The 1,112,904-nt window shown below is 44.4% G+C and overlaps 11 protein-coding genes across 22 annotated transcripts; 2 read left to right on the top strand and 9 right to left on the bottom strand.

The window, feature by feature from the left end:
• Positions 1–374,996: 374,996 nt before the first annotated feature.
• On the bottom strand, positions 374,997–418,921 carry PLPP3 (phospholipid phosphatase 3). The gene is made up of 6 exons (XM_040072969.2): positions 418,215–418,921; positions 394,421–394,578; positions 389,541–389,824; positions 388,473–388,530; positions 381,126–381,302; positions 374,997–376,857 (listed from the first exon to the last, which is right to left on the bottom strand). The coding sequence occupies exons 1-6, from the start codon at positions 418,351–418,353 to the stop codon at positions 376,732–376,734; spliced, it is 942 nt and encodes a 313-aa protein (XP_039928903.1). The 5' UTR covers positions 418,354–418,921; the 3' UTR covers positions 374,997–376,731.
• A 25,276-nt stretch (positions 418,922–444,197) lies between these two features.
• Positions 444,198–463,363, top strand: PRKAA2 (protein kinase AMP-activated catalytic subunit alpha 2). Its single transcript, XM_040073083.2, has 9 exons — positions 444,198–444,361; positions 449,944–450,085; positions 452,080–452,173; positions 453,507–453,651; positions 454,485–454,572; positions 457,003–457,227; positions 458,267–458,771; positions 460,823–460,949; positions 461,221–463,363. The coding sequence occupies exons 1-9, from the start codon at positions 444,268–444,270 to the stop codon at positions 461,457–461,459; spliced, it is 1,659 nt and encodes a 552-aa protein (XP_039929017.1). The 5' UTR covers positions 444,198–444,267; the 3' UTR covers positions 461,460–463,363.
• A 6,187-nt stretch (positions 463,364–469,550) lies between these two features.
• FYB2 (FYN binding protein 2) lies at positions 469,551–493,902 on the bottom strand. Of its 2 annotated transcripts, none has more exons than XM_040073147.1 (20): positions 493,782–493,902; positions 489,332–490,040; positions 488,230–488,424; positions 487,111–487,144; positions 484,429–484,517; positions 483,680–483,708; positions 482,501–482,532; positions 481,581–481,665; positions 481,067–481,220; positions 479,098–479,218; positions 478,970–479,013; positions 478,607–478,676; positions 476,692–476,775; positions 475,439–475,467; positions 474,074–474,134; positions 473,468–473,560; positions 471,712–471,796; positions 470,274–470,430; positions 470,122–470,155; positions 469,551–469,680 (listed from the first exon to the last, which is right to left on the bottom strand). In XM_040073147.1, the coding sequence occupies exons 1-20, from the start codon at positions 493,803–493,805 to the stop codon at positions 469,671–469,673; spliced, it is 2,139 nt and encodes a 712-aa protein (XP_039929081.1). In that variant the 5' UTR covers positions 493,806–493,902; the 3' UTR covers positions 469,551–469,670. The 2 variants fall into 2 exon arrangements, with proteins under 2 accessions (XP_039929081.1, XP_039929082.1); XM_040073148.1 differs by having other exon boundaries at positions 478,970–479,010.
• Positions 493,903–501,418: 7,516 nt separating this feature from the next.
• C8A (complement C8 alpha chain) lies at positions 501,419–520,270 on the top strand. 2 transcript variants are annotated; one of them, XM_040073204.1, is made up of 11 exons: positions 501,419–501,531; positions 503,641–503,737; positions 504,678–504,822; positions 505,925–506,069; positions 507,621–507,810; positions 509,053–509,253; positions 510,558–510,798; positions 515,152–515,280; positions 515,904–516,061; positions 518,002–518,224; positions 520,119–520,270. In XM_040073204.1, the coding sequence occupies exons 1-11, from the start codon at positions 501,419–501,421 to the stop codon at positions 520,268–520,270; spliced, it is 1,794 nt and encodes a 597-aa protein (XP_039929138.1). The 2 variants fall into 2 exon arrangements, with proteins under 2 accessions (XP_039929138.1, XP_039929137.1); XM_040073203.1 differs by having other exon boundaries at positions 515,892–516,061.
• Positions 520,271–526,172: 5,902 nt separating this feature from the next.
• C8B (complement C8 beta chain) lies at positions 526,173–542,150 on the bottom strand. The gene is made up of 12 exons (XM_040073082.2): positions 542,074–542,150; positions 540,580–540,706; positions 539,396–539,537; positions 538,568–538,709; positions 536,397–536,529; positions 535,565–535,762; positions 533,972–534,212; positions 532,520–532,648; positions 531,677–531,840; positions 529,393–529,546; positions 527,735–527,803; positions 526,173–526,324 (listed from the first exon to the last, which is right to left on the bottom strand). The coding sequence occupies exons 1-12, from the start codon at positions 542,148–542,150 to the stop codon at positions 526,173–526,175; spliced, it is 1,728 nt and encodes a 575-aa protein (XP_039929016.1).
• Positions 542,151–547,708: 5,558 nt separating this feature from the next.
• Positions 547,709–957,286, bottom strand: DAB1 (DAB adaptor protein 1). Of its 10 annotated transcripts, XM_058421723.1 has the most exons (19): positions 957,179–957,286; positions 758,009–758,073; positions 755,813–756,329; positions 671,175–671,287; positions 651,088–651,287; positions 605,358–605,497; positions 603,030–603,128; positions 584,802–584,933; positions 584,088–584,207; positions 583,413–583,451; positions 582,002–582,067; positions 577,388–577,447; positions 567,596–567,652; positions 564,720–564,782; positions 563,478–563,586; positions 561,227–561,775; positions 560,302–560,429; positions 559,290–559,388; positions 547,709–551,397 (listed from the first exon to the last, which is right to left on the bottom strand). In XM_058421723.1, exons 5-18 carry the CDS (start codon positions 651,152–651,154, stop codon positions 559,305–559,307), a joined length of 1,713 nt encoding a protein of 570 aa, XP_058277706.1. In that variant the 5' UTR covers positions 651,155–651,287; positions 671,175–671,287; positions 755,813–756,329; positions 758,009–758,073; positions 957,179–957,286; the 3' UTR covers positions 547,709–551,397; positions 559,290–559,304. The 10 variants fall into 10 exon arrangements, with proteins under 10 accessions (XP_058277706.1, XP_058277707.1, XP_039928666.1 ...); XM_058421724.1 differs by lacking the exons at positions 671,175–671,287; positions 755,813–756,329; XM_040072732.2 differs by lacking the exons at positions 671,175–671,287; positions 755,813–756,329; positions 957,179–957,286 and adding an exon at positions 956,829–956,948.
• Positions 957,287–1,038,452: 81,166 nt separating this feature from the next.
• OMA1 (OMA1 zinc metallopeptidase) lies at positions 1,038,453–1,055,650 on the bottom strand. Its single transcript, XM_040073489.2, has 9 exons — positions 1,055,515–1,055,650; positions 1,054,058–1,054,580; positions 1,053,453–1,053,681; positions 1,052,805–1,052,978; positions 1,052,613–1,052,720; positions 1,051,275–1,051,403; positions 1,047,769–1,047,843; positions 1,045,983–1,046,132; positions 1,038,453–1,039,868 (listed from the first exon to the last, which is right to left on the bottom strand). The coding sequence occupies exons 2-9, from the start codon at positions 1,054,558–1,054,560 to the stop codon at positions 1,039,650–1,039,652; spliced, it is 1,587 nt and encodes a 528-aa protein (XP_039929423.1). The 5' UTR covers positions 1,054,561–1,054,580; positions 1,055,515–1,055,650; the 3' UTR covers positions 1,038,453–1,039,649.
• Positions 1,055,651–1,063,674: 8,024 nt separating this feature from the next.
• TACSTD2 (tumor associated calcium signal transducer 2) lies at positions 1,063,675–1,064,604 on the bottom strand. Its single transcript, XM_040073498.1, has one exon. The coding sequence runs from the start codon at positions 1,064,602–1,064,604 to the stop codon at positions 1,063,675–1,063,677; it is 930 nt and encodes a 309-aa protein (XP_039929432.1).
• Positions 1,064,605–1,067,289: 2,685 nt separating this feature from the next.
• Positions 1,067,290–1,084,735, bottom strand: MYSM1 (Myb like, SWIRM and MPN domains 1). Its single transcript, XM_040073119.2, has 20 exons — positions 1,084,608–1,084,735; positions 1,082,626–1,082,701; positions 1,082,362–1,082,432; positions 1,082,017–1,082,094; positions 1,081,860–1,081,886; positions 1,081,291–1,081,369; positions 1,080,669–1,080,767; positions 1,079,325–1,080,079; positions 1,078,365–1,078,495; positions 1,077,455–1,077,558; positions 1,076,501–1,076,578; positions 1,075,758–1,075,846; positions 1,075,384–1,075,438; positions 1,075,256–1,075,306; positions 1,074,358–1,074,432; positions 1,073,290–1,073,478; positions 1,072,972–1,073,104; positions 1,071,341–1,071,446; positions 1,071,164–1,071,221; positions 1,067,290–1,070,378 (listed from the first exon to the last, which is right to left on the bottom strand). Exons 1-20 carry the CDS (start codon positions 1,084,664–1,084,666, stop codon positions 1,070,220–1,070,222), a joined length of 2,472 nt encoding a protein of 823 aa, XP_039929053.1. The 5' UTR covers positions 1,084,667–1,084,735; the 3' UTR covers positions 1,067,290–1,070,219.
• A 1,694-nt stretch (positions 1,084,736–1,086,429) lies between these two features.
• LOC120756536 (CARD- and ANK-domain containing inflammasome adapter protein-like) lies at positions 1,086,430–1,088,685 on the bottom strand. The gene has a single exon (XM_058421850.1). The coding sequence runs from the start codon at positions 1,088,683–1,088,685 to the stop codon at positions 1,086,430–1,086,432; it is 2,256 nt and encodes a 751-aa protein (XP_058277833.1).
• Positions 1,088,686–1,106,335: 17,650 nt separating this feature from the next.
• On the bottom strand, positions 1,106,336–1,108,289 carry LOC120756742 (transcription factor Jun). Its single transcript, XM_040073361.2, has one exon. The coding sequence runs from the start codon at positions 1,107,958–1,107,960 to the stop codon at positions 1,107,016–1,107,018; it is 945 nt and encodes a 314-aa protein (XP_039929295.1). The 5' UTR covers positions 1,107,961–1,108,289; the 3' UTR covers positions 1,106,336–1,107,015.
• Positions 1,108,290–1,112,904: the final 4,615 nt, after the last annotated feature.

The raw sequence follows: 1,112,904 nt of genomic DNA, 5'->3' as shown, positions 1-1,112,904 counted from the left end.
TGTGGTTGCAGAGCAATGATCCAACTCGTTTTGTCCCTGCACTCAGGGGTGGGCCTTGGCTGTGCTGTGGAGGACAGACAGACAGACAGAAATGTTTGCTGCACCAGGACATGCACAGGGAGGGCTGCGGCTCTGTGTTTTTCTGCTCCTGGGGTCCGGCCAAGTGGCACAGCCCTGATCTGCAGCACGTCCCAAACGCTGGGAGTCCTGAGCACGGCGTGATTTAACAGCGGTGAATCTCTCTGCTTCCACTGGCCAGGCTGGGCTCGTTCTGTTTATGCCTTGAAACCTCTCCTCTCCCCCACGCTGTGAGCTGTGCCGAACTGTTTGGCAAGTTACAAGCTCTGCCTGCTGCGTGGGCAGGAGAAGGGCCGCAGCGTGGTGCAGAAAATGTGTGAGACGCGGTCCAGGCCTGTGAGGAGGGTGAGGCGAGGGCCTGAGGTGTCATTTGTGCGCTCGGCTCACGACTCGCCCAGCCTGTTTCACGGACTTGTAACCACTGATCCTTGACCACGTTTCAGGCCTGGCCTACAGTCACTAATTGTCGGTGTCCTGGGGCTCCTCCCAGGTTTTAATTGTCCCCATTAGGATGATGGATGTGGGAAGAAAGGACAGGCTGGGGAAAGGTGGCGGTGTTTTCGCTGCTGCCGTTGTCATTGTCGGGCTGCCATTAAAGCTGCTTATTGGCATTTGCCCTCCTGTGAAATGTGTAGGTGAGCTATTTATAAGTATGCAGAGAGATTCTACATCTTTAGCTTATGCTCTGATTTAAGAGTAATCCTCTCCCCTACCAGGAGGGGAGAATCTGTCCAGTACTGCAAAGGAGGTTAGTGGCAGAGCTGGAAATAATCCACCGCTTGTGAGCCTCAGCGCTGCCTGCAGGATGGGGTGGATTTCCGGGGGCAGATGAGGAAAAAGAGAGCAGCCTGCTGTTCCCCCACTAGCTGTGTCTGTTCCAGCGCGATCTCCCATCTTCAGAGCAGAGAGAAGCACTTTTCCTGCTGCACAGCCCCCTCTCCTGTTCTCTGCTCATTCTGCACAGCAGATCCACTCCGCTCTCTCCTGGGCTGCATCCAAACCTAGTCTTCAGTTCCTTTTACTTTTCCTTTCTGGAGCAGATTCAGCCTGGTGTGCAGGAGGGAATGGCCCTTTTCCTGGAGCAGTCCAGTCACAGGCACGCAGGATTTGGTGTCTGTACTTCTCAAAAATTCTTCTGAAAGTAGATACAGCCGTTTGCTTCCATTATTCCTCTCCTGCAAGCCGCAAATGACCTCACCTTTAATAGCACAATTGTTAGGGCATCTGATTGTCTTTTACCTTTCTATACGAAGATTTGTTGATAATAACAGAGAGGCTTCTCAGCCAGTCCTGAGTGGGAATATGATCCTTCTTCCTGACTCACAGGGTTTGTTTGTGATGATGTCTTTTCTTGCCTTTATAAACTTGTTTGGAAATATCTTGCATTCAGCTTAAGGATGCTGATTAATGTTATATCCAGAAAAAAACTGCTCTCATACCTGTTATGAAATTTCCCTGTTAACATCAGTTTGATGTAAAACTTCAGTAAACCCAGGAGCTGGAGTTTGATGATCCTGTGGGTCCCTTCCAACTCAGAATATTCTGTGATTCTGTGATTTTATGTAGCTGAGGGAAATCATCTGCATTTGAGGGCTGCACCTCGATACCCAAAAGGCTCAGGCAGGATCACAGAGACACGGATGGATCCCAACAGCTTCACTGCTGTTAGAAGGTGAATGTGGTGTGGCTGCAGTCAGGAAATGGGATTCTCTCCTTGGGAACTCCTGGCCTGGTGGCTGGATCTGCAGGACACACTGCCGTCCCTTGGCTGTGGATCTGGGCTGATCTGAACCTGCCTTTCCTGAGCATCCCTTGGCCAAGGGAAGGTTACTGGAACCTGCTGTGTGCTGCGATTTATAAACACAGTCAGAGGTGCAGATTTTGTAGGTGATTCCAACATTCCCTCCAGGACTTTGCAACAAGATTTATGTGAAGCTTCAGCACTGCGTGAAATCAACTGTGAGAAAAATGGCTCAGGAGTGATTTTATCGTTGTATGCAAGAAAGTGATGTAAGATACCATGGAAATCTGCTAGACTGATTTTTGAGCGTGCAGTGGAAGACTTTCATCTGGTTTTGCTTGTAAATGAGAGTTTTATGTAAATGTTGGAAAATCATAATTATGTTGTAGACTTTTCAGAGGATTTGTGCTTCCAGATGTCACGGACATGTAGGGACAATCTGGAAACAGAGACTTGTTTGAAGGAGACATCTCTGAGTTTACCCCTTTTGAGGTTATGCTCACTCAGAGCCTGTCCCTGCTGCTGTGATTCAGACCTCTGCACTGGTCCATACAGGTATTCTAACAACTAGGTTGTAATGGTCTCACATTTTTCCATTTCTGCTACATGTTTTCCTTCTTCCTGCCCTTGTGTGGGTTATGTTGTCCTGGCGGAGTCTGACATTGTACTCAACCTTTTCCATGGCCTGGAGAGCCTCATTAGCATTCTCTAGCTCTTTTTCAGATTACTGAAATTTCATGTTACAGCAAGATGGAGGTGAGGGGGAGGAAAAGCTAGCTGGTTTTCAGTATGATTGTGTTCTTATGTTTTGCCTTTTATCAAAATAATTACTGTCAGCAAGAAAACTCTCTGTGACTTGGAAGTGCATGTACTCACAGCACTCACATACCCTTGGAGGAGTAGGAGCTGGAAACAGGCAGTGCTTGGGTCAGGGTGTCTCAGAACAGCCACAGTCCTGAGACTGCACAGATGGATGGATATATTCACATGGAGTCACAGGGCTCATTCTGAAAAAAAAGAAAAAAAAGAAGAAGAAGAAAAAGAAACTGCGATCCCAAACACCTCATCTCTCTTACCTGCCTTGCTCATGGGGTCAGGTCCCCTCACTGTGCACACAAACTTGGGCTGCAAGTCACCCTGTGTGCCTGTAGCTCTGGGGAAACCCACAAGGATTATGCACACAGTGTGTCAAACTCTAGGCAAAGCCAAAATCTTAACAGCTACACACGCAATGGGAGATTGGGTTTTTGGTGCTGCTGGGGAGTGCAATCTCCCAGAAACTGCCTGGATCCATGAGCTGCTGGAGGAGGCCTGGGCAGGCTGAGGGAGGGCTCAGGGAGCTCTCCCTTGGAAGCAGAGGGGAAGAGCAGGGCAGAGTTACCCACATGGGAAAGCTTTGTGTGCTCACACGGGGGGAGCAGCCTCGCTCTCAGTGTGCTTTTGAAAAAATCCTGGCACGTCTCTGTTTAGAAACCCACTGTCCTGGGGCACAGAACACCTGCCCAGCACTCTGCCAGGCTGGAACTCTTTCTTTTAAAGGAAAAAAAAACCCCAAACCCCCACATCTAATATACAGCAGCACACAGTAGAGAGTGCCTGTACTTGAAGAGCATTCCCAGCCTGACTGCACACAGTGTTCAGAACAAGGGGCATTCAGATGATGTCTCAGTTTGCTTGCCTTTGGCAATTTCTTCTCAAAAATTTCTATTTTTTGTGCCTAATTCTTACGGATGGGCCTGAGGTGCCTAATTTTGTTTTCTGGCAACCTTGGGGGGACTAGCAGGTGCAGAGAGACATGGAAGCGGTTACCTGACCTACTCTTGTTGTCCTGTGACAGCTAAAACACAGAGTTAGGTGTGGAAACCTATGCTGGCTAACAGGGCTCATCTGGCACTTGCCTCCACGATGCTGGGGGACACGGGGCAGTCAGACTGGCAACACCCTTGGCACGGGGGTTTGGTGAGCAGGAGAGACACCCCATGCCCTTTTCTGGAGTCTGCCTTTTCCTCTATCAACCTACAGGTTTTCTCAAGCCAGGACCTACACCTGGCATTCTCAGCCTGTGGACCACCAAAAATCAGATTATGATGGGAGGAACTGAAATGCCAGGAAGGGGAAGTGCCGTGAAAAAAAATTCGGCACAGATTTGCCATCTTGGGAAGAAATTCCTTCTCTCTCACTAGACCTCCCTGACTGCTTTTTTTCTGCTACCTCCCATCCCTCCTTTTTGGGCAATGTCTGTGTGACCTCTCTGTTCTGTAAGTTATGTGATGTCTTCTTTGGGAGTCTGCCATGCAGAGAATGCTCACCTCTACTAGTGATGATGTCCTGGCTCCCATTCTGGTGAAAATTCAGCTGTGTGAAAATGGGAATTTCCTGCCTCTACATCCAGCCTTGGAGCTTCTCCCTGTGGCCTTGCACTCTCACTGCTGGCAACGCTGCTCCGTGTTGGTGCTGCCTGGCTGTGCCAGCCTGAGGGAAAGGCACTCTCCAAGCCTGGGATCATTCTGAATCTCCACTTGGTATCTTTCTAGCGATTTACAATTTCTGAGGTCGGGCCTTTGGACCAGAACTTTCCTTAAAACTGTAACTAAAAGGGAAAGCAGAAAAACTAAACTATCCTAACAGTCCTTTTTTTTTTAAATTTATTTTTTATTTTTTTTTTTGTTTTGTTTTTGTTTTTGTTTTCCCCCCCCCCCCCCAGCATCCATGCAGGATTTGAGGACAGCCTGGGATCGCTGCTGGCAGCGGGCACTGTGGCAGCCTCCCTGCGTTGGGGTGGGCTTGTGCAGCTCCGGCTGTGTGTGCCAGCCTGGACGAGCCCCCAGGTAACCTCGGGGAAATTCCAGACAATTTGATTCGCAGTTCTTACGCCTCAGCTTGACCAAACCCATACCCTGACCTTATAGCTGCGGGCAAGATCAAAATGTCTAAGCAAACTCGGTCGTTTATGCGCTCCCATTAGTCACTCGGGTAATTAGGAGATAAAGAAAAGCGCGTTCCCCGGGCCACCGCGGCTGCTGGAGCTGCTGCCACCAGAGGACACTCTTGGATAGCCTATGCATCCTTCCCAGCACGGCGCCTTCCCTCTGGGGCTGGTCCCAGCTTCATCATCCCGCGCTCCCAACCCCGGTCTCCCTCCCTCCCTGCGCCTGCCGAGCGCTGTCCTTGGCGCTCCTCGCTCTGGCTCTGGCTCCTCTGGAGCTGCTCCCTGCAAGCCCGACCATCCATTTTCCTGGGGCAGTTTTTTCGCCGTGCTGCAGTGTCTGGAGCTTTGCTCTGTCTCTGTCCCCAGGGGCAGGAAGCCAAGGCACCGATTTGCTGGGAGCGCGTCAAGGACCTGCTGCGAGCTGCAGCGCTTGGCACGCCCGGGACCAAGAGGCATAACCCAGACACAACCTGCCCCGAAGTTTGGAAGCACTCGGAGGAGAGATTTGGGTACGGGCCTGTTTAGGAGATTAGGTTCAGTCTGGGTTCAGATCACTCCAGTTCTCCGCGTTAAAAAAACAAAACAAACCAAAAAACTCCTATAATTCTGTTCCCTCTAAAAAGCATGAAGTGTAAGGTTCATTGCTTTTGAAGTTAGTGCCTTGATGGTTTGTGCAATGAGACTGACATGTCCTCGCTTGCTTGAAATAAATAATTAAAAAAAAAAGTGTCAGATTGCTTTTTCAGATGGAAAAGAGGTATTCCTTAAAGAGCCTGAGCAGGTGGCTGTGTGAGTGTTGTGGTTCTCTTCCTTTTGAGGAAAGCAAGTTGGGTAATTGCTGTGCCAAAGTGCCTCATCTCAGGGAAGGTCTCTTAGGGAGGGCAGCATCCATTGCTGCTGGGAAGAGGTTTCTCTCAGCATCCCACCCCAGGAAGAGCAGTTTGTCTGTGCTGGCTCTCATACAGGCAGCCCTGGAGAGAGGGGAATGGAGGAGAGACCGTGAGCCTTGTGTGGGGTGGTCACGCACGGCGGCAAAAATGGATTTTGCCCCTTACAAAGGCAGGGCTTCCTTAGGTGCAAATTCAAATGGACAAAACCACTCTTGAGCCTCTACAGTTAAACCCGTGGTTGGCACTTTGCTTGGGACCTGCCTCAGTGCTGGCTGCCCCTGGCTGCAGCTACTCTTGGCCTTTGGAGCCACCAGCAAAGTGATGGAGAATTGTGATTTTGTGACAATTTTGCAGGGCCTTGTTCTGAGTGTAAAACTGCTTGGTCTGTGAGAAGTTTTGGGATCATTATCATTTTGGAAAGGATGTTCCTTTGTTTCTAGGATCCCCAAGGCATGAGGTATCTTCTGATTTGCAGCCTTGCCTGAAGATCAGGAGAGTGTTGTTACCATCCACTGTTCTGTCTTCCACTGCTAACACGGGTTTAGAGGAAACAGAATTCTGTATCTCTGCTCGTGTCACTTGGCCTACCTGCCTTGAACTCAGACTCTAGTCCATCTGAGAATCTGGTCCATCTTGTACACACAGTACTTTGTCTTATGTAGTGGTATTTCTCTAAGCACCTCTGCCAGGTGCTAATATTGCACCAGAGAGAAAGTACACGCTTGTGCCTTGGTGAGAACCACGGTGCTGAAGAACACCATGCCTTGTGCTTGGACCAACAGGGCTTCAAATACCTCTGGGAAGTGTTTTTAGGTGGCAGTTTCCTTTCTGTTTGGGAGATGTTCTCTTCCGAAAGTGCCCACAACTCTAGGAGAATTTCAGCTCACGAGTGCTTTTATACTTGAAGTGTTTAAAAAAAGGGATGGTGGTTTTAGAAATGAAGAGTAAAAATGGTCTGGCAGTCAAGGTTAAGGATGAATGTGGTGTAGGCAGTGTTCCCTATTCCCCAGTAATATGTCAGGAGGCTGGAGGCAGCAGTCTGTGTTAATTATGCTTATGGTGAGCAGCCAGTGCTTCAGCTGGGACTGACTGTGCTGATCATGATTGATTGGAATTCCAGAGAAGGCTCAAACTCAGTGTGTCTTCTCAAAGTATGCTGAGATGATGATAAAAATTAATTAAAATTTTATGTTCTTTATGGTGCTTTGTCCCTTGTGACGGTAGAAGCATTTCTGCAATCCAGAGCACGTTGGATTATTCCTAGAACATTTCTTTCCTAAAGAGTGCTTTTACTCAGAAAACTGTTTCAAGTCACTGGAAGCAAAACCATCCTGCAGAGCCCCAGGTTTCATGTGCATGTGGCCACCTGGAAATTGACGGGAAGAAAAGGAAGGTGCTGAAACTCGTAAGAGAAACTCTCCTGCCTCCCCCCATCCCACATTTCTTCCTGAAGTGGCCAAGGGGTTTGGCAGGGCCTCCTGGCTCTCACAGAGACACTGGAGGGTCTCCGTGTCACTGAGGTTTGGGCCATATGCTGGAAAGGTAGTTTCCTCCTGTAGTTAAAGAAGAAATATATATTCTGATGTGAGAGCATCTGGTCTGAGGATAAACTTCTCTGGAGAGTTTCCTTGGAGTTAGAAACCATGCTGTGGAGGACAGGCTGCTTTTTAAAGTACTGCTTTTTGTCTGAGTTTACCTTTTTCAAATATCTCTGTATCATGTGCAATATACAGAGAAGGAGAGACCAGGGCCTCATGGCTGGGATCAGGGACAGAGGAGCAGGAGGACACCAGGGATCTGCTTTCATGGAGCCAGCAGATGGAAGCCCCTCACTCTCAGCCTCAGTTTCTCCCTCTGCAAAGAGGGAGACTTGGTAACAGATCCTGCCTTGCAGGATGATTCCCACAGTGTGGCATCAGCATCTCTGTAACACGGCCCCAGCAGAGCAGCTCTTGCAGTAAGACGTGATTTAAATTATTTAGGGTGTTGTCATGTGATCACAACTGATTGAGTTCCTGTGGCTTCACAAGTTGCCATCTGTTATCATCCCCATTATGAATTATGCATTAGCTTAAATCAAGGCTTAAACCAGAGGAGTTCAAACAGAGTCCTCACGCAGTGATACCATAAAACTGTCTTTGGGGTGCTAGTACTGGATCCAAAACACTGCAGCCACACCAGAGATCATGCTGGTTTGGTATAAGTTCTCTCTGCTGGTTCAGACCATCCTGGAAGACTCGCCTGTTAGTGGTAGGGTTAATGCTGGGCCAGGTGTCACCTGCCCCCTTTGTGATGCAGGCTCATAAAACTGGTCAAAATTCCATTGCCTGTGTCCCAGCTAAGTGGAGAGAAATGAGACCACAGTCCTGCACCAGAGCCCCAAAGATCTCAGAACTGTGTGTTCGGGGAGCTGCTGCTAAAGGCACAGTGGCCACATCCCAAATTGTTGGCTGGCTGGATGTGAGGCTTTGGGAAGCCGTTGGCTTTGGAAGAGCCACGAGCCCTCCTGCAAAACCCCTTGGTTTATGCGTGTGCCGTGGTGTCAAAGTGGCCATTTGCTGCAAAACCCTTCAATACCAACTCAGACATTCATCAGAGATTCAAACTCAGACATTCATCAGAGTCCTCTGGCCTGGAAGTGTCTTGGCCAGAAAGTGGGTTCCTCCAGAGTATTCCCATTTCTCAAGCTGGTCTGCAGTGCCCCACGTAGTCAGTGCCCTTTTGAAGGAGAGGTGCCTCCAGCCACTCCAGCTTGTGTGTGGGTATTTCCCTCTTAGGCCAACATGCTGTCGCTCCCCCAGAACTTTGGAAGCTGCTGCTGGCCAAGCTGGAAAATCTTCCCCTTTTGGTTGTGTAGCTTATATTGGATCTGCATTTAGGGCCTGCTGTCCTTCCAGGGGTGCAATTCCCTGATGTCCCATCCTCTCTCAAGCCACATTTAGAGGCCAGGCTTTCTCTGCCCGTGCTGCACCAGCACCAGGCAGCCAGCTTGGCAGCCCAGGGTGATGGGGCAGGCTGGGCTCTCACTGCAGGCCTGGGGCATGCTGAATTAATGCACATTTTCTGGGCAGCAGATTGGGTCTGTGACCTCGTTCTGATGCAGAGGCAGGCAGGTTATTACCATCCATTTGAGATACTATAAAATAAACAGCTCTCTCTGTGGGAACAGCCATCAGAGATTACTGTAGCTAAATCAAGGCTTACTTGGCGAGTGTGTGCAGTAGGGAACGCAGAAAATTCGTGGCATCCCCAGAAGCCCAGTGCTTTCACATGGATTGTGTGGCTGTCCCAGGGTGGACCACTGGGATCTGTGAGCCAAGCAGGATGGATAGGCAGGGAATGAATGGCTCCTGGCATTAGCAGTGTTTGCAATGATAATTTCTGTTTGAATTTTTGGATCATAAATCTGTTTGTGTCTGCAAGGACGCTTCCAGTGGCTCCAGCTTTATCCTAGTGTTGGGAGCTATTTTTCTACAGCTGGAGGGTGCTTGTTCCATCAGCTGGCACCGGAGCTGACTCTGGCTCCTGGTTTCTGCCCTTGGATATCTGAGGGCAAAAATCCTTTGACTTCAGAGGGAGTTGCTCACACAGTGTCCCTGCTAGAAATAGAACTGTGTCCCTCCTCTCTAAAGCAGGGCCAGATTCTCTGTCTGCATCTTGATGTGCAAAGCCCTCCCCTGGGAAAGAGCCAGCCTTCTTTTTCTCTCCCAAATTCACGAGTGTCCATACCTCTTGCAGTTTTAGGGAGGGCTGAACAGTCTCTTCAGCTGAGACAGGAATTCAGAGTATTTCTTAACCACTTTTGGAAAGAGGGTGGTGGATAGGAAAGCGAGTGCCAGTATCAAGGTTTTTGTAAACTGAGTTGGGCATACTGGAGATGATCTCTCACATTTTGTCCCTGTGACTTTGCAGTTTGGAGGTGGAGGGAAAGCAGGGTGAAGCTCTGGATGCTGGGACCACAGCTGGTCAGGAAAAAAGGAGCAAGAAAGCAAAGGAGAAAGAGCTGAGATTTAGTATGGACCACCAAGATGGGAGAGAAGTGAGACAAATTTTTGAACTAAGTCTTAAATTGCTCCAAACCACAGGGTGCTGTGCCTGGGGGAGACAGGGAGGGAATGGTTATGCAATTTCACCCTCAATCATGCAAAGTGCTGGACAAAGGGATTGCCTTAGATATATTGCTGTTGGAGACTAGTAGAGCATTTGATACAGGGTCTTGCCCTCCCTCCGAGGTTGTTTGGCTTGTTTTGAATAGGAACTCAGTTGTGTGGATTAGTAGAAATGACAAATGATACATGGCTCTGGTAATGCAGATTTGCAACCAATGTGACTGATGAAAGTTTTTGATTCATCCATTTCGCTGAGGGCTCCTCCTGTGCATCAGCAAAGCATTAAAGAGCATTTTAATAACAGTTTTAGGTGCGATGTTTTTCAAACATTACTGAGTACCTTATACGTGAAGCATGGCAGAAACCAGGAGGTTTGGTCATTTTGGTGGGAAAGTGATGGAATGTTAGAGGAGGAAAAGTAGTTTTTCTAGATGAGAGAAACATCTGAAAGCAAAATTCTTTAGGAAGGAGGGATCCTTAAAGCTTTAGTGTGAGAGACAGCAAAGCAAGTCCTTGGGTGTGTGTGACAGACTGACAGCAAGATAACTGGAGTCAGGATATTGGCCTGGACTGGGATTGGGGAAAGTGGCACAGCTCCACGGAAATGACAGAGATTTGGCAGTTTATCCCTGCTGAAGATACAGCTGGGGTAGAATTTACTGTCAAGAAATTACCAATCAACTGGTTTGAAATCAGAGCTGAAAGTATGAGGGACGAGTTAAATAAATCTACTTGCCCCCACGTATTAAAGACTGGAGTCTGCTTATTCCAGGCAAGAGGAGAAGGAGAGAGGCTGTGCAGGAGCCTGCCAAAATGTCCGAGGTGTGGGAGTATTACTGAGCAGTGTGGGAAGACTTGGCACACTTGAAAGGAAGTGGAGTATGGCACTAAAGTTCATTCCTTGGGATGAAGAGGGCTGGTTGGGAGGCAGCATTACTGACCAAATCTGTCTTCCTACCTCATCCTAGCACCACAGCCAGTCCATTCCAGGAGATAACTGGTGGTCAAAAAGTTACTTTTGAAAAGACTTAGTTTTGTATCTTTATTTTGTTCCTGTCCTCATGATTTCCTTCCCTAAAAACAGCTATCAGGTTGTTAAAGGCTGCATGTGTTAAGCAAGGAGTAAGCAGCTGGGTTTCAAACAGTCACTGAGCTGCAACTCCTTCAGGCAACTCTTGGAGAATTTTGCACCAACGGAAAAGGAGAGAAGAAAGGAGAAAGTGGAAGGAAGTGTTTATATTGAAGTCTTTATTTAGTTCCAAAAGCCTAGAGCAAAGCATCAAAACACAGAGTGCCTCATACAAGCCAAGACAGGGAATTGAATTTCCATTTTATTCCGGACGAGAAGTAGGTCTTGTTTTAAAGGGGGTTGGGTGACAAAAGCTAAATGTAATTTAAATTTCTACTCCAATCTATTTTTAATTATTCATGTGTAGATTCTTTTGTAGGGTTAACAAGGAATTTGCCAGGAGCCAGGCCACGAAGGCTTGAGCCATAGTTTTCCAGCAGACATCCTGAAAATACACTGTCACAGGCAATCAGTGTCCTTGGGGAGGTGCCTGTTAGCAGAGTGTTTACTAATTGGGATTCATTCCGCAGTGGATAATTGTTTGTGACACCCACGCTGATTGGACCCACAATATCTTCCCATCCTGCAAATGGTCCGTGACAGTTTTGATGAATTTGAAGTTTGGAGTCTGAATAAATCCAAGGAAGGAAAGAAGAAATGCTTCCACTGGAAAATACATGTAGAAGAGCAGAGCTGTGCCCTGGGTCAGCCCCCAAGGATGGAGACACATGAGCACGCAGAGAAAGGCCACGGGTGGGACTTGTCACACTTTCTGTTTTTTCCTCCTGTGTTAATTAAGAGACTGGAGGAGGACCAGCCATGCCAAAATAAAACAAGGAGAACTGATTTATTTTGCACAGGATGAGAGTGCCCCAACCAAGGACTTTTGGACTTATGGGGAAACTGCAGATTTACTGAAATATCTGAATGAATTCAGATAGGGGTCAGGCCTTGCTACCAGACAATAGCAAAAGTGAGGCAGATATGCCCAGCAAACCAGCAGCTCCTTGGGCTGGGAGCAGTATGTGAGGGTTGTAAATACCATTTTGCAGAGGGGAAACAGAGATTTTTAAAATTTTTTTTCTGGGGGCTGGCCCAAAAAGTATTTGATGTTTTTGCTATTTTTGACTGATACATTAGTAGGTGTTTTATGGCCAGTTTGAGGATCACAGAACTGCAAGAGCATTCCTGTCCAGCTCCTTATTCAAAACTTATTTGCTCTTCTGTCCCAATCATTAATTGAATTTTCACGCATTTGACAGAAATGTGGTTGTCGTGTTTTGTCTGGTTTGCAGCTGTACTGCACCAAGATGAGCAGGAGAAGCAGCAGGTTTGGTCTCTGCAGTTCAGAGCTCAAAGCTGCAGTTGGATTCTGTAAACTCCATTCCAGTGAAAGTGCACAGCGTTTGCCAGATTTCAGACTAAGGATGAAGTTGCAGGGAAAGTCTCTGGCTACGGATAATGGTAGATATTCTGGGCTTCCCTGCTCCCAAAATGTCCTCAGTGGTCAATAATTTTTCTATATGTATTTCAGGGAGACTCTAGGAAACTTAGGACTGGACATATATCAGGTCTAAGAACCACTGCTACAACTCCCATATCCACTGTCTGGATCTTTTGAATGGGAAGTAAAGAATTAAAGAAGCATTACTCTGTAACAAGTTTGGCAAGCCAGGGAAGTTAGGAGAAACTATATTCATGTCCTGGCTAGTAATGGGCTAAAATAATGGCTAAAGCCTAGGAGACAAGGCTTCAAAGGTGTCCAACAGCAACAGAGTTCATATTCCTGTCCAAAACAAAGGTCAGTCATCCTCCTGAGCCAGAAGTTGTTCCTGGAGAGAGAGCTTTCCTGCTGCAGTAGTCATGCTCCATTCCACAAGCAAATGAAGTTCCAGATGTAAATTGGCATGGAAAATTATGAGAAGCCATCTAGATCTGAGCTTTGAAAATGGGAACTCTTCACATAATCCCTCATTTCTTCCAGATCCTCCCTGCCCACCCCCGTGTGAGAGGCGTCTCATGGAAGGCAGGCTCATTGGATATTCTAATGATGGTCCTTGTAAAAGCAATCATAGTGAGCTGAGTGGTGGTGTGTGATAGAATAGAAAATCCCTCTTTTCAGTGGTCTTATCCATGTGAAAGCAGTCCTCTGATGATCTGTCTGGATGCTGCAGAATATTCTCCACAAACTCATCATGCTGGGCCAGTGATTGCACTGGACGTGTTCGACATTATTTGGCCGAGTTAGATATTGGGAGAGAAACCAGCGCCTTGTCTTTGAGGCAAAGCTGGAGGGGCTTCTCAGGACATCAAAACTGTAACATTGATTAGCAGTGCCAGGCCAAGGAATTGTGTAGGCTCATTATTTATGCAGGTGTGGTGTTCAATTCCATATGGAATCACCGGTGCAATGAGAGCTGCACCCAGCACAGCAAAGTCTGGACAGATGGGTGGAAATGCACCTGCAGGAGGAGATCCATTGCCAGAGAAAGGCAGGCAGTGCCTGCCAGATACTGACCATTTGACTCTATTTAAGATCTACCCAGGGAAACCCTCCAATCAAATATTCCCTAAAATAAAACTTTCAAGGTTTTCTCAGGACCTTTGTTAACTTCGTGTTAGGTCATGGTGCAGAGCGGAAACTTGCCCAAGAGCCATACAGAGAATGAAAAAGTCCAAACTGGAAATGTCCAGGTGTGCTTTACAGATGCCCCTTGTATACAACAAATGGGGTTGATTAACTGTTTCTAAAAACATGCTAAAGGTTTCCCCAGCGGTGAGAGGCGGGATACTGCTCCGGTCATGCAGCAAAGCCAGCAGGATCACACAGGAGTGGTGTGGTCCAGCTTTCTGCTTCCTATCAGCAGATTATGGCTTAAATGGGATCAAGGACTCAGACTTTGGAGTGGGAGCACTGGTTACATGAGATGATCATTTTTATGGGTCTTAAGAGAGGCAGCCCATCTCCTAAAACCCGGCACCCTGCACATTCATTTAACTCTGATAATCTTCCGGAGCTTTAGCAGATTCACAGGAAAGGGTGGACCTGGAAGGATTCCTGGCGGTTGTCAAGTAAGTATCCAGTGTTTCAATTGCAATGAGCTCCAGTGCATCTTCTGTAAATCTGTTTCAAGTTGTTTTTTCGGGGTCAGTGGAACACAGTATAAATCCCAGCTCGCTCAAGTCCTTCAGGCAGAGAATTTGCGGAATACATATGGAAATACTTTTGCCTGGTGTTCTCTGCTCTGCACCTCTCCCAAACAGAACTTACAATTGTGTTGCAGTATAAAAGGGAAAAACCTCTGAGCCTCGAGTAATGTATACAATTCAATAATACATGAAATTCAAAGCCACACATTAATCACATTCATGTTTAACTTTCAGATTTAAACCCCTGCAGGTTGGCTGCCCTTTGTTCTGCTAAGTGGAAGGGGGCATTCCAGCCTCTCCGTGCAGAGTTCAAAAACTGCCTCGGGTAACAAGTGCAATTGGCTTTTTTAGGCCTCATTGTATTCTCCCTTCGGGGCATAGTGAGAAGCTACTGCACGGGCTGGCCCCTTATCAAGCTGTTCAAAGGGAGAAAAGTTTGGATAGCAGAGGTTTGGCAGGTCACTGCGAGGGGCTGCTCGAAGGTTCAGGAGGCCAAGGCAGGAAAAGCGATGATGCTGCAAGTCAGAATCCAGCTGCATTGGCAGGTCTGGGCAGGAAGGGCAAGTTATACAAGAGCCTCTCCTTTCCTCCTGCCACCATCCAGTTTCCAAACCCCTTGTTTTCATTAGTGTCAGCTCATTTGCAGCTTTTTGTGAGCAGGATTTGGGATGGGAGTGCTTGCCTCTGACATGCCCTTGTGTGTGTTGGATTATTATTAACTGTTCCTGGTGGTTACCTTTGTCCAGGATTCACTCATCCGAGTGCTGCCGTTTCTTTGCCTCTGGCTGCTCAGACCCCTGCTCTCCCTCCCTCCTTTCAATCCATTCAAAATGCTCTTGCACTATGGCTTTATCCCTACCCTCTTCCCAGCAGCCTGGTTTTCCAGGGCTCCACACAGTCAAATTAAGCTACAGGGAGTAAAGACTATTCTGCTGCCCTTCAGAAGAGAGCTGCCACAGGAACCTGCCTGCTTGCTAATGCCTGCACTGGCCTTGATTATAAACACCCGTGGGGTGCTGTGGCTGACTGGAGAATGAAATTATTTGCAGTAGCTGATTTGCATCAGGGTTATAGCCTGGGTTGATCCAATCACAGCAAGATATGGCAGTAGTCATGGTTGTGCTGTGGCCACAGATATATTGGGAGTAGCTTCAGGTGGACAAATCTGGGGGCTGGTGGCATTGTGGGGGTTAAGCATGTAGTAAAATCCTCACCAAAAACCAGCTCAGTAGCAATTAATCTGCAATATTTTGGCCATCAGGGAGCTTAAAGTGCATCCACGGAGCTGTAATGACATGCTGTCCAGCTTCCAAATCATAGAATCATGTCTGGGTTGACAGGGATCTTCCAGATGATCTCATTCCAACCTGCTGCCATGGGCAGGGACACCTTCCACTATCCCAGCTTGCTCAGGGCTCCATCCTGGCCTTGAACACTTCAGAGATGGGGCATCCACATCTTCTCTGGCCAGTGCCAGGGTCTCACCACCCTCATAGCCAAGAATTTCTTCCTAATACCCAATCCAAACCTGTTTTCTGTCAGTTCAAAGCCATTCCCCTTTGCCTTGTCATTCTGGGTCCTTGTCCAAAGTCCCTCTCTACTTCTCTTGGACCTCCTCAAGGCATTGGAAAGTGCTTTAAGGTCTCCTAGAGCCTTCTCTTCACCTGGCTGAACGACTCAGTCTGTCTCCATAGGAGAGGGGCTCCAGCCCTTGGTTCCCAGTGTGTCAACCCAGGGAAGGCTTGAACTCAAGATGTTCTGTCTGAATGGGGCAACACACAATCAGCATCCCAAGAGTGCTTATAAACATCCCAGAAAACAGGATATGGAGCAGACTGTTCAGGAATAAACACGGGCAACACGGTGAGACTGCCCATCGCCAGCCAAATGAGCCTGAACTTTGAAGTTAAATGGTCTGAATTCCAGAGAGTCCAAACATTTTGCACACTGAAGTGAAATGCCAAGTTCAAGGCGTACAGGAGGTGTAGTGTTGGATTAAGTGCTCTCCATACAGCGATGACCTCTTGCTGCTGGGTCATCCAAGGACATTTTCCGTGCTAAATTCAGCTCCTGACTGTGCGCACCATTAACAGTCATCAAAGTGGTGGAAGAGTTTGACCCCAGGAGGACCTCTCCAAAACTTAAAGGAGGAGAATAAAGAGCTCTTTTAACAGGGGGTGGAATTCAAATGTTTGTTAATATTGAGTGGTAAACTCATCACTCTCACCTGCAAAATTGTGGGCTGACAAATTGGGCTGAGCCCGGTTGTGGATTGAGCCCACCAGCCGACAAAGACAGTGTGGCCTGAAAGGCTTTCATGTAAAATACAAATATTGAGGTGCAACGGAGGGCAAAATTTTCTGGTGTTGCCAGTTGAAGAGAGAATATTTTATCCAACCACACTGAACTCAAATTGCAGTTATGAAGTACATACTGTTCTTGTAGGGCCACACTGGGGTTTCAATAAAGCAAATGGCAAAGCTCCCACTGATAGGGTTTGGCCCACAGCAACTTTAGCTCTGGAAGTTACTCTGTATTGTATGTAGAAAGAAGAAAGCTTCCAACCTATCAAGCTTTGATGCAAAAAACTTTTCCTGTTTACATCAAAAGAATGGTTATTGACCTGTAAGCAGCATGCAAAAATTTCCAAAAGGCTGGATTACTGAATAGTACCTCGGAGTTTTAGTGAGAAATCACACAAGTGACTTTCCAAACTTACTCCCTGTGCTTCTGCACTGCCCAAATACATGGGAAAATGTGGAGCAGGCTTTCCAGGGGCATTAAGCACCCCACCCCCATTTTGAGGGCTGTGCTAACTTGAAACCAGTATAGAGCCAGGTGTCTAATTTAGGCAGTCCGTGGTGTTTCATCGTTGCCATAAGGAGCAGTGTTAGGACATAGTGAAAGATCTCAGAGAAGTTCTGTTGACTTAAAAGGGAGCAGGACTCCTCTCAGCTTCTGATCTATAGGGTTTAACACAGGAGTAAGCATCAGTCAGCTGCCCAGTAATAACTTGCTGTTGGTGTATTCTGACCCTGTGACAGTCCACAATTAATGGGAAACAATCAGATTTAGTGTTTTAGTCTGTAACTCGTGAGAAAACTACCCCGTATTTGAAAAAAAAGGCTCCCCAGGGACATGAGTGTGCATGTGGACTGAGGGAAACTGCTGTGTGGTAGTTTGTTGCAATCACTTATGATTCCTGAGTCAGAATTCTGAGATACAGCAATTTCCATCTCCTCTAACTTCTCTTGATTCTTCTGTTCCTTTCTTTCAATTAATCCCTTACAGAAAGGATGTTTCTGTCATAGGCCAGTACTGAAATGGCAAGTTTCATGCCCATATACCACTTCTTCTTCCTGTTTTCCTGACTGATGAAGATGAGCCCATTTTGTATCCCATTTTCCTAAGGGAACAAGACCCATGATGGTGGTTTTCTGCACGTTCTCTCATCTTGGAACACCACAATCTGCAATCTGCAGGTTTTGTTCATGTCCATAAGGGTTGGATGGATGCTCACTCAATAACTGGGTGCTCCTGTCCCTCAAGGAGGGTCAGAGCTGGAAGATGTCTTCATGATCAGCCAAACTAAGGTTCTGAAACTGTCACATTTGGTTTAAAGTTTATAATTAGTGCACTGTAAGGAGGGGCTCAGTTCCTATTACACTAGGGAGAAAAATCAGAGAACAATTCTTAAGGTTCAGGGTGTGGGAAAGAATACTCCCACGACATTCTAGAGAGGAGAAACCCATGGCTCTTTGCTTTACAGCGAGACAGGGATGACACCTTCTAGAAAGCTGTGTAGGCCTTGCTTGGGACAGGCTCAATTTCCTGATGTAACTCTGTCAGAGCGAAAAATTGGTTCTAACCTCCCAAATGTTTAAAAACATAGATAGCAATACACTTAGAAGGGGCATGAAGCATATCTGAGGCAACAGGTTATATCTAAAAGGACTTTTTTCTTAAAAGGCAGTGTCTGATGAAAGACTTGCAGTCTCTCTTCTGTTCATATGCCGGGGGAAAAAAAATATCCTGGCCATGCTGCAGGCAGCCAGATAGTTCACAAAAAGATTCAGCAACTTAACATGACCTTACTTGTATAGAACTTGCTGTTCTTTGACCTAACTCAATCCAGGAGGGTTTTTAAAGGAGAGAAATAAGGTGTTTCTAATTAAAAAATTGAAAAAAAGAGAGAGAAGTCTTCAAGAAGAAAAAAAAAGTAAACAGCAGAAGAACATTGATTGAAAAATTATTTAACTTAAAAAGTTGCCTAATTCTCCGCATGTTTCGCCATGAAAGGTGGATCTGTGGCCAGCTTGTGGAGCACAATCACTTGGCTGCTGGCCCACACACATGGGTAGCAAGTCAACTTCTGCCCTACCTCCTCAGCGCTCTCTGATGTGCTGCAGCGTGGCAGGAGGAGACAGACGGACGTGAGCGGGAGCACTGCAGAACTGGCAGAGTCAGCACTTGATTGGATGCCATTTTTACAGCTGTTGGATGTTTGTGTTTGGGAAAGGAGAGCTGATTCGTGAGTTTAAGGCAAGGATAATTCCAGTCCTTCCAGTGCCTCAAGAGGGGAGTGATCGGGAGGGAGTCACAAAGTCCTGCAACTTGTGTGCACGGTTCTTAAGGTGACAGATTGGGAGAAAGGCTCTTTTCCTTGTTAAATTTTTGGAGGGGAAAGCACGTAGGATATTTTAAAAATAGGTTTAGTTTAGGGAAAAACTTATTTGATCTCGAGTTTCACTGCAATTTTGATCATTCTCTCTGGCATCTGGTGCCCATTTATAAGGTACAAAGTAAGGAATCAGTTAAAAGCATGCGCAAGCAAATGTGAAATTTGTGCTAGAACAATGCACTTGGGGATTTTAATACAATAATTGACCCCTTCCTTGTTTGTCTGTCTAACGCTCACTTTGTTCTCTCTGGATCTCACAAGATATTGAATTTACTGGCTAGAGAAGGGCTGCAGACTAGAGAAAACAGAAAAAAGTGCTGAGAAAGCAAAATAAAGGGTTAGTGGAAAAATCTTGCTCTCTGGGCAAATAGTACTTATTCTCTTTGTGATCAACACCAGATACTCTCCAGCAATGGTTTCTTGTTTCACACTCCACCCTGAAAGGGTTCTTGTAACCAGAACTATTGTTTCAGTGGCTTTACAGATTTGACAAAAGGAAAAAAAAAAAAACCAACAAAACCCAGAGAGCCCTACAATCCTTGCCAGATAACAGTGGATCAGTCCTGAAAACTTGCCACTGCACAACTTCCCAGTTACCAAAGAGATTCCCAGACAGTGGTGACAGACATGAGCTCTCTTCCTCTCACTCTGCATGTTTGTCACGCTGCAGGATTTTTATATTTTGCAGGTAGAGCTTAAATTTGTAATGGAAAAGGAAGCTGATGGATATTTTGTGCCTGACAGGTTGGGAAGGAGAAATGACTCCTGGGTGAATTATTGTGCTCAGTACAAAACAAATGATCTGCGCTGCAAAAGCCCCTGTGCTTCTCTGTGAGGTGGGCACTGTGAAACCTTCATGCTGCCACTGCAGCTGGAAGTGTCTGTTCTTTGGCCCAGAAGATGAAAATTTCTGTGGCACCTGAGAATTCAGAGTGCTGGATGTCTCAGAGCTAGGGTAGAGCTGGAAGGACTTCACTGAGCTGCTCTGAAAGTGGAAACAGGGACAAAACCCAAAGTTTCATCAGGGTCATTTCAGTGCTGTCTTCTTGTCTTCCATCTTTTGCTTGTGTCCCATTGCACCAGACTCTCCCCTTTCAGCCAGATCCACCTTTTCTAGGCAAGGAATGCAATGATTTTGGTATTTCCTATTCTAACTCTTGGACTAACGTTTAAGTATCCGGCCTCTGATTTAGTTCTATGCCTCTCAGGTGTCAAGTGCTATTTGGATCCTGTAACCAGGCTTTCCTTAGGCTGGCAGAACAAGTCACCATCATGAGCTCATTCCTATCTATAGCCATGCAGCCTCTTTGTTTCTCAGGCTGTTGGTTTTACCTGTCCCCAGGAGCAAGTGCTGGGCAGAGGAAGGATTGCACAGCCAGGCCCTGATGCATTTTTCTGGCTGGGGAATCCCAAGTTCTGAGGTCTGATAATTAAGTGTTTCATTAAGTCTGACACTGCGGTGGAGCCTGGAAAAATATGTGATATGTGTTAGAGCACTTTCACATGCTGGAGCACAGAGCTCTGCTAGAAACCAACACTGGGGGAGAGCTGAGTCTGCTGTGTCGGATTAAACCTTGTTCTGAAAGGTCTAAACCTTCTTCTGAAAGGATCCAGTGGGTCCTGAGTGAGGACAAGGGACAACTGTAGCAGCTTGTCCCAGCACAGGCTGCTCCACCTGCAGCCTCTTCCCCAGGAACTTCCTGTGTGGAAGTGGAACGAGCTGAAAAAAGAACAGAATTGTCCTTTGGGGGAGCAGAAGAAGACAAAAGAGGATGCTGAGGAGGGCCAGAAAGTCCCAGGGAGCTGGAAGACTGTCAGAAGGGAAAGACATGACTGGAAATGTCCCAAAGACTTAAATGTGGGAGGAGATTTTCTCTGCAGCTTCAGATGGAACTGAAAGGCATTTGAGCATGGCTGGTTCCCTGTCAGCTCCTTATCACTGTATTCAGGCGTCTCTCCAGAGCCTATCAGCAAAAAGAGGTTTCTCCATGAATCATTTACACTGAGTAATTCTCTGCAAGACACCCTTTGGTCCTCTGCAGCTACACTGTCCTACATCATATCTCCCCTCAAAATCTCTTTTGTCCTGACTGAGACCCTGCTCATCATGATCGAAACAGCCTCATTCTAGAAAGAACAAAATGAGAATTAAATGGCAAACAGTTCCAGTAATAGGAATTAAGTCTTAGAAACGGAGTCAGGTTATGCTGGAGTCAGTCACATCAGAATTGGACTTTCCCAGGTGGCAGCTGGGTTTATGGGTTGTACCTGCAGGAGGAAGAAAAGCCTCGTATGATGCTGAGAACTCCCTGTCCAGGTGCCCTGTGTGGACAGGTGACCTGGATAATCATAGTTAGATAAAGGCTAAAGGGTGTTTTGTGGTTGGAAGGAAACACTGTGCAGCTTTTCTTTTACACCAGTGGGAATAACTTTTGGTCTCTGCTTTTCTATTCAGCCTGATGATTATTGCTCACAAACAATGGAAATAGCTCACATTTAAAGTGCTTGCTCATCTTAAAACCAAGACCCCATCAAAAAGGAACTCTTTGAAAGAAGTTTTCAGCAATAATTTATTTCACTATAATATGAACAAGCTTGAACTGAAACTTTTATGACCTATGACTTGTCAGATTTTTCTTCACAGACCTTACCCTTTAGCACATTTTTTATGATAATACAAACCAATCTGTTTATTATTTTCAATTTAAAAAAGTAAAAAAGTATCGCATCCTCATGAAAATTGCTTCATTGTTGGGCTGTTTGAGTGGTCAGTGTAATATATCATTGTTTGATCTGGCAGAACCATCTATTTATAAGCTAGTATGTGTCAAACTATTTTTTTGGCAAAACTGGGAAGACACCTGGTTTAGTTTAGATTCCTCGCTATGTAATTCCAAACATCGCTCAGTCCTCTTGGATGGAAAACACAGGCTGGGATCCAGACTCAAGAGTGCTGCTGTCATTCACAAGATGCTCAAGGGCCTCTGCTCTCAAGGTCCATGAGATCATAAATTCTTTTTTAATTTTTCTTTTTTTGATAATTCAAGTCTAGGCATGAACCCAGTGCAGGGCACACATGAAATGTGAGTGAGGCGCAGTCAGCCCTGTCTGCTGGTCCAGAGTTGCCTGGATTGACCAACAGAGGCAGCAGCAAGGCAGCCACTGAAAGTCTGCTGATGAGATCAGGAGGAGTGGGTCACCTTTGCAGAGCTGTCATAAAGCTCGGGAAGGCAGCGCAATCCTGGGCCAGTGTTGGGAGTAGGAATTAGAAACGCAGTAATTCAGCAGCTAAGTACATTTAAGGGAACTGGTGGCTGATTTGCTGTTGAAAGGCACTGCTCAATAGCAGTGCAATAATGCCTTTACAGAGGTGTCTTTGTAGTTTGTTCGTTCCCTCTTGTTATATATGACATTTTATATATGACATACTATAGCAGTACTGTATTTTAATACAGTTCCCCTTTTGAGTCAGCTAGATTGTGTTATTAGAAAAGATGTAGGCTGTGCCTGTCACTGTTCCATGGCTGCAAAGCTTAAGAGCTTATATTGATGGGTTCATATTGATTTCAGCTATAATTGGTTGCAGATCTCATAAAGGGTGCTGGGATCATCACTGTCAAGTGGTTGGTGTGATGAGAGTTGTAGTGTGCAAGACTCTGTGTGTGTTCAGCCCTTACATACATGTAGTAGTAAAGATGAGGGGGTAGGCAAGGTGAGAGCCAGAGAAAGAGGAGGAGGAGGAGGAGGAGAGAGGAAAAAGGGAGGCACAGATCCCGCCCATACGCCGCGCTCCTGGTCAAACCCATGACCATGGTCCTTTGTGCCCAGTAACGTCAGAGCATTGAATCAGCACCACCATCAGCCTTTAGCTGGCTTTGTTTTTCCTCTGTGGTGGATCTTCTGTCTTCTACCCAAGAAGGAGCCCTTTGCAAGGAGCTGACCAGGTGTCTAAATAGGCTCCAGCCCCTCTTGATTATTTTCTCTTCATCCTCCTGGTGAGGGAGATAGGTGGTCTGGAAAACAGAGGCCGAGTGAAACAGTTCATGCCCAGAGCAGCTAAGCAAAACTATGCTTTGAGGCCAACTTATTTTTCATAATTTATCTTGTAACATAAGCCAATGCAGTAGTTTGAGGCAAATTTATTTTAAGCCTTAAAGGGCAAAGGACTCGTATATTTAACCACAGGCTAAGTCTGACTTAAGTACACTGAAGTCAGCAATGACTGTTACTTCAGTGGCCTCCTATGTCCTGTTAGGCAGAGTTCTTCTGTTCCTGCAGCCTGTCTTTAGACATCCCTTGGTAGTGCAACCTTGACAGTGCTCTGGAAAGAAGAAATGGAGCTTGGTTGTGAGTGGATGAGTGGTTATTTGTGACAGCTGAACACTTATCAGTGTAGTGTTACCATTTCTGACGTGTGTTGGGCACTGAGTTGTGCGCTGAGCGAAGAGCTGGTCACTCAGCCCCAGCACTGACCCCAGCCAGCTTGCTGAGGGCTCTGAAAGGCTGCCAGGAGAAAGGGCAAAGAGGAAAGGGTGTCTGAAGTATTTCCCTTCTTGTTACCTCAGATCACTCAAGGTTCCTGCAGGCTGGATTTAACCGGCTTGCTCAGGTTGTGCTCCACAGCCCAAAGTGCCCTGCAGTGCCGTGGTGCTGCTCTGCTCCTTTGGCCAGACCTGTTCCTAAGGGCAGCCGGGGGTCACAGCAGGGACAGCCTCCTCTGCAGCAGACCACAAGGATAAAACCTGATGAAGCGTGAGAGATACACTTAAAACCTTCTTTTGTCCAGGGTTAAACCTTCTTTAATCCTCCTTTAGCCCTTCTGACCCACCTATTCCAATTTCATACTGGAAGACACCTTAGGATGAGGGAAGAGGATTCTTCAGCTCTCTTGCTGAAGCTGTCAGGACCAGAAGGAACATTACTCTTGTCACAGAAGGCATTCTCCTGTTTTCCAATGGTCTTAAAACTCTATGCATTTTTCACTTGGTGTGTCTTTAATGAAAAATTCAGAAACTGTCGGGTTACAACGGAGTTTGTGTCTTGTCTTCTTGGATTCTGATATTTGTAACACATCCAGCTTGAACTGTAGGTGGCTAAGTGGTTTGCTGGATCTGGCCCTAAATATTTCTTCTGCTCAAAATATGAAGTGTCACCTTGCTATTAATGGAGCATCTTCTCTGATAGGGCCATTACTTTTCTTAGTTGTCTACTACCAATTCCAGGCTATTTAGATGAAGTTACATGGAAATGCATGGCAAATACATCAATTTAAAACCAGCCAGTAACTGTGCCAGCACAGGCTCTGATGGTTTATGAATCTGAAAAGGTAGCTAAGCTAAGAACCTAGAGAAGGTAAAAGAAAATATTGTTATCAAGAGGCAGTAAAGAGGCTACATTTTCTGCTTTTGTGTTAGAGATTCTTTCCTGCAGCTCTTGCAGAAGCAGTGAGACAGACTATCCCCACTAAATCATTCCTTTGAGCATATATTGGGTTTGAACTGTCATCCAGTGAGACAGACCAGGATGTTGTGGATTCGAACCATTTCATACTGACTCCGTGTGCAGTGAGAATTCAGTCCTAAAAAACGGGGACACTTTGATTTTTCTTTTCCCTCTGCTAGTAGGTTACTACTAGCAGGGGAAAACTGCTGCAGTAGAAGCAGCACTTAGCAACTTCTTAAAAAGAAACTAGAAGAATTGTGAACATCCTCTGTGGCTTTTAAACACAATATTTGATTTTCAAAAAGTTCTGTGTCCAGAACCTGGGACTATTGCAGACTTCAATAAATTAGCATTCCTTAATAAATGTGCCTTGAGTTATTCCTTAGACTGTTGCCATCTTGTCCTTGTGGACATGGATGTCCTTCCACTTCCTGTAAGGAATGGCATTTTATTTCTTGTTTTGCTAGTTTTCAGGATTCCAAGATCTTTTATTATCTGAGCCTTGGAATTTTGAAATACTGTGTCACCTTTGCCACTGTAGGCTAAAGGTTGAAAACTTCGTATTTCTTAGAAAACTGTGCTGGCACCTACCCAACAGTTAGAGAGAAGACATTCACAGTAATATGGATACTAATTGAAGTGTTTGCAACAGTTTTAAGTTTTACCCTGCAGTGAATTCCACATATTTGTTCTGCTCCCTTAATACTTCTGACTTCTCTGCTTCCTGTTACACCTGTCCATCACAATTAATGAGCTCTTTTGCATTTATCCTTAACGTCATGAGGGTAAAGAGGATGCAGGCCGTGGGAACAACTGAAGTATTTTGTCTTCCATGTGCAATATGGAATCCCAATCCAGGATCCTTTCCTGCTCCTGAATGTCTGTTTGCTGAGCCCTGACAGTGAACACTATTTCCAGTTCTGCACATATCCTAGCAAGAAGTATGGCCTGTTCCAGTGGTGAAGGAATAAATTTGTTTTATGAGTGTGTTATACAAAGCACCACAAGCTAGTAGATTCTGATTTTTATTTGGTGGTAATCTTGATCAATAGCAGCTAAACCATTTACAGAAGAAAAATAAATGGAAAGAAAATTTCACATTTATATTCCAGCTGTGCAAAGGGATCTTGGGTTTTCCCCCATTCTCTCCTCCCAGAGCTTGTCAGCAGTAGGAATTCATAGTAATAAAAGCCAGACTTATTTCCAATGCAGGTGTTTCTGGAGTGATTGTAATCTTTTTGATTAACTGCATCTGCAAGAGAGCTCATCATTACAAGCAGAGTAGAAGTTATGAAGGAAGGTGCCCCTAAAGTAGTGAGCTGGCAATTAAAATAACATGATATGCTTTGGCACATGGGATTGGATGGGAATTTTGGAAATACATAAAGGTAGGTCTGAAGATGTCATTATGCCACCAAAATCTTTGAAGCCTGCAGCAACAGAATGGATTGGCAAAGGCAAAGGAGCCCGATGTGATTAGGTAGTGCTGAAATCCAGCTTTTGGAGATTAAGCTGCATTTTTAAGATCAGGGGCCCTTATCAAACTCAGTCCCAACAGATTGCTCTAAGTCATCAGGGAAATGGCTGCAGAAAAGTGCTGATTTTGTCAAAATAACATTTCACTGTTTGTGAAAATTCCTAGGATGACAGCCTTGGGGGCTGGGGTCTGGTTTCCTCATGCCAAGCAGCAGCATCAGGTTTGGGAACGTTACAAACTGAGTGGTCTCACTCTGTATTTGGAACAACAAGATTTAATTGAAAGGGAAATTGATTAACAGTTGTTAATCAAGGCCACATTTTCTTCTAGCCCCTCTCAGCTGGGGCATGTGAAATATTTATGAATGGTTGTCATTCCAAGCTGAAGTTTTACAGAGAGCAGGGTGAATTTGCACATGTGAGATGCATGTGCTGTTACCTGCCTAGAAGTTTTCATAGCCTTTACAGCCACAGCCTAAGTAGAACTGTCACAAAAGGGTGGGACTGGGAAAGGTGGAATAGGCTGTTCCTTCCTGCTCACCCTTGCTGCAGCTGGCAGATCTTTTTCCAGGTCTTTCTTGGTTGCCTGGAACTGAGATTTCTCTCCCCGATGCTCATCATTACATTGACCCCACCAGTCATAGCAGGATATCATCCCTTACAGAAACCTTTTGAGGTGAGAAGTTAATTCCATACATGCAGGTGTAAAAATGGGTGATTATCCAGGACCTGTGTCAGGGCTTGAACCTCTGAGTGCCAGTCCAAATCCCTGTTTTTGAGGTAATCCATCCTGCTTTGTGGTGCAAAATCAGCTGACACCTGGATGTGGGGCACAAAGAATTGAATCAGAGGCATGGCAGTGCTTTGGCTTTCCCATCATTACTTGCAGGGAGACAAATGAAAGGATTCAGTGTCATGCAGCCATGACCCAAAGTCAAAAGGCTGTCTAAGTTGTTACTGGAGGAGATCCAGTCGTAGGAAGAAAAATTCTTGCCAAATCAGCTAGAAGAAAGTTGACTGAAGTGTGTTTGAACAGACAGATTGTTCAGCCATCTATGCAGCTGGCTCAGTAGAGGAAACAGTTATTCCCGGGTAATTGGAAGCAACTATGTGTATATATGTATAAAAAATAATAATATATATTGGACAATATTTCAAGCTGTCACCGATTCTCTCAGTGAGGAGGCTGAATTCCAGGGGCAGTAGGGGGAAGAACTCAAGCCTAGAAATTCAGGGTTGGTTCCCTCCCACCTCAATAATCCCCTGTTTTGTCACAGGAGCCTGTGGCTCTGGATAGAGCTGTTGTCTGACACACTCCACCCAGCTGTCCCTATTCTGTCCTGCCTTAAAAAGCAGTACCAGATTTCCTTTTCCTCATCATATATCATCAAGCAGGGAAGGCCTTTTGGTTTCTTGAACCTGCTAAGTCCAGGATGGGATTTCATCAACAGCTGAATATCGATGCAGAACCACAGCGTGTTACTCGATAGCAAAACATTTCAAATTCCCCATTCTGCATTAATTTGCATTTTGGGGCTTGGCAACGGCACCAGATTTGGTATTTCTTTTTTGGGATAGCACAAGAAGAAATTCTGCTCCTTTTGAAGCATTTACCCTTCCCTGCCAACCTTCTCTGCTGGGCACAGGGCAGGACACTGCTGCCCTGGCCCTGGCTTTTCTAGTGGGGACTGAAGGGTTAAACTGAGCCCCAAGCACTTGTTCTTCCAACATACCCTGCACTCCTCACTCTCCAGGATTTATGGTCATCTAGTCACTTGTTTAAAAGATTATTGGAAAAATATGTAAATGAAAGTTAGTAAGTGTAGCAGAGTGGTGTAAAAGCAGACTTATTAGCAGCAGGATGCGAGGCTCTGCACATGCTACATTTCTGTTGCTGGAAACACCATCAAAGAGCTTTCCAAGACTGCAAGGCCCAGATGGATTTTACATCTTTATGCACCAGCCCTGAGCCAAAGCCGAATTCACAGGTGAAGCTGACACCACAGCACATGGGGAGGTGTCTGGGTTGTGTGTCTGTCCCTCACCCCAGCTGCAGTTCAGGCTCCTGGGAGAAGTGAGGGGGGGGGGTCTCCTCAGAAAAGTGGTTTTGGGTAGAGCTTTGCTAATAATAATAATAATAATAATAATTTTAAAAAATGGTGCAAGGGGCAGCTTTGCTTCTACATTGGGAATTTAATGAGGCTTTGGCTTTAAGGCTGAAAATACACACCACAATTATTCTTTTTCCAGGCCCACTGGAACTTTTCCCCCTCTAGAAGTTAAACATCTTCTGCCAGCAGCCCATGGGGCAGTGCATTAGCCATGCTCTTTTCTTCCTTTGCTGGCAAAGAAGCTGTAGACTTAAATTGCAAAACACCAGCGCCACAAACCCCATCTGCTTTCAGCACCCACGCGAATCATGGCAAGGGTTTCTCTGGCAGCTGGTGGCAGTGGCCACCTCTCTGGGCAGCACGACTTGGAGCAGAGAGAGCAGAAACCAGTTTTCCCCAGAGTATCTGCTGTCCCTGTTGCAGGCTCTGCTCTCCTGAGGGAGCAATCCTCCAACTGATGGAGAGATCCCACCGGCACAGTATTCCACACTGAGAACCAAACGCAGGTCTGTGGGTATATTCAAGTTTTGGGGAAGAGGTCCATGTGGCAGATTTGGGAATTATTATTACTTCAATATCAAACAGCTTGGTGTACTTGAACTATACTCAGCAGAACCCCTCTTATATTCCAAAACAGAGGCTGTCAGCGCACCAGGCTGGATTCTGTAGCCTGGATATGTAGCCAGATGTAGCCTCACTAAACTCCCTGTCTGTACTGGTATTTGCTCTGCATTTTCCCAAGCGCCACTGATCCCTTCTGCATGGGGAGCAGCGTGTTTGGGCTGCTGCAGAGTTCAGCTCTGCCCTGCTCTGTCTGCTGGGAAGATGCCCCAGCTCTCCAGCAGGCCCCACGCCCGGATCCACCAGCGCTCCAGGGATCCTGCTGTTCACATTCATCCCCTCGGTCAGGAACCAGATGGGCGTGTTCAAGACACCTTAAATCCGGTCTTTGGAAACCTCAGACTCGGAGAGCCCTTACAAAAATAAGCCCTCAAACAATAACAACAAAACCAGCATGTGACTAAAAGCTGGAGCGAGGCACTGCCAGGATTTCTCTTGGCAACCCGTCACTCTAAGAATCTGCTTCTTGCCACACTTGTGCAAGGCACATTATTGAACATTTCCTGACTATTTGCCCAGGATGCTGTAAATGCTGTCCAAATAGCAGGGTCTCGCCTGCTGCTTTGATACATCTGGCTAAATTGCATTAAGCAGCACGCCAGAGGCTGATGGAGTCCCCACAGGACGTGCTCCATCTGTCAGGCTCTCCAAAGAGCCCGGGTGATGAATGATAGTGCTAACATTAAACAGCCTGCCTGTGATGTTTTTCAAGTGTCCCTCCCCAGCAGCTCGCCTGCTGCCCTGTCTTCCAGGAGATAACCCAGCACAACAGAACATTGCTTCATTAAGCAAGCTGGCTCTAATTAAAAACAGACAGGGCATCACCTCCCCTGTCTTAGCCTGAAGTGTCCACTCTGCCATTTGAATTCCTCTTTGGAAGATTAATATCCATACACGTTGCGAAGAGTGACGTTCTTAGAAGCAGTCAGTTCGGGGCAAATATTAGATGCGATGAAAGTGAGCATCAACAACAAAAATTGCAATCATGAGGGCTTCAGATGTTCGTGCCATACTCTGTGTGTGTGTGTATGTGTGTGTGAGGGATCTCTCCATCCCCAGCTTAGAAGAAATGGAAAGATGTGATTTTGTGCAAATCCCATGTTAATACCACCCAGACATATTGTTTAGGCCCAGGTTCTCTATCATTACACTATACCTATATAAATATCTCTATATATATTTTTTTTCCCCACAGGACACTCACAGCAGAACCTTCTACAAACATCCTGCCACATCAGCTCCTCTGTTCCTCCCATTACTCTGAGTTCCAGGGTAAAGAAAGGCCAGGTAAGAGATGCATTTGGCTGGCCCCTGAATGGATGGAAAGGAAAAGGGGAAAATGAATCATGTCCATGAACTCAGAGCTCACTTTTCATGGCACTCAGGTTTTTCTTCCCTGATGACTCTCTGGTTTATTTTAAGCCAAAGGTTTTAAGTTCAAAAATGACTTAATTTGGAATAATTTGAAGCAAGCCAGTAGCCTTATTTAAGTCACTTACTACTTAGTTTGGCTTTTATTCCTACAGAACATTTGACACAGAGCACTGCCTTGATTTATGCAGAATTCCCATTGCAGGAGCGGCCTGACACCTTGGAAGTACTTTTATTTCAGAATTTTACTGCCACTTTACCTGACTGGCAAATCCAATCCGTGTTTGGATAGTGTGTTCAGTTCATATTGAAGAGGTCAGTGGCAGAGATATGAATACTATGGATTAACACTTCTTTCAGGTCCAGGAGCATTATGTTTTAAGAATAGCCCTTTCTAAGAATATTTGCTAACCTTAAACCAGTGCAATCTGTTTGACTGACAGTTTCACAGTTACTCAGACTGCAATTATCTGAAGTTACTATGATTTGTGTACTTAACGGTCTTTTTTTTTTTTTTTTTTTTTTTTTTTTCATTGATAAGATGATCCTTAAAGTCACAAAAAGCTGGGTTCTGGGTTAGCAGCCACTGTACTGGAAAACCAGCACAAAATGTGCATTTTAAGTTGTCAAACGTCATGTAAAAAGTCAAATGCAGTTGCCTCTGGGTGGAAAAGTTCAATAGGGTTGTTTGGAGGAGCACGGCAGGGAGAAAAATTGCTTAAATAGCTATAGTAAATTTTGACCCTAAACCCTTTGGTTTAAATGGAACCAGAGAGCCACCAGGGAAGAAAAATGGTGACTTAACTGGACCTAGTCTGTGACCTGAAAAATTGTCTGTCTGAAATGCAGGTGATGTAGGCATTAGCTTTAGGTCATGGTGCCACCTGCTCCTTGGCAGTATTTACTGAACATTGCTGTACAAAAGCCATGCACTTGGTCGAGGTGGGGACACATTACAGCTTAATTAGCTGGTGTCTTGGACAAAACAGCCAGAACCACTCATTATGATCTGTAATTTCGTCACACATTTACTGGAAACAAGCACCCTGGAAGAAGGATTCTCATCCTCTGTGCCCCAGGAGAGGTTTGGCTCAGAAGCTGAGCAAGGGAATTGAGATTTAAAACTGAAACAGCAGACTTAATGCTCACCTTAATGTGCATGTGGGAACAGGGGAACGGATTTCATGAGGAAGAGCCAGTTTGGATCCCTGCCCAAATCTTAGTCCCCAGTATCATAGCTCTAGAATGATCAGGTGCAATTAAACAACAACAACAAACAAATGAACAAACAAAGTTTCTTATTTCTGTGTTCTCCAATACCTATTTCCTGCCAGTGTTCAAAGTGAGACTGTCATGTTCTCCAGGAACATCTGTTTTCTAGCAAGACCTAAATTATCAGGAAGATATTATCCTGCTATCTTTTTATCAGGAGATCATCAGTCCAGTTACAGAAGGTCATTTGGACAGGGCAGGCAGCCGTAGCAAAGCTGGCAGACCCTTGAGGTGCTTCAGTCAGGAGTTACAGCAAAATTTCACTGGGTTCTTGAACCTTACAGCCCCACAGGGACTCCCACCCCTCCACTTGTAGTGGTGTTCAGACTTGCAGTCAAGTTCTTCTAATTCATAAAGCATTCTTGTTGTTATGAGTACGATCTGGAACTCTTCATGATGCTTTAAAGTGTAACAGGTTCAAAAAACAAAACAAGCCTAGGCAATAAATGACTTTTTCAGTTTGCTTTTTGAAAAATCTGCAATAGTCATAAAATCAAAGAGGAAATAATAAAATCCAATATTCACACACGCTATTAACAAAGTGGAAATGGCTTTAAAAAACTCTCTACCTCCATCTGTGCTGTATCCTCGGGAGTTCCTTAAGGGCTCCCTTAAGGGATATAAGCAGCAAAAGTTGTGGTAGACTGGAGTAGACTTCTTCACTGGCAAAGCCCTCACCTCTATCCTAAAACTGACTGGTTCCATATTCTCCCTTTCAGACAAGGAGATAACTGTAAATTAAACTGACACAAGGAGATAATTGCAGATTAAACTGCTTGCTGCTGTGGAAGTTGCTAAAGGAGAGGGTAGAATTTGCTGATCTCGGAGGGTTTGAGCAGATCAGTTTATTTGACACTACAAATATCACGTTACGTGCCTGTCCCTTGGAAATTTGTGCAGCTATTTTGCAAATTCACCTTGAGTTAATGGCAAGCTGTTGCTCTTCTCCTCCATTCTGTAGCCATAATAATCATGGGGCCATGATATGCCAATTCCTAAAACATCCTTTCTCCATTCTCAAAACTAGGTCACCTTCCACTGTTTTACTGTCTTACATCCTAAAATTCAATGAAAACTTTTGATCAAGATGTTGTTTCTTTTCTGTTTCATTGAATCCTCCAGTAGATGAAATATTTTTTCTTAGTAAAGGAATACAGTGCTAAAGGACATCCCTTCAAGGTGCCACTTTCCAAGCTGATTGCTAACACAGTATCTAGAGGGTTCTTTTTGTGCACAAGGAGATGTGATGAGATGCAGAAGGGTGAAACAAAGCAAAAGTTGCCTGACAAATGTTTCCTGGGAGCAGGACAAGGAGGATGCTCCATCCACAAAGAGGAGTCTGGCAGTCACAGCAGGTCATGTCGTTTAGCTCCGTCCTGACAAAAGCAGATGTTGGGCACACCTAACTTTCCAATACACCAGGAGACAATGTTTTCACAGCTCTCCTTGCTTCACTCACCAGGGTAATTGGTTTCAGCTGAAATCAGCTCTCCTTCCTCAGAGCTGCCTCTTGGCAGACCAGGCACCTGCACTAACTAAACAAGGCTTTTTTTTTTTTTTAAATTTCTTTTTAAAGCTTCTGTTAATACATTAAGCTGCTAAGCAAGTTCCAAACTTTTAGGAATTCTGTATTAGCAAGGCTTCCAGAAGTCCCGTTTCTCTCCAGATGAGTGGAGTCCCATCTGAGCTCCTGGCACCTTGGAGCGGTGCCGTGCACTCCGTGGGGGCTCATGGACAGCCTTGGCCTGAAAAGCTGCATGGAGATGTTTGTTACTGCACCCCATGGGCAAACTCCTGTAATCCACGTTCCCTTGATGCAGAAGCTGCTCCATCCCACCTAAGGAGCTTGTTTGAATGCAGTCATGGTCTTGTGTCAGCTTCTTTGAGGCCTTTAAACAACGTAAGGCTTGCAAACGGAGTTGAGCAGGGAGTGTTTATCTCACTGGCGAAAAATTGTGGATCTCAAGCTTTTCCCCTGCTGGGAGTCATTACAAAACCAGAAACAGCTCACAATAGCCTGAACTTATTCCCCTGAGATGTGGTAAAGCCCATCTTCCATCCTGGCCAGGCCTCACTCAGGATATTCTGAGTCGTCTTGTTATTAAGTAACAGATGCATTTCTGAAGAGTTTTAACACAGACATTTTCCAGCAGAAGTCATGTCAAGATGGTCCTAACCAGACCTTACAACAGAGCCAATCAGTCACACGTTTTGGGAGGTTCGATGGTTAATTCCAACTTCCATCTCCAGCACAGGAAGAATTTCACACAGCTGGGGTTGGTTAAGTACGAAACTCGAGATGACACTGTAGCAGGGCTAAACATTAGCCTGGCTAATGGCAACGGATCTCTTCCCTCTCAACACCAAAGGTAAAACTCAAAGCAGTCTTGGCTGTGTCTTGCACATTTACAGATCCAGGATGTGTCAGGCTGCAGTGCACAAATCCCTGAGCACAGCCTTTATTTGTGTTATTTATTTGCTCGACCTTTATTTGCATAATTAAATGGGGCGCCTCCCCACCTCAGTTTCTCAATGGTGCTTAGACACCCTAATTAAACACCAACCTTTCAATTCCCGCAATCTCCTTCCAAAGAGGAAGATACTCAATTCCTCACAAGCCCTCCAGGACATAAACACAGCACTAACCTTCACACAGGAAAAAGTTTCTTGCCTAGGAAAGCTTTTCCAGAGAATGATCTAGTTCCTGACTATAGAATGAGAGTTTAGCCATATAAACTCGCTTTGGGGTCTGTAGTACAGGATATGAACATGAATGAAACATTAAAAATATGAATCGAGAATAAAAGCTCTCCCTAAATCTCTCTTATTGTATAAGCTGCTACGAATTAAAGCCCTTTCAGCCTGATTTTTAGTCATCAACATAATTATTTAGGAACATTTTCCAGACCAGTGTATTTTACAAGTATTTTAACAACCTGCAAATCAGGAAACTGTAAATCAGAGAAATGAACTGAAATCAGCAATCACAAGGCAGGAGGCCCCTGGCTGAGGCTGGGACAGTGGCAACCCTTCTCCCTTGCTTGCCAACACTGGGAATGTCTGCTGGGGATAAGCTTGAGCTAAAATCCACCACAGCCTGGGACTTGAGAGTTTGACTGCAGTGCTATGAGCCAGAACACACTCAAATCCCATTCTTGCTGTGAAAGATGGGGCATTGCAACACTCTGGGTTTGCATTCTCTCCTTTTTCCTCTCCAAGCAGGACCAGCCTAGAATTAAAAGTCCTTTGCAAGTGTCTTCTTCCTTTCCCCAGATTGAACCAGTTCTGCTTCACCTTCATGCACCAAATTGAGGCAACAGGTTTATAAACCATATTTGCAGGGCAAACCATAAATTTCAGTGCCAAAAAAATGCAGCTGTGTGTTTTCTAGAGGTGCACTCCATCATCAGCCTGGGTCAGCCTCACCTCAAGGCAGAATTCTGATCTCTATTCCACACTGTAAGTATGGCCTTAGTTTTGCTGTAAAGTTTGGGTTTTTTTTTGTAGTCAAGTGAGACAATTTTTTCAGAAGTATTGAATACTGAGGGATTCTTATTCAGCCTTTACAGATACGGTTGAGCAGCAGCCCCTGGGTTCAGTGGTCAGCAACCTGTAAGGCAGATGCCTAGTCTTTGACAAAGGATTCACGTGCCAGAAACCAAAATCACACCTGGCATGGCAGAAAAGTGAGCCAGTGAAGCCTCTGCTCCGTTCTGTCTGGTAGTGGTGCAATTCAGTTTATAGAAAAATCTCTAAAAATGTGGTACAATGAAAAAAAAAAAAAAAAAAACACTTAAGCAAAAATAAACAACAGCAAAACAAAATCACTGTATTTTATTTCTTTCCTAGCTATTACTTACTGAAGTGTCAAAAGAGGACTGACACTCCTCCCCTTACCCCCAAAAAAGTAATGTAAGCCTTGCAGAACCACTGAGGTAGCCAGATACCTGGAGCTGCATTAGTGCTTACACTTGGCTATAACCCCAGCCAAGGAATGCAGAAAAGGTCAGTTCCAGGAGCTCCTCTCTTGGAAAAGGGCTGAGATGGGGGAGAAGGTTGGGAGGAAGACAAATCAATTGTGAGTTTTACTCTTTTCTGAATAACAATATTTCTTGTATGAGTCTGAGAAGAGCCTTTCTATTGTTTCTGAGGGTTTTTGTTTTTTTTTTCCACTCATTCTTTCTCCAGAGTTCTCCCCAGGCTTCACAAGTTTCTGTTGTAGTACAGAATAGGTCAGTGTTCTCTAAATCTAAGTGGTGGCTTTCCTTGCTGAACTTCCTTCCATAAGTAAAATGCATTGGGGTTACCAGGAGGGCTGGCAGCAATTTCCTAAACAGCCTTTTGAAAGTAAAAAAAAAAAAAAAAAAATTAAAAATAATAGCAAACTACACACACAGAGATATTCAGTACTCCCATCTCCTTGCACAGAAATGCTGGCAGCTGCTGCAAGGAGCTGAAAAAATCATCATTATACTCCAGGCAGCTTGAAACCAAATAATATGCACTCACAAAAGGTTTTCATTTTGGAGCCATTGTGCCTGGCCTGTTTGGGAGGAGGGGAGAAAGAGACCTATTGTCTTTTAAAAAGCAAAACAGTGGCCTGGTTTTAGTTCTGCAGGAATGGAGCGATCTGTGTGCTGTTACAGTCAAGACATCCTCTCTGCAGACCTCGCTCCCTGCTCCACTGAGTTTGCAACTGGTTTGCCAAATCCCCACAGGGCAAGAAGCCTTGCACTGCAGCTGCTGGAGAAGGAATATCCCCCCGCTGCTCAGCGTGATAGGAGAGTAATAAAAACATCATTTCTAATAGGAAAATGATGCTCCCAGAAGCAAAGGGAGGCTGGCTGGCTTAACAGGGAAGGACAAAGCCATCCTTAGCAAGTCTGGGGATGGAAACTCAAAAAGAACAAGAAGTGTCCCAGAATCCCTCAAATCTAGGGAGATACGAGCCCTTACAGGCATTTGCAATTGTTGTCTAAAGTCCTGTAAACTTTTAATAGACTCCGCAATTCTTTAGGAAAATGTTTTTTAGGGGCTTTCTAGAAGAAAAAAACCACTTCTCTATTCAAGCAATTACTGCAACTTTTCTCATCCTCCCTTTTGTTCCTGACAACTCTCCTAAACGAAAACAACTTTTAAAGAAAACTGCTGGCTGTAGGCACAAAGCATCCACAGAATTTCAGTTCTGTCTTTGTCAAGGACTTAACTTGATCCCAACTATGAACACAGACCTGCTGTATGACTCATTTATCGGTCAATTTTTCATTATACAGCCTTGCTCGGGCACCCTTAAAAATATATAGGAAAGATTGTACCAGCACTAAAAACTCAATAATCATTTCATCATGGCCTATCTTGCCCAAGCCTGTTCACAGAAGCTCTCATCATGTTCCAGTGAAATGGATTTGAAAAATGTAAAAATTCCCTGAGAAGGGAGAAAATGTGAATTTGTTGCATGGGCTGGGAACAAAAGCTTGAGGCGCCGATTCTAAAGCTCTCTCCCTCCAGCTGCCTCCTGCTCTTGAGCTGGTCTCCAGGAGTTGTTCAACATCCACGTGTTTCACCAGTTAGTCTTTGGAATAACAACATGCTCAGTGGGCTTCTCTACCCTTATCTGAGCAGGAAGTCCCTTCGCAGAGAATTGCTCTTGGCAGGGGAAGTGTCAGCGCAGTTCGGCCGATGAGATCACTGTGAGTTAGCCCTTGGCTTTGCTGGGATCCCAGGCTGCCTTTTTTGGAGGAGAGCAGAGAATTGGGCCCTTTCTATTGTTTTTGTACGAATAGGTCAGATAATAATTCTGCCTCCTATCTTGATGAAAAGGGAGGAAGTGTTCAAGGGGTCTTGCCCAGTCTTTTTTAGGTGAAATACACAATAGAAAATCCTCGTTCTGGAGCTTTTCCTCAGCATAAGGAACTCAGAGGGCTGTATTTTTAAAGTGTTTTGAACATTTTGAGGGCACTGTCCTCTTGCAGTAAGTGCTGCTTTCCCAAAACTCGGGAACTAAGAGGTGCCACCGACTGTAAGAAGTGATTCAAACTGGTTTGTCAGCATCTCTGCTTACATGAATTTAGTCTTAAAAACATTTTCAGCATTTATAAAAAATATTGCCTTTTCCCCACTAAAATGATCTCAGCTATACATAGATATTGATCAAATAATTAAGGAACAAAGAAGTTACTCCCTAGCATTTGTGTTCAGCTGTTTTTAATGTAGAACCTTAAGTGTAACATCAGAACAATTTGGACTCCTGGGATGTGTAAGCACATGGCGTCTCTTTCCAAACAAGGTTCACACAAACTGTCTCATTTGAAGCACCAGGACAGCAAAAAAATAATAATCCTATAAAGAAAAGGAAATAAACTGTAGGATTTCATATGTTTCTCATTGGTCAAAACATGATCGTACTAAGAAAATGGACAGGTTGAAAACTAATGTTTTGAACTTCTCAATGCCAGGATTAAACTATCTCTGAAACTGTAGGAATTTGTCCTGTGAATCAGAAACAGCTACTTCAGCCATGAACATGAAAGGATCTCATGATACTGAGATGAACTGATCTTGCATTCAGCTGAGCACAATGCTATAGGCATACACTGGTTGATCATTGTAATGGTGTTTCTAAACCCAGATTAATGTATAAAGTGTTCTGAACCTTCCCCTCTCTTCCTTGTGGGATACTCACGCAGACCTGTGCCTTTTCCACTAAGGGAGAATAAAGGAATCCTGCTGTATTTCTGGCATCCAAGGAGAGTGATGTGAAAATGTCTTTGGTTCAAGGTTGTCACTTTCTTGCTCCTATTTCATGTTCAGACATGTTGTGAGCCTTGGCTCAAATACTTTGCATTTCAGGCTATATCCAGGTTGGTTTTCACAAACACTTGGCATCAAAATCCTTAAAGATGCATAAAGAGGCGTATCTGTGATGTTCTGGAAGGTGCTTCTGTGGCTGCAAGAACAATGTTGGTAGGAGAGATGGGGCTAGAAGTGTTTCATTAGTCAGATATTTTGTAGGACAAAGGACAAATAAAGCTCTATTAAACACTGGAAAAAACCTTCAAACAAACAAATCCCCCAGTAAGTCAGGCCTATGGATAGAGGACCTCAGGGAGAGGACAAGGGTTTGGAAGCATGGAACTTCTGAGCTGATGTGGCCAGAAAGCCTCCAAATTATATGAAATGAGTAAGTCTCCCTTGATTGTTTGAAAAAATTAGTATTTCCAATTTATTTTTATAATACAGGCAAGATGTGTTAAGACAAAGGACTGGACCTCCACAGCATCCTGTCATTGCAAAAAGCCACAGTACAAAACTGTCTTCAGAAATACACTGAGTTGAAAAGACTCAAAGGCATGGAATGGGTAAAGTTTTTTTGTCATGAGGGACAGGATTCAGAAGTTTTTGGTTTTGAAGCTATCAGTGGATGTCTCTCTTTATTTTTTTTCCCCAGAATAAAAGGATAACACACGGTTTGTTATGTTCATAATGGTTTGTTTAAACTTACATTAGAAATAATTGCCTTCTGATGAAATTAAATCTGCATCCCATGTGGAATTTGCAAGAATTCTAGGTGATCTTCTAATGTTGTTAAATACTAGAGATGAGTTAATTCTGCAATATTTAACGCTTGTGAAGAGCAGTAGAACGTTTGTAAGATTAAATGGAGCTGATGTCCATCAGTCTGGCACTTCTATTTATTTAAAGGACAAGGTTATATCCAAAGAGTCGAGACTGTTGCTCAGTGTGTGACCTCAAAGAAGCAAACAATATAACAAAATTTGTGAGCCCATCAGACAAGACAAGATAACTGACATATCCAGAAACCCCAGATGTTGCTCATCTTAGCTGAGATCAGGTTTGAGGTTTCAGAAACCTGTTGATAGTGAATGAGAGAATTTTTTTAGAGACATGGAGAGGGAACTTGCATCTGAAACTTTGTGTGTAGAAGCTGAGAGGGCTGTTGCAGAGACAATTGTTTGTCTCGGGATGAGAAGGCACCTTGTGCTGAGAATTGTGGTGCAGGTGGAGGACGAGTGAAATGACATGTCAGATAATAAAACACAACAGAGATGACAGGGGAGAAGAGAGGTATTAATAATGTGAATGCACTTTACAAGAATATCCATGTGTGGAGAAATGAGTGAGCAGGACTAAGGATGAAAGTGGGAATTACAGCGTAACTTTAAAGAAATGGAACAGATACCAAGATCTCTTCAGTGAGGTGGAAAAAAGAGATACTGGCTGTAATCCAGACAGCTCAGCTGTTTTGTAGAAATACCACATTTTGAGGAGCTTTGAGAGACAATTACAATTCTCAGGACCAATAAAGCACCAGGGGCTGATAGCATTCCTGCTGCATTATTGAAAACAGGAGGGCCTACACAGACTCAAAGGCTTTTGAAACTGATTTGGTTTGGAAGCTTGAATAAATTCCGAGTGAATATGCCCAATTCTCTAGAAGGGAGAAACCAGAATGGAAGAAATGTTGCAGTATTTTCCCTTCTTTGTACAGCCGAACATGTCCAAATTTCTTTATAAAAAAACTTATTTTTGTTCATGGAGAGGAGAGACTTCATCCATTAAGAGCTCAGGAGAGGACAGGAATGGGATAAGGAGATATATCTATATCTATATCTATATCTATATCTATATCTATATCTATATCTATCATCTATATCTATATCTATATCTACATCTACATCCACATCCACATCTACATCTATATCTAATCTATATCTATATCTATTTAATCTATGTTATCTGTATATCTCTATCTCTATCTCTATCTGTGTGCATGTTTGCTCTCTACCTTTTAGGGGGGTATAAGAAGTCTTGTGTATTTGTCACAAATTGACTTCCAGCAGAAAAGGGGTCTGGCACAGCTTGAAAAATTAATTAGAAATGTGCAAATACGAATTGATTGTAATGGCAAACATTGCACATTCCTCTCTGACCTCAGTGAAGGGTTAAGTCAGAGAGATGCTTAAGAGTATTGTTCCTGTAACTTTTAATATGACTGGGTGGGATTAATACACTCATTGTGAAATTCTCAGAAAGGTGTGAATTTGAAGGGTTTACGTTTCCTTTTTGACCATTGTGGTGAGTTAACTGTCATGAGAGAGAAGAAATATAGCTCAGAAGAGAGCTGTAGACCAGAAGGTATTGCAAATAAAAAAGCCAAACTCCAAACAGTGCTGAAATTTGAAAGGAAATAAAGCCCAGTTGTTAGGTTAAGATCATCTTAGGAATGCTTTTCTGGGAGTCAATAAAGACTCTAGATTATGTTGATGTTAAAGGGTTTGAACACCTCAGAGGAAACTAAGGCTTGTTAAGAGTGATAATGATAATACTTTTTCTGCAGGTAACATTTAGGTCCAAAAGAGAGAGAGACCAAGCTGTTTCAAGTTGTTGGATCTCTACTTGGATGGAAGAACGGTCACTAAATAACTTGAACAAAGCCCTGGGATAGGTTTTTGGAGAATGTAGGGGAAAATGTGTGGAGAAGATTTAATAAAGATGAGCTTGATGTCTGTAAAGAACCTAATATAGTAAAGGTAATGAAATCTCTGGCCAGTGTGTTGGCAGAGCCAGCATTTAGGATGATAGAAGACAGAACAGCCAAACATTTCTTAAAAAGCTGTTCTCATGGTATTTCACCTGGGTGCTGATCAAAGACACAGCATGACTGAGCATGACCAAGGGCCCTTAATGTGAATTAGTAACAATGGAGAAAAAAAAGGCCCTAATGGAAAAAAAAAAAAAAAAAGCCCTTGACAATCTTAGCAAACTGTGGAAAGGGCCAGGGAATTTTTGGGCCTGTAGAGCCAGTAAATAAGTAACTAGCACTGCATTAACAGCTGGATGTCATAACAGGGTTTCTGTAATGGCAGATATGATGCAGTTAAAGCGCAATGGGAATTTTGCATGGAGTAGGTCAGAAGGTAGACCTGACCCAAATATTATGCATAAATTTAGATGAGTAAATGAGGGCAAATCTGCTTGGGAAGCTTTGAAAGAGTTAAAACTATTGAACCAAGAACTGTGAAAGGAAGCAGTTTGGCTGGAAGTGTGGTTGGTGATTATTAGAAGGGTTCTGATGGCTGCAGCTTTGGTTTTCATGTGAATTCTTACATAAAAAAATTGTCTCAGCTGGAGATTAGGAGCTGTAAATGCACCACACTGGGGTAATTCTGATATGACTGTTTGACCTTAATCTGTTTCTCCACTTGCATTTGTATTCTAACCTTCTCAACTGCTATCACAATATTTTTATTACTTGGACTTACTCTTTATGCAGCTCACTTGTAGGAGCACTTCTGTCCTTAGCTAGCCTGAAAATTGCAGGGATTCTGGGATATGAGCCAAAGTTCTCTGAAGCTCCTGGAAACACTTGTGGATGAGGCTCTGTCATACGGCTGTTTGTCAGGTCTGAAGGCATTCACAGCTCTCTGCCACATTCAAACTCTAGATGCTGACCTAGATTAGTAGAACTGACTCTTTTATATTTTCAGCTACTCAAACCCTTTTATTCTGCACTGTCACGCAATCAAATCAGCACTAAGTGATCGTTTGGTGTCCTGAGAATATGTGTGGCTACATCTTGGGGGAGATAATGGAGACATTTTCCAACTCCAGAAACATTTTGGGTTAAATTCCTTAATGTGATTGTGCAGGTAAGTCTTCCTTTCCAGTACCCTTGCCTGGCAAAAACCTCCCCTTCTCACATGTATTTATGTGTTTATCACACGTGCACATATTAAGTACACATACAAACATTTTCATACCTACGTACCTGCACAAAAAGCTCAGCTCATGGCATTGTGATTCCCCTCTCAGCTCACCCTGGCTCTTTGCTCAAGCTCCGTCACAGCCCCTCTTGCAGTGGCTTTTCAACTCAGAACTTTTCTCCACTTCCTCATTATGGATCCAAAGGACAAGTTGTTCTCCCTCCAGTGGCTTTTGTTCCCATGACTCTTTCTCAGACTTTTGCATTAGCCATTAGTATCCTGTTGCCCCTGATAGCTCATTGAACTTGGTCTTGAGTCAATGGTCTTGTTTTGAGCTGATTAGAAAAGATTTCCTTTCCTTTATCAAAGCTAAACAAAAACAAGGAAATTAAATTAAATACAAAACTATGTTTGAATAACAGTAGGGCTGTGACATGAGGCAGGAAGCTCGAAGATAAGGCTGATGATCTGCCCAGAAGTGCTGCAGGAATGAAGGCCAGAATGTCAGCCATCATCCAGCCCTTTTGTGGGGTTCCATCAGTTGTCTGTCAGAGCAGTGACTGCCTGGAGTAAGAAAACAGCATCTCTGGGCTGGGCTGGGAGGGAGGGGATGTGTAATCTGCCCCTGTGCTGCTCACCACCCCTCTCTGCAGTGAGTGCAGCGTGTGCTCTGGGAGCAAAGGTGCAGGAACCACAGGCAGGAGGTCTAAAAGAGCCTCTGATCACTGTCCTCATATTGTCCATCCCTCATGAGTGGATGAGATAATTCCTCCTGAGCATTTCAGGCTACTTCTAGCGTAAGAAACATTGTTAAACTGGGCTTCCTTTGCTGATGTTGTTCAACAGCTTTATTGCTCATCCTACTCTGATACTTCTTTTTATAGCCTTTTACAGGGACAGAGGGCAAGTATCCATTTATTCTGTCCTTGCCTCAGTTCTCTTGATGAGAAATGAAAACTGTGTCTACACCTGATGCTAAAGGAGTTGGATTATTGCTCTGCTGGAAAACGTCACGTTAGTAACTTGAGGATATCTACTGTAGTGACTTCAGCGGGAAATCAGAGTTATGAAGTGTCCATTCATCCTGCTCCTTATGGAGACAGTTCACACTTCCCCTCCATGCTGGTGGCTGATAAAATGACAGAGAAATAACTGGGTGTGATAGCTCTAAATATATTGAACAGTCCCATAGTTTCACTTGCTACAATTTCTGTCCTAAGTAGGAGTTACGATGCTCATGTTCTTACCAGCAGACTGAGAGCCAAGTCCAAAGCTGAAGAAGGCCCAAAGAAAGCTCTTCACTCTGCTAGCAAGTGCTTGGGCATAGAAACACTAGGGAAGGCAGGGGGGAGTGAGAAATGCAGAGTAAGAACTGCAGGTCCTTTGGCTTCCATCTGTTTTCTAAGACGTGGTAAACCTTCCTTTTTAAAACACTTCTCCATCATCCTTACTTTATGTGAGCTCATTTCAGTCACACTGACTCTAGATATTTCTTTGGCTATTTATCTTTAAATAGTGTCTTTCAAATTCTCTCAAGAAACAGAATATCCAATTGAAATTCAAGGGAGTGCCCTCTGTTGGAGCACTGCTGACAGACAGCTGTAAGGACAAAAAAACCACAGCTCTGGTGATAAAGATAAAAGGAGCTCAAAACATGAACTAACTTCCTCGCTTGCTGTAATTCAGTGTAGTTTGTTCCTTTCAGATTAATTGAACACTGGCATCTTCCAGTAGTTTTTGTCAAGAGGTATTGCAGATATTGTGCCTGGAAAAACTTCTTCTGAATTAACCATTTTGGCAAAATATCTGTGTGGGGCTATGGACAGTTCCAAACCTCATATTAATAATATGTAATGATTTAAAATGTATAATGTTGCTGGACTGCTGGCTGGTCAGAATGTTCTGGGGTAAGTGTGGTGAATAAATGTCCCCATCCAGCAAAGTTCAGTGCTCTGGAAATGGTGACAGGACTCAAAACTCCTATAGCTGACAGCAGAGTGTCAGGGCTCAGCCCTGCAAGTGCTGACAGTGCCCCAAATCAGCCCTGCTGGGAGCTCTGACACCTCCCTGTGCAGAGCAGGTGTTGGCAGGAACTGGAGGTTCTTTGCCTGTGTTATCTGTGGCTGTTATCAGGTGAAGCCCCTGCCAGAAGGATGGAGAGTATAAAAGAACACATACCAGCGACCCTTAAATTATAGAGATGCCTAAAGCTCGGGACCACCTGGAGGGTGATGTTAGGAGGGAAACAGAGATGACTGATGGCTTTCTCCTGTTTTAGTGTCCTGATTGCTGTTGTCACTCCAAATGCCAGCCCCTCACAGCCTTATCCTGCTCCATCTCAGCATCGCTTTAGCGGCACGGATGGCTTCCTTTGCCTGCGGCCTTTTAGGGCTCATCCATCTGGAAAGACCTGCCACGGTGCAGTGTGAGAACTCACCTGGGCAGGAAGGAATACCAGATGCCTTGCCTTAATGATTGACAGAGTCCCTGTGATCACAGGCTGATATCCTGTGTGCTTTTCTGTCCCGCCCCCGACTGGGATGCATCCTGTGTGATTGTATTTGCTGCTTTCTGCCTTCACTGGAGCAGGGGAGAGAGTTGTTAAAAGCCTGTTTTGATTCACTCTTCTCCCTGTGCACTGTCTTTTCCTTCACAGTGTTTGTTCACCGAGGATCTTCTGAAGCTGAGGGATAGGTGTGTTTTTCAGAAGATAAGGACACCTTGTTTTTCTTTGTTCAGCTGTTTTCCCTGATTCCAATGCTAGAAGAGAGTCCCTGACCTCTCTCCCTGATCTCTCTCTCTCCCTGGCGCTTCTTCTCTCAAGATCAGATTTTCTTGGCATGACTTGAAATTCCCTCATTACATTTTTTTGAGTTTTTATTCACTTTTTGGGCACAAGATATAAAGAAGGGACCATGCATGCAAAGAGGGGACCAGCAGCAGAACTACCCACTGGAGAAGTGGAGATGACCCAAGCAAAAATTCTGCTCCTTCCTCTGGCACAGGAAAAAAAGAAAAAGAGAATATCAAAGCAAACCCAGTGAGAATTTATGAATTAGATTCTCCAGAATACTCTTACTCTGAGTTGGTGACCAAAAAAGCTCTTAAAACAGCAGTGTCATGTGACAAGTGCAGAGCCTGAGACTGTTCCCCATTTGGTTTTGGTTATTTAATACAACTTAGATTAACAGAAAGCTCTTCAATGAAAGGCCTTAAGGAAGAACACATTGTTGATCTGGAAAAGCCGATAAACAACTGGCAGCCATGCATGGTATTTTCATGCTAAACCAAGATAAAAAGATCCCCTCCCCGTTCTCCACCATGCCCCCTTGTTTCTCTTTGGGATAATGTGAACATATGTTTTTGTCCCCATGAAAGGGACATCATTTTGATCAAGGCTTTGGCATGCCCAGTGAGCATAAAGCAATTTTTGCCCTGCAAATAACAAAAATTATCTTTTTAAGACTGGCAGCCTCCCACCCTTGCATGGAACAAAGCACCTCACAGCTTTGACTGTGACACACAGGCCAGTGAGCCACAGGGAGTCTGCACAGCACTGCTGGAACCTGATCATCTCCCCAAAATGAGTTTTGTAACCAAAGCAAAGCTCTCTTCCTCCACAGCCACATCCAGGGGGCCTCCATGTTTTACACCAAATAATAATTAGCCTGCCATGGCCTGTGTGACACTCAAAAACGTCTGTACCAGTACCTAAAGACTCATCACCGACTTTCCTTTATTTCCAATTAAAATAAACATATATTAAGTAAATATTCACTGTCAGCTTCTAAATGTGAATTACTGCTGTGTGCTGTTTGTCAGGCCTTGTTCTGGGACATGTTGCTTATGATCTGTTACATTTTCCCCTGTAAGAGTGTTTGGATATTTCATCAATCATGCATGCAAGTTCCTTTGTCGTCTTTTGAAGGAGTGATGTGGTTTCATTTATAAAAACCATGCTGAGAACATGTTTCCTTTTAAAAAGTGAAACCTCTTCTTAGCAGTGCTTCATCTGGAAGTGGCAGGGACAGAAAACAAATTTAGCTGGTCTTGGGGATGATTTCTCTGCTCCAGAAAGTTTTTTTCAGTTCTCTGTGCAAGCAGCCAAGGCAGCCTTCTTGAAGGGATCATGGTAATAATTGGGTCACTCTACGTGGAGGCCACAAACTGTAACCAGTTCTGACAAAATCCAGGTCTGAACATACACTTGGACATTTTCCACTGTGCAGAGATTGAACAAAGAGTCTCAGTGATCTAGAACCTTCCCAAAGATACACAAGATAGCTTTAAGGAAGATGTGAAGGAATTCTGGAGTTACTGGATCATCCCCACACAGTCTCTGTGTGCCTGCCCAGAGGTATTGAAGGGACAGGGTTTTTTTCTGCTTCTAGCCTCAGGCAATTTAATTTCTTCACTGGAAGGGTGGTGAGGCATTGGAACGGGCTTCCCTGGGAAGTGATGGAGTCATCACCCCTGGAAGTGTTCAAGAAACAACTGGTACCTCTTCGTGAGGTGAGTAGGTTGCAAAACATGGCTTACAGGGAAATTCTTGATTAAAAATTGAGTTAATGAGTTCATTTGAATTCACCATGAGTTTATGAGACTAATGAACTAATCCCACACAGTGACTGTGAAGCTTCTCTGACTGTCCCTCCACCTTGACTGATATTTCAATCCAGAAGTTGATGGAAATCTGGGCAGGGCAGAAATGAAAAATAAAAGGTGCTGTGAGATGCCATGTGTCTTGGCACAGGCTTTTGGCACCGAGGCTGGGAGGCTGTGCCTCAGTGTAGCTACATGAGCTCATGTCTGTGCGGTTCACATGCTCCCACTTTCCAGTGAAACAGGAGAGGGTGCCTTGGCATCACATGAAGAAGCTTTTTGGTCCCTTTCAAATGTCAGCTTTCCCCCTGGAGACTTGTTAAGCACAAAATGACAGTGTCCCCCAGGTCATACATTACTCAGCAGCAACATGAGGCCCCCAGATGTGCTGTGCCTCCAGCCCACAGGATGTTCTTTGTCCAGGGGACGTGGTTCCAGTTTTTGGTTTAGTTTTGTTTTAGTGCATCTGGCTAAAAAGGGCAGGAGCCAACGCACTGATTTGACTTGAACTTGAGGCATCACTCTCAAACACAAAGATCCTCCCATTTCTCCTTCTAGCCTGAGCTCTTGAGGAGAATAAGATCTTCCTTCAATTCGGTTTGAAATGGTTGTAGCATATGGACATGTTTAGGGATCTCAAGAAGGATCACCACGCTTTGTAATAAGTGAAGATTTAAAAACTGAGTGCTCTTCCAGCTGTACATGTGTGAGAGGCAGATCCACTTACAGATTTATCAGGCATGAGAACACACAAAGAGGTGCTTGTACTCCATCCAAAGCTCCTCATAAAGCAGTTTAGTTTGCACAGTTCTGAGTCTTCACTGCGAGTTCATCTTCCTAGAGTGCTCCACAGCTTCATACACAGTGCTGCATTCCAGTTAACTCCATTGATTTCATCAGAGTTTGGTTGCTTTTTCCTGCCCCAATGCAACCATATGGCATAAGCTGCTTTTTTTTTTTTTTTTCTGTCACATAAATATAAAATAATGAAGTAAGGTTCAGGGATATGCCAGAGAAAACACAGTATGCCTCATATGAAGTCAAGATGTCAGCTGGCTTTGTGGAAAAAGGAAGATGGATTTTCGCCCAGATAAAGGTACTCCATTAAGGAACAGATAAGGGATGTTGCAGGTTTACATCAACAGTAAGAAGGGTCACTGATTGTCTTCAATAAATGGAGCTCCACTATGAGAGAATGAATCCTGAATTCTGAAATATCTATGAATTGCTTAGGACTTCCTGGGAAGTGCCCTCAGTGTTGCCATCCCTCTTTCCAAGGCGCGTGCCGTTGTGTCACCTGGATTGGGGCGCCCTGCAGTCACCTCTCACCACACCTGCTGATCAGATTTCTTGATCAAACCTTTGTCTGTGCTGCTGCTCATAGAGAGACTCAGTAACTGTGGCCAAGGAGAGAGGTAGAGTTACCTGCTTTGTGGAAAAGAATATGGCACCAGGAAGGAGATCCTAAGGTAAGAGGAAAGGACTCAGAACATAGTTAAGTATTCCAAGAATTTGTGATTCTGGAACAAGTAACAGAGCCAGCAGGAATTATATTAAATGTATGAAGAAATGTATCCCCAATTTAGGAGAACGTTTTTAATTCTCTGGTAGAAAGAGACATGTCGCGGCCTTTTGCAATAAACATCACTAATTTGGATAAAATAAACCATCTGTGGGGCTACAGTCAGTAAAACTGGCCTGATTTAAGAAAGCTCACTGCAACATTGACCCAATGAACTGTGCATCAGGGGCAGGATTCAGGCCCTCCATCATCCACAGGCTCCGATGACCCAGCATTTGGAAATGTTCAGCTTTCTCAGTGAGAATCCTTGTCTGGGTGACAGGCTTGACTTGTGTGAGTAGAAATCTAGAAAACATCTTAAAATCCTGTGGGAAACCCCAAAATTTTTCAAGGCATGTGTTCAAAGGAAACATACATCAGGGATTATGTCTTTGTCTTCCATATAATCTCTGCACAATGTTGTAATGAATCAGCTTTTATCTCTCTTTACACACCCCAAATTTGGGGATTAGCATCCAAATCTAGAGCTAGGAAATAAAATGGGCTCTTTCCTGCTGAAATTAATTATTGTAACAAAAGTCCCCAAACACGTTAACTTCTCAGCTGTTTTGTATCAGGTCATTAGCTGCTCAAAATCACATGGTATTGTCACAGAATTAATGACTGCTCTTGCAGAACACCCAGTCTCAGTGGAATTGCTGTGCTGGGAGAACCCACTGGTCTGACATCTTTTCTTTTTATCCAAAGCCATCTGTCTCAGTACTGCAGCATCAGATCCTTTAAACTAAGAAATGCTCACTTGGCACAAGCTTTTCCCACTATTTTTATCAACCATGTTGATTGATGGCACTCACATCCCAGAGGAAGATGGTAAAGTGCCATCTGATGTTTCCGTGAGGAAATCCCGGTGAAGTAACATTTCAGTCCTGTCTTCTGTTTTGCCTTTTAGAGGACATAAAGTTTACAGGAGCAGAATCTGTATTAGATATGGGACATTAATAAAGATTTCCTCCTGGAGAAATTGGTAGTAAGAATTCAGAACAAACTGATCAAGTAAATCCCAGAAGCCACTGGTACGGCCCCAAGGAACATTAAAATAGATGTTCTCCACGTGGAAGATGGGTAAAACAGAAGGGGCTGGCTCCCCTATCTATAATGGGTTTAATTTGAATTTAACCACTTTTAGGATTTGCTTGTTTTTAAATTGGTCCCATCCCCTTTTCAGATTTTTTTTTTTAAACTTACTCACAGTGTCACAGGAAGTTGCTGTAGGTCCAGCTGTAAGTCCATGATTTCACTGCTCCTAGAAGTGGACTAGGGATGGAAATTGAGAGCCAAGGATGAAAACCAGTGAAATTCAAAATCTTTCTGAGCCTGAGCTTTGGCACTGGTGAAGTCATATGCAGAGATTTCTGTGAAATAACTCTCCTGTGAATCTTGGTTGTGCGAAAAATCTCTGATGTTATGTACCAGGAGAAACATATTCAAGCTTCAGTGCAGACACTGAAGTTTAGTCTGAAATGTATGCTGATATTTTTAAACCCTCTCCAAAACCCACAGAAAAAGTTAGGTATTTTAAGCAATATTTTAAAACATTTTAAAGGGAAGAAAATAGCTTATAATTAACATCTCTCTTAGTCTTCTGTTTTTTCTTTTAATTTAAAAACATCTGGAAACCAGTGTTGACAGATAAAACCCTTAATCTCTTTACTTATGTTAAATGCGTTCTCCAAGTCCTATTTTTCACTTCTGATTTAGTGGCATTTAAAGGGGGTGTGTGGGGGAAAGAGGTCCAAAGGCCGAAATAATTGCAGGAGGGATTGGTGTGGTGACTTCATCATTGGAAACACACCTGAAGAACGAAGGGATGCCCACAGACCAACCTCCTCTGGGTTGCCTGCACCTGCCTTGGCAGCTGGTGGTGGGTGAAGTCTTCTCCACGCACAGAAGCCAGGCTGCAAGAGGCTTTATGACAAAGCTGTGCTCAGTTCATGGTCCTTTTATGGGTTCCTGTGCAAAATTAGTGCTGTGTGGACGATTCCTTGCTGGCCTCTGGTGAATTGGAGCTACTGTGGATGAGCTCAAAGCAGCCCAATTCTCTTGGGAATCTCCTGTAACGCTGCCAAGAAAAGCAAACTGTTTGCTCCGTGGCAGTCGCTTTCCAAGGGGTCGTGGGAGGTCGCTTGGCGCCTGACAGTATTAATATCTGAGCTTTAATGGGAGGTTGGGTGACAAAAACCTGGCATAAAATTGCATTTATGGCTGTGAAATCCAAGATTACTTGCTAAGCATAAGCCTCTTTTCTGACATGTTCCTCCCATGACAGGCAAGTAGGGTGCCCCGGGTAGGAACCATCTCCTAAGAGGGTTTTGTTTACTCTGACAGCAAATGGCTGTCAGAGGTGACTTTGTCCAAAGTAAATCTGCTTTCTCCCTTCATTGGAGAAAGGCACAAATCCCTGATGATGCTGTGAAATGTAAAGGACACACCCCAGTGCTATTGGGAAGGGTTTGGATCTCCTTGCTGCTTCTGGAGGTTTTTTTTTCCCTTAAAGAACCATCCCCTGGAATCAAGGGTACCTGTGGTGCTTTTGGAATTAAAAGTTTGTGGAACTGCAAGTTACAGGAAAATGCTTGAAACCACGTGAGCCATATGTAACAAAAGGCAAGTATTGGGAATAGGGTGGTTATTAGTTTTGGTTGGTCTGTACACGGAATAATTTCCTTGGGAGTTGCAGGAGGATTGAGTGTCCTGACACTCGAGTGCTTGGAGTTTCTGAGGCTGAGGAAGCAGTCCTCCATGGAGTGGAGGGAGAGCAAGCCCCTGTTCCTGGGGCACATGGTAGAGAATGGAGAATGTCAAGACACCTGCACTGACATTTTTAAGGCAATAATCTCAATTTTCAGTGTTCTGTCCCACACTTCATAAATGAATAATTGTGAGACATTTTAAAGAGTCTTCACTTCTACTTCAAGTCAGAAGGTTTGTAGTAAGAAGTGGTGACTAGAGCTGAACAAATAGGAAAAAAATCCTTATGGATGTTATTTCAAATTCCAAAATTAATTTGTTTGGCCTGTGTTCAAAAGCCTCCCATGTCAGCTTTGTGGAAACACTTGGGTGCCAGTGTTTAACTACCACATGAAGATTTTAGAGTTGCAATACTTCCACTGAGTCACTGGAAGTGAATTTAGTAATTTGGAATATCTAATTCAGATTTTGCACTGTGTTAAAGCACTGCAGTCATTCAGGTGGCAGCATCATAAACCCAATTTTTTTTCCCATTTCCCTTAGAGAACAGTTGAATATTAGTCAATAAACAGGCTCTGGCATTCAGAGGAAAAAGTCTCAGAATTCTCTAACTCGAAACAGTGGAAATTTCATCTAGTGAAACTATTCCAGGAAACAGTGAGCTACTGTGTTTGTAATATTCACAATTTGGACGGATCCAGAAGGATTCTGCTGGTGCATCTAAAGCTGTTCCCAGGGAGCTGACAGAGAGAATGTTAGAGAAGCTACGGGCAGCTCTTGTTTTTAATAGAAATTTTATGTGTGCAAACATATATCTCTTGCTGGTATCCCTGCAGCTAAGATGTTAAGAACAAAGCCCTGCTCATCCAAAGGCACCCCTCTCAAATATTTAGCTCTGGATGGCAGCAGATTCAGTAGGGAAGTTGGAAGTTCTGACAACTCCAGGTTTATCAAGCAACTAACACTTAATACGTGCCAGCTGCCTGTGGTTTCCTTCCTACCATTGCCAAACCAATACTAAATATGGGTTTCATATTAGAAATAAATCTTTTAGCATGTTACAGCATGGCCATGTTTCTTAAAGTACGCAAGAGAGTGGGGAATCAGATTAAACTGCGGATTGTGGACAGTTTTCTTTCAGAATAGAATATTGTTTTTCTTAATTTGGGCTATTTTTATAGTTATTGTCACCAGCCGTGACTCAATGGAACAGGAACCGAGAGGGAAGTAGAGTGGAGTAGGGGCTGGTGTGGGGGTGAGGATGTGCATGGATGGGAGGGAGAGCAGGTATGCAGGGATTAGGTATTCAGGAATTTGCTGATGTGGGGGATGAACAAGGGTGGCCGAGAATTACCCTCCCCACTCTCATTCCTTTCACTTCCTGTGCTGACATGTGTGCCTCGGTGGCCTAAACAATTATTTTGTCTCTATATTCCATTTTCTGCCTTGCTGTCTCAGGCTGAGCTGAGCTGACTGCAGGGAGCCCAGAGCTGATTGCTCTTCCCAAACCCTGCAGCTCCGTGCTGGCCAGGAGGGATGAGCAGGCACTAAAGTGAGGAGCTGGAAAGAGTAAGAGCTCAGCCCAGGCCTGCTCCATTCTGGGCTTGTTGTTTACACGAATTCTGCACGGAGACAGAGTGTCCATGTGAAATTCCAGAAAACAACCCCACCTGTGCTCAGCAAGGGTGGACCTGACACAGGATCTCTGTGATGGAGCAGGAGAGCCATGGAGACCAGCGCCTTTTGTAAATCCCCCTCTAAAGCAGCAGGTTACATAATGCCTGTGAGCAATCCTGGTGTTTACACCATCCATTACGGAGCCCTTTGGCAAGTGCCCACCTGCCTGCCACAGCTCAGCCAGCACCACCAGCCAAACGCTGATCTCACATCCCCACAGCCCCTCTGAAATGGCTGTGGATTTATCTGGATCTGAATGAGGTCAGGACCTGGCCCGGGATCCACGGGAATGGTCAAAGTTGGTGTGTGGAGCTGCTCACAAATCCCTGCCTCTCTGCTGCTCCTGCAGGCTCTGAATCCTTTTAAGGCTGCTTAGCCACAGCTTTTGGGTTGATCTAGCAATCGAAAAATATTATTCCTAGTTATGAAAACAGAAAAAAAAAAAGGCACAAAAAAATATGGATTTCACATCCCTGCACAGAGCTTCTGGCAGCTAGTATTCTTTCCGCACTTGTAATGAAAAATAACACTAACCTTAGCCATTTTGCTTGGCACTTGGGATTGTGTTTTCTGCAGCCACTATTCTGCCCAGAACAGGGAAGAGTTTGTAATCACAGTTTTGGTTTTTCACCTGCCTCATGTCCAAAACCAAGGCTAAAGGAGAGGATTAAAGGCTTTATCTGCATGGGAACAAAAGCCACATCAGTCACAGGATCCTGGAGATCAGAAAACACCTTGTTTTGGAAGACAGTACAAAGTAACTCTGTTATCTCACAGAGCATTGTGGGCTGTGGGAGGGCTCTTCGTCAGCCAAGCACCATGGTTTTCTTCAAAATTAATTTCTCTTATGTTGTGTCTTTCTTTTCACATCTAACCATGCAAAATTTGCTCCCCAGAATTTATTCTGTGAAGCACCTGCAAGCAAACAAGAGAGAGAAGGCAGACAGAATAGAAAAGAGGAGTTCTTGAGTTCAGGTTCTGCCTGGGTGTGACATCAGTGGTATCAACACCACAAAGGTTTTAAAATCAGACAAAAGAGATGGTCACAGGCCAGAGAGGTGGTCATATTTATGACATCAATAGGTTCTCTGCTGCTATGTCATTTGTCACCTTCCAGAGAGGCCTGAGTGGCCTTTTCATCTCAGATCTGTTGGTGTGAGATTTCCAGAGACACAGCAGCACTGGCTGAGCCCTTGGATGTGATTCTGGATGAACTCAGTGGGCAGGTAAATGTGCAGTGCTCACAGGGAGGGACCTCCCTCTCTGCACACTGCAGGATGGACAGCCACGCTCTGCAATTTCATTCATAAATTCTCCAAGCCCAAGTCAGTTTGCACAGCCCAGTGATATCCTGCAATTTCAGCAGAGGGTGGTCCTTTTCATTTTCAGAATAATACTCCAGAGTGTCTTTTAACAAAATTGATGTGATATAAGCAATGCCTGTATTGAATATTTCACTGCTAGACTTGTAAATATGCAAACACATCTGGTTGGACCATATTTTAATAGTATGGATGCTAGTTTACGTTGTTACGAGGAATGGGAACATTATGATGTGTGTTAAATTAAATAGCAATGTCCTGCACAAAGAACTTTCCATCCTCACCACATGGCAGGCGATTTTTAGGAATAGTTTCTTCTGTTTCAAAGAGAAAATGGTACAAAAGCTAAACCTAGGAAATCTTCACGGAGCCTGACCCAGCCATCACCCCCCAACTCTCTGATTTTGCAATAAAGCAGAAGCTGATCAAACCCCATGGAGCTGTTCAGGATGCAGGGAAGTCTCCCACGTACCACAGATATTTACCGAACAACTTTAATATCTTGAATCAAAACAAACGGGGCAGCGTTATCAGTAGACTTTCCCTGCTTTTCTAATCCTGTGTCTCATGCAAGCTCATTGTAATAATCCAGGCTGGATGTTGTCCAGGCAGCTGGTGGATGTTGTCATTCTTCCATTGACTTGACAATGGAGGTGTGGGCCAAGAGTGAGAACCTGGAAGAATAATTGCCTTGACCAAGGCGGGTGGGAAAAGGCATTGCTGGCAGTTTTGGAGGTAGTGATTACTAAGAGCCATGCAAAATCCTCTCCATCTCTTTCTGGATGATTGAAAGGATTCAGCTCTGCGTACCATCACTGGGGTTTTTGGCTTGGAGAGGTATTTGGAAGTTCATTCATTACTTGTTATAAACCCTCCCAGTTCAGCTGTGCTGAAAGTGAAATATTTACATCAGAAATAACGTCCTCACTGCCAGTAACTGAGCTGCCCATTGTAGAACCTGTGAGGGAAATGAAGTCTTTATAGCGCTCTTTGCTCTGCCACTCTGTTGATCTCTCAGATTTTGCTCCCTTGGTACTCTAACGCATGTGTGACCTTCAAAGTAAACCCTGAGCATGGCAGCAGAGCCAGCTTTTTGCTATATAGAACTAGAGTTTCTAATACTTCCCTTTTGAACTACCCACCACTTGAATTTGTGACCAGTTTTGGACCTTGGCTATGTCCACTCTATTCAGACTTTCTTACTTTCTGCAGATTTATTTTGCCCTGTTAACATGATTTGAGTCCAAACACTACATCACAGATGTAGGCTTTTCGGCAGCTCTCCAGCACTGTGTTGAATCTTTTTCTTTTGCCCTGCTTTTAATAATTCCAGTCTATGTGGACAGAGCTGCTGCTGCTTTTAAGGCATGTCTTGTTGAGGCTTTGCAGGCTCCTTCAGATTTGCCCAGGACTCTGTTATAAAAGGAGAAACTAAATCTCTTATCCATTCCACTTCCAAATCTGTGTGTTTCTCTTCTTTCCAAACACTTCATTTAGAAAGCTGGCCAGAGAAGCCTGAGCTAATGCCACGTGCCTCATGCAGTTCTGTTGTTTAGTCCAGGCAAGCTTTGCTATTGTAAACTTTTTTAGAGATCTAGAATTAAATGTGAAACATGAGTCAAACAGTTTTTGAATGTGTTTAACTTGGAACACTTCTTAGTTATGATGTCCTGATTCAATGCAGGAGAATGTACTTTTTTGCCCTCGAACAGCTTTGTAAGATGGTTATCAACCGGATAGATATGGACTTACTCATCTTGCTCCTGATTCATTTGCTTTGGTTACTCCAACTCCAGCAGGGCAAACCAGGAAACTTTGCCAAAGAAACTCACATTTCTGTGATTTCAAAATGAAAAGAAAGGCTGGATCTGCAGGAAATATTCCCTTCTTTGAAGGGCTTTAGAGCAGACAGGCACAAAATCCACTTTGGCCCACCATTGGAGCAGAAATGTTTTATGCAGACCAGGTATGAGGGAATTGAGCACAGCCATGTAGTGAAACTCTTGTCTAACCTGTAAATCTAAAGACAAACTCCATCACTGTTTGATATCTGCAGGGTCACATGGTGGTTTGAAAGATCCTTTTGGACCAGATTTCTTTAGCCTGGTTATTTCACCTTGAGGGTGTCTTTGTACCAGACAACTCCCATTCGTACTCCAGTATCTGCTCTACTGTTTGCAGCCTTGTTGACAAATGCTGCCTTTTTATCCCTCTGGCTTCATCTGGATGAATTTATATTTTGTCTTTCACTGTCAGAGCTGTCGTGCAGACATGCAGCAGGTGAACATCAACAGAGTTTGCTTCTGGTCAACCCTGCTCTGCAGAGCAAGAGGATGTGCTGGTTTTAAGGAGGTTGGTTTAGGCAAACTCCATCAAAGGGTGCACGACATCCCTCAGGGAAAATTGCCTTGTAATGGCCCCTCCAGCACCTCTGGAACTGGTTTGTGCTGGGTCAGACAATGGTGCCAGTCCCTGGGTATGCCCTCATGTTAAAGAGATTTACACCACATGTAAACATTGCTTATCATGACTTCCCCTCTTCCGAGTGTGGCATGGAGAACTCATTTTGGCATGGAAAAAAAAAAAGAAAAGGTAATCTGCAGCCACCATATCTGTCCTGTATCAAGGTCAGAGCATTCCTGACCCAAGTTCTGGCTCTGATGCCTTGGAGCTCTGTGTGTGCTCTCTGGTTTAAAGGTTTTCTGCAACAAAAAGCTATTCAAAACTCGGAACGAAAACACTGAAAAAGCAGGGCATGGTCTGTTATCCAAAGTCAGCTCGTGGAAACTTGCTGCTAATTGACCAATATTTTCCACTCATCTGAGATAGTGATGGAGGTCAATGTTCATTTATTACCTCAGCTGGTCTAAAATGTCACCAGTGGTTGTTTATCTCAGCTATGCACCTCATGCAGCTACAAGCTGTAGCCTTGGCTGCTCGACAGTGCAAAACCAAGAGGGACTCTGTCTGAAGTCATGTTTTATTCAGTTGCCTCTGGCCAAATTCATTCTGTTACCCTTGTACAGTCACGTTATTTTTAACAGTTGGCCAAAGATGGGTCTGTGTACATCAGGAATGACTCAGAAAGCCACAGTGGAAGTGGGAAGATTAGCAAGGACCTGTCGTCCCCACCAGGTGAAAAGAAGTTGTGTCCATGTGAATGGTGTTCTATTGGTTTCCTACAGGTGCTGGGTCCTCTTGTGAATATTTCAGGCCTTATCTGTGGTCTGCGCTGTCTGTGTGAAAGAACAGAGCCAATCTCATCAGCTTTGACAAGTTATGAAGTGAGACTTCTTGTCAGTATCCAGACTTTTGGTTTGGTACTCGCTCGGCTTTCAATAAACTGGTTCTCTTCTGTGGGAACATGGTTTATGCGCAAAAACTCCAATTAAACAGTTTTGTTGCTCTTTTTAAAATGTCAAACCCGTGTGTTTGGTTGTTACAGTAGTTTATTGACATTCATGTTTCAGCCTAAAAGCAAGTTTAAAAAAATCCCATTTTGGAATGTCATAGTTTTTCTCCTGTTGACAAACATTCAGATCCCACTCCCTCAGGCTGGACATAGAGAGGTTTTCTCCTCATTTGTGGAGCTGTGGACACACTCCAGACTCTGAACATGCAGGGTTTTTTTCTATCCTGGAGATTTTGTCTGTTCAGGGATTTTGTCTGTTCAGGGATTTTGTCGAAGTTTGGATTTATGTACAGACAGAAGAGCTGGAATTCTACTCTTATGATTGGGTACTGCTCTGCATTTGACCTATGCAGGTTTTTGAAATGGATCAAATATTAAGGCAAGCAGAAACAGAGACTCTACACGCTGGGCTTCACTGAAGACCTTGTTTGAGGTAGAGAGGTTCAAATGTACTCTTGGAGAGGAGTCCAGCATGTTTCCTGCCTAAGAAACCTTCACTCTTCAGGCTATGAGCATGGCTTAGTTACTTCCCTATATATTATTTTAGAAATTCGAATGTATGGGAGAAAATTTCCCATTTTGGCTCAGAGAGTTCAGGGTTTTTGCCACTGCTCCTATTATTACTTTGTTAAATTCTTCCTCCTCATGATTCTTTCACATTTTATTGTTAAGACCTCCTGTGTCTGGCCTACAAGATCATTGCTTTATATTTGTGACTAGCACTCTCCAAATTTCAGATCTTTGCATTTAGCAGCCCTCAAATCTCCTGTAGTTTATTACCATGTTCATTTTAATGTCATTCTTGGTTGCTCTGTGCTTAATCCCTTCAGAGATTTTCCTTTTTGCTTGTATGAGTGTCACATCATTTTGTGGTCAGGACAGGACTGATCAAGCCATCACCAACCAACCTGTGGTTCTGGATTCATGAGGTACCTTCACTATGGAAGGTAAATATCTGCTGAGCAAGATGCTGAAGGGATTGATGGCTGTTTATTCTCACCCCATAATTATGAAAGGATGTTTTTTTAACCTTGGGGATGGAGTTCTGCAGGGGTCACTGGTGGGGCGCTTGTCACCCCTGATGTTTATCATCCAAGGTTTTTCAACACAGAGTGAGAACCTCCATCATGGAAGGGTTACAATAGTGTGTTTGTCACTCAGTGTGCTGGCATCTATGGCATGAACAGGACAGGACACCATGGAGGGGGCTGGGGGGAGACTGTTCTCTTGCAATATTTGCTGTCTTAGTCTTGTGTGGTCCTTGCCAATGTGTGTTTATTTCCCCCTTCACAGCCAGTGTGGTTTTATTCATCATTCAGAGAAATTTCTGGCTGTCTAAAAATGCCTTTTCACCTGCATGAAGTCAAGGAACAGAAACAATGTTAATCTGAGACAGAAACAGAAGTTTTGGCTTCTCTACCTTTGCTTTCTTCCAACGATCCTGAAATTATTTAGTGAATTCTTCTAGCATAGTGAGAAAGAAGACATAAGGCTTAGATTCATGCACACATGGCAAGCATAGATGTGATATTAAGTCATGTAGTCTTTTATGGGCAACCCCTGAATGTTGGCTCGAACATTTCAAAATCCTGTTATCACAGACTGGGTAAGATTGGAAGGGACCACAGAGGGCCCTCTGGTCCAACCTCCCTGTTCAATGGGACTCCATAATCAAAATTCAGCCAAAATCATCACCCTTTATTTAGTTAGTTAGTTGGTTGTTTAGTTAGTTAGGTGGTTAGTTAGTCAGTTATTGGGGAATAGAAGGTGAAACGATGGAAGAAATCAGAATAGACACCTCTTGAATCACCTGGTGACCTGGAAAAAAGCTTAAGATGCTGTATGAACTCAGGAAATTTCAGGTCAGGGCTGTAGTGCTCCATCATTGTCCTTCCTCATCATTACAGATTTATCTACCTCTGACTCTAGCAACAGTAGGAATGACATTATCTTGGTGACAGAATAATTTTTCTCCTTTCTTGCTTTCACTTTTTCATTCCCCTGCGTATCTGCAACCATAGCCCCAGGGAGACAGCAAAAGGTAAAATATTGAGTGGTGGCTGTGCTTGGATAACCACAGGTTTGTCTCAGAGCCCTTTGTCCACACTTGTCCTCTAAGGTCAGGATTTGTAGCAATCCATCCCTCTCCCTAAAACTGTGCCTGCCTGGCAAATGTTTGGGACATGGGCGCAAAATGAAAGAGTGGATTGCTCCTGAGAAGCAGGGCTGTATCTGGGACTGACAAGTGGTAAGTAAAATCCGGGTAAACTGACCCAAATTCAAAGTGGAGCAAACCCTACATTTTCTTTCAGCTACGCTGCTGGCATTGGAGTGTGGTCTGCCTCTGCTGTGGTAGTTTTACTGGTGAGGAACTGGGGAAGCAGGAAACTGTAAACCCATTTGGTTCAGATAATCTGTTACATGAACTCCGTTGTTGAAGAGAAGGAAAAAAAAACCTCATAAAATATTTATTTAGAAAGTGCAGCTTGTTCCCATTTGTGACCAAATATATTAAGAAGGCTGAGTTTTGTGGGGGCATTTTTGAATGGAGGAGGGGAGAACCCTGTAATCACAAAAGGCTGTGAAAAGAGATTTCTTTTTTTTCCTGAGGAAAAGGGCCCATTAAGAGATCTTAACGTACAAACCACGTAGCACCTTAATATTGACCTCTCTACTGTCAGGCTGTTCAGCTCCCCTTCTCCTGCAGAGCTTTTCCTTCAGTGTTTATAACTCTCCTCTTGTGGATTCTCCTCTGTTTTCATCTCTCTCATCTCCTCTGCCTTTCCTACTTTTGGAGCATGAGGGAAATGAGGAGAGGGGTTCCCCTTTAAAATCCAGCTCCCTGTGATCTCCCAAAAAAACCTGATGTAGGCTCTCACCTCAGGCTGGAAAACAGGCAGCTGTCACTTCAGGCAGTGGGAAGGGATCAGGGGTACAGGGCAGGATGGGCTGGCCCTCTGCACCAACAAGAGACGTCTTAGTTACACCAAATGTTTGGTGAAAACTTCTGACAGAGCAGCCCAAATCCCAAGTTTACAGTAGGAAATGCTAGGTTAAAAAAAAAAAAAAAAAAAAAAAAAAAATTATGGTCTAGGATTGTAGAGGAAAATGGAGTTTGACAGACAAAGTGCTTCCTTGGGTCTAAAAAGCTACAAAACTCTTCATTTATTGGGGGAGAATTAGTGTGAGGTAATATAAAAATGTTAACTGCAGGGGCTTAAAAGTCAGGAACTTAGCTGTCAAAAAGCCTGTCATATCTATTGCAGGAAAACGCAATGGAAGAATTTATTTTCTGCTGCTAAATTTCACTCTTGCACTTCTGGGAGGGGTAAACATTTTTTATGCTGGATTAAGGTATTCCATACCTTAGAGAAAAAAAAAAACAACGGCCACATTTTTGGGAAATGCACTCCCCTGTGCCTGTTCTCTTGTACTAAAAGTGCATATGGGCCCTTTGGTGACTTAAACCCACCACAAAGCTCAGCAGGAATATGGGATTGCAAGGAGTAAATGTCATGTTGAGTAATCACTGCTGAAAGAGAGGGCTCTGTTCTTAACCCAGTTAGGAAAAACTGATGGTACATTATGAAAGGGGGAAGAGGACATTTCACGAGATGCTCCTGGAATAGTTTTGTGTTGGGATGGCTTTTCAAAGGAGCTGATTTAACCAGTTCCTTCATCCCCACAAATGTTACATAAGAACCATTGGCAAAACTAACACACACACAGGCTTCTTGTACAAAGGACTAAAAACCCAACCCAGATGTTTACAAAGCAACCACAAAAGACCGGAAGAAAAACAAACATACAGAGATGTTTTAAATGCAGAGCAACCAACAAACACAGGGAAAAAAAAAATATCCGTGTTCCTGGCAGTAGCTTTTGAACATACTGAAGCCATTTGGGGCAACCCTTCTTTAAACTTCCCTCGTGGCAGGTTTGAATTATCAGTTATGTTTTCATTCATCACTTAAGGTCAAAGACTTCATCTTTCAATATAGGCCTACTCTTCTCTAAAAAGACAGATGGAAGAGGTGTAGCAAATCTCCGTCCGTCGCTTGATGATTAGACCTGATTTGTTTACCCTGCTTTCCCCCACTTCCTTCTCCTGACAGAGGCTTCACAGCGAGGACAGGAAAGGGGATGCTCTTGTCTCACTCGTGTTCCTCTGTGAGCAGACTGGCACTGCTCCTGCTCCCCGTTGGCCTCCAAGTTCCGTAGGAATGGTAGGAGTTGGAATCTTTGCATGTCCAAAAGCGGCTGACTTTTCGGTCACTTTTCTGGGGACTTCTCTGTGCTTTAAAAGGTGAGAGAAGACCTGAGTGGGAACATTTTCCTCCCAGGTTGAAATGCCTTTCTGTGACACTGAGAAAAGAAAGAGGATGGCTCTGCCAACAGCATGGACCCTCGCAAAGCTGCTCCTGAGAGTACGGGCTGCACAGAGTGAGGAGTCTCGTTTCTGCACCACCTTCTTGGTCTTCTTTGATGAAAGCCACTACCCTTGTGATTTTTAGGTCAGAAAAAAGAGCTTTTTTTTCCCCCCTCTGAGGTATTTCTATGTCTCCTTTGTTTCCTCAGTGTGAGTAGCTTGGAAAAATGCATTGCGTTTGGACAATTCATGCAGTCACTCCTAAAATGCAGCTTACATTTTCCAGATGGCTTAATAACAAACTGATTTAATATCCTTTGCACTTATATAAAAGTATTAAAGGATCCCACAGATTCTTGAGCCTGGATGAGGTGGTCCTGAACTGAAGATTATGAAATGCAAGGCTAATTTGGATCCATATATGAACTTCATGGATTTGTTGCAATTAATGTGTTTATTAACTTACAGTGCAGGTATCAGAATTAATCCTGCTTTTTCTCAAAGAAAACTGTGCCTGTTACTCCTAAGCACAAGAAAACACTGCAAAAGCTGTTTACTTTGGCTTCTGGTGTCCTGGATTTGCTGAAGAAGGTCATGGCTTTTGTCCTCATCTACCTACAAGGCAAAGTGCTTGAAGAGGAAAAATGCTCCTTCCAGGCTGGAATGTTGGGGTTGCAATTTATCGTGCGGGACTTGAAAGAGGAATTTTCAGTTCTAACTTGTTTTAAGAGGAATGGGCTGGTGAAAGAATTTAAGGGCACTTCTGAAATGAATGTTGCCTGTCTATGGAATGGCCCAGAAAGGAAACATCCGAGAGGATCTGCAGCTCAGCTATTCCACACTGCCTGAACAGAATAATGAAACACTTCTCTTGAGATTTACGAGCCTGGAAAATACACTGCAGATTTCCATCAAGGCCTGAAAAATACTACAGTCTGTTGTCGTGGTCTCTAGTACATCTCTTTTTCTACCAGCAGTACAGGCTGGGAGTATTGGGAAGGAATCAGAGATGAAGTGTAAATGCAAACTCAGAAAATAAATGTTTTTTACTGTCATGAGACTCCCAAGTTGCAACTGTCAAAGAAGTTTTATCTTTCTAGTGAAAATTCTCTGTTCTTTTTTTGTTGTTGTTGTTGTTTTTGTAACTAAATGCTGCCTTCAAATTACTGGCAGGGCAAGGGGTGCTGGGGGAAGCACGAATTGTGTTGAAATGCTCTTTCTCTGGAAAATGCACGAGCAATGGAGGTGGTGAGTCCAGGCTTCTTCACTTTCCTTCCTGAATGGCAGGGGCTCTCAGGAGTGTGCTAGGAATGCTGTTCCATCATCTGATGGGAATGCTCATCCATCCCTTCCTGTCCAGGAAAGGATGAGTGGGGCAGTGAGTCGTGCAATTCATGATTTTGTGTTAGAGAGTGGAATTCACAGAATCCTAGACAGCGGGATCACAAGATTGTCCCCACTGTCTCTGCTCCAGAGCAATGTCAGAGCTGAGAGGTGTGTGACAGTGGTTACTCATTCCCATTCCCAACAAATTGCAGTGCTTGAGATTCCAACGCTCTATTTGCTCTAACTGCACGGTGGAATTTTTTCTTTGGCTGTAATGCCAATCTCTCTTGCTGCAAGTGTTTTCTATCACGGTGTATGTCATAAACCATAAAGTAGATAATGTTCCTTGGCAGCCACATCTGCTGGCGACATTGTTGGGATTATTATTTTATCACTGCATGTTTTTAAAATGTCCAACCCACAGGTTTGAGAATGATTTTGGATGTGAGAAAACCTTTGTCACATGATTAGATGCGTCAACTCAAGGAATGAAATCTTACCCACCAGTCCTGGATCTCAGTGCTAGGAACGGGGACCAATCCCTCTGTGTACACACTTAAAGGAGGACTGATTTGTGCTCTCACCTCTCAGCCACCTTTCCTGGTGCCAGGCTCTCAGCCACCTTTCCTAGTGCCAGGCTCTCAGCAGAGCTTTAGAGGACTAGCTTTGAGCTCTGCTGAAAGCCCACCTTGCAACTTGGATGTCACAGTGTGGAGCTGAACTCATTCAAAAATCGAGCGATGGACCCCTCTAATAAAAGAACCTTCTCTGCAAGGTTTTCCCAAAGGCATCCCAAAAGAGCCCGTGGCCTAAGAAAGGAAAACAAATCCGTCCTGATCCATGGCTCTGCATCCCGGTAGGAATTGCCTGTTACAAACTCAACAGCACGCAGGCTTGGCCAGTGATTTCCCCGTAAGGTGCCGTGGGCAAGGACAACCCCAGTTGCATCTGCAAGGAACGATTTTGTGGGCAGAGAATTAGAACAAGTGCCTTGTGTGTGATGATTGATACTGCCAGGCGGACAATAATTATGATTTACACACGATTTCTTTATTCTTGAGGGGAAATCCCAGTTGCCAAGTATGTTAACGAGGTATGTAATGGTGTGTTAACGGACACCATTAGTTTGCTGGACAAAACCGAGCCCCCTGCCAAAACAAACCTTCTCCAATGGTACGTTTTATGGATCAGCAGATTCTGAAAATGCTTCAGAGCAGGACTGGATGGTGGGGCACATGCTCTGGGAATGGCTAACAGTTTCCTAACCGCAAGTTTAAAGGTATCTGTTAGTAATTAAATGCACTCGAGAAGTTGTTAATTCCAGTGTTGTGCAATTTCTCTATGAGGTGCAATAATTGCAGTCCGGAAAGAGTTTGTTTTAATGTTATGTGACCAGATTAGTATGGAAAGGAGTCTCAGCTTGCAGCAGTTCGTGTTAACTTCCATCACCAGGGTGGAGGTGCTTGTCTGTGCTTGGGAATGTGCTCATGGCCCAGGGCATGCAAGGAGCCGTGCCTCCCAAATCCTTCCTGGCACGGACACGACCCGATGCTGAGCTCAGCAGGGTTCTTGGGAGATGATCCTGGTGCCAGAGAGAAGGGTCTGGCAGAGCCTCATGGCTCAGGGTGGTTCCTGAGTACCAAGGAAACTCTTGGTCCTGCTGCTTTTGGAAGGAGGAGCAGCTGAAAAACTCCTGCACAGAGGGAATTGAGGTGGCTCAGAGCCTTTTTGAGGTGTGTCAATGTCTGGGCCAGTGTAGGAGGCCTTGGACTGAACCTGAGTCAAAAACACTCACGGATACAGGTGTGCACTCCCTGTGGGAGCTGCCTGCAGCTTGGCAAGAGGAATTTTTCCTGTGGAAGGTGCCTGCAGTGCTTTCCCTGAGAAAGCCTGATCTCAGTTTCCAGACTGGGTTCTTTTGTGGACCTGGACTTTTTGATTTCCAACAAAATATTCAAATTGTGAAAACTTCTGCAGTACCAGATGTGTTGGACAGCAGAGGACAGTAACATCCTGGAAGTGTTGTGCCATAGTATTTGCCCCAGGGCTTGGATCAATGGACAGATGTGAATATCCTGAAATCTCAGAAATCTCCAGAGCATATTTTATAAAAACCAAACTGTGTGACCCATTTACTCCAGAGCAGAACTTCTACGGTCTCCCTGTGCTCCTTTCTGCTCAGCTGTTCAGCAGAGATGTACTTAATAAAGCTGCTTAAAGCAGATTATTGCTTCAGTTATGAACCTTCATGTATTAATACAGGAATTTTGGAGCACAAATGTAAATTAAATAAATGTCTGACAAGGTTGGAGTGATCCAGCAGTGATTCTACATCTTCCTCTGAAAGGCTTCCATTCATCTCAGACATGATAGTCTAATCTTTGACCAAGACAAGAGTGTTACCTGGATAGTTTCCAGTTTTGTTAGTGGGAACTGTGAAAATCCTGTGCATATCAGCAGGAGAAATGGCCCCCCTTTCCAAAGGGAATGGTTTTGGTTGTCCTTAGTGCATTACAATAACCAGCCACCACACTTAATTGCTTTCTGTACCACTTTCCCTCCCCTCCTCATATCTTTATCTCTTCATGCCATAAAAACATTGCATTTTAAAATGAAATTAAGGAGACAGAAAACAGAGGAGACATGTTTTGCATAAAAGAAGAAACATGTGTTAGGAATAAAGGCCTGAAATGGGCAAACATATTGAAGACATCCACGCCTTCCCTCTCCCCCTCTGTTCCTCACAGGGAAGCAGGAGGGAAACACCTCTCCTGCCTCTCCTTGCTGGGGTGGAGGCTTGGTTTTCCTGCACAATCAACCGGTTGTCCTCTCAGGAGAAGGGTCAGACGGGCTTGGAGCAGAGTGTGGAGTTTTCCCACCTTGTGCTGCTCCGTGTGGATGTGAGCATGTTCTGGTGCTTGTACTAGAACTGAGCACACTGCTGGCACAGGCAGGTGAAATTCCTCTGGCAGAGCCAGAGATGACTCTGGATGGTTTTTCAAGGGAGTGAGTTGTTCTCCCTGCTCCTGGGAAGGACAGAGAGGAATGGATTAAACACGTTCATCCTCCGTGACGACCCTGCTTAGGACATTCAGGATGTGCTTGTACAGAAATCAGATGTTGGTCAATTTAAGTGAACTGTAGTTGGCATGGGTAATCCAGCATGGATTGCACAACTTTCCCATGAAAATGTTCCAGTGACTCACTCACAAAACCCTTCCTGCTGAGGCTGACCTGCTCCCTTCACCTGAGCTGGGTCTCAAGCTGTGCCTGTGCTGTCCTGCAGTGATGCCAGGGCAGGCAGAGCTGAAGAATGAAGGGCTTTCAGGGAGTCTGACTCCACCTGGGCTGCTCCTTCTTTTCTTCTTTGCCAATAAAAATAAAAATATATTCTCCCCCACCAACTCATTAAAAAGGTTGAGGTGGGGGGGAAACTGCAGAAATATTTTAAGTGGTTGTTGTTTTTCCTAAGGGGACAAAAATGCAATGTGGTTTTATTCTGGCCACGCAAATATTTATGTGAGCAAGAGAGAAGCAAGATCAGAGAGAATCACTGGGTTTGGTTGTGATACAGGCTTTGGTGCCAGAGATGTGGATTTACCCTTGGCTCTCCCAGAGCTTGCCTGGGTAACCTTGAACCAGCTACATTCACCTCTGTGCCCACTGATTCCATCTGCTACAGCTGATCTGAACCCTTTTTTGGGTATCACCTGCATGGCATGGGGACAGATTTGGGGAGAAAAAGGAGCCTTTCAACTCAGCATGAAGATCTGAGTGCTTAGGTGATGTAGTAATCGTGGAAAATTATGGCAATTTGAGCTCAGGAGGGCACCTCCAAAATCTGTACTGTGCCCTGCACACTGTGCTTGGTTTGCTGGAGTCTGCTCCGAGCTGCCGCAATGCAAACAATGGTCTGCATTCAGTAAGTAGCTCCTCAAATTTCCTGTGGATATCCCCAGCAAATCTGTATTTAAATAAGCAATAGTTTCTTAATCCTGGACTGCAAGTTGCTGGGGCAATTTGTACTCAAGGTGAATGCTGAGGTTAGGGAGATGTTGAGATGTATAAAAGAAGCTTGCCATGGAAATTGTTTCCAGCTGTTTTCATTATGCCCCACTTCTGCAGAATAAACTAAACATTTTAGCTTTCAGCTATTTCCTTCTGGACTCTGTAAAGCTACCTGTTCTCAGAAGCATTATTTGCTGTCTTTAAGTGCTTTAGTCTGATGTTTTTACAGTTGTATTCAGCCAGTCAAGAAAAATGCCTCTAAATAGATAGGAAAGGCAGCTGAAAAGATGGAAAAGCAGTTTGATTAAATGAAAATATCCATTCAGTTTGACTTGTTGAAAGCATAAAAATATTTTGGTAATACATTTTGGATATGCTAGAATTTCTCAACAGTCTTTTATTCTAGTCTTCCCCTGCCAAACTGGCTAAGGCCACAGAATTTAGTAAATAACATGAGCTGGTGTCCAATTTCCTCCACATTTCTTGTCATATCTACGTGGACACTGCAGCCCAAATGACTCAGGGCAGGGTTCAAACCTGTGTTGCTAGGGCCACTCCCAGTCCTAGCAGAAATGGGTACAAATTTGGAATCTTTTGCTAAGATAAACATCCATCTCAAAGAAATCAACATTGTGCTAAGTATTTTCATCCAAAGGAGTGGGAAAATTATGTCAGAAGAGTGTGAAAGACATTTTTCTTGTCTTTTGCACCAAAACCTAAAGCAGTTAAGTGTCTGCTGCAACCATCCTGTGCCTCACCAAGATCTCAGAGATCAGATCTTTTGTTCAGAAAGATGTCTCTCTGGTAACTGAAAAATTTGTTCCCAGAAGTGAAAATATATTCTGCTCTTTCTTTTTTGGTGAACCCATTTCTGTCCATCTCTGAAAAGTGATTCTTATGTGCTGGTTGCCCACTTGCTCAATATGAATATGCTACCTTAAAAGAAAAGTAATTGATTTTTGGCCAAAAGGACAGCAGAAAGGTTAGGAATGTGCAGCAAGGTTTGTCATAACTTTGGAGGAGGCAGATGTTTCTCTTCTGTTTCCAACCTTCATTTTCTTTGCATGAAGAACGAGTTCTTTAAAACCAAATAAATATCCCTTTGAGAAGAGCCTGATTCCCACTGTTATTCTTTACATTAACTCTTTTGTAGCTAAGGCAGAGTTTAGCCTGTTGATTTTTATTGCAAAAACGACAAGAGAGACTACAGTGTAATTTCTTTTTTCTATAAATGGCTTCAATTATGGCTTAAGAGGTGGTCAAAAGAGTAACAACAGCAACAATAACAAACGCTCTGACATCTGACATAATATGGATTGTCATTGTTCATTCTAGGTAGTGTAAATATGACTAAAAATACTTTCTTCTTGCAATTAAGATTTCATTTAAACATCCATAATTGCAAACATAGCAGCGCATATTTCATATTTATAAGGATAGCAGAGGGGACTTTTGGAAACTGTAACCAAGAGCAGATTTCTTCTGGGGCAGGCGGAGAGCAGAGCCAAGGAAAGGCTGTTATTCCTGGTAGAAGTGCACAGGGTGATGCCCCCTGTCCCTGACTGGCTCCTCTGTGCATGTAGGACATCTCCTCCCTGTCTTGGTGATGGAGACAATGCGAAGACATTCTCCTCCTTGGACACTGAGACCAAACTGTCTTGGAAAAGTCTACAGCCTAGAGAAAAGGTGAAAAGTGTCTAATTTCAGGTTAATATCCTCCCCCTGGGTATGCCCCTGAGGCTAATGCTGCTAATTCCATGCTCATGCAGCCCCCATTCCCAGGGAAAAGAACCGAAATGTTTCCCAGGACAGAAAGCCTGGCAGGACAGAGCATCTGTGTGTGGCTGGGAATGGACACTGGGACCTCTGGGGACTACTGAGGCAGAGCCAGAGGCTGGGGGTCACTGATAAGGTAACCTTGGCCACAGTTTGTCTTCCTAGAGTCCGCCTGATGGGAAATGTGGACAAAAGCCTTTGTGAAGCTCTGCTTGCCATATGTAGCTCCACACATGGGGAGGCTGGGCCTGTTTACCCACCAGGCCTGGGAGAGGCATTTGGTTCCTAAGTTTATAAATCAACATGGTGACCCTTTTTCCAGAGGATGGAGGGGAGGCTGAGGAATTAAAGAAACTGCTGTCTGAAGTCTGGACATGATGGGATCAATGAACTCCCCAGTCCCTGCCCCGTGACGAGCATTTAGGATTTTCAGGAGTCCCCGCTGGGAGATCTCGGGATGAAAGAGAAATGTGAAGGGCAGAGGCAGGTAAAAAGTGCCACGGAAGGGTGAGACAAGAGCTGCCTCAAAGGAAGCCTGTTGTAGTCAGTGAAGCAGAACTAGGGTGCTGAAAGATGGGACATTCCTTACATGGGCTGAAGTGTCATGGGAATCGGGGATAGCCGAAGCAGGACGTAGTGGTGTAATAGTCAAGGGACAAAGTCCATGTGGGGTCAAGACTAAAACCACTAAAACCAGGCAAGACAGGACGTGGGGGGTTCACACAGAGTTATCTCAGACCAATGGGCTTCGCTGTCCAGTGGGCTGTGAGACCCTTCCCAAGAAACCTGTGCTGGGTGGGGAATAGGATGGAAGGCAGAATGAGAGTCAGGAGAAAGAGGGGTTTTCACACGTAAAAATCACAGGTGGCTCTCCAGGGCTTCCTGTGATTTATTGCTTCCACATTGTGTGAGTGGGGTTGGGGACTCTCAGCCCACCCACGCTCAGCCTTTTTTTCCTATAACAAACACAAGAACACTGAACATGTGAGTGAATTCCACATGTTCATACTGAGCTGACTTCTTCCTCACCCCTGTGACCATTACTGCCCATAGAATCACGGAATAGTTTGGGCTGGGAGGGACCTTAAAAATCATCTTGTTCCAGCCCCCCATTTTTAGCTGCAAGAACATTTTGTAGCCACATCCTGGGTCTACTGGTTCACCTGGGGACATTTCTGTGACTTTGCAGAGATGTGTGGCAGAATCAGACAACGTTCCCCATCCAAATGCACCTTTATCCAATCTTCTTATAGAAGAGATTTTTGTGCTGGTTGTAGTTTGGAAGTTTTAGGGTGAACACTTGCCGTATTTTTCACTGTCTTCTCATTTTTTCCTTCCAGACTCTCCTAAATGCCCAGAATTCGGTACCTTTGGAAGATCCTAGCAGCTGGATATCAGCTGTGCTGATCCAGGGGAACCTGAACTCAGTTTCCCCACTCTGCTCAGTGTCAGTGTTTTGCCTCTGGGGCTCCCGTGTGTTCTCACCTGAATTTCTGGCATCCTCTGGCTGCATGTGAGCAGAGGCATTACTGTCACTTATGGATGATATTTTTCATTGAGCCACTTGAGAGTGAAGAACCTGTTTCCTGTTTAGAGCTCAGAGAGCTCAGCCCAGCCATTTCCTTGCCAAGGATTTTGGAAAGGAACACTCTTTATGTCCTTCCATGCACCCTGAAGACGTCTGAGTTCACATCTGACAAATGGGTACAGATGGATCCGCCTGTTCCTGCCCGCGTTCTGCCCGAGTGGGGCTGGGGACTGTGGCCAGATCCAAGGCTGTGAAAAGCTGGATTAACACATATATGATTTCACCCCACCAAGGAATGTGGCGTGGAGCTGCTGTCCCTCCATGGAACAGACACCAGGTCTCTGTTGGTTTACACAAGCCCTAAGAGCAAGCAGTTTGGAGTCCTTGTACTCCAGCTCCTCACATGATTAGCAATTACCCAAGCGCAGTGTTTGGGCTCCTGCTCCGTTTGTTTTTGTTCATTTCCCACGCCTGAATTCGTGCTGCTCTGGCAGGAGAGAGACGGGGTGGTTATACCTGAAGGATTTTGTATAGAGATGTGCCTGGGTCTGTTTAAACCTGGGTAGTTTCTGGCAGAAAGTTCTGATCTTTTACACCAGTGTGAGGCATCTGTGCACATGTTAAAGAAGAGTTGAGCAGCTCACCCAGGGAGGTGTTCCAAGTGCTTTGTAAGGCAACTGGTGCCACAGAGAGAAGCTGAAAAAGTGCCTATTTTGGGGCTTGTTTTCCACACTGAGTCTTTCCAGATCACATATTCCTAATGCCCAGTGCAGTATGATGAGATTACCTGTTCTGAAGGAGGGAAGGGGGTCCTGGCTTCTCCAAGCTGCTACCTAGAGATGGTATCCTGTAATTTTATCATCAAAAGCTCTCCATCTGCTGTTTGACCATATTATCAGGCAGTGGCCACTCCCATTCTTGCTCAGACCCCGGGAAAATCTCTGTGGAATTTACCTGGACATCTAAATGTGACATTATCATATTTTATTATGTCTAATAGGATAAACTGGGTGTTTCCACAGCCTAACTAAAGCAGGGCATCCTTCCTGCTCCAGCAACAAAGAGGAACATTTAAAGTATTTTTAGGTGTCACTTCTATACAACTCCACCAGTTTAGCTCAATCTCATCCTAAGGGATATTTCTATTTAGGAGAATACTGCTGTTGCTCGATACAGGAACAGGAGGAAACTCTTCAGCATATAAATACCTTATTAAACCTCAGAACACATCTCTTAGCAGGCAAAAAGTCCATGCCCTAAGATCTGAAAAATCACTCTGTTGTGGGGGGAAGGATATTATATTCGATAAATCATATGGAACTATTTATCAGCAATCACTTCTTTAACTTTTCCACAGTCTTCAGTTTCAAAGCGCATTTTGAAGCGACTGAAGTTTGTACAGAGCAGTTTATTTAAAAAAATTATTTTAGGAAAATTACCTCAGGCTTGATTGTGTATTTATGAAGGGTTTCTCTTTTTATTTTTTTTTTTAATATTAACATAATGTAAGAAAATGACTTTATTAAGATCAGTGGAAAAATGTGTAGAGAAACATAAAAAATCTTGTAGCAGACAGTCTGTAATGGGAAAACTTTTGCTTGTCGTGCAGTCACAAAGGAGAAACTCAGTGGAAAGACCTTGATTTTGATGGGCTCCGGATTAGGCTTGTTATTGGTGTGGGATTGTTCATCACAGAACCTTGAACTGTTTCTGGTTATATCTACATCTTCCTCAGTGAATGTATTTTGATTTCTTTATTTTCTCCCTTGCTATTATAAGTGGTTCTTTTTAATAACTTCATTTACCTACCTCATCCTTCTTGCTGCCTTCTCCTTAACCTGAATCGTGTCCTGATCTTTAGCTAAAAATGAAATTAACATGCTCATAATTCAAACAAATGAATGTGGTTTTTTTGCCCTACATCCATTGCTGCACAATATCTCTCTCAAATCCACATTGGCCACTCTGTGCTCCTGACATTGTTCATTCCTGGAACAATCCTGGTCTGCTGCAGTTTAATTATGATGTGTTTCAGTACACAGCTCAGCGTGGCACTCACAGTGATGACTTAGTGATTTTCTAAACCATGAAATAAATCTGATTGTGAGTATTTGGTATGTGGTTTACAATCAGCTGGATTATGACTTTTCCCGGTGGGACCAGCCTTTCTATGATGAGACCACAGGTTGGAGTAGAACTAGAATTTTGCTGTGGATTGTTGTGGGTTTTAAGGTTGTTTTTATTTAAATGAAACTCAGTATTTTTTCATTACTTGGCATCTGAACCATGCTGGTACTGCATGGGCTTAGACTGGGAGTTCCAGAGATGAGCTGAAGTGTGAAGTTTGCATGAGCTGCATGGGCAGGGGCCACACTCCTGGAAAGCAGACTTCATTTCATGACCTTGCAAAAGTGCTGTGTGAATCCTGCTGGTTGCCCTTGGAGCTGGGAAGGGAGCAGGACAGAGGTGACTGCTCAGGTCAGTGCACATGCAGGGCTGGAGGGGCAGGTTGGAGCCCTGGCCATGCTGGGAATGTCAAGGTGCAGCCTGGATTCCATACAGACAGACAGGATCCTTTCCCAGGCATCCCTGGCTGATGAAAGGGAAATTGTTTGCAGTGACTTGGAATGGATTAAGTAGACAAAATATGAATGTTTGAATAGAGTAGTAGCCACAGCTCTTGTGTAGACAGTAAACAATGGTTTATTGACAGTAAACTCTTGCTCTTATGGTAAAATGTCTTAAATCACTTATTTCCTGAAAGGCTCAGGCAGGGTGTCTTTGGTCACTCACACATGTTTTGTACTTTATCTCAAATCAAAACATCCTGATTTCCAGTCTCTGGAACACATTACTGGTCCATGCTTCCCCTGTTTGCATAAAAGGTGGCAAACCCAGCTGTGCACTCTTCAAGCCTGTTTTGAATAGCATCTATGAGTTAAGAAAAGGCTGTAGAGGGATGAGACCCTAGGATTTGTGCAGAAACATCCTCGGACTTGGCTTGACAAATGTTGTGTTGTTGGACAACTCTTCTTAATCCCTTTCTATTTGGACTTTGCTGTGACTGCTCTGAAGGAATAGAGTGTTTTGTCTCTCCATCTGATCTCTCCCTGCTCCAGCCTCGAGCAGGCAGATGTAGCTGTGCCAGTACACACTCTCTACTCTGATACTGTCAAAATGAGTCAGGAAAAAAAATCATCCTGCTAGAAGTAGTTGAGGGATCTGTTTGTTTTGACAGCATTGGCTTTAAGGGTGATTGCACAACCAGTTGTGCTGGCCTGTGTGATGGGAGGGCAGGGGAGTAACTAGGGGTGTACTGAGAACAAACTCAAGCACACAGAACTTCTACCCATGCAGGGACAGATGTGACAGGTGTGACAAGGAGACAGGACAGGCTGTGAACACACTGGATGTGCCCTGGAGTGGGTGACAAATGTTCTGTGGTGTGCTGACTCCTCTTACCTGTGCTCAGGTGGCGCGTCCATCTTCCACAGCAGGGTAAAATGACCCAAATTACTTCCCCCTGCAGAGGTGGGCATCAGCCCTTCTTGCAGTGAGGGTAATTCAGGGCAACGTGCTCCTCCTCTGTGAGGCAGGGCTGGCTGGAACTCCATCCTGAGCTCTTTGTTAGGAGAAGAGCACAGGAAAGAGGAGAGGAGCTGGAGGGCTGGACTGGGCTGGCAGAAAGTGGTGTGCAGTGGGCACGGCAGAAGGGAGAGAGCAGAGTGTGGGGGCTCTTCCTCTCTAGAATGAATCCCTTCACCAGGGCCAGGCTGGGTGGGGCTCTGAGCAGCCTGATCCTAGTGCAAAATTCCCTGCCCATGGCAGGGGGAGTTGGAACTGAAGGGCCCTTAAGGTCCCTTCCACCCCAAACCATTCTGGGATTCAACATTTGAGGTCTCGCCGACGGTCCTGAGTAGCCCCAAGTCTGGACTGGGCACTTCGAAAGTCTCTCTTGCAGCCCTCAGAATCCAAAGGACTCAAATTTGTGATCCTTCCATACCTCTTTTCCAGTGAGGGACTGTCTGTGACCCTCTGTCTCAGGCCCTGGCCTCAGAAGGTGAAGATTGCTGAGCACTGTGTCAGCTATATCCAAAGTGGTTTTTGTTTAATGGTCTCCGCTGTTGTTTATATTTTCTAATGCACTACGTCTGGTGTTTGTTGCCATTAAAACTTCATTTGTTTGGAGGATCTTTTCAACAAACTGAAATCCAATATATCATGAGTAAAATATTTATTATTTCAACTGGATAAGAAAGGGAGGGGGAGTGGACAAATTAATATTCCTTCAGCACCATGTTTAATGGGAGGGCACTGGGGTGTGTTCAGTGTGGGACTTTGTCCCCAGAAGAGCAATTATTTGGCTGGACAGGACCAGCTGAGCTACTGATTCAAATGTGTGAGCAGAAGTGGAGCAGAAATATCCTGAGTACTCCAGCTTTATCCTGTCTGCCCATGTAATCACACCCACAGATGATGGTAGTGAGCTCAGGGCTTCTGGATTAAAACTGTCAAAAATACAAGCCTCTAATGCCTGAGTTAGAAATCCTGGGCTGATAAACTGGTCCCACTTCTGCTGGTGGCAAAGCTGCTGTTGTCTGAGGTCAGGATTTCACTCCAGGTCTGTTTTAGTTCACAGACAGTAGCAGACTCCAAATTCTTCACCCTGCTGTAGGGTATTACACCAGCTTGCGGTGGGATAAATGACATAGAGATCTGGAGCAGAATGTGGAAAATGTCATCACAAGCATCATTACATTAGAGCTGCATGGCTTTATTTATTTGTTGAATAGTGCACTCAGTTAGGAATAGGGTGGGATTTAGGGCTGTTCATGTACTTTTGCGTTCAGCCAGTGGTTTTGGCTGAAAACGCAGAGGGAAATATGGGAAAGTTGGACTGTGATTTCAGCATTTCACATAGAGGATACATTGCCTATTCACTTGGAAATGATATCTAATTTTTCAACATGACATATTTTTCAACGCCAGAAATGAAAGATCTGAAATCTGTCCATGGGACAAAGGCAAAATCTCTGCATTGGCCAGTTAAGATCAGGACAGGTGTGAAGTGTGCATACAAATGAATGACTGGGAGATGTAGCAGGCTCTATAAGAAATGTGAAATATATGTATATATAGCATTTCAATGAGAACTGGTGTAATTACACGTATAACTATGATAAAATCTGTCTTTTAAGCAAGGAAGATGCCCTTCAGCACCTGTAAACCAGGCCCTGGTTGTAAGCAGCTCCAAAATAATCATGCAAGGATTTGGCCACAAAGTTTTGCATTAAATCCAGTTTCCTCATCCTGCATGATAATTTCTACCCCACAAAGTCCCCAAAGTCATCACCTTCACTATCAAGGCCTCTCGATACTACTATAATGCCATTAGGATCCTAAATACAATAAATCAGTGTCCCATTTGTCAAAAACAGGACGTGTGGCAACCCTTCCCAGTGAGTCATCTGTTCAGCATTCCCAAGCCTTTGAGATCTCTGTGCTCACCAGGGAGCTCTGACATTTACCAATGTTATCTTTCTTATTTCAGTTTTGGCACCTTCTTCCTTTCCTCAGAGACCGTACTGGGCAAAAACCCACATGAAACGAGCAGCAGACATCATCTGTCATCTTTCTGAGAGGTTACTGGGCTTGAGTGTGTTGTTTGGCCACAGATGGTGGTAACTTCACCAGAAAAACAAAACCCCTCACCGTGCAGTGAAGAAATCGTTAACTTGGCAGAGTTTTACGTAAGAGATCAATTCGTTGAAAGGGAAGAGTAATCCTTACTCATGGTGACTTTTGGGATGACTAAACCCTCAAGAAGCAGATTAGAAAGTGCTATGAAATGCTTCTCTTGCTATCATTTGCTGTGAATCAGCAATAAAGTAGTTCCCCTCTTGGCAGCATTCCCACTGGGGTCGATGGAGCTGGGGTTTCGTCCCTGGAAGTCCTGCTCTGCAGGAGGGGCTCGCCATCAGTCTGAGTCCACTTTTCACTTCTGTGAGCACTTGTGAGTCTACTTACAGTGTTTCATAATACAGGAACAAAGGGGTTATTCAAGGAAAACGAAGGAGGCAGAGATCTAAAGCAGATGAGAGTAAATGCTCGCTGCACAGTAATGTCGACACCTGGCTTTTTATGGCTGGTAGATGTCAAAGGGCTTTACAGGAGTCATCAGTGCCAGTGTCTCTGTTTAACAAAGAGATGGAGAAAGATAACACTACCTGTTCAAGGTCACCAAGAAGACAATGCCAGAGCCAGAGTGGGAAATATCCTCCTCCAGTATGCAGTGGCTTCTGGTTAAAATCAAATCACTTTTATGCTACAGGGCTCACTGCTCCAGGTCAGAACGACACCAAGAATTCAGTGGCACGGACTGTTTGTGTGGAGAAACAGCACATGGCACTGGGAAGATGTAAGAAAAGTTCAGGTCAGACAGCAGCCTTGGTTTCTGTAGTGATCTGTCTGATGCCGGAGGATAGGAGACTCTCTGGCTGGATGACATGTTTCATTTTAACTCTACTGCAGAGTGCAGAGCCAGCTGCTGGCAGTCAGGGTTGTCCTGAAAACCCTGCAGACTGCCCCAAGTGTTTGGTGGTCCGTGTAGAAAGGGAGCTGTCATTTTGGAAATCTACCCTGTCTGAGGGGAGCAAAGGGTGGCTGTCACCAGAGATACTCCCACATAAGGGTAAAAAATGACCCAGTTTTCCTGGAGTTATGCAAGAATGGGCAGTGAGGCCTTAGCTAAACAACCTTGTGAGCCTTCAGGGTTTACCCAAAAAACCAGGCTGGACTAGTGGATTCTTGTGCCTTCACACCAGGTAGGATGCTGTCCTTTCAGATGCATTCCAGGAGGCTTTTGCCACAGCCACAGTGAGTGCAGTTGGCTCAGCTGAAGGTGACAGGGTTCTCCACCCTCCCAGACAGCTCCTCTTGCCATGTCCATGGATAGTGAGAGTGAAGCATGTTCTCCATCTGAACCTCTGTCCCTTCTTTACCTCTGTGCAAGAAGAGAGCCCTCAGCAGCCCATTAACCCTTCCCAGACCCACATGTGCTCACACATGTGCTTTTTAGTGGCATGGTTCCTGGCAAGAGAGACAACCTTAATATTGCTGTTGGACCCATGAGCATGTCTGTTGTTCATCATGTGCGAATTAAATGAATGACCCTGAACTAGAGAGAGAAAAACTAATGATTGCCATATTGTTTCCAGCAGTCTTCAAGCAAAAGAAGCTGTTTGAACTTTCCCCTAAAGACGCTTCTCCCTCTCGCAATGGTTTTAAAATCTTGGGTTTCTACCCTTTTCAAGGTGATTAATATTGTAATGATACCTTCCCTACCTTCTCCTCCCCGGGGAGTGGGCAAGCAGAGGGAGAAGAAACTTTTCAAAACTAACTCCATGTGCAGCGGTAAAAGGCGTGATAGCTGCTTCTTTTCCTCTCTCCTCTAGTTACCAGCAAATTCCCTTGTGCTTTCAGGTATTTCATTATGTTTTGTTTTTAATTCCTCTTCAATGCACATATTGACATGTTTCTTTCTGTCTACCCCTGTCTTCCTTTACCCAGTAAAACGATCCCACTGGGAAAGTGAAGGTCCAAATAGAAGGTGGAAGGAAGGAAAGCATCTTTCCTCGTTACTGAGAGCCAGACTGATTGATAGTGTGTGACTGAGGCAAAGACCCTCTTTGGGGTGGATATCGTAGCCTCATCCTTAATGTAAGGACAAGCACAAGGCTGAAACTAAGAATGGGGACTGCATTTGGAATGTATGACTAATTGTGGTGATTGTCTGGCCCTTTTCCCAAAAATTAGAGGAGAAATGTAGTGGGCATTGTTTTCATCCTACAGGATATTCCAAATGTTGTGCTTTGAGACTAAGGAAAAGACTGCATCCCGCTATCACTGGCAGTCAGAGCTGCCTGTGACCAGAGATGACCTTCTTAATATTGCTTTTGACATCTGCACCTGGGTGGATCTTACTCCACAGCCTTGAAACAGACAGTAGGAAAAAGCAGCAGAAAAATGAGACAATCCCTCACATTGTCTGGATTGTCAGTAATAAATCCTAGGGAGTGGAAAAGGCCTTCCTTGTTGGCAGGGTGATCCCATCATCTTGATACAAGAAAGGAATATTACAGAGCAAGAAGAAAAAAATCATGAGGATAATCAGTCAAACTTCCACAGAGAGGTGTTTGAGGTGCTACATAGTCTTGTCTGGGCTCCCTTTCCCATCAAAGCTTGAACCAGATGATCTTTTGGAGTCTCTTCCAACCTGTTCTGTCATTTTGTGATCACCAACACGTTGGTGGTGTCAATGCCATTCAGTTCCTGCTGAGTGAATCTGTGCTGTTTGCACATCATTCCTCCATTATCTGGTCTCCTTGGAAACTTGCGTTGCAGTTTTAGGGCATTTTTGGGAGTCTCTTAGGATTACCTGTGTGGCTGCTCTCTGCTAGACTTTCCTCTGAGCTGCCTCATTTGACCAGAGATGTGGCTCTGGAACCTGCAGTGAGTGGAAGACTTTCATTCCTGACTGAGAACGGACAGTGCAAGCTCAGCTTTGGAAGGGATTTCCCTCTGGTCAGTAGTCCTGCTCAACCTGGTGTCTTCCTGGAGCGAGGACAGCAAGTACAGAGATCTGGACTCCACCTCCAGTGCTGCTGTATTCTGCCCCTCAGCTTAATCTCACATAGAATGTGCGTCTGGGATCACACTGCTGTTTTCAGTGTGATAATCCAGAATACACCATCAGAAGTTCCTATGGCAGTTGGGTTCAAAGTAGAAAATGATGAACTAACACACCCCCACACCTCTTTGATTTGAATCCAATCCCTGGTGGGAAGGTCCCTTAATTTGCTCAATATGCAAAACACCCCAGGAAAGAATTTGGAGAAGGGGATCATGAAAGCTGAGACAAGATGTAAGGGTGTCACAAACAGAGGCCAAAGTGGAAGAGAAGAGAGATTTGGCCAAGAAAATGTCATCATTGTGACCCCTGTGATCACTGTTTTGTTGGAATGGGGAGCATGGAAATCAGCTTGGAGATGATCCAAGATGCTGGAGACAGGGAATACACCTGCTGTGCTTATCTTGCCCCAAACCTGATGAATCCAGTTCCTCCAGAAGCTTCTGAAACAATGTCAGTCCCAGAAGGCACTCCGCTGTGAACATTTCAACAAGGACCTTTGTTCTATAATTGCAAAGAATTTTGAAATCCAACACAGGCGATAAATCTGATGTCTTTGTGCGTTTCCAGGTTTTGTTTTTTTTTTTTTTTTTTTTTTTTTTTTTTTTTTTTTTTTTTTGGTGTAGTTATTTGATTCTGCTAACATGTATCGTAAAAAACAGGCCCAGTCTCAAGTACTGGAAGTCCAAGTGAAGGCAGAAACAACAAGGGAGAGCTGACAAACATCATGGGACGAACCAGATCAGAGCAAAACTGATGGCAACTATAATATGGTCTGATAGCTTAGGTGGGCAAAGTTTGGGCTTGGAAAGGGTCATGAATTTCCTGGCTTCACAGGAGACTGAAGACAACATCACTCAAAACCTTCTCTGCTCCAGGATGCAATTTCCTCCCCGTTCTACTGACGGATCCTTTTCTGCTGTGTATATTTTTCTTTCAACCAGCTCAGCAAAAGTCCTGAAAACTGGCAAGGCAGCTCAGAACAGTAAGAGATCTTGTACAAATTCTTTCTTCCTTCACAGGTTGTTGAGACAAAGTGTAACAGAAGATTACAGATAAAAATGGCATTTTCTGTCAAAGATAGCAAAGTATTTCCACAGCATGTGTCCTGGCAGGTCCTGAAACTATTTTTTTGTAGATCTCTCTAGAAAACCAATTAATTTGACTACTGGCATAAGCAGCATGATAACCTCAGTGCTAGCTGCAAATGAAAGAAGGGCTTCAATACAAGCAAGGGGTCAAATTGTCCGTGCCGGTGGCTGTATGGTACAAACCTCCCGTTACTTAACGAAATATCCAGAGCTTCTGTGTATGAGCCCTTATTTACCCCTGCAGGTAACACAGAGCCTCTGAAGGGTACCCTACTGAGGGTAGGAACAACCATTTGTGCTTGAAGGGTGCAGTGCACAGCTGTGGAGAGGTGATTGCTTCAAGAACCACTCCACTGGCTGCGGACACACCACACTTTTAGCTCTTTTGAGGGGGGAAACATTGGAATTCCCTCCTGAGCGCTGTGTACAGCAGTGATTCGATGTAACCTCGGTAAATGTATGACTTCCCAAAGTCAGTCAGGCTCCCGGACATGTAGGGTCCCTTTTATCACTTCATGTGGGCAGGCGGCTGGTGGCAAATGTCCCCAACTTCCTCTAAATGCTCTGAGCAGGGGAAGTTCTGCAGCCATCTCTGCTTTGGGTGATTTGTAAGGGAGACTGTGGCTTCCCCACAGGAACCCGTGGGGTGGTTGTAGGGTCTCTCTCCTGGCCTCGTGTAACCCGGCTCGGGTTTGGAGTAGTGCATCACCATGGGCTCATCTGGAAAAGTGTCAGGTTGTCCTTGTGGAAGACTGGCTTAGCTGACCTCCAGGGGTCTCTCCCGACCTACATTTTCCTGTGATTCCTGGATGGAATGGTAGCCAGCTCAGGACCTCTGCAGCACAGGCTGCTTTTATTTCTACTGAACGTGAATAGGAGCATTGTGTGGATACCCTGACAGACAGGCCCTGGCAGTGACTGGAGCTTTTACTGGCCTCAGCTCTTGGTCACTGTCTCTGACAGAGGATCTGGTGCCTCCAGCAGCAGGGAAGGTGTGAACTGGAGCAGCTGAGGATGCTCAAATTGTGTGTTCCTACAAGCTGCTTGTCGTGGGCCAGTCATGTTTTAAACCACGACAGCCAAATGCTCAGATAATGGGAGACAGAGCTCGAGCTTTACACAGCCAAGCTTGGAAAATGAAGCCAAAGTGGCTTGGGCTTGACTTGAGTGTGGAAAAGGGATGCTGCAGTCCTCTACACTGTCTGAAGGCTGAACAAAGCACAGCATGGCCCAGAACCCAAATGCTTATGCAGCCTCCCACCTCCGAATACCAGCTTTGAATTGGCCTTGATTTTTATTGCATATTTGTCCACAGCAGCTGTCAGAAAGTTTAAATGCTGGAATTACTGCTGGAATAAATTCATCCTTCCAAAGCATTGCCATGGCTCTCCCCGTTGGGAGTTTAAGTAATGCACTGAGTGGTACGAGAAGTATGCAGAGAGAACATTCTGCTTCCTGGAGGTTTCAGCTTGGTTTGACAGCTCGGTGCTGACTCACTGTCAGGACCTGGGTTTATGCTCTGTAGTAGAGCACTGAGGGCTGGGAAGCACAGCCGTGGACATTGCCACAAATGGATGTGTGAAAGCACGCTGTTACCATCCTAGGTGATTTTCTTGCCTGGGCGTTGCAAATGCCATGGCATTCAGCCAGCTGCCAACTTAGAGCAAGGGCTGCTTTAGGTGAAGAACCAGAAAATACCCCAAAGTGGCCTCAAAATCCTGGAGGAAGATGAACATTTCTTTTAGTGCTATTTTTATCCAATATTCTAATTTTGTCTTGTTCCCTTACATAACTTTCAGAGTTACAGCTGAATAAACTTTCAGAGAAGAGAAATATTCCTAACAGAGCTCTAACTTTCTCCAGACTGAGTCTCTGAAATCATCCACAAAAGGTTTCCAGTCCATGTATGTGGGTATTGGAACTTTGTCTAAGAAAGAAAAGGTAGAAAGAGGTTTAAGTCCTGTAACAGTTGAGTTTTCCTCCATGGCAAAAGGTAATTATTTTGTTTGGCTGGGATGGAGTTTGGTGAGATGGGGTCAGCACAAGAGAAGCCCTTCTGCCCTCCAAGATGTGCTCCTGGCATGGTTCTGCTCCCCCTGCCCACAGCTCCCTGAGCTCTGAGCACACTCAGAGGAAACTGAGGTGCATTCAGCTCCGACTGCCTCCCCTCCGGTCAGTTCAAGCTCCAGCAGTGGAGAGAAGGGAGATCTGGTTCTGTTCCCTGCCCCAGGGCTGATGGATGCCCTGGGCAGCTTCTCTGCTTGCACTTGGAGCAGACCACGGGAGCTGTGAGAGCTAAGGAGCAGCTAACTGAGGTTAACTGTGCTCTGGCTCTTCCCTGCAGTCCAGGGGCTGTGTGAGGCAGCTCACAAGTTAGCAAAACATTGAGGATTTTCTAAGCCTCTCCAGGGACCAGGTGGGTCCCTGGCTGCTGCAGGATATGGCCTGAGAAAGGCTACCTTTTCTTTTCCCAATTCCCTTTTCATGTTAAATCTGCAGGAAGAAAATCACCAGATGTCTTCTCCAGCCCCTCCCTGTGTCTAAATGGGGAATGCTCAGAGCGGCATCCCAGAGAAGCCAGTCTGGTGACCAGCCAAACATGAGGGATGGGGGAAAACAAAGGCTTGGAGAAATGTGAAATCAGGAAAAATGGCTGTAAAGGCAATGCACCTGTACCCCAGCAACTCTTTTTTATAAAAAATGAAGAGGAAATGTCAGTGGACCATTTGCTCAATCTTTTTTTTTAATAACTGAGAAAATTTGTTAACAAAAATATAAAGCAAAATCACAAGACTACGTGAATTAGAATGTTTTCTAGCTGTCTCTCTTTCCCCAAAACACAGCCTGTGCTTGGGTGGTAGTTTATATTTGTCTGATATTCTTAAGGCAGATGCAAAGCCCAGTGAATCCAGTGGGAGGTTTTTCGCTGGATTCTTTAGACTTTGGATGACTCTTAACTCTGTAGGCAAAATAACACACACAAGTAATCAACATTTGCCCCTTTTTGGAAACCCATCAGCCCAAAAGGGCTGCGGCCATGTGGTTGTTACGTGTTTGTTGTTGCATCTTTCTCTGACACCCTGTAAGGAAAGTGCAGATCATCAGGACACGATGCGGCAGCGCTAGAGATCTTGGCCATGGAATTGTTTATTGAACAGTGACAGACTGCAGCACATCCCTTTCAGGAATGATAAGGAAAGGTTTATGCAAGACCACATCTGCACTTGGCTGGGCACAATAATGTCATGTTCCTGATTAGCCATGAATTTCTCTGAAGTAGGAGCGCCCATGGTGACTGATCTCTGCCGCACAGCTTGTGTTGATTCCACTGCTCCAAAATCTGTGTGCAGCAATGAAATATGGCCCTGTGGAAGTGCTGGGACTTGCTATTTCCTACTCTGTTTCTGCTGCTTGCACTCTGCAAGCATTATGATCTTTTAGTCCCTGTTAGAGGTAAGTGTTCAAGGCCAGGTTGGACAGGGTTTGAAGCCACCTGGCTATGGCAGGTCTCTCCCAACCCAAACCATCCTATAAGCGAGTGAGAAATATTCTCTACGTTCTTCTCATCTAGCTCACCTGTGGACAGTCAAACAATCTTTACCCCAGCACAAAAAGATCCCTTTTCCCCTTGAGAAACATCCCTTTTCCCCTTGAGAAACATTCCTTTTTCGAGCTACACCATACAGAATTAACACAGAGAGGCTCTGTCTGCATGGGCTGTGGGGTTTTCCTTGGACACTGTGATCCGATCCACAAAGCCCTGGGTCTTCCTGCTTCTGTCATGTCCTGCAGCAACTCTGGCTATTGCAGTAGACTAACAATATTTAGGACTTAGGCACCAAACAAAGGTAGGTTCTTGTCACTGTCCCTGTGCTAGAACCCCCCCCAAGCTGTAACAGGGGTTTCCAAAGCTCTTGTGACATGTAATCCACAGAGGGTTTTCTGTGTAGTGCATCTCCCTGAAGTCCAGTAGTGCTTTTCTCAGGGTGAGAGGTTAACAAAGGCTTCTTGCACATTGAAAACCTTTTTCTGATATTAGAAGTGAGGTTTTGATATTAGATATTGCCTTTTCAGTGTAATTGCAAAATAAATTAGCAGCCATTTACTGGTGTGTCTTTATATCTAGATTATGGCACTATTCACCTTTTTTTTTTTTTTCATGGTCTCCTAGTCTCTCATTACTGCCCAGATTTTTTTGGGATGTTTAAAAGATGGCCAGGTCTGAAGACACCAGGAAATAGTGAGCAAACTGCAGTAGAGGGCTGAGAATAGTGTTTCATTCCATAAAGTATGTCTACTTCCCCTGAACCCAGGGATAACAGCTAACCTGACATAACAATAATATAAACTGGCTTTCTGCCTTTTCCAGAGTTAACTTTGGATCCCAGAGTTAACTTTGGATCCCAACTAGGAAGCCTGGACAGAGAAAAGACAATTGTCATGTCTGTCCTGGTGCTTTCTGTCAGTTATTGAAGCTCATCTGATACAGCTGCAGCTTGTTCTAATATTGATCTTTGATATCTGAAGAGAATTCCACAAAGAGTCCTTCTGGATGGGAAATGCAGCTTGAGCAGAACCAGCTTCCATCTGGAGAGGGGACACTGAGTTACCAGGACCCTGATTATTTGGAAGCAAGGAACAAACTCACGTGTTCTATGTCAGTACCTTTATCCTTGCAAACGGCTGGGGAAACAGCCAGTGGGATCTGCAGCCTTTTCTGCATTTGCAAATAAAACCTGGAGCTCCTCTGTATGAATTAGAGCAGTCAGAGAGAAACTATCAGCTAAATCTGAGAATGAACTGAGGATCAGAGAGGGTCCCCCCATGACTCCTGTTCAGCAGCTCTGTATATTGTTTTAAAGGACCCTTATTCAAGAAGCATGTTGCCTTCTGAAAGAGGAGATTGTTTTACTTACTTCTTGTGGGAAGGTCTTCAAATTGCAGCCCTTCCTGCCGATATTATGGCATTCTAGGGTTCATCCTGCTGCAGCTGCCCTGTGCAGTATGGGATGCAGGATCCATGGCAGATAAATCCACAGCCAAAGCCTGTTGTTACAACGGAAGTCTCTTGCCAGAAAGCCTGAGTTATTTCAGAGCTTCTTATCACAGCTGAATGCAGTTAATACTCGTGTGTGCTCTGGAAAGTGTGTGGGAGACAGGTCAGAGTGTTCTGGAGCACAAAGTCACCCTGTGGCTCCACAGCAGGTACAGCATGGAATGGAGACTGCAGTGACAGGAGAGAGCCCCAAACCAGCCTTGGACAAAACACTCCTACCCACATGCTGCCTGGAAGGCTCAGTTTTGGCTAATCCCACCACCACACAGTGAGCCACTTTCCAGGGAGATTGAGGGGAAAGAGGTAAATTCAGTCCAGGAAGTGCGCTGATCCCATTGGAAACTATGACAGTAATCTTGACTGGGATGAAACTTTTGTGTCTTGAAATTCCCATCCATGGGTTTTCCAGTCCTGCACATGTCCCTATTCCCATCAGTGGCCAGGCTGCCTGGGTGGATTCCCAGCCATTCCTGTCACTGGTGCATCACCATTTTCACTGCTTGGGGAGATCACAACTCCGTGCCAGAGGAAATGTAATTCATGCAAAAACAGGGATGTGATGCAGAGCTGCATCTCCCATGAGGCATGAACAGCACTTGGGCTTTGAAAAAGTTTTGCCTCAAAAAATTGTTATTTTGAGAAGAAGTTTCTGCCCCACTTTCTAACCTGCTGCATTTGAACGCGAAGGTTCATGATCTCAGCAAGGTGAGGGGGTTCGCGCAAGCACAACTTCACAGAGCTCTGGTTGTCCAAGAAACAACAGATAGAAATTACTCATAGCTGAGAGCAGTCTTGAGAAAGCACTGCAAGGAGTATGAGGTTGGAGCTTTCCAAATCTCCTGGAATCATCTCCTTTCCTGAAGAGCACAGAGAGAGCCTGGTGGTCCTAGGCTGAGGGGCAGAGGAGGTGGGTGCTTCATATCTTGAGTTTGGTTTGAAGTTGGCTGGCAGCATCTTTCAGCGGATAAAGGCTTTTGCATGCCTGCTTTGACTGCTTTGCTGTACAAAAAAAAAAAAAATCAGGCAGTGTGTGCAAATTAAAATGTAATAAATCATATTCAAACCCTTTGAAGCAGCCAGCTCAAAGACACAGCTCTTAGGCCTGGTTGCAGATCCTGGGCCCTTGTCAGGGCAAGGGGCACGAGTAGGAAGCCTGGCACCCTCTGGCCCTGGCTGCAGAGTGGTTTCTTTGCTGGGCACATGGCATTTCTCAGGCTGTGCTCTGGGCAGGCCATGCTATATTTAAATACATTTTGTTGGTGAAGGACTAAAGGGCCTCTAGAGCTGCAGCTTCCTAAGGGCTATTCTGCTGATTCCTTCCTCCTTTCTTCCTTTTTTATTTTTTTTTTCCCCTTTAAAGGAAGCTCTCAATCTTCTTAGGAAATAATCTTTTGTTTATGTCATGAAAAAAAACCTGCGCTCTCCTGGCGGGGAGGGTGGAAGGGCCAATAGGAAGAAGTGCCACTTGTGCATTTCGATACAACCAAGTGTGTCTTAAATAAACATGTGTTTATTTTTCTACCTTTCTGTTGAATTGCATCCTTGCCAACATAGAAGGTAAAAGTACCCAGTTCAAAGGAGGCGACTGCAAGCGTAGGCTGACATCCTGTTGTAAATATAGAACTGGCCCCATGACAATGCCCTGCTCGGAAACAATGGGAGCCGGGAGAGAGAAATGTGTGAATTAACACAGTCGAGGCAAATGATGAACAGCTGATGGAGGAAAAGAGCTGTGGGCCAGGCTGCCAGCTCTCAGGGCTGCCTCTGAGCTGGCCTTTGTCCCCTTCACAGAGCTGTGTGATATCTGCTGTGCTCCAGTGCCAGCTGTGATGCCACCCTGGGGACACCAAGGACACGGGACACCCTTCTGTGCCAAAACCCTTCCCTGCCCCCTCGCTCAGACTGGGGCAGAGCAGGAGCTTTCATCTGCTTTTGCCTCTGTCCCACCCAGGTTTCTGCCCTGCCCAGTGCTCAGATCAGGATTTGCAGTGCAGGGAAGCTGCAGCCAGCCTGGTTCCCTGCCCTCAGGACAGTTCTGGATAAATCCCTGTGGCCAGTGTTATGTCCTCCCTCCATCATGTATTGGAACGGGCAGTGGACACCCATTTCCAGCCAGCAGGATGAGAGCCCCAGGCACTGCTGAGACAGATTTATCCCAATCTGGCTTTGCCATGGGGAAACGGAGTTCCAGGCTAATTAGGAACCTTAATGATACTTCCTGTGATACCTGAGAAACCTGTCATGACTTAGTAAGAAGCAGCCTGTGGCTGTCAGTTGTTCTTGGCTCTGGCTGGGACCTGGCAGAGCTCACCAACTCCTGTCCCAGTGAGGAGCAGACTGGGATAAGAAAGGAACACAGGATAAGAAAGGATCCACAAGCCTCTACAGCTGGTTTTCACCTCTACAACATGCTTGTGGGGACATTGTTGTGACGTTTTGGGCACTAATGGCTAAAGTGGGTGCGCTCCCAACAAGATTTTCCCTCTGGTGAATCCCTCATTATAAACTGCATTGAGTTTAAAAACATCAGCAGAGAGAAGCTTAGTTTAGCTTACGTTCAAACTTGGTTTCCTTTGATTAACTACAGTTTTTTGTGACTGTCATGTTGAAAATGATGGCTTGCACTGGCAAGTGTTCACCTCACTTTTGTCCTAAGCCACCTTCAGCTGCCAGGCTGAGCCAGCAGGGCAGTAGCCACAGCGATAGCAAGTGACTGTCACCAGTTTATCTTATCCAGCACAGAGTGTGGCATTCAAGAGCTGCAGCCCTGGGTTTTCTTCCCTTCTCTTTCTGTGTAGCACAGGGTGTGCCCCATTTGACCTAAATATTTGTGAAGTTACATCCTTGGGACAGGCTGACAAGAGGTTATAAACTCATTTGTTCTCAACTTTTCCTAAGGCGGGCAGGCTGCGGCAAGGCATCACAGCTGCCTCACGTGGGTGCCTCACACCTTCCCCACAGCCAGCTGGTGCTGGCCAATGTCTGAGATGGGGCTGTGGGCCTGATCCACACTAAAAATTCCCTCTTCCTTACTCCGAGGGACTGTGGCAGCAGCTGTCTCATCACCTTCCGTAGCCACGGACCTGGAGGTACCACTGGGGATAAGAAGCAAAGGGTGTTGTGGGGGATCAGGTGTCATGTCACTGTCAGAGGGGCTCTCTGTGCTCTTGGGTGTGATGCCCAGCTCAGTGAGCCCCTGAGAATCAGCAAAGTGCTGTGGGGGTCAGGGTTTTCCCACTGACATCAGTGCCATTGGTTTCTTTTGTACCTGTGCCGTTGGCTGCGCTCATCTTTGGAGGAAAAGGGGAAAGAGGTGAGTTTTGCATGCTAGTGGAAGGAAACCAGGCAGCTTAATCCCAAAGGTGAAGTATGTGTTCATAGTAACACCAGTTTTTACATCTCCCCAGCATGTTCAACAGCAGCTGCACTGAATTATGATTGTGGCACCGCTGTTTCTTTTTGAAACAGAGAGGAGTGAGGTGCAGCTTCGGAATTTAAACATAAGACAGAGCAGAAGGCGTTTTTCCACTCCACTCTTGGCTTCAACAGTGGTCAAATTCCACAGCAAGTTCAAGAGCCTCTCCTAATGTGGGTGCCAGCTGTGCCCAACATCTGGGCTGCTCTGGGTGTGAGGCTGGTCCTGGCTGTGAAAAGATGCTTTTGCAGGGAGCAGCCCCAGGTGTGCGTGGGGGACAGTGCTGTGCGTCAAGCCAGTGCTGCATTACAGACCCACGGAACTGAGCAGAAAACAGTGAGGATAAAAGACAGACAATATCCTAGAATTGTAGGTTTCTGTGAGTGTCATGTCTTTCACAGTGTATTTTAGTTTTCAGGCTGCAGCACCTTTGTGTTTGAGCACCACTTCCTACTATACTTAGAGAGCTCACTCATGCTACCCTACCAAGGAATCTCTCTTCTCAAAAAGCTGAACACATCCACAGCCAAAGTGTTTCAGAGTCAGTGCACAGTTTCCACCAAACCTCCTCACTGCTGGAGTTCGGAGTGCCTGCTCTGAAGCAGCAGCTTCCCCTTTTTGTGTGGTATCAGTGGGCAGAATTCTGGGGTGACACTGGTGCATGACTGCAAATCTGTCAGCTGGTGGGTGGAAGAGGGATCCCAAAGCATTCCCAGGAGTGGTAGAGGAGTTTTTGCAGGAGACAGTGCAGCCCAGAAGCAGTAACATGCGGGGCATGAGGCTGGTACTGCCTATGATTTGTAACGTGTGACCAGCAGCGCTGTGAGCTTGATCCCACTGTTTGCTAAACTCTGTTATCAGAGCTGCTCAAATGTTTTCCATTAGCTAATCCTTAACCCTTTGCAGATACAGATCAACCCTGTGCTGGAATCAAGAGCCAGATCAGAAATAAATTCTTTGTATTTTTTCTTCGGAGGATTTTTGCAATCACTATTTCCCCACACCACTAAAAACCATGTGAAAATCATTTAGACAGAAGCAGCGACCAACAACCCTCTCCTCTCCCACAGGTGACATTTAAGGACAAAGTATCTATGGAACAAAGTGATTTAAAAACCTCTAGGAGAGGGTTTGAATCCAAAATCAGAGGTGACTTTGTAAACTGACCAAGGGATTCATTCAGTGACAGAAGTGCCATTTGAAAAAAAAGACAAGCAGATTTCCTGGAGCAGGCCAGACACACCTAGGCAGGTCAAAGAGAGTTGAGTGCTCGGTGGATGTAGAGGACCTTCCCTACGTAACTGATAAAGATTCACTGAAAGAATACATGAATATATGATTTCTGAGTTCTTGTCCAAGTCTTTTATCATTTTTAGGGTAAAATTGTCTTTTCCTTGTAGCTGATCTGAATCTCCCATGCTGCAAATTATCTTTAGCTGTGCACTTTTGAGAGAGCAGGTTCGACCTTCTCTGTTAGCTCATAATCTCATGGAAGCTACAATTTCCCACTGCTGTCTCAAGCCACGTGCTTTGGCCTCACTGGCTCCCTCCCCTTCCTCAGAGTTGTGTCCTGGGAATCCCAAAGCCCAGACGTGAGCTCCTCAGTGCTGAATTCAGGGGCAGAACCATTTCCTTCAACCTGCTGGTTACACTCTCCCTTTTGCTGCCCAGTACAAAGCTGAATCTTGTCCCTGGAAGGGCACATTGAGTGAGGCTTAGTTGCAGAGTAATAAATATCCCTCTCTCCCTCTGTCAGGCAGATCTGCAAAATGTCCCTGACTGACCTCCTGTGAGTCCATATAAGCACCAGGGCTGCATAAGGACTTAAGCAATCCTGTACTGTATATCAAATCCTTCTATTTTTTTGTGCAATTCCATGTTGCATCCAGCCTCTGATTGACCCTGTCATCAAAGCCTGGATTTAAGTGTTTGTAAGCTCAGAGGAGAACCAGCAGCAAAAGTAAAAACTTGTCTGCTCCTTGAAATTTCTGTCCCAGGATCTCTCGTTGCCTGAACACTGGTTCAGGTCTCTGAGAAATGCAAAGATCTGGGAGAGGTCTCAAGGGAAACAATGTCCTTCATGCGTAGTCATATTTCACTGATCTTGGAAATCTGGCTGTTCTTGACCACTGACTACTTACTCTGGTTGCAAATGAATAAATAAACAGAAATGCAGCTGGAGCAAGGAACAAACAGACCGGACAAACTCCTCTGCACAAGCTTTCCTACTCCCAAAAGGACCTGCACATTGATAACTGATTGACAAATATATTATTTGTGTTGCCTGTGGGGGTGGAGAGCTGAAATTCTAGGAGGAAAAGGGGAATCTGTGGGGGCTCCCAAAGTGACATTGTTATGTCCTGAATCCACAGCTACTGAGCACCAGTGAGACTCCACTCACAGACATTTTTCTCCGTGTTTTCAAAAGTCCTTTTTGGGTTGTCCCAAGGCCATCCATGTTGTTCCTCCTGATTCTGCCCAGCTGCTCTGCCCTAATTCTGTGCCTGGGGTACACAGGACTTGCTTTGCTCTTTGGCCTCAGCCTTGTGGGTGCTTCCAGCTGTGCTCTGCTACCATGCCTGGTGGCACTGGAAGTGGAAGTCCCACCAGCCACCCCCACCAATGCTACAGAGCCCACTCTGGGGCCACGCTGTGACCTTGAATCACCTCTGCCAGCAGAAGGGTGAGGTTCTGTGTGAGTGTGAGCCCACCAGGGGCTCTCAGCCCAAGCCCTGAACTTTTGCACCATGCCAAGGGGAAGGTGGAGAATTTGGGGGTGGTGGGAAGCCTGAGAATACAGCAGCATTCCTGTATCCAGACTAGGTGGGGCAGCGGCGAGGGGATATTAGCTCTCCTTAGCTGTCAGTGTCTGAAACTTCCTTGTATTGTTTGTCCCATGCTAAGAGCTTCCCCCCAGCACTAAAAATAGCTTTTTGTTTGTAAGTTCACTTTGCATTCACGTTTCCTCTCTTGGTTTTCTCAAGAGGTTCCTTGATGTCTTTAAATTTGCTTGACTGTGGGGAACAAAAGGCAGCAAAAGTCTCCCTGTGTGAAGATGGGGAGGTTTTCACCTCAGAAAGAGAGAGGGGGAGGCAGCTTTTAATATCTTTTTATATGTAGTGCAGGTCTGATGGGTGAGAGCAAACACCGTGTTCAGCCTTTATTCCGTTTACCCAGTGAGAGCAGAAAGGGAATGCATTGTCCTCCTGGGATCCCAGGGAATTGTTGGCAGTGATACCATATTGTGAAAAAATGCTGTTCTCAAAAATACTCGAGCAACCACCAAGCAACAGCAATCACAGTGACTCTTAGCTCTACCCTTGGCAGCTGTTATCTGGACCAGATGTTGCCTTAAGTAAAAGGGAGATGCTGTTTTCTGGAACAGAGGGATATATATTATTTTCTGACATTATTGCTCGATTGATTTCTTTTAAAAATGATGCCTTGTAGAATGTTAATAAATAGCTGTTTATTTTGACAGCAGTGTCAAGAGCATGCTAATGTGTTATTGTTTGGACTGTGGACACTTAAGATGTATAAAGGGAGTTTGTGTTGCTGGTTCCAGGGAAGCAGGAGGGTTTTGCTCATGGTGGATCCAGTCCAGAGAATGTGCTTTACATATGGGTGTTTATATCTTGCTCCGTCTGTAAGAGTTCATTTGCCTGATGAAAGATTGTTTGCTAGCACTCTAGGAGCTGGCAGGGAGGTATTTATACCATTGTCAACTCTGATAAAAGTTTCAGATGTTACAAAAGCTCTTGGGTTATATCGGGGGGTGGGGAGGGGGGGCAGAAGGAGAATTAATTAAATTGGAGTTTCTTCTTAATTTGTTAGTGTTCAAAAGTGATCTGGCCTGCAGGCCTTGGAATCTGGAATGATCTACTTGTTTTCCATTGCAGTGAGCCTAAATTGAAGCCAGGCAACTCTGATCACAGGAGTGTGGAGCTCACTGTGGCAAGGGAAACCAGGCTGTGCATCGGGTGAGGCAGCTCGGGCAGTGGTTGCTGTTGATGTGCAGCAGCACAGATGTGTCTGATAACTCACCCTGTCTGCAGGCAGATCCCAAAACTCAAATCCCAGGTGTGAGTGTAAAACCACAGGGCCAGAAAAGCCTCTTAAGGAGTCACCTCCTCCCCTTGTTCTGCCAGACGTGGAGCAAAAGCAGCTGGTGACGGAGACTCTGAGGTAACCCTGTCCTCTGCCCACTACCTGGAAAGTGTCCCCCACAGTACAGTCACAGCCTTTCTGGCCCCAGTTTGCTTCTTGAAAGCGCAGTGGATGTGGTGGTGCTGCAGCACGAATACTCAGTCCTTCTGGAAATATTGCAGCTCTTCTGAATGCCTCCAGGGAGCAAATACTGCAACCACTGCAAGGCTATTTCAGCATCTAGAATCCACATGGGAAGGGAAAGCAGATCTGTGAAACAGAGCCCTTTATTCATACAAAAAGAAGCCCTGGAGACATGTGAATATCAGTTCCTTGGAGAAGGATCATATTCTCAAATCGACACTTGTTCTGGAACAGGTACCCCAGTGTGTGGTTGAAGCATCTCCACCTCTCTGAGGATGAGCCCCAAAGATAACACGAGTTACAGCAGCAGGAAAAGTCACAGTCCTTTGCCTTTGTGACATATTATGCACTGAAACAATACTTCCTCTGGAAAGGTTATGGCACTGAGTTGTGCAACAAGCCTTATCAACAAGTAGGTATATTATATATGAAATGTAGACTCTCACACTTGTGAGAATGTTCCTTGAGACAGCATCTGAATTTATGTGGTGCTGGTAATAGGTGGATACATTTTCCACCAGGAACGAGAATAATAAAATAAGATTGCAACTGAAACTAAATGCTGAATTGAATCATAAAATACAAATAAAAATGAAGTGCTGGTGGACTCCCATCTAAATCGGATTCAATTAAAGAAACTGTTGAGGTCAAAATTACTCTTGACACAATTGTGAAGGACAGCCCAATAACAAGTCAACATTTCAGTGAATTACTGTCCCTTGAAGTGCCTTGAATTCACACAAAGGAATGGCCTTTACAGCTGGTGTTTCTGAATTACTCTGCCTGTCCACATGCACAGACCCAGGTGATTTTGGGCTGTTTGGGGCTGGTGCAAGGCTGTGTGCAGGGAGGGTGTGCAGCAGTGCCTAATGAGATCACTTGAGCCCCTCCAGGTCTGGGTGCTCTGTTCACTTCCAGGACAAAGCTCCACACAACAGAGATATTTTTCCTCAGGATAATAATGGAAAAAGGGGTTGCTGGAGACCAAATGATCTTTAGTCCATCTGGCATGTGCAGCTTAGGGATGTGGTAATCCTCCACTGGGTGCTGTTACCCCTGAACACGTTTTTGCCTGGACTCCTACCAGTGCCTTGAGATGGGTGATCTCTGACTTCCACAGGAACAATGTCTTAATGAACTACTGCTTCAAAACATTATTTTTCTATTCAGGTGAGAACCTAGCAGGATTTTTTTTTTATTTATGCTTTCTTTTGGCATTTTCTTGCAGCTGTAATTATGTAAAATGTTTGGTAAGGAATTTTCTGACTAGGTTTTTTGTAATCAGAAAATGTTAATTTAAGATAACCTGTCTGTGTTTGTATGTACAAGGGCCAGTTCAGTAAATCCCAGTCCTGAAAACACTTCCAAGTGGTTTCAAATACGGAAAGCATGAGATCTGGGTTTTATTTATTTATTTTTTTTAACAGTTTTATCTTGCTTTGCTGTTGCCTGTAGCATTAAAAACAGAATGAACTTTTCAGCTGATCCACACCATTTCCCCTCCTGAGATGATCCCTTTGCAAGCATTTTGGAGCTCTGGTTTTCCATTCCACCTCAGGGCAGTAAAGCACTCCCCTGGCTCTGGTTGGGTGTGAGTAGGAAGATTTACTGGAGTTTCCTGACAACTCAATCTGAGCTCCAGTTAGGTGGAAGAAATCCTCACTGCAGGGACATCTCAGCTGACTACAGTGCCATTTACCACTGTGTTTTTAATGCATTTCTGGTTGTCAGAACAGTCACGCAGTTCTGCACACTTTCAGACACTCCTTGTTCCCAGAACAAAGCAGCGGCCCCTCTTTCCAGTAGAAAAGACCCTTTTCCCTTCGTCATGAAGCCTAAAACTGGTTTTGATGGACCAGATTTGTTGGGAGGCCATGAGAGCAGAACAAGGAAGGAATAAAGAAGGTAAAATGTGATGTACTGGGATACCTGGCTTTACCTCTCCCGTGAGATCTTCAAACACTGCTTAGTTACCAGAGCACAGGAACAGATATATAGTAAATAACAGAGCCCTTGCAAATAACTGGAGTTTGAGGGGACAGGGTTAGAAGGGAAGTGAAAGGAGGAGGGAGAAGAAACCCTATATGAAAAAGATTTTGCTAGACATGTTTGAATTAAACCAAACATTTCCCCAGATCCAAGTGTTTCCCAGAGAACCACAACTCCTCTGTGCACCTGAGTGACAGATGCCAGCTGAAGTGACTATTTCCTGTGGAGGAAATGGTTTGCTTTTTTGCAAAGACCTGGGCATGTTCTGCCCTGCTCTGAGTGCCAGCACATGCTGATGATTAAAGCAGTGGGCAACACAAAGCCTTTCTGGGCAGAAATCCTTCCCTGACTCCACCGAGCCCACAGGCTGTGCCCGGGGATGGCACAGCTTGCCACAGTCAGCAGCTCCGGGTGCGCGATCAGGCTCAACCAAGAGGAAAAAAAATCACATCTTGCAAAGGGAATTCAGCACTGGGAGCTTTGTGGGTTGCATCTGCACCCTGCTGAAGCTGGTGGCCACGAGGTCAAACACGTCTGCATGTGCTGGTGTGCAGGGGAAGGACAACGCCGTGCTATCCAGCAGGGATAATCACTCGGGTCATACGGACCATCCCCGGGAAGAAAGATGAACTTGCATTTTTCTCCAGTGATGATGGTGATGTCATGATATGGTAAACAAAGTATTTCATCTTTTCTCCTTTTCTTCACTCAGTTCCAGGAGCTATGCGGGGTTTTCTGCCAGAAAGCTGACTTCTCTCCTGGCTGAGGCTCGAGGGCCCATCAGTGCTGAAACATCGCTGGAATGTTCTGTCCTGCAGACACAGGGGAACAAAAACCTCTCTGGAGGGAGAAACACTAGCCTTAGAGCTACAGGCTTTGTTTCTGTACCTGTCACAGTTATTTATTATTTCAGGCAACTTCTGAGTTTATGTAGTGCTCCTGAAAAGTGGTGCTGAGCCCTGAAGAAGTAGATGAATGGACTCTCAGCACCTCAGTGCTCATTTTGGCCAGAAAATGGAAAGTACTGTGATGGAACAGAAGGTACAGCATCTGAAGTTACTGGGTCATGTAGCAACAGCCCGTGATGCTTTTACTCCCCACTGGTACAGCCTTGAAAGCAGCTGGTTTGGGGGCTGAATAAAAGTGCAGTTTGCAATTAATTATTGTTGACTTTGCCAAACGTGGCTCGTCCGGACAAAACTGTGTGGAGTGTGTGCATGCACACACAGTGCTTGTACACATGTGCACAGCTGCCCTCTCACACACACACACACATTCTGGCACGAGGCCACCCTGAAATACAATCTCAGTTTGGTGCAATGTTGTTGCTTTCTGAGTACCCTGCTTGGGTTTGGGTACCAACATCCTTCTCTCTCCCTGTCACTGTCTGACCCTCCTGAAAGCTGTGTTCCCAGAGTACTTTTCCCACCAGGAACAGACGTCAGAGGAGCTGGGATGAGGTCCAGCCTGGTGCCCTCTGCTCCTGTTGCTTACCCTCTGCTGGCTATGTTCCCTCCTTCTTGCTCTCCTCTTGCTGCTGATGCTTTGAGATAAAGTGACTCAGGAGAGAATGGCAGAGAACAAGGTGACTCAGACACATCTGTCAGCACTCAGGAAAGGGCTCAGACTTCTTGGAATCTTCTTTTAGAGTCTCTAAATATGCCTAATATAGCCTTGAATCTATTTTTTGGTTTTATGGGAAACATGGGTTCAGGCTCTGTGAGGCTGGAGTTTCGGGGCGTCGGTAGAGTTAGTCGTGGGACAGATGTGTGAATGGAGAAGAGATGTGGAACTTCTGCTCTGCTGTGGAGGTCTCAAGACCCATAAAATATTCCCAGCGTTCTCCACCCCATTTAGAAAGCCAGGCTTTCTCTCCTCTCAGCAGTTCTCAGTAACAAGGGGAGAAGAGAAGTAAGTAGGGGATCAGGAACAGAAATATTTGTCCTCTGGTGCTTCTTGTGGGTTATGAGGTGCCTGAGGAAGCGAGAGGTTGCTGAGGGATGAATCCCAAATATGTGCACATTTCCTCACTGTGTTTGCTGGCAGCTGTGGAGGTGCTGCTCTCCATCAGGGAGGTGAGAGAATACCAGAAACCAGCTCGTCTTCTGAGTCAGGCAATTGTGAGATGGGAAATCTTATTTTCATAAAATTCTCTGAAACTAGCTCTTGACAAGCGCAGTTTGGCCAAGAAAACTACACCTACTCACACATCTTCACATGTTCTGCTTCTGGTTGTAGAATAGGCAGGTTAAAGATGGAGGTTTTGGTCAAGGCCTGTGTGTGTTTATGCTGTGGGTGGAGGAACTGTTTGCATTTCACAATATTTTTCATGTTATATAACTACAAAGCAGCAAAAAGAAATATATTTCTCTGTCATACATATATGACAATGCCAATTCATCCTTGGGTACCTTCTCAGTTTTGTGCTTGATCAGTGGCTGGATTTTTGCTCTCAAATTCAGACCTGCTCAAAGGATGTATCTTGAAGAGAAAAGTTATTTTATTGGGAAATATAGTTTGCCCTAGATTTTCCAGAAAACTGTGATAGCACAGATTCAACCCTCTCCCCCTGACAACTTGAGATAAATGTCACAAAAGTCTACAGGGCCCACTCAGCCAAAAAGCAACAGTCCCTTGTATAGCAGAAGAAGCTGTGTGGCCAAGAAAGGAGACCTGTTTTTTTTTGGAATAATATCATATTAAAATAACCTTTCCCTTTTGATAATTTTTAATTTTATTACAGAAAACTTAAGTTGAAAAGTCAAGGGAAATGAGAAAAAACTCTTGAGGATATTTTGAGTGGGCTGGGCCTTTCAAATTCAAGCTGAAACGTGGCCAGGGCAGGGAGTCTGAAGAACTCCGATTTGAAAAAAACCCTGGAATTTATTAATCAAAGCACTCTTCCCCCCACCTTTTTTTTTTTTTTTTTTCTTCCACGAAAAGCACAGCTAAAAACATGAAGCTGTAGTGAATAAGAACATCTAAGTCAGCCAAAAGCATGAAATGAACCCTGTGATGCTATTTGAAGTATGTCAGTGGCATGCATAGAACTATTTACCTTTCTACTCCAGTGAGTTTATAAAACAATTAAGAGGTGTGCTGGAAGTCATGAGATGAAACATGGGCAATAGATAAAAAGGTTGAAATTGTTTAAAAAAGAAAAAAAAAAAAACACAAAGAAGAAGAAAAAAAGGAAAGATACGTAAGGAAAGGAATAGGTCCCTGTTGAAAACTGATGGAAGCTCCATCATTTGGATCATTTGAAACTGGGCTGCACACTTCACTAAAATATATGCTAAGCTAAGGGAAACAGCTGTAGGTTTGCTCCCCAAGGGAGGGGCAAGACAACCTAATATATCTTCTTAATTTCATTTCTAATTTCTATGCTTCAAATCATGTAGACAAACCTTGAAATATAACTTACAGCCTCCTAATTCCTTCCTTTCTTCCTGTCTAGAGAGAGATGTTGAGTTGAAGGCAATTACCCAAGATTTTTGACTATTATTTTTAGCCCGGTTTCCTAAGGAAATGAAGCTTATGTGAACATAGTGTCACCGTGTCTGCCTGCCAGTCCCTTCTTTTTTTCCTCTTCCCCCAGGAAGCTCTTGGGAACATTTCAACAAAACTTAGGATAGGGCTGGGGACCAAAAAGATATTTCAGTTCTTCAAGATTTAAGAGTAGAGCAAGCTGTAGTGGGAAGGAAGTGATGTGTCACATCGTTAGACAGAGACTGCATTGAATAAACCCGATTTAAACACGCAAAAATCCGCCGTGAGTCCCGGGAAACTGTTGGCCTTCTGGCAAGGCAGATCCGTGGATTAGTGAGATGTTGGTGGAGATGGGTCTGTGCTGGGACCATTTTTCTGGAGCAGCAGCTTCTTGCTGGTCGCGGTTGCGTGGCTTCCTCTGCCGTGCTAAAGTTTTCCTGTCCTTTTTATGGTTTCCCTGGGAGTGCTGGGGTGAACCACTGGCAACGAGGCCCTGCCTGATGGCCTTCAGGCCAGGAATCAAACCTTCTTGATTCTCCCAGGAGGGTTTTTTCCCCCTAACTCCTCCTTTGAAGTCCCCTCGCCCCAGGCCCGAGGAAGCTGATGTCATCAGAGGATGGGAGGCCGTGGCTCCTCTCGGGCAGTTCCCACCTTTGGAGGAAGGAAATTCCTCGGGGCAGTGCTGTTTATCTGTTGTCCCCCAGAGAGCTGGGCCGAGAAACGATGTGGCTTTCTAAAAGCTGTGGATTTTAGATTCCCCCCTTGCTGTGCTTTCATTGTGCAGGTGGCTGCCGGGGGACCTCTCGCTGGTGGCAGTGGCGGGGCGCTGGGGCCTGGCGCCTTTAATTACTTTTACACCTTGCTTGTGGAATTCGCTCTGCAGAAACACAAAGCCTCGTGCAAGCCCGTTTCTGTGGGTTGATTGAGGAAGAAAAGCCCAACAAACGACCTCCCTCCGGATTAGTGAGGGCAACGGGCCAAGGCGGCTCCGCAAGAAGGAAAAGGTGGGACTTGCCGCTTCAGAGGATGCGAAGGAAGGGGCCCAGGCCACAAGCTGGAAGCCCTGCTACAGAGCTCTGAATCTGTGTGTTGTAGAGGAGATCAGTGGAGAATCGGAGCAGGAAGGATGGAGAGGTTTTCAGACCATCCTGCCTGAGTTTACCTACACGTTGCTGACACAAACCTGGGTGCCACTTGCCCCAACAGGTGCTCGTCTGCAGTGAGGGGTGGTACATCAATGGCACGGGGTTGTCCAGGTAAACCTTCCCTGTGAGGCAGCTCTGGCTCTGCTCAGTGTTGCATTCCAGCCCCATGATGACGGCAGGTCAGGCCTGCGGTCCGTGCGAATACTTCAGGATCACATGAGGCAAATGTTAGGCTCAGTAGCACTGGAAGGGAAAGGTGAATTGCCTAAATATACCTCGCCTGCAGCCTCCAGGTAAAGCCAGGCAGTTTTTCAGGTTAAAAGAAATATTTTCTGCCATCACACCCCCAGACTGTGGTATAGCTACAACCTTGGGTACCCACCTCACAGCCCGCTGGGCCCACAACAGGCAGGACCAAACCCCTTGAAATCCAACCATAAACCCTCACATAAAGCAGGAACCTGCCATGGAAGTGGGCAGCAGGTCATGCCAGAATCCCAGGAACAGCTGCCTGTCTGGCTGGGGATCATCTCTGCCAAGAAATTCGTTTTGCAGCCGAGAGGACGTGTGTCAGGCAGGAATGTGCTTTTGGATGGGCTCAGAGCCGCTAGAGCTTTCCCCTCACCACACCGTGTCTTGGCTTCCTTTTAGATATCGAATATTCTGATCCTTCTCGTAGCTTTCCTCTCTCCCAGGTGAAGACTTCAGGGAATTCGGTGTGAGGTCTCTCCTCTCCAGCAGGAGGAATGTGCTGACACACAGATATCACTGACTGGCAGCCTACTCTGGAAACACAGTTGTTCAAGCCAAGAGGTTTCTTTTGCGGGTGTAGTTTATCAGAGCTACCCAAACAAAATTAACTATACTAGGAAGAAAAAAAAATAATTCCCTCCTTTTGTAGTGCTGCATCCAAACCAGGGGCTTTTTGTTGGCACAGCTCCCTCTCTTGTAGGGATGATGTATTTGTTTTTTCACACTCCTAGCTGGCATAATTAAGCTTACAAAACTTCCTTGTGCAGACTAGCCCTAGCAGAAAAAAAGAGCCAGCTTTCTTCAGGAGCACTTCCATGCACTAGTGAGAATTGCTGTTGTCTTGAGGTAGTGCAGTTGATACGTTTTCTACCCCTTTAAAAGATTCCCCACAGCACAGAGGAAAAATCAAACCCAAAATCTCTGGTTTGTCCAGTTATTTTTGTTGATCCATCATACCTTGAGTGTGTGTGTAGAACTTGTCCACAAATTGTCTCAGAACCGAGATTTGGGCATTGGTGATATTTACTTGCAGTTATTCAGGTGGATGAAGAAGAGTGGAAAGAACATCACAATCTGGTGATTGTGCTTGTCTCAATCTATTAATTGGATATGCCATGTAAAAAAATCTGGAGCAATTTGTTGTCATACAGAGCGTTGAATCAATGTGTTTAAATTACATGCTGCCCTTCATCCTGAGGGAGTTGTACAAGTGGGGTTTTTTAGTCCTTTTGCTGAAAACACAGCAGTGGCTGGTGAAGATGCGTGATGTTTCACATTAGCCAGGGAAAAATATCCACGTCTGGGATGGGTTTGTTTGGAAAATGGGGTTGTCACTTAGTGTATGGAGCAGAATGTACCACAGGAGAATGCCATCCATGAAGACAAGCAGACATGATACTTGGAGACAAGCCAGCTTGTATCTGGTCTGTGGATAAAAAAAAAGTCCTGAAACCTTCTGCACTTCATGGACATGCTGTGTTGCATGTCCCTTATCCAGCTGCATGCCTTAAGGGGGGCGTTTCTGGTTGGTAAAAGCGGTTGTTTCCAACCAGAACCCTCCAACCACCTCACAGGATGCCCCAGGTTGTCCTTCCCATCCCTTCATTCCTTCTTTCCTTTCGTGTGTCCAAGCAGCCCCTTGAAGGCCATCAGGCAGGGCTCTGAGGACCACCACAGGCACTCTGTGGTGAGCAGCATCAAGCCTAGAGATACTGCCCGGCTTTGAAACTCAGTGGTCAGCCTCTGTATGCTGAGACAGAGGGGTTATTTAGAAAACATGCTACTGGATGAAAAAAGTTTATCTCCCCCTTTGCAGAAAGAGTTTCAGAGTTTCACTAAATTATGCTCAGTGTGGGTATTTAGGCTCAGCTCTGCAGCACAGCATTGCACCCTGAGGAGCGGTGCCTCCCAGTTTGTTGTGATATTAATCTTGAAAGCAAACAAAATCCCTGACAAAAGATCAATTTGGTGCATCTCCTTTGTCTTGGCAGAAGAAAAATGGGAGCTGCAACATCTGTTTTTCTGAAGGGATAGTACTTTTCCACTCTTGGTTTTCTCTGGCAGCCGCGCGTCGCCTGAAAGGCTGAAGTCAAGTACTTGTCAGTGGTACCTCTGACACTGAGCAGGATAATGGGACTTAGAGATGGGCTTAATATTTCAAAGCACAGGGCAGATTTTAATTATCTTTGCCATTATTGCCCTCGGCCCACCAACGAGTGTGGGTAAGCCACGGGGAGAAATACCGAATCAGGCAAACACTTTCATTTAGCAGAAAAAAAGCATTGTTAGAAGTAGTGGCTGAAAGAAGAATCCCAAAAAATTCGAATGGGAAATGAAACTTGAATGCTCAGTAGGGATGGGAATTAATCACAGGGGGAAAAATACCAAGGGAAATGCTGGCTTTTCTCCATCTCTTGATGTTTCAGATGAAGATAAGTTGTTCTTCTGTAAGAGATGGAGAGATATATATTGGTCAAACATAGGCAGTTGGCCTTGATTCAGGCACAACTGAGAGAAATTAAAGGTTTTTTTGATATAGAGAAGCCAGACCAGACTCTTCTTTGTAGAACTTAAAGCTCCATAAATCCACGATGTTAACTGTTCTCTCTATTTTATCTAAGGAAAAACCCAAACTGGCAGGTGATACAAGTTGCCCAAGGCCATATAAGAAATTAATGGCAGCATCAGGAATATAACTCAAGCTTTCCTGGCTCCCTGCCTGGTTCTCTACTTGTGCAGCCCTGTGAGATGCTGATGCTGCAGGGGAGAGGCTGAAACACTGTCTGCTCCTTGTCACAGCAGCCACAGCCAGGCTCCCGCTGAGGCAGCTTGCACTCCTTCCTCGGTGCTGTCACTGTATCCCAGTGACACTGTATCCCAGCACCTGAACAGGAATTCTCCAGAATCTGGGCACTGGGTATGCTTTTGCTGTCCTGTCTCCAGAGGCTGGAGCAGGGACCTCAGGCTCTTTGTGCTGGGCTTTGCAGTGAGACCTTCTCCTCACTGCACAGCATCGTTGGGGCACTCCTGTGTTTGCCTCCAGGAATTTCAGGAGCAGGCAGAGCTCAGAGCCAGGATGAGGGGCTGCTGCTGGAGCAAGTGAAAGGGTCGAGGAGGGTTCCTCCCATGCAGGATCAGATGTGGCCAAACTGAAGCCATGATGCAAAGTAGCAAAATGAGGCTGGGACTGGACCTGAGAAGAGCTCTGACCCCACATCAGCAAATTGGTTGAGAATATCCTTAAAAACACATCCTGCTGGATCCTGTTAAACACACACTTCATGCTGCTCATGGGCTAAGGCTTAGCTGAACCCAGGCTTGCGTAAATGGAGGTTTGTGCATCATTGGAGGTATTATTTTTGAAGTCACCTATAATAGAGGAGATAAGATCAGCTATTTCCTCAGTACATCTAGAAATACAATTTTATTTTTTTTCCCAAGAGAAATAAAATTCCAAACATAAGGAAAAAGTCCAGCAGGAAACTGTGCCAGGAAATTGGACAGACAGAATATTTTTGTGCTTGTGGGGTGATTTGAGCCATTAATAGCAATTTGCCAGCCCGAATGTATGGTGATGCCAGGAAGGTGGATATTTGGGACAAGAGGGGAGGACTGGGTGCCCTCACGGAGCAGCACAAAGTTAAGCAGTACCCAAGGTTTGCCCCTATCTGGCATGCAGTTCAGGATGGCCATGGAATGCAGCTGCTGGGCTGGCTGGGAAGTGGCTGCCATGTTTTAGTCAGGTGGAAACACTGCAGCAGTAAAGGATGTGAATGCTGGCTGTGGATTTGCACTGGGATATCTGATATACAGCCTGCACAACAAACATTTAACTCTCTTTATGCTACCTAAAAGCTCATGGGCACAAGCTCAGGTCTTCTTCCGGAAGTTATTCATGCATAGCTCAGAGCAGACCTTACCTTAATATATTACCTTTGGACTTTTACTTGAAAGCCATTCCAGATGTTATCACATGGATTTCATCTCCTGTGTTGTGCTGGGACTGTGTTCCTACAAAGAAGGCAGCTTTTCTGTCCTGCTGGGGTGGGAGCCAATCCCAAACCCAAACAGGAATTTATGTCTCTTTAAAACGGTTCTATCAAGTAATGAACCTTTGAATAGGGTCCTTCAAAGGTTTCTTTCAAGCACTTTCTTTGAAATGCAATTACCCCATTCCTTTTTTTTTACCTTGAAGTTTCTATTCCAAGGTACCTCTAATCTTCAGCTGCTGATAAAAACAATCACAGGGGAATTGCTGGAGGGGTCACACAGGCACCTGTGGGAGCAGCAGGTGTGACAACCCAGAGTCACAACCTGGGGGTGGGAAGTCCTCATCTGTCCCCCTTTCAAGAAGGGAAGGTAGAGGCTTGCAGCTCTTTACACGGTGAGCAGGCTCCTGGTGCTCTCTCCTGCTCACTCATCAACATCAACCGCCCCAAAACATTCAAATTCCTGGTGGAGTCTCACAGATGATGACATTTTAGTGCAAGACAGTTGGAATTTTTCTTGGTTTTTATAGGACACGTTACGTGTAGAAGGAGATCTCTTTCCTGGATGATGGGGAAAGTGAGGAGAGGTGTCAGGGAAAAGTGTGTGGTGGTGGAGGGGCTCGGCATTGCAGCCTGGGCAGGAGTGAGGACAGATGGGGAGGTGAGGACAGGACGAGCCTGCTTGAACACCATCCCATCCCTTACACTTCAGTATATCCTGCCTAACCCTTTACCTAACTGCTCAGAGGAACTGTCCCTGTGGGAGTGGAGGATTGCTGATTCTCTGGGTTAATCTGCAGATCCCTGGAGATGCGTCTCCATAGCACTGCTGAGCTGCAGCGTCCCGGGCGGGAAGAGGGCAGCATATCCTCACAGGTCAGGAAATGCTGTCTTGGGCTGGGAGCTGCAAAATAAAACTGCACAAAGAAGCTATTGAAGGCCCCTGGTTCTCAATGTTTTCAGAGAAAAAGCGACAGCTTTCTGTGAGTCAGTTATTCAGCGAGAGGGTGGTCGGGCGCTTTTTTTTTTTTTCTTTTTTTAATTTAAAAATCCAGCAGAAAAAGACGGTGAGGTACTACCTGAAACTGCTGCAATGAAAATGGGGAGCTGGTTTCTGTGGTGTGCTGTGTTCTCCCTGCAGCCTCTGTGAAGTCATTTGTCAAGCCATTTGTCTTCTCCTTCCCATCCCTACACGTGGTAACAAACCAGGCTGGAAGGGCAAGACATAAACTCCTCCTATAAAATGATAAAAACCCACAACGCTGCAGCATGGAAGCAGTGAAATTCCAGCAGACACGGAGCGAGGAAGGCTACATGGCTGTGAACTGTGGTGGGAATGGCACCACGGAAATCTGTGGCTACCCAGGGTCCACAGCATAGGGATCCAAAAACTTCTAAGTTGGGGAATGTCTTTCTTGGCAACACCTTGTAAGAGTAGCCTGTGAAAAGGAGGGGAAGGGACTGTCCCCTGCAGCTGGATGGTGCCATGGTATGGTGGCTCCAGCACCAGTTGTTGCCTGTCTCTGCTCTCATCAGCTCCTTGGGACACAGCACTCCCAGCCACAGCACTGATATATTCTGAGTTAACCCCCCAGACCTTCTGATGGAATTTCCTGGCTCGAATTCCCCATACCTCACTGGTGTGAGGCGGGTGAAGCCTCCAAAAGAGCCCAAAGAGAAATGTCAGAAACCCCTAGGGTGGATCCAGGGAGGGCATGAGAGGGCAGAGTGCTCTAAAATGAGAACTCACAGTTTGGAGCAATTGCCTTTCCGAAGGGAAAACTATTCATTCAAGCAATAAATTAATGGACCTGATAGAGGAGATCATCTGTCAGTGCTGACAGTGAAGTATAAATGGAAACATAAGTGGTATCAGCTGGGCAAGGGCCAACTTTCAAATCTAGACCTGCAATCTCAGAACGTTTTAGGTTCAAGAAAAAGGCTTTACTCCAGTTGTTTTTGAAAAATAAACAAGCATTGCCTCATTTAGAAGGATGCTGTTCACTTCATGTGCAAGGAAAAATTGGATTTTGCCACAACAGGAAATGGAAAAAAACCCCTCTGATTATGGATTTTCTCATAGAAATGATGTGAGCACTTGTGCTTTTCCTTGGGGCCCAGATAACAGCCCTTGGAGGTGGCCACACATCCAGGAATGCTGAGAAAGGGGAGAAAGCATTGCTTGAGAGGTAGGTATGGGGGTCTCTGCAGCCAGCCCTGTCTCATCCTTCAAAATGACACATTTTAGGGAGCAGGGTGCTGGAATCACACTTCTGTGGTGAAAAGTAAAGGAAAAATGACACAGAGGTGAGGTGTCATTTTAATGCTGGCGTTGTGCCTATAAGTTGGATTTCCATTTGTTGATGGTTTACAAATTAAACTTGCAGTTTTATAATTTTTTTTTTTTAAATCAGGATTTGCTAAACTACTTGAAAAATGGCATGAACTTTTCTGATCTTGGTTGTTTCTGTGTGAATCCACTGCTTGTTGAGTATCTGGAGACAAAAGAAGTGGCATGGAGTGTGGGGAAGTTATATTTCCCCTTCTTGGGTGCCACTGATGCTTGAAGTGAATTGTATTATTTGATGATAAAATACTTTATTATCCTTTCCCCATCCCAAGCCGCATTTCCACAACTTGTGGTGGAATAACCAGACATGTCGTGGGCCAAAGAAGGGTCAAAGCATTACCTTTTTTTTGGAACAACATTGCTCCGACCCTGTTGTGTTCAGTGTTTTCATTTATTGCTCTGGAAGCTGAAACACATTCCAGATGTGATTTGCCAGGGCTCCCGCAAGGTCACAGCCAAGTCGAGGTGCTCTGGTTGGCCTGTGGTGACCCCAAGGTGTCCAAGGGTGGGGGGCTGTCACTACAGATAAATCCCAACTTTTCCTTTGCTGAGAGCAGCCTCCCCCTCATTTGGGGAGGGAGGAATTTGGGGTTTTGCAGGCGCCTCTGCCGTCACCTGGTTCATTTGTTGGTGAGTGTGGTGAAGGGACAGCACAAGAAGGGAACTTTGTGCCTTGGGGAAGGGACAGCAGGCAAGATGAACTAGGTCTGCAGCATTGAAAAGCAGCGTTTGCATGCAGCAGCCTGGCCCTTGTATTCCTGTGTGGGATTTTCTTTCCTTAGATGAGTGAAAAAAACAAAAGTGAAGGAAGAAATTGTTTCCTTGATGATATCATTCACCTCTCAATCCTTTAAGCTCACCAGACCTAAGTAACAATGCTGGTGTCTATTAAAAATAAATGGCTGTTTTTTCTGCTACTGTTCCCTCAGGACAAATTCAGGCTTAAAGCATAAAGACAAATAAATTCCTTTCTTCAATGAGAGCATACTAATAGGCTGATTTTCAAAGGTCCAAGTGCAAATAGGAGTGGGTGCCATGGAAAGCCCAGCTGCAAATTCCAGTTCCCAGAAACACTCACAGATGACATTCCATCCAGGCTCCTGGTATGCACAGAGCTGTCACATCCCTGCCTCTTTGTGGGACTGAGATTTAATCCCTCCACAGCAGCTCTAAGGGGAACGAGGATTTTGGCTGCTGGATGGATCAGCACATCCCTGCTGCAGGCTGAGGTTTTGGAGACCTGCAGAACAGGGCCCACGCTTGTCAGGCAGGGCTGAGGTGCCCTGAGCTGTGCAGGTTGTCAGCCTTTTCCTGCAGGACCTTCCACAGAAACTCTTTCTGAAGTCCTGGTGTCTAAATGATGCCACGGCCTTGCAGAAACACCATACACAGTGTGGTTACTTAGGTGTTTAAGATGATTTGAAGGATTTTTTCTTCCAAGAATTTGTCCACTTGCCTGTTGAACCAATGTAAACATATTTTTTCTATTACATCCCAAGGCAATGAGTTCCACTGCTCCCCTGTAAGTTGTGTGCTAATGTGTCTTTTTCAGCCTGATATGAATCTGCCATATGGAAGTCCCCTTAAATGTCCCCGTTTTCAAAAATGAAGATGATCAGAAGTTTCCAAGTTCTGTCTAGTTCACAAAATCTGAAGTGAATTCTGTACACTTAAGCCATAGCTGGAGTTGTTTTGGTTTTTTTCTCATGGTCATGCTGCATTGTTAGGGAAGAGCAGAGGAATCCACAGGTTCCTCCTGTGACCCAGCAGTGTTCATCTCCCAATACAGTTTTCATTTCTCTAGTCTCACAGCAATCTCCAGCAGAAAAAAAAAAACCCCACAGGCCAAAAAAGCAGCTCTGCTTGCTCTGTGTAGGCCATGTTCAGATCCTAGGGTCAGGAGAACATCTTACCACAGCTGATGACTGTGGGCAAATCCTATCCAAATCTGGCCATTCCAGCCTGGGGTTTCTCTTCTACCAATCAATTCAATCTTCATTCCCATGAAACTGTTTTTTATTCTCTTTTTTCCCCCACCTTTTTTCCAGCAGTCCTGACTGCGCTGCACTGAGGTGTGACACAGCCATGCAGCACTGCTGGGGCTGGAGGAGGCTCCCAGGTGATTCCTGTGGCAGTCTGGAACTGCTCAGTGCTCTGGCCACCAGCCCTGGACTCCTCCTTGGAGACTCCTGGGCTTTGCTGGCAGTCAGGTTTTCCCCTCCTGGGTCTCTTCCATCTCTGCCTCACCTCTCCCCCAGCTCCTCAGGACTGCTCCCCGTGGCACCTTGGCGAGCTCCCTGCACAGCTAAGGGCTGAACTGACCCAAGTGACGGGAGAGGGGAGCGGCTGCGGCCTCTCAGGGGTGAAATATGGCTTTGTGTCTGCAGAGAGGTTAAAGCTGCTCCCCAGCAAGAGCAGCGGAAGGAAGTGCCCTGTAGCTAAGTTTCATTTCGGTGTACAGTATGAGAACATGTGTAACCCATTACAATAAAGCCCTTGCTGGAAAACGCCTAACCCATGCACTGTAAAACCTAATTAAGGGATTCCTTAAAAAACACTGTTACCAACCAGTATCAAGGAGTGGATAATGAGAGGCTGCTTTGTGTAATCCAACCCTTTATCTTTAGGCCTTCGGGGTGTCCGTGGCCAGGCTCTGTCCCCTGGTTGTTGCTGAGGCCTTTATTGCAACAGTAAGAAATAATCCACCATCCCTCGTAAAGCTGAGTGGCTCCACTGCAGTTTCCTAATGGACACAGTGCCAGTTCCTCAGGCACAGCAGCTCGCTCTGACCTTGGGGATGGGGTTTCTGAAAGCACTGGGGGGGATCTGTGCCCAGCCCACCCCAGAGCTGCAGGTGAGGTACCCGGGCACAGAGGGAAATGAAGAAGGACAGGGAGAAATAGAAATGCTGGAAGTTGTCTTTCCCCAAAACCTCCCCCAGGTCCAGAGCCACCTTCCTGCTACTTTTGCCAGCTGACATTAGTTTTTCCAGCATGGATGGAAAAGATGCAAGGCTTTTCCTCAACCCCTCAGTGCTGGAATTGTGGAGCCTGCTCTGAGCAGTCTCCCACTCCAGCAGAGCCCTTCCCAGGACATGCAGAGTGTGCACCATCCCTGCTGCCATGCAGAAATTGTTGTTTGCAATAACTACACTTCTCCATATGTGTACACAAAATTAACTACCCCTTCTGATGCATGGGTACTCCTGTCACCTAATCTCCATTTATTTTTGACCACTTTTTTTTTGGTGAAGCCAGCCCTAGTGCAGCAACTACCTAATTCCCATGTGTTCTCATGAGGACAGATTCCATCCAGGCAGCTCCCAGCTCCTCACCTCATCCCTCTGCTACTCTTCAGAGCCTCTGAGAGACCTCCTTCCACTCTCACAAACCAGACAAAACCACTTAGAGAGTCTGGAGGTTTGGTATAGGGTCTAACACATCCACAAAGCCCACCTGAATTGGACAGGTGGGGTCTACCAAGCTAGAACATGCTTCGGACTATGAGTGGACTTGTTGCAGGCAGTGAAAAAGGGCAGGGTTTTTGCAGGCCAGATAACCTGCAGACACTCTTCTTGCCATTAAACTCACAGCATTATTAAATGTGTTTCCTGTTGTGGTCGTGGCCATTTATTTGACCCTTCATTAGGGTCAAAACAAGAAGCTGCCTGTCTGTATGTTGGAAAACCCATCAGGAGCAGAGGCCAAATCCTGTTATCACTGTCTGCATCTCCCTGTCGAGTCCAGCAGCTGGGCCTGAGAGCTAAGCTGAGTTTTACAATAACTGTAATTAGTCATTTTTATGGTGTGCTCATTTGCAATATCCTAGGTAAGGATCTGTCAATGTTTTCATTATGTACCCTTCTGTTTCCAGGGGTTTACAACCAGCCCATAAAAACACACTCTGGGGCAAAGCTTGCCACGTAAATTCTCAGCAGAGCAGGTTTTTTTGTTTGTATTTTAGTTTTGTTTTGCCCTGTCACTTACAAATATGACTTTTAAATGTGTGGTAAATATAGAAAAAATCAGGTGGCTTCTTCAAGCACGTGTTTGACCAGGTTTTAGTTTGGCAGTGACGTAATGCAAAGCGGAATAATTTCTGTGGCTTTTGGGTAGCCTGAAAATGAGAAGTTGGGTGTAATTGAACAGAAAGACTATCTGTGAACTGAAATCTGGATTTAGGGCTCTATTCACTGCACAAGCTGTGCTGGAATTGCTGACTCTTTATAACTGCAGGAGGACAGTTACATCTCTCTGCCTCCAGATCACATGGTGCACATTCAGACTCACAGCCAGAACCTGCATCCAACACTCAATTTTTACACCTGCACATCCAAGCAAGTGGATGAAATTAGATGAAATTAAGAGAGAAGGAGAAGGCTCAGTAGATAAAGAGAAGAATGGGGTTTCAGAAGGGATTTTGGGTGGATGAGGGCCTGGCCATATTAAAGTGCCTACAGGCCTAATGCTCTTCACTCATTTTTGGTGTGATTGGAAGCAAAACTTTATGTCAATGTTGAAGGTTTCCTGTAAAAAACAGGATATGGCCCAGTGCTTATTCCATAAGCAATTCAATGCAAGGAGCTTTATGACATAAAAACATTAAATTGTACCCATCAGGCAACACAAGCAGTTCTCTCACTCGGTGATATCACTGCTTTATAAAAGCTTTCTCTGCTTCCAGCAATTAGTGGTGGCTGAGCTGCAGCATCTGCTGCTTGTCACCGTGCTGGTGGTGTCCCAAAATTCACCCTGGCACATCCAGCCAAGTGACAGGAGAGAAAACTCTGTTTGTGGCAGCTGTCCTGCCACCAGAGACTCCTCAGAGGGGAGACAGCAAAGGAGGAACAGGCTTCAAGGACACAAGATCAGTTAAGAAGATTTTCCATGTAGGAAAGGCAAAGTTTTTCAGCTCTTTCCTTACATGAATTATAAAGAATTGATTTATCTCCCTCAAGAGCAAAGGCTACAAAATCTGCTCCTCATCTTCTTTTGATGATTTTGCGGTATGTTTCTGTGATCCTCGGTCTGATCCTTTTAATTTCAAAAGCTTTAATCAAAACCTCTTAACAATACATCCACTCGCTGGTTTTGCGGTTTACATTTAGTTCTGATTGATTTTTTTTTTTAAAAGGATGGTTGCACTAAGATGCTTCTGCTGGAGTGTTTCATTAATATATGCCTGGGATGGCACAACCCCAGCCAGGCTGAAGCTTTGTGTTGACAGACCACTAAAATAATACCCTGTGTGGGACTTCCCTGGGGGAAAATACAGCTTCTACCAGGGAGACCTTAAACCCTTCTAGCATCCTGCAGGCGTGCTCAGGGAAGGCCTGGAGGCACAGGTATAACACAGAACATGGCACAGGGCTGTGCAGCACTTGCCCTGTGTGTGTTTCTGGTTTCAGTTCCGAGGTGCAGTTGGGGTTCTCCTCACCCGGGATGAAGAGACATCAATTTGTCCTGGTGTGCAACGAGAGTGGGGCGAGCTACAGCCAGGTGAATTCAATTAATGTTAAAATAATGGGATTTGGTTTCCAGATTTAATGACTGGCTTAGCGAGGGAGAGCCCCTTTTGCAGGAATGCTGCCTTGTCAGAGGGAGGAGAGTGGCTGCATGTGATTGCATTTGACTGGAGGCACTTGGCTGGTGTCTCCCAGGGCCTTCTTGCTGCCCTGAATATAAAAAATGTTGAGTAACTGCCCTATTTTTATTAAGTGAAATACAGATCTGATTGCAAAAGTCCAAACAATGCAAAAGATCAACAGTTTGTGCAGCTTGAAATCCCAGCTTCTTCCTTTCGCTGGGGCTCTGTGGAGTTGCAGCATCTTGACAAACACATGAGTCAATTGAAAAGTCAAGACTGACTTTTGACATTTGTTTCTCTAGAATGAAAAATACTATTAATTTCCTCCAAGCTCTTCTATTCAGCATCTTTGCCAAGAATCATGTCTAGCATGGAGAAGAAAGTAGATTTACATAGGAAAGAAAAAAAACCAACCTTTGTCTTGGTTAATCTAAGTGCGGTGATTTGATGACAAGGGAGGGGGTAGCCTGGGCCCAAATTAATGTCACATTTTAACAGAGAAATGAAACAGGTGGTAAACAAGTTTTAAATGGAATAATAAAAATGGTCATGAAAGTTTATTTTCTTGAATAAATGCATAATGATAGGAAAGGTTGTTTCAGGAACTATGAGGGAATTTAGGGAGCAGGTGTATGTGGGGTAAAAGAGCTCCTGGTGCAGGTTCTGCAGGGGCTAATGCCTGATGGCTGGGCTGGTGTGTGCTCAGGTGTGGGGGGTCTGTCCCTCAGGAGATCACCCAATGGCAGTCAGGGCAGTGCTGAGCGGAGAGACAGGGAATAAAGCCTGCAGGGAGCTGGGAATGCTCCCCAGGTGCGCTGCTGAGACAGGGAGGGGTCATCAGTAGTAAAGTTGTGATGGGAAGGGTTGTGCACCTGGGGTATGAAGCAGCACAGGGCTGCATTTCCCTCCTTGATACTCACAGAGTCTGGTGACAGCAGTGAGAGGCTGGGTGCTCACAGGTGAGATGGTTGTGCCTTTCATTTTCCTGCCTGTGTCAGATAGCAGCATGTCCTACAGCAGGGGAAGAGCCCTGACTGTGCTCAAAGACACCTTTCCTCCCATTTCCACGTTCCATGTCGTACAAATATAACAGAATATCTGTCTCTGGTACGACTCTGGTCTCTACAGAAACCCTCAGCTGTGGCATTTTATCTCAGCTGGTTCCTTACAGCTCCCTAGCAAAGCACAGTACTACTTAAATCTGTCTCTGGCTTAATCAGGGAGGAGGAATTTGTACTGAAGGTTTTCTAGTGATTTTGGAAGAGGAACCCTTGGCTACTCAAGAAAGTTAATTTTGCTTTTTCTTTCCATCTCTTGGTCCAGATACTTACAGGTCTCTCAGCACCTTCACACCTGAGTGCCCCTGACAATCCTACACCAGGGCTGCTTGCACACTGCTGCCAGAGGGCTTTGGCCATTAAGAGCCCAGAGTGTTCATGAGGAACTCTCTGTTTCTGCCAAATGTAATTTTTTTTTTCTTTTTTTTTTTTTTTTTAAGGAGAAAAGTTATTTTCTTTTACTTTGAAGGAAGATCTGAACATTTTCTACAAAAGGGTTGGAAACCTGAGGCCAGGAGACATTCCCACGCAGCCATAACTGAACGACAAGCAATTTTTTAAAAGAAGTAGTTCTGAACAGAAGTTTTCTTTTTCAAAGACTTTAGAGCTTTGAGTTCATGTGAGAAAGGATTTGGCTGTCTTGGAGTGGGGCAGATTTGGAAACTCTTCTCCAGGTGAGCACTTTGAAGCCTCTTAAAAGTCCTGTAAATTAAGCCAATTTCAGTTCAAAACCCAGAAATATTTTGCCTGTATCAGAAGAAACTCATCAAACTCAGTGCTCCTGCTGGCTGTCCCTGAAGAAAAGTCCCTGACTAAATGAGCCATGAAAACTGAGCTCTCACCATGCTCCATCCAGCCAAGCACTGCACCATATTTTTTTAGCAAAGCACTGAGAAAGTTTTTTCTGGGTCTATGCAGGGTGCTTACATCTTCATAACTGTCCAGCCAGCCCCTTTCAGGGGGCCTAAGCTCTGCATATGAAAGAAAATAATTCCCTCCTGTCCTATACCAAATGCCATGGACCTGAAAGAGTGCCGGAGCATTGCACCCTGGAAGAAAATAAAAGGGTGAAAAAGCTCTGAGAGTGCATTTGTGTAGGAACTTCTCAGGTATATCTGTCTTCATCACATGTATTCATGACTTGTCACTGCAGAATTATTCACCATGCCCCTGCTAAAATACTGCACTGCTTCAGATTCCCTTTTCCCCAAGGAGTTTTCACCTCTTTTCAGCTCAGTTGCTCAATTTAGTATTTAGATAATATATGTATTAACTCGTATGGGCTTGCTTTCTTCTCCATCAATATTAATGAAATTCACTCCTGGTCCTTTGATAGACCAACTTGCTGCGTCGGTGAAGTTTAAGGAAACCTGAACTTCCTTGCTAAGCTCTGATGGGAAACACAGGCTCAAAGCAGCAAGCTGAATTTTGGATCCTCTTTCTTCCTAAAACATGAAACCACTTTCAGCTGGGGCTGTCCAGCTCCACCAGCTGAAGCCACTCTAGAAAAAGCACCAACACACAGCTGCATCCTGGAGGGGCACCTCTCCCTGGGCTCAGCTGTCTGGCCACAAAATTGAGCCCAATTAGCAGCCCTGGAGGCCGGGGAGCTGTCAGGTGGCTGACAGGAAACTTCAGGTGTAATAAAAAATTAGTCTGGGGAAACGTCGTGCCAGCGCTGGTTTCCGCGAAAAGGTTCCGTGAGGTTCTGGGAGGGGCAGGGGGAAGCTGCTGGGTGCAGGAGGTGAGAAGTGATGTCCTTTTTCCTCGGTGACAAGCGAGTGGCTGGGACAGCACCAGGCAGCTGCAGCAGCATCGCGTGCTCCTGGTAGGAGCGAGACAATAAAACTTCCTCCCGTCTCCCAGGCTCCGCAGCTTTCTGATGTCAACAACAGCAGCAGGAGGCTTCAGGCACGTTCCCGGCAGCTGATCGTATTTATCAAGTTCATGTTGCTTGCTTTTTATTTTTCTTTTAAAATTTTTTTAAATTTTTTTTTTTTTTTTCCTTAACTATCGAGGTCCGGGAGCCACAAGATGGCCCCGTTCCAACTCCAGCCCCTTTGAGGATACAGAAATGTGTGCTGGGGGCTGGAGCAGGGACATGCTTTCTCCATGTGAGCCAAAGAACAAACAGCAGAGCCCTCCACAGGGACCGATTGTTGACATGTTTATGATGATGAAGTGGGGTAGAACTCTCAAAGGGGGATGCTAGAAATGAAGAAGTAAAGTGTGGCACTGCTGAGGGCCTATATAATGCTAAATATTGTAGGAAACTGCAGTTTCTTCCTATTTGTGACCACTTCACGGAGCAGTTAGGGAAGTCCCTTCCCAGCCCTACATCACACATTCCCCACTTGGAGCTGTAACAGCAGCAACCCCCCAGCAGGCGCCAGGAGCACGGAGGGAGCAGACTGGAGTTCCTCTGCCGTAATTTATAGCCCCGCTCCAAAAGTGTGAAAGATACGACCCTGTGTGCCTGGAAATCCTGCCCAGGGGACAGCTTGCAGCCCCAAAGTGGGTATTGGGATGCCCTGGCTGACTGGGGATTGCCACTTCGCTTGGGGTCATCTGCAAAAGCACTTCATCTTCCTCTGCCGTGTGCACTTGTGCATCTGTGGGACCAGCCCTGAGTCTGCTGCCCAAGGTCAAACCTCCCACCTGGCGTTTGAAGGATGAGGGTGGGTTAAGTTCTCCCTCGTGGTGATGCACATTGTTCTGTCTTTGTGGGCTGTACTTCCCCTGGGACGGATCTGCAGAGCACATGGATTTAATAGCAACGTCCATGCACACCCCACTGCCCAGCACTGTGCTGGCTCCTCGTTAGAGCCCATAATTACCTGGTCTGGGTAATTCTTTCGGCCTCCCCTGGTCTCAGCCTTGCACTCTGCAAGGTCTCCAGCTGAGAAGGCTTTAGGGGGGGCAGCAGCTCACTCAGATTTCCAGCGTGCTCACTGGGATCTGAAATTGGGGATCAGCACAACTTTGGCCAGGGAATGTGGGAATGTGTACCTGTCCATAGCCAGGTCTAGCCAGGGATGGTCAGCTAGGGCAGTGTCCAAGGGCATGATGGATATTAGGGTTTTAGATTATTCAACCTGTGTTTGGTCAACCCAAAAGGTGAGAGGGGACAGTTTGCTCCTGCCAGTGTAGACAAAGCAAGGACTATCTCCAGGATACTCCAATTCCTTCTCTTGGGTTGCCCCCAAGCTGAGCAGCTCCAAACCACATGTAATCTCTGCCTCTGAGCCTCCTCAGTGCTGCAAGAGTTGTTTGAAAGCAAAACAGGAAAAGAAATGTTCACAGGCTGTGTTCTGCAGGGTCAGTGGTGCTGTTATCTTCCATGAATCCTGCTGGCTGACTCTAGGCACACCTAGTCTGGGGGCAGAGCAGTTTTCACCATGAAGAAAAGAAAACCCCCATCTTTTTCAGACAATATTTCAGTGTCTTAAACTGCTCTGGGTTTCCCTCTGGGCCTCTTGAATGTATGAGGTGGCAGTTGATGGCTATGCCTCAGTCTGAATTCTGCTGCTACTGTGCTGGGAGCTGTGTGTCCCTTGCTGGGATGTTCAGCTTTGGGCAGCTACTTTCCCCCCAAAATTTAGTGAGTTTTTTTTCTGAAAACATGGGTTTGGGCTTTTTGTCCCCAACAGAAAATTTATCTTCTCAACATTAAATGGAATTGCCTGTAGGAAAGGGACAGTTGGGGTATGTGGTAGTGTCTCTCAAAATAACCTTTACCAAGAAGACTTTTAATTTTAGAACATCACAAACTGATGCATCTTCCCCAGAAAGCAGAACAAACATTGACATTTAATCTTTATTGCAGTGTGGTAGCATCTGTGTTTCTGTACTTGTGTTTTGTCCCACCGATGTGCTATCTTCATCAATAAGAGCATGTCAGCCTTGCTGGAAGCCACTGTGTTTGCATTCCCACTTCCTATCTCCCAGCTTACAGCCCCACTGCAGGGCTTCTGATTTTCCCATCTCTGGCCTCTTTCATCTCTTGAATATTCCGGAGCTACACTGAGGCTCCCAGCCCTCACCTGATATCAGCAACTACCACACTGACGTCCTAGTCCAGCTCTATTTCCAGACCTGTGCATGGGAAGGACCACCTGAAAAACACATTAAACTGTTTTCTTTTCCTCCTTTCCAGTGCTTTTCACAGCACCTCCAGTTTCACGATCCTCTGAACTGTAGCATTTCTCCTAGATCTTTTAAGTGGATGTCAGGGGAGTTAGACCTGGATTATTTCAGTGGTTCCTCCACCTTTTAAGAAACATGACAGCTGAGAACTCTGCACCCTCTGTTTATAGTCCTGTCAGGCTGGAATCCTCCCACACTTGCTTGTATGAATGACTTTTTCAGCTGCATTTCGATGCCATGGGAGGCACCTCCAGGTCCCAGAGGTGCACAAGTATCATTTGCCACGCGTCCAGCAAGTCCCAGGAGCGTGATACAAGGAGGAATGCAAACCTCCCATTTGGAATATCTGTGTATCAGGCCAGGAATGTAAATCCAGGCAGCGTGGGGCTGCAGGATGCCTGTCTCACTGTGCTTTCCCTGAACCGAGCAGTGCTGGTGGCTCCACGCTGCTTCCTGACACGTTTTACGTTTCAGACCCGATTTGCCAGAAGAAAGTCACCAAAGAGCAAATCTGACAAACAAACCACAGAGAACATCTGATCTGATCAGAAAGTACGTAAGCCTGTTAGGGACTGTAGGCACTGCAAAGGGCCAGGATTGATGGGGAACATATTTGTTATTAAATCTCATCCACATAAACCGATCGGAAACAGATGTGAGCGTTGGGGATATTAATAAGTGGGCAGACTGCAGGGATGTGGAGGTACTGCTGCACGGGGGGAGAAGGGGAAATCTTTGCTGTCACGTGGGGTTTATAAGGAGAGGTTATATTTTTATGCTGCAGCTTGCTTTGCATTTCCTGCTGGAACTGGAAAATGCAGGGATGCAGAGGCAGGTCAAAGCAAGGATGGCTGCCTTTGGGAAGGGAAGGATGGTGGCTAACAGGAGAGTTGGAATAAAAGAAAACCAGGTTCTCTGGCCCTAATCTGAGTGTAGTTGGGCTGTGATGGAGTGGTCAAACTGTCCTGCCATGGTCAGCAGGGCTAAAGGCTAAAACGTGTCCGGGAAAGATGGAGTTGCAGAGATGTAAGAGGTATTGCTTGGGTATAAAAAGGGCTTCCAGAGCAATTTTGCTGTTTCACATTTGAGAAGGTTTTTTAAACACTTCAGATTTCCAGTCCTTTCCCCACAACAGGAAGACTTCAGGATTTTGCAAGACAAGTTTCCTAGGATATTTGTGTGTTGCAAGCCCCTGTATTTTCCCTAGCCATCTTCTTTGAAACAGCTGAACCTTTTTATTGGCTGACAGCTTGGGGGGGGGAAAAAAAAGAAAAAAAAAAAGGAAAAAAAAAAAGGAAAAAAAAAAAACCCAAAAAACGAAAAAGGGATAACAAAAAATTCAGCCCAAGGCAGACACTTGGCATGGAAAATTGAAGCCCAAGTGGTTTAAGTTTAACAAAGTTATTAGCAATTGAAAACAGGGCTTTATAATTGGAAATGTTTGGCGAGCTGAGTAAGAGGTTGTGCTACCAGCCCTGCCTCTTAGATGTGTTCATGTTCAGGGATGTGCAAACACCCGACACAAAGACAAGCATTTGTTAAAAATGCTTACAACTGGAGACAGGCACAAATGCCACGATGCCACATTTTGTTCACCTCTTTCCCCTCAACTTTAATTCTTCAAGTTTTTGGTATTCTTTCCACCTCCAATTATAATTAAAACCAGAGTGCAAATGCTTCTTGTCCTCACTCGAACAAAACACCAACTCTCCTGACACTCTGAGGACTCTAAGAGGAGGATTCAGACTGGCTTAGGGGGTCACAAAAAGCCAGCTTGCAGGTACTGGGAATGTAATAAAGACATTTAGTACCCATTGCAGTGGGAGTGGAGTTGGTGTTTTTAGTCTCTGTGCACGTGCTTGTGGCCCTTTGCATGTTTGCATCTCATCGGGTGGAGATGGCAGATTTTTGGGGTGGCTCACCTGGCCAGAGGGCACCAACCTGGGGTACAACGTGTCCTTGCTGGGCTGAGTTGACCAGCCTGGCCTGTGGTGCTCGCTGCTGCTCCATCATGCGCCCCAATAAAGTTTAAACTCTGGCTTACCACGAGCCCCACTGCGGCCGGGAAACGACGTCAAGTTGGGCCGTCATATTGTTTGAATTACACCAATATGAAAATCCATGAAAGCCACAGGGAGCCAGCGTTTCCCCTTCTACATAAAATGGGGTTATGGCCATATTAAAAATCACAACAAAACCGAGTAGCTTTTAACAGGAGATGGTGGAACAGAGGCCTTGAGAGATGCCGAAAAAGCCGAGCATAAAAATAATTACATTTGAAACAAAGCCCTGCTCTTTCTTCTGCTCAGCCTCATGGTGACCCGTGCTCCTGTCACTTCTACATCTCCTGCACTGCCTTTCCTTTCGGAAAGAGGAGAAGAGCAGCTTTGTTCTGGGGTTGCTGAGCAGCAATCCAGGTCATTCCAAGAGCTGGTGGCTGGAGGTACCTGGTGTGGGTGGGATGTTTGGTGTCCTGCTGGGGTGCACTGAATAGCCCTGTTCATTCAGAACGCCTCTTTGCCTTGGCCCAGCAAGTTGTGATCATTCACAAAAGGAAAACAAAGCTGAGGTTCAGGTAGAAAAGAAGTAATGTCTGTAAAGGAGACAGTTCTCCAGCTCTTCAGCTCTTTCCACGACCAAACTCTCTTGTAAGCTGCAGAGGAATTTCTCTGACATTAAATAAAGGGAACATTTCCAAACTTGGGCAGCACAAACCTTTCTTTATTCTGATGGTAACATAAAGGCTTCATCCTGCTTTATGAGGCAATCAGACCTTAGGCTGTGCTGTAGAAGACCATCCCTCCCCCAGAGAATGGCCAGAGAGGCCAGCTGAGGCCGAGGGGCAGAAGACTCAATTGTCTTTCTGTTTTACAGGCAAAGAGGAAGCAGGGATATTCTGATACTCATATTTTCTCTCAGGACCACAAAAGGTGCCACTGCAAGGCTGGACATTATCACCCTCAGTGTTCCAGTGAGCAAAGTTCACTGCAAGACAAGCATTGTGTCCTTCCCAAACACTTGGCTTGTTCTCTGTTGGCTTCCAGTTAAATCTCACTGTTGCTAAATCTGAATCAATTTTTGCTTTCAGATGTTGCTGAAATCCCCTGAGACTCTTCTTACTTCTTCTTCTTCTTCAGAGCCATTTGTGTACTGAGGCTCATGTTGGGTATTAATAATTTGATTTTTTTGCTCTGTCCCCAAGGCTCTGATACTGTCACAACTCCAGATCCAAAGCAAACCAGCCTTGCTGAAATCCATAACGAAGCCTGCACCCCTTCCAGGCTTCTTGTTTGTTGTGGGGTTGTGAGTGGTGTTTGCATGCTTTTTAATCACCTCAGCTCAAGGAGTTTGAGTCCCTTGCTGTTGGTAATTTTGATATATAGCTACCATGCTACACGGCAAAAGTATTTCTACTTTCCTACCTCCACATATGTATGCAGTCAGGAACAATTACCACTGTCAATCCTGTCTGCCTGCTAACTTGCTTTTTTTTTTCCCTGTTGGTCATGCTGTAAATCATTTTCACATTTACAACATTAAGAAGGTGCTCTGAGCAATCATTCTTGTGGTCAACAAACTGTTACTGCTTCTCAAGTGTCATGGGTCACTACTTAATTACTGGATTTCACTCCCAGTTAAAACCATTAATCTTGTCTCCACCACCTTTCTCTGGGCCTCTCAGTCCAGTATGTTTTATGTTAGGCACATAAGTGCTGGGGTTGTTTTTTTTTTCATGCCAGCAGAGGTTCTGTAGCTGGAATTTCTGGGTTTCATAAGCAAGGTCACCCAACAGAGCCTTTCTTTGGCCCGGGTCACTCTAAGCTGAGCTTTTCTCCAGAGACCTGAGTTTTTCAAACAGATGGCAAGATATTGAATACAGCAAAATAGTAATAATAGATCTCTGTGGTGGTGATGCCACCTCAGCCATGGGAATTCCCCAAGCTTCATCCCCATGGGATTATCACTGCCTCAGCTGCTGCCTGAAGATACAATGGGTGTGAGCACAAGAAATTCAGAATAATCTGGGAAAGCAGACATTAATCTGTGAGTCCTAGAGGTTCATCAGGGATTGAATTCACCTGTGGAAGCCCACATGTGCCTTTGTGAGGGTTGTTTCTGCTCTCACGTACTCTGCCCTGGGGCAGGATGGAAGCTCAAAGCCCGTGTGTGTGACAGGGCAGCATCTGACTCCTGCCATCTGTTATTGCACTGGTGGGAGTTCATAGGTGTTGTGCTGGACAGAGAAAGGCTCTCCTGTTGTTCCCTAGATGAAACTGCAGCAAAAACATATTTAGAATTATAAGCACCAAAAAAAATAAAAATAAAAAAAAAAAAAAAAAAAAAAATAAAAAGAACATAAGGGCTACAGAATTCCAACAAAGCTTGTTTCATGGGCCACGTCCACAGCGCGCTCGTACAAAACGCCACGTGAATCACACTTAATTTGCTGCAGAATATACTTTGCTATTTCTGAAAAAAAAAAAAAAAGCAAGCCTGTGAAGGGCAAGAGCTTTGCTGCATGTTAGTTGTAAAAGTTCCACAAGTATGGAATCTATTAAAACCATTATTTGTTTATGATGTGAAAGTGATTAGTCTGTTCCAAAAACAAAAACATGAAAACCCTAAGTGCTGGGACTTTTCAGGAGAATAGCCACTGCTACTTCATTATAATAATTTATATAATATGGCTCTATTTTCTATGATATCTATAATTACTGTAGCACTTGGTTGCCTTAGCCAAAATCAGGGTCCTCTTGCATATTCGTCACGACAGAAAACACATTCCCTACCCTGATGGGCTCTAAGGAGGTGAGATGTGGATGATCACCTCAGGCTGACAGATGGGGAGCTGAGTTACAGGCTCATCATGACTTGTCCAGGGTCACGGTGAAGCAATTTGGGTGCCTTGGCTCAGCTGTCACCTGGAGCCACATGGCTGGGCCGGTGGAGTCAGAACATTCCAGCGCGAGCACAGGGACATCCATGTGGCCCCAATTACAGACCCAGGGCCTTGGTTTCCCTTCCTGGACTGGATACAACAGGATGCTGGAATATTTAGGCTGTGTTCACTGCAGGGGATGTTTTTGCTTTAAAAGCAGAAAAAAAGTCTGTTTCTTTCTGAGATGTCAAATCACAGAATGATGGGAGTTTTGTAGGAACCTCACCCAATTTTGGCTTCTTACCACCTCTTTTATGGCACTGCTCACTCGATTTTAGCATCCTGCTGGTGCTGAAGTGCTCTGTGGCTTTTGGGGGCACCTTGTGCTTGCTGTAACCCTCCCTTGCGAATGTTCTCCTGGATATTTGGGCTCTTCCCAACTCACAGCCCCAGAGTGCTCCCTGTCGTTGCCGCACCTCACAGACCATTTGCAAGGCCTTCTGACATCCAGGTCTTCAACACTTCCCACTTCCCAGGCTGCACCTCCTCTCCACATGCTGCAAGTCCCACCCCAGAGCTGCCCCTGTCCCCTCTGAAGCCCAGGGCATTTCTGGCAGATAGGGCACGTGCAGAGAATACCTGGGTCCAGGTGGCCAGGAAAATGCCATCCGTGAAAGCTGATGTCAGGGGGAGGAGATCCTGGTCCTTCACTGACAGCTGATGATAAAAACAAGTATCTTTAGGTTCAGCAGCCTGTTGGAGCTTTTGCCTTACCATTCTCAGGCATGGCATGAGGCTCTTCAAGGTTTTCTGGCCTAGGAGCCCCTTGTTTAATTTAAACCAGATTTGATTTGGGGCACAAATCAGGCAATCCTCTTCTGGTTTCTGCTCCTGAAAATGGTTTCCTTTTCTGCTAATCTCAGTCCTTCCTTTCAGATGTTGTTATCCCGGTCTTTCCACCTCAGCGAGGTTGCAGTGATATGGTGCATCACATCTTGCACCACAAATTTCTCTCTGTTTTCTGTGACTTCTTGCCTCAAGATCATCCAGTCAGTGTTAATCTTTTTCTCTTCTCTGGAGCACTTCTGAACCTGGGGTCATCAGCAATCTTCATTAGCACATTTCTTACATTACATGCCATCGTCACTAATGAGAATTCCCGGCAACATTCCCAATACCCAGCACTGAAGAGCTCCAAGAGCAATTCCCTTTAGTCAAAGAATTTCCTTTTCACATAATGTGTTTCCTTTCATACAAATCAGCACTTCATGTACTTTCTCAGAACTTGTACAAATTCCTATTTTTTTCTGTAAAGAGCCATTTTCCATGTGGCCCTGTGTGACATACTTTACCAAAGTCCAGATCAATCGGATTCACTGTATGTCCTCTAGGAAATCTCTAGCAAAGAAGCCAGAGGAAATGAATATCTGTCTGGCAAATCCCAAAGTTGTACTCCATCCCAGTTCCCATATATACTTATGTCTTTAATTACTCTTTCCTTTAACTGCTGTTTTAAAGCCTTGTGTGCTATTAGAAATGATTAATGGCAACTGATTTGCCTGCTGCTATTTATAATCTTTGACCAAAAGGGAATCTTGGTGTCCAGGATGCAGCTGTCACTTTTCTGGAGTGGGGCTTGCAAGCCTTTGGATAGCAGGTAACCAACCTGCCTACTGAATCCTTCCATGGTGACGAGAACCTTCAGGTTTCCAGAGGCATCTGGACATTTAAGGGTCAAGTCCCAGCATTCCAAGTGGGATCCTGGGCTACAGAAGGCATCAGAAGAGCTGTCTTTCCCCTCAGTGGTTCTCAGACAAATAATGGTGTGTGGGTCACGTTTCTCCATGGCATTTTCTGCCCAGATTTTATCTGTCCCCTTTCCCCACTTGCACATCATGAGAAGAAACTGGAATTTGTTTATGCATTGGCTCCCTGAATTAATGTTCTTTAAATGGAGTTTCTTCTGAAAAGAGGAAATTTATTGTCATGCTTTTGCTCCTGCTTGGAAACACAAGTTTTGGCTTTTATCTACATCTATTAATTCAAACTCAGGCAGATGCCCACAGCTTTACCTAAAACATGCAAAACGCCTGCCTGTGCTGGCAATAAAAGAAATGGGTACTTTGTCCAATCTGAAAAATACCAGCCAAAAGAGAGGAGGAGGGATAATATGGATAAAGAATAAAAAGAGCCTAAATAAACTCAGCAGAAATGAGAGACTGGTAGATGGAAAGCTGAATGCAACAGAAGGGAAATGGGAACGTGCTTGGAGAGTGGCAACAGAATGGTAATTAGTACATCCAACAGGAAGATGTGGATTTGACCTGGGAAAGTAAGCAAGGAGAAAAGAAGAGAGAAATCCAGCTCTTTACTAAGAAAAGAAAATTCTTCCTCAATAATCTGGCATGGAAAGAGTCCTGGAACGGATGAGAATTTGGATTTTCTAGTGAAGGAATGTATGAGATGAGTCAAGGGACAGAGAAAGATTTAAGGAAGACTTATTTCTATATCACAGATGGGGGAAGAGATAGCAAAATAAGTTCTTAATACCTTGAAAATTTCTAGTCAAAAAGAAGACATTTCTTTGCTCCTTTTAAAAAATCAATAACTTGAACTGAAATGGGTGGTGAACTATTGCCAGGGTGAATATGTGGCTTGGCTTGGGCTCTGGTGTTTGGCAGAGAATTGTTTGTCAGCGAATCTGAGCTGTCCCTATCTTTGTTTTGGGTGTTCATTGCATGCCAAGTGGGGACAGTGAGCTGTGTCAGGCTGGGAGAGCTGAGGGTGCTTCACAGCGAGGATTGCTCTGAGCAGCTCTGCTCTCCCAGCCCTGGGGAGGGATCTTGGCTGCCCTGACCTCCCCTGCCTCCTCCCCAGGAGCACAGAAATGCAGGATTTAGGAACAACAGGGTGCTGAAAGGCCTCTGCCTCCGAGCAGCTCTGAATGAAAGATGTGTATCCCTGCCTGTGGTGCAGTTGTGGGATTGAGGCACATTCCCTGGTGTATGTCCCTCTTTGTGCCAAACAGTCCCTAAGTCTAGGAATTACCAACAAAGGGCATTCTGTTAAATGCAAATAATATCTGGAACACAATCACTATAAATGCAGTTCATTTAGCCATTAATTTTATAGATTGTTGAAGCAATTAACAGTGCATAAAGAGGACTTCCTCCTATGCAAGCATGATCTTCTGTTGAATGGACCTTTGTAACCATCTCTAAGACAATGGCACAGAGTGGAACTGGAATTTCATCTTGCCTTTATTGCCTTATTTGGGTATTTTAAAAAACAATTTCTAAAATTATTTTTCATTTTAGTCTTCTGTCTTTTCATGGTTTAACTTGTTTGGTTTTGTGGGTCAGTGCAAATAATTCTGAAATTAATAAATTAGTATCCTTTAGGTAGATTATTTAAATACTCAAGTAAATGAACAAATGCTGTCTTACACAGAAGGGCTGTTATGTCTTTTACAGCTGGACAGGATCTGCAGCATGAACAGGGTATTTTGGGGTGATTTCCACTCCATTTGTTTTGTTTCCTCTCCTCAAACATGCCTTTTTCTTTTGGTTCCCTGCATGTCTCATCTGCAGCTAAAAGCCATTTAGTACTGCAGCAGAAATGAAGATCTCCATTAATTTTTGATGCCTAAAAGTTATATTCTCCCAATAGGAAACCCTCCAAAGAACAGAACCTCCTCTCCTACATTACTGCTGCCCTTTGATCTCTCTCCTTCATCTCTAGGCTCTTCTACCATTTGTATTTACACAGATCTTTTGCAATGTTGAATCTTTCTATAGATGGAAACCCTTTCTGCCTTTCTTATTGGAGATTTTTGTCCTTCCTCTGCCAAGAAAAAGTTTTATTTTGAGAGCATGGGAAGGATGATGACTACAGAAAAGGCAGCACAAGCAAATAGGGTTAATTCAGCCTCACTGGGCATAACCTCACTTACCCAAAGATGCAGGGAGACACGCACCAAATTCTCAGTCTTGCTTTTCTACTGGTTAGCGTTACTGAAATCAATTTGCATCCTTTAGTTCCCAGGATGTTCTTTCAATGTCAACGTTTTGGTGTATATTTGTTTGGTAGGTAGCTAAAGCTCAGAGACTTTGCTGTCATAATATCCTTGCTCTCAAAGAAATTAAGAGGTGCCCATTTGGTGTTTATTACAAGAACTCTTCCTTCCTCATGTGAAGGAAATGATATCTTATTTCTCTCATTAGAGTAAAATATAACCCTTTAAATATGTTGGTATATCATTGCATAAATTATGAGGACTTCTCTGTTGATATGGAATGCAGATTTTCAGAACTGGAGCACAGAGATGCTGGGCTGTGAATATAAAAAGCAGATGTCTTTCTCCCTCTCAGGAGGTTAAAGCATATCAGGGTATTTTAACTCTTGAGGTTCTGTGACAGGCAACTTCTGTTGGATAGAGGGAGCTGGCACTTTCAGGTGCAAGGTTGGGCATCCAGTTAATCCTGGTGTGCTCTGGGGATTTGTCGCAGGCTGAAACAGAGTGTGACAAATGTGGAAGGGAAGTTTTGCCACTGCTGAGGTTTTTTAATGTAAATGAAGGGTAAAAGGTGGCCTGTAAATACCCACAGGGCTGGGTCATTGTGCCTCTGTGAAGCCCCCATGGCAGACACTCTTCATGGTGCTGCTTGCTTGGTTTGCTTATCAACGTGAAGTGTATTTCCCACCCTGCACCCACCACTATGGGGCTTTTGTGTATCACCCACGGCATCTAAATAATTAGCAGGAATCTCCCCATGTAGGGGCTGAGGCATTCAGGCTGCACAGGGAGGCTGAACACCACAAAAAATCTTACCCATACCCTCTGTGCAGAGCAGCAGGTGGCACAGAGCCATCTGTGCCATGTTTGGGGGTCTCTGGGGCAGTGGGAATCCTGACATGTTCCTGTAGGTACCATTTCCACACAGCTGGAGGCATTGGAATTGCACCTGCAGCCTGAGGATGTGGTGGCTTGAAAGGGTGATGACTTCACCATGAGAAAATGAACTTAGGGCTGTGTGTGGAAAAAGAGCTGCATTTAAAAAAAAAAAAAAAAAAAAAAATCTGCAGAAAACAGATATTTGTCATGAAACACTGATTTAAACAAACTGTGAGAGCCAGGCAGATGACTCTAAAATGTGAGGCTGGCCTGTACTCCATGGTATTGCCACAGTGGTTTATAGTGTTTGGAGGGAGAGTTATGACGCAGAACAAATGAGATAAAAAGCTTGTTTAAGTGTGATTAAATGGCTCTAAAAGCTGCCCATTTTACAGGAAGGAGCTGCAGGCACGGTGCCAAGCTGTAGCATGCTGTATGCTTCACCAGCTCGTCACATCCATATGGGCTGACTCAGAGGAATCTGTTTTAAGGTAATCCAAACTATTAATTTATGGATGTTCTCATCACCTGGCCTGGGTGCAATGAAGAGAAGATACACCCAGCGAGGTCATAAGGTGGTACCAGCATCTTCTTTCTGCTTTTAAAAGCAGCAGTTTAGATGTTTGGGATTGTCTTCCTCTGACATCACCCCAGCAACCATTAGCACTGGTGGGGTGGTCGTGGCCTTGTCATTTCCACATGGAGTTGTATTTGTTGGCAGCCAGCTCCAACAAGGATGGATCACTGGGACTGGATGCTGCTGAGAGGGAAGTCAGGTAGCAGATGGATCAGATATCCCTGCAAAGAGAATGCTCCTTCTGCCGACAAGTTCCTTCTTTGATGGTTTATCCCAGAGAATTGAGCTGGTCAGAAATGTTCCCATGAAACATCATTCCTTAAGCCTGGCTTATTTTGCTGGAACCGCGCTGATCACGGTTGACTTTCCCCCATGCCTGAGGAAGAGAGCTTAAGGAAACCCACCTGTACTCCTGGCAGATCTCTTCCAGGACAGGAGAAGCACAGTGTGCACAAGTCCCTGGCTCCAGAGCGGATGCACCTGGTGGATTTGCCCCAAGGCCAGGGATGCTGGGAGCTCTGCAGCTGCCCGCTGAGGCTGACAGGCTCTGACATGAGTTTCACTGGGAGGCTGCAGCAGGGTCTGGGGAGCTTCTGGCTTCCTGGAAACTGCTCTCCTTTCAAAAAAAAACAACAACAAAAAAAACCACCAACAAAACCCAAAAACCTGAAAAAGGTTTCTGTTCAATTTGGATAAAACCCAAATGTTATATATATATATATATATATATATATATTTAAGGCACTGGAAACACCGTTTTTTGGCCAGTTCTGCTTGATAATTTTATAGGGCTTTGCCGTAATAAAAGCGAGGTGAGACGAAACAGAAAAGCCCTGCTTAGTAACAGCCTGGGGTGGGGGAGTGGGAAGGGAGTCCTTAACCAGAGCCAGGCTCCCTGAGCCACCGCTCTGCCAGCAGAGGACAAAAAGCCAGCGCCAGAAGTGGGATTGGAATCACATGGATACAAAGCTCTGCATCTCAGGGGCCCCTCCACCCCCAGCAAACCAAGGTGCTCTGTCCTGAGCGGTCGCTGCTCTGCTCCAGGAGAGCACTGGGTTATTTCTCAGGTGTATCCCAGCGGATGCTTTCAGCCTCTCACGGCTGTCTCCCCACATATGGAGCTTTGCTTTGTCACCAGACCGTGCCAAGGATCCAGCTCTCCTTTTGACAACAAAGGAGTGTTTTTATTTACTATGAAAGCTGGTCTGGCCTTGGCTCTCTGCTCTGTAAATTATTCATCTCGTGTCAGTAGCAGCTAGCAGTGGAGCTCCTCTTGCCTGTTTCCTTCCAGCAAACGATCAAGTCCAGGTTTGGGGAGAGGAAGAGGTCGAGGGGAGGAGTAGTGAGGCAGAATGGACTTAATAGCTCGGTGTCTTCATTAACATTAACCAGGCAGGTGACCATCTCCCCCCTGGAAAATGTCCCACTCTCCCCTGGTGCTGGGAGTAGCTGTGGCCTGTCCTGTGTCTGTGTGGGGGACTGAGCAATAGATCAGCAATTAGAGCCAGGATCTGTCCTGACAGAGTTCCTAACTCACCTCCCTTCTCAGTGGAAATACTTGTCCAAATCACACAGTTATTAAAAAAAAAAACCAAACCTGATTGCAGGGGATCTCTCAGCTAGATCAGGGCCGTAATCAAATTTAGGTCAGATGAGCCATGGCTTGGAAACAACCATGGAAGCAGATGCAAGATCACCCTTTGATAGCACCTTCCAGAGCTGAATTACCCAGCTACATAAGAAGTTTTTGCACTACACACTTCTCATATTGCAATCTGTGTTGCACCTTTTATTAACTTGCTCTCCTCACCTAGAGTGTTTTTCTGCATGCCCACTGTAACCTCCCTTCACACAGCTGTTGGACATGTGCGCTTCCCCTCTTGCCTCCTTTCCACCAGGCTGTACAAGCCCTGCTGCTGTGCCCTGGCTTTTCCCCCAGCTGGCAATGAACTGCTGCATCATCGATTGCCATGCTCTGGGTCCAGCTGTCCAGTCCCTTTTTCCACCCATACAATGATCCATTTGTCCAGTCCATGCTTCCTCAGATTACAAACCCACAACCATGAGAAACAGGGTCAGAAGCCTTCCTAAAAGCGAAGTACAGCACTGCTCTCACCTTGTCTCCACAGCCAGTCATCTCACCACACAAGGCAATCAAACGGATCTGCCCTAAGTAGATCTGTGTTGGCTATTCCCTATTTATCTTCCAGAACTTCCCCTGTGTGAAAATGGACTCCAGAACATGTGTTCTGTGGTCCTTCCAGGGATGGAGGGAATCCAGCTGCCTCAGACCCTTTTTCCACCTTTCTGATAGATGGGTCAGTTTTTTCCTGTCATTAAGGACTTGCCTTGATCACTGGGACCTTTTTCTGGTATTAAACACTGGATTTACACATCATCCAGCTCCTTCAGTACCCTGAGGTGAAACCCATCTATCTCCATGGATGTGTTGCCTCTAACTGTTCCTCCTCTACTGTTGGCTGTTCCTTTTTTCCCAAGCAATTCTGCTTTGTGCTGAAGTCTAGGAGGAAGATTTACTGGTGAAGACAGAGGGGGGAAAAAAGGATATTTAGTACTTTGGATTTTTTCAGACTGAAAGTGGTGGCTGTCAGGGGGCTGTCTGCCACGCAAATGACAAATTTTCCATTTGAACTGGTTAATGGGACTGCAGGGTAAGATGTTGTAATCATCCAGAGCTCAGTGTGAGACAGGGATTTGCTTTACTCAATATCTGAGCTCTGACAGATCAGTCTCATATAGTGGGAACCCAAGGGAGGATGAATTCTCCATGCAACTTTGATATGCTTGTATCTGGTCTTATTTTCATGGATGTTTTGGGCAGTAAGCCCCTTATCTCCAGCTATGTGAACAGTTTTCTAAACATCTGTCAGTAGCACCCGTGCCCATCTTGCTAATTTGGAGTGCCAACCCTACCAAGTCTGTATCTCACTACTGAAAACGTGATGCAATTTAAATTGTGGGGTGCCTCACTTTGTTCTGTAAACTTTATTTGAAAGGCAATCTTTAGCCATAGGAAGAAACCCATTTCCAGAGGGAAAACATTAGTGATGGGTGCAGTTGTGAGGGGTGGGAGTTGGGGTTGAGACTGAATTGGGCCCTGGAGGTCAGATGGTTATCAGAACCAGCTGAGCTTGAAAAACCCAGAGAACAAATAGGTCTCTGGCATTTAGGCACTATATTAAATAGGATTTGTGGTACTTTCTGCTTCAAGCCGTGCCAAGAATAGCATGAGTAGCCTTTCTTGTTGAAAACTGGCACATCTGGTCTCAGTCCTGGTTGGAACCACTGGGGCACAAAAAAATACGCTGCATTACTATTATTTGTTTTGAAACCCATACTGGAGGATTCAACCTGGGCTGGATATTCATAGTGTTACGTGATCGCTCTTGTCTTTCTCAAGCTCTGCACTCAGCAGCAGAGCAGCTCGAGTGTCAGAAAGCCCTGATCATCAGCGGAAAATGGGATCTGCTCCTGCTCTGCTCCTGTGCTCTGTTCCCCCAGAGCTCCTGGGGCAACAATCTTGCTAAAGTGACCCAACATCCTTGCACAGAGGAAGAGTAAATTTAGCCAACCTACAGAAGAAGAAAGGGCAGAAAAATGAATTTATTTGTTGGGGCAGCCTGATGACAGCAATGGGAGGGAGCTTGGGCTCGTACTGGCCCTTTTTAGGTCCTTATTTCCAGGCCAGCTTCCCCTTTACTGGCTCATACCACCCACCACACTGGGAGGGAAGGCAGAAACAAGAGAAGTGGGTGGATTTAATCTTCTGTTTCAAAGATGTTGCTGCTGGGTTTGCAGATGGTGGCAGCAGATGACAGAAACTAGCTCATTTTTCCTCTGATCATTTCTTTCATCCCCAATAAAAAATCAAAATCTTAAAAAAAGGAACTCCTGGTAAAAATGAGGAGTTTACTCCCCTCTCCTTTTTTTTTTTTTTTTAAATGAGAAGTAGGTAACCAACCAGGGAAAAAGAGAATAAATTCTTGCAATAATATTTTTCAGATATATCAGCGATGGCCCATTTCACATAACTCCTATAGTTCCTCCTGCTATAGGCTGATGCAAGGCTTGACATGGAGGGATGGTTTTCTCATCCCTGTCTGCAGCTTTCTCCTCTTGGTAGCTGTTTCCAAGCTTGGATTTGCTGGTGGCTCCTGTTCCTTTCTTCCATGGAGACAGAGAAAGTGACACAGATTCCCCAGCGAAGAGCAGGCTGGTTAATCCAGACATCATCCTGACAGGAAGGCAAAATGTGGCAATATGGGCAGTTGGGCTGTGTTGGATCCAAACGTGGTTTCCAGCCCTGAGCTGACCCAAGAGTTAGACTGAGCTCCCGGTGCCAAGTGAACCATGCACTGTCTTGGAAAACTTCCTGATGTTTCAATCCAGTCTTGTTTAGCAGGACATATTTGGAGTTCAGAGAAGGAACTTCAGGACCTGCTTCCAAGAATTTCAGCATGACATGTATTTGCCTGAGTTCTAATTAAACAGTGAAACAGCAAAGGAAAACTTAGCCATCAGATATTTTCTTGTCTTGCTGCTCTTTGAGCTCAGTTTGCTTTTAGACTCTGCACTCCTGAGTAAGGCAGCTGTACTGCCAGTAAGAAAGAACCACCTTCTCTTTTTCTTTTTACTTTTTTTTTCTTCTTTTTTCTTTTCTTTTTTTTTTTTTTTTTTTTTTTTTTAGGAAGGATACAACAGGTGTGATTCCCAGAAGTAGCTCTCCTTGCATGATTCATGCGCTTCAGCAACACCTCGTCCTCCTGCATTCTCAGTTTTCCACTGTGTGTTCCTGGTGGGATGATTTGTGCTGATCTTAGCTCAACAGGCTTTATGGGTCCCCTGGTTACAGCCTAATAAGTGGGGTGTAATTATTAAAGGAAAAACCAAAACCATACCAAACCCATCAGGACATTTCTTAAAATAATATGAATTGCCCATTCAGCTGTTCACACACTGCAAAGTAGAACCCAGACCCCTTCTTGAGCTGAAATCCTTCTTGAAGCCTGGATCCCATAGAGGATTTAGGACTGGATTCTCATTTATACTGAGGTCTCTTGAGCCAAAAAGTACAGGATGTAAATTATTTTTACTCTCACTTTCACATGAGAATTAGGCCTTTAGAGTCAACTTGAGTTACCTTGTGCTGGCTGCAGCAGTCGTACATGACCACCTGTTGTTCCCTGGTTGAGCTCAGCAGTATTTAGGGGTTTTTGGCAGGAATTCTTCTTTTTTCTGTGTGTTTTCATAGCCCTGGCCACTAGGTGCTACTGCAACACAGATGCAGTGATGGTTAAATGGAGCCAGCCAAAATCTGGGAGCTCAGCATGGAGCTCGGGATGTTTCTGAACCACTGGTGTTGCCCACTCCGAGCTGCTGAGGGGATGGTCTGGCAAGCCTTGGGAATGATAAGAGGAGTATTGGGTGCTGTGGTGAGGCTCAAAACAACCTCTTGCAGAAACTGAATCCCAAAGAAAAGGGCTTGGAGGAGGAACTCCGCCTCCTGCAGCTCAGGATGAGATATGGGAGAGCACTGACTGCACATGGGAATGATGTTTTTGGCCACCAACTGTCAGTGGAAGACCTAAAACCAAATGTAAGTAGTGAAGTGTTGCTGCATTGAAAGAAACATTGAATGAAAGGGACATCAAAGACCATCTCTTTCTGGGCAGGGACACCTTCCACTAGATCTGGTCACTCCAAGCCCTGTGCAGCCTTGAACACTTCCAGGGTTGGGGTACCCATAGCTTCTCTAGTGAGGCATTGAAACTGTGAGTTCACATCTCACTCCTCTCAAATGGTTCATTCATAGGTCATAGAATCATGGAGTTTATAACTAAAATGAAAGCTTGGGCCTTCTAGTGCAGTAAAACCCAGATTTCAGTGGTGAACCTGGTATGGAGACCAGCAGATGGTGTATTGGCAAAAGAATCACTTCCAAAAAAGCTTCTTCTCAGCCTTGTATCAGGAGAGGAATACCATCTATATTCCATGGTTATTTGTGCTCTATGTCTCACCCTGTTTGTGCCTTCCCATTTGTTTGGATCCACCTTGGAGTATGGAAGAGGTTCTCCCCAAATACATGCAACCAGGAATCAAATAGTGAACAAAAATATATGTGTTAGATGTGGGAATAAAAATATATAGATAGATTCTTCTTCTGCACTTTCTTTCTGGTTTATATTTTGGGTGCTTTTTATGCCCTGAAAGAAAAGGAATCCTTAATAAAATGGAATTTCTAATTAAAGCTACAAAACAAAACTTGTTCTCTTAAAACTCCAAAGTGAAAAATCTGGTTTTAGGAAAACCGTGTTTCTTCGGCTGGCTTCATTTGATATCTTCAATCCTCAGCATGATGCTGTCTTTCATAAGACTTAATTTGTGTAATAAAAACCAGCAATAAAGGCAGCAAATGTTCCCTTTGCCCTGTTGTAGCTAACTTTGATTCATCTGGGCTGACTTCAGCACCTCCAAGGAGGCAGCAGAGGGACAGTTTGTACAACTCAGCCTTAGAACAAACATATTAAGTGGAGACAGAGACTCCTCATTCTCACGGGCTCTGATTTGTCCTCCTGGGCAATTTTCTTGCTGTAGCACGGCCCAAGGACTCCCTGGTCTCAGGGGTCCCTGTCCCGGCTCAGCCCCGGCGCTTCCCCGCTTCACACCATCGCAGTCTGGGCTCTGGACACTGAGATCTTTGTGTGATTTTTTTTTTTTTTTTTTCAGGGTGAATGGGCCATCTGCCAAGATGGTCGGGCAGAGCTCTGTGCATTTGGTAGTTCTGAATAATTCCGCTGCTGTCTTCTGTAAAAGAAGTGAGAACGCAGGGATTTTTGTTGGTATCCGCTAACGCTCTGATAGTTTTACTCTCGGCTTCTAGGAAAACAACAAACAATCTTTATCTACTGAGCTTGTAAATTTTGATTACTCTTGACATGGTCTACTGTTCTATGCTGTTTTAATTACTCCCCTGCCTTGTCTCCAGTTGGAGCTGGAATTCAGAGCTGATTTGGTTTTTCATGCATGTAAAGCAACTTAAAGAAAAGAGTTTCACTAGAGAGCCTCGACATTGTTTGGTGCCTGCTTTACTGCTAAACTTTGTCTTTCTTTAGTTGAATGCAGGATACAGGCTAGAGCAGGCCTTTGTGAACAATATCTTAGTACTTGTTATTATTTTTCTGCTGCTGCCTGAGAAGCTTGGCCGTTCCATGTTGAGCACTTGCAGAATTGGGAGCATCGTTTCTCCATATGGTGCCCTCCTCCAACAAATTGTATTCCCCAAAAAATGACATGCCCAGCCAGGGGCCACTGCAGATCTGCACGAGGTGATCTATCCTGCGCTGCCAGTGGGGTTTGAGAGCCAAATCCAGAAATCCAGCTCACACCCCTTCCAAACAAGCTGTGCTGGATGCTGAGCGCAGGTAGTGCTGGGCAATGACGGGGGCAGGCATGGCTGTCACTTAGCTGCCCTTCTAATAAGGTTGCTACTACTTGTTTTAAGGCAAAATGAGCATTTCCACCCCCTTCACGCTATCTTCCAGGGATTTGCAGATTTTTGAGTTCGCTGTATGACCTTTGGTGGTGGTAATCACTCCAGGACAAAAATCACTATCTTTTCAGGCATATATCCAAAGTTCCTGCTCAGCAGCATATGTTCAAATGAGAGTTTGCTAAGTAACAAACTCTCCATCCAAGCAATAAATTCCTGAGGTGCTGCTGTGTTTGCTTCAGTCAAATGCTGAGCCTCAAACCTCATCCCAACCTGCTCTTTAAAACAGCTCTCCAAACCTGGCATTTTCATACTGGTTGGAAAGAGCTATTAAGAGAGCTCGAAGAAACAAGCCTTTGGAAGTTGTTTTAATGGAGGTTGAGGGAGGGGAGAAGTTTGGCAAGGCAAGATAAGCAGTGATATTACGAAACTGTAAAGCTGTCTCCTACTGAAACCAGGCTAAATGATTTGGAACACGCTGAGAAAAGAAATGTGCACCATCAGCAGTAATGAGCTTGAGAGAGAGTTTGGCCAACACCAAAAATTTTAGATTTGGATTGGGACTAATTTGCCCTCCAATTTTGTATGTTTTCCTTGTACTCAAACTGTACTCTTTTGAAGGCACTAAACCATTTAGTTCCCATTGCACGAGTAAAACCCTACCTGGACACTTCCCCACACACAGCTAAGTGCCCTGTTTGCTGTCCAGTGTCACCTTTCAGCCACACAGAGAGTGATTCTGTTGTAAATAATAATATACATATAATTTGTCGGAGTGACACATTGCTTTTGTTGCTTGAATACTACTTTGGGAAGAATCAATTTAGAAGAACCACTCAGCTGGGGCTCTTTCAGGCTTGGACGCTTGAAAAACATCAAGAGTTAAAATACTTTGTCAGACTGTTTGGTGTATTACAGAAGACTGGCTGGTGAATGTGTTTGTCACCATCTTCTCCAAGACAGCATGTGACATGAATCTTGCAATGACAAACCTCTCAAGATATTTTTCTTCAACTCAAGTGATGTATCGTGCTTTTAGGATCTGACTGCAGGGCTTAGTGTACTGACAACATGTCATTTTTCATGGTCATAAAGTGGTTACAATAGATCTGAAGTGCTGTGAACCACAAAGAGTTAGGAGCAAATTTTATCTGCTACTCAAAGTTCCATGTAGATTGCTACATCTTCCCTTTAAACAATTGTCATTGTGCTTTTTGTGCAAACATTTGCTTATGGGCTGAGCCTGGAGGTTACAAGTTCAGAGTTTTCCCTGGTCTTGACTGATGGTTGACATTGGGTCCTTCAAACCTTTGAGACTGTAGATCTCCAACAGCTCTTTCTTTACATGATCACATCCTTTCCATCTCCTTGTCTTTACTGTGTGTCAGAGCAGCCTATTTTGCTTCTGTAGTGGTCATGCACCCCTTGAAGCTCCTGCTGTGGGCCAAACCAGCCCCTCACACCCACCTTGTCCCAAGTCCAGGCCTTCTGTCAGAAAGGTGGCACAACCATCATGGGCACCTCATCAATCAGGAGGTGACAAACCTGAGCAAATACATCCACCAGAATTACATTTATTGCTGTGACAAGAAGGCACTGAACACAGATCTCTTTAAGGAATATTTACTGAGAGAACTGTCCAAAACCATATTTATCTACAGACAAAAAAATGTCTTACTGAAACAGTGACCTTAATTCTACAGAGCTTACCAGCCCACCTGCAGCTCCACTGCTTCTAGAGGTAGCTGGTGTCCAGGGACGCTTCCGAGTTGAGTAGTTTGAAATCTTCTACCTAAGGAAATAAACCTTCCTGGAACCACCAGAACTGCGAGTTGCAGAGAGGTGATTGCCCCTGTGGGATGCCAGTGGGATGGTCCAGAATGAGTAAGTATCACTTGGATTTTTAATTCGTTTGGATAATCCGTAATCCTCGCTGCCCCCGATAAAGGAAGGCTGAATTTATCCTGGAAGTGCACGGGCCATTGTGCTGCAGACCAGCCTCTGCAACAGTTGGTGCTTGTGTTTGGCCTCTGATGTTTATCAGTAGGAGTAAAAACATCAACACATGCGCTCTCTTTTTGTATCCACTTCTTTGAGGGAGGGCTGCCTCGGCTTTGGTCACAATGCTCTTTTTTGTTCCCCTTGGTTCTTTCTTTTCTTCTTTGCTTTGACACCTTAATTTTTGTCTGATAATTTATTATATTTCTGGCACTGGATAGCTCTCTGGGCCAATGATTTTTAAGAGCCTCTGGAGCAGGAAAAGAGCCAAAGCTGGAGAAAGGCTTGGAAGACACACTCGGCAAAGCACACAGGTGCAGCCATGGGTGAGAGCTGGTCTGAAGGAGTAAGAGTCAGCTTTCATCCTGAAGGCCAACGATACACCTGCACCCACTGCTTCTGCTGCTGAGTAATTCCGGTTTCAGACTGGGAAGGCTGGGGTCAGTTGTCCTGCAGGAGCTGTGCTGGGCAGTGACTGCAGTCTGCTCTCCTCCACCACCCAGCTTAAAACTGTGCTCAAATTATGGCTGGACTCAGTGGTCTCAGAGCTCTTTTCTAACTTAAATGATCCTATGGTTCTGAATATTGATGGGATAATTAACAAGCTGTGCAAGTTGATTAGGAAGTTGCTTAAGGTTCAATCGCTTTCCCTTCCTCAGGTCCCTGAAATATGGAAATATAAGAAGTTAAAATCCTCATTGACCATGACTTAGTTTTCTTAGGTGGTCTGTTCTTCCCCTGAGAGCCTCAAGGATTGTCCCACACAAAGCTGCCTGGCCTTCTTGTGATGACAGCACTCAAACATGGTCATTCCTTGCTTCATTGCCCAGTGTAGAAATACCTCTTTACAGAAAGGATTAAGGATGTTCCATGTTTAGCATGATTAGGCCCACAGTGGCAGTGTTAAAATTCATACATCCTCCTGATCCAGTGAGGACAGCTTTGAATTGACCTCATAGAAAACTCTGAGGAGTTTCTCTGTGATTTCTCACAGGCTTATCCCCATCATAGATGCCTTAAGTCCATCCAGCTTGTGCCTTTTATGAGTCCTCAACAGATGAGTGAACTTGGTGCTTATGCAAAAGCAGGGCTTATTTGTTTTACCCCCACATTTCAGAGTTTTGCATCATGCTTCACATAATTTTGATGATTTCTTGTTCCCCATCCCAAGCTGCTATCCAAATATTCTCTGTAGCTCAACACTGCTCATCTGGGAGAAGGAAAGAAACCTGAGCAAGGCTTTTACAGGTCAGGACAGAGTGGTGAAAAACTGTAATGTGACAGTGTTGTATCAGCTCAATTTGAAATGATTCAAAGTTCCTTCTCTCCTTGGGAGCTCACAAAAGCCTTGGACAGACCACCAACCCTACGTGGCAGCTCCTAAATATCAGCTGGAGGCCTCTGGATGTTGCCAGCCGAATTTATGGGCATTTATCTGAATCCCAAAATGTTGGCCTGTCCATTCAAAGTGGCAAGAGCAAAAAGCTCCTCTATTTGTGCTGTGCATGGGGTTTATCTAAAAGCTTCTTGAAAACCATTGGCAAGTGGCCTTTGTATCAGGGCCAATGTAAGAAACAAAGTTTGTGTCTGGATTAAAAAATTGTTTTGAATCTTTTCTGCTCTTTCAGAGCCAAATTCTGCAATATCATTTGCCTTGTACAAACCCACACACTGAGAAAAGTGGGCAAATTAGAAGACACGGTGTTTGTCCAGCAGCAGAGAAAAACCTGAATGCATTTTAGGAGCTGAATGTTCTTATCCTGCATCCAATAAACAGGAAATATATTCCCTCTGTGTGTTTCATTGCTAAGAGAGATTTTCCCAATCACAGTGTCTTTATTGTCCAGGCTGTAAACACCCCAGGTTTTACTCAAAAGCATTGAGTAGAACTAAGCTGTGCAGCCTCTTTGGTGGGAAATGTGAACATCCCTGCTCATCCCTTTCATCTGTGACACCATATAACTGACATAAATATTGCAAAATTGCTCTCCCCTCTCCCTCCTGCTCTCCCCCACCTTGACACGTGCAAAGTTTGCTCTGCACACAAACAACCAGCTGGTTTGGACCCCAATAGCAGTCCGTGGGGTGACAGGGCAAAACCTCCAAAAGCAAAGATTCTTGGGCATTGTGCAGCCAGCTGAAAGGAGCAGTTATTTTCAACCTGCCTGAAAAAGCCCAGGGTGTAGAAGCAGTAGGGTGAATTACCCCTTATTGTGGGCAGAAGTAATGAGCTTTCATTTTTCCTTTGGTAAGGAAGGCAGCAACTGCAGCAGCCTTTCTTCTACTTGTGACAAGAAGTGAAATACACATGTGATGGGGAAACAAATTAATTGTGAGGGTCCTAATTAAAATCACTGGGAGAGGTATTGCATTACAGTGCAAAGAAACAGATGAATATGACCTTTCTGTGAACTTCTCAACCCTGCTAGGAGCATAAATTTGAAGTCTCCTAGCGGAAAAGTGTTCTGGCACTGAACTGGTGTCTACAATCAGGATTTTGTCTGCAGGTATCAATGCACAAAATCTCTGCCTCGTGGAGCTCTGAGTCCCCTGAGGCTCCTTATGTTTTGCCTTCGTTTGTTATAGCCCATGTCAGAGGGTTTCAGTGGCCTGGCCCAGCTCTGGCTGCTCCCCTCTCTTCCCAGCCTCCAGCATTTCCTTAAAACACAGGGAACAGCTCTGCAAGGAGGTGGTGAGAAAGGCCACGGTAACTGGAGCAGAACGGAAAGCTGCGTCCTGCAGAAACGTTTGCTGAAGATATATAACCTTTGTCTGCTACCAATTGTCACAAACAGTTAAGGCAATCAATTTATGCTGCGTGGCTCACGTTTACCCTGCTAGATTTCCATCTCTGACTCCTATCTGGCACATTGCACTGATTCCTCCTGATTTTTAACTTAGGGTACGGCGAGATGAGCACTATGAAACAGATACTCCTTTTCTTTAAAGGACTGGAATTTTTTTTTTTTTTTTTTTAAATTGGTTTCCTCATCATGAAGTAAATGCTTTTGCTGAGTGACAGCTGTTTCTGCTCAGAAACGGGACACAGAGTTTGACTTTGTTTTAATCCTGGGATGTTTATCACAGCACTTTGAAGCGTACACCCTTCATTTTTCCCTTCTCTATCTCTCCAAAGCTTTGGGGTTGAGAAGAAGCAGGAAAAGGAAGGGTTTTCAAAGGGATGTTTCACTGTTAAAAGTTCAGCTTTGCTCTCATATGTGATTTTCCTGGTTGGCAGCTTTATGGCTTAAATCCCTCTTTTAAAACTGGTGCACACTGGTGATATCATGAACCAGCCACATGGTGTCTGATGGCTTTCAGTGACAGCAGATTTATAGCATTTTCCCTCATAAAAATCCTCTCCTCTGCCAAAAGAGGTCCAGCTGGAGTTATGAAATCACTAAATGGACCCTGCTACAGTGAGGAAGTTTGGCCTTTCCAGTCCACTCCATCTGTGGTGAGCAGTGCACATCGCAGCCTGGTGCTCTGGGAATCACACAGCATCCACAGGGTACCCTCAGGAAGGCGCCTTATTCCTGTGGAGATATGGGATCTGAGAGGATATGGGGTCTGTGTGTGCTGCTTTGCAATTAATAGGAAGTTCATCTTATTCCATTGTTACCAAGCTTTATTAAAGTCAGCGCTTAAGATACTGGTAGAGGGGCCTAAACCCCCCACGCAACTGCAAGATATTTCACCCCTGAAATCTGAGTGCCTCCAAACAGACCTAATCCCTTCCTGAGTGCTTGGGAAGTGGTTAGTGGAGCTTGGATGTCACCCTGAAGAGATCTTAGTTAATAATTCTTTCACGAGGAAATGTGTTCTGAATCTGCTGCGACTCTCTGACCACTAATGGCTTTCGTGTTGCTCACTGTGAAATCCATAAGGCAATTAGGGGAATGGAGACAGATCTGATAGCTAATTGCAGCAAAAATCGTTGTCTGAACCGTTGAAAACCAGAATTCCTCAGCTGAAGTCCACAAATGTCTTCATGCAAACTGAAGAGTTCCCCCAGTGGCGCCTGTATGGTGAGGATCTGGGGATACTGGAACAGTGTGGGGAGGATTTGGAGTAACTGGGCTGGAAATAGCAGAGGAAGCATGGATTTCCCATCACTTCAGAGACCCTGCACTACCCATCCAAAAGCTTCACTGGGTCTCCTGGCCATGGGGCATTTGCAGAGTTTGTTGGAGGTTCACTCCTCGGCCCTATTTCCTTTGGGAAACAACTGTGCCATGAACAGAGCGTAAGGTATATATCTGCACAGGACTAGAGAACAAGTTCATATCCAGCTCCCTAGGAATTCCCATTCTTTGTATCAGTTTAAGACTAGAAAGTCCAGATCCTTGCTTGCTTAATTTTTTGGATTGGGAGGACAGTAGTGTTTGAAAGGCATCACTGAAAAGATATAGATACTGATCTTTTTATATATGTATGTATGTATGTATGTATGTACACACACGTTATATACATTTTTTAAAAAAATATATATAATTTGTAGCTGACGTCTTGGTGAGAGCCAAGGGAATGAAGAGAAAAATGGAAAAGAAAATGAAAAGAGAAGAGTGAAGAAATAAATGTCTCTGTGAATATGGACAAGAAACCCAGGGAAATATCTGTGTGTCTTATAGTCTGGAATAAAAATCAGGGTGTCAGGGTGAGGGAGGGAGTCAGCATTTTTCCTCCTGATTTTAGCAACACATTGGACCAATTAAATGAGAGGACTGTCCTAGCTGGCTTCGCTTCTGCTCAAACACATCACACCATGATCTGCACTGTTTGTGCTGACCCCTGTGTGCCGTGCAAAGTGAGAGTTTAGGGACCAGATCTGAGAGAAAAGGGGATTAAAGAGCAGGTTGGCATTTGGGCTTTGATGGCAGTGGCCTGGCACGGAGCTGGAGTGTGTCCAGAGGGAGGACACAGAGGGGCTGTGTCAGGTTCTGTGCCGCTTAGCGTTTGTATTTATTTATGCGCCACGTTTAATTCTTTATTTATTCTGTGTGTGAGCGTGGATTTAATGCTTGGCTCCGGGCAGTCCTGTGTTTATCCACGGGGCTGCAGAGGTTCAGGCTGACAATAGGTTTTAGCCCCGAGTGACAAGGCCACCTCTAAGTCTGCCGCCGCAGCGCCTGTCTGCCCACGGGGACATTGAGGAGCTGCGGCGCTTTGGCTGACAGGATATTTACTCCCAGAAGCAACACTGAGGTTGCTGAGCCCATTCCCAGGGGCCAGGACCATTCTCTGGTCGGTTGTGGCTCCCAAAGAACGAGTTGCAGAGGCTGAGATGCTGCAGGGAGTGGCTCTGAGCTGCTGTTTGTCAGCAGAAGGGAGTTGGCTGTGTGAGATGGAGTTAATGGGACATCTGCACATCGCTCTCTTCCCTGGCCTCTGCTTAAAGCTCCTTCTATTCTCAGCGACAAAACAGCCCCTGAGGGGCAGATGCCACCAAGTGCAGTAAGGGAATACCCCTGTGGATGCTCTGGCTCCTGCTCTGCGCCGGACAAAAAAGGCAGGAAACCAAAATACCCTGTACCAGTGCCATGTCCATGCCCTTGGCCCCATTCTCACACCACACGGAGCACAGAAGCCACGGGGAGCCAGTGTGTCACCATTGTTCATTGTTAGATCTGAAGCAGTGAGTGGGGAGTCAACATCCCATCCAGCTTGCAGAAACCATCCAGTTCCCTCTTTGTTTGTGGGCAAACACGGGGAATAACAAAGGGCGCTGCTGAAATCCAGCAGTGTGGCAAGATCTGCGTGCAATAGTCACGGAGCCAGCTGAAAAGGAGGAAAATAGGGTTTTATGAAGAAAAATTGCAGATCTTCGTGTTGCTTCTGTTTCCCAGGGTGGTGCCATGGTTGAAGGTATGTCCCGGAGGCGTTCTCTTGGCTGCCCTGCGTATTGCAGAAGTCGGAGGAATACTGTGAAGATGTCAAAGGAAAAGGAAAAAGAGAACCCCCCAGAAAAACAGCTTGTCAGTGCATTCAGTGGTGAAAGGAAGGTGGGGCAGGGATGAACGAGGAACAGCCATTGATCAAGGAAATGAGGAAAAAACTTGTAGCACTTCAGTTTTCCAAACCCCAAAGCTTATGTAAAAACCCTAGTTTGTTTTTGGTTTAAAATCCTTCTCTGTGAAAGAGAAGATCTAATGATTGGAAACGAGGCTTCCGGACTGGATCTTTTGATTTTGGGAAACCTGATTTTTCAGTAACAAAACCTTTCACACAAAATGTTCCAAAAGGCTGGAGGTATATATGTGCATTGCTAGTGAAGGTGATTCTCAGATCAGACAGATGTTTCTGCAGGATTTCACCTGCTCTGAGGGCAGTCTGACGCCTCTTTTCCTCACAAACCTAATCCCATGAAAGGCTGGCATGTTTTGCCTGTGATGGCCACCAAACCCAAGCCCTGTCACACTAAGAAGGTGGTCAGCAGGAGGTGACAGCTGAAATATGGTCCTTCTGCTCCTATGGTACCGCATCTTTCCGTGTGAGCAGCCAGCAACTCCAGATGTGGCAGGGAGGAGCACTTTCTGGAGGACACAACAAACACATGGCTGCGCCCACCCCTGCTCCACGGGGAACACAGCCAAGTGTGAGACCGTGGATGTCGCATTTCCAGCTGCAGGACTGACGGGCAGGGCACAAACATTACCTGTGGGGGTGAAGTCCTCCACCAAGGCGTGCAGAAAAATCTCTTTGCTTTCATTTCACTGCATGCCTGTCCCTTCTCATCCCTCAGGCCCAGATGCTCCTTTTCATGCTGCTGCGAGAGGTTAATATTGCTGACAGGAATCGATAATATGAGACGTGGAGCTCGTTTCTTGGCAAATCAGCGCAGAGGAAGTAAACAGTGCCTGTTTGTTTTGACTTTCTTCCCCCGTTAAATCTGGTTTATTTTACTAGATGGTCTTTTGATTTCATTAATTAAAATACTGGCTAGATAGGGAATGAGAAGGAAGACAAAGGACGTACGATTGATATGTACAAAAAGGGAGGAATTTCCTTTGGATTTCTGTTGCCACTAAGGAAGTTGTAAGAGGTAATGCAGATCTTCATCTCTTGGCTCTGTGGCTGAAAGGAGGAGAGGATGGTAATTTTAGCTCTCCGTGGTGCCTTGCTAGAATTCAGGGTTGAGATCCAAGGTCTTTGAAAAAACTGGGTTAATTAATGATAAATAAAACATGGTGAAGATAAGATATAGCAAAATAAAGCAGACCAAAGCAAAAATATATATTCCAAATCAATTGTTGTGAAAGCATCCACTATGTTTTAGTGTATCCCCTGTTTTTTAGCGAAACATTTGGGAATGGGGTTTTTTGTCTCTTTGTATTTCAGCAAATACTAATAAGCAGTTTTACCTATTAGTGTGTGGACTCTTTTCAAACTGGTTGCGCAGATTTTCCTTAATGCTTTCACCGAAATTTCTCCTCTGTGCTGTTGCACTGTCAAGACAATTCGCTCAACTCATACCCACTTGCCATGCTGGAATGAGATCAAGTAGCTGTGACACCTGCAGCTGGATATAGTAAATGTATTAAAAATTGCAGCTTCAGAAAGGCAAATTCTACTTCAAAATCAAGTATTGGACCTCAAAACGATGAAGGGTGGCCATTGGAAAGAATGTAAAAGGCAAGATACAATATTTCATAATTTTGAAAAATGAAACACTTGGGAAGTGTCAATGTATTTATTTGGAACTTTGTGTAGGAATTATTTTAACTTTCGTTGATTTGTTTAGTCTCAAAATCCACATTTATTTTAAAACAGGTGCTAAATAAACGTCTTTTCTTTATAGGTTTCTTTCGGGCTGAAAAACATGTGTCATTCAATGTAAAACTACACCTTTTTGAGTCAGGCAAATGCTTTCAGTTGACTCAGGTTTATTGCTGGGCAAAAGCAAAATCTCCATTTTGGTTTGACTTCAACCAAATTTCAGATTATTTCTTCTGTTGCTGCTGACAGGAAAACCAACTGGCTCACCGTGGGCTGACGGCTGTGGTTGAAGGAGTAATTAAGCCCTTTGCAGTAATTGGATTATGAGGGAATTGGGCTGGTGGCTCCCAGTCTTCCCACCAGAGCCTCTGCGAGGGCAGCACAGCGAGGGCACAGCACCCAAAAACCAGGGGTGTCCCCAGGTAGTGTGGCCAGGAGACCAAACCCATTTGTGCTGTCTTCAACATGGGAAACGTTTGATTTCCTGCCCATAATCTCTGATTTGCACAATCCATAGGCAAGTTTTACGTTTGCTCCAGGAAGGAAAGTGTTTCCTGCGCACTGCAAAATACTAATTCTGCTTTTTACTGGCTTTCCTCAACAGGGCTGGCCTTCAGCATGTCCACAGGCTTGCCTGAACTCGAGGAGAAACATTGTGAAGGGCTTATGAGCACCATGCAGCTCGCGACAGCCGGCCCTCCGTGCGTTTCCATGACAAGAAAGGGTTTTTATGACCTCCCGTCACTTGGGAGCCAGCTGAATCCGCAAATCTCTTTTTTTTTTTCTCCCCTCCCCACGTGTTGATATTGCTAGGCAAGCAGACAGGCTTTTGGAGTGTTTTTCCAGCTCGAGGTCTCCTGCTGGGTGCCGTTAAGTGGCAGGTAAAATGTGGTGGCGGTTGGGCGATGCGCAGCACGATGTTTGGTTTGCTACCTCACTGTCATAATTTATGCTTTGCTGGGACATTCTGTGAAACTGAAGGCCATAAACATGTGTTGTAAATTGCTCAAAAAACGAGAGGAAGCTTAACTTTCCTTATAAAAAGACTAAGGGCTGTAATTTATTACTGTAAACAAGAATGAGAGGACAAAAAATAAAAAAGAATCAATTAAAAAAGAAAGTGTCAAGCTCTTTTTTACTCAGAATTTGAAAGGACCTGAAGTCGATTGTTTCCTCCCATGGAAGGTCTGGTTTCTATCAGCCAGGCAGAAGGGCTTTTGTTTCTAGCAGTCAAATCAACAGGCCAGTAAGAGTAGCTTTGAACTGCAATTTGTCTTTACGTATTTTGAAAATGTTCTTTCGATGTGTTTACACGTTGGCTGGGGCACTTCTGCTGCAGTCAGCTCTTTCTGGGACAATTAATCAAGCGATCAAGTCTCTGATTAATCAAAGTCCGTCCTGACAACTCTTTTCTTTCAATCACCTGCTGAGTCTCTACTAAAACCCAAACAAGCAAATGATTAAACTCTTCTCCTTTTTTTTTTTTTTTTTTTTTTTTTTTTTTTTTCCAGTGGGGAAGAATGAAAGAAATAAATTAAAAAGAAGGCGGTGTGTCTTGCAGATTTGGCACTTTTTGAGGTACATACCTCGAGGAGAGAGAGATCTTGGACTGCATTTGTGATGCAAACTGGAACCTTTGGCTACCAAATGCAGGATGTGGTGTATCCTGTTCAAAGAGGCACATATTTTGCATGTTTTTGTTGGCTCCTCTCAATCAAAGCATGCTGTGATTCAGCTACACTAAAAATTAACAATCTATGTTATAGCCATGTATTACATTACGCCCCCCCCCCCTTTTTTTTTTTTTTTTTTCTTTTTTTTTTTTTGGAAAAATCTTTTCCAGAAAGACATCTCCTAAAGAGAAGAGAAGGTAGGTAACAAAAACCTTGGAAATGTTTTCATAGTAATTATTCGACGGCAATCAAATCATGCCACTTTAAAAGATCAGCTGAGCTATCTGTAAATATTTTCTCATCTCTGCAGAGCAGTACAAACTCCTAATAAAATGCATCTGTTTCCATTTCTGGAGTAAATTTGAGGTGGATTTTTATGTCAATGGCTCTTCAGTGTCAGTGCAAATAGCAAAGAAGAGGAGAAACAGTTAAAATAGGAGATGCTGGCCCACAGCAACTTGGTATTTGTGTGAAACTAGTTTTAGGGATTTTCTTAAGGAGAGAAAACAGATTGCATTGGATGAGTTGATTGAGCCGTGCTGTCAAAAATCAAAGACTGAAAGTCATGAGCGATGCCATCTGAGTCTGCTGGCAGATTAATTAAGGCTCTGAGCACTGTCTTCTTTTTGTCTTCTAGAATTTTAGACTCTTCTTTAGCAGCCATTCTTCACATCTATCCCTCAGAGGTGTTTTATAAACCAATGAGGTGCTGCAGAGGTGAAACCCAAATAAAATTCTTTACAGAGAAAACCAAACTGAACTACCAAGGAACAATATAACTCAACTGTGTCCAAGGTCCAAGGAGGGAGAGATTCCTTTGTTCTGCCAAGACTGGTCACATCCCCAGACTGCTCTTCTGACCAGGGAACCATGTTGTTCCCTTCAAGCCAATCCCACCTGCTTCTGAAAATTGGATTAGAGAGTTTCCCTGCTGTGAGTACACATAAAACACCTCTGGGTTAACAGGCAGACTAGGAACACAACCATTTTTTGCACTCTCTGTTTCATCATCACTGGTAAATCTCCAGATTTCCTGCTATTCTATATTCCTGATGTACAAATCCTTCTGTCAGCCCACAGTTTTGTTCCCCTGTCACACCTTTTTCTAACTCACTAATTACTCTTGTTACATGCTGATGAACCAAATAATTTTTTTCCTTTCCCCAGGGCGGCAATTAAAATCCAAGATTGCCTTTATTAGCTGAAGTGGCCTCAGGAAAAGATCTTGTCCAACATATCTAATGACATCTCCTTAGCATTTCCAAAGAAATTTTTATTTCAGATAATGCTGTTTGCAGGCTTCATTAAAAAAAAAAAAAACAAAAACAAAACAAAACAAAAAAAAACAACAAAACACATTGGCTTCATTCTTCCAGTTGCAAAACCCCCCTCAGAAATAACCCCAAGCAAACATGTTTTTTCTTCCTGCTTGTATTTATTTTGTTCTGTTTTCAATAACCTGTGCCTGGCATGTTGGGTATTTATCACCCTAGAGAGGACTGGACATGAGAAACACAACACAGTTGCTAAAAAAAAAAAAAAAAAAAAAAAAGAAAAAGAAAAAGAAAAAGAAAAAGAAAAAAAAAGAAAAACACAAATCTTAGACAAGTTATATTCTGAGGGGTGAAATGGCGTAAAACAGTTGGTTGTACTGGTGGAAGAAGTAGTTGCATGTTGGGTTGTGGATACAGAATTACAATAATGTCTTAAAAAATGACATATCTCTTCTGAACTTCATTGTGGAGAATAATTCTGATGGTTGACAGATTCATGAAAATAGTTAAAATTGTCTTCTAGATGAATGTATCTGGCTGTACACCTAAATGTTAATTTTAGCAGGAGATGAGATCTCAGTCAACTAAACTGAACTCAGAAAAAATATGGAGAGATAAAGACATATAAACTAATGCCACTAACAACCTGCCACTTTTAAATTATTGAGCAGCCCTTTCTCATTCTGTAAAGTTTATATATTTAAACAAATGGGGAAAATTAATCTTATTCTTGGCACAGGTCTTATCCTTTTTATTACTCAGTATCTCCAAATATGCTGAGATGCCAAGTAATTTCCAGTTTTTATCAAATTTTAACTTTGGAGCATGACTCTGGGATATTATGTTCAGAAGTGTGTGGAGCTTTTGAAGCCGAATTTCCTTGGATTTGATATATCCCTTTCAGAACTTGTCCTTTAGATGGAAATTCATTCTGAGCCAGTAATATTATATATTATTTCTAAAACGCTGAAGTTTATAAAGCACATAATGAAATCTAAGTCTTCAGCCCAGGTGGAACCACGAATTAGCATTGAGTTCTCTGCAAACAGCAGGGCTGGTTGCCTTTTTTGTGCCTTTGCATAATTTTGGATAAATCATGGGCTGTGGCATAAAACAGCTGCAGGGCCGTGACGGTCACTGGGGCAGTCACTCCTTTCCTGGGAAAGCAATCCTTCCTTGGCAGGGGGAAGTGTGGGGGAAAACTGACTGTGACCTGGAGATATTTCCTCAGAACCTTCATGGGTCATGTCCATCTGTACATGAATAAAGGATTCCTTTTGATGTGGTTATTATCTGGACCATGGCAATGGCACAACATTAATCACGGCAAGTGAGAGAGAGGGGTTTTTAAAGCCATTAAGATCACCATTCTTTGGTTTTGAATTTTGCCATCTCTAAATCCTCAGGCCAGTTCCATACTCAGCCAAATTTATCTGATTCCAAGTCACCAAATAGCTGAAATAACTCAGCATGCTGAAACAGTCACTCCTGTTGTTTTCCCTGATGCAGGACAGCATGATTTTTCCCACAGTTTCTTTTGCAACTTCTTTATTCTGCAGGATATTTTAATCACCAGCTAGATGCTTGAAAGAGCTGTTGAACTTAAGAACATAAATTGAACTAACTCCATCCTGGGTGATAAGGACAATGAGAAAAAAAGTCACAGTGGGAAGAATTAATCTGTTATTACTGTCTTGTTTTGCCAGAATTATATCAAAGAAGCAGTGCTGAGGAACATCATCTGAACATCCAGGAATAAGAGCAGATGCATGATCACAGCTTGTGTCAACCTGTGCCTGTCCACATGGACTTTTCTGGTCATTAGAGCAGGTCAGGGAGGCACTGGAGTACAGGCTTTGCCTACTGGGCAGCCCCCAGTAGCTCCATCACCTCTTAAGTGTGTTTTCTCAGTGCTGCTCCTCAGTGTTTCAGGTGGGTCTCACTCGCCAGAAGCAAAATTCTGTTTATGTAGCGTGTTATGGAGGTGACACGCTCTTTGCTCCTGCTAGGAAAAGTTTGCTTTTCCCCCTGAATCTAAACCAAAAGTCACACCCGCTGAAAGAATACAAATGCTCTTTTTATTTGGGAAAACACATAAGCAGGAGTCAGTCACTTTCCCAGGCCAGTTGCAGTTAGAATTGCGGTCCAAAATGGCACAGCAGGGAAGCAAGCAGGAATTTCAGGTAAACTGTGATTAATGAACACTGTGCCATGGGAATCTCAGCTGCTGAGCCCCAGAGCATGTTTTGATCAGGGAGCAGAGCAAGGTGTACTGCTCAGGAGCAAAAGGCTTTTCAATAGTCAGCACTTTCTGGCTTATCTGACAGGCAGACACTTGGTCTTGGTGCGCATTGGTACAAGCAAAGTGTGTTTCATACCTATTAGCTGCTTTTCCTTCCAGGAATTGGCTTGTCCTGGAAGCTCTGCCAAGTGGTTTATATGCAAGCCCATCACTGATGAGCAGCTCACGCTGCCTGCTAAGCCACAGCTGAGTCCAGCCTGCTTTATATTCCCTTTTCATACTCGAGAGAGCAAGCACCAGGATTCTGTGGGCCCAGAGCAGAAAAAAATTAAACAATGGAAGTGTTCAGTGCTGTTTCCTTTGGAGATGCTCGGCGCTGATAAGATCTCCTGCACAGCAGGTATCCACCTAACAGAGAGCTTAGCAAGAGCTGCCTGGGAGCTCCAGGGCGGCCGTGCAACGTGAAGGGATTTTTAATTCCATCTGTCACACACAGCCTCTTATAAGGCTTCCAAAAATCACATAACCCCATGCCCAGCCCTGGCTCTGAGAGTGAAGGCCTCTTGTTTATTGTCTTGTGGGCCTCGTGTGCCTGCAGCTGTGCTGGTGGCAGCACCAGCCCCTCTGACAGAGCCTCTCAGCCAGGGAGTGGGGATGGGGATCTTCCCATGTCCAGAACTTCATTTTTTGGAGTGCCTGAAGTGTCCTCTTGGAGCCTGCTGATGGCCATGCCCTGTTCAATGTCCCTCTGGATGGGTTTTCCCCAGCCTGCCACCACCAAAGGTATGTCCTTCATGCCTGGACTATCAACTGTGATGACATTTCTCATGGCCAAGGTCTTTCCTAAATCCCACAAACTCTTTCTGGGCACCAGGGAGGATTCTGTACCACTTGTGAGAGGCGTCTTCCAATGTACCATCTTTTTTTGGTATGTGCCTGTTGCACATCTGCTGCTCCTCAGGCCAGAACTCCTGCGTTGCAGCAATGTGGGTGCTTCCAGGTGGCAGGAGGGGTGAGAGGGAGCTAGAAAGCTGTGCATGACACTTGTGGACCTCCTGTCAGCCCCTTTATTGGGGTAACAGCACAAATTAAACCTACAGTGCGTAAAATAATAACGCAAATCCAGTTGGAGTCACGCCTTCCCTTCAGTCACGGACAAAAATATGAAGCTGAGAGTTTCTCTGAAGTCCATACACACTATCAGAGATGTGAAAACAGCAGAGGGCAAAGGATTCTCTTCCCACCAGATTGCTGGATCTGCAGCTCACGTCCCCTCGGTGAGCAGCTGGTGTGCGGCAGTGGCACACACACCCTGGAATGTCTCTGGCACAGGGGCCTTTTTCAGCTGATGTTTTCCTAGAAGACCATGCCAGGAGACATATTTATGTTTATTGCCAGGGCTGGGAGTTGCCTACAGGTGCTAATTATTGACCGTTCCTCCTCCACAAGGGAGCCAGTGTGTGAGCCAGCCTCTGCCCCGCCTGGGAGTCGCTATCACATTCCCGGCCCTTCCCTGCAGCTGGGAATGAGCTGTTTGGGTTGGACTTGGTGGCACAGATGGTGCCACCTGTGGCAGGCTCTGCCAGCAGGACGGATCCCAGGCAGCTGGGAGGTCATTCGTGGCAGGAGGAAGCCAAAATCCATTTGCACTCACACCAGACTCCCCAGGCTGACAAATACCTTTGGCTGCTCCCACGCCCTGCCTCGGGGCCGATGGCCTACAGACCACTGAGGAGGCCTGTTCAGCCCTGAACATGGCCCAGTCGAAGTGTGGAAGGGACAAATCATTCAGCATCCTCCCGAAAAACAGAGCAGCCTGATTTCCAAGGTTTCACAGTGCCTGCAGATCTGCTTGCCCTGCCCATAACAATATCTCCTGTGCCATGAGAGGGTCACCAGAGAGACTGAGCACTCCCCAGATGAACATTTATCTCCTGCAGGGGTTTTCTCTGGCAGCACCCAGCGAGCCAGACTGGGTGATGGCAGGTTAGTTTTACAAACAAGTGATGAAATCCAAAGCATAATCTGGGATTTTTCACTCCTGATGGCAGTTGGATAAAGAAAACTTCTGGCTTTCTTCTGCCCTCTCTGTTCCCAAACAAGAAGCATTTATTATACATTTTTTAATTAAGATTTAGGCTGATAAAGCAAAATTGCTGCCTCACCCTGTACTGCTTTTGTTGAAAAGACAGCTGAACACGATTACTAAAGGAAAAGTTTTGCCTTGATGATCTATTCTTCATTTTTTTAACTGATTTTTTTCTGATGTCCAATAAAATAATAGAATGTAAATCACAGCAGCCTAAAGGCTCAGGGAGAGATTCCCTGACAGGTGGCCTTGGAGTAAGCAGGGATTTGGGAAGATTCCTGCAGTGTGACTAAAATTGTCACATTCTGACTTTGTCAAATTTATGTGAAAAAAGAAAATCATGGAGTCTTTGCACCTGAAGCTATAAAGTGGCTTGTGCTCCCTTGAAGCAGAGCCAGCACTTATTTGAAATTTGGTCCACCTCAGGGGATCATTGTTTGAACTGAATAATAAAAGTCAAATTGAGGCAAATTCACCACGTGTCAGGGGTAGATGTGAAAGGCTTGTGCTGAGCTTTTTCATATGATTGGTGTGGTTGTTTCTACCCTGTGGGTACGACCCTGACCCCAGTCAGGAGATCCACAGCCATATATTTGTGTTTAAAGAAATGGCAAACCCATGTATTTTCCAAGAATATTCCCTAATTTGCTGGATTTTTTTTTTCTGGATTTGTTTGGGAAGAGGAGTTTTTTTTTCTGGGTTCCTTTGGGAACAGGAGTTGAGTTCAGTAGGAAATCTAAATTTGAAAGCTTGTGTAAAACATATTTAAGGGCTTTTTGTTTTCAAACAATAACGTTCCCAAGAAATATTAAAAAGAAATACATATCTTTCTTCCTTGTTTATTTTTTTGTAATTTTTAGATCAACACCCGTCATTTTCATTAGTGCTCTATGACCCAGTTCATCACTAACATGCCGAGAATTAAACATCCACTGAAGTACTTCACTAAATCAGGGACTGGAGCTCCCTAATGACAAGTACATGCACACTCCACCAGCCAGCCATAAGGGTTTTTTTTGCATCTATTTATGTCCTTTTTTCCTCCAGTGCAGAAAACGATGCCAAGATGCATTTTGCACCGGCCTACCGCACACTGAGATTTCCCCTGCTCCCAGACCCCTGACAGAGAGCACTTTTTGCTTTCATTTATTACTTTAATATAACTTTTTTTCCCCCCTCCTTCTGTGTTTCACAACATTTAGCAACTTTCCGCTGGCTGTGATCACCAGGACCTGTTTGGCATGGCAGTGGAGGAATCCCAGGCATGCTCCACCAGCCCCCTCCTGACCTGTGGGCAGGCTTCAGGCAGCCACTCTCACCTCTTCCCTTCATTTTTTTGGGAGCAGAGCTGGTTGATGCCCAGTTTTCCCATCTCACAACTGCACCTTGTGATGGCAGGGCTGTTTTCCCCTCTCTATCTCACTGTGAACCAAGGGGTCTCATTCAAAATGAATGAGTGGGAGAGAGAAAGGAGGAGAGCAAATACCTTACAGTCCCCTGCTGAGGGAAGTGCTGGGGCTGCCAGCTCTCTAGGCTCCATTCCCAGCTCTAAAGGCTGTGCCTTTCACATCCCAGCTGGCCTCCCCACCCCAGGCTGCAGGATGCGCTGGGCTGGGGTGAGCACATACTCCCCTTCTGTGCGCGACCAAAAATTCACCTTTGCAAAGAAGAAGTGGGAGCAAACCCATTGTGCTCCTCCAAACAGTTTCCATCTTAATACACTGGTATTTTTCCACCTCCAAAGGCATTTCATAAGAGCTTTCCAGCACATTCCCTCCTGTGGCCTTTAAAAGCCATGTCAGTCACCCAGAGTTGTTTCAGTAGCTGGTCCCATCGGAGTGGGTTCAACTCTGTTGATTCCAATGGCACCTAATTTGTATGGATGAGTGTTTTCGTGTCTATAGATACATGTAATGGTTTGGAAGACATTTATGTGCCTGATATAATTAAACCCAGTGGTTTTATATTCCTTCATATTGGCATTAGCGGAGATGTTATGAGAATACCAGCTCTTTCCTTATGGAAAAGTCTTACAGAATTTAATAAGAAAACAATAACCATTCTTAGGCATTGGAGGTTTTTGAATAGGATTTAAAACTGAATTACATCATTGCAATTCTATAGAATGTCTTAAAAAGTCTTTGCAAGAGTGGATCGTTCTCTATCAAATTTTAGAGATTACACAGCCATTTCCATAGATTATTTCATTTCTCTCCAACTCTACTGGTTGCACTCCTATTAATTTCTGTGGGGTTTTCCCATATGGCACATATTATTTTGGCCATAAAACTACTCCCTGAGGCAAAACAGCCCATGAAAGACACACAGCCTCAGTTCAGCCCAATGAAATCCCATCAGCTTCCAGAAAGACTGAGTCAGGTTTGCAAAATCATTTTGTGTCCTTGTTCCATACATGTGCTCCAGTGCTGTGCACATGGATGTTCCCTGCCTTGTGGAGGGAACAGTCTTCAGTCCTCATTCCCAAATCTGAGATGTTTGAGTTCCTGTGTGTGGTTTAGGAGGCGCGCCAGAGCCCATCACACTTATTGGCATATTGCAGAGATTAGCGGTGTGATCAGTTAAAACGTTTTAAATTTTAATCAGCTTTTTCTTCCAAGCTTCCCCTCCTTCACTCTGTCCCCCTGCCCCCTCCCTCCAGCAGTGTTTATGAAGTGTTATGAGCCACCATGTGCTCTCCCCTCCTGGCTCCAGGGCCAATGCTGGATCAGCCTTGTAACCATTTGGGCTCCTTGGGGCTTCCCCTGTGTCCCTGTGGCTGTGGGGATTCTCGGGATCACCCTCCCATCCACACTGGCATCCCATGGAGCCCATGAGGTTAAAGAAACGCCCCTGAACATCATCCTTGGCCAGGAGCAGCCTGACCTCTTCACTCAGGAGAAGCTGCTCTCCAAAGACCTGCAATCAGCACTAATCAGGACTGATCCTCATGGGCTCATATATCTTCCCTGTGCTTTGGGATACCGGGAGTGCACTTTCCTGCTTGCTGCTGGTGCGCTGTAGTGGGTGGGTGGGATGCCTTTCAGCTTTCACCTTACCATTGACCTTATGATTTATTTTAATTAACCTAAGCCTACTGAATTCCAACCCTTCTTGTAGAGCCTGGTGCAACCTGCAGCACAACCCCAGGCCTAATTTGGGTAAGCACAATGTATGGCTTCGCTTACGTTTGTTTTGCAGTGATTTATTTTTTCTTCTCATACCCTTATGAAAGTGGACACCACCCGTGGATGGTGGGGTCAGGCTTCACCTTCTCTTGCATGTGCTTAAGTAAGCAAATGTCTTTGGGGGAACTTCAAAGCAGGGGATTGAGAGCAGGGCAGATTTTTTAGTCCTGGAATGAACAGCTTGGCATGTTGAGATTGAACCCCAGCACGACGCTGGGTGTGTGGGTGTCTTGGACGTAGCAGGGTGTAATATAAGCTCAGAAGAAAGCATGATTTTGGCATAGGTTGGTACAGCTGTGCTTTTGCCAGTGGAGTGATTTTGATTTCCAGAGGAGGAGACCCAGTCCTTAATTCATCATTTAAGATTTTAAAGTTATCCAGTGTGGGGTGTAGAATGTCTCAACCTGATTACATTGCACAAAGAGTAGCCAGACCCTTCATTTCGAGGAAGCTGCACCATTTTCTTCCAAAAGAGCATCTGATCCCTTGAAGCCCAGCTAGAATTCACTTAACATTGGGAATTCACTCCTATAACAGCACAAATAATTTACAGTGAGGCTTTTGCCATTATTATTCTGCTGCATTTCTTCGAGATGTAAAATTATTTTATATTGCATATTTTCCCATGCCCTTTCCCTGCTTACACTGTCTGCCTCAGCTCGTTGCTAATGACGTTTGTTGACAAGCTCAGCGCATTTTGATAAGTCTTCTGCCAAAGTGTCTCTAATAAAAATAAGAAGAATGACAAGTGGAACAGCGCAAAGAGTATTCCAACAGCAACAACCGAAGGTTAAAGCAGCATAAAACAGGGGGAAAACATAACAAAAACAGAACACAGTGAGCCCAGATTGCCTTTGTTAAGAATATTTAATGCTTAATTTTGTTTTATAACCCTGGCTCTCAAGCCGTCTGTGCAACTTAGATTCCCTTATTCTGCAGTTGTAGGAATTTGCCTTCAATTCCTGTTGGGGCAGGGGGAGCTCTGTCTATGTATTTTACACCTTCAGCCTTTGGCCTTGTTGGTTTTTGGTCTTTCTAAGAGCCAGAGCAAGGATGTGTCTCCTGTGCCTGTGGCTGGAGAAGTCTGGTGGCTCACAGTCCCTCAGCACAGCTTCCTGCCAAAGGGCAGAGATTCCACAGCGCTGAGGTGGGGCAGATATAGTGGGGAGCGTGTAGCCAAGCATTTGGGACATTTCCTGGTTTGGCACATCCAGTTCTGCACCAGCTGGGGTCCATATCTGTCCCTCTGCACAGCTGGGGAGATGGGGTGAGAAGCTGCTTAGAGGGGGAAGTTCCCAGGCATGGCACCAGCTGTTCCTGGCAGGGCACTGAAGCAGGGAGGGGGAACAACCCTTACTCCTCAACCCACAGAACCCTCCCCTGCCTCCTCCACCATCACTGGTTAGTTTTGGGAGGCACCTGTGATTTCTCAGCTCTGTGCCTCTCCCATCCACATGGATGAAGAGAATTGTTCCTGAGCGAAGGAATTTGCCTCTGTTTGGGCTTCTCCAGATGGTGATGTCACAACTGTTAAGTGATGACCTCATGAGACAGCAGGGCAATCAGGGTGGTTGGCTGGGGTTTGTATCTTAGGGATGTAAGGAGAAATAAAAGCTCAATTGAACCAGCAATGCATGATTTGATGGGAGATTTCAGTGCAGGCAGTAAATGCATCTGCTCATGTTAGACCTTGGTGCTGTCAGCTGGGATTGAGTGCAGGGAAAATCAGTGACAGAGCCATTTAATACACATGAAATAGCCCTCTTTGAAATTCTGGAGCTTTCTGCCGAATTTAGTAAATCTTTTCAGCTGTTTTACAGAACGCTTTGACAACCTTTTCAAAGATGCAGGAAGGCCAATGTATCCAAACAGCTTTAAAGCCCTTGGCCCAAGATCCGGACCGAGCACAGCTGTGTCTGACCCCACCGTGAGAACCAGAGAGGGGCTGAATTCTCCATTTGTTAGCCCTGGGAAGGTCCTGGTTTGGCTCTTCTCCACTGTGAAAAGTCCCTCTTTGAAGCAATGAGTGCTGAAGTTACAGGTGTCCCGAGGCTGGGATCAGAGAGCAGCAGCAGCTGCAGGGAGGGGCGGCCCCACTGCTGCATCCCTGGTGTCACCTATGGACCCTCACTAGGGCTCGTATCCAGGACAGTTTTAGCAGCTCATGGGAACCACCACTTGAAAACATGTTATAATGTAATGCCTTTTAGTCAGGAGCAAAGGATTAGATCTGGATTCCTCTCCTCGTTCCACAAAAGATATTTTTGGTGCCCTTGAAGCCAGCTGGGTTTTCTGCAGAGGGGAGGACTCTGCCCTCTCCTGTAAGGTTTTTTCCAGCACTGTCCACATCAGTGCTGTGAATTACTCCTTATACTTGTTCAATTTTGCACCAATGGAACTTTTGGAACTTGCTCAAGCAAGTTCAGTATTTTAAGGGAATTTAGGCACCATTTTTGCTTGGAATTAAGCTCTTTACCTGCCTGACACCAAGCTACCAGCTCCCATGAAGTCTGTATATGAAGGTCCTTCAAGTCACAGGGGAGTCGTAGCCCTACAATAAAGTACAGGTGTGTGGGTCCAGGGCACACGGGCATCATCTTGGTGGATGTAAAAGACTTCTGGGGTAAAATGTTGTGGGAATGCTGCTCCCAGCCTTCCCATGGGACTACATGGGGCTCTTGAGACGGTGCTAAACTAAGTTCCCAAGGAATGAGAGCATCAAGCACTCAGACTGTGAGTTCTTCTTGACCAGATTCTGTACTCAAGGACATTGATTACAACTAGTCTAGATTAAAGGCTGATTTCTTCTGGATACCTGACCCCTCCACAGGACAACCCTGTCCTACAGGGAACCAATACTAGAAGGATAAAGCCTAATCCCAAATCACCTCTCAGCAACACTTCTGGAGCCAGGATGGTGTAGAAGGGTTTTATAATTTAAATATGTCTGGGTGCCCAAAACAGGAGCACAGGCATCCATCAACTCAGCAGGTAACAAATCTCCTTGCTTTCAGAGGTGGATGTTGTCATTGCTTGGCTTCATGGCACCAGCACCTGGCTTGCTGGAATGGGTTTGTCTCTGCCTTTCCTCTCCTGGTTCTTTGGAGGGATCCCTGATGTCACTCAGGTCTCCTCCCTACCCTGAAAATCCTACATTTCTCATCACCTGCAGCTCTCCATGGATGTTTACTTTCTCCTGCCTTGAGCTGTTGGCATTGCACTCCTGCTGGCACAGACCTTGGATCCCACAATAGCAGGTGGAAGTGGGTCTCAGCCTTGGGGCTGATCCTGGCTCCAGGAAAGATCTGGGCAGAGGGGCTCTGCCATGGTATGCTGGGCTCACTCTGTGCCCCAAGCATGGTATGGTGCTTTCTCTTTTCTTCCCTTCATAAAAGGTTAATTTATGGTTAATCTGGTTGTTTTGCAAGTTTATATCAAACATCTTCATTTTTACCCTGTGAAAACAAAATTTTTTTAAAAAATAAAGCAGCTGAATTTCAACAAGTTTGAATCAGAAAGCTTTCCCTTCTTACTTATTTGAGACATCTCTTGAAAAAATCCTCTGAAAAAATCTGCTTCTCAATCCAAACTTTTTGTTTGGCTTATTATTTTTTTTTCTATTTTTTCTTTTTCCTGGAATATCCTTCAATATTTCCTAATACAGCCAAGAGTATCTTTCCTGCTTCCCCTCTAAAAACAGTCTGTAAAGAAAATATATAATCTAATTTTGGGTTGAGCAAAGCCATTGATTCATCTCAGCAGAAAAAGCTTCTCAGTTCTCCAAAAAAAATCTTCCTTTTTTTCTTTCTCTTTTTCTCTTTGTCCCACGGTTTTCCCCCTTTGTTCCATAAGGTCGAGTTGGGACAATTCCTCCCCTCCCCAGTTTTCAGTATTACACAAGTGGACCAGAAAAAACAGCCATTCAGCTGCTCCAACCACAAGCTAAATGAGAATGAGACGATATTTCAGCTGTTTCTCTTGGTTTCCATTTTTTCCCAGTTTCTGGCTCAGTAGCTCCCTATTACACTATTAACCTATTACACTAATTGTTCTTTTCCAAAATCTGACTGTCAACAAAGGGCAGGGAACCAGTCTAACAATTTCAGCTGGAGTTTCCACCGCTTTCGTTCATTCCTGGTTTTGATTTTCACAAACTTTTTTGCCCCCCGAGAAATTCGACATTTTGAGATATTTCCCAAACTCAGATTTGGTGCCATAAACTCTTCCTGTGCCAAACATGAAATTCATTATCACAAGTGACACTTTATGGTGGGGCAGATACAAATGTCTCCCTCATTAAATGACTTCCAGTCTGTGATGGGAGAATTAAAGTGTTTGTGTGGAATTACATGGAATCAGGACGAGGTTGAACCAATGGGGTGAGTTCCTCAGTGCGAACCCAGCTCCTTGGGTTTCCAGAGGAACTTTTTCTCCACACATATACTTAATTCCTGGTCAAAATGCCCCTTTTCCAGCCAAAATTTGTCTTACAAATGCAATGCACATTGTCAAAGGAAATGCTCGGGCTTTGTTCAAGACAATTGTTTGTCAATATGTTTTTCCAGTGTTCCCCTAATGGGAAAGGCCTCTCCCAGCAGCACTTTTACTGCTTGGTTGTGTCCAGGATGCTGAAACACACGGCAGAAACAATGAACTGGTACAATGACATCTTTGTATTATGGGCACTGAATTGTTTGAGTTATTGAGTGAAGTCAGATCAGTGTTTATCTACTTTTTGTAGATTGTGTCACCCACTGGCACACTCATCTTGCAGTAAATAGAATAAATCAGGTGCTTAAAATTAGGCACTTGCTTAAGGGCTCTGTTGAAATACAGGATAAATGCTACTGTAGATTGAGGAGGGATTTGAATTTTCCGTAGCAGAGAGATGTGGGAGTGGGATGTAGGAACCTCTGCTTGGATAACACCAATGAGACCAAACCAAACCCAAGCAAAGCCCTTCTTAACTATTTTGTTCTCATTTCCATTCAAATTTCTCCTTTCCTCTCTTTGGTCTCCTGCAGCCCAGAGCCTCTGATAAAATGGAACAAACAAGAGCCCAGGGTAATTGTTTGCAGTGCTGGGGAACGTTTTTGTGACGTGTCCCAGAGCTTCTGCCGCGAGCCAGGCGCTGGCAGCTGGTTTCACTTTGGAGCCGTGTACGCGCTCGCGGCTCAGGCAGTTGTTACACATTTACAAACCTCTGTCACTCTGGGGCTCTGCCTTTGCACCCGCCTCGCTTTGCCCCCAGTTTGTTGAGCTCTGCTTTGGTTTTCTTCTTTTTTTTAACCTCCCTCTCCTCTTTTTGTTGTTTGCAGAATGAATAAACCTCTTTCCACAAGCAGGAATAAGGCCCTGGACACTCCTGGCTGCTGCTCTCCCTGTGCTACCACTCCTTCATGTGTATAAATTTAGCAGGGGGTCCAGGAGCTAAAATAGGAAGCACATGGTTTTGTGACTTTACAATTGAAATAAAGAAATCTAATATGACAGAAGAAGCTTGTTGTTTATGGAACTACAGATTTCAATGAAGGCCATCCCTACCAAATCGTAATTAAAATTACCATAATGACCCCTGAGTTTCATTTGTTGGGCTGGGAGGAAGGAAAATACGGATATTTTCAGTGGGTTCTGCTGAAACAATTTATCGAGAGCCACAGCTGGTTTTAATGTGCTGATGAGCTGGGAAAATAGTCAAAATTGTACTCCAGTCAAGTGACTGTGTAATATCTGAGGGCAGAACCAGACCAAAATCTCTGTCATTTTATTTAATCTAACGAATAGTGTTTTGTAACTGCAAAACATAATTGCTCGGTACATATGTTACACGCACACTTCACTAACAGCATCCACAGTGCCACCAGTGGAACAAGTGAAAACACTTTCAGTCTGATTTATTTAACCTTCCTAAATTTTTTTAAAGACTTCTTTGGAATAAACCAAACATTCGGTATGGAGGTCTTGAGCAACATGCATGCAGGGTATAGGAAGGAAGCTTGTGTTCCTTGAAATAAAAGTAATGGAATTTTTCTCAAGAAGGACATTTTTACAAAATTATTTCTACCTTTTCAAGTGGATTTCAGGTTTTACACTGGATTTGCCTTTGAAGTCAGAGACACAAAACTAATCAACTTTAAAATTAGCACATAAAATTAATGATTGCTGGAGTTGGCAGGCTGGCTGGAAAACCAGGACTCTTCTGGCGTTTTCATTTGGAAAAAGCTTCAAAGCTACTGCCTGTGTTTGACATTAGAACTTAGAGCTGAAGAGTGAGGGAGAAAAAAGGAAAATGCCTCCCAAATATCAGGTGCAAAGCAAATTTCATGGGACAGAAAACCCCAAGCTGTGTTTGAAGCCTCAAATTTGGAGAAATCGCTTAAAACATATCTTTTTGCAAACCTCTGAGTCCAAGATTTTGTTGATTGCTCATTTGTTGGGGTTTTGTTTGGGTTTGTTTTGTGGTTGTTGATATTGTTCTTTGTTGTTGTTTTTCTTTAGCATTTGTATATGAAAGCAAACATGGGAATAGTTTGTGGGGGGAGCAATAGAAGAAGCCACATAATAATTCCTAATAAATCCATAGCTGTGCCTTCCCTAGAAGAGCCACACATCTGCAGGAATGACCAGCTTGTGTTATGAAGACACTGTTTGATTTGGCTAAACTCGCTTAAAAATCTGAAATCTACTCCTTCCCTGAAGAGGCTCAGACTTGCTCACCCATCTTATGACCAAAACCAGCAGCTCAAGCATTTTATTGCACTTTCTGTTTTCCCAGTAAAACAAAGCAAAATTTTCTGGGAGGGGGGGGGAACCAAAGGACAAAAAATATCACCTGCTTTATACCTTCATTGGTGGAAAATTAAGCTTTCCCTCTGCTGTGAGGAGCCAGATGGGTGTGGGGTTGGTGATGGAAGACAGCTGCAAACAAATGTGTTGAGTGAATTAATGTACTGTGTGATGGTGGAAAAAGAGCTCAGCTCTGCGGGACGGATTTGGTTATCACGGGTTGAGCAAGGCTGAGAGAGGGGCAGCAGAGACTGTCTGCAAGTTCAGCTGCAAACTGTGCAGGAGTGCTTAAAAAAAGAAGGAAAGGATGTCACGAGAGAGAGGGAAAACGGAAGAGAATATGAGCTTGGAGCAGAAAAACTGGCAAAATATGAGTTGCTATAAGTTGGATTCTTGTTTTCTCGAGTGGATTTGGCTTCAAAAGCAATTAGCTTCTTGTCACATGCTGGGGCAGCTGTGCCAAATAGTTCAACAACACATTATTTTTGTCATTGCACAAAAGGTGATATTGAGCCCAGAATAACTGTTTCCATTTATGACTTTGGCTTTTGGCCTAAGCTCAAAGGAAGTGAAGGTTAAAAAAAAGGAAAAAAAAGTGATATCCTTTTCTGAAGGTCTTGGGGCACTTGAGTCTCAGATGTTGGTGTACAAGAAAGTTTACCAGGTTCCTAGTGTCAATAGAAAAGCCAGATCCCCGATAGCTTTATTTGGGTTGTTTGGCTGTTCACTGCGGGGGAAACCCCAGCCCAGAGGCCGTGTGGGATCAGGAACTGAGGCCACAGTGGTTCCTTATCCTACACCTACCAAAGCCATTTCTAAGGTGTCAGCAACTTCAGGAGGAAGAGGAAGGCTGAGTGGCCAAGATTTGTGTATGCTACCAACCCAGCAGCTCTAAGCGTTATTCCAGTCCCCACCGAGGCGCAGCCTTAGAAAAGTTCCTTAAACACTCCAGGAAAATATTTTGGTCCCTTAATGTGCTCGCATGACACACCGAGAAGGGTGACAGAGTTCCTGCCTGCTAAAAGAAATTAGTGTTTAACCTGAATATTGATTAAGCCAACAAATCATGCTGACCAGACTGCAACAACCAGAGGTACCCACAGGGATAAATGCCAGGTAAAAAAAGGGGTTTTGCTTGCAGGGGAAGGGAGAGCACACTCAGGCTGGAGGTATATGTGGAAATGGATTTAATAAACACCTACTGAGTCTCCCTTCTATTTCCCTGCCTGTAAATATCCACCATGGTATTTTAATCATGATGTTTTTAATAATACAAGAAAATCTTATTAATAATTCCATGTTGGAATGTTTCTGCTTAGTCAACTCCAGGGCAACAGTTACACTCGACACAACAGCATTTGCTTTAAAATTGTGTGGACCATGCCAGTCCACGGGGGTGATTCATTTGCTGGCTAATTAACAAATGTCTAATGTAAATTTAACTTTCACTTTGACTTACATTCCTGCAACCCAAACTTCTTTTTGATTGGGGTAGCTGTAAGTGGAAGCCAAATATTTTCCTTGGTGGAGCCAAGGGGATGGCATATGCTACTCGTTTAGATTTCCATTTCCTTTGCATCTTTTCAGGGGCTGAAATTCAGGCGTTAACATTTCCGAATACAGAGTCATTTTTGTATGAAAATTTGCTAATAAACCCCCCAAGATTTTGTAGTACTACTAGAAACCGAGTTCCTTCGTTGGCAAAAGAAGAATGCGCCCTACAAGGTTCCGCCTGTTCCTTCTTCCCAAATTCCTGGTAAATATGTAATTACCCAATTTGGCTTTAAGAAGACTTTTTTGCCTTTCCTGTGCTGAGCATCCCTGTGAGCTGGAGAGCCAAGCCAAGCCATTGCTCAGTGAAGAGGAGCTTTGGCTCCTGGTCACCTCTCATCTTCAATAATGTCCCCATTCTCCCAGATGGTGCCTCTTTTTTTTTTTTTTTTTTTTTTTTTTTTTTTTTTTTTTTACCCAGACATTAAAGTTTCTGGAATATGGTAACACTGACCGTGACATAAACAGGATCATAGCTTTCCCAAAGGCCCATGTAAGAAAATAAACAACTTAATCCTAGAAAGAGACGGCAGGCTCCTGCAGCTGACCAGGAATATGCTCTGCAGTGGCTGGGAAATGCTGGGTAAATGATGGCAAAAGAAAAATGAGATGCTTGGTGGGGTTGGGAGGTGTAAGGCTGAGGTTTGGGGCGTAGATAGTCTGGACTTTGATGCCTCCTGACACTGAGCTGTGCACCATGAGCCCTGTCTGCTGCTCAGGGAGCAGCTTCTGGCCATTTGCCTCCACTTCTGGAAGGTTCCCTGTGTGGGCAGGACAGCACAGCTCCATAGGAAGGGGACATGCCCATGTTCACCAGTGTTCCCTGGCAAGCTCTGGTGCAGGTTTGACTCCTCTCAGGAGACGTCCAGAGCTGCCAAACATGGCCACACGCAGAACCAGTGTTCGGCTGGACATGGGAAACCTGCACCTCTTCCGGAGTCTTCCAGCTTCTTCATTACCTCCCCCTTATCGTCAGGTTGGAATCCCAGGGCTGAAGGAGAAGGGTTTCTGGCCTGGACACCCTCCCCATATGTTGCAGCAAGACCTTCTTCAGCTTAAATGCTGGGAAAACCCACGGTAAGCATCCATCATTTAATTTTTTTAAAGGGAAGGATTGCAATTTTATGGAACATCCTGACGTTAATGTCCTACTCCAACTGGCTAGGTTTTCCTGTCTCCCTTGTGGGGAAATACTTTCTTAATGGAGCTGGATTTTGGGAAGCCTGTCCCAGGAAGTGTGAGACAAGGAGCTCAGGCCTCTCAATGGCATTTCTATCACTTCTGCTGTTTCACATTGCAAGTTTGGAAAGATGACAGAGACCCTTTTTCTCAGTTTCCAGCTCATCAAGGCAGAGCAAAAGCTGCTGAATCCTGTCAGGGGCTGCTGTGAAGGGCAATTAAGTCACGTTCCTGAAGAGCATGGGAATCACCTGATGAAAGCCATATGCTGATGTTGGGCTCATCTAAGAGAGGTTTGATTCCAGGATTGTTTGGAAATGACCCAATGGAGAGAGGGAAGGCTTGTGAGGACTCCTGAGTAATGCCTGCACAGGATCAACCATCATCCTTTTTCACCAGGAGAGGGACCCAGGCGTATCTGACGGGATTTAGTTTAGAAATTGCTCTGCAATTTCTCGATAACATCATTCTGGTGTGATTTCCAGCACCTCCTGGCTACAACTCTGTCTCAATGAGATGCAGAGATCTCTGAAAATGTCTGGGAGGTTACCAAATTTTGAAATCTTTTGGTGATGTAAACGCACTTTTCCCTTAGTTTTGTTGGAGGTTTGGGCCAGGTCTGCGAGCTGAGCTTGGAACATCCGGGTTTGCTCTGAATTTTGCAGCTCAGTCCTGTTGTTGAGACGCCCGAGAAGAAGGGCACAGAATATTCACAGGGGCTTTCTCAGCTGAGGGAGGGATGCAGAGCCCTGAAACACCACCTTGTTTTGTCAGCCAGCAAGGGAGCTCAGCTCTACCTGTGTGTATTTATGCTAGGGCTAGATGTATACATAAAATATTTTTGCCCCCTGCTGCACGTTCTTCCACCTTGGTGGGGCTGGGGCTGAGGAAACGCGAGCAAAAATTTCTTTTTGCAGCTCCCAAAAAAACAGAGTGCCTTTTTCAGATGAAAAAATTCATGCCATCGTTAGTGCTGACTGGTGTCTCCTCGACTCCTGTGCTCCCTCATGGCACAGGGTAACCTATATAAAGAAATTTGGCTGGCTCTTGAAAAGCATAAATGAGAGGAACTGGATGCAGGGAGAGGTTTCTGAGGGCTCGAGAAGGAGTTCAAACGCTTCGTTCTTCAGCTGCTGGAGATAAAAGTCCTGGTACATTCAATTCCCACTTTCTGCTGCTGCCAATAAGCAGGGGGTCTTCTTCCTCAGCCTCTTGCCACCGCAGAAATAACAGAGATAAAGCTAGCAAAATAAATAAACGCTTTGTGGTTGGAATAGATAATAATTTCACCAGCTGAATATTAAAATATCAAAGCTCGAGGAGAGGATATATAATTATGGGCCTTTGAAGTTCAATAAAGGTCTGTTTCATCAACGTGGTAGCTGGTATTTCAAATGCAAAGACAGAATGATAATATTGCACTGGCATTTCTGACCCACTGAGAATATGCCAGGAGGAGAAGGAAGCCCTTTAAGACAGAAGCCATTTAGACAGGGGCTGATTAATTATCCCACCCCAAAATGATCCGTCCCTGACAGGAGAATGTTGCTCAGCATCATTTCTCTCCCTTTTACTCCTGCCATATTTTGATTTGAGAAGGATTGTTTGGCCCAGTATGAGCAGGTGATGTAAAATACTGAAATGAAGGGTATTCTTCTCTACCAGTTATGTTCCAGTTATAAATATTCCCATATTAAACAGAAGACCTAAATCCTTCAGTCCAACAAACTGTGGCTGAACTATACTTGTTTGATGCCAATTTCTAAACCAGGGTTAAAAAACTCAGCAACATTTCTCCGTGGTGTGAATTTTTAACTCCAGGCAGGTAAAGAAAAATCAATGTTGAGGCAGGACACACAGTTCTGATACAAATTTCGTTCAGGAATGCCACCTTCCTCTCCCCAGGCTCGCTCTAGAGGCACTGCCTGCATGTGGGAGCTGCAGCAGTGAAGGTTTCAGCTGTTTCTCACCTTATTTCCCAGGATGCAGGACAGCATCTGGCACATTGTTGGAGATGAACCCTGGCCCATGCAAAGGCTGGAGGGGAAGATTTTTGTGCTCCCAAAGGCACCATATCACCTTGGGTAAGGAGAGTTTTTGAAGGAATGTTATAAGATACTTTTTTTAAAAAAAATATTCTTAATTTTTGGAAATGTTAAAGAAAGATGTTTCACTGTGATCACAATGAACTAAAAAGAAACCAACAAAAAAAATCCCCTTTGCTGAGGGTAAACTAGGCTGGAAGAAAAGCTGTTAAAACCAGCTGAAGGTTTATGAGTGCCCACGGTGTTTATACCATGCGGTTCTTGCACTCAGAAAGAGTTTACTACATTAGGTTATTTTATTTTTTAATAGACTGTCGTCACATTTGGATACATTTTCCATTTCCAATTAACATCCAGGCCAGTTTTGTGGTTTGGGAAAGACAAGCAAGAGCCCTCAGCTACGTGTCAGTGGAAGAGGAGCTTTTATTTGAGGGTAGGGATGTTGAATGACCCCACAGCTTCCTGTTAGTGTTTTAATAGCAGGACTTTCCCACCTGGTCTTGGCTGGAAAGTCAAGCTTTTGTGCTCATGTGGAGACCCAGTAAACGTGTGTGAGCAGAGTGTCCATATCCAATTTCCTAGGTAAAGTGTGCTACATTTTGGCTTTGTTTTGGTTCAAAGTGGGAATCAGCCTGTGGGGAAGAAATGTCCTTTCTCAGCATACCTCACACTGATGGGAGGTCTTGAACACGATGTTTCAAACTCCCCAGTGAGGTTTAAAAGAAAAGAAAGTTTCTGAACGAGGCAGTTGATTTTGCTTTCCAGCGTGCACACTTGTTAGTGTGCAGGAGATCTGAGGTTATTCTGCTGATTGGAAAATGCCAATAAATTTTTGCCGTGACTCCAGTGAATGTTTGCATCAATGACTTCCAGGCTGACATCCTGCTGATCAAACCATCATCTCTTCAAGGCTGGGAGGCTCCATTACTCCCCATGCAAAAGGGCTCTGGTGCTTCTCAGCATTTCTCAGCACACCTCGGGACAGAGCGTGTCAGACTTTGGAATGATTTACCGTGTCTGAAAAGCCAGGTTGGATGGAGCTCTGAGCGACTTGATTTAGTGGAAGGTGTCTCTGCTCATGGCAGGGGGTGGAATGAGATGATTTTTAAGGTCCCTTCCAACCCAAGCCATTCTATGACCCTTGCTGTCACCCAAATTCAACAAGGGTTTGAGGATTATGAATATCTTGCTGTAAGTCAGGGTGCACTACCTGGGGTTCAGAATTACACTTTAGCCAAAAAGCTTCTAGGTGAGCTTGGGTTTCTTTGGCAGGTCATTTTTTCCCTCTGCAGAAGGGAGGGTTAGGAATGTGTGAGTGAACATCAGTCCTTGCTTGGACTTGATTTCTCTTGGGACTCATTTCTCTGGTTCCCTTCCTCCCTCCCTCTCATGCTGCTGAATTTGAGGAGTCCTCTGTAGTGCCCTTTGAGGGGGTGACAGACGGGGCCACCCCAATTTTGAGACTGGCACGAGCTGACCCTGGCAGCCTCCTCTCTCTGCCTCCCCCTGCACAAGCCAGGTTTATCCACCAAGGATGCAGCATGCAGGGCGATGTGGGTCCCCTGGGAAAGCCTCTTGATCCCCACACCCTGACTGCACTCTGGGGGCTTTCACAGAAGACAAAGGATTCATTCAGGAAGTGCCCCAAATCAAAACCCAAATGATTGTAATGAAATCTAAATTAAACCGTAATAGGAGAGAAATAGCAAACAGGGGTTTCCTCCCTTTTATGGTAGAGCTGGCAATTTAAATTTAGAAAGTCAAAATCAGCGAGTGATACACAGTTCAAAGGAGAGTCAGAGAGTCCTGGTTCTGCCAGAGAGGCATTCAGCTGCAGATTTAGCCCTGTACGCTTTTCTTTGCATGTAGACCTTTTTTTTTTTTTTTTTTTTTATTTTCATCTGTCAGCTGCTTCTACTAAACCACTTTAAATTAAGTCTTGGTCAATGTCAGAGCTGAGATCTATTTTATAGGGATGTATTTGTAGAAAAGCATCCAAATACCTGCCTCAGAACTTGTCAGTTATAACTATATTCTCAGCAGACGTTGAAAGCCATAAACCTCATGCTGAGGGCTTTGAATATCACTTAAGAGCTTAAGCCATGTTCTTGGAATGAATTTATGAGAAAAACCCAGAGGGACTCAACAGCAGGCAGGAGAAACTGCAGCTCTCTTTCCTTTTTTTCTAGCTGGGGGAAGGAATCCCTGTGGATAACAATGGCAAAGCCTTTTCTGAGTCCAGAAAAGTCCAGAAAATACTGAAAGTCAAATGTCTTATGTTAGGATGCACATGATGGAGGGAGAGGTGGGATGGGCTGGTCAGAACGAAGGGGGAAGCACTTCCTGCAAGCTAAAAGAGCTTGTTAATACCAAACTAATTGCTTGGTCCTCAATTTTTCTGATAGCTGGTTGTCCTTCTGCAGCTGGCTCTGATCCCTTTCTGACACCACAGACAAGAGCAAGCAAGCAGCTCTGATTTAGAAATGTCTAGAACATGGTTTAGGTTAGGGAGTGTTTGTAATAACTATGAATTGCCTTCATGGTTTGTTTGCTTTCCATAGCAATTGGGAGAAGACAGCAGCTGACAGCTGTGGAAATTCCTGGTGTTGTTCCCCTCATATAGGACAACATGGGTCTAATTAGCATGTGCCAGCAGCACTGCATTATTAAATTAATAATAATTAGAAAGCAGTTTACACCTGTGCTAATGTAACAGTATTTATCCCGAAGTGTGTTAAGGCATTAAGCCTTTCAAGTCTCTAATGACACCAGCTTTACAAACAGGCAAACTGTGACGAGAGGCAGAGGCTTTCCCAGATGCACAAAAAATACTGAGAATCACTGCAGCAAACAACTTTTTTAAAAAATATTTTTTCCTTTTTTTTTTTTTTTTAAAGTGCATGTGGAAGGAATCAGAGTTATTGAAAATAAAGCAGAGACTGTCTGGGCTACGAACAGATTCTGCTAGTGCAGTGCAAGACAAACACTGGGATTTTTAACAGATCAGCCGAGAGATTTGCTCTCAAAAATCCCCTGCAGACCTACTAGGATTCCTTTTGCCCCCTAAGCAACAGCAGAATGGAGATTATTGTTGAATTGTTATTCTGTGTTAGGCTTAGCTGGAGTGGTTATAGTTGATATTTTTAGAGGAAGTAGATAGATCTTAAGGAAACATGTTGGAGTCTAAAGTACACTGCATCCACACAAAATATTTGCTGTTGTTGAATTTGTGCCTCTCAAAACGTGACACTTTAACTTAATTTCTCTTTTTTTTTGGCATTGTTGATGGTAGGAGACAACAACATCCTTCCTTGAAGGTTGTGCACTGTTCTTGAAACACAAAAGAAATAAATTTTTGCCAGGGTGACAGCATTTATTATTATTACTCTCAGATATTTATTTTTATTTTAGTGGGGTAGATAAGGCCAACTGGGGTCAAATGGTCTGTATGAGGCATCTTATGGGAAAAGATGGTCCTTACTTCAGGAACAACTGCAGTTCAATGAATGCCTGGGTTCAGCAAAGTGTTTAAGCATGGATTTAATTGTAACCACGTGCATGAGTCCCTTTGATGCTGCATCACATCGGAAGCCGTGCTACAAGACAACAATTAGGAATACTGAGCAATCCTATGGACCATGGATAGAGAGGGGAGCAAGGAGCTGGGAGGAGATTACATAGGCCAGAGAGATGAAAGATGATGCCCTTTTTCCTTGTTGCTTTGTCTGCGGGGAGGCAGGAGGCTGGCTGCTGAAAAGTAGAACATTTAATCCCATCAGAGCCATTCAATCCCAGGGTGGTCAAAGGAAGCTGGTGTGGATGGCAGTGGGGTCAGCACTGCAGACTGAGAGCACCCTGGCCACGTGTGAGTGCTGGTGGAGCTGGTGGTGCCATTCTTAACCCTCAAAGCAGAGGTGATGGTCGAATGTCTCCCTCTGAAATAATTCTCCAGCAGAGGTGCAACTGCTCCACAGGTCAGCATCTCTGGCCGGCTTTAACTGTGTGAGTTTGTGGCCGTGTCAGCAAATTGCTGGTGCTCCCTTCCTCACCATCTTCAGCTGTGTTCTGTTAAAAAGGACAACTTGCCCACAGGAACCTCCTCCATCCCCTTCTGAGGTAGCAGGCAGCAGTGTGACCATCTGGCATTTCCATGCATCGGGCAGAACAGGGACAGATTGTTAACATCTTCCCTCTTTGGAGCTGAGTTTTGCAACTGTCTGTGTTTGCCTGTGATGTCAGGTTCTGCTAGGAGAAAGTTCTGATCCTGTGTGTTTTGTGGCAGATCTTGCTGTGCTGGTGAATCTTTGCTGAGGGGCTGCCTGATTGTGTGTGATGTGGAATGTTCCCTGCGCTCAGGGCATCCAGTTCTACCTGATCAGTGCTGAGGGCTGGCTGAAACCTCTGAGAGCATCTGCCCATCGTTACTGAATCATTTTGAATCCCTTTTTTCCTTTCCTGCCTTTCCCATGGTGGAAGGCCAGAGGAAATGGTGATTCTTGCAGAAGTAATTTGTCCTTTGTGAGCCCTCTTCGAGTGAACTGATGTGCTTCGATGAAACAACAGCACCGTGCCATCAAAGGGACAAGTTCTGCCCTCAAACGAGCGAGTGGGCAAAAGATTCCGAGCTCTGCACGTGTGTCTGATGGCCTTATGTGTCTCATCTGCTCAGCACTGAACTCAGAGGCTTAAATCTACAGGCTCTGTGCTGAGAATCTGTCCTGCAGTATTTACGGCCGTTGTTTAGCTTTAATCTCAGCCGTTCATTTGCTTCCTGGTTCTCATATAATTAGAACGTATTAAACAGGAGCCAACCACAAGAAATATAAAAGGTTAACGCAGTTAGGAAATGTCAGTGGAATGAATTCAGCTCACTAATTCACGGGTTCTTTCCATAAATATTTCCACCAGCCAAAATATTGACTTTAACCTTTTCCATCTCCTGCGTGTAAAGCTTTGTATTCCCTCGTCGCGGCAACAAATACCTCGGAGCATGGGGATGGTGCTCAGCACAGGGCAGGCAGTCACGGTCTGCAGTTATGGTATTAATTAAGGGGCAGAGTCGGATTTCACCACGGTAAGGCACGCCCAGAGATGGAAAACCGGGATGTAACGAAAATGAGCAACATGTTATAGCCGGGAATCGCAGAAAATTGTTCAGGATGACAGTTTGCAGCTGGTCCAGAGAATATACAACTGAAAGACGTTTTGCTGTGAGTCGCACAAATGTTTGGGTGCTTGGATTGAGAGATGTGGTGGGTCAGTGTCCTGTGCTGCTGGAGAAGTCCACATCTCAGATCTTTTTTCACTAATTGGTCAAGACCCATCTTGAAAGCTGTTTATGTCCTCTTAACTCCAATTCCCGGAGTGGAAGGTGGTTCCATCACCTCCTGGCTCCAATGACACAAAATCCTTTTGGTTCTGGTGTCCCAGGATTCCTGAGCTCTCTGATCTGGTTTGCACGTGTTATGGAGGGGGTGACAGGAAAGGTTTGCTACTGACCTCCCACAGTCTGAGCTTCATTCAAGAAATTAGCAGCTCCTACCTGTGGCTGTTTCATGCTGAAATTTGTCCTCTGCCCAGACTTCCTCAGGATGCTAAATGAAGGAGGATCCATTACTGTTTTCCTTGAATCCCTACCAAACTCCTGCCTCTTTGAGAGTTAGAGATAAAACTTTCTGTGGGTCTGTGGTACTAAACCCAACAGCTGCAATCAGGGTTAACTGTCCCCTGGGCTTTCCATGTGTGCATGGGGCACTGCTGCCTGTGGAAAACATGTTATTCCCTTGTTCTGCTCCCCTGTGTGCTGCTACCTGTGGTTTCAGCTGATAACTGTTCTGGATGTTTTCCTCTGGACCATCTCATAAAAGCAGCACGAGCTGTTTGAAAGCAGTGGGCTGCGTCTCGGAAATTAAATCAGTCCTTTAAACGACTAAGGACTGGGATGCCATTTTCTCCATGCAGTATTCCTTGATAGATTTTTGTATCTCACAGCCTGCTGGGATGCCTGCACATCCTGGGAGCAGGTACTGGGGATATTTGTGTCACAAGATGCAAACAATACATCACAGATTGGTTTGGATTAGAAAGAACCTTAAAGATCATCCAGTTCTACCCCCTGCCATGGTCAGGGACACCTCCCTCTCTCCCAGGTTGCTCCAAGCCCACCCAGCCTGGCCTGGGGCACTGCCAGGCATGGGGCAGCCACAGCTTTTCTGGGCACCCTGTACCAGGACCTCGCCACCCTCACAGGACAGAGTTTTTCCCCAATACCCCATCTAACCCTGCCCTGTGTCAGTGTGAAGCCATTCCCCCTTGTCCACTCACCCTGTGTCCTTGTCCAAGTCCTCCTCTAGCTCTTCTGGAGACTCTTTAGGCACCGGAAGAGGCTCTAAGGTCTCCCTGGAGCCTTCTCCAGGCTGTATAAATCTGCGTCTAATCCACATGTGGATGTACATAGAATCAGTGTACCTTTAATGCCAGTTCACATCACTGGTGTAATACTGGGCTCATGGCAGAAATCACGATTTGCTTTTAAATGAATATATCTTTTGTAAAAAGAACCACAGTGAGCAGCCCAATGAGACACGCAGGGTTTTTTTGGTGTTTTTTTTTTTTTTTTTTTAAAATAAGGTTTTATACTGCTTTCATCCTCCTGGGATGTGTGTGCTTCCCATTAGTGCATTCCCCACCAACCTTGTCATCTGTCACAAGTGATTTGCTCTTTCTCATCTTATCTCTCCCAGAGGAGAACTGGTTCTGAATAGAAACCGGTTAAGTTTGGGGTGGATTTTCTAAATTTCTGCGCAAGTGCCCCCCACTCGTTGCTTATGCTGAGCTAAAGATGCATCCCTTTCTCTGCCTTTGGAGGCAGCTGATGCGTGTGGTGGGTTGCATCAGCACCCGGGGCTTTTTGCACATGAAAAAAGCGTTCCCAGATCTTGCCAGGACCTTTTTAATCCTCTGGTCCTGCTGTTCTTTACCAGTTTAATGTTAGGAGTGATCAAGTTAGAGTGGAAATGCATCTTTCCCTGCCCCTACCTTGGGGCATGGCTGGTGCTGAAGGAGCTCTGGATTCCCAGACTCAAACCATCTGAGGAACAGCAGCAATGAGATTTTTGAGGCTGAGGTGGTTCTGTTTCATCGTACATCCTCTCTCCAGTGTTCCTTGGCAGCACTCTGGTTGAAACCTCCACCTGTCATCTTGTGGGTGCCAGTGACAAAACTTCAGTCCACCCCTCTGAATTACATGGAAAATTTTATTTCTTTTCCCTTAAAAAGAGTCAGTTCAGGCCTGGGCGTGAGGGTAGGTGCATGGAAAGACACCTGGGACTGCCTGGACACCTGCATCTGCCTGGAGTTTCACCACCACATCTATTCCCTGTCACGTTAATTAAGAATTATTTCTTTCCTTCCCTAAAACTCCTCCTGTGAAGTCGGCTCCACTAAAAGCCACAAGGGCTGAGTCACTGCACAGACCCTCATAGCACATAATCACCTGGGGGATTATTTCCTCTGTGGAATAGCTGGAAAATCAGGCATGTCTGGCCACTGGAAAGGAGAAGGAATTCCTCCCTGTATCCAAAACCACGGGGAGGTGAGCCATGGCTGGGGGCCAGCCGCAGAGATGAGCCAGGAAGGCCAGGTGTTTTGTTTCGTTGAACACCTCTGGTGTGGGGTAAGGCACCACTCAAGACTTTGTCATCATCTGCTCCTTGGAAGAGGTTTTCTCCTGAGACAGCCTGTGTTTTGGCCCTGGGCTAAATCATGTCAGAAAGGTGTTTCTCATTGTGCCAATTATCATCAAGGAGTGGGGATTAGCTTCCTTTCTTGTGTTGCACGGGGATAATTTGACGTTGGCATGACTTCTGAGTTGTTCTGATTGAAATGATTTAGAAGCTGAGGTCATGGCAGGGCTCCTTGCAAATATCCCCTTCAGCAGCACTTGCTGTTCCGTATTTTCAAGGCATCCCAGAGTGTTTTGACTTTTCTCAGGCAAAAAAGAAGAAAAAAAAAGAAGAAAAAAAAAAAAAAAAAAGGGAAGAGGCTCCAGCTAAGCTTGGAAATGCTCATGTGCTTCTTGCTGGAGAGCAGGTTATTTACTGTTGTTCTTGGCATGGGAGCGTTTCCAAGGCTGTGAGCCTGGGTTTGGCTGTGTTCTCATGTGTCCTTGGCACCACAAGGATTCGTGTTCCACCAGAGGGGACAGATCCCCGCAGCCCCACATCAACACTGACCTATGTTGGAGAGATGATTTAATCGTCTCTGATAAATGGGCAGCCAACCAGATAGATGCCCCTAGCATCCAAGGAGTAAAATCATCCTCCATGTTCTCGGAAAGGCTTGCATATCTCCTAAAGTCAAGACTAAAGATGCAAAAGTGCATGTCAGCCCTATTTCTAGCTGGGCTGCCAGCATGGGGACGGTTGCTTTGATCTCTGAGTAGGGAACAACTCCTTATAGAGATATTTCAGACTCTATGTGGGTGGGAAATCTGGGAAGTCTCCTGGTGGAAGAATGCTAGTCTTGGTATCTTTCATAATAGTATGAAATAACTTAAATATGAAAACTTCTACTTTGCTACAACTGGCATAGTATTTCCTTAAATTATGATCCTCTGGATCTGTTTTTTTGTACAGGCCTTTTCATCTTCAGATGTCTTTCCAAATTCTATCTGACTGAACTGCCTTAGAAACTTAGAAAATAAAACTGAGGGCAAAATATTACCTTTCTTTGTTTCCTCCTAGGTAACATGTCACTCTTTCATCCTCATTTTGGATGAATGACTCTAGTTCTTCATAAAATTTCTTTTAGCATCCTGGTATGAATTCCCTCTGGAATAGTTTATCATGTGCTGTAACACGAATATGAGGATAAGATTGACTGCCTTGCAAATTCTAACCTCAGAATTTTCGTCCGTCTTGGAGCCTTCCCTTGGCAGTCTTCATCAAAGACCCCGTTATTGCCTCTGTCAAGCTGCAGGCGAGGGTTTTGTTACAGCAGGAGTGGTCTGGGAGCCAATGTTAATCCTTCAGCTTCCCTTCAGAGCGGGATTTGAGTGTGTGCTGGTGTTGTGGAGTGAAACCTGTGTAACAGATTACGGGCCCTGGTCTATTCTCCACCAGCCCATCGTCGCTTCCCGAGGAATGCAGAGGCTTTGCTCACCCCCAAGACCAGACAGCTTTTAAAAATACTGTTGGCACTCAGTCGGTTTCCTCATTTATCAGGGCAAAAAGGCAGCAAGAGGGGCTGCAGGTCCCTGCTCCCCTTGGCTGTACCTGCAGGAGCACAGGAGCTGTAAGGTACATAACAGGGAAGCTGTAGCACCACAGGAATGCGTCTGGTGCCAGCTCAAGTGGAAGCCACGGGGCTTGGTGCAGAAATTATCAGCTGAGACTGTTTGGTTTGTGTTTCACAGGGAGCTGGATGGGGCCATAACATCCCCTCCTGGAACTAAAAGTTTTTCAAAGGTGAAAATGTGCAATTTAGGCCAAACACCTCGGGTGTTCCTGGGCAGCTGTGATGGCTGCGTGGAAGCCTGATGCATGAAAGAAATGCACTAGAGGTGCTGTGCCTGGAGCATCGTGCATAAGCCCCAACTTATTCCTTCTGCAGCAAATGAACTTGCAAAATATTTATTTGGCTGAGATTTCCATGGGAACAAGAGGGCTGTTTTGTACTGGGAGACACATTTGTCTCTGGGAGTCCTTGAAAACTGGCACAATGTGTGATACATAAAAGTTCCAGTGCTGCCTGTCATGAGGAGGGATATTGTGGACCAGCACCTGGGGCTGGAATGTGAAGTGATTTAATTTAACAATCATGTTTGTGGAGTTGCCCGGTTGTATCTCTTGTATCTACTGTCATTGTTAATAAAATTCTCACACTGCTGCTGGGTCAGTTGGAAAGCGAAAGTCTGGAGCCATTGCAAACAGGGCTCTCAGCATCTTTTGGAAGATGCAGGATGCATTCCTGTGTCAGCTCTGGGTGAGTGTGAATCTTTTGGCACTGAAGAAGGGAGTGTGGACTGAGATGGAGGAGCTGCACAAGGCACACAGGAGTGAGGCTGGTGTGTTGTGTGTGAGGTGTGTGTGGTTGTGCAAACGCAGGCCCGCAGGAGGGATGTTTCTGCACCTCTGGACAGCCCAGATGTGCACGGGAAATGTGCACATGTGAATTGTGTGGGTGTTATTTGTGTAGCATCACAGCTGAGAGAGCAAAACTTGTAACCCAACCTCATCACTGGCTGGGGCCAAGCTATGAGAAAATGGTTAAAGCCATGGAGAAAGAGGATACACAGCCCGACTTGGAGGTAAAGTTTTTCCGTCTGACTTCAGCTGGAGTTTGAACCATGTCCTAAGCTAATAACATTTACACCCATCGGAGGGAGGAGGCCTCGGCTCTGTAATGAGTCTGCAGTTTGTTCCCTGATACCTTTTCACTTTCTGCCATCTGAGCTGCTCATGCTCTGGACAGCCTTGGATGGGTATTTATAGAGCGAGAACGTGTGAAGCCTTCACCCTTCAAACATGTGCTCAGCCTGAGGAGCTGTAATGATTCATGCCCTCGTCTAATGACCATTGATTATATGCGAAAAAAAAAAAAAACCAACTTGGATAAATCTTCTGAGAGGCTTAAAACACCATGTATATGTGGATTCCAAAAGAGCCATATGGATTGTGACTCATTTCTTCAGATGCTGTTCATAAAAATCAATTATATGGTCACTTTGGCTACCAGGAGGAGTCTTTTCTGTTGCCTGTTTGTTTCCTAATACAGTATTTTATGACTCTTAGAAAATCATAAAATGCTTATAAATTAGAAAATATTTTTGGCAAGAAACGTCTTCCATGGAGACAAATCTGTGGCAGCTCAGTTGAAAGCAGGCTGGAATCCTAGGACACACAGAAATTCTTAGCATTGATGTGCTAAAAACACCTGGCAGAAGAAAGGGGGAAATGCAAAGCATCTGGAAAAAGAAGGGAGGCTGGGGAGGGAGGGAGGGAAGGAGGCAGCTGTTTGGTGGTTGGAGCACAGTGGCTCTCTCAGCTCTCTCATTCCTTGCCCAGCTCATGGAGCATGATGTTTTCACACCTGATGGCTACAACTGAAAGCTCAAATCACCGCACTGTGGTTGCTCACCAGCTCCTGCTGTCTGTGCAGGGCTTGAACACCAGGTGACGAGAAGGGTCATGGGGTTTGGCTCCCTATGTGGAGATGTAGGTGGCTGTGGCAGAAGAAGTTCAGTTGACTTCTGTAGTTAAAAAGTTAGAGTAATTAAGGGATGCAGAGAATCTGGTTTGTGATACAAAATGCGACTGAGGTGCACAAAATCTTGATAAAAATGGTGTGCTGATTGTCATTGTCACCTGATACTGTAGGGTGGTCACCCCCAGGGGGTTTTATGAAAAGCTGGGGGTTGCTATTCCTTCTCTGGGCTAAACCATTAGAGAGACTGGTAGCGTCTTCCTCCCAACTATAAACTGTGCAGATTTTCTTCTGTCTTCTCTGTGCGTAGATTCTGCTTTTGTTTCACGGCATCCCAGGCCAGCAGTAGCAGTGTTTGCAGGGAGGCAGGGTGGGACAGCACCTCTGAACCTCCAGTTCAGGGTGGTTTTTGGTGGTACCCTCAGGGCTGTGACTTTAGGCTGTAAGTATTAATGACAAATATTAATTTAAAAGGAAAGAATCTTAAATGTATCCTTTTCAGAGAGCATTGCAGCTACTTTGGATAACACTTTGTCTTCTGAATAAAGAAAGATTGATTATCTGAGATTAACTCATGCTCACTGGGTGTTTGCTCTGAACAAAATACAACTTAGCAACCGGCTGCCTGTGCCTGTGTATGTCAATCTGACAGAACCTTTCCTGAAAGCCTTTTGATGTCCTGTGGCTGGTTGATTAGGAGTCCCTCAGGAGATCCAGGACTGCTCTTCAGATAAATCTCTTCTCATGCCCTGCCCTCGTATTTCCACTGCCTGTCCCATGTGCGGGACGTCCACTGACAGAAACCCACTCCAGAGCAAATGTTACCCTAACATAAACACACTGCTGCATTTCCTAATTTTATTTTTCTGGAGCAGTACATATAAATTGTTGTTTGTCCTTAGCTCGGCTCTTTGAAATATTGCTCGGCCACTCGCCGATCTTATCTTGCACAAATATTTACACACATTTGTACTTTGCAAGGCATGCTTTGAGTGGCCTTTGCTGGGTAATTGAGGCGGTGCCTCTGTGATCCAACCTTTTGGTCCCGGGGTTGTGAGGCAGCCAGGCTGGGACATGGCTGAGTCCCATAGAGGATTCCTGCTGATTCAGCCAGAAGGCTGCCAGCATCTCCCAGAAATCACCCACATTCCCATCAAAGTTTCTGCCACCTCTCTGAGTATCTTCATCTGCTGTCTACTCAATGACCACAGAGTTGCTCTTACAAGGACTTGCAGTGGCAGGAAAAGGGGGCATGGCTGCAAATTATATGGGATATTAGGAAGAAATTCTTCCCTGAGAGGGTGGTGAGGCCCTGGCACAGGTTATCCAGAGAAGCTGTGGATGACCCACCCCTGGAAGTGTCCAAGGCTGGGTTGGACAGGGCTTGGAGAAACCTGGGATGGTGGAAAGTGTCCCTGCCCATGGGAGAGGGTGGAACAGGATGATCTTTAAGGTCCCTTCCAACCCAAACCATTCTGTGACTCTTTGATTCTGTTTTTACAACATCCCTACTGACAAATATTAGGAGAAAGTATTTAAAGCATTCCCCTGTGGATGCTTTCACTCCAACGGAAGCCGCGCATTTCGGGCCGGAGCTGCTGGGTGAGGCTGCACTCTCCAGAGAGCCAGACTGAACATTTGTGACGGCTCCTCTGGCCTTAAAATGTACAGATTTGTGCATTTCCATGTTAAAAGCATTTTTCTGTGTGTAAATCACCAGGCACTATTTACAGTGAGTCATCTGAAGGGAAAGATGCATCACTGCTGCGAGTTTGTTGGTGGCTCAGAGCTCACACTTGGTCAGAAATGATGGGGAGGTCTTTGGGCTTGAATTTCTCCTGTTTAACCCTTTCTGAGATGTCCCAGTGTCAGCTCTGCTGCTCCAGTAATCAGCCATTGTCTGGCCTGAGCCAAGCTTGTGCTTCTTCTTTTAAACACCCAAACAGAGATAGAGTTAGGTGTGAACAAACTGGATCCAAATGATGGTAAAAACAGCTCAAAGTCAACCCAGTGATGGGTGATCCTGTTTTTACAGAAGCCAGAAAAGTTCAGCAGAGCCCATTAAGGCTCCTGAGCCAGGCCAACTCTTCGTCAGGATGGCTGCGTGGTGAACTGCGCACCTAATGCACTTTTAATGAAAATGTTATCCTCTGGAGCCAGGCCAGGTACGGCTAGAGCAGGAGCAAAGACTCTCCTTTCCCTAGAAATCATGGGAAAAGATATTACAGCTATTTCATAAGCTTGTATGTTTTAAAAGCCTAAGAAATCCAGCCCACATCAACAGCAGAGAGAGCAGGCCTCTACACGGACACGTCATTCAATCACAATTTAATAAGGCTCCTGTATCAGACTTTCGTAATGAAACTTTTGGGCAGATCCAAACAAAGGGGTCACTGTGGGAGAGAAGAATGCAGCCTTTGATTCAGGGTTTCTTTTTAGGGTTCACGATGGTTCGTTTTCAGCGAGCTGCTGGCAAAATGAAATGCTTTCCGCATGCCAATGTTACCTCATAAATGGACCCAGTGAAAAGTAATTTGTGATCACAAGATGATTATCAGCCTCCTCAGCCCAGCTCCTGTGAGAAGGGAGAGTTCTTCTTCCCTTGAAGAAGCCCTTGGGTGTTCAGTCCCTTCACAAGTGCTCCAGAGAGGTGTTTAGGGCCTGGATGACAAAAGGGTGTTATTTTAATAATACAGCAAAGCTGCTGGGAGCCAAAAAGCCCTGGTGGGCTTGGAGGTTTTGGGAGGACGTGAAGGCAATGATGGATCAGGCAGGGATGAGCTGCCTGCACCGAGGAACAAAATCCGCTGTGCCAAAGGAGGCCAGGGGATCTTCACCCCCACTGGTGTTAATGACCCCAGCTTCCATGCTTTGGGAGGTTGTTGTGGGAGCTGGTGAACTCACTGGAAGGATCTGGAACACGCCAGTGAAGGTGGCATGAGGAGGAGAACGGTGTCTTTGCTGTCAGTCTGAGACTCTTGGTGTTGCTATTCCTCTTGCTCACCAGCCTTGTGATTGTAGCGTGGGCCCCCTTGAAGGGGGGACATCCACCACCCATTACTACTCCGATGGACAACATCATCTGAAGATGCATTTTCCAACCCTGGGGGAAATAAAATGCAACCTCTGAGCATTTTCAAGGCATAAATTTAGTTGGCTCATGCAGCGCCTGGAAAGTTTTGGCCCAAAAGGAGAAGCTGGAAAATGCAGACTGGTTTTGGTTTTTTCGTTCCACGACCTGTTGACTCTTTACCACAGTATTTTAGGTTTTTAGTTCCAGTCTTTCTGTTCTCTTGAAAAAGTCATACTTGCCTGTTTTGGGGTGTTGATAACTTGTTTTTAGCCAGCCCTTGAGGTGTGGTGTGTACTCAACACTGATGTTGAAGTGGTGGAGTCTTCAGTATTTTGTCACGGATGGTTTTCCTTGTTTTTTCATTAGCAGTATTTTCCTGGCGTGCCGTGTGCATGCCGTGTGTGGCAGCATGTTGCTCCCGAAGATTCCTGCAGCCCGTTCCTGGGGCTGCTCAGCCTTAATTTTGTCCCTCATTTGTTTTGTTCTTGTAAATATTACACAGACATTGGGCTGGGCAGTTGCGTTTTGCGTATCGGAAAAAATAACTAAACTCTCCAGTGATTCTCACCACAAGGAAAGATTTATTGGAGGAAAAAAGAATTCAGAGTTGTTTTTTTTTTTTCTTGTGAGGCTCTTTGAGGCTGACCTTCACATTGCTGTCATCTCTGGTGTGGTGTTGGGAGGCTGAAGGCAGCTCAGTGAGCACAAGTTCCTTGACGTCCCTCTACAAGTCCCTCCTTGAAGCTCTTTGCTCATGTGATAGAGGCTGATCAAGGTTTATCCAGAGTGTGTTCCTGTTCAGGTGGAGCTCCCTGTCCAGCTGGGTTGGGCTGTGTTTCTGACAGTTTCTGTGTTTCTGGCTGGGCTTGCTGACAAATGTCCTGTGTTGTCTTGCTTTTCCCTGCTGTGAGGAACATGGTGGCCCTGGTCAGGATGGAATCGACGTTGCATCTGTTCCTTTGTTTGGAAGAGCCATAGATGGATGAAGGTGATGACTTCTCTTTAATACATCACATTCGAAGCTCAGGAAGCCTCCAGCAGTGTACATGTAAATTCCACGATGGGACAATGGGCATGCAGCTGCCCTGGCTCCTAAATATCTCCATAATTGTTATCTCTTAAATATTAAGCAAGGACAGCTTGGATTTTCTTTATCTCACTCTAATGCTACATCAGAGAAATATTTATCTTGCTCTAATGTTGTATTAGAAATATTTAAATTATGTAACCAGCTTTTTTTTTTTTTTTTTTTTTTTTTTTTTGTTCACCAGTCTGTTTTTCATAGTGGTGCAAGGTAGATTAAGATCCTGCCTGAAGAGAACACCTTCTTTTCCCTTTAAGAAAAAACTGTTGGGTAAAGCACAAAAATTGTCAGTACTTTTTTTCTGAATCCTGGGGCTTTCTGGCTCTTAGCTCTTCTCAACAATGTGCTTTAATTGCAATAGTAAATGCAGGAGTGCTGCACCTAAAGCCACCAAGCTTTCTTTGCCAGTTTTCCTGTGTTATGTTATGTGAACAGTCAGAAAAGCTGCTGCCTCCCTGGTTAAAAATAAAAAAAAATGGCAAACAATCAAAAGATGCTCTTGGCTTCTGCTCAAGGTTTTTTAAAAGACACAATGCTACATGCACTCAAATGACATCTCAACATGACAGTTACTTATGAATACCAGGGTGGCAAAAATATGTCTTCCTGAGGGGAGAGACAGTGGGTGACAGGTGAGGGGACAGGGATTTTGTGCCTGTCTGCTGCTGGTGAAATGCAGGATGTGGTATCCTCCTCATCACTCGCTCATCTTTCATAGCAAAGCTCTGCCTGTTATCCTTGGCTTCTCTGAGGTAGGGTATTATATCCCTGGCTACATCTGATATTAGCAAAATGTGGCTGAAACAAAATACAACGCTCTCAAAGCAGCCCTTGCTTTCATATTTTTACATCAGAAGCAGGGCACTTGTCCATCGGTGGCTCCGATATGATTGTGGGGAATAAAGTTTGCAGGCTCTCCATAAATAAGCCTTACTGCTCCTCAACCTAGTTTTCCTGGCAAAATCTTTTGCTTTCTCATGTGTCAGAAGACCTTCCCAAAGCTGCTGCTGAAGCGCCAAATGCCTCTGTAAAGACTTTTGCAGAAGCTGAGGTTACACAGCCTCTCCTTAAATCAGAGCTGAGCAGTTTGGAGTGTGTCTGCCTTCCATGTGATGCTGTTTCCAAAAATCAGGCCCCTTCTGCCTGCTGCAGGTCCTCCTGCCAGGCCACCAGAGCACCCAAATGCTGAGTCACATTCTAGCCCTTAACGTCCCACCACAGCCCTGGTGTTGGGCTGACTCCCAGCATGGGTGAACACCGCTCTGCCAGCCCCAGTCTGTGCCCCTCAGACCAAAAAATGGGTCCTGGGAGTTCATGAGTGAAGGGTCTGAGAGGCACAAGGAGCTGGGAGGAGACACAGCCAGGGCAGCTGACCCCAGCTGACCAAAAGGATATGGTATCAGGAAAAGCTTCTTCACCAAGCAGGTTGTCAAACACTGCTGTCCAGGGCAACGGTGGAGTCCCCATCCCTGGAGGGATTTAAAGGAAATGTAGATGTGGCACTCAGGGACATGCTGGATTAATGGTTGGACTCAGTGGTCTTTTCTAGCCTAAGCGATTCTATGATTCTCTGCTTCCTGCAGTGGAGGATGTGCCCTTTCTCTTTTTTGCTCACTCACATCTCCACAAAGCGCTGCACGCAGCTGGAGTTCTGGGGAGCTCCTGTGTTACTGAGAGCCGCAGTAAAAAGCTGGAAAAAGGCCAGTGGTATGACAGGGCATGGGTGCTCTCCACCAGTGACTAAAGCTCTCCAGAGGGGGAAGAAGCAGCATGAAGATTGCATCTTACCTCTCTGGCAGCAACATGTCCCAAAAAGTGCATCCCTGGGTTCTTCAGTGCTGGCTCTCCAGGAAACTCTTCAGCTAGGAAACCTTGTGCGGTCAACACACGCATCCCTTATCTCCACATGGCCGTGGCTTGAGCTCTGGGCATTCCCAGCAGAGCTGATCCAAGGACAGTGCATGTGGCTGGGAGGGAGCGCTCCTTTTGGAGACCACGGTGGCTGCGACCTCCTAAGAGGGGACAGTCTCATTCCTCATGTGCCCCCACTGGTGTGAGGCTGGAAGGACTCTCACAGCACAGCAGCAACCCCCAGAACCACATCAGCTCCCTCTGAGCCTGATGCCCTTCCCAGCCTAGATCTGGGAGCAATAAGTCCTTCCACCATCATTGCTACCTCTTGTAAAGCAGCTGGGTAACCCTGGCGTGGAGTGACCTGCACTCACTACATAGCGGGGAAGGAATGAAAATGCCTGGAGCATTCCAGTACCTGGCACAGGAAAGGTGATTTTTCATTTATTGCTAAGATATCAAGGACAGGGGAAGCATGGAAGCAGCTCTGGAGGAGCTGGGTGAGGGGGCTTGAAGCGTAGGAAGCTTTGGCCAAATAAAAGTGGAGGAGGTTTATGGTGTGACATCAGGAAGTGTCTTCAGGAAGCTGGTAGGAAAATTCAGCTGAGATAGGAGAAGGGAAAGCAAGAATGCTGAGAGGGAGAGGAGGGGCATTGTTTAGCTGTGTTTGCAGAAAATTGGACCATCCCCAATCCTTGTTGAGTGCTGAGCTGCCCAGATTGCTCACCCCATCCCTGCAATTCTCGCTCAGGAAGTGGTGCTGGTGTGTGTACAGGGTTATTTTGGGGCTGGAGGCTATTTCAAGAGGCATCAGCAAGGCCAAGCTCATCAGCGCTGTCACACATGGACTTTGAGGGGGTGAACTTGGCTCATCAAAAAAAAAAAACAACAAAACAAACTTGGCAAATCAAAATTAACATGTTTGGGCTGTCTAAAAGCAAAGAATAGTGGAAAAAGATGGGCTCTTTTTTTTTTTTTTTTTTTTTTTTCCCCCACTACTGCCACTGCAGGTCTCACTGTGTTGCAGGAGCCACCTCTGTTTTGTAAAACTTAAATGAAAGATCCATTTTCCTCCTCTTTTAACTTATTCTCTTATTTGCGAGAACAAAATGGGGTTGTAAGACCTCCCAGAATGGTAACAGGTATCATTTAAACATGAAGAAAGAGCACTGGAAAGCACCCTCAGGCACAGGGTAGGACCCCATGATCCTTGGGGGTCCCTTCCAGCTCAGGATGCTCTTGATTCATTGATTAACTGGCTTGTGTAGAAGTGTTGGCGTTAAAAGTTCTCAGTTTTATTTCTCTAAGTCACCTTAAACTTCTGGTGTGGTATAGATTAGTGAAAATGGTCTTGTTAAACAACAACAAATTCTTGGGATGTGATCCCAAGGCAGAGCTTAAAAGCTACAATGATTAAATACATGGGACAAATTAAAGGTAATAATCTTTATCGTCCTTCATGTCCAATCCATCCAATCCATCACTAATTGTGCACTCTGTGGTCACTCTAAAATTCACTGCTGCAGGAAATCATCCAAGCCAAATGTCCTGGCTGCTATAACTTTATTTTTTGAGGAATGTTTTAATTTCACACTCATCAACGGCATGTCTAGGTTAGCCAGGCAGCACAAGAAGTGTCTTTATTCACCTTTCAAGACATCATATGGTTCATGGGGAGGAATTATTTCTCATTTGTGGGCAATAATGACAGAATGTGGCCATTGCTGGAGGGGAAGGAATCACTTTCTTCTGCATTACACTTCACTCACACTGAGGGCAAGAGGCTCCACAGGAGAGAGTAAGATCTGATGGTAAGCAAGGTTGATATTACCATATATTTGATTTAAATTTTAATCAAATGGAATTGTTTTTCAAATGCAGATAAACGCAGCAGTGGCTCCAAAAATAAAACACGGACAAGCAATCTCTCAGGCATGTCTGTCAGCAAAACAGACTCCATCTCATAAACCTGCCAAAACAGCCCTTTGCTTCAAACAATAAAAGCTGGGAGGAATGGAAAGCCTCAGCTTTAAAAAGATTTGTATGTTAAAAAAAAATTTAAAAATTTTTAAAAAAATCCCTAGCTCTAAATCGGTGTGATTTGGAAAAGGTTAATGTAAAAACGAAAGCCGTTCAATAAATCTTTTAGCGGAGATCAAAAGCAACGAGTGCAGGAAACCAGAAAATTGATGATACGACATTTTCCGACACTCCATAACATTCATATTATTCAGGGAGCTGCCAACCACAATTGTTCGAGTGCTCTTTTAACCAATGTTGTTACTTGAACTCATAAGCCAGCCACTGGTCTTCCCAAGGAAAACCATATGGGAAGACAGTAGCTCAATTAAAAGTAATGTGGTGTGTGGCTCTCACTCCTTGCTTGAGCCCTTGTGCCAGCAAGTTCTTAAGCATGTGCTTAAATTTAAGCCTGCACTGAATTTTTGTCTGTTTTATGTGCATCTCTTGAGTGAAGTCCCCAAAATAATATCGAATCCCCTTTTGCAAAGGGGATTACCCCGTTTTGCACAGGGCCTGTGCTCGGAGTTGGCACCTATGTTCTCCTGGGTGCAATGGGCTCTGTGAGGATTTTGGGATGGTCTCTGTCGTGGGTAAACACGGATTCGTGATTGCCAGGCCTGATTTGAATCCTGTCTCCCTCTAGCGTTGTGAAAACACTTGGAAAAGGAGTCCAGGAGGGTGCCAGTGATTCAGTGCCCGAGGTGCTCTCCCAGCTGAGTGAGCAGCAAAGAGATTCCAGCAAAATCTGTGGATAGGAGAGGGCTTGGAGGAGCTCTGGATGGGGAGCATCGTGCTGTGAGCAGAACTGCTGCTGGCTGATAAATTTGCCCCATTTGACTGGGTTTGGCTGATAAATCAGCCCCATTTTGGCCGGGTTCTGCTGGATCTCCTGCTCTGCTGCAGGGATGGCTGCTCCGTTGCGTGCCGGCGTCTGTGCTGGCTGTGAGTCTGGCACGCTCCCGCCTCTCCTGGAAATTAGTGACATCTGAAGAGAGGGAAGGATGAAAACAAGATATGGGAAGCTCATTTGCATGTGGAAGGAAAAAAATCTGGGTGTTTGAGGCTTCTTGTGGGTCGCACAGGTTGGGTTGTGCCCCTCTCATCGCGTGCCAGCCGGTGTGCACAGGGCTCAGGACCTGCTCCACAGAGAGGTGGTGACATGGCATTGTCCTCCCCTGGTCAGGCCCCCGTGGCTGATCCCAGCAGATGGGAACAGCGTGTGGGATGGAGCTGAAAACGTGCTTATTTTCCTTGCCTTTTCCTTTGCCTCCCCTTTGATGGGGGCAGTGCTGCCTGCACCTTGGCTGTGTGCTCACAACGGACAATGTCCCATGGAAGATGTGCCAGCTTCACTTCTTTTCCCATGGTATTTTACCACTCATTAATCCTTTTGATTTTTAGCCTCTTTGAAGCCCGGGGTTTGGACGTCTTTCAGCTCCCACTGAAATCGGACATGAAAACACTTCAACCGGTGCAAAAGTTTAAACCCCTTATTCATCCACCCTGGAAAGGCTTCGGCTTGATATGCCGACAACGACTGACTTTATTATGTTTATCTTTTGGCAATATCTCCTTGTGCAACTGATAGAGCCTCGGGTTTTCCCGGTGCCAGGTTTAATTTCCAGCCGCAGTGAATGAACCAGGCTGTCGTGCTCCTCTGCCAGGCTGAGCCATGTGCAGGGCAGGCCGTGATTTCCGTGGTAAATACGCAGAGGAGTAAAACAAACGTGTAACCCAACAGCACACGCAGACACACACACATATGATAAAAAGTCTGGTCTTTCACCTAATTTAGACCAGAAAATTGGCATCTGATTTTATTGTTCAGGCAGGCTCCAAGAACACAAGCATATTTTTTCCTTCAAAACGAGAACTGCCAAAATATAAAGAATGATATCTGCTGGTTTGTGCTAATTGGGATTAACTGTTTCCTGGCTGCTGTTTGTGGAACAAGTGCTATTTTGCCCCGTTGATAACAACAACACTTCCAAGGCTGGCTTAGGGGGATGGCTGTACTCCAGCCATTAGATCCATGCAGGAGGCACTTTTGGACCTGTGTCTTTGAAAAGGGAAGGAAAAGGAATAATCTCTCTTCCCAAAGTCTGATCCCTAGCACGCTGCCAGCCCAGCTCCTGCTGCAGTATGGAAAGGTGAATTCGGAACAGCCATTCCAGACAGGAAAGCATGGCATGGAAAATGCTGAGCTTTCCGCTATTTGGTTCCATTTTAATTAGCATTTTCTGCACAATTTTGATTTCCGATTTTCCTGCCCAGCTGTTGAGACTATTCATGTTTCTGGAAAGGTTTCCAAAAGGCAGGAGGAAAGAGCACAATCCTATCGCCAATCCAACTGCTTAATTAAAATAGTTGGAATTAGAATAACACTGCAATTAGAGTTGTGTCTATTGGCCTTCCGGGATTTAGAATCTGTGCTTTCAAGCCTTTTGCTGTAAACATGGGTCTGGAAAATTATCCTGGTTTCAAAATAGCCAAATGTTGCAAAACCCACCAGAAGGAGTGAGAGAGCTGGGAACACTCTTGCCTTGCAGGAGGATAGGAGACAACTCACCCATTGCCTGTGGCTCTGTTTGGGACGGTGAAATAGGTGCAGGAGGGAAAAAATAAAATAAAACCCCCCACGTTCTGTAAGGGCTGATTTGAAGAACCCCGCAGAAAAAGCAGTGTGGATAGCGTGGCATGCTCTACAGAGCAAACACGCAGCGTATTTTTAGCCCCATTTCCTGGCACCTTGTGCATTAACTGCTTCCAGACCCGGAGCATCGGACAGGGATGGTCTGAGCCTCTGGAACTCACGCCCTGATGGTGCACAGCCCGTGTGTGACGGCGTGGCTGCCGCAACTGCCGAGCAGAGGGGGATTTTGGACACAGCTCCCAGGAGATCCCTTGAGGCAGGGATGCCTGAGTGCTGTGGTGTGCCACTCACCCAGATGTCCGTGCTGTGCTGGAGCAGAGCACACCTGCACACAAGCTGTTCCTGGGAGTGGGGACATGGGCAGGCACGCGAGGCTGTCCCCAGGGACGCCGTGTGGGGCCACCAGCTCCACCAGAGTCCTGTCCCCATCAGCTGTCTCCAGAAACAGGGGCTGGACCAGGCTGGAAAGGTGCTTTGTGCCCAGGGGGTCACAGCAGCGGGTAATATTTTATGTATGAATAATTAAACTCTTTGGAAAGATGTCCCTGGGATGACCACCAGCCTAAATATATGCCAGAGATCTGAGCTGGCCCACAGAAAAGCAGAATCCCAAAGATCTGAGCTGACCCCCAAGAAAGCAGCAGAGACAGTAGACATCAGAAGTGGGGATGTGCTGGCTTTCCTTGCTCTCAATAAAGTTTTCAGTAATGCCACACAGGGATGATCCTCTTGCTCCTTCCCACTGTCCCTGGCTGATCAGGCATGCCAAGGGCTTCAGACCATCACTTCCTCATGAACTGGTCATGTTTTATTTATTCAGTATCATGCCAAGCTGTGTAAAGGTTGTGAGAGGAGATGTAAAGCCCTGGGGGAGGGAGGAAGAACTTTCTAGGAATGACATCTCCTTGGATGACCTTTAGGATACACACGAGCAGCGGGGAGAAGGATAAGGGAAATCTGTTTACCCAGGAAAAGGGATGCTTTCCTGGAGCTGTGGGCATTTAAACTTCCCAAGAGAGCTCCCTTTGGTGGGTACAATTGGGGGATCTCCCTACCTCTGCCAGTCTGTTTTTGCTGCTGGGCCATTGAGGAAACCACTAAACCAGCTGAGGGAACATTGATTTTGAGTTCACAGGGCCACAGAATATCCTGATTTGGAAGGGACCCACAAGAATCATTGAGTCCAAATCTTCAGTAAATGGCCCAAGCAGGGATGAAACCCACACCCTTGGAGTCGTTAGCATCATCAGCACCATGCTCTAACCAACCGAGCTCACCTCGCTGGTTTGTTTGCTTAGTGTTGGACTCTGATGTGAAAATCTGGGGCAAATTAAGAAAAAGCAAAGGAAAGACCTTTCTTGGGAAGAAAGAAAATCAGCCTCAGAAACCCACACTCTATTTCATAACTCTGGAGAGGAAGAAGAGAGCACATGGACAGCCCTCCCCACCACCTGCTTGAGACTAATTCTGAATCTAAAAAATAAGTGATCCCACAAAAAGACCCCTGGCAAGGTAACAGGACCTCCCAGGCCATAAAAAAAAGTTATGGATTTTCCCTCCTCCTTGCTGCTTTTGCCTCCCAGAATGTGTCACTGGATTCACCTATGTTGGGGGGATTTTCCCCTCCAAAGGAGCCGGGGGAGAAGCCCAGACCCCAACATCCTCACAGCTGGTTCTGATTCCCGGCTGGAGCCCTAGAATGGATGATGTGCCAAGTGACGAGGGTCTGACCTCAGTTTGGGTGTCAAATAGGGAGAGGTGGCTCATGAGAGACAGGTCTGGGGCAGGGCTCAGCTGTCAGCTCACAGCAGTCACCAGGAGTGGGGTGGGGAAGCACAGACATGGGCAAAGAGAGGTGTTGGACTCGCAGGTGATGCTCAGGCTGAAGGGATGGAGGCAGATTCCTGAGAGCTAGGGAAGCCTCAGGGCACGGCTGCCGTGGCTTTTGTGCCTGTAGCACGTTATCTCCAAAGAGAAATATAAAGATTTTTGGAATCTTGCATAGAACCTGGGAGCCGGGCACGTGCTTCAGGAGCAGCAGCTTTCGTCTCGTTTCTATCCCTGCTTCTGATTTACTCTGTCACCTCAGGCAAATCACTTAACCCTGGCTTCAACCTATTTTACGGGGATGTTGCAAGGCTTAATTAGGGCTTGTAAAAGATCTTGAGCTCCTGAGAGGTGCCTGCTGGATTACGGTGATTAATCACATGTTGATGGGAGAGATATTGTGGGGGTAAATCCATGCAGTCAACAATAGGGCAGATGATATTTTTCCCTGGGGAAATAAGACAAGGGGGCTGTGAAAGCATGTACATATCAGGTTTATTAATTCTGGATATCAAGCTGTTGAAACTGTAGGGAGGCTCTGTGGTCAAAACCACAGAAATCTGACTGTATGGTTGAGATAAAGACATTCTGAATTTCCACAAAAATCAATCAAAGGCACATAAATAAGGGTGTTTCCCCCCACACTTCAAAGCCACACAGGCGAACAGTTTGCGAAACTTCAAGTTTTGGAAATAAATGTTTGGCACTTGCTCTGAACACAACCGGAAAACACACTGGGATCACCTTGTTAGTATTCATTGCTGTGGAGCAAAAGGGGAGATTACTCAGAGAAGGAGGAGGAGGAGGGGAAAAAAAAAACCACCCACATTTTGCTGAACTTTATGCAGTTTTTCGCATGATTGCCCAATTGCCTTTCCATATAGGAGAAGAGGGGGAAAAAAATGCCAGGCTTTGTACGGTGATTTTCACGATGACCCAGTTCTCCTTCTTTGCGGAAGAAACACAGAGAGAACAGCCGCCTGCTGAACTCTGAATTTGGTTTATTTTTTTGGCCCAGCTCTTCTCCGCTAGGGCTTCATCTCCTTCAATAGGCTGCTCCCTAATTTGCACCAGCAAAAGGATGAAAAGGAGCTGGGGCTTGGGAAGCAGAGCAGGCAAAGGCTGAGCAGCCTTTGATGGGCTTTAGAATCCGGCGGGTTTTGCCCCAGGAGTTGGTGTGACAAAGGGAGGGACCCGGCGCTGGGCTGGGTGTGCGGTGATTTGCCTTTGAATAGCGAGGAAACGCTCTCCAGGGCCGGGGTGACCGCGAGGAATGCGGCGAGCCCTGGCTCCGACAAACCGGGGTGATTTCATCCGCCTTTCAGAGAACACAGCATAAATCAATACTGTTTTGTAGATCGCTTGGCTTGCCACGTTCTGTTTTGTTTTGTTTTTATTTTTATTTTTTTTTTTTCCCCTGGGGGGACATCCAGTATCCGTGTACGACGGGAAGGATGCTGCAGGGGGAGAGGGGATGGCTGTGCCCCCTCGATGTGCAGCTCGGTGAAAACTGGATTTTTATTCTTCCAGGGACCGAACTGAGCCAGCCAAAACCAGAGATTATCATCACTAAGGAATCCTGCCTGGGGAGCTCCCACCAACCAAGAGAGCAGTTAGTTTGGGATGTTTTAAAGCACTTTTTTTTTATGGCAAGGCAGTTTTAGTTGAGCTAAATGAAGCTTATTGCAGTAGGGAATTCAACGTGCACATGCTTAAAAATCTTTAAAGATTGGATATTTAACTCCAGCAAATAATCAAGTCCCAGGAACAATTTAGATGAGTAATATATTAAAAACAGGCTTACACAGATCCAAGAAAAACGTTGGAGGATCCATAGGGGTCATTGTTATGCACCGCAGGCTTAAATATATTGACTTTTACAACTGCAAATGGATGGTTGCAGAGCGGTTTCCACCGAAGAGCAGTTTCAGTTGTGATAACTCATACAAAGTGAAATTCAGTCTTGTGCTCGGAGCCGGCATGAGGTCTAGGAACCGAGCAGAACTTAATCTTTATCTCTCTCCAAACATTACATCTCTTTAATCCTTGAGGCATGCCATTCCTGGGAGGATCCTGCATAAAGGATGCAATAGAGCAGGGCAGGAATCAGACTTGTTATTTATGGAAAAAAAAAAAAAACCCTGAAATTAGAGAAAACGTTCTGAAATTACAGGAAAGAAAACATTTCTCCAGAGGGGAAGAAAATCTCAAACCCAAAAATAAACTGATTTTTTTTTTTTTTTCACCAATAAAAGTGTTTTTTCTTTCTCTAAGATTACATCATTGTATTGCAAATGAAGGAGAAGGATGAGATGTGCCAGCCAGTGTTGTATCAACCCTTCCACTTCAGGAAAATCAGAATGCATTTTGTGAAGGGTTTTTTTGTTTGTGTGTTGTTTTTTGTTTTTTTTTTTTTAATATAAGTTTTGTTGCTAATACATTTTGAAGCTAAAGTATTTTTCTAGAAAATTATTCTTTTCCCGGGGAAAACCCGTCAGAACAGCGAAATAAGAACCAAACAACTTTCTTCTGGAAAATGTGCCGAACACTCTGCTAAACTCCAAACATCTATGGAAGTCTGAGGTTTGAAAGTGCATAGACAAGAAATATTTAGTGGATATGGGTAAGATGTGGCCGTAAATACTCAGTCATACATACTGTGGCACTGTGAGCTGCTCTTCTGGACTGCTAGAAAAGATGTAACAGTGAAATCAGGTGTCATGGGCGATGCGTTGGGATCACTGGGATTTTCCTGGCTGGGATTGCTGCCTGAACCGAGACACGCTGTTTGCATGCAGCATGCACACAGAACTATCCCATCCACTGAGAAGTTTTGCATTTGTCAGAGTTGTACAAAACTCTCCAATGCTGCTGAAGTGACTTGAGATAATTTTTAATCAAATTTGTGCTCTCACACCAGAAAAAAAAAACCAAAAAACCCCAAAAAACACAGTTGGTGAAACTGGGTTTCCATTGGCACCAAGACCTAAACATTCAGCAAATAAACCGGCATGGGAGCTGTAATCAGCCTGGGAGGAACAGCCACTGGCACAGCCAGATCCCCCAAGCGTGTTGAATAGCTGCATTTCTGTAGTGCTTCCTCCTATGATGTGGTGTGACAGCAGATATTTCCTCCCTGAAGATGAATTTCTCACTAACAAAACCAGGATAGGTGGCAGTGGCAGAATCAGGGTTTGTAATCACCACTAACAGCAAGGTATTTTGCAGGAACCCAGGCATCTGAAGGGAAATATTTTGTTTTATTCCAAAAGGACTCATTTCTGCTCCATTGGAGGAGCTATGACATTTGCTAATTAGGGAATTGGGAGCTGGGGGTCCATGGGTTGTAATCCTTGGCTGAGGGAAGCAGTGTGTTCATTACGGCTGTCACTCATCTCCCTCCTCTCTCATTTTCCTGATCTGTAAAATGAGGTTAATACCCTCTGTACACCGAGGGTGCAAGGAGGATTAATCAGAGGGCATCCAGAGCACCGCAGCCTTTTCCTTGGGTGGTGGCTGGAGCTCCTGGAGAAACTGAAATGTCTCACTGGGAAATTTTGTTTTCCATTGAGAGCCTGAATAGGGGCACTTCAGTTCTGAATTGTTGTGATGTTACTGTTTTCGCCTCAGAATTACCAAAATATGAAGCAATTGTTTCTGGCACAAGAGAGAGGAAAAACTGACCTTTGAAAAGCATTTAATAGGTTTACCTGTGAAGGGGGGTGGGGGGGGATTTTTTTCTTGTTGAAAAAAAAAAAAACCCAACTCAAACACCCCGAATACTTGGCAGCTGCATGATCACGACTTTTAATAGAGCCCTCGGTTTTCCTGTTACGATAAACGAGGTCTGCTCCGCGTTAGAAACAAAGCAGAGGGGAAGCAAACAAACCAAAACCCCAGCCCTCATGGCAGTCCAGGGGAACAGGGTCACTACTGGGCACATCTCAAAACCTGTCCAGGAGCTGCGTGTTCTCAAGCCAGTTGCGTTCACCCGCCAGCCTCTTGTTGGGCTGCATTAGCAAACAAAACAAACTGGGCTGACAGTTTGTGCTGCACTGAAAGCACCACTCCCGATGGCTTTTCCAACTCCAGGGATGGAGCAGGCAGCTTAACTACTTATTTACTCGAGCCTGCTCACCCAGAAAGGGCCCAACCTGATGGATGGCCCCCTGACCTCCCTGCTCTGCATGGCCACCAGCCAGACTGCCACTTGGGTGTCTCCAGCAAGCCTCCCATCTGGCAAGAGTCCAGCCTATTTTTGCTGCCTACCAGGGCAAGAAATACTACACTTCCCCAAACGTGTGACCCCGAAGTCACGCGCGGGTTAAAGACAAGCGTAAGTTATCTGGACTCACAGCCATGAAACCATTCTCTGGGAGGAAAGGGTAAATAAACAAATCATTTATTAGCAAGTAAAATTGTTTTTTCTTTGAAATGCAAAAATGTGCTCTCTGGTGAGTTATGTTTTTAGCTTCACCCTTCGATCCCACCAGGCATGTCAGGAGCAGAGCTGCTTTCGAGTCACCCATCCAGCTGGTCCTCTGTAGGGTGGTGTAGGGGTGGTTAATCACTCAGGGCAGCACTGGATTAGGGGAATTCAGCCACTGGCACTGGGGACAGCTGGATATGACTGAAATTATGGGGCAGCGCCAGTGAAGACATCCCAATGTCCTGCAGCTGGGGCTTTGGTGAGGGGATAATGATCTTGGGCCCCAGCATGGAGGGTGGGGAAGGTGTTCACACAGAGCTCATGGGGGAGCAGGAGAACAGCTCTGTGACATCTGTGGGCATGAGATGTGTCTGGAGAACCTGCTGGTTTTCTCTGCAGTGCTCATGCCCCTGGGGATGACGGTCTGCCACGGGAAGTAACCTCTGCTCCCCGCTCTGGTGCAGACAGTGTGGGGTAGGCTCCGGAGAGGAGAAAGTGTCAGAGTTGTGGTGTGATGCTCCTCCTGCACAGGCCACACAACAGGGGGACATCTCCCAACACTCAGCCTCATTCAGTTTTTTTCTGTTGACGCTGTTTCATTTTCCCCAGGTGGGAGAAGGGGGAAGTCAAATCATCCAGCCTGCAGAACCCTTGGCTTCGTGGCCAGCACATGCCCTGCTCCAGGAAGGAGATGGAGCTCCCAGGGTCACCTCCCCTCACACTGGCATGCCCAGGGCACAGTCAGCACGTTAATTATTCCAGCCATCCTCAGGAAGCCCCTGTGTCACACCTCTGCTCTGCGTTGCAGGCACACAATGGACAGAGGCTCACATCTTGGATTCCCTCTGGATGTCTCTTTTCACGGCTTGCCGGCACGGCTGATCCCTGGGCTGGGGCAGTTCACCCGGGTAGGAGATGCCTTTGCACCTCTGCCTCTCGGTGCTGCCAATTAGGAGGTGCCACGTGTGAAATTGGGCTGAATTCCCGCGGTTTCTGCGCTCCCCTGGTTGTCAGCGATGCTGGTGAGGAAGGAGGGACCCTGCTCGCTGCTGCCCCACGGGATTGTGGCCATGAGCCAGGGAGGAAAAGCAGCGATTTTGTGTGCTGAGGAGGAAAATTCAGTGAGGAGATGATAATAGAAAGGAAAACCGAGGGAGAAATCATTGCTGGGTTATGTCAGCTTAGAGATGAGCGCAGCGCTCTTAATTCCTTCAGGAGGGTGCAGGTCGGGGACAAACCTCCCGCTCTCCTCACCTTCAGAAATGGCTTTCAAGCCCATAACACATCTCAGAAACACCAGCTCAGCACAGGATCAAACTGCTGCTGCTGCTGAGGACACTGGCAAGTCACAGATCACTCATATCACCACAAGCAGGTCATTTGTGCTGGAGGTAAATATTTTTTCACATTGGGCGTAAATAAGTTAGAGTTGCTACCACAAAAATGTTATTTTTCTCTCCTTTCTGGTGCACCAGCCAAATGAACCCACGGACATACAAGCTCAGCACAAACTCCTTCCTCCTGTTGGTTGGAAGAGTTAAGATACTTCTAAAGCACTTGGGTTTTGGAGTAAACTTTCATGTAAGAGACACAAATCCAAAGCAACAGATAAATGTACATCCCTTGTCACAGCTCTGGATCTCCAAAGAAGCTGTTTGGGCTGAGTCAGCTGTGATTTATAGAACTGTTTTCAGGATCGTATCATCAAGTATGTGCTAAAAACTGCCTTCTCCCCCAAAGACTGGTCTCTAGAAATCAGATTCTTGACATTCCTCATATTGTCCAGCTGAGACCTGTGGTTCAAACAGCATTTTTGCAAGGCTGTTTTGAAAAGCGAGCTGTGGTTGTTATTGAACCCTCTCTCCATCTTATTTAGACTTTTCTTCTTCCTCTACTGTTATTATTTATGAGCATGGAACTGGGGCTGCTGTTTGGAGAGAGATTGTTTCTTGAGTAAAATTGTGGGTTTCAGCGGACTGAAGCTTCTGAGAGAATACTTTGAGTCAATAAATATGCTACCACAATTCCATAACTATCCACATGAGGATCAAAATAAGCTGAGGAAGAAAACAAAACAAATCTGTTATTTTTGCTGTGACTACTCAAACCTGCAGGGTGAGAGAAAATGCACATCTTGCTTTCTGATTTAAACACCACTGATTTATTTTTAGCCCTATGGCCAGCGTGGGAGCCTGTGGCTGAAGCAGAGATGGGGATGCAATGGCTGGATAAAGTCTCCTGGGCTGCTAAATCCTTCTTCTGGCAGTTTAAGTACCTGTGTCAGGCAGCAGCTCAGAGCTCCAGCAGGGAATAATGGGGAAAAATGGGAAAAGTGGGATTGGCATCAACAGCTTCAAGTTCAAACTCTAATTTTGAGAATCACGAAATGCATGCCACTGGAAGCTTTTGCAGTAGGCTTTGGGGGAAATGGGAAGGCAACCTTTCATTCACAGCTGGCATCTTCCTATTTCTGACCCTACTTCTCCTGGAGCTGACCCATGTGAGGACACATTCCACCTTGCTGTGCTTGCCTCCCCTTTCCTGTGACCTGGCCAGGGCAAAAGCAGCTCCAGCAAACAGCACTTGCTCCTAAGAGGAAATGTGTGTGCTCAGACCTGATACTGAACAGGAGGGGTAATGGTCCTGTTTGGGGAACCTCAGTGTTTCCAGAGGAGGAGAGTGAAATAGAACTCATGCCACCGAGGCCACAGCTTTGGGGAAGGGTTTTCTTGGTGTTTCCAGGCTTAAAGACAAGTCCTTCTATGAGCTCTGAGGGAATTGCCCTGGCCTCTGCATGGGGTCCTGTTTTGGAAAGGCACAGAGGACATTTTAAAGGGTGAGGTTGATGCAAGCTGCAAATCCAGGGAAAATAAAGGATTGTTCCAGATGAACAGAGGCATCTAATATTGCTTAAAGTCTCTAATGGTACCCAAACCTTTCTCATGGGACTGAAGGGCGGAACTTGGGAAGGAAGGGAGACCTTTACTGCACACAGGGAGCAGCCCTCTACAAGGTGTAGCACGCCTCCAAGCCAGGGTGGCCTTTTTTCTCCAACATTTGTCTCCAGGCTCGGCTGCTTCTTGGAAATCTGTGTTCTGTCATCCAGGCTGATGCCCCACAGGATGCATAGTCCTGCGTCCCCAGCTTGCCTGGGGCTTGGCTGGAGCCTGCACGTGGCAGCATTTCTGCATCCCCAGCTGGAGCGATGCAGAGGCCAAATTATCAGTGCTGGGGTTCCAAATGAACTGCTGAGGAATTTTCTGGGTTTCAAGCACTTTAATCCATGGAGCTCTACTTGAACCTCAGAGCCACCCTTAGCATGGGGCTCTGAACCTCTCCAGAAGAGCCAGCACTGCAGCCAGAGCAGCCTGGGTTGTGTCTTTGTACTCCATTTCTCAGCATCAACTAAAATGGAAAGGCCACCGAGACGTTATCATTTATAAAAAGGCAGAAACAAACACTTGCATTTGGGAAAGCAAATGGCACATCATTGATCTAGAGCTGTTTACAACGAAGAGGGGTTGAAATTTAATGGAAGGTTAACTCCTTTTCTTCCTTTTTTTTTTTTTGAAAGGTGCCTAAAATTACCAGATTTTGCATAAAATATGGTTCTGATTAAGAAACATCTGACTTAACGAAAGCAAAGTTAATATGTGAGCAGCTTAGTGTTAGCCTGCCTTTAATTTTGAAGTAAAACTCTAATGACTACAGTAAATTTGCTCATTTATGAAACAGATAGGGAATGCAATACACAGAAGAGATTAGGGGCAAGAAAAACAACCCTTTTTCTGTGAGTGAGACAAGCCATGCTGCTGCCCAGTCCTCTGAACTGCTTCCTCTAGGCTCTCCTAGAAACAGGGACATGGATTTTTCAAGGATACATAAACTTCCACATCACAGGGGGAAAAAAATCATGGTAGAAAGAGAGATTTGAGTGCTTTTTTGAGCAGAATAATATTTTAGTAGAGACTCAATGTGTGAAATTGGGCCTTGCTGCTGGTCTGAAGTTACCAAAGGGAGAAGGCAAGTGGGGGGAAAAAGAGAAGAAACCTAAACTCTGCGGGTTTTTGGAGACAGAGTGAGCCACAACCAGCCCAGAGAGGGCAGGGTTGACACTGTGAGTCCTTTTTTGGGCATCTGAAGATGGACCACAGAGCAAGATCTCTTCCTGCAGGAGCACAGAGCAGCAGTCAGAGCTCTGCAGATGCAGGGTGAGGGAGGGTGAGTGGGAAAAGCTTTGCTGAAGGCATGTCTGGGAAGAGAATGGGGCGATGTGGTCACTGTGTCTCAGTGCCAGCAAGCAGCAGGGTCCCTTTTCTGGTCCCCTCCGTTCCATCCCCCCCTGCATTGCTCTGCCATGTGCCACCCCAGCATCTGCTGCTGCCCAAACAGAGCTCACCAAAGTCACAAGCTAAAATAAAAGTGGTTGTTTTCTTTTTTCAAAACATAAATCATTTAAATGTTGCTCCTTTTCTGACAGGACACAGACATCTTCCATTAACAATCCTGTCCCTTCAAAACCAACATCCCAGTGGGATTGTCCCTTGCTGGAGTGGCTGGAGGATGGGACCTGTGCTGTGTGCCTGCCCTGGACATCCCTCAGGACTCAAGGCAGGGGGTGGCCGCTTTGTTTTCCAGCCAGGTTTTCATTTGCAGGCAGGAGGGAGCGTTTGATCTCAGCGATGGGAAAAGCCGCTGCCTTTGGACACCTCTGGAAAGCACAGCTTTGGTGGCGGCCCTGATAAGGCCCGCGGTGGCTTTGAAGGTGGAAGGGAGGGTCCGAGGGGACGGCGGGTGTTTGGGGCAGGGGCCACCCCCGGCAGATAACAGCCCTGGCACGGAGCTCAGGTTATCTAAACAGCACATCCATCACTGCCACTTCCTCCGGCAAGGCGTTCGCGAGGCACTAGCAGCGGTACTTTGTGGAACCGCGGTAGATTTTATTATAACTTCCTTCCACTCGATGAGCACTTCCGTGGGGGCAGAGCTGCCCCACGCCCGACACCACCTTCGCCACCAGCTGCAAGCCATGAAAAGGGGTGGTTCTGTTTCGTTTTGTCTTGTTTTGTTTTGTTCCCTTTGGCTGGATGGAGCCTCTCATCCCCCCTGGCTGACCCGAGGTTGCATCCTGCACACCTGCTGTTTAAAAGTCCCATAAAGCGTCAGGCCAAGCATGACATCCCCACACCACCAGAATAAAGCAAGAACAAACCCTCCTTGCAGGAAAGGCACGGAGAAACACCATAACTGCTCGTGTTTGGGGTTTGGAAGGCAGCAAGAACCACTGCTGACGCTCTCGCTGCTTTGCCCTGCTCCCTCGGGGATTCACATGTTCTCCAAATATTTACAGAGGAACATGTGTTTGTGGATGTGGAATGCTGCTTTTTTTCTCCCCTTGGTGTTGTGCTGTTCGAGTGGGAGTGGATGTTGCTGGGAGATGAACGACAGCGTGTGGCAGCAGAAAGCCCAGAGCAGGAATGGGATAAATGCTGCAGCATTGGTGCTTGGTTTTTCTCAAAGTGGGGGTGTAATTTTGTACTGGATTTTTATCACTTTTATCGAGTGGTTTACGTGCTGGTGGAAGGAGGGTGGGAATCCCTGCCCTCCTCTCCAGTTTCTGGTGCTGGGCTGCACAGGCAGCTCCGTTGGTGGGGCGATTTACACACAGGGTGATTTAGAGTCTAAATCATAAAATCCTAGAATGGTTTTGGTGAGAAGGAACCTCAAAGATCATCTTGTTTCAAGCCCCCTCCTGTGGTCAGAGACACCTGAAGACGTAAGGGGCCAAAATTATTGGCCAAACCATGGATGGGATGTGTCATTAAGCTCTCTGCTTTGGTTTGTTGTTAGTTTTTTTTCCCCTCAACATTATTTATAAATCATAAATGTTTTTGGGTTTTTTTTCTAGGTTTTCATGCACCACATGAGGGATGGGAGCAAGGTGCAAGTCCTACAACAGGAGGAGGCAGCTACTGGGAAAAGCTGAGCCAGATTCGGTTTCTCTGCAGAGACCCAAACCCAGGAATTTGGCTTTGCCACTGGAAAAGGCAAGGATTTTTTTGCTTTTGGGGCAGCTGGGGGGGGAACTGCAGGACAGGTTTGAGCTAAGTTAGGTGTCCCAGAGCCTGCTGAGGTTTGGAGAAGACCCTGAGCAGGCACCCAGGGCAGACACAGCCCTTGGACCTCCACTGAACACAGTGCAGTCTATGAAGGAACATTTTCCTCCCCACGTTTTGAGCAAGTTTCTTGCTGTGGTGTGTGCAGATTTCCAGTCCTGGCTGGCACGGTGCCACGGGGATGCATTGCAATAAACCTGGATTTTATATGAAGGGAAAAGCCTCTGGAGGAACAAAGCTTTGAACCATTCAGTTTGTAACGGTGCGAGGCTGGCAGGGAAAGCTGTGAATGAAAACTTGTGGGACCCGGGGTGAGCCAGTTAATATAGACGGGTTTCCTTATTTTTCTTTCCTCGTAGGCATTGAGTGTAGGTTGAATTTTTATCCTGACAGCCAAATGCTGGGCTGCCTGTGAGCAGCTCCTGCGTGCCCACACTTCTGAGCTCAGGGAAATCCGAGCCGGGAATGAAAAAACTGCAGAATAGCGAAGCAATTTTGCTGTTCCTAGAGCAAATCCACTGTCCACTCTCATATTTATCAGCAAAAGGGAGGATTTCAGGGTGTTGTGACTGATGTTTTCCAAACTGAGCTTCCCAAGAATCCTACTTTATTTTATTTTTTCTCCTTTTCTTTTTCTCCCCCCTTTTTTTTTTTTTTTTTCCCCGAAGCTGATTAAGTGTGAAAGAAATTTGGAATAAAAAAATCTTTCCATCCCAGCCTCTGAGATCTTATATATCAAAGAAAGGCAAGTGGAATAGCAAGAGGAGGGGTTGGGAGGATGGTGACAAGGTCACGAAAATGGCAAATAAATGTGTGGTATGCATACCTGGGATAAGGGATCTGAAATAAAAAGTAGGGAAGAAGTAGAATTTATCTGGAGGTGCAAATGTAGGGTAGAATCCCCACGTTTACAGCAAGAAGAAAATACAGGGGATGATGACGGAATCACAGAATGGTTTGTGTTGGAAGGCTCCTTAAAGATCATCTTGTTCCAACCTCCCTGCCCCAGGCAATGCCTTCCACTAGATCAGGTTTTATGGGATTTCTTCCTGTTGCCCCGATATAAGCGGAGTTGTGGATGCTCAGACGAAAAAAATTGGCAAGAGGGATTTTTATCACCGTCCAAGACACAAATACATTTCAGGGAAAAAGAGGAACATTGCTGTTTTTTGGTTTTTTTTCAAAGTCATAATTTCCCAGAAAATATGGTGAATTTTCAGTAACTTTTCTAAATGCTTTTGCGAAAGCTTCAAAATTTTTGTGGGTTTTTATCCTCCCATCCTAATCTTCACCCAACTTAAGAGACACCAGCATTTTTGATGGAGCTGCCACTCAAGTATGTTTGCAGGAAGTCAACCCACGAAGAACTATTACAAAGAAAAATTCCTTGGACAGTTTTATGCACAGAATTACTCAAAACTCCACCGCAAAATATTGAAAAATCTGCTGAAATTTGGAAAAAAAAAAAAAAAAAAAAGAGAGAGTCTGAAGGATCATGAAGACATGAAAGCATGAATAAAAGACTACAAGCCAAAAAAGATTTGTATCATAACACATTCTGACACATAATAAAGAAAATAAATGAAAAAAAGTCTCTGGATCCATTTTCTGCACATCCACATGGAAATGAATCTCTTCTCTTGGAATTTGTTTTTGTTTTCCATGTTCTGCTGTGTGTCTCAAGGGCTTTTGTCAACATGGCCCAGGGACAACGTCTTCTCCAAGGACCACCTCCAGTGCAGCTCCCACTCGGCCATGGGGATGGGCAGGAAAAGATTGGGGTGGGATGGGATTGGAAAGCCTCTGTGAGTGAGGAATGCATGACCTGCCCCCAACTCTACATCTCCCCACACTTTGGGGTTTAGAATGAAACCTCTTCACCTCTTCGCCGTTATCGCGGGCTTTCCGCAGACACTCTTTTATATTGCACTGCTTCTCTTATATCAAAACCAGAGCAGGAAAAATTCTCCTTGGCCCATTCTTTTTTTTTTTTTTTTTTTCTCTTTTATGACTCTGTGTGAATTTCAAAGCACTTCAGGATTAGGCAGAGGTAAAAGAAAAAGGTACTCTTGCAGCCTTCATCTAAAACGGATTAATTTCTGTCACCAAAGTGCGTTAAAAATATAAAGAAATAAAACACAAACTAGATCCAGGCAAGACATGTGGATGTGATGGCTGAACTTTGGATGATGCTGGCCATGCTGAGCCATTGTGATGTATCCTGAGTGTGTGAAACATACACCATGCTGAATAAAATGAGATTTTCACACAAATGCAATGTTTGTATATTTACACAGAACTCGTGAAACATTAACGGGTCTCTTTTAAGACAAAATACTCAAGTATCCCGTCAAGTCTTCATGTAGGCTTGTATTACTGGACATCCTGATTATCTGCTCTGCAAAGTTTCCTTGTGCAGGACAAACAGGGGAAGAAAAGAAATGGAAACCCTTGCAAGGGCTGCACACCTCTGTTTCTTTGGATTAACACTCCTGCCTGGAGGCATTTGAGTTTTATGTGCCTTTAACTGAACCAGGGGCTTTAGAGTCATAGAATATTTCAAGTTAGATGGGACGCATAAGGGTCATCAAGCCCAACTCCATCAAGCCTCAGCAGGAGAAGCCATTGTCCTTGAGCCACTGGAAAACACCCAGGAAAACTGATTTCAGTCAGTGTCACAGCTTATCTGAATTGCAGCCATCAGCGTTTGTGTCAGAAGTCTCTGGAAGCAATTCCCAACATATATTTTACCATTGAAATGCCAAAAAGATTTGGAAAAATAAAAAATAAAAAATTAAAAAAAAACCCCCAAAAACCAACAAAACCCCACAAAAACACAAAAAAACCCCCCAACAACAACACCACTTTAACTTGAATTGTATTTTACCCAAATCTCTGAAACCCGAGCAGTGACTCAAACCCCCAGGTAGTGGTGATCAAGAATGAGCAGAGAGCAACCACGCTAATGATCCATGTTAATGAGTTGTGATAATTAACCATGCTAAGTTATGTCTCTGCCAACACAGCCACCTTTTCTGCTCACCAGTCACTCCAGCTCAGGAGCTCTTCCAGGAGGGCACCAAGGCTGGGTCTGCTGGGACACAGCACAGAATTCCAGGGAAGGCTGTTGCTCCTCCTCTTTTCTGACCCAGGGGCTGCTCATGTCTGCTCACAATATTCAGCAGAACATTTTCCTGGGATATTCAGACACTGGTTTTGTGCCTTCCCAAATTGTTGGGTGTTATCTTTTGAGTTTGGTGGTTTTTTGGTTTTTTTTAAATGATTGTGGCAACATGTTCTGCAAGGTATTCTGGAGCATTGTCTCCTTCCTTCAGTACCTTTGGAGCGATGTCTGGAGATGGTAAAAGAGCACCATGTGCAGTGGGAAGCTCAGGTGTGAGGAGGGAACCTTGGTTTTGGAAATCCCTGGCACAGCCTGGTCTGTTTGGACAGACCTGGTGGTTTGGACACTCCATATGCAACGATTTTTTCTCTTGATTCACAATGTTGAAACTAAAAACCGCTTCGCTTTAAACTTTAAGCCTCTGCCTGCACTCCCCTGAGAGTGAGCATTTCTGGCAAACTCTAAGTTCTTAAATATCACTTCTCCAATTACATTCTCACAGGTTAGTATTTATGCAGGCCTGGCTTTTCCAATCCACGGAGCTGGTACTGGGCTGAGGCTTTAATGCATTACAGGTGGCTGGTGGTGCTTTGGGCTCTCTGGCCAAACTGGTTCCAGATGGCCACACAGTATGAGTAATAACATCAGCTCATTAAGTTGCAAGGTTTCAACTACAATCACAGAATTATCAATGAAATAAAAGCTAACGGCATATCAGCTGCGCTCTAAGCCATAAATAGGATTTACAGAGAAACAAAAACCTTTTTTGAACCCAGATCTCTCATTGTTTCAATGCTGGGTGTCCGCAGAATGGGTTTGTTCACTAGCAAAAAAGCAAAAAAACAAACATCTGCCCCACCCTCTCCAAAATATATTCCTGAAGGCTACTGTGCTGCTGCCCCAAGAGCTTCTGATTTTGGAAAAGCTTTGGATTGGGGTCACTGGGAATGCAAAGCAGTTTTTATCTGTGACGCCTTAGAACACAAGTGGAATGAGCCTAATTCTCAGATCAGAGATAAGCATCAGGAAGCCTCATTACCTCGAGTTTAGTCACAGGGTTGCAAATGTTCCTCTTCGTGTATATTGCTGTCTGTCTGTGCTGTGAGCAGAGCGTGGCTCCTGCAGGGTGTACAGGTGGCTCCTGCCATATATTTTTTTTTAATATGTATATATATTTTAAATATATATATAAATAATGCTTTGCATATAGAGATATATATATGTAGCCTGTGGCACCAGTGGGATGTTGGTCTGGATGCCTTCTCTGCTCAGAATCACCATGGGGAAACATTTCCTCGAGCTGCCAGGGTAGCTGGGGTGCTCGAGATCGCTGATCTTGGCTGTCAAAGGGGAGATTTCGCATTACAAAAAACTGTAAAAGTGATAGAAAAATATACGTAAATTAAGCAATGCCTCTTTGAAATTTCATCCTCCTGGGGCCACGCAGGAGGTGTCAGTACACAAATACAGCAGCTGGAGCAATCCTTTTGTAGATTCTCCTGGTTTCACTGACTTTAGGTTGACTTGATAAAACTCCTGTCACCCATCCCAGCCACTTCAGACCCTGTCAGCCTTGCTGACAGGAATCTCAGGGAGGGCTCGTACTCCCTCTTGCCCTCTCCTCCATTCTGCTAAATCTGACCCCACTGCCAAGAAATAGGGACTTTGTTAGTAGTAAAAACGTAAATGACTTAAAAACCCCACAACCAACCCAAACAAAAAAACCCCCAAATAATCATGAAATATGGTGTCACGTGGCTTGGAGAAAGGTATCTCGTATGTTGAGGTTTAAATGATGCCAGAATTCTAAATAGGGAATATTTCCAGCCAAACCACAAGGTATTCTGTGCTCCTCCACGGCAAGCATCCAGTGTGTTGGAAGCAGGAAGGTATCTTGCTGGGTATGGTAGAAAATCCTTGTGAAGTCTGAGGGGAAAATGTGTTCCACAGGTTTGTGGGAAGCCTGAAGAAGCTTTGTCTGATCTTGGTTTGGTCCTAGAGGTCCTGGTTCTGTTTAAAGCATTGATTTAATCCCCCGAGTCACGCTGACAACGAGCACAACAATCTGCTTTTCTATTCTCCATGTGAATAAGAGTCAAAATCACCCCCTTGATAATTAGAGATGTTTCCTTTAGATTTATCCTACCTGTTCAGCCTCCCCAGCTGCACTTCTGTTACAAGTGCAGGAATAGTCCATCTGCTTCTCCTCCTGTTTACAGCAGCAGCAGCAGCATGTACGAGTCGGTTCAAGCACTGGGGTGTTAGGGAAGGCGAGTATATCTAGTGCCCTCCTATTTAGGACTTAATTATCAGCAGAACTGACACTGTAAGTAGTTCTCTCTCCATCCTGCAATTCTGATGCAGATGTGCAGTGTCACTGCTTCCAGATGTTGACGGCCTTTTCAGAGCACTGGGCACCAGCCCAAGCAGGGATTTGGTATCGAGGAATTCTGGCACCGGCTGTGTTTCCAGAGATGTGCACACTGAGGAAATTATTGTGTGTGAGCATGATGCAGAGACACCACTGCAAGCTGAGCTCAAGTCTCTGGGCAGGCACGGTATTGATCAAAGTCAGGACTGTGAGCAAGCATGGACAAAGTAACATGGTGACATCGTGGGGTGGGTTTTCTCTGTCTCAGGCAACTCTCATCCTTTGTGTTTTTTGCATAATGGGCCTCCAATCCCGCTATCCCACAAGGAGCAGGTTTTCAGCAGTGTTCCTGGTGTTACTGTGAGTTTTGAGGGTGGTACTTGCACCGTCTGCTTTAAACACACACAGTTTGGGTGATGCAGCAGTGATGTCTCAGCAGGGTCACCCTGTTTGGGTTTAGACCTGTGCTCCCTGTACAAACAGGATTGATGGAGAGAGTGGAGAGCCACTCAGGAGCTCTGATCCTGGGTACTTCCATCGGGGGCTTGGGTGATGGGTATGCTGAGCTGGGACTTGCCTGGCACCAGCCAGCGTTAAACAGGGCACAAACTCATATCCAGACAGGGCCTGGTAGCAGGAACCTCCATCCTGGTTTTTGCGTTGTTTTTTGGGGCTGTTGAGGGCAGGATGTGCCCTAACAGAGGAGCAACAAGCTCAGAATGCAGCTCACCTCCTGACCCAAGGGTCTGCTGGCCACATCTCTGGGAAAGCAGAATCCCCCAGCATTCTGGGGGGAGAGATTGCTCTCCCACCTCTCCTACAATGCACACCATGGTCCTGCAGGGAGTCCTTAGGGGACACAACTCCCTCTCCTGCAGGCTCAGCAATTTGGGTCTTTGCTCTGCACAACCAAGGGTTTGTGGGCCCAGGTGGGCACTGTCCACCCTGTCCCTCTGGTACCTGCTGGCTGTGGATGGTGGTCACAAGAGCTGGGACCAAAGCCCACGTGCCAAGCAGGGATGCTGGAGAGAGCCGTGTGTGCAGCATGAGGAATGCCAGACCTACCCACTGTCTCCAGGGCCGTCTCCCCAGCCAGGCTCTGGATCTTATTTGGATGCAGAGAGATTTATAAGGCATTCTCTTAATTAGGGGCCCCTGTTTTGACTGAGAGAGGATGGGGAATGAGGAGACCTAACAGGGGAGAGGGTAAACAGTGGCCTGAAAGGGGAGGCTGGAGGGGACCTGTGGCGTGTGCGGTGAAGAAGCGGGGGCAATAAAACACAGCAGTAAAAATGATGTGTACGTCTGCAGCCTCATCTAGGAAGCGGGAACAACAGCCTGTCGCTTCTCAGGGCAAACAAAAGAAGCCCCTCCATATGTAAGCAATTACTGGAAACACGTGGGAGAGGTGGACAAGGCAGGCAAATCCAAAAGCCGTGTGATATTGCACAGGAGAGCGAGGCTCATGTGGAGCCTGGGAGTTCATATATTTCACAACCCACGATGTGCAGAGAGTTTGGCCTCCTCCAAAAGCTGCAATTGGGAAGGCTCCTCTTATTTTGGCCTCCAGGCCTGTGGGCAAATGGCTAAAGCTTGGGAAGAAGTGCTGGGATGAAGGAGTTGGCATGCTGCTGGGGAGAACTGGAGCTCTGCTTGGCTTTGCTGTGCCCTTTATTGAATTTGCAGCTGGTCAGTGGCCCAGCAGCACTTCACTGGGGTACAGGGAGCAGCACAGCTGTGTGCTGCTGAGACAACTGCCCTTTTGTTTGATTTCAAGGGTGGACTTGTGATCATCACCTTTAAATTTTCCAGCAGTATAGTGGCAGGATGATTTTCAGGGGTGGGAGTCCCAGAAACTTTGCAACCAGACTTCTATGCTTGCAGGAAGAACAAACAGCATCAGGGTTAATGGCTGGACATGATGGTCTTGGAGATCTTTTGCAGTCCTAATGACTCTATGGTTCCACAAGGACTGTGGTGTGATCTAGGTGTTCCTGAGCTGCTTTTACACTCCCTGGCCATGCACTGCTGCTCTGAAGGCCACAGCAGGCTGGAACCCAAGGTGTTATCCAGCTCCTGTGCAGAGCTGGAATGTCTCTGACCACACAATGCTCTGAACTTAGAGAGATTCTCTTTGATGAGACCCAGCCTTGTGAAGTGCCAGATCAGCTCAGTTGAGAACATTTGATCTTGGCAACTGATCTGAACCACTTTTATGAGCTGCTTCATGTCCACTTGCAAAGAACATGCTGTGAACTCCATGCATGTTGTCAGTTCAGTGTCTCCACTGCTCCAGAGGCAGGTCAGGCACTTTTCTCACATACCAAAGCTCCACTCTGCCTAACAGTGCCCCCAGTCAGGCTAAATACTCAAGCTGCTGCTTCCAAATGCCTCATGTCACAAGTTCAGGGATGTTTTCCCCAGGTTACGTGGAGAAGCACCTTGTAGAAGACAAAATTATTCCCTTTGGCGTTCCCATTTTAGTCCAGGCTGCAATCCCTGTGGATCATAGCGTTGACTTTGTTTCCCCAGAAGGAAGCAGACAACTTTCTTCTCTTTAGTCTTAATAGTAGGAGCAAAGATTGGGGGAAACTGAGTTTTTAAACTGCAAATGCCCTCCCTGTGCCAGTTTGTCTTGTCAAGCCTTGGACAGCTCTGGGCTTCTATGGATGCTTCGCATCCACTGTAATACAAGTGCTTTGCCTGTCTGTAGCCTTGCAGCCTGTGGTTGGACTGGGGAAAAAGAGATTCCAAAAGGGGCTTTGAGCCTTGTGTGAAGGCTGCTCCATTCCTAATGGACAACTTCAGGTTTCTTCGGGTTGGACTGTGAAAGGAGCCGCTCTGGCTGCGAAACGCGTCACTCCTGTGTGTGCTGTCAGCTACAGAAAAGTGATTCTGCCTTGTAAGAAACAACAGGGAGGAAAGGAAGTTCCCTTAACCCCCCAATATGCCACGCTCATGAATGTTAACATGGTTGTGGGGTTGTTTTTCCACTGAGCAAGCAGATGTTTTAGTGCTCTGAGGATCACCTTTGCTGCAAAGGGTGGTGCTTACACCTCTGAGGGCAATGGTATGTTCAGGCTCAGTAAACATGTTCTGCTCCATCTCACTGAGCACTGAAAGCAGAAACTGCTCTTGGGTTTCGTCGCAGAAGGGGCAGCTTTGCCAATATAAAGAAGAACTTGTTCAGGGGCTGCTTTCATCTCCGTGCATTATCAGAGCTACTAAAATAAGGAAGGAGCCCTTTAAGCCTCACTGGACAGTGACACTAAAAATGCCCCTGCCAGCTCTCTCAATCCCAAGCCCCAAACAACTGAAAAACAAAAGCCAGCCCCAAACCCTAAGCCCCGGAAAACCCTGTGGTATCCATCACTGCCATGTGTAATCACAGTTAGAAACCCAAATGAAGTCTGCAGCCTGTCAGCTCCGCAGACAGATTTGGTGGTGATATGAGCAAAGCCAACATTTAAAAATGACTGAATTCTCATTATAAAGATACATGATCCTCCTTCTCATTGAGAACAGTTGGGCTTTGCTTCCAGTGGAGAGCCAAACCATTTATTTTATAGCTCCATTGTATGCTGCACTGGGAATTGTTCCCGCAGATAGAGGTTTCTAGCATGCTTTCCCTATGTACTTTGTTCTACATGCACTGTGCCCTTTGCACATGCTGAGGGCTCTCACATGAATTACACTTTGCCTGATTTGGTTGGATGGGTTTCCTACGTTTGTGTCCTATAAATTGGCATGCCGATGTATTTATTTTGGTAATCAACCAGTTCTTTGTAAATCTGTGAGCTTAATCCTCCAAGAGAGGGAAATAAAAGGCTCAGCCTTTTTTTCTTTTTCCTAACAATGAAGATAAATACCTTTATTTTCATAACTTTTGGACATCTTTTTTTTTTTTCATGGCACCCAGCCAAAATCATGAGGTCCTTGCTCAGGCAAGAACACACAGATGTCATTAAGTTCCTCACCAGGCTTGTTAGGGCATGGAAAAACTCTTAAGAGGAAGAATGGTCCCATGGTTTTGCCATTGAGCGAGAATTCAGTTCAACTGGGCTAAACTTTTCCTTCTGCCATGTATTTCCAATGTGACCCTGTTTGACCCTCTCTCTCTCTCTACATCTGCTCCCCCAAAATCTCCTGCTGTTGGGCTTATAAATCTCCTTGGTTCAGAGGCCCTCTCGCTGCGGGTCGGTTTGTGCAGGAATTTCGGCTGTGAGGCAGACACCGGAGCAGCAACCGGCTTTTGGCTCTGCCTGCAGATCCAGGACCGACTCTGCCCTGCTCCAAGGGGATGGGATGTGAGCCAGGAGTCACCAGAGATTTTTAATGCTCAGCTGCGCCCAAAATAATAGACATCAGCTCTCACCCTGTTAGCACAGACGCTGCAGCAATCAGATTTGGACGTGGTGGTTGTGGTGCTCCTTGCACTGAAGGCGACAGCTCAAGGAACAAGGATAGCTGTTGTGGGATTTGCCCTGCTTTTCTGGCAGCCCACCCCTTCCCAGGAACTCCAACCTCATCCTTCATCTGCTGATCATCAGTGCTTCAGTCACCTCTTGGTCAGACCGGCTGTGCAAGCATCCAGCTTTCACTCCTGTCTGGAGGTGCTGGAAAGATCTCCCTGCAGGATTTTAAATAATACCGGGAATACAAGCGTTAGGGCTGAGTGAGCGAAGCCGTGGCTGAGCACGAAGGAGCAGGGCGGTGGGGTAAGGACATCTCCCTGCAGGCACGGAGTGATGCTCTGCGGGGAGCACAGGCTTGGCTCAGGGCGCTCATCTCCGGAGGGTGGTACAGCACATCAGGCACACTCCTGACGCGGTGCTGCTGACTGCAGCCTGATGAGGATCTCCACGTGCTTCCTCCTGCCCTCCAGCTTCCCCCCAGCTGGAGGCAAAACTTCGGGGCCAGCGGGAGGGTGGGGGACAGCACAGCCCCGCTCTGTTCCATCCCAGGCTGGAGCCTGCTGCAAAGGAAAATGTGCTGGATTGCTGCCTGGCAGAGCTCCCCCGGCCCGTGCACACAACCACGTTTGTTATTCCAACACGCCTCCGCCGAGAGCCTGAGCTGCAAGCTTTTCCTTGGGGAGAGAGTCCCCGGGCCTGTCAAGGGTTTGTTTAACCGAAGGAAGAGGGTGTGTGCTCTGCAGAGCGGGACCTGGAGGAGAAAATCCAGAGTCTGGGTGCACAAGAGTCCTTCCCTTGGCCTTGGCTGTGCTAAGAGGGCTGTGGGATTATGGCATGACAAGTAGACTACGGCCTTTTCAGTCCTTCCTTCTCCCTGGCCTGGCTGAAGGTGTTCATCAAGCCCAAAGGCCTCCCTGACCTCCTGAGGTTTCATTGGATAAGTGGGAAAAACCAAATCCTTGAAGACATGAGCTATGGCCGCCATCCCCTTGGCTGTAGCACATGTGCTCATTTTTTGGGAGGAAGCAAAATTCACGTCCCAGTAAACCTCATCTATTTCTCTGTCTCTTTACATTAACTACTTCTCCTAAAATACCATTTTATGATTTTTTTTAAATCACGAAAAAAGCAAAACTGGGGAAAGTATGTTTATAGAAAGCAGAGATTTCCTAAGTTGCCCTGTTTCCATAGTCAAAAAAATCCCTTTTACAATAAGTAATGATAATGGTCCATTTTGTTCTTTCTTTTTTTCTTTTCTTTTTTTTTTTTTTTTTTTTTTTTTAATACCAGCTTTTACAGTGAAAGCAATATGTCAGCAATAAATCTTCAAGTTGATTAATTCTTATGAAATTCTGCCAGCAGAATCAAGTGATTTTACTACCCCATGTCAAATTAATGGTTGGGTGTCAACCTGTGTCACTTCCTGCTTGAAAAATGACTATGACATTAAGAAGATTTTATTCATGCTTTCCTGCCTGGTGATCAAAAATAGTAAAATGACACAGTAAGGGTGGGGAGAAATTCATTTCATAAATAGCATTACCACCACATCTCTTTGGAGCAAGCCCATGGTGATGCCCACACATCAAGACTCGGGTGCCCTCCCTGGATGTTTGACTGTTTTCCATTTTATAACTGGTTGCTATGGGAAGAGAATTAGGATTCGAGGCCCTAAAATCAGCTCTGGTCCTTCTTCAGTTGATTGCTTGAGTTGACAGGATGGGTGAGATGTGCCCCTTTTGTAATAAGCTGTCTGAAATTCTTCTTTCTAACCCTTATTTAGGTATGACACAGGCCAGAAAGAAAGGACCAGGCTGTCTTCTGGCTGCTGCCTGGATTAAATTCCCAAAGACTGAAGGAATGACTTCTGTAGTCTTATGCTACTGGTCCCATATGTGTCCATTTCTGAGAAAGTTCTCAGTCTTGGTGCCCAGGAAGCTGGTGGCACCTTGATGGGATGCTCGCTGTAATCCATCAGTTTAACTGATTATTAGTTGCTAATAACTTGGGGTTTTTTTGTGGCTAATTGTTTTATGGTGACGCCTGAAATGTACAGAGTCCATGCAGGGGTGCACGGTCAGCTGCAGGCCAGCCCAGAAGCAGTTCACTGTCTTTGGTCCAAGTTTTGGAACAAAACACAAAGAAACCCATATCACGGTTTGGGCAGAACAGAATAAGCAAATGAAAAAATAAACTTCTCTGTCCTGTGATTTGTGGTGTTGTAATGTCCTTGTGAGAAATGCTCCATCAATAACTGGTGACCTTTTCAGGCAAAAACCAGGTTAGACTGTCCCAGTGGGAGGTTTATTTGTTCAGAAGGCAAGGATCCTCGAGAGGCCCCTGGGCAGCTGGACAGAGTGGCCTGGATGGATTCACCCCCTGCTTTCCCCCATCCAGCCCATGCAGGCAGAGGGAAAGAGCAGCTGCCCAGCTCACCACACCTCTGCAATAACAATCAGGGATCAGCTCACCTCTGGCCCTCAATCAGAGTCTGGAGGAACTCTTCTGGTGCCAGCTGCCCCACGTTCAAGGCCATCTCTTGGCTGGACTCCCCAGGGATTTGGCTTCCAGAGCACGGGTGAGGAGCAGCCCCAAAGGCCAGGGGAGGACGTTGCCATCGGCAGCATGAAAGACAATCCTCCTTCTGAGTCAGCTCTCAGCTTCTCCAGTGCTGCCAGGACTGCTTCTCTTGCTGCCCTGGCTCTAGCTGATCTCTCTGAGCCCAAATATTTCCACTGTATATTTTGGGAAGAGCTGGAACGTTCCACTCTGTCTTCCAAAAGCTGAGTATCTTTCCTCATGGCCCTCCCTAACACCTAAGAGTCAGTTCTGGACACGCTGAAGATTATTTTTATCTATTCTAAGCTGCTGTATTACAGCCAGTTTTGCAGTGTTGTGTCCACCCCCAGTGAGATATCCCGAGAGATGTAACAAGGATGGTATTTAACCATGTAGTCTCTCCTGCCTCAGGATCAGCTGGACCTGAATCAAAAGGGAAACAGCCAATGTACATCACATCATCCAGAATTTGGGTCTCTTGTAGCTCATCTATGACCACTTCTGAATCTCTTTACAAAAAACCCAAACTCTGTGGAGGAATGGCGTGGAGTCAGCACATATACAGGGTTTTTACCTGGGGAGCAGAACTGGGACACGTCTGCTCTCACAGACGGACCCAGTTCATCTCCCCCTTATTTGGGTGGGACAGCACAACCTTTCTGTTCTTTTCTCCACTCCATCTCCTGGTTCCCAGGTTCACAATACCCTGAAAATTCAAGATGTGATTTCATCACAACTGTAGACCTGAGTCCTGAGAGAAAACCACGCTCTGCTTGCATCATCCCATCCACAGTGCCAGAAAGAGGAGAAAGAAACAGGGAGGACATGGTGTCCTTATGGTGCAGGATGGTCTCCTCCATACTCCAAACATCCTCTATGCTTCTTTTGTAAAGGTCTAGGCTCATAACTGGAGAGATTTTTGACATGCAAGACCCCTGTGGTTTAACCCCATCTGGCAACTAAACCCCACACAGCTCCTTTCCTCCTCCCATCCCATGGTGGGATGGGGAAGAGAAACAGAAAGGTGAGAACTCATGGGCTAAAATAAAGATGGTTTAATAGGTAAAGCAAAAGTCATGTGTGCAAGAAAACCAAACCAAGGAATTCATTCCTATGGGCAGGAAAGTGTTTAGGAATCCCCAGGAAAAAAGAGCTGCATTATGTGTAACATTGACTTGGGATGACAAACAATCACTCCAAATTTTCTGTCTTCTGTTTTCAAACCAAAAACACAGCCCCACTCCAGCTACCATGAATAAAATTAACTCTACCCCAGCCAAAACCAGCGCAACACTTCTTGTGAACTGTGAATCAATCATTCAGCCAAGGAACCTTTACCATGCCTAGAATTTCCTGTAGCTTGTTTTGATTTACTTCACGAACCTCTCCGGCCCAGATGTTCCAAGATGCATGAGCCTTTGAGCCAAGGAGTAACCAATTTCCATGAGGTGCTAATATCCCTTTGTCACAGGCAGGATGGACCAAGCTCACACGGGAGCCACAGCTGCAGGGTATGGACACCTGAAAGCACTGGCAGGACAGAAGAAAAAGAAAACAGTTCACATAACCTCAGGGGTAACATTTTGACAGAGAATATTTATATATTAATACTGTTCCCTCTGATAAAGAAATTATTTAGGCTCTGCTTACAAAGAAACTCCTCACCTATTGCTTTCTCTTCCTGCACAAGGGTTTATTTTGTCACCAGGCTAAATAAAGTGGTGTAGTGAGAGCCCTTTGGCACCTGTGTGCACGTTGGGAAGAAAATGTTTCTGACCACTCTCTTTCCCTGTGTGCAGTCAGTTTATAGACCCAAAGCTACCCCTAGGGCTCACTTCTCCTACCTGCTCTCGGAGCGATCTCCTTTCCAAGCCAGCAAGTGTCAGGATGGTTAGAGGGAGTGGAGCCCGACCAACCATTCCTGGCGAGGTTCCCCAAAAATCAAAGCGCGACAAAGCGTTCGGGAGGACGCCTAATTATGTTACAAGGTGTGAGGAACGTGGAACCATAATATTGAGACTGCTATAGAGAAGATTATTGTGCCTCAAATTTTCCAGCGTGGCGAGCTTATAAAAAGTAAGCTTTTTATTTTATAATGTTTTTACATTATAATTATATTTTAACTCTCACTTTTAAATACATAAAAAACTGTAATGTTCTATAACCTTGCTGAACTGGAAAATCTGAGGCGTGCACATTTGGTGATGATGACAGTTTGATGCATGGATTTTTTGGGGGGTTGGTCAAATGCCCTTGTCAAAATTCCATAATTGCATCTCACCCATATGTAGGTTTTTACACTCAGTCCCATCAAAGTCTTATTCAAGACCTTAAAATAGAGTTTAGCTTATTCACAGAGTTTGTGTTGGTCTTACTGAGTTTATTCACCCAAGCTCACAGTAATAATAACAGTAATAAATGATTCTTAACAACATCATTGTGTTATTTCTGATTGCTCCCCCTGGGAATCACGCACGTTACAAAGGAAGCTGGAATCACTCTGCTTTAAAGATAAAACACACCCAGCTTAATGGGGGGGATGTTAATTAGACTTTGGGCGTCCATGTTTTAATCTTCTTGCTTTTATCATTTTCCTACACGTGAAATGTTTAAAAAAGTGTGGACGCAAATGAAATAAACATCTGCTCCACGCTGGAATCATCCATCCAGCCCATAAGTCAGCATGTGGCAGGGTTTCAGTGGTGAACGTGGCTCTGAAAAGGGCAGACAAAAATAGCATAATCTTCCCAGGGAGTCAGGCCAGGCCGCTGGTGGGTGTTAATCTGTTTCTCCTCTCCTGCTCTGCCTGCTCAAGGTGCGGTTCATCTTCACCAAACCTTACTGGCTTGCTTTGAGATGTTCCAAGCTGATTTTCCAGCTCATTTCTCCCATCCAAGTTGGTCTCACTGTGGGGCTTCTCCTGGAGGAGCCAAACAATTCAGGGATTGATTCTTGACTATCTGATCCAAGCTCAGTGATGCACCAAGTGCAAGTGGGCACACACAAGGCGTCAAAATGGGGTGCTGAGCTGCACCATGCTCAGAGTGCACCCCTGGATGGTGCCAGTGGAGGAGTTAATGCTCCCTTACTGTTCCTCCTGGGTGGTGAACCCATTCCCAAGTGTTTTCTGGGCAACTTTTCCCTAAAATTAGCTTTAACGGTACCCCTGAGCACAGGGCCTCCCAGGGATGCTCCATCATGCCCAGTTTCTTGTACAGTGGTGCTGTGCAGGTGATTGGTGAACAGGAGCAGTGCTGAGGTGACATTTAAACAAAAAATGAGACTGCCTTTCCTGTATAAGCAGCTTCAGTGGTCCCTTCTGGATTTGAAATCCGAGAGGTACCTGCATTTGGCAAATGCTCGCAGGAATGGAAAAGCAGCCCCTCCACCTGGACCAGACTTCTGAAGCTCCAGCACTGGCTGGAGAATCGGGCCAGGTGGGATTTACCCCTTGCTCTTGCCAATGTGTAACCTGGCAGGGCTGATGCTCTTGGATAGAAATTCCTCCTCCTCTCCCCTGGTGAAAGCAGGGAGCCAGAGAGCAGCAGCTCTCCCAGCAGCTCTCAAAGGCATCTGTTACCTCAGGGCGACTCGCATTCCCTACTGTGAAAAGCTGTAAATTACACACCAATAACTGCGTGGAAATGGCTGGGCAAATATTTTGAAAGAGGGGAGAAACTTTGTAGAAACCACTGCTTTGTGAGTCGCTCATGGATGGAAAAAGGTGAGCCCAAAAGATATCCCAGGCAAAAGATCTGCTGGACATTATCCATCCTTCACAGCGCTGCTCCTTCTCCTCTTCCCCTCCTTTCTTATCTCCTTTCCTTTTTACACTTGCTATTCAAAGCCTGATGAAACCATAGTTTCCAAATATTTTTTTTTTTCCCCTTCCAAATCTCTGCTGTCAATAAACACTTCAAAGGTAGAGAGAGCTCGCATGCCAACTTCTAGCCTAGAGCTGACTTTTACAGCTCTGTAATAAACCCCTTTAAAAAAATGTTTACAATGGCCATGGCACTTGACTATTGCAGTGCTTTCTGTCACCCCCATAACGTTAAGTGCCAATAAATCACCTGCACTGTCGTGGTGTCCTATATTTATTTACAAAGCTGTTAGAGGAGTATTTTTTTGGTTTTATTGACCGGGTGGAACAAAAAGTGAGATTCTTGCGTTCTGTGGATTTCTTGGGAATTTTGGGGGCGGGTTTCCTTAGCTCAGGAGAGTAGATAAATGCCACCTAAACCTCCAGCTGGCCTCTTGTACCTGAGGTATGTAACGCTGCTATTTTTGGAGGTGCTTCACAGGGGATCAAGCCCAGCTCAGAGGTGAGGGGGTGCAGCGGTTGCTTGGCAGAAAAAGCCACGTGCATCACCCAACCTGTGCTGGAGCTGAGCCTGCTGCCAAGAATAGGTTAGAGGGGAGGCACCAGCCTGCACTGAGATGTGGGGCATGAGGAAAAGGGCTTTCTTCCATTTTTAGGCACTGCTCAGAATCCTCCCTGCCCCTGCTCATGGCAGACAGGAATTTCTGGGCTCTGATTTCCTGGCCCATGTTAGGCTGGGCAGGGCACAGAGCTCAACTGTTTCTCTTCCCAGCCAGTTCTGACCCTGCTTTGGTGTCTCAGGGTGTTGTACTGGGGTTTATAGGCTCTACATCCCCCTTTTGCAAAGAGCATTTTTTTTTGCTCTTTAGTATGTTGCCTCTTCCCCAAATTTCCCTCACTGATAAGCAGAAGTTTTAAAACCATAAACCCATAAAATAAAGCTTCTTCTTCATCCTTGTTTCCTGCATGTTTTCACCTCTGCACTAAAGGTTTCTGAGGACAGCTCCATATTAATGGTAGAGGATGAAGAAGAGCAGAATTAGAGATTGCACTATGAGTGTGGTTACAAATCAATGCATAAAAATAAACTGTTTCCTCCAAAAGAGTAAACACAGTAAATTTTCCAACTGTGTCAATAACCCCAGGACACAACAGATTTTGAGGCGGCAACGGATCACACAGGAAAACAAGGTTTAGCTGTTGGAAATTAAAAGTTAATATTAGAAGTAAAAGGGCAATCAGCCCCAAAAGCCACCTGCCTCCTCTTAGAGTGTGTTTTGAAGATCCTTCCCACATACTGTGTTCGGAGCTGTTGCCTTTGAGTGTATCACCTGGTTGGAATTTTTCACGGAGCTTGAATTTATTAGAAAACAGCCCCAGTCAAGCAGAACTGTGCAAATTAAATTGGATTTACATGACAAGGTGGAGCCCAAGCACAGCAGCTACGAAATGCCTGAGAAGCAAAAGACAAACCAGAGGGGATCAGGGAGGAAAGCTGCTCTGTGTAAACAGTGTTTAAATAAAAAAAAAACAACCCCCCCCCCCAAAAAAAAAAAAAAAAAAACAAAAAGGAAAAAAAAGTTTGACAAATAGTGCAATAAAATTAAAATTCCCACTTCGGCTGCCCTGGGGGTTTCAAAAGGAGACACCGAGAGAGACTTGGACACTAGAGGAAATAAACAGATTTGAGCATTTAATAAGTGGCAGTCTGGAATATTATTGTAGGATAAAGTGTTCTGGGATGGGACAAGGTGACCCAGAACATGTTCCTGTTGTGAGGAGGGTGAAGACTTGATCTTCAACCCCAGTGAAGCCTGGAGGACTCAGTCCACTGGCTTCAATAAGCTTTGGGAGAAGTCTGACTTCCTTGTAGGCATTAGAAACTTCATATTTTCTTCCCTGTTGGCTCACACCGCTGCCTATTATCTTATCAAAACACGGTTTCTTCATCAGTAATGGGTAGGTTTCATCTGAATCTGTAAAAACTGAATTGCTTCCATATGCCAGATATTTCACTGGAGAGACCCTCCACTTTGGGAATGTCATTACTGCCCAAAATAATCTTCTGCGAGTCATAATGTAAACTCAAAGTTATTGCAATTTATTAGCAATCACAATTTGCCAGGAAAATAGAATCAAGAGAGAACCAGAGAAAGTAACTCGATTGCAAAATGAACATGACCTCTACTGCAGTCTGAGCCCATTAATATTGACTTTCCAAATCCAGAGGGTGATTTCCTCCTGTGCCTGTACAGTAAGGCAGTGCAGCATGTTTTCTCCTGAGGAAGCAACGGGATTTTGTTGAATATGTGGAAGGGAATTGGTTTTCTGGTTTGTTACTTAAAGCTGATCCTTATTGTCAACATTTGTGATGAGTAAACCTCATGAAATGACACGGCTAAAGGCTTAATCTGGTGCCACTGTGATTTGCAGGGCTAAATTGGAGAGACGTGGCTGTGGCTGGGGACCAACCTGGCTGCTCTGGTGGGAGTGCACCGCGCTGCTGCTCTTAAAAATGAAGGGATCTGCTCCCAGAGATAGTGTGGTTCCATGGACAGAGCTTGGGAGGGAAGCTGGTGGAAAGAAAGTCATGAAAGAAGTGCTAAATGTGCCATTTCCTGCTGGAGTCGTTCAGCTTATGAGAAATCCTCCCTCTTGCATCCTACTGTTTGGAGCGTGGATTTGGGATGGTGAGAAAAGGCTCTTTATTAGCAACACTTTGATTCCCCTGATCCCGGTGGGCTCGTGGCTGGGATTTCCTCCAGCTGAACGTCGATGTGAGCGGCTGCCAGGCCCTGTTTGTACAGAAATATCAACGTGTAGCAGATCCAGCCACTGGCTGAATCCCACCTCAGAGACCTGACCCAGGTCTGGGTCCCCACACAGATGGAGGTGGCCTTTGGAGCTGCTGAGGTCCTTCAGCGTTGGCCAGAGCTGTCCCCAGGATTGTCCCTATGGGATGGACGGGCTTGGCCTTGCTCCGGTGCACAGCCACGCTGGACCTCATGAGCCTCAGATTTACCCAGCCCCAGGGGATGCCAAGGGAAGCTTTGGAGGGTCCAGTATGTGGGATCGTGTCAGATATCTGGGACTGGTTGTGTAGCCACACTGAGATGTCAGCAGAGCTGCTGGGTTGGCTCTGTCTGAAACTCTCCTGCCCACCCCCGTGCAAAGAACAACCTCTGGTTGACATCAGCGCCATAAAACAGCCATAAATCGTTTGTCCCTTCATGGCACTCCTTTCCCTGCCAGGGACACCCTTTCTCATGTGGTGCAGGCATTTCTGGGTCACTGGCGTGAAGCTGCAGCTGGGGGTGAGAGGATCAGAGAGGGAAGATGGAGCAAGCGGGTCTCAAACAGGGGGTTTCCTCTGGGAAACAAAGGAATTCCCATTCCCTGGGAGCCTGGGCTGTCCTCTGGGCTGGTGGTCACGGATGCAAACTGGGTGTGGGACAGTGCATTCCCTGGCCATCGTCACACCAGATGGAAACAGAGCACAGCCTCACCCTGTAAAGCCCACTCAGAGACGTCAGTGGCTGGACTATTTTGGTAGGAGAATAAAAGTCTGAAGGCACCCCACCCCTTGAGAGTGTGCTGGTGGATGTTGTGCCCACCCGCCCTGAGCCTGCTTTAGCATCAAAACCAGGCTCTGCCTGTGACCAGCACCGTGTTTACACCTCTGCAGCAGCAGTGCAGGAGTAACAGGACACTTTGGACACGGGAGGAGCAATTTGGGAGCCTCAGCCTAGAGCAGGTTGCATCCTTACAGCTCTTACGCTGTGGTGGAGCAGCAGCTCACTTCTGTAGCATGGACATGTCCTCCATAGGGAATATGAGAGACAAAAGCTGGGTTTCAACAGATCTTTTCCTTCCCTTTTTTTTTTTTTTTTTTTTTTTTTATTTCTTTCCTTTTTGTTAACCTTCCGGGGGGGGGGGGGGGGGGGAGGAAAATACTGCAAAATTTTGTTCCACCCTCTTTGAATTTAACAGCAGGTTTTCTTCCATTAATTTCAGTGAGGTTGCAGGGATTTGTGTGTGTTTCCACCAGTCAGTGCTCAAGGGTAACAGCTGAACTATTCTGGAGAAGAAGGGTTTCTTACAGAGAAAAGGAAAATGGAGTTCTGCTGGAAAAGCTTTTGTTTGGCAGTGGCTGGAAAAGGTTGTTCTGGGACGGATTTAAAGAGCACTGGGTAAACTTATGCACATGCCCTGAGGGCAGCCGTAAGGTTAGTGGTGAAAACGTCTGCATGTTTTACACAGCTCTGCTCAGGGACCGGGGCAGAGGCTCCGGAGCTGCAGCAGCGCACAGAGATGTCATTGCTGAGAGGGCAGGATGCTCCAGGGGGAGCACAGACATTGCTGAGAGGGCAGGATGCTCCAAGGGGAGCACAGACAAGCCCCGTGTGTCCTTGAGGATGAAGCATCAGTGCAAAGCACAGTCCTAACCCCATCCCAGTGCCCCACAGAACTTCCCGATGGGAGATGCAGTCCTTCCCGTCTCGGTGCCAGGGAGAGCAACTTCCCCTCCGCACGTGGTTCTGATTTGCATAATTTGCGTACTAATTTACAACTCAGAAGGAAGGAGGGCTTGGAAGGGACCGTGGCTGCCTTTTTTTGTGATGTTGTGCTTGATGTGGCTGCCTTCTGGTGCTGGAGTTTTGCATGAGTGTGTGTGACATAAGTGGCCTTTTAAAAGACGAGGGGTTGGGTGGGAGGAAGAGGAGAATGGAAGCTGTCTTTTACTAAACTAGATACCAAATAATCCTGGCAGTGAGCTGAGGGAGAGCTCCAGAGATGGATTTTTTTTTTCTTCTGCCGTGCATTTGTTTTCAGTATAACCGAGTGAGGAGAGACCTTCCCACTTGCTGAGCAGCAGCTGTGCCCGAGGGGACTTGGTTATAACTAATTCCAGATCAGGGTGTCCCCTTTGGGGTCTCCTTGTGCTTGGCATGTAAAACTTGCACCCCGCCTCTAGGACTGACATTAAAAACCAGGAAAATGAACTCCAAAGGCTCGACTGGTGAATGGGGCTCTTTGTTCTGGGACACTGTCACCCAGGAGTGAGCCCTACAGGGAGATTCATAGCAAGATTCCGAGCTGCTGATGAGGGAAGGCTTCTCTCAGTGGTCAGGTAGCAGAGCACAGCATCCCATGCTCAAGGAAGAGGAAGATAAGGTTGGCTGTACAAACCAGCCCCTGGGTATGTGCATGAATATTTGGGTATCCCTCTCTTGTACTCTGCTTAGAGAGTTACTGCAGCTGAGGGAAGGTGATTTGCCAAAGCTCTTGGGCTTGGCCATGGAGTCCTGGGGTTTGGTTGGTTGACCATTGACCTGGTTGGCCATTTCTGAAGCAGTCCTTGGGCTTCTGGATGTGGCTGTAGTTTGCAGTGGCTGGTTGAGGTCTTTGAAGAGCCCTTGGGTCACTGAGGGCTGTGGGACTGCAGCACTGCACAGATCCGCTCTCTTTGCTGTCGTGGCCTCCATCTATGAAATCTCAGCTTCTTTAAACCATCTAGACATTTTACTCATGGCCAAAGCTGCCTGAATCCAAGAAGGCACATCCCATGGCTCCAGCAGCATGTTGGTGTGAAAAGGGACCACTGACCCTGCAGAACCTCCAGGAAGGAGTCAAAGCCTGGAAGGACTCAAAGCAGTAAAGGGCAGTGTTGGGGTGGAGATAAGGAGCCACCACTGGCAGATGAGGTAAGGCCAAGGGCTTTGGTCAGGCTTCTCCGTGCAGTACAACAGATCCAGTCAGCCTCTGCAAGCAGGTGATGCTGGGAGCTCAGCTTGCTCTTCTGCTCCATCTGTAGATAGCGACACTGGAGGGAGAATGGTTGCTATCTCTGTTGGAGTGACTGGGATCAGCCATCCTGGCTGATTTCTCAGTGGAGAGAAAGGTTTGTCTTGATGAAGATCAAGCAGGAAGGTTATAAAGCTGCTGGGGTATGAGACCACATTCCTGCTTCAGTCTGGTTCCAAACAGGCTTCACCCTCTGGAAGAGTTTTCTTACATTTTGTTAATTCTCTAGCATGCAGGAAGGCAGGTTTATGGCTTGTGCTCGCTCTTCAGTGCTTACAGTGCTAATGAATTTGAGTAGTTAATCAAGTTGGTGTGAGTTCTTCTAAGTTTAAAAAAAACCCACCCAAACCAAAAACATATATATATATAAAACCATCCAATTTCTGCTTACTCCTTGCAGAATGTTTTCTATCCTGTCAGTCTAAACACTGGGAAGTATTTTAAACAGATGTAGGCCATCAGTTTCTATAAACATCGTAATTGCTTGGCACCACCAATGCTTACATCAAAAGATGCAGATTGCCAGGATCTGCGCAGACACCAGCCACAGGCTTTCTGCTGCGCCCAGAAACACACTTTACATCCCGTTAGAGGCCTGTAACCTCCCTCCTGGAGAACTCACTTTAGCTTGGAGCCTGGCACCAGCCAAGGGCTGCTGTCCCTGCAGCTTTATACAGCCCCAAGCTGCAGGCTCAGCCGTTTCAGCATCCTGGCTCGGCAGGGTTGGATAGGAGGATGAGATTTGGATTCTACCCCAAAAGCTCTTTGTTCTCATTACCCTGCTGCAAAATAGATGCAATGGTACTGGCACCTCGAGTTGCTCAGGGTGGAAATAATGCAACTGGCCTCCCTGTGCTCCCATTCAGTCATTCATCAGCTCCCTGTGAACACACTCTGTTTGATTTTTGGGCGATGGTGAAGCTGATGTCCACGGTGCTGTCCCTGGGAAGCAGAGGAGGTGTGGTTCCTCAGCTTGCCCTCTCGTAAAAATGATGAATTGAGCTGGAGGGGGGAAGGGGTGGAAGGAAAGGATGCATAATATCCCTGCTAATAAATCTAGCGCGGCAATTAAGATCGTCTTTAAAAAATGTGTATTATCGGCACAAATAGAAATACAGACAAGAGCAGCAGCCAAGGGCTGCTCTGTGTCTGCAACAAACAGGATGGGCTCATCACTGAGCCAGGGACTGCTGGCCAAGCCCATGGCTCTCCAGGGCTGGGGTGAACATCTCTCTCCAATCCATCTTTCATCCTGAGGTCATGTGCAGCTCAGTCCTTTTAATTCCATATTTGCCTGCAACAAGGTGGTGGGTGATTTGGCAGCATCTTGGGTCCTTGCGGCGTTTTTGCTGTTGATGATTCCTTCCATTGGTCCTGACTGGGGTGGGTCAGAATTGGACACCTCTGCACTGCAGACCAAGAGGCCTGAAGGTGTAAAGCCAACCAGGGCTTTGCTCTGCATCGTTCCTGCCTCGAGACAGCCCCATGTGCATTCTCCTCCTGTTAAGAAATACTAAGTGGCAACAAAAAAATGAGACTTTGCTGATAGCATATGTTCAAAACACAGGCTCATTTCTTAATATGCTTTGGCTCCAGCCTCTAGCTGAGAAGCCAGATTGCTAAAGCACCAGAAGTGTGGATAAATGTACAGCCGGGGCATTGCGTAATTTTTGCCTCAGTGTGACATACACAGAAAGCTGTGAATATCACCACAGACCAGGGAAAGCGACTGCTGCTCTCCTGGAACAAACATTCCAGGTCACCCTTCTCTCCACTATTAATTCTTGGTCAGTTTAGTCTTGGGAAAGGAGTTGTCCAGATTTTGAAGCAGAAATGAAGTGTTTCCTGCCCCATGGAGGCGCAGAGGATAGAGTACCAGAAAAGTATTCATCTCCAGAAGGTGATGACACCTCCAGGTGTCTACTTAAGCTGTCTAAGTCCTTAAGTCTCTAAGTCAGTTTAGCTGCCTGGCTAAACTGCTCAACAGCTCCTCTACACAGAGAAGAGACAAAGGTTACTCTGCAAGGCTCTTCTCTGCACAGGAGGTTAATTCCTGCTCTATACTCACTTAAATAAATATCTCTGCAGAGATTACAAAGAGATCAAAGGCAGATCAGCCACCTAATTTAGTTGCTTGCATGATTAAAGTTGTCTGGGGCAAATGTTCTTTTTCCTTTGCTCCCAGTGACAAAGGTTTCTAGGGCATCTGGTGAGCACCTCCGTGGTGCAAGGAGCAGGTTTCTACAGCAATAAAAAAGGGGCCCTCTTTCCCCAAGAGCACTAAACTTTGCCCAGAAAAGTTCTCTGCAAGGAAACCTAAAGCTGGAGCTAAAGGTTGGAGTTTATGGAAGTGGTTTGTGGTTGTGGTTAAAAGAGTTTGCTCTTCCATCTGCGCACAAGGGTCTTTTTCTAGGAATTTTTGCTCATGTCACTAGGAATTCAGCCCAAAATAGACTCATTGGGACAGAGGAGAAGTGAGAGCATGGCTCAGGAGTCAGAAATGCACAAAACTTGGCCTGAAACAGAGTTTAGTACTCTCTGAGAAGGGCATAATCTGATGTCAAGTTTTCCCCAAGAGTCATGCTCCTAGATGGGAAGCAGCCCAAAATGATCACACGCTGAGTGCCTGTTCAGAGACAAGTGGCTCTTACTGCCAAACAAACTGGAGGGGAGGGCTGCTCTTGAAAAATTCTCTGCTGCCCACGTGCTGATCCTCCTCTGGAGAACAAACATTTCTCAAACACAGCCAGGCCAATTGCTCTTCTCAAAACTAGCATTCCAGGAATCATCATCCCCGGCCTTATCTCCATCTGCACTGGGGTCAGGAGCTCAGCAGTGCTCTGCCACTCAGCTGCCCCTTCCCTTTCAACCCAGGTGGGTGTCAGTAAACCTTTCTGGAGCTCTGGGAATTTCCTCAGGTGGGTTCTGGCAGGAGGTCAGCAGAGAAAAAGAAACCTGCCCTGAGTATGTCCTGTTTTGACTTTGGCCTGATCATGCCTCTGGGTCTGGGGAAACATAACAAAGAAGAACATGGGAAAAATGCTATGGGAAAAAAGTATTCTCGTACTGCATTTGATGGGTTTTAAAATATAAAGATTGTCCTCTCTCCAAATGAAGCACAACTGGAATTTCTTATTCCAGAAGTTAAACTGAATTCTTGGTCGAAAAAGTCCTCTGAAGAAAATGCTGTAAGGTTTCAGGCCCTTCCATCACTTGAGTTTTTCTTAATTTTTTGGGGTCTTTGCCTCTGTTTTTCAAGTGAGACATTCCTAAAGAAATGCAGGTTTTGTCCTTTAGGTAGCAGGCCAGGGTAAATTGTGTAAGCTGAAATTTTTCAGTTCAGCAAACACATCAACAGGCAGTGACTGGTCCAGAGCAGACCTGAATTTCTCGGATTAGTCATATTTGGCTATGAAACTCTTCCGTGGTCCAGCAGAAGTCAGAGATCAGATCTTCTACTGGGATGTGAGAACCATCTGACCCAGTATCTCAACAGTTACATAACATTTTAAAATTAGGAAAACAGGACAATTCATCCCTTCCTGCCTGTTTTCAAGAAAGAATTCATGGGTTTATGAGGATGTGACCTGACTTTCCTCTAAACTGATTTGCCTACTCCCCCCAGTGAGAGTGGCCCACCAGCCAGAGCAGCAGGGATCCCTCATTCCAGCATCATCAGAACTTGAGACACTCCACAATAAGACCTGAATCCCAAGACTGGCCTCTGCCAAACTGTATGTTGGGGTCCAAACATCAGTAGCAACTAATTAGGGAAGGCTTATTCCAAGATATGGTTTAGAAATGCCTGCAGTGCTTCCACCCTGGGAGACAGGGACCAGAGCACATTGCCAGCTGCTGTTCTTCAGCACATTCCCAGCTCCTTGGAAGCCAGCTGCTGAGCCCTTTGCAGCCTACCTGGGAGCTGGCTCGGTTGGGTTTGAAGCCTTTCTCGGATCATCTGCAGGTCCCACTTGCCACCCTTTGTATAGCAGAACAACGCCTCTTCCCCGCTGCCAAAACTTCTCCAATGGCGATGCAGAAATCAAGTTCTGGCAGCAATTCCCTCTTAGTATTTCCATCTGAAGAAGAAAAGGAAAATAAAGCAGCAGGAGTTGCTGTCTATGGGGCTTTCAGGGTTGCAGAGTCCCTTTCCTGATGCTGCAAGGCTCATGCTTTGGGAAGGACTGCCCCTTTCAGGCACTGGCATTTTGTTGGAAGTGGAGGGAGAGGTGGTCGAGCCTTTCTGTTCAGTGAGGGCTCTTGGTCCATGACTCTTTCACCACTCCCACTAGCCCAGGGTCCAACAAGGGCTCCTTTGACATCATTTGGAGCTGAGCTGGAGCCGGGCTGGGCAAAGTCTCTCCCTTCAAATGGGAGGAAGAAAGGTGTTTATGGGAACGCCTGGGTGCTCGTGGGCATCTCCAGTCTGCCGGGAAGTCACTGAGCAGTCAAGTCAATTATTTTTAATGAACTGGGCCAAAGCTGATTGTGTTATTTTGTAACATATTAGTTTGGAAAGCGGTGAAATTATTTGGCATCTTTCCCTGGCCATCACAGGGACCCCTTTGTGCTTCCCTTTTCCCCACTTTTCTCTCGTGTGTATAGCTGGCTCCCACATCTCCACTTGCTGACGCTGATTGATTGCATTAATATCACTGTAAATATTACATAATCTCGGCTTACAATGCTAGAAGGAACTGATGAGTTTTACTCTGCCAAGAGTTTTCAGGCAGGAAAATAATAATGAAAAAAAAAAATCTCAAAAAAATAAAATCTCTCTTACTCTTTCCCCCCATTTTTAAATTTTTAATTTTTTTTTTTTTTTTTTTTTTGCATTTGCTATTTGTCCCCATTGGCTGCAGACCAAGACAAGGGTGTATGGACTGTTTGTGGTCATTGCTTCAAAGGGACAGTGAAAAAGGAGTCACAGCATGACAGTGAACTGTGCCTGGCCTCAGGAGATGTGATGGAGACATGGAATATTGGAAGAGGACTTATGGAAAAATTGGGTTTCAGAAAATGGGGTTCAGCTTAGTTGAGGAGGATGAGGATGCACAGGGAGGTCTGTACCCCATCCTGGTACTGTGGGCCGGTGGAAATACAGACTGTTGGAATGCGGTGCCCTCTTCTCTCCATTAGTGTGTGATTTAATCCAGTGCACTGCGTGTTTGAGCCCATCTCCTTCAGGATCTGAAGATCCTGAGCCCTGTGGGATACTCCTTCCCACCTTGCCCAGGGAAGGTGGGAGAGGAGCTGTGACTCCTCCCTCTCCAGCACCAGTCCGGGGTTGTTTGACCTCGTGCATGTAACACATCCTCCATCCCGACCCATCCAGGCCAGCTCTGTTTCTTTTCTCTGTCTCCCTGCCCGAGACAATTCCGTATCAGGTTGCGTCCTGAAGCAAGCGTGCTCTTCTCAGACTCCGCAGAAAATCCATTTATCATATCAGCCTTACATTAGCCAAAGTATCAGAGATAAAAATTATCTTGGAAATCTAAACATAGATTCTAATCTAAGGTACAGCAGCATCTGTTTCCCATTACTTTTTATTACTCGCAAGGTTCGAGCGGCATCGCTCCCGCGGTGAGATATTTGGGAAAGCAGAGGTCTGTGCTTCCCAGAACTCCGGGTCCCAGTGCTGCTTGCTGCTCATCTCCCAGGGCTCATCTGCATGGGAATAGCTGATTACTCAGCGTGCAGCGCTGGGAAGCGTGTCCAGTACACAGGCAGGCTCCCTGGGCAGCGCTCTTGCCTGAGCTCAGGGTTATGCTGACTTCAGCAGCACCGGCACTGAGTTTGGACTCCTGTCAGAAGGCAGCTCAGGGATGTTTTTCAGAGGAATTTGCAATACCAGCCTGCCAGACTCCACTGGTCCAAACTGGCTGGGGAGAGGCGGTGATGTGGATGCACGGACACAAAGCCATGATTTCAGGCTCTTCTTCTAGCAGAGCTTTTTCTGAGCTGTGCTTTGGGGATGAGGAGCTCCACTCGTGCTGCTGCCAGAAGCGACTCAAACCTGCCACTACTTCTCACCTCACAAGACCAAATCCTGCATGGCTGGATGTGTGGGGCAGGTTTGGCTTAGCCATGGGCGGGCCACTTGACCCAGTGTAATTCATCCACCTTCGGAATGCAATCTCCCTCGTACCTCAGGGAATTTTTTCAGGGCAGCCGCATCTCAGGGACATCCCTGACCCAGCTGGTGGCCCTGAGGGCAGGAACAGACCTTGATCTTATCAATACCTATCAGTGTCTGAAGGGAGAGTGCCAGGAGGATGGAGCAGCCTCTGCCCCGTGGTGCTGAGCAAACTGACGGAAATGGATGCGCAGGAAGCTCCACATGAACATGAGGAAGAACTTCTTTGTTGTGCAGTGACTGAGCACTGGAACAGGTTGCCCAGAGAGTCTCCCTTGCAGGAGATATTCCAGAACCACCTGGACACAATCCTGTGCTGTGTGCTCTGGGATCACCCTGCTTGAGCAGGGAGGTCGGACCAGGTGACCCCACTGTGGCCCCTTCCAACCTGACGCATTCCCTGCCCTGCCTCACCTCGGACTTTTGATGGTGCCCCACTTGAGCTCAGCCCAGCCTGAGCTGCATCACAGGCTTGCCTGCCCTTTGCCCTGTTCCTGTGCTGCTTGCTTGGTTTTCCTGGCTTTACCTTTAGGGAGCAGCCCTGCTCTTGTGCTCCTCCCTGACGCCAGCACGCTTGCCGTGGTGTGCAGTGCCTTGGGCATGTGCTGTGAACTCAGCCTTGCCCCGCCGCGCAGAGACAAGTATGCAGCTCTGCAAACTACTGTTTGCCTCTGGAGACAAATTATGGCATGCTGCAATAGCTGAGGAATAGCATAAGAGGAGTATGCAATGAATCATGATGCATATGCACACGAGGGGAAAAGTTCAACCTTCTGTTTGCCATTATCTGACTCTTGAAAGCTGAACTGCTCAATTCTTGCATTTTCTGTGCGGAGTTTATTTCTGTGGCATTTCCTAAGTCTTTCTGTCTGTCTCAAGGCAGGGGAAAGAGAGCGTGTCCCTCTGCAGAACATTGCATTTGCTCTGGCTTGTGAATAAAAATCAAATAAAAAATAGAATAGGATAAGAAACATGTAGTGTGTAACTCTAGATCTCTGTGTTTGCGGAGTTGAACCCTTTTCCTCAGCCTGTGGTGTGCCTGAAGGCTCATGTGCTGCTGCACGTTCTGGCTGGGGTGGAAGAGGCTGCAGGCACAGGGAGTTTGGAAACTATTGTGGCTGCAGGAGGACAAGTACCCTGACATGCCAGTGGTGTTAAAACAAAAAATCACGTGTTTTGATTAGAGTCAGAGATGTCAAGTCATGTTTTCTCGCTGCATCAGTTGAAATGGGTTTTCTCTGATAGGGACAGAGAAAGTGAAGAGAGGAGATAGCTCCTCTCCACCAACTTACTCAAAGATGACTTCACATCTCAAGACACCCGTTTTTCCCTGATGATAGCAAGAGGTCCCCACCGAGCTCAGCCCAGCCTGAGCTGCTGGATTGCCTGCCTTTTGCCCTGTTCCTGGGCTGCTGCTTGGTTTTCCTGGCTTTTCCATTAGGGAGCAGCCCTGCTCTCCCTGACTAGTCCCCTAAACCAGCTCCCTTGGGGTGTTCGACTCCGGGCTTTTCAGGGCAGCCTGAAATCCCCCCAAATTTTTATGGCAATATAGGGAAATTAGTTTGAATTAATTTCATGATTGCTATGCATAAGTAGCCCCAAAGAGTTGTGGTACCCAGGATGAGATACAAACCAGGGATTTGTTAGTCCCTGCTTAATACGTCAGATTTTGTCAAACTTCCAAATTGCATAAGTGGATATTTGTCCTTCCTCAGGCAAATGTTTAATGCAAAGAGCAGGCCAAGAGGTTTCCAATCATCTCTTAATCATCTATGAACACCCACATGGGAGAGAGTTTTTTGAGGGGGGGAAACAAAAGCATCTCCCTAATCTAGCGGAAAAACAAGATCCTAAAATAATGAGGAAACAGAAGCTAAACACATTTAGAGTGGTGACAAGACGTGGGTTTTTAAGAATGACACTAATTATGCATTGAAACCCATTAGCTTGGTGGCTGGAAGAGTCTGCATTCCTTCCTTCCTCCCCTTGGCTGCCAGAACTCCTCTGGAAGTGCAGGCTGAGCCATGTGGGAGGTCAGCGCTGCCGCTCCTGCTGTCCCTGACCTGGCCGGAGGAAGTGTGGGAATGCCTTTCAATGGCTGCAAACTCACCCTGCTCCACAACCTGGAGCCTTAACCCTGAAACCTTAACCCTGAAGTCTAAGGATGCCCATTTCTACCTGAGAAGTGATTTAGGCCAAATTTCTTGGGCAACCACACGTGCTTTTGCTGGGGTTAGGACCAGGAGGAGCCAGTCACCTCATTCCATCCCAGATCCCGTTCCTGAACCACCTTAATCTGCTCCACACAGCTTGGATGAGTTGGTTTTGTCCTGTGCATGTCCTAGAGAAGCACATGTGGCTCGTGTGTCTAAAACTGCTGCTTGGGTTACGTAGCAACGAGAGCAGTTAAATGAACAATTTCACTAGAACCCGACCTGCCAAATGAACCTGACCAAAATACCCTTGTGGTGTTTACACCAATCTGACTTTTCTAGATAGTCTCTCAGGGGAAAAAAAACCCAAAAAATAAAACCCTCTCCCTTAGTGATATTAATTAATCACAACGATATTTGCTTTCTTATTGTGTGCTCAAGCTGGCAGTACAGTTACCAAACTTAGAAAATTGTGCCGTATCTTATCTTTTTATTAAAAAAACCAGCTGGGGCTGTCTGATCTTGCTGCATGAAGCAGGGAAAGGTCATTCTGGAGAACGGGCTCTGGGACCAAGCACTGTTTGGATATTAACAGACCTCAAACAGTTTGGGATCAGAGATACTGGACAGGATTTTGCACAGTATCTGATACAACAGAGCCTAGACCTCAAAGTGTTCCCAAAACACAGGGATGAGGATTGTCTGTATGGGTTAATCCTGCCTGTCCATGCACCGGAGGAAACACTGCAGCATTCCCCCTGTGTCCACCCCCTCGGGAGCTGGAGGAGAATTTAGGTCAAAGTATAGAGAACTGTATTACAGTATTAGCACTTATTATCCAGTTTGATTCTATTAAGGGAAACCTGCAGTGAGGAATGAGAATGGAGTTGGCCCTTTCCACAAGTGCTTTAACAGCTGGTGGCCCGAGAGCTGTTTTGATGAAATAAATCACCCCGGTGGAAAAATCTCAAAAGCCGCAGACTGTGGAAAGTTGACCAGATCTTTACTGGCAATATTTAGGGATGCTCTAAACAATGAGACAGTTGTTTTCCTATTACTTTCAGTACTGTGCCTGGAAAAACATGATATCCCTGAAGCTTGCCTGCCCTGAAAGCTTTGGGATGCGTGGCACTGCTAAACCTGACTGCAAGATTCCTGGAGGGGCTCCTGTGCTTGTAAAGACTTTTAACGTATCCAATAATTAGCAGGATTGCCTTGATCTCAATTGGAGACAGCAGGATAGGCAGGGTTGGAGATTTTTTCCCCTGGAGCCCGGCTTATTCCTTCAAGTATCCTCCACAATCCTGCACCTGCTGTGAATTCCTGGGGAAAAAAAAAAAAACAAAAAAAAGAAAAAAGGAAAAAGGAAAAAAAAAAAAAAAGAAAAAAGAAAAAAAAAAGAAAAAAGAAAAAAGAAAAAAGAAAAAAGAAAAGGGTTATTGCAATGCACAGCCATAAAACCTGTGAAAAGTAAATACAGAGGCAGGGCTGAATGAGCCCTTCAGATCCCGCTGGAGAGGGTGTAAGGCACCGGCCCCCTTTGTGCCTGTGGCAGGATCCCCCCTCGGAGCTGTCTGGCCTCTGGATGGCATCACAGGGAGGCAAATCCAGAGTTTCCATCTGCTAACACTATTTTGGATTGTAACTCGAAGGAGATGCGCTGGAAAAAAGCATCTCCTGGGGCAGACAGAGGCTTTGCCTGCTCAGACTGGAGAGTAGAGCTGGGCAGAGGCTCCACACACGCAGTGACAGGTCATCTTGTCAGAAAAAGATCTAATGTTCACCTTCTGCTCCTGGGAGAATCCTCAGCCCAGCCTGCAGGGCTGGGACTAAGGACAGGCAAAAAAAAAAAAAAAAGCAATCTTATCTGCAATGCTGAGCTTAGAAATCCTCCTGCAGCAGCAAAAGGAGGTTAAGGCGTACAAGAAAGGAGACCTTTCTTGTCTGGATGTTGTTGGTGGCTGTTTCTGACGAGGTTTGACCTTTTCACAAATTCCTGAGCGCTGCAGAGGAGCTTAGTGCTGGCCTGAAGTGGTGAGGGAGCAGAACAGAAATAACCTGCCAGATGCAATCTGTCAGACTCTATCTCACGAAGCCTTTTTCCTTACCTGGGAGTTTGTGGAAGCGCTAATGGTAGTTTAAATACGAGGTGCAGGGGTTGCTCTCCTCCAGGCAGAGCTTTTTGGGTCACCCTGGTTGAAGGGCTCTCTGCTGCTGCTATCAGTGCTCTTCGTAAGGCTCTGATGGGTGAGAGCCACCAGTCTCCCCGCTCATTCTCCTGGAAGGAAAACCTGATCACCTCCCCAGACGGCATCACCGGCACCTTCGCACAACACCGAACTTCGCACGCATTTGCTTTCCCTACCCCGCTGTTTCCCCCGTTTACGCTGATGTCCCATTTACACCTTTTAACGACACAAAGGATCAACCTCCCATGTTTATACAACAGCTTTTGGCCATGGTTCCTTTGCTGTAGGCAAAGCGGGGAGATTCATTTGCTGAGATTCATTCCACCTTAAGGAAGAAAAGCACGAAAATAAGATATTACAGTCAGAAAGTCTTGTTTACAGGGGAAAAAAAAATAGATCAAGCCCGGCATGTAACGCAGTAACTGCGGGCTGTGGGAGAAAAGATGTAATTGTTGTCTGCGCTAAACACAAATCTAAACAGGATCACAAGTAATTAGCTATTTAATAGGTGACTAAAGTAAACACTGCAATTTAAAAATCCTATTAAAAATAATATTTAAAAAAGAAACCTCGCAAGAAATGCAGCTTTGTCCTGGACTGCCAGTCAACAAAATCAACAAACCATTACGAAAAAAAAAAAAAAATGTCCGTGCATGCCCAAATCAGTAAAACACATAGTAATTACTTGGCACGTTTTATCTTCAAAGTCCTCTGCGTGAGCTGAGTAATTAATCCTCCCAACACCTCGGTGCGGTATGTGCAGCAGGCACCGGTAAAATGCAAGTTTGTCTGGCAGCCAGGTACAAACACCTTGTTGTGGGGCTCATTCTCGATGGAGGAAATGCCGCTCTAAAGTCAACAACGGGGAGTGGAGGTGGTTTATCTCTTCAATGGCACTCATTGTGAGCCACTGATGCTTTTGTTTGGGGTGGGGGGCTGAGGCACGAGGGGTTAAGAGGCTGCGGGAAGCTGTCCTTGGATTCCCCACCGCATTCCAGGATGAGCGGGCTGGGAGCCCTGGCAGCTCTCGCCCTCGTACCTGTGTCTGAACTCCCGGTGCATCCCGGGGTCAGGGTGATCTGCCAGGCCTGAGAACCCCTCCCACACAAGCTTTGGGTCTGCTGAGTCGAAATTAATGGCTTTCAGTTAAATCAGTTGTTTCGGGGCAGAAGGAAAAGGGATGCTGTGATGCTCCAGCAGCAGTCCGGGAGGGCAGGTGAGACATGGATGGTAAAACCTCGTGTGCCTGCCGTGGTTTTGAGCCCACTTTTGTGCTCTCTGCCAAACAGAAGGCAGATTTCTGCTCTGATCCTTCTGCCCGTTGCTCTGCGTGTGTCATACAGCCAAGAGGTGGGGAAAGGATGAATACAAGTGGTAGATCCGAATGGAATTACATGAGGGAAGGAGAGGTGAGAACGCAGTGGTGGAGCGTGGAAAACGCACGTTAACATCAAGCTGTGTCATGAACACAGCCAAGCCTGAGCTCTGGGAGCACCAGCAGAAATAAAATACCTTTATTTTAGGTAAAATGCCTTTATGTTGGTATTCAGCAACCAAAGATGGTACCATCAGCTCCATCCATCTCCTGTAAAGTGAAGGCTGTCTGGAGCTTGGCAGGTGCCACATGGAGCAAACCTTCCCACCTGGGAATGACTAATCCCACCCTGGCTGCCATTAAGAGACCGTTTGCAGCAGTGCCTAATTGGGCTGAGCAAAATAAACTTTCCCACAAAGAAGGTTGAGCTACAAATGGAAAAATACCTGTGCTGAAGTTAATTCTGGTGTGGGAAGGAAGGCGCTTCTGCCAAATGAAAGGGAACATTGAAAAAAGGAGCTGCTTTCCCTTTGATCAGAGGGCAGCAAGGAGGAAAATGGAGGTTTGTGGATGGAGGAAAACACAAGTTTATGGATATGCAGCTGGCAGAGAAGAGCGTTTTCACCAAAACTGAGATTTCTGTAGTTGTAGTTGCAGGTGTGCCGGTGTGTACATGGGAGGGGAACGTTGCTGTACGTCAGGTACAGGTCAGGATGTGAACAACACCAAAATGTGGCTCCTCCTCCCTTCAAGGAAGGTCCTTTTTTCCCCCTTTTTTCCCCTTTCTCCCCCTTTTTTCCTGTTTTTTTTTTCTTTCTTTCTTTTTCTTTCTTTTTCTTTCTTATTCTTTCTTTTTTTTTCTTTTTCCTTTTCTCCAGGCCGTTCTTCTTCTCAGCTCTCAGAGGAGCCCCATGCCTGTCTTTATTCTCCATCCCGCTGTTGATCAGGGAGAATGATGCTCTCTAGGATGGATCCCCAAGAACAGGTATTCGTCAGCATTATTAGCCCGGCCATCTCCCTGCGGATTTTCCATTTTTCTGCAAATTGAAACGAAAACAAAGGAGGCAGAGTTCAGAGTCTCGGATGGGTTTAGTAACACGTGGAACATTTCCCAAACCCTCACGTCGTGCAGGCATAAGTCATGCAGTGTTTTCCATGCGCTCACAAGTCCTATCTTAAATCCAGAGTAAACTGCCAAGTTATTTCCCCGTAGGACACGCTCTGTGACGTGCATCAGCTGGGTCATCAGGAGAGCCCAGCCCTGCAAAACAGCATCTAAACACATCCTGGGGCTTAAACAAGGAACTCGAGCACGTGCTTTAGGATTACGTGCTATCCTGATTTATAAATAATTCCCACAACCCTGATTAGAAGCGCGGGACGAGGTTGGTCTCTGTGCTGAGATATATTGACTTGTCTATTCGGAGGTTTCCAGGGAATGTCACCTTTCCAGCTCTCTCCTTTTGTGCCATTAGGATGTCAGGCTTGGCTGGAAGAGCTGTGTAGGTGATTCCTCTTTGAAGCTTGATGTGACAGCACCGTGTGGAAAAACTCCCATTAACAAAGCCCAAACGTTACTTCAGCAAATATTTAACTGACATTAGGTGTCTGCTTATTTCTGTTCTTCCCAAATAATTTTATTCCTGCTCTTCCCAAATAGTTCACTGTTTGGAGGGTATTTCGTTATGTTGTCTCTTTCTCAAGAGAAAATCTGCTTTGCCACACCAGTTGCTTCTGAAAGGTCACAAAGAATGTGAGGGACAGGGACGCTTAGGATCCATCCTTTCCAGAATTTGATGGATTCCATGGCTCATCCAGGAGCTGCTGGATGCCCACTGGCAGCCCAGACCCCAGGATACCCTGGAGAAAAGGGGATCCAAAGTGGATCACAAGCAAATAACCTTGTGCTTCCCAGCATTTTTCAGAGCAAATGTCCCAAGCACATGACTTTCCTTTCTGCCTTCCAGGGAGTGGGAAGCAGCATTCCCAGACAACACACATGACTTTCCCCTGTTTATCCCACAGTGTCTCCCGGATTAGACCCCTCTGCCATCCGTCATCCATTCAGAGATACAGATTTCACTAATGGCCACAGTGTAAATATTTACAGTAAACAGTTTTAACAGCTGACTTTTAGTAGCCACTGTGCATATGGGACTGCATAAACAGGAAGGACGATTATAGGGATGGAAAAATTGGCACGGGAAGGAAGAAAAATAAGAAACTACAATGCTGAAGTCCTACAGAATTAATTAATACAATAATTTATTAGAAATGACCCTTCTGTTCTGAAGACCTACAATATAGGCATGAAGTAAACACGTGAAATTATTTGGCCCTACAAAATAGTGTAAAGAACTGAAATTCATCTGATGTTACCTTTTTGACCCAAATGTTTAGGCAGGATGTGGGGTCTCAGGGCTTTTTTTTTTCACTAGAGGTAGATATTAATGATGGTCTCAAGTATTTCTTTAACACAATCCTGTTTATTTCAAAGCCTGGACAAAATCCTTGTTCCCTGAACTCATTAGGAATTAAATAGCAGGAGGCAGTTTCCTTGGGCAGTGGTTCAACTCCCCTTTTCCAGCCAGCACTCAACCCAAAAAACTCACTTCATCAGTCTCATTTCAAGGTCATGCTTCATGTGCTTCTTCAGTTATCCTTGACTTTTTCAGCTGCCTTCTCGCTACTGTGATATTTCTCATGATGTTTTTACTACCTATTTCTCCCCTTTTCCCCTGTTTCCTTTCCATTCCCACCCTCCCCTTCCCCTCAATAAGACCAAAAAACTGCATGAAATCCTTTGCCCTTTTAAAATCAATTCAAATCCTTAGCCCTTAGCCCTTGCTATTTCAAGCTTTAGGCAGTAGATCCTAATGTTTTGGGCACTAATTCTCCCCTCACCCCCCCCAAATAGCTATTTCTTCATTTTATTTTCATCAGAAAGTGACTATTTGGTATCTCTCTTCCACTTTATATCTTCAGTCATTGTCACTTGCCAGGTACCTGTGATTTTATTTTTATTTTTATTTTTATTTTTATTTTTATTTTTATTTTTATTTTTATTTTTATTTTTATTTTTATATTTTTCTTGTTTCCACAGGAATCTTCCCTAGGGAAACACAGAATTTGTTCTGTTTTTTTAGCCAGGCTTTGCCTCTGGAGAGGGTTTTATTTTACTTTCCCCTCGAGCTGGTAAATCCCTGTCACCATGTCACACGCAAAGCGGTGACAAATTCCTGCGCACACTTTGGCTGTGGGTTCACAGGCACACACTTTGGACCTCAGTGAGAAGAAATATTGGCTTCCATTCCCCCCCTCTGCCGGAATAACTCTTCCTTTCCATGTGTTTGTTTAACTAATCTGTGCTAAGGCCACCTGCTCTTTGACAGGCAGCAGCAGCATAAGAAAATAACAAAATGCTTCAATATTTCAGTGGGAATCAAGGTTCTGTGGCTTTTTTGGGGCAGGGCAGCAGGGTTTTTACAAGGCTAATTTCAGCTACTCAAAGTATTTCAGCAGGTTTTTGAAGGGGGGACTTACAAGCCTGAACTGAGCGAGGCTTAAACTCGGGTTTATCCATCCCAGGTGCCAGGAGTGCTCAGATCCACACTCCGTGTTCCCTGGTTTGGATCTGTTGTATCCTGCAGAAGGCAGAAGGAGGAAGCTTATTTGACCTGGAGCCGGGAAGATGTCTGACAAAGTAATGTGACCAAATTAAGACGGATGAAAAGTGGGGACACAGGAGGGGAGAAAAGTGAATTTCTTTTCCTCTTGTGGAAAATCTAAGCAAGGCAATACCTGCTGCAGACCAAGTGGCATTCATTTCCCTCGTTTACCTTACTGGGGAGACTGGGATTTTAATTTTATTTCATTTATTTTTTTTTTACGATTTTCTTGAAGCTTTTTTTTTTTTAATCTGTATTTTGATTTTCTTTAGAACCACATCTTCCTGCTACAAGGAAAAGAATCAGTAAGCCATCACCTCCACTTCCTGAAATACTTTTACCACTGATTTTCCCCCTTTTTTTTTTAAATTAAATGATGTAGTCTGTGGTGACTGGCTGAGGAAAAATCCTGCTAGGTCCCTGCAGCAGGTATTCCTCGGAGGAACATCACAGGGGAATAATGGCAGCAGAGGGAAATGATTGTGTTCTTCAGTCCTTAGAAATCTGGACTCCTTATCCTAGGAAAAGATGGATTTCTCCAGCTCTGGTGGGTTCATCTTCCATGGGACACCAAGTGCACATAACCACAAACAGTAATCAATTAATGATCAGATCATTAAATAATTTCAGTCCAAGGCCTGCTGCCAAGGGAAACGCCACAGAGATTGTGTTATCACAAACTGGTGAACAAACTGTGAAAAGAAAGACTTTTCCTGACACAGAGGAAAGGTGGAAATATCTATAGAGAGCAGGAGGGGCAATGTAATTATGAAGAATTTGAAGCTACAACACAAATACAAGAATATACCCCCTGAGCCAGCACTGCTCTAAAATATATGTAATTTTAGAGTCATGGAATGCACCCATTAAATCACAGATGCTAAATGTGTGCTTAAAATTAGGCCTATGTGTGAGGCCCTCGCTGGGCTGGTGGTCAGGTGGGGCATGGATATTAAAGGTATTGTACTCTTGGTATATCACATGGAGTGAAAAGGAAAAGAAACCAAAAATGAGATGAGAAGACGTGAAACAAGGAAGAAAATTCCTGTTTTAATAGCTAGTACACAAGGATGAGGCCAGAAATATCACATCAGAAGAGAGAAGAGGGATTTCCTTGGAACAATTGGACCAGGTAACCTAGAAGGAACTAACAAAGATGAGGTTGCTGTCTTGGTGAAAAGAAACCTGATGTTCTCAAAAGACATGGCTGGATTTGAGACAGTTCCTTTTGTTTTCATAGCAGGCTTCCCTTCACTTCTTCCTTTCCTTAAAAAAAAACAAAAAGAAAAAAAAAAAAAGAAAAAAAAAAAAAAAGAGCCAGAAGACCTTCTGCCTTTGTTCAGGAGCTCCTGGAGTCCCATCACTGCTGCTGTGTTGCTGCAAAAGTCATGCCCCACCTCAAGTGGCAACTTCAAGGTCTCTGGAGAATGCACCACATTGTCTGGCTGGAAAACCCCCGGCCATCTAATAAGTGCTTTGGTTCCTTATAATCTTATCAATGATTTTGCTCAAAAAGCCCAACAGCCAACAGAAAAATGCTCCTGTGGGTCTGATCCAAAGTTCAGGTAAAGTCAATAAAAATATTCCTCAGGCACTCTCCATGTGGAACCATATTTTGACCTGTCTTTCTAAAGCTTGCAGGGAAAGAGAACTGCTCAATTTGTCTAGTTGCTCTTTAACAAATGGTTTTAGTGTTTTTGAAATTCTGCCTTTGGGATGTTCATGCATCACTGAACACCGTTAAAATAGATTTTGACATTGGTATTCACAGCAATGCTAAGAAAACTGCCTTTCTTTACAGGAAGGAAAAAACCTAACCCTAAAAGGAACATTAAACACATAAATAACATGAAACATGCCTGTTTCCACAATAATTTCAATGATTCATTTATTTGTTTTTAGTCCAGGGCTTTTAAGATAAAGATTCATCATAGGAATTATTTTTTTTAGGTAACGCACACCATAAACATTTTATTTTCCCCCTCACTCAAGATCCGATCCCTTTCCCTTTTTTTTTTCCTGCAGAAAGCCAGATTTTTCCAAACTTTTGGTGAATAAGTGATGACGACGGGAAGTTCTCTAATCTCTTGCCATTTACAAGTGAGTCCACGTGGAGCTTTTGGATGGAAAGTTGCAGCAGAAGGTTCCAAGAGCTGCAGGGCTCTCTAGCTCCAAGCTGGGCTGAGTGTATGGAGATGTATCCCAGGCAGCAAAATCCACCTTTTCCAGAGTAAGCTCATTCTAAGGACTTGTGGATGTGGCACTTGGGGACACGGGTTAGTGGTGGATTTGGCAGTGCCGGGCTAACGTTGGACTTGATGATCTCAGAGGTCTTTTCCAAACTAAATGATGCACTGATTCTGTTTTCTTTTTTTCATCCTCGCCCTCTAATGAGCCGTGGCAGCCTTTTCTTGCCTGCACATTCCTTAATACCTATGTAGCCTCTGGGATAGGTAGGGAAGGATTTGGCTGCTGTAAGGGTGTCACAGGATCATTCTGGTCTGACCCTGGGGACCACGCTCTGATTTTCCTTTTTCCCATGTCCAGAGGTGTTTGTTTGGAGGGAGTGTGAAATTTGCGTTTCAGCAGCCCAGAGGTTAGCCCTGGATTAACTCCTCCTGCTCCTCCCTTACAGAGTTGTGTCATCTGGACAGGGGCTTAGGGGTGAGGAATGAGCCTGTCCATGACTTCTGGTGATTTAACAGGGTGGTTTATTCCATTAATACATTATGTTTTGAGGCATGGCCCTTGGGAGTCAACGGGAATATTTCCAGTTGGTTTCCATTAACTAAATATAAAACGGAGTTGCAGCTCCAGAGGCATTTAACTATGGAAAAACTCCAGTAATCACAAACCCCAGGACACCAGACCCTACAGATCATGGCTCTGGGCTGTGGGTGACTATGACTTGTAGAACTGTCTCCTCTCTCAGGTTAAAGGCCAAGCCCTGGAAGGACTAACTTGATCTTGGTTTAGTGAGTACAAAGTCAAGAACAAACCCCTTCACTCTTGCTTAAGTTCCCTCACCAAACACACCGAGAAATGGAACATGGCATTTCTTCCAAGGTTAAAACATTGTTCTCAAATGTGTGTGCATGTATATATATATATGTGTGTGTGTGTGTGTGTGTGTGTGTGTGTGTGTGTATATACCATGAGATATATTAAGGATATTAGGCTTTTGCTTGTGGTGGTCTTCTCCAAATTCCACATGCTTCCTGCAAAGGGACGTTGTTTCATGTCTTGTGCTCCAAGTTTCCAGCTCAGTGGTGGTCACAGCTCTCCCTCACTGTTTCTCCTGGTTTTTTTTTTTTATTATTATTTTATTTTTTTATTTATTTATTTTTTATTTTGTAAATTTTTCAGTTTACTGCAGCTCTTTTATCTATATGGGAAATGTTTTTTTTTATAGTCCTTACACCACTGGGGAGATACAAAAAATATCAGCAGGGTTCAGGTCTCAGATTTGTTGTAATAAAAATGATACACGGGCAAAAAGTAATTAATGGATATTGAATATCTAATGTGGATTCAGTTCTAGAACATTTTGAGCGTTTTTGCTTTGGAGCAAATACTCTGCTTGGGCTAAAATGTGAAAAGCTTGCAGGATTTTTTTTTTTTCCAGAGAGAGGGTTACTGCTATGTGGAAACACGGTCTCTCATGCCACATAGTAAAGTACATTTTTTTCCTCTTTTGCAAAAAAGTGGTGAGAAGCCAGCTTTCTTATTTTTCCAATTTGTCATTCCACAGGGAGAAGACTGGAGATTTAGTAATATCTTAGAAAAAAAGGATTGCCAACACAAATGTAATTGTTTCTCACAAAGGCACATTAAGGAAACAACATTCAGTGCTTCCAAAAACGCAAAACAAAGCTGGATGTAAAATAATTTTGAGAGGAATTTGTGGTATGTAACCAGGAATGAGTGCATGCCTGCTGAAGGGACAGATCATTTAAGTTCAATGGGATGTATTTCTCCACAAGCCAGATATTCCATGTAACATAATTCAGGAAGCCCCATGGGAGGGGCTGTAGGTGGGGAATGGACTCTTGGGTGATGTGTTTATTCACGGGCTCAACAGGAATCAAAGCTTTTCCAAATTGAGAGCTGTTTGCGTGCTTAAGACATCGTCTAAAGTTGCCCAGCTGGGCTGGTGGGACACTCTATGTACAGCCAAGAAAACATGGATTGAACACTGGGACATTAACCCATAAACAAAGCAGGGATCCAGGAATCCTGTGCATAGGACTTGGCAACTTCAGCTCTTTGATGATAGCAGGAGAGGCACAACTCAGATCCTAGCTCAGCTACAAAATATATCCACACCTCCACATTCCCAGCCCCACAAAATTCTGGCTAAATTGCATTAATTTTAGTGTAAACAGGACGTGTTTCATATTTAAGCAGGAGCTGGGGTTGCTGTCCTGAACCCGAGCCACGGCAGATGAACATCTCCACCTCAGCCTTGTTTTTGTTTTGCTGGTTCTGCTTACAGCAAACAACCGTGTCTGAGAAGCCTGGGGTCCGTGGGATCAACTGTTTAATCAGCTGTAGCAAGAATGTGATTGTCTTTGTTGTTAACCACTCAGCTATGAAAAGCGTGAATAGTATATGTACATTTGGAAGCACCACACGAGTGGTTTTGTCCCTGCTTTGCTCCCTCCTACTGGTCAAATGCTCAAAATAAGTTAAATATTTTGGAAGTCAAGCGTTTCGCTGTTTTTTTCTCCAAAGTCTGTGTTTTCAGTTCAAACAGATAATTGCATCTGTAATGGAGAGATGTTTTCCTCACTTGGCTCTGTTAACATCACAAAACACCTGCTAGGGCTGAGCTGCTTTTACCTCTGAAATGTTTGTTTTTCACCACTTTTTCTGCAGTATAAACGTACCACTGCAACTACAAAAGTTTTGCCTTAGGATTTTATAAAAAACCCCCTCCTTGGCATGGAAAAATTGCACTCGCTTTTGCTAGGTTTTGTTGGATTTCTTTTTTTTTTTTTTTTTTTAATATATATTTTCCTTAGACCATAAACATTTCTCAGGCTTGCAAGAGAAAGGAAAAAAAAAAAAAAAAACCCAGCCAAATCTAATGTAACTGTTGAAGTGTCAGAAATGCAAATCTCCTGTTGCTGCTGTTTCGGAGTACATGGGGTGGAGGATGAGGAGGTGGTTCCTTCTCCCAGGTCAGCAGCTTTGCATCCCTGCAAAGGGAAGATTGAAACGCCTGTCTCTGCCCACACAGCAGCCAGAGAGGGCTCTGTCTGCATTTTAGGAGTGCCCAGCACACAGCCCACTGCCCACAGGTGGACTGGGAGAGGTCACTGGTGGTCACTCAGCACCCGTAAACCATGGAGGAACAAATTCTGCTCCTGGGCACTGCAGTGTGGCTGAACCGAGCCCCGAAGACCAGCTCATGTGAGCGATTGCTTCACTCTGTTGAGTGGTTGGATGTTGCAAGATCACTCAAGGTTTCAGCTGTTTTCCTGGACACTGGAATGTGTCTCTGGTCCCAGTGTTGACTCATTTCTCCCAGGAACGCTGGCTCTGGACGTCCCGAGCAGCTCCTGTGCCTCCAGGGGAGCAGGGTGCAGGGGCAGCCCACGGGTGCACACCCTCTCTGGCACACAGAAAGCGGATGTTGCAATGCTCACGTGTAGATTGCCAGGTTTTTAATGGAAAATTAATGGATGGCTGACCTCAAAATGCTGGGAGCTACCTAGAGGGTTACATCACTCTACCACCCACAAGTGTTTCTTGTGAACTTTTCCCGACTTTCCTTCCCGAACCTCTCGGCTGTCATCTCCTCTGGATTTGGGCAGGCAGCAGCATTTGGGTTTGGTTTTAAACTCCTAGGAAAGGCATTTCTGAGGTGCTGCTGAGTGTGGAGACAGGAGAGGTTTCCAATGACACCAAGTGTGGCACAGACTGTTCCTGAACTGAGCTTTGACTCTGTTAGTGCTGGTATCAAGGAGTTGCTGATATCCAGGAGCTGTTGGGTGGGAGAGGGTCTATCCCCTTTTCCCTCACCACTCTCTCATCTGAATCTTCCTCAAAAATAGTCAGAGAAGAGCAAACCAGAGCATCCTTTAAAAGTTTCCCCAGTCTCATCACGCCATGTCACGCTTTTGAAATGTCAGTCCAAGAAGGGAAGTGTCCCTGTTTTCTCTCTCATTCCCAGCAGCCCCTTTTCTAACTCTCATCTTCAATTTTAGGGGGAAAAAAAAAAAAAAAAAAAGGTGAAAAAACCCCAGAAGTGATAAACATCTTGCCACATTGCATAACTCCCGTCCTCAGTGCATTTTCCATGCTCCGGAGCCAGACAGGTTTTCCATTTTGTCTTCACAGATTGTCTGACTCTTTGGAGCGACAGCTCTATCACAAAAATCTCTATCTCTTGTTTTCTAAATCTGCAGCTGTTTATGTTTTCCTGGCTTCCAAGCTGCTCTTGGTGTCCTGAAGACACCGGCAGGAGAACAAGCGCTGGCTGTGAGGAGGCAGTGGGGGGTCCGCAGGGGAGCTGTGCCTTAGCCCCCCACCTATGCTCGGGCAAAAAATGTCCTGCAAGACCCAGGAATGTGTTTTCCTTTCCTTACCCCCAGGTAAAGCTGGAGCTCCCAGATGGGAGGCTTTGCCAAGAACGGGCAAGCTGCTCCTTGCCTGCTCGTGCTGCCGTGCCCGTCACAAACACTCGGTTGTTTCCGGCAGCCCGGGATTGACAGGAAAAACTCAGATATTCTGGCCCTTTCCCTGCTTCATTTTAGCACAGAGAAAACCTGGAAGGATCCATTTGCCTGCCTTTCCCATGGTGTGGGTGGTGGCACCGAGGTAGCCAGGATAGAACCGTGTCCGTGCCTCCTTGAAGCCGCCGCTGTCGTGCCGGAGTTTTCCTCTCCCTGCCCGCAAAATGTAACCCGAGCCTACCCCCATGAAACTTGCTCGATTTAAAGTTTACACAAATCATCTCCTTACTTCCAGTTTTCCTTGGCTCTCTCCGGGGTTTTATTTGTTTTTCAGCCCTTTTCTCAGAGGTGGTTTCTCAGCACCCAGCTGCCCCTTAATTCCAGGGCGGAGGGAGCCTCCAGGGGTCAGGTTTCCCACCTGGATGATGCTCAGCAGCCCGCAGAGCCCCAGGGAAGGGAAGGGAAGGGCCAAAGGATGTGAAGGAACTGGGAGATGCTGGCTTGGTTATCCAAGCAAAAGGGATTGGAAAAGGATATTGAGGGTGTTACAGTTCTGCAGCATCCTAAGGACAGCGTCAGGAGGTCACCTGAAGTCCAGGTATAGCTTTACAAGGAGGATATTCAGGAGAAAAAAGGGATCTCTGAAAAACAGGTCTGTGTGATTTTGAGCACTTAAGGAGGCATAAAAATCCTTTGGTTTTATAATGATGTTAGGTGGATCTCTGGAAAGTGCTCTGTGATGAGGACAAGACTCGAGGATGCGGTTCCAATCTGAAACATGCCTCTGATTCACTTTTTCTGGGTTCTTTGCACTGCCAGGACCCCTTTAAACTCTAATCCTTCCTCAGGGTGCCTGACTTTTTATAGATGCACACCATAAGATAAACCTTGTCCTGCTTTTGTGGAGATACTTTTCATGCTACTCCACTAGCACACTGTAAGTTAAACCAATTTCTATTGGATTCATATATACTGAAGATGACTTAATTTTATTTCCTTTTTTTTCCCCCTCAGCCCCCCGCTAATTCCTCCCCTCAATTTTCATCTCCCAAGGCCATAGCTGGAGCAGTTTTTGTCATGATTATCACTCATCATAATTGAGCCAGCCTAACTCATGATGTCATAATAAGAAATCAACTCTCTTAAGTGATTTTGTAGACAACTCATCTCGGTAATTCCCCTGCCTTTACCCCGACAATAACCTTATATCTTTTTGGCCTGTTTTCTTTTTTTTTTTTCCCCCTTTTTTTTATAACTAGGATAATTGGTTTTGTCATGATGGTAGCAGTGCTTTGAGTGCCAAAAACATATCCCCAGAGCAGCTGTGATGAAAAACATAGTGGTGAATTTTGCAAGTCATTATTAGTCATTCGCCAAAAATGAATGGCAGCTCAGGCTCGAAGCGTGTTACCCAGAGGGTGCCCAGGAAGGAAACCTCTGTGTGCCAGGGGCTTTCTTCTTTCCACCCAGACAGGTCAGGCTTTCACTGAGGGTGGGCAGAATGATTCACGTCCTGCCAGAAAAAAGCTGGGACCCATTTCTTGGAAGAAACAGGAATGGAAGCAGAGCCTGATTCACAATGTCTTAATATTTCTTGAAAAATCGCTTTTGAAAGCTTGCCTTGCTGTCAATTCAGATTCAGTGACCTGACAGTGCCTTAGCTGTCCTTTTCTCCTTGCTCCATTCCCTAAATGCAGTCATTGCACCTTCAGGGGTTACAAATCCGCACTCCTGATGTGCAGTTTCTCAAACACTTTCCAAACCCCAGCAGGGAGATTTCCCCACCCCTCTCCACTTCCCCATGTGATGCTGTGGCTGTGACTCCCTCTCAGCTCCATCCTTTCCACATCCTCCCCTCATTTTCCATCCCAGGCTCTGCAGCAGCCCTTTGCTGAGCACCAGGGAGGGGTGACGGGCTTGGAGTAACCCTCAGTTCTCTGATTTCTGCTCCATTTTCTCTGCACCACAAACACTTTTTCCCCTCTCCATGTTTGTGGCTGGAAAACATCTGAGACTGTTTTCCTCATCGAAACTTCCATCTGGGTTAATTTTGACAGTTCCTATTTTACCTCTCCTCTCCCCAGCCTCCAAGACACCCCCCTGTTGCTTTTGCACCCCTTTTTGAGCACTTGATAAGACCCCCTCCATTCTGCCACACCAAGATACCCACGTGGGACAGGGAGGAGACCTTTCTCTTCAGCGGGGTGGTAGATATGACAGCATTTTTTTTGTGTTTCCTAGTAGAAATTCCAATGCCCTTGATCACAGCAGTCGCTGAGCCCTTCAAGCTCTGACATCCTTTTTCATACTGGAAGCCACGGTGTTACTTAGAGTGAGTCAGTGGTGATCACTCAGATTAAAGCTCTTTGCCACAAATTAGGAAGCACTTTTGCAGTGTTTAACCAAAAGCAGGGCAGAAACAGCAGCTCCTGAGGAACCCCAGGCAGGAACAACTGGGCTCCATCAGGTTAGCAGAATGATTTCTCCAATTTCCCCCTGGGAAATCTCCATCAAGAGCACAACTCCTGGCAGCTTCCCTCTCTCCAACACCCTGCAGAGGTCACTGCCAAGGTCCAGTCTCGGTCAAACAGTCATGTCTTAGCACAAATTTGTCCTGGGCAGATTCTGACTGCTCCCTGATGGATCTCTGCTCTATGCATCAGCAGTACAGCAGTGGCTTGTGATTTATCAGATCCCCACACTGAGGCTCCTGCTGCTCTGCAGAAGTCCTGCCAGAGAGTCTGAACCAGCTCTTGTGAAAATTTTAAGAGCTTTTGTAGTCTTGATTGGGGAATTTGTCTCTTCAGGTTATATTTCTTCCATCCCTGCAGGCCCTGTGTGAATTTCATGGACTTATTTGGCTCTTTAAGTCCTCCCTTGCTGGGGAGAAAGTTCCCGTGAGCTCATGGATGTGCTCTGTCTGCCCTTCCATGGGAGCCCTCTTGTTCAGGCCTCTCCAAAATCCACCTTTTATCCTCTGCCACTTTTGATTTGTTGGTGTTTCTTCTTCCACCAGTACTTTTTTTCAAGCCCCTTTTTTTAGCACAAGAGAGGTTTATATGTATTACATTGTTTGTAGCCGACATTTCTACTTCAGTTGAGCTGGAAATGCTGCACCAGGGGTGGTCCTTGCCTCACTTCAAGTTACCTTTAAGCTCCCACCAGCCAGGAATCACTGCCACTTTCCACTGAGTGCTGTGGAGCAGCTTGAGCCTGGCTTTGCTTCATGGCCCAGGGCCCAGGTAACTTGTCCTTCTGCAAATTCTCCTCCTAAGGAAATAAATGTCTCCATTTCCAACTTGGGGGGGGAAAAAAATGAAACAATCCCTCCCCCTCCTCCCCCCCAAAAACCCACAAAAACCAAAAACAAACAAAGAAACCAACAAAAAAAGTCCAACCAATCAGCCAAACAAAAACCCCTCAAAACCAAAACCAAAACAAACAAACAAACAAACAACCCCCCCCAAAACAACAACAACAAAACACCAAACAAACAAACAAGCACACACCAAAAAAAACCCCACAACAAAGCCCAAAGAACCCAAGATAAAACCTCATGATCTCAGCAGGTCTGAGGAATTTTCTCTGGGGCAGATATTTGGCACTGTCCTGTCAGCTGAATCCATGGACAGCCTATTTTGATGAGCTCCAGTGAGACCTTGGATTTGGGCAATCTCCAGTAGATGATGAGCTGCTCACCAGAGCCCTTTCAAACCAGCTCAGCTCCAAAGAATTGTTTCCCTTCCATCAGATGTGTCCTTATCCCCAGCCCCTTCTGTGTGGGATTTTTTCCTGCTGATGTTCTTTTTGCAGTGGACAGGGAGCTCAAAAGGATGGGAAAAAAAAGTCTTCCTGTGATGCTGTTGTTAGATGCATACTCTGGGAACCGCCTTCTTGGCAGAAATGTGGACAAATCATATATTTCCTTTAGTTTTTCTTTGGAAATACATTAAAAAATGACGGCAGTCACAAAGCTGTATTGTTACCATTGAATGTTGTTTGGGGAAACCTTGTTTTGCTGTTTCTTTTCCATACATTTATTTGGGAGTTTTTCTTGGCTGTTCTTCTCTTCCATAGGCAATAAACTTCAAATTATTGTAGGATTTGGAGCTTCACTTAGAAAAAAAAAGTCAGAACTTGACAAAATGCCCACTAATAGAAGTGGAAAGTCTCCCACTGACTTTGAGAAAGATTTGCTCGTGTCAGAGAACATCCAAGAAATGTTTTATTTTATGATGCTTTCAGAGTTCAGGAAATGGTGACTCTTTATATCCAAAGAGTAGACGAATGCTGGCTCATACATTTGCAGAATTTTTCTCCTGCTCCAGCATCACTGTTTGACTTTGGTCTGGACACTGCTGAGGACAAAGCACTAACATGGAAATGACATCTCTTTTGCCCCTGTTGTCATTGTAGGCTGCCCAATATTCTTAAGGTTTACTTTAAAACAGTGCTTGGCCAATCAACTTGAAATTTGAAGAAAACTGATTTAGGAATGGGATTCTCCTTTGCATAGCAAAAGGAGATATAACAAGACACAACATCCAGACAAATCTGGGCTGGAAACAGTCCAAAATGTCAAGGGTGGAAGAAGAAAACTATGAGATACCTCGTGAAGGTTTGAGTTATGGATGGGACATGTTGGATTCTCCACCACTAGAAGCCAAAATTGAGTTGTTTTCTTCTGGGTGCTCAGCATGACTCAGAGGCACCACTGGGTAGGGAATAATTCAGGACAAAGGTCATCCTGGGTTGTGCAGGAGGTGCCAAAAGACCATCATTACAACCCACCCCGAATTTATAATCACAGAATTGCATGAAGTAGGTAATTACTGACAACATGCACTTCAAATCTCAGTTCTCACGCACGTGGCAGAAGGTTTTGCTGGCAGAGAAATGTTCTGGAAAACAGGGAAATTCTGCTGCAGCCTCTGGAAAGCAGCGTGGTGTGGGAGGTGGAAAGGAGTTATAAAAGTGGAATAAATGAGGTGTTTGGTGCAGGTAAAAATGAGGCTCTGCTTTGTCTGGTCCTGCTCTGGTGGCAGCCAAATTGTCAGGATACTTGGTGTCTCCAATCCCTGAAGAAGGGGCATCCCAAAGTGCTGATGAGGACATTTTGGGCTCTGTTAAACCCCAAGTTATTTTGAAGTAACAAAAGCTGTGAAGTTGACACCAAGAAAAAGGAAAAAGAAGAAAGGGGCCCGTGTTTTGTGGTTAACAATAAACGAGTGTCACATCTCTTTCCAAAGCAGAAACCTCTCAATTTTTGCTTCTGTCTCATTCAATTATGCTCAAAGGGGCCACACTTAAGAACTGCAGGAAAAAAAGGAGCCAGACCTTTACAATAAAAGACACAAAGCTGAGTTTGGCAGTGCCAGCCTTTGCTTCCTGCAGTTCATGTTCTGGAGAACAGTCAGGACGTGATGTCAGGGCTGGGCTGGTGCCAGGGTAACCCCTGACACCTGGGCATGTCCTGGGTTGGCAGCTGTGTATCTGCCCATGTTCACTGCCAGGCCTTTCCAGAGCATCTCAATAAAGAGATTTCTGACGGCAGATTAATCGGGTTGCTCATTTCCCTGTCTTACACAGAAAATTTAGAAAAAAACGCTACAAAAGAACAAACAAACCTTTTTCTTGACCAAGACACAAAATCCCAGAGAGTTTACAGCTGAGGTGTTTAAATCTCTGAGGCTGGACATGGTGGGTCCACATATCTTGTTCTGGATAAATCAGTGTAAATCTCCCTGCATGAAGGTTTAAGATCCCCAGGTAACCCATACATAGGGTTCCTGGTTCATACCCTTCCTGGCACTTGACATTATTTTCTCTCTCCCGAGTTTATTAGTCGATGTCCACATTCTTCATTATTCCCATGCTGTGGCTTGAGTTTGTTGTTGTGGATTGGAGCTGCTGTTGGGAATCTTAGGGCAGCAAGGCACAGGCTCAGTGCTGCCCAGGCTTTCACAAACATTCCTCTGCCCCCTGCATGGCAGGCATGTCTCTAGGTCTACTCTCATGCTCTGATTTTTTCACCAGGATGGAAGGAAATCACACAGATGCCTCTGTTCCCACTTTTATTCCAGCTACATAAAATGCTGAGAGCCTCTCCCACCTTTGCTGATTTGTTTCAAAACTTATTGGAAGCTAAGGAGAGGCAAATGGGATATAAGAGGGATGGTGCTGAGCCCAGATGGGATACTGAACTGAAAAAGTTCTTGGATAGGGTGATAGGTAAGGAAGTATGCTAGAGCATGAATATAAAATCAATCTTCCTCTATTGTTTTTCTTTTCCAAGTAAAATTCTAACAGATCCTCATTTACAGTCTGGATATCTGCCGTGAAATGTTTGACATACATTAAACTTCACGCTGTTAATTATTGGAGGCGTTCTGGAAGTCTCCTGAGGCATTTGGTGCAGAGCTGTGTGGCTCAGCAGTCCCTGTGCAGGAGAGGTGGCATCTTCTCCTCACACCTCTTTGTTGTGGTGGCTGCTGCCGGGCCGTGTCATCTTCCTGGCCGGGATGTCAGCGCCAGCCTGGAAAACTGCTTCCCGTTGTTAATTCAGCCCTGTGCGGTGGGCAGAGGATGTTCATCTCCTGGGACAGGGTGAGCAGAAGGGACAGAGCTGCAGACACCCACAGTGGTTCCACTCAGAGCCTGTGAGAACTGGAGCAGCAGCGATCCGCCTTTCCCCGGGGCAGGGCTGGAGACCCTCCTCTGCTCAGCGCTCAGGCGCTGGGATTCCTGACATCCAGGGGGTTCAGTGCTGAGTGCCAGCATTGCCCAGCGCTCTGCAGAGCCTTTCTTTCACCAGGCTCAAGCTTGGAGCCAGCCACAGGCTGGTTGGTGCGTACACAGGAGCTGGGGCTCAGGCTGGGCAGGCAGGGAACCACGGCCAGCGGGAGCAGCGGAGCTGAGAGCTTCAAGCTCTGCTTTGTTCCCCGTGAAGCCAGGGGACGTTAGATTCTCCTGCTTACTGGGGAGGCAGGAAAGACAGGAATTTCAAAACTTCATTCCTTCAATTTGCCCTTCCCTCAAAAATGCTGCTCTTCCTTCAATTTCTTCTCTGGTCTCCAGCCTAAGCCAAGTTTTCATAACTCCTTTTTTCCCCCACCCTCTGGTTTGAATTACTGCAGTGTCTATCAGTTTTAGCTGACGTTGTGAATAAACTCTCATAACGCAGAGAACATCTTGCTTTCTAAATCACTTAAGTGATAATCAAATTTAGCAGGATGATTTAGAGCCCAGGAAGTTTGGAGGGTGTGTTTATTTTACTAGGATTTTTTTGTACACAGAAGTGAACGTCCTGCTAACTGTCCATATGAAGAACTTCTAATTCAGAACTTTCCTTCACTACACCATTTCCACTTTTACTGTAATCCCATGTTTTGGAGGATGCTAAAAATCACAGCTTTTGTTGCAGGAGATGGACTAATGCTGAAAACTCCCCAGAGAGAAATGAGCTTCCATCCAAGCGTGGGCCAGACAGCCAATTATTTTTCCTTAATAAGAACAACTGCTTGATGCTGCATCATACTTGAAACTAATAGTACCTTAAATAACAACAACAGCTGGTGGAAAGTGAAAGAATAGCAGGAAATAGATCTTCAGGCATCCTATAGTTAGCTTGTAGCCCTCATTGGCACAGGAGATGGTGGTGATGACTGCTATTGTACAAACCATGGCTCCTGCTCAAGAAAAACTAATTCTTATCTGCCTGAAAACTCTCTGTGGGAGGTTCCTGGAAAAGCGTGTTGCAGTGGTGAGGTGGGAATGACAGACAATGACTTCATGTGCAGGCAAGGTGACTGCTCACCATGGCTAGGAAGCCCTGGCAGGGTTCCTTGGAGGCTTCCTGGGAAGCTTAACTAGCCTGAAATAAAATAACATGGGAATTACTGTTCCTGGAATCGTAAGGCTGAATTGGTCTTAGAATCACAGAACATAAAACAGTTTGGGTTTGAATGGGCCTTGAAGATCATCTCATTCCAACCCTCGCCATGGGCAGGGACATCTTCCACTATCCCAGGTTGCTCCAAGTCCCGTCCATCCTGGCCTTAGACACTTCCAGGGATGGGGCAGCCACAGCTCCTCTGGGCACCCAGTACCAGGGCTTCACCACCCTCACAGGAGAGAATTTTTTTCCTAATATTTTTATCCTAATTTTTTTCCTAAATCTACCCTCTTTCAGTTTAGATCCATGCTTCATTTCTCCTAAGCTCCCTGGAATCAGTGGTCAGCTGAACAGAAGGGGGTTTCGTGTACAGCAGTTGTCAGATTTCCATGGCAAAATCGCTCCTCAGCTCTACCTGCCTCCAACCTGACTCTGCAGAAAATATTTTCCAGCCTTATTTTGGATCCTAATGCCTGTGAATTAAATGCTGTAGAGCCATGGAAAAGTAGCCTGTGAGCTCCCAAGCAGTGTGAGGGCAGGCAGCCTGTCCCCAGTCTGATATTTCCATCCCTGCACTGGCAGATTCTGCCTGAGGCAGCTCTAATTAGAGGTAAGATTGTGTGAGGATCTGAGCAAATTTGTTCAGTTATTCTGCATATCTTGACACCAGCAAGGTTTTCTCCAGAGTCTGTACATTAATTTTGGCATTAAACTTCCTTTTCAGGTTTCTAAGTTCATACTTTTAATAAACTTGGCCTGCACTTTTCCCAGTGATGCCCACAATATGCTCCATTTTAAGGCTGATGGAACAAGCTGGAAATTACACAAGGAGCTAAAACATGCTTGAGCCTCTTATCAGCATCATCAGATATATATCACAGCGTTACACAGGAAAGGCTGTCTGCACAACAACTGGGAAAAGGTGTGAGTCATCTCTTCTTACTCCATCTCCATGATGGGAACATCACACCACAGCTCATAAGATGCCATTGGACGCGAAAGGAGAGATTTCAGCTATCAGGGTTTATCTCTGGGGTTTTGCAATAGAAATGACCCTTGATTCACTTCTAATTTGGGAAGGTTTGGCAGTTGTTGGGGTGTTTTTTTTGTTTTTTTTTTTTTTTACAAGTGAATGAACAGCGGCAAGGAATGCACCCTGTGAGATCCAGAGCCCTCTCTTGTACAAAGGCATGGACACAGCTTAAGGGCAAAGGACTTGCCAAAAAATTGTGTCCTGACACTTCACTACTGGCTGAAAATTGACATCCACGCCGAGCTCCCCATCAGCTCAGCTGTCTCTTGTACTCGCTAGGTTGGCTCAGGAGCTGCTTCTTCTGCATGAATGTGTGCAAACCTCAAGTGTGCCATTCCAGCTGCCTTGCTGCAGATCTGCCATCAGCCACGGAGGTCATGCACATCTGATGGCCAGAGGGACAAATGAGTCTGAGAAAATCAATAAAAGCCCTACAGAGCAGCCCAGGAATGATCCAAACGGCATCTGCTGCAAGCCCTACCCTTTCAAGAGATGGGTGCAAATTTCAGAAAGCTCAACCCCGGTGTGAACAACTTCTTTACTAGGAGAATTGAATCATTTTGCAGCTACTGCCTCTGTTCCCTGGGCTGTTTCTTTCTAACTAGACCAAATTTCATCCCAGTACTCCTGTGCAGTCTCTTTTCCAAAAAATGAACAGCCAAGCTGTGGACAGTGTGTGTATCATGGGAACATGAGCGGGAAGGGACACTTTAAAGAAAGGACTACCCAAAACCTTGGTAATTAACTTGATTAGAGTGATTAATATTAACAACACAAAAAAAAAAAAAAAAAAAGCAGAGTTTGGGAGGTTTGGGGTGAAAGCAAACAATGCTGTTTCCCATGAACTGTTCTGCTCCCTGGCTGAGTTCTGCTCTTACCCCAAATGTTCACATTGTTTACTCCTTTCAGGACCTGGATAGTCACACTGACCAAATATTGGGTTTATAGTTATGATTAATCTTTTCATCTTCTTGCCAAGGACAAACAAAACATAATGATGGAGGGAGAAGTGCCTGAAATCTTCAGGCACGTTGAATGAAGGACAGATGTTGGTCTAGAGGACAGATGTTGGTCTAGAGGACACTGTGACTCAGCCATGCACATCTGCATTACCTTTGGAAACATCACAGGGTTTTTGCAGGAGGGCAGCTGGGTGGCTGTAGAAACTCTTTCTGGCTTTCAGATCCATGACTCTATGTATCCTCTCATTAAAAAAAGGCATTTTCCTGAGGATTTTAAGAAGCTGAACATAAACTGCTGATTCCTGGGCGGAATTACTCCCTCCAGCCAACACAAGCTGTGAAATGCCTCTTTTACCAACATCATTACAGCTCTTATTCAAAGTCCACTGAACTATGCAGCTCTTCACTGACCTTTGCTGGCCTTAGGCTGATGCATTTATACACAGAAAAAACTGCCTTGAAAATTTTTTGAGGTTGGGTTTTGCTGCCACTTTACATATTGAACATGACTGAAGTTTGGGTAATTGTTTCAGTGGTGAAGAACAGCAGAAATTGAGCCCACCTGAACAATCGCTCTCGTCCGACGATCTGGGATTGATTAGGGCCCTTTGTAGATGTCTGAAAATCAGATCATACCCTTTTGCTTCGTGGGCAAGCTGCACAGAGCATGTTTAGTGTCCCACCGAGTGCTGCTAACGCTGAATCCATCCCGTGTTTGTTTCTGGCCACGGGCTCGGCGGGAGGCTGCGCAAACAAAGCTGCCGGGAGCGAACGCGCGCGCTCGCGGAGAGGCTGCCAAGCACGCGGTGCCAATCTGGGTAAGCCTCGCGTAAACACCGAGTCTAGACAAAATCATCTGCAGACAGAAGCCAGCTCTGATGTCAGAGGAGATCAAGTGTTGATAAAATTGCCCGAACCGGGGAGCCAGAGGGGTTTTGTGTTAAGCTCAGATAGCGCTTAGCGGTGGTGTTTTTGTTCGGGTTGAGTTAATGGAGTTTTTGACTTAATCTATTACTTCAGACTTCCTAACTCTGCATCCAGGGCCTGAGTTAACAGGTCTGGAAAGCCTTTGCTTAGTCCTTAGGTGCTTTCTGGACTGCAGAGTGCTGAGCCCATCTCTGGGTGGGGCCTCAGTGCTGTATCCTGACGTGTCCTCCCTGATGCCTCCAGGATGCTGCCTGGAGTGGACAGGTGTGTGATCCCAGGGATAGACCGACTCACCCGGACCCCAAATCCCCTTTCCATATCTTCTGCTTCCCATAAACACAGTGGATCCATGCACTGCAGCAGCTGTTCCCAAACGAGAGCCATCACCTTCAGTTCTATGGATCCTCTGGAGAATGTGATGTGGGGCTGGTTGTGGGCAGAAACTTCTGCACATTTATTTCCAGGAGGGGCCTTGAGGTAAGGAATAGCTGACGCCCAGCAGCTGAGCAACCCTTGCCATTTGGAAACACACTCCCAGCAAAACTGCTGTGGTGAAATAAAGCACAAGCTCCTTCTGATCTGTGCCTCACTTTTGCCATTAGAGCTGTGGGATGGCTTCTGGAGGCTCTGATCACTCCGCTTATCATGTAAATCACAAAGAGCCTGCTGTCCCTGCCCAGAGCACTCAAAAATGCTTAACCAGCCCCTTTCTATGCTCCAGTGCTCCTCTTAGGCCTTTCACGCCTTATCTGAGATTTGAATCACATAATCTTGTTTTGTATCTCTGCAATTGTATCCATTGTTCTGGTTGCAGGAGTGGCTGATCAGATCCCAGTTTGTCTTGAGGTTGTCCTGCCAGCATCTGCGCGCACTCTGTTCCGCAAGGCAAACTTTCAGCCTGATTTCTGGAACACAGCAACAAAGTTTCCCCAAACCAGAATAACAAACAAACTAACAAACAAAAGTTATTCATGGGAAGGGATTTAGAGCGCAGAACAATCTGCCTCTCACTAATCAGGTTAGGGTCATAATAAGCACCATGAAGGAGAAAGCCTGATGTGTGGTTCCTGTGGTGGGACAGATGTCCCACAGCCTGTGTCCTCGGCTGTCTCTGTTCCCAAGGCACTGTCCTGCTCTGGTCTGCTCCAGGACTAGCTCTGACCTCTCCCAAAAGATGATTTCCTTTGCTTCCAGCTGGGCAGATATCGGATCTGATGCTCCTCTGTTTTGGCCAGTGACACGTGAATGAACTGGGCTGGTTCTGGAGAGCTGCTCTGAGGAACCCACGGGGACATCACAGTCCTGACATGACCAGAGCAAGGGCCACTGTCAGCTGTGGCCCCTCTGATGCCAGTGCCCCTGCCAAGATGTGCAAAGATGAGGTGTGCCTGTGCCCCCTCTCCTCATTGGGAAAGGCTCTAGGGAAGATGCTCTTTCCTATTTCCTCCAGCTGCCCCCAGAGGCACAGAAAAGCCCTGAAATGAGGGAAGTCATATAATCTATGTTTTGGATTTGGCTTAAAAGTGAGTTAACCCCCCCTCCCTTTTTTCTTTTGGTGGAATTTCCTTTGTTTCACTGAACAGCTGCAGGCTGCAAGGTCCCAGAATTGCAATTTTGGCCACCATATAATGTCACAGTGTGTATTACATATCCAGTAAAGCCTGACTATTGCATCCTCTGGGCACACTTTAAAATAATTGCTTGTAAAACACATGCTTGTCTCAGCTGCACTCGTCTGAGGGACCAGTGACAAAAAAGGTTCCCTGACTTCCCAAAATGCAAGTTCTCCTTATTCTCCTTAAACTTCTCATTGTCCCCAACCTCAAACCCAAGATTTTCCAAGGGAGTCACACAGTGTTTTTCTCTAGCACTTTGGCCTTGCTCAAGGCTGCGTGGAGCTGTCCCAACATGCAGCAGAAAAAGCATCTTGGGGATGAGGGGGTGGCAGGAGAAAGAGAGTGGGATTGTCTTGTCTATCCTGTAGGAGATGAAGGACCAGACCACAGCAAAAGATGTTGGCTTGTGTGCAAGAACATGATGTCACCCTGATGTCTGCCATCACTCTGGTGTCATTCAAACATCAAAACTCCTGCATAACACCAAGGAAAAACAACTTCTCCAGCCAACACGGCCTACAGACCCCAGAGACTTTGCATTTCCTCTGTCTCTTCAATCCTCTGTGCAAGCAAGGAGCCCGTAGCCCTTTCTTGGCTCTTCCACCTGGTCTCAGAGTGACTATTAGGAATTAGTGATGAGTGAACATCCAGTGCTTTGCAGTTTGGGGTCACTTGACTTTAAATAAGCATCCAAACGTTCGCAGAGGAACCGGCCAAAGCTCATTTGTCTTGCAATTTTCTCACGCCATTTCAGGCACAATTTCTTCTGGCCACAGCTGGGAGTATCAGGAGAATAGTCCTCTTGGCTGTGTTTTGGCATGGTTGGCTCTAGTGCTAGCCAGAACTGGAAGTTGGAAGAAAAATCATCTATCTATCTATCTATCTATCTATCTATCTATCTATCTATCTATCTATCTATCTATCTAATCTATCTTTCTATCTTTCTATCTTTCTATCTTTCTATCTTTCTATCATCTTTCTATCTTTCTATCTTTCTATTTATCTTTCTATAATTCTATCTTTCTATCAATCAAATATATTTTATGTCTGAGTGTGTGTCCAAAAAACTTCAAACCCTCAGAACCCTCATGAAGCTTTATTCACAATTTGGCTGAGATGGACATGACATTTTGGAAAGTGGTTCCTCATTTCAAGCCTAGCATATACCAACTTGCTAGGAGTCAGAATTTCAGTCCATTTGAAAGAAAAGAAATCAGGAGATCTGACTCTGTGTGTGTGTGTGTGTGTGTGTTCTCAACTTTATCCATTTACAGAAAGTAACGGGTGAAAGTTTATCTGCTGACAGCTCATTGTGAGAATTCCAGGTAGAAGCTTGCAATATTTACACAAGGTGTTTCATTGTGAGCTCTCAGAACGGGAGAGCATTAAAACTCCAGAAATACACAGAGCGAATTGCGTAAAATTAATTCTCTTGCTTTCATTTCGGTACTTGCAAGGAATCTTTGCCAGCCCTCTTTCCACTCCAGAGCACAGCAACGCCCATAAAAGAGCAGAAGAGCGTCTGCTCTGTGCAACGTTTCTACTTGTTTATAACAGGAGGCTGGGGGAGGAGAAGGGTTGAATTTATTGCAGCTGGTGGGGGAATCTGGTTTTGTCCATTTTTTTACCTGATTGTCGCTGAAACCATATGCACAATATAAGTGTAAAGGAGCGTACCTGTAAAGAATTTCTGCTGAGGAGCTTTCTGCAGGGTTTTCCTGGAGCCTGACCTCCAGCAATCATGGCTTTGCCTTGTTTTACAGAGATCTAATTGTTCCTAATTTCCTGTCGATAAATGGTACAAGGTGTGGAGTTGCACTTCTAATGTTAAATTTCAATCATTTGTCTGACTTAATAGACCTGAATGGCTCTTTCAAGCCTAAGTGCTTTCGGTTCATGTAGGACATATTTATACTGAAAATCTATTTTGAGTGGGTAAAGCCATTTTTTCAGGAGGTAGGAAAATGCTTCCTACCTGCAGATGCTGAGCTCTGGGGGAGCTGTGGGCGCAGGGCTGCGATCTTCTGATCTCCAGAAATTAACTCCACGGGATGATTTTTCTTTCTTCCCAGCGTAAATCACCAGAAATTCCCACTTGCCACAGTTACAGAGTCAGCCTTAGGGTAATCCTGGTGGCACAAGGACAATACTTCCTGCTGAAACCTTGTTGGTCCTTGGGCATCTTTCTCCTCTTACCCAAGATTTCTGGTAAAGACCAACTGCTTTTAATGGCTGGGCTTCTGTGGAAATCACAAATATTTCTTGCAGTAATCTGCTTTTTGCCACCAGTTTCCTTTGCTGTCACTGGTAAGGGCTTTCTTAGCTGGGGGTAGGCTGGAAGGAAATTGGTGTATCCAATTTAGGGATTAAATTTTCAGGGATTAGCTCTTCTACCCCCTCCTCTTGTCTGCAGAGGGGGTGAGGAGGCTCCAAACATTCCTGCTGTGCCCATGGAGCACAGGAGATGCAGCTTGGGATCCCTGAGCTGCAGGGGGAACAGCCAAGGACACTTCTGGCTCTGGGAAAGGAGTGCAAGGCTTGAAGACATTCTCAGAGCCCCCACCTGAGTGTCTCCATCCCAAATACACAGTGACATTTCTGCTGGACTTTAACCTTGGTAGGTGTGGTGCAAGGGTAGTGTTTGCTACCGGTTAATGCTTCAAAAGGGCAACAAGATCCCAGAGAAAACCGCTTTTGAACTGAGATGGTCCAATTAAGCACTGGCAAAACTGTTTCAACAGGATGCAGGAGCAATTACAGGACAATTATTAATGATTTCTGATAAACCAGCTCAGGCAAAGCAGTTTGTGTATGGACAGTGAGTACTGGACTCTGTTGTAGACATGAGTAAATCTTCAGTAAATTGAAATTTACTGAAAATTTTAAGTCAGAAGTCACTATCCTGTAGTGATTAATCTACAGATGAATTTAGGCCTATGTTGCTAAACACTATTTAGGAACAGATTAAAAAAAAATATGACTCACCACATAATTTCCCAGCCAGTACGGATCCAGAGTAATTATTCCAGTTACAATGTCCTTGTGTTTGGTGTTTTTCATTCAGTTTTGCAGACTATTGTGAAATGATGTTAAATTTTGTCTGAGTATTTTTTCCCTTTCTAAAGCACTCAACTGCACCCAAAAATCTATTTGTTTCTGAATATATGTAACAATTCTTTTATTTGAAGTGCATGACATTGCTTTTTGAATTCTGAATCTCTCAGAAGTTACTGCTTTTGCTATGAAAAAAGACGTGTATCAGAACTTTTCCTTAGCAGAGAGTGTGCTTTAATATAATTCAACTCATAGCTAATCCCCTCCTGCACAGATAACATTTCATGCTCGGATTTTGCTCTTTGAGCTTTCCAGCCTTTCAATTCCAGCTCTGGATCCAGATCAGATTTCCTCACTTAAATAGCTCCCCTGTCTGTTTTGTATAACTCCCAATGGTTTATAGGGTATCTTTGTTTCAAAATCTGTTTCTGTGCTCTGCTGGGACCACATATGTCTCTGTTGTGTTTAACTATCCCCTGCAACCTGTTAATACAGCATAATGGGTTTGCAAAGATAAAAACCTCACCAACAAAATAATACTTCTTTCATTACAAAATGGAGGCTGGGGAAAAAAAAGGAAGAAGAAGTAGAGTCTTGAAACAAAAAAAATATTTGAAGAGAAGAAATATCTAGGTCACAGCTTTTCTCAATTTTTGTAATTTAATGCAGCCTGGAATAATTGCTGCTTGCATTCTTTTGAAATCAAGTCCTATAATCCATTTTTTGCTCAATCTCTATTTTCAGATGTTGCTGGTAAGATACAACATTCTGTTTTCCAAGTAACTACATTGTAAACATGCTTAAAAAGTAAGTTGAATGAGAGTTTATCCAAATATTGAAAAGAAATGTAGCCATCCACATCAGCCTGATAGTTGGTGGGTTCTTCGTGGGAGATTGACTACACTTCTGAAGATGCCAGAGCTACCAAGTCCCAAACTCTGAGAAATAAATACTTCAGCGAGGGAGAAGTAAAAAGGGGGAAGGGAAAGACTTATGGCTCCAGTCTCAGGTAATCTCAGGGAAATCTGAGGAAGTTAAGTAGTGAATAAATGATGCAGGGACTTTCTGTGTCTATTCCCTTTGGAGAAAGAAGTGTAATCATACCTGAGGTCTTCTTCAAGATTGTGCCCTTTTCCTCTTATATTTTAATGTCACTCTAAAGCAATATAAAAACATCAGGAGGAGGTAAAAAGGTTAAAGGCTTTGTGTACAGTCCCTAGGCCAGGACCTGGCAGTCCCAGCTTTGCATCACAAAAAATGACTGGGAAACCAGTTTTGTGAGGTTTGTATTGCTCAGGAATGCAGGGAGGAGGGGATTCTGGGCAGAAAAACAGCAGAAAAGCAACTGCACCTTCACTTGTCAGCCTCAGAAAACAAAAGGTGGGCATATAATACCTTTGGGCTGACAAAAAATAGGTTTTAATTTCCATCTAGCCTCACATTTGTCTACACCCCACTTCATGCTCCACCAGGTCAGGGGTAAGATGGAAGATAAAGACTGAACAAAAGCATCTCCTTATCTGCTGAGAGAGAAAATACTGGCCTGTTTTCAGATCAGGCCTAAGTGTTTGAAAAGCCAGCCCGTTACATGGAAAGATTGTTTTCCACTCCACAGAGAAAAATGAAACACTTGAGAAATCTCAGCATGTTCCATGAAAAATTGTTGACTGTAAGTATGAAGTGGAGCTGACAAGGTGGTGTTAGGCATTCGTTGGAATTTCTGGCCACGTTCCCTCTGAAATTAGTCAACTTAACCTCTCTCCACTTTTGTTGTGTCTGAGGAGAAGCAGCTTTCAAATAGGAAAAGGGGGGAATGTTCGGTTGCCCTCATGGATGGTTCCTTACCCTTCCCCTCCCTCACTACTCCCTACCACTGCCCTCCCTCACCAGCTCTTCAGCACAGTCAAGGCTTGTGCTGGGTTTTAGGTGGGGTTTGGAATTTAGATCCCAATTTAGATCCCCCTGTTACTCATTGCCACATTTCTTGACTTACCACTGGTGACCAGGCAATTTTTCCTATGGATAATTCCCAGCTGCCCAACTAAATTGCTAGGGCATTTTTAACAGCAGAAACTATTGGCCTTTTTTCTCCTTTTCCCCATTTCCTATCGTTGATTTAATGCAGAGATCTGACGGGCCCTGCAAAAGAAAACTTAAATCAGAAAAACTTTAATTGAGACTTTTTTTCCTGTCAATTCAAGTTGGTGCCTCTCTTTTTACTCTTGCAGGACTAAGGGTTAACCACTTGAGCTCGGTAATTACTGATACAACAACCAAGATGGTTTAAGTGGCTTTTCGGCCAGATTTTTAATTACACTGCATAGATGGGGCAGATTTTAAAATACTTTTGCCTTGTTCAAATTTAATTATACAGTTTGGGGTTTGTTTTGTTTTGAGAAGTCATCACTGTGTCCATATTAACAAAATAGTCTGTATTGCCGTTTCCAAGGTGTTAAGTCTTAGTTTTTATTCTTTATGCTGATGGTGGCAACTGGATTGAACTGAGGGCTTTTTTTTGGTTGGTCTAGTGGGATCTTTTTTTCCCCTATTCACATGATTAGTCATAACGATCATAAACAGCCCTATTTCCATCTGAATCAGTGGAGACACTCTGACTAATGTAGGAGCCCTCATACAGCAGAGGCTGAAATTTCGTTATGTTTTCTGGATGTTCATCTTTGAATTCACCATAATTACTGTGGTAGTGTTCCAGATAGGCACAACACACTCTGCTCCTGCCCCCAAAAGTCTGTTCATCAGATACAATCCACTGAATAATCCTTTTGTCTTTTTATCCCTTATCTGGAATAACCAAAGAACAGCATTGCCCTTCTTGATCAGTACAAAATTTTCTTCACAAATATTTGTTCACCTGCTAATTTTTTCTTATCAATATTGCAATACCATCTGAGGTTTTAGTTTTGTTTTTATTAGCCACTGGGTTTACAGGAGAGGGTAATAAAACTTCATTCCATGATCAAAGGAACACGCCATTTAGTGCCAAGTTTCCAATATAAATACTTGCGTTATAAAAATATTTTTCCATTAATTTGTTGCTTCTGTAATTGTTCTTGTCAGTAAACGTGTTCATTACTGGAAAGAGAAATTTTAAAAGAATGTAAGACCAGTTACAGTGCATTCAATAAGGCATTAAAATGAGTATTCCTGGGAACCTTTTTTGTAGTATTTTCCCAGCAGTGCATCTTCCAATGGACAGCTCTACAGTAAGCTAAGGGAGAGAAGGAACCCAGGTCATTTTTCCATGGAAATCCTTGTTCATTTAGCCCAGAGACTGCAAGACTGGACACTGTTTGGCAAGACATAATTCAATAACAACATCTTCCCTGCCTGGGAATATTACTCAGTTGCTTGGTTTATCTGAGAAACCGTGTCTGTGTTTGTAAGCACGGAAATCAGCAGCTGGTTAAGAGGAGGATTGGAAGCAATTTTGTTTGAAAATGTGACCCTTTTCAAACAGCAAAGCTCAGCTATCTGTATTCTTTCAGTAACCTGAGATGAGTGATTATTTGAGAGAGCCTAAATGTACATCCATCCTTGGTGGCAAGCCTTGTATTTTCATATCCGTTCCTCGGATGGAAAAGAAACATGAGACAAATTGCAGAGAAAGGCCTTTTCCCACTCTGTTTGCAGAGGAAAGTCAACAGGGCAAAGAGAGCTCAGGCATTTTATTGGAGGTATCACAACTTAGCTACTGGACCATGGTATCCCTTCACCTTCCCGAGACAGAAAAGTCCCCTTCTCTCCTCTCATCATCACCCAACGTCCATGAGTCGCCTTCACCATCAGGAAATGCAATTTAACTTTGTTCTGTGATGGAATCAAGAAATCATCACCAGCTGTGCCTACAAAAAACAATTAAATAGAACCTCACAACTGGATTAGAAGGCCATGATTCCACCTTAAATTTCTCTGGTTTAGACCCATCTGGAGTGAAAGGCATTGAAGAACTGCAGGAGTAGAACAAAGGAATTTACAGCAGGTAAAATGACACCTGAGACAATGTGAGGCTTCAATCCTACTTTGGTGTCATAAATTTAAAGTTTTGTTACAGATTCATGCATTACATCAGTTCAGCAGTCAGGGACCAACACATCTTCTGTCACCTGTGCAATCACACACACAAGTTGTAGCTGCACACAAAAAAGAGCAGGAATTACTGCTCTGTTGTATTTTGCTTGTATTAAATCTCAGACTTCGTTCTTTTTGCCATACTTTATGCTGTCACCTTAGTCATCAGAAAGAGATGCCACTCTGCCCTGGTATCATTTTCTGTGGTTTAAAAAAGGGGGGAACAATTTCTTCCAGCAAAATTTGTAGGGCTGAGGCAGAAAACTCTCCCTAGAACACAGCCTGCCCCACAACCTTAAAAGGTGTTTCTCACCTGACCCAATGTGTGCTGATTCAAAATCTGAGCTGACAATCCTTGGAGTCGGCAAAGGGAAACAGGAACCTAAAGGACCTCAACCACTTCCTCTGCAGTAGCCACAGCATCTTAAATTCACCTGTTTCTGCCCATGGATTTAAGAGGGACACCATGAACCTCTCACCACATGCAAGTCTTCCTTGTTTATTGTTAAGAAGCAGGGAAGTGGATCCATGGAAAAAGATCTCATTCATCACATCTGCCAGTTTTACCTGTGTTTCATTGACACACATTTCCTTTTTCTGGCTCATAGTGGGTTAAAGGAAAAGCCACACACTACTAGAGCTGCATGTTAGTGCTCTGAGATTTGGAAGGATTTTGCTTTCTTGTCAGGTCGTTCTGTAGAAATAACATCATTGTTTGCTGGAAAACAAAGCAAAACATCTGTTTTCCTCCTCACACCAGTAACTCCATTTGTCAAACCCTGCTAAGGCTACTGGAGCAGGAGACCATCAAAACACGAGAACCCCTGTAGTGCCTGAGGGGAATTCACAACTCTGCCTTACCTGGGAAGAACATGAGTCACGGAGAATTTGGCAAGTACAGAGATGCCGGAGAATGTGTCTCTGCAAAAGGCAGCACAGGGATGTCAGAGGGAGCAGATGGATTGCGTTGAGCTCTGCAGGCTGGAGGATGTTCTGCTGCCTCCCAGAGCAGAGCAGTTGCTCTGGAATATGTCTCACATCACACTTTCTGCTGATGGAGTGGTCACTGCGCAGAAAGCAGCTGAACCCTTTCCAGCTCTTTCCAGCAGCCAAGGGTGAGCACCCTGATGGTGTCATCCTCAGAGATGGCGTGTCTGAGGACAGGCAGCGACATGTCAAGGTGCTGCACAAGGGCACAAGGAAGTGTCGGATGAACAGGAGTGATTGATGCCGTGGGAAGGATGACCTGGAACAGAGACTGGACAGAGCTAGTGAATAAAGTAGGTTATTTATTGAAAGGTCTTTAGGGTACACCTTGGGCAGGACAAGAGCCTGACCAGGGCTACACACATGGTGGACTTAAAATGGTCACAAAATGGTTAACCGGTCACCAAGTATTATACTTTACAGGTTTTGGTCTATTTGCATATTGGGGTTTAATTGTCCAATTACAGCTCCAGGTTGTGAGGTCCCATCCTTCTTGTTCTTCCCTTCAGCCACCCTTGTTTGTGCTTTTGGGCTTAAAAGCTGTCTTTGGTCTTCAGCAGAAAAAGGTTTTGTGTCCCTGTTCTGTGAGGAGAGCTGACTGACACTGAATGTGAGCTCAGAACTGCACCCCTGGGCAGCACAGAACCTGAAATACATGAAAGCTAAAACTTAAGGCATCACAATGAGGGGGTGATTCAGGGACAGAGATCCTATGGAAGTGCAGGAGATCCATCGATATTTAATTTTTTTTAGTGAGGTAGTTACTATTTTTTAATTGCACTCTTCCGAGAGAGAGGGAACCGCGTGGGACCCTTTGTGAAGCAGATGCCAACTGCCCCTTGGGGAGTAGCAAAGCAGCCTGGATGTGTTTTGGTTAAAACTTCGATGCAACGCATTGACTCTGGAGTTCTCTGCCATCGGTTCCCAAGGTAGATGGGCTCAGGAGTTCCCAGCATGGTGCTGCTGGGCTCACTGGGACATCGCTCCGCTGCACTCACAAAGGTGTTTAGATATTCACAACCTGCCAGAAAAAAATCACCCCATCCCCTTGCTTGAGAGAGAAATGCGCCCCCTGAAATCGCGTGGGAAGATGGCAGCCGGATTTTCACATTGCAGCGTGCTCTGTTTAACAAATTGTGACCAAACTCTGTGTCCAAATCACAAGCCCTGATCAGAGGGGAAGGGCTGAGAGGATGAAGTGCCCCTGTGCTATGTGGATGAGCTGGAACCACTCCGCTGTGCCTCAGCGAATTGGCACAGGACTCACTAACGTGGGTCGTTTCATACATAAAAGCTTAAGTACATAAAGTAATTGTGTGAGTCTTTCCACTCACTCCCAGCTCGGCTGATGAAAAGGCGCAGATGTGAGGGTGAAAGGTTGTGTGAGACTCAGGATGTCGCCAGCTCCTCTTAAATAGCCTCCCTGGGCTGCTCAAACGTCATTCAAATAATAGTAGTAGCTGTATTAATTTATTGTAAATTGAAAAGGAGAGGTAAAGAGAAAGAAAGGTGTGCCAGGATCCTCCAGGAAGAAGAAGAAAAAAAAAAAAAAAAATTGAGATGAGCCTCTTCTTTTCCAAAGTGAAAAGCCCCTCTGGGAGAGGTGAGGGCTGTGCATTTCTGCCACCCCACCCTGCCCACTCCATAACAATTTGCACAGGGAGAATTTCCTCAAGCAGCTGGGCTTGCTCTTCCCACACACCACCCCCCCTTGGATGCATTGCATGGGCATTTGAACAACTACCCAACCATAAAATAAGCATAAATGTTTTCTCAGGGAGAAGATGAGGACTGTGTTTTCAATCCATTCCATTTCCCTAAAATAAAGACTCTGTGTCCATGGACAATAATTTTATTAGCACACCAGGAAGTTAAAATAAAAAAAGGAGCTAAAAAAGGGACGGTGTTGGTCACATACTGCAGGATTTGTCCCTTTCTGCACACACTTGATTGGACTTTTTACTGGTTTGTAGACAACCTGAATCTAACAGAGAAGGACTGCAGTACTGACATATGGTTAAGACAGTAAAACATCCAAAAACCTTTCCAAGCATTAGCTGAATGTAATCCAAAATTCCATTAAAATACTCACTGAAATAATGTGGAAAAAGAGGAGGGATCTTAAAAATTATTTTTGCCATTCATACGGGGTTTTTGTGTGTCTTAGTGTCTTTGTGACTCTTGGTTCGAATTCCTCAAGTTCACACACCTCACACAAAGCGCTGCGTTTGACTTGGTGCCACAACTGAGGTCCATTTAGGGGAGTTTAATCTCACGGACCCTAAAATCTAACACCTCCAAATTAACACCAATTGTGGTTAGCTTCTTCTCGTGCACTCTCTAGATATTAATTTCTGGCTGCGTGCAACTGCTGACAGGAAGAACGTGTTGGAAAGTTTTAACTCGAACCTCACGCGACCAGATGATGTTCCAGAATATTGGTGCTTTGACAGGGATCTGGGTGCTGGAATGGAGGCAATTTGGAGAAGTGTTCCTGGTGTTTTCATTCCCCAGATGCAGGCTTCATAAAAGCCTGCCCTGGATGCCCAAATCCTATTCTAACAGCTTAAAAATGTCCAGAGGGCTCGTTCATTCCTAAGCACCTTGATGGGGAGGGTTTAGAATATTCCAGCCTGGGCTGTGATGTCTTGAGGGAAAAGTAAGAGGCATCTGGGGCATGGCTTAGGTCAGGGACCTCCAAGAAATCCTTCTTTGGCAAGCTGGAGTTCAGTGCACACCATTATTTCATTTCAATGAGGTTCTATACCATTTTCCCCTTATTTTTTTTTCAAAGTGCCCAGCTCGGACAACAACAGGAAGAGCAAAAAGAGAAGCAGACGATCCTGCTGAGCCCCAAGTGCTGGAGTTCTTTGCAGTCAAGGTGGGCTGTGAATGCCCACTGCAGTCACACACAGCTCCACACCTGAAAAATGAGGAGACGCGGCTGCATCTGCGACTGATTTGTGCGTGCCCCAAAAAGGAAATTGAATTGCAGAAAGGTTTTGCACTCTGGCTGTGTTTTTGTTTCAAGCTGGTGAGATTTTGCTGGAGGTTCACTACCCAGCCCTGAATGTGTGGTTTTAATATTTTGACATTGCTAGTTAAGGAAACAGTGAAAAATTGTTTTGTGTTATCCTCTTAATCCTAAAATGGGACATTTATCTGGGAAACAACACTACATCCATCTTCTCATTATTGGAAATTTAGAGTTTTGTCTGAGCAGAAAATTTGCTAAAATATTCTTTTGAGATGACAAATTAGCCAGGCGACTTCCACAGAATTGCACCTGCAAATCAGGGAGGAAGCGGAATAACTTTCATATATTACATTTACCTTGTTTAAATAGATTTTTTTCTCCTGCTCTATTTGGAGAATTTTTTTTCCCCTGAACAAACAACTCCAGCTCTTTTCCAAAGGCTAAGAAAATAATAATCCGAATGTGAAAATGAAACAGAATCATTAATTTGCAGTCATGCAAAGCAGATTAGTCAATCTGAAATGAGCTATTTTTCCTTATTTGTCTGGCTTGTCAGCCAAATTAAAAAAAAAAAAAAAATCCATTCTTTGCATGGCTCTAAATAATGTGTTCCAGAAATAGTCCAAAGAGATAAATTCACACAGAAACTGATTCTCTTTCATTTTCTAAGTCATCCAATAAAGCAGAGGAAAAAAGGGAACAGAAGCTCCTCCAAGTTTCCTTCTTCCACTCCTCTTAAAACAGGGAAAACACATTTCTGACCACATTACATGTTTTAGTTGGACACCACGAAATAGAAGGCTCCTGCTGAAATGCAAAACACCACCCGACCCAAGTTAAAAACCGGGCAACCAGCCACGATTATTTTCAAAATAAAATTAATCTGAAAGTTGTCATAAACAAAAATGCAGTGGTAAATGGGAGCATCCTCCTGGCTGTAAACACCCTCCCACGGTGGTCCCTGACCCATTTATCCTGAGATTTACTCTCCCTTTGTGACACAGACAGAATTCGTGTCATGAGGACTTTGGCTTGGGATGCAGGGTTGTCCTGCCTTTCCTTCCTTCATCTTTCCTGCTGTGTTTTGGTTTGGGCAGCACTTGAAGGCAACGTCTTGGTTTTTCATGGAGAGCACCGGGATCCAGGTCTGGGTAGAGGGAGCACAAATAAAGGCCCTGCTATAGGAAAGGAACAATGATTTCTCTGGGGGCTTTGCTGTAGCTCCTTCAGCCTCCCCTCACTGGGAGGATCTTTCCCAGTGGGATGGCCTTTCCCATTGTGATATTCCATGCCAGCAAACCTGGCCTCCTTCCTCCACACATCCACTTAAAAATAAAACTATGGGGCAGAATGTGTCCCTGATGTCTCTTAATGCCTTTTTTTTTTTTTTTTTTTTTTTTTTTTTTCCCCCAGAACTTTTACTAAATGTTGTGTTTTAATTCTTTAGTTTCCACTTTCTGGAATTGCGTTCCAGTGCGTTTGGATGTGTGAATTCAGGATTTTCTGTATTCCTCTCTCTTTTCCCTCCTGGGGACCTTCCTGCCAAGCCAGTGGTAGATTCCGAGTGCGGTGAAGTGCCTAACTCTTTGGTTAAAACATGTGGCAGTGGGTGAACTTGCCAGATTCCCGTATCTGCCAACAATTTAACTAGCAGAATACCTGGGAGTGCACAAGGAGTGCAGGAACAGAGATTTTTCTGCTTCTCCCATCCCAAATCTCCATCCACTCTTGAGATCTGTGGAACACATCTGTGTATCTGGGCAGAAAAAAAAAAAAAAAATCCATATTTAAAAAAAAAAAAAATCCATATTCAAAAGAAAAGCAGCAAATATTTGAGTTTCTTTCCATGCCCAAGAGCTGAGCATTCCTGAACTTCACCCCCTGGTAATGGTTTTGACAACAACAAGATCTTTGGGCCTGCTCGTGTGCTTCTGTCAAATCAGCTTTTAAGACTGAGACAATCTAAGAGAGTAAAGCAGAACCACACAAGATTCCCTGGATGTCTCCACACCAGCCACTGTGACTAAAACTGGCCCCGCTCCTTCCCAGGCACTGGTCCCTGAGGTGTGGGAGCTGCACCACCCCAAACCCACTCAGAACTGGTCTTGCAAAAACCTTCCCGGGTTTGAACTCGCCCACGGTTCCAGCAGTGGTTTTTGCTGTAACCAGAGAGCCTTTCTAGCTTCTTTTTTTGGGGGGGGGGGGCTGAAGCAGCTCGCCAAAACTCTGGGCTTAGCGGTTCTTGCTTTCCCTTTGCACTCCTCCTTTCTTCCCTGCTTGGAAGGGCTGGTGGGAAGAGGAATGCCTCCCTGGAAGCGGGGCCGGGGGTGGTGTGGGCCGTTTCTTCCGTGTGAGGCTATGAAAGCCCGCTTCCCTCCAGGAATCAAAGAGCCGGAAAGGCTCCTCTGCCTCCGAGAGCCAAGCGCCGTTCCCAACCAGCTCTTGGCCCCAGAAGCTTCCCTTTGGAGATTCTCAGTTCCTGTGCTTATTCTGGCCTCCTCTTCTGCTGCTGCTGCTGCTGCTGCTTCCAAGCTGCGGGCACACTCCAGGCGCTCCTCCCAGTGCCACGTCCACCAGGAGCTTATCCCCCAGTCCGTGATGGGATGGAGTCCAGGGTCCTGCCAAAGAAGGTCACCTCAGACCAACCCATCCTCTGAGGTGCTGAGGTAACCATTTTCCACCCCAGCAAAACCATTTTCTACCACGTTGTCCCTTGGCAATGGATGTTGGCAAGGAAAAGCATCGGCGCAGCACTGTTGGAGATCTGCAGGATTTTGGGATGAGCAGGACCTGGTGTGTCCCACCTCCTGGTGTGTCCCACCTCCTGGTGCCAGCTCCTGAACTGGCATCCTGGATGGAGGATTGGTATCTAAGGGTCAGACGTGGCATATGAAGCACCAAAGCAGTGGCAGCACTGAGATTTAAGTAGGACCTGTTTTGTTGCGGTGGGTGAACCATGCGAGTTTCACCTGGAGCTTCCTCTCTGAAGAAAACAGACCCAACATAATTCCATGTATATATGGCTACTTTAATAAATATATTTATATGTGCTGTAAAAATAGAATATTTTCCTGGCCCTCAGGGTATGGGTTTGTCTGCAAGCATTGCTGTGACACGAAATTTCAGAATCTCTTGCTGCAGTGGAAAATAGAAGAATTTAACTCAACTCCAGAAGATTTTAGTCAACTCCAGTGACTGTTTTTATCTTTTTCTTTTAAATCAAATACTTTCTTAAATCAAATACTTTGATTTAAAACAAAAAGAAGAAAAACAGTCACTGGAATTGTCTGCAGTACAAAACTTTGCAACTGTTATTATTCACATCATCAACAAACACTCTAAAAGAAGTGGTGTGCAGGGGTGTGGGAAAAGAGCTTTGTGGTTTTCTGTTTCAGCTCTGCCTGTGAATCACTTTGCAGTCTTGGGCAAGTGGTTTAACCTTGTGGGGGCTTGATGTGTGCAGCTCTGCAGTGGCTGAACAGCATTCAGGGGACTTCAAATAAGGGGCTGAGTGAAACAGCCACGAGACATGAGAAGTTGCAGAGCCCCTGAAGAAAGATGGCATGTAAATGTAATATAGTATCATCATGGCTTTATCCCCCCAGAAATCCAGATGTCTTAGATGAAAAGGGTGTTTTTTCTACGTGTGTATGGATTTAAGCTCCTTAGAGGCAAACAAAGCAGCATCTTCCAGACAGGGACCCAGATCCTGACATCCTCAGCAGGCAGACTTCCACCTAAGCCAAGTATGGTTTTGCCTGAGCTAGAAATTGGCTCTTTGTGAATTATCCAACACAATCCATTGACTCTTTAACCCATAAATTGTCAAACTCAATTATTTCCAGCTAAGCAGATAGCTGAAAATAAATAATCTGCAAGATAAGGTACTCTGGCTTTAGTTTTAAGTCAAATTGAGGTTTGCTCAACATGAATGTTATAGTTACATAAATAACAAGAGAAAAAGATCACCCCCAAATCCAAAAATCATTTTTCTGCAAAAACATAGAGGATCAATTTCTCCAGTTTAGAATTACCAAACTTGGCAGTATTTCACATTTGAAATATAATGATGTCATCTGGTTGGCCTCTTCCCATTGCAAACAGTAAATCTTAAAATCTGGAGAGATCTTTTATTTGGTTATTCATATTGTACTGCATCAAGGGGTTACAACACATGTGCCTGGGCTTATTAAAATCATCTGGTAGAGAAGAAGTTATTATTTAAAGGCACAGTGCTTGAGCCTGTGCTGCTTTTCTTGGAGGCTGCTCTGTTCTGATGTCAGCTGCACGTCCAGTTGTTCACTGCCACGTGTGTGACACCGAGAGGTCCCTTGGTTTGGAGTGGATTTGTGTGGTGTCAGGAAATGGACACTTTATCCCACGGGCTTGCCTCCATCACGCAAGGGACTGGCAGTGTACAGTTCCTAGTTTCTTTGGGAAGGACTTCCACCAGCATGGTCAATGTCCCAGTTTGCTTTCAAATGGAAAGTTCCTGCTGCCTGGTGATGGAGTCCACACCATCCCTCCCATTCTGGCAAACAGGAACATTCTTGTGCCAGCCAAGTGTCTTGCTCCTAGGGGCAGTTTCATTGCATTTACTCTGGTGCAGGGAACAAATAGCAGACTGGACGTCTTCAAGTGCTGTGGTGCCTTCCACTGGGTTGCTCCTCTTCTTGCTTTCCCTAAATTTCTGAAGGCTTCTTTCTCCTGCTTGTTTTTATTTACGTTTCTGAGGTCTACGTTGTTTGGCACTCGGTTTGGGCTGCTGGCTGCTTTTCTTGGAAAAAAAATGTGGTGGAGCCAGCGCAGGATGTCCTCACAGAGCTGTTTCGTGGAAATTTCCCTTGCTGGAGATCTCTCTGTGTTTCTCCAAGGCTTGGAGCCAGCCCAGCAGCACCAAGAAACCTGGATTTTTTTACATTCAATGGATCCCTGGCCATAGATCTATGCAGGATCTAATTATGCCTCTGCATACCTTTTTTCCCCCTGTTGACTTAATATCCCTGCATGTGTGTTTGTGCCAGCACATTCTGCCCCGGTTCCCCCTTAAATCCCTCCTTGTTGGCTTCTTCCTCCAACCTGTGTGGTTAAAGGTTTCAATGGTTTATTAAATTCTCCTCATGGTAGAGGGAAAGGCCCTTTTTACAACTTAGACAGGTAAGAAAGTTTCCTGCTGGAGTGAAACTTCGCTGAACTCTTTTCCTGCAAGAGCAAAGAAAAGAAACCACCACATTTATTTTTTTTTTTTTCATATACTTGGAGAAGGAAACATTGTCTAACACCTGAAAAATTCAGATAAATCTGTTTGGGAACATCCTTTTACTTTTTTTTCTCCACAAGTATTTGGCAAGATGTGGCAATAGGAAAAACCCAGCTGTAGCTTTGAAATGAGCAGATGATTCCCCACGTGGAATGCCACCACAAAAGCCACATTTCTGTGACAGGGATGGGTAACTTCGATGGACGTGAACATCTTGGGGTGTCAGGAATCTGATTGTAAGGTCTGCAAGCAAGTCTTATTCTGCCCATTTCCTCTCCTTCATCATAGCAACCTGATTTTCAGTGCAGCTCTTGCTGCCTGCGGTAATGTTTATCAAGTAGTTCTCTGAATACATTTTCACCATGGAAAAGCTTCCTGCATCCTCCACACTCATGTATATAATTTTTGTCCATTTATCTATATAAATAGCAGAATGATAAAAGGCAGATCCCTCTGCTTTCCTTAAAAAAAAAAAAAAAAAAAAAAAAAAAAAAAAAAAAAAAATCTAGATTCTCAAGGCTTCAAAACCTCAAGAGCTGAGTATCCTTTTTCTACACTTACTCTGCCACCCCAAGGGTTAGTTTTGTCTGTCACTTCCCTGGCCACGAATGTTAATTATTTTTGAGCATAATGATTGTGACCACTGGCTTGTTTTAGATGACATTAAATCCTGTCCCAAGAGATAGAATAGGCTATTGTTGTAGTTTGTGTGATTGTGCAGGATAATGTCATACAAATGATGATGATGATGATGATGATGATGATGATGATGATGATGATGTTGATGATAATGATGATGATGATGATGAAGAAGAAAAACAGTGTTTTCAGGCTTTCAGCTGCTCTGGATTTGTAGCAGTAGCTGACAAAACTTGGTTGTGTTTCCATTTCTGCAACTCAGTTGTCATTGGGCCACAGCATTGAGCTAATGCGGATGCAACACGATTGCTAGGGGACCCAGAAAGAACATGTTTAAGGAATAGTCACAAATTTCCAGCCAGGCTTATAATGTAAATTATCCTTTTCGCCTTTTTTTTTTTTTTTTTTTTCTCTCGCCCAAAAATAAGACTTGCTTTCTGTGGAGGAAAGAACCTGACATTCCCTGAAATCAACATAAGTTTTCATCTGGCAATGAAAAATTTACTATTCCCAGGTTAAAAGCTTTTTTTTTTTTTTTTTTTTAATGGAAGCGTAACATAAAAAAAAGGAAGATCTGCCTGGCTGGTCCTGGTTGATTGTTGCTTTGCCCCGTATCATACTTAATCGCTTTTTTGTTGAATTTTTCTAAGCTTGGAAAAAGTGCTGTGATTAATACCATTGCAGAAGCCTGTGAAATGGCAGTGAATATTTCAGAGTTCTTGTACCTGCTTAGTCAAACAGAACGTGCTTCCAATTAGCGTCGGCCTGCGCTGTTTCAAAATAAATGTGTAACTCATTATCAGCTGGTATCCCAGGTTTGGAACCAAAATACATCCCAAAGGAAATGTATAACAAATATTTTGTATCAGTTGCATAAATCATGAGAAAATGTGCTATTTTTTTTTCTCTCCCTCCTTTTGGAGATGCTGTCCCCCTTAAACATGAACACAAGTGACACGTGTGCATGCCCCTGTTTAAATGCAGGACTTGTCACCTCCACTCCTTTCCCTGGAGCGCTAGAGAAGGCAACGGGCAAGTTCATAAAACCATGGAATCATTAAGGTTGGAAAAGACCCCCAAGATCAACTCTAACCTTTGACCAAACACAAGTTACAACTTCATCGTGAATTAGGGTCAGATGGTATCAGCTGCAAATGACCCCAAATAATCCCTGCCTGCACTGGGGGCTCTGGGAGGCTGCAGGGCTGGGAGCTGCTGGATCTTCCACGGCAGAAGAGAGATGGAGGAGGTGAGGGCTGTGAAAAATGGATATGAGAGGAAGGAGAGGTTTAAAAAAAAAAAAAAAAAAAAAAGGAATGCAGTGTTTACATATTTGATGGGGCTACGCACGAGCTGATTGGAGCGATGCTGCCTGGGCACGTGTTTCAGATTGGAGGGTGTTAAGTGTTTGGATGGTATTCAAACATGCACATTCACCATGTCACCCGCTGGCTTCCAGCAGCAGCCCAAATCCCAGAGGAGCCCTGTGATTAATTTATCCTTGATCCTTAGATAGGCACAGACTATTTTGATAAAGGGAGGAGAGCTATTGTGACTTTCCTTCCCTTATTGCTCCACCCAAGATAAAGTGGACAGGATTATTTTACGGCGTTGTGCAGACAGCCAATCTGTCATCTAGCAAAAGGTGCTGGACCTCAGAGACCAGGCTCCCTTCTGTTCTAGGCTCTTTAGCTCATATATAAAACTGGAGAAATCTGATTTTTCAGGAATTTCTCCTTGCTCCTGAATAGCTCATCCCAACTTTTTTTTGCGTCAGATCATGTTATAGAAGTGATGAAGAGATGTTTGGTCTTTACTTATCTTTAAACCTAATTCAAAGGATAAAGCCTCTGTTTGGATGGACATTATACCCATTTTTCTGTTTTTTTTTTTTTGAGCATTCTACTGTGCAGTTTGCACTGCCTTAAGTCCTGCTGTTTTGCAGCAAGAGGTTTCTCGCTAAACCTTTGATTCTGTGGCCATAGCGGAGAAACGCACCACAAAGCCTTCAGCCAAAACTCAGCCAAAATTCAGCCAGAATTCAGTCAAAATACAGCCTTGTCCCTTCAAAGGCTGTGCTCCAGAAGTGTGTCACCCACACCTTTGGCAGCCCGAACTGTGGGTGACCCTTGTTTCTGTTTTATCACTGTTGTGTCTCTGCACAGAGCTTTGAGCTGTCTTTGCAAAATTCCCTGGCGCATGTGCAGAGCCCTTGCTGCCCACCACATCTCTCAGCCCTTGCTTGGGAGGGTTGAACCAGGTAGGAAGAAGAGAGTTCCACTGATGAGGATTGCTGTTGGGAAATGTCACTAAGAAATCTGGTTTATTGCATGTTTTCTTTCTTCACGACCAATTATTTTGCCCTCATAAGTCGGGACTTTATCAAGGAAAGCAAGAAGGACTCTGCAGATCTGAAATACCCTCAGAGTGCCTGAGATATCGGAAAATATTGGACTGGTGATGAGGTCCTGGAGGTTGCCCAGAGGTGCTGTGGCTGCCCCATTTCTGGAAGTGTCCAAGGCCAGGTTGGACGGGACTTGGAGCACTCTGGGATAGTGGAAGGGAACACCCTGGGATAGTGGAAGGTGTCCCTGCCCATGGCAAGAAGTGGACTGAGATGGGCTTTAAGGCCCCCTCAAACCCAAATCATTCCAGGATTCTGCCATTCTATGACTGACATTATTATTTATGTTACTGGTGACAAAGTGTGCTCTGCACAGATGGGATGGGGACTGGAGACTGGGCCAGGGGCAGGTGCCTGCCTGGACCCCGACAACATGAGCCCATATTTATCCTTTTGGCTCCTTTTCAGTCCACCCACATCAAAACATTGAGCTTCTTCTGGGAAAAAAAACCCCAATATAGAGACATGAAACTGCTCCTGGGACAGTCCCTGTGCTGATTCAGAGCTAAGCCCAGACTAACACCATGGAAGTGACGTGTTCCATGCCTTTTCCAGTAACAGCCAGATATCAGAGGGACACAAGTCTGGTGCTGTGTTTACCCACCTTCCTCCATCGATACAAATGACTCAGACAAAGTAGATTAATGTCTAATAAAAGGAGCCATCTACTCTATTATCCTTTCAAAGAAAAGCAGCCTTAAACATCAATGATTAAGCCACATCGCTTTAATGAGACGTGGAAATTGGCTGTCACTGCCAAAACGTAATTCCTTCTCTCAACCTCCTGTTCTGATTATAAGAATGGTAATTTGCCAGCTCCCAACTTCCTGTTATTAAGCCAATTGTTTAATTTTCATAAATATTTGAGACAGTAATTTAAAGCCGTGGGGTTGACATTCGCCCAGCAAGGATGGTTATCACCTTTTCCTCCTCCTTCTCTTCCTCCTCCTTTCCTGGGTTTACAGACCTTCCTGTCTTTGAGCACTGTGGAAATTCATGCTATGGAGAGCTGCAGGAGACCCCTGGCACCAGAAGCAGCCAGAAGAAGGAATCAGCCCTAATATTTCCTGGAGGAAATGATGCCACATCACAAATGATGCCTTGTATTTCCTCAGGAAAAAAACCCAACATTCTTTCTCTGAATGAGACAGTCTTTTTAAAGGAAAAACCTTGTTTTATTTGTGAAACAATGTACCTAGAATGAGTTGGTTAAGAACATGGTGATGATAGCACCAAGGCTGTGGATTTGATCCCTATATGGGCCATTTCTTTCAGACTTGAACTCGATGATTCTTGTGGGTCCCTTCCCACAGGAAGGGAATATCCCACGGGATATTCTCTGATTATGTAAGTAAATAAGATTCCTGCATGCTATGAAATCTATTGAAAGAGAGAATAACTACAATAAAAAAGGACTTTGCATGCTTGGTTTCTCTAGGGCAGTGAGCAAAGTCACCCTGGCAAAGAGAAATACGGGTACCTGTTTTGGGGTGTTCTTATAAAAGCCCGTCACCATTCCATGTAAATATTACAGGAGAGGTTTTCAAACACACAAATAGCAGTTCAGCTTCCAACTCCCACCAGCTCTCCAAGGGACATGACCATGAAATTGCCCTTTGTACAGTGAAAATCATTCCTGCCCATGCTGTGCTATTAGGTTACCCATATGGGCTTCTTCTGTTGACCTCAAACCCCCACGGAGCTCGTGTTCCCAGCTGCTGGCAGGGCTGGCACTTGGATAAGAGATAACATCACCAGTGCCTTTGCACCCTGCGTGTTCCACTGTTTCTTTTGTATGACACGCATTTTTTCAGTGTCAAATGTCTGTATTTCTGTGGAGAGGGATATACATATAGAGAGATAGACAGATATAGATATATTTGTCCAACATCCTTACAACAACATCGCATTGGAAATTTGTGACAGGCAGGATCCATGTTTTAAACTCTCTCTTCTGTGGCTGATAGCAAAGTTAAGTTTTCCTAATATATTTCTTTAAGCTGTCCACATAAGAAATCTCACTGCCTCCTGCTTTGATTCCTCTTGCATTTAATTTCCTACCACAGTCCGTATTCTGTCTCTTCATTCTAGGGAAATATGGATTATGTAAAATTTATTGTCCAGATGGAGTCCACTGAATATTTTCCTCCAGGTGAGGGAATTCCCTGTTGATTTGTTTCTGTGAGGAGGCTATGCTTGCATACAGGCAGAGGAACACACAGTTCCTTTCATGGCTATAAAACATTGTTGTTTACAGAGGTATATTTTCCCAGATCTCTGCTGTATTAATCATTGCTCCCGACCCAGAATGTTTATCCTGAGAAACAAGCACCACCGACCACATCTCCCCTCTGGGATGCGATATTAAAGTATGGACGCAATGGAGAGGGCCAGGACTCAATCTCAGGGAGGTTCTTCACACTCCTCATCCTCTCAGTTGCCTTATAAGACACACCCCAGGAGCCAGGCTGGGCCTGTAATTGAAGCCCATGGATCACCTCCTTCCCCAAACCCGTGGCTCAGCTGTAACTGACGTGGCAGGGCTGTTTGTTTATTCTCCAGAACAGATGTTTGAGCAGAGACTCCCCAACCTCCAATAAAATATCACAGACAACTGTGAAGTTTGCTAACCCCTCGTTAAAGCAATCTCCTTGAAGTCCTTAACTCACCAGAAGATAAACTGCACCAACATGGAGCACTCCCACTCCCAAGGACAGAGAGACATTCCCACCAGCAAGCACAGATCGCAAACCTCTGCACTGGAAATCGCTGCGTCTCTGCTTTAGATCAATGCCATTAAAACAGAGGCAGATGGAATATTTTACTCTTATCTGAGGCAGTGGTTAATTGTCTTTCTCCAGCTCACATCTCCAGCTCCTCTCTTCCCTTCCTGCCCCACGGAGGGGCTGTCACTGGGTTGTGGCAAAGGGTCCTGGAGCACCCGTCCATTATTCCTGGGATTAACCCTGTGCATGGCAGCACATCAGCACTTCAGGACCGGCACTCACAGCACCTGCAGAAGTGATTCTCCTTGCAAAAGCAGCAAACTGATGCAGGGACAATGCTCCCACTCCCACCACACCACGTTTGCCAGCATTTCCTTGTTCTCCACCTGCTCTGACCACCATGGTTATGTCAGCCTTAACCCATCCTAGAGGAGATGGCAGGAGCTGACAGACAGGGTTGAGACCCATGGGCACGGAGCTGGGACACCGCAGGGGACAAGAAGTGGGGAAGAGAACAGGCTGACTGTGGCAGCAGCACATAGAATACCAGCTGAGGACTGGGTGATCGAGTTGGACACTATTGGTGGCTGACCAGCTCTTTTTTTCCCCAAGGCACAATATTTCTCTAAATCTGCATAGTGCAATTACAGCTTACATTTTATTCTTGACACTGTTCCCCCAGGTTTTCATCTCTCAGACCTTTCTCCCTCCAGCCGCACCCTTCCAGGAATTCACATTGCACACATTTCTGCAAAGGGAATTAATGGCTTCTCTTTAAAGCTATGGGAGAGGAATGCCCTTTCTATTAATGCTTATCGTTGTGTACTGCTTCAATAAAGATTTCTTGTAAACCCAAAAGAATGTCCTGAGCAGTGCTGGGGGCTGAATTGCCCAAGACGTTCAGTGGCCAGGGGCAGACGTCTGAACATGCACAATTTTAAAAACAAAGAGAACTCTAAATATCAGCTCAAATATTCAGTTGGCTCAGGGCAGTGTTTTTTCCACGCTACCCATTGTACAGCACTGGGGTTGTGATTTCTTTTTGTTTTCTTTGTAAATAAATCCTTGTAATGACTTTCCCGTATCTGATTCCAGCACAGCCGATGACACAGATGACAATAATGATTCAGCATGGTGAGGTCCCTAGCCCATGTCTGAAGCTTGTCTGTGCCAAGGGACCTCATGAAATGTCCCACAGACCCCTTCTTTCCCAAGGAAATGAGGGAGACAGCCCGTGCTCAGGTCAATTCCCAACAAGGAGCCAGGACTCAGCCAATCTGAGCATCCAGGGAGCAGAGGGTGAGCACACATGTGGCCAGGGCCCTCCTCTTCCATCACATCATTTTGCTGGAAGCCATCCCTTTTCCAAAGGTGTCACCAGGCCAGCAGGCAGCATCACAACAGTGCATGGGATCCACACATCCCAGCAGACATGGGATCTCTGCCACCAAAATGTGTCAGCTGTTGTCACCTGAGCTCTGGTAGCAGCTCCCTCAGCTGGTGTCGGTAGCAGTTTTCTGTCCTCCACGTGCAAGAGGCCCTTGAGAGAGATGCAAGCCCAGTGCAGATGCACCTCAGTGTCTGGGCTGACACTGTGGAAGGTTTTTCTCTTTTGCAAAGCCAGTCTTCAATGCTTTGGACTGTGTTAATAGTATTTGATAATATATAGTGTAGGAAAGATGGAGCTTCTATACCCCAGACAACAGACTCCATGAATGCATTTCTAAAATAATTCAGTGAGAGATCATCTGTTATGCTTGTGCATGATGAGAGGGAAATTGTCCAAAATTTGTATTCTAATGGGGAAAAAAATAATCCTTGGAAGCAGAGAGAGGGAATCTGCTGGCCAAGAGATCCCAGAAAGCTTTGAGTATTTCACAGGCTGTGAGTGATACTGAGACTTTTGGGCAAATGGACAAAGGGATTCCTGAAGACAGACCTCTCTCAAGCCCTCAAATCCACATTTTTTTTTATTTTGTGAGGAGACATCTATAGTGTTTTGGTGGAGGAGGTTGCTGGCCTGTCAAAGTTTCAGGAGGTTATTTAACTTCTTCCAGTCACAGCCCTGGACTTCATGGTCATCTGTCTTTATTTCTAATGAATTTCTGTCTCAGCTCTAAAATGTCTGGTTCCCATTCCAAGGATGTAATTTGACTTCTCCTGCAAGAAGTCTGACTACATCCATGATTTTTCTGTAGCCAGAATTTACAGGCACTTCAACTTCTATTCAAAGCAAACTTTAGGCTCTGTGTACATGTTGGGGCCAAACTCCAGCAAAGCCAAGTGCCCTTGAGCCTTCACGAGGTCAGGCCCCTTGTAATTTTGATGCTTATGAAACACAGAAAATGAAGTGTTCTGCCTCTTTTATAAAATAAGAGCAAAAGTGCTCAGAACATCCTGAAATTATGTCGAAATTTAAGTGCGCTTGTGCCCACAGTTTAGATTGAAACCACTGGGCTGGTTGGATATAAGGGGTGTCAAGGGGCGCCCATTATCAGGATGGATGAAAAGGTCCAGGGTTGGTTTGAAATCTTACAAATAAACCCTATTCATATCCCTTTTCTCTACTTATTCCCCTAATAAGAGTGAAGAGAATGATTTCCATAGTTTCTTTACCCCAGAAATCTTCTCCCAGAGCAATGCTCCCCTCCAACACCTCTACACCCCAACGCTGTGACCGTGTCCCACTGGTGAAACATTTTGATGAATTCCCATCCCTAAATCCCTCTAGCTCTTGGAGTCGCTGTAGGTTTTCAAACAACTGCATCCCTCTGAATGAAGTTCTGAGTGCTGCAATTCTTCATTTCCCTTGGTAGCCAGGGTTCATTCATGTCAGTGGATCTTGTTCCATGAACAAGTCTCATTAGACCAGAGTTGCGTTGCTGCCTAACAAAAAAGGGAGAGGAAGAAGGGACAGGACTAAATTAGTTGATTTAAGCAGCAGAGCTGGGCTGAGTGATAAATAAACCCCTAAATCAGGGTGCTGCACTGTTGCCAGGGTGATCCATCTCCCCTTTGAAAATTGAGTCTGCGAGGAAATGACGAATAATTTTCCACACGCAGACACACCGGAGTGAGTAACTTGGAGGACGTCAGGATTTTCGGTATTCCCGTCCTTCCGGAAAGCTGCGGCCAAATCCACGCTGAGCACAACCAAAGCCTCTCCCTCCTGGAAACCCGACTGAGGACTCAGAGAGCAGCGTCAGTAAACTCTGAGCAAAGGCCCCGAGATGATGTGCAGGATTCCAGCAGGATTCCAGCAGGATTCCAGCAAGATGCGGGCTTGCGCCTGGCCCGCAGCCACGTGAAAGTCGCCGAGGGAAATAAATCAGTGGCCAGCGAGCTGTGCCGGTGGATTTGGCGGTGATTCCCACCCAGGATCATTGTAGTGACTCCAGGAGCCGGGACTCCATTCGTCAGAGCGACGGCGGAAATGCAAAATCCAGATCCTCGTAATGGAGACCGCGGAAAGGAGGCTCTCAGGAGAAACCCAGCAAAGGGAGTCATCAGCACTTTGCAGCTGCATGTGCGTTGTCTAGGACAAGAGAAGACGGGGAAAGATAAATAAATACAACCAAATCCTGCCTGAAGGTCTCAGACCAGATGAAATCACTTCCAGAAAAACATTGTGGAGCGTTGCACTCATGAAGGCATGGGTCTGTGCTGTGATTACAGCCCGCAGCAGACTCCTCAGGGATGGGAGAGCCCGGTGCTCTGCCCAGGGTGGGGCAGTTTGGGGTGCAATGGGGTGGCAGAGTCCCTGCATGGTCCCTTCTCAGATGTCCCCAAGCTTGGGGTGCTTGCTGAGGGCAGGGTCCTGCTGCTCTTCCCTACCTGGGAAACCTTTCCAACATGAGCCAAGTGATCTCTGGCTCTTGAAGGAAGTGCTCATTAGCTGTTGGACAAACTTGATCATTAGTTTTCCCACTAAGCTTTCCCTCTCCTCACTTCTCCCACATTTATTTTACGCTCCTTTCACACCCTGGCTTTTGCAGTCTAATTTCTTTTCACTGCTGCCATCGCCCCGATGACTGTCACACGTGAAGCACTGCATTTGTAAGACCTCATTGGTGAAACACTCCTCAAGACCAGGAAGGTTTGTGGCAGCATCCTGCAAAATAAGCAGCCTCTCTGTGATGTTCTTGATGTCTCCAAAATCTCCAGTGTGGCAGATTGGGAGGTTTTCTTGGGTAATTATTGCTGAATGCTAAACATAAGCTGTATTTTGGGGCTTTGTGCTCATCCTGAGAGGTAAACCAGGGCCTGGGGTTGTACCTGGAGACCCAGCTACAAATTTAGATTTTAAGATGCTCTAAATAGAATAACCCAGGCAGATCTATTATTTTTTAAAAAAAGCAGGAGGGCTGAGATCTGGCCATGGCTCTGTCCGCTCCTTGGTGCCTGTGGGGTTGTTTAGCCTGGAGAAAAGGAAGCTCAAGGGGATCCTTTTCGCTCTCCAAAACTCCCTGGCAGGAGGGTGCAGCCAGGTGGGGGGGTCAGGCTCTGCTCTCAGGGAACATGGGACAGAATAAGAGGAAATGGCCTCAAGCTGCCCCAGGGGAGGGTCAGATTGAACATCAGGAAGAATTTCTTCACTGAAAAGGTGGTCAGGCACTGGAAGGGTCTGTCCAGGTTGGTGGTGGAGTCCCCATCCCTGGAAGTGTTCCAGGAACTCCTGGACAAGACACTCAGTGCTCTGATGTGGTTGACAAGCTGGAGATCAAAGGCTGAACTCGATGATCTTGGAGGTCTTTTCCAGCCCCAAGGATTCTGTGATTCCATGATTCTGTGATACACGGAGCTGGCAGGATCTGCTTCAGTCAGATGCAGCCTGGGGAGGTGCGGGGCTCCCGGCACTGGCTCAGGCTGGGAAATAAACGAATCACTTTTGTGAGGAATATTTCACAAGAAGGAGAGATGTTGGCTAAAAATCTATTATTTTCTTTTATGAGAACTGTTGTAAATTTCTGCAGAGACCATTGACATTGAGAATCCAATTTCCCCGAGATAAGCCCATTTTGGCAGGGGCTTTTGTCTTTCTATTCTTAGCATCAACAGTCATTATTCAGATTTTTGAACGACTTTGATCATTTTCATCCTTCTTTAGCTTCAGTTTTGCAGCTAGACCAGACTTCCCTCTTCCCACACCAAGAGAAATCCATGTGTGGGCTGAGAAGGACCCTGTAGTTCATCGAGTTACATCTTCCTTAAACCCTCTTTTCTAAAACTTCAGTGAACCATAAGCAGGTACCTCACACAGAGCTCGACTTTGCAGAAAGCAAACGAAAACCAGGCAGGAGGAGGGAGTTTGTCCCAGGGGAGGTCAGTCCTACCAGAGCCTGCTCTGGCTTGGCAAGGAGCACATCCTTATTACTGCTGGTTGTAATAACATCCTTCAGCTGGTTCATGCCTGCAGCAGGTGAAGCCTGCTGGATGAAGGCTTTGCCTTGGAAAGCTTCCTCTGTTGTTCCATTATTTCAGCTCCCGTTTTCAGGAAGGATGCAAAGCCTGCCCTCCTTCGCAAGCTCTCCTTCGCTGTTTCTGCTTCCTTCCCATGGCTTGTCTTGGGCTCCTGCTTGATAGCATGATGTTAAGAATCATCATCAACAGAAAAACAGTGCGCTCTTTTATTTTATTTACACAGCTGCCGTGAATTTTGTTATGCCTAAATCCTCTGTCTCTTCCTCTCTCAGTGGGCTGGAGGGAGAAGAATGGGCTTTCTAGCATTTGTGTTTACTTTTATTGCTCTTTAAAATATTTTATGGCCTTTTAACAGGGTGGCACAATAATATTCAAATAACTTAAGAAAAAAAAGAAATTTACAGAAAATGTATTAAAGCATCATAGAAATGGATTTAACACTTCAAATACCCTTTCAAAGTGGCACCATGTCCCTGCTTTGAAGCAAAGCAATAAATTCACTTTGTAATTCTTTATTGGAGGTTTTATTGGAAATTAGAGAGCATGTACTAAACAAAATGTCAGCTTATCTACACACAAATACTTGCCTACAAGTTGGATATAAGACAACATATTGTCCATTACAATGTGATTTAGATTACAGTAGCCAGCAGAGATTCAGTCACGGTCCAGCCCATGCTTAGCATCTGTCAATCTGGATTAAAAGTCAGTTTTACTCTCAAAAATATGCAGACAGATGGAGTCAAAATGGAAAAACAGAGATTTGCTTCAGGTTGTGCAGCAAGGCTGTGGCTGATGAGCATCCCTTGGGTACACCCAGCACCGCCCCCCTGGCCTGGCAGAGAATTCCTTGCACAAGAGCTCCAGCAGATTATCCCCAGCAAGAGTTGTGATATGCTGATAGCCTTATCTGGCTGGTGGCTGGAATTAAAACAATGCAGCGTGCTAATGCAGGCCTTTATCAGGGAGCAGACAAAACAAGGGGGATTGAGGAGCAGGCTGCAGGCAAAGGGTTGGCAAAAGGGAGGCATCCAGCTCAGGGCAAGCACAGGAAGGCAGAAGGTGGATGCTTCATTCTAAAAATAGCCACACACACAAGCACTTTTTTACTGGTTTTGTGCCGAATGATGTCCTGAGGAGCAGTGGGAGCCATCAGCATCCCAGGGGACAAGGCCAGGCTAGGTACCCCAGCCACACAGTGGGAACTACTGTGCAGACTCCACACAGAGACTCATTCTTCCTCATCGAGGAGCAGAGCCCAGACAAACCTCTTGGCTTGCTCAGCACTGATCATTTTCCTTCCCATTCCCTTCGCTTTTGCAAGACTCAGAGGCTGGTGAATTAAAAAGCAGGGAAGGATGACTATGCCAGCATATGTTGTTTCCATGACATAAATAATCGCTGTTCCAAAGGTCACTGCCATGGAGGAGTCACGGGTGGGATGAGAACAAATAGTAATTATGGCACTTGACAAGCTCTCAGCAGCCCGGAGAGATAAATCTGCTGCCTGCTCCTACTTGAACTTACGGCATCCTGGATTTCAGGAGCTTCCACCCTCCTGCCTGATCCAACAAACTTCCTCTCAGGATCTCCGGTGAATAAATAACTCTTCGAAATGCGTCTTCCCTGTTGTGGCACCCATCCCTTTGGCATTGTGTAAACACGCACAGCACAACCCAGAGCTGTTTTTTTCTCGACTAGCAGCATAATTACTTCTTCAAAGGGCCAACTCCCCATGCCTGAGTTCATCAAGCTGTCACTCAAGAAAGTCAGATCTCCGGACGGGCGCTGCAGCCCTCTCATGGGCTCTCCAGCTTCCCGCAGTTTCTGGGCTCCAACAGGAGCTGTTTGACCCAGCTGGCTGCAGGAGGGCACTGTTTTGTGCCAATAAACAACCCTCTGTGCGAGGTCAACTCCCTCACAGCCACCCCTCAGCTCCCTTTGAAGCCTGGGGTGTCAGCGAGCTCGGCATCGCTGTCGTGGGGTGTGAGGGAGAGGGGTTTATTGTGCTAAAGGGCATTTCTCCTGGAACTTTTTCTTGTTTACTGCAAACCTGTGATCCCCAGAGCCTGGCTCTCGGGACAGAACAAGGTTTTGTTTAACTGGAACCAGGGGCAGGTTTTACTTTGAAGGTGCCCTTTCCAGACCAGATTAGAGCCAGGCTCCTCTGTGGTGTAAATCAATGGCGCTTCTATAAAGTCATGTGTTACCAGTCAAAATCTGTCTGGTTCAGCTCTCCGAGCATCTGTCCCTCTGGCCAGAATCAGAAACACTCAGAAAACGCTGGCTTTGTCCTACCTTGCTGGCAATATCCAGATTAAGTTATAAATTTGGTACTAAAAACCCATTGTCATGTTCAAGCTATACAGGGTGAGCACAACCTCGCACTACAAGGTAGCAGAAGGAGATTAAATATTATAACCAAATCAGTTGCAGACTTATTCCATAAACTTCTCATGATTTCATTGTATTTTTCCCTCCTTTGATGAATGGATTTTCTGAAGTCTGACAGATTTATTTTTTGTGGCAGGTATTTTTATTCTGTTGCCACGCTTTATACCAGTTTTCCATTAAATCCTGAGGAGCAAGATGAGGTGAGAAATAAATTTACTCATAGCTGCAATTTGATTTAGGTCCATGTAGTTCTTATTTGAGAACTTCTTTTGAACAACACGAGGACTCAGTTTCCAAAGTCTTTGTATGCCTGTTTGGAAACACTGGTGCTTTTAGCAAAGAGAATAAAATCTGAGAGAAATTATAGGGTCTGCAAATGACATTTTAAAAAAAAAAAATATTTAAAAAAAGAGAACCTGTTTTAAAAATCACCTTTAAATGGGAGATTTTCTGAAAGATTGTGGAATATTTACATGTAGTTAAGAAGGTGATTTTGTAAAGACCTGTGGAGTATTTGTTCGTTACCAAGAAGAATTTCAGTCAATGTAGTCAAGCAGCCTTTAGGTTTCCTCAGATTTCTTTGGAGATTTCCAAACCTATAAATGCTGTAAATATGATCAGACATTGCTCTGTCTGAATTCTGTTACACTGACACTTTTTTTTCCCTTAAAAAAAAAAAAAAAAAAAAAATACAATCCACAGTTTATTTTACTTGACCCATATTTGATATTTAAGGAAATTAAACAAATCTCACGTTTAGCCTCCCAAAATAATACAGTGTGTCCATTAACACATGTTAAAATTAATGAAAGCTTGGTGGTGAACATATAAATAGCACAGCTGCCAGGCTGTTTTGTAAAACTAGCGTTGAGCTCTCCCTGCTGTAAAGTGCTCAGAGCAAATTCTCAGAGATAATTCCTGTTGCTATTTCTTTTGTTGTTCCTGCTTTTTGGACCGTTGCACATTGGAGCAGTACTCCACCAGTACCCTACAGCTCTGCAAAATCATTTGCACAAGTTTCTCAGTGTTTCTACATTTATCCCTGTGAGGAAACAGCCGGTCCTTGTGTCCCTGCATGTTTGCACAACAGCGTGTTGGTGATCCTCCTTGTGAGTCCCTTCCAGCTCAGGATATTTTATGGTTCTGTGAATATCTTGGTATAATTTCACTGTGTTGAGTAGGGAGAATTCCAGTAGACAGCCCAACAAATTAACTTAGGCAACAAGTTAAAGGAAAAAAATAATAATCTAACACTTCTGAATATCCTTAACCAGGGATTTGTATCCTTGTTCCTTAGCCCTCCTTTTTCCCCTATTATTAGAGTTCCTAATTTGTTTTTCCCTAAGAGAGCAGCTGTCTTCCATTCCCACCTCCACCAGTTTTTATGGGCCTGACCATGATTACATGGCACCTCGCTGTGGTTCCCCAGCAAAAGGTTTCTTACCCCTTGGCTTATGCCTGGTTTTCCTAGCAAAAATGACATCAGAATCTGGCCCTCTGCTTTTGTGTTGCACTGTCCTTAAGTAAAAAAAAAAACATGGCACCACCAACATGAGCTTAACAAAACCATCATAAAGCAGCCAAATCTCCTCTCATGCTCTGGCTCCAGATAAAGACACCTTGAAGCAAATATGTGATTAAAAAAACGCTTGCAACCATGAGGTTCAGGAGACCCGACTTCTCTCATCAACCTGTGAAGTGAAAGCCACAGTTTTGATTCACCATCCAGATAAAAGATCCTTCTTCCCATCAGGAAGTTGCTGAGGAGATTAAAATATTAAATGCGATCTTTCATGAGGTCCAGAAGTTAATACACCCCCTTCACACAGAAGAAATTGCACCTTATAAACAAACAGCCAGCAGCAGTAAGTGTGAGTTTTCTGCAGAAAGCATCAGTAGAACTCAAGCAAGGACATGCATCCCCCACAACAGAGGTGCTCATCTAAAAACATTTTCCTAACCAGGTTCCTCCCCACTCCAATTAAGCTTGGAGATTTTTTTCCATCAGCCCTTACCAGAAAGCATCAAAAGCTTGTTCCAAAATCCACTGACATCATAGGAAGCCTTTCCAAAGGCTAATGGGCTTTGGGATCAGGCCCTCAGATTTTATTCCAAGCCTACACAACAGTGAGCTTAAATCAGTCCGTGCGCTTGTGAGCGCCCAAGAAGATTTTCCAACATTACGTTTGTTTGGGACCAGGTTCTCCCCATGTGGAGGACTTGATGTGAAGCCCATTTAAATCCCATCAGTCACGACAAAGGGGATGGGAGAAGGGCCAGGCTGGCTGAACAGAGGTGGAATTCACCTTACAGCTGCTCTTATCAGCACGGTTTAGGGGAGGGACACCCACACCAGGAACCTGCCAAAGAAGTCGTGCCAACGGCACCATGCTACGGTGGAAATAGGGGGGAAGTTGAGAATTTTGCATGGAAAAGATTGGGAAAACCATGGAAGAAACATCACAGAGGGTCTCTGCTCTGCACAGAAGATTTGCCGCTATTCATGTTGTGCAACAACAGCATATCTGAATATTTCTGTGCCTGCCTTTTGGTGGCATTCATCCACCCAGTGTTAGACATTAATCTTTGCTTAATTGACCATAAGGCAGAGGATCCGTGGTATGTGAATATGATCCTAATTAGCTCACTTCAGGTTACACATTGATTTTCTGCGTGTTGCCTTTTGGAGCTGTGGAGCAGCTTGTTTTTTGAGGAGAACATAAAAGAGAGAGGGCAGGGGGGGTGTTAGTTACAGCTATAAATTTTACAGTTCACTGGAAACCACATTAAATGGCAACATCAGTTTATAGATCAACTCTGCAACTGCTTGGTCGTTAAAGCGGTGGTGGCAGATTATTGTGTTGTAGCCGTATAAAATATGGGCACCGTATTTGCTGGGAGAGGGCTTAAAAAGAACAATAAAAGTCTCCAGTGTCTTAGATTCCTCATTTCTCTTGCATTGCAATAGGCAAAATGATCTGAGCTGTGTGTGCTTTTCTGGGGGGTGGGGGGAGCATTTGCCAGGCTTTTCTCTAGCACTCAAGAGCGCAAAGCTGGTGAGTCTTCCTGATTTAAGGTTACACCAACTCTGTATCTCTCTTGGACTGGCCCAGACGTGGAGGATATGGCCAGACCACTCTGAAGCCGCTTGCAGGGGAAGCAGTTTTCAAATTTTCAGTGCCACTGAGCAGCTCATCCAGCTCACAGCAGTGCCCATGCTTGGCTGACCCTTCTGAGACAGAGAGCGCCACAGGCTTCTTCCAGATCAGACAGACCCGAGGACAAAATCCATGTGCAAAAATAAAACTTGGAAGTGATTAAAAAAATGGAATCTCTTCCCAGACAGTGCCTAATCACTGCCTGTCTTCTGAAAATGTAGACATTTATTTTGGACTATGAAGAGCTTCTTTCAAATGTTTGGCCACTACTAAAGACACTGAGCTCGTTGGAAAATTCCAGCCACAATATGCTGCCTGGTGACCAATAAATTCTGCATTGATATTTTCCTTCCTGATTGGAATTGGAGTGCTGTTTGCTGGACTGGTGAGGTGTTTGGTGGAGGAATTAGGGTTAATGATTATGTTTCTATCTGCACATGGCACAAAGTTTCTCCCAACTATGGAACAATAAGTGCCACTTCACCATGGGCCTGGTTCATTGCAAAGCTTTTCTTTAAAAGGGGGGGATTTCCAGCTTGAAAATGCAATATTGTCAGGGGAAATGAATTAGCTTTACTGCACAGTAGACAAATGGGAATTCTCTCACATACTCGCAAAGAAGTTAATTGTGTGAAATGAAACATTTTACAGAATGCTACTGCTACCACTCACCACGCTGTGCAGAATTTCTCTGGATGAAATCCCAGTGGCTTTGTGGAGGATAACCCAGAGATGAGATGTGGCACATGGCTGTCATGAGCCGCTGTGGTAGGTCCAGTTGCAGATAGGAAACCAAAGAGAATCCCCCGTGTTTGCTGTTGATACAGGATTTAAGCTGGGTGGCTGTAAGGCTTCTGGCTGTCTATTTTTCCCCCCATAAAGGCTGTACCACTAAAGCCGCTGGTAAAATTCCCACTGCAGGGAGAAGTGCTCAAATGAATCGAGTCCAGGTTGGGGGTGATGGCAGTCACCACCACAAGGCTGTCAACTTTTTTGTGGAGTGAGTCAATGGGATTGACCTTCCCAGTCACTTTCTTGGGACCAGCCAATACTCTGGGCATGTTTTTGGTGATTCTGCAGAACTTCCATGGCTGTGTGTGAGACCTGACTGGACTTTTGTCACTAGAGCCTCTAGAGCAGCAGAGAGCTTTCAAGGATGCATGAAGGACCTCTCCTGTCCCTTTCCTGTGAATAGCAAGAGATTTTGTTGCCTTCATCTCAACGAGTGGTGCAGTCTTGTGAATGTTAAAACTACTTTAAGAATAACATAAACAGAATTTAGTAAAAGTGACTGAGTACGTGGCAGTCCTGTCAAGTTTGTTTGGTTGCTTCCTAACGAAGGGATTGTGGAGGCTGTTAGTAACTCAGGCTCTAAGTAACACAGCCGGTTTCACAGTTGTGATTTCCATCAGAAAAAAAAAGGAAAAAGGAAAGCTGTTGTTTATCTAATGCAGAGGGAAAGGGCAGTGCGTCTCTACTCGAGATGTGTGTACTAACATTACATAATCTGACTGCTCTGAAGTAAAGAACTGAGAGTTTTCATTATTTTTAGGGTGGGGTGGTTTTTTTTTTTTGGTTTGTTTTAGTTTTTGTTTGTTTGTTTTGCCTTTTTTTTTTTTTTTAAATGTGCTTTTTTTTTTAATGTGAGGGAACTTCCTTGGCCGAGAGAAGCATGGAGGCTGAAGATTTCCCTCTTCCACCAGGCTGCATCCCATTTACAGCACTCTAGCACATATAGCTGCTCCAACCCAGCCACAGATCAGTTTTGATGCCACAGAAAATGCTGGCTTCTAGAAGACGTCACAATCATGGTGCTGGGGAGGCTCATGGTGGGAGGATGAATGTAGCATGCCATCAGTGCTTTGATATTCCAACAGGGGGATCCCCAGGGACCTTCTGTCAGTGGGACAAGGATGAAAGATGTGGCAGGGGCTTATCTCAGCCAGGGTGGTGGCACAGGTCAAGGCGTGCTCTGCTGCCCTGCTGCGAGGAAAGCCATTCATGCACAGGCCTCTGGAGACGAGCGGCTCGGTGTCTCTTTGATGACAAATGCTTAAGATCATCTGTGCAGCTCAATCTTGTCATCATTTGGGTGTTGTTCTGTTTACTGTCCCGCTTTTAAAAATAAAGACCTCCTCAGGAAAAGGTTGCAACACGCCCCGAGAAAGAGACATTATTTTCAGCTTAAAATTTCCTATGTCCCCAGCTAAAAATGTGGATCAGAGATAAAGCCTGACACGTTCTCACTATTTGTCTCTTTGGCAAAAGGAAAAGAGGGGTCATCCAGCCCTGGGTCTGACGTACAGGATGCCACTTGAGCCGTCACACTCGATAACTTCAACTTGAACTTGTCCACTTGTGTAAGTGGGGCTGATTTATAACCTTGCCACGCAGACCTTGTGTGATTTCTCTGTGTGGTAAGAAGCTGCCCTGCTGTCATGGCATTAAATCAGTTTTCTTTCTTGCCAGCTGCTCAGCACCAGGGACCGGGGTGTTAAGGTTTAGAGGGCCCTCAGGATGCACAAAGCACGGTTCAGGCATGGTATCCCTGTGACGGAGGGAGCTGGATGGGGTTTGGAGCTGATTTGTAGTAAAACTCCCGATTCCTAGTATGGAAAAAAAAATTCTTCCAAATCCCGAAAGAAAGCTGTAAAGTCAGACACTCAATTTACCTCTCCTATTAAAGTCATCACAAAGAATTCTCTATTTAAAAAAAAAAATATAAAATCAAGAAACTTTGCTAGCTGGTGGCATCCCTGCCCATGGCAGGAGGATTGGAGCTACATGGCATTTAAGGTCCCTTCCAACACAAACCATTAGGGAAAAGAAATCATATAAAACCCCACAATTACTACTAAAATCTGAGGGAGTGCTGTCTAAACTCCAGTGTCTTGGGATCTTTGTGTGCTTCCTCTGACAGGTTCAGCAATAGTCAGGCCATTCATGTCTCTGTGCAGCTTAGTGAGAGCAGAAATGAACAGGATAATCCAAATCACACAATCCAAAGGCTGGTTGAGAGCCCAGACTGGGTCTGAGTTCCAAGAAAAGGGTTGTTCTGGCCATGGACAGGTGTATTATGATAAATCTCTGTGATCTGCTCCACTTAAAGCCATCACCTGCCAGGAGCGAGAGAGAAATTTCCTCCAGACCTTCATTCCACATCTCATGGCACGGAAGGCACCCAGGTTTTAGAAATACACAGCAGCAGGATTTCAAAGGCTGAGGCCATTTGTAGATGCTGGTGCTGGGAGTGCTCTGACAAAGTCTTTTTGTATGAGTCAGAGGAGATATGTGTTGTTCACCCAAACCACTCCAATTTTTGTTTGTTTGTTTGTTTTTTACTCATATATTACACATAATTTTATGTTACATGGCTGCGGAACAAAACTCTTTCAACATTTATTTACTTAAGATGTGATTGGCTGGGTATGAGAGGGCAGGAGGGAAAGCAGATGAGACAACTGGAAAAAGCAGAAATTAGCTCTCATTCTTAAGAAGAATCCAGCAAAAATAACACATCCTATGGGCTCCTGAAATGTTTAAAGACTCAGGGTCAGTTCACATGTTCACTGCCATACAGATCCCATCCCACAACACTCTTTCCATATGATAATGAAGATTGAGGCAGGGACAGCACCATGAGCTGGACAGTGAGTAGACAGCAGTGAGTTTTCTGTAAGATGTGTCTTCATGGACCTTATCCTCCTCTGGCAGAGTGTGTCACACACCAATTCACTCTGGTACCGAAAAAAATCCCAGAGTACAGAGAAACATCCACCGAAGAAAAAGAGCAGCCACCAAACTTCCTGCCTCCCAGAACTCCCTGTGAGTTCTGCTGCAGCTGCTGAAGTTAAAAAGCGCCTGTGTTTGTGATTGTTTGGGTTTTGGAAAGTGAAACAAGTGACTGGCTGCACCAGTTTATGCGCACAGATGGCTCTGGGCAGCCTGACAGGTTGTACATCTACGTTTGCAGTGCCAAGAGCTTGGCACTTAATTTTTTGGGACCTTGCTCAGTGGTTTGGAGCAGATGATGTTGTCCAGCACCCCATCCTTCCACCCCACAGTTGCACATGCAGCTGAGATACTGTCAGAGGTACACTTGGACATCCTACCCATTTACTTTATAGGGAAAATATGTTCTGAATTGTTTGAGTACGGAGGGGGAAAAAAACCTCATCCATGCTTTCCTGGCTGGATTCTGCACCTCAGCTCCTTGATTTGACCATATTTTTCCCCCATCTTTCATTTGCCCCTTTCAACTAAGAACACATGCAGAGATTATTTGGAATTGTTATGTGTGTCTTATATCGGAGTGATTAATTATTCAGAAATGTTCTGCTTAAAATAAAACTCCCTTACAATGCTTGGACCGTATCAAGACAGCTTAGAGCTGGCACAATTGAGAGGTATTCCCACTTTTAAAGGCTATTAATAGTGCCAAAGAAATACAAAGGAGACCCATAGCACCTATGTACTTATTATTCATCACATCCATGCTTATTATATAGGCATGCATGAGATAAATAGACAGAGAGATTTGCTCAGTGCAGCGCTTAGGCCGTGCCAAAGAAATAAAATTCCCTCCCTGGAGAGCCCAACTGCGGAGGCAAAGAGGGGCTAGCAATGAAATCACAGATTATAAGCACGGCTAAATGGCTTCCTTGAGCAAGGAGATGAGCTGGCCTGTTTTCTCTGGGAGGCTGCTCCTGATATGCATGACCTTATAAATAAAGAGGCACAAACCAGATGCCAAGGACGTGAGCCAAAGCTGATAAAAGCCAGTGGGAGTCCCGCAGTGTACACAGGCTTGGGAGCAGGTCTGTGATGCCACGAGCTGTCTGAAAGGAGCTGCTGCAGCCTGGCATCCCCAAACTCCTCTGGACACAGCTGTGAACTCATCCCCACAGGATCTGGACACTTTCTGCATTGCCCTCAGCATCCTTCTGTAAGGAAGCAGTGTCATTTCTGTGTTACCAGCAGGTAGCACAGGTTAAGCACAGGGTGGCTTCTCCTTGTCTGGGATGAAAAAGTTACCTGGGATGATTTGCAGGAACTGTGAATGCCTGATTTCAGCTTGCTCTGACCTGGGGACTCTGGAAGGAACCACTGCGCTAAAATAACCTCTGTGCAATGTGGCTGGAAGAAAGTCATGCAGTGATTTCATTTCATGTTTGTGTTGTAACTCCTAATGGTACAACATGAGTATCTGAGGATCTCTTCTCCTCCTAAGAGTAAACCAGACCACGCCTAGTGAAGGCAAAAATACTCTTTAGCATTCACCAGGTGGCAGTTTATATTAACCAGATCCACCCTGAAATTCAACTGCATCCACCTCATCACTTCCCAGGAAGTTGGTGAGCTATTAGATAAAGAGCTCACTTCAGAGGCATATTAATTTTCAGTAGGGATTTTCTAATAAATTCCTTCCATGAGAAATGTATAGTTTGTTAGAGACTCTCAGCTCAAAACACTACTTGTGGGAGTAAGTAGCATTCCTTTCCTACTCATCCATGGAGATTTCCAGCCAAAAAACAGGGACACAACTAGCCAAATTAAGGAGCTAACCCAAATAAAGTACTGTTGTGTCATTGGAAAACAGTGGAAAATGTTCTGGAAATACTCATGTCGTGTTCTCCAGCAGCAGAGTGTTTTCACAGAGGATTTTCCCACTCACGAAGAGCCCATGAACAGATCTTCTCTGCTGGTTGTAGCTTTTCCCTTTCTGCTGTGACCCTCAGCTACCAAGGCGTGAACTTCTGGAGTTAGAAGGATGAGTAGAAATATATCTTAATTCTTGGAGGGGGAAGAAGAAATAATTATGGTCATTGCAATGACCTCCAACAAGCTGGGGTAAAACCATGACTGTTAAATCTGGCTGATCACTTTTTAGTCCTTGGAACTCCCTGAATGTTTATGTAATTATGGGCAGAGATTATATTCCATCCTTCTTGTGCCACATTTGGTCTTTAAATTAAAGCAGAGTTTTCCTCCTTCCTGCCCCTCTCCTCCGATGTATTTATAGACAGGTATTGTTTTCATCCTAGAGGTCATTTAGTAGGCTAGAGGTAGCACAGGTTTTGAGTTTCATTTTGTAAGAAGGTCACATATTCCCTGGTGTTTCTGGTTGTCCTTTCCCTAGACTTTTTCTGGCTGGGATTTCCCTTTGCTGCTCCTGTTGATGCCTCTTGCAAAGGTTTCCCTGCTCCCTCGTGTCTGCTCAGTCCCCTTTCCCAAGATCAGATCTGCTCCTCCCAACAAAAGCTGGTGCTCTGGAGTCGCCCTGTGATTAATTAGCACAGCTGGGTCTTTTCCTCCTTTTTCATTTCCTTCTGGTGACCAAACTCCACCAGGCTGCCTGGCTCTCAGCTCCAGTTTGGGCTCAATTCTTGCCATCCTGGAGCTTCTGGGAACCTGGCAGGATGCAGGCTGCTCCACAGCCCAGCCAGAAGGAAAATTTTATTCCCATAGGACTGGAGCAAAACAGGGGGTTATCCTGCATTTCCCCAGAGCTCCCTGAAACAGATGCGGTTCTGGAAAACAGTTGAGCCTGACAGATCTCCAGGCTGAGACAAAAAGCCATTTGGTCAGAGTATGATCATCCAGCTGTATTCAGGACACAGCTTGCTGATTTTATGGATACACATATATCTTTTAGGACTAGAAATCAGCCTTGTTTTTCTCTTCGTGTGTAATGTTTGACATATGATGTAAATTTACTTTTACAACGTACAGACATAAAAGCTACTGTGGCTTGGACGTAGAATTTATTGATTGTAGAAAACTGACTACCAGGTTTGTTGATTAAGATTTTTTTATACAATGGGAAAGACAGAAACAATCAAAGTACATGAGGGCAAATTTTGTATTAGACATAAGTTATTCAGTCTCTTAAAATTTCACTGCTGTAACTAAACAATGGATTTGTTCTAGCACAGGTCTCTCCTGTAATTTTTAAAGTGTCCTCAGTAACCATCTACCTATCCACAGGCTTTGTTCAATTAATACAATTTCCTAACTAGATTTATACTTTCCCAAGCGGTAAGTTATGAATTTAAAATTATAAAGCAAGATTTGTCCCTTCTCTAGGACAATAAGGCCATAACTTTCTTCACAAGAACCTGTGTAATAGTGCAATGGCAAACTCTGAAATCAATGAGAGAATAGAGCTATTATGAGCTACACCCTGATGCTTTTAGATGGGTTTGTGTTCTCACAAACTTCTTTGCTGTGTGCCCATCATTTTTGCAGGTAATGGCACTGATTTTTTTTCTCAGGAGAGACTGGAAAAACACATAATCCCTCTGCTTTCTTTGTCCTTTTGTTGGAGCTTGTCTTTGGCTCAAATATTTCAATTTTTTCTAGCAGAACTTCCTAATTGTTGTCTGTGTGTAAGATGTGCAATGGACAGAGTCTGGCCCCTGGTTGTTATCATGGCCTGGTTCATATAAAATTTTCTAGCCTGGCTCTGTAATTGAAACCATTTTCATGCTGCAAGCACACAAAGCTAGGGAGCAAGCCACGCATGCAGCTGAGAGAACGTGTTCTGCTCCAAAGTATCATTAAAGCAATTTCCCATAATGTCTGGCAGGGAGTAGGTTTCTTTTAATGATTTTATTAAAAAGTGAATTAAAGGCCAAAGGTTGCTTTCCTACAGCCCTTAATTTCCTGTTGCTGTGCCAAGCGCCGCGCTCAGGAGCTGCTGGGAGCAGGGGACAAGGGAGCCTTCCCCTGGGATGAGGCCCCGGAGCTTTGCTGCGTGCAGGTCTGCTCCCAGAGTGCCAGCAGAAAACAGGGTGGCACGAGCACACAGCGGTCCATTACTGACACAGGCCTATGGAAGGGAAAGAACTCTTGGCTTCTGTCGCTGATGCGACTCAACTGGACCAGCTGGAGTGGCAGCTGAATAGGGACAGGTACAACAGAGGTTGTCCAAAAAACCAATTTTAATAAAGAAGCCAACAAAAGAATAAACCGTACACTGTACAGGACCATCTTCAAAGACCCGACAGCAGGGTAAACATAGCAATGTATAACCTTTGTAACAGAACCGTGAACTAATGAATGACTGCATTACCATATATGTAAAATGTTACCAACCTATCATTGACAAGAACTCGAAACATTGCCATATAGGGATCAGCTACGTTAACATAACTGTTCCCGTAATCCCTTTCTAACCTCCATAATCTAACGAGGTGTTTCCCATCCTAGCATCCCCTCTCCCATGGCCTTAGATTGATATTGGTCATCGTTATTGACCAGGGCCAACCTTCTCCTGGTCCCGGGTCGCCCAACTTCCACAGGCTCCAAACAAGGCTCAGGAGCTCCATGTAACAGCTGGAATGAGAATTTCCATTGATGCTGTTGATGCGAAGTCAGTGTAATTCCAGAGAGGGTAACCCACAGGAAAAGTGGATCCTGGATCCTGCCCTTTGGACTAGTGGCACGAGTCTGCATTTTCATGGCATATTTATGCAGCCTGGATGTTGCCAGTCTTTTATTTCTGCCTTTCAGGTGGTTAAACTTGTGCAGCTCTTCCATTTGAAGAGCACCTGTGGAGAAACAAGGTCCTCTGCGAAGAAGCAAACAAAACCAATGCAGTAAGAATAAACTTATAAAACAATAAGGGTACCAACAGGCCCCAGCCTGCTCCTCCTTGGATCTAACCACCTCTCAGTGCTTGTGAGAGAGAAAATGCAACACCCCAACACAGATAATGGAGATTAAACACCAGAGGTTTGGAGTCTGATGAGACTTGCTTCCTGTGGCATCCCATCGTTTGGAAAATCAAACCTAAATTCCCTCCTGGTGTGCACAAGGATTCTGTGAGAAGCAACTTGCAACCTCACAGCCTTCATGGGTTTGGCCAACTATAGGAACAAGATGTTGGTAAAACTCCAGTCTTTAAAATACTTTAATAAAACAACTATAATTTACCCCACTGCAAGAGCTATAAACTGTAATTTAATAATGTGCTTGTCAGGGGACAGCTTTTATAAATAATAAAAAAAAAGAGTTTTAGTATTATGAAAGAAACGTAGTATATAAAAAATGTCTAATTGCTGAGGAAACAGCATGATTATGATTTTCAGTTATTTAGAATGGGAAAATCATTCTAAGCAAGGGAGCTGTGTTTTTATGGTGGAGTCTTGCTGTACGAGTCTCATTAAGTTTTCAAGGAATACTGTTCCAAATCTTCACCGTGCTTCCAAATGATGTTAAACTGTTAAGCTTTCATCCTGCTCCAGCAGTGGGTTCTCAAGCATGGATGATATTTCTTGCTTGGGATTTAAACATCTTTCAAATAAAAGAATTTTATTTCTTACAGGACAAAGCCTTACGCTTTGGGCTCTTGGATTTCTAGGTTCAGTTCCCATAAAGTACCCCCAAAACATCAGTTTTAAGATCAGTACCTGAAGTGGTTTGAACTCTCTGAAAGCTCAGCTCAGGGCAAGTTTAGCCATGCAAAACCATGTAATTTCTGCTCCATCTTGGTTGCAGTCATCTGCTCTGACACAAAATAGGATTAAGAATCGTATAACTGCTTCCAGCTAATAGATTTAGGCTGTGGTTCCAGGATTATTAATACCAGATCTGTGCACTGCCAGCTCACCCAGGACTATAAATCTAATGTGGATCAGGCATGGACACATGATTGTGTTTTGTCAAATTAGCCAAGGGACATGATGTGGAATTTATACCAGCTTTATCCTCCTGTGCTAGCTGCACTCCTGCTGTGGAAAGGCAGGAGATTGCTCGTCCAACACGAAGTTAAAAAATACTGATACACCAAAAACCTGCTGTTATAAAGGGTTTTTTAGGTTGTTGTTGTTTTGACAAATGTGAGCCATTGATTGGAGATTTTTTATGCTCTAGCAGTGTGTCGCTCATCTGGCACATGGCACTGGTGGTGTGATACCACAAATCTTACAGCTGGCTGCAACTCGCAGCCTTAAGAATTAGCACTTGAGCTCCTGTCACGTAGCTGCCCTTGGAAATCTCTTTCCAGGGCAGTAGCCATTGTTTCCTTATCACATCTTATTGAGAGCAAGAGGTTTTTATGATAGCCTCTTGTAAGCCTGTGACAGGCCTTTTCTCTTGAAAAACCAACTTGCAGAGGACTCTCACGCATGTTTGCTGCAATGCAGACAATGCTGGTTTCAATAGTGAACTTTAAAGTCTTAGAAGGAGGAGTCCTCATTTCCCCATTATTCTGGAGATAGGTTAAACATTTATTCTTGGTGTGGGTGAGGGGTTGGGATTGGAAACTTACCTTTCCAAAAGCAAAAAGTGGGGCTCTCCTTTGTTCCAAGGTCATGGAACAGCAGTTAAGGGACTACAAATAATGCTATTTTTCCCTTTTGCATGTTTGGTTTGTTAGTTTGGTTTGCTGTTTGGCGTTGTTGTTGTTGTTGTTGTTGTTTTTGTGTGGTGGGAGATCAAGCTCTCACATAACAGCTTGGATGGGGAGAGGATAAGTAAAGAGGACAGGTAAAGTCAGGAGGCTGGGAAGACAGGATGCACCATGTGTCCCATCCATGCTGATGGAGTTGGTGTGGGAGCTTGACCTGTACAATATCAACAGGAAAAGGGGCAAAAGAGTCTTCACTCTTCATTTTCTGGGTAAATTTCTGCTTGCAGAATGGATCCTGCTGAAGGGACTAATTTATTCTGGGGACTGAGCAATGAAGATGGGAGATGGGAGGTGATGTGTTCTGAAGAGGAGCTGCCACAATGAATGAGCAAGCTCAGCCTGGGATTTTTCAAAAGGATACAGCCCCACTCTACAAAGCACCTTTTTCAGGACAAAACTCTGCACGAAGACGCAAAGCAGGTGAAGATCTGCTCCAGGGAAGCTGCAGCAATGTGCTTGAGCACCTCCATCATTCCCAAGAATCTCTGATGAACGTTTCACATGAACCCAGCCCACCTCACTGCAAGTCACTTCTGTGCCCAGCCCTCTGCTCACCTTCACAAAAAAAAAAATCGATCCTGAGGACTTCTACAGTGTCACACTTGAAACACACCAGCAGCACTTCTGAGCACTGCTTTGGATATCTGTTCACGCTGGAAATCAGGACAAAGTGAACTCTGGAGGCCCTACGTGCTGTGTGAGACCTGCGGGACAAGACTGACACTGCAGTGTAACTGAAGGCAGGCTTTGACCCTTAACTTGGAAACACAAAGCTGAATTTTCCCCTCATTTTCCCCCTCCCGAATCCTCCCTGGTTCCCTACATGGCTGCTCTGTATTATGATCCCTTTAAATAAGCAGCCTGTCATTAGCTTTTATCCCAGTGCTTGCTCAGCCGGACTAAAGTCTAGATCTCTTTGTTTTTAAGACTTGCTTGGTGTGTAAGTGCCAGATGTTTCCCATCTCTTGGCTCTTGGTGAAATAAACACGAACTGCCATAACCTTCACCTTTCAACTCTTGCATTACCTATTCCTAAAGTACAAAAAAATGGATGTGTGTTTATGCAGCAAGGCTTTGAACTACCTTCCAGGTTTATGTCAAAAGTCCGATTCTCCAGGCAAAGATAACAGATGAGAAGGGATTTTGGTGCTGCTATAAAAACCACCTCCTGCACCAATGGAGCAGTAGTCCTCATGGAGCAGAGTAATCTGTGGGGATTAGAGACCCTGCAAAACTGATCTGACTTTCAGGCCAAATCACTCAGCTCTGGATTTGGCACTCCTGGAAAGCAGAGTGCTCTGTGGGTGACAGTGCAGTTATTTGATATAAAAGCATAAGTGTGCAGAGTCCACGGGGATTTTTCTTATGTGTCACAGCTTTTAGCACAAACTGTGGAGCTCACTCCTTTAATGTATTTTCCTTATAGAAAGATGGAAAGTTTTGGGTTGGAAGGGATCTTAAAGATCATCCTCTTCTAAATCCCACTGCGATGGGCAGGAGCATCTTCCACCATCGTTACAACTTTCCCCTTCCTGCCATGGCAGCAGCAAAGCTGGGGAGGGGTTAATAAAAGAATTTTCATCATTAAGAACAGCTCATCTAAATTCCTCCTGGAGTTATTTTTCTTCCTGCCCTCCTTTTCCCTCTCATTTTGTAAAACCTTCCTTGAAGGCACCTGGGTCTTTTGGGTTTTGGTGGGGCATAGAGGGATTCTCCAAGTTAATATTCTCACATCCTAAGGAGGAAGAGTGGATACATGGCCTCGGGAGGCTGGGACCAGCTGCCTGATGACACACACTCAAAGCTTCTCAGGAACAGATCACCCAGGCTTAGGTGTCCCATAAGAAAGTCGCATCGCAGCTTTTCCTTTTTAACTTGTGCAATAAGTGGGGAACAAGTGGTGTAATTAAGATTGCAAAAGCATTTCAACTGGAATTCCAAGTGAATTAGGCAAATAGAATTTTAATTTGTGCTAATTCCTCTCTTCCCAGGGAAATGAAGTCTTCCTCTGAGGATGGCTTTTGTTTGTCATAGAGTCCCCGGGAAGGTGAATTAGCAAGAATGAGCAGTGAAATACTTTAGTCACAATTCACTCATGCATAGTGAAAATAATGTATTTTCCCCACTAAACATAGTAGTTGCTACACCTTTTCCCTCTGCAGACAGCCAAAAAAACCAGCTTCCCTGCAAAACAGGGAAATTCTTGGAGGCAATAATTATCATCAAACTTCCTTTTGTGTTTGGAGATCATCAGAATATTCTCCCTGAGTTTTGTTGCAGTCCTCAAGCCAAACATTCAGAGACCATCCATTTTAAAGGGCAGTACCCATTTGCAGGGTGACTGTGCTACCCATGGAAGTAGGAGAGAAAGGGTGGGAAGGCAGAACCCTGGGTTGGCTTTTCACAGGCACTGAGGAATCTCCACAGAGTTACAGAGGGCCTGGCCTCTTTTATGACCTCTCAGTGCATATTTCCTTAACCAAGCTGACTCAGGATGCTGGGGTCACTGAAACACAAGTTGTTTCAAAGGCTGGACCAAAGTGTACATGCCATGATCTCCTATAAATCCAAATTAAACCACAGCCCTCAGATCAGGGGTGGTTACGGTGGTCTCTGGGGGCTCATAAGAAAACGGCACACGGTGACAGGAATGGATTTCTGGCCTCTCCATAACTTTTGCTGTTCAGCTCAAATTTATGCACACTCTGACACTGAGCATTTGCTCAGGCCATTCATCTGTTCAAGCACTTATTGATGATGCACTGAGGCAAACTCAGAGATTTCAGCTATGGCACACACCCAGGTGCCTTCACCACTTCCTTATCCTTCACGGTGCCTTTCTCTCTAACCTCCAACCCACAAACCTGTATGTTGGTTTAGAAACTCAGTTTTTTCTACAAATTAACCTTGACCAGTGCATTTTGGTGACATCTTAAAAATGCGAGGAAAAAAATTAATATTCAATCAAATTGAATTGAAATTAATTGAATTAAATGATAAACTGCTCATTGTTAAACATGAACCTTATTAGAAGTTACTGCAATTTAGGAGATGGATCTGTTTTTTAATATATATCTATATATCTATATCTATACCTACAGATATATCTATATCCATATATATACACACACATATATTTCAGTATATCTCCACATATATAGGTTTAAGGTACCTATACAATAATTTATATGTATCCTTAGATTTTGACGACTCCACTCCTGTTAGACTGTGCTTCACTTTACTTGTGGTTTCTACTGAAGCTATATATTTCTAAATATCCTGCTATGTAAGTGTGGGTCTAAACATACATTTTTCGAGTTTAAATAGTGAGATAGTCTGGAGAATACATAGAGAAAGGTACCCCCAAAACTTCTCTGGGCAACCTGGTCTGGTGTTCTACCACCCTCACTTTATAAAAAGCTATCATTTTTTACATACAAATGGAATTTTCTGTTTTTCTGTATTGCCTCTGGCTTTGTCACTGGGTGTCACAGAGAAAAGCCCGGCTCAGCCTCCTTCAGGCTGCCCCATCAGGTGTTTATCCACATTCATAAGGTAAAAAAGGTATTCAAATTCATTCTCGACACCTTGCTGTCACACTGCAAGAGCAATGTACATTAAAACGCATTCTAGGTTGCTTTTTCTGTTACCTGAAGGCAGTAAATCACAGGGTTACAGAGGTTACCTCAGTTAGGAATAAAGCCATCACCTTTAGCATTGGTTTCAGTAAAAACACAAACAACTTCTGCAGTCAGATGGCAAAGTTTTATGGCTGCGGTTCTTTGAAACAACTAATAAATATTTGTTTGCCATTTCTCTGTGGGGCAACTGTCCACTTGCTAATTTACACATCACCAAGAGGCCACTGAACCTTTTCCTGTAGGTATTAACCCTATCCATTACTGTGCCACTGAAAATATAAAGTGCCTGGAGGTTGAGAGATGTTTGGAATAAGAGCAGCTCAGCCCACAGCAGGTCATCCTAAAGAGAGCTTGAGATGCCCCAAGAGCTTTGTGCTTCCTGATGTGACTCCGTGGCAGTGTTTCAGCCCTGAGGATCGTGTGTAATCCTGTGCAGAGCTTTTCCACAGCTGTCACTGTCCTTTGGAGAGGATGGAGCTTCTTCTGCTTTTCTTTGCCCTTCCCTTCTGATGTCACACCCACACCAGCAGCAGTGACTTTCACTAGGTTATTTGATTTCTCCAAATCCGTACATGCCCAAAATACCTCCCCAACCATTTACAGATTCTACTTGTGTAGGACAAATCTTCAGACTCTTCTTCCAGCTCATAACCCTCAGCCTGGGAATTGTGTGCCCAGCTCCTCCCTGGGCTTATTTATAAATGCACTTCTCAGGGTTTTATGTGTTTGTGTTCTTTGAAAACCTCATCTGTTTCCCTGAAGATTTCTGCTTCATCAGTTCCTGTCTGTGGGTCCCTGGTTGATAACCTGACTTCTAAAAGCCTGTGAATTCACTGACTGCAGTTGTTTATTTGTTTTCCTTCCTGTTTGGCTTGAAAAACCTGCTCTCTCTAACATTTGCTATTAAAAACTTTAAGAGAAATGCTCTTGCGTAATTTATTTTTGTTGTTGTTAATTACAATTCTCCAGGTTTTTCCTCTCTGACCTGGTGCACCAGCATTAGCGCTGCACTGCACTGGAGTTAACAGATATTTCTGCTCCTTTGCATGGGAATAGAATGAGCATCATGCTCACCACGGAGCTCCTGGGCAGCTTGGACTGTGAATAGCCTGGGGGTATTTTGCTCTGCTTCATACCATGGATTTCCCAAGCCTGTGGCTGCTACATGGAGCAAGATTTGGAACAAGACTGGGGAGTGCACATTGGAGTGTCACACAGCTTAGAGCTGGCAATGGAACTGCCATTGGTTTTTCCATTCTTTATGGAAAGGTAGCAAAGCCTGGAGAAGAAGCACCACTTGGAAGCTGTCATCATAGAATCAGAGAATGGTTGGCTGGAAGGGGCCTTAAAAACCATCTTGTTCCTTCCCCTGCTATGAGCAGGGACATCTTCCATTACCCCAGGTTGCTCCAAGCCCTTGGAAGCTTCCAGGGATCTAGGGGCAGCCACAGCTTCTCTGGACAACTTGTGACGGGGTCTCACCACCCTCACGGGAAAGACTTTCTTCCTAATCCCTAATCCAAACCTGTCCTATCAGTCCATGTCCTTGTAAACACTTTCTCTCCAGCTTTCTTGGAGAAACATTATTTAGGCAGCATAAAACAAACAAACCAAATAAAACCTAAAACCCCAAATAATTTTGTAGGTTTTAGTATAGTTGAGAGGTTTCATGAGTTCCCCTGGAAGTGAATAAAAATGAAAGGAAGCAGCAAATTTAAAACACCTGCATGACCTACCCATCCTCTTGCTCTTGCTGACAGGAGTGCTTCTGTGGGAAGTGCAGGTTAGAAAGGTCTCACCAGGTCCCTTCACCTGAGGAGCACCCTGAAGTCTCCAGTAATGCCAGTGGCAGGGACCAACACATGAGGTGGATCCCTGTCCTCGGGAATGACTGTCTGGCCTCAAGCAGAGCTGGAGATAAGCCTGGTCTAATAACGTCACAGCCTGACAAGTGTTTTTCCCACCTCTCTCAAGGACTGCTGGACTCTGGCCTCTTGTTCCTGCTCAGACATTGCACAGCATTCACTGCAAGACACTTGAAAAGTGACATTATTTATAGCTTGTCAGGCTGCCCCTTGTGCCAACGAGTTATGAATGCACCTAGAAGGACACGGGATGCATTTTTTCCGAAGGACAAAGCCTATTTGCACATGAGGAGCCATCTCCTGAGCACCAGCACTTTGCAAGTGAACCATCTCCATCCCACCATTGCCCAACAACAGCCCGTGAGCTGCAGATGCAGCTTTTGTCAAAAACGCCCACACAGAGCTGACCCTAAAATAAAAAAACCTTCGTTGTGATATTTTTCTTTTATAACTCCCAACTACTGTAAACTGTGGAGGAGCAGAGCTGCAAAGCTGGCCATTAAACTGTCTGCTCTTTCCTGTTTGAACAGGACCTCTCCAGGGTTTTAGCTGCCTCAACCACCATGGGTCAACATCCAGGAAGGAAGACGTTTCTAAGGAAACCACGGAGGCTTTCCACCAAGGTGGTTGCATGAAAGCACTGAGACTGGTGAGAGTGACAAAAAGCAGTTCATTGGATATTGTAGAAAAAGGTAAAAAGTTATTGCATGCAGGCTGTTTTTATAATGAGGCCATTCAGACATAAAATCACTTTAAATAGGTAGTTTGTTTCCACATTGCAGAATTATTTTCATCCTACTCTTTCAAGGAGGAGTTTATCTAGGCACAGTGGTGTATAAATAATAAATAGCCCCGGGGGCAAGGCATTTTTACTTTTTTTCCCCCTGCTTCGTATCCTGTTGCAGTTGGTCTCGGGCTGCAAAATGAATTTTGTTTTCTGAAATAATATTATTTACTTTGAGCCCAGTCCTCTGCGAGAGGCATTGAATTCTGTTCTGCAGCTGCAGTGTGCCAAAGCAGACAGGAGCTTTACAGTGCAGCATTTGCATTAAATGACTTTTCTGGGGGTTCCAGGGCAGTTTGCTCTGGGGACAGGTACAGTCACACTAGCTCAGGGACCTCCAGGAAAGCTCTGTGTGTGCATCCAGTGTTTGGACTGTGCACATGCCTCAGAATGGGAATGGTTTGGGAATATCCCCGGACAGAAGTGCAGGCTCACCCTGAAGGTGGTCACTTAGAGGAGGAGGTGACAGCCACCACGCTGGAGGTGCACAGCCGTGAGACCCTGGACGGGCACAGCAGGTTCATTTCTTCTGTCTCCTGCCACGCTGAGCATCTCTGGATGTATTTGGGGTAATAACCACATCCCATCTCCCAGCCAGCAACACCAGGAGGCCACACCAGCACTTCTCTCACAAGGTTTCATCCTGCCCAGGGAACCTGTGAGTCTGCCCTTTGTGGGCCAGGATGAGCCTGCCTTCAGCACTGCTGGGAGGAGCCAGTTTAGGGCTTATCCCCCCAGCCTGGACCCTGATGGGTGGAGGGGGTGACCAGCAGCCCTGCAGGGACCCCACAGCTGCTCTCACCCTAATGGCACAGGAGGGTGGCTGGAGCACCCATGGGGCTTTCCCTGCTCACCACGGCTCCCATGGAAGCTTTGGAGGCAGTTTGGGCACATTACCGATGGCTGCCCACAGTTTAATCCCAAGGGCTCCTGGTTTGAATGTCAGCCTCTCAGACCTTTGCCATTTCCTCCTGGCACAGCCCTGTGTGTCTCTACCCTGAGCTCCAGTCCTTGCAGGGAGCCCTCGTTCAGTAGGGCTGAGCTACTGGACTGAGCAAACTACAAATACTTAGGAACCTCAGGGCATTAAAAATAAAATAAAATTAAAAAAAAAAAAAAAAAAAAAAGGATTCCCTTCTGTATTTTGTTTGTAGCCTCAGGCTTTCCCTATAGACTTCATAGGAGAGAAAGGAAACAGGAGAGTGCTGCTGCTTCTCACCTCTTCCTTGGATTGCCACCTGTGCATCATCAAGGATGAACATTGATGGTGAAAGAGGCAAAACCCGAGGATTTTTGGTATGAGAGACACAGGGCTCAGCAGGGAGATCCCAAGAAGATGAAAAACAGAGTAGGTGGTTCAAGGAGTGGGATAACAGGGACCTGCAGCACTGAAGGGTTGGGTTCAGTGGGATCAGGCAAAGAGCCTCCATCACACATGCCAGAGAGGTCCAGAAGTTTGAACCTGGGGGAAATAAACGGGAAATGCTCAGGAAGGATCAGCCTGAAACGATCCAGACACACAATTAAGTCCCAGGTTGCTGGAGGGGGAGGGAGGGAAATTCCTGCTCTCCTCAAAGAGCCTGAGTGATTAGCTCTAAAAGCCGTGTGCCAACAGCTCCAGATAAAACAACAGGTCATCTGTAGCAGCCCAAGGCCTTCCAGGCTGATGCCTCATTTCTGTGCTCCAGGGGCTGAAGCGCTGGTTCAGAGGTCACCTCACAAGGACCAAGCTCATTTTCACTGCAAACAGAGCTCTCAGCTCCTCACACCCCTTAGCAGGGAAGAAGAGGTTTGGAGATCAGCAACCTGGAACTGGTGGTGCCAGAGCAGGTGCTGGTGGTGTCACCGTGCTGAGATGGGGATTTATCTTCACTCATGTAGCAGAAAAGCTTGAAACGAAGACCTGCAAAATGAAGCCCGGCCCGAGGGAAAGCCCCACGGTCCATTCCCTTGCACCAAAGCACTGCCTTCATGCAGGAACCACTCTCTTTTTCCCCTAAACTGTGCCTTCACCTGCACAGGTGGGTGATCTTTGCCCCAGCGGAAGATGCAGAGTGTTCGCAGACAAGCGTAGATCTCAACAAGCTCTTCACCAACACAAAAAAACCAAAAAAACCCACCCCAAAACAAAACAAAACAAAACAAAACAAACAAACAAACAAACAAAACCAAAAAAAACCAAACCCAAAAAACAACAAACCCCCCAAAAAAAGGAAAAAAACCCCCAAACCCTCTCTTTAAAATTCTTCATATTTGTGGTTTGAAAAGACCTTTTATTTCAGTTGCTTGCCCCTGGTTTCCTGTGACTGGAACAGTAACAGTTAATGGGGTTTGGAAGGTGAAGCAGCACCTGAAGCACAGCAAACACCCACTGGGCGCTGGGCACATCCTTGTTCTTGTTCTCACTTGCCCCGTCCTCGTTCTTACCCTTCTTGGACTGCCCCCAGCTGTACCTGGAGCCGTGCTGCTGCAAAGCTACAGGAGTGAAAAAGTCACATGCTGCTAGCCTAGAAAGCAGATTTTTTTGTTTGTTTTCCCCAGACAACATCGAAAACCACGGTGCAAAACACGTGTGAAATAAAACGAGAACCCCTTTATCAGCCAGATAATACCACAGGGAGATCCTCTCTTCAATCCCACACGGCACTTGTGTTAGAGGGCCACTAGATAAAAGGGCACTAGAAACTTCAGGAAAATCAACCAACCAGGATGCCGAGGTTTTATACCATATTTCAGTCCACATCCCACCTGAGCCACGAATTTCCATCCCCTTCACTTATACACGGCTCTGTTCTTCCCTATAAAAAATCCCGTCTTTTTTTCCTGCCCTCGGAAAACCCCCTGCCCTTCCACAGAAAGAAATAACCCACAAACCCCAAGAATCAGCTACCTCGCAACTGCAACACAAGCGCTCTCGGGGGCTTGCGGAGGTGCCCCGCAAGCCATTCCGGGTTTTAATGTTTATTCATTATGAGCAGGAGCAGCTTTTTTCCATTACAAAGTGATCTATTTCACAGCTTTCAGCCCAGAGTGACAAGCAATCAAGCAGCAGTTATGCCTTAACAATTGCTAATATATTTCAGCACCTAATGAATCCATGCAAAAAAAAAAAAAAAAAAAAAAAAAGGCAGGTAAATCCTAGAAACAGCCTAGAGTTAACTCCTGCAAGGATTTTTACCCCCTGCCTCCCAATCTTGTGTTTTTACTGCGTGGCAATTAATTAAAAAGATCAAGATAGAAGAAAGATGGAAACCTTATTACTGGTGTTGTATTTCCATACCAGTTTTGCCCAGGGAAAACGTTTCCCAGGAGATTAGCTAATAGTTAAGCTATTAAAATCTTCTAAACTGGAAAGGTTATTTGCAAGGTCAGGCAACTTTACTAAGCTGGTAGTTTCAAAATTATCCCGGGTTCCTTTACTAATTCATCGATCAAAATAACACGTTTTAAATTACAGATGAAAATGGGACAGATTTAAGTTCCCGTCATGTAAGCCCTGCATGAAAACTGCACATTACAAGGCTCTGACCGTGGTAATTTTTAAGTGAGAATGAAACATTTGTTCTTATTATGAAGTGCTGATTTACTACAAATTCACAAAGAGCTGAACCAACCTTCACGCTGAAAGCAGGTTCATCTGACCGCCTTCTCCCGGGGGCTTCTAGCAGTTAACACGACATTATTCCCCCAGTAACATTAGCTATCCTTCCAATTCCCTGTTAAAAGTGGGGATGGGCTCTTCTCATGGATTCACTGATTTAACCCAAAGTTTGTGTGTGGGAATCCAAGAGATGTGCAGGGGCCAGCTGAACTCCTGTGACCTGCCTTGGGGCGACGGCAAACCCCACAAGGCAGGTGGTGGGATGTCCATGAGCGAGAGCTGTTTCCACTGGTGCACCAGGAGAAGTCCTCTGGAGCAGTGGCTAGGGTCAGAGCTTTTTTATTACCCTTCTGCTCTGAATTTTCAAATCCTCCATCTACGTGAGTGTTTGGATCATCTAGATGCCACCCTGCTAGGGTGGGGTTAAGGGGTTTCCAGGCTCTGTCAACATTGCAACTATTCCTAACATTAGGATCCCCCCTTTGTGGATAATTTCAGGTTGGGCACTGCAGAAGAATAATTTGAAAAATCTTGCTCTGGAGAGATTGAGCGTCTCTTATATTTGAAGTCAGGTGCAGAGAGGAACATTTGCTTCTTTTTTGAGAAAATAAAGTGGGGAAGGTGTTGGGGAGGGGGTAAATGAAGCTGTGAAGCATCAGCAGGCAGACAGGTCCAATCACCCAAAATCAGCACAGAGGACTGAGATGTCCAAGGCTTAAAAAGAACCAATTTCCAGCCTCATGGGAAATGCTGGGAAGGCCCAGACTGGCACACCTTGAGGCTTTTGCATGCTGGGCACAGCACTTGGTGCTCAAAGAGCCATGTCCCCTCCTGAGCCACACTTTTGAGGATGTTTTTGTGCTGTCAGTGGCTGTTCCACCACTCCCTGCCTCCAAACATCCACGTTGGGGGGCAGCAGTGGCAGAGCTGCCTTTCTCTCCATCTGGCCCCTCTGTGTCCTCCAGCAAAGGAGTCAGCACTTGTGGCTACAGCTGCAGCAAACCCCATATGTGGAAGCTTGGATCATTTTCTCTCCCAGCCAAGGCATCTGGCTCTGTGGCTTGTTCAGCTAATAGCCTTGCTGGCAGCGCTGCGAGCAGCTCCGGAGCTCAACAGTCACGGAGAGGCCTGGGGAGGAGCTCACCTGTCCTACAGGGCACTTTTCATTCTTTGCTTTGAAAGGATGTGACTCACTGACATAAATTTCGTAAACTACAGAGAAAAACGCTACTGGATAATAACGATCGCCTTTCAGAGTCTCTGCTATCGGATCTCCTGTTACTCCAGGAATTGTTCCTGTCAAGGTAATGTGTTTATAAGTTGTTTTTTGTTGGCCTTTTTTTTTTTTTTTTTCCATTGTGAACCAGTTGCAAAGTATTCAGGCAGTGGGACATATGGAAATCATATGAGGTTTTAGTGCACTGCACTTGAAAGCGATCCCTTCAGGAACGCGGGGGCTCGCGAGGCGCAGGGCACCGTTCAATGCCAGACTGCTGAGGCATCACCCAGAGCTGATGCATGGCAGGAAGGGAATCTGAACTCCTCAGTCTTTCATCTTCAGGGGGATCACTAAGCTCTCTGGGTTGAAAGTGTCTTTGGTGCTGGTCAAAAATCTCCCACTAAACTTTTTTTTTTTTTTTTTTTTTTTCCAGGGAGAACATGGTGTTTGGTTATGTCAACACCACCTGTGATCTCAGAATGTTTGGTTTTTTTCCTACTGGAAACTGAAACCCCCACTGGTGAGCAGCCCAGTTCTCCTATCCAGCATCTGACAAAGGGATTTGGAACAGCGATGAGCACAGCATCACCCACCCTGGTGATGTTTTCCTGAGCTGGCACATCCCTGCTGCCACAGAGCTGAAAATGAGGCTGGAATGTAGTGCTGGGATAAGGGAGAATGGAACAGAGTAGGTTTAGGAAGTGTATGAAGAAGAAATTTTTCCCTGTGAGGGTGATGAGGCTCTGGCACAGGTTGCCCAGAGAAGCTATGGCAAGTGTCCAAGGCCAGGCTGGATGGATCTCTGAGCAGCCAGGTCTAGTGGAAGGTGCATCTGATGCAACTTGATAAACTTTAAGGTCCTTTCCCACCCAAACCATTCTCTGATTCTCTGATTCTCTGATCCTCTGATTCTATGAATGATGACATGAGCAGATTGCAGGAATGTGACTTTCTGACTGTGACTGTTTCCACCTCTCATTTCTTGCCTAGCACATCTCTGGCTGCACAAATCACTTCATATCAAGCTCCAACCATGCTCTTTGCCCCTTTTTTTCCACCCTCAGTATCCTTATGGGGTAACAGACCATAATTTCCTCATGTATCACACAGCAGCAGCTGCAGAACCTGCTCATGGCTGTCACCATTGCCTACATGTAGCTCCAAAGCAGTGTGCAAGAAGGCATTGCACAAGGCCAGCTCACACTTGCTATTTTAACTCTGCCTTTGCAGTTCCAAAGTGAATGAACCCTTGCAGCCCTGCAGAATTCCAGGGGTAAGCAACAGCAGCAGCTGAGCTGATAGAAAAGTGTCCAGATCTATGTGGGCAGAAATTAAATTTGCTTTGCAGAAGGTCTGGAGCAGAGAACACAAGGGCTGGAAATCACAGTGTGACCATCAGGCTTGTTTTACCTCTTATTTGAGTCACTGTCTCATCAAAATTTTCTGTACTTCCAATTGTCTGGCGGGTAAATTGCACATTTTTATATTTTAACAGGAGCACTTTACACGGGCACATCTCTCGATTTCATCTCTGGGACTGTCTGGTTCAGCTTCTGGAACAAGAAATGGCTGAGCTGACTTATGTACTCTAGCTGAACATCATGAAGTCTGTAGTTTTCTTTAGGGGACAGCATGTGGGTTATTATTAAACCAGAAAACATATGTGAATAATTGAGGAAAGCAATCCAGCATTTAGGTTAGAAAATGTGAAGTCAGCTTGCTGTGAATAACATATCTCTGCATTTTGACCTGCTGCTGACAAAGAATATATTTCACTATTACCTGGGTAGAAATGATTGGGGATTTTTTCTCCTCCAAATGAAAGCCAGTTGAGAGAAGCTGGCAACAGACAAATGATGCTCATTCCTCCCCTGCTTTTACTTAATGGCTGATACCGAGATGCTCGGCATTCATTGGTGACATGACTATTAAAAACATATTTCTTATCTGGCTCTTTTATTCCTACAAATCGAACATGGAAATAAATCTGTGCTGATGGGGCGGTGAGCAAGCAGTCATGGGAGGAGAAGAGAAGAGAAGAGCTGGCCTCCAGCTCAAGGCCACCGAGCTCTGCACCTGCCTGGGCTAAGCTTGCCATGCATCATTTTCACACAGGGAACCACAAAACCCTAATTCTGAAGGAGCCAAAAATGTGCTGGGCTCAAGAGATGGGGTGTAAAACCCAAAGGAGACCCCAGTGCAGCCACTCAGCCCAGCACTGGGGCTTTGTGGGGAGGACTGGGGCACCAGAGTCTGTGTGGAACTCTTCCTGTGGCAGTCCCAGGTGGAGGGACAGCAGCAGAATGTGCCAATCCACCAAGCCGTGCACTCTGCTCCTGGCAGGAGTTCATCCTATTAATCCCATAAATAAGTACATTAATACGTCAATATGGGGATGGAACACATTGCCAAGTGCAAAATAGCTGCTGGCAAACGATGTGCGTGTGTGATCCATGATATACAAACACCATCCTACCCAGATCAGGTTTCCAGGGTTAAAAATACACGATGAATTAAAATTTCATATGAAATTCTAGCTTTGGTAAGTACTGGAAAACATTACTTTTCCCCCCTCAACCCCATAAAGGCTTTTATTGGGGAAGATGAGTGCATGTTTCACAGTCTTTTCCACAATGGAAGGGAGAAATGAAATTACCTTACCAGATTGTTTTAGGGTTATTAAAAATCTCTGCAAAGGTCCTTAATGCCATGCAGGCAAGGTAGGACAGCACATGGACTCAACTGAAATGTAATGACAGTGAAAAATGTCACCTTTATTTACATTAACCAAATGTGAGTTTGAGGTGATGTTTTGCCTCCAGTTTATCTGAATTTCTCTGCTTATTTTATTGTCTGTCCTTGGGACATGGATATAGCTTTACATGATTATCTGAAGCCAGCAAAGACGTAACTTCAGGCTTTTTAAGATCTACAGATGGGCTTCTTTGGAGTGCTGGCAGTGCGTGGAGGCAGATCAGGTATCTGCCCCGAGGGATCCGGGTGTCTGGTGACAGGGAAAATCCCTGCCTTTCCTTGTGATGGCATCACCTACTGACCAAATGGGAAAAAAAGCTGGAGGGCTGGGAAAAAAAGAGGACCCTGGTGCCTCCGTATTTCAGATTTGGCCATGTCTTGGTAATTTTCTTGCTGCAAAGTCCTTTTAAGAACACACTCTTGTTTGGTTGCAGGAGGAGCTACCGTGTACCCCAAGAGGAATCCCATCACTCCTCCTGTGAGAGGCCAAAACCCACCGAGGACTCCTAGGGAGGCTCTGAGCTGCACTCCTCATTCCTGAATTTCAGTGCAAAAGGGAAGTCCTGGTGTCTCAGGAGCTGACTGATGTGTGCCTCTGGCTGTGCGAGTGCCACGCTCACTGCAGGCACCTTCCAACGCAAATCCTGAGATATTCCAGCCTGCACCCTGTGCACAGCCTGGATTAGCAGGGAGTGACATCCCTCCTCTGCCCTTGTAGGATTCCCTCAGGAATAACCTGATATGGTATCAAACCAAAACCCCTCTGTTGCTCCCTTTGCATTCTTCCCTACCAGGACAACACGGGACGAATCGATCAAGCAAGATTGATGGAGCCACCAGGCAAATCTTGGGTGCACACCACTTCCAGATTTAACACCATCTTTGCCTTTATATTCCCACCGAAATCACAATTTTACTGCATAAAGTAACTCAGAAAGGAACCAACCTCTTTGGAGCCAGGCTCTTGGTACAGTTTTTATTTGTGATACTTTTCTGTTGTGTCTGAATGTACTTTTAATTTTGTGTCAAAACAAATCTGAGGCTGATAGCTTTTATTATTATTGTTTTGCTGAGAAAAGACAGTAAACTACTTGCTCTGGCTGCACTTCCTACCCTTCAGAAATTATTTGTCCAAGCACAGCAGCAAAGCTGGTGAGGGCAGGAATAAAAGAAAAGCACCTGCCCACAAAATTTTTTAATCCCTTGCAAAAATTGGACTAGATTGATTCAAGACTTTGGGTAAAAAGTGCTTGTCATGTTCCCTGTTTCAAAGGAAAGGTGTCAGCTCAGAGAGGAACATTAAAAAGCTGCAAAGTTTGGGTAAAATCCCTCTCCTGTGGTCTGTAGTGCCAGCCACAAAGCAGGTAGCACAGAGGAGGAGTCAGGTCTCAAAGCTGCTCTGCCTTTACCTCAAAGGCATGTAAATCCCAAAGAACCAGCTGCTTCCTTGACTCCGTGAAAATAAAGCGCTTGGAAAATCTGGGTGAGCAGCAGCACCCATGGGGAGGATGGGAGGAGGAGCAGGGGGAAGAAAAAGCTGGTTTTCTGCAGCTTGTGCCACCAACTACTCTTTTTATGTTTAAGAGAAGCATCTTTTCACTGCTCTGAAGTGGTGGGGGGCTCTGCTGATCCCTAGGAAATGCACAGGTAGGGTCCACACGAGAAAAATAGAGAGCTCAAGCTGCAGAAAAAGAGTGATCTAGAAGTGAAACATAAGAAAATGTGTAGTCTGAGAGCTCCCTGTAGCTCCAGTCAGGCTGCATCAACACCTTGGGCTGACTTCTTCCTCCAGAAGTCGTCACTTTGATGCAGCTGGGCAGACTGGAAAACATCCCGGTATAAAATGATATTTGCAGAGTAACCAGAGAAAGAAGAGGTCACACCATTTGTGAAAGCAATCCGAGCAGGGAAGCACAGGCGTTGCTGGCAGCTCAGCTCATCAGGACCTGATGCTAATAAACCAGAAGTGGAGGAAAGGAGATAAACCCTGGCACAGCTGTTGGTAGGATGGGGGTTTCTCGCTTCACCCTGAAATCCAGCCATCCCAAAAAACCCAGCCTATCTCTCCTTGCTCTAGGCAGTCAGCCCCCCAATCTTAGCTCCAGTAAAGTTCAGCTGGTGCTGGACACTGTTATTTATTTGTGCCTCCTGGTGCTGCTGAGCAGCCCTACAGGAGCGTGAGCAAGCAGCAAGACATTTCCACCTCTGGTGCAGGCAGAGGAAGTGATATCATCCTGGGGGAACCTGTGGACCAAGAAAAGGGGGCAAATGGGATTTTCAGAATCACTCTGAGCTGAACGAGGTCTGATCTCAGTCGGGTTAATTGGAGGAACATCATTACTGGGGGCAATCCCAGCCAGGGTTGTGCAGCATCAGCCAGTGCTCCCTGGATGGATGTGATGGGAAGCATTGTCTCCTGGATCACAGCCCTGCCAGGGAATCTGGCCTTGATTAAGCTGGAAAAGCAGGTTCTGAGGAGTGACACTGCTGGTGACCTCCACAGGCTACACAGGCGGTCAGAGGCAGACCTGTGAGAAGCGCTGCAGCTCTCCTCACCCTCCGGGAAATGTCTCAGAGCACAAAACCTGCGAGTGGAAAAGCTGAAAAGTGCCTGAGAGGAACAGAGGAAAGTGGGTGACTTCTGGGATAAGAAGAACTGGCATTCTGCACAATAAAATCCCAGAATAACTCCAGATTCCCCTGATGGACACCAGGTTTGTTCTGTTCCTTCCATGTAAGTCAGCTGTTAGGTTGCTTCTTTCCTTTGTGTGTTCCCACGGCTACTGGATGAAGCCTTCCCACTAACTCCTCTCTTGAAAAATAGGAATTTGGACAAGTTTGAATTGTCATTGGTGGGGGGGCGGGGAAATAACAAAAAGCTGAGTGGACCTGGCCTCTTCTCTGATTGGATGCCATAGACATGCTGCTGGTTTCCACACCAAAAGGTGATTAGAACCAAAGGTGAGACCCACGGGTTAACTGAAAAATACTATTATGCTCGTCCCACGTGACCTTTCCTCACCAAGACCTTAGGAAACCAAGCTGTGCGGGATAGAGCAGCCTCAGATTGCTGGCAGATGTCAGGATGGAGAGAAGAAGGAGAAGCTCATTTCCGTCTGTGAAGGAAAGGTCACCGAGGAGCACAGCTGATGGCAGTGTGGATGTGCCACTGAACATGACAGCAGCCTGCTGCCAGGGACATTTTCTGTGCAGGCAGCACATTCCACGGCTCCAGCTCGAGTTAGGGTGAGGTTAGGTGTAAATCCAGGCTCAACCTCAGACACCCGCTGCTGTCCAAGCTGTTTTAAAGTCGTTTTCACCCTGGTATTTCCAAAGAGCAGCTCCTCGGGGTGGGCGATTTCCAGAGAGGCTGATTGTACAGATGAGTGGTGGCGGATGGTTGGACTGGGAAAACCTGCAGCTGGAGGAGTGGTGGGGCTAGATATTTTGCAGTGTTTGGACTGTTTGTGAGCACGGCCTGACTCAGCTTTCTGCGTTTTCTCCCACACAAGGATGGATATTTCATGCAAGCTTTGCCATCCCGTTCTTGTTTCCTGTGTGTAAGAAATGACCCAAAGGCAGAGGAGGAGATAATGCAGAAAATCAGGATGCATGAGGGGTACATATAAGCCAGGAGCAATTTAAAGGGAAACTTTTCAGTATCTGAATTATTTAGCAGCAGAAGAGTTGGAGGTGAGGAGGAAGTTGCTGGCTGACGGTAGAAACAGGCAGCTGCACTGTGGAGATGTAGTTGTCACTAACACATTGTGAGCAAGACAAAGACTTTCTGCCTGACAGGTTTTGGTGGGAACCACTGCAGGGATGGGAGGTACTCTGGAGAAGGATGAATAGCTGGTGAGTAGCTGAACTTGAGACATGTGAGGAGATGTTTCTGTCCCATCCCCACAGCCCACACGTATGCTGGGCACCTCTCCCATCTCCCCAGGCAGGACACCCCATCCCTGGGAGTGCCCAAGGCCAGGCTGGATGGAGTTTTGAGCAACCTGGTCTAGTGTAAGGCATCCCTGCCCATGGCAGGGGGTGGAACTAGATGAGTTTTCAGGTCCCTTCCCACCCAAACCGTTGTGTGATTCTATGATTTTATGATCTCTGTTTATAACACTGCTACTTCTGATATTGATCTTTTTATCCCTACTCCTTCCATTACATGTATCAATCCTTTAAGAATCCATCAGTTTCAATCAAAGTTTCAATCAAATATGCATCCTACTTTTTTTTTTTTTTTTTTTTTTTTTTAAACAAAAACCCTTTGAAAAGCCTGTGTACAATTTACAACACTGAATTCATTCCTTTTGCTTTTTGAGGCCTGACTATTCACAAGCACAGCCTGAACCTGAGCCAGTCAGAGCTCAACAGCTCTGAAAAGTCAGCCTGGGCTCCTCTGGGAACCAGGAGCTGAACAGGCCACGTGGGAGCCACCAGAGCCCTCCTCTGGAGGGGATGCCAAGCTGGTGTCTGGCTCACACATGGTCTGGAGCATCCTGGTCCAGACGCTTGCAAAGCTTCGCCGTCCACACCGAATTTCACCTGGGATTCGTGTAGTAATTCTCTGGTGGCTCAGAGAATTCTCCCCATCAGTGACTCTCTCAGTACTTTTCCCCTTCCTGGTGTCTGTGCCTCTTCTAAGACTGCCATGGATTGGGAATCCATCTTCAGATGAACTGCTGCTTGCCCAGAGTCTGTCACTGCTCTGTGGTCACCAGCAGAAAAACTGCCTGAAAACATTCATCATCATTATGATAATTGTGACTGCGATCGCTGCTCATTCCCAGGAAAACAGCAGAGTTTTCTCACACAGGATTCCCTGATAAACCAGCAGCAAATCTTTTTTATTTTAATTATTTCTAATGGGAAGAAAACCTCTCACTTCTCTCTCCTTTAGGGCCACATCTGTGGGTACCAACACCAGGCTCTGTGTAACCCAAGTGAGAACAGTAAAAGGTAAATGGGAAAGAGATGTCAGCAGTGCTTCTAATCATCTCAGGCCTCCTTTGACACATGTTTTTAATTGCTTAGAGGGAAAAAAAAAAAAGGAAAAAAAAGAAATAAACCCAGTTATGAATAATCTAATAAGCTTCCCAACCACCTGTGAAATGTGGCTCCCCAGCTGCAGAGAATCAAACGCAGGAATAGAAAACAGAGCGTTCTCGGAGGTAACACACATCCACATTAGATGCACGTCATTCCAAAGCCGCAGAAGAAAAATGTATTAATGCCATTTCTGGGCTCATGGCATTCATGCCACTCCATGAAAAAGTACCTCAGAGGAGTGTTTATTTAAGGAGCACCAAGAATCTGCTTAAAAGTCAAAAGGTAGAGAGGGAAGATGGAAGAAGGAGACCTGCTCCTTGGCATCCTTTCAAACGAAAAGAACAACATCACCCGGAAAATCCCACATAGCATTTATTTGAGGGATTGCAGTCCAGCAGGCAAAATTACTCAGGAATAATTGAGCTTGTTTCCCTGATATAAAGATATTCAGGAGTGAGCATTCAAGCAAAGTTAAAATTCAGAGCTGTATAGGCACGACTTTATTCCAGAAGCAATTTGTTTTCCTGCTATGAAAAGAGTGTTATTTTCACTCCATTTTGGAGCCACCCAGCAAATGTCCTCAAGAAGCTGTTTTTTCATGGGAAAGAGCAGCTACATGGAGGGGAGAAAGGTAACATCTTGACATGGAGGAGGGAAAAAAAGGGAGCTGTACTTTCAAGGCTGTTTTGACATGTTTTTCTTCTACACTGAACCAGACTTCAAATACAGCTTCTTAACCACGACAGCTCAATGACCCACCCAGAGAACTCTTTTTCCACAAACAATATAGCGTCAGGAGAAGGAGGCTGAGAGGAAAAGCAAACACTCCTTAAAGCAACTGCTTTATTTGGATAGTTCTGAACCACTGGCATTGGGGGCAGGTTTTAAGTCAGTGGGCGTGAGGAGAGGAAAGCTCATGGTTTTGATTTGAAGTAGCCACATCAAAACCTGTTTTAGAGAAGGGAATGGCAGTATTTTGAAAAATACATCCTTCTTAAGGGGATGTTAGGGAAAACAATTCCATGGCCTGTTGAATGATAAAAGCCAACACGCTGGCTGAGGGGGAAAAAAAAAAAATGCTTTTAAGTGCATTGGATAAATGCGTGATATACCTTGCCTGGCTGCAGCAGTGGCTTTAGGTGAAGGAAATTGTCATTCACACGTGTTGCTTGTGGGCACAGAAGGGTCAGCCAGCAGAACTGGTGTCAAAATGTTGTCCTTTCTTCCCCATCCACCTGCAATCATGCACACAGTGTCAGCAAGAAGTTAAGAACTGTTTGTTCCACCCTAAAGGGACACACATGGATACACTCACCCACCCTACCAGCCAGGAGTGCCCAAGCCAGTGCTGGTGCAGCACTGACGGGTGACACTCAAACCTGCACACTGGCAGCCGTGGGATGGTGTTGGATGGCAACACTGAGAGGACTACTGGGAAATTAGGACATCCCTTGCAGACTTGTCCAGCCTTCAGCTTTGCCTTTCACGTGCACCTCTGGGGGCTATGTTAAAAACCTACTCTGTGCTTTTATTTGGTGACAGGGTTTCACATCTGGTGATTCCACAGTGCTGCCTCTCCCCCAGACTCCCGCGTCCAAGGAACTCTTCCTACTTTTTGTGAACCACGTTGCACATTTCCACAGGTGAAGGAAAGCAAGGCAGCCCTTCTGCATTTCCAGAGGCTTCAGGGCAGATGGGGAGAAGCACAGATGGCAGCAGATGGGTGAGATCCCCACCCAAGTCCAAGGATGGAGTGGGGTGGCTGGACTAACAAAGGACTTACGTGCCAGCCCCTTTCCTGATGGGCCAAGAAGTTTCTGGTTGAGGCAGCCAGAGATCTGCAGCGCACTTCCACAAAGGTCTCTGAGGTCTGGAAATGTGTTTTCTTTCCGGTGTGGAAAAAGAACCAAACTTTTCAAACGCTTCCCCAAAATGTTTTTTGTTGTTGTCGTTGTTGCCATTGAGACATCTGGTTTCAGACTGAGATGATCGGGGTTCTCATTTAGATTCTTCTCTGCTTATAAATTGACCCCGGAAAATCTGAACACTTTCCCATGAAAATGTTATTAATGGGACTATTTCACTGCAAGATGTTCTGGTTTGGATGAAGCAGCGTTTTCCAGCAACAATCACAACAAATCTCATTAAAATGTTTGAGTAGCTCCAGTCTCCAAAAGCACCAAAGTGGCTTTTTGAGCATCTTCAGATCCCGCAGCCTGAAACACGCAACAACAATGTAACATTATTGTCACCCATCAGATAGGCAATAATTTGGAATTCGCTTTGCATATCTGTAATGGACCCACATCAATGGAGCTTTGTTTGCAAGAAATCTCTTACAAAAATTGAAAAAGGAAAATGCCATGAAATACCTCCAGCCTCTCAATGCCATTCAGCAAGGATGCATTTTGGTCATTAATCATCCACATTTAGGCAAGCAGTTAGAAAAGCCCAGCTGTTCCAGGCCACAATGCTTTCCTTTATTGCATCAACGCCTCCCTGCTAACAAGACAACTTCAACACACGATCCCCAAGAAGGGCCAGAATGCCTTATTCCCAGCGTGGTCGTTGTGGTCATTGTTTTAGATTGAAGAGTTCATGGAGTTAATGCCTTTTTAAGAAGTCCCAGTTGAGCCTGATTGTCCTGTGAGGAGTTTTGTGCAGGCGATATCTGATTTCAAACCAGCACTGTGTTTACCTGGCAGCTCCCAGGACAGCGTGGGGTCCCTGGGGACTCTGAACCTGAGCTCGTGTTTTCCCCTAAAAACCTCAGAAAGCACAGGCTGGCAGCAATTTTGGACACCAGCCCTGCAGAGGTGCAGGTTTGGGATGGGGCTGGGTGTGAAACAAGCTCTGAGTTTCCAGCAGGTGGGATCTGCTTAACGCCTTCAGCCTGTGCGTAGGGCCACATCCTGCTGAAGCACTGACCAAACGACACCTCAATCCTCCCCCTTCCAGTGATGTGCAGTGCAGAGCTGCAGCATTTCCTCTGCTCCTCTCCAATTCAGGAGCTTTTTTTTCCCTCCCGTGAATCAGACATCCTGCTTCCAGCCTTCCTTTCCCTGATACTCACACCCACTTCTCCAGAAATGTGGTCCCTTTGTTTCCCACCACTCGCCCTCCTCCTCAGCGGTGTCCAACCATTCCTGGAGTTCCCAAGCCTGGGCTTTCCCAGGGGATTGGGTGCTGGGAGAGATTCAGGCACTGCTGAGCCACACCAGGCTGCTGAGCACTTCCAGGTAGAGCTCGAGGTTTATTTCCCTGCATCCAGGCATTGCACATCCTCTGGCACAGGACCTCGATCCCTCATTTTCGCCCCAGGACTGGGACTGCTCGCAGCCACCCCTTCTTTTGGCAGTACCTCTGCCCATCCATGCCTTCCAGGGACTAAATCCACCACTGTTCAATCCCACAGCTTTGGAGTGGGTTTAAAATTTCCCAGCGTGCATTCCTGAAGCTTCTAGTTTCCAAACTCTCAGGAATTTGCCACACAAATGTATTCCTTCCTTTTATTTGTTTCTTCCAAGTAATTAGAGGGGGGATTGTTTGCTACCTGTCATACCTTGGTTAAAGCCATTTGGGAACAAAGTGAGAAAAGAAAAAAAAAGAAAAAAAGGAGAGACTTGCAGTGGATTAAGGCTGCTGATTGTAGTAACAAGAGGAGGTATTTTAATGACAGGTTTAAGACTTGCTAAGTAACTGCCATGAGGATTATGAATACATTTTGTAACAGGGTAAGATTAAGAGATAATCCTTAAAAAAAAAATTAAATACGGCAAATGGATTTCTAGATGAAAAATAAACCACCAAAAACACCAAAGGCCTTTGGAAATTCCGCACAGGAAAAGTTTTCCCTAGAAATGTTGACTTTGTTAAACATTTTCAGGTCAGTGTCCTTGGCAGGATTAAGTCGGTGTGTCTTAATGTGAGTGGACCGGCGTTGATTTACACCGCGTTTAACTTGGGCATTTTTTAAATGAACTAACAACCTCCTTGCCAAGCAGCAGCCTGGCATCCCCAGCCACAGGGAGCGTGGTCTGCAAGGAGCAAGCTGCCTTGTTTAGAAAATGAGCTCTTGCTCCCGAACAATGCCATTATTGATACCTAAATGTCATATGGAAATTTTGAGGGCACTTGGGGCCTTTCTCTTTCCTGACTCCACAAGATTTGATCTTAACCCTGGCCCAGCTGAATCTCTGGCCAGCCATCAGTTTTTGGATTTGACCCTTTCATTCTGCATTCGTCACAAGGAGGACAGGAAAGGCTGTATTTTCCCTCTTTATCAGTGGTGGGAACGTTCTGGATGTGGCACCTTCTTGGCTGTACGTGCACGGTTTTGTATCCACAAATCCATGCAGATCCCTGCTGATAACAAAGCAGTTTCTGAGCAAGTTTTGGGGCCCTGCAGGACCAGCTGAGGAGTTGAATTCTTGCGTTTGGTGAGGGACAACATCTGCCAGCTGTAGCACAAACCCAGCATTGACAGGAAGAGCTCTGCTTTTCTGCTGGCCAGAAGAAACTGGGACTCTTTTCCTCACTATCTTTTTAAAATGACACTTATTCCAGTACAAAGAGGAGTACAAATTTAGAAACGAGTTAAAAGTGTTCTCAGGAAGTGTGATAGGTTCTTTCCGTCAACTTGAAGCTGAGCTTCACCAGGTCTGTTTTCCAGCTGAAAAATCAGCTGCAGGACTTGGAGTCCATAGTGGGAATCTCTGATCTAAAGCATATTTGAGCTTTGTCTTTGCAAGTAACACAATCTTTTTTCCAAGAGGGATGCATTGATATTAATATTATTGATATTAATGTTACTGATATTACCAATGAGACACCTCAGGAGCCTTTCACTTAAGAGCAGTAGAGAAAAAAAGCAGTCCGTGGAAATGAAAATAAGAATTAATGGATCATTTTTGGTTGGAACCATCCTATTAGCTTTTGACAGTCTCTTAGGAGTAAGAGGTGATGATCACTGCCTGTCTCACTGTGGGATAAATCCCAGCTGCCTAAGGCTGCACCTATGGATGGATCTTTGCCCCATTTCAGACCGAGGCAAGAATCAAACTAAGTTGCTGCTGTGACATTACATTGAATTTTGGGGCTGCAGAAGGGCTTTATGAGATCACAGAGAGAGAAATGACAGGAAACTGTTGTAAGTGATGGATAATGTAGCTCAAAAGGACAAAGCAGTCAGGACATAACCTTCCTCAAGACCCTCTGGAATCTGAGCAAACCACTTCATGTACCGGGACAGGTTTTGCAGCAAGCTCGTGGTTAAGTGTCCAGTTAAGGTCTTGGTTTGGTCCATGGCCAGAGAGAAGCAAAAACTGCTTTTTCTCCCAGAGAAACAGTTTCTTGCCAAGAATCCCCACACAAAGAAAACAAACACACGAGAAGGCACCATCACAGATACCTAGGGAGATAAGCTGCAAAAACATGTGCTCTGGGCAAAAGTGCAAGGTGCAGAATGTGAGTTCATGGTCTACATGTGTTCTTCACTCCGCTTTGTTTGTTTTTGCTCGGTTTTGATGTGTTAAATTAAGGGATAGTTCATGGCCATAAGTCATCTTCTTGCTGTTGGAAGCCAAATAGTGGGAAGCAGGTATCTTGCACATCAGAGACCAGCTGTTTCATGGGGGGACTTCAAATGCCAGAGCGAGAACACGAGCGGTTGTGGCTTTACGATGTTGAAGGAACTCCAAAGTTTCAGGAACAAAAATTGCCCTAGGTCCCAACTGCAAATTAGAAAAGGATGAAAAATACCTGCTCCTCAAAGGGCTTCATTTGTTGAGATCATTAGAGTACCAGGGGTGAGGCTGAGTTTCTGTGATCCTGCGTGGTGCAGTTGCTGCTCCAGAGGCTTTGCTTGGAGCAGGACCAGCCTGTGCAGCACACAAGGTGGTAAATCTGAAAGGGTGATTCTGCCCCCACAGCTCAGGAGGAGGCAGGGAAAGTTGATTCTCCTCCACCTGCCTCTTCCACACAGGGAGCAGGGACATGCATGAGGCCAGCTGTGTCCCCTCATATGGCTGTGGTGGTCCTCCCTCCCCCTGCCACCAAAGAGGGAAGACTCCTGTCTCCAAATCCTTTTCCTCCCTCCCCTATTCTATGCTTCCATCTGGAACAGACCACATTTTTTCCTACTCTACTTTCTTCTGCTCCTTCACCAGCTATTTTTGTGATCAGACCAGGCTGGATGAGGCCTGAGCAGCCTGTCCTGGTTGAAGGTGTCCCTGTTCACAGTGACAGAGCTGTACCAGGTGATCTTTAAATCCCCTTCCAATCCAAACCACTCTGTGGTCACATAATTTTCATCCAAGGTGGGGCCACATATTTCCTGCTAAATGTGGTCTGGCTGCTGGAGCTCTGTGTGCAACACACAGAGGTGGAAAATCTTGTAAAGGCACAAGCAAAGAAATCACATAATTTGGAGAAGAGATGAATGCTCTCAACAGGTACAGATAGACAGCTAAATATTTTTCTTCCCATTGTCAGAGAATCACGGAGTAATTTGGGTTGGGGGGGATTTTTAAGGGCTGTCTAGTCCAAACCCCCTGCAATAACAGGAACATCTTTAACTAGATCAGGTTTCTCAGTCCAGACTGGCTCCATCCAAACTGGACTCGAATGTTTCCAGGGCTGGGGCAGCCACCACCTCTCTGGGCAACATGTGCCAGTGTTTGACCTCTCTCATTGTAAAAACTTCCTTCATTTAAAATATTCTTAACTTTATTCATTTTATTCAATCGATTCTCTTTTAGTTTAAAAACATCACTCTTTGTCCTGTCAGGCTCTGCTCAAAAGTTTGTCCTCTAAAAAATTTGTCCCCTTGAAGTACTGAAAGACTGTAACAACATTGACCTGGAGCCTTCACTTCTTCGGGCTGAACAACCCCAGCACTTTCAGCCCATCTCCATGGAAGAGATGCTCCATCCCTCTGACAAGAGGAACTTGGGCAACAAGACAAAGAAAAACCAAACTTTCTACAGAATTTTCCCCTTGCCAAAACCCTGAACTTACAGCTGTTAACATTTAGAGAACATCATCCTAAAAGTGTAGTGCAGCAGTAAAATCTCAGGGTTGTCACAACCTTGCTACTTGTGCATCTGGCGAGTGTGCTGTTGAGCACCAGGCTAAAAGCAGCAGCAATCAAAGCTGGAGGATGATCAAATATTTCTGGTTTGTGTTTCATTGTGATCACCATTTTTATCTTTTTGTTTCATAACAGAGCATTTCAGGAGACAGCGGGGAAACTGCTGGAAGCCAAAATTGTGTCACTCTGCTGGGCTGCACAGACCGTGGCTGGGAACCCAAATATTGTCCAGTGTATGTGAGACTGGGAGGGCTGGATCGAATAATAAAGAGAAATACAATTATTTTTTCCCCCCCCACAAACAAACAGTGAACTCCTCAGTTTGTTATTTATGGGTTTCATAGCTTCAAATATTCTCTGGAAGTGTTTCCAAGACGTCCACCGGAATTTTACCACGAAGATAGCTTTCCTCATAAAATTCCAGAAGTGAGATATTCATTCCTGGTTGCTCAATATTCTGCTCCCCAAGCAGGAAACAGAGGGTTTAAATCATCAGTGGCACACTGGGGCTTCAGAGAAATTAAACTAAGCAGTTTTTTAACACGCTTCAGTCGCCAGAAGAGTTTGCATAAACTGCATACCAATAAAGAAGGCTTTCATAAACTCATCCATCACTGCACGCAGGGATTGGATACATCTGTTAATTTATTTCCAATGGATATCCCAATCTGTTCATAACTGAAGGAAGGTCTGAGCCTTTGAGTAACTCCCTTTTATATCCATCACAACTCATTGGTACCTGTGATGCCAGTGAAACCACCAACTAACGCACAGTTTGGCATCAAGGTTTTAGCTCTCCTGTGTGTTTTCCTAAACTCAATTTAAAGTCATAATGTACTTTATTAGCTGCAGACAGAATATTTAAATTATTATTTTTTTAAAATATATTTTTTTGAAGTTTCATCTTTTGAAATGCCAATTGGTGATACTCAAGCCACATGTTAGCCACTTGTTTTTAGGGTAGAGGGTGTACCTTAGTACAAACCTTTCTCTGTTTCTTGAAAAAACAACAATAAAACACCCTTTGCCTTTTATCCACATCTGGCTGCAGCGAAAACAGTGACCCATGGAATTCAAAATTTCATACTTCACTGCTGCAGGCAAAGTCCAGAGGTTACTCTTGCTGTGTTTGTGAAAGATGTAGCGCTGTCAGAAGGAGAACAGCTTATTGAAAAAACACGTGGGGGTTCTGTTTCCAAAAATTGTGGGATTAGTTGGTGATAAGAGACTTTTTAATGCCCTCTAGCCATTTGTGGGTCGTAATAGGGAACGGGTCTGTTAATTGCAAGACAAGAGTAAAGAGTCCATGTGAGATCTTGAAGAGTGCCACCACCTCCACCACAGCTCAACTGCTCTGTGTTGCAGAAGTAATATCTCTCCAAAGGCCTGCAGTTCCAAGGAATTAGGCATAAATATTAAAATAAGAGTAGCCTGGGATCCAACCTTACACTAAAGATGCCACAATGCCATGATGACTCAAGCTTCCCACAGATTCAGGGAGGGAAGGAGTTATCAGGAAGAGGAGTTAGGATGAATTTAAGTCATTTTCCCAATACTGCCATTCATAAATCAGCTTTCTGCATTCCCAGGGACCATCAAATAGAACTAAAATTTGGCCCAAATTGAGAAACTGGGGTTTTCCAATCCACATCCATCAAAGGAGCTGCCATTGATACTACAGAAAAGAGCACCACTATCATTTTATCATCTCTCTAGCTTGTTGCTGTGGGTCTCAAACTCCTCCCTCATGTTCCTGTCCTCTTATGAAAGGAGTTCCCATCTTTCTGGGAATTTTTTGGGGTGAGAAAGTACAGCTGGGTGAACACAACTCTGTGGAAACAGAGATGTGAGAAGCCTCTGTCAGCCTCACCATTCCCAAGTAAATTTTTCCTCATGAGGAATATAGATGGATGATGGAGCTGGGAAGAAGGCTGCTGTCCAGGATGATGTCCTGTGGGAGAGGCTGTGCCTGGGGAGAAGGAGGGAGCAATGCTACCAGAGGAAATCCTCCCACCTTTGTCAGCAGGGAGCATCCTCTGCTCAGGTGTTCTGGAGCATCCTGAAGAAAGGACACTCTGATGTGATTTACAGGGAATTCTGTGCTGTAATGAGCCCTCTGTGGAGCAGGGACATGTCAGGAAATGTTCTTCTACACAGTAAATGCAGGGCTTTGGAGGCAGTTCCAACCAAACCCCTCTTCCATCGATTTTCCAACACATGTGTGGGAAGAGGCAGCAAAGCAGTGGCCAGGAGTGTCCCTGTGTCCCAGGGCTGGTCTGTCTCTGTGGTGGGGTCCCTGCCAGCAGGTGTTGGGGCACAGCAGCACAACAGCAGATCATAAAAAGCTGCCCAACATGACCAGGTCCTGGCTGTGCTTTTCCCCACCACATCCACTGCAAGATCCATGTGCTGCTCCTTCGAAGGGAAACGTCCAGATCCCAAATCTGTCTTTGTCTGGGATGCAAATCCCCTCATCTTTCATGTGTGTGTAGGGAGGGGGGCAGGGGACAACTTTACAACTTTAATGACTGCAGAAAGATAATTCATCTGCCGGTGGGACCTTTAGGAAGCACATTTCCTTCTGCCGTGCATGTGACTAGGGGAAACATTTGGTTGACATCTTTCTTTGAAGCTCCCCAACCATCTTACGTATCTGCAAACCCCGAGCAGCAAACCATTGGCAGAGCCACAGTTTCACGATATTTTGATTAAGGAACAGCTCGTCCTGTCTGCTTTGATGCCTCCTGGTCCCTGTTTCCTGGGGGCAGGATTTCACCCACTGGGGCTCATCCATTTAAAGGCAAGGTGGTTCCCCCTTCGTGACACAGAACTGAAGATGTTTAAGTCCTCTCCTGACTTATCAGCTTCAAGTTTCAGCACATGCCACAATAACTCCTCTGAACATGCCTGAAATAGATGCAGGATGAGGAGAGCTGCCTGCTTATGCTCATACATATGTGCTTACAAATCATCATGCGCTGCAATAATTCAAACATTGACAAATGAAAAAAAAAAAAACAAACAACCAGCCCAACAAGTAAAAACCTACTTTATATATATAGTGCCATTGAAGATCTGGGTAATAAATTCCCTATTATTTCTTTTAAACCCCAAGCTGAGTAATTCACTCTCTCATTTTAGCCATATGGGAGCTGTGGTAGAAATATTTCTTCCCACTTGGATCACCTAAGAGTTAACCTAGGAGAAACACGGAGCATACTAATGACACCAAGCCCATGCAGATAAACATCATGTGCTTTCCAACTCCATCACATGGTTTATATCAACAGTGCTAAATTCCTCCATAATTCCCAAAATTGCATTCCAACTGGTTGACATCCACATTAGCTGGATGTTAATCCAGTTAAAAATAAATGCAAATTTTGAGAAGTAGATGAACTCATATGTGCTTGGAAAACAAACCATTCCCAGTTTGCCGTCTTTTGGGAGGCATCAGCAGCCTCTCTGCCCTGATCCTTTCAAGACCATTTGAGAGGGTTTATTGAAAAAGGGTGTCTGGAAAGGCCAAAGGGAAAAGCAAGAGGGGGGCTGGCTCCCCAGCTTCTCTGAAGGTGACTCTCATCCTCACCTCTGAGTTCCTGTGGTTTGCCAAGCAAGCCAAAGAGAATGGCCCTGCCACCCATCCAGGTCTCCATCCCAGAGTTACGTGGATTTCCCACAGGGTTGTTCCAGTTGCAGGGAGGTATGATTAATGAGAACAGCTTTTCTGGTGTATTAGCACATCTTTTAAAGAGAAACGTAACCAAATTGGTATTCCTGCTTTCCTGCTTTCCTTTCCCCCCCAGTTCTTCTTCCCTATCTTTCCATCCATCTCGTTCCTGTATTATCCATAGCAGCACCATCTGCTGAGTCCCAGTGTTACTACAATCTCCTTAAGAAAGCCTTGGACAGGGAGGAAGCCCCAGAGCTGGAAGGGATATTTCCTCCCATGTGGAGAAGCTCCTGGTGAGGACATCTGAGCCTGGTCCACGCAGCTCTTGCCCCCAGCCTCATTTACCTGCCCGGTTTTCTCCCCAGAGCTCCCAGGCTTCCCATGCAATAACCCACAGCAGTGTTCCCATAAGCCTGGGAGGGGGCTGGCCCATGCTGGGATGGAGTCTGTGTCCCTGATTACAAGGGCTTTAATGTCCATTTCCCCACTCCTTTGATCCTGCCCATGGCATGCAGAAGAAAGGAAAATCTGGCTTTTGTCTGAAGCACATTTAACCCCGCTGCCCAGAAATGGGACCTTGTCAGTCAGTGGATTTCATGGGTGGATGAATGGGATCACAGCAGTCCTCAGTTCATTAAAAATAAAAGGCCGTCCTAGCTCTTACTTTAGATCTATTAGGAAGTTAATGCATTTAATGTCAGGCCTTAATGGCAACAGAACATGGTATTATTACTTTTATAAGACAAATACAAGCAGTAGCTAAATAGCTCATCAGCTCCCGAGCTGCAGTGGAGTTCAGACAAGCTCCTGCTGCCCAGCTGGTACAAAATCCCCAGTAATAGACCACAGATGGTACCACTGTAGCCAGGGGTCGAGCAGGCATGCTGCTAAATTGGTCTGCAAACAGCAGCCTGGACCTTGAGATTGCATGTCCCTGTCTCCAGCCAGGATTTTCAGAGGAGTTTGATGTTGGGAGCCAAACCTGGTGCTTGAGCCTTTTTTTTTTTTTCTTTAGGAACTCCAGCCTGATTTCAAGCCTTCTGTTGACAATTCTTCCTTAAAGAAATGAAGCATTTTTTTTCAGAGAAATGCCCATCTCTGCATCTTTTTTATAGCTGATGCTGATGAAAGTGAGTGAGAGAGACTCCCAGCAAACCAGTGGTGTTGAGCAGCAGGCTGGTGCATTTAAATGTAGTCCTTCAAAAACCTTCTGTGGTTTTTGCCACTGGGAGAGTTTGCAGCACAGTGTCCTCTCCTGAGGAAATTGTGCCAGAAGTGGGATGGATGGGAAAAATTGAGCTCTCTGGACTTTAGTGCTGAGATTCAGGAGAAGAAAGATTCGTGTGCACATAGCTTGGAGGGATGGATAGATCCAGCTGCCTCTAAAAAACACCCACGGCACATTGTTGGGCTTCCACTCTCCTGAGTCTATATTGCTCTATAACCTCGTTTATCCATTGCCACAGACATGAAAGGTGATGCTGATTTTAAAACAGGGACAAAACAACAACAGGTACATGTTTGGCTTAAGTTTTCCATTCAGGTCCCACCAAAGGCACCACAGCACAAGTTTGAAGAGCACCAGCCCCCCTCCCTTGCACTTGGTGGTGCACTGCCAGCTAGCATTGCATTCAAACAGCCACTAAAATAAAATAAATCCCTCAACAGCAGTCAGAACCAAATGTTATTCCCTTGCACAGCAAGGATGGAGTTTCCCTGAACCCAACTCATTGCCAGTGGTGAGCAGTAATGAGCCAACAGCACGCTACCAGGAGGAAAACTGGGGAAAACTGGGAAAGCCTTCATGGTTTGACTGTCATAAAGAGGCTGGAATAGTCTCTATATTATAATAATAATACAGAATTTTATCACAATACCCCTCTGCATTTCCTGGCTTGATCACTGCTTGCTGTGTGCACCCATGGGGGATAAGCACCTTCTTCCTGATACAGGCACTTATCAGATAAAGAGAGCCCCAGGTATATCCAGCAGACGGAGTTAAAGCTCTTCCAGCCATAAACCAGGCACATTTTGAGCTGTGAGTGTAATTATCCACTGGGGTTGTCCCAAGGGATGTGGTTGACTCTCATCAAAGGTTTCCAGCCAAGATGGGGTGTCAGTCCCAGAGCATCGTTCTGCTCCTGCACGTGGGCTCCACACTGCAGGAGGTGCAGGCAGCCAAGAGCAATCCCTTGTGATCTTAAAACAGGCAGCTCCAGGAGGGATCTGATCTCCGAGTTCAAGTGTTGATATGTCAGCACTGAGTTAAGCTGGAGTTCAAATCTTCCCAGCGAATCCAGCGAGTTGTTAGCATTTATTGATGTTAATTAAGACACCGAATGTCTGACTGCTGGAAGGCTATGGTTACACAAGCAGGGCTCAGCCTGGCACCGTACAGCGGGATTAAAAGGTGAGGCCTAATCCTTCCTGCAGCCCTACCTGGCGTGTGTGGAGGTGAGAGGAAGGTGTCTGTCAGCACTTCCTTTCTGCGTGTAGATCTTTCAGGGACAGAGAGACAGAGCCGCATCTCTCCTGTGTGCTTTAATTGCAAATTGCTAAAGCATCTGATTCATGCTTAGCCTAATTACGTTAATCCTAAAACAAATAATCCCGGCTCTTATGCTGCCAGGCTGTAATTTTGTTGTTATTTCAAAATCAGAGAAAACGGCGCTGGAAGGGACGTTGTGAGTTTACATGGGTGCCAGAAGCTCTCTGAGCCATGCCTGGGAGGTGGAGGCGCCCTGTGTGGATTTGCAGCAGTGGCAAATGCACAGTCTGCCTGCTAAATCCATGCAAGGGCATCCCTAAGTCTCTTTTACAGATTTTAACCTAAGTCTCCTTTGCCTATGATTAAGCCTGTGATTTCTTTCCTTGTTGTTCAGTGGACACAAAACCAGTTTATGAATTTCCTCTCTGTCTAGATATTTGAGTTACACTGTCGTGTCTTCACCCTCCAGACTCCCTGCTCAGGACAGCACAAGTTTGGTTCTTGTCACCTTCCCGCAGAAATCGCATTTTCTAGACCTCTCATCATCCTCTGTTCCTTAAGACTCCCAGTTTCTTTCCTGTCCTCTCCAGCTGTCCTAGCAAAGTGCCAGGGTCTACTTTTTCCCACAAAAATCCCATTCTTTTTATTTCAGATGGAAGCTCACTTTGTTCAGATGGTGGCTCTGATGTTGTCCACAGAAAGGTTTACAGCACCTCTTGCCTTGTCACCACCTTCGAGTTGTTGTTTGAAATCACTCTTGGTACGAGGGAAATTTATTTTGTTTTGTTGTTATTGTTGGATTTTATTAATAAACCAGCAAAAAGAAAACCCAAATAATCCCCTCCTGGCTTTCCAAACCACCTTCAGTGTTCAATGTCGACAGCGACATGGGGAGGTTTTCCCAAAACTTACCCAACTCCTCCAGGCTTTGGCTTTGTCTGATCATTCCCTGGATGACTGGTCCTGGCGATAGGAAAATGTGCCTTTATTTCAAGCCTGGGCTCACCCAGAGGAATTGGGGCTGTTGCAACGTCCCTGGATGAGTGTGAGGATGAAGGAGGGCTCTTCCCACTGCTGGGGGGAAACGGGTTCAAAACGAGTCCCACGTGTGCCCAGACAGACAATAGTCCTTGGCTATCACAGCACAAACCACCCAGCCCCCTGAGAGCCTCCAAACCCTGATCAAACACCTCGGCCACGCTGCCAAACCATCTGGGGCTCTGAACAAATTCCCTGCAGCTCTTCTGCAACCACGGGGGCACTGATGTCGGGGGGAATCATTTCTGAAAACCTGCTTTTGAAATAAAATCATGTCTGTTTGTGAAAGGGGTCATGTGCCAGCAGGCACTGGGCATTTCAGCCTCGTGACCCAGCAGAAGCAGCGCAAGAGCAGCATTTGGTAAGGGAAAAAACTGAGGGAAAAAAGTAAATAATGTAATACTACCCTTGTGAATCACTGCTACACTGTGGGAGTAAATACACAGAGGAGTGAATATTACACAATGCTGCATTTGGAATGAACTTTTCCAAAACAAAAGAACCTAGTCTGCCACTGGAGCTCCTCAGAGTTGGGCACAGTGTCCAGAGCACTGAGTGGCCACAGACATGTCCCAGCATCTGTCACGTGCATTAACCCAACCTGAAACATGTCCCAGCCAAGCTCTCGTGATTTCCTGGAGCACCAGCCACAGCCTAGCACGCCCCTGCCATGGTTTTGATGTAGAGCCTTAACCCAGGTTCGCCTGGTTTGCAATCACAGTGAACTCCAAGCTGTACTTGGGTGAGTCTCATGTTTCCCACCACCCAACAATAACACTAATCCACTTTAAAAGCTTCTCTCTTTACCACACACACACAAAAATCATCCCCTTGATTTTTTTTTTTTTTTTTTTAATCCCTTTGTGCAATAGTAGTATATCCCAGAGCTAAAAGCCATGTTTGCTTCCAGGAAACAGCAACAACAAAAATTCTTAATTGAATTAATTAATTCCATGTGCATATCTGGAAGGACATTCATCTCAGCAGATGATTGATGTGCTGCTCAGTGAAACCTGCTGTGGGCACAGCCTTCTGGGCTGGGGCTTCTCCGGGGTGCTCCCTGTGCCTAAGACATCATAAATGCTGCTGGGGCATGTCAGAAAGGAGATTCTGAATCCTGGAAACATGGACATGGGAGGGAAAACCCTGCTGAGGCACTCGAGTGCACAACTGCTGGGTTCTCAGCTGCCTCAGCCCTGCCTGGGCTCCTCTGCATGGCACAGCAGGCAGCACAAGGAAATACGTGAAGGATGGAGCTGAGTTTTGGGCTTCACCAAGGTGAGATGCTTTCAGGATGATGGGAGAGACTGATGCACAGACAGAGGGATGCATAAGAATAAAGATTACATCTGAAACTCTATCAGGTGGGAGAAAAATGCCAGGCAAAGTGGCAAGATCAAGACAAACAAGATGCTTCTCTGTGGTATGTGTACAATTAGGTCTGTGTGAAGGGTGACAGGTGAGGATCCATCTTGCCATGAAACACCAAGAAACACTAAAAGCCCAGTAAACCATTCCCATATGACAGCCCCTAAATTCCAAGCCATGACCCACGTTCTGTCTTCAAAGATACATCTGTGGCATGCATGAGCCTTTCTTCCCCTGTCACCATCCTTGACAAATCCGTGTCAAGCCAGCCACAACGCTGTCGTCGGGAATGTGTTTGCGTGCCGTGTTCTCACACAGGACAAAAGCGTTTTTTGGGAGGCCAGGACGGAGCATGGGATGAGAGCAGCCCAAGAGCAGAAGTCATGAATCCTCTTTACTCCATCACTAAATAATCTGTACTAACCTGGCCTTTTCCATGAACCACTCCCTGATGGATGCAGTGGGGCCCCGCTCTGATTCCAGGTCTGCATCTCAGCCTTATCCTGCTCCCTCAGACATTGCTGCCATTCATTTCAACAACAGCAGGATTGGACCACAAATACCCACCTTCACCCGGCCTTCAGCACCTGGGGGAGTTGAAGCTGCTCTGCCTCTGGTTTTGCTCTTTTCCTTCCCCAGCCAGGAGGCCAAAAGTTTGCACCTGAAACGCCAGCAAGAGCCTCTGCACGTGCCATGCACAGCCCTCGGCACGAAAATGCAAGAGAGGGCATTTTCAGGGAGGTTTAATGAGAGCATAATGAGGGGTTTCCAGCATTAATGACACGGGGAAGGTTTTGGATGGAACCAGCAGCGTGCCGCATTTTCCAGCAACGCGCCTGCCGAGCTCCATGGAAAACCAGCCTGAGCCCAAACTTTGCCGCCCTGGCTTTGATGTGGGTGATCAGTGTGCCCACAATTCCTCCTGCCGTGGCCATCCAGCACTGCCAGCAGCAGCGTTCACAGATGTCCCCTTTACTTCTCCCTGTTCCGTGGTTTAAGGAATCTCTCTGGTTTCAGGTGGCAGCAAGTGAGTGTTTGGCACAAGGGATGGTGGTCAAAGCTCTGACCATGGTCTTCAGGCCCCCACATCTCAATCCAAACCACTTTGCTGCTCCCTGGCACCCTGCAATGTCAGTTTACACTCTTCTGTTAGTGCCCTTCCCTTCCCTTCCCTTCCCTTCCCTTCCCTTCCCTTCCTTCCCTTCCTTCCCTTCCCTTCCCTTCCCTTCCCTTCCCTTCCCTTCCCTTCCCTTCCCTTCCCTTCCCTTCCCTTCCCTTCCCTTCCCTTCCCTTCCCTTCCCTTCCCTTCCCTTCCCTTCCCTTCCCTTCCCTTCCCTTCCCTTCCCTTCCCTTCCCTTCCCTTCCCTTCCCTTCCCTTCCCTTCCCTTCCCTTCCTCTTCATATTATTTTCAAAATATAGCAATATTTGTAAAATTTGGTTTAATGAGCAAAACCATTCATTTTCCTACTTCTGGCCTTCCACTGTCTGCACAGCTGCAGCCAGATCTGACTTGTCTTTCATTTCAAACCCCATCACGAAACAATAAAATGGGTTTGTTGAAAGAACAGAGTCCAAAAATCTCCACAAAGGCAGCTCGCTACGGCCAACTTGCCTTTCTCAGAGGCATTGACACAGAGCAGCTTGAGCAAAGTCAAATTGGGGTGAATTGGTGTGAATTCTGTGTGACTGTTGAAAAAATTGACTTGAAATGGGTGGTTTTCTTCTGCCTGCAAATGGCATTTTTCCTTCTCTAAAATCACTTTCGTTACAACCTCCCTCTGAAACATGCTTGGTGTTTGATTGTAGATGTATTGAGCTTTTGAAAGCAGCTGATTTAGTTGAATTAGTTCTATTGAGATTTAGCAAGTTTACAACAAATATCTCAGTAGTTTCCTTGCTGAATTTAAATTAAACCAAGGGTGTCGTATTCTCTGCCCTGTTATGATGGCAGGAAAAGGGAATAAACACAGCCAGAATCAGGCCCAAATGTTTCTGATATCTTTTTGACACTTTCTGGCTAGATTTTCCTTCCATTTCACCTGGTTTTTGCATCCCAGAAGCCAGTAAAGAAAAGTCTTTTTACGAGAGAGCAGATCAAGCCTGGGCTAAAGAACCAGATGCCATTTATTCCCAGTCTGGCAAATGACCCCAGAGTACATGGCAAAAAGTGTGAATAAAACGACACAGACCTCCTCACCAGAGACCAGTGAGTCTGTTTATTTATTCAGCTCATACAGTCCTTGTTTTATACTCGGATGCATATGAATAACAACACAATTTTAAACCTGTGCCAGCTGGTTTGTTTAAGACCATAACTGCTTCTGCAGCCAGGGCATGTTGAAAGGAGGGGAAACGCCTTCCCACGATGAAACCAACCCACCCACCAGTCCCCATCAGAGAGCCTTGGCTCCTCTTTCCCCACCCTCCTTCTTAATGAACTCTGCTCACTCTTTCAGGCACTTTACCAGTGATGTTAAGGTACTTGAAGAGCTTTACGCAAACTACCAAATAGATTTTAACAATTTCCTTGTGTTTCTTGAACAATACTTCCAATAGATCTACCATGCTATGAACAAAACCATTTTTCCTCTGTGGTTTCACTCCCTCCTTGAGCATTTTTTTCCACTGCACATGCATTCACCTTGACCCATTTCCTTGTCCTCTTCCTCCTGTTTTCTGGCGACTGCTCTCCGACGACTGTTCTCCTGTCGTCTGTTGCCCCCAGATATTCCTTTTTCAATGCCAAACCTGGGATCCCACCAATGATGCTAAGCAGGAAAAAATAATGGCTTTTTCTCTTTGGCCTTTCAGAAGTCTTAGGAGGTGTGCAGCTGCAGGAAAGGTCCAACTATCAATAACTTTTACTTTTGTCAGCCCTTTTTTACATGTAAGCACACATCCTTTTCCATCTCAGCCTTTCATGCCTCTAAACTAGGCAAGAGCCTTGATGACACTTTTTTTTTCAACTGCATAGACAACTTTGCCTTCCCAGCTTTCAGCAGTTTTGAGACACAGGGATTTGACCTGGATTTCATTGCACAGGATGTGTTTTCCAGGCAATTTTTCCCTGTCAGTCCCAGCAGCAGCACAAAGCCCCAGGCCTATCTGTAGACATTCTCCTGGCCCTGGGGGTGACAGACACCATCTGCCCTCACAGCACAACCCATTGTGGCTTTTCTGCATCCTGTGGTGGGACCAAGAGGACAAGGGAGCAGATGAAACTAGCTGGGCACGACCCACCCTGGTGTCTCCCATCCATACCATGGGTGACGGACCCTGGCAAGAGCATTTGGCTGAACTTGCAGGCAAAATTCTTGGATTGGGATTGTTCAGTGGAGTGCTCTTTTTCAGGAGGTTGCACCCAACCCAGTCAGGGTGAAGCTGGGAATAAAAACCATTAGAGGAGTTTGTGTTCACCAACACTCACTGCTAGGCAAAAAAGTCTGGATCAGAACTTTTGTGTTCCCGTTTATCCCTCACTTACTAAAGCAGAATTTCTAGGGTTTGTAATGTTCTGCTGCGCTATTCCACATTAGGCTAAGCTCATAATGGACGTGGTGTAAGATGTACATGGCACAGCACATTATGTGCAGTTCTGATTGACGGTGCCGTGCAGTGATGACAGCTCTGTGTTTTGCTTTCATTTTTGGAGACTAAGTGGCTTACATGTGGTCCCATTTAAAGGATGTCTGGGTGGCAGCTGCATTCTCCTCTGTGCTTATGAGAGGGAAATGAGCTTTTCAGTCCCAAAATACTGCAAAAAGGGGTTATGTAAAAAGGCTGCATGCAGCTATTGAAGGGGGGAAAATGTCCTCTCCAGACAAAGTGACTTCCTGTTTACAAAACACAAATGTTTTGGACGCGCCTCTGAAATGCCACACAAAATTTTTGATGTTTTCCAGAGCAATGTCCAGCTTGGGATCAGGGTGATTTTTTGAGAGAACTGTCCTCGAAGAATGAGGCTACTTTGAGGTTGTACATCTGGAATTGACAGCCTGTTTTCCAAATTTCAGCCTCCCTCTTTAAACACCTCATGTCTAGGGATGCTGTGCTCACAGCAGCACCCTTCCAGTGATGGGCAGCCTGTTGTCCTTGTCCCACAGGTACCTGTGACTTCCTTCTTTTCCATTTCCAGACGCTTTGCACCTTGGAAAAAATGCAGCACTGAAAAAGATCAAACCCATATAAGTGTTAGGATGAAAAAAATTTCTAATTTTAAATGCAGGGAAAGGGATAAGATAGTTCCCAATCTGGACAAAAAGAGAAGAATGATACTCACCTCGGAAATTTTATGAGCAGTTGTGGTTCAAGTTGTGCCAGGGGAGGATTAGATTGGATATTAGGAAAAATTTCTTCACTGAAAGGGTGATCAGGCATTGGAACAGACTGGCCAAGGAAGTGGGGGAGTTGCCACCCCTGGAAGTGTTCAAAAAGGAACACTGGACTTGACGTGTCCATGGATGTGACACGTGGGGACATGGTCTAGTGGTGGACATGGCAGTGTTGGGGGATTGAATAAAATAGATGATCTTAGGGGTCTTTTCCATTTTTAACGATTTTACGTTCCATAAAATCTCTCTTCATCGAGGCCAAGGGATATTTATCCTAATTACTCTGTGAGGGTGTCTGAAACCCCATGTGGAAGCCAACGGTGGGGCCATAAACATCCCCTTCAGCTCTCCTTATGGACCACATTTGAGCAGGACCTGAGAGCACAGAGCTCCTCCCTTTCCTCCGACATTGGCAAGCAACATTTCCATCCCTTTTCCTTTTCTATGGCACGGGCTGTCCCCACAACTCAGCATTCCTCTGCAGAGGGGAAGCCAAAGGCAATTGAGGGGCTCTTGGTGTGCTTTGGCACCAAGCAGCAGGGCTGAGGAGGGAGTGAATAAGCAAACGAGTCCTGCCAAGACAGGATGGTCACTCTAAGTGGAGTTGTGGCCTGCAGTGACAAAGTATGAGGAAGTTGCCAACAGAGGGCTGACCCAGCAAAATGTTGGTTTATTTATACATTTCAGCATTGGCCAAATGCGTGCGCTGTGCTGTATTCCCCATGAGGGGAGGGGAGGAGAGAGGGCAAACCATGTGATGAAAAATATACCCTGCAAAATACACGTGCTAGAGCTGCACATCCGAGACATGGACACAGGATTCCAGGGAGAAAATCTCCCTGGGGACGCCCAGAGGTCTCTGCTTCCCGCTTAGGAATCAGAGCCTGACAGTTCTGAGTTGGTGCAGAGAGTATTGATTATGTCTGGTGCCCAGGAGGAAAATGAGATCCTTACTCCTTACTCCTTACTCCTTACTCCTTACTCCTTACTCCTTACTCCTTACTCCTTACTCCTTACTCCTTACTCCTTACTCCTTACTCCTTACTCCTTACTCCTTACTTCTTGCATCCATCCCTGGATGTGGATGTCAAATGCCACACTCTGTCCTGCACCCACCTCCATCACTCAGGACACCCCCAGATGGACTGCAAATTCTCCTCCCCGAGACCCTAAAGCTGAGAAGTTCTACTGAATCTCTGTCATTAAAGGCTCCTCATATCTGGGATAAATTTCCTTCTCCTTTCAGCCACCTCTGTCACACAAAGGGGTGGAGTTGGGGAAGGAGATTTGGTGGTTCTGCTATGAAACCCACATGAGTTTGGATCCTGCCCCTCATAAAGGGATAAACCAGGCATAGCTCGTTTCCTTTGGGATTTTTGTTTGCAATGTTGCTTTTGCTTGTTATTAACCTGGGTGCTCTGATAAGCTGTGTCTGTGAAGGGATTAAACAGGAGAGTTTTCTTTCAGTTGGCACAAGTTTGGGTCATTCCTGTTATACACACAAGGTACCTCAAATGCTCCTTAGATAGACAGAAAACAATATCCACATGAGTTAATTTGCCCCCCCCCCCTTTTTTTTTTTTTTTTTTTTTTGGCTCTGGGGTTTTTTTTCTGCACTTGAAGGCAGGCATAGAGGGGAGGAGGTCTCTCTCAGGCTCCTTGCTTCTGCCTGCTCCCTAAATAGCACATTAATCACCCAGACAATGTAACTGAACTCCAGGCTGCTGCCTTCTGCCTTGAAAAAATGCACTTTCCTCTCCGAAATATCGGTATCTGCGAAGCAAGGCTGCTGTTGTTGTGTTTTTCTGAAATCTGACATGGTCCGGGGAGTGTCTCCTCTTGGGAGCTCTGACTGGGTCCAAGTGCTTGTCTGAGGAATGAATAAAATCTTCTCTGCTGATAAGCTGAGGAGGAGTGCAGTGCTCCGCTCTCCAGCACACCTAACCTGGATGAACCTTGTGTTGTGATATAAACAAGCCCTGGTTTGGTTCAAAGCAACTGTTTTGATTGTCTAAACTGACTTCTGACACTTTTCACCCCGACCTCGTGGCGCTGCTGCCCACAGCACCATTAAAGGGTTATCTAATTCCACTTGAGGCCCTGTGGGTTTCCCCAAGTGCAGAAAATGTCAGGCAGATATGGATCACAAACGGTCCAGACTGAGTCCTAAGTGGTGTGTGAGGAAACATCCTCCTCCTGACAAATCCCAGATCCATTCCACCAAGGTTATTGATAGAAAAGTCAATCCAAAGCACGGACAGTGTTGCATGGGGGATCTCAGAAGGGCACAACAGGGCAGGCATGGTCTCACAGTGTCCTGAGCAACTGTGGTGGCCATGGGCTGGCTGTAGTAAAGGACAACCAGGGAACTTGTTCTTCTCACAAAAGAATCAAGAACAAAGCTGAAAACTGATTTTAAAAAATGAATTTTTACCCAGGTGTCAGAAAAAAATAAATGGGATGGGGGGAAATTGCCTGAAAAAGCATTGCCTTGTTGAAGGTCTGCTGGGATCAAGAAGAGCACACGTGTCAGGGTGCAATGTCTGGTAAGAAAAGGGCAAAAGGGAGAACAAAAAAGCCCAGGGCAAATCTGGAGGCAGACATGGGACTCTCAGAGGTTTTTGTTTGCTGTTTGCTCAGGGTGATGCAGAAAGTCACTCAGCTCTCACCCTCCTCCTCCCAGGCCCGTGAGCCTTGACGTGAGGTGGCAGCTAAAATTTCTTCCTCTGGACTGACAAACCCACTCAGCTCCAGGGCTAGAGGCTGAGACACTTTGCAGGGAATTGTCACTTGCTGTGAGTGAAAGGCTGCTGGAGAGAGACACAGCTGATTTAGCCTGGTGACCTCTTGCAGAAGGAAAAATATCAATAAAAACATGGTGTCTGTAATAAAAGGAGGCAAAGGGTGGCCAATGCAAATCTGGAAGATACTGAGTGGGTTTTCTTTGGGGAATTGCTTTCCCGTGGATGCTCCTGCAGCAAAGCATCTTGCCAAGTGCCAGGTGAACTGGGTCCTTTTCTATTTTTAGAAGTGGCAGGGGATGTAAGGCAGGATCCCCTGAAACCTGAGTGGCTCTGACACCTTCCTGAGGATACCGAGGGGACAGCAGAGAGGTGAGCAAGGAAAGCCCAGAGTTCAGGTGCACAAACATACACTTGTCTGTCGTCACAAGTCGTGAAAATTCTGCCTCTCGGCCCCACCAAACCTGCCTCAGTCAGCCTTCATTTGGCTCTGAGCACGGAAAGATGTCTCAGCAGGTTTTCACTGTGGCAATGTCATCAATCCTAGTGATGTGCTGTTGAAAATCCACCCTTCGCTCTTTAGGCTTAAATGGCTGGCTGGGCATTGCTGATTTTCACACTGCCAGGCTGGGAAGGCTGGCCAGAGATCAGCACACTTGGAGGGAGCAGGGAACAGATTTTCCTCACCGTTTCTTGCTTTTAACAGTAAAAACGTGGTAATGCCCTCCAAGCTCACTGCTTCCTGCAGCCAGGTCTGTGTTTGTGCTTAGTGCTGATGTTCGTCCTGCTGAGCAACTATTTGCTTTTGTAGCGTATATTTGAAGGGTGTAACAATTTTAAGTGTATAACAAATCCACTTTGTTATTTTTAAATTCAAATACAAAAAAAACCCCCCAAAACCAACCAACCAAAAAAACAACAAACCCCACCAAAAAACCCACAAAAAACAACAACAAACAACAACAACAACAACACCAACACCACATCCCCCCCCCCCCCCCAACACACACACACACACACACAAAAAAAAAAAAAAGACTATGTAGAGCAGGGAATAAACCAATGTTTTCCACATTTGATGGAAATGACTCTTGCTCTACCAGAAGTCACAACTGTGCTGATTGAAGCTGGATGGATGATCCATGTGATCCATGTAAAGCAGGTGGCTGCACTGCAGGGTCCTTCTGCCCCCAAAGCGGATTAATAACCCTTCGGAAATGTTATTGTTTTTTAAATGTGCTTTAGAAGAAGCTGAAGTGAGCTGAAGTGAACTCGGGGAGTGCCCAGGGTGCATTCACATCCCTATGGGGTTGTGCAGTATTAAACTGGCAGCATTTATTGCTCCAGAGCAATGTCTGCGGAGCTCCAGGCGCTGACTTGCTAAGGACCCCTTGCTGCCTTGCTGGCCACTTCTTCCCTGCTGTTTTCCCATCTGCTGCCCACAGACAAACAGGAATTGTTCATTCCCTTACTGCCAGCAAGGACTTGCAGGCTGTGTGACATTCCCCTGCTGCAGAGGGGCTGCAGAGCCACTCGAGCCCCCCCCTCTCCTGCATTTGAGCATTTATTGAGAATTAAATGCTCCCTGCATTTAATTCTGTGATTTGTGCAGCACCAAGGGTGCACCCAGAGGCCTGAGCATTTCCCTGGCAGGGCAGATTTGCTTAGGGTATGGCCAGGCTGTCCAAAAACCCCGCTAAAATATGTTGTTCCCTTATGTGAGGCTGTGAGGTACCTGTCCAGAGCAGGGCTGACAAGAGGCTGCTCCAGCTGCCAGGGGCGTGCTCTGCCAGCAGATTCACTCAGCTGTGCTGCCGAGCACATGCTGGGATCTCCAGCAGCACAAGAAAGGGAAAGGATGGCACTTGCTGCTGTCCCAAGCACTAACACTGCTTAGCCAACTTGTGTCAGCATCCTTTGGTTCTTCGTCCAAGATTCAGCAAAGAGAAATACCTCACATACCAGTTGTTATCACCATTTTTTATTTTCTTTGTTGGAGTAAAAAGAAATGTTGAAATTTCCCTCAGAGGAGTCACAAGATGCAGGAAGTGCAGCTTTTGTAACAGGCAAATATGCAAAAATTAACAGTCTCCTCTTTCCTTAGGCATTCTGATTTTTCACAAAACTGGTGTGGCTCGAGCCAGATTTGCCAGGGGGAAAAAAATATCCAGCTCCCAGAGGCTGTAATGGCAATATTTCCCTGAGCTCTGAGCCAGAGCCCTTGATAACAGGGGACCAAGGCTACGTTTGGAGCTGCACAATCCAGAGGCCAAACAGCAGCTGGATTGCTCAGCTCCAAAGAAATCCCTGGTTCCAAAGGGCAGCTCAGGGCTGCTGGGCAGACCACAGGCTCCTCGTGGAGCAAGTGTTGCTGTGTTGTTCAGGGGCAGATCAAATTGAAGCGGAAAGTTTCCAGGGCCCCTTCCAGAGGCCTTCTCCATGGCTTCATCTTCCCTGTGAGGTGGGGAGGCCCTGGCACAGGGTGCCCAGAGAAGCTGTGGCTGCCCCATCCCTGGAAGTGCCCAAGGTTGGACAGGGCTTGGAGTAGCCTGGGACAGCGGAGGGTGTCCCTGCTCATGGCAGAGGGTGGAATGGGATAAGCCTTAAATTCCCTTCCATCCCAAACCATGCTGTGGTTTCCTGATTTCATGATCCTCTCCAGGACATCTCAGCTGTGTCCACGGCAATAAACGCAACAGGAGCAGAGCCAAGCATCCCACAGATGCCTGTGCCAGTCTGTCCTTTTACACTGCTCACATCCTGCTGCTCTGCCACCACAGGGGTTGCCCAGAGCTTCTGCGGGGAGTTCAGCATGAGCAGAAGAAAATACAAACCATGGAGAGTGTGGCTGTTGTCAGGCTCAACAAGACCAAGAACTGGATCCTGCACTTGGGCCACAACAGCCCCTGCATGGAAACTTTTAACTTTCCACTTACGTCATGGCACCTTTTTGCACCCAATTTGCTCTGATATGCAGGGGAATCAATTAAATCCAGCCCAGAACCCAGTGAGACACCCCTTAATCCACAACTAAAGCTGCTCAGGCAGTCTCCAGGGGTTTGGTGGGATTTGCTAACCACAGCCCAGACCAGCCACAGGAGAGTTTGCTCCTTTGAGGCTGTTTGGCTGGAGGTTCTGACAAATGCCTGGATGTTAAGGAAATGTAAACCAGGCACAGGTGCTGCCAGGGCCTTGCCAAGGCTCATCTGCTCCCTCCCAGGGATTCTGCCACCGTGGTGCTCAGAGCCAGCCAGGAGCAGTTCCAAGGGACACCCTCGGGGCTGTCTCAGCTCTCGGTGTAACCCAGCACCTTCCCTTCAAACCACAAATGCCCAGGGTGCTTTTCCTGCCCTTCTTTTATTTCCCTTCCTCTCCTGTTTCAGCGTGGATGACAAATAATGCTTTAAACTCAACGAGGAAATGACCTCATATTTTAAGTTCTTTTCTGGGGCAGCTTTTTAATATTTAAATATATGTGTGTGCTTTTCTGCTTCTTTCTTCTCTCCTACACATCCGATAAACAGCTTCCCCTGCAGAAAGGAGCAGAGGGGTGATATCATTGCTCACTGAATGCACTTGCTGCTCCAGCCCTCCTTGTGTTTCTCAGGGCTCGTTCAAATTTCCCTGAAGTTGGCTCTGTTTCAAAGCCTTGGATGATGGATCACTGGGCCAGGTTCCTCCTCTTGCTTTTTGCCGTTTCAGAGGTATATAAAGGAGGGAAGTCAATAATGCTGTGATTTTAATGGGGAATGTTAAACATTAGCAATCAAGCACTCTTGGATGTTGGTGTTGACCATGATCACCTTGGTGACTCTGGAAGGAAGGAAGGAAGGAAGGAAGGAAGGAAGGAAGGAAGGAAGGAAGGAAGGAAGGAAGGAAGGAAGGAAGGAAGGAAGGAAGGAAGGAAGGAAGGAAGGAAGGAAGGAAGGAAGGAAGGAAGGAGGGAGGGAGGGAGGGAGGGAGGGAGGGAGGGAGGGAGGGAGGGAGGGAGGGAAGGAGGGAGGGAGGGTTTCAGTCTGCATCTTACAAACTAACTTCACTTCTGTAAACTTTCGGAGCACCCCGGCACAGAAAAAGTCAGAATAAGTCTGTTTAAGAGAGATTCTGAAGGAGATGAATTCACAGGAACTCTAAGGAGGGTTAGGTATCAGGTTTGCATCCAAACCTCAGCCAGTGGAAAAAGGATGACATCTCTGTGATTATGTTTCTCCAGCCCTTTTATTAATTCCTTTGCCACCTGGATGTAAAGCGTTACTTCCTCCTCCCTCCAGAGAATTCAGTCATCTGGTTTGTGCACCAGTGGTGATAAAAAGATCTACCACTGAAGCAAGGCTCAGGATGAAGATATTTAAAGACAGGCAGACAGGCTGAGGTAAAGGCAGTTGGTTCTGGGAGACTGCTAAAGGCCCACAGATGAGACAGGCTGACTGCCTCGAGCTGTGGTGTGAATAATGCTTCAGGGTTTGCTTGCTGGAGAAGATTTTTGAATGGCTCAAATGCATTTTTTATATATCCAGGCCCCTTTATGCTCCATCCCACTGGTGCACAAGCTGCACCCATGAGGCAGCACTTTGGGGCAGCTGGGATTTAAGAAATAATCTCTCATCCAAACCATAACTGAAGGATCTTCACAGCCAAATCGCTGCAGCTGACTCCGTTTGGCCATTGGGATGAGGATGATATTTGCTCCAGGATGATGAGAGCCGATAAATGTGTAGACTCATAAACTAAGAAAAGCTGTGCCTAAAGTGACACTGTGCTATGGCAAATCTCACTTAGCACACACTTTCATTAACGGAGAAAAGGAAGCAATATGCCTGAAAACTCAAAAGGAAAAAAAAAAAAAAAAGAGCAGAGTTTTTTCCTAGCTTGCATCCGGAGATGTTGGACATTTCTGCACAGTTTCCGCATGCTTAGTAGGGGATGAGCCCTACATCCGAAGGCACACCCCTGAGAATTTCTTTTAGCACAGATTTAATGAACCGCTCATGTCATCAAGGAAGAAACCGACCAAGCGGAAAGGCCAGCAAAGGAACTCTTAGCCAGGGCAGAGCAGCAAAGCCATAACTCAACAAGAAAGGAGCAGCAGACATCAAAGTAAGGATGAGGTGATTTTCAACACACACCTGGATGTCACTTCCCCCCTCCAGCTTGCTGTCCATGTTCTGTGTCAGCAGAAATATGTTGGACCCCTCAAGTGCAACAGCAAGGACTTGGGAACAGATCCAGAGCGCAGTGAGAGCTTTCAGCAACCTCAGTGATCATGAGCTCAGGCCCACTGTGATTGACTATTGGTTCGCTCATTTGAGTTTTGTTTCTCAGGTAAAACTTTTCACCTCCTCGTTCGGCGAGAACAAGTCATTAGACATTTTTTTTGTTTTTAGGGCCTTGATTTGCTTGTGTGTGAGTTGACAGCCCAAGAGTATTTGCCAAAAGTTGGTAAAGTGCCAAGTTTTCATTAAACCTCTTGTAAACCCCAAACTGCCGTCCTGTGAGGCTACATCTGGCAGGGAAGCCATCTGTGATTCGTATAGTCTTGCTCCAACAAAACGACAACAGTGTGAAAAACTCTTTTCTCTGGTCGGCAGTGAACTGTAAAAGTAACATTAGTAATAGCTTCTGCAGGCTCAGTAATGACATAATTGACATTGGCTGAAAGCAAGAGCCCCAGCAGCGAGGTCTTGCCAAGGCTCTGGGTTGATTCATATCATCCTTCAGAAATACAGGTCATAGTCAAGAGCCCTCTTGGAGGCTGCTTCTCACGTGAGTGGAGAGGCTGCTTCTCCTGAGCAGGGACTGCAGCACAACCTCACAGAGCAGGAGCCTCCTGACCCCAACCCTGGCAAAAAAACCCCCACAAAAACTCAGAAAAAGTGCTGCTCTGCTTGACCGAAGTCATTTACTTGATCCATAAACAAGGTCTGTATTTGCAATTGTTTGAAAACCTGCAGCTTCACAGCGAAGTGCACATTGCACCCAGTAATCTCTTATATCTATAGCAACATGACCTGGTGCATTTTATTTAATGCAGAGCTCTAGTAAGGAGACTGGGCTCCAAGCCATCTGCACATATGTTTCTTGGATGCCTGATCCTGATATTTTCATTTTGCTTCAGATGAGCTGCACTGTTAGGGGGCTCCCATTTATAGCATCCGGGATATTTTCCAGTATATGTTGTGCTCACCCTGTCTGCAAACCTCTCTTTTGCCCTCAACCTCCTTCACCCCCACAACTCAAAAAAAAAAAAAAAAAATCAACAAACCCCAGCAGATGTCCATTAAAAAAAAAAAAAAAGAGAGAGAGAGAGAGAGAGAAAAAAACTACTGATTTGCTCAAATCTCTTGCTAAGGAAACCATACCCCAGCTCCCTTTGTATTTAAAAGCTTGAGGCCCCTGTTTCAGAGAAATCCTAGAAATACCACTTAAAGACCTCGGTGGGACTGTGCAATGCTGAGAGACTCTGTGCTTACTGATGGGGAATGTTTAGAAAAACAACACCTAATGCCACCAAGGTTTCCATTTGCACCTCTGCTGTTCTACACCTTTCATGGAGCTCCTGGCTTGCAAAGCAGGAGCTTTTCCTGCATTATTTAGACAAGTGAGTGACAAAAAAACACTGGACCCGAGCCTGATCTCTTTACTAAATCTTTAGACCTTCCTGATTCAGGCAGCAAGTAAGTGGGAGTTTAACCAGCTGAGGGAAGAACAGAAGATGAAAAACAAAGAAAGAGAACAAAGGTAGCACAGACTGAGTGCCTGATTCTGACCGTCCCCTGGAGTGAATCCACATTTGTGGAGATTAGAGGTGGCTCTGTGCTAAGTGACAGGCTGCAGGAGAGAGGCAAAATACCACTGATAATATAACTTTTGTTTTGGAACATATCAGGGCCAAGGGGCCAAATCCAGAGGTGGTATCAAGGGGTGTTCCTCTCTCAAACTCCCTCCTGCTCAGCGTGCCTGGGAGTTTGATGTGGGAAAAGATGTAAAAATCACAGCCCACACCTGAGCTGAGGTTGTTGGTCTTGGAGGTGATATTAATGAAGGCTGGGCTGGCTGGTGAGACATCTCACTGTGCTGCTTGTTGTTCTCGTGAGATCACTTCTGCTCCCTCTCTGCATCCCTCTCTTTGTCCCTGTGCTTGCGAGACTCCCAGGGCCAGACTGGAAAAGGGATTTATTTCTCCGAGCTCTGTTTCTCCCCCTCCTGCCAGCCCTGATGCCAGAGGCAGAGCCCACACAGGCTGCCAGACTGTTTCGAGCCCAAGGTTGGGATGCTGGGAACAGACTCCAAATATTCCTTCTGTGGCTGCAGCATCCACTGGCTCTTCCCCTTGGAGTGGCTGGGAGTTCCCACGGGCCGTGAGCTGCGGTCTCTCTTTTGTTTCACACTGACTCCTCCACGGGAGCCTTCGGGGTCTGTCCATCCTGGTTGGGTGGGAGGCAAGGAATTCACAATCCTGTCTGACAGAGCTCCCAGCTGGCAGGGCAGCACTGCTCCTCAAAGGGAAGGTCGTGGTGCCCTGTCAGCACCAAGGAGGGTTGTGCAAGCCCAGCGTGAGGCAGGGAGGTGTCCCCAACATGGATCTGTGACATGGATATGCCAGGACAATGGAGCCGAAATGGCACTTTCCAAAAATAACGCCATCCTCTCCCCCAGCAAGGCCTGAAAGGCTCCAACAGCTCCTGTGCTGCTGGCTCTGTTGGACATCTCCCTGCTGCTGAGGAGGCACCAGGAATGCCAGACATTCTCCATGTCACAGGGACAGCCCAGGGACAGCATTTCTTGGTGTACCCAGGAGAGCCCAGCCCTTTTGGGACGGGCCAGGTTTCCTCAGGCAGTGGTGACTCGAGGCTGGCTATCCCAGAGCTGCCTTCCTGGCACGCAGCAGACCTTTCTGAGGCTTTCAGCTCCATGGCACCCTGCAAACCACCCCCAGGGCCCCTCCAGAAGCCATTCCCACAGGCTGGCTGAGCACTGACTCATTGGCTTTGCTCAAGCGGGGTCGCAGCTGATTGCAAAAGGGAAAATGTGTAATGCAGGCAGGGAAACAGGCAGCATGAGCAGAAACCTGGTCAAGGGTGGTCACTTCCTCCGTTTGTATGAGGATGCAGGAAGTCCATTACAAAGCACTCCATCACTGTCACTTAATTCCAGCTAGATTACAGAAGATTAATAGTTCTGCTCCTTCTCCCCCCTGCCCCCATGTGCAGAGGGTGGTGTTGCAAGCCCCTCTGGGCTGGGAACCAGGTGGAGCTTCCCAGGACTTTGAGGAGCTCTCTTTGGCTTCCAAATTCCTTAATCTGAGCCAAATCATCCTGGGAGCCATCAGTGTCCAGAGGAGACACATGGTGGGAGCAGCAGACGAGCAGAGACATGTCTTTGGGCAGCAGGGATGAGGCTGAGATGCCTTGGTGTGACCTGGCTGTGCTGCCTGGAGCAGGGACCCCCTTTCATTGTGCTGTCCCTCAGGCTGATGTTACTGTCACTGCACACCATGAGGAACTCTGGGATACAGCACTGAGGGGACCAGCAAGGCCATTAAATGCTGCATTCCTGCCTTTGGCCCCAACCCCGTGGTCCTGAGGAATCCAACCCGATCTCCAGATGGTTTACAGCTCCTTCTTTTGCTTTTTTAAAAACCTCTTCCCATGTAACCTGACTTTGATGTGAAGGAGTAGGGAAGTGATGTGAGCAACCACAAGCAAAACTGAGTATTTGCCAGAGTCTTACACTTCCTCTACCTAATTTACACACCTCGGACCCAAGCACTTAGTGTAATTAGCTGAGCATGGTGTCACTATTCACATGACCTCCACAATTTCAGCAGCTCCTCCACTCTCCACTAGGAATATGATGCATGTGGCCACTCACCATGCAAAATTTGGGGGTTCTGTGTGGGGTGTTGGTCCACGGTGAGGAGGCAGGGCTGACCCAAAGTGCCACAGCCACATCTGCTCCTGGTGAAGCTCTACCATGAGTTCACCCCTCCAAATGAGGCTTCGGGAAGAGAAGGACAGTGAATGGATTCAAATCTGGTGAGTAGTTCCTGTGAAAAGGGAGAGCCTTGGAAAGCATCTCTGCTTTTCTGTCAGTGTTCCTGAAATGCAAAGGCTGGCCTTTGGAAATGGAAATGCTGCAATGTTTCATTTTGTTGTTCTTTTCTGAGTGTTCACCTGTTTCAGATCTGCTTTTCATCATGCTTCAGCTTCAAAAATTAACTTGAACCGAAGGAGAAGGTTATCCAAAAAGATTATATGGCCCCCAAATGAAGTTAAAAGTTTTATCTCACGTCTAGCCAAAAATTTCATTTCAACCCACTAATGAAAGTTTCTAGGATTGTTTCTTCCATTTCAGTGCTAAAACAAGAAAGGTATTATTGTTGGGCTAGACACAAACTGATAGTCCCTCCCCAGCAGGACTGTAAGAACTACAGGGGAAGAAACACAGGCCAGGGTTATTAATTATTAGTATAATTATCAATATCGCTGCTGTAACAACTTTTTACATGGGCAAAACCTGGTGGTCAAGGTGGTAGGACCTCCCTGACCTGGGTTCCAGTGGCATGGACCTGTTTTCCTTCATGGAATGTGACTGGGCATGCCAAGATAGTTGGTGACCCCTCTACTCCATCTGCTTGGCTCCTTCACGGGACGGCAAGCAGACAGATAATGAAAAAAAGGGTCAGGGAGTTGGGAGAACAGAATGTCAGACCAAATATCTTGGACAGAAATGCGCAGGTTGTTCTGATCAACCCCTCTGAGAAATTGTCTGGTGAAAGACTTGGGCGCTTCTGTACCTCATAGTTCACACATCATAATTTTTGTGCCTTGTCCAGCATTTTTTTCCTTGTCGTAATCGTATAAAGGGTCTTAGTTCACTGATGGATCTGGATCTGTGGTCACAGAAAATGCAAGGATAAATCCTGTGCCTTAACAGAAGAAAAGCTTGATCCAAAGAGCCATTTTTCCCATATGATTCTTCAGGGCTGGCCCTTAGTTCACCGCTGGCCAAAGAAACCCCACAAAGGCTTGTTTCTTTCTCCTTCCAGAGTTTCTTATTCCACTAAGGATGTGTTATTATTTTAAACTTAACGGGGATTTAATCAGAAAGGAGTGACGCAGCGACTAGTCACCAGCTGAGCTCTGCAGAGCTCCGAGGGATGGGGCCAAGCCCCAGTCCAGCCTGCCAGGGCTCTCTTTTGGGTTTGGAAATCATTACTGTTGCCTCCTGTGGACGCTCCATGGCCGTGGCAGCTGATTGAAGTAACAGGGGAATAAAAACCCTTCACCTGCTGTGGCTCTCGCTCAGCTCCCCTCCCTGCCAAGTCCTGTCCTTGCTGGTAGCAGCCTGAAAAGGCCCAAAGTGTCTTAAAACTGTGGCAGATGTTTTGTTTTAATAGCGGGGGGGGGGGGGGGGGGAGAGGAGGAGGAAAGGGAATCGGTGGCAGGCGGTGAAGAAGAAAGGTGGGAGGGAAAAAAAAACCAAAATGGAACCATCTCGTCTGCTTTTATCCCCCCATTAAGCAAGGGTGGTTCAGGCTGGTTTATCTGGGAGGGATGCTGTGCTGTTGAATGGAAAACAAGCTGGAGACGCTCACCGAGTGCTTCCCACCCCGTCAGAGCACTCAAACACACACACACACACACACACACAAAAAAAAAAAAAAAAAAAAGAAAAAAAAAGAAAAAAAAAAATCCAGAAAAGCCAGGAAGGTCCCAAAATTTGACCCCAAAATAAACTCTGGCCTGTTTTTGTGCCTCATTAATATAATCTCAGTTTTCTATCCTGTTCTCATGCCTCTGAGTTCAGCCCGAGATTTTGTTTTAAATGTCTCTGAAATATGCAGTTGTTCAGGTCAAGGGTTTTGCTTTGGCACTCACTTAACTATTCCTGGCTGTTCCTGTGCTACGGGAGGTCTGAGAGTATTTCCACGTTTATCATCCGCTTTTATTCTAGAAGTTGCTCCTCCAGCCCCACATTTTGTGTGTGTTGCTGATAACCCATGTCTGAAATAATGATATGACTCTGTGCCTCGTTGGGATTCACCTGGGTGTGGAAAAAAGGATTTGCCAGAGGGGTGCAATTTTGCCATCTCTGTTCCTACTGAGGAGGCTGCTGAGTTCTTGAAGGTCTTTAGCTGTAATGAAGCAAATCCTCAGTGAAATACCAGTGAGAGTCAGACCCCAAGTCCTGCAGTGGGGATTATTTTGTTGAGCATTCCCCCTCCCTCCTATATTCTGCATTTCTCTTGTGTCTTTCAAGCAAAACACAAACTGCTTCTTCTCCCCCAGCCCCACCAACAATCTCTTAAGTTGTCCCCTGTTTTTAATTCAGCTGTGACACTGCCAAGCCAACAGCACCATCAAAGAAATCTGCAGAGCTTCCCAAGTCAGCAGCAGTGGAAAGGAAAGGTGAGATGCCAAGGTTGCTGTGGTACAGTAGGAAAGCAGGAAAGTTTTCTCCATCTGGTTAAAGGAACTGTCAATAAGTACAACTAATATTGGCACCAAAAAGCACTTCCAAGAGATCCCCAGCTCACAGGGCTCTTTTAGTAGCCACACTGATTATGGAATTTTTTAAACAGAAAACAGAGATGCAGCCTTCTTGTTCTGGTGCAGAAGAAACTTGCTTTTGAGAAACACCACCTGCTTTCCATTTTTAGGACACTTTTCCATTCTTGGGAAAGACTGTGGACAATTGTCTAACTATATAAAAGATGTTTTATTTCCCTTTGATTAGGAAAAAAAATGATATGCAGGATTTGCAACTGTTCTGAGGACAAAATATGTGACAAGAATGAATGGCTCTTTTTTTTTTTTTTTTTTTTTCATTAATATGTATGTCTTTGAGCTAAGCTTTTAGTGGAAAAACTGCTCTAAAGAAGCCCAAATCTGACTTGAAGTCAGATCCTCTGCTAACTTGGCAAATACCTGAGGATGAAGTATGGAGAAGAGCTAACCTATAAAGTATCCTGTATTTTAACAGCCTGTTTCTCCATTAAGAATTTTTAGACATCAATAGAACGAATTGTCCTGTATTGTATGTTACATGTCTGTGTGCTGTAAAAACATTAAGGGTTCTGTCAGCTTTCTGCCTTAACCCTTAAAGACGTTCCTGATGTCTGGCGCTCCAGCAAAGCCCTTGTCCTCAGGCTTTTTTTGGGAGCTGCTGTTGATTTTATGGCTGTGCAGCCACATCATGGTTTGTTTTCACCCTCGAGGAGGTCCAGATGCTGCTGGTGGATTTATTACCATTCCTGTTGTTATTTGCTTGTGAGCTCCTCTGTGGACCACGATACCCTCAGATGAAGGAACAAATAAATATCAAGCGAGGAGACACCAAAAAGGATTCCAGCCTCAGCAGGGCAGGTTCTACAGGACAGGGACACCCTGCAAGGGTGATGGGCATTGCTCAGCTTGTGTCCCCTTCTCTTGACAAGAGCTGGTTGCCCTGACCAGACTTTGAACCTTCTCTCCAGGCTTTTTGGCGCCATCTTCACTCCTTCCTGCTTTATTCTGGGACGGGGTGACTCCCTGTGTGTCCTGCCTGACCTGGGAAGCTCTGATAGCCCCACCAGCAGCTCCCACCTACACAATGTTCACGTTGTCCTGGTCGTTTCCTGCCTGTCTGACCTTGAGATAACCACCGTCCACTCCTTCCACGGGTACAGCCTCTCCAGCAGGTTCCCACCAGGCAGGGACAGCGCCAATTTGTAACGGACTAATTGTCCACGTCCTCACCTTGATCCACAACAAATGTAAGGGAACTCCAGTTTCACTGAGTCCTGAGAACACCCAACTCCCATCATTGTTTCCCCGGGATGATGTTTGTGCAGGGCTGACACACTGGAGAGCCCCTCGAGCTCAATCCTGCACATATATATATACATATTTCCCCTGAAATACCTATTTTTGATTATGGTTTCATGGTGGCCCTGCCTGCAAATAGAACCAAATTAAGAAACTCCTTCCTGCCCTTCTCCGAGGCTGAGGTCTTGCCAGTTCTCCCAACTGCACGTTGGGCTGTGGAGAAATTGCCCCCACTGAAATGAATTCTTTCTCCCTCTAAAATATTGTTTATAGCCCAGATCACCTCCAAGATCTGACTCACACCTTGGCTGTGCAGTTTGGGCAAGGGGGATGGTGGAGCAACACCATTGTGAAGATGCAGAAGGTGTTTCAGCTGTTCTTGTGTTACAACAAATTACTCACTTTAATGATTCAATCAGTCACGACAACCTGCTGGGAGGAGCACAAGAGCACTTGGCTGGTCTAACCACCAACCCCACAGTCCTCAGGCTTCAGCTGTGGACCACCAGGGCCGTAGGACGTGGAGAGGAGGGCTGTGAAATGATTGACGACTTTCCTCCCTATGGTGGACAACCAAACAAAAAATCCTCGCCAGGTATTAGTTCTCAAGAGTGCAGGGGAGAAAAAAACCCAACCAACCCGTAAAACAGCGCAACAAGTGAGCTGAGCATGCATCCTAGCTGTATTTTTCTAGTTTTCTTTAAAAAAAAAAAAAAAAAAAAAGGTGATGGCACGTGGATGGTGGACTCAGGGCGCTCCTCAAATAAAAGGCTCTATGGACTTCAGTTTGAAAAATAAAACAAATGTTGAGGAGAACCGAAGGACTCCAATATTTATGCCAAGCTTTTAATAAGCGAGGGGCAGCAGCTGCAGGACTAACCAGGAAATCACCGAGGAGCCGGGGCTTGACCAGCTTGAGGAAGGTGTTTGTGAGGAGCTGGTGACTGAGCCCCGTGATGCAGGTGGTCCCTTCCAGCCCTGCGCGCCTGGGGATGCCCGTGGCTCCCTCCCAAGCCATCGGCACGGATGTATTTCCCTTCCCTGCCGTGGTATGTGCAGCGGCTCTGCTGGAGCCAGCAGGTTTTGTACCTGGAAGTCCCACGGGAGACTCCCACACAAGTCTGAAGGTTCACCCCAGCACTGGGATGGATGATGGCAGAGCCAGAAAGGGCTGCAGACTCACCCGTGGGGAGGAATCCAGCACCACAGCACCCCAAAAACTCACATCCCCCTCTGCCTTGCCCCCTTTTTTTTTTAGTGTTTCACTCTTGAACACGAGTTCAGAGTTTAGCAGGAGGATAAACAGGTCCTCCTTTCTCTCTCTTTGTGTTCCAATGCGGGAGTTCACATCCTCTGCCTCTTCCTCTCCACTCCTGGCCCTGTGGAAGAGCAAAGCACACCCCAGGGACGGCACAACAAACAGCGCCGAGGGGCAGCCGAGCAGAACAAAGAGCCCTTCAGCCCTGTGAAAATCTCGTCCTGGAAAAGGGGAGTCGATCCCAAGGCAGTGCCGGTGCGGGGATTTAAAAAGCGCCAGGAAAGCAGAACAAAAGCAAAGATAACGAGGCTGCAGCGGTCCTCTCTGCGTGTCCTGGGCTCCGTGCGTGCGTGGGCTTCCACACACGTTTTGCCAGAAGGGAAACATGAGCCTTGTTTATAAAAACTACAGGCTTGCATCCGAGTTTAACCCCTGCCCTCTGAGCAGCAGCCTAAGCTTAGGAACTGCTTTGCGCAGGGCGAGCTGTTCCTCCCGCCTTGAAAGGCCTGAGCAATTGAAGATTTTCTCGCTCAGCTGCTATCTGCTTTTGCCTCCCGGGATTCCAGAGAAAGGTGAGAGCTTTGCAAAGAGCTGCAGGACTCTCTGATTGCATCATTCCCATCCTGGCACCCAAAACCAGGCTCCTATTCCTGTGCCCTTCATGATCCCACAGCCTTGAACCTGCTTCTGGTATTTATCCTTGTACTTACATCTTATAATTTCCATTGTAACTACCTCTTGTAGCTATTTTTTTGTAATTGCTTTGGATTGTCCTTGCACCTGCAGCCCTTGCAGGCTGTAGACAGGTTATGTGATACCTATGAAGGATATATTTATGTTTAAATGCCTAAACCATGCTATACAAATATATCTATATATGTTATTTTTATATAAATATATGTATTAATGGTGCTGTTCATCTTTAAGCCTGTGAAAGGCCTTAATATATTTTTTATTATATATTGTGAGTATATATAAACATATACATAGAGAGAGAGATAAACACCTAACTCTTCCATTCATCCACAATGAGTGTTTTGGGCGTTTAGAAAATAAACAGTGGTAGACAGAACTTCAACCCAAAAAAGAGGTGTCTTAGCAATTCCACAGAATTTCATGGGAAAAACACAAATTGGAGGAGATGGGAAGGTGCTGCCCATAGGGATGTCCTTGTCATATCCTGGGCAAACACAACTGTTCCAGGCAGAAGAGAAGATGAAGGACTATGCGGACTATTGGCCTCTTGTCCTGAGGATAAACCATGCCACAGTGGGTTATTTTTTTAATAGCTGAGATGTTATGTACAAGGTTGTGAGCATTCAAATTCCTCTTTTAATCTTTGGGTATCACAAGGCAATGTAAATTAGCACCACATTATGGGATGGGAGCTCTCACCCAGGAACTTTGCTCTGGTACCCACCAAGGGGAGTCCATCTCAGGCTTAAGGAGGGACAATACCACTAAAATCCATTAAAAACCCCAAATGACAGAAATTGGGTGCTGTAGTATTGATCATTACCTTTCTCCCAGGCAAAACTCCTGCTGGGAGCACCCAAAGGTTTGCCCAGTGTTGTATTGCTGCATCAGAGCACCCAGTACAGAAGACTCACACCAGACAGTTGCATAAATGTGAATTTTCTTGCCCTGGATCTGTTGTTACAGTTTGCATGATTCATTGAGCGATTCCATCGGAGCCTGTAAATAACATCCCCCCACCCCGTGCCATTATTACCCTAATAATTCTCCTGAGATTGAAAATGTGTTTATTTTTACTCAGAGATTGTAAAACCACAGGAATAAAACAAGCTCAGGCTGCCAGCACTTTATTTAATTTCTCGTTCTTTTGCCGAGGCTCTGAGAATAACTTCTGTTTCCTGCCGAAGAAGGAAGCAGTGTTTTCCTTGACTTATGTAAATACGACTTCCCCGCTCGTACATTTTCCCACTGCTGGAAATAGGCAGGAATCTTCCCAGTGCCTCAAGTTTGCAGCCCATGTGGAAGATTTTGCTCTCCACCCAGTTCATCCTGGGCTGGCTTGGAGAGGGGGGGTTGGTGTTTCCCGGGATGGAGGTTAAATACTGATGGATTTTGACCTCAAGGCAATGCTCTTGCACGTTCTTTCATTTTTTTTTTTTTTTTTTTTTTCCCCCTTCTATGATTTAAGTCACTTGGCCAAACGTATAATCAAGACTTCCCTTACCAAGAAGGGCTTCAGCAAAAACAGAGGGAGCAAAATATAGGCTTGGCATGTAATGGGAGCGTGTGAATGTGGGATGGGAAGCGCAAAGGGAAGGACGGGGCGGCGGGGACACGGTGTAAAAGCTGCGCGGACATCGGGAGCCATTCCTCTGGCATCTGTATAATCAGAGGATAATATCCAGTTGGGAGAACGTGGGGCAGCCTTTCCAACAAAGGAGGCAGCCAGTGCCTGGAGCTCCTCTGCATATTTATTGCATCACCATAATGATACAGAGAAATAAAAGAGAGGCAGAGGTTGGCGTTACGAGCGTGTGAGCGTCGCTGCTCCTGTGTGGAGCTGCTGGGAACGTGCCTGGCTCAGCTGGGCTTTGGAGAGGACATCAGTGAATTATTGAGGGCTTAGGAAAGCATGCCTGGAAAAAGATGTTTGAAAACCCGGCTGGGGTGAGCACCTCAGACCCACGGAGTGCCCTGAGGAGGGCAGGAGTTGTCTCCATCACAGCTGGATGGTGCTCGCAGAAGGGAAAGGGTTGCTGGTGGCAAATCAGCTTTTCTCTGAGCCATCAGAAACGGTGCCAGGGCTGGAAGCTGAACCCAGATAAAATCAGTGCAAATGGGAGGTGGAAATCACCTCCAGTCTGACCCCTTCTAAATGTAAAGACTGATAATAGAGGCAAAATGCTTCTGGGGGCATTTAGGCTGGGGCTTTTTCTCCAAGACATACTCTAATGCAATCAGGGAATTACAGGCTTGATGCAAAGATTATACAATTTAATTATCTAGCCTGTCTTATGCAAGAGGCCAGGGAAGATAACATTTCTGCTAGGCCTTTAATCAATGATGTGCCAATTGCTAAAAGCACTGAATGATTTGGGTCTCCCTCAGTTTTCAGGGGTCCTGCTGCAGGATGTCTGAATTTCCCAGAGTGGGGAACGGCTTATTTTGGGAAATCCAGCATCTTCTGAGGTTTCTCCCTCTATCTGCCCAGATGTTAGGTCACTGAAAACTGCTGTTCACTTCTGAAAATGGTGTTCCCATCATTGCACCAAAATATGAACTCCAGATTTAGAAAACTTAAGCCCCTAGGAACCCTTAAATCTCTACTTTTTTTATAAAGACAATGACTTTCCTATAGTTTGGCTCTTCCATAAATGAATCTTTTCACCTGAGGAAGACATCTATCAGCTTCCCACCAGGGCCATTTCTCTTCTCACGGTACTCCCAGCTATCTTGCTGTTCTTTATCTACTTATATATTTTTTTTAACCTTTCCTTTCTATTACTGCTGAGGTGATGGCAATTCCCTGTAACAGTATAATCCTGTGTAATTTATCACGGTAAGTCTGTGCAATGGAGTCCCTGTTAACTCTAAAGAAAAATTTACAGGCAGGAAAAATCGGTGTAAGCCATAGAGAACTTGCACAGCTAAAGGGCTGCTGGGGAAAAACTCGCCTGCTGCTGATAATCAGGGCAATGTATCGCTGCTGTGGTCTACTCATAACCCTTGAAATGAGGTTTTAATTCCTGAAGTCTTGCACAAACAAAAGAGTTGCAGAGAAAGAGAGAGAGAGAGACTGGGGAGGGGGAGAGGAGCAGTGACCTTTGCAAGTGAACTCGTAAGGAAACAACAACGTGCCTCAGCCTTAGCCTGATTTTTTTGTTTTTTTTTTTGTTTTTTTTTTTTTTCCTCAGAATGAATTTGGCTGTTGGAAACCCAGAAGCACTGGCTGTCAGACACCAGCCAGATCCTGCGTGCTTTGTTATTCTGGTGTTTGATCCCAGATGAGGCCAAGTCACACACAGATTTTAGATATGACAGTTGGGTCTGGGTCCTGATTGCTCTGGACTGCATTTCTGGCTGGCAACCCAGAAAAATAGGAGGAGGAGGCCGAGGTGATGAGTAGGTTTAATAACTGGAGTAAACCTCATCTACTTTGAGCCTGACATCCTTGTGCATGCACCGCTTTCTCTGCAGGATCAACTTTGTCCAGAAGAGTCCAGATTAAGTCACCCAGAAGGAATAACAATGAGGAATGAGGCCAGCTATCCCATATATTATGTGTATGATATATGTCATATACCATTCATGCAGTATCATGATGGCCACTTTTCTTTTTAATGGTGATGATTCATGAAAACATAATTTTACAACCCCGATGATGTCCCAACCTCTCTGTATCTTCTTCAGCTCCTTCCTGTGTTTTTCTCTTGCTCAGGAAAATGTGCAAAACTGTGGTGGGCTGAGGCTCCAATCTGGGGGTTGTTTTCCCATCATTTTGCTTTTGCCATCTTCCAAAAACCCATTTATGTCTCCCTTGCTCCCTTTTGTCTGGGCTGCCCGTCACAAAGCACTGTTGCCCAACAATCCCCCCACCTCCTCAGCAGAAACCACCGTTTGCCACTGTCATTTTGGTGTGAAATCCCACACTTCTGGGAGCAAACAACAAAAAAAACACCCAAGTCGCCGTCTCTGGCTCCAAACTTTTTCCCCTCACCATCAGCTCCCTGACTCCACAGAGAGCACTCCCATTTCAGCCCTCGCTGGAGCTCCTCGGGGTAAGATTGCAAGCGCCAGGGAAAGACACATGTTTCCCATTACATGCCTAAGTCTTCACAGAGTCCTGGTGACAAGAGATCTTACAAAATAGCACTCGGTGGAAAGGGGCCGCAGGTGGGGGAGGGACTCGCTGCTTGCAGGGGCAGATTCACAGGAGCCCCATCACGGATAAAATAGAAGGGATGGAGAGAGTATAATAGGGAAAAAAAAAAAAAAAATGGCAGGGGATTATTTTAGCAGAAATAGACAAAAATAATTGACTGGATAAAATGCTGTCCCAAGGTGGTCAGGTTTGGGAATATGTTGTTCACAGCATTTTTTCAAACATGTGCTATGTCATGGCATGAAAAGAAAACACCCAGCACCTCTGTTTATATAAATGTCTTGATTTAACCCCAAAGTCATCCTCAGTCCTGCTCTCACACACCGCTGTCCTGCTCCCCCACCCCTCCTGGAAGCCCTCCCTTGTTTCCAGGGTTGTGTTACAATCCCATTTGTTTCTCCCTGTAAAACCAGGCTATTATGTGGCTCTTCCCGTCCCTGCTGTTCTGATAGAGTACCCAATTTCACATTTGCTTATGACACACCATGATCCGAGCAGTATAAATATCGTGGCCGGTCTGGTGTTAATCATCTCGGTCCTGGCTGATGGGAGAGCAATAGAAACTGCACTGCAGGTTATTCACAGCATCAGTTTCACTAATTTTTACCGAAATATGTCCGCATTTGAGTGACATATTTATTGGAACTTCTTCCGCCGTCAAAGAGAGTTATCGTGGGCACGGGCGAAATGCATTCCGCCATTATATTCTGCAAGCCGCGGTTAAATGCCAGACCGGGGCGGAGCTGGGTTTGAAAAGCCTATCTATAAAATCTCCTTCATGTGTCACCAGGACAGGACGGCTAAAGAGTTTACCAGCTTAATATATTAGCCTAATACATTAGCTCTTAGCCTAATATTAAAATAACAATAACTGCCAGAGGTACAAACGTTGCGGCCAAGCGGAGAGCGCTTGGAAAACGCAGCCCTCGAAGGGAGCGGGTCATCAGCCAAGAGAAATAAATTACCTTCGGCTCCCAGCACACCAGCTGTGTCTAAATCAGCTTAAACTTACGCTGTCCTCAGGCTGGTTTTATCTCCTTGGAAGCGGAGGAGGACTGGCGCTGCTTGGCTGTCGGGGGCTCCTCTTTGCAGCCTCCTCTGGGGATGGCAATCACCTGTCAGGTGAGGAGGATTTGTCCCCCCACCCCTCCCGGGTCTGCCACTCCTATCTCCCAGGAAAATCTGGCTCCTCTTCTCCCTTCTGCCTCCATATCAGATTCCAGAGGAGTTGGCGGTTGCTTTGCTTTGCATGACACTGTGCTCTCCTCCAGTTCCGTCACGGGTTCCCTGGGCAGCTGCCGATGCTCCTGAGGCGGAATATGGAGAATATTCTGTAAGGAAGTGAAATCGGTGCAAAGATCCTTCTCTTTGCTAGTTTATACAGCCCAAGCATGTCACGGAGAGCTGGTATTTAGATGGGATTCACCGACAAAAGGGGCTTTCCCACCGCGATGGTTTTATTCGGCGCATTAGCACCTCCACGCCAGATCCTCCTCCACTGGGGGCAAGGGGCTGCTGAAGATGGGGTTTGGTTCCTCTCCCAAGGAAAGCAGAAAACGACACACAACTTAGGTCCGCTGGGGACACAAAACTTGGCGAGGGTTGCACAAAAACACAAATCTGTCCTGGGAGCTGCCAGCAAGCACAGCCTTGGCACCCCAAAAGCCGCTGCTCCGCCTGGCCATAAAACTCTTGGCTGCTTGGGGCTTTTGCTCCAGGCCAGGGTTTTGTTTGGAGTTTGTGAGCCTGCAACTCTTCATTTTGCAGGGGGTTTGCTGGTTTTTGGGGGAGTAGAAAAATCAAACCGGTGCACAGGGCTCTGCGGAGCTTATTTGGCTTTTGTTGTGAACCCGCCTCACCTCAAATGCAACACTGAAGGAGTAGAAACCAGCTGAGAAGAATTAAAGTTGCAAAGGGCACCTTTGTGGATAGAAGAAGTTGGGGTGTCACACTTTCTCTTGTCCCTAATTTCCCTCTTTGTCTCCTCATTTCTCAGGGAGTACTCTGCTTCAGTGAAGGAGGCCAGGACAATAATAGCAATAAAGCTTTCACAGAGTTGATTTGCACAAATAAATGACATGTAGACTTGCAAAATTATGAAAAATTACTTTTTTCCATCTCTGAGAGCTCAGTCCCTTGCTGACACCAAAATGTGAATCAAAAACTGAAATAACTCTTGCTGGGGATATTTTTGTCAGAACTTTGTACAACTACAGGCAAAAGCCCAAAGATGGCTGCGTGCAAAATACAAATGCCTTTATGCGTTATAAACCACTCCAGATCAAGTACTGCAGAATTGCTCAAAAGGAATCAAGAGGAGTTTTTCTGGTGGTTGGGTGGGCTTTTTTTTCCCCCTAAGAGCACAAGATTTTCTTATTTTAAAACATTGCTATTTTTCCCAGACCTCAAATTTGAAATGAGACTGGAGTTCTGATTAAAAGTGATGTGAAAGGAAAATGTTCAATTGGATAATGCACTATTAATGTTTTTCTTAAGAGTCTAATGCAGGGGACATTTTTACAGGCTTGTCTTTTTGGGTTTTACTCCCTTTTTTGCAACTCTATTGTTAGAGGGAGTGACAGCAGAAAGAGGCTGTGCAAGGCTTAAATATGGACAGGAAATTTCCCACATGAGGACAGGCAGAAAAATTTGCTGAGGCATCAAAACGTGGCCCTGCTCTCCGGGAAGTGGATGTGAGACCAACACCTTTCAAAGCTTCCAGTTAGGAAGACAGCTCTTGTCTTGTCCCACAAATGGTCACAATCCAAACACTGGGGGATCAAATAATTTTTTTTTTTTTAAGCAACAGCTAAAAAGCAGGAACAGAATTATTTTGGCTGGATGAACCAGACTTTTGTGAGCAACCCAGATCAGCTGCACTGATCTGGTGAGACCAGAAGTTTCGTCAGGGGTGGGGAGATTTGGCCACAAATTCTGACACAGGTCTGGGGTTCCCACATCTCCGTCAAAGGCCTTTGTGGCCAAATACACACATTTTTGGACCACAAAGCATCTTGTGGTGCCAAGAAACCTTTCTTTAGGGGAGGTCAGTTAGAAAGAGCTGGTTGTCATGAAATGTTTCTTTTGGAAGGAAACAAGAACAAATAAAGGACAAAGCTGAGGTAGTTAATCCAGGACTTCCCATTTGTCTTCTCACCATTAGATTTTGAGCAGTCCATGCTAATCCACTTGAAAGAGTGGGTCAGCAGCTATGGCTTCTCCTTTGAGTAAGGTCCCACAGAGCTCCTAATTGCTGCTACCCCCCTCACCTGACCCCAAGTTTGGGACTAACCTGGTGTTTACCATCCCTGCACCTCATTTTCCCTGCTGCTAATAAAGGGAAGCAATGAGTGCTGCCTGCTTTGATGAAGTCTCCTGTGATCTACAAGCGAAAAATACAGTGTAAATGCAAGGAATGTAATTATTATTATCACCAAAGAAGATGCCTGCTGACCTCAGAGCTGGTTTATAGATTCATAATTGGTTTAGATCAAAATGGTGATGAGGCAACAAGGCTAAACATGCCACTGCATTCTTGCTATGCCCAATCCAGTCTCAGAGGACTGTAAATATGCTGTTAACCCATGTTTCAGGGCACTGCGACACCGTCACAGTCTTCTGAGATCCAGGTGCCCCAGTGATGCTGGGATCTGGAAATTCCCAGTCGATACTCATTGTGTCACACGAGTCAGGTCAGTTTTCAGCCTGCGCTTTGTCACAAGGAATTGTGTGCAGACCTCGGGAATGAGAACCCAGTGCTTTTTGACATTTACAGAAAGTGTCTGATTTCAGAGAGGGGCTGTGGATAACAGCAGTGAAGAGCCCCTTCCAGCATGAAAAACAGCTGCTGTTTAATGTTATATAATCAATTTTGCTGCCCTGGAAAATGGAGGGTGAGGATTCAAAGGCTCCATCCAGTTAAAAATTACAGGAGAAGCCCCCATAGAGAAAAACCAAATGGGAGTTTAGCTGTAATTACGGGTAAAGCAACTCCTCTTAAGTAAAAACTGTCCTTGTTTAACGATGTGACACAGCGTGGCTGCAGGGGATTTGCTTTTCAGCAGCTTTTTCCCCCTACCTCTCATTTATTAAACTAATCTGGCCAGAAGGAGAACACAGCACAACCATGGGGAGGGCTATAAATCTTCCCGCTTTGGAGCAGGACTCAGGCGCTAAGTAAAGGGAGGTTGGGAAGCCACTTCCTTCATCAACAGGTAGTTCCATAATTATCCTCTCCTGGGCTTTCTCCACCTTCCCCTGCAGCCTGTAACCAGAGCCAAGATCCTGGGCAGAGTGGACACACCACCAGGGCCCCTCTTTCCCAAGGTTGTGCAATGCAGTGTCTGTTATCAGCGTCCTCAGGATCTTCCCACAGCTCAGACAAAAGGTCTGGGGTTGTTTGCAGATGTCTGTAATTTGCAGGGTCCTCCCTTAACTTTGATTTGCTCTTAAATATAGGACTGGGAACTCCTGTGCAGAGTCGTCCCTCTCATTGCTCGATGTTTCCTGCGTACTGAGGGTGCTGTCAAAACAAATATTCCCCTGCCCCTGTTTACCACCTTCAAGTCTGGCATCTCATACTTCAGGCCCGGCTTCCTCCCAGCTGCTCATAATCACGATTGACTGAACAGGAGCTATTAAAGGCTTTTAGCACTTCTTTCCCCCACCCAGGAAAATTAACCGGATCGTTCAGGGTTTGGTGTTTTTTTTTTTTTTTTTTTTTTTTTTTTTTTTTTTTTTTTTTTTGGTTGTTTTTTGGTTGGTTTGTTGGTTTGTTTTTTTTTTGTTGTTGTTGTTTTGTTTTGTTTTGTTTGTTTGTTTTTTGGTGAAAACGGTGGTTAGAAATCCACTTAGCCGCTGGGTAAGATCGGGATCACCCATCCTTAGCTTCCAGCCGTCCCCCTGTAGCCAAACTGGCTCCTGGCTGGTTTCCTTCGCAGATATTTAAAGACTATAATAGTATTTATCTCTCCTTCCTTTGCTATTTACGTGCTAGATCCTCGAGCTTGTTCTCCAACGAGTTTCCATCGCTTTCCCCGGGTTTCCGCCCCCTCCCGAGGTTGTGGATGCAGGAGGGGCCCCGCAGAGAAGCCGCGGATGGCAGGACTGGCACTGTCACATCCCAAAACTTCTCCCAGGGTCCCCACCAAAGGACCTTGGGGGAAGTTTTAGGACGTGATAGTGGGAAAGGGATTTCCCACGGGTCCATCCCGCAGGCTTGGCCTCCACAGCTCCGGCCGTTTCACACCAGAGCAGAACCCCCGTGATGGAAACCTCGGGAGCTGGGGTTGAGGGTTTTTTCCTCCTTTAGGACCACAGGCTGTTCTGGACACGTGAGCTGCAAGGGGACAAACCTGACAATTTATCCACTGAGCCACACAGGCCCCTCAAACAGCTCCTTAATGTGAAACATGTGCTGCTGGGCCCCGGCAGCGAGCTCTCGCTTGGGCTCAGCCCCGGCTCGCTCCAACACCCAGAGCCCTCGGAGAAGGGAGGTTTTTGGGAAAGGAAAGCAGCATTCCTGGAAGCCCCATTGCTGCAAGAACACGCTCTTTCTGCTGGCACTTATTTTTGTCTCCGGCCTGAGCTATTTGCAGGAGTGTGAAGGGTGTTTCTCTTGGTTTTATCAGATCAGATGGGTTTGTGCAGGCTAAGCGTCCTGTGATTCATGCCATTAATGGGCGAGTATGGATGCAGCGCGCAGGGCTCATGCTCAGGACTTGGGGTCTGCACATAAAAGGCTGTTTGGGCCTCTTTCGCCCAGTTAGCCCCAGCTCCTGTTAAAATCTGAGAGAGCAGAGTGCCTGAACAACCTCACAGACACACCACCGGGATTCGCTGGGATCTTTAGGTGCTTGGCGGATGCTACACAGCGAAACTAAACGTGAAACCAGAGCTGGGCGACTCGTGTTACTGGAGGAGTCATTTTAACCCCATCACTTCATTACCGCTGGAATATTTGCTCCCACTTTACCTCCCCGCGTTGCTCTAGGGAGAGGAAATGGGTCTTTACAACAAAAGCACCTTCCCCGGAGGGTTTTTAGGGGCCTCGCCACTGCTGAGCATCCCCCAAACCCCGAGGATGGATTAGCACAGCTCGAGGGGAGAAGCAGGCAGGTAATCCCTGCTGACACAGCCAGCAGCTATGCCAGGGGGACCAAGCTTTCCTGAGCTCAGGAGTGACACTCCAGGCAATGTCTCACAGGATGGTGGCAAGCAAATGCACTCACGCAGCTGCTGTCGGTGTACAGGAGCTCACCACACTTTAAAATAATTAATCTTTTCCCTGCTCGTACCAGGTCTTGAAGCACTGAAGGAAATAAAAAAAATGTGTTCCTTGACTGCTTTGAGGTTGTAAGTGATGTTGGAGTCGAGGGCAATTCTTCCATGGTGTCTGGAGCTATGTGGGGCTGCACTAGATAGGCAAATGTATTTGCAAAAAAAACCCCAAAACAGTTTAACATTTCCCAATGGAGATTGTTTGGATTTCCCATTCCATGGAAAAAAAAAAAAAAAGGAAAATAAAAAGTTAATATTTTGATTTTCTGACTCAATTCAGAAGGAAATCACACAGTGAAACACTGGCATTTCACAAGGGAAAACCCCCAAACTGCCTTAATAACGTGAGGAAGGGCGAGGAGAATCCCCAAGCATTTTTGGCAAGTGGAAATACCAGCAGATTGGCTTCCCCCTCACAAGGTTACCTACCTACCTTGGCTGATAATGCAGATGGGGGGAAATGCCACAGGGGTGTCCCTTGAGGATACACTTCCCTTCTGACTCCTGCCACCCGCTCCTGTTTCCTGGAGAACTCAAACCCACCCAGCAAAGGTTTTCCATGGGTGGAGCAGGATGACTGCTTTACACCAGACCTACCTCCGTTCCCCAAACTCAACTCACTCCTGTTCACCTTGGCACCTTAATTTTGCCTCTCTTTGTTCTCAAGCTCATTTTCTGTTCAATAAACCCCTCGATTACCTGGCTTTTATCTGTGAAAATGTATATATTTCCCCTCCTAAGAAAAAGAAATAAAACACAACAGGTGATGAGTGGACATGAACCACCCAAAAAGGTCACCCCTCTACAACTGTGGGTGCAGGGGTAAGTGGAGCTCTGCCCATGCCATTTTTTTCTCCCCCTCTCTCCGCTTAAACAAAAATAGCTGCTCATAAATACAACCAAATTGGGAGAAAAACGTCCTGGGGCAAACTGGAAGCTCATTACAGGTCCTGGGCTGTCGATGTTTGTGTTAGGTTGCCATTAAAGCACCATGTGTATTTTTGGGAGGTTGGCTACAGGCAGGCTGCTCCCTCCCAGAGCCTCTGGCTGCTTGCAGAGGTGCCAGCCTGTCGAAGGCTGTCCCGCTATGTGCTAATATCTTCTCCCAGCGAGGTCTGGCGGCTGGTTCATTAGTTTAAGCACTAATCCACGCTGCCTCGGACTTATTTGTAAGGAGACCTGCTCTGCAAGAAAGCTGCTTTCCATGTCTTTCCCCTGAACAGTTAATCCACCTGCTGGGTGCCTAACCCGGCTGCTTCTGCAGAGCTTCACTGCAAGATAAGACACGCAAGGCTTGGTGCCTCCAGTCAACTTGCCTTCTATATTCAAATCTTCCTCCAAGAGCTCAGCCAGGCAATTGTCTTCCTATTTTTCATGCCAGTTCAGGCAGGGAGCAGGCACACAGTTATTTGAATATTTTGTCCATAATAAATAAAAGCGAAGATGTGCCTCTGTGTTTGGCATCCCTCACCCCTCCAGCCTGGCAGCACGGGGTGGGTGGAAAGTGGGTGGAAAGTGTCCTGAAGGCTTTTTGTTCAGCTCATAGTCACTGGTGCTCGTGCAGCTATCCACCCTCAGCCCAGCGTGCTGCTCTGTGCTCACTGCCAGGTCACATCTGCATTTGTCTCTGCTGGAACATCAGCTGCAGTGAAAGAATTTTGCACAGAGGTAACTTCCAGTTCCTTTGTAGCCCCTTTGGAAAGCTGAGTTTTAAGGTGCCTGTCGATCCACACAGAACCTTCTTCCCATGACTCAACCCTTGGCAGCTTCACATCACCCAAAGGAGTCACCTCCAAACCTCGAAGAGTTTTACTAAATACTACCCTAACTCATAGTGGCCCAGTTTGCCTGTCTAACAGTGTTGTACCTAATTTATGCCAGGTAAAAAGTGATTTATCCCACCCCACACCAGCTGGGAAACGCTGCCCACCCTCAACACTGCTTGGTGAAACTCATCTTACACACTGGAAGTCGTTAATGCTCACTTTTAAAAGGGGATTTTTCTGCAGAAAACCCCATGGGGAGGGTTATTTGCTTTTCAGGGGTACCCTGAGTTCAGAAGTACCCCTAGGTCTGGCAGATAAGGTGCCTGACTGAGGAAGACTGAAGGAAGGCAAATTCTTTATTCTAAAGTCAAGCCTTTATTCTCTCAGGGCCTGGAAGGTGGAGAGGTTAAGACCTGATAAGGAATCTCTCCTCTAGAAGGGCATCAGATTAAATCTGACCTACAAGAAGGTATTCCTGCTTAATTGCTTGTACAAAGGAAAATTGGTCCCCAGCTGGTCCCTCCCCCACTGACTTTGTGTTGACTTGCAGCATTTCTTATGTTCTTGCAGGAGAAACAAAAACCTGAGCAAGTTTTAAAGCAAGAAGCATTATTTGTGAGGAAATCCCATGAAAAGTTAACCAGGGGATTCAGCTCCAGGAAAATAACACAATTTAATAATAAAAAGGCTTTTTTTTTTTTTTTTTTTCTTTTTTGATAAATAAAAGGAGAGGGATATGGGGCATGGGAACACAGAAGCAGTTATTAATGAAAACCAAGGGAAGTATTAACATGTTTTGAACAGTGAGGCCAACGATCTGGTGGGACAGCTGGCCAAGGGATGTGGTAAATCCCATTTAATCTGGCACCTTCACACTGAGCCTGGATTTCTTCCTAAAGGACTTGCAGCACCTTGGCCATAGGCTACAAATCTAAATCTAAGAGCTGCTGGATGACTCCTGAGGGAGGGCTGGAGCATCATTAATTTGCTGATGGACAGTGGACTCTCAGATGGGCGAGTTGGAACTGCTACGTCCAACAGGCCCAGATCTATTCAAGGGGATGCTCAGGCTGGCCCTGCTGAAAGGAATTACCTCTCCTGAATTAAGCAGTGTTTTTTCAGCTGCAGTCGTCTCATCATTTACAAGCAAAACTTTCATAGACTTTTTCTGGGTTTTATTGTTTTCCCATGGAAAGAAATACCTTGTAAAGAGAAAAAAAATCCCCTTTTTTTTTTTTGTTTTAAATGAAAACTTAAACGAGCTTTTCCCCCTCTCTCTCTCCCCTAAGCCTTGGTAGTTATTCTTCCTTTAATTTAAGCAAGGCTTGTATCAGTTGAGGTTATACTTGTGCTTACTTGACTTGAGGTAAACACGGCTAATCCTGCTTAAAAATGAACTAAGAATATCTACTCAGTTTAATGAAATGGATTAAAATTTTACCTCATATTAAACATTAACAACTTTTCTTGTTCAGACAAGCCCTGGGAGGCTGGAGCAGTGTTATTAATTTGCCTTCAACATCACTAAAATTTCTTTGAAAATAAGCAAATTACGCACTTGTGCAGAGGGCAGATCCCTTTGAAAGGATGGTGCTCACAGGAGATGTGGCTGCCTTTCTTCTTTGGATAAATAGAGTGTTTCTTTTTAGATTTTATTCTCTTTTTAATATTTAGTTTTCTTTCTGAGTTCCTTATTGAAACAGCACCATTCTTTCTGTTCCATTCATGGTGTTTCTCCAGGGGAAAGATCAGCCTAGCAAGAATTAAATGCTCCTTTATTTAATTTATATCTCAGGCTGACCTCAGCTCACATGCATTCACACCACACACCTGGAAATGGAGATGTCAAAGCGTGGTGGGAAAACCCAGCTTTTCACACCAGCTCCTGCACAAAAGAGCAGATGGCTTTGTTTCAATTTATCCATTTTTCAGGAGGGAAAGAGAAGTCACATTTTATTTCAAGTTTTGGTACATTTTGAGTCATTTCAAAGACTTCAGGAGCGAGCTGAATCCACCACAGTTCCCATTCATCCCATCCGCGGATGCGTGTGCACACCGTTCGGTGTTTTGGTGGTTCTGTTCCTCGACTTTCTGCTGACACGTGGGAACACTAAAAAGGTGTTTTTCTTAAATAACAGCCCATTGTTCCTGCTGGTTATTCCTGCACCAAGCCAGGTCAAACCCTGCAGAGTTCATGACTTCAGACACCGCAGGTGCCCTTTGCCACCAGCGCTGAATTACCGGGCAGTCTTGCGCTTCACGTGCCCCAAAACGCAGCTCTGAGAGTCACCTGACTCAAAACTAGAGGGGGGAAAAAAATAAATAAAGAAGCCAGGACGGTTATTTTCTGGGTTCAAGACAAGAATCAAACGCCCCATGAGGCCACGGCACTATATATTAAAAGCAGCGCTGCCTGTGAGGTGCCGCCACGGTGGCACTCGGCGGCTCCGGCAGGGCAGGAACTCGCAGAACGAGACTTTCTAAGGAAACTGGGAGATGTTCCCGGGGTGACTTCGCTCCCTTCTAGCTACAGATAGGATGAGGCGTGGATTCATCACAACCAGTCGGGTCATTATTACCCAAACACACACATAGGTGTAGTCTGTGCCCCGAGGAAATTGTAACTCGAGACAAGCTAACGCAGGCACTCCTGCGCCGGCTGGTGCCAGTGGGGGTGGCGTGCAAAGGTGATAATTGAAAGTTGTTGGGTTTTGGGGTTTGTTTGTGTGTCTTTCCCCCGCCACGCTGAGTCAACACGAGGTTGTTTTCTACTTTCTGCTTCCTCCAGTGAAGGTGACAACTTCTGTTCAGTTTTGCTGGGTAATCCAAGCAGTCCAGGCTGAGCCCGGAGCATCACCTGGCACCCAGGGAACAAGGGTAGGGAGGTCTGGAGATGGACAATAGCTCCTGTCTGTGGGCAGGTGTATGGACCATGTTTACAGAAGCCAGGAGGCAAGTGAATCACTTCATTCCTAAAATGAACCTCTGATCTGGTGTCCAGAAAAAAAGGTAAACACAAAGGAGGAATTGCTTGGTTTTTGAGAGGAGAATGGTGGATGAAGGCAAGGGGTGTGCCAAGGCAAAGATGGGGGGCAAAAAATGCAGCTGAAGTGGGGTGCTGGCTCCAGGGACAGCTGTGCTGAACCCCAGCCATGGATGTGGGTTGACACCAGTCCTTCTGTGCAGCAGAGCCTCGGCCCAGCACGTCCTCTGGCTCCACGGATGAACGTTGGTTTCGGCTTTACAAAGAGCTGGGTGAAACCTTCGGACAACCAAAACAAGGCAGGCTCGGAGCGTGAGAAAAACAGGTCCCTGCTTGTGGGGCAAATCTCCTCCCTCCCCCTCCCTTGATTGAGAGCTTCATATCCGAAAATCATCGAGCAGAAGTACAACAGCTCCAGCCTCTGCAGGCTGCCAAGGCATTCTTGCTGAGTGAAGCTGTTTAGGTGCACCGAGACACGGCCAGACCTGGGGCTTGCGTAAACCTCCCTTCCCCTGGAACAAAAGACCTGCTCCCATGGCAGTCAGGTGCATGCACGAATCCCCGCCTTTGAAAACGTGTTCAACCGGTCTCTGTGCAAAAAAAGACAGGTTTGACCAGAACGTCCCCTTGTGCAGAGAGGCTCTGCCAGCCAGGCCCCAGCATCAAAGGCAGACAGCTGGGTGCTCCGCAGCCCCTGATTAGCATCAGCATGAGCAGAGCCCAGTCTTTGCAGCACTAAAGGCCACAACCAGCAGCCAGCCCCGGGCTCCAGCAACGCGTCTGGGTTGCATGAGTGCATCTGGGTTTGTACGGCCATCTGCCTCCTCAGGAGAGCTGCAGAGAGCGGCAGCAGGCAAACGCCAAAGTGTCCTTCCTGGCTGCTCGGCAGCCCAGCAGGATGGACCAAGCAGCACAGCAGCGCAAGGTGCAAGCTCCAGCTGCACCTGCAGACACTGCAGGAAGTGGCGGCCTCAGGATCCCAGCACTCATACGGATTTGGGGTTTGGGTTTCTTTCCATTTCACCTATTTATTTTCTCTTCCTTCCTGCCCCTCAGGAAGCAATGGCAGTAGGTGTCACCATACCCGTGGTTTGTGGTACCTATAGCTCTGCTCCTCTGCCTTTCACTTGTCCGTGGGGTTTCATGAAAGTGCTTGTTTAAAATCGGTCCTTTTTCCTCCTGTAGCACTGGGATGTTCCTCTGTGCTTGGCTAGCCCAGAGGTGTCCATGGACATTGTCCTTTCCCACCAGAAATGATCGCTTCTCTTAATCCTCAGGCAGTGAGTAGGGGTGAGCCCCAGCAAAGTTGCACCCACTTACCTACGCCCCCCAGGTGTCGTGCAAAGCTGCCCTTACCCTCCCAGGATGGAATGGGATGGAATGGGACAGCACGGGAGAGGCGGGCAGGAAGCAGAGGAGGAAACAACCATCGCTCAGCCACAAATAGGAATTGGCACTGCTGATGCTCAGCCCCGCATCACAAGAGTTCAACCCTGTTGCTTCCCACAGGTTTATCCATGGCCTCTTCTCCCTCTCTCCAGGCTGACCCACACATCCTGAGTGAGATCCCGTGACTAGCCAGCCCTGCTGCCATGCCCAGGCTCTGATTGCCTCCTGTGCTGCTTCCCCTCTGACCCTTCTCCGAGCCCTCCTCTTTCACCCAGACATCTGCATTCCTGTTTTTATCCAAGTAGCCGGGGTTAAGATGCAAGCAAACGCTTTTCTCAGCCCCCAGTGATCGCTGCACTGGGGCTGGTTCTGCACATGGAGGGCTCCACAGGCAGATGGGGCAGTGTTTCCTCCCGTGGGGGTTACTTAGACCCAGGCAATGCATCTTGGAGATAAACTGGGGATTAAGAGCCTGTCCTCACAGCCACTGCCCCACAGCTGAAGTCTCACCTTTGCAACACCCTCAAGCCCCAAACACTCAGGCACAGATCCCACGTGGCACCATGAAAACTCTCTTTGCATTTGGGACAGGTGCGGGTTTACGAAGTTTTTCCATGTGTAATAAAATTTTACTCCTAATTAGGATAATAATAGCAAGTGCTAGCTCAGTTCTGCTGGCTTAATTTCCACCTGCTCTTTCTCTGCAGTTTGATGTGGTATTTGCTTCCTGTCATGCATTCTTGCATATTATTTCTGTGCCGTGTTATCTCGCTGATGTGGTTCATTCAAGGAGTGGTTGAAACGCGGCTCTGACCGTGTGTCACCACCAACAAGTTCATTTGCCTCTGTAGGAGGAGGAAAATAACAATAATAATAATAATAAAAAAATAAAAATAATAATAAAAAGATCCAGGCTGCCTCATAACCGTGTGCTGTGCACATGTGCTTCCCTGAGCACACGTTGTTGTGAGATTTTCTTTTGTCTTCTTTTCCCTTCTACCTGCAACCCAGCGAGCTGCAAGGTTTTGGTTCAGCCGCCAAGTGCTTGCTTTTCATGGGAAAGGTGTTTGTGCAGAGCGTAGCTGGGAGCCCTCCTAGCAGGGGCTGGGGCTGCCCAGGACAACCAGCAGCTGGGCTGTGGCTCTTCAAACCTTATTCTACTTCAGTAGTATTTCTTTAAAGAGATTGTTAAAGAAAGAGGGATGCCTTCAGTAAAATGGGATTTGCTTTAAGGCTGGACATGGAACAGGAAGGATCAATGCAAACCCGTAAGTGCCCCCAGCCAGGAGCTGACGGGACCTTCTCATCATCACTCCCATCAAAAAAGGCTGCCCTCCCGTACCATCACATCCCAAAATGCCATCCAACGTCCACATCACACATCCACTGGGTAAGGACCCTCTTTTTCTGGCAAGGAAAGGGCAACCCAAAGACAGAATGCAGCATGCGCCAGGATGCTTAGTTGTGTTATGAGCTTTTATTTAAAAAGCACATTTATACAGCAATAATTTCGCAGATACAAACTTCAATTTTGTATTCTACAAAAGTCTTTGAATATTCTTCTCTTTACAAAATGGAACATTACAAAAATACAGACAATTTAATATGTTTTTTTTATACAAATGTCTCTAATTGTAGTTATTTTCATTAAAATATTACTACCACAGAACTACAATATTTTAGTCGACTATAAAAAAATTAATTCAATGCTTTTTTAAGCAGCAAAATGTAAATAACACAGGTCAGGACACAGTTTATAGTCATAGTGGATATATCTAAAATTGTTTCAGAAATAATATTTTACATAGTTAATTTTTAAGGTTTTATACATTATTTATATAATATTTATAATATAAAAAAAAAAAAATCATAGCTTGCTATAAGTTGAAATGATAGGACGGATTCTGTGAGAAGGATGTGCAAATGGCCGTTCTGCATGTTCTGCGGGATCCCTTTGCAAACGCGCTTCGTGGGAGGGCTGCAAACCAAGCACCTGTGGCTTCTGGGCAAAAAAAAAATATAAATTCATCATCACGCCCGAGAGAGGCACAGCTGATTTCCCACCGGAGTGACCCAGCGGAGCACAGGACCTGGTACTGCCATGGCGCACCCCGGGGTGCCCCAGGGACGAGGAGGAAGAGGAGGAGGAGGAGAGGAGGGGATGCACAAACCGACTGACACCCAGGCCGGGACGTGCCGCCCAGCAGCCCGTCCCAAAACTGCAGAAATAAAAGTTTCCCCGGGACTCAGCCCCGGGGTCGTAGTGCGAACGAGTCTTCGGCAGAGCCGCCGCTCCCCTCGCGCAGACCGCCGGCTCCCGCGGGCGGGCGCGCACAAAACCTGCTGGGATGTTTTTTTTTTCCTTTGGGGGGTGGAAGGGGATGGCTGGGAAGTGGCGGATGCTCTGGGGCTCGGGTGGGATGAGCCCTGGCCAGGGAGTGAGCGGGGAGGAAGAAATGTGGCTTCTCTGCACGGAGGAAGGAGCTCTCCGGCCTCACTGCGCGTCTCAGGGCCGCTGGTTAAAGGCGTGTACTGTGAGCAGAGAGAACAGAGACCCTTCGGAGATCTTGGACTGGGCAAGCTTCTCCTAAGTTAAGTCACAGTATGGAAGAGAGGAGGCAAAAATAAAATAGGATCAAAAAGAGAGAAAAGCAACTCTTACAAACCAATCCCAGATCTTGACTCAGTGCTGTTGCTCATACATAGTGCTATACAATTTAGTCGTGAGTTGTTTTTTTTGTTTTCCTCGCAGGCATCGGAAATCTTCGTAGTCAGAAAAAAAAAATCTAGGATGGCCAGCTTTCCAAAAAAAATCTCTTAGTGTTCATTGGGCTAGGAACAATTTGGCGTTCACTACAACATGAACACTCAAACCAATTGCACATCCAGAACTCCGGCACCTCTCTTTGTTTGTTCGGCTTTTTGTGTTGTGTGGGTTTTTGTTCGTATTTTTTTCTTTTCTTTCTCATTGTCGCCTTTGCCTTAGTTGACCACCACCCCTTTCATCCAAATGTCGCAAGTTGAAAAGACCACAGAGTAAGACTTTACTGGTCGGGCAAGAAAGTCTCTCCCTACATTCTACTGTCTGATGAGATTTGAGAGCAGCAGGTAGTTGCTGTCAGCAGTCACTTTTTTTTTGCAAAAAAAAAAAAAAAAAGTTTAAAATACAACACCCATCTGATTGCTCGAAGTTCTACACCATGTTGTGATGGTTATTCCTCTCAATGATGTCCACAGGTGAAAGGATCTCCTTCCGGATGGGAGGTGGAGGCAGGCAAGTCTTTGTCTTGGGCTTGAAGAGATCTGAGACGTAAAACACCTGTAGGAATAAGCGGGAAAGGCAAACTTAGTCACACTGGGCGATGCTTTATTCAGAAAGTTGTTTTACAGAACATATACACATCTTTAAGCTGCAAAAATAGTACTTTTTGTAAGCCTGCCTGTAACAGCTGTGAAATCCCAAGTGCCTGCTACCACCTTTCTGTACAGCAGGGAAAAAGGCTCAGACCTCACAAAACTGCAAAAACATGAGAGGACAACTTAATTTCTCACTGCGTAATCACCGAGTGCAACACCGAGACCTCTGCTGAACCGGTTGAAAAGCCAGGAAACAGATCCACGGCCTGCACTCCAATAAAATAACAAAGGTCTCCAAAGGGCTGGCCTGACTCATCCTGAGTGGTTTCAGGGATGGAGTTGGTGTGAAACAATTCATTGAGCCAGACATCAGGTAGGCAATTAAAAGCCTTCAAGTCAAAGCTGTGTTAAAAGCTATCGGCAGTGAGTCAGTGGTGAGTGATGCTCCTCACGCCCAACCAAGGCACCAGTACAGAGCTGGGGTCTGGTGGAAGGTTAAGGAGAGGAGGCACTATTCCTGACTCCTTCTTCCTAAATATGCCGTGATGTAACCCCTCTCCCGGATGTGAAAAAGCCAGAGCCTGGCAATTTCGGAAGGCAGCAACACAATAAGAAACAAAGTGCTGGGAGGAAACTTCCACATCCTCCTTTGGCAGCGGCAGCACGAAGCTTATCAGTCCTCCAGGACTGGGGCACTTTCACCCTTGCCAAACCTCAGCCCCGTGCCAGAAGGGAAAAGAGTCAGCACAGATCCTCTGGATGGAGCAAGAAGTGGCAAGGATTCATCATTTTGTCACCTGGTGCCACAGCCACAAACTTCTGTCCTGCCACCAACTGCCTCTGTCAGCCCCAATTTGAGAGCTTATCTCAGAAATCCTTAGACCCCAATAATCTGGACTAAAGCCATGGGTTTGCTGAGCTGAAATCCCAGAATGAGCAGCACACGGCTGACGGAATCAGCAGTACATTTGTCTTCTCTCCCACACTACTCAAATGCAACATTTAAGCACCCAGATAAATAAGAGTAAAAAAAAAATTCCAAGGTGCTTAAAGTAATAATTTTAGATTACAACTTCCAGGCTGGGTACCACAGGGGGAAAGCAAAGGTCTGGCCTACCTGCATCTCCACATTTTCTAACTACCCAGAGCCTTGTGCAGCAGGTCAAGCTGTCCTTGGAAATAACTTTTTCAGGCCCCTATCAGCACAGCAGATAAGGTTCAAGCTGGACGGGCAGCGAAGCTGCTGTAAGCAGCAATTTACTCCTACAGCTGTAACCAAGGATGAAGGAACCTGAGCTGGTGTTGCTTTGTGGAAAAGCTGAGAAGGAGCTGATGTACAAACAGTTCTTTTCTTGATGTATGTGCTGGTGTCTGGCTGTTTGGTTGTACAACAGAGTCGATAAAGCTGTTTACAGGGCATCCAAGTGGCAGCATTTGTATGTTTGGGTAAATAACAGGATGCTCCCAAGGATCACAGGCTGGAGTCTGGCCTCCTGCTGCAGCATCCCAGTGTAAAACCACGTTGAACCACTCTGGCACTGGCTCTCTTTTGGGTTGTTAATAACTGTAAACCCCCCATTTGTCTGGTTTGGTGTGTTTCTGGTGCCACCTTGCTCATTTGTCCACCTCTGAGAGCTGGATTCAATCAAAAAGGTGTCCAACTTCTGCACCAAGATAGCCATGACAAATCAATTTATGGGAGGAGATTGCTGAGAGCAAGAAGCATCTGGGGATTACTTTGAGTCTGGTCCTTATTTTTGACAGGAATGAGTTACGGTGGAGAGTCATCCTGGGTATTTTGCTTTTACTGTGCTGCTTTTCAGGGTTTCATTCTGAGACCGGTTAAGAGGTTTCAGTTCTTTTTAAACTGTAATTCACTTTAACATGGCTGGAGGTTATATAAACATTTATAGGAATCATGAAACGTGATCTTTGGGGGTTAAAAGCGTGTTAAATCCTTCTAATGCTCGAACTGTTTAACACAAAAAAAGGACTAATAAACGTGCTAAGTTTTTCACTTGGATTAGCTCCATTTCCTGTAGAAGGTGCTCTCCACCCATAAAGAAAACTTGATGGGAGAAGACTGAGAGCATTTTAAGCCAATATCTCACATTCCCACTTGACAATTCCTATCACTTTTCATCCTACATGAAGCAATTTTTAATCATATACAGAGGGAGGTTAAAACAACTCCTCTGAGCTAACCAGAGCAACACTGGGAGCTTGTCCTTCTGACATCTCCCCTTCTCCCTCTCCCTCAGATGAGACATAAACCACACAACACACAGCAAGCTGCCTGCAAGGCGCATAGAAACAATTTCTACATGAGAAATTCTCGTTGTATTTCACCCTGGGTCCAAGCCTGAATGTTTCATCAGCTGGAAGTGCTTGACATTAATGTCTTCTGCTTGTTATTTCAGGCACTGGAAGACAAACGTGTCTGCTGCAGCACGACCTGGGTTTAAGCTCAGGCAACCTTCGGAGATGAAATCCACGATTGGTTTCCACTGAAAATTACGGCCTGATAACTGTGGTGTTTTTACAGCCCTTGACTATCACCAGGGTGGACCCTGAAGGCTTTGCTGGGGGAAGGGGTGGCTGGGAGCACCCAGGGTCTGAGGTGATGAGTTTCCAGGTCCCTCCCTCTGTTTCAGAGCAGCTTGTGGAGGAGAGGTGGGCGAGAACCCCCAGGACACACCAGGAATTTCAGCAAGAAGCTGCTAAACTGCTCCTTCAGCACAAACTCCGGGGTGTTTTGGGATGACTCTTCCTCTTGTCCCTTGCTGCCACCTCCCAAAGCGGAGGAAAGTCTGCCAGGCCCTACTAGGCAAAGACTCCCACCAGCAAAGCCAGGTTCTGGAACAGTACACTGCTGATTCTCTGCAGGCTGATGGAACGGGACAAGGGCTGGGTTCAAACCCTGAGGTGTTTCGGGTTACTGAACCATTCCTGCAAAGCATTTGGACACAACTGCCTCTTCTACCAGCGGGCTGGGACAGCAGCTCAGGCTGCCCCTGGCTGAGCATGCCTGGGAAACTCCAGGCAGCTGCTTCCTATGAAACAGGAAAACTATCCCAGCCCTGCCACAGCCTCCCCTTCCCAGCACAGCTTCCAGCTGCCCAAGGGCTGGGAGGGGACAGCCAGGCCTGCTGCTCATCCGGACACCCATCCCAAGCATCCGGAGAGCTATTGTCCTTCTGGAACCGCTGCTGGGATCCAGGGAAGGACTGAGTGATCCCCACTCCCCTTCCCCACGGCTGTTATCCCACTTCCCAGCATGAACACACACAGTTCTCCCACCTCCCCCCGGGATCTGCCAGCCCTGCATGGGGCGTGGGCACCAGGCAATGGCAAAAGCCAGCAGCTACTGCTCACAGAGTTAATAATGCTCCATAAAAGCTTCCCAACAATGACATTTTTGTTTTGGCTTTGGAACATCATCGACGAGTGGGAAGTACATAAATAACCTATTTTCTCTCCCTGCAAAATGTAATATCGGTGAACTTAACTCCTTGTTCCCAAGGCTGGTTTACTTTTAGAACAGTTAAAAAAAAAAACAAACAAAAAACACACACACAGATTTAAAAAAAAAAAACCTATAAAAAGTGGTGAGCTGTAAAAATCTTGATTTCAGGAGTTCACAGACACAGAAAGCAACACAGCTCCCAGCTCCTCTATCTGAGGCAGCTGCCTGACCTGGTGCCCTCCATCCTGCCAACTTAAAACATCCTCATGCGTCACTCCGAGTCACAGGGCTGTGCAACCCGGTCACCCTTTGGAGAGCAAGTGGCACCAGAAGCAGCCCAGCAGCTGAAGAGAGGTGGGCACAGCTTTTGTTGGGTGCTTTCTCAGGAGCCTTTTTGCTCCGTGAAAATCCGCCAGCCATCAGCCAGCCTCGTCTCATCGGCTGACACCACTTTTTGGATGGATTGTGCGCCAATGAGCCATAATCCCAAGCACCCCAGACTCTGCTCAGCTCCAGGACTGGAAAACCTTGCTAACGAGCCTTACTGAGAACAGCTGGAGAAGCCAAAGCCACTGGTGGAGAGGGAAACACCCTCCCTTGACTGAATATCTTTCCAGTGCCCCAAGCTGCCTGGACCAAACCTTTGGAGCACATCCCCCTGCTGGAACAGGGAATCACCCCAGCTGAACTGGCAGGTTTCAAAGGCTCTGCTGTTCCCACAGCACCTCCCCAGAACCTCTCCCAGCCCCGTTTTCCACACTCACCACGCAGTAAGCCACCAGGGCTCCCTGTGCAAAGCCTGCCAGCACGTCGGAGGGGTGGTGCTTGTGGTCGGACACGCGGGACAGCCCGGTGTAAAACGCCATCATGATGAGGGTGAACTGCAGCAGGGGACGCAGCAGGCGGGCTCCTTTCCACGTGAATCTGGCCTGCAGATAAAACTGTGGGAAAAGAGAGGGAAACAGACAAAAAAAAGGTTGCGTTAATTCGCCCGAATTTGCCCAAAATGCAGCAGGCAGCTGCTCTGTGGGGGTGGCTGTGGGGCATCCACGGCCCTGTGGCTCAGGGAGGGGGAGTTGACAAAAAGGATGCTCCTTGCACCTGTGAGGCCTCTGGATTCTGGGAGGGATGTGTTGTATGGATTCATTTAATCACTCAAAATCTGTCCATAAGAGCACACAACAGCTTAAGGAGGGTGTGTCAAAATTGGAATTTGTAATGGGATTTGGATAGATAGACTATTAGAGAGATGGAACTTAACATCATGGGTGGAAGAGCTTTTAAGAATGAGTCTATACATACTAGTCATCATCACAGTTGTGCTGATAATGATGCCTTGTTTACTCCAATGCATTCAACAAATGATTAATAAAGCGATTAAGGGAGGCTTCAGGGCTCAAAGGAGAGGGGGGAGATGTTGGGGTACAAATCCCCCTGGGGCCCATTCATACAGGCCCAGGAGTGCCCAGAGATGTTCTGGATTTTTAACCCATGGAGGGGATGAGGACAGAGGTGGATGGGCACAGCCCTTCCCCCGTGAGCCAGGAGCAGGGGATTGGGACCCTCTGCGCCCTTCAGCCTCCACACAACACTGCATCCCAGCAAAGAAATTCCTGCCCAGCTTCATTAATACCTAACAAGAGCAAGGTCCCAAATCTGGAGTATTTAGGACTCATACCATCCCTCAGAGGGAAAGGAAGCACGCTAAACCTTCAGAGCCATCCCGAGAGCCCCCAGACACGGCCACAACCACCGACACCGTACACAATGCCACCCTCCAACACTCCCACCACGTTTCCCACCCCGAGCCCCGGGGGTTTTCAGGGAAGCAGAGAGCAGCCGCCCCACTACCCGGCCTGGGAATTCCCTCCCTGGGTGGGAATGGCAGGCAAAGCCCCGGCTCGGCCCGAGAAGACGGCGCTGGGGTGATGTCAAGCAGACATTGTAGCCCTGCCGTGACTATCTCGGGCCCGTTTCCGCTGCGGCTGCCGGGCACGGCCGGTTCCTGTGGGAACCGGGAAGCTGGGCGGGAAGAGAGGGCAGGAAAGCAGCAACTCCTGCCGTGGATGAGCGCGGGGAGGAAGGCTGAGGGAAGGGAGGGACACCACGGCGGCCTCCAGGCTCAGGGAGCGGAGAGGCTCAAAGGGTGTGAAAGTGAGCGGCAAAAGCCGCTCGGCTCCTGCAGCTCTGCCCTGCCTGTCCCTAAAGGAAGCACTGGAGTCAGACACTTCAAGGGGTCCTTCAAGGGGCTCTGCTGCATCAGAGGGCTGCAAAGGGGTTTTAGCCCCCGTTTATGATCCCTTTTACACACCCAGAGCAGTTTGCACCGCCTTGATGCGAAAGGGAATGAAGCTGTCACTGGGTTCCCTGAGACGGCAAATAACTTAATGACAACATAAAAGCATAAAATTTCCTGTAAAAGCAGAACTAAATAGGAAGGGGGAATAATTCCCTCCCCCGCTAAGCATCATTTTGGCCAATTTAGTATGTTTGGCTGCTGTGTAAACACTGTATCTACCCCTTTCTGGAAGGAACACACACCGGGCTCTTCAGCAGAAACGTAACATCCCATTATCTGAATGGAGCAGATGCTCCAAATTATCCAGATTGTTAGCCAATTAACATGGAAGGGAGCAGCACCAAACAGCTCGGTGCTGGCTAATGCACATAGTGATTCTGGGGAATGTATCTGTAAACCAGCTCTAGCCTGGAAACAGAGTCATGGCCCCATGGAGCACATCCCACACCCCACACCACAGCCCCTTCCACCCCAAACCGTTCCATGATGCTATTTTCATGTTCAAGAGCCTCAGCTCAGCCCAGGTGGCAGTGCAAAACTCAGTGTGGTGGTGCTGCTGCTGCTGCAGAGCAAAAGTATCTCCAAGTATTATATATTATAAATCATCACTCTCAGTTCTACCAGGAAGATTTGAAACCTGATGTCTTATTTTAATCTTCTGTCTTTGCCCCATCAAATCCCTTAGGAAGGAAATCTGCTGCTGTATAATCTGACATTTGCCACTTTCGCACAGTCTGGACATCTTCTCAAATCTTTTCATCCCACAAGCCCGGACTAAAAAAGTCTTCTTTTTTAATTGGTGCAAAGCATCAATTAAAAATTAGCAATTAAAAGCCAACAGCAAGTTTGAAGACACAATGAAGTAGGCGCTTCTGGGGCTGAACTGTGCCCCTCACGTGCAATCTTTAGCCCTGGAAAAGGAGTAAAAAGCAGTGTGGCACCATATGGGGTGTGCTGGGTGTGCCCCAAGTCCCCAGCACCCAGCTCACACCCACACCTGTGTATCTTGGAGGACTGAAACCCACCTGAACAGGTGCCCCTCAGAGACTGCAGCACCAGTGTGAGGATCTCAACTGAGTTCCTTTTGCTGCCACAATAAAGGTGATGGAAAAATTGCTCTTTATTCCCCATTCATAAGGACAAAAAAGAGGATAAAAGCACTCCACAGGCATTTTATGAACGTGCAGTGTTACAAAAGCTGCTCAAAAACCACCAGGAATCCCTAAATACTTTCAAGGTAAGACTCAGGGAGCTCCAAACTTTGCCTCTGCCCTCAGTATGAAAGAAAAACCCAGTTAATATGACAAGGTCAAAAAGTCAAAGTAGAATCTAGGGGCTGAAAGGATCAGAATTTCCCTAAAGCAGGAATTAGTGCTATTACCAAGAAATGGGAAGTTCCTGGAAATTTATCTGAAAATCTGCTTATGAAGGTGTTTATGCTGTTTTGGTGTTTGTTTTTTGCTCCTAGGAGCAAATCTGAAATGCTGCCTGCTACAGACTGACAGATTTGGGTGGGAATGTGGAGCTGGAATGGAGCCCTTCCCGGGAGGGGGTGGAAGAGCAAGACCACAGCCAGGGTTATTTCCACCACAGATCATCACAGGGCAGAGAAAACCAGGAGCACCAACAGGAGCAAGGGTGGGTGAATCGGGATCACAGAGTGGGAGTTGTTTGGAGTTCCCGTCCGCTGTCTCCTGGCAGAGGCTGAGTTACCACAAAGCAGATGGCTCGAGGGACTCTTCCTGTGCCAGGGGACTTCCACAGTGCTGGTGGGGACAGCCCACAGCCACACACAGCCTCTGAGCAAACCCAGGAGGAGCTGGCAGGGGACACAGGCTCAGGGCATCACCTCCAGCCTCCCGGAGCTTTCTGCTCTCCAGAAATCCCGTCCCCTTCACACTCTCCCTGCCGCAGGGCTGGACTCCACCAACCACGGCCCTTAGTCACACCTAAAGTTTCCTTCTGGGAAACAGCCGGGCTTGTTCCTGGCTGCCTGACCCCAAGTGAACTCCTTCTGCAGCCCCATCTGCAAGCAGAGTGGTACCCAAAGCGCTACAGACCTCTCCAGCCCGAACTCATCCCAGTGTAATGTACTGCTCTGGCTGGGCAAAGCCAGCTGGAGGCTGGGGAATGCAGAACATGGCTTTTCTGACCAAGCTGGCCAGAAGGGAAGGACAGGATATAGGCAAAGACCTCTCAGCAAGTGCTGTTTGCTGTTCCCCTGCCTTTGCTGAGTGCACAGCACCCTCTCACCCCATCAGAAATACCCCCATCAGCTCAGCAGCTCAGTTCACAGCTCAGCCTTGATGAAATTCCATTTTATTCTCTTCCTTAGATCACCACTAAACTCACCTCCAAGCCCACAACCACCACAGAGGTTCCTTCACAAGGGCACATCACTGCTCAGCTGTACCAGGGCACCTTCTCCACCCTTCAGCAAGGAGCTCCAGGGAGAAGCCTCATGCTTCCCCTGACACATAAACCCAGCACCATCTCTCATTTTCCACCTACATCAGTAGAACACACCACAACCCATCCTGAAGCCTTCTGCCTCACCCATTGGCACATATTAAATACACAAGTTTTGCTTGCATTTTATCCAGAATCAGCCAACCTTGCTGAGGGATATTAATTCAGCTTTTCTGGTATTTAAATTTAGCTTTTCCCTTTGTGTGATTTCAGGCAACTTCATGCTGTGAATAAACCAGCGTTAAGGTCTCACAAGCTCGAGGGGAGTGGGAAGCATCCACTGCTCCCTGCAAAGACTCCCCCACATCCACAGAAACAAAACAGAGGTGTGGGTCAGCTCCAGAGGGCTGCATGGAATAAGCTCTTTCCATACCTCCTCTTTCCTCAGCCTGCTATAAATACGTATTACAGCTCGCTCAGCCAAGGAGTAACAAAGCAAGGAAAATTAGGACAAAGACGATTACCCAAGAGTTATTTCCCCTTTAATTTTTTTTATACAAAGGCCTGATGTTAATTGAGTATTCCTGGTGACAAGAAGGCTGCGAGAAACTTAGCTCTGAAGTGTCAGCATTTGTAGCTAAATCCCAGGGGATTTTATTGTGCTGCAAGTGCCTTTCCCTGGGGCTTTTCCCTCAAAGCTCTCCAGGGCTTGGCATCCACCAGTGTTTTCCTACTAAGAACCCATGGACAGCACAGGGCTCTGCTGCCGTGCCAGGAATTGGGGAAGCTGTGGTCACTCATCCACTGCCCACCAAATATCTGGATAAATCCAGCCCCAAGCTGCAGGCAAAGCCCGGTGGGGTGCGTGGGAATCCACGGATCTTTTAATAGACTGACTGGAATTTTCTGGCACCCGTCTCCACCAGGTGAAACAAACTTGAAAACATTTTAATTCAGAATGGGCTCCGAGAGCGAAGCCAGGGAACGTCAGGAAAGACGGGAAGTGACTTATCCTTGAAATATGAAGTATTGTTCCATCAGGAACACGCTCGGGACGCGGCCGATCCGCCAGACCTCTGCAGGACACGCTCAGCCCCATGGACACCTCCACTCTGCAGGAGCTCCTGGCACACTCCTGCCATCCAAAGTGTAGGCAGCAACCTGCTGCAGCACAGCCTTCACTTCCCAGGAACAGGGGAGCACCTGTGTTGTCTTGATTGGGATGATTCCCTGATTAAATCCACTGAACACACCTCCTGCAGGCACTGGCACGGTGGATGCCACATTTCTAACCTGGCTTTCAAAACCCCAACGCATTCACTGAGGCGAGCGAAACAGAGGGGTTTATCTTGCATCAAATAAAATCCCTCTGGCTTACTATGATCTCTTTTTTCTTGCAATTATTTTTTGATATTGTCAGCCTCTCCAATATGTCAGATTTTCTGCCTCCCTTTTTCCATGAGTTTTCTCTGTCAGGCTCTGGCAGTGACCAGGGAGTGATGGAGAGCAGGGTGCTGACAGCCAAGCTGGAATCACAGAATCATTTAGGTGGAAGAGAGCCTTAAGCTTGTTGCCTCACCTGGCTTGTCTCAAGCTGCCTTTTTCTCCCTTTCATTTATCACCAAATACTTGATGTAGTTTTTCCTGACTTCTTAAGGCACAAGGGAACTGGACAGCTGGTCAGACAGAGTCTGCTGCCAGCCATATCACAGTTTTGGGACAAGGCAAAAATCAAAAATAAAGTAATTTTGAAGGGATTGTCCCCTCCACAGAGAGGGATAAGTGGAGCAGCCTGTTGTCCTGGATCAGGGGCTGTGGGGCAAAGTCTGGTGAGTGCTGACAGCTCAAGTGCTCCCATATGGGGACAGGGAAGGGCAGTAAAGAGAGACCAGAGGCATCTCTGTGCTCTGAAGCATCACACAGGAGCTAAACACCACTTCTAAAGCCTGTTGCAAAGTTTAGAAGAACATCAGGCAGTGGCCACTGGTGCAAAGCAGCAATGGAAAATGAACCACACAGATTTTCTGTGCATCCTCTGCAGTTTTGGGGTCTCTGCCAGCATCCCCCCTAGCTCTGTATTCCCATTTGTTTCTCACCTGCTCCACAAGAGCTGGATTTTCAGAAAAACACATGAAAAAAAGAAAGACTGCCCAGCATCCTGCAGAAAATGAGTCAAGCCCTGGTAGAAAAACCATCACCATCTTAACAGGGACTGGCTGTTCCCATATGCTGGGCTTGAAAATACCTCAGGGCTGACTTTTCTGACTGCCCACAGACCTCCCCAGAAATAAATGACTGCCCGTGTGAGCAGTCCAAACTCAGCTCAGAAAGTTTTACGATGGGCTGAGCCTCCTGTGAAGCATCACTGAGGCAGCTCTCCATCGTAACACAGCTGGGAGGAAACGGCCGAAGCGTTCGCTGAAGAAATTCAAAAGTTTTCCAAGAACAAAATAAGAGGGAAAACAAAGAAAGAATTTAATATGCCGCCCACAACTGCCTGGAAAGCTCAGTGATTCAGTTACTGGAGTTGCTCACAGGGAGGGGGATCCAAGGCTGAAAAGGCAGGAGGGAGCAGTGGTCCTTATCTTTCCAGAGGGTGAGGGATGGGGGAGAGCACTGCTCATAGATAAAAGCTCATGTTTCGTGTTTTTATCAGCTCTGTGCTGTTCCTCTGCTCGCAAGCCCGATACTACCAGGGATGGAGGAGGAGCACAAATCTTAAAAGCAACACAAAGCTTGCTATTTTTTAAATGAAATAAATAGCTTATAAAAAAGGAAAACCAGACACAAATCCCTCTGAGCAGCCCCCCAGAAGGGTATGAGTGTGTGTCCAGCCCATGTGGGCAGCGCTGCCTCCCGCAGTCCCGGCAGGAAGCACCTTGGCAGCCACCCCGGCCCCAGCCCCAGCCCCGGCGCAGGAAGGGCAGAGCCATTCCTCACTGACAAAGGAAAACCAGTCAAAACCCAGCCCTCCCCTCCGGAACCAGGCGGGCAGAGGCTGCTCCACCTGCTCCTCTGGCACATTTCGGAACCAGGCATCACCTCCTGACATGGCCACGGCAGCACATCCTCCCTCTCCATCCATGGAACGCTTCGGCTCGCCCCAAACTCTCCTCAGTGGAAGCCACAACGTGGGGCGAATAAGAATTGCGCAGGTCGTCCACAAATTTAGCAGGATTTGGATTTAATTGCCACCTTCGCCACATCCCAAAGCTGCACACACAGCTCATCTATCATCAGCTATCACCAGGAGTCCCTGTCCTAAATAACACCACAGAAGCTGAGGGTGGATCTTCCCACCAACAGCTCAGACTCTTCCTTTTCAACCAACTTCCCATGTCCAACGCTCATGCTGCCATGGAATGTGGGACAGGGGATCAATCAGCTCAGTGAGGTCACTTACCACCAAATACAGCATGGTGTACAGGGAGAAGGACGCGTGCCCAGAGAAGAAGGACTTCCTGCAAAACAAAGCAGCTGCTCAGAACCAGCCAGTACAATCCTCAATATTGCAATTTTCCCTGTTAATACGGTGACTTGCCTGTGGCATCTGAGGGTGCCAGACCAGAGGGACTCACAACCCCCAGTTCTCTGGGTTATAAATCCCCTGTTATCCGCCCTGCTTGCTGCTGAGGCAGAAAGCGAACGGATGGACAGGATGCTCGCATTGTTTGTCCCTTCCTGGCCTGCTCATGGGGCAGCAGTTTTTTCCAGGATAGCCCAATAACTCATCATCTCGCCTCAAATAACCGGGAAACCCGAAAGAAATGAGGGGAGAGCAACTTTTCCAGTCGCTTCACCGCAGCACGAGGAATGTGCCCTTGGAAAAGTCCAAACTGGGCATCTGATGGATCTGACAGAGCTGCAAGGGGAGGCACTGGCAGCCCTGCCTGTGTGGTGGAGCCTCTCCTGAGGAGAAGCTCTGCTCTGCCACACGGGACAGCTCAGCTCACCATGAGCTCAGCTCTGGGGGTGAATTCCCACACAGAGCAGCAGCTCAGGGAAACAATAGTGTAGGAGTAAAGAGAAAGGAAAAGAAATATTATTCAGCTGGGTGCCACACTTCCCAAGGGAAACTGCTGCTCACTGGAAAAAATGTATTTATGGCCTCCGCTGCAAAAGCAGCATTTCATAGAGTCCTAGAATGGTTTGTGCTGCAAGGGACATCCGAGACCAAATCATTCCACACCCCTGCTACGGGTAGGGACAGCTTTCACTGGACCAGGTTGTTTAGATCCCCATCTAAGATGGCCTTAAACTCTACCAGGGATAGGGCATCCACAGCTTCTCTGGGCAATCCGTCCCAGTGCCTCACCACCTTTACAGGGAAGAATTTCACCCTAATATCCAAAAATAATATCCAAACTAACCCCACTCTCAGCTTCTGATTCGAACCCTCTGTCGCTGACAGGGAAACCCGAGACACATTTAACGGCAGCAGCCCTTGGCTTCAGGTGCCACGGGCTCTCACCTGGCTTCCTGCACCCTGCTGTCACTTCCCCTGCAGGTGTAGTTCTGGATGTAAACTCCCTTGGCGCAGTTGATGGTGGAGAAATCCAAGTCACAAACCGCCAGGAAATGCGGCCGCAAGCGCCCGACGGACACTTTGGCAATGTCTGTGAAGGACTGGCTGATGGCGCAGCCGAAAACAAAGCAGCCCACTTGCTTGTAGAGAGCTGCCACGTAGGGGTTCTGGATGAAGGAGCGGGACTTCTCCTTCAGGTAGTGGATGCGGTAGAGCTCTCCCGTTATAATCTGCGAGGGAAGCACAGCAGAGGGGTCAGAGAGCAGGGGAAACGCTGTGCAGAAGCAGGGGTGGGTGTGAGTGCAGGGCTGAGGCAGCCCTGGGAGCTCAAATCAGGAATCTGCTTCTGTGGTGAGGAAGGGGAAGCCATGGCCAACATCCCTCCGTCCTCCCCCTCTTCCCTCCCAATGCTCAGAACGTTGCTTATGGAAAAATCCAAGAAATAAAGGAGAAAAGGGTAGATTTTGGGTTAACATGTTGGCATATCTTTACAAAAGCGAAACAACACCCCAGCATAGTGGGAAAAGAAAATTGACATAAACCAGATAAAGAATTAGTGTGTGTTGGGAAGGAGAGGCCACAGCCACAACCCTCTTATCAAACTGATTTTGGAAGAAAATAAACCCACAGCCTGCTTATCTTCCTCTCTTAAAATTGTTAACACAACAGGGGAAGAAACAGAAAGCCCAAAATTTTTCAGATTCTGGCCCAAAACTTACTGCTAGCACACACAATCCATAACTTTCAAGGCCTCCATAAAGTCCAGCTATTTTGGGGGCATTTCAAGGGGTATTGCTATAACATGGCAGCAGATTATGTTTTCCTTGTGTCAGGGGTGCTGAGGTTTGACAATATCGCCATAAATCACTGTCAGGGAGCACAGGATCCAACTTCTCACACTCATGACTCTAAAAAAGCAGGTTAATGAAAATCAGGCTGCGAAATGAAGTCCAAATGTCTCACCTCTCCCAAAGAGCCAAAGGTTTAAATTGTTCTTCGTCACGCTACACACCTAAATTTTAAGCTCCAGATTTACAGCTTTAGGATTTCATTCATTACTCCAAATGTTTTTATACCTGAGTAATAAATCGAGGCAGAGGTTTTGGATTTTTTTTTTTTTTTTTTTGGATGCCCCCTTGTCTCTGCCTCTCTGTAGTAACGGGGACTGTGCTACGTAAAATTAACTGTCAGGAAAAATGCCTTCATGTTAATCCCTTTCTGGAGCAGCCAGCAATATCCCTCCTGGTGTGGCAGCCTGCCAGCCATAAGCAGGAGACGAGGCTCCCCTGCCTACCTTTTTTAAAAGCTTGGCACAACCTTTGGAAACTAATAAACTGGAAAAGTATGGCAATTAGACTACGAAGAGTTGAAGCTGCATCATTGTTTGAACTCACTCGACCCACGGCTTGGAAAAACAAGGGTTGACCAAAGGCAGCTGAAATTTCAGCTAAGCAGGCTTTATCAAAGAGAGATACAACTGTAATAACAGAAAATAAATGCCAAGCTAGAGCAGGCTCTTCTACCACGCACAGAAATGCTTTGGGCGGCTGCACCACCATTTGGGGTTTACATGTCACAGCTGAGATGTCCTCTTGGAAATCTGGTAGTGACCAAGGCTTGTTTAGGGAGCTGCATCATTTTGCTCCTCACAGTCTCCAAAGACCATGGTTTATCTCCATTCTGAACCACGTTCCAGCACAAGCTGCCAGCCAGGAAATCTACTGGCGTGAAGCCTGCAGAGGGAGGTTGTCCTGGATGGACACAGAGGCTCCTGCACAAGGGCAGGTCCACTCCCAAAAGCCTAAATCCACAAGAAGGGGAGTTCTGAGGCTCAAAACTCATGGCTTTCACAGAGGGAAGAACAGACAAATTAAGGATGATATCTGATACTGAGAGACGTGCCATTACTGCAAACTCACAAACAGATCCATGCAGACCTGAGGCTCTTGGGCTGGGGAAAGGCATGTGACCATTTTAAACAGGGACCAACAAAAGTCTGGGGATTAATATTTTTCTCTCACCGTTGGTGGTCTGGGTAATTGCACACATGTAGCAGACTGTAAATTGGAGCCTTCATTCCCTCACTAAAATGCTGCTGGGTACCCAGGAACCCTCCCCAGTTAGTGAAAGCCATGGATCAACTTAATGAGAAGATAAAAATTGGGTAAACTTGTTTTTTTGGCAGTGCTGTCGCAGATAAAGCAGGATGGTGAAAAACTAATGCAGCACAGATGTGCACAGACTGGAAGGACATCCCGAAAAGAAAACAAGTTTTAAAGATATCAAGCTCTTCTCATGCCTTGCGCTCCTGGCGAGCCATCCACACGGGACGTGTGCCATTCCCAGGTGATGGGCACAATTCCCTGGCACACATATTTTAAAAAGCTGGTCACTAGAGAGAAGCCAGCATCGAACTTTTCTGTCTGTGAATGCCTTTTGCAGACTTTCAGTTGTCAAATCCATTTTATTGTTACTACAAGGTATCACCAGCAATCCAAGCAGCTGTAACTACTTCTAGAGCTTTTCTAGCCACTTGCTTTTGGTGTAACATTCTCTGTGCTAATCACATTGCAGCGTATCACTGTATAACACGTATTCAACTGTAAAACAGCCAGCTAATCCAGGTGTGTGACTTAGATCACCTAGCAAAGTAATTTTATTAGGAATTTTTCATAGCCCTTCAAGACCTATCAAGTGTGGGGACACGGCGCCACAGCAGTGGTACCCCTGCAAGGCTCAGGAAGAGGATTGTCACCTTCCCCTGGCCTTCCAAGGGACCACCAACATCACATCAACCACCTTGCAGCACGAAGAGCAGTCAGGAGAGAGGTGAGAGTGCACAGCCCAGGGGCACGAGCCTCCCCAGTGTCATCTGCATGGAAATTTGCCCCAAGTCAGTAAATACACAGATATTAAAACCAAATGCATATCCTCTCCCATCCTGATGGAGGCAAAGGTCTCGCCTCTGCCGTTTACTTAACAAACTCTCTGGGTGTCCTCAAGCCACTTAAAACATGACCTGGACCTTTTTACCCCAGGCTAGACTGCCTGTGACGCCACGTAGAGAGAGGGTGTGAAATTTTGGCTGCTCCTTCCCAAAAGCCAGCTCCCTGGAAGTCCTCATAACCACTGCCCTGCCTTCCAAAGGCAAATGATGTGAGCGAAAGGAGCGGAGTCAGTGCTCTGCGGATTTGGAAGGAATTCCTATTATGCTACAGTAATTCTGGTATCTGAGTTACATCTGAAAAAAGGAGGTCAGGCTGACTTGAATTTTCCATGCAGGCTGCCATAGCACAGAAATCTGTTGCTTCAGTTCCTCGTTAGCCATTTGTGTCACTCAACAGCAAATAACTGAGCTTTTGAATTTACCTTATTAAGTTACATTTGTTGTGGGCACAGTGAAACCAGGGCAGAAACATCCAATTCTTTGGGGATTTTCCTTCTCTTTTAATTGACCTGCTATTTTGTGGTAGAGAGTTGATGGATCACACAGGCAGCTGATTATGTTTCCAGTTTCTGTTCCAACTCCTGTATTTGCCACTGCCTCATTAGGGATCAGAAGCACACTCTGCATGGAGCTGACGTTCCGATAGCTCCGGCAGTAATGCGAAAATGAGAAGCTTTTTCATTTCTTTTTTATGGCTTTTCCACACTCAGGGGTCATTCACCTGCAGGGTGAAATTCTGCTGTGTTTATAGAATTGGGGGCCTGGCACCTTTCGAGCTTGTTTTGGGGAGGGAGGGGGCAGAGGGACAGGGCAATTCTGGTGACCTGCTTTGCTGAGTGTGTGTATGTGGTCAGGGAATGGTGGAGAGATAAAGGAAATGATGGAGATACTCACATCACAAAGCAGCAGTGCTGAGGATGGGGTGTTACCAAAGCAGGCACTGTACCATCCTAAAATATCCACTGCTCATGACATTCCATCTGTGAGGAAAGCTGAAAGGGGAACAAGTGCCCCTGACCTCTCCGTATCCATCTCTCCCAGCTGAAGGAGCAAGAGGAAGGTGGCACCTCTGGGAAAGCACCTGAGCTGTTCTGGCAGCAGGTGAGAAGGAAAATGTAGGTACTTTTCATCGGGGAATGTCATCTTAGCTGGAGGTGCTTAAGCAACAACCAGGAGACAGCTCTTGTCTTCTGCCCCAGCCCAGGCACACGTGGGCATCAGGAGGATCAGCTCATGGGCTGAGTTCAGCTTTTTGGCTGACTAATAAAGCTCTAGCCATGCAATCATTTCCCAGCACAGCTCTAGAAAAACTGGCAGAAGGAAAATGAAGAGGCATTGGGAAGGTGGGACATTAACTATGTCTTGCAGCGAGGACGCCGGGACTATGCTCCCCATGGAAGGTTTTAATTGTCTTTTAAAAACGGCTGTAATGTGCAATCTCTTAAAAACCTAATGCTAACCTGTTAAATTTTCCAGGCACTGGTTAGCTGAAAAGATGTATCCTTTCTTTGTTTTTTAAACCTTGTAAAATAGGCAAATACCACGAGTTATTTGAATAGGGACAAGCCATGCCAAGTCTTTACTGACACTCAAGTGTTCTTGCCTCTACTCTGAACTCCTACTGGAGGGTGAAAAAGTTCTTGCGAAGCTCACAGACTTGCCCAAACAGCTTTGGGCCTGTTTACAGGCTTCAAGAGTAATCTCATTCCTCTCATTACGAGCTTTCATTTGTAAATGTTTGCAACTCCATGCTTACAAAAGTCAGACAATTGCAGAGGAGATGTGCACCCGGTAGATATCTGGCAGCATTAGCAGGACAAAGGGGTGCCAAAAAAGCCCCTCCTGGGGCAGAGGAGGAGGTTCTGGAGGTGGTACTCACCGCGAGGATGGCGATGAGGATGCCTGCAGCACACAGCACCGCATCGTTGATGGTTTCCACGTTCTTCTGTGGGTACCTGATGCTGTCGTCGTCGCAGTAGAAGCCCCTCTGGTAGGGCTGGATTGTGCTTGTCTCGATGATGAGGAAGGGCAACCCAGCTACAAGGAAAGGGAGACAAAAACCAAACCCATCAGCAACACAGGCAAAAACAAGCAGCTCACAAAAAAGCCCCAAACTCAACTAGAAAACCCCTTGCAAACCACACATCGCCGTTCTTGGTGCTTTTCTTTCCATATCTCTATCTTTCCAAAGCGAATAGCACTGGGATTTGTTTTTCCAAGCTGGCCTTGCAGGGAAAAAGCATCTCCTCTGTTATGGTTATCAGATGTCTGCGCAGCCTGGTTCCAGTTAAGCCCTGTGCGCTGCAAATATTAACTTACAGGAACAGACCCCTGGAGCAATCCCTCTGCAAAAGGCCATGAAAACCAATATGGCACTTTCCTCCAGGGAGGGCCCGATGCTCCTCCGAGTGCGCCGGGCAGAGCAGCCCGAAGCTGTGCAAACAAACACGGCAGGATCGAGTATCCGCAGGGCTCCTCTCCTACCTGGCCAGCCCAGCTTCTCTCCGTCCCCATCACTTCCCTGCCTTTGAAGCCTTCCTTGGCTCACTCCTCTTTGTATTTACAGGGCGTATTGGCAGCTTTCTGCGGGTGTTTGTGCCTGCTAATGCACCAACCATGCGCCTGGAGCAGCTGTGGGACACCCATCCGTGCAAGGAACAGAGCATCCACAAAAGCCGATGAACTCCCATCAGAGCCTGTTCGTCTTCAATCACAATAAAGCCAAGTGAAATCTGGGGTTTAAATACTGTCTGTGAATCCTCTGTGTGGGATTCCTGCGTCTGTCTGTACAGCTTAGCTGGACCTTGGCACCAGGCAGGGGCCAGATCCGCCCAAGAACGTGGGTCAGAACACACAGCATGGAGGGGGCACCCAGAAATCACGGCACGCCCGTAACTCCGTGGTTTTTTAAGTTTTTCAGACAAATACAGCACTGCCTCAAACCTAGAAGGGTGTTTCCCAGCCACAATGTCACCTTGGGCAGGGCACCTTCCTTCCCTTTGCCTCAGTTTCCCCATTCTTCTTTGCTGTTAAGCTCATCATCGAGAGGAGCACTACATCCCCACAAAACCAAGCCCCAAATTCCCTGAAACCCAAGCTCAGAGTAAATCACAAGCCACAAGGTACAGGAAACCCTCCTCCCACTTGCAGAGCGAAACCCAGGTAAGGGGAAAAACAAATGCACAGTGGTTCCAGCTGTCCTTGGGCCAAGACAACAGGTCTCACACCCAGATCCTACAGAAGGCATTAGGGAATAGTTGTCGACCACTAACTTGCTTAAGTATCTGTGGGTTTGTTTACACAGCCAGCAGTCAAAGACATCAGAGGGTTTTTCCTTCTAAAATGAATAAAAATAATAAATAAAAAAATGATGAAGCGCTGTTGGGTCTGACCCAAAGCTGTCCACAGTACATTTGTAGTGAACACCATCTGCTAGATATGAGTAGCAAGGGCACCATCCATGTTGTTCAGAAGCGACAAGAAAATAATGCTCCCCACGTTCTCCACACGAACCACTCTCTGGATTTCACTTTGCGCAATCCACTTTGGCTCCTTTTCCTACATGTTAATGGGTTTGCCTAAGCCAGGATTACTACAGGGTTTTGTTAGTCCTAAGAAAAAACTCCGTCACCTGTGAGCAGGGACAACACATACTGAAGTGAAATTTTCAGGTACTCAATAGTGGTCTAGTCCACTGCTCAGGACCCCTTTTAGATCCTCTCAAAAACTCTGGAAATGGGTTAATTGCAAGTTCTGGGCCCCGAGCTGCGTGGCAAGGCAGGGCAGTTTCCACCACACATGTGAACCAGCAAGGAACAGTTTCAGAACTGCCCACCCAGCTCAGATTTGGTAAATAAAACCGGACATCTCGTGTCAATCCAGCCGATCCTCATTCCACGATTTAACCGTTTTGATGCCCAGCCAGCTCGGCCCCAGAAGCCTGCCTCTGGTGCCAGCAATCCCGTTTTAATGGGCCACTTAAAAATTCCTTAGGTGTCCCGGTGAGGAATGGCAGGGGGAGAAGCGCTAGCTAAGGTCGCTGGGCGCGATCCGGTTTCGCGCGCGCCCGGAGCGGCGGCGCGGGGTTGAACTCGGGGAGCAGACACGCCACGGGTTACGTGGCTCGTTGTTATTCCTCCAGTTCCTCTTGTTAATGGCTTTCACATGACAGGTCTGTAAAACACATGTTCCCACAGACAATAAAATACATCTGAAAGCTAAAACCGGCCCTTAAAAAAAAAAAGAAATTAAAAAAATAAATTAAAAAAAAAAAAAAAGAAGAGACAATGACGTTCCTATATATTCTGTGAACCCAGGAATAATAAAGATTTGTTTCTCCTTCATTCATTGAGCAGCACGGGGTAGTATTTCCGTGTTTCAATTATATGTACACTTGCCACAGCTATAATAAGAGCGTAAGTGACCTATATGGGACGCATTTTCATAAAGCACATAGGCATAGTTTGGAAAATCCAATGGGTTTGTTTTCTCTCCTACAAACTTGTGGTTTAGTGGGATATTGCCAATCAAGTCTTGATATTTTTCCAGCAAAACACTAACCTCAGATTCCCTTTTTTTTTTTCCCTACCCCTTTTTTCAACATGAGAAACATAAACACACTCTCTGTAACTGAATGAATATTACTTAGAAGACATAACATGCCCTAGATTTTGAGGGTTGGATGAGAGGCTGCTCTTTCACACAAGGAATGCAAGACCCCAGCCCATGGCAAACAATAAATTGTGCTCAAGATGGCTCTTCTTTCACGAGCTTATTTCTTGGAGGATGGCTTGTCTGAGGGACTAGGTCATCGTCCACATTTTTTTTGGCAAGGGGGTTCCAGCACAGAGAAACCTGTAGTGGTGCCAAAAGGCTGCCAGAGCATGGGTTTTGCAGAAAAAACACTACAGAGGGAAGTCTGGGAGAAGAGAGAAAATTAAATGCAGAGAGAGATGCCTTTGGGATCCCTCAAACAAACACCACAGAGACATTAGCCACACTAGGAGATCTGCCCGAGGCAAAAGGATCCAGAAGTGGGACTTACAGCCCACACACCTTGGAAATGGAAGGCGAGCAGAGTAGGGCTGTACTGTGAGGATGGAACGTCTGACCTCATCACCTCTCCTGCCCCAGTCTGCCTCTCTGAGTCAGCATTTAAACAGGGGAATTCAGATTGTGCATCCCTGGCTGCAGTGGTTTGGATCTACAGATTGAACAGCTGAACCTCGTAAAGGTGTTAAGTCTCTCACCTCCACCACTTCCCATCCCTACACACGGCACCAAACTATTGAGGATGCAAGAAGCTCATTTCAGGAAACAGTGACTTGCACAGAAGTAGAATGACCGCCAAAAAAATTACACTGATTTTGGAGATGTTCACTCTTCTCCAGAACTGGTACTACCCGGTCATTCTGTCTGTGGGTGCAACTCACCTACATGTGCAGACCGACCACAAAATCTTTAGGAACTCTGCAGAAGGGCCTCGCATCCTCCTTAATACTGGAATCTCCATGCTGAGAAATGACACAGAAGACTGTGGACGCTGTCCTAAAGCATGGACACAACACTGGCACATCCAAAGGGACCTGTGCAACCTCAGAAGGGCTGCTCATCCCCACCTTGGGGGAAACTAAAGCATAAAAACAAAGGGGTCTGCTTCTTCCAATGCAATAAAGGTAAACGGCGCCAAAATTACCTTCTGACTTGTAACATCCCTCACAAGGTGAAGGAAAAGTTTCTTTTGCTTGTACAATGGGGATTTTTTTTTTTTTTTTTTGCTTTAATAACAGAACAAGGAAATCCCAGCCACCAGCTTTTATCCAGCTACGCTGTAGGAGATCAAACATGGCTCCAAACCATGAGCACAACAGAATTCTCTCGGGGACTGATCTCGCCCCATCCGAACGGGCTCAGCCCCGCTCCGAGCGGCACAGAGCAGGTGTGGACGCTCAGGAATTGTGCGAGGCACTGCGGGATGCGGCGGGGCTGGACATTGAGAAACGATGTTGCTTTTGTTGGGAGGAAGTCCAAGTGACTCGGTGACCTCTAACTGCTGGTGTCCCGTGCTAAGGTATTCCAGAGCAGGGTTTACATTTATTTGTCTTTCCATTTAATAAAGCCAATCGAGTTCGGAAATCCAGCACCAAGGAAAAAGTATTCCTTTCTTTGGTCAGCGCCTTTATTAAGAGGCAGTTAATAGGCAATAATCCTGGGAAGGCTGGCAGCTTGAAAGCTAAAACTCCACCACCAAGCCTAAACAAAACCCCCGTGTACTCTCTGACCAGCTTGAAATGTGCATAAAAATCAAAGGCAGGAGAAAAAAGGGCTCTGTGTTGGGTACAGCACTTTGAATCTCAGAGTCTTTGAAAAGTTAACACTTCTGCAGATTTAATGGGGAGGAAAAAAAATTTAAAAAGGGGATAAGCTTTCGTTGGCCACTCATCAAAAAGTGGAAGGAACGGAAGGCAAGAGGCATTTGTGCAGTGACCCACCCAGGCCACGCTCATCTTCCCAGCCCAGCCTTTGCACCAAATTAAGCACCATCACCACCTCTTCGTTTTTAAATGTCTGGTTTTGATGGAGTTTAGGGGTTATTTTCCCCAGTAAATCTTTGTTCTTTAACCCTGCAGGTCAGTGGGATGTTGCTGGCTATCTCAACAAAGCAATGGTAATTTCTAACAAGTATTCCGTGATGATTTTGCCACCCACTGTCCAGGCCCTGGGTGTTCTTAGGGTTTCACTAGATTACACATCTACCTAAATAAGTGAAAAACACCATTAATTAATTTGGCAGGGCTGAGTGGGGTATCTAATTCCTTACTCAAGTCAGACTCTGTAAATATTTGGGTACCTACAAGAGACAGGCTTTCTATTTGAAGTACTTAGCGGCTGATCTTGGGTACACATAAACCTTATTTGGTTTACAATATTTGTACATATTTAAAAATGCATATAAACCAGATTAGCCTACGGTAGGCTTTTATTGGGGCTTTAAAAGTTGGCTTCCCAAGACTTTCAGAGAACTACAGCACTGCACGGCCAGCCTTGGCAACTGCTGCAAGAGCAAGCAACTCTTGAAGCCAACTTACACTGTACATGTACAAATACATATAAAAATATATAAATAAAATTTAACAACCCGAAGGATAGAAGTATTTCCACATTTTTGCCATATCAGGCACGTGCTGTCAATCAAAACAGAACCCAGCTGTGCACCAGCACTGGGTGTATCTGAAGGAATTGTAGGAGTGTGGTCAGCTAAATAAATCATCTGAAGGGACCAGATCCTCAGCCCAGTATCAGCCAAAATATGGATCCCACTGCAGTCTGGATCAAGCTATTAAATTCAGATTTTGAAAGGTCTTGAAAGCATCAGTGATGTGCCTCTATCCCAATGTTTTTTGGCTGATTCTTGAGTATTTGAGTATTTCTTGGGTATTTGAGGACTACATAGTGACTAGGACCAGGAGACAACTGGGCTAACCATCAGCTCTGCTATTTTATTACCTGCACAGTCTTAATTGTTTTCCACCTTGATTCCAGCAGTCCACCAGACTGATCTGCACATCTGCCCATATTTTGGAAACACATCTGGTATCTTTGTTTGCAAAACAGATTCTCATTCAGCTCGATTATAGTTCCACTGCTCTCAGCTACACAGACACGAGGAGAGAAAATTCTCCACACAAACAAACCCTAGACTTTACTGTAAAACAGGTACCTGCTTTAGAGTACTAATGAACCTATAAACACGGATTAAGTACATATGGCATTTCTCTGATTTGACCTGTTTAGAAAAGTTCTTGAGCACAATGTGTGGATTAAAAAAAAAAAAAAAAAAAAAAAAAAAAAAAAAAAGCTAATTTTCTACTCGCTGTAGGTTTATTCATGTAACTCCCATGAACATTTGCCCCATCTAAGTTAATTTGTCTGGTATCCTTCCTATGAAGAAAGTGACATTTTTGTTGTCCATTTTATTATTTTTATTTTTCAGCTAAATTATAGGAACTCCAAAGCAAACCTCACCATTTTAGGTCCACCAGATGCTACAGATTCCAAAAGACTTCCTAGTGGCAGACAGAGGTTCATTTTGACTTAGATGGTATTTTCTGGGTTCTTACTTTTTTGGGGTTAATTTCTTTGTTTTTAGTAAGAACTGGGTTATCAGGAACACTGGGTAAAACACCTCATGCCTGTTAGTGCAACAGCAAACAATGAGAAAGCAAAAAATATTTTCTGTACGGACAACCCCACAACAGTGGGGTTGCAGAGGAGTTTGAGAAGTGCCTTTAAAAGGAACCCAAAGTGGTGTCAGAAGTGACAGCTGTCTCTACCTGCTGCCCAAACACATCCCTGGAAGTGTTCAAGGCCAGGTTGGATGGGACTTTGAGCAACCTGGTCTAGTGGAAAGTGTCCCTGTCCATGAAAAAGGCAAGCTTTAAGATGCCTTTCAACCCAAATCATTCCATGATTCCATGATACTCATCCTTTGTGGTTAATACCCCTCTGTGCAACCTGGAGCATTTTTATTAACCCAGCCATCCTGAGAGAATATTATTACAGAAAGATTCTTGGTCATAGATACTTTAAGCCAAATGCCAAATTATCCTCTTGCACTGCAAATTCCTCTGGATTTGAAACCAAGAGTAGAAATGTGGCTGGAGCACAACGTGCCAGCCTCACACTCCAAGAGCTGCAGATGAACAGGAATGCTGCCACTGGGGTTTTTTTCTGGGAGAAAAAATGCTTTTAGTGAGTAGCTGCCACCTATTTTCAAAGATAAGGACCACATACGAAGGAATAAAGAGAAGGGACTTCTACAAAAAGAACGTTAAGTTGTTCCTCATGGGACTTTGGCGTGAGCTGATGCATTAAAAAACCTTTTTATTAAAGTGCATATTTATTTGCAATACCTCAGAATGCATTAATAAGAACAAAGGGTCTTATCCAAGCCACAATACATAGGTCCATATAAAATTCTGCATTTGTGGGGTAAAACAGATTTAAACCAGACTGGCCAACCAGCAAATTTGGATAGGGTGAATATAAAAGACACTACCAACAGGAGTCCAGAGCCAGCTCCAGCCAAACTTGATGGAAACAAAGCCATCATTTCACATTGTCTACAGCAAGGGATAAATGCAGCACCCATGGAAACCCCAAAGTGTCAACACCTTTTGAGGCACCTCTGCACATCCATGTGCTTTGGAAGTCTCACAGATATGACAAGCCTGACCTAGGATGACCCAGCTTGAAGGGAGGGGGAAAATTTAAGAAACTAAAAATGTGCCTGCGGACTCTCCAATGGTGAAGGCAAGCAGCTGGTGTGAAAAATGCACTGTGGTGACTATAATGTTTTTGATTACAAATGGAACGAGCAGGCCTTGCTCTGCTGGTCAGTGGGGTTTGGAATGAGCCTCTCACCACCACTCCTCTGGGCTAAGCCTTCGAGGAAGGGCTCGGGCCACTGCCCAGCCCACTGCCCAGCCCCAGCAATTCTCAACACCCCGTTCCTTTCGGAGGGAATCTAAGTAATTTCTGCCAAACCGATGGGTGAGCAGAGCAGCTGCTCCCCTTCGTTCCCGTCATCTCACTGGCTGGGTGAACACTAATATCACAACTCTGTTCTACTCATACAGAATCACAGAATGACAGAAAAGATTGGGTCTGAAGGAACCTTAAAAATCCCCCAGCTGCAACTCATACACAGGGATATCACCCCCTAGATCAGGTCACTCAGGGCCCCATCCAACCAATTCATCACCCTCTGCTCAAAAGGAAATTTTTGTGAGCTGTAGGTGCTGTACATAAAACAGGAAGCAAAAACTCCTTATCTCATCTTCTTGCCCCCAAACGCCCCAACACAGAAGTCCTGGCTCCTCCTCTTTGCACAGACACCCCAAACCATAACAAGAACAGGTACAAATATAAAACCGCGGCCAATGTAACGCAGCCAACAAAATTCTATTATTTTTAACTCAGTAAAGACACAAAGCATATGAAGCAAAAATAGAGCCAGTTAACCCAGTCAACATTAGGTCTCTTAAATAAAAATTCATCAAACTTCATCACTGAACTTCCCAAACATCTTCCTGAGCACCATGGCCAGGCAGTGCCACTGTAATTAAGCAGGTTTTTGGGAGCAACTGCCCCTGTGCAGGAGGCAGCAGAGCCCCTGGCCACAGCCCTGAGTCTGCCACCAGTAGCTTTTTGACCCAGTTCTGTCAATGTACCTATTGTAAATGCAAAATCCTTCTTCGGATTTGAAGCAGCAGCCACCTGCACAAATAAGGCTGGGTTATAACTCTGTAACCCAATACAAGCACTGGAAGCTTAAAAAGTTTGTATTCCAAAAAGTACTTCTGACCTCTTCCTTAAAAGTTCACTAATCACTTTTAATTCATAATTTATTTCCTCTTAATATACTTGCTTTATGTAATGCCCCCCTTTCTCCACCCCCACCTTCCTCTCCTCCTTTCTTTTTTCTGGAAGTTCCCCAGGAGAAAATGGTATTACACAACTCCCTTGATTAACTGGAAATGAAGCTTTTCCCCCTCGGTAGTCGCGATTCGGTAGAATTTCCAGGACATAAAGCACGGCCCAGAGTGCTGAAAGGCAGAGAGACGTGGGTGGAAGTGATCCAAAGGCCCTTAAAGTGATGGGGGTTGATCTTGGTGGTCCCCAGAGCAGAGCTCTGTAAGGCTTTGCCTATTCATCAATGGGTTAAAGAAAGTGTAATATTACCATTCTTCTTGCCTCTCTGTTATTTTGACTGCACGGAGTGGCATCCTAATGTACGGCAATACATGATGTAACTGAGATTGTGCTGGTAGTACTAAAAAAAAAAAAATAAAAATTGTGCTCCTAATCAAAACAGCTTTGTATTACAGGAAAAGGAGACTTTGCAGGGGAAGGAGGAGGTATGACAACTGCTGCCTTGACCATGCTGACACCTCCTTGGCCACAGAAGTTTGAGTAACTTTGGTGGAAAGCAGCTGGAAATGGTTTACTTTAGAGGCAAGACATCACCTGCAGTGACAGAGGCATCCACCTTGTGCTGCACACTAAGACTTACCTACCCTGGCCCATCTGCCCCTGGATGAGACCCTGTGAATTATTTGCGCCCCTGAAAGCCAAACAGATTTTCTGGGGACAGCATGGTTCCGTGCTGCACACCACCTCGGACTTCTGGGTGCTTTTATCCCCCTAAGAAACTGAAAATTCTGCAAATACAGTGTGATATTAACACTGGAAACTTCACCACCGTGTTCTGCAAGCCCAGGGCCAGGCAGGGTGGGCACAGCCACCTTGTGAACCCAGCCCCTTTCCCATGCAGAGCCCAAACCCGCCTGTAACAGCTGCATTTTGCAGCCAGGTGACATCCCATAACCCTGCTTCTTTAAAGGACAGGGTGAATTGGGCCACATCTGAATGGCACGGGCAAGGGCCAAGGCTCTATTCACACTGACTCGAGGGACACAACATGTACCATGCCTTTTAAAACCAAAAATGGAGAACTCCCAATTCCCATTTCCAGACTCCTGCAACAATGCTGTGCCCTGCTGTCAAGGAACGTGTGAATAAATTGAGGAAAGAAGGTTAAAGGAGCCCAAGGGAATAGGAGTCCCTTTTTCTTTACTGCAGTTAATTTTGACAAAGACTCTTCTGTTTCCTCTTCTCCCCCACTTTTATTTTTTTGGAAGGGCTTTGTGCCAAGCTGCATTATTCCTCTTCACCATGGTACTGCCATGAAACCCGCCTGGTATGTTTGCAGGTTTTCATGGAAATTGTTTTTATCTCAATAACTACTCCCTTTGTCACCTCACACATGGAAAGTGGAGAAGGGCTCAGGCTCAAATCCCACACCAGCAACAAAGCATCCTTAAAAAAGCACCACGACCTTCCAAACCCAGCACCATGAAAACCTGCCCTCCCAACACAGCAGAAACCCTCCAAAAACCCCTTTACCACCTCACTCAGGACACCAGCACAACTGCAAACCCATGAGAGATGCTGTGCACAGCCTCAGTTTGAAACACTGAGGCTTGGGGGGGAAAAAAAAGCATCCCATTGGTGTGATTGTTTTGAAGTATTTTTTTGAGTGGAAATAGTTTCTTTTCTTGCAGCCTGTCGTGGCAACCGGAGCCCTCTGGCTCCTGTCAGCAAGGCAGGAGCTCCTCAGGGGTGTCCTCTATTTACTGCTCTGCTGAGAAAGGAGCCTATAGATGCTCCAGTTCTCAGATTTGGGACTTTGGAGGGACTGGGTTATTCAACAAACCAGCCCTTTCTAAACACTTGTCAAAGGAGTGATTTGATGCCTTTCAGTGCTCACCACACAAAAACGCTGAAAGACCAGCGGACTTCAAAAGCCGCAGGAGCGGAGCTGGAGTTTGGCAGGAGTTCATTAGCTGCCTGTGTCCTTCTGTGTGTGGCTTGTAATTACATGCAGACCCGGTGCCAAATCCTCATCTACCGAGGGGTACCAATTAACGTGCTGCTGGATGATTCACAGGTAGCTAACGCTGAGATTTATGCACCCAGTGTGCGAAATAGCCCATGCTTTGCTGTTATTAATATTATCATTATTATTATTATTATTTTAAGCTGGCCTTTCCCCCCCTCGTTTTAAGTTATCATATAAAAACAAGGTTTTGGCAATAAAATTGGGATTGCCCAGCTTGTTCCCAGGGCCACACACTGGTGGGTCTGATCCTGCTGACACTGTCTGCAGGGAAATGCACATCCCTTGGGCCTGCAAGTCAAACCACCAACTGTGTTTTCCCCTTTGTAAAAAGCAGAGGGTTCCTGCTCCAAGGAGAAAAAAGTACAAAATTGAGGTACCATTTGCACTCTATACTCGGCTTTCCTGCTGCTTGCACCCTCTTACTCCTACAGGTAGCAAAACAATAACAGCAGAAGCTTTAAGAGCAGCTGGGGGAGCTGAGGAAGCAGGTAACTAAAAGTGATAATTTATTTTTTGAAGGGGAAATGTACACAAAACTGCAGCTCTGGTAGGAAAACATAACAGTTGTTAGTTTCTCTGACAAAAGACTAAAAAACAAAACCCACAACAAAAAAGAGCCTTTCTTCTCTTACTTGAAATCTGCATCCCTTTGCCTCTCTTACTGGGGATCTGCATCCCTTTGCAGCCAGCTGGCTCCCAATGCAGCCCTTGGCAATTAAAACCTTGGGAAGTCAAACACAACAGCATGGAAGTGAGCCTTTTGTCTTCCTGTTTTGTCATTCCTGTCTTGTGTTTGATCCCAAGATTTCTCAGGCTAGAGGGAAACCATGGGCCCAGTGGAGCATCTTGGCACTGACTGGGCACAGGTCTCCAAGCTCACTGGCTTGCCACTGCTGATGGTTTTCCCATGGGGAGCATGGAGACCCAGGCCTCATCTCCTTCTGCTTGGCTTTCTCTTTCCCAAAAAACCACTGCTCCTCAGCCCTGGGGGATAACAGTTCCAGGAGGGCTGCAAGTACAACCCAACGCTCGCACCGCTTTATCCTTCTCTAATAAACCTTTCACTGCATTTGACACGATACAGGTCTTGCACAGCCATGAAAGCTTTCCTGCTTATCAGGAGAATTTTTAATCAACCAGCAGGGAAAACATGGCTTGACATTTTATTGCTTCCTCGTGCTTTGCTTTGAGATGTTTCGGCTTCTTCCAGCTTGTACTCTTGCTAATCTCTTCAGCCAGGGATCAGTGGAAAGCCTCAAGTTTTCCATGCCCAGCAGCTTCCCCTGGATCATTTGGAGTCAAGGCAGGCAGAGGAGCGTGGGGACAGCGGGGGGTTTATGGTGGGATGGAGAAGAAGGCACCAAGCTCTCGATTCGCTGCAGGTTCTGGAACAGGGTTTTGTCCTGGCCACAATTACAAAACAACAAACAACGTCTGTGGGGAAGGGTCATAAGAAGTTCAGCTTTCCTCTATTAAAACCATCTGGTGCCTATAAAAAACCCCAACTGGTTGGTTGGGATGGTTGGTGGCACCTCCTCCCCGCTCGGCTCTTCCTGGCACCGCACGGGGAACGCGGTGGCACCAGAGGTGTCACAGTGAGGGACGGGGCTGCCATGGGAACAGGGGGCTTGGCAGACACCCCCTCTGCTTTGCACCCCTCCTGCTGCAAAAAGGTGCCCCAGCATCCACCTCATTTCACTTCTTATCTGAGCCAGGACTTCTTTACGAGGTGCCTGTCCCCTCAGGAACGCCAGCTCCTGCCAGAGTGCTCTCAGTGAGCCCCTGAGAGGGCTGAGCTTTCTGAGCAAAATAAAACATCCCTGTGAGGCCTGCCTGGGACCCTGCAAAGGGTTTCTCCAGGTCACAGTCACCAACGGGTCCCCCTCCAGCACCAACAGCGAGAGGCACTGCCAAACCTGCAGGGGGTGGGAACCTTTATTAAAAACAAAAATCCAAAACAACAACAAAAACCCCCTAAACCTCTCCTTTGTTTCCAACAGAAATAAAGGAAAGAGGGGGTGAAAAAAAAAAAAAAAAAAAAGGGGGGGGAAAGAAAGGAGGGGAGAGGAGAGCTTAGAGCCAGGTCCCCAGCCTGTAACACAAAACCAGGCTGTGCTGGGAAACCTTACACCACGCAGCATCCAGCTCATGTACTCCTGCTCCGCTCGCCGCCTCCCGGATGCTTCCCCAAGCCCAAACTGCCCTTGAGAGAAGCCAAGCCTCAGCCTCTGCTGAAAAGCCTCTTTGTTTGGATTCCCTTTCCAAATCAGCGTATCCTGAGATTGAACTCCCTTCCACCCCTCTGCAGGGCTTTTTAATGTTGGGATGCCTTTGGCAGCAGCCAGACCTGCCAGCAGGTTTGCGGTCCCGTAATCGCGCTCAGCCCGTGGAGCCGGGGCGCGCTCAGCACGAGGAACTTTCTCCACGATAAAGGAGAGGAAGGCAGGGAAGAAGAAAGTACTGCAGAATTACTTCAAAAGATCCTTTAATCATGAATTGTGAGCAGAGGAGCTAAGTTCGCCTTAATTAAACAATAGCTTTAATCAGCCTTCAATAGCTGGCATTACTCAGAGGGTGGTGAGGCCCTGGCACGGGGTGCCCAGAGAAGCTGCGGCTGCTCCATCCCTGGAAGTGTCTCAGGCCAGGTTGGAAAGGGCTTGGAGCAACCTGGGAGAGTGGAAGGTATCCCTGCCCATGGCAGGGAGTTGGAATAAGATGGCTTTTAAGGTCCCTTCCCACCCAAACCATTCCATTGTGTGACATCAAGGCGCACCAGTGAACTGACCATTTTGTCTGTCTTAAAGCAGCATAAAGGAAACCAGGCAAGGCATCCAAGGAACCCAGGCACGAGGTCTGGACCATGCACACATCACCAAGAGGCTCTGACTCCACGTACTGCCGTGAGCTTTCCAGGCAGCCCCAAGGCCAATCACTGAGGCCTTCAAGAGAGACCTCAAGCCCATCACTCACTGAACACAGAAATAAAATGCATTTTCTTGCACTGCCTACTCTGTCTGCGAGCTCAGGGCACAACTGTGCTACATCCACACAGCCCCTGACAGGCAGTGGTGGCCTCCTGTGTCCCTTGGGACTTGAAAAGGCCCCAAAATCCTGTGATCCTACAAAAGATACTCCCAGGGCAGGATCTCTGCTCTAGCACCGACCCAGCTGAGACCCACAAACAGCACCAAGACACTAATTTCACCCCTCAGAAAAAAACACCGATCTTGCAGCAAGGGGGTGTTAATGAGAATATCAGCCCGACACTTCACACTGACACTAAAAGGAAATCCCTCTTCTCCAAAGCCAGCCTCAAGCCCAGGACTTGACGCAATTTCACAGGGGAAGAAGATGTTTTTCACTTGCAGGCAGCTTTAATTTACCTCAGTGCTACATCTTTCCCTATGAAAGCAAAACACTGAGATTTAAGCAGGTGGATTTTCAGGCTGCAGACCCAATACCCACTTGTGGCAGAAAACTTCAGCAAGAGCAAAAGCAAAGTACCTGTTGTTATATCCACAATCCTGATGTATCCCAAACAATATCCCACTTGTCTGGCAATTTCAAGCACGCTGCCTGCCTGGATTCTGCAGTGGCTCTGAGAGTTTTAAACACTGGAAAACTTCTTTGTGCCCACGGTGATTTATCAAAACAGGCTTTCTCCAAAATGCCATCCGGCTTTTCCATGCATTTTGCATTTGACAAAGATTCATACCAGCTCAGTCACAAAAATAAATGCCACAAAACTTCTCCTTTAAGGAAAAAAAAAACCAAACCACCCAACCCTCACAGCCCAAAGCTTTAGAAATGCTTCCACATGCTAATCAGCCTCCTATTCAGTTCCAGACTGAATAGGACTCCAACAATGACAAAGAAATACGCTGAACCTATCCCACATTTCATCCCCTTCACTCAAAATGTTGCTGTTACCTTGGTTTTCAGCCGCTTTGTGGGAGCTGCAGCAGAATGACAGCTGCATGCTAAAGCTGCAGGGATGGTCAAGAAACCAGGAGTGATGGATGAAAAAATGTCTGGCCCAGATTATGTGGGAAAGAAAAATGGGATTATTTGAGGGGATAGTAACTGATGCTGCGAACTTTTATAAGAAGTTAACAGGAAAAATAAAACCAACAAAAAAATCCCCCTGAGTCCTCTACGAAAAGCACAGCCTCTTGTGGTCAGGCAGCAAAGGGGACTTTCTCTCAGCCTGGCAAGTATGAGTAGGATAAAAGCCCCTCCAAGCCCTTCCCTTTGAGAATCATCCTTTTTTGTTATGTATTATCAACTGGCAGATGCCTTAGTGCAGCTTTTCCTTCGTATCCTTAACTTGAAAAACTCCAGCTCGTATTCCGGGACAGGACAAGCCAGCTCCTGCTGCAGTGGGTGAATCCAAGGCCGTTTCTCTTTTCTGCAGCACATGGAAGCACCAGAACAGAGGCACCTGGGCAAGTTTTCATAGGAATTCAGGTGGGAAGCTCCAGGACTGGTGCACACATGTCCTAGGGACACATTTCAGCCAAAGCCCTGGCAGTCACAGACTCCTCCATAGTCGCTGAGGATCTGATTTCAAGATACTTTGGGAGGCCTGGCAGGACTGGCAGAAGCACTGAAGTTTGCAGCTCCAGTGGGGAAGTTCAGGAAGGGATTAGAGGTACCTCAGTATCTCTGAAAGCCCCACTGGGCACTTGGGTGCCTCTGTACTGGAAACACTGCCTTCAAAGTGTGCCCTCGCCGGGCTCCCGCGCCTGCCCACGCACCGAGGTGATGCTGCTCCTTCTGCTCCCTGTCTCCCTAGATTAGAAACTCCCAGAGGCACAAACCTCCCGTGACGTGCCTGGGCAGGACCAAGGGCAGCACAGCCTGGCACAGGGATCCTCGGCCCAGCACTTGAATTCAGGGAGAAGCAGCTCCCCAAAAAGCAAGGGCCATCTGATCAGCGATCAAAGAGCCGCCCCAGAAACCTGCTAACACCAAACTGATTCACAGCTATCGACTTCAAAGGAGTTCTGCTGCCTGCCATCAGCTCTCCAGCCGTCCAAAATTACTCCCTGAGCATCACTCAGAACACAAATGCAGCCAGTGGTTACTGACCAGACCTGCTTATCAGCATTTTACCACGCTGTTTGCGACTTTCCCTTTGGAAACCAGCACTTTAAAGGGTGGTGGGCCTTGCAGAAAAGCCTTGGAAGCCCTCAAAATGTTTGGGACGTGGGACTGGTTGCCACGGCCGCTGGGCTGCTACAAAGACCAGAGCAAAGACCTCGCTGTCAGCTGGGTGGGAACGATAACCAGGGCTGGGCTGGCTGCTCCCTCCAGGCTCAAATGAAAGCCCATCACACCACCCCCCCGAAAAAGTCATAAATAACCTGCTGAGTGTCAAGGAGACAGGAAACCCAGACTCCATTTGGCACATTGGCTTTCAAATTCAGTAGCACTTGGAGGATGTGGTGAGGTCTCAGCTTCACAGGACCACGGGCTGAATTAACAGAAGTGTAATTAATATCTGCGTGCAATGCCTGCATGGTCAGACACAGGGGCACTGCCGGCTGGCCAAAAATGGCAGTCACTTTTTTTGTGATTTTACAGGTGAAAGCAGCTCATTTCTTCCTTTGTGCAGCACCAGACTGACACTGCTGGGAGACAGAAGCTCTCTGAAGGAGTATCATTTCTTTCAGGAGGGATGGCTGCCCAAAACATCTCACCAGTAGCTTTCAGTTCTTCTCTTTAAAGCCGTGGAAGGAAGAACCATGCTGTTCTCAGCCCCGGCAGCCAGCAAAGGCGATAAGGCTCCAAGAGGTGCAGTCTGACACTGCGAGCTCCTGAAGCAGTGAAGGACAGCTCTGTCCCACAGCCAGCTTTGGTGTCCAGGGCAAGGTGTGGGTGAACCCAGCAATGCCAACTGCTCCAGCCTCAATTTGCTGTGTTTTCCAAGCATCACAGGCTATGCCCACTGGTGTGTTCTATCAGAAAACCTGGAGGCACTTCCCGAGCTTCTCAGCACTACGATCAACAAACTTTCACACCTTTCCGGGCAAGGGATGCAAAAACACAGGAAAGTAGCAGAGGATTATGAGCACTCTCCATTGACTCAGTGTCAGACCAGCTGCAGCTCCATCTGGGCTCTGGCTGGCAGCCCCAGCCTGGCCCTGATGGAGGGCACCATGTGCTCAGAGGAGAAAAGGTCGTGTGTGGATGCAGTCCTCTTCCAGGGCTGGAACAGGAACACACAGCACAGAGAGCACAGGCATTTTCAGAGCATCACAAGTTCTGGAGTTAAATTACATGTTCTGCTGATGACTTGACTCGATGCAGAGTCTGTTTTCAACCCTCTGTCTCCAAAACATCCAACACATGTGAAAAACAAGCCCACTTACGTGACTGACTCCAAAGGATGGAGTTCCATAGGAATTTCTGATACTTCCGAGCCTGCCAGGACAAAGCTCATTTTCAAACTCGTCCATGCTTCTCTTGGTAAAAAACTTATGCTTAAGGCTTGCTTTCAAACTGTTCGCATCAAAATCCAAAGGAAGACATTTCAAATTCCCTGGTTTTCGTGGCATTCTGCTTCCTCAGGTCGAACTGGAGGAGCAGCTTCTGCTGATCACCATCCCACTGTTGCAACTGAGCCCTTGCATGCAGCAAAGAGGCAAGAAGGGATTCTCCAGTTTCCCAACAGCTGCTCCAACACATCCCTGGGCACAGACACCCGATCCACACGAAGGAACTTTCCACCTGCTCTAAAACTGTGGAGCAGGTAGTGCCCCTCCAAGGTGGATGTCGTGGGAGAGAGTGACACCGAGATGGAGTGGCTTTGAAAGGGATGCAAATTCCCTTCTGAGACAGGGGCCCACTGATCCACGAGGAGATGTGACACACAGGGCAGCTTTTGGCAAAACCCACCCAGGCTGAGGTATCTGGAAAGGCAAGATGGAAGGCTGGCCACAGGCTGGGCCTCCAGACACATTGGCAAGGGGAGGAAGGACAGAAGTGCATTCAGAAAACTGACTTCAGACTTTTGTAATTACAGGATAAGTGCTGGATTACTTTAATTCACCTCTTTCATTGAGGTTTTATCACTGTCAACTCCGAGCCTTCCTTTTCGTTTGTTTGAAATATGAAACCTGGCCTATCGGAAGAGCTGAACAAGGCGCTAAGACAGAACAAATAGGAAGAAATGTTAAAAAAAAAAAAAAAAAATATATATATATATATATATGATAGCACTCATACAAAACCCCAGCTGGCAGGGGGGAAAGCCACATCCTGGGAGGGGGTTTCCCTGCTTCCTTCCCCCGCTGGGACACAGCCCCTTGGGATGCCAGGGAAGCTGCCGTTCCCAGCGCCAGCTGTGTGGATGCTGGGATAGGAGGGTTTGAAGGCTGCTGCCTTTCCCCACGCTGCCTTCAACAGGCAGGCCCTTGTTCCAGGCACAGGCAGGCCGGGAGACCACAAGGGTCCCTTCTGGATTACTATGGATAAAGTGGGAGCATTGTATGAAGGGAACGGGGAGGATGGAGCCCGCTCCGCCAGAGCGAGCCACGCAGCAGAGCTGGGCCTTTTGCCTCCCCCTCTTTGAAGGCATTTCAGGCAGAGATGGAGCCACACAAACACCCTGCCTATCTCAGATGCTGAAGAGGGGCCCTGGTTTGCCAGAGGTTCCCCAGCTGTGGTATGCAAACCATTTTTGGGTGGTACACGGAGCACACGCATCTGGAGAGACACCACCAGCCTGTATCCAGACAAACAAGAGTCAGACCAAAAGCAGCCCAGGAAAGGCATGCATATTAAATTGAGATTTAAAGGGTATAAAAATAATCCGTTTGATCTGGGAGCGATGTTTATATTATTTTCTGTGCTCACTACAAACAGACAATTAAAAAAATGTCATCTGCTGTAATTGTGATTCCCATCTCCTGCCTGTCTCAGCAGCAGGTACACACGATTCAAAGCACTCCTGGCCATGAGGCAGTTGCACGTAATTCTGCTTTTCCTGGAGACACATCTTCAGGCTGGCCAAGTTCCACCACCTTGGGAAAGTCAACAGATTTATACCCCTGAGGACTCGGTCTGCCATAGGTACAGCATTTCCTTGTTCTGCAATTAACACCTCAAGTATAATTGTCACTAATAATCTCTTTTTGATAGGTCGGTTGTCTTTTTTTGTTTGTTTGTTTTCACAAAGCAAATGCAGAAAAAGTGGACTTCAAACACCTCCAAAGTATTTCTCTCGCCTTTACTTCCAGTCATCTTTGGCTCCTTTGGTCTTTCAAGGGAGGCACAACAGATGGGTGTCACACTTTAGGTGCTGACTGTTGGTTCAATAAACTCCTCCAGGCTCAAAAAAAGAGCTCCTTTACTCCCAAGTTATGGCAGAGTCCAACTGCACAACAACCCCACGCCAAGGTGCCACTTCTGCCAACCTGCCTTTGCCAGAGCAGCCTCCCCTGGCCAGGAGCTCGCTGCCACCGGGAGATCCTGCAGGTATGGAGTGATACATAAACATTAACGACCAAACCCCACCTAGGGATGCCCAAAACACGATGATGACTCTCCACCCACACAGCTTCTCCCGTGCGGTGCGGGCTCAGTCCTCCCCGGCACGGAGGAGACACAGCGCGGGGAAGGCAGCACCGAGGGGCTGGGACTGTCCAGCTGGTTTGGTACAGCCAGGTCTTGTTGTCCCCTGCTGAAAACAAGAAATGGTTGGCTCAGCATCTTCTTCAGGTGCGCAGAAAGATGTTACCCGTGCGACAAGTGAGTGTTGCGCAGCGGGGTAGTCCTAAAAATAAAAACAACAGCCCCAACCCAAACAAAGCAAAGTTGCTTAGCTCATCACATCCAGCTTTACACCATCCAAATAACTCTAACCTCACCCCTCATCTCCAATTCCTCCCACTCCTTACACTTCAATGACAATCCCAGGCCTGTTTGCACCAATTTTTGTGATGAAGCGACAGGGCCCCTGGCAGAGCTCAAATCCTTTTTGCTTCTGAGAGCTGGAGGACTACACAATTTTCTACACAGAAGAGGAAACTCAAGAGTAATCTAAACTGTTAGCCCAAATTATAAGATTATATCCCCACTTACATAAACATGTCAAGGTCCAGCTAGCATAAATATTTACTTTCAAAGTTCATTTTAGCATCCAGCTCGCTACAGGAGATGCCAAATTTGTGAGAAAGCTGCAGAGATATTAAGGTTGTAAGAGGTCTATCCATCTGTTGCTTCAAATAACCTCCCCAAGGCAGTAAAACTTGTGTTGTACAGATTAACTGGGATTGACAGAAGAGAGAAAATTAAATTAGAGGCAGAAAAGAAGAAGGGCAGTAAATTGTGTGCAGTTTACATCCCACCAGCCTGAAACATATGCTCCCATAAACCAAATTTCCACAAGCCTCAGAAGCAGGTATGCCAGATGAAATCCTTCTATTTTATGGCACAAGCAGGACTTTTTGGAAGCTGTTTTACCTGCACAAGCTGCACAAATACAAGCTACCGAAGACCCTCATCTGCCCTATCACCCTTGCTGACACAGTCTTCCCCTCTTCTGAGATTAAACGCTTGAGTTAGCACCCGTCAGCAGAGCACAGGTGGCTGCTCAGAGCTTGCTGAACACCAGGAGCCCCTGCCAAGGGAAAACAGCAGGTCTGAGAGGAGTAAATTTAACCCTAGATGCTGCAAGTGTGGCGCCAGGCTCCAAAACACCTCACCTCAAGGGTCAGGGCAGGAGGCTTTTCCCCACCTGGCCACATCTCCTGCACCAGGAGGAGATTTGGTGGCTGTTGCAGGACAGCAAAACCCCATGGCACCAGGGAAAGTTGTCCCCCGAGACCTGTCCCAGCCAGGATGACCCCAGTTCCCCCCAATAACAACTCTTAAGCTCCAGGTAGGAGGTGCAGGAAACTCCTGGCAGAGGGATGATCAGGTGAAGGTGAGTGAGGTCCACCCATCACACCTCTTGTTTTGCTGCTCAGAGAGTTCCCCACCACTCTACAAAGTGAAGACAGCAACCAGCTCAGCAGAGGGAACTTCAGACCCTCCCAGACTGCCTCAATCACATTTTCAGATGTTTTGCAGTGATCAGGAGACAGGGGCAGGGCCACGGGGGCTCTTCCACACCACCAAGCTTGCCTGTGGCCCTAACAATTTCAGGAAGCATCTTCCAATTCTCAAAACAGAGCCCTCCCAAGAGGAGGAAGCAGATGGAGAAAGTTATTTTCCCCCCTTGCACGACCTGCTTTAATAAATGCACACTCAGTCCTTTTCTGCCTTTTTTTACTGAGTTAAGCACGGGCATGGAATTTCTGGGAAGTTCGCAGTGTCGGCGATCAAACCTCTTGTTGATGCAAGAGCCCAGGGATTTATGAGTGCCAAGTGCACTCATTAGAGGAGTGGGATGGTCATTCAGTAACATCCAGCTCCCTGCCAGCTCAACTCAAGCTGGAAATGCAGGAGAAACAGAGGATCTGGTCCAGTGGATCTTCACCCAACCCACTCCACCTGCCCATGGCTCCCAAGCAAAGAAGATTCAAATCTTCCTCTTACGCATTTGCTATCAAGATAACCACTATACTGCTTAAGGATGAAAGACAAAGTGGATCTTCCTAACTACTCTCACCAAATTAAAGCTGAAGGAAGCTCCTGATAGCTCAGCTTTACTAATTCAGACTTTCTCAGATGTTTATGATAATTGGCCTCTGGGTAATTTGTTTAAATTTATGTGTAAACAAAGGGTTTGTAGACATCTACAGCCTCACCGAGAGTGTGTCATTTCTGAAAAACATTTCAGCCATAGTTCACTCTTTTGATTTTCCCCTCAGAGGAAACCAATTCAAGGCCGAATTATGGCACTACCTGCAGCAGGAGCCAGCGCAGCGTCACAGGCCTCTGCAAATCAAATGGCCAGTTTTAGTATTTCCTAAAGCAGTCCTCAAATGAGAAAAAGCCTTCTGTTTCCCTGCTTCTGTGAATGTCTTCGGGCAGCTGCTCAAGAGGCGTAACTCAGTTTGACTGCACTGGAGGCCACTGGCCATGTGCCCACATGCACCAGCAGAAGACCTCTGCTGGTCCCTCCACCCCAAAAAAGGTCATTTCACCCAATTCTGCTCCTCATTATCTTATACAGGACTTTTTTTTTTTTTTTCTTCTGAATATGTAAATATTCATCAACTTGTACCTGTTCACCTTTCTCTTACAGGAAGGGTTTAGCTAGGGCACCTTTTTTTTCACTTTCCAAGTGGTTTTTGGGGGGATTTTTTTACAAGAAAATGGGAATCAAGTATTTGGAAACTATAAACTCATAGTCTTCCCTAGCAAAAGGCAGAAGGAAGAGCAAACCAAGCCTCCTCTCATGAGTGGGGCAGCTTTCACAGCAACTCATGCTCAGTCATCCACCAGCAGGTCTGATACTCCTGGACTATTTGCAAAGCCCATCCCCAAATACACATCACGAGCTATCCATCCCCAAACACACATCATGGGCTCTCCATCCCATAATCGTCTCCTTCACCATGTCCCACCCATGCTCTTCACCTGCCAGTGATCAACCAGATCTAAACTTTCCTTCAGCTACTGCATTCATGCTCTTACTTCTAAATGCTCCTCACTCTAAAAAAAAAAACCCAACAAAACAAAAATGAAGAACCCCAACAAAAACCCCTAAAGAAGCCAACTCTGCTGTTTACTTCCCAATTTCCACCTGTAGCAACCTAAAACAAAGCAACAATCACAGTTTTGCTGCATCACATTATTCCCTGCTAACAATACTTTCCAGTGCTGCTTGATAAGTCCTGTTTACCCAAACCAGCACAAGTAGGATAACACATGTCAACCAACTGCTTTTTCATTTAGGACCTTTAGCCCAGAGAAGGGGAAGCAAAACTCTTTCCCTCATTCAAACAGCACCTACTCATGCCAGGAATGCCTCAAGTTAAGAAATCTTGGGTAAATGAAAGTTTAAAAGTTCTGACTCCTAGGAGCTGTTTTACTAGGAATTCGACTTTGTGCTTAAGTAAGTGTGGTAAGTCCAGCTAGCTATGTTTCTACTTTACATTAGTTTCATATATGGGATATCGAGTATTTTTATTTTTTCCAGATCCGAGAGATGAAGCTTTCTGCACTGGCCCCGATTCTTGTGGGAATATAAAGAGAAAACCATGCCTCTCCTCCTAATGTATTAGTGCCCCCTAATATACACCAGATGATCAATAAACTGCATAAAAATTAAATCAAACTGACAGTCTTTAAAAAATGGGCTCTAAGCAGAAACAATTGTTTTAAAGACTGTGGTGTCTGGAGTATTAAACTCACGTGCTGTTGTGTTATTAATCTCTTTGTTGGAAGCCAGTTGATTTCCCCTGCCTGTGTCTGTCAATTAAATATTCAGCATCGCAGCCACAATGGAAGGGTTGATGTTTTGGAACGCAAAAAGGTTTTTTTTGAGACGCGCTGTTGACAGTTCCCTTCCATGCCACAGCATCTCCAAAAAAGTCATCGCATCTCCAAAAGCCGAGCAGGCAGGCAAACCCAAACCTCTGGCGGGGGCTGCGAGAGCGCTCCGGACTTCTAAAAGAATGAGTTCAGCGAGATGGGAGAAAGAGAGGAGCGCTGGTAAAGCCGCCAGCAGAGCGACACAGAAACCAGAGCGGCGAGAGCTGCTATTTTCCATTATGAACCAAAACACGAGCCGGGCTGCCCCGTAGAGCGCTGCCTCCACCTGGAGCTGGCCCCGGCGCCGCCGAGGTGCCGCCGAGGCAGCTCCGGGTGCGGGGCCCGTGCCGGGGGCACCCCCGGGGCGCATCCCCGAGCCCACAGTGCCCCCTGCGCACCGCCGGGGCTGCTCCCCGCCTGCGGCAGCGGGGCCGCGGCGGCAGCCAGGCAGAAATGAGAGCAAATCACCGATAAATGAGTGTGTCGGGGTGCGGGGCTGCCGCGCCCGGCTCTCCCCGCCGGGATCCCCGGGCGCCCCCCGCGCTCCCCAGCCCGGCCCGGCCGCTCCCCGGCTCCCCCCGCTCGCTGCCCGGCCCGGCTCTCCCGGCGGCCCCGCTCCTGCTTTTGTTCGGGAAGCGGCGCGGCCGGGGCACGGCCGAGCTCTGCCCGCCCAGCGCCGAACTTTCCCAAAAAAGTTTTGTTGTGTTTTTTTTTTTTTTCCCCCGGAGAGCGGTGGTGGTGCGGGAGAGGGGAGAAGGGGCGCGGAGCCCGCGGTGCTCACCCATGACGAGGCAGAGGCAGTCGAGGCAGATGAGCAGGGCTTTCTTGCTGCTGCTCTTGGCCGGGTTGTTGTTGAGCGCCGGGCTGCCCCCATTCTTGCTCTCCGGCGGGATCGCCTTGTCGTACTTGTAGCTCTGCATTATCGGGGGCGAGCGCCCGGGACGAGCCGTGCCGAGCCGAGCCGGGCCGTGCCGGGCCGCAGGGAGCCGCTCGGAGCCGAGCCGAGCCGAGCCGCGCCGCCGCCGGGCTCGCACGCCGTGCGCCGGGGAGGTGCTGCCCGCGCCGCCGGAGCCGCTCCCGGCCTCTCCGGTGGGGCACGGGAGGCGAGAGAGGCAGGCGGGTCTTCCCAAGGAGAGACGAGGGGGGGGAAAAAAAAAAAAAAGAAAAAATCAAAGTAGCAAAACAAAAACCAAAACAAGCCCCCAAAAACACCAGGGAAAGCGGCGAAGGGGCAGCGAGCGAGAAGTTTGCGGGTTGTCCCAAAGGCGGTGGAAAAGTCCTGGAGGAAAAGCCTGGGGGAAGGATTTAAAAAAAAAAAAAAAAAGGCAAAAAAAAAAAAAAGCGTATATATATTTTTATATCTATATATGTGTGTGTATATGTATTTATCAAGGTCTCAGTCCGGGAGAAGGTGCGGGGGATGCTGCCCCGGGGGCAGGTGGGCTCCGCGCTGGGCTCCGCTGCGCTGCGCTGGGGGCTCCCGCCGCGCCCGCCCCGGCCGCTCTGGGAGCCACCGGCTCGGTTCTGCACTTTTATTTCGCGAGGCTTTCCACCCCTCAGGAAAAAAAAAAAAAGAAAAAAAAAAAAGAAAAAAAAAAATCAGTCACTTCGCCTCGGATGGGATATCCAAGTAAGCACAGCCCCTTTCCTGCATCTGACATTTTACATAGATAATTAACTCCACATTTTTTTCCTGAGGGAAGTTTAAAAAAAAAAAAAAAAGTTAAGAACTAAAGTTTTCTCTCGCAGACCAGAAGGAGGGAGCCTCTAGCGTTCGTTCGTGCAGGAGTGCAGGGGAGAAAAGAAAAACAACCAGCCGAGCCAAGGCTGGAGGACTCCCGAAAGATGGGAACAAGCGGCAGAAAACTGACAACAAATAACTTGATAAACGCTTTTCTCATGTGTTGGTGGTTTTTTTTTTTTTTTTTTTTTTCCCTCCTCCTTTTTTTTTTCTTTTTTTTTTTTTTCTTTTTTCTTTTTTTTTTTTTTTTTCTTCCTGCCCTCTAGCTCTGTTCCGTGTGCTGAGACAGGAGTGGGGACATGATGTGTGTGGTACCCACAGACCTTGGCAGAGCCCAGCGGGGCGACCCTGGGTTGAAGTTTGGCTGTGCCACCCTGCCAGGTGCCATCGCCGAACCGTGGCAGCTTTGCCGTCCCGCAGCGGCAGCACCACTTTCACCAAATGAGTGTAACGAGAGAGCTTGGGTGAGCGATTGTTCTGTTGGTTAATCGCTCCTTTGGGCTAATTAAAAATCATCGAGGAAGTAAAGGAAAGGTTTCCCAGAAACCCGAGATGGCAGGAGGGCTGCTCCGAGCTGGGGTGCAGGAGGTGGGGAAGAGAGCTGCTACCGCAGGGAACTGCTCAGGACAGCGCTTAACCGCTTCTCCTCTTATTTTTGGGTCGTGCATTTGACCTCAGGCTCTCACCTGTGTGCTGGCGCATATGCTGCTGCATCCCTGGTGTTTTCCAGGCAGGGAGGGCAGGGAGAGCCCCCCAGCACGGGCACCCCTCCCTGCTGCTCCTCCCGAGCGCTGGAGAGTTCTCCTGGGCGAGGGCAGGTTTTCCAGGAATCTGTTTAGACACATTCATGGGCACACTGAGGCCAGCCGGGAGGGAGGAAGAAAGTGAAGCGGCTGTTTTCAAATTTTAATTTTATATGTGCGGTGCAAAAAGAAAGGGGAAAACAGACCTTGGACGTTCCCCCAATTCTTTCATTAAAGCCTCAGTGATGCCTCAGTGAGAGAAACCTGGTGCCACCTCCCACCTTGCTGTTGAGGGGCTCTTTTGCCCATTATCACCCCATGGAGCTGAATACAAAAGCATCGCTTTTGGCCCAAAAATGGTGCAAATCGCCCATGCAGGGGGCCAAGCTGCCCACGAAGGACACATCTCAAGTTCTGTCTTTCCTCTCAGCGTGGCAGAGGTGTGGGTGCCTAATTTAGGCTCCATTGGTGCCTGGAGCCAGCGGAAAGAATCTTCACGTGGGAATTCTCCCCCAGCTGTGGGCACACTGCCCAGCCCAGCTCACGTCCACTGTGAGGTCAAGCATCCACGTTCCCCTCACCCTTCAGAGCCTGGCCCTCCCTAGAGGAGCACCAGATTCCAGCCGCTGGCTCCAGGCTCCCCACATCCCCAAGTCGGCTGATTCCCTGGGTTAAATTCAATTTTGCGTTCAAAGCAAAGAGGAAAAAAAACCAAAAATTGAGACTTATCATTGTAACACCAAATAAAAAAAAATAAAATAAAAAAAAGGCTTTCTTATACTTTCAGGGAAATCGAAATTATGGCTTTGTATTTGCATTTACAAGACCCCTCAGGCTACTTATGTTTGCATTTTCATAACAAAAAGATTGTGCTGTTAATTGATGCAAGCCAGGGCACACAAATCTGAATCTTGGGCAGTGTCTTAAGGGAGCAGCAGCCACCACAATTGCCCAGTTCACATTTGACAATGGTTAAGTCAGAAGTGCCAAAAAGCAGCTTCTGTGCCTTTATCAATAATATGCAAGAGATTCATTGGTGATAATGAATTGTTTATTCATAAATGGAATTGTCAAATACACCATGCAACAGTATCCTTCAAGACCTCAGCTCTTCCTTTCCGTCAGTCTTGGAATTCTCACTGTGGACTGAGATTTGCTTTGTATAAATGATTTGAATTAACTGAGTTTGTATTACTAGTGAATTTTTCTCTACAATTTTGAAGGACTGATTTTCACTGCCTTCCCACCCCAGCTGGACCAAACCTCTGGTGAACAAGGAATATGCTGATATAATTTCAGGGAAGATCAAAAATTGTTGTGCCACTTGTTCTTTCCCAGATTTATTTCCCAGTCCAACAATTTGAAAAGAGGAATTGAATTTTATTCACTTGGTCTTGTCATTTTAAGAGAATCATCTCTTTAAAGCTATTCCCGGAATGGGCAAAGGGGCAGGAACTTGTTGCTGCCCCTTTTATCGTTGTATCAGTGGGACAGAACTATGTGGAAACCTGTTCATGACGCGCCAAGAACTTAAAAATTGAGGGAAGGTTTTGCTTCTACCTTACTCACTCACCATGACCAGTCCACAATCCAGATCCTGGCCAAAGGGTATCTGCCAAAAAACCCCCCACCAAAACAAAAACAAAAACCAGAATCAAAACAAAACAAAACAAAAAAACCCAAAACCCAACAGTAAAAATGTTCTTGCATTTCCTTTTTTTCTTTCTTTTCCATAGAAGTGGGTGCTCAAGTGGGACAGTAGGTCTGGTTTGGGGCAAGAGGAGCTCAAACCTCTTGCTTGAGAGGTTGTGAGAGCTTGTGTTTCCACCAGGTGCGCAGGGTTGGTGTGGGGAGAAAGAATTGAAGGAAGGAGGCTCCAGAGATTCTGCTCTGAAGCTCACAGAAGTAGTTTATCCTATACATTATTTAACGTAAAATAACCATTTGTTGGAGCAGGGGCTGAACCTGTATCCTGCCCTTATGCTCCTCCTTACCCCACCCCGCTCCCCTTGGCCCAGCACAGCTTTAAGGTGCCCCTACAACGTTTTCCATCAGTCCAGCTTTAGCTCTGGGGTGCAGAGACAGCTGGGCAGCAGCACTGCCCTTGGCCGGCTCCTGGGGATGCTCCTTGGCCAGGCAGGACGTGGCCCTGATGCTCTGGGCTGCTCCAATTAAAAGTGTAGAGCATCCCAGAATCCTGGAATGGTTTGGGATGGAAGGGAGCTTCAAGACCATCTCATTCCCCATGGGCAGGGACACCTTCCACCATCCCAGGTTGCTCCAAGCCCCATCCATTCTGGCCTTGGACACTGCCAGGGATGGGGCAGCCACAGTTTCTCTGGAAAACCTGTGCCGAGGCCTCACCACCCTCACAGGGAAGCATTTCTTCCTCACACCTAATGTAACCCTGCCCTCTGTCAGTTCAAAGCCATTCCGCCTTCTATTACTCAATATCCTTGTCCCTCTCCACTTCTCTTGGATCCCCTTTAGGTACTGGAAGGGGTTCTAAGGTCTCCCTGGAGCCTTCTCTTCTCCAGGTGGCAACTCTTCTGCTCTTCCTGACGTGCTGCAAACACGGATGCTTTTACAGAGCAGTTTGATGCCTGAAGTGTGCCCAGTGGGATGCTCAGTTTGATGCACTGCCCAGTTCCAAGGCCCCTCTTCCCCCTCACACCTACAGCCAGGTCTTCCTTGGGAACCCGCTTTGCTTTTCTGTCACAGGGAGGATTTTGGCAGCAACTCTTCTGGGAGAGGGGACACGCAGTGTGGGAGGGCCAGGCCCTGCCTATTGTATTTCTTGGAGCTGCTAATGACCATGGCTACAGCAATCCTAAAATAAGAAAGCGAGCTGATTGTTATCCGTTATCTGAGATTGTTCCCCACCGAAGGGGGAAATCGGAGCACAGTTACGTGCTGCACACCAGGTGGCCTGAACTGGAGTCAGGAGGCAGAAATACCAGTAAACTTGTGAAAAGTCCAAAGCTCAACCACCACTACCCTGTTCAGGGGTATTCTTAGCATCACCAGCTGCTGCTGCTGGAAAAAACACCCTCAGAGAGGCTGTGAGTGGGGGCATTGCCCTGCATGGCAGGAGGAGGTTGAGGGCAGGACACCTGCCGTGTCCCCTGCCCGTGTCCCCATGCTGGACGCTGGCGCCGGGTTGTCCAACCTGCACAGTCAACACCGCCCTGTTAAATTTTTACAAAGGCTGCAGTTAGACCTGTCATTGCAGGGAAAGGCAAATAAAAGTGAAATCCAAAGAGGGCCCAGTTCTGCCCTCCCCAGTGTGGCTGGGAAGGATCAAGCCTCATAAACCTTCAGGTCATTAAAAAGAATTAGCTGGTAAATGTCATCCTGGTGCAGCGTTTGGCGCTGCTCAGGAGGCTGTGGATCCGGGCTGGTGCAGGCCAGGAGGGTCAGCCCTCGGGCGCGTGCCTCAGTGACCCGAGGGGTGGGACGCTCTGTGGTCACGGACCCGTTCCTGGCATCACAAATCACTCAGGGTCAGCAACATTCAATTTGCCAAGAACTTAAAGTCCAGCCTGTTTTGAAACCGGCATCTGTATTCCTGCCAAGTTTCACAACCCTGATGCTTCTCCCTAATTTAATTTAGTTCCCCTAAATCTTGCTGGCTCTTGGCATGGTTGGAGGGTTTCAATTCACGCTATTACAAAAACAAAAAAAAAAAAAAAAAAAAAAAGGGAAATAAATTTCAAATTACATGATCACAACAAAAAGCTCGAAATCTCATCCAGAAGATCAAACTACAGAAGCTGTAATAAAGGACGTTATTTGATTTAAGATTCTTTAAAGACTGAATCCCACGATCTGAAGGAGCCTGATTTATAATTTGGGGACACTGGGGGCTGGTAACACCTTGTGTACAGTCACGGTTGCGCCCGTCTTTCGTCTGCCATCCCTGTCTTCGAAAAAGAGAATAACAGCACCATCTACTGCCGTTCCTCAGCATTTGCTTGAAATGCCAAACTCCAGCTCCATCGAGGCACCTCAGCAGGTCATGGCCCAGTATTGACAGAGAAACGACCAAACTTGGACTGCAAAAATCAAAAATCGGCAATCTAAATTACTACTGATGCGTGCTAATTATTAAAAAATCCAAGCCTCAGTAATACACCTTCCTCCCCCAAAACTGGTGGCATTGAAAAAAACATTCCAACACACCAGTACTTTCATGTATCTCCCCTAAAACCTTTCATGCGTTTATTAGTGTAGCCCTGAAGGGCTGTCTGTAGAAATCCCAATTTCTACCGCGGGCAGGCATTTTCACCGTCAACAACAGCTCATGAAAGAGGTGGAACATCACCCTCGTTTCCAGCCGGGTAAAATCCCGGTCTGTGCTCGGGGCTGGCCAGCTCCCAGGAGTTTGTTTGAAAGTCAAGAATGTGCCACGGTTTAATTACGCTGCTAGGCCGGGGCCTAAATGAAAGCCCCGTTATAAAGAGCAGTCTCAGAGGAGAGGTCCACGCTCGGGTTTTTCTCCCCGAATTGATTACTGGTTAACTCGGGGTAGTTAACACGTTTGTAATGTCTGGTCCGGGCACTTCCCAGGTATTTGTTGCAGGATACAAACATTTGTGGTTTATAAAGTAAACAGGTCCGCCGACATTTTTTCGGCTTGGATTTATTTCTGGTCGCAAACCGTCTCAATGACCTGGTTGAAAATGCTCCGCATCCAAGTAAAAAGTGAAAGAAAAATGAATATCTTTTTCCACGTCTAGACCAAGCCATTTTTATGGGCCACCTCACAGCTTTTGGCATCACCTTCAAGGCGTGAAGCCCTGACGATGAACATGGGTGCTGGTGGGGCAGGTGTGTGGTGGCCACCATGGGGCAGCAGGGAAAGTGATGCTGAACATGAGGTTGTGCTTCCTCAAAGTGAATCAAGACTCTCTTTGGTGGGACGGTACTGGAGGGATCTGTGTGTGTAACTGGGGAAGCAGGGAGAAGCTTTTGAAAGATATCACAAGTAATAAAGAAAAAGTGGAGTAAGATTGGGGCTCATCAAGTGATGAAGCAGCACAAGCAGAAAGTGAAGCATGTGGCCACACACGTGGGGACCCTCTGTCCATCCTGTCTTGAACAATTATGCAACAAGAAATGGAGTTTCACCGGGGCAGAGCTGCAGCATCACTCCTCACGTGAGCTGCGAGGGCCAGGCCAGGTATTTGTATACAATGCACAAGTCCCTGGGCTTATCTGCTCCCAAGTCTCTCTATCTTGATAAGTCATTGTCCACCAGCCTCAAGAATCTCAATGTGTTTGCCAGGGTCAGGCTGGACCCTCCCCAAATATTTGCTCCAGCACAGAGACTAGATTTGCTGGTCGCTCATCCATGCCATGCAGTGCCAGGGGGATGTAAAGGAGATGCACAGCCCAGTTCTGCCACAGAAGAACTTCCCTGCCTCTGCACCAAAACAGAGAGAAAAGAGTTTTTTCAGGCACAGCCTTGCAATGCTGTGGCTGAGCAAGGTTTTGCCATGTAGCGACAAAATTTAATGGTCCCACAGCAGCAGCCGCTTGAGCAGGAGGGGAGGGCAGGACCTCAGTGGGCTCTGAGTTCTGCACCAAGCCTTCAAGAGGCACAGCACACACACAAAACCCCACCAGCAGCCTTCAAAACCTGCTCTTTGCTCCCATTTATCTTATCTAGTGCTCCACTGAAGCATGGATTTACATAATACACACCTAATATATTAATGCTGCTATTCATCGAGAGGATCTTGACACTGTTTTCTTTGAAAGTCCTGCCAGAAAAGATCAGGCTCCTTAAAACACAAGAGGGTTTTATAGCTCTGAAAAGGATTTGCTCTCCCATTTGTATTCTGAACCCTTTCACAGAGGCTGTTTGCTTCTGTGATAAGAGCCAGGCCCAAAAACTCAGGAGTGGTAGGATCCACAGTTTGGGTTAGTAGTGCATTACAAAACTACAGCACTCCAATTACTGACTCAGCGTGAACCACTTGTTTCACACCCCTTTTCTAGCTGCAATTCTTTCCCCAGAAATTATCTTGCAACACAACTTTTTAATACTCAAACCTTGTCACACATGTCACACACATTTCCAGCTAAAAAAACTTTTTTGTTTTCCCTCTGAGTGCACAAACTTCCCTTCTTGCTTCAGTTTTCTGTGCCAGTTTAATTTTTCTTGGGACACTGCATTTCCAAAGGCTGAAGAAACGTCTGTAAAGAAGAAAAAAAATTTGTTGAAGTTATGATATTGACCTTAATGCAGCTCAGATGACTTTACAAATGCACACAAAGTTGCCTTGCAGACCACAGCATCAAACCACTAGAAGGAGGCTATTTTCCCTGTGAAGCCAAGCAGATTTCCTGGGGTATATACCCAGCCTATCTTTTCCTTCATTTTGAATGGGATGAAGAAATACTTGCTTTTACATGAATTTTTGGGCATAAATGATTCTTCCACCCAAAGGTGGACTAAGAAAAATGAGAAGCACATTGACCACTTTATTTTAAATAGTGACAATGATCAAACCTTGGAACACTTTTTTGAGTATTGGGTTAGTGGTTGATCTTTCTACCTTCATGTCTTGCTTTGTGATGCAGCTGAACACAAAGTATTGGGCTCAGTGCAGGAGGAGATGAGATTAGGTGGCTTCAGCTATCCAGAGACTCAGACCATGGCATTAATGGTCTCTTCTGATCTTCTGATCTTCAAAATCTGCAAATTTGCTCTGAATCAGGGATTATGAAATAGCAAAGAGTAAATCCCTTTAAAATTGGCAGTAAATGTCAGGGACTATGCTTTAAACACACAAAGACACAGGTTCACTGACTGTCATTGCCCAACAACCCACAAATAACTCAAGTGCTCCATCACGGACCCTTTATCTTCTTTATCAGAATTGCCAACATTAAACACTGAATGTCAAAATCCTCCTGTTTCCAAACCATGAGACAGTTTTGAAACACTGGGATTGAAAAATGAAAGAAAAGGACACCTCCCCCCCTCAAAATGATGCGTTTTTGGGTTCTCGTTTTACCCGTCCTCACCTGCCCACCTTTTCCCAGGCATGTTCCCACCTTTACCCCCTCCTGCCTTCAGCAAATCCTCGTGCCACCAGCTGCTGGGAAAGTGGGGCAAAATGCTTTTGGGCTGACAAACCCAACTGCAAAAGCACAAATCGCACAAGTCTGAGAAGGCAGTGTGTTCATTTGGGTTTATTTTCATCTGCTCTTCAGGGACCTCCAGCCTGCGTGGCTCTGAGACCGTGTGTGCTTCTGTGGGCACCTGACAAGCAGCCCAAAAATACTGGTGGGTCATGACAGGCATTAAGGAACCTGGCCCTGATTTTACTCTTTTCTACTATACTTGGATGGAAAGCTCCTAATAATGCACTCAAAGAGAAAACACGAATCACAGAATGGTTTGGGTTGGAAGGGACCTTAAAGATCATCTTGTTCCAGCCCCTGCCATGGGCAGGGACACTTTCCACTATCCCAGGTTGCTCCAAGCCCTCTCCAGCCTGGCCTTGGACGCTGCCAAGGATCCAGGGGCAGCCACAGCTTCTCTGGACAACCTGTGTCAGGGCCCCACCATCCTCACAGGGAAAAATTTCTTCCTACTATCTAATCTATCCCTGCCCTCTGTCAGTGTGAAGCCATTGCCCCTTGTCCTCTCCATATCCTTATCTAAAGTCGCTCTCCAGCTCTCTTGGAGGCCCTTTAGGCACTGGAAGGGGCTCTAAAGTCTGTTTGGAACCATCTCCAGGCTGAACACCCCAGGGTTCTGCAACCCTCAGATGATCCTTGTGGCTGGACTCACCCCAGCAGCTCCATGTCCTTTTATGGACACTCCACGCGGTTTTTCCTATTTCTTGACCCATTCTTGCTCGTGTTTTCCATACTCAGACAGCACCTCCGTGGCTGAGAAGCTGTTGTTCCCTGTATCACGCACCCCACCTGAAGGCAAGAGAGAGAACCGACTGAAACAGGAAAAGAGTAAAGGAGAACAGAACTTCGCATGAAAAATAATTGCATAAAAGGGGAATCTTGCTTCCTAAAATAGGCTGGCACCAGGCTGTAACACGAGACCCTTTTGCTGATGCCAGATGAGGAGAGTGAGCTCAACATGACCGCCTGCCCTTACAAGAACTCAGCCTGGACAACACAGAGCTCTCTCTGCTGCGGCTGAAGACCTTTGATTTCAGAAGCGAGCAATAAACAGCACCTTGCTTCAAAAGTTTCACGATCCATAGAAATTAAACTGGGCCAGTTCAAAAGGCTATTATTAATGTGCCTTCTTGTGCAGATATGATCTCAAGAAAAACACACATCTAGGACTAATAATAACAAATAATAGAGTTATTCATACAGCTGCTGCTTACACGATGGCAATTTCCCCATAATTGCAGGCACAGGGAATGGGCACACAAACAGCAGTCTGTAGTGCCTCTGCCTACTCGGGGCTTGGGTTGAAGCAATTACTTGTAGGTACATATACTTTTGGGAAGAGAAGTATTTCAAACTCCAGCAGAACCTCGATAAAGCTCTCCTGCATCCCTGCTTGATGGTGCGTTCACACCAGGAAAACAAAAGGAAAAGAAAAACAAAAGGCCTGGACACAGAGGTGTTTCAGAGGGAGAATGGTTTCTGGGCAGTGGTGAGATATTCAGACCTGAGAAGACTTTGTTCAGCTGAAGACAGGGTAAAAAGGCTCAGGAGAGGTGGCTGTAGTGTCACCTCCAGGATCTGGACCTCAGCACCCTCCTCAGCAGGGCCAGGACACAGGAAACGGTGCTGGCAATCACCCAGTGGCTCATGAAGTTGTTAAGGTCACCTACAGAGTGTGAACAGGGCAGGGAGGGAGCCTTGTGTCTCTCCTGTGGCTCCTGCACCTCCAGGCAGGCACCCACGGCCGTGTAACCATTACCTGTCTGCTCCTCATACCTTTGTGTGCTTTTGAGCCCTTTCCTGGGTGCTGGCCCTCAGAGCCACTGCCCTGAGCCAGGGGTCAAGCACAGCTGCCTCTCCTGAGGAACCTGTTCACGGCCATGGCTTGGTTGAGAGGTGATAAAAGCAAATAATTTGCTCCCCATGCTGGAGGGCTGGGGGAGTCTAATCCCACCTCCCACCCATGAGAACACAGATGGGTGACAGGGAGAGATGCTGGCACTCCCCCTCCTCATCCCACATCAGCAGGAAGACACCTGTGAGGTTAAGAGGAGGAAAAATCTCCCAGGCAAGGGTTGCCTCTCATGGTGCTTCTGCTTTCTCCCAAATCCCATCAATGGCCTAGGGACAGTTTGGCTTATTTAGTAAACAAGGTGGATGATGTAAAGGTAATTCCTTCATTGGGAAATGTTTTCCAGCTCAGAGCAGCTGCATTTCCAGTCTCCCCAGGCTGCACACAAGCAGACAGCAACGCGTGCAGCATGCTGCGTGTCCAAGCACCCACAGGGCAGGCAGCATTCAGAGGAAAAAGAGGATGGGTGCATGAACCCCTGAAGGCTTGAATGCACTTTTGACTTGTGGATGGTGCCTTTGCTCTTCCCTCTGTCACATTATTTTCCTGTCCTGGCAGCCCAGCACTCAGCTGAGGTGGTGGAACAGACCTTGGAGGGGGCTGCACCACAGTGGCGGCAGCAGGAGATGGGAGAACTCCACCTCCTCCGCCCTTCGATTTTCCCCCTCATCCAGATGGGATCCTCCTTTTTAATCCAGCTACCATTATAATTTCAGAGCCCAGGATTGCATTTGGGAGCCCAAATTCCCGCTTTGGATGCCATCTAGTGCTGAGTGCTGAGAGCCGAGGAAATTCCCAAGGTGCCTGGATCTGCCAGGAGGAAAATCATATCCACTCCTCTTCCAGGGGCTGCTGGCTCATGCCAGACTTTAAGACACCACTGGAAATCACCTATGATTGATTTGGGTTGATAAAATTTCTTTTTGACCACTTCTTTATTTATCTACTTTTTTTTTTTTTTTTTTTTTTTTTTTTTTTTTTTTTTTTTTTTTTTTCCCTCCCCCCTCTAATACAGAAGAATTTGAGTAATAAGCAACCACATTTGCAGCACAGACTCAGGAGATGGGACACCTTTAGAAGGAAATATTTTCTGGAGTAATCCAAAATCTGTTTGGATGGTTTTGGTTTCCTGCAGATGAGCTAACCAGCTGAAGGGCTGGGGTTGGTCCCATTGCCAGGTTGCAGGTCCTGAGGATTCTCAGTCAAACCCCAAGATCCAGGCACTCTAAGGAAGAGAGAAGTGTATTTTTCCCAATTTCAGCACTATCAATTTTCCAGTGCTGCTGGATATTACACAGGATATTAGAAAAAGTTTCTTCACCAAAAGGTTTATCAGGTGTTGGAATAGGCTGCCTGAAGCAGTGATGGAGTCACCATCCCTGGAGGGATTTAAAACATGTGTAGAAGTGGCACTTGGGGACATGGTTTGGTGGTGACCTTGGCGGTCCTGGGCTGGTAGCTGGACTCAATGACCTCAAAGGGCTTTTCCAACCAAAATGATTCCATAATTTTATGATTTTTCCATGTGATCTCTACAGAACGGCCACCCACTGATGACCACAACACATGCCAGTCCATGAAGTCCTTCCCCCAACCCAGACTCAGTTCCCAAAAGCATCAAGAGGCTCTTTGAGGTGAAAAACCTCCCTCTTCCTCCACACCCTGGAGCCCAGGAGCACACACCTCCATGTTCTGGGTGCTCCCAGGGACCAGCCCAGCTCTGTCTCACCCAGCCCAGGTCTCACCTCTGCACTGCAATGCAGACATACCCTCAGGGCATGTCTATCCACCCTGCTCAGGCTGCTCTGGAGCTGGCAGGGAGCAAGTCAGGTCTGGTTTGGGAGCTGCTGGATGGTTCTGGGGTGCAGAGCCAGCCAAATTTGCCCGGGCACTGCTGCAGCAGCTCCGCAGCTCAGGGAAAGGGCAGGAGGCTGCACAGAGCTGCTCCTCCACAGCCTCCTGCTCCTCCACACCTCCCTGTGGCTCCCCAAGAGCTGTGGCACACCCATCCTCCTGCTTTCCTCTGCTTCCACTGGCATCTTGCCCTCCCAAAGCTGGAACATCCCTGCTCTTTCTAAAGCGAGGCCATCAGGAGCATTCCGGTACCTCTGGGGCCGTGCATGGCTTCTGCCCCGCTTCAGGGGCACAGGGACTGGGCCTGCTCTGGGAGAAGCTGAAACGATTATGATTCACTTGCAGGCTTGCCTGCTGTTTTATTAATTCAGGTTGGTTTTTTTTTTTTCTCCTTTTTTTTCATCCGCAGTTTCAAGTGGGGCAATTTTGAGATCAAAGCCCGGCCCTGCTCTAATGGCTCCGCGTAAGCCCGGCCTTCACACGCACGGGAGGCCCTGCCTCCAGGAGAGACGTGAGACTCAGCCAAGGCGAGCCGACCCACAGGGAAGGCAAAACTGGACAAAATGCTGCTCTCACTCATCCCCATCCAGAGTTAATTGGCTTTAATGTGGGAAGAGCATACCCGCTCGACTGATCTTGGTCAGGCCAGGCCCTGCAGCGTATTGGAGAGAACCCACTGGATTGTGCTGCCTGTGGAGTAGCCACAGTTACCCCTGGCCTGAGGAGAGCAGGAGTAGCTGGGGGGTGTCCTGAAAGGACAAACAGAGGGCAGGACACAAGGCTGGGGCTTCTCCATCTCCCACCAGCAAGAGGGATGTTTGCGTCGGGCTCCGTTGTGCACACTCTATCTTGTTTCTTCGACATGTTACCAACGGCTTCACGTGTGGCCTTTCTTCTCCTGCTTCTGCAGGACAGAAAGATTTTAAATGGAGCAGTGGCCATCATAGAACCATAAAACAGTTTAAACTGAACTTAAAGACCATCTACTTCCAACCCCCCTGCGATGAACAGGGATGCCTTCCACTAGTCCAGGCTGCTCAGAGCCCTGTCCAACCTGGCCTTGGACACTTCCAAGGATGAGGCATCCACTACTACCTCTCTGGGCAACCTGTGCCAGTGTTTTACCACCCACACCATGAAAAGATTTCTTCATTATATCGAGTCTGAATCACTCCTCCTTTAATTTGAAACCACTACTCCTTGTCCTGTCACAACAGGCCCTGCTAAAATGTCTTTCCTTTTCAGTTTTTGAGGTCCCCATCTAAGGTAGAACAGACCTCCCAGGCAGCTGGAGATGCTGGTAGGTGTTGCCCAACATCATTCAACACATCAGGAACAGCAGAACCTGTACCTGGGCAAACTCTCAAGATTAACCTCAGGTGAACCTGCACAGAAGGGTAGTGAGACTTCATTTTGGCTTAGACCTGCCACAGTAAAACTTGGCTTAAGTTGTTTAGGAATCGTTCTATGATAAAATGAAGCCAAATCTGTCAGAAACAGGTGCATTTCTGCACAGCAATTCTGGGCAGGAAAACAACAGGGCATGAGCAGAGCCAGTCTCACCAGTTGTATTGGATTGTAAGTGTGGTCTACAGGGCATGGTTGAAATCCCCAGCCTGAGGTCACAGGAGAAGATCCTAAGGCTGTCCTAGCTGGATCAGAGTCATCTCCCTGTTAGAACAGGCAACCCCTGAGCACTGCCCTCTCCCTTGGGTGCTGGCTGAGGCCATCTGATGCGTGACAGCCCAGGAATCACTCTGAATCAGGAGCAAACCAGCCACCCCCAGATCTGAAATGAGCCCAATCTTGTTCTCACAGACCTCTTCCATCATTCCTCATTTACAAAAAAAACCACTCACTCTTTTTGTTCTCTCACATGAGCCAGCAAGCAGAAGCACCATGCTGAAAGGGATCTCTTTCCTGTTAGAGGCTGTATTTATTTGTGCTCAGTGTGTTTGATGTGTGTGCTGCTGATAAAACACAGGCTGTGGTTTAACAAATCAGTGCAGCAGTCCTGATCACAGCTCTTCTGAGCTAAGGGCTGCTGGATGTTTCCTTATCTAATCTTTCACACTTCAGCATTTCTTCATGTAGAGCATTGATAATTAAAAGTGCAGAAGGGGATGATGATGATGATGAGAGATTAGAACTTGAACAAAACAGTTGAAACAATAATAGCATTACATTACAGGGAACAATGTCTTCTATTAGCTGACTGCTGTGCAGCAGTGCTGAGGGATCCCAAGCTATGGCTCAAAATCCCTCTGTGCTAGGTGACAAGAGCTGCTATAAAGACAAACTCCCTACAGGCTGCAAAAGGCAGCCCGGGCAACTGTTTACATCTCCAATTTTTCTGGCACAGATCCTTAATTTCTTCTTAGATTTTGCTGAATTCCGAAGATTTGAGGTGCTCTATTCTTCGAGCTACTCTGCATTTTATAAAAAAGAGATTTACATCAGATGATACATCAGTTAAAAATAACTGGGAAATATCAAGTAATCATAAGTACATGTCCCACGGGTTCGCATATCTTGAATACTGAAATGGCTCTCGCTTAGCAGTGAGTCTCTTTTTTACCCTTGGAAATAGCATACACAATTCCTTCTGTTTTGATGGGGGTTTGTTTTGGAAAGCTGTCTTAATAGACACGGCTCAGCATTTATGTCAGAGCAGGCAGACCAAAAACCTCTGCTTTGCAGCTGGAGTAGGATGGGATATGAGGTTAGTTCTTGTGGGATTTTTTCTTACAATTCTGTGCTGGCTTTGGCTGAGGTAAAGTTAATTTTCTTCATAGGAGTTAGTCTGGAGTTGTGTTTTGGATTGTGCTGAAAACCATGTTGATAATACAGAGCCTCATCCTTCATAAAAACAGGAAAGCATTGGACTCCAAATGAAGGATAAGCAGCAAGGAATCCAGACTTCCAGCTATGAGTTCCACAAAATAACCCCACAGACTTTCTTCATTATGGCTCAAGAAGCACCAGGGCTGCCTTAAGAGTAAAAATTGCTCCCACTGCACATGGAGACCCAAAAGCATCCCTGTACAAGAGCCCCAGCCTGTCTTAAATTGGATAAGCAGCCATTAGACAAAAATCCCATCTACCATTCCCCACCTGTCTAGCTGCAATCATTTTAGAAAGGAGAAAAAAACAGCAGACACCATTTATTTATCATTTATTATTGTGAACATAACTCCTTGACACAGTTACACTCCTGGTAATGAAATACCTCCCCCTAAACCTCCCCTGGTGTAGCTTTGAGCCATTCTCACATATCCTATCACTGGATACCAGGGAGAAGAGCTCAGCATCTCCATTTCTATGTCCCAGGAAGTTGATTCCAAATAAGAGAAGCACAACATCTTTAGCCATTCCTCCCAGGACATGCCTTCCAGCTTTGTTACCCTCCTCTGGTTGCATTCAAGGGCCTTCAAAAGGAGCAGGACAGCTAAAAAAAAAAGTGAAAGAAACTAGTCAGACTGGACACTTTATAGACTGAGAATAAAGACCCACAGCGAATATGGTCAAGTGAATGCAGAGCATGTGGCAATTGAGATGTAACACATAATGAGAAATTCAACAAATAAAAAAGCCCTCAATGTTAGGATGCATTAATTTGTTCAGCGAATCCTTCTACTTCTACCCACCCTAACTAATTTAATGCCTAAACCGGAATTCGGGATGCAGGCAGGGCAAGGAAAAGACACATCAGAAGAGGTGAAAAGGATCAGAATCAGCATTTTTTCCACTATAACCTCCCGTATTTTACAGCTCTGCCTCATCAGAGCCCATGATCACACGTGGGATAACCTTCAGCAGCCAGGTTTGCAGGTTGTCCTACAAGACATGCTGCCAATCACTGTATCAATCATTGCTTTCTTTGTTTTTCTCATGCTTGTATTCCAAACGAGACTTTCTCAGCAAAGCTGCTGTTCAGTCTCAAGGAGGGTTAAATGGTTTTCCAGCTGATCCTTGGCCACAGCTTCTTTCCACTCCACTCAAAGCAAGGGCCAAATCCAAGTCTGGCTCTGCGCCCTCTGCTTTCAGTATTACTCGATAAGTTCCTTTTGTCTGGAAAACCCTTCAGATTTATCTCCCACTCCTCCCATGCGGAGATAAGAGCCAAATCCCAGGCACCTTCGCCGAACATGTGCGACTCAGATGGTGGGTGAACACAGCAGGGCTCCATTTCCATGTGCAAGGCCTTCAAGACCCAAAGTCATCTGCTGTCTCCTACTTGTTACACACCCCAGCCTAGTCCAGATTTGTCACCGAGCGACTCAACGGGACCTCATTTTGTACTAATTAAGCTTTGTCACTGTAATTCCTGCACAGCAATACGTGCTGGTGTAGGGCTCTCGGGGGAAGCCCGCAAGATTCCGCCTCCATCTGCGCCTTCCAGATTTTCCCCCCTGGCCCAGCACACTTGGCGAAAGCATTTTGATTTCTCCTCAAGTGGGCTGTGAAAAATGAAGATTCTCATCTGAGAGCAGGTCTCCAAAGACTTGTGCAGAGGATGCGAGCACGGCTCCCACGGCCACGTCAGCCCCAAGGCTCCCATCCCTGAGGGCATCCTCAGGCTGGAAGCATTCCACGGCCTCAGCAGAGCAGGGGGGATTAAACCAGGATGGCTGACTGACAGAAATGATAAAACCAGATTAGGAGATCTAATCTCGAGGCAGCAGGAGCAACTGATGGGAAGGCCAGCTGTGAAAATCGCTCTCATTTACACAAGGCACGAGGATGGGACAAAAATGCTACTGTAGGTTGATGTGATGTATCACATGAGTCGGTTAGAAAGTATTTGCAGGATTGTTACAATATAACATTTCTCCAATCCATCAGTAAATTCCTGACACAACATACACTGAAGTCCATGGGAAAAGCCAACTGCATTTGGCAGGCACTGGAAAAAAAAGTGGAAAATTATCCTAATGCACAGGCTTGTAACAGGACACAAGTAAAATGATATCTCTGCTTAGAAAAGCAGCCATAGCAAGACTGTAAAATTAAAATCAATGCACAAACACACAATACAGCCTAAGCAAAATATGATATCCCTGACTATCTAGCACTACTGCACACATCTAGTTAGGGTGTCATGAGGCTGCTGCTTAGGAACACAAAATAGAGACAAAAGATTGTTATTTCTCATGGAGGAGGTTTTGGGTTGTTTGTTTTTAACATGGATGGTTAGATGTATGTTTATTTTCCCAATACACTGCTGGGTTAGTAAAGAAAGCATAGGAGAGACGTTAACTCAGAAGCCTGGGAAACAGGGAAGACGGCCCTTGTGTGTGGCTTGTGGTTTGTCTCCTGATTGGTAAAATAAGAGAAACGTCCTTTTGGTGACGATACTTTGGCCCTTTGGCCCTAACTCATTGTGATATTTCCATGGCAGTAGGACACATGGGTTGGAGGGGAATTTCCCTTAGAGAAACTGCAAGTTGGTGTTTGCACACACATTTTAGAGGGTTTTGTACACAGTCAGGTTGCTGTGCTGTGAAGTGTTCCCCTGCTTTAGCTGATGGATCATCACTGCCTGTGGAAGAAGTCTCACCTCCCTATGGAAGCACTGGAATTCCAGCTCCATCGATGCCAGGGAAAGCCTGGGTGCAAAAAATTCCTGTGGAGCAGCCGAGGGACAGCAACTTCTTGGACAATGGCAACTTGTGCTAAAGCCTTTAGCAATTATTTCTCATCAGAGCTGCTGGATAATTAAGGCTCCTCTCCAAATGAGTGCGACAGCTCTCACATGTTCCCCACTGTGGCCGTGCCGATCTTGGTGACCCACATAGACAGTGCTGCTGCAGCCTTGGATGAGCCTCCAGCTCACAGCCACACTGAAATGCCACTCATGGAACCAAAATCTGGGTTGTGGCAGCCCTTGAAGACCATTACAGACGTGTCACTTTGCAACCTCAAAATGATCGTACCAGGATTCATGTGCAATGAGGGGAACACACACTTTTCTACCAGTCAACAAAAATCTGAATTTCTGAGTGTACACCCCAATGCAAAGGCCCTTTTGGATGATTTTCCATCTCTAGGAGGAAAATAACTGGCTCTGCAATTTATCTCTGATCTGGTTGAGTTTCCGGCTGATGCAACAGAAGGGGAAAATCTCTACTCCTCTTGTAAATAAACTTGCAAATAGATTGAGCCATCCTGTTGCCATGCCATCCCAATTCATAAGGCAAGATTTGCTCTCAGTTCCACCTCTCCTTGCTGTGCACAGGTCTAGGAACATATGAGAGACCATTCAATGAACGTCTGCAACTTACACCCACTCCATCTTCATGCCACTGCAACCTACACACAGCTAGATTCCACTCCCCGGACACATTTTTGTGATTCATGTTCAAAATCTGAGTGAATGAGATTTTATATTTGTCCAGACTTTTTTTCCTGCCTTGCTGGCTGCCACGTGGCAGGGATACAGATGCACAAAATGTTTGGGAAGGTCCTGATGAGCCTATGGCTACATTGTGAGCCCCTTCCCTCCTGGAATGTGATCTCTTCTGTCACCGATTGTGGATATCCAAAGTTATTCTGGCTCCTCTCTCAAAAGTATATTCAGGGGGTGAGAGGGAAAATGTTCAGTGGTCAGAAATGGATTTTTAATTTGATTTTTGATAAACCATCTTGCTAATGCTACTGTGGTTTCCCGCATCTCCTACCAAAACTCATTCCCATGATGGAACCTAAAATGCTTTTCTTAAAACTTGTGGGATATTCTTATACATGGAATCTCTCAATCTTTTTTCCCCCAGTAGTTGATTTATTAAAAATACTTAATCTCAACGGGACCAGTTTCTCAAGAACTCACCCCAATGACTTCTTGAAGGAAGGGGAAACCTCCATAAAATATCAGAGGCCCAATTTCACAGCCATAACAGTGAGGGAAGCATCAAATCTAGGGACATAATCACATTGAGCTCCTGATGATCCTTATAATGTGGGAGATTATTTAAAGTTATACATCTTCCAGAATTTTTTTTTCAATTTAATAATATTTGAAAGAAGCCACTCAAGCCTCTCCAACCAAGATTTCTGATGCAAGAACTCCCCACCGCAGACCAAAAATAGCAGAATTATGAGCGTTAAAAGTGTCTAGCAAGGCTTTTTATTTTAATTCATATTTGAGAAAGGTTTCTAGCAGCTGGGCAAAGTAAGAGCTGTATTCATAAAACCCTTGGCTATTTGCCACACAAATGGTGCTTTTATTGAGCAGGGGCAGTGGTGGGGGGGGGAAGGGGGAATGTGCCTATTCCGCATCAGGAATGTGTTTCTCCGATTCATAAATCCTCCTCCTCTCCCCCAGCTGACTAAAGGAAACCTTTCTCAGTTTGCCACTGTGATGAGAGAGGGTGAGAGCGATTCCCTGCGAGTGCCAGGGCCAGGCAGAGAGAGGCATTTCAGTTAAAACAACACGGTTATTAAAAACACACACACACAAACAGGACTATGTGCTGCGGCCCGGCCCAGGGACAACAGCGGGGACAAATCCGTCAAAGGTACAGCCAACCCATCATACTCACAGCCTGCCACCGAGGGTAATGCCCTGCCATAAATACAGACATTTTTCAGAACAGGTCTGAGAGTTTCCAGCCTAAAATGCCTTCACAGACACAGGCGGGGAAGGGGAATGAGTTACGAGGTTGGGGAACTGAAACATAGACAGATTGAGGGCTAAATAAAAATAATATAATACCTAGGTTTACTTAAAAAAATGGTGATTGAAGGTGATATGTTGACACAACTGGAAATGGGAAGCAGAACTCCTGATTTCCCCCAGGTAAAGCTTTGGCCTGAGCTGCAGGTACCACAAGGCAAGAAAGATGCTCCTGAGATGGAGAGGAATATCAGCCCCATGGGCTGTTCTGGGCTTAGTGACTTCACAGCTCAGCCCTGTTAAAAGTAGAGCAGTTTGAGTTAATAAGAGAGGTCTAACTTTTGGCTGATTCCCAGGTGGGGAGCTTGAAAGCAAAAACAAAATAAAAACCACTTAAACATTAGGGCTTGGCAGCAACCAAGTGGAAAGTTTGGATGGGGATTTTTTTGACTTTAGCTCAGCTTCATTTCTCCTGCTTTGGGCACTCCAACCCTTAAATGCACATAGCCCTTGAGAGCTTGCCCAGCATCCCACAGGGGCTGAACCCAAATCCTGAGGTCCTGGCTGAGACATGAACCAGGCATTGGACGTGCAGGGACTGAGCTCACAGCATCCCTCCACCCCAGGCAGGAACATCTGCACTCCACAGCCCCGTGCAAATAACAGATTCTGACACTTCAGTGAACCCCACTTCAAGTATTTCTTCATCTCATGCAGTCTGTGTGTGGTTTAATTTTAGCCCTATTCTTGTCCTGGCCATTCTGGACGTGGAGAACATGCTGTTCCTCCCTGTTTGATACAGAAAATGCTTCAGACGGGGCAAGGAAATAGTGGAATGAAGATTCAGGGTCACAGATCTTTAAACAGCATTTAATATCAAGGTCAAAAAAGGCTGGATCCACTGCACAGGCCTAAGCTCTTCCTCAGTCTGTCCCTAGAATAGATGCTCATGGGTGCAAAGTGAAGGGTGAGGATAAATTTCAAACTCCTCCTCCACAGCAAGTGCTTTCCCAGTGGAGCTGGGATTATCTCATAGATTATGCCCTAAAAAGCCACTGGAAAAAAAAAAAAAAAAAAAAAATGCTACTACAAGCAGCTCACAGAGTCGCTGATTTTGCCTTCACCCTTCGCAAGTTGTCTTCCAGGATTTGCTGCTGAGGCTACAAAGTTTCTGTACAAACTGCACTGCCCACAAGTTGCAAAAAAAGGAGGGTAAAACAGCATGAAAATAAAAAAATACACCCTGACCTTTCCAGATAGCTCAGGTCACACCCATATTGGGCTTCATATTTGTGGATAAAGCCTAAAAGATTGATTGCATGATTGCACAAAAGGGACTAGTGCATAGAGAATCATAGAATTTTTAAGGTTGGAAAAGACCTCCAGGATCGTAGATCCCAGCCACAGCTATCTGCTTTAAAAATAACTCCCCAACCAAACCATCACACTAATCACAGGGCACATAAAAAGATAACAGGAATTCATTACTGTTACATTCTAATGGGCTGAGGAATCCAATTACTCATTTCTGCCCTTAATAAAAATCTTATCCAGAAGTCTCATTCTCATGTAGGAGTAATCCTCTCAGAAATTATGTCCTTCTCTTGCTGCTGGTTAGAGTGTTGTGCACCCAGTGCTTGCACAGGCAGGCAGTCTCTCCTCAGCAGCCTCCTCATGAAATGGGTGTTTATCATGTGCATGCTTAAAATATTCTATTTTCAGTGTAAGAAATAACATCCTCCTTCCCTACTCTCATAAAGAGTTCTCAGCTCACATCCCCACCAGAGCATCACACATACTGCCACACAGATTTTCAGCCAATACCAACAAAAGGCCATAATAGGTACTGGACCCACACCCATTATGTGTTTTTTTTTTTTTTTTTTTTTTTTAGCATAATGCTGCTTGTTCCATTATATTACACTCACAAGATTGTATTTGAATAACCAATGATTTTAATAACCCCCAGAAAAGTTAATTTCCAACACTGTAGTGCAAATGGTTCAACATCTGCTCTTGGCTGCTGCATGGGGTTTGATAAATGACATCACTTACATAATATAAATGGGAATTGCTTGGTTACAAATCTAATGTGCATAAGCTGCCTCTGATGCATGCAGTTTCTCCAACATTCAAAAAAAACCACCCCATTTCCCATGTCACAGTTTACCCACTGCTGCATTATCTCATTAACTATCTCCTCCTAAAACAGACTGGGAATACAAATCCTACTGAAAATCCACAGATTTAGGGCACTTACAAGGGTTGGATAGCATGTCCCAGAAGCTCAGCTTTTGTGTTAACAGATGCACGGCATCCCTGGCTTTATTTATTTTTTTTTTTTTTTTTTTGTCACATTGAACTGGAAAAATACAGCACCCAAATGTGGTGACAGGGGCAGGGTGCTGAGGTGGGAGCTGGACACAACTGGAGACGTTCAGCTACAAGCCCTTCTGTAGGTTCACAATGGTGGCTGAAGCCAGTGCTTCAACAGGCAGCACCCAGCTTTTCCTTGGTGCCCTCCCAGCCCTTTGGCACCCTGCTGCTTAGCCCTGCATTTCCAAAAAAAAAAATTCCCTTTCAATATCCAGTGAAGGCAGTTTGGTGCCTGAGAGGAGCCAAAGCCTCTGTGGGAGCTGCAAGGGACCTGTGTTTCTGCCCAGGACTCCTGCATCCCACAAAAGGGTGCCAAAAAATTCCATGTTTTAGCACTCAGAGCTAATTTGTCCTGTAAATCCAGCCCTGGCAGCAGACCAGGGAGAGGGAAGGGCCAGGTATTCCATGGCAGCTTTCCCTGTGCCATCGCACAATCCCTGTCTGTGAGGAGGGTGGACGTGCAGCCAGCTGGGATGGGGGGAGCTCCTGGCTGGCACTGGGGTGTAACAAGAGGCACAGGCAGCAAAGCAAGAGAGAACAAGCCCTGGCAGGATGTATTTAATAAGTCCAAACCCAGAAAACCCGACTGCTAACTCGCAGTGTCTGAAAAAACAAGAGACAACCGGCCACAAAGGAACCAGAGGCATGTGATGATGCCCTCCCCTAAAGAGAGACATATATCCTGCTGCTCAGACAAGGGATTTCTCAATGAGCAGGGAAAAAGAAAATAGAAAAAGAAAAAAAAATTCTTGGAGATTGCAAACACCCAGCCTCCAGCTGGACTGAACGCCATGCAGTCTACATTTGATTTGTGTCTTAAATGAGCTGCAATGCTACCACACAAAACAGATCATTCAGAGATGAATGCAAGCAGGGAGAAGAGATTTCTACCCTGCTTCACAATCAAATACCATTTTGTGTGATCTGCACCAAAAATAAAAAGCGCCACTTTGCCAGACACTGGAGTCTCCATCTCCTAGCAACACACCCCACCCAGCCTTTTCCTCGAGACCCTTCAGCTCCTGCCTGCCAGCACGGCTGCCTTCCCCCGTGTCTGCAAATGAGGCACCCATGAGGCAGATACACATAGATGTAAACCCTTAAAAGCCAGAGGGAAATGAAGAAAACCTTCTGAAATCTGAGCCCTGGCACTGCTTTCCAGAAGTGTCCCAGGCTCTGCTCTCAGCTCTCACTGACAGTGGAGAGGGTGGAAGGCACTGACCCACCTGGGGACATCCTTGCTGCCAGGCAAAGGCCTTTCTGTGAGTCTCCTGCAAACCTTAAGCCGCTAAAATATATCCTGTAAATTAAAAACCTGATTAATATTAATCTGATGTTTCTAGTAGACGGCTTCTGTGTGTCAGCAGGCAGTGGAAACACTCATGGCATCAGCTTGCTCTGAGATTTAGTGACCAGCTTTCAGGAAACATGCAAGACAGCAGAACAGCGCATCTCCAGGCAGCAGCTCTTGTTAAACATATTAGTTTAACCATTAAGCAAACACCACTCGAGTTCACACCTCTTTGTGTGGTGTTCCATTCAGGCAGAGCCAGGGCTTGCCAGGACTGGAAGGGGAGATCAAATAAACCCCAAAGGCAGAGCAGAGCTGTCCAGAGCTTGCAGGGCAAAGGCTTGCATGGGCTGACAACTTTGTAGCTGCCTGAAGAAGGCAGAGCTTTCTCAAGCATTCCAGGAGATTGTAGCTTTGTATCTTCTCCAAAGTTTACTGTTTGTAAAAGCTGTTTCTCTTCTGCCTTCACGCACATCAATTGTTCTGGTTGAACAGAGATGGTTTCATTATACTGCAAACATCTTTGTGTTACAGCAACCTTCCTGTTCTACCCCTGTTGTTATTTTAGTTATTTATGTTGTTGGATTTCTTGAATTAAGTTGCCTTTTTATTATTTATGATAGCACAGTTGCATAGGCTGGCCATTATTTTAGCAGGGACCTTGTGTTTACACACACTGTTCCGACTTCCCAAATAGCTCTTTATTACCTTGGAGCACAGATTGCATTTGTGACTGCCTTCTGCTACTTGGTGCAGCTGAATGAGAAAAAAGGAGCTACAAATTAACACTATTAAAACACACTCTTCAGATAAGCTGGGTGCCGATTTTGGTGTTCAATCATGCTACTTTCTTGCGATGAGCATCCGTTCTTTTTTTTTTTTTTTTAATGTAAGCAATTCATGTGGTCCAGACAAAGTTTATGTTCTGTGTAGGAGATGAGGGAGAACATCTTGCTTTCACTATTAAAACTTTCGGAATTCTGGCTGAAGCTGTCTATGGAGTGCACCTTGTCTCCCAGCCCAAGGCACAGCTGGGCCTCAGGGTGCATTCGGAGCCCTGCCCCTCACGCCCAGCATCCCTCCTGTGGATATTTGCTCTTTGTGCCAAAAGCAGCTCCCCTGGCTAGTGACCAGTGCCACCAAAAGCAGGGATCAACCCAAGGAAGCAGCATCAAAAGCAGGGCGTACCCCAAGGACAGTGCCACCCTCTGATGGGCACATCCCTGGGCAGGTGTGACATCCCTCACAGGCAGGGAAGGGTGCACCTCAGGGACAGTGTGCCCCTCGGGTGGGTGTCACTCCAAGTTAGGCACACCACAAGGAGGGTGACCCAAAGGGAGGGTGCACTCTGAAGGGCCATATCTCTACATCAGTCGGGTTTACCCCCGAGGAAGGAGGAGCCTAAGGGTGGCATCACTCCAAAGAGGGTGTGTCACTGCACGCAGAGAGGGTGTACCCCGAGGACAGTGCCACCAAAGGCGGCCGTCCCCCCCAGGCAGGCAGGTGAATGGCAACTGAAGGTGTACGCGGGGGACAGTGCCGCGAGAGGACGATGTCCCTTGGTGACAGACGCTGCTCCTAAGGGGTGTCACCCCCGGCAGGTGCCTCTCTAAAAGGATGCCAACCCTGGGAGGTGCACGGCAATAGAGAATGTACCCCCTGAACACTGTCACCGGAGGAGGATATCACACCCCGGCAGGCGCCTCTCTAAAAGGCTGTCACCCCCGGCAGGTGCATGGCAATAGAGAATGTACCCTGAATACAGTGTCACCCGGGGAGGGTGTCACCCCCGGCATGTGGGTGTCAATAGAGAATGCACCCCGAGCACAGTGTCACCCGGGAAGGGTGTCAATAGAGAATGCACCCCGAGCACAGTGTCTCTCGGGGAGGGTGTGACCCCGACAGGTGCATGGCGATACAGAATGCCCCCCGAGCACAGTGTCACCCGGGAAGGGCGTCACCCCGGCAGGTGGGTGTCAATACAGATTGCCCCCCGAGCACAGTGTCACCCGGGTAGGGTGTGACCCCGGCGGTGCCGCCCCGGGGGTGTGCCCGGGCAGGTGTCCCCGCTGCGGGCGCTGTCCCCTCCCGCCGCTCGCACCTGGCGGCGGGCGCTCCCCGCCCCTCCGCGGCCGGGCCCGCCGCGCTCCGCTCCCCGCCCCGCCGGCCCGGCCCTGTGCATTGTGGTCCGGCGGCGGGGGGCGAACATGGCCGAGAAGCAGAAGCACGATGGGCGGGTGAAGATCGGCCACTACGTGCTGGGGGACACGCTGGGGGTCGGCACCTTCGGCAAAGTCAAGAGCTGAGTACCGCGGCCGCGGGCGGGGCCGGGCCGGGCCGGGCGCGCCCCTCGCCGCCGCCTCCCTCCCGCCGCTCCCGCGGCCTCCGCGCCGGCATCTCCTCCCTTCCCTCCGCTCCGCTGCCTCGGCGGCTGCTCTCGGCATCCCCGGGGGAGCGGCTGGCGGAGCCGTGCCCGGGGCGCACGGGCGGGGATGCGGCGGCGGCGGGCGGCTGGTGGGGGGCGCAGCGCTCGCCCCCGGGTGCTCCGGGCTGTCGCAGCGCCCGCAGCCCGTGCTGCCGGCGGGACCCACCGAAACTTCGCCGCCGCGCTGGGAGGGAGGCGGTGGGGAGGCTGGAGCGCTCCGCGGCATCCTGCCGCTCGCTCCCGGGAGTGCGCTCCTCGCTCCTTCCCGAGGGGCGGCAGGCGCTCCGGGGGGCTGCCGGAGCCGGCAGAGATGGGGGTTCGCGCTGCCGCCCCTCCGAGCATCGCCCCGCCGAGCCCCCGAGCGGCTCCCGCGGGGATGGAGGGGTCGGGGCGGGCGGGGATGAGCGGTCAGCCGGGGAAGGGAAGGCTCCAGAGCCACCTCAGAGCACCTTCCAGCGCCTAAAGAGGCTGCGGGAGAGCTGTAGAGGGACTTCGGGCAGGGCGCGGAGTGGTGGGGAGAGGGGGAATGGCTTCACGCTGGCAGAGGGCAGGGTTAGATGAAATATCGGGGAGAAATCCTTCCTTGTGAGGGTGGGAGATCCTGGCGCAGGGTGCCCAGAGAAGCTGGTGCTGCCCCTGGATCCTTGGAAGTGTCCCAGGCCAGGTTGGACGGGGCTTGGAACAACCTGGGATAGTGGGAGGTGTCCCAGTGGGATGAGATAGATGAGCTTTAAGGTCCCTTCCATCCCAAACCATCCCAGGATTGCAGGATGGGGGGATTGTATCAGGTTGGGGCTCCACACAGGGATTCCTTGGCCAGTCATACCAGAGCAGCCAGCTCACATCCTGAAGGCTTTGCTTTACCTGGCCGTGAGATTTGCAAATATTTGTATTTCTTTTTCCTGTGAATTCTGCTGTTACGTGCAAATTTCGTTTTTTAAACAAGATACTGAAAAAACCCAGAAAACCAACAGAATTCAGTGTCCAAACTATGTTTCCCAGTAGGAAATGGGGTTAGCTCGAGCTGGGGGAGCAGCTGTCCCGCTTGGTGTCCCCCCACCCCATTGGGATGTGGCCAGGCAAAGGGGTACTGTGCCTCCCCTCAGTGCCTGGAGTTTTAAAATAAACCCAAATTGACAGCAGATGAAAGAAACCACCACAACCACCGCAGCTAAGTCCACCTGTGGCCATTAATCACGCCCCTAAAAATATATTGCTGTGTTTAATCCCAAACCACAAATTCACTGTCTAAAGAATTATCAGAATAAATACTTCTAACCGTAAGGACCATTTAAATCACTCGTGTGTACTAGCAGACCTCAAAACAGCTCCAAAGGCAGGTTTTTTCCTTGCAGACCAATTTAAACCTGCCAACAATGGCTTTTTTTTTTTTTTTTTTTTTTTTTTTTTTTTTTTTTTTTTTTTTTTCCCTTAACTAGCATGAATACCCCTTACCTTACATATGACCTGAGTTTGGTAAAAATGGACATTTTCCAAATAAATATTTCAAATAACATAAAAGAGATTTCCTAGCTCAAAATCCTTTATAGGTGAGTAGTACCCTTTATATGCTGTTTTTCCCTTAATATTTTGCCTACAGCTGTCAGGTGAAGTTTGTGCTTGAGACTGGGAACTGAAATGAAGAAATGGAATTTCCCATTTATACAGAATTACAGCATTTTGATCGAATGAGCTTTAGAAAAACTTGTATTCACATGAGTAAAGCAGAGGGTTTTTTTTGTTGGTTGATTCAAGCATTGTGTGTTGGGTACAATAATTGCTTTTTCAGGGAAAAGTCAGGTGTCATCAGTGACATTTCTTGCTGCTGCTGTGTTTTCTTCAAACTCTGCCTTGTACAAGGTTTTGGTTTTGGCGCTTTTTCCTTACTTGTCAAAGTTAAGAAATCGTAATTTACGGTTGTTGAGGACTGTTGTTATTAAGGAAATAAGAAATGACAATGAGGGGGAGGATTAAGTGACATGGGGTACAAACCAGAGTTTGAACTCATGGCTGGAGCTGAGTAGTCATTTTGACTACTCAGAAATCAGAAGTTTTGACTCAGAATCCAGAGACAGGATGGAAGAAGTCCCTGACTGCCTGGGTCATCAGGGGACTGATCCTCCTGAAAACTGGCTGAACACTGCAAGAAACTGGTTTTTTTAAAGCCAAATTCGGTTTCTTGGTCTCATTTACAGAAAGTCCACACAAGGCACAGAGGGGAGCAAATAGGTTGGCAGATGAGGGCAGGATTTTGGCGATAATACTGAAATTCCATCTGGAACTGGGGATGAGGACACAGCATCTGTTAGAAGAGAGGAAGGTGGCAGGAGCTGATGTGGTGGATGGATTGGAGGTGTCATGTCAGGACTTGAAGTCACCATGCAGTATTTTTACCAAAGAAAGTTGTTTTCCCCGTCCTCTGGGCCAAAGATTAGAATAATTTGCAAAAACAGGACGGTAGAGGATATCTTGGATTTGGAGTTTAGCAACGCCTCGGAGGAAGGAGGTGGCATCTCCTTCCCTGGGGCTTGGCAAGAACAGATGAGACAAACTGTGTTTGCTGTGGGCACGTCCCACCCTGTGGGTGCCCAAAAGCTATCCTGTGACCACAGCCCTCACATGGCAAAGTTCACAGTGGCTGCAGCCTGGAGAGCTTCAGTCAAAACCCAGCAGAGTAACCCAGATGTTTTTTCCGTGTGATGCCACCCCCGGCATCCCTGGGGGCCTTGGTGGCTCCTTTCCCTGGCTTGTTTGCCACAAAAGTGACCGATTTGTGGTCCCTGAAGGACTGGCAGGACTTGGGTTTGTGTTTCTGTCACCTCCACGGGCTCCAGTCGGGATCAGATCCCATTTTCCCCAGGCACTGTAGCATTGACACAAACTTTGTGTCAGAGGGAAGATAAACTAAAGGAGACTGAGCAGATGAAGGGCGGGGAAAGGCTGATACAACACACAAGCAAGTGGCACTGGGGCAGAAATAATTGCTAAATACGATCTTTGGATGGATTTCATCTTTAACTTTGAGCTGAGATAAGGGCCAGCAGAGCTGATAGGGAAGGAGTTTCCTCACCCCTCCACAAGCTTCTACATTGCCTTGAAGCATTTGCAGAAATGTTAACTGCTTGTGCTGCCTGAGCTGGTAGGATAAAGTGATGTAAAAACCCACGCTCTCAAGGGGTTTTCGTTATTATCTGTGCTCATGGTGCTATAACCGCTATTCCTCCTCTTTTTTTTTTTTTTTTTTTTTTTTTCCTTTTATAAAAATAAGTAAATGTCAGGAGTCTCCTTTCCACTTTTTCAATCCAGGGAGGCAGTGAGAGGCAAGGAGGTGTCCTCACCACCCGCCAAGGCCACCTTTGGGGTGAGGATCCTCTCCCATGCCTGTGGGAGACCTGGGATCTGCCCCTTGCTTCTGGGATGATCCTGGGGTTCAGAGACAGTGACCCTGTGAGCAGAGGGAGGGTTGTCCTTACTGCCCATGTGTAAATTCCTGCACCTACAGAGAGCCCTCAAAGGCTTAAAAGTCTCCCACCACATAGGAAATTGTGTTCCCTCTTTGTCTCTCTCTCACACTGAGTTCAAGGAGGCTTAACAAGTCACTGGGGACAGAAACAATAATATCTCTGTATCTAATGCTTACTGTAAGCAAGAGATGGATTACAAAATAGGCTGTTTATTTTTAATTATTAATGTGTTTGTGCTAGCAAACCTTCACAGAGTTACACATTGTTTGTCACGGATGGGAAAGGGGATGAACTGTTTGGCAATAACATTAAAAACAATAATTATTCATTCTGGGCATGGCCTTTTTTTTTTTTTTTTTTTTTTTTTTCCCTAGTGTATAATAAAAATTTTTCAGAGCATATGCTGAGGCAAGGCCAAAAAGCGTTGTCCTGAAACAAAGGGTGGCAGAAATCCGGGTTTTCCTCCTAGTTCAGTGAAAAAACTTTGCCCTGCCTCCCTGCAGCACTGCCCCGCTCTCCTCTCCCCAGGAATTCACCAGGGAAAATGCCTCCCTGGACTATTTACAGCACTCTCCTTGCACTGCACCAGAGGAATTATCTGCCTCCTCCAGCCCTCAGCTAATCCCTGAATTGCATCTCTGCTGCAAAGCTGAGTTTATTCTCATTCCATCATCTAGTAGTTTTAAGTATTACGAGGAATAAAATGGACATGCAAAGTGGTGCTTTAATTTTCAAGGGCAGTAAAGTGTTTTATTTTTAGGATGCTCTTATTGAGGAAAGAATCTCTGGCAGGTCTTATCTGGTGGCTAATAATAGTGACCTGGTGTGCCCTGAGTGCTGCTGCCCTGCCCTTCTCATGCCTCCTGCTTTACCCCGGGTGCTTCTGATCAGCTCATTAGGGCTGCCAAAATTACAGGCTCTAATAACGTAATAGCAAGGTTTGCTCCCAATAATTAACTCCTTGCGCCGCGTGTTATTACTGGAAGGGCGACGTTGGTAATTAGAGAGCGCAAATATTTACTGTAAGCAGGTTTTTCTGTGCGGCCTTTAGGAAGCCATCCACTGTCACCCTGTTGAGTATCACATCAGAAAATACTGAGAAAGGGGCTGCTCGTTCTGAGAACCCCTTTTGGGTGTAAACACCCCGTTTTCAAGCTTTTTCTGCTCTCAGCTTCAGTATAAATCTTGCTTCCTGGGAGCTTTTTATTTTTTTTTTTTTTTTTTTGTGCGGGCTGTTTATTGATAACAAATGGATCCCACGCTGAATTCGCTTCACATCATTAAGTACAACTCCCCCAGTGACAGTGGGGCTGCTCCTCCCAGTTTATGGTTATGGTTTTTCCCTGAACACAGGAGATAAACATCAGCATCTCAATGCACCGAGTCTGTTTTTTTAAAAAAAAAACCCATATTGAAGTTTGCATCTTCCCTAAAAGCAGAGTTTGAAGTCCAGCAGCGTTCCTGCAGCTTGTCATCGAAGCAAGAAGCACCCTGGAGGAAGTATAAATAGAAATTCATTTTAGTAATGCAAATCCCGCAGTCCTATTTTGGGCAGGGAAAATCCCCATACTGTTTTTTTGAAGCAGAAGTGTGATGGTCTAGTTTTAAGACTGGGTTTATGAGGGATTTTGTCTACCACTGTGTTATGGTGGAGATTCTCCTCTGCCATTTAAATATATCTGGTTCTGATTAATCTAGCTTTTACATGCTATAAATCTTTGCAAATTAGCTTGGGGTATGACCTCCTCCAGCAAGTCACTCTGTTTTATTTAGTGGAGTGGTTTTGGCAGATAAGTCCCCTCTCTTCTGCCTTCTATGACTCCACTGGGAAAACAGTAAAGAGACAAAAAAACTTCGAAATATTTCACACCCTCATCTTCTGCTTTCTTTTCCCCTTCAGAAGTGGCTTTTTGCTTATAGTGCCCTAAACTGCTTGTGTGAACCCTGCTGCACGGTTTAGTGACTGCAATGCTCTCTCTTTCTCCCCCTAATAGTTGGTGAACACCAGCTGACAGGGCACAAGGTAGCAGTGAAAATACTGAACAGGCAGAAAATCCGCAGCCTGGATGTGGTGGGCAAGATCAAACGGGAAATTCAAAACCTGAAGCTCTTCCGGCACCCTCACATCATCAAGCTGTGAGTACCCTCCCTGCCACGTGCTCAGCTGCTCCTCTGTGCACAAAGACCCCTCGTGCACAGCCTAGCTGGCTTCCAGGAGAGGGAATTGGAGCAGTAAAAAATGAGTTTGGTCCAGTTTTTGTGCGTTAGATGATCCACTGGCACAGGTTTTCCAGAGAAGCTGTGACTTCCCCATCCTTGGAAGTGGTCAAGGCAAGGATGGATGGGTCTTCAAACAACCTGGGGTAGTGGAAGGTGTCCCTGCCCATGGCAGGGGTTGGAATTGGATGGTCTTTAATGTCCCTTCCAACCCAAACCTTTCTAGGATTCCATGAATTGCAACATGGTCGGGCTCTGAGAGCGAAACCTCGGCCTCCCGTCAATAGGATTTATGTTTTAATGAACCGATTATCCAGAGCTTAAAAGAACACTTTTTTTTTTTTTTTTTGAAATTTATTATTCAGACATAAGTTTTGAAAGTCACCACTTTGATGAGCCTGAGCTGGGGTCGTAAATCAGCACCTGCACTGCGGGCTCTGGGATTCCTGCTCAATCCCCAGTTTGTGCAGCCAGCCCACATTAATGAGGCACTCGATAATATCTTTGGCATTCCTATAAAAGAAAGCTGTTGAATGGTAACTGCAAGGGTAAGTTGACATTTAGGTCAGCCTTAAAACTGGCATGAGATATAGCAAATACCTGGGACTTAGAGGCAAGGGAAAACAAATTCTCTCTACAGTTAAATAACTAACCATGCAGCAACTGTTGGCTTTAGAGTAACTTCAGCGTTCCGTGGATTTATTGGAGAACAGATTGGTATTATTTAGTGAAAAAGACTCCTCAGCTGTGTGCCCAGCATCCTGCAAGTCAAATGCTGTTCACACATTTGTCAAAGCAATAAAAGTTAAATCCAGTTTGACAGTATCTGTGTCCTGTGATACATGTTGCATTCATGAAATACAGTGATAAAGATGTGAGGAGACTGGGGCACACAAACCTTTCAGTAAGTTTTTAAATGTATATAAAAGAGATATTGGGGTAATTAACAGTAACTTAGACGTCTGGCTCCAAAGCTCTTCAGAAAAAATGAGGTTGATGCTATTGATCTTTCTGGGAGTATCCCACATTCCCTTGCCAGTCTCTGAAAATTGCTGAAATCTCTCTGTTTCAAATTACAGCCCCTTAAAAATTCATTAAATTAATCGTAAAAAAAAAAAAAAAAAAAAAAAAACCAAAAAAACCCCAAAAATCCACCCAAAAAAACCAAAAAAGCAAACAACAACAAAACAATGAATCAGAAATAGAGAGGGAGGTCCCAGCTGGTGCTGCTGGGTATTCCTGGGGCTGCATTGACCTCAGCTGATCACTGGCAGTTTATTCCAGGTGGGGCACTGAAACGCCTTTACAGCACTCAAGGATCATTTTGAAGGAAAATGGAGAGGAAATCTGCAATTTGAAGGTGATACTCTGGGTTTTTCCCCCCATTCTAGGAGGATTTTCCCCTAATTCTAGAGAGATTTATTTGAAAAATAACTTTAGGGGGTCTGCTTTTCATTTCTGTACCTGTCCAGAGGAAGCTCTCTCTAGTGCCTAGAGTTATCTTTTTTTTTTTTTTTTTTTTTTCTTGATGTGAGGGGCACCAGATGCATCCTCTCCTTTCCCCCAGCTAACCAGGGCTTCATTTCTAAAGCTGTTGTTGCAGTTCTTACCCAAAATGGAAATTTTGAAAGTCAGGGCAGTCCTAAATGTGATGAGATTGCCTGGCAGATATTTCAGAGGATTATTTAAAGGGCTGAAGGAAGATCATAGGTCTGGAAAAAAGGTCCTTTCACAGACAAGTGAAAATTTATACTGGAAACAAGAGATGGCTTTTCAGAAGTGGAAAGCAGTTACAAGTGCAAGATCCAAACAAATTCTTATTTGAAGTGTTGATGTGGAATTAATAATCTGTTTAAAAGCCTTTCCCTGTTCTTAATTACCTATTTTTTCTACATCTGCTTGTGTTTTTGAAGGTATCAGGTCATCAGCACACCAACAGACTTCTTCATGGTCATGGAGTACGTGTCGGGCGGGGAACTGTTTGATTACATCTGTAAGCACGGACGTGTAAGTGCCAGTCCCAGACACTTGTATGGGGAGAGGATGGTGTTCAGGAGCAAAGTGACTGCTCAAGGGAGCACAGTTAAGGTTAAGGCCCAAAATAGAAGTTGCTTCACAGCAACCCCATCTGGGGTGTCTCCTACCGGCTCGCACGAAACTTGTGTGTGATTTTTGGCAGCGATCTCTGGTGTACTTTCGGTCCTCAAACCAAAATGTCCAAGGTAACGTGTTGCTTAGGGCAAATATTTGGAAAACTGGCTTATTTTTGTGATTTTTAGCTATGGGTTGCCTGTCAAAACCCCCAGGGATCAGCAGAAAATTTATGGCATGGGAGGGAGACTGCTTTGTGTGGTCTCAGCCTCAGTCATTCACCTCTCCCAGACCCTCCTCTTTGTTACATGTCAAGTTCTTTGAAGACTTTTCAAGGATGTGGCTTATCTGAACAACATTTTCAAATGCCAGCAGTCCCACTGGGTATAAATCACCTGAGGCATGGGGTTGAGCCTGTGAAATGTGAGATTTTTCTCTACAAGGAAAATCTCTGGAGTCTGCCCCATGGAGTAGTTGCAGGGCAGGGAGGTAAAAACGGGCCAGAGTGGACATCCAGGATAAGGGTTCAAGTGAAGGATCAGCCCATCACATGTTCCCTCTCTGTGCTACAAAATAAACACATTTACTGCGAATTGGGTTAGATTAGTGTAGTGGTCAATGGAGCTGACTCAATTTTCTTTTCTATGCACAGTTCTGATTTCTCACACATTTTACCCATCTAGATCTTTTCAGTGGCTGATCTGGATCTTTTCTGAACTTCTGCATTCATAAACTCATTTTTTAATGAAGGCAGTCTTTCAGAATTCATCAGTAAAAGTAATAATTGAAAATATAGTTCCTCTGATACAGCTCTTACAACCTTATAGCTCTACGGGTTATTAAATTCACCACGATATTCCAGCTTCACCTGTTGCTTCCAGGGGAAGTCCATGAGGAATTGCTCCCAGCAACATCCTCTCTGGTGTTTTGTCCAGCCTGGATCTGTCCCAGTCCCATTGGGACAGCAGGCCGTTGTCTGATAGGTGCCACCTTTCAATTCTTGTTGACGTCTCAGCTGAATTGAGGCCTCACCTTTCATCTCTGGGCCGTATCATTTTCAAACACTGGCGCATTGTGAAAATGCAAGGGTGAGAAACCTGCTTTATTTGCTGCTTCTGGTCGCAGGCAGGCTGGGATTTTTCTCTGTGCACTCTGGAAGCTTTTTTGGCTCCTTGCTAAGTCAAACCTTCCCCTGCCAGCTCCGCGTGCACGCCAACCCCCGGCGCTGTTCCCTCCGCTCTTCCCGCAGGTCGAGGAGGCAGAAGCTCGACGCCTTTTCCAGCAGATCCTCTCCGCCGTGGATTACTGCCACAGGCACATGGTTGTGCACAGGGACCTGAAGCCGGAGAACGTGCTGCTGGACGCACACATGAATGCAAAGATAGCTGATTTCGGTACGTGACCCCAGCAGCATTCCAGAGGCGCAGCCAGCGCCGCCGGAGCGTGGCCGCGCAGCAGCCGTACAAAACCCAGAGCCTGCTGCCCCAAGCACCGCCACCAGCTGCTCCACCTGGAAATCCCGAGCCTTAGAAACACTGCCCTTCCCACAGCAGCAGGGATTACTTGGTGCAGGCTGTGCCGGCGCTGAGAGCGGAGCAGCGAAGTGATTTGTGAATCTCTGCTGTGTTTTGGTGTAATCACCCGACGTGAAATTTACCTAATTTACGTTTGAGGCGGGCTGGGTGCAGCTAATTCAGGGTGAGCTGCGTGTGTTTGTTTTCGTGCGTGTTCTCCCTCTGTTTGGCCACGTGCTCTTGGCCTCAGTTCATTTTACAACGAGCAGTAACAGGAGTCTCTTAAGTGGCATTAGGGATTGAAATCCATTAAAATACCCGGGCTACCAGCTCTGTCCTGGCGAGTCCTTTCTAGCAATGTAAATCCTTCTGAAGATTTACTCATTTCACAGCCCCACCCAATTGCCATAAGAAGTAAGTGCTCTGGGATGAATTATGTTTCTTCTCCGTGCTCTGGGATTTGCAAATTAGAGGAGCAAAATTACCCTGGAGTGAATATTCCTTGGTGGGGTATGAAAAGAAACAAAACAACAACAAAAAAAGAGCAACAACAATAAGAAAAATTATAATTTTCCAACCAGTTCAGAGACATCTATCTAAATTATATCAACAGTTTCCTTCCAAATATCCCAGTCCACTTCCCTGCCTTTCCTCTGGGGTCCAGTGTGTCTGGACCTTCAGATCAAACATCAATGTATGTTTGATTTTTTTAGGACTGTCCAACATGATGTCAGATGGTGAATTTCTACGCACCAGCTGCGGTTCCCCAAATTATGCAGCCCCTGAAGTCATCTCTGGAAGGTAAGACATTCCATTTCTCATCACAGTCTGTGCAAGCACATGGAGTTTAAATTTGTTCTTGGTATTGGAAACAGCTTCGCCCATCTAGTAAAAGCAGCTGAATCCCTCCAACATGGATTTTACGTTTGGGTGAATCTGTTGGCAAAGATCTGAAGGTTTTCTTGGTTATTTTACTTCTCAATGGCTGCAATAACAAACTGTGCTTTGCTACAGGTGTTTACTTTGGAGGAATTATTAATACCAGATGTTGACTGTTTATATTGCTAATTAAAGAGGGTGAAAATGACTCTTTGGATGCAAATACTGAGGTTCCAGGTGGAAAGGCTTTTCCAGGCCACCCCCTCCTCTCCTGCCCACCTGGAATATAAAACACAGCATTAATGAGGAAAACCATTCACTAACAAAAGAACCAGGAAGATCTTTAATCACATCCCAACACGTGTAATCAAAGTGTTTGTCTTCTGGTTCCTTAAGCCTGGGGTTTTGGCTATGGCAGTAGGTTCAACCTCCTTTGTTTTGAACTGATTCATTGTATTGACAAACCTCCTCTGTGGTTGCATCTCTCGGCATGAAACATCTGTACAGCACATGGAGTGTTGAGCACACCCCACAAGGTTGAGCTGGACTTCCATGTGTTGATACAGAAGTGTTGCCTCCTATATTTTGCTGTCAGGAACAGAAATTACATAGAAAGTACATTTTTTCCTAAATTCCCTCTGTAATACCTTAGCAAAGGTTGCAAATACAGATTTTCAAATTTTCAGTCCTCTGACTGGTCCTTCAAACTGCCTACCTCATTATTTGCCCCCCTTTTTTTTTGAATCTCCCTTTGCCATGAGCTTTACTTTTCCTAATCCAATGTCTTTTTTGCCTATATCTGTAGCTTTTAAACAGAACATTTTGTTCAGAATATGTTTGCTGTGATTATGGTTATTTTATCCCTGTTAACACCAAAGCAAGTGTTGGCAGGGCATCCTAGGAATTAAACTAGCATCCAAAAACCCTGTTGGGACTACACACCACTCTGTGTGTGAAATGAAACCAAGCAAATCCTCATTGTCAAGAAGGGGGACAAAGCCAGAAACTACTGGGATCCCAACAAAATATTTATAGTATTTCCATCTCAGTAAAGGCCAGGCACATGTTTTTCAATTTGTATAGGAGACAAGGCACATGGCAGATCAGCAAGAAGGGTTTAGTCTCTGAGGTTTCCAGGGGCACAGGCAATGCAGCTAGGAACAACAAAAGTAAGGAGGAAAACCAAAACCAAGCCCAGATGTTGCACTTTTTCGCTGGCAGCTGCTGCATCCCTCCCTCTTCACTCCCACCTCTGGGCTGAGGGCTGCCTGAGTTTCATGGCCCTGCTCGATGTGCCAGGCTGGCCTCTTCTCAGAGCTGCAGCAGCCTGGGAGAGCTGCAGTTGAGGGGGACAGGCACAATCCACCCTCCCTGCCCTGCTGGTGGCTGTGTGGGGCAGGGGGAGCTGACTCCTGGCTCCTGCTGCCTTCCCTGCCAGAGCACAAAAGTAGTAGAGCGTGACAGCTCGGGTTTCAGAGCCATAAAAGTGCATCTCATTTGGGCTTAAAGGTCCAAAAGACTGCTCAGGCAGTGCACTTATCAGCAAAAGAATCAGGTTTCTGATCTGCGGGAGCTGGGTGTGGAGGCAGGGCTGAGGGGGCATCCAGCTGAGCCTTTCCAAAATGGCTTTGCTGCTGTCCCTGGCCCCACCCTGGGACAAGCAGACCAAGTGTTTTGGGGGTGTTCAGAGAACGGTCACATGCATGACCAGCATGATTTCTACACTGATATGTCTGCAGTGGTGCTTTTCAGGAGGAGCAAGTGCAGGACGCTGAGCTGGAGTTGCATTTCAACTTCTGTATTTTGTTTGGGCTTCACAGCCCCAGGGCAAGTGTTGCCTCCCAAAATCTCTGGGGAGGCATCAGTTGTAGGAAGAAGAGATGAGCAGGAGCAGCAAAACTGTATATTTGGGGTGTCCTGAGTTGGTGATGGCAGAGAGCACATTTGGCAGCTTGTCGGAAGCAGGAGCACTTAGATACCAGCACACAAAATATAAACACTCAGAGATAGAATTACCTGTTGCTGTTTGATCTGCCTCGTTCAATGAACAGAAATTTCTGGCTGAGCCCTTGGGCCAAAGGAGCAAACAGCCAGGCAGGGCTCTTGGAAATGCGGGGTTTGGCATTTTTTTGGAGAGTTTGGTGGAGGCAGGGTCGTACACAGGAGTGTGGGCAGCCAGTGCCAGCCCTGCCATTCATTTCCCTGAGCAGTTTTGGCTGAGGCAGATTTGGTTTGGGGGGAGCCACATGAGCAGCCCTGGTGTGGGCTGGAGCTCTGTCCCTGGCATGGGGGTCCCCCAACCTGCACCCTGACTGAGGAGAGGGTGGGAGTGACAGCCTTCTCCTCGTGCAGGCTCTATGCTGGCCCAGAGGTGGACATCTGGAGCTGTGGTGTCATCCTCTACGCCCTGCTCTGTGGCACTCTGCCTTTTGACGACGAGCATGTCCCCACCCTGTTCAAGAAGATCCGTGGGGGAGTGTTTTACATCCCTGAATACCTCAACCGCTCCGTGGCCACGCTCCTCATGCACATGCTGCAGGTGGACCCCCTCAAGAGAGCCACCATCAAGGACATCAGGTCAGCTGGGGTGGGCTGGCTGCCTGTGGGGGTTTCTGGTGACTGTCTTGGGGGTGACCTGCTGGGCAGGGTGGTTTTCGGGAGTAGTCAGCTAATCCAGGTGGTTTTTTGTGCCAAGTGATTCAAGGAGCAGCCCTGCACCTCTTTTGTGCTGGCTGGAAGTGCGTGATGATGGACAGGAGGAGGCATTTTTATATATATATATACACTTTATATTTAAATATTTAAAATTCTATTTTATTGTATTAGAAAATAGCCTTAAAAATCTCTTAACAGCACTCAGCAAAACCAGCTATAGCATGCAATAATTCCAAGAACTTAATATCCAATTTTTCATTACTTTATTTCAAGACCACGTCCCTGTGGGTACCAGATAACGAGGGTAATCATTGTACTTGCTGTATATCCAAAAGAAAAGGAGGAGAAACCCAAGAATTACTAAATTAATGTGTAAATATTGGATGTATTACTACTAGCTATGTGCTAAGCACCAATATAAATGTTACTAGGGCTTCCAGGAATTCTCAGGTTTTTAATGCGTTTTCAATGGACAGCCTTAATTCTACCCTTCAAGCAAACCCATGCAAACTTCCTTTTTTATTTCTTAGTTCCTTAGGGTCAGAGGATTTAATTACATGTTAGAGAGGCAGCACACGTGGTGAGATTGCTGCCAAGACATAGAACCTGTAGACAAGGCACTGTATGAGTTTTAGACAATTAATTATCGTTCACCTCCTTGTAGATTGATGGGAACTGGGTAGGTTTGAGGTTCTGTATCTCCATCAGAATTAATTATCATTCACCTCATTGTAGATTGGTGGGAACTGGGTAGGTTTGATGCTCTGTATCTCCATCAGGCCCAAAGTGTGAGAATCTCAGAAGTGCTGAGCTCTTCCTTCAAAGCCCGGTGTGCAGAGCGCCATCGCCGTCCCTGTACCGGGCTGGGTTTTGCTCCCAGTTCACCAGCTGGGGTTTATTCTGGTCTGACCGCGGTTCCCCCACCTTCCCTCTCACACATCCTCCCCTCTGCCATCCCCAGGGAACACGAGTGGTTCAAGGAAGAGCTGCCCAGCTACCTGTTCCCAGAGGACCCTTCCTACGACGCCACGGTCATCGACGACGACGCGGTGCGGGAGGTGTGCGAGAAGTTTGAGTGCACGGAGTCGGAGGTGATGAACAGCCTGTACAGCGGCGACCCGCAGGACCAGCTGGCCGTGGCCTACCACCTGGTCATCGACAACCGCCGCATCATGAACCAGGCCAGCGAGTTCTACCTGGCCTCCAGCCCTCCCACCGGCTCCTTCATGGACGACAGCGCCCTGCACATCCCTCCGGGCGTGAAGCCGCACCCCGAGCGCATGCCGCCGCTCATCGCCGACAGCCCCAAGGCCCGCTGCCCCCTGGACGCCCTCAACACCACCAAGCCAAAGCCCCTGACTGTCAAAAAGGCCAAGTGGCACCTGGGGATCCGCAGCCAGAGCAAGCCCTATGACATTATGGCCGAGGTGTACCGGGCTATGAAGCAGCTGGACTTCGAGTGGAAGGTAGGGTGTGATCGCGGCACACAAAGCAATCACGCGGAGACAAGAGATTTGCAGGGCAGAGTTGCTCCTCAGAAAGAGCCTAAGGCCGAACCAAGGCTGAGAGCCTGTTTATTTCTTATTTTTTATACGTTTGTGGGTCTGGCTGTGGATTGGCTTTTGGGGTTATCACCTTCCAGCCAAATGGCCAGACCAGCTGTCAGTTATAGTTGTTTTCAGGTTAGAAATATGTAAACAAAGGACAGGGAATGAAAAACAAAAGGTTTTTTTATGTTATCATGTGTGAGAAAAAGGGAAAACTGCTCCTAATATTGTACAGAAGCTAAAGAGGCTGACTCCATCTTATGAACAATCAGAAGGCTTTAAAAAAACTCAGAAAAACCAGGGTGACATCAGGGAGTGTCAGTGCCCCGGCAGCCTTTATCCCGTGAACTCAGGGAGGTTTGCTTGTGGCCTCACCCATTTCTCCCCCACCTTGCAATCATCCCCCTGTTCCTTGTTCCTTCCAGACTCACTGAATTAAGTTGCCAGCTGTGTGCTTTGGTGTTTATTCGTGGCGTGAAAAAAGGGGTTTCTTTCTGAGTGCTCCAAGACTTCAGCTGGAAAGATGATTCTGCCTCGTTTAGCTGCAGGGATAAGAGGAGCCGTTCACATTTCTAATTTTAGTGGCTGACTCCTTGTGAGGTCATCTCGAGTGCTCCTGAGCAGGGGAGCTCTCATGATTTCTGCCTGGTCCTGTCAGGACTGAAGGGGCACAATAGGAATTGTCCTAAAGGGTGCCCAGATGAGGGGCAGGGGGCCTTGTGTGCAGGGTTTGTATTGTTGATGTGGTGGCCTTTTCCTTGATGGAGATGCAGCCATGCTCACAGACCAGATGTGTTTTCAGACACTTATTGCTCCCTCAATTTAGGACTCAGCTTCTTGATTTAAACCCAGATGTTTTAGTCGACAGTACGCATGGCAGGTATTTCTCCAGGGCTGTGCAACATTTAGTCACAGTCTTTTTCAAAGTTGGAATAATAAATCCCTAAGTCAGCCCTGGATCTCTGCTGCTGTGCCTGACTCCCCAAATCCTGGAGCAGCCCCTGAGGTGAGCTCTCCTGGCTCGTGGCCTTTGGCAGCAGTATCACCTGAACATCAGGAGCCAGGTAAGGAGAATTTCAGCCCAGTTCTTCATCACCAGAGGAGCTCCCCTCCTCCCTCCAGGTTCCAAGCGTTGTCCTGTGTGAATTTCACTGTGCTGCTTCTTTAAAGCCTCCTGACTCCTCCTTATTTTTGATATTATTACATCTTTAAAGCCAAGTAGCTTCCAGAAACCTCATTTCCCTGCACCAGGCAGGAGATGGACCGTGGCCAGGTGCATTTGCCCACACCAGCCATTTGTTAGCTGCATGGTTTTACTGGGAGTGAACAAACCTGCTGTATTTCTGGTACAGCCTCATAAACCAACTCAGCCCAACATCTCTGTGTAGGCAGTGGAGCTTGTTTCATATGAGAAGGTTTCACAATAGTCTTTCCCACCCTAAGAATAACTTCAGATGTGACTCTTCATCAGAATTAATCAGAATTGCTTCATAAATATAGCACAGAGAAAAGATCTCATTGTAAATGAGATGCAGCAGATTGTGAGGTGGGAAGCAGTGAGGGGAAATACTCAGCTTCCACAAGCACTGGCTTTAGCTGTGCTGATGGGAGAGGCTGCTCTGCCCAGCTTGCCCTGATTTCGTGAGCACTGTCCGTATATGTGGGTCCATGAGAGGACTTTTTGCTTCATGTGGCCATGGCTGCTGGTGAGGGAGGTGCAAACATCACTTTTTGTGCCTGGCAGATGGGTCACTGCAGCTTCCTCAGCCAGCAGCTGGTGAATCACAGCCTTAAGAAGAATATTTAAAGACAGGAGGAGATGAAGCCATTTGTTTCACTTTATAGGCGTTGTCCTTTTGAGAAACAGTTTTTCCCAGAAGATATCTCGCTCGTGCGTAGAACAAATAAGGAAAGCAGTGTTCCTCTTGCTGCCTGGAGTGTCCCTGCTGAGGGCAGGTTTCCCCTTGCAGGTGGTGAACGCCTACCACCTGCGGGTGCGCCGCAAGAACCCCGTCACCGGCAACTACGTCAAGATGAGCCTGCAGCTCTACCAGGTGGACAACCGCAGCTATCTGCTGGACTTCAAAAGCATCGATGGTGAGTAGGAGATGGAGAGCACGCAGAAGGGCAAGGCTGGAAATTTAAGAGGCATCCCCTGCATTTTGAAGCGCTTACACGTGTGTCGTTACAGCGAAAGCGCTTCCGAGCCGTTCCATCTCTGCTGCTGTCCCCATTTCGTTACTGCCCTGCGGCTGCCAAACTGATCCCTCTTTTTTCTCTTTTCTTCCTTTTTTTTTTTTTTTTTTTTTTTTTTTTTTTGTTTTTTTTTTTGTTTTTTTGTTTTTTTTCTCCCTTTGGGCTTTTCAAGACGAGGTGATGGAGCAGAGGTCTGGCTCCTCCACGCCCCAGCGCTCCTGCTCGGCCGCGGGTTTGCACCGGCCGCGCCTGAGCATCGACGCGGCGGCGGCCACCGAGTGCCAGTCGCTGATGGGCTCCCTGAGCGGCTCCTTCGTGGGCAGCATCCCCTCGGTGCCCCCGCGCCTGGGCAGCCACACCATGGACTTCTTCGAGATGTGCGCCAGCCTCATCATGGCCCTGGCGCGCTGATGGCCGCCTCTGCGTGCCGTCAGGATCCGCGCTGACTCGTCCGCCCCTCCTCTCTTATGCGTCCATGTTCTTCCTCCTCCTCCTCTTCCTCCCCTCGCCGCCCCCCAGCCCGTAGCACAGGTCCAAGTCCAGGCCCCAGACATGTCCCCCTCTAGCAAGGCACCAAGGAAATCAACTTAATTTCTCTCCTTGTGCCTGGCGAAATGTATCCAATACCCTCTTTTTGGTTTTTTTTTTTCCTTTCCTCGTCAACCCCATGGGAAGTGTCAAGGCTGTAAAGTAACAAAGGTATCGCTGAGTTTTTGGAAAACTGCCTCCCCCCTGGTTCATCCTGAGGTAATGGAGGTATAGCCAAGCTTCCTGTGGGGGGTTTGATGTTTCCCTGATGCTGTGCAGAGCAGGGCTGAGCCAGGGCAAAGGGGTTGACCACGAGCTCTGTGGAATGGAGTGGAGGGTGAGGAAGCAGCTCTGCAGTGTTCACACCCAGATACTGGCCCCTCTAACGCTTTTCTCCCCGAAGCAGCAGCTGCCTGGACGCTTCCGCACTAGTGCAATATGACCTCCCTCCCCTCTCTTTTTCCCCTCTGCTGAAGATGGGGAGGGAAGGTGGGATGTGCAGAGGTCCTGGTGCAAACCTGCCCTGGGGAGGTCTCCCCGTGCCCAGCCTTTGCAGAGGCGTGTCCCTAAGGTGCTTTATTTCCTCCCGAGAGCTCCGGACAGCACTGACCCGCTCGCCACACTCGGAGCTGAAGGCAGATTTCCTTAATTCACCACCTCCCCCCAGCCTGCTCCCCTTCCCCTGCCTCACCACGGCCTCCAGGGGCTGAATCCCAAGCAGGGTGAGCAGAGGGCAGGATCTGGATCACCCACCTGAAAACCCAGCGCTTCACCCCGGGGTTGGGATCGTCCCCAGTGGGCAGGAGCCATCAGCAGCGCGCAGCTCCGGAGCACTCACCTCTCACCTTTTCCCTAGGAAGCTCTGCCTGCTGTCACCTCCCCAAAATCACTGCCAAATCTGCCTTCCCTGCTGCTGGACGCTCGCTGCCCCTGCCCAAGGGCTCTCCCGTCCTGCTGCTGCCCACTGGACTGTGAGCTTCGCCACGCCGCTGACCAGGCAGGCATATCCCAACCCGGAATTTTACTGTTCCTTTGCTACTGGCTATCTGAAGGATGGGATTTTATTTTTTAAGACGAACCGCGGGGATTTTTAAGGTTGAATTCTTGGTACACAAGGGTAAACCCTTGATGCACGTGTGACTTCTTTGTTTAAAAGGGTTATTAATTTTTTATTACATGGGATTAATCTAATGGGCAGCGTTGGCATCTCCTTGGCTTTGACATGGTATTTAAATCCACTTACTTGATTATGAAGTGATAGTCTAATCAAGGAACAAATGCTTTATGAAAGCTTTGCCAAAAAAAATCCTGGGGGGATGGTTGGTTTTGTTCTGTTGTTTTTGGGTTTTTTTTTTCATGTTCTGTTTTAAGAAACAAAGCAAAGAACTTCTGGTCCCAGTTATGCAGTCATTCAACTTGAAAAAAATATTAATCTGTCTTTTTGATAGCTTCTTATGACCCCTTGAGGTTTTTTCCTAGGTTGTTGTTTTTTTGTACAGTTGCACTTTAATTTATACTTTCTGCAAGTTTGTATGAGAAGCAAGGAAGAGAACAACACATTAAGCCTTTTTTACTGATCATTTAAGGTAATCAAGACAAACACAGGATATTTTTGCCATCTACTGGCAGTTAAATGGACCTTTTCAGCTTGAAGTCCTTTTTTTTTTATAAAGAACCACAAAATTGCCTTACTTTTGTTACAGATTGTGCTTGAATCCTCACTAACATGACTTTACAGCTCCAATTTTTCCAGAAGCCACACAAAGTAGAAAGCTTCCAAAAAAAAAAAAAAAAAACCAAACCTAAAAAAAAAAACAAAAAAGAAAAAAAGAAAAAAAGAAAAAATCAGTTTGCTGTTAAGCTCTTGAACACTAAATCCGACACAGCAGTGGTTGGACTGTGAGCCCACCGCAGAACTGCTCTATTTTTAAAATAAATACTGGAAATATTTGTAGTGCTCCTCAGTTTTGTAACGAGCCTTTTGTTATATTATGATTATGAAATAAATACTCTGGGGTGGAGGATGGTTTTGGTGCTGTGCCTGGTGGCTGCCAGGTGATTTGTGTCTCCCCAGTGCTGTGGTGTGAGTTTGGATGGAGAATCCGAACTCCTGCATGCAAAAAAAAAACAAACAAACAAAAGCCAAACCCCACCCCAGAGTCAAAGCTGAGGAGCACCCAGCCCTTCAGCAGCTTTTGGATCAAGGCTGAGATGAGAAAAGAGCCCTGAATACTTTTGGGGTGATGGAGATCAACCCCTTTGCAAAGGAGCAGGAGCAGCTGTAGGGACAGGCATTAATTTCCATCCAGGAAACAGCAATGAGTGAAATGTGTTTGAAATGTTAAAGACTTTTCAAATCTTCACTCCCAGCTGAGCATCTTGCCAAAATCCTGGCATCACCTGCAGCCCCCTTGATAAGGGGCTGGTGTGTCACAATCTGGGGCTCAGGAGCAGGTAGATGTACTGATGTCATTTTTTAAATTGACTCTTGTCCTCTGGGATTTCCTACCCAGCAGAACTAACAGTATTAAGCAGCAGCAAATGCCCTTGGGAGGAAACATTTGCTTCCTGGAGGCGGGTGGGATTTCTGGGTTGTAGAATAAGCCCCTTGTGGCATTTGGCATCTTCTCAGAGTTGTGCAAGCATTAACTGCTGTGTGGATCTGCAAAACCAGTCCTGCCTGGAGGGCAGTCACAGTTACTCAGCTTTCCGTATGGAGAGACACAAGGAGATGAAGCACTTCCCTCCTCAGGGTCAGCAGAGGCAGTGGAGGGAGCAGGACTGGTGGGAGCAGCTCCTCAGTGACCACATCGATGGTCTGAACGGTCCATCACAGCCTTACCCAAATCCTCGCTGCACTTTGAGACACTCTGAGGACTATCACGTATTTTTATTATTTATTTTACCTTCAAATAGGCTGTGTTCTGTTCCCCAGCTGCAGAGGAGCTGCTGACCTCCAGTTATATTTTCCAGAGGAAGAGTTTAACTTTCACGCTGTTGCACTGTGGTCAGCTCTTTTTTGAGTTTTGCTGGTACATGCACAAGCGTCGGGAAAAGCAGGGTAGACAATATTTGAACTACAGAAACTTGAATTACTCCAAGTGCAATTTTTTTCAGAAGCCACTGGACAGCTGTGATTTGCGAGCCACAAACTCACCCAAATTTTGCTTCAGCCAGACTGGGAGAGGGACAAAATGCAAAGGATAAAGAGTTCAGATAAGGCTCCAACAGAAGCCTCCAACTCCTGGATGAGTTATTTCAGAAATACCTTGTGCTGTTCCTGTTGGAAGCTATATATATGTAAATATTATATATGCATACATGCATATATATAAAATGGCATCCCTGTTGCTGGCCTCTCAGCTTTATTCTTCCAGCAGGGCAGGTGTGTGCCCAGGACGCTGCCACCGCTCACTAATCCCAGCCTCTGGGAGGACCTGGACAAAGGGGATGCTGTTTTTACACCCTCTTTTAAGTGAAAAGCCCGTGAGTGGCTTAGCTGACCCCATCGGGCTTGGCATGGCCTTAGCCAGGGATGGGAGGGGAGGTGGCATCAGGAGCTGTGAGAATCCTGCCCTTCCACCCCCCTGGGCAAAGCCCTGGTGCCGACGGGGTTTGGAGCAGGTTTACTTTCAGGAGCTGGAGCCAAGCAGGTAAAGGCAGCAGGATATTTTTTTTTTTCCCCCATTTTAACGGGTCAGAAATGCATCTTCAGCTGTGTGTCCAGTTCAGCATTTCATGAGGTGTGTACAAGCACAGGGGAACATCGGGGCAGTGTTGTAAAAACGCGACCCAGCTGGCCGGTGTGCGCGGCGTGTACGTTCCTGTGTGCGATTGTGTCGGAATAGATGAGGTTTGAACAAAACAACCCTTCTGTCCCCTCCTTCTCATTTCACTGCTCCTCACTGCCAGCGTGCAGCCCTGGAGGAGGAAGAGGGAGCTGTGTGCAGGACATGAACTCGTGCCTTCGCTGTGCGTTGGGACTGCTGGAAGCGGCAGCTTTGTTTCACGAGGTGCACAATTTCCCCGGCTCATGCAGGATCCCCCCGCTGAGACATGCAGGCCGTGTTTCTAAATACTTGAAGTACCATTTGTTGTGCAATTATTTGGCTTTATTAGCTGAGAGGGGACAGGAGAGAGGGAAGAGGAATTGCACATCTGGCTGAGCCAAACCAATCCCCGCTCATGCTCCTGCTGTTTCTTTCCTGGAAAGTTTTAGGATCTGGTTTTGTTCCAGGTGTATGATGTACCTTACAAGAGTCACCTTGCTTAAGGTCTTACTTTGGTATGGGTTTTTCATTTAGTGCTTTCCTTTGGCTTCCTTAGCCCTCCCCTTATATATCCCTTTTTCATCATTCACTTGTTAAAAATAAAAATGCAACAGCTTCTTGTAATTCTGAATTCCCAGTCTGCCTCCTGGCCATGGAGGTAACAATTCAGCCCGAGGTACCTCACTCCCATGCCCGAGAGATGAAATGGGATTCAGAGTTCCCACGTGACACCTGCTGATGGAACACTGACTTTTGCAGAGAGCACACCTGGTATTCGATGCACAGATCTTTGCTCAGTTTTAATTGTCAAAATTAGGAGAACTGGACTGTTAATCAGAGCTCTACCTGCAAGCACGAGTACACTTTTGGTGTTAGAAAAAGTCTGTTTTCAACAAAAGCCTTGAAGTTCCTGCTGAAGCTGCCTTAATTTAAAAATCTAAGTTTATTTGTAAGACTCATCTCTGATTTTTTTTTTTTTTTTTTTTTTTCCAAGTTTGGAAATAGTTTATTTATCCTCATCTCACAAAGCTGTGAAGTAGATCCTGTAGCCATGGTAATATTTATTGTTGCTGAAAGCATGTTCGTGTGTTCTGTATCATGTTATATTCACGTGATTTGTACCTCAATGCATTTGTTTTGTTTTTTTTTCTTTCAGAGCACAAAGCAAAACTGAATCCCAGGATTTCTGTGGTGTCTGTGGTCTAGCATCTTTGGGCAGACAAAATGAGAAAGGTGAACTGGACTTGTCCACTGCAATTCTTAAATTCATACTCTAAGGAGTATTTGTGATTTATAATATTATGTATATATGATTTTAAGGAAAAGATGCTGAACTTTAATAAGTTCTGAGTAGAAGCATCCCTTCAAACATATCATTAACATGAAGCTCAGAATAAACCCCTGAGCTCTCTAAACACTCCATCCTTCTAGATATTTTCTATTTTGTCAACTGAGGGCCTGGAGAGGGTTTTGTTTCCCACTTCATGGCTGTAGTACTTTGTGTGATGGAAGGGCTCAGAGCCCTGGTTCAGTTTTGTCCTTTGTGCATTAGATGATCACAACGGAGCCTTTTTCCTTCCATTTATGGTGTGGAAAGTGTTTCTCGGTGTACTGCACTGCATGTGATAGCTGTCTCCATGGTTGACATTTGCACTTTAATAAACTCAGAGATGAAAAGAGATAAAAGCAGCAAATCCTTTGGATTTCCTTACTGCACAGTCCCTTTCTGCAGGCTGGGGTTGGCTGGAGTTTCCCTCTGGAGATCCTTGCACATCCCAGCTGTGGGGCTTGGTAGGGGGGAGAAGGGGCAGGGAGTGGAGTTAAAATATCTAGGTGAGTAATTCAAACAATTCCCCCAACCCAAAATCCGTGCCAGGAGCCAGGCCCATGCATTTACATATGCTGAGTCAGACCTTGACTCCTTGCAGCAAGGAGTGAAGAGAGAGACAAGTATTTTAAAGACATCGTGCAAAATTAACCTTGCACTGAAGAAAAAGTGTTGGGGACAAAACTGGGCACCTGTTTCCTCTGTGCCTGTGATGCAGGAGGATGTAACTCCAGTTCAAGCACACAGCTGCAGGGAGTGCCCCAGATCTGTCCCTATCCCATCCCCTCTTTACACAATTTTGGTTCTCCCTCAGACTCATCAACTCCCAGCTGTTACCATGATTATTTCCCCTTTGAGGAGAAACGTGGAGGAACAGGGCTTAGCACTCACATGAGAATTATTTTAAGTTTTGATGTGGTTAGGATGTACCAATAAGACTATAAAAGAGAAAAAAAAAGAAAAAAAAAAAAAAAAGAAAAAAAGGATGAGTTTAATTTCCTGACCACTCTCTTGACCTAAATATAGCCAACCTGTGATTTAATTGAGGAAATCTAAGTTGCTGTATCTAAAGCATTTTTGAATTATTTGGAGTCAGCCCATAGCAAGCTCTTTTCTTCTTTGCATGCACTGGGATGTGTCCATGAGGGAAAAAAACCACAACCCAACATTTCTAAGGGTATTGCAAAGCATCCTTGCATTAAATCAGCTGCCTCTGGCAGTGCAGGAGTTTGTGTTTCACAGGGATTTGGGGCACGACCCTGCGAGGACTGTGCATCACCACACCAGGATCAGGGCTGCATCCCATCTGTCACAGGATACAGGGGGAGATTCCTAAAAACCCCTTCCTTTAAAGTAAGGAAAACTTGTTAAATAACTTCCTTGGGAGGCAAAAAAAGAGCTTGCACGTGTGGCTAATACAGGATTTGCCCGTAGTGCTTACAGAGGGGGTGATGAATAGACCTCATGAGTTGAGAGCACTGGCAGGGAGGAGGATGAGGAAGGAGTGGAGGAAGGGCGTGTTTTCTTCAAGGTTTTAATCCTAAACATCACCATGGGAAAAAAACCAAAAAACCCTGTGGAGAAACCGTCTCCAGCACTTCCCTGGGGCCAATTCCCTGCAAAGGGATGGAGGTGAAGGGCACAGAGCACGTCCCAGCCTGTGCCAAAGCCAAACGCTCCAGCCCCACAAACTCTCCCTCTCCACCAGAAAAATCCAAATATTTGGGCTGGCAGGGCTGCAAAGCTGCGCATGCTTACAGGGGAGGGCTTTATTTATTTTTTTTATTTTTTGCTGCAAGGATGGATGCAGGCCAATGCACTTAATAGTAACCACATGGTAAAATAAATAAGAATGCCTGTATAGACTTAAAAGTAAATGTTAAATATTTGCTCTGTTTTTTTTTACTGGTGTCTCCTATGCCAGCTTTGAAATGGCCCCGTGGCAAAGAGCGCTTTTATTTTTCTTAAGCCTGGAACATTTAATAATTTCTAATTAAAACATCTTACATTTTTAGGATATTTATGAGCAAACTGATATGGGCTCCTAAAATGTGCCAGGAAGGGGTAAAAGCTGCACACTACAGTCAGTTTAAAGGATTTTTTTTCTTCAAAGCCATGTAAAAATTTTATCCACATTTTTTTTCGCTTTTGAGAAGGTATCTACCGAATACATGGAAGAGAAGCCATTAGCAATTTATATTTCTCTTCCTACATTTAGGAGCATTTTTCTGAAAATAAGTAATCATCCTCCAGGCCCGCAGTGGAGAGAGAACAGCCTGAACACAGGGGCAACTGTTGGGTAATTCCCTGTGGCTGCAAGTCCTTGGGAGCCAGGAGTCAGCCTTTACATATCTGGGATGCCTAAGTTAGCTTACAAAAATAAAGTAAATTTTGACTGAAAGCTTTATTTACTCTTCTTTATTTTTTTTTTATTTTTTTCTTTTAATTTTTTTTTCAAAGGAATGAGTCAACTTTTCCACTATTTTATATATTTAACACAGCAAGAGTGGTGATACCTACTACTTCTCCCAATACTTTTAAGACCAAAACCAGTTCCAATTTATATGGTTTGCTTTTTAAAGAGCAAATCTTTTGGGGAAACTTGCAATTCTGACGGCAACGAGACTGAGCAACTAAACTGCACTGTTTTTTTTTTTCTTAAAATGTAGAAATATAATGGCTATTTCAGAGCTGACCAACGAGGCACTCCGAAAAGTTAGAAATACTGAAAGTAACTAATAATCAGTGAAGATATGCTCTAAATGGTAGGGAAAACAAACAAACAAACAAACAAACAAACAAACAAAATAATAATAATAATAATTAAAAAAAACCAAGAAGGAAACATCTCTTGCACACTGAACAGTGTAAAAAAACCCCAGCTTTATTTACATTCCCATCATCACCCCACAGCTGACCAACGTGGGCTGTCACGGATGCAGGAAGCTCAAAAGAGACCTTCAGGGATGCTCCAGGGGAGAGCAACTCTCAGGGCAGTTAGTACTGTCTGTCTCAAAGAGAAAAAAAAAAAAAAAATTTTCCCAGCAAGGGCCACCTGGGTAAGAGGAGGCTCATTTGTATGAATTATGCATGAGCATGCAAGGAAATGCTGCAGCGGGGAATTTAAGGGTGTGCTTTGGCAAGGCAAGGCACACCACCGAGTGGACCATGTTTGCTGCAGATGTGGATTAATGTGGCACATCTGAAGGCAAGTCAGGAATCTCCAATTTATACAAGTCATGACTGGACAGGGCTTTTTTTAGCAGCAGTTGGACTTGGAAACTTGTCCAGCGGCAGAGCAAAACTGGAAATACTTATTTCATATTTAATACTGGCTGTTTACATTAACTCCCCCTGCCTTCAGAAGTTTTAAGTACATTCCTCCAGCTATCTCCACACAGGAAAGAGAGGAAAACGTGCAGCACAATAAATAAAAATCTGAGTTTACCTGAAGTTCAAGTGCTCCACCAGAACGTACCCGTCTGAGGGAAGAGGAAAAAAGGAAGAGAATTAGTAAATCTGAGCGAACATGCCCGCGCACAGAGGACGTGCCGTGGTTTGGGCGGTGGTTTGTCACCCAGAGCTGGGTTGCAGACTCACATCTGCCCTGGGCATTGCGGCAGATGACGGCGTGGCCCTGCACGGCGTCGATGACGTCCAGCTGCTCCCCAGCTGTGAGCGGGAGGTCAGCGCGCCGCTGGCTGGGCACCGAGCGCTCGGCGGTGGCCGTGGTCAGCACGCGGATCTCCTTGTCGTACTGCAGGACAGGGAGGAGCCAGCAGTTACTCTGTGTGGGCGTGGAACCCCTCACAGGGCAGTGGGGAGGGAGGCAGAGAAGAGAGTTCAGGATGGGTTGGAAGAGACCTCCACGATCATTGAGTCCAACCCACGCCCTAACACCTCAACCAGATCATGGCATCGAGTGCCACATCCAGTCTTTTTTCAAACACATCCAGGGATGGGGACTCCACCACCTCCCTGGGCAGACTATTCCAGTACTTTATCACACTCTCTGTAAAAAACTTTTTCCTAATATCCAACCTATATTTCCCTTGGCACAGCTTGAGACCATGTTCTCTCGTTCTGCCTGGAGAAAGAGACCAACCCCCACCTGGCTGCAATCACCTTTCAGGGAGCTGTAGAGAGTGATAAGGTCACCTCTGAGTCTCCTTTTCTCTGGGCTAAAGAACCCCAGCCCCCTCAGTCGTTCCCCACAGGATTTGTATCCCAAGCCCCTCACCAGCCTTGTTGCCTCCTCTGGATGTGCTCAAGCGTCTCAACGTCCTTCCTTGTGGCTTTGGGGAGAAGGAGGGAGAAAAACCCCAGCAAGGCCCCTGATGGAGACCCAGATTAGGGGAGAAGGCAACAGGTGAGTGGGACTGATGCCTTGAAGTGGCTTCCTAAAACCACTAGTGGCTAGACAAAATTAAGAGAATAAAAGTGGGTATTTATTGAAGGCCTTCAACAGACACACCTTGTGCAGTCAGAAGCCTCCCAGAGGCTACACCCAAGCTGGGCAGCGGTCATGAGTTTTTCAGACAATTATAAGTTTGGTCCATTTACGTATCAGGGGTTAATGCTCCAATTACATCTTCAGGTAATGAAGGCACATTTCCCCACTTTGCTCCCCCTCAATTCACTTTTATTTATACTTTTCGGGACCTGAGGCAGTAAGGTATCCCTGAAAATCAGGCCTAAAAGGATTGTTTTGTCTGACCAAAATGTGAAGACGGTAACTAACAGTCTGCATGGAATTTGGAGTTACACAGTAATGCAGTACAGGATTTGAAAAATACAAAAGCTAAATCCTAAGGCATCAGGACAATGTTCCCAGCACAGCTGAGGACCAAGAAGGTTCCACCAGGTGTCTTTCAAGCAAACCACGGAGCTGCTTTTCTCCTCTGGAAACCCCAGATTAGGCGAGAAGGCAGCAGGTCAGGGGACACCTTTCCCAGCACAGCTGAGGACCAACAACATGAGACTTTAAATAAACCACAGAGCTGCTTTCCTCCCCTGACACAGCTAGAAAGACACACACCATAAATGTCTCTCTGAAGAGTTTCTCTTCTTCGTCCATCTTCTTGCTCTTTTCTTCACTGCTCTTCTTGAATTTGAAGATATTTCTGCGACAAGAGAGACACACACACACATATGCCCTTCTGAGCTCCACTAAAATAACCCTTGGCACACCTGAAATTGCAACCCAGGGCCTAATTCCAGCCTTGTCTGCAAGGAACCCTTGGAATAGCAAAGCACACTGTTCACATCCCTATTTCTCAGAAAAGGGTGAACAGACAACTCCAATTTGTTAGTGAGACACGACTTGAGCCATTTTTTTATCTCCATTTGGGATAATTTTTTTTTTTTTTTTTTTTTTTTTGGTCTGTAAACAGCGTGGGAACAAATAAACTCTATTGAGTGTTTCAAATCAGCCCCGTTTTTATGGAAGTCAACAATTCACTTTTCCCCCAGCAGTTTGTCTCCTGCTTTTATTTATACTCAGAAATAAAGGGTCCCCAGATAACTCTCATCCTGAGTCATTTATGGAAGTGGGGTTTGACACAGCTCTCCAGATGTTCTTTGGGTTTTTTAGCACATGGAAGAGAAAGTCTCCCAAGCAGACATTTATATGGCATTGTAAAGTGGAAAACGAGTTCTTACGCCCCACTTAAAGGGAGTGGGGCATTCCCTGCATATGGGGATGCCACTCTTTCTGATACACAAAATTACAGCTGTAGCATTTGTTTTAAGACTAAGACAGGAAACAAATGCCAAACAAAAAAGCCCCCACCCATTTGTAATAAATTATTCATCCTTGGCTCATTCTGATGCATTTCAAATTAAAGAGGAAGGGAAACAAGAGCTGAAATTAGGGACTTTTAAGCTGTGAGGAGATTCCTCCTTTGGCAGGACCTGTGATCTCTAAAGGAAAGCTGAAATTGCTTGGACTCCCTGATGGTCTGTAAAGTTATAGCTGTGGCTTTGCACAGCACAGCCAGTGGTGTTTGAGCAGCCCCATACAGGAACTCTGTGGTGAGAACCTGAAAAATGGGTCTCTGATCTGCATTCAAAATCCCAGGTATCAGGTCATGGAAAAGGTCATTGTGGTGCACATTTTTGTGATCTAGAAGGGGAAGGAATTCTCCCACTTCCGTGAGAATTTTTTCAGGACTGATAACAAAGCAATATTATTATTATTATTATTATTATTATTATTATTATTAATAATAATAATAATAAATTGATTTTATGCACAAATGGCATAGCAAGAGTCAGTGCAATCGGACCAAATAATCAATACTTTAAAATGAAAGGCTCTTGCCAAAATCATAGACTCATAGAATGGGTTGCTCCAAGCCCCATCCAGCCTGGTCTTGGACACTTCCAGGGATCCAGGGGCAGCCACAGCTTCACTGGGCAACTTGTGCTGAGGCCTCCCCATCCTCACAGCCAGGAATTCCTTCCTAAAATCTAATCTGAACCTACTAAAATAGTAAAAAGGAGCCAAATATACAGCAAGTAACGACTTTTTTGTCTCAGCTCAGTGGAAAGTCATGACAAGACTCTAGGCTAAGACCTCTGGGTGTCCTCCCTTGCTCTCAGTTCGAATCCAAGAGTTTGTTTCATCCTTGAGGTATTTTCTGCACAGATTCCTGAAATCTGGCTTCAAAGGGAAAGGACCCTGGACTATCAACCAACACTCTGCACAATCAGGGACATCCCGCCCCTGAAACCACTCAGAGATGTGTGCAGAGTCAGACAAAATGTCAGGAACACAGAATGGAAATCAAGACCTTTCCACGCCGTCGATGCTTTTCCTTTTGTCCTTGTACTCCTTCGCCATCCGAAGTTTTGGCATCCGGACTCGGTACTTCTCATCCTTCCCTCTGAGAGGAACAGACAGGCAGGAATTCAGGTTTTTCCCAGCAGATTGTGTCCCCTCCCAAGGCCCGTGATCTCCCCCCACACCCTGCACTGAAATGCAAACACGCGCTGTGATTCACGCCAGCACGCGCAGCCGCCGCAATCGTCTGGCAGCAGCACACCAGGACACGCTGTTCCTATTAAAAGCAATTTTTCTGACAAGGAGCCTGCCAGGACGGGGCTGATGGTCGGGTCTGGGAGACAGAGTTTTCCTTCCTTAGGAAAAAGATCTGATTTTTCACGTGTTTCAAGGGAGCTGCTCTCTCCTTTTCACGTCTCTGGCGCTAACTGGGTAACAGCGAGGAAATATCCTGCCAAATTAAACACACATGGGGAGGGCACCTGGACTGTCTCCAGAGGACTGAATCCCAACCAGCTCGTGGCTCTCAGTGGGTTACAGCACCAGGCACAGATTTGTGCCAGAAGGAAAATCTCCTTGGATTGAGGACAACCCCAGGAGAGGGCACGCTCCTCACCTGGTCTCTCTCTGCCCCACCTCAACATCATCATACACGTTGTCCTCCTGGGAGACAGCGGCTGTCAATCAAAATGCAGGACAGAAAAGGATTAGGAGATGTCACTCTGAGGCTGGTACTCCAAATAATCGATCGCGGAGGAAAATTTGGGCTGCTGCTCGTCACTCGTCACCAGAGGGGCCAAGGAAATGCAAAAGTGTGTCGGCGATGGGGCAGAAACAGGATGGGACTGCCAGGGTAGCTGTTCTCAATCTTTTTTTTAATGAAGCAATTAAAACCAATTAATTAAATTAATTAATTAATTGTAGAGCCAATTGAGAGAAAACCCGACAGCTCACAGCCTGCCAGCAGCAGCCACAAATTTCTTCGTTACAGAGCATCTTAAAAACTTTTCGGCCAATCATAGTCTGCTAAAGCTTAGAGAGATATTTTAGCCAATCAATTATAGCACATGTACAACTGCTTCAACCAATACTCACTTGTATGCTTTTTTATCAACAATACTCAATACCCTTATTAACCTTAAGACCTTCTACTCTCTTGTCTATATATTTTTGGCAGTGTTAAGATTTATTCAAGCCAAACCTAGAAACTCAGCCTTTGTTTCCCATGTCCTTGTTTGTTATACTACCTGTCTCTAGTTTCAAATTTTTCAGTTGCAGCAAATTCTGAGTTCTCAGCTTTTTCTGTTTGAGGCCTGCTTCTTCAGCTCCTAAAAATCCTTTTTACTTTCAGTGTTTCCCACACAAAAGGATCCTCGGGGCTCCCAAACACCCAGCAAAGGTCCAGCACAATGAATGATGCTTGGGTTGGTTAGTTGTGTTTACGGGCAGTTTTCTGCATGGGTTTGGCCATCCATCTCCGTGGATGGAGCAGGAGCAGCAGCAAAGCCCCAGCTTTGCCCTGCAGCCAGTCCAGGCAGGGTTCCCAACACAAGGACTTGGGTATGCTCCCTCCAGCACCTCCTCAAGGCTGAGGCTGTACCCACACCATTTATGTAAAGGATGAACTTGGCCCTCCAGCAGGCAGGAGTGAAGAGTTTTACAAGGAGCTGCTAGAGTGCCCTGGGCTCACACAGCACTGCCAGCCTGGGAGCAGTGCTCCTGCATGGACTGTTCCACACGTCACCTTCCTGGATATCTCCAGATCTGCAGGAGGAATGCTCTTCTTTAAACCAAAACCACCCAAAAATGAGCAAAACCCCCACCCTCAAATGAAACACAAATCTCTATCAAGTCCTCCAAGCCCCTGCTGCCACAATCCATGATTTTCAGAAGGGCACAGTGCACCGAGCTGATTGTACAAAACCTTTGCCTCTCAGAACACACACAAATCCCCAGGAGCCAGGTACAGGTATGTGCTTACCTAAATTTGGTACTGAAATGGAAACCAGCCTGTGGATAGAAAACAGGCTTTTAGAAACAAATCTGCACATCAGCAGCACCCAAAAAGCCGTGAGGAGCCCCGAAAAAGCTGCCAGTGATGCTGCTCAAGTGACAGAGACGAGTCAAGGGCTCCATGGCACCAACAGCATTTCCCAAAATTACATCCCCTGCTAAATAAGCATTTCCATCCTGTCAGCAACAAGAGCCATGTGTTCATCAAGCAGGAAATATCTACACTACATCCAAAAAACATCCCAAACTCCTGCTGCCCTTCCCGACAGCAAGGGGGTTGCTGGACAGTTGGAATTTTTAGTCAGTAGTAATTCCTTCCTGTAAGTCTGCAAATGTCAGGGGTTGTCCAGGAATTCAAAGGTGACAGTGTCTGCAGATATCTAAGATGATTTCAGGACTTTTATGGGTTCTTTGAGACAGGAGAATGGCACAAAGCCTGGTGGGTCTTTCCCTATAATGATTTTCATATTTGAAGAAGCCACTGCAGGGCATCCCTTGTGAAAAAGGTTTGTAGGGAAAACAAACCTTCCTGAACATAAAAGAGAAAAGTTTTAACCTGGAATTTCCAAAGAAATGAGAAAAGGCAGCATTTTTCTGAGGATCAGGCACTGTGCACAGGGTGAGGCCCTTGCTGGCAGCACTGGAGGACAGGTTCTGCACACTTGAGGAAAAAACAATTTCCCTGGAAACTTAGTGAGGGTTTTGAATATGAGAGCACCCAAAAAGGCACTGTAGGAAGTTATACAGTATTCTTTACCCTGAATTAAAACTCACTGTTAAACTGTTTCAGCAGAGCTCTTGCCAGCTTGGCTCTGAATGGAACTTGGAATGAAATCCCACGTCAGCAAGGCTGTCCCTAGTCCTGGCTCACGGGTCAAGGCAGAAGGTGCCACCTTTCTACACTCCCTTGTGCACCTTTGTGTCATGCTGAGGTATCAGAAAGGTACAAAAGGCAGCAGAAAATCTATGAAAACCTGGAAATTGCTGTAGGACCAGCACCTGGAGATTCCTGGTGCCAGAGATTCTGGAGAAGCTGCACAGATGGACCATTGGCCACATCTGCCGTGGTAGCTCCTAGTGAATTGATGGAAGCACTTTTGGTCTAAGTTTCCCCCCAAAAAGCTGTATTCTTTACTCCTAGACTTCCTGCTCTCAAATAATTGCCAGGAGGAATGCTCAGGTTTGAAGGAGGAAGGTCTGGGACCACCAACGTTTTCTTACCTTAGGTTGTCCTTGAGCCTGAAATTGTTCAGCTTCAACTTTTCTATCTTAAACAGGTTTCCAAATCTCTTTTGTTTTTCTGTTCTGTCCAAAAGAGAAATGGGTTTTAAATTAGAACTGACACAAGGTGCAGAAGCAGCCCCAGAGATCCTGAGGCAGGGAAAGGAAGGGCAGCAGACCCTGGACCTCAGCTCAGAAGGATAATTTGAGGTGTTAGCAGCATCCTATGGATGATGGACTCTCTGGGATAAGCACCAACACAGCAAAAGGTGCTCAGTTATTAAGTCCAAGCTCTTATCTTTGCTTGGCTTTTAACTTTGCCATGCTAATTGAAGTTGTTTTCCTCTGACCCAGCAACTAGAGGGTGATCCAGGTTTCTTTGGAGTGAAAATTCTTGAGGAAAGGGCAGCATTACCCAGAAACATCACAGTGACCGTTAAAGGAGATATCAGGGACACCTTTTGAGCCACCCTCCATCACACATTTCTACTGCGTGTGTCCTTGAGGAGGACCACACTTCTCCCTGAAGATTACAAAGGGTTGCAAATCTACACAGCAATTTTCTTGTAAAGTATCTGCAAGCAAGCAAGATCCTCCCCTGGGGGTCATTACCCCTGCACAAGGACCATTAAAAACCCTTTACGTGTCTCAGCACACTTAATCCTGCACATGGGATCAATAGGGAGATCACAGAAAGGCTGGTTTGGGGATTAAGACCCTGACCTCCAAAACCTGTGAATTTGGTCCCAAAAGGTCTTGGAATTCCTTGGCAGCCCCAGCAAAGATGCACTGCTCCCTCTGTGAATCAGCAAGAGGGTTTAATTTCTGCACCCGTGTGCAGAGGGGCGAAGGAGAGGCCCGGATGTGCTTCCCAGAGGGTGGGGATGTGCATGATCCATCTGGGAATGTGCTTCCCTTCCAGAGACTGGTGCACCCCCACCACACGACTCCCACAGACAAGTTGCAGAGAATCGACGCTTCCTTCTTTTAATAACCATCCTGTCACCTCCAGGCGTTCAGCTTTCCCCCTTTTTCCTCCCTCCCTCTCACACACACGTGGAAGCCGGACTGGGATCCAGATGCAGTCCAGTGCAAGCCTCCCATCCAGAAGGAAAAAGCAGAAATGCAGCAACACCTTGTTATTCCTCCCACGCTGCTCCTCAGGAGACAGCCACCAGCTGCACTCCAAGAAATTGTGTGCCCCATGTGCCTTTCCCGAAGGCTGTCTCCGTTCCTCACAGAGGCAACTTTTTACTGCACGAGGGTAGGGAACCACACGAAACACAACTCAGCTTCACGCTACACCTCTTAATCCGTTTGGGAAGCTCAGGCAAAGCATAAACCCGAGGCTGCAAAACTCATTGGTTTTATAACACACCCCGTTGGAAGCAAATATCCTGAGAGGCTACACAGAAAAGAGCAGGTTGCAAGTCAGTTACAGCACATCAGGTTCTTCTCCAGCCTTCTGTGACCTCGAATGTGAGCATTTTGTGCTGTTTTTTACGGGGAAAATTTGCCCCTGGAGTGTCACCTCTTTTGGCATGCACAAAAAAGTGCCAGTTCCCAGCTACAGCTGAGCAACATTTTTAATCAAGAGAGGGCAAGTGATGCTGCGTGCTTGATGCAGGAAGAGGTGTGGAAGAGGTCTGGTGCTTCCAAAGGATGGAGGGTGTTACAGCAAGAAAAATCCCCCTCACTGCTTTGGGATTTATTTTTGATAATTGCTCCCTAAGTGTTAGCCAAAGGAGAAAGAGAGAGGAAGAAGGGAAGAAACCCACCCACACAGCAACGTTTGTGCAGCTGAGTCACGATGAATAAAAAACAAAAACAAGAGGCTTCCAGCCTCTACCTGGCATGTGAGATCAAGGCTGAATGGTCAGAATTTCAAAATACAGGCTGAGGAATTGCAACTTACTCTGGTTTTGCTGCGTTATCACCCCCAATTTCAACATCTTCATATGTTTCCTCATTGCTGTTTCCTGAAACTGAAAACCAAGGCATGCCATTAAGACAAGCCCTGTTCAGTAGCAATAAGGTGAGGTTTGCAGGACAAACTGCACCCAGGCCTTTTACATTTTACTCTTACAGAGACTTCAGGGCTGCTCAAATGAATTCCATGCTAGACACAGACACTGCTCCCCACTGGTTTTAATGGGAATTCGGAGCAACCCAGCCAGAAGGAGACTGTAGATGCTGAAAGTGAAACAAAACCATTCCCAGCATCTCCCAGGGACCAGCCCAGATTAGAAGCAGCTTCTGTTTGAGCTTCCCCACTTACTGCTGTCTGAAGTGAAGGAGCTTGAGGCATCTGAGCCGTGGCTGCTGGAAGACACAAGTGTGACATTGCTGCAGGAGAGATTTTCAGTGACATTTCATAGACACAGGCACTGCAAGGTCCACACTCACAGTCTGTCCTGCAACTCCTCAACGTCGTCATAGATGTCCTCTGGTGCCTGCAGGGACTGCCAGGGGGGTTGGTCCGAGGTTGTTCCTTCTGGCTTTGGAGCACCAACACCCATCCTGTGCCCTGGAAATGAGAAAGGACCTTGACTTTAGGAGCTTTTCTGAAACGCTTCTCTCAGAGAAAGGGCAACTGTTGAGGGCAACACAACAAATAAGATCCTACAGATGTATTTTCCATTCCAGGAGTCCAGGAAACTCTGCTCTGAGAGGCTTCAAGAAACAAAAGTGAACAGTTTTCTAAGATTTTAGCTTTAAAACTTTTAAAAGTCATAAAAATATTTTATGACTAAAAAATTCAAAATGTCTGTCGATTTTTTTTTTTTTCAATTGTGGCAGCTCTGACCCAAATCTTCCCCACCTAAAAACATCCAAGAGATTATTCTTGCATCTCCAGAGAAGTGATTGGAGGAAAAGCTTGGCATGGTTGGTGGAAATGTTAAGATCCAAATAATGAATCAGTCCATTGGAATACACCTGTAAATCAATGTCTTGGAAAGGACCCAAGGAGGATGAGCATCCCCAAGATGGATTTTGCTGAGGGCTGGAATCAAGCCTGGGAGTTGCACCTCATGAGGTTAGAAACAGATTATTACTGGAGAACTGTTAAGTGGCAATGTTAAAACCTTAAAATTGATTTAAGAGTGTTGGAGCCATGCAGAAATACAGACACACAAATAAAAGCAGTTAGTGTTTGTAAATGAACGTGGGGAGTGTGCAAGGCCAGGCTGGGCAGGGCTCAGAGCAAATTGAGCTAGGGTTAGAATAGCTGCTAGAATAATGCAAAATGTCCCTGCTCATGGCAGGGGGTGGAATGAGAGGATCTCTAAGGTCCCTCCAACCCAAACCATTCTGATTCGTGCAGTAGATCTTGCTGGACACAGGCACCACCTCAGCACAGTCCAGCTAAAGACCAAAACTTCTGCAAAACATCCAAATTCAGAGAATTAGAAAAGCAGGCCAGGGTGGACCAAACAATCCTCCAAATTAGCCTCTCTGTTGAAGCAGGAGGCTCACCAGGAGTACTTTGGGAAAAAAAAAATCCCAACAGAAATTACCTCCAGCTGTCCAAAGGTCAAGCAAACCAGCAAGATCTTTTACAAAAACAGACACCAATCAAACCAGAAAATTATTACGAGGTGATTTAAAATAATAAAAAAAAAAAAAAGGAGAAATACCTGAGAACCACACCAATAAAAATAACCACAGTCACAGTCAATTTACACTTTCTCCCTCACACTCCTGGCCTGTCCACAGAGCCCAACAGAGCTACTTTTCCCTCCTTCATCTTTGAAATGCTGCCACATCTCACCAGTGCCTTGCAGAGTCTTTGCAGAACCGTGAGCCCACGAACATTTCGAGCTGAAGCTGCAAACCTGTGCTTACAGAGGGGATGTGATTTGGTTTAATTGTGCAGCTGAGGTGCCTATCAGCAGCTCTGGTCACTGCCTCAGAGTATCCTGAGAGAAGGAGCCCAAAGTCAGCCAGGCACCATGAGCGGATGGAGCAAGGAGCCATCCTCCATCTCAGTGAGGGACAGAGGGAGACTTCAGGCTCTCATCCTGCTCATTTCTACCCCAGTCCTTAGCCAAGCCCCTTTCCTGAGACTCCATAAATTACAAGGAGCAGAGGAGATGGATTTCAGCTCTCACGGATAAGGGCAATCTGCTAGAAAAACAAACACCTTGGCCAGAGTTATGCAGATGGTTAACCAACTTAGGAAGCTATTTGCACAGCCAAAATAAATGATTCAGACCAGAATACAAACGCTCATGCAACCTTTTGCCCTGGTTTAACTGAATCGGTTTGAGAGTTGCATCCAAATTTAACATTATTTCCCATATGGAAGAGACATTTGGGCAGCAGATGGGGCTGGGGCTCGAGGAGACCCTCAGTGGTGCAATGAGATACTCACAGTGCTCTGCTCTGTCTTTTGCCAGCCCTGGTGGGGTTGGATACGTTGCAGTTTGGGGACTGGTCACATCCTGCTTCCCTTGCAGAACCTCCAGCCCTCCTCTGCCCTCTGCCTTGGTGTGGCTGGTGGGAGTCATGTACTCATTTCCACCTGTCTGGGATCAAACGTTTGGCTTGGTCAGTGCAGTCCTTAAACAGCCTTCTAATATATAATTCTATTCTATTCTATTCTATTCTATTCTATTCTATTCTATTCTATTCTATTCTATTCTATTCTATTCTATTCTATTCTATTCTTTCTGTATTTCTATTATATAAGAATATAAATTATCTGTGGACTTAAAACAGTTTCACACCCTTCTCCTTTGAGGCGGAAGCAGCTCAGTGATGAGCAAGTAAAAGACAAGGTGGAAACCCCTTGGGATTAAGGGGTCAAGTTTCCCAAAGAGAGGGAAGACAGAAGGAGAAGAGACATCCTGGAATAATTACTAAAATTAACCTGAAGAATACAATACCTTGAAAGTTTTGTTCTCTTCCAGTTTTGTCCTTTCATGACTTGGTTTTCCCTCTTTTTCATCCTCTATTAGAGCTCCTTCTGGACTGAAATATTCAGAAATGGGAGAGATCTCAGCACAGAAACACTTCAGCAAAATCACAAACACATTGCCACACTGGCAGTGCCCAAATAAGTATCGTATTTTGCCTCTGAATGAGGGACATGCCCAAATGACCAGCAGTAAAAATTAAGGGTAAATCCAAATCTAAAAGAATTCATGGTCACTCGGGGATACTACAAATCATTCTTGGAAGAGAGACAAATTAATATGATTGTTTCCTCATAGTAGGAAAGGACAAAATAGGTCCATGTGTGGTAAGAGGTGCCTGGATCACACCATGTACCTCACACCACACTGTACTGAGATTTAGGGAAGAAGAAACAGCAACAGCATGCAGGACTTGATACACATTTTTTTCCCAGCATCACAACATTTCCCACAAAAGTGACCCCATTTCATCACATAACTCTTCCATCACCACCAAAAAACCCAGCCTTCAGAACAGTGACCATAAATAAACACCCCAAGGAGCTCAAAGTGTGACATTTGTAGGGTGAAATTCAGAATGGACCTTGCCTTGCCTTGGACCTAGGACCAGGTGCTCCAGCTTGAGAGCCTCCTGACTCTCCCTGCTTACACTGCCCAGGTTTCAGTAGGAATAGACAGTGTCATTTTTCACAGTCTCCCCTCCAGATGCACTTTAGAATGAAAACAATCTCAGAAACCATGAGTGCTGGCATAGAAAAGCATCATCCATGCTGTCATGGTCATGAAATATATGAAATTACTTTCTATTTACTGAGTGTGACGATATCCAGTTCCTGACTCGAATCAGTTGCGGGGCTAGAATAAGTTTGAGAGAGAGGAAAGGAAATTACCTGGATTTGGCAAAGGGAAAAATCTTCTGTTTCTAGAATAAAGAAGAGGAAAGCCTTCAGCCACTGTGCTTTTCTCAGCAGTCAAGCTTTCATACAAGGCCTCAACTGTCAACTAGCATTGAAAGAAATATTTATTTAGAAAGCCCAGAAGTATTTTATGTTTGGAATAGTCATCAGACCAAGGATATTTCATCTGCTTTGCAGGACAGGGAATACACACACTGGCAAACTATACAGGGATAATAAAACAGTGCTAGGGTTGGACCTGTGGAGCTACTGGTGAGCATGGAAGCTATTACAGAAAGGAGAGCTTGCAGAGGAGGAGGAAGCTTTTTAAATTTAAATAAAGATTTCCCATCCTGCCAGAAAATGAGACTCCAGCCAAGCCAGAGGACCACTCTGCAAATGACAGAGATAAATACGTTTGGAAAGCTGTGCTATTTCCCAGGCAGTTTGACGGCTCTGCAAGCCAGGGCTTGAAAGTGGAGTTTGCCATTTTACAAAGAGCAGCTTCCCCTGTTTCAGCAGGGCCAGAGCTGATAGCCAGGACATGGACATCTCCTGGCACGAGGTGATGTGTGCTCTCAGCTGAGCTCAGCCAAGCTGGGCTTCTCTAGGAGCAGCTTCAGCAATTCCTGCCCTGTGCCACGCAGGATCCTGCCTCCCCTGCAGGATATTCCCCCTGCCAAGGGAAACTGCCACCCTCTGCAGCCAGGGGGAAGTGAGAAGGGTGATGTGCAGCAGAGATATCCCTGCAGCAGGGGATGAAAGCCCCTACAGCTGTGCCCACCACACCTGTCCTTACTTGTGCTGCCTTGCCAAGCAGTCTGGCTCAGTTTTGCTTTTACATCTTCACAGAGGGATTACCAGCCCCAGCTCACCCTCGGCAGAGAGTTCCAGAACATTTCAGTGTTCATTTGTTTCTCCAAAAATTCACATTCTTGATGTTGGTGCTTGACACCTTGTCTACCACTAACATCCACCCAGTTGGTGTTATCACTTCCTTACATTTCTGCAGAGAAAATCAGGGGAACTGACACTTCCCACTGGTATGTTTGGGAATCTCATTAGTCTTTGTGTCCCCTCTGCAATTTCTCATTTATTTTTTGAGAGTCTTCACAGACAACATGCAGAGAAATCCTTGGCAGGTAAGAAATACAGATACTGGAAGACGCTTACCTTGTGTCTTCGAGGCTCTGCCTTAGGTACTAGGAAAGATATTTATGAACAGGTATTAATTTTTAGTCCATGTTAAAGTCACTGCACTTTCAGGTACAAAATTCAGCTTCAGTTGGGAGGCTCAGCATGCAGGCACAAATTCACCATGGACATTCACCATGTCCTACAGCTCCTTCCCTCTGCTATTTGGGCATTGGTTTTTCAGGGATCTGTGGAATCCCAGGGGGCTGTGGCAGTTCCCCTCCAAGGGAGTTGCTTGGCTCCTTTCCCACTGGGAGACAAAATCCATGCACGTGGCAGAAATAACCTCCCAAAAAGAGGCAACGCTGGAAAATGTAACAGCAGAGCAGTGGCACCTTTGAAAGATAAAAATATACTGGGAAAAAATATTGATGGACCTGGGAAAGTCTCGTAGCCTGTGCCCTTCTGTTCCCAAGAAGATGCTGAGGTTTGCCTCCCTATCTTCTTTTTATTCTCCTCTATGCAGGCAATGTCTTATGATATTTCCCACTGAGTTTTACTATGAGCATCATCTTACCCCCACAATTTAAACTTTTTTTGTCATTGCCCCAGAGTCCTCACACTGCACAGAGGGACAGGACAGTCATACTTGTTCTCCCAGAGCACTGTGAAGCTGCTTTTCTCTACTGCTTTTCTCAACAAGAAACTGCATTATTTCCTGTTTTGAAGGCTTTTTTTTCCCCCCAGCTAGCACAAAATTCACCTCACAGTCCTGCCTTTCAAAGTACCTTCAATGACACACAAGGTTGTGGTGTCCCCAGACTGGTTCAGGTACATTGGGGTTTCTTCATAATTATTCTGCCCTTCAAGTCGAGCGCTGAGAAGATGAAAAAGAGAGAAAAGATTTTTTTTTTTTCCTGTCCCTTTTAGTAGTATGAAAAAAAAAAATCATCTTAAAGACAAGGAAATCAAGGGCTTTGATAGTGAGCCTACAAAAAAGCGAAGTGAAATCAGGAATTCCTGGGAGGGAGAGAAGACCTGTGGCAGACTCAGGGCTCAGCTGAACCTTCTCCCCCTGACTCCACGCTCCCACTGCTTGTCCTTTGGGAGGCCAGGCTGCGTTCAGAGGGCTCAAAGCACATCAGACTTCCTACCAGGGTTAGAGTCTCCTGCCTACAGCAATCCCTCAAGCAGAAACAGGAGAAAAAACCCCCCCAAAACCCCAAAAACAAAACAAAACAACCAAACCCAAAAAACTAAAACACAACAAAAAACCCCTACAAAACCAAAAAGCCCAAGGAAATCTGAGAGCAGCATTTCCCAAGCCTTCTCAGGTACTTTGGAATTGATAACAATTCCCAGTTGCACTGCTTGGCACGTGGCTTCTCATGGAAGGGAACAAAAGGGAAAGCAGAGATAGCAAAGGGGACGTTCAAAGGTCCTGCTCCTGAGCTGATCAAGCCACCCACTCCATGCCAACACCATGAGCAGCACGTGCCAGCCACTGGAGGAGGGAAATCACCACAGCCCCAGCACCACACAGCCTCAACTGCTGGGGTTCCCAGTTCCCACCTCCCATTCTCCTTTTGCCTTCCCTCCTCCAGAAATCGGTGTCATTTGGGAGTAGGTGATGCAGCAGGAAAACCCAGCATTCCTGAGTTACACCAGTCTTCCCCTCCGCCCAGTTTTTGGCATTTTAGGAATGCACCAGGAAGAAGCAAAGCACAAGACACAGCTTGTAGCACACGTGGGGGACAGGGTAAGGTGGGGAGAGAGCACCAGGAGCAATCCTGGTGGGAACTTCTCTCTTGTAACTCTGTAAAAAACCTCAGGGAGGGTCTGTCTTTCCTGGAATGGCCCTGCTGTCACAACTCAGCTTCAACAGAGAAAGGACCAAGGGCAAACCAGGACATGGAGAAAAAGACACTCAAGGCGCCCTTTGACAGCAGTGAAATCAGGGAAAGAAGCAGCCCCTGAAGCCAAGCAGAGGGCTGTGCTGATAGCAGGGTGTCCCTGTTGTCCCCTGGAGCCCCCCAGCACTGGGGACACTGCCCTGCTGCTCCCACTGCTCCCACACAAGCAACCAGAGCTCAAGAACAGTCAGCACAAGAAACCGTGCCAGGGTCTCTAAGAGACCAGACTTCATTCCAGGTGAGGCTTCGAGGAGGGGAATTCCTGTCCCCAGACTGCTGTTATTGTGCCCTTACACCAGAGTTATTTAATTAATTTCCCCTGTTATCAGACAGTTAATATTTAACAAGTGACCTACTGTAAAGGCCGTATCACAAGTGTTGGAGCAAGACAGCTGATCCTGCTGCATTACAGGGCTAGAACAGCTTCTTGCAGTGCACAACAGCTTTGGAGGAGGTTATTTTTTGACCAGCTCCCTTCTGACAAGTACAGGTTAAAAGTTAACACCAGCCCACGCTGGCAGGAGCACCTCATGATGTCAAGAACAACTTGCTGTCGATAGCTGGAGGAGTTGTTTGGGCACAGAAAGTATTTTAAGAATTCCCCTCTCTTTGCTGTGGTTCAGCTGTTCCCTTTTCCCCTTTTCACAACTACAACAAAACACGTGTATGAATATTTTCCTCCACTTCTGCTGTTCCTGTTGTACAAAACCCGGGCTGCTGCACAAGCCAGGGACAAGAAAAAAAATCAGGACCTCCCTGTGTACAAAAGGATTGTCCCTGCAAGATTTTCGACCTGTTTCAGACAAACTCAAGTGATTTTGGACCACCACTCAATAAAAGCCTCACTTCAGCACGTGGAGGCAGCTGAAGGGCTGGGATGGTGAGGGAGGGCAGTGCCTCCTGTGCCCTGGTTGTGCCGGCTGCACAAACACAGCATCACAGAATCGTGCAGGAATAGAAATCCCTTTGCTGCTGGCAAAGAAACCCCCAACACCTGCTGCTTATGCCAGGGTTTTGTTTCACCAACAGCTTTCAAAAGCATTTCTTTTCTAAAACACACAAATCCTGAGTACACAGCAAACAGGAAGCAAGAAACACACGGAGGGTGGTGACTGTGCAGCCAAAGCAATGGGATTGTTCTGCTTCCCACCAGCTGAACCAGACCTAAAGACACGTGGATATGCTTCTCTACGAGGCTTTAAGAGCCCACCAGAGAAAAGAGGGAAGTTTTCTCCCTCAGGAGAGGGCCATCCCAGCCAGCTTTGAGCTTGCCATGTAGGTTCACACAGTCACAGAATCCTAGAATGGCTTGGGCTGGAAGGAGCCTTAAAGATGACCCAGTTCCAAGCCCTCCCTCTCCCACAAGCAGGGACACCTTCCACTAGACCAGGTTGCTCAGGATCCCATCCAGCCTGGCCTTGCACACTCCCACTTCCTTGAACAACCCCTGGAGCAAGCTGCTGCCTCCAGGAGTTGGAAGAGGAGGGAGACTGAGCAGGAAATGGGATGGGGACGTTCCCATCACCTGAGCCACACCTCGCCTCTCCCCAGGCTCACCTTTCAGGGGTCAGGTAATCCTCTTCTCCAGCAGCTGCACACAAAGACACAGAGGATTAGTGTTGGAAGGCAAGCCCATGGCCACAGAGAGCACAGGGGAGGTGTGGCAGGGACAGCCCTTCCTTGGACTGCCAGCACAAACTGGGAACATGGCTCCGTTAATACGTCATTATTATTTCGCATTTCCATTATTTCACGTTATTATTGTCATTATTATTTCCCATTTCCAGGCAACAACCTCAGGCTTTCTAGAGATGGATAATACTGGGAGGGCACAGAGATGGTGGCATGTAAATGTTACTGGTTCCCCCCACCAGATTAATGTATTTAGAAAAAGAAAGTCGACTACAAAAGAGTTTCAGTGAAAACCTCTCTTTCCCTCCCATTCCCATCAAAGCCAGGGCACACCAATAAGCACTGGCACTGTAAAGGCAAAGAGACTTTAGCAGAGCCATTCTTACAAAAGCAGCTGCCTTTGAATCCATCAAAAGTTGTGCTAAAGATCTGGCTATAATTAAGGCTGTATCTATAAAGAAACACCACTTAGCAGCTTAATAAGTGGTCCAGAATATTGTATTATGCAACATCAATAAGGTTTTATTATGGGAAACTGAACTTTTGCATTTCTCGATGTCGGAACACTTAACGACATTGCCCTCTGTTGTATTTAAAACAGAAGTGAGGTGGGGGGGATTAGCAGACTATTTTCTAACAATTTTATTGTGTCTTCCCACAGTTGTGTGCTCCAGAGTTAAGGCATTTCCCATTGAAGAGGAGTGATAAAGATCAGCCCAGCTCACAGGCAGCTGCTGCTGCTGCTTTACAGCCAGCTGTAAACTGCTCTCAGCACGCTGCAGTTGGGAGGGAAGCGGGTTTCTGAGCATGGGATGGCATCCAGCCTGGAAAACCAGATCCTTTTTCCAGATCAAGAGCGAAAATCGGCCCCACTGAAACTGCTGGGCTCCTGTTAATGTTTGAGGAAGAAGTTATAAACAAGGAACAATGCCCGATTTCTGTGTGCTGGAAATCCCGGCTTTTCAGACATCAATAAACCACACATTTTAATTCATTTTCTGTAGAGCAGATCTGGGGGGGAAAAAAAGACTAAATATCTCTTACTTGTTTCATTTCCTCTGTGGACCAAGGGCATGGTGCTTTGGAAAGCACTGAGATCAACCTTTGGGGGTCTTGGAGGTTTCCCAGGGGCAGGACCCAGGGATTCAGCTGAAGGGAGAGGTTTAATCTTCGGCCACTTGCTCCCAGGGCTGTAAGACCACTTTCCTGCTCCAGGCTGGCAGAAGGGAGGTTCTGATTCTGCTCCAGAGAAGCACAGGGACAGGCAGCAATTAGTCCTGATTTAAGCAAAAATCCACGTGGGATCATCAGTTGTTATGCTGGCATTTCTAACCGGCTCTGCCTCCTCCCACTTTCGGTGTCCCCATCACACAGAGGGTCTCCTCTCACCAGAACGGCAGGACAAATGGAAATTCCCATTTTCACAGATTTTTACCAACTCCCTTCCTCTGGATTATGAAATACCAGCCCAATTTTCTGTGCTGATAACAGCTTAATCCGCCAGGATTTAGGGCCGTGGCTGTTTGAAGTGCTCACTCCAGGTGAGGTGGCTTTCTAGGGTAAACAAAGACTTAAAGTTTTCAATGCCCCATCACCCAGTCACGTCAGCAAGGGGAATTTCACAGCCTCTGAGTTTCCCAGCACCAGCTTCTCTAAGAAATATCTTCTAAGATATTAAATATGACCTTTTGCAAAGCCGGGAGGGTGCAGGGGGGGAGGATTCAGGTTTAAGCTCTTTTAATTAGAATTAAACTGTCTTTGTAGAGCAGCCAAACCTTTCACATCTCTGTGAAGTCACATTTACCTTGCAACCAGCCAAAGCACACCGTAGCTAGGACAGTCTCCTGTCCTCAGTTTTCATCCTACTCTCAAAATGTGGACAATTTCTTAGAGTGAACTTTTAAAAAAAATGGTTGGATATGGGGGATCCTCCCCTTACCCAAGCAGAGCAGCAGTTTGAGACCCATTTCTTATCTCCAGGACCTCCAGAGCAAGAACAGAGCGAGCCAATGGGCCAGTTTGGCCTCTTGCTTGAGGGTCCCAACCCGTAGGAGCTTTTCCCTTCTGCTGCTGCACCCTGAACTCATGGATCCCCTATGTACTCCTGCATTTACATATTCAGTGTTAAGAACACACCTCACCATACCTTTCTGGTGCTGAGGGGGCTCTCTTGGTGCACGATAACCCAACTGGGAGAGAGCAGCGGCCACCGCACCCTCAGCACCTGCTCCACCACAGCTCCTGTGTCCTCTGGCAGCCTGAGGAAGAGCTATCCCACTGCCATGCAGAGCATCCTTCCTCTGGGCACGCCAGTCCAGCACAGGGGAGCTTCCAGAGGGTGGCATCCTGTCGCTGCCAGCCGGAGCTGAGCTTGCCACCCGCGGGGTTGGGACTCTTGGACTTGTTTTCTCCTTGAGGGATAAAGTCTCTTCCCAGATCTGTAGGACGTGCTGGAAAGAATCTGTGAGAGGAGGGTCCTCTGGAGTTGTTTGGCTTGATCCTTGCTGGTCAGAGCCATGGGACTGCAGCGGCTTTTCTGAGCTGCTCTCAGGAGAACTCAGCCTCTTCTCCGAGGCGCTGCCCTCACGCTCTTTGTCGCGCCCCGTCCGCTCCCCGCAACCCTGGGGCTGTGCCAAGGGGTCGTGCTGGGTGAGCACAGCGGGCTGGGAGGTGGGATGGGCAGGTTTTGACACTTTCACCTCTCTCCTAGTCAGGGGCAGAGGGCTGGATGTGGTGTTCCCTGCAGAGCCAGGCTTGGGGCTGATCTCCGTGGGAGGTTTCTGCCCCAGCTTGTTGGCCAAGTTGGAGTCATTCTGAAATTTTGCTCGGAGGGCTTTGAAGTCAGTCACGCCTTCCTGGGTGAGGGGAGAGAGGAGAGCACAGAACAGCTGCTTACAGGGGTGGCAACAGGCAATTCAAACAATCATACTGCTTTCAGAGAGAAACAGCCTGCACACTCAACCTTGGTCGCCAAGGATATGCCCATCCTGGAGAAAATTTAAAAGCAGCAGAGGAGAATTTGCTCTTTCAAAGGATCCTCCAAGGGCACACAAATCACTTCTGGTGAAGACAAAAGAGCTGGAAACAGGGAGGAAATGCAGGAGCACAGCACAGAAACCAAGCAGGACCGGTGTGGCCAGAGGAAATGCCTCCTTCTCTCCCCAGCGTCACCCAGTGACGGAGAATTTCCCTCAGGAGGATCTGGCACACACTGAACTGAACGTTAGAGCTTTCCTGGCAGAGGTGCTGCAGTGCTGTTTATGCACCTGCTGGGTATGAAAGCTGCACTTTATTTTCAGTACACAAGCACCAACAGGGGAGAGCCAGTGCTGCTCCAGACATGCCCAGTCCACCCCCATCCTCCTTTGAGAAACCAAGCACTAGATATCCTCCTTGGTGTTGCACTCCTAATGACTCCTGGAACAAAATGCTTTTCCTCCACAGTGCTGGTTCAGGGTCCCCAAGGCCCTTGGGTGCTTCTCCCCTTGCCTTTAATGCCACTCCAGGAAGCAGAGCACGCATAACCCAAAGACGTGGCACACAGAGACATCAAGAGCATCTCCCAGTGCAGTGATGGATACTGGCCACGACACAATTCCTCTCTTATGGAGTCATCAGACCCCAGGTTCTTGAAGAAAAGGAGCAAATCAGAGACAGTGAAGCTAAAAGGGCACTTAAAGAACATTTTGTTTCAGTCCCTCACTCCCCTGTGTCCCACCATCCCATGCTGGAGAAAAGGGACCACAATTTTTGCCTGCAGTGCCGTGGCTCAAATTCAGCCCTGAACTGAACTAGGGAGAAAATATGAAGAAAAATTTATGAGCTACTTAAGTCCTTGAACTGCTCTATAACTTTTTATATGCCATGATTACATTAGGTGCTCTGCTCTGGCAGCTTAGTTCAGCACAAGGCTTCACGAGAACCTGTCTAATGAGGAAATTGGAAAAAATTATCTAGGACAGAACTTCGTTATTCTGAAAAAAGCCCCAGCCTTAAGTGTTAAGACAGAACAGATGAATAGCATACTGAGGTTTTATTGCATTTAATTGCACGATTTATTAAACACTGACAATTTCTCTTGAATAACCCCTTTCACTGACTTTATTACTTTCACAGGGTAGTACATGATGTAAAGAAGCAGCCCTTGGGGGAGAGGCTTGAATTGCTCCAATTATATTTCATATTAGTGGTCAGCAGCCCGATGCCGTGTGAGCTGCCCAGACAGGCTAATCTAGTGGCGAGCCACGGGAATGGGAGCTTCCAGAGGCACACGGAGGATGAATCAGATTTTGGGGGTAAAAAAAAAATAGAAATAAAAATCTCACATGCACCCGATCCCTCCAGCGATGCCAGACAGGAAATAAAGCACTGAGGTGCCCTAATGCAATTGCAGGGAGCTGCTTCACGTGCTGCAGCAGCGGTTGAAGAGTTCAGAGCTGTTTATCTCCTCTTGCTGATTTTCTTTATTGGAGCAAAGCAGTTCCTCATCAGCACCCTCAGAGTCAAAGAAAAGGGAGAGGAAAAGGTACCTGCTTGTCTCAGTGTGCCCCAGGCAAGGCAGACACGGGGTTTTTGGTCAGGCCTCTCCCTGGCACTGGCTGTGACAGAAATGGGCTGTGACAGTCACGAGCTTGGCACTAAGTTTAATTGAAGTGGGATGGGTACGAGCTTTCCTTTTCCACCCTTAAATCGTTACTCTTCTTGCCTTGAAACAACTGATTTGACTTATTAAGAGGGAGATTGTCTGTGCTCAATGCACTCCCAGTGCCCCTCACTAGGGCATGGCTCTCCCCAGAGTGCAGCCTGATGGGATGCTCATGGGAAGGAGGGACAAGTACGGCCCCCAGACAAAAACAGAGAACTTCTGGGGTGGAGGGGGTTAAATTGCACCCCCACACCCAGCTGGGCAATCCATCCCTCCCCAAAAAGCTCCTGCAAGTGCTGTTTCTTTGCACAGGGCCGAGCTCAGTCAGACCCTCCAAAGTGCAGTGAGTTCTCCCAGTCTCTGCAGGGAGGATTCCCCATCAGAACTGGGTCTGTTTCAAACCACAAACCCATCCAAGCAGCTCTCCTGTTCCATCCACGCACCTTCAGCTGGCCCAGGGAGATGCTCAGCCTAGACACAGAGCTGGGCAGGTCACAGGCAGGGCACACGTGGAGTCCCAGCATCCCAGGAGCCCAGGGAGGGCTCAGCTCCCTCGAAAATCAGACCAGCTGACAGGCAGGGAGAATGCACTCATAAATTTAAAGGCCTGCCAAAAGCTCACAATGTGTATTACAGCTACATCTGGCCAAATAATTGACTGTGAATAACACCACGTTTGGCAAAAGCCCACTCGAGAGGGGAAGAGAGAAAAAAGGAAACAAACTTCCACTGGCAGGAAAGCTGTGAGCATCGAGGAGCCAGGGGACAGAAGCATTACAGAGTCAGGGGGCAGCGAAACTTTCCATATTTTCTCCTTATAAATGCTCTTCTAGCATCAAGATCAGTCGAGGAAGCAGAATAAAGCTCAGCTTAAGCCTACGATAAAGGTGCCTTTTAGAAGGGGCACTAGCAGGAGGTTTGTGCTGATATCTTGGACTAGCCGAAAGGAATCTGAATTATAGAATCCCAGAATGGTTTGGATTGCAAAGGACTTGAAAGATCAACTTTGTTCCTACCCCCTGCCATGAGTAGGGATGCTGACCAGGTTGCTCACAGCCCCATCCAACCTGGCCTTGGACACTTCCAGGGATGGGGCAGCCACAGCTTCACTGGGCACCCTGTGTCAGGGCCTCCCCACTCTCTAAGTGAAGAATTTATTCCCAATATCTGATCTAACCCTGGCCTCTTTCAGTCTGAAGCCATTCCCTCTTATCCTGTCATTCCAGGGCTTTGTCAAAAGCCTCTTTCCAGCTCCCCTTCAGGTACTGAAACGCTGCAATAAGGTCACCCCCAAACCTTCTCTTTTCAATTAATTAACTAAATCAACCTAATTCTCATCATTTTCCTGAAGCTGCTTTTCTAAAACGAATAAACACAGGAAGATAAACCCCATTCAAGACACGGCATGCCGCACAGCTGAGAGGAAGCACTGCCTGTTCCCCTCCTGGAATTTTTCTGGTTTACTCCATTCTTTATCTTGGCTCCCAGGGGAGCTCTGGTGGGTAAATGTTTAATCTGTGCTGCCCTCTGCCCTGGCGTGGGACTGCTGGAGCCAAGCCCAGGCACCCCGGGCAGGCTGAGAGCTCGCCGCAGATACCATCGACTCATTAACCCGCCAACAGAAGCAAGGAGTTATAAAATTCATTCTCCCAAAATAAATAAATTTAAAAAAAAAAAAAATCCCCACCCAATTCTACTTCTTGTTACGTCGAGAGGCACAACTGCAGCTCGCGTCAGAGCGAGAGGGGAAGAAAGCAGGCGCTGGGAGCCGCCGATTTGGGGCAGCAAAGCAGAATCTGTGCGTTCTGCACAGCGATGGGAGCGCACCTCACTGCCAGGATAAACTGCTCCACGGAGAGAACAGCCCCCAAGCTAAGATCCAGCAGCAGAAAACCAAGCAGGAATCCTTTCCCCGGGCCAGGTGCAGAAGAGACAGAGCCCCAGCAGTTACCAGGTCCATCCCCCGCTGCTCCATGCCAGCTCCAGCGGCTCAGCCCGGCATATCCCGTGTTCCCTGCCTCCCGCAGCCGCTCCCGCTCCGGTGCCCGTGCCGCAGCCCGGCCAGCCCAGGCGGAGCCAGCCCTGAGCACACCTGGGCTGAGCCCGGCTCTGCCCCCGGGGCGGGGAGAGCCTCACCTGGGCTGGGCTGGGCTGGGCTGGGCTGAGCCTGCCCCGCGCTTCCCTGAAAATCCCCACAATTGTCAGCTCCGCGGCGGGCCGGGGATGGCAGAGGGAATGACCGGGTTTGGTCGGCTGTTAGAGGGAGAGGATGGAGCTTTCCCTCGCCATGGGTGCCCTCACAGCACCCTGTGTGTCCGTACGATGTCCATATCCCTGGAAGTCTATCCCTGGAAGTCTATAGAATCTTGGAGTGGTTTGGGTAAGAAGGGACTGTAAAGATTGAACAGTTCCAAACCCCTTGTTTTCAAGTCCCTTCTCACACCTGGGGCAAGCAAAACTGAGGAGGAGAGAAGAGGAGCACCACGAAGTCCAGCAGTAATCCTTACCCCAAATTTTAGGTGTCCCATAAGTGACACCCACCCTCATGTACCAACCCAGCCTGCACCACGCTCTTACCACAGCGGTGCCAGAGACCTCGGAGTGATTAAACCAGACATTTCCCCAAAGGAACCGAGTGTTTCCTTCATCTCTGGACAGCAGAGCCCAGCAAAGCCAGCCGTCCTTGCTGCAGCTCGCACACACTCCGTGGTGAAGCAGCTCCTGTCCATGGAGAGCTGTTTCTCAGGGTACTAGGGACAGGGCAGTGAGATTAGTGCCAACAAGACTTCTTCTATTGCTGGGTATTTCTGCCCTGGAGAACAGACTGAAACTATCTGTCCAAACACTGAGCCCAAGTTTTCACAGAGTGTGTCTCCCAGGAAAAGCAAGGCTGGTTGGTTTAGCAGGAAGAGAGCTGAGAGCCTCAGGACTTCCTTTTTCCCTCTGTAACTGGTCAGATATTATTTCATCTCTCTCTTCAGGAGTGTTTGGTGTTTTCCTTGGAGCAGGGACAGCTGCTGCACGGAGCCTGGGTGCTGGTGGCATCCAGAGGTGGCTGTTGACGGGGCTTGGGAAGGCAGGAAGCCACAGGCAGCCTGAGCAATACTCGTGAGCTGACCCTAATCCCACACACCAGGACTCAGCCCCTCTCCTGTAGAGCATTCCCAATAAGATGCCTGGAAAAGAAACCATGAAGACACCTAAAAAGTCATCCAATTCCAACCCCCTGCCATGGGCAGGGACAACTTCCACTGGCCCAGGTTGCTCCAAGCCCTGTCCAACCTGGCCTTGGACACTTCCAGGAATGGAGCAACCACAGCTTCTCTGGGCAGCCTGTGCCAGGGCCTCACCACTTTACAGGGAAGATTTATTTTCCTAACCTCTGCCCTAATAAACCTGCCCTCTTCCAGTTTGAAGCTGTTCCCCTGTGTCCTAGCCCCCTCTGCACGTGGGCATCGAGCAAATCCTTGCCCCGAGCATCCCTACAGCCTTCAGGAACTGACCCTGCCTTCCAGAGCCAAATGTGAGGAGAGCTGAAAAATAACAGGGAGGGAAACTGAGGAAAAGAAAAAGGCTTATTTGTCAGAGGCACGACTCGAAGCATGAGTCTGGTTCCTCGCCACATGAAAAGCGCTGCTGCTGCGTGGAGGTCTTGGAGAAGAAAGGGGGATCCTGCCGAGCTGGAAACTGGCAGGGAAGTCTCCCAGGCCAGTGCTGGAGTCGCAGCGTGATGGGAATCAATGCCAGCTTTGTGTACAGGTAGCTGGGGAGGATTTATGGCCGGCCCAGTGGTGTGAACACAGACCATGAATTAAAGCACTGTTGGAGAATCAGGAGGTTCTGACTTCAGAGCTGCAGTCCCGAGGAAAAGGACAGGGTAGACTCCTCTGTATGAACTCTAAAATTAAAGTAAAATGCCAGAAGTTTCTTTAAAACATGGATTTTGTGAGTGCTAGCCCTGTGGGACCCCACCAGGGTTGCCATAAATCACACTGGGCTACAAGAACTGCACAGGGAGCATGGGGCAGCCATGGTGCTCTGAACATCAAACACTGCACAAGTGGAAGCCAAATCTTTTTTTTGATGTCCCAGCAAAACAGAGTGACCCCCTCCCTTGGGCAGGAGCTTGGGGTTTGCTCTGGGATTGCATCTCAGAGGCACTGACCCAGGATGGGAATTCCCAGGCACAGCCCCAATGGGAATAAACCCAAACACCCCTACTGAGGGCAGCAGCCCCAAACACTCCCTGCACATGCACAGCCTTCCCAGAACAAACCATTTCAGCCTGTTTAAAAGTTTTAAATTTCATTTCTTGGGTTTGGTGGTTTTTTTTTTTTTTTTTTTTTTTTTTTTTTTTTTTTTTTTTTTTTTTTTTTTTTTTTTCCCCTGCAGTGAGGCATTTAGTACATTATGCAGTTGCATCAGCCTGAGGGCTGCAAGCACAGCATCCAGCTGACTTATTTTCCCTGAATTATTCTTTTTGGCTACTTAGTGGACTGGTGGAGTTTGTATCTAAATCTGTTATAGAGATTTGGAAATTTTTTTTCTACATTTTTTGTGCTTTCTGGATTTTACAGAGGTGCTACCAGAAGCCAAGAAGAGCGGCAGATCTTGGGAATATGCTTTATTCTTAATATTTCAGCTTTTTAGAAAGGCAAGGCAGCGTGACTGGTGAAGATGAGACAAATTGTGGGGCAATCCGGTCTTTTTTGAAACATAAGATTTAGGTATTGCCTATCACATAATTGGTGATAACATTAGCCCAGTATCAAGATGTTTTAGATTGAGAATGGCATGACAAGTTGTTTTCTTTTGTGACAGAAAAAACTGTGGCCCCATACGTGGGACAACACTGGGAAAAGGCAGTAGGGTCTATGTCTGTGAAAAAAAAACCCCAAACCTCAAAACCCCACAAAAAAGGGGGAAAATGTAAAACAGGTCACAGCCTTGTGCTAGGGAAGGATTTGGCTCGGTTTTAATGCCTTGTTCTGTTCCCAGGAGGGTCGGGACACTCCCCTGTCACCGAGACACACGAAAAAATCACACGCAGACAAGAGATTTTCGCAGAGGTTCTTCTGATTCAGCTCCCAGCTGAAAGAGCGGAGGGAAGAGACCCCTTTGTTTATTTTTTACTTTTTATACATTTGTGGGTCTTGCAGAAGATTGGCTTTTTGGGGTTTCCACCCCTCAGCCTCAGTGGCCAGACGAATTGTCAGTTACAATTGTTTTCAGGTTAGAAATATGCAAACAAAGGACAGAGAATGAAAAACAAAGGATTTGTTTATATTACATCTGTGAGAAAGGTAGAAAACTGCTCTAATATTCTACAGTAACTAAAAGATCTGACTCCATTTATGAAAATCAAAAGGCTAATAAAGAAACTCAGAAAAACCAGGGTAACACTCCCCCAAGCCTGGCTCCCTGCACATCTCATAGAATCCTAGAATGGTTTGGGTTGGAAGGGACGCTGAAGATCATCCAATTCCCACCCCACGGGCAGGGATGAGGATGGCTGGGATCTCATCCTTCTCCTGCCAGGAGGTCATATCCTGGATTTCCAGCAGAGGGGGAAATAGGATCGCTTGTTCCACCATCGAGCTGCTCGCTGCGTCTGTCATTCCTGGCAGGAACGAGGGGTTTAGGAAAACGCAGCGTTATCGATCCTCGCATTCCAAAAGCCAACACTTGCTGTGGCTGGGCAGGACAAGCGTTGGAGGTACTCGCACATCTCCATCCAAAGTTTTAGGATCAGCCCCACCAAAGCACTGTAGGACTCGAGAAAATTAATTTTAAAGACTTGCAAGGTGTTTTATCTGTCCGAGCCACACGGCTGTCTCTGCCCACACTGCAGTGCGCACCTTTTCTTAGGTATAATCCCTTGCGTGTTCAAAGCTAGGTGTTTGCTCTGGTGGCAGATGCCTTCTCAGAGCAGTTCTGGGTTCAGTGGCACCCCATGAGGACTGGCAGGTCCAGCCCTGGGGCTGTGGACATCTGCTGGCCCTTGGGTGGACCTTCTCCACACCTCTCCACAGAGCTCGGTGTCACAAGGAGAATTTGAGCTGGGGGTGAAAACCAGCTGTACCTGAGGATGTGGGGTGCACAGAGGAGAAGCGTGGTGGGAGGCTGGGCAGCAGAATTTGCTGTCCCCTCTCTGACACCAGTGACGAGCAGGGTCAGGCACAGCCTGCAGCAGCCTTTCCCTGCTGTAATGCAACCTTCCAAACTGCAGGAACATCACAGCACCTGCTCTGCAGGGTGAACTCTACCAAACTTCATGCTTCTGCTCAGGTCTCCTGCTTGCTCCACAACACGAAGCCATCTCTGAATCTAAACCCTTCCCTTGATGACATCTGCGCTGGGATTCTGATTCTTGAAGCTCAGAGATGAAGTTGCCAGCTTGGCTTCCTCGGCAAAACAGAAGTTCTTCTACCAAGCTGGAGAAGGAGAGGATGAGCTGAGAAAAGCCCATGTGTGCTGCAAAAGCACGTGTGAAACAGCAAACTTTCCAAGGGCAGGGCTCCAACAGCTTCCTGATCTTGTCATAACCTCTGCACATTGCAACAATCTCTATATCGTTCAAAAAAAAATTCCCCACCACCCCTGAACAAAAGGCTGTCTGCTCTGCCCTTTTCCCTGGAGAACCACGAGAGAGCAAACAGCACGTGGCAGGTGTCAGCCACATCAAACTTTGTGGGCAGAGTGGGCACTAGAAGAATAAAAAAGAACAGGCCTCTCTGCCTTTAGATATTCATGGTCCTCATGTAGGAACTAAATCCGGATTTAAAGTACTGAGTGAATAATATACTACAAAAAATATAAACAGAATATTAGAATTAAAAAGGATGATTTTTTTTTTCTAACATAACTGTATCCCCTGCAGCAAACGCTACATGAATATACTGAAAATAGAAATCCAGATATGAAGAAGGAACAAATGCAAATTGCTGGGTGACAATAACATAATGGATATGTTATATCCAGTACAACTTCACCCTGGGGCTAGGATTGTGCATCCAGCCATGTTACCCACGGGCTGCTCAGGTGATACCAAAAAGATCAATGAACTCTTCAGGCAGAAATTAATTCCCTTTGTTGGGCCAAACACACTTGAAGTGGAGACTTTTTTGAAGTGGAACAAAATCCTGTGTTGCTATCACGGAGTTTGTTTACGGGGAGTTTATTTGCCCTGATTTGAGATATGTAAGAGTTGTGAGGGAGGAACTGTGTGTCTTTAATTAAAAAAGGGTTCTGCAAGGTCAGGGAAAGAGCTCTGTGGTGGGAGCAGCCACAAAGTGATGATGTGAGCTCACTGTCCACCCCAGCCCGCTCACAGCTTTTTCCATGTTTCTGAAGGCTCCATGGCTCATATTCCTGAGGGTGACTGCATCACCATGGGCAGCACGGCCAGCACCGCAAGCCAGAGGTTTGGAGTGAAGGATCCAACACAGACATTTTAGACACGTTCAGTTCAAAATGCTCTAAATGGAACCATAGGTTTTCTGTCTATCTATCTGGATCTCACTTTTGGAACCCAGAGAAAGGTTTTTAATTTCACCTCTAAGCGTGGAGTGCCTTGCTGGATGCTTAAATCTCTCCCGCACGCCTCTCCCCCAGATGACCTCACCTCTCAGTGAGAAATTGGTGTTGTGCCTGATTGCACAAACCTGCCCAGCCTTTTACCTGGGAGATGTGCCACAAACAACTTCCATTATATATAGGGGGTGTTTCTGACACTGCTATCAGGAAAAAAAAAAGAAGATTTAATGCTTGCTTAGATGCTGAGGTGGCACTTGGCAGTGCAAAACAGCCATTTGTATCACAGGACAGCCCAGGTTTGGATGGAAACCACTGGGGTGCATCCCCACCAGACCTCTATAAGCATGGCCAGAACCTTTTTATGTCGTTCTGTCTCACCAGCCACCTGCAGAGAGGCTGTGATGTGCAACAGGGAGGTGATGAGGGGGATCGCCTCAGGCCAGTTACATTCCCCTATTTTTTCTCCCAGGCGAAAGCAATTTAGGTTTAATAGTATATTAAAAAAATATTAAAGCCCTTATTGGAGTTCTTCTTGCACAGGCAAAGAGAGGAGAAAGACTTTCTGAGCCCATCTGCAGTGCATTAGCAGGTGAAGGATTGCATTAAGGTACTCCCCAAGGTCACACAAGGGCCCTGCTCATCTCTTCTCCATACAGAATTTACCCCCGTGCTACATTTCTTAGTGTTTAGCAAAGACGAGCCCCAGGGTCACTCTGAACTTTAATTACACGAAAAGAACTTTCTAAGAGCTCCTTTCATTTTGATAATTTACAATGCCAGCAATTGAAATGAGCTTTGCAGTTGATTTGGGAAATACACAAAATGACACTTCCAGCCCAGCTTTTTGTGGACACAGGACAATTCACTGTCTATTTAACAGCTGTAATAGCCCAAGACCAGACTTTCCTACAATAATTACACTTTCTCTTGAATTTATTGAGGCTCAAACTTCCAGTCGTCTTCTGGGAACACTTCATTTATGCACAAAGCATCTCAGCCCGCTTATGCAGAAGAAAAAGCAGGGAGAAACAGGCACTTGTTTGAACACACAAGTCTCCATGTACCTCTTACTCCTTTTTTAGTGGCTACCCAATGAGGATACAGATCCCTTGTGCATTTTTGTGCCTGCCCTTAGGGGCATTTTGGAAGCTTTGAAAGCTTGAAGAAACAGCTATGAGGCCACTTGGGCTGTGACCAAGTGTCTTTCCCACGGCCATTTTTATTTTCTTCTAATACGACAGAACTAAATATCATCATCTTGTGACTACTCTCTTAAAAATAAATAACCTCTGGTGTTCTTGCTTTCTGTGGTGTTGCTTTCCTACACTTGTGCACATCCTCTCAGACGCCACACTGCTAAAAGCATTAGAGCCACCACGAGCAGCTGGGTTTGCACAAGGGATGGCCACAACAATTTCAGGTGCAGGGGATGTCTTCCTCCCCCCAGATCACTTTAGAAAACAAGGAATTCGATTGTCACGTTGCAGTGGCCATGTAGGGCCATCCAAAAGCCAGGTGATAACTCACATCAGCTTTAAAGGTGGGAAACTGCCTCGTGGGGCTGGCAAGGGCAGGAAGCTGAACTGACATTTCCTTCATCTATCTGGAAGGTACACGTTCTCCCTAACAAAATTTCGTGCTAATCTTCAATTTGCTGTACCAGAAAGCTTCTCCCTGGTCAGCAAGCAGACACATCAAAATTACAGTGAAGTCACTGTGGGAAATAACACGAGTTTCCTCCTCCTTCAAATTAAAAGGGGGCGCAGGCTGGATAAAAAACACGCTGCTACAATAGGACTTGATTGACTTTAATGTGGAAACAGTTGCACAGTTTAATATATTTCCTTGCCAGAAGACTGGGAATTTGTTTCCAAAAGGGCAAAGGCCTCTGGGATGTGTCCTGATTCTTTGTGATTCGATCTGTGCTGCTGTCAATGATTTACTGCAGCATTTCGGAGCCTGGTGGGCTCCGAGCTCCTTCCAGCAGCCCTGAAAACTTAAAAGCTTTGGTTTGCAGCTGATCTATAGCAAAGATTTACATATGGCAAAGCAATGTGGTGGAGGCTGGCTCAGCTCTGTGCCTTGATCCTGTCTGTGTGCTCCCTGGCTTTAACACCAGTCCAGGCCACGGCGTGCAGGGAGCTCCAGGCATTGCCTTCCCACAGGTAAGTCAGTTCCCCTCCCCAGATTTCCATACAGGAATTACCAGCACGTCAATCAGCCCATCAGTTTTGTCCTGACTTGAGGCATGTGCACAAAGCTACCAGGGAAAAAAAAAAAAAAAAAAAAATTAAAAATTGGCAGCTGTCCAAAGCCCAAGCCAGGCATTGTAATTCCTTCTTAAAGGAACTGTTTGCACAACGGTTTTCCTTTTACAGATGACTATTAAGCCTTCTTAAACTCCCTTACTGAAATTACCAGGCTGGGTCTGGGCACTCAAAATGAATTCTCTATACAGGATGATTTATGAGTTAATATTTTTCATATTCTTTTGCATTATAATTATCTTACACTTTACAACACGAAGCTAACAAGTGCATGTGAATAACCCAGCTTTCAGTCCAAGCCATATCCTCATACGTCAGTTGTTTTTTTTTTCCCATGAACAATATTATTAACCTATCTGAGTGTCACTTGGGCTTTGAAGGAAAGGAATAAACAAGTAACATTTTTTTCTAAAGCTATAGTGTCATGATGGGGAAATGGGTGGATTTATTTTTTTTTTTTTTTTTCTACAGCTATTAATTTCAAGCTTGTTGTAAAGGCAAATATGATTTAGGAGGATCAAAAAAAGGTATCAGTGATAATTGGAACACGGAGACAAGGAGAAGGCGGAAAGGGAAAAAAAAACCTGTGGTAGTGATACACTTAATTATGAAGGCTTATTCCGATAATCCCTTTTGAAAATGAACAAAGACCAGATTTTTGATGTTTGATGAACTTATCAAACAAGGCAGAATAATGAAGAGGTAAATGTAAAATCCAATCGAAGGTGAGCCAATTAAGTACTTTGCTGAGTGCTGAAGGATGCAGTCCACAAATCCTCCTGTCAGAGCAAAAAGGCATCAATACCTGCGTGTCCTCCTGCTCTGGGTTCATCTGCAGGCTCCTGGGTTTCCAACTCATGCAGGGATCTGCACCCATAGGCTCCCTCACTGAGCTGCTGTGGCTTTCATTCAGCAAATCTCTCTTTCCCAGCCCCTGATGAATCCCCCATCAGCTACATCACCTCTGCTAATTATCAGTATTTCTCTTTGGACTGCAGTCTTGTAAGTAAAACAGACTGCTCATTAGTTAATCACCAAAATAATAATAAAAATAAGAATGTTCTGGCTCAGGATAAACCCTCAAAACGCTTTGAAGGCTGTGGCAAATGCAGGGTTGCATTTGCATGCCACAGATTACTCCTCAGGACAAAGACATGGCTCATACAAAGGAAGGTTTTAGGAGTGGTGACAGAACTAGAGATTGAAATGACTGGGCTGGGAGGCAGGAGAAGTATTTTCTGTCTGTTGTGTAGTGATGTTCAGAGTAAGTGCAGAGAGTCTGTTCCAAGAGCCACTACAATACATTACCTTTGACCTTTTCTCCTTATAATATGCCTTTAGTTATTTTCTTCTCCTCCGAATTTGTGCATTTTGCTTCAGAAATACTCAACCACCAAATTCTTAGCCAAGGTCCTTTGTACCTTGTTCTCTCAGCACCGTTGGTGCAGCCATTCTCACCCCTCCACAAAGCCTATGGAAGCCAGGATCTGATTTCACACTTGCTGGGAAAAGCCCTGAACCATGAGTTCACAATGGTGTAAAGAAAGTGACATCAAAACAGACTCAGTAGTGATAAACATCCCTGCTCCTGGAGATGGTGATGTGCTTCTGAAAAGTGAGGAAAAAAATTAGCTTTTCTTTAAAACCTGTCTCTTCATGATGTTCCTTTTGTTCACTCAGGATGGTTGGTCATATATATATATATACATACACATATATATATACACACATACACATTTACTTGCAATCTACCTATTGGAAAGGGAAAAGATGACTTGAGAGAACAGGAATCCCAAGACAAAATCCCCAGCTACTGCACCTGCAGGCCCTGCTCAATTCTGATGGTGAATACTTGGATGGGGCTTCTTGGGATGTTTCCCATTTCCTACAAACCAGCTTTCTGCTGGAAAAACACACACAGAGAGCTAATTTTCCCGCTTCCAGTCTCCAGCCCCTCTCAAAACACATCTTCAAAGACCTTAGACCACTCTTTCTTCCCCTCCCTAGAAGAAGCAGCAGAGATGTTAATTCTCCAGCTCCTGTCGACTGTCATCTGAGCCAGTGGTCAGGATGGACTGATTGCATCCCTTGCCAAGAGAAAAAAGTAAGGATCCACTGTAATGTATTCATTTATCTTCAGATGTGTCTGTGATGAGGATGTACACACATTAATTATATATATTATACATATTCATCATTCTGAAGCATCCAGTAAACTCATCCAAATATGATGGAGATGCTCCTCTGCTAGAGAGGCTCTTATTTACCCTGGTGTAAACTGGGGAATAAATTTATTCGAGGCAGCAAAACAGGAAAAGCAAAATCAAGGCAAATGGTGGAAGAATCAGGCCAGAATACTTGCCCGAGACTTTCTTCATTTTCTGTCTCAGATTTAATTAAGTATCCCGATTCTTAATGCAAATAGTCCAGTGAAAAGAAATCAGGAGCAGCCTTCATGCATCAGCTCCTGCTCTCATATTTTTTTATCATTTCACATATGTCTTCATAGTTTGAGAATTTATTTTCAAGTACCTGACATAATTCTGCTTTCCACTGAGTTTATCTCATCCCTGCCTTTTTTGTTCCTGTGCTTATAGGCAGTATATTATCAGTAAACAATATGTCTCTTCTCCCTTTCTTTCTTTTTTTTCCTTCCTGGTTTAAAGAGCAGCAAATCTCATTAATAATCCATCAGAAATGTTGCAGGATCAGTGTTGTAATTAGTGTCTGTGTCCATCTGAGCCTGGAGCTTTGCAGGGCAAAGCATATGCAGCTGGAAAAATGCCATATTTTCCCACAGTAAAACAAGAGATACTCTTAAAGCAGCCATTCCAGCCCCCTCTAAGTTCACATGGATGAACTCCAGGCAAGTCTGAGCTCCCAACCCTCTGCTGACTCCCCTGCCTTTATCACGTATGAAGCCTTCAAGCCACACACACACACACATAAAAATAGGAATGTATATTAAAAGGATAGTTTAGATGGCTTTATGGCCTGTGGAGGGGATGTCTCTGGGGGGTACACGTGGTTGTGTCTCTGTGCAGCACCGGTACCGGCGGCTGGTGCAGCCAGCAGAGTTTGGAGGGCAACGCTGCGCGGGGCACCTCTGGGATGAGCAAGCCTGCCGAGCTGAGACAACGTGCACAGGGCCACCAGGGTGCGGGCAGGACTTCCAGTGCGAGGGATCAGGTGAGTGAAGCAGGCACAAACCCCTGCCAGAGAGGTTTTGGGTCCCGGAGGTATCAGTCCCCTGCCCCGGGCAGCAGGAGGGTGAACCAGTACAAGAGAAAGCAGAAATTTTTCCCCTGTTCAATGTTTTCCCCCCCGCCCAACTTTTACAGAAATCCATCCACGTTACACTGGGATTTGGGTAGAAAAGAAGGCTGTGTGGCATGGAGAATGTGAATTTTTCAGTGGAACAAAGAGAGTAGGGATATTCTGCTCCAACTGCTGTGCTGCGTGCTCACACTCCCCTCGGCGCGCACAGCGCTCCCCCAACGCGCCGCTTTCTCCCCTGCCAGAGACACAGTTCAATCATCAATCCAACCAGCAATCTGTTGGGGTGATTTAGTTATTTTTAGCCACCTCCAGCTCTGAGGATGAGGATATAAAATGGCTGTTCTCTGAAACTTTGACTAGCCTTGACAGATTTCTGTTTCTGCACAAATGGCTGAAACCACCTTCCTGAGCATTTAACGAAAATTCTATCGAAATCTGGAGCCACAGGTCAGCTCTGTGACCAGCTCATCAGCTGGAGCAGGTTATCATCACTCCACTGGGGTAAATTAAGCAGTACCAGTTCCCCCCTCAAGGCTTTCTCTGCACTCCCAGAAGCAAAAGCCCTTCTGCATTGCCTCTCCTGCAAATATCCATCCATTCTTGCAATTAATTGTTGCAATAGAATCCCCAAATGCCTCCTGCAATGGGAAGAGGAAAACTTGCACTTTAATAATATGGAGGTGACTTCCTTAAGCCACAGGGTGAAGCTATTCCTATAGCAACTTTCCAAGAGTGTGATTTTAGAAAATAAAAGTCAGGACAGCGAGGTGACCTCTCCTCGATTCCCGCCTGATAGAAGCCCACGGGAGTGGCCAGCTTGGACTCTGTGCTGCGTTTAGGTCCCAGAAGCTTGGAAAAACAACTTCCCCATGGAATAACACCATGTTTAACACCCAGCATGATTCCTTGTGGCCCTGAGATGTGGGTGAAAAACAGCAGCACAGTCAGTGCAAGCTGCCAGCCAGGATTTCTGGAGGGCGGATAAGCCACCACCTTCATCTGTGCACTTTAGGGCGCTGCATTAAACGGCATCTTGTGTGCAATGGAGACAGAGACTGCAGAGATGGGTCTGATGAGGATAACTGTGAGGATGAAGATATTGAAAACCCTTGTGAACATCTGTTCCCAATCCCAGGGGTGGAAAAAGCAGTCCAAGGGTGAGTAATTAATCAATAGTGGCTCCTCTCGCAATCAAAACAGGTTTATGTTTCTTCTATTGCTCTTCCTTAGTAATAGCAATGACCCATGAATTGAGAGGGGGCTGTGCAAAACCCAAAGGGGAGGAGCTGTGCCAGGTGACCATGAGGGTTCATTCCAGCTTTTATTTCAAATTCTGTCTAGGATCTATTACCTGACCACAATACTTGTGATGCTCTTTTTGTACTCCTGGAAAAACAGATGCCAGATACCTCACAACTTCCTCCAGTTGTTAAAAGTAATAGACTAAAGCAAACAGCAGACTTTGGAGATGCAGCACCCTCCTGGCATTCATCCTTAAGGAGATTTAACTCCAGGATTTACAACTTCAGATTCAAGGCAGAGAGCCTGAGTGCCACATGAGGATATTTAAATACTTCTGCCCGTGAAAAGTGTTTCCCTGTTCAGTTTCAAACTTTGATTAGGAAATACAGGCAAAAGAGAAATCCAGAATAAAATGAAACTGAAAGGCAAATTGTGACTCTTGTTGAAAACCTTCTATTTTAACCAAGCTACGGCTCAGTTTCCCTTGGAGAACATGGCCCTGCCTGTGGCAGAGGGGTTGGAATGAGACGATCTTTAAGGTCCCCCCCAGCCCAAACCATAGTAGGATTTTATGAACGTGGGCTACAGGATGAGAATGGAGACAGCCACTGTGTAACTTTCCCATCAGCTCAATCCAACACTCTCTGGATAAATGAGATAAATGTTCCTCTGGCCCAGGGCCTGGGAGGGTCCATCAAAATTTTACAAGGCATGCATTAATTTTCACTGAGAACCCTGTTTAATTCTGCTCTCTGAAGTGATTCTCTTGCAGAACACAAAAAAGCAATGGCATTTTCTATCTTAGTCCTAAAAGATGGTTCCCTGTTGAGAAGAGCAGTACTGCTGTCTAGTTTGAATAACGCTTTCACTTTGGGCCACAGAATTACATGGAATACTAAGTAATAGGAGGGATTTCAGAGGGCAGCAGCTGTGAGGGCTGGAGAGCAGGAAGAAGGAGGAATAAGGAAATAATAAGTGACAGACTTGGCAAAGCACAGGCTTCATGTCTAGGGAGGGTGTTAACTACCCTGAGAAAGGGTACCATTATTAAAAAGAAAGAGATGAAATTAAGATAGAAAATAATTGCAGAGAATGCCAGGAAGCACTTTGTGACAATGAGATGCATTAGGCTCAAGAGGAACCTGGAGGAATTCCAGGACTTTGAGACTTTCATAGCTGCACTTGTTGGGAGGGGCTGGGCAACTTCCCTGGTTTCTTCCATTCCTCACATGTGAGTCCAAAATAATGTCTGGGAAATAAAATGGCAGTCTGCCTCCTGGTAGCTCTGAGAAGGAGGCAGCAATGAGACAACAAACCCAACCCATGTCTAAGTTATTTTCCAGCTCCTCAGGAGGCCTGAGGATAGATAACCCGTAGTGTCAGGAGAACCCTGTGACAGCGACTGAGGGAATAAACCCGGAGCTATGGATAGCCTCCTGAATTTGGACAACCTACTTCTTTCCAAGGTACAACATCCTGACGCAGGAAGGGAGGCAGAACATTTACGACCCCGAGTTTTTTGGAGGGCTCTGTGAGTACGTGTACAACGGGGAGTGGCGGGAGCTGCGGTACGACACCACCTGTGAGCGCCTGCACTACGGGGACGACGAGAAGTATTTCCGCAAGCCTTACAACTTCCACGTGTACCAGTTCCTGGTGGGTGCTCCAGGAGGACAAACTTAGCAGCAGTTTCCCCGCAAAAAAAGCCAAGCTTCCCACAAGGAGATCAGGCACATTTTGCCTGTAGGTTGTCTTTAAGGTACCTCAGCAGGCGGTCAATGGTGTAAATGCTGGTTTATAGCACATCAAGGAACTCACCTGCTTTATCACCCAGGCATCCCCACTGCTTCCTCTGCCCCAGTCAGAGCCGAGAGAGAGGTGTTTTCTCTAAATTCTGCTATTAATGAGCTGTAGGGCTTGCACAAGCACTTTGCCTCTCTAGGGATGGAGCTGGCCATGTGTAAATTGGTAACAGTGCTGCTGGTTCAGTCTTTGAAAGCATTTTAAGCCTGTGGCATGGCTACAAGGGGCATAAATCTGAATTCTGAGTGAGACAGGGATCCTGAAACCCATCACCAGGGATCACAGCACCTACAGTCCATAAGGTCTTGTCTGATGTCGGACACTGATCCAAGTGGAGCAAGGATTCTGTTTGGGTCTCCCACATCGTAAGTGGGTGCCTTGGCAACACTGTTAAACATTTATCATGTTTTTTGACATGAATGAATGAAAGCACATTATTCCTGGGAAATATTACTCAATGCAAGCAGCTTTCATGTCCACCCAGAAAGCAGAATCTCGTAGTCCCCAGTGTGAACACCAGGGCTGGCTTTTTACACAGCTGGCACAGCCCAGACTCAGCAGAGCGCCTTGATTCCACGTGCCAGCAAAGTAGAGCTGTCAAGGAAAAGGTCACTTCTCTGAAACACAGGCAAAACAGGGCTTGTTTTCTAGCCTTGCCATTGTAAACACATGTTGAATTTTTCTTTTCTTAAATGAATCCATCCAGAAGCAGGATGGGGAGGAAAAAAATTCAGTCCAAATCGTTAGGATTTGGCAGAGCCATAAGGAACTGGAAGGAGGGTTTTATAACGAGAAGTGTCAGGCTGTCTTATTAGGTACCATTACCAGCTCTGGCTTTGAATGGATAAGGACAAACATCTCTCCTGCTTGGAGATGGATGAAGGAAAATGCTTGGCTTTATCCATATTTTTCATATATTTCCAAATGAAATGGCATGGGTCTAAATTCCTTATTCCACATTCACTGAAGTCAGTGCTGGTGCTGTCAGGAGCATCATGGGCTTTAACAGAGGTTAAAGAAACAGAGAAAGAAGAAACAGAGATTAAAAAGGAAGGGAAGCACCTGAAAAATTAATGTCTGCTCTTTTCATTTTAGGCTCATGCTGATTCTGGATTTGCTTTTGAGTTTTACGATGATTCAAAGGACCTGCTTGATGCCCTTAAAAGTGATAAATCCAAAACAACGGGCTTCACCATTGGAATTGGGCCTGGAGGTGGAGATCTCATGTTAAACCTGGGCTTCGCTTTATCAGGTGGCAAAGGATCCCTAAAGAATTTCACACAATACGATGCAAAGGTAAAAAAAAAAAAAAAGCAACAACAAAAAAACCCAACCAAATCAGTGATGCATCTGCTCCAGTCACATCATCTGTGCATCGCATGGTCTGGCTGTAACTTATGTCAGTTTGTTCTCTCAATTGCATTTTTTAACACGGGGTAATTGTACCTTAATTCGTTCACGTAATTGCAAATGTATGATCGTTAGTAATCCCGTTTGCTGCTCTTGGTATGTTTCAGCAAACAGGGAGTGGGAATAAAATTGAATTACGGAGTGCCACAGCACATGTCATCTCACCCCATCCTGTTTCATGGCTACATTAAGCACATAAATAAAAAAATGCTTAAAAGTGACGATGAGGGAGGAGGGAATATCAAGATGCTGATCAAAACAATTATCCTCAAGGAATGATTTCTGGTAGCAAATATATCTTGCTCAAATTAATACGAGCTGCCTCGTGACGGGGAAATAGGCTACTTTTTACAGGAGGTTAAAATACCACACTGAAAAAATAGTACCTGATAATAGGGTGTACTTCTCACAGAGGGTTTACATCATGGACTGGCTGTGATGACCTCTTTCCAATCTAATAACAGGAGTGCTGGTATTTCCCACATTTACCGTGCCCCATCTCCACTTCTCTCCAGGCTGCTGACAGAAAACAATAAAGAAGAATTACTTTGGTGGTGTTCCGAGTCAAAATGCCCTTAAAAGCTATTTGAAATGAGCACCATTATAGTATTTACTGTGACCCTTGTCCACACTCACATGATGTTTGCAGCTAAATGATGATCAGTTATTGGAGGAATCATTTAAAGGGCTGCTCATGTTGCTGTGGAGACTTGTCCAAAACAATGGCAAATACAGAGGTGGAGCCTTGGATCTGGTGGTATATCCAGGAAATTCTCCCTCCATCAGCATCTTCCTGGCCAGGGAATCTCCCCTCTGCTGGGCTGGGCTTGACCCTTGTGCTTTGTCACTCACTGAGTTTGTGAAAAAAGCAAAAAGGGAATAAACATTATGGAAAGGAAACCAGAAAAAGAAATCTCAGAGACAGAGAATGGAGGGGAATCACATGGAGCCCAACTCTGGTCACATTCACACATCAATAAAACCCCTGTAGCATCCAACCCCTCAAGGCCCTCCACATCCACAGCACGCCAGAGAGAGATTTAAAAAAAAGAATTACCATAGTTTCATTTAAAATTGTGCTTGTTTTCATACATGCACTGACAGTCAGAGACTCCCCTGCAAGCCTAAAGCCTAGAACTTCATTTGTTTAAATTAATGTTGACGGCAGCTCCTCTTTCCTTTACCTGCAGGAGGTTGGGTTCATTAGAGCTGTGACCAAGGTGCAGACAGCCCGCTTCAAGATGAGAAGGGACAACATTGTTCTGGATGAAGACGTGCTGCTCTCCCTGCAGGACCTCCCAGACACCTACAACTACGGCATGTATGCCAAATTCATCAACGACTACGGCACCCACTTCATGACATCTGGCACCATGGGGGGCGTCTTTGAGTACATCCTTGTCATCAATAAGGAGGAAATGAGAAGGAAAGGTCAGAAAAATCAAAATATATTCTCTGTTCTCTGCTTTCTGCTTTAAAACCGGCATTTTCAACCTGCTGGCACTACTGGCCACATGGATTGGGATTAGCTTGAGCGTCACCAAATGTGCTTCCTGCTCTGATTTGAGAAGTACCTCAAGTGTAGGGTGAAGGTTTGGTCATTAAGGAAGGAACTTGAGCACTATTTTCTCCATTTTTTTCAGTGTCATTGGCTAATCTTCTCCCATTTCTTGTCATCTTTGTTCACTTGGAAGCTGCAAAGCCACCCAGAGCTCAGCAAATCAGCCCACTCACGTTTCAGCCTGTTCGTAGAGCAATTTTCTGTAAATGGAAATATTGCACTACACTCTGCAATACTTCTGCCACTTTCCTCTGCTTAGTGCCACATCTGGAGACTAACAGACCCATGTTAGCTCTAGTTCTCAACAAATTGGAGTGTATGAGGATGGAGAGCCCTACCTCTAAATTTTAGTTAGATGAAACACTCACTGTGGACACCGAGAGCGTGAGAATTGCCATTGCTGGCAGGTCAAAAGCATAACATTTTTCCTACTCAGAAACATGGGATGCAGAACAATAATACGGGATTTTAGCCCAATAACCCAGCTGCCAACTTCTGTAAAGGTGTCAACAATGAAATAGATCCCATTTCCCCTAAGGGCCATCACTCTGCTGTGCTGAGGGTATCACTGCTGTGGTAACTCCAGGCCAGACACTGATGCAGAAGGAAATGGTGATCTTGGACAAAAAGGTGCAATTTGCTGTAATTTCAATAATTTTCCTGGTTCTGCCCAAGAATCTGCCTCTGGTCTGGAATGGCTTGGTCCCATCAGCATAAGGATAACTATGTCCTCCATAGTGCACATTAACCACACCAATTTTTCCACAAGAAATTATTGTTAGAGAGGATTTTCATCAGGTTCCTGAACCTCTAATGTTTGGAAACATGACGCTTTTTCAAATTACTTCTTCACTTTGAAGGGTGAGTGATATAGAAGTGAACAAGGTCTTGGCAAGCAAGTCTTCAGGAAGGAGACTGCCAATTTCAGAGGAAGAATTAATCAAGAGCATGTGGAGGGAGGCCATTATTTTGCTTTATCTTGTGCTTGCTGTGTGTGTAAGGAGATTTACTGCCACGAGATGCCTTATCTTAGGAAAGAAGGGTGCTGAAGTCCAGCAAAAGACAAAAATGTGCCCCAGTGGAGGTGTAATTTCCATTCTAATGCAGCACCATTCTGTAATTTTCATCTAATCCAGGCTCTGCCGGAAAGTCCACCCTTCCCAAGCCAGCAGTGCTCTGTGTCACACAACGCTGACCCAGAAGGACCCACCTGCAGTGTCTGATATGCCACTGCCTCAAAGCATTTAGCAAAAAAACCCTGATTTCTCTAATGTTGATCACAGCCATGCTTGGAGGCCGTGTTTACAAGAGGACTATCCTCCTTCCCTGAGGAATGGTTAGGATCAGGATGTAAGTGCTCAAGTCTTAAAATCAGAGCTTCCTAAGATGGGTCTGAAGCTCTGCAGACGCATCACTGAGTGCCCACAGGGCTGAGCACGGCGCTGCTTTAGATCAACCACTGCATCCTGAGGGCCCACCCAGCCCACGAGGCTGTTTGCTAAATGCTCTGGAAGAGAGAAGATTCATTTTTTTTAATAGAGCAATGACTAAAGCACAAACCTGGGGAAAAGGTCCCTTGGCTGAGTCCTCCCTAAATGAGACACAGCTTAGGTGGTCACTGAGCACAGAGCTGGACTTTGAGCACTTAGGAAACCCGAATTTTGAAAATGAAAGCACGTTCTCTGTTCAGCTATCCACAGCTCACTGCAGAGCTTAGGGCTGCAGTTCTGCTGCCAGACCCACTCCCAGCTTCCAGGCTGCAAGGGCTTATATGGATGTGGTCATGAGTGAAATAAATACTCGTGTCAGAACAAGGTCCCTCGTTGCTCTGCCATCAATATTTTTCATTACTTGTTTTTAAAATAGATTGTTATGGTTCTATTATTTAGCAGAAAACAGTATAATGTGTTCACACATTACAAGAACATTTATGGGAGGAACATTATGCGCGGAGTAAATTAGAAAGAGTCTTCCTATATTCTGATTAATTCAAAATGCGGCTGTAAATCTTATCACTCCAGCACATTTAACTATCGCAAATTACATCATTTGAAAAAGAAAAAATACCAAACCAAAACCCTATCAGGGCTCCCCCTTTCAAGTGCCAATATTTACTGAGGCCACCCTTTTGCAGTGATAACCGCTTTTCATTTATCAAGACCCGATCCTGCCGCCACCAATGGCGAACGGTATCGACAGCCCCTCGCTGAACATAATTACTCAACGGGAACCATGGCAAATCAATTAATCAGGGTGTTCCTCAAGTTTAATTTTATGGCACTCCAGCACCAAGATAAGCAATCACTCACGTTGCTTTGGGTGAATGAACTTTACCCACTGTGTTTACAACAGTTGAACAGTTTAGTGCAAGTAATTGAGTGCTACACGTTTAATCTTCCTCAAGGGCCCAGTTCTGCAGTGGGGTGCAGTTTCCCACTCGAGTCTGGAGCATGTTTCAGCTCTCAACAGTTTGAAGCCAGGACTTACACCCCTTCTCTCAGGATGCTGAGTACCTAAGCGGGGTTTGGATCCACCAAGCCAAGGAGCAGATCCATGCCCCAGCTGGCTCCAGTGAGCCTCTCCTGTAGCAGAAGGGAACAAGTTTGCAGGTGACACCCCAGAGGACAATCTGGTTCTCTCTGGGAACCTCATGAGGTCCAACAAGGTCACGTGCTGGTGAAGGGAGGGAATTCTGCCCCTCTGGTGAGGCCCCACGTGCAGTGTTGCACCCAGCTCTGGGGTCCCCAGCTGTTGGTCACCATGGAACTCGTTAGGGCAAGCCCAGAGAAGGCACAAAGCTGATTAGAGGAGTGGAGAACCTCTCCTATGAGAAAAGGCTGAGGGAATTTAAGTTGTCCAGCCTGGACAAGAAAAGGCTCCAGAGAGACCTCATTGCAACCTTCCAGTACCTAAAAAGAACCTAATAGAAAGACAGGTTTTAATCAGGGCCTGTTGTGACAGGACAAGAGATGATGGTTTTCAAGTAAAAGAGGGTCAGTGTAGATTAAAGAAGAAAGATTTTACAATGAGGATGGTGAAACACTGGCACAAGTTGCCTAAAGAGGTGTCAGGAGCCCCATCCCCGGACACATTTGAGGCCAGGCTGGATGGGGCTCTGAACAAACTCGTGTAGTTGAAGATGTCACTGCCCAGGAAGGAAAGGGGCTGGACCAGATGGTCCTTAAAATGTCCCTTTTAACCCAAACCATTCCATAACAGCACAGAACCAGAGCCACGAGTGTTTGAGCAATATTTTAAGCACAAGCAAGGCAAGGCCCTGCTCCCCAGTGCTGAGGTGAGGCTGTTCAGCAGACAATGCTCCAGGGTGGGACTTGGACAGAGGTTTAAACTTCAGTCCATTAAACCACAACACACAAACCCCGCTGACCTCTGTGCCTCCCTTCAATACCGTGGCATTGATCACCAGGCCCCTCTGGAAAACACTTAAAGGCCCTCTGACAGAGCAATATAAAAGTTACCTATTACTTACGGTACCCGCATTTACTGCAATCAATGGACTTCTTAACTACTAAAGAGGACGGCCTTATATTTGCAGTACACTGAAGTGCTCACATAAAACCAGGCTGTATGAAATATGCACATTGCTTACCTTGGTGAAACCACCTCATTAGTTCCCTTCTCCCCTCTGCAGTCGCTTCATGGCTCTCCAGTTACATATTTTCGTGATGTATGTGGTGGTGCTGGCAGCAGCAGGCAGGAAAGCTCTGGCAGCTCTCGGCACACAGGCTTCCCCAAAGTTACTCCTTAAGGTGCTGCTTAGGCCATTAATAGGCGGGTCAGAACCCGAATTTAGGAAAAATATGAAATATAAAAAAAAAATTCCTCTCTAATTATGAAAATAGTGAGGATCTATTCATTTCAGCTGCTGTTCCTGGGTTTACCGTAGTTATGAGTCTGTAAAAAAACCAAAGGTTTGTTTCTAATTATATAGATCAAACAGGGACATTTGTGCCTGAAGCCTTAAGGTTTTTACTTTCTTCTAGTATTTTCTAAGGAAACAATTTTTACACCTATGATATGATAGGCCAAATATATCGCAATAAAATACTGGGGTTTTCCATTGCCCTTCGCCCAGAATAGCTTTTGACTTTGAAACACAAGCCATGAAAATAACTGAATCTTTTCTTCAATGACAGAAAGAAGAAGTACGAAAACTAACACCATGAGTCACTGAATTTACCTGTGTGCTTTCTGGTTTGCAGCCATCAGCACCGAGGAGATAAGCGCCTGTGTTGGCCTGTCCCTTGGCATTACAGTCAGCAAGGACACACTGAATCTGGGTGCCACCGTGACACACTCTGACTGCAAAAGCAAAGGATTCCTGAAAACTGGTACAGCAGCAGGGCTGTTGGGGCTCCTTGGGTCGCTTGCTTTCAGTCACTTGGGCACAGAGATACGCGTAGGTCACACAAGGTGTGAAGAAGGGAGCTCTGGTACCATCCCTCAGACAAGGCAGGACCACATCTCCAAGAGTACTGATCCCTCTCAAAAGGGCAGGAATTAATGTAGCAATATCTGGATTAGAAACAGAGGCTCTGGGGTGGCTGGGAGGCTGCAGTCCTCAGTAATGACAGACTGGGCATGCATGGCAACTAAAAAAAGTCAAAATTGACTCTAAAAAGAACTCAGGGAGGGTAGAACCCCCAGATTTGTACATTTCATAATGAGCTATAGACAATGTGATCTATTGCCCATGTCCCACCCAGAAACCAAGGCTGGAGGAGTGCAGGCTCTTCGGGTCTTATCAGCTTAGAGGATTTGGGATGCTCAACTTGTCGCCTTGTGATAAGGTGGCAGGGCTCGCCCCACAAGCAGGGAGCACTGAGCTCACATCGATCCCAGGAGGCAGCTCCCCGACAGCGCCCTGCACATCTGATCTCAGCTCCATTTAGCACTTTCTGGGGCCTGTGTGGAAACAGCAGCCAAATAATACGTGTGCAATTCAACTTTCCAGATGCTAAAAGCCACGGTGCGGTTGTGGAAGATATTATTCCCCGGATTAGAGGGGGAGATACCAGTTACAGCGGAGGGCTCCTGAACAGCTGGGATGGCAAAATGTATCGTCACTGGGGCAGGTCATTAAAATATAATCCTACAGTTATTGATTTCCAGGTAAGGCTTTTCTGCAGTTGAAGAAACTCTGCCGCTCTAAGGAATGAAAGTGTAGTCGAGCAGATCATTTCGTATTTTTATTGTGATCCCATCACAGAACAAGATTAAATGTAACGGGCCGCTGATCTGGTAACCTCTTATTCATTTCACAATGGGGACTGCATCTCCCACCGGCCACATCCCCAGGGAGATGGACAAGGAGCTTAATGCTGGATTAGTGCCAGGTTAAGTTTCTGATGCGCTCCCCAACAGCTGCACAATGCATCGCAGTTGTATTCATCCCCAGTGTTCTCCCTGGTGCTGCCCGCCCTCCTGTGTAAGCAGGGGACTCACAGAGGACTGGGGAAGGTGTTTTGTGACCCAGAAAAAGCTCTGCACAGACAGCCCCCCTCCAGGAGCTCTCTGAGCAGGGAGCTCCCGGCCACTCTGTCAGGTGGGTTTTTTTCCCCACACTCCAAAAAGAAGGTCTGTGGCCATAAAAATCAGCAAGGCTCCAGGCTCCCTTTTGTTTCACTGGATGCCCCATAAAATGGGAAGATCACTGAAGTATTTTATGGGGCTTCTGGTGGGGGAGGAGACTGGTGCAGGCAAAGGGGATGGAAAGGGACAGAGAAGAGCAACCCTAAAAACAAATAGTCCAGGACAGAGCTGGCACGAGGGGGTGGCCACAACTCCTCAGCTGTGGTCAGCAGTTCCACAAGTACCCCAAGATGCCAAGGCCACCAGTCTGCTCCAGGAGTTCATGTGGCATGTGGGGAAGGATCTCTGTCATGGCAGGGACACGACGCAATTTCTATCCCTCTTGTCTGCATTTGAAAGCAGGTCTGAAAGCTCTGACAGAGAGTGGGAGAAGGGAAAATGGATTTGGGAATTATCTGTGCTATTGGCAGGGCAAGAAGGACTGTGCAAGCCTGCCTGGACAGCACCTGGTGGCAGAAAGATCTGATAACACAGAATTGCCTTCAGTTCCAGCTGCAGGTTATTCACCTTTTTGCACAAGTTCCCATCAATTCTGGGCAAAATTTCTTGCCCTTTTCCAGTAAACCACGCACTGTCCTCTCTGTTGGCTGCTCCAGAGCTGGGCACTCACCCTGCAACCAGTGTCCACTTCAGCAGCTCTTATCTACAGCCCCCTCAGTTTGTCAAACAGGCTTGTGCAAATTTGCCTAAGAGCTCTTCCCAAAGCCCAGCTGATCCTGATCCTCCCCTAGACAGGGAGCGTTTGCACAGGGGCACAGATGGACAGATGTAAATAAGTGTCCTCACACAGTCCCAAGTTTTTAGCTTTAGTACTCATTGAATATTAATATTCAGTTGGGCAAGTTATAATTGCTGCCCAAACTGGACTGTTTTTGCTGACTGGTATATAGGAACTGTATCTTGCTGCTGGAAAAATATGATGAGCGAGTTACATTCCCAAAGCTGTAGATGACAGTATTATTTCACAACATCAAAGGGCAAAAAATATATAGGCAAAATTCCTCATTCTCAGCATTTACTGGGTATTTTACAATCTGGCCACTGCAAGCGATAGGATGGCAATAAATTTTGATGATACCCTCTGTCCAAAGCCCTTACCAAAACATTTTCTTCAAAAAGGCAAAAAGCATGCAAGGATCTCAGGGACTGTGACAGCACTAAGAAATCAGTCAAAAAAACCCTCAGGCTTACTGGGGTGTTTTAACTTATCATCCCAATCCATACTAAAACTCCAAAGCATGTCCAGAAAAGCCAATCCCACACAAACCTCCAAGATGAGGAAGGTTTTGGAACGGCGGCTCCTCGCTGGGGCAGCAGCACATTTGCATGATGTACATGCAGCTGTCGAGGAAGACAAATGAGTTTTCCCCCAGCCCCGAATCCATCCAGCAATGTCACAGCATCCCAGTTGATGCCCAGCTGAAATTGTTTCCATGCCATCCATCTCCATCCCCCCGCAGCTGCAGCCCATCCACGAAATCCTCCGCAGGAGCAACCTCGGCCACATGGAGAGCAAACGGCAGCACCTGAAGCGGGCTCTGGACGAGTTCCTGACGGAATTCAGCCCCTGCCGCTGTGGGAAGTGCCAGAACAACGGGGAGCCCATCCTGGTGGGTGACACCTGCTCCTGCCAGTGCCGCCCCGGCTACAGAGGCCCTGCCTGCGAGCAGAGTGAGCGCCCAGGTGAGCCCAGGCTGCAGCAGGGCAGGGGGAAAGGCAGCAAAGGGGATGGATTTCCAGCTCCAGGTGGCTAAACCAACAGCTCCTGGCACCCACACGTCCATCCCACCTTCCCTCCTGCGTTTTGTTGGTGCATGATGCCGAGCAGCCCTGCGAAAAAGCGGGATTAGCAGCTCAGGAGATGGAGGAATGGCTTTAAATTGAAAAAAGAGCAGGGTTAGATTAGGTATGAAGAAGAAAATCCTCCCTTGGAGGGTGGTGAGGCCCTGGTACAGTTTGCCCCATCCCTGGAAGTGTCCAAGGCCAGGTAGGACAGGGCTTGGAGCAGCCTGGGATAGTGGAAGGTGTCCCTGCCCATGGCAGAGGGGTTGGAATGAGATGTTCCCTTCCAACCCAAACCGTTCTGTATTTTACTATTACTATAAACAGTGGAAATGGGGGTGTGTTTAATTGCTGGATTGAATCCAGGAAATCCTCTGGAGGGCTTGTGGCATCCCACTAAGGATGGCTGCTCCAAGGGGAGAGCACAAACCTCATCAGGCAGGGAGGGGAGGGAAGGGGAAAAGTTCAGGTGAGGCAACTGCTCACATAGTATGCCACCAAAAAAGCCATTTTAGTAAAAAATTGCTACACTGCCAGATTTCCCACCCCCTCCCAGGATTCATTTTGACTAGAGTGTCTATTTTGGGGTGAAGAAATATGTTTTTTCCAAAGTGACAGGCTTATATTTATGTTTTCTTTGTCACTTTCTATACTATCCTAAAAAGTTAAGTGGGTAGCAAAAAAAGCTGAGGTCGGAACAGGCTCCTTCATTTCCAAAAAAATTTACAGTTATCTATGGATATTTTTGTCCTGATTCATGATGGGGGAAAAAAAAAAATCTAAATCTCAGCACATGAAGCTGGCAGAAAAATCCATCTTTAGAGCAGTTCCACCAGGCAGAGCTCCAGGCCTTCAACCATGGGCTCATCACTGGGGCGTCACCAGTGGAAAATCAAAGCTGTGCTGAGATAAGGAGTTGGAGCAGAGATGGTTTGTGAGGCTGAATTCCAAAGCTTTGCTTCAGTGACTGCAAAGTGGGTTTCTTTAAAAAGCTCAGGTTCTTTAGGTTGTCCCCAAATCTCTAGAATTTGCTTAGGAAGCACAGGACATGCCACCAAAGCAGAACACTGGACTGGCCAGACCTGTGCTCCTTGATTTTAGCAACAATGGGGACAGGCACACTTCTAACTCATGGGCAATTTTAATTTCAAATTTTCTATTCCAAAACTCCTTGAAGACCACAGTAATTTTTTTAAAAATTATTTTTAAAAAGCACAATGCTCCAGCAGATGGAAAACACAGCTTCCCAGCCAGCACTGAGCAAGAGAACACACATCCATTTGCCCTGTCTGGATTAATAAAGTGCCCAAGCCAGGCATGAAGGCCAGATGAGTAAATAAAAAACGACAGTAAATGACAGCCATCAAGCATTCCCATCATTCAGGAGCACAGCCATAATCCATAGTATCGACCGCTCCTGACAACTCAGTCTGTACTGTAATGAAAAAGCTTTGGAATGCCCCATCCCCAAAAGGACTTTTCACAATGTCCCCACAACGTTAGGGGACTTCTGTCCCTCTGCCTTGGTCAGAGGAGAGGAAGTGGCTGCAGAGAGAGCTGTGAGCTGCGCTTTGGGAAAGGAGAGGCAGAAGGTTTCAGATGAGCTGGACAAGAAACAGCTGCTGGTGTTTAGGGTGATGCTGATTCATCCACTCCGGCTTCAAAGTGCCGTGATCTCAACAACCTCAGCATGGCTGGCATAGAGCAGGGAGTCCATACCCAGAGATGTTTCAGCCAGACCTGAAATCCCTTTTTTTTTGCTCATTTTTTCCCTCTCTCTTCCGTGTGTCCCCAGGTGGTGAGACGGACGGGCGCTGGAGCTGCTGGTCGGGCTGGTCCCCGTGCCAGGCGGGGACGTCACGGCGCAGCCGGCACTGCTCCAACCCTGCCCCGCAGCACGGCGGGCAGCCCTGTGCTGGGAGAGACCACCAGAGCAGAGCCTGCTGAAAGCCCAAGCTGCCTGGGGCGGGGTGGTTTGGAGCCTGGGCTGGGCTGTGAATACACCGGGCGTGCGACGGAATCACCCCTGGGAGAAACAATTGACCGGCGATGAGTTTCTACAGGTGCTGGATGTGCTGTGTAAAACCTGACCAACTGCTCCCGTGGCTTTGTCCCAGCAGATGGGGTGGGAGCCCCACCAGACATGATGGGAGCCCCACCAGCCCCCAGCAAGGTTGCTGCAGCAACCCAAAGGAGGTGGAGCTGCTGGGTGACCACGGGGCTAGAGCGTGTCATGAAATAAACTCACTGCGTGTGTTTATGTAACTGAGCCTGCCTCTCAGGGAGTTTATGTACTTTCCTTTGGGAAACGCTCACAATCTACGCAGTTGGTACTGACATATGTACCAGGAAACTTTTGTGAGTTGGCGCTGTCAGATTCGTAAGTCCAGCATATTGGCCAGGGCTGCGTTTGCAGCAAAGCCATATGCTGCTCTGCATGGGGAAGGCCTCAGCCTAAAGATGCTGGGGCATCCTCACAAAATGTGAGCCCAAGCTAAAGAAGGAATTTTAAGCAGATAAATAAAGCAATAAATGGGGAAGCTCGAACGCAACCGTTGGGCAGAGGATGTTCCCACACAGGCAAAGGCTTTTCCTCTGTAAGATCCGTGATGAATTGACTATTAGCACGCAGGCATTTTATCTCCCAGGCACACAGAGCCTGAGAAGATGCTAACAGGCTGCCTGATTTAAGGGGCTTTTTTTGAATGTGAGACGTAAATCTCAGCACAAGAATGCACACAGTATTGAACTGTGTCCAGAGACCACGGCGAGAGCCTGCAGCTCCCTCTCCTTAATGAACTGCCACAAAAACCCGGGATGGACGGAAGGCAAATGGCACTTCATTTTACTGAGCTTTTCATTGCAGGGAGAGAAAGGGGGAGAAAAAATAAAAAAGCCCCGAGAAGGAATCAGACATTATGAACAACAACAGCACCAAAACCTCAAAGCACAAAGCAGCCCTTCTGTAGACATGTGAATGGAGAGAGGGAGTAGAAAGGAATGGTGGTTTAGTGAAGGAAATTACTCAGGTGCTTGGAAATGCTTGTTTTTCAACTGTGCGTCAGTGGGGATTTACAGGCTGACACTCAGCTGATGTAAATCAGTGTTGCTCCTTCACTGCAGCTGATTTATGGCACCTGAAGATCTGGCCCCATATTTTCTTTTGTGGCCATGTTTGCCAAAGGCCAGTTTTTTCACCACTGTTTTTTGGTTTTTTTTTGTTTTGTTTTTGCTTGTAAATGAAACTACGGGCTGGAAACAACAAACCCTGTTGTCTCAAACCCTGAGATGGATTATTCCGTGAAAAATCCCTTTGCTGGGGGGCAAAGCTGTGGCCTTTTTCAGGCCAACATTGCTATTCCAGGTGAAGCAGCTGCTCAACCAGAGAGGAATTCGCTTCCAAGGGCTTGAATTTGATGTCTTCTGTGTTAGGAAATGCAGCAGCACGAAGCACCCGTGGATCAGTGTGACTCAGACATCCAAAGGAACATGAAATGTAGGATCACAACAGGTGATTTAATGAATGCTGTTTGGCATTGGGCTGCCAGGTTAGGTGGAAACATGAGACAGGGCTCTTACACCAAGGAACAGTTTGGCTCACAAGGAATTCTTACCCTTACATCGACTGCTTAGGGCTCAGGAAAATGCCTGCAAGTAAATGAGTACAAAGTCACCTCAGCCAGAAAACCAAGTATGCTTCTTTTTTGACCAGAGGGGAGAAATTAATGAACAGAAAGATCTGATGCCTTGGAGGCTGGGAAAAGATGGGGCCTGCAGGAAAACAACATGCATCCTCAGCTTTTAGAGCTGTTTCTAGAAGGATAAATCACAGAAAAAAACACATTAAAAAAAAAAAAATCCAAGTCATTAAAGGAACTGCATGCAAAAATCCCACCATGGAACATATAAATAAGAGCAGAGGAGCTACATTTTACCTGCAGTTGTTCATTCTCATCACTCACCTCACAGCTCAAGGCATTGAGACACAAACCCAAGGGCTTCCTTCAAACACCAAAGGCAGGTGGGCAGTTCCTCTCTCCTCCCCTTTCACCCCAGGGCTCAAACATCCACACGCTGAAACCCAGGAGCAGCAAAGCTGAAGTCAGAAGAAGGGAAGAAGCTGCCTGTAAGGTCTAGGGAAAAAAAAAAAAGAAAAAAAGAGATTATGAGTAATTACACATTTACAATGGCACTGGAAGAAGCTAATATATCTCGTGCTGAAGTGGGCAGCAGGAGAGTTGTGCAAGATGAGATAAGCAGCAAAAATGTACGTTTCTTAGTTAAACTAAAAGCTTAGAGGGTACAACAAAACACCGCAGTTCCACTCGGGTTTTAATGAATGGATTTTCCCTTCTTGCACGCTGACATACATTTGATATAGTTATTTATCCTATATATTTCTGGCGGCATATTTCCCAGGAGACCTTGTTTATCTCGCTCATAAGCACATGATGGATGTATGGCGCTTTGGATAAATGGTATCACAATCAGATATTTTTATGGATATAGGCAAACTGGGTTATTAACAAAGGAAGGGCAGAGAGGAACCAGCACGCAGAAGAAAATAGGAAATGATTGATGACAATACACCTGAGGTTGCAAGGTGTAGGCTCCAGATAACCAGCTAACAGGAGAGGAGATAAGGGCAGTGCTTGAGACAGAGCTGTTTTCTACCTCAGGGTCAATGTCACATCAGCTGCCCCAACGCCTGCATCCCTCTGAGCCTGGGAGTTTAGAGCAGGCAAAAATTCCCTGGCAGGAGCAGCTCGAAAATTGCTGCCTTCCCTTTTTATACAGCAGACTGCACAGGCACAGGCAGATACAAAACACTTAATCTCACCAGAAAAACCTGGAACAAAATAAACTCCAGGTTCTGGTGAGTTTGGGGAGGGACTGGTGTTGGTGGTGCTGCACTATCACGTCTGCCACAGTGGGACCTGTGGTGCTGCACTACAAACAAGTAAAAATACTTGTTTACATTGGTAATAACTACTGTATTCAACTCTAGCTTTTTGATTTACAGAAACAGGGGGTACCAAAATGGGATATAAAAGGATGATAAATCTGCAGGCATGATCTGACCTGGAATCTGGCAGTTGTGTTGGGTGCTCACTGGGCTCTTCAGCCACCAGGGTAGAACAAGGGGTTTGAAATCTGGGGACTGCCAATGCCTCTGCATGGCCTTTCCTGGGTTGATTTTCAATAAAACAACACCACCCATCCCAAAGTGGGAGAAACAGCAGCATGACAAAGTAATTTAGCAACACTGAGTTTGCAGCCCGGACGACGTTCCAGCCTCACAGGTGAAGTGTCTGTGTGATACAACACAACAAGGAGCACGTGAACCCAGGCTGGAAAGCAGTCCAGTTTCCCACTCCTGATGGAGACATGAGGGGTGGCAAGATTCCAGCAGTTTTTGTCCTGGGAAAGCTGGAGGAGGCAATTACAGCTCACTTGAAATACCTTTTGGAAGTTACCGAAGTCGTGGTACTCCAGCAGCAATTCCTTCAAGCAGGGAGGTGCAAACAAATACAGCCTCTCCGTGTTTATCCTCTTCTTTTCCTCAAGAAAACCCGTGAAAATACAACATGGGGGGGGTAAAATACAACCCTGAGATGAGTATCTTATGCAGAGGAATGGGCTGGAGCAGCAGAAGCAGGGCTGGACACGTGCACAGCCGCCTGCAGCCTCCCCGAGCCCTCACACGCGGGTGATTAATCTGAACCCACGCGGGCGGCGAGAGTTAGGAACACCGGTAAAGGATGGTACCAAAATTTAATGCCAACCAAAATGAAACAGTAAAAGCTTCAGCATGGTATTCTTTATTACCCTCCAGGTTTATAATAAATCATTAGTTAGGCGAATCAAAGCACAAAATCACAAGGACAAAGATGAAGTTATGTTCTTTATGGGAGGCTTCTAAGCCTACAGGCTGAATATTCAGCCACTGCTCAACTCATACTTCTGCCAGACTATCCTGATGATCTTGATGACCGTCAAATCTCTCCTCTCTTCCTCCAAAAAAAACACCCCAACCCAATTACACAAACTCAGGTGCTGTCACCACATTAAAAAAATCTGTGTTTTTCTGGTTTGGGAACAAGAGTCCCAAGTCAGGTCACTACACTTGGCTGTCCTTGCCACAGCAGTGCAGAGGCACCGCTGCTGTGTGTTTAACCAGCTGGACGATCAGGAAAGGTGGTTAAATTTACAAAAGCCACTTGACTCATCTGGGAAATGTACTCAATCAGATTACACCGACGATGCTCAAGAAGGGTAGGCAATGACACTGCAGTTTGTGTCCTCAGAGGTGAACCATGCTCAGGGTCCTCACCTCCAGAGCTTCTACAGAAGCCTTGCAAAAGACCTGCAGGAATATCCTACTTCACACAAGCAGTGACCTCTTTGACCATGACCCCAAAAAAAAAGAATCTCTTGGCAAATTTCCACCACACAAAAGATACTGCAGCTACAGAGCGGAAAAGGGAAATGTTTTGGGTTGGCAGCTAAATGATGAAGCCCATAATGAGCGCAGAGCCCTCTTGTTTTACATATGCAATGTGTTCTGCCTTTCTTAGAGCTGTCACAGAAGGCCTGTGGATAAGCGTGGAGGCGGCATGAGGGCTACAGCTAAATGCATGTTCCATTGTTCAGATGTCAGGGAGCCTGAGCTGCTCTCACAGGAATTGCATTCAGACAACGTCAGTCTGAAAGGAAAGCAACGGGCCACACCAGCCCACCATCACCAGCTCTGCTAAAAAACCCTCAGGAGAAGAGTTTGACCTTGCAGATGTTAGGAGACTCGCAGCCCTCACGAACAACTTTGCGCTGGTGGAATTTTTGGAGCAAAGCTATCGCTGGTTATTGTGCAGCGGGCCCAAGCAAATGTCTCTGCAAAAATCATCTACCACCAACAAAGCTGCAGGAGGCAAAGTCCCTGGAAGGAGCCAGGCTCATGAAATGGTGCTCAGTGTTCTAAAGTTCCTCTGTTGTTAGACCTGGACTGTGATGCACAGCTCCAGGGATGGTAATGACGGGCAAAACAATTTGTCTTTTTTCACAGTGAGCTCCCTCCGAGTTAGATGTCCCACCCTGGGTGGATCCAACAGCACCTGGAATGCTGGATTTCATGGGATCAGACTGATTAACCAGAGCTTTGTCTGGGGCAAACAGAGCTACTAAGGGCAGACCTCAGGCGATGTGCAGACAGCTTTTTCAAAATGTTCCATTTGTCCCAGGGAAGCTGAGGCTATCCCTGGAAGTGTCCAAGGCCAGGCTGGACAGGGCTTGGCACAACCTGGGCTGGTGGAAGGTGCCCCTGCCCATGGCAAGGATGGGAACAACACAATAAATTGGGAAAGCAGGGTAGTGAGGCACGGTGGCTCTGAATGTCACGTTAGATACCGCTGTGCTCATTGAGATTTAGGCTTCAATGTGCTGGATTTTGCTCCACATGACACAGCTGCCTTCACAGAAGCTGTGCATCAGTGCACACCCTGCTGCACGTGAGATCAGTGTCTCCTCTTATCTCGAGGGAACCTTCAGCAACAAGACGGCGTAATTTGAAATCATGCAGCTACCAAATACAGACAGAGATAAAGCTTGTCTCATTTAGCCCATTGCAATAAAGACAGGGAAAAAGGCAAAGTATTGAGGTCAGCAAGCACATTCAATCCCACGGGACAGCTGCACATCTCAAGGTGTGGCTCCTAACACCCTCCCAGCTCCTGGAGTCTTCTGATTTGGATGAGACCCACGGGCAGAGCGAGGCCAGCTCAGAAAGCCACGGAGGTGATGCCTTTCCAAGCAGTCTGCCCATCAGCTCCATGTGAGTTCCTACAGATTCCTTCTAGCAAGGAGCTGTCTCAGAGTCTGGCCCCGAGCAGGAGGAGCCACCATCCCGTGGGGCAGGGTTGTTGCACTGTCGCCTTCTTGTCCTCTGACCTCCTGAACACGGGGACCAGCTGGCCCAGCACCCCCAGTTCCCATTAACAGCAGCATCTGGAAAAGAAACAACAACAAAGCGGGAAAGGACCGTCAGAAACGAGCAGCTCCTTCCATGGGAGGAGCTGTCAGCTCCCATGAATCGCGTTTGAGCACAAACAGCTCTGCCCCAGTCCACATCACTAACAATATTCTGCAGTCATTAACAACGAGTGATTGTTTCAGAGATGTTAATTCCCTGTTAATTCAGCATTTCTGGTGTTTGTTCAAAATACACCTCAGGAAGAGACAAAAGGGAGGGAAGAAAAAGGCAATTAGCTTTATGTTTGCTTGAAGGATGTTTCTCTCTTTGTCTTAGTCCAAGCCTAGACAGGAAACAGACCAACTAAACTTGTCTCAGCCACATTTCGAGGTGGTAGGGGCAGTGTTAGCACTTCAGTGAACAACAGCCTGACTATTCAGCTTTCCCTCCACTGCTTTTCCTATTACACTGATTCTTCTGGACCCTGAGCATGTGAGTGACATAAATTCAAAATCCTGAAAATCATGGAGGCAACACGTAAAAGGAGGAAATAGGAGTGAGAAATGAAGTTAGAAGTTACAGTGTTGACAAATGGATGGATGTGAGCTTTGGGAGGGTTGGATGTGACTATGAGTGTGTAAAACAGACTGAAGTAAGGTGTCAGTGACTCCACCAGTCAAGGCTTCGTGGACTGGTGTAGAAACAGCCCCAAATTGACCCCTTGTTCAGTGAAATCTTGGCTCAAAGTGCATTTCAGCCTGGCTCGGTTTGGACACAGCCATGCAGAATGAGTAGCGGGTAAGGCTGTAAACAAAGCCAGTGATAAATGCAGTGCATCAAATTGTGGGTTGGTGCCAGAGCTCTGGGTGCCTGGGATCTGGTATTATTTAGCATCTAAATTAATGAGCTGGAAGAAGTAAACAAAATGATTAAATTCATAGATGATCCTAAACTAGAAGGAGTTAAGAACATCAGTCAGGAGACAGCAGAGACATACAGTGACCAAGAAGCATTAATAAATGCTTCAAAACAGCATAATAAGATTTTAAGATTAAAATGCATGGTAGCATATCTGGGGGAGAACAGTTTGCAGCATGCTGGCTTTTTCGAAGGGAAAAACTTAGGAAACAGAGCTGTTTCTCAAGGAGGAGACCCAAGGCTTTCCAGGGATTGTGAACTAGGCAAGAATTCCTATTTTGATACAATTGCAAGGCATGCACATGCAAGAACAAACCCAGCTCCTCAAGAGAGCACAGGAATTCAGAAGAGGGCAGGGAAAATACATCTGTGTCCCCTTTGCGGGGGCCCAGCTGGGTGCACTGGGCTGTCCCCCACTGCCTGGGGACAGGCAAGGCTGGCACCGCTCCCCACCCGTCAGCTGCCAGCCCTGGATGCTCCCAACACAGCTGGGATTGTCCCCTGGACTAGAGCTGGGTCCCTCTCACCTTTGCTCCTGCTGATCTCACAGGCAGTGCCGCTGGAGCCGAGGGGACACAAGCACTCACACTCTGTTCCTGAAAGCAAGCACAGATTGGGAATTACAGACCTGGAGCCATACTTCCCAGCAGGCATCCCCTTCTCTCCAGCACTTCATCTGCCGGGAGGGAGGGACAATGTCACAGTTCTTCTCCAGCGCTGAAGGGATCAATACCAATGAAGAGGGGAGCTGTGACTGCCCTGCGCCCCCTCTCACCTCCCCAGACATTATTCCTGCCCTGCAGCTCAACCTCAGACTGACTGGGGCAATTCCATGAGCCAGGGGACCACAGAGTCCCCTGGCTCTTCTCTGAAAGAGATCACAGAATCCTGAAGCGGTTTGAGCTGGGAGAGACCCTAAAGCTCATCCCATCCCACCCCTGCCATGGCCAGGGACACCTTCCACTGTCCCAGGCTGCTCCAAGCCCCGTCCAACCTGGCCTTGGACACTTCCAGGGATCCAGGGACAGCCACAGCTTCTCTGGGCACCCTGTGCCAGGCCCTCAGCACCCTCACAGCCAGGAATTCCTTCCCAGCATCTCATCAAACCCTGCCTTCCCTGCGGCCTCCTCTGGACTCACTGCGGCAGCTCCATGTGCTCTCAGAATTTGGGCTTTCAGACCTGGACACAGCACTGCAGGTGGGGTCTCTGGAGAGAGCTCTTGGTAAAGCTGACAAAGAGAAAACTACAGCACCAAGAAAGAGCAACCAGGACAGGAGTATCCTAACCTGGCTTTGTGGCGGAGGAAAAGCCCAATATCCCTGCTCTGGCTGCCCAGGGATGTGCATCCCATGTCAGGAACCAGGAGAAGAGTTCCCACTTAGGAAAATACATGGTCATTTAAAACCTTTGCTGAGAAGATCCTTAATGAAACACTAACCTGGACTCAGCTTCTACAAAGTTATTTAAACAGAGGTCACCATGAGACAAATGCTTGAAATGCTACAATCAGCTGGCTGGTACCTGAAGTGATCGTTCCTGCATTAGATAAAATTCCATGATAACAATTCTCATCAGGACTTTTGCAGATGCAGATTGAAATTAGGCACTTGACAAAATGGTCCCTTTGTTAGAAGCTCTCATCCCATCACATATCTCTCGTTTAGGCAGAGCAGTTTTCATTTAATTTGATTATTTTTTTCCCCTTCATTCTTTTAAATCACAGCCTGCTTACAGAGGAGGACAGCTTCTATCAGAAACAGGGGGAAGTGGTGATCACTGTGCTTGGCACTTACACAGTGCTTTTCATCTTCAAAACCCCTTTTACAAACACTAATTAATGCTGAGACGGTAGTCACTTCTCCAGGAGGATGGAAGCAATCTTAAAAGGAGGAGACTTAAAGATGTCAAGGATTTTTTTTTTTCATGTATAATTGAGAAGTAACAAATGCCTCTGTAAAACTGATGCAGATAATGGTCACCCCCATGACAAAGACACATCCCTTGACTTTACTGTCCTTACTTACCAGGACTCTACAAATGGAGCAATTGTAAAAACACAGAGTAATTCCCCGATAAAGAAACTACAGGAAAAACTAAAGAGCAGCTTGCTTGCCACGTGCTCCCCACAAATCCCCCAGCTAATTTCAATCCAGAGGGTATAAAAGAGGAGCAGGAACCCTGTACCTGTCAGGAAGGGGATGCCATTCCCATGGCATGGAGCACAGTGACAGGAGCTGGTCTCCAGCTGGAACTCATCCAGAGCCCGGCGCAGGTTCTCCTTAATTTTCATGGAATCAGCCACGTCAGAGGGAGTCACCAGCTCATACAGTGGCTCTGCCTAAAGGGAGGGAAGAAACTGGATCAATTCCCAAGCTCAAAATGCCGTGGACATGCCAAGGCTCGGCGGTGGCACAGCTGGAGGGGGAAATGGAGGCTGTGTGGTACAATCTCCAGGTTTCCCATTGCTGTCTGCTAAAACCTTGTGAACAGCAAGGCCACGATGTCAGGGATACTCCCAGGGATGCTCCCCTTGGTTTCCAACACCAGAGCACTTGGAAGCGTGTAAACAAAACACAGCAGCCAAACTGCTGGATAAGAAACAGGCTAAGTTGCACAGGAGTTCATGAAATCCTTTCTCATCCATTTTTCTGGTCCAGACATTTATAGATCAGACTTGCTCAAACTTGCATTTTCTGAGTGGTCTCTTACTCTGATTTTAAAAATGTCCCCTAAAAACCATCCACAAAAAACTCCTATAGCCAGACGCACCAGCCACAGGGATTCACATCAGCACTTCCACCTTCACCCCTCCTGCATTTTGAGGCTGGTTTCTACCCTTATGGAGCCCAGATCAGGGTTTCACTGCCTTCCAGAAGGGAGAGGATTTGATCTCCATCTGCAGATGGGGTCAGGGAGAGAAGACAAGGGTGTGCACAGCACAGTGAACGTGCAGGGACCCAGGAGACTTTGGCTCACTCCTTCATTTTCCTCCTGAGAACAAGGGAAAGTTAAAGTGGGGTGTCAATAGGGCCAGTCACCCACTACTGCCAGTGGAATGATACTTCCACGTGCCATCAGAGGATTCATCCCGAATTCCCATCCTCACTGCAGAGATGCTGCCATACAGGCCACACGCAGGAAGAAAGAAAGATCACCCTCCTGCTATGACAGGCTCAAACTGCAAGAACTAAAGGATGTTCCAATAAAAAATAAAAAAGCAGCTCATTTCCTGCTGCTGTACATCCACTCTTCATCAATTATCTGTGATCCATACTTTGCTTTTTGAATTCAGACCATACAAATGAGGAAATACACTAAGAGTGACCTGCCAAGTCCCTCCAGCAGATGATTTATGAACTGATTTGCTTTAGTTTTCCCTAACTAAGCATTCTTGGGCTGACATTTAGTCACACTCCGCTGGTACTTTTGATCTTCAAGCCCCGCAGGGATATTGGTATGGAAATGAAGACACCAAATCCAAATTACATCCGCCTGAGGTTTTTCACTGGGCAGCCTGGTCAGTGGTGCCAGGCAAGACAAAGAACACCTCAGTCCCTCATGGGAGGTTTTTCTGTGCGTGGGATTTGGCGCAGAGGGCTGAATTTCTCTTGTCTCCTGCCCTGAGACCTCCCAGTGCATTTCTGGAAGGGCAATCCACAGCGCACCAGGGGCTGCAGCAAGTGCCAGATGGGCACTGGCTCTGTTTCCAAATTGCTGATTTTTGCTTGCTTCACCTTCTTAGAATTCACCTCTTTATTGTGAAACAACCCCCTCTTACAAATGTAAAGATTTTTGCCTAAAATTGAAATTTCACGATGAAAAACAATGATAAATCAACCTCCACCTCTACCAGTCCAAACTCCTGTTTAAAAGGATGCTCTCTTGCACCTTTGTACTATTCACTCATTTTGACATTAAAGATGATGAGGCAGAATTGCTACACACTTCTGCTCGCTTTTTTTGCATTTCCAAAACTCTCCAGGACCAAAAATCCTTGACTCTTCAAAGCCTAACTCCTGTTTTTAAGGTCCAGCTAAGCTGCACAAACATCCAGGCATGCACAGTGAAACACCTGACCTTCTGAACCAGAAAGAATTGTGACTGGCCCTCACAGAAGTTGATAAACATCAAGGGAAATAGAAGTCCTTATAAAATATATGCTGTCAGATACAATTTTTGGTAAGTTATACGCTGTTAAAGCGTGGTGGATCATCTGATCTGCCTGGCAGGCAGCAAGAAATGACATCTGCACGGCCAAGTTAAAGGGTTAAAGCTGTTTACTTTGTGTATTTCCAGCCACAGTCCCTTCTAAACATCACACCTTGAGTACTCACTTCCAGAAGCTATGCTGCACAATAAGGTCTGCTATTCCTGTTTTTTTTTTTTAAATTCTCTAAATCCTGTTTATTTAAACACAGAGCTCTCCAAGGGGCTCAGCTGGGGCTGGAGGGAGTGGAGGGTGCAGTACCTTCAGCTTTATGATCTCAGGGTTGTACTGCACAGCATCTCCCCACTGCTGCAGGAGCTGGGCCGTGGGCAGGTCCTTGTGGGCCAGCGTGGCGATGTCTTCACTCGCTCCACCACGGACCAGCGCCACAAAATCCTCCACAAACTTCTTCCTGGCAGTGCTGTCTGCAAAGAAATGCACTCAGAGCTCAGCTCTGCCCATGCCGTGTCTTCGTGGGCTGCAGTTATCAGCTCACAGCAGAAATGCTCCCATACAGGACCCGTCCCACTCAGAAGGCAAAGGAGAAAGGCCACAAGTGTTGCTGGCCTGGTTTCCTGCCGAGTGTGCCCTGTTTCCCCGTCCTGCACCCTGCACCCCTGCCCTCAATTCCTTCTCCATGGTTTTAAGCTCACAGGTCCCTCCACAGCCTGATGCTCCTCACCACCAGGAACTTCCCCAGGCCTCCTCCACGTATTTCCAGGTGCACACCCCAGCTCCCCATGTCCCCAGAGGCTCCCACAACACCCTCACTTCCCTGTTTTCCCCATCAGGATGCAGAAAGAGGGGTGCTGGGTTGCCCTGCTGAGAGCCGGGGGTTGATACTTAACACAGTGGGTGGGTGATGGTTGATCTGTCCCTGCTCCTCCTTGGGATGCTGAGCAGATATTTACTCCCTCCACAGAAAATCTTAGAAAAACCCCAAGCTCTGAGACATTTCCCCCCTCTGTTGAGCCTGGCTGGGGTTAGCCAGCAGACTCAGAAGTGGCTGTGAGGGAGTGGGGAAATATCTCAGGCAGGCAAGATCACAAAATCTTCCATTCACTGTGACAAAGAAATGAAGTGGCAGAAGTGTTTCATGCTTACCTCCAATCTCTTTCAAAAGGGCTTTACAGCCAGCTGAATCTACTCCAAGCCCCACAGAGAATTTACCAAAATTCACACCGATGTTAAAGCCCTTCTGCGCACATTTCTGGACATTGCTCAGAGTAAAACCTTAAATACACAAAAATTTGTAAGGTTTTAACACAACTGTTCCAAGTTTTATGTCCACGTACACAGAAATTGAGAGCTGAGAAGTATTTTTGCTTTAGGAAAAGAAAAAAAAGATATGATGAGGAAGGTTATTTCTTGAGGTTTTTTGATACTTAACAGAACCGTATGAAATGAAATCTCTGTGTTTTACAGAGCTCTGAAGCCAAGTGGAAATGCCAGGTAAATGCTGGAAGAGGAGGATTTTAGTCACCCACCCAGCTGTACTGGGTTAAGCAGAGCTGCAGTGGGTAGGAAAATAGTGGATGCCTAACCACAGACTACCCACCCCCCCTCCCCATCCCCAGGATCCAGGTTTTTCAAGAGGAATAAATGAAAACCTGAATTCTCAGACTGGACCTACAAAACCCTGCTGAGAACTTACAGCCCAGTTCAGCACTTGTGTGAAAATGTTGTCATTGCTGCAGGATCCTGATCTGGGCCGGCAGGCACTGAGCATTTTGAAGCAAACAGTAACACACTTTAGTTCAAACAAACATGGCTTGTGATGGGCCCCCAGCAATGGCTGAGAAACTGGGAAACTCTGTTAGAATCAGAGTACCTGAAATGTGAATCTGAATTCTGCCCCTCTCTCTGACTCTGTGGTATGGAACTCCAAGAACAAACAAACAGAGTATTACACAAAGCAGAGCCCAGCAAATGCCTCTGCACACAGACAGCAGAGGCAGTTCCTCACTCCCCTGCCAATGAATAAATAATTGAGAGTGCAGCTATTGATTAATGTCACACTGCTCGCTCTGTCCTACACAACAATCATCATTTCTCACAACAAAGAGCCAGAGTCAAAGAGCAGGAGCAATGTCAGGCTCAGGAGTCACCCAGCAAATTATTTACTGTTTCCTACGTGCTGGAAAAGCTCTCCAGGCTAAAGGTGTTTCAAAACTGCCATTTGAAAGGCAGTGGAAAAAGAACTGGGATGAAGGTTTTCAAAGCCAACAGAAGTGTTAAAATCCACGATTCTCATTCATCTCAACATCTTGTCAGCCTCTAAAACGTGTTGTCTAAAATGCTTGCCACAGGGCCTTTCTTTGTGAACTAAATCCAGCCCACGATGCTGAGCACACCTCGAAAACCTCTTTATTCACTGCCAATGAGCACCTCTACTCCCACATTTCCTGCAGGATCTCCCTGAGATGCTGTTGACTCCTTCTCCCATCACCTCCCTCTCCTGCCCTCAGAGCTGAGCCGTCCCTGTGTGCCTGCAGGGAGGCTTTCCCACCCAAAATCCGTCCCCAAAGCCCCTTCCCCACCACCAGATGCGCGTACCCGCCTCGCGGAGCTCGTCGCTGTTCATGACCAAAGTGTATTCGTAGATGCCTCCCACAGTGGCCTCCTTGATGAAGTGTGTCCCAAAATCCCTGAAGAGCTCCCGGTATTCCCCGTAGCTGTACTCGGTGGGGAGCTGCCGGAGGCGCTGCAGGAACTGGTGATGCAGCATCAGGGCTCGGGGCTTCATCCTGTAAACACCGACAGCCAGCTCGGAGCGGGCGTGGATGAACTTGCTGGACTGCAGGAAAGGCACAGGAGGATCCAGGAGGAGTCAGGGATGTCATTCTCATGCCAATGTGGATTTGTTATTTGCAGGCGAACAATCAGCGCTGGTCGGGATTGATTGATTGACTGATTGATTGATTGATTTCACAGTTTGGAAGTGGAAATGTCCTAACTAACTTTTGCAAAAGCAAAATTTTTAGTAGTAAAAGTTCCTGAGAGGCAGGGCATGGCTGGGGCATGGCAGGGTCCAGGTTCTGATGTGGCACATCCAGAACACAAGGACACCTCAGCACCCCGCAGGACTGCTTTACCCCTAATAAAACTTTCCCCCTCACAAGCTCTCTCCTGGAAAGTTCTGACATCTGAAACAATGATTTGTACGGGAAATGGTCATTCTCTGCCTGAGCCAGGTCTATATTTGTATTTCACAGAATATGCCCTCATCAAAACTGAAAGGAAAAAAGAAAACACAAACACTCTCTCTCTTTCTCTCTCTCTCCCTCACACACACATATTTATATGTTTCTGAGTAGATAGATACGTAAACATGGATAATTTTTTTTCTCTCCCCTTTCTGGCATAAAAGTCTGGAACAGAAAACGTCTTCCATTATGTTCAAAGGATTTTGGGTTCAGTTGTCTGGGCCAGCAGGACAAGCACATCAGGGAGGGATCAGTATAGAATGATGCAGCTTAAATAATAAAAACAGGACTTAATGTTTGGTTTTCTTTATGGATATCTGTTGCAAGTGCTTCTCATCAGCCTCTGATCTTGTTGTGAGAAATTCCACTATGCAGGAAGCAAAGGCAAGGAATAATTTGCCATTCCTGAGTACACTTTATACTGAAAACACACAGAGATTGCTGATACTATTACACCACTGATATCAGCTGCCTTTGTTTATAGCAATAACAGCTTAAAAAAAAGAAAAGAAAAATTATACCAGTTGTAGGAGTTTTAGATTCAAGTTGAACAGGCTTCTTAGTTTCAATTTCTCACTGCAAATATTCAAAGGTGGATGTCCAGGGGGGCAGTGGACAGACCACTCTGAGAACCAGAGAATACCCACAGCTGGAAGGGACCCACAAGGATCACTGAATCCTCTCAAAAAGTTGTGGCTGATTTTCACAGGTCAAGCATTCCAGATCCTGGCTGAGAGCTGAATGGAAAAGCTCCTGGATGTTGCAAACACAAAGGAAGGCATTGTGGGGATAGTCAAGACTTGAACAAATGGCAGAATCCAGTTGGGGAAAGGATTTGATTTATCCCAGTGCTGGCTGCTGACCTGAGGAGGAGCCTCAAACCAACACACACACACACTTACAGGGAACATCTTAGCAGGGAATTAAGTGGAGCAGTGCTTACACTTGATGAAAATCTTTTCATCCTCCGCATGAACTTCTTGAACCTCATGTCATTTGAACTGTAACCAAGTTCAAACACTTTTGGTATTTTTATACCGATGCTGAAGCTTGTCTGTGAAGCTTTTGCCTTCAGGACGCTGCTTTCATAATTTGAGTAGGAGTCATATTCAGTCATTGTAAATTCATATTTGCCTTTGGTCTAAACAGAAAGGAAAAACAACACGTCTCATTTCCTGCACAGTGATTGTACACCTGAAGCGTGGGGAAGAAATGCAGACACAAATATGCTTGTGAATTAATGCTTGCACTTTGAAGATGAAAAGCCTTGTATAATTGCAAAGCACTATTATTATTAACACAGGTACTTCAAGAATACTGGATTTACAGCAGCAGGAAAGCTCCTATCTCCTATTCTATTCTTTCTCCTCCATACTGCAAGGTCCTCAGGCTTTCACTTAATACGTCAATCTTATGCAAAGAAGGTGAAATCTTAAACACAGGCATCAATTAAAGTACAAATTCTGAAAGGAAAAGGTTTCCTAGTGGGCAACATTCAAAAACATAATGTCAACAGAAGTACTAAGGTCAAATATATAATATTTGAAATACAGTTTTGATGCAGGATGGGAATAAGTTTTCACACAAAGCATGTGATGTGCTCAACGTCGTGGAGGGCGTGGGGTATGAGGGTGTTGTAGAATAGGGTAAAAATCAGCCTGATCCTATTGGGTGTTTTTTTTTTTTTACAAAATGATCCAGCAATGAAGCTTTGGGCACTAAATGCATTGGAACATGTGTGTGCAAGTCCACCCGCAGGCAGATCTGGCACGTACCTCTGGTGTGTAGCTTTCCACGTTGTACGGCTTCCTGAACCTCGTGTCCGTGATGTAATGGGGAGAACATCCCCCAGCGTAGTACCTGTGATCAAGGACCAGCCCTTCCAAGCTGTTTGTGAAGATGTTCAACCTGTGGGTGAAGCAGAACAGCAGTATTTTATGGCATTTTATTAATTCAGAGCTAAACACTAAATGCCTTGGCTGGGAAAGGCAAAGGATTTTTTTGTTTGGCCACGGGCTCTTTGTTTTACACTTCTTTATTTTAAGCCCCAAAAGAAAGCTTGGGCTCTTCCACTGTCCAACCAATCCAGGTGCTGCAGGAGAACCCGACTAAATGAGGAAGCAAAAGACAGGGTTGAATTTTGACACCTGATGAATATAAATAGCAATTTTCATCCCCCAGCTGTGAATGACACCAGTGTTGCTGCCACCAGCACTGGCAGCTTTGTGGCCTTTGCTGGAACTCTCCAGGAAGAGCAGAACAAACTGGATCAGCCAAATCCCCACCCCACCAGGCTGCTCACCCTGAGCATCTCCAAATATCCACAGCATCCATCAGAACCTTCAAAGGCAGGTTTGCCAATTCATGCCATAAATCCAGACTGATTTTTAATTCACACTTCTTCATTCTGGTTCATCAGCCAAAATCTTTGCCAGGTTGGCCAAGGGTCAACCAGAGGCCAGTAGATAACAATAAAAATTTTTGGGGAACAGGAAAAGAGGTACTCAAGCAACAGCTGAACTAATCCTTGAAACCACAGGGAGCTTTCCCTTGATTTCAGTGGATGATGCACAGACACCTTAACCTGTCTGCTCCAAGAAAGGGTGCAGCACTGCATTTTGTGGAGATAAGGAGATGAAACCCCATCACCCGCTTCTCCCATGGCTGCTGGTGGGATGGAACTTCATCAAAAGAACCCAACCAAAAACAATCAGTGCTCCAGGACTCTGCTGGGTCTGCCTCTCCTGATTTTGGGGAGAGAGGCTTGCATGATAATGACTCTGAAGCTGTAAAAAAATTAACTCTAATTTTAGAACGATCTGGGGAAAAAAAAAGGGAAGTCCACTAAAAGCAAATTAGTGAGCAAATGTAGCTTCAAAGAGATGAGAAGCATGTTCCTATAATTGTCCAACATTATTTTTAATTTTGATTAAACCCAGAAGTACAAAGCATTAGCAATGACATGTGCAGCAGCCATATCTCCAGAGAATAACGAGAAAATTATATTTTCTCCTTGCAATATGATTTTCCCTCTTCTTTTTTATAATGTAAAAAGCAATTTTTTCCCTGCAGAGTAAGAAAAAACCCCTCTTTTCACACAGTCTGATCTTACAGAAAGTTGTCACAATCTTAGCCTGCAAAAGCTGAATCAATTCAGACTTAGATTTTAATCCCCACAGAGCTGCTAATATGCAGGTTTACCCTACCCCACTCACACAAAGCAGAAAAATTCCACCACCTCTCAGTGTCACAGAAGAAATCAAAGGGATTGTGAACACCCTTCCCCCTCCCCACCAAACTAATACAGGGTGTAAGAATGCAAACCCAAGGAATCGTGGAATGATTTGGGATAGGAGGGACCTTTAAAGGTCATTCAGTCCCATTCCCTGCCATGGGCAGGGACATCTTCCTCTATCCCAGGTTGTTCCAAGCCCCATCCAGCCTGGCCTTGGACACTTCCAGGCATGGGACAGCCACAGCTTCTCTGGGCACCCTGTGCCAGGGCCTCACCACCCTCACAGGAGAGAATTTATTCCCAGTACTCCATCTAACCCTGTCCTCTGGCAATGGGAAGCCATTCCCCCTCGTCCTGTCCCTCCAGATCCTTGTAACTCATCTCCCTCCATTTTTCTCGTTGACTCCCTCAGGTTCTGAAAGGCTGCAATGCGGTCACCCCAGAGCCTTCCCTTCCCCAGGCTGAACAATCCCAATTCTCTCAGCCTTTCCTCTTAGCAGAGCTGCTCCATCCCTCTGATCAACTTGGTGTCTCCCCTCTGGACTTGCTCCAACAGCTCACTGTCCCCCAGGCTCTGGATCAGATTCCTGGATCCCAGCTCACTCCTGGATACAGCAACTGCTCCAGCTTTTCTCTGTTCAATGTCCGCAGTCACACTGGAGCATTCTCAGCCTTAAGTAAGAGAGCACCTCACCAAAGCCACAGGCTTACCCTTTAGCCAGATTCTCTATTCCCCAGTACTCTTCCATCTTCTGGTCACATTTCCTGAACACTTTTTTGCAGTTTTTCTCATCTGACTGGTCCCCACAGTCATCATCCCCATTGCAGAGCAGCCTCCGTGCAATGCATCTCCCTAGGAGGGAAGGGGAAAGTCACTCATAAAACAGCCTGTGATCACACACCCTGACATGGAGTCTGGGAGCAAAACAGAAAATTCCTGGAATGAATGGTTCAAATCTAGCTGGGAAAAAAATAAAATTCTTCTCTATCTGCATGGATTCCTGAAGTCCATCTGCTCAGTTTCACTCAAAAGCGTTATAATCTTAAAACTCCTTGCTCATCTTAGGGAAAAAACCCACAATAAGTATATATCTACATAAAGAAAATAGAATGTTTTTTGGTAATTTTTTTTCATTTTCCGAGGATGAAACATGTTGTTTCAGCAGGCCTTGTATATGGTATTATTATTTTTTTTCTCTTCCCATGTCCAGAGTTACTGAATGTTTTCAGTCTCACCAAAACACTGAAAGATGGAGAGCAGAGGGTTCTCCCTTAGTGCTGAGCTCCCGTTGCTGTCACTCCTGCTACAGATTTTACTGATCTAACCAGGTTATAATTTCCTATTTGGAGATTCCAGACATGGCTAATAGACTCACTCAAAGCCACTGACACAAACACAAGCACGGAAGGAGCCAGGTCAATTCCTGGCACTCCTCTGGACCAGCAAACTCCTGTAGGAGCACAAAGATCAGCACAGTGGCATTGGAAGTGACACCTGATTATGTGAGCAGCACCACTCCCCAGCCCCCGGCCCCTCACCTGTAACTGCACACACAAACCCATCACACCGAACTCTGCTCCTGCAAGGGCTGCTCGTGACACACTCCTCAGCTTCTCTGTCAGGGTAATCACAGGGGTCTCCACTGAACTGAGAGGGCTGTTCCAGGCGGGCAAATCTGTACTGTGAGGAAATAAAAAATACTGACTCAAGTGCACAGAAACGGTGAATTTTACGCCCCTCTGGTTGAAAAACAAACTTGGTGTCGCGGAGATCTGCTCTAAGCGCACTCTGTCGTATTAAAAGAGAAAAGTGTCAGCACAGAAGTGTGATGCTGGTAATTTGCCTCGTTTCAAAGGTTTCTGATCTGAGACAGTTTTAATTTTACTGAGGAAGGGTTGAGGATTGGGAGGGGTGAAGGAAAGTTTGCTTTTCTCTGACAGTTTGTTTAAATGAGCCTGACAGTGCAGTGTGGGACTTTGCAAAAGTAAGGAAGGATTCAGTTCCATCTCCTCTCTTTCAATTAGTGCTGGTAACAACATCCCTTGTTATTTTCTGTCAGTGTATTTACTTGTCCCTCTGTATCATTAGGGATTTTTTTCCGCCCACAACACTGCTGTGAAGCAGTCAATTACTCTGTCCAATATGTTAGCCCTCCTTTTTTCCCCAGCTTCTGAGATTAACTCTTTGATACGAAGCTTCACTCCCCGCCCCCCCCAACTCCCATCACTGGTTATTTCTGCTTAAGCCTGGGAACAGCTTCTCCAACTTGTTAGCAGAGGTTTCTCTAGCAACAGGGATTTTGCTCTTCATGCTGTTGGGATCATTACTTTCATTTGATGGGGCTTCTTGGGTGGAAAATTCTGGCCGGCAGACAAGAAAAAGCATCTTAATCCTCAGAGGCACTGAGTGCCTCCAGGTCCCACAGGGCACCATTAGTGGGGAAGGTGACTCGCACTGATGGTGGAAGGGCAGGACTGTTGGACAGTCCCTGCAAAGCCTGGCCTTACACCTCCTCAGGACAGTGAGGCACCCTGGAAAGCACTGGAATTACTGGGGGTGGAGAGCTGAAGAGCTAAAAGCCACCTGAAAGCAAAACCCACAGTCTCACCCTACAGGGCTTTCCTCAGAGCCCCCCTCTGTTTGCCCAACCCCACGGACAAAAACGCTCAAAGGAGGTCCCACCTCCTGGTTTCTCGGTGGCCCCCAGACCTCAGACACTCACCCTCTTCTTCTGGCAGGGGTCACACTTGCTCCAGGAGGACCAGGCAGAGAGGACACAGTCACGGGGTTGCGGCGGTGCAGTCACGGAGCGGGAGCGCCTGTCCCTGGGGCTCGGGGACTCCTGGCCACTGTGCCCAACAACACCAGAGCTTCAGGCTGTGAAACTGTGAGCTGGGGAGGACCTGGCACCTCAGCCTATGCCTGTGTGAAGCCACCAAGGAGAACTAAAACTCACCATGCCTTGCACCCAGCCTCTGGATTTCAGTCCTCATCCTGATGGCATTGATTCCACTGGCACCGATTCTGTATGAAACCTCATGCACACTCCAGTGGGACACCAAACCCATGGAAACGAAACCCATGGTCCACCAATCTGGGCTTCACCTCAAGCTCTGCAAGCACCACCACCAGCTGCTGCCCTCGCTCTGTGGCTCCAAGCTCAGATACCTTCATGACAAACATCAGTCCCAAGGAAAGGCCTGGCCTGCCCTCAGCATTTCTGAAAACCAGGCTGAAGTGTCTCTCTTTGCCCAGCAGCCTGATTTTTCCCCAAGCTGGCCAAAGCCACTAGTCTCAGATTCTATTCTCGGTTCATGAGTCATTAACCCATTCATCCCTTTCAACCCAGTAAGGAACCTGGACCCCAAGTGTGAGCCTTTAGTCTTCACCCCAGCCAGTCTCTCACTCTCTCACGTGACAGCTGTCTCCAAGGTTTCCACAATGCCACAGTTAAAATGCTGCCTCCTCTTTCGGTGGATTCAGGATTTCTGATTAAATCCTTGTCCCGGACAAATGCTCCCTTGTTGCACCTCCTTCAAGTGGGGAGCTTTAGTAAAACGTTGACAATTAGTTTCTTTTCATACTCAGTTTGACAAGGAAACTACCACAGTGATGTTCCCAATTCTTCCACCCTGACAAGGAACAGCATCAGCTGAAGCTTTAAGCATGATTTAGTGCCTGGCATGGGGTTCCCATTATAGCATATTAAAAATCACATGGAATAAAGGAATTACAAAACCTCATCAGCTTGCTGAGGCATGAAATCAAAGCTCAAAGTTCTGAGAACAGTGCAAAAAATATAGCTAGATTGGAAAGATTACAAGATGCAGCTCTCAGAAACAGCAAAATCTATTACACCAGCAGAGAAAGGAGCAGCTCTCAGCCACATTCTCACCATTTCTGCACTTGGAACAAACAACCCCCTGTGCGCCCAGCGCTCTGTGGGGCAGCCAGCACGGGAGGAGGCTGCATGTTCCAACAATTCCACGTTACAACACGAGCGTGGCAATTTGTCAGCTCCAATTTATCACCAGGACCGCTCCTCTGAAGGCGCAAAGCGCTGCCCTACGCCGACTTCAGAGCGACGCCTTTTGCCACTCATCAGAGACGCAGAAATCACTCACGACAGCAATTACGATAGAGCACCAGAGCCTGTGCTGAGCCTGATGGTTTCTCATGTCCTCCCGTGCGTGTGGCTTCAGAAGCTCTCACTCACCCCAAGCCGTGAGCAGACTGGGTGCCCAGCACAGCACAGAGCAGCAGCAGCAGCTGGACGGGGCGCGGAGCGCTCATCGCGCCGAGGAACCGCCGGCGATCCCACACCGCCAACACCCCCACCCTGTCTGCCGTGGGGGCTCCAACAGGGTTCAAACACACAAAAAAGAGGAACTGCTGAGCTGCTCTGCCACCCTGCAAACAGCAGGTGACCCAGCACCTGGCAGGCTCGCAAGGTAAACGCTGCAGCTGTTAGCACACGGCTCTCCCCAGGCGAGCGGGGAGGGGACAAAGCTCTGCCCAGGAGCAGTTTGCGCTTTTCATTTGCAATGCTCCTTTCGAGGCACGGGGAAGATGAATATTTCAACGAACGAAACATATTTGAGTCTTGGCAAGAAGGAAGTGATAAGTAAACTCAAGTCGGCTTTCTAGGAATAGAGTGCAGAATCATTTATTTATTGCTGCTTTTCATGTCTGTCTTCCAGAGGAAGGTCAGACACGAGGCACAAGCACTTTTTCTCGTGCCTTAGGGAAAGCCTTATCCCCGAGAGTGCCCTTCCCTGTCTCTCCTGCTGCTGGGGAGGACAAGAGCCCCAGCCCTGGCTGGGCCATTCCAGAGAGATTCTCTGCTCCACACACCCAGACTCTTGAGCCCGTGAAAGCAGGACCTGTCAGGGTATGAAATGCAATATTCTCTTGCTACTACACTGAGTTACTCCCTTAAATGGGCCAGACTGGGCTAAGAACTTACCATGGGCTGGCTGCCATCAGTTCAGCTGGGTTTTCAAAGGCAGATCAAGACAGAACCTGGAAGAGTTTTTCTTTGGTTGCCTGTTGAGCCTTCACATCCTGCTGCTCCTCCCTCCAGGTACAGCTGTTTGATTCCTGAGACCCAAGTGTCTTTCCCTTCATTTTCCTATTAGTTGTAGCCTACAGCAAGCATCTTAGAGAGAGCAAAGTTCTCAGAGTCTGTGTTTCCCTGCACAAAATGAGGAATATCATTGTGTTTTCCCACCCTTCCCCTTGCTGGACAATGTCTTTGAGAAGACAGAGCCTAGCTCTGTGCAACTCTGGCCTTTAGCAGCACAATCTCTCATGCTGGGACACATCTCTGAGTGCCTTGATGATACAAAGAATAAATATATTTTAATTTACTCATGGTGGCAATGATGGGTGCTACACATAAAATTATTCATATTCACTAATACCAAACAACAAACCCACCTCAAACCTCAGTGCCATTACCTGGCCAAGTGCTACACCTTGAAGTGTCACAGTTACCTTACAAATGACATTATTCTGCCTGTGGAATCACACTGCTGCAAAATAAGCAACTGGCTGAGACATCTTTCTGGTTTGGCAGCCTGAAGTTAACAATTTAACAGAGAGAGGCACATTAACCGAATCCTTGTAGGAATCTGCCCCAAATGAAAGATTCTATTTCAGGCAGCCGTTTTTCAACCCAGAGTTACAGAGCATAGTGATAAACTGCCCTCTAGACATGGAGGACAAACTGCTTGGGGAGATGATTCAGGCTGTGCAAAGCTATCTGTTTGCCTTTTCTGCTTGATGTTTTTTCCCTCCAAATGACTTTGCCCCAGCCTGAACCCAAGATGTGCCTGTGTGATACAGCTTGCTCAACCTCTGGCACAGTTGATTCAGCTGTTAATCATTTGTCCATGACAAAAAAAAAACCCAAAAACAAAAAACCAAACAACCACCCAAAACCAACCAACAAAAAAACCCCACTTACAGGAAGACCTCTCCATCCACAGGGCCTTTGCTGGCCAGGAAATACAGGACATATCCAATACTTCAACAGCAGTAAAAGATAAATCAAGATTATAAACTCAGAGCACCCTCTAGATACAACTTCAAACCATGACAGTGGTCCCAGCATGTGGAATTTTCAACCTTCTCTCTGCTGTCTTTGTTTTACTGCCTCTCACCAAGTACATCTCAGTGGTGAATATGCAGGAGTGGTGAACTACCAGAAGTGAGGCTAAAACAGGAGCAGGGACCCAAGAGACAGAATTTCCTACAGCTCAACACACTTTTCAGAGAGAACCAAAAAGCACCTTCAGGTTTTATACATAATTTACAACCTGATTAATTAGAGGTAGGTCTAACACATGAAATTTTGACAGCAACCACAGGTCATTTTCTGCTTCCTTGGGTCCATGGATCAGGGGGAATGTTGCTTCAGCATGGCCTGTGTCCTCTTTTCCATTGCTGATCCTTCTCCACTGGTAACTGCAGCAGCTGAGGCTTTCTGATGAGCTGAAGTCCCAAAACAACTCTCTATGTTGCTGAATCAGGATTCATCACATTTGAAAATCAAATACCCACCATGCAAACGGAGCCTGCAAGTGCAACACCTCCTTTGCAGAGTTCATACCCCAAGTTTGTGAGCCTTTGCTCCCTGTAAATAAATACTCTGCAGTTTCACCAAAGATGATGGTTCTTTAAATGGCAGTTTCCTGTTAAAAGAAAAACTGAAACACATCAGAGCTGAAAAGCCTTCCCTGGGAAAAATCAGACTGGAGCCAGCAAACAGCTGTTTACAGAATCATCAGTGAACTTTTCAAAAAGTTTGTTTTCCTCCTCTGAGAAGAGGGTTTTATTCCCTGCTACAGAATATGTTTCCTTCTCAGAACACATTTCCTTCTGTGGAAAAACTCATTCAAAGGAAAAAGGAAGCTTCCCACTAATTTTAATTGTGAAGAACATAAGGTGGCAAATACATGGTAAAATTTACAACCAAAGAATACTTCCAGACTTTTAAAACAAACCCCACCTGCATCATAATTTTTGTTACTGTTATATTCTGGTGTGAGGCTGGTCTCTGGAAGGCTGTGGACATAAAACCCTCACCTTGCTGAACTTAATTCTCCTCTTCCGGCTTTTGATCCACTAAAAATAACGTCTCATTGTGACCGAGGCCAAATCTGACACAGATTCACCTACTCTGAAAGCTCTAAAGTCCTGTGAAGAGGGAAAAACAAAGAAAACCCCTCCATGTCCCATCCTTTTTCTTCATCTCCTCTCCATCAGACTTCAAGACAACACACACGCAAACTTGTTTTCAAACTAGAAACAGCATTTTTAAAGGGGGGAAATAAAAAAGATACTCATCATCTGTGTGTCAAATAAACAGTACAAAATTTACAGAAAATGCAACACATTTCTCACAGCATTGTTAACTTCTGCTCATTTCAAATACAGCTCACTTCTGACACTGAGAGCTGTTCTTACACCTCTAATAACTGTTAGAGAAGACAAAGATGCCACAAAAGGGCTTTTTTTGCAGCTAGCACCTGGCAGTAATTCTCCCTAATCCTTTATTTTCACAAATGTCTGAGGCTGAATGGGCAGAGATTGCTGCCTGTTAACCTGATTTCCCTTTAATCTATTGTGATTTCATTTCTTTGAGGTGAGGAGTATTTGCAGAAGTGGTGTTACAGGAGCTATGATACAGGGTTGAAAAGCCAGCAAATAATATCAGATCTTAAAAGACCTTTTTTTGAAAAAAAAACCAACAAAACCATTCTCTATCTAAAAGCCCCTTGAATGGGCAACATCCGAGGCTATTCTTCTCATTCAGACTTTCTCAGGTACTGATAAAACATTTTAGGGTGATAGATGAGCCACAGGGCAAACACATCCATTGAGATAAGACTATTTAAAGCTCTAAAAACTAATAGCTGGAGAGCTGCTTCACTAATGGACCTGATATTTCCTGCCTCCAGTAGGATAATTTCAGAAAGAGACAGGCCATGTTACAGGTACTCAGGAAATCCTATCAGAGCATCTCCCCATATTCCTCACTGTCATGAGCTGAAATGTGTAATTCAGTTTCACCCCACTTCCAGACAGATAAAACCAGAGGAAAAAAAACACCAAACCCACACCTTTACTCTTCCCCATGCCAGTCTTACCTCGGGGATTTACAAACAACATAACAAAGGTTTTTAATGGGGCTGATCCTAGAAAGCAAATCAGTGTGAGAAGACCAGTTGGCAGAAGACCTCGGCACAGGAGAGAAATACTCTTATAAATCATGACTTTTGCAGCAGTAACATCAAACCAGAGCCAAGAGCAGGAGGTTGAGTCCCAGGATGGCACAAACAGGAGCAGAAGGAGAAGCCAGGAGCTGTGCCTCCAATTCCTGCTGCTCAGATGGACTTCCACCGTGTTCCTTCACCACTGTGTGCATCCCATGTTGGCTCAGGGAGGGAATTTAGAGAACAGAGTCAAACCTCTGTGGAAAACTGCCAACAGACATCCTCTTTCATTTCTTTGACATGATATTCTTCTGACTGAGAACAGCATTTGCCAGGAAAGCAATAAATATGAACCTGACAGGTGTTCTTCAGAAAGCAAAGAAAGGAAAAAGGAAACAGTGCATGAAAATGTATTTCACAACCTAAAACACAGCCAGAAAGAGGTTACCTTCTCTGTTGCAGCAACTGTCACTGAGTAGTGATTAAAGCACAGAAAACATTGTCTTTAATCCAACGTGAGGGAGTGAAAATTGCATATTCCCAGTCTACACAAGCAGTTGCTTTCCCAGAAGCCACTGACATGGAGAGATCTGTCAGCGTTCTCACTGCTCTAAAACCACAGGCTGATTCTGCAAACCATTCACTAATGAAATCCTCATTACTGCAGGAGATCACGGCCCTGATTAGCACTGGTTAAATTGGGACCATTTCTTGAAGTGGTCATGTCTGAGCAGGGCACTCTCATACACAAAGAGGCTCTGAGTTACAGCAGTATTAATGTGATACAGCACATAAACACAGCACAGAAAGAAGACATTCTTATCCCTTCTGAACACACAGAACAGGTCCTTCCCTCCCTCCTTGGGATTCCTCTTCCTCACCATTGCCACACCTCAAACCTGCTCATTCTGATTTTTTAAACCCAGTTTACACAACAGCTGTACAACATGAGCCATTTTTTCTGATTTTTCAACCAACTTCACCGTGAATGTACCAGAAGAGGATCAACAAGACTAGATTTAGCCTTCACTGTAAAGTTCATTTTAGTTTAAATCCATGCTTAGCTGTGGCTTATTTAAGTTGATCTTCTGTGGCTGGTTGAAAACCAGAGATCACATTCTTCCTTCCAAGGACACCCGGGTACAGTTACCTACACACAAATCAAAATGCCATTAACACTGGTGTGCTTTCACCACAGCAGAATAACCTTTATTCTCAAGTGGGATCCACGTATTTCAACAATGTTGATCGACAAAGGCAAGTAATGCTTCACCATGACCTACTGGGCATTTCAAGGAAGGCATGAGACATCAAAAAGCAGAAATACAATAAAATAATATGTGCACACATCCACACTTCTCTCTCTCTCCCTGTACATAAATTGTGTATTTCTTACACTTAAATTTTACTGCATTATTCTCTTGGCAGAGAATGGGATAATTCCTTCTCAGCTGAGTTTTATTATCAGTTTTGTGCACATTACTGGAAATTTTTTTTTTGGGGGGGGGGAGTTTCTGCTTTCAAAACTGTCATGTTTAAATGCACATCTTTAACTTCAAATCCCACTTGAACGAAAAAAGCGAGCAAAATTCATTTCAGCTTCTCATGCCACAAAGAAAAACCAGCTTTGGGAGCATCACACAGCATGGGCTGTCCCAGGAACGTGGGAGATTGCAGGAGATGGTACAATTACCTGCTGCTTTGGCATGCTCGTCCTAAAACACCCAAAAAGAAGCCAAAATAGTGGAGGCAAGCACTTAAAATCAGCAAGTTATGCATTTGCAAGATAAACAACACCTAATGTTAAAGATCAGACATTCGCCAAACTGAGGATTTTCTCCTTTCCCAGGTATTTCCACTGCCACAAATAGCACCCATGCCAGACACCAACACTGCACTTTAAGCCTGGCAGAATTATCCCAGAAGAGCACAAGCTATGAAACAAAACTTACTGAAATGACACCTTTTTTTCAGATGTTTTTATTCATAACAGTATTACATGGTGTGTTACAGAAATTAATGGAAAATCTCTAAAAAATTTGTTGGTTTCTGTTGTTGTTGCTGAATGCGTTACACATAAAGTTAAAAATAATGTGTCTGCAAATGTTAACAAATGGTCATTATCTGAGGTAAAGTTAAAGTAGGTTTAGAAATGTACTGCAACAGTCATTTTATCTTTCTCATCTTTATTAAAAAAATAAGTGTCAGAATGCAGAAATAAAATGAATGAAAACCACGGAGTAAACATTTTTGCAAAGAAGGTGCCCAGTACATTATTGAGATGAAAGGTTTCATCAGACACTTGGATGACTACGATCTATCAAAATATCTTTTCATGACAGGCAAAGATCAAGAACCTATGGGGGGGGATGGTAACAGGATGGCTGGTGGGGTTCCCTGGTTTGTAAATTTAAAGTGACGCATTTAAGTGCTAGTGAAAGGATGAGGGATTAAACAATTGCACAAGCTGGATATTTGAGTTATCTACAATACTGGTACAGCGCAGAGGCCCTGCAGCCCTGTCAGCTCAGCAAACCAGCCACGACAAGGACGACTGTATGACGAGACAATCCAGAATCTGCTTCTATTCATCAGCGTTGGCAAAGGTAAGACAAAGGTCCGTGGTGATGGCCCAGCTGTCTCCCGGGGGAGACACCAGAATTCCAGCCTCATTCCCTCGGCACCTATTCGTGAGTGATCTGCTTCCTACAAATGTGATCCTCTGAGATATCATCCTCTTCTTTTCTCAGTGTTTCACCCCATAACTGGAAATGTGCTGATGACGCTAAACCTCCAATGTCTGTGATGAACCAAAACTGGGTTTGTGGTTCCACGTGCTGGACAAAACCCGCCCCCCCCAAAAAAAAAAGCTGCTGAGGAAGAAAGTAGCACCACTGTGCAAATCAGGAAAATATTCTGACAGAAATGTCCTCCAGAAACGCTTTAACCTCTGCTTTTAATCCTGAAACACTCAATCCACCAAGTTCCAAATTATCTCCTCCAGTTGGAGAACTTGATCTCCCAATGGGAAAATACGATTTGCTACGAAGCTGTTTGCACATGACTAAGGAACAAGCATCAAATGACCGTGGATGGGGATAAGATTCTCCTCTTTGCAGGTTCATAGGTCTATTCACAGCTAATTTCTCATTCACATACATTCTGCAATGCACATTTCTCTAATTTATCTAATTCAAAATAAAAGAATGGGATTGTGTTGTGAGATTTGGTTGCACATACCAACAATCACCACTGCAGTTATTCTGCATTCTAAACCATTTTTAGCTTATAACAGAGATGAAAGAAAGTAAAACTTCTATAACTCCAAGCCTATTTCAATCATGACAAAAATGTAAATCCTAATGTGTCAATTTAAAAACAAAATCTGCACAATAACCCTAAAAACTGATTAATCCTTTGATTTCTTTAACCCTTTTTCCTTTTTCTATTTTTCTTTTTTTTCTTCTTTTTTTTTTTTTCTTTTTAGTGTTAAACCACTAAATTCAATATACTGTAACTGCATAGGAGTATCAGGAAAACACATTTGACCTGTATAACAACTCTCTGTAGGGCAAAAATATATAGATTCTTTATGAAAATCATGTGCTAAACATATGAACCCAAACACTGCACTTTTTGCTTCATAAATGTAAAAAAAGGAAGTTTTAAATTCTTTTTGTTCTGCGTGTAAACAGTTGGATGACTTCTATGCAGAGGTTCAAAGGAATGTCAATGGAAAGTGATCTCTTGTAAGTGGAATTATGTCTGTGTGATAACGCTAGACCATAAAATCATGTGTTCCCATTAATTTCACTAGTTGCTGACAAGCTGACTGCTTTTGGCAAATGCACTTGAGCTTCAGCCCATTATTGTTAAGCATGTGAAAAAACGTGTGTGATGTGAGAACCACAAACTGGGTTTGCCACACCCCCCAAGCACTGCAACTTGCTACCTTCTCTACTGTGTAATGGCATTAGTAAAAGAATTTTCATAACATTTATATTTACAAAAAAAAGAATGGCAATTTTCATTCGAACTCCTTAAAGCCATTTCCCCTTAAACATTTAAAGAGTTTAACAGTAAGATTTTTTTTCAAGTTATAAAATAAAAATCCGATTTGATTTTTTTTCTGATGTACAAAAAGTGATAAAGATGAACAATTTTGATCACAGAGTCAGTTTGTTATTCCAAAATCCATGCCGTCCTTGTCCCATTTGTCAAGTCCGCTTCATCCAAACTCCTAACCAGAAGCATACCAGTATTATTTGGCAAATGATTTTTTTTTTTTCATCAAAAATGGCACACAGAGAAGAAAACACTTGTCTGCATAGCATTACAGCAGCAAGATACTGAAGAAATAAAAATATTCCTTTTCTGCACTTTGTTTAGAGTTTCCTAGGAAATACTGACTCTTTTGTCTTTCCTCAGTGGGACTCAATGTCCTTTCTCTACCCACAACATGAGTATTCCAACAGAAAGCAGCATTTCTTCCTCATGATGTGCTAGAACTTAAAGGTCCATTTGGCAACATTTTCAGTCAAGGATGGATAAAGAACCGAGTTCTGTTCTGTGGTTTCAAGTCGGGAATCATTTCCACAGGAGGCGTTTTGCTGTTAGATCTGTCACTCATACAAAACTACAGAGTAAAAAATACAAATTAAAAACAAAAAGAAAAGAGAAAAAAAGAAAGAAAAAAAAGAAAAAAAAAATGACATTGCCAGTATTTTGTTGTTGTTGTTTAAAAATGTCTACATAGGGGAAAAAAAAGGGCCAGGATCAGCCTGATGTAAATGACAATGAAAATCATGTCACCGTGACATAGAAAGTGCCGACTTGTGCCCCAAAGGCTGCTGAATGATAATGCCACTGCTACATACAAGACTCTGCTTTTTGCTGAAAAGGAAAAAAAAAAAGCAATGTCTAACACCCAATAAATTTCGTTCAGATGCTCATTATTTATAGGTGGCACACAGAAGGTGACAAATGTTTAAAAGAAGACCGAGGAGTAAGATTTCCTAGTCTGGATACCCACCACTTGTGGGGACAGGGCTGCACTCGTGGTGTGAGAAGCGGGGAGAGTTTTTGTTTTGTGCTGCCATAGGAATCTGCCATTGGTTGCCAAAAAAACACATCAGGAACACTCGTAGAGCCAGTCCAGGAGGGCAATCTCTCTCCTTTGTCAGACAAAATCAATCGGAAAAAAGCATGAAAGCCAAAGGCCCGCCAGGTTGTTGGGTTTCGTTTGAGTCTTGGAGCACCACAAGCCTGTAACAATGCTATTTCTTAGGTCTGTTAATCTGCGCGTAGAGAGGTTCTGCTTCCTGGGGATAACAAACATAAAATGAGCAGAGATGTCTCCAGACAGCATTTTCACAACATTTTTACAACATCTGCTTGAGAGCAGCGATACCTCGTGAGTCAAAACCCACAGCAAGTGTTTGCTTTCCGTGCTGCCTTGAGCGATCGTGGCACCCCGGTTGAGTGGTGAAGAAAATGGGAATTATTTCAGAAAATGAGTGTTTTCTATTCATGTCCTCCTCCAGCACTGGCCATGCACTGATCCTCACTGCTGGGCACGGACATATGAGGTAATTAAATGATAATTTACAGGGCCGGATGTTTGGAAGTTCAGAGGCCGGAATTGCAGCCCGGGTACAAGGCTGAGTTTCCCCGCTGGCAGCACGACTGCAGAACATAACTGTGGGTTTTGCACAACTCAGGAGAAAACCACTTGCAAACAGAAACCGCCACGGAAAGCTGAGCTAATGAAGCTGTGATGGGATTTAAAACAACAACATGAGTGGCCCATGAAGAACGAGGAGCGCCAGCCCTGCGCAGTTTGATTAGGAGTCTGTGGAACCATTAGTACAACCATTAAAGCTGGGAGGAAAGCATGGTCAACTTGTCAACAGATACTTTCTTGGGAATTTCCTGGATGTGGGAAGGGGGAAGAGCTGCCATGTTCTTCAGCTGTTGCTTCACAGCTGACACACCCTGTGCTTTCTGTGTTCACCTCAGCTGCGGAGGGTAGCAAACCATCCATGGGCCCTGGAACCAACTCTACTTCATTTCCAGAAACTAATTTTTTAAACTAAGAATGACATCTAAAAAAGGAACAAGACAGGCAAGAAAGGCTAATTAATGCCACGCTGCATTAACTCTCCACAGCTTGATATTCAAATACCACGCCATGACGTTGAATTTAACCGAGTTAGAACCAACTCGTGTTACAGCAGCATTGGCAGGAGCTGACTTTTGAGCAAAAAAAAAAAACTCAGAAGGTTGGCAAATCACTGGACACTGAGGAGCACAGACAGGATTGCCTGGGGATGGCACAGGACTTAATTCACTGTTTGTTGAAGTGGTGCTGGGGATGAGGAGAACAGCCTGAAGGATCCACAGGGTGCTCTGTGCTCAGGGTGCCTGTGCAGTGCTCCAGGCTCTGCCCCATCCCAACGCCCTGTCCTGCCTCAGAGTGCAGGAAGATACAACAAATCCAAAATATGACCCGTTTCCTCCATGGCAAGGAAAGCTGTCTCTTATTCCCTGAAAGTCCTGCATTTCTGGAGCTTGCAGACACCCTGTTTCCCCACCTCCTATCCACAGGGAGCCCTGAGTATGCTACGAGCTCTGCGAGTGAGAGAAATCCTCTGGAATGATTAAATAAATGCTGCTGAAATTATCCCCAGCAAGAAGCAAATACATTTTGTGACCTTGAAAAACTGAAGGTAATCAAAGGAGATGACTGAGAGTAAATAACTGCTTTTCACACACCGTGAGTTAAGTCTACCTATGCCAATTTTCACGTGCAGGCTTGAAGCTGGCAGAATGATCTATCGCAGCTAGTTCAGAGAAAATCTGTACTAATTAATGTGTGAACCTGACACACACCAGGCCATTCTTCAGGCAGTTGCTGAACCTAAGGTCATTGCAAAGGGAAGTGAAAAGGAAGGAGGAGAAGAGAAGGAGAGGGAGGGAGAACATCCCTTTGGAACAAAAGATGTCAGTTTTTTAAACGCCTTCAGGGAAGAAAAGAGCTTTTCAAAATGTCAAGTCTGCTTGTTAGAGCTGTCCTCAAATGTCCTTCAGATATGCAGATGAGCTGAAGTAACAGGTGTCCTAAGGTGCCACTGGACTCCACACTCTTGGAAGGGGAGGAGGAGGAGCTCCTCATGAGCAGCAGCACTTCCAACAAGCGTGAGACAGCCTTTACAATGAGAAACTTCTTTGATTCATACCAAATATTTTATCTGTACAAACATCTGATGTGGCAAAGGCCTGCATTTCTCACTGATTTGAATAATTTCTCTTCTAACAGACCAGAGAATTTTGCATGAAAAGTGTACTCTTACTTCTTCCTTTCAGTTGATTTCTCCCTTCAGATGCCTAAATGAGAAATTAATTGCAGTAATTGTCAAAGTCAAAGGGTTTTGGTCAATGCCTGAGATTTGTTTCCTAGTATTATTCTGAGCCAATTCAAGCATGCTTTTAGCTCAACAATGCAAATGGTGTCTGTAAAATATTGATACTCAAGAGAGCAAAACAGAACAGAAAGGGACAAGAAAAAGGCAAAAGGAGAGTCGAGTGCTGTTGACTTCATGGACAGCTCCTCTCACAGTGCCAGGTACTATTTTGGAGGGTCTTGAAAGCAGAAATAATCTCTCCCCCTTTTTTTTCACATAATCCACACAAAAGTCCACAGGGCATGTTAGGAAAAGGCAGGTGAGCATTAACTCTTCTCCCAGCATCTCAACAGCATTTTCTGCCTTCTGCTTCTACCACTGCATTAGGAACAGACGCAGAGGGAAGGAAAGGAGAGAACTGGTCTTTGTCAGAACAAAAAGAGAGGAACAAATGAAATAGCAGACAAAGCTTCTAATTCACATAAACCCCTTGAATCTTACAGTGTTTTCCTTGCTGAACTGGCCCAGAATCACTTCTGATGTGATTTCATCAACCCACAGGGAGAAACCAAGACAAGAACTGGAAGCACCTTTTATTTTTTTTTTTTTTTTTTTTTTTTGGCTGCTGTATTCCAGAAATACTTCATGCTGCAAATCACTTTGTTCTCCCCATTTTAAGGGGGACAAGACAGCAGCAACCACCGTTTCTGGTGTAGTCCACTACTGTGTGAGGCAACAAGGGTGCTAATGCTTTAGAACAGGTGCTAATGCTTTAGAACAGCATTATGCAAATGCTAGAAGCAAATTTGAAGCATCCCGTTTGAAGATATTAACACCTGCTCCCCAGCAGAACTAATTACTGGAGAGCATCTCCTGAAAGACTCAGCACCTACTTGGGCTTGCAGGGCTGAATTCACTCACAAAACCTAACTGTGGGTTAGGAAAGATCTGTTTTTACCCTGGCAGCCCTTTGATCACTGCGAGGCACCTGCTCCACGCAGAGCTGCAGGCAAGATGTTCTCAGTTGTGGAGGTGAGGCCCGCACAGATTTCCGTGCCCTTTACAGCCACTTTTTCTCCTGGCTGACTGATCAGAAAGGGCAAGCTCAAATGATAAAGAGTTTCATGAAATAAGTGTGCTGGAGAGCCACGCAAAAGGAGCATCTTGTGCTGGGGATGCAAGTGAAGGGGGTGGGAGTGCGAAGCGTCTTCTCTGTCTTTTTGCATGCTGACCCGTAGGCAAAATAGGACAGAGTAAAGTTGGCAAGCAGGGTTGAAATTAAGTATCTTTGGTGGTAAGATAGGTCATTCCTACTTCCCCATTAATAGCCAGTTTTTTATTTCTTACTTATTATTGTTTCTAATATTTGGTTATTTTTCTTACAGCCTCCATTAGCAGCATAAATACAGCAACCTTCTAGTTCAGGATTATGCCTGGAGAGTTCTTACCATAAACCTTCCTAGGAATATTTCCTAGTCTCAAATATCCAGTTTAATTATTCTAAAAATCTCTTGTCATTTTAGTAGCAAGATGGATGCTGTACATCCATGAAATGAAAAAGCAATGACAACTACTCAGAAAGATGAACCTGCCCCCTTATCTTGGTCCTGATATAAAAACGAACTGCAGCCAAGAAACACTGATTATTTCTGGGCCCCTCTCCCAAAACAGTAGCCACACAATTATATCTGTCTACAGATCTGTCATCCACATATCATTCCATCTACAGATCTGTCAATTCTCCTTTGTAACAATTGAACCCAATGGCCAGTTGGAAGCAAATTGTTCAGAAGCCTCAAAGATGCTAAATTTTCACAAGCGGATTTTTAAAATCAGTTGTTGTGCAGAAGACAGGGAACTTTTAAATGACCTCATCACGGCGGAACCGAGGAGAGCTTGTCCCTAAATTGAACTGTTGGGCTGCAAATCAGCAAGAACACAGTTCTAGACAAGCTACAGAAGAAGTTTAGAGGAAGAAGCTGCAGAAAGGCAAGGGTACAAGGCGACCTCAGGTGGGCTTGGTGACACCAAAGAGGTGGGAAGCCCTTTTTTGAGCTGGCCATATGAAAATAGACAGCTTGAAGAAGGCTGCAGCAGCAGAGATGAAGGCAACTCTGTAGGATGCCCCTGTTCACAGAGCAGCTCTGCTCATGCCCCTCCATAGTTCCTGGGAAATAGGAACAACCAACTGAGCAGGAGACCTGAAATGTTAATCTCAGGGTTTCTCTGGAGTGAAGCAGACTTCCCAACCTGTGATCCCCTTCCAAAGACACAACACTACTTCTCTCAGGTCCCCAGCCCTGCTCAGTGCTGTGTCTTTAGCTTGAGAGCAACAGCTTTAGAGCCTACAGCAGGAACAGGTCACCTGTAATTAGGAATTTCTCTCTGGACTTTATCCAGTTCCTATTGAGACAGGTGAAAGAGTGGAACAGGTCCTGCAAATACAGCCTTTAATGTTTTGAGCCTATTCAGAGTTCTGGTGCAACAGAAAAGGGGCAGAAGTAAGAGGAGGATGCAGAATCAGCCTGATATTCCCTCCTGAGGCTCACTAAGCTTCCAGGTAACCCAAGGCTTTGTCCGTAAATTGCCGTTTTCTCTCCACTTCCTAAAACCAGCCCAAATAAAAGAGTTACAGCAGCACATCCCAGAGCTGACTAAGATTTTTAGGAACATTTATCACCAAGCAGAGCACTTGTTCCAAGATGGATGATGGCAGTGGGCCACCAAAGCACCAGCAAAAGCTGATAGACAAATATTCTAATGAACTGTTCCTCTTCTGACAGTGCTGATGGCATCATGAAGGGTGTGACACATTTTGAGGGCTCCTAATTGTCTGCACACATTTCTCAGAACAACTGAACAATTTTTTTTCAGGGAGATATGCTCTGGACACAAATGTTTTGAAGGTTTCTCGAGAATCTCTCATGAAGGATTGCCAGTGCAAGTTTTGAGCTGGGAAGCAGCTCGATAGAGCTGTGTTTGTTCCTCTGTTCGAACTCCCTGCTTTAACATAAAGTGTCAACAGTAAGAAATGTTTAAGACATTTGGTAGGATCACAGCTAAGAAACGGCTCTTTCCCTCTCACTCCTTTCACCACAATTATTCCCCACATAATCTAAAGACAGCAGTAGGGACTAAACATAAATAATCTGAAGATGGCAGTCATCTTACTCTGTGCTCTCTTCAGCCCTTCTGCAAAATCACTATCCGTCCTCAACACCATGCATGAACAAAGGCAAAACAACCAGATACAATAAACAGCTCTGCAAAGAGTTAATCTTCTTTTACCTGTGGAAGTTGGGCCTTTCTGCCTCTTGTCTTCAACCAGAAAGGGACAAAAATGTAATATATCCATAAAACGTCACATTTACCCACTAAGTGCTCATAGCTATTTCTGGAAGGGTGATTTTTAGAACAGCTGCTGGAAGGATTAGGATTTTGAGAGCTGAAGTTGAAGGTTGCAAAAGGAAGAGAGGAAAAACAGGAGAAAAGAAGATAGTAACTAGATGATAATTGAGAGTATCAGAAGGAATCAAGAAACCAAATTGCTGTGATACCTTGAAAGATCAGGGTACAAGAAACCAGGCAGGTGGCTATTCTGAATACATCAAGAGAAATAAAGATATTTTATGGGCGGAGCTGATTTCAGAGACGCTGGGAACAGACAGATCTGCCATTTCTGCACACAATGCTCTGCTCCTGAGAGGTCCATTCAGCTGAGTTGTTACTGTTCTGTTCTTGGGGTAAGAAACCACATTCTAAAGAGCAAAGCAATCTCCCATCTAAGCCACAAAAATGGCTTTTATGCAGACAGTCATTCTTTGGCACGACATGTTTCTCCCCATTAAGTTTCTCTCCAAATGCAGAGCTCAATACACAGCTCCACAGTAAGTCCTGAATTGATAATTTTCCACGGAGATTAGACTTCCCGTTGCTCTGACGACACCAGGCTTCAGGATTAGATGGGCTGGCTTTGGGAAGTGGATTTCCTATGGACTGCTGCTGAATGGCTCTGCACACAGGCACAATGACATTAGTGGAACTTCACTGGAGAGAGGCTTTCTTTTTTTTGTTCAGCTTCCTGTTCCTGCCTACAGCTCTTAGGAATTACTGTAATATGATAATCAGGAACATTAGTTAACATTTCCCAGGATGTATTTCTGAGAATTATGTGTATTTGATGCGAGGCTCTACAGGGATTAACGAAAAATGCAGCAAAACCATATGCAATCAATGGTAATATTCTTGTAGCTCTGAACTTCGGAACCACCCTGACTGTGATAAACCATAATAAACACATGTATGGGGTTTCCAGGGTGTAGGACTCAAGATAAAGGGCAAATCCTCTTTTGTGATGTAGGCAAGAACTCCTGGAGTGGTCTGAAGCCGGGATAGCTGGGGATGTCAGTGCTGGCCAAGGTCAGGCAAAGGCACAGCCAAATTATCACGTGGCACCATCCATCTGCAGCAGCAGCTCTCACTGGAGTAAATCATGAATGTTCTTGCTGGAGCAGCTCATCCCAGCTTGACTTTCTCCTCACACTGTCACTTCGAGACTCGAGGAGACACAAAGTTTAACGCTACTTTTGCTGCAGCTCCCAGGAGCTGAGCACGGGGGAAGCTACAGGAGGGGGAGATGCCCTCTCACAGCACCACATATTATTAAGAGAGAACCCCATTATTCCCAAGTGGATCAAAGCTAAGTTACTGTAAGGTTTTATAAAATCATATTTAATGCACAAAGTAAACGGACCCCTAACAAAACTATTAATTTTGAGTTAAAACTAAACGGAGGATGGGTAAGTCACTGGCAAACCCAGTGGAATTTCTGTACAAAAGTGGGAAGGGTTCTCCCATTGCTCTGGATTTGCTCCAGGAGCTCTGTGCTGGAGCACAGAAGCCATATCAGATCATGTACTTGGGCAATACCAAACAGGAGTGGCAGACAGGGAGAAGATAATGAAACATATTCTTCAAACAGCAACACTAGAGAGTATTTGGATGGAATAACAACGCTCAGCACTCATAAAACTTTGTAGCTTTGCTTTTTTTTTGGCAAAATACATTTACTGTATTGAAACAAATCACAGAACATTCACAGGCAGCCACATTTCCTACGTGTTCTGTTAACACAAAAGATGAAAAGATCATCTTTCCCGTCTGTCTGGGTTTAAATGACTTACACTGATGAATAATTTTTAAAACATCAGTATGCCAATGGTAATATGAATGATGATAATTTTCAGATGTTTTTAATTTGTAGTTGGAGATAAAAATACACAAACCCATTTCAATATTTTTTACATGCAGATAATAAACGTGCTTCTTCTACTGATTATCCCATTGATTTAGGGTAGAGACATTCATGTATCATTACATAATTTTATTTAATGATTGTTATGTCTATGGGTAAGATGTTGTATTCCGTTTAATATGTTACATCTGACTGAAGGCCAGGGTTGCTTTGATTAAAAAAATGCTCGACCTAATATGTTGTTAGTAATGGCTCAGTTTCCCTATTTGCCCTCAGAACTTGAACACAAGACAAAATAAGTCTACATTTCTTTAAAGCATGCAGGCAGCTGAAACACACATATTTGCATAAGCTGCAACACTCAGTGAATGGCAAAAGCCATGCAGACCACCAAGCACGAGGAATACACTGTGGAGGATGGAGAGGTAAAACGGAAGAGATGAGAAGGAAGTAAAAAAAAAAAAATAAACCATGCATCCATGAAAGCAATGGCAGGCACTGGTGGAAGAGTAAGTGAACACCTCGAGGTGTAGAGAAAAAAAGGACAGATACCTACCCCAACCTGTGCTATCTAGCTACCGACCTGTGGACTTATAGTATCACCAGTTGGCTCACCAAAGGGATCACTGTTGGAGGAGGCCTGAGACCCATCAGGCTAGAATACAAGAACATAACACCTTTTTTTCTCAACAACAGAAAGTGAAATAGTCAACAGGAGGTTATTTTCATGCTGTGGGCATAACAAGTACATCCTATCTCATGAAAACCAGAGAGTGAGGCCTCGCCGCTGAGCCGCTCTCCAAAGCCGTAGCGGTTTCCTACAGCTGCTGCAGGCACCAAAGGACCTCACCAGCTCCTGCTGGAGCCCAGGCAGGAGCTGCCACAGACTTCAGAAGGTACTGGATCAGGCCAACCAGAACTGCAAAAGGCCCTGAAAGCCATGTGAAACAGAAAGAGTCCAAGCTTGGGTTATTTTGCACTTTTTTCTGTACCGATCCTCTCTTGCCTTTGGCTCACTCGGGCTCCTACCTCCCCTAAGACACCTGGTGATTTACAGTCAGTGCTTGGATAACATTTCTTGCTTTGGTCCATAAAGGCAAAGAAATCACATACCGAGGGCCAGAACATTGAGGAACGTAGCTAGGCAAGCAACTGGGATGCAAGAATGTGCAAGACAACATCAACCATCATCTTTTAACACACAAACTCTCACATCTTTCTCTGCAGCCTCAGCACGTTTGTTGTTTTACCCCAAACTTCCTGACCATGACTAAAGTGACTGCTGGTGTGCTAAAGAGGATACTGGATACAACTAACATGTACAGCCTTACATATGAACTCTGAGTTTGGTTCCTTGTATGCAGGGTTAGTGCACATCAGCAGAAATGTTGTGCTATCAGCAGTCAAACCCAGGGCAGGACGGGAATTCCGCCTGCAGCTCCCCCACAAGCACCACCCAGTCCCAGTGGAAAAGTTAATTCTGACACTATGGAACAACATTTAATCCGCTTTTATCTTTTCTAGCTACAAGGAGACAATGAGGATTTAGAAACCTTGTTGCTACTCACAGCCTCTGGCTCCTCACTTTTGCTCGGGCTTTCAAACCCCTCTTCAAAGAGGTCGTCTGCAGCAGGGTCACTCGTATGAGATGCTGATGATTTTGATGGAGAACTCTGTCTGGGTGCAGGGGTTGGAGCTAAACAAGGATTAAGGCAACAGCAACAATTATTCTGTTGAATTCTTCAAAAAACCACTTCAGCACAAAATTTGCTCATGCTCTTACATCCCTCAACTTTCACCACCCCCGAGAATCATTCCCTAACAAGGCACTGAAAGAAGTGAATTCAGGCAGAGTTGTCATTATCAATCCCATGTGTTTGATTTCGTTTGGCAACTTCCAAATTAAGTTTGGCTGCATCTGGCCTATGTCTTTATGAACCTGGGAGACACCACTACATTACATTAGGAATGTGTGAGTCGCCTGCCCTGTGGCAGGTAAGTGACACTGTCTCTGACTGATCCCTGGTGAATCTCATGAATTCCTCTTCTCAGCAATCTGTAGATTTTCCACTGACATGCTATGAACACCATAAGCTTGTTTTACAGCTCTTCAATAAATTTCCCCACGTGTCCAATATGTCTAAAATAAATACCCATCCCCTAATTTCTGCAAAGTATGGATGGGACATAAGTGAAACCAACTGTAATGTTGAATGCCATGGGCTTCTGCCAACCAGCTTGCATGTTCCCATCACAAAACAAATATTCCTGTTTTAGAAATTCAATTTCAGACTGTAGCTATCTGGGCTGTTCACTTCTGTGACCTCTGAAATTCCTCTCTGATATTTTTCTTTATGGCTGGAACACATTTCTTAAGCCAGAGCATGCATGAAAGTTCTCAGTATCTGGGTTGGAATTTAAAAAGAGACAGAAGTGCTTTGGGGAGCAGTCATGTCTGAGGACACGGATGGCTGAAAGCACATAAATACTCACGTGAATTTGTAGATGGTGTCGTGGAAGTCACAGGAGTCAAATTTAACTGAGAGATGTCAAAGTCATCACAATCATCTGCTTCCTGTGCCATCCCAACTTTGTTAAAGTAACTTGAGAAGGCCTCTGAGGTACAACTGAGGGAAGGCTGATCTGGTTTTCTCGATGGCACTGGTGGAGGCTGAGCCATCTGGAAATCTTTGAACATTTCTTTTCCCATTTTCTGTCTGGGCCTGTCTGTCTGCGGGCTCGATCTGTTGGAATCGCTCGTGGGCGGGACGGTGGCTATAGGAGCAATGGTACCTTGAAACATGGCTGCTTGTAAAGGCAAAACAGTTTGTGTTGGCATGAAGGCAGTTGGCTGGAACTGGCCAGCCACGGATGGCCACGGCTGCTGGGTGGGAGGAAAGATCCCGGGCTGGCCCCACGCGATGGGCTGTCCTCCCTGCATCACCTGAGCGACTGGAGGCTGGGCACCCATGGCCAACTGCTGTTGAACAAGTGGTTGCTGTCCCCAGAAGGAGGGCAGGACAGCTCCCATGGCAACATAACCTTCAGGGAATAAAGAGAGCAGGAGGGGGGGAAACAAACGGGATGGAAGATTTTAGTGGGAAAAGCGATGCAATCAATCAGAAACGCGTAAAGCTGCGCCGGCGATCCCAGGGCTGCAGCACGCTCGGAAAGAGAGCTGAAAACACTGAATTCACTTCACTGCACAAATACTCACAGGCAGAACCACAGAACCACAGGCTGGTGGACTCTGCAAAGCAATCATCTCAAATTGCATCATAATGCTGCTACTACTACTACTAATAAAAAAAATCCAACCCAGATGATTTCAGATTAAACCCCTCACAACTTGGGTTATTACCCAATTACTTGAGAACATCAAAAAGATCTTGAGCTTCTGCTGCACTAAATACCTATTAACAACAAACTGCTTCAGGTATTAGGCTAACATGACCCCCTCTAGTTGAGGAGGAAATTAAAGATTAAAACTAAAATTATAATTGCTTCCTGCCAGAGATGAAGCCGCCTTTAAAGCTAGCAAGAGTTTGTGTAGGAATTACAGGATCAGGGTTTGTTTTTTTTTTTTTGTTTACAACAACACAAAAATGCTCTGAAACTAAAACCCCTGTAAAACATTTTACAAATTAAACTACCTAACATAATTATGCTCCACTGATAGAAGTACTGTGCTTTACAGATATGCTGTTTCACATTTAAATTCAATACTTACCACTATACTTTGCATAATGTAACTTCTCTCTCAATTTTAATACTGCTATAGCTGTAAAACTCTTGTTTCCAACCTGAGTGTTTCCTCAGTCTTCCTGCACCTTTTTCTCTTTGCTTTATTTCTAGACTGTTCTGTAATCATAAATATAAGGCGGGGGGGGCTGCTATATTGTAAAGGGAAAAGCCCAAAACTCAGTAAAATTAAAACATAAGGAATTGAACTTTGGGAGACCTAATTCCTGAGTGATGGAAGGAGCAGTGGCTCAGATACATTCCTGTTCCAACAGATGTCCAGGATGGACTCTCCTGACGTTCTTTGATCTTGCCCCCACTGTGACCTGATCTCAGCAGAGAAAGTTTCCATCTGACATTATCCCCGAACACTTCACTGCCACTGTAACCTGTCTGAGGTGCAGTGGCTAATGTGGGGCCATCAGAGGAGGCAACCAATTAGAAAGTCACTGCTGAATGATTCAAGGCACTCCTCCTCCTCCTCCCCTTCTTTTCCTAAACGGGTCTGGGAGAGATCAGCAATCAAACCACAGTGTCTGTGCAGAATGCACGCAGCTTTTGAATTCTGAGCACTCAGGGACACAGGGGAGTCTAGAGGACATTCCAGGATTAGACAAAGTGGAATACCTTTGAAGCACAATCAAATTCTCAGCCTCTGTTTACTGGTGACAACAGAGAATATTCACTGCTACCCCAAATCTAAACTAAATGCTGTTTCCTCTCTTGCTCCTGTACCTAGAAGTCGTGTTATCCAAATGGCTGAACTATGCTTGAACTCCCATTGACTTTTTGCCTTCTGCTTTAAAAAAACATAGGCAAATTCAAACTCATGTCCTCCCTGCTTGTTAAAGACTTGCTTTGCCTTGCCCTGAAGCACTGACCTCAAAAGCCTTCTCCACTTCCACCCTGCTAAAATCAATGTCCTGAGCACTGAAATACAAACCAGAGCTGGGCACTGACCCTCAAATCTGATTCCAGACTGTAATTCCAGCGCATTTCTTACCTGAGGGTACGGCAGCAGTGCTGAAAGGTACAGAACCAAACATGTCTGTACTAGCAGGGAGTGACTGGGATGAAGATGGGATAAAGGCATCACCTGGAGTAGCAGGAGTCTGCAGAGAGACAGGGAGAAAACACAAGGGTGATGTATCAGCTGCAGCTTCTGCTGCACACTGCTGTCACATCACCTGGAACTCTAAAAAATCCAGGTTTGGAGTGAAGAACGAGAAAGAAGAAAGAATGGAAAGATGTAGAAGGAAAGAAGCAATAGAAATAAAACTATCAGAATTTGCTGGGGATAGGGGAAAAAAGAAAGAAACTGAGAAACTTTCTATCGGGGGGGGGGGGGGGGGGGCGGAAATCAAGGTGAAATTTGCCTGGAATACATCACACACAAAATATTGACATAATTTCTTTCTCCAGAACATGACTTGTGATTTTAGATGTTAGGTGACAAAAGGGAAAGGCAGTGACCAAGGCATTAACTTTTAAATTATTACTAACAGTTAAGGTAAATGAAATATTTACAGGATTTATGGAAAACTGAATAAATATTGCTTCTAATTAACCAACAGGACCAGAATCATAGGTCTAAATTAAAGGAGAAGCCAAATTCAATTGAGTAAGCTGAGGATGAGCAGAAAGAGCTTTGAACATCTAGTCCCAGACATGATACAGAATATATTAAAGATTTGAGTCTCCTGACCTCACAGCACCTGAATTTTCTCAGTATATTCACACTTCCCTACAGTGTAATGTAAGGCCCAAAAGCTGCACATGAATTTTTTGTCATCTTATAATGCTGAAAAACATACTGAGACTTTTTTTTTTTTTTTTTTTCCCTTAAAATACTTCCAGCCCTTTCTCTCTCCCTCTCTTTACTTCCCTCCTTTAACAGCAGTTTTGGGATCTGCACTTGGTGGATCCAGAGATATGAAATATGAGGCTGTAACTGGATCTTCTGCAGTGCAGTGAAGCATTTCCCTCTGACAAACACCAGGGAAGCAGATCTGCAGCTCAGGTTGCACCCTATGTGACACTGAACACTGGAGCAGAAGAATAAAAATCGAAGGTATTTTTGCACATTGTCGTGAAACAGGGACTGCATGTTCAATTTATTGCACTTTTATTTTCCTGCAACCTAAAAACTACTTTGAAACCCTCCCCATTGGAATGGCTGAGGACAATAAATGTACTGGAAATATCATGCAGGAAAAGACACAGTGCACTTGCCCTGGGTACTCACTGGGGGAGAGGTTACATCAGGAGGAGTGGACATGTCCCCAAAAAGCTCTAGTTGGGTAACAGCCTGTAAAGAGAGGGAAAAAAAAAAAGAATCCATTTATCTTTTGAGGAGAAGAAACTGTGAGTTAAGTAATTACAACTTGTAAAGTTATCTGGTGACAGCAAACAAGATAAACCTCCCCAGTGTCCTGCAGGCTTCAACTGTGAAGTCTCACATGGAGGAAGCACACAGGCTCAAGCTGTGGGATTTTAATATTGCTAATGGACCCAAATAGCCAACAACTCACGATAGAACAATTCTGAAGGGAATCCTCCAAAATGAAAAAAAAAATGAATAAAACATGAAACAACTATCCAGAACAGGACTGGATGCATTACTGCTCTGCCTTTAACATCAGTGAGCTCCAAGCATGATCTATGGCCAGTCCTTTTCCCTGACTCCTTTCCTAAACCCTCACTTCAAGGTCTTAAAGCACAGCAGCAGCACGTGGAGTGCCAGAAGGATACAAAACGAAAGAGCTTTTAAAGTGCTGCCTGATTTCTCCTTGCCCATGGGACAGGTGTGACCTGGATAAGTGGACTTGAAGGAGGATGCACAACTGGGTTATTGCAAGTTTGTGGCTCTACATTTAGTTCTTGTTACAAATATTTCCTCAGGACGCCCTTCACTGAGAGCTCAAAACAGGTCACCCATGCAGGCCTGGCTAAGTGGACCAGAAGAGAAAACACACTTTATTATAAGAAGCAACTTGAGTGGCTGCATAGTCAAAGCTCCTCCACATGTTCTAGAGCAAATTTACTCCCTTCCACCCACCTGCAAATGAGTTCAGCTGGAGTTGAGGGATGTTAAAGCAGAGAACCCTCAGAGCTCTGCAGGAAACCTCAACACCATCCACCACTTTTATCAGGGTGGTTATATGAAAAGCTTTGCTGAGAACCCAGAACTTCTCACTACCTTTCTCACTGGTTTTCCCATTATCACACCCAATCACACCCACAAAATGTGGGAAGGCACAATTCTCATTATGAACAAGATTTAATGCAAATTTTAGTTAAGCTCTTTGAATCTCCTCCCCATCTTAGGCATATAAACCTTGGATCCTCCTATCACACAGGCAGGTTTGATACTCAGTTGAATCTTGTCCTGCAAAAGCAGCCCCTGAATGCTTTGGACAGTGACCAAACTGGCAGGTCAGGCTTTACAGCCTTCCAAGATCACCCCAAGATTTTTTCTGCTTTTACCCTTCCATTACAAATTATCCTTTAAGGAGTAAGACTACACATATCAAAAGTTTATACTTTTTTTTTTTTTTTTTTTTTAAATCCAGTCTCTATTCCCACACATAAAAGCAACACCACAGTCACTTAGAACTAGAATTTGTCTAAGCAGTTTGGATGATTCTCAGCTTCATGTCACAATGTACCCAGGGATGAATTATCTCACTTTTTCTCACATCATGTTTTATATTAAAAAGATCACATTGCTTTAGTGCTATGAGAATATGTTTTCTTGTTATGGGCTTATATATCCCTCTAAGTATCTGCATGGAAATGCAGAAGGTAAAAAGAAGGGAAAGCCACGTTTTCTTCAGGGTACACCAATTCTAATGCTCTGTACTAAAATACTGCCCAGGAGTAGCTTTTGAGAAAAAAACCCAAACAAGCAACAAACCCAGCCTAAAGTCCCTTCTGCAGTGTGCACAAACACATCAGGTAAGGGTTCTTAAAATGCCCAGGAAAGTGGGAATAATGGCAACAGCAGCACTCGTTTGGAAATCACTTCAAACCTCCTGTAGGCACTACTGACTCAAGAGGTGTCAGGTGACACTGAAATACTCCAAGAGCCACTTTCTTCTCATCTCTCCAAACTGCTTGTTTAGCAGAACCCCAAACCTGCCCTTCTCCTGCCCCACTCATCAGCTATTCACCGTTTGCTCCTCAGGAACACTTGTGTCCTTTCCATGAGCAAAAGCTCCCCTGTGCCTCCACCCCATGTGAGGGGAGCAGATGAGCAAGCCAGGGAGGATGGGGAAGAGCAGGGTACACACAGCTGTGTACAAAGTTATGTATTTTTTTAGTGGGAAAAAATAGCCTAGGTTTGGCAGGAATACTGGAAATTGATAGTCAGTATACTTCTGAACTCTGGATTATATGACGTGCATTTGAAAGGTGGGAACTCAGATCCCTGTGCCTCCATACTCCTGGATAATGGGAATAATAATACTTTTCAGAGTGCCTCGAGGTGATGGATCTTTGGATACTCTTCACAGATATAATTCTGTTCAAAGCTCTGCAGACACATTTCTAAACAGGCAGCTGGAGAGAGTGATAGGAAAGTCCACAGCACTTTGTTATAATAAACCCTCACTCACAATATTCCCCAGGAAAAGGAAATACATTTACAGGGGAATTAATTTTTTTTACAGAATAGCAACCTCAAATAGCAATGGGAGCTACAGAACGACATCAGAGAATGAACACACAAATTTAGGGGGAACACAACACCTTCATTTACTGACTGGAGGCAGCTTTAAACAGCAACCCTTGGAGGTGGATTTTGAAGTCACAAATGGTTTAGGAGTCTTTTTTCTACAACCCAGTTCTCAGCCTGAATAAATGAATGCATCTTCTCTGACACAGAGCTGCCTTTATCTACTTGCAGCACACGAGATCCTGGACACCGAGCATTTATCTTTTATTTCAGTGATTTCACTGTCGCTACAGAACTGATTTCACCCCTTATGCTTCATTAAGATTATTCACAACTGATATTAGCTACGTTCCAGTGAAGTTAATCCCAAGCTGAACATTTTCCAATTCCTATAGATGATTTCAGCTATATTTCCTTAAAGTATTTTTTTAGTATCACAACCTTACCTGAGTGACTGAAACAAGATTTTCATCAATGTCCAGCAATAAGTTTCCATTCTCCAGCTGTAAAGCATGATTTATGAAATGAGATGAATGATTTATGAAAATGACATGAATTTCTGAGCATGAAAATGATAACCTCCATAATTATTGACTTCAGCATTGAAATGAAAACCCTTTCCATCTTGCTGTGAGCACAGACATGAAATCAGGCAGTCAAAACAGTGAGTGTGAACGCTGCTGGGATGTGGGGCAAACATACACTTCATTTGTGCTAAATCTCATCTTCTCACTTGTGACACACCTATTTATTTTCCTAAATATTTATTAATTCAGCAGTAAGCTCCTATCCTGCTTACACTAATGGAAGTTTTCCCTGGTGAAAGAAGGGATTTAACATCCTTAGGGGAAAAAAGAATGATTGAGTTTTGGATGACAAGAGCTCTAAAATCAAGTATTGTCAGAAAAAAACACACATTTCTCTAGGTAGGGAAACTATCAATATAAACAGATTTAAGATAATTATTCTCTTTACATAGCAATTTTGAAAATTACATTAGTCAATTCAAGTTATATTTAAATCTATAGTTTGTGTGTATGTAAATATAAGTGGGAATATACTGTCCTCACATCTGTACAGATCTGTATCCGTCCATACACTTAGCACATATTAGCACTTCAGAATGCTAAATTTCAGGTAACATTTATTGTCGTATTGGAGACTTCATTTCTGCAGACACAAACAGAGCAGGCTGTCAAAAAATCAAGTCTGAGATGACTGAGAAGCTTCATACAAGTTACCAGCCAGTAATTCCACCTCACTTAAAATCTCACAAACGGCCTAGAATGCTTTCTTCCCCCACGCCTCATCTCATCACAGAACTGAAGAAAAGAAAAGAATGGGAAAAGGCAAAGCCAAAGTAACATAATGTCACCGTGCACAATCAGGAACAGATACAGTCCTGTACGTTCTTGGAGCTGACCCTGTGTTACCCCAGCCCCAGGTGAGGAAAGTGTGAGAAAAGCTGTGTCTGTTTACTCGAAGAACTCCAGAGACTTTGGAAATGCTCTTTAAATGAAAGCAGAAGGCTCTCAGAGGGCCCAGTTTTGCCCAGCAGTTCATCACTTTGGGCTCTGACAGCCCCTTGTCTGCCCCGCAAAAGCCTGGAGAGATGCTCCAGCTCTTTGGTCTTTCTCCACGTGAGGATTCCTCCACAGAGTGATGCAAAAGCTTGGTTTAATTATTCAGAAAGGCACGGTGTTGAATGTGAAACACCCTTCCAGCTCAGCCAGCCAGGAGCTCGGCAGGCCCTCAGTGCAGGCTGGGGCGGAGGAAGGAAAATTAATCCTTGTATCCCCGTGACATTAAACCTGTCATGAAAGCTCCATCTTCCTATACAGGCACGTGAGATACCCTGTAAATATTTCAAATATGTAAATGTTTGAAATATGTAAATCTGGCTCCTTAAAGCAGCAGCATCACTCCAAGCCAGGAGCAGTTTTAAACCACCCCAAGCCGGTAGCAGAATTCCCCATGACACTTTTCACTATTCACTGAAAAATAACTTATTATCCAGGAGCTGGAGAAAATTGCAGAGTGCACAAGCAATGGTGCCTGTGAGCTCAGGAGATCACAGAATCTCCTGAGCTGGAAGGCACCCATAAGGACAAGAGACAGGTGAACTGCAGCTTTTGTAGATCACATAAAACTCCAGTACTCCCTCTGGTCACTAAGTCCTCTGAAAAATATCTTTTCTAAGCAATGCAGAAGTTCAGAATTTGAAAGGGAAATCTAAAACAGGGCTCGTGTGCTCACGTGAGTGTGAAGCACCTTCTTCTTTCCCTCCCATACATGTATCAAGACAGAATATCCAACTTCTGCTACTCAGTCTGTTTTTCACCAGCAGCAAAAAAAGGATCTATGCTGACATATGGCACGAGAAAACCCGCTTAATACTGCTGTACTTTCGCAAACGAGATGATAAAAGTAGCGTCTCACAAAATGTGATTTTGTAGTCTCAGAGAATGGAGCAAAGATGGTGCTTAAAAGCACGAAAAAAATACATTGTAATTAACTTGTAGTCTGCTACACAGCTCGGCAAGAAAAAAAAAAGTATGAAGGATACTAAATATAGCAAATAACCAGCAGTTAGTAATTAACCTTTGAGCTGGGTATTAGCTATTCAACCCTTTTAAGGCAGCAGAGGGATTTAAACTTGGTTTCCTGCACTCAGGGTGAGTGTTACACCACAGAGCCCAGCAGACAAAAGAGGAGTCACCCAACCACAGCCTCGCTGCATCTCCAATTCCCTTTTTCTGACACGGATTTTACATGGAAGCCTAATGACAAGTCAAACGGTTGGTCAAACTAAAGATTTTCTATCTTGTTTCCGTTGAACATGTAAATATTTTGGCTATGACAAATCACTTCTCTGATGGTTCAAATGGTTACTGCGGCTCAGCAAAGCCCCAGTTGTTTGCACCTTACACCACAACTGTTGATATTGCTACAAGCTCCATGAGCTGCAAGCAGCTTGCTAATTAACCACAGTTCTTTCTAAGAAAACAATTAGAACCACAATAAAGGAGCAGGTTGGAATCACGACTCTAAGCCCATCATCAGTCAAACCGCGTCTGGTAGGTTGAGACACGCCAAAAACATCCCACACACATTGTTTCCCTGTAAAACTACTGCTGAATTAATGAAGTGGCATGTGAACTCAACAAAGAATTGCTCAGTTACTTCCCAATTAAAGAGAATACACAGAAGAATGTGTGTCAAGAAAAAATTGTCAATGTCTTTGCAATCTCAGCTTCCTACAAATCCTGAAGATCCTCAAATGCCATGAACTTTCCCAGTTACAGCCTGCTGTTACCATCCCAGATTTAACGAGGTACAGCCGAGCTCAATCCTCTCATTTTAAGGCTGCTGTGAACATCCCATTGTGGAATCAAGAACAGTTTGGGGTGGAAGGAACCTTGAAGCTCATCCAGCTCTACTCCAGCAGGGACATCTTCCACCAGACCAGGCTGCTCAGAGCCCCATCCAGCCTGGCCTTGAACACTTCCAGTGATGGAGGCAATTCCCAACCAGTACAGGTCATGTCAGCAACATGAGCTGCCATAAAACCATTGATGGAATTTTATCCAGGAACTTTGGGCATCTGACACTGTACAGGACAAAAATCCTGTGCTCAGAATCCCATGGGATGTGGGAATTCTCCTGTTTAAAGTTGCTCTTTTCAGTTTCACAGGATAACTCCAAATTAGTGATTGCAACCAGTCTCCTTCAGGGAATTCTTTTGAAGCCATAAACCCAAGTCCTGGCTGTGATTTACCCAATTACAGGGCAGCCTTGAGCTTCACTGCATTCCCCAGCTGTCCAGCTCCCTTTGTTTGGTGACTGGGAAGCCCTGGATGTGCTGGTTAAACACCCTGCTCGTCAATCCTGCACAGCTGAAGAATTGGGACTGCTGGATATAACTGACATCCCAGATTACTGAGGCGCGTTGAGGGAATTGAATTGCTCCAGTGTTGCTCGATAGCTTCCTTTAAATTAAGGAACTCTTCATATGATCAAAACAGACGCTTACTCATTTGTTTATCTTCTCTTTGTTTGCAGGAAACTTAATTCTGAATTCCCTGTGTACTTGGGGTATTTACTCTTATAGGAAATGGTATTTAAAGTGCTTCAATTACCACTTTTCTTCGACAGACTCTAATAAATCAAGAGTCCACCAGAGTGACTCCAGCTCGGAGCCAGGCCCACACTGCTCCCAGGCTACACATTCCCAAGACAATGAAACTTCCAGGCACAGAAGGTGCTGGGGCAAAGGTCAAAAACACGTGGTCAGAACAGGGAAAGAGGAGCTTTTTAATGCCAGGATCACAGCCTGGGGACAAGGAGTGTCTTCTTTTAACTCCAGATGGGAGACACAAGAGATGATGAGAACCCAGACTTCCATGTGGGAGCCAAACTCCGCTTCTGGATTGAGACAGGATGCTTGCAGGGAATAAACTTAACAGTGGAAGGGAATAAGGAACAACCTCGTATTTATTATTTAGAATACTTGCATGGCACTGTTTGACATATATATCTACTGCTTTTCAAAACAACAGGTGACTGGAACTCTAACAAACTTCAAAAACAAGTTATTTCTGCCTTCATTACTAAATACCTTGGCATCATCGGTATTTTCCAAACTTTGAAATCCCCTGAGTTTCAGCAGGCAAAAAAAGTCAAGACCTGTGTACTTCTGTTCCCAATAATGTAGGGTAGAACTGAACAAATCTGCAAAAATTAAACCCCTAATTGTGCAAATGATGTAATTTAAGACACAGAGTGACGCAGACCAGGTAAAGTTGCAAACTTCACTACTTAGAAAGAAGGTTGTAAATAAACGTTTTAGCAAATTACTCTGAGCTGTAGGGCTCTGAACAAATCCAAAAGTAGTGAATCAACATAAGGTGCGGCTGTCAATTTCATGTATCAGCTTCTATCAGAAAAAAATCTGCATGGGTCATATTAAAAAAAAAGACAAAAATTCACTACATGTGACAGAACTTTGTGCACAACCAATGAGAACCACCCATGGTTCAACTACACTCTTTTCTCCACTTTGGAGAATACCAAAAGGGGCAGAATATTACCCAAAAGAATGCCCAGGCACCCAGGAAGTTTAGGAATGCAAAGACACATGAAGCCTTTAGACATGCGACCCAACAGATTGCAGAACTGAGAGGGGTCACTGAAATGTTTACTGCTAATTTACATTGCCCAAGCTCTGGATTAAAAACACAAATCTAAATTGCCACCTATGTGCCCCATATCCACCAAGAAAACTGTGTCACCAAGGCAAAGTCTGCATCTTTGGGGCTTTTTAAATTTTGTTTCTTCTTCCTGTTTGAACAGCACAGAGAGAGAACTGTTACAAACTGATCAAGGGCAGCGCTGCTGGATTACAGCTGCCCCACACCACGTGATTACGTCCCCAAATCCTAAAGGATCGCACTAGGAAGTGAATTCAAAGCTTTGATAGCGTGTAATCATTCTGCTGGTGGAGCAGGGTTTAGAACCGCATTGGGGGAATGGTATTATCCATGCAGGATGGAAAACCTGCTAGCAGGACAACTCCTACAGATTCAAATCAGCTCAAGATTTGGCCCACAATATCCATATGGCGTAAAAGAACAATTCAATTAGGACATTTTATTGCAATCTGTGAAACAGCATCCCTTCACTGTTAAAACCTGCAATTTGACATGCCAGATATAAAATCAGGGATGGTCTGAAACACGAAGTTTGCAGGAGCAGATTTTCAATGCTCAGAAACTATACAGATTATCTCTACCTGTCTATACATTAACAATGGATTAATTCTAACATCCAACCCCTCCTGACTGCTGGAAATCAGACTCTGAATTCAGGCTAGCAGCTTTCTGAACTGTTTTGCTCTACCTGGCAGTGCAAAAACAATTTTTCAAGATTTGGTTAATACGCCTTTGAGCTCAAGTGTTAAATTCCACATAAACCATGTAGTTAACACACATGAAGGAACTTCATCACTTTATGTTGATGATGCTATAAACTGGAAAGATTAGGGAGGAGGACCTGGCTTCTGCTTCCTGTGCCAATGGAGCTTTTATTAAGGAATAAACCAGTAAATATCCCAGATAAGATAGCTCAAAAAAAAAAAAGAAAAAAAGGTTGGATGGGGCTTGGAGCAAGCTGGTCTAGTGAAAGGTGTCTCTGCCCATGGCAGGGGGCTGAAACAGAAGATCTTTAAGGCCCCTTCCAATCCAAATAGTTTTATGATTCCCATTTTACCATTCTGCCTAAAAAACAAAGGCCCACCAGAACATCAACCCAGGCCACAAGACATTCCCCCAACAAACAAATACATCTTCCAATTTTGCAACAAGTAGCCGTACCTGTTAAAAATGCACGCCCCACGCTGCGCTATTAAACCTCGTACATGGGGTTTAATTGAGTGTGACTAAGTCAGGACATTTGAACACAGGTGTTTCTTTCAGCAAATGTAAATAAAACCGGACAGTTTTCCCAGCACAGATGGCCAGAGACCAGCACTGTGCAATCCCTTTCTCCTCATGTCTGAGAATTTGGAATTCTGGAAGCCTGACTGTGGAGGCTGAAGTCAAGATGACCAGCCTGCAAGTTTTTTTCTGCAAAGCCACCGATGGAAACTTCGGGAGAAGCCAGACGTGGCAATGGCACCGGAATCCCAGCCAGCACCAAAGCTGAGCTTTCCCCAAAGCACACCAGAACCACCAGGCAGATCTTGAGGCTTCTAAACCTGAGTGTGCTCAGGTCCAGCTTCACCTACTCCTCCCACACCCTGTCAGGGGACAGTGGAATTTCTCCCTGTCTGTTCCAGCCTGGTTTGATATTCCCCACACAGCCAGCACCAGCCAAATGCCTGCCTGCATTGTAAGGCACCAGCTCTGATGCCGTGGATCTTCATACAGCAGCGAGATGAGCTGTTTGAAAGCCTTCATGAAATTGTTAAACAGATAGTTTAGACATTTTGATGAGGAGAGAAGGTTTTATTGTGATGTGACTGACAAGTCTCTGCGAAAGGTATTTACAGTCTGACTCTTATTACTAAAAACACTGTGACAGGTAGAACTTGATGGGGATGTTTAGTGGGGAGATGAAGGGAAATTATGACAAAAAGAGCTCATTAAACACTTCCCTTTTTTAAGAGCAGTTAATTTCACACACAGAACTAGAATTTCAAAGTGGAGCATGCACCACTTAACAGAAGATTTTAGGGTAAGCCTGCTTCCTTTGTCTTGATGCCTACTCTCAGTGAATGGGGAATAAGAGAATTGGACAGAGCAGAGAGAAAATAAGAACAAATTCAAGAAGTGTGAGTTAATACAGAGGAAGGGAGAAGTACTGGGAGAGAACTGAATTCCAGGAAAAGTGTGTGTCTGGAGCTCAGCTGCACACCCAGCAGAAGAAAACCACAGGAGAGCAGGATTTGCTGGGAAGAGATGCAGCAGAGAGACAGGGAAATACAAGAATTACATTGAGTAAGCAATCTTTTCATCCCAATGTCAGAGAAGTGACTTGGCAAGCAGCCACTGCTGATAATTGAGTTCAGTGGGTCCATTCCCCAATCCTGGGATGCAAGGCTCATTCCTTTCCGCCTCATTTGCTCCGTATTTACATTATTTGATATCAGAGATCATGAGGAGCCAGGCTATAAAGCACTTTGACACGTGCTGGCAAACGGCCTCACACAATGGCACAGCATTGTTAAGTACAGGAACACACAATTCTGAACTCTCCTGCTCCTCCCTGGCACCACCAGGGAGATGCTTCACATCTTCAGCCTCAGTGGGAACCCGTATCCATGGAGAAATATTTGCCCAAGTGGTCCTGGTGCCTTAGGAAACTGTATCTTACTGAAAATCACTGAATTACACTGCCCAGTTTCAAAGCAGCCTCTGAAATGGGGATTCTGCCCTCTACACTGTGGTGGATCTCACCCTACCTAAAGCCTAACTTTTAGAAGCCCTCATATCTGCAGGTCATTTAAAATTCATCTGCAGGCACAAAAGAACCATGTGCAGATGTACATTTCCGTCTGAGAGGGACACGTCGTGCAGACAGGGGGAATTTCATAGAACCAGAGAATCACTGAATGGTTTGGGTTGGAAAGGGCCTTAAAGATCATTTCATTCTAACCCCCTGCCACGGGGAGGGAATCCTCCCACTGGAGCAGGATGTTCCAAGGCCAGTCCAACCTGAGAAGGGGCCAATTCTCTGCACTGGGTACAGAGAGACAAGGCTGGAGGGCACCTGGATGACCACTTCAATATCCCTCACTTTTCTCTTCAGAGACTAAAAACCTGCCTGGGAACACACCATAGAAAAACAATCCCAAGATGGAAACTTGGGACCATGGGGAATTCAGCCTGAATTCAACCAAAACTTCCTGCATTAAGAGCTGAATGTATCATCAGCAGAGAGAATTCAGACTCCTGAAACCTATCAGGAGCAACAAAGGAGTTTTTCACTTCATTCATCCATTATGAAGTTACTGAAAGCAAGACCTCCCAACAAAGGAAGTGTCCTTACATGTTTAAATCAGGAACATGAGCTTGATTATTTGCCCTCAGATTGAATTTTAGAGGTTTATATAATAATGACAGCTATAAATTGAAAACAAAATTATGGCAAGTGTCTCAATGACAGAGAGTCTCACGTGGAAGGGTGAGCAATAAATCAGATGGGCAGTGGAATATTAAATTGCTAATTTTAAGAGCTATTGCTCCTTTTTTTTTTCTTTTCTTTTAATACATACTAATATAAAAAGGTGAAACAGGATCTCGGCTACGTCTTTCTTCCTCTTCTCCTTTTCCTCATTAATTAATGTACAGAAGTTGATTAGAGAAAAAGCTTTAATCCCTTTAAATTTAACCGTGGACTAGCAAAAAAAAAAAAAAAAGATAGGGTGGAACCAGCTTCATGGAGATGGCAGATTAAATGTATTTGATGATTACAGAGTGGGTTCCACGAGTATCTCACATTTGCTATTTACAGGACAGAGTAGTACCAGGGTGCCTGCAGACACGATTGCAAGCACTGCACACCCAGTCACACTGCAACAACCTAAATTACACACTGTACCCTGAGTGAAACTGAAGCACCACTGAAGGGATAATAAAAGAGTCACAGGAAAAGCACAGCAGAAAAACTGTAACACAGAACTGCATGAAAAACTACACGAAAAATAAGTGAGAAATCAACAGCTACTCCGTGCCCACAAATACCTCAATCAGGGATGCAATGTGAGTTATTTCACCAGATTTTTGCAGGCTACATGAAGATGCCTCCCTGCTCCTGCTGGCTCATCATAAAATATTTCTGAGTTTGTTTGTTTGTTTTTTTGTTTGTGCAAAATGCAGAAGCATGGGGAAGAGCCTGTTTGTTTGGGCTTGGGCCAACCAAGATGTGGAGTAAATAAAGAAAAATGCTGTGGAGGAACTGGATGGGGACCTGGACTGTGACACTTCTGCGTTTTGCACAAACAAAAAAAACTTACACTACACTGAAATTCCCGACCTTTTCCTTGTTTTTTCTTCCCTCTCACACAGATCCTCAGAAGTACTAATTTTTTGTGTAACTGAAGCAATCCAACAATTCCTTGAGGCATTTATAGGACAAATTTGTATTGAACAGCATAACCCACCCTCCAGCAAATGCACACCTTGTTCTAAGGCATCTGTCACTTTTCTCAATCACTTGTTACCACTCCTTACATATTTTGGGAACAAACACTTCACCTTTTCAAAATGCCAATACACAGAACAGGAATGGCGTTTTTGGCTACAATGGCATATTGCCCCCATTTTTTAATATTTTCCTGCCCATGCAAAGAACAGGACAGAAAAATAATCAGCTGAATTATGCATAGTTTCTTGTATACTTAGACACTGTAGAAATAATACACATTTGGGTACCAGAGGAACCTTTCTAAACCAGGCAGCACCTCAAGCATCGACAGGCAGAAGGCTTACTGTCAACTCCTAATCACAAAGAACATATTTCCAAATGGTGACTTGCCTAAAAATGAGTTAGGAAAGACAGAAAGGAGATTTGAGCAATGAATGAGATGGATGTGACATCACAATCCCAACCAACCCACAGCGAATCACTGACAAAAGTCACACCATGAGGAAGGTATCAAATGTTAGAGACAATTATAAAAGCCACAGAAGCTGAAAATGACACTTCCTTTACTGTATATAAATAGGGAAGATACTTACACTTACAGGTTGACTTTTTGGCACATCATAAACACCTTCCTTCTTTTGGCTGGTAGGAACCTGCAACAGCAAAGGAAAACGGAGGTCACTGAAAAAGCAGCTTGGATGAAAAACTGAAAAAGAGCAACTGGTGTTTATGCACAGGGTGTACATAAATGAGTATTTATTTAATGCTAATTTTTAATACTAATGAAATTGAGGATGGTTCCCTTCTTACCCAAGTAGGACCATTAATGGAGAAAATACTGAAGAAATAAAACACCTATCTGAATTTTTTACAGCCCAGCAGTGTTCAGAAAGGAGATTTCCATTCTCAGACAATTTTGGTTGCATGAAGTCCACATGTACTTGGAGATGCTTCCTACTTAAATGGTCATTTTTTTCCTTTAACTTGGGGGTTAGAGATGTGCAATGGAAGTTATGGTCAGGTGAGTTCATCATCTCCCCAGATGAAGAGACACAGAGCAGAGTTACCAAGGTGAGGGTAAGAGATGTTCTTACCTTGTGTCAGATTTCTTCCTCATAATTCATTTAATCATCTAAAAAGAGTCCTAATACTGCAGTGATAGGGCCCTGTGGCTGCTCTATGAAATATTTGGTTATAATGCCATTTTCCTAAGGAATTAAAGTCTCTTGAAGCCCAACACAGGAGAGATGGACAGGGGACAATGCACTTAAACTTTGTGTGAGCCTTTAGTTCAGCCACCAGTCATGAATTATACCCAGGGGATTATAGCCTGCTCATGTAGACTCAGCTGGTGTAACACTGGGCTGTGCTTGCCCAAGGAATACTTGTTTGCATATTTATAATTTGTGGTTCTATTTCCTTTCCTCTCTAGAAGCACTGAGTTTCCATTGTAAATGATAGAAGCAAAAAGAACAGTAACCTGTTCTAATCAGGCGGTGCTTTTCCACCAAACAAGGCATTCAGACCACAAAAGTTATATTTCAGACAATGAAACCTCACAGGTCGATGAGATGATATTGCAAATACGATAAAAATTTGACCTTTTTGTTTTCTAAGACAAAAAGGATCTTAAGGTTCCGACAGTAAACTCAGACTGGTCTAGGGGAAGCTGAAGAAATGTTACTTATTCATTGAGATGTGCTATCATTTCTTGTTCTGTATAATATTCTGTATAAAAACCTCTCTGTACTGTTGTCCCTACTGTTCTCTCACCCCATCACAGCCTTCATGAGAAACTGTGTCTTTAACTCGAAGAAATTTGTCAATAACTCTCGAAGAAACTGAATGAAATTTCTATTCCTCTTTCTATTCCTTCTATTCCCCTCCTTGGCTTTCCCTGGCCGCTTCCACTAAAGCCAGTGTCACATCAGATATGTGAAACTGGTAAAAATTCAGTGCCATGGCAATAACAGTTGGAAAGAGAGACAGCTGTAGGTGACAGTGTGAGAGCAGGAATCAGGAATGGTCAATTGAGGAAGTCACTGGAAAGCTGAGTCTTCACAAAAGCAGGACAAATGTAGAAAGATAAACTGTTTCTAAACTTTCATTAGGATGCATTTTTTTTCTCTTTTCTCCGGAATGTTTCCCTTTCACCACTCTCCAATTCCTCCTTCCAACCTTTCTGTGAAGTCATCCCAAACTGCACCTACATCCAGAGCTGAGCATTTCCCTGCACTCTCAATCCCCCTTTTTCTGCTCCAATTTACACTCAGAGAAGAGCTCCTTGCATCTCATATGAAGACAGAGAAATTTTCCTGAAAGCCATTTCTCCCTCCCAGCTCGGTGATGCCTGACCTGCTGTCCTTTCTTGCTGTGCACCACCACATTTGTTTGCATCTCTCGGGGGGCTGCAAGGAATTGCTGGTTTTCCTTTGATTAGCAGTACCAGTAAGAGGTACCAGCACTATTTCTGCTGTCAGCTCTGTCTCTGCGACAGGCTGTGAACCATCTGGATGCTTTTGCATCTTGCAGCAATAAAAGCACCACAATTCAGAACCCCCCACCTCAGATTGTCAGCTCCTCACGGAGCAGAACTTGCCTCTCCACAGAGACCAGTGCTGCCACACAAACACCAAACCACCTCCCAAAATCCCATCTCCACCTCGCCACAACACCAGGCAGCAGAGGAGAAGCTATTAAGCAATCTGAAGGTTGGTGTGTGCTCAGTGATTGAGTCCTCGCCTAACGAATTACAGCAACTTACATAGATAATATTAAAAGAGCAGACACAGACAGTCTTTGGGGTAATGTATCAAAGAAAGGTGACAGACAGAGAAAGAATGCTTAAAAAGGAAGCTGTGACCTCTATTATGTTAAGAAGAAATAGAAATTGTCACTTTCTGCACGTGTCTTTCATCCGCAATTCCCCACGGGGTGGGAATCTCTTCCACCAAGGGAGAAGTGAATTTGTTGCACGCCAGCAAATGGAAAGCCAGAGCAGCACCAGCAGAAAGGTTTGGTGAGGCTGAAGCAAGGCTGTGCGAGGTTATTGAGCAGATACATGTTTAGCAATGTCTGGTACGGGGAAAGCTTCCCAGTAAATGACAGAAGCTGCCACAAATATGCAACAATTAAAAAAAAAACAAAAAAACAAACCAAACAAAAAAAACCCCCCACAAACAACAAACAAACAAACAAAAAAACACCCCCAAAACAAAAAAAACATAAACCAAAAACCAACCAATCAACCAAGGCATTAAAAAAAAAAAAAAAAAAAAAAAAAAGAGGATCTTTTCCGATTTTGTTTTTAATAGTAGCCCGATGGTTCTGAGATTATCAAAATATTCTAAGAGAAACAATTTTGTCAGTGATCTGAGTGTAAAATCTGAGGAGTGGAGACCCAGATTTGTGGAAGCCAGGAGCTCAGGAAGCTCGTGGGAGCTGGGAAGCTCATGGCTAGGGCCAGTTTGCAGCTGGGACACCTGGGCATCCATCAATTACAGAGAGCCAAAAACTGACTCCTAACTCCCCAGTTCAGCGTTTGTTGCACTCAGGTAGTGCCTGTGGTAAACACAGAGGACAATGCTGGACTGTGAGTATCCAGAGTATGGCACATTAATCACAGCTGTCTTCTCCGGTCACTGTGGGAAGAAACACTTCATCACCTCCAGATGCTGTCAGATGAAGCTTTGAGCAATTCTCTGGTGACTTAGAGGACAGCTACAGCAGTACCTTGAGAGGAGGCAAGGCCTCACTACCTGCTTATCACCCTGATTTCCCTTTTATGGAAAAGCAACTGCCCAAGGAGTCCTCCAGTTCTCTGGGCCATTTCTCATAACACAGTTCCAACTTCATCCCTACCCACTGATGTTTGATGGAAGATCTACAAGCACCAGGAGCAACAGCCCCGTTTTCCTTCCTTCCACCAGTAATTCTCTGAAGTGTCACTAAAAGCTCCACACTTTGATGAACAAAAATCACCATTTTTTTTTCCTTGACTCTAGCTCTCATAGGGTTTTTGTTTCCAGCACAAACCTGACAACTAGACTAGCAATTTTTTAAATATTTGGTGAGAAGAGTCAAACTTCCAACGCTGAAAATGTTCAGCCTTAGGCAGAGTCTCACCTTGACAGCTTTGCATGTCTTGGTCCGGAGATGCAAAAAGCTGCATTTTTGAGTGTGTGTGGTGCCAGGGGAGCAGCAGGGAGAGATTAAATTAATCTCATACTCATGACCCTCTGATGGCATCTATAAGATGTCATTTTCTAATGTTTAACTTGCATTTCCCTTTCCCACTCAGCTCCTTTTTGTTTTAGCTTACAGCTACACTAGCCTCTCATTTTTTCTATTATCTTCCTACATTTTCTCACAACTTAATGCTTTTCTTTTTTTTCCCCTTTTTGTTCTATCCTTGCTCCTGCCTACCTTATAATCTTTTGCTATAAGCAGATCAACCTCTAGTCCAGCTGGATGAAATGCTTAATCACTGCTTGCAACTCCTTTTCCTCCACACTGAACGATTTCCTCGAATCACAATTTTCTCACAGCGCACAAAGATCTCTGCCTATCCTCAGATTTGCCTCTAGTTATGTGATACAAAATGAATTACATTATATTTTAATAAACTTCTTACTGATCCCTTGGGGATAAATTGAACGACAAAAGATTATTTTATATTGCTTTCAATGCAGTTTTTTGTCAGTGTGAAGGATGTGAGCTTGGGCTTTAACATAACATATGCACTCTGAAAATAGTTTCCCTGGTCTGAGGGGATATCCCTTGAGAGCTCTGAGGTTTTGCTCAGTTATTTCCTTGGTTAGACAGAAACAAGAGCAGCACCAGTGAAATTTCTAGGAATTGCTTGGACAGTCTGCCAACAAAACATCTTCAGCATGTTTCTCAGAATAGGTGTAAAAAATTTCAAAAAATTAACAGAAAAAAAAAAAAAAAAAGAGAATCTCCATTTATCACCTCATATGGTGAACTCAAAAGTTTGCGAGCTGACAAAGTTAATATAAATTTGCAGAAGCTGATATGACAAACAACAGAAAAATCACATTGTGACTGGGCAGATAATGTCACCAGAATGAAATGCCGAGACATTTTTGGTGATGGATGAAAACTAAAAGCGAGCTATGTATGAAATGCACTTTCATCAAACGCTGGCGGTCGTTGCGATGGGAACAGCGAGGGGAGAGGTTTTATACCTGATAAATGTTTTCCTCCGTTTCAGGCTCACGGATGGGCTCGTGTCCAGCCTCAAACACAATGTACTATGGCACCAGCGCCAGAGAGGGACAGTCAGAGATGAAACAGAAGGGAAAAAGGCCGTTTGGAATTCCACGTCAAAACAAAGGCAGGCATTAAAGAAACAACTTCAAAAGCACAGGCTGGCAGCAGGACAACCGGTTTGTTGGGAAGCACCGGGAAAGGCTGTTTCATATTTCATAAACCGGCAATGAACGGGCCTAAATCTCCTCTTAATGATCATTAGAGCAACTCCCTAATTCTTCCTCGCCAGGGAGACTGCCTGTGGCCCGGTATTAATTTTCTGAAGGCAACACGAATTTTGCCTCTTTTACATAACGGCAATTAATTCCACGTGTATTTATTAGCTATGAATAAAAGTGCTAAATCCAAGCTGGGAGAACAGGCTGGTGTGCGTGGAACAGGCCACATGGCAAAAGGCTGTCACAACACTTTTTCATTTTCAGGTTTTTGCTTTATTGTGAAGAGTACAGAACAAAACTCCTGACATTGTAATAGCTGAACAGTAATTTAGGGCATCCTGACTCTTATCATCTTTCTTGCTGCACCTTAGGCACTGTTCAATATTCACTAATGGTTGAATTGGTTCCTTTCAGCGTGACTCCCACTGATATGCCTAAGTGGAAGAACACAAAATCCCCAGGAAAAAAAAAAGTAAACTATCACATATTTCATTTCAGCACAAAAACACGAGAACGAAATTACATCTTTTTCTTCTTCACACTCAGTAGGGTATTGGACATGAATATATTGACACATTTCTGATAATCATCTTTGCTCCCAGACATTTTTCTTGGATGAAGCAAGACTTAAATTTCAGATCTATTATTAAATCATAGCTCAAACACCAACAAGGGAGTGTGTTACAACATCAATGCTACTGTGGTTTTTTTTTTTCCCCAAATATTCACCCTCTGAATTAAACTCTGGCTCCAGAGAAAACAAAAACAAAATGTCAACTTATTACTATGAGAACAAGATGTGCCCTTCCCTAATTCTCACAGTAGCTCCCTTTTCAGTTAAGAGTTTGTATTAAAAAAAAAAATGACAAATGTCATTTTGAAACTTAAAATCTGGATACACAAGCCACATTTTAAGTAGTATTTATGACATATTTCATCTAATATTTCTATACTCCAACTGAAATATTCCATTCTATACAGACATATTGCGCTACCATTTACAGCTTAATCTCTAAATATGTTACTTTCTGTGGAAGTTTTAAAGGTTTCTCTCAAGACCACTCCCAGTAAATTTCAAAACATCTTGTTCAAGGTTTTGTCTGTGTTTGAAGATAACACGTATCTAGTCCTTTCTGAAACTCCAAGGCCACACAGCTTCAGAAATTACCTGGTATACAGGATCTTCTACATCTTCTTCCAAAATTGTCTACAGCAAAGTAAGAGGACAGGCAGTAAAAGCAAAGAACATAAACAGCAGAGATAAAAGAACTGTATTCAGAAATTAAAGGACAGCAAAGGAATAAGCAAAATGGGCAGGTAAGTTTATAGTTTTCTTTCTTTAGGATACAGATAAAAGTCACATTATGGTACAAAGTAATTTTATTCAAGTTCCATCCGAGTTTAACAATCTGCACCTTGTTTGACTTGATTCAAATACACACATTCAGAAGTATATTGAATCTCCCCTAAAGTATGAGACACTTAAATCCTGACTCACAACACTTGAATCCTGACTCACAACACTTAAAACCTGACTTGCAACACTGACCCCTCATTAAAGTTTTTCCTTCTGAATTAGAAGAAAAACTAAGCAGGAAATGAGGGGATCATTTCCAGCTGCTAACCAGGTTCACCACACCTCACTGACAACTTTCAGCTCAGTTTAATCCTAGTCTGGGCTCAGGCTGGCTGCTGGGCTCACGCTGGTCCTTTGGAAGCCAGCACTGCTCAAACCCACTGCTGTCAGAAGTGCTGAGGATGCTCAGAGCCTCTCTGGAGCAACTCGGGGGGAAAACTCCAAACCCAAACTTTTCGTGGCAGTAGTCTAAGCTTATTGGTGTACCTGGTATACAGCCTGCTCACACTGTTTGTCCTTTTGTGCCTTTTTTTCCATTTCTTCCCTTTGTTTCAGTTCGTAGATGAGCTGAAACAGGTCTCGCAAGTCCAGGATTACAGGTTCAGCCTGTGGAAACAAAAACAAGGTGGAGAATTTCTGTAGGAGAAAATAAACACCTCTTATCCCACCCTGCTGACAGAGCAGTTAGAGCACCTCCACAATTAAACTTCATATAGAATTAATTTCTACCTCAGCACCCAGGCTTGGGTTAATTCCTACCGAACTAACTGCGCTTGAAAATTAATGATAATTATAGTTATGAATATAAAAAGCATTATGAATATAAAAGGCACATGGATGAATGTAAAGGCATATTTATTAGTGGTTTCTCATCCACTGAAATTACAGCAGACTACACACAATATGGTTTTCCATGAGTATAGGAACAGAAGCAAATTTATCTTCATCCACTCTAGCTTAGCTAGAAAGGTAAACAATAACTAATCATAACAAAACACATCATAAAAAATTGGGAACAATGAAACACATTCCCTCTTGCCCAAGCTGGTTCCATTAATTTGCTATTTAAGATCTACACAGACACTTGTGACCACTTTAGCACAATCATAAACAACCCAAGACCGGCCTCTAGAACAGCTTCTTCCAAAGGGCTTTTCAGCTGAGTTACATGACAGAAAATGACAGTGATTTGATACTTACTGCCTGGGCTGTTTTTATTGCCACAAATCTGTGATTTCCCTCCTTTCCACACACATATCCGAACGCTCGGTGGTCCGTGATATCCTTTGCAATGTAGGAAATTTCATGAACTGCGTGGTGATGCTGGAGTAGCTAAAAAAACCCAAACAACAGTAGAGAATGTCCATAAGAATGTTTGATTAAAAAGCAGTTTAATTTCTCCTTCACCACTTATCTGGATCCCAACACATTCTTATATGAAAACCAATTAATAGCTGAACTCTTTAAGCCTCTTTTTTTTTCTCAAATTCTACCCAAACTTGACTTGCTTTAGTAGGTTGACTAACAGGTTCCATCGAAGATTTTTATTGCTATCTTTAAGTGAAATAGAATTTAACAGAAAATGCATTACCCAGCTACTACCTACACAGCATCCAGGCACAGAGTCAGTATTTCTAGGTACATATATTACATATATAGGTACATACATATTCTGCAGCAGGGGCTGCAGAAACCTGTAGCTTCACACAGGGTGACTCCCAGGCCAGGTTGATCTACAGAGCTACAGCTGAGATCTCCAATACCTCTAGGAATCAGAACCACACCTGCCTTACCTCTACAAAAATCAGCAGCAGCCAGCCTGAGAGATTTCACTTCAAACAGTAACATGGCTCCAAATATTTATTTTCCTCAGAAAACTAATGTAAATGTAATTATTCAACTGGAAATCAATACTGAATGCAGAAGTCCACCTTTTACTTAAAATCCCACTTTGGTGAATCGTAATAATAAAAAGACTTAATTTTAACTGTGTGAGCAAAGCTCTGCTCAGAGTCAGGACATGAATCTGAGGCTCTTAGAAGCATCTCTTGTAGTGCCAGAATCTTTCTCACTTTGGACTAAGCAGCATTTTATTATCAAAATAATAGAGAAGTATTTCCACTTAAAATAATGTCCTTAGAAAGCTTGTCTAAAACAATCTATTAGTTTCAATTTCTACCTTCTGATATATTGACCTGCTCTTGTATCATCTAGGGATAATGCTATTTCTGGGAGCGGGCAAAGCCTCGCAGAGAATTCTTTGGAGGTCCAGATTCCTGCTGGCTTTGAGAAAAGCACATTTTGAAAACCAGCATGGTATCCAGGCAATCTCTAAACAACCAGTTATTTTTAGAGTTTAAAAAAAAAAAAAAGAGTAAAAGTTTTAAAATTCAGAAGCAGGGAAGGACGTCTGTGTGCGGCAGGGAAAAGGCTGAGGGTGGGCAGGGCGAGTGACAGGACTTGTGTAGGGCAGGGAGAGGGACCTGAAAGGAGAGGCAAGAGATGGATGGCTCCATATAAAACAAGAGACTGGACATGTTTCATTTTCATTTCACAGTAAATGGCTCTTAATGTCCCCATATCAAGACTGCTTGCTCGTGGCAGAGTCGTGCAGCCAGTGACTGCGGGCAGAATGTGGCTCAGCTGAAGGTGCACTTCATACTCTCCCTGACGTGTTGAGCGTTTAAAATTAATGATGGGATCTTACTTAGATAATACAGGGATATTGATTTATTAGGTTTTTTTGAAAACCAAGTTACATGCTATCTGTTACGACGAAATGAAATGTCCCCATCTCTCTATTCTGCATATGACAGGGAACGTTATCTCTGGCTCCTATTAAATCAAAGTTCTCTGACATTGCTTTATTGATTGCCAGGCAACATTTTGCACTGAAATTAAACTGTGATCAGATGCCTTCCTCATGGAATTAAATGTGAAGATTGTTCTACCATGGAAGGGTATCACCCACAAGGTAAGAGAGCAGACAGAGACTCTCCAACTTATTTGGGAATCCACAATCACTGCCCGAAAATTGTTACATTTTCAACGGTTATGATATTTTACACAATGTATCAAGAAATTAGGTAAAGGTGACTTATCCTCTTATGTGCTTTACTGGATGGAGTGTTTAGGGAGAGCTTTTCACTTGTTTGAGGGACAGTGAGCTGGAACACACACGTGAAATGCAATGTTGCACGCACACATCTGTACTCAAATGTAGATATAAAAACACCTGCGTTTTCACAGCCCTCAGTTCACCTCATGCGTCCTTTCCACATATTCCAAGGCTCCATTCTAAGCATTATTTACTGAGTGTCTGACTTTTTGCTCCTGCACAGCAGAAATGGGGCTCCTGTTGCAGTCAGGAGAGATCCACCACCATAAAACGCACGATCAGAATCCTGTCTCTAGTGGCTACAAGCAGATAAAAGAATTATTTCTCAATTCAGGCATGTTTCTGACACCCCTGTATGCCAGTGCTGGATTTCACTACACATTAGCTGAAGTTTTTAACTCTGTCTGTGCTGAGAGCAGCTACAAACCATTCACCAATCCTTAAGTGAGGTACTAATCTGTTTTGGAGCACTGCAGCACGACAGAACAAATTATAGAGAAGACTTAATTTGTATTATGGTTCAACACAGTCAATTACATATTGCAGAGATTAGAAAGTAATTTAACATTTAAGTTTCAGTTGTTAACAAAACCCACAGCCTCCAAATTATTTTAGGTCTCCTGTGACTTTCGTCACTGTTGCAAATGTTGGAGATTTTAAATGGAAGCACAGATAAAGTCTCAAACTGGTAACAAGGCATTCTTGTGATGCATGAGTTCTTTTTTTTAGGCTACCCATAATGGCATTATTCATACACAAAGAAGTTTTTGCCTGGTGTTAAACTCCAAAGTCTAAAATACCCATCTGCACCAAGCATGCTGCCTTTCCTCTTGCCCTTAAGTTTACTCTGGTCTCTCTCACCAGCCATTGTTTCCTCTCCTTTTCTCCATTCCATCCCCTGCTTCTCCTCTTCCCCCAGGTCGCTCCCTGTACATCACACTGAATTGATTTAGCTGCCTCTGAGATCTGTAGCATTTCTAATTTCCCTCAGGCTGCTTGGCACCTATCATAAATTTTTTCACCCCTTATCCTCATCTTGCCCCTTTATTTCCACGCTGTAGCCTCCAGTGCCACTAAATCAATTAAGTCAATCAATTAAGTACTTGGAGGGTCCAGCAATCATGTCAAAAATGTGAGTTAGATGGCATGAGAAAGTCACTGCTTTACTATCGCTATTTCTCTTTTAATGAGGTTGTCTATTTAGTGGAGCCTGGGGCACAGTGTTAGGAGCCACAACAACAACAAAAAAATATCCTGCAAGCTGCAAATCCTGCTGGAAAAGCTGCCCCACCGAAAGCAGGAGGCTTGTTCCACACAGTATTACATCCACCAGGACAGGTCTCACAGGTATTTGGGCTGCACAGCCTCTCACCTCGAGTAACTGCACGCTGAGCCTGGTCTCAGAGAGGTGGCATCAGCCTGGAGTTGCACTACGCATGCTGGGATGTGGGATACAGATGGACCAAGCCTATTCCTGCCTATGCACACTGGAATGAGCAATAAGACATTTTGCCTGTATAAACTCCCTAAATACCACCAAAATGCAGAGTCCCTAAAGGATTTATAATAAAATAACTGCATGGACCATGGTTTCAGCCATGCTGCAAGTCCCCTGTATTCCAACCTGGACTGCTCAGCAGCACATAAGGAAACCAGGCCCTGTCTTTTTAAGAAAACCATAGAAAAAAATCACAGAAATTGGACCTATCAAGGAAAATGATTGATAAAGTCTTACCAAGAAGCTCAGCAAGCCTAAAGAGTGGCAGGACATCGACCGTTACTTGCTCCAACACACAGTGAAAAGAGTGAACTGCAGAACACGTGAGGGGCTCTGAGATTAATTTTATTTCCCTGCTGCAAGGAAACATTGGGTGGCACAGATGGTTCTCCTTCACTGCATGCAGGAGGCTGCTGTGCTCCTTAGCAGAGCTCAACATGCAGCACCTGGTCCAAGGCTCTTCACAGCCATTTCCTTACAATTCCTGTTCGTTTTAGCTGATATTTGCAGGGATCATGGGGACAACAACACGCCACAAGCATTTCCTTAACTGCTGTGTTTGTGCTGCAATGCTTCTCTGCTGTTCCCTTAAAATGCACTGAGCAGAGGTGGAGTGGAGTTGCTCATCCCCATCACAAACACCCCACAGTCCTAGAGGCGCCCCTGGCAGCAGGGTTGGAATCAGATGATCTTTAAAGTCCCTTCCACCCCAAACCATTCCATGACGTCAAACACCTGAATTCTCTACTGCACATTCAAATCCCAGACTGATCTAGCTTTGTAACTTCTGAAAGTTTTAAGAGATGGACACCAGTCCCTGTATGTAGGCAGCTAAGAAAACACCAACCAAACCCCCAAAACCTCTTCCTGACACAGACTTTTCCCTGGTACCCATTAAGGGGCATGGATACCTCTCAAGCAGTTGTGAACCCTTCCACTTCCTCTCCCTCTAGAGAAAAGTGCATTTCGGTGGGACTGTGTACACACAATCTGGAGGAAAAGCCAACAGTCTCAAATGTCAGAGTGAAATGAAAAACACATCAATAGATTGCATTCGCATCACAAACTTTCTCGTGCCATTTTCTGGAACTTGGTATTTGGATGGCAGATGGGGTGGCAAGACTTCAGCCTCATGAGATAAGGCAGGGGATGAGCAGATGGGGAAATGAAACAACCACTGCAAAAATTCTCAGTTTCATGTGAAATACTGGAGAGGAGACAGCTCAGTGTTATTTCAGAGCTACAGCTGCCAACAGCTTCCAACTCCCTGCAAATTACTACTGGACACAGCACAGGGTGACTGAGAAACACCTTATTTCCCATCTGACAGCCCTTCCCTACTGCCATGAACACTTCAGTCACATGCCCGTCGAGAGGGGACAGAACAAACAATATATGACAGATCACAGTAATGTTTCTTAAATGTGATAATGCTTAGTGTGAGGAAGCACTTGATGGCCCAGAAAAACCTGTTATATAAACATTTACTGCAACATGTGGAAAATTTTATCAGGTTTGATCTAGGAAAGGAAGAGAGCTGTAGAGTTTAGGCTTAGCAAATTATCAAAATTTGCAAAGCAATTCTTACAAGAAGAGCAAGGAGTTTTGGAACAAAGCATCATTCCAATTCAGCTTTCATAAAGAAATGTCACATACGAAAACCCGAAAAACAAAACCCACTGGAAACCTCTTGCAGTTATGGAGATTTCAGTATTGGGAGGCATTTCCCAGCACTGGCCAAGACGATCAGTTTTGGTCACAAAAGAGTATAAACTAAACATAAAACCATGGAGTAGGGGCTGAACCCTTGCCCCTGAAAGAGACTGAAAATGAACAGTCCAGTCCTGAATCTGTCTGAGCCAGAGCCACTCAAGGAACATGGGCTGAACAACAGATTACGGACTTTCCTTCTGCAAAAATATCCCACCCCAAGAAGTAGGAGCAGAAAAGGCAAATGTAACCTCTGGAGTGTTCTCCAAGCCTGAAGGGCCCTCTGAGATGGCAGCCTGGGAGCGTGGCTTCACAATGGGCAGAAAATAAATCTGTCTAATCCCCGTGCTTCCTCCGCACACACCGATTTCGCAGACAATAACCTGAGGAAAGACTTTTCCAAGCGCCAGCTACTAAAAGGCGTCTCAGCGCACAAGCTCTGCAATAAAAACACTTGGCACAAAAAGCTCACTTTGAGATTATATGCAGATCAAAGCTTGGTCTGCGTAGCACAAAGGGGCACGTGAAATATGGTGCTGATAAACAGAAGAATCAAAACAGATTTAGCCCCAGCTCTTGCAGACTCAGTCCCTCCAGGGGGGCAGCCGCCTGCCTGTGACACAGCGCAGCACCCAGAGAAGTGTAAATTTAATTTCCTTTTAATAACAATAACAAACTCGTAAGAGCCATTCTCTTCCTGCAGCCGAGGAAACTGAAGCAAAAAAAACCACCCCAGATTATGTGACTTCCTGAGCTGAAGCAGGAGGGAGCAGAGCCAGTGAGCAAGATCCCATGTGAGGATAAGAACCTGCTCAAGTCTAGGGCTACACTAAGCTCTACCTGCACGCTGTCCTAAATAAAGGCAAACACTTCCCAGGAGTACCCCAGCTAAGAACCTGCTTGGTTGGACTCAGGAAAATGAGCTTAAAAGGGTTCTTGGGCCACAGCTAAAATCCAAATTAATCCTCACCATTCCCTTTGCTTGATGAAAAAAGCATCCTGCTGCTGCCTTTATCTCACCTGGGGAGCAAGAGTGGGAAATTCTGAAGAGAGCAAAGGCGAGTGCCCTTGTGGGTGCCTCTGTGACAGACACACCCAGAGATGCCCTCAGCTGGTGTGGCCCTGTCCCCAACCCCAAAGTCAATTAAGGCAGCAGGACGTGGCTCTGCCAGCACAGCAGCCTAATTGTGACGAATGGATCTCTGATTGAGCTGGCTGGATGCTTCAAGAACCTAATTTGTGAAAGAGAACAGCACTAAGGTAATAAACTTCTGTCCAGCTCTCATAATTTGTAATAATGTCTGACAAAGACCAGATCTGAATTTAGTTATTGGTCATTGTCTTCAGAAGCAAATGCTAAGTTGCTCATGCAGAAGATCCATTTATTAGATATATGAATTTGGAAAGGGGCAAAACAAAACTGGAATGCATGTATGGCAAATTTCCCATCTTCACTTCAAAGGCTTTTCAATTTTTTATTGTACCTGGAGTGAAAGCAGCTAATTAAACCCAAACCCCTTGTCCAATTACTATGAAGCCCAAGTTACATTTTAAATATTTACTTGCAAATTTTGTTCCAGGACAAAGAAAATCCTAAAGGGCAAGGAAACATTTTCAGAGAGCTTTGGAAAGACAGATGTGCTACACTGAAGCTGAGACGCCGGGCCTCCCCCGAGTCTTGTACAATCTTCTCATTGTTCTGCATTTGACACAGCCATTTCTCTATCAGGATGGTTAAAGCAAAGGATTTGCACAGCAAAACCAAGAAGCAGCAGACCTGATCCTTGATGCTGAAGTCAACGGCCCTAATCAGCTCAGCAATGCAACGTGCCCCAAAATTCCATCTGCAAGGAGCATCTCTAGGCTGCAGTACATTGTTTTATGTTGCCATTCCACTGTTTCAGTGCGCTGTACAAGGAACAGCACTTGCCTGTAAGTTATTATTACAGTCTTTGGCACGGCAGCTGCTCAGTGGTCACTGTGGGATCCCCAGGGCTGTAACATATCTGAGGGTATTCCCCCTGAGCTCCCAACTCACACCCTCTGCAAAATGGCCAGTGGATCTGAACAGCCATAAATACGCCAGTATTTCCCTCTACTCCCAGAGCTTCTATACAGCTTAAGTGCCATTTTTTTTTTTCCTGATAGACTCTGTAAGACTCATTGATTAAATCCTGAATTTGAGGGAGCACAATATTCAGTAATGAGACAGTTTGCAGCAGCATCACTGAACCTCTCCATATTTTCACCCTGTTCATCTTTGCAGCTTGTGAATGTCCTTTGAGCAGCCCTTACTTTTTACAAGGTTCTTTTGTTCCTTTACACCAATATTCCTCACCCTCCTGAAACGCTTTTGATTTACATGAACAGCACAAGCAATTCCTTCATACAACTCCTAGGAGATTTGGAAGTAATTTTTTTTTGGCTTTAGCTGTCTCAGATCTTAACTGCTTCAGATTCAGCAAGCATTACCAGCCACCCACTTCTTGTAGCCTGTGATTTGACAAACTCCTCAGTGAGAGGCAGCCGCTGATTCTCTTGATTTCTCATGCAACCCCTATAAAGCAGAGCTTGAAAAGATCACAAAAACCATACTCAAATTTAAGTTGCACTGGATAGTCATCAAACAGAAACTTCCTTGGACCATAAATCTACTTGCACAATGTAAGAAACTACTGGAGAAGGGGAAAAAGGACAAGAGGGATTTATTTTATATTTATCTATCTGTCTCCAAGATACTCTCCCTAGTTTAGTAAGACTTTAAAGGGGGCTGAGAGAAAGCACAAGCACAGGGAAGAACAAGAGCAGGAAAGGATTCAGTGAATTCACAAGCTGTGTATAACCTGTATGTTGTGTTCATGAGCCATTCGAAAATGATGCAAAACAGTTGAGAATTTCACATGACACAATCCTGGTACTGTTCAAATACAGAAGTGATTTCATTACCAGAAATTAACCAAGATACAGAAGCAAGAAGCCCTGTGTTCCACAACGATAAACTGGTTTCAGTGGCTGGTGATGGACTTGGGGTACCTGCACATCACCAAAAGTTGACCCTGTAATGATGAGCTTTACAATTCAGAAACGGCATCAAAAATGACCAATCCTGGTCATAAAGACCAAATCATTTTGTTTTCAGTTTTCCTACAGAAATAAAGAGAGGAAGCCTTTTCCTCTGAGCTACAATTGCACATATAAACAAGCTTCAGACCATAAATGGGATCATTCACCAATAAATCCTTCATTTGTTCACGTCCCACAACAGACACTTCACCTCGGATATAAACCATCCGTAGCAACACGACAAGTGTGTGTGCAGTACTTGAGCCCTAAGGTAAGAATAAAATAAAATATAAAAGGCAAACCTCAAGCCTTCTTTTCCTCCTGCATTATCCCAAGGCAGGAATTCCTGAAGCTGCCCATGGTAGGTGCTTGGCACATTGTGTTCCCAGGGTTCTACATTTCAACTCAGGCAGCAGAGACTGTTTTTAAGCTCTGCCCTGGCACCTTCCAGCAGAGATGCCTACAGCTCCCATTTGCACATTTCAATGCCCAGAGTTGTTTCTTCCCTGCTCATTTTCATGTGAAGCAGGATAAATGTTTGGTTTTAGTCTTCTGCTGCTAATTGAAATCTCCAAAAGCAAACTTTGATTAACGCTCTGCAGGCAGACCGGCCCAGCTGAGAGCACAGATCAGCTCTGCTGGCTTTTCTCTCTCCCTGCTTCACTTTTCTGTCCTGGGCACAGGTGTCACACGCAGGGGCGTGCCTTTCAGAAAAGCTCCCTGGCAGTGCTGCCTTCACCTTTTACCAAAATGCAGGCAGCAAAGCCTTTCACAGCTGTGGATTCTGCCTTCTTTCCTACTTATTCCTTTCGCTCTCCCCCTTCTGCAGCTCCTGCACACCGCATGTCTTCTCCTCATCAAACCTGAACTTACTCATTACTGCACTCCCAGCACTGCTCAGCACTGAGCCTTATGCATGCACAGGTTATGCTCACATGTGCCTTACACTTTAAAACACTTCCAAATCCCTGTATCACTCACAGGAAAGCATTTGGCTAATTAAAGATCGCAGAAGGCTGCACATAAAACCTTTTCCAAACCAACTCAGCCTTTTTAAAAGCAAGGACATATTTAAAATAAAAAAATTGGATTCAAATCTGTATTTTGACTATCTAAAAAGGAAAAAAAAAAAAGTACTTTGAGCTATGCAGAGCCAGGGCTGGGAGCCATATGCAATATTTTTAGATACCCAGACTTCTTATTTGCTTTAAATGTCAGGGCACTCAAACTAATTAGTGTTCTGCCTCACCTATTCACAGTGCTGCCTTTCAAGCCAGCAGGAATGATGATGCCTGTTCCACTGGGAGTACCATGACGTGGAATGAGCAGGGGAACCACAAAGGATTAGGAAGCATTAACAGCAGAGAGAGAGGATGCTACTATTTAAGGACACAAGGGGCACTGCTGTTACTCCACAACTGCTGCCAGGTGCTGGGAGCACCACAGGAGATGCTGTTCCAGCCCCTGGGCTCCCCTGATGCACGGGCTGCCACATGCTGAGCACACAGAGCATCCACCAGGAAGGTCAGGAGAACAGGGAGCTCATTTTGGAAGACAACTTTTACCAGCAGTTGTTCTTGAACTAAGCAAAGATCCATTGTTATGCGAAATTTATGACTTTACTCAACTGAAAGAGAGGGATGAAAGCAGGTATTTGTGTTTGGCATCCAGTGGCAGTGGCCTTCCCTCTTCTCCTTCCACAGGGAACTTATTACATAAACTAAGAGGGAAAAAAAAGTTGTTTGTTCATCTCCCATGGACTATCAGAGTGAACACCACTTGCTGACTTCCCTGCGCTCCTGAAGGCAGAACATCACCCAATGACTTAACTCCCAGTAAATCTCTATTTATTACCAACCTGCAAACTCCATGTAAATTTAAAAGCAACCTTTTTTTCCTGTAGTTTCCCTCTCTCATTACCCTCGACAGTGAAGGACATCTGCCCCCACCACAGCAGAGCCCATGAGGCAGCACAGGAATTCAGGAGCAGCAACAGCACCATGGCTCCTACCAGGGCAAACAAAATTGCAGAGCAGCCCACCTGATAAAAATGCTCTGAATAGGAAGGAAAATCACCAGCGCTCCTGGGGTGTAATGCTTCCCAGCTATCTCTGAGAAAAAAAAAAAAAAAAAAGAGTGGATTTCAAAGGGGGATGCAACTTTCTGTTCTGGCACCTGCTGAATGTCCCCCACTGCTCTCCAGGGAGGTTTCAGAGCATCTCAGCAGCCTGTGCTATTATTATGTCAGCACTTCTCTTCCTAAATCCTCTCTCAAGAAGTCTGAAATCCAGCCTTTGTAATACCAGGTGTGCTGAAAATGGGCCTGAAATTTTCTTCTACTGTGTGATGCATTAACCTGGCTTAAAAACACCAGGACTTGCACGCAACTCGGTATTTTGGGCGCTCTTCTTATAAGACAAAATTGCAGCTGGAGAAAAAGGAATGTGGCTCTGCTGGAGATTTATTTATCTGGATCACAAAAGGGTAGTGAGTACAGGCAAAAAAAAAAAAAAAAAAAAAAAAAAACCAGAATAACTGTATATTTTGAGTTTTCTGCCATGGGACAACAGGGGAGAGATGCTGAGCAGCTCCACTATATAACAGGATCCACAACAACAAATATATTGACTTTCAACTTCTTAGCAAAATTCACCCCAAATCCTGGTTAAGCACACCAAACATCGAAATTAGTAAAAAACTAGAAGTGTTGGCATAGTAATTTTTACTATAACAGTTCTGTAGACAGAGTATCCACCCCCATATGCAATGGAGGTCAAATGGTAACTGGGAATACATTAATATTCCTAATATTTACTGTTTGTAAGTGTTATTAATCACTTTTATAACTACATAATACTGACATTCTCCATGCCATAATCCAGAATGCATGTAAACAGCACTTCCCTTTCTTAATTCAATCCTGGGGTGCTTGGATTAAACAACAGGAGGCCAAATGAGACGATCGCTAAACTCAAAAAATCTCATTTTCTGCCTTTTTGAAAGCAATCAACTTTTTACCCTTTTCACACTGAAAAAAAAATACATCTGCAACAAAATCGCACAAATTATTTCAGTTTGGATAATGTGTCTGGGATAGCTTTATTTTATCTTCATGCCCATTAGGATCAGAACTTTCACAAGGCAATTTCTGCATATCCTGACTACAAGCAGGCTGGACTCAGCTCTAGATCAGAGCTTTTCCCTTTTCCAGGAAGAGAAATTTCAGCCCTCACACCAAACCACTAGACCCCCAAGACTTCACAATATGCACAATCTTGCCCGCATTTCGCTTTTGGGGTTCTTTTTTCCTACAGTAACAAAACTGCCATGATACCTAAGGCTTTTAAAACCCTCAAACAGAAAACTGGGCATCTAAAGAATGGAACTCCATGAGCTTGTGGCTATCAAAAATCCCTGTGGCGCACTGTGAACCATCCAAACTGCCCAGGGCCCAGTTGGGAAGGCCAATAATGAATGAATTACAATAGTCAATAAGGGATGTAATTAAGGAAGTAGGTTCTTTTGACATTTACACTTTGCTAGCTGCCACATGTCCATGAAATGTGTTATTGTTTCCCTCCTGAAGTACCAGGGCCTATAAATACCTTTTAAGAATCATAAGCAGATTTTTTTTAAGTCCTCTCCTCTGCCACATTCTAATTAGACACATTTATTGCATGTAGAACAGTAAATGCCATGTTTTACTGGGCGTGTTTACAAGCAGAAAGATGGAAAGTGTCAAGGAGCAGGGCACGACTCCCAGCCAGCCCAGAGGGATCTTCTGCAGGCAGAAGCTGTGGACAGTGCACAAAGAAAAGGCCCCAAATGTCACCACCTTCAACTCTACGTGCAAAACTTGACTTTGTTGTTTTACAGTTATTGCTCTTAACTGTTATTATGTAATATTTTTTACACTGCAGCCCTTAGAAGTCCTCAGCGTGGTCCAAGACCAAACATTTCTTACAAAAGAAGTTCCTAGAAATAGATAATGCTGATTTAAAAAATAAAGAAAGAAAGAATTAAAAGGTAATCCTAGGAAGTTTATATTTAAATTCCAGCCTTTGAGAGCTAAAGTCCAGATGGCCCTTGGGACATCTCTGAGATGCATGAATGCAGTAGCTCCTCAGCATCATCAGGTTTACAACAAGTTTGTAGCATGGGAGTATTTTAAAGAAAAATAAGGTAGTACTGCATGAATATGTGTAAAGAATTCCTCCAAAAGATGATGGGCAGGGTAGGAAGGGATTTGGGAGTCATTTATTAAGAAAACTGAATAAATGAATGGTGAAAGTTGGTACTACGGATTGACTCCTCGAAAGCTGATGAAGAGTAAAGGCAGCCATGAAGAGCCTGAAAAAAACCAATTCAACAATGGGCTGATAAAAGAGAGAAGGCAGATTCAGCCCAGGAATGCAAAGGGAAGTGTGACATGATCAAAAGAATAAGCTGAGGCAGCAATCCTGGCAGTCACAATGGATTTCAAAAATAAAAGTCAAATTTGTCAAGGACAAAGAAAGGGATAACAATTGAGACCCAAGATGGAGAGAGGCAGGACTGGTTTTTAACTCTCAGTGTGAGAGCAAATGCTGTATTTCAGAGCAGGTGAGAAGAATTCTGCAAGATCCACAGTTACCCTGGGTGTGGCAATCAAAACACATCACCAGGTCAAACAGGCTGCTGAATTTACAGGGCTGAATAAGAGATGATGCTGATATTGTGCTCAGCTCTCTGAAAAGGAGGTCAGAGAGAGACCTCTGGGAGTTGGGATTAAAAGGCCTGGTTTAGCCTCACTGAGCTTGAGCTGTTGGCTAAACATGCAAGAAGAGACAGATCAAGTTTGAACAGAAAAGACAGAGCTGGCATCACTTGGTTTGACACAATAACCAAATTTATGTTTGCAAATGAAATAATTCTGGCAAAAAAGCACAGCAGGGAAAAACAAAGAGATCAAGGACAGAGAGCATGCAGGAAATCCCAGATGAAAACTGCAGGACAGGATCTAGGAAAAGAGGTAAAATCCAGAGACAAGAGTCGTGGAGACCATGTGAGAGGACTCTGTGTGGAATCAGCTGCTTGGGTAAGACGCTCACAGATGGCTGCACCTGAGGAAGAGGCCAGCAGGAACTTTGGGAAGTTTCAAAGACATGAAGGGGACAAAATCCACCTGTGGGAGCCCCAAGCAGGGACCACCAGCATCCTCCTGGCCAATCCCACCCCCTCTGGCAAACACAAAACCTCAGTGAACTCCTCATCCCAACTCTCCTGCTCACTGCAGAGCGAGTAGAGAGCGGAAGAAATTAATTCCTTCTTTTATTTCTATTTTTAAAGACTTGGAGATGCTCAGTGATAGAGACTCTGACAGTTTGACATTTCATCTGCTCCAGCACATGTGCTTCAAGGAATAACTGCAGATCCACGATCGTACCTCGATTTCTGGTCAGGAATGCCAGAACCAACAGATTTCCAGCAAAGTCAAGAAGCACCTTTGGTACGTTTTAAATGAGGCCTCTTTTGCCAACAGCGAGAATTCTCATCTTGCTAAAATTTACTTTCAGCCAAGTTTAGCTGTCCTGTTAGCAATCTATCAGCATAATTAACACCATCACTCACATCGAAGAGGGAAGAGCAGCAAATCCAGGGGTTATCAGCACAAACCTGATAAAGCCTCAGAATGTGCTGGAAAATGCTTTTATAGAAGCAGCTTCAGAAATCCGCACTGTGAAGTCCAGAGAGCTCAGAAGTTCAGGAAGATGGGCAAGATGTTGGCATCCAAAACATTGGGTGGAACATTTCACAGCCATAACATGATCTTAGTTAAAGAGAACAACCTGAGGACAACAGGATTATTTATTTGGATGTAATTTAGATTTAAAGCAGAAGCACAATCACCAGTTCTGTGGCCAGCATGAGGAGACAAACTAATTTTTTTTTTTAATAGAATGCTACAGATAAGGTCTGGTCCCCCTTACATGGAATATGGAACTGAATAACATCTTTTCAGGCAAGTAAACCCTCAATGATAATAAAATAAAATCCTCAGCAAAGATAATGAAGGTTGGAGGAACTGATGGGTAACAAGAACAGTCAACATGAAATATATGTAGTTATACACACAGTTTTCCTTCCTGGGATTCACACTGCCAGCCTGAAGAAAATGGCTACAGATCAAATTCATGAAATATGAGTAACACACTGCAATCCTTCTATGAAATAAATACTGAAATCCCACCAGAGTATTCCTAGAGATGTTACAATCCCACAGACTGGGCCCAAGAGCTTTATTTCAATAAGGATATGGGTCAACACCTCTGAAAGAGAATAGACAGTGCAAATGAAACTGACTTTCAGGGTACTACAAAATAGGAAAAAATTGGTGAGATGACTGTGATCTTCATCAACTGGGTTACAATCCATCTGTTTAGGGTATTTCTCATAAACAAGCAAGATTCACTGACACTGATTTACCCTGCTTTTTGGCCAGTGGAGGAAGCCAGATAAATAACTTAGCTATAAAATACCTCACAGGGAGTTACATTTTACAGCATATTCTGGCAATCTGCACACCCACAAACTCATCAAAAGTTTTACTTTAACAGAAATAATTCATTGCTTAGAACCAAATAGTAAATTTCTTTTTTTATCTCATCTCTTTTTTCACAGTGCAGGGGTTTGCCATTGAAGCCAACAGCATCTTGCAATTAGAGACAACAAGAATTTAAAAGCACACCTCACTGCACGGAGGTGGAAGGAAATCTTTTCCCAAGCGTTTCAGAGGATTTAATTATTAGTTTCAAATACATTTTTGGAAAGGAACCTGCAAGTAAACAGAGATTTATGGCCACATAAATAAACAATGAGACAATTACAGGCTCTTTACAGAGCCCAGATTAGTCACGCACGTCTAATGAAGCATCGCTGAGCTATCACAGGGAGATGGCCTGATGTGTGTGATTAACAAAACAACACTCAGCAACAGCAAACCAACAGCCATGGGCCTCCACAAAATCTGCATTTCCTTCCACACGCGTGGTTATGGCTTTTGTTGCTTTCTTAGCAAACCGCCAATCACCATATTCCACCCCGAAAGGGAGAAAATTAAACAACGCGATGCAACTGTTTGTGTTTTTCTGCCATCAGGCTTTTGAAAATATAAAAGAGCTCCTGTAAAATAAATTAAGAATATATTGCAGCATTGAGGTCTAACCAAGATGGATATGACAGAATAAATGGTAAAAAAATTATTTTCATATAATATGCAGCAAGGAAATCTTTCAAGTGGTGTTGGGTAGGGAAAGTCCAGTTGCAGCAATAATTATGGGAGGGTTTTTTTTACAGTAAAAACTAAAAGAAAATGTATATCCTTCAGGTAATTGGCAAACATAATCTGGAGAAAGCAAATGGCATGGATGGAAAACATCTGACAGCTAAAAAAAAAAGGTGCATTTATAAGATTACTAAGGTCAAACCCCATGTGTATTGACAATTTTTGGCACATACACAACAGGAGAACATCCTGTTAGTCATGTTAAATACAATTTTTTGCTATCATGTTCTAAATACACTGACAAGTACTTGGAAAGTGGTATGAAGGGACCTCTACAGCGTAATCCCTGGCATGGAATGATGGATTTTAAGAAAGGATTGTTATTATTTCTATTTCAGTGCTGTAGATGAACCATACTGTACTGCATCTACAGCGCAAACTCACAGCAAAATCCTTCTTGTATTTTTCTTGATGAGATTTTTTTTTTCCAAATGATATTCCAACCTTCAACTCAATCTCCTTCATGGATAAATTTACTCAAAGGGCAGAATTCCTGATGGCTGGAATAATACCATTATTAAAATCAATACTTTTTGATGAATATTATGTCTGGAACATATTAAGGAGAGCTATAAAGCAGAGGAAAAAAAAAATCTGCTTATCATTTTCTGTAGCAACCCAACCACAGCCCTTCATCTGTAACGAATTATGGAGCAACTCCCCTAAATCATCTGTATGAAGTCAGCTATGACACTGCCAATTTTTAAAAAAATTTGCTGGTTTTGAGCTACAAATTGATTTTTTATTGTGATAAATTAAAATCCAATGGCAGCCTACAAGATACTCAACATGAAGAAGCCCACCTTTTTTTTTTTTTTTTTTTTTCCTCTGAATGTTTTTATTCTTTTCTATCAGATCAGACTGGCACAGGGGCAGATATGACAGCAATAGACAAGGGTAAAAGCTAAGTCACCTAGAGAGGTAAATAATCTTTCCAAAATACCCTTTTGGGAATTCCAAAATCATGGATATATAACTAAGGGAAAAAGCATTGTGGAGGACAGGGAGGGTTGTTAAAGGAGGAGAAAGCAAATGCAAGATTATCCAGCTCTTCCCTATCAAGGGCTGCTTTTTTCCCTGCTGCATAAAAGCAAACAAACTTTATAAACTCGGAAGTTTAACATGGAAATCAGAAGATCAGTGTGAGTGAAACACAATCTTTTTCCAGCCCTTTAGAGTCTCTTCCCATCCAAAAACCTGGGCTGAGCAACCATACAAGCCCTAGTTTTGCCAGCTTTTGGGATTTTCCAGCAGGAACGGGAACGAGGTGACAACTGCGGGCTGGCAAAGCAGAGACAAGCTGGATGAGAACGAACAAGGGTGTGAAACTCTGGGACAGGGAGAGACCCAAGCTGGGAAAAAAGCCCAAGGCATGGTGGCTGTGAAGGCCTGGCAGAGGATTTCATGCACCTCTGCTCCAAACCCTTGGCATGGGAAGCACGACTCTCCTGTTTTGACAACGACACGTAAAAACCAATGTGGGAAAAAGCTCCTCACATCCCTCTGTCACAGCCCTGCTGCAAGAAGGACAACTCAATAGTCCTGTCCATCACTCGGGCAGCTCAGGAGCAGACATCTGCAAGGTGGATTTAAGGGTTTCATTCTAAGCCTCAGTGGGTGAGTGACAGTTTCACTATAAGGATGATATAGTTATGTCAGATTTAGAGTATAGGATGTCAGAGCTATGAAATGAGGGAGACTGCTCCTGTGTCCCCACCTCACTTTCTGCAGACAGGAGAGTGTGCAGGATGCTGCAGGAGAGGCAGCTGGAATAAAGCACACCTTTGTTTCTAAAACACGTCCCCTTTTCCCCTCTTTATTCTGGGCAAAAAATTGCGGTGTTTGAGAAACATTCAGAGCCAAGTGCGAAAGAAATAGACTTTCTCCTTCCCCTTTTTTATTTCTCCAATAAAAGGCTTTCATCTTAGGAGAGCAACTGTGGCTGGGGTGCAATTTGCACTGACAGCCCTAATTCCGACATTTCCTATTTTCTGTAACCCCAGCAAAGCCCTCTGAAATGCAGCTTTTGCATGGATACTTTACACAACATATCCCAAATGAGCTTTTCATTGCTAACTACTCGTATTATGTATCAGTGAGCTCAATGACATTGATTTTCTAATAATATAAATTAACTGGCAAAGATAATTTCATCTATCATCAGTAGGGTTTTATTTCTGGCACCGTGTTAAATAGTTAATCTTCCAAAAGATTAAATCAAGAGCTTTTTAAAATTCAAGGCAGAGCTCAAACTGCTGTAAAAATCTCCTTAATTATGATTAAAACAGTTTGTGTGTTGTTGCTTTATATCTAAGTAGTGTAATGTTTTGCTTAGGTTTCTTCTTTTAGAGCAATTTAAAAAATCAAACACGGTATTGCTGTGGCAGAGACTGTGTAAGGCATGAAAGTCTCTCTAACTTCCTCCACCAGATGCTACTGGGGAAGTTGCTGCTTCACACAGACAACCTCAAAGATACCTCCAGTATCTTTTACCTCTCATTTCATAAAAAAAAATGTAATTTTTCTACCACTGACAATACACAAGCTATGCTCTACAAGTGATGTACAAGGGATGATAACCCTTTGATAATTAAATGTCTGAGATGCTTCATGTGTGTTTGCACCAGTGAAATTCCACAGCCCAGCCAGGAAATGCTTCTAAAGGAACCAGGGAAAGATTCAATTCTGTCCCAGCACACGATCAACTTTACTTACCCCTGTCTTTTCATCAAAGATTTTGATTCCCCCAAAGGAAACTGTTAAGAAGACTTTTTGTTTATGCTCTCCTTTCGACCGAGCCGCAGCAACAATTCCCTGTGGAAACAAACACCAGTTTTAGTTGTTTTCATGACTCTCCCAGATGCCACAGATTTGCTTGTAGACAATTCCCCACTTTTCTAGGAAAACTTAAGGGCTTTCCAGGAACAGCCCCCTCCTCACTTCTGGCGTCCTCCCTTTTTTCAAGGTACCACATCTCTTTTTGCTACCCAGAGAGCATTTCAAATGTGCTCCCACTTCCAACCCCGGCAGTAGCTAATCCTCCATGAAATTTGTTTTCATGGAAGCTGAAGGTCATTTCTAGCACACTTTTCCCAGCTACAAGCTGTTCCATTTATTTATTTTTAAAATAATAATAAAAAAACCCAACCCAACAAGCAGCAGAGGAGAGAAAATGCCAATGAATTTAGCTCACTTCACACTGATCTAGTGTAAGCAAATTGAGGTTTTTATAGAAGAAAAATATTCTTCCAAAATTCAAACTACACCTGTGCTGTAAAAAACTGGTATTGAGGGTTGATTTTTTTTTTTTCAGGACTTTTAGCTTGTAAGAAAACTTGCTGATACCATCTCATGCATTATTCTCCCACAGCAGAATTAGAACAGTAACTTCTGTTTCCACCTTCTCAGGAGCCTGCCCTGACCAGTAACACTGAACTGAGATTAAATATAATCAGTTCTGCTCCCAAATGAAATGAAAATACTTAGACTTTATCTGGTTCTCTGCAATTCCAATGTTTCAAGAACAACTAACTTAGGTTTTAAGACCCTCATTGCTGCCATTACAAGGATCTGATGTCAAAAACCACCTCAAGACTTTAAGGGTCAAATTCATGTTATGGGACACTGGGTTTCCAGAGTCCATAAATTAACACTCTGCTCTCAAAAATTAATTTCTAACACTCCCTTCCTTTAACAGTTTTAGTCATTTCCCAGCACTGTTTAGATCAATCTTGCCACGTCCAAACTGCTGTTAGGCACCTGGGAGATGTGGAACTATTGATTCATGGAGGAGAGAGACAAAAAGGTTTGTGCAGCAGAACAGTGACAACTCTCCCCATCGTGCCAGGAACCATGAAATGATGAGAAACACCCAGCACACATTTAAATCAGGTAGGAATATTGTGGCAGATGTGACACACCAACAGAGCAACTTCTGGAGAGGATTAATTTTTGCCTGCCATAAAACTGATTTGTAAATCATCTCCCACATCTTGATTTTAGGTTGCTGAACCACAGGCTGAGTGTCACCCCGTGCTGTTTCCCTAATGAGTAACTCATTCCTCCTGGATGGACTGGAACCCTGAAGGCTGGTAGTGCACCAGACACCACCTAGTGATTTCTCCTCCGGAAAAAAAGAGCAATGGAAAATCCATCAGCTCTCTAGGCTGGGGAGAAGGCTGGGGGGGAAATAAAAGGGAAAAAGCAGCAGAGGGTTTGCTGCTAGACCTGGTTTGTAACCCTGCAATGCAGAGGGGAGATGTGAACAGCCAGTAGTGCACACCAGGAAAACACAACCTCTCCTTTCTTCCTTCCCTGTGACTCAAGCTCTTCCACACACCCTAGGTGAGGGACAGAATGATTCCTACAGGAACTCTCATGCCCTGAGAGAGACCGGGCCATAGAGGGATGTCTGTCAGGTGCAGAGAGCCCACCCTCAACACCCTGGTATTTCAGATTGTCTCCACTCCAACGTTACACCCAAATCTGCCTTTGGCATGGCTTCAGTTCATCCTCAAAACTCCAAGGACTCCTCTTTACGTTCTCATGCCACATCCTCTCAGTGCACTGCCTGATTTTGTAACACATCAGCCCTGCCATTGCTGGTGCAAGACATCCTCCTCCCACTGAGGACACCAGTTCCCCCTAAATCTGGCTGCCTACACCCGTCACTCACAGGAGGTAACAGCCAGAGGCAGTGCTGCAGTTGATTAGAAATGTCATAGAAAATGCTCTGATGTCCCATTTTCCTCCACAGTCATTTACTTCCCCTTTTGCATAATAAAATTATTCAATTTGCAGTGGGTTGTTTGTAATTTGTGGACAAATTGCAGCAGTGTCAATCACAGAGTAACTACAGAACTCAGAGATAATGTATTAAAATTAAACCAGGATAAGCAATACCAGGCAGGAGTTCATGCAAAATTGACTGATTTCAATACATAATTAACCACGCTAAGGCTCAGTGTCATGAAAGGAGAATGAGCGCGGGATCAAGCTGAAATTTGCTCCGTTTGACCGTAACATTGAAAAGTTTCACTGCACCTTGAGCTTCATCATGGAGTCCTGGCATAACTTGTCCCCTCGGGCAGCAGAAACCTCGTCTATCCCAATCAGCTTGGCCTTGTACCGGACACCGTCACCTTTGAACCTCTTTATCAAAGTGGCTTCGCTGCGATCCTGACCTGCAAACACAACACGGACACGAGGGTGTTTACAGCAGTGCAAAGGGAAACAGGAGAGGGAACACAACCAAGTGGCAAATTGGGTCTAACTCCAAACATTTCCATGGAAATAGGAGGGAATGCTCGTTCAATAAAACCTCTTGGCCCCGCTACCCCAAAGGAATTCGCAGTGGAACCGTTGCCATACAGAATCTCCAGCACACAAATGAAGTTTACAGAAGTAAGAGATAAACCTGAATCACAGACAGCTCGTGGATCTGAAAACTTGTGATCTGCATGAGTTGTTTTAATCCCAATACACAGGAGAATTTGACGTTGTGCAGACAAAACTCTAGTAGAAACATGCTACTATTTCCTTACAAAACGGCTCATCTAAGCAATATTTACACTATTAACATTTGAAAGGTGGAAAACCAAAGACCAAATTGTATTGTTTGTCTATAGAACACTGATGTTTTAAAACTCCTGGTTCTATTCTTCCTGCACATAAACATACATAGAAACAGCATAACTGGCAAAGGCTGCTCTTGCTGGCTCACCTTGAGAAGCTTAAAAAAAGGCAAAAAAAAAAGTTTCTTAATAAAAATCCTTGGGTTTTAGTTCTTTCTTTTTTCTGCTATTTTATTTTCATTACAATAATAGTAGTAGAAGAAGGAGTAGAAGGAGTAGTGGTGGTAGTAGTAGCATTTAAACTATTTTTACCTCAACCCACATGTTCTTTCACTTTCTCTCCAATGCTCTTCCCCTCATCCTGCTGGAAAGGGGAGTGAGTGTCTGCACCATGCTGAGGTTAAACCATGACACCAATGTACCTAAAATACCTGAACCACATGACTATGACACCAACATGAACCCACAAAAAAGACATCTTTGTCAGGAAAACTTTCCTCCCCTTCCCTGAGTATCTGCAGAACAGTTTTTACTGTGTCTCAGCTGGAAGAAATATGTTAGTTAGGGAATCAGTCTTCCTAAAATTGATTCAACATAGATTTTGCAGCTGCCTGTGGAATTTCTTGCTAGGATCTCAAAAATAACCCCAGCAGTGAGCTGTAAATAACTGCAACCAAACAAACAACAGCCAAAGCACAAAGAAAACAGGCAAAACGGTGAGATATTACACAGTTCTCAGCCTCTTGGACCCAACAGATTTCTCAAAATAAACCTTCCCTAAACATGGACAGATATTGCTGAGATTTACACTATTGCCACCTAAGGGCTCTGGTCACAGATTCTTCCAACTGATGTAAGAGAATGGATCAAAACCCACAAAAGTCTGATATAAAGGAATCCTAGGTTAGAAACTAGTCTTAGTCTATGTTTGAGAATTCTGGCCCAAACTTGCTCCTAAGCTCACTCCTATTTAAAAGGTCAGATTTCAGCACTAAAAAAAAATACTATCATTAATATAGTAAATTTTATTAGTATATCAAGATGAATATAATCTGATACTGTACAGCTGTTTATTGATAAGAAGAAGTTCAGAAGCTTTGGGTGAAAAATGCTATTTTGTTTCGCATTTCTAGTAAAAGCACCTACAGTACCAGTCAACATTTTGGCCAACTTTGCTAATTTACACACCTATCAAGTTGATCAACAAGTTAGGTTCTAAACTATGGAATTAAGTCTTTAAAATACCATTATGAGCATATATGACCAGCAAAGAACACTTCCAAATGAAGATATACATTTGGTTCCCTTCCCCTCACTCAGAGCAAAGCACTGTGAAATAATGATGGATTAAGTGTATATTAAGAAAGAAAACAGTTATTTTAAGCATTTTGAGATCTTCAAGTATGTTTGAGCTCACAAATACTATTTCTTTCAATGAAAAACATCAGCTCAGAGCAATGTTTCAATGCCTCATTCGTAGCCCTTTAAAAATAAGGCAACTCGTAAGTCCTGCTGTGATAGTTCAGGAGCCAGCCAAGTGTTTCCCTTGATTTCTTCTCACCCCTCAAAATAACTGAGCAGGGCTGAAACCTCATGCTCTTACACTGTCTTGTATTTAAAAAAAAAAAAAAAAAAAAAGGCAAATGAGATGCAAGTGATGAATCAGAAACTCTCAGCAGTGCTAATATCATTCCCCAGGGAAACGTCAAGGCAGATGTTGGCACCACCAGCTAGAAACAATGAAAAACCATTTCCCACTTTAAGCCTCCGGAGCCAGGCAGGAGGGAAAACATCTGGAGACACAACAAAGTACAACAATAACAGTGGACTTTTCCATATGTCTTTTATACTTGCAAAGGCATCCTGTTGATCTGCAATAAATACCATCCAATTCCAACAGCTTCTTTACCCGAGATTTTCCAACTTTACGCCTTCGTTAGAGCCAAAGGCAGCTGTGAGCTGACAGCAGGAGCATGTCAAGTGTTCAAGAGTCTTTTCTGGGTCCAAATCGTGACTGTGACCCTGCATTCATCTGTTATTTTAACATTTATACTTATTTCAACCTCTGCTGTGTTTTACTGCACGTAACTAAATCCCTGCCATTAACAGCCCACTCAAACACAACTTACGGCCGTGTCTGCTTCGGCACAAGTCCCACGTCAATTATGACCCAGATTAAGCAGGATGAAGTGCTTTTGGGATAAATGACTGGGAAAAATCATCAGCCTGAAAACGATGTAGATATTTGAAACCGCGGTGGAAGCTGCAAATTGCTGGAGACTACAAATTCATCCGTGAAACCCCAGAGCATATGTCCCGTGCAGAGCACACAGAGTGCACACGCACACTGCCCTATATTGTGGATCAGCCATCTGCAGGCCACCATTCCTCAGCACACACCCACATCTCCTCGGATCTGAATTCACCCATATTCCCTAATTCTGGTGCTGAGAACTCCCCACCTGCTTGTTGAAATTACCACGTGACGCTGTCAGCGCAGCTGATTTTAAAGCACCCATGAGGTGTGTGAGATTTATGGGAGGGTGATATTTCATTTGAACCTTGGACACTTTGGAAAGTAGATAGTCCAGACTGTCATAAACATCTCATCATTGAAACAAAAAAGGGTGGGATTTTTTAATGGCAGTTCTCGAACAAGGTTCTTTCTGTATTTGAAACTGCATAAATAAGAGATGCCTGAATTACGAGGCTGTAATTCTTCCTAGGCTTCAGAGGAGGGTGGGTGATAACATTAAGCCACTAAACCATAGAGCTGTGCCCGTGCCAGGAACACGCCCAGGGAAGTGAATCTTTCCTTCCATGTAACAAGCAGAGTCAAGCTTTGCTCCTTCACAGCTTCTGCTTTTATCAGTGGAGCTCTGCCATCAAGCCTGGCTTTCCAGCCATCCCTGCCACCACACTGGATGGGTCCCACCCTTTGGGAAGGAAAATGATTCTGGATACAGGGATGCACTTCCTGCCAGAGCTGAGTTTTATTTCAGTACTGTGAAGCCACCTCTTGGGGTTAGGTAACCATGGTTCAAAGAGGGACAGTCACCTGTGAAGGTTTTATGGAACACTGAGGCTTGAGATCAGAAATCATTTTGAGGCCATAATCTGTAGCAAAATTAGAAACCCATGTTTAAGGACAACCACTCCTTTCTTCACAATACATTTCCTGAAATCTTGTTTTAGCAGTTCTTGACTACAGAACAGCACAGACACCAAATCACTCTGGGGAAGCAGCTGATTTTCATTCTACCTGTTCACTTGCCCCCTGCACAGGGAGGAATCTCCACAGAGTTCTTTTTCAGAGGACCAGTACCTTTACACAATTCTAAAACAACCCTAAATTAAATGTCTGCATCAAAACTATTCGAGATCAATGGGTGCTTTCCAATGGTTTGCTCTAAAATGCTTCCATATTTTGCTTTCCATAAGCAGAAGGATTTTAATAAGAAATAACCCAGGAATTTGTTCCCAACTCAACACAAGCAACTCACAAACCAAAACGGAGCAAGATCATCAAAATTAAAATCAATTTGACTCTCATGCCACAAACTGAGAAAAAATGCAGAAGCTAAAAATCCACTAAAAAAAATTCAGTTTTAAAAGAAAATGTGCTGATCTTGATCCAGGGAAAGTTTCATTTGCAGTGTATAGATTTATAATCCTCAGAGGCCCTTAAAATGTAAATGTAAGAGTAATTATTTTATTTTTATCTGCTTTTGTGGATGTCACCACACACCCTAGAGCCATATGTGCTCCAGCCGGACCCCCTGCTTCTTCGTGAGAAGGAAAACACGACCTTTGCTGCGGAGCTGTGACATTGCACTGGGACCTTCACAGTCTTTTAAGAGAACAATAAATCCCCAGAGCTGGGTGATGCAATGTGCTCCCAAGCTCCTATCTGAACTGGAGAGAGGCTGAGCAGCATCATCAGCATTAAGGTACTTGATCCATCTCACTAAAGCTACTGTAGAAGTCATAAACAAGGTTTGTAATGCAGTCAATCATTTTTATTCGAGGCACTATACCTTAATTAAACTGAGATCCCCTCAAGCAAGCTGGAGACAGCCCCAAACCCAAAGTGCTCAACCCAGGAGCCTCAAGTCCAGTCAGTCCCAAGCAGTGACTGGCAAGCAGCCCAAGAGGGAGAGGAGTTATTGAGGATCCAGGACGGAGCAGCCCGAGCTGAATTCCAGAGGTGCTTGCAGGGCTGTACCCAGCAGCAGGCACTGGGGCTCCTTGGGAAGCTGCACCATCCCCTGCCTTTGCCACCGAGAGGGAGAGATGTGTTTGTGTCAGGTTATCTGGCTCTGACACTGCAGCACACGCCAGGTTTGCTTCCCAGGCACGGTGTGTTTCAGCAAGTGTTCCCGCATTTATCCTCCCTCTTGGTATAAACCAAGGATTACACTTGATTTCAGCTCTCAGCCCCACAGAACACCAAGCTAACGCTGCATTAATATGCCAAAGTTTAGAGCAAACACTGTTCATCCTCCCAGGGGATGTGTAAGTGAGTGTATTTCATAAATAGAAAAAATAAAATAAAGCAAAGCCCTGCTGCAGTGAGAGCACTGTTGCTCTTTCTGTCCTGCTCACAACACACTCAGCATTCCTCGTAGCACCTGCTAATCTAAACCAATAACCCTGGAAATGGCTATATCCTTTATTTAAATGTGTGAAGTCCTCGGGGCATAATCTGAATTTCTTGATTTTATGACTGTAAAATATATAATGATATTATCACCAAAGTCAATAACATGCTCCTGGCAATCAATTCGCTGAAGAACGACACAGCGCTGTCTTTATTTTTCTCCTTCTTTTCTAACTAATAAACTGTCAAAGTTGTATCTACTCAAATTATGCACACATTCAAATTATAAACCTGAAATAACACCTCCTTCTGTATCACAGGGCTGAAAAACAATCCCATACACACTTATAAACAGCCTACATCTTCCTGGGGCAATTAGCATTTTTATGGGTTTTTATGGCATCAACGCAGCGGAAAATACAAAACACTGTGGTGCAGAATGACCTCTAAGGTGCCACACAGACTGAAGAGTCCTAAATTAATTGCTAAGTGAAAGGTATTTCCCATTAGCTGTGCATATATATGCACCTAAACACACACACACACACATATATATATATATACATGCATAATCTTATCTATTTGCACATATACACACACGATGCACAGGTTCATTTGGTGTCAATTATCCCAAGAAAACTCACAGCAATTTTAATCAACCACAGATTTCCCTAGGAAAAAAAACCCAACACCTAAGTTCATAAGCAGGTGTAAAAGAGAAAATACTTACATGCAATTAAATGTACATTTCAGTACAGCAGGAAGTAAAAGGAACCATGAAGATAAAGTCTGATTACTCTCCTTGATGGCACATTTTCCTCAGTGCCTTCACAAAACCTCAAGAGCAACACAGAGGGCTCAAAATGATCCATCACACAAAGGGATGGATCGTGATACCACAAACCCAGCAACTCTTTCTTCATAACCATAAAAAAGTTCAGTGCAGAACGGTTATTTGGGGTTATAAAGCTGAGAAACCCCCCAAGTTCTCAGATTCTCCTGGCATCTGTTAATCTAATTTTTTGAAATTTTCTCCCAGAACTAGGAAACTTAGAGTTGCTGGGTCATTCGTCACTGTCTTCAGGAGCATGACTGCCCAACCCTCCTGTGGGCAGCCACAGATCTGCCACAGAAAAATAAAATATTTTCCCTCTTTTAATGTAACATTTTAGAAAAGAAACCACATTCTACCTAGCAGTCTGTGTGCTCAAAATTTAAGTTCTGGTGTCAGCACTAGCACTCTCTTCCTCTACCAATGTTTCTCAATAAATTTCTTGCATTTTAAACTTTTTTTTTTTTTCTTTAAGACGCACAGATACTTGAGGGTTTAATTTCAAGATCAGTACATCTCAAGCGACCAGAGCACAGTCACAGCACGATTTGCTCATGACAAGCACTGCTGTCTTTTAAATGAAGACATACTTCGGATTTCACACTTTATTTCAGTGATAAAGGCTAATCCCTAGCAGTTGAAAAAACCTACTGATGTACTGAAATACAACCTGTTGATGGGGAAACCGCCCTAAAAAGCATTTTAAAGTTTTGTGAGGAATAAGCACCTCTATCTATTTAAGTACAAAAGCTTGGTTACAGTAAATGGGCGCAACTTGAATGCAAACTTATCCTTTCATCAACTGATAGGAAATCTCCTGAAAAAGTCTGCAAGGTGTTGTTCTGGGGTGCTTTTAATGCCTCATTTTGACAGCAACAATTTGTCCTCAACAAAAAGATTGAGAATACTTCCACAGAAAATGATAAACCATGTTAAAGAGGGGACACAGAAACCACTCCGAAGGCTCAATGAACTTCTATTATAGTTTAATTTAAAAACATTACCTCCAATTTTAAGCACAGATAAAGGCTCTCCAGGAAGACTCAATCATCATTCAGACTATCATCTCAGCAGTAATCCTCGATTGCTCAGCACTGCTGTTCAAAAAACCTCAAACTGAGAGATTTTATGGGTTCTGGCATTAATAGCCTGAAATTACTGTACTCGAAGGCACCTACACAACCCCGCTCCTAGAACCAAGTCTCCTCTGTAAGGAAATAAGGTGTTCCCATATTATTTGCTGTCCTTGATCAGTTTTATAAGCAGAGATGTTGTGTAGCAGGTGACAGCAACTGCACTTGCCAAGTTTTTATCTTAACACTTGATGAGAGATGAACACGATGCACAATTTTACCACCTCCAAAGCCAAATGGATTAAATGATTTCTTTACACCACAACGAAGTCCATGCGAGCATGTCAAGGGAAGGGTTGTGCTACTTACAGAGGAGGCCTCAGTTTAAAATAACGTTTGATTAAAACTTGGGACAAATCTCAGTGATGGAGAGTCTGGGCCGAGCACCCGGGAGAAGGCAGTGATGGAGCACCCAGGCTCCATGGGCAGATGACAAAGCACTCATTTTCCTTTTAGCCAGAAGGCTCACTGATCAATTTTATTTACTTAGATGGTTTTTGAGATGACAGAACATGGGCACATCTTCAGACACAGAAATGACCAAAAGCTGAATGTAATTAAACTTCCTTTCAGCCTCCGTACCATGCAAGTCCTCATAAATCTTTGAAAGTCATTTTGTAAAGGGGCCTTTTGCAGGCTGTGTGCAGAAGCAGCTGAAATTCCAAACTCTACATTGATTTAAAGTGAAAGACCCTGCAATAAAACTTCATTTTGGGGTACTAACCTTGTCCAGCAAGCCCCAGGGAATGACCAGAACTGAAACCAGGGAAACTTGACAGTCCATTTGCTGCTGGTAGAGAATTAAAATGATGTTTTCTGGACGACCAGAGGGGAAGGACAAAGACAGGTATTTGTGGACTCACCTCTTAGGAGACAGAAGAGAGTTTAGCAATCTTTGTTCACCTAGTGTTTCAAAGCTTGGGTAAATGTTTAAATCAAACAGACATCAAAATGTCAAGTATATAAAGCCCTTGGGAAAACAGGATCGTTAGCTATTTCATTCCTTACCCTCTTGCCTGGGTGTCAGTATGAAATCAGTTGTTTCTGAGCTAAAACCAGCTAAGACAAGGTAACTGATGTTACAGTGATCCTTAATTTGCATTAATATGTGCCCTGCATTTGGATGGGGCATCGTAAATGCCCAAGTAGTCTAAAAACCAAAGGACCTGTTACAGCTGCACTCACATGTCCAAGCACAACAGTCCCAATGGGGCACTCAGCTGATACCATCTGCTGCCAAAAATCTCTGTAAACTACTGCCAAAGCAGCAAGGAGAGCCCAGCCCAAAGGGGCTGCTAAATAACCCCAGAACATGTCATTTCCCAACCAAATCTGAACTTGTTGGGGCAGAGAAAGTCAGATAGAATTGCCTTTCCTTCCAAGCTCCACCACAGCACTGAGAAGCCCCTTAAAGCAGAAGAAAAATCAGCCAACACAAGGAATACTGATCATTTACAGCTAAGCATCTAATTAATTATTTTGGTATGTGAACACGCAACATGATCTGCAGAGTTGCTGGTTCTCCCTGATTCCTCTGTAATCCTACAAGAACTTTTAAGAGCTCAGAACTCCTCAAAAATAGAAACAAGCTGTTTTTCCGTGTCTCCCTATATCTGGTTTTAAGTATAGAGTTTTCAAGAACAATTTTAATTAGACTTTCGCTAATCCAGGACACAGACATGCACGCGTTTACACGCAGCGTCCCAAAGTCATGTCGAGACACACAGATTCACACTTTACACTTCAAAGCCTACAAAATATATTCTGGTGATGAGCCTACCAGTTTAGTTTTTCTTATGTATAAAGGAAGAGAAAGGGTGGAGAACCAGTTTGCTCCATACAAATACCAGATTCCTGTGCTGCCCTAAGATAAATGTTAATTCTCTGGGACTGTAAAAAGAGCAAGTTAAGAAAAGGTTACGCTCTGCTGATTAACATTCCCAAATTTTTCACACGTTCAATAAAAGGAAAAAAAAAAATCTTTCAATTCAAGATAACTAATTACAGCCACTGAAGTCCCCAAAGACATGAGCAACAGCCTGTAACAGCTAAAACAGGAGGACAAAGCCATTCATTGATTTACACTTCAACCTCTCCTGTCACCGCTGTGGTCCCCCCTGCACCTGTGTGCAGGCACAGAAATGGGGCTTTGCACCACAGTGGATGGTGGCAGGGCCACCTCCTTCATTCCAGCCATCCACTTTGTCAGTGCAGAACTTCATTCTGCTGAAGGCTGATGTCAGTGCTCTGCAGAACGTGCACCACATCAGGCTGGGGATATCTGCAAACTGCACGGTCTGGGGGCTGCGCTTTGTGCTCCTTCATGATTCTGTTCCCCAGTGCAAATAAAGTCTCATCTAAAATCACAGGACTTGGTCTTCTGGGAGAGAAGCTGAAGGTCACTCTTGAAACATTAAAGCTTCCCAGCCCCATCTCCCACGTCACTTAAACCCCAGAATCACTTCAGACACCACTGAGCAAAGACTCCAGCACAAAATGTCAGTGCAACTGCAGAACCCTCATCTTTCCTCCTACAGAATTAGTGGCCCTAAAAATCATATCTGGATTATTAGCAGTTCTGATAATATTGGTGTAAAACACACCTCTGGAATGTGCAGACCTATAAATCTCTGCCTTAAAAAGCCGGCTCCAAGGGCATGGCATTAAAGGCAGCATGTGGCCTCATAGGTGAACTATACATCCACCTTACAACACCTACTCTCATGGAGAAAAAGGAAAAGAATGAAAGTGCCAGGCTAAAAAAAACCCCACAGTAAACAGGTGTTTAGAAATTATCCTAAGATCACATTAACTCAATAAGAAAAGCAGCTGCTATTTATTTTCTGTAGTCAAATGGAAATACCAGTATTCACCACATGGCACTCAACAAAAAACAAAACAAAACAAAACAAACCACTCTTTCCCTGCTGAAATTGTTCACATTTTGTTATCCAATGTTTCAGGAAGAAAATTATTTTCATTTTGGCTTCCCACTGCCTCTGCAACATCAGAGAATGTCTCTCCCTGCTGGAAAAACAATAGGAGGCAAAGAGGAAAGCAGCTTTTTTCCTGAGACTCTGGGCTAAAAAACGCCATCAATTTCAAAATTACAACAGTGGCAAAGTGCTTCTTTCAATCTGGTCCTTTCATTTTTGCCTCCTGCTGCCGTTCCTATTGTCAAAGTGGCAGCAGGAGGCAGGAATGAAAAGACTACTGCTGGCAGTCACCCTTGGGCAAACTGCTGACAAGAAGTAAAACACCCCTGTGCCAGAGCGAATTCCAGAGGTAAGGAATTGGGGTTTGCACATCTCTGGTGTGTGCAAAGCCACGGAGGATCAGCACATCAGGAGAACTCCTCTGCTCCTGGAACCGGTCAGGCATCAAGGAGCCAAAGTATTTGAGCTGGAGCTTCAGAAACTGAGAGTCAATTCTTGGGAAAGTAATGAAATACAATGAAAACAAACCAGCAAACCCCAGCAGCTAACTGTGTCAAGTAAGAGGAAAGGAAACTTCCCCCAGCCAGGAAAACTTGGAGTCTTTTTCAGCTATTGAGTAGATGGTTTGAGTTCTAAGGGCACAAGGACCCAAGTGACCATGTTTGAATCTGAAAAGCCTACTGGTATGTGAGAAGAAGCAGGACAAAATACCGGAGTGCCAGAACTTTAACAAACTTTAACACATTTGCTGAGCCACCTGCAGAGCAGTGCAGTGCTTCAGAGCTCTTCACTTGAAGGACACCAGAAAGAAATCACTAAAAACCCTCCTCCAAACACTGCAAGCCAGAGAGAAGCTCCCAAAGCAGTGACTGTGACTAACCCAAGTAATCACCTCTGTCCCTTGCCGTCTGGTGAAGCTTCCAAAGAATCCAAATTCAGCCGCAAATCAGTGTCCTGCAAACACAACTCTCTTTTAAAAGGATGCCTTCACTCCCTGAAAGGAGGAGCTCCATCCCCAGATGAGCAGGACCTGAAGGTGTCTCTGCTTGCAGCCCACAACGCTGTGTCTGGCAGCTGGGCACCGCAAGGATCACTGAACTTCGTCCTTTTTGGGAGAAATATGGGTGCTAAAGGGACAGTTTAACCTAATTCTAAGAAGTTTTAAGCAGCTGGAGCAAATAAAAGTAAAGGGTAGGAGCTGTGTCTCAGCCTGGCCCTGCTTCAGGCTTGGAAGAGAACAGATCTGCCAATATTATACACGTGGTTTTACTGCCTTTGTGCTAACGAGGGTTCATTACAAGAGAGCAAAACATTCCCCTGAAGACCTTGAGGAAAAAAGTCTGAACAAAGTTGACTTCATCTGCAGAGATTCTTTGAAAACAGAGAAAACGACCGGGAAGCGAATAAAAGGGCTACTAAAATGGAATATGTTATTTTTTTTCATTGCATGGATTAAATAAAAGGAGGGTTATCCTTGCTGAAACTGAGCCATAAAAAAGGTACTTTTCCCCCACTAAAAATATAAACCATGATACTTTACAAATAAAATCACTATTATTACTTGTGCTAGAAATGAACAACAAAAACTTATGAAGCTTGAAAACTCTATTCTGTGCAATAAGCACCCAAAATGTTTCATCACCTGTGTTTGTTAAAATAATAAAGGAAGATGACTTTTTAAAAGAATCCATATAAACCTAAACTGAGAAGAATGTTTTCCCAAGGTCAGAGCTCTCTGTTAACCTGTAGAAAATCCTTGTCATATTAACTGAAAGATAAAATCAGTCTGCTGAAATCAACACTGGCATAAGGAACAGCTGCAGGGGGAAAAGTAGATTCTATTTACACCATCAAAATACTTACAGATTTTTAAAACATTATTATTCCTCTTGCAGTTGTGCTTATCTTCTGAAAAGGCCTGTCTATTTGGTGTAATACTCTCATTATTTGGCCTCTGATACCATCAAGCTTTGCTGGCTATTTCTACTTCTAACAGATTTTTTGAGACCACGGTAAAAAAAAACTGATCCAATAGTGCAGGGATCCTTCTCTGGACTGCACCCCAGTGCCTCCTCAATAACTTGCCTATAACTTATTCATTTACAAACAAAATTGACTGTGTCTAATCTCCGTGCAAAGAACCCAACAATCTAATAATTTAATGTCTGTATGCTGCTTAGAATATTTTAAGATCGGGCATTGCTATGCCAGGTTAGTCTGCTATTAGCTGGGGGATTCTCAAGCATCTGTCATGCAAAGTAGGTCAATTTCTAGCCATATAATTCTGATTATGTCAAAATATTTATTCATGAGTTTTCTAATTCAACGTACTTCAAATAAGTCATATTTATGTGAAGGAAAAAAACAACAAAAAACAACCCACATCTAAATTATGGTTGTTAACAACTGGGTTATCGCAGCTTCAAACATTCTGCTAATCCAGAGACGTGGAGAATGTTGGGTTTTTTTCCTTGCAATGCACTGTGTAGTAACAGAATTGTTTTCATTCCCTACTTGCTGTTATTTTTAGTCTGGTTTCTCAAGGAAACAAGAGGAACACAGCCAGACACTCCCTGGGTGTTACGTGGGAGAGTGCAGAGCAATGGAAACCCCCATACTCCCTTCTTGTACCTGCTCTTCCCTGGATTAATACGTGAACCTTCGGGCCAGTTTCAGTCAAGTCTCATCTATATGATTTTTTCACTTTACCAGGCAGGGGAAAACAACTGGTTCAATAGAAGAGAATCATCCTATGGATGGATGGGCTGAGGAGAGGCCACACTTGAGCCTTGTCTTTCCTTGGAGCTTAGATCAACATTAAAACCAAAGAAACCAGGCTTCCCTGGTCCCTCAGTGCACAAGAGTCTTTCCAGCAAAAATGAAGAGATTACCAGGAGGAAAGGGAGATGGATTTACAATGGATGTCATTATCCACATGCTCCACAAGATCGAACTCCTTCCAGGGAGAGGTAGCAATGACTCCAAGCTGCAGGCAACACTCCTGCAGTACCAGGGAGACGGAAAGAATTCATAAATTCATGGAATCAACCCATCTGCCATCTCCTGCTATCCCAGGTTGTTCCAAGCCCTGTCCCACAAAGCCTTGAACACTTCAAGGGATGGGGCAGCCACAGCTCCTCTGGGAATCACCTCATTACCCAGCCAAGGCCACCTCTGACCAGCTGTTCACATAAATTCAAGAGCAAATAACAACTCCAAGGTTTTCAGCACTATTGCAAGCAAAGAAAAGGTCTTCAGGATCTCATTTCCTTCACTGCACTGACCTTGCTGCAGCATTCAGACTACCTGTGGATTTCCCTTGCTTTTACCAGTCCTTGCCTTTATCACCACCCACATGTCAGATTCTGTATTTTACCCACCATATCCCTATTAAATATCCTAAAAAAGGCTTGGCAGAAGCAAAATCTTTTAACTTTCCTTCCCAACTAAATGCTGCCTAAGCCTACTCTTCATCTTTTAATATATCACCAGCAGGTACAACTGAAATTGTACAGTACCATCGTTCCTGAGGCAAAAAATGATGAGCCTAAATCTCGTTTTTACTGTGTTTTATTTCAGGCCATTCCAGCACCACACTGCAAAATGAAAATGGCACTGGAAGAGATGGCACTCAGCAATGCCCACAGAGAGGTGCAGAAGGCACAGAGGCCACGCTCAGATTCTCCTCCCCAGTCACCTGCAAACAGCTCATGTGTGTCTATCTCTAAGATTCTTCACTTCCAGGATGGAATGGAAGGAATGGCTTCGCGTTTCATCAGTTTGGAAGGTTTTCTCTGAACGGCAGAGAGAGTTTAAAGCTTTTGGTGGTCACTGGTGTGCATGACCAAACCATCAGGTGGCCTTGATACACCCGAAAGGCTGCAGCTGAAATAACCGTGAGAGGATGAAATGCACCAACCATGCAGCTCCTTTCGTAAGCTTTTAAGTGAAAATATGTGTTTCTGGGGACCATTTTAAGAAGCTAGTCACCGCCCTTGAGCCCTCAGTCCTCTGACACCTGCAGGAGCTGCACAAAATCACTGCAGCCACCACTCTCATGTTTGCTGGAGTAAGCACAGAGCTGTGTTCTGTCAGTGACCTTTTTAATCAAAGGGAAGAAAAGGGGAGGCATTAACACTTTTAAATGCTTTCAGTTGCCAGTGTCCTAATATTAATTTTCTAAACATTCTTCCACCCAGGTAATTAAACCACGATCTGCGTTTCCTTTGTGTGGCTGCTTCTCACGTAGGGATTTAAATGCTACGTTTTGTTTCATCTGTAATTGTTTTCCCTTAGACCTTTCTGGTGGACTCTGTGGGCATTTAGTGTAATCTGATTGTTGATAACGTCCACAGCATTTATTTCAAGGCCTGTTGGGCTGGTTTGAAAGGATCACAATGGTGACTAACAAGTCTAATCTCAGAACTACCATTTAAGAAAAATTCTTTCAAGGTTTAAATGCCAGTTCTTTCTTCAGTCACCCCCTTATGTGATGCCCCCCACAAAAACCCTTTTTGAAATTAAAAGCATCAACACTGTGCAGGAAGTAGCCAAACAAAATATCAATTTATGTGTTAAACATATTTCTGTGTAGATTTTATAGTAAGCAGAGTACTCTTACGTCAAAAGTAGCACATTTTAGAAAAATCAACAATGTAAGACAAGGCAGGTTACAGCAGATGTTGTAAGATGAGGCAGACTTCATCCTTGGGATCCTATTTTGGCAAGCAGAAATTTAAAAATCCTGCAGAACCCGGGCAAACTCTGACACTGCCTGTTGGTGGTGCATGCTGCCCATCCTTCACCTGCACAAATTTTAAGTTCCTTGCCTACAACCTCGATACTTTCCTTAGGAAATCGTGTGGGTTTGTTTGATTTTGCTTCTAATGACCCGATTCCCAACTCCTCACCACAAGAAGGACTTGGCTCCAGTGCAGAGGAGGTGACAGAGATGCTCTGAGGGCTGGAGGATGCACAAAAGCAGCTGTTCCAGCTCAGCTCACAGCAGAACCCACACATGCAGGACTGGCCTTGGTCAGGATTGACCTGACTAAAAATCCATCAGAATAATGCCACAGCTCAGCAAAGGAGTTAATTACAGCAGACAGAACAGCATTCATTCAATCAGCCATGTATTTCTCTGATTACCACAAACAAAGAAACAGGATTGTACGACAACTTGGAGAGCTTGGTAAACTTCAGCAGTGCCTTGTAATGAAGCCTTGGCAAAGAAGTAAGTGACACACAAAGATTTCTCACGCTGAAGCGGTGTAAACACGGCTTCCACTTTTAGAAATGTATCCTAGCAACTCATAGCAATGGTTCTAAAAGACAGCTGGACAAAACCATAACTTGGAATAAAACCAGATGTAATTGCTAAACCAGCAAGTCTGGTGATCCCAAGCTGGTGCTGCAGCACCAGCTCAAGTGTGATTCAAGATGTTGAAGAAAGGAACACCAGGAGAAACAGATGTTTTAAAGCTAACATCTGCAGGATCCACTAAAAAAGATGTATCAGAGATGGTGGAAAGGATTCTGAATTCTGTATTCCTTTGCTACTGATGCAGAAAATCTCTTTGGCTTCCAGTAGCAAGGCCTGCTGGACATGTGCCTCCTGTTTCACATTTGCATGACTCTAGACAGAGGTGCAGGATGAACAACTGGATTTTATCTATCAGAAGTTCACTCAATTGCATTGCAAATCAGAAAAACTTTAGTCAGATTTTCAGGGACTTGTATAGTAACACAGAGACTTTGATTAAATAACTAATCCATAATTCAGCAGAGACATTCTGCTGACATCATCAGCAAGGAAAAAAGGTTCACAAAACCAACCATGAATACAAAAAGAGCCTAAAACGTATTCCACGTTAGTACTGAGACTACATTACATAAGCATTATTGGCAATGGAGATAAACCACGTTTAGATACAGCAGGTGATGTTTTAAAACCCTCCAAGAAGCTGAAACATGACAGCAGAGCATCCTGCTCCTGAGATGGAAATAGAAAAACCCTCAGGATATGCCCAATTCTGCTGTGGAGGATTATTTTGCTTTCCAACCACTGTTTACACGTGAACTACAGCACATGGCACAAAGAGAATAATTAACTATCAGGGTGTAAATTCAGATACTCTGGGGTTATTACCTCAGTCATAAATCTTTGCAACTGCAGCCAAAAGTGGCTGTGAAGGGCAGCAGATTCCACAGGTGAGCCCAGCCTGGATCCTGCTCTGGTGTTCAAGGACTGAGCAAGGGATTCTTGGGGGAGGAGGAAGAGTTGGGGCATTTTTAGGGGTTAAGGTTGTTTTTTTAACCAACACTTACCATACACACCCCTGGGCAGCTTAGTTATGAAGAAGGTGTATTATACTGAACATCTAATGGGTAAGATTATTTTTAACCAGCATAGATACATATAACTTCCTCAAAATTTACATTTAAGAGTTTGCTAGAGGCTACTTTTCCACAAGTAATTTTCAGTCTCACATGGCATCCTGAATATTCAAAGAGAAGCTCAGTTCTGTGATTTTTCATTTCTCCAAAGGTCGAGTTTTAACAGCTCTGTTATAAAGTTTGTCAACAGATAAATTACGACACCAGACCGCAACATAATGCACATTTAATTTTGTTTCAATTGATAACGTTGATAAATACGATATATTCCTCCAGATTGCATTCAAGGGGTCAAAACCAGAAATCTGGGTTTGGTTCACTGACACAGAGTCGTGTATTACTCTTTTTCCTCTATATGGATTGTTTTATGTTATCAACATTGAATTGGATCTGTTTTTGTTGCCCAATTATTCAATACCATCCTGCCTTTCTCAGCTTCACTGTTAACTTTCAGTTCTACTGCTCTGGATCTTATTTTACTCTTAGTGAATCTCCCTGCCCCTCTATCTGGCTTATGGTACTGGTTCAGGGTGACTGACTTCATCATTTTATTATCCCTTCCCCTCTTTCCCAATTAATTTCTTCTGAACTTTAACACTTTTGCACTCCTCAAGAAAAGGGGAATAAAGTAAGATGAAGATTAAACTGAAATTCAAATGGAGAGCAGCCTAGCCAACACTACATTTGGATTTATTTTGGAAAAAAACCCTTAATATCTTTTCTTCTAAATAGAGTTACTGACCTAGAAACACATATTCATTTCTGGAAATAAATCAAAATTCCTCCTGTGTTAATTTAATTGCACCAGTGGAAGCTAAGCAGTCCCTTAAGTAATTTAAGTTTCCTTATTTGAGGGGGAAAATATTAAATAAAAAAAATCAGACCTTTCCCATTGCTGAGAGGGTGTTTTGTAGAACAAGCTAGTTGTGATTAATTTCTCTGTAGAAGCAAAGGCATTTTCCTTTAAAACTGGAATAGGTGTGAGCAAATAGTCTGGTTTTTTTAGGGAGCTCTGTATTAGCAAGTAAATAACATCAAAGTATATAAAACAGCCTAGGTCTGATTGCTTGTTTTTCTTTTACTGTCACTGTCATAAAAGCTCCCCACAAAATCTGCTGATTTCTGAAACACAGAAAGCTCAGAAATGGGAACCTTTTTCTGGAGGCGGCTGCAACGAAAAAGAGTGGAAACCTAAAGGAATTAATGATCCTGCTGAGTTTCCTACCTCGTGCAATCATGAAGCTGTTTTATAAAAGGGCAGTGGCGCCAATCATCCAAATCATCCCCTTTTCCTGCAGTGCTGGTGCTGGGAAAAAAGGGGGAAAAGGGAAAGGGGCACAGCCCAGGAGGGTTCAGGTGGCTGTGCCTGCAGCCAGTGACTGGCAATCCAAGAAGGAACTCCTGTCACGGAGCACCACTGAATTTCTTCAGGCCTGTGATAGCTCATGAAGCCCTTTCCCTCACTCAAAATGCTCTCCACAAATATCTCTCAGCCTCTACAGTAATTACCTGGGGATTAGGGACAGCTAATAAAACCCCCTCTTGAAAGGCTGGATGAATTCGAGATGATAACAAGGTTGTGATGTGCCTAAGGGAACAGGAGCATCTTTCTGATTGTAATTTAATCAACCTTGATTAAAAGAAAGAAACATTTACCTGTATCCTGTTCAATAAATTTTGATAAAAGTCTCTACTGCAGCAGGCAGCCAATCAATCTCTCCCACCTCCAGTGCTTCCCATAAACTCAGATCTCATCTACTTCTGTCCCAAGAACATCAAAGGAAGACACAGTGGTGCAGTACATGGCTAAAACCCCTGAAGAACACTCCTAAAAACCAAAACCCACACCAGCAGTGCTCTTGGGAGACACAGCCCTGACTTTCTCTTTTAATACACTCCAGATCCCCGTGCTGGTATTTGGGATAACTACTTAGAGTGGGGGTTTTTAGCCAGCAGAGCAGCTCCGATGCATTTGCAGCACATTCAGCCTTCAGCACCACTGCAGGGATGTAAAATTAGATCTGTGACTCAAAGGATTCTCCTTCCCTGACTCTGCAGCAGCAGGACCACCAAAAACTTGTGGCTTCTCAGCGCTTGGATAAAGTCTCCTGCAGCAGCAAACTGCCCTTGGTGAAGTGTTCCCCCAGTAACCATCTCTAAAGAAAGAGTAATTGAAATTAGCAACTTTTTCTTGGTATGCTGCAGCTGAGGAGACAACAGTAAATAGTAATTATCTGTACTCTTCCCAAAATATCGAGCCTCTGAAGTTCCAATTGTTTGTTCTCATTTACACCAGAGGTCACCACCACTGTAGAATTTTCTTCCGGGCTTTGAAAGAAAAGCCTATGCACTGAAAAATCTAAAGATGCAATGGGTTGAACATGATGATTATTCCTTATTATTGAACATGATTAGCTTATTACTTCCGCAGAGTATCTCAATTATTGTATGCGTTAATAATTCAGACACCTAGGGCTTGATTAGGTTAAAGTTATTTTTCCTATTTTAGTCTAATAGCTCCTTTTATTTATATCAAAAACCCTAAGCTGCAAACACTTTAAAAGAGCCCAAAATAGTCAAAAAAACACCTACCTTCCAAATGACTGAGTATAGAGAAATAAATAGTGCTGTTTAATCAGAATAAGTCCTAGCAAAGGACTGAAATTTCTGAATTCTTTACACAAGCTCAAACAAGCCCAATTCCTGTAAAGTTTTAGGCTCCAAGTTTAAATATGTCAAAAAATAAGAGCAGACCAAATATTAAACAGGCTCTGCACACAATAAAAATTAACATATTGCAAAATCACCTTCACTAAATGCAAATGGGAGATGAGATTCTGAGATGCTTACTCCAGTATTAATTTGAGTGTGAGTGCTGATGAACTGAGGTGCTAATTAACTTGTAAAGCTATCAGTATTTGGCTTTAACTGATTGGCTGTATTACAGAAATCCTAGGATGCTCAGAACTTGTCAAAATAAAGAAAAATAAAGCTAAAAATATTGACGTTCTCACTGTTTTGAGACACCGGTGGTTTTAAAAGCAATAGAAGGGAAATCCAACCGATAAGAGATGCTTTGCAAAATAATGAGGGGAATGAAATTAAACTATAGCTTGATGAAAATTGCTGAAGAAGACAGCACTAATGATGCTAAGAATGGAATATGACACCTCTCTGCCTGCACCACACACTCCATAGGCACACTGTGCACATAAAGCAGTGCAGTGTGTGTAATAAACATAAACCACAGTAAAAAGGAGAATGTGCACTTTATACTAGGCAGTACACAGAACTTAGACCAATTATGTACATAAAATATTGGTATATGCTTCACACAGAGCCAAGTGAAAAAAAAAAAACATGAAGAAAGAGCAGGGCAGCAGGTGACATTTTCAAGATGAAGAAAGCCCAAACCAAAACAACAGGAACTAATTAAAGAGCACATGGCATAGCAGGCTATTCCCTCTCCCTTACCTTGTTCCAAAACCCTTTCAAAATATATTAGGCAGCATCAAATGAGGCAGGAGATCATCCATTTTTACTCTCTCTCTTGCTTAAACACCACCACAAACTGACTGCCCTGAAGCTCTTGTCTCAAACAGTTTCCCCCTTTCCTCTTTTATGCAGAAGATTCCCAAAGAGGCACTTCCACATCTGGCACATAATAAAGTTTAACATCTGAGAGGCACCTGCTGAAAGTCTGGGGTGATGATTCTGGGTAGGAACAGTGGTCCCACAAGCTGGGATCTGTCTTAGAGCGTGGTAACGTCCCTGGAAACGCAGCACTCCGCAATTAGAGCACAGCTAAAGGAAGGAACCCACCTGTTTCTTGATCATTTAGGCACCATTTTGTGTTAATTAAGGATCATCTATACCAAATTTTAAACCTGAATGTCACACAGTTAATAATGAGCAGAAAACAGTCACAAGCTCAGGAAAGAAATATATAGGGAAGCCAATTAGCAGGGGAAAAAACCCCTTCAAAATTGTTAAATACAGATCCTTAAGTGTCTTATTACATAAATAGTTAATTAAGAATAATTTACAGAAACAATTATCATTACCACATTAACACTAATTGTTCTACCCAGGAAGACAGCATTGTATGAACCAAGACTGCCTGCCTGTTACTTCAGCACATAAAAATGTCAAGGGACTTCCTTTGGTCTCCTTAATTCCCTTCCAGTCTTTTACTATCTCAAGACAGAAGGGCTGTAAAACAAATCCACAGAACAGGGGTTAACATATTAAACACACCACCTGCCTACTTTTATTGAGATAAGTCAAGTTATTCTATTCAAAATACTCCTCCTTTTTTTTTTCTCCTTTTTTTTCATATGAAAATATGTCACAACCCTGCGCAGGAAAAAGTGTCATCGCTAATATTGTACGAGTAACAAGTAGCAAGATTAAGTAAATAGGAAGAGACATAATTATGTCTACATACTGTTTAAATCTTGAGATTTTAAATTCAATGGAAAAGTCCTTAAAGAGGGGAAAAAACCCCACAAACAACAGTGGATATAAAGGGGGGGGAACTGTCAAAAATTACATGGAGGTGGGATGAAAAGGCAGCTTTCTTCTCTCATCTCTGATCCCAACATCGTTTTCTCCAAAGCTGCAGATGGAAACAGGAGCTCAGTGCATGTACCAGGCACAGGATCTGGCCCTTCAGCTCAGGGCTGCTGTGCCTGATTGAGTTTAATTTAAGCCTTCTTCAAACTGCCTCCCCTGTTGCCTCTCTACCAGCAGCTCTCCCCGCACGACACATCCTGACTGCAGGGCAGGGAAGGAGGGCAGCTCCTTCTGCAGCACAGGGATTTCATCTCCACAGGTTCCCCCTCCCAAAAACCAGCCACCTTCTCACCCACTTTGAGTACCCCAACACCGCCTGCCTTTACTGGTCTGCTCCAGTAAAACACCTGGAGATGTGACTATCAGCAGTTCAAATTCCAAAACTTTTTCGTAGGACAAGCAGGGCCTCTGAGATTGGAACATTTAACCATGTGTCCCACCAAACCAATCCAAAACCCCCCCTAACAACATCACCACCACGATGGTCCTAAATACAGCCACCTTCCCTTTGCTCAACTGGACCAATGTCCCTGCACATTTCAAATAATGCACCACAAACCAGCTGGGTTTTCCTCAACCTGTATGACAAAGGTGCCAGCTCCCTCCTGCCTGCCTCTTCCAGGAAGAGACAAAAATTAGGAACAGAACATTTATTTTCATTTAGACTCACTTTTCCTCAATTGCCATGCAAATTAGAGGCAGGTGTGGAAGGGAAACAGAGGTCTTTTAAAGATGTTAACTTCTCGCCTTCCACTGCAGTTACACACAGGCAGCACTAAGAGCTCTGTACACCTGCAGCAACCTGGAGAAACAGACTGTGATAAACACTACATATATTATGCCCAATTATCAGGGTGAGGGGCTAGATTCCAAGTTCTTCCCAATCCAATGATCTCGAGAAACGGAAGGTTTTAAGTTGCTGCTGCAGGAAGACAAATCAGCCTCATTCAGTAAGTGCAGCAGATCCTGATCCTGCTGTACATTCAAGTGTCAACCACTAAAGCGATGATTTCCAAGCTTACAGCGGGGCTGGGTAACTATGACAGCCCCAAACTCAGCACATTGTTCAAGCTCAGTCTACAAAACAGCATTAACGCAGTTTTTCCTACTTATGACTCAGAGAACTTCCAGGGTGGCAGCAACCTCTGCAGGCTGGCCTGTCACGTGAAAATTACCCAATTTGGGGCTTTTGCTAAAACAGCTTGTAGGGATTATGCTCTTTTACCTTGAAGCCCAGTTAAATAAATGCACCACCTCATCAGAAGAACAAAGCAGAATTTAACTCTGTTTATGTTAGTGCTGTCATGCCAAAAGTCCTCAGCCTTAAGAAATGCTGCAGAAACGTGAGCTCATTTATACCAGGGCACCTGCTCTCAGCAAAGCCAGACAGGGCATTATAATCCTCTACAAGCTCATCTTTTGAATAAAACAGCAAAATTAGAGACTGAACACTACAGAAGGACAATTTTACTTTCTCTTCTGTCTCAAAGCTTTCTCGAGAGCGCTAGAGCTGTACCTGTCCAGCTGCCCCACGGGGGAACCAGCAGGAACCTCACAGGGCCATTCACCCTTGTTGAAAAACAGGATTTTCAGGTCAGCTTATTACTACTGATTGTGTGGGGGGCTACTGAAGAACGAGGATAACCCCTGGAAGTCATTCCGTGGCTCTGGTCCTTGTGGCAGGCTCCACACGGAGCTCCCTGTGCCGCTCTCCCGCGTGTCCTGACGGGCGTGCTGAAATCAGAGCTCAGCCTTTGAGAGCTCCCTCCAACAATGCTGCCTAATGAAAATGATGGCACAGGAGAAGAGACCGGTAATGAGACAACTCAAAAAAAGCCACGCGTGCTCGCTGGAAGGGGCGGGAGCGCCGAGGTGAACTCCCCTGGATTTTCAAATAGGTGCAATAATGACTCCCCTAACAGCTGCAGAAGCTCCTATCCTGGAACTGCCATCTCCTGGTTTGAAATAAGTTGTAACAGGGAAGTAGCACTTGGAAAACACAATCCCTGTGCCGCTGCTGGCTGCTCCTCTCCTCACCCTGAGGCTCAGGAGTGCACAGGACAAGGATGAGCTTCCCACCCACAGCCCATGGATCCCACTGAACCACAGGCTGCTGCTTCCCTGCCTGAACTTTTATCCTGTGCTCCTCCCAGCTCCAGCACAGTCAGTTTATACAAAATATGGGAAGGAAGAGGGCACCTTTTAATATTTAACATTCAAATGAGGCCCAGCACATAAATACTGACAGCTGCCCCATCTCTGACTCCCTGCCTCACACGCCTTTAGTCTTCAAATTCAGTCAGTAGATGTGCAAAATTCCCACTCAGCAAGGCTCCTCTGGCTGGGACTGCACAGGATTTTGTACCTTGAAGAAAAGAAAACCATAATATTAAGGCTATCCAGGTACTCAGAGTGAGTGCTCATTATTAATAAGGAATTTTTCAGCACTTCTAGTTTGCAGCAGTGAGTTCCATGAGGCAGGTATGCCCTTTTTTTGTAACATAAATTCACTGCTCTTCAGGTTTCACTTCTTGTTTCATCTACTGGCAGGAGGCATCTGTTTTATCTTTCCAACTCTCTGCACTAACCACCCTAATTTTATCCAGCTTCTCTTGTGTATTTTCTCTCTGCTATCTTTTCCACTCTAATCCCTTGCAGCATGATGGCATTATAGAACTTTTGCAACTTTTGTTTATCTGTTCCATTCTCCAGACGTGCTGTGATCCCGTCGGCATTAAGGGATAGGCAATTAATTTTCCTCTGTATGGTGGGAAAAGATAAGAAAAACTCAGCTAAATTTACAGGTCAGAGATTAAGGAGAACTTTCAGGTCTGCACTTGGACCACAGGAAGACCTACCCATTGCTTCACTGAAGGTGTTGTAAGAGCACCTTAGTGAACCTCTGGCATGATCCAAATCTTACCTCTGTGATTGCCCAAGGACTTTCCAGCCCATAATTCTATAAAATCATGTCAAATTCATTTTCTACTTTTATAATGTAATTTTCTAATTTTATCATTCTCATCACTTCTATGAAGAGGGGAAGCCAGAAAGTGGGGAAAGATTCAAGTGAAGGTTTTCCACTGTGAGAAAAGTTGCAACACCCTTAGATGTTCATCATTAGTTGTTAAATAATACACACAAGAGATAAAAAGACTCAGTTAATACAAAATTGCTCATATCCTTTTTGCTGAAATCCACGTTAGTTCATAACTTGAACAACCCAAGCAACGGATTTTCAAGACCCGCTTTGGGAATAAATATTTCAAGGATAACTTTTACAGCATACTGGAAAGCGAAAGTAAAACCTGAAAGTCTACAGATTTATATCCTCATTCTCATAACATACACAAAATCAAACACACTGAAAAATAAAGATGAAGGCAAATTTAAGGTATAAATAATATTCAGTAATAACTTGATGTTCACTTTCTTTTCCAAGCACAAACATGTATATTTTCATTTATTAATTGCCATCACACTTGTGAGAAAGCTACAGCTCAGCTTTGTTTTATGGGCTGTCCTGGTTTCAGCTGGGATCATTTCTTTTTGTACTTAGCTACCAGCTGGGCTTACACCATGATATGGGGGTTTTATCTTTCTTAATCAAAGGCGTTTTAATTTAATTAGACACTCTGTTATATTTTTTCCCTCTATTCTTTTTCAAAATTACAACATTCCCTTGCAGAGTAGCAGAGGGAGGCCGTGCTTCCATCAGTCCCCACCTCCCACAGGCTGTCAGTGACATCCTGATCTCCTGCAGCCTGAGCCTTTTCCCTCTGCTCTGCTACTCACTGCTCAGTGCCACTGGCACCTCTTTCTCCATCAAGAAGAAAGATGAACAGCCCAGGTAGTCAGGTTCAATTTCACTCCATAGATCAGCTAACTAAGAGAGCTGCAGCAGAGCATAATTTACATCCCCCGTCAGAAGTCTGAGCGTAGCTGACAGCCAACTTCACACGGTTTTGTCTGATCTTAATCCATCCCTGCACTCCGAGTTCCAGCAGCAACCAGCTCGGCCCAGCTGAAACCTTTTAATGCCTATCCTACAACACAAACTGCTGCATTGCTAGAGAAAAGCCTGCCCTGTATGGAAAAAAACCCAAAAACCCCGACCAAACCAACACAGCACAGAAAAATACAGATTAAGCATTCAGCTGTAACAAGCACAGTGAAATCCAGGTGAGCGAGTGCTAAAAAAAGTGGCATATCTTTTCTAATTCTGAGTAGTTTACTATAATTTTTGAGAAACAAAAGTTCATATTTTTTAATTAGCTACAAGTGACTACAGCTTCGAGCAAAGCACTCTCAACTTTGCAGGCAGCACTGCTACAAACAACACTTAACTAGGATGAGCCTTTCCACCAGCAGCGTCTAATGGCTCACCTAAAAATGGCTTTGCAATAAAATTATATTAATTACAGCTAATACTCTCATACTTGATAAAGAAAACCGCAGTTTCCCCCTGCTCAGTGACACAACCCAACGTGGCACTGCCCAGAGCAGCAGCATCCTGCTGGAACTGTCACCCCACATCCAGCTCAGGATCCTTCACAGAAGTGAAGCTGAGTGACACTGAGGTAAAATTCAGCTTTTAACTCACGCTGGAGATCAGAAAGTCAATGAAAATCTTGTTTCTTTCAGAGCCATTAGTGCTGAGTGCTTCTGTAAGAACAGGTAGAGCTGCTTGAAATGCTTGGAGCTGGCAGCTCACACACACCTGAGAGGAGCCTCTGCTGAGGAGAAGAGGCTGTACAGGCAGGAGTTTGGCTGGTATCTCTCATACAGAAAAACAGCATTTTCTTTTGTGAAATCAGTGGAGTTTGTCTGCCCTTCACTGATTTACAGGACACACCACAGAACTTTTTATCAGATCATCAGAGACACCACCTTCGTGCTCAGCCAGAACAATCCTTGTTCCTTTAACCGGTGTTATTCAGTAGCTAGGAAGCACAAAAGCCTGACTCTGGGTGTCGAGTCCATAATTTTACACCTCTGGATTTCCAAGATTTACATCTGTCATAAATATCAGAAACATGAATCTTGGAAATCAAATATTAAAATGAGGGATGATGCTGTGATGCGCTGCAGCACAGGTAAATTGCTGTCATTTCCTGAGAGGTGGCAGAATTTCAGTGGTGGCTGATTGCTTTATTATTTTTGCATTCATTGCCCATCACTGATGTATGCAGGTTCATTTTCATTTTTAAAAAGTAGCTCTGAAACAAAATTCTAAAACGCACCGTTCACAATAGGCAGAGCACACGTGTGATTTCTGTGAATTCCTCATCTTTATTTAGTTTCAAACTTTGTACAGTACTTTGAGATGTGGGATAAAAAAGACAGGCATCCACCTCCCCAGGCAGTATTTATAGATGTGTAAAGCATCTCTACTAATTTTGTGTTTCAGTATGCCCAAAATATGTCCACAAATGGAAACCTCAAAAGGTATAATAGCATTACCAGCTTCTTGTATAGCAGGTTGTCAAAAATAATTCTTAAATATACCAACTCATCTGCCCTTTCCTTTCCAGAGAAAGAAGGAGAGTAATATTTTCATTTTTCAGTAAAATAAACTAATGGAAAAATACCTGCCTATATCCTGCAAGGGAAGCAGCTGTTGACACACACTTTATTACCATCAAGTGGAATATTCTTTGCTTCTCAATATATTATCACAGGGTGTTGTTTTTTACGGGGGTATCTAAATGTTAATCCTGTGTTTGTTTACTATTCATTATGTTTTCCTCTTTGTACACTAAAGGTTTGCTGGAAAGTTCCTGAAGCTCCTTGCTTGGATCAAGCTTTCTATACAAAAAGGTTGCTTCTGTGCCCACTCTCACATTTTCTTTTGAATTTTATTTACTGCAAGAAGGGGGACTAAATCAAAAAACAGTTCCATAAATACTACCCACACTGAGTGAGAAAACACCAACAGCACAAATTGTGGCTTTAAGAAAGCTCAAAGTCCTCTGACCTCATTATAAAAAGCAGGTGAGACTCCCCATACATGCAATTTGCTTTGATACCCTTGTTATTTCTTCCCTTCTTCTGCAACTGTGATCTCATTGTTCTGTATTTGATTTCTCTGAGTGCAAAGGGAAGCAGGAAAAGTGGTTTTCCATGCAGTGTCAACATACCTGATGGCAACAGTAACTCAGCATTGTGTGAGTTGGCACAGACAGTTCTCAACCCCCATAAGACCTTTACAGTCACTCATTCTCCTTTCTATACTGGATCCAAACCATCCATATTCATGGATGCACTGGAACTCCATAACCACGCAAATACAGAGCCACTGATAGAGCCCAGCATTATTAAACACCTCCAAACCTTCCTTTGGTTTCCTAGACAATGTGCAAAGGTGAGGGAAGACTAAAGCCACCCCTCAAGCTGCCATAAACCCCGTTTGCTAAGCATTCAATGCCTGAAAATCATCCTAAGCCCAAGTTCAGTGAAGAGAAACCACTGTAAGGATCTTCCAGGTTATTTCCAACTCCATGGTAGCAAAAGGATGCTTATTTCCCTTACAGCTTAATTCTAGAAACCTTCATGGAAAGTCTGTTATGGAAGAATAAGCACAGAGAAACTTTTCCTCAGGCAAATCTCAGACTAGTGTTAGCAAGGATGGGAGTGGTGAGATTGAGGGATATAATAAAGGAAGAAGTACCTGAGGCATGGAGGGCAAGCCAGGTTGGTAGAAGGCCTCTTGGACGTAGCCAGAGAAAGATTTCTTGTGCTTTTCTAGCAACACCTCCCTTAAGCCAATTAGGGAGAAAATGCCACCAATGGGAGGCCCGAAAAAAGGTGAGGGCACGGCAATCAAAACAGATGCTGCAGTGCAGTGAGGCTCTGACACTGCAGGAAAACAAAGTATTTCCGTCCTCAAAACAAATACACCAGCAAGACCGGTGACTGAGCAGTGTTTAGGCTGTGACTTCAATAACCATATGAGATCACAAAATGCTTCTTCCTGTAATTCATAAAAGTTAAACTTTGTTCCTTTTCCATTAACTGCTCTGCTCTGTCTCTCATCTTTGTGGCACTGCTTATGCACCTTCTACTCTGCATTGCTCTTCACTTGCAGCCTCTGGAAAAGCATTGCAGAAACATTATGTTTAGACAGAAACGGAAAAAAAGAACGTAATGATGCCAAAGAGCAGTAATTAAAGTGAGACAAATTAAATTGGGAAGACGCTGAAAGACAATTTACTTGAAGTAACGTATTTCAGCCCACCTAAGGAAAAGAAAAATCTAAACAGTTTTTCATTTAGGGTTATGGTTAATTTTTTATGAAGGTAAATCCATAAAGCCTAACAGCTGCATTAAAGAAATCTTCTGCCTGTGTATTTGCAACCACTGCAATTCCCATACTCCCAAAGTTACTTCTGGGCTGTAAGTTTTGATAGGGAAGTGGGGAAGAAGAGAGGTTTTTCAGGAATATCCCAATAAATCCAATTTGAAAAGGAAAAAAAAATTGATTTAGATTGAGACTATAAAAGGAGTTGAAGGAAACAAAAGTGTGGTGTGATTAGAACTCCAATAATGGTGGAAAAAAATTCCCATTTGGGGGTATTTAGACTACAAAGAATTCTCAACATGCAGGGGACGTTCAGTATAAAGTGACAAATTTAAGCAGATGTTTTCAAGGTAATCACTCAGCTTAGGAAAAATGAACCACTAAAGTGCTTGATTTGCTGCAAGAATATTTGTAAATAGTTTAAGGAAATACCTGAAATTACAGACCAGTTATGGCTAATTTGATTCAGCATCACAGCATTCCTCAAAGGGAGACAAGTCAGAAATATCAAACTGTCAGGACTTCCTTAAAACTCAAGCATGATTTGATATAGCCTAAATCTGCCACACAGTTGGGGAAAAAAAAAAAAAAAAAAAGTGGAAGAAAAATTAAAAAGAAACCTCAGAAAACAAGGCTGACGTGACTTCTGTGTGTGCCTTTTGGGACTTAAACAAAAAAAAAAAAAAAGGCATTTTCTGCCAAAGTTATTTGACGGAAGTCATTCAATCCCAAATTTCCTTTTTATCTGCCTTGGGCAGAATTCTCAATTTCCTACAAGCAGAGTCCAAAGTGGGTTTGGAGGCTCACTGGCACCTGCGGAGCTGCGCAGATCCAACACCTGCCCCTGAAGCCGCCTGTCATTTTCCCCGATGCCACTGACACACTTTCCTTACTTTCCGCTCTTTGTTAACTCATAAAGGGAAAAACTGGAAAGAGAGCAGCTTCTGCTGCAGGCTGGATTCATTAGGAACGTCCTGACAATGTGCTGCCAAATGAAAGGAATGCTTAAGGAACACGGTGAGTATTTCTGTATTTTAATTGTGCCGCGCTGCATATTTTACCTGCGGGAGATGGAAATATTTACAGACTTCCACGTGTTTACAGCAAGATGTACATTTTTATCAGAAAGTGAGGCAGAGGGGGAAAAAATGGGTCCAAAAGGAAAGAAACAAAGGTTTCTTTTTGTGAATATGGTCACATAACAGGACAGTGAAGAACCTGCACCAGCTCAGAGCAAGAAGTATCCACAGAGCTCCAACTCCACCAGTAGTTGGATTTCTGAAGCAGTTTTTCCCTTTACCTCAGGAGCAACTTCCATTTCTATGAAAATATTTTTTCTAGAAAATATTTTATTTTCTATGAAAATAAAAATGTTAGAGACCTCACATTCCACAGCCACGCTGCCTTTTTCACTAACAAAGAAAATCAAGTGCCTGTGTGCTTAGCAGCTACTTGGGCATTAAATCCTTACCTGCTCCTCTTCCAAAGCCCTTCCAACAAGGGGTTTTGCCACATCTGTCTTACTGCCAGAAGATTTCCACAGCTTTAAACTGCCACGTCTACAAACCACATTGTGTTGACCATTCCGAAAGCTAGAGACACCTCACATTGAAAGGTGCATTTATTCACATTTAAAAGATAACCAGAGAAATCACTGACATTAATTTCTTTCCCTCCAAGAATCCTTCCCGATCCTGTAAGCAGCAGACCTGGAGTCACATGTTTATTCTTACAGCCAAGGGACCAAAATCCCTTCACAATGACAAGATATTTAAAATCTCTGCTTCTTAGAGAGCCAGCTTTATTTCAGGCATCTTAAAGAGAAAATCACATTCCCTCCACAGAGTGCTTTGTTAAGAGCCTGGATGTGGCTGATGCACTGCCCAGACCCCAGCAGTAACTGCAATTTAAAGCCTTTAGCCAATCTGCAGGTTTGTCTACACTGCAGTATTTTGTGGGTTTCTTGTCTAGCTGAGTGGGAAAAAACCCCCAAACCTTCATCTTGAGGCTAATGCTATTTTTTTTTTCTAATTTTCTTTATCTAAATGTTGGGCCATGGACAAGCAGCTGGGCCACTAATTCCCTGGAATCACTGCCACATCCCTGCCCTCAGCTACATCACCAGACCACTCACACAGCAGTGAAAGCGTGTGAATACATCATTTCAAAGTGTAAATTATAGGAAAAGACATTTCCATGCTGGTTTCAGCTAACAAAAACCATAATTTAAAGTATTGTCTTGGTTTGGTAACTTCCAGGAAATTTATCTGCGCTGATTTCAGCGGATTTATCTTGACATAATTGAGAGCTGAGCCCAGCCCACTGAACAAGCAGACCTTTTCCCCCAGTTCCAAAGCAGAGTCCCCAGCAAATTTGCTTTAAGAGGGGCAGCTGTAGCAAACTAAAAGCAAAACCCCTCCTCCTAACTCCCCACAAGAGTGTGAATATTTTGTGGTAGGTTTCTTGATTACTCGAAATCTCCCTGAAGAATCCTCACCCCGGAGCTTAATGAATGACACCACACAGAGGGGAGCCAGACAGAAAATATCCTGTAAACTGTCCTCTGATGAATCCACTACCTCAAAAGTCAAATTAGAGATGGAATTTTACAGGAAGATGTTTATTCCCCACATCTTTCTTTATGGGAAACAGCTTCTTCTTTTAAGTCAAAATCCTTAATTGTGAAGTGAGTCCATGTTTGTGTGCCAAATTCCATAAAATCTCTAAGCTCAGAGAAACCCCAAGTGCAAGGTTGGTTTGACTTTTTCTGCCAGCATCTGGGATGCAGCAATTCAGCATCTGGAAAGGTAAAAAACACCCACTGGAGCCAGGGGTGAGCCTGGCCAGTAAAAAAAGCAACCTGGATAGCAAGAAACTAAGGCCTACAACCAAGATAATTTAAAGTTATTCGATATTGATTCAATATTAAAATCCTCTTTGTTCTAATAAAGTCAAAATGAAATATTTTTATGTATTTTGAGCCTTATTAAAACCTATTCTTCCTTTTTAAAACAAAACTTAATTGAAACCAGCTAGAAGAAGAAAGCTTCATTTATCACCAAGTGACATTCTGTAATTAAAATACAGTTCAGAACAAAATGTTTAGCTGCAAAGGCGTGAATTTTCCCTTCTTCACCGTTGCTGCCAACTTGCTATTATTATGAGTGCAGTTAGAACCAGAAAGCTGGCTGTTGCTTCTTTTCACTGAAAATTAACTGGAAGGAAAGCAGGGATTGTTTGTCAAGAAACAAGATGCCAACTTTTTCTCTTTTTAAGGCACGGTGGAGATGCCGTGACCACGCGCTGAGTTCTGTCACAGGCTGGTCCAGGCATGATAGCTATGGAAAAGTAATTACAAATAGCAAAAACTCCTTCTCCTTTCTCACTCTTGCTTCCTTGAAGGCTCCATTTTCAGGTCAACTTATCTTTTATTGGCACAGTTGCTCCATGTGACTTCCTCTACACATACAAGTTCACAAGGATTTTCACAAACAGCAGTACTCCCAAAATTATTCTAGGGAATCTGGAATTTTCAGTTGCAGGGAGTTAAGAGCAGGAAAGAAGCATCAGGTTATGGACAGCTGGCTACAAACCTGACCATTCTTAAATTTCTGTGCATGATTGTTTTCTAACAAAACAATCAGGCTGGTTTTAGAATGAAATCTTTAGAATTTTCATTTCAGAATGGAAAAGATTCCATTCTAAAATGAAAACTGTACATCGTGCACATGAGCACTGTCTTTTACACTCACTCCTTGTGCCTAAAATGCTGAAAGGGCTCTGCTTGTAATAACTATAAGCTGCTGTAAGCTGGAAACCCAAAGCTGACCAGGAAATTACTTTGGGATATATCAAGTCATTCATTCCTTTCCCCAAAACAACATTTCATGTGCTAGGAAAAATCTCTGTCTACACACAGCAGAAATAAATACAAACTTCCCCATGGAGGCACAGAAAATGTACAGGAAGCTCTTATTCCTCTAAGTAGAATGGAAGACCCAACAAACATTTCCACTGCACCTTCCACTTTGAGACACAAACTGGAGGAGCAGAATTCGGTTTCAAAACCTGCCAGTGAACTCAGAGCGATGAAAACATTCTGGCTCCCCTCACAAAGTGAGCGTGCTCCCGGGGCTCTGAAGTAGGTTAATACCATGATTACAGTATTTGCAGAGGTTGGCAATGCTGCTCCAATCTCCTGCTGTACTTAGACACCAATTGAATAAAAATGCCTCTGGTACAAAGGTTAAGTACATTATAGAAGAGTCATATGAAGCTTTAGCCACACCTCTGCCTGGCACAAGAAATAAAAACCTGCAGGATCCAATGGCTCGAGATACTCAAGAGTGATTCAAGGCTTTTTGCACAATCTCCCCATCTCTAACACCGCTCGGGAGGTTTGTTAAAAAGGGAGCACAAAGAGCCACCTCCAATCACACAGTGAATGCAGTGCTTCAGTTTAACACAATGAGTGGTGGGATTCACTGCCCTTGGAGTGATCCAGCTCTAAACTGGTGTGTGAAACACCATCATTTGGAGGAATCCCATCACTGCCAACGCAGGCACTGTGCCTCCACTGGGACGTGGCTGTCCCAGCTGCACTCCAGGCTCTCGCATCTAAAGGCTGAATTCCAGACTCAAAGCTGAAATTTTCATGAAAGAAGTGTTTCCCTCAACAATTTTGACTTAGCATTCACTTAATACTGCTCACTATTAGGCTCGAGATGAATAAAGTGTAAATTAATGTATCTTAGTAGATGAAATTCTGGTGCATAGGAACATACTGATTATGAAATCTCAGGCCTCAAAGCCTGTCACACAGTGCAGATCAAATGAAGACCCTGCTCCAAATGACGGCAAAAAAACTTTCAGAGGTGATGCACTTGGAATATTTTGCCTTGGACAGAGCAGCATGAGCATATTAATATTTTCTAGACATGAGAGTCTGGCTGACTAAATATCCGTATTCCAGGGATGCTTGGTTTATATAAACAGCACTGTCAAGAGGGAACTGCTTGTGCTATACACTTACTAAAACAATTCACTTTTGAGTGTAAAAATACTAAAATTATATTTTCAGGAGAAAACACCCAGGTCCTTCTTTCAAGTCTGTATTTTTTTTTTTTCTCCTGTTGTTTTTTTCCTCCCCACAGACCCCCATTTTCAAATCTTTCTGCTTGTCAGCTCTGAATAACTTGGTAAAAAAAATGGTATCTAAAGGGGTTTGAGTTTAATGCAGGCCAATAACCTTGAATATTTTAAAGCAGCTAGAAAGAAGCTTAACCACACATTTCAGCAAGTCTAAAGAGACATAATTTGAAAGGTATTTATAGCTAGTGCCTCTTTATTTTCACATCTCAGGCTTTTAGAACCTTTGCTCTAAACCTAAAGGGGAAATTTTCCCCCTTTGAACAGGGTTACTTCAAATGGAAACTTCATTACTAACCTTGGAGAATTCAGCCTCCTCCAAACATCATCTGCTTTGAGAGAAAAAAGTAAAGCAGCTTGTGTTTGGATATAATTAGTGTGAAATGACAGAAACTACCAAATCTGGCCTGTAGAGGTTATGGGGCATTAACAAAAGATGATCTTGCAATAGTTTAGACTTATCTGCTGGAGATAGCCTGTGTGGAACAGAGCAGGAAGAAAGCACAGAATGTGTAAGGCTGCCTTGACACAGTTCATCTGATGGCCACTGAACTCACGCCAGCTTCAAGTGACATTTCTGAAGATGACTTCACATTCCTAAAAAAAACACATCAAGGGATGCCGCCTTTGGTGTCTTTTCCCCCATCTCACTGTCTAACCAGAGCATTCCCCTGCAATCCAGCACTGGAAAACAATGTCTCATATTCACCACAGAAATTTAATAAAACATAAAAATCCTCTCAGATAACTTCACTCAAAGGTGTAGCTCTGACTTTCTTACTCTGGTGTTGGCCAACAGTTCCGAATGGCTTCCTCATTATGGAATATTTGAAACCAGATTAAATGTCAATAGAACCTCCCTGGAAGCTGAACTGTGAGTAAATGGTGAAAAACAAGTTACTCTTCATGACTTCAAGGCTTCCTTTTCCCTCTGTTCTGAACATTTTACTACAAAACTGGACTCCAGTAGCAAATATCAGGTTACTTGTTACAAGTGACACCTTTATTTGTCAATCTTAACAGGAAATACATTTGCCATAGTGTGTTTATAGAAGTGCTTACTGCACCTTTAAATTTGCGTTGATTGCTTCATTACCCAAAGGACACAAATCGCCCCTCAAAATCCATTTTTTAAATTATACTTTGTCTTAAAAACAGAGGAGTTTAATATGAAGACACAAAAGTATTTTGTAACAACACACAATAATTTCACATACTAAAACTCCAGTATCTGACTGCTCTATGGACATTTAAACCCAAATAATTGGCTCCACCACAAGATTAAAAAAACCCAAACCCAAACCTCCTCTTTATCTTTATAATCTTTTCAGTACACCAGCAATTTATGCACTGAATAGAATATGAGGAATTACTGAATTAAGAAATTACTGGAGAGAGTTTACTAGGTTTTAAAATATATGAAATAATAGATTTACTTTATCTTTATTTGCTTAAATAACCATGTCCCAGAAAATGGTTGTGAGATAATTTAAGATGAATGAATCGTGAAATTATGATAAAATCCTAAAGGTTTTTAAACAAAATAAAGGTTCACTGCTTCCACAAGATCTGACCAGAGGATCCTTGTGGCTCTCCTTAAATATGTCTACATTAAAAACACCCCAGATATAAACCTACAAATTAGCATTAAAGTGAACCTTCAGGTGGGTAGGACTCCTTTCAAACTATTTTTGAGCACCCCAGCTGTGTTTGTTTCACTGAAGTAAATATCTAGCACTGAGTGGGACCACCTACACTTGTCTTGTAGGGAATAACTTGGCCTAAAAATAATTATTATTAATTAGCATTATCCTGGACCTCATTACCATATGCACATGTAGATGAGCTTCAAAGTATGGGCATTTCCATCAAATTAGAGTCAGATAACCTCTAATAAACCTCAGTGTCATTAAAGATTGTTCATCCCCCTTTGCTCTAACCCTGGCATCATGTTAAGCATCCGTATCTTAACCAAATCTCAGTCTCCTCTCATTTGTTCCTCTGCCAAAATAATCCCTCCCAACTCCTGCTCTGACTGCACTCCTCTCAGGGCCTGCACTCATGTCCAGTCATTCACACTATACATTTTAAATTTAATTCAGAGGTATATCTCAAAAGAATTTTTCTAAGATGTAAGGGATTTAGATTCATATTCCATCAATAGCCGCATGTTCACTTTCAGGCTGGGGTGCCACGCAAACGAAGCAGGCAGCTCCATCCTGAGTGCCAAGCACAGAAAGCAGCTCCAAATGGAGCACATTCCCTGACCACTGTCCTTCCATTCACTGAGCAGGACAAAGGTCTCCAGGAAACAGCCAGATGAGCTCAGCTCATTAAAAACTGTATGAAAATGTGTATCCTGAAGGGATGTTAAATGAGGCTTACACAGGCAACTTTGAGGCTCTGCTTCCTTAGAATTTTAGTGCTTAACCTTAGAGCCCCGGCATTTCTTTAATGCAATTAAACAGAGACATAGATATAATGCATTGCTTTAGTTAGAGTCTAGCACAGGGAAAGAAAATAGGCAAGAGAGATAAGGAATTCTGTAGGTAGCTTTCATTTTGATCTCCAGCGTCTCTCGAGCACTGCCATCCTTCTGACACGCTCACCACAGCAGAGGCTGTGCTCTTCCACAGCCAATTTTACTGGTAACATGATTTTTCAAGAGACATTTCAGATAGATGCACTTTTAAAAAAGAACTATAAACCATAAGGATCCTACACTACTAAGTACAGCAAACACTGAACACACTGGGTAACCATGTCAATATTAAACTTGAGAACAAGAGCACACCCAATTTCCCTGGTGCATTTAATTCACTTTATGTGACTTTGGACATTTGAATTCAATTTAAAACTTACAGAGGCAACACTAGGCTGCAAAAAAAAAGACTGGTTCCTCCAACTACTACTGGTGTTTTTGCTTCCCATCTAGTTATCAGCCCATTATTGTGACGTGTGAATATTACCCACTTATTACTTTCAAGGCGATTTTATATTTAAAATGAAATTAATAGCTAACTTCAAAAGACTGCACATAATTTCATTTCTCTCCCTGAATCATCCTTTTCACTACACAATTCTCCCTCTAACTAAACTAAGAGCGTAAGAGGTGTAATTATAGATCACAGATTAGCTGTTGAGCATTTGCTGGTAGTTAAAGCGAGGTAGACATTAAAGCTGGCTCCAGAGGAAGCTGCTGCTCCTGTCACTTGTAGAAGAATCTGCTGCGAAATGTTAATATTTAGAAGTCAAGGCTGGGACAACTTTGCAGGATATGCTGTGGCCACTGAAACCAGTGCCAGGAGGATCTGGGAGAGGAAAAATCCCCCCAAACCCTGCAGCCCACCAGATTCAGTTACCTCCAATGGAACATTGCAAACACCATCATGCCAATTTCTTTGGTTCCACTCCTCATGAATTTTGTGTTGATGGAGCAACAGCTTGTTTGCTTCCCTGACTGCCCCATCACAAAGAGAGACCACACATCATTCCCACCTCTACTTCAAACTCGATCTACTTGGAGCAAGGAAAGGCAGTTTGGGGACTCGGCAGCCAAATGACAATTTGCCCTCCTTCTCCTGTTTTTAATGCTGTTTTGCAGCAATGAGTAATGCTGTCTCTGGGAAATGGAAGTGAAAGCTACTCTGTTCTTGTCAGAATAATAATGGATATTGCGTTGGCAACTTTCCTCCTGCGCTGCACAACTGCATAAATAAAAGGAATTGGGAAAAGCCAATACTGGAGTAAATAAAGGAGGTAAACTCGCCTGCTTGCAAATAAGTGCTAACTGGGTTTGGTGTTTCAGCCTGGGCAGTGAGAACAGGATAAACACAGTGTCTAAATCAGAAAACCCCACTGATCCTCATCTGTGGAGAGAGGCTCTGGGAAGAGGCTCTGGCTGCTCAGGAGGCTCTAAGCAGAAACCTTTTAAGAGGCTGAGCATCTCCACACAAGGTTTTACAGCCACGACCAGACTAAAAATAGCCTTTGGGAATTTTCAGGTTTAGTTCAATAATGGGGTATCGGCTCTGCCCCCACTATTGCTGCAAGCAGAAGATGGCAATGAGCGTTAAAGTACATCACTTTCTTTTTCATACAAAAGACCCCCACAAACACATTACTTAGTTAATGCAAACAGAATATTGTCACATATGCAAAACCAAGCAAATTTAAAAGCAGAGAAATGCTCTTTTTCATGTCCTTTTGCCAACAACTAGCTATAATATATAACAATGTTTAGACAAAAATAATACAAATAAGGATGTCATTATTTCTGAGGATGTGTTTAATTCACTTTCAAGAGAAATGTTATGCTTCAGCGCGTTCACAGAATCACAGAATAAGCTGAGTTGGAAGGGACTCATAAGGAACATCCACTCCATCACTGGACAATCCAAATACATTTTATGTATATATAATATATTACCTTTATTCTGGAATACCAATAATGTCCATATTGATCCTATACAGAGAATCATGCATGAGCATCACAGCCACATCTTTTCTTTACTCCTGAGGAGCACAGCGAATGTGTGCCCTGACATATTTATCACAGGAAGTCTGAGCCTATTACTTGGCCAAATTCCCTACATATTTCTTCAAGCTCTTAAAGAGGAATATTCCACAAGGCGTGAATGAAGGGCTTACAATTTCTGTCATGGTATTTCAAAATGCTACCAATTATGTGGGCAAGTTTTTCTTCACCAGAAGTGGTCAGTGTTTTATGACACTGAAAATTAAGGAGACAATTATTTTTCAGCTAATGCTTTTGTTACATATATATATATAAATAAACATTTCTGATTCAGGCCACTTAAACACACAAACCAAACCCTGCATAAGTCTGTTAACTTGTACATTCCTCCACAGTTTTTTCTTCACAAGCTGATTAATGAAATTACTGTGATGTCAGCACTGAGAGAGTGAAATGTGCTGCTTAAAGCACAAAATAAGAAACAGGATCCTCAGATTACACACCAAGCGCTGCCTCGATTTGTGCTGTAATCTTTGGAAAGTAATTGAGAGATCAGCACTGGCTTTTGATGTAAGGATCTAATAATCTTTGAAATCAATTTACATTTCCCCCATACATACATAGGTCAAGAATGCTCATGATTTTCCATAAATTGCATAAAATTATATAAGATTGGAGGAATTTGCCCTAGTAATATGAAAAAGCATACACTGCAATAATGTGGGCACCAATGCTAAGTGTTATCTGTTTATTTCAGGGAAAATTAGTGAGCAATTTAATACTGGGATCAAGCTAATATTCAAAATTTACTTGTTTCTGATATCCCTTCAGCAAAATGGGAGCAGTTATCAACACAGCTAATCTGTACTATACAGTGAGCAACACTTTATTACATTTTATGGAAAATTCTGCAAGTAATGATAATGTTGATGGAAATGGCAAAATGTTTCAGAAAACTACAAATGCAACATGCTGACAGAAATGTTATTCATCAATATTTATTAGGCAAGAAAATATCTTTGGATGAAGAATGCTACAAAAACATTATCATCAACAACATACTTGTCCCTGTAGAATATTTCTCTGTGAGCCGTATTAGGAAAACTTCTACTAATCCAAACCTCTGGAGGTATTTTAGCTACTAATCTGGATGAATTAGGTCACTCCTCTCAGTTATTCATTACACAATAGAATTTTCTTCCCTGAACTCTCAAAACAAAACTTTCCATTTACGGAAGTTCTAATATGAATTTTGCAATTTTGCTGAGAGTCCTTTCAATGACTGCAAGCAGAGAAACAGTTTCGCTGAAAATGAATTAATCTGCCTGTTTAGAAGTTCTACTTATCAGCCCCAGCCCCACTTTCTCCTTATTTCAATCAAATCTCAAGTGTAGTTTTAGAGCACAAGAGGATGTAGCCAGAAACAAGGTACAGCGCAGGATGAACTGGATGTGAAGCTCACAGCAGCTCTCCCAGTGCAGAGCCAGCCCTGGAGCACAGCAACACCCACCTGTATTTATGGACTGCTCCATGACTCAAATTCTCTCTGGAATATGCACTGCATAGAGCTCCTGAATACTACTTTAATCTGAAATGCTTTTATGACTATTAAAACATCGAGACATTTTAAAAGAGGCTCTCGAGAAGCGTTGTTCTTAATATTCAACAAATTATTGACTGCTCTGCTGAGGATCAGCAAAGTAACACCAGCCCCAACCTTTGTTTAGGCAGATTTCCCTCAATTAAAAACAACAGTAAACATCATATCTGCAAGAAGAGACAACATCCATCACCCCCAAAGAATGCTTTAATTAACAACCACAGACCCCCTTTGGTACGTGGTATTTAAAACAGAATTCATGAGCTCTCTAATTGATGATAGGTTATTGGATAACCCTTGTTAATTATAGCTACACAATGTCAAAATTAATGATTTTCCCATCCCCTTTCAACTTGAGAATGAATTCATAACTTTATATCAACTCACAAAAGACGTGCTATTAATACTGTCGGTAATCATTTCACAAAAGAGATTTGTTAAAGGCAGGCATGTGGACACAATTAGTGTATCAATTAATGTTGCTGTTACTTAATCTATAAATTATTGAAAAACTCATAGTTACTGCAAGGAAACAAAGCAAATCCACGCCCAGTCAATGAAAGCAGCTCCTCTGTTCATTACTCTTTAGATCAAATTCCAATTTTGCTGGATTCCATGAATCTTAGCGACATAATCAGAAAAATAAATGAACCTATACCAATGTGACATCTTGAAATGCCTCATTATGGTGATGACTCTTTAATTGTTGGTAGTTGATCACAAAGTTAAAAAAAAAAAAAAAGTTAATTTATTAAAAAAGTAATCCACTATCTCTGTTCATAGCGACTATTAATTTAAACTGAAGTTCCAACCTGGAAACACAGCTGCAAAAACTGCACCAAGATTTCTGTGTGTCAGCAAAATTGTAACTTTTACATCCATCGGAAATCTCCACTCCACTCTTGAGTTTAGCAATGATTAGTGCAAAGACTGGATTCAAATGAGGTCTAAGAAGCCCAAAAGAAGACTGCGGTAGCATTAGGCACCTATGATGAAAACTGACAATGACAAAACATAACCTCATTTAAAGGCTTCCTATCCCCAAAGGCTTTTAAACTAACTAGGTAGCTCCTGTTAGATCTCAGTCTGACTAGAGTATTGCTCCTGGGGACGCAAAAGTTTTCCTTTAGATAGTCAGACAGACCCCAGCCTCTCATCAGTGCTTAAAAGACCCAGGAAATAGATGTGACTGCCACAGGCCCAATCCACACGCGAACGGTCCCGCAGACGCTGCTTTCCCTTTAATCAGTAGTCAGGAGAGATAAAATGGGATAATTAAGCTTTTTGCCATCGTGATCCCAAGAGGATCAGACTCAGATCTCCCACCTCCGAGCCAGCCCTGCCGCGCCAAGCCCCGCGGTGCCAACTCCTCACCTGGCATGAGCCAGCCCCCCGCGCGGAGCCCACCCTCGCTCCACCTCCTGGAGCACGGCTTGGGCACCTGGATATCCATCCAGCCAGGACACAGTGCCCAGCTCCGGGCGAGGAGAAGACCTCCAGCTCCAGCAGAGCACGTCCCACCCTCTCTAAATGTCCCATTCCTACTGGCCGGGTGCAGCAATCCCTGGCTTGGCACCCTGCCTGCCCTGAGAGCTGTTCCCAGATGCCACGTGCTTCCCACACTCTCTGGAAACCCAATAAACAAGGGAATCTCACCCAAGGGGACCTGAGCACCAACCATCACCAAGTGTCAGCGTGCCCAAGCTCCTCTGGGAATTTGCTTCCATTTTTTCACAAGTCCCTGTCATTTTGAAAATTGACTCAGGAGTCTTAGGATGGGGGATGCAATGAGAGATGGAATTTCAGAACAAGCCCCAAGCTTCAAATAGAAAAATTACAGAATTTAAGTGCAAGAGGAAAAGATTAAATCACTAGGAAAGTCCCCTGGCCTACCCTAAGCAGACACAGATCTGCACTGAAATTTGGTAGCCCAGCTCACTTCTTTATTGACCTCCCATTTCAATTTTTCTGTTCAGCTAATTTTGCAAGAAGGGATTTTCCCAGGCAGTTATCAGTGTGAATTCAACATCAATGCAACACATTTCCCCCGGAGAGGTTTCTAAATCAATTTTAATTCCAATAGGCTCAAGTAAATGTTTTCAATTTGATTCAATAATCTATACACACTTACAACAAGGCTTTTCCCCCATGTACTACAAGACAAACATGGTTTATGTCTCTAACAACTCTGGCTAATAAAAAATTCTAATTTCCTATCCTGAGCGAGACAAACACACAATTTTTATTCACTTCTTAATGAACCGGATAACATAAACAAACAAAATAAAATCAGCATTTAAGAGCATTAGTTATATCATTAATTCTCTAAATGCTTCTTAAAGAACATATGACTTTTGCAAACTCACCAAAAAAAATTGCATCACCAAAAAAAAGTCCTCAAATCGAGCTTTCTAAATCTCCTGAGAATTTCTCACAATTTCCCCTTGGAGAGCAACATGAAACCTCTCCAGGATATCTTTTAAAATGTGAGCAAGTCCTCAAAAAAGATAATTACAATGAAGCTACCAGAAGATATCAGCACGAGTGGCATGAAGATTAGGGCTGGAGGTGGGGGATGGCAGAAATATAAACTCCTCTAATAACACCTAAAGCACTGTAAGCCTGTGAAATGGAATAAAGTGTAGGAATGAGGGCTCTAGAGGTCAGGGTGAAACACTGCTCCTCAAGGGACAAGGAGCTTCACAGCACAGGGAGGAAAAAAGACAATCTGGAGAGGAAGGGAGGAGCCTGGCTCACCTCTGTTCCCAAAACAGCATTTCCAGGTCAGTGAAAATTCCAGCCCCTCTTCCAGGAATATGACCAGGAAGCATTCCTAGAGCTCACCCAGCCCCGGATCCATCAGATCCACATGTGCTGAATAAAAGGCAGAATGTGCACCTGATTGTTCAAGAGCCTGCTTTTAAGGTTACCCAGGGTGATAATGTTAACACACAAAATTACAGCCTGATACGATCGTGTAAATATTGAACTTACCCAGAGAACATCAGAGCTCCTCAGCTGTGACTCTGTGCAAACAGCAGCTTCTGAGAGAGTTTTGTATGTAAGTTCTTTTCCTGGCTGCAGTGACAACCCCTCAGTGCTGGAACAGGACACTGCCTCACCAACCAGCTCAGGTGACAGTGGAGATGCTGCAGAGCTGGTTGTGACCAGAAAGCTCATGGCTGTGAAAACATCATGCCTAAAGAGAGGTGTTTCAAAGGGAACTGCTTTACATGTGACTACAGAAAGAGTTTTCTGTCTGTTCCCAGCAGATTGAAGAAATATTTGGTAAAATCTTTGCAGGAGCATTGCCATTTGCCCCATCTGCAGCACAAATCAAACTATTTCGCTGTCACCCAAAAGTCAGCAGCCTGTGCAACAGAGCCTAAAAGTAGTTACGTGAAATCCTAAAGGAACTTCAACCACACATTTCACCCTTCTGGCAGGGCGTTAGTCCATCCCAGCAGCAAGACTTGGCATTCACACTCACTAAACATCATCAGACTCCTGGACTTTTTTCTAACCTGTCCAGGTTATTAAATTGTTAACTAATGACATCACAGTGGCTTTAACTCAACGTAGGCACTATTACCACAAATGTACAAGTCATTGCTTTCTTTTTGGCCACTGTACATCAATAAGAAGAGCTGCTCACATTTATCTGACACTTTATACTGTTGTATACCCATACACCTTACAAATCCCAGGAATTAAGCTTTGTTTTATTTCAACATTCCAAACAAGAAACACTACCTTTTTATGCAGATGAAGAGAACTAAAGATTTAGCTGACTCTACACAGAAGATTTAGGCTGAGATCAGGAAAGAACCCAGTCCCGTGCTCCAACTCCACGCTAATCCTCATCCGCATCCAGCCACCCCAGACCTCCAGCGTGGGATACAAACGTGGGCCAGAGATTCCACGCAGTGCTGTGAGCTGCAGAAGGCAGGAGAACTACCAAAACAGCAGATAATGCAGCAAAAGAGGCCAGTCCCTACTCTGGATGGAGGAGGATGCACGGCTCTTCCAGAAGTGCAACAAAACACTGGAAAAACACTAGAGCTCAAATTTCTGTTTATACAGCAAAGACTTATTTCTTGGGAATGCTCAGTTCCATTGCATAATGAAACTCATTGATTAGCAACATTAGAAACTTCATGTTAGCACTTGCTACCTGCCACTCCTGGCAGTTAATGAAGGTGGGGGAAAAAAAGGAAAGGAAAATTCCCTGTTTTTCAAGTGTCCATCACTCCCACTTTACAGAGGAGGGCTCCTTTGTTGGAACACAGGGGAAGGGCATACAGCTCAATGAGAACTAAATGAGCATACCGAGTTTCTTTTGACTCTGGTTCTGTGGGATTTCAACAGCAAACAGTGTGTGCATTGTGTACCTTGTCTGTGTGAAGCATTCACTGCTCCAGCCCTGATGGGATCGGATGCACTCAGACTGCAGGGACAACACTGAACCACAATAATCCTGGGGATGTGCCACTGCCACTCCCTGTTCCTTCCAGCTCCCCAGACCCTCACATCACTGCCACACAACATATTTTATACTCCCCCTCAGTACTGAAGGCAATTCTCAGAATTTCTGTTTGGGGGATAAAATCAGATTTTGGGCAGAGAAGAGTTCAATTTTTGTGATTTACGGAAATGTTGTTACAAGTTGGATGCTGAATATTTTATTAACATAAACGTTGAGTTCCTAAAAGAGTTGTTTGCTGGTTTCAAAAGTTTCAGCCTCCAGCAGAAGAAATAACATAGGAGACACACATCAAAAAGATGTTATCCATACTGAAAAGAAATGACTTTTTTAAATTTCCTGCCTGCCCCCGAAAACCGAATGATCATACAACCAAACTACTTTAACTCTATTTGCCTTAAACATCTTAGATCACACTCTCATTTACATCAAAGTTCCTCTTTTCTTGCCTTTCCAAACTGCAGCTTTTTATCTTAAATGAGTCACTTTTGATTTGTGAGTGTAGGCCTAGAGCATTCATAAGGTTTTTAAACCATCTTCCCAAACAAACACTTGAAATTTTTTAATTGCTGTGTCTTTTACAAACTCTTGGATAAAGATTTCTGATACAAAAGCCAAAGGGAACACAAGGCCCTAGTAAATGTTTTGGTGGAACTGAAGTATTTGATATTGCTGCCCAGCAGTTCAAGTTAAATATGAGCAAAATTTGGCTTATACATATATAAGCCAAGATGAGATTTTTTTTTTGCCTTAAAAAAATGAAAAAACCCTCAGAAGTAAATGGCTAAATTACACATCCGCAGAAAGACACAGAATGACAAACTCCAGAGCACACATGAAAGTTCAAATCTTGCTGTGTTGAGTATTAAAACTATTAAGTATGATTATTTTCTTTTTAGTTTACTTTTTATTTGAATAATTAATATTAAATCTGTTTTGAATTTCAGTTTTATGTGTAGGTTTAAAAAAATAACAAGAAGAACAACCACTAGAATTCAGGGTCCTGGGCTCCAAATTCATCAGTATTTAAAACCGTAAGCAATAAAAATACTAATAAAAATTGCAAGGAGAAAAATACCTACTAAAAATCTTTAAGCAAGCACAAGCACCAAATTCATAAGGTCCCATTTCTCACACTTATCACTCCAAAGAACTGCTCTACAGCGCGAGGCAAAATTGCAATACAAATATGAACTAATCCAACCATGCATTTCTCCATAGCGTCTCCTTAATTTTGAGTTTTCCTCCTCCTCCTTTAATCTTCCATGTACCAGATTACAATGAATCTCTCCACAGATTCTGAGTTCTCTAACTTCACAAAGTGTCAGTAAAATTCAAACTCCAGGAACAGAAAGTATATTTGAGCTCCGGTTAGTTTGAAACAAAGCAGAAAAAAAGCCATTAGAAGAAAATGTATTTATCAGCAAAGAAAAAGAAAAGTGATTTTTTGTTAAGTAATTTAAAAAACTGTATTTTTCTTCATGAACCATAAATAATATGCAAGTTTTTCTCATATTTCAGACATTATTTCAAAAGGATGCATTTTTTATGTCAGAGAATCAAACCCCGTATTTCTGTACCAGACTTCCATTGAGCTTAACAAATCCCACTTTCACTGAGCACACAGATAACAGAAGAGCCCCAGATGTTCCAAAGGTGGCTGATGTAGGAGCTGATTAAAGTACAAAACACACAAAAATAAAGAGAAATGAGTCACTACCTTTCTTTTTGGAGTCCTTCTTTGTGCTGGTTTTAACAGCCACTTGAAGTTCTGTCTCAGTTGACATCCTATATCCTTAGTCCTCTTCACACAGATCCAGGATCTCGGTCAGGCTCATTTAGAATGTCTCTCCAAGAGAATAATTTAGCCTTTCAGATACTATAACCCAAACAGTTCATCTCATTCACTCCTTTCGAGTGCTGTAAAGGAAGGAAACAAAAAGGAACAGTCATTTTCTGGGTTTAAAACACGAAAGGAAAACAAAAAAGCCAAACCACTGCAAGGGAGACACATAAAGTTCTCTATTTGCTGAGCCAATTGTCCACGATTTTAGATGCTTAAACAGAGCTATCTGTGACTACCTCAAACATCTGTATTTGAGATGTTTTGGCTTATCTGAGATGCTTTCACAGCCTAGAGACACTGCTCAGGGTGTACAGAAGATCAGCACTTCTGGACCAGCAGCTGAAGGACAACGACCACAGTGCAGGAAGAAGCTGGAAATGTCACCAAAACAAAAAAAAATCTGCAAGGACTCAATTCTTAGATGGACCAATTCCATCTTGCCAGATAGCAAGTACAGATTTTTACTCCTCCAGTTCTCTTTCAGTGCTTTCATTCTCTTACTTGAACAATGACAAATGAAAAATGTATTCATTGCTCATACTGAGAACATCAAACTTTGCCACTCCTCTTGTTTATGACAATGTTTCTAGTATAAAAGACTCTGTCTCCATGCAAACAAAGCTGTGATTTTAACATCCATCTAGTAATCTTTCTTGCAAAGATCTCTGAAAATAGTTAATTAAACCGAAATTTATATGAAATATAAACGGGATAGGCGCAAAAAAGAGAACATTTAGAGAGATAACATTCAGGGAGAAAGATACAGCTTTACATAATGTGTATTTGTTGGGGACAAAAATGCACCAGCTGAGAACCCACAGCAGAAATGTGCTGGAGCAGGATGAGGGAGGCAGGACTGGGGATGTCAGGGCTCTGGAGGCAAAGAATATACGAAGAATAAACATCTAAGCAAAAAAGAACCCATTGCTCCAATTCTCACTGCTGGTCCTTCGAGCTTTGAGGGATGAACCACTTACTTGAGCCAGTCTGTCGAGGGCAGAGGACCAGACTGTCCCAAAGCCATTTGTCAGGATGTCCCCTCACCAAATGCATCTTCTTACTGCCCTTTCTTTTTGTGAGAAAGTTCTCATTATTAGCACAATTACAGAGAAGTCCATCTGGCCTGTCGGAACAGCTGCCCATTTATTAAATAAGCGTTTAATAAAGATATTAACCCAGTATATCAGCTGGTTAGATGGCCAGAGATTAACTGCAGTTGGAGTTATTTACTAATGTCCTTTCTTTGTCATTTAAGAAAGTAACAGACTGCAAACACTGGAATAATTTTGACACTTTAAATCACTTTTCACAGTAAGGGCTGTGAAGCCACCAGTACTTTCAAATCCAGGCTCTTTTAACATTTTAAAATGCTTCAGTAACATTACACTGCCATGCACCGTCTGAAGTGATTTAATATTGCTGAAGTGTGTCAGGGGCTTTCTTTAATAAGCTCTTCAAATCTGTCTGTGTATTATAGAATATTCAAAGATAGCTTTTCAAAATCTGCTGAACTGATTTTGAAATACAAAATTCCCTCTTCCCCCCTCTGTGGAATCTGAATAAGCGCCGCATGGCAAAAAAAGGAGGGAAAAAAAACCCCGAAAGCGAGGCACAAATTGAAGTTGCAGCGCTTGCTGAATACACCTGCGTGGTGTAACGGACCTGAATAAACCAACAGCATCCTGATGAATCTTCTCAGCTGGGAGAAGAGTAGGAAAGGACAAAGCAAATGAAGGCTGGTCAGAGAGGGAAAAGGAGTCACAGCTCCCAGAGTGAGGCTTCCAGGATCCTCTCTGGCCATGTCCATGGCTAGGGAGACGCCTCTCCCCAAGCACAGCTGCTTGGAGCAGTGCTGGGGGGAATGCCCTCACCCTCCTCACTCACGCTTCAAATCCCCCCACGAGCAGGGAGAGGAGCTTCGTGCAGAACAGATGTCCCTCACAACCCCCATCTCCTTCCCCTCCCCCTGCGTGCAACCCAATTTAATAATATTTAGTTTTACGGCACAGTGGGGATGCATCAGCCTTTACAGCTCAATGGCACTTACTTAAAGCATCTCTCGAGTCACAGCTGGATTGACAGTTTATTTTTCGAGAATTTGGATTTATATTTACCTAAAGGTTAACTGCATAACTCTACAAGGAGCACTAACATGAGCCACTTCACAAAAGGGAAATATTTATAATAGGTCCACTTATTAAAAAAATAAATTAAAAATAAACACCAAATACTCCCGGGGTCCCTAGTTAAGCAAGTTTTAATGTCTTAGAAGACCATTGTGGCTACAAAGCATCAGGAATGTCATCTCCTGTTGTCAGCTATTTCCAACAGGACAGCTGAAATAGTAGCATCTGAATGGCACTGAATATTTTAAAGTAACAACATATGACTGCTATCTCATTTGAAACTCTCCAGAAAAGCTATATCCCCTTGAGGCTATCCCACTGAGTAATATTTTTTAAAATAAATGCACGTCTGTTTTTGGACAGGTTCACATATTGATTTACTTTCAAACCTAATCAGGTCATACTCTCGCAGGCTCATAGATCCTTGAATAAAGTAATAGGTATCTTTGTAAAGGAGCACATAAACATCTGTCAGACACCAGCTATAGCTCAAACCGAATTTGCTATGGAGACAATTCCTCCAAAAGTATAGGTCGTTATGGAAGCCACATTAGTAAACTTTCACGCACTGTCCATATTTCAGCCGTTTATTACCCAGATGAGAATGGCAGTCAATCTGCTCCTCACCGCAACAGCTTTCATTGTCTCCTCCAATCTAGGTCACCGTTGTTAAATACCACGGCCTCCCAACTGTGGGAAGTACTGCAGCATGTGTTTTATCAATGAGATGCTATTTGCTTTGATCAGTTCTGCCACATTTCTCTGCCTGCTCTAAAGGCAAAATTTTGTTAGCTGCGTTTCCAAAAAATAAAAAATAAAAAATTCCATCGTCTTACACATATCGGTCCACTCTAACAACCTCTGTGAGTGCCTTGTTACTGCTCCAGCTACTGCAATGTTATGTGCATGCCTTAGCTTTTCCTAAAGCGGATTCTGAGCTCTTCGCTTTAACAAAATACTGACATTTTCCGTGGCCTTATTAAGTGGCTACAGCAGGAACACAATCAGCGCATTCTGGAATTAACTGGCTCTTAATTCCAGGAGAAGTTCTTAAGCCTGTGTTCTCTATTACTCCTACGCCAGCACAAAACCTAAAGCCTTAGCAAAGAAATATTTCTGTAAATTCACTCTGCAGTTAGGATTAACACAGGTTGGACCTTTTATGCACGGGGAAATTAGTCCCAAGCTCCGCTTGCCTCCCCCACATGCCTGTGAAACAACAATTTCTGTCAAATCATTTGTCTTTTCAACCACGCTTCAGTGAGCTCATGTAGGGGTTGTTAGGAGACTTCCCCTGGCCCAAGTTATGAAGGAGGTCAGACAAGATGATCATAATACTTCCCCTCTGGCTTTCAAATACATGAATTAATTAATTTTCTTCAGGACTTCAAAACTTAAGAAGTTCCCTCCCCTGAAACCAGTTTCCATCTGCTTATATAAAAGAAAAGCAGTCTTAGAAAGGATTTGTAACTAAGCCCTGGCATTCCCCAGATATTTAAGTTCTCCACAGCCCCAAAGTGGGATTTGACAAGAGGATGGCACCTCCCAGACACTGGTTTGACAAAACAAAAGCCCTGCTCAAATCCTTAGCTCTTGCTTTTATGCCTCTGGAGTCATGCAATTAATTTTTTTCCCCTCCAAAACGCCCAACATAATCATGTTTATGCCTGTGGTCTTACAAGTGTTAAACAAAGCCCAAACATACTAAAAGGGTAAAATAGAAGTGAAAAGAGAAGTGAAAAGTACTGTGGCTGGAAAACTGAAACCAGTTGAAGCGTAAGGGTCTGTAATCCAGGGAGAAAACATTACTCATCCACTTCCCACCTGCCCTTGAAGCCTAACACAGAGAACAGCAGTGGGACCACACACACACAGACGATGGAAAACCCATCCTTGCCACCAGTGCTCCTTGTACCCTCCAGGGAGAGAGGCCAGGAAATCCTCTGGGGCTGCTCACACTGTTTTGTACTCATCAGCTCGTTTCCCCAATGGTCAGGGCTGGCAAACATCAGAGGATTCATCTGTCACAGCAGGCACTGCACTAATTCCGAACGGGAACCCAAGGGACTGATCCAAAACCCACTGACACACTGCAGGCAACAAGGCCTGCAAGTAACAACCAGAAAAGGGGGAAGACAAGGTAAAAGAGAGCTTAAGACACTGACAGAGAGGAGAAAATGAGGAGGAAGCAAAAGCAAACAGGAGAGCTGTCAGTGACACTTCACTACAGCAAATTCGCTTAAGTGTTTAACAGGAAAATCTAAGCCAGACCACGCACTGAAATTCTGACTGCCACAGGAAACAACCTCTGTTGGATTGTTCACAGGTCTTTCCCTCTCCTCCAGTTCCGTCATTTCTCCCAGAACAGCAGAATGCATTGCTTCCAGGGTCAGAGACAAAGGACTCTCTTTTGTGGCACTCCATGCCAAGCACTGCCTTTTCCTGGCATTTCTTTACTGGTATTTATGCAGCCTCTAAAGGTGGAAGGAAATTCACTGTTCACGTGCACAAACTGAGACACCACACAAACATTTACTCCCCTACAAACCCTCCCCTGGAACCCAGCACCCTTCATCTCCCACTCACTCCCTAAATTACACAGTTTTTAAGACTCACAACTGCCTCCAGATCACAAACTTAGTTTTGTTTGCTCTAAAATGAGCATGTACTTCCCTCCACTCCTAATTTTCTATGTATTACAATAAAGGAAAGAGTTTTATGTTCCTTATTCAGCTTTCTGTAGTATGTCTGTAGTGTCTTACAGAACAACCCTTCCCAAATAACCCTTTTTAATTCTTCCAATATCAGAAAACTACTTAGTACTCAAACCACAGCATTTAATTTCCCTTTGTGTTTAGTTGCTGTAGTTGACTGTATCCATAAAATCTCTTATCTCCTGAAAACAAGGAGTTATCTTCTTTTTAAAAACAAAGTCCTACATGTAACTTTGGCCAATAACACATTTAATAAGTTTCCTGTGGTTTAAACTATGCTAAATTTTTGTCTCTAGTGCATCTTTCAAGCATCTTACCCAGTTCTTCAGATGGGATAAATAGCACCACTGAAGCTGATTCACCGCTGGAAGAGCATCTTGGCAAAAAACTGACCTATAAAATATTTCTAAAGCAAGATTTTTATTAGTATTCCAATGATGGCAGGAATAATTACTGAAATTCCTCCTGGAAATCACTCCACATCGTGGTGAATACTGCACTCCACTCCACCAATTATTCACCAGAAGTGCTGTGAATTTTCTACTCACAGAAAATGCTGACCGGATTAAAAAGAAGCTTTTCAAAGGAATGAATTGATTTCATCAACATTTTTAATGGCAAATTACTAACATTTCATTTTAATATTCGACTTTCTATTTTATATTATACAGCGCAGCATTCATGCAACAAAGGCAACATAGAAGACACGGGCTTGCTTCAAAGGATTTTTGAAATATTCAAAGTATAGCATTTGAATTCAGGAAAAACTACATCTCCTCTGCCCACAGAGCAGGGAATGCAACTCCAGCCCAGAGAGCTGAAAACCAGGAATAATCCCCTGTGCTGGGGATGTAGATACTGCACTCATGGCTCCTTTAAGTGCACTTTCCGACTCAAAACTCCACTCAGAGTGCTTTTGTAAGCTTTAGCAGGGTATCAAATCAAAAAGGAGCAGGCTTTAAAACTCCACATCATTCCTCTGATACCACATTAGCAGATAACAGAGGAAACCATTCAGATGGGACTAGAGATTGCCAAGTGAAACTGAATTACCTAATGCTCTTCCCCTATGAACTGCATTACTCCAAGACTTCACTGCTCCCAGATTCCCACACTGCTGACCCTGGAGCAGAAAAGAGAAGGAATTTCTGATAACGCTGGGCAAGAACAAACAAGAAACCAACGTCACAACTACTCCAAGCACAGGCAGAGCGTGGCTGCAACCCGAGCCCCACCAGCAGACACTGCCTCACCTCCACCCCAGTCAATAAAGTCACACCAGCACAAAATCAATAGCATTGCATTTGACTCATATTGGCGGAACTCCATTGATTTTAATGGAGTTGGAGTTACACCAATTTTACGCCGGTGTATCTGCATTAGCGTCAGAGAAGTTACGCTGGCGTGACTGATGTAAACAACAGCAGGCCAACCGACCCCTCTATGGCTAAAATTAACTCCAAAGCCACGAGAAAATGCAGATCTGTACGTTACCAAAGCAGGGCCTTTGGAATTTATTTTTGCAAAGCAGAAGAACGGCTCTTTTGTGATCCTCCCGACACCAAAGAAACAGAGACTAAGAAGGCAAAGAGGACAAAGTACACAGTTGGGATCGCAGCATTCTGTAATTAGAGCTGTTAAATGATTACTAAAGTGCAGTGGTGCAATCATCACACCGAAGGAAAGGGAGAAGCAGTCAGGAGCATCACCAGGGAGAAGGTAAAAGCAATGTCAGACACCACGTTTCATATTGAAATGCAAATTCCTCACAATCAGAACCTGTGTCTTCTAATTGGAAGAAAAGGTTACAGAATTAAACACTTTGCATCCTGGACAGCTCAGCATATTTCAAAGTGGCACAGTAAGTTGAAGGAATCTTGTTCATCTCCTGTCCTTCATAGAAATATCTTGATTCAGCTCTGTTTTTTTTGTTTAATTTCAGGATCATTTTCTTGATATTTCAAGTGCGACTGAACTGGAACTCACCTTCTTGTTAATTTCAAATAAAATAACAGCACTATACCTAACTTAAGCTATACTTTGAAATCTGCAGTAAAGTTTGGAGTGATGCCTTACACTGACCTTCTTAAAGGATGTGAATTTTGTACCAAATTTTCCAGGTCCCTTTGAGATTTCTTCAGCCACAAGAGCCGACCTGTACATTGTGCCCTTCCAGCCCCTGACACTACAGCAAAGCAAAGCAAAGCCTCCCAATGCCAGCAATAACAAAAAGCCCCATTGCCAGGATCTTTACTCACTGCTGTTTTTTAACACTCAGTCCTCGTTCCCTTGACTGCTGAGTACTGGGAAAACCGCTCAAAGGAATTCACCTTGCTGGAAATGGACTTTTGCTTTATTACGCCAAACTCAACCACCTGACTCCTACCAAAGTTCATTGTCTAGCACAGCAAAGGGAAAAAGCAAGAAGCTGCTGGGGCTGTAAGTATGAGTTCACACAAACAGGCAATAATTATTTCTCCATTTGTGTTTACAACTGACAATTGTCAATATTTGAGTTGTCAAGTGACCAAAGTGTGGCCTTCCAGTACCTGAAGGGAACCTAGAAGAAAGACGGAACAAGACTTTTCATGAGGACATTTAGTGACAGGACAAGGGGGAATGGCTTCAAACTGACAGAGAGGTTTAAAGCAGAGATTAGGAAGAAATTCTCTCCTGTGTGGGTGGGGAGGCCCTGGCAAAGGGTGCCCAGAGAAGCTGTGGCTGCCCCTGGATCCCTGGAAGTGTCCAAGGCCAGGTTGGACAGGGTTTGGAACACCCTAGGATAGTGAGAAGTGTCCCTGCCCATGGCAGAGGGGCTAAAACTCAATGAGCTATAAGGTCCCTTCCAAATCAGGCCATTCTGTGATTCTCTGATTAGTTCTAGCTGCAGAATTACTCCTGATCATTCCATTTGAATAGTCTTCAAACCACTCCTGAAGGCAATCCCACAGGACTGTTGGGATGAACAGCAGGCAGACTCATGCATGGTACCGAACAGAAGTATTTGAGGACAGCCCCTATATTTTACTGGAGAAATTTCAAATTAATAATTTTCTTGGAATCATTTATCTGTTCTCATCTCATTTGTATCTGATTGGGTTATACACTACTCCACAAATGCCTCTGCTTTCTATCAGTAGGAGTATTAACCACTTTCAAAGGGAGGAAGCATCTTCCCTAAGACGTTTCCATGCATTTTCTGGTTTGAAGTACGATTCAGCAGAATTTCTGAATAATAAGAGACAGTGCTCTTCCCATAACTGGAAAATATTCTAAAAGAAAAAACAAAGCCACATGATTGACTAACCCTTGGAACCGTGTGGGCCAGGTGTTGTGTGCTGTACCATAATTCCATTCTGTGTCACAGAGGGTCCCCACTGTGACACAACCAGGTGTGCATGACCATCTCACATCCTTACAGGATCAAAGCCCAGGTTAGGGACCCTGCAAAAGGAAATCACTTCCAGGAAAAGAAAAATCAAACCACTGCCAGGCTAACATGTCAGGGAAAAAAAAAAAAAAAAGAAAAAAAGTGATTATTCAGATGGGGAACTCTTAAGCAGTTAAATGAGTACAAGGATCTGCATGAGTGGTAACACATCAGAAAATAATGCTTATTTTTGAAATATTTTAAAAAAGTCACCAAGCAGCATGCAGTGAGGAACCATTCACCTTCTACTGTCATGCTACAGTTTATTCTCTCTTGGAAGCAATTACAGGACAAATGCCAAGCTACAGAAGGTATTTTTCCAGCAGCAGCATCTGGCTTCTTGGCAGACTCCTCAGGCAATTTTATTGGAAGCTTTAGAGAAGCTGTTGGGTCAGTCCTGGTTATATTGCTTCGGAACTGTCTGGCAGATTCTTCTTCCTAGATGTCATAATCCTTCTGATTTACCTTGAAGGAATTAGCACACTTTTAGCCATTTCAAAAACAGTTGACCTGCAAGGCATTTCGGGGCTGCCTACAGAGACACAGTAAAAGTCACTGGTGTAAATCTGTGTGCCTTTGAACCAGCAGAATTTCAGCACCCGGTGCCTGATTCATCATCAAGGAAACAAGGGAGCCATGCAAACATTCTGTGTGTGTGTGTGTTACCAGTAAATCGAGTGCATTCTTCATGATTAAAGGAAAAAAAACCACAAGATGTATGAAGGATTAATTATTAAAAAAACAAACAACAACAACAAAAAGGTAGGAATCTAGTCGTTCCAACTCCTCCGTAAAGGGCAGGAGGGGCTGGTGGAAGGGAAGACAGAGATGTCCTTTGCTCCCCCCACACCAATCCCTTCCCCCTCTCCAGCCCCAGCTAAGATCTGCAATATTCTGCAGCTGTGATCATGATTAATCCTCATCCAGAAGGATGAAAGACAGGATGCTGGTTCTGCCCGCCCTCTCTGCCTACCAACAAAATCAAGTCCACAACAGAAAGGCTTTCTGGCAGTTTGGGGCTGTCCTCTGGAATTCATTCAGAGGAAAAGGGATAGGATGCTATACAAACTGAATTTACAGGTGGACCTTCCTACTTTTAAAGACTTTTGTGAAATCATTTACATGAAACATACTTCTTAATTAAAACAAACAAACAAAAAAAAACCCCCACCCCAAATGTGTTCGTTACTACTACTTGGTTTTTTTAAGACATTCCCAGATATGGTAGGATGATTTGGGTTTTTTTCTTTCAGAGAGGTTTCAGAAAACCCCACAAAACCCTGTACCAGGTTAGTTTCTAGGAAGAAGAGTCCTAATGCCCAAAGGTAAATACTAAAGGAGCAAGTAATGTACTCTATAATTTAATAAAGTGCTGCAGATCTTGGATTTTCAGTAGCAGAGTATTCACTGAGCAGCCTAAGAGCAGACTGACAGCACTAAGAAAGATACACATATCCAGGTCAAACAAAAAGCCAAACAGAGCTCTGTCATCAGCCCAGCGCAAATAAATCCAACCAGACACAGACTTCAGACTTGGCTAATGTGAATTGACTAATATAATTCCATTTTATGCAGGGAAAAACATATTCTGATTGCGAGCCAGCGGTGCTCACAAGTTCTAAATTTAGGTATCACTGGGTAAACCATTAAGAGAACTAATCTTTATCCATATCAAAGATTTGTCCTGTCCAGAAATTACTCTCCCAGATTTACACCATGTATTCACTCTCATTACTGCCTACACCTTTTAGACATCCCTATTGATTAATTAAAATTTCTGCACAATCACAATACTCATCGACAAGGCAGCCGGGGCTTTAAAATGCTGTGCTGTGGCACACACTGAAAAAAAATCAATTATTTAGGCTCCAGTACATGAACAGAAGTTACTGGCACAGTAGACACCAAGCCATATTTTAGGGGAGATGTAGCACAAATTCCCTTGTTTACCAGCTGGTTCCTGTTAAGTGCTGAGCAGTCTCAACGATCAGGTGAACATTTGGATACACACTGAAAACTGAATTTCCAGTGATGCCCTAGATTTCAGTGACTACACCAAAGAGATGAAAGCTGCACACAGAAGCAAACAGAAGGTTTCCTGGATGCAGCAAAGATCTAAAATATTTTCATGAATTGCCTTTGATTCTACAGTCTCAACAAGGCCTGTAAAGTGAGAGAGAAAACAGGAATAACCATCAAACGGGTGCATTTCGATACAGCAAAGAAAATCAATTAAAAATAGAACTCAAATGTTGCTCTGCCTTGTACACTGCTCTCCTGAAACACCTGGCACGCTTACAGCAATGTACATTACGTTCAAGGGTAACATACCCCCATCTGAAATAAAGTCCTCGCTGTAAGGAGAGACAGTTTAAAGCCAAAAGGTGAAGAATTCCAAACCCAATTAAAACAAGAGGGAATTCAGGAATACAGAATTTAATTACTCCACTTGGAAGGTAGCCAGGCCCGTTGGGTTAAGCACCCATGGCCCTGTGAAAGGGAACTCAAAGGAATTCCAGGTCAGGCCCCTGGTTCCTCTCTCCTTTGAGCTGGGCACCTTTGGCAGCCACTGCCCTGCAGCTGAGCCCCAGGGAAGAACCAGCTCCTGAATTCCAGCCTTTCCAGCAACTCCTGCCTCCCAAAGCCCAGCATCAGGCAGGCCTGACCTTGCCCAGCCTGTGAACCTAGGATGATGCACAATTAAAGCCATTTGGATAAATACACGCTCAATGATGTTATTGCCTAGGCACCACTTTAACATTTTGGCTTGGTTTGGGATTTATTTCAGATCAACAGACTAAATGGCAGGCAGTAATATTATTAGTTTTGGAAGAAGTGTGATGTTTGTGTTACCCACTCAAGTTAATTAATGAAAATAATGACAGAGTTACAAAATCAGGGATGATTAAGAACTTGAAGACCATCCGACCCATTTCTCTGCCAAGGAGGATTTGTTCTTAGCAGCACATTAATTCTGTTCTTCAGCAAACCTTTCCAAATCGCAGGAGCAGCAAGAGTCCCATCAGAGGTGTTCACACTTTCAGGCTGATTTCAGAGTGTAAGAAGAAAAACCTGGGAATACAAATCCCACCAATTCCCTATCATTATTCTGAGTTAACTGCTCGGAGATTATCTTGAGCAATTACTCTCATCCCTTACTGCACACACATTCCAAATACCTGTAATCCCCACTCTGTCAGGGCTGAACCAATCCATCCCCTTCAGGTAAGATCTAATGGTAAAATCACATTCCACTGGGTTTATATCCCACACTATTACAGTCTCCATTATTAAATATTGCTTATTAGTTTGTACTTACAAAGTCAGGGAGTTGTGATTTTATTGCTTGCAAATCATCCTTACCTGAGTCTTACGCTGTACTTATACTTCACTCTGCTCTTGCAGATAAGCTTTTTGCTTTCTGCATATTTAAATAGTGACTCTAATTATCCTTACTTGATTGCCCTCCTCTTGCAAAGCCTACAGGATCATCTGCAGGAAATCTTCATCCTTCTTAGATTTTAAGAAGCCTGAGATACAGTATATTCGTTAATTTTAATAAGAGCATGGGGATGTTTCTTAAAAAAAAAGAAAAAAAAATGCATAACAGGTTTCTTCTTCAGATGTATTTTTATCAAAAACACAGCAAGAAAGGCAGAATAATGATTATTATTACACTGGGAATAGTAACATGACAGAACAGTGGCTAGCAATAAAGTCAATTAAAAATTAAAAGAACAAAACCCAAGCAACTGACCAACAAACGACTACATAGTATCACATTGGCAAAGAAACATTCACTTAATTTGCTAAAAATTTTGCTTCTTTTGCAAACAATGCTTAGAAGAGTTTTCTACATTTGTTTCAAATCACAGTCACAGAAAACACTTTATGCCTGCAACACAGAGGTACACAGAAGCTAAAGGCACCTCACAGGAGCTGAAATTAATGGCACTTAATGCATTAGCTCAGGTAGTCCAGCCAAAGAAATGCACATTACAGTAGCCCAAAACAGGTCAATAAAATTTGATTTAAATGTAATGCTTCTTCGGAGAAATTTAGTAGTCTTTCTGACCATTTTTAAAGCGATTTGTTTACTGATGACGTTTAGTTTAATTATAGTCTGGTAACACCATGTGTTAAAGTCGTGTGATACCACCTTTGATGAGTTCTGACTTTATCTCCTCATAACTTTAGCAAAGTCAAGTGCCAGGGCTGACATCTCACATGACGCACGTGGGAGCAATGGCACAGAGAGTTCAACCTCCAGGACCCTGTCCTGCTGCTCCAAGGCATGAGATCATCCCCTCCTCCTCCTCCTGCAATGACCACAGACTGGCTGCCTTTCTCACACCACCCTGACTCTGATCCTCCAGCACGGACAGTCTGTACCTAGAGATGTCACGTGAAAAGAGAAGTTACTCTGTGACTGCACACACAGCTTTTCATTCCACCTGGACAATGATAAATTCAGCATCTCTTCACTGAGGTGCTTGGCTCTGGAACAGTAATGGATTTTTTTGTGTGTGTGGGTATGTGGGTGTGAGAAAATCCACACAGGAAAAAGCAGCAGTACAGGTGTACAACAAGCACACTGCAGCACCTTCCAGAATTCAGCTCGCAAGCTGCATTCCTTCAGCACCCACTCCTGCAAAAGTCACATCAGTAATATGGGATTTGGGTCTGGCAGCAGTGACTCTTTCAAACATGACTTGGGAAAAACAGGATAGGGAAGAAAAGAAGGATGTTCAGTTCTAGCGGTGATTTTCAGGTCTCTGTGTCAAAGGGGTGTCAGAAAGTGCTTGGAGAGACAAAACACAGTCCTGAGCTGTGAATGCTCAGAGCATTTGCTGCTTCATTAAATAATACATTATTGAGCACTATTTTAGTAAATAAAACCAACCAACCCCACAGAGACTTGGTGGTGCGTCTTTTAACCGAAGACTTCCTGTGGGAAATGCGACATTCAACAAGACATTCAACAACATTCTCTCATCTCCTCTGGTCCTCCCCATGAATTACACCCCACTGGAGATGTGACACCACTTCTGGAACGCAACAAAGTACCACGGTCAGCCCTGAGCCAGCAGATTCCAGGGACAGCACTGAGGAAAGCAGCATCCCCCAGCTCAAGGTCTTGTGCTCTCCAAGATGATGACAGAGAGGTTGAAGATAAAGTTACACTGAAAATAAACGCTGAACACCCCAAAGCAAATACTTCCTACTATAACAGCCATTAAAATATTGGGGTTTTTTTCCACCAAGCAGGCATTCCTGTCAGGACTGAAGTCAGGAAGAAGGACAACCAGATTATCAGCCAGCACAGGTGAGGAAGCCCAGCCTTCAGCAGCATAGTAACATTTTAGCACTCTACTGAAGAATATTCTGAATATTATTGGGAGAATAATTCTGCCTGAAGCTGAGTAAATAAGTCCCAGATATTTTTTTATGAAGTAATTTAGTTCTATTTTTAGCCATTAAAGAACATTTGGATTAACAGATTGAAAAAAGTTCATTCACAGCTTTAAATATACATATCTATGACTGTTACAAACTCTCTCCCCTGCTGCCCATAAAACTAACAAAATCAAGACAGAAATTACATAGTTCTGAAAGTATTTTAAAATCATCATTAATGCATGTGATTTCATCCTATTATACTCACGAGCCTGAAGTTGTATCCTGAATGCGATTTCTATAGAAATTGAGTGCCAAGTATTACCAAGCTGCAATTTTACTGTCTATGTAAAAATACCCTGGCAGCATTCAGGCAAATTAAATTTATAATTAAACCTCAAGCTTTTGCATGCCACCATAATATTTCAGGCAACAATTTCAAGAAAGGGAAAGAAAAGGAAAAGAAAACAGGCTGTGCGTATACTATAGCTCAAAATAGATTTCTCATGTCAAATGGCACAGTTTTTCCTTTTTTTCCATTAAAGAGTTATTTCAAATCTTCTGCTGAATACATTTACATGCCTAATGAAACCTCCTCAGTGATTCTTCTTGAATTACTCTAGATGCTTTAACACTGCATACACTAATAGTGTACACATACATACGAATGGACACATAAATGCATGTACTCATGCACACCATATTCATGAAAAAAAAGAATTAATGGAATTTTTTTGACTGCATGCTACCCCCTGTAAATATGTTAAACGTGAGCAGCACTCATGGCTGGGTTCATTAACTAAAAATGCTGCTGTTGTCTGCACAATTCATGTTGCTCATGTGAGAAGGGATGACATGTAAAATGCTAATTTATAGGCTCGGTCCTTTTTAATTTAACATCAGGGTTCTCTCTCCGTGAGGAAAATCAGGGGTTGCTCACTACAGTTCTCAGGGAAATGACCTGGGCTGAGACCTCACACAGCACCTGGAGATAGAACTCTGCAAGGAGCCTTCTCCAAGAACAAGTGGAGAGAAAAGAAAAAAAGGAATGTTCTGAATGAGGTACAAACACATTTTCTGATACGTTCTCATGGAAAAATAATATCCCAAAAGCCACAGTCCACAGTTCCCATCTTCCAAGGGAAGAGTTATCATATTTGAGATTAGCAGCTGATGTTGTAGATAACTCTTCTCACAACTTCAGCTTGCTCATCACCTATTTCTCCTCCAGCCTTTTTCCTGAACTCCATGTCTCTTGAGCACCTGCAGTCTGGGAGAGCTACTCACATCCCTTCTGAAAGTTACTCTGAACACACTGAACCAAGCATGGAACTTCACTTTATCAATTAAGTTTGGACCCCAAGTCCCCATTAGAGGTCGATGCAGCATCTAATGAACAGATACAATTAAGAGCGGAACTTCAAAACCCCAATATTTCCCCATCCTAGAACAGTGGTAGCGCCACCATTCCCTGAAACATTCCGAGATTTCACTCCACCACAGCTGTACCAGCTCTGCGTTCTACAAATACCTGCGACACCCAACTACTTCAGAGACCACAAATGGTAATTTGCTGCTTAACAATTAACAAATACTAAAATAATTGATGTATTTACAATTTCTGAGCCGGTTCATCAGTGGTTTCCCCTTTCCTGTGCTGTATTTAACTTTCCACAGGGTCTCACCACCTCCCTGCCCCTTGGTGTACAAACTATTTTGGTTTCAAAGACCCCTTCTATACAGGGCAAGGTTTTCAGCAGGACTTTAACGCCTTTAAATTCTTTCCTGTAACCTCTGTGTTAGTTTATCAGAGCAGTCATTAAGGCTGAGCACTTTGAGGCTGATGGGTTTATCTAGGCTAGCCCAACCCCAGCTAATTGCATTCAGCTTGACATTCTCCAAGCACTGACAGTCCTCATTCAAGCCGAGTGTGAAAGTTTTTAAATTAGCTTTCACAGTTTGATTCACAGACAGCAAATGCAAAATGGCACAGGATTAATTTTTTTTTCCCCAACAACACAGTGTAACAAAATAGCCCAAAGGCTATTTTACCTCATTTGCTTTAACTATTAGGGAAGATTCACAGCACAATGTTCCAACAGAGACAAAAGCTCCAGAGGACTTTTCAAAGCTCAGTATTGCCCCCATTAATTAAAGTACCATACGTTTGTACAGCCTTTCCACTTTGTCACTGGATGTTAAAATGAAGTCTAGGCCATTTCAGACAAGCCACAACCATTACTGCTTAAAACATGAACATACCAATACATTCTTTTCAATTTTATTACAGATCACATTTTTAATACCTAATAAAGTATGGCACTGGACTTAAAACGGGCTATAGGGAAACCCATGTTTTCTTGGGGAAGTACAAATCCTGACTTCCCACGTAATCTGACAATGTGCCTTTTGATCAGTCTGCCTTCATTTGCCAGACATAAGTTAAAAAGAAAACCAGAATATTGAATTACCTATTGCAAAAGTGATTTGGTCACTCCCAGCAAAGAGTGGCAGAGCAGGATGGAAATTCAGCTTTCTTGGCACTCTTTATTACTGGGTGTGTTTGAGCAGCTGCATCAACAAACTGGAAGATTCATTATAGGCAAACCATCATAAAATACTCTACACTCAGTATTCAGGAGAAAAATATTTCTCCAATTTCAGAGGAAAACTAAAATCTCCACTAACAGTTTAGTTTATCTCGCCAAAGTAGATATCAGAATATTTCACACAACGTCCAAAACTCATAGACAATCTTTAATTCGAATTAGTTCTAATACTCTAATAATTCCAATATAATACAACAACTGTATATCAATAGCGGCAACTCACATTACACATGGGGAACTATCTTAAGGTATGAAAAGTTATTTATAGTCTGAAATTGAAAAGCAAAAATTTGCATGCACAGATAGATTCCAGCTTCATTCCTCCAAATTTCAGGTATTTATAGCCAAGGATACACAGGTCACATGTGACAAACTGTAAAGTCAAAGGCCCATCTGTAAATGTCAAAATGTTAGTCACTGCGCTGGATGTAATTTAGGTACCTCTTGCCAGGATTCAGAGTAGCAATCTCAAATATCAGAGTAGCAATCTCAAATATCAACCCGGTTTTATGAGTACATTCTATCAAGAAGTTACATACTTGCATTATAAATTGTAAATATCTTGTAAGTATGAAGCCTTTTTTTCACAAGCAAAGGGCGTGAGGAAACGTAAAAAAATTTACAAAATAATCCACAGTGTCTTTTTAGGGAAATTTAATCTAAACCTAGGAAATAGGAATTCCATTGTGTGAACAGAACTAAATCAGAGCCCAAACTAGGCAGGACCAGGCTGGGGAAAGTGAGCCCTGACAGCGCTGGGCAGCCTTGGGCAGTGGCCTTGGAAGCAGAAATGGCACAGTTGGCACACGAGCACCACTCCTGCAGCCTGGATTAAAGTGCATTTGGGTACAGCTACAAAGGCCAGAACTCTAACTCTCCATGGTAGTAGAGAGCAATTTGGATATGCCTTTACAGTCATTTCATGAAATCTTACCTGAAGAAATGAAAGATGAAATTCACTGAATTAAACAGATCAGAAAATCTAAGTTAACACTGACAAAACACAGAATGGAAAAATATATTAATTTTAAAAAGAAAACTACTTTTCTCATGCCTTTAGACCATTAGATCTTGTGTGTAACTACAGACTATAAATCCTTACACAGTAATGAAGATTTACACCCTTTTAAATAAAACATAGCCCACCATAACTGGAACTTCTTCAATGGCAAGTACAACTCAAATGTTCCCTGGATTAACCTCCAAAACTTGGGAAGCTTTCATCAACTTAGATGGCAAATAGCCATGGGTTAATTGAGAACTAAACTTGTCAGAAGCTGCAAAAGAGAGGCAATCCAATTGTCACTGTAAGCAATTAAGACATTCCTCAGGTCGTCTCATGCCAGGTGCTAACAGAACTCGGAATCACTGAACAACGCATTCAGGTGAATGCTTGTGAATATCTGTGCAACTCTGAATTCACACCAATGCTTGTGAATATTTGTGCAACTTTGAATTCTATCCACCTGGAAATGCCACAGTACAAGTGATTAGGGCTGATCACGAAAGTCTCCCGGAATATTCTTGTTTCTAAAACGAAGTAAGATTGGGAAAAAAATCTGATTTTGGTAGAAGTGAATTTTCACTGGTTTACTGGCCATACCAGAGCAGGGACAGAGCATTCACAAGCATCTGCTAAATAAAAGTTTTTCCCTCCAGCACAGACACTGGCATTACCTGGAAGTAAAGACATTAAGTTTCAGCATGATCTTGGCTATTCTTTGAAGACCTGATAATAAAGACTAAGGGCCAAAGCAACTTGTGTGAAAGCCATTAAGAAGTGTACTAAAGGCAGCAAGCACAATATACTGTACATTTCCAGATACTCCTCATCTGTTTTGACTTTTTTATACTTATTAGACTAATTTTATATTTGGATCCTTAAGCTCTTCAGACATATTGGCTTTTTCTTTCTTTTGGGCACACTAAGGCAGGGACCTGATAGGGACCAGCAGAGACCTTGCTTTGACAAGTATTTCTGCAGGAAAAAAAAAAAGGACACGTATTCAGATCTATCTTCAGATAGCCAAAATGCCTTCTAGAATTTTCACTTTCTATCAAGTGAACTTACACTACAACCCACAGATAGAATACTGTCCTTGAATTAAACAACCACTGTCTCAAATAATTATAATCATTATCATTTCCCTCAAATAAGGTAAAATTCTAGAACCATCAAGCATGTTTAACAGAGAAGAGGGAGCACTGCTGAAGATGACGAAGGTCAGATATAAGGAGATGCTACAGACCAGCTGCTCTCAGAGTGCCTGAAATTAACAGCTGGCAGACAATTGTTGGGGTTTCCCACATAACTTGTCAACCTAAATCATTCCCATGTAAAAGCTTACAGTGCTAATGACAAACAAAGCTTCTCCTTTTAAATGCATTTTGTTTTTTCAAAATAACATGACACTGACACTTAGGAAATTTTTTTTTCCCCCCCGCTGAACTCCTGTTCTGAAAAAAGTACAGCCCACATCCTTTCTGAGGCTGTTTTTCTCCATTTCCAACTGGAAAGTTCAGTTTTGGCCTCAGTGGGACACAGTTCCTTGAAATAATGGAAAAATAATTGAAATTAAAAAAATTACTGCTAGGGATGGACACGATTTTATCTTCTTGCATTTGCCAGGAGTTGATTTCACTAAAGGCTTTCACGGGCTGTTTTTAGCCTGAAATTACCTAAAAATGCTTAACTAAATCAGTTTATACTTTACAAACAATATTCTTTACATTTAACTGCCCTAGTGCAAAATAAAGTCAATGTTCAAGTGGCAAATCCTCAAAATGAACGAACATGATGAGACTCAGAAATGTTTGGTTTGCTTTCGAGGTAGTATCAAGCTACTTCTGTTTTCTCACTAAGTTCAGGGCTGTTTTATTTTGACGGCTCTGAAAGAATCACCAGGGAGAAAAACCCTTCAGCTCTGCTTTGAGTTACTCCTACTTCCAAGACAACCAGCACGTAACAGCAGCACAAATCCAAGAAGTGGAATTTCCCTGAGATGTTACACTTGCATGAGTAGTTGTTAATGCCAGCTGCAGCAGCCAGAATATGAATTTTCCCACTGCTAAAATCTTAGAAAGCAAAACACAAAAGTGAAGGCAGCTTTATCATTACCTGCCTGTTCTCATTTCAGAAAGCTGCTTCCCCCTTACCTTCTTTAAGTATCTACTAACAATTTTTTTCATTGCAGTTCATCTTGAAAATTAATCATCATAAATTTAAAACTGTTTTCTTGCACATCTGTCAGGTTGGTAGTGCTACTTCATTTATTACACGACCACGTGACGCATCAGAGCTCAGTATTTGAACATGACATATTTTCACTTTGTTGTGATACCACATTCGAAAATTGTTCCTATCAATCTTTCACTGGAGCCAAAACTTAACTGTCTTGTTCACTGAAACATTAAATGCCAAGTCACACAGATGAATAAAAGCATTTGCAAGATGCAAACATTTGCAAAAGTTTCCTGTTGCAAGGGTCTGTAGAAGAGAATCCAGCAGAGAGAACCGAGCCCACAGTCAGTACCAATTCTTTGCAATCATCTTGGCCATCAGATCTCGCTGAAAGTCAAATGATTTCATTACCAGGCTGAACCTCCTGCACTGCTCCGCATCTGTGATTTTCTGCATCGTTCCCAGCGAGGAGCCAAACCCCAAACAAACAGCTCAGGTACTTACAGTGCCCATAATGCATCAATTTCCCTCTAAACAGTGGCAGCAAACAGGCACCTCCAATACTGTATTACTTTCTTCTCTCATTCATGACGATGGCACACACAGGTTCTTTGATTCTGAAAGAGAAGCATTTCCCAGGTTCTGAGGACCGAGGTACCCCGGCCAATCCATCATGCTTTGTGTGCTAATGATAGACTCATGCAGACGAGGCACCAGGAGCAGTCAGAGGCAGCAGGCATGAAAAGGAGTGAATCAACTGTCAGGGGTTGTGATCTGAAGGACTGCAAGGCTGTGATTAGAATTTTCAATCAGGACTTCCACAATCCATCACGCTACAAGGGAAGGGGGGACACACACACATATTTCTTCATCAGCCCTTCCTGCTACAGGCAAAGCGAGTTCTGAGGCATTAAAAAAGGGAATCTGAACGTCTTATGCTCATAAGCAGGTGCTCTTCAGGGAGTGGAGAGTAAAGGATTTTCTGGGACTGCACAGCTACTATATTTTGTCTGCATTCTCAAGATTAGGCGCAGCACAGCCTTTGAAATTATGAGAAAGCAGCACAGCTCTTCCTCTCTCTCCTCTTACAGGTGCACTCACAGACACCTGAGCAAAAAGTAACCCTGGAAACCTTTGTGTGTTGTCTTTAAGGATGTGAAAAGGAATAAAACCCTCTAGGAATCCTTCATCAGCATTTGCTAACACGCTCGGTGGAACTTTAGAAAACAAAAAGGCAGAGCTCTTTACAGGGAAAGGATTCTCACAACCTGCACGAAATCACCTGCAGCACTTGCCAGGAGGCATTCAGTCACATCCTCCAAATGTAAAAAGGACCAGCAAGTTTACTGAGTGTACAAGATGACAGTTCCCAAACACGTGGTGCAGCCTTGCTTTCCTTGTGGTGTTTGTTTGCCTTGGTACTGCTGCCTCTGACTCAGAGAAAAATTCAATCCCACAACTCAACAGGACTTGGAGCTGGGCTGGTCCTGCAGCCTCCCTTCTGAAACCATGGGAAAGTCACAAAAAATCTGCAAGTATTTCACTGCTTCTCTCCTCTCCTTCCTCACCCATGAAATGCAGCAACTCTGCCTCTCCAGACAAGAATTTTGCAAGAACTCATTCCCAAAGGGGATTTGCTGCCTCAGAGAGCCCGTTCCCCAAAAAATGCCAGCCCAGCAATCAGGAACTGGGTGTTTGTGGCTCAGAGGAAGTGTCCCAAAGTCTGTACTGATGTCACTACAGTTTTAGACTCAAAATCTAGAGCCAAGTGACAAGCTAGGCGGACTAGACATTTATTGAAATACATGAATGAAGCATTTTTTTAAAAGGCAATTTTCATGTTAAACGATGAATAATGAACAGTAAAGGCAGATCTTATTTACATAATTAATGTTTCAGTTATTGATATTCCTTCAGAGGGTCACTAGACATTTTTCTCCAAGTTAATTAATTAATAAAGCAACTCCTTTTATGTAGGTAATTGTAATCACTTCAATACTCAAAGGCATGTAAAATATCTGGCTTTTTTTCTTTAATGTTGCAACCCGAGTGACACAATGATAATTTGCATAAATATAAACACTGAATGGGTCCATTTAACTCCTGACTAGAAAGAAATCCTTTGAAACTAACAGGAAAGAAATACATTAATTACAGACAAACATGGCAATCTGGACAGGACCACCTTTTCTCCTTGCATCACATCGTATTTTCCCTAACATAGATCTCAGCTTCAAGACACTGAACTGCTCATGGTGCACATATGGCCTCACTTTTAGCTGAAGATTGCTCTGAGGAGACAGAATAATTTGGGAAAGAACAGACTTTATGGAGAAACAAAGAGAAACTAGAAAGCTGTTGGAGAGAGGAAAGCTTTAAATGCTCAACACTTCACACATAACAGAACTTTTTCCTTTTCCATTACGAAATGCATTACCAAATCCTGCAAAGAGAAGCCTGATCCTGCAAAAAGTCTGTTAGAGAAAGTCTAAATGCCCATATAAGTCCCTCTCAGGCCAGGTGAGAGGGTTACTTTGCTCAGTGGCCAAAGTTTATTTGCTCTGGTATCAGATCAGGCCACAGGAAAAACAATCTGGAAAGGATTACTGGATGCACTGCTTGAGGAAAGTGGGACAGCTGAGAGGTTGTAATTTTATCACACATAATATTCTTAAACCACTAATAACTTGTACTCATCCCATTTCTATCTGTGTCACCACACACCGCTGCCAAAAAACATCTTCAGGGGAAGGTCCAAGTGCCCTCCCAAACCCGGGCCACAGAGATTCCTCCAAAGTCAATTATTTGTTGTTAGAATTTCACCTTCAATACGTCATTTGCTGTGTGATTTAATGAATGAGAGAGAAAGGGATAGAAGATGCTGATATTTGACCACTGACTAGCTCATAACCAGAGTCACATCACTCTGCTATTTCCTCATCAGAAAACTGCAAGTGTCTCCGCTATCAAGCATTCTGAAGCACAGTTTGGGATTTTTTTCCCTGTGTGATACAGTGCCTAGGACCATGGGGGAAAATGAAGACAAGGAGGGCTCCAATCCACCTTCACAGTTCTGGGGAATGGGATAGCAATAGAGATAATAAATGTTATTATTTGTATTATCCACTCATCTGCACCGTATCAGCTGCTAAAACCTTGCAAATACTCCTGACACCATCAAGAACCATTTCAACCTGTTTTCAGACCGTAAATCTCATATCTGATCTCCATCCAAGAGATTATAGCAAAATGTGAAATAACCTAAATATTGAAAGCCATTTCACAGAAAATGGAAATGGATACTGCAGGGGAAAACACATTCCAGGCTTGCAAATTCCCTCTTTTACGTAATCCTTACCCATATCCTTCCAGGGGAATATTTGATATCTCTCTCTCTCAGATTTTATAACCACTGCAGATCTTTTCAGCCAGCGGCTGGTTGAGTTTTCAACTGGTGGTTCCCACTCCAACCATGCAGGAGGCAGGAATGCGGCCACTAAGCAGGTCAGGAATAAACCATTCAGGTTTTCTTTTCTGTGTTTCTCAGTAATTATTCACAGCCAGGAAGCACGAAAGAGATCTGCTCCTTCAGGGCTTCACTTCCAAAGGATCGATGTGCTGCAAACAGAGGCACTACAGGACTTAATAGCAAGTTTTAAGTGCTTCTCATAAGACAAGAGTCTCCTAAACAGCCTTCTTGCACGTATCCAGGAGCCAAAGAGCTGCTCATAGTGTAAATTTGTGCCTTTTGGCCAAAATCACATGTCCTAAACACAAGGAAGCAACAACGGACACATCCAAGACAAGATAAAAATGGAATTTCAGATTAACAAAGCTCCATTAAATCAACTTAGCAATTCCATCTCCACGGATAACAATTTGGCTTGCAGTGGTGGGCTAAATAATGCAGTTGAACACATTAAGAACAGATCTGTATTCAGGCTGAATGTACTGTTAGCTCAGGGAAAAAAGACAGGAGGGAAAAGAAGTGCTGAATTAGCTGTTTCCTGCCCACAGCACATTTTCTCTTCTCCTTCATCTTCCAAAACTATCATGATCATACATCTATCAACATATCATACACTTTTTCCCTGTGAAAGAGACAAAATAGGCCTCAAAATCTGTGTCCTAATGGACACCATCAAAAGAAATATCAATTCATCTGGATGCATAAACCATCCAGAAATCAGTGTAATCAAAAAGTGGGGCTTCTCCTTTGCCATCCGGTCTCTGCTATAGCAAGGGCTGCTTTTATATTTTATTATTTTATACTGCAGGTACCTTCACTTCCCCTGAGTGCATTTAGCAGCAAACCCAGAGATTTCTCCTCTGACCAAGAGGCAAGTTCCCCTCTCCCTCCCTGCAGTCAAGAGTTTCAGTTTTTCATGAGATGGTAAAAAGTTTCTCTATTGTCAGCACTAAAAGCTTCTCGTAAAGTAGTTTAAAGTAGTTCTTTCTCTATGTAGCCACATTTTCATCAAATTTTACTGCATACACTTTATGAAATTGTTTGACAACCTCAGGATGTAGGTTAGAAAAAGAAGATGAAATGTAGGCTAGGCTATAGGGGGCTTTCTAGGGAATATCCCACTGAAGCAGTCTCCTGGTAGCTAAGGTATCTTCCCTGCTATAAATGCAGTGATTGTTGAGCACAGATTTTCAGTGGGCTCTGGAGGTTTAAAATCATAGAAAGACCTAATTTCTTTCAAAACTATCTGCAGCCTTCCTCTGGATTTTTTTATCTGTATGAGTTCAGATGGAACACAGAAGGAATGATAGACTATTAGCAAGAAACTTTTGTTGAATTTTCTGTCTCCTGTAAATATCATCTAATGCTGTCAGGTTTGCTATGGAATATTTGTTGTTTTCGCTATCTAAAAAGAATTATTTTTTTTCAGATTAAAACCAGCACTTCAAGTAGGACATAAAATTATACTATTTCTGTTGCCTCAAAGTAGGCAATGAAAACTTTAATGTATCTGTTCCTATCTCATGCATACCTATGAATATTTTTAAAGCACAGATATATACTATTCTCCCAATGTTTTTACTCCTAGTTTTGCTCAAGTTAAATTATATTTTTAACTCCAAAAGGGATCCATTTGTACAGATATTTACATCACATGCCCTATTCTATTCCTTTGGGTCTGTTTTAAACATTCTGCAATGCCAGGATCCTGAATACAGTTGCAATTAAAATCTTCACAGGTGTGTATAGTGACTAGACAAAGAATTCCTTACACCCCACCTTGTAATGCTTCATATCCCTACTTTTGTGAGGAAAACCCTGTTAAGGGGAAGGATTCCAGACTCATCCTTTGTGCTGCCTTTTCAGGACACGATGAGCACCACACGCTTCCCAAAGCCTGAGCACAGTGAGGGTGACAAGACACACTCCTGTGGGTGGGTTTTTTTTGTTTTTTATTTCTCTCAAGATTTCAGAGTTTACGTGTGACCTCCAGTGTTTAACTGATGACTACTCAGCACATCACTTACATAAAAGGGCCACTCTCATTTCCTTTACACTCCTCCTCCCAGAAATAAATCAGTGCCCTGACTGATTGAAACACTTAGCTGCCAGTCACTCTGCTTTGTCCCTCTGCTGCCTCACGCCAGGCTGTGAGAGCCCCGGAGATGCAGGGAGGTGATTAAATTGTAACACGGAGCCCTGAGAGCAATAACTAAGTGAGCAGTTACAAACAAATAACACCGCTCTTCATAATTCAGTAAAATGCATGATCCGATTTTGTGCGTGGTTCTGAAAGCCAGTCAAAGCAGCAGGGCTTTTTTTCACTAATGCAATAACGTTACTGCTTAATGGTGGAAAGCACAGGAGAGCAATACACGGCCTACAAATAAAGAGTAAAATGTGCTAGCTTAACAATACAAGTTTATCTTCGTTATGAATTACCTAGGCAGTGCTTTTATTATAGGAGATCCATTGTTTCCTGATCTGCAAATTACTTCCTGAATCTATTAACTATAATGGGAGAAATGTATTTTTCAGTCTTGCCCTCTGGAAAAAAAAAAATCACAATAAATCAGTGTAAGCAGGTGAGACTGAACTGGCAACAAGGCCAAGGTATTTCAAGTGTGCAATCCCTGGCTCCCTATAACACTAAAGGATTTTTTTATTTTTTTGAATGTGGGAGCACAGAGATGAAAGTATTTAAGTGTAAATTATCCAATGATAGTACAATTCTGGAGTATCACCATGCGTGTGAAGGATTATTAAAGATCAGGTAGGATTTTTCCAGCCTTACTTCAGTCACCTCCAGGGAAACGAATTCTGCAACGCTCCATAGGAAATAAAGAACTACTTGAGTATATATAAAAGACTCATGGATATAATTCCACGAACTACAAGCTTTCTTTGTAATTCAGCTACCTCAAAGTGCACAACACTTTTATCGCAGTCCTTGCATTTCATGTGTCTTTGAAGGATGACATTTCCACTCTCTGACTTAGCATTTGCATGTCTTAAATTCTCTAGTAAGGGCCCAAGAAGAGTAAGACTGGTTGTATTTATACACCTTCCTCCCCCTAAATTCCAAAACCACATCCCAAACTCATTAGCTAAACAAAACGCTTCAGACATGTACAGCCATTAAACACACCATGATTATCCTGAGAAAGATAAGAAGCCAAACACCAGTTTAGTTTAAATTCTTCTCTCCCCCATCAACAAGAGTCAAGAGAACTCTTGGTACCAATGCTCTGTCTCACAGGAGTCATCAGATATAGCACATTTTATATTGATTAAACCAGCTAGTCCCAGAGTACTTCAGTGAATACATAATCTACACAAAATCCACTCTTCCAGTTAACTCCTACACCTTTGGTCTCAAAGTCTAAAATTTCAGCAAAATCTGGGCAGTTTATTTATGATGTAGCTGTCAACAGTGGCACTGCTAAATAATTCCCTTTCAATAAGTTTCCTATTTAAATTTTCTCCACTCAAAGCCAGGCTAGGAAGCACCACCTGTGGATAAGGTTGGCTGACACTTCTCACTCCCTTTAATCACTTTTGCAACTTTGCCAGACTTTTAAACTGTTCAGACTACAATTCTACACATCAAGTGCGTCTGCTTTGGGGTGATTTTCAGGATGTGAGGGATGAATGGGTTGAATCACTTCCAAAATTTAGACTGTAGGGAAATACTGTGTTTTGGCCACATTAAATAATCATTAAATCTTGTATCTGAAAAGTTTGCAGAGTTTTGAAACTGGGAGTAAGATTTGGTCTTCATATCACAGATCTGTTTTTCTTGCTAATACTGAAAAAAAACAACCCCACCACCCCCCCTCAAAAAAAAGCCAACAGAGCAAAACAAAAGCCACAAACCAAAAATCCCAAGCCCAAAACTACTGAAAAGAAAAAATGAGATTTTTACACTTGTCCAGGATGACTCCTTTATACAAAAATCCCTCTATACTATCACCCCTCCTGCAGCCTCCAGAAGGAACTAAAATGTGCATTCACATTCCTATAAACATTATCCTGGAAAATGGACTATTTCTTTAATTACTGCTTTGAACTGAAATTACACAGAACAGCAGAGGTGACAGCAAGAGGTTCGTCTTTCCATCAAGGCACCCAGCAAGCTGCTGAGTTGAAATGCATAAAACAGAAGAGTCAGAGCAGAGAAAAAAGGGATTGACTCTGACATGAAGTCTTGTATCACAAGAAGCAGAAAAGAAGAATCTGTGAGAGCTGTTTAATAATGGAGGACTTGGGAGGTTCAGTCTGGGAGTCAAGATGTAAAAACAGCTTCATGGGAGGGGGAGCTTAAGAGTGGATGGAGACAATGATTTATGAGAAAGGAGGAAAGGAGAGGGACCAGGAAACTGGGATTAAGAACTCACACGAAGAGCTGGCATCTCATTTGCCCCTACTTAAAGTCACAAAAACAACAGCAGAAACTGCTGTCACAGCTACTCAATTAATCAGAATAGTGTAGGCCCACAGGAAAAGAAAACCTGGTGTTGATGACGCACGTGGATCTCAACAGAATAGGATTTGATGTTCCTCCCCAGAAAAGGAGTTGTATCTTCCTTACTATATTAAAAGCAAGATCATCCTACCATTAGTGCTGTACTTCTTGTTGAATATCATTCGCTGAATTATTCCAAATACTTAATTTCATTAGATGAATTTTCTAAGAAGACATAAATTAGGGCATATGGTTCATAATATTTTCACTTCCTTTCCCTGTAACCCATTTCACTAGTTTTACACTTCATCAATTTAAGCATTATGGTTAATAGGTGACATTTAATTCTGTCAAAGGAGGAAAAAAATCCAAATGTCTCATTAGGAAGCTCTGATGGCCATTTCAGAAAGCAGTGCTACATTTTCTACCTACGTCCAACAGAGATGAAGACACTGAAGTTGGAAGCATGTGCAGAACTTACAGGTTTCTGTGCAGGGCAGAAGCTTTTTTACTGCTCACTTGGGCATGAGGAAAAGCGGATCCCTGGGGGACAGAATTCCTGTGAGATTTAAAGCTACACAACGGCAGTGCAAAGCACTAAACCAGAGCTCAAAAACATCTGCTTTACCACAGCTAAAAACTAAAGGCAGGCAACATTTTATTTACATTAAGCACAACACACTCCTACACGCATATCAACAGTAATATAAGAAGATTATCTAATGGCAGGAACAGCATCTCTGACTAATTCCAGGAAAAACATCAGTAAAGCCATTTTCTACCCAATACTATGCACTGAAAAGTGGCAATAATCTTTTAAACATCAACAGGTGCCAGAATATCACACAAGAATAAGAAACACACGAAAAAGCTTTCACAAAACATAAAGAAGGCTGAATTCTCCATTACACACAGTCTGATTTCCAGTCACTGCAGAAATTTACAAGGAGCCGTCTTACAAATATCTGTGAACATGTGTGAACTCCACTTCTCCAAAATAAGCAAGATACATTTCTGCTATGTGCTAAGAATTCTTCTACAGGTGGTATTAGTGCCTTAAACACCTCAGTGATCAGTCAGAATTATCACGGGGGGGGATTCAGAGTCATGTCAGGTTTTTGAATGACAGAAGCAAGCGAGGCTTTGTACTGCAAAAAGAGTGTTCAGAAATAGAATACATAATCTAATCATCTACTCACACTCCTGAAGAAGTAGGCCAGCAGATAAAAAACCTTTGAAAAAAACCAACAACTAAAAAGTGTCCCACTCCAGTTTATTAACACATCATTAGAACATTTCACAAGCTGCTGTTAAATATAAAATTATTCAGTGGATAAAAGGGAGGCCATGGGTAGTAACACACTGTACCTGTAATAGCAGCTGTTTCTTTTCTGCACCCTGACTCTTCCCTAAGCTGCTTTTCCCATTGTACTTTTGAAATTTTTGGGTACACTGTATAGCTCCTAAAGGTGTAACCACAAAATGTAAAAGGGTACTTCAAAAAGCCAACCTTTGGCACGTGAGATTTGAGGTGGAAGGGTCGTAAGACACTTTTACAGGTGCCAAAACTCAGAATTTCTCTTCCCAAGTGTGCTACACAGCACAGGAAGGATGTGGTGCTGTAGGAGTGGTTCAGAAGTTTCCCTCTCACATTACTGCACAGAGTTGCATTTAGAAACTTTGCAAGTTATTACCACTACCTCACCACAAGGTTATGCCAGCATTTTTCATTTAAAGGAAATTTCCTTTAAAAAAGCACTTTGTGAACTCCACTAGAAGTTGCAAGGCACTTCAGTCTCCCTTGTCTACTCCTCAACCTTTTATTACCACAATAAATAATATATGCAGTAGATTAATATTTAGAAGAACTTTACTCTCCTACTTGCATCATCCTTATAAATTATTCTCCTATTAATGAGTTATTTGATCTCAACATATTAGCCCAAAAATTACATTGTTCTCTGTTCTACTTTGTAACCTATGTGCTCGCCTTCTGCTAAAAGCCTCTTTTCAAAGTGCTATTATTAATTGTCAAGCATTGGAACTGTTCCTCCAGACATTATCCCCTTTACTTTCAAGACAGGCAGACAAGATTTTTCTCCTATTTTTGCAAGTAAAATACAAGCTAAAGTACATCTGAATGCACAATTCATTCTATTTAGCACCCTGCTCTCCATAAGGTACAGCCAACTTTTTACAGGAAGCAATTGTTGGAACAATTAGGACTCAGCAAGATTAATAAACAAGATGTTGTCATGTCTGCATTTTATCTCATGCAGCGATCCTGGAATGATAAAGATGCAGCCTGACAGAAGTGTGCCAGCAGTGATCAAACCTCTCCAACCATCTCCTGGAACTCTAGGCTGAACTTTTTTATGCTGTATTAATGCTACAACTATAGAACTATCATGAACTACTTCTACTTCTGCTAATTATAACTTTGCCTTAAGTTGAAAATTTTCACCTAAGACCTGCGATGTTCACGCCCCAAGTGGGAAGGAATCCTCCAGACATCCTTTGTTTCAGTTCTTCTGGTTTTTTTCCAGTGTTGTTTGAATATACAACAGGGAAACTACACTGATCTCCAGAACGGGTTTTTGGAGAAGAAACCAGTTGTACACTAAACCAGCAGAATTCCTGGTGGTTTCTGGATGCCTCTTTCTTGTAACAAATCAAACCTTAGATTGGCCTGGAAAAATCCAGTGTCAGTCTTTCTCGTGAAAATACATGTGCACCTATGAAAATCAGATATATACACTATCATTCAACCTCCAAATATGTCTTCTTAATAAATTAGTTAATAAACAATCACCATGAAGCAGCCAAAGATAATCCTGGTCCACCAGAATGAGAAAAACGTCTTCGAGGTAATCCAATACAGACATTAAAATTGGTGTTATATGTGCTTTACTCATTGGCTGCAGTGCAAATTATGTACACATCTTCAGCCACAAAGAAGAAAATCAACACTCTATTCATCAGGAAAAATTATTCCTGTGTTCCCTGATCCACAAGACAAAGGACTCTACCTGTGCAGTTTCCCTTCTTGGCACTGTCCTTCCTCCCATCTCCACCAAAAAGCTCCATCTAAAAACACTGATTAGCAGAATCAGCCACCCACAGTGTGTACAGGTCACCTGCAGTCTGTTCTTTGAACTAGAGATGATCTTTGCAATAAAGAAGAGAGTTACTTCTCTACACAGCCTGAGCAATATTTTGAAGCTTGATGCGCATGATCTGCTCCCTGGATTTCTGCTCCCTGCTAAAAAAAAGCAGCTCGAGTCCAGTGACAGAGAACAGGATTCTTCTCACCTAAATTTCAGTTGTCAGGACTGGGCATTGTGTTTAAGTTAACAAACTCAGCTGCTTCTCCAAGGACTGCTGAGGCACAGAAGCATCCCCTGGAGAGTCCTCCCTTTGCCTCATCTGAGGATCCAACAGAACAAATTATGCAAGAATGAAACATGAGAAACTCTACATTCAAAAGAGACAAACACATAGAGGTAGTCTGTTGGACCAACAATCCTGCCATGAAGAAAATAAAGAGCTGCAACAGAGCTCCCTTATGAAAATCACTTGTTCTTTTTCAAGCCCAAACTCAGCAGTGCTGAAGTCTCAGACCTGTTTTGAGGCTGTGGCAGAGTTATTTTTCTGGTGGTGTTTGACAGCATAAAGAAGATTTCGTGTTTTCTCCAGGAGCATCCTGCACTGAAAGCCAGAAACTGAAGCCTGGCACAGTGGGATTCACTCAGTTACAATTCTCACTTTTCTCTGAGGATCTGTATGCACCAAATTCAATTAGCATTTGCTACAAATGTAACATAGCAACAGGGGACGAGGCCTCATGTGATGTAAATCAGTGTAGTGGCTCTGATTTGAAAGAACTTTACCAAATTTCATCAGCTGCAACTCTCACGCAGCGCTGGTGAATAGATCACTCCATCACTAGGGAGGTAAGGACCATAAAATCTGAGTGCCAGGAACAGTAAGTGGTCAATTCAATTTGTTATCCTCTTTAGGACTTCTCAAACATTTTATTTTCTTGTTTCCAGAAAGAAGAAAAATGGGTCAGAATATATAAAAACTATCACACAGGGATGGTGGGTGGAAAACTATCCTGAAGCCATAACGTGAGATTTGATTACTCCAGCAGCCACAAAGAAAAAAACCCATTCATAAAATAATCTTTATTAAACTCACTGATGGTTGGTTGTTGTTTTGTTTTGGGTTTTTTTACTGTTTTTAAACTTGAGCTAACTGCCAACACGCTGTGTGAAGTAGCACTTCCTGTTGATTTGTTTTGTATTAATTATAGTGCAATTAAAAAGGGGAGTCCTTATTACAAACAACTACCAGGTGTTTTAAAACCACAAACAGGGGCAACAACATTTCCAAGTGACACAGCCAGTGTTACTGTGGCACAACAAACACATGTCCAAAAGTACACACGCTCACAGAAATTAAAATCACAGAATGGGAAAACCTTCATTATGTTTAGAAAGCAGAGGGGAAATCCACCTGCACTGAAGACCTTTGATATTGGTGGAATAGCTGCTAAAAGTTAAGGCATGAACATCTAACAGGTCATCTAATCTTGCCATTAAAAGGTCTGAATTTGCTAATCAGCCTCAGAGCTAGAAGAAAACTGACAGAAGAGGCAGTAGCAATGAAACTAAATTAAGTGTGTATTTTTTTACAAAAAGGAATGAAAGGGAAACTTGAAATATTAATAAAATATTTGTTGCATTGACTGTTGATGAACTGAAGAGCAGAACAATTTCCTGAGTATCAGGTGGGCTATGTTAAAGTTTAGAAGTATTTTGCTTTATTTCCTAATTACTTTTATGCTTGGCTTAACTATGTAGCTACATGGAAATTCCTAAGCCTGGAATCCTCTGCAGCACCCAGTTATCAGTGTGCCCATCATCACTAACCTCAAGATCAAAAAATCAGTCTCCTACCCCACCACAGCAACAAGCAAAACATGAGAGGTTAAGGAGTATTTAGTTTGTAAAGATTACACAAGGACATCAAAAAAGCTAAAACAAATACTTCATGCTATTTGTTAAAAATATCCCAAATACAGGAAAAACTTTTCTTTCCCCACATCAATCCTGACAGATACTTTGAGAGAGGATTAAATGAAAGGTATGAACTCAATGAGGGGAGAATTCAAGTGACCTAATCCATGTTAATCTGGCAAAAAGCACATGCCAGTAGAAGTGTTCTGGGCAGTCTCAGGCAGAGACTGACAGGTCCTGGACAGATTAAACAAGCTGAAGTGCTCTTTTCTTTGCTGTTTTAGCACAGTTTATTGACTTGCATCTCAAGTAACCAGGAACAGAAATTCTGCTTTTTTTTTTATTACGGTGTAAAAAAAGACCACTCCCAATTTTCCCCTCAGTTACTGCAATTATTGAAAAAAATAATTATAATCCCTTAGGTTAAGAAACAACCAATATTGACGCCTCTTGTTCTCCAAGTAACTGCTCTGTCAGTAGGACAGAAGACATCTATGCAAAAGGAAAACTATGAAATGGGTATTGCATCAACTGGATTCCCAGTGATCCAAGTTCTTCAAGAAATTCAAGAACAAAGAACTGTTTTCAGGTAACTGTTGGTATGACCTTGAAATTCTGCAGACTCAAAACTTACCTAAGCTTCCCAAGAATAAAGCTGTGCAGGTTTAGACAGTTCTTTTCCAAAAGACGAACACAGATAGACAGATTGATAAGCTTTGGAGTGTATCTTAGGACAGACACACTGATGGGTGCTGCTCCCTACAGACTAGCACCAGAAAAGGGCTTTGCACACCTGGAATTGCTTTAATAGGCCACAAGTGCAGTGCCTGGATGCTGATCAGCTCCCAATGAGCTTCAACACATGCAGATAATCTCAGCAACCCAACAATCACCCACACCAAACCCCACCAGAATCCCTAGCACAGGGATTTGTGATGACAGAGATACTTATACTGTGTTTTGCTACAAAAAGCATTTTGGGGAGCTCCATCTTTAGTAATAATGAGACAAGATATTAGAGGACTCTTGATTATCCTCAGTACTAAACAACAGTACATTCACATTCAGGTATGAATAATTCTCGCAGCCTTAGTATTCTGTCTTGATTGTTTTCCTCTTCACAAGTGTCCTCTAAATGTAATTTTCCACTAAGTACTCACTGAGGAAAAGCTCCTCCCAAAACCGCAGGGACATAGCCTAACATCTAAATGTGAAGTTTCTGCAAGACAGCAATATGCCTGCTGAAAGAAAACAAAACAGCAAGCACACATGCATGACAGGATTATTTGATCCAATACAATATAAATTAGGTCAGACTCCTCTTTGGAGAATTTTGAGTGAAGAACTAGGTGGTCCACTAAATTTCTATTCATTTGCCTTCAGGCCCAGGGAATTGCAAAGACTCTCAAGAAACTAATGATGCTCCTCTACCCACAAGAGCAATCATTATTTGGAGGTGGGAGGGGTGGGGAATCTCTCACTGTAACTGCTTGGCAATACCTGGAGACCTGAGAAATCTTTATGTAGTGAAAAAGACAGCTAATGAATCTTTGCATACATATATATATACACATATACACACACATACAAAATTCAAAACAGAAGAAATCAGCAACTGCCCTATTTTTTTTATGTGGCACATATCATAAAAATCACAGAATGGTTTGAGTTGAGAGGGACCTTAAAGCTCATCCAGTTTTAACCCCTGCCATGGGCAGGGACACCTTCCACTAGACCAGATTGCTTCAAGACCCGTCCAACCTGGCCTTGGACACTTCCAGGGATGGGGCACCCAAAAAACCACAGCTTCTCTTTCTCTCTGTGCCAGGGCCCCAGCATCCACACAGGGAGGAATTTCTTCTCTATATCTAAAACCTGAGAAAATATTCTTATCTTAAGGATAAGAATATAAAACATAAGATACAAAATAAATATAAAAGATAAGATATCCTTAAGAAAAGTAACCTCTGAATCCTCACTAAACAAAGAGTAATGGAATGACTCTGTAGAAAGTGCAAAGGATCACAGGCTGGAAAGTGCCTGGAGCCCGCTCCCCTAGCAGGCTTCTGCTCAGGAACACTGCATTTCCAAAAGCTCACCCACAGCCATCACCCTCCCTCATTCCATAAGTAACTGAAGGAAATCTTCACGCCTCCAAGGGCCGTAAGTTCATGTCAACAGCTTTACATATCTAAGCAGAAGACTGAGACAGAGCAAGATGTGACAAGCAGCCCCTCAGCAACGCTGCTGCTCCGCTGTGGACGGAGCTGGTCAGGATGTGCAGCTGCCTGAAGGGCTGGGGCTTGGGCAGCTGCTGTCCCCACAGCCTCTGCACCAACACACGGGTCATCCCAGGGAATGAGCGTCACTCCCACTCCACAAAAAGCAATATACTGATTAAGAGACAAAAAGCTGACAGGTCTTGCTCTGCTCTGGTTCTTCAGTTTGGCACCACCTTGAGAGAGACCCACCACAGACCCCACTGTCACCAGCAAGGCTCACACCAGTGGTTTCTGACAGAGGATTTGTGCACATGGCTGAACCACTTCAGTAAACAAAGTTAAGAATTCGAAACACTGCTTATGCCTGGAACACTTAAAAATGTGTTTGACAGCGGTGTAAGATTAAATACACAGATGCAGGTACCTTCCCTGGAGCTCATGGAATTGGGTTTACTCACCTTCTCTAAGTTGTGACAATTTTGCTACCTTGAAACAGAAATGGGAGATCGATACATGGATGAAATTCTTAAACCACCACCATGAAATGTCATTTGGCTGCAGTTAGACTGGGCAAAAACTAGTGTTAAGGGAAAAATAGAGAGCTGCAGGCTCTCTTTGTGACAAATCAAAAGTATGAAAATGAAAATGTTTCAATCTGATTAATTACTTGGTTTAAAATATATGCTTTTCATTCTACTGTATCAAAATACTCATAATAAAACAGTACAGCTGATGAAGTCAAGCACTGCCTTACAAAGGCTAGCAAATTTGCAGAACAGCACTTGAGGTTCAGATTAGTAAAATCCTAATGAATATTGACTCTAATACCCATGTAATTGCAGGGAATGCATTTGCAAGTGGTACAATTAAAAAAAAAAAAAAAAAAAAAAAAAAAAAAAAAAAAAAGGAAAGAAAATAAAAGAAAAAACCTCTGATACAATGGAAGTCCAGACTGTGATTTTAGTGTCAGTTTAAGAGACTGAAGTGCCATCCTGGAAGAATGAAGATCCCATTTAATGGGATGCCAAGAAATGAAGAATCACCATAAAGATTTCCAGTTCCTTCCCAGATCACAACATGTTTCCATCTTTCACTGAAAGTACCAATGCCAACAATTCTCAATTTCATCACCAGACCCCCAAATGGTGTTCAGACATTGTTAATGATTGCTTTATCCCAAGTGTTCACCTCTTCCTGAGCACTGCACAAGGAGCTGCTCAGCACAGGCTCTTGAAGTACATTCCTTGTATCTCCCAAAACCACCAGGCAAATAAATGCCTTAAAGACAGAGCTGGTGCTGTAAGAATGAAGCTGCAGAAGGGCTGAAGGCAAGCACTGCTGAAATAACACCAAATAGAACAGGACATATGAGAGACCAAGTAATAACGTAGCTTTATTCCTAAGTAATTGGCTGAGCAAACGTATTGTGATCCAGCAGCTCTGATTAATTCTGGAAGAATGCTTGGGCAGTGTTTATAAAAACCAAGTCATTACCTTGACTAAACATTGACTTGGACAGTTAACTTTAACCATCAAGACCTTGACTAAATATTGACTGGGAAAGTTAATTTGAACTATAACATCTAGAAAATCGTGTTCCTCTTTTCTGGTATTTGCTATCACTTCAAAATTCAAACAGGGCTGTAAAAATGGAGGTTCTCCCACCTCACTGATATTTAGTTGCTGAGCTTGGCTATTGCTAAATTCGATACAAATACCTTGCAAAAATTTGAAATATAAAATACTTTAGAGACAAAGCCTGTTATGGATGAGAGGGAATGGTCAATCTTCTTTGCTTGAGCAAGGACGCATCAAAAGTATAAAAAAAGGTATCATAATGCTCATGTTTTAAATTTATTTTGATATCTCCATGCAGCAGTTTTACAGATTTTGCAAATTTTAAACACTGTGCCTTGCTCAAAGAACCCCACAGGCTGATCACCAGGACAAGGGGCTCATTCTGAGACCTTTACTTTTTAGTAGCAGCTGCTTCAAGTCTACATCCTCCACTATTGGCTTCACTTCATCATGTGAGGCCATGGGTCAAAGGACATACACAGGGTCTTTCACTGGCTGAGATTTTAAAAAAAAAAAAAAGAAAGAAAAAGAAAAAAGAAAAAAAGCAAAAAGAAAAAAAAAAAAGAAAAAGAAGAAAATCAATTTCAATCCTCCTAAGATGAAACCACTGATGTGTGCAGTCACTAAGGTCCCAAAGGTAATCCTACAAGAAAACATGATGGTGTCCTCCATCACTGTGTTGAGATACTGTTAAAGTGCAGCAAAATCACCTATGAGGTACAGTCCAAGATCAAAACACTCTCAACAATAAATCTGTATTTCTAGACCAGTGTGAATAGTGCATTTTAGCTGTGTAATGACATAAAATGGTAATGACAAAGGGGCAAGGAATCTTATGCTTCAGGAAGGTGTTATGTATGTGGACAAACAAATAAATAATGCTGTGGATCCAGCACTAATTCCATGCACAGTTTCAGCTCAGGAGTTTGAAAGACCCTTTTAGCTCTATGCCTCGATTCCTTTTTTAATACATCAGCTGCCTCTAGCCCACTGAATGAAAAACAGCTTAAGAGTAAATATAAAAGACATAAATCTCAGCCACGAGTGAAAATACCAAACTGGAGAAAACTTGCTCCTCCATTATTTTGGAGTATAGCAGTAAGGAACAGATTGATACTGGTGTTATGGGGGGTGAGGGTGGGGAATGAAAGAACAATAAACAATACAGTCATCAGTAGTTTAACACAGCGCTGTGTCTTGCAACGGAAACATACTGTGAAACAGCTTGTGAGATAAGCTTCGTCAACGATAAGTAATTTTTATTCCGTTTGAGTGGCTGAAAACAATAAACATGATTAAATGCTTCAGACATGCATTCAGAATTTAGACAAATGGCAAAGAGCTCCAAGGACTTTGCTTTTAAAACTACTTCGGGGAAAGAACTGGAAATTGACTTAACCGCTTTGAAATGTACAATGAAAGAGAAGTTCACCGGGAAATTAAAAACTTCCCATTCGTCTGCAAGCTCCAGGACTCTCCAGCCTTGTTAGCTACTGTTCTTTACTATGACTACCGGTCCGACTATGCCACTTCACCATTCACAGATGTACTTCAAATGTTCCGGTCATGAACCTGAGCGTGTGTAACACCCTGGAGAACACCAAGGAAGAGGTGTTTGGGGAGTTCACAGTCCCGCGCTGTCCTGCCGGCCCCCGTGGGCTCTGTCACCGCTGTCCTGACCCAGCCTGGCAGCAGCTCCTGCGCCCACCTTCCTCCCACCGCAGCGCTCTGAACTTTCCTTCCCGGCTGCCTGCTCCCTGTGACTCGGTGGCCGCGCGCAACCCCGAGGAGAAAGCACTCCAAAACACTCAGATCGCGGGGGAGTCGTCAGGTTTCCCCCTGAAGCAGGGGCTGCTTAGGAGAGGCGCATGAACCCGCAGCACCTCTAAACGCAAGCGGTCGCTCTGCACCCGCTCCCCTGCACCGCGCACCGCTGACCAGCGCCGGGGGCTGCCGGCCGGGGACCAGCGGGCGGTCCCCAGAGGCTCCTCGGCTGCGGAGGGCGAGTTCGCCCCGCTCCCAGCGCGTCCAGCGGCCCCTCCGCCCCGCTCCGGGCGCCATTTCCCCGCCGCTCCTCAGCGCGGCGTCCCCCGGCCCTGCCGCACCTTCCCGGGCAGGGCAGCGCCGGCGCAGCCGAGCCGCATCCCCAGCCCTCAGCCGCATCCCAGCCCTCAGCCGGCTCCCGGCCCTCAGCCGGCTCCCGGCCCGGCAGCGGGGGGCGCTTCCCGCTGGAAGCGGGCTCTACCCCGACCGATCGGCGCTTCCAGCTGCGGGGCGGCAGCAGCAGAGCCTCCGGAGAGCGGCGCATCCCAAGGACCCCCCAAGCACGGTGGGAGCGGCCGGGAGGAATCCCGCAGCCGCATCGCGTCTACGGCACCCTCCTCGATTTTATTTTACTTGCCCCGCTGCGGGGCATGGCGAAAGCGTCCCCAGCCCTTTGCCCCAGAGCTCGGCCGGGTGCGGGGCAGCCTCGCACGGCGGTCCCTCCACAGCCGGCAACTTCCCGCGACTCGCAGGGGATTCCAGCCCTATCCCCGCCTCGGGGGGACGGGAGCGAGCGGGAGGGGGGAAGGACGGGCAAAAATAAACTTCTTTCGGAGAAAAGCTGCCCTTCCATGCTGCTGCGGGGAGGGGGTCCCCGCTGGCAGGAGGAGCAGCGCACTCCGCTGGGCCCCCGAACCCCGCACCTGCCGCCGCGCCGCCCTCAGGACCGGCCGCGCAGGGGAGCGGGGACCGGCTCTCTCACCTGGCCCAGCGAGCCCTCTCCTCCTCGCATTCCTCTGCTCCCCATCGTGGGCACAGCAGCTGCTGTTATTCCTTAGGATGCACATGGCCCGTCCATGCTGGGCGAGCCGCCTTCCCGCGCCGCCTGCCCTCTCCGGCCCCGCCAGCGCGGCGCTGAGGCCAGAGGGAGGGGAAAAGGGAGGTGTGCGGTGGAGGAACGCTGCTGATGAGGGGTCGGTCTCCTCCTCCTCCTCCTCCTTCTCCTCCTCTCCCAGGGCTGGGGGTCTCAGCGCCGCTGTGCAGCTGGGCAGGGAGAGGGGGACGGGCAGGGAGGGGGCTGGCGGGGCTGTCCCCGCTCGGGGCGGGGGGGGCTCGGCGCGTCGGCTCGTCCCGAGCCTGTCATCGCCTCCGGGGCAGCCCCCGTGTGCCAGCCGGGCCGAGCGGCTGGAGAGCACCGCGCCCAAGCACGGCCGGGGGTGCGAGGGGGGAATCGGTACCGGGGTCTCCAGGGGCTCCCCGGAGCGCAGGGAGGGCGGTCGGCGGGGCAGGCAGGGCCGGGGTGGCCGCGGAGCCCGGACGCGGCCCCGCCATCGCGGCTCCCCCCGCACGGCCGCGGGGCTGGGGCTGGGGCCCCGCCGCCCCACCGCCACCAGTGTGCTGCTTTTCTCATGGCTTCTCGCAGTCACCCATGAAAATTTAATGAGGCATTTAGGGCTGTTACCTTCAGAGTCAATGGAGGAAGCATATTTAGCGTAATGCACTCGCTGCCGAGCCAATAGGTCTGTTGCAGGCGGATCAGAAGTCATGGAGAGACTCTCCTTTCAACACAAAATTCACGACCCATTAAACTTATTCTGTGATAACAGCTTCTTTACAAACGGAGACCCATAGAAAACAGAGGCTGTCATGCACTTCCCGAAAGGATTTACATACAGAGAGTAGTACATTTCCCAGGTTATTGCCATTTCACCAGTATTATCTCCAATCAATGCATAAAAGCAGCGCTGCTCTCCCTAACCGAGGTAAATGACTAAAATAAAAGCTTTTTGCAGCCTCTAGATAGATCTGATTCACCCCCCGGGGCTGAGTGGCCACGTCTCCCTCGGCTGACAAGGGAAGAGGGCTCAGACCATTACAGAGGATTGGATCTGAACGGGAATTACGAGCGAGATGTTCTGCAGGACACTCGATACACCCAGCTGCTGATGTGCGCTCCCCGGGATGACAGCCAGGCAGGGATCGCCAGGATCCTCACAAGGTAGAAAGATGTCTACAGGTTATTTTACCTCCACCTGACAGGCGGGAAAGCTGAACCGATGTGGCAAGACACTTAACAGGGCAGGGAGCAGAGGGAAAGGCTGAGCGAGCAGATTGATTGAAAGTACATGCACAGATCTGGTAACGTTCTCAAATATTATCAGTTTCATCTCCCTCAATTATTCTTTCTGCAGCACATTAGGTATTAAGCATAAAAGATAACGTCATGTAATAACCTTTACAACATGAAAAATTCAAAATTTAAGCCACGTTTATAGAAGTAGTTGATGTAATGGAGCTTTTCGCTATAGACCTGTTTTCTTCATTTCAATTTATTACAGAAATGAAAGGTCAGATTCTCAATTGAACCTACTTATTCTAATGTGAATTAAAAGAAGTAAGTAGTCAACTTCATTGCAGCAAAATTTCCTATTGGTGAGAATTTCAGCATCTAGGAAGACAAAGAATTAAAGGAGAAATTAAGTAATTTTTTGATTAGGAAATAGTAGACAGCCTCCTTGAGGAGACATGCTTGTCTATACATATTAGGTCCAATAGAATATTGGTGGTCCTTAGTTCCTAAAAGGCAATTTTTTTTTGTTGTTGGCAAAACAGTCATCGAGCTGCTCTTACCCTTTGACCAGAGCACAATAAAATGAAGTTGCATTTATTGTGTTGCTGGCCTCACTGAGGTCCTGGAGTTTACAGGAGGGGTGCTGGAAGCTGATTAAGTAGAGAGGGAACTTTGAGTAGTATAAAACTTCATTCCCATTCATTTCTGAAATGCATGGATGCAAGTCACACTTGCTAATAATACTTTTTAAATATAAAAGACTACTACTTCACAGCTTGTAATATGAATGCAAATGAACTTGTAATTATACTATGCAATTTTCTACTTAAAAAAAAAAACCAAAAAAAACCCAACTATGAAAATAGAACAGACCTGAAGAGCAATATGCACTGCCATTCTTCATTGTGTTCCTTCATTATGCAGGCGTTGCCATAAGCAATCTGCTCTGATTTAATGTAAAATATTTTTTAGGCCATGACTTTGCAACACAAACTCTCACTTGAGAACATATATTTGGTCAGAGTTCCTTCTCTCGACTGAAAAACACAATCAAGAAGCAGAGGAGCAAGAAATTTGGTGTGAAGACTGACAGCTTTCATTTGCGTTTATCTATAAAGCTTATTTAAACTCATCACTCCTATATTCTCCTTTCTGATGATGCACAGTGCCATCACCAATTATGTGATAAACCATTAATAGTTCTAGATTAAGGTCTGTAGGCCAAAAATGTCATTTCCACTGAACAGCTGGAGGAGCTGAAGATCAAAACCTAAAACTGTAGTTCTCAACTGTTTCTGCAGTAGTCACTTGTGCAGCTCTCAGTCACTTCTTACTTGCTAAAACAACTAAAGGGAAAGTAGGATCAGCTGAGGTCCTGGATAGATTTGTCCTAACAGGACAGTGATCAGAATCTATTGAAATGTTCCTGTACACATCAGCTAAGAGAAGGATGAATTCAATCTTACAACCAAGAGCGCTGTACAAATTTTTAAAAGAATTGCCTCGAAACAACATTAAAATATCCACCACTGATACCTGTAGACCTGGATTCTAAGTAATTTCTCATACTACCCAATTTCAATAAGCACTGCAGTTGCCAGTAAACCACTGCACCCTGCAGAGCAAAAATGTTTACCTGCAAGTAAGAGATAATTTGAAGGATAATTGTTGACAATGAATTCGCTGCTAATTCACAGTCAAGATTTCTGACTCCCTAGGAAAAGAGTAATCAAAAAACTTCCCAGTTTCACCTCAGAGGCAAGTTAATCAGCATCAGTGCTGTCCAGCTGCAAACTTGTGTGCTTCTCACATGAAATGCTGAGGCAGAATGCACACTGTAAAACCAGCATCATCCTGCAAAAATGGCAAACCACTGGCCAAAAATCCTGTAGGGTCGTTGTCAGTGCACACGTGTGACAACCAGTGGCATTCATGTGAACAGGACATTTCCTGGGATGGAATATGGGCCTTACCTTCATTAAACTTATTAATGTATCTCAAGCTGCGCTGATTATAAAGGGCTACCAAATAATGGTACAGAGAAATTTTGAGGGACGTTTGAGAAGGAGCTTTTGTTGGTGCTTTGAAAGAATCTGGAAGTGAAAGATACACAATGTTACACTTTGCTGGATTCAAGTGGGATTTCTGGAGGGGGAATTCAGTATCTGAAAAGAGAGTCAGCCGTTATCTCTGCTATTAACATCTTAGGAAAATACAGCACAACGAGCAGACCCATCCCTTGCCAAGTGAGCTCTCTAGATGTGTCAGCCTTCTCACAAAACCCCTCTTCACATTTACTGATCTATATTGTAGCCCACAGCAGGATCATCTTGATCACTCTGGAGATCCTCTACGTGAATAGTTCCTCACACAATAGTGGTTTCAGTTTAATAAGTTCCTCTAAGGCAATTAGGCATTGACTGAAAATAGTATCTGCTGCATTATCAGTAACTATGGTAGCCCATCTCTTACTGCTCTAGCCACACAGTGAGTTCCTTTAGCCATTCAACAGGAGAATTAATCATGATTTGGTTCCATCCTCACTTTTCTCAAATTCAAAGAAACTCAGCTCTCTTATTCCATCAAAGATCTCTGGGGAAACTTCCTCAGAGATATCTCAGGTGACTGAGCAGAATATGTTGCTCTTGTCTACCAAAAAATATCTGTGTAGAAAAAATTTGGTAGCTCTTCATGAAAAATGGGAAGCCGGTCTATTTTCTGGCAGTGACATATCAGGAAGAGGTTATGCTCATCCTTGCCCCCACAGTGCAATCTGGTGGAAAATGCTTTATCCCAAAAAATAGCACTGATATCTCTCTATTAAAAGCCAGCACATGGAAATACTAAAAATGGACTTAAGTCCTGAATGTTCCAGAGATTCATCGCTGGTTTCTGAAGGTAGACCCTCTACTGTACTGTGGCGTGGTCACAGGGGGAACCTTCCTTTCATACATCTCAACAAAGATTGCAAAATCTTGTTGTTACATGTGCAAAAAGGGATTCGGGAACTTGGTTCAGATCTCAGCTTTGTCACTGACTACTTTGTGATCTTGGATAAGTCAGCCTATGCTCATTTTATGTCCATCTCTACCACATGTATGTCAGAAGCCTCCTATCAGAATTTCTCCAGGAACGCTTGGAAAGACCTCAGAGACAGGCAAGGACGTACATAAACACTAATTATTGTTATATATGTGGCCATTCAATAGATTTTGAGTCCTGGGAGGAAAAATAAAAAGAAGATCTTGTTATTCTACCTGGTAGCCCCTATTATTCTCCTTCACATATTCAAAATATTACTAAGCTAATGCTGCTGCAGACACTTTCCTCAGCTGCAAATGAGCAGCTCCAACAAACAGCCCAAGACTGCCCCTCCAAAATCAATTTATCTTTTAGTAGATGCCAGCAAGTAGATGCCTGCCCTGCCAAATAATGGAATTTGTGAAAGCACTGGAGATTATGAACCACATTATTTCCCAGATGCCCATGGAAGAGTCTGTGATTCTCCAGGAGCAGCGATCAACTCCTTCACAAATCCAAACTGCTTCATATTTCAAATCCTTCTTGGCAAGGTGCGTTTCCTTTCACAGCCAATTAACTGCAAACTAATTTAGAGAGGGTTTGCTTTTGCAAACATAAGTGTCAGGTTCCAACAGAGAACGTGGTGCTAAGAGCATGATATATGCACACATTCTGAGTTCTGTTGTTCTCTCACTCCCCCCAGACACCACTGATGATCCACACAGAGACACCTCGGAATTTAATAAACTCCTTTTCTAGGAGAACTTCACAGGGGAAGAAAATTTTCAGCATCCCTTATATCCTGAAAGCCCACATGGTTCTGCATTACCTTGCAGAGTGCTCACACTAGTTTAAATACACATAAACTGACAGCAAAGGGTACCTGCTAAGGAAAATGTGTTTCTACTATGAACATGCAGATTATCTCCAAACTTTGGCTTTACTCTGGATTGGAGAATAAAAGGGTGTTTGAAAACTTCAAACTCTCCACTTCTCCAGTAAAAAAAAAACTTATTACACCTTGTTCTTAAGATATTGTCTGCATTAACAAGCAGCCAACGCATTTAAGCTCTCTGATTTGGACAATACTGCAGCTTCTTTTTACTAAGTACATATATATCTTCATTATTTTTCATTTTTAGATGCAGCTTTACAATTGAAAACTTCAGTCTCAGAGGTTCCTAAAGATCTTGGCTGTTGTCATATGCCATGATTTTGACAGCAAAAGATTCACTTGCCATTGTAAAAATCTTTTTTTTTTGTTAAAAAGAGACAGATGAACACGATATTTAGAGCTGCATTCCCCTCAATTTCTGCCAAAATAACAGGTATTCAGGAGACAGCAATTGTGTGTAGTGAATGTCCTCAACAAGTAAGGTTGTTTTTCATTTCCTCTTATGTCACATTACATTTTCCTCTTTATATTTCCCTTTAAATATTTAGACAGAGCAGAGAGTTTTAAACGTGTCATTGACACAAATAAATGTTTAGGCAGTCAGTCTACCTTGGGTTCAGCTGTTGTCAGATCTGATAAGTTAAATATCGCTGGATCTGGCCAGTAATTGGATGGAAGACCTCTGAGGAAAACTGAAGTGGTGAAGCAAGTGCCACTGGTTACTCAGTAGGTGTTTTTTTTAACCTCAGACTCATCCTGAAATATGCCCTCAGCATGGTATTATAAGCACTAGCTGAAAAAGGCACTTTCAAGTAAGATTTAATGTGTTATTTCTGTTAGGCACTGGGAAGGATTCCTGACACCTTCCTTTGAAAGTTGCTTAGCCCACTTTCGAGTTAGTTGAGCCCACTGCTACATAAAGCTGTATCTGAAAGTATGAAATCAATTTTTCATCATTTTCCTTTTAATAATAATACATTTTTAAAATCTCTTGTTTAAATAGTAACTTGTACATTTCTTTACCTTTAACGCTTCATTGCTGACCTTTTCCTTTACCCTCTCATTATGTCTGTGAGTCCAGCTCATGGACATCCCTGCCCATGGCAGGGGGTTGGAATGAGGTGATCTTTAAGGTCCCTTCCAACCCAAACCATTCTTTGGATACCACAGCATATGTGTCTCCTTCTGCCATTTCAGAACCAGCATCAGCATCCAAGGATGGATATAATCCATCTTTAACAGCTGCTGATTATTGACTCTTTTGCCTCTGCTTCTTGATGATTTTCTGAGAGCACATGGATGAGGGGGAATGGCTTCACACTGCCAGAGGGCAGGGTTAGATGGGATATTAGGAAAAAATCCTTTCCTGTGAGGGTGGGGAAGCCCTGGCACAGGTTGCCCAGGGAAGCTGTGGCTGCCCCTGGATCCTTGGCAGTGTCCAAGACCGGGTTGGATGGGGCTTGGGGCAACCCAGGATAGTGGAAGGTGTCCCTGCCCACGGCAGGGGGTTTGGAACTGGAAATAATCTTTAAAACCTCTCCCAACCCAAACCATTCCATGGTTCTATGACAAAGTGGAACTGGCACTGCCAGGACCACTCCACCCTTCAGGCTGTGGGATACATCTGGGCCAAGGACTGAGGAATTCTGTGGGGCTGCTTCACTTGCTGATGAGCTCAGGACCTCCACGCATGTGGCTCAACAGTAACAAGTGCCAGTTCCAATACAAGATCTCAGCACATCGGGGGCTCCCTGAAAAGCACCATGAAATTAATGTCCAGGTAAAACCATTCCTGGGATGTCAATTTTCCCTTTGTCCAGCACGGAGGCTGGACCCTGGAGCTCCCAATCCCCAGGCACTCGGCATAGCAAGGCTCCACACAAGTCTGGAAGCCTCAGCTCCAGGCAGCATGCCAGAGTTCAGCCAAACATATTTGCCTAAGTTGATATTTCTGTAATACATTTCAAAACATGACAAATCATTACTTTCTGACGTTTGCTATTCATATTTTTTTTTCCCCTTTACGCTTTCCAGGCAGGAATGGAAATTGCAAGTGCCACCATAGCAACTCAATGCAATAATATAAATCTTCAAATAACCATTTAAATGAAGGATGGTTGAAGTATTTTTATTTTGTAATAAATTTATAGGTGTCAACTAGATCAGGGCTTCCATTCTAAAGGGGTTTTGCTGTTTATCTAAAAAGACAATCCTTCACTTGAAAGAGTTTATAATGTTAGCCTGAGACAAAACACGGAGGTTTAAAAGAATATCTCAAATACATTCTATTTATTTATATTAGAAAACCACTCACTGGCACTCACTGGAGTTTAGGTTCCTAAATGTCTATGTCTTTTTTCATTCCTGGCATTCTTATTTACATCTAATAAGAAATTATGACAGAACCAAGACAAAATCTATACAAAGCCGTTATGGAGCCCTCATCCACTGCCACAAAATAAGGATCATTTCAAAGAACGTTAACAAATGGGATTTTTAAAAGACTGGCAGTTGTCATATGCTCAAGGTCCAGCTTGAGACTAACAGCATTTACACAAAGGAGATTACAGTTTTTCAGGTATGTGGTTCCCTGTGGCTAAGGTGGTATTTCTCCAAATCAGGATGACACTCAACAAATTGGGGAACACAGTGGCACTCCTTCAACCCAATACGAGGGCCAAATTCCAGTTTTAGATGCTAAACACACATTGTGGCAACTTTTGGAAGGCTTTCCATGTGTATTGTGCATTAAAGACTGAATCTCTATGCCAACCTCTAACAAAACTGCCCAAACCAGAAGCATCAGGATCCAGAGAAGTTACATGGAATCAAGGTTACACACAGAATAAAAAAGGAAATCTGAGTCGTTGTTAAGCCAAATAACTCCTTCCTTTCTGATTCCTTCATTTCTCATCTACTTCCGAGCTTGTTTCCTCAACATAAAAATAAATTTGTAGAAGAATACCAAGATGTTTGTCAGCTTTCAGAGCAGGGAAAATCCATATTGTTTAAAAAACAAAGCTTTTGAGATTAAGTATTTTTGATCAGGACTTAAATATATCACAGACACGGTCTTTAGCAAGGAAAAAGAAGTCAAAATTTGACCAAATAGCTAATGAACGACAAAAGACCTATAGCAGCCAACTGAATAGTTACCTTCTGCTGAAATACAAGTCCTTGGGAGTGACAAATGTCAATAAACAACGCAGCTCAGGAGTGGGTGGTAAGCAAGACTAGATCCATCTGGCCTGTTGATGAGGAAGGAGGAGAGCTGTAAAACGCACGGCTCCGGGATGTGACCAGGAGCACATATGCCAGGATGAGAAAATGGGAGCGTGCAGCAGCTCCCCCAGCCTCGCGCCCTCGTGGCAACCCCAAATCTGTGCGAACGTATGCTCCAGCCCTGCCTGGTGCTGTCCATATTTGTGCTCGGGACACAATCCCCCTGGCATTCAACTGGGATGGGAGAATGTGCAAATTCTGGGGAAATCTGCTGAAATTGGACAGAAGTTGCTGACATTTGTAGCCAGGTAGCCGTAAATCCACCCTCCCACTTCTGCAGCTCTAGGAATATCCTCCTTTCCTGGTCCACAGGGGGTTTTGCAGTCTCCCTGACACACCTACTCCCTGCTTTGCCTCTGCCACAGTCTGGAAACTGAATCCTCCTGCTATAGAGCGCAGATTTGCTACACCTCCCGAAGCTGAGCTTGGGAAGTGTGGCTTTTATATGTGTTTTGATGAGCCATCAACTATTTCAGATACTATTCATGCTCACCAACAGATTCTGAAATGAAACAAAATCTGCCTCTCATCACATGCACAACAGGATATAACAGATGTCACAGAGAAACCAAGTAATGGCAGTTTTCATGGTTGGATCCAACAATTACTTCTGCGCTCCACTCTGTGGCCTCTGCCGTAAAGCCCAATACAAATGAGACACCTGCCCCCAGGAATCCAGTGTAAACTTATATAAACAAAGCCTGGCAAGGCCCAAGCCAGAAAAGTGTCCAGATACACATTTTTCACAGTAAAACCCACCCAAAAGTTAGGTTGTACCTAATCTTGAATGCCCCATGTCCCATTGGAGCAAAGAAGGACGTACGCTGCTGGAGAAAGGACTAAACTGGTGTCTCTTCTGGGGAGAACTAAGAGTATTGTGTTCATGTTTGCACTACAACCTCACTCTCCCTGGTAATATTTGCTGGCAGGAGTGGTATCCTCGTGGGAATTCCACCACTGACCACTTGCAGCCACTCTGAACACACTGTAACCCCCAGCTTTTACAAAACAAGAGCACTTGGCAGCTCCTTGCCAAACCCCCTCTAGATGAAAAGCCCAATGAAGATCCTTTTCTCCGGCTCATTGCACAGGAGCTGTACATGGCTTTTCTGTCCCTGTGTAATTTTCTCCTGCAATGTGTACTCAAGGTTAAAATGCTGTCCTTTCTCCTTGGTGAGATCTGTCACTGAACTATCAAAGTGTGCATGTTAGAGAGCCTGCCAAGTGGAGGGCTGAGTGATGCAAAGACAGACCTTTGATGCACGTTGTGACCTTAGTGCATTCCCTTTAAACTGAAAAAAAAAAAGGGAAAGAGCCTCTTCTCTTTCCCATCTGGGGGCAGGAGGACATTAAGGAGCACTTTGGGTGCAGTAGCCCTCACATTTATTGCAATTATTACAGCACCGAGAGGCTCTGCCGAGAGCACAATCCCTTTATGATGAGCGGTGTAAGACATAAAGCAAGGGAAAAGCCTTATCTCAGAAATGCATAAACTAAACACAACTAAAAAGGCTACTGAGAAAAAAAAAAATCCTCAACCCTTTTTCCATCAAAAGGAATATGCATAAATGAGCTTTTCTCCAAAATCCCAGTGAGATCTGTGACAGTGTCAGGGGGAAGGACCCAGGTCTGTGCTAGGCTCCATTTACCAAAGACACACCTAAGACAATTCCTCATCCCCCAGGTTCTGCAGCTCTTTCACATCCTGCAAAGCCTTTGAGGAGACTTTTAAAGCAGAAAACCAACATTTACAAAGCTGAGTGCATACACAGGCCTTCTGGGGATAATGGTATAGCGTTAGTTTCTATTTGCCACAAAACAAGGGCAGAGAAGAAAACCACAGGTTTTGGACAGCACCACTATTACCTGCAGGAAATGTCCAGGCCATGCATCTGGCACCATTTCCAACTCCTCTTTTCTCCCCGTTTTGCATATCCAGCTGGGAATGTCCATTTGACTATCTGTTCACCTGGCCCAGCGTTGGAATACACATCGTGATTTAACCATCACCGTAGAAAAGAGCGTTAAAGCTCAAACGTGACTTAGAGCATGGATTAACAGCAATCATATGGGAACTATCTCATTTTAGCTAAAAGGGAGTAGGATTAAATGCAATTAAGAGCTCCCAATGATGTAATAAAGACAACTAAAAAAAAACTAAAAACCAAGGCAAGTGGGCAAGAAGCAATCACTTTTCTGTCTAGAAACAGTAAAATAATGACAGTCTGATTGTTCATAGGGTCGCCAAGGCCAAAATGTGCAGAATGACCTTCATTAAGTCATACTTTGTACTTCTGCTGGGGGACTGTTGCATCTGCTCCCTTCGATTTGGCTTGTCTGAGTAACAAAGCTCCCAGCAATCATCTAAACCTCATTTGGAGCACCTGTGAACAATTCATTATATTAATATAACAGCAGGGGAGGAGTGCAGATACTAATAAATAGGTTGTTGAGCAGCTTTTGCTGCCAAGGTTGCTTTACCCAGCGAGGAAATGTCCCCTCCACCCAAAAGCTGTGGAAGTGCACCGAGACGCTGGGCTCGGTTGTACCATGACGTGTCAGAACACACATCTGGTGCTGGAGAAGCATGTAAATTAATTTTGCCTTTCAAAACAGTTGATAAATGTGTGTCTAATACTTCTGAGGGACTGCAGCATGATTTGAAACAGTTTGTTCTCAGTTAACGTACAACAAATGTTCTCTGGCTAAAGGTGGCTACGAAAGGCATTTGGTAACGATTTGTACCAGCTGGGCTTCTCATTACTTTGAATAGATTTGTGTAAATCAGCACATAAAAATAAGCAAGTGGTCAATGCCTTTAATTGCATTTGGATGTGCTGTAGTAATGGCAAATATCAGAACTTGTGCATTTGTCCTCACATTCTGCAGTTCTAGAAAATAGATTTATTTTTTTTTAATAGAAAGAGCAGCAAAAAGATTTTGCTGTTAACATCTATTTAGTCTGGTTTCAACTTAGTCACATTTTGCAAATGTCAGTGAAAAGCAAAGGTCAAATGGGAAAAAAACCAGTTTGCTATGGATCAGTACAATTACAGAGAGCAGAGTAGCACAGGGTTATGGAATCAGCTTGGGAGGAAAACATATCTGCAGTGTTGGATAGACACAAGGCAAAATCCTGACCATGGAGCAAGCACAGGTATCATCTTAAAGTAGGAGAAAAATATTGTTTATGTTAATGTACTTTAAGATATTTTCCCAGAGAAACAGAGAATGACTGGTTTTCAATTCACTACCTCTTTTATTTTTATTTTTTTTAAATAATATTTGGGCAGCTTTGGAACAGCTGTGGTTTGGAGCAGTTTGCAGGCCTGAGCATTCCCATTGTGACCATCCCTGGAAGTGGAAGTTGTCTAACTCAGTATGCATTAAGTACCTAAACCCCTTGATATCTCTTTCTTGTATTGTCTTTTGTCACTGTTACTGCTGGGTATGGGAGTAGCCCAGAGCAGCTGTGGCTGCCCCTGAATCCCTGGAAGTACCCAAGGCCAGGTTGGACAGAGCTTGGAGCACCCTGGGACAGTGGAAGGTGTCCCTGCCATGGCAGGGAGGTGGAACTGGGTGAGCTTTAAAATCCCTCCCAACTCAGACCAGTCTGGGATTTTGTGATGAGTTTCAAGCACACTTGAATCACTTGAAAGGAATGTGAAGTGAATCATTATAAAGTATTCTGCCATTTTAGATCTGGTAGAATGTTTGTAACTGTTGTTCTGGGAGGCACACAAAATCCACACCGTGGTGTCTCCAGACCAGCTGAACTGAAATAGACACTGCCCCGTTTCCATCCCTTTTTACAAAGAAGTGAAAATTAGAAAAGGGAGGATGCTACACATATCAACAGCCAGGAGGGAGAATATTCTAAACACAGAATTTAATACAATCAATAAACTTTATATCTGTATAACAGAGTCAACAAACATAACTCTTGTAACATCACAACCTCACATTTTCTATGTCACCGTTGACATGCATTAAAGATTACTTCTTTCAGCCAATTTTCTCTTCATAGCACAATCTTTTTATCCTGTAAATACATTTGTTGGTTTTCTCAACATCCAATTAAACATGCAAAGAAAAGCCATAAAGATACCCAATTTATATATTTTAATTTCAATGAGTTATTTTAAACTTAGCAGCGATAAAGTATCTACTATTAGCTCTTTGCTGGCATTGATTTAGCAAAGATCTGTAATTGTCACGCTGCTTGTCGTGTATCAAATATAAACATTTTCACATTTACTATGAAATCCTCCCCAGAAACATGAAATTGAAGGATAGACAAAACTGCTTTTATAGAAAACCAAGCTAATTTTTATCATTTTTTTTCTGTAAAGGATGATCCTTTGAAACCTTTGAGCTGAAAGGAAATCACAGGGCACAAGCAGGCTGAGGGATTTTCAGTAATTGTATCTTTCACATTTATCTTCTGCATAGCTAGCTATGAAATAAATACTGCATGTGAGCAAGTGCAAAAATGTACTTGAGGTACTTCTGTTAGATGGAATCTCATCCTCCTGAAATTGCCTTTCCTGTGAAAGATGCCCAGTGACAACCAGCAGTTTAACCAGCCGGGGATATATACAGTCAGTTACCCCTCAGCCTTAAACTGTTATCTGATTTGTCCCATAAAGCAAAATATATGAGGTACATGATCCAGTGTGGGGATAATGTACAATAAACATAACTTACACTGCAGGAAAATGAGTTCCTGTTGGACCATCTCACAACAGAATCAGCTGTGGAAGAATCCACCCAATCTGTCCAAAACGTTTTCTTGTTTTCATTCCTTTTTCCCATATGCATAATTAAACCCAGTGGTTTTGGTCAGACTGCTCTGTGATAGCTTTTAAATTACTTATTTCTAGTGGAGCCTGCCAAAACTTCTGTTTTCTCCCCCTTTTAAAGTACAATGTGCATTATTTGCTGCAGTGGCAAGGCAATACAATCACGCTGTTCTTTCCTCAGCCCTTCCCTCTCAATTTTTACAGAGCATTCATTCACCTCTGTCTTTTTAGGTTTCTTCTCAGAACAAGAGAAGCTATGATTGATGAAGAGTGGAATGTATTCAAATGACTTTCAAAAATCATGAAGTTAAAAGCCATCAGGACTTCTGAATAATAGTTCCTAAGTATGTTTACATTTTAACAGGGATTATTAACTTACATCTCAATTAGAAGATAAAAGGAAAAAAAAAATTATTTATAGGACTTTTTATAGTTATTTATTTTCCTGAGGAAGACAGACACTGTCAATTCTTAGCCATATTCTGGAGTTATGTAATTTTGCACAAATTAATCATTACTTGAGATGCTCCGCACCTCTTTAAAGCTACAAGTATTTGAAAAGAACAACTTCATATAGCTTGCATTCTCAAATAATGGCTATAAATTAAAAACAGAGGTTCTGGGGTGATTTTCTTCACCTAAACTTGTGCTTGCATTGAGGAATTTTGGCTAGGTAACCCACACACTATGAAAAAGTACAGAAGTTGTGGTTTTGAGACTGAGAGGCTCAATCTGAGTTTGCCCCAATAAATGCTGAATACAATAGGTCAGGAGACCTGTGCCCTGAGGAATTATAATCCAAAGAGTTGGTAATCTTTGGCTGGAAGGGAGCCTGGAACATGTATTTTGACAGCAACAAGCATATTTTTCTAATCTTTGATTTCTGAATGAAGTAAAAGAGCACTATGAGGTCATGAGATGAGATGAAAAGGGTGTGAGGGAGGGAAGCCTGGCATGGAACAGCACAGAGAGGAAAGCTGAAATGGGGATACAGTGCTGGAGGGACAGAATCAGAGCCAGGACAGGTTCCCACCAGCTGCTGTGGGTGAGCAAACATCACCAACTCCAGCAGCAGTCTTTGCACAGGCAGGTCTGTGCACAACAAATCCATTATTGTTCTAAAAACCAAGCGTATCACACCCATTCTGACCACGGTCCTGATTTACACCATTCATGTGTCTCTAAGCTCTATGGTTTGTTAGCATTATGCAGACTTTGTTTGGAGAGCACAAAGAAAAAAAAAAAATCACCATAGGAAATTGGAAAAATTTGGCCATAAATGGGTTTGTAGGAAAAGTAACTCCCCTAAGGTTTCCCAAGCTTCCCCTTATTGTCGTAAGTTCATTGCAAACACTCCCTGAAATTTCATCTATTCTCATTGACCATTTCCCTCTGGCTTTCTTGTGTTGTGTATATTTTTATTATTTCTTAATTAGATTACAAACACTTTCTACAGAAACAGCAAAACACTGCCTCTGGTTCCGGGTAACAGTACATTTTAAATGTATATTAACTCAATGTTTTAATTTCGAGCTGAATGCAAATTAAATTAATCTTTCAGCACAAACAGTAACTTGTCATCTTCCTCAGCGCTTTGTCTCGTGCAAAATTTGTTCAATGTTTAAAAGGCTATTTTTAAAAAAAATCGGTCACTGACTTCAGAATGAGCCTTGTTGTCTTGTGTTATTCCAGGCCTGTAGTTGGTGGAGGGATGTCATCAAGACAGTTTCATCCTTTTCCAGTCACTGCTCTTGCTTACAACCTTATAAAGCCTTGCAACCAGTCAGAAGGAATATTTTACCTTTTCAGTGTGACACTGCCTCACTGCTGGCTGGGATCACTGTCCTGTCATCAAGGCACTGACAAACATATTTACTGATTTCCCTTCTTTGAAAAGCTTTAACCACGAAAATTTGCTTCCTAACAAAGAGCTGTGGGTGACTAGTTTGGGCAATCAGTTCCAGGGGAGGAGGGACTGCTGGCAAGAGCAGGGATGCTGATCTGCTGCTGTTTGGCTGGTGACCTCTCTGTGCCCAGGGAGGTGTCCCTGATCCCCCCGGGACTCTGAACTTCACAGGATTGTCTGGAAAAGGGCAATCAGTGCCAATTGCTCATTAACCTTCCCCACCGCTGGAAACACACTGGCAGTGAAAACATCTTTATGAGAGCAGAGCCAGGGAAATGGAGGTGGCAGGGAGTGGTGGGAAGGGTCACACGTCTTCATCATCAAGAAACTAAATGAAAGGAAGGGTGGATGTTCCAGGACTTTAGTTTCCAGTAGCATCACAAAAATAACGTGTTCAGCACAAAAAATAACACATTTTCCACAGGAACACTTTACCCTTAAGATCAGAGTCCCTTTCTCCTGACAGTTAAATTATGGAGAAATTTCTCTTTCTTATCTTTTATTTTAAGCCATTAGTTGTTTGCTTTTCAAGGCAGCTCTGGACAATTTCAGCCAGCACTGCCTGGAAAGGTTTGCTGTGACATCTGATACTCGGTGTCAGTTCTGTGAGGAGAGCACAGAAGCAACCAGTTTTTTTTCTCAGGGGTTTTCTATGTCCTGAGTCCTTAAAAATAATGTTAACTGTGAAGCTTAAATCAGCGCTGTCGGGGGCACCCAGTGTTCCTCCTAACAGAGCAGCCCAAGGCTGCCAGAGGTATTACGCTGCTCTATTGAAGCCTGCTGTGAGGTGGAAATACTGCCCTGGAGTTCATGACTTTGTAGCTGTAAAAAAAAAAGGAGATGACTATCAGATCTTATTATACCACCTCATGCACAGCTCAGTGGAAAAGGGAAAATTCAATACAGAGCTCTGTGGACCAAGAAATCCTAGGAAAGGTATTTGTGGAGGGGGAAAAAGAAAATCCCCAAATCAAAACCCAAACAAGGTGGGAAAAGCAGGTTTAACTTTCCATCTGCACAGTATGGACAGCCCCAGTGAAAATGGAAGAGTTTACATCCTTATGATCATTTGTGACTGTCACAATAACTAATTCCTCTCAGGCTTGCCCTCCCTACAAGTTTTTAGCTGTGCACGTTAACCTGCACAACGTGGTTCATTAAAAACACTGTCCCTGTTGGAGAAATCAGTTTGCCTAAAACATTTTTTGCAAAGATTTCATAGATCCTGTATGAAAATTTTCTGATCAAAATATATGAAAGGGACAGAGATAAGAGAACCCCAGGTTGAAGCTCATGCCCTCACTAATTCAAGTATTCCCTCTCTCATTCTCCTGCCCTTCAGCTCAATGAATATTTATTGTTACAAAGTGGAAGGGCTTCAAACAGGAGAGATCAGAAGGGACAGAAGAAGCCCCCAGCCTCGTGGCTGAGCACCCTCCCACTGATGCTGCAGGAGGTCAAAACCCCTTTCCCCATTCTGCACCCACCCAGCTTCCCCAGGGCTGCTGCTCCCCATTGCCTTTGGAGAGCTGGGAAGAGGAAAGAGCCTCTGATTCACAGTCATTACACCTGCTATTACTCCATTTTTGCGCTGTTATTAACCAACATTTCCATTTCTAGAGCTGCCCTTGGCACTCACCTCCCCGTGCTACCAGCACTGATAGGAAAATCTCAAGGATTCCCTCTCCTTTCCCTTGATGGTGTTTCCCATTGAAGAGGATGTTTCAGAGGTGCTCACTGTACACAGGACACCAGTGTAAATATTATCTCAGGTCAGTTTTATGTTTGCTCTGAGTGGTAGTGTTGCCAGGAAAGATATCAAGCAGGATTTCACACATAATTACAGACTGGCAATGAAGTTTGATGACTTGCAGAAAGTATCAGGAGATTGATCTGCTACTGAAGAAATAAGGCCTGGTTCTACCGACTGTTAGAAATGAAACGAAGCATTCACTTTCCAGGACACATTTGATTTAATTTTGACACAGACCAAAGAGTGACACTATAAACACTGCATTTGTTAAAATATTAATACAAATATCTACGCATAAGGAAGAAATAATTGGATGGTGGCTTTACCTTCTAACAGAGGAAAAAACTCATTTAAAATAATTCTATTACTTCCCCCAGACAGGCCTTGTAGGTTAGTTACAAGGAACTCACAGGTCACACAAAAGTGCAATGATAAAAAATGCAGGTACTGTGAAACATTTATAAAGAGAAAGTATGAGGGAGTATGTAGTTTAGAATGTGAAATGACATTTTGGCATGGAACAGATCTCCCACAGGGCAGTTTTGAAACTTGCAGAAATTCTTAAAATGACATCTTTCAAAATGAACAAACATCAAACGCGCTGAAGTCGTTACCTCAAAGTGCTTCACTGATAAGTCAGGCTGGGAAGATGCTAAAAATAAAGTTGCCCAGTTGTGCAGCTGGCAGGAGCGGCGTGCCAGGAGCTGTGACCCCAGTGAGCCCTGCCCACACCCTCCCTGCTCCAGCTGGGATTAACTCCGGTTTATTTGGACAGACAGGAGCAGCACAACGGGGAAATGCATCCACAGAGGAGAGGGAAAGGCAGGGATACACCATGGATACTCCATGGATACACCACGGAGAGGGACAGGCACTGACATGAGCCAGCACAAGCCATCCACAGGTGAGCCCTGACCTGAAACAGCTCCCAGAACATGACAGGAGTAGCACCTCTGCCCTCTGACTGCCAGGACAGCACACACTTGTTTTATGTGCTTAGTGACACAAAAAACTCTCAAAACGCCAAATTTATACTACTGAGCCTCTTTAGTTTAAAGAGCAAACAAGAGGGCAGAAAATGAATGGTACAATGCAGGCATTTATCCATTTATTTAATAAGTTCTGTGGAATTAGGAAAAATCTAACTGTTAAAAGGAAATTCCTTTTTTGTGCAATGCATCATTAAACCCACGGCCCCCTCTTCCTCTTTTTGTACATTAAAGCATAGCAGGACAATATGGATTTGCTGCTGTTCTTAGGTTTGCTGTGGTTCTTTTCTTTCCTCAAAATGGCAAACCTGGCGTGCCAACCATAATGTGACAGGAGTCTGCCACTCACAGTAACTCACAGTAAGTTCCTCCAGCTGAATGAGAGTTCCTAGCCATTGACCAAAGCAGAAAAAAAGAATAAATGTTCCTTTGCTTTCACCCTCCACTGATCTTCCTTTAAACGCATGGATGATTTTGCATGAATTTCCTTAACTACTGAAGATACAAGCAGATTTCTTGTATCTGCCCCCAAATTGGAAGGTTTACTGACAATAAGACCTCTAAACTCCAGCAGACTGGAGTAATGCTTTGCATGAAATTGACCACTGTAAACTTGTAGAAACACTTCTGTTGTTTTTGCCCCTGATTCTGAGAGAAGCTGAGTTACGTTGCTGCATCCACATCAATCCCTTCTCCGTTGCCAGGGGTGAGATCCATGCTGATCTGTTGGCACTGTGATCGTTCAGCTATCCCATTTGGTTCTGCTACAGGAATTTGGATTGCTTTAGACATGTGTAAGTAGTAGCTGTGGGGTTTTTTCCCTCCTCTGTGCACTTCCATAAATCCACGTTGGTAACCAACCTTGCACTCATCCCCTTGCGTTTGCTCCTCCTCGCAGCAAAGGAAAAGGAACTAAAACCTCACACAAAAACCTGAAATAGTCTTTTGGCCACAGAGGAGCCAGGACACAGAAGGGAAAAGAGGTCCTGACCTTTGGAAACCTTTTTCCCCACACAATATCCATTCAGCCCACCTGACACGGATTTTCATGCCCTGGTTGCAGGCTGGTTGTACAGGGAGAGTCCACGAGGGCTGCTCCTGACCAAACATCTTTGCAGGAGTATTTCCCCTGCAATCCCTGCTTTAACTGCAGGCCATCCAAGACTGTCTGTGAAGGAAGGGATTGCTCATTCCCCCACAGATTGTTCCAGGCACTCAGCATTATGGAATACAAGCTTTCCACAAGGGTTTATTAACCTCTGCACAAGAGAACACGTTATTCCATTTTGTAGACGAGAAGCCAATAAAAAGGCTGATTTGGGCATTCAAAATCAGTGCCTAGCACTTAAGTGTGTAATCCAAAGAACAAAGGGCTAGAGTCTACAAAGAAAAGGTCATAAATATTTTAGGGGACATCTTAATATAAAAACAAACAAACAACAAATTTCCTCGCTTCAGCTCATTTTCAAAAGCCAAACTGTGCTGCATGAAAATTCTTCCCACTCCCCAAAGTCAGCTGGAGGCAGACACTCACTACAGATAGATCAGTCTAGCAGGTATAAGAGAGGATATATGAAGATTTTGCTTTCAGTTCCTTGTGTCATTGGAGATACAGAGGAAAAATCAACCTTTTGCACGCCAGCAGGACCGAGGCGCTCATGTCTCAGTGAATAAATGGTCGTTTTTTTGCAATTACTTAATCCATCTTTACACCAGTGAGGAAACTTAATGGAAAGAAAGAGAATCAGTGCCCATGCAGTAGCTTAATTCAGAGGGACAAATGATAACTACGTCAGGTGTTACTTTAGATATTTGTGGGCTTTTAGCACACCCCGATGTGTAATTTTTCAGCTGGAGAAATAGAGGTGTAGCTTCACAGGAGTCAGTGAAGCTCTAACAGTCCAGCTAAGGATGATGGAGGGAGCTGTATACGTATTTTCCTCTTTCTTGCTTGCTTTCATTATTTCATCATTAATTCAGGTTTCAGAACTTGGGCCCTTGAACAAGGGACTGTAAAAAAAGATAGCAACCAGCAGCCCCTTTTTGCTTATCGACCTGTCCCGCCACTAATTGCCTGATTTTTCCTTAAGCAAACAGTAAAAGTGAGGCTTTTTTCATTTTCTCTGCGTTCTTAACCACAGATGGAAAACATTTGTAATACACTGCGTATAAGAAATGAGCTCCCAGTCCACTGTGGATCTTGGGCAGCTCCACAGGAGTCCAGACAGAGCAGAAGTGATACCACAACTGAAATGCTGCTGTCTCCACAGCACAACAAAGTGCAGATGAAAGGCTTTGAGCTGTTTCAGCCTAGACAGCGCAACACACAAATCACACATAACTAGGTTGACTTAACTTTGTTCTGAATTCAGTGATGGTAATGAATTTTTACATCTCTGCTATTAGTGACTTGCATGTAATAATCCCAATAACATTATCACAAATTCCTATGATACTACAATATTAATGGAAATGTAAAACTAAACTGCTAAAACTTAAAACCGATTAATAAAATATCCCATCAAATAGATTCATTTCACTTCCTAAAGCAAAGAACTTCACTTGATCTCAGAGCATTAGCTATTTGAAATGCTAAAACCTTTTTCTTTCAGTTGTAGAAGATTTTTCCACAGGCAAGAACTTGTTTGTCACTACTCACAGCCTTCCCACAAAAAAAAAGAACCCTGCTCTGCTTCCTTGCTTAGGCACTGGAGCGTCTAACAAGAAGAGTTAGAGATTATTCCAGTGAGCTAATTGGGTTTCAGAAATGATTTGGAAAGAGAAGCTCTCTCTGGTTTTCTTCTCTGTTTGGGGAAATATGACTTGCCAGTCAAAATTAGGATCTCTGTTAGCAAGGGCAGCACAAAGCAGACCCTCATTCCTTTCTGCTTAGTCTGGAGACAAGTGCAAAAAAGCCAAATTGAAAAGAGTTCTACAGTGAAGTCCCAGATGTGAAATTTCTCGGATTTGAGTCTCTAAGTTCAATCTAAATTTGTACAGGCCTCATTGCAGGTGACTTGCTATGGAGACTGAAATCTGAGTTTAACAGAAAAGCCAGTTTGACGCAAGGAAGCACCCAGCACATCCTCGTGAACGCCAGAGAAAAACACAAACATACTAATGCTGCTTCTTCTCGGGTTTCAAACAAATTGAGCTCTTTGTCCCTTCCCTGGGGACACCGAGAATTCCTAAAAGACCGGGAATTGTGACCCTGGTTCAGGCAGATCCATGCTGGGTGCAGTGGGGACCAGCACAGCGCTCTGCGGTGCATCCAGTTGCGCCTCCCACAGCGCGCAGAGCTGTGGGAACGTGCTCGGCAGTGACAGACATCTCCTGTCATCTCTCAGCCAGGAGAAGTGTGATCCCCAGATGGGAGGGCAGCAGAGAGAGCTTGGGGTGAAGAAGCTGTGAGTGCACCCAAAATTTCCTTCCTTCTGTTCATCCCACTGGAATCACGGCTCTGTGCTCGTGGGAGCGCTCAGAAAATACCAACCCTTGTCTGTGGAAGTGGAGAGACCTGAGAAACCTCCAGCTCTAACACAGCACTGCCACCCCCAGAACAGGAGGAGATGCACTCAGGCCACCCAAACTCAAATACACCTTCAAATAAACTCAAATAAAGCTTTCAGACCTCAGCACCCTCAGCAGAGACAGCCCCTGGCCTCACTCATCGGCCACCCTAAAAATCTTCACGAGCAGTTTGGACTTTGCCAAGGGACTGGCACCCACCTGGGCATGTTTGGCCACTGAGGTGCATTTTGGACTCCTGGGCTCTACAGCAGAGAGGAGAAAGAGCTGCTCACACCTCCATAAAGCACAGTTTGCATTTAAAGATGTCCAACGTGAAACTACCCACAGGGGTTTTTCTGCTTTCACCAGAAGCTTCTTTGTTTTATAAGCTCCATTATTACGGTGCTATTAAAAGGTTTAATGATTTAAATAGCACTCTTGAGTTAAGCCAGATGCTTTCACTTTCCGAGTATCAGGTCTATAGGCTGCTAGCACAAACATGAGAAATCTTCTTTGAAATCTTCTAAGGCTGATAGTACTCAATTTACTATTTTTATTGTAGCCAGAAAATCCTCTGGAAACATTCCGACTTTCACAATATTAAAAAAATAACCCACTTAGTGAGTTCTAAATAATATTTATTTTAGCTAACGGCAGTATTTTAAAAATCCTTGGCTCTCTAAGCCTATTAACTTCTAATACTACCAAGTTGAGCTACAGGAAAAGGAAAAAAAAAAGAAAAAGCTTCCTCTTGCTGCCTATTGACACTGAGTGTCATCTAAATGGCTAAACTGCAATTCTGTTCCCTGAATTAATACTGCAGGAGAGAAAAATGATAAAAAGGGACTCGGAGAAGGAGCCACAGTCGCAGCCCAGGCAGCACAAAACTCAGCCATGTGGGCAAACACCTCCTCTAATTTCATTGTATTTATAGGTCAGCTGGTTTTATTCCGAAGCACAAGAGATTTACTAGGAAAATTCATTACTGCCACTTGCTCTGATTTTCTTTCTCAATATAATTAAGCTTTGCTAATTGTCTATCATGATTAAAATCATGCCAATAACAACCTTGTTTCCCCATTTGGCTGCGCTCCAGGCTCTTCAGAGCTCTTGTTTAAGGGCAGTTCTTCCTGTAGCAGCTATGGAAAGGTCTTTTACCAAACACGAGAGGTGAGCCCTTGGCCTGTTTGCCAATAAATTCACAGAAGTCAGGATTCTGCCCATGGATTTTCTGAGGCAAAAAAGGCAGTCAAAATAGAAAGGCACAACAGCTGTATTTTAAGCAAGGAATGAGATTCGGTAAAGATTCAGAATCCATTCTTGCAGGCTGGAAAATGACTTCAGACTGGAGACCCAGATAGGAAGGTGTTGAAATGAGTGATTACTTCAGGGCTGTATTATCCCCCCAGCAATACAAAAGCTGATGTAAAGACACAGAAATTCAGCCAGGACACTGAAGGGGGAGAAAAGGGGAGAGAAAAGGGGTTGGGTGTGGGTGAGAAAGAAAAAACAAACAAACAAACAAACAAACAAACAAACAACCACTACCACCAACAACAAAAAACAAACAAAAAAAACAAAACCAAACCAAACCAACAAACAAAAAAACAGAAAGAAAGAATCAGTGCTGTTGTTCTATCACAGATTGCTATTTTTTAACTTCATCCCCTCAGTGGTAGGCAGATCAGGGGTGCAGAGGGCAGGACCAGGAGCTGAAGGCAGCTCTGCTTTGCTTTGGGGCTCCAGACAGGGTCCTGACAAGGGGGACAGTCCCCATAAGCCATCCTTGCCCTCTTCCCACCTTCCCTTTACTGCCTGCCTGCTGGGAACTTCCCTTGATAACATCAGAGTTTGGTTTGTAGCAATTGCTCATCAGCAAATTTCTGACAAAACAGATTTTCAGGGAAAAATATTGATTCATTGACACCAAGATGCTTTAACCTCTAATGCTGTTGTTTCCCAACAGCTCAGGGAATCAGGATTGCCACCGTCCACTGCCGTGGGTAGTTCCAAGTGACACAAAATTCTGTGTGTGCCAAGGACAGCAGTGCAGGGCTCCCAAACCCATGACCACAGGCCTTGAGGTTTTGGGGCTCTGTGCTTCTCAGTAAGGAGACAGAGATAGAAGAGCAGTGCAAGTCTGTTTTAATCTGTTTAAATGTTTTTCAAACACTGCAGCCACGTGGAAACCCAAGCAACTTCCAAGTGAGGGCACATACATCCACATCACTTAAGTGTCCCGGTTCCAGAAGTAAAATAACCAGACCACTGTGTGCATCCCCTTTTGGCAGTGTAAGACAGGTATCTGGGCCTGGGTAGCTCATTCTCAGTTAACTCCGTGCACTTTTGCAGTGTGACACAACTCTGTGCCTCATTTCCCCACAGGGAATGAATGAAAGCCGCTGCCTTTCTCTCCACTTCTGTCTAATTTACACTGTAACCTCTTTGGGCCAGGACCTATTTCTTTGCTACTTGTTCATACAGTGCCTAACACAAAGGCAACCTAATCTCAGACCCTTTTTAAATGTAAATGTAATAGAGAACTGGGCTGTTTTAACAGAAAGGGTAATTTTGGTTCCCCCTCGGTAATGGACTCTGGGAACAGATAATTGGGCTGTTTTGTCATTATTCTTTTTAAGTGAGGTTAAGGTCCTATTGGTGGCAAAGTGAAATATGTATTGCAGGCTAATCAGCAGTCCAAATCCAAACGTGGCAGGGCAGAGCTCACCCTGCGTTTAGTGCACTCAATAGACGGGTTGTACTGACACAATTAAAGGAAGAATTTGGCTGTGTACACACGTAGATCATTATACTCACGCCTCTCCTTTCACTGCAGATCATGCAGAGAAGGGTTTGAAGACTAGAACATAACAATTATGGGTCTAGACAGAGCCTGCCTAAAGGCATGAGCTGCAGCTAGAGCAGTTCAAGTGACTGCCTTCTCCGGAGGAAGCAATCAGAGAGGCAGTGGCACTTACACTCCTCATCTAGCACAAAACCAGACTTCAGCCCCATGGCAGGGTGAGCTGGGCTGCTGCACTGGGCTTTGCAGAGGACTGGGAGGACACACACAAACAGCCAATGCTCCTCAGCTGGGGTCAGGAGCTTTGGAAGCCACAGAAGGGAACTGCTGGCAGCTGGTAGTGTCCTCTCGCTCCAGAGTCAACAAGGTCAGCGAAGCTGTAACGCGGTAAATCCAGCCCAAAGGACAGAAGATTTGATTCTGTGTCCTTACATGCCACTGGTTATCAAACAGCTGCTTCTCCTCACACAGGGAAACGTGTTTTTCATGGTGCCAGAAGTAAAAAAAAACCCAAAAATATTGTCATCGCTTCTTCGTCCACTTAGTTTTCAAATACATTTCAAATGTGGCAACTTTTATCTTGGTGCTGTTTGTTTCAGTCCAAGAGAAAGCAAAGGACTGCCAGCCTTCCATCATTTCTGAGCATGAAGGGCAACTTATCAGAAAATAGCATCAGTGGCAGATACTTAAAATACCTTTATCCCAAGGTTTCTCCCCTGCTTTCCCATGGATAGCACATTTAAACCACTGCTAGACAGTCCAAACCAATAATGGGCTATTCTGGTCAGTCTTTTAATAAATCCATTTTTGTTACAGTGAACCCCATTTGCTTTTGAGTGCAAGTCAGGGTGTTGATATAAATCACAAAGCCATGTATGAAATACACTTTGGAGCTACTTGAAACTTACTTTCCCTGCAACATCCACACAACCATAACTTAAATCGAACAGGTCTTCTCTGCTGGCATGCAGAAAGAAAAATCCTTAGCCCCAGGATTTACACCTTTAGTCGGATCCTATTTCTGACAATGTCCTACAGACATTGCAAAGAAAACCTGCTCATTCCAGCTGTTACCTGAGTCCCAGAATTCCTTTTACTCTTACATTTTAATCCCCTAATTACATGACTTGTAAGCCACTGAATTCTCTGTTCATGAGAAATTGTCTAGGATGTCTTGCAGCAAGAAAACAGCGTACGTTCCTGTTATGTTTAATTCTCACCTAATGAAGAAATATTGGACCAAACCTACAAAAGCCAATCTGAGGGAGAAAATAATCAGCGTACTCTCATTTCTTTAAATGCCAGGGAAAAATCATCCAATATATTTGAAATTTCAATGCTTTTTTTTCCCCCTAACACCTTAGGCATTAATGGCTTTTTAACAGGACGCAGTCTGTAATTTTCTTGAGGCAATTTTCCGTGTTTTTTCACCCTCAGGAAAAAAAACATACTGGGTTAATTTTTCCCCGCTGACATCATAAGGATGATTTCTGCACTTAAAAAGGTCTTCAAAACAAAGGGAATAAAAACAAAGGAGTTCATTTCTAGTTCCTTAGCTGAGCAGACAAACTGTACTGGAGGGTTGTTCAATGACAGCCAGTGGGACAATTGTCCATCCTAACGATTATCATACTGCAGTGTGCATCCAGCAGACCCTGCATAAATCCTTGCATTGGAGCCCAGACTCTGCTGTGTCCAGACTTTATCCACATCTCATTTGTGGCTCAGGAGACCTGGGTTATGCTCCCGGATTTGCCATTGCCCTTTGGTATGCTCCCCTGCAAAAATCTCTGCCTGTCTCTGTTTCTCCACCTCTGAGATGGAGCCTTATCAACCCCCTCCTGTGGAGGGAGCAATGGGAATTGTTGAGTTTCACCCTTTTGAGTGGCTCTCTTGGAAAGCAGAGAGTTTCAGCCTTCATTTAAAGCACAAAAGCCGGTGTCTCTGTGGTGTTTTGAAAGGCACTTTCACAACAAGCTCTGAGAATGCCTAAATGAAAACACCTGCGAAACAAATTCTGTTTGTTTTTCATCCATTGTCTGTACACACTGACACGCAGTTCATCTTCTCTTCAAGGGAAAAAAAAAAAAAAAAAAAGTTAGCACTTAAGCACTTATTTCTGCTGCAAAACCATTCATATAAATAGAAGAGAGACAGAGAGAGACAAAGTGCTCTGTACAGATACTTTAAGCTGACAGAGAAAATGCTCCTTCCACAACAAACCGGAGCACAAGCTGGGAGGACAGCGCTGCTCCTGATTTTCATCTCTGAGAGAAAATGAAGAAGAATGAATAGCTATGCCTCACTTACTCCTGAAGCAAATCAAAAGGAATATGCTGGTATCTATTTTTTATCCTCCTGTTCTGGTTAATGAAAACAAAAGACCTAAATATTTGATTACTTCCCCTCTGTGTCAAAAAAAAAATAGTTCATGTCCTTTCTAGTTTGACAGAATGGAGACTTGTTAGATCTCAGTCCTTTCCTTTCATCTGAAACAGCATCACATAGGTTTGCACCAGCCTAACCTATTAAAATAAAGTTGAGCTCTGAAAAGTTGCTCTTTTTTTTTTTTTTTTCTTTTTTCCCCCCTTTTGGAACTGCACTGCAAGCAGTGATTAGATTGCATTTGCCAATAAATCTATAGGGATATGTGAACCAAAAGAGCTACTCCCTCTCCAACCCATCAGTTAACAGGCTTCCTTCGTAAATGATGTTACCATTTCATGATTTGCCTTAAAACTTACTCAGCTCTGTGTCCTGTGCCCTCCAGAGTAAATATGACCCATGCTAAAAGCTGTGCAAAATGCATTCAGGGAATCCATGTTTGTGAATTAATATTTTAGCAATGTGGAACCTAACATGTGCAGGATCCTTCCAAACTCTGTGGTTCAGGTGGAAACACACCTCAGCAAAACCACCCCATGTTAGTAATTAAAATCAAAAATTTTAAACATTTAAAAAATTGAAATTAAGATTAAAGTGATCAGAAACTGATTTGAACTAATGGAGACATAAAATGGATAGGGAGAAAAATTTTAAGACCTGCGTATGTTGTGGTAATGAGTGGTATTTCAGAAAGTCTTATGTAGCATACAAAGAATCATGGAAGTCATGGAAAGAGTGACCTTATTCCACTGAGGTAATTCAAATTCTTTCAATAGCAACTCCTGCTTGTCAGAATTACCAGAAATTTGGGTGGTTTGACTTGGTAGCGGTACAGTTTTTCCCTGATGTACTGAATAGTACATTTTGCTACAACACAGCTTCTGTTTCATTCCCACAATTTTCCCTCCAACTGCATTTCCAGTTCAGTTGTTCAGACCCCAGGAACTCAGTTTCTGCAACAGCTGTACCCTAGTTCTGCCACTGCCCCACTCTGCCCCCTCATTTCTCAATTTACAATGGATTTGCTTCACATATTGAAAATAAATGCTAAGTGCGATACATGAGTTTAAAAGGAACTTTTATTTCCAGTAATCACTGGTGCAGCAGTACTTTTCTGGCTGATGTTTTAAGTAGCCTGAAGAGAAAGAGAGAGAGGAGAAGGAGATAAAAGAGCAGTTTAAAGGACTTTAACCTTTTAGCACAGTTGTGCCAGTCTGAAGCTGAATAGATCATTTGGGGTGTTCTTTCCAAATTGTTGTGTAACCAAAAAGAAAGGGGAGCAAATCAGGGCATGATTGGTTTCTGCAGCAAGAACTAGGTAAGAGAACAAATCAAATTTAACACTAGGAAAGCAATAATGGAGGATGCCTGTCTCCCCAACAGTTCCCTTGAGACAAACAATCTGACAGTGCCGAGCTGAGCCAGGCTGGGCTTCTCACAGAAACCACAAAAGCTCCTTGCCCATGCTGAGAACCTGGTAGAACAAAATACCAGCTGTAGCCTGTCCCTTGTTAGCATAATGGATCTCTATGTTTGGCAAAGATAAGCAATTGAACAACATGTAGTAATGCAGAAACTTATTGGTTATCCTCTGAAGTACTCAATTAACATTTTTCTGACTCCAAGAAAAGGAGACCAAAACTCTCAGGTACTCTGAAATGGATCACAGTTACCTAAAGATCACAGTATTTTTCTTTTTTCCTCACTATTTTACCTTTCTAACCTCATCATGTAACCGTCTCGCTGATATTTCCAGGCCCCCACTCTGATGATCCTTACATTAAACATTTCCTATCGCACACTGCAAAAAGAAAGGGCACGTGGAGCCCTGAATGCAGACAGAACTGGTGGTGTAAGACAGCAGATATGGAAACCACAAAAGCTTTTTTTTCCCTGTGAAGAAAGCCAACACCAGCACTCCAGGAGCAGCTAATGGAGCCCTCACACATCTTAATTTGCCCGTTTTTCTCTCAGAATTCATCTCCTGTTAATTTTGGAAGAGTAACACGGCCCTGCCTGAGGCACTGCCACGTACTCCAGGTAACCCAGACAGACACTGAACCCTCACGGATTAGCAGCTGCTGATGTGAAATCACAATGAACCACAGAGCAAAGTGACCACAGAACCTCAACTTGCATTTAGCAAGCCAAGCTGCCTCCAATGACCATTCCATGGGCTCCCAGTTTCCCACTCCTGCGGCAGCAGCAAGTCCCTGTCTCTCTGGCTCAGCCCCACAAGCCAGGCTCAGCGTGGACCCACACACCCACGGCTTATGAGCTCCCAAAATGAGAGGGGAATTGGGGGATTCCAACCAGGCTAGTTGACACAAATTACATGTTCCTGACCCGGAGCTTAAGGGGCAGATGCAGTCCTGTGCTGTGGGCTGGGAGTGCAGCCCTGCACATCACCTTACCACCCATCAGAATGGCATTTAATCCCTGACTTCCACCAGCCAGGGAAAATGAGATGGTGAGAAATTTATTAGGCTTTATAATCATGCATAACAATCTGCTGTACATCACGACTTAAACTGGAAAATATGCCTGACAGTAGAATTTCACCCTTGTTAGATAAAATGAGGAAAGGTGATTGTGTGTGATCCTTGCCCCTTGCCTCCACTGGGAGAGAGAGGAGGCAACTGGCAACAGCATTTCTTAATAATTGCACATTATCTCTTTGAAGAGACAGGGGTATAGAGACCTGTTTTCTTCTCACTCCCTTCACTGGTGCAATGTAAAGAAACACTTTGATTAATTGGGCAACAATCCTTTGGGCTGTGAGGTGCTTAAACTCCTAAACCCCACAGAGAATCCAGAGATAAGAATGAGGAATTTCCCGTCTTGATACAGATCAAGGCGAACCAACAGTGAATTTTAACATAACTGAAATTATTAAGGGAAAAAAAAACAAAATAACCCACAACCAGCAAGTAGAGGTTTGTGCCTCGTGTCAGAGCTCTGGGGGCTTTCACACCATTCTCATTAAAAATGGATAAACAAGGAGAGGTGACTGTATTGTTTCAAAACCAGCTATAGGAAAGTGCCCTCTCTGTGCTGCTTGGCAGACAAAGCATTTTGGGCACCAGAAACACAAATTCTGCCTAGGGGTCCTTCCCCATCTTGTGCAAGAGATCCTGCCTACCACAAATTCCAGATGAACTGAACACAAACATCCTCTGCTCCATTTCCCCACCCTGACAAAGGTTCTGGTTACTCCTGGAGGCACTCAGCAGTCCCCAAACAAGCAATGTCCCTGAGACAAGGGCTCTCCAAGGCTCCCTCCAACCTTTTCTCAGCCCCTTCCAGAAGGAGCAAAGATCATGGATTTAAAAAGAAACACAACTGAGTGTTTATATTTATACTTCTGTTTTGCAGAGAGGTCTTTGAGTATTTCAAGTCCCCATTTTGAAAGTTTCTCTCCAACAACTCTGAGCACTAGAAACTTAAAAGCAGGACAAGGTGAGGGAGCAAGACCTGCGGCCCTGAGAAAAAGACCAGACACCTGAGAGCTGACAAACCTCATTTAAACATCGACATCAAGCTGTTGCACTGAACATGTCCAGAAGTGACTGGGGTTTTTTAAGTACTTACACTGCGCTATCACAGGGTTTCAGAAACCTAAAGCATGGGAGATTAGTGCTTTAAACCCTAACCAAAGCCAAAGGAATGGGTGCCAAGGAATAGCTGCTGATGGTTTGTCGGGGATCTGGTTTGCCTCGCTCCTGCACTGCTCTGGCTCTGCCTGATGGGTGATGCCAGGGTAACTTCCAGCGTGGGTCAGTCAGGGTGCTCTGCACAGGAATTGGCTGCGCTCATTTGTAATGTTTTCCTTCCTCTGTTGCACCGTTTCTTGATTAATTAGTGCCATTAAAGCACTTGCCCGGTGTACACAACAACCAGCCTTGCTTGAACAGTGGGAAGAGAGGGGAAGTCCTTCTGAATTCAGGGGAAAGTCTCTGAAGTGTAAATAGACAGAGATAATCAAATTCAGACAAGATTAAAATTAACAGACTATCAACCAAGTGACACTATTAATAAATGTCCACACCAAGCTGGGACAGAAAGGACTCTGGAAAGACCAAATGTAATTTAATTAAACAAATGAGAACATACCAAAGAAACCATAGCAGATAACTGCATGGAAAGACAAATAAAGATTTCAGCAATAATTGCTCTTCTATTATTCACTGTATAAAATGAGCCACACTGGTGTTCCTCTCTATTTGCATAGCAAGGTGGAAAACCTTGGGGTTTTACCTGTAACCTCATGCATTGCAGAAGCTCGTCCTTCACGAGAATAAATGAAGTTTTGCTCTCACATCAGGCCACATGAGTGCAGAATATACATATGTACTTACAGCAATCTTGTGATGCAAGGGAATACTATTATTCTGATTTTATGGATAGAGTTTTACAACCTCATTAGTCTTGAGGCAACAAAGCTTTCTTGGTAGGGTTTGCCTTGATATTACAGAGCGTGAAAAATCACAGCCCATAATCTACATGACTAAAATAGGCAAAAGTTTGTGATGTAAATGCAATAAGGTTGACAAGACCCTGCCCATCAGCTGTGCTTGTTTATGATTTATGAAATCTCTTGTTTCCACATTAACACCCTGTTACCCAAAACTCAAGAACCACCCACCTGCATGTGCTGAACTTCCCCTGAGATTTCTGTCCTGGCTTAATTCCTGATTAATGGAATGTTCAGAAACCTGCAGTTCTAGCAAGGTATCTCCCCGTCCTTTAGGCACCACACTTAAAGTGGTGTGTGAAGGAACAAAAAATGTTACAGAGACAGAAGGCATCAGATCAGAATGCCCCAGCTCCTGGAGGAACCCTCCCTTTGCTGGCACAGCTCTGCCCATGAGGGATGGAATCCTTGCTCCCTCAAGGGACAAACAAGGCCAAAAGGAAAAGAAACTGCAATGAACGACAACCTTTTAAAAATCACAGCAATGTCCATCCTGAAGCTTCTTCCAATATAAAAACTCTGCCTTAAAAAGTTCTGAACAACCCAGAGGTTATTTTCTCTCTTTGGGTTCATAAAAATGCTCTTAAAACACGACACACTGCATGGTTCAGCCTTGAATTCTACCAGCACAGCACTGTTTAATGTGGCAGTTCCCTAATTGTCACTGTTTCCTATACCACTTCACTAATCAATTCATTTGATTTTACTATGTCTCAGTCACTCCACAGAGGAATCAGAGAGTGGTGGGTGTTTCTAATGAGATCCTGCAAGGACCCTGAGTGATTGACCCTCGGCTATACAACATTTTTATCAACAAGCCGGAAGAAAATACAAAAACATTATTTGATAAAAATGTCAAATGACTGACAAAGATTAGGAGAATGGTAAATAATGAAGTGGAGAAGGTATTGATTCAAAGCAACCTGATAAGATCAACACAAGCGTTATGTGCTCCACAGTACTGCTGCTGAATGAGTCCTAAACCCTAATTAGGAAATAGGATAAACTGAATCCTTGGAACAAAGCAAGTACAGCACTTTTACAGGTTGGAAGGGTCTATTTGGGGAAGAAAGGGGCTAAAATACAGAAAAAAACCTTGGAAATCAAGACCAGGTATTGCTGTGGTAGTGAAGGGTCTAATGCATTCCCTGACAGTGTCAGCAGAATAAAGCCACAAGGGAATAGAAAGATTATATCATGCTGCTAATGTGAGTTGCTACAACCACAACAGCAACCAGCAGAGCTGGCCCCACGTTTGGTTTTGCACCAAACAGCCACAAGAATGATTAAAGGAACAGAAAATACCTGGTTAGTGCAAAAATTAAGGAACTGAATCTGTTCAGGTTATCAGAAGAAAGGAGAAGGCACAAGCTGATGACAGCTGATTAATACCTACACAGGACACTGAAGTTCCATAACTGCAGCCTCTTTATGAAATTTACAGAGCTATGATACGATCCAGGAGCTGGGAATAGAGCTAGGCAAGCTTTGACTTGAAGTGAGACGTTGCATTTTAATGGCCAGGGTAAATAACAGCTGGAGATGATTTACTGAGCGTTGGAGTGCGCCGCTCCACGTTGCAAACCCGCGTTTCACCAGCGGATGTTTGCTGAGATACGCCCAGCTCAGCTGGATTGATTCGGGGCGGCCTCCAGGAGGTCAGAGGAGGTCTCTGCCCTGCTCCCTTCTGGCTTTACAAACCACAGCTCTCCAGATCACCCCCCCTCCTGCACCTCCAGTGTTTCCTCCAGGTCGTTAGGTTTAACATCCACTCTCCCTTCGCTTGGAATGTGAAATTTAAAGCTGTAACTGCTGCCTTCATTTAATGGTAATTAAACCCAAGCCGGCCCCAGTGTTTTCTGGAACCAACTCACTGCTGCAAAGGGAGAGTTGGGCAGAAGTTTCTGGAGCCACCATCGGCCCAGGCTGCCAGGAGGGGACAGGGACAAGAGCACGACTCTGACCCACAGCTCAGTCACAGCCTGGAGTTTAATTAAGGAATTGTGTCATTAGAAAGCCTTTTTGGCATGCAGGACCACAGGAACAGGGTGTCAGCTAAGGAGCAAAGATACAGGAAGCCAGCACAGAGTCCTGACAGAGGACAAAAGCAATTCTGCCACTGAGATAAGCTTCCCTCAGCTTGGATCCCGTGGTAATGCAGGAATTGCCCCTCTCTCCATCCATTTTCCCATCAGTGACGCCATTTGGACAACATTCCTCTTCCTGAAAACCTTTTCCCAGTGCTCCTCCTCCTGTCCCTCAGCCCAAGCCTCACACAGGCTCAGTTAAGCACCACACAAAAATAAACCAGTCCCAAAATTCAGCTGCACAGCACACATAGAGGCAGATCTCACTAGCACTCTATGGAAAGAGACAGGGTCTTATTTAGAGTGGATTTTGAAAGGTTTTCACGGATAGCTCATTCCGTTGGTCAAGAAATTGTGCGATTTTGTGAGGTTTACTTCCAGCCGGAGTGCAGGACACAACACATCCTGCTGAATAACTCACTGCAAGTGCCCATCAGTGATGGTGATTATGCACCAGAGCACCTCATTAGGCCTCTGCCTCTCTGGTACCCATCTCATCAGGACAACTGTGAGCCACTGTCATGTTTGTCAACGATGACACGACTTGCCAGGCTGGAAAAGGGGCAAATTCCGAGGCTGAAAGCCAGCAACACAGTGAGGAATGGGAAAAATGCAGCTTGGAGAGGGAATGTTTAAAAACAGACTCAAATTATGCCAGTCCCGAAAGGCTGAGGCTTCCTCTGAAGGAGCCACACACACCAAACTCCATCAGGAGTGCTAGGACACAAGCAAAGTCTGTTTGCTCCTCTTTACCTGCTCACACACTTCTCACTAGGTATAATGGGAGTTACAAGCTCAGGTCTTTACAGAACCAAACAGGGAAGTGCCTGAAGTCTTAATTAATATATATGCCTTTCCTAAGCTTTACATTGAATTAAAGGAACTAAAGCAGCACTCTTTGACCCAAACCAAAGGAGAGAGAACTGGAAAACTTCAAGCCAAAAAGCTGGTATTTCATACAACACAGACTGGCTCTGGGCACCTTCCCTCCTGCACTGCAGAACTGGATTTTAAAGTATTAATCATGTGTTGACCACCAAGCAGGTATTTTGTACTTTTTCATTTGCAAAGCACTTTCCCTGCTAAGTTACCTAGCAACTACTCCACAAAAAACTCCCCCAGAGCACAAAAACCAGAAACTGATGGGCATATGGTGATGGGGGACAACAAATCTAACAGATGTGCTCTAAAATCCCTTTTAAATAGTTACTGCAGAAGGCAAAAAGGAATTTTCTTATAGTATATCATCATGTACATTGCTAATAAAGAACCTGAGAAATTGTTTGGGGGACTGGGATTTGTTTAACTCCACTGTTTAGCTGAGATGACACAATCTATAGTCTCATCAATGAAATAAGTAAGAAAGCCTTAAAGCAATATATGGATTGCTGCCACCAGCACCACGTGTCACTTCAGGTGACAAAATATATGAGCAAAATGTTTTTAGAAAATCCCAGATGAAAAATGTTGCATTGCCATCTTTGAATTTTGGTCTGGTCTTAAAATACAACTCAGTTTTGATATAAATGTAACTGTGCTTAAGAATGAAAACTGATGCTGGTGTACCAATCTATTTCCTGTGCTATTGGTCCAAGAACAAGCCCCAAACACATCCTGGGATTTGGTTTCACTCCTGTTATTAGTGGAGGTAATTTTTTCAATGCTGTAAACAAATGCAGCACTTGGAAACCCTTGGAGTAGGGAGGACTTTGGTGAAGGCAGCTTTGAAAGCAGCAGGGAGGTCAGCAGTAACAAACCTTAATGCCTTATCTCAAGTGGAACACTTCAAACCTTCTGAAACGAATTCCATTCTCCTGATGCCCACACGGGAATTTCCGTGGAGATCCAGAACAGAACAGCAGAGGTGCTGAACAGGTTTTAGCTGCAGAAGTGAGAACGTCCTCGTGGCTTCTCCAGCACGCCAGCATCCCTCCTGCTGCTCCACAGAAGAGATGCTGGGATCATGTAGGTTTCTTGTTTGAGATGAGGCTGATGGCACAGCAGGGCTGTCTCAGAAGTTTCAGTAACACAATAAAAGTCTCTGTGCTCTGAAATAAAAATTAGGAGGCTGATGGGACTCGGGGTTTCTCAACAGACCGGAGCCTTGTTGGTTTATTGCACACAATTTAGTGATAGTCATACCTTTCACAGGGTGCAAAAGTGCCTTTTTTTTTTTTTTTTTTTTTTTTAATAACAGCTACAGAAAATCAATAGATTTCATGAGTTCAATTAATCCCTGCAGCTGCTGTGCCAGAGTCAGAAGGAAACAAAGAAATTTTCCATTTCTAAGCTCTTGGACTTAGCTGTTGTCTAAGAGGAGGATGGTCTTTGATGCACCTTAAACTGTGGTTTCCCTCAAAGCAGGTTTTGCTGTAAATTGTGATTTTTTTAGGGTAAGCCTTTGTAATTTTAAAGGTCAGCCAGTGCTAGACTGTGCCCTGAACTAACAAAGTTGTGCAGTTATTTATATTTAAATGTGTTGGACCTCCCTTAGATACAAACCCCCCAGGCTTTAGGTTTGGATAATGGATCAAGGTCCTCAGGCCAGCCTGTTCTTACTGAGTTATGAGGAGGTTCATGCTAGAAGACTTCTTCCCTACTGCTGGTGCTGATTCTGAAGTAATTAGAGGAGCATTGACTACTTGAAAATCCATTTTTAGATCTTTTTCCCTGATGGTGCTGTCTTTTGTGGCAGTGGATACTCAGCAGAGCTTGGAGAACCTTTGCAGGCAACTTTCCCGTTGCCCATCGTGTCTTCTGCAGGGACAGCTGTGTCTGTTGTGTGATTGCAGATTAACCCCTATCACCTGCACGACACCTCTTGTTTGTGGGGTATTTCCATGTCCAAACTCTGACCCAGCTTGGGCAAACATCTGACAGGGGCTGGGCACCCCTGGCACTGACCTGTGCACATCGGGGACCTCACTAAAATGTGTGACACTCTACCTACATCTTCCCCAAGAAAAAGGTTAATGTCCCATTTCCCCTTCTAAATGGCCAGTTTGGGTCCTGCAAAGGGCCCATAAAGCTGGGCTTGGCTAATTACTTCGTGGTAAGAGCAATGACCTCAAGGAGCTCATTGTCCTTTATTGCTGCCAGATTTTATTCAAGACAATTATCTTGGTGTAAGACGCTTTTTCACATCTCAGGCAAAGTAACATCCTCTGCATTTCTGACTCTCATGTGGGATTTCTTTTTTTTTTTGCCAGTGGCAAATCTGAGCTAAATTTGTAAATGTTTATTGAACGATTCACCTTCTGCACAGCCCAGAGCAGCTGCCTTGTGACAATGTCACTTCCCCACCCCCCAAAAAAGCAGTTTCTACAAAGGCACGACACGGTGACAAAGTGAGGACAGGGGACACACCAGGGAGCCAGAGGGACAGTGATGAGCCTCAGTTCAGTGCTGAGTTCTGAACAGGTGACTTGGAGCCCTCAAGGCAGAGAGTGCATCCTTTTAGCAAACTCTAGGTGAGGGATTTTTCAGCAATAGAATCACAGAATGGTTTGAGTTGGAAGGGACATCTCATCCCTTCCAACTCAGTGTTAATGATGATGTCGATGTTAAAGCTCATCCAGTTCCACCTCCCTGCCATGGGCAGGGACACCTTCCACTATCCCAGGGTGCTCCATGCCCTGTCCAACCTGGCCTTGGACACTTCCAGGGATGGGGCAGCCACAGCTTCTCTGGGAAACCTGTGCCACAGCCTCACCACCTTCATATATCTATCTTCCATATATTTAACCTGAATTTCCTCTCTCTTAGTTTGTTCCCATTACTTCTTGTCTCGTCATTCCAGCTCCTGATTCAAATTCCCTCTCCAGCTTCCCTGTATCCCCTTCAGGTGCTGGGAGGTCTCCACACAACCTTCTCTTCTCCAGCTTGACCAGCCCCAAACATTCCCAAGCCTGAAGGAAAACCGCTCCACTCTTCTCCAGCCATCCAAACAGGGCAGGAAAGGGCAGCACTGAGATCTCTGAACTCCTGGCGCGTGAGCAGCTGGGTCCCTGCCCTGTGTTATCAGTGGGCACGTGGCACAGCCTGGCAGCCCCGCGAGCTGCTGGTTCCTCCTTGTTGGGAGTTCGGATCAGTTTGTTATTTTTCAACACGGGGATTGCGGCTGCCAAACCTGATAATGAAAAATTGAAAGTCAAATAACCCCTATTAGTCTGTCAAAGGTTGATGGAGCTGGTATTCTATTTTCCCATTGTGAACGACTCCCATTGTTGGGAGCTGACAGGCGAATCTCCGCAGAAATATGGACTCTTTGTGAGAGCTATTTATAGCAACATATGACAATGCAGGGCTGGAATATGCATGCTGAGGCATTGCCTGGGATGTGCAAGAGCCCCCTGGTACAATTCCTGGGTTGCAAGGAAAAATTCCATTAAGATAAGAACATCTGAGGGACCTAGAGACAGATGAGATGTGGAGAAGCGGGGAGGAATGATTTGGGGGTTGTTATGGCATAGCACAACAGCCTGACTACCTACAACAGCCTTTAAGGGATGAGGAGAGAGAACATTTATCAGCAGTACATGAGCAAGAAATGACAAGTTTGTGTTTCTTTTGCTCTGCTTTGCCTTTTTTTGTTTTGGCGGATTTTTGTTTGTTTGTTTCATTTTGTGATCAGTTAAAAACCAAACCAGATGTGTGCGTGGAAGCCAGAAGAAGAGGATGATCAATAGGAACAGCAGCAGGATGGATGGCTGCAGGAGGCAGTCAGAGGCTCTCTGACAAATATTGAATACTAGCTGGGACTGGGTGCCCAGTACACTCCATGTACACAGAGACAGATGCAGACTTTGCAGCAGAGTCAATAAAATCAGGACAAAGCCCAAAGATGAGGATCAGAGGAACGATTTCAGCAAGTTCTGGGGGACTGGATGACACATTGGGAAGACAGAGTGCAAAGCCAGCTCAGCTGAAGGTACACTGGTGCAATCAAACCTCATGCAGACGGCCTTTCCCCTCCTCCTTGGGTGCCAAAATTAATTAGGGAGAGTGAAGTCCTCAGAGTCACCGGTCCCCTCCACAGCACACCTTTCTCTTTGGGCAGCTGGTCCTCTCCAAAACCAAAGAGCAGCTCCTGCTGCTTTTACCAGACGTGTTCTAATGCACATGATGGCTTTGAAAGGAGGGCAAGAGGAGGGGGAAAAGAAGGGAAAGTGAAGGGAGAGGATAAGAAAAAGTGGTTTTTATGGTAGTGCTTACTTCACATACTTAAAGCTCCTGCATATTGAAATCCTCCGCTCTGTCCTGTCTGCGTTAGCCACAGATAAAGAGGCAAAGCAAGCCAGCAGTTCTGGCACTTGGGTAACCAGATCTCTGAATTTTCACTCTAACTTCTCATTTTTAACTGTGAGGCACTTCAGGAGCTGGTGAACAGCAGCATTTTAAATTGCTGGCAGGAGGTACAAGCACAGCCCCTTGCACACTGCCCACTCTGCAGGTCGGGGCTCACTGCTGCTCTGGTGCCTCTGGAGGATTCTCACTCCTGCCTGAGGTGCTGCATTAGAGCCTTGATGCTTTTGAACCCTTAGGTGGATCAATTAAAAGAGCAAAAATCAGAGTTCACAGCACAAGAACTCTTGAGAAATGATTCAGAATGTGGTAACAGGCAATGGAAATGCAGCCAAGTTCCTTCTTCCCCCAAGCCAGCATCAGTTTTACAAAGCTCCTGCAGTTTCCATTCACTAACCTGATAGAAAACTTCTGAGCACACAGATAACACATTTATAGGCATCAAATAGTTACCCAGCCTGCCAGACACTATTATTGTACACAGATAAGATACAACAGACACCCATGTAAAGGAAAGAGGCTAAGACTGATAAAACTCCGCTTGCACAAAGAGCAGCTTAACACTCACCAACCCCTCAGGCTCTCATCACCAACTCTTTTAACTAAAAAAGAAACACCAAAAATTGGAGGAAATCTTTAAAATCCTTAAATAGTTACAGCAAGGTCACAAAATTCTACCCAAACCACCTGTGCCTCCCTCACTTCTTGCAGTCAGACACTCAAGTTTGGGTTTCCTCTTGTCTCACCAGTTTGGTATTTTCTTCCCTTTCTTTCTGCCTAATTTTCCAGTTATCAGAGGAGCAGCATGCATAGGAGGCAGTCTGTGTGTACAACTATTTATATATGATTTAAAATAATCAAAACCTTTAACAGTGTGATTTCAGGGGCAAAGCTATTCTTAGAGCAAGGATTTCAGTTCTAATCCTGGATGAATAATTAGCTGATTCAGACATATATTTATGGGGACAACAGAGCTCCACTGGGCAGAAAGGCACTGACATAATGACCAGTGAATTAAAGCGTGTCCTCCTTGACATCCCAAATGTTGTGGGATCTCCCCCAGCTCTCTACAGGCACAGGAGAGCCCCCCAGACCAGCCACCCCTCTGAGAAGTGCAGCCGCAATGACACTGCTCAGAGGAAAAAAGTCAACATTTGGTTCTAAAACCATTTCTCAAAGGTTCAGAAAATACAAACACAGTCAAATTCTGGTTGATTCAGGCGCAGACTTACCAAACTTGCAAGCCACAAGGAAGAGAGCACCTTTACAAGTATCTGTGTGGAATAAGAATTACTGGTTTAGTTCCTCAAGTTCATCAAATAAGAGAGTTTTGACTTGGAACCATTAGGAAAGCTCAGAAAGTTAAATACAGAACACAAGAGATTATGCACAAAATGATCTTTAAAATTTTTTGCACTTAGGCAATACTGGAAGATTTGATCTTCTGTAGGACTGGACCTCTCAGCTCATTAAATGTCGGTATTTTGGTCTATTGCTGCATTTCGTACAGCCCATAAACATGACAGGGGAGTCTGTGAGTAGCAGCACTGGGGTGGGGGGTGGCAATAAAAAATATACACTGGGGCACTGTGTCTTCAGTGAGGAGGAAAGTTGTTGTTCTTTACACAAATCTCAGGAGATTAAGCAATGGAAAAGTGTGTCAGACAGCAGGATTTCACGGTCCAGAAACTCAAAAATAAGATAAAACTCCAAAATCGAATTACCACTCCTGCCAATAAGCTATTACTGTGCAGTTATTAAATACACACAGACATTCCCATGACCACGTTGCACTGTAAATCACACTTGCAGACAGTTCATTTAATGAACAGTGTTTGAGTAGACAATCTGTTTGGGATTATATTAAATAATAACTCCGCCTGCTAAAAAATGCATTCAAACTTAAACTTTCTTGCAGCCCCCTCTTTAAAAGAGGAGGAGAAGAGGAGAACAAATCATTGCCAACTGGCATCTTTCAGTTTCAAAAAGCAGCAAGTGGGAACCAAAGCTTAATTTGATTTAATAATAATAATTTACCTTTAAAGAATTTATCCTGTAAGGCTGGATGATAGCCCAGAAGAAAAATACACGGAATTTCGCCTGAAGTTTTTAGTAATTAAAATATTACACTGTTAATTTGATTTACTTGCATTGCAGGAAGTGCTCTTGCCTTGGCATGCACTTTGAGGATGTAAACATGACATGCAGTGTTCTTCTAAGCTGCTCCTGTGTCACAGACATTCCCAGTGCCTGGAGCTGGCACTCAGATGGGTCCTGCCTCCTCCCCAAGAGTCCTGCTGGCTTCTCCCAGGGAGCCAGAACCTTCCTGGGGGTTTTTCCCTCCCCTTCTGCGGTCCAAGGCCTTGGGGTTGCATCTCACCACGTGCCCAGCAGCAATTGGTGATGATGCCTGACCCAAACAGGCTGCAATCCCAATTCCCTGTTTTATGGGAGAGCTTGGCCACCCTCTCCCAGGGGCACCCTACAGAGGGATTGGTGCAAAACCAGGAGCAGAGAGTGGGAAAAATGCCTTCCTCAGGAACTGAACTGTGTCAATCCCGATGGAAACAGGGATAACGTGGATCCTGGAGCTGTAATGTATGTTTTTTTAAGCAGAGGAGATTTAAAGGCAGTGCACAATCTCACGCTGCAGGGGATTAGCCAGACTCCATCAGGATTTAGGTGCAGATTCTGCTGGAGAAAAGGATGGTGTCTTATCAGGGATCTGCTGCCTGGGGGCTTCTTTGCATTCTCCTTGGAATCACCTGGTGACCCCTCACCCCTCATCTGCCGCATCAATTTTAAATTCAGTGTGGAAACCAGGCTCTCCTGGCAGAGAGGTGTGATGGCACCAGCCCTGCTCCTGCCAGGAACTGAGGGTCACCAGCCCTGTCCCTACATGGACAGTCCCACCCTGGCCCAGGAGCTCCAAGGACACCACTTCTGGCCAGATAAATCAAACTAAGGAGCATCTCCAAATGCTCAGCCAGATGGATCACTTGAATGAATAAACACCCTAATACATCTTTTTGAGAAAAGATATTGGCTTGTGCAATGAAACAGATAATTGACTATTCCATGGAACCTGTGAGGGCTTTTCCTCTGGCATCTGCAGGAACCCATCTCTCTCGCTACAGAGGAAAGCCAGCAAGACTTTGGGGTTGTTTTCATTCTCCTTGTTTTCACCAGAGGAAGATTTGGAGGAGAAACAAGCCCAGGCTGTTCTTCCCACACCAATCCTCGCTGATGTACCACGATAATCTGGGACTGAGTGCGGGTGCAGCAGCCCCATCAGGCAACACAAATAATATAAACTTCCAGTAAAAACCATGGATAAAGGGTAACCTCTCCTCCATTCAGGCAGGTCATTTGGAAAGGAGCTCTTCAAACTCCCCCATCAATCTCAGCAAACCTTCCCTCACCCCATCAACAACCTGATTCCAGTGTTTTCTCTCTGATCAGCTGCTACACTGATGGACATGCAAAATAACCTGGTTTTCCCTGGGCTGTGGTAGAAGGAGGTGGGAGGAAATCATCCCACCCCCACCCCTCTCTGGCTCTTCCCTTTTCCAACTACAACATCAGCTCCATGATTTATAAAATTGTGGCTTTTTTATTTTTTTTTTTTTTTTTTTTTTTTTTTGTAATACAAGAAATGAATGAAATCCAGGTTATGGAGCTGTAATTCCAGGCAGAGCTCCACCAAACCCATGGGCCTCTGAAGGATTCATCCCTGTGGTTTCTCAGGACACGAGCTCCTTGATGGAATTACAGTGCTGTCATTCAAGTTGCTTGTTATTTGTTCTGTATGTAAATAAAGGGAATGCATTTAAAGGGCTGCACTAATGCATTCAAATATTTGTAGATAATCCACTCTAAATCTCCAGACTGGAGGATTTTGCATAAATGCTTGAATCTGTAACTGCTAGGAGGGAATTCCAACTCCCTGATCGAGTAAATTACACAAAAAAATAGCAGGATGATTAGACCAAGCACATTAATATTCGCAGTAAGTTTTGTCTGTCAGCATTCGGGACTGAATTCAAGGGTTGCATCCCTCTCAGTATTTGTGTGGCAGGAGGAGAGGCCAGCCACAATCAGGGTGTAACAATACCACCAATACATATAATTTCATTGTTACAGAGCGCCCCAAAACATAAGGAACTGGGTTGCTTATTGTATTTACAAATATTTTTCATGCAAGGTTTAATAGTCGATCAGCTGAGAATTTTTACTGTTCAAATATCCTTTCTCTTCACATTTTGGGAAGTTAGAGAGAGGTTCTGACAGCCCTGAGCCGCTCAGATCTCCCACGAATTGCTCCTAAATTTATCTACCAGGAAAAGGCCCTTCTCCATCAGTAAAGGTGTTAATAATATATACACATATTATTAACTGCACTTATTTTCATTTCTTGCCCTGGAGTCATCATTAGCGAAGATTAAACATGCATAAATCAGCCTCTCCTAAATTAGTGAACATCAGCAAATGTCACCTTGTTGTAACAAAAAGTTATTTATTTATTTGCCTCTTTATTTATTTATTTTCCCCCAAATCTGGGTGGTGTTGAAAGAGATACAGTTGTGTCCCACCCCTTTTTTCAGCCAGGCCACTGGGCTGCATCCCATTAATCTCTCATTCTAAAACAGAGGAAATCGAGGCCAGGTCTGGAATTCTTTGGCTTACCTTAATTTTCCTAAAAAAACCCTGTGTGGTTTGGAAATCTCACGTGGAGAGGACCAAATTATATCTTCAGTTACTTCTATACTGTACTATGCCAGTCACTGGAAGTTGTACAGGTATAACAGAGAGAAGAGATTAGCTGTCAATATTGCAAATAAAAACTAATTAAGAGCGAATGGCTTAATGATAGAGGCTCATATTTCAACACTGCCAGCTCCTGCTATTTTATCACGAGTCTCTTGGAGTTTATTTGAAAGTCTTTCTCCTGAAATAAGGTGATTACATGAGCATCTCACCATCATTAACCAGGAGCAATTTCCCAGCCTTTCAGTTGCAGAGGAAGATGTTAGCTAAGTGCACCTCCAAGGCTCAGAAATGAAAACATTCAACGTTTATTAATCTCACTAATTTTTGAGGGGCTGCTCACGTTATTAAATGTTCAGGGTTGGCTACACCGAGGTAACAAAAGTACCAGAGACAACCCAAAAACCAGGAGGCTCTTTGTCCTTTCAAGGAGGGGAATGCTGGTGCTGTTTATTCATCACTGCTAAGTTTAGCACAGCTCCAGGCACGAAGTATTAAAAAATGTTCTTGTGTTGATTTGCATTTCTGATAATTATTTCCCTGGAGCTGTCACCTCCAAGACTGCCAGGCAGAATTAGCTCCCCCCAAAGGCACTGGACAGGCAGGCATGGAAGGGCTGGATCTGAGATCAGGCAAACAGAGTGGTTCCAAACACCCTACCTTGGGGAAAAAACACGGGAATTCAACATCATTCCAGGTTACGGCTGCCCAAATGAGTTATGCCCATGTTGGGATAACCTAGGGATAGAAGTGCACACATCTGTTCCCTGTATTGCATCTGCAGCATCTTGCCTCATCTTGTCTACGTTTTCTTGCTGACCCAGCTTTTCCCTACACACAGAGAATTAATTGGGATTAGGTTCTGAAAGCTCTTCAGCTGCCGGGCAGCTCGGACTCTGGAAAGTCCATTTTTAAGGGACTATTTCCCCACCTGCAGCCACCTGGGGACCCTGTAATATCTCTGAGACCCCTTGGCCATCAGCAACACACCTTTCCCTTTAAGGACTTTGGCTGTTTTTTTATGGGAACTGCCTGGACCCACAAAAACCACCAGTGGCACCAACAGAGTCACCGTGTGCCCTTCCAGCCGTGAGAGGGTGGCAGAGTGAGGAAGGTCTGGCCCTGTGTCACCCAGAACCTGGGCTTGCTGCTATCCCAGCGCTATGATTTGGGACTGTCCATGTAATGGAGGTGAGCTCTAAAGTCTCTGGATCCCCTCCCTTCCCACTGATGACAAAATTCAGCCCATTCAGTGCTGTGCTGACACGGGGCATTAATCTTGACGCCCTCACTGGCTTTGTAGTGTTGATGCAGAACAACGGGAATATCGCAAAATTCACCAACAGCAAAATCAAAATACTATCTTTTAAATAATGCTTTAAAGTAAATTTTAAATATTTCCATCAAGTTTGAGATAAGCACCTTTTGGATACGCCACTGAATCACCTGAGAACTGGAGCTAAAAGCGGTTTTGTCGGACGGATCAATCCTCTTTCCCAGTTAGCAGTGCCACAAACATTTGCTGTGGATTAGGAAATACTGTTCCCATTAACAGCCTGGCAGTATCCTGTAAACGTGGGCACACGAGCAGATTTTTTTTGTGTACTCTTACCCTTGAGCATCAGTTGGGAGAACACACCTACAGACCGAGGCTCGGGTAAACAAACACGGGGTGGAATACAGAATATAAATAATGGGAGGAGTTTGGTTCGCGTTGCTCCCCCATTTCCATGCTGGGATTTAGGGCTGGGATAAGGCAGTCTGCTCTTAGTCCCATCCAGTGGAGCCCTTCTATCCATAGCAATGATTAAAAATTAACTAGGCGAGGAAGACAGATCGACTTTATCGAGTACTGCCGAGATCAGATTAACATTCCTCTGACACAGGGGAGTTCAAAGTTCAGGTTCCTGCATTACTGGAAGTTTAATTTTTAATCTTTCTTTAATAGTTAAGGTCTAGAGGAGTGCCCTGCATAGGTCCTGCCTTGACATAAAGGAACCTCGGGCCATAAACTTCAAACGCATGGTGATGGGCATCTGATGTTTCCCAAAAGAAGAGAGAGCTCTTGCCTGCTGACCTAGAGACACTCCTGGGATTAATCATGTCTCCATTGCTCTTGTTTTGACTAAACACATCATACTCCAAAGGATAAATGCAAGGGGTGAAGAGACAAAGAGAGAAGCCTCAAGAGACTGCTGGGACCCTTCTGTTCATACCTGGCTGTTGTCACCAGGAAGGACCAGCTCTCAACGCACCTGCACCTTCCCCCAGCTCAAGGACCATAGGAGCACATCCCCTGTGCAGCCAGGCTGGGAGAGCTGGGGGTGTTCAGCCTGGGGAGCAGAAGGCTCCAAAGCAGTGCCCAAAGGGGCTGTAGGAGAGCTGGAGAGGGACTTTGGGCAGGGTGTGGAATGACAGGACAAGGGGGAATGGCTTCAAAGTGACAGAGGGCAGGGTTAGATGGGATAATGGGAAGGAATTCTTTCCTGTCAGGGTGGTGGGGCCCTGGCTCAGATTGCTCAGAGAAGCTGTGGCTGCCCCATCCCTGGCAGTGTCCAAGGCCAGACTGGACAGGCTTGGAGCACCCTGGGATAGTGGAAGGTGTCTCTGCCCATTTTAGGGGGTAGAACTGGATGAGCTTTAAGTTTTCTTCCAATCTGAACCATTCCATGATTCCCTGACATAGTCAGCAAGTATTTGTGATCTACACTCACTTTTACCAACACTGTTGTGTCCAGCCCCTCACTTCACAGTGACAGTCCCAGCCACCAGAACAGAGTCTGTCTTAAAATCTTGGGACGCTTCACATTTCTGCCATTATTTTATTGTCTGCCTTTACTGTACTCCTAACAGTTGCTAAGAATCACTTAACATCAGCAGATACTAAGCAACAAATGTTTTACACATGACAAATCCTTTGCCTCTGGCGGTTTTAGAAGTTCACATTTTTTTCTCATGCAGCAGAGCCTGGGTTAGACTCTCACATCAGCTGCTGCAAAGGTTACAGGAGAAATAAGGGACCCTGCCTCCCACTAAGCCTCACTCTCCTTTCGAAACCAAATTGATTGCTCTAGGATGGGGGACATTCCGTGCCTTCCCATATGGAGAGCAGATTCTATGTGTTGAACATGCCTGTGAGGTAATATTTCAGCTGAATCTACTGTCTGTCACATCTGGTATTTTGAATAATCGGTTAAGTGAACCGTAAATTAAATTAAGCCAAGCCAGCGCCATAAACTTAAAGTGCATTTCCAAAGGTTCTCCCAAATGAAGGAGGGAGTTGGCTTTAGAAGGCTTTAACATCCTGACTCTGAGAGCCTTAACTGCAAATAAATCAACAGCCTGTGTGCTTGTACCCGTGCAACAGCCCCCCAGAGTGGATTAAAATTAAATACTTGTGAGAAAGTGACAACGCGGATGGATTTTCCTTCATAGACACCGGCCACAAATGAAGAGCTTCTGATGGTGACAATCAGAGTGAGAGACTAAACAGGAAATATCAGGGGAGACAGGATCCTGGTGGTGCTTCCCTGGGCCTGCCAGGCTGGATCTGAAGGAGCAGGAGATGCTGGCTGCCCTCTCCAGCTCTGGTGGCAAAGGATCTGCAGGAAAGGTGAGGTTGTTTCACCTGCCTGACACTGGGGTGAGTGACTGATGTCCAGAGAAGCTGCTTCCCCAGAGGCCTTTTGGACGTGCCCCAAACCTTCCTCCCATCTCCTGGAGCTGAATCGCTCCACTTTGAACCAGAGTAGTAATAAAAAAAGCAACCTCACAGTCAGGGACCAAAAAGCAGCTTGTAAGCTTGTCCTTGGGAATGCTCTCCACAGCCTCATGAATGCAACGATTTCAGCCAAAGAATTGTCTTTCCCTGCACCTCTCACAGCCCTGAGCACCACGTTTTACCAATAAAGGGCTAATGAACCACAACAGTTGTTCATATGTTTTCTTACTCCTTCTCTGAAATGTCACAATAAATCTATATTGCTGGGTAACAGCAAGCAGATGGATATTGTAGCTCGTAATTTGGCATAGGTGTTCTCAATCAAGGCAGAGATTAATTCTCCCCAATGATAACCAGCTCTCTCATTTGTTAGGAGCCCATTATTTTCTGAAAGGTTTTTTTCTTGGGACAAGGGTAAAACCCAGCTCTCTTTGTCCTATTGCTTTATCCATTACAAAGAGAATGAGGGATGGATTTCTGGAGACAAGGAGAGTTAACGACAGAAAATGACATTGCAAATAAGCATAGAAACAACAGCAAAAAATTCCTGGAAACACTCTGATGGAGTACATGGATTCATGGAATGCATCTCCTGTTGCTTTGTGAGAAGCTCAGGAATACTTTTGTTAGGATTATTTCCTCAATGAGACTTAGAGATATATTAAAAAACCAGATCAAAACAAATGAAAAAGCTATTTTCTGAGGTACATCTTACAATAGCAAAAGGAATGTGTCCCTTTTTCCTGAAACCTTCAAACTAAATAACAGAATGGAAAACCAATATGGATTTTACTAGCTGGGAAAAATAAAATGGGGACACGGTGCCATTTCTCATGGCACAGAAAAGAACTAAAATTTGTAAGTGAATGTAAAATCTGACAAAGTGAGCTTCAGTCCTGACTTCCCGACTCTGCCTTGTCCCTGGTCCTGCAGGAGGTGTGTAACATCTCTGAGAATTTACATATCCTCACTGATCTTCCTCTGATCTCATTACTTCATTAAATACTCCTAAAAACATCCCCTTGAGGTATTTGTTACCCTTGAATTTTGTTCGCTAATGAGCTCCTAATTGTGGCATAGCGAGTTCATCAACTATTGCACTTCTATAAAACAAAGAGGTACTGCAGCTAATTATTTGTTAAACTCATTACCAGAGCTCTGCTACCTCAAAATTTCGTAGGTGTTGAATTTTCCAGCTGCCATCCTGCTGTGGGACAGGGGATGGGGACTTGAGCAGAGGTCTTGAAATGATGAAACAGCAGAGAGAGGGGTTTTGGAGTCCCTGCTTTTCCTGCATCTCTCACCACCTCCAGAGCATTTCAGAGCACCCCCAGACACTCCCTGAAGCCCAGGGAAAGCTCTGCACTGACTCAGGGGGGCACTGGGTAGGATCAGCATGGGCAATCGACGAGTTTTCACTCCCTGCACACTAAAGAAGAATATATTAGTGGAAAATTATTAGCTCGGCTGGTTATTGATTAACAGAAATGCTACAGTGCTCTTACGATTTCAAATTGCTCCTGATTAATGGACGAGGGAAGGGAATTTAAAGAGTGATCTCACTGAGCATCACAGAGCAGGGGGCTGCAGAAGTGACTGCAGCATCCTACACCCTGCCCTGGAAATGGGGATCACCCAGGCCTGGTGATCAACAGGGAACCTGAACTGCAAAATACATTTCTGCATCAGTCCTGGGGCTGAGACACTGCAGGGTTCTGCCCCAACAGATAACTGTAATTCTTTAACCAGTTGGGTGAGGGCTTCCTTCCCTTTCCTGCCTCACTGTTATTGCAGGAGCCCAGATGCCTGGCTTGAGCCTCTCTAACTGGGGAGGATCCATCCCAAACCCATCATTTTATCCACTGTGGTGGATAAAAAGTCACTCCTGTCCATTCCCACCCTTTCTTTCTACTCCCTCTTCTAGTGTATCAAGGTTAAGGAATAATGAATAATCAATAAGGCCATGTCTCCACCAGAGAAAAATGTTTCAGCCTGAACATGAGAGCTGAAGAAGATTTAAATACAGTTTTGTACCATCCAATCCAGCTCTGCTAATATGAGCTGTGAGTCAGCATCCTCTTCTAAATCACTGCAATTGCCACGTCCCCCAAGAACAAGCCCTGCAACGCTTCCCACAGCCCCTGGGATCTCAGGCTTCTGGGAAGGGGCAGGAGCCAGGACTGAAGGAAAAATATTACTGACACTGTTCAAGCACTCCCCCAGCAATGGCACCCCTTAAAATTGTGCAAATTGGATCAGCAAGTCCCTCCCGAGGAATGCCTGCATGCAGAGAAGCCAAGCAGAGCACCTTCCAACACTGGCATTAGTGTTAGATATGTATATTTATTCTGTATGTAGAGATGATAAACCACCAGTACTGTCTCATTGGGAAAAGGGAGAATTAGCTCTCCAAAGCAGCATGTTATGCTTTGGATTAAAATGTTTTGGAAGGAGGGACCACGTTTCCAGTTCTGCCACTGGCCAGCTCTGGAAGTGAACAGGGTCTTTGCTCACTGAGCAACATGGAACAAATCTGCCCTGCAGTGAGGCAAAAAGACTGAAAAGAACTTGTGAATCTCCAAGGTAAAACTATTCTATTACAAAATCACATTGCTATGCAGCACTCATTCCTCTGCCCATTTAAGGTGAATGTGAATGCAGGCTGCTATAATCTTGTATTATAAAGAAAACACTAAAAAAAAAACCCCAAAAGATATACCAACCTCTACTACAGATACAGTCAAAACAGGTTTTAATTATTTGCAGGCAGTACTTTGCCACGTACCACAGTTATTCATTTATACTTAAAAAAAAAAATAATAACCCTACTCTATTTGATAGTTGGTGATACTGAATTAATAATTTGAGTAAGTCAGGAGGAAGTTAATGTAATCCTCAATTTGCTTTACATCTTCAGAGTCACCTACGGCACTTTACAAGGCAGGTAATATTATCACAGCTGGACACCTTGGTAATCTTCTGAGGTCTTTTTCCTTTTCAAAATAAATGTTACAGATTCACCATGATACTGCTAAAATAGCTGTTAATTTACTTCAAAAGATGAAAGAAAACAGGTGAATTAACAGAACTCCATCGCGCCGAGCACAAATTCCAGCAGGGCACAACAAAAATGAGAGGTCCAAGGCTGTGGATGGAGCAGCCACGAGAATCTCAAGCCAAACCTCCCTTTGTAAGGGGGGGTTTGGATCCAGCTCCTCCATCCTGGCTTTTTTTTTGCCCTGTGATCCAAAGCTGTGGGATTTGTAGGAGATGGCAGATGCTCCAGAAGAGCAGGCTTGATGTTTGGAAACCTCAGCTTGGCTCCTTGAGACTGAAACCTCAAAAGAGGTTTCAGCCTGAAAGAGAGGTGACAAGGATGCCAAAATTTAACTATTCCTCTCTTCAGCCTGGTGTCCACACTCTGGAAACCACTCAGGAAGCTTAATGGATCCAAAATACCAAGACTAGGATGGACTGCAGGAAACCACAGCCAGCTTTCTGTATCAAAGGGGCCAAAAGCTTGATTTAAACCAGTACAAATCATCTGGGTTTTTTTTTTTTTTCTACAGAGGACAGATGTAAGGTTTGCTGTCAGCTGGGAGAAGTCCTGCAGCCATGAAGTACCTGAGCAGCACCCACTGCACCTGCCCAGGTGGGGCTGCTCAAAGCCCCAGGTGCTGCTCATCACCTGCAGCATCTTCAGCTCCTGGTGACCCCAGCAGTGCTTTCTTGTGGGCACCAGGTAAAAAAATTCCTAATGTGCCCCACAGAAAAATGCTGTTGGAATAAATCTCAAGTATTTGGTGACCTTGTTTATCCCCATGTTGCCTCCCACCACCATTCAGTTCGTCTCAGTCTCACATGAACTTTTCTCTCAGGCTCGCTCTTTAAATGGGATACTGTTGCCTGCTCTTTAAATAGAACTTTTTTAAAAAATTAAATATATATAAAACTCATTTACACACATTTACATATCAGAAAAGCCTAATCAAAACCTCCCTGATTTCCATGTCAGCTGTCATAGATGCTTTAGCAATCAGCAAGCTTATATAAAAAATAAAACCAAAACATATTTGTCTTCTTACAAAAACTGTTATAGCAATATAATGTAAAAAGTCAGATATCTAAATGACACTGTAAAAGCTGTAATGATTGATTTCATAATGTTCCAGAAATTATAAATAACCTTTAAGTGTCTCCACTGCTTTGATTTGCATAAGCAACTGAGAGTTCATTAAGCAGGGATTAAAACAAAGCTGAGACAGTGCTGGGGACTTGGCCTGAGCAAGGACCTGGGTCAGTCGGTGCTGCTCCAATCTTAGCTCTCCCAAAAAGCTGCTGCAGATCATGTTGGGTTCGGATGGTGAGGTTTTGGTGCCAGCCTGGATCAACCCAGCACAGATTCCCCAGGAGCAGCTCTGGGGTTACACTGGGCTGCAGAAGAAGCTGTGAAAATTGTGTATAAACCAGGGTGTGTTGGCTTGAAACAGCGTGGGACCTCCACGGGAACTTTACAGGACCTCAAATGGAAATTGGAGTCATGGAATATAATCACAGCATCACTAACGCTGGAAAACACCTCCAGGACCATTGAGTCTGACCTCCAAAATCATTGGGTCCAACTGCTAAAACTTCACAGGACCTTCAGAGGAAATTCACAGGGTTTCCACCGAGAATTCCCCCAAACATTCCAAGCATTTTCCGCCACTGCCAACGCTGAAATTTCCCCTCAGTGAGCACCCATGCAGCGTCACAAGCACACAAAAGATTTTGTGGCCTTTCCTGCCCCTGTAAGAAATGAGAGGCTTTTGCTCCTTTGGCTCTGAGCTGCAGCTCCAGGTAGTGGTTATGGGGCATGAAAAGGGAGGACGGGAGCACAGGGGAAGGAATGAAGACAAGGGAAGATAATTGAAAGTACCAGTGCACTAGTTATGTTGCATATATCTAATGTAATTAGTATTAATAAGCTGTCAGTCAGGAGATGTAGTTATTAAAAGGCAGTTTCAATGGGGGAAAACAATAATTGAACTCCTCCATGTATTTGTCTGTATTATTTATTCTGTTGGGTTTTTTTTTTTCAGTTCGCTGCCACAGGCTCGTGTTTAGCAGAAGTGAAATTGAAGAAGCAAATGGAGGGGGTTTTTTTGTTTATTAACTAGGAAAAAAAAATTACCCTCTATTGCTCTGAGCAGGGCCAGCCACAGGAGGGAGGCTCAGGGAAGGTCAGTGGCTCAGTTCTGCACCTGGTTCTCACTCAAACCACAATGTTTTCAAGCCACAACTTTTCACTAATTCTGTTTTGATAGATACACTTGTTCCTGTGGTACCTGGCATGGTACTGCTGCTCCTCTATTCTCTACTAATTCTCTACTCACTCCAGATGCTCTGTCTCATGATTTAACACTGCAGTTCCTGAAGTTGGTCAAATCATGTGCACCAAACAACATATTCAATAATTCCCTTCTTTTTTAAAAAAAAATTTCAATTGTCTGCTAGCAGTTCACAGCATTTCCCAAAGCATCAGTAATGAGAAATTAGTCGCTAAATATTTCATACAAATAGTTATTTAGGCTGTATCTTGATCACAAGCACTTTGCTGTGGATTCAGCTGGGACAGGAGGATTTGGATTGGATTTGTACTTATGACAAAAGTAAATTGGCCACATGGATACAGCTCTCTTTCTCTGCTTTGCAAAGAAGCCCTCACAACAACATTGGGAAATTCCAGGCTCCAGTGTTCCAAGTTAAAGTCACATTAGCTGTGATTGCTCTAGAATATCCCCAGTACATCACCTGCACTGGAAGTATCCTTAAAGCTCAGAGCTACATAAAAATATCCCATTCCTATTTTATAGAGTCTGAGGTGACTTTGGCTGCATGGAGGAGATCCTGACCCATGGAGAAATTCTGAATTTTATCCCCAATGTCAAGAAACCTGGACAGAGAGACTCACTCAAGTCAATTTATATATGAGGAAGTTTTGGTGGCACTGGCACAGGCTGCCCAGAGAGGTGGAAGCCCCATTCTTAGAAACATTCACAGTCTGGATGAGGCTCTGAATGACCTGATCCAGTTGAAAATATCCCTGCTCATGGCAAGGGGTTGGACTAGAAGGCCTTTAGATGTTCCTCCCAACCCATTCCGTGATTCCATGTGCATGGTTCCTCCTCGTGGCTCCTCCAGCACAGTCCCCTGCCTCCCACCACTCCTGGCATCCCAGTGGAGCACTGGGAGAATGTTCACACCAGGAATTTCTCTTCTGTGTGTCACATAAAGAAGAAATGCTGCTCTTTTTTGGCCACCTGCTGAATTGAAGGAATCCATAAGTCATAAACCCTTGGCAGTTTGGCACAAAGGTAGCTCTGACTACTGCAACCCATTTTCAATTCTGACTTTGTACAATCCCAGAGGAAGTAACTGAGGACTTCGTTGGCCTGGAATAGCTCCCATCAGCTCCTGGTATCAAAATGAAACATTCCTGGACTGGTACCATTCCAAACGAGGGACAGGAGACATTTTCTGACTCAGACTACTAAAGGAAAAAACCAGATCTTAGAAGACATTAGGAAGAAAAAATGGGAACTGGGACACTCCCAGAGCCCTGCTCCTGTGTCCAAAACCTCTGGCCTGGGCATATCCCATTTCTCCCATGGCTTGACGTGACTAATTTGGCTGGCTACGGCAGGAGGTTTGTTTGGAAAATGCTGATTGTTTTCTAACTGTAATTGATTGAGATAATTTGTTGTGGTGGTTGAGCGCGAGGCCCCACGTCGTGCTCAGCAGAACGTGAGGATCCAAGAGGCTCAATCCATCTGCACCTTCCTGGAATGCCTTAGACCACGTCAGGCCCAAAGCCACACACTGAAAATGGGCTACTGGAGCTGTTTGGGACCTCCCTCTGGTGACTCCTTCCTTTCCTCCTCCTCCTGCCAGGATAAAACCCACAATACTGGTGTTTTAAAGGAGAGGAAGGATGGAAGAGGAATCATCATCCTTTCAAGGCTTTTCACCTTTTCAGGATGGAATATTTGCAAGGAGCTTTGGATAGGGAGAGTTTGTGGTCATTAAATAGCTTGCCCCAAAATTACAGAGAAAAGGATCCAGCTGAGGCACAACTTGGCTGCTCCTCATCCTCCCCATCCCTGGGGGGAACCATTTACCACCACCTGTCAGAGCAAGAGACTCCCAGAGACCCCCAAAAACTGCTGGAGCTCCTTCTCAAGCCATTGCTGATGCAGGAGCTGATTCCACTCCTGGAGCCACAAATCCAACCCATTTTCCAAGCTGCTTATTTACATAGGGACAAAAATTATTTTCTCCCAGCCAGGTTTTCTTGTGTCAGCCGTTCAACATGTTCCTGGGGTTTTTTTTCCTCTCTTTCTTATTACCTTTTCTGATAGTAAAGACATTGCAGATGGGCATCAAACTGTGCAAAATGTAAATTATGATTGGGTAGAGTCAGAACATAAAAAATAAGTTATTTGGATGACTTTTTTTTTTTTTTTTTCCTGAGGACCACAGCACATATGGCATGCTAAAAAAATGTCTCGTGTTCATTAAGGCTAAATGAGACAGGTTAGAGAATCACGGGCACCAAATGGAAAACTTGGGGGAAAAAATGCTGGCTGGCAACTCATTCTGCTGATAATATTTTTTGGATGTTTCCCTCCTGCCCTCTCTCCCTCATTTTTTTTTTTTTAAACTGCAAGGACATTTTTGCAAATATTTCACAAATATCTGATGGCTGTTGCTTAGGAATCTGTCCTCCCCGCTGTGCCTTCCTCATTTGAAGGTCATAATCTTCAGTTTGTGAAATCATAATTATCTCGCTAGCCAGCAACTCTGATGTCACAAATGGAGGATTATGATGACTTCAATGAAAAAAGCAGCAGCAGGAGAAAATGAACTCAGCCACCGAGAGTTTGTTTGCCTCCCCATCCCTCAAAAAAAAAAAAAAAAAAAAGGATATAGCTGAGAAAAATATCAGCAGAATGATCTCCAAATAGACATAGACTATTTTCTGCATGGCATCAGTGCCTCTTTCAGAATATGAGGTTAATTTCTGCCTTGTGCCAGTTTAATGCAGACTTACACTTTATTTTAACGCAGAGCAAGCATTATATTTAATGTAATAGCAGAATCTTGCTACTTCTTGTGGAGCTCACACACAGACCTCAGAGTTCTTCCATAAAAATGAAACGAGCCTCCCCGTAGCACTCATGAAAATAAAATGGCCAAGATTCACCACAAGGTCACCTAAACCCAGGGCTTTACTACTGCCAGATAATTTGCCACTGTATCGAAAAATATGACAAATAAACACTGTCTGTCAGATTAATAAAGTATGTAATGGCCCACTCTCCTTATTGCTTTTTATTAAGCATCCCTGCCAACCTAATGCTGAAAATTCACTGACTTACTCAGTGACAACTTCTCTCCCCAAAAATCACAGAATCCAAAATGGATTGGGTTGGAGGGAACCTTAAAGTTTTGACTTTTAGTTTTGAACACGCCCCCCCCCCGCCATGTGCAAGGCAACTTGACCAGAAAGAGAGTGAATTTTCCACTAAAAATGGGGGAGAAGAGAGACCACAGCAGAGCAGGGACCATCCTGATGCATTTTCCCGGACCGGAAGACACATAAACCCCAGACATTATTTAGTTGTTGGGAACAGGACTGGGATGGCAGCACTGATTTTCCTCCAGGACTGATGCTCTGGGAACATGATTCAGCAATTCTGAGTGCCATTATTTTGAATAAAGCTATCAATGTTTCTCCTGAGGAGTTTGGAATACAAGAATATTTCTGCTGTCACTATAAATGCTAGTGCGTGTCTCCTGGGCTTCAAAGAACGTACATTTCAATGTTCCTGCCTGCTTGAATGAGACATTAAAAGAGCTATACTCTGAATTCCTGATGTTTTGTAAAAATATGAACTCATAGTGCAGTGATACGACTCTACTGTCTCTTCCCACTGCTGCAGTGCACTGGGACCAACCCCATATCTGGGAAACGGGGTGGAATCTGCCACAGGGATGAGAACAGAAGTACTGAACGCTGAAGGTTGGGGATGCAAAAATGCAATTCCCCGATTATAACCACGTTCCCTGGCACTGGGCTCTGTAACTGGGAGGGGAGTAAGCGGCAGCAATTTCATCCTCGCGGAGGAGTTGCCTTCCAAAGGCATCTCACAGCAACAGCATCCTCAGCCTCCTGGCTGAGGGATGCAGTGGTGAAGGGGAGAGGGCTGGGGGAAATAAAAGCACAACAGCTGTAGTGCCACAGGCCCCTGGCCCACGGAACGTGTTAGGAGAGCACGGCACACACCCAGCGCTCTCAGTCATTAGGAGCAGCATATGGTGGGTTGGGGCTCGTGCTGCCTTTCTCTGCCTGCCCTGCTTCTGCTCAAGGTGTGAGTAAATTAGGAGGGAGTAACGCCGCACACGTGAGCAGAGAACCGCAGGGGGAACAACCATATGGGGTCAGGAGGATGTGTAAATTCTTTGCTGCCACATCTTTGTCCATTTCAAAAGCTCCAAAGGCACCAAAAAAATTATTCAGTTTTGCGTTTGTGTGGTCAAAACCTTCCTGTGCTCTTTTTTTTGTTCTCACAGCAGCTGAGATGCCCCATCATTACTCATAAACTCCCCAAGCACAGAGCACAATACCACATTTACAAACAAGGTGACAACAACTGGGATGGCTCATCCAACCCGGAGAGCACCCCACAACCTCTCTCTGATTCACAAGGCAGAGGTTTGTGAAACCAGCCCAAACCCAAACTGCTGTCTTTGAGACAGCCCAAACGGAGCCAGACAAACACCCTGGGCTGTGCAGGGTGCCCCACAGGTGCCCAGATGGCTCCTGAAAACACCTTTCATGTGGGCAGCTCTGCAGCAGCCACGGCTGCCACAGAGGATGGCAGGCAAGGATCAGCTGGAGCAGCAGAAAAAAACCACAGGGATGGCGTGGGACAGGAGTCCAGATAGAGGCACGGGCTCACAGCACTGCACAGACACCACCTGAGGCAGGTGTGATGCCAAGACCTTGGGTGCAGCAGGACCAGGCACTGGGAACGCTGCAGCTCCCACAAGATGCACAGAGGAAAAAAGAGCAAAGTCTTCCATTCACCTCTGCCCTAAGCAGGCTGGTGAATTTCTGCTAACACCAAGGCTGCTCTTGATGCTGTAAAAGGTGGTACAAGAAATGCCAGTGCTGCCAGAGGAGCTGGGGATGGTGACAGGAGCTGCTGCAAGAGCGACTCACCGCGAGAGCTCGGGAGAAGTGACGCGGGAGTTGGTGTCACGCAGTGTGGAGTTAACCTTTGTCACCTCCGTGTTCAGCTGACTTCCCCCTTTAATGAAACAGCTTGATTTATGTAGGAGTCATTTGCCTTGGTAAGAAAATTATTAAATGATCATCTCTTTCCCCCCCATCCAGATTTGTCACCTGGAACGCGGTAATTGGTGTTTGAACCCGCGGTGGCGTGTCACCGAACGAGTTCAAACAGCCCCACGTGTTCCCTGCTCTCCCAGGACAAGGCAAAATCCTGGTGCTGCCTCTGGATGCTGATGGCCTGGGAACTGCAGATTATTTTCATTCCCTGCATGGCACAAAGCTGAACAAGAACTGGGGAGCAGCACAGCCTGGGTGACTGAAGTGGGATCTGGCTCCAAAGCTCCATTTTGGTTCAGCAAACAAGAAATCCAAGGACCTCAGTGAGGACCAACTCCATGGCTAATGTCAGACATGTGTCAGTGCACTGCTGAATCAGATCCTAATCTCCCACTCTCCCTTGGCATCCCAAAATATGAAAACAATACAATCATGCCAAGAATAAGCTATAAAAATAACTGCTTTTAGTTTAAAAAACTAAGTTGTAAAACGCCCGTAGAGTTGCAATTGGTCTTAATCTCTCTGCAAGTGTCATCTTACATTAGATCCTTGTTCTTCATTCACAATTTGAATCAAAAAAGTGCTTCTGTTTTAATTAGTTTTATAAATTTGCTGAGCTAAATGAATACAGCAGTAAAATCAAAACTGCAGAAAATGTGTGTAATCTCAGCAAACAGCGTTACTTCTGGAACAAATTGTAAACCTAAAAATTAATTAATTAAATTTATTAATTAAAATAATTTGAATTAAATGATTTGATTAAAATTATTTGAAATGCCAAGACGTGAAAACTGTGAATTAAGCTGCCACAGAAAATCTATGGCTCATTTTAATAAACTGCAATAGCCTCAGCCACAAAATTCTCTGCTCCAAAAAATCAGCTGGTGTGTGGAGACAGGCAGTTCCCACATGGCCAGGGACAGTAGAAGAGTTTTAAATTCATCCTGTGACACCAGCTGAAGACTTTTGTTCTAGATGATAATCTTAGTTTTCTCAAAACCCATTACAGTCAGAGTACAACTTAAACTACACTTCTTCCCCTGTGATGGCTCGGTGTCAAAGCACTGTGAGTGATGGATTAGCAATATTTGATTTCAGCTTCCAGGGCATTAATAAACATGGGAAATGGCTCTAATAAGAAGGGTTTCCTTGTCCACTGGCTGCTCTGCAGATTGCTAGGACAAAACCAACCTATAAATGCAGAAATTGTATTTCAGTACAGCTCTGCCAGCTGGCCACACCATTATGCAAGTAATTCCTTCTACCTGGGCTTCTTGGTGGGAAAAAACCCCAAACTTTAATACAACTTGGGAATATCAATTTAATTAAGAGGAGATAGAGGCAGGAGGGTGTTTATTGCCAGAATAAATTTCTACCTGCACTGCACTGATACACCTGTGCCCACGTATTGGTGTGTTCTAGTGGGAAAAACCAAAAACCTTTGCAATCTCTGCTGTGTGGTGGAGGACACCAGCACCACAGCTACCTGTGGGAGCTGAACAAAAAAATCTCACTCTGAGCTGCAGGAAAGGGAACAGATGGTGCAAACATTCACACACACAAATTCACACTTCTTTTCACGACACAAGGTTACTTCTGTGCTTAAGCTCAAAAGGGTTATGGCTGGAGTTAGTCATTCTGGATTCTCCACTGAAACTGCCTGGGAAAGGACTGCAGCAGGTGAGGAGCTGTGGTGGAACAGAGGATGAGCCACACACAAACTCTCTCTCCAAGACACCCCAGTGCTTCTCTCCAGTGCCCTGAGCACTTCCATGCACATTCCAGAGCTCCTACAGACCCTGCTGGCACCAGCACGGCCCCACACAAAAACAACAGCCCAGCACCCACAGATGCTTTATTTAAGACTATGTATGCAGACTGTTCTCTAGAAAGCACACTCCATAAATAAAACATGTTTAATAACCCAAGAAAACCAAACAAAATAAATAAACCATGCTACTGACTGGCAACCTCCTCTGCAGAAGACTCTGTAAAACACTTTCCAGGGTTTGCAAAGTGCCCGCCTGCAAAATATTTTGCATGATACCGTGCTATTCCTTAAACAGCTGTGATGGTCCACATGGTGCAGCAGCTGACAAACTCCCTGCTGGACAGCTCTCCTGCTCCCCCACCACACCAGCTCAAACGTCACCCGGAGTCAGTGCTCCATTTCCTAACTGCAAGGTATGATTAATTAGATAAAAATAACGTTGGCTGTGTTTTCCCACTGCTGGGAGTCAGTGTGGTTCTTGTGAGGTCAGGAATGCCAGACCAACCTGTGTCAGCTCACTGCCCAGCCTGGCAGATTCCCTACAGACAATTAAGGGAAGCAGGGAAGCCTGAAGTGCTGAGTGATGCTGTCACAGCTTTATAATTCACTTCTGGGCGCTCCCTTCACCTGCAGAATGGAGTGACCTGAGTCACACTGAGGTCTGAGCTTATTCTGGGTTTATTTCCAGCTTTGGATGAAGCCACCCCAGCCTGTGCTGATGCTGGAAGTGATTAGGCAGCATTCCTGCTCTTTCCTGCTGTGAGGAAAAGGGTGGGAGATGGGGTAAGGGGGTAAATGTCTGGTGCCAGGCAGGAGGAGTTCCCCTGGGATGCAGCATGGTGCAGTCTGCTGAAAACCCCTCTGAAACTGCTCTAATAAAGCTCTACAGCTGCCTCTGGAAAGGAGCTTCTCCACTTCAACTGCTCTGTGTGGGTGGAAGGCTCATTCCTACAGGAAGGGCTAGCAGGACTGAAGCCAATTTGTAGGAGGTGATTTCTAGAGTCAATTTGTTCTCCTCTGCCCTTTTTTATTCTCTGTATAAAGCTGAGCACACAGGAGAAGAACCAAATCCAATTCAGCATCACTTAATTTTTTCTCAGGACAGCAACTCCCTCTCATTAAAAAAAAAAAAAAAAAAAAAAAAAAAAATCCCTTGTAATTCCATCCATGCTGCAATCTGGTGAATTACCACGTTGGATTCTGGATAGAAAGCTCCTGCTCTGGAGTGAGCCCTCATTGTTGGCTTCCTTGCTATGCACTGCACACAGCTTGCTTTGTTTCACAGCCACAAGTGCTGCTGCACCTTTTTGTCCTGCTCTCCCCAGAACTCAGCCACTCTTCGGTTGGATCTGTAAGTGCCAAGAGGTGGGAAGGGGCATGGGGAGGGAGAGGCTGCCAGGGTGCTCCAAAGGACCATCTGCGTGGGCAGGGAATGCACAATCCCAGCCAACCACACCGGAACATCTGGCTGCCTCCAGCTCGTCACCTTCTGCAAAGGTTACGCACCGTCGCCATGCCAGCTGTGCCAGGCACTAGTTTAACACAAAACACCCCAGAAGCAGCCTGTGGGGACATATTTTTGTTGTCTCTAGCCATTTTAAAAACAGAAAATGCTGCCTAATTAAAAGCTGGCGTGCCCTCCCACTTCTCCCCACACAGGAGGTGTTACTGGGGTCAATCAGGTGTTAATTCCATGAGACTTTTCCTTGTGGGTGCAGGAGCCCGCTCCACACAGCAGTGGTTCGTACTACCTGCTCTGCCTGTATACATCTTGGGATTATTAATTTGGGGATTATACAAGCAGCCAGATTTCCCAACAATCATATTGAAGCAGGGAGGTTAATGCTATTAACACACTATCAATCACACACTTACAAATCCACAGAGTAACCCAGAGACAACAATTTCCCCCACGCTCCTCACAGATCTTGCTATGAATAAACGAAAGTTTCCCACTCTGCATTTTCCCTTTCTAAGACTACTTCCAGCTCTGACATTTTTTATGTTCCTCTGAGTAACTAGTGCCAAAATTTTTCCTGTTTTTACCAGCAACTAAAGCAGCAGCTACGGAGGACTCCTGCAATCCTCAACCTTGTGAGCACAGTCAGAGATGTTTCCCAGGCGGCATTCAAGAGGAGAAAGATGGAAAGCTCTTCAGTTACCTCTGTGGTCTAACATAACCTGGAAGGCTTGGGTCGTTTTTTGGTTCCATTGTGCTCTTTAAAAGTGTTTTGTTAACCCTTTATGGCCTTTTTAGGGAATAATTGGAGGAGGTACCACCTAAGGAACAGGACCTCTCAAGAGTCCACCTTGAAATGTGCTCCCTTCTCCACGTGACTTTGAATTCCCAAAAGCAGCACTTGCTCTCATTTTTATGAGGCTTTTTGATGCCTGTTTGTACCTCTCTGCCTTCCCAGGTCCCCTCCTATCCCTCATCCCCAACGAGCTGCTCGCCGAGCGGCATCGCTGTGGTTGGCGTGCTCACGCCTCGCCAGGCTCTGCTTTACAGGTTTTTTTTTTTTTTACACCAGCCACTGGTAAATGAGGCTGGTGTGACAGGCCACTGGCTGGATAATGACTTCATTCTCCAGACCCACCGAGAGCAAGGTACTTCCCCGGCCCATCTGTTCTCACGGCACGGCTCCGGGAACGCCGTTTGTAAAGAGCGCGGCAAACACCCAGCGGAGCTGCTGATGTGCAACAGAGCCCGGGCTGATGGCCCCTGCAACACACACTGCAAAGCCTCCTCAGCCAAAAAATGGGGAGAGACAGAGCTCTGGGATTACTTCAGAGCCATTGGTGGAAATGCTTCAACTGAAGAAAATAAAATAATAAAAGTACCAGGAGGAAGAAAGCGTCCAGAGGGCTGGAGCAAATCTTGTAGCACACACACAACGCACAGGCACAGTGCTGTTCCTCAGGCACCTCTATTTCCTCCAGGTTTTCTAAGAGAAATAAAAGCTCCAGGAAAGCTACAGGCCCGTAAACAGAAGTGGTCAAAAGTCAAAGCAAAGATCTAAAGAGACTAGAACAAGAAATGACGCTTTAAAAAAACAAGTATCCAGCCTTGACTGAAACCGGCACTCCTGACCTCAAAAAAACCCAAAAAACAAAACAAAACAAAACAAAACAAAACAAAACAAAACAAAACCAACAACAACAACAACAAAAAACCAACCAAAAAAAACCCCAAAAAAACAAAAAAACAAAAAACACCACAAAAACCCCCCTGGTACTGTCTTCAATTTGGAGAAGGGATGAACAAGAAGTGGTGGGGCATTGGTCTATTTGAATAATGAGTAATTTAATGAAGATAATGTGGGCTCGGTAGCGTCCCACCTCCTCAGCACATAAGTGTGGCAGCAGATGACTGCCAACACCATATTTCAAATTGCCTTTAAAACAAAATTCCCTTTGTTTTTAAACACGTTGTCCCACAGAAGGTGCTGCTGTTTGACCCGGACAGGGGGCAGATGTGAGCGATTCATGAATGCCTTGAGGCTGCTGAAGGTCAGGAGAACATCCTCCCTCACGTCCAACAGGACATTTTAACAATGAACTCTCACTGTTAGGTTGGGATGTGAGCCAGCTATTAGCAGACAGAGCTTGCTCCAGGTAAATCCTTCCACAGCTGCCTGTTATCCCCATCACATTTTTCCTCCTGACAGAGGCAGCACTGTCCGTATAGATCACAGGTGCAATCCAGTATGGAAATCCTATTTAGTTGTGCAATACATTACTGTCTTCTCCCTGGCTGTACTAATGTCTGAATTAAACCGTAATATCTCGTGGCTGGAACCTTTCTTTAATTCATGCTGCAGACCCCTCACACAATCTATGTGCTGAACAAAGTAGTAAATTCACCTTAACATCTTTATGCATTCCCACAGTCTTTAAATCATTCATATCCAGACTTTCTGTGTGTTCTGGATCGGGTGGAAATATTTCTAGCACATAACTTTTCCATTAATGGTTTGGGGGAATGAACTCTTCAAAGAGAAAGCTCTGTCCTTTAATCATTTGGAGAAAGAGCAATGCCCAACTTCACTGCTGCAGGGGGAGCCTGGAGAGGCCCCTGGGCTCTGAGCCATCCTGGAGTGAGGTTCCTCTGAAGAGTGGCTGGGATCAGGCCCTGAATCCATCCCTAGGGAACAGCAAACACTGCAGATGGGTGGTGGTGGGGTGGCATCCCTCTCCCTTCACCAGTGTGCTTCCCCTGTATGGGCAAAGAAGACAGGAAAACTCCTCTTTCTGTCACAAGATGTGAGTGAAACCCTCCAGATGGACTTCCCTCTAACACCAAATGCAATTATTCACCAAGACTTGATAAAACCTTGAAGGCAAGTTCGAGAACAGGCTCCACTGTATCATCTGCAGGAGTTGAGGCGGGTGTGAACAACAGAGCTGCACTGTACCTAAATTGTGAGACATCTTCCAAAATCAGCTTCACTGAGACACAGCACAGGTAAAAATCACCACGGAGTACAGCAAAATGTAACAAAACCAAATTAAGGAGTTTGGCAGGGCTCTCTAAAATTCAAACACTTTGCAAGGACCCTGCACACCAAGACTCTGCAGCTTTTGGGGTACTGGTGACACTGATTGTCCCTCTCTTTTGACAACTGCACTTTTCTCCATGAACTCTTTTCCTTCTGTGGTTCTAACCCAGAGCTAAAAGGTCCCATAATCACTGCTACGGAAGCTGGAGGAGACAGGGGGTTGTTAAACTGTGAAATCCCTCAAACTGAGCTCCATCAATGCATTTGTCCAGGACATAAAGCCTCTCCATAGGCAAAAGCCCCTCTGCTTTTTGGGAATCTACATGGGCAGTTCTGGAGCCACCTGCCACCACTGACCATGAGCTGCCACACCAAGAGCTGACAGAAACAGAGTCCACGAGGCAAACTTCTCCTGTAGAGACTCCAGCTCCCTGCACGCCTGGGAGAAGGGACTGTACCTCAGCTGACTGAAGACTTAGCCAAAATTCTCATGGTTTCTTTCACCCAAGTATTGTTTCCAGTCTTTTAGGGCCAAAGAACACTTTGTTGAAAGTAGAGAAAATTGCTTTTGAAACAGGAGAATATTGCAGGCAAATGTCAGCATGGTGCCAGTCTGTGTTTTGCTTCCTTAGGTACTCTAAATTTCTGGCCTGAGTCCAGCTCCTCAAAGACAATGGGTTCTCCCCAGTGCCAGGTGTTACCACGGGTCCCTCCCTACTTCTGAACCAGCTCTGAGAGGGTTTGTCCTCCTGCAGTGCTCTCCAGCTGCTCCCAGCTTCTGCCTCCAGCCTCTGACCTTTTTGAAAGCTACCTGGGAAATCCCACATTTGGTAAGAGACTTTTTAAAGCAAACAGTTTACATATGATTAATTCTTCCTGCAGACCTCAAAAAAACCTTCCTGATTAGCAAAGGTCACTGAATCTCAAAAGTTAATGGCAGACACTTCAAATATATTACAGCCTTCCTCTAAAAAAGTAAAACAAAACTGGGTTTGTCTGGAGAAAACAGATGCAGCAGAAGAAAAGGCAAGGATCAGGGTAGGTACAAACTGAAAAACTGATAGAGGAACAGCTGTGGGTTAATCTCAAGAGCTGGAGAGGAATAGGACAGGACCTCTTGCCAGAGCAACCCTAGATGTAGAAAAATAAATCTATATTCTAACAGTGAGCACAGCTGGAGCTCCTGCTGGAATCACTAAGTAGTGGGATAGTCTCTGGGTGTTCGAGGGTGCACTTTCCCTATGAAAGACCCAAGGAAAACGAGAAGAGAGAATCCTCAGCCATCCTCCTGCACATTCCCATCAAACCCTTCTCTGTTAGGCAGCCATGACTTTGCTAACATAACTGATCCATAATTCATAATTATTACCCCTGCTCAATAATTACAGTGTTAATATTTGGGTAATTTAGAAGTACCTTTCTCCAGCAGAGTTTAGCCTGTGCCACTGCATAATGCACAATTTAAGTGTTTAGGAATAAAGCTGTTCTCTCCTCTTTCTTTTCCTTCCCCGTTCATACCTCCAAAATGTTTTCAAAACGTCAGTGAAAAGAGGAATTTGAAGAGGGACTCTCATTACTTCAAGGCAGAATTAAAAAATTATGAAATGCATAATGCCCAATTTATCAATCAAAGCAAACTGCAGTACAGACACACTGAAAGCCCTTCACTCTCTAATCACTAATAGGTAACACTATCAAATTCAGCCCTACACTCTATTAGAATTGCAGTAGAAAAGCACTTAGTGTAATGCCCAAAGACAGCTCACCAAATACCGCTCACTTGGCTCAAAGACAAGGCTGAAGATGTTAATAATTTGAAAGCTTCCTTAACCAGTGTGCTTTATGAATATGCCCAGAAAATGAAATAAAATTCCTATGCACAATTTCTGAATATTTTAAAAAAATTAAAAATCTAACTTGCATTCAGCCCAATAACTGTGATTTTTTTCCCCCAGATTTGTGAATTACCCGTGGATGTCTCGCTGTCCCAGCTGCAGAGCCCATAATGTCCCTGGTGCAAACTGCAGGAATCATTTCCATCCCTTCTTACTGACCACATTAATTTCAGGCTTGCTTGTAGTAGGATTTGTTTTTTTTAGGTCCTCATTTCCTAATTTCTCATTTTCCCCTCAGTCTCCCAGGCACCACAAATGCACAGTGTTGGCAGGGCAGGGATGAGCTTCATCCAATCTTCTCTCTCAGTTGTCCCTTCTTTCCCTGATCTCCTCCAAGAGGAGGACAGGCAAAGACAACAAACCTCTGTGACCAGGTCCAGTGCTCGTGTCCTCTCTTTTCATGTTGTTTTCCACCTCAAACTTCAGATTTCTTCAGGTTTTCTTACTCTCCAGAGTAAATGTCATCAACAGAGCATCTCTGTAAAGCACCCAGAGTTGGAGCAGAACCACCCAGCTGCAGGCAGCAGCGCAGTTGTGATGGGGGGGATGTAGCAAACACCGAGTTTACACACAGACAGAGACACTGTGAGCTGGTGACAAGTAGTACAAAGACTTATTTGATGCAAAGACAGAATGACTGCATTGCTTATGTCAAAAAAAGATCAGTGGAAGCATAACAACAGAGCATTCTGCATGCTACACACACCGCATAAAGCACAAAAAATACTCTTTATGTTTCCTGCGCTTCTCTAGCCTGGTTTCTCAGGAAAAAAACAAGAGCTGTGCGATTGTTCTGTCACTCACTGCTTCCCCAAATAACTTTTGAACCTGTTGGCTGATCTCAGGTTTGACAGATAGGCCGGGGTCTCAAAGGGATCACATTCCTATCAGATGCGTGAAAACAACAGAGACTCAAACCGGTGCCTTTGCCGAGCTGCCCCCCGCGCCGTGCCTGCCTCTGCTCTGAACCTCAGGGGTACCAATTAGCCCACGAGCTGGAGCAGCTCTGTGGAGCAGGGAACAGCTGGGGAAATGCTTGCTCACATCTTCAGACAACGCTCCCAGCACGAACATCGGTGCGCGCGCTCCTGCCCCGGGACGCGCCGAGAGGAGGGCTGGGCGCTCCAGCCACGGACCCATCCTCCTCCTGGCACAGAAACGCACAGCAGCATCCCAAAATGCTCCCAGCCTGAGCTGGCCTTGGTGTGTTTGGGGCTTACTTTGTCCTCAAGCCCCAAGCCTCTGATGGTGTCTCTGAGCTCCCGTGTGCTGTTGGTGCCAACACCCCCAGGACTGCCCTGTGCTTCCAGGGCTCACCAATAAATGACATTTCCTTCCTCACCCTCCCCTGCCTGCCCCTCAGAGCTGCAAACAGCAATTCAGTCTCTGAGCTCCTAAAGCATACATGCATTTTCTTGCTGGCATCACCAAAAAAAAGAAAAAAAAAAAAGTAAAAAATAAGAGAACTGTTGCCTGGCAAAGAGTAAGATCTCTGTTCGGTTTTAAGGGGATGTGTATGACAGGGAAGCTACAGGACGCTCATTCTAATAGCCAGTGCTGCTAATTAAAACTGTTTTGGAAGATCTGCAGCCAGCATATAAATCACCCCTCTATATGCTATAAATAAGAGGCAGATACGGAATTGAATAGCTCCCATTTGTCAACGGAATGAAGAGATTTGATTGTGTCTTTTTGAATAATAAATCCAGACATACCTAGCAGGGCACGGAGAGTTGCTCCAAGTGTCTCTTTTATCAAACAACAATGATTATATTATAGGGTTTGCATTATGGGCCATCATCCATTTCTCTTGTTTTCCCATTTATCGCTGACATCCTCCCTCCCAGATGAAACATTTTGCTCTGCACAGAATGTGTTCATGCAAAGATGGCAGGAGCAAACACTACCGAGTCTCCCGGTGCAGTGTGCATCTACCAGGATGTATCACAGAGCAGAAGGGAGTTTTGTAGGGAAACTGAGCTGTGGGAGCTTGAACACTCAGGTTTTTCACCCTAAATACACAGGTTTTCCTCCCTATCCTTTTTTCCACAGAGTTTCTAAAGGACACTCAAAATGCACTGGGAATCAGACAGAGGAGAGTCAAATCATTCTTACTGGCAATGGATGTCCATTCACGCAAAACAATGCAGAGAACCAAAGATAAAGTCCTGAAGATCATCTTAAAACACCACTGAACAATGGAAACTCCAAAGGCATCCACACACAAGAAGCAGATTCTTAGTAATAATGATAATAATGATGACAATACCTCGCTCCTGCGTGGAAATCTCTCTTCAACACTACATTCCACTCACAGCCACCATGTCCTTCTCACTGCAAAAGAAAACAAACAAATGGGCACCAATTAGAAAAGGGCATTTATTAACGTTAAGTTCAGAGTAGCTTCAAATTTTGCACATGCACTCATAAAACAGAAGATTTAGGATTCCCTGTCACACGGAAGGCTGCAGAAGGTTAATTGAGTTCACTGCAGAAGTATCATTACCTCTACAACACACCTAAGGAAAAAAGCACAGCAGTCAGGTTATGAAGATAGATTTATTTTAAGCCCTTAAAACTATTTGTCAAATTTTTGCCCTCTAACAGGGTGAGGATTCCTCTCGCTTTGTCCCTAAATTCCAGTGCAGCTGAACAGCAACTTCCAAAGCATTTCCTCGACTGTGGATTTCACACCTTCCCACAGAGACACCCCTGTCCCACCCACTGATAAAGTGAGACAGAGAAGTCTTGACCTCTGGCATCTATTCCCATTTTCCCAAAGGAAAAGCATTCTCTGGGATGGACCACAGGATTTCCTCTCCCCTGCTGAAAGAGCAGCTGCTGGCTAGGAGACAGCAAAACCAGCTCAGGGGGCTGCAGAGAAATTCCTATGGGCTGTGCCTTTATCTTTGCTTCTGCTGGGACTTAAAGTGGGGAGAAACAAGGGGGAAATCTTCCCATTTGGGATCCCTCATCCCCCTGTCCAAAAAGGGCAACAATCCCCTCAATATCACGGGGATAAACAGCATCCTTGTGACCTGCTCCTCATCTCCTCAGGCTGGTAAAGCTCTGACCTAGGTGTGCTTATTTTCACTGTAAATCGGGATGATTTTATTATTTTGGGGTTATGTTTGCCAATAAAAAGGAAAAGACAGCGCTGGCTGGAAGAATTTGATGGCTTCACAGTTATTTTGAAATCCCAGCCTGCCTCCCTAGGTGCTCACCTGGCTGTCTGCCCTCCCCTCGCTCCCTGGGGTTCCTGAGCCTAAAGAATGTCCTAGGCACCAGGAGCCAGGCCACGGCTCCCGTGTCACCAGCTCTGCAAAGACTTTGCAGTCACTGTTTGGTGCCTGACGATGACACAAAAGCTGCTGCAGAGCAATTCACAACGCGGGCACACGCAGAGCACAAAGCAGGCAGATGGGACTCGGAGCACAAAGAGGATGAAAACATCGTTTTAACAAAATCCATTCGTTCAGATGACCCGAACTTGAAATTAAGGTGTTAAAACCCAAGACAAAGAGGATTTCTGATTGGCAGCCAGTGATGTCAGCCCCGTGCCAATTACAGAGGGAATTCACGTGGCAGCCTTCAAAAAAGAAATAATTCCCTGTCTGATACAGCAGTAAGACATTGTAGACAGCCCATTTGCAGGGGATTACGCGGCACTTCTCAGGTAGTTAAAGCCACTGAGCCTTTTGACCTTGTGCCTCCTAACACTACTGGAGCCACAATCACCCAGGGACACGCTGCTCATCATGTGTGTCTTATTGCTTGAGCAAAACCCAGCCAGCCAGCAACCCGAGCCCACCACCCCGGGCTCTTTGGCTATGAATTATTACAACACGAACGCAATAAACAGCGCTATTTATTAGCTTATTCTATGATTTCAGAGGTGACTACGCAGACTGAGAAAGCAGAGGAAGGCCGTGCCAGGCTAGAGTGAGAGCATTTCTCGGGTCACTGCCTTAAAGGCGGATATTTCGTGCTACCGCGATGCTTGGCGCAAGGTGAGTAAATCTTTGCATTCTCGAAGTGGCTGGAATTAATCGTCCCTCCAGATGGGATCCGAGCTCGCTCGCTGCCATAACGTTCAGCATGTAATGAACACCAGGCAAGGTGAAAATTGATATCAAGAGCACTTCTAAGAGCTAAAAAGTTAACACCTAAATTGGGAATCAATATATGCTGTAAGTATTGATCAGCAGAACAGAAATCCTCAGGTTTTTTGCCTCTGCTGAGTGGATGCTGTCAGAGGTTGAGCTGAAGTTCTACTGAAACACCCTACTTTAACTGTTATTTTGTAAAAAGGCAAAAAGCAGCCCAACCTTATGCTTTATGGAGTGATTGTCTGACCCTTCCACAAGTGCATCCACGCAGAATAACCAGGAGCACGCCAAGCCAGGTGTCAGCAGTGACTTTTTTACTGTCCCTCAGTTTGTGAGGTCGTGCTTTTGTCCTCAAAGACAAACAGAAGAAGCCAGAGCTGAGGAGCAGGGATGGATGGCCTTTGGTGCAGGAATGGGAAGGGCACATCTGTGCCTGGTGGTGGAGCACGGGGCAGAGATTTTGAGCTTGCTGAGCACACAGGAGCCCAGGTCTCACCTCTGCAATGCAGCTCACAGCTCTTCCCACTGTGCTTGCACAAAAGCAGCTCTGCTGCCTTGGGAAGGGGGATTTCTGCACGGTGCCCTGCGCTCTGGTGGGGACATGGCTCCTTGGGTCAGTGGCAGGTGAAGAGCAGCTGCTGGATGTGTCATCCCATGCTGTGTATCTGCTCAGAGCAAGCTTTTCCGACATGCTGATGAATGAAAGAGCTGTGAAAAACAAATGTCTCATTGTTTGAGTCCTCCAGCCTGCAAGGAAGCAGGAATTTCTGTGCTCTACATCAAAGGAGCACTTGACCCTGTGTGATCAATTCCTCCTCCTAATTATTACGCGCTGAAAGACCTGAACTTCTGCGAGGTCTCCCAGGTGAAAAGGGGCAAGAACATCTCAGGAAAGGTTAGAAAATCTGTACATTTCTATAAATATTTGTTGGTCTGCATTCCTTTAACTTTGCATGATTAAATACAGCCCGCTTCTGTTCTTCCACTTTATCCTCCGGGGAAATTTATCATCAAAATTATTGTACAGCATTCATTATTCTAGCCTCATTTAAAACCTTGCCCTACTTATTATTTAGGCTGAAAAAAAAAAAAAAAAACCCACAAAAAACCCACGTTGCTTTGTATAGTATTTCCTATAATAGTCTCAATCATTACATTTAAAAGATTGCTGTAAGGCAGCTTAGCTTGCATTAGAGGAAAATGAAGTGGGATGCCATAGTTAAGTGTTACAGTTCTAATTCAGCTTTTGTTTCCCAAATCATAACAATGTAATGTTTCAGTTCCTTAAAAGGCTCTCGCTGCTCATTAGCAGCATCCAGGACTTCAGCCCCTGGATTTCAAAGGACATCCAGTGGTTCTTCTCCAGAAGTGGTGGGGAAATGCAGAGGGATGGGAAGGAATGGAAGGGAGGCAGGAGGCTCCATCAGTTCAGAGGTGGGGCTGTCTTTTAAATCAGTGGTGCAGGGAACACACTCAGCTGTGACACAGCAGCAGGGAATGCAAACAAATTGTTTGTTTAACCCTTACTCAATATTTTTGTTTAGGACAGAGAGACAGGCACAGCTCTTGAAAAGAAACAAATACAGCGCTTAAATGGAAGGAAAAATTTTAACTTAAATCCCGGTAGTGCTACATGAAGCCTCTTAATTTGGGTTTCTTAAATAATGACACTGCTTTGGTGATGAGTACCACTGCTGGCCTTTTAGATAACACTGTGTACGTGTTTGTCTAACCCTTCTGTGCTTCTGAAAAAGCTCAGCTGGTCCTGCACTGCACACCCTGCTGGGGAGGGGACCAGGGAAAAAGCATCTCCTTACCATTAGCAGCCCCACAAGATCTCCTACATGGGCTGCAGAACCGAAGACTTTTGCTTCTGGTTTGACCACATCCAACTCAAAGTGAAACCACAGGCCGGGCAAAACCCACTCATTACCACAGAACATTTTTTGGAGGTCACGTATTTACTGTTTAGGTTGTTCTGTCCTCCCACACTGCCTTCCCTGGACCTGACTGACCTCAGTGGCTTTTTGCTACCCTAGACCTGGCTCTCCTTCCCTCTATTCTCCATCCCAAATCAAAGAACTGATATGGGACTTATCAAGGAACCCCTCTGCGATGGTGGAAATTCCCCAGTAATTCCTAATCTTCTCTTCAGGTTTTGATTCCTGATTCTACTTTTCCCTTTCACCCACCCACCTTGTCTTTCTGACTGTTTTCTACCAGGGGCCTTGCAAAGACCTTTCAGCATCGTAAATAAATGAGATAAGCCAGTTCCTCTCTCTTCCTTTCGTATTGACAAATTCAAAGACTTCTAAGAGATTAAGAGAGAAAGACTGTAAGTGACCTGCTGGGTCATCAAGCCTAGGCTTTCCCTATCACTTGCAGCCATATCCTAAACTACCTTTCTACTGGATAAGCCTGATCTTATCAGCATCTCCCAAATGTTTCCTTCTTTTTTTTTTTCCCCTTATCATTTGAACCAGTTTACAAGGTACAAATGAAAGGCTTAGTGGTCTGTAACTCCCTGGATCATTTTCTTCCTGGTGTCACCAGAAGGCATCTTGTCCTTTCTATCCCTCGAGCACACACATTCCTCATCGCCCACGGGAAGGGAAAAAGAGGTGAGTTTTGGTGGAAGGAAGGGAAGGGAACAGGATGGTGGAGTTTATGTTCACCCCAGAGGTACTGCCAGCTCTGGTACATGCAAACTGGTGGATAAACGAAAATTCCTATTTTATCATAGAACCACAGAATGGTTTAGGTTGGCAAGCAGCTCAAAAATCATTCAGTTCCAACCCACCCTGCCACAGGCAGGGACACCTTCCACTGGAGAGACTGGTCAAGGGAGGGATCAATACTTTCCTTGGCTATTATTTTATCATTAGACTTCACACATAAATAAATATTATTTTCTTTTCTACCACTAATTGTATGGATTCGGAGCTAATAATGAAAAATATGCAACACCCCGCTATTTGTCATGCACCAAACACAACTTTCCCATAATCCTGGCCAGCAGAGGCTGTTCCTGATCGGTTCCCATGAGCTGCCGATGCTGGAGGGACTGTGCTGTGCAAATGGGGCAAAATCACCCTCCACCAACCCCACAGTCATCCCAACACCCAGCTCTGTGTGCCAGCAGCTGCCCAACACACCCAGATGCACGTTGGCAATCCTGCTGGCTTTCGACAAAATCCATTTGAAAAATAGTGCTAAAACATCCCCATCACCTTAAAAGGGCTTTTCCCAGGAGGGATGTATTTTGTACAGCCTCTCCCCAGTTATTTAGAGGCATAAAAAGCTTTAGGTCTGTAGATGAGCAGCAGAGACCTCAGCCAAAGGGAAGACCCTTGGTTCAGGACCAGGAGAGGTCAAACCCCACTGCAGTTCTCTGGTCACAATTGATTTCCAGGAAAGCAGCGCCACAGCCCATTCATCCACATACGACACAAACACACCAGGGTACAGCCCTCACACACAAGGGAGCGGCTGGTCACCCCTTCTGGGTCCCCAACAGCCCCAAAGCTCGTCTTACACACAGCAAACATTTCAAAGGGACACGATTTCACCTCCTGAAGGTGATGCCTGAAGCACTTTGGTGCCACCAAAACGTCTCCCCAAACAAGGTTCCTGGAGCAACCTCAAGAGCACACAGGGGTGTGCAGAGCCTGAACTGGGGAGCACCCACTGATGCAGCAAAAGTGAGGATTGGAGTGAAGCCAAACAATTCCTCAACACTTAGAGAGGAAGGGGAGGAAAAAATTTGGATTTTTTTATTATTTTTAGCGATGCATTAATTCTATAACTTGCCGTACAAACTTCTTTTCTTCAGAAAAAAAAAACAAGCGTGCTGTTTGTTTTCTTTAATAAATTGGCACTATCCTCTCTTTTATGAGACAAATCTATCTGTACTTGGGTATTCTGAAAAACAGCAAAACCCTTACATAGGCATTTAGACAAAAAAGAATATAAACTAAAACACTTGCAACCTGACATGACTCTCATGGAGAGCCCATCTGCTATGGCCTGACCACAGTCCCCCATTCCCAAACATCCTGCATTGCTGGGCAAGGAGGAGGCAGAGGAGTTGGGCATGAAAAACTGGATTTGGGACCGAGAAGTGGAAGGAGGTGTATTAGTTTTTGTCTTTGTTTCTCACCTTCCTACTCTGTTTTTAAAAAATAATAAAATAATTTTCCCCAAGTCCAGTCTGATTGTATCCCACCATTTCCATGTGTGAGCCTTAAAAACACCACCCACTTACTGACCCCCAGATGACTTTCCAGCAGCAAAAAGGAAAACTGCCAGTCCTGAGGGGATGGCTGGGGGATTATCAGCTGGTTCTCAGAAGATGACTCACAGAAATCACACACCTCCTCCTCCATCTCAAACCAGAAGCAATGAGCTGTCAGCCTGGCAAGAGTCTTTTCTGTCCCAGACCTTCCAAAAGAACTGATTTTAAACATTTTAAGCAGAAAGACCCAAGTCCCTAACTTGAAGGGATACATCTTTTTCTGTGGTCTTTTTTGCAGGTTTTACAAGAGGTCAACCAGTAAAACAAGGTGATCAGACCATCAAATGCTTGCTGTGCTTGAGGTGGCTGATTCTGACTTCTGAGTAGCTGGATCTAATTCTCTGTCAGTTCACTGTCACTTTCCCCTCCCCAGCCCGAGTCTCTTTTCTGTTAAAAATGAAAGGTTTTGAACAGGAGTGAAGGTCATCTCTGCCTGCGCTTCTGTTCCACAGCCAGTGTTGTAGAACAAATACTGATGAGGATCATGATGATAATGAGGAAAATAATAATGAGCATTGATCTCGATGGAGATGCTCCTCCGTTCTACCCAGGCCACTGAGATGAGACTCAGGAATCCCCAGACATAAAGGATGTGTCACACTAAACTTTAATTAACAGCAAATCACAACCCAAATGACATATTCCCCCCCCTCACACTCTCAATTTTCATGGCTGACTTTTCACAACGAAACTCTAGGGGACATTTGAAACTAGAGAAGAAAGCAAAAATACTTCTGCCTCCACGTACAGCTGGCTACGCCAAGGGAGTCAGCCAGCCATGATTCCTCTCTGATTTTGTACAGCGTAAAGCAGGAGCAGCTTCAGCCTAGTCCTTGGAGAGACATCAGCAGAAATGAGAGGAGAATTTGGTCTGGTGTGCTCCGGGGAGACACGTTTGGCACTGTGGTATTCCACAGCTTCCCCTGCTCATGGCACCCTCGGTGCCACCAAACAGAGCCTTGCCTCCCACAGCTCCGTTGGGTGACACTTTTCACCTCTCCAGCATTTTTCCCCACACAAACAAATTAACCTGGGTCACTTGCTGAGGAGGGCACTGTGAGGGACAAGGCCTTGCTGGTTCAGGTGTTCTCAGCAAGGAGCACTGGGGTCAGTCGTGGCTCCACGGCACAAGCAGCTCGACAGATTTCCAACATTGCTCCTATGTCCTATTGGGATCAGAAGAAATCAGTGCTCAAGGGAAAGTCATGTAGCTGTAAATAATCAAAAAGTAGTGTTCAGGACTGAAATATTTACTTTTCAGGTATGATTTTTGATGGTGGTGTTTCTGTAATATAAATATTTTAATTTTGCTTTCAAGTGACAGACTTTTTGGGTTTTTCCCAATAAATATGAAATTTTTTTTGATTGACACTCCTCTATAACTGGTCACACAAGGCACCAGGCAGGCAAACATCCCTTTCTGTCAAAGCCTAAGGGAGATCTTGTTTATGAAAAGGTGCAACATATAGAATCCTTTAAAAGACTTTTTTTTTTTTAATAACTACCATGAAGTCATTGACTCATTTTATGGACTAAATAGGAGGAAGTAAGGAATATCTCAGGCAATTCCATGCATTTATATCCATTACATATTAACTCATTTCATATTGATCATGGAAAGAATAAATTGTTCAGATTAAATCAATCTCCAGCGGGATAAGGTCACAGACTTGTGCTATTAACTGCAATTGGCCACTTAAGGAGAAGAGCCCAGCAGAATAGTTAAAAAACCCAGGTACATCTTCCAAGGATAACATATCCCATAAATATTCCCCATGGAAAAGTTCACACAAAGCCGCAGCCAAATTCAGAGTACAACAGGGAATAGATAACAGGAGTTTCAGAGTTCCATGCTGTTGTTCAGCCACCTCTCCTCCCTGCAAGCAGCTTCTACCCTACAAAGAACAGCCCTTCCTGACACGAGGAGATTCAGCTGATGAAGCAGAGACTCAAAACAGAAGGACACGAAGCTGCACAGCCCCATCCCTCCTCCATGGCTCTGCATGGGCAGAATCAACATTTACAGCACTGGGCAGACAAAGCAGCAAGGGATTCCTGATCCTACCTTTGGGAGAAATAAATAACGATGCTTTTAAAAAAAAAGAAGTAATAAATAAAAGGCCAAGTTTGGATAAAATTCAAGCAAAGCCAGTCTTGCAAACTGTAACTTAGGCAGCTCTGAATGCTCTAAGACAGGGATCTGTAACCTAATTGAAGTGAATGGCTTGAAGTGCTCTGCTATTAGGGAATCAAAGCTCTGGCATATCTGCTGCGGTGTCTGTGAAGCAGCAATAACAGTGTTTGCCCACCTAACAGAGATAATAGAAGTGGTTACGTTTGTGCAGAAATGTGATCAAGTAAAAAGCACTGCAGTATAAAAGTGCTAAATATTGTTATTAGGTGTATGTTTTGGTACTCCAAAAATTCCAATTTATTCAAGCTCTTCTATTTCTTTGACACTTGTAACAGGCTTCCAATGTGGCTTAAAACCCCCGCTCAAAAATAAACATCAGAATAATGAGCTTTCCTTATTTAATTCACCAAATAGGCACAATAAGCTCATGTTTAAACAAAAAATGAAAAGGAAACTTGCTGCTATGCCAGAACAGCAGCACAATCAATTTTAATTAGCATTGCTCATTGTGGGAAATGATAAGGTATCAGTCATAGTAATTGGTGGTGTTGACAATTAGTCAAAGTTATTAACATCTCAAGACCCAGGACAAAAAAAGCTTGCTGAATTTTAAATATCTGGAGAAGGCTTGCCTCAAAATCCTTAATTTTCAGACACAGTCTGAAAACATTGCTCAGATTTATTATTTGTTAACTTCCCCTCAGAGCACAAGCACTGGGATAACACAGCCAACCCGACATCGCTGGTGCTTGATCGATCCAAGTTTTCCAAAAGCTCATCCCAGACCCTCTCCCAGACTGAATGGATCAGGAAATGCTCCCAGGCAAGGGAAGGGAGCTGGAGGATCTCCAACAACATCTCATCCAGGACCACAAGCCTTTGGGTGCCCAGAGCTGAGGTGGATGCTGCCACACGAGCAGCAGCAACTGCTGCTTGCAGGAATTTCCTGGAGCACTCATGTGATGGCCAATATGAGCAGTGCCTCAGGCTTCTGAGGAGCTCAGGTGTAAGGCAAAGTCTATGACAAGACACAATATAGGACACTTGAGGGTCTTGTCCTGGTCTCTCTTACCCCTGGGCAGCCCCACAAATGTCCTGCCTTTGTTTGCTCTCTGACTTCTGCTGAGAGAGGATCTGGCAAAGGGGGTTGGTGATGACATGGAGCAGGTGAGCAAACCAGAGAGCCCACGTGTGTGCTTCCCATCACAAGGATTTCTGATCTTTCAGTTAAATTTATAGGCTACTTTCAGGTTATGTTTCTGGCCACCAAGACTGTAAATTCTCTAAGGTCCAGCACTTGGCTACTTGTACCTTCATGTTTTAGTGGGCAGCTCCTGAGACACCCAGTAGGTAGATGCTGAGAGCAGCAAATGACCCACCTCAGTGAGTTACATAAAGATCACTTATGGACACAAAAAAGGCAGGAAAACATTGTCCTAAGAGGATTTAGTTAATCTGACAGACCCCTGACCACCTGCCCTAGAAGACAAAGATCATGGAAATACTCTGTCAATTGTTTTCTGCTAGAGTTTGAGGGAAAACACAATATATTCTACCTCCCACATCCTGCTGTCCCTTCGTTGTAAATGAGATGTGCAAAATCCTGCAATAGCCATCCTTCTGGTGTAAGTAGGTGTTAGAGTTTAAAATAGCAGAGGTGACATGTATTACTCATTTGTCCTTTTGCTCACTTTAATGAGTTTATTTGTATGGAAATGAAAAGCCAGGTAAAGATACCATCTCTGTCCCTGACATATGTACCTGTTACACAACCATGGTGATTCTCCTGACCCTTCTCCTACAACTACCACTCCCAAACTGATGCAGCCTTTCAAGCAACAGAGCAAAATACGAGGCTGCCACAAAGGAACAAATCCTGCCTGGCAGATGCTGCCGAGCTGCACCACTGGCACAACTGTCAGAAAGCACAGTCCTGAAAGAAACTCCCCCAAAACCCAACTGAGATCGAAAGCAAAGAAACTCTGATTTAAATTCCCTCTCAGGCGCTGGCCCGCAGCAGCAGCAGCGGGGCTCTGCCACTGCGGCCGCCAGATAAACACCATTTTCAAGGTCAATTTCCTATGACCAGTTGCTTCATTTCTCATCGTTTTCTGTCCAGCTTCATAGATTACCACTTAAAATTGATTTATTCTTTCCCTTCCCAGCATTACTTTGCACTTCATTTAAAAGGGAGTTGGGGGGGATTTTTCTCTATGTTCCACACGACGACACCATCGTAAGAGGATGGGCTCAGCTGGGTTTCAATTGCCTGAAACGACTGCTCAGTAAAGCAGTGCATTGTAAAAGCCAAACCAAACCAAGAGGCACCTTCCAAACATTTACCCCCCTCTCTTCCCCACTGCTAGAAATATGGTTTTATAGAGACTTGGGTTTTACACATGGAACTTTGTTGTAAATCAATGTTTTCACAGCCCCCAGCCCAAAGTTGTGTCGAGGTCTGGTTTGAGGTTCCTCCTGCAGGCCGGTAGCAGTGACACTCGAGATCAGATTAAAGCTGACAGAGATGAAACTGTGCTGGCCCACATCCTTGGGCTTGCTCCAGGGCCTCTCATCTGCATTTCATCGTGATGTGAGCACATGTTCCCATCATTGGTACACTCATCTGCATCACTCTGAATGTTAATCACGGGCTAACCCAATTTCTTCAGCAAATTTATTACTTGCTGTTCATTAAAGTTCATAAAACCTAACGTGAGGCTGAAAGAAGCAGAACACCGAGGATGCCTCAGCAACTCACAGGTAGCAACGTCAGCCCAAGGAGCTCCTCCTTCCACGGTGGGTGCCAGAATCTTTCATCCATTCTCCAGGGGATGGGGGAAGGAGGCAATGAGGTACAAAGGGCTGTCGCACTGAAGCCACCATCCCTGTCGGAACTCGCTCAACAAAACAAACCCGGATTTCTTTCCGGAGTCATTTAACAATATTCTTTTTTTTTTTTTTTCAATGAACAAGGAAAAAGAATCAAGGCTTCCCAGCAACGTGGGGATGTGAGGGGAAGGAAACTGAGCTAAGAGGAGGGGATTACAGGACAGAACTCACGGGGAGAATCACAGCAGCACACGCTGCAAACATTACAGGTTTTCCTGGCGTTGGGAATTGTGGACTGTCCTCATGATGTCCCCAGCAGCCGGATCTGACAAGTGACACTTTACTGCCCTTTGGATTTACTGGTGATGCATGGCAGGAACACGCTTGGACAACACTCACCTGCTTAAACCTGAACATGTCTTAAATGCTGTGCTGGGCTCAGAGAAGCCGCATTTGCGGTTTTTTTGGAAGGGATGATTTACTGTATTCCAGTCAACAGCCAAACATTACCATCTACCTCCCCAATGAACTCTGTGCATCTGAAATTATCTCAGTTTCCTCCACCAGTTCCTCAGAACCTCGGGAACACGCACAAATCCAAGCCTCCGACATCCCGAGTGGAAACTGCTAAAACTCTCCAAAGGACATTATGATTGAAATATTCAATCAGATGATGCTACCATCAGAATAATGAAGCCTTTGGAGGATTTGCTTCATTGAGTATAAAATAATTCTGAGAGACACTTAAAAGGAAGAAACCATGTCTATGGGAAGAAACAGGACCGATTTTTTGCCAGAAGGAGGATTATTCCACAAGCCAGAAAATGACACCTCTTGGTAAGCCAACATCAGATCTGCTCCTAGGCTAAAATTAGATGTCACAAAATACATAAATATAATTTTTGCACAGCTGTGTAAATAAAAATACATCTGTTGAGAAAAAAAAAAATTATAAATGCTTACTCTCTCCTTTCCCCAAAATTTCCATAACCATAGAATGATCCAGCCTGAAATTAGAAATATGCTCTCTCCTTTAATTAAATCAATTTGCATTTTTCTTTTCCTCAGTTGATTAAATAACAGAAAAGCACAAAGGTGAAGGTGGGTTTTGTGATTAAAACAGTGGACAAAGACCCTGGAGGAGGGAATTCAATTCCTGGTCCTGTCACAGGACTTCCTCTATGACCTTGTGCTCAATCTCTTTGCACCTCTTTTCCCCATGTGTAAAGATGGATATTATTACACTCTCCCTCACAGTCTCCATCTTTTCTATTGGATCATGAGCTCTGCAGGGACAGGACTGTCTATTAAAGCTTTTAGGGACTGCACCCCTGCAACAGGGAGGGAATTGCAGAGGGATGTTCTGCTCTCCTCCCTTCACACCCACAGTGGCAGCAGCAAGGCTGTGACCTCCCACTGCCATCGCCATGTGGGACAAGCCTGGGTACAAGGAACACAAAAAGAAGTTCAAGGGAACTTGCAGGGCTTCTCAGTGACTGTTGTGCCCATTTTGCACAAGGTAACTCCAAAGCATGGGCCTGTGAGCTGCACAGAGCAGCGCAGGGTGGAACAGCAGGGTGAGGTTTGCACTGAAGCACAAAGAAGGACAGGGCCAAACGTTTTATGCCATTCTGCTTTCCAGTCCTAATCCCATTTCACAGAGCATGGCATCATACAGCACTGCATTTTCTGCAAGCAAGGCTGAGGTATCCCCCCAAGAGGGTGTAAAACCTGACTTTAATAAGGCCAAATCATCCCACAGCTCTCCATGGGAACAGGGCTCTGGATGAGCCTTGGAGCTGAGTGATCTCAAACACTGCCAAAAGAAAAGAGGAACTCATCTCAGGGAAGAGACTGGATCCTAACAGAATTGTTTTAGGGCAAAATAACATACACCAAGATGTCTTCATCAGCTCTATTACTCTTGCCCGGCTTGTCTGCGAGCACATGGCATCAAATCAGTGGCAGGAAAATTAATATCTTCAAAAGGGAACAGTTCACCACACCACACACAGTCCAGCTCCCATAATGATAAGTTCCCTGATAGAGATCATCTTCAAAACCCCAGTGGTTATAAGAGACTCTATGGAATTCATCATTTTTGATGGTTGGTTTGTTTTTGTTTTTTTTAAATTGAGCCAAAACACAGTTTTGAAAGAATATTCCTAGCCATGCTGTTTTAAGGGATTAACAAGCCATTATGTACTAGAGCATACATACATAATGGAATCAGCCAACAGGAATCAGCAAGTAATCTTCTGCCTCCACAAAGACTAATGTGTAATTGCCAGAAGCACCGGGGGATTTTCTGCCTTTTGTTGAAGATTCAGGAGGTGACTGTCGTCGAGCTTGGCAGAAATACAGAAAGCAACAATCGGCTGTAGACATGAAAGTTACTTTTCCACACAACAACAAACTTTCATTACAGTTGGGAGCGGGAGCCTGCACATTGATTTGCAGATGTAAGTGCTAACTCTTATTATTTGGGAGATTATGGGAACAGAGCAGTGAGCTTCTGAGCACTCGGCACAAAGAGGGGCATGATATGCAAGATGAATTTTATGAAGTAAATCTTCCTCGAGGAGCGTTTGCACTGATACAGCCTCAGTTTAATTCCATAAACGGGGAGCCGTGATCAGACAGCTGATAGGCACCACATTTCCCTGAGCAATTGCTCTCCCGTTAGGAACTTGCATCAAACCAAAACACCACGGGGGAGAGCAGGGCACGAAGGATAAATATCAGAGCCAAGCCCAGAGATGTTACAGAGCTAAAGCAAAGCCTGTGGCTGTACAGAATGAGCACATTCACTGCATGACAGTGAGAGAGCAGCCAAAGTGAGGTACCACAGGAATCCTTCCTCTGTGACCATCTTCAGGTTCAAGCTGTGGGGGTTTTCAGAGGCCCTTCTTGGGGTGATGGTTCTGCAGAAATGTTCTCACCCTGAGGAATACAGAAGGCAAACGATGTCTAGTAGGATTCTCACTATAGATTAAGAGATTTCTTTTATATTTCTTCATTAGCAGGGCAGAAATGTCCTAACATGTCCCATGGGAGATGGGAGGACCCGCTGAGAGCACTCCTAGGGAATTGAGTGACAGTAAGAAATGTGTCTGCCCAAATCATTGTGACAGAACTTACTCATATGCATTTCTTGGAAAAAGCAAATATTCTCTGCTGTTACCCTCTCTCCACTTTTATTCTTTAAAGTTTTTCACTCCAAAGCAGCCATCAGAGTTGTTGGTATTGGTACCAAACCCTGTTAAACAGCACAGGTGACAGCAGACCCTTTCTTGAAAACTCATGCAAGGGAGGGATGCCAAGAAGACATCATCCAAATAACTCCTAAGATTTCTACAACCCCATCCCGTAACACACAATTTCTGCAGGCAAATAGCAGTTCCGGGTTCTTAACTGCTGTTCCTCCACAGAAGGATACACAATGGGAAATAAATTATTAATAGCTCTAAAAGCTGAGATCAGGTGGTTGTGTCCAAGGCAGCAGAGAAGCCCATGTGCTCATCAAACCCCTCAGGTGAGAAGCTGATCCCAGCAGCAGAGTTTTGCATGGAGTTGCAGGGTTGTGAAGCAGGAAACGAGGTCTCTTAGTCTCTTATTTTCACCCATTGACTGTATAAGCTGCGGTAATCAATCATAACCTTGCTAGAAACAGCATCACAGTGCTGGAGTAGGGACAGTCTGTGCAGGGACTGCTTATTCCTTGCTGCTCCAGATGAAAAAAATTCTCCTTGCAAGAGCTGTGGCAGAGTTTGGTGTCCCATGGCTGAGCCCCACCAGCCCAATGCCATTGCACCAGGTTTTAACCCTGTTATTCCTTTGCATTAATCCCTCACAGGATAACTGCATAACTTTCCCCCTCTATTTTCTGAGCAAAACACACAGAAAAAGCTGCTGGCCAAGCCAGAAAAACTGCATGCAAGTGTGTAAAAGCAATGTTAAAAATAAAACAGCAATAACAGACTGTTAAAATACACAGAATTCCTTTCACACTTCCCTCAGGGCTGAGGAGTCAGGTGCAGGAGAGAAAGCAATGCTATGGATAACATATGCATTCCCTCCAAACCTCATTATGCTGTAGGACATCAGTATTCCAGCAACATCTTAGGTGGGAAGTTGCAGCAATATTGATAAATTATATTCTGTCCACATCACTAGGGTGCCAGTAATGTTTCAAAAAGCCTGGAGGATCAGTGGGTGACTCTTACAATGTACATATAAAGAGAAATCTTGTTTTGTCTCCCTAGAGACAGTTTCTCTTCTAATGGAGCGTGGTCAGAGGGGTTCTGCTTAATTCATGCATTTAACTCTAGATCTCCATCACTTCACAGTGGTTTTGTGCTAACTACAATGTATAGAGGCCATTAGGAAGCACGACTAAGATTGACTTTTCTTCCTTCATGGATTATACAGAAGGAATGGGAGCAAGTCAGGCTCATTAGCATACGTTTAAAGAGTTCACGGGGTTGGCAGTAGCAGAAAGTACCCAGCAACCAGCAGAGACGTTTAATTCTAGACCTTACACATCAACAATAAAAGGAATATCTCTCCTTCTCACTGTTACATCATTAAAAGAACCAGAAGGAGCTAAACCAGGACCTCTGGAGGTGCTGACAACAGAGAGTTGTCTGAGCTTGGTGGAGGATAACATGAATTTTAATTATCGCAGCGAACTGCTAGAGTGCTTAGTCCCTTTCAGCGGAAGGAATTAGCGCTGAGATGTGCGCCTGAAGCCCTGTGGTGCAGCCAGGCACTCCAGGAACAGGGCTCTGGGTCTCTGGAGCCCTGGGGAGCAGCAGTCCAGCCCAGCCACACCACAGCCTCTCTCCGGACACCCCACGGTGATTCGTGGCCAGCTAAGCTGGGCTGCTGCCTGCAAACCCCACACCCCTCGTGGGACTGCACCTGGGAACCCCACAGGAGATGCAGCATCCCTCCAGCACCCTCAGCTGCCTCACCCAGAGAAATCAAGCAGCGCTGCCTTGCAGACAAGGTGATTCAAGCTGGATGGATCAAGGCTGTTCTTCCACGGTGGAGCATTCCTGATCCCTGCAGTGAAGTGGCCAAAGAGCACATCACCCACTCCCCTCGTCTCTTCCCAGCTTGTAGCTGGGTCCAGTTAGGGCTGATGAAAACACCACTCAGCATCAGCCTCACAGGTACCCCAGGGATGCCACACCTGGGAGCAGGCAGGCAGGACACTCAGGTGAGAGCAGCAGGAGTTTCAGCAGTTTCTGCCTGTCCTGCTTGCAGACCAGTGACCTGACCCACTGAGTGGCCCTCAGGTATCACTGCACAAGGAGACACTGAGGAGTCTCACCACGAGCAGAAAGGAGCACGTGGTGGCCAGGAAAATGTGGGCTTCGGTGTGGGAAGGGGCAGCAAAAGGCTCTCCTGCAACCTTCCTGCTTCCCAGACCCTTTCCCAGGGCTCTTGGCCCCAGCCTGAGGTTGAGAGCAGCACCCAGGCTCTCCCCTCTGGATCACCAGCCCATGGAGAACCAGGCTCTGCAGGGACAATTTAAAGCACGGAGGTAAAGTAATGCAACTCTCACACAAACCTCCTGAATAAGAGACTTTGCTATAACTGAGCTTTTGGGAATAGGGTAGGGCTGTGCTGCTTAACTCACAGGCACTTTGCATTCTGCTGCTCGTCCCCCATCCCAAAAGAAACCCTTTCCCTCAGGGATGTGAAGCTGCTCTCGTGCAGGACCAGCAGCACGACAGGCCACACGAGCCCACGCTGCAGACAGCCTTCCCTTGGCTTGGAATTCTGAAAAATGTCAGATATCAAGGAGCATATGTTCCAAGTGCCCCTGAGCAGTCACAGAACACTACATTTACAAACAGAGAAAACCAATTTGAATCACCCAGTGCATTTGCATGCAGCGTCTGCAGGATGGTTTAGAATGAAGATTAATGTGCAGATTGGAGCAGGGAGCTGTGGTGACAGGCAGGGCGAGCCAGGGAGAGGTGGCAAAGGATGCTCAGGGATGCAGGAGCCCCTCACAGAACCTCCCCAGGGACAGCAGCAGCTTTTGGGTGCAAATGCCAATGCAAAGGCTGTTTATTGCCTCTGCAAGTCACTGCTGCTCACGCTGGGGTTGGTAAAGGCCATCTGAAATTAGATCTTAATCTCATGTCCCAGTGGCGGGCAGAGATGACGCCTGGGCTCAGCAGCTCAGGGTTGTGCATCCTCTCCAGCACTCCAAAAACCACAGACCCTCACCTTTCAGCTTCTCCATCACCTCCACTCACAAAGAAATCAAATTCAAAGGGCAGAACTAGGGAGGCAAAACCCCCCCGGACACCAGGCAGTTCCTGCTTTTAATGAAACAGAATTTGCAGGGGTGTTTTGAAGCGCAGATTGCAGCAAAAGGCCTCGGTGAGGTCCTGGCTGCCAGCACCATCAGAGCGGGCTCATCCTCACTAAGAGGTGGCTACCACGCTGGGATTGAGCAGCTGGGGCCTTTGAAGCATAAGGCTCTGGTTTATCAGGTAAATAAGGCGAGGAGGTGATAAGCCACTCTCTGAAAACCCTTCAATAATCGCACTGATACGTGCCTTCAACTCACACTGCTTTCAGATTTCCTTGGCTTTTTAATGACAGAAAAGAAGATCTCGGTTTCAGAAATAGTCAGTGTTCTCCATTGTCAGTCTCCATCTTAAAAAAAATAATTAAGTTTTTTCTCCTGCTAGCCTGTTATCAGGTCAGTGCAAGATGCTAAGAGATCAGTATGCCACAGTAAGGAATATTTCTGTCTATTTAACCCACTAATTCAATCTCAGGAAAGAATAAAGCCCATAAAGTATCTATTTATAAAGTAAATACAGCAAGCAGAAATCAAATATTGGTCCTGTTTCAGGCCATTAGCTGAGCGGATGCTGGGAAAGTAACAGCCACGATTTTTTATAGTGCTAAAAGGAAGTGGTTTGTTCCGACCAGCCTTTGTTGTTTTGTTTTTTTTTTTTTTTTTTCATACCAGTAAGTGTCAATCTGAAATGTTGTGGGGAGAACTAGACAAGAAGCACCTCAGCTGTAATCTGAGAAAAAAACTCCCATGATGTTTTGTCCTCTCTACCACATCCAAGGGTGGATGCACACAGCCTGCAGAAAATTACTGCCCACTCTCAACAGCTCATTCCAACATCTCCTCCTGTAAATGCAGCTCCGTGGACTGGCAGCTTCCATAAAGTTACTCATTCTGCTTGGAATCTTCCACGAATTTGCAGCAAAAGCCAGGGCCTCCTGAATAAAAGTGTTTCCACTCAGGTATCCTCCCTTGGTGCCTCTGAGGGTGTTAATTGGATTACTTCATGGAGATAATATTCCAGTACAGTCTAGATGGAAATATGTTGGGATGTAGCATCTCTCATCCTACTGGTGGGGGACTCCAGAACCCATGAGAGAACAGTTTTGGCACATGGAATGAAGGTAACATGGACCCTGTGGTGCCCACAAAGCACCACCAAGGCAGAGACCAAAATCTTCAGGGAGGAAAATTAAAAAACAAAACAAAACAAAACCAGCTTTTATCACTTAACACTTATTTTTTAAATTATTTCCTGATTTTTTGAGGTAAAGCAGCCCATTATGTGCCCTCTTCATTCCCTAACACACAGTGTTGAACTGACTTCAGTCTCACTCTTCCGTTCTGCAAATCCAGCAGAAACTGCCTATCCTGTATTCTCCACATCCATTCATCACACAAATTAATGCAGAACTTTCAAGTGCCAAGCCAATACTACAGTAGAGTGCAATTAAAAATGCATTTAATTCCACCAATATTTAGCAAAAAAAATTTTCACAAATAGCCACTCCTTTCAGAAGAAAAATAAAATTACACAGTAAACGTCACCAGAGCCTTAAATAAAGGGAATTGCTATTGATCTTAGGGTATCCTAAATTCAGTGAAATACTGTGGCAAAATTGTGTTCTAATGAAACAGTAATTTAAATGTCATTAATTTCATATTTGCCATTCCCTTTCTACTACACTGATCCCTAAATTAAGGGCATTAATGTCTCCTATGTCATCTAGGGATTTAACGATTTTGATCCAGATTTAACGGTTTAGAAGTGTTTAGTTTGGAATTTCCTATATACTCTCCTAGGAACCATTCAACCTTTTCCAGAGCCAGGGCAGGAGCTTATGGCAATTTCCAAATAAATCTGTATTTTTAAGTTTGGGAAGAAACCTCAGGGTTTCCCATTTCAAATCAACCTGTTCCCATTTCTCCCTTTTCATGGCAGAGCTGTGAAAGCTGAGGAGGCTTCACGAGATTATTTCTGTCCCCAAACACCTTTCAATATGGGATTCTTGCTACTTTATAAAACCAGGCATGACAAACAGAGTATGTCAAACATCACCAAGTGCTGGCTGTACGGCGTGTGTCACAATGAAAAACCTTCTCAGTCCTCACCAGCCCCTGACAGGAGGCTGTAGCCCAGTGGGGGTTTGTCTCTGCTCCCAGGTAACAAGTGACAGGACGAGAGGAAACTGCCTCAACTCTCACCAGGGGAGGTTTATATTGGATATTAGGGGGAAATTATTCACTGGAAAGGTGGTCAGGCATTGGAACAACTGCCCAGGGAAGCAGTGGAGTCGCCATCCCTGGAGGTGTTCAAAAGTGTGGAAGTGGCACTTGGGGACACGGTTTAGTGGGGAAGGTGACAGCGCTGGACTTTTCTAAACTAAATGATTCCATGATTACTTCAATATATTGAAGTTACTGTTGCTTCCCCACACACCAGGATCTTCCCTTAACTATCCACACGGAGAATTTAAATAGTTCAACCTGGAGCCGAAATTTTTCATTTAAGTGGTTTGTGTCTTTACTGGATAATCTGGTACATGTGCTTCATTATATCAATAACAGTAGGAAATTATTGATTTCTCTGAAGCCATTAAGTTCAATTAACTTCTCAATTCAAATGGAAAAATGGTAAATTACCTTCATTTGATGGTAAAAACAGTAAGGGTGGGGGAAAAAAAGAAAGGATAATGCCCTAATTTGTGAAGTATGTGAGCAAAGTGGTAAAGGTAAAGCAAACAAATGAATATTCGTGTAATAGCTCTAATCAGCACTGCTCAGCATTTACAACTGGCATCATTATGCTCACTGGACTGTGCAGCTAGAAGTAGTTGTGATGTTGTTTACCCACTTAATCTTGTGAATAAATTATAGCAGAATAAATAATAAACAATAGGAAAAAGAATGGAAAATCATTGGGAACTAATTAAGCTGCTGCTTATCCTCAGCCTAAGGCACACCCAGCACACCCCAAAAGTTGTTGAATATTGAGATGTGGAGAAGTTGGAAACAGAGCCCCAAAACTCTCCAAGGTCTTGGGAGACAAACCTGGGCAACCAGGTAGGGAGGACATCTGGATGTGGGAGCCCTGCCTATAAAACTCAGGGATATGCAGATACACAAATTATGAACTAAAACCCAATTTAAAAATCTATTAAAACATATGCTAGTGATTAAGGAATACACGATAAGTCACCCGGTTTTACTTCTTAATATTAAATGAATGTTACATTTTTGCTGCTGTTCACAAACACCAGATAAAAATCCAAATAGAGACAAGACCAATGAAATAGTAAAATAAAACCAAGTTACTGAAATAACCTTTTAAAATATTTAGATCCAAATTTTTATTTTAAAAGTTTACTGGAAAACCACAGCAAAAATGTTATGATTTCATTTCAGTTACTGCTCTGAGAAGACCAGTGCTTTCAGGTGCCTTTTGCCCCCAGCAGAAATAATATCTGTTTCTCTGTTTACTACAGCACCAGAAGGAACTTTGCAGCAAGTTTTGGGCTCAAGATTCTCCAAGGAGATTTTTCCCTCCACCCAGCTGGATTTGTACATACTTCAAACCAAGTCCAGGAAAGAATTCCAGTGCTGTGATGAAGTTTTTGGGGTTCTGATCTGAGAACATACAAAAAACCCAAATTGCCTGCCTGAGCAGGCAACACTGGGAGCTTTACAGCTTCTGTGTTCAGTCCCTGCAGCAGGTCCTGTGCACCTGTGCAGGCTGGGATTTGGGAAGCCCCCAGGAAAGCTCCAGTGCTTCTGCCTCTCTCTGTTTCAGTGCCCAGCCACGGCCAGACTATTGATTTCTGCAGTGACTGCCATCAGTCATAACGAGGGAACAAGAAAGAAGCCATCCATCCCGACACAAACCCACCATCAGATATTATCTGGGGCTCGCTGCTGATTCAATTTCTACTGACCCAGTCGTTTGGGTTGGCTGGAGCTTTTGTGCCTGAGTGAGAGTTCACTTTGTGTCCAGCAGTAATCTTAGTGTTATTACTGTGTTCATCATCTTCAAGGCAGTCTAGAAACAGCAAGAAAACATTTTTTAAAACTTGTTTCTCTTATTTTCAAGTTTCAGAGTTTGTCCTTTTTGTTCTACCTTTATGGAGTGATTTTATTTCTAATAGGAAAGTGTCTAGTCACTTCTTGACTAAGTATCATGCTAACTGGGGTTTTTGCTGAATAATTCACATTTAATGTACTTTTCCTTTTCCCCCATGTGAGTTCCTCCTCTCCACTTCATATCCACCTGCAATGAACTTTACTGCTTAATCCTATAAAATCCACATACGTTCATTTTTTTGGATGAGCAGTATAAACTTTGAAATTATGTATTCCCAAGGCTTCCACCACTGGCAGCCTTCTTATGAGCCAAAGAGCATATTCTTAGACCCTTCTCCACCCTTCTTTTATTTCTGTCCTCTACCTTTTCCATTTTTTTGTGTCAACTTCTCCAATTGTTTCCTTTTAGCTCCACAACACTTCAAATGTTTTGTGATGCTGTTTCCTTTGACTATGGCTCCATAGCACAGAAAGATCTATATAGTGAAAAATCTATCAACAACAGTTTATATGTATATAAAAATCGATTTTTAGATAGATAAACAGAGGTATGTGAGTGTGCAGCTGGATTCAGACCAAGCTCTGGAGAATGGACCACCGCAGAGAAATAAATCAGCTATTCCCACACCCCACGGTCAGCGGCTGTTCCTGACACAAAATGTCAGGAACTTGGGCTCTTGTGGCCATGAGCTCTCACATTTCTGTGGGAAAAGCTTCCCTCCAGCTGCTCTTCTAGGACACTAATGTGAGGTGATGACCAGACCAAAGACACTAATGGTTTTGTCATCTTTTGACAGCTCTGTCCCTGCCTATCACAGCAAGCCATGAGCTTGGCCCAGGGTGTTTAAAAGACTGCCCTGAAGTCTGGGATGAAGGCAAAATGCTGAGCTGGTGGCTGCCTACCAAAATCCATCTGTGACTCAGTATCTTCCTGGAAAAAGCCCTTCTGTGAGCTCTCCAGGATGACTGTGCAGGCTGCACGTGCCACGGGCCATCCTTTGGGAGCTCTCTGCACCACGAGCTAAAGCTCACCCAAGCAGAAGGCAGATGTTCTCCAAGGCAAGAGTGAGGCTGTGGAATCAACTGCAAATCTTAGGAGGAAATTCACACCCACTCACTCCAGATGCAGCATCCAGGCCCCGATTCTCCCCCCTTTAACTTCAGGACACAGTGACCGACGCGTTAAAAACCAAAAAGCAACTCGGTCTGCTTCAGAAAAGACTTCCACGACGACAAAACCAACCAAACAAAAACGCTATTAAAATAAAACAGCCCATTGCTCACACTTCTCCTCCTCGGGAGAGGTGACAGGATAAACTCCACATGATGGATGCCAGTCCCGCTGCTTAATGCGCTCCAGGACAGCGCTCTCACGTGAGAGGGATGAAAACAAACTAGGGCAGCAAGCAAGAAGCATCCCAGCCTGAAGTTTTCTGGCCCAGGGCTGTTGCTCATTAAAACTATGCAAAAATTGTCACTTCAACATAAAGCTAACTGCAACTCAGCACTACTGAGTCAATCTGGGAGGTGTTTTTTTGCTAAGCCTGACACTGGAGGGGAACCTTCGAGTGCTCCCGTGGATAAGCTGAGCTAGGGCTGCAGAAAGCCCCCAGCTGGGGAATTCTGCAGTGTCATCATGCAAACACTCTGTTTGCTTCTTGTGCAAAGGATCTCTGCAGGTTCTTGTACTGCGGAGTTTTTTGCCTATCATTCCATCATTTTATTCCAGTCCCCCAGTACGGCCAGCAGATTGATTTCTTTCTTTCCTAATGCCATCATTAGTAACAGAAGAACAACAAAGCATCTATCCCACATCTCAAACCTGCAAACAGATCTGTCCTCTAGACTTCACTGTTGATTTAATTCCTAGTGAACTTTTCCAGTCTTTACTGCTGAAATTGTGGCTCTCATAGATGCTAGGAAAATATTTTCCATTTAGCACTTGGAAGAAGTCCTGTAGTAGAGTTGATTTTTCAGGTGTTGTAACATTCAAACCACATGTTCCTCTCTACCCAGCCCAAAGTGAAATTCTACTATCCAGTGGGAAAAATAGCCCAGTGCTATAGATATTTGCCTATCACTGTACTTATTTCTCATTGAACTGCTATCTGGACTTATAACTGATTCCTGGTTGTGCTCTCTTCATCTTTGAAACCTTCAACAACTTTTCAAATGCAATCTTTTTTCATAAACAACCAACTTTTGTATGAAGTTTCTTATTTGCCATACAATTACTATAGTTCTACACTCACTGGGAAGTAAGGGAGGAATTGTGGTTAAAAACACTGAATCAGGATTTAATGTCTTTGGAAACATTTTCCCCATACAAAGGACTCATCCTCTTAGCACATCACCTGCAACTGGGATTCTACAGATGCTTTTTCTTTGGAGTTTCTATGATTTTTGACCAGAGAATGAGAAAAATTAAATAAAAAAAAAAAAAAAAAGAAAGTCACCCTTCTCCTGAAGAACTGAAAGAGCCTGAAAAAGAAATACTGACTTTTTAGCCATTATTAATTAGCTACCTAAAACATAGTATAAGTGTTCAACTACTTTGTGAGTATGCACAGGGGGATGAACTTTTAAGAACATGGTTCTGTGAAAGCAAAGAGTGATTGGAGCAGAAATATCAAGAACAGAGAAGTATCACACAAACAAGAGTTCTCTGCTCAGCAGGTCCAGAGGGAGCCGGGAGAAAGAAAAAGAAATAACAAGTAGAAGTATCAAAATGTGAGCAGATTCTTAAGCAGCTGTGATGAAATATCCTGTGAAATACCTCAGCAGCTAAAAGCAAGTGGGGACAGGTCTCTGCACAGGGACCAAAGTTCACATGCTCTGAATATCACTGATATGGATCCCTTTCAGTGTCACATTTTCTGGTCAGATCATAGAATTACAGAATGGTTTGGATGGGAAGGACCTTATAGAAATCTAGTTCCAACCCACTTACCTTGGGCAGGGACAACAGCCACTAGATCAGATGTCACAGTCGGAGCTCCCATCTGGGACAAAAAGCAGGTTTTATCCCTGATTTTTCCTTTTGATAGGAAAGGATTGCCCAACACTTCGCAGAAGCCTGAGTGTGTTTCTGCAAGGAACGCTCTGGTTCGAGCACAGGGCATCGAGCCTGATGAAAAGGCAGCTGCTGGGTGACATCCTCTGGCCCAGGCTGTGCAGGAGGCAGGACTCAATGCTGATCATGGCATAACCTCAGCTGGCTTTTACCTTCTGGGGAGCTGTGAAGCAGAGCCTGAAAGAACCAGATGTCCTGAACATTCCTAAGATCTAATTGGATCTGTATCCAACCCCACCCGGCAGCTGCACATTCTGGAAAGGAATAGCCAGATGTGAAATAAAGTATGCTTCTCATGGCACTCTCCCAAAGGCCATTATTTGAAGGGCAGTGCCCCTGTAAATACACACAAGCTCATAGCTTGGTTTCAGCCTCAGCCTACACCAGCCTGTCTTATATAAATGGAGACAGGCCACAGGATCCCAAAGTGGCACTTCCATTGAATCCACCACGATCCCAGCCAGTCAGCCAAACGCCATTTAACATCACAGATGATGCAATTCCACTGGGATGCACTTAAAATGAGCACCAACTCACTTTCCCTAGAGGAATGCAATTTATCTGGGCTTACAGCTGTTGCATTCACAGGATAAGATTATGAAATAATCCTTTCAGGAGCATTAGGAGATATGGGTGGCCAGAGCAATAGAGCCGTGCTGATGTCCCGGGAAACGCTCTGGCTGTGAACGGGATTTGGGGGAATGAGCGCGTGTCCTGCAGGACCTCTGTGGATTTCAGCGTGCCTGCTTGAAAGGCTTGGCTCCTCCAAATGCTGGGAATTGGGAAGGGAGCCCACTGCATGACCAAGCACTTCATGGGCATCAACAGGAGAATAAGCAGAGGAAGAATTTAACGGGATCACAACACGGACTCAGTTGGGTGGAATTAGATCCCCACGATGCTCTTCTGTAAGTACAAGAGTTCCACAGAGTTGGTGCAGACCCTTACACCTATATAGCCCATGAGCACACTGAGGATTCCCAGCAGGTATGGAATTACTGCCTATTATTCATTCCTCCTTAGTAATAATATCAATTTAGCTGTTAGTTTTTGTTTTGACTCAGTGCTTAGGAATCAGCAGGGCGATAAAGCTATTTAAATGGAAATACTATTCAAATACACAATCACCTGATTGGAACACGAACAGCTCCTGCTCCTGAACATTTCTCATATAATAGCTGCTTTTTCCCTCATTAAATGCAGAAATCTGATTAACATTTAGATCACACGTGCTTTACTTACAGCAATTAGGACCAGATACCAGAGTTTTGTTAAACTATGTATGATTTTTGTGCTTTATCATGAAGGGGAGAACAAAGAAGCTCCATAGCACTACATCTGGTCCTTTCTACCACTTCTGTCTATGCACACTCTCAAGGACAAGTGTTAGATTTAAAGAGAAGTCCGTAGGGACAAACTTAGTGAGCAAAAAATCGGACAGCCTGATGAACTCAGCTTTGTAACATAGTACAGTGATTGGTAACGCTGTAATTCCATGCACTCCCTGGCAACACCCAATTAAACAGTCCGAGGGGTTACAACAGCTAGAGATTAGGAAATAGCTGCTAAAATCACATGTACAAGGCCTGAAAATGAAAACCCTCTCTGTTCTGATCAAAAAATAATAGTAATCTGCAATTCATAGGGTTCAACTCAAGTTAGAAGGGATCAAATCTCAGTTGCTCAAAAAGCTTCAGAGATATAACTGAAGAGGTAATTTAGGATGTCCACCGCGTTTTGCTCAAGCTACGTTGTCACATACTTCACAAGCTGTCATGTTGTTCAGCAAATGCAAAACGTGCAGCTCAGCCCTTTCAAGTAAGGAGCACAACCACAATTAAACAGTAAAACAAAACAAATGAAACTCTGTCTGAAGCAGGCCCAAGTATATTAACATTTCCTGCAACACTCTGCTCTGACTGGTCCCAGAAGAGACTCAAACAGTCTTAATGAAGCATTTTCCAAGAATAAACTTGGCACCAATGAATAGGATGGGAATGTGTTTCCCAAGCAGACAGGCCCAGCCCTGTTGGTTTCCTGGGACAGCCCACGGTTTTAGGGCTAATCCCATTTTTTTGAGGTACTCCACCTTCAACATCATGGCAAACCTAACATAAATGTTTGGCCCCTTTGGATCACCAAAAAACACAGTTTGTGTCAAGCTCCTGCACTGTTCAAGTGCAGCACAGCCCAGGCTGAGAGTTTCTCTCATCCCACTTCCATTTGAAGCACCGCCCGAGCCCCCCACATCATCAGCAACCACAAAATGCCACTTCCCACACATTCCTCAGGGAGGGAGATGGCACAGTGTGTGCAGTGGAAACAGAAATCTCCTCTCCACAACACACAAACCCAACTTTAAAACAATGCAAATCCAGTTTCTCTCTTCGTGGGTCACCTTTAATCTTTTATACAAGCGCTAACTCAGGTCAAGGTTGAACCGACTTAAGGAAAGGACTCGGAGTCCTTTGAAAGAGCCTGCGAGTACAATCTTGTGTTTGCATTTAATTAATCAGCTGAAGCTTTCAAATCTGTGCTATTATCTCTTTAATAGAGCAGCCCCCTGAAGGCTTTAGCAGCCAGCCCACAGCTCCCGGGGCACTCTGCTGCAAACCACCGCCAGTCGCAATTCCCGGATTCCAGGCAGCTCCGCGAGGCGCGCAAACAAAAGAGCTCAAAATTTGGGAGACTAAACATTAATTGATGGTAAACAGAGTGAGAGTTAGTGGCAGTGATCAGCTTCCCCAGTTGCTTTCCGGATAATGTTGTTGGTGGTTAATGAACTGTGTCTTTTCCTTTCTCTTTTATTTTATTTTTTTTTTTTTTTTAATCCTGCAGATGTCCGGCGTGCAGGAGCTGTTCCTCAGACGGCTCCCAGATGAACAGCCTGGTGAATGTCTAACTTCCCACGCAGCCTGTATTCCTCAGACACTAATTAGTGATATTTCAGGAGCTGTAAATGATGGAAGAATCTCCATTTTTTTTCCCCCCGCTTTTGTTCAAGATGTGTTAATAATCTAAACCAGGCTGCTCCTGCCATCGTTTCCCACCCCACTAACCTGATGCCCACCAAAATGCCTCGAGGGTCAGAAGGGCAGACAGGAGGTGCCTCACAGCGGCCTCCTGCCCAGGGGTGAAGCTGCAGCTTCACTTCCTTAAGAACTAAGTGAAGAAAACCAGGAAACATTTAGAAGCACACCAGAAAGATGCAGCCTTGTTGATTTTTTGGGATGTGCTCTTTATCACCTGCATCCCAAAGGAAGCAGGAGCTCCTGGCCCTGTTGACAAGTGCCAGTGAGTCACTGTGCTTTCCACTCTCACAGGTTCTGATTTACAAGGGAACCGTAGCATTCCCATCAACATCTCTTTTGTCATGACCCAGCTGAGACTGCCCAGCAAGAACAGAGACTATATTTCTGGGTTTTTTAAAATAATTCCACTAATTCTGGGAGAAATTCTGGGTTGGGAAGACAATAAATGTTTCCTCTGCCGCACCTGAAATTGTGTGGGTGATAAAACCTGAACTGGACCACCTCTCCTGATCTGCCCCCGGTAGGACACAGGACTTGACAAGAGCCACTGACAGAGAATGCCACCCCCTAAGGTAGGTGGAGGTGCCAATTTCCATCATCATTCCTATTTAAAATGTGTGTCTTGTTTCTAGTTTGCAAGAGGCTTGTGTTTTCTTGGGACCAGTGTCCAGATCAAGGTTCATTTCCCATGGATGAGTGGATACCCTTAGGAACAGGCCAGTCTGACAGGGACAAAGGGCTTCTGCTCCTCCTGCTGTTTCCAGTTCTGACTCCCCATCTGCCCTGCCCACAGACAGTGAGTGTTTCCCACAGCCTAAAGAAGAATTAAATGTCACCAATTTATAGCAGAGGGGAAGGAGCAAGACAATATTAATTGAGTTAAATTAGTTCACAGGCACTTTCCCAGCAAAGCACGTAGAGCCTTTGGACGTCTTAATTTCAGAAAATGCTGCTCATTATTTTGGTGCTGCCCCACGAAGCATCCTCTGGCTTTGGCAGATTATCATCAGCTGTCACTCAGAGCCATTCCTGCATCCAAGGCTTTGGGCAGCCCTGTGGGAGGGTTTTTTCCTCCCCATTTTCCCAATTTCAAGTCCTTTTCCCCCACTCAACAACCGAGCTACTTAACACGAGGAAAAGGCCAAAGAAGATTCTCTGCAGTCCCGCTATTCCCCACACTGGTTTATATTTACCATATAAATACCTACAAAATGTGATTTTCTGAGCTTGTTTTACTCTACATTGCCCAATAAAGGACCCCTCCTTCCCCCTCAAAAACCAAGGAATGGCATAATTAGCAAACTGCTAAACACACATGAGAGAAAACTACCCCGAAACAGCCTCTGAGAGCTGATCCCAGCTCCTGTTTAAGGGCCAAGGTGTGAATATAGTGTCACACAGCTGGCTAAATCTGGGATCCAGCTTCCCAAAGCATCACATCTGTGGGCTACCATGCACCCTCTGCCAACCCCAGAAGATGAGGGGAACCCCAGCTCCTCCAGAATAAGTCCTTGGACACAACTGTGTGAAATCAATATGCTCTTTGATTAATTTTCTGTAACAACAGGACAACACATGATAAACAAATAAGCTCAAAGGAAGAGATGACTTTTTTTATTGCTAACATCTAATTTATCATTTAATTTTTCCAGGAAGCAGTTTAAAAATAAGAACGTGCATTTATTTGGAGGTTTTCAAGATAAACAGCAGCAGTTTAAAGATGAAAAAAATTCATGTTGGAGCTTCCTCACCCTGATATCCCCCTCTTCCATTCTGCCTGTCAGGAACCAAATGGTTTGACTATGGCTGCCTTATCCTCAGAGAGAAGGAAAAAAAAGGCACCTTCCTTGCCTGAAAGAGATCCAGACTTGAGGTCAATTATGAGAAAGACAAATCCTTCTGTCATTTTCATGAGTTAGAAAAAATCAAAGCAACTTTGATACCTGGTTTGTCTCCACAGCCTTCTAACTCCCGGGAATGCTATCAACTAATCTGCCTGTGCTTTGTAGTTTTCCCCTCATTATCACTGCAGATTAAGGACACAACCAGCACACCTTCAGGAGAAAAGCCTGGAGCCTTCACCACGTGCCCACCAAGTGAAAAAAATGTGGCTTCATTTCCCTGCTCTTCCCAAGAGGCCACAAGCCTTCATTTCCTCCATCACAGCAGCTCCTGCAGTGGCTCCAGCTCTGCCTCTTCCGGCCAGGCTCTGGCAGAGAATAAAAAGTGAAACAAGTACTTATTTCAAGTAAATAAGGAGACCAGAGTAGGGATCAGGGCTGGGAATGCTGTGGGATGGGACAAGAGAGAACCGGTCTCAAGATGTATTTCTGGATATAACACTCCTCTCCACATTTGTAAGGCATCAGTTCTCCCCAAATTAACACCTCAACACCTAATTTTGGGCCCTAAATTCCTTTAAAACTTCTAAGAGCAAGCATTATGGAGCGGTAATTTTTTTTTTTTTTCCAGCTTTTACTCCACAGGGTATCTTTGTTTGCTCTTTTTCTCCATTAAAAGCAAAGGCTTTCAGCAAAACACAGCTTCCAGGGCTCACTGCATTACAGAGCAAGGTCAGAGGTCTCCCCTTCAAAGCAAGCCTTTTACATTGGAAACACTGGGAATGTGCTCTGTGCCAGCAAGGAGGGAAAATAAGGTTGGCTGGAGGACCACTCATCCTAGATTTGTTTTCCCCTACAAAGGCTCCTGCAACGCTGAGGCAATTTACTCACAGCCCCAGTAAATGTCGACACAGATATCTGGGGTCACTGGACTTGGCTTTTTCACCTGAGATCAGATCCCTGCTGCTTTGGAATAAAGCAGCTCCTTCAGCCAGCGCCAGGACACAAAGCTGTCTGTGCATCCAGCTGCGCTGTCCTCATCACAGCAATCATTCTGTGCTGAAGGAGAGGGAGCAAGAGTGGGCACCACGCAGAACCCGGGGTCACAGGCACATGATCACCCTTTTTGGCAGAGCTGCCCATGCCAACGAGGGAGTGACACGTGTGTGACCTGCCTTAGGGACGTACAGACACGCAATCATTATGGGGTGCCCCACTGGAACTCCCCATCTCTGCAGAAAAACTGTGTGTCGCATAGCAGAGAGCCTTGGGCACAAGGGTGACTGTTACCCTGGTTTTTCTGAGTTTCTTATAGCCTTTTGATTTTCTTAAATGGAGTCAGATCTTTTTAGTTATTGTACAATATTAAGAGCAGTTTCCTACCTTTTCCCACAGATGTAACATAAACAAATCCTTTGTTTTTCATTCTCTGTCCTTTGTTTGCATATTTCTAACCTGAAAACAATTGTAACTGACAGTTGGTTTAGCCACTTGGCTGAGGGGTGAAAAACCCCAGAAGCCAATCTTCTGCTAGACCCACAAATGTATAAAAAGTAAGAAATAAAACAAAGAGGCTCTCTCTCTCCGCCTGGATTCAGCTTTTGGGCTGGACGGAGAAACCTCTGCTCTGCAAAACCGCTTGTCTGCGTGTGGCTGCTTTGTGTGTCTCGGTGACAGGTGACCAGAAAAAACACAACATGGACGTACTGCCATTAATCTCCAGTGTCCAGGGATTGCATCCATAAACATCCACGTGTTACTCACAGTTTCTCCAAAAGAGATCTATAAAACTTCACTGACATGCCAAGAATCCACCGCTCCCTCTTCCACTGATGACAAACATTGCTACGGTTGCTTTTCAAGAGGGGGAAAAATAAGATAGTAATTGAAAAAAATAGGTAAGTCAACCCCAAAGTAATTCTGTAAACACATTAGCCCTTCACTCAGCAAAGACGCTGCTGCACTTTCCTCCAGGTGACAGCAAGCAAAGCAGGCACTGCCAGCAGTGAGTATGTTGTCCAGACACGCAGCCAAGTAGAAGATGGGAGGAGGTTGGGCTCGTCTTTGGGTGGCAGAGCAGTAACAAAGCCTTGCCAGCAAAGTGCTTTAATGGGAATTTCTGTTTCCCTTGGGAAAGGCCGAATCATTTGATTGCCAAAAAAAATATTTAAGGATTACTACCCAAAATAGCTTCTTCTGCTACTGTACCATATGTTTGTGGCTCTAACCAGGCTAAAAAAAAAAAAATAATTACATACTCTTTACTGTAAGTATGGCCAGTTGTAACTGAAATATTAAGCTGTCAGACAATTCCCCTTACAGAGAGTGCCTTGCAGTCCCCTGCTGGAGATGCTGCATCTCATCACAGCTCATGCATCACGTGAAGCAGCTCCAGGACCACGTTTTGCCCAGGTGAATTATGAAACATCATACCCAAGTGTCAGGCTCACATTCACACGGGAAATTCAGTTTAGGTTTAGGGGTGCATATATTCCTTTTGGTTTACTTTTCCACCTAAAACCAGGAAGAGCTGATTAAATGTGCAGAAAGCCTCAGGCTGCTCCTAAAGAATCAGTTTTTTGGTGCAGTAAAATTCCCCCTGTTCCCCATGGCAGCTGCTCCTCGTTGGGTGCAAAGGGGCTCCACACACCCCAAACCCACTGCCAAAAACACAGGCACCACAAACAGCTGTAGGACTGAGTCAGCTGCTGTAAGGAAAACCAAACCCCTGCCCACTGCCTTTATTCTGGACTGAAACCCTGCAGTCTCGACTGCACAAAATGGAGAGAATACAATTATTAATATATTTTCTCACCATTTATTATTTTGCTTTTGAAACTTCAGCACACATTAGAAACTTAAAACTGCCAGCGAACAGCTCCAGCTCTGAATGGCAGCTGACTTGCAGAATGGACCTGGGCACCCTGGCTTTTTTAGCTCCCTTCTTTCTGTTTTTCATGGGCTAATTCAAGAGCAAAAGTTTTATTTTCCCGCCTATTCGTGCCTGGTGCTGCACTAACACATAACAAATCCTTGCTCCTAACACTGCTGCTTAGGAGGGAGAGCAAGTGGAGTTAGACTCCACAGCAGGCAGTAGAACAAAGGAAACCCGATACTTATTGAGATGTTGTGGGCACAAATGTCCATTTTCAGAAGAGAAATAACAGGTTCTTTTGCAGATGCACATGGAAAGTCACAATCCTGAGTGATGCGGCCTTGTGACCCTGCTTGAGTGGGGAGTCAGACTAGATCACCTCCAGTGGTCCCTTCCAACCTGAGCCATTTCTGTGACTGCATTAATATGATTTCTATCAAGGCGATGGGATTTTTCCCAAAGAACACCATACACGCTATTTCCAATCCCACAGAAAGGTCTGGGCTTTTCTGTTGGTGGTTTTATTTTTCCTTAAGAAAGCACTCAGAAATGGTGATGTTATCTTCGCACAGAGAAACACAAAGATCTGTTTCCAGCTGGATAATCTTCCAGGCCATCAATACCCACTAAAACATTTAAAACAATTTATATACCCTTTATACTCTCTAAAAAGGAAACAGCCTTTAAAAGCTGAGTTACACTCTATAATTACTCTAATTCTCTGCATCTGGCACTCAGAAGAACCCAAATTAAACATCACAGAGCACCTCAAGTACATCCATGGAGCAATGAAAGTGGAATTAACTCCAAATTAAATGGGACGTCTTTGGAGATTGTCATACCACTATTCAAAGTGCATAGATTACAGCTATTTATATTATTGCACGGATTATTCCTCTTATGGCAAGGTAAGTATTGTGAGAGTTTGCTTCAACACTTAATAACCTTACTTAGACTACAGAAATGCTTAAATTAGAAAATCCTGGAGCTGAACACCATAAATATTGGAGAAGTTCTAGGCTAGATCAGCTCCAAACTCTGCAAATTGGAATTTAATCATTGATCTTCTGGTGAGTAAAGACTTTTCTTCCCTGCTGATGGAGCAAATGCAACCAGGAGAACACACACAGCCACTACTGCTCTGACCCCGGCGCAGTGAGATTAGGAGCTGTTGTTAAATTCAAAGTGTGTGACTGAGGGAAACTACAGAGAAATTCTTCTGGGGGTTACTTTAGATGTGCTCCATCACACTGTCAAGGATTTAGCAAAGAGCTGCTGTGCTCTTTATCCTCAGTGCAATACAGCCAGAGACCCAAGCATCCCATGAGGAGCAGATTTAAGATCCAAAGGCAGCACATCCAAGGTGGGTCACGCCAGACCCACACACTGCCTCTGCTCAACTGATCTGTGTGGATGCAGCAGCCTTTTCCCAATAATCCAGTGTCAGACACTCAGAAACAAGGAGGATTTCTGCCTACAGAAGTCAGATTTACAGGCCTAATAATTGGCTTAAAATTGAACTGGGCTGCTCTTAGTTCAAAGATGTGAACACCACTCCCTGTGCAGCTGTATCATAACACCTGGAAAAGCACAACAGCACCTAAGGAAGCAGGACAGTCTGTTTGAAGGATGCACCTGACGTCTTTGAGCTGACAAGAAAGACAGGCAGGATGCAGAGAAGATTGCACCCACTGCCCATCACCCATCTACGAAAGAATTTGGGTGTTCAGGATCGGAGGCACATGGCAAGGAAGCCACAAACCACATGGATGTTTAGCAAAGGGCAATCCACTGCCACCTTCACGGCATGCCCAGGGCTCTGCCTCCTTGTCATCTGTCAGAAGAGGGCATAGATGAGAAACTGAGGATGGGAACTCACCCTGCTCCAGCCTGGAGTTGTGCCACAGCTGGCAGCTGCTTCACCAAGAGCGAAAGGAATAATGAATCACGGAGAAGACAAAGTTTCACTTTCACAGCTGGGAGAGGGCTGGGAGTCAGGTGAGTTGTGCTGAAGGCACAGAGCAGCCTGGTCACAGCAACCTGCAGCACACCCGAGTTCATCAGATTTGCAAATGTTATTGATTTATCTGCACGGTGCTTTATAAACAGTCGTCCCACTCCCCACACAGAAACAGCAACAGCTAATATATTCTCAGAGGATAAATAGCTGGGAGAAACAGTCTGGGGGATGAATTTACATTCAGCCAGAACAGAAATCTCATTCTACAAGTCTGGAGTGCAATTATAGCATTTCTTCTTGAGTCACTCTCCTTTTTCCAGAGTGCGGCAATTGAGTGTGGGTAAGCGAAGCCATTACAACAGATTGGTTAATTTTAATGAATATCTAACAACACAGCACATGTAAGTGTGAGGGCAGGACAGAGAGGGTTCCTGGAGCTCAGGAGAACAATGTGGCTGCCCTCTGCCACACGCTGCCTGGGCCTATAGCCAAGAACAGCACAAGCCAAAATGTGACTGCAGAGGTCTCCTGGTCCTTAGCTGGGTGTCAGATGAGTTCAGCTGACCCAAATGCCACTCTGCTACACGTGCTTTAACAGATAGTTTGCTGTAGTGCACTGGTGATAACATTTGTAGTGGAGGCAGCATCATCCCGCTCCCTTGCTCACCTGCTCCTTTTCCATCTCCTCAGTGTACCATGGAGGTTATTTTCCTGCCTCTTTTTACAAGTCATTCTTTGTCTGTCCATAGGCTTATCTTGCTTTACCATAAATTGTGCAGCCTGCTTATCTTTGTGTGCTCTTAATCTATGGGATGGATCCCAAAGTATTATAAGTTGCTTACCTCCTCAGCTCCAACTCTTTGTTTCCCAGTTCTGTGTCTCTCTCTCTATATATATATACACACACACACTTTTTTTTCTTTTTTATCCTGCTGCAAATTCCCCTTTCCATGTTATTAACATAGGAATCTTTTACATTTCCTTCTGTTGTCTCTATGCCAATGATTCTAAATTGCTTCAAGTCTTCCAAGAGAAATCCTAATCTCTAAAGCACAGGCTAAAGACACCGGCCCTCCTCAGCTGCTCACAGAGGATCACCCTCTAAACAGCTCTGGGTCTAAAGATGCTCCACCACCACATTTTGACTCCCTTCTAGCTACTGACACAGATTCCTAAAAGAATTCATTCAATACTGCACGTGATTATGTAATTCTGAATGAATATTCAATTATTCCAACTCAAACCAGTTTCCCATATTATATCTTATTGAGGCTCTTAGAGGTTTTCTCAAAGTCTCCCATTCCAAAGTCAGATTTAAAAGCAGATTTACTTTTTTTTTTTCCCTAGAGCCTGTTTATAAATGTTATTCCTGCAGGGTCTCTGAAAATTTATCAATACCTCCCCACACCTAAAACAATGCAATTCTGCAGTTTCCTCAATCCAAGTCATTTACATTAATTCTACCTCTTAAGTTTTCCTGAACAGATTCCAATACTTAAGGACTGTAATTTCTGGTGTGATTTCTCCCACCCCACCCTGCTTTCTTTCTTTTAAAAAGCTCAGAAATGTACATGTTTCTTATGGCATACATCTCCCATTTCCCTGGCAAAAAAAGAACCAAAAATTATTGTTTTTCTATTTAGGCACTAAGCAATCAAACCAGTCCTACTCCGCAAAGAGTACACGCAGGTGTCTGTGTTGCATCAATGTAGTTACACAGTATTTCACTCTGGCCTTAGTTAGTAAATAACCTTTACAAGTTCTTGAAGCCCTGACATTTTACATTCAAGGATTTGACAAATGTCCTAATATTTCCATCTATCTTTTATTCACCTTCCCTTCTGTCTCCACATCTGCTTTCCACCTCATATTTATTCCTCCTCTTTGCTTCACAGCCTCCCTTATCAGCGTCTTTTATTCTTGATACATGCTTTATCTGTACTGTGATTATTTTTATTTTTCCCTTCTCCATTTGCATAGAAGATATTTTAGATGGCTTTAAGCTACCTGATGGAATAAACTCAAAGCTGTTCAACGTAAGACACTTTATGTCCAGCAGCTCTGAGCTTCTCTGTTACATCTATCACATCTCAGTCCTGTTCATCCATACTTCCAGACCCTCTTCTAGGGAATTTACAACCAAAAGGGAGACAAACGAAGATTTGTGTCTTGTATTCACCCACCCACAGCATTTACAGCCACTCATCCCCACACACCTAAATGTCAATTGATTAAATTACAGCCAGCATCCTTTGGACACCCTCTCACCTCATCCAGTTGTGTCCAGGCACTGTGGAAAGTGAAAGATCAGACGTGACCCTGCTTTGTTTGCACAGCTCCCTGGGGTGACCGATTCTCACACGAGGGCTCCCAGCCCATCACCCTGTCCCGAGGGGGATTTACAGCAGGCAAAGGGAGCTGAACAAAGACCAGAAATGGACCCCACACTCTCTGGGGGTCCCTGGACCTGTGCAGGGCTGCTGAGCCCAAACACGAGGTGCAGGGTGTGTCAAAGGTACCTCCATCCCACAGGGAGCCAGCTGGCACTGAGACATCACAAACAAAAAACCTCTTGCAAAGGCAGAGCCTTCAAACTACAGGTGGTGAAAACCAGGAAAAACCTGAGATGGAAATGGAAGGGAAGAAGGATAAAGGGGCCATATGTGCATCTCAGCACATAAAATCCAAGTTATAGCCCATCATCTGGAGAGACAGCACACAGCACATTTGAGGACACATTCCCTCCACAAGGGGTTTACATCATTGTATTTTTTTTGACTTTCCACTGAGCTCCATCCTCTAAGACACCAGGTGACTTCTGGTCTGAGCACACAGCTCACCAAGTGCCAGCATTTGTGCTCTCCCTGCCAGCTCCAGGTCAGCTCTCACCACAGCTGGCACCATAAAACATTGTCCACACCTGCAGCTTCCCTCTCAAGAGGCTTTTCACCAAAGCTGGGGCCACTGGCCCGTGAATGCCACTAAGCTAATCACCCACCTTGGCAGATGAGGAGGAAAATATGTCCAAAAATACAGCTGTTTTGGGGAGTTGGGGGTCAGCAGCAGCATTTTTCAGTGAACAGTAGCAGCGGTGTTCTTACTGCCCCAACAGGTGCTGCCACAGCCCATGTGCACATAAATTAATTCATCAGGTTTAGAGGAGGTGTTCATCACCATCTACCCACACAAAACACATTGACTGGGACACAGGATGCAGCCAGGGAGCATCTTGCTGCTGGATCCAGCCCAGCTAATAAGGATTACATTCACCAGCCATCCAAACAAAATTCACGGATGCTTGTACCTCCAAGGACCCTGAAAATAGGGTAACTAAGTGGACTACGACTTTACATTGAGGCTATAACTAATCTTCCAACTCCTAAAACCCAGTGGGTCTTAGTAGCCCATGCAGGCAGGCATGTCAAAATGTTTCCATGCTGCCTGGAAAAAAAAAAAAAAAAAGTGATTCCCAAACAGCTTTTTTTCTGGGCCTGAAATTCAGCATTAAAACCACGTATTACCCAAACACAGTTTCCAAAGGAACTGGGAGATTCTAATAGTCTAATGACTGTCTCCCAGAGTTCATTTTTCACTTTTCAATAATTGGTTTTTCAGCTGCATTTGCATAGAGTAAAATTCCATAGCCCATTAAGTTAATCACAAGATGAAGCTAATAAGCATGGACACGCAAAGACATACCTAAGCCCAGATCAATTTTGGAAGCGGTGATTTGAAGTTGCAGCAGAATAACTGTTCCTCCAGCCTGCCAATTTGATAGGTAAAGGATGTGCTTTAAGGAATTGAAATTTTACACTGCTGAGAATAGCCCATAGTTATTCAATGTAACATCTTCTGAAGGGAAGGAAAAAAAATAAAATAAAAAAATAGAAAAACAGAAGGAAAAAAAGTCTAACAAGAAAAACACAACAGTTTGAGATGAGGATTTCAGGGATAGTTCAAGTGGTTTAACCTGCAGTTTTCCCCTCTCCCTCCTCCGCCCAACAGCCTCCCTGGTGCAGCAGGCCAAGTGCCCTAAGGAATGATGCTCTACATCCTCCAGCTCCACACAAGTACCACTCCTCAAGTGCTCTTACCCAACCACATTTCTGATTACCCACCCCTTGGAACTCTCCACATCAGCACCACCTCCCTCTCAGCAGGCTCCTTCAGTCCTGGCTTGGATTCCCATTTTCCAGCCCTCACAGCCTCCAAGTGGCCACACACACACACAGAGTGTCACTTTGCTCCCATCCAGCTGGCTCCAAAAGCTGCTTGCAGAGCACAGGCAGGGTGTCCAACCCTGCCCAGGGGGCTGGAGCCCCATCCCCACCAGGCTCAGAAGGCACAAGCCTCCCCTGCCCCTGGAAACCGGGATCTTTCCATGGAAAGTTTCCACTTTGCAGAGCAGTTCTGTGCCGCCGGCTTCCCATCTGCCTGCCTGGAAGGCTTCACTCCATCCTGTTCCTCGAAAACAGGGTTTTTGTTCTGCAAAGCCATGCCTGGGAAAAATAAAAACCACTCTTTTTTCCTTCTCTCTGTCTCCTTATTTTATTTTTCTTTTTAATACTGATGAGAATGGGAATTTGTTGGTTTTTTTTTTAAAAAAAAAACAACCACAAAAACACTCCCTTTCTCCCACATGGAAAAGGGATTTCCATTTTCTGGCATGGTCTATATGGAAGGACTGAAACAGAATAGATGATGTCAGAGCTTAAGAGCTTTTGGTATGATAGTTTTGTGGTGGCAGAGCCACTCTCTTTTGAAGCTTAAGGATTTAAACAAAATTATGGGAACGTAGCCAGAGGCGGTTTGCTCAGTGTTGGCTTTAGAGGGGTGGGGGCTTGGCAAACAAAAGAGAAATCATGGCTTTTTTCAACAATTTTATATATATATATATATACACACACACACACTTTTTTGGAAAGCTTTTTCTCTTTATTGGGAGTTCTTGCTGCTTTTCTGTTGATCTGCAGAGTGATCTGTTATTTAGAACATATAAAACAGCTGAAGAATTGAGGTGTTTTTGGTGGAAGGTGCATTCCCTCTGCTGGGAGAAGCACCAAGCACAGATTGAAGCTCTCTGGCTTTTCCAGGACATTCAATGGGATTTGGCACAGGTTCCACTTAAATGCCATGGCTACTCTTTATTTCTCTGCAATTATTCAGATATGAAGCCTTAATTTTGTTGTTGTTTTTGTTAATCATGACATCATGGGTGGAAACAGGGCAAAGCAAGCAGCCCTGGAGGGAAATGAAAATCAATCCAAGATGCTCATTAAAAGGTAAACCGTCAATAATCTTTGTCAGGCCTTTTTATCTGGGGTTTTAGCACAGTGTGATCCCTAAGGCAGCGTGTGGTATTGAGATTTAAGATGGCTCCGACTTTTCACATCTCCATCAGGAAGATTAACTCCTTCAACACAGGCTGAAATTACCCCGATTCTAATCAGCACACAAAAATGGCACAGGATTAAAAGGGATCATTTTGTAACAATTTTTTTTTTCCCCTCTATCTATGCTGACAGAAAAGGAAAAATCAGCTTCCTGAACTTGATTGAAATGGTGCCAGTCAGAAATAGTTCCACAGACACAGCCTCCACTGACCAAAATCTGATTAATTTTATTCTTCAAGCAGTTATATTTATTTATAAAAAGAAGAAATATTGAAGCGAGCATGTGTGGGGGTTTCCTAGCACTTCATTTTTTTTTTTACACTAACAACTTTCTTTCTAATTTAGGCCAACACCAATGAAGTTTATTTATCTAAATCCTTGGTAACAAGTCTTAAATTTTTTTCCATCAATTTTCTGGGAACTGAGCTTCCAAAATTTTGCAAAAAAAGAGTCGTGTTAAGATGAACTCTTGTCTAATGATTAACATTGGGCTAATTACAGCTCATTTTAGAAGGAACAGTGTTATTCCTTCTTTTCTCCACATAAAAAAGGCTTCCCAAAGAAATTATTTTGTCCTGGATGACAGTGCTTTAAGCAGACTGTCGTCTACCTTTGCCTACATCACCTTCTCCATGGATTTACTGCATTGTATAAAGCACCATTAAAAACCACGAGGTTTTGGGGGGTTTTACCTCTACAAAAGCTTTAATTTGGGAATTTAACAGGCAGGTTATGGGAAGGCATGATATCACACAGTTCAAGTCTAACCATTACCTGGTGCTTCAACCAGGCATTTCCACATACAAATAGAGTAACAGCTACACCTGGATTCCACCTGCTCAGGATTTCCTGGAATAAGCATCTCAGTGCACATGAAATAAACACCTTTATTACCTGAACAGCTCATCTGGAGAATAAAAGTGCTGGTTCAATAGGTGTAATTACATCCCTGCAAACTGGTTTGCTAATGGGATGATCCCAGGATGTTGGCTCTTTATGACGAAGCCATCCAGGATCACAGGAACAAGTTTCTTTTCCCAAAATCCCACTAACTTGGCACGGTGACGCACCATGAAGGCAGCACAGCCACCTTCCAACATCTTACAGGAGCTGTGTGCCGTGAGAACACATTTATGGCTTTTGTGCTAGTACAGAACAAGCAACCAAGGAGTCCCCAACAAAGCAAGAGGGGATGGCTTCAAACAGAGGGGACAAGGTTAGATGGGATACTGGGAAGGAATTCTTCCCTGTGAGGGCAGAGAGGCCCTGGCTTAGGTTGCTCAGGGAAGTTGTGAATCTCCCCATCCCTGGAAGTGTCCAAGGCCAGGTTGGACAGGGTTTGGAGCAATCTGGGATAGTGGAAGGTGTCCCTGCCTGTGGCAGGGAGTGGAACTGGATGAGCTTTAAGGTCCCTTATGCAAACCATTTTGGGATTGTATGCAAACCAAGCCCCCCCTTTCACAAGCTCTCCACAAGGACAGAGTGGGCCTGTTAAATACAGATGTGTCACTCAAGTGTGATGATAACACTGCATTTTCTGGAAACCTCCGTCTTTGACAGGGGAAGCAGCAGAGGGAGAGTAAAAACATTTCATTCTCAATTACGAAATACTTTTAGAAGAATACAAGGAGCTGACGCTTGTGCTTTATCATCGTCCTGCAGCCAGGCTTGCTTTGTGTGATGCTTGAACTCCAGCAGCAAAGTAGGATTTAAAATAAAACCCATCATGAGCACACAAGCTTGTGATAGAAAACCCCAGTTTTGCAATGTGGGTTTAAAGTGATCATACTAAAATGACAAAAAAAAAAAAAAAAAAAAAAGACACAAAAGAAATGCAGCTTACAAGAACAGTGGTGTATTTATATATATCAGAGTCCTCCATTATTTGGAAAAAGCCAAATCAAACAACACAGCAAAATCAATCAACACTGAGGTATGCACTTGCCTTAATCAACACTTTTTATTTTAGCTCATCAGTTTGAATAGAGACCTAAAAGTGTGCTGAATTATTTAGCTTGTAACTGCTGGATAATATATTAGGGAAATAATCTGCTGTATTTACAACACTGAATAGGTTCTGATTTTCCTCTACTTTTCTTGGGATGCAAATGTTGAAAAAGAAACGCAAAGCTGGATGATGTTTTATTTGGAACTGGAAGGGCTTAATTTAGGAAGATGGGAAACCTAGCTGAGCCAGGGCCTGGACGCAGAGGGATGGATGCCCAGCCTGGAGCTGGCCACTAATTTCTCTGGGTGAAAAAGAGGAAAGTGAGTGGTATAGAAAAAAGTCTCTCCACAACAGCACGTGCCAGCTAGGCAAGTGAAAATGCTCAAATTTCCACCTCTCTCGAGCCTTGAAAAACTATGTTTAAAAAAAAAAAAAAAAAAAAAAGTGACAGAAAAGTGGATTTCCCTGTGGTAACTAAATTTTCCTGATCTTTAATCTAAACCCCCTCTAGCACAAATTGGGGTTGTTTCTTCTTGCTCTCTCATTTGTTAAAAGTGAGAAGAGACTGACCCCCACCTGGCTCCACCCTCTGACCAGGGAGTTGTAGAGAGCATGAAGGTTTTTACTGGGAAACATTTCACAAGAACCAACGGTGGGCTGATCAAACAAGCAGTCAGCCAGAAAAGGCTGCCAGAGGTATGATCCTGGACCTGCTCCAGGTGTATTACAAGAAACACAGGCAAAGAGATCACATTAAAACAAAAAATCCCATGAATAAGGCAGCCACCAGAAAATGCATGTGTTGCTCAGTTTTGGCACCTGGGCGAGTGCAGCTGCCAAGAGAGCAGGAGTGCCTGGGACCTCTGGCACAGCAGGCATGGGGCCAAAAGGGCTCTCCAAACTATGGCTACATTTTCTCTTTTGGTTTGTAAGCAGCAAAGAACAGAAAGGAGGAGGAAGAGAAACCTGAAGTTGTGTTTCCATTGAAAAAAGTCATATTCGGGCACAGCTTGAATCCATATCCTTATCTATAATAAATGGATATAAATACACAGTGCCAGGCAAGCAAAATCAAATGCTGCTACAGTGACATCAACTGAATCCTGGCCCCATGTACCAGGGTGGGTATGAAAAAAACCTCAGAGGAAACCCCCCCCAAAAAAAAGAAAATCAGTGTGCTACACGTTTCTATAGGCTACGAAAACCTCAAATTGTAGGAAAACAGATACCCAGAGAATTTGGCACAGTTCAGAAGTACCAGGAAGATTAGTTCCCTTCCTGGTGGCAAGCACTGAATACATTTGATAGTAGAGAAATTCTGTACAGTGTGGAGGCAGAAATTGGAATCTCAGGATGGGCAATCCCACTGTTGCTCACTACTGATGCTGTGGAATTCATCTGTTAATCAGATGTAGTAATTTTTCCATGTAATGCAGGCCTTGAAAGCAACTGCATTTCAAGCAAACAGCTCATAAAAACAGAGATTGCTATTTGTGAATTTAACCCACAGTTTATCTCTGTCTGAGCTCTCGCCACGAAATGCAACAATACCAGTGAGCAAATGAATATCTTAACTTTGGCATTTCAGACGAGTGTTATGTTGAAAACTGGGCATCTTTGCCTGAGAGATTTCTGGAACAGTCAAAGTACTCCCAGCAAGTTATTCCATAAACTATCTACCAGACCATATGTTTGCTGCCTGCAAGTCTGGGCAGGAAATGTCCAGTAAGAGCCACATCTGAAAGGAGGAAGAAGCAGCAGCCAACAGCGCTCCTGTCACTAATCTGCATTTGCAAATGCCACGTTGGAGTTGGCAAATGAAGCACTTCAAGTGCAAATAGCTGTGAAGACATTTGTACATAACACTGAGTGATGGGGAGATGCTGGGTTTGTTCCTTTCATTTTCCTGAAGTTACCTGGGTGTTGGTAGAGCAAAGCCACTTTTTCCAGGATTTTTAAATGTATATAAAGATGATGCTTACATGGGAAAAGCCCATTTCTCTCCTAAATGCTCATTTTGAGGCACAGCTACGTACAATAACTATAATTGCTGTGATTTTTGAGCATACTTATCTTGTGAACAATTACAGGCGAATGTCTCCCAGCAATATGGTCCTACAAGTTTAAAGCACACGCATTAAACATGGTTCTAAAGTTTATAAAAACATATGTATATGTTGTACATATAAGAATAGAAACAATATGTTTCCTTTACAAAGTAATTTTATATCAAAACTGATTTTAGAATCCAGTTATGTTTTAGAATCCAGTTATTAAAAAGTCTTAATTTTTTCTGTATCTATACATTATACAGTGATAATGTCTGCATTCTCTGTGTGCAATTAGATCACATGCAAGATGATCTTAATGGTTGGACTTGATGATTTTAAAGGCCTTTTCCAACCTAAACTATTCCTTGTGTTTTCCAGCGGCAAATTGATATAAGCAGCCTAAGACTGGGATAAATCAACACAGAGATGAAATGTTATGATGCGGGCTTGCATTTACAAGATGCAATTCCCAACTGATGAAATGGGGTTTCAGAAACACGTCTCTGTCACTTATCATTAACACTGACCAGACATAACCCCAAGATTATGCTAATAGAAGACAACATTCAATTAGCACACAGAGTGCTCGCTAATCAAAGCCTACACAGTGTTAGAGAAGTTTGAGATAATGTTTTTTTTCTTCCCCCTGTTCTCTGCTTCTATTCTGCAAAGAGATTTGAGGAGCCTGGGAGGTGTCCCAGCCAATGGCAGGGGACTGGAATGAGATGATTTTTTAAGGCTCCTTCCAACCCAAACCATTCTGGGATTCTAGGATTCCATTAAAGAAAATATTCCACTTTCACAAAATCTCCTTTTAAAAACCAACATGTATCTTTCACTTAATCAGCAGCTGATAATGTACTGGCAGAGGAAATTGCCAGACCATACTGATGCAGTAAATTTCTCTCTTCACCTACACATTCACCTTCATCCTACCCAATAAGCTCATCAATCTAATTAATCTGCTAAGGTATTTTAAACATAAAATGCACTTAGGCCACGGGATGTTTTCTTTGTTGAATCAAAATATTTTCTTGATACCACTCAAGGACCTGTTGCAATAGGGGTTGAAATGGCATTGTGGTTTTGAACTGAAAGAGGATTTAGATTAGATATAAAGATGTTTTTTTGCAAGTGGTGAAACAATGGCACAAGTTACCCAGAAAGGTGGTGGATGCCCCATGCCTGGAAGTCTTTAAGGTCAGGCTGGACAGGGATCTAGTGGAAGGTGTCCTTGCTCACTGCAAAGGAGTTGGACCAGACAGCCTCTAAAGGTCCCTTCCAACCCAAACCCCTCCATGATCCTGTGATTCCATTGACAGGTGTTGCTTTCCCTAATCCCCCAGTTTCCAATGTGGGAGCCCCACAATGGAGGAGGTCCAGGACTCCCAGAGAGAAGCAGGAGCTGACAGAGCTCCGCAAAAACAAACAGTACAGTTTCCCTGATCCCAAATAAGGATTTATCTCCAGAGGGATATTTTTACAAACAGTTCACTTCCTAAAATAACCCACCTACTCTCCCAGGACTCCACTTCTGCGGAGCAGTTGTGCCTCACCCCAGGAAGGAGCCCAAGTTGCAAGAAAAACTGTTCAGCCAAGCACTTGCCAGAGCATCTTGAACTGGTCTCAAAACAACCCAAAACCTACAAAGCCATCTTGCAAGTGCAGCCAGGCAGTTTTGCTAACCCTCCTCAGCAACATTTTCCCCATTTTATCCACACACAGCCCATAGCAGTGCTGAAAATAATCTCTAATGACTCCACGGATTAGGTGGCTGTGGTTTGGCTCAAATGCAAAACCCATTTGTCCCGTTGTTTCACGGAACAGATTTGAAGAGAGCAATCAGGAGGACTAATACACACTGGATTTAAGCGCTTGGGGTTTTAAAGTCCACTAAACACAGAAGTAATTAAAAACTACTGTTTCCAGTACCTGATCCAGCATGCAACTGAGTCACAGCACAAAACTTGCTTTTTTATCTGTGTTTCAAAGTAAACACTTGTGACTGATCCCTGTTTTATCCTCGCCTCCCACATTGCCATATGGCTACGGATGTTTCAAACAGACATTACTCCGGTAGCTCATTACTCACCATATTGCGCCGGGGGAGAGAAGCTACAGACAGTTTTGACAAAAACAGCAATTGCCTAAAAATGTGAAGTATCACAGTCTTGCGTGGTCTTAAGACATTTTTAGTCTGGTAAGGAGGACGGGCGCTAATGCCGCGCGCAGGGAAGGGTGAATCAGCACGCCTGCTCCGACTGCGCCGTGTCCCCCAGAGCTTGCACAGTGGAGGCTCTAAAATCCTGCCCAGCTTCCTATGTGCACTCAGCACATGTCCAGCCTAATTACAGGCAGAGCTCCCTCCCTTCACTGTGCTTCAGTAGTTCCTTAAGTACCACACAAAGGTGAGACATTGATCGGGGTGAATCTCCCACTGCGCTGAGAGGGGAGAAAACCTCCAGTGTCCACCCATCCCAGGAATCTGCTGACTGCCAAGGGGCACTCCGACACAGCACATCTGAGGAAGGTTTTGTGATCAGTAAATGCTGTATCTTGTGCGCCAGCGAAGTACCAGGAGTTTTGAGGAAATTATAGACTGGTCACAGCTGACTTGCTTTTCTTTAGCAGAGGGATATTCAACAGGGAGCATATTTTGGAGTGAGCATGTAGCAGCTCTGAATTTAATGTCTTTCCCTGGTGATCAGACCTTTCTGGCAGGGAGGAGAAGACAGGTTTTGTTCCTCCACGGAGGCACAAGCTGCTGCAAGCCATCACATTGCTGTGATTCAACTCCTTGTTGTCCAACACACACACAAAGCATCCGTGTGCACAAGGCCCTGACATCTGTGCCTGCCTGGGTTGGAAAAACACCTTTATCAACCTCTTGAGTAAATACATTTTGTGAAGGTTCTGGCTTATTTTTTTTCCTTGCCAAGTTTGGCATTAATACATGGGAAACGTAGGTTTTGAGTTTGTTTCTTATCTATTTACAGACTCACAAACCGTGGAGCTCTAACTAGCAAGTTTGAGAAACAAAGTAAACTGGAGTGCTTCTAACACTTTTTCTAAGGTTATTTAAGCAATCATTACTCAATAACGAGATGACACCCATATTATTTATAATTTTGACCCAATAATGACCACACAAGGCCTGCAATGTAGATCTTTTTCACCCAGTTACAGAAAACCACTGAAACCCATGAAGAAGAAAGAAGGTGAAGAAGGACTCAGACAATGCTCAAAGCCCACCATCTTGACTCACATGTATTTACTATCTATTAAAACCCCAGATTCTCAGTTTCCAGAATCCCAACAACATTTCACCTTATGCAACACACCTGGTCTGAGAGCCTGAACAAAGGCAACTGCGACAGGCATCTGGTTTTTAAATGATAATCTCATAATAAACCCATTTAAACATCCTCACTCCAAGCTCAGGACAACCCTGGAAGAGTCCAGGTCTCCAGCCTGACATAGCAAAGGTTTTCTTCATGCTGATTTTTAAGCTGGGTAGACGTGAGGAAGGGAAGAAAAGTCTGTGAGGCAGAAGGAAAAGAGAACATGAGGAGCATGATTCTCTGTCATCTACCGATGAGATTTTACTATTTTAGCACCTGTTTTATAAGCAGATTAAGAACAACAGCAGTTATGGGAAGGAGGAGGCCTGTCAGCTCACAATTATTTAGTTCTGATAATACGTATTTTCACCCATAAAAAAAAAACCACTGTCCACCCATCAGTTTTAAAAGTCTCAAATGAGGCACTCAATTAGCAGTGACACTTGCTAATGAACATCAGGGCAGCTCTTTGCTCCTCTACACCATTCCAGACCACCCTCCACTTCTGGCCTATCCTGCTCTGACAGAACCCTGAATACAGGGATCATTTAGCTGCGGGGAGGCAACACCTACTGGAGGCCCAGCCTCCAACACACATCAAAACCTGCCCAGAGCCAGCATTGTGATTTCCAGTCCTTTGGCAGACTGTTGAACAGCTCCTCCAGCAACACCTGGCTCATCAGACATGCAGCTGGCAGACCACTGCCAGGTCACTGATGAAGAATGTCTGGATTTGAAACAATGCTTGCTACTCATAATACACCAATACAAGATTATAGCTATTTTTATGCCACTATAACATTACATTATATACATACATTAATTTTATATACATACATGTATGTGTATATGTACATAAACATGCCCTAAAAAAATAATTAAAACCATTTTTTATCTCCTTGAAGGGCAGGAAGCAAGGCAGACAAGGAATCCCAAGTGCACTAACACAGAGCCAGTTCAACCTTGGCAATGGAAAGCAATGGAAACAGAGTTATTTTTTTCTATCAGACCAGAATTATGGTTATTGACCAAAAGAATTAACAAGGATCTTTATTCCTAAAAACACTAGAGGGAATCCCAAATAATGCCTTCAGAACTGTACAGGAAACACTGAAATCGAGATATATCTGCTTTTGCACCACAGTTATTTCCCTTGTTAATACCTAGGGCTCAAAACATGTTTTGATTGCTACAGGACCAGCCAGGCATTTGACTTCAAAGTACAGTGAGCTGGAGCCTGCCCTCAGGTTAGATGCTCAGTGAAATTAACTTTTGATTAAGTCCTGTATTTAATGTCTGTGACTCCTCAAAAGGTCAGCCTCTGTGAGTGTGCGAGTTTTCCAAGTCAGTGGCTTCAGAAGGAAGGACTGCATCCTTCCCACCACCAGCTCTGGTGTGGCTTTCCACCTGAACTTAGAGATGTTTGTGACATCAACTGTGTCAGTACTGCTCAAGTACAAAAGCAGAAGAAATTCTACTCCCATGCCTTCACCCCTTTCATTGCAGACTTCACCTTCTTTGAAGGAGGAGGTCTGGTGTTGCTGTAACAATTAATCCAGGATAAATAACAGGCTTCATTTATTTTAGTTGTTTAAGAGGTTTAAAGTGTTGGTCTCTAGATCACAGGGAGTGATGCCATGCTTATCCTAAAAAAGCAGATCAGTGAGGGTCCTGGGGGCACGACACTGCCCAAGCTGTGGGAGCCCTGAGCGGGGGTTCAGTGAGAAGGTGCAAAGGAAGAGTCTCCAGCAGAAGAGACAGGCAGAGTTGAAAGCACTCCAAGAGAGGAAAAAGCCCAAGGCACTCCCCTTTCACAGCTACCAGGACTAGAAAAAACTTCCCAACTCTACAATTTGTTGAAGTTATCCATAGGAAAAGAAAACAAAATGATCAATACCGTCTTCAGAAAAACCTTCTGTTCAGTTACAACAGCTCTGGGGCTTAGGAAGGAGTGGAGCTCCACTGAGCTGCTCCATCCTCACCTGCCCTGGCTGAGGACAAAGCAAAGCTATTCCAAGCTCTCAGGTTCAGTCTAAGACACATCTGCCTCATTTTCTTTAATACCAAGTGACATCACCTCCCTTCCCCTACTGCTGTATCAAAAAGATGGAATAAAAGCTGCCCAGAACACTGGAAAATTCCCATGGGAGCAAGAGGCACAACTTTGTAAACTGATGATAATAAGCACACAGGTTTCTAATCCCAAACCACCCAGGTTTCCAGTGTACCAGATACATTATCACTGCTTATCTTTTTAACTTCACAGAAGCTGTAGGTATCACGCGTTTGTGCGATTTTGATACAAAACCTGCTTAACAAAGCCAGTGGATGCAGGGGTGTGAGAGGCAGAGCTAGAGGTTGCAGGAATGGGATCTAACAGAAGCATGGGATAAATCTGACAATTTATGCCCCTTCCAGAAAGCTCTTCTGAATCAGAGGAAGTTCAAAAGTTCACATGAACTCTGTTTCCAGAAGCTATATTGTGGTTAAAATTCTGACAGTTTTTCTATTAGGGAATAAGGCTTTTTTTTTGTTTTAATCAGAAATACATTAATACATATTGTAGTCTCTTCAGTACATTACAAGCTTAAACAGAAATGGGGAAAAAATATTGATGGCTTTTTTTTTTAACTAACTAGAAAATAAAAATCCAGCCAGCAGCCAGCTAATAATCTTATAATAAATTCAGCTCTGCATTTTCCAGCTCCTCTTTTTCTCACACACCAAGCACTTTTATATGGCACTTTTTGTACTATGAATTTTAATAAAACCAGCAAAAGAATTGGGAAAGAAGCTAATTTTTCTGTATGCCTCTGGCAAACAGGAAGAATTCAAGAATAAGTTAAAAGATATCTTTCTACTGCCGAAAATTCATTTTCCATAACAAGACACTGTCATCTTCCCGAGGAGCCTGTAATTCCAAGATAAAGATGAAAAGATGTTGTTTTATCATAATGACAAGTATCTGCATCCATATTTATTTTGTGCTCCGACATCACCGTACAGTTTGTATTGTCATGGTACATTGGAAAGTGGGAAAACATTTAGCTTTTTCAATAACAAGAGAATAAAGGATAAAGTACCCAGCAGAAACAGCACAGCACAAGCATTTCCAAGTGTCCCTAGGAAAATATCTGACCCACATAGAGGGAATACGGAATGTGGTTTGCCTCCTTGCAACTGCTTTTCCCATTTTCCAGTGGCCAGACCATGCATTTTAATCACTGAGTGCTACAGCTTTCTCCAGCAGGCAGCCACTGTGCTCCGTGTGGATAAAATCAGGACAGAAGCCAAAAAGCTTCTGGGGGAAAAACCCCTCAAACCAGGCGTGGATGTCCCAGGTGCTCAGATCTCCCGCTTGGAGGGTTTAGGGCTACCTGGCTGCAGGATCCACAGCACAGGGATGGACACAGGGCAGCAGCTTGGGGTATGGCAGCCCTGGAGAGGAAGGTGAAATTTCTCAAATATCAGACAATAGTGGGAAACTCCTCTCAATAAATGGTTTGATCGCTTTTCTGACAAAATTCCGAGTGGCTGCCTTGGAATGCCTCCCCGGCCTGTTACTCCCCTCTATCCATGTCAGGTGGCATTATGGCAGTGGCTTAACTTCCCCCTTGTTTATGAGCTGTGCTGGGGTTATCTTTCCACCTTCTTGTTTAAATAAATTCCAAATATGTCAGTATCAGTGTCTCTACCACGGATTAATAGAATCAGCCAAAAGGATAGCTGACATTTTTGTTGCCATAGAAACTGGTCATGATGTTACACAGCTTGTCTAGTTCCCATTTGCCATACATCTAGCCAGCTTCTGAACATGGTCCCCTTTTGTTTCACGAGGAATTACATTAAGATATAATTCCATCTTAGCTCAGTCCCCATTCTGTAGCAAAGAGGATTATAGAATATTAAGATACTTCCTAAGGAAAGTGCAAAGTGATGATAATATTGCTGTGTGGCTTATGTACATTCCAGATTAAAAGGAAAAGAAAATACAAGTGGAGTAATTTATCCCAGAGCCCTAGATCCCAGTTATCCTCCATTCAAGTATCTCCATCAGCTTCAAACAAACAGGCATTTCCTCACTGAACCTCAAAGTGGATGCACGTCATATGATTGGACAAGGCAATGAAAATAAAAAGACATTAGTGGAGATATTTTTTAATACACCATCAACATTTCCCTGCATAATGTGCAACCTTCTCAGTGCTGCTATCAGGCTCCTGCTCTGCAGAGGCATCGCAGCCTCGAGAGAAAATCACTCACATAGAATTAAGATGTGAAGTTTCAGCACTTAGCAATGCAGTGGGGATGGATATTGTGCCACAGGGCACTGTACACTCAGAGAAAATGCACAGCAACTCAAGCAAGAACAATATCTCCGGACTCTGAACTGTCATGGTCCGGCTGTACCTCTCCCAGACACATTAATTCCTGAGAAATGGGTTTCAGACAGTACATTTTCCCTTTTTTTTTTATTATATATGATAATTAAAGGGACAGGAAAAGGTGTCAAACTCCACCAGGGTGCTAAACAAGCAGATGGCAGCTCCTGCTCCAAAGGGATTTACTCCTGCCAGGACAGCAGTACCTGGACACATCTGGTCACCCAAACCATCCTGGCTATTTTCATTTGCAGGTATTTTGTCATGGTCACCACTACCACGACTTAAGCACACCACTGCAATAATCCCAACACCAAGGCTGCTCCTTGTTAATGCCACCAAGCACAACCCTGGTTTGATTGCCACTGCTCAGATGAGCAAATGCCACTTGTCACCATGGCCAGGGGCTTCTCCGAGCTGCTCTGAGGTGCTGTGCCCATGAGCACAAGCAGAAGGTGAAGTTGAACAGAAAATCCTCCCTCTTTTCCATACTTCTGAGTGTGGCCATCATGAGCAGTCTCTCAGGGCTTCCCATTGTTGCAGCCACGCAAGAAATGCCTGAAGAATCTGTTTTCCTTCACCCAGGAACACACGAGGAGCCACTGACAGATGTCAGATATTAAGCAAAAAAATTTTGCCCTGAGCAAAGCACTGGATGCTTAGGTTTACACGTGGCATGTCAAAGCCTGGGACTGGAGATAATCATGCTCAACATCAGCCTTTTCTTCTCCCTGAAGTTCATGATTATGCTTCACTCAGGCACAGAAAGCAGGTGTTTGATGCTGGCAACTTCCAGGGTAGCTGCAGAGGGCCCAACAACTCCCAAGAAATATTCCCGTTTTCCTTCCTGGATGGGAACAGATGAGATCACCTGAGTTCCTCACAGGATGTCAGAGGAGAAGAGCTGCAGCAATGTCCCTCTCTGTGTCACTCCACTAAAGGATTTAGCCACAAAGGCCAGGTGCTAGCTGGTACTCACACAGTATGTGGTGGGGCAGTGGAGAAAGTGAAATTCGTATGAGGTTTGATGGACCCACAGCTGCTTTGTAGGACTGGAGGTGTCCTAAGAGCTGGTAAACGAAATGCAAAGAGCTGTGGAAACTGTAGTCTCTTCCCACTGTTGAAAGCAAGCTTGGCACAACCCTGGAAGCACCACAGTGAGAGAGTGGCTATTCTTCTTCCCAAGGGAACCCACAGAGACCCCACTCTTCTAGCAGCCCAAAACACAGAAACTGCATCAGTTCTACCCCAATGCAGCCTGGAGTTGTTCACGTTCCACAACAATTACCCAAACATCTCTTTCAAAACACTCCATTCCCATCATTTGTACAGAAGAAGAATAAGAGGGACGACGGGGAATAACGAGGTTTGTCGAACAAGGCAAGATGCAGAGGAGGATCTTGTTGTCTTAAATTCCCTGGGTTTGAGGATCAGGTTAATTTTGCATGCCTGGTTGCACCAGCATGTTGAGTTATGCAATGTAGCAAGCTGTCGCACTGTACAAAGCATGACGTATCATCTCATTGATGCATGAAATTAAAAAGATGTGGTTTGCTGGGTCACCCACAGATTGACTGGAAGAATCAAGTTTCCTTTATCTCCTTTTAATTATGTTTAAAATTGCAAAAAGGCAGAAAAGGGAAAAACAAAAAAAAAGAAAAAAGAAAAAAGAGAAAGATTGTTCAAATACCTGCTCACCCATTAATGGTAAGTGGTAATTCCAACCAGTCAACACTAGAAATAGGTGCAGCAGTGTGGGGATTTCCTTGCTGGATTTGGCAGCACACTGGGGAAGAAATCATGATGCTCATTCACCCATCCCAGCAAGGACAGGAGCAGCCTTTATGGGTTTAGAATAGTGCAAAATGCCCCTGCCCATGGCATGGGGGTAGGAATAAGAGGATATTTAAGGTCACTTCCAACCCAAATCATTCTGTGATAAAAAAGGCATAATCTTTGAAGCCCAAATTTGCACTCTTGAAGGTTCAGAGATGGCAGCAGGTCAGCAATCAGTGGAATAAAGCTCTTAGATGTAGACTACAGGCTCTCTGCAGCAGGACTCTAAATATTCAAAGAACCAGTCACAGCACAGTCTGGCTGCTGTAAGACAGAGCGCAGCCTGGAAATTCAGCAGTAAAAGCAGAAGTGACTGCAAGAGGTTAAAAAAGTTCCTGCAGCCTTAGGAATTAGCCTGGTCACCTCACCTCTGGTGAAGAGAGATGAAGGAGATTTCCCATGAAACGAGGATCCAGCAGGATGGAAAGCATCTACACTGCACCCAGCACACAGAAGAGATGATACGTTGCAAACACAAGAACCCAGCTTTGTAAAGTGCAGTTTTGGCTTCAAGAGGACTAGAAACAGGCAGCAGACTTCAAAAATAGTTTAGCAAGGGTGCAGAAAGGGATGAGGCTGGGTGGGTATTGGTGGGGATTTATTCCTCCCTTCCTAAAGAAAGCAGGAGGGAAGGGGTAGGCAAAGCATCAAAGAGAACAAAAATGAAGCTTTTCCAGCTCTTTTTGTAGGGAGCGTTGGATTTTTGCTCCATACAGGCACAGTGGCTGGCAGAGGATGCAGCAGATTCATGTGTTACCTTCCTGGAACATAAATTATCCCTCCCACAGGAAAGGAGACAAGAAGTAAAAATTAACTTAAAAAATTTATTACTGTAATAATTTTTAAGGACTTTCAGAATCTACTGGGCTTGACTTTGGGATAAGAGTGGGATGCCAGTAGTGCCCAATGCTGATGTTGCTGTGGCAACAAGTTGTTGGACATAGAAACAAAAATGCTCTGTCACTCTGAGACTACAGAATCAATAACTGCCAGGGTAAAACAAGAGTTTGTTTTCCCATCTCGTATCATGCAATTTTCTAACCAAACCCAAGGTTTTTTCCCCACGGATGGCACAGACCCTTTGGAGCTGGGACAGCACATGACCTGTGTGTTACTTAAATCCCATTTTAAGCTGGTGTGGGGAATTCAAATCTAAAGCCCACATATTTGCTTCTGCACAGTGGAAATATGTTTTTGCCATCCATGGGTAAGATGGTGTTTTTATTTACACATCACTGTCCTGTTTTGACAGGAACTAATGCCATTGAGGGGGAAAAAAAAGAAACAGAGAAGAAACTTAATGAAGCAGCATTATCAAAAATAGAGTTTACAATGTTATAATAGTTTTTCACTCCTGCTAAGCACTGTTCAGACCAGTACAGACAGTGATCCTTACTAAAACTGTGTTCCTGGCACAAAGTGAAAAACTGCCCATTATGTGCCTGTGAACCACACAGATCCCTGTGAAACTCCAAGCTTTTCCAAAATGTGACTTCAAAAAGCAGGTAATTTAAATATTTAGCCTAAATGACTCCGTATAACACTAGAAATAGAAATTTCCACTTTTTTTAGCCCATGTATTCTCCCTCTCCTTCTGCAAACAGACCAATACAATCTAAGGAAGTGGTGAGAGAATATGAAGCTTGAAGCACTACCAGGAGTCAAAACTGCACCACAAGAGGTGGCCCCAGCTCAGAAAGCCTCTCCTGACTTACAGCAGGGTCCCCCAAACCTGTCCAGGACAGAGAGGACAGACACAAGGACAGCCTGAAGCCATTGCCACTTGCTCCCTCAGTTTGTTATTTTGGCTTAATCCCCCTCCAGAGAAGTGACAAATAACCTTTTTCTCCCCATGTCCTCTGCTAATCACCCAACATTTCCATATCTCCAGTGGAGAATTGGGAGGTTAATGAGATGCAGGAGTCACATCTGCAGCCTAAACACACCGGAATCGTTCCAACGACTCGTGTATTTATAGCAAGGAGTTGCTATTTTTAGAAACATAATTAAGAGCCTGAGATTCATATGCACAACTCTAAGTCTACTTGAATGGAAGAACACACAAGTACCCCAAAGCAGAATTTATCCTCCTGTACTCAGATAAAAATATGCTGGGTCTTTGGCTGGATAGAGTTTTTACAAGAAAAAAAGGTAGGAGAAAAGAATGAGGCTGAGTCCAACAGGTAGCTAAAGAAATTAGTTTTGTAAGCCCTGAACTTGGCAGCCATGAAAGTCAGGGAAAAATTATAACGTTTTTGTCGTAACCAATAATCAAGAAACATAGATTAGTGGCTTTTAGGAAAGTACAAAGCAATAAAATATGCAGAAACTCATTAATTTATCTATTATGCAAGAGGCTGTGAATCATAACCTTTTGTATTGTTGGAAAAAGAAACATTAAGCAAGAGGTTTGGATTTCAATAAAGCATAAGTAACATCTAATATGATGCAAGAGCTATAATATGATAAAACATATCCCTGTCTTCCAAGAAATTCCATTATCATGGAACATTTCTCATTTTGATAACTTTAACTTGAGATTTAAAAAAAAAAAAAATAACTTTTCACATTGAGCATCTGCTTTAAGGAAGCCCAAAAAATGTTTCAAACAATGTCCATTTAGCTGCCTGCTAACACAAAAAAATATCACTCACTGCCTGTTACACTGCTCATTTTCCCTCCTTTTTAACCAGGAATGACAGTAAACTTTGCTAATTTTGAACACGGACCCCAAGTGCGGTCACTTCACTTCTGCCATTTCCACACTAATAAACGCATTATGAGAGTTTAGAATGAATTACTAGGCAGAGTTTGACTTCTGACTGGGAATCTTATTAAAGCACAGCTTCAGGGAAAGGTTTTTAATGCCGCTTAAATTATCATGGCAGTTTTTACAGATGGCGTGGCAGTTTCCCCCACCCTTATTTTTTCCCTGTTCAAGTTTCAGATTAAACATGGGGTATTGAGCAGTTTATGAAAAGTGAAGGAACTCACATCCTTCCCCTGCTACCTTCAATTTCTCTAGCATGCAGCTCCGGGTTTTTATCTTGGCTTTTAAGGACTTTTCCAGTATTGAACTTTGTCATTCAATCTCATTATATATAAAAATATACATAATTATCCATAAAGTGAGAAATAGCATGATTTTACAGATGCAACTTTGTGCTTCTATGCTATATATAAAAACAAATGGATTTGCTTCCACCAGAACAATATGTTAATTCATTCCCAGCTGTTCCCAGAGTAGCAAAGTGCTTTGCCAGGCCACAAGAGCCAACCAAGAAGTTCACTTGTGCTGTCTCACCAACCTCCACATGTGGATAGAAAAACATTTGGGAGAAGGAGTCATAGGCTCATCTTAAAACCTTGTACTTTCCACAGCCAAATCTTGTCTAAGCTGATAACTGCAGCAGCTTTCCTGCTAATTGGTGACATTTCCTCAGGGACATCACCGTTGGTTGTACATTAGTGTCAGCCTTGTTTTTATCCCTGCGCCGTCTGCCAGCAAGAGCCAAGGTGGGAATTGCCAGGGATGTCACTGGAGCTGCTTTTGTTTTCTCTACAAGTGGCTATTAAACTCATCTTTTCCATGACTCCCACCACCTCTGCTTGTAAATTTGTTAAGTGCCCCTAAAACAACCGCAGCAAAATTAAACATAATCACTGAGGAGCAGAGGAACAGTTTGGTGACATCCATATCCATGGTCTGGGGATGCCAAGCCACCACAGGGAGGTGAGGTAAAGCAAAAGCAGCAGCAAAACCCCCCAGCAGTCCAGAGAGAAAATCCTCACATTGGTCACCAAAGCTAGTGATGTGTAAACACACACCCTCCTTCAAAAAATATACAGTGCCAGACCTCCTACACATAAAATGTACAGAACAACCTGGAACAGGGGAAAAATCAGAGCTGTACAGACCACAGAGCAACTTTAATCCTACTTTCAGAACTCCAGGCTCCAACTCTCAGCTCTCCCACCACTATGCACATCCCTACACTTTTGTGCATTATAGCGCAAACAATTATTCTCAACTGACCCTCAGCCCTGGCCCTACTCACAGAGGCGAGGAAGCCAGTTAAACTTCAGGGATTCAAATCTTAAAACACAGACAGCAGCTGAACTGCTGACAAATACCTTTATCACAGAGCTATATGCAAATACTCCCACAATGCCCCCAAACCAACAGAATTGCACACCTGCTCTCATTTTATACAACACAGCATTCCTACATCACTGTGCTCCAAGAAAATAGATAAGTTAAATAAAAAGAAGTACCTTTTTACGCTGCAGAGCTGCTCCCACTCACAGCATCCAAATCATTTGATAACTCAGTCAAAGAGGAGGAACAAAAACAAACAAACAAAAACCACCAATCCATTGTAGCCCCAAACATTCCAGCAGCAGCCTAACCTTCCTTCTGAACCACACATTCCCCAACCAAGCAGCATTTAAGGGAGAGCTGGGAATGCCCCTCATTCTTAAACGTGCTCCACCTGAGCACCCCCAGAAGGACTGGGAGATGCTCAGGTGTGGTTGAGGACTTGCAGCAGTCACAGACCCCCTCAACCAGGCTGCTGCCATCCCCAGCAGGATGATGGCTGGCTGGCTGTGGATGCACAATTGTGTCTTTGTCACCTTCAGTCCCCTCTCCTCCAGGCTGAACAAACCAAGTGACCTCAGCCACTCCTCAAGCCTTCCCCTCTAGACCCTGCACCACCTTCACAGCCCCCCATGGATGCAGTGGATCCATGGATCAGCCCTGCCCTGCCCCATACCCTGCCACAGTGCAACGCTGGGACATCCCAGGAATGCCTCTCCCTGCTGCCTTCATGGAGATTCTTCAAGAGTTTGGGCTGTGGGGAGCTTCAGTTCCAGTTGAGCTAAAGGAGGGACAACCACACTTGATCCTGTGAGGTGACAGACTGATAAATGCTGTATTCCTGCGAGGAATCGCTCCTCACACCCAAACCAGCACCCAGGAAAGCCCAGCCTCTGCCCACAGGAGCCTTTTCCAGAGATGTACTCCTCCAGCTGGTCTGGAGAGCCACAGACACTAAACCTTGCACTGATTCCTTCCCAAGATGTCACTTTGAGACAAACCCTTCCTCACAAGCTGCAGCAAGAGGATGTTTTTGTGGACAGACTGAAAATGTTTACCAAGATGCAACCAACAGTTTAGCTCAGTGTAAGAGCTCTCAGAGGGGCTCAGAAGACCACTGCACATAAACTATGCACGATGGCTTGAGACAACAACCTGGTAGCATCTTCCATAATTTAAACAGGCCTGAATAATTTCAATTATAATAATTTATTCAACGGCTTCAACCCCTTCACTGTCCATAAATTGTCTTTTAATGAGTTACAACGTTCACAGATTTACTGTTTCTTTGTCTTCACTTGCTTTGTTTTGGTCGGAAATTCTCTGGCAATGGAGTGCAGTGGAGCTTCACTAATGAGCTTTGTAGCCAAACAAATCCACATCCCTGGTTCATTTCTCTGAAGGCTAAATTGTAACACTAACAAATTAAAATAATAATAATAAAATTATGTTTCTCTCCTACTAAAAAATTAACTTTCTGCAACTCTGTGTTGCTGGCTGCCAGTCCCCCCAGCTCCATCTGCTCCTGTCCTGCTTCCCATGGGGACTGGGATGGGCCAGAGACCTCTGCTCTGCACAATCCTGCTCAGGTACACGGGGCCACACTGGACACACCTTCCAAACAGGCTCCCACCATCACCTCACAAAATCTCCTGCCTTAAACTGTGCTGAAAGCTCGTGTGCTACCTCTGCCTCAGTCCTGACTTCTGACTATGTCTTCTAAAGGCTGTCCAACCTTCATTTAAAACAGGGTTTCAATACCTTTTAGCTATGAAGGCATAAGTAACCTAGACTGGTGATTCCTAAGAAAAAAGAAAATTATATCAAAATAGAATCTATAGCAAGCATTAATAAAAATTATTACTTCCAAGCGTGTCTTGCCTGGAAAATGTTGGGTTTTTATCTTCTGAAGGAATTCTGATGTAGATATTTAAGGCAAGAACCCAAAATTCATATGCAAATGTCTAAGTATCTAAACCATTTTTCAAGGGAGCTCAACACTGTCAGCTCCCTGTAACAACAAGAGCTTTTCACTACAGGTAGATCTTCTTCCTTGGCTGCTGGACTGGGAGAAGCTGCATTTGGGGCTGCACAGGAGGAGCCACTGACCTGTCAAGACGTTTGGACTGTTAATATCCACCCCCAAGATCTCCTGGAGGGCATCAACCATGCAAGGTGCTGGCTTGTCCTTAGGCTATTACCTGGCATCTCTACATAAAACTTGGCTTTGTCAGGTCCTTGAGGGACACAAGTCATTAATGGAAACCTGAGGGCACCTAAGAGCAAATTAATAGACATTTATATTTTATACATTCATCAAGAAAGGGAAATATGCCTGTGCAGCCATGTATACAGCTTCTGCTGGAAGCCAAATATTCCTAGTGGAGACTCAGATCCAGGAATGCCTCCACATTTTTCACCCTGTTAGACACAGGGCCCTGCAACACCTTCAGTCATGCAAGTCCCACAGAGAATCCAGCAGGGGTTCAAAGAAACAGCACTGGGAATGTTTGATCTGTCTCCTTTTAACATCACCTGAAATCATGGTGAGACCCCCTGCCCCAAAGCCACAGAACTACAGCCGCTGCTGGGACTCACATGGAAATACCCACACACAGGTTTTGGGAAAGGCAGGATTTTCTCAAACTCAGGGCCAGCAAACTTATTTCATGCGGAGCACTGAACCGAAATCGACAGTATCAGCTGCTCTCTGTTATCAGGCTGGGGCTGGGCAGGTGGCACAGAGACTGAGATGATGACTTTTGGCTTAGAAGTGGCCTGAGAAAGACTTCTGCCCTTGAACATGTGGGTGGTGATCACGGCTTATCCTCAGCACCTTCGTGAGATCTTGGTTCACAGACCTTGAAGTCACTTCCTGACCTGCCAAACTTAAATTACGCTGCAAAACTGAGGGGCAGGTTCAGACTAGGATTTTATCAGTAGGCTGTGTGAAATGTTTATTATATGAGCAGCAGCGCAGGGCCCGTGTGAGCGGCCTCTCTCTGCTCCAGGAATGTTCTGTGCCCTCAGCAGGGACTCTGCTGAGACAGCCTCTCCTAGAGCTTCTGCACCTGTATTTCTGTGCACCAGCATGCAGATCTGCTGGATCCACACTGGATTCAGTAACATAACACGTGTTCATACCCAGATATTGCCTGTCTGCAGAGGCATTTCCTGCAGTATCTCCTAATCCGTGATTTTGCCCCACACTGAGGCAGGAAGGAAGCGGCGAGTCTGTGGGGCCTAGACCCTTGTAAGCTCCAACCAGACATATTTTGGTAACACAAGCACAAAATAACTCAGCATTGAGGCTTTCAGGAACCTCCTCCTCTTTATCATCTTTTCAGATCCTCTCTACCAGACCAGTCCTATTAAAAAGGACATTCAAGAAGAGAGGAAACCCTGATTGTGCTGCTGTGCTTTGAGGGATGGCAACCACAAGAACTGCAGCTCCTAGAGACGGGAAGAGAATAAAGTTACTGGGATGGAAGAGTGTGAGCCTTCAAAAACTGGAAGAGGAAACCTCCAGTGCTCATTGTGGATTGCAGATTTTTTAATTCCGACTGAGACACAAAATGTCCCAACATGGGACTCACACCTGGGTACTGAGTACAGAAAATTTTCCCCTCATGCAACAGCTTTGTTCTGGACAAAGCAACCTTAAGTAATCACTACAACTTCCCACAGTAGTGGTTTGGGTTCCCTTATGAGGTGTTTTTGAGGTTTTCATGTTTTTTTAAAGGTGCTTGCTGTTCTGCTCCGTGCCTTGTTGTCTCTGCCTTAGAGAGTTTATGCCATGGTTTTAATTTGCATTCCCCAATGAATATATGATTAGAAATTGCATTTATAATTAGTAGTTTTGTCATTTAAAGTTCACCAGCTTTGCAGCCAATTATTGAAAAAAAAAAAGACTGTTTATTATTTTCAATATATTATTACTTTATTATGGCTCATTGCTTTAAAATACTTAGCTTAATCCTTTGCAGGTCCTTAAACACAAATATGGCAGCTATTAGCAACCTCTTCAGTCAGGCATAAAATTGTACCCACAGGCCTCATAAACAACAGAGTGTTTTGGAGAGATTAAATCAGTGTATACAGCTGCGAGGGAGGCCATTAGCAAATACATTCTCATTCTGCCTCAGTGTTATTTTGTTTTGCCACTGTGCTCTTGTCAAATCTATCAACTACCTGTGCTCTCCTCTCCATAAATAAGAGATGTCACCTCACCAGGTCCATCCATCAGAAATATTTCAGTCAACACACAATTACATCCTGCGCTCTCCTGCTAATATCCTAATTCCTATCATTTGTATTTCAAAGGGGACAAGCTAGATGGCAAAGAGTGGAGCCAGGCACAGGCCAGAGTGATTGATCTCTGCAGCCAGGACAAGTGCTGCAACCAACTTCATGTGGTATAGACATGGGGCACTTTCTCTGGGCTGAACTCGGGAAAAATCTCATTCTGGCCAAGTTGGGAGTGCTCCCCTTTAGCCTGGCAATTCCCCCTAAAGCCTGGAGCAAGATTTGGGATGTGAAAAATGCTGGAAGCCTGCTGAGAGCACAGGGCACACCTCAGTTTGCCTGTGCACCTTCACACCAGGTACACCCAAATATCCCTCCAGCCTCCTTCCCTTTCAGGGAATCCCAAAGATCCTTCCAGCCTCCTTCCCTCTCAAGCAATCCAAAATATCTCTCCTGCCTCCTTCCCTCTGACTCTCTGAAGCACTGTGAAAAAAAGATGTGCTGAAAGACAGGCAAAGCAATGATGAGAGGGTTCAATTCTCATCCTGCTCCAGCCGTGCTTGGTGGAATTCTCCTCCCTTTCCCATCCACCAGATTATTTTCCCTAAATCTGTAATCCCCTTGAAATCATCAGGTGAGCCATTTTTCCATTATATTTCTGACTCAAGATTGCCAAGAGCTCCCTGCAGAGCCAACAGAAAGTGCATTATTTGCTGAAAGGACAGAACAATCTCAAATGAGGAGGAACTTGCACGGGAAGTAAAAAAATATGACACAATTATCATGTAAATTATAGTGGCTGTTTTAAATCCCCTGCCAGTGAGACATGAGGTTATACCACATGTTTCTGAGGCAAAGAGAGAATTGCTTTCTTGCCTGGAGACAAGACAGCAGTATTAGAAGAACAACCACACACACACAAACACACACACAAAATCCAACAAAGCAAACCCATATCTTTGGCGCAATGAATGTTGGCACTGCTCTACTATTTCCCATGCAGCACTTTTTGTATGGATATGCAGAGCTGGAGGTCACATGGGGCAATGTTCATCGTGAAAAATCAAGGAAAAAAAAAGTGAAGGGAAACTGTGAAACACAAAAAAGAAAATAAATTTCATATTCTCCTTTTCCTGTTTCCAGCTTAATTAGGCCACCTTGCCTAGTTTGTTTTCTCCTGTCTGCTCTGAAACAATGCTAAGTAAGAAATGATAGACAGATAGATATAGACAGATAGATGATAGATAAGATAGATAGATAGATAGATAGATAGATAAATAGATAATGTGTTGCATTCTCTGTTTCCTCCCCTTCAGAAGAGCCTGAAGAGAATCAAACCTGTAGCTATCAAATGCCAGCCAATTCCCAAAGCTCAACATCTTTCCTTAGGTCTTTCCTTAGGTAGTTCAGGAACTAGAGGGAAGATTCTAATTCAAATGTGTCACACTTAGAGCCACTTTAAAGTTTGCAGCCTGTATGTGACACGGAGCCTACAAAATATTTTTGTCCAGACTCTTTGGCCTGAAACTTGATCTTGTCAGTCCAGAAATCTCTGTTAAGGAATCTGGACCCAGGTTACTGTCCCAGTGTTCCCATACCATGGTTCCTACCCCTGCAGACAGTATGGATGAACTACAGGAAATTGCTTCAGATCAGCCTCTCCCAAAATTGCTCCTTCCCCTTCGCAAGGTGCCACCGCTCTGCTTAGAAACTTTATTTGCAGGAACGGAAAATCTATTAATCAGTATCACCAAATGAGGACATTGCACTGAGATAAGGGAAGGGTGAAATCCCACCCCACAACAAAGAGTCAATTAACCTCATGCAATTTAAATGAACTTGGCACCAATAGTGTTTGGGCAGAGCCAGCCATGCTCCCCCCCACAAACAACCAGGATTGTTTGCTGAGAAACGCTGCAGCCCCAGCAAGGCGCACCCAAGAAAACAGAATGATCTGGAAGGGAAAGACCTGGGACAATGTTTGTTTGAAACAGCAACAGCTCAGCTCCTCTGAAATTAATACAAAATTGCAAATAAAAGGGGCTTTAGGTATATTCTGCTAATGGTTCTGCTTACATGAACTCAGATGCCGCATGCTGCAATGGGCAGAAACAAGTACCTGCTCTAAGACTGCATTTCCTGATAATGCACTGGCAGGTCACTTTCTCAATCTCTTTTTTTTTTTAAATTATTTTTTCACAAGCTATTAATATTAAATGCATTTATTTTAGAAACCTTGGGAATAGGTTGTACCTAAGATTTAAAATCAGTCTTTAAATCTACATGCTGGTCAGGTCTCCTCCGGACATGATATACAGGTTGGGCAGCAGGACGGAGGGGAGAATGAAGGAAAAACACTCACCCAGAAGAGACACACACAAAAAACCCTGCTGATTTATGAATGCAACACTTGGAAAGTGTTGAGCATGCAAATAAAAAATCAAAGCTGCCTTGGAGCAGGTTCATTTTGTAGCACCCACATTTGTATAGCAGGTTAATCACACTGATGCTGACAAAGCAATGCCAGGGTAACTTTAATAAAGGTTTGGGGCTTTCTTTTCTTTTTAAAGGGCTATTTCCAGCTCCTTTGGGTCCCAGATTCAGATTTCTGAGTGTGAAGTTTAAAAGGTGAAGGAATGGTCATAAATAAGTGGTCAAAACAAGAAAAATTAAAAAAAGAAAAGCTTTAAAAGTAGTGTTCCTTTGCATTCACTGCAGTAGGGCATTACTAGAGGAGAAATCAGAGAATTACGTGATCATACTTAAACAGGGAACAGCACGAGGTTAAAAACCATCTTGTAACGTCCTCTGGCATTAGTAATGCAAGATGGTACAGAAAGAATTAATGATGTTTTCTACACTGGTGTTTCACATCATTTTATGCAACTTACAGTGGATTTGGAACAAGACAGGTTTTGGTCAGAGTCTTCTCAGGGTCTCCTTGGTAGAATATAATAAGTCTAGACCAGTAAAACACATTTTCTCTGTTTTCTCTCTACCTTCCACACAATTGTTTCAAGCTATACTGTGGCAAAATTGTGGCATCTTTGGTAAGACTTCAAGAAAGGAAATGAGATACAGGGGCACAGCACAAATGATTCACCAGCTCAGTCCAATATACAATTGTAGATGTGGAGGGAGACTTCAGGTGACAGCAAATTAGTTGCTACACCCAGAGCCACCAATCCAAACAACTTCTTCATTGTAGTCTCACTGCTACATTACCCAGTAAATTCACACAGCAGAAGTAAATAATTAGATCAAATCTGATGCTGAGGCTTCTATGCCTACACTGTATATGTATTTTTCAGGCATTCACTGGGGATTAGATTTAATCTGCTCCCCTCAACCAAACATGCCCACCACGCCTGTGGTTCAGGACTTATCACTGTCCCAGACCTTTTATCTCCATTAGTTGTTGGGACGCGTTGCCCGGGGCTGTTGGTGCACAGGGAAACGGAGCTGTGAATTGAATCAGCACACAATCAGTGGGGACAATGAGGGCACTGCCTTCACAGCCACACCACTGCTGGAATCACAACACAAAGAGATGTTGCTGTATTACCCACACTTCAACAGGCAAATGGATGGGGAATAAATTTGCTGGCTTTCCCTGAGTCGCTGGCATGGATATTCCATTTCATTAATGCAGCTACCCCCAGCCATCCCTTCATGCTGGAGATACACAAAGGGTATAAATAAAAAGTGAGGCCCCTGCAAACCAGAAACATGCCCTAAGGACGGCATTACGTAACTTTGTATTGTACACAGAACTTATGCTTTAAATGAGGGGAAAATTAAACTATTCAAGACATTCCTTGCTATTTGCTGCAAAGCCACAGGTTAGCCAAACATCGAGATCTCTGTTGTAGCAGCTATTTTTGCTCCAGTTGCTTTGTATCACACATAAGAGATTTTCCTTTTGCATCAGATTCTATAGGACATTCTTATTATATAGGCTACAGGCCTCGCTAGATTTCTTTTTAATAAAACCTATCTCTTTCAATTAACTTGATTGGATGTGTTAATGTTTTGGGACTTGATTAATAATCCTGGGAGATAATTCTGCAAAGGTCCAGAGGCACTGAAATGTCCATGCAAATGGGGAATGATGGAGGAATCGTGAATGCAATCTGTAACGCTCAGCACAGCGGCAAGCCCAGAGCTGCCACGCTGCTCAGCTGCAAAAAACAAACAACCCATATGCCACAAGTATAAACTATCTGGTAGCTCAATCTATCATCTCTCTCATGCAACTGAGCAAGGAACAGAATTAACAGTGTAATACCTTCCTGGAGGAGTGCTTTCATCCTTGGGCTTTAATTAGAGATTTATCTGAACTAGAGCTCCGACTGTAAGCACACTGAAATCCAGATACATAATCCTTAGCTTTTATCCAGCTCCCTAAATAACACTGGAGTTGCTCAGCAGAGAATTTGCACCCCAAGTACAGCACAGGCTTTGGATTGCTCTCCTGAACCATGAGAAGACCAAGCACCTGACTCAAAGCACCTGAAGCGCTGGTGCCTCGTGTGAGCCCAGGGCTGGGCGACAATTTCTGCATCTGCTCCTTGTCTCCTCTGCAGAGCAGGGAAATTTTCAGAAGAATGACTTTCAGAGGGTAATTTCCTCATCACTGTTCGCTCAGATGTGTTCCTGACGGCATGCAGAGAGGATCCTCTTCTGACAGATGAGGTGAGGAGTGGAGGATTGGCTGCCCTCTGCTCATCCTCATGTTTCCGTACAACTCCCCAAAGCCACTGTAACCTCCTCCCCGTGTTCTGCAAACCAAGGCATCGCTTCCAACTCCCCTAGGAAAGGGAGAGAAAGGAAAAATCCAAGCCAGAATCACTGCTGGCTCTTTCCAGAGAGAATCTTCTTCCTTTATTCAGTGATCTCTGTCACAAATTCTCCTTCACTTCCCAGGTTTGGGGAATATAAATGAACATATATATGAACATATCTGGCCACTGATACGCTCAGCAGAGCCCCCACTGCACCTCCAAGCACAGACACCCTCAGCAGAGAGCCACGCTCTCATCTTCAGCCCCGTCTCCAACTCCCTTGGACAATCATGGTCATCATCTCACACATAAAGTGATGAAATATTTACAGCTAGAAGGCTGCTAAATTTATTCCCCTGTGCCCACATGCACGATTTGCACAGCGTTCCTTTTCTGGCTTAAATTCTGCACAGCAAACCTTAATTACTGCAGTCTGACAAAGTGAGAAATTGGACAGGAAATGCGATTTTGAAAAGCATCGACGTGACAGAGGTGACTAACAGCCATTTTCAAAAGCAACTTCACACAATATCTTAAATAAAACAGTTCATGGATTGGTTTTTCTTGAGCTGGAACTTGGGGTGCTAGTGGAACTACAAGGGGCAGAAACCTCAAAGTGACCAGGAGGTCGTCCCTCAGGTTTGGTGTGTGACATCAAGCAGTGCCTTCAGGAAGCCACCATCAGCCCTCTTGACAAATGCATCTCAGATTAATTGTCAATCTGATGAACAAACTCCTTTACAAAGCCAGTAAATGGAATATTCAGAAATTCAGAATGCAGTTTTCTGAAACCAGAAAATCAAGAGATTTGTTGAAGCAGCACTTTCAAAGGGAAAGTAATTTTCAATTAATTTATCAGCCAGTTTAGGAAATAGTCATCAACATCACTTACACTGACTTTGTGAACTCCTTATCTCTGATTTCAATTTACTTATTATTTAGACATACATACAGATTCTGATCAAACTTGCTTGGAAGAAAGCCTTTCCCTCAGTTGACTTCCTTTCTAAAAATTTACTTTCCTTCTCAGTTAATAAAAATATTCCAGGGTTCAGCTTTTGGATCACTTGGTAACATTTTCAAAACTCCTACTATTTTTCCTGTGGCTGGAAAAAAAAAATTCCTTTCCCACAAAGATCTTACAGTTTTCTAATTTTAAAACTGAAAAAATGCAGATTTGCAGATAATGCACAACTATAGCATGACAGAGATTGTGGTCACAACTTTACAACCACATTGGTGTCAACTGTGGTGCCAAGGCCACCACTAAACCACATCCCTCAGTGCCACATCCACACTTTTTTTTTTTTTTTTTTTTTTTTTTTTTTTTTTAAATTCCAGACCCTGTGATGAAGAGCACAGAATTAAAAACTTCTTCATGGATATGACCATCAGAAAATGATACCCACACTCACTGGAAGTGCTAATGCAAAAGTTTGCTTGTTTTTTAAATTAAGAGTTAGGTTATTACAGAAATATTAAAATTTCTGCCCAAGCCCAGCTAAATGTCTTAAGATAATACATCATATTTTAATCTAACAAAGGCCTCATCCGTTATCCTGAAATTCAGAATTAGCTAGATACATTTCATCCAACTCACTTGTCCTGGATTGTAAAATAATGATGTAATTTGTAATAAATTACTAACACCAAGTTTCAGCAGTGACAAATTGTTTACTTAATTCAATAAAATAGTGTCACTTTTGTAAAGTGCATAATCTCAGAGAACTCAGCTGGTTTGGAATTGCACGTTATGAAGAAAAACATTCATGTCAATCCAACATACAGGAAAAATAAGATCTGAAGCAAACTAACTCCATTCCCTCAGATCACTCTGTTGCACTTTGGTGTCGCTCTCAATTTAAGTTTTTTCAGGAAATCAGCCAGCCTGGAAGAGGCAGGATCACTCTCGCTCACTGAGTCTGATCTGACATGACTAACAAAAGCAGACATGATATGTCATTGCAATGAATGACTCATCAGGCTGGGAAATTCATAAAAAAAGCATTTTCCAAGTACAATTTTTTGACCTTTACACTCAACCCTAGCCTACTGCACACAGGCCTTGTAGAAACAGCTCTGAGAGCAAAAATCTCAGCCTTTCCATGTTTTTAGCAAAAATTCCACCTTTGCAAATCCTTCCCTTCTGTCAGCTGTTTGGAAGCCCAGGAGAAGTGATTTATCCTCATTACCCACTTTTTCCATCTCTGTATCTAGGACCAAAGACCCTGGTCAGTGTTACACCATTGCTGCAACAATTCATTAATGTCTCTGAAGTGCTCTGGAGATGTGAGGGATTATTGCTGGTAAGTTTTACACTAATTTTATGTACCCAGTCAACCACTGTCCCCAAATCCCTGTACTCTGTAGTGCCTAATTGGGCTAAAAGGAAAGAGTTATTGCAGGTTGCTCTGGTGTAGCCAGAAAAAAAGAGAGACAATTAATTCATTTTTACTTTTTCACATTGTTTTGGATTCTAGTAGCGATTAAAGCACCAATCTTGCTATACATGTATTTTCACATGAAATTGCTCTGAAACCAATGAGGTTCTTGATCTGTTTATCCAAATATTATTGGGTGAAAAATTAGTATCTAAGTCATCTTCCAGATTCCCTGTTATCATAATCTACATTTTAATTTTCCTTCCACGGCTTACATCTAGAAAATCAACATTTGAAGTAATACTGAGAAAAATTTGGTAGGAATAAGAGGAAGAAAATTGAATTAGAATATTAGAATAACAGGCAGCAAGTAGCTTACACATGACATATTTTAATTTAAATTCATAGAATGGTACTTTTCAGATTATTACAGTATTTCTTTGATTGTGCGTATTTTCAAGCAATGAAATCCATTTTCATTTAAACCACTGTTTGAAACCCAAAAACTCAGGCAATCCTTTGTACATAAATCTGCTCTGCCTTCCCCCACTGGACCATGCAGCACACGTTGTTTTCCCTTGTGCTGTGAGGTAGCAGGGAGAAGAAGCTGCCAGACAGCTTGGAAGTCATATCTGAAGAGATTAGAGAAGACTGTTAAAAGATAGAAAGGAAATGAGGAAGGATCTGAATGCCAGAACGAATCCAGGATCCGCGCGCGTCAGGGAAAACAAAGATGAACGGAAGATCAGGGGGAGCAGCGTTGAGCTCATCAAGAAAAACAAGGCAGGAAACCAAAGCCTGGAAACAGTGAGATGAAAAAGGAGCAGTGACAGATCTGTGCTAAGTAAAAAATAGGAAGGAAAGAGGTAATAGTGCACAGATTATTAGGAAACCTGGGGAAATCGATGATGAATTTTCTTCCATCATTTGCTTCCCGAACCTGTCTGAAACATCCAAGAAATTGGATTTGCCCATCACAGGAAAAGGAAAGACTGAAAAGAAGGAACATGAGTAGCAGGAGTATGGGATGCAGGTACCACTGGAACATGGATGCTCACTCCACGGGTCCCTTGTTGTAACCATGGACTTACTCGCAAGGAAACGCAAACTCAGCTCATGTTGCCGTAGCTCAACATTACCCTTTGTATTTGAAAAGCAGAGGGTGCTCAGCCCAACTTTTACTCAAATACTTTACTCAATTAAGTCCATTTCTACATATGAGCCTGTACTGAAATAATTTTCAGGCTTATCAGTTTTAAGCTAGCAAAAATCGCGAGAAGAAATTCTAATTCTATCCCTACAAATTAAACCAGATCCCAATCTTTCCTTCAACAATTTGACTTCTAGGAAACGATAAGGAAAGCATTTACAGTAAGAGTGCTTTTCAATAAATCATCATTAATTATACATGCACACTAAGTGCATCAAACAAGTTTGGGCACACAATTAAGGAACTAATTACAGTGACTCTGCAATTCCAGACTTAAATGGACTCACCTGCCCTCAGATTCACCTGATCATTTCTGGGGGGGGGCTACTTAGTTGCACAATGGCTTCTTTGCTATTAAGCGCCAACTGTTGAAAATTTTTAAGCAACTGCACTTCCATGCCTAATTAATCATGTAATTGCCATCATTATTGGGACACCTTTTTTGATAAGTTAGCCTTTGCAATGCTTCAGTTGTGAGGCAGGCAGATGGGAGAGGGGAGAAGCAAGTGTTGCAGCCACGCACAATCAGGCGCGTGCTCAGCTTGCACGGCGTGGAACAGCCCCGGCTCTGACGGCAGCCATAAGGGAGGAAACGCTCCAGCAGCAATCCAGGGATGCCAGAGATCCCTCAGGATCTTCCCCCCCTCACAACCCACCAAACACTGAAAATCATAAAAAGGACATCGAACCACAGCCCGTTGCTGAGTCTTAGTGCACGCACTTTGCCATTTCTATCAGTACGACTGTAATTCCTCCTGGAGATTTGGAAAAACCTGGTATGGCCCCAACACCGGGTTTTCCCTAGTCAGATTCTGCTTGTGCCTTCCCAAACACCTTAAGCTGAGCAGAACAGAGCCCATTGTTCCAGCAGGAGCAGGTTTGGACAGGGGTCAGTGTACGTGATAAGGGCCATCCAGATCCATATGTGATCTCAGCATGGTTATTCCCTGGACAGATAATCAATGCCTGGGGATAAGCAGCATTTTCCTCGTATCTTACTGAGTGCTAAACATTTCTAAGCATGGACATGCACATATATGTGTAAAAAGGAATATACACAAGGAAAACTAAAGTTACCCAAACCTCCTACACGCTCAGACCTGTTTCAAATATTAACAGGAGCCATTAACTTTTATTTTCTCCCCACCATTTCTCAGAGACTTTTTTTAAATCTCCAACAGAACTAAAAGTGCAGAATTCAGGGGAAAGCAACACCTGTCTGGGTGCCACTTCCAACTGAACTTTGAAGCCTTGAGAATTTCAAATTAGGTTTGAAAACCATCACTGCTGGCTGGGGGTTTGTGATTACCCAAATACAATGTGAAAATTCTGACACAGTTTTTCCACCTCCGGGTTGAAACCTGAGAGAATTTGAGAAGGCTGAAAATGTGGCTACTCCAGAAAAATATTAAAATAAAATTGCAAACTTCTGCATTGTGCTGGGTTGGGGCAGAGGCTACAAACACCAGATGATTTCTGATGTGCCATGTGCACCCTTTCAGGAGCTGTTCATCAAAATGAACGTTCTGTAGTGACAAAGTCAACAATGGGATTTCTTGAGAAATGAGGTATTTACCAGCAGAGGAAAGGCCATTCTACCCTTTTTATTGCCTGTTTAGAGCAACTTATTCATGTTTTCACCAGGCTCCATGTGCAAATTCCACCAAATACACTGTGATTTGCATATGTGTGTATATGGGAGGGGAAATATTTGTGTAAGATTCAAAGAGCAGAATCTCTATAATATCTAAAGGATTTTTTTCCCTAACTGGCTGGCATTTGGGGCTCAGCTCTGCCTTACTCTGCAACAACTAAAACTATTTCTTACTGATGCAGCAGTTTAACAGTTTGTTCTCCCTGATGCATGTGATAAATAGAGCAGCTTCAAACCTTTTAAAAATATTAAAGGTTTTATGGCTGGATGTGTGACAGCCTTGATTAATCCTGTGCTGACAGCACGAGTCAACGTGTGCAGATATCTGCATTCAGGACCTTCAAAGTTGGAAGAGTTTTCTTTGATAAAGGTAAAGAAGCTTTGTAAAATATGGCTTGTGACACGTGGCACTGGGAGAGAATTTTAATGCTGCAGTAGACATTATAGTTCACTAGAAAATAAATTTAAAAAAAACCCAAACAAACAAAAAGTTCTTCTGTGACTGAAAATAGTGGGGTTTTGTCCTTTTTTTTTTTGTCTGGACAAGGACATGGAAAGGCCATGAAAATGATCAGTGCTGAAGTTCCTCTCCTCTGGAGCCACGCTGGGAGAGTTGGAGATTTTTAGACTGGAGAAGAGAAGGCTCTGGGGGGACCTCAGAGCCCATTCCAGTGCCTAAAGGATCTCCAAGAGAGCTGGACAGGGACTATGTTCAAGGACTTGGAGTGACAGGAAAAGGGGAATGGCTTCAAGCTGACACAGGACAGGGTTACATGGGATATTGGGAAGAAACTTCCCTGTGAGGGTGGGGAGGCCCTGGCACAGGGTGCTCAGAGAAGCTGTGGCTGCTCCTGGATCCCTGGAAGTGTCCAAGGCCAGGCTGGACAGGGCTTGGAGCACCCTGGGACAGTGGGAGTTGTCTCTGCCATGTCAGAGGTGGCACTGGATGGGCTTTAAGGTCCCTTCCAACCCTGTGGTTCTCTTAGTCTATGCACAAGAAACTAGAAGATGAGATGATCCAAGCCAGAGCTACTCATACATAGCTTAATGGATATCTACATATTTTTTTCACCTAAAATTTAATGATTTTACAATTAAAAAAAAAAATTAAATCAGTCTCTAGGGGCACTCAGAAGTCACTAACTGAGTTAAACCCATAGCTGTCTCACCCTGTTGTTGGCAGATGAAAGCTGGAACATTCCCTTATGGAGCACAGCAGTGACTTTTAACTTCCTTGGACTAATACAAACCCTGAAGGCAGGAGGATGTTCAGGATTTATTTCACACCTTATTTACCTCAAAAGTATTTCACCCTTATTTTGGTATCTGTGCTGTGTCTTTGTGCTGGGTTGCTAAAACACCAACACACTGGTCTATGGATTTAAATTCAGAATTAAACAATAATATTGAGTAGGAGATCGCTACCTCAGAGACACCATGGGGCAGGCTGCTCTACTCCAGGTCCAGCTTGATTGTGATGACAAATGGCAGAGGAAACCTTCTTGTTCACCCAAACAAAGATCAGCCACTATCGTTTTCAAGTTTCCATAGCAATGTAATAGTCCAGTTTAAGCAGAGCTCCAGGGAATATGGAGAAACAATACAATTCAATTATCTCCATCATTTCAAATGGCTGATTGGGGTGGGGGAAGACTTAGGAAGCCAGCCCACTTCCAAGAGAAGGAAAATAATCTCTTTATCTTTGGTTTTTTAATTCTGTCAGGGATGGCCTAAATGAGGGAGTGACAACTTGCAAAGCAGGGACATATTCTCTTTTTAAATCAGGTCTGGAAATGCCGTGAGATGAACTCTGATAATGCAGCCTGCAAGCCCTGGGAGCCAAAGCTGTGCAAAATTGTTTAATATGGTCAAATCCTTTAATCCTCATATCTGCTGATGCAGAAAACAGAATATTTCTACCATTTATTACCAGAAACATTATTTTCAAACTCTATAAATGTTGCCTGAAGATCTTATGCAGTGGAGAGAGCAGAGGCCTGCATTTTCCTCACTGGACAATTTTGATTCTAATTTATTTAGGCACAAAGCAATACACATAAATGAACAACCGTTGATTTTTCTTCATCCCCTTCAACGATTTATTTCAAGAAGAACTTCATGCCTTTTCACCTTATTCTTTGCTATCTGTAAAGTTCAGGAACTTGAATGCCCTGGAAAACTTAGGAATTGATCAGACTTGTAATGAAAAAGGATCTCTTTCTCTCTCCCGTAATACAGGAAAATAAAATATCGTTAACTCTGCAGGGCAATGGACTGAAGATGGATCAATCCCTCTCTTTTCCTACCATCCCATAACACAGGAGCAAAGGGGTCAGTCAATAATTGCCAGTAAATTTGGAACGAATAAAAGGAAACACTCAGTTCGCACAGCCAGCCTGAGGAATTTCCCCGTCACGAAAGGCCATCGAGTCAAACACTCCATCTGGATTCCGAAGAGGCAAGAGGAATTTTTTAAGCACTGATTCCCCAGCCAAGAGGTCGGGATGGAAGGCACAGTACCCAGGGGAGATAAGACAGCAATAAGGGAACCAGGATTACATTTCACGCTCCAAAGCACAAGACAAGAGGAGCCAGGCCCAATGCCCATGGCCAGAGGAGTTAGTAGTGGCTGCAGCTTCCTCTGCTCAGAGCTGCACACAGAGAGCCCAGCTTGGGCCCAGAAATCACTGCTGGCAACAACATGCCCAAATCAGGGGAGGATCCCCACAGGAATGGGATGAAACACCCCATCTTCCCAGCACAGAATGTGGTGGGATGCTCTGGCACTTATGGTGCCACAAGGTCTTTGAGGAGGGGAGGATGGAGAAGTCCTCAAACTCCCATCCCGGGGTGTCCAGGCTGTTCCCACTCCATGGGGTGGTCCATGGGGCACATCCTGCACTCTTGCTGATTCTGAACCCTCTCCCAGCACCGGGTACACGTCACAAAGAGCACTGGCAGGCACAACTAACAAACCAGACTCTGCAGAGCTCTTCATGGACTGCTGTTCCAATTGTTTGAGCAAGAGGTATCCAAGAGTCTCGAATGAGCTTTGCCGGGATGTGGCTCTGGGGCTGGCCACTGTGGTAACACTGGTGTTTAATCCATCCTGGAACATTTTTTTTTTTGCCCGGGAAAACTCCTCTCTCTACCGGAAGGCAACAAATCCTTCCATCAGAGACGTCTGGGGTGATCTGTGCAGGTGATCAAACAAAATCCCCGCAGTAACTGTTTATTTGCTGTCAGCCAGCTCTGTATCAGAGGCAGCCTGGCCTATTAACAAGGCAGTCAGCATCATTTGCTTCAGAGACCAGAGCCGAGATATCGGCGTGCAGGGAGAGGGACATAATTTGTCCAGATGCAGCGAGGAACCCAATGACTAATTCATGAAAGTGCGATTGATTTTGATGAATCAATGCATTACAGGATCCAGGGGAGGAGGGGGAGGCACTGGGCATTTTACAGGCTCAACCACAGGATCACACTTTGATCTGAGAAACAAAGACAACCTTCTTCTCTGTCAGAAGGAAAGCCCTGAGTTTTTCTTCAGCCAAAAAGCATGGCTTTACTTTTCTACGAGACAAATATCCCCTGTCCGTACATTTTCCAAGGTGCAGATGCTGTGAATTAAACTCTCTTAGATAACCTCATTCAAATCAGCTAAAACACCGAAATTTTAAGAATTACTACCCCCAAAACTAGTTTGAATGGAAAATAAAATATATATAAATCAGAAAAAATAATGTTAGCTGTTAGCATATTCCCGTCCCTGAATTGTTAGCTTCTAAAACAACCTCTTTCAGAAGAAAGCACCTGTAAAGAAGAAATATAGATTTATATTTTAGTGGGGAAAAGAAAAACCCAAACAATTTTTTGCAGCAAGAAGAGATTGAGAAATGCCCCCATTTAAGTTAAAAGGAACAAGAAAATCTTTGCTTTCCCCATACTTTTATTACAGGTAAGTTGGAAAGCAAATCCATTACTATCCTCACATTTCAATCGCTCATTGTCTATCAAATTTCATAATACCCACTTCCCTGAGAGCTGTTCTCTCTCTCTTTTTGCAGATCATGAGCAAAACTGAGACGCTGCCTGTTTAAGGCTAATTCAAATCCCATTCTCTACTGGGATACAAATACATCTCTGTGTATATTAGAATAGGGAAGGTTTATGGTGGGTGACTGACTCCGAGGCTGATTTAACATTTGCCATCAAGCAGAAATGCACATTCACAAATACACCAAGACTAGCAAATTGCTGCCTGATTTCTATTCCCTGGGTGCCAGCCTGCAAGGAAACCTATTTAGTTTTATTCCCCATATTGATATACAAAGTAGGAGTAACCAAACTCTGATTCTCTGCACTTTACTTCCCATTGAGCCAACCGTTGGGGAAATCATTAGCTTTGACCTTTTGGAGGAAAAGAGAGGAGAGGTGGATTTATCAAAAGAGGAGATTTTACTCCAAACCTTGGTTCTTTAGGCCTCTGAATGGGTTTTCCTGACCCAACAAGTATCCATGGCACTTAAAAAGAGCTCACCTCCACTGAAGGTGAGAGCAAGAGTTCACGCAGGCTCGTGAGCATCTTCTCCTCTGCCCAAAGACAACGCGGTCAAGGAAGAAAATCAATCTCTGCTCTAAAGCGTAATCATGGTTTCAACTAAGACCGATGGCTGAACAATTGAGTGCATGTATTTCCAACCCTGCCCTTTGATATCTCCTGGTTATTTAACCTGAAAATTTGAAGGGAAAAAAGTCCGAGAGAACGCGCATGCAATAAAAAGAAATAATTATATTCTCATTCCTAAGCACACTGAAACCTTGCAGAAGGGTAAGGGATGCACATGGGTCAGAAACCAAATTGGGAAATTCCTGTTTCTGAAGGATAGTGCTCCAAGAGAGGCTCAGAAATTAATACCCTATGTGTTACTCCTGCCCTTTCAGGGTCATCTCTTATTTCTTTTTTAATAAAATAAACATTACCAAGATTAAAGATGTTCCTCAGGCTCTCCCAGATAAGTTGGTCCCCCTGAGGAGGTGGTCTGAATGGCTTTGAAAATGAAACTTGAAATTAAATGCTGGGATCATTCTTCTTCTAGCAACATTCCTCACACTGAAGGGTTCAGTGGTGGCTTTTTTTCCTCCCCACTTCTAGCAGTGAGGACCACAGGGATCCCCCAAGGAATCTTTGGAAGTACAGCCCATCCTTGTGTCCGGCACCCAGGATTTGAGGACACCCTGGAGGCTGGGAGCCTACTTGGCCTACTTCAGGTTCCTACTTGACCTTTTACAATTCTCACACATCCTGTGAACTGACAGGTGACTGGTGGCTGAAGTCACTGATTTTCAAAGCAAGGTGTCTGAAGGATTTTGCTCCAATTAAAAAAAGTCTAAAAATCCATGGATAAACCACCTGAAAATGGAGCAGATAGAGAAAGATTCTACCCTGCTTGTCAGCCAAGGCACCTGAATCCAGAGGGGAAATGGGAAACAGAGCATTGGAGGGGATAAATAATTCTGCCCCGTGTCAGGATTGGAGGTCTGAAAGAACAACCCCACCAGTATGAGCATCCAGAGCTGCAGCAGGAATAGCAGAGCAGTGGGAGAAAACAGAAGGATGTTGAAAGGAGAAGAGGAAGAGTGAGAGGAAGTAAGAGAACTGAACTAGAAAATGAAGAAAAAAATCCCCAGAATGAGCATTATCAATGGCTGCAGTGGGAATGGTGCAATGGAAATGGTGTGACCCAGCAGAGCTCCCAGGGGAGCCACTCACTGCCACTGCTGTCACCCTGCTTCCTGGAGGTGCCTTTCTGGTTCCTTCCATTCCGACTCTCATTTATTAACCCAGCTAAACCCAGCTCCCACCTCTGCCCAGGACCAGCGTTCTCTGCTTTCTCTCCCAGATCTCTCTCCCTGCCCTGCCTTCCCTGCACCATTGTTCCAGGCAACTGAAAGGGAGGAGTTGTCACTCCTCCACATGGGAAGAGCAGGAACAGGCACCAAGTGACAGACAAGATGCACAAACATAACTCACTGCTGTGAAAGCAATTAATGGCACTCCTGAAACATTTTTCTCAGTAAGAGACATTCAAATTCAGCCAATCTGTCACAACCCTCCATTTGTCATTGTCATTTTTACCATTGTCATGTTATTTGATGCCATTAAGCAGACAAGAGAGAGTCGTAGGAACAACTGAAATAAGCATAAGTTGATAAAATAAATTAGCTCAGAAATTTGTACACGCAGATATTAAGTAAAAAGCAAAATGATGTCAAGGTTGAAAAAAATTAGGAATTGAATTTTAACCAGCCCACATGTTTATGGCTGATTTCCTGATGAATATTTTATTTTTAATAACCTTCCTATCACATTCACTGTAAGGCCTTACCAAGGATGGATCAGTAAACAAATCTGAGGGGGGAAAAAAGCCTGCTCTGAAACATAAAACACTTTCAAAGCTCCAAGTCCCTTGAGAGTAAGAGTCAAAAGGAATAAAGACAACTCTTAGCATGAAAAGGGAGGACATGGTGTGACTAAATAAAAGGGCCATGTTTGATAGGTACAAATTGGATATGTTTCCTGCTTCATTCCTGCTGCTTGAAAATGTCAAGTCCGTATGCAGATTTGCCAGAATAAACACGCCTTACTCATGGACAGGGGCTCAGATTTGGGCCTAACTCGGAAATCTAAAACCTTTTCAGGTTTTTGTTTCAGCTCTTTCAAGCTGAGCTAATACACACCAGAGTTTGGGATACACCAAGGAGCACGTTGCATCCCATGCCAAACACCGTTCCCACTGCCACAGGATGCAGTGCTCTGCTCCTTAGGAAGTCTCCCCACATACATTTATTTCATCAAAAGATAATCTCCTTTTTCACCTTCAAAAAGGGTAGGTAATTATAAATGCATTCTTTTTACTCAAATATTTTAAGCAAGTAATTGTTGCCCATGGGAGAGAGTTTAATTATTTCTGATGAACAGCCAAGACACGGAATCAGGAGAACATGACAGGAAGAGTGTGGAAAATGTGTTCCAGTGCTTAATTGTGCAGCTATCTTGCCTTTTCATCCTGAAAAACCAGGCATTGATTTTTTTTTCCCCCCTCCTCCCAACTGATTTCACACCATCTTCAGTTTAGTAGTACAAAGCATACCCAACTGCAAAGGATCCCAGCTCCCTGGGCTGAGGCATCCGTGATTTCCCACCAGGAATAGGCTGATCCCATGCAGCTCTCTGGGTAGATCAGCACTGGGACAGTTTGGGATGGCCTGTGTGACACTGGCAGAAACAGAGGAGCCACTTCTTGTCCTTTGCTCAGCTGAATGGCAAATGTGATAAAAACAGTCACAGAATAATGAACAGTATCACAGAATGGCCCACGTGGGAAGGAACCTTAAAGATCACCTTGTTCCAACGCCCTGCCATGGGCAGGGACACCTTCTCCTATCCCAAGTTGCTCCAAGCCCTGTCCAGCCCGGCCTTGGACACTTCCAGGGATCTGGGGCAGCCACAGCTTCTCTGGGCACCCTGTGCCAGGGCCTCCCCATCCCCACAGGAACAAACTTCTTCCTAATCCCCAGCCCAAACCTACTATCTTTCAGTCTGAAGCCATCCCCCCTTGTCCTGTCACTCCAGGCCCTTGTAAATCATCTCTCCACCTTTCTTGCCAGCTCCATTCAGACACTGGAAGGTTGCAATTAGGTCACCCCAAAGCCTTCTCTTCTCCAGGCCATAAATTCTAACACTTTATGGCCTTCACTAAGCAGGAATAATGAGACAACTGCACATTCAGGAGACAGGAGCTGCTTTGCCAGAGCAAACCCATCCATAAGCAGACAGACACTCCCCATCTCATATGGAATATTTTGTCCATAATAGACTGATCCTTCTGATTTTATGTCAGCTGAGGTTTGCCATGCGACCTGCAGCATGTGGCTTTATAGTGCTTTTAAAAGAATTAACCATTACTACCACTCACAAATATTTCCTCTGGCTTCCTGCTCAGCAGCACACATATACAAAACCATCTTATTTTTGGAGAAAGGCTCCAGGAAAACTTTCATACGTGTTCTTTCATTTAAAAAGCATTTTTGCATCAGTTGCTCAGGTGAGTGATTCATATGCAACAAAGAATTCCCTAATGAACCCGCTGGATAAAGGTTTATCGCAGAGTGAACACTTGAACCTGATCATGATTCATCCTATAAGGGCTTTTTCTGCATTCACGCACTAATGGTGCCTATAGAGAGGGCTGCAGGTCTGGAAATGGCAGGACAAAACCAAACCCTGTGCAGGGGTACACGAGACTGGGTTATGACAAGTGAATGCAGTAGCAGGTTGGACTTGAAAAGAGAAAAGATCAAACAAGGAGCTACAGAAAATGCATCTCAGCACTCTGCATTCCAGGGCCGGGAAACTGCGCCTGCCTCGTGCAAACTCCCCCCAGCAGCCATGGAAATAATGCTGAGGAAGCAAATAACACATTTCCTCCCCGTGAGTTCCCACTGTCCTCTCCCCAAGAGGTATTTCAAAATGTTATCTCTCAACGTGTTGTGAAAATGTTATCAAACAACCTGTGTTATTTGACGAATTGAGGGAAACACTAAATGCAAAAAAACCCGGTAAATTTCAAAAAGTCTGAATTCTCATAAAGTCTAAGTTGCAGGCATTAGACTGAAACCAGTAAGGAGAGTTTATTTATGAATTTGATTGGAATCATAGAATCATGGAATCCCAGAATGGTTTGGGTTGGAAGGGACCTCAAAGCTCAGCTCATTCCACCCCCTGCTTTGGGCAGGGATACCTTCCACCATCCCAGGTTGGTCCAAGCCCCATCCAGCCTGGCCTTGGACACTCCCAAGGACAGCCACAGCTTCCCTGGGCAACCTGTACCAGGGCCTCACCACCCTCACAAGGAAGAATTCTTTCCTAATGTTTGATACAAACCTACTCTCTTTCAGCCTGAAGCCATTCCCCCTCGTTCTGTCACTCCAAACTCTTGTAAAAAAGCCCTTCTCCATCTTTCTTGTAGCTCCCTTCAGGAACTAGAAGGGTAACTTATCCTTAAGGAAAACACTGGTTACCTTACATTGCAGCAACTCTCCAAGGACAATTATCTACCTTCCCAGAGAAAGCACGGGTTGGATTTTTTAATCTTCACTCCTGTGGTTAAAAAGCCTACGGTGTGATCCCCTTCTGCTGGTTTGTTTGTGTTCTTATCAGAGATGACAGCTGAATTGCAAGCTCCCTCCCTGCTCACACATCGTTCCCCTTAATGAAGTACCTGGATAAACACAATTTGCTGATGAGCAGAGCTGGGGGAGTACAGAGCAGGGAGAGGGTGAGCTGGTGTCTCTCCATCCCATGTGCTCCTCACCACCCGGCCCTTGGCACAGAACCAGAGCAGCTCGCTCAGCTCTCTCTCACCAGCCATCTGCAACTAAAAATAACATTTTGGGGGCTTTGATGGTCGCTCTGAACTAACAATTGCCCAGGACTGTTATATCCATTTATCTCTACTTCTTCCAAAAAAAAATCACTCTCGAGCCTTCCCAAACATAAGCCTAGTTTAATGAGGCACCTGTTTCATAGAAATCTCTGCACCCTCTGCAATCACACAAAGAAGGTTTGCAAGCTGACTGAAATAACCCCAGAATGTTGTTACTTTGCATTTGATCTCTCTTTATTTTTTAAAAATTTAAGTGGTTTTTTTCCTACTGCTGTTTGTAGGGGTTTTTTCCCTTATTCCCAAATCCTTCAGATATAACATCACAGTGCTCATCAGCTGGGAAGACCCTCAGAAAGTGCAGACCACGCATGAATAAACTCTCTATGAAAAGAAAAATTCACTCACAAGAGCTGGAAACTGCATGTACCAAGCATCAGGTTTTGCATTTGTTCCTCTTCCTCTTCATCCCTTTCGTCATCTGTGTGATTTACCTCCCAGTCTGCATTTTGTGTGGCTTTATGGCATAACAAATCCAGGCTAAAACTACTTGTTTCTTGACTTTAGAGAAGTACAGGATACAGGTAAAGCACCAGTATATCACCTCAACCATCCACCGGCCAATATAAGAATGCTTTTCACACTGTATATTTTAATACTTCCTCCCATCAGACTATCCAATGTCCTGAGAGGTGTGAGTCACGCTGCTGTGTCCGCTTTGCTATGATGAAATGCTGTCAAACACACCCCAAATTTATATTTATTCTTTATATTTTCATACTTCATCGCCAACTTGCATCTGAATTGTCCCTTCTATTGCCCTCTCAGTCTGTTCTTCCAGCGCCAGCTGTGCTCCCACACAGCTCTGCTGAGCTCCAGGAACACCTGCATTTGTATTTTCAAGGTGAAGGCAGTTTGTTATCTCTTTGCCCACGTTCCTTATTTCCCTCTCCTTTATTATCTGCAGATCTTCTCGAACCGAGATCATTAATTTGCACGCTTACACTCTCTCTCCCAGCTCATTAATGAAGAGGTTAACTAAAACTGGACCTAACACCTTTCCCAGAAAACCCCATTAGGTGCCTCTCCTGCCTGCAATCCTTGGCTATCCATCATTCAGCTTCTGCTGCGCGGTCTCCTGGCCGCGCTTCGCACTGCAACCCTCGCTAAACTAATCTGTCAAATAGATTTCTTGAAATGCGATACCAAATGCTTTGGAAAAATCCAAATGTATGACATTAATTACACTACCTGCTGCCAAAAGAGGCAGTGATTCTGTTTGAAGGCACAGAACACTGTCTTAGCCGGATTTACTCTTTGTAAACTTGTATTCCTTGCTGCACTCGGTTTCATTAGCCTTCTAACACCACTGATTTTAACTCCATTTATTTCACTGATGATAGAAGATACTTTTCAAATGGAACTGCCAGAATCACTTTACATACTGTTTTCAAACTGATAGTCCATTAGCTTTCCACCAGGTAACCCACGATTCCTCCAATTTTATCAGCTCCCCTTTACTGTAATTCACTCGTTTTGTTTATCCAGAGATTGCTAATTAAATCCCTGCGGGTGAATATCATTCCTCTGCAGAGGACCAACATCACTGAGTCTACCTTTAAAGTTTTCTTTCAAAGGGCAGAAAAGGATTTCTTTCTACTTTAAAGAAGAAACAAGAGGGGGGAAAAAAGAGTCAGTGGAGGGTGTGTGGCTGCCACAGGCATGTCCTGCTGCCCGAGGACCCAGCCCACGGGCGCTGTCTTAAATCCTTCTGCTGAAAATCCCACTGAATGCCAACTTGGACATATTGTCTCACTTTTGGCACCCTCCTAGACACTCTCCATGACTTCAGCCAGGAACACATCCCATGGCTTGCCCCGGCTCCTGCTTCAGAAGGTGCTAATTAGATCAGGGCTTGTAACATTTACGCCTCTAAATGTTAGAGGAGCCCATCAGCTCTTCCACCGCTGAGTCACCAGTTTAACTCCTTAAGCCCTGGAACTACGCAGCATCTGGCCTTCCTCAGCTGCAAAGATCCGAGGGCTCTCTCTGTGCTCCTCCCCACCCTTCATCACTTACATCCACATTTATTACCTCCAGGCTTCCCGGGATATTTTTGGAATGCCAGAGGTACCACACGTAACACCCCTTCACAGGTACTGGGGAAAATATGGCCCCATCAAAACCAAATGACGATCAATACTAATTCCCTGGAGCCAGAAACTAATCTTTCTTTTCACTACAGAAATGTTCAGAAAGTTTTTTAGCACCGTAGCCATATGAATTCCTATTAAAGAGACCCTCCTCATAATTTGTTATAGGCCTGCTCCCCACCTTGAATTTCCTTCTCCTTTATAGATTATTTCTAAGGAAGTTTCTTTTTCTTCTTTTTTTGCTGACACCAACTTCAGCTTATCTTTGTTCTTTCGCATTTAACTCAGCTCTGTATTCCTCTTTCTCTGCTCTGGACTTTCAAAGTACTTTCAGCCTTAGTTTCTGAGAAGTTCCTCTTTGAGGCACAGTGATTGTTCATAAATCCCTTCCAGCCACCCTACTTTACCTCCTAAAACTTTCAAAATCCTCCAAAATGTGGTTTCCTGGAACCTTTGCATTGCAGCTGTCTGTGAACTAACACACTGCCTCTTTTATCCGAGGTTTTCATTTTTGGCTCCATTGTGCTGGGTGTGTGTGTGGCTGAGCAAACCCATCTTGTACAATTCCCCAGATGGAGCTACAAAGGCTCTGAACAGGACAGACACACAGCCCAGCCTGGTGTCATTATTAACCCATTGCCTTACAACCCATCCACCTCCTCCTTCCTCTGAGCCTTGGCTCATCCCACTTTTGGATGGAGAACTGGGATGAAGCATGTGGCACACCTACCTCTGTTTCATGCAGTGTGGAAAATCCCAGCCAACTCCTTAAGAGCCTGTAACGGAACCAAACGCAAACACATCTGATACAGATTAAAAAGAATTGAATGGGATTGTGAAACTATGGGCAAAGTCGGAGCATAAAGGACAGAATTACAGAAGTACCTGGAGGCGGCGTCAAGGATTTGTATTAGCAGCCTTCCCAAGCAGAAAGCAAAATGATAGATTTTCTTTTATTCTTAGCAGCAATTTTTGTTTGGCCTAAACCAGCATGCAGTTTGAGGTCTTTTGTGCCGTGCAATGAAGAAAATTAATGAAGAAAAGGCCTCAGAATGAAAGGATGGTTATGTACATCATAACAGCTAATGACTCGCACATACTTCAGGGATATGGGAGCTGTGAGGAGATTACATTATTTTCTGAGTGAAAGAGATGATGGTCATTTAAAGCCATGTATATTCTCCACCTGTTTATTGTCTTGTTAGCTGTCATTCCAACAGTAGAGGAATAATTCCCGTATCCTTTCAGTGGGCAGCTTAGATTTGCATTTGTGGAGCCTCATACAAATTTTGGCATTATTTGGAATAAACTCACAGCCCATCCTCACCATTCCCTGCAGTGCTTGACATGTTCCTCATGTCCTGCCCTCCTTGCACAAGGATGCAATCCCAGATTCTCAGTGCTTTACTATCCACAACATCTGCTTGTGCAGGGTCGCCTCTCTCTGTGATGATGTGCTAACACAGCCTAAACCTCACACAAATTCACAGGCGCAGTTTTTGATTCCGCAAACACTTAACAAAGGCAGTTTAACCAATATGGATTTATCGCTCTGCAAGGGCAAGCTACACCCCTCCCAGCCCTGGGCACCCTCCTGCCCTCCAGCAATCTCTGCTGCTAATTAGCACCGAGGCTCCCTGGGATGCTGAGGATGCGATCAATGCCCTGCTCCTCCAGCCAGCAGCACTGCTGAGCAAAGCTGTGCTTCAGCACAGGAGCTCCTCTCCTCTGCAGCCAGGCACAGCTCAGCAGGTGACAGCTGAGGTCCCACAAGGACCTTCCCCCAGTCTGTCACCCAGTCCAGGACCTCCAGGTACCCTGACAAGCAAATGCTGTGATGGGGACTGCTGGGCTGACCACATTTATCATCAGGGCTGGAAAACACTTCCAAGCTCCTTGAGTACAACTGCTCCCCCAGCACTGCAAGGTCACCACCAAATCATGTCCCCAAGTGCCACATCTACCTGTCCTTTAAATGCCTTCAGGGATGGGGACCATTGCAACGCTTAACAATCCCACTGCTGAAGAAATTTCCCCAAATATCCAACCTAAACCATCCTGGCATAACTTAAGGCATTTTCCTCTTGTCCTGTCACTTGTTAACTAGGAGAAGAGCCTGACTCCCACCATTTACCTACCTCACAGCTAAATGTAAGGACTAAAATGTGAGAAAAATTCACAGCCACACCAAATTTTGGATGCAGATATCATCTGCAGATTAATTCCTTCAAGGGCCCAGGAGCAGGAGCTATTTCCCAGCCTAGGGGAAGCAGGGGCTACCGGGCAGAGGAGTTTAAGCAATCGCTTTCGTGGCATACAGGGAAGCTGGCATGGTTTCAACACTCCTCACAGTTATGCTCTGGACAACAGAGAATTGACTTGAGCAGTTCAGAAAAATCAGAATTTTCACGAGTGAGTTGTCCTCGTGGGCTGTAAACCCTGACACACAGGCACGGCGGGGAGGAGGTGGCACCACACTCACCTTGTGCTTTTTCAGGCTGGGCTGCCTCCTAGCTAAAAATTGAATTACTAATAATATTCAAAAGAAAGAGGATTTAGCTGGAAAATAAATAACCTTTTACCCTTAATTTGTTCTTCAATTTCACACTCCTCCTGTGCTCATCTGGACGTCCCTCAATAAATAATAAACTCACAGTGCCACAATGATCTGCATATTCCCTACCAGAGGCTGAGTGCTCTGAAGAATCTCATCTTTTTTCCCAACAATCACTCTGAAAAGTGATTTTACCCTTCTCTTCCCACTAAACCCCTCCCAACACAACCAGAATGGGAGCAGTTCTCTCCCTTTTGTTTTGACTTATTTTAACAACATTTTCTCTCGTGAAAATCTGTTGAGATCATAGAGAGCTACAGGGTTTTCAGTGCTGTTCATCAATAATTTCAGTTTGGTTTTAGAGCTTTCTAGCCTCATCTTAAGAACCCATGACAGAAAGATATAAAGCACAACCAAGTTTTTTTCAGTAAATTCTTTTTATGTACCATTAAAAAAAAAAAAAAGAACATCCAAGAACTATGAATTCTTTTGGCTCACCACCTACACCAAGGACATTTTTCACATCTATTCTCTTATTTCTCTTTCAGGAGGCTGATAATATCTCTGAAAGGAGCATATAATACCTCTAAGTATGTAAAACATATTGTCTTAAGAGTCTGTCTCCTTCTGAAGGACAAAAGAGAAATATTGTATCTGTGATGACTCACTGATTTACATTGTTTTATGGGGTGTTCAGATGATACAGAGATGAATTCATTCAGATGTGCATATTAAAACAAATTAATAGAAGACTGATTTTTAATTACCTTAGGAATAAGGAATTTAATACCTTCTCTACTTTATTTTTATTCTGTGATTGTTCAAACGCGTTTGTGAAAAGAAAACGCTGCCTAACGAGGCACCAAAACAAAAAGGTTAAAAACAGATTTAAAAAAAAAGCAGTGGGAGAAATTGCGCTTTCTTGCAATAGTTGTCTACTGGGTAATAAATGCTGCAGAATTTATACCATTTTGGAAAAAAAAAAAAATACTGCAGAAAACAAAATATTGCAGGTTTAAGTATCTTAATTACAAAAATTTCATATTCAATGAACTCTTGCCAAAATAAACTGTGCACATTATCTAAAAAGCAAATGTTAATTAAAACTGTATCTTGATAGCCTTCCTGGCTCACAAAGTATCCTGAACACGGGAGATTAAAGAAGGTGCCCCAGCACACAGTCAGTCCTCCAGCAAAGGGTTTCACTTCATTTTTTTTGATGCATGTGGGGCCAAAAGAAGTCAATGTGCATTGATGGCCCTTCACAGCACCTCATCTTTTTGTCTCTAACATTTGGTATCTACAGTACATATTTCACAAACTCTATTACGGCGGAGAAGCGTTTCCTGCAAACCCTTACAATAAACAGAAGACTAAGTTCCAAACATTAATTAGATGCTTAACACAAGCACTGTGCCCAGCACACACAATAATTAAAGCCATAAAGAAAAGGGGATGCATTAATACTTCTGTGGAGTGCAGGCTCTGAGGAGGGATGGCTTTGGGGTATGGAACAGGCCAGCAAGTCCTTACCCAGCTCCTGATGGGAATCAGAGAAGTCACTTATCTTCTCTGCCTCCATTTGCATCAATCCAGGAGGAACAGGAATACAAGAACACCTGGCAGTCAGGAGAAGGGTGGTTCATCCCTTGCTTCTCCGGGTTTTTCGGGGACAAGGTCAGTGCTGTGCTCTGGCCACTCCTCTGTAGGTTTGTCTCTTCAGAGACACAAGCAGGTGCAAAGGGTGCTGCATAAAAGCACAAGCAAAGCACTGCTTCGGCAGCAGGATCCTGCAGCAATAAAATCGCAGGTACAGGGCTGATTAAGGCACATAAAAATGCATCCAGGGATGCTGGGAATCCTTTACAGCCTGCGGTAAAGCCTGATGTACCATGCCCTCAGTGATACAGCACTCAGAGAAGTAAATTAGGGAAGCGCAGGCAAATTTTGTTGAAGTAAAAAAATGGCCATTCCTGTTTTTTGAACCTTCCACACCTGTGGCTTCAGTTCCTGCCTCTCAACCTAAAGGACTTGAAGGAGGCCTGGAAGGTAGAAGTTCAGTTGCACCTACTCAGATGAGAAAATACCATGTTCCATCTTCTGAATCCCTGGGGAGTCTATTCCTCTCCATAATCTGGAGGTGAGATTTGCCCAATTACACTCCTACCTTACAAGCCTTGAGCAGGTGAGGTGTTCAGTTATGGGTTCAATCCACCTCCTCTCTCCCCAAGAAGAGAACTGTGCTGTCTTCCTCCAGATATTTTTGGAGAAGGAATTCAAGCAAGACTTGGAGGAATAAATCATGACTCACAGGGCAAGACCTTCAAGGTCATGTCATCCCAACCCCCTGTCAAGAGCAGGGACACCTTCCACTACCCCAGGTTGCTCCAAGCACCACCAACCTGACCCTGAACACTTCCAGGGATGGGGCAGCCACAGCTTCTCTGGGTAGCATATCTCAAATAAAGCCCAGATTATTGCCTATTGTCACTAACCAGCAAGGTATTAAGAGTCTTACAAAACACAGTTACTGGAAAAAGTCTCCTCTGCACCCTCTTAAGGAAGCTGAAGGCAAACCCACCACGCCGTGAAATGTTTACCATCTTAAAAAGATGAACGCATTTCCTCAGCATAAAGTAGTACATGTATTAGTGGTAGTATGATAAAGCTTTAGAGCATCTCAGTTCTGCCTGATTCAGAAAAATCTTCCCGTAAATACACACAAGCAGACACAATCTCAAACGCTCACAGCCAACTTCTCTCAGCCAGGTGGTTTGGGAAAAAAGAGGCAATCCCAGACTTTGGGAAGCGATGACACACGTCAGCTTGCAGCCCTTCACACCTGGCCAGCTTCTCTGCTCTGGGGTACACAGGTTTTCTTCTAACGTGAATTAAAGCAGACTGTGCACAACAACCTAAATGTTTCAGGACTGGGGTCATTCAAAGGTCAGGCCAGAGATTTTGTATATCAAATTTCCTGCAGTCTGTGGTGAGCTCGTCAGTATTTAGATTCTTAAGCAGGGCTCTTCACGGCAACATTTCCACATGGATTTTCATGAAGAATACTTGGAACCTGCAGTAGGGGTCTAACCACGCCTTACAGCTATTTCCCAAACCTTAATTTTCCCTTGGCAGGTGAAGAGTCTTAAAATCCACCTCTAAACTCATGCCATGAAGTGAAAATCTCTCCAGGTCTATTTATCTGGGTCTATCAGCCAATAGTGGCTCAAAAAGCCCTGAGCAAAGCCAACAAGTTGGGCACCTGAGTGATTTTCCAGATTGTTAACTGAATCATCAGGCATCTAAACACCTTTTAAACTCCAGTCTGGAGTGTCTATAATGCTCAGAATACCATACTGAGACACAAGAGTGCTTTTATTTCTGCTCTACAGAAGTACCTTAGCCAAAATCTCAGAGGAAGCTGCAGTTTAAGGGATTGGAAGTGAGGTGTCCTGTGTCCAAGGGACATTTTCTGACCACTGATCTCCCCATGCCACTGGTCCAGAGCCTTTCTCAAGGGCTGTGTTTCAAACACCAGCCCTGCAGCCTTCAGTGGGAATGTCAGCTGGGAAATACTGAGCTCAGAGCCTGCACTCATGACTCCCGTGTGCCAATGAATCCCACAGCCACTGCACCACAAAGCTGACCCTGTTTTATTTGATCTTAGGATGTTCCTAAATCTTGCCTCTTTCTATGGTCAAGGGATGGAATTTAGTTGCTAGTAAGCAGTTCTGATTTCATACTTTAGGACATCAAAGTATGAACGATGTCTTTCAATTTTCTCCACTTAAACTTATTATGAGAAATATTTTAAGGAGTATTATTTCCTGAAGATACTGGACAGAAAAATCTGCAAAACCCTTCTCTCTATTGGCTTTGGGTCAGTGCTGAACACAGACACACTATTTTTTTTCTTTAAGGACACTAAACATCCATCACTTAAACAGAAAACACTGCCTGAGACAAAGGGAACCTCACGGTTAAGGCATGCTTTAGGGAAAACGCATCCTAATGCAGGAGGATTTACATTCCACTGAATCCTTTTTCTATCTTTTCACAAGCTATCCCTTCCCACAGCGCAAATTGCAACAGCATGATGATACCCCCCCATACAACCAGCTTTAGGTTACTTTCCCCTACAGTCCTGCCTGCTCCCGTGGAAGGATCCGCTCCAAGTCCCCAGGTCAGCACCACCCTTGTGAGGCTGTGCATCAGTTTTCCAATCCCACAGCACAGCTCTGCTCCCGAAGGCAGCTGGGAACAAACCATATCATTCCCATTAGGCTAAAAAGCACCGATATCTTGTGAAGTTGCAGCAATATTGTCGGTGGATTTATACAAGCCACATAAAAGCTGTCGGCGCGCGCGGGCTGGCGCGGTGCTGTGTATCACTCTTTATTATGCTGTTGATAACAATTTATATCAGGATGTGGAGCACCAGCCTCACAGGCTCACAGCAGCAACACAATGCAGAAAAGCACCACAGCGTGTGTAGTTTAGGGAAGAGACAGACAGTGAGCTTTGGGTTTGTTTGCTCAAGGGACATTGGGGTGGGACGGGAAAGACCAGGGCTGTCAGAGCATTTGGACTTCTATGAGATCATTATTTCCTCTCTTCTTTTTTCCTTCTCAGCTCATTATTGCTTCTATTTGGACAAGTCAGTGTGAGTGACCAGGGTGCTGCTGTGGCCAAGAGAACCAACAGGGGGGTTGAACCAATGAGGGCATCTCCAGCAGAGGTAAAAAGTCTTTATCCCACTGCTTGCGGCCCTTATTAGGACACACCTGGAATACTGAGCTCAGTTTTGGTTCCCGCAATGCAAAAAAAAATGTGGATGGGCTGAAGATGTCCAGGGAAGGGCCGCAAGGATGATCCAAGGACTAGGAAGCTGTTATACAAGTAAAGGCTGAGAGAGCTGGGTTTGTTCAACCGTGAGAAAAGAAGGCAGAGGGGAGACCTTACCACCATGTTCCAGTATTTAAAGGATGGCTACAGAGAGGGAGACTCCCTTTCCACAAGGCAAGAGATAATGGGCACAAATTACCCCAGGGGAGATTCCACTTGGACACAGGAGGAAAATTTTTGACAATAATAATCATTATTTATCACTGGAATAACCACTGGGATATCTCCCCAGAGAAGTAGTGGATTCCCCAAAATTGGCCACTTTAAGATTCAGCTGGACAGGGTATCCAGACTGTGCTGCTGCCAAGAAGAGTTGGACCATGTGATCCTTGAGGTCCCTTCCAACCTGGCATTCTGTGACTCTGATATTTTTGTTTCTGGAAGATGTGGACTGGCCATAAAGTGCCTAAAAGCAATGTGTGGAAAGCCAACACACCATTCCGTATCCCAAAAGGCATCCCAGAAGTTCAGGCTTATCCAGAAGTGTCCCTGGATGGCTCCTCCACGCTGCTGCTCTCAGGACCATGTTCCATCACGTTTTAATGAATCCCGATTGAAGATGGCAGAGGAGATTAATGCTTACTAAAAAAGCAAGTCGTCTTCCCAAACCCAGAAAACCCCCACAAAGCCTCTTCAGAGGTTCCTTCTCCCCTCACAAAGTTTGCACACCTCAACCTGATGGCTGAAGGAACCGCCTGGATAGCTTCGGGAGGCAGCCAAGGTTTGGAATTGGGATTTTTCATTCCAATCTGAATGGATTTCTACATTCCCTCAGCAGCATTTATCCAAGGCAGCACTTGCAAGGCTGAGGTTATCCACACTGCTGAGCAAACAGCATACAGCTCATTTATCTGGAGGGGCTTTGTTCAGCCTGGTTTCACACTCCCAGCTCGGACACGATTTTGAGCTCCTCCAAGATACACCACTCTACATTTAGACAGCAATCACACAAGCCATCATTTTAGATCCCAAAGAAAGTACAATTAAATACCGCGGGGATTGTATCAGAAACCAGGTTTAGCTATTATTTCAGCTCTGGGTTATTATTTCACATGTATATATCAAAGGAATGTGAATATGGAATAGGCTGAGAAGCAGACTGCAGATACAAATGCCAAAATCCTAGAAGACTAATAGATTATTTTTAAGGGGAGGGAATAGACTGAAAATATAGGAGAAAGTTGCTGAAATAAATCAAAGGTGAGCAGATGCACTTGGCCAAATGGCTTTTTCCTTTGTAGTACAGCGATTTGTTTTATCCTTACGCTTCCCGAATTCAGTCAATAAGGCTGCATTAAAAATGCATGGGCCAATTTGATGGCTACAACACGGGGTTTTTTCAGGAAAGCTGGGGCATTTGGAAGGGCGCAAGCACTATATTTATGTACAGAGAAGGAGAACGGAGCTTGGGAGAACGAAATACTTGTCAGATGTCAGGTTCCCCATGTAGCAAAAATAATAAATTCCTCTTCTTTTGGGAGAAACTACATTCTTTATCTAGAGAAGCTGCCACACTCACACCAGACATCCACGGGGGGGCAGGAAGAGTAATAGCCCCTACAAGAAGAGAGCAGCCCCTGTTTTACCACTTCTCTTTACCCTGCGCTGTATTTTAGGACTCCCGTTGATGCAGGCTGGGGCCAGGCATTACCAATGGCTTTCAGGAAAGGTGGCAGACAATGAATTTTCATCAGAAAACAGAGCTGACGTTTTCCAATTTTCTGTCTGGACAAAGAGCAGAGAACACTTCATTTGGAGGGAGCCCCTGCTGAGCTGGGGGCTCAGCTGAAGCAGTTCAGTGTTGGCTTCATTTGGTGACAGCGCTTTGTACTTTGGGAGTTCTTTGGGAACATCCCACCTCCACAGCCCTCTCACCTGCAGCAATTCACTGCTTCCGCTTCCTGCAGCCCCCTCCAAATCCATGGAACCACATGGCCCACCCCACAGACAGGGGCAGATCTCCTGGGGCAAGCCAACAACCCCTCTGCAGGTTTGCTCCCCCTTTTCCTGTAAATTCACAGGGTTACAGGGGCTCAGCAAGTTACCAGCAGATAAAGAGGGACCCCCTACTCAGCAGGGTCCTGGAGCACACTCAAGTCACCTTGTACTAGTTTCCAAGATGCTGGATCTGTCCAGGAAAGGCTGAGGGGTGCATTAAATGAAGGTTGTTCGGAAGGGCTGGATCACTGGGCAGGAATTCACGGGGGTTTTCGGCGTTCTTTGGTTGGGTATTTCGAATTTTTGAAGAACCTGACCACGTAGGTCTTTATGCTTAGAGATAAATCAAGGGAAAGCATCTCTGTTTGGAAAATGCATTGTCCAAGATGAGGGGAAGGAGAGAGAGGGGGATGGAGGGAACGAGGCTTGTGCTCTCTTTATAAAACCTGTCAGAGGATACACGGCTGATATGCAGCTCTGCCTTCCCCTGGGATGCCTGCAGCCAGCCAGCGCTGCACAGGAAGGTCTTCCCCAGCAGGAAGGCAGAGAACACATTCTGTGACACAAGAAAACATTGAAATTAAATCCAACAACAGAGGAAAACAGCTTCTGAGAGCTCCTCTGGCAGCACCAAGAGGTTTGTGCCTCTATAGGAACATCTAAATTTGCATGAAGTGTAAACACACTCACACACGCCCCGCTCCTGTTTGCACCCAGAGTGTTCAGAAAATAGCACATGTTCCTTCCCTCACTTCCACCTGGCTGCAGTCGTGGCAGCGCCAAAGCCCTGGAAATGGCTGGAAGGAAGCAGGGCTGTCATCCAGCCGCTCCACAGCCGCCGTCCGCTGGGACGAGACTGCTCCAAACTGTTGTTGGGGACCACTCGAGCGGCAAAACATTAAATGTTTCTATTATTTAGTGCATGCAGCTGGTTAAACTGAACAGCCCTAGCAGGCTGATGGGAAGACAGGAATAACCAGGTCAGCCAAAGGAGGTGCAAGTGTGTGCGTGTGTGTGTTTATGAGGATGTATATTGCTGGCTGCTACTTATATTGAGTGAAGATTTAGGAACAAATAGCCTGTGTTGTAGCACTTTCTACCACTGAGAGCTGTACAAGGTACTGATTAACTTTTTGAAACCTATTGGGGAATGAAAGGATCTCTGGGAAGGTCGTACAGAGGAAAATCTGCCCTTAAAGGAAAAAAAAAAAAAAATACAAGAGGTTTTGTGTTGCTTTAGGTAGAGTGGGACCGGTGTGCAAAGGCCTCTTGGATTTGGGGCTCAAAGGCTTCACAGAAAGAATGTACAAAGCACAGCTGAGGCTGGAACGTTATTACTCATGCACCGTCTGGATCAGAAATCACTCCCTGTAAAAATCCAATGTTTCCATACTATTTTCCAACCCTTTGGAAGCTATTTCCACCATCTGGAACTGCACCATCCATCATAGCTCCCCTCCTAAGCATCTTCTCTCTAAGCAAAACCACGAGGTTCATCACACCAATTAAAAAATTACCATCTTTTTTTTCTCTGTTTTGAAACCAGCCTGCAAACCATCCTAATATTTGGGTGACATGAAGGAAAATGAAAGCAAGCAAGCAGAGGCATTTCCATAACACCAGGATTAATTGCTCCATTGTGGAGCCATTTGGTTTAGAAACAGTCTAAAAAAAAATCAAGTGGAAGTCCTCAAGGCTTAGGCATTTAAAGAGTGGGTGGATAGAGCTGGGGGTATGAGAGCAGACACTACAAGCACACCCAGACTGAAATTTTCAGTGCAGGGAGATTCGGCATGAAAGAGTGCTCATGCTCCCTATCTGAGTCATTCACTTGCATAAAATTAGAAAACTATTCTAATGAAAGTAAATTAATTCTAAATGAAGGCACGACTGCACCTGAAAGTCGAAGAGCTTCTGTTCTTAAAACTTTGAGATGAGCTATCTCGAGCTATCATAGCACCTTTCCCTAGATTTTTCTTAAACTAAATAATGGCAAGTTCACCCAATTTCACAAAATATTCCCATTATAATGCAAATACAGGTCTCAACAGGATATGGTTTGACAATTTGCATTTGGCAAAAATAAAATAAAAATTAGTTCAGATGGCCTAGAAGATTTGCACTAGCACACCAACACCAAGTTTGTCAACTTCCCATTTCCAAACATTAAACTTATGTAATGGAATCACAGAATCACTGAATGGTTTGGGTTGGAAGGGAACTTAAAGATCTTATATTTCCAACCCCCCTGTCATGGGCAGGGAACAGTTCACCAGAGATATTCTGGTGTACCAGAACACTCCAGCATCCAAGCTCGGAGAAGAGGGACTGTCACTCCCACTCTACCTATCCCCTCCCCTCAGTGGAGTATTGTTTTTCAGCTCGTCATTTTTGCAGTGCATTTTCGGCTCATACCTGTTCGCCAAGGTAAGCAAACAAAACTTGAAAGACCTATTTCTGCTAAATCAAACCTGTTCTTTTCATCTCTTCTTTTGTTTCCCACTCCTTCAAGATTCAGTTTCTCACTACAACAGATTTCATGGCTTTAAAATCTGCTTTGAGAAGAAATGTAACATGGACCCCTGTTGATAATCAGCCCCAAGTTTGACAGCACTGGAGAGGGAGAAGATTAATGTTCCCCATCAGAAAACTACAAAGCCAGGTAGGCTTCCTCCATCCCAGGTGGAAAACCCGCAGCTCTGACATGCAGGGAACACAATTAGAAATTGGTTCCTGCATTTCTTAAATGGAGTAAGAGCTCCAAAGTAACCTTGATAGGACTCCTATTTTTGTCGTAATGGACATCCACATCTCGCTCCTAAGTGCTCAGAGAAGTACTAATCTGCACTAAAATCCCTTCCTCTTTTTCCCAAGGGGAATGCCCTGGACTGGGGATGGCAGGGCTAAATGGACAAAGTACATTTCATAGAATCACGGGATGGTTTGGGTTGAAAGTGACCTTGAAGATCGTCTCATTCCAACTCCACTGCCGTGGGCAGGGACACCTTCCACTCTCCCAGGTCTCTCCAAGCCCTGTCCAGCCTAGCCTTGGACACTCCCAAGGATGCAGGGGCACCCACAGCTTCTCTGTGCCAGGGGCTCACCACCCTCACAGAAGGCAAATCCAAAAGTGAGATCTGCCTCCTGATCTCTCTGATTTACAGGGAGGGGAAAACAGCAGGAGAGAAACATTTCTGGAAGGCGTAATCCATAGGTAACGCAATGGGAACAGAATGGAGTAACTAATTACATTTGGAGTGTGTGTGCAGAGCACTTTATTGACCAGACCTCTTAAATTGGTATTTATGTTATTGCTGTATGGAACCCCCAGGCCTTCTTTGAGTGATATTAGTAGATGAGATAAATAGGAATTATTTTACAGTTCCTGATCAGGTTACTGACACTTATGTTTCTTGTTTGTAAATGTCAATTCATTAGCATATGAAGGATAAACTATACTCACTTCAATAACTGCATTTCCAGATAAAACCATTAAAAGAACAAAGCAAAAAATCTAAGCCAGGAGCACCTTTCCACAACCTCTGAGTCTGTTGTGAGGCTGCTTTGGAAGATACATAAACCAAAGCTGACACTGCACTTGATCTCAGCCAAAAAGCCTAATAGCAATATTATAGCCCGTAATGTTTTACATCTGACAGGCGTAAAGATCCTGTTTGTGCATCTATCCATAATTTATCACTGTGGTAAAAACTCCTGCCACACCCCCACCCCTGCACCAGCCATGCGCGTTTTGAGAAGGATGGAATTGCCACCTGGGATGGCAAAACCAGAAACCACTCAGCCAACAGGATATTTTCAAAGTTCAGGGGATGTTTTCATCCTCTTGGCTGATTTGCAATCCAGCTACCACGTCAGACTTGCAGAAATCTCTAATTAGAGAGGGTTGAAGAGTCAACCAAAGAAACCTTGTCCCCTCTCTCAGGGGCTGTAGCACAGCTCAAGGTTAGCTGATCCTCCCTATATTGCCCATTTTATAAACTATACCTTTCTCTGAGTGGGTGGACAATTGTTGTACATGGGAGCTGTTGGCAAGAAGAAAAGTTATTCCGATCTCTACACCACAGACGTCTCCTGCAGCTCTCACATGCCTCGGCATTCACAGGTGTATTTTTCCATGCAGGATGGACAGACCACTGTTGTCCCCTGCAGAGAACAGGTTTTTCTGGTGGAAAACATTCCTATTCATTCCAGCCTTCCCTGAGCTATCTGGAAGGAGCAGGGTTTCTGTACCATGCTCTGTGTCCTGGGCTGCATCGATGGGTCCAAAGAGCAAAACCAATGACAAAAACACACACACTTTCCCCAAAGGTTACACAGATGAAAAAAAAGAATCATCCCACTTTCAACAACTTTTCCTCTGGATATTGCAGAAATTATGATACTTTTCCACAGCCTCTGGATGTTGCTGACAGAACAGCAGCACACATGAGGATTGTCTGCTTCCTGGACCCTTTTCTCTCCACGATACCTGGGCTCCACAAGGGAAAAATAAAACAGCAGCCACAGAATAAAGCTGTAACCCATGCAGGCATTTTAAGATAAATCTATTTTTTACCAGAATAGATAAAAAAATACTTTCTATTTTTAGGAAAAGGAATATTGAATTATCAATAGTCAGTGTGGGTGGAGTCACTTGCAATGCATCTGCCTTCCATCTGCCTAAACCCAGCAACTACTGAAGTCCTGCAAATGCTCCATAGCTACAGTGAATGGGGAGACCTGTCCGTCTCCTACTGATTTAAAGATTAAAACCCTGCTTGGAAGAAGCCTCCTACCAAGATGTGTTCCAAGTTCTTAGAGTCCCGATTCAACTACTGCTGAAACCAGTGGGAGTCCTGCCACTGATCCCAACAGCGCTCAGATCACATTTCCCACTGAGAGTTATTCAGGAATACTAACGCAGACATTTTGTCAGAAAAAAGAACACAACTGCAGAAGGATAGATAAAACACCCTAATAGGTTTTTTTTTTTTTCTTCCTTCTCTGGTTTCTATTATTCATGGGACTCTAATGATCCCTTCCTGCACGCAAGACAAAAGTAAACCAGAGCCTGGCACTCCGTCATTAATGTGATGTGGCTATGTTAATGCAGCAGTAATTGCCTACCCTACCGCACTCAAATCACCTTGCTCTGCAAGTGTATCACTGTTAGGGTTTTATTGTCATTAAGATGATGATTGTCTGGTTTTGTGTTGTACTCATGAAAGTGAGTATTCACAGAATTGGGAAGGAAATGAGAAGCAAACCCTAAAAGTAGCTAAAACGATGCCTTACAACTGTAAATAAATCAATGTGGTGACCTGGCACATCTCTTTCCGGACTGGCCACAAAGAAGCTGTTGGCAGATAAGAGGCACTCTGCTTGTGAGGCTCAAAATAAAACTTTCAAAACACATAAGCTGCAGTGAAATCTAATCAAGTGAATTTCACGTCAATGCAGCCCCTAAATGATCAAAAACCAGGAAGAATCATGATTTCAAGGCAACATTGACAGCCAGACAAAGCATAATCCGTATTTGCATCGGGTCCTCGTGCATCTTGTCATGTATCTGCACTGAAATCTTCTCCCCATTTGGCACCAAACTTTCTTACTTTGCAAACAACTACCAAAGAAAGTCCATAACTGATTTATCAAAAGAGCTCTGAGCCAAAACACTGAACCCTGCAGGCCACAGTAACAAATTCCCAACTCTGGCAAGAAAAGTTTGAGACAGCTACAATTAACTTTCCACACTGAAAGCGTGGCTGCCCTGAAAGGGCAGGGAGTGTTGGGAACCGCAGATGGCATCCCGGAGCTCGGCGATGAATCCGGAGCATCTTACGTTCCCTGGGGCGATGTTCGCACTGTGTCTGCGGCTAGACCTGGGAGACGCCATGGGGATGGCAGGAGCCATCATCGGCTTGTGAGCCGTACGTGATGCAACTCAGAAACTGGATGGGCTGCAAGAAGGGGAAGCAGAAACGTTAAATAGCAAGTGGGAAGCAACAATTAAAGCACCGGCTTGGAGGGTTTCTATCTCCAAAGGGCCCGCTCGGTTTTGCCGAGGTTATCTGCAAGGACGCTCCTCGCCCGCGAGGATCTAACCAGAGTTGAAACAGGATTTTATTTTACTTTTAGGCTACAAGGGAATAGTGCAGGCGAGGAGGGATGTTGCTGCAATCCAGCTCCGTAATGGAAACCTGGATGAAACGGTGGCTGCATCCTTATCACCTCCCTGCAATTCAACTCGAACGCCAGCAGCCCAACCACGTGCCCGAGACAGTCGACGGAGTTTGTGTTGGTTCAGCCATGTGTTGCTATTCTGATAAAGGACAAATTGACTCGCTATTAAAGGCCAACAACAGCCTTAGAAAATGTACTGTTAAGCATGGGTTTTTTTGTTAAAAAAAAAAAAAATACATTTGGTGCATTTTGAAATGAAAAAAAAGCCTGAACATTCAGCTGTGCCTTAAATTGCAGAGTGCACGCTCCACCTGAAAATAATCTACACTTTGCTGAAGTCATTCATGGCCAGGCTTAAATTATTTTTATTCTTTGTCAGCGGCAAAATGATACTTAATATTTTATCTCTTTTGTTCGCAGCAAGGTTTTTTTTCCCTTGTTTTGGAAAACAAACGCCTTTCCCTGGGGAGTAGAGCATCAAACAGCTCCTGCAGCAAGTAATATTTTCTGCAGCTGTTGAGAGCAGGGTTCATCTGTAGTTTGACTCAGAAGCGACTTGTGCATCACTGAGGTCAGAGATCATACAAGTGGAGAGAATGTCACATACAAAAGCAGCAACAAGGACAGAGACAAAAAATATGGGAACGGTTTCCCATGTACTGGGAATGAACTGACGGCAACTAAAGGGCAGTTACACTCCTGAAGTAAAGCTTCTTCTAAATCAAAGTGGCACAGCACAGTTTATTGTTACAGGCTCACGGCACGAGCAAAAAGAGCAACACAATAAATAAAACCAAAATTCCATACCCTGTCTGCTTGCTCTCCAAAGTGAAGCATCTCAAATATTACAGCAATACTTCCTATATTTCATTACAGAGTCTGCATTTGCCACTTACACACTTTAGCAGGGAGGATTTGAGTGAGTGCAGTGAGTCATTGGGAGAGAACAGGGTGCATCCAAAACCTCAGCACAGACACATCAAAGCATCACTAATCAAAAGGTGGAAGCAAACACTGGAAGAGAAACCTGAGCCTATTAAAAACTGCGGATTCTTACACACCTATGCCACAGGTGAAAGCAGGATGCCGGGGGAAATAAAAAAATGGAAATATTATCACCTTTTAGAGAGTCTTAAGGAAGCAAACAGACAGATCAAAGCACAGCTGATTTATGAGCAAATCCCACCTATTCTTTTAGGTGCTTTCCAAAATTACCCCTGTATATTGGGGCTTTAAAAACAACGGATGAAAAAGTAGAGGTGCAAGGGATTTCATACTGCACATAAAATAATCTCTGTGTGGAGCATATTAATGTTCCTTTGAGGGGCTCTATAAAAGCCTCTACATTAAAGAGATAAGGAAATACACTGAAATGGGCCAAACTAATCCGCAGAGCTAAAAGCCACAACAAAATGTTCAAATACCTGCTCTGTATGTTCTTCTGGGCTCCACTGTAAAACCTGGGTCCTTTATAATCAGACATAAAGAACAATGAGGAGAGGGCACTTCGTCCTTTTGCAATGTCTCTGTAATTCCCTGGTTTGTAAGGAACAGGTCCTGCTCTGCTCAGACAAACAAGATGCCAAGATCACGTGTTCCCAAGAGATGGAAGAGGAGAAAATCCACAGGAAGAACAAGCACGTCCACTCTTATGTCCAGAACTGTCATAATTAATGACAGGAAAAAACCCTGAAGGGACAAAACCCCCTGTGCTTCAGGGGTGAGGTCAGCCTCTAAGTATTATAGATCTGAGGAGACCATGCAGGGAATTGCATTATTCCGTATCTCCCTCCTGCATGGCTCTTACACTTTCCCCCAAAAAGAGACACTAATGAATATTGTCAGAGACAAGATACTGGAATAGATAGACCTTAGGTCTCCCTCGATTCCTGTGCCTATATTGTTATTAGAAGACAAGCTGTCACAAGCATCTAAATGATGATGGAGCCCCTAAAAATGAAAGGGCGGGAAAAAAGGAATAATGCTGCAAGCATTTCAGCCAGCATCTGCTCCTCTTCCCCTCCTTTTCCAAGCACGGTCCTAAAACTTTGCATAGCTTCATAGTTCTTTGGGCTAGGACTCCAGGAAAAAAAAAAAAAAAAAAAAAAAAAAAAAAAAGGGTTTGTGTACAGCATATTTCACTTTTTATAACTATTTCCCCTAGAAGTTCGAGAGAAAGCTCTGCAAACATAACTTAATGCTGCCTCCCAAATGCCTTGTTCATATCAGCTACGTTCCAGGAGAGACCACCTGGCCCACCATGTGGAAATGGGAAAAGAAACTACAGAGTCAACCCCCCTGGCTGGTAACAGAAGATATTTATTACATGTGTCCACAGTCTTCAAGGAATTGGTGTGTTTGTGCATAATTTAGTAGGCAGTTGCAGGAGTTCATTGTTAGAGGCTGAACATCTACCTTAATGGTTATAGATACACTCTGGGTTTTCAATCTGCTCCTCTGTTTCCAAAGGGGAAAACAATGTAAATAGCTACAGGAAAACCAGGATATAAATAACAGGGCATGGAGTGGGATTTGAGGTTTGTTTCCACTGCCAGTTCTCATCTTCTATCCCCAGTCCTGTCCCACTCCTGCCTCAAGCACGTGAGGTGCTGCCTGCCCTGGCCACTGCTGCAGCTCCAGCGCAATCCAGGCTTCCCAGAGATCCTGCTATAGAGCCAGAGATCCACACAAATTCCCAAAAAAACCCTCTTCTGTCTTTTCACCATTGACAGAACTGGATGGGGGCCTGAGCAACCTGCTCTAGAGTGTTGGAATGAGGTGATACTAAAGATCCCTTTCATCCCAAACCATTCTGTGATTTCCATGGCAAAGGAAACCCAGTTGAAAAGCACGAGGTGAATACGAGGGTGAACACCTGACACTGTGACAGTGTCAAAGCAGCATCTCCTCTCCTCTCCTCCTGTGTCTCCCGTGTCCCCTCCCAAAATCCCTGAAAAGTCACCATGTGATCTTATGATGACGAAGGCTGTGGCTGGGAAGAGTCAGAAGTTGAAGTGAGAGGAATTCAGCCACGGAGGAATGCTGGAGCCAGGAATGCTGCCAGCACTGTGGTTCATCAGGGCGATGTTTCCAGTTCCAGATCCCTAAAATCCCCAGTCTAACAACACCTCAGCCCCTTGCAGGAAGTGCTCATTAACTCACCGTCACCATTTGGTAAATCCTCCAATTGCTACCTTTAAAAACCTGCAGAAAACTTCAGAGACAGTGAGGCTGAAGAGCAAATATTCGCTGGTGTCTTAAAACGAAATCTAAGGTAGGGCAATGAGCAGAGGAACAGTTGGTGAACAGTTGGTGAATGGATATTTTTATGCAAGGAATGCCTGAAGGAAAGAGAAGGAAAAAAACTGTGTAGGAAGAAGGAGCAATTAATATGCTCCCTTTTCCCCCCCCCCCCTTACTCTTATTTTGATTTAGAAGTCTATTCTTTCAGTATCACAGATTAAGGTCGCTCTACAATTTACCATGGAAAAGAAAGTGGTCGTAGGGGTGGAACTGAGAAATGAAAGAGTGCCTATGACAGAGTTTTTAATTATTCGAAAATTATCACAAAGATATTCTGAATTAATTTTCACATTTTTGCATTTGTACATTTCAAATGAGAACGAGCGTGGATGTCACTCAGTTCACTGGGAAATGGCACTCATCCCTAAGACCAGTTCCCTCGTTAATGTCACTCCTGATTGGGAAGGCCACCAACTGTAACAGCATCTTGCTAAAAACATTAAACACTTCAACGTGAGCTGCTCTCACCAAAAGCCCCGACTTCCCCAAGAATTTATGCAACGGCAAGCCTTTGATACCAAAAAGCTATTTAAATAAATACAAAATTAAAATACTACAGAAGAGCACTCTGGATCCAGATTCCCCCTTGCTAATCCCAGGGAATGGGATGTTAGGTGTGCATCTCTTTTGGCACAATGGGAGCTGTGAGGCAGGAACTGCATCCCAGCTGTTTCCCCCTCACTGTTGTTTTACAGCTAAAAAAAAATAATTAACTACAATTAGGCAATTGTTAATTTCCTGGGTTTCACCTCTCAAGGTAACACTGTAGAGAGAATTCCAGTTATTTTAGAGAGAACCAGCAAAGGCTTAGTGCACAGAAGCCAAGGTGAGCACCAGTTCCTCACTGACAGGAGCCACCTTCATGCCCACAGTGAAAGTGGGGATGAGCTGGACTGGACCCTCCCAGCAGAAATTATTGTGGGGGTGATGTGTTGGCTTCCAGCAGGGACGAGGAGAGAAATCTGCACAGCCCCAATATTTTTATCAACGCAGAATCAATAAAACCTCAAAGAACTTGTAGATGTGTGTGGGACATGCGCAGTTTTGGGGGTAATTATCCAAAATTTGGCTCGAGTGAGAAGTATCCATGCGCACAAGGTGGCAGATGCAGAGGTTAACAGCTTCTATTAAAAACATGTTCCTACAACCAGCCCACAGATTCTTAATTACTGGGGTTTTTTTAAACTATCACTATTTTTAAAGGAAGCTCCACTTTTGACAGGTACATTTCCACATCTGGAACAGAGATGAGCAGATGGGGAGAAGAAAGGAGAACGGAACAGTCAAGAAAAGATCACAGAGGAAAAATTCCTTAAGAGTCTCTGCAAGAGCAGGACAAATATTGGCATCAAATATTTATGGACAGTCACTCAATCAAGGTCCATAAGCTTCCTTTAAAGTATTCATTCCCTTTTTTTATTCACTCCTTGAAAAAATTCACTTTGTGAACATGGTTTATCATGATTAGATCTTTGTGTAAAATATGTTCAATTGAGCAGGAAGTTCTCATATTTGGGAAGAATCAGACATTTGTGAAGGCACTGGGAATGCTGCTGTGGGTTTCAGAAATACTGAGATTTTCCCCCGGATGGCTTCTAGCTGATTTCAAAGCAAGAACAATCAATTCTACTGGCATCAGGAACAGCAAACCATTCATAATCTTTCACGGAATGAGACAGCTTTTGAAACAAAATACATTTTCCAAGTTACATTGAATAACATGGGCACTTAAAACCAACTCCAGACTGAGGAGAAATTCTATGCAGTGGCTATTTTTTTTCAGACAAAGTTAATGGAATACTGCAAAAAAACAGGGAAAGCTCTTACACACACACACACATTAATACACGGATTTTTTGTTTGTTTTCTTGACTTTTCCCCTGCTCAGACTTGTGATTTAGGACATTACTCCCCATATCTGAACTTAAAATTTCAGCAGATTACAGAGCAGTAATTCAGGGAACTGGCTGTGGCTTCTCCCATCCCTTACAGACCCAAGCCTTCAGTCACCAAGTCCATACACACTCTCACCTCCATGAGATGTTGCAGATGCATGTCCAAGATTTGGAATTTCATTTTTTGTGGTATAGTTTGGAAGCACACAGATGGATTTCAGCCCCATGAGTATCACTGCACACAGGCAGTGATCACTGGGTGCACTTTCCTCCTACCCTGTCATTAAGAGCTCTATTGACAGCAAACAAGTTACAGATCTTTTTATTTCTCTCTCTTTTTTTTTTTTTTTTTTTTTGAAACAACATGTAATTTTGCTGTTGTTTGCACGTTTTCTCCAAGACATATTGGATACCATTTGCTTTTCATTACAAAAAATGTGCTGACAACAAAATCACATATTCCTGACACACAAAAGAGAGAAGACATAGCCACCAGTTTTGGGGCCAGGGGAGCTGTTCCATGGGAAACTCGATGCATCATTCCTCAGGGACGCAATGCTCACCTAACGTGGAGCACGTGCATCTATCACTACACAACAGATGGGTTTGAGGCTTCCAAAACTCCTGTCCTTTTTTTTTTTTTTTTTTTTAATTCATATTGCAGCATATTGATATATTATTTTCAATTATATGAAGATAATTAGATCTGGATATCCAAGGGTAGCCAGATGCAAACACGTCTGAAGATTTATGCAGTTGGCTGCCACATTTATAAGTGTGTTTATACCCATAAAGGCTGTGAGACAGCATTGCAGTGGAGCTACATTAGCCAGGTTAATTCATCACACAAACACCCAGCAGCAGCAGCGCCACTTCCAACTTAGTGCCTGAGCTAATTTCTGATTCTTCACATTCAAGATACACTTAAAACAAAGATCTGCATACAGACCTAAATCCAAGGTGGGTGTAAGTGCCTTTGGAAAAGCCAGTGCTCCTCCTAAAGGGTGTAGATCTTCAGCTGAACTGAGATTTACAGCTTGAGGGGTAATTTTACATCAGCAGGGCTCCCTCTCACTGGGATTCAGTTTGTACCCTCACAGTCAGTGCCCATGTGCTGCTCTGCTCAGACAAATCGACGGCTCCCAGCTGGATTGGGAGCTGCTGGTGGTGGTTTATTGGGGAAAGGAGAGAAGCTGAGGAAAGGAGTCCAGGTCTAGGGAGCTGGCAAATGGTACCTGACAGAACACCCCGGGTGTTATCTCCTTATAAACTGCCAGCCCATGCTGAAAGGCAGACCCAGAACAAGGCTCAGGAGTCCAGGACTTCACATCCATTTTTTGGTGATTATTTGAACTCCACCCCCTATAGATCTGCCTCATATTCCAGCCTTAGCCTTACACTGCTCCATGCAAAAAGAGCAAATCCCAGTAATTCAGGAATGCCTCTCAGTCCAAACCCTCACTGGGACACCCGGCGCTGCAGACAGACTGTTTTGTCCAGCCTTGTCCATCCATAGTTTCCAGGCAGGATGATTTAAAAAAAAAATCACATAAAACAGAAGGAAAATACAATTAAGTTGGCCAAAAAGGTTGAACAGCAGAAGACATTCCCTAATGAGCAGCAGGGCCCCCAGGCTGTGACTTTCCCTGTTCTCCCACAGCTCAGGATACCCCACAGCTTTATGGAGCCTATTGCACACATCAACATGCAGCAGCTTTTCATATTGCAAAGCAGATTGAGCGAGAGCAAGAAAGCAGAAGAAAAGCGGCAAGAGGACAAATTTCTTCCTCTGGCCATTTTTAATTGTCATTTCTATAAAAAGCCCTCAAAAAGAGTATGAGTGTTAAAGCCAAATGGACTCACTGGAATTTATTGATGAAGTGAAAGCCAAACCAACCCAGCTTCTCTTTCCTCCACGAGCTGTATTTCTTTATTATTACTAAAAAGCCACACTGCTCTCTCTGGATCTGGACCACCAAAAAGGATGTTCCTGGGTCAAAAACACCTTTTTTTTCCCCTCCTGTGGCCTCTGTCCCTCTCTCAGCTCCCTTTCCCTGCCCTTTGCCAGCTGGTGGGTATTTAGTGCAGCTGGCAGTGATGCCAAGTGCCTCGGTGCAGTGGAACCCTGGGCATCGAGCAGGGACAATAACCAGTGATCGGGGAAGCGCGGATTGAACACGCTGGGGACACAGCGCTGCGCCCACTGCTCCACCCTGCAGGATGCAAATGGACCTGTGCAGCAGGAAAAAAACAGCGCTTAAGCACTAGAAAGATGTTAATGGCAGCGGTGACCCATGGGCTGTGCAGGCCTGGCAGCGTAAACCAGCCCCCAGCAAGGACAGCACTGCAGAGAGGGGCTGTGTGTGACCGTGCCCAGACCCCAGGGACACTGGTGACACCACTGAGCCCCCAGCCCCACTGCCCAGGGCGGGTGGCTGATGGGGGAACCACTCCTGCTCCTTTCTTTGCACAGCTCAGCCTTCTCTTTATCCCAGAGTCACGCTGCAATCCCGGATTTTGCCCCCACAGGATGCGCTGGAGCAGAAGGTTTGGGCATCACCCCCTTCTCCTTTACCCCTCTGCTCAGCAGGAGTGCAGTCATCAGCGCTGGGGTTTCAGTGCAGTTGAGTTTGCTGCAATTCTAGCGATTTCAAACCTACTTTCCCAAACAAAGGCGTAGTTTATACCATCAGTGGATTCCAGGTGAATGTTTACTGCTGCACAAACTGCTCATCCTGACCAAATGGGTGAGCAGCGTCCCTAATGAAGGAGCCAGGAATAGACTGGCTCATGTAGTTGGAAGGCTGGCTGAGGATTCAGCCATCATTTGAGATTACTGCTATTTTTTTTTTTTTCTTTCAGCAAAACTCAAAGTCATTAAACTGATTTCCTTTTAATATCTCTTGACTCTTGTGCTTTGCTGAAATATTTCCCTTCTGTGCAGTCTGCGTCCTCTCAAAACCAGCTGCACACCCACTGCCTCAGAGAAGGTCTGAGGGTTCAGGGACTTAAAAAATCCCCGGGAATGAGGTTTTAACAAAGTAGGAATCACACAAACTGCCAGCAGCATGTTTGTAGAGCACAAGGCAACACGTGAGTGCAGCTGCAATTTAACGGGATGACTTCCAAAAAGGAGAGGCCAACAAGCAAAGCAGCAGGAATAAAGTAACCTTTCACCACAGAGCTCACCTAGCAATCGGTAGCCAAGAAGCAGAAGCCTGAGACCTCCTCCAAGGGCACCCACACAAAGCTGGTTAAGCACAAAGGCATAGTTACTAAAAAGCTAGGAGACAGCAGAAAAAGGCTCCTTCTGCAGGACACAGCAATCTCTTACTGGCCCGGGATAAAATGTCATTTTTATTCAGGCAAAGCCCTCATTAAAACCTGGGAGAGTATTGAGTAAGTAGAAATAAGACCCTCAGGGTCCAGCCAACCCATCCCATCTAACTAATGAACTCTCAGATAAAGAGAACAACATCTTGCCCACGGAGCATCTTCCCTGCTCCATTCCATGATCTCTGAGCTCCCAGGAAAGTTCTTGATGGTTCATGATGTTCAAATCACGGAGTAAGCTGATTTATTGCAGCAGAAGAACACTGCCTGTGCATGTCTGCTTCAGGATTCTTTCTTGCTACAGTTATCTTTTTGCATCTTCAGAGCACAGGAAACATATGACACAATCTGAATATTTATGGCACGCTGTGTAAAAGTAGGAGCCCCTCTTCTGTGCCCATCTAATCACAGGAGTTTACAATTTTGGAAAGGCTTCCTGTCTGGGACCAACCCGAATGTGAATTTCTACTCCGCTGTTAAACCAGACCAATACAGTGGTGTAAATCAGAGAGGATTTAAAATCTTCCAGCAGCCTTTTCCAAAACAGAGCCCATGGAAAAAAGTTCAGCTAGCCACTCTCCTTCATCTGAGGGGAAAGCTTGCCTTAGGCACAAACAAAGCTTCAAATGGATTTAATTTAAAATTTCAAACTTCTGTATGCTGCTCAGCTTCCGACTGCCATCTGCTTTTTCAGCTTGCCATGACAGAGAGCACATTTTTTACTATGTTTGTTCAAGCAGGTCCATCAGTACAATATTAATTTTCAGAGTTTGGGAGTTCTGTATGCTTTTAAAAGCTGCTAGCTATAAATCAATTTAAAACACCAATAAAAATACCACAGCTCGTTCAGCCAGATTTTGAAATTGCATCTTCCCAGCCTGAAGCCCCCAGACCCCTTTTATTTTCTTGTGCTGCACCAAACACAAAGTTCCCTCGTGATCTTGAATTGGAACATTTTCTATCAGCACGAGTCTCCAACAAGCAGAACCCAAACGCATTTCAACCACATCTGGTGAAGACACCCTTGCTCAGATATTCCCAAAGCAAAGCAGTGAAACAACCTTTCCAGCAGAAATTCAGCTTATCTCAAATCAGACCTGTCTTGACATCCCATTCCAGCCATTCCAAGCCTTTTCTCTCATTTTCTTTTATTTTAAAGCTTCCTTTGTAAAACTGATTTTGCAAAGAACAAAGGCTGTCACTTGGGACCTCTCCACTAAGTTCATCTACTTTTCCAAACTGCTTAACTGATGTGCTGCATTGTGCCAAGGCAAGAATGAGCAGAGCTCTTCTTCCACTTGCAAATGCACTAAAATTAAGTTCTTCACTAGGGTTTGCACTTAAAATATGGATCTTTTGCATCCTTCCAGAACACCCTCCTTCCAACAAACACATTCCTAGAGACAGGCATATGTTGCAAACATTCCGTTGAAATGAACCTTGGAGGAAACTGCAGCTTGTGCCTGTCCCTGCTGAGAAGCCAGAATTGTGCCAAGTCGTGGCTAAAACTGGAAAACTACATTAATAGATGGGATGTGAGGCAGCCCAGCCTTGGGTGGGTGCACCCCTGAATTCAGCCCAGGCCATGTCCAGCCCTCCCCTCTGCCAAAACCACTGCAGTGCCCTGGACACTGGACCCAAAGTCCCAGTTTGCTTTGCACGAGGAACTGTGCAGCAATTAATAACTCTTTTAGATGAAAAATAAAAACCCTGTCCACAGGGTTCACATTATCAGCCCAGCGCTCTTCACAACTTCTTCAGCCTTACCGAAATTCCAATTTCAACAGTTATATCTTCCAACCTAAACTCTCCTCACACCCTCAGCAGCCGGACACCAGTGGGGAATTCACTCCCTGATCCCCCTCTGACCCGTCCTGTTCCTATTCAGCACTGAACTATAAACCCCAGCTCTGTTCTGACACTCACACAGCGCTTCAAGGTCTCCCTGACAGGCAACACATAAATGTAAATTCTATAATTATTTGAAAGCAGAGTCTCTTCCAACCTGAGTGAGATCTGATAGCATCTCTGCCTTATAAATAATGTAATGTGCTGGCAGGGTTTGCTTCTCTGTACAAGGCACAGAAGGCCCAGCTGGAGCACAAACAAGAATACAAGGAAAACACAGTTGACAAAAAATGTACTGGGAGACCCAAAAATATGTTCTCTGTAGATCTCAGCATAGATGGGCATCAGGGCTTTCTTCTGATTTAGGGCAACACCTGTGATCAGTGAAAACTGGCAGTTTGGGAAAGATGAGAAAGCAGAGCTGAGGTGCACTGGAGATGTGAGCGTCACAAATACCCCAAATATTTCAGTCAAACCTCTTTTGCAGTTCTACCTTCAAAGTCACCGATCATAAAATAATAAAACGCTGTTGTCAAGATCCTGAAAGCAAACAATCAAGGGGGGGCGGGAAATAATTAAAAATCCAGAGGTGTCTTCCCAACACCCCTCCACCAGAACTGGGTTTTTCACTTTTAGGTTTGCAAAAGAACTGGGACACCTCTCGCAGAGCTCTCAGAAAGCCCTTCAACTCTTGCTAGCCGCCTGCATTTTCTGAGATAAAAGGCTGAGGGGAAGGATCTGGTTTACTGTAAATAAACCACAAACTACTGGACCATCTGGAGCTTTTCTGTGCTTTCTGCTGGCTCGGCAATTTTAAGGAGGCTCGTTTCCAAATGATGACACAGTTTGGGGGATTTAAACCATAATCTTTAAAACACATATTTAAAAGGTATTAGCTAATTATTTAGGCTGTAACTGCTGCAAAACCAGCAAATAAAGCAAAGTTCTTTGAACTGGCAGGTTTTTTTTGTAGTTAGTGGGTGTTTGAAACGAGTTATGGGTAAGACCATTTGATTGACTTCTGTGGAGATGGACTGTAAATGAGAGGGGGAAAGGTGCCTGGTCTTTGTAAAGGGGAAAAAAAAAATCGATATGGAACCAGTCAAGGAGAGTTTACCCTGGAGGGAACAACCCCAAAGGCACGAGAGCAGCCAAATTTCACCCACCGTGGCAGGAACTGCTGTGCAGCTTATAAACCACTTACAACACATTTAAACTTTTCCATAGGCTGCCTGAATAGGAACACATTTTTTTTTTCCCAGCGAAATTATGACTTATCACAAATTTAATGCTTATGTACTACAGAAATTTCTCACTTGCTTCTGTGCCCGCAGCTTTATTCGCTTCAGTTATCTGCTGTGGGACCGTCAGCCACGTCTGCTCTTTTTTCGATAGCAGACCCATTTTTTTCCTCTGATATGTTTCCCAAACAACCATCATAAGACAATTTTTTTTTTTTTTTTTTTTAAAAAGGATCTCAGGCTGGATATTATTAATTTGGGGTCAGCACAGGAGGTGCAAATCAACATCAAATCAGTTCTATCCAAGCACATTCCCACTCAAGTGAATCCTGTGTGGAGCTCCACAAGTCAGTGGGTTTCTGTCTCTTTTGCCTCGTTCCTGTCAATAATGTGGGGGATTCATTTTCCAAGAGTCCAGAACACACATCTGAAGCAGTCAGCCCTGAGCATGCCTTAAGGGTGATGTTTTTGGGGGTGTTGGGGTTCAAGGGGCCCCAAATGGGGCAGGGCGAGAAATTCCCCTTCCAGAAGATGTTCAGCTACAACACAGATTGACAGGGGATAAGAACCTGATAGGCAGCCATTTGTTACTATTAATGTTTAATTAAGAGCAGATGTTATTAGTTTTGCGTCAGAAAACCACCGTATCTTCTATGCATGGATGGAAATTCTGAGTTTGGTGATAAATAAACAATTCATAAACGAATGCAGCAGAGAGTTTCTAACAGGGAATGCTGTCTGGGGAACCACGCTGTTCCTAAGGCCTGAAGAAAACAACATGGGCCTGATTTCCCTTCCTTCATCATCCTCTAATGCTCATGCTGGGAGAGATAGAAAGATGGATGCATCTGGTTTTGGCTTTTACACAAATCTCTAACCAATTATATATTGAAAAATACAACTCTCTCCTTTTCCTTCCTAGAAAGCCATCAAATTCTGCTGCATTTACTGGATCTCCAGACTGCCTACAAATGTAAATAATTCTAGCTTAAATCTTTGTTTCCTTTCTTTATTATTCCATTTTTTTTTTTTTAAATAATATTAACCTGCTGCATCTAAGTCCTTATTTTCAGCAGCCTATTTCTTTTGGTCAAACAGACACTGGAATGAACTTTGCATCTAAGCCATGTACTTCAGAAAGAGGATATCACGCAGCGAGCAAACCCATCATATACCCATTGTATTTTGGAACAGGGTTAGAACTGGGTAAAGCTCTTGTGAGAGGGATGAAAATATTCCTGAATGTACAGAAAGGACTTTCAAAAACTCAATAAATACAGTGATACTGCGGCCCCCTACAACAAAATGACATGGCTGGAAAATTATCTCAAGAAACAATTTTCATGCCAGTGTAAGTCTTATTAATGATGAAGAGTTCACTGTTAAAGGCAGCGAAGGGAAGGGAATGCACTGGCATTACATTTCAGTAACCAGGGACCCTCTGGAACTGGAACTTCAAAATAGGATTTCTTAAAAGCTTTTTCTTTCCTAAATTCCCTTTGCAGAAGTCTGCTTATTCTTTCATAATCACTTCAAAGCAATCCCCAGCCTTGCAATAAAGTAAATTCAAAGCAATTAGAGAGTAGATCTACACAGCAAGACCAAACAGTGCTTATAGAGGGTTTCTGTAAAGTGGTTCTGCATACATTTTCCTTGGAATGACATTATTTGTGCAAAGAAGTAGGGGGATATTTTATGAAGGGAAAGAAAATACGAAATAAATTTATGACAGCAAATAGAAACGCCGCATCTCTGGAGTGTGATATTATATTGCAGTTTGCAAGCACAACCAACACAGCATCGCCCTGCCACGTTCATGCATTTTAGTGAACAATAACTGAGAAGGAGGAAAAAAAAAAAAAAAAAACAAAAAACAAAACCAGAAAGAAAGGCGTCTCTGCATCGTGCTACAATAAAAGCCACCACGTCCTACAATAACAGACTACATATGTTCAGGAATAAACAGACCAAGTTTGCATTTTCCTGCCCCGGCTCCCAGCGGCCCTGCCTTGCTGCTTTGCCAATTGACGTTTTCACAAGGCAAGGCTGTGAAATGCAAAAATGCCTCTTGCCTTGCACCGGAGGTGCCGGCGCTGGGAGGGGAGCTGAGCTGTGCTCAGTCGAGGTGCGGGGATTTCATTGTGATGCAAATAAATGTAACAATTAAGAATATAATTTTGGGAGATGTCAGTGGCGTAATTACTCACATGGCTTCCAGCCAATTAAACAGTAGGTGAATTAGCCCATTTAATTGGGTCTGGAATTTCAGCGCAAGGTGTTTTATGCTCTCTGTTCTGTCAACATTTTGCTGAGCTCCACGTTAATAATTCTGATTGCTCTCGAAATCACATCTGGGTAACTTCGGTCTGGAGTACAAGAACCACTGCTCGAAAGGTTGCGCACACCTGCGATCCCAGTTGTGCAAGCAGATTGACTCCAACAAAAGCTCCATTCAAGGAAGATAGAAGCCTGGATTGCTTGTAAGCCCATTAAACACTCTGAATGGCCATGAAGATGAAACAAGGAAGCTCTTTAGGACTCTGAAGTTGGAAGTCTTGGAGGAGGAATGGCAATAAAAGAACAACACAAAGCGATTATTGCCAGTATAAAAAGACAAGCGTGTAACAGTAACCAAAAAGGAAAAAAAGGGGGAAAAAAAAGAAGTGTCGTATCTCTTGCTTAGAGACTGCTGTGATTCAGTTAATCTCCTCTGTTAGGAGATGATCACAATGCACAATAGTCCTCAGTGAGATGTGGAAACAGAGGCACTCACGGGTTAGAGCAGAAGCACTTCACAGCTACCCTAAGGAAGCACGGCACAGACACACGAACATTGCAACTGGAGATTACAGTTAATGACAATAACTGCGCTCAAATGAACCCTCCTTCACAGAGATTAGCTGGAGAACCGAAAAACCACATTTAAAGAGAGGCTGATGAGCGCCGAACTAACACAGCAGCGAAAGTCTATTAACCACAGAAAGGAGAGAGAGAGAACAAAGTCCAGATGAGATGCTCTTTTTAGGTCAGGAGCTGGTTCATTTTACTTTCCCATTGTCAATCCCAAAAACGAAAAGGGTCCTTGGGTGTGCTTAGCATCTCTCATTGAAATTCAGTCACTGTTGCTCAGCCCTGATTGAGTCACTTCATCTGCAGAGTTCACTTCTGAGAATTCTAGGAATAAGTACCAGGCTCTGGGGTTGGGAAAACTCCATGTGAGAGATCGGTGCAGCATCCCTCCAGGCTGAAACAATGCAGTGGCACGGAGGACAAACACTGAATGCTTTTATTTTAGGTGAACAGCAGAGACCTGGAACCCCAGGGATGCTTTCCTTTTGCTGCATCAGAGCTGGAGCACTTTGTTCATCTTACACAGCTCCAGAATCCTTCCAGGATTCCTGACACTAAAGATGATAAATCAGATGTGCAGCTACAGATCTTCTCAGTCCATGGGTAATATTCTGCACAATCAGACCCCCGCTGTGTAGCTGAAGAGAAGGGAGAGGTTGGACTGTGCTGTCCAGTGCTGCACAGCCAGAACAGCCCTCGGGAGTTACACCTGTAAAATGCAAATCTGGGATCTGAATCGCAGCCTTGGACTCCTCTACTTGTGTATTAAACACTTTAATCAAACAAGATGTTTTATGCCTCCCGTGCCTAATTCCTCCCATTTCAAATATCAGAATAAATCAGTGATTCATATTTCAAAAGCATTACGAGATCTTCGCATGTAGCCTGCTCCATAGCATTATTGTTATTTATAATTAACAGCAGGGTTGCTCCACTATTAATAACACTTAGCAGCAGTGCTTTTCATCTTCAAACCACTTTCTGAGCACTAATTAACTTCAGACTTCTGTTGTTCAGAGCATCTTACTTGTTGTTCTGCTTCCCTCAGTTCCCTGTGTTACAGGGGCAACAGGGAAAAACCCTGTGAGCTTCAGGCCACTTGATACTGAATTTTTAACTTTAGAGGGTCACTTAATAACTCCCAGAGCAAGAACTGGCTCCACCTTGACAAATTTTCTCTGAGGTGTCCTTGTAAGACACCAGAGTGGACCCACACTGCCCTTTTTAATGGAACTGTGCAGACTAAGCAGGGCATGAACAGAGATTTCTGTGAGTTTCCTTGGTTTTCTCCCCTGCCTGAGCACTGCCCCTCTCAGCTTGCTGCGATGTGGAATTACCAGAGACTGCTGAGGGGTGCTTGGGATCCCCCAAAACAGCCCAGCACTGGGTGCAATGGGAACAGAGATGAAAAATGCATTTTCTTCACTCTGCACTTCATCTCACCTGGAATTTCATTCCAGCAGCAACATCTCAGGGTAGCCGGTCCCATTTTTTTTTTCTTCATCAGCCATTTCTCAGGGATACAGAATGCGGCACACAGCCCATTTTTAGTGAAGGATTTCTTACTCAGTAGTGTATTTTCTGTCTTGGCATCTGCAGGACAAGGCAGCACAGGACACCCCTTGATCCTTCAGCAAGGGTCAGCAGAACCCTGCTTTGGCTCCTCTCCTGCCAGGTGAGTCAGAACATCCCATCCAATTTAGCTGCTTTAGGTGTAATCAACATTTATCAGGGACATGTAGGCCCTCAGTGTCCTCAGAGCAAAGGAGGCTCTCAACTTTGGAAGAGAAACTGAGAGAAAAGGGGAAATGCATCTACAGGAATGTAATGGGGGAAAAAATAACAAGAATGAATCAACAAAAGCAAAGAAGCGTGGATTCTTATCAAATCATTCCTTTGGCTCATACTGATTTGGACCAGTTATTTGTTGAAGGGATGCTGATTCATTTTCATTTACTTGGCTAATCATTCAGCATCAAACACAGATCAATACAAACCCTATTTATTAGGCCCAACTTCAAAAACTGCCACCTCACCTCTCTCCAAGTTCCTTTTGCATGTCTCTACCAAGAGTGCAGGAAAAGCAATGGACAACCAGCAGCAGCAATGAGAACTTGCCCTAGAGATGTTCCTGCGTCCTCTGGAGAGCACACTGTGCACGCTGCCTTTCCTGCACCTTTTCACCACGAACTGGGGATTCACATCACCAAGTTTGCACATATTTGTAAAGGGATTGCATTAGATCACCATGAGGTATGGCTTCAGTTCATGGAATTTTATCTCACCCTTCATACTAAAAGCACAGTTATTTATTCCAGAGATAGATTTTTCATTTAAAAAAAAAAAAATCACAACAAAAGCTGCCAGTCAGTGAAACTATCCACGCTTTTACGTGATCATGAGAGGGCACTTCAAGGGGTTCACTAATTATTCCTTCTCAGCATATATTTGGCCCTGGAGGTAACAGTAACATAAATTCTTCATTGTGCACTAATTTCACATCTACAGACTAGCATATTCCACCCCTTCTATAAATCACAGACTTTCCAGCACACTCTGCATTTAAAATCCAGAAGTGAAATGTGTATATTGTAGATTTGAAACAAGGAAGGGCTGTTTGCACACTGACAGGGGAATCTCACGCAGAGCACTGGATTAATGTCCAGTGGAATGAATGTCCATTGTGGGCCCTTCCAACCTTTCCCATTCTGCGGTTCAGTGAAACAAATCACGTAACCAGCTGCTGGAGTAACAGCCAAACACCCAGACTAGTGCACCATATAATTCAATTGATTGCCCTGAGAAACAATAATATAGTTATAATACTTCTACTGGCTTGATCCCCAGGGGAGCAAATTTACTCCAGTCTCCCTAACTGGTTGATAACATATTTAAATGCCAGTCAGTCACTAATCCGTTGCTGCTCCATCCTCTGAGAGCTGCTTTATTGAACACTGTAATTGCCTGGATGTTGTTTTTCATTTCTGTAGCTGTTGCTGTTAATTAAATATTTCATAGAAAGCTCTCTCTGACATTTTTTACTGCATTCTTGAATATCTGATAAGATATACACTCTGAGTATTTGTACCTGCTGCTCTCTGCTGATACTCTTGTCCTAGATTCAAACCCCCAAAACACTAAAGAAATGACACACTTTTAGTGAAATTAGGACTCCCACTGTTAAAGGGCTGAGGGGAGCAGAATGAAATAGAGGCATATGCCGTGTCTGTTGGATCACAGATGTCAGCTCAAGCAGGATGTACATCTGGACTGCAGGATTTACCTTCCTTCTCCCTGTAAATGTGGTGGATGTGGGCACTGCATCAGTGGCAGGATTGATTTTCTGGAGTCAAACCTTAGCAGCAAATGCCAGACCAGGCATTCTTAAAACAAAAAAAATCTCTGAGGAAGTTGAAGCTCAGAATTTGTTGGCTTTGTGTGCCATGGTGCAAGAGAAAGGCAGCATGAAGAGGGATTCTGGCACCTCCTGAGGACTGCAGGTGAGGTTCCCTATTAACTGAGGGGACAGATCCAGCTGTAGACACGCAATGCCCAGAGGAACAAGAGGACCAAGAGGTTAAGGCTGAGTTGGGGATGTCAGAACACCCAGAAATTCCCTGACACCTGAGATGCAATGCTGTTGTTCTCACGCTGTACTCTTAATGGCTACTGCCTCCCAAATTAACCAGACTGTTAATGAAAATAAACCATTGCTAATGTTCTGAATCAATTTGTCCAAAGGGGTCTGACAAGCAAGTCTGGAGCAGTAACAAAGTGTGTGGGGGGCTACAACAGTGGTTTCTGTGAGAACTGCCAGAAATTTCCCTCGTGTCCAAGACAGCCAATTCCAGCAGGATGGACCCACCACTGGCCGCAGGTGAGTCGACCAGCAATGGTGGGAGTGCATGTGGAAGAACATCATAAAGAAGGGGAAATGTTGCTGTACAAGAGCAGCTGTGAAGAGGAGTGAGGACGCGAGAGGAACGGTCCTGGAGACCCCATGTCAGCAGGGAAGGAGGGGCAGGACATTCTCCTGCAGCCCATGGAGAAGGAGGATGTGATCTGGCAGCTCATGGAGCTCCATGGTGGAGCTGAGATCCAGCCTGCATCCTGTGGGGAACCTGACACTGGAGCAGGGGGTGCTCAGAGGAGGCCGTGACCCCATGGGACAGGCTCCTGGCAGGAGAAATGCGGTCCCATGGAGAGAGGAGCCCATGCTGGAGTAGGTTTAATGGCAGGACTTGTGACCCTGAGGAGACCCCCAGTGGAGCAACCAGATCCCGAAGGACTGCAGCCTCTGGAAGGACCCATGCTGGAGAAATTCATGTGTCCCATGGGAGGCACCCCACACTGGGGCAGGGAAGAATGTGAGGAGTCTTGCAGCTGAGGAGGAAGGAGATACTTCCATGCCAGGCATTTACACAGTGTACACCCACAGGAAGCACGTGGATGCACACACACACACCTGGCTGATCTTAAACATCTGGATTAGTCAAGCATTTAACTAACGCAATTTTAAATTGCAGTTCAGACGTTCTAAGTGTTCAAATAATCAGGATGAAATCCCAGCACCACTAAAGTGTTTGACAAAGCCTCTATTAAGTTCAGGAGAATGGAACATTTTATTGGCTTTTCCATTCTTAATTTGTTTAATGCCACCAGTATGATTAGTGAGCCATCACATTTAGAAACTGAGATGCTGCATGGACAATCTAAGGAACAATCCCTTGGGAGCTGTTTATTACCAGCTCCTGGATGTCCTCTTAGCAAATGGAAAACATTGGTCCATGCCAGAAGTCCCAGAACATTGGATGCTGGGATGCCAACAGCTCCACACAGTCAATATAGGAGACAGTATGTTGTGGAAAATTCATGTAAGGAATAAAGTTGTTTCTGGGACATTGTTTTGGAAAGCCTTGTAAATCCTTCACCAGCCCATCTGCTAAAACCTTATTCTGTACATTGACTTTGTTTTGTATGTGGATCTGCAGCTCCAGAGCCTTCCCATAGTCTAATTGCCCCGATAGTTCTGCAGATGATTTATCCCCAAATGCCACTTCCACAGCTTCCCTCTTCCTTTAACATAATCTGGCTCAAAATTATTCCCCTTTAAAAACCATATAACCCTTTTCATCCCGCTGCCCTGGACTATGAGATTTTAGAAGCTGGTGGTTCACTCCTCACTGAAAACGAGCAAGAACAGCAGCACATGAGCACACAGAAACCAGGACATGTCCGGGCACTGGGACATGGAGCCTTTCCTCTGAAAACAAAAGCCACGCTGAATTTGAATCTTGGCTCTTCTGTAGGTTAAAAGCTTGCACAAAGCCACTTCTGCTCAGCTGACAAGAGGTCACTTGATCATTAGAAGGAGCTCAAGCCACCTTCGAGCATTTTGGAAAATCCTCAGCTGCCTCTTGCTCTACATTTGTCAGCAAGGGGACCAGGGAAACAGGTGATGCTTCCCACCACTCTACCCACAGCACACTGTTTCATCCTAGGTTCTATCAGAATGGCAATTTTATCTTTTTGCCTTAGTGATATCGTCTTTCATGAAACCTAATATGAAAAATGGGTTTTTCTTTGGTCCCAACTTTGTAAGCACTTCAACTTGCAGTTGTTTATTATCTTAATTAATGCACTGCTCTGTGCCTGTACTCTGCTCTAACTTACACCACACACTCTCTGCTCTGTAATTCTGTTAGCTGGAGATACCTGTAAATAAAATTTTGTAACAATCCACAAAATAAAGCTACTTTGCATGGCCTGAAGAGCTCCTGCTTCACCTGCCCTAAGCAGGCAGCACCCACTCCTCTGGAGAGCCTACAGGACCAAAATTCAGCTTGGTACCGAACCTTAAAGTCTCCTTTCATTTGCAAGGAAAAACTCACTCCTCAAAATACGTAGGGAAACTCCCCACGGGAAAGAGTTTGTTTCTCTAAGAGGATCCATGGGGACAAACATCAGAGCAACAATCAGAGACCTGGCTTCCTTGCTCATGTGGGAAACGAGCCGAGGAAGGGAAATGTGGCTGGGAAGCCCTTTACTGTGCTTCGTTTGAGTTTTGTCTCAGATCAGGAGTGCCTTCAGGAGGGGCTGTGAGAGGTCAAGAGAGGGTGACAGGAAAGGGAAGGCAGTGCCCATGCTGCTGCTCCCACCTTGGCACACAGCATCCCTGCGGCTCTCCGGGGAGATGAGCAACGCACGACTGCATCCACTATGGCTTGGCTTTGGTGTATTCACCACTCTGCAGGTTTACATCAGCTCCTGCTGGCAGCCCCTTATTTCTGCCTAGTTAAGGAAGGATTCAGTGGAGCAGTCTCTCAAAAAAAGAAATGTTCTCCTTTCCCGCACCACGGGTGACAACGTCCTGGTGTCTCCCCAGCGCTGCAGGAGATGACTTGGAGGTTTTTTGACAGTCAAGAATCCTCCTGGAGAGACCCTTTTGAGTCTCCCCACCCGAGTTTAACCTGCCATGTTTCTAATATGATTAAAACTCTCAGTTCCCTGCCAGAGTGACAGCATGAGATAAGTGGGACTTGGCAGTGATGTAAGAGAGGATGGGGGGTGGCAAAATCAGGGAGTGTACGACCAAAGTATCAGGGTCCTTTGCATTCCAAGTAGCAGAATTTCCATCTCCCAGTGACCACTGCAGAGCATTCTGACAGCTCCAAACCGCCAGACAACAACAGATTTGTTACAGACCTCTGGGCCAAGAATTAAGGGGAGATATATTCTGTTATTTCTATTTTAAAAGTAAGTGATCACACAGACAAGCAAGCAGAAAATTCAGTGGAAAGAGCACACACAGTTATGTATCAAGGAAGAAGGTATTTACAAGCTCACAAGAGCAATATGCAAGGATTCTTAAACTGCAGATTTCTTTTTGTAAAATTAAAAAAAAAAATACAAAGAATTTAACCATATTTTGAGGCTGGCAAGTATTCTTAAGCCTTATGAAAGCTTTCTGGGCTGGATCTGCAAGCTAAAGTGATATGGCAATTTTAAAGCCAGATTATTTCAAGCAGTCTTCCTCCCCACACCCAAAACCTGAAATGCAACTAGAGATGGACAAGAATATTTCCAAATTTGTATTAAACACATGAATCTGTTTCAAACTACAAAACAGCTTATGATCTAAATCAGTAAAGATTCTTAGATTAATATTTCAAACTTTTAAACATGAAATGAATTTCCAAGGTTCATTTGAGTAAATACTAAAAATCTTTCCTCCAGCATTTTCAGTGTTGGTAAGAAGTGAGAATAAGTTTCCTTTAGGATTAAATAAAAGTTATTTGAAAATAAATAACAGAATAACTGAACCATTGATTGAGGTGCTGAACCTGGATCAACAAATTTGTAACCAACCAGGTTAAAAGTGGTTTTTTCCCCCTCAATTCTTCCAACAAATGGAATACTTTGGAAAGGGACAGAGGGTCTCCCTCCCCTGTCCAACCTGGCACCTGAACACAGGTGTCCAGAAGCCACTGAGTGCCACATGTTTATGCATTAACCTCAGTTGTTGAGTGGCCAGTTTTCTACAAATACTCAAATCTGGTAATTATCATCATAACGACTCAGTATTGTCCCTGATTTGTGTTTTAATCTCCGTAATTAAAGTGTCTAGCTGCCACAGCAACAGACGCTATAGAAGCATGTCTGCTGTGTAATCATAAAATTAATTAAAACCACAAAGTGGCTGCACAATAAGGAAAGCACTAGACGGGATAGGAGACCAGGGGCTTTAAAAAAAAAAAAATCCTTTGGAGTACCTTTCACTCCAGAGTGTCTCAGTCGAGGAGCAGTTGCTGTCCTGCGAGGCCATCCCAGAGTTTGGAGGGGCTCATTCCACCTCCCCGTGCATGTGTTTGCATCCCAAATAATCAGCAGACTGGCCCCTTGTGGACACTTTCAGGAAAGGAAGGAAAACCCAAACAATACCTAAAATTAGTAAATCCTCTCACCCTGAGAGAGGGAGCTCTTTTAGAGATTAAGGCATTTCTGTTGCCTGTGATAAATATTGTCTGCCAGCAGGCACCTCCTCTAGGACACAGCACCTTCCCTCAAGGATTCTAGAAAACTGGAATTAGCCTGATTATTCCCAATGCAAAAGAGGAGCATAGTCCCCTAACTCCAAGATGCCTTTCTCACTCCAGCTCTCTACCACACAGCAACATCCCCTATCCCTTTCAGCATCCCATCCCCTGAGGGACAGGATCTCTCTGTCCTACCAGAACTGTCAAAATAAGGGGACATTCCCTTGCCCAACCCATCTGGGTGCACCTTAGGGTGTGTGCACACAAACTGGGCTGTAATCCCAAGGGTGTCTCTTCCCCACTCTCTTTCAGGCATGAAAAGACCCAAACCTATTAAAAGAGAAATCAAGGCTGAGACCCCCTCCATGAGAAACGCTGGGAATACCGTGAGAGCAGGGAAGCAGGTGAGTACAGGGGGAAGGTTCAATAAAACCCCTTTTATTTTCCCATCAGCAGCAACTACAGGGGAGAAGCCAGCTGTGAACCTGTCAGATGTGCTGATGATACACAGCGATGGGGGACAGTCAATAGAGGGCCAAGCAGCAAGGGAACTTCAAAGGGAAACCACACTCGCCGTGTAATTGGAGTGAAACACGGCAAAGAAAGGGAAAAGGGAAGGATGCCTGCTGGGGAGACCCGGGGCTGTGGGGAGGGGGGTGTTGGGTTTTGCTTCAAGTATTAAAAGGGAGGATATCAAATGTTGGCGTATTAATTCCTGGCTCGATCAAGTCTGGTATGCAAGGCCGTCTCTGACCCAGAGGTTTGTGCCTCTACGGCAAAATTGACTGCAAAGATTCAGCCTGAACATATGTAACCTGTATAATGGTCATCTCTTTGACAGGAGCTGGAGTTTGTAACACAGCTGGATGCCCATGTTGATTTTTCTTCTCCACAGTCCTCAGAAATAGAGGTAAATGATGCTGACTCTTTGTACGATGTGGAAAGAGACGGGGAAATACAAAGGAAGCGTGGGAGTGACAACAGCTTCTATCAAACTTATTGAGCTTGTTTGTCACGAAAATAAAGCTGAACCTGCCCAGAGGTGGACACCTGCATCTCAGTTAAATACCTGCACCCCTGGGAGACAGGCAGCTGGGCAGGGTCACTGGGAGTCTGTCCTCTAACCAAAAGTCCTCTAACTGGCAGAAGACTTGAACCAAGGCCCAGGAACTCAAAATGGATCCATGGCACTCGTGGAACTTTGTCAGAGCTTGCAGAACGAGAAATGAGGTGCTGCTGGGACAGATCAGCTGGCAAGAGAGGAGCTTGCACTTGTTGTTCCCTAGTGCCAAAAGCAGCGTTATCCTTTTGGAATCAGGAGGAATTCCAGCAAGAAAGCTGATCCCATGAGGAGCTCAAAGTGCCCTTTACACATCCTATTCATTCTCAAACCCGGTTTCTATGGCATAGAAGTAATGGAACTCAAGGCACCACCCGATTGCTCTTCTGCCAGCCAGTGATGTCACTCAGTGTTTCCTCTTGGCTCTTTTCTTACTACAGCCCCCTGGGTTTTAGTGCTCCTGTTTCTTCCGGTTGATCTCACACCCAAATCCCAAACCATCAATGCTGCAATTCCTTAATTTGGTGCATAAACCCTCACTTTGCACAGCGTGTTTCTGCTAATGCTGGGCACCTCTAAGTTTTGGGAAGGGATCTACTGTTGTAGATCAACAAAATGGCAATGGTGGTGGCTGCCATGTCATCTTACAAGTGTAGGAAGGTTCAGTGTCACCCTGACCCTTCCCATGGATAAGCAATACTGCACAGCAGAGCAGCAGGAGGGTTGGCAAGCATCCTGATCAAGGCAAACTCCAGAAATAGTATTTGCTCACAAGGAGGAACCGAAATAGATCCTCAACTGTATCCAGACTTGCCTATGACAGCACAATCAAAAAACCAAAATAGGTTTTCAATCAAACCTCCAGCTCACAGTTTTCCCCTCCGCACACAATTTTATTTATCACTCTACCAGACAGGTGCACAAAAACCACTCATTCTCCTTTCTCTTTCCTCTTCTTTGACCTTTCCTCTGGCTTCTCTTCTCAACAACCATTTTCCGGGCAAGGAGCACGTTAAGCAGCACACAGCACTTGCTAAAAGTGGTTTTACTTTGTCAGCAGATAAAAAAATATCTTTTTCTGGTGGTTATTTGGAGTATCTGTTACCCTTTGTGTGACCTGGGCTTCCCACAGAAAGCAGAGGACCTAACAAATCAACAGGGAGAAGAGACAAGGAACTCTCCTGTTAGTAGGGAAAGAGAAAAGATGGAGGGTCCTAAGGGGAAACTGGGAACTGTGAACAAGACAGGTGTGCTCCAGAAAAAGCAGCATGACATCTGAAACCTGGAAGTGCCAGTAACCCTTTAGTCCTGAGAGGAAAGACTTTGGGGAAAGGGAACCACAATTACTGTCGCTGTCACCTCCTAGAAGCCAGAGAGAACACCAAGACTGCATTCAGCACTGCACATCACCTGTGCATCTGTCGACTTGGATCGTCTCCAGCCCTGTTTTCCATCTGGATTCAGGCTGGTGACTATTGAGGGAAGCTGCCTGGGACACACAGACCATGCCCAAACCTTTCAGCGCTGGCTCAGGCAGGGGCTCTGTCCCTCTGCCAGGACAGGTGACAGCAGGGACAGGTTTCCCTCAGTGCACAGCTCAAAGCTGGGGTACAGGCCCAAAAAGGACAAGTTACTCCCTGCAAGCAACTGCACTACAGCAGGAGAGCATGAAAATCATTGGCATGAAGCAGATCTTTGCACTGGAGTAGAAATTAAAGATGTCACTGTGACTGAGCGTAGGATGCTGTTGCTGCTCTCCATCGCTCAAGTTTCACATGCAGCTTTTTTCAACAAGCCATCTACTCATCTCTGAGTAGTTTACTATCCTTCCCACACATTTGTTCCTGGAAACACGAGCCTGAGTCTCCAATCCCGTCCATTTCCACTGACAATTTAATCACCTTGCGCTGATTTGTCATAAGTGATCACTGACTGCTGCTAACGACGCTCTCATTGATTGCTTTGAATGGAACAATTGACAGTGACTGAAGGTCAGGCTGACACGGCCAAGATGAAACATCAGTAGAACTATAGAGGGGTTTTTTTCCATACATGTACTATAAATTATTTTGAAGGTGATTCATATGAGCTTACAATGGAGTCTAAGAGCATAATTGTCTTTCATTACTATGCAAATTATGCAAAAAAACCATCTAAGATCAAGTCCTATTGATGATATACTGCTTTATCTTCTTTCTCCTCTGACAATTCACATCTGCAGCCTACAGAAGTCAGATTATTATCTATACCATTATTAACTTCATTTACTTTTCAAGGTGGTAGTTGTAGCTTTTTCTTAGAGCAGCTATTTTGACACACAATACTTCGAAACTGCGGAATTCAAAGCCAAAAGACAACAATTACTTCAACTGTCTTCACACACTTCCAAGGCAGTGTTTAAACTTTCCAAGTCTGATAGATAACTAATATAATTACACTAAACTTGGAAAGAAAGCAGATGGCAATAAACCAGGCAAATGAGATACACACCAGAAATAGTTACCAGCTAAAAGAATAATGCAGCAGGGTGATTTTATAAAGATACTTTCTGAAATAGATTCACTACCATATAGTATTTCCTACTTTAGAGCTCTCAACTGAGCATGTTCAGCACTTACAGTATTACCCAAGAAGAAATCTTGCATTTTACAGCTCTCCTCACAACTACAGTAATGATTATTTTCTTTAGGAAACATACAGACATTTTAAGAATCAATACTTCAGATTACTTACCCAGCAGCAAATCACAGCGTGCCCTTTGCATGAGTCACTTGTGAAAATAAAGTTGTCACATCTGTCCATTAGAACAGACAATGCTCCAAGTTAATCTTTCCTGGGGTAACATCCTCTGACCACGTGCAGCTGCAGAGCTCACACAGTAAATGCGATTCACTAAAGATCATACTCAAAACAGCTTCTGGGGAACAAAAAAAAAAAATCAAAAGTAGGTGCAAAACCAAAACCCTCTATCTAAAAAGGGTCCCTCCTCTTCAAACAAAGACAGGGGCTAGACTCTAAGTAAAATGAAATTTAAATCTCATATGCGTTCAGAAAAAAATGCATTTTGAGAGCGCAGCTGAAATGTCAAAAGGGAATTCCTCCTGTAAGGACTTATTCTGACTTGTTCAAACAAGCAGTTCCAAAGACTCACTTCCAGCCCAGAGCTCCCCGCTCTCCTCCCTTCAGTCCTGCTGCACCAAGAGTATCGTGGGACTGAGGAACTGCTGACCCTCGGTGAGCACCGAGTGAGCAGCGATGTGCCTGAAGGGAAAATCCCATCTGTGAGAGCCAAGAGTGAGTCACAGGCACAGCCAGGACCAGGGCTCTGTGAGCTGAGTCCACCTCAGCACAGCTGGGGCACAGCAGGTGACACTGGCTGGGGCAGCTCCATCAGCCAGGGCCAGCACGCCCACACTCAGGACAACAAAAATACAATCATATTCTGACAGGTGTGCCCCAAATAGGAAAGTCCTCGATTCCTCAGAGAATCTGCTTGTTGTAAGCAGCTGTGGGAGATCCCCAGCACTGCTGGTTGGATTCTACCCCCCCAACTCAGTAAAAACCCATAAATATTATTACACCAGGAACCCGCTTCTGGCAAAACCCAACACAACATTTGTGCCTTCTGCTCACCTTCAGAACACACAGAGAAGAACATTTGAAGGGAGAGACATATCCAAACGCTACATGAGCTATTATTGTGATTTTGCCTTTCTTGGAAAGACATTTGATTGTTTATTAATAGTTATTAGTGGTATCTTCACTGTTGGGTGTTTCCAAAAAGTTTCTTTCCTATCAAGTGTCCTAAGTTTTATTTCACTCAAGTCTGACCTTCTGAAGCAAAAAAACTTCCTTCCATTAAGAGTTTTGCCATGGGAAGGACCACTGGTTTTGGTGCTGAATTATTTAAAGCTGAGAAACTGCAGTTCAGGAGCCTTTGACAGAGCTTTGGAAATTGTAAAAGAGGTAGAAAACACACTTAGCCCAAAACACTGCTCTTGAAGAGTTTTACTAACACCAAAAGCCACCAGCTCAAGTGAACCGTGGTGCTATCAGCCTAAGAAGGCAACCTTTACCACTGAAACATCACCCAGCACCCACAAACTTTCTTGTTAACAGCTCTTTTTCTGTGATATTTTAATGTGCTCATGCATGGCTGTCGATTGTCTCAGCCTTGCTGGGATTGCTGGAGGGGGAACCACTGACATCTGATACCAAGGACAATTTCTGGAGCAAGGAAGATTGTTTTTCTCTTCCCCTGAGGACCTACATTACTTCCAGGAACAAGTTGGGTTTGCAGGCTGAAAAGGCAGCCAAATCTGCTGATTTGGGACAGCACGTGAGGGTAACTTTCATGTACTCTCAGCTCCCCAGGGTTACTTCCCTGCTCAGGAACAAGCACACACATGACTTGCCCTTGTTCAGTGACTCCTCTGACTCCAGGAGACTGTTGTAATATTATTTATGCTTCTTAGTCAAAGCTTTTTTTTTTTTTTTAATCCAGCTTAGGTGTGACATCTTGGGGCCAGGTGAAGAGTGGGGTGGAAAAAACCAGCCTTGGATGTAACTCTGCAGCTGGGTTTATCTCCTGCAGATCAGGCCTGAGCTCCCTCAGAATCTCAAAAATCAGGAGCTGGGTAAATCCCAGATGTGAATGTGACCACTCTGAACAGCGCTGGCTGCCTCCCTGCACACTGAGCACAGCCACAACTTCATCTGAACTCTGCTCACGTCATCTCCACCCAGATTTAGCTTTAATTTGCTTTTTTTTTGCCACAGGTAGAAAGTTGTCTCTGGCACGCGTTTGCAGAGGAAGTCACAGACATTAAAAAAAGGGTCCTGATTTCAACTCTGTCCATTATGCAAATGCAATTAAGGTACGTTATCTTAATTTGGTTTAAAACCTTTAAAACACCTTGAGCAACCAGCCTAATTATACTTTCTTCATCACGTCTTGAGTTCCAAACACTCCTTGCTTTAGTGTTAAAAAAAAAAAGACTAACAAACAAGCAGAAAACCCTCTCAGTAAATATTTCTCAGATGAACAGCAATAATCTTTTACACTCATTTTGCCCATTTATTCCAAGGAAATGCTCCATGATTTGCAGAGCCAAGATCACTTTACCTACCTCTGGGATGGAATGCCACGACAGCTTAATCACACAGGAACACCACACAACATTTGAGGATCAGGCACCAAGAACAATACTAACTCTAATTGAAATTACTGGGGGAATTAAGGCATACAGAATATAATTACTCACACTGGATTTTGGCCAGGGCAAACTGGAGCACGAGCCAGGACACAAAGTCCAGCCACCGCCTTCCTACCAGAAGTGCCATGAACACAAGTGGCAAGATCCCAGAGTGCAACATTCTATAAAATACGACCTTTCCAGGGAGAAAATAGCCACTGACCCAGCTCCAATTTTCATGTGGGGTCTAAAGCTGAATAATAAATAAAAAATATTCTCAAAAACACAAGCTAAGTAGTGATTTGGCAAACTTCAGTGTGTTTAAGCACTACGCACCAAGCATTACACCAAATCCTAGACAGAGTCTAATGAACCTCTTCAATCAAACTTCCCTCAGCCCCGAGAACATCAACACTGGTCTTTATTATGGGAATAAATCTGTCCTAGTGAACTCCAATGCCTCTCCAGCCTTGCAGAGAGAGGAAAGCAGAGCAAAACCCCATTTTTAAAATTATACCATTTCTATGCATTCAGAGGCTCCCAGAAATCCGTGTCCCTTGTTTAGAAGCAGAGCCAGTTTCTCTTTTTTCTTTGTCTGGACAGGTACCACCACCTCTGTCACAAGTCCCCACTGTGTGTAGATGGATTTTCTCCAAACCTCTCTTTTCTCAATGTGTTTTTGGATGGATCACAGCACTCCCTTGTTAGAACAGCCCTTTATTTCAGGGCAGAACCCCCCAAGGGCATGTGTGGAGAAGCTCCTGGAGCTGTAGAGTTGGGACCCAGAGGAAAGTCCCACCTTTGTCTCTCCCAGCACAATTTACTGTAATCCCTGCGCCAGCCTGCTGCGGTTTTATGTGGCCAGCTCTAAAGCAGGAATGCGATTTTATCACAGAGATAATGTTTGTCTACTTTTGTAGATGTCCTTGGGATCTAAATCTAAAACGAGTGCTAAGCATTATTGTTATTAAAGCAACAAAACACATCCTAGGAGCAGATACAAAGGAGGAATTCTCAAAGCACAGAAAAGCATTAAAATAAGGTCACATTCCTTAAAGTCCCACGGGATCTGAAATACAGATGCTGTGAGTAGCTAGCAACTAATTAGTTCCGCGCAACTAATACATGGTGCAGCGCTAACACACAGATACACAAACATGGCCTCGTGTACACAGGCAGGGCTGGATTGTGCTGTTAAATATTTCATCTTGCAGGCCAATTATCATAAGGGAACTGATACGTAAAATTGCCAAATTCTCAATTATGCTCTCCTTTCTTCAACTCATTTCCATTTTGACCAGGAAACTCTGAGCCACCCTAAAACAATTCATCGGTTACAGGAAAATGAAATTCTAGGATGGAGGGGCGATTTAATGCAATAATAAAATTGCTGGCTGAATTGTTTGCTCCAAAGGATTAAAAAAAGTAGATATATAAAGTACTTTTTATAAAATAGCAGAAGAGCAGGCAATTTCTGCCAATTTATCTCTATCTTCACAGGACCACAGTGGGGTTATCAGGTTCCACCTCACTCCTCAAGCAGCGGCTTGAGGAAAACACAACACAGGATTGTTTCAAGGTGGTTCTGGAGTATCTTCTGTGAAGGAGGCTCCACACCCTCTCTGTGCAACCTGTCCCAGTGCTCGGTCACTGCACAACAAAGTTCTTCCTCATGTTCACGTGGAGCTTCCTGTGCATCCATTTCTGCCCGTTGCCTCTTGTCCTATTGCTCAGCACCAGGAGCAGAGGCTGCTCCATCCTCCTGGCACTGTCCCTTCAGACCCTGATAAGGTCTCATCCCTGACTCCACCTTCCTCCATGTGAAAACATAACCTGAATGCAGGTGGGAGAAATCCCAGCAAAGCCTGGGAAGTGCTGCACAACCTTGGCTGATGATCCTCAAGATCCTCTGGCTCACGGATGCCCCAACTCAGCTCCTGTGCACCACAACAGCTCTTCCCAGAAGGATTCACTGGGTTGGCTTCCATTTGCAAGGAAAACTCTGCCATTCAGACACGACGCCTTTGGAAACTGCAGAGAACAGCCACAATAAAATCTTGCTGTTTCCAAAGAGGTGAAGCACCACTGTGTGAGCAGAACCAGAACCACTGGGCAGCTGGGCTTCTCCTCCCCAGCCAGCACTGCCAGTTCTTCCTTTCCCCCTAAACCCTCTCATTCCTCCTCCTCTGTGCCCACCCTTCTCCCACCTCCTCTTTCATGCCTCTTTACCCACCACTCTGCTCTGCCTGAGAAAATTTCCACTGCCTTGTGTCCTTGTTATCTTCCTCCCGTCCTCCTCCTGCAGCCTCGCTGTGTTCAGCTGGCCTTCCACTGGGAATCTGCTCTTTACACCCAGAAAAGGTGGATAACATTTACAAAAGGATATAAATAACTCCTCTGCTAAAGCTTTATTGATTTCCAATGGGATTTTGGAACCTTGTGGTTTTGTCTCCTTTCAATTTTTTTTTTTTTTTTTTGCCTTCTCTTCTTGTAATCCCTACATCACCAGTTTTTAATGCTGCTGGTTTAGTTAAAGAGGAGTAACATCCCTAGCATGGGACCAGCTATACATACACTTAGTCTGACACAGGGGATTTCCAGAGAGCTTTTTTCCTAAGATTTTTTTACAGACAGTAAGATAAAGGCTGTGAGTATAAATCCCATACAGGCCAAGTTATGGATCTGATCTGGACTGGAAGCTGCTGTAACACAGAGGGTGGAAGGAATCTCACCAATAAAGGACCAAGACATCATTACAAAATCTGCATATACAGGAAATCCCATTACTGCAGCCCTGCACGCGATCACTGGAAAGAGGAGAAAATTGGGTTTTTTCCTCCCAAAACTATGCAAAAATACCTCTTCATCAGGGTTGGAAGTGGATATATTATCTACTGTTAACTGTAAATGTTTATGGGGAAAAAAAAAAAGATTTTTTTTTGTTAAAAACTCTATATGCCAATTCACAGTTTTCTATTATTCTACACCAGTATATATATATTTATTATAGATTATAAATACAGCTCAATAAAGCTACTGACAAAAGACTCAAGTGTGTTTCTTTAAAAACACACCAAAAAAAAAAATCTTTATTTGTAACACAGGCAGAGCTCCTTCTTTCTCCTCCCTTAAACATTTCCTCGAAGTTCTCAGCAACCTTCAGCCCTTGAAAAAGGGGGGGTCACTCTCCCAGCATTTAGAAATCTTGCCTGGTTTTTCTTTATCCTCACTCTGCTCTTCATCTTCCCTTCCCCCAAGTAACTTTGACCACCACAGGTGTCCAAGACAAACCCCACACTGTACCTGAAGAAGAAAAGATGTGAATTCTCTACAGCTTCACCTGAAATTGAAACCTGCCCCTGCATTTCCCTCAGCTCCTGCACTGATAACACAGCAGCTAACCCAGGTGGAAAGAACACAAGAAAGAGAAAAAAAAAAATCTTTTAGCAATTTAGAAAATTACAGTATCTTTTCTTTTTTACACATGGAGTTTTTTTAAGATAACTGGAATTGTTCAAGTATAATGGAAAGTGACCTCTTTCAGGTGTATAATTTTCTGGAAACCCCTTAGAACAATAGGCTTTTCTCTTCTTCACAAAAGGTACTTATTCCATAATTGGCATGCAGGCATGGAATCAGTATTTGCCAGCAGCAGAAGTTTTCTCAAATAAATTCAGTGTGTCAGGTGCAACCACCAATCTGTGGGATGATTATTATTTATCTGTTTAGTGCTGACAGAGCCTGGGCCCAGTGTCTGCACAGAAACTGCCTTAAAAAGGAAAAAAATTCTCATTTAGAAAAGGGCCAAAATTAGCAATCAAAATTTGCAACATTCCCTTCTCCTAGGGCTGCCTCAGACATTCATTCTCTTCTTTAAATATGCAACCCTCTGCTTCAGTTTCTTATTTATTTATAATAAGAAACTGGTAATATTTAACACAAATGTAAGAGCAGAGAAGTTTGAGCTGAAATGCATCATTGCGACCTTCAGCTGCAAGGAACTATGGAAAAACAACAAATTAACATTCTTTGGTGTACTCTCCTGCTTTCCACTTCTGTTTAGTCAGTGCTCATGTTCTTTACAGAGAATTCAAGTTTATTCATACAAAAGGGCCCATAATGGAGAAAATCAAAGCTTCACTTAATAAAACTTCCTTTGATATCACTATGTTCTCCTTCCATTAACCTCTCAGCTGCCATGGATGTTCTGCCTGTATGCATTAATTTGTCCAGCAAAGTGGAAAATTGCTGGCAGGAGAACATCAAAAAAGAAACCTTCAGATGAGATAAAAAAAAAAATGATGATTTATGAAAACCTGCTTCATAGCTCTGTGCACTAGAGCACTATAAACTGAAAAGTTTGTAAATTACAGTGTTAAATTATGGCCTTCAACTTCCATCTCAGCAAAAGACATCATGCCTGTAGAATTAAAGTTCTTGGAAACAGAAGTTGGCAGATCACGCCCAGGATCAGAGGTGACCACATGAGGCACAGCACACTTCACACAGAGTTGACATAGAGCTGGCTTTTAGTTCTGACACCTGTTATGGAGTCAGAGGTGGGAAAAATAAAAATCACAGAGACACAAAATGATGACGAGCTATAAAGCTCTTCTTGGGATTTAGAGCAGGACCCAGCTTTGCCCAATGGCATTTGCTTTACACTTCAGGCCCTGCCCAACCTCTGAAGCCCTCATTCCTGGCTGCTGGAGTGCTGTGCCCTGTGGGACACCTCAGCTCCCCCTTGGTGGACGAGAATTTCGGTGTCAGCTCCGCACCCAGCCCCGGAGCCACAACCAGACGCACCCATTTACCAACACGACCCAACAAACCAAAGTTCTACCTGCACCCTCAGCTCTGCCTCAGTCAATCAGAGCAATGCAAGCGCAAACCCTGGCTGCAGCTCCATTTTCTCCTAGGGGAAATGGAGCTCTCATCGGCACGCTTGGCTTTTCAGGCTTGTTGCCCGCCCTGCTCAGCGGGCTGCCCTTTAACATGCTCCATCTGGCAGATTGGTGCTGACACCCTTCCCCCTCTGTGCTGGTAGGCTTGTGACGGCAGGCTTCGGGATGCCCTTCCTCCCCTCGCTCGCCTCAAGCCAGCAGAAGAGCAGCCTGCTACTCCCTATTAATTTTCCAGTAAGGAAAAACATCTTGGGGCTCCCTTCCGAGCGCATTCGGTTGCTCAGAAGCTGTTCCTGTCTCACACGAAAATTACCCATGCCTCTGTAAGGCTTTCCAAACAAGCTTCAGCACAGGTTTTCCTCTGGGTGCCTCGGATCTGGCTCACGCCCCAATCTACCCTCCCAATTCTTTCTGGGCACTGCAGAGGGGACAGTCTATGATGGGTGAGGATGGGGACATGAAATTAACCCATTTAATCCTCTATGTCTGCATTCCCACCTGCATCCTTCTGCCTGGAAAGGAATTTTTTTCTTTCTCACTGTTCTCTGGATTAAAAACAGGTTTCCTTCCTGAACAAGCCACATCCATCTCCTGTATTTCCGGCTTAGCATCTCTCCAGGGTTTTCATGTTAGGGCTCACTGGCTCCATTTGCTCATTTCCCATTAAGCAGGCAGTGCTGCACCATTCACCATTTGAACATTCTATGATCCTCCTATAACAGGGAATTAATCTTCCTTCCCATTTTAGCAAAGAGACACCAAATCCAACCAGGTTTTACTGGACAAAAAGCACAGTGAAAGACTGAATGAGGAGCTCACACATCGCAATCCAAACCCTCCTCCTGAGCACGTCTTGCACTCAGCAGAACCACTGGAACAAAGTGAAGGTAGGTGTGGAAAGACATCAGAACAGGCAACAGAAAGTCAACACAAATCTCTGTGACGCAAAATGGAGTGAAGGACAACAACCACAGTGTGAGTTTCAGACTTCTTATCTGGCAATTTCTCAAAATTACAAGGTGGGAATAACTGGAGGTTCACTTCAATTCTTTCTTCAGCCATAATAAAAAGCTTTGAGAAAGAGCCAAGAGCTGTGACAGAGTGGAAATAAAAGATGGTGTAAGGCCAGCGTTCACCGTGGAGTGAATGAAAGTGCAGCAGCCCCACAAAATCTCTTTGTCCACTATAACCAAGTCATCAGTGGTAATTTATAAGGGCGACATGTTTGCCACTGAAAGCAGGGCAGAATTTGAAGAACCGGCTGTTCAATATTTGGGTTCAGCTGTTTCTGATATGAACTGCCCTAGTGGTAACTAATGAAATAAAAATAAAGCCTTCGCCTTCAGCCTGACAGAGCCAGCCCTGACCTTAATTTGCCACAGAGATCTTTGATGAGTATGAAAGTGTTTCCCTCCAATATCTTAGAAGGACAGCACACTGCCTAATGAGCTGGAGGTCTCAAACCCACAGGCACCACGGTAATTACAAAGGGGTATTTAATTATCTAACCCTGGCATCTAAAGGATTAACAAACCTTGATAATGAAAGGAAAGCAGAGAGAAAAGAAGAAATCATTGTCTAATCCACAAAATGCTTGGAAAATCACTATAGAGACAGATTTCAATAGATTCATATCTGGTATTTCTAAAAGCTTACTGTGTACTAAAATGCCAGATGTTCACACATTATGGCTGTTATTACAGTTAACAGCATTAATTGGGAGAGAGAGGAAGTTAATCCAATTTAATTCTGAAAACTAAGTAGAGAAATATGAGAAAACAAATGGAAGTCTGTAACAAAGATAGATAACCAACACTTTGGCAACCTACACGTTCCCTACACTGCTGGCACAGCCACTCCAGAAGTGGCCAAACAAGAGAAGAGAAGAGTCCCTCCATAGGAATGATTCTATTTACATTTGTTCACCAGACAGAAGAGCAAAATAGATAAAATAAAACAATTTTTGATGTTCAGGCAAGGACAGAGCTCTGTGCATAGCTCAGCCCTGCTCCACTGGTGATATGTATTTTCTCTGCAGAGAAACTTTTGCCTTCTCCATGGCAGAAAACCACTGGTTATTTGAATTTCAGTGCTCTGTCAAAAATAAAAGGCACCATTACATGTAGACCGTGTCTCCTTGCAAATGTATGCAAATGCAAGTGTATAACAAAGCAATTTACATCTGCCCAAAGCCTCAAAGTGAGTGTATTTGCTTTGATCAAAGCTTAAAATGGGATTTATCTGTAGGGCATAAAAACAATGTTTGCCTTAAAGAAAACAGCAGTGGCTTTAGATCGCTGCAATGAGGCTGTTCTGTTCATTGTGGCATTGCTGTTTGTAATGCTGCTGAGGTTGTGTGAGCATTTCCCTATAATCCTCTGCATCCAGAAGCTTACAGCTTGCCAGTGAAATGTCTCTCCAACTTACACTTAGCGTGTAAGACATTAATCTATCTCCTAGCCTTTTATTTCTTCACCAAATTATTTTTTTTACAAGCCTCAAACCCACGTATTTCTTCGTAAATTGTATTTTATTATTAACGTTCACTGCGATACTTGCAAGAAGCAAGGAATTTTCTCAAGATGTTTTAAACCAAGGCCCAAAAAAGCCGTTTTACCTGGAAAATGTTTGTCTAAAAATAAAGCCAGTAAATGTATGATGCACAAAGAAAGTGCCTGAGAGGTTTTATTTGGTTCACCAAACAGCTGCCCTCAAAAAAAGAGAAAAGCAACAGCACAAGTTTTAGGTAGCCCATTGAATTCTTCCTTCAAATTCTGTCAGTAGAAAGAGATATAGTTAATGACAATATTTCAAAGGAATACAGAACTTGGTGACAATTTGATAACTGACGTGGAGATTCTCAAAGAAATTTACTCATCTCACAACAGGGAATCCTTCTGCAATGCCCAAATAATTGAAAAAGATATGCAATATCCATGAATTCATCTGACTGACAAAAAGTCCGGGTACACCTCTCAGGATAGGTGCTTCAGTTGACAGATACTTTGGAAAACATGGATTATTCTGCTCCAGGGAGTTCTGCAAATCAGCTGGGAGGAGAGCTCAGTTTTAAGACAAAGTCATGCAAGTAACTTCTCAGATTGTTACTGAAAGCAAAGGAAAAGGATGTTTCCAGATGAAAGCTGTTATCTGAACTTGCTGAGAGCAGCTCTAAAGCCAAAACGTCACATTTAATAATTTTATGCTATTATCCAGCTGCAGAGAGGAACAGGAGACTCTTAGGATAAGAGGCATTCAGTGTTTGCTGTTCCTTTTTGTCTTCAGCACTGGGAGTTGCTTTCATTCCCCGTAAGCACCACGACACAAGGGGTGATGTTCCTCACAGGGATGGCAGCCAGGTAAAACTCCTGCACACCAGCACTTAGAACCCAAGGGCAGAATTTTATCCCATAAACACGAACCCGTTCATTAGCATTTCCAGCATCATCGGCATTCTGCACATTGAGGATGTTCCTCTGAACAAGGAGTTTCAACTATTGCTTACTTAACTCCGTGCAAGTGTTTCCCAGACAGACAGGGGAAGACTGCTCCCAGGCAAGAAACAGGCATTGCATATTCATAAATATCCCAACACACAATTAATTGCTGAGTGATGAAAAAGCAGAGAAAGGTTTCTGCTTTAACTCTGCATGAAATCCAAACAAAGCACACACAGTGTGAGTTACATCACCAAGAAGTGTCCTTGGCTTCACACCTGCTCATCGCTGCATCTCAAAAGCTTCAGCTGCTTCATAAAAAACAGACACCATGTCCTTCCTCATTTACAGCTACCACAATCACTCTAGATCTCGAAATAACTCATAATAAGCAGAGATAAGTGTTGGAGTTTCTTCTTTTGATGCTGCCTGAAAGCAGAGGCAAAGTGCACAATAATGGGCTGCAACATTATCCCATTGCTTCCCACTCTGGCCCTCAAGTCACAGCTATGAGCCAAGCAAAGACGAGTCTGCTGATGGCTTTGACACTTCCATTTTCACTTTCTCAGTTTTGAGGCTTCTCGTCATTAAATTAAGTGTACTCTGTAATTGTTGCAAAATGACTGCCAGCCACAGGGCCGGGGAAAAGCACTCCAGTTTTGTGGGGGACTTATAAAGCCATTTAATTGGCATCTGATTAGGCCAGATGATTTTCTGTTGGATCAAAAACTACACCCCAATATGGGAAATCACAGCACTTTTCCTTCCAATACTATCTGGTCCTCATACCTGCTTGTCCAAGCTTCCATGGTTAGACTTCCTGCAAAATTTAAGTTTAACACAGATACACTGCCCAGTGAGAGTTTCTTGATGTTCAGTTTCCAAAAGTCCAAATCCTTTGTTATACTTTGGATCCAGATCTAATCATAGAGCTAGAAAATGTATTTGTATTGAATTTATATTGCTCTAAATTGATGCATACAAGGAAAGGTGTTAGCATCAAGATTTAGTACTTTTTAACCTTGAAGGTATGCCATATAATAGGTATTGATTTTATCTTTTTTTATTACACAGAAAAAATAATAAAATATGCCTTCTGGTGAACTGTTATATGACAGAATAAATGGTTAGCAGTGTATGTTATAAAACAGCACGGTGACACCACGTATGTTTGCTTTAAAAGCTTATTATAAAAATCAATGATGATATACATCTTGGTTAGGCTCATTTTTTCTAATTAAAGAGACAGTGTCAAAAAAAGGGTTTCCGTGGCTCAATCTGTAATTCTTATTTCTCTTCATCATCTGTAATATTTTCTCTTACTGAGGAGGCCTTGAAAATACTCTATAAAATTTCGCTCATTTTAACTCAAAGATAATTCTGCATGTGGCACCAAGGTTAATGTTGTTCTTTTATGTATGATCCTCATAACGTGCGATGCTTCAGATTGAATCATCTGGTTTTCCTAAGAGGCCTCTAAGGAGGAAATTCTGATCGCCTTTAAGCCAAAGAAAAATTTCCATCCACCCCAGCAGATCCAGATTTTACACCCTGAAGGTACGAAAGCTGCTTCTCTCTCCTCCAAGAACACAAGGAGAAACCAAGGGGAATAACTCAGTGGAAAGGAACATAAAAGAAAACTGGCAGGATCTCCTCTCCAAAGGGAACCCTCCCAGCAAAAGAAAAGAGAAATACCTTGGGAGAAATGCATTTCCACCTCCTCTGGAAGTGCATGGAGTCACAGTACAGGTTTATTTTTAATCTTCACTGATTAAGGTCCTATTCAGAGCTTTAGAAGCAGCTCTGGCACTCTAGCATGGTTCAGCTCAAACCCATAAATACTCCTGTGGTGCAGCCGTATCTGTGGCTACTTTACTTGGTGTTCACAGCATTTCTAGGATCCAGCTTTTCCAGACAGAGTTCATTTATATCCCTGTCAGTACTTTACACACACATAACTTTTCTAAAAAGCCCTTCTTGTACCTTAAATATCCTTGAAACATTTTTGTTGGTAGTTGCCCCTTTTAAGCTGATTGGTCTTCCATCAAAATGAAATATATCAAAACTATTTTGTTATTCACCCAGAAAATTCCCTTTCAGACACAATCATCTTTCTTTTCCTGAATTCCGCCTAATTTGTTAACCTGTTTCTATTACTGAACTACCTGTAGATAAATGCTATATTGCAGGGCAGAAAAAGGCTCTTTGTAGAGGGAATATTACATCTGACTCCCAGACAAAGCATCACTGACGTCCCTTGAATCTATTTTAAACTGTAAGTTTGGACATTAATAATGCCCCACTCCTTAAAGATCTGCATAAAACTGATTGTGGTGCCATGTGGCATTTTGTGTTCCTGCCATTTAACTACTCCCAGGTTACCATATGGGTTCCACTCAGGAAGCTTTCTTGCTAAATCATATTACACACACATATTAATACTCTTTTGAGAGTATAATAATAACTTTATGAAGGCAGTAAGTTACCAGACAATTTTAAAACATGGTGTCTGACTATGGCAGTATTTTACCTTTTTTTGAATGAAAAAGGTGGGATACACTGAAACATCTTGCAAAAAACATAAAGGTATTTGCTTTCAGACATACAAGAAATCTGTCTTTTTATCCTTGGCTGAGCCCCAACTACTTGATTTAATCTTTGCTAGCACCACTGTGTCAGCCCATATCCTATTTCCCCTTACTCCATCTCCTTAATCTGGATGTTCTTCGAGGCAAAATTCACAGATGCCAAGGATTTGGAGAGTCTTGGGAATGGGAAGTGCTGCCATTAGGACTCCAAGCCGTGTTTTGTGCATTTGGAGAGCTTATTTCCTCCTCTCACTCTTAAATCTTAGTTGAGGGAAGATTGTGACTGGGAATGATAAAGTGTGTGAACTGAGGGGGTTGTAGTGTCCTTAAAAGAAGAAAGATTTAAAAAATGGCACAGCATTCTTCGCAGTGGTTATCATCAACAGCCATCCTTTGTGCTCGAGCACTCGCAAAAGCGTGAAGTAACTGCAATACATCCCCTCTCTATTGATTCAGAAAAGAAAGGTAATTGATTCACCCTCAGGATTTCCTTTAAAAGACACTGGGTAAGAATTATCTCTCCTATATCATATCACAAAACACACTAAGCAAAGCTACTTGAGATTTGTATACTGTCATCCATCACTCGAATCCCTGAGCTCTTTTTAAGCATAATTGAGAGCAGACAGCTGTATTTTTGGGGTCGTTGCAGGGTTTTTTCCTCCACCTTTCACGGTAAAACCCTCCACTCACAGCATTTGGGAAATGGTTGGCTTTAAGTGAGGGAGGGTTGGTTATTATGCTGATTGAATTGAATTTGAGGCTTAAAAAGATGCAGCAAACTGCACATCAAAGTAGACAGTGAAGACTGAAAAACATCAGTCCCTTTGCCCCACTGCCCCCATCATGATTTCTATTTGTAGCCTTAATTTCAGGATATTAAAAATTGCCCAGGGACTGAGGTGTGCACTGTATGGGCAAGGAGTCGTGGGTCACACAAAGACTGCCACTTAGCAAACACAGATCCAATGATACCCTGACAATTTATACAAAGGCCTCGATTTTTCTACCTCCCAAATTCTCCTTTTCTGTGGATTCGCACATTTTTAACACACCTTGGCACATAAGCCATAAATGTTAGCCTAATATCTGAAATGCTGTCATTTCTCCCCTGGTATATATTACAAAACATCAACCCCCTGACAGGCACTGGCACTTGGAAATACTTCTAGAACCTACCAGATATTTGGACACAAAACTCTGATAACACTTGAAAATCTGACCTGGTGGAGTGAAACTTTATCTGCTGGTCAAAGAATTGGATAAAAGGACAGAGAATGTGGAGAAAAAAACTGGTGTTCCAGTCTACATGGACAAAGAACACGGAGAAAACTGGGGTTCCAGTCTATAGTTCCAGTCTATAGCAGTCCAGCTCCAAAAAACCTCTAAGAGATTTCACTGAATGGCAGTAGCAGTAACAAACAGCAAGAATCAGAGCCAGTAGCTCCAGATTTTCATGTCTTCCCGCAGTAAAAATGTACATCTCCAAGCAATTCTGTGCAGGACAGCAACTGATAGCCAAGAAACTGTCTCCTGTAATTAACGTGCTGCTTTTCTAGATGAGCCTCTTCGCTGCAGTATTTTTACTCTGAATTCCTGACAAGTTTTAAAAAGGAGAATGGGCTGAGCGCTCAGACTGGCAGATTGCCTGAACGTACTTAAAATCATTAACTGATCTCACGTTGTCTCCTACTGCCACCTTCCCACAGGGGAGCAGATGTCCCAAAACAAACGGTGCTGCTGGAGGGGGAACGTGACAGTCAGGTGGGATGCAAAGGGCACTCAGAGTCACCATTTCTCAGGGGACTTAAGCCTGACCAAGCACCTTTTTTGAAAGACATGATGGTGCCCTACCCAGCAAGAGAGAGGAGCTGTAAAGGTGTGCATGCCACAGACCATTAGATGTGGGTGCATAAACAAAGGGAAATACACTGAAAAATCCCCATTTTCCATGGTGCCAAGCAATAGGACAAGAGGCAACGGGCAGAAATGGATGCACAGGAGGCTCCACATGAACATGAGGAAGAACTTCTTTGTTGGGCAGTGACCAAGCAATGGAACATGCTGTCCAGAAAGGGTGTGGCATCTGCCTCACAGGAAATTTTCCCGATCTGTCTGGATGCAATCCTGTGCTCTGGGATGATGTTGCTTGAGGAAGAAGGTGAGAGCAGATGGTCCCAGTGTGGTCCCTCCCTACCCAATCCATTCTGTGATTGTGTCCCAGACTTGTCTCCAGATGTAGCTTCAGCCAAGTGATGGGTGAGGAACATCTAAAGTACGTGAGCTGCTTTTCTTTCTGCAAAGTGCCTGAGAACAATTCATGAGCGTCCTGGCTTTATGGCAGCAGACACTGAATATTACCTGAAATCAGTCATTAAATACCTCCTGTGGATACTCCCCTAGTCTGTGACAAGTTTCCAAGTGTTTGATTGTGTAAGATCCCAAAGTGGATCTGTTCAGACATAAGTCACACAGTGTATCTGTTCCTTGACTGGAAAAGACAAGCTGAGAGTCAGGTTTCCAGGGTGAACAATCACAATTACCCGTCCCAAATGTTCCTTCTGGGAACATTTTTCAATCCTCCTATCTCAGTGCTAACTGCAGCCAGAAAAACCTACTGGCTAGTACATTTATAGACGATAAATGTAAAAGGAAAATAAACAACTAAAGCTGATTTACTGTCATATCTAAAAGAACATTTGTTCATGCTTGCACAGTCCTGAGAACAAAACCAAGCCCAGGCAGAGTGGCTGCCTTTGGAAAACACACCTATGGCCAATTCCAGCTGCTAAGAAGGGACACAGGGACTTTAACCTCTTCCAGGCACCAGCACAGGAATGATGCGTCGCTAAAGAGCTTACCCAGCTCCAGGTTTGGGGGTGTGTGAGAAACCAGTGAAAAAAACCCTGATTATCCTAAATTTCTTCTCCTCAAAACACATATGCAGCAAATTCCTCCTGTCCCTTTGGGCCCCACAAGAAAAGTAGGGGAAAAAAAAATCCAATATTTTCAGTAGAGCACCGGAACTCCTGCAAACCCTCATTAAAGGCCACAGAGAAACCATACATTTTAATGCCTGCAATGTGCTGATGCATTCCTCTTTATTACCTGGGAATAATAAAGCTATTGTGTACATTACCGGCATGCAGGCCATCCCTGGCACACTCCAGGCACGCCTCTTGGTAGGTGGGGATGAAATATCCAGGGGAAAATAAGAGTTTTAAATCCACACAGAAATGCTGGCTGGAGATTGCCAGCAATTTATGTAATTCATCTTATAGATGATGCATATCATTAATGAGCAACACCCAAAACTCCTCCTGATGGCTACAAAAGGCATGGGAACAAGCCCTAAATTTGCTAGAACAAATATAAATCTGTCTTTGGTTGAGCTCAGCCATACATCAAGCCTAAAGCTTGGCTCTCAGACAACACTTTCAGGTTAATCAGGAAGACAGGAGAGTCCAGGCACTAATAGTTCCTCACTACACAGTGCACCATAAGGCTTCATACCTCACCTAAATCCCTGCAGGTGAGGGTGGTGAGGGAGATACTGAGCCCACCCATCCCTACTGGAATCAACGTTATGCTTGGAAAAAACATAACTTCATCAAAATTTTTTAAAAAGAATCCACCTGATTCTGTCTTCTTGGTGTGTACAAATGACAAAGTGGATGAACACCCATGGAGAAGGGTGTTAGGAGCGGTGGAATTCCCTGCAAGCACCAATTCCATGTGCTCCAATCACCATGTGGGGATGACACAGTTTTAAGGGTAAATTTGCACTTCTGAACAAATCCCAGTGACCAAGATAAACACACCCTGCCTGGCAAACCCTCACATCTGAAAGAGAACACTTTGTACATCCCATTACAAAAAAAAGATGAACAAAACATTGTACAAGTGTTTTTTTGTTTGAAAATAAATCTCCTTGCTAGAATTGCTGTGCCATACTTGTGGTTTTGCACAGCTATTTTTCAATCTTCCCCCACTGAAACTTAATCTACAATAGACAAACTATTAATTGCTCATCTTATGCACCTCAAAGTGCTTCATGGTCCTGCCCTGTGCAAGGCACAAGGCTGTGCGAGCGCCCTTCCAGAGAGAGATCCTTGTATTTCCAGCTGCAATGCAAAAAAGTGCACAGTCCACAGTAATTTTTAAGAGAGTGCATTTTGAATTCCATAAATAATGCATAGCAAACATACACTTGGCTTGCTACCATCTGGGAGAGCCGTGTTTGATACACACAGGCATTAGGGCTGCAGGGTCTAAGCCTGTCCCCAAGGCAGCAGCCTGGGATGGATAATCAGCTCCACGGACAGAGATGAAATTCCCAACTGCTTTTCTACCACCATTAATGAAAATTACACGGCAAAGGTCTCACCCTAAACCAGCCTCCCGAAGATGGCTGGTCCTCATCAAACTGGGGCAGACACGTGCCAGTGCACTGCAAACACAGCCAGGAGGAAGAAAGACAAGAAAAACTAGAAAGAAGGAATCTTGTAGAAAAATGGCTAATCATTCCCAGGCCTGAGTGAAACATAGGAACCCCTCACTCAGAATTATTTCGCTTCCCAATGGAGCTGATGAAGGGAAGCAGAATTTGAATGCTTTGGAAGGTTTTCTGCTGCCAAATAGAATGTAAAATCAGTGACTTTGGGGTAATTTTGTCAGCTTTCAGATGCTGTGGCCAGGAGCTCTCCAACTGTTCGACAAAACAGGGATTAGTTCTCAGAGCTTTTTACCTCGTTTTTTTCCCTTCTTTGCAATATCACACTGCATGTTGGGACATCTGGTCCCACTGTGGGAAGGTGATGGAGTCTCCTCGCATGAGGTGAGGTGGATCAGGAAAGCTGCCAGCAACAAGGTCTGCTCTCCATCGTGGCTGTGTCGGGGAGGTGCAGGATGTGCAGTTCCACGAGTCCCGGCTTCCAGAACGTGCCAGGTATGAAAAATGTCTGTGTGCAACCTGCTGCTCTGTGCAATTAATCACTGGCTGAAAAAAGCAGCGCCCTGGTTGCTCTCCAAAGGACACAAACGCGTGGATGTTTAACTCCTTTGGACAAACAGGGCCCTTGGCTGAGAGTGGCTGTCCTGTTTGGAGCCAGGTGCAAATAAACACAAAGTACACAGGTGATCTGTCACCCAGAAAGTCATACAGAGTTTAAATGACAGCCACTCATCTTGAGGAGACAACACCTCTGCTCAGGGACTTAATTCCTGATGCCCTGGTTGTTTCTCATTTTAACAAAGGAGACCAGAGTCAGAGCCAAAATTTCAGACCGACCCCCCCAATTCGAATATGTCATCTTGAACTAACATGAACTGTTGAAATGCCACTTCAGAGCTAAACATGATTGTTTCGAGTCCAGAATACAGAAACCTTCACCATGGATAGAAAATTTCCCACTCCAAGTCACATCCTCACCTAACCATACCCAAAGTTCTTTATTTGGTCCCAGAGCTCTGGATTGCATCCAACCCTTAAATTACCACCAGTTTGATCACAAAAACAAATGCTGTCTATTTGGCTACTAATTAGTCAACAACGATGAAGGGAAAAGAAAATAAAGGAAAACTTCCCTTCCCTGACAAGCTGTCAGAAGGATATGAAGAGCACAAATAACAAGCAGCTCCTCCAGAGCACAAGACAACACGACAGCTCGCTCCGAGCGTGATTCATCCCGTCTCGCAAAGGAGCAACCTATGAGGAGACAAGTATTACTCTGCCAATGAATAAAGAGGCATGGGAGAGTCCAAAAATATTCATAGTCACAGCAGATCAGCTCATGAAGAGATGGTGAGAGAAGATGGAAAAAAACCCCACAAGTTTGCAGCAACAGCTGCTGTCCAACGCTGCAGCTGTCACCAGCAGGACAAGAGGATTAACAGACGGCGTTTAGAGCTGGGAGAGAAGGCTGGGATTTAAACAGTCATTTTGTGAACTGGAACAGAAAAAGTACAAGGAATTGCGTTCCCCACTAAGTCCACTGTGGGTGAGTCGAGCTCATAAATTCCCTGAACCTCTTCTGTGCACACTCCTGTGATATTGCCACTCCACGCACAATGGGCACACTGCATATCGTGCTCATTAAAACCAGTCCCCTGAAGCAGAGGCTGGAAGAAGCCATCTTCTGCCTGCACAGTTCTGCAGGTGAGCAGGAGGAGAAGGAACCCTGCTGGCATCTCTTCTCTTCATTTCTGGGGTACCATGTCCCACCACAACTCACAGAGATCAGGACACTTCACAGCACTTCATGTGGCACAGAGGAGAATGGGGCTAAGAAAAAGCACAAAAATCAATGTGCACATGGCAGCAACCATGAGAGCAGGTAGAGGAAGCCCAAACAGCTCAGAGATGACAGTGTTCTGCTGGTGTCAGTGGCCATTCCTGAGCTCCTCAGGAGGGACCCAAAATGCAACAGCATCCCAGCTGCACTGGCTGCAGCTCTCATCTGTGACACAACCATGCCCTGCACCAGAGTCTGACAAAACACACAAGGATACACCAAAATAACACAATTACAGAGCAGCAAATTCCAGGCACATTGCAAGGAGGCATTTGGGGACTTGGCAGCAGAACAAGCCTGATTCAAGGTCCTGTGATAAAAGTGAAACGAGCTCACATCTCATCACTGTACATGCAGTTTATGAGCTGACATTATTTTACATGGTACACTCACTCCATCCCGGATGAACACAGAGCAAATAAACCCTTGAAGGATTCCTGTGAACTGTACAAACACTGAAATCAGACATTAGCAAGATATCAGCCTTCAGAAATGCAGATTGGGACTCACACAGATCTACATCAACTAAAACCCACGGCACTGAAAAAAAGCCACCATGTACACACCTGCCCTGTGCTGATGTGCTGCAGTATTTCCACAAAATTATTTCACTGGTTTGGGGATCAAACTCAGATTTTCCAGCTCCCTTGGCAAACTCCCAGGCTACTTAACAGAGGGCTGGAGGGAAGCCCCTGAAGCTTTTAGCAAAAATTGACTGTATTTTATATGATAGGAAGCTGTTTCATCTATTACCACACTGTAAAATACATTTAGTTTAAAAAGCTCAAATCCTTTTTTATCTTCTGTAAATGGAAGACATAGGCCTTTGTTAATCCAGGTGTTAAAATACTTTATAAATGCCAATTAGGCAGCAGCCAGAAGAATACAGATGAAACAATCCATATCCCAGGTAACGATCTTCCACTGCGGTCAGGACAGAAAACAAACACCTTCTGGGGAGTCATCTGTTGACAGACATTCACAAGTTATTACTGACATTCAATTTGAGAAGTATTCAAGGAATTTCCGATAGGAATCATTGAGCCCTGCTCCTTATCTGGCCACCTAATGTCAATATTATTTTAATTTATATGACATACTTTGTAGTAAACTCTGTTCTGAGAGCAAACCTGATGTAACCCAGCACCGCTGCCTTTGGGAGAGCAGCAGGAGTCATCTCTTACCAAAACATCATTTTTGTACGACATTTCATAAGCAGCCAAATGCACAGCTAGAAAACTAGGACCTCTGAATTTCCGTCATTTCAGAGAACTTCAGCAGAGACTAGTTCAAAGTTAATAAAATATTGACTTTCCAGCACTGATGATTGAACTGTTGGGATACAGTAAATAATCCACTGGTAATATTTCACCTCTCTTCTGTACATTTAATTTTTAAAGATACCCACAGTGAAAGGATATGTGTTTGCAGAAGCAAGGACTGGGACTCATAAGGCTTTTGTTACATTTCTGATTGCAGCCTTTAATCTTTGGGCCAAGCATTGCAATAGAAACTTCTTTCCTGTTCATACCAAACCTAAAGCATGGATGTCATTATACCTTACAGCAGTTTGATTTCTTAACACAGGTATTCCCCATTTGAATTACAAAGAAGGGATACCTTGAGCTAGATATATTTTCTTTTTAAAAACCAAAACCTGGTTCACACTTGTCACTGCTCTCAGGTGTGTGGGCCCAGCTGCTTTACTTATCTGTGCAGATCCTTTATGTGTTTGGTGAATAATGAGTATTTTACATTCTTGTACCATCCTGAGGAAGTTTTTTCTTCTGAGATCCTGTTTCTGGCAAATTAATAATTCAGGCATGGTTTTGTGGTGGTTCTTTCACCTTTATTTATTGACCTGACTGGAAGAGACAAAATTTCCCTTTGGAGAATGAGGACTAAGAACATTTCCTTTAAAACATCTGCCTTGGAAAAAAAATTATTTTCAAATTCCACTGTAAATTCTCCATCTTAAATTACCTCTAGCTCTGCTAGTAATCTGTCTGCACATTCAGAGTTTATATTTTTAAAAGTAATAATAGTACAAAATATCAGGATCACAGGTAAATATGGTTTTACAAAATATCACAAAGGTGCAATAAAGACCTACTACTTCTTATTTCGTATTTACTTTTATTTTTGTGCTTTCACAGCTTCAAAGGGGCAAGGAGCTGCTTCACAGCAGCTCTGTGAAAGTTCAGGATACTGGTAAAATACCTCCTTACGCCTCCCAAGCTCTGCTCAAGATCAGCACAGTCAGTAAATTAAATTGGTTTAATAACGTGAAGTTTTACCCCAAAAGAAGTGGCAGGGTTCTTTGAAGTCTTTCAAGGAGATCACCGGAATTTAAGGTTATGTCCTGAAGTTACCTCAAATAACTTGTGGCAAGAGCCAGTATAAAACTTTAAGGAGCATAAAAAAAAAAAAAGCACCATCATAGTACTAAAGAAACTCCATGTGACATGAAGGTGGAAACACTGGGATAAGAGATTTGTAGCATTTTTACACCAGGGTTTGTCACTACACCCTATTTAAAATATCCCATTCTGCAATATTGCTGCTACCACAGCTCTGTTGAATTCCTAGTGTCAACAGCAATTTCAGGGGTTTTTTTAATAAAATATAATAAATATATAATAAGTATAATAAAATATATGAATGTGATGTGTGAAGGTGCAAGGGGCTGGATAGCAAACAACACCCTGAACAACAGAAGAGGTTTGTAAGGTTTAGTGCAGGGCCCTGCTAAGCTGCCGTGACCTGAGATGGCCCACGGCAGTGGGCTAGAAAGTGTGTCACTGCACTGGGCCACTTCTGTTTTTAGGTCTCTTCTGAGACTGCTGATGAGCACAGCCATGAATGACCTCTTTTTGGGAAGATTTGAGGAGAGGAGCAGCCCCACAGGAGGGAGCCCAGCACAATCAGCTCCGAGCAGCCGCAGGCTGGAGGCTGAGTTTGACCTGGGTACACAGAACACAAAGGTTCCTCTCACACACGGGCACCTTCACCTAATGCTTGCTCCCATCTTTTCTTCTTTCCAAAGATCTTTTCCAGTGGGTCACATGTTGATGCACGATCCAGGGAAGAAGTGGGGTTATTCCCACTACATCCCTTCCTGTCACACTTGGCAGGCAGCTTGAAGAGGTAAATAGACAACCTCCCAGTGTCCTCATAAATAAAGTGTCTACCTAAGCTTTCAGTGAGATTTATAGCTAAGTCGTTTAACATTTTAAAAGAAGTATGTCCCACAAGCATGTGTTACTCTCCAAAACCCAGTCTCAAGTAACTACATTGCCTAAAATGTGCGAGGCTTCATTGCCCAGCACTAGAGTTTCCTCCCTTTAATATTTTAGCTTTTGGAATCAACAAAACACCCCTGGAAAAACACAGCGCTGTGGTTTTCAGGGAGGTCTCTGTGGCTGCAGCAAGGTCACCAAACAAATCAGCATATCCCAGTATGAAATATTCAAAACCAGGCAGCACTACCTTACCCTACAGACTTCTGAATTCCCTGGGGTCATTCTCTGCAATAAGCTTTATTGCACATAAAGGTGCAGTTCAGAGAGGAGTCTCTTCATAAGTAAAACAAATAAATTATTCTCCTCTTGCAGAGAGATGCAGGATTGTAAACACCAGGCTGTCACAACTGATTTCCATCGTCAAAGTTTTTGGGCCAGGTAGCTTATAATGGATGTGCTTTTGTGACACCTGATTAAGGCTGGTGTCATCGTGGTTTTATGGGCTACTTAAATGTGGCAATTTCCATTAAGTGTTTTTAAAAAAGCAATTAACAGTTTTAACAAGAGTTCACTAGTTCAAATCATTTCAGCAGTGACTGGTAGATTGTCCTCATGGGTCCCACGCTTGACATTTGCAATCTCTCAGCCTCTCACAAGCGGCATTTTGGCAAAGTAGGGGGGCAATTATGAACATCACTCAGCACAGCAAATACACCTCTTTCTAGGGGAAACAACAGAATAACAGCAAAACAAGACACCATCAATGAGCAATTAATAAAATTTTCAAGTAATATTACCAAGGGAAGTTTCTGCTGAAGGGTTTGATCTCCCACCTAGCACAAGAGCAAATCTGTCTGCAGCAACCCACCGCGAGAAGACAGGGAGGCAGCTCTGGGTGAAGCAGAGCTTGAGAAAGATCACACCTAAATTGTTTAGTGTGATTGACATCTGCAAGAAAACCCAAAAATCAGTAAAAATTAGAGCCTGCAAGGATTGATAGAATCAAAAGTGGAAGATCAGGGCTGTAAACTGAGCAGAAAGCAAAGGGTCAGCCACAAAGGTGTCAGCCTGATCATTCAGGAGACAAACCAGAAATCACTATGAAAACAAAGACTCCTTAGTCATAATTTTTTTTAACAATCTTTTTGCTAACACTTCCTGTTGTGGAGTCTCAGTGCAGGGGTCAGAGGTTTGCAGTACAGACCAAGTCACAATTAACTCCTGGATTTGAGTCTCCCACCCTTTCATGTGATAAACCACAGTGCTCCACTGACACATCCCTAACAGGTCATTACTGAGTACACAACACCTGCATCATGTGAAAACAATCCAAGGTACATCAGAACACATTTGTTCAAACTACAAATGCGCCTTCTGTTGGGAAATCAAAACGAGCTACAAGATATAAAAGGGAAAGAGGAGCAGGACAATATTTTGTGGCAGGACTACACCTGCACAGGGAGCTTCAGAGTATTCCTCACTTAGCTGGATCCTTAACTCTGAACTCTTCCCCAGCTGAGTGCTCAGCACAGCTGCCCATGACCCCCCCAAAAGACAGTCCATGCCCAAGGCAGAGCACAGGGCATTTCCCAAAGAACAATAAACTTCTTCACCCAAGCCAGCAACCCTCCTTCACCACTCTTCTTTTTAAAAAGATCCCTTTTTAAGGTTCTAATGTGTTTCAGCACAATTTATTCACTGATTTCTCAGTATATCAGGGGAGACACCCACAAAGGAAGCAGTACAAAAACAATCTGCTTTCCTGTCCCCTCCTCCCCAGGTATCACAGCCGGGAAGTCTCAGCACAGGGAACTCTCCTCTTCGTGCTTCTCCCAAGGGCACAGCAATTTCAGACAAATGCAAAGAAACAGTTGCTTTTTTACAACGCTCACTTTGGCAGTTTTCTCCCAAACCAACATTTCTTCCTTTAATTAGCATCTTACAAAGAAATTACAAAGAGAGAGTGAGGTTTCATACCAGGTGTGGGAACTGCCAGCGGCATGGAGCAGGATTGTTCTCCCACACCTGGATGTTCCTTGCACTGGGACAGCTCACTGAGAGGTGACAAACCTGCTCTGGCCACACCAGCTGCTGCTCATCCAGCTTCTTGAGCACTAACACCGACCCCTCCTGCAGCAGATTACACTACTGCTGCATTTTGGGCAAATGGCATTGCTGCTCATCACACAGGCAGCTTTAATTAGTGCTGCCCGCTCCTAAAAATATCTGATCTGAACAGTTCACCTGTGATTGCTCCCCCCAAAAATTCACCTACAAATCATGCCTTAGTTGCTCCAGTCTGCACTTCTTCCATTGTATTAAGGCAGAACTAAAAGCTTACAAGGACGTGGCTGTCACTCTGGTCTCTCAGGGAAAGCTGTTAAACTGTTAAGACAAATATGTTTGACTGGAAGATAGCAGAAGTTCAGAAATAAGAACATTTTTCACTATATAATACTAAAACAACATATTATCTATTTAGCTTCCTAATTGAGACTTCTCTATGTAAATTAAAACACAGCCTTTCCTGAGCTATCATGTATGCTCACAGAAGAACTAGGAGCACTTTTAATTAAGCCATGAAAAGGAATTCGTTTTCAAGGATGAGGTGGTTTCATCAAACTCATTATGGCCTATTCTTAACAGGGGATCTCACAAGAAGCTCTCATTAAACAGCTGTTTGAAATGAGAGTTGGTTGATTCATGCCAGCTCCTCCCACAATTGCAACTTCATACTTACAGTTTAAAACTACCACAGCTCTACAGTGACCATGGAACTTCTTTATGCTTTTCTCCAAGATAAAATTTACCCACAAAATCCATGACTGCTACTGAAAGGGACAATGCAATTAACTGAGAGTCCAAAGACAACTTACTTGGGTGTTTTTTCCATCCCAAATCTTTAGAATCCCAATTCATTACTGTGGGGGCAGTGAGCTCTGTCCACAGAACAAAAGCACTTCCTTGTCCTACAGCTGACAGAAACACCACACAGCACTCCTTGAGATTACCATGCAGCAACTCTCCCAATTCCTTGGTAGGATTCCTTTCCTTAGGATAGCTCTCTGTGACACATTTTCAGTACAAGCCCAGAGCAAGAAAGGAAGGGAGCAGCTGAGTGGTTACAGGGAGAGCACCCAGCTCCAGGGTAGCTCACGTACAACACTGGACACTTTAAAGACAGTTAAAGTCAATATTAAGGTTTATACTCTCACAAATTTGGTGAAAGTAAGACACAGAAAAAAAAAAAAATGAAATTGCTCAAAGTCACTTAGGAACTCAAGGATTGTGTTGAAAAGCCTAAAGCTGTCACTGAGACGGCCACAGCATTCAAGGGTGCTTCCTTATAAACTTCAGGGGGCTCCAAGTATGAGCAAATTGTTATCTAAAAGTCTTCCATACCTTTTCTATGCTGCAGTCCCATGAGCAGCTCCACACAGCTCTGGCTCTTTCTCTCCTTCTTCTGCATTTCCAGCTCACTCCTTCCTGTCCCTGGCACGGCTGCCTTGCCCTGTCTGTCCCTCTCACAACCTCCTGTCCCCTCCTCCTCACAGCACAGCAAACAAACTCTGACTGACTCCTCTCCCAGCTAATGCCCTCTTTTATCATCCACAGCTGTAAGGACAAGGCTGTTCCCACTCTTTGCTAATTAACACAGCTGCAATGTATGGGGGGCAAGATTACCTTCAGCACCATCTCTGTCCCTTCTCCCACAAAACCCTGCAAAGAAAACAAACAAAAACACCCCAAAACAAACAAAAATACCAAGCCAACAAACCAAAAAAGCCCCCACACCCTAAACTGTCTTCTGCATTCCCTCAAAAACTCTTCGACCTCATCAAAAAAACTCAGCCAGTGAAACCTCTTAAAATCCTGGATTCCATCCTAAAAGGCAGTTAAAAGGAAAAGCCACCATGGGCACAAGAACTTTAATTGCAGAGATGAATGAGGGAATTTCTCATCTCCCAGCGGTAAACCTTTTAGTATTTATGACATTGAAATTACACTGCATAAACAAAGGAAAAGTTAGAAAAGGGCTGGCTTCATAAATAACAGCCCGTTTTTGTGCCAGCCTGATTAGCTCATGTCTGCTTCCACACAGGCAGAGCAGCCTGCAGTGCCCTGCAGCTCCCAGGCCAGGGGAAAGGGAGAAGGAAAAGAAAAAAAGACAAATTTCTTTACCGAAAATGACCAGATGAAAATAACACCTTGACTAGGAAAAAAACAGTTTTAAAATTTATCTGGAATTCTGAGGAGGTGGTGAAGAGCATCCATGTGGTTGTGTGAGCTCGAAGTGTCTGTGGATTCTCTTGGCTCTGAGCACACACACGGCAGAGGTGAAGTGAAGGAAGTGATTCTGACACAGGAGTCGATTCACAGGGTCAGATCTGGCACTTTTCCTTCCTGACCCACTGGTGCTGAGTCCTGATCTCCTTGCCAAGAGGCAGCTGCTGTGCAGCAGCACCTGTGCCTGTGAGATCACCCCACCTACCAAAACCCCAGCTGGTTGTGACCAGCTGTCCAGAGAAGCAGCACTTCCACAGGAATGTTCAGTACCAAGTCTGCTCCTGCACAAATCGCTCTCCAGATAAAGGGTTTTATCTACAAATGTGCATATGTTATGGAATTAACTGAATCATTTTTAAGGGTGATAAATAAGCAGGCAGTAAGCGAGGGTGGGAAGGGGCAGGGAAGGGAGAACGGGCAGCAGGATATGGAGTGAGAAAAAGCCGAAAGTACACAATAATCTCAGACTCTCAGCCTGTGCCTGCCCTGAAGTGGAGCTCCTTAGGATCCCACAGCTCCACAATGGATCAGGACAACTCCTGTCTGCACAAAGCCTACAGCAATTGATCCCAAAGGGCCTTTGAGCGTTGCTGAGATAAAATCCTTACAGAGGTAATGGTTATTCCAGCACAGGCCTGGGATGGGGAGCACAGCATCCTGCAAGTGTGCAAGGGCTAAATGAGGGAATAGATGGGCTCCCAGAACCCACTTCCAGCCGTTCAACAGAAAGGGAGGAAGTGTTATTCCAAATAAATTAGTGGAACTAATTAGGCAGCAAGCAGGAATCCCGCTAAACTACCACGTTACACAGTAAATAAACTCTGCCTTAAGTGCCCCCAGAGAAACTCGGTGGAGGTGTTGTGTTTCCTCTTGCAAGAGCAGAGGAGGGCACCAGCAGCCTCCAGTCACCCAGCTGGATTTTAGGCTCTTTCCTCAGGATTTTAAACTTTTAAGGGGGAGGTTGAAGGGTGATCCATGGTGTGACCTGGGACTCAGTTTTACAGCTCTGCTCATCTTTGGGGAAAGAAATTACAGCTCTAAACAGCCTGACCAAACATCCTCCTCTCAGACAAAATCCTCTGGGACTGTTTTCTCCAGCACTAAGCTAGCAATAGATTGCCCTGCAAGGGATTAACCAAACTGCTACAGCACCTCAGCACTCCAGGGCTGTGACAGAGCAGAGACAGGAGGGCACTGGGACCTTGCAGCTGCAGATGAGCCCACCTGGTACAGCCCAAAAAACGGGCACAGTCCTACACACAGCAGAGGCATTTCAACTGGCCAACTTAAAACGCTCCCAGGTTTTTATCTGACCTGTCACTGCATCACAAGGATGTGCAAAACCTTTCCACACGCAGCCCTCTCCGGATACATCACAGCCAAGGCACCACCATACCTTATCATCGCATGGTTAAGCTGGATTTTAAAGCCAGCTCTAGGTTACCCAATTCACAGTTTTATCTGACTTGGAGTCCTCCACCTATGCTGAGTTAAACTGCACAGCCGCTGGTGCCTAACCACATCAGACCCTGTTATTGTGCCCTTGCTGGAAGGTGAGGAAATTCAGAACTACATTTAATTGCAGGGCCCTTCAGATTTTGACTTGCCAACAGCCAAGCCAAGCGTTCTATAATGAGCTGCAGGAACCAGCAGGACAGAAGAGGTGAATTTCTTTAAGCACAGTGCAGAAATCATGTGAGAAATTACTTTGCTGGTTGTTTGATGACCCATAGCTGTAGAGCTAATAGCCATATTGATGCCCACGGGGGAAAAAAAAAAAACAAACAACAACTCAAAAAACCTAGCCTCAACTAAATTCTAACTTTCAACTTGCACCATTTTCCTTAGGATTATGAAGTGTTTATTATCAAAATGCTGATCTACAAGTGGAAAGCATTCAGTCTAATGAGTACGTGTGTATTTGCTGGAGTCCCCAGGAGGTTTCTCCAAATGAGGTGCTCGCTTTAATGAGCCCAACATGGTAATTAATAAACTCACTAAACAGACTCAGCTGCTGAGCATGAACAGGATTGAAGGAAGCCCTGCCACGATGGAAGAGTTTTTTTCAAAATACTGTGAAGAGTACACAGATGGAAAGACATTTTGAAAAGGGAACTGAAGGCAGCTCAAGTGAAAGGTGAAAAGGGGAACAGTGGTCAACAAACCAGAGCTTTTTTGGGTGGACACAGAGACCCCAGGCTTTGACCCAAGGTATCCAAGCCTCCACACCATCTCATGCTGTACTCTGGACAGGCTGGTAGGTTTTGTCTTAATCCTTATTTTCCAAGGTTACATTAGCGCTTATTGTATTTTGCCTGCTGTGAAGTTTCAATGCCTCCCCATGAACTGCATTAAACTGATTTTTGTGTCTATTTAATTTGGTGATTTCTTCCTGGTTTTGTCAATAAATTGGATTTCTAAATTAGACATAGCATTATTAAGCATCCCAGTCAATTATTAAAAAAAAGACATCAGCAATAACTATCAAAATTTTATTTGGTACTAAGAAGACATTAACCCATCATTGCTGGAGGAGTAATTTTTATTTGCTGTTTTTCCATTACGAGGCACTGACCACAATACTGCTCACAGTATGACTTAATTCATTCTCACTTAAGAAGGGGAAACAATTTTGCAAAATTACTGCAGATCTTAACACCAGATTTTTTTGCTTTTGTAGACAGGCCTGCAAAAATGGGAATAACTGTCTGTCTGATGGCTTCTCCCTGCAAAGTCTCAGGTCTGATCCAAGCCCTGCCTCCCCATGACAGACATTAATGCATCAATTACTGCTGCTGCGGGACAGTTCTCGTTCCCCACCCTGAAAAGCTGCTCTGATTCCCCCACTCCCAAATGCTGTCGTTGATCCTGATTCCAAACCCAGGAACTTTCACAAAAAGTCCCCAAAACCCACGGCTGAAAGAACTACTTGTCACCCAGCTACGAAGATCAGTTGATGACGACGCATTTTCACCTTGTGCTCTTTCAGAGGGTCATGTGTGAAAGCAAACAGAATGTGCAAGGGGACAGCAGCTCCTTGGTGCGTGCGCTGCGCGCGGCGCGAGAAAACCTTGACGCCACGTCACACTCCGACTTTTCCAAGCAGCCACTGAGGGTTTGGACAAGCCTTTCATCCATCGAGCCGTGCAGGGCGGCTCCAGACTCCGGAAAGGCTCCTGGATGCTGTGGAATGCTGTGCCATGGGATGTGTGTGGCGCACAGAGCGTGTCTCCGGTCCTGATGACAGCAGAGGGGAGAGCAGACACAGTGACAGGTGTGGCTCTGGTTGAGCTGTCCACGAGGCTGGTGGTGAAGACACAGCTCTGCCCCAACAGGAGTGCTGGGAAGGGATGCCAAAGCTGTCAAATCCCAAAACTTTGCCCTCACAAAAAATGAAAAGGAGAAAAAAAAAAAAACCAACCAAATGTTGCTGCTGTTATCAAATGCTAATTTTCAAGATAGGATAACCCCAAAATTGGGGAAAATAAATTTTAAAACAAAGCCTGGTTTGGAATACCATGGGTTGGTCTTCTTAAGAAGCGGAGGAAACTTCTCTCCCCCAGGATTTGCACAGGACAGCCCTGTGCCCGTTCCGTGTTTGAGCCCTGGTCAGCAGCCAAGTCTCCATCCTGAATTCTCCCTGTCAGCACGGGCTGGGAGTGACTGATGGAGCAGACAGCACCCAGCTTGAGTTCTTGGAGAGCAGGATGCTGCTGCAAAGCTGGCAGTTGAGACAAATCCTGTGAATCTTTAAACGGACCGCATTTGACGAGGAGGTCACTGAGGGAGCAGGAATGAACGTGAGGCGCCGAGATGGAAGAGAGAAGAAGAGTTTCACATTTCACAAGTGCCCTTTGCAGAGCCCTGGCATGGATGTGCTCACAGGAATACCCTCACAGCACCTCCCCAGCTGTGCAGGGGTCAGTGAGCCCACAATGTGCAACCAGTGCAGCCTCAAACCTGAGGAAGGAGCTCTCCCTGCTTGGGCTCTCTGTGTGTGAAATCCAGACAAAAACTCCCAGCCAAGCACATTCAATCACTTTGCAGGGCATCTCTGCTACCCTCCTCCCTAAAGCCTATTTTCAAACAAGCCACAGGTCATCTCTGTTCCATATAAGCTGGGACAGAGGCTAAGGGGAGGCCAGGAATGACACATTTTTAATCCTAAATCAGGCAAAAGGCAGCAGCACTTCAGAAGTTACCAAACAGAGGGCAGGAGGAGACGTGGCCAAGAGGAGCTTCAGAAGCTTCACAATCTTGTCAGAAGCTGAGTTTAATCCTCAAACCAGCACAGGGTTTAGGGGTCAGTCTGTCTGGCAGGAGCTCTGCCACTCATCCTCCATCAAGGACGTGCTGTACAGCACACTTTGGCACTCATTGGTGAACACAGGGATGAGAAGAACAAAGAAAAAAGGCAGAATGGACTTTAAAAAAAACCACAAAAAGGGTAAAACTGAATCACCAAGTGAGCAGAGAACACGGTGTACCTGGCTGCAGCTGCCCACAGCATGACTGAAGCATGGCCAGTGTCCACACTGGGAACAGCTCCCACAGCCCTGGAGTGCACGAGCTGCAAATGCAGCTGCTGAACTCAACCTTAGGATATGGCTCACTTGAAGCTTTGGAATAAACATTACTCACTTCAGCGGTGGAGTCTACAGCTCAGGAGGATGCTGGGGAACATCTTTGCTTTCCTGACACTCTTCTCAATTGGAAAAACACTTCTCTTTGCTGCAATATGCTGAAAATCTTACCGTGCTTGAGCCCCAGCCTCCACCCTCAGATCTCATCCCTAGAATTCCCAGCCAGCTCCCCAAGGAGAGAAGGAGAAGCTGCATGGACAGAAACCTGTGGTTTTCTCCAGGGCTTTTTTTTTTCTGCATCCATGCAAGGAAGACAGTTTTCGATCCATCCCCATTATACACCAAAAGCAACACACCTGGGGCCAAAGCATCAGCTTTGTGCAACTAATGAGGGACCTGGCAAACACAAATTTGGAGAAATGCTGTAGCATCCCAAAGAGCCTGACAATCTCGTCCCTTATGTGTTACTGGTGCTCAGGCCCTGGCTACATCCCAGTCCTCTTCATCCCAAATTCCTCTGACTGTCCTGACCCCTAACCCCTCTCCTCTATGCACCCTTTCAGCTGTCCCCTGAACCACATACACACACAATCCCCATGACACAGATGATAAAAATTCACCTCATAAAAACAGGGAAATAAAATTGAATGCTGAACTCTTGACATTTGCCATCCATTACTGTATTTGTACGTACTGTCTTTTCCTGCTGCTCATTACCATTTGTCTCCATATCGGCCCTCGTGGTTTTTTAATCCAATTCTCACAGTATTCGATGCTTTATATAATCACATACTTTGAAAAGCTGGACAATCTCAGCTTTTAATGTGAGAATCTCAGCTTTAGTCAAAGTGATTTTCTACCTGCTGGGTTTTAAAAGAGGAACGCACGGAAGGAAGAGAAAAATCCTGAATATGCTGGGGCTGAAATGACACAATGCGAAAAGTAGACCAAAAACTAAAGGGAACGAGAAAACATTTCATTTTAATGAAGTCAGCTTTCGAAGCCAACCTCAGAAGAAAACAGGCACTAAGAGTGTGACCCACACGGCCTCTGCAGCTGTAAAGAGACTGGTCCAGATGAGCACTAATGTCAGAATTAGCCAATATCCTGCTTCAGGAGAGGGAGCAACACGGCATTAAAACCTTCAGAAGATCCTGCCTCATCGCCTAGGCACGTGTGGACAGAGCTGTCTTTAAGCAAAACATTTTTCAAAGCTTTCCACGAGGCACTGAGGTGAATCTTTGTTTAACTGTAATTGGATTTCCAGTGGCAAGAGGTTCAGCCGATAAAGGACGAGCAGGGGACACTGGGGAGAAAATCCCCAGTCAATTCCCAGCTCCTGGGCACTAAATTTCTCCTGAGTGCATTGGGGGACTGGAATCTGCTGAAACCTCCTCTCCAGGGCTCAACAAGCTGAATTATCTCAAGCTGGACATTTTTCTTGGGATTGGAAAGTTTTAAAATTCTCCATCAAATCTCTGTTAGCTCCACAAGATGTGGTTTGTGCTAAAATAATCTCATTGCAAGGTTTCCAAGGGTTCCCAGCCCGCCCCAGAGTTTACAGAGGTCTCCAGCCATCCTCAAACATCCCTTTTGAAGTCTGCATGTTAATAAGGTGTGATGTGTGAAGTTTTCTTTATAACTTCTGCTTTGAGATTGTTTCATATTTTCCTTTCTGCTCCAGAAGCCATTGAGGGACTCATTTTAGCTACAAAGCTCTGTCCTATAATCCTGATATGTTCAGGGAAATATCGGAATGGTTTTGATATGAAAAATATTTATTATTTACTTTTGCACAGAAAAAAAAAAAAGCTATTCCATCCATTTGAAGCAGAAGTTAGGAATCTGTTTAGAAATTTGTAAGCAAGTAGGCAGCTTCTAATTACCCACTTCTTACGTGTTATTTAGTTTTTCACTTCAGCTGTAAACAGCAGCCTATGAGGACAGCTGCAATATCTTCTGAGACACACAACTCAGATACAGCTAATTTTAAATAAAATATTTTTACATATCTGACAGTCTAACTGAAAAAAGAGATTAATGAAAGGTTTACTTATCCATTAATAAACAACTTGGGAACCTGCCACATCTGCTAAATTCACTGAAATACTTTGGAACCTACCATGCCATGCCTGGTTTATAATAATTTATTTTTCCTTCCTTATTAAACCCTAAAAAGTCATTATGGACAGTTTCCCTGACCCTTTCAGCTGTGTTTGCCTAATCACAGCTTTAAAAAATCATCAGCGTGATTTCTGCATCCAGAATTAAAGCAATGTATGTGTTACCAGTGCCAAAATATATTCACAGAGAAGTACATCTGCATCTACAGCCCCTCTCATCAAAATCAAATATCAGATGTATGTATTGCATAAAATCAACTCAAGGATGCTGTTAGGCTAGGAATGTAAAATATGTTCAATGCATCATGTTTTGATGCTTTCCCCTGACTGTATCATAGCTGATAGGTCATTTCAGATTGGACTTGAATTTTGAATACATGCATTAAAATGTAACCAGTCCTAGGGAAGGAGAAATATCCTCGTGCTTCAAACGTGACAGCGAATGAAACAAACTCAATTTTTCATTAGCAGAGAATCATTCCTCAGTGCAGTGTGCGAAGTCTGGAGGAAACTTGGGGCATCCCTTCTGCAGGGCTAATCTGTTCCGAGGACTTACAGTTTGACAGGTGGTGTATGAAAACCACCCTTAAAGAACACAGAAGAGCAACAAATCTACTGACTCAGCAATGCCAAGAAGGCCACGGGTATTTCGTTATCCTGTGATGGCAACTGCTTCACTGACTTGATTCTGGAAGCTGTGGCTGCCCCATCCCTGGAAGTGTCCAAAGCAAGGTGGGAAGGGCTTGGAGCAGCCTGGGATAGTGGAAGGTGTCCCTGCCCATGGAATAAAACAGGCTTTAAGGTTCCTGCCAGCCCAAACCATTCCATGATTCCGTGGGGCTTATTCCTCTTAATGATCCCTGTAGAGCAACTTCACACGTTGTGGTGCTGATAGCAGACTCGCGGGAAAGATTAAGAGTAAACCCAACAAATTGAGGGATGGAATTTCCTCCAGTTTGGCACCAGAGTCAGACAGACAGGACTGAAACTGATCCTCTTGATCAGCAAATGTTTTGTCACAGTTGCATCACCTTCCCCCTCAGCACCTCCCAGCCCCAGCAGGAGCTGACACCAGGTAGGATTTCCCAGTACAATAAGTACAATCTGCATAAGCATTAAGCAGACAAAGGGAAATCAAATTGCAAGAGAAAAAGTAGAGATAGTGATTTTCTTTAGGCACTCATTAATGTCTATTCAAATATAAATACTGAACAAAAAATCTACATTTCATACTGCAGGAGAGCACACTTGTGCCAAATCCTTTGGAGATTTGGTTCAAGAACTGCTCATCCCTATGTGAAGATTTGCCTGAAATACTGCCAAAAACCACGAAGGCTTTGTGTTAGCTGAAATAAAAGCTACTGTTGCAGGAGAGAGAAATGCAAAGGAACTTCACAGGACCTGTTCCCCCTCCTGTCTGTATATTCATGTACCTGATCAAATCCTCTTAGGTCTTTGCCTTCCTGCTACAACTTCAGCTGTGCCCATTTTAAAAAAGCAGTGCAATACACCAATGGCAGATTTCTTCCAAGTCACCTACATCACAGCCAACAGAGGAGACACCTCTGAGTCTTCCATTTCTTTTCCCAGGTTGTATTGGCGCTTTTCATTTATCCACACAAACTAAATTGAGAACAGTTCAGGAAAATTTTTCTGTGGTCCCTGTGATTCTCTGCTGCTTCTCTCCCCCTCACCAACTCAGGGGCTCAGACACACACACGATGAACATCAAAAGCTGATACATCAGCAGTCATTTTGCCACAGTGTGTTCTGGTTTCTTGTAAACAAAACTCATTGGAGCAAACAGGACACACATGGATTCATTTCTCAGCATACTGAATTCATCAGAGCAAAACTGAGTAAAATTAACCATGGGAGATGCACAGACCTGCAGGACTGAAATCCTGCGTCCTTCACTGGTCAAATTAGGGATCTACACTCTCCAACATTCTCTTGGAAAACAGGGGGAGGAGGTTTGCTCCTATCCATTTATCCAGGGTAATGAGGACAAGGGCTGGCTGTGAGGAACTGCAGAAGGACCTTATGAAATGATATGACATATGAGATGGCAGATGAAATTCAATAGAGATAAATGTCAAATATGCATGTGGGAAAAACAATCCTAACCTCACATATGAAATGATGGACTCTGAGCCAACCACAAGCACAGGGGAGTGGAATCCTGGATTTGCAATGGACAGTGCCATGGAAATGTCAGCCCAGTGCTACCAACAGGCAGAGGAAAAAAGACAGCAGCTCAAATGCTAAGAATCATTAGGGAGAAAGGAAACAGAGAGCATGGGCAGCATGGATGGGGACAGCTTCTTGGTGGAATTTTCCACGTCTGACACAAAGACCCCTTAAACCAAACTGGAGCCGTGTCTAACACAAACAAAGGTGAATTTTGCACCTAACAAGAGAAGCAGGGAATGTCACAAGCCTGCACTGGCTTAAGGCTAGGGAAGATTAAGTTCGCAGAAGGAAAATCTATTCATGCTTACTATCTACACAGAAATCACTCCTGGCACAAAGTCCCTGAGCAGAAAACAGCTGGAGCCTGGGAAGCATCAGAGGAGAAGCATCACACGTGCCTGCCCTGCTCATACTCCCCCAGCCCATGGCCACGGCTGGAGAGGGGATGCTGGGCTGGACCTCGTGTCAATCCCTGTTTACAATTATCTGAAGCTCAGCTTTGTATCCCTTAGCAGGAATTTGATTTTTTGTTCTATTTTTAACCCAGCATATGTTGACTCGGTATTTCTGGTTGCGGTGTTGTAGGAATTTGCAAAATGAATAAAAAGAAAGGGGGTAGGGGGGAGCAGCAGGGTAAAAATATCCCTCATTTTAGGAAACATACTGGTCCGAGACAGAGCTTACCAAGACTTTTGCAAAATCACCAGCTAAGGGTGTTTTCAGAAATGAAGCACGTGCTGCTTACACAGACAGTCCAAGGCATCACAGCCCAGAACACAGCCACAATTACAGCACCCCAGCATGAGGAGACCTGTGTGGGGTCCAGTGTCCATCCCACGGGGATCTTCTGGAGAAAGAACCATGTGAAAAGGAGAAGGGTTTGGGATAGCAGCGATCCAAAGCTATGGAATGGCTCAGAGCAGGGATGGTGATGTGGCAGTGGAATCTCACACTGAGTTCGTGCTTCTGCTATCAGTGCTCTTTGCAAGAAATTCTCTTCCACAGCACACTCCCTCTGATATTAATTTTGAATGCAAGACAGCTTTGTAGTACCTAATCCTATTAGCATGCTCCTGAAATCTGTAAGAGCAGAGATGTAGGACTGGCCCAGAGACGCAGCTCTCCAGCTCTGCTCCCCAGGAAACAAATTCAGGTTCAATTCCACAGCCCCTGCGCCCTAAGGGGTGATTAGGGAGAATTTACCAATGCTGAATGGGAGTTATGCACCACAGTAAAGCAAACAAAAATATTTAAATGAAAATACGTTGGACAAAACATACTTTTCTTAATTTGGAAAAGTCCATGGATGATTCCTTACATACATTTTCACCCAAACTGGGAAAGTAAATCCCAGCTGATTACATTTTTTCCCATTTTCAGTTTCCACTGAGGTCTTTCCCTCAGTCTCTCTACATTCTCTCTTTTTTGTACGGGGCTTTTTTGAAGGGAGGACTTGAAAAATACAAAGAAAACAAAAACCAGAGAAAATAGTCAGAATAAGAAGAAAAATTAGATGACAGTGGTTTTGGTAAAGGAGATGAGGTGGAACTCATTTGCTTTGGAAAGAAGAGCTACCCCTGTGCAGCCAGGATGGGTGTCTGCATCCCACATTAGATGATCCCTAATGGCTCTGGTAATCTCTGCTCCCAGAGAACCCCACGGCAGCTGATGGGAACACGTTCAATTAAATGGATTTTCTGTCCAAATTCCTGCTGCACGGCAGCCAAAACCTTCTAACAGTTTTGTAGACGCTTTTCTGCGCAGAGAATGAAGCAGATGTTTTCCAACACAAGCTGCAGGCTGAGGCTTAGGTCTGGGAGATGGCTGAGCATCAGTCAACGTGAGGCAGGATGAAGAATTCCACTGGAAATCCAGCAGTGCCTCTGCCAGTCGCGCCCTTTCCACATGATTCAGAGGCAGACGTAGTAACAATTCAATTTCAGCTAAAATGATTCGGGTTTTATTGAATTCAGGAATGAAAACATGCTTTATATCTTTGAGAAATGGCACGAAATAGAATAAGCAGCTTGTACTCCACATCCCCTCAGACATCCAGTATCTTCATGCCGAGACAAGAGGTTGGCAGCCGGGAGTCTGAAAAGACTCCAGAAACATGCAATACCTCTTCGTGCACATTTGTGCTTTAAGGACAGCTAATTTAAAAGAAGAAAAACCCAACCCACCATTCATTAACAGCAATTACAGAATAGTTTAATAAATTTCAGTGTGGTTTTTTTTTTTTTTTCCCTAGCCTTTTGAAGCACTGGCATTTCATTTCCCTAATATGAAACATATCCCAAACGATAAATCTATCAGGTGTGTATCAGAAGGACTGGGTGAAGCACAGCTTCTGGAGAATTTAATTACACAGCAAAACTTAACGAAATAAAATACTGGAATCTTAATGAAATACAACCCTGGCTGTGATGGAATAACTTCTCCAAAGGAAAAAATACAGCCCAGTCCCGTGACGTGCTGATATCGGGTCAGTGCTTCTGGAAACCACCAAAGGGAAGCTGCCCCAGCTTCCCCCAGTTCCCAAATTCCAGTATTACCTGGGATTTCACAGCTCTAGCAGCACTCCTGCACTGTGGGAGGTCTTTGGTCCACACCCAGTTTTCCACAGCACTTTCAGTATTGCTCAGGATTCTACTTCCCTTTTTTGTGTTTTCTTGCTTCTTCAGTGCATCTATTGGGATTTCTGTTCAACTTTGAACTTCCTGTTCAACTCTCGTTCTCCTCCCACTCACAAAACCCCATGAAATATTGCTCATCTAAAAACATAAATCCAAGGTGGGAATTATTTGAATCACCTGTTTCTCACCTCTGCTATAACTGGGAGCTGTTATCTTTCATTTATTCATTTCTCATTCCAGGGCATAAGCAATGAGAATCACCACAACCCATAACACTAGCAGTATTTGAGTCTAACTTGCCTGACACTTGTATTTCACGAGTCACATAGAATTCAAAAGTGATTTATCTGAGCTTTGAAAAGCTAAGAGGGGTTAAAACTGACTATTCCTACCATTAAATTTCATGCTGACATAACATGTTTTGAAAGGATGATTTAAAGATACAGGGATCCCTTGTAAATCAGTCAATATTTTCATTGTATGGTGATTTTAATGCTGCCTTTACCTCTACAAAGTTGTCTTTGAGGTCAAGACTCCATCTGACTCAGGTTTGGAAAGCCCTGGAGTGCCTTCAGAAACATTAAAAAAAAAATAAATATTAAAAAAAAAGAGACAGACATCCTCAGTTAAAACTCAGTCACAGCACATGACATTGTCTTAGTGAGTCAGACTAAGAAATCAGCCAAAAATACTTTAGAGTAAGTTGGTTCAGGCAGTTCACCTTCTTCTCAGATTTTAGGTTTCTCAGCTGTGTGTCATTTTATAACCATATTTGCCTAATTTCCAAATTTGTTTTTCCAGCTACCTAAAAGCAAAACAGAATGGACCGAAACAGCTGTGAAATGAAACACAATAAATTGAAAAGCAAAGGTTTATTTACTTTCTCTTCTCTTGCAGTTTTTTTAACCTACAGCAGGCCTAGGCTTAGCCTGAAAAAAAAAAAAAAAAAAAAAAAAAAAAAAAAAAAAAAAAAAAAAAAAAAACAGACAACAATTAAAAAAAACACCCCAAAAAAATCTCAATCCCAATCCAAAACTTGAGGCAGTTTGGAATGGATGATGCTCCCTTCCCAGCACAAAACCTGCTGTTTGTCACAGGGGCTCTAGAGCAGCAAATCTCCAGAAGACATCAACCACATCCAAGAGAGACATCACAATATTCAGCTCTTATTCAAAGCATGTTTGTGGCTTTTCTTTTCAGGAATTTTGCAGAGTTTCATTCAATTACATACGTTTTTGAAGCATTCAAATTCTTGCAGTGCTACAAGATAATGGCTTATATCCAGAAGAAAAGAGCAATACCTCCCTTGGCTAACATTTCTTTCCCATTTTGTGATAAAATTCACTTTACCCAGCTAGCTCCCCAGAAAGGGGAACACACTGAAGAATAAGAAAATAAGGAAAATTAAATGAAAACAAAGGGAAAAATCACTTGTAGGAAAATATGATGACAACGCATTTGAAAAGAACTGAAGCATCTCACACCCAATTGAAGGTATTTGTAAGGAATGGAAGAAAATGCTCTGTCAGAGTTTGACACTCCCTGTCACCACATGAAACTGAGGTAGCTTCTGATAAAATGATATCAACCTTATCTCGCTCTCCCTGCAGGAAAGAGAAGCGGCTGCCTCCCCCCTGGGCTGCCAGCACCTCTGAAATTCCCGGTGCCGCTTGGTCTTAGGAACAAACTGAATTCACTCACAAACCCAATGGCAAAGGCACAGCTCGTCATCTTCAGATCAACCTACTGCTCAGGGAATTTTGACTAGTAGCTGCATTTTCCAATAGCAAAAGCTTCTGTCCCCTCTCTTCCCAAAATGGGTCATGCTGTTGTTGCAAACTGAATTTCTGGTTGGTGGCATTTATCTGATTGTAAATTGCAGAGGCTATTTTCTTTCACACTTTTGAGTCCACGTCTGCTCAAGCCAATACATTTCCAATACATTTCCATGTCACAGAGCTGACTGGAGCGGTTTCCCACCAGCATGTGCAGCAGCTTAGCTCAGGAAGTTTAGGGAGATGTGAAGAAGCAAGAAACAGGGAAAAGTTTGATGAGTGTTGGAGAGGCTGGCAGGATTGGTCTAAATCACCGTTTACCAGAAATCTGTGCTTTTTTGGCAGGTTTTTGTTGATAAATATCAGCTTAATCCCAAAACTGGATGCTTCAATTAGGGGATTAATGTCAATCGACACACAGAATAGCAGAAAGCAGATCTGCCCTCCTTAGAGAGAGACTAAATCAGTGTTTTGTGGCTGGTTCCACACAGCCAGGTTGCACAACATCCCAGGTTTCCTGGGCTGGAAGGAAACAGTGGCTGTTTAAGCAATAAAAACATGGGATCCATTGCAAAATCTTGGGTGGCTTGGTGTAAAGTGCAAGGGCTTGAAGAGTCCACTGCTCCTTCAAAGAGCCAGACATGAAAAAGGATAACCTGAAGCAGGGATTGCCAGCACTAGAGCTCAGTATCCTGCAGCAGCCAGGTTTTCAGATCTTCTCTTTCTGTTCTTAAAACAAAGATTCTCCTCACAGCTGAGTACTTGAAAGATGCCACTTAGAAAAATGCTAAATTAGTCAAGAAATGCAGAGAAACAGCAGTAAGGCCATGGAGGAACTCTCTCCAGAATGTCATTCCCTTCTCTCCAGGGCGATGGACTCTTCCACTAAAAAAAAATCCGAAAGTAAACCCGAAAAGAAGTAAAACCACCTTCAATAACGAGACGATTCTAATTAAGGAAGTGAGTGGTGCTTTCCATATAAGCCACTTTTTACATTTTTCCTTCTTTTTTAAATCCATCTGTAGTAAAGGGAACCTGTTTCCAACCAATGCCTTGTACATATTTGTTGGCTGAATTTTGTGATCCTTACCCTAAACAACACACCAATGCTGTAGACTGCCCAAATGCTTTGCTTAGGAATACAGTAAATGCCACAGACACAGAACAGATCAGAGTAATAAGGGGCAAAGTACAATTTAGATTCTATCCTGAGGAAATTTAATAACCTGGAATTAGAAAAGTCTAACTCATTTGACAGCACTTCTTTAGAAAGAGATATTGTGAGCTCAGAAAGTGGACACACGCTGCAAGGTTTTTAAGGCTCTTACAAAGATGAATCCACACATTGAGAATTTCCATATCAATTGTGAAAGGTGAGGACACAAATGCCACCAAAATTCTGGGATATGGCAGGTGGGATCTCTATCTTCTCATGCCCAACACAACCCAGGCGGCTGTGGTTCAGGTTCATACTCCAAAAAGCAGTTTTTCAGAAAAAAATCCGTGACCAAGATGCCCAATGCTCTCTGTGAAGTGCCAAGGGAAGTGTGAGGTTTGCCCCCAAATCCTTGGATGAACCCCCAGTGCTGGAGTGGGAATGGACACACAATCCCAAACCAGAGCCTCCCCTGCCCTGAATATGTATGGGATGTCTCCTGAAGAGCACAACAATAATGAGTTTGCACAATCTATGGTAAATTAATTCAATAGTGATATAAATTTACTACCCTACAGAGATCCCGGAGCTGTGAAAATGGTTAAGCAATGTTGCTTATGATATTTTTATCCAAAATAAAAAAATCAGTCAGAGGGGAAAGGAACATGTTGGAGAAGACAGATTTTCACAAATATTTGTATTTGAATTGCTGATGAACTCTTCCTGCTGTTATTTTTATTAATGTTTTAATTATATATGCAATACACTTCATGAATAGCTGAAAATATATAGGAGCAACAACATTTTACAAGCAAGATAGAGAGTTCTGTAGCCAACTTCGAATGTACTTCCTTTCTGCCAGGGAAACAAGATGCACTGGGGCCATAACCTTTCATGCCATATTTAAAAACAAGTGTGTGATGGAGCAGTTCTCCTCACCTTGCACTAAAACTGATGTTGCCATCCCTAAAGTGGTGTTTCACCCCATGCCTCCAGGATTTTTTAAGATGTGCTGGTCAACACAATGAATAGGGAATGAGGCAGCAAGTTTTTGTTGGGACATTTTAAATTTTGGTATATCCTTAAGTTCTTGCCTCCTAGGAAAAGTTTGTTTTTCCCAAAAACACCTCTAAAGTGGGCAAAATTTTATATTTCAGGTCCTCACCAGGGATGGGGTGAGCCAAGTCTTCTGGCAGTGAGCAAAACCAGAAGCCCCAATCATAATGCTACAAATTCACACCAAAGCAGTATTTTGGGAACCAATTCAACATGGAGGTGACTTACGGACATCCCACACTTCACAGAACATTCAAGTACCTTCTCTTGTGTCCTTAGCGAGCCCAAAGCATTTCCTTGGCTTTGCAGCTAGCAGGGTGTGACTCCATCCCATCAGCTGGATGGTGCAATACCCCCAGAGCACTGAACACCCAAGAATTAGACCCCGTGAGTTCTCCCAACCTCATTTCAACACAGGATATTGCTGTGTCCAGGTACTTGACCCCATCTGTGTCCTGGGCTCGAGGTCTGCTGGAGACTGACTGTGTTGACCCTTATGAATAGCATGTGATGAAATCTTTAGTATAATTTGTTTTCAACCCAGACTGCTAAAAAAAAAATAATTAAAAAAAATGTGTCAGCTGCTTTAAAATGGTCTCTGTTTTGCTGGCCCTGCTTCTGGCAATCTAAGTAGCTGTCATCACTGTAGGAGCAGCCTGCTTGATAAGATTATAATTTTGTTTACATTGTGCTATAGGATGCCACGCTGAGTACAGCGCAAGGAAAATGGCAATCGACAGCATGCAATGTGCATTTTCAGTGAAATGGAGGTTATCTGCCTTTATTCCTGCCTCAGAACTGCAGGATTTTGGCTGATGTTCTTAAAGGTAAAGAAAAAACCCGGGGTTAACATATTTCTTCGCTGGAATGTATTGCAGTAAAACCTGTAATGGCCTTTTTTTGGCACCACACCAATACACAGCATTCAGAAAACAGCTATTTATTGAAGCAAGAAATGCAATACCAAGACTGCAAATCACTTCTTACGTACAGAAAACTGGAAGTAAATCTGGCTAATGTCTACCTCACTACCAAAGGTAGAGTTCCCAGCCTCAAACTAGGAGCAGCCAATTCTCATCTGCGGCGTGGTTGCAAACTAAAGACCTTACAGCATCTCATTTTCATCCTCTGTAAAACAGAGATATGGCCATGTATTTTAAGAGAGGGTCTCAAGCTCTCTCAGTACACGAGACTGTAAATCTACCAGGGAAGTGTACCAATATTTTTACAGCAGTCGGTCGGGTTAGTTTTAATTTGTGTTTGATTAGCAAAGAGCTCTGGGCCAGACTCACAATATTCACAGAATTCCCGGTGCAGCCAGGCAAAATGTAACAATTATAATGGTAGCAATATGTATTCAGTCCTAGCCATTAGCTGCTGGGAAAATGGGTCAACAATAACATAAGTTTAAAGTGAGAGGATTTCTCCATCCATTTCTATTCTGCAGTAAAGGACAGTGAGGAATGTGAACAAGATTCCTATTACCTTTAGCATGGTCACTGCTAGTTTTCCCTTCTCAGCAAGCAGAATATTTTTTATACATTCTCCCAGCTCTCTCCAGAAGTCAATGTTTTAGCTGTGTTCTCTCTCTTTCCTGTGAAAGGTCGGCCAGGGCTGGAATACACGGTCCCAAGAGCAAAGTTGAATCTAGGACTTTGCACTGGGAGGAAAGGAGCTGAGCAGCTCTGTCAGGTCAACCAAAAGGCAACATAATGAATCCTTGAGCAGCGCAAGCGTTAATAATGGATGACTTTCCAAGCGGTGGTTTTTCCATCCCACAGCAGCCCTGCTGGTGGGCAGGAAGAGAGAGGCAGGAGGTGTGAGCTCCTGAGGTGCATTTGCAGGCTGCTGTGTGGGAGGGGAGCTCTCAAACCCCGCCAGGACACGAGGGGTTCTCCGTGCCCGGCCGCCCACGCGCGCTCGGATCGAGCTCCGCCGCTCCTCCGCGGAACGGCAAACTCCATCTCGCAGCCTGACAAGACAAATTGTGAAATTTATCTTTCTCAAGCTGGATTGTCCTCCACGTAATGGGAACAAAAAGGCAATACCAACAAAAGAAAGAGCAGCTTTAAAGCCCTTCCTGAGGATGGAAAAGGAAGCAGTCGTTCATCAACATCTAAGTCAGTGCCCAACACATCAGTTCGGGCTGCAGGCTCAGCCCAAGCCTTATTGACCCACACCACAGTCACTGCACAAGACCTTGAAGCACAGCTGAGGGCTCAGGCAGCAGGACCTGCATCCCCCAAAGAAAGAGAAAAAAAAGCACAAGAAAGAAATGCTTGTCCTTTCCAAATACAAAGTGCCCAACTTTACTCAGTTCAGGCAAAATTGTTAAAGAGCAAGTTATTGCAGATGACAATGGTATTTTGGTACTCGAGGGCAATTTGAAGTGCCAGACTTTATGAAGGTGTGAAAGTCAAAACATTATTTCTTCATTAATGGTATCAAAGCCAGGGCTTGATTTAATGGTCACAGTTTTAAGGATTCAATGTCATTCATTTGGAGTCTGCCAAAGCGCACATGTAATTTAGTCTGGTTGTTTAGGAATACATTTCATCTAACTCCTGTTGTTTAAGAATAGTCGGGCAATTTTTGGCTCAGTCTGCGTTTTGTAACAACTGGAAACAATAAGAACATTAATTATACCTTTCTTCACCCATTCAAAAGCAGAATGACTCGAACATGTTGATGAGCAAGAAATTGCTGAGACACAAGCACCAAATTTCACATTTGAAAAGCCTAAACCTCCCATTTGGAAGCACCACTACATTTATATGCAGCAGAAAATACAAAGTAATGAAATATTTCCAGCTTCACTTTATCAAGTGAGATAAGGAGAAGCTAAAATCAGCCTTTACCACATGTCAGCAGACAGCATGGCAAACATCATGACCAGGAACCTGGTCAGGCATAATGCCACCTTCTTGTTCCCAGGAGAAGAAGTGCAGTAACCTATGGACTTGTGCTCAGCACACACCAGCACCAGCACAGACACCACCAGCACTTTGGGTGAGGCCCTGGTTAATTGATTTAGCTTTAATTGACTTCAAGCTGATGGTTGCACAATACAGAATTAGGGCGATGTTCTGGCCTTGTTCCCAATGGAGCAGCCCAGCCTGAGCCAAGAGGCAAGAGAGAAAAGTGTAGGAATGTGTTTTGAAACACAGCATCAATCTGTCTTCACACACCCCTGACAGCAACACAGGCAGGCAGGCACTGATAACAGCGCCAGCACTTCTGGATGTTCCAGGTGTACAGGAACACACACACAGACGGATCCAAGGCTCTGTACATGCAAAGCACGCCGGTGAAACCCAGACCTACTGACTGCATGTGACTGGAAGCCAATGGCAATGCTCCCAGCCTCAAAGGATATTGGAAAAACAAGAGGTGAGCCAGCCAGACCCTGGATGTCCACAGACAGCACTCAGAAGTTACTGCCATGGTCCAGCAGGAAGGGTCAGGTGCACTGACCATCCCACTCCTCACTGTGTGCCATGGACCGCACACGATGCAGGTGGCTCCCCACAGATGAACAGATCACCCTTCTGACCAAAACCAACAGGCCAAATTACCTTCCAAACCAATGGCAACTGAAGTGACACCTCCCAGGCCAGCTGGCACACGCCATCCCGGGCCTGGATGGGATCAGTGGCGCGGTGGGCACACGGCTCTGCTCCCATCTGGTGTGGCTGGCAGTGGCTGAGGTGGACACACACAGGCTGAGGGATGAAGCAGTTGAGTGATGACAAGGGAGAATTGAATGCAGAGTGGGGGAAAAATGACCTGCAACAAATCAAGTGTGGCTGGGTAGATGTGTGTCCCTCCATCAGACTCAATCACCAGCGGGAGGGTGACAGAGATGCTCAAGTGGTTGAACAAATAGCTGCACGTCGGGCTGCCCGGGCTCACCACGAGATGGATAGATGGAACTGAGAGCCACCGACCTAAACAACACAGAAAGGAGGGAGAGCTCTGGAAAATACACAGATAAGCCAAACACACAACAGAAAGATAAATATCAGCATGGGCTATGATTTGCATGCTAATCCATAAAGCCCAAGGTAAATGAACAGACAAATGAGGAGTCCAAATGAGAGAAATGTCAGTACTGCAAATTGCCTCGTGCATTGGTGAGTGGTGAACAGACAAAACCCCAAAGCCTCACAGAAGTCCTCAATCTCTGTCAGTGTGACTTATCTTCAGTCTAAACAACCCTTCACCAGATCTTTTTTCTACCTAACCTCTCATCTCTCAATCACTACACTGAGAACTGATCCTCTCTTTGGTCAATAAATACCCCTTGCAGGTCACAGTTTCAAACAGCCACCTTCAGATTTTATCTGCACCTGGTCTGGGCCCTTCGCAGGGGCTTCCACCAACTTCTACAAAATCTCCTTATCATTTTCGTTCTGCACTGCAATGCCTTACAAAAGACCTTATGGAAGGGGCAAGCTGAGATTACCCCTTCTCAGAGTGGTTCATTTTGACCCTTTTTCTTTCTGACACGTGCCTACAGAAACTCATCAAATATCTCTCACATTCCCAGGCGCTCAGTGGGGGCAGGCCTTCCTTTTTTTTCTTTCAATATTTAATTACAGGTACGACAGAGCCCTGTTCCACAGTGAGGGTTCCTATGCATGACAGGCAGACAAACAAGCTGTAGGACTGCAAGGTGCAAACCCCAGTGTGCTGACAATTCCTGCAGCCTCGCAGTGATTCCCTTTTCTCACGCAGGGACCTCAGCACAAAGCCTGGAATGGCAAGATGCCAAAATGGAGCTGTCCAGCACAAAGGCGTGTTTGCTGCACACCTTGAGCAGCAGGGATAGCTGTGAAAAATCAGAAGTCAAAAGGCCCAGTCCAGCTGTAAAAGGCTTAATGAAGAAAAAGGAGGGCAGGACTCACCAGTTAAGGTTATCACCCAACATTAACAAAAATAGGAGCACATCTCTCTTCTGCACTGCTGTACCCTCACAACTCTCTTCAGCTGGTTTCTCTCCAACTCTGGTTTCTCAGCTGATCCCAACGACTGAAAAACCTCCCTTGATACAATAACATTTTTAAATGCTGTTAATCGCTGTAATGTCTGTTAACACAGATCAGTACTGCCCACTGTCCCAAAGCCATTTTGGTATCTAAACTTCCGACCCCGAGCCCCACAAAAGCAGACAGCTCATCTGAGAGGTTTTCAGGTGACAAAGGGAACACTAAAAAGCCATGTGTTCTCCCAGGGCAGCTCTTCTGCCCACTGACATTTTAAAACAAGCCAAAGTTTTCTTTTGTTGTCAGGTATAAGCTGCTTACTGAAGCCTTATTTTCTGCCAGCCATTCAAGTCTCCCTTTCTGTTTGGGGGAAAGGAAGGAGAGAGGATTATCCAGCCCAGGATGGATAATCACAAATCTTAGAGAGGGTGAAGTTTTTGTGAGAAGGGAGGAAAATGTAAATTGGTCTGATAGAAACATATTTATCTTTTTTAATTCTTTCCCCACGGAGCTTCAAATGGGACAAGATTAACATGTGTCAACACATGAAACCTATGCTCAAGAGTTTTTCTCAAGGTCTCGGATATAAACAAGTCTTGAGATCCCAATTCAAGTATCCTAAGTGTGTTTAGGTCTTAAAACCGGCCAAGAAGACACAACAGATTCTGGGAAGAAACAATGCAGAGAGCTTAGAAGTGAGATTCCTAAAGGTCTTGCAGAAGCACCAGTGTAAAAAACCCATTAACAGAGATAGCTAAAACCCTGCACATAATTTCACTACAATTTATGTTTAATTTATTTAAACGATGCATTTTGGCTTAGGAGTAATGTTTAGATTTCAAGTAAGAAGTAGGTGCATTTTCATTTCTATATCAAATTCTAATTTATTTTTTTATTAAATTTTCATCAAAATGTTCCCATGAGCATGGAGAAAAGAGCAAACAAAATGTGCCACGCACAAATAAATTCTTTCACTCCTTTTTAAAACCAGTTTTCCTCCCGATCTTTCCACTCATCAAGGGTTTACTGCTCTGAGAGACTCTCTGCTCAACTGAAGAAGAAAGCAAAAGGAGCCGGCTGTAAAATATTAACTTATTCCATTTTTCACCTTTGGGAATGAAACACACATTAATTATCAAAACTCTCTGCCTCTCCCTCCATCATGTCATTAGCACAATCCACAGGGAAGAACACCCTGCACAGCCCAATCCCAGCTACAATCACCTATGTATTTATCAACAGACAATTCTAATTTCATCTGCTACTCCATGTCAAGTGAGTAAAAAGCCAATAATATCCTCCCAGGGTGGTTATTTGTGGTATCTCTATTTACACCTCGGACACAGCCTCCACCTCCAGGGAAAGGAACCCCTCAGACTGTGGCTCCTGGATGTCCCTCGACAGAAAATACTGACCTGAAGCACAGCACAGTAAGGCAGGACTTAATTCCCAAAATGTCATCTCTCTCCTCCTGAACTGGGTTTGTTTGCTGTATTTATTGTAGCAATGTACAGTAACTGGCCTTGCCAGCACGCTTTCCCTGAGGCTGCTTTAAATCTCTCTAAAAACCAAACAAGGATCCTTATCTTCATATAAAGTATCTGTGAACAGCTGAGAGCGATACAGGAGAGCTTTAAATCGAGAGAGAGAGGTCAATGATGCAATAAGAGCACTTTGTCCCTTTCTATAAAGCAGACCAGAGCTCAGTTTTGTTCAAAGGCACAAGCTCTGGGTGCTTGGCCGTGGAAAGCTCTCCCTTGCGCCCTGGGGCTGCCAAAAGCACAAGCCCAGGGTGGTGTCCTGCAGGTCTGGCACCCTTCTGTCATGTCCCCACCAGGATTTGGCGCAGCAGCCCATGGATACTCCCCTTGCTCAGGACAGGGTAGGGCTCTGCAGGCTCCTCTGCCCATCTTGGTGCCCAGGATCAGCCTGGCTGAGCAGGCAACTGTGCCTCCCCCTCCACCCCTAACTGCTGAATGGTCAGCAAGAGGTGAAAACAGAACCCTAAACCCTTCCTGCTGCCGAGCTGTTCATCTTTCCTAACCTTTTTCCCAGTGCTCACAACAGAACCTGCACCCTGACCCCAGTCCTGCCTGTCATCACTGGATTGATTTGTAGCACAGAGCCTGTTTCACTGTCTGCTCGTCCTATTTTCTTGGTCACAGTTGGTCACACACCGGTCCTGGCTGCTGGCCACTGCCACAAAGTCTTTTTTTTTTTTTTTTTTTTTTTTAATATATAACCTCCAATAAGCCCTGATAAAAACCTGATCGTGATTTTTTTTTTCTCCTTGTTGAAAAGCACTGTATTAAATAAACAAAAGCTAAGCAGTAGCTGCTTGGGGAAGGTGTGAAGCGCACCCACAAGCCCTGCCTCGTTATCGAGGCCTGTGTCATATCCTGAGAGGAGAGAAACTGCAACCTCCAGCAAGCGTCTGAGCACACTGAAAGCAGCAAATCGACCCAAGCTGGGAGAACAAAAGAGAATACACTCCCTGGCACTAGTTCACTGACCACACCATTTTTATTCCCAGTCTTTTACACTATGCAACTGTTGATGAGGATGGATTATTTCGTGCCTGCTTGGAGGCACTACTGCAGGTTAAGCCTTTTCCAGCAGAAGTGAATTTTTTTTTTTTTTGGTCCAAATTCCATTTCATGGCACTTCTTTAAGACTGGAAGAAAGAAAAAAAATTATACTGACATTTAACTCGCAGCCTGGAGCCAGCTAATCAGACAGAGCAGGCGAACACAGCAGCGTTAGGAAAAACATGGGGGAAGAGGCGGGGAAGGAGGGATGGCAGGGGAAGCACTGCAGCTGGAAACCTGCCCGGGGATGGGATAACAAGGGGTGCAGGGAGATGGGACACGGGTGTTCAGCACAGGAGGGAGTGAGCAGTGAAGGGATATTGTCAGAGAATAACCCAGTGCAAGGAAAAGAAGAAACCAAAGCACAAAAGGGAATAAATTTTGCTTCCTGGGGTAGGGAATATTCTCTCAAACATAGCATTAACCAAGAGCAGTTGCATTATATGGCACCCAGTAAATATTTTCGAAGAGATGTGTGAATAACTGTCGCAGAGTGCATCGACGGAAACCTCATTGTAAGCACTCATGTGAGGGTGCATCATAAATGCACTGCCTCAAAATTTTCCTCATCAGTTCCCTCTCAAATGAAATGAGGCCTTTTAGACACTTGTATTTAAGAATATGGGAGGGGTGTTATTTGTTTCACAAGATATTTTAAATAATAAAAACTTCTCTAAACACTTCTTGAAGTCCTCACCTTATTTTCTTATTTCAGTTCAAGTGTAAAATTAACTCTGAAACACCAACAGCTTAAACAAATGCATTGGCATCAGCTTGTGATTGAAATCATTGAGTAACAATACATCAGACTCGAGAGTCTCACAGTGCTTTACAACTACCCTGTAACTACATATTGCAAACACATTCATCTTCATGGGATTTGATCTGTTCCATCAAGTTCTTCCTGAAGATCACCTGAGCCACCTGACAACTCTGGCTGCTTTTTTCAAGGAGGGGGAAGGGATCTTTTAACAACTGTTTTTCTTTCTCTTCAGTGGAGGATTATGGAGTATTACTAGATCCAAACACTGATTATATGATGCCAGCATTAATACACAGACAAGATATGGTTCTAACACAATACTGTAAAAATAATATGTAAAATTTTTTTTTTTCCTTTTCCAAATTTTGCACAGGCAGCGATGACCAGCCCTAAATCTAGAAACTGTTTCTAATCTTTAGTACACAAGGGCTGGAATCCAGTGGTTCTTGTAAAGCTCTGCCAAGATCCAGCACCAAAGTCCCTGGGTCAAGGCCTGAAGTCACCAACTCTTTCCTGACAAATGATCTCTGAAACAGCCACCATCAGCAGCAATATCAGATACCATTGCTCTCACAGGACTAAGCAGCAACAATGACTGAGCAGCTGTAGGTGACAGAGCTAAGGAATGTGAGCAGAATCAGCAGAGAAGGAATAAATCAACAAGTTGGAGACTTGGAGACAATATCTGAGAGCTGGAACCTGATGGATGGAGTGCAGCACTTCCTACTTGATTTTCTATTTTATTCTTCCCTTTCAAATTCACGTGGTGAAAGTGTGAGGTAATTAAAGGCCAAGTATCTGCACTTCAGCCCACTTGCAATGAATACAAGTGAAAAATACAGTATTATTGGAAGATCAGAAATAGCAAAGAAGTGTGACAGAAGCATGAGATGCTAAGACCAAGGAGCTTATTCTTCTTTTCCCACTGCACTATAAAGACATTTGCTGTCTCAATAGACATGCCATTTTTAGTGCCACTCCTTAAAATACAGGAAAGGTCAACTGGAGGGGAAAAAAACAACAGACCACCAAAAAGTCGCCCACCACAAACAAGCCTGCACTTTCACAAGAGCTGTCAGCAAAAAAAGAACCAACATTTCTTCTTCTTCTTCTTCTTCCTATAAAGCAAAGTTGTGGTTAATTTAAGGAGATGCTAAGCATCATCCACAAGTGTCCAACTGATGGAGGGAATCCATCAGTTCTTCTCACGCAACTGACAGGAGGACAAGTGGGAGAAGAATTAGGTATGAGAAAAATGAAAGTCTTGTTAACAGCAAGAGTGGTGAAGACCCAGAACGGGCTGTCTAGGGAAGATGAGAAATCAATATCCGAGGTTTAAAAAGAGGTTAGACAGACTGTCAGCTTCTGGAGGTGAGACAGGTACACTTGATCTCACCTAAGAGCCTGGCAACACACTAAGTTACCTCCCAAGGTCTTTCCCACATCAGCATTTTTTTGGATTTTTTTAATGGTTCAAGCAATTTGTCTCACTTACGGAATAAATTCATATATGAAAGAACATATTCAATACTACTGCCGGCATATTTACCTGATTCTTACCCTCCTCCATCTCTTTTCTAAATGGAAGACACTAAATTCAGTGAGAAATTAAATGATGTTTATTCATTTTTACCCCTCTTATTTTACTTTCCCCTCCAAGTCCTCCGTGCTCTGGGTGTCCATATCCTTCAGCTTCTTTTCCCTCAAAGACTTTTCAGGAAAAACAAAATATTCTGTGATTCTGCTCTAAGGTCACGACACAACTCATGTTCTTTGTAATTCAGAAGGTGATGTTCTGGTCTTGTCCTTCCTTTATTTACGTGCACAAGGTGCCCTCAGGTCTGTGCCTCTGTTTGCTGCAGAGAAGAAACCACCTGCACCACGAGTCCCTGGTTTTCTGAACTAACAGGAATCTCTTCTGACTTTCAGAAATTGGACTGGATTATTCTAAAAGGTCTTTTCCAACCTTAATGATTCTAAATTAATCTAGTAAAACTGTCCTCAACCTGGTCTCTGAAATACCTCCTGCTTCAGGACAATCCTCCTGACTACTAAAGAACAGGACACTTGACAATACTGTTCTCGCATAAGATGAAATTCTGTCCTTTACTTGTAGTCTGGGGAGTGATTTTTTGGATTACTGAAGGACTTTGCATTGCAAAACAAATCAGAATTATCAGCATTTGCCAAAAAAATACTGACTCTGGGACATGCAGGCAGAAAAAGCACAGAAAGTCTTTTGTGTTGCAAATGTCAGCAGATCTTGGCTCAAACACCTGAGCAGAAAATTTCTGATAAAAAGAGGGTTTGGACAAATGACCCCAGTTTGGTGACCTTACACCACCTCCCAAGGAGCCCAGGCTTGCAGGTGCTGGGCTCTGGGAAGCTCTGCAGTGCAAGCTGGCTTAAGGGAATCATCCCATATTTGCAAGGTGGGCCAGATTCCCTCAAACTAGAAATTCAACTTCAAAACAAATGCTGGTTGAAAAGACTGGAGTTTACTGGTGCTTCAGAAATTCCTGTTTTTCCCAAAACCAGCCAAGCACAAACTTTTCAGGCAAGGAACATTACCAGGACCATTTCTGCAGTGATGGAGGTGTACTGAGAAAAAAAAACTGATCTGCTTTTTCCAGACGTGCCCATTCCTCACGGATTAAAATCACTAGGTGACATTTTTAATCAGTATTTCTAGATGGTATTGCTAAAATGAGAACATTAGCAAGCTCATTTAAATTTGCAAACTAAACCCATTTGAACATTACTTGAGCACGAGAAAGTGGCAAAGGCACATGAAGTTAAAAGACTGTGAAGAACAAAAAGCTCCTGGGCACTGCACTACCCTCCCTAAGCTCCCCTTTCTCCCATCTCATTAGAGAACACCAAGAAATAACTCTTTCTCTCCAAATCCAATCAAAATTCAGATTAAAATCTCTCCTGTGTACAGCAAGTACTCCTGGTACAAAATTAAAGAGAAGTTTGCTTTCAGGATTGGAAAGTCACACATTTTGGAGGGTCTGCAGGGGTGCAATGGGGCAGTGTTCGCACACACACACACACACAGAAAAAAAAAATCATACCTTATTTCCAGAGAGGCTGGTTAATTCACAAAGACAAACCACACAGCATTCCCTGTTGTTGCTAAAGCGGCGTGAAATTAAAAGTACATTTTATTCCAGTCAAAGTACACAAGGATGCAAGACAGGAACGAGGCTGGAGGTGTGACAAAGCGCATCTCACCCCCTAGAAATGTTGCACTCTTCGCCTTTTAAGAAAGGAAAGAAAGAAACACAATAGGACAGATGTGGGAAAACTGCTACATGAGTTTTAATTGCAACCATTTGTAACCTGCATTTCCCTCAGATACATATCTTATTTTTCAGCAGATATTCCTAATTAAGCTGAGGACTTGGTTATCACCGGGCGAGCGACTTGCAGAATCAGGTTATCAACACCATCAAATAACAAAAGCAACCCCAGATATCGATCCAGAATTAGAAGGCCATCACAAACTGCAAGATCCCAGGACCAATTAGTGGACAGGGTGGAAGGATGGAGGACAGCAGGACCACAGCTCTTGCATCTGAATGAGGACTCAGCGTGACCCTCATCGACGTTTGCCTGGGGAGGTGGCAGGCTCTGGGATGAGTTATTTACAGCCTCCCAAGCTCAGGGTGTGAGACCCACTGTGTTCTGTGGGTGGATTCTCATGGCTCTTCCACCCAGGGAATCCTGCTGCCTCCCTAACCTAAATAATTCACCTGGAGTGGTGTGGAAGGGGAATTAAACACAAGTCCTGTGCATCGCCGGATAACTTGCTGTGCTACCAAGTCATCGTTCCATTCTGGAAATGTCATTCCAGGCTAATAAGGTACTGCATGACATGCCCAAGTTTTAAGGAAGCCTAAAAATATGCAAAAAAAAAAAAAATCTTATTTTTGTATTCATTGTGTCTGTCAATCACAAAAACAAAGGTTTAAGATAAGGGGGTCCTGAACTATTTGTGGGTTTGCATTAACATCTGTTAGCTAATGGGGCACAGTGCAGTAAGTGGTTAAAAATCAGACTACCTCTGGTCATTTGGGGAAAAAAAAAACAGGCTAAAATAGCACTGCCACATCCCCATGGCACTGTTAGGGACAGCACCATGGTGCTGTAACACTGTTCTGTGTTTTGGAAGAGGATCAGGGATCCTGCACCAGGCCCTGGTTCACAGCACATACCCACAACTCAGCCTGCACTTTTCAATCCACCCATTGAATAAAATAATATTTTCCATACCTTCAAAAATTTTCTTTCCAGAGTCTCAGGGTGACACACAGACATTGGTGAGAGCTTGGCATAAATCGAAATAAATAAATCCAAACAGCAGGTGAATATTAGCATGTTATTTGCAAACATCAAGACTGAAGCACTGAGGAGTCCCTGGTCAGAAAACCAAGCCCTCCTGTCCTTCAGCCCTTTCCTTTTATACATCAAAGAGTTACAATGCAAACAGACAGTGCCAGAAAGCTCTGAAGCTCAGCTAAATGCTCCTTGAAACTTAAAATGAAAAGCTCACCAGTCTTATGTTGTTTCTGTTAAGCAATGCATGCCATGGTGCTGGCTCACGGGTGAAACAAATTGCTGTTCTAAGTCTATTAAAAAGGGGAAAAAAAAGGCCACCATATGGTGCTGACTGCAGTAGCTCTTAGCAGGTGAAATGCATCCAGAGCTGTAGCTACCATACTTAATTATTGTGACAAATCCAGTCATTCGAGGTGGGGATTTCTTTGTTTGGGTTTATTTTTTGTTGTTGTTGTTATTTTTAAATATGTTAATGTGCTATTCCTACCTTGAAAATAATACTGGGGAGAAGAGGCCAGAGGAGGGGAGGAGAAACCCCACATCCCACGCAGATATTTGTGTCACCCAGGGGCAGGAAGGGATTCAAGCAGAGTTTGGGATACTGAAGGCATCACACTGAAGGAGAAGAATTCCAGAATAGAAGGGAGTTTCTCACAGAACATCCTTGAACTCCCTCATGAGGATCTAATGAAGAAACAGCAGCACTGATGGAGATGGTGAAGCCACACAGATCTGTCCAGACCCCTGGCACTCTGCTTACACCTCGTGAGAGCAATATTTAAAAAAAAAAAAAAAAAAAATTACACAAGTATTTACAGGAAGATGTTCTTGGGCTTAATACACCCCAGACTGTGCAAGAAGCACAGGCACAGTATCTGTTCTCTGATGTGAAAATGAGCCAAAAAATTCCTGGAATGGCTTCAGCGTGGCTGCTGTGTGACCTGAATGTCCCTGATGCCAGGTATGCACAAAAGAACAGTCCAGAGAGGGATTCCAAAGAGTACCTTAAATACAAACAAGCCTCCAGACCAAGTGGCTCAGAAATCAATTAGCCCCATGCATAGACGAGGCACATTTCCAAGTTATTTGGTATTTAGTGTAAAGTTTCACGGGGTACTGCTGGGATCCTCCAGAGCAGCACCTGCTCCTCCATTCCCCTCGCTGCGGTTCAGCATCGCACGCTCCACGTGTGGCTCACATTTACAAGAATTAGATTAAGTTATTCCGACCATCTGACTTCTTCCTTTAATGACCTGTGTCATTAAGAGTCAAAGACAGCATTTTGTTCAACAGAAATCCATGTGTAGATTCCCCAGTTCTCCACACCCTGGATCATATATATGTACACCCACAAAACAGTTATCTAATTCAAACACCAAGAAATGCCCATCTCCGATTCAAATAATTGAAAAGTCCCTGTGAAAGACACAGAGGTTTGATTCACTTCTTTTTTCCCCCCCAGGATAAAAACTTTGGGTGAATCCAGCTGATTATATTCATCGTGAGCTGAGCTCCTGAGGTTCCCACAGCCCTGCAGAGTAGTTACTTTGATCATTTCACTCCTACAAGTTGTACATTCATTTATTAACATCATCCTAAATCCATACACTTTAACATCTTCAAAAGGGATACACACACACCCCCATATATACACACACTTTTGGAGCGGTGATTAAGTAATTTCCTGTCCCTACTAAAAGTACTAATTTAAAATAAAACTTTCACTAGGAGGAACAGCTAAGAACTTACCCAAATCAAAACCTAGAGTTTGCATAATTTTATTACATTATTTAAAAAATCCTTTCATTACCAGCGGTTGGGTTTTCTCCTTCCCTTCATAAGATCCGACTTAAAATCTTAAGGGAAAAAACCTTTCAGTGGTCCTTCCATGCTTTCACTAATTTTCTCAAAAAGCCTACAGTAATTTCCCTGAACAGCTTCCAAAATGAAACCCATAAAACAGCTTCTCTCACTGGGACCATCTTATCTATGGGTGGGTCAAAGGATCAACTCGTTACAGGGCTTATTTGGGAAAAAAAACCCAAAACCAACAACAACAACAACAACCCACCCAAGCAAAAAAATATTTGTCATTTTAAATTCATAAATATACATTTTAAAGTCTGCATATCCTGAGCTGGAGGCACCTTCCATGAGTTAAAAATTCCTCAAAACCAGCACTCACCAAAAACAGGGCAAATACATTTATTGGTGCCCAAGTGGGGATTGAGAAAGTGGAAAAATCTTGTACTGATGGCATTTTGGTTGTACTTATTCAGTGTTGGGATAAAGCAGTCAGTAGACTTGTTGCTGCTTGAATTCATAATGTCCCTTGGGGTGGAGGCCTCCCTGTGTTTCTGCTCCCTAGGATTTTTTGAGGTTTTAATACCTTTCTGGTCCCCAGGTTTATTTTCCTATCTGGAAATAGCTCCAGTATTGTCCCTAAAATGTTGTTTTTACAGTATAGAGTCACGGATTAGAACAGGTATTGTACTGGGCTCAGCGATAACAATTTATAGAAAGTTTATAAAAGGTACTCACAATCCAACAACCCAGAAACTTACCAAGAAATACAGAAAGAAACAGAAGAAAATTGAATTTATGCAACCACAGCAGCCCCTCCTCATCCCAGATACGCAAGCCTGAGCAGGGAAACATTCACAAAGCACTGAAATACAACCCTGCCAAAAATACCAGCTGATGCTGGGTGGCAGGGAGGCATCTCCAGGGCAGCCCTGGGCTCTTGGAAAGGTCAGCACAGCCCGGGTGGAGCTCGGTGCGTGTGCAGCAGGGAGCTCAGAGCACACGGAGCACAGCTGGGCAGGCTCAGCACCCAAACCGGAGTGGGCACTGGCCAACAGAAGATCTTCTTTGCTAGAGCCACATCCCAGCATTGCCCCAGGTGACAAACAACTGGGGACAAACATTTCTAAGCAATACCTGATAACAGGGGACGCCGGAAAGTTTTGGTAAAGGTTGTTCCGCTACATTAATTCTACTGCAGGCTAACACAAATTATGAGCTCCTTTTCTTATGCATCTCAACAAATAAATTCCAGTATTTGCCAAAGTATTCAGCATAGCTGTGTTTAGCGTGGTAACCAAATGGTTTGAGTCAAATCTGAATTCCCAAACTAGCATAGCTATTTAACATATCGTAGGCACGCCTTTTAAATCACCAATTCCACAGAACACTAAAGTTCTAAAAGAGCTGCTCACTCTTAGGTGCACAGGCTGATAAATTATCGTGAACTTGTGAAAGGCAGCTGAAGCTCTGTGATAAATCAGTGTCATCACCTGGTCACAGCACCCAGAGGGGGCTGAGTAGCAGAATCAAGGTGTCATCTCCACACTTCTGCAGTGTGATGATGTGTGACACGCTCTGCTCCTCAGAGCTCTCTCACCACAACCTTTCCCATAACCTCCCCTCAGCACGGAGCATTTTGGATATAATCAGTGCTGGTGTTTACTCTGCCCAAGCTCTTCATGGGGAACAGAGGCCAAGCATCAAAACAACAGAAATAAAACAAATGTGTTGCCCACATGAGTAAAGCCAACACCTAAAACAACAACAAGGATCAGACTGAATCCTACACACCTCTCTCACAACCAGCTGGTTCTCCCCCACACCTCATGGCTAAGAAACACAGAACTGAGAACTTTGTCCTAAATTTAAAATTTTGGACAGCTCAGAAACTTATTAACCAACACTCCTTCTTTACTATAAAGGGCATAAACTTTGACTCTTTCACCACAAACAACTCAGCCTCTTAAAAATTTACTACAGGGAAATGCATTCTTGAATCAGATCCGAGCGTGGCGCAGAATCTCCTCTCTCTTTGTTCCAGGATGCTGAGAGGGTGAATCTGGGCAGGGGGTGGAGGGAGGGTGTTATGAGCACTGACTTCTTGTAAATACCATAAAAATGAACACTTCACCATAATCTATGAATTGGATATAAAGAGAGAAAATAACTCTCCCAGAAATGAGCGTTTTTAAGTGCTTCTTGAGCATCAAATGGGAGAAAACATTGATGAATTTTTCCGTCGTGGTGTGAAGCGTCGTGTCAGGCAGGATCAACCCCATAAAATCATTTTGTGACAATATATGTAAATGGTTTTAACATTCTCAGTCCCTCCAAAGAGAGAGTAAAGACCACCCAAGCCATCTGAGAGTTCAGAATTGGAACGGGGCCTTTGAAGAGATTATTTGCAGACTAATCATATATTTTCTCATGGAAGCATTCAGTAATTTGAAGCACCACATTCACATAGCACATTTTGCCTTCCACAATTACCTCTGAAAGAGCCCCTGAAAAATTATACACTTCGTAGACAAGAATATATCTAAATGATATGAATGTCTAACAGCAATAGATTATTTTCAAGGGGTCCTAAACCCAGTTTTTCCATTTGTTCATGCAACTGCATGCAATAATAATTTATGTATAAGAATCTATGCATTTCAATCAGACATAGACAACTGACAGGCCTTTCTGTTTGCTCCTTTTTGCATCTTTGTATATAGAAGAAATAAAAATAAATAGGTTTTTAAAGGTATTTCTTTTGGCTTTTTTTTAAATCACGCACACGTGCATGTGTGCCCACACAACAACCTTGTTGAGGACTCAAGGAATCAATCCTGCAAATCCTGCTGAAAGTGATAAAAAGAAACTAAGAGACAAAGAAACTAAGGTACAATAACACTGGTTTGATACTTAGGTCCACCCAAAAGAAAAACCTGGTTGTCATCACGGGAAATTTTCCTGATTGCATGTTTTAAAAAAAAAAAAAAAAACAAAAAAACCCCCTCTGCTTCAACTGGAACAAAAGGGTTTGAATTCAGTGCAGCCCTATTTGGTACAAGGAGCCTGAGAGGGACCTGCGCCAAACCAACCCCAGGAACCAAAGTCCTGCAACAAATCCAGGAACCACAAGTGACTCCAGGACAGGGTGAGGGAGAGGCGAGACAGACTTCGATTTCATCTGATTTCATGGATTTATTAACTTCCAGCCTTATTCAAACAGTTAAAAAGAAAATATTGGTGAAGATGAAGCCATTTTAGCAGGTCTGGTGTATTTATATACAGATTATAGCTCCTAAAACTCCAGCAGTACCGTGGGATGGGTAGGAGAAGGCTGCTTACAATTACTCATCCAAATTTCCTTTCCACACTTCTGCTTTCATCCTGGCCTCTTACAGTGGCCAGTTGTACAGAAATAAGCAGATAAAACGTGACTTTCTTAGCATTTCAGCGCCACAATGTCCCAGGAGGGAGCAGTGTCACCCCCTGTTCCTACAAACACCACGGAGCCAGTCCTGGTGCTGGGCACAGAGGACACACATTGCACTACCTTTAACACTTATCCTAACAGAAAGAAATTAGATTAATCCCCAATCAAAGTCCACCTTCAAAAAGCCAAGGCTTTTCTCCAGTAATGAGCTGGTATCTGTAAAACAGCATGGCACAATAATGCAAGGTTTAATTTTCTCCTGTGCTTTATCACGAAGAGGGGAGAAAAATCTCCCTTCAATGCCTCATTCCTGGAGCATCCTTGATCCTTGGGTTCTTACTGAAGCAACCGACTTTAGGATGCACCAACAGGCAGAGCCTCCAAATTGGCTTTCAGTAACTCATTAAAAAAAGAAAAACACAAACAGAAATCCCCCAAACTCACAGCATCTTTTAAATTTTCTTTGTCTGTGTGAGGAGTGCATTAGATCAGATAAGGGATATTAAATGGCCTTTAAGCCTGACAGCAAAGAGCAGCTCTAATGGGAGTCCCAAATTGCGCTGCCAGCTATCCACTGTACTTACAAAACAGCAACATCAAGATGCCAGAACACTGCCATGACCTATATTTCCTGCAAACCAATTTTCTTCTTTGTAGGGTGGATGGAAAGAATCCAAGTGCTATTTAAGTTCCTTTTCTTTCTGCTGGAACTATGCCTTGTCATACACGTTTTGGTTTTTTGCTACACCCAACTTTTCTGTGCCTTACGGCTTTTAAAGCAGGAATTATCTGAAGTCTGGTTATTTATTATAAACAATAAATTCTGCAAAATCGTGGTTAGGATACAATTATCAGGTGAGACCAGAACTTTGTATCTCATTTCCACACTTTAAAAGAAACCAAACCCCTCAAAGGGGAATCTTAACAGAAGAAGAAGAATGTGTGTGGTCACACATTCCAAGGAATTTCTGTGGATTCATTACTGACGATGCCACATTTTTCAACATTCATATTTATCAAAGTGAGGGGTTTATTCTTTTGCTTATTCCCAATGCTGTGGGGGAAAATTGTATTCTTTAAGGAGAACATGAAAATCAAGACAACATTTCTAGAAGAAAGGAGGTACCTGCCCAATTTCTTTGACCCCCGCTGCCTTGTGATAACCCCTCTAAATTCCATTTTTGCCTCCGATGGAGGAACTTTGCACATTTGTTATACACACTCTGCTCAGAGTAGTCAACAAAACACCTGAAAGGATCCATGATAATCTCATTTTCACCACCCCAACCCCCCTTACAACGATCCTTGCCAAATGCAAACTCTCCCCCTCAGGCAGGGAAATTTGGAAACAGAACACCTGATGCAGCTTTTATTCCAAAAGTTGTCTCACGTGTGTTGAGTGTCAGAAGGAGCCGTGTTGTGCCACAGCACCCACTTGTCTCAGGAAAATTGAAATCACTCGGTGTCTAACACTTTGAATGATTTCCCAACTTCTCACTTGCCCCATCTGCTCCTCTCAGCTCGGTTGGATTTGTTTGAGCCTTTGTGTCTGCAGTGGCACCAACAAAACTGCAGCATCACTGCAAGCTCCCCTGCTATGGAATGGTGCCAAGGCTCTCAGATTCAGCCTCCTCCAAGAGAAAAGCACCAAAAAAAAAATAAGATTTCTGCCTCGTTCTGTTGTCTCACCCATTCTCCAACAGAATCACAAGCAGCTCTCCTGCTCCAATGCTGAGCTCTGAAATAATATCCCACCTACAAAACAGCCAACATTACAATTACAAATCATATGTCCACAGAATACAGCAATGCACGTGAATGACACGTCTCAGCCCCAATTTTACTTTATTAGTTGCCCCAATTAGCTAAGGAATTAAGGAAAAGCTACTTGAGTTTATGTAGGATTTTGTTTCTATGCTGTTAGTATATGTTAGTATGCTCTAATACTTAGAGACCTTCAAAGCAAAAATACCACCTGCTTTCCAGCATTTAAGAAACTGGGATTCTGAAATCAGACGCAGAACTTTTTAATATGTGGAGAAATAAAAACAATAGGAGATACACAACATGAAAGGAGGCTTTTGGTTAAGACAGTGCACAAGGTAGGCAATCACAGTGCTGTCCCTGAACTGCAACGGAATCTGGATACACACACCCAATGATTTTAAAAAAGTCTTAAATATGATGGAAGAAAGATCTTAGAAACAACCACATGGGCAAAAAAGCCACAATCAGTCCACACAAGTGTCCATTAAAAAAGACTCAACTCAGACTGAGCAGAATCTTAACAAAATAAATGAAAAAAACCCCAGACTCACACTTATTCATCTTCTCACAGAAGACTCAGCAACCAGACCAGTGAGGGCCCACAAAGATGCAGATGTAGCTGTGAGAAAGAAATCAGTCCAAAACTCTCCCTTGGGAGCCACCAAGGACTGAATACATCATTTTGTACAGAGAAAAACCACTGATGGGGAACAGCACTCACAGCTCCCACCCTGACGTGTGTCTCCGTCACTTGGAGCACCAAGCTGACAAGAGCTCAGAACTCCAAGACAGTGATCTCAAGTTGCCTTAGGTTTACTCAAAAGAAGGTCTCTTCTCATGGAAAAAAATATTTAAACCTCTCCAAAAGCTTGGCATCCTCTTCTTCAAGTGCAAAGTACCAACAGCACAAGCGGCTTGGGTTGGTATTTGTTAGAGGTGCCCAGGATGGATCAGGTAACCAGGAATTCCTGCTTTTCTTAGGAAAACACACAGTGAGGTACCAACCCACACAACCCCTGGCACCAGCTCCACCCTGCTGAATCCCTTAGCTGGAATTCCTCACAGTGCCCTCAGTGGGATATTTTTTCCCCAGGGTTCATTCCCTCCTTTTGGTGAAGGTAACGAAACCCAGCTCCACAATTCCAGAGATTGTGTGGCTGTAACCTCTTCAAAGAGAAGTCATTAAACACAATTCCAGAGATGTGTGGCTATAACCTCTTCAAACAGAAGTCACTAAACACAATTCCAGAGATGTGTGGCTGTAACCTCTTCAAAGAGAAGCCACTAAACGTGCCAGTACTGCAGCAAACCAAACAGCCAGTCACAAAGGTGGGCTGGTCCTGAGTCTGGGAACGGTGTTCAGCAGACATTGGGAAGTCAACGAGGCAGAAAGTGAGTTAGCCAGGCAAGTGCAGGGCTGGGAGCACCATCAGGTGTGGGAGCTGCAGGGGAAGCAAAGGTGAGCAGAACCAGAGAGCCAGCATTGACATCTGCAAGGTAAAATATTATGTTTGCAACTAGAAGAGAAATCTCCCTGGCACAAGAGGCTGCTGTGGCATCAACTGCTCCTGTGAAGGTCTTTGGCACAGCGGTGGGTGTGTGTGTCCAAACTGCTTCTTCAGTAAACAGGGAGAATAAATCAGGATACACATCAAATTAACCAGTTTCAATAGACGTGCCATTTTCCTTCCTAAATCATGATTTCTTCCATCTCTGCTGCTATTTGCTGACAGCTGAAGAACACTGTTCCACTCCCTAGTTTGTATTTTTGAAATCTGGGATCTCCTTGCCACTCTTAGCAGCCACGAGGTACAGCCTGACCCCAGCGAGGAAATCTGAGTGGATTACTGCTTTGTTCCACAGCACCCTGAAAGAAAAGCTGCCAGCCAAATGTCCCCAAGCCAAATGCAAAATACATTATTAATGAAATTAGAGCGAGGAACCTTTTTGTATGCCTCTTTTATTAAATAATTCCAAGTGACTCTGTTGCGCAATTACAGCATCTGAACTTTGCTTTTTAAACGTTGCCATGTGCAATCTCCACTTTGTGCTTGCACTTGAAATGGTAATCTGAAGGCAACAGAGTCTGTAATAAGTGGAATTATTAATAAACTCTATTCCAGGTCCAACCACTAAGAAATGTACCCTAGGGCCCTGCATAAGGTGACATTCTTGCTTTAATATTAAGATTAATATATTTTTTCAAGACTTGGTTACAAAAAGTTACCAAAACAGACAAGCATTTCCACAGAAAAACAACCTGTTTCAAAGACAACCATTTAGAATTCAAACTACTTCCTCAGTCTCCAGAATTGGAAAGAATTGGGCAAACCATAACCTACAGGAACAACAGTGATGTTCAGCCCAGAACACTTCTCCACAGGGGCGGAATTCCTGGTGGCCTTGCGCTGGGCACGAGATAACCTGAGCTTGTGCAAAGAAACCTGCGAAGGAAAGAGGCAAAAATGCAAAGGAAATGAAGAAAATGTCGGGCCAGCCCATCTCACCTTCATCAAGGAAGGGTTCTGAGTTGCTCATGGAATTGACCATGGGGCACATGGTCTCAGTAACCTGTGCAAATCTGGCTCAAGCTGATAATAATCAAACCTAATTACAATCTGACAGCCCTCAGTGGCTTATACAGTGCTTAAGATGTTATCACAGGTCTCATGATATTTAGTGTTCTCCTTAAGCCCTAATTCCTCATGTCAAGCAATTACCCAAGGTTCTCCCCTCCCAATAAAAATGGAGTTTCCATGCTGTGAGCTTGGAACGAGGCTTCAAATGTGACCTAAATGGAATCTGATGCTTTCTAAACTTTTTTTTTTTAAATATATACATTTAAAATTCTGTTGGGTCCCTTTAGAGCCAGGTACAGATGGATACAGGCATATCCAGCACAAGTATTGGATAAGAACAGGCAGCTCCAGCAGAAAGATCATTACACTGTCAAACACCAAGGGTAGAGCACCTATCACTGAGTAAGGGAAATAACAGGCCTTAAACTCAACTGCTTAAAACTACAGCAAAATAAATCACCTGCACAACCAATCCCTTCAGTTTTCCACACCTCTGCAAGACTGGGTGCCTTGCTAGATGATAACACCTTCCCTCCAACACCGCTGCCCGTCTCTTGGAAGCAACTTCTGCTGTGTCCCACACTCAAACATCTTTGACTCAAGAGAAACCCGGGTGACAGCAGGGGAGGGATGAAGTGCTCCACACTGGCTCTTGGCTGAGTTCTTCACCTCAGTGTAAGAAATCCCTTCTGGCTGGGAGCAGAGGGCCAGCTGGCCCCATGTGCAGCAGCCTTGGCTCCCTGGCAGGCACCAAGAGCACACACATCTTGAGATAATCGCATTTGAGAGCCTGGCACACCTATGCCAGGAGCAGTGTCAGCCCCAGTCTGGGTCCTCAGCTCCACCACAAACTCCTCCAGGAGATTGTTTGGTCTGTGGTAGGTTTAGCACCCTCAGCATCCCAGGGCACTGAGCTGTCCTACAGAACAGCACCTGTGTGAGGTGTCCTACTTGTGTCTGCTGCCTGCTCACACTGTGTGACACCTTCACTTCATTAAATGGAAAAGACAACTCCTTATTCAGTTCTCCTGAGGGGTTTAGTAAGATTTATCAGAATTCCTCTCTTTCCTGGGCTAACCTTTCCCTGTTCCTCTCTTATGCTGGGCTCGGCTGCACCCAGAAAACAGACATTCAGCTAAAAACCTCTCATTTTTGTTTCTATAAAACAGTTCTTGCCTTCCTAGCTTACCCGTCCAACCCAAACCCAGCACAGCAGTCCAGAAACTTTAACAGCAGGACATTTACTTACCTTCTCCATTTTTCTTCCAGATTATACTTAGAAGACACAACTGCAGAAAATTCAAATTACATAGCTCAGAAGGAAAATTAGATACACATGACTTGTAAATTGAGATGTCCCTGGCCTTGGACCAGGGAAACCTCTAAGTCCATCACATCAAACCAGCAGGAAAGAATTTTCATAATTCAGTGAGAAAGCTGGAAAAGCTTCAATCCCCGATCTGCTGCCACTGCCAAAAGGGTGAATATTCACTGCAACTCTTCTGTCCTCATTCTGCCCACTTTAGACTCGATTCCTAAAGGAACCTCAAATCTGCATGATAAAAACTGGAACACTTCAGACAGTGTGGACAGCTGACCTTTACACAAAATGATTCTATTTCAATAATGTGTAAGAAATTATGCACTAAATACGGTAGTAAGGACAGCAAGGCTTCTCTTTTTCCCCCTGGATTTCCAAGGCTCCGAGAAAAGTAATATATTTGCTCTACCAAAGTGGGATTATGATTTGAGAAGGTGATGTCCTGATGTTATTTTTCCAAACTCCCAGTAAAAATTCACAATTACACATCCACAGGGCAATTGTTGGAAGGTATTTTTTATGGAAAACCATTATGGAGCACATGTGATTCAACTGACCCCAGCACTGGCCATGGAGAACCTGCTCTCAATCCTAACTAAGGCTTTACTCCAACTCTACACAGACCTCCAATGGTCCAAAGACTTTTGCACATAAAAAATATTGAACTAATATAATTTGAAGCATGAGTTTAAGCTCATTTGAAGGGCTGCAAAGCCAAGTGAAGGCGTAGTTATTTCAATGGTAAAGTTGCAAATCTCAGTTTAGCCTCAGCTTACTGAAGGCTTTTAAAAGTTAAATCTATATAAACCAGCCCTAATCTCAAAGATGTTTCTGGTAAGGGCCTGCACCAGCTTAAGAGTGTAGGGGAAAATAAATCAATTTAAAGAGAGACTTGTTCTACGATCATGCACATCTCAAAACTGTGACTGGAGGGACTTTGGTCTATTGACAGTAATCACACACTTTAACACAAGCCAAACATCATCCCTTCATTCACCAGACAAATAAAATTTCATGTTGGAAAACAGTAATGACAGCAGTTAATATTTTCAGTAATAAGTTATCCTCACAGAAAGCACTTGACCTTCATTGTAATTTCCACACAGCTTGCAGTAAACCACCTGAGTGTGTATAAAATGTAATGAATAAAGAAATATTAAAAACGATAGAACGCTATTAAAGTAGGCCACAATTCAAACAGCACAATTACTGAAAAAAAACCCCCAATGTTTGAAACTACATCACTCCCAATCCTTCTCACACTGGATGAGCTACTCTATAATTTATTTTGCCTAACAACAGCTTCTGTCCATATTGTCTCTCTTTATCCCCAAAGACTCTTTTAATGCAGCCCGCTGTGCCACATGACAGCACAATGCCCACATGAGGCATGAAATGTCACAGATCACAGCTTTACACCTGGCCAACATAATATATTCATCAAATTCTTTCATGCAGTGGAAATGTTTGCTGTGATTTTGTGGGTCAAGCTACAAGAGGCAGATGGAATGGGCACTTTTTATTTACTTGGAAGAGTTCCCAAGCACATTCACTTCATTTACGAGGGACAAAACCCAGCCTTACACACCCATCCAAGAAGCCTCGGATCAAGGATCATTATTTTAAAAGATGAGAAAAAGTGGTTTTCTCTGAGGCTTTTGGACAACGATGATGATTCCTTTTGACCCTTAACATTATATCCCACATGCTCTGAACATTCTGGAAAAGCTCAGAGTTGGGCTTTTGATTCACACCCTGAGAGGAGATGAGCATAATTAAGATCCATCTGTAAGTTAAAGCAAGCCTGACAGTAACACAGTGGTGAGATTCTCCCCAGCACTCATCCCTGTGAAATCCCACAAATTCTGTAGGGAATGCGCCACAGCAGGTCAGAGTGGTCAGTTCTTTAATTTTAACCAGACATTCAGGAAGAGTGGATGTAGATATTGGTTTCACCCATCCTTCCATAACCACAGAACAGCCTAAACTGTCCACAAAGACACAAAATTTAGAAAGAAAATCCTTGGATACAAAATGTATCACGTGATACGTTATGAATATTTTGAGTGATTTTGAAGCAGTATTTTAGATTATTGACATTGATGTTACCATGAGAGTTTTGGGGGAAGTTCCTATATAAACAGCAAAAATCTTTGCTACGAGGAGATAACCCTGTTATCTTTTAATTATTTGTGTTGCACATGAGTATCAGTGGCATTTGGGGGTAAGAAGCACAGCCTACCTATATTGGATCTTGCAGGAAAACAAAATCTCGGGACAGTAGAAAAAGAAAGGGGAGAAAAAGCATCTACTACTACGTTGTATCTACTACTACGTTGCTCTTTTTGTTAACAAAATTACACAGCAAAGTCTGGATGCATATCTAATTTTATCTCCCAGCATCTGCCACTGCTTCATGACCTCTAAGATAGTCTGCAAGCATGTTGATAAACAGATTAAAAGGTAATTTAGTGGATCCAGGGCAATCCCCGAGTTCCCAGAACGATATTTGACTGAATCACACTGAACACACCATCCCTGAACCTCCAAAAGAAGAGGAAGCCCCTTCTCCCCCCGAGAAGCAAACTGCCATCCTACTGTTTTCCTTGCCTGAATACCAAAAAGCACTACTATAAAACCACATTTGTAACCAGACACTGATTTTTTTTAACAGAGCAGAAGTGCCTGTTTGCTTGTTTGTTTCGGAAGGGATTCAAGTTCAGATAGCTAAACGGAAAATTGTGATTACAGAGAAGAAAATATTTTATGCATCAACTCCTTTCTCCTGGAACGCCAATTTCAGTAAGATTTATCACATTTACCATTGACAGATGATTAGTCCTCCAAAAACAGAAGAAACCCAGCAGCCTGGTGCTTAGGGAAGGAGGGAAATATGGCATGGCAGGGGGTTGGAATGAGTTCATCTTTCACGTCCCACCCAACCCAAACCATTCTGTGATTCTGTGCCATGGACAGTTGAACTGTAGGGAATCTTCTCCAGGTGAAGACCTTTCAAACTGGAATTGGGCTTTGATGTGCAATGCTGAGTGTGGGGATTTCCTTCTGACTTAGCAGCTCAGGGTGAAGAAAACCCATGGCCAGTGGGGAATTGCCAGGCAGGTGTGCCCAGAGAGCCCTGACCCTGTGAGAGCAGAGCAGATTACCTAAAGCAACTCATCTTGAAGGAAGGCAAAGCATTCACTTCATCCTCACAAAGAAGTGAAAGCTCAGGCTTTCAAATGAGATGTAAAATAGAGCCCTGACCATTCATCGTCATTAAAGATCCCATGAAAACCCCCACAAGAGCAAAAATGTTAACTAACATGTCCTGGCCAATATCCAACTCGGATAATTGCATTCTGCTTCCTAAATTCCCCTTGCAGTTTCAATTGGATTAGTTTTTCTTCATTTCTCTTCCCTAAACCCCTCCTGTATAATGTTTCCAGCCCGGAATGGCTGCTGTATTCCACTCCAGAGGTGTGTGAATTATCAGTGCTGGGCAATCCCAACATACATTTTGGATATATTAGTCAGGGAAAACACTCTCTGAGCTGGAGTAATCCCCTCAACTCTCACTGAGGAGCGTTTAACTTTACAAATGAGAAATCCCTCTGATGTTAGTAAGATTTTTTTCCTTTTCTTTTCGAAAATATTGCCCTGCAAGGAATGGGCACCAAATCAGCCTCCTGCCAGTTAGGAAAGTCCTTTGCTGGGCCATATCCTCAGCTTGCGGAATCAGCTGCACTTGCTTTGACTTCAGCAGGGCTCTGCTACATTAAAACAGAGTAAATATTCATAGAGTGGGTTTTGTTGGTTTTTTTTTTTTTTTTTTCACAAAGTCACTCATGTTTAAATGTTGGAAGAATCAAAGGAGTTGGCTGTTGAATGCATCAATCTGTGGTTATAAAAGAAGAACATCAGAATGTATTCTCATCCCTTTTAACTGGCTTGCAAATCTTCATGCTATTTTAAAGGGAAGTTGGAGGTTCTTTAACTTGGCATACTGATGAAAAATGGAAGTGCTGTGAAATATGAATCTCCCATTGTGTGCTATGTGTATTCTACTGTAAATACTCACAACAGTGAAGAGGCAAACTGGAAAGTCCTGACCCAGTGCATTTTATGAAACAAGAGGAGCAAAGGTGATTTATGTGCATAAAAGCAAAAACTGACAAGCCTTTGATTTTCTTGCAGAACAATCCCAAAATGATTGTCAAGACTGCTTAGGTTTTTTGCCCTCTGCACTTCCTGTAATGGGACCATTTTATCCAGCACGCTGTTTTATAGACACTGTGTACAGGGTCATTTCCACCTGCTATCCAGGTTACTCAAAAGAATACTTCTCATTCCCCTTTCCAAGAGCTCTTAGCAGCAGTTGAGATCGGCTTGTTTTCACTTCCAGCCCGCTCCTGCATCTCTGGTTAAGCATAAACCCACAAATAAACCACTTATTCCTTCTTCAGAGCTCTAAAAGCAGAAGGAAATCCTTAAAAATATGAGAGAGCAATTGCAGGCAGGCTGCAGTCAGAAAAACAGGGGACACAGGGAATACACCCATTCTGGGATTTTCCCTTGAATATCCTAACCCTCCTTCTTTTCCCCTTGTAGGAGGGGTCTCTGTAAAGGGATCCCTATTTGTCAGCTCCACGCTGGGCTGGCTGCAACATCCTGCTTAATTCCCTTGAAAAAGTGTGGATGGAACAGGGCAATGGGAAACCTCCAACAGCATCCTACTTCTGCAGCAAACATTCCTGGTGAAGGGTATGGAAGTGAGTGAGGAAATTAAAGGTACCAGAGGGTGAATACCAGGCACCAGCATGACTGAGGCTCACCTGATGAGCACAGATGGATCTGCAAAGGGATTTGGGGTCAGCATCAGATGGTCAAAGAAGCACAGACCACGTTCCTGATCTGCAGCACACACGTGAGTTTGATAAGGGGAGAGCTGATCAGCAGAAATCACTGACACTTTTTCATCTACTGCCATTCTGGGCACCAGCCTTGGCTCCAGCTCAGCTCCTTTTGCACATAGCTGATATCCACACGGGAAATGACACCCATCCTCCCCCACAGACGCCTCTGTTCCCATGGATTTGCTCCAGTGGAGAAATGGGCCTGAGCTGGAGAACTTTGCACCCTTATGATAAGTAATGTCAAGTTTATATGGCATTTACAGCAAACACAGGACACAAAGTTTAGTCTTCCCACTGAAACTGAATTTCAAAAGTGTACAAGTGTGCATGCATTGTCTTGAACATGGATGTCTTGAACATCATTGTCTTCATGAACAGCCTGGAGTAAGATATCTCTTTCAGCTACTCCTTCCTTCCCACTTTGATTTCTTTTTAAGATTACCCTGTGTGGAGTGGAAACATTTGCACTCCTGTGCTCTGAAACAGCCACTGCCACGACAATCAGTAAAAATTAGCATGACTACAGGAGCTACAAAAGCTTGGAATTAGCGAGATCTACAAATGAATGGACTTCCTTACCCTCCACTCTCCTTCTTGAGGAACCGTTCCAAAAACCTCACTGTAAACATTTTGATTCTCTGTCAGCTCTCCGGAGAAAATCATTACAGAGGCAAAATTACAGAGCAGATTGCCACTCTGCAATAAGTGTCTGTCAGTCAAGCAGGCGTCACCCCACAGTCACCCCCAGCACTCCCATCCTCCAATCCACAAAAAGGGGTGCTGGGCATGGAGAGCTTGCTTGGAGCATTCTTGAGTGATCAGACCAAAGCTGTAATCAGCCAGTCAGTGGCACAATAGCTTAATTCTTTATTTATTAGTCTGTCTCCCCTCTCTGGTTCAAGCAGTTTATACACTTAATTCAATTTTAAGAGCTATGTGTTTGTTTACTAGAGCAAACAAAAACCAGTAATGAAGAGCTGTAGTTAAAGAGAAGTAACCAACCTGCTTGTCTTCTGCTCAAAATTAATTTTTTAGCGCCAAATATTGACATTAGAAGCTTAGTTCCAAGTCTGCTTTTCACACCTGCCAAGCACGCACCAGAGAATTTGGTGTGAAATCGCTGAAGGATGAGGGCTGACCTGTGCTTTCAGCATGACATCCCAAAGAAACCATCTAGAACCTAGTGGGGTTCCTCAGAGCAAACATTAATTAATTTGCCAGCATCATCAACCTCAGGAATTTTCTTTCCCTTTTAGCTCTAGTCTTACTTGCCTTCATTCCTTGCAGCATCAGAGATAGACTAAACCAGACACAGAGAATGATGGTATCATCTACCACTGCACTCTGCTTGGTTAAGGAAAGGAATTTAAGCTGGAGACCTCTCTGCCAATTGAAGGGAGAAGGAAGGAAGAAAGGGAAAAAAATACAGAAAAACCTGTTGGAAAAATAAAATAAAAAAAAATAATAAAAAAAAAAGCGCCTTGGCTTTGGAGCTTTGCTTCTTTAAATCTTGGGGTTAGATTTACCACTCATATGAATGTCTACAAGCAGTTTAACACCACAATTTAAAAAGCACAATCAATTCAGCCCAAATTCCTTAAATCCAACATAATGACTTCCCACAGAACTACTGAAGTCTACTGAAAAGGTAGCTGCAGCATTAGAGGGCTATTTGCTCCAAGGACCTCTTTAATATGGCTGTATTGTAATACTGCAGTGCAAGAGCCTCTCCAGCCATAAAAAGAAATTTAGCTCAGAACCACAACTTGTGGGCAATGAAAAACACATTTGCTTCAATTTGCCATCATTTAATAATAGCATTATTTAACAAGACCAGTTATAACAACCAGCCTCAGAAGACACAGCAGTGCACTTCTTCTCACGAGACTCCGAGGGCACTGAAATGAAATTCATTCTGCAAACCAAACATTCAAAGCAACCAGCACCACTAGAAAGACCGTATTTAAAAGGGAGAGAAACATTTAGTGACTGACTAGAAAAAGAGAACCCTTTTCTACATCTCCAGACATGCACGTTTTTACTTTGAAGCTGCTATAGGTTTCACTGGCGAGGAAAATAATCGTCTTCCCCTGGAAGTAACGTATTTGTCATTACACTTTCATTTCCATTCAAAATCAAGAACACACTGAATCTGCACACATGGGGAAGCAGCTACCAAGATCTGGGTGTATTCTGTATCACATCACGAGTAAAACCCCATATATCCTCACATAATTATTTTTCTACAAGGTTATGCCTAATTGGCCACTAACCTCCCTGATTAATCATCTACACTAGAACGAGGCGTCAAGAAAAAAGCAGAAGGGCAACAAAATATTTATCCGGGCTATAAATATTAAACCAAGAGGGGACAGCTGGTTCAAGTTGCCCCTTCCCGGCTGGCACGCAGAGGTGGATGGCGAGAAAACCCTGCTCCAGTGTCTCTCTCTCTCTCTCTCTCACACACACACACACACACACGAATAAGAAAGCAAGCGGTGTCTCACGTTCATTCCCGGCACGGCTCGGAGATGCTCACTACGGCTCTAAGTTGCCCGTGCCCGGCTCTGGAAGTGTTAAATCCCCGGCTCCTGCGGGCGAGCCTCCGCTCGCATCCCCGCTCGCACGTCCCGGCCGCGCAGGGCTGGCCGGCAGACGAGGCGGCACCGCGCTGCCCGAGCATCCCTCCCCGCCTCCTCTCCGGCTCCGCCGCGCCAGCGCCTCCCTCCCGGCGGAAAAACTTTGCGCTCAACTCCGCCGAGCTCCGCGGGGCGCCGGGACCGGCTCCGCGCAGGGCGGCGCTGGGGCGGCCGCGGGCGGCTCCCCCCCCCCGCCATTCCCCGCCGCCTCCTCCTACCTGCAGCCGGAGCCGCTCCCCGCAGCGCCCCGCTCATCCTCATCTTCATCCTCCTCCTCCTCCTGTGGCGGCGGGAGGGATGCGCGTCCCGGTGCCTCGCTGGCTGCGGCGCGCTGCCGGCGCGGAGCCTGCGCGGGCGGAGGCGGCTCCGAGCCCGCGGCGGTAGCGCCGGTTCCCCGCAGCCCCCGCGTTAGCGCATCCCCCCAATAGCGGCCAGCGGGGCCCCCCCGGGCCGCGGGCGGGGGGCGGTGCCGGGCGGGGATCCCCCCTCCGGCAGCCCCGGGCTCCTTCTCGTTCCTTCACTCGCCCCCTGCCAGGGGACGCGGCTTCCGAGCAGCTGCCCGCCCGCTCAAACCACAGCGGCCCCCGGCAGCCCCTGTCAGCACGGCCCGGCTGCCGGCTCGCCCGTGTGCCCGTCCCTCCTGCGGCAGGCAGCCGGGGAAGCCCTTCCAGCGCTGGGGCCGTGCCGCCCGTCGCTCCCGGCTTCGCGGCCGGGGGGGGCTCAGCCGACAGCTGCAGTGGGCAGAGGGACAGCCGAGCCCTCGGCCAGGCCGGGCAGCAGCGTCCCTGCCCGGCCGTGACCGGGCAACAGGCGGCGGCTGGGCACATCCACGAGAGCTGGGGTAGCAGAGGCTGGTCCCTCTTGACACCAAGAGGCGTTCTGGGCCCAGCGGGACGTGGCATCGCCCTGCTGCCTTCTCTTCCTTGGGGTTCTGCCTGGCTGTCCCACAAGAGGTTCGTTTCCTGGCTGCTGTCTCCCCTGTGCAGGAAGGTGTCTGCTCCTGATGCTTGAAAAAGGACTTTGAAGGCTGAAATGCTTTGGAGTGACAGCTTATAGCCACGGTAGATCCAACTCGCCTTGCTGTTCGCAGATGGATGTTAAGTGTTTCTCTGGCAAGCTCTGACCTAAGCCGGCTCTGTCAATAGGTGCCTGGCCTGCTGGGCAGGGCTCAGGAAAGAGAATTACAGTCTGTGCACAGATATGTATATTTCTTGCTCTTCCTTGTCCACTCTTTCAATGGGACGTCACCGAACAGCAAAATTAATCCCCGGCAAGGAAGAAATTCACGCGTGAGCTCGCAAACCACAGCAGTGAGACGGCGATTAAAGTTTCTGTCTAATTCTTGGAGATCAAGCTTGTAATAGCCAGAGAATGAGACTTAAGCTGTTTTACATATTCCTTCATATGTAAGATCATTAAGGTGTCTGTGGTTATTGTAGCTCATGGCCGAGGGAGCCTTGTTGGAGGTGTTAATAGTCGCAAAACTCGGTGGCTGTGGGCATGTGCCGTGTGACAGGCTGTTAACCTTTTGTCACTGTGACCTGGCACATTTGACTAAACCTCTTTTTCTGGCCCCAATCTCTTATCTGCTTTCCTGTGTCACGTATTTATTGCAGAGGTATAACAGCTCTTCCTGCTTAATGGTCTTCTTCTATGCAAACCCTGAGCTCTTTGGTGGACATTTTGTTACCCTTAACTTGTGGGTGATAAAAGATGAATAAAGCTGTCAAATGTCCTATTGATTATGTGATTGAGATGTACCCTAACTGCCCTTCTAACACTGAGTTTCTTTCATTCACTTTCTTTCCTGGGGTGTGGGTGAGGATGGCAAGAGGAACCAGATCTCCAAAGGAGAACTGAACCTGCAGTCAGCCCAGTCTGTTCCAACCCACCACATCTGTGTGAGGAATACAACTCCTGGCAAAAATGTTTGTCAAATGTCAGGCTCTGCATCTTTCTGGTGTTAAGTTATGGTGTCTCTGATTTCTAGACCCCAATAGTTTCCTCTCTGATGTCTTCTTGCCTGATTTTGGAGAGCAGAGTTTGGTAGAAGATCTGCCAGGTTCACATAACAATGAATAAAGCCGCAGTTGTGGTCTTGTGATCCCGATGCCAAGTGGGATGTGAAAGATGGGGGTTTAGTTCCAATTCCAGTACAGATTCCTCCCTGCTTTTAGCAAAAATACTTGCCAAAGATTCGACAGGACGATCAGTTGGGTTGAAGAGCTTGCTGTTGGTATGGTTCATTCCCTGGGCTTTAGGAATGCTCTCAGCTCTCGTAGAGAGGACATCAATGATCCACCAAGAGCATGGATGTACAAATCCTTCTCTGCAACCTCATCCAAACAAAGAGATACAGTACTGGGGATGCTTGCAAATGATCGCTGAAAGAAATCTCCATGCAAGTGGCATTAATTTCCACTCCTTAAGCACAGATGCGTGAGCAGAAAAACCACGTAAGTGCCCGTGAATGCGAGTGTGCTGGAGAGCTCCCGCAGAGCCGCGGAGCTCCAGCGCCCGGGAGTCAGCTGGGAAGCAGAGTGCCACAAACAGCTGGGCCGGCAAAGGAGCGAGCCCCGGGAGAGGGAGCAGGAGGCGAAGATGCTGCAGTGCACAACTGCAGTGAGGGACTGATTATCCTCATCCCAGAGCAGGCAGGGTTTGAAATGGAAATGAGGAGGAGATTTCCTTGCCACAGTACCCAGCAGCTACAGCAGACGCTGCTCTGAGACAACAGGGGAGCAGGCAGCACGCTGTGGGTGCCTTTGTTTCACCATTATTCAGCTCATCTCGGAGCCCTCCTTTAATTGTTACTCAAAAAGTTTCGTACAGGAACGGAACACGAACGAAAAACTACTTCTGCCTTCACATCTTGACACTGATATTGAGGTTTCTGTGTGTGTGGAGGCTTCAGCTTGTGTACTCAAAGCAGAGCAAATTAGCAGCTCCTTACACGAGTCTCATCCTTCTGGGCTTGGAAACAGAGCACCGCCTGCGATGCCATGCGAAGGGCTTCGGAGCCAGGAATTCCAACGGCGTCTGAGCTGCAGGAAGTACACAGCTTCACAGAACCGCAGAGCCCCGGAGTGGTTTGGGTTGGAAGGGACCTTGGAGATGTCCTCATTCCACCCCCTGCCATGGGCCCCTCTCCCTAGGTGGGGCTGCTCAAAGCCCCATCAGATGTGTCTGAGAACAGCTCAGGTCGTAGCGTCTACTCAGCCCAAAATTCCTATGAGGAAACGAAACCCACCTTCACTGATTTACTTCAGTTCTCCCCCAAACCTTCAAAACTTCCAAACACAGAACTTCCAGGCAAGGGTCAGCATAAATATCTGACAAACTTTTGTCTCTGCACAAAAGAGAGGTTTAATTTGTCTCATTATCATCCTTCATGGCTGCTTGAGGATTTTTTTTTTTTTTTCCTTCTTTTTTTATGACACTAGGAAACTCCTGGCTTTCTCAGGTAGGATATGCATTTTCTGCTGGCACCTAAAAATAAATTTAAAAAAAAAAAAAAAAAAAAAACAACCTTATGTCTCTGTTTTAGTTATGACAGAGGTACTTAATCAAGTACACGCCCAGGAATGCCACGAGTCTCTAAGCAGAGATAAATGTTCTGGATTTTATACTGCGATGTTTTTACTTCAGCACTTCCCATCCATGGATCTCATGGAGCTTCATTCAGGCGTCATTGCCCCTGGTTTGTCAGAGAGTTGAAGTGAAGCAGCTGCTGTTTGACCAGTGGCACTGTCTGGAGGTAGATCAGATACTTTGACCTGATTTTCATCTCTCAGATTCACACAGATACATACAGAGATACCTCCAGTAAGTTAAAAGGGATTTCTGAGATACCTCCCACTAAAATGCATTGCGTCACTGAACATCCACTGCATACACTAAATTCCAATATTTGGATTAATATTCAAGGGTAAACATTAGTCTGGATCTACAACCACAATACGCATGCCTGCACCCTTCATCCACAGAAAGAATAATTTTGTATTTTTATGCAGGAGTCACCTCCAAAAAAAAAAATACACTGCTCTCCAAAGCAGAAGTCAAGCAAATCATACAAATAGTAACTGCACTATTTGTTCCTTAAAATATATTCCTCCATATGATTTCTCTAGAGGAAAACATAGAAAATATCTTTTGATTGCCTCGTGTTCCCTTTCTAAAGCATTTGAGAGATCAAGCTTGAGTAGTTTAAATATGAATTTTAAAAATGAACTTAAAAATTGAGATTTACATTGCCAAACATTATGTTGGGACATATTTGTACCAGTAGCAATATCGTAGCCATCCATGCAGGAAACAAAAGCAATACACATTTCTCCAGTCACAAATAAACTAATTTCTAAACCCAGCTATTTCCAGAGTAGACTTTATATGCTATTCATAAAAAATAGGAGGATTGATGGTGGCTTGAGGGGAATTCATACTTAAAACCGATGTAACAATAAATTAGTGCAAAACATACAGAATGTGTGTAGGGCTATTTTTACAGAAATAAAGATGCTAAATTCACCCAAAAAATATTTGCTGTGAATTATTCACTTAGTCCTGTCAGTTCCTGAACCTTTATGAAGGTTCAGTGGAAAGCAAGGGAAAAAAAAAATAAATCCAAGCATATGCAAAGCAAAACAGCATCAAAAGTCAGAGAAGTCTCCAAGGGAGATGAAGTTCAATGCCATAGCAGGGTAAACAAATAGAATTATTTACAATATAACATTATCATTTGCAATGCTATTTTATTCATTATTTAATCACACACCAAGTCTCCCTTGCAGCCCATGGTAGACGACAGAGTCGTTTTGTTCTGTCTTTCACCTCCCATGTCTCTGTGGAAATGAGAGAGCTTATCTAACATTTGGATACATCACACAAGTTACTGCCTCCTGCCTGTTCAAAACACACTCCTTTCCCTCCAGCTGCTCAGGGGCACACGGATCTCAAGGTTCCAAGATTTTGGGAGTTGAAAACGGGCTCCAGATCCTGAATTTCCTGTGAGCGGGCCTTGCTTTCGCTGTGCGTTGCTGCTTTTGTTACGCTCTCACGTTGAGGACATCTCTAATATTCCAGCTAGGTTGCAGGAATCTCACGGTTCCCATCACAATTTGCATAACCACGTGTCAATCAAGGGCTAAGCTTAAGCACCTCTTCTCTTAATCCCCTAATTTGCAGGGGCGCACAGGGGGCGGCTCCGTGATCAGCCAAAGGCGGATACTGCCAGGATTAACCTAATCCAGCTGCTACAACTATTCCATTTGGAGACTAAGGATGATAAAACCCATTTCCCCAGTCAATCAATCGTTGTGATCGACTTGCAAAAAGAAAAAAAAATAAAAAATCAGTGAAAGTTAATGAAATCAGCAGAATTATGTCAAATGACAGTGCTGAGAAGGCGTCGTGGTAGAAACATCCCACGATTGCTGGGAAGGGAAGTCAACAAATTATAAGAATCCTTATAATTAAGGGCTTATCAAAGCACTTTATCCCATCAAGCACCACCTTACAGATACCAGGTATTACTTTCCTTAACACTTAAGGAAATTAAGAGCGTTGAGGACGCTTGAAACATCACAAGGAGCGAGCCAGGAGCGGAAGGTGACACACCACGGTGCATCCTAACTGATTGAGGAGGTTACCCAGGGAAACAGGAGAAAAAGAGTCATTGCTGGCTGAAGCTGATCCCAGGCTCTGCTGTCACTGCCAGTTCCATGTGTGAGCAAATCCCAGGCACAAGGCCTCTGAGCTTCCTTCCTTGTGCAGTCAACAGCATCCCACCACCGGCCCTAAGGGAGCAATGACATGCTCCGTCTCCTTTCCCTCCTGTTGGATTGTCTCAAATAATAAAGGTCTTTGCAAATATTGTCTCACTAAAGACGAGGCTGGTGATTGCTGAAAAGGAGGGTTTTGCACTGGAAGAGCGAGCAAACCTCACTAACAAACGCAAAGCCACGGGCTCTGTCGCGTCGTGGCGCATGTCACGCTCAGTGTGACTTCCCTTGCCAAACTCGTTTGCTCCCGGTTTCTGTGCAGCCTAATGAACACAGGATTGGCTTCATTTACTGCAGGTGATTTCTTAAGGGCTGCTTCACGTTCCTCTAATAACCCATCGCCACCTTCCTCATCCAGGGCGTGCACGGAGCCCAGCGAGACTTTAGCCCAGGCTCTGACACTGACAAATGCCTGGTTTTGATCTCCTGAGCTTGTGTGGATCTATCACACACACACATCAAAATCAAACACAACATAAGGGAGGCATTAATTAAACCATATCAAACGCAGACTTGACAAGGCTATGATTTAAGTATAAAACTGCCTGAAGAATTGTGATTCAATATTTTAGTACATAACCTACTTTTTATATCATAGTACAGAACTAAAAAAAAAAAAAAACCAACAAAAACCTGGAACAATTTCCCCCCTCCACCCCCTTCATCTGTTTTATTTTATCTTTTAACTCGAGCTGGCAAGTCTGTCTCAGCATTTCCCATGAAATAAAGGTGACTTAAATTGCTCAGAGAGTTGAAAGAGAAGAAAACCTTGTAAACAAGTTACCTATTCTCATTCCCTGTCCCCTAACTCCAAAGAGAGAAACATGAGCACGCCTCGCAGAGGATAAAGTTTCTTCTCATTCAGATTCAGATCTGAGGATTGCTCTGTGCAACAGCTCCTGAGGTTCCCCTGAAATACCTTCTATTATCCTAAATCACCAGAATATTCCACCAAGCTAGCAGGCATAGTTGGTTGGGTCCTAAGGGAAGAGTGAGAGCTGACTTATCAAAGGTTTATGTGGATTTTAATCTGGTCCAAACAAAAATGCTTTGGACTGGTTATCTTGAGACCCTTGAGAGATTTCTGATACTCCCTGCTCCAAGTTCAGCTGGAAGCTGGGAGTCTGTGGGGGTCACAAAGTCAACAAAGAATAAAAATTGAACAAATCTTCAAATCTGACTGCATTTATCTGTTATAAATCACACAAACACTCCTGTGGGCCATCGAGGAGGAGGCAGCTGTGGGCAAGAGCTGAGAGATGTGTGATCCAACAGGGGGAATGCTGGAATAGTGCCCCAAAGGACGCACAGGGCCAGCACTCTGTGAGCAAATGGCATCTCCTGTGTTAATTCAAGTCCTTTCCAGCCTATCTGCCATCCTTTCACGTCAGAGAGGCTTATGAGAATATTGAAAAGGCCACTCTGCCCTGACATTTGATGCTGGTGGAGGTCAGGGATGCAACCCCCAAGTCAGAGCCTGTTGGGAGGGCAACTCCAGCTTTCCTCTAATACCTTGCAATTTCCTTTTTTTTTCCTTGGCTCTAGGTATACCCCCTTTCTCCCTCTTAATTTCAGGCTTGGCTTTTTGGGGGATTTTTTTTTTTTTTTTTTTTTTTTTTTTACACTTCTGTGTATATAACCCTCCTTTGTTTGCTTCTGTGGCTTCATACGTTAGAAAGAAATGATGTATTTTTTTATCAGTGGTAACTCATTACATTCACTTTCTGATAAACATAGCTACTCTATCTCATATTTCCACTCATATATCAGTGGCATCCAAAACCACCAATCAGCAGAGCCCTGGCAAGGTGAAAAGATGATCTTAAACAAGAATAAGATGCAAAGTTTTCCCCTTCCCTGAAAATTCCAGTGCTTGCTACAAGCACTCAGCAGGCCTGTTTGCTCACTTCAAAACTTCTGCAGTAGCCACAGCCTGAGCCCTCAGTTTATGATGAATTTACTACCAAGTGATCTGCAACGTGCTTGGATGAGACAGAGGAGGGAATTTCATTCACAGCAAGTCTAATTATTAATATTATTATTATTATTATTATTATTATTATTATTGTTATTATTATTGAGCTGGATACTTGTGAGGGAGCACAAATGTCACACCATTGCTCCCATTCCTCCCTTCCCCTTCCTTGCCATCTGTCTCTGGAGTTGTCACTCACAGCAGTTTCTGCTTTCTCCATCATTGTCTTCGAGTTGTTTCTGCGGACCCAGTTTAATTTGGTATTTGCAGCCTCATGTTACCCAGCATGCAAGTTAATGAAGTTGGTGTGTGTCATTTATCTTACTCCTCCCTGCCTCCAAAATGTGTGCTTTTGGAAATCTGATATATTCATTACTCTTTTTGACAGATCCTAGTGCAGCTTGAAAATGCTCCACCAGACTTATCTGCATCGGCCACATTGAATTATCAGATTAATTTAACTTCTTTGAGGAGGCTTTCAGTAATAATCACCTCTATTGTGTCCACAAAAGTAACTCGAAATGTAGAAATGTTAATTAAGATCTCGAGTTCTGATTTGGCTTATTGTTAAGGAAAGGACAGCTCTGAAATTCAGTTCTGTTTGGCTTCCAGGAGCCTGAAGAAGTTCAGAGGTCCCAGAAGCAGCAGAACATCTCAAACTCTCCTCTTTTCAAAACGTGCAATTTGTTCAGAGCTCTGCCCTCAATCTTTCCTGCATTATTGTAAGGACAGAGCAACGTGGCAGTGACAGCATTAATAAGATAAAACTCCTTCTTTCTTGGCACAGGTAACAGAATAGAGGTGAAGGCTTCCAATCAGCAGGAAAATACACAGATAGAAGAGACAAGAACATACAGGGGAAAAAAAAAAAAAAAACTAAGACTAAACAAGAAGATACTAGAAATCATGCAGGTCGTTCCATGAAAACTACACAGATTGCATGAAAACCCGTATAACATTTAATTTTTCAAAGTTTCCCTGTTATTCTCAGATAGCGCTGCCATCTCTAGATGACTGATGTCGCCCTGATTTCCAGGTTAGAATTGGGATTGCTCTCCCAGGGATTGTCACAGTGCAAGTTGTGTTTGCAGGACTCACTGGAAATGTCTGTAGATCGTGTCCTTTCCAGGAATTTCCAGCCCCCAATGGGGAGCTAGGGCTTGGATACTCTACTTGTTGCTATGGCAGCTACTAAAACTGCTGCTCACAAGAATTTTTGAATTGCTCTCTGTATTCAAACATGCTTTGAAGTCAGGTTAAAAACCAACAGTTTCAGCTCTATTAAAGAGCCAATTACTGATTCCTTTAAGTTTTCCCAAACAGAAAAGAAATTAGAAAAAAATGTATTTAACGCCCCCTTTTGTGTTAAAACTAAATCACGCGTCGTCTGTAAAGACTTTTTTTAGTTAGAGATTTGAAGCAGCCCTTATAAAAAAAATTAATTATTTATATAATTAAATTTAAATGCAGGTTTTTTCTTCATAGTTTTAGAGAAGAGCAGCTGGTATAAATGTGAGCCCTAGTTGGAGAAAAGCTGCATGTTAAACTACACATTCAAAAAATGGTACCAAAATAGGTTTCTAGGTGTTGCATTTGTGGGTTGGAAGAGCAGCAACACTGCTCCCGTGGGATGGTGTGCTGGACCACCACGTGCATTTCTCACAGCCACGGGTGACAACGGCTCTGAACAAGGCTTTGGATACACAGAGACACCTCTCCTTTTGCTGAAACATCTCTGAAGCAATTTCATGCCCACGTTATTGCATTCATTTCATTGTGATGGCTGATAATTAAAAAAGAAACGCTGGTATCGGTGTGTTAGCCCAGATGGAGGGGCTGTCTGTCCAGGATCCTGCCCACTTCAGCCAAGACCAACCCTGCAGTTTGGAGATCCAGATGGAAAGGGAATGGTTGATGCTCAAATAAAACCTGGAGAGACTGAGGTGAGCATGCACTAAAGAGCTCTCCCCTACAGCTGCAGAGGAGATAAAGCAGAGGGCACGGAACAAAGGCTGTGGTGTTCAAGGAGCAGCTTTGCTTTGCGTTATTCTCAGAGGCTTTTGTCTGAATTAATAAACAATGCCCTAAGGGAAGAGGTTGAAAGAGACTTTGGCAGGATGTTAGCCCTTCCTGAGCTGGGGAGACAAGCCAGCAGCCATGCAGCAGTTATGGAATAATCTGCCCACAGGGAAGCTCCTTCTTAGCTCTCATTAGTTAGAGGTGGGGCTTTACCCTCAAGCGTGAAGCACAAAGCTAGGAACTTTAAAAGCATTAGTAATAAGAAATCCACTATTAGCATTGTTTCAGCTCCTTTTAATTGACCATAATGCAAATATATTTAAAATGTTTAAAGGATACTTGAATGGAATTCCAGAAAACAGTCCTCTGTGCTGCTATCATGTTTTGATCTATTAAAATGCCCGAAGAAAATTAGTTCACATCTTAAATAATTCATACATTTATTGGGTCAGAGGCTCTTCCAGATCTGATGCTCTGCCAATAGAAATGGCAGAGATACAAACGACAAATCAGACAGGAGCATTATCCATAAAGTTTGAAAGCTGGATCTAATCCCAGCCTTCTTGAAGGGAAGTGTGCTCTGAGGAGAAACTGTTTTTCTGGCTCTCTCCTTGTGAAACAGTGAAGGTTTTCCCAACAGGTGCACTGCCTTCAGGTCATATTAGTCATAGGCAGAGACAGAGCTTAGGATGGTAATAACAAAGAGATCATTTAAGTTACCTGGATGCAAGCAAGAGTTTAACCCAGCCACAACCATACCAAATCTTTCTGCAGCACCAGTGACCAGCCAGCCCTGGCTTCTAGAGCTGTGGACAGGATGATATCAAGGCTTTGAAGGTGGGAACGCAGCTCCACCTTGATAAAATCAAGACACAGTCTCAGGCTGCGCCAAGGGAAATATAGGCTGGATATTAAAAAAAAAAGGGTTTTCACAGAAAGAGTGATAAAGTACTGGAATGGTCTGCCCGGGGAGGTGGTGGAGTCACCATCCCTGGATGTGTTTAAACAAAGACTGGATGTGGCACTCCATGCCATGGTCTAGTTGAGGTGTTAGGGCTGGGTTGGACTCCATGATCTTGAAGGTCTCTTCCAACACAGACATTCTGTGATTCTGTGTGATTCTGTGATTCTGTGTGATTCTGTGAAAATCAGCCCAGAAACTGAGCTGCATCCAGAGCTGGATGCAGCACCCCAAGTGAGGTCCACCAGAGCAGAGTGGAGGAGCAGAGTCTCTCCCTCGACCTTTCCACACTCTCTGGGTGCAGCCCAGCTACAGCTGCCACCACGACATACCCGAGGGAGAGCACACCATGCTGGTTAAATCCTCAGTTAAAATCCTGGAAAGAAAACTTCTACTCAGTTGTTACCAGTGAATTTTCCCTGCTGGAAGCACTGCAGGGACAGTTGAATTAATTCAGCCAGGGTGTTGCTAAAGGCTTGGGCAAGCAATCCATTTGGGGGAGGGGGTGATGTGGCGCTACACTGTTCAGAGATAATTGAACGTCAGCCTGGCCGCTCTGCTGATAGGATCATTAAAAGATGGGCTCAATTCCACCAACACCCCCAGGATTTTCATCCTTTGAGTTGGAAACAGCTTTACTTCACTTAGAAGAAAAGTGAATATTTGCATGTTCAAAGCTCTTTTATCCCCCAGGACTTCATGAAATATAGACTGGATTTATAAATAGACCATCAGCAAGGTGTCTCTGTACTTGTGATCAATTATTGATCCTCTGGCCCTACATGTACAGTGAAACCTGTTTGTAGATGATCCCAGTGTGAGCATGAACACACAAAGGACAAAGGGATTGAGCTCCCTTTGCTTGTCATGTGCAGGTGCTGGGTAAGAAAGGATGTTCTTAAAGAGTTCCACAGGGTGATGATGTAAGACATCTTCAAGGGTGCTCAATTCTGCAATCACTCGCTTCTCTGCCACTGAAAATAAAGAGACATGTTCAAGTGATATTTGAGATCCAAATATAAGGTGACACAAATCTGATACTCCCAATAAGATTTCTGAAAACTGTCTTGGTTAGAGTTGTGCAAAGTGTAGCTTTTTCAGGCAAGAAACAAGACCTCAATTAGATGACAAATTGCTCCAAATAGAAGCATGAAGCCAAACAGAGAACTCCAGATCTGGGATCTGGCCTTGCCATCAAATGTGGAACACTCACTTCCATTCAGTTAATATTTCCCATTAGGAATCAATAAACCTGCCTGCTGTTTATCATTCTTGTGGATCTGCTGAAGCTGTGTCACTTGTGGGTCTCTAAGAGGGCATCAGCACCACATCAGGGGCTTGCAAGATCACTTAGAGAGTGTCTGGAATACTTACATTTAAAAAAAAAAATAAGGCCCAAAAGACTAAAGCCTGGGATTAAAGCCATTAGAAACAAAAGCAGAAGCTAATTATGTACCTAGTAGGGTTATTTCTTTTTACAAAAAGCTTTCTTTAACCCAACCACTCGAACTAATCCACCTGCATACTGAATGGATTATTACTCTAAAGGGGTAAGGACAGCTTGTTTCTCACTCCTGAGAGCAAATGTGAGTTATTTTGCAGCGCAGCAGGAAAGGCACAGATCTGTTTGGCATGCCAACTGAGAGCACGCTGGACAGCAGCTACATCCCCATTAACCAGCATTTACAAATGAAGCTTCGTCAGAGGAGCAATTAATGCCACTTGCATTTCTTTTAATATATTCTCCCATCATACAGCTACTCCAGCAACCTCCCAGGAAAATGAGGAGGTCAAGGGAACAGTCAAAGTTGACAATGCTGAAATCTCAAAACCACTATTATTAAACAATTTGGAAAGTGGGAATTGCTGGTACAATGACGATGTGCCGGCTCGACCAAAGGTGACCAAAAGGCCACAGAATACTTGAGCAGGACCATCAGCAGGGCAAAAGAGCAAAGAGAGTAAAAACCTGGCCTGAGGAGATCGACACCAGTGGTGTGTTTACAGAGGGGGAGGGATGAGTAACGTGCCAAGTGAAAATAAGTCTGTCAACCAAAAAGTGAAATGAAATGTTGCATCACACACATCCCCTAGCTTCTAAATACAGATGCTGGGCTGAGTCATTTCAGTCTCTTGTGAGAGAAAGTTGCTGTATAAAACACTGGGGCTTCACACAGAAACTATAAATAAGGACTCCCAAGAACAGTGGAAGCACTTAACCAAAGCCACATGTGCAATGTGGAAGTGGAAAGATCTTTTCAAGAAAGGCCTTTGCTGCAAGAATTTTCTAGAAGCTCATGACCACAGCACACAGGTGACTCTCCTAGAAACTTCCCTGCGCTGCAGTGTGTGGTGATGGTACCTCTGGAAGGTGGCATTCTCAGTAGGCACCACTGGGTGCTTTCAAGGATGGTTCCTGGCATTTGGATCCACCCAAGAGCACACACACATTCCTAGAAGTCAGCAATGCTGCTCTGTTGTGGAAAAGCAGGAAGGGGATTAGCAGCTCCCTTCCACGTTATGTCAGCTTGTTAATTAAGAAAAGTCACCGGTTTCTTCCTTGGCTGTCATCTGTGGCAGCCTACCACGACAAGTAAAATATGTCTAATGCTGCTTCAGCAGCCTGGAGTCCACTGCATAAACCATCCACTTCCTCTTCCCTTTGCAAAAATCCTCAGAGCAACAGGAAAAGAGAATAGGATTTATTGAAGCAGGTCCAGAAGCCCCCAGATGGCAGGAGATTGCAACAGTCATAAGAACAAAATAACACAGCTAAGTAAAAATAAAGCTTACACAGCTACTGCTAAACTTTCCAAGAAGCCTCCCTCCCAGGCCTGAACTAAAAAAATGGAAGGGCTGTTTAGCAGCAGTCCAACTGGAATGCAAACCCTAAAGACAAACCGAGAGCAAGGGCCTTCTTTGCATAAAACAGCCTTTGTGTCTATTTGGGGGAGCAGGGTAAAGTGAACTCCATGTGCTCTGAATTTCAGCATCTTTTCAGAAATCCAAGTGAACTGTTAAGACTGAGCAGAGGTTCAGATGTTCTGCACATCTCACCTAGAATAATAACAAATAAGGAAATCCTGAATATGGCAAGCAAGGTCGGATTTTCAGCTTAGCACAGAAATTTTGCTCCTGCAGGATCAGTAGTTTCTAATGTCCACACCTGCAGGAGGAAAATTGTCAGGGAGGGGAAAGGGGCTCCCAGGCAGGGTCACCAAATGATTTTTGTTTTTTTTAATTGGGATTTAGGATAGTTCATGTTGGAAGGAACTTTCAAAGGTTCTGTATTCCTAGGTTCTGTAGGACCAGTTCCTGATCAGGAGCATTTGATGTTTCAGAGGGCAATACAGTGACAGTTTCTCTATTTTAGGTTCTTCAGGAAAGCCCAAGAAAATTCACTCCTCAGCTTTAAAAAGGACGAGATTGACCACTGGTCATGTCTGTACTTCCATAAACAGCAGGGAGACCACTGGAATATCACATCCAAAAATACCCTGTCAGTTCCAGTCCTTTCCATTGAAAGGCACTGGGGTTTTACAGCACGGCACAAAAAAAGCTGATTTCTTTGATCTTCAGAGGAAAAGCAGTTCCCTGTTCTCAGTGTTTCCTAGATCCTTTTGTTCAAGTAAAAAAAAAAAAAAAAAAAAAAAAAAAAAATCCCAAATAAAATTTAATGCATTTCTCCCCAGAGCCTGTATCTTCAGACCCGTATTTAAAGCACTGAAACATTTAATGGGAGATGTGGAAAAGCAGTTTGCGTTCTGAGGCATGGATCTGTATTTAGAGTGGTACAATCTTTTCACATTAATAATTGTGTCTAGATAAATTCTGCTATCCCAACAGTCTGGGACAGGAATAGGAGGAGGCTCCAAGCCTCTGGGAGTTTGGATGAGTTTTTTCTACTTTTCACACACAAAAAAGAAATTCTAAACCCTTCAGTGCCAATGGTGCATCAGCACTGGAAGACTGAAATTCTGAAGTCTTCAAGGATAGAAAAGCTGTTCTGCTCCCAGTCCTGTTCTGGAGATCTGATATCAGGATATGATAGCAGCTAACCTGCATGGGCATTATTCAGATCTTCCAGAGTTTTCCCGTATTCACGCACCTGGCACCACTGAATAAGCACTGAAAGCACTTACACAGCATATCTGAGCTTACATCTGTTCCTTATTCAGCCCATTATTGGCTTTAACTAAGTGAAAGGCAGAAATGAGATGTCACTTAACAGGGATTCTCCTACACTTTATTCCCTTGTAGCGTTATCAGGGATTCACACGGATTCAAACCCAGAAGATATGTGCTTGCTGGAGTAGATCTGACATCCTGATAAGAGATGAAACACTGAACACATCAGCCAGAATGTTACACTGTCCTGAGGGTGAGACGATATCCAGGAGATAATTCCTTCTGCAGATTTAGAAATCTCAGTTCAAAACTATAGATCCTAACACCTCTCATCATCGTCATTTAAGGAGGATAAAACAAAAATCAAAACACAAACCCCACAGCCAAATCTGAAAGTGCTGGACACAAACCCAACCCACACAGGTTTTCTTTCCCTTAAACCCTTCCTGGCCACCAAGGAGCAATTCAAGCAGGTTTGTTTAACACCACTGTACATCACTGCCCTTCTCCCACAGAGCACCTCTGGTTATTCCATTTTTCTGCTGAGGTGGAGGTCACTATTTCAAACATTCATTTCCTTATCTTAACACTCTCTCAAGCCAATCAACATTCAAACTCTGGGTGAACAAACCCTGATAAATGCGAGTGGTTTTTCATTGTGTTTCACGTGTTTCTAGCTTAGTTAACACACCAGGTCACTCTTTCCCAGCCTGATGGTCACCAGCAAGCCAACAGCAGTGACTGAACTATAAACTGTGGGCCCTGAATTTTGGGGCAGCTATTTCAGACTAGCCCAGGCTGGGTTTAAATGGGCTAAGTGTCCATTAGCAGACAGATTAGGTGAACTCCTGGAGTGTTTCTTGTGACTTTGTTGCATGCTATAGAAATCCACTTTGTGCACTCCAAGAACCCCAGTGCAGTGAATGAGAGATTACCTTAAAAGCTTACCACTGACCTGAATTAAAGCATCAGGGTAAATACCCACCTGACAAGCAGAATTTCTTTTATGCATCCAAGTAGTGTTTTGACCTGATTTACAGCACTACGTAATCCAACCCCAGCAGCTCCAGTTCCCCAGTGTTAGTCACTATTCACTAATGAAAGAAATATTACATTAAAGAGTTGATGAAATGAGGTTGACAGGTAAGCAAGAAGAAAAGGATGAAATCAACTTACGGAATCAAAATCCTAGTGGCCATAAATTACTTTTATTAAAATGCATATTACTAAGAAAGAAACAAAATCAACATTTACAACAAAAGTTCAAGGTAGTAAACTCCCATTCTTTTTTTAAACTTTACACTGGCTTTTAAGTCAGCTTTTAAGAAATTAGTGCTTCAGTGACAGCTGTGATCAAAGCTTCTCCCTCTGCAGTCAGGAAACAAGGATGCTGCAGCTTCCCTGATGACGGATGTGTTTCCAGCACTTCCACACTCTGTTCCAACCTATTGCCTGCAACTGATTTACAGCCTTTCCAGAATGGCTTTGATATCTGTCTTTGGGTTTTCTTTAGTCACTTAGCATCCGAAATTTCATTTTATTTCTGTGCATTAATAGCCCCTGTAAGGGTGCTTCTTTAGCACCTTTCAGATGTGGCTTGCAAGGTAATTTACAGATTAAGTTTCATTTCTTCCAGAACATCCTACCCTCTCCACTTGGTTGGATTGCACAGAGCAGTTATTCATTCCAGCTGATGCTGGATGAACCTGGGATCACCAGTGAGCCCTCGACCCCAAAAAGACTTGTGCACACCAAGAAGCACGAGCTGCAAACAGATTATGGGAAACCAAAAGGAAATAGCACCAACCATTTCTTTGGGTGAATCCTGGCATAGGTAAGAACATTTCTATGAAGGTCTTAAGAATGTACTCTAATCATGAAATCATCCCTGGGCTGGAAGGGACCCACAGGATCACCAAGTCCAACTCCTGGCCCTGGTAAGGACAACCCCAAGGATACCACCATGTGCCTGAGAGCATTGTCCAAACACTCCCCGAGCTTGCTGTGCAATCAAAAAGCAGAGGGAGCTGTCCAAGGACAAACCAAGGTCTGTCCAAGGCTCTGTGATGTTGTGTGGATGAGGAGATGCAGCCTGGGGAGGGCACAACCCCAGCATGGAAAGACACACAGCATGCACTGAATGCAGAGCATGAAATATAAATGAAGCCCACATGCAAGCTTTGCAAACAAAATAATTCAACCACTGAGTGAGATAAGAAATAGGTGGATGCATAAGAGGATTATGCTGTATAAAGAAGAACTCTAGCTGGAAGTGTTTGGGGGTTAAACTCCTTTCCATCTGCTTGATCCCAAGTCCCTGGGGTTATGTTTGCTCTCCATCACAGATGAATAAAGGTTTGCCAAGTGAGTCTCAACCCAAGCTGAGTGTCTGCAGAGCCTAAGCAAGGTTGTCCCCAGTGTTAGTCCTGGGACAAACAGGAGGACCCAGGAGAGCCAGGGGTGAGCAGCAGGACCCTGAGGGAGGCACTCCTGGAAGAGCTGTCACACCAGGCACACTCCCCACTTTCACTTAGGAGGGACAGCACAAGGGCCAGCAAAGTCACAGGGGTTTGGCCATTCAATAAATTCAGGTTTTAGAAGCAAAAATTAAGCCTGGAGTTAGATTCTACTTTCTATAAGTATATTAAAAAAAACCCCAACTTTCCGTTAATCTATATGTATAAATTTCCATTTACACTACATGTGTTTTTAAGAAATGAAAACTATGGCACTGACATAACTGAGTAGATGCAATTTTAGCTGGAGAGGCAAAAAATAAAAACCCTCAAAATCAACAGCTCCTGTTTCCACTAACCAGAAAGAAATCATGAAAACATCTACAGAAGTCTTGACTATCAAAGGCACAGCGAGTGAAATGCCAGGTTTTGCTTGGGTATGGAAATAGGCAGTTATAAATCTATTTTAAATGTGCATGTAATTTCAATAAGCAAAAAGAAAACGATCCTGACAATAGTGGTGTTATTGGATTGCATTTACAACACAAATATATGCATTTCATAAACAGCAAGCAATTTGGTTTTGTGTTGAGCTCTAAATTTGTCTACTGAGATTTATACTGGGGAGGTCACAGATTAAAAACCCCTGAAATTCAGGAGACTGTTTATATACTTGGTACAGCATGTAAGAAATCGGGAATTTTAACAGGTTTTGGTGGGTTGGGTTTTGGGTTTGTTTTGTTGTTTTAAATTCTTTTTTCAAAAGTTTTAACAATATAAAGAAGACTCTGCCAAAACCACAATAAAACGTCTGAAAATTACAAATACTGCATAGACTAATAAACAAGGGCTACTGAGATGCATGGTTTTAATATGACTGCTAGGATTAAGCAAATGTCACTTCAAAATGGCAAAGTAGAGAGGAAAATGCCCAGGCTGCATGCATGGCTGTTCAGACAGCTGTAATTCTTCCCAAGGAACAGCCTGAGCTCAATTTATCACTCTCTCCAGTTTCAAGGTGCGCCGAAGCAGGGATGTATGAGGAAGAAAGGTCTCATTTTCCAGAGCACAGCTGGGCTAAGGATTGGAAGGGCAGCCTTACAGCCAGGGCTGGATCCCATGGGAATGGAGGGAGAACCAAAATCAGAGTCCTGCCCACGCCTGCCTGGCCCTGACATTCACATCCATGCTGCTGCAAGAACCTGTCCTGGAGATTCCCTACTGCTGCCACACCCCACAGGGTTTGTTAGAGAATGAGGATCAAACTCCCACGAGCTCCAGTTTCTGTCTCACTTCTCATCACAGGTCATCCCTGCTCCCTGTCCATTCTCCTGATCCTTTGGGTGGCAGAGCCAGAGATCCATCCTCCTTCCCCACCCAGATTTTCACAGGGAGCCATGTCTGTTGGCACCTGTTAATTAATTTCCAGCTCATCCAAAATCAGCCAAATCAGTCTCAGAACACTCTGTGAAAGCCAGCACAACGTGCTTGACAAATCACAGGGCTGTCTTTGTCGTCTGGAATTACTACCCAAATGTGAATGCAGAACACAGACAACCTCATCACGTAACTCCTGTTGCATATCCATCATCGAACACTTCATGAAATGAAAGCCAAAAACATTAAAATCAAGGCACATTTTAACGGTAGACACTTGGTGCTGACTCCCTCCCACTAATCCATTTTTTAACCGGATTTTCCCCTCAATTTAAAACGATACCTTGCAATCAATTAAGGATAAGCAGAGGGATGCTCAATGCTCACATACCTCCTATAGTCAATTTAGACTCTATTATTGGTGCATCTTGTTTTACAGGTGTTTTGTCACTGTTGCCAAGCGTGTAACTCACACTGCTTTTCAGACTGGGAAAACCACGCCAAGCTCTTGCACACACAGAAAACGTTGGACTGTCTCATCTGATAGCAGCGTGCTCCGGGGCCATGGCAGGGTTAATGAGGCTGGTGCTGGGCTATGGCTACCTGAACAAACTGCTGCAGGCTGGGGCAGTGCAGCAGGACAGGGAAGGAGCTGCTCCACAGCCGGCTCGTCCCTCGGGGCACAGCTCTGCTCCATCTCTGCGTGTAGCGACTCGTTCTTGTGGCCATAATCCCAGGAATGTTAGCAACAAGGCAAGCTCATGGAAAGGGGAGTGTCACCGAGACACACAAAGCAGCCACACGCAGACAAGCGGTTTTGCAGAGCAGAGGTTTCTCCGTCCAGCCCAAAAGCTGAAATCCAGGCGGAGGGAGAGAGCCTCTTTGTTTTATTTCTTACTTTTTATACATTTGTGGGTCCAGCAGAAGATTGGCTTCTGGGGTTTTTCACCCCTCAGCCAAGTGGCTAAACCAACTGTCAATTACAGTTGTTTTCAGGTTAGAAATATGCAAGCAAAGGACAGAGAATGAAAAACAAAGGATTTATGTTACATCTGTGGGAAAAGGTAGAAAACTGCTCTTAATATTGTACAATAACTAAAAAGATCTGACTCCATTTAAGAAAATCAAAAGGCTCAGAAAAACCAGGGTAACAGGAGAGGGTGTTGAGAACACCTTGAAAGGTTCAGGATATCGGCATGCCCGGAAAGGGAAGGGAAATACTCAGGTTAGGTTTGAGTTCGAGAGGTGAATGTCTGAGCCCCTCTGAAGGCCCAGCGTTGTCGATGTTCCTTGTGTGAACCAAGGCTGCAGCTGGGAGGCTCTGGGGCAGGGGAGTGAGGTAGTGATAGGAGAAAACAAATTATTGGGATCTCAAGGCAACCCTTCACAGAGTAACTAGAGCAGGATCAGACCCTCTGAGATCCGGATCGCAGCAGGGGCTGTTGAAGGCAGATGGAGGGTGCAAGAGAAGTCTGCTCTTAGAGCACTATTTACACCTTCCGTGGAGGAAAGGGAGCAAATCCCACTGAAATATTGCTCAGGCTGGACCTGGCCCATGAGCCATAAGGCCAGATTTGCTACACAAAGTATACTTGCACGTCTAGATGCTACCAGGAGCAGGACGCTCCAAGTGTAGCAAAGTACCAAGCACAAGGACTTGTCCTCAAGGAGAGCAGAGCAAAGGTCTCTGAACAGGAACCAAGTGGGAGACAACACCTTAATTCCTGCCATGTCACCCTGTGACACGGCTCAGCAAGGACCAGGGACCTGGAATGGGCTCCAGGGAGTTCCCTGGTCAGGGCAGTCAGGACGTGTTGGTGTCCTTGTACCCTGACACACTGGTGATGGCCAAGCAGACATTTTCCTCGCTGCCTTTCTGAGTTCAGCACCATCTCCCTCGGAGAAGCTCAAGTTTTTAAGAATTCTAAAACTTTTTCAAGAACCATGGTGACATACAAGTGTAATTAGCATAAACTCCACTCATCTAAATACACGCTTTAATTAAAATCATTTAAAAACCCCTTCAAAATAATCTTTTCCTGAGGTCAATCAACATAACAGCTCTTGATCCTGACCCTACCGAGCCTGGCATATTCTCTACGCTCTGTTTGCAGTCCCATTGACTTTAACACTACTGCTAGGAGGAATTCCTATTAAGGCAATGAATCCCTGTCACTTTGCAGGACTGGAAAAGAGACCAGGTGCATCTTCCTCACTGCACACTGAATAATAAAAGGAGCTCTGTGCAGTGAAGCAGTCACCAGAAATATGGCAGAACTGATGTCCATCCCTCTGTGCTTGTTCCAGCCTCTAACCCAACTCCTCTGTTGTTCCAGGTCCCCCTCCCATTTTGTTTCTCAGCTGGGCTGATCCCCAGAGAGAATCAGTGCACGGCTGTGCCACTGTCTGTGCAAACACCAGCAGGGACAAGGTCAAATGGGAAGGTTAAGCTGCTGAACCCTCACCTGGTGCTGAGGGGAAGCTCTCTGAAGCTGTGGCCTGGGTTGCTGTATTTCATAGGTTGGCCTCACTCCCTCATGCTACTAAAGCCCAGAATATTCTGGGTTTAGACAGAAAAAAAAAAAAAAAAAAGCCCACCTTTAGCCATAGATGCCCATTCCCAACTTGATCTTATAATGTTAACCTGATAGTTGAACTGGGTAGGTAAATTTTCTTAGGTAATGTATTCTGTAGGTTTTACTCTCTCACTGCATATATTTACATGGTGTTACAGTGGGGCTTCTTGGGAGGTGCTACTGTGGAACCAAATGCTCGCAGGACAATTGCTCCTTATTTTCCAAAGGAAGAAAAAGAGCTAAACACAAAAATAATACTCTTTCTTTGCTGAGTAGCTTCAGTAATGAAATTAGGACTCCTAACACAGAGCTATAAAGAGTGACAAATCTCTCTTGCAATTCTTAATTTGCGTTAACCCCTTGACTCGAGCGGGTCTGGAGCTCCTGACATTAAGTGCTAATGCATTTAGCATTAAACACACACACTAAATGCATTAGAATGATGCCATGCTAATGGAAGCGTTCAGGGCCTGTCACACAGGTCGAGGATTTGCTTTAGTTGGGTGTTTGCTACGAGCAAGGCAGCTCTTCAGCATCAAAGCCTTGTCAGAAACTTTAATGATCTTTATTTGAAGAAATGGCACGGCACTATCATGCATTTCATCTTTTTTTTCTCCCATTTTTACTAGCTGAAGCCTGGAGTTTGAAAGGGTGTTCTAATTAACTTTATACCACTGGCTTGTTGATATGGAAATTATGAGGAACAAAAAAATCTGTTTTCTTACATCTCTGAAGAAGTACCTTTTGGATTTAGAATACAAGGAGCTTCCTGAATATTGGATACAACCTTAAGCACATTAAGGGAAGAGAGTCCTGTGGGGAATGCGCTCCTTTTGGTACTTGAACTCTTGATAAAATATTACTCCTATAATACATTATGAAGTGTGCTGTCAAACAAAATACCCACTTTAATACCCAGAGATACAAGTGTCGTTTGCAGCATGCAGAACACTTATATAAACCTCTAAATACTGTTCTTCCAATTAATAGATCTCTATATTCCAATATTTATCACTATATCAAACAAACATCCCAAAATATTCAGGGTGAGTAATTTCAGATTATATACAAACCTACACACACAAATAGAGTACCATGGGTTTGGAGCCCTGCTCACAGACTGTACCAGAAATGGGGATGTGAATGGAAAAGGGACAGGTTATCCCTTGTTTATGGGGGGGGGAGGTCTCATCCTCTCCACTGCTGGGTTATTTATCAGCATCCCTTTGCAAAAACACAGTGCTCTGGAGAGTTTGTGTTTGCTTTCTGACTTCGTGCAACTAGTCACCGAAGTTGGGAGGAATTAAGCACAAATCATCCCCAGAACACGTTCAGTATTGTCCTCTGGACTCCGGGTTGCAGGGGCAATAGAGTTTTCAGTTCAGACAGAAGCTGACACCTGATTTAGAGCTGCCACACAGACAGATTAGGCAAATGTCTGTGGGGCCAAAATCCATGGAACAGCAAATGTTCTGCCCGTGACATATTATGAGGTTTGCCCAGAGCAGCGGCACCTGAGAGCTGACAGTGGATGGCATCTGGATTTCCAGAACAAACCCCCGAATGTTTCTTGTTATTCACAGCTGACGAAGCATCACTAAGACATGCTGCTTTTGATTTCTACCTGTCAGCCTCCATTCCAGCCCCTGCAATGCATCCACCTGGAAAACTCAGGGAGACAATTTTGTGACGGGAGAAACAAGACAGCAACCGAATCTTTGCAAATGAGAAAGCACGCGGACTCGTCTGCGTTGTTTGCTCCCCACAGCTTTCCCCAGAAGCCATCCAACAGCAATGCCTTGGGTAACCTGACTCCTTGCCTTCTTCTTTAAAATGCTGTTTACGGTGAAATGCATTTCCGTGCTCAATAATTCAGCATTAAAGGTCCATGACAAAACTGAAGAGGAAAACACAGGGCTGGACTGGCACAGCACTCGCTGCTTTTGCTGCCCCACCATCCCTCACCCCACAATCCTGTGACATCCCAGGGAGGTCCACGGGCAGCAAACAAAGCTGCAGCCAGTAGGAGCAGATAAAGACAGGCATTGAAATGTTTGGTGGGAGGCCCCTTCCCCACACAACACAAACCCAGACCTCAGACAAACCAGAGTACCAGGAGGAAGATGTCAGTCTTCCTTAGTTCTTTGGCAGAAACGTCTCTGCGGTGTGTAATCCCCATTTGGATGCTTTATCCTCAACCCCACCCAAAATATATGGTTTCAGACAGACACTGACTGAGGCAGGGAGCATCTCAAGGATACAGAGCTTGGCACAATGGGCTCCCCTCTTGTGGGGCTCTGAAGAACAGCCCTAAACACAACCAGTAATAATCCCCACTTAAGTTACTGGAGGTATTTTTAGTCTAATGCCCAGCTTAAAAGCATAATTCATTCACAACAATGAATAGAGCCAGCAGAGCATCAGTAATAATCCTCTCACATTACAGCAAGCACACTGGGATGTGAGAATAGCACGGTGCCGATCACTCCTCCTCATTCCCAACTGCGAGCTGCAATCTGGGAGATATCTTTTTCAGCATCCAAAAGCTCCCTGTTCAGAGCAGGCAAGGGGGAAAAGATGGAGATGGATGCTTTGCATTACTGAATTTAAAACTGGGGTGTTTACTGCAAGCAGAGAAAAGCCGAACTTTGGAAATGGTTAGTTAAAAAGGAAGAACCCCGCACACCTGCTCATTTCACAGCGTGGAAAAGAGTAACTCGGGAAATTCCATGAGTCAGCGTATCATCAAATAGTCTGAAGAGAGAAGCAGGAGCTCTGCAAAAGGTGTGAAAGCTTCGGTAATAGTCCCCCTTCACACTCCCTCATCACTGTTTTCCCTTTCATTAGCAGGCAGAGTGCTTCCAAGTCGGTTTTTTCTTCTATTTCCTGCTCTGGTTCCCTCCAGGAATTTCCAGTTGTGCCTATGAAGCAGCTCCACTGTTTCCCGGGTTTGCGGCTTTTGCTGCATTTTTGCACCAGTAACTACTGGGTGTGCAGGAAGAGGAGGCTCCATGGCCAAAGAATCACTAAGATTCACTGCAGATAGGTATAACCATAACGTGCAACACTCCTGCTCCCCTCCTAAGGCAGCTCCACACATCCCTCAGCTCAGGTGCTCACCTCAAGCAATGATTCACCTGTGCTGGGGAAATATAAAACCCTAAAAATTACTGCAGCTGGGTGAGGCTGCTGTTTTGTCCCAGTCCTGGGTGCTTTCTACCTGCTCTGTTTAGAAACAGTATTTCTAAATAATTCATATTTTCCTATGATAAACTCTTCACTCAGCCAGAAAAATCCAGAAATTTATAGATTAGTGGCTAAGTTCGGCCTCAACTAAGTGGGTTGCAGGAGTGGTGTGGCACAGTGAGAGAAATTCCAGCTGATGATGAGGTCTGAGAAGGGGGATGTGCTAACAGAGCAGCAGGTTACCACAGGGAACACCCTGCAACCACTGGAGCCCATGGCTCTGCAGAAAGAGTAGAATGAGATAAAACAAGTTGCCTGCCCTGTTTGTAATGCCTGAAAATTCACACTGCATTATTCCACCACATATATTAGCAGTTTCTAATTTTTTTTTTTTTTTGGATGATTTTCATCTGCATTAATTTCTCTTTGTCCTCACTTTACCGTGGGACCAAAAAGGAGGACAGGAGTAGGAGTCATTAGAAAGTGCAGAGCTCTGAGGATGCTGGGAGGAAAGGGACAGGAAGAATAATGGGTTGCAGGTCTGGTCACCAGCCTGGCAAATGAGGTGGCAACTCCAGCAGCATTTAGACACGAAGCTGAAAACGCCCTGCAGCACTGAGAAATTCTGCAGACACCACAGAGGAGAGGCAGGAGGGATGAGCAGCTACAGCAGCCTGTTCTGCTTTGCCAGGGGTAGGAGGGAGCCTTTGCCCTACCTCGACAAACTTTCACCTCAAGGTGAGGCAAATCCCAGAAATCCAGAGTACCCAGTTTATAACTCAGGGCAAGAAACATTTCTGCCAGGAAGACAATTGAGAAAAAAGCAAATGGCAATGCTGCTCTGGGCAAGAGGGCTGGGTGGTTGGTTGTGGGTGGTCACCTGCCCCAGGGAATGATTGCAAAACTCTTTTTGATTGATTAGTATCATCGATTATTTTCAGATTGGCATCAAAACAACCAAATCTGGGACTTCTGTTAGTGGCACCTTCTTGGGCACGACACATCAATGGTCCTGCCTGCAAAGCAGCAAAGATGAACACAGCACTGTCACAGAATCAGGCATCTTTTAAGAGTAATGAAGGGGTTTTGAAACATGTCATGTAAGAGAGTGGCTGATTAAACTTCATGAGGAAAGGGAACACGGGCTGCTTTGGCTAATCACTGTTTCCTCTGTCTGTCCAAACCTCAGTCCTTCCTCGGGCCAATGAAGATATATCTGAGCAAATACCTGAAATTAAAGTGATCTAATGCACACCAGTAATTGCTTCCCCTCACTTTCAGCAAGAAGCTATAGATTAACCTGTTAATTCAAAATGTAGCACATTGAACAGTCTTCCCTCTGCAAGGATGGTTTCAGAAAGCTCAGGAACAAACCAGTACAACATCTGTTATTAAACCTATAAGATTTTCTGAAGTAAACAAGAGTCTGTGCAGGTGCTCCACGGCTTTCTGTTTTAAGTTCCTAAAGGCTGTGGGCTGAATTTGATGAGGTCAATTCAACAATACAGACAACCTCAGCTGTTGGGTTTTTTTGGTTTTTTTTTTTTTTTTCTCTAGGAACAAAGAGAAACTGATCAGGAAGGGAAATTTTACAAAACCTTGTGGGTTCACAGATACACAATAAAAAAGCAAATGCAAAAAGATTACAGACTTTGATGCTATCAGAACTTAATCCTGGTTTCTCTGCGTCTGCATTCCTCCCCCAGTCCATTACAGACCACTCTCATGATTTTATTTCTTCAACATCTAAGAAATAGAATGGGAAGAAGGTCATTTAGATCCCTGCACCTGGGGGTTCATGTGGAGGTGTCTCAGAGGATAAGGAGCATCCTTATGCTAGAAAGTCATGTTAGCTGGAAAAGAAGCAAAATTATAGGCCATCATTATTTCCAGAGGCAACAGCTGGAGTCCTCACCACTGTCTGCAGTTGAGTTGTGCCTCTGGACAGAGCCAGGAGTGCCTGGCTCCTAAAGGTGATTATCAAGGCACAGCTGAAGGGAGCAGACTTCCCTCACACACTGCTGCAGTTTATCATTCCTGTTCAGCAGCTCTTTAGGGAGATATCCACCCGTCTCCATAGCTGTGCTTATAATTTTAGGGAATGTACAGATTCCAGAGGAGAATAAGAGAGAGAATTTCCTTCTGTTAACAAACCCAACTGAGCTGATGACTTTAGGCACGCCAGTAATGTGAGAATTAACAAACCCCTACATTTCAAACTGGGTAATGACTGGTCCCCTCTCCACTGCTCAGAGGATTTGTCCCTCTGCCTGCACACCTGTGCTGAGAATTCTCTAAGCAGAAATTTAGCTCCTTGCTGTCCTTTGTGTTGGAAAAGGCAAGCAGGAAGAAACAGCCTGGACTTTTTCCATGCATAATCAAGAAAAAAAAGAGCACTGGCATTTTCTGGGTTTTTGTCTAAACTTGCAACTGTTATATAAAGCAGATAGGACTGAAATCAGCATTTACAGAAGAAAATTTAAAAGGCAGGGCTCTCACTGGATTTTGAGCTGTCTGCTGTTTGCAAAGGAAAGAGGGTTATGTCTGCTGGTAATTTTTTTTATTTACATAAATTAAATTTACCACTGTAAATTTAATCCAGACACAACATAGCCAGGCTTTGGTCGCTCATTTAGGAGCCTGTTTTGCATTTAAAGAACATCCACTGCTTGCTCTACAAATGTGTCCTTTCTCAGAGCCTATATAGCATTTTTGAGACATAAAAGAAGGTCCACGAGGGTGTTGTGCATAGGCTTGGTCTTTTCTCATAACGGATTCGAATCAACATCATATTCTTTTTCTCCCCCTACCTTCATATCTCAAGTAAAAACATCTCAAAGAACATCAGTTCAATCCTTTCCTTCTCTGATCACCTCTTCTTCTGCCCCTAAATACAGAAATCCCTGCTAAGAATTGGTTCCTTGATTATCTTCTTGGTTTTTATGGAATGTGTGTCCAGACAATGGTTATTTAAGCCCAGCACCATTCACTGCACCTTTCCCACCATGACTGGGATGATTTTGAATTGAGATGATTTTCATTCTCTCTGCAGCAATGATTTATCCTGCCCCTCCTCATAATGTAGTGTTTCAAAAACCTCATCCTGGACTCCATGGGTCTGCAGAGCTTTAGGGAGCGTGGCTGAATCCAGTGATCTCCACAACAAGGCACATCTGTTTAGAAGAGGATTTAAGTATAACTGTGTATTGCACCTTCTATTCTCTGATGGATGGTTCAGAATGGTACCAATCTCGGACTGGGTTGTTGGGGTTTTTTCTTCCTGTGTGTGTGTGTGTTTCTGGAGTTTTTTGTTTCTATGGGTTTTGTTTTCTTTGGCCTTTTTTGTTTGTTGGTTTGTTTGTTCGGGTTTTTTTGTGTGTTGTTTTTTTGTTTGTTTGTTTGGGTTTTTGTTTGTCTGTTTGGGTTTTTGTTTTTTTTTGTTTTGTTTTGTTTTTCCATAAAGATTCAGATGGTTGTTTGGAGCGAAACTGAATTAAGGTTAATAGAAAGATGGTGTTCAGCTAAAGACAGCGGTAGTTAAACTGTGGTCATTTAACCTGGAGCCTGTGGGATGCTGAGAGCTGAGCACTCAGAAGAGAGCAGCGAGAAGTTTAGTGCTGCCTTCTCGCACAAATACATGAGCTAAACCAGCAGAACAATAGTGACTGATTAGTGTTTGTATTTCAGGAGCAGAAGACAAAGACTGGCTGGAAACAATCTCATCTCTAGTTTTAAGCTGTTAAATACATCATCGAGGATCTCTGCATTTCTCCCCAGCATTAGCCAGTGAGACTAAATGGATCATTGATCTGTTTCAATATTGAGAATTGGCCCAGGATATGAGGGAAACATCTCACCACCTTATCTGCACAAGAATATAAGTGAATTTCAAGCCCTGCTTGGTAACCACATACACTGACACAAAACTTAATTTTCCACCCTCCTTTTTCATATATCTTGATTTTCTCCCCCATTTGTCTCTGGAAATTTCTGAATTCATCTCTTCAGCTTTATGAATCAGACCTTAGAGGGCAAGGAGATGAAACCTTGATGATCTAAATTAACCCCTTTGATATTGCAGCTGCTGCTAGAAATTAGAACAGACCTTATCTCTAGAGTTGCTCTGATCCTGTAATATTTGCCTATTTTTTTTTTTTTAAGATACTCCTAGTAACAGCAGAATCCAATTAATAATTCATTTATAAATTCACTGCAAACAAGGGGATGCCTGGGAAACGCCTAAGCAGATTGGTGTTGGCCACACAAGCTGAAACATTCTCACAATTTCTCCGTAGATATCTAAAAATGAACATTTTCCCTGAACTTTCTCCCTGGAATATGTCCTGAGGGTTCCTAATTGGTTGATAAGCCTGTGCCACCTTTCTTCCCAAACTGGCAGGATCACTCACCTCAAAATTTGAGAAGTATAAAATCATGAGCAGCATGATTATGAATACACTTGCTTCTCCTTGCTTTAATACCTCCCTCCTCCTGTCCTCATCTCTTGCTCTTTTGCAGAGTAATATCAATCAGATTTCCAAAAGTTCTGTTCTAAACCCTCTCCTTTGTCTCGTGCCTCCCCCTCCTCCCCTCCACAGTTTAATGCTCTGCACTTGGAGCACAATTCTCCCTCAGCTACAAATTCTAATATGCCCTGATCTTTCCATTTCTGCATCTGATCCCAACTGAAAACAAAAGCAATTTTACAAATAATAGGAAATCCTGAGGTTTGGTGTGGAAAAGCTGAAATAGGCAAGGGAAAGATGTGATCTTTCTATGATGCAAATAATGTTCTGCATTAAGTGTGCAACCAAAAATAAAGCTCCCTGAGGTAAATTTGCTACTTCAGACAAGAAGAAATATTTTTAGCATATAAACACAGAGTGTAGATTGAAATATTCCTCTGTCTCAAAATAACCAGGGATATAATTATTGTGGTTCTTGGGCTCAATTGTGTTTTTCTAAATAGCCCAACTTTCTGCGGTTTGCACTGAAAATATGGGCATGTTTGGGTGTTTGCACAAAGGTAGCACTGTGTATAATCGATCATAAAATGCAACTGGGAAAAATGTTAAACCCTTTAAAGGCCTGAAATATATAAACGTAAGAAAGTCATGGTAGAAACTGCAAATTCTCTCATGCAGTTTGCATCTAATAATGCAGATTTTCAGAAGTAACATGGCTGCTTGTAAAACGAGGGCTGAGAGTCACAAAATTTCATTAAATTTTAATAGCGATAATTCATTGAGTGATTTAGGAGAAGGGCAAATTTAATGAATAAATATCTTTGAGTGTATTTCTCACCATAAGGCAAATTACTGGATTTGGTGGGTGAATCATGTGAAGGTACAAGATTTTCTGGACTGAAGAGCAGAGGAGAATGAGTCGGCTGTACTGTCACAACTGCTTTGATTCTTTAGGCAACTCAATCTCACAGGCAAGACTCAAAGAAAGCTAATATCCAGACCCAGGACTTCCAGCACCTCTCAGATGAGTGAGTCAGGACCTTTGGAATCTCAGTCTATAACCATTTCTCAGGGCTGAGAATCAATTCTGCCTGTTACCTGTATGAGATCTGAGGGAACTTAATGGCTTGTCAGATTTGGCTGAAATTAGCTGAGGCCTTCAAAAGAATGACCAAGGGGTTAAGTATACAGAGAGATTTAAAATGTCTCAATTTCCTGGAACACCAGACCGAAATTTCAAGTCTCCAGCCTTTTCCAATTGCAACCAGCCCCAGCTGTAGGCAGGAAGCAGATCCCGGAAAAAATAACCTCCAAAGAGAGCCAAAACGACAGCTTGGGAGGAAGATATGTCACAGTCAGCTCATCCAGAGTCAAATCCAGACAGCTGAACAAGACTGTGTCGCTAGTGGACACGAGTAAATACTCACAGATTTGACTCCATAACATGAAGGCTGAAGAAGGAAAACCATTATTGTTTACAGAGACCTTGCTTTTATAGGTTTTGAAGAATGTCCAGGGGTTGGAGAACAAGGCTACCATCCCACTGGCCAGGCTAGAAGTCCATCAGTTGACTGTCATCAGAAAGGAATGTGGAAAAACAAGATGTTTACATCAAGAAGCTGTGGGAAAATTCAGTCAGAGCTGTGAACACCTCACAAAAGCTCACATAATATGGCAACACATGACCATGCAAATTCCAACACATCAGAGTTTAAATTCTTCAGTTGATAAAGAGGGGTGTGAACCCTGGTTCTGTGCAATTCAGATTGAGTTGATGTGGTGCAAGAATAACCTGTCTGTCCAAAAGGACAAATACCCAAAACAGTCTCTGAGAGCCCCACACTCCCCCCTCATCCAGGCAAGGAGGAGGAGACCAGTGAACCCCAGCACAACAATCAGTCATAGCCTGACTCCTGTGAGCAGAGCTGAGCAGAAGTTCTCACCTGGATCAAAGTTTTCTAGGGATGTGAAATTTTGCTGATCGGCTCAGAGATCCTGTTGGGGACCACGTACATGTGTTTGAGTTCAGTTGTGCAAAACCTTCTACAGTTTGTATGTTGTGGTTTATTTTCTGACAGGGTTACAAACTTTAGCCATGAGTGATGCTGTGTTACTGTCTCATAAATTTACATTACCTGTCAGGGCAGATTGTGTATTCTGAGCTGTGGTAAGAAAGAGGCTTTTATCTTAACCGTGTTACTTAAACAAAATCAGTGTCATCAAAGATCAAAAAAGGACTTAAATATCATTAAAACTGTTTTTAAAGCAAACTAGAGTGTGGGTAATAGTATCTAAATTAAAGTGCTTGTTGCTGGGTAAGTATAGGTAAATGCAGAGGAGACTCCCATCAGTTTTTCCTTAAGAGAGACAGCTGTTACAAAATTCCTGACACCATCTCTGGCTGCCTGGTGCTGGCTCCTGCCAGGGAGAGGATTCTGGTGAAAATGAACACTGAGCTGAGCAAGTACTGACAGTTCCTGTACTCCAGCAGTCAGACTTCAGAGTTTAAAAAAAAAAAAAAAAAATCTCCTTAAACCACTGTGTTTTCTTTGGTGTATATTTCCCACTCAGAATACCTGTCTCATCATCTGTCCCACACCAAAGGACATCCTGCCATTCCCTCATTAAAATATCATAGAAATGGGAATGAGCAAACTCAGTTAATGTATTTTCAGCCTGCTTTTTCAATAAGACCCCTAACTTCTGATATTATCCCCTAATTCAGCTATGGGTCCATGCATGGGACTTGGCTGTAGGTCTGTATTTTAATTCAGATGTAGCGAGCATCCTTTGCTGAAAGAAACTCCTTTTGCAACATGTCAGCAGGAGACAATGTATTCAGCACCATAATTATGTACTTCGGTACAATCACATAGCATTATATACAAAATCACCACACTGCTAGAAAAAAAAAAACGAAAAAACAACAAAACCCAAGCCTGAAATGCTAATTAGTTCACAAATTAACATTGATTTGATTTAATGTTGAATAAGGGTTTGCAGCTTATACTTATGAGAGAACTTTGCTTTCAGGCATGCTCAGACTCTCCTGTTTTAAATAACACTGCTCAGCCTGTGCCAGGTGCACGGTGGGCTCATTATCTATGTATAAAGAGGTATGACTTACTCAAAATAAAATCAGGCACAGGCACTGCAGCACAATGTCACCCAGCCATACAATATCCTTTGGGACCCAGCTACCAAGTCAAAGCAGAGCGTAACAATCACCTGTCTTTGTGCTGCATCATGTTGGGGAAAGGTGAACAGATCATGTTTCCAGTGTAGTGCCCTTTCCTGTCACTGATGTCAGTACTGACAGGTGAAATTCAAAATAATAATGCATATTCTAATAACATTTTGCACTCCTAAGGCACCCTCAAGGAAATAGCTCAGCTTTCAAAGAGCGCTCAAGATTTCAGCCCCAAACTACTATGCAGGCAGAGAAATCGTGCCCTCCCCATTCTGCCCTAATTCTGTTCATTCAAGGGGTGTTTTGACATGGACTGAATTGCAAAGAAAACGAAGCACAGGGGAGTTCAAAGGAGGATTTTTCACAGGAGCTGTTTGAGCTGGGACAGAGAACCCAACCATTCAAAGATTCTGCTCCAGCATCGCATCAGAGGCAATGCTGACCATGGCAGCTCCTATGGAGCTCCAATTCCAGCCAGGCACACAGCTCAGCTCAGCTCAGCTCAGCACGGGGCTCTGAGAGGAGTTAATGGGGCTGGAAGCTGCCAGCCCTTCAGTCCTGCCTGTCCCCAAAGCCGGGGTGTCCCTTTGGGTCCGGCAGTGGCAGGGCGGCCACGCCAGCCGTGCGCGGTTCACTGAGGAGGCGACAAGAGCAGCACGCTCTGAGCCAGGGAGGGGCAAAGCTTCACAAGTGCCAGTTTCTGTCACTGGGGAGCCAAGTCCATCCACGTGCTCCTTTCTGCAACTGCTCTGGCTGCTGGCAAGGAAAATACTGCGGAAGAAGAAGCTGCAGTTGAGTATGAACTCCCTCATCCTTTGGACACGCTGCCAAAGGGGGTGGGAAGATGCTTTCTTACAGGTGGTGGCCTGGGGAAGCCAAGACAACAAGATGTGGAGATAAAAGCAGACCAGACCATCAAATCCTCATTCTGGGAAGGGTGTGACAGGAGTAAAAAATGCCATGGCTGAAAGGAAAGCAGAAGATGGAGACAGGCTAGCAGAGCTGGGCAAAACAGCTGGAGTGAAAAGCTCCTTTTCCTAATAAAATTTAGAGAAAATGCTCCTTTAGGAAACTTTGGTTAGGATGAGGAAAACTATTGTCTTTATCATCCAGATCAAGGAACATGAGATTCTGCTGGCAAATAAAAGAAAAGGAGTGTCAGATACATTAGGACATGTAATGAAATTATTTGTTTTACACTTGGAGTAAGCAAAACATGAGTACTGTGGTTTTTATTTCTAACTGAAAACATATTTGTTTCCTTATTTTTTTATGCTAACTCGACCCTTACTATGAAAACATGGACTGGGTGTAAGACTATATTCAATACAACAGAGCAAATGTTAAAATCGGGACAAAAGAATCCAGGGATAAATTTATATTTGCTGGGATGAAAATCTAGATGCAAAATAAATCTGACTATTTTCCTATTCACAGCCGAGGATTAATTTTATTAAATAATTTCACAGCTTTCTGGTTCACTGAGTGCATATTTTCTGATAACTCCCCAAGAAGGAAACTATTTTGTATCCAGCAACTTTCACTGAGCATTGCTTCATTCAAGCAGCACTTGACCTGCAATTCACTTATTCTGTTAGAGTTCATTTTTTCACCCTGTTTGGTTTGATCTCTTCTGCTTTTGCTTGACCCAGTAAACTGTTCAGCTCACATTTCCCACACTGCACAGAACGTAATTGTCGGGTGTCATAAATTAATACCTGTAAGTGACCACCCCCACAAAATACATAAAAGAGGGGAAGTCATTATTAGAAAGGTTAACCTTCTCAACTGCTGCTATCAGTTTGATTAGATAAACTCAGGACCTCTTTTTTTTTTTCTTTATGCAAAATGTCAGCTTCTGTAAACTGCTGCCCTCTCTGCCCCACGCTAAACGTGCTACAATTGCATTATCATAAAGCATTATGTAAAATGAAGTGAGATTAACTTTCAATTATTTGGGTCAAAATTTATTCCAAACTGAAACCCATTCCCCTGCAGTGAGGCAGGTCAAAGAATAAAAGGTTTCAACAGCAGGATTGAAGACCTTGCTCTAACCCACAGTGGTTTCACAATTAGTGGCCAGCACCCATGGCTGTCACCTTAATGCATGCAATAACCTCCTACCCTGGGATAATTTTATATATCCCTCCCATTTTCAGCAAAAAGCAGCTCCATGCAAATGGCAGGAACTGGAAGGAGTCTGATTTTTTCAGTCACTACACACTAAATAGAATTGCTAATGCAGTAGTAGCTGTTGCATTAATAAACCCAATCAACCGACAGCAGAACCCTCCTCCCTCTCTTCCCTGCTAGCCTCACTGCAATGAGTCATTGCTTTTGGAGAGATCTACAGTTGTATTTTCTGCTAATAGACTCAGGATTTCAAGAGCTGTTATTTACTGGATGGTCACCGGAGATTTAGAAGTGAAGTAACCTTGGCTCTGATCCAGCGCGTGCAGCACATGGGTAAGATTTACATCCAGAAAAACAATATTTGTGCCAACCACAGAGAAGGATTTCCAATCCATTTGACATTAAAATACATGTAGATGTGGCACAGAGCAAACGTGCCTGATCCCAGTCATGGAACTGGTGTGGGGAACCAGAGCTGTGAGTCCCCATCAATCTCTGCTCCCAGAGAGAAAGGAGTGTCAATGAGCCCTGGAACACACAGTCCTGTGGTCTGAATTCAGTGTGATCCTGGAATAAGGGCACACATCAGCAATTCCATGTGGGTTACTGGTGCCTGCATTAGAGGCACCTCTGAGGAGGGGCAGCAGCACCTCTCTGTGCTGCCAGACACACAGAACCCTAAATCCTTGCACAAGGGGCTCTTCTGGAGGCAGAAGGAGGTCAGGCATGGGGCAGCACAAACAGCTGTGGCTCTCACCAGCTGCCTTAACCTTCACAGGTGTGTTCCCCAGTTAGTCACAAGTTCCATGACAAACACAATTTTTAAGGAGTCCAGCATTTGCGTAAAGAGCTTGGTTCTGCCACTGGGCTGCGTCACCCTCCTGCCCTCCAACTGGAACACAGAAAGCCCCGAGAAACCCTTCTTGAACTGAGGAATTAATAACATTGCTGGCATTTTTAAATGTCAGTCAGATTTTACACAAGCTCGCTGCCTGTGGAAGAGCCACAACCCATAACTGTCCAGCGGGAGTGTCTCTAATGAAAATGTTGAGGATTCACTTAGAGGATGCTCTGGGATGGACGTGCTGTGCACTGAGCTCCCAGAGCTCCTCTCCAGCCTAGCAGGGCTGGCAGCTGGGACAGATGATGAGATTAAATGCTCTCCTTCCCCCAGGGCAGGCAGCAGCATCCCCCCTTCCCTGGGGAGACTCAGCAATGAGAGGGCAGGGATCTCCAGGGCTAAGGAAACAAGGAGGTCAGCGACTGCTCCTGACAAATCTGTGCCTTGGAGACAGCACTACAGGGATGCACTGCTGGCCCTCATTCCAGGGCTGGGCAGGACAGGGGCTGAGGGGTTGGAAGGGCTCCTGAAGCAAAAGTGCTTTGCTGTGAGAATAGTAAAGGCAAAAATAAAATAGAGAAAAGATTGTCTGGTCTCTGAGTTTCAACTTGAAATTCGTGTACAAAATTCCAGATAAGATGGAAGGAGGGTCAGATGTTCAACTCCTCTAAACTGCATCAAATTCAAGCCTCAAAACCACCAAGTATTTTAGAAAACCTCAGTTATATTTTTAAAAATCAGGTAATTGCAGATGCTTACTGTTGATTTTCTCAGAGAATTCTTCCTAAAGTCATGCCATCAGCAAAGCTCTCAAAGCAGCCTGTCAGCTTATGCCTCACTCCTGCAGGGAGATACGTTATCAAAACAATCTAACCTTTTAATTCCTCCTGTTTTCATTTCTCAAAAGAAAAAAAAAAAAAACAAAACAAAAAACCCAACAAAACAGCAAGGATAAAACCCAGACAAACAGCAAGAAACAGCCAGGATTGTCCATGCTGATGGAAACACGGACACAGATTAATGAATCAAAAAACACCTCTAACGCAGTCAGGACATTGAAAAGCAAATGTGTATTCCAAGTGAGCCCAGACTCTAATCCTGCAGCCACAGGGGTCCCTACCTGAGGAGGGATATGCTGATCTTGATTGCTCCTGTGACCTTTCCTGCCTGTGCTCCAGAGCCACATGGAGAGCAGAACAAGCTGCTTCTGCACGGCATGAAAGCTGCAGGGTTAACCCTGGAGGCAATCAACACCTTTCATCCTTGGCATGGCTGCCGTGGAGCGCATCCCGTGCTGGTGATCAGCAAAGCCTCTCCACATCCTAATTTACCTACGCGCAAATTAATGGGCCTCGTAATTTTTTTTTGTTTGTTTTTAATTCCGATAAACGGGCGAGCCCTTGTAGTACATGAGGATTTCAATTTTTCACACTCATTTTAGGTTTGAACCCTACCCCAATGGGCAGTGATGCAGTTTGACTGCAGGCGTGGGAGACAGCGCAGCTTCCGTCCCCTGACTCTCAGAGAAGCCAGGGCAAGGGATGGAAACCAAATGGCTTCCCCTTGAGACACGGAGAAATTGCAGCCAAATTTGTGTTTATCAATTAAGTAAACTGCTCTCAGCACAACTACTCAATAGAATATAGAAATTTGAGCAGTGGTTTCTGCAGTCACCTGGGAACGTAACGCCACACACACTTATTCCACAGAATTCCCTCCTGGGAATCACTTAGGTTGTACTCTTACACTACAAATGAGTTTCTTGTTTAACACAAACTAGTCATTTAGTTGTAACCTTTGGGACAACCAAATTTCTGTAGAGCTAGAACTAGATAAAGTTTGCACTAAGAACAGCTTTGCTTAGCTTAGTCATGATAAATCTGCAGCACTTTGTATCCAGCAGGATTTTACTCCCTAAAATCTGTGGCTGTCTTTGTATGGTGAAAACAATTACTGTCTTCTCCATTGGCAGGCAATATAAAAACAGTGTCTCATTTAACAAAACTAATATTTGTTTGCTGTGCACATCTATAGGAAGAGGCTGTGCAGGGTTTCTGTAAGAGCAGTGTCATTAGAATTTGTGTTTTCCTATTCATTCTCATTTGAGCTTTTTCAATATTCTCAGCAGCATCTCCCCATCTGACAGTCAGCTACAGCATCTAGGGAAAAAGAGAAAACACAAAAAGCCCCAAAGAGGCTGGCCAGAGACAAGCACAGGCAAGAATATTTTATGGAAAAATACAAAACATTGCCGGGTTTTAATTTAGGAGTATTCTTGTCCCCATTTATAGCCTGAGACCACAGCAATGATTGCTAATAGACCTCTGTGAAGAGTAAAAAATTATGTTGATTAGTTTCCAGCAGGGCCATTTGCCTTTGCAAAAGAGCCTGAAGTAAAATGAGTGTGAGAGCTTGTCCATGCTGTGTGAAGGGAAGAATTCAAATTCCACAGCACGCCGGGGAACCAGATACAAACCCAGTACCTGTGACAAGGGCACCCAGCTGGGTATGTGTGCACTGGGCAGCCTGGCTCCTCCGTGCAAACTCTTACATGTATTTGTTGTCCGTTTTAAACCTGAGAGGGTTTTTAAATGATGTTCACCTCTTTTTAAGTGATGGCAGCAAAATCTGCTGGTCAAACGGTCAAATGCCTGATGTGAAACCACTTCTTGCCAACAGTGAAACACTAAATGTAAATAAACCTGCTGTTCAGACAACCCTGCCTGAGAGAGACAAATTGATATAATTTTTTTTAAGATAGAGGGGAAACTGATAAAAGAGAACTCTCCTATTTATAGAGATATATAAATTGGCAGAAATGCTTTATCCACTATGTAAAGTGATGTAAAAGGTTTTTTATTTTACTTTACTGACAATCTGCAAAAAAAAAAGCTTCTTGGAAAGATGAATTCACCATTCACCACAGGAAACCAAAAATACTGGAAGTCCACGAACAGTCCCAAGTGGGAACTCTGTGAAGAATTAAATCTGCCATGGAAACACTGCCAGGCAACTGGAACTTCCAATGTCCAGCCTCAGCTGCGTGACTGACACAGGGAGGAACCTTTGCAATAATGAACAGCTGAGGAGTGATGTTCATTCCTATCCTAGAGCCCTCATCCCCTGGGGGATGGAAATACAACCCATCTCTGTTATACATAATTGCATGCTGCAATGTTTTACTGCTCAGCCTGTCCATGGGAGACTCTCACAATCCTGGAACAGCTGAGGGGCCACCCACACATATCAGCAAAGCCAGCACAGCATCACTTCCCATCCAAGAGCTTGTGCTTCCTGAGCAATCTTCCCATGATGTGGGTGCTGTTGTCCTTGTCACCCTGCTCAAGGGAACATCAGCTTGACATGAAAGAGAAGTGACATTTGTGAGCATCAGGGAGAAGCAAGTGGTCTTTGTCCAGCAGCTGTTACCGCTGGAGGATTCCCCTTTCCTAGCTCTCGTTTGTCCTTCAGCAATGTGAAAGTGGATGTGAAATCCACGCTCAGCATCTGCTCTGGTTCTCTTCTCTTCTCTTCTCTTCTCTTCTCTTCTCTTCTCTTCTCTTCTCTTCTCTTCTCTTCTCTTCTCTTCTCTTCTCTTCTCTTCTCTCTTGCCTTTTACTTCAATTTTCTTTTACTTTCAGCTGCCCTGCACCAAGAGCACAGAGTGCAGCAAGGAATCCAGCATGGAGGACATTCCTCTCCATGAATAACTAAGGCAGCCCCTTGGAAAGGCTCCAATACAGCTGAGAATGGAAGGAACAAATCTCTCATCTCTGGGTTAAGGAGGGATAACTCTCTCTTTCCCCTTTGTACTGCCCTGTGTGGGGTTATCTTAGCCTTGTACATTTAACTTTGGACACAACCAAGTACATTTTTGTAAAAAAAGAATTGCTGCCTTCAGACACACACACACAAAAAAAGCAAATATTGGCCTATTTTCCATCCTCCTGGTCCTGCCTAGAAGGGAGTCTGACAGGCAAACTGACAATAAAAGTAATGCAGGGCTTTTCCTTCATGCCTGCCTACGCACCAGTCACTTCCATGCCCTGGAAAAAGACATTTGCTACCTGCTGTGCTGGTCTGTCTCCTTCCACAGGGTACTGCCTTGGAGACAGGGGATGCATCTGGTTTTGCTCTCACCTTGCCCTTCACCTCGACGATGTATGATTTTAGGTGCATTTCTGAGTTATTCCAGCACAGGACACACGTGCACATGTGCATAAAAGCATTAACACAAAGCCATTTACCTGCTGGGGTTGAGGTGAATTGTCCTTATTATTTCAGGATAAATGTGTGCTTTGAGTCTGTTTTTCAAAAGTAAGCTGTCTTTAAGCACACATTTGCACTCACAAACACAACAAAAGGGTGTTCGTGTTTACAGCCACTTCACCACCTCAGACATTAATGCTTTGGCAGGGAATTGCCAGATAACTCACTCTTATGGAAAATCCAACAAAACAGCATTACATGGGAAGTCAGATAATAGGGAAGAGAGACTGAACATGCTCAATCTAAACTGCACAGCTGAAAACAACTTTTAGAAATCTTTAAGGAAAGAAAACAACCAAGCTATTTTCAGAGGCATTTAGAGCTTAATGTTTGCCCTTTCTAGAGAACAAATTTAAAAAAAAAAAAAAAAAAAAAATCTTGTCTGGTCAGGGCTAGGGACAGAGATATCAAAATGATAGGGAAGAATGTGGAGTGAGAAAGCTGAGAAACCTGTAAGAGGAGAAAGAACAAGAGCTCCTTTTGCTGCTTGGATCCTCTTATGGTTGTGGAAATGTTTATTCAGCAAAAAAGCAGCTGATTGAAGCTCCTTTAGAGAAACCAGACTGGTTTTGCACCTGTCTTGGGTTGCAATATAAGATGTAACCACAAGATGTATTCTATTACCAGCTGTTCAGGCAGTGCTCTTTGTCCCTTCTGTGACCCATCCCTGATAACTCCAGGGTGGTTCTTCTGTTCATGGGCCAGCTCTTAAACCATGTGGGGCAGTGTTTCTTTTTCCCTTCCAGGACCCATCCTCCCTGCAGGGAATATCTGCTGTTAATGGGCCATCAAGGCTCACTGCATGGCTGAGACAATTCCATCACCCATTGGGAGATGCTCCATCCAGGGGAGGAGCCCAGCATTCCCACCTGGATAAAAATCTGAGAGTCAGGACACTAGGACAGCCTGTTTGCACTGGATTCCCAGAGGAACACCTCACCCATCTCACCACCACTGGACCTTCAGAGGAAAACTCCACCCTTCTATAGGATCGTTGATCAACAGAACCACATCTGTCCCTGCAGGAGGACTGGACTGCTCCCAACACCCTGACCAACAAAGTGTCAGGATGTATTCTGACTCTGTCAGTGCTTTCTTTTTGTTTGCTTGCGCTTTTTTGTGCAATTTTTTTTTTTTTTTTAAATTTTCCTAGTAAAGAACTGTTAATCCTATTCCCATATATTTGCCTGAGAGCCCCTTAATTTCAAAATTATAATAATTTGGAGGGAGGAGGTTTCCATCTTCAAGGGAGGCTCCTGCCTTCCTTAGCAGACACCTGTCTTTCCAAACCAAGACAGCACCTAAGTGCCTGAACCTGTGACTGGTCTCCCTTTAGGACACCAACAGCATTGGGCAAGAAAAACAGCCAGTGTGTCAGGAGGTCAAACCCATCCAGCCCACGGAGTTAAACAGATGTTACTTCCACAGCCTGTGCTGGAGTCCTGCCACTGAAACCTTTGCAAATTGTTGTTGGGCAGTCCTAGCCTGCAGCAGAGCCATCATTAGCTGTAGCAAATAACCTCTCCAGCAACACCCATAGTGGCACAAAGAGCTGACACCAGGACACTGCACTCGAACCCCCGTGCTACTCTTGACCCTTTCCATGGCCTCATTCTAGTTTAAATCTTGACTATTTTTAATAATCTCTAAGATTATTAAAATCAAGGGTTGACCTTAGAGGTGGCTTTAGTAAATGTTGGTCTTTGCTCTTCTGGTTCACTTTTCCTATCTGTGAAGTGGGAACAGCACTTATTTCACAGAGGGAGGACGCATCTGATGCATGAGGATAAACACTGCAGTCACCTTATGTACAAGGCCACTCCGAGGGGGAAAAATGTCCAAGTGTGAACATTGCTTTCTGAAAGCATTCATTAGCAATATTTAGGCTAAGGGAATCGCCGTGGCCATATGGGCTGCAGTAACCTTATTAATCTGCTTCATTAGTGCCATGCAGAAAGTTGCATTTATTTCACTAATTCTCCTCTTTCAAAACAGCAGGGGCTCCCTCTTTCCAGTGTGTGCTTCTGTTTGGAGAGTTCTCTTTCTCACACCCCACGTCCCTGGACCTTCCTCACCACACTGCTTGGGGACTGACACCTCACTTCTTTCACCTCTTCTTTTCCAATGAATATTGCCACTTTTTTTTCCCCCCTGCAGCAAGGGGGGATGTTTTTTTAGAGTTAAAATCCTCTGGAGTTTTTTGCAGTGCTGTTGTCCCTATATCCCAATCAGTATCTCCCAGCCCAGAAGAACGATCAAGGTGCAGCTTACAGAATCCCTTTGCTGCCAGGGTTAGGAATCCTCAGGACTCCCTCAGGCTCCTCTGAACTTGATTTATCCTATCAGGATTCAAATCTGGCCTTTAGCCTTGTTCACCCCCTCTCTCCCAGTCCTGGCCAGTATCACAGTCTGGCCTCCTCAGGTCAGTGCCATGGATTTTCTGCATCCAGGTGTTCCTTTCTATTCCCCTGTGATAACACTGGTTGCTACAATGGTAATATTGGATTTCTCAACTCGTGGGTGAAGCACTGGAAAGAAATGACAATTTTAACAACTCCTGCTCACTGATGTTAAAGTGATGATTTCATTTTACCATCATTCAGGCTTCCCTTAGATCTTGGCATTTACTAAGCTAAAAAAAACCCACTTTAATAATTTCTAATGAGATGGTAAATACCTATATACACTGGTGATTGCTGAAATGCTGTCCAATTTAATCTTTTTTCTAATAGGAATAATTCCACATCCCTAACAAAAACTTTGCCTGATTCTGGACCAGTAGCAAATGTTTTATTTTTCTGTACTTTTGCTGGCTACATTCAACCAGCAATTAGCATTCAAATTATTACATTCAAAACAATTGCAGCAGTCATTTCTGGCCCTGAGTTTCATAACTCTTGAGTTCTGATTGCAAGATCTGAGATGAGATCTGAATTTTCGCAAGTCCTCAGCCCTCACAAGGATGACCTAAGGCTCATTTCTGATTTCTACAGCACAGAAAAACTGGCAGGGTGCAAGTTTCTGCTGCTTTGGGCTTCCTTGCAGAATATCCCCAGGGATACGCTGCCCTGAGTGTAGCAGCTAAAGCCACTGTGGGTTGCTCATTCTACACCTTCTGCAGTCCCAGGATTCCCAGAATAGCATCATGCATGGAGCTACTTGCACGTCTATGTTTCATTAATAGATCAGGGATTTAATAAGGGAAGACAGTCCAGCAATCAAGCTGTGAATTTGAGATTCTTCAGTTCCTGATTCCCCTCCAATCAAGGTTTCTATCAGGGTTTCCCATGGCCTAACTCTGGGTGTCTAAAAGATACAGTTGTCACAGATTCTGAAAAAAGATTCCTGTGCCACTGATTCACCCTCTGGAGAAACCAGTTCTTTCTCATAACTCTGGAGGGTACCTACAGCTAAATTCTAGATGCTTAAATTCAGTGGGATGGATCCCACCTTTGGGATCCGGTCTCCTATAAAACAGCAATTTTATCCTGCTACCAGCACCCTGCACAGGATCTGGAGCTGAATGAAAAAGGTGGGTTTAGACATTTCTTTGTTGCAGACTCTCACTTCACCCAGGCTCTCATCTACAAATGAAATTAATTTTCAGAAACAGACCTGGAGAAAGGACCATGCACTGTAAGCATTAATGCAAATATTCCTTTTCTGCCAGAGGGAAAACCTTTGCTGTCAAGAAAGGCCCTTTCTCCCCTGGGTGAGTGTAGTCTTGTCTCTGTCTGTGGAGACTGACATAGAGATTATTGCTTGAGATCCTGCTCTTTGTGCTGTGCACATCTGGGACAGGGATTAAAGCCACGGAGCTCATCTGACATATAAGAGACCACTAACACCTTGGAAAAGGGTAACAGACACCATCTGATGCTTTCAAGCCTTTAAGGGTGAAAGTGAAGGTAACCAGCTTATGGCTATTTAATAAACATGATCATTTAACAGACAGATTTGTGATTTCAGTAGGACTCTAAACAGATACATACAAGTTTCCTGTATACAAAATGAAGCCTTTAAAAAGCTACTATTTTACAGCAGAAATGTTAAAATTGAAACAGATCCACCTTAATACACCATTTCCCTTGTGGATGTTGAAAATAGGTTTTGCTTTTAATATATTATTGTAAGACTTTGAAGGTGACTTCCAGAGTAGCTGTCCTAGATCGTTTCTTTTACTTCCCTGATTTCTGAGAACTGAACCAGATGCCATTTTAAGGATTGTTAAACAATAGTTGTAAACAGCAGCTGACCACACAAAAGAGCCCAAACTCTGGAAATACTAAAACCAGACAAGGCACAGGCCCTAAAAAAAATGTTAATGACCCAAAAACCAGACCAGGAAACCCACTGACATCTGACCTCAAGAGCAGTGATCACCTTCCTCTTCTGGGTTAAGAATTCCCATTTCTAGCCTTCTCAACAGACAAATTCATGTGAAAATGGCTGCTTGAGGTTTAAAAGCTGGAAACCTTAGGGAAGCACCATATTTTTAAGTAATCCCAGGTATTTCTTTGTGTAGATTCAATCCCAGCAATTGACAGCCTTAACTGGTGTGTAAAAGCTAATGGACCTCAGTAGGCACCCAGCTGAAATAATAACCATCCCTTGAATACCAAAAAGCAGGAGCACAGAGCACCTCTAACAAGTGATTTAAGTAGAAAATTGGGATCTATGTAATTAGCACGTTTTTCTCTGCCACAGACCCCATCTCTAAACACTTTGGGCCCAATTCTGCTTTCCCTTACTGACCCTGTCAAGCTCAGGGGATTTGTTCAGGTGGAGGCATTGAGGAGAATCATACTTGCTGTGCTTAGCTTTAATTTTAAAATAAATGAATTTTCCAGAACAGTGACAGTATTGACCTTACATATTATCCAAATAGAAATTTTAATGAAACAAGTATAACACTGAGTATAGCCATAATAGATATGCAAATATTGGTCTTTTCTTAAAGGTCTCCCTATCTGGTCACATGGATTTTTCTTGCTTGTGTGGGGGTGAAGGCAGAGAGCATTTATTAGAGGCAGAGAAGGGAAGGTTGGCTGCACAGCCATGGAGAATCAGGCCATCAATTAGATTTTCATTCTCATTTCATGAGAATTCTCCTTTGAACAATGATCACAGGAGGGCTGTAAAATTTGCTCCCTTCTTAATTTCTTCTTGTTATGTGACAGCACCCACCTTTGCTTTGCAGGCAAAAATCCTGTGCACATTGTATTTTAATTGTGCTCAGCTAAACAAGGTAGAGGTGTAGGGAACAATCCACATGGATGGTGGCTCGTCCAATGTAGAAAGGCCAATTAAAAAAATTAACAAAAGAAACTCATCCTGGTGTCTTCCCAGGTTCTCAGTCCCAAACTGCATTTTGCTTACTTTAAAGCTCAAAGACGCTGGAAAGCGAACAGAAGGAGGGAACTTGGCCTGGATTCATGCATAAGAGTACAAAGGTTGGAAAATATAAGGTTTGAAAAGCAATCAGAGTCACCAGCTGAGAGAAGTTTAAAATAACAGCCTAAAATCAGGAGCTTCAAAATAAAAGTCAAATAAAAAAGATCTGCTGAAAATAGCCAAAAAAATACATGATCTGAAATCAGATTTCCTGTGATTTCTGACACTAACAGAAATGAAATTACCTACCTACTACATCTGCCTAATATTTCATTGGACCATATTAACACAAGCCACATGGTTAAAGGTATTTAGGTACCTAAAGGTGTGAAGAGCTGCCCCAGGGGGTTGTCTCTCTTCCCCAGACATCCAGTCCTCACTTACACCATTTCCATGCACTGTTCTGACACCATGGGGAGTGGCTGCATCACTCAGCGCCTCTTAAAAATCAGGACTTGTCAGAGAGATTCCCCAAAATCTGCCTTCCCCAGCTTTCACTTCCCACAAAATAAAAAAGCCTACACCTTCCCTGGTGGAACCTGTGAAGGATAAGATGCTCCTGGAAGCTCATCCTTTAACTCCCTGAGTTCTCTTGAAATCCATCCTCTCTCAGTCATGAAAGTGGGGCACTTAAAATCTTTCTCTTCAAAAGCTGGGTGTGGTAAAAAAATCTATTTCTGCACGTTTTTGTGTAGCAGGTGCAGGGAGTGAGTCAGAGCAGAGCCATTATCTGGTATTCACAAATTGCAATTGTCATTTGCAAGTGATCCTCGGGGTGCAGATCTGAACATTTCATAACTGTGCTGGGGAATGGTGCTTGAGCTTACACAGGATTCCATAAGCAGGGTGACTTCCTCATAGGCTGAGCTCTTAAACCTTCCCAGAGCTTGTGTGAAACTCAGCAAAACACAAATCAATCAGGGCAAGCCCTGTGCCTGGGAGCAAGCTGTGGTTAGGTCCCGGGAGCCCTGTCCCCTCCATTCCTTTCCCAGTTTCCAGGACTGTTGCCTGTGCTGCTCCCTTAGGAGCAGGAGGATCAAAAAGGGGGTGGTCCTGGCACTGCCCCTCAGGCAGCAGAGTTTAAAGCCTCCCCAAGAGTGGAGATGCCTTGGTCTCTGTCTTCTCCTGGGTTCCATTCACTCCCTCCCTGCCCTCCCTCCATTGTGGTCTTTTTGGCTGGAGGCACAGGTTTCCTCAGGGATGCTCCAACCTAGACACCAATCCAGGAACTCCAACTCCTGCCCAAATCCACGCCAAATAAAACCAATTAATAACTACAACGCTGCATTTTCCCCCAAATTCACTTCCAAATTCTCGCGCTCCCTCCGTGCACCAAACTGCTCTTGCTGTGTGTTTCCTGGTGAACACTCTGCTCTCTTCTGGGGTTGTGGCTCCTTCCTCCTCTTTGCACATCACCCAGGGCCTGGGCTGGGCTCCTTTCTCTTTGTCTCGAGGTTCCCTCCTGCTGTTCCACGTCCCCTCTGTGCTGACTCACAAATCTGCCTTCCCCACACACATAAATCTCTCTGCACATCATCCAGAGTAACCCACCTGCCAGCTCAAGGGCAACTTGGACAAAACCAAGTGCTTTATTTTTTATATCCTCCATCCTCCCCCTTCCTGCTTTCCTCCATTATTTTCTTAATTTCTCCTCCCTCCCTGCTCCCTCCCTTTCTCCCAGGCCAGCACTGTCAGCACTACCTTTTATTCTTCTGCCACTTCCTTCTCACATACAAGTAAAAAGATTTAGTGAGCTCTCTTCTCCATAATTATTGACCCTTTATTTCAGTCCAACCAACCCAGTTGGGGCAGTTCTGGCACTCCTCCCTCATGTTAAACAGAGCAAATCCTCTGCCCTTCACAGATTCCAAAGAACAATGTGCCACAACAGAAGTTTTGTTTTATTTTTGAAGTGGTGGGTTGGATGGAGCTATTTGCTATCTCCAGAAACAACTTCCTGAATTATGAGAGCCCGTGTTGTTTGGAAGAAAATGCAATGCTGGGAGGTGAGTTTTATTGGAAGAATTGCTCTTCATTCCTACAAAATGAAGGTGATGAAGCCCCAAGACTCTTCCAGCTGTAGAGGTCAGTGTAATTCCACCTATATTTGAATTTGTGTTTAAAAATAACTGTTTGCACACGGCATTCTTGAATGGGAGAGGGGAAAGGAAACACTTAGGGTGCACCTGAGTCAAAAGAAGGTCTCCAGAACCACTCCTAGAAATCCAGCATCATCAAGGACCACGCTAGGCAGTCCCTCCAAGAACTGATTCCAGCATGAGGCAAGGTATGCAGAATGACATTTATTCCTTGGAGCAGGAAGAGACTGGGTCTCAAAAATGTCAGATAAAAGGCAGATGGCACAGCTCCTCCTGTTTGCTCAATCAAACCTTTCATTCCCCTGGCTACTTTTACAAGACCTTGATCAGAAAACATTTCATCCCAAGGTCAGAGAGAATGTTTGTTATCAGATTAAGTGGCTTCCTGGTTTTCATTTCAGGGCGAAAAATGTAAGATCTGCTTTGGTTTGATCTACACCAAATTTGTTTCCTCCAGATTTTGGTTAGGAAATTGAACAGCAAATCCTCAGCCATTAGGTGAAAGCTGATGTGTTTTGCTCCCATTCCTCACTAACAGCAGTTTTAGCTGGGCCTTTCATCTCAGTGGTATAAAAAAGACTTTTTCTCAGTTCTGTCTGGATCCTTTCCAAGTGTGTCTCATTTGTCAGTCTTTCTCTGAAAAATGAAAAAATGGATGCTCTGCAGAAAACTATTCTATAACCTCTCCTTTGAGTCCCTTCCCAGCACAGTCAGTTCACTGGATTCTCTGGGCTCTTTGTAATTCCCAGTAGGAGATGGCTTGGGGTTTCATGCTCTCCTCAAGTGCCCCATGAATTCCTTCTCCTTATTCAGGGCATTGAGCTGAGTCCTGTGCAAACTACCCTGATGTGCATCCTAGAAAAGAGCCTGGTTTTGCCCTAATGGCTCCTGAAGAATTTTCCAAAATAAAGCAAGAGGGAAAAAGCATCTTTTGCATTTGCTCAGAAATGAAAATCCATCACAGTCACAGTTCTGCACATCCCTACAAGGCTTCAGGAGTTCCAGACCTAAGAGGTTTCCTGGTGTTTTTAATGGTTTTCAAAAGACAATTTCCCCATATCCAAGGGAAATCCTGTGAATATTCCCAGCTATGGTACAGGGCTGATGGGAATCCATTGCTGTGGCAGGCACGGTGAGTAAAAACGAGCTGTTAATCCAACCAGGTTTTAGCCCTTTTTGACCCTTGAGGAAAGCTCCCAACCTCTCTAGAAGCATCAGCAAAGGAAGAAGCAGCTATTCCCACAAAAGAGGAAGAATTCTTTGTGGCCAGGGCAGGAGCAGAGCTGCCAGCAGGGAAGCAAACCAAGCTGGGTGTTCCCCAGATCCTGCATGGGTCACAAAGCAGAAATGAAGATGTTTTGCACAGGCAGGTGCAGGCACTGCTGTGATTAATCAAGCCATAATTAGGGACCTGTCGGCAGGCACTAAATATATGTTCTAGGGCTTCAACCCTCTCAGAAATCTGGGGATGGAAAACTTGCCAGGCAGGAAATTTATAAAAACATTGAGTCTTTGGATGATGAATGCATACAAGAAAGGAAACTTTCGCCAGACTAGGATTATGACAAGTCCTTCAATTGCTTCCCATCTATAAATTTTTTCTTCCTATTTCTCTGAGTTTATTCAAGTATTTTAGTATCAATTGATGGCACGGTTTAACAAATGAATCCTACTCTCTCTTCAGTAAAACAGGCTCAGTTTCAGCACCTACAGAGCAGTGCTGGTTTTACTGTTTTACCCTGAACACTTGTGGGTCTGTGGAACACCAGATTAACTCCAAGCACAGAACACGTCTCCTCCTCCTCATTGCCCTCACCTGCCATAGGTGTTTGCACCTAGGTAAAGGTAAAATACCTCAATGTGACCGTGGACAGAGGGCAAAATGTGGCATATTATAATCTGTACATGAATTAGTGCAAATTCAAGGCTTGAGATATTGTGCTTATTTCTTTGGAAATGTGATATGGGACCTCCCTTAACAGAGCACTACATCACCCTGGGGCTGAACTTCTCAGAATCCCACTGAGGAAACTCACGGGGCTTGGGGCAAGAAAGGCGAGTGAATCTTGCTCAGACTTGAGAAGTACCATAAAACAGGACCAGGGGAAGCCTGTTGCTATATTATGTGAGCTTTTGTGAGATATTTACAGCTGACTGAATTTTCTTATGGTTTTTGATGTAAATATCTTGTTTTACTACGTTCCTTTTTGATGATAATCAGCTGATGGACTTCTAGCCTGGCCAGTGGGATGGAGAAGTGGTAGCCTTGTTCTCCAATCCCTGGTCATTCTTCAAAACTTATAAAAGCGAGGTCTTTGTAAACAATAATGATTTTTCCTCTTCAGCCTTCATCTTGTAAAGTCAAATCTGTGAGTATTTACTCGTGTCCACTAGTGACAGAAGCCCACCAATCGAAACAAGGTGATCTGAGGAGTCTTACCCAGCTAATTCAAGATACAGCAGCTGAGGGGCTGATGTCACTGGTTTACAGCCAACCCTCTCACAGGTTTTAAGTTTTCCCCTGGATATTCTCTTTGCTCTGATCAATAAAACACATTTCTGTCCCTATATGAACCAGCTCCTTTACATTATAAGACAAATCCTGTGGGCTGCTCTGAGGTGCAGACACATCTCAGTCACAGCAGCTCACGGATGAACTGTCAATGGCACAAAGGAGCCAGATGAGGAAAGTCAGTGCTTGACAAAGCATCCAACCATTCAGCTTCTCAGGGCTTTGCAGCAGGTGCTGAATTTACAGCGTTTTACTTCCTGGATATTGGTTAAAATATTTTGAGGAAGAAGAGCGTTGGGTGTCTGATGGAGCTCAGCGTTATTAAATGCGAGGGGAAGTCATCTAATGTCTGTTTAATTGCAGCTGTCTTTGGTGAGTAATAGTGATGATTAATCAATTGACCGAAGGGGACAAGCTGAGAGGGGGAATTGGGCTGGATCGATGTGCAGGAGAGGATGGGAAGTTAAGATGGACTCTGAATCAATGGTGCTGCTGCTTGCTCAGTTAGGCTGGAGATCGGGATGTGCCCTCTGCATGAGCAATGCAAAATGCTTCACAACAAAGACATTGCACTGCTTTTTACTTATATTGATTTCCCACTGAAGTGTGTCTTGGCATTAGGGATTCCCACTGAGCAAGGAAGAAAGATCAGCGACTTTCCTTAGAGGGTCAAGAAATCCTGAGTGATGAATCTTGTCTTCCCAGAAAAAGAGACGGGAGCAGAGGTTTGGCTGCACATTGCCTACTAGAAAGAACTGAAACAGTGTCATTAAAAGTATCTGAAACTGAAAACCTGTTATTAGGAGGGGCAACATGTAAAAAAAAAAAAAAATCAGCTAACGACAGATTGATGAGGTCAGTGCTGTCAAAGGGATTATTATCTGAGAGACTGAAATTTGATTTTGTATTTATTCAGCACCTATGCTTCAGGCAGGTGCTTCAGACACCAAAACATCACGGGCATGAGGGCTTTCTTCTCAGCCTGCTGCCAGCTGAGCAGCAAACCCTGGGCAGAGCTGGAAGATGTGCTGGCCTCTGCTGGAAAGAATTCCCGTGCCTCAGCTGGGTCAGAGTCTGAGTCAACGCTGGAAATCCTGTACCTGCTGCCAAAGCAGGGGGAAGGGGGCTCCACAGGGCTGCATTGCGATCCTGCAGTATTGGGCAGTGACTTTAAAGCACCGTGGATTTGTTTCGAGACTTTCCTCCTCTTACTGATGGAGAAATTGGAATAAATACAGAATTAATGGCAAAACTGAGGCTAGCCCAGCCATCCAAGCTCCTATAAAGTAGGAGCCAATCCCTGCAGCACCAGATTGGAAAGAGCCTCAGTAATTCTGATAAATCATCAGGATGATGTTACAAATGAAGACTCTGTTAACATTGAACTCTCCCTTGCTGCTTTCCTGTACTTGCTGTGAGTCTTGGCTGGTTTGAAGGGGAAAATGTTCTCCAGAGCAGGTGAAACAGGCGTGTGAGTAACTCTGCTTCCCTGAGGAGCCCGTGAGCACAAACAGAATGGGCTTGGGACTCTTCCCAGATTCTCTTGCCAGGTGATTTTCAACCTCTGGATAATCCTGAGGTCTCACATGTAACTTAAATCTTGCAGAGTTTGTGTGTTCATGCCCCGTGGAATATTTCCCATGCGGTGATTGATCCTAAACTTCTCCCTTTGAACTGCTCCTGAATGTCATGCCACAGCCACCTATCCTACACACCAGAACAAATGAATATGGATATTTCTCTCCCTTTTTTGTTCCCCATCTGCATGAAACATATGCCGTGTGCAGTGATTCCAAGAGATCAGAACAGGGTCCACAGTCCACAGGCTAAAACTCGTAATAAAATACGCACGACAAAACCTTGCAGAGGAAATCGCATTTCAGCCCAGGAAAAGAGCGCTCCTTTTTAATGAGGGTTTAATTAATGTCAGATGGGCTCAGTGGGTAACATCCTTGCCTCTGGTGTAGAAGGTCATGGTTTTGAGCCCTACATTAGGCCCTGGGCTCATAACCAACGCTGACACTGCAACGTCCTCCTGCTACGCTGTTAGAGGTGCTGACCTTCAAATGAGGTGTTTAAACTGAGATTCCTCCTGCTACCCTCTGGTGGTTCTTCCAGCTGGAAGCTAAAGATGTCCTGGCGCTTTTTAAGCAGCCCAGGGAATAGCCCTTGCATCCTAACTCACCCTTGTTTAATAAAGTAGGTTATTATATACAAAGCTGCAACTCTCAGCCATTGCTGACAGCTGACAGCCCCCACTAATGAGCCTGTTGTGTTTATTTATGTGCTGACTCCACTCAGCACCCAGGGAAAGCTCACTGCTTTCTCACAAAACAGTGAAGGACTTCTGCTCTGTGCTTGAAGAGGAGAAATATAGGGAAGACTTTAAAATACCATTGAAAGGGATGATTTCCAAAATAAGAATGCCCTGTGTATTTTCCAAGAAAAATGGTACCCCTTAGAAAAGGTGAATATTTTTGGCAAGGAGAGACAGAGGAGATAAGGAAAAAAAAAAAGGGGGGGGGGGGGGTGGTGGTGGTGCTTAAGAAGTAGGTAACAGTTGTTTCAAGGTTTCTTGCAAAGTTACATTAAAACTGAGACTGACCCTCAGCAGAAATAGGGTTAAAAACCTCAGGAAAATTATTCATGAAACAGCAGTTAGATTGGTGTCAATCTGCCTGATCCTGCTAATCAGCTGTCATCACAAAAGACATCCTACAAGCCCACATGGAAATTAAGATCTTTATGACCTGTCCATTCCGACCACCTCACGTGATTTAGGACTGAATACCAGAACTGCCTTTCCAGCTTTGCCAATCCTCCTCACCCCTGCCCTCCAACCCCTCCTCCCACCGCAAAAAATGTTCTGATTTCAGCTCCAATGTGATCTCTCGCCTAAAGCAAGTCCATTACAGCAAAGTATTAAACCAGCAAGAGAGAAAAAGCAACAGCAGATCCCGGGACTTCACCTTGGTGCTCCCCCTGAGAACATTTGCCAAATCTTTTTAAAAACATTAGATATCAAAGCTACTGATTATTGAAACAAAACAGAGGCTTCCTAACATGACCCTTACTGCTTGTGGTACCCTGGTGTCCCTGAACAGCAGGCACAGAGTGCTGCAGGACAGATAATCTCACCAAAACACCTTTCAGCAAGCCCAGACCTTTCCTATTTACTCCAGCTTGGCTTGGGAGGAAAGAAAAACGAGTTACAAAATCAGCTCGTGTGCACCGTGCCTCCCACAAAACAACTCGTTGGGAGTAATCGAATAGAGTGCAACAAGCCAAAGGTTTGATTATCTAGAATCTGGTTTATGTCTGGGTAAATAAAATACAATCAATCCACATACAGAAATTTAATTGGATTTATTTCTAAGACATCCCGCCTCCTGCCTTTTGTTCACTCTGCTGGGCCACTGCCACTTGAGCAGAGAAAAATTGAAATGATGCCATCTACCTTCATGGAATTACATCTAAGATATTTACAGAGGCTCATGTCATGGAGATGGACTTCTTTATATTCTTCAATAAATCATTCCTGGTCTTCAGGTAACAATTTTAATGTTACAAAGGCCTGAAAGTAATTTATGACTGAAAACCAGAGAAATTTGAAAAGAACATATATTTTTAAAGCAGGTGAGCTATAATCCTACACATCCCAGCTGAGCTCCCCGCCAGCCTCCCGTGGGGATTCAGCCCAAAGCCTTTGTAGGGCTGTGTTATTCAGGACTCTGAGCAGTGATCATATTCCAATGCTGATAGCATCTCTAGAATTCTAGGTATAGCTGGTCTTGGTGCAGGAAAAACAAACCTCCCAACTATATTTCCTGTGATTTTATGCACAGTGCAGTGTGGTATCAGCTTCTAAAAAGGCACAAACTTCAAGCACGGAACTTTACTGCGTGAACAAGGAACTTAAATGTCAAATTAGAGAAGAAGAAGAATTAATTCCTTGGCTATTTAAGCTACATGGGCAGAGTGCAAGCGGCGTCACTGCTGTCAGGGAAAACTGGAAAGCAGCTTCCTGGAGCCACAGTGCCCCTCTGAGCAAGGCATGAACCCAGCTGCCTGGGGCAGGATTCGGCCCCTGCTGATGAACTGCAGCCTGGCCAGCTGGCAAGGGCACCTCAGGGAGATGTATCTCACCAAATATTTTAAGGCAGCAAGTCTAAATGAGCTGCCAAGGATGTTTAGTGAAGTGGCCCCAAAGCTCTTCATAGCCCTAAAATGAGTGGGGAATCCAAAAAGGTGGAAGAAGAGCTTAATGTCAAGTCTGAAGACAGCACATCCTTGGTGCCATGCTAAAGAGAAGTTTGGCCAGGCTGGATGGGGCTTGGAGCAATCTGGTTTAGTGGAAGGTGTCCCTGCCCATGGCACGGGGGTGGAGCTGGGTTATCTTTAATTCCCTGCCAACACAAACCATGCTGTGATTCCATCATAAGGCAGGAAATTTTCAGTAGAAAACGTTGCCTTTTCCTTGTGCTCTTTCCTACAGAAGGAATTCAGTGCAGAAATGAAAATGCAGTACAGGAAACTCCAGGATTCTCAGCTTTGGACACCTGCCCCTTTCAGCAGTGCCTCTCAGACTGATGGAATCACTGGGGGCTCACAGATCTACTTTCATCCTTACAATGAAGTCTCTTTTAGTCAATGGCACATCCTGCTAAACTCCAGCCAGGGTTTCCCATGGCTTTTTTTTTTTTCCCCTTTAGACATGGTAACTACAGCAACAGGAACCCAAACAAGTCTGTTCCCTGCGTGACGTTGGGTGTTTCTTACAGCTGGAATTCAGCTGTGATCAAATGTCCAGGTGCAGCTCTGCTGAGGAGGTCGAACACACGCCCAGCAGGACCTAATCAAGCTGCAAGGGAACCTGAAGAGATCAGAGCAGTGGGAGCTGTAGGCAGCGCAGACAGATTCCGGAGCTCCGACAGCCCCACGCGGTACAGGGAGGAAATCACTCGCTGTGGCGCTAAGTGAAGATTAGAAAGAGGAGTTTCCTCATCAAAGTCTGTAATATTAATCCTTTCTAGTGTGGTTTTTTTTTTATTGGAATGTGCTCTGGCTTTCAACGAGAGTGGCTGCTGTGCTTGCAAAGAGGGCCATGGGGAAGTGCAAAGGGCTGTTTCTTTGGTGAAAACGTAGAAATGGTTCAAGACTCTCTGCCTTGGTGGCTTTTTCCTGAGGTCCACTGTCCTCACCCAGCAGTGAGCAGGACGGTGCCTCGTGTTCATCTCCTGGGAACTGATATTTATAGAGGTATCGATTGAGCAGGCTGAAGGGCAGGCAGACTGACAGCAGCAAGCTGCTTTTATGGTGTGGCTCACAACAGTGAAATCTCCTTTATGCTTGATCATCACATCTGTCGGTGCAATTTGGAGCAAAGTTACCTGGTTTAACATCTGATCACCAAAGTGGGTTTAAACATCCAAGCACTAAAATAAAAAAACACCTTCTAAAGCATTTAGAATAAACAAGCAAATAATTAATTATTCAACAAGTCACTGGTATCCTCTCACAAACCTACAGGGCCTTTTGCTTGGAAATTCTCCTCAAAGGAAGCTCTGAGCTGTTCTTTCCGGGCTGTAAGAACATGGCCGAAGAGATTCCTCTCTGCAATCTGGAAAATTCCTCTCTTCTACCTCTAGATAAAACATGGGGCAAACACATCTTTCTTTGGAATTGAGTGGCCACACACTCAAACACCCAAGCCTGGAGTCTGGTGTCAGAAGAGAGAGACACAAAATTGCAAAAGACTGAGTCAAATGATGGATTTTTAAGCTCTTTTTTAGAAATCTAAATCCTGAAGAGTAAGTAAAAAAAGGGCTGCAGAACAGGGCAACTGGTTGACTACAGAACATCCTTGAGTACTTCCAGTCCTTCCTGAAGTACAAATAAAGATATATCTGTGTCTGACACTGCTATTGCATGAAAAACTGTCCAAACCTCAGCGCACCCAATCCCACACCTTCAGCTGGATGCTTCCCTGCAGATTCCACAGCCCAGAGCCATGAACCCACTCATTAAGCACAAGCACTACCCAGCCTCAGTCTAATGCAGCAAATAATACCAAACTAGACATAATTGACACATAAAACTCCTGTTATGGAGTGATTAATTTATCCTGTGTTCATACTCACAGCTAATAAAAATAACTTCCACTGATAAATAACTCCTCCCAATTTCACTCCAGTAGGAAGAACAGGTGTAACCCATGTCCCCATTACCTAAATTGTCCTGGAGATGAGTTTTAATTTGCCATAAATACTTTATGCTGCATCCTTTACTCCTGTATTATTCATTTTCTAGCAAAATGCAAGGCAAGTAATTGCACATGGGAAAAGACAGTAGACAGATATTAGCTGGGATTTTTTAACTTTTCCAGTCAGCCCTCAGGGTTTTCTGGAAAGCAGGAAAGACTGCTGCTACTGAGAGAAAGTGGCAACATCTCCAAAAGGTATGCAGGAAAGCTGGGAAATACTTCAAGGTTTTTTAGAATTGCTATATCCAGATAACAACAGAAAGTCAAGATGCGAGTTATACAAGAGAATAAATTCCCTCAGCCCTGGGAAACATTTTGTTTAGATTTCAAATATTCTTCCTTCAATAAAAAAATCCAAAAGGAGTCATCATTTCACACTAAAAAAACCTAAAACTATTCATTTTCAAAAGCACATAACAGTTTTGTGTTTCTCCTCAAGTCTTTACCCTAAACCCAACTATGCTCTAATGAACTGCCAGCTCCAAAACTTTCCATCATACTGAATTGTTGTCATATTGTGAAAATATTTAGTGTGATTTGTTGATGCCAATCATGCCTTTAAGAACCCCTAAACCAAACAACTTGAACCTCTTGCTCTATTCTTCCTCAAACATTTAACCCTAAAAATGTAGAGAATTTTAGGCAGCTCACAGTGGAACAGAACTTGTGAACACACTCCTGGGCAGGAAAGAGATCCACTTTTCCAGGAGAAAGTTCTTGACGTAATATTAATTTTTCCTGACAGAAAGCACATTATACATAGCTGAAAGAACACTGAAGTTGTTTAGAATGGTTTCTATTTGATTATCAGGACCGAAATGGATTTCCTGAAAACAAAGTAAAATTAAATAACCCCCTGCCGTTTCCTAGTGAACAAGGAACCTTCAGTGACAAGGCTCAGCCGTATTAAAGTTGAGACCTTACAAAGCACTCTCAAATCTGCTTTTTCCCCTCTCCTGCTCACATCTTTCTCCTTCCTCCACTCTGGAAAAACTGTGTAAAGAGCCTCTCTTCAGCAGTGTGACAGAGCCCATCCTTGTCACCGTCCACAAATCTGCACACCTCAGCTGGGCAGGCTTTGGAAGCAGACGAGAAATGAAAGGATAATAAAAACAACAAGAGAAAAAAGGGACCCCAGGATCCTGCTCCAGCCCTGCTGAAATTCCTTCTCTTTGAGCTAAAGGTGCAGGTCCTGTAAGATCTTTTCAGAATAACTGACAAGAACAAAGCCCACAATTATTAACCTTTCCACTTGTTCCCATAGTTTATTGTGACAAGACAATGCAATAAGCTTGAAGGTAATCAAAAAGCAATTTTGTAGTAGTGAGCTTAAAATGACAAACCTTTCCTTTTCTAAATAAATCACCATTATTCCCACATGGTCCATAGTTGACAAGTTTGTTTCCTTAGTAACAGAGTACTTAAACAGGGCTTGTGTGCAAAGATTATACCTTCAGCTACAGAAGTGAAAGAGGAGACAACAGGACAAAGATTTGTCCACCCACCTGAGTGTGTGATTCCAATGTTTAAGGACAGAATCTGAGGCTGTGCAGAAGCCCAGGGCTGCCTCTTGTCTCTGGAGTTTCTAGAGTGTGTGGGCTCAGAAGGGTTTTCAACCTCCAGTGCCTAAACTGAATGTAACACTCCCTGATGTTTGCTCAATAGCTCACCTAACGTTGAGGTCAGCTGTCTTATAAATTATTGAGCACATTAACAGTGTTAGGACTACAATATAAATAAAGGGTATGTGCCAGGCAGAAAGACATCCAGGGTGTCTGGCTCAAAGACAAAAGAGGGAACAGACAGAAGAAAAGACTAATGTGCCCTGGATATGTTTGAGAGCTTTCTGTTTGCTTTCATCAGTAATTAAATGACTGATTGCTTTGTAATAGTGAATGTGTTTGACTGGGTACACAAAACCTGATGTCATGTACTGAGCTCAGTCCAGTGCTGGAGAAAATCCTTCAGCCCAGCTCTGTTTGCCAGTGCCTAATTCCTAACTTTTTGCCATCAAAAGTGGTGAAGTCAAGTAAACATTATATGGCCAGGCCTTAGAATAATTGAGCTTGCTCTGTAATTAAAGGAGGACAGCTTTCCTAGCCACAAGTTAAGTCAGTGCAAAACAGATTGATTTTAAGTCTTTCAGCAATTTTTAATACATTTTCCCTGTTGTCAGCTGATGGGTTTCCAATTCCCCTTGATGAGCCCTAAAAGCCTCTACCCAGCCAGCATGTTGATAGCCCTAAATCAGATGATATGGGGTCTATCACTGCTGCAGTCCTGCAGTCAGCTACCGGCCAAGGAAACACATCTACCAAAATTCCCCTGCATACCCAAAATACAATTCCCTCTTCCCTCCCCACCCAACTATTTCAGCAGCTGTCCCAAAGAGCCAAGTCACAGCAGAGTGTCAAGTGCCAAGCAACTTGATAACAAAAGAACAAGAAAGGGAATGATTTCTATTTCCTGCATCGACACCAGCACTTGAAAGGCAGCATTGCTAACTCTGAGTAGCAAAGATTGTTTCTGCAGAGAAATTGTCTGCTTGAGTTTAAGCTGAGGTTCAGAACTTAATTTCAGATAAAGCTGGTGAGATTGTAATGATGATGAATTTTCTCTATTGTTTGTAAGTAAATTTTCTCAGCATATGTAGATGGGTGTTTATAAATGAATATTAAACTTTGATTTATACCAAAGTAAGGCAGTAGATATTCCCGCAGACACAGCTAATTTTAGATTTCAATCAAAAGCAACAGACTGCAGCACTCATTATGGCTTGAATTGATGTTCAGCAGCACTTTGGCATGACCAGGATGAACGGAATTCCCCCACTTTCTTACCCTTCCCAGCAGCTGTACAGCTTACAGGCTTGATCAGGCTCCTCAGGATTATAAAATTAAAATGTGCTGCCACTCTCAAAAATATTGTAAATGCTACTGGCCAAGAGGCAACCAGATGGGTGGGGCTGAAGGTCACCTGATGGTTACTTTTGAAGAGAGGGCTCTTCCCATCATTAAAGTCATTTGGAGTGTAGAGATGAGAAGGATTTAGGCAATTCACTTGTATTCAATCAGGAATTTTTCCCAAAATGGCCCAGAAAACAACCAAGAGTCACTACTGGAGATATCAGGGGTGTAGGAATGTTAGTTCAACAATCAAAAACTTCTTTTTATCTTTCTCCTGCCTCATGAGCGCCCACTCTCACTCTTGCATCCTTCAGTGTAAACAACATTTAATACTGAGATACAGGATGAAAATCAACCCAGAGTTTTTCTAGTTAAACAATTTACCTCTGTTCATGTGGAATAATGGCCCAAATCCTTTAACTCTGGGAATTAGCCTGCCTTTTTTTTTTTTAATTTACTGAAACACAATGCCTGCAAAAATGAAATTACCAGCTTAATAATACATTTGCCCAAACATTCTTGGATAAAATATCAGTTTGGAAGAGGAGCCAGATTAGATTAATCAGAAAACATGTAGCAGAGTCATTTACAAAATATTAAAACGTCAACGTCTCTCCAGTCCTCCCTCTGAAATGCAAGGGAGGATTTGCTCAGTAATTCTATAGCTTTGTTTCCTTTTTCCTCTTTCCACATTACATTCTTTTCTAATTTTCTCCTGTTACAAGAGAGGAGGTAAATGATCCATTGTTAAAAGTTTTGCTGAGTGTTTTATCTTTACCCTTTCTGATCAGGAGTGAAACTTTCCCTCCAAGTACAACTTCTATCTCCTCAAACCACCTACTGAGATTAAATTCTGTCGTTCTACGCACCCAGAAAGAACCTAACAAAATTCAAAATGGCTGCACAGTTTTCAGGAAATAAAATTTTGATATTCTATCTGTAACAACCCGAGATGTGGGAAGTCTTTCAGCATTCTGCATTACAGGGCTGAAATTGATAGATGTATTTGCAAAAAAAAGTTGCTGTTCGCACAAGCTTGAAGCACTGCAGTGCAGATTTATGCATTTCTTACTGGTAATTTGCATTAGCAATAATCAGATGAAGAAGCAGAGGCTGCAAGAATGACATTTCCTCCTGCACTTAAGAAATCAAGTGTGCAAAGCTATTTAATAACATTTTTAAAGAACAGTTTTAATCCCATCTATGACAGTCAAAGATTCCCTCAAACTATATATTTAACCTGTGGTTTAGAATGCTTTTTCATTATCTTTGCTTTACTTATTTATATTATTTTATGGAACAGGTAAAACTGAATCTTGCTGCTGAGCCAAGACTCCAGTTCACCATTTCTCACTTGTTCCACAGTTGTCCTGTGTGATCTTTGGTGGATTACTTCCCTTATCTTTAAACACGAATATTCACACCAAGTAACCATACCGAGTGTTCAGAGCAGTAAGGGGAATCTTTAATGAGGGATATGAATCTTTAATGATGGAATCTATAATGAAGGATAACCCACATTCAGATGGTCATCAGGAAGCCTATGACTTCTACTGATAGGATTTAACCTCTGATATGGAAACCCTGACACAATTGGGAAAATAATAAACTATAAATATAATAAGCCTGAATCTCTGACCCTTTGACTGTGAACTATTGATGCCAGTAGCAGTGACAGGAGAGATCTCTCATGCAAATATTTAAACTGACAGAGGGCAGGGTTAGGATGGATATTCGGAAGGAATTCTTGGCTGTGCAGGTGGCGAAGCCCTGGCACAGGTGGCTCAGGGAAGCTGTGGCTGCCCCATCCCTGGAAGTGTGAAAAGGGATTGGAGCAACCTGGGGTAGTGGAAGGTGCTGAAAAGTACTTGCACAGAAGGAAGATTCGTCACTTGTGTTTGAACACCCAGTGCCAATTAGGAACTTCAGCATCCCACGGTGCGTTTTGTGGGCCCCTGTGGAAGGAGCCTGTCCCCCATAAACCACTTATGGCAGGCACCACTCAAACACTAAACTACTTAGGGACATTCCCTTTGCTTGCTGGCCAGAAAAAGGACAATCACTTGCAGCTTGAGTGCTCTGCTTCACCTCTTGTAAGACCAAAACCCTCCCTTTACACACAGAGACATCTGAGATCTGCAAAGCTGTGCTTTAATCTCAGCCATCATATCTGCGCTTCACAGGAACTACGGTGTGTGACAGGAACTGAAGTTTACAGACAGATCAGGGGCACCAGGTTATTAATTACCTCCTGTCTGTGAGTCTCTTTGAAATGCAATGTGTAAGCTCTAATATTTATTCCCAGTTACCTCACTGATGTGCAGTTCAAATGGTTAAAATAAACTGTTACTCTGCTTATTATTCAAAACACTAGAATAAATTGTAAAATGCTGGGATAGCATTACTGAGTGACTGGCTGGAATCTAATGCGTTTTACAACTTGAAAGCCTGATGATCTGCTCTAAATGCAACTGATATGGTGGTGTCCATCTGAGTCTGCAGATACCTTGAGACACCAGTTCTGAGAGACGTGAGCATCCACAGCTTCCAGACTCCTTCCTTGGCAGGTTCATCAAGAGGACTGGCAGGCACACAGAGAGCACAATGACATCAGCCCAATCCAAAGTGACAATTTTCAGCCAGTGGAGCAATTCCTGGGTCACAGGAGCTCAGTGAGCCCAAACTAGAGGAGGATGCTGCAAGCCTGCCTCTGTTAGGGAGCACTGCAGCAGGGAAGGATCAAGCATGTAACAAGGGCTGAATGATTGCAGAGATCTCCAGTCTGTAAAGCCCCTGAAACTCTGAATTGGTTCAGTAATCACTTTAGACCCAACTGCTTTTAGTGAGCACTTCAGCCTCCTGCGCCAGCATTTCTTACGCAGATATACAATTTTAGATTAATTTCTTGATTAGAAGCTCATAGCTATCCAAGTCCTTTGCTCATCAGCAGTGTGACATTCACAATCTGCCAACACACCACTCTGGGAGATTAAGTAGAATAGATTTTAAATAGTATGTTATTGACATTTCAATTATTTAAGTTTCAGTAGAAAGTGACCAGATGAGGTTTAGATTGTATGATTCGTCTCACGGAAAAGTTCTGCTGGAAAGGAGCAGATGAAGAAAAGGGGCAAGAGGTAGCTCAGGTACCTATAGATCATGGCTGAGGAGAAGAGGAAGACAAGTTGGAGAGATTCACTAAAGGGATGGATCCAAAAGTGCTTTATTAAATAGTCAAAGGGATAGAAATGCTTTTCCTAAGTAAGACAAAGAAATGCTTTACCTCAGTAAGACAAAATACCTCAAAGAAGAAGCATGAAGAGAAGGGACATTAGCAGCAAAAATGCAATGAAAGGACATTGTTAGCCCCAGAATCATTGGTATAAATCAGCCACCAGCAAAATGAGGAGGTTTGGTTCTGTTCTTCATGAGAAGACCAAGATTCTGGAATAACTCCAGTGGAAGCAAGACAACCTATTTGTGAATGGAATTATAGCTCATGCTTGGCAAAGGCAGCAACGGGTGGGAACTCAGGAAATCTTTCCTAGCCCCATTTTTCCAAGCACTCCATTCAAACCAATCATCATATTACTGTCAGAAATGTGTGAGATGTAAAAGTACAAGTGGTGTAAATGCCTGAGCTTTCCGCTCATAAAAATGAGCAGAGGCCATCTCAGGGTTACACAGTGCTCTGTGTGACAGCACCTGCATTCTCTGGCTGGAAGACCCCAAACACAAAATGTCAGAACCTGAAAGTCTGTCATTACATGAACCACAAAATGTCAGAAACTGAAAGTTTGTCATTACATGAACTCACACAACAATCCGCCTCAATTTCCTTAAATCCTTGGTGTAAATGTTCTGTGTTGTAAAAGGTAAAACCATTGTCCAGCAATATCTGTATTTTTCTTACTAATTCTATGTTTACAACAGCAGACAGAATCAGATGGACCCTATAAACAGGAATAAAACATGTGAGGCTTTTGATTTTCGTCTACCAGAGAACCTTCCCATTTCCAAAGAAGCACAGACATGCTGAACCTCTTGATGACAACTGCAGGGTGGGAAGAAGCAGGGAAGTACTTGAGGGTTTTGTAGTAATAATTATAATAATTAAGACTGTCACTGGTAAGCACGTGATGGCCAAAGTGTTCAGCCATTAATGTCTTCATGCAAATACATAATTCCAAATCCAGCCATTTGAGCAAGGGATTTTTTTTTTTTTTAGCTTAACATCTCTGGTTTCTCTGTGGCTGATCAAAAGAATCCCAGTGATCATCCCATTTCTAAATAACTGCAAAAATCACTTGTCTTTTCAGGAAAACACTTCAGCACATGCTTAAGTGCTGATGTAAATTGGGACATTATTTGGGAAATTAACCAGAGTTTGGTGCCTAATTTAAACACACAAGTTAAAACACTTTGGCATAAATTGTACATTTCTGCAAAGACACTCTTGCTCACACAAACAACAAATCAGGCATTTTTCTTATGCTGTAAAACCTCTTGCCAAAGCTTGAAGATGAGAATATTCTTTTCAATTTTTAGAGAATATCGGAGGCACATTTACTGCCAGGCTAGGAAGAATGCTCTGGCAAGAAAAAGGGAAATATTTTCCAAATTTTATTCCTGGGGAAAAGGTTTATCATGCTACCTGAAGCCATGAAAAGAAAACAGTAAATATAATGCAGCATTAACACCCATCAGGCAGCATGTTTATAGGCAATTGTCTGCTTCACACACCTTGAGTTGTATAATGAGACACAGTGAGTTTTACTACCTCTGAAGTAGAGCAATCATCCTCAAATGAGCTGCCTGGAAAGTATTATTGCTGTTATGAAATGGGATTTATATGTAAAAATAACAAAACAGATTCAAGTATTAGGCAAGTCCTCGTTGACACGATTGGAAACAATGAAGCCAACCAAAAATAGTCTGTGATTTATCACAAATGAGAGTGACATCAGGGAAACCACTTTTCACTCTTCTACAGACCCTGAAACATTTATTTTTTTATCTTGAATCTCCATTTATACATCACCCTTAGGGCACCATGAAGTTTCCATTAGTAGCTAATTGAAAACTTGTCCCTACCTCAAAATTAGTAAATTCCTCTTTGGTTTTAGCTCAAACTGAATTTTTAGAAGCCTTAAAACAGGTTCACAAAGCAGCCAGTGACGTGATTGCCAGTGTGAGGGGCTCAGTCTCCAAGAGGTGCAGAAAGGTCCCCTCATTTCCCCATCTGGAGAGCGTGGAGCAGGTCATGGAGAGCAGCTCAGCACCAATCCAAAACCGGCACATCACAGGCGTGGATACAAGACAGAATTGGGCTACAGGATCAGACATCACTTTTAGAGCTTTCTCCAGAAGGAGGACTGAGATTCAGGGGTGAATAAATGGAGGGGTCTGAGTATAATGAACCAGCAGCTCAGAGGTTGAAACCACTCTTCCCCTTCCCCCCTGGTGTTTCTCTCCTGTTACTCTCCTGTAACAGAAAGCTCAGACACAGACAACCATGAAGTGTTCAGCCACTGGTTATTCAGGGTGTAAAGATGGGAAAGTATTTTCCTGCAAAATCTTCCCTTTGGAAGTGCAAAGAAATAAAATCTGGGACTGGACTGCACAACAGATGTGTGATTCCATCTCCTCGGTGGTGAGTGCACTTCAGAGAGAGTAACTAAGAAAGGCATCTCTACATGGAGAGCAGCAGGCGAGTAAATATGAAAAAATGCATAAGTGGTGACATTTTGCCCCACATGTGGCACTCTGCACAATTACAGATTTTCTTTATAGGAACAGAAAAGGAACCTGAGTGTTCTGTGAGCTGGGCCAGCTGTCATACAACCTCATGCGTGCAGCCCAGAGGATTTGTTTTCCTAAACAAACTTGCAATCATCTGTCTTTTTAAATATAACTTCTGTGACACTTAGAGGAAAATCAGAAAGTGATGCTGAAAGCTTTCTATGCTCTATTAATTTTATTATGTAAATCCACTCCCCAATTGATATTTTCATTCAAAACTAGCACAAGATCTGTCATTATTCCTAGATGTAAAGGGAAGCAAAACAAGTAGTATTCAAGCAAGTACACTCATTTGGATTATTATTTAATACAGCAGTATTGTCTGTAGGTAATTTTTAAAGGATGTTTGCACAGCAATTCAAGGCTGCTTCTTCCCAGAGACTATTTAGCTTTGTCAATATTTATTAATATTGCTTTTGTAAATATGATAGAAATGTTTGACTTAAACCTAATAAGCAGATTTTGAGAAACGGACAACATTGCTTTTTGAGTTCTCTGTCTCCATTTGTAATGAAGCAGCAATGAAGGGAAAGAAAAAGTCACAAAGACTGAAACCCCATGGCAACATGTGCAAGGCGTTTGAACATCAGGTCTGCTCCTAGAAGTGAGTGTTCAATAGTTGGTTAAAAACTGCTTTTAGGGTAGTTAATATAACACTCACCTAGGCTATGGGTATACAGACAAGTGCATGCATTCCCTTTAAACATCACATTCCTTAAATACTTGTAAGAAGTGTTCCACACTGTCCTGGTCTATGACTGCACTTGGTCTAAAGGCCAAACACAGAGTTTTACCCTGCTGTGGAGCTCAGTTTCTCAAACCAACACAGACATACATTCACCTGGAATTGCCAACAAATCAAAGCTAACAAACTTTTTTCCCCTGCAGAAACATATTAGTTTTGTTTTCTCCAAAACACTCTCCGACTGAGATTCATAGTACAGAAGCACCAGCATTTTCAGGTTTTGACTGAGCGTTCCAAATACAGAGCACGAATTAATCCCCAAAGCAAAGAACATCAAAGCAAAAAAAAAGAAAAAAGACAGTAACAGTGGGGAAATCAAAGCAACACAAAGACAGCGTGATGTGCTCCAGCCAGGAACAGACCCACACACCAGCTCTGTGTGCTGTTTGTGACAACTCGGGCAATCAAAGTACAGCTTGTGATAGTTTCACATCTGATAGCTTCAAATTTATTGAAGCACAGTCTACCACGAGGGACAGGCTGACCATTTCCTAAGGGAATTTACCAGCACCTGGCAGTGGCCACATCATGGATCTGCCAGGCTGCCTTGTAGGCTCCTTCAGGTACTAGAAAGCTGCAGATAGATCACTCTGAAATTTCCCTTCCTCATTGCCATGTCCCCATTTGGCCCTGGGAACTCAACACTATCATATATTTCATGGTTCCCTTTTCAGTTAGTTTCGAATAGAGCTTAGTTCCTTAGGTGGCATTTTGCTGATTCTTAAATTCTATGAGCATGTTTTTGGTGTCTGGGTTTTATGGCTCAGATATTTTCCTGTGGAACAACTGCACTAGGTCCATGTTTTACCAAAGGAAAGAAGGCAAGTAAATTTTCCAATTATCAAGGCAATGCAGCACTTGTGTATATCATCATGAAGCTGTTAACAAAAATGCTACATTTTCATTAGCTAAAAAGCTATTTATTCCTAATGGGTTGTTAAAGACTGAGGGCAAAATTCCTCTCTCAGTTACACCAGCATAAATCTGTAATCCATCCATATGCCTCTGGATTTATACTGGTGTCACTGAAAGAAGAATTTGGCCTCAATGTTCTAAATGTTTCTATTTAAGAAAGTTATTATTCACCAGCAAGGACCCATCAATAACAGTAATCAAAGGAACTTCTTCCCCCTACCATTAGATTTAATGGGTCAAAGTATTAAAGAGAAGCTGCAGTGGTCAAGATTTTAAGAATCTGTAAAAAGACCAACTTTCTGATGGTGTGAACACTGTATTCACAATATTTGTTGGGAAGCCTGCTGGCTCTAGAGAAGATTTAAGCCAAGGATATTTGGCCACCCAAGCATTCCAGGCTGCATTTTTGACCTCGTGGCAGCCAACCTAACAGGTCTGTTCTGCACAGGAAGTTTTGGAGGCAAATGTAAGGTCTGTTTGATGTCCTGAATTCTTGTACACTGACAGTAGTCAAAGTAATCAGAAAGTAACAGGTTATTGCTTGCCCCAGTTTTTAAAAGCCAGCAGATTGTTGCTAATACATGGGTTTTTTTCCTTCTGTGATTGATTCATCTGTTGATTCATCTATTCCTTTTATCTACTTTCATCTGTGGAAGCATTTGCCATCAGTAAACAAATAATATAAATATAATTAAATACAAAAGGGAAGGGAGATGCCTTGCATTGTATGAATTATCACCCAGGAATACATTATAATAAGCATGAATAAAACAATGTTTACTGTGAAAGAAGGAGAAACACGCAGCTGTATAAACATTTCTCAGTAGTAGCAAAAGTATGACTTCTCACTCTTTTTTTTTTTACTTAGTTGAGTTTAACTCTATAATCCCATAAGCCACTAAACCCTGGAGAGCATAAATAAAAGCAGAGATGCAGAGGGCCAGCATTAATTCAGTTACATTGCATGGTAAAATATTAATTTACAACGAAACACGGAGTTTAGGAATCAGTGAGTCCAGTCTGAATATCTGCATGGGAGAAAAAAGCCTTTTCAAGCATGAGTTAGGAGAGGAGGTTCCTGTGACAATGACAGTACTTCAAGGTGAAATTCTAGTGTATTCTTCCCAAAATATATTAACTTTCTCTTGTTTTGAGTGACAAGAACATAAAGCTACAAGCAAATAGGGACTAATGCCATGATAGCACCAAGCACCCTGTGGCCCTTGTCCCCAGCAATCACAAAACATTTGTTTTCCTATAGAAAACAAGTTTACCTTTTTCACCAAGGACATCACTTACTGCTGCTGGACTGGAGCACAGCTACAGGAACTCGATTGCCTGGATTTGTCAGTAAGAAATCTGTGACAAAGCAATGAAATTAACCTAAAACTCTTGGGTATAATTTTGGGGCTGCTTCCACTCTATGGCGTGAAAGTGTGGGATAGCAAATCTATTTTTTTTTTTTTTTAATAGTCCCTAAGGAAGCAAAAGGGAACCCAGTGCGTGAGCTCATGAGGTTTTGGGTCATTTGTGGAGGGTTTGCCCACTGCAAACTGCAGCACACATGTTCATCTGTCCTATGTTTTCAGTCTTTGCTGAAATTCACCTTTCTTTGGTTTCCACTTGCTCATTTCTCTTTTTTTTGTCCTCGCTCCCTCTGCCGTCTGGGGCACACCCTTTTTTCCTTCCCTTTATTCTCTGTTCTCCCTTTTAGCAAGTTTATCACGTCAAGCCAGTGGAGGAGCTGCACACCTGCTGCTGATGTGTGGTGTACATGGAAGGTAAAATAATCCCACTCTTCCCTGTGTCCTGGATATCTGAGTCAGGGATAAATAAGGAATTGAGCAATTCCTGGCTCTCACAGCTAAATAACTGGTACATTGCGTTTTAGAGTCCTGGGAGAATTTACTTTCTAATTCAAAGAGGTAAAAAGCAGATTCAGTATTTTCTCATTAAGGAGAATAATGTTTTTAAAGCCACAGGGCATGAAGCTCAAGCCTTTACTATTTCCAGGTTGTGATGAATAGGAATGTCACAGAGAATTAGCAGATACTCTTTGGAAAGCATGAAGGAAAAGTCAGCCTTGAAAGACAGTCCATGAAAATGTTACTGAGGACCTTATAAGTGAGCAAAAGTACTTTAAAATCAATATAAAATGTCAGTCATAACAAACAGATTTCAGAACTGCACTTGAGCCTGATGCAAAAAGTGAAGTCTGGAATCAAACCACCAAACTAATTGTAATTTAAGCCTTAGAAGAAGATTTGACCCTGGGCCTCTCAAGTCAAAGTCTGGTGCAGCAGATATTCAGTCCCTTATATTGTTTGCCTTCCTTCCCCATTTGCTTTAACTTCCAAGTCTCAGGTGACCTCTCAAAAGCATCATTTCTTCACCTCTAATCTTAAAGCACTTGCATGGGTTTCTAAGTGCCCTCAGTGCTCCATCAGTCAGCCAGGCTTGCTCCAAAGCACCATCCCAATGCCTTTTAGTTTGTGTCTCTCTACACTTACTTCCCCATTAGTCCATGGGCCAGAATAAAAAGCAGGCTCCACTGAAAATACTCCTTGCACAAGTCCATGAAATGCAGCCTATTTCCCACTAGGATCTTAGCACATTTACTTTAAAAGCTGAATCCTATTATTGATATGCCACTGATTTATATCAGGAAGGCTCAACATCCAGATACAATTTATCTTAGCCCAGTGTTTGGAAAATGAAACATTCAATATTGTGCTCTTTGACAAATGCACACAGGCACTGGATCCCAGAGGTAGCTCTAACAAATGGTCTTATTCTTGCATCATTCTAGAAATGCCTAAACCCAGCAGCTTCTCAGAATTGCTTTTGTAGGTTCACGCCAAGTAGTCTCGCTGCTTTTGGAGAGAATTAAAACCAAGCCACCAGCCCTCAAGCTCAAAAGCTGCAGAACTCATTTATTTTTAAACAAAATAATTAAAAGAAAAACACTAAACACAAAGATTTCACCTTTAGAGTCAAAGAGCTTGATTGACTTTTTCCCTGGAAATCTTATAGCAGTAGGGAAAGAAACACATTAAAGCCAGGGCTTCCTTTCAGAGTGAGTGTTCCATCAAGAAGTGAAAATCTCTCTCTGCCTTGGATGCAGTCATGTATCTAATCTTACCATAAATACTGCATGACTCTGTTAGACTGATTTAATGGCAGCTCTATAAATAAAAAAACCTTTTGACCTGAAGTACAGGCTCTGCTGCTGCCATCAAGAGGTTTGTTGGAGCTGAGGGTGTGGGATAAAGTCACAGAGCTGTGTCCTGGCCTTGGAGACAGGCTATGGACAGTGGAAACCTGCATCCCTCTTTCCCCAGTGGCTCAGGCTGGGCTGGGCAAGGGTGGTCCAGCACAAATCTCCATGGGGCAGGACACCATTTGTGAGTGGTTTGTGAAATGCTGGGTGCAGACAGATGTACAGGGATTGCCGTTGGGATGTTGGCATTTACAGCTGGCAGTGCTCCGTGTTACCGAGGTGTTCAGGGCATAGGGGCACTGCAGGAACTCTGTGTGTGCTTCTCAGAGGGCTCAGGGCATCTGCTCACTCGTGTCTGGATGTTCTTGGCTCCAGAACAGCCAGGTGGGAGGACAGAGACACCCACATTCCATGGCATCTAGGGATTGGATTCACACTCCCCTGCAAAACTGGATTTTTGCAGGTAGCTTTGACTGTGACAAGACAGAACGGCAAATTCTCCACTGGCTCCAGCCATGGAGCAAGAGTGACACGAGAACCTGCCCTGTCTGTGTCCTGTCCCCTGCTGCTGACCTGCACATAACCAGAACACCTTTCCCAGAGACCGTATTTCCCATACACATATACACTTTCTGCCAGGGGGAGGAGGAACTGGGCTCAAAGGATGTAAAAATCCATTTTGTGATCAGTCCAGAGAAAAGGCTGGGCTGGGAAATGGAAGCTGAGCTTGCTGTGCAGCACAGCCATGTGTCAGCCGATGGCTCTGCCTGGGCATTAGCTCTGAATTCTCCAGGCAGCCTCAGAACACCTCTGTGGAGGTGACATCATGATATCAAAATGAAATGAGACTATTTAAATGCAAGACTATCGTGGTGCCAGTACAACGGGAAAATGAAACTGAGTCAATGTAACCCCACAGGGAGCAAGTTACAGTTGGAGAGAGAAATAAAACAATGTAAATGGATGTTACACTGGACTTAAAGAGCCCGCTGAGGCCAGGGGCTGTTGCTGAATTTGTTTGGGCATTCAGCTTAATTTGTGCCATATATCTTCAGCTGGATGCATTGTTTTACTGAATAGCTATTAACTAAAATTAACATGCAGCCAAGTACGTTAGTGTGCAGGCAGGGTTTGACCTAAACTGTGAAAAGCAAAGACACCACAGAGTCTGGCATTTCCCTCCTAAGCGAGGATACAGAATCTGCACAATTATGAGTATCCTGGCACTGTCAAAGAAAGATGTTTACAAACTCACTGGAAACTAAAATGTGAAAGCATAAATGATACGGGTGTGTTGGGATTCAGTGTGAATCAAGGCTGAACCCAGGGCAGGCAGGGAGAAGGGAAAATGCAATGTCATCATCAAGTATCTGAAGGGTGTGCAAGAGCAAAAAGCAAGTTTTAGTCCTTAGGGGAGCTATTGAGAGGTAATGGCACAAAATTGAGGATAAGAACTCTCAGTCTGATTACCAGAACAGTCCTGCATTAGTGGGATCTGCTGGGCTGTGACAGGATCTCCCTTGGAAACAGCAGATTTCATCTGGATGTCTGCAAGGAGCGCTGGGATTCCTAATACAGACCTGCCTGTTCCTGTGCTGCTGGGAGTAACAGCGCTGATGTACTCCTGAAGCACATCCTGCAGCTGCCCTAAGCAAGGGCTAAGAAATAGAAGAAAAGCTTGGCTTTTCAGCAGCCAGGTTTCAGGGAGAGGTTCTGGACACTCCTCCAGACATTTGGAGGTGTTAAGGTCTGGCCAAGCAAAATCTCCAGCTGGAAAAAGGACATGAGCAGGTAGAGCCAGAGGCAGGGACATCCTCCCACTGCAGTGCACCCATTGCCCTCTGTTTGCGTAGATGGAACAGCAACAAAAATGCAAGCAGACACCAATTCCCCAGATGATCACAAAACTTAAATGAATTAATCAGCAACAGGTGTACAAGAAAAAAAACATTTTGTTATAACTTTTTGAAGAAGAACCTGAGACTTATCAGCAGTCTCACAGGAACAAGAAAGGGCACTAAATTTTCCCCTCTGCTATAGTGACAAAAGGGAGGAATGGAGAGATACATGAGTGAAATATCCTAGGTCATCCTAATTCTTTTATTGACACTCATTACTGCAGTGACAGAATACAAATGCTCCCAAAGAAGCATTATATTCCACCAAGTCTATAATGTCAATAATCTTCAGGGAATCTGTAATCCAAATAACCAGGCTTATTTTAGCAGGTCCTAAAGAGCATTTAGTCTATAGCAACTGGGAATCCCTGGGAATTTTTTTCTTAGAACTACAAGCAGCCACTGCAAAATTCCTGCTCTGTTGAAGTTAAATGTATCAGCTGCTCATTTAATAAAAACCAGGATCTTAAAAAGACATGAAAGAAAACTCAGTCTAGATTAGGGATCAAAAACATGATCCATGGTACAGCAGTTTTTAGGATAGGGAAGACTAAAATAATGTTAACACTCTGCTTTGTTGTCCAGCATCATCATCATAAAACTCCTCAACTTCCCTGCAAAGAACTAAGAAGAAATGCACAAGGAAACACAGCTGGAGCTGAAAACAATGAATTGGGGGGGGGGGGGGGGGGGGAAGTTCCAAACCAGTTATGATTGCAAATTATCATTCTGGCTGTATTTAAGGAAATTACTAAGGTCTAGAAAAAAATGCAGCCGAAGGCATAAAACAGCCTCAAGGGAAGGACGTAAAGTCTTAGCTTTCTAGAAGGTAGAAATATGGAAGAAAATGATGAACCACAAAAAATTGCACCTTGCAACTCACACAGTTGTTTGGCAGCTGAAAGAACTTGGCAACAACTCTGGCACTGGGGCAGGGATTCACTCCAGGTAGTACAGCTTTCTTAGCACTTGTGCCTGGGTTTGCCTGAACATCAGCCCACATTCGTAACATGATTCCTAACGCCTTTCCTGTGGCTCTCCCAAAAAGCCACAGCCGACTACTACTTCAGAGAGAGAATTCCAAAATCAGTTAGTTGAAGTGAGTGCCAGTATCCTTGGATATTGATGGAAAAATAAGGCAAAACCCAGAGCTGCAGGCTGGTGAGAGACTCGGAGAGAGCCAGACTTTCCAAGCGCACATCTCGCACCATGCCCAGCACCCTGGATGGATCTGGCTCTGGGAAGATTCTGATCTGGGGGGATGTGACAGATACAAATGGCCTGTGCTGGCCCTGTGACAGGCTGCTCACGGGGTAACTGATGAGCTGGTGTCCCGCCGAGCAGAGCCCATGTATTTAGCGAATGACAGAAGTGCGATGTTGATCGAATCTATGCGAATAGCAAAGAAAAGCAAATACAGGCCCTGCACTAAATGCCCATGATGGATAGATTCGTCTTGCTGCGTGCTACTCTGATTCCAATGTATTCATTCAAACTACACATGTAATTCAAAATTTTCCTTGAATTTATTCTTGCTTACAGGAACTCTGAAGCACTGTGCTTCCAAGTGTTTGCAAATGACAAAGTACTCCACTTTGCTCCAGGGAAGGATTTGAGTCCATATCCTGAATTAAGTCTAAAGCACGCTCTCGCTAGCTGCAATAAATAAAGGGTAGGCTTTGATTTGTCTGCATGACAGGGGAAATCAAAGGAAGTAGAGGGAACAAAGCCCCAACTACATGGCACCTATGAAATGAGGGGGGGGTGGAGAACTTGGTCCTGTTTCTACCACAAAGCTTTGGCCAAAATCTAATTGGCTTAGAAAGAGCAAAGAGCTCAAACCTCCTGCTTGGAGAGACCTCAGGCCCTGTGTGTTCCACACACAGTGTACAAATCCACACATTTTACTGAAATAATTGTTCTCAATACTGAGGGGGTTTGGGGTTTTTTTTTTAAATATACTAAAGGAGAGAATTCTGGCAGATTTTAAGTTTCCTAGGTGACTAGTTTTGGGTCTTTGAAGCCCACCTGATGACAGTTACAGATATAGACTCTTTTTTATATTTTACTCTTTCCTTTCTATAAGTCATACACAGTTTTATGATGTACCTTTGCACCAGAATGTCTAAAGCACCAGGAAGCCTATGGAAGCTGTATTTTGCTGAGGATTTGGGGGTTGATTTTTATTTTTGTATTCTCAGTGTAGGCAATTCTTGTAGAAGCAAAACACTGTAATTAAATTGTCTCAGTATTGACAGTTCCTTTGTTGCATTTTTCCTATTCCCTTTTCACTAGGCCACCCCGATGGACTGGAGCAGATTAAAAGCATGATCCCATTGAATTCAAGGAGCTACTGCAATCCAAACCTATCAGCACTAACCTGAGAACATTCTATTCCATATCATTCAACACAATTGTAAGAGATGCAGGATTTCCTAGGTTAAGAAACTAACAAAGATACAGGACACCTTTTTCTCATTGAAAACATGAAATCACTCCTCTCTGCTTCCAAGACTGGTTTCAGAATTGGGATTTCTTCAGAAAACTGGCCATCAGTCCATGCGACCTGGCAAAGGTCATTCCCTTGGTGGAGGAGTTTTCTGACCTCCTGAAGATGGGGGAATCAGGTTCACTAAGCAGCTCCAACACAAGCCTTTCATCCCTGACCTCCAGACTGGATTCCTGCAACTCATTAGACAGTTACAGTGAAACATGCTAATAGATTGCACATTCAGAGCCACTGATGCCTCAGCACCCAGGGTGAAAGTCTCTGCAGGCAGAGTTCAAGATGCCACACATTACTTGCAGCCACTGCCACACGCCATGGGTTTAGTCACCTCAGCTCACCTGGGCTCTCAGCTGCCAAAGCTTTTCCTGTTATTTGGAAACAGAGGCAGAACAGAGTATCAGACAGCCTAATAATCTGGATTTATCTTTACAGTTTTCACAAGCAGCCAAGTTTAAAGTACAAAAGCAGGGTATAAGAGAAAAGGTTAGGAGGAAGAAGCCTCAGAGGAAGGCAGAGATCATAAAGCAGCTCTGCCTAGTGGTAGAGAAGAAGAGCTCTGCCTACAGCTCCTCTAGTAGATGATTAAACACTTTGTGTTTTATTCCAGGAGGCAGAACTGTGTACACACTCGATAAAAATGACACCAAGTCCAAATGACTGTAAGGAACACCTTTTTTTTTGACATACGAAAATTTGTAAGCCATTAAAGTAGTGTTTCTACACAAAGTTATACATGGCAAAAATGTGTTATTAGTGGAATAAAATAAGCAAAACTGGTATAAATAGTGTGTTGGGGTTTTTCCTCTAAAAATAACTATGCTTTTGTTACAGCATCTTGGTGTGATCCTTCTGCTTATCAGCACCCACATCCCTTCACACCCATGCCTGACTGCTGCTGGCAACGAGTTGCGCCCTGACTCCACCTCAGTGGCAATGAAAGGGAAAGGTTAAAGACACCCAAATATGTTATTGTTCAGGAAAATGATCAGTGTTATCAGGTATCAACGGATTAGCATCATCATTGAGGTGGCCACAGCACTTAAGAGCACTCCTTTAAAAACTTCAGGGGGCTCCAAGTATGAGCACAGTGTTATCTAAAAGTCTTCCATACCTTTTCTATGTCGCAGTCCCATGAGCAGCTCCACACAGCTCTGGCTCTTTCTCTCCTTCTTCTACCTTCCTTCTTCATTTCCAGCTCACTCCTTCCTGTCCCTGGCACGGCTGCCTTGCCCTGTCTGTCCCTCTCACAACCTCCTGTCCCTTCCTCCTCACAGCACAGCAAACAAACTCTGACTAACTCCTCTCCCAGCTAATGCCCTCTTTTATCATCCACAGCTGTGAGAGCAAGGTTGTTCCCACTCTTTGCTAACTAACACAGCTGCAATGTATGGGGGGCAAGATTGCTTTTAACATTATCTCTCTCTGTCTTCTCACAGATTAGAACCTTCTGAATATTTCTCTGTGCTCATTTTATTGGCTGTCTTTTTTTATCCCTATCAAATTCAAGCTCCTCCTTCTAAAGTCCTAGATAGATCAGGTCATGAGGGCCATTCAGAAACATCCTCTAAGATGTGATGCTTCCTGACATACATGTCCCACAGGCACTATGAAACATTAAAGTGACAAAACTGGAAGTACAAAGTTAAGAGATGGAGATTTCTTCAGGGACAGCCTGATAGATTGGGACCTGCTCACAGAGAAAAAATCAAGAGGTCTGCAGGTGTCAATGGCTTCCACAGCCACATGGAAAAGCTGTTTCAGTGGATCCTCACATCCACAATGCTGAAAACAAAGAAAGAGAGCTCAGCATGTCAGAAGTTACTAAACAACCAGTTTGCCAGAACTACGAGACCAAACAGCCACAAGGAATTGAAGCTGGAGCACATTTGAGCTCTACACCCCAAGACAGCCATGAGAACTTCTCTAATTCCATACAGGGACACATGTGATGTGTGTGATGTTTACTATGTCCACAAACACCTCTGGTCACTGAAGCTGCAGCTGAGGCAGAACAGAGCTGTGACATGTGTGGGGAGGATGATGCAGGACCCTTCCTGCCAGCAGTCACTGCTGAACATGGGCAGCACTCTCAGCATAGCCCCAGGACACACTTCAGCTACAGCAGGATGTATCTTTTCATGACAGAGATCACAAGCCACTCCAGCACCCAAAACTGTGTCCATCACAATTATTCACAATAAAAAAGTTTTCAGAGAAAGGACTAAAGCCTTGCACTTATCCAAACTCTGGCTTAAGGGTTGTGTGTGACCAAATTGTGCCAACATTAATCACATCCTGAAGGAGCGTGGGGTGAAAAGTCCACATGAGGAACACCTGATATCTGTGACTCTGACATACATCACCAACACTGTGCAGTTACTTCATCTGGGTTCAAAAATTATACACATCATTTGGGGACATGCTAGTTTTCTTCTCACCAAATCAACATAATTAATTTAACCACTATCATTACAGCTGAACCAGCTGAACTTTCCAGCCCAGTCAAATGAAATAAGTCAACTCCTTCAGGGTTTTGTGGGGGGTTTTTTTTGGTTTTTTTTGGTTTTTTGGGTTTTTTTTTGGGTTTTTGTTTGTTTTTTTGTTTTTTTGTTTTTTTGTTTTTTTTTTTATATTTTCCTTCCTCTGTGGCTAATTATTGAAGATTTTCTTCTAAGCCCTAATTCATGCCTCCTTCCTGCTGACTGCAGATAAGGTGTCATCTGTGCAGGAGCTCATAATCAGCCGATTCTGACAAGCAGAGGATAAAGCACAAAAGGAAGAATATTGTTTTAAGGAGGGAGAAATCCAGATCTAACTGCTGGGATTTTTGCCAGGGATTTCAATGTGAACAGGATAGAGGCCTCATTGAGACAGTGAAAATTAGACCCTGTTGCTTCTCAAGGGTTTTGTTTCCTTCTAGCTTTTTGGATGAAAAGATTATGAAACAGAGCAGTGCAGCCTCATCTGCATGACCAAAGTAGAGGGAAGGTGATAAAGCTGAGGATACAGCAAAAGAGAGGGTAAAACCTCTCCAGACAAGGTGCTAGTTGGGGTCTTGAGCACTTTGAGGATCATCTGCCATTTTGTTCAAGTGCTTAAACAAAACACAGAAACCTTTTTCCGGGCTCAGAATTTGAAGATGCTCTTCATATATCTGAAATCTAAGAGATACACTTTCAACTCCTCAAAACACCACGATCAATTACTGCCCTTCAGCCTCTCAGTTCAAGAAATACCTCACATGGATTGGGGGGAAGGGGGGAGGGAGGAGAGAGAGATAACACCGAGCATTGAGACCAGAGAACAAACATTGCACCCCTCCCGAGCAAGCAGGTCTGGCTGACCTCTTATTCTCTCCACTATCCTTCATCCTCTAAAAAGAGAAATCTAGAGAAGAAACTAAGAAGATCTTAGCCTAATACGTTCATTTGCTCCTCCTGATGTTTCGAGTTCACTCTAGGAAGGAGTCACTGCCGTTAACACCGAGGGAAACCCAGGATAATTTCCTGAATCCGGGCTGAACCCGCAGGTGTTGCATCCTGCATCCACCGGCCTGAGCCCGGCTCGGGCAGCCCAGCCGCCACCTGGTGACTGAAAACTCACACTGCGCTATTCCCTCAGCGTTTACTCCTTCCTTCCTTACTCCAGATGTGCACGGGGTAAATCTGGCAATGTATCCCCGGTAGGAGTAAGGAGCTCCGATTCTCTAGAGTTCAAACATACAATATATAGATCAATGTTAGGAGGGAAAAAGAGATAAATTTAATTAACTCAAGTCTTCAATTGCAGAGAGTGGTCAGAGGGGGAGTGGTTTTTTGAATTAAATTCAGGTACTGCTCAAGAGCTTCCTCACATCTGTGCCTCCACTGACTTTCCACAGGAAGGAAGCAGCAAAATGACCACATTCCAAAGATCCATCTTTCCCTTTGCTTGTCCTCTGCAGTCCCAGCTGGCACCACTGCCCTGAACTGTCACACAGACTTGTGACTTCAGTAAAAAGATTTGCAAGCTGAATGTTGCAAAATAGATTTCTACAGCATGGATGTTGGTGGTATGACCAAAAAGTGCTCTCAGTCAATATTTCAATAAGCTGTAACATAATGTTTAGGACCGTCACTTTTAGGAGGCAATAGATATCAACAAACAGAAGACTGCTTGAAAAATGTTTATGCTTAAAATATAATGACTACTGCACATATTCTTTTCAACTTTTATGCTCTAGTCAATGTATTATAATTGAGCTCTACTGAATTACTTTTCTAGTGGATAAATACTGTACACGCTGTACTGTGAAGAGACATCATGTAATGTATACTAATTAAGCCATTATATCTGTAGAGAAGATAGTATCTGAAATATCAAATTAGCAGGAATTAAACATCTCAGAGGATTAATGAAATGTTATGGAGCCATTCACTTCCAGGTCAACAGGTTCAATTTCAGCTTAGTTTAATAGTTATAATGAATTTATGTGCTGGAGATAACAATTCTCTGCATACGTCCATAAATCAGGGTAAGAGGCCCTGGCTCGTACCAAGAACAGCAGGCTTGAACCAGCACAGCCAAGAATATTCTGCTAGGCCTGGGTTTGGCACACAGCCTGGGGCTGCAGGAGATCAAAGAGCACATTTACTGCATGGCTGCAGTGTGTGTAGGCAGCAGTGAGCGACACCAGAGACACTCAGTCAGTTCTCTTTACACACCTGCCAACAATTGTCAGCCCCAGCAATAAAGTTATCACAGGCACAACATCCAGCCCCATCTTCTCTCCGACTCAGTGAGGAGCCCCTTCTGCTTATCCTGATTTCTCTCTCATCATCCCTTGCTGTTTCCAGCAGAGACACCTGCAGCTCTAGGAAAAGGCAGAAAGAAGGAATCGGAAAAGAAGGAATTGTGACCAGCTTTTACATGGCTTTGTCTGACAGCTAATGTGGCAATAAATATACAAAAAAAATCCCTGGTTTTGTTGTGGAAACACAAATTTGAGAACAAATTTTTTTTGAGATTAAATAACCAGCATGTCAAGAGATGTAGGCATCAGCTCCTTAGTGATGATGGGCAGTGAGCAAACAACCAGTTTATGCGTAAGAGAAAGTAGCTAAGAAATAACCACATCAAGAAAATATAACTAACCTAGTGGAGTCTGCACAAAGAGGCACCTCCAAATTCTGCAGATAGACATTGAAAGGAGACAAACTTATAAATGTAGAGATCACCCAAAGCCCACCACTTCAATTTGCTGTGAGGATTCTGGTTTGATCACACAAAAACACTGTAAACTACAGAATGACTCAGAATGCCAAAGTTCCTGCTCCAGATTTTTTACTGACTTTCTGTTGGTTAAAATCTCCATCTTACTGAGCTCCAATATCTCCAACAGAACTGCTAGAAGATCATCTATGCAGGCGTTATGGTAAACTGTATTTATGAGGTGCTTCAGGCGATTTAGAAATGCAAGTTGTTAATATCAGTCCTTCCTGTGAGTGTTTAACACACACTCTGCAATATGGACAGGAAACCTAAAGAAAACACCCTGTACTGCTGGCAGGAAAGTCATCCTGTCACCTCTACTATCACCGTGCTTTGTGATCATCCTGCTCCCCTTTCAAATCTCCCAAGATCTGGAAAAACAAAGATCTTTACCAGAGAGAATCTGGATGGCTGGAAAATAGCTTACAAAGACTATTACAGAGAAAGCATTTTCCAACCAAGGGTATTGAGATACAAACATCACACCACAAGAAAAAAAGCTGTGGCAGCCTACATAATATATGGAAAAAGCATCAAGCTCAAGGATTGTCCTCTTTTAGAGACTACAAACAGAACTGGAGAACAAAGAGCATTCTAACAGCTGTTTGCTTTGCTTTCCTGGCACTTCTGTATTTCAAGTTTAAAGGGAAATAAAAAGAAAGAAAACAAACCTAACCAAACCTAAAGACTAAATTTGGTAAACCAAAAGGTAAAGGGAGCCATTTTTATTGCAGGACTGCCTTGAATGCACCTCCCCTGCTCATGAAATCTGTCAACATCTCCACTACAGTAAATGCATTAAGAGTGACACTTGTACCATGTATTTACTCTTCCAGTAGGGAGCTGTGAAGTGCAGCGCAAAGCACTGGAGGTGGAAATCCAGATGAATTTTTACTGGTCTATCTTAGCTTTTTTCACTTTAGCCACTATTCTCCCTCTTACATGCTGTGTTTTCCAACAGAACTGCTTTCTGCTTTTCCTGTGCCATAGCGAGTTTAAATTGCAATGGAAAGTTTCTACAGATAATCAGAATCTTGCAACCACAGTATTTTCCAGGATATAGTTTGAAATTATATTTTAATGAATAATAATCTAATATAATATTATAGTTTATATATTAATGTATTACATATATTATTGTATGTGCCCACACAAAAATATTATACATTCTTCGACTTTAAATGTTAAATGTTTACTATGGAAGGCAACATTTTGGTAGTTTTTCTGTTGAAGAAAGAAAAAAGAAAATGCTTTAGCAATAAAAGTAGATCCATGATGGAGTATTCAGTAAGAATTTAAGAAAAAAGCGCCCTCCCAAAGGCAGATGAACATAAGGCACTTGTTGTGTTGTACACAACAAGTAAAAAAGTAGAAAGGAGAAACCCTTTCCAAAGCACTTGAGAAAAGTATTAAGGATGAATTAAAATGTAAATTAAAACCTGAAATTTTCAGCATCCCACCTTATATGTAAGACCATACATTTGAAAAAATTTAAACAGTATTTAAATATATAGTGTTCTAGTGCAGAGGCCTAACTCTTGTGTGTCCACTTTATATTTGTGTGTGTGTATGTTTGTAAAAAGAGGGGTGTGTTTTGTTAGATGAGTATAGTTGGAAAAATACATAATCCCCTTGTCAGTCTAATATAAGCAATTACCCCTGCCTTGAAACATTTTCTCTCATAACACCATGATCATGGTTACAAGACTATTTACATACAAATTTTAAAAAAAATCTCCCTTGGTGAACTCAAAAATTGCATCCCTGGCCTCTAACAGCAGTACTTCAGTCACTTAAAACAGACAGCAGAAATATGAAATTTGTGTAGTTTCATACTTCATCCTGACTGCTATAAAAACTCTCGTTTGTTCTCCTAAGTCCTACCAGACACAAGCAGACACAAGCATCCAGTTGCATGTCAAGCAGCAGCCCTGAATAACGAAACAAGCCCTGACACTGGAGCGAGAGAGAGGCAGCAGCGTTGGGGTTTTGGTGCTGCAGGATAAACTCTGAGGTCCACAGGGAAATCTAAATGGTGTATTTTTCTGTTTACCTTCAGGTGACAATGTCCAAACGCTGCAACACATCACTGAGCGTCTGTTACAAAAACTCCTGTCACGAAGAATAAAAATGGATGGATGAATAATGGTCAGGCTGGACCTTCTGCCTCCTGCCAGCAGGATTGAGCAGAGATTTAAAAACAGCTTGTAAGCAATATGCAGCCAATCTAGACCTATATAATCAGACCTGGAATCATCAGCATTACACAGACATCAACTTACCTCAGAACAGAGATAAGGGACTTGCTGGTGTTTCTCAAAGGACCTGGCTTCATCGACTGAAGTGAGTGAAGGCATTATTACTTGTTTCACTATCTGTTTTTCCAACTAAAGTCACTGACAGCACTGAGTAGGTAATTTTTTTCCTTCTTAAAAGCTTGCATTCGGACTTAATTACAGAAATATGATTAAGTCTACCCTTCTCCATATAGAAAAAGAATGTTTCAAATTAGGACACACTGTAAAATATTTTGAATGTTTTCTTCAAGTAAGACACTACCATTTATGAAAGAGATTTTTGTTTTGATCCAATGAGTAACAAAAAGCATGACAGCAAATACATCTTAACAGATGAAGGAACAGGATTTCCCTTTTTTATTTTCATTCACTGCCACCTCATTCTACATCTTCCTTAAAGATCAACATTTCAGTATTTCCATCAACTACAAAGCCAGGACAATTCAAATGTGCAAACAGAGATTAACAAGCTGGGTACAGTGGGTCACCCATCCTGAAAGGCACAGTTTTACCTACATCATCCATATTTGTCTCCAGGATATAAAATGTGTGGCTTCAAGGGGAAGGAATGAAGGGAGGGAGGGAGGGTTGTTCAGCATTAGATGCCAGTTTCCTGAAGAGAAGTCACCTTCATGATAAAGTCATCTGCAAAAGCTGTGCAGTGAAGAAACCCTGTATTTGTCTCCTATGTAATACATACTCCACATCAGCAATTATTTCTATCCAAATGGATATATCCAAATCAAATGTTGTGGCAGCAAAACTGCCCTCTGGTGAGGCACCCTGATAATTTAAAAAAGACAAGAGGAATCCTTGTAAAGCATCTGGTGCTACCATGATTCTTTCAGTGCCTCTTTCAGAGGGAGGAATCCCCTGAAAATTATTTCACTCATTTTTTTAAACTGAACTTGGTGCAACCCTTTCATGTTACTTTGAAGAAAAATGTTGAATCAATCCACATTCTAAAATGCCTCAGAAAGAAGCAAAATCCCAGCAGTAAATCCACCTAATTAAGTGAGGGTGTACCTAGCCCATAGCTATTATCACTTCTCAGCTTAATATTTTTAAACATCCTGTATGTGGAGCAGGCAGTAAGCTCTTCTCATTATTTCTCAAATGAAGCTGAGTAGATCTAACCCAAATTATGGCAAGATAAACCAGACAACTTAAGTGATGAAAATTGTACTTTTCCCTCTGCTTTAGGGACGCTTCTGGCTCATCTGTCCTCGGATCAAGGTGAGCCTGATAAAGCTGAAAATTACACTGTGTGACTGGATTGTATGAGATTATCTTTCCCCTGAGAAGTGATTTATTTTAGTAACTCTTAATGAATAAGAAACTTTCTGCTTCAAAACGCTCCTCTTCTTGTGTGGGCATGGTTCCTTATTGCTTTGAGTGAGAGATCACATAAAAGAATGGAGAATCTGAGTGGTTACATCTTCTTCATGGTTCAAAGACAATTTTGTGTTATAAGATAGACCTTCAGGGACCACCAGTTCCATAAAAAGTGAAAATTACTATCATCAGTTTGTGGGTTTAACTGCAAAAGTCACTGGCATATCTTCTACTTTTTGAGCGTGAGGAAAGTCCAGTTTTGGTTTTGAGGGATCTTGCTTTGTAGAATTTGGGGCTTCTCGACCTTTAGACAATTCCAGGAGATGTTGCATGTTAAGTCTGAAAATAAGACGAGGATCCGGTCCAGAAAGAGACGGGCAGTTGCAGCTCTCTCTTATCTTAAGAGCCTGTGAACACATAGGAAAACAAATCAAGCTCATTTAAATAGGAAAAACAGGAAAGGTTTCAGTCAGTGACTCTGGCTTTCCAGTCAGGTTTGCATTTGCACGTTGGTTAGTGGAATAATGAGCCTGAATTGTTACTGAACAACTTCTCAACAGAGACCTGTGACAAAATGTAGCAATGTGGTAAAACAATGGGAAAAATGAAGAGTGAAATTATTTTCTCACACTGTGATCTCCAAGGATGGATACTCTGAAAGGTACAACATAATTAGACAGGAAGTTCTCCAATGCTGTCTGTGATACTTGTCCACATCAGTACCTTTTAATTTACATTCACATATAAACTAAAGTTTTTTGTAGCCCTTTCAGGCTACTTTGAAGAAAAAATGTTGAATCAATCCACATTCTAAAATGCCTCAGAAAGAAGAAAAATCCCAGCAGGAAATCCACTTAATTAAGTGGGGGTGTATCTAGCCCACAGGCTATTACTGCACTCAGCTTCATATTTTTATATTTATATTTACATTCAAATGTAAATGAAAATTACTGCATCAGGAAAAAAAAAAAAAGGGCTCTGAATAATTTACTTCCTCTGATATGTTCTATTATTGAAGTAACTATATATAGATGTCTGATTCAAAAAAGGAGGGAAAATCTCCAATAACATAATGGACTTTTAACAGTTTGGCACAGGGATCCAGATGGTTCATCAGTCCTGTTACACAAGTGAGCTCATCTGCAAGAAGCATTTGGAGTATTCCAAGTTTCCAAGTATTACGGGAATAAAATGTCACGAGAAAACAATGTCTCTAGAATGTAACAATTTCTCTTGATAAAAAGATAGCAGCAGAAGACCGAAATTTAAGTTAGTCCTGCTCCCTGAGTTAAATGCCATTGCTTGCATTTCACAAGTAAGAAAGTAGGGGCACAAAGGAGCCAGAGAATCTCCCAGAGAACCAAAATTCATTAGCACGGGCACATTCTCCCCAGATCATCCTGTCTGGCTGGCAATCTGAGAAAGGGATGGCAGTAGATGAATCTCAGGTCTCAAAGGCACCGTGGAGAAATTGATACCAACCTGTTCAAAGTCAGCTGTTTTAAAGGATGCTTAAGTTGTGTTCATTGTCACAAAGCTGAATACATCTCAGTTAGACCATACAAACTGGCAACTCCTTGTGTGTTTGACACACAATAAACTGATGCTTTGCAAGCAGCTGTGCACAGAACTACTGGTGTCCATGGATCCTCCTATAAACTCATTTAAACTATTAAAGAAAAACAGATCCTATGTATCACATAGCAAAATATTACATGTAGAACTCCAGAGGGTTCTACATCTCCACTGAAAACTTCTTTTTTGAGATCTGCAAAATGAAACACCAAGACCAAAACCAAAACCAAAAGTCTGATGGTTACTATTAATCAGTGGTCAATGTGGTATGGTAACATTTGTTCAATATTATCTGTCTTGGCCCCAATTAACAGCATAAACTATGGGCAGATTTACATTCAGCTCTGTTTTTAATCCTTTCATAGAAAAAACAATTCAAATGTAGATTTTATTGCACTTCATAATTACGGATTCTTGAAAGCAATGGCCAGACCTGTCCTGAGTTGTAGCCAGGGGCCTCCTGGCCAGTACTTGGACTGCCAGCAGAAAACACACCTTGATTAATTTGTTCTAGATGGCCTCGTGAGGAGGAAGAAAATAAGAGTTTTTTATAATAGCAGTCCTAGCATTGCACTGTAGACAGAGCAGAAATTTTTAATCTGCTTTATATCTGCTAGCTTTGGCTGAAACATCAAATCAAATATTCCAGTACAACTCTGCATAAGTATTTGCCCATTATTTTGAAACACTTTGATATTCTTCCACAGGAGGATTGGAAACATCTTACTACAGCAGACTTTAAAACAGAAGAGCAGAGAGCATCTTAGCTTTTTTTTTTTTTCTTCTTTTTTTTCTGTATAAGGCGGTTCCAAAACATATTTCTCTTCTAACTTTACTACAGCAAACTGATAGAGTTTGCTGTAAATTGTTAGAAATAAACAGAATTTAAAAATTAACAAACTGTTTTGGAAAAGGACACATTCCAAAAATGTACCAAGAATTTCTCCAGTTGTTTCTTGTTGAAATGTAAAATTCAAATTACTGGATACGCAAGTCTGGATTAGGCATGCAAATATTGTTCCTGTCTAAGTTTGAAAAAATGGGCCTAAATCTTTCACAGCTTGTTTTTCTACAGCATGACTGTCCATGTAGTCACCAAATGTAACTACTGCTGAACACTCTTCTGCTTCAGTGCTCAACTAATTTCTAAACTGATGTTCATGACAAACCAAGAGTTTTCTCTTGTTCTCTTCTAAAACATAAGCTGCTGCAAGACTGCATTAATGTCAAGCAGTGTTATTCAAGGCAAATGGGAATATAAAGATTTAGGCTGTATCCTGGAAAAGGCAACATGATCCTCTCTTACACTAATTTAGCAATTTTGTATCTCTGGCTGTACAGTGCCTGACCTATTTCCATGGTTTCACTCACCTAAAATCCCAACAGCAAAGATAAAAACCAGTGAACATTTCAGGTGAACATTTTTACCCTGTGGATGCCTGAGTTCCTGCTAGACACATAAAGCTGTGCAAAGGCGTAGAAGGCATCTGTTCAACACCATCACACTCACATGCCACTCCAGATATGGAAAGTAAAGCCATGTTAACTTGTCACCTCCCTGCTCAGGACAGCTGTAACTGCACATTCCAGTGAGAGCAGCCACCTGTCTGCTTATTGGTTCAGGAGATCCCAAATAAAACATCCAACCTTTGCATGGAAGTAACAAAGGTGAAGCTGTTTTTCTTATCTGTACTATCATAGTCAACTCCTGCAATGTCTGGGAGCAGGGAAGGCAGAAGAATTAGGGAAGTGTCCCTTATCCTGTCAGCTCCATGTAAAGCTACCAGCAGAGACAAATAAAGAAATAAGTAATTTTTAGCTCCCAATATTAATCCTTCACACTACCACAGAAACCAGGCTACCTGCTGGTCTCAAGCCCTTACAGTCTTAATGAGGTAGCAGTAAAAAGATGATTAAAGGAATTGATAGACTTTAGTGAATAGAGAAGAAAAGCAGCTTATATAAAATGTTGATACTTCCAATCTTCCACTGATGTTGGCATAGGAAAGAAAAATTGTGACAAAATATTTAATAACTTTATGGAGATGATAGAAATGCGGGTCAGTGGTTTTTATTCTTGTTTCCACATTGAGAGGGCTTAATTAACATATTCTAAATTAATTATCTGAAGTAATGCTCACATCATAAGCAAAGGGCAAATATACCAACCCACTTTTGAAAAGGAAGGAAAATAAATGTATCACCCATATCAAAAGGCATCAGAGGAAAAAGTATTACCTACACAAAAGTTAATGAAAATAATAAGCACACAATGTGGATTTGACAAAAACAGGTGTTGCCAAAGTAAATTAATTAACTCGACCTTGTGAACAAGACAGGAAGTGTAATTGATATATCCCAACTTATTATTAGTCTCTAAATGATCTCACCATGGCATTTCCACAAGAAAGTGGAAACAGGAGCTACAGTGAATCAAAAATGGAATCAGAGCCAACAACATGATGTTAAAAAAGCAAACGTCACATCAAGATGAATTTTTGAATCCCAGGCAAGGCTCAGTAGATAACATTCTGCTTTATTCAGTTTAGCTCAGGCTTCCACTGATGTACAGTGCTGCATTCAAACAGCACACTTGGAAACAGACACTGTAGCAAGTCAGAGAACATGAAAATAAAACATTGAGATAAACTAGAAGATTCTGTAGCTTCTGTCTGGCACTACACTCCCACAGACTGTCTCTCCAGAACAATGATCATCCTCTCCCCCTACTACAAAATTACTCTAAGATTTCTTTTTCTGAAAATAAAATTCATCTCTCCATCCTCCATGTAGGAATTCTAAGAGATTTCAGTTTCCTATTTAAGAGTGTACTCTGTTTTCCTGGTTTACAATCAAACACCTCCCTGTCTGAGGGGAAATACTTTAAAAACACAGCAAATCCTTTTCATGTGCTTTATTTCATTTCCAGGACAGCACCACTTTGTAACTGCTTACAGCTCTCTTGTTCACGGATTCCTCAGTGTGGCTGTAGCTTCCAACTTGCTCAGAAAACCAGGTGCAAGATCTTTAACACTCATTTGATTGGCTCTCAGCCTTTTCATTACTTGAAAGGGAGTATCCCTGTGATACTCCCATTTTAATTTACACTTCCTGAGACTCTTCCATCACCTCATTGAGATGTGACATTTCATTACCTGAAGAAAAATCCTCACTTTATATGATTGCATCTTATTGGGAACCTGCTTGAAAGTCTGTAGAGAAATATCAGAGAAGTCCAAAAGCTTGTCCCTATTTGTCCCAGCTATAGTAGCTGGTCTGTTAAGATGTATTGTCCTGAAAACCATTTCAGCTCCAAAACCAGCAGCACATGAAACCCAGTAGTGCTCATGATGGATCTGGCACTGAGTCTTCAAAAGTACCAGTTTCTTCACAGAGAGATACTGGAGATAAAAAGGCCTTTTTTGATAATCTGGCTTCTCTCCTGGGCTCTGAATATCTCTTGGTAGTTAATATCTGGTAAACATCCTGTTTGAAAAAGCTCAAAGTACGTGAAACAGTGAAACAAAAAGGGACTGATATTGAGCAACAATAAAAGCCTGGGGTTCCCTTTCCATGCCTGAAATCCAGCCTGAAGGCAGCAGCTCCCACAAGAAAGGGAGCCAATGCTTCAGACAAGAAGCCTCCTCTACACATTTTCTTTCATCTCTATTCCAGTTTTGTAGTGCCAACCTCACTTATCTTGTGAACTTGCTAAAAACAGGAAGCCTTCAGCCCCTGATTCCTCATCCTACTCCAAAGAATGTTTAAGGTAAAAGGCAAATAAAAACATCTCCCCTCAATTATCTTTTGGAAGATCATCTCAGCCTCCACTGCTCTTGGAAGTGAGAGTAGCTGTAAAAAGATGAGGATTGCTCCACCTGCTAAACTACGAGAGATGAGACAGAAATAATAGCTCTACACAGTTGCTCAGTTATTTAACTTATTTGCTCAGGCCTGGGGTAGAACATAAGAAGTAATTTATTTCATTACCTCTTTATAAGCCAGTCAACAACTATACGAAAATAAACGATCCTGAACCCTTTATGTTCAATCTAGCTAAAACTGAGGCTCCAAAACAAAAATCTTTTTCTATTCAGCTGCTCAAATGTGTTAGAAAATCCATCAAAAACATTCTCCCAGCCTGCTTTTGCAAAGTACAGACTGTGTATATTAATTTGAAATATCCAGTCTAGCCACTCTCCAGCCTCCTACCCCCAATGCTGACTTTGATTTATGCCATCATTTAGAATATTTACTGTATTCATTCTCATCAAAGGATTCATTAAACTCTTTTTCTCTCCTTTGAAGTCAGCAAACACCTCAACATTTTAGTGCTCCCTCTGCCAATAAATCTTCAAGTGTCTTTACAGTTTGGAACTGAGAAAGACTTAAAGCGACAGAGAGTTAAAAAAAAAAAAAAAAAGAAGAAATTATTAGTTGATTATAAAAATGAGTATTTCCAAACACAGTTTAGCTTGCTGAAAAACAGTGTCTCAGTGGAGTGCTTTAAGACTCTATTTTATTTTTTTATTTGCTACAAAAGCAAGAGAAGTCAAGACAGTTTAGGGATCCAACTTAAAAACTGCCTTTCCAAAATGGCAAAAAGATAGAAAGAGTGTGTGAGACCTGTGGCACTGCCACATCTATATCAAAAGGCCATTCAAAAGCAAAAATATCACACTTTGATCAGAAATCTGAAAAAACACCCCAAACCTCCTGGAATATGATTATGTTTCATGTGTGCTATTTTACTTTTTTCTCATTTAGTAAAATCTTTAAAGCTGAAAGCTTTACAACAGAGAATTTCTGTAAGGATAAAGAGAAAGATAAGCATTGTGCTATTGGAGTAAATTGTGAATCAATACCAAAGCAGCTAATTAATTATTATCAGACTACTTCTGGCAACTTTCCTGAGAGGAAAAGACACTTCCCTGAGCCCTGCTCACCTCTGGGATGAGGCGGTCCAAGTGCTCAGCTCTGTTTTCATGGGAAGGGTGTGTGGAGAGCCACTCTGGCAGCTTGGGCTGCCCCTGAATGGTTTCTGCCAATTCCATCTGCTGCCAAAAGACGCTGCTGGCTCTGACATCCACACAAGCCTGAGAACAGAAGGGAAATGGAAACACCACTGTATGTTTAAAGTAATAAATGCACAGTCTAATTGATATTGAATTACAAAAGACGTCCTAATTTTTAAGTCTCTAAAGCCTGTTTAGATGGTCCTTGTATCTGACAGGGAAAAGCTGTTTCAAAATATCTAAAAGCAATAAAAAACCCATGCGGACACTGAGTCTATTCCTTTTAACACCTGTGCCTTAAAAAACTTACACCTGAATTAAGAAAATACAAGAGGAAGAAAAGGTTTACAATTTCTGGCATATACTTGTTCTTTAAAAAAAAAGCTCAGCTGCAAATTCAAAGTTATATTTACTAGAAAAAATTAATCATCTCCACAGATTTAGGCAAATTTACAGGAAGAAGTTGAGAGTCAAAAATCAAAGGTGATAATAATTCATACTTAAATATACCTAAAAAGTAACTGGAAATGCTTTTGTCTAATTGATTATGCAGCCTTTCATGGGTGGTCTGTGAAATCCATGACACAATAAGACAGTGATTCTGCAAAATTCCTGACTCTCTTCAAGAAGTATATATTTAACCATACAGAGTCATAGAACAGTAACTTTTAGAATTGCTTTTGTGCATCATCACAGACTTCTCTATTTTTATGTTTAAGTAGAGAAGAAAAATAAATAAGATTTCTTACACTGACTTTTATTTACTAAGGAAAAAAAAAGGACAATTAAGCAGAAGATAAGACAATTACTTGTTCCCATTCCCCATCCCAGGAGTAGGTGGTGCTTTATTATTTGAATTTATTTATTTAAATTGTTATTATAAAAAGTTTGTCTGCACAAGCAGAGAAATGCTCATGTGTCTCTTCACCCATTTCTTTCTGGTATGGCTCTATGTTTTCAGTATTAGAAAGCAGTGAGCACAAACACAGCAATTATATTTTTTTAATGGATTGCATTATTCCCTTGGACAACTTCAAATTACAAATGCTGTTTTAATCCCAGAATCAAAGTTAATTTTAAAAACCCAGCCTTAAAGAAACATTAATAATTATTAAAAGGAAATTTTGTTTATGAAATATTAACACTAGATGGTGCTGCTCTCACTGGTATCTCACACAAGCCTATTGCACTTGGCCAAAATCAGAGTTCATTCAGTTCCGTTAATATAGAATTAAATTCCACAGGGGAAAAAAATGTAACTGAAAAATAAACTATGAAAAAATGCTGAGTAGCTTCTGGCCAAATTTCTGTCTTACTTTAGCAAAGCTGTATTGTTGTTATGGCTGTATTTAGCTTCAATCTTTATATAGGATTAAATCCTACTTATGGAAGATCCCTATTTACAGCACTCCTGTTTACAAATACATGGGGTTTTCTTCTAATAGCGACAAACTACACAGAAAGAGATTGTACAGGTAATGCACAACTTTACACACTTCAATGTTATTACATACAATCAGCCAGAATGACTTTGTCTTTCCCTAAAAACAATTTTATTTCCTACCACTTCATACAACTACATATCTTCAAAAACTTACAGTTTACCTCCATGTGAAGAATGAAACTCCCTCTGATTGTAACAGAACCTGAAAAATGTCTGGTACTTATCTTTTTGCTGATTTTATTTTTATTGATAAAACCAATCAATTGTAGTTACCTTTGCTGCAAATTGAAGTCCCACTTTATCAGCTTCAGCCTCCAGGGTTCTGCTGTAGGGTCTATCAAACATGAACTGCAAAGAAACACATCAGAGCTCTGTTCCTTGGTTTGGGATGTGTACAAAGATAGAGCCTCACAGCTGTCTTTTAACTTCCTCATGAGAAGTGGGGTTTATCTATCATGCTCACATTGCATGTGATCAGTATTAATTTTCTTAATGTAATCTCTAATTCCATTATATGTAACTCATTGATCCTCTATTCAGTTGAAATTAATTCAAATTAGATATATTTTCATGGGCACTCTCAGCAGCCAATCTCATCTTGCAGCAACTGAAAGCTAAATACCAACTTTTCACCATGAATTTATCATTTCACTCTTTTATTGACATCAAGATTTCATTCTTGCAGCAACTGTATGCAAAAAATTCCAGCGGTCCCCTAAACTTTTATGATGCCCTTAAGCCTGGTATCATCTATTTCATATGGCAAACTGCTCACAATAAGGAATGCAGCCATAAATATTTGCATGCAGGAATCACTCCTTTGCCATGACTGTGCCTAACACAAGCTGCAAATTGCCCTTGAGAAATCAAACCAGAAGTCATAAAGCTGACCAAACTCCTCTCCCATTTTTCTAGAGCATTAAAACACACTAAGAGACAGTGGTGGTTTTGTCAAATGTAATTCATGTAGATTTGGGCAGCCTTACCCTAGTCTGTCTCGTTATAGTAAATGCAGATCAGGACTTGTTTAAACAGCCTGCTCCTGCAGAGATAAGGAACCTGTCACAACATCCTGGTTTAGTCATCCATTAGGAAATGTGGACTGGAGAATGGCAAATGTGCAAGGTTAGAGAAGAGAGAAAGGTTTATCAGCTCTAAAAGGTTTTATCAGCTCCTTATCTGGCTATAGAAATTTGTCCTCCTTAGAAGTTTCAGGGGAAAAACCCCAAAAACCCAACAACAAACCACAAACCAGTTTGAAATGAAGAGTGCCAAAGAAGTAGTCCAGTCCCTCGAGTACATAAAGGTAACTGTAACTTTTTGCTGCCTTCCAAAGTAGTACTGATAGTTTTTCTTTCTTAAATCAAAAACAGAAGCCAACCAAAGCTGGCTTTAAAAGCGAAACATGCTGGTTTAGAAGATGAGGTCACTTTCTAAATTCTTAGTTTCCAAACACACCTTAAATATTGCAATTATAAACATATTTTTTAAATCCTCTGATAATAAGCAATTTTTTGAAGTGGAATACATGTTTTTGTTGCCTTGAAAAGTGTTCCAGGTCTGTTGGTGCACATATATTCACTAAACAGCAAAGAAACCTCCGGCTAGTCTGTCATATATTCCTGAAGCACCATTTCTTAGTTAGCCAGATAAACTATTTGGTTAATTATTAAACATTTTTTTAGGCAGGGAAATGAAATTGGTAACATACAAAAGAGTCCTGAGGTATCTAGCATACAGTGGTATTCATCAGCTACTGAAAAATGAAATTGTTTTAAACATCTTTTGTGAATGTGCTGGAATGAAAAATTAGAACTTCAAACTCTGATGTAAAATCCTTGTTCAGAAATTGGACACAAAAAAGAAAACTAATTTGATTTTTCAAATCAATTATCAGAGCTGCCTGTGTATGTTGAAGAAAAGGGAGTTCCAGGGATGTTGGCTAGCCAAAATCACCAGTTTTCATATGAAATACAAATCCTGTGGTGTGAGGTGGACAAGAAAGGAATATGAAGTACTGATCTGTACATACTGGTGTGTGGGGCATGAGTAAAACTCAGAGTCATGCTTGGCGTTATCCCAAGAATAATTCCTAGGCTTTAGTTCCCATATAAAATAACTGCTGCTCTATAACAAAGCCAATATGCTTCAGTCCACAAATACACGTTTAAGGAACAACCCCAGATAAATGTCATAAGAAAAGTTAACAATTTATTAAGGAAAGAAAACCCATTAGCTTTGGGGAAAAGGCAGAACTGGAGCTCACATGCCCAAAGGCCTACAAAGACTCACTGGGAAACACTTAGAGTCAATAATAAAAAATACACAACAGTCAGCAGGTCAAAAAGTTAAGCCTCTAAGGACAGAAGAGAAAAACAAATATTGAAACAGAAGCAGGTACCACAGCATGGCTTAAATAACCCTTTCACAGAATGGGTTGTTAAAGCTTTAAAAAGCAAAATACAGTTATGGAAGAAGAGGAAGAGAAACATCCCGAGAAAAGTGCAGAACAAGTCACTTTCATGTGAGCACAACAGGCAAATACTGAATGAGGGAAACAGACACTGCACTCCTGGGTAACTAAAACAACTAAATTGTCTATTCAGCTTCTTTTGTCAATGGGATGAAAGCTTTGCAAGTATTTATCACTTCAACATTATGAAGTTGGATCAGCCTTTTAAACCAGGACAGTTTCCCATAGGTGATGGTTCCTTTGCACAGGACTCGGAGCTTAAACCCAGATTCCCTTCCCAATCTAAAGCACAACTCCAGCCCATGATGTTAAAATACCCATTCTCTGAGGAGAGGAGGAGACATGCTGACAGGGAGTTGAATCTTGCTGTCTAAATTATGAGCAGTCTCAGGATTCATTCACACTTTGTTTTTGCCAAATTCAGCTCTTCAAAATGCTGGCTAGCATTCATCAATGTATTGGTTTCTTAGCTACTTGTGCAAATATCCAAGCTCTTTAGAGATAATTTATGTTCAGAATCCACACATCTACCCATTAGCATAAGAACTACCAAAACAGATTGGTTATGTTTAATTTCATGTTCTTGAGGAACCGGGGGAAATCTCAGGAAAGGCATCAAGTCAAAGAAACCAAAGAGATCTTTCACTTTAATTCAGATTCCAGTTTTATGTTCTAAGCAAATTTCTATTTAAAAAAACACATTTTTTAAAAAATAGATGGATCAGTAACTGTCCAGAGAGTAAATTAAACTGCTGGAGAAAACTGGCACCAGGAAGCCTCTTACTTTGCTAAAATATTTACTGGCTGAAAAGATTATTTTAGTAACTTGTACTATAGCATGGTTTACACAAAGGGTGTTTAGATTCTCAATTTTTTAATCTTGGAAACCATTCTTACCAGTAACAATATATTTAAAGAAGTCCATATATTTTATTTGGTTTAGAAGAATTTAACTACTTAAAATAAAAACATGGCATTTTACCATACACAGTTTTAAAGGGCAAGTTACCTTCCTAAAAGATAATCATCTGTCTTAACTGGCAAGCAGGTTCCTGCAGCCTGTGCAAATAAATCCAGCCATTTAGGGAAACCTAAAATTCTTCAACATGACAAATGAAAATCAACATCAACTAAAGCAGAATCAGATTTATAAAAACATATCTTGTTCCACAACAAAATCTAATATTAATTTTTGCTTACATTTCTCTTCTTGCCTTTTCCCCTAAACTTACTATTTAGTGTAGCAAAAGATTAAAAATAACTTTCCAAGGAAATCAGGAAGGACAATAGAAAATGTCAGTCTTACCTCCTGCAACTTGCTCTGAATCCACTGGCCAACAACTGCCAAACTATCACGAGGACAGATGGCCCAAATCATAGTGAGAAAGATGAGTGAGAGAAAATCCAAGAAGTGAACCAGGCTGGCTTTCTCTGCCTGCAAACAGAAATTGTCCCATTTTCATTCCTTACTGTCTGACATTTCTTTAGAACATAACAGAATTTGGAAACACTTTAAAAATCATTGATTTTGTCGTTGTTGTTTTCCCCCTGTGGAGCCACAGGAACTGGGCAAACACAACATTCCCCGCTTGTATAAAAAATAATAATAATAATAATAAAATCCAGTTGGAAACAGGGTACTTCCAGGCCAGAATTCACATAGGCTGCATAAACGCAGCTGGAATAAATACATTCTGCCTATCAGCCTCTCTGAGAGATTCAAAGCTTGAGGTAGGATGGAGGCAACAAGTAGAAAAAGTTTTTCAGTAAAAAGGCCGTGAAACACCTCAGTGTGAATGAAAAATCTATAAAAAGACCTCGAAGACTGTTCTTTACATTAATTTGGGAAGAGATAAGACATCACTGAGACAGGATCACTAATGGGATGAGGGGACAGTACACATAATGCCTTTATCTTTTAGTTTCTGCTGCTTTCCTTCAAATTCAGAATCTGAGAGATTATTCTGTTTTCCAGAGCTCTACTTGACATTGCAACAAGTTGATCAGAGCATTTACAAGCAGGATCATGCAATACTTTTCTCTGTGCCAGCTGGGTGACACAGATTCCATACAAACAAGAGAAGTTCTTTTTATTAACAGAAATATTGTTTAGAAGCTCAAAGGGCTGGTTGGCTGAACCAAGCCCAAGAAACCATGATGTGAACTCTTGCTCACCCAGAATCATACAAGAACCAAGCTCTGGGTATTCTGGAATCTGACATTCTAAAACTGTGTGCTACCATAATAACAGTATCAAGTGTTTTAAGATACTTTTTAAAAGTGTATCTGCTTCTGCAGGCAGGAGTAACAGAGTTGCTGAGTACCTTCAGTTCTATTTGTCTGTGCTGTAAGAGAGGATGTGCGGACCAAGCCCTAAAAGACTCTTCAAAGTGAGTCATGATTCTCTTGTACAGCTGTGAATAAATCCCTGGCAGCCTTTGTGTTAACAAGGACCACCACAGGTCTTCTGACAGTTATGAAGTGCTACACGAATAATAAGGATCTACTCATTTCAAACTCAATTTTGCATAAATTAGAAAAAGTCACACTGAAACCCTGGTTGGTAATGACAGGGAAAAATCACAACTAGAGTAATTAGAATTAATAATTTAAGACTATTAGACAGCTTTCTTGAAAGACTTACTGCATGTTCCAGCACAGCATGAGCTATTTCATGTCCTAAAATAAATGACAGCTGATGAATATCAGAAACTGCATCCAGTAACCCAGTAAAAACAAACACTTGACCATTCTGCAAACAAAGAGAATAAAAATTAAGCGGAAGACATATCAAGCGCTGTTTCAATATTACTTTTTTGTGTGGTGTACAACTTACTGGAAGCACAAAAGCATTTACACCTGGTTCATCCACCACGTGGATAACCCACTGGAGAGCTGCGACTTGGGGGATGTCCTTGTTGCTTTCAGACAAATGCCCAACAACCCTCTCCACAACCTGGTAGCGTGCATCTGTCTCAGGTAACATTTGACTTTTGAATTGCTCCATCCACTGAAAAAAAAAAAGAAGTCATTGGTCCTAATTTTTAAGGTGGACAAACGTATACAAAGCATAGAATTTGAAAATATCCTTGTACTTGTTCTGTTCTTATCTCGTGTGTCTGACAGACGGGAATATGAATACATTTGGATATGGTTTATCGCATTTCACTTTACAACAGGAAATCGCGGAACTCAAAATTATAGGGAATAGTTCAATGGACAAGAAACAGTTAAAAATGTTTACTACATGCATGTGGTTGTAACCATTATGTGCTCCTCCTGGAAAGGGAATTCTAAAAATAGATGGGGACAAGAGGAGGAGGTAACATATGAAGGGACACTACAGGGTTCTAAGCATGAAGTTCAAAACTCATCAAGGACACTATGAGGTTTGTTTGTCCATCTCATTAACAGGACTATCTCATCACTTAAAAAAAAAAGCAACAGTTTTTGAGTACTTTCAGTTTCTTGTCTAAAATCTTACCATATCATATTCCATCTGTGACAGTTCCCTAAAATGCTCTTTGCCAAACACCAACAGTCGAGCGCGCCCAGTGATGGGTGTCTCCTCCAAGTGGGTAAAATAAAACATGACAAAAACAACTCCCAAGCTGCTGACACCCAGCAGGATCTTCCATTTGTTTTTTCTTGCACTTTCTTTGAAGAGTTCTTTTTTATTAGGAGGAAGTGCCTTCCACCAATTTCTTATGCTCCTGTAAGATACACACGGTGTTAACTTAGGACATAATTGAAAAGGAATTTGTTACTGTATTCTCTATTACAGCCTCATCTCATGTAGGATCTTATGGGGGGTTATACTGTAATTGGCTTCTACTCCACTGCATTTCCTCCCTCCCACAGGAGAAGAAGGAATGCCTCTTAGTGTCTGGAGCATCTCCCTCTACCACATGCAAATGAGAAGTAAAAGAGCAAAAAATATATCTAACACCTCTGATAATGGGAAAAAACCCCACTTCTTGTTGAGCAAACTGTCAGTCAAACAACACTACAAACACACTGCCATCCTCCCCACACTCACACTTAGCATGATGGGTCTTGCACTGAGAGGAAAGTAACAGAGTATTTCACCTGCCAAGAATGATGGCAAATAATTTCTGAGCTGGCTTCACAATAATCCAGAAAAGAGGAACTGGTGCAGCCTGCAGTGATGGTGATGTGTGAAAAGACCCGTTGATCTGAATGTTCCAAGCAGGAAAGCGACGTGGGGGTTGCTCTACAGAACTGATCTGGAGGGGTGGGATCTTCTCCCCCTGCAGCTGAGAAGACTTGGAGGAAAACCTTCCCGAACTATGGTGTGCATTCCTGTACACTTCTGTATGTGGGACATCCAAAAGACATCTCAGTCCTTTACCAATGATGTTTCTATAGGAGTCAGGGTTTCCAGTCAAAAAATAGTTTCTATGATTTCCATTCAAATTCCACCTTTGGCATCTATTTCTGTCACCCTGAGTTCCGCACCATCCTGTGTAAGACCTAGAGAGATTATTGCACTTCCTCTGCTTGCACAAAGAAGCCAAATGAGACAAAATACAGTTCCTGCCCGACAGGTTTAGACCACAGATGATATTCATAACTTCTTTGGTTGGTTACCCTGAAATAAAACAAAAAACAAAAAACAAAACAAAACAAAACAAACAAACAAAAAACAAAACAAACAAACAAACAAAAAAACCAAAAACAAAACAAAAAACCCAAACACAACAACAAAAAACCACAAACCAAACCAAACAAAACACAAACAAAAAAAAAAAGAGCAGACTGGTGTTAAGAAGCTCACACAAACAAGAAACTCCTCATCGTTATTTCATTTTTCCTGAATGGATACTATATATTAGTTTGTCAATATCTACATTGCACAAAAAAAGGTCACAGTCACAACTGCATCCGGTTACAGTTGTAAGACATCAATCTGCTTCCGACTAGGAAGGATATCAGTACCTTGCATCACTGAGAATAAAACAAGATGTAATTTACTTTTTTCCTTTCACTTTTATTACTACCAGATCAGAGTGACTGCAGGTGTCCCTTTTGAATCATCACCTTTCTGCACTGGGTTCCTGCCCACCCAGCGCAATTCCTATATGCCCAATGCCATTCCTGTACATGAGGAAAACCAGGATCTGTGAGCACGTTGCTCGGACTTTCTCCTGGCCTAAAAACAAAACACAGCGAAACCAAGTGTCCGCCAGCCGGGAGCCTCTGGCTCACGGACATGGAAATGCCTTGGCACGGACGAGACCCGGCCTTCCCGCCCGAGCGGCCCTGCCGCTGTCATTTTCACCCTCTGGCTCCGATCGCGTCCTCTGCTTCTCCCCCAGTCCCACCACCCTCGGGGGTAACCGCGATTATCGTGACATGTGCTGATGTGAGGAGCCGGCACCGGGGAATGAGAGAAACGAGTCACTCTGAGGCGCCCGCCCTCAGAGTAATGGCGGGCGGGGAGACGGGGGACAGCTCCGGCCGCCTCACAGCTGCACGTCCCAGGGACCGGGATTGACCTCCTCCACCGGGCTCCCCCTACTCACCACCGCGGGAGGCGGCGGCGGAGGGGCCGGACCGCGGAGCCGGTGTCGATGCGGAGCCGGGGCGGAGGGCGGGAGGCGGGACGGGCTCCGCGCCGCTGCAGCGGCCGCCGGGGCCCCGCGTCCCTTCCCTCAGGCGGGGCCGCCGCCGCTCCCGCCGCCGCCGCTCCCCTCAGGCGGCGCCCGCCATTTTGTGGCAGCGCGGGGTGCAGGGGCGCCCCTCATCAAGCGCAGGGCCCGCTCTCCTGAGCGCCTTAACCCTGTCTTTGCCCGCGATGTTGCCGTGTCATCTGGTTGCAAAATGTGGAACATGTCAGGATTATTTTAAATCAGGGTGTTCTCTGATGTAAGATCTTTGTAGGCTTTCAAGCCTAAATCAGTGGAACAGGCAGCAGCCAGCTTCCCCTAGTCAAGGACATCCGGGAACCAAGACGGTTTAAGGATGTAGTAAAGCAGGGTATTGATGTATATCTGGATATCCTGCTAACTCGAGTACTCAAAATTTGTGTACCCTATAGCTGAACTATGATCATTATAATAATAAAAATCATACAAGTTAAAAAGACCCTGCCCAGGCAAAGACCCTTTCCCTGAGCATGTGTAGAAGTCAGGTGGGACTTTGTAACTTCTGTGTAAATTAGTAATCAATCATAATAGAAAAGCTGTGGTTGGAAACTCTGAATTCCTGCGTATAAATAATGGCAGGAAAAGTCTGGTGGTTCTGCTTGATTTGTGGACTCTGAGAACTGGAGTGCAGCTCTGAAATAAAAAGTATCTCAAGTGTGTAATTATTGCCTTGTTGCACGCCGGGTAATAATCCCATTTTGTGGGCAACAGCCTCATGGCTGAGAGCAGTCCCTGAGTCGGGACTTTCTCACTTTTGCAACTCCCTGAAAGTAGTTTGGAGCCAGCTGGAGGTCAGTCTTTGTCCCAAGTAACAAGCGTCAGGACAGGACAAAATGGCCTCAGGTTGTGCCAGAGGAAGTTCAGGCTGGACGTGAAGATCAATTTCCTCACAGAAAATGTGGCTAAACGTTGGAATGGGCTGCCCAGGGAGGGGTTCAAGGAACGACTGGATGTGGCGCTCAGTGCTCTGGGATGGTTGACGAGGTGGGGATCTGTCACAGGTTGGACTCGATGATCTCAGAGGTCTTTTCTAACCAGATAGATTCTAAAATTCTCTTTTTGGGCACCTGAAATGGGAAGTGATTCCTGCTGCCAAAGGACTGGTGACAGTCCAGGGAGCAGTCAGACCTCTTACCATGACGAGAGCAGTCAGATCTCCTACCATGATAAGAGCAGAAGTGATGTTTTTCCCAAAGAAATGGCAAGCTGCTAACTTAATGCGTGGCTCTTGTCCTACTCCTCTGGCTGATAAGTGCGTCTTGAGCGACGTGATGTGAAAAACAGGTTATTTGCCGAGGGAGGGTGAGGCTGGGATGTGTGGTAATGACAGGGCAGCCCAGGCTGCACATAAGCCCTGGTGCCTTGAATGTAAACAGAGGCCCTGTTGTTGTGGAAGGTAAAGAAACACAAATCTTTGCCTTCCAGAGCCACATCCTCTCTGTATGAGCACAACTGAGTATTGTTCAGTTCCTTTTTTCCACCTTTTTTTTTATTACCATACCCCTGCTGTAACAGTTCTTAAGCGCTGATGTTCATTGCCAAGGGGAATACGTAGTGACCAATTGTTGCAGCCCAGGCCAAGAAGGAGCTTTATTTAGTGATAATCTTATAATTTCCTCTGACACAATTCCTTTAAGACCTGCCCAGGCTCCATTATCATAAGAAGCACGAAGAGTAAAATCTGTCAGTCAGTAACACAGCATTAATTTTTGTGACTGTCTGCTCCAGTCACAAAACCAGCTGAGCTGTAGCAGCAGAAAAACACTTTGTCTAACCCAATGCTTGTGTGCGTCCCAGCTGTCAGGAAATGAAGAGCTGAGATGCAAGCTCTCAATGTCCTTGCTAGATTTTGTATTTCCTTACTTTTCTTGTTTTCTCTATCTAGAATTCTTTATTCCTAAGCCTTGAGGCATTAACCCATTCCTAAGCCTTAAGCATTAAGGCTTTCTACCATTTCTTCTGTCATTTTTCCACCTCGGTGTCTCTACTTTTTATTGAGGTGGCTGAAAGCGTATTGGTTTGGGAGTTTTTCTTTGCATATTTCTTTTTGTAATTATTTGTTTCTCCAGTGCATTATTTAACTCTGTCTACATAGAGGATATAGGAGCTATTCCTGCATTCCTGACTTGGCTAAATTCTTCTTAAAATCAATGGAAGTTTTGAGTGTGCAAGGATAGGGCTAAAAGTTGTGTTCTACATTCTGCACTTCTAAAGTTTCCCCAAGAATCATCGCTTGCAATTGAAACATCAAAGCAGACAAGCGCAAATACAGCAGAGGTAATTATAGGATTTATCAAATACCAGCACTAAATATATCTCTAGATGAAAATCTGGTAAACAGTTGAGCAATTGGAAAGTTGTAGTGTTGTGTTTTTTGGTGGTTTTTTTTTTTCCCCTCTAAATAGATGTATAGTGGAAAAAACATTCTAACTTGTAATTTATACTGTTGCTTCTCTTGAATTTTAATGAAGACATGGGCATATTTTTTTTTTTCTTTGAGGAAATAAAATGGAATATTCTGTGACAAAGAGAGGTAGATTAAGATAGTTTTGTAGCTGAGTTTTTGCTTACAAGTCTCATCTCTTCTACAAAAAAATACTAATTCTCATTTCAGAAGAGAACCAGAAAGCAAATCTGAAAATTTTAAGAGTGCAGAAGACCTATTTAGAGGTCATTAGTGATTTCCTAAGTACAATTAAACAATTAACACCTTAACAGGTACAATTTTCCTGTGTGGGTGTGTCCATTAGTATTTGTATATCTCTTTATATAAAGTAATTGTTCTGAACTGAATGAAGTTTTGTATATGTACTAAATTACACAACCAAATGCCAAATCCAATAAAAGTAATGAAAAGTAGTTAAACTCTGAGTCTAAAAAGTGTTTTTCTGTGCTTCATATACAGATACTTCTCTATTTGGTACTAAAGTTTCTCTGCTACCAATTTTGATCATCACAAAAAGTTGTCAGTTAAAACATACAGTCTTCTGCTTCAAATCAAAAAGCTCAAAACTATAAAATACTAAAATATTTGGGTTTTATATAAATCCAAGGAAAACTTATTATTAATTGATAACATTGTAATTCAAGTTTCAGTGTGATTCACTTCTGCTCATGAATGCTGGGCTAAAATCTTGGCTGAAAAAATGCACCCCATCACCTTCTGCAAGTCAGAAATTGGATTTAATTCCACTTAGTCTGTTTGGCCATTTGAAATACCAGGAGTTGACGTTCATTTAAAAGATCAGACAATGCTTTTCATTAATATCAAGATTTTTTCCAAATGTTGTGCACTGGAATATCCTGCCTTGATCCACTAAGTGTGTTGTGTTATGTACTAACTGTCCTTTGCCCTCCCCTTCCCCACTGAGATACCAGTTGGAGGATTCTCTTTGAGAATTTAATAGATATTAACTCTTGCTGCGTATTATCTCTGTTGGTGATTTTTTTTTTAAAAAAAGTAGATTTAAAATCCAGAAAATGAAGTTACTGTACCCAACAGAAAGTTAACTGTAGAACTGTTCTTCTGAAAGTTGTCATAAAATTCAATGCCAAATTTAATTCCAAAACACGTTTGAAGAGACTTTAAATAAGTAGTTCCCTTTTCATTGCCTTCTAATTGTTCCAAGTAGCTTTTCTGGGTGTAACTATAGCAGCAAAAGTGCTGAGATTTCTCACTTCAAGCCTTACAAGGACAGGCATTTATCTCAAAAGATAAATTTATCTGAAAAGATAACTTTGTCTCAAAAGAACCACCTGGAAAAGGTTGGGTGCATATACCACGGGTACTGCTGTGCCCACACGTAAAAACCTCAGCGGAAAATTAGCAGTGCACATTTTCATAATTCAATCTTTCATTTAGATAATGCAAAGTCTGCCTAATTGTTTCTGTGGCGCTTGATTGGTGCTGGAGTGGGGCTGTAGGAGTGTGAGCCCTCAGGGGCCAGGGATCATCCTGCAAATGAGATGTGAATCTTGTCAGGCTGCCTGGCGTGGATGAAATTTTAACTAGGTAAAGCCTGGTACAAGAGATTTGGTTAGAACTGCTGAAAAATAATAGTAAAAGTTCTGGAAGCTCATTTTCCCTGCTTTGATAGCAATGATAATGGCTAAAGATTGATTTCAGCATTGACCAAAAAAAAAAAAAAAAAAAAAAAAGTAATTGCAGTATTTAAAACCCTGAGGCAGATCAGTGGAAATGCTGTGGAAAGGATAATTATACCTGCACGAGGAAGAAGATCTGTTTAATAGCATTAACTGGCCCAATTAGGTAGAAGTGGAGGAAGGGCCAATCTGTTACTTCTTTAACTGTTCACTGAAAAAGTGATTTCGATATTCAAGCAGGGAGAAATTGGTTTGGCTTTTTCCAGGGTGATTCCCCAAGGTTTAAACATTTTAAGGAATATTGACGGGATCTTGTCTCCAGTTGTCAGTAACATCTCAGAGGTGCAGGTGTTTCTTCACCATCCCAAGAAGAGAGACCTCGGTTTATTTACTTGGCAGTTGTTAAGATTTCATCAGTAACCTCATCTGGCATAATCCCTGCCTAAACATCCCTAAGAGATTATTCTCACCTTGGGGAAGATGGGACAAAAAGAAGATTCTTTGCTGTTCCACAACAGCAGCAGGTCTGAGGGTTTTGCCACTGATAAGAGCTAGAGGCTGCAGTGATGAGTAGAGAGGAGGATCTGCTGCCACGAGGATTCCCCAAAGGCTTCCCTGCTCTGACAAACAGTGATGTGTATGATTTTAAAGCTTGTGTGGAACACACAGGTGTGTGCACACACCAGCACCTACAAACTAACACGGGCATTTTGTGTCAAAGAATTCCAGGGTACACACTTGGAGATATAGGCAGACATGGATTTTACCAGGGGGAGTTGAGAGAACAGAGTTGAAGAGGGTTTTAATCCTTATCTTTCATTTCCGCACTGTAGTGCTGTCATTGCTTCTGGCACTGTCCTCAGATCGTGAGTGGTACAGAGGTTTTTCTTGAAAGCGAAGGCCAGAGCTCACTTTGAGCAGTTGCCCAGGGGTAGAGGCACTGTGTGCAAAGGGCAGCACTGGCCTCCTCAGAGTCGAAGTGTGGAGAGGGGATTTTATTTCTCTGCGTGTGTTTAATTCATGCTTTCCAAAGCAGCCAGTTGGAACTGCAGAACATAATTTAGGCAACAGCCAGCTCTGGCATTGTTATAGCAAGCACACCCCCCTTTATAATTCAAGTAGGCAACAGCACAAAGGCACCCTCTGCTATCACCCACAGGACCCAGAACCCACTGCAGAGAGCACAGGGCCTAATTACTTAAATAAAATGAGCAAACATTCCATTAAAACAGGATGATGTAATCAGGAAAAGGACAGGTAGAAATTGTAGAGTTAACAGCCTCAAAATCTGAATAATAAAAAGCATTTTCATTTTGCAAGATTTAAAGCTGAAAAAGGGCTCATTGTCTCTTTTTCAGTGAGAGCATCAGGAGTGGTAAGTAAGTCAAACAGGCAGAACGTGATGGGCTGTTACAGTAAAACACGTGATCTGCCACCTGCAGAAAAGATTTGGCATGAGAGGTGGCTGGAGAGAAATGAGTGCTCAGCAGGAGCAATGGGTCTGACTTATTCAAGTCCACACCCTACAGTAGCTCTACACAGATTTATTCAAGTACAATGATCTAGTCCAGGGTTCTCTGAGCCCCGCTCTTCAATTAATCTCATTCTATTGATTAACTGCAGATCCCTTATCCCTCCTATTAATCAGCCTAGTGCATTTCCAGACCCTGACCAGTGTGCAGTCCACTGGTGCTGAGGGACTAGCAAAGAAATAACCACCCACAGCTCATGGCTTTCACGGGGCAGTCCTTTAATGGATAATAAAAGTTTGAATGGCACCACAACAGCCTCGTTTCTACTTCTCTACAATCTCAGCTACTAAAAAGGAAAGCAGGAGCCAAGGAAAGATGCTGACTCTGTTACCTGTTAAGATTTTTTTTCAACAATTAGTCATTTTTGGCTCTGTTACTGAATGTTATGTCTAAATGATTATATTATAATCTAAAGCCTCATAATTCACCTTGATTTTTTTTTTTTTTTTTTTTTTTTTTTTTTTTTTTGCTATGATGGAAAAGAGAAAAATGCAAGGATTTTAAAAGACCGGTGAAAGCCACCATAGATCTCACAGAAAAGACCATACATCTCAAGACCCCTGATCGAAGGACAGCACCAGCCTCTCAAACACACGGCTGTGATCTGCTCTGCATAAGTTAAGAAATTGGTTAAGCAATGTACTTGGATGATTTTTATTCTCATCCTATATTTCTTCAGCCAAGGGCTTCTTAGTTCTAGATTTTTAATTTAGTCTGTTTTATAAATGTCTACTTGCAAAATTGTGTGGAGTTAGGCTAAAAGTTCTGAGTTTTCCTATGATGTGGAAAAATCCAGCCTAGATCTCAAATTCTCACTTCATCTCCTTTCAGACAAGTGAGTACTCCTGACTGCCAAACAACCAGCTTCGATGTGTTGCTGTAAGGCACACAATGAATTATAGACCCTACTCCAAAACTGTGAATGCATTAATGCTGCTGCTGCAATTGCATAAAGATCTTATTTTGGGAAAACGTGATGCATCTGCCCCAAACTACGTACCCAGAATTTTCCAGCAGGTAAGTGAACAAGTGTGAGGTCAAATGGAAATGGTGCTTGTTGAACCAAATATTATTATTCAACAGCGTCTATAAACAAAGGCAGGAACAGAATCAAAGCCTCTTCCCTTTTTTCCCTTTTTCATTCAGTAGAACTAGAGCTGTGTATTTAATGGATTGCATTGGAAGCAGCACATTCCTGCCTGTTGTTGGAATTACAGAGGAGCAACACTGAAACTGATTCAGAGAAGAAAAGAGCTGCTGGCCCTGGTGGCAACACCCGGGTGAAGCAGGTGCTGCTGAAGGGAGCAGATGAGAGTGATGGATTTAGACATCCATGTGTAGCACAGAGAATGGAATTGACAATATCCCAACATTCAACAACCAGCATTATTTTCTTTAAAACGTCCTTCACAGTGGGTATAACTCTCCAAACCAGGAATGCAGCCGAAGAGTAGGTAGCAAAGCAGTCCAGTTGTGTGTTGGCCAAATTCCAAGTTCAGTAATTACACTCTGCTCTTAAATTCTCCCTGCAGCTCAGCTGGAATAAAGCTCTTTTTCAGCCTGTCCCGGAGCATTGTGTAGTGTTTCTGTGAAGCTGTACAACACTGCAAAATATCTCGTCTCATTAAAATTGCCCAGGGAATTTAGGTAGACAGAAAGCTATTACCAGAGTTGGAATGTGGGCAGAACACCAAGGTTAACTTACACTTGCATGTGGATCAAGGGATCTTTGCTGACAAGGAGTGTCAGACCCTTATTAAGGAGCACAAGTGGGAATAGCTCACTGTGATGCCTGAATACAAACCTGGGAACTTGGGATCTCCGCACCTGGAATGTTTCCTAACAAATCTCTCTCTAAAAGCCTCTGATGTTACAGAGTATCTTATCATTACCTTATTTGCTTATTTGGCAATATTTATGAAATTATTTGCTGATTAAAAAAGTTCCAGAGACTTTTAAGACCCCATGAATTAGAACAATCTGCATTTTTAAAAAGACTACCAAGAGAAAAGTAGCAATATAACCCAAAAATGCTGAGGCAAGTTTTAATTTAGTAAGTAGATACACCAAGAACCCCACAGAGTATTTAAGTATTTAAGCTATCTGAGCCAGGCCTGCAGCAGGAGTGAAAGCATTCTGTATTATGTTAAACAGACAGCTGTAACAGTTTTCTTACCCTCCACAGCAGGAGTCATTTAAAATATTTAGATAACTGACTCCCAAATTCATTTGTACCCCCAAAATTTATTCTTACTAAACAAGAATAATTTAGAAGAGTCACTGAACAAATTCCCGTAGGAAGGAAAAAATTCCAAATCCATCACATATACCAGGTCTGTTCTTTGTACTTTGTGCCTTTTTTTTCCCCATTTCTTCCTTTAGTTTCCTTTCTTCGTTCATCTCAGGGCACTTCTAAGCTTGTGGCTTTAATTTCCCTCATTTCTTTACACTCGAATTTTTTGTATGTCCTTGTGCGCAGCCACCTGAGGATGAGCAGCGCGGCGATGCCAATGCCAGCAGTGAGGAGCACCACGGTGACCACAGCACTGATGCCAGCCGCCAGCTGCCTCATGCAGAACTCTGGGGCCTTTTCATCCACATAGTAAATCCAGAGCTTTTCAATAGCCAGAGCATCTCCATTGACTGAGACAGTTAATTTACTGTTGGAATGAAACACGGAGTCATTGTTCACATCTTTTTCAAAGTAATAGGCCGCATCAGCTATATCTACATCCCACCTGGGTTTCTCGTTCTGGTGCAGGCGGATTTGGATAAGCGGGGGGTCGTACTTGACGGCTGCGATGTACTTGGGGTGCAGCTTGTACCTGCTCTCAAACAGCTGCGTCAGGGCTCTCGTCACGTCGGCGACACGGAAGGCATTGGGTCTTCTCTTGTGTGTCAGCTCAATGTAGATCCACCGTGTCCGGACCAGCTCGCTGCAGCTCAGGCTCCTGCCTCCCTTCTCCGTCCTCCGCACGCCCGCCGTGTTCACACACCAGCAGGTGCTGGACTGATTGCACTGCTTGGCTTTGAAGGCACCACTGTCCTCGCAGTCGGGGTTGTAAATGCCATCGCTGTCTGACACCCCATGGGGAGGTCTCCAGAGGCGCTTCTCCTTCAGGGGCATCATTTCTGCCTTCATCAGGAAGCATTTAGAAGTCAGGGTTGAGCAGTCTATGGGGTGATCTGAACCTGCCAGACTGCAGGTGCAGTTCCCAGGGCCGTCCTGGGCACACACTGCCCACTTGTTGGTGGCACAGGTACAGCTGTCGTTGGCTGGTGAAGCGACTGCCAGAATCAAACCCAGCACAACCCCAAACAGAGGCTCCATAGCGCAGGAGAAAAGCACAGATAAAGTCCTGAGCGACAGCAGGCAGCATCCAAAACTTTAATCCACTGATGGAGGCTGCTCAATCCTACACACTGGCGTGCTGCTCCCTTTATTGATTCAAATCAGACCCACCAAACAGGTTCTTCTTCCAAAACAACTTCTGGCATCTCCTTCCCAAATCCCAGTCAACAGCTTCCCAACTCCCTGTTACTTCTCAGGGAGTGGCACCTGCCTCCAGCCGCCTCCCTCGCTCCTGCTTGATGAGGAAACAACAGGGAAGAGAGAGCAGCCAGGCTCCTGCCGTGGGCTTCCGTTATGGGTTAAAGACAACGAGCTGGCCCTTCTCCTTCTTTAGGCTTTCTCTGGACTGCATGCAAATGGCTGTTTAAGGAGTTTCTTCCACTTCTGGAGGAAATCCTTCTCCTCCACTTCCATCATGGTTGTTCCTGCATCTTTCCCTGCACAGCATCTCTATCATTCCACTGTCTAGGTTCTTATCAGTTATGGACTTTCTACTTTCATAGCTTTATTAAATAAAGCCTTTGGGAGTTTGATGGTTGCTGCCTAGAGCAGATGCTGTTTCAAGAGGAACCACAGCTGACCAGGTTGATGGCTGCTCTCCTGCAGAGAGCAGCCCCATTTTTCAGCACGGAAAGCTTCTCTCCCACCTTTCCTTTGGCACATGCTTATCCCAAGGCAGCACTAGGAATACTGATTTTCACGCTTATGTTTCCCTTACAAAGTTGTTTGTTATTTCTGAAGAATTTTTTTCAATCTGAACTTTAATAACGCCTTACACAGAGCACTCCAGTGGCTCCCAAGTCTCCCAGTGCTCTACAAACCTGTCTTACCATTTCCACGCGCTTTGGCAGCAGCTGACAAAGATTTTCCAGTTTGCATGAAGTCAGTCCCACTCATTTGATTTGTCAAACCCTGTCAGACTCTTCATAGCTCATTATTTTGAGAGCAGTAATGACCACAGAGCAGTGGACTGCACTCCCAGCCACGTGCCTTGCAGTCAGCTCCTCCCTGGGAGCTGCTTACCCCAGCACTGCCCCACTTCCAGTCCATGCCAGCTCCTGCAGTCGTGGCTCTGTGTGCACACGGGGAAGGACCAGGACTCAGAACTCAGGATAGGTGTGAAATCAGAGCTCCACACGGAAATGGGATGTAAATACCCTCTGCCAAAGCGGGACACAATCTGGATATTGCTTCAGGTAATAATAACTGTAGTTACCTTTCTTGGAAAATAATTGAGATCTACAGCTAAAACTATTATTAAAACTGCCAGGTAAGTCAATTTGTCATGTTGATGATTCTATAATAATTTAGCAACTCTTTTCCCATTTCTAAGTCATTCATTTACCCACACTACAATAATGTCCCTTTTTTTTTTTAATTTTCACATCCCTCCTTCAAAGTCAAAATCCATTTAACTATCACCTACCTCCTCATATCTTGTCTATATTTTATTTCATGTTATTTAATGACAAATGTGAAATATAGTTCAAAATAAAAGTGCACTTCATCACCGACTTTTTCTTTTACTGGTGGATTTTCCCCTCTGTAAACTTCAAAGACAAGTTTTTCCAACTAGCTATATATTTATATATATTAAAAAACATGCTTCTATGACACCAAAAAAAGTACTATTTCTTTTAATCCATGCTAAGCAGGAACAGTACTGGAAGAGTTAATTATTTACAACAGCAGGCTGTAAAAGGAAAAATCCTGTAGGAAATGTGGAGCGCATTATTTCTTTAGTGATCTCTGCTTCCATGGAAACAATTTCTCAGCACAATTCTAAACCCTGTAAAAGTAGGGCAGTAGGTCTATGTAAAACAGCAATTAAACAGCCCAAGTACTTTTATCTAGGCCATTAAATACTTTGTCCAGCATCACATGTGATTACAGTGCTCACTGGGATGTTAAACCACCAGCTACTTCCCGTGGGGATGGATGAAGTCCCTTATCCCTCACTTCCTGCGGGGTGCACAGCACCTCTCCCTCCCCATGCAGACACTCGGGGTGCTCAGCTGTGCCATACCCTCCTTTTAGGGTGCACTGTCCTCCACAGCCCCTCTTCCCCCTACCCCCGCTGTGCCCTCATGGCTCAGCCCTGCCCTGCAGAGTGGATTCTCTCCAGCACAGCAGAAAGGATCTGGTGCCAGAGCTGGAACCAAGACCCCTGGATCAGATCTGGGGAGGGAATACGGCTGATGGGAAGGGATCTGTGGGGCACCTTCAGGATGCGCCCATGCAGAGCCCTCACGCTGCTGATTCAGGACTGAGCTGCGTGTGGCAAACACGGGGGTACCATCCCAGCATCCCCGCCTCCAGTGCCATCGGAGCATCTTCTGGGGGGGTGTAAAAGCAATGAAGAACTCCCTGGCGAGGCACTCCTGCCCCGAGCGCTCCCCGCATCTTCTGAGGGGGTGTAAAAGCCATGAAGAACTCCCTGGCGAGGCACTCCTGCCCCGAGCGCTCCCCGCAGAGGTTCACACGCACGCCAAGCACAGCCCCGCTCCGAAGCGCTCCGGCAGCGGCTGGGACGAAGCGCCCTCTGCTGGGACCGAGCTCTGTTCTGGCACCGGGACACGGAACAAAGAACTCGAGCCCCAAAGGAGGCGAGGAGCTGGCACAAACACAGACACACCTTCCAGGGTAGTGCAGGTGCAGCCTTTATTAGTAGACTCTCGTCCGTCATCAGTCGGAAACAGCAGAGAAGCAAGCAAAGGAAAAAAGCACTGAGTATCAATGGCAGCGGCGTGAACTTTTTTACCTGGTTTTGGATTTTATTTTTTTTTTTTTTCAAGTGACTTGTTTTTGGAAAGTTAATTAGTCTTAAAAAAATAAAAATAGGGATGTTCCCTCCCCTTGCACACAAGATGTGCACCCCTGTGAAGCAGCACTGCTGGTAGTTGGGAGAGCAAAACATGATTCGGCCAATAAATGCCCATAGGGATATCAGCCAGAAGTGACATCTTAGGGGGGTTGTTTGGGTTTATTTTGGGGGGTTTTTGTTAATTTCTTTTTTCCTTTTCTAACCTGTTGAATTCCAGTTTTAACTGCGTTATTCTACTCACTACCCAACAATTTCTCATGTCCTGAGCAACAACTTGGTAAGGTGTAACACTGGTCCTATGGAAAGGAAGATATTAGTCCACACAGGTCCACTGAAACAAAGCCTGGATGGGGGAAAAAGGCTTTATAATATAAAACTTTCATGCCTAAAATGTGTTTGGTAGAACTGATATATTAGTAAAACAGAATTTTATTTCCTGGGAAGCATGCAACTTCCAAACTCGTATCATTTAACCACTCAGTGAAACTAAAGGATGAAAAGCAAGTTAGTTTATTTTCTTACCCTGGCTCCTGTCAACAAAATCATTACTCAGCATCACAACTGTGCTCTTTCCAATTCCTATAGAATTCTGTGTGGTACACTGGATCCCGATGGTCCAAGCATTGTATTTTCTCCCACACCACCCAGCAAAAAACACTTGGAACTCTGGAGCCTTTACATGTGTGTCAAAGGCTCAATCCTGCCCCATGTCCTCAGAAAAAATTGCTTCAGAAGTCTGGGTGGGTTGCTCAAAAATTTCCTTAAGTAACGCCACTGTTACATACAATGCTAGAACTGTGTTACTTTACCTCAGTGATCATTGAAGAGGGAAGCAGGCAGGACCTGGGTAATCCTGACCCATCCCTAAAGGGCTGGGAATCGTGTGTGGACAACGAGCAGCATCTACTTCATGGTGCTGTGACAAGAGAGGTTCAAAATCCTCCTCCTAGAAGCTCTGATTAGAACTGTCAGGACATTGACACTGAGGGATTTTCCAGAGTAACCTGTGCAAAGCTGCAGCCCAACACGCCATGCCTGAGGAGAAAGAGGAATGCTCTCCCACCTGGAGCATAGCTCAGCCAGGAATCCAGGCAATAGTGGTGGGCAGGATGCCCCAAAGATGAGAGTTTAGAGTAAATGCAGACTGAGTCAACAGGCCAGAGAGAGGTGGATACATCAAGTGGTAAATTACACACAGCAGTGGGACCTAAAGCTGTGCACCAGCACAACACAGAGAGAGCACACAAGAGCCACCAGTACTTTGGAGTCCACAGCTCTCAAATGTGGGAAAAGCACTGAGTTTCAAGGGCTCACATTTCCATCTGATCAGGTTCTGCTCCTTCCCCTTAGTGACAGAAAGAGACTCAGGAGGCCTGATAAAAATATAACATCAACTTCCTGCGAAGGAGTTCCCTCCTTGGGATGCAATTCTATGATTATAAAGCTTTTCAAACTCTTTATACAAACAAAAAGCTGAAACATATAAAATCTTTAACTTCCATTTATGTTATATAGAACTATATATATATATATATACACACACACATTTTTTCTTAAAATAAAAATTGGGTCCATTGTCTCCCCTCTAGATATAAACTCAAAGTCTTGCTTAAGACTAATATATTTTAGACCTCTCTGAGAAACTCTGCCCAAGATAAACATGTGTAAATAGTAAAACCTCTAGACAAGTTTTCCTAGTATTTAGAAAGCAACATTTAAAGCACATTTCTTCTAAAAAGATTCACAGTGATACAGCTCATGAAACATTTCCAAGCTGCAATTGGGAAACTTCTCGAGATCAATCTGTCACTGATTTATCTAAATATATACCTGTATGAAACCATAACTGAGGAACTGATATAAACAAGTGGTTTTCTCTGGTACTGATTATAGAGAAAACTCCAAATATAAAAGTAGGATTTTTTTTTCTTCAAAACCACAAATCCTTTTCTGCTCATTGCACTCAGTTTGCCATCAATCAGGAACTCTTGTTTCCACAGGAAACAGTGGCAATTAGAAGTGGACAAACCACAATTATCTGGAGAACAACATAAAACCTCCCTGTAGAATGGAAGGTCAGAAAGAGGCAACCTGTAGTAAAACAGGAGTTAGTATTTCCACTGGAAACAAACACAGCCACTACTGAGAAGTCATGAAACTTTTTCTCCCCAATATAGAAGCAGGATGACAAAGAATGTGCCAAAAAAGCTACTTGACCATCAGAAGCAATGGGGAAAAGTAGTAAGAATAATAATGGTAAAAAAAGGAATTGGGTGATGTATTTTGCTACAACTGGATGAAAACTTCTTACTGGACACCAGAAAAGTCTGAGCTACAAAACTCTCATTTCAGTTAAGTTTCCCTTTTGTGAACTCATTCAAACTTACAGGCTCTGAAGCAAAGGAACAAATTCATTCTGAATTAGAGGTGCACGTGTAAAAACATTAGAGAAAATTCCCAAACTGAAAGACTTGAGAGAGGACAAACTCTCCTTGAAGACTGATGCACAGCACTCTTGACAGGGTGTCCTGTCCTGTTCCCAAAGACCAGACTTCTCCAGCAATTAACTCCATGGCACTCATTAGCATTAAGCATTCCTCGGGCACACAGGTCACACACATTAGGATTTTTCAAAGTGTTTTTAAACCGCAACAATAAGATGACACTGGATTCTTACAGCCACTAGTAAAAGGGATAACAATTCTGAAAGAGTTGACATAATGGAGAGGAGGGAAAGAAATTAAAAAATGAAATCAAAATTCCAAAGCCATCACACTGGCAATTTGTGTGAACGTTCATTCTCACTTCCTTCAGTGTTTTTTTCACTCTTGTATGTGGAAAGGAATAAGTTTTCTATCTGAGTCAAGAATTCTTCAGCGATGAGGCAGTTTGTTACCTTGCCCAAAGTCTTCCTCATGCACTCCAAAAGCTAGGCAAAAGAAAAGGAAATCTGCTTTAAATTGTCATTTCCCCCCTCTTTTATCTGGTAAGTATTGCAAAGAGATTTCTATTTATTTATTTAGGATGAGCACTACAAAAAGTGTACGTTATAAATTTAAAAGGAACAGGGTGATCTAAACCCAAGCATTTAAAACTAATTACCCAACAATTTAATTTCAGAGCATTCTACCAACTCAAGTTTAGATTTACACTTTATAAGCAAAGATGCATTGAGAGGAAACAACAACAACAAAAAATCGATGTCTGCAAGTTTTGTGTTTATGTCTTTTGCTTTGGGCAGAGTTTCTGTTTTGTTTGTGCAATAATGGTGCAGCTGCCATTAGTCAGAGCTCCAGAGCAGTGACTACACTGACTGGAAAATTAAAGTTCCTACTTATCCATGATAAACATGGCACAGCATTGTTTTACTGATGGAACAAAGGACCAGGAAGGCCAAATCTGCCCATGTGTGCAGGTCTTGAAGCTGAAAGCACACAAAATGCCGAGGAGAGACCGGAGAAATTAATTGTCATTAATTTCTCTTCAAACTGAGAGTCAAACCCGGTGTCTGCACGTAACCACACCCCCACCTCTCTCAGAGGAGGATCTTTATTTTCACTGTGTTGTAAGTAAATAAGCTGTGCCACAGAAATCATTTATTATCATAATTTACATCTCTAATTTGTAAAAGTGTAACTCCAGGTGACTTCTGACATGAAACAGGTCTGCATTTAAAAAAAACATCTAATGTAAAAAAAAGTTAGGAGAACTTACTTTCTGCAAACAGGTCAGGTCAGAATCTCTATGAAAAATTTTATCCATGGGGACACTGCTGTTGGAAGAAAAACAAACAGGAGTGCTGGAGAAAGCAGCCACAGGTCTTGACTGAAACATAACAATAAATGTATGAAAATTCCAACCTAGCTGTTTGTAACAGAATTGGATGCATACCTGTGGCAAAATCTGTATTTCTCAATTATCCACCTTGTTTTTTCAAATATTAATTCCCACTGAGGCTCCTCCAACATCTGTTCCATTTCAAATTTGTAGGGCAGGCCTGCAATCAATTGAAGATCATTATTCAGTGTTTCTGCTACACTCCACTGTTTTTTTCCTGCTTAGTTTAGGTGCAACCCCTTCCCTCCCCATAACTGTTCCTCATTTATTACTGACTGTGGAAGCCTGTAGTTGTCCTACTTGACAACATTAAGGTTAAAGGATGACGTGTTCTGGATTCCAAATTTAACTCTGGTGGGAGTAGGAACAAATCTGTTCTACTCCCTGCCCTTGCCAATTCCCATTCCATAAGGAAGGACACAGAAATCTACAACAAACCCAGAAATGGAAAAATGAACTGAGTGTTTCTGACTTAGTTGCATTTTTGTAGCCTAAGAGTTATATGGTTACTAAAATAATAAAAAAGGTTTGGTTTTTCAGAATGAATGGGCTGATGGTGAAGTGCTGACTATTGTTTCCACTTTCAAAGGAATTTTGCTCAGAGATGAAGAAATTCTTCTAGTTTACTGCAGGTGGGGGAAGAGAATTCTAAAAAATATTTTAAAAGGACCATCAGAAAGTTATTTGCAGAATACAATTCGTTTACCAAAAATCAGGGAGAAAGAAAGAGACTGTACATTTTAGTAAATCATCTCCAAAGAGCCAGAGGAGATGGCATTTTGTAAAACCTTGATTTCAGGAGCTAAACAGAAATCTGAAATCCTCTGACAGAAAATGCACATGACGACAAAAATGTGTACTTTCCATGGCAATAGAGTTTATATTTAATTTATAAATAGAGGGAAGAGGAGAGAGAATGGGCAGCTACCAGAACCATCCACTGTTATCAGGGGAATTCTCCTCAAATCCATGTCAGGAAAAGAGCAGAAGATCTGATCATCATTTGCAATACAGCAAATTTTATGTGGTATGTCCTAAACTGTTCAAGAAAGGAAAAGATCCTGTTTTCATGAAATGCCAATGGTTTTTTAATCAGGAATTTGTTCCCTTAGGTAGGGGTTCATGCCAGCACCATTTCAGCTTTTGTGCCTTGGGTTCCCCTGGACAGCTGGCACATTGATTTGATCCTCTGACCTTCTAAATGCCATGTTACTCAAAAATTAAGGATTTTTGGTTACTATAGGGGCCAATTCTTTGCTATTTACTTTTGTCTCCCAGAGCAGTAAAACAGGGGAAACAGTTTCTAAGCTGTTCAAATGTATTCTGTATGTAAATAACAGTGACCTGTGTCCCAACCCTTTCACTTCTTTCAGGAATTGCGGAACTACTGAGATCAAAGATCAATCTCATATGTATTCATACTTGTGTATTCCTGCTCTGACAACACAGACAACACACAGGTTTATTCTCTGAGTGAAATTCCTGCATTTATCCAGCACATGTTACCATTATAAATGACACCATTTATATAATGCCATCATATCACCAACATAAATACAAAACTACTGATTTCTCAGGTTCAAAAACAGGCATCCTCCCCTTAACACGCAAAAGGAAAAGGAGAATTGAGACACTGGAGTAACCAGGGGTTTAGCAAGGACACTGAACTAACCAGGGGTACTTACGATAGGAACCATCAGAACTGATCTCCTCACTAATGACCAGACAGGTGATCTGGGAATAGGGAAGAGGATTATTCCTGTTGTAAGGGCTTATGATCATCCCGATGAACATGGCACCACCCCTGGAGAAATAGCTCTAAAAAACACCAAAAACACCACAGACAAAAAACCAGACTTACTCCGAACAGCAATGCTAAAACCTAAAGAGCAGCTTTTATATCAATTTATGCTGAGCTGATGTAAGATGCAGCGGTGCAGCAGCGAATTCCCCTGTGAACCCCAGGGAGGCTTCAGGGGTGTGTTGCTATGTCTGGGCTGTACCTGGTACTTAGCCTGGGTGTCGATGTCGCGGATGGAGGGGTTGGGGTCGAAGGCAGGGTGCGAGTGGTACCAGCCGATGACCTGGAAGCCCCTGGCTGCCAGCGACTCCGAGGCCTGAGTCTGGGACACCGGGTCCATCTCACACTGCAGGCCCGTGCTCAGGCTGTTGCACGGCTCCGCTGCGCACACCTGGGGAGAGAACCTCCAGCTGCATCAGGGCAAGGAACTTTCTGGCACTGAAGGTCCTGAGTTTGATCCTCACACAGGGCACCATTAAAATGCAGGGGGTTTATCTTCCTTTCTTCCTGCTGGAGCTGGGATTAATGCTTGGACTCAGTTGTTTATCAAGTTCTTATCTAAAGTACAGTCTCACGAGTTGCGAGTTCTAACTGACAAGGTAGAAAATGGAGGTGTCTCTAACTCTTTCCAAGGTCTTTTAAGCATAATTTGTCCAATAATGAGATGACACCTATACTATTTCTACTTTTAACCCAATAACCAACCAACCATGGTCCGCAATGCAGACCTTTTCACCCAATTAGAAAACACCACCCAAACCCATGAAGAAGAAGGTGAAAGAAGAGCTTAGCCAATGCCTTAAATCCTCCATCTTGCCTTATATATATTACTATATACTAAAACCTTAAATTCTAAGTTTTGCATCCTGTGACATTACACACTTCTATTCAAACTCCACACCCATAATCACAGTGCTATCACTCAATTTTGGAAGCCTGTTCCACAGCCTCAGGTCAAATGTAGTGCTCTCTTGAGGGTCAACACAGAAAGCTTGAAATTCTCAGCTTCCAGGGTTCCAACAGCAACCTCCATCAGTTACAGAAAACTTGCAGAGTTTTAAGAGTCATTCACCAGATATTCCTCAAGATGCAGCTGAAACTTGAATGTAAGCTTAACTTTCATATTTCAAGTCTACAGTAATGAATGTCAACTTTAATATGTTTAATTAGTTGCCTTTTAGAAATAAGTTATGTCTATTCAAATTATAACTTAATCATAAATAATAATTTCAGTTTTAGTATTATAGAGAAAATGTGAAAAGACACTTACTTCCACAATTTTATCAGCTTCAGAGTACCTTCCACCAAGCAGCCCAATCACTTCTGCCAGAGACACGTGAGAGTGCTGGAATGAGATAAACAAGTAGCAAAGTCCAAGTTGTGGGATTTCTCACAAGTCAGTGACTTCTCAAGGATATGCAGATGGAAAACTCAAGACAACTCCAGACTCTCAAATACCCAGTACTTCCATTTAAAGCAAACAGAAAAGATGAAATTTGCTTATTATGTACACATCAAGATGCAGTGCGAGGGTGCAACACTTCCATACATGAGGCAATGCTGGCTTCAAAAACTGCAGCTTGGGCAGTGCTGAACAACTGCACACATTTTGGTACAACTTGTTATTCTTAAAAAACCCACACACTGCTTTGCAAGCACAAAATCAATTCCCAGACCGGGAGAAAATGAAGCCATAGGTTTCAGAAGGGCAGTCTGTTTCAGAAAGTAGCTTTAAGCAAATTAGATTTCAAGTATGACAGAGAGCAGTAGGTAGCAAAGCTCCCAGTAAAGTAACAAAGCACTTATTAGTTTTTCTAGAAGGTCAATAGTTGTACATTAAGCACAATACAAAACCCATTCATTTCAGGGGGTTTATTTAATAGTAGATTCTCACTTCTAGGTCTGACTGGAAGGGATCACAGAATGATTTGGGTTGGAAGGATCCTTAATGATTATCTCATTGTCTCCCCTGTCATGGGCAGGGACACCTTCCCTTGGACAGGCTGTTCAGAGCTCCACCCAACCTGGCCTTGAACACTTCCAGGGATGGGGCAGCCACAGCTTCTCTGCTCTCTTTTCTTGGTCTTGTTATGTCGCTCATTAAAATAAAGAACCAAACCCACAGCATACACATCAGAGCTTTTTGAAAGACAAAACTTAATGCTCACCAAATCCATGATTAAAAGTGCTTCAGAAGACACTTTCACCTGAAAGGGCTCCTGAAATGATAAACACAATAATAAGAAAAGTAACCTAAGCAATGGAGCCTTCTCAGTAATTCACTCGAGGTACATACCTGCTTTTCTTCCGTGAACAAACAGCATGGTATCAGCTGAAAGGGATCAAAGGAACTATAAAATGAAAGAAAATTTCTCTAAAGATGTAGGACAGTCAGGAAATTTTACAAGTTTCCCACTGAGTCCTCGGCAGAGGAGGAATAACCTTGTTTTCTTCACCGGATTTTCTCATCCCACATTAGGATGACTTCCACCAAATACAGAAATGTCACTTCCCACACTCCTGAATTCCAACACGGAACATCTGAAATGCATCCCTGCTATTTTAGACCAGGATATATATTAATGCTGTGCAGGGTTCCAGCCTGACATGACGCAGGACATTTGTTCCATTTCTAGCAGATCTATGTTTAAACAGGATGTAATCAAATACCTTTTGATTTGTCTCGAACCTTTAGAAGATTTTGCAGGTTTCAGTTTTTCTTCCTCTCTCCTTCTTGCTAATTCTTCAGCTGAGAGATGCTGAAAAGATTTTTTTAAAAATTGAATGATTCAATGTCTGAAGTGCTTTTTCAGCCCTGATTGCAAAACGAGCCCAGAATAAATTCTTGATATCCCTGTCCTCTTATCCTTTTTTATACAGGAAAATTGTATGTTTACAGTACTTCACTTTTCATGTAATTTGTAATTGTAGGAACAGACATATATTTTCTCTCCAATTCTCCCATAAAATATTTAATCTTGTATGATTTTTTTAAGCACTTAATAAACCACAGTATTACTGGGGATATTGCTAGTAGCAGAATTAATATTAGGAACTCATTATCACCTGCATAATGAGCACAAGGAAACCATATAGGACTGAAAAAATAACATTTAAATGCCATTCTCCCATCTCCTACCATTACCCTAGAAGCAGTTAACTGAAAGCAACGGGTCGTGAAATCTCCTACAAGACAAGGCGAAGAGTTTTATGGCCATAAAACCCCTCTGCAAACCCCAAATGCAGCTGTACTTATCAGGATAAAGATGTACCAGCTACTGCAATACTTTCAAATTACACTTCCACAAGAGAGGTGAAGTCCCTGTGACTGATCTCTTGTCTGATGCAACAGCACCTTCAGCAATTAGCAAGAATTGATGATTTAAGGTAAGTTTAAAACACAGGAGAGCTACCTCAAATGTCTGTCCTTCCAAATCCTTCGCATCACACCAGTTTCCCCACGGGTCCCGCACTCGCCGTCTTCTCGTGCGCTGAGGCAAGAAACCACAGTGAGTCAAAGCTCTCGCCCTGAAAAATCTGCATCCTTCATCTAGGCAGCCAGAAGGACGCTGTCCAAAAGGTCACTGCCCCCAGGAATGGTACTGACATTCCAGCATGTTCCCAGAAAATAAAGAACACCCTGGATTTCTGCAGAATTAAGTAGTTCACAATCTGTCATGAATTATCATCAGTAAAGTTTTTGGGGTTTAAGGCTGTAAAGCCTGTTCATGTTCCATGGAATATCAGCAACAGGGCATTGATGTCCAGCTCTGAATTAATGCTCAGACAACACACAAAGCTATAAACTCAGTGTGTTTACATTTAGTGTATGCTACAGTTCTTTACATTTCAATTTATTATTTTTAAAGTGGGATTGATTTAGTCTCCCTCTCATCAACTGATTTACTTTGCTGTGAAGGCCTTAAAAAATGCTACATTAAGTGCGAATATAAAAATTAACTCTGGCAAGCCTCGGTAATTTGTGCAGTTATAAATGAGTTACTGCTCCATTTAATTGTGTGCACAGGGCTCTCAGTAAGCCATAACGTATACCTACTGTATTTAACAGCTGAAATGCAAGCAACTTAATCGCACTCTGCAATGCACTTCGCTATTTTGTGGCTAATAAATTAGGGAGAGGTGGGGAGCACGGGGTTCAGGCTGCAGGGGAAGGCCTGCAAGAAGTACCTGGACACTGAATGGGTGTGAGACACTTGTACCAGGACATGTGAGTGGGTGTGAGACACCAAGACTGACACCTGAATCACAGGGCACTCTAAGGAAACTGTAAATTCCCTGAGGTGCCCCGGCTCACAAATGCAAGCTGGGAGGATTTTCCCCTGCTCGGCGCTGCCCCCGGGCTGTACCATGGACTGCAGGCGCTGGGCCAGCTGATAGGCTTCCACCGTGTCCTTGCCCTCCCTGCAGCGGCTCCTGTCGGCGGGCTGGGGCCGGTTGTACACGGCCTGCTCTGCGGGACACACAGGGGACAATTCCCGCGTCAGCAGCGCCACGCAGCACTGCCACACACACAGCAACGACCCGGGTAAACGACAACAGCAAACGGCACGGGGAGAAAGCAACCAAAACCATCACGGTAAAGACATCTCCTGATAGTTCTAATTCTGAGATGGCACAGCCCTCTCCCACTACACTTTTAAAACAACAAAGCCTCCTTCTTGTAAATTAATTTTTAATAACTTTACTTCAGACAAAATGTAACTGCAGGACATTGCTCCTCTCCTAGGTGACTGTCGTTCAGCTTTGGACCAAAAGTCATTCAGTCTAAACCAACATCAAGTTACAGGTGCATGCTCACTTTTAACAGGTCATCTAATTTTAACACTTGCCCTGTTTAAAAAGTAGCCCTGAGGATGAAGGCATTGGTGTTTATTTAGGAAATGGTTATAATTTAACTGTGGGAAAAGAAACAACTACTTGAATTCTGCCTAATAAGGAGGGCAGAATTTCAGACAGAGCTGGTATCAGCAGACACAGAAAAGCACGAAACAAAACAAACATCCCACCAACTGGTGCGTGGCTAAACATGAGTAAAGGGAAATAAAAAGAAAAAATAGAAAGTTTTGTGTAAACCCAAAGTTCCTAAAAGATTAAAAGGTTCCGAGCTCCTCTAGATTTCCAAGGTTATGAGAGAATAAGGTCCTTCCTAGCAAGGATGAATGTGCATCCTCTGTGTGAGCAGCACACCCTAGCACTGAGCAGCCCTTCACTGCACCAGCAGAGGCTCTTTATTGACTCTAACAGAAATTCCATTACCACAGCCAAAGTTGATTGCTCCTATCAGCTCCAGGTACGTGTGGATCCGCCCAATGCAGTTGACGTCCCCACAGTTCTTCAAGCCTGGACGCACCGAGGTCTTGTTCAGGTATTTGGGTTTACATCTCTCCCTAAAACAAAGCACAGCACCTGCTCAAAGAGCAGAACAAACCACGGGGGGATGAAGGAATTGGGTGACTATTACTGAGGTCCTGTTTTCACTCTCTATGCATTTATTCTCCTTCCTTTACACTGATGCTGAATCTTCTCAGTTCAACACTTCCCTGGTGTGGAATGAAATTTTAGTCTTTGCGACTAGAAGCTGTCAGGGCATGAGACAACTGAGTGATAACAGAGTTAAACTCAGTAATTCGTTCTACTTCAAAGCAAGCACAAACCAAAACTGGCAACCAAATTATCCTGAGCCTCCTACAAGTCGCTGCAGTTCCTTACACTGATTTTTTGGAGATGGAATATACAGTATTTTAGTGCACAAGCACCACTCCAAGTTGATTCCTAATCTGAGGCATTCTTTTGGTCTCCATTATTTGCTCTAGCACAGATTATTACCTCTTACTACCCTTCTGTAAAGGCAGGGCTACAGAATTAATGCCATTGGTTATTTTAAGGAACCACTGATTAAAACCATTCTTATGTATAAGATGGCAAAAATGGCAAGAAAATAGTACAGCCAAAATAAATGCAGCCCATTCTGGTACAGAACATTCATTTTCTTAATGCTTCAAATTATTTTCATCACTCAGCTTGCAGGATGCCAGAGAAAAAAATCAGGAAGATGCAAAAGAAGCATTAATAATGAATGCTCTTCACTGGCAAGCTACCATACAATTAATTTCACTCTATTCAGAAGTAAGCTGTTAGTGCTAAATGGTGTTTTAACTACATCAGAGCAGGACATCTTAATCACTTATTTCAGTAAAAGAAATTAATGCATCTCACCACTGATCCAAAATATAATTCCTGATTTTCAAATAACGCTCTGGTGTTTTGGCCTGGCGCCCTTCAAAGAATTCGGGAATAGCCTGCTTTTCTTCTTCCAGGATGATGCTTCTGTCAACCTCCACTTCTTGATCAGGTGGCTTTAGCTCCTCTGCTTCCTCTTGATGATCTTCATCCACTTGGCAGGGAGAAGGAAAAAGCAATCCATTATCAGCCAGGTCTCTTTGCTCCTCACTGAGCTCCCGATCAGCTCCTTGTGCAGTCCCACGACATGTCACTGCTCCACCTTGTTCAGCTTTCTCAAGAAAACTTTTGTACTGCTGGTAATCCAAATTCACAGATTTATCCCCATTCAGGTGCTGGGAACACGTTGCTGCCACAGCAGGAAATACCAAAGCATCCACTCTCTCTGGCCTGGTGTGCTGAGGATCTTCTTTAGGCAAAGCAGTTGCAGAGCTGTGGCCAGCAGACGAAAAACCTTGTTCCACTGCTTTTGTTTCTTCAACTGGACTTTTTGGGATGACAGACAACTCCGACTTCCCTGTTTCCTGCTGGAAGGCAGGAGTGAGTAGTTCATCCATGTCATCAGTTATGTCCACTTCCTCATCATCTGACAGCTTTTCTATTTTCACCGCATTCAGGTTGGGGTCTGCACGGCCTCTCCAGTTTCCAGCTTCCACCCCTGGCCCATCTTCCATGGGAAGGCTGCTCCCACACTGACTCTGCTCTTCTTTTTCTGAATCACCATTTTTTGCCTTAGGAAAATATAAAACACTTTTAGGAGGGAAAAACAAACCCAAACCATCTGCTTCCCAAATAATATGGGCTGTTTTATTTGAACAGCAGATATTCTGAAGTTGTTTCTTCTTCAGTTTATAATTTGAATTTAGTTTAATCCATTGCAACTGACTTTTACACAGGATTATAGGTATATTTTAGGTCAAGTGTAAATTTACATCTATTTCCAGTCAAAAAACCCTAGAAAGTAGTTATTTCTTCTTAAAGCCCATGAAATCTCAAATGAGGCTGAAGCTAAAACTACAATACACAGCACAAAGGGCTGTGTAGTAGAAAACCAGTACTCTCAGACTAACGACCAACAGGGACCACAATTATACTGCATTTATTGTTCAGTTATACCAGCAACAAAAACAGTAGTCACTCGAGAAATTTGAAATCAGGTCTGACTTCACATTTGAATCTGCAAATAAGGATATTCCCCTTCTCTGAATATGGGCATGAATAGAGTACATGCTTTGACAGCAGTGCCCTGACAAGACAGATTAAAACCAAGCTATGCATTGGTAAACACCTTCCTGCCAGCTCCAGGGATGCTCCATTTACCTTGTTCCTGAAGTACTGCCGAGCATAGCTCTTAACCTGCAGAACAGTTCGAGTGCCGATCAGTTTGGCAATTTTCGTCCACCTGCGGCCAAATTTCACCTGCAACAACAAAGCACATGGAAGTGACCCAAACTCTGACATCCCAGACACGACACTGCATGTGTCAAATGAGTTCAAAACTTCATTTTTCATTAAAATGCACAAACAGCACGGCAAACCCATGGTAAAGAACCTCACTATTTATGTTCTACCAAGAAGGAAACTGCATCCAGTAGAAAGAATTATTGTTATTCTTAATGAAAGCATCTTCACCCATTTCAGGCACTCTGCTGCCTGCTATCCCAAGGAATCCTTGTGCTTGGCAAAGAACAATTCCTTTTACAATTGGCACAACCACATAATCTCTGCAGACCTTACAACAGTAAAGGATTTTACTTTCTTACCTGATTTGCCCACAGAACACACTACGTTTCTCATAGTTAATGCAGCTTTGTATTTATACAACCTGCTTATTCACATCAACTACTCTACTGTTCAAGACAAACTCATCAATTCAATTTAAAATATTATTTATATTTTTATATATATATATACACACACATATATATACAAACAAACTCACCAATCCTTGTTCAAACAGCTCTTTTTCCTCTGATGTCCACTTCAAGGAGCAGCCAGGTGATTTTGTAGGTGAACGCACCCTGGGAATGAATGCAGGAAACAGAAATCAGTCCTTCCCCAAATCCAGATATTCTCCAATCCCAGTCACCCAAGGCACCTTCTGGCAGGAGGAGTACTCCCCATCTTTGGTAAAACTCAAAGTATTGCTCTAAACATGAATGTGACTCATAAATAAAATACTGAGAATCACATCAGCTTCTCCATCATCATGGAAGATCCAAGGCAACTCAATCCTCATCAGTGACCAATGGCGCAGAAATACATCAGAGCAGGCAACACAGAAGTTCAGGTAAAAAGGCAACTAGAATTAACAATTTTTTATCATAAAGACTACTGTGCTACCAAAAAACTCCCCAAAACCTGGTTGTTTTCTTCCCGTTGAAAGGTCTCTTAAATAATTTCATATAGCCAAACAAAAGAAACTTTAATTTTATTGAAGTAGTATCTGGTAACTTAACAAAATCAGACACCACACTTAAAAATGCAATTCAACCGTTAAAATGTACGTACATGGCTTTTCCAGTTTTCTTATGTGGGCTGAAAATGCAAGAGTGAAAACAAGAATTAGTAATTGTGCTGCTGGTGCATATCCATCAAATAACCTTATTTTAGAAGGACTTTTCATTTCTACTCAGCTAATTAAGAATTTTTCCCAGACAGATCTTACCTTTTCACAGATCTTTTCTCCACCTCCTTTTGGTTGATCCATATTTTTTCAGAAAGTGATTTATTAGATAAATAATACCTGAAATAGTCATTAAGTTTTCAAAGCATCAGAGATATTTGTACATGTGAGAATTTTAATAATCAGATCAATTACACTGCTTCAGAATGACCCAGAAATTTGTAGAAACAAACAGTGCAGTTTCTACAGCAGGATTTCTGCAATCTTCCTAGAAGTTGACAGGGCTTCAGTCACCTTAACAGGGAAAGATTTGTCCAGCTCTTTTGGAAATAGGAGGCTTTTTAGCATTCTACAGGAAAAAATAAAACCAAATCAGCAAAAGGATACTCTTCTTCCAGCAACATCTTCTGAATGACAGCCCTGTTTTCTTCACTTATGCTGCTGTCCAACGTCCAGGGCTGCAAACAACAAAAATACATCTTAATATCTGAATTCTGTCACATTGTACTTGAGTACTGACAATCAATAGTTTCTAAAATTAAGGAAGAAGCACTTTTTACTTTAGGATAAAAACCTAAAAGGAGGGAAGAGAAAACACAGAAACACTGATAACCTTGCTATAAGCAGCATTGATTTAAAAAAAATACTTACAAGACTGTTGCCAGTTCTCCAAGATGAATCAAGATAGTGATCCTGCAGCAGGCTTGATGCTGTGTTTTCATGATCTCTGAAAGAGATTCCAGTGTTCAGAACCACTCTATTTTTAATATTCAACGTAATTGAGTTGTATTATCTCCACTTAACATTTCTACATCTTACGCTCAATAAAGCAAAAGCATTTTCTTGTAAAGGCAAACTGCTTTTCCTGCTGAGAGGTCCTGCTTGCACAAGGTTTATTTAATAGAATCCTGTCGTACAGGTTGTTAGAAGCAAGAAATAAAATCCTGGAATGGTTTGGTTGGGAGATCATCTCATTTCAACCCCCTGACCAGGTTCCTCCAAGCCCTGTCCAACCTGGCCAGGGCTCACCAGCCATACAGGGAAAAATTTCTTCCCAATATTTAATCCCATGCTCATACAGACTTTATCCAGTTTATATTTAACCTTTTCTGTAAATAACTACTAATTAGAGATCTGTCACTGATTAACATCATTGATCAGCCTCCTTTTTTTTTCCCACACAGCACAAAACCTACTTAGTAATTTGTGTAATTACTTGTTTTCAAAAACCTTTACTTCCAGAACATTCAGGCTTGTCTAAAGACTAATTAGCCCTATATTCCCTGCAGTGCTGCTAAATTAAACTCACCTACTGCTCTGAATTGCTTTGTGCAGCACTTCAAACATCTCTTTCTGGGATAAAGGATCGGGATGAGCCTCCATGTCCAGAGATCAGTACAACTCCTGCTTCTTTCTGAGCATAGCCAGGAGAGGGTGGGATCAAGAGCCCCCTTTGCCAGCAGCCTGTCTGCAGCAGTGGCAGGGGCTGCTTGAGGGCAATGTGTCTCTGGTGCAAGCCTCTCATTCTCTCCCAGCACCTGCAAGTGCTCGATTTGAGGCATTACAGTCACTGCCTACTCACTTCAGCATCCCTTATCTGTGAATTTGCTGCAGCCCAGAAAGCCAGTGGGATGCTGGGCTGCATCAAAAGCAGCAAGGCCAGCAGGGCACAGGAGGGGATTCTGCCCCTCTGCTCTGCTCTGGTGAGACCTCACCTGGAGTGAGGTGCTGCATCCAGCTCTGGGGGCCCTTACATAAGAAGGCCATGGAAGTGTTGGAGCAAGTCTTGAGGAAGCCACATCGTTGATAAGAGCACTGGAGCACCTCCCCCACAAATACAGGCGGGAAGAGCTGGGGCTGTTCAGCCTGGAGAAGAGAAGGTCGTGTGGAGACCTGATAGCAAATTTCCACTATCTGAAAGGGCTACTGGGAGGCTGGAGAGGGGCTCTTTGCAGGAGCTGGAGCCATAGGTCTAATGGGTACAAGAGGGAAAAATTAAGTTAGGTATTAGGAAGAAATTCTTTACTTGAGGGTGGTGATGCCCTGGCACAGATTTCCCACGGAGATTTGTGGATGCCCCAGCCCTGGCAATATTCAAAGCCAGACTGAACAAAGCCTTGAGGAACCTGTTCTAGTGGGAGATACCCCTGTTCATGGCAGAGGGGCTGGGATTAGATGATCTTTAAGGTCCCTTCCAGTCCTTAACATTCTACGATTCTATCAACCCGTTTTCTGCACCTCCGCCCGGCGTTCAGCTTTCCGAGCCTCCCTGCCTCCGCGAGCTCGCTAACACAGTTATACAACCCAGCACCTTCTCCGTGGGTATTTTAAGGATTCTCCCAGCAGCCTCACAGCGCTGTTCCGGCCTCTGGGGGATCCCATGACGGCGGTTCCGCCTTCTCCTCACACCAGCGCTATCCCAGCCCCGTTCTCAGTGCCCCTCCCGACGATGCCCCACACGGGCGCTGCCCCCTCTCCACGGGCACTCCGTGACACTCCAAGGTCTCTCCCGGGAAGCGCCCGGCCCGGGCCGCCCCCCTCAGGAGCGGCTCTCCCCTCACGACTCCCGCTCGCCGCGGGGGGACGGGGCGCGCTGGCCGAGCCGCAGCGGGACCCTCGCGCCCCTCACTCACCCCGGCGCGGCCGCAGGGTCCCCCTCGATGTCCACCTCGGGCTCCTCCGCCGCCGCCATGACAGCGGGCCCGGCGATATCGCAGGAAGGGGCGGGAGCAGAGCCCCGAGGAGCGGCGGAGGCGGAGATGGCGCTGGGGTAGGCGGAGCGCGGAGCGGCTGGGGCGGGCGGCGAGCTGAGGGACGGGGCGGGGCAGTGAGGGGACGCGGCTGGGCTGAGGGGACATGGCGACCGCTGAAGGGATATGGCCGGACTGAAGGGGCACGGCCGGGAGCTGAGGGGACACGGCTGGATTGAGAGAGAAGGGGAAAGGGGAGTGCGGGAGGCGGCGATGCGAGGCTGGGGCGCACGCTGGTGAGCGGCACCCTCAGAGATGCGTGCGGGTCTGGGCCTCTCACTGCCAGAAGGACATGGAGGGGCTGGAGGTGTCCAGAGCTGGGGAAAGGCCTGGAGCACAAGTGTGATGGGTTGTTTGGGGGTCTCAGCCTGGAGAAAAGGAGACTCAGGGGGGATCTTTTCTCTCTCCACAACTCCCTGCCAGGAGTCGGGCTCAGCTCCCAGGGATCAAGGGACGGGCCAAGAGGAAACAGCCTCAGGTCGCACCAGGGGAGGTTTAGATTGGATATTAGGAAAAATTTCCTCACAGAAGAGGTGATTAAACATTGGAACACCCTACCCAGGTTGGAGGCGATGGAGTCTCCATCCCTGGAGGTGTTTAAGAAGAGGATTGGTGGTACTCAGTGCTCTGCTTGACAAGGTGGTGATTGGTCACGGGTTGGACTCGATGATCTTTGAGGTCTTTCCCATCCTAAATGGTTCCGTGATCCTCTGAGACAGTGTGCCTGTGTCTTTCGAGTTCATGGTCATGTCTGTTCCTTCACCACAGCATTGCGAGGGTCAAGTTAAAGTGTTTTTTTATTGATAAAAAAAAAAAAATCAGTTTTCGTTTCATGCTTTCTTAAACCCATGTTTTGTTTCTTAAAAGGTGTTTGAGTGTTTGTGGTTACTTGGCTTTTAATCTGAAGGGAAGTATAAGGGTTGATTATCGTTAGAGAAATAACCCCACAGAACTTTCTATTGACTCAGAAAGTGACTCTGTTTATATTTGTGTTGTCATCTCAGTACAAAAATATTTTGAACCAAGAAACTCTTTTGCAACCTTTTTATTCTACATATTTTATCTTCGTGCTGGAATGAAAGTGAAATTAATAAATGGCAAATGTGATGGGTTTTGTTCTCTCTATTTAAAAATGCAAAAGGTAGACAATGATATGACAAAAGATGGAAAAATAATTGTTAATAATTGTTCTAGTCTCAGGAATACCTTGAGGAAATACAGACATCTTTCTATTCTTAAGAGATTTTTTTTAACTTGTGATTTTGCCAAACAATGCCTAACTAAGCTATCCATACAGGCTAATATTCACAGATATATGAAAAGATATTTTCTATCTTTGTCTTGATTTATACTAGAAGAGGTCAAACACAATGTGTTTAAGGCTAGAGCATTTTAAATAGGTCCCAAGTATGTGATTCATGAAAGATACACAAGACTAATTGATACTTAAAAGTTTAACAGTGTCTTTAAGATCCCTTTTTTCCGAGATCACTTGTGCTAACTTAATTCTGCCAGCTCAAGCATAATTCTCAATCATATTCCACATTAGGACTATCCAAATCAAATTACAGAGCATTCCTCACTTAGATGTAAAGTTTTTTTCCTTTACGTCTTCATTTTGTTATCAACATTTCCTTTCTCAGCAGTGTTAAAATTTGAGCCTGGTTTTCCTCACTTAGATGTAAAGTTTTTTTCCTTTACATCTTCATTTTGTTATCAACATTTTCTTTCTCAGCAGCGTTAAAATTTGAGCCTGGTTTTCTGTCTCATTACATTCCGCTACTTGCAGTGGGGTCTTTCTGAGGCTGTTCACAGCGAGTAAATTTGCTTTTTCCCCCCGTGACCAGCCGAGGAGGGCACTCACAGCCCCGAGGTGCCCGGCCCTGCAGGCGCAGTGCAGGGCAGTGTCCCTGCTGCTGTCCGAGGTGTTGATGGCAGCCCCGTGGCTCAGCAGGAGATTTATCAACTCTCCGTGCCCGTACTCCGCTGCAACGTGCAGCGCTGTCTTCCTCCAAACGTTTCTGTCATCGATTTTTTTATTTTTCCCCGAGGCCAGGAGAACTTTTGCGATGTCTGTGTTTCCTTTCATGGTGGCGTAGTGCAGCGGGGTGCATCCATCCATGTCCTTAGCTCCAGCTCTCCCTCCGGTAGCCAACAGCACTTCCACGATGCTGAGGTGTCCTCTCAGGGCTGCGGCGTGCAGGGGAGTTTTCTTCTCCTTGTCCTGTGCGTTGGGATCAGCTCCGGCCTTCAGGAGCGTCTCTGTCAGTGCTTTGTCTCCCTGCTCAGCAGCCAGGTGTAGAGGGCGCTTTGCCTGCTTGTCCTGAGCATTAACGTGAGCTCCGTGGCGCAGCAGCTGTCGGGCGACATCAGCGTGCCCTCTCTGACTGGCGATGTGCAGGGGAGTAGCAAAGTCTTTAGTGGCGGCGTTAATCCTGGCCCCAGCAGTGGCTAAAAGGCCAACGAGCGCTCCGTTATTCTGGAGCGCAGCAATGTGGAGCGGGGTTTCCTCCGCTTGGTTCCTGACGTTTGTGTCCATGCCCTTGCTCAGGAGCAGGCCTGCGATGGAAGCAGCCCCAGCCTGCGCCGCCAGGTGCAAAGCTGTGTCTGCGCCAGGAGTTCTTATTCCCAAGTTTGCTCCCTTTTCCATTAGAACTTCTGCTGACTCCGCTTTGCCCATTGCACAGGCCAGCAGCAAAGGAGTGTAATGCATCGTGTTGTGGGCGTTGATATCTGTGCCTCTGTCAATTAAAGCCTCTACAGCACTGGGCAGATTCTTCTGTACAGCTCTAAAAAGAGCTGACTCCATGATGTCAGCAGACAGATCTTTAGAATATTCCAGCAGTACTTTGAAGATGGATGGGTGGTTGCTGTTGAAGGCTCTTTCAACCGTTTTGGAATCGACAGTGGCTCCGGCTTCTAGAAGTACTTTTGCAGTGTTTTCAGATCCCTGAGAAACAGCATAACTGAGGGCAGTCTGTCCTCTCCAATCCTTTCCTTCAGGGGAGGCACCAGCCTCTAAAAGCATTTTGGCCAGGCTGCTCTCATCTCTAAGAGCTGCCATGTGTAAAAATTTGTGCTGATTCCTGCAGCTCCTTGCCTCTTCTTTCAGGAGTATCTTCAGAATGTGGCTGTGGTTATTCTCTGCAGCCCGGTGAAGGGGTGTCTTGCCTTTTATATCCAGAGTGTGTATGGAAGCACCACCTCGGAGAAGCACCTGGACTGCCCCTCCATGCCCTTTCTCAGCAGCCCTGTGCAGGGCTGTTCTCCCTTTCCTGTCCTTCACACCTGTCCTTGCACCTTTGCTGAGCAAATATTCCATGATGGATAGATGGCCATGAGCAGCTGCAACATGCAGGAGTGTTTCACTGGAAGGGTTTAGCACATTGAGCTCATTATCCTTCAGTGTTTTCTCTAACTCAGGAAGGGAGCCTTTAGCAACTGCAGCAAAGATGTTGACAGCAGCAGGGTCTTTTCGGGGCTTTGTTGCCCTTGAAAGTGGAGTTACTCTTTCTTTCTTCTTCCCTTTGTGCTTTTTCCCCCCAGGTCTGTCTTTTTTCCCCTGGTGCTGTTTGCTGCTATTTTCAAACCAAACTTTATCTTTTTCAAGTAAATACCCAACCAACTGTCTTCTGGCATCTCCAATGCTTTCATTTACTTCACTGACATACTTTCTTATCTTGCTGTAAAGTTTTGGCTCCACTTGCTTTAAACATGGATAAAAAAAGAGCCTGCAGGCTCGTTCACCTTGAGAAATGAGTATATCTAAAACCCGAGAGTTCTTTGCTGTTCGTGTCCTGTAGAAACTCAGGACCAGCTTTTTTTCTGGGGTAAAAACACCATTTTCTATCAGCCAGTGCAGGAGCTGGTCTGGGTCATTTATGCCTTGTACAAGTTCTTCTTTTTTAGTCCTTAGCACTTCAATTGCGTATGGATTTGTAAACAGGCTGCTTGAATGCATGGTCATGTTGCTAATCAAAAAATGAATTGAGATATTGTTTGACAGCACATAGGAAATAGCAAAGCAAGCTCACATAATTTCAGTCTTTTCATAGAACTATGATCCAACAACCATTGTAGGTCAGTGATAAATCTTTAAAGAAATAAAAAATCCCTCACCTTTGAGTTTCTAGTTGTTAGAAGTCCTTTGATCTTCTCTGTTCTTCCTTAGCAACGAGTACAGCTTAATAACAAAACAAAAGTCTTGTGATATGTAGAGATATTTCACTTGGAACGCTTCTTACAGATTTTTAATGCACAATTATGGATTAAAAAAACGCTTTTGTGAATCTGGTATTTGGATAGAAGATAGCTGTTAGTCGAGTTTCTCTGCTCCTCTGGCCAGGCTGGTTCCTAAATGACCAGTCAATTAAACATGACAAAAGAAAATTCACAGCATAGTTACTGTTGCCATGATCACATACCTTGTATGATCTGAAATGAAGGAGTGCACACTGCCAGCTATACAGGTGAAAACCCTACAATGTCATGAAATAAAAGCATAAAGACCTAGATAAAAATAAACTGTATAAGCAGCTGGTTATAAAAAGTCTTCCAGCCTTTCTAATATGAGCTACAGCTCCAGTCAGGAGTTTATTTAAGGCCATTTAGCTTGTCATTCTTGCTCTAACCCAGAGTCTGTCTGGAAGTTAATTCTCTTACATGAGGTAGATCAAGGCGTGTGATTCAGTGTGCAATATTTAAAGTATAATTAGAGCTTCAAATCTGTGTAGTCTTCCATATGGATGTAGGACCTTGGGATCTAGCTGTAATTAATTTAACTTATTGGTGTTTAAAGTCCCCACGGAAGAGAAGGAAGTAAAATAGTAATTATCCACACATTTTGAAACCAATTGAGAGAGAAATTGAGATTACAGAGTTTGGGGAAAGCTGGAGGTAAAACGAGTTGAAAAGCTGAAAGCTTGACCTTATTTAAGCAACTGGGAAATTTTGCCATCAGTTTCTTAGTTCAGTGCCCTTTCTGCTGGGTCCTGCTCCCTTTGCATGTGTTTTCTTTAATAGTATGTACAAGGTGACTGATAAGATTTTTAAATTTTCGCTGTTGATTTTAACTTTATAAGTAAGATCACAAAATTTAATCTAATTTAAAAAAAGTTTTATTGAAGAAATAGCTGAGAAAGGCAAGACTTTTAATATATATTTTGAAAGCCAGCCAGGTACCAAGTCAGCAAATTTGACAGCCAATTTAAGAGCCCAGTAATTCCTCTGAAATGCAAAGAAGGGCACTACACCAAGAATAGCAAAACCTTTGTCATTTAGTTAATGATTGTTAACTCACAGCATGGAAAACCATGGTTTAATGTGGACTGAATGCTGTTCCCAAACCTGCCACTGACTCAGTCTGTAAGCTGCAAATTATTTAATCTTCAGATTTAACTTAACGAAGTCCTGAAGATCTCTCTGTGCCTTGAGTAAATCAGTCCTTACTCAGTTTGGGTACTGGGATCTTTATGTTGTCATTATTATTCTTCCCATGCAGAGCAGAGATAACAATCCTTGATCACCTTCAGGGGAAAGCTGTGAGCTCTGGCAGTGGAAAATGTTATGTGAGTGCTGAGCAGGAACTTTTTTGAACTCCTGAAAAAAAAATAAATGAAAAAGAAATGGTGATATTCTTTAAGATTCCATTAATATGGCAGAAACTTCCCAGTGTTGTGAATGCAGGAATTTCCCTAGTAAGCAGGTCCTAGTAGAGATGGAAGGGTGCAGTTCTGCTCCCTGGCCTTGAGGAGGAACATTTGAACAATATTTGCAGGCAGCATCTCTTTCAGAGCCACTTCACTTTATTTTGGAAAGTAACAAACAGCAAACGACACATTATGAGATGCAAATCAGTCCTCAAAATAGAATTATGCATTTTTTAAAAAAAGTTTCTCCTTATAAATATGTGACTTATGAGGAAATTCTGTCTTAAGAGTCATATTTAGTGACAAGATTTTGAAAGCTTGTAGTATAGATTTGTTTTAAGAAATTATGCTTTAAAAGCCCTTATTTTTTTAATTATTATTTTAATCACTTTTAGAATTAAACCTTTGTTCCAACAACCACTTCACAAAGAGATTCAGAATTGGATATTTGAAGGGTGCTTTTTTATTTTTATCTTTTTCACTTACTGACTAACTTTATTTGACTTGTAAATGTTTTAGAGAAGGGAAAAATATTAAGGTCAACACCTCTTTTAATTAAGTGCATGAGACCATGAATGTATTGGATCAGCAGTAAACTCTGCATTAAAAATAAAATTTTTATTCTGGTATTTAATAATACTAGAGATCTAAGAAAACAAAAAAGTTGGAGAGAAGGAAGAGGCTTCTTTGGGCTTTTGCTATCTTTGGACTTCTTTGTTATCTTTTTATATTTATTTGTTGTCAGAGGGCCATAAGGAACTTCACAGACCACTTTTATTTCTGCTGACTTTTTAGCTCCATGTATCCAAGGACTGGATTATTAGGTTATTTTAAAATACTGTTTATTAAGAAGTTATTTTAAAAAGAAAATGGTGAGCTTTACTAAATTTGTAGATTTGAAGGGCAGGTGATGTCCTTGATAGGAAAGATATCAATTTTGGCCTCTGCTGAATAAGTGTCTGTGCAGGGAGCTGTTTAAATCTGGCTGTAGCTGGGACACTTGAGTCAGTTATTTCTGACATGCAATCTCAGTTTTGCTCCTAACTTGTGTCCTTGGGCAAATCCCTTAATCCCTGTTCCCTGTTTACACAAGCATTAAAAAAGGAAATTTTTTTTCTACCTCACAGACACGTCCTAAGTGTTTATTACTGTTGGTGCAGTGCTTTGAAGTTATGGAGTGCTTTGAAGTTTTTGTCCTTTGAAGTATTGTTTTCTGACTTCGCAGCGATGAACATTTATTTCTTAAATTAACGCATGCCCGTGTTCTCTAGCTGATTTTATGTTGCCATGTCATCCTCAAATATACGTTTAATTTTCTCTGTTTTAATTTCTCGAAGATGAAAGCGACCCAAAGTACAGCTTGAGTGCGGTGGAAGGAGCCTGTGAGGGGGTGTGGCTGTGACTGAGGCACCTGCAGAGGTCACCATTCCTCCACCGAGGCTCTTGCCGAGCTGCCTGTGTCTCGCTGTGGAATAAGCAGCCTGTAAGAGATAACACAGCCAACATCATTATCTAAACATCGTGAGGGTGCAGAAATATCTCTGGGTAGTCGAGATATTTTCTTTAATAAACGCGGCTCATAATAGAGCTCTGTTTTGGATAGTCCGAAATCTAAGTGTGGCGGAGCTGGATTGAGAAGCAGCAGTGCTGGGAGAGTTTGTGGTGAAGATTTCAGTGAGCTTCACTTGTTAGAACATCGGGAGAGCTGAGCAGGCAGCTCATCTGCAAGAGGCAAAGTGCAGTGCTTGGTTTTGCCTAAAGATGAACTGCAGTAAATGAGGGAAATCCAAAGGGGAGCTTTGGTGCTGAGTGATGAGTTTGTGTTGGTCATATTTCTGTGGAGAGCAGGCTCGGGGCCTTCCTGGCTGGTGTTTCGATGGGAGGTGTTCCCTGGGAAAGTGCCGTTCCCAGTAGCACAGGCAGAACAGGGATCAGGGGCCTGAGCGGGGCCTGCTGAGGGCAGGGAAAGCTGATTTGAGCAGCCTGACAGTGTTCTGTGCCTGACCCATCACATCCTACCCCATCCCATCCCACCCCATCCCATTCCCCCTGCACACAGCCATCCCCACAGAGCCTGTGGCACGCACACTGCTGGGAGAGAGACCTGCAGAAGCCACAGCTTCCCACGTTTGTCCACTGCTCGTGGATGCTTTCAAAATATCAATAATGCAACAGCTGGTATAACACCCCAGGTATTTTATTCCCTTTCCAAAACAAGCCACGGTCTTATCTCAGCACTGTAGGGCTGTTTCCTCAGGCATAAACAAATGAAGGTCATGCTAAGCCCTGCACCCAACAGTGCAAACTGTTCTTTTTCCCGAAGATTAACGAGTACTTCATGAAGTTCCCAAGCCGGTAACTGTGAGTGGACAATGCACATCTGCAAAGTGCCGCTGATGGCTGTAAATGCCCTGGCTGCATCCAGCTCTAGGAATGAGGCTTAACAAATACACAACTCAGCCAAAGTGAGGATTAGGATTGCTTTCCAGTTTCTCATGCATTTGTAAGTGAATTTAAGAAGAGTGACCAAGCTACTTAGGAACCATTTTTTTGTGCCATTCAGGTTTTGAATACTTCGATTTAAAGTATTTTTCCAAAGTTCTTCGTGGCATTACTTGCCAGGTTGCTTTCTAAAAAGCTCCATGGTGGAGGCTGAAGGAAAAAGAATTTGCTAGTTTAGCTTCACTGAGGTAAAGGAAAGAAACATTCTTGTTTCAGAACATAATAAATAAATTAAAAGTTGGTTTGAAAGAAACAGAAGAAATATTCTGATATATTCAGCTACTGCAACTTTCATAATGCAAAGTTAAAAGAAATTTACAATTTTTGTGTCTATCTGATGAGTGTTACTGGTTATTTGTTTCTCTACATATTTATTCTGCTGACATATTTACTGTCACAAGCTTAGTTTAAATTTAAGAATTAATTGTATGTCAATCTGTTGACTAAACCTGGACGCTAATTGGTTGAAAGCTGTATCAGCGTCATAATTTTATCTCAGATATAATTATAGAGGTTTAAATGTGTCCTTTCAGACCAAGGCCAACAGAAAACAGCTATGAGAATACACAAGCTCTCCTATCATGAGGATAAAATGTAAATGATGTAAAAGTGTTGAGTTACTGAATGCTGAGACAGCTTCAAGGATCAGCAAAACGAAATGGAGAGAGGGATGAGGTTTTTCTCCAAAATGGGCAGATTTTTTTGCTTTGTAAACCAAACAAGCCCTTGTGGTTTTGAGTCAGGAACATGCACTTTGTCAGTGAAACCTTACAGAAGAAAATACTTTATAGGAGTTCTTTAACTGGTGAAGACAGTGAGGATCTTCCTCACAGCCCCAGCATTGCTCCCAGAAGGGTGTGGTACTGTCACTGCATCTCCCACAGAAGCCTTTTGGCCAAATTTGCTTTCTAGAGGTGGAGTACTTAGTGAAAACTATTCTGAATTTACACCAGTACCGAGCAGCATTTTGTTCTTAGGGAACCTAAAAATTATCACTGGTGCATCTTTACGGTTCTATCTGAATCTATCTATTGCACTTTCCTAGTCTTCAGACAATTGAAATTACTCAAGGGGCTAGCTTCTAACCACATTTTTTAAAAATTTGGTATTCTTTTCCTTCCTTCTTCTGGAAAAAAAAATATATATATTGAACCAATTGCTTGTTCATTTATTTATTCTTTTTGACTTAATTATCATTTAGTTGTACTCCAGCCTGATCAAGTGGTTAAAATCATTTTGTATTTTGAGCTGCATTCAGTTTAGTTTGTTATACATCAAAATGAAATCTAACTTTCTTGCTGTAGAAGAAAATCACAGGCATTTAATTATTTCTTTCTTATTAGTGTTTTAGTCTGTTCTCAGTTCTGTAATTTGCTATCTTTTGCTCAGTCTCACGGAATGGAAGGGGATTTAGAGTTGATTCTTTCATGGTATCTCCCCTTCCCGCTTCTGGCAGCTTCCCCTGTCCTCTGTTTGAATCCTCTGCCTTCAACTGACTATTTTGGTTCCCCCAGAAAGTGTCTTCTTGTATGTCAGGGTCTGGATTCCTGCAACTCACCTCAGCTCCAGTTCAGCACAGGATATGGTTACACACCCAACTCCAGAGAGGTGCCTCAGAGGAGTGTGAGCTGGGCTCCCAGAAACATCAGTAGGATCTTAGCAACCCCCATCTTCTTCTGAATCCTGAGTGAAGTTCCAGCACTGAGGACCTGATTAATTGGAGCACTGGCTCAGGACCTCACCTGTCCTCCCGTCTGTTTGACTCCATGAGAAACAGCCTCGTTGATTTGGAGAGCTCCCTAAATCACACAGTCCTGACAACTCCTCCAGATTCATGGTGTTTGCTTTCCTTGGCATGTCCCAAAACACCCTTCTGTGTTGGGCTGCACCTGTGATATTCCAGCAGCTCCCTTTGTTCCCAAGCCATTATGTCTTCCTACTCAAATTTCCATTCAGTGAGTGATTCATGCAGCAGGGGAAAGGCATGACCTGGCTGCCCCCTCAGTTTCCAGCGCTGTGCACATCATGTGCAGTCCCAGCTGAACTGGAGCTTTCATTTCAGACTTCTCTATCCCCATGCCTGGAACTAAGTCTTTTATTCCTTACTCCTCTAGTCTGCACTGGGAGTAGAGAATTATTTGCTGCATAAAGAGGCTTTTGGGGGAAAAAAAAAAACCAAACCCAACCTGGTTTTGGTGACGGGAGTAATGCAAACACAGCAGCATGGATTTTCTTTTCCTTAGGAATGCCTTTTCTCACAGCACACAGGGTTGGTACCTGTGCCACAGCTGCTCTGTGGACAAAGCACAAGTTTGACTCATTATTTCAGCATCGTTTTTATTTAATAAATAATAGCTTCCATAACTTGAATGTTTGGTTCTGATGTCCAGCTGGAGAGAACTGCACACCTCCAGCAGCAGTCTTTACAAGAGCTGCATCTCTTCAGGCGTCCTTCCTAAAGCTTTTGATGCCTTCCATTGTCCCTGCATTACTTTCCTTTTCATCCTTTGAATATTGCTAACTTATGCCCTTTTGAGTCTCTTTCACACTGTCCCTCTAACCTCAACACACTCATTTGTAACTTCAGTTTCCTTTATGGTGCAGTTGAAGCATTCAGTGTTTGAGAAAGTTTTAAAAGTTGTTTTGGTCTGTGCTTTTTTGTTGTTGTTGTTGTTTTGGGGTTTTTTTTCCCCCTCTCCTTGCGTAACTAGAAGTTCTGGGTTTACAAGACTCTGAGGTTTGAGTTCTCTGAGACTTGTGGGACTCCTGTTGGGTGATGTGGTAGATGCTGAACAGGCATCTAGACCCACTGTAATTTACCTGGAAATGTATTTCTATATCATATGGTTCCCAGTGAAGCAAAATCCTTGGCTCAATAATAGAACAGTAATATGCCCACTAGGGATTTTAGAAGACCCAGATTAAGGAAAGAATAGTGATTTTTAATAGCTGGGATCAACCTTCTTTTTCCCTTGTGTCACAAGACACAGGGAAATCTCAATTTCAATTAAAATTTAATATTGCATCATGAAAATGGGATAAACGTGGCATTAAGAAGTGAATAGAAGGGATATTGTAATGACAGCTCAAGTGCTTTTAGTGACTTCATGTTTAATTCAATAAAATATCTCTATTTAAATATTATCTGAAGCAGCCACAGCTTTCAATAGAATTCAGAGCAAACCTGCTGGAGACTGTACATGGCCATGGCAGCTTTGCTAGAAATAATTGGTAAATTGAACTTAATTATAACAGATTACGTCTCAAGTTTGCATTTTCCTGTTTGGTTTGGTTTTTGTATTACTTTGTTTTTGAACCTTTCAAATCAAAAACATCTTTTGTGTTCCCTAGGCTTAGTTTTGTTAGTTTATTTTACAAGAGGTTGCATCGATGTCACCGAGATGTGACTTCCAGTTTTGCTTGAATTGACACCAAAACCACCGGGATGCTGGTTTGTTCCCCCTTCCCCTCTTTTACTCACTGGCATAATTTCCATCCAACAAAGCTTGGAAAACAAGGAAGGAGAAGGCCTTCCTGTACAAACTTCCTGTGAATCCCATCCAAATACAAATACTTGTGTAAAAGCTTGGCAGGCAATCCCAGCATATGCCACTTAGTGACTTCCTTATTTTCTGCTATCATTCCACGTACAGCGAAGGAATCTGAAAATCAGAGCAATTTCCATTCATTTTCAAATACGAAATTGTAAATGGTAAATTTCCTATCTGTGTGTAACGCCCACATTTTAAATCAAAAGTCTTGAATGCTGACAGCATTAGTCATAGGAAATCCTGTATGAACATCCAGCACTTGAGTTGGACCTTCCCCTGGATCACACCATAGAAGGAGTTTGCAGGAAAACATTCTGTTACTCTCAAATCCTGGGTTGATTTTAACCCTTTACCTGCCATTGCCTCTGGTATGACAGTGCTTTTTTTTTTTTTTTTTTTTTTTTTCCCCTAGAGGTCATTTGCCACTTTCTTGTGATCAAAATAGTATCGAAACCCAATATATTTCAATGCTAAAACTGTCTGCATTTTAATAGCACACCAGTGGCATTCTATAGTACAAATGTGCACTTTGACACCCTCCCTTATGAGCACAAATAGTCTTCAGTGTATGCTATAATTTGATTTAAAAATGCCTCTTTAGAATATTATATTATTATATTAATAATCACGTATTAACAAAGTGCACAGGTCAGTAAAAATGGGAAGCTTTGTATATTAACCCATAACATGGCCAATGCAATACCAGTAACAAACCCAGCTGTGTTGCACAGGATCATTTTCACATTACATGGCTGAACCAACCATGACAATTTCTTTGCCTTTATTTAAAGGAGCCATCTCTCTTTAAAAATAAAAATAATAATAATAAAAAATCCTGCTTATCATTTTCATCTAGCGGGAAAATCCCACACATGTTGAGTTATTGTGGAACAGCTGTCTTAAATTAAAGCTTCAGACTTAAGGAAGGAATCTTAGAACATAAAGTATCAAATAATAGCTAAATTCCAGATTAGGATGAGACTTGCAATGTCATATATTAGGCAAAAGGACTTGAAGAATCTTCTCGGTTTTTTTTATAAAGTAGTAAATATTAATACTCCAGTTTTAGATCTAGAACCAGCAATGTTTAAACCTAGTTTAATGCAGTTTGATAAATACATTTTAATACATTGTTGTTCATATGGGACAGACTTTGGACTATGAAATACTGGTGGATGTGCACAAAAGAAATAGAAAGCCATTAAAAATTCTTGGTAATTGAGAGCTCTGCTTTTGTTCTGACTCTTTCATAATTTGAAGAGCCTTTCTATAGATTTTTGGAGCATCAACATTTGATGATCATTTTTAGTTGTAAGGCAAATGTGGTGATTTTTACTACATGGAGATTTTGTTTGTTTTGAACCTGTACTTATAAATTTTTTCTTTTTGAACTCATAGACTCATGGAGTCATTTAAATCAGAGAGTCAATCTCTGTGAAGTCAGTGTCATTTTGAAGTTCCAAACAGAAGGAAGGATTTAGACCAAGATATAGTTGTTTGGTTTGGGGCTTTTCAGCTTTGTTTTTTAAGCCAAGACCTGGCCTGCCTGGAAAAAGGAGAATTAAGCCTGGTATTTCTACACTGCAGATCTCAATCAGCAATTATGGAAAACTGTGTGTGCAGTTTTAAGGGAGCTCCTCATGTACAGCTGTAGCTGGAAATAGAACTCAAATTCACGACTGATTGTGCTCTTGGCTGGTGTGGTATCAGCTGAACCCCAGAAACACAGAGGAATCTGGGTTTATGACTGTATGTTAATGGCGAGGTCTTGCTTGTTCCTGTTCCTGTACAGTTGTAAAGACAAGGAGTTTTATTTCTTTGTGATTGCCTTAGATCGCGACTGTCGGCTGAGACTCTCCTGGAGAGGCCGGAGGGGGTGAGATGGTTGGCAGTGCTCTCCTGGATTGATGAGCCATGCTCCTGTGCTGGGATGGGCAGTGTGTTAAAAGGGGATAACAGGAACTTTTCTTTCTTAGATTGGGCTGTACGAGTGTCAAAACACGCAGAACTAAATTCCTGCAGGGAACACCATTAGAAAGGCTACAGAAAATCAGGTGGCACTGCGCTGCTGGTGTTCCTAATTTCCTCTCAATTTTTGAGAACTGGGCTGTTTGTAACAGAAAAAAAAAAAAAAAAAAAAAAAAAAGGTAACTTCAGAAGATCTTTCCTTCCCTGAGCTCATTACTTTGTTGCTTTTGTCCCTATGTTGTCATTGTTACCTTTAGAGTTTGATTGGAACTGTAACTGGCTTTGCCGGTAGCAAATAGGAGTTGTAGATCCTAAATGTGAGAGCTTTTCGTTGTTGCCGCATTCAATCCACAGCAACAGCCATTAACATTTAGTTCAAATCCAAGCCTTTCCCATGTTGGCAGCCTGGCATTTCCTGTGCAGTGAAAAACACAGGAGCAGTGTCTGCACGTGAGGATGATAATGCTGCAAATGGAGGGGGCCAAGGAAATAGCTTGAAATTAATTGTGGGTGTGGTAGCGTACTTTGTAAGTAAATTCAAAACAGGCATGGAAGCCAATATCAGGAACATGTGCAAGAAATTCCATTTATAAGACTTGGAATAATAACCTCACTGCCCTCTTAAATAATTTTAAAACATATATGCATAAAGTTAGTCATCTAACAAAAACAGTTTCATAAACAGGTACAGTAATGTCTCACAGTTCTCATTCAAGTTAATGGCTGCATGAAAAATGTTCCCTGGGAAAGTCAAATGATGTTTTATAGGTTTGTCCATATGGGAAGCTGAGCTTGTTTAACTAAAAGTGTGAATTCAAATTAAGTTAGTAAAACTGGTGCAAAATCTGTCTGGGCATTTTTGTATTGTAAGTTCCATTGAGAAGAATTAATTTAGGAGTTCTGGCTCGATTTGTGGATATTGCTGTGAACATTTCTTTCAGGAGATACCACATCCTCACTGCCATACCTCCATTTCTGTTCCGCCTCCCCTGTCAGTTCAGGTGTTTGTAGAGCTCCGTGGGTATAGAATATGGAGAGCAGTGCAGGGTAAAATATTCTCAAAAGCACTACCAGCACAAAGGAGGGAGTGGAAAAGGAGAAGGGGGGAAGGTGGCTGCTCAGGTTGGCACCAAGGTAGAAAAAATGCTCCTGCACATCAAAGCTGAGCTCCTAAGGGCAGGAGGGGCCTCTGTCGGTGTTTGCCCGGCAGCAGCTGCCCCTGCAGCAGTAGTGGCTCCTGCAGTCCAGACTGACACAGAAACTTCAACTGCTTCCTTGGTACCTTCATCAAACACCAGCTAAAGCTACCTGAGGTCGTGCGGTGAGACCCCAGGTTGCACAAAAAGACCGATGTGCACAATTGGGCCAGTTTGAGACGATCCCTTTGAAAGAGCTGGGGCTGTGTAACTTTCTTATGAAATAAAAGTTTAGTCTGAGGCTAAGATAAGAAAAAAAACAACTCCTGGTACAGAGTGTTTTGCCCTTGCTCATTTTTCCTCCTTCCTTCCTTCCTGCCTTCCTGCCTTCCTTCCTTCTCATGTTTTCTTTCCAATATTTATCAGTGGCCTGATTTCGAAAACTGGGATATTCAGCATCTTCAGGACTTGTGCTACTTTGTTGGTAACTGTCAGTATTTTGAGAAACAGCCAGATTGGTCAACTTTATTGTTACTTCTCCAAAATTACAGAGCCTAAACTGTCAGTAGTTTGAAGTGTAGTGAGGGGCACTTCCCTAAATATACTGAGCTGAGGTGGTTTATGGAGTGCAGAAGTGGGAAATAAAATCCAGAAGTCTTTAACCACTCTGATTTTAATACAAAAAGCACAGATACATCTGCCTAGAAAAAAGCTGCCTGCTTTTCCATAGGCCACCCTCCTGAAAACTGGAAATTGTGCTGTACCAGTAAGCTACTGGTTGGAAATCTCTTCTTCAAAGAGGAGCAACCTGAGCAAAGAACACTAAAATCCGCTTACAAGTCATCATTTAAAGAAAGAAATTTGATGTTATCTTTGATGTTTTGGTCAGTAAAACCTTTTTGGAGACTAACTGTATACTCCTGTACTGTCAGCTGTGGAGTCAGCTGCACTTGCTGTATATTTTTACATTGTTTTTATGTAATTTTACATATTAAAGCACTTGCTTCACTAATTAAAATATATGTACTTATAAATACTTTATCTTGTTCAGTCAGGAAGCAGGGAGAACAGACAATCTGTATGATTGAGAGCAGAGCCAAACAAGAAAATTTGGGATGGATTTTGCCTGGAGAATTCAGGTTCTTTTTTTCCCCTTCAGGTATTTGGGTCAGACACTTGGTGATTATTAACATGATAAAGATCATATCTTGACTGGGGCCCCGAGACACCACTGGAGGGTTCATTGTAAGTCTTGCTTTTAATTACTTCTTGCAAGGAGTTTTGCACAGTTAATATTTGGGGATAATATTTGGATAGGAAAAAAAAAAAAAAGTGTACATTATGTATGGGCTGCAGCAGAATAAAGCTTTGCATATGGAAATGTGTTCATCACTAACACGTGGTGGATGTTTGCAGAAATGTTCTATGTAGTGAATGTCTCCTGATTCTAATCAGGTAATTGTTGCTCCCTGGTTTCATCCTATCTGACTGGAGGCTCCTAAGTTAAAAAAACCTCATTGCTGAGGCACAGGCGCTTCAACCAGCAATTTAATTTATCCAGAGCTCTCTCTGAAGGGGCCTGTGTTTTTCTGTGAACTATAAGGAGAACCTGTGGTGCCTCCTACCCCAGCTTTGTTATGTGTCAGAAGTTAAATTGAATGAATCTTGAGCTGTATCTCTAAAGTGTTATGGTTGTTTCTGTCTGATTTCTCAAGGTGAAAATAAAACAACCTCCAGAGCTTGCAAGGTGTGTGCAGGAGCTCATGATTTTTGCTGCTGTTGAAAGTTCTAATGCTGCTTTTGGACACAAATGAGAACAAACTTTTCACAGTGGTGGTTTGATTCGCCATCACACAAAGTCAGCAGGTTTGAGAATCACATCATTGAAATAGGTAGGCCCCAATTTTGGTAGTGCTTACCAGTGATCCATTCAGTGGAGATTCAAAACTTGTTCAGTTTTCTCTTTTCAGTACAGTGCTGTGTGAGAGAGAGGCTTTGTGACTTTGGATAGCAACACCATTGGATGGGCCCTGTGTCCTGTGTGTTTTCATGACTTGTTATCTGAGACAGAAAGGTGTGGTAACAGCAGCCATGTAAAAGCCATGCCAGCCAGGTTTTAATTACTTCTTGCAAGGAGTTTTGCACAGTTAATATTTGGGGATAATATTTGGATAGGAAAAAAAAAAAAAAAAAAAAAATGTGTTTCTGAATCCCCATCACTGGGGAGGAGAATTCAGGAAAAACAGCCATGGACACTCAGTTTGAACTCTCAGTGTCCTCTGAAACAACTGTGGATATTCTATGACTAAAATCATGCAGGATCTCCCTCCTCATTTCAGTGACTATTTTAAGAATTCAGGAAAGCTGTTAGGATTATTCTGGTTTTAGCACACTTGTATGATAACGGGTTTCATCTGAAGTCTTTTTTTTTGGCTACTACAACACCTAAGCAGAGGCTCCCGTTCCAGGCATCTGTGCAGCTGGTTCCAGGACTATTTGCTTTTGAGCTCCATCTGCTGGAATTCTGTCCTGTTTCCCACGTCTTTGGTGTCATTATGCTGCCAGGTCTCACAGGAATTGGTTTTAATTAAAAAGAGAATAAGCAATGAAATTCACAGTTCAGAGGAATTTTCAGCAAGTTGCTCGTCCTTTTGTTTAAGGGTTCAACTTGGAGATTGCTTGGAGAAGATAAGATTCAAAACCAGAAAATAATTGTGAGACTGAGGAAAACAAATACTAAGTTTCCCTCTGTTTATGTTCACAGTTTCTAGGTATTTTATAGAGATTTGGATTAATCAGGTCAGTCATAACCTATCAAGTTCGGTGTGAGATTTCAAAACAGATTACATGCTCATCTTTCTGAATTAGGTTTTGTTTGGTTTTCCCCTGATGTCTGTTGTTACTCTATAACTAAGGAAATTACTAGTGTTTTGAATATTTAATTAACTTTTTAAAAAACCATTCTTCCCCATTGTAACTGTGCTTCTAGTGTTTCGGATATTTAAGGACAGAAGGGACCATGATGAAAATCTAATTTGATTTTTGTAGTTCCATTGTTTCTTAACAAAAAAGTACTGCAAAGAATAATGTGCAGAATTGGAAAAGAGGGCCCTGCTGTGCAAAACCACTCTAAAAGTGTTTCAGTAGTCAGAGGCTTTCACGGTAAATTATATGATGACTTTCTACAAGTTTCCTTTGTAAGGAGCACATTCTCTCTCCAGAGGATACATTATCCCCATCGTGTCAACAATAACGGAGCTGTGTAGAATTAGTTCGGCCACCAGCCCTTGGGTGCAGGCTCTGGTGCTGGCAGCCTGTGTAATTCCAAGGAACAGGCACTCCTCTGGAAGAATTACCTTCCCAAAAACCAAACCAACTGCATTTTGAAGTTTCATTTTCTTCACTTGTAAGGTTAATACCACCTTCCTTCCCCTGTCCCTCAGCTGGTGCCAGATGTTCCTAAGATATCTCCTGTTTTATGATGGGTTTGTGTATATGGTAATCTCAAATATTTCCTCACTGTCCATCTGCCTGTTAGCAATATTTTGTATTCACTCATGATGTTTGCAACTTTTATTTTTTACGCAGCCAACTTTGTCTGAACTGGTTTGAGTTCTTGATGTGGGTAACTCCATGTTGTTATACAGCAGTCTTGGGAATAAGGGGAGGGAAGAAGAGGTGGAGAACAGAGAAAGTGCTAGGCTTGATTTTAAAGATAAGTGGAATTTTTTTCAGTTCTGCTTTGTGCCTCTCCTGGACATGGCACAGCCCACGCCATGGTGCTCTCCAGTAGTGCCTGAGCTTGTTCCAGCCTGAGCTGCTTTTCAGAAAGTAATTATTGTAATGGATTTCTTAGACTTCTGCATGGGACAGAACTGTCAGCCATTTTTCACATAGACTGGAGGGATATTGTCCGCATCTCCTGACTGCTCCCTATAAAACAGAGATAGCTGAGGAATCTCTGGTCATTAGACTTCATTGTTAAGTGGGTATGTGCTGCCTTAGGCTGGTATTTAAAGTCCCCTGTTTTGAGGTTGGTATATTTTAGACCTACAGATACACAGGAGTCTGTACAAACCTCCACTGTGTTCTGAGGCTGAAAGTGGCTGGTGACTCTAATTCTGTGCCACTGGAGAATAAGTTAAATTGTTACTGTTCTTCCTATAATGAAAAGTACTTAGGATTTAAATTATTCAATGAATAATGATGGTCAAACCCCTCTTTGTAGCTCACTTCTGTTCACAGGATAGAAGCGTGAGGCTTCTATTGGTTTCAATAGGGAGGCAAATTCTAATTAATATTCCTGTGTCCCAAACATGTTGTTCTGATTAGAGGCTCTTTGCCCAGGCATTTCTGTGTAGCCTGCCCTGTTTGAAACCCTGCCTTTTTCTGACTTCACTTCCTGAATCCGTTGACAACACTCACAGCCAAACAAAATACATGTTCACAATGCTGTTATTTGCAAAATATTCCCTTGTGAGTACAGCTGGGGCAACAAAAAGAATCTCAGAGAGAACTGACTATTCCTTGTAGCAGTAAGGCCCATAGTGCATTAGGCAATTTTAGTCTTGGCAGTTAAGTAAGTGTTAAAACTTTGCATTTCACCACATATAAGTGCACGCAGGTCTTTCATTACCCTTGTGTGTATTGATCACACAGTCATCTACTAAGACATATACTGAGAGTGCTGAATTTTAATCTAGGCTGAGGTGGACCAGATAGCAACAGGCTCCCGGCCCACCACACTGTTTACAAAACAGATGGAGGAGGAAAGCATATAAACTTACTTTGCCCTCTTTTAGGCCTTCTCCTCAAATGTGATGAGGGACCAGTGAAAAGGTTCATCTTAAAGTGCTCCTGATCTCCTTGCAAAGCCAGCTGGCACTAAACCCCACCTTGCCTGGCAGATTCTGTGAGTGGGCACCAGTGAAATATTGGCATGATGGGAACAACCCAACCTGTGGTACCCACTGAGCCAGCAGTGCCATTGCTCAGGAACTCTCACCCCTGCCACGGAGTGTCACCCCGAGAGAGAACACACAACTGCACTTGTGAACGTCTGTGTGTGCACACGAGGCGAGGGTGGAGCAGACTGTCACTCAGCTGGGTTTAATTAACATAGTATTTTATATAATGTATTTATTTTTTACGTAATTAGGTGATTAAGCAAAATGCTTGCTAGTAACATCTCTTCCATAACCCAGCGCTGCTGAGAGTTAAACATGCACCTTTGCAGGTAATTAATCTCCTTGCCCTGCTTATTTTGCTAGTTGGCACTTGCTAAATCCCTGTAAAACCACACCCAGCAGTGCTGTGTATTATCCCTCTGCTGTCTATTCCTACATATGGTCAAAATCAACTTACCTTCCGGGTTGCTGACATCAGCAAAATGTACTCTTGGCAAACTTGGGAATCCTCCTAGTAACCCTTTGTTTGGTTGGTGTTGTTCCAGTTGTACTCCTCTGACAGCAGCAAACACCCTCCAAACCATGCCTACCTTGGCACGTGCTTAGGATGTGGAAGGACACAACCAAATTAGGATATTGTAAATAAAACAATGTGATAAAATGGGTGTCACACTGTTTATGATGGGGATAAAAAAAGTTGGAGGAAGATGCTTCTCTGTTTCCTTTAAGGAACTGACCCACAGTAGTTACAAGTTTCAGAGTATAATTTTGATAACAGTAAAGGTGTGTATATAAATATATATATATATATATATATAAAACTATCTAGTCATTTTGTGAAGTGACCTTAATCAACACTATCACTTCAATTAAAATTAGGCTTTTTCCAATTTAAGAAAAAAATAGACTATTTTAAAAAAACCTGCCTGCTTGAGAGTATTGATTTTCTAATATTTTCTGACAGTCTTGATATCATCGATTTTCTCTTAGCTGTTTGGCTCTAAACAGCAAACAGGAAAATATGTCCTTCAAATAGGTTTATTAAACAAAATTAATTGGGTACAGTTTTTAAAGTTCTAGTAATAAAGCTGTTTCCCACCCCCCCTCAAGTAAAGTAGCATGTTTCTGAGATATAACTGTCTATTGTCATTGTACTGAAAATCAGGATAATTTTGTGAAAAATACCTGGGAAGTGCCTGAGAAGTTGCTATTTTCAGCAAATTGCTGGAAACAAGCAACAGGAGTTGCTGTTTTTCAACAGGTTGCTATTTTCATTGCCCACTAGGTTCAGTTTTCTCTGCTTTTCTATTGCCAAGAAGGTTAGAACCCAGAATAATCCTCAAAAGGGAAAGGATTTAGAGACAGGAGAAGGGTTATAAACCTATTTTACTGTTGACAGCAGTATTGTCATAAATATTAACAGACAAGAATCGCCTCGTACCTGAGAAAACACAGGGATAAAAGTGAATATTTTTAGTTTTGAAGCCTACAGCATAATTTTTTAATACAACCACCTGCCTTATCTTCTTGAGGGCATTAATTTAATAAAAAGCATGTCAGATCAAGTAGCCAGTTGCTCCAGTTATGGAACAGTTTCATTCCCTGCCTTTCCACCCCTGCACAACCCTGCCTGAAGTCAGATGTCTAACCTGGGCCCCAAGAACGCGGCAGGCGAGGCAGGCAGGCTGCAGCTGGGGAGCACAACTTCAGCACAACCCCAAAAAGTTGTATGAGTTTGGTGAGCACGATCTGCCTTCTCCCTCCCCTCCTCACACCTCCTCCAGGACATGTCTGGAGTTACAGAGTAAGTTCAGCATAATCCCTACCCTTCAGAGTGCAGCTCAAAGGGCATTTTCCCAACTCAGGTACTAGCCAAAAAAAAAAAGTGTGAGGGGAAAATACATTTTAATTATTTTATTTTTCTTAAATATAATAGAACCTTCTAGATTTTTTTTCCAGAAACAGAAACATTAAAAAATTATACTTTATTACAAATGGTAAACTCAGAGTGCTAAAAAAAAGCCTCTTATTTACAAACAATACTGGGCAGTGCCCAAATAAACAACATAAAAATAACTTACAAAGTCATGAAGTAGTTTATTGACATTAATCAACTTTCATAAAATAAAATAAAAAAAGATATGTACATACACAATTTACTTGAAGGCAGGCAGAACAGTTCTTTTTTTTTTTTTTGTTTATCAGCCTCCCACAAACCTCCCTCCCACTTTTTTTTTTTTTCTTAAGGAATACTACATAAAGCAATCTACAGTTTCTATTGCAGTTTAACCTTTAATACTGAATGATCATCGAATGTTAGGTCCATGCAGGTCTTGGTCAATGTTAAACGAAGATCTGACATCTCATCCGAGCAGGGACAGCACTTCCCGGAGCAGCGCTGGCCGCTGCACTCCCGGCTCCAGCTGAAGGCTTTGCCAGTCTTTCCACACATGCGCTTTGCGGAGCACAGGCAGGACTCAGCCTCTCAGCTTTTGCCATTAGCTTTATGCCTCTGCCACTCTGGAGTTTTTCCTGTTTTTAGTTGTACCACAACACACAGTTCTCGCTGAAGAGTCTCTTCAAAACGTCTGCAACTGCTGTGTGAGCATGAGCTGGCACCCGCTGTTGACGTGGTTCATGACCTTCTGCTTAAGCTGTGCAACCTGTTCTCTGAGCATGTTGGCAGTGGATGCCAGCTCTGAGTTCTGGGCTTTCAAAGTTTTCACTTTTTCTTCCAACCGGGCAATCCTTTCCAACTTCCTTTTCCGGCATTTGGACGCCGCGATTCTGTTCCTCATGCGCTTTCTCTCGGCTTTGATTCTCTCCTGTGACTCCATGTCGATGGGGGACAGGGGAGGAGTTTCCCCCGGCATTTCAGGTACAGTCTGCGGCTCCTCTTTCAGAGCCTGGAGCCGGGGATGCTGCACGGGCATCTGGGGGTTTATGTGATGCTGGGGCGCGTATCCCATGCTGTTGGCGTTGTAGTTGGGCGCGGAGCTGAGCGCGTTGGGGTTGAAGTTGCTGAGGTTGGCGTACACCGGGGGCTCGCTGTGCAAACTGGTGTTGAAGCTGGTGCTGCCGGCCATGGAGGACACAGGTGCCATCCCGCTGCTGACAGGTTGGGCGGCCGAGGTGACGCTGGGCAGCGTGTTCTGGTTGTGCAGCTCCGCCAAAGCTCTCACGAAGCCCTCGGCGAAGCCCTCCTGCTCGTCGGTGACATTCTTGGGGCACAGGAACTGCGTCGGGGTCGGCGTGGTGGTGATCAGCCCGTTGCTGGACTGGATGATGAGCCGCTCCAGCTCGGGCGAGGCAAGTTTGAGGAGCCCCACGTCGGGCGAGGTGAGGATGTCGGCGTTCTTGTTCCTCAGGTGCGGCTTCAGGTTGCTGGAGGGGTCGGACAGGTTCAGCGTCATGTTCTGCTTCAGCACCTTGGCGTTATTGTATCCGTATCCGCCGCTCTCCGGCGGCGCGAAGCCGGCGCTCAGCGCATCCTCGTAGAAAGTAGGCTCCATCTTTGCACTCATAGAACACAGTCCGGGGAAGGGAAGCTGCCCGGCCGCCGCTCAGCTCCCCGCGGGCACCCCGACCCTCCCGGGGAAGGGGAACGCGGAGCCGAGGAAGGAGAAACGCGGAGCCTTACTGGATCGCCGCTGCCGCCGCCGCGCTGAGAGCCCGCCCGGCCTGGCGGGGCGCCTCGCCGCCCTCCTCCTCCTTGCGCCGGTGGTGCCGGGACGCCGCTCGGCCGCCACAAGTACTTTCCCTGCCCGGCTCCGCGCTATTCCCGCTCCACCGTCCCGGCGGCCGCACTCAGTCGCGCTCGTTCGCTCCCGCCCGCCCCGCGCTCTGCGCCCGCTCCCGCCGTGCAGCCCTTCACTTATCAGCGGCCGCGAGCCCGCTAAAAATAGCGCATGATGTCACCCCGCGCGCTCCCCATTGGCTGCCGCCGCCCCGTCCCCGGGGGGGGCGGAGCCAGGGCTCGGCGCGCGGGCCCGGCCCGGGTCGCCATGGCCACCCCCCCGCTCAGAAGCTTCTTGAGCGCGCGGGGCCTTGTGGGATGACGTAATGCCGGGGGGGCGCGCGCGGGGCAGTGTGGGCTGACGTCTTTGTTTTTGAAATATCTGGTTACCGCGTCCCGCGCGCGCGGCGTTGGCCGGCGGGGCCGCCCGCGCCCCGCACCGACCGCGGGGGCCCTGCTCTCGGCCCCGGCCCGCCGCCGCTCCCGGTGTGCTCCTCCCGCGCTTTATTTGCTCGGTTCCGCGTTTGTTCGCTCGCTTGGCGGCCGCTGCCTCCGCCGGGTTTCGGGCTGTGGTGTGTGTTCCCCCCCCCCACCGCCTCGGCTTTGCCGCTCCTCCCTCTCCCGGCGGTGGTTCGGCCCTTCAGGTGGCGCTCCCGGGGAGCCCCACGTGGTTTCCCCGTCCCGCCGCCCCCGCGGCTTCCAGGCAGCGCCGGGGGCGGCACCGGGGGCACCCCGCTCTCCCCGCCTCGGGCTGAGCCCCCGCGGCTCCTGTGGAGTCCCCGCTCGCCCGCCCAGCCCAGCGGGAGCCGCGGGTTTCGGCCGCGGGTGTTGGCGTCCGCCCCCGCACCTCCGCCCCCCCGGCGCGGCTTTGCCTTTACAGAGAGCCGAGACGTCAGTTCCCGACCTCAGGAATAACCGGGAGAATACAGAGGGGAAATAAAACCCGACAGGAAAAAGCCGGGTTGCGGATGGGTTTCTCTGAACTCGTCCTCCAAGGGGAGGGGACAGCGACGGCCTAATTTTAGACAGTGCCCCAGTATTGCTGTGGAAGTGCAGGTTAGTCGGGAGGGAAAATAAGGGCTGGAGCAGAAGGATCGCGGTGCAGGAGAAAAGTCCCTGCTGGCATGTTCCTCTCGGAGCAACAGATGGGAGCTGTCTGGTTCGCTGGAGCTGCTCTGTGCGAGCAGCGTTCCAAGGCAGAGCGCTGATAAAGGGGACTCGCTTTCCTTACCCTGCCCCGCGCACACCCTTCTCTCGGGATGGTGGGGATTTGGGACTGCTGACAGGCAGCTACCTCTGGAATAAAGTGCAGCAGGTATTCGGGGACAGACGGTGACAACACGGGGCGGCACAGGGACTGCAGGGTCTGGTGTGTTTGATTGCCAGTGGTGCAACAAGTGCTCCTTATGCTTCCAGCACGAAACTCTTACCCGCTGTTCAGCTTTTTGTCAGTGCAGAACTCGGTCTGTCAGCTTCAGTCCCAACTTAGGTCCAGTTTTGAAAACACACTTTCAAATTCTCCAGTGCTATTTTTTCCTGGATATAATGACATAATTACCAGTTACCGTATAGGAAGGAGCAGTGGAGCAAACAGAAACATCAGCAGCTGTGAAAGACAAGTGAAGGTCCAGCTCCCTTCTTTGAAATCATCGGGGTTTTTTCCTCTGCGTTTTTCCCTGGTGTTCCCACCTGACTTTGGCCACACGGTGGGCACTGTTGTTCGCTAGAGTGATGGAAATTCTACGTGCAGTGTGTTAACAGTTTGTGGCACAAAACACGAAGTTTGCACTGGATGTGGGGGCTTGCTGTGTGCTGCTGGTGTCTGCACAGCCTTCACAGAGGCAGCATCTCTCTGGACTGCAAGTAACTCATACTTCAGCTGTTCAGCCACACAGCTCTAAGTTACTGCACGTGCATTAGAAAATCCCAGAAATTCATTAATGCAGTGAGCACTCAAAGCAGTGGCTTAATTCCTTTTTAATCTTTACGTATAAGATAAATAGAGACCAGCGACTGACTCTTCTAGCCCCAGAGCCAAGGGGCATCAAATGAAACTGGCAGGTTCGGAATAAACCAGAGAAATGTCTTCACAGAACTGTGGTTCAGCGCTGGAACTCCCTGGCAAGGGTAGACTGAGGGATTTTAACGTGATTGGATGAATTCACAGAAGAGAAATCACTTAAGGTCTGTGAATCACGGAATATCTACACTGGCTCTGGAAATCCCAGAGCTGCAAATGACTTGTGCCCGGGGGGCCACTCCTGGTTTCTGTGCCTCCTTAGGGACCCTCTCCTGGCTCCTGTCAGAGATGGGTATCTCGTGGGATCTGATGTGGCATTGATGTGTTACAACCCCCCCGGAGACAGCCCATCAATGATCTCTGTGTCACTCGGCAGGTTTCGTGTTTATAAAGGAAGAAAATATGGGGAAATGCAAGACTTGAATTCGAAGTAGTTTAATGTGTGGAGGTTTTTTTTTTTATTTTGAAATAAAATATTTTAAATATTTTCAAATAAAGCTAAAAAATGGGGGGGGTTGTCTGTGGTTTCTGGTAGATTTGTCTATACAGCAACTGATTTGCTGTATAGACAAATACTACTAATAAAATTTATTCTGATTAACTTTATGCATTTAATTGGTTGTATTGTTTTGTTATATCTTTTGGGGTTTTCTTCTGCATGTTTCTTTTGTCCTAGAAGGCTAAGTTCAGACTAGGAGGAACATGCTCAGTGTAGCTTAAACCACTCTATTTATTACAGATTTGTATAACCTGAAAAACTGCCTCTGGAGCCCAGTGATATCAATGCAAGGTTTTGATTAACTTCAGTAAGGGTTGGATCAGGCTGGAGGGATTAATTTAATTTAATTTTTTTTCCCCTCCACCCATTCCAGCTCTGTACTTCCTTCCGCTTGCAGAGGCGTGGTTTCAGGAGCAGACATTCCAGTTTGCTGGAGACGTGTAGGAGCTGAGGCCCTGTAGCTGTGGGGGACACTCATTACGTTAATTGCTGCTCACTCGAGGTTATTTGGTCCAGGCTTCAATAGAGAGTCAAGGTGCTTGTGAAGGTTGTGGGGAGCATAAGAGCACTGAAATCAAAGACAAGAGCTCCTGGCTGCTCCTAGGGAATTCTCTGCCAAATTGGAGAACTTAGGGAGGGCTTGGTTGAGACTCCAGTCCCAAGTTCAGCACCTGAGACCTTCAGAGTGGAGCAGATCCAGGAGTGGGAGCCACGGATAGTGATCCTTGGTGGCCATTAGCCAAGGAGCTGGGAATTCTGCTGGCTATGCCCTGATTTATTAAACACCTATTAATTCCAGGCTTTTATTCACCCTCTCCTGACGTCCTTAAGAAAATATTCCTTCAGTAGATGAAGGAAAGCTTCCTGACCCGGGTACAAACCAGAGCCATTTACATGGTTCAATAAACAAACTTGTGGCTAGGAATTGCCAATCCCTGCCCCGTATTTCTGCGAGGCCGATGCCTTGAGCAGCAGTAATGCACATTTTGATTTATAAACTTCTCTAATCAATCAATAGAAGCCTGAGTGAGGCAATCAGATAATCTGAATAATTAAATGGCTTTTCAGGGACAAATTAAAATTTCTTACACACACCACATCCGTCTAAATTATATTTGGTGTCCAGGAATAAATGGGTTTGTTGTTTTGTTTCACTCCTGCATCTCAAATGCTTTTGACTTATTTCAAAATCATTGGGGGAAAAAAAAAAAAAAAAAAGGATAAATGTCAGTTTCTGATTTTTTTTTTTTTTATATTGGAAACAGTGCTCAAAGAAAAAATGCTTTTTTTTTCCATATAGTTTTATTCAATATATATTCAATATTTCAATATATAATTTTCTTTAGACATGTTAGACTATTTTGCTTTTTCTCCTCCTCAGAGAAGTTATCATAACATTTTTATTGTATAGAAAAGTATTATATAGACTTTTTGCCCTTTTTAGAAAAATAAAAGGACGTCACACTTTCTAGATGTGATATCCTTCTTCACATCTTAAAGTGAATAAAACTGGGAATTGCTGGGTGTTCGCACACTGCTTTCCACTTGCTTAAGGAATTACTAGAGACCAGATTTCTCCAACTGGGGGAGACAAGAGTTTGGAGAGTCAGAAAGCTCAAGTATTTTTCTCTTATTTACTCCATCAAAGCATAGTCAAAGATGTGGGAGTGAGAGGGCACAAGGATCTTTTGCTTTGTAAACCAAACAAGCCCTTGTGGTTTTGAGTCAGGAACATGCACTTTGTCAGTGAAACCTTACAGAAGAAAATACTTTATAGGAGTTCTTTAACTGGTGAAGACAGTGAGGATCTTCCTCACAGCCCCAGCATTGCTCCCAGAAGGGTGTGGTACTGTCACTGCATCTCCCACAGAAGCCTTTTGGCCAAATTTGCTTTCTAGAGGTGGAGTACTTAGTGAAAACTATTCTGAATTTACACCAGTACCGAGCAGCATTTTGTTCTTAGGGAACCTAAAAATTATCACTGGTGCATCTTTACGGTTCTATCTGAATCTATCTATTGCACTTTCCTAGTCTTCAGACAATTGAAATTACTCAAGGGGCTAGCTTCTAACCACATTTTTTAAAAATTTGGTATTCTTTTCCTTCCTTCTTCTGGAAAAAAAAATATATATATTGAACCAATTGCTTGTTCATTTATTTATTCTTTTTGACTTAATTATCATTTAGTTGTACTCCAGCCTGATCAAGTGGTT

The sequence above is a fragment of the Hirundo rustica genome, chromosome 9 (genome assembly GCF_015227805.2).
Source record: "Hirundo rustica isolate bHirRus1 chromosome 9, bHirRus1.pri.v3, whole genome shotgun sequence".
Classification (NCBI taxonomy): Eukaryota; Metazoa; Chordata; class Aves; order Passeriformes; family Hirundinidae; genus Hirundo; species Hirundo rustica.
Note: the sequence above shows the minus strand (reverse complement) of the source record. Positions and strands in the feature narration are given on the sequence as shown.

Excerpts from the sequence above, each read along its gene's own strand:
- PLPP3 (XM_040072969.2), bottom strand. The coding sequence starts at position 418,353 with ATGCAGAGCTACAAGTACGACAAGGCGATCCCGCCGGAGAGCAAGAAT. Across the intron at positions 394,579-418,214 it reads CTGCCTCTGCCTCGTCATGG|CTGGGTTGCCCTTCCTCATC; the intron begins GTGAGCACCGCG and ends CTTTCCTTGTAG. Across the intron at positions 381,303-388,472 it reads ACACCATGCTGTATTTGGTG|TTTTATCTGCAGGCCAGATT; the intron begins GTAAGTGACCTC and ends CTTTTCCCACAG.
- PRKAA2 (XM_040073083.2), top strand. The coding sequence starts at position 444,268 with ATGGCCGAGAAGCAGAAGCACGATGGGCGGGTGAAGATCGGCCACTAC. Across the intron at positions 452,174-453,506 it reads ACATCTGTAAGCACGGACGT|GTCGAGGAGGCAGAAGCTCG; the intron begins GTAAGTGCCAGT and ends CTCTTCCCGCAG. Across the intron at positions 454,573-457,002 it reads CCTGAAGTCATCTCTGGAAG|GCTCTATGCTGGCCCAGAGG; the intron begins GTAAGACATTCC and ends CTCCTCGTGCAG.
- FYB2 (XM_040073147.1), bottom strand. The coding sequence starts at position 493,805 with ATGGAGCAGCGGGGGATGGACCTG. Across the intron at positions 479,219-481,066 it reads AAAAGACAGAGCAGAGCACT|GGCACAGGATGGGTGTTGGT; the intron begins GTGAGTATCTCA and ends TCTCATTTCCAG. Across the intron at positions 470,431-471,711 it reads TCTTCAGAGAGACATTTATG|TACGACAAGGAGATCCGCGT; the intron begins GTGTGTGTCTTT and ends CCTGTCCTGCAG.
- C8A (XM_040073203.1), top strand. The coding sequence starts at position 501,419 with ATGTGGTGGAGGCTGGCTCAGCTCTGTGCCTTGATCCTGTCTGTGTGC. Across the intron at positions 501,532-503,640 it reads CAGGCATTGCCTTCCCACAG|AAGAAGCAGCAGAGATGTTA; the intron begins GTAAGTCAGTTC and ends TCCCCTCCCTAG. Across the intron at positions 509,254-510,557 it reads TCACACAATACGATGCAAAG|GAGGTTGGGTTCATTAGAGC; the intron begins GTAAAAAAAAAA and ends CTTTACCTGCAG.
- C8B (XM_040073082.2), bottom strand. The coding sequence starts at position 542,150 with ATGAGCGCTCCGCGCCCCGTCCAGCTGCTGCTGCTGCTCTGTGCTGTG. Across the intron at positions 538,710-539,395 it reads GTTTGTGTGTGCAGTTACAG|GGAGATGCATTGCACGGAGG; the intron begins GTGAGGGGCCGG and ends CTTCCCTCCTAG. Across the intron at positions 536,530-538,567 it reads ATAGAGAATCTGGCTAAAGG|GTTGAACATCTTCACAAACA; the intron begins GTAAGCCTGTGG and ends CTTCACCCACAG.
- DAB1 (XM_058421723.1), bottom strand. The coding sequence starts at position 651,154 with ATGTCAACTGAGACAGAACTTCAAGTGGCTGTTAAAACCAGCACAAAG. Across the intron at positions 582,068-583,412 it reads TAGAAGATCCTGTATACCAG|TACATTGTGTTTGAGGCTGG; the intron begins GTAATTTCTGAA and ends CTGGTGCCATAG. Across the intron at positions 577,448-582,001 it reads CGGAGGAAAACATTTATCAG|GTTCCTACCAGCCAAAAGAA; the intron begins GTATAAAACCTC and ends TTGCTGTTGCAG.
- OMA1 (XM_040073489.2), bottom strand. The coding sequence starts at position 1,054,560 with ATGAATATCATCTGTGGTCTAAACCTGTCGGGCAGGAACTGTATTTTG. Across the intron at positions 1,052,721-1,052,804 it reads TAAATGCTTTTGTGCTTCCA|AATGGTCAAGTGTTTGTTTT; the intron begins GTAAGTTGTACA and ends CTTTGTTTGCAG. Across the intron at positions 1,051,404-1,052,612 it reads ATGCTGTGCTGGAACATGCA|GCAGAGAAAGCCAGCCTGGT; the intron begins GTAAGTCTTTCA and ends TTCTGTTTGCAG.
- TACSTD2 (XM_040073498.1), bottom strand. The coding sequence starts at position 1,064,604 with ATGGAGCCTCTGTTTGGGGTTGTGCTGGGTTTGATTCTGGCAGTCGCT.
- MYSM1 (XM_040073119.2), bottom strand. The coding sequence starts at position 1,084,666 with ATGGCGGCGGCGGAGGAGCCCGAGGTGGACATCGAGGGGGACCCTGCG. Across the intron at positions 1,078,496-1,079,324 it reads AATTATATTTTGGATCAGTG|GGAGAGATGTAAACCCAAAT; the intron begins GTGAGATGCATT and ends GCTTTGTTTTAG. Across the intron at positions 1,076,579-1,077,454 it reads CCCAGCGCCTGCAGTCCATG|CGCACGAGAAGACGGCGAGT; the intron begins GTACAGCCCGGG and ends TTCTTGCCTCAG.
- LOC120756536 (XM_058421850.1), bottom strand. The coding sequence starts at position 1,088,685 with ATGCATTCAAGCAGCCTGTTTACAAATCCATACGCAATTGAAGTGCTA.
- LOC120756742 (XM_040073361.2), bottom strand. The coding sequence starts at position 1,107,960 with ATGAGTGCAAAGATGGAGCCTACTTTCTACGAGGATGCGCTGAGCGCC.